The sequence below is a fragment of the Nomascus leucogenys genome, chromosome 11, assembly GCF_006542625.1.
Source record: "Nomascus leucogenys isolate Asia chromosome 11, Asia_NLE_v1, whole genome shotgun sequence".
Classification (NCBI taxonomy): Eukaryota; Metazoa; Chordata; class Mammalia; order Primates; family Hylobatidae; genus Nomascus; species Nomascus leucogenys.
The window spans coordinates 109,138,108-110,279,492 of NC_044391.1; the positions used below are offsets into that span (position 1 = coordinate 109,138,108).

Below are 1,141,385 nucleotides of genomic sequence, written 5' to 3' on the forward strand. Positions count from 1 at the left end.
AACTCCACATTCAGTGAGCATCATATTGGTAGCTTGAAATCAGGCACAGTGGGAGTATTTACACAGCAGAAATCAGCAAATACTACAAACAGGGCTTCCCCTTCACCCCACAGAGCCATTTGTTAAACATTTACAGGCACGTAAGTGCAGACTCTTCATTTCTTCTGTACCTTCTCTGGGCCTTATTATCTGACCTGAACACTCAGATATAGCCCTTTTAAAGGAAGACCTCAGAGCTTTTTTTTTGTACACCGACTGGCACTGCATTTCATGAGAATGCAGCTAAATCCATGCCAAAGTTTACAGAGTAACTCAGCTTAGGGATGGAAATATTACACCAGGAAACAAACAAAAAAAATCTAACGAATATACATTAACCTCAGGATTAACCCCAGCACTAATGAGATCAGCTCAGTACAACCAAAGTGTTTTTCTCCTGCCGGGCTCCCTCCTGGTGAGACAGGCTCCAGGGGCCAAGGCCTTTACCTGAATGGTGATGGAAATCTTCCAGGCCCTGAATGACATGTTCTCCGGGCCACTCCTTGAATGCCTCTAGCTTGGAAGCATTGCTGTCCTGTAACAAAGAGGGTATAGAGGAAGATGAATCTTTTGTAGGTGAAAAAGGAGGCCTTGCCTTTCCTGCTTTGTTGTGAAGGCTCTGAGCCACATGAGTTTGCTAAGCTATAAGCATATTGAGGGCTCAAGTTCTGTTCCAATCTGTGTCCCCTAGAGGCCTGAACAAGTGTCCTGTCCCTTTATAGTGTTTAATTAAGGTTTATTGTACTGAAGACCACATTTGGGATGAGTAATGGTTACTTAGTGCTAGGCCGCACTTACCTATCTAATCTCCTTGAAGAAATACTTTATTAAGGACATAAATAGATGTGTACGCCTGTGCCAGCTGGGGTGGGAGGAAGGACACATTTCCTTAGGAGGAAATGTGTCCTTGCGGATTTTAGAGAGGAAACTATCATCTGCTATCCTATCTGACTGTAGTGAATGTCATACATCTCCTTTTAGCAGTATTTTATTCCTTCCTGTACATGAAAGGACTCCCCACCAGCCCAGTTCAGGAACACATTCCATCCTTCTGCCCTGTACTCCTAAAATCCTCTTTTTCCCCCACAAAGTTTAAAATTCTACCTATTTTTCTCTCTTCATAATTGCAGGCTGTCTACAGAATGCAAAACACTTCTCACCACCCCACGTCCTTGCAAGTTCCCACCCTTCAACTTGGTGCCCCTAAAACTGGCACCTAGGGCAAGTTTTATTTTGATACATCTTATTATCATCTGCACAGGGATACCAACAGAAAGTGATGAGTGTAGGGAAGGGACAAAATCCAAGAAAGTCCCCAGTGCTCTCCTTACCCGGGTCTCTGGCCCACACTAAAATGTGAAATGCAACCCCTAGTTCTAAGAACTCCTCTTTGTCTCCTCTCTCGCCTTCAGGGCAATGTCTCTGATGTCGGCAGGTACCACTAGCTACCCCTAATAAGAACAGCAGATATGAAGCTGTCAGGACCTTAACGAGGCACTTCGCAGGTTACAAATCATTCTCTCATCCTTTACTTTGGTGAACCTCAGAACCACCCTGTGACCTAGGCATTGACGTGACCACCACCATCCTTCAAATGAGCTCATGGGACAGAGCTGGCAGAATGCCTGGTGGATGCCTGGGTGCGACACCTGCCAAGATGTACAGTGATTACGCGCTGCTTCTGTGTGACCTGCAGAAAGAATCTGATTCAGGCCATCTTTTTCGGGCAGATCACGAGGTCAGGAGATCGAGACCAGCCTGGCTAACACGGTGAAACCCCTTCTCTCAGGCGTGGTGGGGGGTGCCTGTAGTCCCAGCTACTCGGGAGGCTGAGGCAGGAGAATGGCATGAACCCAGGAGGCGGAGCTTGCAATGAGCTGAGATCGTGCCACTGCACTCCAGCCTGGGCGACAGAGCTAGACTCTGTCTCAAAAAAAAAAAAAAAAAAAAAAAAAAAAAAAAAAAAAAAAAAAACACTCAAATTGTGTCTTAACTCCCTTTTATGAAGAAAAGTCACACACCTTTTCTATCCACCACCCGCCCCACTGGCAACAGCTTTGGTGCTTGCCTGATGACCGGATCCATGTTCCCATGGCTACAGAGTAAAGTCAGGGCACCTCAGGCTGGACATCCAGATGACCCCATGCTGTACTTCTGAGATCCAGGTTTGAGCTAGGTCTGGATCAAGATGAAAAATTGCCATTATCCCAGGACTGGCTTTTTATGTCTTGCTTTATCTTGCCACACTTTCTTTTTATGCCTTTCTCCCAAGTCATCAAATGTACAAGTGCTTCAAACCACAGATCTTCAGACTCCCTTAATTTATATTCTTACCTTTCCAGTAAGAATTAACTCTGAGTATTTAGGTTCTTCAGATACGAAATGCCTACTGTCTACTCCATGTAGTAAGAAAACAAAATTTATTTTTGAATATTTACCAGTTTAAACTTTTCACTAACTCATACTGGCCATTATAATTTTATAGGATTTTTCTCCATAGAAGTCAGGAATCTCCTTTAGCATGTTGATGTCAGATAATAGAATGGAGAGGACCAGTGGACTACTCAGTGACAAGCTTAAGAGGTCATCTTATTAATCAATTGGATAGAAGATTAATTTATTCATTCAACACACACTTACTAATAACCTGAGCCCCTGTTGTACTTGAAATCTGCTAACATATACATGTTATGAGTATGTTATCCATGCTTTCTAATTAGACTGTGAGGCCCTTCAAAAGAATCTGATCTCAATTTGCTCCACCTGTTATGACATCAGGCAACTCACTTCACTTCTCTGGGCCTCAGTTTCCTCATTGTGGGGGTGGCTAAAAGGAGCTCCCTAAATCCACAGAGTCACCTTCTTCCCACTCAATTCAGCAGTTATGGGATATGCACAGAACACAAGAGCTGCTGAGGAAGCTCAAAGAAGGAAAAAACAGGTGCTATTCAAGAAGAATCAGAGAATTGTTGAAGCTGGGCGAGGGTACATGGAAGTTCATCAGATAATTCTGTCTATTTATGCGTATATTTTTAAATCCCCCACAAAAAAAAAGCAAGAAAGGAAGAAATACAAGGAAATCTAGCAGGCTTCACATAGCTAGAAGCAATTTAGCAGAATTGAAGCATGGGTAGGATTTCAATGAGCCGACACTGGGTCAGGGGCCATTCCAGGCAGGGAACACTGTGAGCCAGGGCATAGAGACTGGAAAATACAAGGTGTTCACAAGGAACTGGGAGTAGTCATGTATGACAGCAGCATGGGGAGCCAGAGGGAGCAGCTGGAGATGGGCTGGAAAGGTATCGTGAGGTCAGAGCTGAAGAGCCTCCAGAGGCCCTAGAGTCTGAGCTTAGTTCAGTTCACCTGGGAAAGTGACCTCATTGGTCGCGCTTGAGTTGGCCTTACTGCTTCACAGCCCGCCTGGGTGCAGGCCCAGAAGCAGGGCCATGTGGCAGAAACTGGCAGAGGAGGATGCTGGCAGCACCACCGGGCTTGTTTCTCCACCAGGAAACAAGGTTTCCTATAACTCAGACCCATGAATCAGCATTTCCTCTGTCAATAATACGCAGCCAGAAATGCAACAGCACAGAGCTCAGGGAATGGAAGAAAGGAAGGAATATTCCATGACATCGCCAGGCTCTGCTGCTCTGCTCTCCTTTCCCTTCATGAAGCACTCCTGATAAGCTCCCGAATGACACTCAGGTTTCATAGGATAAGTTTCTCAGAGAACCTCACGGTACCTCTTGAAGATTGAATCCCACAGAGTAGTCGGTGCTCTTGTCATACTGTGTGTCACTATCACCACAAGGATAAGTAAGAGCGCTTTCTGAATTCCTTCATTACGTGATAACTAAACATTAATACCACCGTTCTATCATGGCAGATATTTGAGGATACGTGTGATTTGCCTTTGCATTTTTACACTTCCACATTCAATATGTTATTTGATTCTCATGATAATCTTGTGAGGTACACAGAGAGTATCATACTCATTTCACAAGTGTAGATACCCAAGGCAGGGAAATTAAATGCTTCTTCCGTGTTGAATCTGTTTTGAAGATGCCCAAACTGACTCCAACTCTTTAAATTTCAGTCCAGTATTCTTTTCAAAGTCATATACTTTTAAGAAATGTTTAAATATTAGTATTAAATATATTTATGTTAAATATATTTAATAATATTACATTAATTAACAGAATATTTAATATACTTAATTTACACTATTAGAGATGTATCTTATGTAAACTGTATCTTATCTAGCACCCATAAGAATTTTATCCATTCCATTCACTTATTTATCAGGTATTTCCCGACTGCTTACTATATGCCAGGCTCTGTTATAGACACATTTGGTAGTGAACAAAACAGACAAAACGCCCCGCCCCTGTCTTGCTCACATTCGAATTGAGGAACTCAGACAATGAGTAAGATAAAAGGGTAAAATTCAGAGTATGTCAGAGAATTACACGTGCTTTGGAGAATAAAGCAGACCAAGAAGAGGGTAAGGAGTGTTGAAGGGGTGATGCAATTTCACATAGGATGCTCAGGGACAACTTCACTGAAAATACGACATTTAAGGCAAGACCTGGAACGGGAACTAGCCAGCCATGTGGCAATTTGGAGGGTGGCGCGTGGGGCGGGCAGTCAGCAAATGAAACAGCAAATGCAAGGCCCTGAGGTGGTTCCTCCTAGCATGTCCAAGGAACAGCAAGCAGTCAAGTGTGGCTTGCCTGGAGGGAGAGACGGGGAGAGGCTAAAGATGCCGGGAGTGGAGACTGGGTATTAGAGCACGTAGGCCACTGTAAAGACCTGAGGTTGACTTAGAGAATTTTCTGTCATTTACCAAAAACCAATACAAGCACTAAAAGACAAAGCTAAAATAAAAACAAGACAAGGGCAAAATGCAAACAACAAAATCATGTAAGGGGAGGTTAAGATGATGAGGAAGACGGGATAAAAAGGTAAGGGGTATATGGAAAGAAAGGAAGAAAGAAATGAAGTGGTTATATTCCGTTCATTTGCTGTCTCTGTATCTTTATTTTTTTCTTTTATTTTTTGAGACAGAGTCTCGGCCTGCCACCCAGGCTGGAGTGCAGACACATGATCTCAGCTCACTGTAGCCTCAACCTTTTGGACTCGAGCAATCCTCCCACCCCAACCTCCCAAGTAGCAGGGCCTACAGGCACACACCACCGCACCTGGCTTAATTTTTTTTTTTTAATTTTTAGTAGAGACAGGGTCTTACTATATTGCTCAAGCTGGTTTCAAACTCCTGAGCTCAAGTGATTCACCTGCCTCAGCCTCCCAAAGGGCTGGGATTACAGGCATGAGCCAAGGCACCTGGTCTGTCTGTCTCTCCACCTCACTTTGCTTGCTGGCTCTTTCTTGTTCTCATGCTTTCTTTCTCAGTTTTGGAAATTCCTGATCCAGGATCCAAGCCCTCAAGCCGACTGCCATGGGTGCTTCTCGAGGAGCCATGCAGGGCAGGGACAGGCAGAGGAGCACCTCATCACCACAAGCTTGGGCCCACACCTTAGACCTCAGTCAGGCTCCTGTCTAGCTGGGCCACAAGAACTCATCAAGCCTTCTCTTGCCTGGGCTACAGGAGGAAACAGAACAAAACCCTCCTGATGCCCCAGCCCCTAGGCCTTCCCAGGGACAGTCACCTTCCAAGTACAGTCCACTTCCAAGCAACAGGGAGAGAAGCCCCAGGAGAAGGAGGGAGAAGGGTGAACATTCAAGCTGTTAGCTCAGCCCTGAGAAAGTTCACCCCCTAAACAGAGGTCCATAATACTCTTGCCTTTGACAGCCCTAACTCATCTTTGAAGGGGAGTGTGGCTGCAGCAAGGACATGGGCATGAAGGAGAGGGAAAAGGATGATCTTGCCTTCCCTCTGGAAGCCAGTGTTCCCCCACTTTTTCTTCTTCTTTTTATTCTATGGGCTCAATAGGCAAGCTCATATTCATTCAGTACATTCCACTACCCTTCCACCACCACCTCCTCACTATCTTGGAGAGTTTTAGAAAATTTCTTTATGTAACATCTCCAAATTTTGATACTAGGACCAGTGAAAGGCAGTTTAGCCCCTCAAAGCCTTTTATGAATGGCCTTTGATTTGCCTCCAAAAGTTACTAATAGATCAGAACAGGACAGTGCTCCAAGGCAACAAGGGACGCAAGGTGGAGAAGTCCCTCACCATGCTTTGTACCCAGTAACTGAGCAAACAAGAGTTGCCCTCATCCAGAGGCATACACACAGTCTCAGTCAACCCACAGAAACCATGATCATGGTGGGGGAGTAAAGACCACTAAAGTAGCTCTTTAAATTACTTCTTTCATTTGTGTTTTTCTCCATCACCACCCTCCTCTGAAGTTCCACCACTGCTGGCATCACCATCCTAGTTTGATCTCCTCTGAACTTTTATTAATTAAACTTTTTATTTTGAGGTAATTGTAGATTCATATGTACTTGTAAGAAATGATACAGAGAAATCTTTTGTACATTTTACTCAGTTTCTCCCTATGTTAACATCTTGCAAAACTATAGTGTAATATTATAATCAATATGTTGATGTTCATATAGTGAAGATACAGAATCTTTCCATCACCCTAAGGATCCTTTACATTGTCTTTTTACAGCCACACCTACTTCTCTTCTGCCCCAATCCCTTCCTTAACCGTAGCAACCACTATTCCGTTCTGTTTCTATAATGTTGTCAATTCAAGAATGTAATATAAGTGGAATCATATCATACGTAACCCTTTGAAATTGGCTGTGTCCAAACCAGATAATTCCTATCAGGAGATTCATCCAGGGTGTGTGTGTATCAATAGTTGGTACCTTCTCATTGTTAAGTAGTATTCCGTGAATAAATGTGCCACTGTATTGAGGGAACCCACCCCCGATATTTCAACATAGGTTCTTTCTATTTTCCATAAGTGTCAGCGAGTCTGAGAAATAAAGAGAAAGAGTACAAAGAGAGGAATTTTGCAGCTGGACCACCAGGGGTGACATCACATATCGGTAGGACCATGATGCCCACCTGAGCCACAAAACCAGCAAGTTCTTATTAAGGATTTCAAAAGGGGAGGGGGTGTACAAACAGGGAGTAGGTCACAAAGATCACACACTTCAAAGGGCAAAAAGGAGAACAAAGATCACAAGGCAAAGGACAAAAGCAAAGATCACAAGGCAAAGGGCAAAAGCAGAATTACTGATAAGGGTCTATGGTCAGTGGTGCATGTATTGTCTTGATAAACGTCTTAACAACAGAAAACAGGGTTCAAGAGCAGAGAACTGGTCTGACCTCAAATTTACCAGGGTGGGGTTTTTCCCCACCCTAGTAAGCCTGAGGGTACTGCAGGAGACCAGGGCATATCTCAACCACATAGGACAGACATTCCCAGAGTGGCCGTTTATAGACCTCCCCGCCCCCCTCAGGAATGCAATACTTTTCCCAGAGTATTAATATCAATATTCCTTGCTAGGAAAAGAATTTAGCTGTATCTTCCCTACTTGCACATCCATTTATAGGCTCTCTGCAAGAAGAAAAATATGGCTGTTTTTGCCTGACCCCGCAGGTAGTCAGACCTTATGGTTGTCTTCCCTTGTTCCCTAAAAGTCACTGTTATTCTGTTCTTTCTCAAGGTGCACTGATTTCATAGTGTTTAAACACATGTGTTTTACAATCAATTTGTACAGTTAACACAATCATCATAGTGATCCTGAGGTGACGTATATCCTTAGCTTATGAAGATAACAGGCTTAAGAGATTAAAGTAAGACAGGCATAAGAAATTATGAAAGTTATTATTTGGGAAATGGTTAATGTCCATGAAATCTTCACAGTTTATGTTCTGCCGTGGCTCCAGCTGGTCCTTCCATTTGGGGTCTCTGACTTCCCACAATAGCACTGTTTTTTGGTTTGTTTGTTTGTTTTGTTTTGTTTTTTGAGACAGAGTCTCGCTCTCTCGCCCAGGCTGGAGTGCAGTGGCACAATCTCGGCTCACTGCAACCTCCACCTCTCAGGTTCAAGCAACTCTCCTGCCTCAACCTCCCTAGTAGCTGGGACTACAGGTTTGTGCCACCACACCTGGCTAATTTTTGTGTTTTTAGTAGAGATGGGGTTTCACCATGTTGGCCAGGCTGGTCTTGAACTCCTGACCTCAGGTCATCTGCCCACCTTGGCCTCCCAAAGTGCTGGGATTACAGGTGTGAGCCACCACGCCCAGCCAATGTACCACTGTTTATTCACCCATGGAAGAACATCTTCTGGGTTGTTTCCAGTTCGGGGCTAGTATGAATGGAGCTGCTGTATGCTTTCACATACAGGATTTTGCGTGAGCACAAATCTTTATTTCTTTGAGATAAATAATCAAAAATGTAATTGTTGGGATGTATGGTAGTTGCATGTATCCTTTTTTAAAAAGGTATTTTCAACCTATTTTCCAAAGAGGTTGTACCATTTTACATTCCTTCTGGGAATTTTAAGTGATAGAGTTCTCTCTATGTATATTCCAGATATTAATCCCTCATCATATATGTGATTTGCAAATATTTTCTTCCTAGTCTGTAGCTTGTCTTTTCATTCTGTTAACAGGGCCTTTCCACAAGGCAAAAATTTTTTATTGTGATAGTGTTCTATTTATCACTTTTTTCTTTTATGGATTGTGTTTTGGTGTCAAGTCTAAGAGCTCTTTGCTCAGCCATTGATCTTGGAGATTTTCCCCCTACAAGTTTTTTTCTTTTTCTAGTTTTTTGTTTCATGCTTTAAATTTAATTCCGTGATCTGTGTTTAGTTAATTTCTATATAAGGGTGAGACTTAGGTTGAAGTTTTTGTGTTTGTTTGTTTGTTTGTTGTTTGCCCATGGACGTCAAATTACTGCAGCACCATAGGTTGAAAAGGCTATCTTTACTTGATTGAATTGTTTCTGTACCTTTTAAAAAATTGATGAGAGATATGTGTGAACCTATGTATGTGATTTCTATTCTGTTCCATTGATCCATATGTCTGTCTCTCTATATATACTATACTGTATTGATTACTGTAGCTATAAGTCTTAAAATTGAGTGGACATATTCCTTCTACTTAATTCTTGTTTTTCAAAGTTGTTTTAGCTATTTAAATTCCTTTGCCTTTCCATATAAATTTTAGCATAATCTCATTGACACATACTGAAAATCTTGCTGCGATTTGGAGAGAAACTGTGACATATCTGCATATCAATTTGGGAAGAATTGACATTTTTACTATGGTGGTAGGCAGAATATGACTGTTGAAAGAGCTCCACATTCTAATCCCTGGAACATGTGAATATGTTACTTTCTATGGGAAAGGAGACTTAGCAGATATGGGACTTTGATCTCCCCTCAGAGCCTTCATAAAGAACATGCCTTGCCAACACTTTGATTTGAGCCCTGTAAGATCCAGTACCAAACTTCAAAAATCCAAAACTGTAAGAAAATAAGTATTTTTTAAGGCACTAAGTTTGTGGTCATTTGTTATAGCAGCAATAGGAAACTAATACAATTATGTTGAATTTTCAAATCAATGAACAAAAATGCTGTCTCTCCATTTATTTAGACTGTCTTTGATTTTTTTCTCAGCATTTTATAGCCTTAAGCATACAAGTCTTGTAAGTATTTTGTTAGGTTTATATGTAGTGTTTCAGTTTTTGAGCAATGATAAGTGGTATTGTATTTTTAATTTTAATGTCCATGTGTGTTCATTGATAGAATATAGAAATGTAATTCATTTGTTTATGTTTATTTGCATTCTGTAACCTTGCTAAATTCACTTCTTCTAGGAGGCTTTTTTTCATAGACTCCTTGTAATTTGCCATAAAGGTCTATCATCTACAAATCAAGGCAATTTTATTTTGTTTTTCTAATCTTTATTCTTTTTGTTGCCTTTTCTTACCTAATTGCACTGGCTAGAACTAGAACCAAAACTATGTTGAATAAAAGCAGCGAAAGTGAAAATTCTTGCCTCATTCCTGATCCTAGGGGGAAAGGATTCAGTCTTTTATCATTATGTATAATATAAGCTAAAGGGATTTGTAGACATATTTGGTTTCTGAGAGTTTTTTTAAATCACAAATTAGTGTTGAATTTTGTCAAATGCTTTTTCTGCATTGACTAATATAATCATATATTATATTTTTCTTTCTACTTAGCTATTCTAGCAGCCTTTCATCCTCAAAATAAACCTTTAGTAGCCTTGAATTCATAAAATAAACTCCACTTGGTTATGGTGCATAATTCCTTTTATAATTGCTGATTTTATTTGAGATTTTTTCTATTTTGTCCCATTCTATTTTTGAAATTTTTTTTTGCTTCTATATTTTTGGGAGACGTTAGTCTGTCGTTTTCTTTATTTGTACTGTCTTTGTCTGGTTTTAAAATCAAAGCAATGCTACCTTTATAAAGTGAATTAAGGATTATTCCTTCCTTCTCTATTTTCTAGGACATATGTAGAACTGGTGTTAACTCTTCTTTAGTTTGGAAGAACTCTTCAGTGAAATCATTTGTAACTAGAAACTTCCTTTTTGGGAGTTTTTAAAATTCTGAATTCAATTTCCTTAATAATTATAGGGTTATTCAAATGATCTATTTCATACTAGATAAGTTGTGGTAGTTTATGGTTTTAAGGAATTGATCCATTTTATTTGTCAAATTTTTGTGTAGAGAGTTGTTCATAGTATTCCCTTATTATTCTTTTAATGATTCAGTCTGTGATGATATCCTCTGTTTTTTTTTCCTGCTATTAATAAGTTGTTTTCCTTCTCTTTCTCTCCATCTCTCCATTTCTATCTCACTCTCTTGCATTTTGATAGAGGTTTATCAATTTTATTGATCTTTTCAAAGAACAAGCTCTTTGTTTCATTGATTTTTCTATTGTGTTGTAGTTTTCTATGTCATTGGTTTCTGTTATCTTTATTATTGCTTTCCTTCTGCTTACTTTGAGTTTATTTTGCTTTACTTTTCTTTTTTTTTTTTGAGGCAGGAACTTGCATGATTGACATGAGACTTTTTACTAATATAAGCATTTAGTACTATAAATCAATCTCTCTCTCTCTCTCTCTCTCTCTCTCTATCCCCCAGCACTTCTTTAGTTGTATCCCACATATTTGCAATATATTCTTATTTTCATTTAGTTCAATGTATTTCACTTAGTTCAGTGTTTTGTTTTGTTTTTTTCACTCAGTGCAGTGTAATTTTCCTTGAGACTTTGTCTTTGACCCATAGATTATGTAAACTGTTGGTTAGTTTTCCAGTGTTTTGAGATTTTCCTATTATCTTTCTGTTATTAATTTCTAATTTGATTTTATTGTGGTCGGAGAACATATTCCATATGATTTTAATTACTTGTTTATCTTATGGTCTAGAACATGCTCTATATTGGTATATATTCTGTGGTGCCTGAAAACAATGTGTATACAGCTGTTTTTTAGTGCAGTGTTATGTAAATGTGGATTAGATCCTGTTGGTTGATAGTGGTGTTGAATTCTATATCCTTGATGATTTTCTGTCTAGTTGTTCCATTAATTATTGAAAGTTGGTTATTAAAATGTCCAACCATAGTTATAGATTTGTCTATTTCTTCTTTCAGTTTTATCAGTTCTTATTTCACATATTTTACAACATTATTGTATGGTGCATACACATTTAGGATTGCTATATCTTCTTGATTGAGTGACCCCTTTATCATTATATAATGTTCCTCATTGTCTCTGGTAATTTTCTCTGCTCTGGAGTCTACCTTATCTGACATTAATATAGCCAGACACTTTTGCTTCCTTTTGATCCGTATTTGCCAGATATATCTTTTAATATCCTTTTACTTTCAAATCATTGTATTTGAGGTGAATTTCTTACAGACAACAAATATCGGGTCATGTCTTTTAATCCACTCTATCAATTTCCATCTTTTAATTGATATATTTAGACCATTAACATTTGATGTAATTATTGATTTGCTAAAATTTGTCTGCCATTTTCTTTATGTTTTCTACTTGTTCTGCTTTTCGTTGCTCTCCTTTTTTCCTACCTTTTTATGGGTTGCTTGGACATTTTTTAAATTCCATTTTAATTTATTTATAATGTTTTTAAGTGTTTCATTTTGTAAAGCTTTTTGAATGGTTGTTTTAGGTAGTATATTAAATATACACGTCATAATCTACTAATGTCATAATTTTTTCTGTTTGAGCGAAGTATAGAAACCTTACTCATCTTTACTTCTCTTTATCCTTCCCTATTTTAATCCAAATGTCTTAAATATTTTCCCTATTTTTTGGTCCCAAAATACATTTGGGACCATGTCAGACAACGTTATACTTTGCGTAATGTTAAAACAAAGTGTAACATTGATATGGTTTGCTATGTTTTGCTTCAACAATCAAGCACAATTTGGAAAACTCAAAAGAAGAAAAAAGCTCTTTCGCGTTTGCCCATACTTTTCCTTACTATGTTCTTTCTTCTTTCCTTATAGAGCAAGGTTTCTTCTTTTACCCTTTCTTTCTGTTCAAAGTACATCCATTCATTATCCTTTTAGGGACATTCTGCTGGTGACAAATCCTCTTATTCTTTCTTCATTTTAGAATGTCTTGATTTCCCCTTCACTCCTAAAGGATATTTTTGCTGGATATAGGATTCTGGATTGACAGTTGTTTTCTTTCAAAACTTGAAAAATATTATGCTACTTCCTTCTAGCCTATGTGGTGTCTCATGAGAAATCTACATCTTTTAAATTGCTTTTCTCCTATAGGGAAGGTATCATTTTTCTCTTGCTGCTTTCAAATGATTTTCTTTGTCTTTAGTTTTCAGAAGTTTGACTATGGTATGTCTTGGTATGAATTTATTGTGAGTTTATTCCCTTTGAGGCTTAGCCAATTTTGTGAATCTGTCTTTTGCCAAATCGGAGAAGTTTTCAGCTGGCTTTTTTTTTTTTTTTGACACTATTCTTTCAGACAAAGGGGTGTCACTTCATTACTTCCAGGTGGAAGTAAAAATCCAAGTTCTACACTCAGCCTCAGTTTGCATGTGAGGGTGGTGGCTTGTTGTTACCGCTGGGCAAGAGGAGAAATTCTGGCTTTCAATAGGCCTGCACTGATACCTCCTGGCTAATAGGAGCAGGAATGCCTCATTGCTGTTTCCCATACGGTCTCCATTGACACCGAAAAGAAGGTGGTAAAGCTCTGACTCTCCACCAGGCTAACTTTCCCACCATCTCCGTGGGGAGGGGACAGGTGCCTCATTGCCGCTGGGTGGAAGTGGGAGTCTGGGCTATCCACGTGGTCTCCACTTACACAATGATGGTGAGGGAGGGTGTTTGATTACCAGTCCGCAGGGAGGAAAATTCTAGCCCCTTACTCAGCTTTTTCTAATATCACCCCAGTGCAGGGAAGAGTTTGAGGGCACATCAGTACAGCCCAGTGAAGGCAGAAGTCTAGGTTTTCCATTTGGCTTTTGCTGGCATGAGTGAGAGATTATGCCATGAGTGAGAGTGGTTATTAATATGTCCAACTATAGTTATAGATTTGTCTATTTCTTCTTTCAGTTTTATCAGTTCTTATTTCACATATTTTACAGCATTATTGTATGGTGCATACACATTTAGGATTGCTATATCTTCTTGATTGAGTGACCCCTTTATCACTTTGCGTGAGATAGAATGGCTATCATCTAAAAGATTTCGGTCTTGCCATGCTTTCCCTTTCCTGATCCTTGGGCTAAAGACAGCAGGCTTTTGCTGAGGCTTTTCTGTCTGTACCCATAGGTGCTTCCAGTTACTGGCTTCGGCTCCACGTCTGGAATATAAGAGACACAAGAAAACTGGGGGAACTCACCGTTATGTTGTTCCTTGGGTTTTGAACCCCTAGTTAGCCTGCCTCCTCTTTTCTACCCATCAGAATATTCTTACATTTGTTTTGTGTAGAACAGCCAAGGATTTTAGTTGCACTCGGCAGGAGGAAGAGAGAAAAGTGTGTCTATTCGATCTTTCCAGAAGTGAAAGTCTCCACTGAACTTTTGAAATGGTGTTAAAACTGGATTTCTTACCCCAGTGTCTCATCCTTGCAGATAAACTGTCATACCCTCTTTAAAATACTGAGATACCATGTCATTTTCCTTTTGGCAGAACTCTCATGAATCTTCACTATTGCCTCTGGAATAATATATAACACATCTGACTGGTGTTTAAAGTCTTCGTTATGTAACTTTTACCCACCTCTTTAATCTCTTGCTCTTCCCTTCCACAGGACCTAGAATCTCAGTGAATTGGACTTCTGTTGGGATTCCCTGAAAACTCTTCATGGTGTCTTGCTGCCTCAACTTGCTAGTTATTCTGTATACTTAGGACACCCCCAAAAAATGCAAATTTTTTCTTTCCCATTTAAGGGTCATTTAGAAACTACAACCTATCTTTTCTACTTCCGTTAGAATTATGACCTACGTTATCTGTAGCACTTCTGTGGTGTGGACTGCCTATTGCCTGTGTAGAAGTTACATGTGAATATAAACTTATTTCCACTACTAGATTATAAGATCCTTGAGGGATGAAGCCCTGTATAATTCCTCTTGGCCTTCTCCACAGGCCTTGGCACAGGGCATGACACAAAATACATGCACAAAGAATATCTGAAGAATTAACTCAATAACTAACATGTTTCCCTACATGATAGTCTATCCAAAAAGTCTAGTTGACTTTGCATCTTCAAGTATTTAGGGAGCTGTTTTCTAGGACTGGCTCCTGAGACAAGGATTGACTTAGCATCTAAAGAGAGCTGGTTTCTTGAGTAATTGGAGGGAAAGCATTACTCTCAGTTCCAAGCCAGATCTCTAGGGAAAGACTTTTTGTGGCTTTCAAAACCATAAAGACTGTCTTGTAAGACTACAGGTTGATTATGAAAATATGGGATGTAGACAGGGATCCAGAAATCTGCTGATTTATAGAAATAACACCTCCTATCATCCAAATTAGTAGTTCAAATTCTTCTTAGCAGTGCCAACCTAAAAGGGCATATATTTTAAAAGCAGGGTGGAAAAGTGATCTTCTTCATCTGTTCTTAGCTCAGAACATATCTATATCCAACAATATCCTTGAGATTGGCTTTGCATTGAGAGATCTATCCTGGGAATGAATATTTTCCAAGGAGCTCTCCCACTATCACAAAATAAGAGAAGGTAAAGTGGCTAGGAAGGGAGGAAGAGGTAGGGATGAGAACAAGAGGAGAGAAGAGGGAAAGTTTTCCAGTCTTGTAATTGTCAAGAGCCACGCCTTGATGATTCTGCCTCCTCTCCTTGTCTGAGCTTCTTTTCTCCCCATCATGTCTGCTGCAGTATCTTTTTACATGGTCTCCCAGTCTGCATGTTTCTCTGTATCAGTCCATGCTAAACACAAATACCAAAACCATCTCCCTAAAACTGGACTCTGCACTATCTACATTTTCCAAGAAACCTTTATCTCTTCCTTATGGCACAGTAATAATGCCCAGATCCCTTCATCAGGCACTCATGGTATATAGCTTTACCTCTCACTATCCCCGTTACACCTAAGCAGGTAAAAGAAGGATGGGAAAAATACAGTCTCTAAGTCAGACCTGAGCTCAACTCCAGCTCAGTTTCCTAACAGCTTAGTGATCTTGGGTAGCATATTTTACCTTGAGGAGACTCAGTTTCATTAAAAACTTGATTTAAAATAATAACTCAAAGGGCTGTCATGAGGAATAAGCAACGTAGTGAATAAATTATATAGCATGTAATAGGTGCTCAATAAATGGTAGCTATTTGTACTATGCTCAACCACATTGAACAATTTCCCTTTTGCCAAAATACCCGAGTCTTTTCTCAGGCCAATGGCCCTGGCAAGATTGCCAAGTGTGCCTACAGAAAGAATACATTATGCCAGGAGGAAAGGAGACTAACTGAGGATGAAAGGTGGGTGGGGATGAGACAGCATCCACATAAGGTAAGCTGCTCATTGTTAGAAAGAAGTGATGAATGGAGCTCTGAGAGAGGCGCAGGTGAAGGGGCAAGTCCACAAATTCAGAGTGGCCAGGCAGGGTCAGGCAGTTTCAGCATCTGATTTTCTTCCCTGATCATCAGAGCAATCCTCGGCCTGTTTTTCCACAACTGAGGAGGACACATCTCTTATCTCTTCATGCAGATGAATTGTCTGTGTTTCTTTAACAGAGAAGACATTCAGATGCTATATCCAGCACAGAAAAGAGGTTAGCAGAGGGCAACTCAGCTTGGGGGTTTAAATCGGAAGTATATTCACTATGGCTTGTACAGTTATAGTACCCATTATATACGTGTGTTATTATAAGGGGCTCCAGGAAATAGTGTCAAGAGACTCACTTCATAAGTACGTTTATTATTATCTCCACTGTTCAAGCCACACAAAATAAATGTCTGGTATTTCCAGAAATTGCTATCGATTCAGCAGCAGATTTTACAAGGCCAATCAATAACAGTTTCCTCCTTTCCCCCTCCCACAGTGTGTATTTATTTGTGATGAAGCTTTCTGTTCCTCCTGCGCTTTCTAGTGCTTATAATTGGTCCAGAATAAACGGATGATTTCATCTTTTTCCAGGAAAAAAAGAGAGAATAAAAAACCTGCTATTAAAAATATCTTCCTCCCCCAGCCAAAAACAAAACTGTGTGTGTGAGGGAGAGAGAGAGAGATTGAGATAGACATATCAATATAGATACAGATATAGATAGCGACTGAATTCAAGCATGTCTGCCAGAGTGAGACCCTCAGCACATAAGCCACAGTTTGTGACCCTCTTTTCCCTGTACAGGAGTCATGCTGGATTAGGAGATTAGGGGCCCAGAAAGGCATATAGATCCTTTCAGTCATGAGTTCTTGTATTATGATGCCTTTGTATTTTTTAGTGTCACCAACTATCTAACAGAGGCTGAAAGAAGGCAAGAACTTCAGAGTTCACCAACCCCAGCCTTTCCATAGATTAAAGCACAGAAGCTCAACAAGGAAATACAGGAGCTATAAACTCAGGTCTCTTACCTCCTTGTATGATAATTTTCCCTGCTGCCCTACCATACCTGCCAGGGTACCTGACTCTATGTCTGTCACCAGAGAAAAGAGATTCTCGTAAGCATTTGTCAGAGGAACTTCACTGTGGCAGACAGTGGTGATTAGGATTCTCTTCCCCATTGTAACTCACTAACTCACTATGGTCAAGCAGCTAGTCATTCATTCCCTGGCCTTTGGTGTCAGAACAGGGGCCAGCCTTCCTTGTCTCTTAAAGCCTATGGACAGTCTGCTTCACCAGCACCAACCCCACATCCTGGACTAGCCATGGCTCTGAGCGGAGCCAGAGCAAAATACCACTGGCCGGCAAACAGGTGTGGGAGCACGTGGGGGTCATGCCCAGCCTGCGCTGCTGGTCAGAAGTCTGTGCTCAGAAGAATAGTTTTCTCCCCATCATGGGCTGAATTGTGTCGTCACTACCTTTTCCGCCCCCAAGAAAAAGATGCTGAAGTTCTAACCCCTAGGACCTCAGAATGTGACCTTTCTTGGAGACTGGATCTTTATAGAGGTAATCAAGTTAAAATGAGATGGTTAGGGTGAACTCTTCTAATACATCTGGTGTCCTTATAAAAAGGAGAAATGTCGACACTGAGAGAAACACCCACACAGGGAGAATGCCATGCGAAGATGAAGGCGGAATCAGAGTGATGCTTCTTCAAGCCAAGAAACACCAAAGCGTTATCAGCAAACTACCATGAAGAAAAGCCTAGAGCAGGTTCTCCTTCCCAGCCCTTAGAAAGAAGCAACCCTGCTGACGCTTTGGTTTCAGACTTCTGGCCCCCAGAACTGTGAGATGATACATTTCCTTTGTTTAGTACTGCAAACCCAGTTTGTAGTCCTTTGTTGCAATGGTCCTAGCAAACTAATACACCTCTCTTTCTCAACAGCTAGTGTTCAGAGGGCCCAGCACTGAGGAATCCAGAACTTAAAGTCAGAAAAATGTTTTAACTAGACTGGAGGCTCAGAAGCCATCTTTGATAACTCCTCCCCAAATAAACACAGCGGCAGGAGAGACGGCATGAATACACAGGTAGAGTACATAACCCCAACTTCCCGCACAAAACACACTTTTGGCCGGCCACGGTGGCTCATGCCTGTAATTCCAGCACTGTGGGAGGCAGAGGCAGGCAGATCACCTGAAGTCAAGAGTTCCAGACCAGCCTGGCCAACAGGGCAAAACCGTGTCTCTACTAAAAATACAAAAAATATGAGCCGGGCATGGTGGCACATGCCTGTAATTCCAGCTACTCGGGAGGCTGAGGCAGGAGAATCACTTGAACCTGGGAGGAGGAGGTTGCAGTGAGCCGAGATCGTCCCACTGCACTCCAGCCTGGGTGACAGAGTGAGACTCCGTCTCAAAAACAAGCAAACAAAAACAAAACAAAACATTTTTTACAAATGCGGAATAAGTAAAATACTGCCCAAACTACATAAATTCAGTTGTCTATGATGCTATGTGGTAAGCATAAGTCATGCACAATTTGTGCTACAATACAGCAAAGTACATATGTTTTTCACCAGGGTAAAACATAAACATAAAGAAAGCCCCTGAGCACCTTGGCAAAAATAACATTTCATAAGACCTATTTTACCTCTTTTTTTCCTGGGTACATGGGATGGCTGTACTTCCCGCTCTCCTCTGCTGCTAGAATGGGCCACATAACTGATTCTGACCAATAGACTCTAAGTAGAAGTGACCTAAGTGGAAGCAAAGAAGAGGGATGTGAGTCTTCCATCGTGCCTTTTCCCCATCATGGAGAAGTCATATGTCGAGATAGTGGAGATGCAAAATTAACCTAGACTGGACCCTTAAGTCACTGATTGAAAGGGACCTGCCCTGGAGAACCACCTGTCCATCAGTGAAGGTTCTGAGAGAAAGAACTAGGTGTCTCTGAGATTGGGTGAGAATTATCTACCCTGACACTAAGCCTAACCCAACTGATGATGTCCCCTTGCCCTTGTGATCTGTCTTTGACCAGTATACTATTCAAAAACAAGCCATTTGGCTGGGCGCAGTGGCTCATGCCTGAAATCCCAGCACTTTGGGAGGCCAAGGTGGGCAGATCACTTGAGGTCAGGAGTTTGAGACCACCCTGGCCAGTATGGTGAAACCCCATCTCTACTAAAAATAAAAATATTAGCCGGGCGTGGTGGCTTGCACCTGTGGTCCTAGCTACTTGGAAGGCTGAGGCAGGAGAATCACTTGAACCCGGGAGGTGGAGGTTGCAGTGAGCCACGATTGTGCCACTACACTCCAGCCTGGGCAACAGAGAGAGACTCCGTCTCAGAAAAAAAAACAAGCCATTTGAAAATTATTAACTGGGCATTTCTCATGTTTCTTGTTTGCTGAGCTCACAGCCATTTTGGTGGAGCAACCCACCAAACTATGTTCATGTGATTACTGCCTGAAGTCACAGACTCCAGTCCCCATGATAAAGGAACTGCGTTCCTAACTAGTCCTCCCTTAAGGAAAAAGGATGCTTCCTATTTCACAAAGCAGACTTTCTCAGACCAACCCTGATTGTTAGAAATGTATTTCTTCAGACCACCTAAAGTCAGACCCTCTGTCACTTTCACACACTCGCCTTCCCAGTTCTACCCTCTAGAGCTTGGGAATAACAAGAAACAAGTCCATACTTCTCCCAAACTTCTTTCCCCTAGGCTGATGTTTTCATCAATGGAGATTTCTTTCCAGAAGCCTTGTTAATCAAGCTATCACTAATGAGTCAAATCCCAATAGAATGCAGGCCAAAACATTGTCCCAATTATTTCATTGTGTTAGGATTTTATAATATAAAAAATATATATTTTAAAGAAACGGAATTCCTCCTGGGGCCTAACATTCTTTCCGTTTTAGAAAGATTTGCATCATAGTAATATTTGTTGTATTTTGCTTTATTGGGATTGAACCTGCCATTATGCTGCTGAGTGTCTGAGTATGAATGTTGGCACTCACCGTTAGCTCAGAAAAATCCGTCAGTGAAACATAGGCAAATAGATTATGATTGTGTCGACAGCCTTTTTCATAAGCTAATGGGCTCTCTAACCCATTCGTGACTGCTGTCCTCCACAGGGTCTTATAAGCAGATTGCTCAAGAGTTTGCTGAATTTGGCGAATTGATACACTGGACTCATTTGATTTCCCATTGCTATGAATGATTGTTAGGTAATTTAACAATACATGAGTGTGCTTAGAATGCCTTATGGGGCATTAGTTAAGGTAAATAAGCAATTCAGTTGAGAACAACAATGTTAACACAGGCAAAATCTACTATCTTCCTATTTAGTAGTGGATTCCCTTCATGTTTTAAGTGGAAATTTTAAAAGACATGCATACATGTGAGACTTCTGAGTCCTGTCATTCATATTTTATCATTAAGACTACTACAGGAAAAGGAACATACAATTTTACTTGAAAGAAATCCAGTCAACATGAGGGCTAAAAGAAACCAAAAAAAAAAAAAAAAAACAGTGAAAAATTTCAACCATACTATAACAATATATTTTTTTTAATTTAAGTATTTAAGTTCAAATATTTGGTATTGCCATGGCTGGGGAAACACTTTTATATACTCCTTGTAGGAGTATAAACAGAGGTAATATTTTGGAAATGCAATTTGGCAAATATTATCAAAAGCCTTTCAAGTGTGCATACCCTTTGACACAGACCCACTGATTTCACTTATAGGAATTTATTCTAAGGAGATAATACTGGGTATGTGCAAAGATTTATTTACAAAGATGTTTATTGCAACAGTACTTATAATAGAAGCAATTGGAAAACAACAAATAACCAATAAAAGAAAATTGGCTTTTAAAAAAAGATTCATTTATACAATGTTATATTGCACAGTCCTTAAAAATTATGTTATAGAAAAATTATTAATATGAAAAAATATCCATAATATACTATTAAGCTAAAGAAGCAAGTTTTGAAACAGTATTTTCAGGATACCAATTTGGCAAACTCTCATATAAACATAGATTAAAGACATACCAAAATTTAGCAGTACCTACCTCTGAAGGTTGGGATTATGGGTGGTTTTTATTTCCTTCTTTATCTCTTCTGAATTTCTCTAAATGTTTTATAGTGAACACAATATATTTGCTGTACAAAAATACTATGATGAGATTTAATCTTATATGTAAAAGATTCTAATTTCTGAAGATGCTATTGTTATGAGGAAATCAGGCACGTTTTCCTACTGGCTCAATTCACAATGCCAAGTGAACCAAACCTTTTTTTGGCATTTCTAATTACTACAGCGCCAAACATACTCCATCTTTTAAAGCAAGTTTGAAAACCAGTGGACAATTTACAATTAGCCAAGATACTCAGTTCAGTTTCCTTGAAATAAAAAGATGTGTGGAGTCTTTCAAGATGGAAAGAGAATATTAGTATTACCACCCAAGAGCATTAGATGTGGAGTCAAAACAACTACAGCCAAGTTCAAATTCTAATACTAACTGCCAGGTGACTTGAGGAAGTCTCTTAGTCCTTCCATAGGGCTCCCAGACTGGAGCTATATAGATATACTTTTTTTTTAAATAAGGGATATGAAAGATCAATGTGTATTTACCTAAAATACCACCAAAGCAGTCATGTTATATAGCACATAGCTTTAAGTCACCCCTAGACAAGAATCACAATAACTAATAACCAGTCTTGGTTAGAATGACATTGATGAAACTGATTTTCTTTTTCTCTTTGTCTTTATATCTGTTGTTTGTTGGCTTATTTGATATATGTGAAATAAAACATACACTGACGCACAAAGTGCATAAGTCATAAATGTACAGTTTAACATATTATTGCAATGTAAGCCCCAGTGTAAGCCCCACCCAAGTGAAGAAATAGAACAGAGCCAGCACCTTGAAGGACTGATGTGCCGCTTCCCAATCACACTGCCTTTCTTGCCCTGGAGTCACAACTCTCCTGATGTTATTGTGATCATTTCCTTGATTTGCTGTATAGTTTTACCGCCTAAGTTTGCATTAACAATACAGCTTACTTGTGTTTAGTTTTGAACTTATATAAATGGAATCATACAGGAAAAATTGTCATGATATGATGGTTGTAAAAAACGTTTTGTAAAGTGTAAAGTATGTATGAGTAAATGACATTATTATCAGCAATCCTATTATGTGGGAACATAGACATTGAGTTGCAACCCTCTAAAGCAGGTGGCTGATCTCACAATTTTGATGTTAAGTCATTTGCAGTCAGGTCTAGACCTTCTCACCTCTCCAGATAGTCATCCTAAGCTCACGGACAAGGATCCACTGAAGCTCTGTATTTGTGACTTCTTGTGCCACCTGGATGGAAAAGTACCCACCCAAGGCTGAAGGGATCCATAAACACCTGCTTTGTTCATAAACAAGCAGGCTTCCCTCTGTTGAGTGAGTTCCTCAGTTATTATCAAGGCTCTAAGGTCATAACTGGTTAATTGTTGGCTAGAAATCAATACACAGAGAGTGATGATTTTTGATAAGAGCTTATAATAAGCAAATTCAAGTTCAAAAGACTTGCTGTGTTTTTGCTCTTACATGCTGAAGAAAAGGTGCTGATCTCTTTTGTGGGAAAAACCATAGCCCCACTCACGCTGCTAGCTAAACTAAGAACTGCTTAATATTTTTAACAGGTCTTTGGCCAATTCATTTTGTCCTTATGCCCAGGTATTCAAATACTACCTAGAATTTTTTTTTAATTGCAAGCAAATTCATCAACCTATTCTCTGGCATCATGAGGCCTCGGGGTTATAGCTACCCTTTGTCCCAGTTTTGAAACAATCTTGCCATTCTTTGATGTTAGCGGCTACCTTGTGAACTGATCCGTGGGGCTCCCAGTGCCTGAGGCTCAGTATCACCGTGGGTTTCCCAGCTGGCATTTGGCCAAAGTTTGCCATTCCTCCTGTGCAGCCACCCATGCATGTGTACATGAGCACACGCATGTGTGAATGGGTGGGTGTGTTCAAGCGTGTGTAGGCATACTGTCTGCTCATTCCACAAGTAGCATTACTGTGGATGGTAGCAATAACAGTAAGAATGCTTTTCATACAGTAAATGTTGGGTAAATGAGTGAACAAATGAGTAACGCTTCAACAGGCTTTCTACCCGAACATTCTTCTTCTCACAACTGAGCCCGTTTGAATTCCACCTTCGGGCTCAAAACTGTCATTCCAAGGACTAATTCAAGATTTAGTCGAGTAAAATTTCAGAGGCTTTAGTCCAGATTCTCAAAAGATTCAGAATCCATTGTACCTGGCCAATCTTCCCGTGATGATGTTCAGTCCAAATTTGGACCACTGCTTTGTTTCTCTCCATAGAAGCCAGGTGCACTCCACCTTGAGGATCTGGAGCACTTGCTACTCAGCATGGAGACCTTGTTGACTATGTCCATTCCCATAGACAGTGGACATCATCTTCCTAAATTCAAGTAACTAGGACTGACTTCTTACGCTACTCAGACCCTGCCCAAATTAACATGTGGCTTTGTCTCAGTATTGGAAGATTTTTTGCCAAAACCTTTGCCTTTCCCTGGTCCTCCCTGATCCTGACCAAAGCCACTTCTTATCATTCTCTCCACATGCCGCATCTATTCACTGGAATTTCTCACCTCACTAGCATCTTGGTCTGTCCTCAGACCATCATGATGGGCATCCCTAATTTCCAGTTCCACTACTGTCCTGATCTGCCCTTTCCATTGCCTACTGAAAGGTCTTCAAATTTTAAATTAAACATAACAAAATATTTTATTTGTTTTCTTTTTTCCCCAAAGTGCCTTGGAAACTTATAAACAATAAATTTTAAAACTAGGCTTTCAAAGTAAGTAAATAAGCAAAAAGAAAACAATCATAATAAACTTTGTGAAAGTATGAGTACAAATGGAAAGACATACCATGTTTATGGATTGGAAGACTGGGTACAGTCAAGAAGTCAATTCTTTACAAATTGATAAATAGAATTAATAAAATTCCAATCCAAATCCCTAGAAAGATTTTTTTTAATATGTAAAGAAACTGATTCTAAAGTTTATATGGAAAGACAAGGAACTAGAATAATCAAAACGAGTCTGAAAAAGAAGAATAAAGTTGGAGGATTGGCCCTGCCTTCCTGCCTAATTTCACAGCCTGTTATACAGTAATCAGAAAGTGTGGTATTAGCAAACAAATAGACACATAGATCATTGAGAAAGAATAAAGACTCCAGAAATACACTTATATGCATATGGCCAATTAATTTCTTACAGACACAAAGGCAATTTAGTTTATTTTCAAAAACTTATGCTGGAACATATATATCTGTGTATGCTAATATGTGAACAACTTCAACCTAAACATCACACCTTATAAAAAATTAAATTAACTCAAAATAGATCACAGGTTTAAATATAAAATGTAAATCTATAAAATGTTTAGAAGAAGAAATAGGAGAAATATTTATGACCTAGGGCTAGGCACAGATCCCTTTGATATGATATTAAAAATACAATATATAAAATTTTAAAAATGAGTCGATTGAACTTTATCAAAATTAAAAAATCTTTTCTCTAGGAAAGATACTATTAAGACATGAAAAAATAAGGTAAAGACTGGAAGAAAATAGCTGCAAATCACATATCTAACAAAGGACCTATATCTAGAATATATAAAGAACTCTCAAAACTCAACAGTAAAACATACAATCCAATTTTTCAAAATATGCAAGAGAATGAATAAACACTACATCATAGATGATATACAGATGGCAAATAAGCACATAAGGAAATGCACAACATCATTAGCCATTAGGAAATGAAAATTAAAATCACAATTGGATATCACTACATATCTATTGTTTTTGTTTTCATTTTATTTGAGACAGAGTCTTGCTTTGTCATCCAGGCTGGAGTGCAGTGGCACGATCTTGGCTCACTGCAACCTCTGCCTCCTAGGTTCAAGCATTTCTCATGCCTCAGCCTCCTGAGTAGCTGGGATTACAGGTGTGCACCACCACGCCCAGCTAATTTTTTGTATTTTTAATAGAGATGTGGTTTCACTATGTTGGCCAGGCTGGTCTTGAACTCCTGTCCTCAAGTGATCTGCCTGCCTCAGCCTCCCAAAGTGCTAGGATTACAGGCATGAGCCACTGTGCCCAGCCACACTATATAGCTATTGGAAGGGCTAAAATAAAAATTTAAAAAAACTGACAGTACCAAGTACTAACAAGAATGAAGAGCATTGATATTCTTATGCATTCCTGGTGGGTGAGGAAAAAAGGTAAAATACTCTGTAAAACAGTTTGGTAGGTTCTTATAAAGTAAATGTACACTTACCCTAGGACATGGCAAAACATGTTTACACAAAAACCTCTACACAAATGTTTATAGCACCTCTATTCATAATACCCACAAAGTGGAAACAGCTCAAATGTTTTTGAACAGATGAATGAATAAGCAACTATGGCACAGCCATATAATGGAATATTTTTCAGCAAAAATAAGAACTATTACTACACATATCTCAAAGGCATTACACTGAGTGAAAGAAGTCAGGTTTTAAAAGTTACATACTGTATGAACCCATTTATATGACACTCTGGATAAGGCAAAATTATTAAAACAGGGAACATATTAGTGGTTGCTGGGGCTTAGAAGTAAAGGGAGGGTATGATTCCAGAGAACAGCACAAGGTTTTGTTGAGGTGATGGAACTGTCCATCCTGATTGTTGTGGTGGTCATATAAATCTATACATAGCTTATACCCATAAAACTGTACTTTACATCATGTCAATTTTAAAACTAAAACTAAAAAAATGTCTCAGCACACTTCATTTGAATCTTTTTCCATATGGATAAATATTAATAGAATCATTTTGTATTATATAATAATGTTTAACCAGTTTTAGTTTTAAAATACTGTAACTTCCAATGTGATGAAATATGCATCTCCATACCAAGTTTTAATGGTTGGGTTGCATTCCATTGAATGGATAGAACACATATTACATAAGGAATACCATGTTGTTGAGCATTTGGGTTGTTTCTGATTTTTCAATTTTAGAAATGATATGTTACTCACTCTTATAGATAAATATCTGTGTAAGTTCTTAATTATGCTTTAGAAAATGTTTGGAAGTAAACTTGCTGGGTCAAAGGTGTGAACTTTTAAAAAGTCTTCAGTATGTTTGTCAAAATGTCCTCCAGAAAAGTTATGCCAAAATCCCAGCCCCCTATCCCAAGGAGGCAATAAGAGTGCCCATTTCACTATATGCTCCCCACTCACATTCTGCTATGATATTATGTGGGGTTAAAACTTCTTCAAACCCTTCCACATGTCAATATCAGAGGTGTCATCTTTAAACAAACAATCCTCAGAGCCCAGCACAATGCCTGGCACATGGAAGACACTGTTTAGCCGGACGCGGTGGCTCACACCTGTAATCCCAGCACTTTGGGAGGCTGGGCAGGTGCGTCACCTGAGGTCAGGAGTTGGAGACCAGCCTGAGAAACATGGAGAAACCCCGTCTCTACTAAAAATACAAAATTAGCAGGGCGTGGTGGCGCATGCCTGTAGTTCCAGCTACTCGGGAGGCTGAGGCAGAGGAATCGCTTGAACCCAGGAGGTGAAGGTTGCAGTGAGCTGAGATCGTGCCACTGCACTGAAGCCTGGGAAACAAGAGAGAAACTCCGTCACCAAAAAAAAAAAAAAAGGACACTGTTTAATATTTGTGTTTGTTGTCAAGAATAAATGAATGACCTACATTTGTCTTTGGCAATAACTTTTCCTATTTAAAGCTAAACTCTTTAGAGTTACTAAACATTTCAAGCAGCAATTATTAATTCAGCACTAGAGCAATGGTCTCGAAACATTTTTTTAAATCAAACTCCACCAATAAGAAAATTTGTGCATTCACCTCAATACATTTATTTATATTTTTATATTTATATGTATACACTCTTGCAAATCTATACATTAAAGAATAATAAGGGTTAATTTCTTTCTTATTTGGAGTTAAAAATAGGCATAAATAAAAGTTTGAATATTTTGTTCACACTCTTCAAAATATTGTTCTTTATATTTCCCCAGGCTGGGCACATTCTGCAGATTACTGTTCAAAGGAGCCTAGACACCAGGTTCTCTTCTGGACACCATGAAGAATACAGCAAAGGACAATACAGGCCCTGTCCTCAGGATTTCACCAGCAGCCTGGGAACAAATGCCACAAGAACTTTCTAGCTATCGGAGTCATATGAAAGCAAGGAATGGAGAGATTGCTTCCTACTGGGGAAGAGAAGAGTCTTCAGGGAAGAAGGGGCCCTGGAGCAGGTCATAAAGTACGTAAAGAAGAATTTTGTGTTCTGTATGCCGAGAAAACACCTCTTTACCCACGCCCTGGCAACATTACAGGATGTCATGCTGGGTAGTGCTGTTGAGTGGGGAAGAGTCAGTACACCTGCCATGTGATAACTGTTGGTGGGTTTCCCTTCATGTGTTTCTTCCTGTTTGTTTAATGTATATATTTTCATTCTGCCTCCAGGACACAGTGACACATATTTCAGTTTTGGCAAAGGACAATGCCATAGGGGTGTGGGAGGAAGATGCCTCTGGCAAAGATAGCTGAACTTTGACAAGTTAATATCCAATGCTGCTTCATTGTCTTCTTATTTTCAAATATAAGAATCACAGCCTCCAAAACAGAAACGATGACAGTGCTCTCCCAAGACCTTTTCCCCTGCACTTAACTCCGAGGTGCCTAGGAATAACTTAAAAATAATGCATGCAAACATTAAATGAATGTTCCTAAAATGTGACTCTGACCCTGTCACTACCATGATTAACAGCTTCAATTAGTTATTCCTGTCTACAGAATGCATCTCAAATTTCCCTTGGTGGCATTCAAGATGCTTCAAATTCTGGCCTTTACCTCGACACCTGCTATGTTCCTCCTATCTCCTACCAGACACGCCAAACCATATGCTCCTCCTTGCACACTGGCTTTATCCCCCATAACAACTCAGCCAATTCACCACCACCCTGCCCCATCTGTCTAAGTCCCACTCACCTTCCTGTCCCAGTTCAGAAGTCACCATCTCTATGAAGCCTCTACATTCCTATCTGCCACCTGCCCTGGAAGAATCAAACTCATCCACCTTTGAGTTTCTATTATAATTCTTTTTTTTTTTTTTGCTATTGCCTTGGAATATAGTCATCTGTGTCTATTTCTGTCTCTTGCTTAAGACTAAAAGCTTTCTGAGGATAGGAAATGTTAAATTATCTCTTTCTACAACACAGCATTTCACACCAATGAAAAGGCGACTGGTCTCAGTAAGCTATGGCAATTCTCACCTCATCTAGGAAGCTGTTTAAATTTACCTAAATTTCAAATGTTCGCATCTGAAGAACAGGCTGGGTAGTATAAGGAAGCTACAAAGTTTTGTTTTGAGTTCTTGAATTTGACAAGCCTGTAGGACTTTCAAAGGAAGATGTCTAGAATGTGATTGGATATACCTTGCTGAATATAAGAAAAGATAACAAGTTAGTGTTCATCAGTATACAGATAATAGTAAAAACTATGAGAGTCTATGAGATTTTCCTATAAAATGAGAAGAAATGTGCACCAAAGACAAAACCTTAAGGGGCAGCAGTATTTGATAATGAAGGGAAGAAGTGATACCAAAGAAGAACAAGAAGCCATAATAAAAAAGATACAAATAAACTCCAGGTATTTGAATATTTCAAAAGAGAAGGAAATGATAAACTGTAGAATGCTACTAAAGTTCAACAAAGTAAGGGCGGAAAAGTGTTCATGGACTTTGGCAGTTGGAATGTCCTTCATATCTCAATGAAAGCAACTTTCATTATGGTTAAGTGATGAATTGGTGTTAAGCTAAAAAGAGGGTAATCCTTTCCAAAGTTAGAATAAAATGGAAGAAGAGAAAAAAGTTGCTTGGGCCCAAGAGTAAGTTTGTTTCTCTATTTCTTTGAAAGAAATTTAAGCATGCTTATTAGCTAAAGGAAAGGAATCAGTCCAGAAAAATATTAAAGATATAAGAGAGACATTCCATAAAAAGGATTATGTATCATGATCCATAAAAAGGATTATGTATCATGATCCATAAAAAGGATTACGTATCATGATACATAAAAAGGATTATGTATCATGACCAGATGGGATTAATCCCAGGACTGCAAAGTTGGGTCAAGACATGAAAGTTGTATTGGCCGGGTGCGGTGGTGCACACTTACAATCCCAGAACTTTGGGAGACTGAGGCAGGTGAACACTTGAGGTCAGAGTTTGAGACCAGCCCACCCAACATGGCTAAATCCCATCTCTACTAACAATACAAAAAATTAGCCAGGCGTGGTTGTGGGCACCTGCAATCCAGCTACTCAGGAGGCTGAGGCAGGAGAATCACTTGAACCCGACAGGCGGAGGTTGCAGTGAGCCAAGATTGTGCCACTGCACTCCAGCCTGGGCAATAAGAGCAAAGCTCCATCCCAACCCCCCCCCAAAAATAAGTTGTATTAATAGAATAAAGAAACAAATTACCATTTCAATGTACACAGAAAAAACTTTGCCAAATTCTAACACCATTTCATGATAAAGACACTCAATGCACCAGGAATAAAAGATTACTTCCTCAATCTGATAAAGGGCATCTATAAATACCTCAGCTAACATCATACTTAATGATCAAGAATGAACATTTCCTTTCTAAAATGATAAACAAGTCAAGGATGCCCATTCATCATTTCTATTCAATACTGTACTAGAGGTTTTAGCTAGAACAATTAGGTAAGAAAAATAAATGAAACATATTCATATTGAAAAGGAAAAGGTAAAACTATCTATTCACAAATGACAATCTTGTATATACAAAATCCTAATAGCCCACAAAAACTTATTAGAACTAATACCAAGTTCAGCAAGGCAGCAGGATACAAAATCATACAAAAATCAATTCTATTTCTATATATAATTAATGAAAAATTAAAAATGAAATTAAGAAAATAATTTTATTTACATCAAAAATAATAAAATTATTAAGAATAAATTTAACAAAGCTAAGACAAGACTTGCACAATGAAAATTACAAAACATCATTAAAAGAAATTAAAGAAGAGCTAAACAAATGAAAAGACATTCTATGTTCATGGATCAAAAGACAAAATATTTAAATGACAATACTCCCCAAACTGAACTATAGATCCAATGCAATCCCCTTCAGAATCTCAGCTAGCTTTTTTGCAGAAATTGGCAGCTGATCCTGAAATTCATAAGGAATGCAAATTACCCAGAATAAGTAAAACAATCTTTAAAAAAATTAGAGGACTCACATGTCTTGACTTCAAAACTTACTACAAAGGCACTGTAATCAAGACAGGATGTACCAAAATAAAATAGATTTATATATCAATGGAATAAAATTGCGAATCTAGAAATAAGCCCTCATCTTCATGTTTAATTGATTTTTGACAAAGATATTGGGACCATTTAAAAACGGGAAAAAAATCTTTACAACAACTGGCACTGTGACAACTAGATATCCACATGCAAAAAAAATTAATAAATTTGAACCTCTAATTTATACTGTATACAGAAGCTAACTCAAAATGGATCACAGACCTAAATGGAAGAGCAAAAGCTATAAAGATCTTAGAGGAAAACCTGAGTAAATCTTTGTGCTCTTGGATTAGGCAATGGTTTCTCAGATAGGATACGAAAAGCATAAGCAACAACAATCAGAATAAAAAGATAAGACTTCATCAAGATTAAAAATTTCTGCACTTTTAAAAGTACAATAAAGTAAAAGCAAAAAATGCGAAAGTGAAAAGACAACCAAGAAAGTGAAAAACATAATCCTCAGAATGAGAGAAAATATTTGAAAATCATATATCTGGTAAATGACTAGACTCCAGAATATAGATATAAAACACAACTCAATAATAAAAATAAAACACAATATTTAAGTGAAAAAGCATCTGAATAGATGTTCTTCTAAAGACATGCAAATAGCCAATAATCACATGAAAAGATGTTCAATATCTGCTATGGTTTGAATGTGTCCCCCAAAGTTTATGTGTTGAAAACTTAATCCCCAATGCAATAATGTTGAGGAGTGGGATCTTTAAGAGGTAATTAGATCATGAGAGAATGCCCTCCTGAATGGATTAATGCCATTATCAAAGAAGTGGTTCATTATTTCAAGAGTGTGGATCATTATAAAGGATGGTTTGGCCCTCTCTGTTGTTTTCTCTTGCCCATGTGGTGACTTTTTTCACGTTATGACACAGCAAGAAGGCCCTCACTGGATACCATCACCTCAATCTTGGACTTCCCAGGCTCTAGAACTGTGAGAAACTTTTCTTTACAAATTACCCAGTCTCTGGTAGTCTATTACAACAGCACAAAATGACTAAGACAACATCATTAGTCATTGGGAAAATGAAAATCAATAACCCAATAGGATACCATTTCACAACACTAGGATGTGTGTAATCAAAAAGATAATAATAGATGTTGGTAAGGATGATGAAAAATTAGAGCCCCTATGCATTGTTGGTGGGAATGTAAAATGGTGTAGACATTTTGGAAAAGTTTGATCACTCCTAAAAATGTTAAATATATTGTTAACATATGACCTGGCAGTTCCATTCCTAGGTATATGCCAAAGAGAAGAGAAAACATATGCCCACACAAAAACTTGTACATGAATCATTATTCGTAATAGCCAAAAAGTGGAAACAATTCAAATGTCAATGAACTGATAAATAAACAAAATGTGGTGAAATATTATTTATACATAAAAAGTAATGACATACCGATGTGTGATATGACATGGATAAACCTTGAAAATATTTTGTTAAGTGAAAGAAGCCACTTAGGAAAGATGGCTTATTGTATGAGTTCACTGATATGAAATGTTCACAGTAGGGAAAACTATAAAGACAGAAAGTAGCTAGGTGTTTACCCAAAGCTGGGGGTTGGGGGTGGGAAGGGAGTGGAAATGGAGAGAGATTTGCCAGTGGGTGCTGAGTTTCTTTCTGCGATGATGAAAATATTCTAGAATTGGGTGGTGATTATTAAATCAAAGGTTTATTAATGTACCAAAAATATTATTTTACACTTTAAAGGGGTGACTTTTATGGTACATTAATTATATTTTAATGGAGCCACTCTGGAAAAGAAAGAGCAAGGAACTAATTGATGGAATGAAGACCTAGAGGACATAAGAATGGCTAACCAACCCTCCATACCAGTACAAGAAGTGGCTTTAAATGGTTCTAAGACTGAAAGAAGGGAGAACGGATGAGCACAAAGGTAGGTTTGCAAGTGACAGAGTAAGGGTGAGGGAGGCCCCAATTAAGGGAATTTACTCAAGTGCCTCAATTTTCTAGAAATTAAAAGTAATATTAACTGCTGGAACCAAAGGGTTGGGAGTTGGGTAGAGAACTTGAGGAGAAAATATGCTAATTAATATAATCAGATGTAGCCCCTGAGGAAAATGGAGAGGAAGCAGCCTAAGAATAAATAAAAGAAGGAAGCTGGCATTTGCTGAGACTCTCTCTGCATGGCATCTGGCCCTCAGGCACAGTTTGTTCTCTTTTTTTCTTCAGCACCTCGGTAATCTCCACAAGAGCCCTAAGAAGACAGTACTGCCAGTAAACTGTTCAAACAGACATGTCTGCAGGGGACCTCCGGGCTGCACATGACCCGTTTTTCAACATCACTGGCCAAAGTGCAACAAGGTCATGTACCGCAAATATTTGTGATTAGAAAGATTCTTTCCTCTAAAAGTTGCCATAAGATAGTTCTGCGAAATATAAATATTGGCTCAGGGTGATTGACAGCAACTGAAAATTCAAACAAAGGCAATACAGCCCAGGGGTCCTCTGTGGTCCCAGCAGTAGGGGAATCATGCACCATCAAGGCAACGTCAGAGACCTCCCTACCTAGGGCTCAGAGGGTGGGGCAGAGTAAATTCTGCTCAGTGCCCCTGTTAGCTCACTACCGGAAAAGCAGAAAGCTTGGCTTCAGCCACCTCTACAGCCCAGAGGACTCCTCCCCTGCACCAGCCGGTAAGACAACTAATGTAATGCAGAGGAACACTCAGAACTGTTTCTAAGCCTGTTTAAGGACACACTGATGTCTTCAGGCAAATTAGCCTATTATCAAGCATAGCAAGTTGAATAATGGCCACCCAAATATATCAAGTTCTAATCCCTGGAATTTGTCGATGTTACCTTTTTAGAATGAAAGGGTCATTGCTGATGTAATTAAATTAATTATTTTGAGATGTGCTTTCTCTGGGCTAAATGTGAGGATCCTAAATGCCATTCCAAGTGTTCTTATCAGAAAGGCAAGGCAAGATAATGAGAGCACACATAGGAGGAAAGCAATGGGAAGACTGAGCCAAACGTGATACGGTTGGCAAGTCAGATTGCTGACAACCCCCAAGAGCAGAAAGAGGCAGAGAACAAATTCTCCACTGGAGCCTCCAGAGGGAGCATGGTCCTGCCGACACCTTGATTTAGGACCTGTAGCCTCCAGAACTTTGAGAGAATAGTCTCTGTCCTTTTAAACTACCCTAGGAAACTCATACACATGGCAACAGTATTCTCTTTACTCTCATGAGCCTAAAAATGCACATTTGATGTTGAACCTGTGGCAAGTGAAAGTTTGGGATAGAAAGACAGGAAGTGGAGACTGTGGGACTATCATCTCAATTCATCCACCATCTATGTCCTTTCTAGTGATTGCTGCACACCTTCACACCCACCCCACCCCTAAATACTGCCTTTACAGGAGCAGATATAATTCCTTGGTTGTATAACTCTTGATGGAAACTTACATTCAAGTGTAAGGAAAACAGCAAATTTGGAGCCAGAATGCAGACTGAGCCCTGATCTACCACCTCCTGTGCAGCTTTGGCCTCAGGTAGTTTATTTTACCCCTAGTCTACTCAACTGAAAAATACCAGCAATAATTCTAACCCCCCAGAGGATGACTTTTTGTAAAAATCAATCAAATAAGTTAATGCCCGTGCCTTCACTTGGGTTATCTGGGGAAAATTTGAAGCAAAGCTGACATGCTGCTGCTTTCTGAGACAGCATAATTCCAGGCAGCAAGAATAAGGGTGAAGGGAGGGAGGCAGAAAGGAGGGGGGGGGGAAATGCAAGAAGGTGAGGACCACACTGGCCACAGCACTACCAGGGAATGTGGCCAATGACTCATTCTTGTGAGATATTGTCCTTGAGGGAACCACTGCAATATAGAACATTACTGGAGCAGGCAGGAGCTGGAAGAAAGGTGAGGGTGTGATAGTCACCTCCCTTCTGCCTCCCATCTCACATGGGGCAAACTTCATCTCATGGAGAGTTAACTCTCCTGGAGCTCCGTGGTATCACCCTACTCCTCTGAGCAGCCCTGGGGAAGCAAGACCTGAGTCATCATCTGGTGGAAGGAGGAAAGCAACATGGTCCCATCTGGTTGGTCCTGGCACTGGAGCTGTGATAGCACGGCTGCCATCCAGCAGGTGTGGCAGAGGCCATGCCGCAGCCCAGCCCTTTCCTGAGTGGGGTGGGGATGACTGAGGAAGCTGGCAGTAGTAGGAGATGCCAGAAAGGTATCAGCCTCCGAGACACTCCCTTAAGTGAGCTGCAGGCATGGAGGCAGTGGGGACACAGAAATGGACCGGCACATAAATGGGGTCCAAAGCTTTGTGTGGGAAATGTCAGCGTTTTACAGATATTACTTCACTTTGGCTATTTTTATTATCTTCCTGTAGTTTTAACTTTTATTATCTCGAGTAATTTTAAGGGAATAACCCACCATTCTTTCAAGTGCACCAACACTTATTTGGATATGGTTTGTCTCGTCTTCACGTACAGGAAACAAACCTAGTGAAAAACGGGTGAGAACTTGGTTCTCACTTAAACAATGTGGCAACTCATTGTAGAGGATACAGCCAACTAGGGACAACACAAGTTGCCCTAGGGTTCCCTGGGAAACAGACTCTGAGATGAAGCTTTGTGAGCAGGGAGTTTATTTGGGAATGCAAAGGAGTGAGGGAAGCAGGATTGGGTGGCAGGAGAGGTTGAATGCACTGTGGTTGGTCAGGAGCTGGTGTGGCTTTTCAGAATTGTCTGGGATTGAAGCCACAGGGTCAGGTCTCTGCATCCCTACATCAACTAGTCATTGGATGGGATCTGTGCCTAGGATGGAGGTTTCACCTTGGGTAAGGCAGCTCCCTTCAGGCTACGGCAATTCCTGGGAAGAGATTCAGCTGTGATCCCAGCAGTACTGAGTAGCAGAAATGAGTCCCTCAGTTCCAAAGGGCATTCAGGGGGGCTGCATGACAGCATTCATGACAACTGTGTTTCTGAGAAAGAGGGAGTGGGTTCTATTGGCTGTTCCCCTCATCTTAGATGTCTTTCGTGGACCGATTGTTTTGCAAGGAAAAGCATGTTCACCTTCTTCGTAGTTCCATAAGTAAGGTGACTTTTAATCCCCTTTCTATTTCCCATGCCAACGTATGGACTGGACACTTCTGGTTTTTTTCGGCATCCTTTGGTTTATCCCACCTCTCAAGAAGGAGGAGCAGGAGCCAATCTAATCAGTGGAGGCTGACAGCCTTGGGACACATGTTCCCTCCCTGGGCCATTGAGGCTGCTTGTGGCCCCACGCGTGGATGACTGGGTCCTTGGCCCCTCCTCTCCTGGCCTCCTGCAACCTTTACATAAGTGAACCCAGGGTCTGTCTTCTAGAGGCAGGTCTGGCTTACCAGCCTATCTTGTCCAGCTTTTCTCTTTCTGGCTGGCAAGTAAGTCGGATGGCCTGTGTACTGCAGGCCCGAATGCCTGCAGTTCAGGGGTGAAATTGGAGGCCTCGTATGACCTCATCTTCAAGGTGCTTTCTACAGCCGTTTACCAAATGCACATCAAGGATAACCAAGCTGCTAAAAAAATTTTATTTCACATCATAATACACAAGCATCATTTACAGTTTGGCTTTGAGAACTTTTCTGGTATTACATTTATGGAAAATGTATAAAAGAAACAAGTTGTGGTTATATTTTTATATTTAGAAAGTAAAAACTTGCTTAAATTGACCATTGTTCTTTTTTTATTTTATTGCCATTTCAATAAAAAATATTTGAAAGAAAAAAACTTTTTTAATTCTCATTTGATTAGTGACCTACGTGTCAGTGTTCATTTTTCTCATTTTTATTCACTTAGCAAATATTTATGGAGTAAGTATTATGTGCCAGGCCCTGTGCTAAGTGCCGGGAAAGTGGAAGTAAACAAGACAGGTAAGATCCCTGCTTTTAAGGAATTTATATTTTACTAGGGTTACAGAGACAATAAATAAATCAACAAATAAGCACATCACGCCAGATCTTGAAAAGCGCTTAAAGGGACTGAAACAAAGAGTGGTTGTGCAGGGTGGAATGAAGCGGGGTGTGAGGCAGCTAGTAAAGACTGGGTGGTTCGCTGAGCAGGGGACATCTGAGCTAAGTCTTGAATGTCTAGAAAGAACCAGACATGGGAAGATGTACAGGAAGTATTTCCCACGGAGGTACCAGCCAGGGCAAAGGCCCTGGAGTAGGAACGAGCTTGCAGGCTTGAAGAACAAATAAGTCCATGTATTTGGAGGATCATGGGCAAGAGGGAAGAGGCAGGATATAAGGTCAGAAAGAAAGGCAAGGACCAGATTATGAGGGATTTATATGGGCTCAATCACAGTATTTCTTAAAATGTGCAATGTACCCACCAGTGGTAACTTGTTTGTTTGAGGTGGTATATCTGCAAATATTTATATTAAAATAATTACATATCCATTTTAGAACATATTGGGAAAAGTATACTTATCATATCAAAACTATGATTTCCCAGATATTACCCTTCAGGTGAAACTAAATTAAAAAGTGAATCAGTGTAAAGAGAATACTAAGTCAATTATAGTACAGGTGTTATGCAGATATAGCAAAGATCTCAAAGGTAATGTTTGCAGAACTGAAGTTCAAGAAAATACTGCTTACCAATTAGACACAAGAGGGGAGAAATACACATCTTCCCTCCCCTCCACACCCCCAATGCACCCATCCACCCTGGTCCACCCAGCATCCAGCAGGCTGTCCATGCTGGCTGCTCAAAAGTGGGAGGTGGAAGAGGTGCCTGGTGTGGCAAAGATGGCCTGCTTTCCTTCAAATGTCCCCCACTCTCACTGTGTAGAGTTGTCTCCAAGGGGGGAGCAGGCTAGCCAGGGACTGTATTTCCCGATCCATGTTTCTGGAAGGTGATACCATAGGACTGGTCTCACCAGTGGAATCAGAGTGGAAGATCAAATGTCACATCTAGGCAGAGCTTTTTGTGGCTCCTCCACTCTCTGTCCCTCCATCTGCCATCAGGATCGTCGAGAGGGCTCCAGGGCAGTGCCTAGGGGATAGCAGAGATTTAAGATAACAGGTCCCTGGGGCCTGGAATCACTACATGGAAGAAAACCACCCACTGACCAGGAACTGTCACATAAGAGAGAAACCGCTTTTGTGTTAAGCCACTGGCATTTGTGGTTTGTTTGCTACAGAAATTAGTTAAACCATACCTAGAATCATTGCCCTTTGGGAGATACCACATCCTAAGAATATGGCAACTATACCACATATGAATTGGTTGAGTTTAATTGGCAGAAAAGTAGTTGAATGGGAGTTAGATACATGATCTGTTTTTATATACTCAAGAGACTGTCTTGCGAGACAGGGATTTGGTATGTTCTGAGAGGAGCAATCATTGGAAGTTACAAAAAGGCAACTTTCATCATTATGTGGAAGACAAGTTTAAAACAGGACAAGACAGCTGCCCTGCACAGTCATACAGGAGGTGTATAAAGTGTTCAAACGAAGGGTGCAGGAATACAGGAGAGGAAAGCCAGGGTTTTCGGGGGTGGTGGGGGCAGTTTGGTGGGGAGGATATTCTGCATTGGCTGAAAGGGTGGTTCCAGAGCCTCTGAGAACTCCCCATTTATCCTTCCCCAATTCTGAGTCTCCCTCATCTCTTGACACTTGAGAAGGTTGGGGCAGGAAGGTGAGAGAGGGCTTGATGAGAAAGCTCACCTTAACAGCTTTCTATTTTTGAGATCTGCCCCAAAGGCACCTGACCCTATGGGCTGGTGTGCCCCAAGAACACAGGCAAAGAAAGCTCAAGCACCCTGAGGACTCTTGACTCACACTGGGACTTAGGTCCCAGGTCCTGGAGCCATTTCCTTGCGAAAGAGCATGACCAGAGCACACCAGAGCTCAGCAGACATGGTATCCAAATCTGCAATGCCTAGCATTCAGTTCCTTTGCTCTCCAATACAGAGTCCAGGCAGAGCACCTGCAGAGAAAGAGGTAATTTTTCTGAGAGAGAGGATAGTGGCCCAGGCCAGGAACATGCAGCTCTGAAAGACAATCACCTCTGCTGTGGATGGCCTGACTGCTCAGAGACAAGCAGGACAGACTAGTAGTGAGTGCCAGGGCCTCCAGAAGGGATCTAGGCCAGAGCTCAGAGCTCAGATCCAGGCAGAAATGAGTGAAGTGGGCCCTAATGTAAGGCAAGAAGAAATGGTAGGGACTATGGCAAAATTAAGAAAGAAAATCAGAGGCAAGAGGAATTAAAAATGGAAAAGTTCCTCTTTGACAAGCCTTTCACTTACAAATAAGAAGACAGAAGCTCAAAGAAGGCAGGGTCTTCCTTCAAATCACTGTTTCGGGGCAGCGTTAAGAATGAGAACTCTAGGCTTCTCTATCCAGTCACTGTTCTGCTGACGAGCAGGGGTGGGATCAAGGGAAGGTCACCAGCACATGGAGAGCAGCCACAGTAGAAGAAACAGCCCTGGCTGGGAACTTGGAAAACAGATCCCGTCCTGACTCTGCCTTCAACTCCTGAGCTTGGGCAGTACCTTGTACTTCTCTGGGCTACAAAGACAGTTGAGCAGGTGGTCCCAAACATCCCTTCCAACTCTGACATTTGCAGGACATTTGCAAGGAGAAATAGAAATTATTATTTAGACATTTCTTTGCTCACCCCCAGCTCTAATCAGACTCTCAGCCCCTTGGAGTTTAACCTCTACATATCTCTTGAGCTCAGCCCTTTTCCCATCCTGTGACACAGCTTTGGCATAACCCTTATCATCTCCCTCCTAAATGGCTGAAAGGGCCTCCTGGCCAGCCTCTTTCCTTCATTCTCGACCCATCCTACCCATTCTCAGCTGCCGAAGTGCTACATCAACAAGAAAGTTGATTATATCATGCTTTTGCTGACCACCCTCTGTGGCTCCCCAGTGCCTTCTGGAATAAAACTCAAATTTAACACAGTATCTTGGGCCCTCAAAAAATGAACCCAGCTTCATTTTCAGCTCTTATTCAGCTCACTTTTTCCAAATATATTATGTCCCGCTTTATCAAACTCCCTGCCACTACATTAACACACTCTGAAGTTTCATCCTTCAAAACTTTTGACACATGTTGATCCTTGTGTTTTGAATGCCCTTCCACATCCTGTGAACTTGGTAGCAGTGGGAGGAGTAATCTATCCTAGTATAGGCAATAAGAAGGTGCATTATTTCTAGGAATTTAAAAATCAATAAGACAGCCTAAAATTCAGCCATCTTTTTATTGTCATCTTGCACTGGCAATTGTAAACATCAACAGTGACTGAAAAAATAATGCTTCTCCCTACTGGGGTAGACTACTGTAACCATCATCCTCCCTGGAGCACCACTAGAACATGGAAGTCCCCCATTATTCTTGAAAACTCAGCATATTACTTCATCTCTAAAGACCTCTCTTGACCCTTTAATCTATTCCTTCATTCTCCACTGAACTGCTAATTTTCCTGATTTATACTTTTATTTCACTACCCTTGTAAATGCTACATTTTACTTTTGTTTATGAGTCTGTCTCTCTCAAAGGGCAGTGAATTTGTTGAAGACAGTGGCTATATCTGTGTCTTCCTAAAGCTTAGCTCTGCACCTGGGATGTAACGGGGGCATAGAAGATGGGTAATAAGTGATGAATGAGCATACTTTGAGCTCTTCTGAACACTGATTTAGGCATGATGGATTTCCAAGTCACAATGCAATTAAAAGCTCCAATTTATGTTTCAAAAGTTTTTGCAGATCAAGTCATAATGGTCTGGCTGGAGGTCCTCTCCTTGCTGGGACACCACAGGGGGGTGTTCAGGTGGTACTGAAATGACTCACTACCCCAGCGGCTTAACAGGATTACCTAGGGGCTTATGTTGCTCAGTGACGCATGGTGGGAGCCCCAGCAGTGCCAGCCAAGCCAAGAGCCGAAGCTGCTATCTGTGTGACTGGGGACAGGAAATTAAAAATCACTATAGTCCACTAGCTGAGAAGAGAAACTTGCAAAAGAAACAGAGTGCCTCCCCTGCCCCTCCCCAATGGATTGCATCCTTCCTTTCACTCCCAATATCTCAGAATTCCTACCTAGAAGGAACTTGAGTTAAAATCTGGGCAATATCCTCAATTTGCATGTTAGAAAGCTGAGGTCCAGAGAAAGGCATAAACTCTCAAGGCCACATAGCTGGTAAGTGACAGAATTGAGAACTGAGTCTGCATATGTTCATTCCCTGTCCAGTGAGGGAGCATCAGGACCTGGAACCATGCAAGCAGGTAAAAGCTGAAGGTAGGGGGAGTGAAGTCACACTGGTTTGTTGGTTTGTTGGTTTCTTTTTTTTTTACTTTGAATTAAAGTGAAATTCACATAATATAAAATTAACATTTTCAGTGTACAATTTAGTAACATTCAGTACATCCACAATATTGTGCAACCACCATCTCTATCTGGTTACAAGACATTTTTTATCACCCCGAAAGGAAACCTTACACCATTAAGCAGTCACTCTATTTCCCGCCCTTCCAAGACTAGCAATCACTAGAGTGCTTTCTGTCTGTATGGATTTGCCTATTCTAAACATTTCGTACAAATGGAATCATAGAATCTGTGGCTGTTTGTGTCTGGCTTCTCTCATCTAGCACTTTTTCAAGGTCAATCATGTTGTAACATGTATCAGTATTTCTTTCACTCCTTTTGATGGCTAATATTCCATTGTGTGGGTATAACATATTTTGTCTATCACATCTGGTTTTAACTAAGTGTTAGGTGCTGGGGTAATAAGAAGCCTCTTAATTTATTCACGCTTTCTTCACTCTACACTCTTGAAAACAAGCACAGAGTGAGGCCTTGGTAATGTCTACTAGGTGGCCGTTTATTGAATGCTTGCCACTGTTAGAGCTTAGTGAGGCTCCTAGAACCGACCTGGCAAGATGATGTGAAGAAGGATCATGCACTGAACCCAGTAAAGATCTGGGCTCTGGTTCTGCCTCTTCAATAATCAGCTGAGTGGCCCCAATCAGGTTCTTCCCCTTCTCTGGGCCACAGTCTCCTCACCTCTAAGCCAAGATAATAATGCCCATTGCTTTAGTCTCTTCAGGTTGCTATAATACACTGTCACAGACTGGGTGGCTTATTGACAACATACATTCATTTCTCACAGATATGGAGGCTGGAAGTCCAGGACCAGGTGCCAGCATGGGCAGCTTCTGGTGAGGGTGATCTTCCAAGTTGTAGACTACCAACGGCTCCTTGTATCCTCATGTGGTGGGAAGGGGTGAGAGAGCTCTCTGGGGCCTCTTTTGTAAGGCCAATAATTCCACTCATGACGACCCGGTTCTCGTGACCAAATCACCTCACTAACGCCCCATCTCCTAACTCCATCCCACTGGGGCTTAGGTTTCAACATATGACTTTGGGGAGGACACAAACATTCAGATTATAGCACCTGGCTAACTAATCACCTGCCAGGGCTGTTGGGAGTCTTGAATGGAATAATATCTGCAAAAGTTCCCTGTAAACAACTCCTCTTATGTAAAGCTTATCTCATTTAAAACAAAACCAAAAACTCCTCACTAACCGTCTACCTGTAAAGATATGGTTACTGACAGCAAATGGTGAGATAGAGAAAGATTTTCTATCACGATTTCCTTCAGGGGTCCATATCTATTTGCTTGGGATAAAATACCTGGATGGGCACAGAAGGGACCTGAGTGTGGGGAATTCTACCGAAGAAGACCAGGGATCAGGTACCTGTTGCTCAGAAGAATAAGGTTGAGGACCAGAGAAGGCAGGAGGTGAAAAGACAGCAAGGGCTGCCGAGTCTATGAAGACTCCCCTCATGACCCCTAATCTTCAGTAAAGTTACCAAACTCACAAAGGTCTGAATGCAAGTGGTTTTTGTAAAGACCAAGCGAAGGAAATGGGCTTTGTTCCTGGAATGGGTGCAGGACAGAACCAGACAGCATTCTTAGATAAGATGGCATGAAGGCTGAATGAGGCATGATGATATATGCTGTGGGTATGCAGAGCAATTGCACTGTGGATTCAAGGCTCTCATAAGGCTTGGCATTGGGGTTCGGGTCAAGTTTAATGGGATCTCCAGGTGCCTCCACTGACATCTGGGCTGCACACAATTAGACATCTGCCACAAGGGCTGTGCCCATGGGCAGAACCACTGATGAGGCCCATGGTGTCCCCACACTGATATTGCAGTAACTTACACCTTTTGACCCTATGCAGCCCTCACCCCTACAGCCACAGTACAAGAACTTGGATCTTGGCACTGGTTTGCTTTTGCTCCCAAACAATTGTTGGTTCAAAGGCCTTTATACGGCAACCACAAATGAATCAACTCTGCAAACAAGGCAGACCCTTGGAACGGCCCCTAAGTACATTCGGCTTTCACCAGCAAAGAACTTGTGCAGTAACAGCCTCCCTCAGGACCTAGTAAACCTCTGCTCTTCTGCTCAGTTGCCAGGTGACATGCTAGTTACTGGCTTAGAGCAACATGCCAGTAAGATCAGTATGAGGCTTAGAGCTGTGCCCAACACAGTTAGCTTTGTACCAGAGGGAATGTTGTTCCTCATAGCCCTTTACAAATCAGTTCCCTCCTTGATTTTGATCCTAAGAAAATCAACAAAAGCACAAAGCTGAATATCCTAAGATAATCTTTACAAAATTATCCATAATGCTAAGCAGCTGGAGACATAAAATTCCAACAATAGGTAAAAGGCAAGAAACCTGGTGCGAATCACCACAGTGGCATTTCTGCAGCCATAAAAGAAAGATTGGATCAATGTGGCAAATTCATGTAATATAAAGCGAAAACACAGAACCCTAAATAGTATGTGTGACGTGACTGCAACTATGGAAAAATGTGCATTGTATATGGACAAGAAGATAGATGGGACTATGGAAAATAAAAAAAAATTGCAAAAGATAGAAGACCTATAGGTAGCTTTTTCTTTAATATTATCTTTTATATCATCCTCTTTGTATTTCACTAGGTTCAAACCTGCATTCTTATCCAGCTGTTTATCTGCATCTGTTTTCCCCACCCAATTAGATTTCATAGATCTGTCACTATCAAGATATTTATAATTCTGTTTGTGCTGACTTGTTTCTACCTCCCTTACCTTGTAGAAACTCCTATAAGTGAAACCCACATCGGGCAGGAGGTGGCTAAACAATAACGTGCCAGGCTGCTGTTGCTTGGGAGGTATTTACTAATGCTGCACTGGAAGCGTCGTGGTGCTTGCAAATAGAGGATCCATTTTCAGTCTGGACTCTCATCAGGAAGAGGGGAGTCTTTCCATCTAAGAGGTTTTAAAACCCTTCCCAGCAACCAGGATGTGGGAACTAGAGCAGCCAGGGATGATGAATTCTGATCCTCACTGAGAAAATGTAGCTTCAGTATGATTAGGGAACAACAGAGTGCTCCAGTATCATCAATGAGCAAGAGAGTGCTCCAGTATCATCAGTGAGCAACAAAGTGCTCCAGCATCACCAGCAAGAAAAAGACTGCTCTGGTGTGTCTGGTGAGCAGCTGCAGCATTAGTGGAGCTGCCAGTTTCAGAGTAAACAAGCACAGACTAAAGATTCTCTGTGATCCGTAAGTCAGGGTCTAGAATAACTGATGGGCATTTCAGTCCAGATCACACCATGAAAAACCAGAGAAATGGGACCCAGAGGAGAGGATGCTAAAAACTCCAGGACTCTTCCTCTAGCCACCTGGATGCCAGATCCCTGCCCCAGATCCTTTATAATTGGCACCAGAACTCACAGTGCAGTCTCTGTTTCATTCATTTTCTATAAGATTATGCAGGAGATGGTATTTAGGTCTCATTCCAGAGAATGAGCTCAGGCATCCTCAGCTAATTTTCATTGAGGGTCAGGCTAAAGAATATCAGGGCTTGTGCTATAGAAACCTGGGCCAAGTGAGGTCTATCTGGCATCTAGAATCAGGGTTCTGCTCCCTGTATAGGCAAACCTGGGGGACCAACTGTCCCTGGAGAATTCTGTTTGAACAGGCTTGCTTCTTTTTGCATGAGCTGTCTACTGGATGAGGAAAGTCCTGATCATTACTTGTATAAAAACATTGCAGAGGAGACGGATACATAAGAAAATGGTATCGTGGTCGGCTTTGATAAGGAGGACATCTAGATAGTTGGGGAAAGGTTGAGAGGAACATTTTTATTGTATTCCCTTTATACCTTCTGACTATTTTAAATTGCTTATTACCAAATCAAATAAATGGGGTGAATAATGAATGGTTAGGTAAAATTAAAATGAAAAACTGAGGAGATTTGCCAGTGACATTTCTCTGAGTTGGAGACTGAGCTAGCTAGCAGACAATTTGGGTTCTGAGAAGAATTTTGGGTTCTGAGAAGAATTTTGCTTCACATAACAGAGTGCCAGCCATCATATAAGTCAGTCATTCTGAAATTCAGTCTTAAGAGTTAAGATAATATTTCACTTGGCTGGGCATGGTGGCTCATGCCTGTAATCCCAACACTTTGGGAGGCCGAGGCAGGTGGATCACTTGAGGTCAGAAGTGTGAGACCAGCCTGACAAACCTGGTGAAACCCCATCTCTACTAAAAATACAAAAATTAGCTGAGTGTGGTGGCGCATGACTGTAATCCCAGTTACTTGGGAAGCTGAGACAGGAGAATCCCTTGAACCTGGAAGGTGAGGTTGCAGTGAGCCGAGATCACACCACTGCATTCCTGCCTGGGTGGCAGAGTGAGACTCTGTCTCAAAAAAAAAAAAAAAAAAAAAGATACTATCTTATCATAAAATGCTCATATATTCCCTTAAAAGGGAAGAAGTAAATTTACTGTTACCCAATACAAATTCAAAATTAGCCATAACCACAACCTATTGGAAGGACAGGGGAACAACGAGTTTCTCCAGGACTAGAACTGTATCTTTGTGGTCCCAGAGGTCACCATCTGCATTGTCAAGGAAGAAAAGTTTGGAAGGAAGAAGGATTTGCTACCAAGATGCACATCATCAGCTCCTCAGCTGCAGCCCCCTGTGGCCAGGAGGCAGGGGCCAGGTGTGAAGATCAAGTTCAGGTCCTTCAGAATCCTGTTGCTGAACTGGCCATGCTGGGCAGTGGGACAGCCAGACTGGCCAGAACCCAGATCCAGAACACAGAGGGGAACTCACTGCTATCCTCCAGAGAACCTTGGATTTGTCTCTGAGACAAAAAGCTATCCCTGCTGTCTTTCTAACAGGAGCCCAAAGCACTCTGCAAAAGCCTCATACTCCCTAGGCATAGTGATGCCTTGATGGAGGCAGGCATCCAGAAGGAAGGGAAAGAAACCATGGAGGGAAAAGCTGGGGAGGAGGTTACTGCTCTGTTATCATCACATGTGAGACAAGCACGGGTGTCTAAATAGTGAATGCCTTACAAAGGACAGACTCTTTGAGATGAGATGGCATCCAAGTGCTTTTGCCTTTCAACCTTGGGTGCTTTTTGGAACTCTGCCAGGTCTCCAAGTCCTGAAAAGGGATTGAAGTTTAGGTTTCTTAACCATATCTGAACACAATGACTTGTGCAAGCCTCAAAGTGAAAAGAGAACTGAGCTAACGTGGCCCGTCCTAGTCCTTTCTGGGGAAGGGTCACTCGTTCAAAAAGCAGCCCCTCTAAGATGCAGCAGTGCTTGAAATCCTGAGATCTAGGTGGCTGTCTGGAGAGCCAGGCCTCCAGTGCCCAGGAAAGGGCCACAACACCACCAAAGCTCTGCTGCAGGAAGTGATACTTTCCTGGCTTCACCAAAGCAGGGAGAAGGATGCCTCTCCCTCCTGCACCTGATACCAGATCACAGTTGCTGAACCACTGTACCGGTCACATCTCTTTCATGCTTAAAAGCTTTCGGTGGCTCCTGGCTGCCAATCACTTGAATTTCCTCCTCCCTCTGGGATTCAGTGCCCCTAAATGTGGTGCTCAGCCATTCTCCAACCACAGCCCCTCCTCTCCCTGTTGCACTAATCCAGTTGTCCATCTCCCCACAGACACCACGTGAGCCCCAAGATTTCCTGCCACCACGTCTTGCTCAGGCTAGTGCCTTCCCCCCGGAAGCCATTTCCCTACAATCTCTCAAAATGTCACTTTCTGGACTTTTAGCTTTCCTTCACCCCAAATTGCATCTCTTCTATAAGACCTTTCCTCATCTACTGCTATGGACACCTAGCCATGAGCAATTTCTCCTTACTTTCACCTCAGACATCCCTCCTCTGTTTTTCTTAGAGCTCATAACTTTCTTTTTTATTTCTTTTCTTTTCTTTCTTTCTTTCTTCATTTCTTTCTTCCTTTCTTTCCTCCCTTCCTTCCTTTTTTTCTTTCTTTCCTTTTTTTTTTCTTTCTTTCCTTTTTTTTGACAAAGTCTCACTCTCTCCCCCAGGCTGGAGCACAGTGGCACGATCTCAGCTCACTACAACCTCTGCCTCCCGGGTTCAAGCAATTCTCCTGCCTCAGCCTCCTGAGTAGCTGGGAGTACAGGCGCCCGCCACCACACCTGGCTAATTTTTGTATTTCTAGTAGAGACGGGTTTTCACCATTTTGGCCAGGCTGGTCTCAAACTCCTGACCTCAGGTGATCCGCCCGCCTCGGCCCCCCAAAGTGCTGGGATTACAGTCGTGAGCCACCGCACCTGGCCAAAACTTTCTTCTTTGTGTTTGGATTGTTGTGTGCTCCTTGTAGCTTTGCTCTGGACAGTAAACTCCTTGGAAACGGAAGTTTCCTCTTGCTTTCCATGACTTACTTCTCCTTGTTGGGTTGAGCTGTATGTTTGGGACAGACTAACTTGAGGGACTAAGTCCATGATGACTAGAGGAGCCCTGGTTAGCTGAAGGTCTGCCAAGCTTGCTGTAAAAATATTTCAGCTTTTAGGTGAGGAGCTGCACTGGCCAACCTGCTTCCTTGTAGCTCCAGGGTTTCATGAACGGGTTCTATGAATAGCCATAGCAAAAGGCCACACTAAGCATCTTTTCTGCTCCTACCCCCAATCTTGAGTTCAGAAAGATCTGCTAGGGATCAGTGCTTTAAATCATCTCTCCTCACTCCCTGTAGAAAAGCCCTCCTTCCAGGAGCTGACTAATGCTTACTGTCCTTTCCCAAGGAGCACTTTTTTTTTTTTTGAGACAGATTGTTGTCCTTGTTGCTCTGTCACCCAGGCTGGAGTGCAGTGGCGTGATCTGGGCTCACTGCAACCTCTGCCTCCCGAGTTCAAGTGATTCTCCTGCCTCAGCCTCCTGAGTAGTTGGGATTACAGGCGCAGGCCACCACACCCAGCTAATTTTTGTAATTTTAGTAGAGACGGGGTTTCACCATGTTGGTCAGACTGGTCTCCAACTCCTGACCTCGTGATCCACCTGCCTTGGCCTCCCAAAGTGCTGGGATTACAGGCGTGAGCCACCATGCCCAGCCCCAAGGAGCACTTTCTGTTGCTTTCTGGGCAGGCTGTGTTTTTACCCTGTGCCCATCTCTCTCTCCCTGGTCCTCTGGTCTGCCTGGCACAGGTAAGGAGTCCAAGGAGAGTCACCCTTCTCCTATGAGTATTCCGGTGGCTCCTGCTCTACCTTTGGGAGGTGGAAAAGGCACCAGCACAAGGCTTCCCCTGCCCACTCATCTCAGCTTCTTGTTTTCTGCACTGGGCCGTGTCGGGTGCTGGGAGTTTCGTGATCACAAGGAAAAGAGATGAGGGTGCTGGGCAGGGAAGGAGGAAAAAGAGCAATCCCCTTATTCATGCATTCTTCAGGAAAAAAGAGAATTTGATCTGAGCCTATTTTCTGAATAATTCGGCATCAAACAGCAATGAGGCCTGGGACTTTGCCAAGTCTTTGTTTTGTTTTGTTTTTTTCCTTTCCTCCAATCAACCCAAGGCAATGGGGAGTGGGAGGGCGTTGAGGGGTGGGGGCTGCACGCACACTGGGGCTGAGAGGGAATGCTGAGCCTGCAGAAGTGGCCCATTGACAGCTCCTGCTCACAGCAGAGGGGCGGGTGGCACCCCCAGCCTACCACCACAAGGGCAGCTCTGTCCTGTGGGCACAGGGCTCCATCCCAGCCCCACCGGCTGGGAGAGAACAACATTTCCTTATAAGGCCCCGGCTGCTTTGCCAAGGCTGGATGGCTCCAACAGACTGTAGCTTTCCATTCTCCTCGTCAGCTCCAGTGCAGGCCTTGAATGTAGCCCTTGTTGTCAGGCTCCTCCTCTCCTCCACAGCCCCCACCTCACCTACTTCCACTCCCTGCCAGAGCCAGCCCCACTGGCGCAGGATAAACAGCCCAGAGGCCTCTCCCACGCAGGGCCTGCCTCGGTTTAGGCCTGCTGGAGGCAGCACAGGGTAGCAAAAGGAATGCGGGAGTCACAGTTTCGGCTGGCCCTGTGCGAAGGGAAGGCCCTTTTCCTCATCTGGAAGATGGGGCTCTAATGGCCATGGAGTCCAAATTCTTTGCATTGCATTCAAAGCCTTTCCCAGTTAAGCTGCAGGTTAACTTCACAATTTAACTGCCTTTCCATACCTTGAAGGCCAGATTTCCCCTAGCTCTTCCCGTTTCCCCCAAACGCACCTTGCTCACACAGGCCTTCACTGTTTCGTGCCCGTGTTTTTGTCTACCTAGGTATTTGTCTGCCTAGGTCACTCATCCTCCAGGCCCCACAATAGGTATGCCTTCCTCCCCTGCCCAGAAAAAAGGAATCATTGCTTTCACTTTGCTGCTCAACACCTGTCTGCACCTCTCTTACAGATTTTCTTTGTTGCAATTGCAACAATTTCTTTACCTGTTTCCTCTATAAGATGATGAGCTCCTGCCAGCTCCCATGGTCTCCTCTTTCTTTATGTCCCCGAGCTCAAGCACAGTACCAGGCACATAATCCAGCTTCACAAAAGATGGCTGCACAAATGCCTGAGCACACAGTGTCGCGTAAGTTCAAAAGAGACAACTATAGTGCAAATATTTGTAAACTACAAAGTGCTGCTAACCCATGAAATGCACAACTTTATCTTGCTACCCTCCACTCCAATTCTACTGTTCGTTACACTGTCACAGCCCTTTTCCCTGTCTGACCAGTTCTGTATCCAGAATTCCAGGCTCACTGCAACCCCTCAGGGGGTTAACATCTATCACTAAGCCATTGCTCATCTTTAGAATCCCAGTGTTGGGGGCTAAAAGATGTGTATCCAATTGTTGCCACACTAGAGTCCACAGAGGCCCTACAGACATACAGTGGCTAAATGGAGAAGCTCTGAGTCCCACTTTTACTGTGTATTCATGGTAGGTTCCCACAGCATTTTGGTGGGGGGGAACCTGGTGGCTTTAAAAGTTTGAAGCACACTGATTAATGCTGTCTCCACAATGACAGTTGAAACAACTGAGCCCCCTAAAAGGAAAGCAGCTTTCCCAACATCTCATGTGTTAGCCACAAACTCAAGACCATACCCGGGATGCCCTACTCTTGCTCACCACAGCCATTGCCCAGCACATTGCCCTGCTGAGGGCAGAGTGATGACAGATGCAACTGCATATCTGTCAAGCTGAATTCTTATGGGTCAGGGATACCTCAAGTTCCAAATAAAGAATTTCAGTCTTTGCCAAAACAAATCTTTCTGAGATGGAGATTCTGCAAAATATCAGGTTAGGGATTTGCAAGCCCAGCGCAGTTAAGTACTATAGTAAGACTGTCCCTCTATTTTCCAGGATCCCAGCAACTGTTTCAAAGAGAAATTTCCTATCCCAAGATAAATTAGCCTGTTCTCCATCCACACAGGGAAGTTTTTCAGAGATATGTTTGTAAAGCGAAACCCATAGTTGATCATGAACCATGTTCTAACACTATTTGCCACAGAGCCAAATTTGGGATATAAGATGGTTCTGCCTTGGGCTCCATCCAAAAGGCTTAAGTTACATGAATACTAAAAATACTTTATTATAATGAGATTTCTGTCTTAGATGTCTAAGGGCAGACTGTGCAGGAAGTAAAATGAAACCTAAGTAATACTGGGCAAGGACATAGGAGATGAAGCTCTAGTACCAACTCTGATACTTACTGTGAAACTTAAAGCAAGTCTACTGCCTTTATCGGCCTCGATTTTCTCCACTACAAAATGGGAAGGATGAGACCTTCACATTCTTTTCCAAAGACAGTAAGAATTAGATCAACTGAGACCATGAAAGTGAAGGTATGTTATGACATCAACCAAAAACATACTGTGCCTAAATAAGAGCTAGTTAATAATAGGCAGTGTTCCTCCCTTTGGGCTCTTCTTCTGGGTACAGAAGAGAAAAAGCTTCCCTCTCCAGGTTCCTGTAATGTTTGCTCCAACCCCTAGCTCCCTCATGGCCACTGGCAACCATACTATTGCTGATCACTTTCCAGGAAATCAAGAGGAGTTAGGGCACTCCTATTAGATTTGCTTCCAGAAGCTGGAGAGCAGACAAAGGGAACCATTCTGTCACCCTGTATACTCTTCCTCTTCCTTCCCAGGTACAAAGAGAAGGGATTTTCCACTTGCAGGCTCTGGGCAGGCTGAGTGAATTTGGGAAGTTGTTTCTCTTCACTGAGCCTCCATTCCCCATTATGTAAAATGAAAAGGTGAAACAGAATGATATTTAAGTTTAGGGGTAGCAATGTAATTTACTGTCAAAATAGGGACACTTTTAAGAATGAAAATATGAGGCCAGGAGCTATGGCTCACGCCTGTAATCCCAGCACTTTGGGAGGCCAAGGCAGGCGGATCACGAGGTCAAGAGATCAAGACCATCCTGGCCAACATGGTGAAACTGCATCTCTACCAAAAATACAAAAATTAGCTGGGCGTGGTGGCACGTGCCTGTAGTCCCAGCTACTTAGGAGGCTGACACAGGAGAATCACTTGAAACCCGGAGGCAGAGGTTGCAGTGAGCACAGAGTGTGCCACTGCATTCCAGCCTAAAGACAGAAGTGAGACTCTGTCTCCAAAAAAAAAAAAGCATAATTAAAAATTATACCAGGATGTCCATTGCAAATAGGACTGTCCCAGCCAAGCCAGGACATATGAACACCTTAGTAAGCCCCAAAGCCCCATTTCAAACTGGGCTATTACTAGGAAAACAAAACGACCTTGAGAAAAAGAAAGTTTCGTTTCTTCAGTATCGCTTTGGCCACACTGAACTTTTGACTGGTTCTACATGTTGTTTTTACATTTTTCTTAGTCATTAAGGACACACTCAATATTAAGTTACATATAACTTAATATGTCAGCATATTATAAAGTATTTCTATATCCTTTGTCTTCTCCAACAGTCCTGTGAGGCAAACACCGGCAGGTGTTAATTTCATTTTAGAGATTAAAAAGAAAAAGGTTTAAAGGAAGTCAAGGACTTGCCCAGGGTCATGGATCAAAGAGAAAGAGCCATGTCCGGACTTGTAGGCCCATGCTTGTTCCGTTGGACCATGTTAATAAGGGAAGCACTTAATTTGCAAATATAGCCTGGCTTTATGAAGGCCAACTTCCATCCAGAAAGTTACTTCTTCTTCCATGGCAATGCTACTCAAAGTACAGGTGTTTTCTAGACCTCCTGTGAATGTTGTCAGAATCAAAATGGAATCACTTGTGTTAAGAACCCTGAAAATAGAATTAAGAAAGGCCATGAAGAAAGGGTTCTCATGCATGAATGCCTAATAACAAGAACTATCACAAAAGACTGCAAAAACTACAATCTTGCATAAATGTCATCTTAAACACACACACACACACACACACACACACACACACACACAAAATATTTTTGCAAGGAATCTGCCCAGTAACTGCCTATCTTTAAACTGGCACCACCGTTTTTACTGATCTGTGTAGCCAAGAATACTATGGCATGGGTATTCCCATTGAAATACCCTATTTCTGAATAAACATTTTTTTTTCTTTTAGAGAGCCTCTCTCTGTTGTCTAGGCTGACATCTTGAAACCTAAAGCTGGCCAAGGTCTTAAGAATCAACTAAATTTGCAAATGAGAAAACTAAAACCCAGAAAGAATATCTTGCCCAAGGTTATTCATCAAGACCAAGATTCAAGCAGGATTTAGTTTCCCAAACCCATCCTTTAGCAATCTTTCAATATTAGCTAACATAAATATACCTAGGAAAGTAAGCGTAATCTATATCCCTATACACCTTTTTAAAGACAGATTACTTTTTGATTTTCTAATGTTGAGAAACCTTGGGCTATTTCTTCCTTCCCTTAGCTTGGAGAAATGAGAGTGAAGGGTATTTAAATCTAAGGCATTGCAACAGCCATGTCTTATTTCTCCTCCCTGAACTTCCAGCAAAGACTAAAATGAAGTTTCCTAATGGTCAAACTCCCATAATTCAAATGTTTACCAGAGTCCTGAGGGCAAAACCAAAAAGAGCTTGCTATGCAGGAATGGTCAATCAAACAGTGAGCAACGACCTTTTGGTTTGAGTTCTGGTTCAACTACTCCTTTGCAGCAAAATCTTGACCAAGATATTTTCCCTGTCTGGCCTCAGTTTCCTTATCTATCAAATAAAATAATTGTATTAGGCAATGTAATACTCATAGATTACTCTAGCACATAGATTTGAGTAGGGGGTTGATCAAGTCCTTTTCTGTCCCTTAGTGTCATAGGAGTCACAGCCCAGGAGAAGCACCATCATTACCTCTTGCTGGAGGATATTTTGTGCCTCTTATTTGCCTTCTGCTCCTTTTCCTGCTAATTAGCACAAGCAACTACCTATGTCAGCTAAAAGAGACAAAAAGACTCGTCACCCTTTCCAGTACAAACCAGGAGTGTTTAGCTAAATCAAAGGTATTAACCAAGATGCCTAATTTGTCGGCTCCTCATAAATTAATACAACTCTGGGAAAATTTGCTCAAAGCCTGATAATTTATTTCTTAATTTATTAACTGTGCAAAGATTACTGCTGTATATATTTGTCAAAGTAGCTGAAACTACAAGGCAAAATAATGACTCCATGACATTCATTGATGTCACTGAGTCCAAAGGTCCCTGCAGGTGAAGGAAACTTTCCAAGACATACAGTAATAAATTGATTTTTTGTTTGTTTGTTTGTTTGCTTGTTTTGTTTGTTTGTTTGTTTTGTGATGGAGTCTCTGTCTGTCGTCCAGGCTAGAATACAATGGTGCAATCTCGGCTCACTGCAACCTCTGCCTCCCGGGTTCAAGCAATTCTCCTGCCTCAGCCTCCTGAGTAGCTGGGATTACAGGCACGTGCCAACATGCCCAGCTAATTTTTTTTCTTTCTTTCTTTCTTTCTTTCTTTCTTTCTTTCTTTCTTTCTTTCTTTCTTTCTTTCTTTCTTTCTTTCTTCTTTCTCTTTCTTTCTTTTTTATATTTTCCGTAGAGACAGGGTTCCACCATGTTGGCCAGGCTGGTCTCTAACTCCTGATCTCAGGTGATCCACCCGCCTCAGCCTCCCAAAGTGCTGGGATTACAGGCGTGAGCCAACACGCTTGACCTGGAGCATCATTCTTTTCAAGAGCCATAGAAACACCACATTCGTGGCACTCCCAAAACTGTTCTGATCACAGATTTATGTCATCTTTTTATTTCTCTATAGCACTTTCATTGTTATTATAATTCCAGAGCAGAATGCCTGCATTCAAATCCACTGTTATATGAAGTTGAACAATTTAATTACATTATTGTGCATCAATTTCTTTATGTATGATGTAGCAGTATAAAAACAGTGCTCAAGCAGCCTGGCCAGCATGGTAAAACCCCTTCTCCACTAAAAATACAAAAATTAGCCAGGCGTGGTGGTGCATGCCTGTAATCCAAGCTACCTGGGAGGCTGAGGTGGGAGATTCACTTGAACCTGGAAGGTGGAGTTTACAGTGAGCAGAGATTGCACCACTGTACTCCAGCCTGGGCAATAGAGCAAGACTCTGTCTCAAAAAATAAATAAATAATAAAATAAAAACAGTGTTCAGCTCATAGAACCATTGTAAGCCTTAATGACAAAAATCCATGTAAATCATGTAGACTTTCATAATTTTGACTATTGCTATTGGTTTGTGATTTTTAGAACACCACCAGAGACAAAGTGTTTATAGATAAGAAAGTGAAAGACCTGTAAGGATAAGGGACATGCTTATAGCAATATGACAGTTAGTGGAAGAACCAGAATCAGCTCCCAATTCTCTTAATTCTTACTAACAAATGTATTCCATAAACCAAATGGTCATTTCAGGTTGTATTCACTCTTTCATACATTCATTGATTTTGCTATAATTCTTTCTTGGTCTCATTAATTCAGCAAATATTTCCTGAAAAACATAGGTCCCTTCTATCCCTAGGAGCAATCATTTAGAGATACGGGTTCTAGTGCCAGCTCTGCACTAATTCACTGTTGAGGCCAACAGCAAGTGACTTCTTTTTGAGTGTCCAGTTCTTCAAGAGATTTGAAAAGATGTGTTTACGTCTCCTTCCATACCAAGCTCCTATTTGCTGTCTTTTATATTACATACTAGCAGGACACCAAGATGCAATAATGGCCCTTGCCCTAGAGAAGCCTGCAGTCAAATGGGAAAAATAAGCACAGCTGTTGTGTACTTGCTCCATTGTGCTAGAGTACAGCATCAGTCACCTAACACGTATTTTTTAACAAAATAATTTCATGTGGCTCCCACACGTCAAAGTTGGCAGGGAAGTCCATTTCTGGCATATTCTGGGGGGCCCTCTCCCCTACCTTAGATGGATAACCATGCACAAGAACTTCAAATAGACTTGCAAACTGGTGACCCTTGGGCCCAGTGAAGCCTATACAAGTGTTTTGTTTGGCTCATGGTGGTTTTTAAAATTTTAAGTCAACATTTAACAGCTGGGAAGTTTCTCATTAAAACCCAGATTTCTGGCTTTTCTTGAAAATGCGTAAGATCTAGCAATGCTGAGTTGGAATCTTGACAATGACAACTAACATCTTAGAACTTTACTCTTTTAGAGGGAATATACATTTCCTATTTAGACGTGAATGTTGGACTTTATCCTGAGGTGCACTATTTGAATTCAGGGGAAAAAACCATACAAATTTAAAATTTTCTATTAGGGATGTTAAGGGGGGAACTGAACGTTTGGTAGTATGTGTGTGTGTGTGTGTGTGTGTGTGTGTGTGTGTGTGTGTGTACTTGATTGAGAAATTTAAGTTTCTGAACTTAATGTAATGTAGGTATTTATTTTAGCCTAGCTAGGGCCCAGTATGCTTTGGTATTTCAATGGGAGAAACGTCCTAGATGAATCACTAATAAATGTTATCTTCCTTTCCCCTAAGGGCATTTGAGTTGGTGGCTCTGTGCGTTACTCTGATATGCTGGTAACCTGGCTCACTAAGAAAAAATAAAAAACAAGCCCCAATTTATAGTTTGCCAATTTTGTGTGTAAGTGCTCCACCATGACCGAATTCAAGGATGCTTTTACAATTGGCTTGCAGCATTTCTGGAATCTTAGCAATCAGCTCTTGCAAGCCGATACAGCAGACTCAGCACACCAAGCCTATTTAATCCAGAATATGGGAGTATAAGAATTGTGTTACTTTCCTTTCACCCTAAAGTCAATGAAGAAGAAGACATATAAAACATAAGCTTTGCCTATCTTCAGGAGGATTTTGGTCTAGATCAGGAGACAAATCTAAAACCTTTGCAATAATCAGAAGACCTTTTGAGAAGAATCAATGATCTATCCAACATCTCTACTCGAGGGTCCAATAAGAATATGAAACTTACTACATCCAAAACAGGTTTCTTGGATTTTCTCTCAAAGCTGTACTGTATTTCCCCAATCTTTTCATCTTAATAAACAACCCTTCCCCCAGTTCTCAAGCTTAAAGATAAAGAATTATCTTTCATTCCTTCCTATTTCTTAACCCCCTATCCCGTCCAGAAACAAGTCTTGTGAGTCCACCCCCAAAATTCATTGTGCGCATCTCTGCACCCCACTGCAACAACCCTAGTCTAAAATAGTCCCATTAAAGCTCCCCTAGAACATTCTTTTTTTCTGCTTCCTTGCTCATTTCCTTACAATCACTTTTGCAAAAAGCAGCTAAAAGGATCTTTCAAGAATATAAATCAGATTTTACTCCCCTGCTCTTCGCCATCCAATGGCTTCCCACTAAACTCAGCAGAAAATACCAATTCCACACCATGGTCTCAAAGTCCTTTCTGATATGATCCCTGCCCTCCTTTCTGTCTTTGACTTGCACCTGCACCTCGCTACCCCTTTTCTATCCCTCTCAAGTTCTCTAGGCTCTCCTAGTTCTTCCCCGTCACTCAGTCTCCACCAGTTACTCCTTCTCTCCACCCTAAGCAGTTGCCCTGGCTGGCTCCTTCTCATTCTTCAGATGCCAGCTTAAATGTCACCTCCTCACAGAAACCTCCTCTGCCCACTGATCTAAAGTAGCTCTCCATTCCCGACCAGTAATTCCCCATTCCATCAGCCAACCAACATATACACTGTTTACCTTTACACGCACAGAGAGAGAAAATGTAAATTCCACGAGGGTAGGAGGCTTCTATGCCTTGATTTTGCTGTATGTGTTATGCCTAGCACAATGTTTAACACACAGTAGGCATTAACTAAATATTTGTTAAATAAATAAATGAATGAATAAGCAAATGAGTGGGTGATAAAGTTAAAGGTAGGGTAAAGAGACTGATGTTTCAAAGTTCTCTTCTGGCCTTAACATTTTAGGACCCTGTGGTTTTAAAAGCATAATTTTGTACTTACTGATGTGGGCTCAGCTCTTAAAGTATTTAGAGTGGAATTTAGAGGGGAAGGAGATGAATGAAGTTGCCAGGATCCAGCAGCAGTCAGGGGAGACTCCTCTCCATTTCAGTTGGCAACTACTCTTCTACATTTAAAATGTGATCATGTTCATAAAAACTTGATGGGCACACTTTTCAGGAACATCTAGTTTCTAAGCTGCACTGTCCTTAAATGCCCTTGGGCATAGGTGTATGCTGATTAGCAGGTTTAATTTGACACAGATAAAGAACACGAAGAATTTGCCCAGAGGCCCATTGACCCCCCCTGCTGGCTCCATATCTGAAGGAAGGATCTGTTCCATACCTCAGAGAAGACCCACTTAGGACAGGAAGTGAGTCATCTATGTTCCACAGAGGACCTATCACAGGTTGGACTATACTAAATGTGAAACAGATTAAACTGGAACAAAATCATGACATATTTGTTCCCTCCCACAGTGTGAGACGTTTCATAACCTCTTGATACTTTACCCTGATAACTTTGAGAGCTGGAGAGGTCTTCAAAAATCACTTGTATGTCTCTCTCTTGTTCTGTAGATGGGGAAACTGAGGCCAGAAAGGCTGGTGCCTTATCCAAGTTCACACAGCAGGGGTAGCAGGAGATCCCTGTCCTGAATTCCAGACAAATATTCCATAGAAACATGCACAAGCTGATTTTTAAGAGAAAACCTATTATGTCCTTTTGTTTAATCGTCATAAATAACTTGATGTATTTGTTTCCTTTTTTTTTTTTTTTTTTTTTAAAGACAGATTTTGCTCTTTGTACCCCAGGCTGGAGTGCAATGGTGCAATCTCGGCTCACTGCAACCTCCGCCTCTTGGGTTCAAGCAATTTTCCTGCCTCAGCCTCCTGAGTAGCTATGATTACAGGCACGTGCCACCACGTGGGTCTAATTTTTGTATTTTTAGTAGACATGGGGTTTCACCATCTTGGCCAGGCTGATCTTGAACTCCTGACCTCGTGACTCCCAAAGTGCTAGGATTACAGGTGTGAGTCACTGCGCCTGGCCTATTTGTTTACTTTTTAATCATTGAAAAATAAAGTTTTAGCAAGTAATCTCTAGTGAAATTGAGGTTTTAGGACAACTTGAAGGAATCAGCTTAAAATGTTAGAACCTGTCACATAATAAAATAGTAAGACAACCCAGACCAACTTATAAGAAGAGGTAAATGTTATTTTAACTATCAGGAAAGAGTTATATCATTTTCAAAACAACCAGAAGAACTATTTTTTCTCATTTTAATATCTACAGTTAGGATTCAGAGATGATCACTTGTGATTTTCAGCAACTTAAAGTTTGTATGAGATAGGAAAGCCATAGAGGGAAGCATGCCAATCTTTTAAACTGTTACACATGAAGCGTTAGAGACCAGAGTGGAGCTATTAACTTAAAAAAGGAAAGAAAGTAGTTTATGCTAGCTTTTTCAACTGTCAAATGATCAGTTGGAAAATTTAGAGGGTAACAGTGTTTCAAGACAGAGATACATTTAAACATCATGGTGCTTGACAGGCAAACAGGAATCATTTGCCCAATTCCTTTACAACTAGTCTAAAAAAAAAATGCAACAAGGCCTCTCAAATTGCAGGAGAACTAAAAAACGAACCTCACTCCCTGATTTACCCTTCTGGATCTGTATTGTCCAGAGTCACCAGTTCCTGCAGGTCTCTGGGGCCAGAGAGAGAGAGAGAGAGCGTGCTGAGCCTGGAGTAAAAGCCCTTTTGCAGGGTCAACCATGAAGCACCTTTGGAAACTTAGTCCAGTTGTCCTCAAACTTGGGGTGTCTGGGAATCACCTCAGGGTGTACTTGCTACAATATAGATTTCTGGGCCCATTACCAGAGCATCTAATTTCATAGGTTTGGAATAGCTTCCAAGAATCAACATTTTAACAAGCACTCTCGACTCATCCTGACACAACTAGATTGTGGAACAACCATACCAAAACCTTTGCCAGCCTACGTAAATCTTCCTCTTTTCTCTGAGTCTCGATTTCTACATGTGTGAAATGAGGAATATGAACCAGGATCATCTCTAAGGTCTCTTCCTGATCCGGGCAATGGAAATGATATGACTTGGGAACTGGCAGGATTCCAGTCTTGCCTATGGGTTGTCTTGGTGGCCCAAACAGGTCACGTACTTACAGAAGCATGTAACTCATGTAAACCCCGAAAATTTGAGACAGGTCTCAGTTAATTTACTTTATTTTATTTATTTTTTAAGACGGAGTCTCACTCTGTTGCCCAGGCTGGAGTGCAGTGCCACGATCTCAGCTCACTTCAGGCTCTGCCTCCTGGGTTCAAGTGATTATCCTGCCTCAGCCTCCTGAGTAGCTGGGATTACAGGCACCTGCCACCACGCCTGGCTAATTTTGTGTTTTTAGTAGAGACGGGGTTTCACCATGTTGGCAAGGCTGGCCTGATCTCAAGTGATCCACCTGTCTCAGCCTCCCACATTGCTGGAATTACAGGTGTGAGCCACCACACCCAGCCAGGTCTCAGTTAATTTAGAAAGTTTATTTTGCCAACGTTGAGGATGAGCACTCGTGACACAGCCTCAGAAGGTCCTGACCACATGTGCCTAAGGTGGTCACAGCACAGTTTGGTTTTATACATTTTAGGGAGACATGAGATTTCAATCAGCATATGTAATATGAACATTGGCTCGGTCAGATAGGTGGGAAAACTCAGAAGCAAAAGCAGGACATTTTGAAGCAGGGAGGGGGCTTCCAGGTCACAAATAGGTGAGAGACAAAAGGTTGCATTCTTTTGAATTTCTGATTAGTCTTTCCAAAGAAGGCAATCAGATATGCATTTATCGCAGTGAGCAGAGGGATGCCTTTGAATAGAATGGGAGGCAGGTTTGCCTAAGTTCCTAGCTCAAATTTTTTTTTTAGCTTAGTGATTTTGGGGACCCTCAATATTTTCCTTTCACACTCAAATGCAGGGACTCTTCTACGCAGAGCTCAGTGTGAAGTGTGGAAGGACTCTGGAACTTACTGCAGGTTCCTCCTCACTGTACACTACCCACTGGGTGCTGTCCATAACATGCTCTCCTCTTCACCGGGCCCTGTTCAAAACTACAGTGCCTCAGATGGTGCTTCCCCAACCCATCATCTGTTCCCAGCAGGGATGTCCAGGGAGAGCTGGTTCCTTTGACCCTTGTATGTTCCTTATATCCAGAATCCATCACAACCACTCCCTCAAGCCCACTACAGGATCATGTTTCAGATTAATCAAAATGAACTACCCAGGAAAAAAACAAAACAAAACAAAACATAAAAAGAGAGTGAGCTCCTTAAAGTTTAGAACTCAAGGCAGAGGAAATGTTTTTGGTTTTTTTTTTTTTTCTCCCTTGCATAAGATATTCTGATGATTACATAAAGCAATTATAGAATTTCTCGTTAACATTCGTAAATGTTAAAATTGGAGACCCAACTGTTACAGCTTGGCTGGTGAAGGAACCCCTTCCTAGCCTCTGGCTCCCCTAGACAGTGGATCTTCTGATTCTTTCCAATCCCCTAAAACTATGACCTGCCCTGGCCAAGGCTTCTCCTATATATAATTATCCAACCTTCCTTTTGGATAAATTTTGGAATTTTTCCAAAAATTCCTTACTGGGCTCCAGCATGCTCACCAGGCCCTTGCTAAGGTCAAAGACTTTCACAAATGCCTCATTGCTTCTGCATCTCAACTCTGGACCTTTGCTTTGAAGGCCCCTGGAGCCTTGCATTTTCAGGTCCATCAAGTTACTCAACTGTATTTCTTCATCTTCCTTCAAAACTTATACTTCCATACACTTTGTCAGGTGTAGAGGGTAAAGCTACTGACCAGAACACAAAATATATGGCAGAAAGGGAGGGTCCACCAGGGGAAAAACACATATTGCCAAAGACTTGCAATTCTTGAAGTACAATGGAATGCTTCTTGGCCGAAAGCCACTTACCATGTAGGGAAGTGTCAATAATCTTTGGCTGAGAAAGCACAGTCAAGTTTATTCAGCTGTCATTGGCTGAGAATATACACTAGCCCTCCAATCTCAGATGAAACTATTTACCATATGATATTATGATATGATATATGTTTCAAAGAAAAAAGTGTCATAGAAGTTAAGATTATAATGATTCAATGCTGTTAAATGGAGTATGCAAGAAATTAATTTCTCTTTCTGTTCTTTATGAGGCGAAGAGTTTCTGGTCAACAAAAGATATCCAGTGTTTCCTAACTGAGCTGACATAATTTCAGACAAAGGTGAAGAAACTTGACATGTTCATGAACTTGTACAGCTTTAACACTAGTAAGTAGACTATTTCTGTTAGGTTTTTTGAAACTCTAAAAGATATTTTTAAGGTACGCCCTGTTGGTTTTGCCACAAGCATTGATCCTCTTTCTCCTGGTGACAGCGTCCTCTTTGTTTTTAGATAACACCTCCTCTCCCAGTCCCTTGACCTCAGCCAGCTTCAGGGATGGACACATGGCCAGAGCCAATCAGAGAATTCTCCTTTGGCTCTAAGGACAGTTAATTAATAATGACCTTGGAGGGATAAGCCTAGCACTCCTAAAAAAGTTAGAGATGAAATGATATATTCTTTTCCCTGGGGTTGTTGCCAGCCATATTGCGAGCAGGAGAGATGGGCCTGCGTATAGAGCTGACACAGAATGAGGCAAAGATGACGGTTGGAGAGCAAAAGCTGACAGTAGCTCCTAGGTTGTCTAACCAGAAGCCAGCTTTGCCTTTAATAATACTCTTCTAATCCTCTTTTTTTTTTTTTTTTTCTGAAGCCAATTTCACTTGGTCTTTCACAACTTACAGCCAAAATAATTCTATCAAATCCCCCCTTCACCCCATTACTACCTAAACAGATCCTTGAGCTTAGGATCACTAGCCAAGCACCAAGGAGATCATAGGAATGTATTTGTTCCATCTGGACAAGCTACATCCATATCCAGTTCAAGTCTCAAACTTGAATTCCTCAGGTCATGGATTCATATTTCTTGGGTCCCTAACATGTACAAAACCCTGCCCAGGATCTATGGGAAAACAGAATATTCTGCCTGTCCCTACAATCCTCACAATCCTCTTCCTATGTGGCCTTAGGATTAACCATGTCCTCCTTCTAGGAAACTAAGGTCAAAGACTTTCACAAATGCCTAATTGCTTCATTATCTCAACTGGATCCTTGCTTTGAAGGCCTCCTGAGACTTGCATTTTAAAGTCCAGCGAGTTACTGAACTAAGTTTCTTCATCTTCTGTCAAAACTAGGAAACTAAAAGGAGGACATGGTTTTAATTATAAGGCCACATAGGAAGAGCTAAGGGCCATTAGAGGACTATAGGGAATGTGCCACAGGAGTCCAGAGGAGAGAGAATCTTCTGGATGAGAACTGGGGAAGGCTTCATAAAAGAGCGTTCACAGGAGTTGGGCCTTGACAGCTTAAGTAAGTTGTAGCTGAGCTACACTACAACCACACTCTGCCTCCCGGTCCAGTGTATGGCAGCTTAAAACCAACAGGGTTCAATGCCAAAACAGGGCCAGGCCCTGAAGGAGTCAGATAGCTGCTACTGGGTCCCCAGGCCCTACAAATGGATGTGTAGGGCCTCATGTGGAGGGAGACAGGGTGCAGGCCATCCAGAGATATATGAGGGGATCACAGGACAAGGGCTACCTGCCTGTAGATTCACTCAGAGCATCCAACCATCATAAAGCATTCATGCGATATCACAAAGTCACCAAGTCAAAGTAGCAGGGACTTTGGGAATTAATCAGCCTGCCCATTTGACAGAGAAGGGCCTGGAAACCTGAGGACATCAATGACTTGTCCAAGATCACTCCTGCAGAGTCATTCCCAGGATCCTAGGCTCCAGGGCCCTGACCCTGGAGCTGAAATGAGATACCATGCTTATTTCAATTCTATCCAGCAGGAGTGAGAGGATTCTGGAATTCTATTTTGATTGGCTCAGTCTTTTATCTGGATAGCTTCCTGTGACTCACCTTGCTTCTACATATCCCTTGATTTTAAGATGAGGATGAGCCTCCCCCGAAGCTGAGTCATGCAGGCCTAAAGGACTTCTGCTGGCTCTTGAGTGAAGCCCTCACTTGGGATGCATTCTTCCCTGAGCTGCTCGTGGGCCCCTGGTGAAATGTGGATGCTGTCATGTGATGGCAGTTTGGGGATCTGGTCCCACTCCTTACCAAGCCTCTCCTCCAGAGTGTCTATAATGCAAAAAGTAGAGAAATAATTATTTGACATACCAAGAGGAAGGCAGGGTACACCTGAGTTGGAATCCTTTACCAAAGGCACATGGAGAACCCTCGGGCAAGGTGAAGAGGGAGCCACTTCTATTATTATTGCTTCCTAATAATCTTCTCTTTCTCTTGTGCAGTTTTTACCATTCACATCCATTTTCATGTGACTTTTTTAACAACCTTCCTTGTGAAGCAGGTAAGACAGGGTTTTTTTAAACCCCCTTTCCCAGATGAAGTAACTGAGGCTCAGTGATGGGATCTGAGAAGGAACAGAAGTCAGGACGGTCGGGACCCCACCAGTGTCACTGGGTGTCCAGCACTTGCTTCACATCATCCAAGGGGTGTCTCTTGCCCCACAGCCAGTCCTGAACCACCACTTTGGCTGACAAACAATGAGAAACCAGGGGCCTTTGTGTGAGTAATGTGGGAACTGAGGCAGGAGTTTCCTTTGTCCTGGCACTCACAGCAAACCTCTGATATTAGTAACAGGCCTGATTAGAAGTAGAGTTATAGTGGAAGTAAATAAGCAACAGACTGACAAGCAAACCAATGATTTTGCTCCCACATTAATTTAGTGCACAGATATTGACAATGTTTTAGCTGTGGTGCTGACGATGGACATGAGACCACATCTAACACTTGGTCTTTGCTTCAGAGGAGCATTCATTCTATTAGGAGAAAAAATACTTGTGCAGACAAATAAATGACCACATACCATGACAAGAGCCACAACATTGATAGATACAACGTGTCCTGGAGGCCCAGAGGAGGAGAAGGATATGACTAAGCCTCCTTCCCATGTGATCAAGCTTTGAGCTTCTCAAGGGCAGCAGGGACTGGCATAACTCATCTTTCCCTCTCTATCAAACATAACAGTAGGAACATCGGAGATCACAGTTAGTGCTTGCTGAGTAAATTCTCCTGGGGAGTCATGAAAGGTTCTGCAGTGCAGGCAACCTGAGCTATGTGATTGAATTTGCAAAGTCCCTGAGCTTCCTGTCCTGGGACAAGGACCCCAACCATCAAAACCTTCCCTTGGATCTATGCTCAGAATCAGCTGGCCCTGGAGGCCTCTCTTACCTACTACAGTTATCTTAAAAGGTGGAGTTAGATCAAGGCTCAGAGAACATCATAGTCACGGTAGCCCTGCTCATCCATCAGGGCTTGAACACCTCACCTTGAACAAGGGAGATAAGAGAATAAAATAACACCTGACACGGCCTTATCACCTGGTAATACAACTTCAGTTTTTCCATTAAAATAACTGAGAGCCATAGTCCTGTGCTTTGGCTGATAAAGAGATCACAGGAAACAAAGCTATTAATTTTTATCGCTGCAGTGCAATAGCACATTTGAGTGAATACAATATATCCAAGGGGAAAAATGCTTTTTCTAACAGTGGAAGTTAGAAAATGTTTTTCTCCTAACTTCCATTTCTCACACCTTGTTCATCACTAACCTCGAGGAATTTTTAAGCCCATATATATTAAACCTAGTGCATATAACCATGCTTTCACCATTGCAGCATGTTATAAATATGTCTTTCTCTCCTTACCCTAAACCCACTCTTTGAGGATTTGGTACAGATATTTAGAATACACCTTAAGAGACAAGTTAATTGCCTCTCTAGTCCTCAATATTCGTATCTTTATTTATTTATATTTATTTATTTGAGACAAAGTCTCACTCTGTCCCCCAGGGCTGGAGTGCAGTGACAAAATTTTGGCTCACTGAAACCTCTGCCTCTGGGATTCAAGCTATTCTGCTGCCTCAGCCTCCTGAATAGCTGAGACTACAGGTGCATGCCACCATGCCCAGCTAATTTTTGTACTTTTAGTAGAGACAGAGTTTCGCCATGCTGTCAGGCTGGTCTCAAACTCCTGACCTCAAGTGATCCACCCGCCTCGGTTTCCGAAAGTGTTGGGATTACAGGTGTGAGCCACCACACCTGGCTGATATTTCTGTCTTTGAAATGAAGAGTCAGACAGTTGCTCTCCATGATCGCTTCCAGCTTTAATACTCCAGGATCCCATGACTGAAGAGGACACAGATTGGGTCAGTTTTGATGACACAAGCAGTCTTTCTAAGCATGAGAGTTGTCAAATAACAGTAGAATCTGGCAACCACCATCCCTGCTCTAGGCTCCATGCCTCAGGGGCCCCAGCTCTGGCCTTCTCCATCGGGTAGGAGTCTATGGGGCCACATGAATGTGTGCTCCTAGAACCCATCTCCCCTCTTCCTTCCAAAATCTGTGTATTTGGGCCCCTGAAATTGCCTATGCAAATGGCCCAAAGCCTGCTTCCAGGTGCTCGTTCACCTCTCCCCTGGTTCCTCATCCCCAGAGCAGATCACAGTCCCAGGGGCCACACCCCTAGGACTAGAGGGTGGTCCAGGGGTAGGAAATGTGATTGATGTTCTGCTTCCAAATCTTGCCCTTCCCTGCCATCAGAACACTTGGGTGGAAATGTTTGAGAAGGATTCGTCTTTAGGGGGTGCCTACACCCATCAATGCTAGGCCACCAATGGTGTATAGCACAACCAGGAATGGGCAAGGGTATGTCCAGTAGCCTACATTTGTACTTTTACCTGGCCTGCAAATGCTGGAGTGGGGGCTGACTGATATAAGACAAGAGGCTAGGAAAGATCCTCACTAACGGTGGTAGAGGGAGGGACAGGAAGCCGGTAATTGGCTATGGGCTTCCTAAGAAGGAACTGTCTAACTGGGAAGTTTACTTGACGGCTCCACAGGCAAACCCAGGCTCTTTCACAAGCTGGCCTCAGGTCTCATCTCTGAATGAATTTAATTTTACATTTAAATTTGAGTCTTAGTACCTCTTAGGCTTGCTTCAGAATGAATGGTTTCCTTGTAATTGATACCTTATCTATTTCTTAAAATAAATAAAAAACCTGGCGAAGACGTAGAATAAAAGCACCAGATGGTTAAATATATAGCTCTGGCAGTGTATGCAAGAAAGGAAGTGATCATGTCAGGAACCTCAGATATGTTTGTTACTAAATGTGAGAATAAAATAGCACCAACCCCCCTGACTGCCATGGCAAAAACAGAAAAGTGATGAATTGCCCAGCTTTGGTTATGTGATCAAAAGTATCATTATCCATTCTTCAGAGGAGACAACCTTCTTCTACTGGGCAGAAGATCTGAGGAAGAGTTTGAATCCTTATATGAGGGATACAAAGTCACATAAAGGACCAGATCTTCAACATTGATCTTTCAGGCAATGGGGAAACATTCTACATATAACCAATTATTATACTGACACTTAAATAAAAGCTGAGAACATGATATTTTTTAAAAGTTGGCCAGGCATGGTGGCTCACGTATGTAATCCCAGCACTTTGGGAGGCCAAGTTGAGTGGATCACCTGAGGTCAGGAGTTCGAGACCAGCCTGGCCAACATGGTGAAACCCCGTCTCTACTAAAAATACAAAAATTAGCCGGGCATGCTGGTAATCCCAGCTACAGGAGGCTGAGGCAGGAGAATCGCTTGAACCCGGGAGGCAGAGGTCGCAGTGAGCCAAGATCATACCACTGTTCTCAAGCCTGGGTAGCAGAGCGAGACTCTGTCTCAAAACAAAAGTTGTGCAGTCATTGCCACAAGAACCTAATATCATCTAAATAACCAATCTAATATCATCTAAATAACCAAAACTGATGCCAGAACATAATTTAGAAGCATCAAAGGAATGGACGATTGATGCCAGAACATAATTTAGAAGCATCAAACGAATGGATGATTTAGTCAAACACTTCTCACACGTCTCTACCCAGTCATCTTAATGGCACCCCATGGAAGAGGGAAGTGAAATTGTGTCCTGTAGAATTTGGAGGCAGAAAATCCATCACTCTTTCTCTGTCCTTCGAGCAAGGTGAAACTGAAAACTTTTCTTTTTAAAAGGTATTCACTTTTAGCATGCTACTTTATAAAAATATATGTTTATCTTTTTATAAAGTTAATTTCCTTAAAATCTTTCCTGAAGTTGATATCCCAGAAATGCTATAGCTTTGGGTGTGCCTGGTACTATCAAGTAACCCAAATATTTGTAAAAATATGGCTTAGTCTCTTACTTATTCTTTAAAACAAACTGATGGGACAGGTATTAGCCATTTTTATGAATAAAGAATTTGAAGAATAGACAGATCAAGTAATTTTCCTAACAGCACATGAGACTAAAGTATGTAATGCTTGAATGAAGCCCAGATTTCCTAACTGCAAGGCCAGTCCTTCTTTTTTTTTTTTTTTTGCTTCTATAGCATTAATTTTATCATTTATAAAACAAAGAAGGAATGAGTTGGGTGGTCCAATGAAAGTTTCTGGAGTAGCATTACTGAGGCGCAATACCCACTGAGCCTATGATGCACCAGGTTAATTAAAACCACTGCACCAGGCTTCCAATATCCCCACATTCTTGACCCTGACATCCATAAATGTCGAATGTATTGGCAGATTCCTCCACAGGATGAGCCACCCATACTTACATTTTCTTCTATAATCAGTTTGTATACATCATCAACTGCATGTGCCTGGAGAAGGAAAGGGGATTCTCCTTCCCTCTTTCTTTGCTGCCCAGCAAATGTCTCAAACTGTTATAACAGTGATGGTGAACTTCCCTTCTCCTTGAGGCAAATAATGGGTCCTGAAAGCTGCATGAGGCAATGAGCAGGCTGGAAAGCTAAGTCTGGTGATGGCGGTCCCGGTCCTGACTCTCACTGGAAGGTTGTGGGAAAACCATTTAACCCATTGGTGCAGGTGTGCTGGGGAATGATAACAAGAACTGCCTTCAGCCGCTTCCCAAAGAAGATGGTGAGAAATAGTGAGATAATATCTGGGAAGCGCTTGAACTACTGAGAAGCAGAAACTGCATGAGCGCAAGGTGTGATGACTTCCAAGCCCGCATCAGCCAAGGACATCACAGTTAAGGTTCCTACAGAAAGTCCCTCACTCCCTCCACATGAAAGAACTGGCCAATCCTTCACCTTCTCATCCAGTTGAATTTCCCAAGCTTTGGAGGATTTGTAAGAAGTCAATCATCTGGTTAGAGATAATGAGTGTTGTTGAAGTGAAAACTTAGATCTTAAAATCACAGACCCTCAGAGCTAAAAAGGATACCAGCAATCTAGTTTATATCTCTTATTTAGAGAAGAGAAAGCTGAGTCCAGAAGGTTTCACATACAACACACATTCCCTGAAGGCTTTCTAGGCACTAGATAGGTTCTAGGATAAGAAGATGACTAGTATCTGGCCTCTGACTTCTCAGAACTCTGCTGAGTAGGGGAAACAGGCACATTCACAATTTGTGCACAATGTGATACGGGTGTTATTGTAAAGTGCCACCAGGACTACCACAAAAACAGAGCTTAAGTTGTCCTGTAGCTGCGTGTCCTTGTGCAAATCACTTCAACACTTTGAGGCTCAGACAAATGGAAGCAGGAGAAATTACATCAACTTCTACCATTTTTATCATGTTTGACAGCTCCCTAGCAATTTCATAATCACTGGCTGACTTGATTCTTAAAAGAAAACAAGAAGGAAACATTAAGACTCTCTCCACACTACAGAGGCAAAACCTAAGGCTTTAAGAGATGAAGTCCCAGGTGCATGGCCCTGATCTCACTCCTGAATGGGACATCTGGAAAAAAATCAGGAAGGTAAGTGGACTCTGGTCCTCAATAGCCTGTCTCTCTATAGGTGAACATCAGTGATGCCTAATTTACTGCTAGCATTCATGTTCTACAAATCTGTAAATGCCTCAAAGGGTTGAAAGCTCCTAGTATTGAGTCAGCTCTTGATAAGTATTTGTTATAATCAGAAAACTCTGAAAGAAGCCAGCATTTTTTCCTCCAAACTTAGATACTAATAAGACATTCATTAATTGAAATGACTTAATATGTTTTAGTAAGATCTTGTGTTATTTTACATTTTAATACTTTAAATTATACAAATAGAATATGAATACATTCTTACTGTAAAAATTGTAAATACCTAAAAGCAAGCATCCTCTTGTCTGCTGCACTCTTGACCTTGATCTCTGCCCTATTCCCCACTAACTCCAAACCCTCTCATCCTTCTTCTCCTCCCCATCTCCACTGTTATTAGTTTGACATATCATTTCAGACCATTACTCTATGCAATTAATTTATGTGCATATAGAAATATTGCAGTTTTTTATGTAAATGGCCTATGGCTGTATATATTGTCTTACAATTTAACAAACAGTAGAGACCTAACCGTATTGGTGTCCCTGAGTGGGGCCTCCCGTTCCATGGTGTCACTAGATCACAGTTAAGCCACTCACCTATGAACGGAAATTTAGGGGTCTCCATTTTTTAAATTATAAACAAAGCTGCAATTAACATTTTTTATGCCCTTCCTTAGAAACAACCCCTAAAAAGCCTTTTTTTTTTTTTTTTTTTGAGACAGAGTTTCTCTCTTGTCACCCAGGCTAGAGTGCAGTGGCACGATCTCAGCTCACTGCAACCTCCACCTCCTGGGTGCAAGCAATTCTCCTGCCTCAGCCTTCCAAGTAGCTGGGACTGCGGGTGCCCACCACTACACCCAGCTAATTTTGTAGTTTTAGTAAAGAGGGGGTTTTTACATGTTGGTCAGGTTTGTCTCGAACTCCTGACCTCAGGTGATCCGCACACCTCGGCCTCCCAAAGTGCTGGGATTAGAGGCATGAGCCACCATGACCTGCCAAAATGCCATATTTTTTATTCTAAAAGATAATTGCCAAATTTGACTCCAAAGATACTGTATCAATTTTCAGGCCCAACAACAACATATGAAAGGATTTTTTCTTATGATCTAGTTAAAACTTGATATCATTGATCCTTTTAAATCTTTTACCAGTCTGATAGTAAAAAGAATTTGGATTATTAATGTTAATTTGCCTTTTGAATATGATGTTTCCTTTTAAAATGGAAAATAATAAAAAGTATTGAAAAGTCTCCAGGGAGACCACGATGTGTTGGAAAGATTAAGGTCTCTGGGGTCGAAGGGCCTGGGATGGTTTTTCAGATCTACTACTGACAACCCGGCCTCTGGCAAGTTGCTCACCTCTCCCAGCCTCACTCTCCTGTATGTAGAATGGAGACAGGGGGCACTCTGTATTGTGCAGTAGTTGTTGTGAAAGTGCTTCTTAAATGGTGCAAGGAGCTCTTACCTGACTTTTAGAAGATGATATACTGAGGCCGGGTGTGGGGGCTGACACCTGAAATTCCAGCACTTTGGGAGGCCGAGGCAGGCAGATCACTTCAAGTCAGGAGTTCGAGACTAGCCTGGCCAACATGGCAAAACCCCGTCCTTATTAAAAATACAAGAATTATCCTGGTGTGGTGGTGCGCACCTGTAATCCCAGCTACTTGGGAGGCTGAGGCAGGAGAATCACTTGAACCCGGGAGGCAGAGGTTGTAGTGAGCTGAGATTGAGCCACCACACTCCAGCCTGGGCAATGGTGGGGTGGGGGTTGGGGTCTAGTGGGGGATGGGGGAGACTCTGTCTCAAAAAAAAAATTATACAAATAAAAATAAGAAGATGTTAAATTGATGCTCATTGAGGGATTACATATTCTCAGGCACCAAGCAATGTCTTTACGTAGCTACAATGGCCTATGTCTTACGTTGGAATATGTTTAATCAGAATTTCTTAGCAATCTGAAAGATTAGGCCTTTCAGTTTTTTTAGTTTGCTTGATTTTGTCTTTGTTTATTTGCATGTCTCATTTTTTATTTAATAGAAGCAAATGCAGAACAAGACCTGGATTCGCTGATCAACAGTGGGATGGTGTGTTTCCTAAAACCCAGGATCTCCACCTAACCCAGGGAAATGCTGCAGTCTTTTCTGAGTTTATTTCTACTCTAAGAATTGCACCATCATATTTGCTAGAGGTCAAAGCATTCCCTACTTTGGGAAGATGGAAAATTTGATAAACCTAATACACAATGAAACTAATTATCAGACACAGAAGCCCCGGGGGTGCAAAGAACATTTTTCACTTTTTGGCCCTAGAGCCCCATTTCCCCTTTCTAGAAGCATCTCACTCTCAGTCCATGAGGTCTGAGTGGGACCTGTCCCCAGCCCTGGGGTGGAACGCATGGCTCAGGCCTACATCAATTAGTGCACTGCAGTCACCAGCCCCCGTGACTGGCTCACAAGAGGGCATGTGATAGAAGAAGCCTCATCAGAGCGAACCTTAGGGTTTTTGCAGAGAAGGCTGGGACAAAGAACTTTGCTACTTCCCCCACTGCACATTATCCTAAAGGACTTCACCCTGGAAACTTCTGGAGGTCTTCTTGAGAGAAAACAGAATGTTAGAATGGAGGTAACATAAAGGAAGAAGAGCTAAAAGATGGAGAGAACAAAACCAGATCCCAAGAACACAGCCAAAGCCAGATGTCCTCCTGGCATCTCAGTTGTACAAGCTAATCTGTTGTCTCTCACATTCCCAACCATGTGAACTTTTTTTTTTTGGCTGTGTCTGATCTATCACTTGTGAAAACTGGCAGTAGTGGGGCCCCACACACATGAACACATCCACACTCAATATTTCTTTCCACATGCGGAAAGCAGGATGGTGTCACAGCAGAAGCCCAGGCCTGGAAGGCAAGAGATCTAGGTCTGTCTGTGGCTTTGTCTCTTTGACATTCAACATCTTTAGCTATAAGGTGGCTGGGGAAGGGGGAGGTTGGACAAATAAGCTCAAGATGCCTTCCTGCTCTGACACTCTGTGAATCTGTCAACCTGAACGTCTTGGTGCTCCTGGGGCCATTGAGATTGCTGGATCCTGATTCTTTGAAGCATTTCATTCATTATGGTAAAGAAGGGTTTAAGTGGCCACCAACAGAGAGACGTGAGGTACATGAAACAATTAGGTTCTCTGTATCTCCAGCAGAATTGGCCCCAGAAGAGGGTCAGGCTTTGCAAAGACACAGAACATTTTTCCCGCTGGGCTCCTTGGGAAAAGGTCTCAGCATTATGGAGGGTGTCTCTGGCTATTCACAGCTTGCCAGTGGGAACAGCCAAGAAGGAGAAGAGGTCACATGGCCAGGCCTGCTGCCGGCACAGAATGTTCTGTGCAGCTGATGGCTGGGCAGGGATGAGGTTTGCCCGATCCCCTGCTGAGGCTTCCTATGAAAGGTAGGCCTGAGAGTTGCCAAAACATATTCTGCAACAGGGTCTATGAAGGTCACCATAAAGCAGGATTCAGACTCCATATTAATTGGTTATCTCTTCTATACAAAATGTTACGCCAAGCATTTCCACAAACATTCCTTTTGTTTGTTTGTTTTTGTTTTTGTTTTGAGACGAGTCTTGCTCTGTCACCCAGGCTGGAGTGCAGTGGCACGATCTCAGCTGAACTGCAAGCTCCGCCTTCCGGTTCATGCCATTTTCCCACCTTAGCCTCCGGGTAGCTGGGACTACAGGCGCCCGCCACCACACCCAGCTAATTTTGTTTTTGTATTTTTAGTAGAGACGGGGTTTCACTGTGTTAGTCAGGATGGACTCCATCTCCCGACGTCATAATCCACCCGCCTCGGCCTCCCAAAGTGCTGGGATTACAGGTGTGAGCCACGACACCGGGCCTGCACTGTGTTTTTAAACCTCACAACAACCCGATTGTCCCCTAATATCACTTCCAGTTATACTGTAGAAACCACAGCTCAATGAGCTGAAGTTGCAATAATTTACCCATGGTCGCACCGTAACAGAACCACAGTTAATTTCCGTAAATGAAGACAAGCTAAGGGTGTGCATGGCGATCTTGCCATGCCATGAACAGGAGCTGCAAACACAGGGATCAAAGCATGTGCTCCAGTCGCTTCTCACAACTGCTTTGGTAAACACTCTGAGACAGTGTTCTGGCCATTTACGTGTGTGTCATTTTCTTGACTGGACTGTAAGTTCTTGGACATCAGGGCCCTGCATGATCCAATTATATGTGTCTCCCACAGTTCCTTGCACAAAATAGGAATGTGAAAAGCAGTTTCTCTCTGGCCAACCACTGACCCCAGAGAAGGATCGGCCCCAACCAAAGGTCAGCAACTGGATGTACTTCGGGGCCAAGCAGGCAGTGGAAACACAAGAAATACCCGGGAAAGTCTGAGACAGAAGTGCATGGTGGGAGACTAAAGGAACAAAATGTACGGGACTGGCCTAAGTCATTCAGGTCAAAAAGTTTCAGAAAGACTGTACAGCCAAAGAAACAAAAACAAAAACAAAACCAGGAAGACCGAATTGGGCCCCGGAGCATCGCTTACAGCCCTCACTATGACTCCACCCCGACCATTTAGTTTGATGTGGAATTGACAGGTATCCCTCCCACACTGTAACTCCAGTCTTCCAAGGTGGAGACCATGGCTGAGACACTTTATGTCTGGTTCTCATTTAATGCAGCATGTGGCACACAGTAGATATTTAATAAATGTTTGCCAAATAAGCTCTTAAAATTAAATTTTTCCAAACTGGTATAAGCCTCGCGACGACAAAGATCTGTGAAGAAAGCTACTGACTTAGTTTCCACTGACTTAGTTTTTCTGGTTTCACTAGAAACCAGAATGTTGATTATATTGTTTGGATGGAGACCCACCCATAACAAGTATCTTTATGTATCATAATACCTAGAAGAATCTTTCGGACAACTGGTTGGCCTCCATACTCTAAAATAAGAAATATATACAGCTCATAATTCTGCAAGATATCTAATCAGTCATTGATTCACTCAACAGGGATGACACTGAGACGATAATGGTGAGAAAAAAACAGACATACTGCCTTTCCTTGTGGAACTTACGGTCTAGTAATCAGCTAATCACATAAATAAATTCAAAATCATAGTACAATCAGTGCTCAGAAGCATGTAGTGCTTTAAGAGGCCTGGTTTGGGAGGATCAAGGAAGTAATGCATGTGTTGGCTAAAGAGGGGAAAACCCAGCAGATTCAAGTCCCCTGTGGAAAAAGTAGACTTTTCCCTGTGGAAAAGCAAAGAAGAGGATGCGTAAGGCTGACACGGCCAAGCCCTGGAGGAAGCGAGCGTATGGTTTAAGAGGCTGATAGAGGTCAGACCATTCCCAGTTTGTAGGCTTTGGTGAGAATTCTTGTCTTTATCCTAAGAGCAATGCGGTTTGTCTACTCTGCTAGAGAAAAAGAATAGTCGAATAATGCTGTAGTTCTCCCTTCCTCTAACCTGCACTCTTTACACAGGCTTTTATGTTGTCGCCCACCTTCTCTCTATGGGGGGATGTGGCAAGGGAAACATGTTTTAAACTCTTGAAGATGTAAAAGTTATTTCCTTCTTAGAGTCTGAGCTGCAGATGGCATTTCTCTCTTAGTGCACCACGACATTGCCACAGAAACACCATTAGATACCCCTCTGGGAGCAGAAGCTCAGAGCCCTACCATTAGTTGCCTTATGTCCAATATCACATCAGCCAGCAGTTTCTCATCTTTTGGATTAAGCAGACCACATTTTAACCTAAAAAATATAGATGTCCCAATTAATACTACTTATCCTTTAGAAATTCTGACACAGAACCTTTTACATTAGCACTAAAATAAGAGGAATACTTAGGTATAAACTTAACAAAACATGTACATGATCTATATGTGGAAAACCGTAAAACCGTGATGAAAGAAATCAAAGAGCTAAATAAATGTACGTGGTTAGAAAAACTCAATATTGTCAACATGTCAGTTCTTCTCAAATTAATCTATAAATTCAACCCAATCCCAGTTAAAATCATAGCAAGTTACTTTGTGCATATCAACAAACGATTTTGAAGTTTACATGGAAAGGCAAAAGGCTTCAGAGCAGCCAATACAAGCTTAAAGAAGAACAAATTTGGAGGATTGACACTATCTTAACTGAAAGATTTACTATAAGGTTACAGTAATCAAGACAGAGTAGGACTGGCGAAATAATAGGAAAAAAATCAACAGAACAGAATATAGAGCCCAGAAATAGACCCACACATGAAAAATCAACTGATCTTTGACAAAACAGCAAAGGCAATTCGATGCAGAAAGGATAGTCATTTCAACCAATGGTGCCGGAACAACTGGACATCTACACGCAAAAAAAGTGAATCTAGACATAGACCTTACACCTTCCACAAAATATCAAATCAAAATGGGTCATAGACCTAAGTGCAAAACACAAAACTGTAAAACTCTTAGAAGATAACATAAGAGAAAATCTTGATGACGTTGGGGTTGATGATGATGTCCTAGAAACAATGCCAAAAACACAGCCTATAAAAGAAAGAATTGTTAAGTTACACTTTATTAAAACTAAAAACTTCTACTCTGTGAAAGGCACTGTTAAAAGTTATAAAGAGACAAATCACTGATTGGGAGAAAATATTTGCAAAACACATATCTGATAAAGGACTGTTATTCAAAATATACAAAGAACAGTTAGAACTCCAGAATAGGAAAATAAACAATGCAATTTAAAAATGGGCAAAATATCTGAACATTAACCTCACCAAAGAAGATATACTGATGGAAAATATGTATTTATAAGATGTTGCACATCATACATCATTGGTGAATTACAAATTAAAATAACAAAGACATATTAGCACCCACCTATTAGAATAAAGATAACTCAAGAAACTGACAACCAAATGCTGGTGAGGATGTGGAGCAACAGTAACTCTCATTCTTTGTTAGTGGGAATGCAAAATGAAATAGACACTTTGAAAGACAGCTTGGCAGTTTCTGACAAAATTATACTCTTACCATACAATCCACCAATCACATTCCTTAGTATTTAGTCAAATGAGTTGAAAACTTACGTCCATACAAAAACCTGCATGTGGATGTTTCCAGCAGTCTTATTCACGATTACTAAAACTTGGAAGCAACCAGGATGATCTTCTATAGGAGAATGGATAAACAAATTGTGGTATATCTATACAGTGGAATATTATTTTGCAATAAAAAATGAGCTAGCAATCCATGAAAAGATATGGAGGAAACTTACATGCATATCACTAATTTTTTTAAAGCCAATCTGAAAATGCTACATTCTGCATGATTCTATCTATATTACATTCTGGAAAAGGCAAAATTATGAAAGCACTAAAAATATCAGGTATTTGGGGGAGAGAGGGAGGGATAAATTGGTGGAGCACAGGGGACTTTTAGGGCAGTGAAACTATTCTGTGTCTATAATGGTGGATGCTATAATGGTGGGTACATGTCATGACACATTTGTCAAAACCTGTAGAATGTACAACACAAAGAGTAAACCATAATGTAAACTATGGACTTGAATTAATAACACTGCAACAATATTGACTCATCAACTGTAACAAATACACCACATTAATCCAAAAAGTTAATAATAGGGGAGGCTGGGGAGAGAGGTAGGACAAGGAAGTGTATGAGAACTCTATACTTTCTGCTCAATTTTTCTGTAAAACTAAAATTGCTCAAAAAATAAAGTATGTTAATTAAAAATTCTAATGATTGATAAAATATATGGTGACAAAAACTATGGTTTTAGTAACATGGTTTTAAAAATTGTATTTGATTTATCACAACAGTATCCGCAATACACTTGAGAAATACAAGTATATATGAGTAAAATATGTCTATTTTTTGCAGTCTCTAGACAACCTTGAGCACATATATGGAGCTCTTACAAACTCCACAGACCTAAAAGAATACAGAGTTTAGGAATCACTGCTGAAGGCTTCATAGACTTTTCTTGATTTAATGAATGAAACATAAGATCAGGAGAATACTAGCTGCAGGTCAGTGTTGCTGATGTCAAATCTCTCTTTCTTGACTCTAATACCTTTCTCACTGCAGAGAAGGGAGGATAAAATGAGAGGTTTTATGTAAAAGCATCTTACAGAGTGCCTACTACACTGTAGCTGCTCAGTAAATATTAACCAAATCTGAATCCGGTGTTGTAAAGGAGATCAATTATCAGGTGCTGGATTGGACTGACTGACATCCAATGTCTCCCCCTGGGATCTGTGACTCATGCCTCACCCCCTTTTAATGCCTTGGAAACTCATTTTTGTTATGAGCTCAAAGCTTTGTCAACATAAGACTGAGTATGGGAAACAGCTGCAAATAGCAGGAGAAATTTTAGGTGACACCCTATCTCACCTACTTTCCTGTTCTCCCTCGTATCTCATTTTGTCATGTGCACCTAAAATCTGGGACTCAAAGGAAAAACTTCAGTGGAATTCAGTGCATCTCAGTGTTTCAGAAGAAACTAAAATTTGTCCTCTGTAGTGATATAGTAGCAGAAAAATTATTGAAAGACACTCCAAAATTACAGTGTTCTGGTAGAATAAAATATATGCCTCTTATAGATAACAAAGCTCTCATTGCATTTATTCACTGGCAGTATTTATTCATTTAGCTCCAACTGTGTGCAAGGCACTGACAATGCTGGGTATGGGGCTGGCTGGCACTATTTGATAAAAATGGCCTTTCCATCCTGATCCTTGTAACCTTGAGTACATAGGGATCCAACCACTCCCATCTGCTCTACTGTGGTCCGGGAGCCTCTGCTTCCCCCATTTGTTGGGCAAATCACCAATCCTACCTTTGGAATGCTGAAAGGCCTAGAAACAAAGCTCCATGAGAAAATATTTTAAAACTGGGGAGTTTTAGTCAGTCATAAGAAAACCCAGGAAGGACATAATTCTTTATTTTGCAAATCTGAAGGACTATTATAGGGAAAGGGGTTTTCATAACTTTTTGGTGTAGAATCAAGAACAAGAATTACAAATCACTTCTGGAAGCTGCTGGGAAACTGATGTCATCTCAGCCAAAGGGAGGATTTTTTAACAGTGAGATGCTTCCAGATATGAAACAGACTGTGTCAGTAGCTAGTGAGTTCCCCATTACTGCAGATGTTCAGAGGTCAGATGGTCAACAGACAAGAGTTTGTAGATGAGAATATTTCAGCAAATTTGGAAACAGGGACACTGATCTTTATGACTTTACTCTCACTCCAAATCTGTGTCTATGAGCATTGGCTGTATCCATTGACTTCTGCATTACGGATCAGACCTCACAGTTGTGTCTATACATCATTTAGAGTTTGCAAAGTGCTTTTCTTTACATGTTCTCATTAACTCCTCAGGACAACCTTTTGAGAAAAATAGTTAAATGATCATTATCCCATTTTATAGTTGAAAAATCTAAGAATAGAAAAGAAGGAAAATCAATGATAAAGCCAAAGGAAATGACCAATCTATGATGGGGCTTCACTCTTCCCACCAGGGAGTCAGAGACCAAGAATATTCATCATACTTTTAGAATGAAGAGATAAAAAGTATCATATTCCAAAAAGGGGAAATAAGTTTTTCAAGGAAGTAAAAAGCTGTCACTATCATCCAGGATGAGCACGATGTTTTCTTTGTAGCTCAAAGAGCAGGAACTGGTGAGTCTTTGAAATCAACAAACTTACTACTAATGGGTCAGTGTCTTCTCACTCACAGAAGGCTCCTGAGTGAGATCAGGCTGAGCATCGACCAGGTGTGAGGAAGACAAGCCATTGCTTCCAAAATGGAAAAAAAAAAATCTGGGAGAGAGAGTGTGTCAGTCTAGGGATAATGTTGAACAGAGAACATCCCAGAGGGTGACCAGAAAATCAAAGACCACTTGTCTCTTTATGTAAGAATTTTTTGCATCTGGAAATGAGGTACAGTGATCCCTCAAAGAAGGTACAGATTGAGCAAACAGAGAACTTCTAAAGGCTGATGAAGGGATTAAGTCTTCTATAATGATCATGTTGTGTTTGTCTCTAAGGTCTTTCATCTGTAGATCTCAGAAGGTTTTGCAAACATCAATTAAATGTTACTACATTCCTTTGGAGTAAATATTATTACATCCATTTGGCAGATAAGAAAGCAGAATCTAAGAGGCTTGCCTAGGGGCTACCCCACAAGATTCTAGGAGGCCAATCATCTCAAACATGAGCTGCGCAGAGCTCTGGGCCTCACAAGGAAGGAAAGACTGAGAATCTGAGAGTGTCATTTCCAGGCTCTGAGAAAGAAAGATTGCTGAAGGAACATTCTCTACACTGGTCCACAAGTTTCTGGAGAATTTGGGAGGGCTTTTGCTTTATCAAAAAGATTGAGTCCCAAAATCACAGGACCCAGAGGTTAGACTTCATGAATCACTCCTCAGTCCCCTAGTTAGATGTCATCTCTCCTCTTCTAAGCTGTCAAAAGCCATTGTTGTAATTTCTCTTATATTCTACCTTGGGTTATAATTATTTGTGTTGGTGTCTGGTTTTTTTCATGAGCCTTCAGACAAGATTTACACTGTCCATTATGTTTGGTATAGAATAAAACATCATAAAAAAATGTTTTGAATTTGAAGTAGAGTTTTTGGGGGGAGATGCAGTAGACAACTTCTGTAAGGTGCAGGGACCAAAGTTGAAAAGTTTGTCCTACCCAGAGACAACAATAAGGCCATCCTAGAACTTATATGTGAAGGTCAATAAAGGTACTTCTGGGTTTTCCTAACTGCCAAAATCTCAATTTTTACACCAAATAGTAAAGTTCAGTTGGGATATCCAAGCCTGGTTAAAATTTAGTAAAGGAGTCTCATAGAAAGCCACATGTATAAGTATATTTTGTAATAACAGATCTTTATATGAGCATCATATCTTATAACTTTACAAAGCATTTTTACAAGCACTTTCAAATTTGATCCTATTAAGACACCATGAGATGGGCAATAGAGATGTTATTATCTCATTTTATTGATGAGTTTCATCAAGGTTAAGTGACCTGCCCTGGGTCACGTAACTATCAAATAACAGAAGTGAAGCAGAAATCAAGAAATCTGGAGGAAGAGAAGAATGACCATTCTCTATATTCCATAACCTCCTTTCTGTTTCCAGCCTTCCAGAACCGGACTATTCCTTGTGCTTTCTTCTTTGTCTGGTTCTGTTGCTTGCAACCGATGCACCAGTGGTGACCCCAGTGGAGTTCACACTAAACCTCTTTTGGTCCTGCTGTGTCCTCATCACCCTGTGGCAGTACCTGTTCAGCTAGAAATGCAGAGCTCACCTAAAACCTATTTGACTTTCAAGGAAGAATTTAGTGGCAGGTGCAATTTTGCTAGTTTATAAACCCACTTCGAGGGAGACAGAAAAGAAGAAGATCCCCATGAAGTTGTCATTTGGAAACCCATTTTCAAATGCAGTTGTCCAAGCCCAAGGTGGAGAGATGCGAGACTTTTTGATTCCAGCTCCAGTGCCACCAACCAATTGCAGACCTCTGTTGTCAATCCACAGATATTTAATGAGCACCTAGTACATGTTGAATATTGTGCTAGGTGCCAAGGACACAGAAATGAATAAAATTTGTTTCCTGTTCTGAAATAAACAAGATAGATAAGCAAGCAGATGAAAACATTACAATGCAATTTGTGCTTTATGGAGTTGAAACACTGCAGTGGGAACCAGCAGAGGAGGTGTCTAGTCTGAGAAGTCTTCCTAGAGCCAAAGAGTATTCCAAGAGCGGGGCCTTCTGAGCACACGGCTCTGCTCAGTTGCATAATCTGCTCACTCACGAAACTGCTCTTGCCTACATACATCCTCTGTGTTGCCTTGTTTCTCTCTTGAGGGGAGCACCAACACAAGTGGGTACAACAGGGTGATGCAGAAATTGAGACACTCAGAGACTTAGTAGTGACCTGCAGCTACCAGCCAGGAAAACCCATGAGACAGGATAACAGCTGAGTGAGGCGGTGACCAGCCACTGCAGGAAGAGGTACTAGGGGCAGCAGGGACAAACTGAAGCTCCGGAATGCCAGTGACTGCAAGAGCTGCAGTGGGCCTCCACATGATGGGAGGGAGTGACTGTTTTCAGAACGGCAGCAAACTTTTCCTAAAGGCCCAAGGCCCAACTTTAGTAAAGCTGTAAAGAGGCTTTACTCACTCCTAATTTCTCCATTACATTCAATTCCCATAACCCGAGGTAAACAGCATTTCTTGCAAAGTGGGTACAACTAATCCAAATATATAAAGATGCTTTCCATACTTATAAAACATCATGCTTTATGCAAGGGAAACTTTTAGCTGAAAGACTCCACTGGCAGCAAAAACAAAGACAAAATTAGTCCTGCAGGTGGGTGAGGATGTGGGCATGGGCTACACTCTCAACAGTGCCATCTGCACCTTTCAGTGACTCCCCCAAAAGCACCATCATTGCACCCTCAAGCCTCTACCTGCTTCTCGGACACTGCCTCTACTAAAACAGGAAGCATTCACTACTTGACAATTGCATGGCAATAACTCAGAGGCTGGCCAATTCATTCTCTGTTATTCCACAGTGAGCTTTCCAAGCCAAGCCTTTGGACCAATCAGCTTTATATTTTTCAAATCGTTAGCATGCCATTAAGAACTACACATTAAACATCAACAATCTTTCCCCCCTCCTTAATAACCCTGATATTCTAGCTATCTATGAAGATAATTAACCTTCTTAAAGAAAAGTGCCCTAGGAAGCTTTCCTCGACACAATAGACAATTATTTTTGTTTAATCGCTTTCTTTAAAAAAATTCTAATATTAGTGTTTAGCTTAGTCCTCCCGTACAGGACAGTGATGACTGCTCCCTATGATACTCTCCCCAACCTCAAATCTCATATGACAGTCATTATCGTCCCCAGCATGCTTTCAGGAAGTTGCTTTATTCTTGCTACTTGGCAATCAGATTTGAGCCGGAGACCTGCCAGGCAGCAAACTGCTAACAAGCCTCTAAGGCAGATCAGATTTGCCTGTCCAGTGTCGTGATGAGGGAAGAAGACAAATGACCTGGCCAAGGTCTTGGAGCAAGGTGAACACCCTCTCTTTAGTCTAGTATCTGACCCATCCAGCCACACTCCCAAATATATTGCATTGCTCATGAATTGCCTCCACGTTATTTGCTGAGTGTCCACTAAGTGTTGCTCCTCTCTGCTAAACTCCAGATGTTCAGACATTAAGATGAGGGAAGAAGACTGCAGCCAGTTCACTGCTCAGGGTCTGATTCAGCTAATCATGATGCTGAAAGTTATTCTTTTGTTTATTGAATCAGGACATATCTAGCAGATATTTGTGTCAGGTTCTTAAAGACTTGCTTGAATCTCACCTTTTTTAAGAGCACCCGCAAACTCACCCCATGGGAATTAAGCTCTCTTCAACAGAAAGCCCGTGTCACCCGATTAGACTTCTGCCTTTGTTTTTATTTTTATTTATTTATTTAGAGACAGAGTCTGTCACCCAGGCTGGAGAGCAGTGACACAATCTCAGCTCACTGCAACTTCCGCCTCCCTGGTTCAAGCAATTCTCATGCCTCACCTCCCAAGTATTACAGGTGTACATCAGCAAGCCCAGCTAATTATTGTATTTTTAGTAGAGACAGGGTTTCACCATGTTGGTCAGGCTGGTCTCAAACTCCGGCCTCAGGTGATCTGCCTGCCTCGGCCTCCCAAAGTGTTGGGATTACAGGCATGAGCCATAACGCCCAGCCCAACCTCTGCCTTTCATTAGATCTGCTTGTATACTATGAGAACATTTCTTTGACTTTGTACGTGGTACTTTGTACATGGTACAAAGTAGGTGCTTAATCAGTGTTTGTCAAATTAAATATATACAAGATGATGAGACACCTAATACAGGAGGAGTGAGATGACTGTTAACTATGGCTGTGGCTGTTATAAAGATGAGAATTACTGAAACAACAACAGTGAAGAAAGTCATTTTTCCTTTTTCCTAAGAGCTCATTATATCTGTGCACCTACTAGGACAAAGGTAATGTGTCCCTGTTCTCCTGGGCTCTTCTAAACAGAGTCATGTTCATTCTTTCATGTTTGGATAATCTCACAAAGAGCTACTACGTCTATTCTGTTATCTAAACTCCTCAGCAAGCCAGTAAGACAGGTATGAAAAGGATGCTCATCCCAATTTTACCAAGGCCAACAGGGGAGGTGACTGCTCCAGATTCAAGAGTTAATAAGTGGTAGCTGGGGTGCGGTGGCTCATGCCTGTAATCCCAGCACTTTGGGAGGCTGAGGTGAACAGATCACTTGAGCCCAGGAGTTTGACAGCAGCCTGGGCAATATGGCGAAACCCCATCTCTACCAAAATTACAAAAACTTAGCCAGGCATAGTGGCGCGCACCTGTAATCCCAGCTACTAGGTGGGGGAGCTGAAGTGGGAGGATCACTTGAGCCCAGGATGTGGAGGTTGCAGTGAGCTGAGATTGTGCCACTGCGCTCCAACATGGGTGACAGAGCGAGACCCTGTCTCAAAAAATAATCATAATAATAAAATAAGAGGTAGAGCCTGAACTCAAACTTTCCATTCTTAGTTTGAAGTTCTTAGCATCGAACATGCCGACAATCATAATAATTACAGAAAACTAAAATCAACAGAGCTGCAACTAAAGATGGTTTTGTTTCTACCTTCAATTTTTTTTTTTTTGGCAACTCCCTAATGTAGTTGATTTGTATAATTCTAAACTGGGCTATGTATTTGTTAATAGTCCTTAATAAACAGACTCAGTTGTACCAGCATGCAAAGAACACAGGTGAGAAGGGTTCCCTGAAGCTCATTTGCATTCAGTTATCAAAATAAAATATGAAAAGTACCTCACAGGAGAAATCAGAAATTTTGAAACACTGATATTTCACAGTCCAGTGATTCTTAATAATTCTAGAGAAACGAGTGCCTGTCCGTGTCTGTAACTGTTCTTTGCCCACACTTACATTTAGTTGAAGGGGATGCTGATGACTAAATAAAAGCAAATTGCTACCGACACCAATATTGGTTCAGGTTTATGCTCTAACTGCTTGAGGACAATTTGTGGCTAAGTTTCTCTTATTGATCATGTCATGGCTGCAATCTATTTCAGTTTAGAGGAACTTTGTTGCTCAGTTTTATACATGCAGAAAAAAAAAGCTGGCCATGCAAACAGAGATAATCTATTACATTTTAAATGAAATTAGTAAATAACATTTATATCTTTTCAAAACAACTGGAAACTGGGCATAAACTGGAGCAAACTTTTAATCAGCATTTAGTTATTTCTTTCCCATTAGAACATGCTGAGGGCTGGGCGCAGTGGTTCATACCTATAATCCCAGAACATTTTGGAGGCCAAGGTGGGCAGATCACTTGAGGCTAAGAGTTCGAGACCAGCCTGGCCAACGTGGTGAAACCCCATCTCTACTAAAAAATACAAAAATTAGCCGGGCATGGTCGTATGTGCCTGTAATCCCGGCTACTCGGGAGGCTGAGGTAGGAGAATCACTCGAACCCAGGAGGCGGAGGTGGCAGTGAACCGAGATTGCGCCACTGCACTCCAGCCTGGGCGACAGAGAGAGACTCTGTCTTGGAAAAAAAAAAAAAAAGAACATACTGAGATTGAGGTGCCCGTGTCACTGTATACGTGTTTTGGTTCCATTTCCCCTCTTATTTCCTATCCAGTTTAGAGAAATATTATCCCAGTATGAAAATTGATAAGGCAATTATAGAATAGAAAAAAATTCCCTACTGTATGTATATCTGTAACTTGGGGAATTTTTTCTCTACCTAAAATGTCTCTATTCTGATGATTCTTTCAGTGTAAGCAGCTAAAAAAGTGGTATTTTCTCACTTCTCTGCATCCCTCCCTGGGTGCAGGGAACTGGGGTGGCTTTGCCAGTGGACCACTTAGAAGTGGGGCCATGGCCCGTGAACCTTCCTGCTTTCCTCTTCTTGCCTGAGCCAGGCTGTCCCCAGAAAATATGTGTTCTCCATTGTACTTGATACAGTGTAAACTAACCAAACTGAAGTCCTGGATGTGTGGGAGGCCTTTACTGGACCAGCCCTGCTGGTGACAGCGTAGGGAAGTCCATAGAATCCCAGGGTCAGTATTAGGAAGCTCATTTACCTGGAGACACAGACCACCCTCTCCAGAGGGGATAAGTGATGCAAGCACAGGACACAGCAGGTGAGGGAAGCTGGTTCCTCATCAGACCGAAGGATTCACCAGATACACTGAGTGAATTAAAGCAAAATTAAAGTCAGCACAAGACCTGAGGATGCTCCATTTCTGGCCGCTTACACCATGCTGCGGCTATGGCTAGCAAGAGTCTGTGAGTACAAATACCGTGCACGGACCTTCAGCGCGCTCCCACACAAAAGGCTTCCCCAGGGAAAGCCAGCATGGCGGGCGCTGGAGCTGGTTTCCACATGAGGGTTTCTTTCCCCATCAGGGGATCTTGCAGTTATCACAACCCTCCCTTTCCACTTTCTTACACTGCATAGCACTGAGGTAATGCCCCTCAAGCAATTTCTCTTTTACATGTACAAACACATCCTCTCCAGTCCTCTTCGTCCTTGCCTGTTCTCCGATCTTCTCCATTTACCACAGGAAAATCTCTCTTCTTCCTTCTTTCCCACTCATGAATTCTGACATGAGCCCCAAACCACTCCTAGACTGACAACCGTAAGGGGTATGCACGTGACACCTCAAGTGCAAGGCAAAGGAAGACTTACACTTCGTAGTAAAATTAGACACTACAAGTAACCAGTGTCGTCAGCTTCTTAAAGTCCTTGAAAATGCCCAGAAGAGGCCGGGCGCGGTGGCTCACGCTTGTAATCCCAGCACTTTGGGAGGCCGAGGCGGGCGGATCACGAGGTCAGGAGATCGTGACCACGGTGAAACCCCGTCTCTACTAAAAATACAAAAAATTAGCCGGGCGTGGTGGCGGGCGCCTGTAGTCCCAGCTACTCGGAGAGGCTGAGGCAGGAGAATGGCGCGAACCCGGGAGGCGGAGCTTGCAGTGAGCCGAGATTGCGCCACTGCACTCCAGCCTGGGCGACAGCGAGACTCCGTCTCAAAAAAAAAAAAAAAAAAAGAAAATGCCCAGAAGTTACTTTAAGCAATTCTGCAAAAGTCTCATTCAATGTTTTTCTCAACTACTAATATGCCAGCTAGAAACTCAAACAAAAATATCACCCTACATATTAAATTACTAGAGCATGTTTGACTATTTTTAATACAAACATACCATGCTTCAGTTGTGGTATGGGGATAAGAGACAGGAGAGAGCTGGGCTGGGTCTTCGGTTGCCATTGAAGCATTATCCAGCAAGCATGCCCCGAAATCCAAAGAACCAACTGAAAAACACCTGCAAACAACTCACTGCCAAGTTGTATATGTTTTGGGATCCTTTGAGAATTCCTCAAGATGTTCAATGGCTGGAGTTGAAAAGTGGAGATGTGCAAATTGATCATTTGGAAGAATGTTGAATCTCTTCTCAAAAAATGCTGATTTATTGAATTCTGTCAAATAATTTCTATAAGGTTGAGTACCCATTCTGGAGGAGTCTTCCTTTTTTTTTTTTTTTGAGACTGAGTCTTGCTCTTTCTCCCAGGCTGGAGCGCAGTGGTGCAATCTCAGCTCACTGCAACCTCTGCCTCCCAGGTTCAAGCGATTCTCCTGCCTCAGCCTCCCAAGTAGCTGGGACTACAGGTGTATGCCACCATGCCCGGCTAATTTTTTTGTATTTTTAGTAGAGACAGAGTTTTGCTATGTTGGCCAGGCTGGTCTCGAACTCCTGACCTCAGGTGATCCACCCACCTCGGCCTCCCAAAGTGCTGGGATTACAGACATGAACCACTGCACCCAGCCCTTGGCTTTCCTTTTTGAGTCAGGGGCCAGGCAACATCCATCAGGCCCTCTGCAGGCCTGTTCTTCCATATCCATAGTCAGAGGAGTGGAACGGTAAATCTGCATCCATAGTTACTGCACACAATGAGTCGTTTTGTTGTCACACCTGTCATGCAACATGCAACAGGGCTCAAGACACAGCATGGAGTACAAAACAGAATTTTAAAGGAAAACTTACAACGTAAAAGTCAGCAGTAGAAAGCCTAAGGACCGGTCTCATACTTTTCCTGGGAGAGGCATATGAAAGCCAGGACATCCTACGAAATTTGTCATGGGGTACCTGTTTCATTTTTAAAGGTCACACATTGAAGCATACTTGTGTAGGGGAACAGTGGATTGTATGGGTGCCAGGCTGTCTGGCTTTCACATGCCAATGGGTTTAGATGTTACAGGAGTTATGTGAAAAAGCCAAGTATCTGACACCTGCAAACCGTGGAATCACAGAAGGCTGAGTTCAGAAAGAGACTCCCTTATGTAGAAAAGGCCTCCTGCCAGGTCCCTTCAGAAGCTGCATTTGGGTGCAGCCCCTCCTGCTGGGCAAAGCAGAGGTCTTTGATCCCAAAGAGGCAACTGTCCAGGCCACCAAGGATGAGTTCCCAGGGACATTTTAAGGTAATCATGCCTTTTGCACCAGAGTGGGACTCTGAAAGTTGTCAACAATGTGTCTACATATCAATGTAATTGTTTGCCAGGCCCCGTGACTCCTCCTTTTTCAAAGTTACCTTTGAAAACCTGCTTTTTGAAAACCACTGTACCTGTCCTCCATCTTCCTGGCCACTGCCCTCCCTCGTGTGCCCATTATCTCTTGCTTGGTCTACTGCACCCTCTCCTAACAGTTCTTCCTGCCTCTATTCTCTCCTAAGGAAGCCTATTTTGCACACCACAGTAAGCATAACACTCCTGAAGTACAAGCCTGGCTTTGCTCCTGGTATCACTCAGGATAGGTTAGGCTATGCTGCAGGAACAGGCAAATCCAACATTACAGTGGCTTAAAACAACGAAGGTTATTTTCTCACTCTCACTACTTGTCCATTGTCTGCCAGCTGGGGATTCACCTCCACATCATTATTGTCGTTACTCTAAGACCCAGGCTGATGGACTAACCACTCTCTGAAACATTGCCGAAGATGGAGAAGAGAGAAAAGAGAGCCCTGGAGGGTCTCACGCTGATAAATAATGTTTGCCTGGAAGTGGAAGATGTCACTGCTGCTCATGGTTCGTTGATCAGAACCTGTTCGTGGCCCCACTCACAGGTGTCCAGGAAACAGAATCCTGTCATGTGTCCAGAAGATACAGACCCAGAAACATTCAGCAAACAGCACTTATGACTATTGTATTACTTCTTTGCTTAAAAAAGCAAGCAAGCAAACCAACTGATAGCTTCCCGTGTTTTCCAAAATAAAGTCAAAATTCAAATGTCATCCCTTCCATGAAGCCACCTATAATTTCCCGTTGTAACCAACCTCTTCTTAATGCCATACTTTTATACTGGCCCAATCTGTGCTATTTATGGTACATAACACAATTTATCTTCCTGTAAAATGAATATGTTTATCATTTAGTCATGAGGCTAAACAGGACTTAGATCATCCAGCTCTTAAATCTTCCATATCTTGCCAAGTCTTCCGCAATCTCTTTAGAAATCCATAATTTGTGGGGAACGCCCTGCCCCTAAGGTAGTTCATTCTACTCTTCCCAACCTCAACAGTACTGGTGATTTAAAAAGCAAAAATGATAACACATTTTAAACCCTTCATCATATGAAGCTAGCACCTACATGCCCCATTTCCAAGCAAGGAAACTGAGACACTATCAGCAGAATAAGAAATTTTATCTTAAGTAGCAAAGAAATTAGCAAAGAAAAGTTCCATTTTAGTTTATCTCACTGTGTTGCTCAGAAGCTTCTCTGCTTCTGGACTGTGATGCAGATAATCACCTAAGAGACTGCGAGGGATGGAAAGACACCAAGGCAACCACCCTGCCTTGTTTACCAAAAAATGCAAGGGCGCCTTTTGCACAGCTGTGCTGAGTGGAAGTGTTTAGACAGAAGGCTGTGTGGTCCTGAACAGATGTGATGGTGCCGTGACTCACGGTTGGACTGTCAACCTGAACTGCTGGGAGCACCATACGTCATGATCTGGGTGGCCCCTGAGCAGAGCAGTAGAGGCAACCTGCAAAGGACTCTCCCTCATTATCAAGCAAACCCAAGAACAAAAGCCTACCAAGCATGCTATGTGGCATTACTGACTTCTGATGGCAAATAACACCACCTCTGTCCAGAAGTGTCCTTAGAATTTTCTGATGCCTTCTTTAGTCATCCTGTGAACCGCTCTTAAAAGGAACACAGAATTTTTTTTTTTTTGGTGGGGGGGGCAGAGTCTTACTCTGTTGCCCAGGCTGGAGTGCAGTGGTGCCATCTGGACTCACTGCAACCTCTACCTCCTGGATTCAAGAGATTCTCCCTCCTCAGTTTCCCAAGTAGCTGGGACTATAGGTGTGAGCCACCACACCCAGCTAAGTTTTTGTATTTTTGTTAGAGACGGGGTTTCTCCATGTTGCCCAGGCTGGTCTCGAACTTCCTAAGTTCAAGGGATCCTCCTACCTCCGCCTCTCAAAGTTCTGGGATTACAGGCATGAGCCACCACACCCGGCCAGAACACAGACTTTAGAATCATTGACACTCACTCACTGTGTGACCCTGGAGAATTCACCTCAATGTCATGACAAGTGTAAAATGGAGCAAATGACACTTTCTCAGATTGAATAAGGATCAAGTAGTAGACAAAAAGTGTCCTGCCATGGCCTGGCTCAATAAATCATAGTTCCTTCTAGTCTTTCTTTTAGCCTAGAGCAACCGTTGACCTGGAACTTGCACATTAAAGGCCCCAGACCATCTCTCCCCGAGGTGTCCTCTTCTCTACTGGATGAGAGTCCACAGGGCCCAGGAAACATATTCACCCAGAGTCATGTTCAGCTTCTAGACCATTCTCTACAAACCCAGGATTCCAGAATTCCCTGACCACATGGCCCCGAATCCACTCTTAGGGTCTTGCTTCTCCAGTCTGTCTTGCAGAGGACAAAACATGATTTTAGCGTGTGCACACTTAGGTCAAGGGGCAGCTGTGTGCAGGGGGTAGGGATGGGCAAGGGTGGGGACTGGGTTGTGGATGGATCTTGGGAGTGAGGCTGGAGCTCACATGTGTGTCTGTGAGGTCATTACAAAGCAGAAGCAATTAGGAGTGGGGAAAGAAAGGGACAAGCTGTAGGCCAGGGCCTCATTTTATATACTTGCCTTGGACTTCACAATCATTAGGGGAAGAACTTACTCCCTCTCTCATATTTGTAATCCTAGTCTAATCTAATACATGATTCTGAAGATACAGTACTCCTTTCCATAATATTCCATTGTAGATGTACATCAGAATTTATTTATTCATTTGTTGATGGACATTTGGTTTTCTCCATCTTTTGACTACTGTGAATAATCCTGCCGTTAACATTGATGACGAATAGCTGTTGGAGTCCCTATTTTCAGCTTTTTGGGATATACACCTAGGAGTGGAATTGCTGGGTCATATAGTTATCCTGTTTAACTGTTTTTAAGGAGCCACCTAACTATTTTCTGCGTGGCTGAAAAATCTTACATTCCCACCAGTAATATATATATATATATATATATTTTTGAGATGGAGTCTCTGTCACTCAGGCTGGAGTGCAGTGGTGCAATCTCAGCTCACTGCAACCTGTGTTTCCTGAGTTCAGGTGATTATCATGCCTCAGCCTCCCGAGTAGCTGGGATTGTAGGCATGCACCACCATGCCCAGCTCATTTTTGTATTTTTTAGTAGAGATGGGGTTTCACCATGTTGGTCTGGCTGGTCTCGAACTCTTGACCTCAGGTGAGCCACCAGCCTCAGTCTCCCAAAGTGCTGGGATTACAGGCAAAAGCCAAGGTGCCTGCCCTCCACCAGAAATATATGAGGTTTTATTTTCTCCATATCCTTGCCAACACTTGCTATTTTCCAGGTTGTTTGTTTTATTTTGTTTTTTATTATAGTCATTCTAGTGAGTGGGAAGTGGTACCACAGTATGGTTTTGATTTGCATTTCTCTAGTGACTAACAACGTTGAGCATCTTTTCATGTGTTCGTTGCCCATTTGTGTATTGTCCATGGAGTAATTTCAGGGATAACTTTTAATGAGGTAGCGGACATTCTAGTGAAAATGAGAAAGAAGTAAGGCCAAGAATAGCTTAAAACTACTACTAGTTCCCAGAGTACTACGTGTGTCCCTAACAAAGCACCCATCTTGCTTCTAGCCTGTCTTCTTAGACCCGGGAGGCAACCTCCACACCAGGAGAATCACTCCTGTCACCTCCACGACTTAGAGCTTGGACTCACAATATACCACTCACTACCCGCAAGCTCCTGCACACTCTTCCCTCCCCACGCACCCACACCCACATAAACACACCCCGTCCACATTTTCAGTCCCAGGATTACATAGCAGCTGGGACTTGGATTCCCTTTATGGAGCTGTCTCAACTCTTGGCCTGCAGTATGGCCCAGGACCCCAACAAAACTATTACATGGGGGTGTACATTGCACACTCCCCAAAGTTTGGAATTCTCTGGGTTAAGGAAGTGAGGGGCAGACACACCTCATTCAGGTGGGCTGCTCCAGCCTCAGCTCTGCTCCTTTCAGTCCTCCAAACACCACTTCCAGTACAGAGAAAGGAGCCATAGAGAAAAGATGATCAATGCCACTCCTCTATTCCTTTACCATATGGGGAAACTGAAACTCGGGGAATGAAACACCTGCTCACAGGTGCAGCCTGACACAGGGCTAGAGCTCAGGTCCTCAACTTCCCAGACTTTGCTCCTGGAGCACAGTGTGATGCAACAAGTGCTTAGCTTAGACACCCCTACACCAACACCACCAATTCAGGCCACGATTTGAGTCAAGATCAATTTATTATCTGCCTTGATTGTCTCATACAAAATGAGGCAGACAATAACTGCTCTTCCTTTCTCCCAGAAGAACTAATGACATATATATATATATATAAAATGTGTGTGTGCATATATATATATATACACATATATGCTTTGAGCTCACTGGAAGGCAATAGCTATATAAATATATGTGTATGTTTGTACTTACACTTTTTTTCTTCATGACCTAGTTGAGGTGGAGAACCATTTTGGGACCAGGTGAAAATGGCACATACTAATTCTACTCATTTCTTTCTGCATGGTCTAGTCAAATGTTTCCAGGTAAAATGAGTGCCTTTAATTCTAAAAAGGGAGGAAGAGTCTGTGGGCAGGTGCATTTAAAGCCCCCAAGGCATGAGTCCATGGTTACTAGTCTACATTTGGGACTTTTGTTGTGAAAGTGACTTCTGGGGACAAGCAACCTGGTGGCCTGCTAAGACCCCCGGGACTGGCACCCAGGGATCAGTGTTCAAGGACAGGCAGGTCTCTCAGGAGCTGGGATGAGACCTTGAACAGGTGACTCCCTTGTTCTGGGCCTCAGTTTTCCTGTCAGTAAAATGAGGGAGCTGGGCTGAATGACCAGTTTGCAATTTTTTAAACGTCAAAATCCTTCTGAAAAATAAAATCTTATGCTGATTCCCAATGTACAAAAGCAGATAAAAATGAAACTGCTCTAACTGAAGGGCTGCTCCCCTTTCCCACCTCGAGCCAGTTGTTCAGCCTCCAGCTCACTGGTGTAAAACTCTCCTAATTAAAATAATCTATGGTTCTATATAATGAGATTAACCTGTTAGATCTAGAAAAAAATAAGAGGCTAAGTAGGGTAGCCGGATTGCAGGGGCAGGGGCCTTGGAGATGGGAGAGGGCTAGGTGGGGAGAAGGTGGAAAAGGTGTTTGTACTGACAGAGCTCTTAGCAGCCTGGTCTTTCACCTCAAATTCCCAAAGAAGAAACTGAGGCCAGACTGTTAAGATATAAACTTTGTAACTTTTTGACCCAGGAAGTTTTGAGAATCATAATAAGGAAATGATTATAGAGTGCTTTGAGCTCTTCAAAGACAAGCAGTATTTAAAATATAAGGTATTATTACCTCCATAGAGCTCTCTTTTGATTACCACTGTGCTTGAAAATGTGGGCAGGCCACTTTTATTTTTCAAAACTCGGGTGTTTAAAAAAATATTCACACGTACAATCCCTATACTCAACTCTTATAAGCTAATTGTCAGCTTCCTTGCCACTGGATAATTTTAATGTTCAAAGAGATATTATACTCACTTTATCAGCTAAATTGGCCGTGCCCCTGATAAAGACATTGATCCCTCCAGCTCACACTCTCTTGCCATTATTTGAAGGATGGTTAAATTTGAAATGTTATATTTGAAATTTTAAATGAAAGTACCAAATATCATTCAACAGAGGTGCTAGGCAGAAACTGATCTCTAAAAGACCCTACATAAATCAGGGTAGCCCTGGGTTGGTTGGTTTCTTGATACAGGGTTGGGTGTTGAAACTCAGAAGTGAACCGAAAATAATTTCAAACAATTTCAGGGTGTTTTTTCATAACTGAGCTGCTCCAGCACTCAGCCTGCCCTGGGAGAGCAAAGTCAGGACTCAGAGTCAGAAGATGGGATTCAAGTCCCAGTTCTATTGCACATGGACTGGTCAGCCTTAAAGAATTCTTTCAGTTCTCTGGTCCTAGGTTTTCTCCTAGTAAATTGAGATCATTTCCTTGCCCTGTCTATTTCACAGGTCTCCTCTGAGGATCAAAATCGAGTGACACAGAAAGCCGTGTGTGACTTTGTGTGAATGGAGGCTAAGACTACAGGCTCTGAATGGAATCAGACAGACCTGGGTTCAAATTTTGATACTGCTACTTAACAGCAGTGTACATTGCTTATTTGCTCTGAACCATAGGTTCCTCATCAGGGATATGAGGTTATTAATAGTATTTTTCTCACCAGATTGTTTTGAGGATTTAAAGCACAGAGCCTGGCCCCTCCTTAAGGCTCAGTGGGTGTTGCCATTTATTAAAAAGCTGCAACAGTCCATGTGCCCAAGAAGTTACTGTTGTTTTTTCGTAGTTCTGCTTTCTGTGCACAACAGAACTAAAGATAACCATGCATCTATCGTCTCTGAACTGCCTGAGTACTCTTACTAGAACAAAAGAAAAAAGGAAATACACTGTGGCCCAGAATGGGGCTCCAGAGAAATCCAAAATGAGCTGTGGTCTAAAAGCGACTTCTCTCCAAGCCTATTTTTAACTGGCTGTGAACTTCTCTAATACGCAAAGAGTGATGCTGGGCTCTCTGAATAGCTCTGCTGACGAGCTGCTGCCCGCTTCTGCTACTATGTGAATTTATGGAGTCCTGATCTAGCACTTCATTAAGGAAATATACGATGGTGCTGAGACAGGGGACCAGACACCAATAACCCGCGTCCCAATCTCCCAGTTATAAATCTTAGTGCCTCACTCACTGAGGGAAGAGGAGTAACTGAAGAGATATTATCACCTGCTCCTTTGTCATGGGCTGTCCTTTTTAAGTTGTTTGCAACAGACAACTTTATTAAGAGACCACCAAACAAAAGTCCTGGCCAAAATCAGGCTCCCAAATTTGTTAGGAATATTTTCAGTTGCAGGTAACAGAAAAAGTGAACCACAGCGGCTTGAACAAATGGAAGTTTATTTTTTTCACATAAGATATTCAGAGACAGATGATTGCTGGTGCTGGTTCAGAGGCACAATACACTTGCTCCAACTCTATTCAGTGGAAACCCTCTGCACTTTTTCCTCATGATTGTATTCTGGCTGCAGAAGCTCCAGTCATCGTACAATCCAGTGAACAGAAAAAAAGAAAGAAAAACGGTGGTATCCATGTCAGGGAATTAAAATGTTACTCAGGATTCATCCCTGCAGCAGTTTTACCTTTTTACCTTATTGGCTAGAATTGGGTCAAATGGTCACCCTTGTTTTGAAGGTGATTAGGAATAAGAAGGTTGGAAATGAGCATTAGATCAACCAAGAGTGTCTGCTACGGCTTCCAATAAAGGCCGGCTGAATGAAGGAACAAAAGTGAATGATTATGTAATGACTAAAGAAACAGATGAATGAATGCTTGACACAGAGATCTACTCTTTGACTCAGCTCACATGCCATTTTTTTCTGATCCCCTATCCATCGTACATCCCTATCCCCTTGCTAGCCCACTAATACAGTCCCACAGTGCCATTAATCCTCCTATAATTGACTTCCTACTCACTTATCTATCTTCTTGATTAGTGTTTAAGTCCCTTGGTGGCAAAGCATGTGTGTGATTCATAACTGTATTCTGTGCACCTAGCACAGTGCCTACAATATACTTGTTATAACACAGTGCCTGTTAACCTATAAATAACTGTTGCTATATTTGTTTAATAAGCTCTCATGAAAAGTTCTTTAAAATGTGACTTATTGCCCAGCACACATATGTAAAGCTTTTCAAGTCCCTCTTTTGAGTTGGTCCATCTAAAAGACTAGAGCTAAAGTTGTTTAGGTGACATACCCAATTAAATATGAAAGCATATTATTGTGATTTCCCTAATGTAACCAAAAGAATTCACAAAAATCTTTTTTATTTTGTTCAGCCTAACATATTACAGATTAATTTCCAACAAGTTAAATCTGTTACTGATTCTGAAGTCTTTGACCTAAAACAGTAAGTATAATAGTAAAACAAGGATTGATGTTAAATAAAAAAATCATAGGGAAAACATTATAGGTTGGGTGTTGGAGAAAATAGGGTACTCAGCGATAGGATAAGGAGCGGTCTTTAAACTGGCTATTGACTCACCTCCCCGTTTACCTTGCAGTGGTTCTGATTGCCTGTCTGCAATTTCCTACTGACTCCTGCCTTCTTTATGTTGGCTTTGGAAGATAAGTAGGGTTTGGATATGCAGGCATATGACAGAAAGGGTGTTGGAAAAGTCATGACAACAGGAAGGCCTAGAACCAGAGTGGTTATCTGGGATTAGAGTACATGAGATTAGAGGGAGTGTGAAAAATGAGCTAGTGCTGGGAAATCAGTTAAAATAATGAACAAGGGCCTTAAACTTGGGGCTATTGCTCATAGCATGAGCAATAGGAGGTCATTTTCTTGTGGAGTATCACATGAACCAAGCTGGCATTTTATAAATTTCCATCTGGTGAAACTCGTAAGTATGGAAGGGAGAGATGAAAATATGAAAGATGGGGATCTTTTAAAAGGCTAGTGCAATTGGCTAGGCTCACGCCTATAGTCTCAGCACTTTGGAAGGCAGAGACAGGTGGATCACAGGCCAGGAGTTGGAGACCAGCCTGGGAAATATGGCGAAACCCCGTCTCTACTAAAAATACAATAACTAGCTAGGCATGGTGGCATGTGCCTGCAATCCCAGCTACTCTGGAGGCTGAGGCAAGAGAATCTCTTGAACCCAAGAGGCAGAGGTTGCAGCGAGCCAAGATCGCACCACTGCACTCCAACCTGGACAACAAAGCTAGACTCAGTCAAAAACAAACAAACAAACAAAAAAGCCAGTCAAGAAATGAAGCAGACCTGAGCTAATGAACTAAGGTAGCAGTAGCATGAATGTGGCTAGGGAGTCTAATGAAGGGCACACTGTGATGTTAAAATCAGATACACAGATGGTCACTCCACCAGGTAAGCAAACCAGAACAGCTGAATTGCTGGCCTAGGGAGGAACGTCTAGAAAAAGTGGTTAAGAGCATAATTAATCTCAATCGTGGCCTCAAGATCATCTTGAAGCAGACTTTAACTGAACTTTTATTTCCTCTCATAAAAAAGAAGCGAGGCCATCTTGTTCTCACAGGGATGATTCCCTGATGTAGTAATAGAACCAGTTATAATAAGAAGAATGAACTGATCTGCAGGGATGAATGATAGATGTTTGATACAGTCCACCCCTTGTACCACAACAGTTCCCCTTGACGTCATGCAACTCTGTGGATTCCGATGAGCTTTAAAGGTACAAACTGGCAGTCTCTTGTTCACACTGCACACCACTCACCTCCGACCACAGGCCTTCCTTATTAACATTGATGCAAGGCTGGGTCAGCATTCCTGAACATGAATGTACAAACTAGAAGGGATTTAACACCCTGTGGAGTAGACCTCTAATGATTGGGAGACAGAAGTCAGGAGTTGAGCTTCTTCTCTTTTCTCTCCCCTATCTCTATTAATGGGTGATCATTAGATGTGGTTTTAAGGCTGCTTAGAGATATAGTTCCATTGACTGAGTAATCAGTATTATTTAATAATGATCAGGTCGATAACCATTTTTATATTGACTCTCCCTCCACTCCTGTTTTGCTCACTCCTGTTGCCTGGGATGGGATTCGCTAATAACATAAAATGACATAATTCCTCTACCTTAGCTTTGACTTCTGGGAAACCCAGGCTTAAATAAAGGACAACAGAAAAGGTACCATTCACAATGTACACTAGAGGGATGGTGAAGGATATTCGCTGCAGGATTGACCGTAGTGTGGGGAAAAAAAGAGAGAGGAGAAGATCAGCTAAGCATCAAACAATTTAATGACTGCAAATGTATGCAATGAAATACCATTCAACTGTTAAAAACAAATAAGTATGGCTGTGTGTGCAAGGTAGTTTGAGCAAGAATGCAAAGAGTATAGCAAGGCGATCCCACATGTTCAAATAAAATAAAGATATATACTTTATTTATGTATTTATTTATTTATTTGAGACAGAGTTTCACTCTTATTGCCCAAGCTGGAGTGCAATAGCGTGGTCATGGCTCACTGCAACCTCCGCCTCCCCGGTTCAAGTGATTCTCCTGCCTCAGCCTCCCAAGTAGCTGGGATTACAGGCATGCACCACCACGGCCAGCTAATTTTTGTATTTTTAGTAGAGACAGGGTTTCACCATGTTGGTCAGGCTGGTCTTGAACTCCTGACCTCAGGTGATCCTCCTGCCTCTCCCTCCCAAAGTGCTAGGATTACAGGCATGAGCCACCGCGCCCAGCTAGGATATGTACTTTAAACAAATACCACACCCGTATGTATCTCTTCCAACTATGAGTGAACATGTGATAAAATTTGACCACTAGAATGTAAACAGAAGCTTGTGTAGCATCTCCTGATAACACTGCTTAAAAGATAATGTGTGTACTCCTTTGTCAGTTTTGTTACCCGGATATCTGGAATGCTGCATATTAGCACTGGAACTATAGTCGCCATCTTGGATAATGAGTGTAAGGTCCACACTTTAGGGAAGACAGAGAGAGAGACAAGACTGACAGGAGACTGGTTTTGTTTGTTTGTTTGTTTGTTGAGACGGAGTTTTGCTCTTGTTGCCCAGGCTGGAGTGCAATGGCACAATCTTGGTTCACTGCAACCTCTGCCTTCCAGGTTCAAGCAATTCTCCTGCCTCAGTCTCCAGAGTAGCTGGGATTACAGGTATGTGTCACCACTCCCGGCTAATTTTGTATTTTTAGTAGAGACTAAAATGTTGGTCAGGCTGGTCTCGAACTCCCGACCTCAGGTGATCCACCCGCCTTGGCCTCCCAAGGTGCTGGGATTACAGGCGTGAGCCACTGCGCTCGGCCAGGAGACTGGTTCTTGAGCAATTTGTAAGATAGGACACCACATCAACTTTGGACTACTTTTCCCTGGATATTTTTAAATAGAAAAATGTTTCTATCCTGTTCAAGCATCTTTTATTTGCAGTCTCTGTGATTTGTAGCCAATTTCATACTGTTACAAATGTACCTTTGAGAAAAAGAACTAGGGGAAAAGAGAAACTCTTTTCTCTTTTCTCCACCAGTTTTATACTATTTTTTAAATATTTAAATATTAAATCACGATTGTTATTTTATTTATTTATTTTTCAATTAATAGGGCTTTGAACTTGATTGAAAATTAAATACAGACTGGGAAGGCAGAGGGAATGAATTTGAAGATGACGCTAAGGTCTCTGGTATGAGTGACTAAGACAATACAGTGACCATCACAGAAGCTGTGTTCTGAGGATGAACAGGCTTGGAAGAAAATAGATGGTCACCTTTATGATTACAGTTTCCAAAGCTTCACTTTCTGTGATAGACAGAATAATAGTGCCCACAGAGTCCCATGTTCTCATCCCCCAACCTTGTGGGTACATTACCTTAAATAGCAAAAGAGGCTTTGCAGATGTGACTCAGTAGAGGAACTTGAGGTGGGGAGACTCTTCTTGGTTGGGCCCAGTGTAATCATAAGGGTTCTTATAAGAAGAAGGGAGGCAGAAGGTCAGCATCGGAAACAAAGATGTGACAATAGAAGCCAAGGTCTGAGTGATGTGGGGCCAGAAGCCAAGAAATGGGGCGGTCCCTAGAAGCTCAAGGCAAGTAGATTCTACCCTAGAGCCTCCAGAAGGAACGCAGTCTTGACTACCCAGTTTAGACTTCTGGCCTCCTGGACTATATGACAATACGTGTTTGTTTGTTTGTTTGTTTGTTTGTTTGTGATGGAGTTTCACTTTTTTTGCCCAGGCTGGAGTGCAATGGCACAGTCTCAGCTCACTGCAACCTCCACCTCCTGGGTTCAAGCCATTCTCCTACCTCAGCCTCCCAAGTAGCTGGGATTACAGATGGCGTGCCACCACACCCGGCTAATTTTGTATTTTGGATTTTTAGTAGAGATGGGGTTTCCCCGTGTTGGCCAGACTGGCCTCAAACTCCTAAACTCGGGTGATCCACCTGCCTCAGCCTCCCAAAATGCAGGGATTACAGGCGTGAGCCACCGCACCCAGCTGCATTTGTTGTTTTAAGCCACAAAATTTGTGGTAGTTTGTCACAGCAGCAATAGGATATGAATACACCTTAAAACAAGGATTTCAAATAATCCTAAAACAAGGATTTCCCTTCAGCTTGATAGGTTCTGTCAAAAAGAATTTCATGTAAGGACTACTTAGTTCTTTCTTGCAGCTGGATCTGAATATTCCTTGTCTTTTTTTCCTAAACTCTGGGCACTTTGATGGTGCTCAGACTGGGTTATGAGTATACATATTCCATGGATCCTTCTTCAGACTCCAGAATGACACCTCCAGGGCTCCCCATCTGGCATCAGCATCAGCAGTCCACACAAATACATCTTAAGAACAATTCCACTTGCTTCACGTTACCAAGCCACTGCTCTGGCAATTTAAAAAAACAACAAAAAAAGGCTGGCTCTGGTGGCTCACGCCTGTAATCCCAGCACTTTGGGAGGCTGAGGAGGGTGGATCACTTAAGGTCAGGAGTTCAAGACTGGCCTGGCCAACATGGTGAAATTCTGTCTCTGCTAAAAAATACAAAAATTAGCCAGGCATGATCATGGCTGCCTGTGGTCCCAGCTACTCGGGAGGTTGAGGCATGAGAATCGCTTAAACCTGGGAGAGGGAGGTTGTGGTGAGCTGAGATCACATCACTGCACTCCAGCCTGGGCAACAGAGTGAGACTCTGTCTCAGAAACAAAACAAAACAAAATAACTCCAGGTTATTATGGATTTGTATTTTTAAATCAAGATAAGGATTAATAGGGGAAGAATCATGCCATTCTTGACAAAAAATTGATAACCCAGGCTTCCCTTAAAGTGACACCCAAATGAAAGATGGAGTATGTATGTTGTTTATTTATGATATGAGTGTGTGTATATCTTCCTCCCAAGGGTTTTATAAAGACTAAAAGAGATCGTGGATGTGAAACTCATATAACATAAAATTAACTGTATTAATGCAAACAACTTTAGTTGCATTTAGTACATTCACAGCGTCGGGCAACCAACACCTCTGTCTAGTTCCAAACATTTTCAAGACCCCGAAAGAAAACCCCAGACCCATTAAAATGCATATCCCGTCTCTCCTCCCCACAGCCCCTGGTAACTACCAATCTGCTTTCTATTTCTGTGGGTTTACTTGTCTAGTCTAGGTATATCATTTAAATGGAACCACACAATGCGTGACCTTTTATGTCGGGCTTATTGTATTTAGCATAATCTGTTCATGGTTAATCCATGTTATATTGTGTATCAACACTCTATTGCTTTTTGTGGCTGAATAGTACTCAGTTGCATGTACATGCCACAGGTTGTTTATTCATTCATCCATCGATAGACATTTCGGTTGTTTCTAAGTTTTATGTTTTTTGTTTTTTTGTTTTGAGACGGAGTTTCAGTTTTGCTGCCAGGACTGGAGTGCAGTGGTGCAGTCTCAACTCACTACAACCTCTGCTCCCAGGTTCAAGCGATTCTCCTGCCTCAGTCTCCTAACTAGCTGCGATTACAGGTGCCCGCCACCATGCCCAGCTAATTTTTGTATTTTTAGTGGAGACAGGGTTTCACCGTATTGGCCAGGCTGGTCTCGAACTCCTGAGCTCAGGTGATCAGCCTGCCTCAGTCTCCCAAAGTGGTGGGATTACAGGCATGAGCCACTGCGCCCAGCCTGCTTCTACTTTTTTACTATTGTGAATAGTGTGAGTGCTAGCATATTCTTAAGATGTGTTAGAGAAGAAAAAAACAGTAGATCAGTGATTCCCATATCAGACTAATGATCAGGAATATCTAGAAACCTTTAAAGGTAAATAGGTTCTGGAACCCAACAGCAGATATACTGACTAAAACCCAGAAAGTGAGACCCTAGCATTCAAGCTCCCTGGGAGGTGGTGACACACACCAAAGTCTGAGGACAACAATTATTAAAATGCATGAACAAAAAGCATCATTATTTTATATGATATTATCTAGGTAGGCAACTACCTCATATCGTGTAATTTCCAAGTTAACACAAGTAGCCCTGGTTCTTAATGATGAATGCCCAGAATCCCTTTAATAGGAGACTTTAACCCCAAAAGAATGACAAGTCTTAGAGGGTAAATCCTTTGGGAGAGGGTCAACAATAAAAATTAATGTAGAGGTATAAATAACTAATATCAAACGAAAGCAGGCTTAGAGAGGAGGCTTAGACAAGATGTGATGAGGTGAGAAGGACATTTGGTTTCTGACAAACACCGAGAAGAGATGATTGGTGAGTTCGATAATGCTCACTTCCTCAGGCCTGGCGTTTCCCAGGAATATGTACATATTGCACCAGGTGAAGGGCACAAGTGTTCAGAGAGCAAGGATCTTGTCTAGAGAAAGCAGGCTGCATTCCAAATTATGAATTCATTTGCCTCTCTGCAGGCACTGGCTCCAGGGTTCACATATATGTGAAAGATGACTGGACATCAGGAATGACTACTGTAGGCTCATCAGTTAGTCTTCTCCAAATATGTGTCTCCCCTCTGCATCTTGAATGGGATAGTCTTTCTTTTACATGACCAACATTTTTTTTTTAAAGAGCTCATATTGGAGCTTTTACTCTTTGCTCATCTACAGATGGGGAGAAGTCATTCCAGACTTGGTATACGTCCTTAGATGGGATAAAGAATCCTCCTAGGTTCTTCTGATAGTCCCTTGTTTCTGTTAGAGCTCTTCTGTGGTGTCCTTTGCTAGAGGGGTGGTATGTCTGTGTGCTATGTATCTGTGGAGTGCATATGCCTTTCCCTGGTCCAATATCTGCTAGTAGGAGTCATTCCTCTAGGGTTGGCACTGTGGTATGTTGAGGTAGAAACTCCTGCTCCCATCCCCTTGTCATCTCTTCATAAAGAAGGGGAAATATTTGTTGTTCAACTAACATGATCTACACTTTTTCACGGACCAGCGTTTAAGTCCCAGTTTTAAACTAGATGTCTTTTCTTTCTGTCAATGTCTTAACAGAGAAAGGTCAAGAGTGGCCAATAATTCATAGTGTGACCAGGGCCCCTGGATCAGATAATCACAATCCCTCTTGGCAGGACTTGAATTGCCTTTTAATTCAGCGTTATTCTCTGAGAGAGAGAGAAAAAAAATGAGGTTGAGATCAATGCGCCAATAGCCAAGCAGCTCTGAACTCAGTGTTCTTTCAACAAAAGGAAGCACAAAGATTACAGCTATGCTTTGTCCAGGTGAATGGATAAATTCTCACTCATCCTCTTAGAGGAAAATTGATAACAAATGCTCCTTTCCAGGCTAGTTTTTTAAGACCCCAAGCCAGCTTTGGACCACGGCTTCAGTAGACGTTCGTGTGTGGATTTAGGATGATCCACTCTTAGCTGTCACTTGCTACGGTGTTGCTCTCCTCCCTGTCTTCACTCAGTGTGTAGAACGGTAAGTTAACTAGGATACTACTTCCACCTCTGTCCTGCATCCCCACAGCCTCAGCTTTAGACTACTGCTGCTCACCAGACTGATGCCAGAATCTGGTGGGAAGGAAAGCCTGGGAACCCTCTCTGTGATGCTAATATGGGCAAAGCACTCCCCCTCTCCTGCTGTAAGGTAGGTCACCTGCCCATCACCTACTCCACTTTCTGCTCCTCCTCAGAGCGGCAGGAAAGAAAGAGGTCGTGGCCTTCCTCAGCTAGTTCTAGCTAAAGAGATCAGAAACGCCTTTGGAAGCTGAGGGGCAGTGAAAAAAAAAAAAAGGGCAAGCTCTTTTCTTTGGAAGGATCCTCAGAGGAAATGCAGCTTGACGCTTGACGTGGGAGTGTGGAGCAGTAATAAAGAGATGAAAGGTGAAATGATCAGTCCAGTCTTCAACTACATGCTTCATCTCTAGATCCAGTTCCCTCCAGTGGCAACCCAGCGCTGTCTTTTTTTCTCCTCCTCATTTCTCTTTTTTTCCCTGAAACACATCTTAGAAAGAGAAAGACTTTCTAATGAGGCAAGACAAGCAGGACACTAGCCCCTAGCACCAATTTTAGCACAGGCAGTTGAAAGCATCCTAGTTAGTCAGTGAATGCTACCTGCAGGGCCCATCTGCTTGCCTTTTGAAATGTTTGGCCCTTGCTTTGAAACTTTTTAAAAATATAACCAAGTGTTCTCTTTATCAAAAGGGCTCTCTCTGGCAGAGGTAAGGGATTGAACTGTCTAAATATTCCAAAGCCAAGCTTGCTCTAGGCAAAGGAAGGCAACATTTCTTTCTTTCTTTCTTTCTTTCTTTTTTTTAATTATACTTCAAGTTCTAAGGTACATGTGCACTACGTGCAGGTTTGTTACATAGGTATACATGTGCCATGTTGGTTTGCTGCACCCATTAACTTGTCATTTACATTCAGTATTTCTCTTAATGCTATCCCTCCTCCTGCCCCCCCACCCCAAGACAGGCCCCCGTGTGTTCCCCACCCTGTGTCCCAGTGTTCTCATTGTTCAGTTCCCACCTATGAGTGAGAACATGCGGTGTTTGGTTTTCTGTTCTTGTGATAATTTACTCAGAATGATGGTTTCCAGCTTCAACCATGTCCCTGCAAAGGACATGAACTCATCCTTTTTTATGGCTGCATAGTATTCCTTGGTGTATATGTGCCACATTTTCTTAATCTAGTCTATCATTGATGGACATTTGGTTTGGTTACAAGTTTTTGCTATTGTGAATAGTGCCACAATGAACATACGTGTGCATGAGTCTTTATAGTAGCATGATTTATAATCCTTTGGGTATATACCCAGTAATGCGATCACTGTGTCAAATGGTATTTCTAGTTCTAGATCCTTGCGGAATTACCACACTGTCTTCCACAATGGTTGAACTAGTTTACACTCCCACCAACAGTGTAAAAGCATTCCTATTTCTCCACATCCTCCTCAGCACCTGTTGTTTCCTGACTTTTTAATGATCACCATTCTAACTGGTGTGAGATGGTGTCTCATTGTGGTTTTGATTTGCATTTCTCTGCATCACTGATGATGAGCATTTTTTCATGTGCCTGTTGGCTGCATAAATGTCTTCTTTTGAGAAGTGTCTGTTCATATCCTTTGCCCACTTTTTGATGAGGTTGTTTTTTTCTTGTAAATTTGTTTAAGTTCTTTGTAGATTCTGGATATTAGCCTTTTGTCAGATGGGTAGATTGCAAAAATTTTCTCCCATTCTGTAGGTTGCCTGTTCATTCAGGACATAGGCATGGGCAAGGACTTCATGACTAAAACACCAAAAGGAAGGCAACATTTTTTACATTTACAAGACGTCATCCTGCATAGCATTGACTTCATTCATTGTTTACTTCCTGAATTCATGATGTGGTCAAAGTTAGGGAGGCATGAGTAGTGTGGCAGGGTGGGTAGAGAAACAGATAAATTAGGTAAGGTCCAGTCCTTTAAGAGTTCAGTCTAGATTGCAGAGAGGCACCCACATTCAAATAACTTTAATGAAAGATAGAAAGTGAATACTGTAGCCCTCATCAGGGGTCAGGCTGAAGTGGTGGGGGTAAAAAAGCATTACTATTGGAATCATTTTAGCAGGTTTTCAAGATATTCTGAATTCCCCTTATGAGCTTTGTTTGGACACAAAACTCATGATTATACTGCGTCACGGATACTATCTCCTAGTCATACAACTGTGACCAAAAAAGACATGATCAATGTCATTATGGAACTTACACAGGACTTGATGGAAGTAGGCCATAGCCAAACAATTAGGCAACTAAATATACAGTACAAGTAGAAAAACAAAATTTTGGGCCGGGAGTGGTGGCTCATGCCTGTAATCCCAGCACTTTGGGAGGCTGAGGCAGGCGGATCACCTGAGGTCAGGAGCTCAAGACAGGCCTGGCCAACATGGAAAAACTCTGTCTCTACTAAAAATACAAAAATTAGCCGGGCATGGTGGCATGCACCTGTAGTCTCAGCTACTGGGGAGGCTGAGGCAGGAGAATTGCTTGAACCTAGGAAGCAGAGGTTGCAGTGAGCTGAGATCATGCCACTGCACTCCAGACTGGGTGAAAGAGCAAGACTCTTTCTCCAAAAAAAGAAAAGAAAAAGATTTTGGAGAGTCTAAGAGGAAGAGGAGGAATTGTTTCCAGCTTAGGTGTGGTGGGAAGATATCAAAGAAGATTTTATAAATAAAGAACCATTTGTGCTCAGTGTTGAAAGTTGCATATGATTTGGATATTGAATGGCAGTAGGGGAAGGGGATTCCATTTGGAGGGCATGGCGTTAATAAGGGCAACAAAGCAGGAAAGGGCAGGAGACATACTCTGTTGTGAAGTCATGAAAGAGTCACTGAACTTTTCTGGGCAGTGGAATTATTAGCTACATATTTTAAAAAATTTGTTCAGCAGTGTTGCAGGAAGGAAGGAGGGAGGAAGAGAGAGAAGGAAGGTGGAACTTTGGGCAGCTACCAAAATATAAAACGGAAGAAGAGTAGTTAGTGGCAGAGGGGATGGAAAGAAGGAAGTGGATAGAAGAGGCATTGCTGGTTTATAATCCTGAGAATTTGGCAATAACTAGATGGCAGGGGGCAGAGTAAAGGGATGGGTGAGAGAGGGGAGAATAAAAGATAATTCCAACGTGTCTACTCTGGGAATACAGAAATAGAGATCTTCGTGATAGTGGGGATGGGACAGGGGCTGGATTTATAGAGAAATTTCATTTGGAAATCCCAGCATATTTACCTAGATACTAAGAATGAGGACATTCACCTTATAGTCACCGCTTCTCATTTTCTATCTCTTCTTCTCCCATCCCTATCCTCTATGCTTAGCATTCTATAGTAGTAGATTATAAATTACCACAATTTGGCCAGGCGCGGTGGTTCACACCTGTAATCCCAGCACTTTGGGAGGCCGAGGCTGGTGGATCATGAGGTCAGGAGATTCAGACTATCCTGGCCAACATGGTGAAACCCCATTTCTGCTAAAATACAAAAAAAAATTGGCTGGATGTGGTGGCGGGTGCCTGTAATCCCAGCTACTCTGGAGGCTGAGGCAGGGGAATCACTTGAACCTGGCAGGCAGATGTTGCAGTGAGTCAAGATCATGCCACTGCACTCCAGCCTGCTGACAGCAAGACTCTGTCTCAACAACAAAAAAAAATTACCACAAGTTTTGAGAAGTTAGAAAACTTCTCCCAGACTATCATCAGCAAATTCATTTCCCATCAAGAGGTCTGGTTAGCAGTGGAAAGGGACTCTGGTAACATTAGACAGCCAACACACAGCCAAGCACCTTTCAACATTGCTACGCTACCATTTACCAGCTATGACCTTGGGCTAGTCATTCTGCTTCCCTAAGCTTCACATTCCTCATTTGGAAGAAATTAGGGATAGTGAAACCTACTCCATCTACCTCAACAGAGTGCCAAATGCTTCAGAAAGAATCCAGATGAGAGGTCAGGCGCTTCTGCCAGAACAAAGACAGTGGTGATCAAGGGAGAGAGTGATAAGCTCTCAAAGGCAGCCAAGTGGAGAGGAATGCCAACAATGTGGATTAGGCCAAGGAAAAAGGGTTGGAAGATAAGTAAATGACACACAAATGAGTAAACGAGCATCTACATGCTTTCTCATTGTGCATCAAAAGCAGATTTTGAGATTAGAACTTAGATCTTTAAAAACCTCTGTTTGAGCCCGGTGTGGTGGCTCACGCCTGTAATCCCAGCACTTTGGGAGGCCAAGGCAGGTGGATCATCTGAGGTCAAGAGTTTGAGACCAGCCTGGCCAACATGGTGAAATCCCATCTCTACTAAAAATACAAAATTTAGCTGGGCATGGTGGTGGGTGCCTGTAATCCCAATTACTCCGAAGGTTGAGGCAGGAGAATCGCTTGAATCCGGGAGGCAGAGGTTGCAGTGAGCCGAGATTGTGCCATTGCACTCCAGCCTGGGAGATAAGAGCGAAACTCTGTCTCAAAAACAGACAGACAAACAAACAACAACAAAAAAACAAAACAAACAAACAAACAAACTCTTGTTTGAGAGGGAGAGAGAAAGGGAGGGAGAAAGACTGTCATTACTTGCCAGAGTTGGCTCTCTGCCTCCCAACATCCACTCTCTGCTTCAGTTAACCATACTGGATTTTGGCTGGGCACAAACCATGTCAGCTAAAAGACTGGATTTCCTAGCTTCTTTTGCAGTTTGGCTGGTGTATGTGACCACGGCATGTTTAGTGAGAAATCAGCAGATACATGTGTGACTTTCAGAAACTGTTCTTAGGGAGAGACCTTCTCTTCTCTTCATCCTTTCATCGACTCGGACTGCAGACTGAATGGCTGAAGCTCCAGGAGCTACTTTTGTCCTCGAGGTGGCCTTGCAAAGAGAAATCACACAGTAGAACAATAAGAAAGAAGGAGCATGGGTCTGCAATTGATGGAACTGCAGCTACCTTCCTCAAGTTGCATATCTCAGATGTCGTTTCGGCCATTGTATTACATGTTTATTGTTGCTCTGAGAAATTACCACAAACTTAGTGGCTTAAAACAATAAAATTATTTTTTTTTTTGTCTTGTAGTTCTATAGTACAGAAGCCTGACAGGGATCTTACTGGGCTAAGATTAATGTATCCACAGGATGCATTCCTTTCTGGAGGCTATAGGGGAAAATATGTTTCCTTATTTTTTCCAGCTTCTAAAAACTGCCCACATTTCTCAAATCATGGCCTTCTTCTTCTATCTTCAAAGCTAACAACATAGACCCGATCTTTCTCATGCTGCCAGCATGATCTCTCTTCTGATTCTCTCTTCCACTTTTAAGGACACTTGAGTTTACACTGGTCCCACTTAGAAAATTCAGGATAGGCCGGGCGCGGTGGCTCACGCCTGTAATCCCAGCACTTTGGGAGGCCGAGGTGGGCGGATCACGAGGTCAGGAGATGGAGACCATGGTGAAACCCCATCTCTACTAAAAATACAAAAAATTAGCTGGGCGCAGTGGTGGGCGCCTGTAGTCCCAGCTACTCGGGAGGCTGAGGCGGGAGAATGGCGTGAACCCGGGAGGCGGAGCTTGTAGGGAGCTGAGATTGCGCCACTGCTCCAGCCTGGGTGACAGAGCGAGACTCCATCTCAAACAAAAAAAAAAAAAAAAAAAAAAAATTCAGGATAATCTCCTTAGGTTAAAGTCAGTTTATTAACAACCTTAATTCCATCTTCATCCTTATTTCCCCCTTTGCCATGTAACATAACATTTTCACAGGTTCTGGAAATTAGGGCTTATCTGTGAGGTCACAGTGCTGGAGAACTCTACCTCTATCTTGTCCAAGCTGTTATTTTTCAGGTCTTTGTTGCTCACAGCTGAACCTAATTCTAGCTGGTTCAATAAGGCATTCCTATAGCAGGCATTTGCTGCATATCTGCTGTTCTATCATGGTGATGCTGGTTGTGATCCGATAACACTAGACTATTCTGACACCCACAATTCTCCCTAGGCTGTGAGACCCCACTTTGCACAGCACCTGCCACATGTCCACTGCCTACAGTGAACTGATCCATTCACTGCCATAGGAGCAGAAAGAGACTGTCTACCTATAAACTAATCACATCTCCTGCTCCCCAATCCCCTCCAGACTTGCCTCAGCACAGAGAAGGCCCAGAGCTGGAAACGACTTAACCAAATCCTATAGCAAGTTCACGGCATTGCCAGGACGGGAACCCAGACCTCTGAATACCACTCCTGCGTATCTTTCTTCCTTAAGCAGTTATGGGCTTTTCAAGGAGGAATGTATTAAACATACTCACAGCTGCACGGCCCCAGGAACCCCAGTCACAAACTTTGGTATAGGCCAAAAACCATGTTTACCTTTGTCACAATGATTCTAATAATACCAAATGTTTAAAGCATCAGCTGGATTTCCTATATTCTCTTTCCAGCTCTGAAATCTGCATAGTAAAGCTATCTGGTGTGTGGACTGCTGGTTTTCCTGCATCTTTCACCCTCATACTCTATTTCTCATATTTCTTAAATGAGGACCTTTTAAGGCATCATAGTACTTACAGTAACATAGATACAAGGGGACCAAATTAAGGCCTCAGGGTGGGGAGTTTATGCATTCTAGTGCCATCTCTGACTTTGCCCTCATCTCTCTCAGCGTTAGCATTTCCATCTTAAAAATGAGGCAACAGCAAGTGTACCTCAAAATAATTGCAAGGAACAGCTAATAAAACTCATTCTAAAGCACATTACCACTATGCAAATTGTCATCTAACTACTGGTAATAAAACATGGAGCAACTAGGAATTTCACTTGTCCCAGTCTTGCTTTGGCTGTGAGTCAGAGTGAAAGTAAGGGGAACTAGAACCAGCCCAGGCCACAAAGCTAGAAGGAAGATGCCTGATGGGGCAGCCAACCTAGTACAGAAGTGTGTTGCAGAGCTAATGGGCTGGGAAGACCTTGGCAAACCCCTCTGCTGAAACCTCTTGCTCTGATTTTTCTTCAAGATCTGATTTCCCAAGCTCTCTTTGACAACTGTTTCTGAGTTACACACCTCAGATAGTTGGAAAGGCCTCCTTATGCAATTTTTTTTTTTTTTTTTTTTTTTTTTTTTTGAGACAAAGTTTCACTCTTGTTGCCCAGGCTGGAGTGCAATGGTGCGATCTCGGCTCACTGCAACCTTTGCCTCCCAGGTTCAAGTGATTCTCCTGCCTCAGCCCCCCGAGTAGCTAGGGTTACAGGCATGCGCCACCACGCCCAGCTAATTTTTTTGTATTTTTAGTAGAGACGGGATTTCACCAAGTTGGTCAGGCTGGTCTCGAACTCCCAACCTCAGGTGATCCACCTGCCTCGGCCTCCCAAAGTGCTGTGATTACAGGCGTGAGCCACCATGCCTGACCTCAATTTAAGTCAGTTTGCTTTGGCTGTCTTCAGTGGAAATGGAAATATTCTATTCATACACATGCCAGCCTACCCCAACACCTCCACACTCCCACCCACACAGGAATCGCCTTTCTTCTGTCTGATTTCCAGTATTAGATGTCCCATAGCATTTCCCAATGCTCAATGCATTTCTTCATAAATGTAGTGTTTGTCATTGTTGTTGTTTTCATCTAAGAGTTTTACAGTAAGTTAAAATGTTAGAGTCAGAATTTTAAAGCTGAATAAAATCTTTGAGATCATTTTCCAAACATCTCCATCTTGTGCCTGAGAAGGCTGAGGCTCCAATATATCTGCTCTTGTTAGGTTACAGAGCTATGGTGTTAAGACAAAGAACAGTAAACAAGACCTAAGGAATTTTGATAATAATATATTACTGAGTAATACGGAACTTATGCTAATTTCTAATTTTTCATTCTCCACATAATATCGCCTGATATTTGTATGGTACACTGATATTTATTTTGAGCATGAGCAGTCATCCTGCTTCTTGTATAATAGCTGTTTACTGTTCTTCTGTCAGATACATCATTTTTCCTCAATTAAGCATAATCCTTCACATTCACATCAACTTCCCTAACTGAAGGGGTCATACTGAATTCTAATTCTACCTCATTTCATCTAACATTTATGAAGCAGCTCCTCCAAACCAGGCATCATCACATAAATACCTCATTTGAACCTCAAAACAGCTTTATGTTGAGGATATTATTATCTTTATCTTAGAGATGAAATAAAACGAGGCACAGGGCAGCTAAGCAGCCAACCCAAGATTGTTCACCTGCTGAGATCTAAGTCTTCTGTGCTCAAGACAGCACATCACCTCTCATGTAGTATCAGCTATCCACTGATTTTCTTACAGCAGTAAGTCAAGGAATGATACCCCTTTTCCAATATCCCCACCATGGATGTAAATACTAAGTAGAATAATTAGCCCTATCGTGGGTGTAAATACTAAGTATAATAATAAGCCCCACCGTGTAAATATTATGTAGAAAAATTAGCCCTAACATGAATGTAAATATTAGACTCTGGGCTCTGTCACCCAGACTGGAGTGCAGTGGTGCAATCTCGGCTCACTGCAACCTCTGCTTCCCAGGTTCAAGCAATTCTCCCTGCCTCAGCCTCCCAAGTAGCTGGGATTACAGGCACCTGCCACCATGCCCGGCTAATTTTTGTATTTTTTTTAGTAGAGGGAGGATTTTGCCATGTTGGCCAGGCTGGTCTTAAACTCCTGACCTCAGGTGATCTTCCTGCCTTGGCCTCCCAAAGTGCTGGGATTACAGGCGTAAGCCACTGTGCTCGGCCAGAATGTAATACACTTTTCAAGTTGAAAGCGAATGATAACTTCAGTGCTCCCCAAAATGTAGGTTAAGGAGAAGAAAGTACGAAATTTCCTTTCTATATATGGCCACAGATAGGTAAGCAAAGCAGAAAATGAGGAGGGTAAATGGTAGAGCACGCCCAGAGTCTGAATAAAGAGGCTGTCATTTCTAATGGGGATCAGGAAGGGTGTCTTGGAAAAGTGACATGCCATCCAGGTTTCTTTGGCTGGTAGGATTCAAAAAGGAAGCTGATGGGGGAGAGGCATTTGAGCCAGAGGTTAAAAGCAGAGACCCAGAAGGAGGAAGAGTTTGGGGAAAGGGGTAAAAGGAGAAATACTTGCAGGAACTGGGAACAATTAACTAGAAAAAAAGATAATCCTGGGTTTCCATGTGTCTGAAGGGTGGTCAAATTAAAGGTAGATGAGTCTTGCTCTGTGAAGTTAAGATTCCAAAAGGTCAGTTCATTGGGCCTAAAGCCATAGAGTCAGTTAGTGGCAAAGAACCAGGACCATGGCAGAGAACTGGGCACATCTTTTCTAGCAACTAGACCTGCTCAATAATAGTAAAGTCTTTCCCTTGGAGAGCTGAGGAACTCACCAGGGAAAATATCAAGGTAGAGGCCAGGAGACCCTGAGCCCCATGAGCTGGGTTATAAAAGGTATTTCTACACTCTGTGGGGTGGGCTTAGATAAACTTTAAGGGCTCTACCATTTCTGAATTTTTTATTTTATTTTATTTTACTTTATTTATTTGATACAGGGTCTTGCTCTGTCACCCAGACTGGAGTGCAGTGGTGCGATCTCTGCTCACCGCAACCTCCACCTACTAGGCTCAAGTGATCAATCCTCCTGCCACAGCCTCCTGAGTGGCTGGAACTACAGGCACAAGCCACCATGGCCAGCTAATTTTTGTATTTTTTTGTAGAGTCAGGGTTTAACCATGTTGCCCAGGCTGGTCTTGAACTCCTGAGCTCAGGTGATGTGCCTGCCCTGGCCTCCCAAAGCGCTGGGATTACAGGTTTGATTCACCACACCTGGCCCCATTTCTGAATTTCTTTTTTTTTTTTTTTCAGTTTGAGACAGAGTCCCACTCTGTCGCCAGGCTGGAGTACAGTGGTGTGATCTTGGCTCACTGCAACCTCCGCCTCCCAGGTTCAGGCGATTCTCCTGCCTCAGCCTCCCGAGTAGCTGGTACTACAGGTGCGTGCCACCAAGCCCAGTTAATTTTTTGTATTTTTGGTAGAGACAGGGTTTCACCACGTTGGCTGGGATGGTCTCGATCTCCTGACCTTGTGATCCACCCGCCTCAGACTCCCAAAGTGCTGGGATTACAGGCGTGAGCCACCGTGCCTGGCCCCATTTCTGAATTTCTAAGATTCCAAAAGTCGAAGGAGGCAGATTGTGGCTCCATCCAAGAAGGAACCTTTCAAACCTGTGAGGGAGACTGGAGCTCTTGGAGGACTGGGGCTCTATGCCAAGGATGCTCAGCCTCTGCGTGGAGAGGACAATTTTCAAGGCATCTTCCAACCCTGAGATTTCAGTGATTTGTGTTAAACCAGACCTGGGAAGGGTGTTTTTGTAACTTATACTTTTTTATCCCCTAAAACGTTCTTCAGAAAAAGCCTTATCTTCCTTCCAATATTTCATTAGCGTTCACTTTCCTAAGTTTCTCTGATTGTTGCCCTCCAGGTAAATTTTGTGCTAAATATATGTGACCTGGCTAGTGTCTTGGTTGTATTTTTTTTATTTGTTTGTTTTGAGACAAAGTCACCTAGACTGGAATGCAGTGGCGTGATCTTGGCTCACTGCAACTTCCGCCTCCCAGGTTCAAGCGATTCTCCTGCCTCAGCCTCTGGAATAGATGGGATTACAGGTGCATACCACCACACCCAGCTAATTTTGTATTTTTAGTAAAGACGGGGTTTTGCCATGTTGGCCAGGCTGGTCTCGACCTCCTGACCTCAGGTGATCCGCCCGCCTTGGCCTCCCAAAGCGCTGGGATCACAGGCGTGAGCCACCTCACCCAGCTGCCTTGGTTTTATTTGGACTGAATGTACTCTGTGCGTATGTCTTTTCAGTGCCCCAAACAGGGCTAAGTGTTTAAGTAATCACACATAATCACTCACATTCTTGGAGTTTTATTATAGCCTTATTACATATCCATGTTTAATAGTTTAGTAATTATTTAATAATTGTGTAAGCCTATGAGATAGATAGTAGCATCACTACTTGGAGAATGAGGAGGGCAGGGGTACAGTGAGCCCAAGGCTGGCTCCAGTGTGCCTCACACCCCACTGTCAGCCTCCCAAGGTGACTCGGCACTGCAGCATTGCCACAGTTTTCTGAGGAGGAAGCTAAGACACCCAACAGGCAGAGGACTGGGGCTAAGGTTATGGAGTCTATGTGTAACAAGGCCATATCAGCTTTGAATATGTGTCTACAAAATCTTTATTTTTAAAAACCACCTTTAGCTACTCCAAGTCACTCATCTAGAAAGGCCTGGAAGACACAAAATGACTTGCCTATGTTCCTCATGATGCTCACTGAGTCCCCAATATGTCACTCTGAGAACTACAATAGATTTCTTACTATAATAAAAAGTCAAAATACGAAAACCAAAATTCATTTCTCAAGAATATTATTACTTCTATAAGGCTGTATGCTCCCCACCTGCAGATCACACTTTGCTGGATTATTAAATATTGACATCATCTTCCCAAGCACCTACTTTATAATCCTTTGTCCTTCAAATGAATACTGGGTAATATTCTCCAGTAAAAATGATAAGGAAGTTCCATTACCATTAAAGTAACTAAAAGTCAAAACAAACTTATTCTACCCTTCTAGTTGCTTCTCTGAGATTTCCCAGGCTTCTGTTTCTGTGACATGGCTTACCTCCGTGCCCTAAAAATACCCCAAATTTCCCACTTACAAGCCTTTATTCACACACTCTCTCAGCCTGGAATGCCCCCTATCCCCATTCCCTGTTCGTCAAAGCCTTACTCATATTTTAAGGACCAGTTCACATGTCGCCGTGTATGAAGCCTTTCCTAATCCCCCCAGTTGGGATTAATCTCTTCTTTCTCCAGCCCTCAATTCATTATGTCTTGTTAAATGGATTTTTTAAAATTACTTGCCTTTCTCCTACACTAGACTGTGACTTCTTGAAGACCCAAATCAGGTGGAATTCACATGGACCAGGTGCAGAGGCTCACAGTATGCACTTGACATATGTTTATTGAATGAATAAAATTAACGTCAAATGTCATGCCCTATTTTTCCTTGTCTTATCAGACATTCAAAGATATTCAACTTCTCAAGTGTCTTCCTGCTTACAATCTGTACCTCCTTTTCTACAAATATTCCATAAAGGGTGAACAAGCTGCTACTGTTATGAAACATTTGCAAGGGATTTCTAGAAATGGTGCACAGTTCACCTGTTCAATTAAATCATAAAGATTTCCTTTCTTTCTTTCTTTTAATTATAATTCAGAATACTCTTTCTTCTTTTTGTTAAGCACTGAAACAAATGTTCACAAATCAGAAATCACTGAATATCAGAGCCAGAAGAAAAAATCTAGCAATCCAACCCCTCTCCTTTTATTAAGCAACAGGGAAACTGAGTCTTAGAAAGAGGAGGTTACCTGTTCACAGTCAAATAGCGAGTTCCTAGCATGCTGAGACAAGGTTGTGATCTCCTATCTTTCATGCTGAAGCTCTTTCCAATCCTGGCAATTTGTTAGAGGGTTTAACTTCCAAAGCAATGTTTGACCCAACACTCCACTTCCCACTGTGAATTCTGCTTCTTCATTTGAGAACTGCAAATCTCAGCTTTCTGATGCACCCTCAGTCACCTGTTGTTCCCAGCCCTCCGTGAGCAGGTCTGGCCAGTCCCAACATCCTGCTGCCCCTTGCTCTTTGCAAGTGTCTGATGTGGACATGGCCCGCTTCCAGCCTGCAGAACCATGTTTCTGCTCTTCTGTTACTAGGGAAGTTCCAGTAAATTTCAGCTCTTCTTTCGCCATGCTTTAGATCCAGTAAATTATTTATTCATTAAAACAAACTTATGAGGTATGTAGCAGTATTGTCCCCATGTCCCAGAGGTACAAACAGGCTAAGTCACTTGCTCAAAGCCACATGACTTAAAAGTGGCTGACCTGGCAAAATATGTCAGAAGGACTGGAAATGGGAGATGAGCCCAGGTCTTCTGTCCCAAGGTGACCCCTGCTCTTCACATTCATTCCAGTCTCTCAGCAGGTGACATCACTAGTTTCCAAGCTTTTTTTTTCTCGAGTACATTTGAGGAAATTAGTTTTTATCCCAGAGAGACACTTCCTGGGGGCAATTAAATATTAGTGGATTGGGTCTTCTTGTTTGATAAAATTTTGCCTTCTAAAAATGGCAAACAGAGTCATGATTTTTTTTTTTAAGATCACATTTCCTCACTAGAAAAATTCACCTTTGGGGTAGAGTACTTGATGGAGAATTCCAGTGAGAAAGGAAAATTTCTCAAAGAGCAGTGAGCAATCACAAAGAAGAACTTTGAAATAGACAGGACAAGTATTTGGTACCCTCTGGTATTTGTTACTGCAAATGCTGGGCCTTGCAGAGGTAAGAATTTCCTAACAAATGAGGGTGTTAGTCAGACTTAAAAGGGATTTTGCACTGTCTTTGGGTATAGACTTTCACCAAGAAAGTTGTGTTCTGAGATGGGCAAAAAAGCTGAAAGACAGAGTAAGGCATCCTTGCACTGTGGCTATAAGTACAAGCTCTTAGAGTGTGGATATTTGTTCTTCAATTGATGAATACTTGCAGCCCTGAGTTGGAAAATTCAGGAGGAAAGGAAGGAAGATGAGCAAAAAGGAAAGGAGAGAGCAAAAGTGGGAGGGAGGAAAGAAGGAGAAGAAAATTGCTAAACACTGTTCATCCCCTCACCTCATTAAAAAATTCACTACTATAAAGTTACATTCTATTTTCCACCCATAATACTAACTCTGGTCTCAAGCGCACAAATACACACATGAAAATAATTCAGGGAGGAATTAGCATGTAGAATTACCTGGAATAATGTTTAGTGTGTTCGTTTAGCAGTGTGAGTTGCAGCTTATAAAACACCTGTGTTATGCTGTGTGCTTGGAGGATTCTTTGTATCCACAGTCACAGCAGTGCTGCACACTCTCCTGAGGCCAGGCTCACAGAGAAGGTGGCACTGTGGCATAGAGGGACAGATGTGGCCCCCTTTGAGCTCAGCTCCAGCCTCCCTGCATCCCAAAGCAGAGGGTATTTTCCCTAGTGGAAGAGACAGAAAGAACAGGTCCTCAGTGGAAAAGAGGAGATGAAAGGTGTCAGCAGTAGGAACATCACACTGAGAGACCAGGGGCTGGACTACAGTCTTGGCCATGTCATCTCTCACTTAGTGATCTTAGTTAATCACTCCTTTTCTCAGGAAAATGAAGGGGTGTGGCCAGATGGGGCATGGTCTGAGGTTCTCTTGTAACTCTATTTGTTTTTTGTTTGTTTGTTTGTTTGTTTGTTTGAGACAGTCTTGCTCTATTGCCCAGGCTGGAGTGCAGGGGCACGATCTTGGCTCACTGCAACCTCTGCCTCCTGGGTTCAAGCAATTCTCATGCCTCAGCCTCCCACAAGTAGCTGGGATTACAGGCATCTTCCACCACATCAGACTACGTTTTTTATTTTTAGTAGAGATGGGATTTCACCATGTTGGCCAGGTGGTCACGAACTCCTGGCCTCAAGTGATCCGCCCAACTCGGCCTCCCAAAGCGCTGGGATTACAGGTGTGAGCCACCATGCCTGGCCTCTAACTCTAATTTTTAATGGTATTTATAATTTAAGTCACAGATTTCACTGTCTGTTTCTCTGTCTATAATGTGGCCAGGTTGGGCCAAATGATCTCTAAGTGATCTTTAAGTTGGCTCTAAGCTTTAGAAATCTGTAATTCTATGACTAAATCAAGGCTCACTAAACACATGTAAAAGGAGAGAGGCTGCGGTTCCCCAAAGCGTACAGGGTATCAGGTTGCTCCCAATGTGCTAGCTCAGGCTAAGGTATGAGGTTCTCCAGTGCAGGTCACAGGGCAAAGGGGTGAAGCTCTCAGTCACTTGGGTGCAGAGTGGCAGCTTCCCATACCTGAGGCCATTCTATCCCACAACTCCTGCCTTCAGCCCTGCTGTTTCAGCAGCCCTAATCATCAGAAGGTTGCTTGGGCCCAGGTTGCACGACTCAGGGTCCCTTCTAAGACCTTTGAAGTCACCCACCCCAAATTCTTCCCCATCCATTCCTAGTAAATAGTTTTCCAGAATCTCCCTATAGGTAGCCGGTTTCATCTTTAGGGGACTTTGATGATTAAGAAATATTTTGGGTCGAGGTGTGGGCCAAGGTATGTCTCCCTGTAACTTTTACCATTGGTCAACTTCTGTCCTCTGAGGCCTCCTGTGACAAGTCTGTCCTCTCTTCCCTGTGGAAACCCACCAGGCCTTTGGTGACAACAAGCGAGGCCTTATGAAGTCTTCTTCTGGGTAAGGAACTCAGTTTTTCTGATGGCATGGTTTTCAGCTATCTTACTCTCCTGGCCTGTAAATTCTCCACATTGCCAAACACGACATGGGACTTAGGGGATAAAAGATGTAGGTTTGAGTAGTGTGGCCACCAATGGGCTCTATTGCATCAACACAGCTAAATTGAAGTTTTTATTTAGGGTGGATAAAATGTTGAATATAAACTTATAAATAATGAGGTGCTGCATAAAAGATTGTTATTACTACTACTGCTACTCTATATTGCTACTAAAAATAACAATTACCCCTACTAAATCAAGAGCACAATGCAGCTGTCTTCTGAAAGTACAGAATAGGAAAGAGAGCTGTCTTTTGCTTCGGCATTGTATTCCTACGCCTTCAGCCTAACACCACTGTAGCTGTTTTGGTAAGCTGTAGCTCAGAGTTGGTTCAGCCTGAGCTTACAAGCAACCAAATATTGAAGCTGCAGTTGTATTACACATGCTGCTGTCAGCCTAGGTTTTCCCAGTTCTTGTTATTGTAAAGTTAAGGGATTTACATTTGTCTCTGACATTTCATCGTGTTTGTTTCACCCTGTTCAGATACTTTTGGACTATGATTCAGCCATGAAAAACAGTGCTTTCCAATTTTGGCTTCATGTCAGAATCATCTTGGAAAATTTTCTTAGCATAAATATTCCTCCTGAACCCTAGTCTCAAGATTTTGATTCATTTATTGTAGGGTGGGACTCAGGAAGCCATACCTAAAACAAGCATTTTAGGTGGTTCTTATCAGTGAAAGCATGAGGTTCCATCAGCCTGCATTTGGAAATCCAGGGTATACCACAGGCTACTCTGCTCAGTGTCACCTGAACACTGGATAAACAGGGCTTTTCTTTTAGGAAATCATCTAAAGTGTAAGAAAATATCTACATCAAAGGTCAGGTGAAGACTGTCACAATGTTTGCATTCTGTTAATGTTGTACTTTCACAAGTCATTTCCTTCCTCATTTTCTAAAACAATGAACAATGTAGCTACAACAACCTACAGATGGGCAGGACATAGACACAATGCTCCCGTATGCCAGTTTCTTTCCCACCAGGCAGGGTCGTACCTCCTATCAGAAGTGTGCAATCCGGCCAAAAAGAGCATCCAGACTTAAAGTCCAGAGAAATTGACTGAGTAGGCATGTAAGTTGAAACCAATTTACCATTCCCTATTTTACCAACATTTCATCATTTCATCTTACTGGGAGGCCCCAGAGAGGTGCATTTACTTGCCAAGTTCACACAGTTTCGTCTAAAGTGATACGGGAAGATTCTTTCTGGACTTGAAGGAGCCCTATGTCTTCCTTACTGACTGATGATTCATTCATTCAGCACACACATACAGAGAATTCTCTGTGTACTAGGGAAGCATTATGTGTGGGATGGAGTAGAAAGAAATGAGACATAGTCCTTTTTCCTTTTTCTCATTCTTGAAGTCCAGTAAGACAAGACCTATACAAAAATAACTGCCCAAGGTGGGCAAGAATGAATGCCATAAAAGATCAAGAAAAGGAAGAATCACATTTTCTTCCTTCTAAGGAATAGAGTTCTTTTGATCTTTCAGTTAAAAAAACAAAACACTAATTTCTCATTAAAAAAATATGCTGCATTAAATCCATAATTGTGTCCATGTGATCCCTTCAAATGTCATCTCCTACAGGGTACAGACCCTACCATGTTTTTAATTATTTCAATAACACTTAGCATAATACAATGCACACCAAGGAACTCACCTCTACCCTCAGTCTAAATCTTTTTATTCTTAAGTCCTGGGCATTAGCACAATTTTGTTACTAAAGACCTTTGGCAATGCCTTAGGTCTATGACTGCTGAATTTCTTCATATGGATCCATTTTAAAAGGCTTTCCCCACATTACTAAGGCTGTGGTCTAGTTCTTATATACCACTTGAACAAAAGCCTTCTTGTTACATAAATCCAGAGATCATTCCTCTAAGTCCCTGACTCATTGTTCTCACAGCTAGGCATTTCTGAAAACAAGACGCCATTTTGTTTCTAGGGTCAGAGCTCAAATCTTTATTGCCTCTCGTGAGATGATATTCTGTTCGCTTTCCTCCATTTAAGTATATAACATACCCTGAAGTATGTGCTAATTAATACATCTGTTTGTCTTACAAAGCAGTTGAAAAGCATGTATTTAAACTGTGATTCACATTTTCCCTTTCAGCCCGTCTGCAGATTTTTGTGCACGAGGAGCCTGATTACATTACTATTTTAAAAAGCCAATTAAGAAGTTCACTAAGTGACACTGGTGTGTTTTAGTGCAGGTAATAGAAGCATAAAGCTCTATGTGGCATTACCAAGCTGAAAGATACAACTGGATTTGATGGCAGAATTCATTTCTTCATCTTTCCAAAACAGTCTTCTGGAAAATAACTATGTATCTGTCCCAGAGGCAGGCAGTGGGCACCTAGTCTGCATAGGAACTATTAGGTTACAAAACAGTGAGCCATCTATGGATGCACTCAGAGAGTTCACTGGCAAAGTCTTTATGGCTACTCCTTTGGAAAAAGAAGGGCTGGGTTGGGCGTGGTGGCTCACGCCTGTAATCCCAGCACTTTGGGAGGCCGAGGTGGGCAGATCACGAGGTCAGGAGATCGAGACCATCCTGGCCAACGTGGTGAAATCCCGCCTCCACTAAAATACAAAAAAATCATCCAGGTGTGGCGGTGTGTGCCTGTAGTCCCAGCTACTCAGGAAGCTGAGGCAGGGGAATCACTTGAACCCGGGAGGCAGAGATTGCAGTGAGCTGAGTTTGTGCCACTGCACTCCAGCCTGGTGACGGAATAAGACTCCTGACCTGTACGTTTGCCAAGTCTGAAACACATGACCTGAGGTTGGCCAATCCTGTACTTCCTCCCAGGACTTTGATTCTTTAGAAAATGAGGTGCAGATGGAGGAAACATTTGCAGTTAAAGCAGATCAGAGCATTTACACATGGGCCAGACTGTTCCTGATGCATGACTTTGACTATAGATCCTGTCTCCTACCCCAGCTCATGCTTTTAGTCTCCTAAGTCAGTTCTAAGATCATCACTTCAATATACAGATGCTCCTTGACTTACAATGGGTTTACATCCTGATAAACCCATCATAAGTTGAAAATGTCATATGTCAAAAATGCATTTAATACATCAAACCCACCCAACATCTTAGGATAGTCTAGCTTACCTTAAGCACACCGATTACACTGACATCAGCATACAGTTTGGCAAAGTCATCTGGCAACACTGCATACCGTAAAGTATGAGTTTTTTTAGCCTCGTGATTGGGTGGCTGACTGGGAGCTGGGGCTGGTTGCCTCTGCTCAGCATCACAAGTGTATCCTAACACTTTCTGCTGAATATATATCACTTTTGTATCATTTTAAGTCAAAAAATTGTAAGTCAAGACATAATTAAGTCCCTTTTCACATGAGATAACCACAGTCTGTTCCTGTTGCTTGTGGCCAACAATCCTGATCGGTTCTAAAAAAAAGATGATTCCTCTATTAGAAAGCTTGGCTCATGCCTGTAATCCCAGCACTTTGGGAGGCCGAGGTGGGCAGATCACTTGAGGTCAGGAGTTTGAGACCAGCCTGGCCAACATGGTAAAACCCTGTCTGTACTCAAAATACAAAAAATAGCCGGGTGTGGTGGCGCAGGCCTGTAGTCCCAGCTACTAGGAAGGCTGAGGCAGGAGAATAGCTTGAACATGGGAGGTGGAGGTTGCAGTCAGCCGCGATCGCACCTCTGCACTCCAGCCTGGGTGACAGAGTGAGACTCCGTCTCGGAAAGAAAAAAAAAGACATGCTTTACTCAGTTATGGAGAGACAACTGTCTTGATATAACTTCCTAACTACTTGCTGTCTGAAAATGAAACAGGTCGCTGCACACAAGCAATAAATTCCTGGTTGCTTGAAAAGTTTAAATAAAGAAGGAACAACCATTTGACAGGAATGCTCTGCAAAGGATTCCTGGACTTGGCAGGAGAATAGACCAGAATCTAATCAAAAGATTTAGTAAAAATGCTTTCCAAGTGCTAGAGACCAATGGTCTTTGTCCAGCTACCCTCTCAGATGGCTGTGAATCACTGAAGACTCAGACTAAGCACCAGTGGGATGGGCTGAGATCAGCCTCTGTCTTTGGTCTTCTTGAGACTCAGTTCTTAAATCTAAACCAATTGCCTGATTGTGAGAGGCAGCAAGCCCCATTCTCAGTGGTGAGTGACCCATCTCCCCATAGCCATTTTTGTCCAAGTTTAGATGTTTTCCAATTGGTTCTTTGCACATTGTCAAGCAATATCTTTCTGCATAAAGAGCAAGATATATTTCATTCCTGGGGTTGGAATCTTGAATCAGTTAATCCACAAAGTAGCTAATTTACAGACATATTGTCCCCAAGGTAGACTAGACTAGTCCAAGATGATGTATGAGGTAGAAAGAGAGTCCAAAAGACACATTTTCTTATCCAGCTCTAAAGGACTGAAGTCTGTTCATCAACGAATGAAGTTATATGGCCAGGCAAGGGGCACCTTATTAGTTTCTTTAGCCTTCTGTAAGCCCAACTGCTTCCTTTTAGAGCTTAGAAACCAGAGGCCTGGAAAGACTGTGTGTTGACTGACCTCACACTCTTGAGTTGGGGTGTGCACAAGAATGACATCTTGTGATGCTGAGCTCTTCCCAGCTGTCTCCTATCACATTCCCTGTCACCTCCAGCCCCACCTGGCAGGCTGCTATCTTTTCAGCAAAGGCTGAGCGAGGCTCTGCTCACACCCCCTGCGAGAGGTGTCTGTGATGCTCATGTGTGGGGGAAGCTCTTACAGCAGTTCCTGCTTGTGCCAAAAACACCCTGGGAATAAATAAACGTCCCCGTTCCAACACCTTCTTCTCGTACTGAGTATGCACGTGAAAAAAAGAAACGAAAGAGATTAAAAATAAAACTCACAGAGATAGGAATTCTCTGCTATTGAGAGAAATTCCTTAACACACATTACTCAGGTAATGATTTCTTCGACTCCATGGAAAATTTTTAGAGCTAGAAATAGGGCCTAAGAAAGCAAGAAGTCCAAATCCTTTTATTTACAAGTGGGCAAACTGGAGATCAGAGTGAAGTGAGTTTGGTCAACCCAGTGAATTTTTTGCTGAATCAGAACACTGTTTCTTTCACAGGGGCCTTCTTGAGGTGGTGAGGGTTTGCATGGATGACATAGATTAAGTGACTAAAGAATACTAATGCATCATTCTTTTGAATTCCAGTAAAGAAATTGAGCTGCTTTCATTAAAGCCTTTCTTTGAGGCCGCTGGGTGAAAGGTGGGGGCTTAGGCCAGGTACGGTGGCTCATGCCTGTAATGCCAGCACTTTGGGAGGCCGAGGTGGGTGGATCACTTGGGGTCAGGAGTTCAAGACCAGCCTGGCCAACATGGCAAAAACCCATCTCTACCAAAAATACAAAAATTAGCCAGGTGTGGTGGACTACAAACTGGTAGTAGTCCCAGCTACTAGGGAGGCTGAGGCAGGAGAATCGCTTGAACCTGGCAGGCGGAGGTTGCAGTGAGCTGAGACTGCACCACTGCACTCCAGGCTGGGCAACAGAGTGAGACTCCAGCCCAAAAAAAAGAAAAAGAAAAAGGAAGGTGGGGGCTTTAGGATCAGCTAACTCTTTTTAGCAACGTGACTTCGGACAAGTTAACCTGTCAGAGCTTTGGTTTACCTGTCTGCAAAAATAGGGAGAATAAAACTAGCTGTCTCTCTAGTTGTTCTGAGGGCTAAAGAAATAACTTTCACTAAGTACCTAGTCCAGTGTCTAGTATACCCTTAAGGATCAGTAAAAGTACATTTCCTTTTCTTTCTCCTCCCCACCTCAGTTCTCTCTACCTTGGTATGTGTGAAAGAACTCAAACAGGCAAATAAAATAAGAGAATTTTATTCCTCTTATTAAGCCTGTCTCCACAATATGAAAGGCACTTGGCCAAGGATATTCAAGACTTCTGAAGACCATAAATATTTTTTGTAAAATATTTTCACATATGAAGGACTGATGAATTTCAAGGGCCAGGCTAACTGAGCAGATCAAATGTTTTTTAAAGTTCTATAAGAGTCTTGAATAAAGGGTTCTTCAATGTTAGGGGAAACAATTGTAACAGACCTCCTTTATTTTGAGAGTCAATAAAAGCAGTAATATTCACTTGAGAACAAGGATGTGAGCTTTTATGGACTTCCTTACAAGACTCTTACATTTCAGATTATCCAGTCTCTTAATCAGCCCAGGAGTTCCATTTTTACCATTCTGTCTGGATGCTTTTAGGGACAGGAGTTGCCAGGTTTGTTTTTTGTTTTTGTTTTGTTTTTAAAAACTAGGTTTTTAAAAAAGGTATTTTTAAACTTCAGCTACAATATATCTCCTGCTACTTCCAACTTTTGATTCTACCTCTATACCTGTTGGGTCACAAGGATAAATCTGTTTCTTTTTTTTGTGGGTTGCTGATGGAAGAAGGCCATTACTTTTCTAATATTAGGGCATTAAGTGTTTATACAAGAATATCAAAACACAGGTCATTTCACTCTTTAAAAATTAACCATGAATCTTGGTTTATGGTGATTACGGCAACAAGTAGGCAATTATATATATATATATATAGTATATAATTTACCTGTGGTTGAGTTTTGACTCAACAGAGTTACAAGTTCCCAAACATCATTGGCAAGGGTGAAAGGTCTGAGTTTAGAATCAGTAGGCCTGTGTTAGAGCTTCGCCGAGGCTGAGTGATCTGAAGCAAGTATCTGAGCCTAGGCTTCTCATATGTGGAAAATGGAGATTCGGTGGAGCTGTAGAGATGGTGGTAAAGAAATTTTTTCTCTTTTTCTTTTTCTTTTCTTCTTTTTTTTTTTTTTTAATTGAGACAGTCTTGCTCTGTCATCCAGGCTGGAGTACAATGGCGCAGTCTCGGTTCACTGCAACCTCTGCCTCCGGGGTTCAAGTGATTCTCCTGCCTCAGCTTCCCGAGTAGCTGGGATTACAGGCACCTGCCATCATGCCTGGATAATTTTTTGTATTTTTTTTAGTAGAGACAGGGTTTTACCACGTTGGCCCGGCTAGTCTCGAACTCCTGACCTCAGGCGATCCATCCGCCTTGGCCTCCCAAAGTGCTGGGATTACAGGTGTGAGCTACCATGCCCAGCCAAGAAATTTTTTCTTACCACCATTCTTCCCACCATGCTGGGAACCTGAATTCATGTGTGTGTAGTGGGGAGAATGGGTTCATTAACCGATTTTAGTTTCTGTTTGTGAATGAATAGTTTGAGCCATGTATGTGTCATTTCCCACTGAATGATTTATTCAACTGGGATCTTAATTGGATCTTCAATATTTAAAAATAGATAACATGGAAGGTTGTGTTGACAGCCCTAAGATCATTTCTAATTCGGTGATGCCAAGTTTGAAAACCCCTGAATTTATGCCCTTGGGTGGCGCTAGCAACTTTTTATTCGAAATCGTAAGAAGCATTGTACAGTTGACCCTTGAACAATGCAGGGGTTAGGGGAATCAACCCACCAGGTGGTCAAAAATCCATGCATAACTTTTTTTTTTTTTCTTTTTGAGACGGAGTCTCGCTCTGTCACCCAGGCTGGAGTACAGTGGCATGATCCTGGCACACTGCAAGCTCTGCCTCCCGGGTTCACACCATTCTCCTGCCTCAGCCTCCCAAGTAGCTGGGACTACAGGCGCCCACCACCACGCCTGGCTAATTTTTTGTATTTTTAGTAGAGACAGGGTTTCACCGTGTTAGCCAGGAAGGTCTCAATCTCCTGACCTCGTGATCCGCCCGCCTCGGCCTCCCAAAGTGCTGGGATTACACACATGAGCCACCGCGCCTGGCTTTTTTTTCTTTTTTAAGAGATGAAATTCTTGCTATGTTGCCCAGGCTGGTCTCGAACTCTTGGCCTCAAATGATTCTCCACCTCAGCCTCCCAAGAAGCTGGGATTAGAGGCATGAACCACTATGCATGGCTCACATATAACTTTTGACACTCCCAAAAATTAAGTACTAATAGCCTACTATTGACTAGAACCCTTACCAATAACACAATCAACACGTATTTTATGTGTTACATATATTATACTATATTCTTACAAAAAAGTAAGCTAAAAAAAGAAAATATTATTAAGAAAATCATAAGGAAGAGAAAATATATTTACTGTGTATTAAGTGGAAGTGGATCTTCAGGTCTTTTTCCTTGTCCATTTCATTTTAGAGTAGACCAAGAAGGAGGAGAAGGAGAAGGGTCAGTCTTCCTGTCTCAGGGGTGACAGGGGTAGCAGAGGTGAAAGAGGTGAAAGGGGAAGTAGTAGAGGCAGGCACACTTGGTACGATTTTTATTTTTAAAAATCCATGTATAAGGCTGGGCGTGGTGGCTCACGCCTGTAATCCCAGCACTTTGGGAGGCCGAGGTGGGCAGATCACGAGGTCAGGAGATCGAGACCATCCTGGCCAACATGGTGAAATCCCGTCTCTACTAAAATACAAAAAATTATCCAGGTGTGGCGGTGTGTGCCTGTAGTCCCAGCTACTCAGGAAGCTGAGGCAGGGGAATCACTTGAACCCCGGAGGCAGAGGTTGCAGTGAGCCGAGATCGCGCCACTGCACTCCAGCCTGGGCAACAAGAGTGAAACTTCTTCTAAAAAAAAAAAAAAAAAAATCCATGTATGAGTTGACTCATGAAGTTCAAATCTGTTGTTCTAGAGTCAATTGTGGTTGAAAGTATTTGGTAAACTATAAACTGGACTTTATATGTAATGACTACTATGAATAATTTTACAAACTAGATTCATTACTGTCTTTGTTTATTTTGTACTGCTTTAAGAGAATACCTGTAACTGGGTAATTTAGAAAGAAAAGACGTTTATTTAGCTCGCAGTTCTGCAGCCTGGAAAGTTTAAAAAGCATTGTATTGGGCCAAGTGTGGACCTTCATGCCTATAATCCCAACACTTTGGGAGGCCAAGGTGGGAGGATCGCCCAGGAGTTCGAGCAACATAGGAAGACCCCATCTTGACAAAATAAAAACAAAAATTAGTATGGCGTGGTGGCACGTGCATGTAGTCCCAGCTACTTAAGTGGCTGAGGTAGGAAGATTGCTTGAGCCTGGGAAGTCAAGGCTGCAGTGAGCTGTGATCACACCACTGCACTCCAATCTGGGTGACACAGCAAGACCTTGTCTCAAAAAAAAAAAAAAAAAAGCATTGTGCTGGCATTTGCTTGGCTCCTGGTGAGGGCTTTTGTGCTGGGCCCAAATATGATGAATGATCAAAGAGGAGGCAGACACATGCAAAGAGGCGAGACCCAAGACGCTCCTGGCTGTGTAACAGCCCACTGTGATGGGAACTAATCCATTCCTGCAAGAATTAATACAGTGTTGCCAGAGTAAGAACTCACTCACTACCACACAAGAACAGCACCAAGCCATTTGTGAGGGATTGTTCCCCCATAACCCAAACACCTCCTGCTGAGCCCCACCTCCCAAGACCACCACACTGGGGATCAAATTTCAACACGAGTTTTGGTGGAAGCAAACCAACAGTATCTAAACCATAGCAATTACAAATTCTGAGTATGTAGTTACCTCATCTCGACAAAAAGCCTGTATTTATGCCATGACAACTCTGTCTCTTGGAACCACACATTAAGTATTTTTTCTCTATGGTGAGCTTGTGCCCACACTCTTATAACGGCCACTTTTATTTCAGACCACTTTTTAAAGGCCAGGAGGCTGGTTAACTGCCCAAATACCTTCACTAAATTAAAGGGAAGCTTTTTCTTTCCACAGCACGCACTGTGTATTAGTCAGTCTTTGCTATGTAACAAACCAGTCCCAAATTTGGTGGTCTAAAATAGTCATTTACAGTGCACAGTTCTCTTGGTCAATAATTTGGATTGGATTCAGCTGAGTAGTCATTCTGACAAACTCACCCTGGGACACCCATGCAGGTGTAGTCAATTGGTAGGCTAGCTTGAAGCCAGTTGCTACTGATGGTCAACAATGCCATGTGTCTCCAGCATCTACCAGGCTAGCCTAGGCTTTTTCACATGGAAGTTGAGATGTATACACAGCAAGGGGAGTTAAGAGCAGTAGCTGCAAGGCTTCTTAAGCCCTATGCTCAGAAGTTGCAAAACATCATTTCTGCCATAGTCTTCCATTGGTGAAAGCAAGTCACAAGGCTGGCCCAAATTCAAAGGGTAGGTGAGTAGACTCCACCTTTTTATGGGAGGAATAGCAAAGTTACATTGCAAAGGTGTGTGCATGAGAATCTGTGAGATTATTGTGGCCATCATTGAAAATATGCTACTGCCCTGACCAATGACAGTTTTGGCTTAAAGATATTACATTTGATTTTCTTATTCTTTGATATTTAAAGAAGATATAGCATTTGAAAAATATAGTTTGGGCCAGGCGTGGTGTCTCACACCTGTAATCCCAGCACTTTGGGAGGCCAAGGTGGGTGGATCACCTGTGGTCAGGAGTTCGAGACCAGCCTGGCCAACATGGTGAAACCCGGTCTCTATGAAAAATACAAAAATTAGCTGGGTGTGGTGGCAGGTGCCTGTGATTCCAGCTACTCGGGAGGCTGAGACAGGAGAATCACTTGAACCCGGGAGGTAGAAGTTGCAGTGAGCTGAGATCATGCCACTTCACTCCAGCCTGGGCAATAGAGTGAAACTCTGTTTTTTTTTTTTTTTAAAAAAAAAAAGAAAAATATAGTTTGGGAATCAAAATATATACAAGTTGTAGAGAAAGGGAAAATAAATCTGAGTTCTTCATTGATCTTTGCTAGTGTAAAGCTTAATCTCCTGCCCACAGCTTACTCATATGTACCCTATGCACTGACTTGGCCTCACTCAACTGAGACTTCTTTTAGGATTCCAGTCTCTCATGTGTCATTGGGAAATGCCCCATGAAAGTTCTTTTGCTAGGGGATTCTTAAGTCAGGCCATTACACAGTCAGGCCAGTGAAGTCATCAGAGATGCACGGGTCTTGCTGCTTCCTGGCAATTGCATGCTGCCTGAATGAAGTTTGCTGCAGACAGAAAGTGGCCAGTTTTTATAAAAACATTAAAAAATGCATATACTAATATGGATGTTTTTTAAAGACCGTAGACAGCTCTGATTTCTTAACCTAAATCAATTTGTTTCCCTAAATCCTCTGAGCAGTTTGTGACACAAGTATATTATTCCTGTGGTTGTGCTTCACAGCAATAGAAGTATGTGTATAGCGTTTTCTATATTCAGTCAAGCAGCTTCTGGATGCAGCTCTCCATAGGGGACAATAACAGCTGACATACAGCACACACTAAGTGCCAGGCACTCCTAAGTGCTTATACATGTTGACTCATTTAAGCCCATGATAAGCCTATGAGGCAGGCACTATTATCTCATGTACACATTTGAAGTTCACAGTGGTTAAGTGACTTGCTGAAAGCCTAAATTGTAAGTGGCAGAGCTGGGACATGAACCCAGGCAGTCAGTTATATCAGTGCCTGGGTTCTTAACCACTATATTCCACAATCTCTCGAGGGACATGGGACTTATGTATATGGTGCCTTCCCTGTCTGTGGAGCACAGATGTTCCTGGCTTCCCATATGAACCATGAGGATTTTTATAATTACAAATAATTCTTGAGTCTGATTCAGTCAGTCTAGGGCAGACATTCATAGACTAGTGAAGGATACAGAATATGGAATCAGCCTAAATGCTTATCAATGGCGGACTGGATAAAGAAAATGTGGCATATATGTACTATGGAATACTATGCAGCCATAAAAAAGAAGGAGATCATGTCCTTTGCAGAAACATGCATGGAGTTGGAGGCCATTATCCTTAGAAAACTAAGACAGAAACAGAAAATCACATACCACATGTTCTCACTTATAAGTAGGGGCTAAATAATAAAAACACATTAACAAATAGAAGGAAACAGCAGACACTGAGGCCTACTGGAGGGTGGAGGGTGGGAGGAGGGAGAGGATCAGGAAAAATAATGGGTACTAGGCTTAGTACCTGGGTGATGAAATAATCTGTGCAAAAAACTCCTATTACACGAATTGACCTGAATAACAAACCTACACATGTACCCTGAACTTAAAATAAAAGTTTAAAAAAAAAAACAGAAGAAAAAATGTGTAATAAAAAAATTGTTGTTTTTTTTTTTTTTTGAAACGGAGTTTCGCTTTCATTGCCTAGGCTGGAGTGCAACGGCGCCATTTCAGCTCACTGCAACCTCCACCTCAGCCTCCCAAAGTGCCGGGATTATAGGCATGACCCACCATGCCCAGCTAAAAATTTTAAAAACATAAGAATAAAAAAATCTAATAAATGAGTTATAGGAAAAGTGCTATGGGCATTCAGAGGAGAAAAGATATTTCTGTCTGGAGAGGTGGGGATCTACAAAGGCTTCATGGAGAAAGAAAAACCTGACTTGTACTTGGGCAGTTGAGACAATATATAAATATACAGAGTGATCACCTGTGGTTGAATGAACAACATAAAATGGCTTCTACCCATATCTGCGCAGCAGGATTCACTACTGGACTCTCACTGTGTTGACCACAACAAAGCTGTAAAGAGCAGGCCTTTGTTGATGCTTCCTAACTATAACACATTGGAAACTCAACAGTCATTGATATGAATTCCACAGGTATGTGGAAATTATTCATAAACACTAAAATTGAAAACAAATGCTAGTTGTTTGTATTATGGCTCATTATATATTCTATAACATCCACAGTTTACAAGGTATAACTATGTACCTAATAGATTATCAATAAAATTTCCACTGAATGTCTTACAAGTTGGTCATTTAATGGGAGCTGGGGATATACATTGAGAATAAAGTGGCACTTGCCTAACTTAGAACTAGCGTGCAAGAAAATTTAATTGTTGACTGTTTGTTGTGACAATGGGCTCCTTCAGAAACTGGGATTGCTGAGTCTTGTGGGCCCATGCACTGGTGGCTAGGAGAAAGGTTAACTGGGGTCAGCTGTAGCTGCAGAAGGCATGCGTTCACTTCAGAGGGTAAATGGCTCAGAGAGAAATCTTTTGGCTTTAAGTTGTTCTAGAAAGAAAAACTTATACTCTAAGAGATTGGATGATGTAAGAACCAAGAAAGAATCAGAATTAGCACTGGGTAAATAAGCATTATTAATTGTTATGGTACTTTGACATTATAATATCTGAAACACAACAACTGAAGTCCCTGAAAGCCAAATTTGGTTTTGTCATCATTTAAGAATTATAGAAGGCTAGGTTTGGCAGGGGCCTTAGAGAGCTCTTAATCTAAACTCATTTTTTTTCTAATTTTATAGCAAACAGTTCCTCTGGATCTGAGGAGGCAAGTTGGTTTAAATAGAGATACAACATGTTCTTTTGGTGTTTTATGTTTTTAAAAAACCACTTAAGTATTTCCTACTGATATTGAAACTTGCTTGCTATATTAACCAAATGCAAAGAAATGCTACACAGCTGGTAGAAGAAGAGAGAAGAAATGGCGTGATGTTTCCATTCTCTTGCTCTTTTGAACCTGCCGTCAACCCTAGGACAAATTATTAGTTATTCACTTAGCAATTGCCTATTGATGCTTACTATAACCAAGGTGATTTCAAAACACTAAATGGCCTTGAAGAACTCACAATACAGCAAACACATTACAGCATTACTGCCACTACTTTATGATTACTACTACTACTGCTAATATGAGATATGAAGTGTTAGATACCTGAAGAGACATATAGGAAACTGGAGGAGGGTTACAATAACAATGGTTCAGCCGGGCGCGATGGCTCACGTTTCTAATTCTATGCCTTTGGGAGGCCAAGGTGGGTGGATCACCTGAGGTCAGGAGTTCGAGACCAGCCTGGCCAACATCGTGAAACCCCATCTGTACTAAAAATACAAAAATTAGCTGGGCGTGGTGGTGGTGCTTGTAATCCCAGCTACTTGGGAGGCTGAGGCAGGAGGATTGCTTGAATTCGGGAGGTGGAGGTTGCAGTGAGCCGAGGTTGCACCACTGCACTCCAGCCTGGACGACTGAGTTCTCAGAAAACAAAAACAAAAACAAAAACAAAAAACCATAAACAAAAACAATGGTTCTACTATCAGGGGAGTCTTCAGGGAGAAGGTGTTGCCTGAACTAGTTTTGAAGGACAGTAGGATTTGTATCACAGACATTTTAGGTAGGCCAGGAGAGGTGGATTTCCTAGCAATCAAAGATGCGGAGGTGGAAAAGTGTGAGGTAGGTCCACCAGAACACAGAGGCCAGGAAGGGGAACAGGGAGAGAGAATGCTGGAAAGGATGACTTAGGGATAATATGCCATAGAGGTTACTTGTGATTTGTTTTCTTGCTTATGTATTCTCTTCATGATAGAAAACATTTTTAAAATATAAGTTTATCTTTATAATCCATAATAGGCAACTCATTCAATAAAACTTGAAAAATATAGAGATTTCAAAACATAATGCTTTTTATTACTTAATAACTTGCTCTACTTCTTTCCAGTATTTTTTCACAGACGTGGATATCTAAATTCAAAAAAAAAAAAACTGTTCTAATCATACTTAATTGAGTTTCTCAAACCCATGTTAAATTTTCCATGATCGGTCCTTTAAGAGAAATTTATGTCCAATTACAGGATTAGTCTCCTAAGAGATAAAAAGGCTCAATGAAAGAGATAAAAAGGAAGCTTTTTGCCAGAAGCTAGTGTGGGAGGGCACTAATCTCTTCCTGTTCTTGCAGAGACGGATTTGTTCAATCATGGGTGATCTTAATCGGTGTGCATGTTCCTTCAGTACTTCCTGATGAGGTGGTGCCTTTCTACTGACCATCAGAGTGGTTTGCCAATCATACACACCATCACTCACTTCCCCATTCTTTTATTTTTTTTATTTTTATTTTTTGAGATGGAGTCTCGCTGTGTCTTCCAGGCTGGAGTGCAGTGGTGCGATCTCAGCTCACTGCAACCTCTGCCTCCTGGGTTCAAGCAATTCTCCTGCCTCAGCCTCCCCAGTAGCTGGGACTACAGGCACACACCACCATCCCCAGCTGATTTTTTGTATTTTTAGTAGAGACTTCCCAGGCTCAAGCAATATTCTTACCTCTTTGTATTTTTAGTCTCAACTCCTGACCTTGTGATCCGCTTGCCTAGGTCTCCCAAATTGCTGGGATTACAGGCGTGAGCCACCATGTCCGGCCCCCCATTCTTAAGGTCTTAATTTTGGTTCCATTCTTGGTCCATAGAATATGTCTTAACTCAGTGTTTCTCAGACTTTAGTATGTGTAGGAATTACCAGGAAATCTGGTTAAAGTGCAGATCCTGATTCAGTAGGTCTAGGGAAGGCTGGAGATTTTGTCTTTTGTCTTCCTTCTTTTCTTTTCTTTCCTTTTCTTGCTTTCTTCCGATGGAGTTTCACTCTTATTCTCCAGGCTGGAGTGCAGTGGCATGATCTCAGCTCACTGCAGCCTCCCTCCACCTCCCCAGCTCAAGCAATTCTCCTGCCTCAGCCTCCCGAGTAGCTAGGATTACAGGTGCCTGCCACCATGCCTGGCTAATTTTTTTGTATTTTCAGTAGAGATGGTTTCACCATGTTGGCCAGGCTGGTCTTGAACTCCTGGCCTCAGGTGATCCGCCCACCTCAGCCTCCCAAAGTGCTGGGATTACAGGCATGAGCCACCGCGCCCAGACTGATATTTTGTATTTCTAACAAGCTTCCGGGGGATGCTCTTGCTACTGGTCCAGGGACCACAGTTTGAGAAGCAAGGCCTTAGAGTACTTTCTTTTTCAAACCTAATCTGTCTTTTTGTTGCTATCACACAAGCAAAACAAATTAACTTGTTCACAGCCTTTCTTCTGCAAATCTATATAGATATCCCTTTAATTACTTTTGGCAATTTATCATTGCTGGAAAAAGCTAAAACCACAGGAATTTTTATTCCTTTCTAGGTAAACGGTTTTTACCATCTGGATGCTTGGATGCTTAAAGGACTTGTTGCTATTTTTCTTTACTCCTGATGGGTATAAGTATGAATAGCTTTTCTCTGATTGTGTTTTGAATGCAGTGGACCTTTGGGCTTGCATACTTATGTAAAACTGCTGCTCAGGAGAGTCTCTTTAATTATGCCCTCAACCATTGTTTCCAAACAAGTATCCTGCTTTCTTCCTAAGGAGCTTCATTCTCAGGTTGGATCTCTGACCCCTGTCTTACATAGAACATTCTCTCTTTCTATTTAATCTCTTTGTGCTATCCTCTGTAAGCTAGAAGACATTCATTCTCAAGTTTACCCTCTATATTACAGACTCAATTTTCTCAGGTCATTTCTGCTTTTGGTTCTTTTCCCCAAAGTGAAAGTTAATTCTACTTTATTTTCCTACTAATTTTATTTTCCTAAAATACTTTTTTTCATTTTATTCATTTCCCATTTTAGTCTGAAATGTTGCCTGCTGTCTTTTCATGTCGAGCTTTCTTTTTATAATACATGTTTTTGTTTCAAAAGGCAATGCCTTTAAGCTTTTCGAGAAAGAATGCCAAAACATTCTTTATTATTTTCTTCTGGTTCCTCCAGCAAATCTTTTCTAGAAGGTTCTTCTCCCTTTGTGGCTCCAGGATGATGTTCTCTTTTCCCTTGTTCTGTAAGTGTAATGGACATTTCTCATTATTTGCTCATCTCAGCATCTGTATCACCTCCGCACACACCTTTCTATGTTTGGAGAATATTCCATTTTATGAAGCAAAGCTTGCCTTCCATATAGAAACTGAAAATACGAAAACTCACTTTCTTTTTTTTTTTTTTTTTTTTTTTGAGACGGAGTCTCGCTCTTTCACCCAGGCCGGACTGCAGTGGCGCGAACTCGGCTCACTGCAAGCTCCGCCTCCCAGGTTCACACCATTCTCCTGCCTCAGTCCCATGGAAAAACTCACTTTCTAAGTCTTCTTTGCAATTAGGATGCACACAGTAGGCACTGCCAGCCAGATGTGTATGTTCCAGGCATTGACTAACACAAGTGGTTCAAGGAAACAGAGCAGAACTGGCCACGTATAGTTTCCAGACGCAACATGACAGCTGTTTTACAGGCAGCACCCAGTGTTAGGGATGCTTGTGGTGCAAGAAATGTCCATAACCAGTAGTTGCTTTAAGAGTGTCACCACTGGACTAAATAGTTTCATTTCTGGTATAGAGATTCTGAACCTGTTCTTTCATGTCAAAGTAGACTCTAGAAACTACTCAATATCTTTTTAGTAAATTATTTCCCGCTTATGTTGTCAGAGTCCAATTCACTACTTAAAACTGAGAATCCTGCCTGACACAATCAATGCATTTTAAATAGACCCCACCGTGGTCTTATTTTCTGCTTACTTTTCTTCAAGTGAGTTATAATCTGCTACTTTGATACAGTAGACCTCTGATTCCACTCTATCTACTTAGGCCCTTGCCAAATCCATCCCCAGAGGAGAGCTGGATGTCATACTCCATTTTTGGCTCAATTCTTGGTGTCCTCGGGCTTTTTTCCTGTGCATGTCTGTTGGTTGGGGCTGAGATTTTCTAGCTCTGAAAAAGTAGAAATAAATGTCTAATGGTGAACGGGATAGCTAACCAGAACTCTGCTGGATACAGAGCTTGCCCAAAGGCCCAGAGTTTCTTCACTTATAAAATTAGAAGCCACATACATGTGCATATATGAAGGTTGACCCACAGGTGATAAGGCAGGCTAGGAGAGACTAGAGGCAAGAACTGAGCTCACACAAGGCCAGTCCCACTGTTTAGAACAACCATCCTGAGCACAGCTCTGAGCAGCCCATTGCTTGCTCAAGAATCCTCCGAGGACTTCAGTCCATATCCATGATCGATTGCCTGCTGCTCTGCCATACTCCAGTGCTTTCTCTGTTCCTTTCTTTGAATAATCTCCTCCCTCCTATGATCCAAATTTTGCCACTTCTGTTGCCTCCTTTCTCATAAGCTCATCTTTTCTTATTCTCCTCATGCTATGCTCAAACCATAATGAACTATTTTTCATTCTCTTAGTTTACAACAATCTTGAAATATAATTCTGTCTTTGCATGTGCTGTATACTTTGGCTAGAGCACTCCTCATTACCCTACACTTCTTCACCTAGTTAACACTTAAACTTCTTTCAGGTCTCATTTTACCTGTTGCTCCTTTCTGCAAATCTTCTCTGCCCTCCTGCTCCTCAAGACCTGTGTGCACTTCCAATGGGCTTCCATAACACTCTGGCTCATCCTTACCTTAACATAGATCACTCTACAATAACTGAATATATACATACTTGTTTATATTTGTTTTTACTTGTTTATAACCTGAACTAGTGTGCTACACTTTCTTGGCCATATCTTATTATATGTTGTTCGTGGTATTCAGTTATGTACCTGTTTTATAGTAGGTACTTAAAAATAATTGTGAAAGAATAAAAGAACAAAAAGAATTCTACTCCTCTGCACACCCATCACATTTTAAAATACAATAAGTATATACTTTATGTAAAGTATGTATATACAGCTTATTAGCCTCTTTTTTCTCGTAGAGTAGGATCCATGACTGCTTCAAGTCAAGTAAGTATCATGTTCAGGAGCTTCTGCATTAATAGGTACTCAAGAAAGTTTATTTGAAGAAGTTCTATGCTATAGGGTAACCAAAATGTCAATCACCCAAATTGGGTGACTTTTCAGAGTAAAAGTCAATGCTATTAATAATTAGCCTAAGAAGGCCATGTGCGGTGGCTCACACCTGTAATCCTAGCACTTTGGGAGGCTGAGGTGGGTGGATCACCAGAGGTTGGGAGTTCGAGACCAGCCTGACCAACATGGAGAAACCCCACCTCTACTAAAAATACAAAATTAGCCAGACGTGATGGCGCATGCCTGTAATCCCAACTACTCAGGAGGCTGAGGCAGGAGAATCACTTGAACCTAGGAGGCAGAGGTTGCGATGAGCCGAGATTGCGTCACTGCAATCCAGCCTGGGCAACAAGAGCGAAACTCCATTTCAAAATAAATAAATAAATAAATAAATAAATAAATAAATAAATAAAATTAGCCCGAGATGATAGTCATGATTTAGGATTGTCCAGGGCAACATGGATATACAGTGTCCTATTTAGATAGCAACACACCACTGCCAGATCATTAATAGTTGCTTTTTTGATTGTAAGATGGAAGGTGCTGGGCCAGGGGGAGTTTCTTGCATTACATTCACTAAAAGGTCAAACCGAGTATGAAAGATGATTATCTGATAGTCAAATATCAAGCAGTGAGTTAGTGACAGGCATAGATAAACTGCCCAGGATTCTTAATTCTCTTATTCTTCATCCCAATGAATGCTATTTGTCTTTTGATTAAGTGGGATGCATGCAATGGGAGACATTGAAATTTAGATTTTTTTTGAACTGTAATAATTAGTCATTATAACATAGAAACAAAATCAAATCTGTTTCTTCTTCTTACATCTGCCACAGCAATCAGACATAATCCTTTAATGTAATCAGAGGTAGGAATAAAATGTCAAAGCCTTGTGCTTTAAAGAATTTAATTGGAGATTCAGCCATGGTCCCAAAGCAGCAATCACTTTTCTTCCTTAAAGAAAAGCACTCAGAGCATTTAGACATTAGTTCAGTGATCCTCAATTTCGGAGCTTGGTGCTGGAAAGTTATCTATATTCTACTTGGGGAAATTAAGGCTCAATATATATTGAGTTTAGGTCAGTTTGTGGTTTAGTAGATCCATTCTTAATAGACTGACAAATTAAGCATCAAATAGACCAGAAAAGAACACTGGGGGTTCACTTTGAAAGCAGTGGGTGAAAAGATTGAGTGGGGATAGGAAAAGCAGTGTCAGGAATCACGAACTTCAACCAGAAATTCCATACATTTGCTTAGTGTTTACAGTTTGTAATATACTTTTACATTCATCGTTTTATCTGGTCCATGCCTAAAGATACAGAAGATGGGACAGGAATGAGGATCTTCATCCCATAGAAGGAAGAAAGAAAGAAAGAGAAAGAGAGAAAGGAAGGAAAAGAAAGAAAAGAAGAAAGAAAGAAAGAAAGAAAGAGAGAGAGAAAGGAAGGAAAAGAAGGAAAAGAAGAGAGAAAGAAAGAGAGAAAGAAAGAGAGAAAGGAAGGAAAAGAAAGAAAAGAAAGAAAGAAGAAAGAAAGAAGGAAGGAAGGAAGGAAGAAAGAAAGAAAGAAAGAGAAAAATGAATAAGGCTCAGGGAGAGGAAATGACTTATTCGGGATCATATGTTTATCACAGAGTTGGGACTAGAGCCCAGGTCTCTTACTTCCCAATCTGAGCATCCTCCCGGGGCTCAGTGATGTGGTTGAGGGCTTCATCTCAACCACATCTCCATGGGAAACCTAAAGAAATGTGACCAGTCCTACTTGGAACTTATAAATGCCACCCAAACCATTCAAGCTGCTTGTATTTCTGCTCAGGAAATCTTAAAGGGCTTCAATTCTTTCCTGCCTATTATGCCATGTGTCATAGGCAAAGAGAAAGTTTATAATAAACTCGTGTGCTAAAAGGAAGCTAGATCTTTTAGCCAGAGCCTTTTCAGTGCCTCAGCTTACAAGTGGTAGCCACCTGGGTGATCTGGAGCTAGAGCGAATCAGGATTGAGAGGTGAGATATTAAGGTAGTATGGTGTTCTGTGGGTTAGCCTGATAAATGAGGGAATACCATGTGCCTTAGTGGGACTTTGTAAGGTTCAAATGGAAGATGAAAATACTGGAAGCTTTTTGGTTTAAAAAATCATGTAAAAAAAAAAAAATCATGTACACCTGGCACGGTGGCTCACGCCTGTAATCTCAGCACTTTGGGAGGCTAAGGCCGGCAGATCACCTGAGGTCAGGAGTTCGAGACCAGCCTGGCCAACACATAGTGAAACCCCACCTCTGCTAAAAAAAATACAAAAATTAGCTGGGCGTGGTGATGCACATCTGTAATCTCAGCTACTTGGGAAGCTGAGGAAGGAGAATCACTTGAACCCAGGAGGTGCAGGTTGCAGTGAGCAACCGGGAGGTGGAGTTGGATATTGCACCACTGCACTCCAGCCTGTGCGACAGCGAAAAAAAAATCATGTTAGGGCCACAAATATGAATTAGTGCCCTACTATTCTCTATAGGTATCTATTTTTATTTCAGTTTGTTTATTTTAGCATTGTGCTAACATTGTATATTCAAACTACATTTGAGTTTTCCTTGTGAGCGTACGGTGGAGTCCACCCTACTGTAAGTGTTGATGATTGAAATAAAATCATGTGGACATTTTTGCTTAAAATTATCCTTGAAAAATACTTAGGATACAATCCCCTTTCCTCTAGCTTTGGGACTAATCACAGTTTATTGGTTGAGCACCAGAAGCAGCAACTGGCTTTTAACTGGGACCATGCTGAATAAAATATAGGTTTCTTTATTTATTTTATTATTATCTTTTGAGACACAGTCTCACTCTGTCACCCAGGCTGGAGTGCAGTGGCATGATCTCACTGTAACCTCTGCCTCCCGGGTTCGAGCGATTCACCTATCTCAGCCTCCTGAGTAGCCGGGATTACAGGCAACTGCCACCACGCCCAGCTAATTTTTGTATTTTTAGTAGAGACTGAGTTTCGCCATGTTGGCCTGGCTGGGCTCGAACTCTTGACCTCAAGTGATCCGTCTGCCTCAGCCTCCCAAAGTACTGAGATTACAGGTGTGAGCCACCACCCACAGGCCAAATATGGGTATCTTTAAACAGTAAAATCAACAAGGTAAGAGCACTCCATGAAAAGCAGGTAAAGATGTGAGAACTAGTGTGGGCCAGGAGGTTCAGGTCTTGCATCTCCACTCACAAGAATCCTGGTGGAGAGGATCACCATTTAAATTTAAATTGTTGCCTCTTGGGCCGGGAGCAGTGGCTCACCCCTCTTGTCCCAGCTCTTTGGGAGGCTGAGGCGGTTGAATAACTTGTGGTAAGGAGTTTGAGACTAGCGTGGCCAACCTGGTGAAATCCTGTCTGTACTAAAAATACACAAAAAATTAGCCAAGCGTTGCACACGCCTGTAATCCTAGCTACTCGGCAGGCTGATGTGGGAGGATCACTTGAAACTGGGAGGCAGATGTTGCAGTGAGCTGAGATTGTGCCACTGCACTCCAGCCTCCATGACAGAGCAAGACTCTATTTCATAAATAAAGAAATAAAATTGTTGCCTCTCTTCTCTCCCTACCCATACATTGAATTTTGTGGGTAGAATCAGCCAGACTTGACCAGTGATTGGAATGAGGAGTTAGGGAGAGGGAAGTCAAGAATGACCACAGGTTGTGAGCATCCTCCTCACAAGAAGGCTGGGGTACCATGAATGGAGACAGGGAAGTGGGGAGAAGGCAGAGCCCAGGTGAATTCAATTTTGAGCCATGTTGAGTTTGATGATTCTCAAATAAAGACTGGTTAACCTGTAAAAGTCTGCTAATTTTAGTCCTCAAACTCAAAAGCAAAAATGTGAAAATTTTCTATAATTGGCAGTATGCAATTAAAATTAAGTTTATTCTGCAAAGTAAAAGAAACCTAGTCTCCTTCAATTTAAGGTCTATTCCATCCCTGGGAATGCACTAACACAGACTGTCTTAGCTAGTTGGGTGAAAAAAGAGCCAAGGTCTAGAAATACAGGTAAAGGTCTAATTAAATATTTCAAAATAATATTCCACCACAAACCATCTGGCATAGATTGCTGAGAAGATTCAAGGTCAAACAAAAGGGATCGCATCTTCCCAAATATGTGTTTGCTTTTTTGTCTTAAAGAAGCTGTATTGTCTGTCTTATTACAGACACATTGGAAAATTTAAAAGTGACACATTTATTGTAAGAAAATCAGAAAATTTAGATAAGGAAAAAGAATAAATAATTCTACCACTTTAAAACAATCACTTTTATAACATTAAGCATACCCTTTCAAATCCTTTAGAAAATTACATCTATGCTTTTTCTCCCACTTTAAAATATCATGTAACCAAAAGAAATGAAAATATATGTCCACATAGAAATATGTACCTGAATGGTCACAGGAGCATCATTCATTTTAGCCCCTAAACAGAAATAAGCCAAATGTTCAGCAACTGATGAATGAGTAAAGACAATATGGTATATCCATATAATTGAATATTATTTGGCCATTAAAAGGAAAAAAGTATTAATACATTATGCTCCAACATTAATGAACCTTGAAAACATGGTAAGTGGAATAAATCAGATGCAAAAGTTCACACATTCTTTGATTCCATTTATATGAAATGTCCAGAAAAAGCAAATCTTATAGAGACACAAAGTAGACTAGTAGATATTTGGGTCTGAAGATAAGAATAGGCAATGACTATAAATGGGTGCAAGGTTTCATTTTGGGGTGATGGAACTGCTCTAATATTAGAATGCAGTGATGGTTATACAATTCCATAAATTTACTAAATTTACTAAAAACCACTTCTGCCTAAAGTGAATGAATTTTATGGTATGCAGATTATACCTCAATTAAACTGTGTATATATACATGTATATATAGAAGATATATATATAAAATATATGTATATATAGAAGATGTATATATATATATAATATATGTATATATAAAGAGATTTATATAGATATATATCATGGACTTCTTTCTATTCATCTAAAACTGACCTAATATCTGCTGTGATGCCTAGGGAGTCAGCGAGACTGTGGATTGCAACCATGAATGAGGCAAAGCACATCCTGAAGTCTATTCCAGGTACCGAGCTCATCAAGAACTGGCAGACCTTCTTCAGCTCCATGCAACTCTCTAAAGGAACTAGTGAGGCCACTACATGAGACCTTGCTGCATACATCAAACCCTTGGACATTATCCTTTACCTCCTGCTTCTGTTGTTGTGTGAAGACAAAAATGTTCATGCCATGTTTGTGTTTCCCCAGTGGGTCCTCGGTTGTGTCTCCAGGATCATCGTTGCCTGCCCCATCACCATCAAAGGAGCCTCTCAGCTGCAGTGGTGGATCCAGCCCATCCAGTGGTCCACCTGGGAGGTCTCGGCCAAGCCATCTCAACACACTCCTCTGCTTGGAATTGGTATTATGTATTATCTTTGTTTTAGGATGTAGGGTAGGAACTGAGTCTATTAATGTTTTTCTCAACACTGTATTTCCAGGCCTAATAAGGCTAGTAGGTGCAATAATAACCTGTTGTTAGAGCAAAAAAGATGGCATAAACTGTCTCCCTTGTTGTTTGAGCCTCTTTGAAACTTTTCATTGGTAGTGAACACAAAAAGGATTAAAGCTCTAGCTACCAACATCTCTGCTACAAGAGACTGGCCCCCACTGTGAGAGTGCTCTGCCTGATCTCTGAAGATTCACAGGCTTCCAGGCATGATCAGGCACGATTCCAGGCAGACCCAGGCATGATTAGGACTCTTCTAAGTCCTGCACTTACCTGAGGTCAAAAGCCGTTAGATTGGTACAGGTGGCCGAGTTGGGATACACCAAAATACATTCAGACAATCCAATCCTGTGATCTGGCAAAATGCAAATAGTGATAACACTTTAGCCACTTACTAAAAACTGGGTAAAATTGCGCAGAAACCCAGGGGACAGATACAAATATCATTTGTCCATATTGATTTGATTCCTGTAAGCTAATGAAGAAATTAGCTTGTGACATCAAAGACCTAGTACTCAATAAAAAGAGAAAACATTCATTTGGGAAGTCTGATGATACATTCTTTTCATTTTACATTCGCTTTCTTCCTCCATTCTACAATGAGATGTGAAGAAGAGAGAGTAAGCAAACCTTTTATAATCTGTTTTATTGATTTTATTTTATTTTTTTTGAGAGGGAGTCTCACTCTGTCCCCCAGGCTGGCACGATCTTGGCTCACTGCAACATCCGCCCACTGGGTTCAAGTGATTCTCCTGCCTCAGCCTCCGGAGTAGCTGGGATTACAGGTGCCCACCACCACACCTGGCCAATTTTTATATTTTAGTAGAGACGGGGTTTCAACTTGTTGGCCAGGCTGGTCTTGACCTCTTGACCTCAAGTGATCTGCCCGCCTCGGCCTCCCAAAGTGCTGGGATTACAGGTGTGAGCCACCACGCCCAGTCTGTAAACTGTTTTATTATCTTTAGTGTTGCATTTACTACAAGTCTGCATTACTATTTACCATATTAAGTTTTTAACTTCTTTTCAAAAGGCTGATGCTCACTGGGCCGAGCTAGAGTCACTGTCACCCAGAGGCCTGGTTTGTACATGACAGTGGTACTATAATCTTGGAAAAGACCTATGTTCAACTATAGAAGAGGATACATAAAATACTGTCACTTATGCTTAGTTATTTCTGAAAAAAGATGCCCTTAGGTATCTTTTTAAATTTTGTTTAAATAAAGTTGCAAAATAACCATGACTTTAATTTCATGTCTATTCTAATAGCAGAACGATGTTATCAGAAAATTTATACAATTTATGTGTGGTAATCATAGAAGGCCTAGAAAGTGCACACACAGCACATTGTAACAAATGACTAATATTAGTCCTGTCTCTTCCCCTTGCCCCTCCTGATGCCTGCTCAGAGTCATGGTCTAAAGAAACATGACCAATCTCCCAGAGAGACAGCCTCAATTGTGTGGCTTTTCTATCCACATTGAGTGAAGGAGTGATTCACTCATTCACTCACTCACTGGATAACATTTGGTTATAAGTGCCAGGTACTGCCTTGGCTGCTGGGGAAGAGAAATGAACAAGACACGAAGACTATTATAAAGAATCCTATATTTGCATGGAGGAGATCAAATACACTGATGAAAAATTGTAATGCATTGGGATAATGAAATGGGTATCTTTTTGAGAAAATAGAGAAGTTATTTTCGTATTAATGGAGGGAGTTTGGAAGGAATGGGCAATGGGGTAGAGATTCCATGAGAGGGGGTTGGCTGGACACGTAGAATCTGCAGTTTCAGAGATGGCCCTGGAAAGTCTTTTAGGTTCAAGAGGAGAAAACTAAACGTGCAAAAGCCCAGAGGCAGGAAGTAAAGGAAGTGGTGTGTGTGTGTGTGTGTGTGTGCGTATGTGTGTGTGGTGGAGGAGGGGATGTTGGAGGTACAACTTATAGTTGGAAAAGGCCATCAGGATTTGATCATAAAATGAGGAAGGGGAAGCTGCAGGGTATGATCTTAATTTGGTTGATATTATTGAACCCTATCAGTCCATTATGACACAGCTAATAAAGACATACTCAAGACTGGGAAATTTATAAAGGAAAAAAGTTTAATTGACTCACAGTTCAGCATGGCTGGGAGGCCTCAGGAAACTTACAATCATGGCAGAAGGGGAAGCAAACATGTCCTTCTTCATGTGGCAACAAGAGGCAGAAGAATGAGTGCCCAGTGAAGGGGAAAGACCCTTATAAAACCATCAGATCTCATGAGAACTAACTCACTATCACGAGAACGGGAGTGGGGAAACTGCCCCCATGATTCAATTATCTCCACCTGGTTGCCCCTGTGACATGTGTAGATTATGGGAACTGTAATTCAAGATGAGATTTGGGTGGGGACACAGCCAAACCTATCAGGAACGTTTACAAGATTTGTGGTATGACATAGCATACTATGCTTCTGGAATATGAATTTGGTCACAGGGTAGAATGTAACATCAAACTGAAAAACTGGGAGTGTTAGAGACCACCAAATCTAAGAACCCAACTGAATAGATAAAGAAACAGAATAGAGAGGAAGTGACTTGCCAAAAGGCTGCACAGTAATTTAGGGTAAGGCAAGGACCATAAACATTTCTCTCTTGTGTCCCTCTCTGTGCTAGTTTGTTTGTTTGTTTGTTTGTTTTGAGACAGAGTCTTGCTCTGTCAACCAGGCTAGAGTGCATTTGGTTGTAAGTGCCAGGTACTGCCTTGGCTGCTGGGGAAGAGAAATGAACAAGACATGAAGACTACTATAAAAAATCCTATATTTGCATGGAGGAGATCAAACACACTGATGAAAAATCAGTGATCTTCGTTCACTGGAACCACCACCTCCCGGGTTCAAGTGATACTTGTGCCCCAACCTCCTGAGTAGGTGGGATTATAGACATGTATCACCATGCCTGGCTAATTTTTGTATTTTTAGTAGAGATGAGGTTTCACATGTTGGCCAAGCTGGTCTCAAACTCCCAACCTCAGGTGATCCGCTTGCCTCGGCCTCCCAAAGTGCTGGGATTACGGGCGTGAGCCACTGCGCCCGCCCCCCACGCTAGTCTGGATTGCTGCTTCCAAATGCCTGGGCTCCTCTCGTTGGTCTGCTTGCATTCAGGCCCCATCACTTGAAGTTATCAGAAAGAGAAGGCTGAGGGCAAAGGGAAGATGTGCAAACAGAGATAAGCAGGGAGAGGTAAGATGTGCTTGGAAAACTACTAGAAGGAGGGTGGAGGGTGGGGGGCACGTAAAGGCCTGGAAGAAATGAGGCTGAAGGGACAAGTAGGTGCCAAATTATGAAAGTCCGTGCAAACCATACTAGAGGCATTTGGCTTGATAGGTTTTAGGCTCTCAGAGGCAACAGCAGATACGTATTTATCTTCTATCACCCATGGCCCTCTTATTCTTATTATTTTTCTAATAGCCTCTTCAGAACTTTTCCTCCTGGTCAGCTGTAGGAGATCATAAGTTCCCTACGCTGGAGTGTTCAAACTGAGAGCAGATGGTCACTCAACAGTGGGTGAGCGAGGTGCCAGGTTGCCAGGGATCAGCGTGGAATCTTAGCTTACCTACCCTCAGCTGAGTAAGAGCTTACTCAGCTTGGGGCTGGGCTTAGTGGCTCACGCCTGTAATCTCAGCACTTTGGGAGGCTGAGGAGGGCGGATCACGAGGTCAGAAGATCGAGACCATCCTGGCTAACCTGGTGAAACCCTGTCTCTACTAAAAATACAAAAAAAAAAAAAAAAAAAAAATTAGCCAGGCGTGGTGGCAGGTGCCTGTAGTCCCAGATACTAGGGAGGCTGAAGCAGGAGAATGGGAGAATGGTGTGAACCCAGGAGGCGGAGCTTGCAGTGAGCAGAGATCTCGTCACTGAACTCCAGCCTGGGCGACAGAATGAGACTCTGTCTCAAAAAAAAAAAAAAAAAAAAAAAGAGCTTACTCAGCTCTTAACACACAGCTAGTACTTAAACTCCCTGAGCTTTAGTTTCTTCATGAATAAAATAAAAAAATAATAATGCCAACCTCAGAAGGGGTCTTGTGAGAGTTAAGTGAATTGTATATGAAAATTCCTTAAAATATTGCCCAGCACTCCAAAATAAGGACTGGCATCAGCTACACAAAGACCATGTGTACAGGACTGTAATGGACGCAAACGAAAGGCAGGACCCAAGCTCAGCTTGCCTAAAAGTCTTTTATGCCATTACTGAACCCATGAAAATGCTGCTGGTAGCCTTTAGGCCACCAGTGTGCTATCCTTGGACCAAATGACCCCACACTACACGTGAAATTCTGTGCTTTTTTTTTTAGCCTCTGAATTGGTAAACCAGTATTTTCCTACCACTGAGTGCAAATTCATACAACCTTCCCATTTCGTGCAAGCCCCTGCACATAGAAAGTTGTAACAGGAGGTTGAGAAAAGCAAGAGTACGAAAGAAACCAGAACAGTCAATGGGAATGAGGCTTTTGGTAGGGTTAGCACTGACGACAACACTGTTTGTGGTTCACTAAGCATCCAGATTATGACTTGGGTGGTTATACTCCTGGGAAGTTCCTCATGAGTCAAAATTACCTTTTGTAGTTAACTTTATATGATGTTCATGCTAACACCATGCTCACCATGCTCACCTGAGCAATTCATAAACATTTCAGGAGGAGAAACATAGTGATCTTCCCCAACACACCCATACAACGGTTTCAACATAATTAGTAGCATTTCTGGATCCAGCATAGAAATCTCATAATGTATACGATGGAAGAAATGAACAACTCTAATTACACCTTATTAAATCTTAATCCTCATTAGGACCCTATTATTCTTTACAAGTGGGTTGCTGAAGGAAAAGAAAAAGGAAATGCTGGTCAAGTCCCATTATATTCCATGAGGATTGAGATAATCCATTTTTACTTCATGTAACACTGGAATTCTTTTCATACTAAACAGTAGTACTCAGAATGTGAGTATGCTGAAATGTTTGAGTGAATAGATTGTGTTTTGATAGAGATCTGACCTTTTCAAAACCCCAGAAAAAAATCTCATCAAGAGCCCGTTATCTCCTATTTCAAACTATGTTAGTTGCAAAGCAATAAATTCTTTATTATTCTGTGGAATGGGTGGTTATTCTCGACCTTACCTGTTACTGTAAGGTATACATATACACATATGTGTGTATATGTGTGTGTATATACATACACATATATGTGTATATACATACAAATATATACGAAGGCAGTATATATATGTATACTATATATACATATTATATATATGTATACTATATATACATATTGTATATATGTATGCTATATATACATATTATGTATATATGTATACTATATATAATATGTATATATGTATATATACATAATACATATACATATTATGTATATATACTATATATACATAATATGTATACTATATACATATACTATATATACATATATGTGTATATATAGTATACATATATATACATGTATATATAGTATACTATATATACACATATATGTGTATATATGTATACTATATATACATATATATGCATATATATATATATATTTTTTTTTTGACAAGAGTCTTGCTCTGTCCCCCAGGCTGGAGTGCAGTGGCACAATCTCGGCTCACTAAAACCTTTGCCTGCCGGGTTCAAGCAATTCTCCTGCCTCAGCTTCCGGAATACCTGGGATTATAGGCGCTCGCCACCACGCCCAGCTAATTTTTTGTATTTTTAGTATTTTTAGTAGGGACGGGGTTTTGCCATGTTGGCCAGGCTGGCTTGAGCTCCTGACCTCAGGTGATTTGCCCGCCTTGGCGTCCCAAAGTGCTGGGATCACAGCTGTAAGCCACCGCGCCTAGCCATGTTCATATTTTTGTATGTGTACATTAGATAGTTGAGAGGAACACAGAGGTTAAGTAGTCCTACCCCTGAAATGTCTGAATTCAAACACTTATTAAGCACAAGGAAGGTGCTTAATAAATCCAATAACATGTGTTTTTACATTATTTCCTTAATTCCTGGTCAAAAGAATCCCACTAAAATCCATCCTCAGAAGAACCAGTTTTTGGAGTTTTTATGAATCTCATGGTGTACTCTCAACAGTTATGAATGGAATTAGGTCCTGCTAGAGGTCAGGGCCAGGTATGGAAAGATCAAGGGATTAGCCAGGAGACCTGGATGGGAGGAGGGGAAGACAGGTGCTTGGTCAGTCAGTTATTTTGTGTTGGGCGAGTAAAGTTTCTTAAGTTTTTGCCTGAAGTGTAAAGGCGGGACTACGCTTTGTCCTATCTAACTCACCTGAAGATGCAATAGCCGGCTGAGAGACTGCTTTCATTATGTGCTAACGTGAGGGATTATTTTAGATATTAATAGGAGAGAAGTGCAAGGAAAGGAAGTCTCAGGGTATGGAGTGCTTTCCAGGCCATGGCTGCTGAACGTCATAATCCCCTAACACAGTAAGTGCTAGTTCTCATCGCCGTTCACCCTTACAGATGTCAGAGAGGAAAGAAAAATCCAACTCAAAACTTCCAATGACAGGCTTGTCTGTATTCAAACCAGTTCATCTCGTTTGCAGACTTTTTTGAAGCTATAAGCACAGAGCAAGCTTTCTGGGCGGGGCTCAGAAGTAAACGTTAAACTCCAGGGATTCATTTATTTGAGCACAGGACAGAGGAAGTTGCCCTGAAGCAACTGATTGTCATTGATATTCAGGGCTCACTGTCAACCACGACCTTCCAGGAACTGGCTCTGAGCCAAGAGCGGTAGAAATCACTGGGTGGTCCGCGCAGCCCGCGGACATCTAACCTGCTTCAAGGCTCAGGGCTAAAAGGGAGCCAGGGCCCTTGCTGGAGGCGGGAACCCAAGTGGGAGGCACAGCGCCTGGGCCCGCTCCTCGATCTGTTGAGTGACGACCCTGTACAAGTCATTTCTCTTCCGAGAGCTTCAGTTTCCTCACGTGCCAAGCGGACGGGTTGGAAGTTGGTCTTTGCCAGCTCTGACACCTTGTAAGTTTTGAGTCTTGCTGGGAATCCAGGGCGGGGCTCACGGGGACAATCTTGGAAGGGGTTTTCATGGCTGGAGCTCTTCCATTCAAGCTCAGTGCCCTAATTTGACGCCTTAATAGTAGACGCACGCTTTTCCATCTTCCAGGAGCCCCCTGACGCGGCCGCTTCCTCCTACGTCTCCTTCCTCTTCCTCTAGCAGGGGCAAAGTCTCCACATCTCCCTCTTTCCCTTCCTCCTTTGCAAGCTCCCTGCATTCCCGCGTCTCCTCCTCTTCCTCCCAGGAAATGCAATGCCCTCAGTGCGCCCACCTTTTGGCAAAGCCACTGCCGGCTGCGGGTTTCCCCTCCCCCGCCAGGCGAGCTCTGCGCGGCGGCTCCGCGGGCACACGCCTTCCCATACCTTACATGGACAAATGCGTGCAGGCAAAGTCAGGAATTCAGGCCCCTGACGTCAGCCTCCAGCGCTCAGGGCACCGCACGGGAGACCAAGGGGAGGGGGTGGGGACGGTGGGGAGGAAGGAGGGGGAAAGGCACCAACCAGCAGCCGCTCCAGCCCTGCCGAAGTTTCACTTTTTGTCTGTGGGTTCGTTCCCGGGTCCCGCGCGAGCTTTCCCGGGATAAGTAGCTTTAGCGACCAGGGAACAGCCGGGCGCTGCAAGGTAAGGGCTCGCTGCACGGCCCGGGGCGCGGGGCGCGCGGCGCGGGGCGCTGGGCGCGGGCGGCGCGCTCGAGGAGGCCAGTGTGGGGCGCGGGGCCGGGCCTGTCCGGGGCTGGGGACAATGGGAGGGGGAGTGCCCGGGCACCTCCTCCTCTGCCTCTGCCTCCGCCTCCAGCCGCCGCCGCCGCCGCCGCCGCCGCCGCCACCGCCGCTGCCCCGGCTGCCTCCTCCCTGAGGTATTGTTGCAAATCCTTCCTTCCCCTCACCCTCCGCCCGCCGGCGCCTCGGGAACCCCCAGCCCTCCCCCGGCGCAAGCGCCTCCGGGGTGGCAGGAGCGCGGGGCGCGCGCCCTGCTCTGGCCTGGCCCGCTGTGCGGAAGTGCCGGCCGCGGCCCAATCACGGGGTGCACGCCATGGGGGAGGGGGACCTAGAGTTTTTCCGAAAGCGTCGACCCCAGGCTAGGCGGGGTTGGAGGCTTGCGCGCCCCCTGCCCGGACTTTTCTGGGCGCCCAGGGGGCGGGGCCACGCCCATCCGCTTAGAGCTTTCGCGGAATCACGGTTGTCACAGCGGAAAGGGCCTAGACCCAGTCCTCCAAGTCCTCCCATTTTACAGTTGGGGCAGCTGAGGCCCAGAGAGAAGGAGGGTCGCCCGGAAGTTATTTACTAGAGGCCAAACCATAATTCAAATAGTTGGCTCCGGACTTCAGTTCCCTTTCTCTAAGCATTTCTCTAACACCCTGTGTGTGGCAGACACTGTGCTTGGTGTCTTGGACGTTGCCCTCAAGGAACTCAGTTGAACCTAGGAGTCAAACCTGGCCTAAGGTAGAAAATGCTAAGTGCGGGAACAAAGGCATGGACAAAATTAAAGGAAGTTGCAGGCAAGGGGTTTGATTTTCTGGTCCCTGGGACGGCCTTTTGGAGAGTCCTGAACTGAATGGGGTTTTTGAAGGTTGAGGAGTTTCCTGAAGCCAGCTAGCGGCTTGGAGGAAGACATCTCTTCGAGGGAACCGTGGGCCAGAGAAGACTAAGTAGTGTGGGAAATGGAGATGAAAGTATAAATATTCTTTAGTTGGAGGCAAGGGGTTGGGGATGGGGGAGGTTGTGATACGAGATGAGCTAATCAGTGGAATTGTGCCTGGGTGCTTGGACAGGGCAGAGTCTTTGGAACCTCGGAGTCGTAGGAGAACTGAGAAATCTCTCTGGCTTCCATTCTCTTAGAAGGGATCCACTGCTTTCCCTCCCCCAACACGAAAAAACTAGCGAGAACTCAGGGTCTTCTCTGGGGCTTTTGCTAGTACCAAACTCACTTAACTGTGTTTCCAGTCCCCTTTCTCTTTCCATTCCTTCCCCTTTTTCTAAATGTCTTGCCTCTCCTGTAAAATTCACTGTCACTAAGGTGTTAATGACTTAATGGCTTACCTTTCCCTGCACACGTGCATTTTAAGAAAGCCTAAAGTGAAGAAAGGGAAAGTGTGGATAGGCACCTTTAGAAAGCATCTAGCTCCCTCTTCCATCCTCCCCCTTCCTCAACTCTTATAGATAGAAGAATAGGTAAAGGTCCACAAAGGTGGGTGCTAGACCTAGAGCCTGTGGTCAATAATGGTGGACAGTGGGGGACTAGGACACCCAATAGGGTTTTCTCCACTTCGTCACCAGTTTTTCTGCCTGCACAGCTCCTGCCAGCACCAGGGGGCAGTTAAAGGAAAAAGTGTGTGGGCCAGGCACGGTGGCTCACACCTGTAATCCCAGCACTTTGGGAGGCCAAGGCGGGCGGATTGCCTGAGCTCAGGAGTTAGAAACCAGCCTGGGCAACATGGCAAAACCCTGTCTCTACTAAAAATACAAAAAATGAGCTGGGCGTGGTGGTGGGGGCGTGTAGTCCCAGCTACTCGGGAGGCTGAGGCAGGAGAATCGCTTGAACCCGGGAGGCGAAGATTGCAGTGAGTTGAGATCACACCACTGCACTCTAGCCTGGGCGACAGAGGGAGACTCCCTCTCAGAAAAACAAACAACAACAACAACAACAAACAAAGGAGAGTGTGTATTTTTGCATTTAATTTCTGCGGTGCAGCCCCCAACCCCAACACCCAAAACTTTATAGTCTAGAATGTAGGCTCCAGAGGGGATTACCTAATCTGAATGGGAGGGATAAAAGCCTGGGGTCTTAGGGTTAGGCAGTCCCCCCAGAGGCAGGCTCTCTGTAAGCAGCGTGGGTCTAGAGTTGGTTTTGAGTGTACGCAGAGGGAGGAGAAGCTGAACTGATGAGCTGATTACTATGGCTGGGACTTGAGTAGGACCTTTCTTAGAGTGACACATTCTGGTGAAGACAGTTCCAGGAAATGATGGACTGGAGAGGAAACTTGGTTATAAAGGGCCTTAAAAATGCCAGGCTAAGGAGTTTGGATATATCTTAAAGTCATCATTTGAGGGTTTTGAGCAGGCTGAGACATGATTTAGAGGGGAGGTACTGGCATTGGGAAGCCTCCTGCTGCCCAATTCCAATGAGAGAGGTAATAATTTGGCCTAAGAATATTATTGGCTGGGCGCGATGGCTGAAGCCTGTAATCCCAGCACTTTGGGAGGCTCGAGGCAGGTGGATCACCTGAGGTCAGGAGTTTAAGACCAGCCTGGCCAACATCGTGAAACCCCGTCTCTACTAAAAATACAAAAATTAGCTGGGCGTGGTGGCATGTGCCTGTAGTACCAGCTGCTTGGTAGGCTGAGGCAGGAGAATCTCTTGAACCTGGGAGGAGGAGGTTGCAGTGAGCCAAGATTGCACCATTGCACTCCAGCCTGGGTGACAGAGTGAGACTCTATTTCCCCTGCCACGCCCCCCCAAGAAAAATAATATTATCCATTGGTTCTTGTTCATTTACTTGACATAGGTTACTGAATACCTATTATGTGCCATTTACAAATATGAAAATTTTGTAGCAGGTTCCTGTAGTTGATTGAGACAAATAAGTTGTATCGAATCAATTCTAAAACACACTTTTTTCACATTTTAATATCACTGAAATGTGGTTGTCTTGTTACAATGTACCATAGTTGTGCAGTTGTTTTTCATCCTAAGTTGGTAATGGCACATCTTATAGTTGATGGCTTAAATTTGATAAAATTGTTAATCATGTCCTTTATGAATGTACAGTGCTTTGCGCTTTATAAAACACTTTCCAATCAGATATTCCATTTGAATCTCAAAAGTCCCCTGAGAATGAGGCCTACTGCTGCTCTCACCTTTATTTTAACCCTTGCCCAAGGTCATATAGCTAATTAGAGATGTGCTCAAAATTACAACCCAGAACTTTTGCTTCTTGGTGATGACATGTGACTTTACCCTGCTGTGGAGCCAGTCTGGGTTAATTGGGAATGGGGCAAGAGTTAGATTGGATTTGATTTCAGAACTATGCTGAAGATGCTGGAATGATGGGGATTTTGTACACGGGCAGAGTGTAACTCATGAGAACTGTGTAGCCCCCTTAGTGCAGATATTTGCTGCATTAAACAGAAAAAAGACAGGGAGATAGAAAATGGCAGGTAGCATAGTAAATCCAGGGGTTGGAGCCTGCTTACGGTGAACCAGAAACTGGCTACGCCCTGAGCGTACAAAGATGAGGTGTGCATGGTCCCTGCCTTTGAGAAGCACACAAGTGTCTGGTGTGTATGAGGGGGAGGGAAAAAGGTGGAGTGGGGCATGTCCGTGTATTAAGTGCTTTTACAGGGTAAGTTTTGGCTGCTCTTCACCGAGAAGGCTCACCCTCAGGGAAGCCATTATAGAGAGGGGGGTGTCTGAGCTGAACCTCTAGGAATGAGTAGGAGTTGTCCAGATGGAAGAAGGACAGGTGAGAGAAGGACCTATTAGCAAGACAGTAGCAGATGCAGAAGCAGGGAGAAGCTGCTTTATTCTCCAGGCTGTGTTTTGAAAGGCCAGCCACGAAGAGGACCATGGAAAATGGAGAAAGAAGAGGGCCTTTACTTTTTAGTAAGTAAGGTTTAAATTAATCTCGATAGGAGCCGTTAAGTGGTTCTGTAGAGATTCACAGGAGAATAAGGCTGGGCAGGGTCTCCAGAGTCATCTCTGTGGGAGTAGTTATTTGGATGGTAATGCAGGAGGCACAGTACCACTTTTAGTCTGAGTGAACCTGGGACTTTGACCCTGGGCCGCAATTAGAGGCTCCAAGCTGAGTATGTTCATTGGTGGGTGAGACTTTTCCTGGAATCTGGCTTTGGAGGGCTGTGCTTTGCTAGAAGAAACTTAGTAGAGGTGAGGAAGTGGGAGATATAATCATGTTGCCGCATGCAGGAAGCTAGTATCTGGGTGAAAATCTGTTGGCTTCAGGGAGCATATGAGGTGGAGAACCTGAGGGCAAGGGGAAGGGTGGAAGGATTTCAAGTGTGTTGTGGAAGTCTGCTGTGGGCTGCCTGGAGGCTTGGAGAAAAAGGCCGGTGCATTCTAAATGTTGGTCACATCAGTGAGATTGGTAGGTGGATAGGTAGCGATAGGTAGCTGTAGGTAGCTGTAGGGATTAATGTTTGGAAGCAGGTAAACCACAGAGTTGAGGCTAGAAAATGTTTACTTTCCTATCATTCTTTTTTAATAGTAATATAATTTTGAAATATTTCCAAATGCTTACCACCTGTTATGTAATTATCATATTGATGCATTAAAGTAGGTTTTTTGATCACCAGTCTCATTTTGCAGATGAGAAAATGAATTTGGTGAAATAAGGTTACACAACTACCAGGAGACATTCAAACTTCTGCCTGATTTTATAGCCTCTTCACCACTCTTTTCTATGCCCACATGCATGAAAAGCTCAAATCGACATTGCTTGTCTGTGTTCTTCCCTGGAATTTAATTCAGCTCACATTCATGGGGCCCTAGTGGGGTCACAATTGAGGATTCACATGGACAAACGGGCTTCTCGGTCCCACACTGGTGCTGTTCTAGCCCCTTTTTCTCTCTTAAGATGCTATCTTGGGTGTCGTCTCTCCCCAAACCTAACTGGAAAGGACTAAGCCTCTAGCAAATCATCTGCCTCTTTCAACAGAGCTGCCCTCCCCAGTCCCTTGCTATGATAAGGATGTGATTTATCCTTGTAGAGAGACAGTTAGGGTAATAAAGTAACAGAGTGGGGAAGTGATAGTCTTGAACTCAGTCATTACCTTTGATCTTATGGCTCCTGTAACAGTGCTATATGTTGTCTGGTGCTGAACCATATAGCTTCTGCATTCTCTCGGAAAGCTTTCTGGCTGAGGGCTCTGAGGGAACACCTCCAATCCTTCCTATCACCTACCTGAGTCACGTGGGTCATCTACATTTTGGCCACTTACAGATAAAGGCATTAACAATCTGTTTATTGTGTTGTGAGAGGAGACAGACCCTAGGATGTTCAGTAGCTGTTTGGTGAATGAACAATGTTTATGGACACGAATAAGCATGCATCACCACTTCATCTTACATATTTGTGTGTCTGCCTCCTCTCCACTTTAAAATAAGTTGCTTGAGGATTGCAGTGATGTCTGCTTGTTGATGGCTGTATTCCCAATGCCCAGAAGAGTGCCTGACACATGGTAGGCACTCCAGAAATGCTTGATGAAGAGAGGGAGTAAAATAGTTCACTGCAGCCACAGGATAGCAATCATGGGGGAGCGGGACTGTTTTTACTACCCCAGAATCTTGAGCCGGTTGTTGCTGGCCCAGGTGGCATTGGGCAGTCCTGCCAGCAGAGTGAAGATTGGGGGACTGGGAGTGTAGAGCTGACGGCTGTGAGATTAACTATGCTAAGGGTAATTGCAGTTGCAACTGCTCTTTCACTTTTCCCTCACACAGGTGGTCTTGAACATTCCTCTGTTTTCTTTTCTTTTGAGACGGAGTATTTTTTTGTTTGTTTGGTTTATTTGTTTGTTTCGAGATGGAGTCACACTTTGTCACCCAGGCTGGAGTGCAGTGGCGCAATCTTGGCTTGCTGCAACCTCCACCCCCTAGGTTCAAGTGATTCTCCTGCCTCAGACTCCCAAGTAGCTGGGATTACAGGTGCCTGCCACCACTCCCGGCTAATTTTTGTATTTCTAATAGAGACGGAGTTTCACCATGTTGGCCAGGCTGGTCTTGAACTCCTGACCTCGTGATCCACCTGCCTTGGTCCCCCAAAGTGCTGGGATTACAGGCATGAGCCACCATGCTCAGCCTTGAGATGGAGTTTTATTCTTGTTGCCCAGGCTGTAGTGCAATGGCGCGATCTCAGCTCACTGCAACCTCCACCTCCCAGGGGTTCCAGCGATTCTCCTGCCTCAGCTTCCCAAGTAGCTGGGATTACAGGTGTCTGCCGCCACGCCCAGGTAATTTTTGTATTTTCGTGGAGACGGTGTTTCACCATGTTGGCCAGGCTAGTCTCGAACTCCTGACCTAGGTGATCCGCTGGCCTTGGCCTCCCAAAGTGCTGGGATTACAGGAATGAACCACTGTGCCCAGCCCTCTGTTTTCTTAATCCATGCCTTTTCTTATGCTTTTTACTCTACCTGGAGTTTCCAGCCTCTCTGTCTCTGCCTGTTGTAAACCTGTGATTCTAGGCTCAATATCAAAATCCACCTTGTGCCATGAAGCAATTTCCAGACTCCTTAACCCTTCCAACCCACACATATCTGTGATCAGATACAACTCAATTTCATGTATTGAGTTCAGTACTTATGTACAAAGTGATTACTGTATGCCAGGCAGAAATGCTAGATACTGGTTACAAAGAAAACTGAGATAGGCTCTGCCTTCCAGAGTCTTCATTCTATCATAGGAAAGAAACTGAAAGAGAAGATGCTAAGGCTCTAATAAAGTAATGAGCAAAGGGCTAATGGGAACATGGAGAAAGGAGTGACCAGTCATCTAGAAGAACTGGTGAATGCCTATGGAAAAGAAGACATTTGTTTGGGTTTTGAGAAGTGAATAGGAGTTTACATGGTGGACAGGAGTGGAAGAGCTTTCTAGCCATAGGGACCTTGGTGTATGTGCACAGGCCTGAGGCCTGAAAGTGTTTGAGGAATATAAATGTGTGTTTGGAGATCACTGTGAGAGATAGGGCTGGCTAGGGAGGGTTAGTTGATAAAGGGCTGATGGGCCAAGCTAAAGATGATGGCAGAGGTGGGAGGGAGCAGGAAGGCTTTTATTATTATTTTTTTTGAGCAAAGGAGGGCCTTGTTGGATCTGTATTTCAGAGAGCTCTGGTGGCAGACTGAGGGCAGGTTAAGACCAGAGGCAGAGTCCCAGCTTAGAAGGCTGCTGAAGTGTTCCAGGACAGGAGAAATGGGCCTGTATCAGGTCAGCAGAGTAGGGAGGGAAAAATGGATTCCAGAAACTGTTTGCTGCTAGAATAATATCAGGTAGCTTAATTCCTACTTTTGTCCTTCTAATTGTTTGACAGCTTATCAGTCTTGGCTGGGGAAAATAATTTTTTTAATGTACACCAAAGTTTGTAGTCAACAGGAGAAGGAGCAAGCTGCCAGCCAAGCATGGACTGGGGCCTTCTTGGCCAGAGTGAGCTGATCCCTTGTTATACAGATGAGGAAACTTAGGCCCCAGAAAAGGGACAGACTTGCTCAATCACACCCTTGTCAGCTGAGGTGAAGTTGGGTCACAGCCTTTAATCCTAGGCCAGCCCTGTTTCCAGGTATTTTTCATTCTCGATTTCTGCTGTACCTCACACATTCCTTCCCCACTCCACCCTCCACTAGGAGTTTCTCTGCTTTGGAGAATTTTAGGAGAGGATGTAACTTGTAGATTATCGTGTCTTAGGCTTGAAACTTGTGCTTCCTACTTAGAAAGCAATCAGATTAAGATGGTTCAGTTTGAGTGTGTGTGGTCTGGGGATTTATTTATGTTACTGCCATGGATGGCTGCCACTGATGCTTGTTTGTGAGAACAAGCTATGCCTCCATGCTAACATCAAGGTTCCTTGCTTTTGACAGCTCCCTGCCCCTGCTCTCTACCGTTCTCCGTTAATATTTACTTACTTTTGCTTGCCTAAAGGTTTTTAGGCAATAGTTTTAGATCCATTACAAGGTAGATCCTCTTGTGTTTGCCTCCCCTATTGAGCCTGCCCAATACAATGTATCTCACAGAAACCATGAGTATTTCATAGCCTTCATAGCACTTTTAATGTAGCAAATGCATTTTATAATCATTTTTATTACTTTGTTCCCAATTATAATGCAAGAGACAAGTTGGCTAGATCAGTCTTATCTTGTAGATATTGGTCAAGGGTTCAAGGGTTATAAAACTTTCCTAACTGGGGTGCAGGGCCTTAAGTGGCAGAGTGAGAATCAAACCCCCCTCTCCAAAACTCCTGTCTTGTTCCTTAACTTTTGCAAATGAGCGTAGTTGATGTGAACATCCCTGCAAGCCCTTTACACAGGTGAGAAGTATTATTATTATTTCACTAGTACTAATTAGTAGCATTAGCTGACTATATTCGAGGCTTTGGAAGGCAAGACTAAAAATCAGATTTGGGACCGGGGAGTTCAAAGATCTGGGCTTCACCATACTGGATCATTTTGGCAATACTGGTGATTTTTGGTGTAGGGAAAACGAAGACCAGTGTTTGAGCTAACCACAAGCCCTGTGATCTTGAACAAGTTCTGGAACATCCCTGAGCCTAAATTATCTTTCAGTGGAGATCCTGTGATATATCACAATGCATTTGTGAGAATCAGGGGCATTTCTGTGACGGTGCTTTGTCAACGGTAATGCAGTCTGTACATGTGTCCGATTCTGGATGCCCAGCGGGGCATCTGGCACACAGTGATGACACCTTACTCTGCTTGTGGGGCTCAAGGGATTTAGACCCCGACAACTCCTAGTTCAAGTCCTCGCTGTGCTGTTTAATACAGGGTGCTCTCTGGGTGGTCACAGGCACTATTTGGTTTCTCCATGTATTCATTTTTAGGTCTCTTATTAATGAGGTCACCACGGTTGACTGTAGTGTGCCCCCAAAAGTGGGATGAGTGCCACAGACATTCACGGGCATTTCCAGGTTGTGCACTGATTTGTCACCAGTGGATGGCTGTGCAATGTCCCTTCTTCCACTGCCACCATTCCACCTTCTCTTGGGTTTTGTTTGCACTATTTGTATCTGTTACCCATAGAAGGTCTGCTTCTACTGTTGTAATTGCTTGTGTTGTGACTTTGCATCATAGCTGGAGATCCCTCTGTAGTTCAAATGGAAAGCTGGTGTTGAAGGTGAAACCAGGTCTTCTTCAGAAACTTGTGTGGGAACCTTTCATGGGCTAGATGAGCATGAGGATCAGGACAGGTCAGGCTCACTGACCTTAAAGGAGGATGCTTTGACCTGCCTCCAGCATGCACCCTTCCTGCTAAAGCCATTGTTAGTGTCCCTTAATTACTCAGGCCACCACCCAGCAGCACAACTGTCAACTTGCAGAGGACTTCAGTGGTATCAATAGTGTTCCTTTTTACTCTCATAGGTGTCCTGATTCGGAGGATACATTATATGGTCACCCTACTTATAGGTGAATATTGAGTGAGGTAGTGTAAATAATGTGCATAAGGCCAGGCATAAGGCAAGGACTCAACAAACATCCACTGTTTTTGTTAGAGGAGGTGCTAGGTGCTCAAGAAATGTCTGCTGAGTGGCCAGGTGTGGTGGCTCATGCCTGTAGTCCCATCACTTTGGTAGACTGAGGTGGGTGGATCACGTGAGTTCAGGAGTTTGAGACCAGCCTGGCCAACATGATTTAACCTCGTCTCTACTAAATATACAAAAAAAAAAAAAAATTAGCTGGGTGTGGTGGTGGGTGCCTGTAATCCCAGCTACTCGGGAGGCTGAGGCAGGAGAACTGCATGAACCCAGGAGGCAGAGGTTGCAGTGAGCCAGGATGGCACCACTGCACTCCAGCCTGGGCGACAGAGCAAGACTCTGTCTCAAAAAAAAAAAAAAAGTCTGCTGAATAGACTACATTTATAGAAGTGGAATTTAAGTCTGTTTGAAGGGTATGTCAAGATCGTAAGCACTTACTATTTATGAGGGTTGATAAAATCATGTTAATGTATATCTATAATATAAGAGAGTGCCGTGGGAGAGGCACGCGTGAAGGACTGATGGACTTGTGAATTGCTGGAGCTTGTTGGAAGTGCTGAGCCTTCAGTTAGACATTGAAGGATGGGAAGGCTTAGACCAGGATGCAGCAGGCAGCTGAACTGCTCTGGCTACTGAGAGTTAAGAAATAAGATTGGTTCTCTGTTCATGTGTGTACTTTAGCTGGGTCCCTGAATCTATTATTTTCCATTCAGTGGCCCATCTTGATAACGATCTCTAGCTGTAACCGTGGAAGCCTAATGGTCTACTAAACTCTGTGCCAAGAGGTCACAGTGGAAATTCATTTCCATTATGCAGAGTCATCTGCACTTGTACTTCCTAGTGAATTTCCACTGAAGATAGTTCTTGTTTAGTTCAAGGAAGAAAATAACTTGGTTGGCACCTGGAGCTTCTGTCTTGTTTGGTATGAAAACGAATCATTTTCAGGAAGTGCAATAAAGAGTTGCCACCCACAGGGCTGGGTGTGCCCTGACTCATGGGAAAGGCAAACTCTGCCGTGGCCAGGCAGGTAAGTGACACCTTTTCTTAGAATGAGGTGAAAGATAGGTCAGTGTTCCAGTAGGTGGTCATTGCCACCCTGGAAGTCTCTCTTCTTGGTCATAGTTTAATAGCTTTACCTGGAGAATATCTAGGGTTCCAGTAGTGACAGCTGGACAGGACCCTAAAGATAACATTCTTTCCATAAATTTGACACATTTGTGTATTCATTTGACATCATGTGTCAGGTGCATCTGTGAAAGAATTAGTGATATGTTACTCTGGGTTTTGACGATGGAAACATGAATGCAGTGTGGTCTCTGCTTCCAGGAGGTCATATAAATAATCAAGACAGTATGTAGAAGTATATGCAAAAAATATCTGAAGGGGCTAGGTGCAGTAGCTCACATTCTAATCCCAGTACTTTGGGAGGCCGAGGCAGGAGGATCACTTGAGGCCCAGAGTTCAAGACCATCCTGGGTAATATAGCAAGATCCTATCTTTAAAAAATAAAAAATAAAAAAATTAACCAGTGTGGTAGTGCATGCCTATAGTCCTAGCTGCTCAGGAGGCTGAGGTGGGAGGATCCCTTGAGCTCCAGAGTTTGAGGCTGCAGTGAGCTATGATCATACCACTGCATTCTAACTGGGGTTACAGAGTGAGACTCTGTCTGTCAGAAAAAAAAAAAAAAGTCTGATGGCTCTAATTGGATGGTAACTCCCTAGGGACCTGGGGAAACTCAGATAAAGAGATTGTCATTTGATTGGGCATTGAAGGGTAAGTGGGAATTTTGGGAATTTGTTTGGTGGGGTAGAGGATATTTAAGTGGGAGAAATAACATGGATAGAGACATGGAGGTGAGAAAGTGCATGGTGCCTTGAAAAATCAGAGTCATGAAGGTGGACTGCATAGTAGAGAGGCTATGGAGATGGGTTAGGGTCTACATTGAGAGAAACCTTGATTGCTGTACTGAGAAGTTGAGACTGCATTCTGAAAGGAGCATCAAGTATATCAATGAGATGGCTGGATCTGTGCCTTAAGAAAATAATCAGCTATAGTGTGCTAGATGGATTGAAGGTGAGGGTGCTAGAGACGGCAGGAGCCGCCTGAGCTGCTACAACAGCCCAGGCAAATGATAAAGCAAAACTGAATTAGGGTTGAGGCAGTCGATATGAGAGATGACTCACAGATAGAATAGAAGTCACACAGTCTTCTCATTTTGCATAAGGGGAGACTCAGCCCCTAAGAAAATGACACGTGCAAAGTTCACAGCCCTGGTCCCAGCATAACACTGAGGTGATCTCATCCTCTGCCCAGTGTCTTAGATGGGTGACATAACGGCTTTTGAGAGAACTGCTTGTCAAGGAAGATCTCCACCCTTTTTTATCTTGTAAGGATTCCATGACATCTCTTAATTCTGAATGAGATGAGATGGCTCTCTCTGGAGTTACTGAATCTCTAATTGCTGGAGATATTCAAGCAGTGACTGACTGGACTGTTACCGTGAAAGTTCAGGCATTGGTTGAAAACTCCTCTACGAGGTCTTTAAGACCTATCAACCCTGATTTTTTTTTCTTCTTTCTTCTTCTTCTTTCTTTCTTTTTTTTTTTTTTTAATTTAATTCCTGGGAAAACAGACTTATAACAATCTTATCTGGGAATGCTTTATCCATTTGGCTCCTCAGGATTATTTTAGACAAAAGGCAGAGAGAGTTAAAAATGGATGATTGAGCTCTAAGAATGGTGGCCTGTAGTTCATTCAGAGTAGTGATGGAACAACCATTCTGTTGCCAATAAATTAATGCTCACTCATCTGGGAGATGTTGGTAGGCTGGCCCAGCTTGCAGGATCCTGGTCAAAATGGAATCCATTCACATAGCATAATACTTATCTTGCTGTTGCCATTTCTTATAGGGCTTTATGGATAACCATGTGTTTTCCCACAAATTACAGGTAAATCATACCAGTAGTCCTGCGGATGGTTATTATTACTGTCCAAGTTTAATCAGAAGCTTTAGCCTGGGAAAGGTTAAATGATTTGCCCAGAACCCAAGCAAGTTAAACATTGAACCAGGACTTAAGTTTTCTATTATTGCAATGCCAAATTCTTCCTGTTCCCTGCCTGTGCAGATCTCTGAGTCAGGCTCTAGCTTTTGTTCATATTCATATCCACAGCATCTGCTGCAAATCCTGGAATGTTATAAATAATTTAATAAATGTTTATTGAATGAACATATGAATGAATGAATAAATGAATGAATAATATATATGAAGTAATAAATGATGACTTGAGTTTTAAGAATAGCTTAAGAAATTAAAAAAAAAAAACACCACCACCTAATTGAGTACCTTCTTGGCACTTTGACTCTTGCTTATAGTGGTTACAATTTTTGTGCCTTGCATTATGTGGTTATTGCTGAGGGATGTAGTAGAAACTACATGGATGGTTTGGAGAGTTAGAAGGTTTGGATTTAAATTATAGCTCTGCTAGTTGTTAGCCATATAATCGTGTACTGGTTACTTAGCCTTTCTGAACCTCCAATTCCTCATCTGTAAAAGAGTGCAATAGTATCTTTTACATAACATGATTGTGGAAGGAATTCTATTGTCAGTGTAGTAAAGCCTCAAAGACTGCCATGTTGGCCGGGCGCGGTGGCTCATGCCTGTAATCCCAGCACTTTGGGAGACCGAGGTGGGCAGATCACCTGAGGTCAGGAGCTCAAGACCAACCTGGCCAACAAAGCAAAATGCTGTCTCTACTAAAAATACAAAAATCAGCTGGGCATGGTGGCACGTGCCTTTAGTCCCAGCTACTTGGGGAGCTGAGGCAGTAGAATTGCTTGAACCCAGGAGGCGGAGGTTTCAGTGAGCTGAGATTGTGCCACCACTGTACTCTAGCCTGGGCAACGGAGCGAGACTCCACCACCACAAAAAAAAAAAAAAAAAAAAAAAAAAGGCCTGCCATGCAGTGCCACTAAAAAATGTTATCTTTGTTTTTTTTTTTTCGTTTTTTTAGGATTCTCTGTCAACCCATTAGCTAATAAGGCACTCACTGTCTTTTTCCTTTTATTTCTCCAAATTATGACCTATGGTAGACCCAGTGTTTGCTGACTGGCTAAATAAGTTTTAAGTTCTTTCAGAGAAGAATTACAGCACAAAAGTCCCAACTATTTCTATGACTTTTCAGATCAGTTGCCAGTCAGCCTCCAGAAAGACTACTGACTTGCACAGTCATTAGCAATTTGTGAATCTACTTGTTTCTCTGTGCACTTACCTGGATTTAATTCCATAACTTGCATTTGTCTTTGCTAAATTAATATGTAAGAAATATCTTATTATTGTTTTAATTTGCATTTCTTTAATTACTAAAATCATTTCCCAAGTAGTGGTTTATTGTTTGTGTTTCTCTTTATATGGATTGTCAAATGACAATATTAAAAAATAGTCTGGGCTGAAGACGCTTGATATAAAAGGGCTAAAAATGTTTAATGTTTTGAGTTGCTTAAATTTATTTATTTGTGCATTCATTCATTCTCTCAGTCTTTATTGAGCTACTTACTCCGTGCCAGGCACGTGCTGCACATACTATGAAGAAAAAAATAAACGAATAAAGACAGTGACTTCCAACCTCTTCATTTAACATGTGTGATAGTTGAGGTCTAGAAAAGTGAGGTTAATTACCTAGGGCCGTACAGCTTGTTCAGTAGCAGAGCCAACCATTTATTTGAACAGTAATGATTTTAAATGTTTTGTGTCCGTAGCCTTTTAAACCATGGCGACATCCTGGAAATTTCAGTATTGTGATGTTAAAGAACATCTCTAAACTGTGTCTATGTTGAAAAATCAGAGTCCTGCTTTTTGGTTTAGAACATATGTCACCTGGTTCTTCAGTAATAAATATAATTCCTTCCTAGACCTCTCTAATGCTTAAGTCTAAATTCATTCTTAAATGAATAAACTTAAAATAGGATCAGGAAATAAAACCCAAGCCAAGCATTTCGGACCAACTGTGAACCTCTTTTGACATGTTTTTGGTAAATGAGAAGAACTGATGACATATTTCCCTATCAAATAAAATAGACAATTTAGATTTAATAAGGCAGTTATCGTCAGGTAATAAAAATTCAACTAACTTGCCATAACTATCTTGTTTAAAGTCAATTAAGAGCCTCATATTTCTCACTTGCTGGGTAAAATTTAATAGAACTTCAGTTAAGCACTTATTGCTTATTTAATTCAAAATTAAGTTAATCACCACAGTTGGTAACAACCACTGAGTATTTAATTAACATTCAGCAAACTATCTTATTAAGTCTAAATTAGATACAGACAAGTCTTGTTTGTCCCCATCAGTTTGCAAACACCACCTCCCCCACCTCCCATCTCAAGGGGCCTTTGGTTTTCCTACAGTTTTCCTTTTTTGATTCATCATTTTTATTTTCTTCTAGTTAAGACTTCACTTGGGTGAAAGAGGAGAAGAGGCAGCAGTCCATCATGTTATAGAAACTTTGGGCTCATAGTATAACTGAAAAACTTTTTCAATCTTTTCTTTTTCTTTAATCCCATTCTATTACATTTCACTTTTCAAAAGGTATTGAGCACATTCTCTGTGTGAGGCTTCTTTTAAACCCTAAGGAAGCTATAAAAGAGGTCATTCTGACATATTTGGTTTTATTTTCTCATCCTAGAAATGAGAGGATTGGGTTTAGTTTATCCATGTAACACATATTATTGGCTTGCAGTGTGTAAGGCACTAAGCTGAGTGTTTGGATACACCTTGATTCAGACGAGGCCCCTGCTCTTAAGGAAGACACAGTCCAGTGTGAAAGCTGCAAAGTTCTGCTATAGGAGCACGAAGCTCCTTTAGAATGCTGTGATTCTGTAAGACAGTATTTCCCAAAGTGTTAAGGCTGTTCGATTAAGAAAAGGGTCCTGTAGCCAAGTAAGACGGGAAAAGTCCAAGTTAAACAAAATTAAGGAAATTTCAGTATTGCGTATCTTTACCATGGGATTTTCTGAGTCTTTAATAAACGAATGCACATTCTGACCTCCCAGAAGGTTTGTTTCCCAAAGTTATTTGATCATAGAACCCCTGCACCCCCCACTACCCTTTTTACTGGAGCATTTCTTGGGTTCAGTGATGTAATATGCTTTGGGGAAAGCTGTTGTGGGCTGTGACCCTGGACCCTGGCCACCAGCCTCCCACAGCCCAGAAGGGGTACTCAGACATTCACCCTAGTAACTATGATACAGGGTCAGAATTCTACTTTGTCTGAAAGTTGTGCACATAAAGTGGGTGATTTTAGACATAGAGTCTTTTAACTGGAGTGGAGGGTATGTAACCAGGACAGCCTTTCCTCATGGAGGAGCACTGGGTCTAGTGGGAGATAGACTGTGTAGGCAGAGAGGCCTGGAGGGTTGCCAGAGAGTCATTGGGAACAGAATAATAGTGAAATTCTGACATGGCTGATTTGGTGGAGACTCCCTAACACATTGATATAACATAGACCAATTTTCATTATAGCCTGAATATGGAGAGGTAAGAGGCAATGAATTTTTTGGCTCGGAACTTTCTGCTTTTGGCTTTGTTCCACCTGCGTGACTGCCCATCTGCAGAAGTGATTGTTGATTCACGTCTGTAAGACATTCTCATTCTCATGCTTTGTTTGGGGCAGAGCCTCTGCCTTGTGAATCACTCTTATAAGAGGGAGTCTCAGTTTCTTTCTTTTTTTTTTTTTTTTTTTTTGAGACGGAGTCTCGCTCTGTTGCCCAGGCTGGAGTGCAGTGGTGTGATCTCGGCTGACTGCAACCTCTGCCTCCCAGGTTCAAGCAATTCTACTGCCTCCGCCTCCTGAGTAGCTGGGCTTACAGGTGTGCCCCACCATGCCTGGCTAATTTTTTTTGTATTTTTAGTAGAGAAGGGGTTTCACCACATTGGCCAGGCTGGTCTCGAACTTCCAACCTTGTGATCTGCTCGCTTCGGTCTCCCAAAGTGCTGGGATTACAGGTGTGAGCCACCGTGCCCAGCCAAGGGAGTCTCAGCTTATTCATGAACAGTATCATTCTAGCCGGCCTAGTTTCCATTTACCTTGTCATCTACCACTTCCTCCACCTTACCTTCCCCCCAGCTTCTCTTATTCTGGTGAATCACCTGTGTCTTCATTTTTCATTCTTATTCATCTGAATCATCTTTTTCATCTAAGGCAAGGTACCCTTTTATATCTTCCTGGAAAGACATCTACTTCGTTTAAAATAATGCTACCAATTTCCTCCCCTCTGGTAGTAACCAGCAGATAGAACGTGCTAGATGAGGTGGAGGATAATCTACAAATCTGGTCTGCCATATCATGGGAGATTTCACATAACAGTGAATTGTTTCAGAGCCTCTCAGCAATACCTGCCTTGTTTTTCATATCTGTATCGAAAAGAACACCGGCGAAGAAATGGAAAGACCTGGGTTGTATTTCTCGTTCCATTTTGGGCTTGAATTTTTCCGAGTCTGAGTCTCAGTTTATCTGTGTACGAAATGTTAGGGTTATGCTATGTGTACTCTCAGGGCCTTTTAACTAGAAAATGTTGAATTTTAATGTGTACTAAGTCAACGCAAGCTGCAGTCAACCTGGATTGCTTGATCCTACATGTATTTTTGAGCTTGGCAATATAAGGAAATACCTGCAGTGAGCATAGTTCATGCCCACACACAGTAGGCATTCTATGAATATTGGTTCTCTTCCATCCTGACTGCTTCTGGATTCATTTTCTGTTTATTGCCTGTTGCTTTTTAGTCACCCGAGCTTATCTCTTTCTTGTCTACACCCTCAATGCTGTAAATCTTCCTTTCTCATTCTCCATCTGGATAGCTTCCTCTCTCTTCACCTTTTTCCCTTCTGGCTATGCCTATGGATGCTGTCCACTCTGAAACCTCCCAAAGACAAATGATTGCAATGGAGGCGCAGATTGCGGGGTGGTGGTCCTGGCCAGCTACAAATCTTTCCAAGAGACTAGCACCATTTCTTTATGGAATCATATTGTTGTTCCATGAGTGAGACCAAGTCTTATCCTCGAGGATCCCATAATGGAGGTGAAATGCTTTCTTTTTGACACTTAGTGGAAACAACAGTCCATGAGGTATATTATAAATTGGAAAGGAGGGGGTTTTGCTTTCTAGGATTGGGCAATGCACTACTAGGTTCTCAGCGTGGATTCTTGAGTATCTAGGAAAACTGGTCATGTGGAAAGCTTAAGCTTATTTTGCAGGCCTTGAAAAGACAGGCCGCATGTTTCATTTCACTCTCTACCCGAACTGACACTTCAGGGATGAAAATGTCAGCAGACAGCCAGCAAGTGGCCGACTAGAGGGCATGTTGTGGGCTGGTGGTGCAACTCTTCAAGGATGATATACCAGAGAGGGCAGAGCACAGTTAGGACAAGGCCAAGGATGTCGTTCCAATGTGGAGAGGCCATTGGTAACCTCGGCGAGGTTTGGTTCTTCTCCAGTGGAGATTTTAAGACACTAAGAAGTCACCTTGAGAGTCCTTTTTGCTTCCTCTTCTTTTGTATTAAACGAACTACTCACCTCTCAGTCTTTGCCTTTAGTCCTTTGGCTATTCCTAGTTAAGCCCAATTCCAGAAGCATTTGGAAAGCTCTGCTCTAAGTATGTAGTGCTTAAGGGCCAGAGCTCTGGAGCTACACTGCCTGGATTTGCATTCTGGCCCTGCCAAAAATACCTCAACTTGCTGCTCTGTATTTTTAGGCCTCTGTTGCCTCATCCATAAAATAATAATAAGAAAATTACATATCTCGTTGTGAGGATTAAATGAATTAATACATATAAAGCCCTTAGAACAGAGCCTGACACATGATAAGTGCCTCTTAAATATTAGCCACTGTTATGTGTTACCCTTATTAAGTCACAAAATGGCGATTTGGAAAAGAGAATAGAGATTATCTAAATGATTGTGTTTTTTTTTTTTGTTATTGTTGTCTTTTTAAATAAACTTTTAATTTTGGAGTAATTTTAGGTTGATAGAAAAGTAAAAAGTGTACAGAGAATTTCCATATACTACTCACCCACTTGTCCTCATTTTTGATGTCTTACATTACTATGGAACATTTGTCAAAACTGAGAAACTGATGTTGGTACATTACTGTGAACTAAATTCCAAACTATTTAGATTTCACGAGCTTTTCCATTAACTTCCTCTTTCTGTTCCAAGATCTAGTCCAGGATACCTAGTTTAGGATCATTTTAAAACTTTCATCTTCTTTAATATTTATTTACTTATTTTTTTGAGACAAGGTCTTGCTCTGTGCCCTAGGCTGGGGTCCCCCACTGGTGTGGTCATAGCTCACTGCAGCTTTGACCTTCTGGGTTCAAGCAGTCCTTCCACCTCAGCCTCCGGGGTAGCTGGGACAACAGGTGCATGCCACCACACCCAGCTAAATTTTTGTATTTTTTGTAGAGACAGGGTCTTGCTGTGTTGCCCAGGCTGGTTTCAAACCCCTGGGCTCAAGCCATCCTCCTGCCTCAGCCTTTCAAACTGCTGGGATTACAGGTATAAGCCACCATGCCTGGTCCATATTCCTTAATATTTGGAGAAGGATTCCTTATAGAAAACCCTATTACAGGCGAGGTGCAGTGGTTTATGCCTGTAATCCCAGCACTTTGGGAGGCCGAGGCAGGCAGATCACCTGAGGTCAGGAGTTTGAGACTAGCCTGGCTAACACGGAGAAACCCCATCTCTATTTAAAGAAAAAATACAAAAATTAGCTGGGTGTGGTGGCTCACACTTGTAGTCCCAGCTACTCAGGAGGCTGAGGAAGGAATATCACTTGAACCTGGGAGGCAGAGGTTGCAGTGAACTGAGATTGTGCCATTGCACTCCAGCCTGGGCAACAGAATGACTCCGTCTCAAAAAAAAAAAAAAAATCCAACCTGGGCAACAGAGTGACTCCATCTCAAAAACAAAAGAAAGAAAAGCCTATTACAACCTATAATGTTGTAATCATGTAATCTGGAGCAGCTGTGGATGAAGTCAAGCAGGATGGGACCCACCTTTTTTTCTTTCCCCTGATTTCTCTCCCTGAAGGGCTCCAGCAAAGCAGGGCTTAAAAGTCACTGCATTGAGTCTCCTTGTTCTTACGGAAACAGACTGAGGCCCCCAAAAGTGAAGTGACAATGCTGGGAGAAGCTGGAAGCCCAGAGAAGGTCAGAAAAGGATCTTCAGGATGCCTTGATCCTGTCCCTGTTGAATAAATGAGTGAGCAACCCGCGGGGACTCCCAAAAATCTGGGTTTGGATCCAGGCCCCTCCACCTTTCCCCTCATGTTTCCTTACCTGTAAAGTGGATTCAGTGATCAGTAATGTCTCACAGGACTTAACCCTCACAAAATGCCACAGTTTTACCTTGTGAAAGTTAAGCAAACCATTGTGCCCACTTTTAGCACAGCCTGGTACATATTAGGTTCTCAATCAATGTTTGAAAAAAGAAGCCTTGAAAATTAGGAAATTCTCCCCTTAGAACTTATTTCAAGAAGATTGGGACAAGTTGATGCAAAACAAAGAAGAGTTATTCATGAGGAAATCTGTGACACTCAGGAATGGAACCAGTGTTTGAGTATCTGATAAGCAGGATATACTGTCTGTTTTTATTCTTGGAGGCTTTTATCATACAATACTACATTATGTTACAGTCTGACTTTCACACAAATTGGATCCCAAAACTTCTTACAGGAATTAAAAATACAAACTCGTGGGCAGTATGTGTTTTATAAATTACAGAAAACAGTAGTGTAAAGACATGGCATAGCAAGTGCAGCGAAGCGTGCGCAAGCATTGATACCCGAGGAACGCAGGCATGAGGCAGCAGGGAAGGCACAGCACGCTGGATGAGGCAGCAGGTGCACAGTTCTGTCCCTGGAGCCTGGAGAGGTGGGGGAGGAGGGACATCTCTAGCTGGGAGGCTGGGTGAAGGAGCTGAACCCTGGAGACATAAATACCCTGTATGTCTTCCTTATCCTTCCATTTATGGTCTTACTGAAGGGGGCCAGCTGACTTCTGGAACCTCATCTCCATTGCTTTCCCTCACTCTTGTCTTTGTTGCAGCACTTTCTCTGTTTGGATTACCCTGCCCTGCCATCATTACCTGTTTAATCCAATTGATCTTCAAGGTCCAGCATATTAATACCACCTCTTCCATGAAGCAAGCCTTGATTTCTGTCCATCCCCTTTAAGCAGGAAATAATCACTTCCTCTTATGGTTCTATGGCCCTTTGTCTGTACTGCTTGCATGGCACTGATCACTTCTTACCTTCTCTTGTAGTTATCAATATGCTTGTCTTATTTTGGGCTTTTTACTTCTTTAGGACCTTCCCGTCTGCCTGGAACTTGGCAAACAGTGAACATTTGTTGGATGGATGGACAGGTTTGACACTGCTGACACTAGACTCAAATTTAGTTTCTTTAGAGTAGAATTTTATTTTATTTTATATTTTTTGAGGCAGAGTCTTGCTCTGTCGCTCAGCCTGGAGTGCAGTCGTGGGTTCTTGGCTCACTGCAACTCCACCTCCCGGGTTCAGGCGATTCTCCTACCTCAGCCTCCCAAGTAGCTGGGATTACAGGTGCCTGCCACCATGCCTGGCTAGTTTTTTTTTGTATTTTTAGTAGAGAGAGCATTTTGCCATGTTGCCCAGGCTGGTGTGAAACCCCTGACCTCAAGTGAGCTGCCTGCCTTGGCCTCCCAAAGTGCTGGGATTACAGGCGTGAGCCACCACTCCCTGCCTAGAGTAGAATTTAAACTTGCTTGTCTTTACATCTCCCATGCTGGCACTGAGAAGGTGCACATTCATTCATTTCACAATAAAGTTTCAGGCACTATTTCAGCAGTAAACAGTCCATTTGTTGATAGTTAACACAGAGAAAATAGTACTCATTGGGATGTGTTTTTATACTTGTAAGGTTGATCTGGATTTGTTTGTTTGTTTTGATATGTAAGGGCCAAGAAAGAAAAGGTTTGTTAATCTACGAGTATTTCAGGTGTAGAATGCAAATGCTGTCTTATTCCTTCAACTGGCTTTATACTAAAAAGAGATAACTGGGCTCAGAAAGGTCCCATTTTTCCGATAATACAGCAGTTCCTTACTGACTTGCCTCGGGAGTAAACTCCCTTTCCAGTTTTTAAAAAGATAGTACCAGGATGCCACAGTGCTCATAGTTGGGCTTTTTTGTACATGTTGATTTTTTTTTTTTTAATATAGTGACAGAATGCATACCACTGAGGTGGTAAATGGAAAAAATAAGTGCAGTGGAGTATACTGTCTGTTTCTTGGGGCCTTTTCTATTAATCACAGGAGGAAGCATCAGACATGACCAGATGAGAGAGCCAGCTGACCCAAGTTCATGCCAGCATGCCAGATCAAAATCAGAATGGCAAAATTGGGAGGAGTTGATGCTGTTGAATTGAGAAAGCATAAGGTTCTCAGAGTGCTAGAGCTGGAAGGATCATAAAGGTCATCTAGTCTAATGGTTCTCAAACTCGAAGGAACATTAGGGTCATCCTGGAGAGTTTACTGGGCTCCGTCTCAGAGGTTCTGATGCTGTAGATCAGGCGGGACCCCTGAATTTTCATTTCTAAGAAGCTCACAGGTGCTACTAATGTTGAAGAGAACCTATGATCTAGTTCAACTTCTGGGATTTCTTGCTTGCTTTCTTTTGTAAAAAAAAAAAAAAGTTTTTAAAGATGGGGAAATGAGGCCTGGAAATAGAAAAGATTTGCCTAGAATCGCTAGACAAGAGTCAGCTAGAGTCAAAATCAGGCACCCCGACTCATGGACTGCTTCACGTTGCCATCAGAGATTGTCCTGGAACAATATTATTTTTAGTTCTACTGCAGAATGATAGCTGGGTCTTACCCCCTTTGCCTGATCTGGTCACAAACTTGTTTTTCAGATCTTTCCATTAGGCTCTCTTCAGCTAATTAAAAAAAAAATCAGTTAACCCACATTTATTGACCACTGCTGTGTGTTCACAACTACTTAGATTAGTGGTATAGCAGTGCAGTAGTCTGAAAACATTTTCTCATCTGTAAACAAAGACAGTCACACCTCCTAGGGCTGCAGGAAGTCACTGAACAAATACCTGGCCCTCAGTGTACACATTACTAAAGAGAATAAGATGTGGTCTGCACCCTCTCATGCACCAGTGGCTTCATGAGCAGTGTGATAGAGAGAGACAGCTGAGATTTAGTGGAAAAACACAAGGCTTAGAATTGGGAGAGCTGGGTTCAAGCCCCAGCTTTTCCACTAAATGGCTGTGTAGTCTTGAACAAGTGACCTGCCCTCTCTGAGCTATAATTTGAAATAGACTTAGCTTAAGCAATAGGAAAGCAGTAATGAGCTAGAGGAAGGATAGAAATTGGGAAGAAGTAGAAATCTGCTTAGGAGGTGGCAAGTTTTGGTTTGGGGTGGAATTGATCTGAGGGGGAGGCCTGGTAGAAAGAGCTAGGCGGCATGAGGCTGTCTGAAGGGGTAGCAGGCCTGGGGGTGGTCCAGTGATAGTTGAATGGGTGGGCCAGCCCAGCGAGGGGATTGCCTGCAATCCAGTAGAGATGCCCTCATTTTCATGGCAGGGTCCCCCTGTGCCAGTAGACAGACCCAGGCCTGGGAAGGAGGGCTGGTTGAAGTGAGATGGATACCAGTCTTGGAGCATGGTTGGGGAATCTGGCCAGGGTGATGGCATCTGTTTTGGACTGGGGCCTTGAGGCACATTTTCAGTTCTGCTCCCTGGATCAGCATAGAATGGCAGACAGTACAGTGATTTGAATGCAGGGTTGATCCTGCCACCTTGATTTCTGCCTTTATTTAGCGGCAAAGAGACTAGATCAGAAAAGTACTGGATATGATTGCTGTAGTCTTTCATGATTGATTTAGGAGCTGGGAGAGGCCTGGCTAGGAGTTGGAGGAAGATTAGGTCTTACATGAGCCTCAGCCCTCTCATCTGTAAAATGGGAGTAATGATGGTGATTATACTGATGTTACCTATTCTGGCTGGAGTAAGGATTAAAGTACTTGTCTGTAGGAAGGCACTTCATGGTTAAAACATGAAAAGAGAAGTGCACAGTGTTTTTATTACAGGGAAACACCAAAGAGCTGGAAAGGAATGAGGGCTGGAGAGATGGAGCTGCCCTGAGGACTCTGGGAGGTCATCCTGGGGGCAGAACTTTGACAGTTGCTGCCCGAGGTGGGACAGGGATGCTGGGAAGATGTGACGATGTGCACAAGTGTGTCATGTTCAAGACGGTTCTAAGCCCTGGCCAATTCCATACATGCTCTTTGCTTTTCTCATCCGTAGAGATTTTGACAAAGGTGTACTTGGAGCGTTGATAAAGCTGACACTGCAGCACCCTCAGTTTACAGGTGTGAGAAGAGTGAGGCTCCCACGGTCTCACTTGGACAGGGAGTCAGGGCTGTGATGGAGCTCCTGGAGTTTCTAGGTTCTCTGTCACTTGATAGTCAGTGCTAGGAGAGACCTCAGGGATTCAGTCAATTTCACAGATGGGGAGAGTGAGGCATGTCGGGAAGTCTGGCCCCAGTGGAGGGCACCACATGCCCACAGGGAAGTGTCTTTCCCAGCCCCCTCCTCATGCTTCTCCTCATTTCTGTCTGGAAGTCCTAGTTCTCCTCCTCATGCTGAGACCCAGTTAGGGTGATTGTCCATGTTTCTTCATTTATCTGTTTTTTTTTTTTTTTTTTTTTTTTTTTTTTTCTGTTGCCCAGGGACTACTCTAAGCACCATGCTGGTTGCTGACTGTTTGCTTTTGCAAGATCTTGGAATCTCTGTTTGTTCACATCACAACTCAAGAGAATACGTTCTCATTCTCCCAATATTTGTCTTCTGCCCATTGCATCAAATTGCTCTTCCTTGTTTGGAATTAAACTTCTAGCAATCATTTACCTTTGTGGTTCTCTTAACTTCAGGTCACACTGTTGCTTAGTCAATGTGAGAATTTTTCAGATGTTCTGCACTTTGCAAAAGGATAGTCACAGCCAATGTGTGTGGCAGTGAAGGACACTTGTTGATTCCTTATTTATTGTCTGCTGTTCCGGGGACTGGGGACTAGAGGTGAATAAAGCCTCGTTTGGGCTGCCTAGGATGTTGTGATCGACACAGGAAACAGACATGAAAGCCAAATTGGGGCAGTGGGTGAAGTATTGTAATACTGGTCTCTGTTTATGATATATGGAAGAAGTTTCCTAGTAGCAGGGTGGTTGAGAGAGTCCATCATCATTGCAGATTGGTGCCTCTATGGACATGCAGATATGTTAGGGCAGGGGGCGTGGGAGAGAGAGAGAGACAAAGAGAGAGAGAGAGTGAGCAAGAGAGAGGGAGGGTGAGAGACAGAGAGAGAGAGAGAGAGAGGTTTTGAAAGCATTGATATGGGGTCTACATATTCCCCCCAGCCCCCATTCCCTATTATCATAGAAGCATGCTGCCCTCCAAGGCTTTTGAATTTGCCACCATGAAGAGTGTGCATGGAATCTTCGGCTGTGGCCTTGCGTTGCCCCCTGTCTTCATAGCGGAGCTTCTTTATTTGACACGTGTGTGTGCCTCTGATGAGCAGCCCTTCATCACAGCTCTGCGGCCTCCTCCTTGGCCCCCACCTTCAGCTCTTCAGTTCATTTCCCTCCTTGTTCCCATTGCCACCTGCGGGCTTGGAGGGCCACCTGACACTGTCTCCTTTGGGTCCCCTGTGACTCCAGAGCTCCTCCCCTTCTGGGGCACCCACATCTGCAACACACTTGTTTGCCCAGTGCATTTTCTACACTTAGAGTTCCTCTCGTGCTCTCATATTTCCATTTAAAGCCCTCTCGAGAGGTCTGTCTCCTGCCAGCAGCATTCCTTCTAGTTTACTAGAACTCCATTTCTCATCCTGCCAGGAATCCAGCCATGGAGTGAGCTTCAGCAAGCCTCTCTGCAGTCTTTTGTCTCCTCCAAAATTGTGGCCTCTGGTTGTGAGAAATGGGCATCCTGAGTCAGTGAGAGCAGTGGTTAGCCTGCAGCAGCTTCCCCTCTCCCCCTGAGTGAGCCTTTATTCCTCTTCCTCCTCTTTCACTCAGCCTCATCCTGCCTTGGGTCCATTTGACAGAAAATGGCACCTTCAGGCCTTGTCTTTTGCATGGCATCTGTGCCTGACTGGTCAGAAATTACTTGTGAAGCAACATAGGGGGTTGCTGGTTGGGTCCACTTTTAGGATGAAGTCAGAAGGGCTCATGAGTGATGCTTGGCCAATAAGAATGTATTGATTTGATTTCCTAATTTCATTTCCAGACACCAATATATGCATAGCCTTGTTTGAAGAAAATTAAGGAGAACCATTTTGTAAATGGCAATGAGTGTAAGACACTTAACTATCTTCCTTCTCTTCCTGGCACGGGCGTCTGCGCTCCCTGACTCTGCTTTTATTAAAGGTGTCTGGGAAGGCATTTGTCCTTTGGCTTCCCAGCTGGCCTCTTGCCTTCTCACTCACTGCCTCCCGTAGCCTGTGGGTAGAATCCCTCACCGTGCCCACCTTGCCCTGCTATCGTCTGACCTCGCCTCTGTTTCCAGGATTTGCTCTGGCTGTCCCCTGCCAGTCATGCTCTGTGCTTGCTACTCTGAGTGTGTCCCTGGTCCCACTCTCTTGCAGCCTCTGTGTCTTAGCACATGCTACCCTGATGGCCCCAGGGCCCTTCCCCTTTGTTTCTGTCTGGGGAATATTCTGTCTCCTCTTTCTTGAACCTCCTTATATTCCCTCAAAAAGACTTAAGGCAAAAACAAACCTGAACTTACTATCTGTGGTATTTTTCTGTTGTAAGCGTAGGACCTACTCATAGTAACACATTTCAAAAATATGGAACTGTATAAAGAAAATGAGCATCACTTATAAATCACTATTTAGACACAAGCATTATTTATGTTTCTAATATTCTTTCTTTAGCGGTGCTTTTCATGATTTTATGTGCATTTGCATTTTACTGACTAAATATTACTATATAAACATTTTCATATCTTGCCACTTCACCTAACAATAGAGCATGAGCAGCTTCTCATGGCATTAAGAATTGTTTGTACATGTAATTTTGAATGGCTGTATGCTGTTTCATCTTAAGAATATACCATAATTCTAATTTTTTGTCATAAATAGCACTGTGATGAACATAATTCTTAACAAAATTCTTTGTCTGCACCTATGATTATTTTCTAAGGTAGATTATTAGAATGTGAAATGCCTTGCAGAAAGGACAATAACTTTTTCACCCTTAGTTTCAGAGAGAACATGTTGTCTCTGGAGAAACATTGAAACATGGACAAGCATAAAGAAGAAAATGGGCCTGGCGCCGTGGCTCATGCCTGTAATCTCAGCACTTTGGGAGGCTGAGGTGGGCGGAACATGAGGTCAGGGATTCGAGACCAGCCTGGCCAGTATGGTGAAACTCCGTCTCTACTAAAAATACAAAAATTAGCTGGACTTGGTAGCGCATGCCTGTAATCCCAGCTACTCAGGAGGCTGAGACAGGAGAATTGCTTGAATCCTGGAGGCAGAGGTTGCAGTGAGCTGAGATTGTACCACAGCACTCCAGCCTGGGTGACAAAGTGAAATTTGGTTTCAAAAAAAAAAAAAAAGAAGAAAGTAAAAACCACCTGCAGTCATTTGCAACAGCCAGTGTGAAATTTGCTACATAATTGTATCTGTGTATCTATCTTTCTACCCTACAGGTTGCCAAACATTTTCCGTAAAGGACTAGGTAGTCAATATTTTAGGCTTTGCAGGCCATACATGGCCTCTGTCTCCTCCTCCTCTTGTTTCCGTTGCTACTTCAAGATTAACTATAGAAAAATTATTTCTTGCTAGTAAGCTGTATAAATATCAGTTTGCCAACCTGGTTCTAGCCTCAAAAGTGGAGCAATTCTGTACATACTTTGAAAGCAATGTTTAAAAATTTATTTTATTTAATTAATTAAAAAATTAATTGATTACTTTTTAGAGACAGGGTCACTCTCTGCTGCTCAGGCTGGAGCACACTGGCATGAGCATAGCTCACTGCAGCCTTGGAAATCCTGGCCTCAATCAATTCTCCTGCCTCAGCCTCCCAAGTAGCTGGGACTACAGGTGCACGCCACTGCACCTGGCCATGTACATACTATTATGTAATTGTTCTCTTCCACAATTTAACTACTTCATCAGCATCCTCATAGTTTTCTGTTTTAGGCAACCCAGATATAATTACTGGCTTTCTGCTGGGATGCCCACAGCACTTTGGCCAGGTCTCTGATATAGAATTTAAGGCACGTTTTATTGCGAGTATTTGCTGAGATGTCTCTTTCTTAAGTCTAACTCCTCTTGCGTCTTTCCAGCCTCAGCACATTTCCTGAGTGGTGCTTAATAGATGCTCAGCAAATCTGTGTGGAACGATTGCCTTAGGCTGCAAGTTTATCCCTTCACAATGCCTACATTTAGATTGCAACTCCAGGCTTGCTCCTTGGGCCAGCAGCATCAGTATCACTTAGCACTTGTTACCAATAGAGACTCTTGGCCTCACCCCAGAATCTATGTCTTTAGGTGTTGCTGAAAGTTTGAGAAGCATTACTCTAGCGCTCACCTCTGCTATATTCGTCATATACTTATTTATAGTCATCCCTACCTCATTCTTTTCATTAGTCGGAACTTCCTGTGACTAGACCATGGGTATTCCTTAACTGACTGACACAGTTTGTTTCACATACAGCACCAGCTGCCATCTTGCATAGTGAGACCTATGTGGCTGCCATTGCTTTTGGCTGGGAGTGGTTGTGATAGTGGAGGGAGCAAATATTTAATTAGCACCTGCTGTGTGCCAAGTCCTGTGCCCAGCTCTTTACACACATTCTTCCAAGAGTGAGACTTGATGGTGTTTGCTGAAGGCAACATAGGGATCTTTAAGTCCTGTGATTTTTAACCAGCTAAAGAATTGAATATATATATATGTTATTATATATAATATATATATAATATATACATATATAATATATGTACATATAATATATACATATATAATATATGTATATATAATATATACATATATTATATATGTACATATAATATATACATATATAAGTATATATAATATATGCGTATATAATATACGTATATAAAATATATATACATACATAATATATATAATATATGTACCTATAATATATATACATATAATATACATACACACACATGCCCAGCCCTTACTGCAGTCTGGAATCAGAATCTCTGAGAAATAGACCTGGTCAAGAGTACTTAGAGAAAATTCCCTCAGTGTTTCCATTGCACATTGCTGGTTAAAAACTAGTGGTCTAGGCCAGCATCCTATTGTACAGATGAGAAAGGTGAGGCCCAAAGAGGTCAATGAGGATCCCAAGGTCACATAAATTTAGTAGTAAGGCCAGAACTAGATTTTGTACTATCTGCCTGAGGACACAGTTCACATTACCTGAGCTGCTTTTGACCTGCAGTGTTGGGGTGGAAATAGAAGTGAGTGAAGAGGTTGAACTCTTATCCTCAGATCTCTGAGCTTGATTGGGCAGCTGGGAGTGTAGAAAACAGGCACCAAGTCCTGGAGTATCCTTTCCATTCCCCCACCACCTTTGCCCACCTTCCTTTTGTCCTCTTTGGGGCTACGATTGAAGAGGCTTGAGACATTGAAGAGCATCACTATCTACTGCTCTAAGTGACCCAGGCAGCTGCTGTGACATCTGGTGTCTTCCTTTATCTTTGTAGAGTCATGGACAGCGCCTGTAAAGGCAGGTGTGAAAGAAGCTTTGTTCTGATTATTTTTTCACTGTCCCCTCCGTGTCAGACATTGTAATGGGAGCCCCGGTCAACTTCCTGCTTCCAGTTGTGCCCAGCCAGCGGCAAACAGAATGAGACGTCAGCTGAAGCTTTTCAAAGACATCCTATGGAAGGGCATACAGACTTCATGTAGTGGCCAAGGGTGTGATTAGCACTGATTACGTGGCAAACCGGAATAGAACTAATGACCATGATAGCTGCCATTTACCCAGTGCTCACTGTGCCAGGCACTCTGCCTGAATCATTTCCCGTAATCCTGTAACAGCCGTGGGAGGGGGTGGGAGTGGGAGGGGGTGTGCTGGGGAGGTTTCGTGGCCTCCCGTAAGTGGCAAGCTGGGATGTGAACCCAGTTCTGCTTGATTTTAAAGTCCATGACCTTAATTGTCATACTACACTGCTTTCCTACCTGGTTATGTGCTTATACCTTCTAACCTGCCACTCCTAGGTATTTAAGTGAAAAGCCCGTAGAGATAGACTGAACTAGTGTGTAAGGACCTATGGTAGCAGATATCAAAAATGGAGTGGACTGTATCAATTGGTATAAGATTTCCAGTTGCTGGAGGTGTTCAGGCAGGGACCATGGTACCTCTTTGTGGGAGACTATCAAATGGAAGATTTGACTGGCCATCACAATGCCTCTGGGATTCTAATTCACTGGAGCTTCCGAGATGTGAATTTGTTTGGAAGATTCTGTCATAGAGCAATAAAATATACTTTGGGCAAAAATCTGTGGATAGGGCACTGGCGAGGCTCTGAAGGATTTGATTTTGCACGGCCTACTTCCAGCACCGAGAGTTCTGCTGCTGTGGTTTCTCAGTGCCTGCCATGTGCCCTGCACTCTTTGGCTCTGGATGGGCCCCAGATATGAGAACTTTCCCACAAGGAGCTCCCCATCCAGGAGGGAAGGGAGAGCATGCTCTCACTGAAAGATAAACTATCCAATGCCAGGGAGTGTGGGGAGAGAGACAAGTGTGCACCTGGGGAGCTTACAAGAGGGATGCATTCAATGAACCAGGAAATTTGTTTTTTAAATATTGGATTTGAACTGGGCTTGGAAGGCTATATGGCATTCCTTTAGGTTGTAGGAAGGTGGCATCCGGTCACCATACTGAGCTGTGTGGTGGGAAAAGCAGGTCGGATCCGAATGTGAGCCTTGAATAACAAGGAATTGAAGAATGAGCCTCCTGGGATTCTTTTTAAAGTGAATAGGGCTCCGGTAAACTTTTTTTTTTTTTTTTTTTTTAGGATAGTAGAGAAAGAGCAGGGGTACATTTTGTAATTCAATAAGCATTTGCATTGAGGCCACTGTGACTGGAGCAAGCTGAGCCCACCTCTATTAATGACTAAGAGTCTGAAGGAGAGGTAGGTTGGGCAGGGCCTACCAGGAAGGGGGACTGGTTGGTGTAGGTAAAGGGGAAATGCAGTGTCAGTACCTAGGTTTCGAAAGGCTCTAAATGCTGAGATGGTGACAGGGTCTTGGACGTAATAAGAGAGAGCTGTTAAACACAGTCACAGGTACAGTGTGAAATTTTGGAAATCCCTAAAAATGAAGTCCATGGGAGTGCTGCTGTGAACTGTGATACATGTTTGCACCAGGTCACTGGCATATCTTCTAGCTCTGTTTGCAGAGACGCCTTCTTTTTATACTTCTTTTGGTGGTAGAGGAGGGAAGGACTTGAGTCTTAGAGCCAAAGAGGCCTGGTTTTGAAACTGTCCTCTGTTAATTTACAGCTCTGTGAGCTCGAGAATGTTGTTTCTCCTCCCTGAGTTGCAGACTCTTCATCTGTGAAATCAGGGAGCGGGCGGGGTGGGGGGAATCTTCTTACCCCGTAGGGCACAGGTTGCAGGGAAGGAGAGAATATCCACCGAGTCCAGTAAATGCGAGTCAGGGACATTAATCTTCTTCACTCGCCCTTGTTTGATCCAGCGTGGATAACTCTCTTTTTCCCCCTGTATACCCCACAGTTTATAGAGTGGATAACTCTCTTTTCTCCTATATACCCTGGCTGACTTTGTGCCTTTGCTCGTGTAATTTCCACCTTCCAGAAAGCTACTTTTTCTTCACATGTTTCAATCATTTCCATTTGTTTGGGTCAAGCCTCTGCATGGTTCCTTGGACACTCTCCCTAGGAATCCCAACAGGCAGCGGCTTCCCTTCTGTCCTTCTCTCATGGTGCGGGTAATTGTTGACCTAATGCTATGTGTTGTGTTTACACCCCTCTCACCTGTCAGCTGCCTGAGGTCAAGGTTCTGGTTCATGTCTCCCCTCTCTGCAGCACTCAGCACGAAGCCTGGCACATAGCGGGTGCCCCATAAATGGGTCTTAAATGACTGAGAAAAAGAAGTGATCAGGCTGACAACTGGCATTCCCCTGGCTTTAGAAACCTGAGAGAAGAAAAGCTGGTGTAGGAAAGGAGCCTCAGGCCTGTGGCTTCCTATTTCCTCATTCAGGGCACAGGTTGGGCTTGCCCGGAGCCATAGTTCCTTGAGACTTAACCACCTCAGGCCTAAATCTGCCTTCTTTAATTACCTCCTTTCCAGGGAACAGGAGTCCTTGTTGTCTGCCCAGAGCTGCTAAATATAGCTCCAACCCCCAGGCCTTGGTGTGCTTCTGGGCCACAGCGCTGCACAGCCTGAGATGTCTGTTGATTTTGGGGTTTCCTCAGGGATTCTTTACATTTTCAAGTTTTCATAAGGGACTGCTTCTTATTTTGAAGCCAGCAAAGAGACTCGAAGGGCACAGGGTGTTGAAAATTTTATAGGAGGATGCTGGGAGAGAGTTAAAGAACTTGGGTAGAGAAGGGGAAAGAGAAGTTCTTAAAAGAGGGCTAGGTGGCTTAAAAAGATGACTTTGTCATGCATTTAATGATCTTCAAAAGAGTGACATCTTGTAATGGTTTTCCCAGGAAAGCCCCTTCACATTTGACTTTTGTGACCTCTTGGTCCTGCTGTTGGCAGTTAATCTTTTCTAGCTTGAAATATTTTTCAAGCTTGAATAATTTTTTCTAAGTTTTTTTTTTTAATTTAAAAGGTGCTATAATACATGCTTACAGTAAAAATAAAATAATGCGGAAGCGTTTATAATGAAACAGTAATTTCCTGTCCCATCTCTTCCTAAACCAGTTCCGTTACCCATAGTCAACCACTTGTAACCATTTTTTGTTTTTGATTTTTTTGGTGGTTACTATCATATTCCTAAATAATATGCTTCTGTCTCTCATGCTTGAGTTACTAGTTTTAGATATGCCTATTAAACTTTATTTTATGATAAATAAGGACTATTTATTTATATCCAATTAGTCCTTCCCAGTTCTCTTCCCAAGTTTTGACAGTTACATTTCTACTTTTATTCTTTGTGGTTTCCTTTATGTTTACAGAATATGCATAAATCTCAGTCTTTTGCTATATCAACTTTTGACAGTTTCGCTTCACTCACTATTTTGTAAGACGAAGATATTAGAGTTTCCCTCCACTTTTCCTCTCCACATTTACCTTTCAACTTGTCAATAATGTTTTAGGTTACCTTTTGCATCTCGAGGGTTTATAGTGGATACATGCATATAGGCACATGTATATATTAATGGTTTTCTACATATAGCTAAGTCATTTGTGCTCTCTGGTTTGATTGCAAAAGCTGAAAAAATAAATAATATTTACATTATGATTTCTAGGTAAATATTGCTTAATACAGGGCTAAGTCATGTGCTGTGGTTTCATTTCCTTTTCTGGGGTTCTGAGGTCACCACCTTTAAGCCACTTATAGGAGACTGAACTTTCCCTTAGCATCAAAATCTACTAGATGATCCTAAATTTTTTGTAGTTGTTCAGAGTCATTCTACATTTTGTTTATTTTATTTCTATAGTAAATAGATAATAAATAAGCTTCTTCTTATAATTTCTTCTTATTTCTTAGAATTTTAGGCTGTATTTTGTTTTTGTTGAGAGAAAAAATTAGCATTTTCTACCATATCTCGTATGTATTCTGTCTTTCTTATTGTTCTCTTGTCTGCTTGGAGTCTGTTCTGTGTCTCTTCTTCAAGTTCCAGCAACTTTTTCTCTTATTTTGGACTGGTTTCTCCCTATTTGGGCTATAATTTCTTATGCAGTTTCCCCCGCTTCCCTCCCACAAAGTTTCTAATTGCTTCCTTTTATTTAAACCCCTGTGTTTTTATTATGGTTTCAGATATTTCCAGGCTTTCATGGAGGCATTCTTCTGGAGCTCCTGAGTAATGTCATTATCTGTTAGTCATCATTATTAATATTCAGAAGCAGATATGTTATTAAAATATTATTCACCAATTTTTTAATACTAGGCAGTTTTGTTTGCTCTTTCTTTTTTTTCTCTACTGAATATTCATAGACATTCTAGTTTATTTTTTAATTCCTATATATTTAATAGCCACTCTCCTATTCCACTGAGTGGGTGTACTATTTTTAAAATTTAGCCATTTACATATTGTTGAATAGGAGTTATTGCCAGTTATTTGATCTTATAAATAATACTCTTTGGAACATTTTTATGCATAAAGCTTTTCATTAAATTATTTTATATGAATTCTTCATAGGGGAAGAACACTGGAAAGCCTGTGTCATCATCTTTGAGGACATATGCCAGTGACTACAATTGTGCTAGGTTTTAGTGGGGATCACTTGGCATTTCTTAAGATGCTTTTTTTTCCTTTTGGAAAGGAGCAGTAGGAATTGGGAGAGGAGTACCACCTCTGAATCAGCACATTTAGTTTTCTTGGCAGCTTTTGGAAGATATTATATATTGGGACTTATTGCAAAGTTGGTACTGCCTAGTAATTCACTGAGTATCACCCTCCTTAAAGGAGTCCCCAGGGGTCAGCCAACACTCCACGACTTAGGCCCATGATGCTCTTATCACCTAAAATCTTTGTATAACAATTATTTGGCAAAGTGTTATTCAGCATGATCATCTCTAACTGGATCATCACCCTTATTCACTGGAATTGTTTCTCGGTGACTTTTGGAAAAACCAGATTCATTCTTAAAACTCAAAGAGGTATTCCCATTGAGAATATGCTACAAGATCTACAACTGCTTCTACACATGGTATATAAGGAAGTGTTTGAGGAATGGCAGGTTTTTAGAATGAATGGACTGCTGGGAAGAAATACGTAGTGATGGGGAGCATAAGAGTTGACGTATTGAAGATGCTACATCATCGTTTGTCACCGTGCACCATGGTATTACTCTCAGACTTCATCAGGCTAGCAACATTCACTCTATGGTTATGAATGAAATCTGCGTCACGTAATTACACAAGAATGGGATCTTTGTCTTTGAAAAGCTTAACAATTCATAGACGAACACTGATCATACTAAAAGAATATATACCAGTTGCCCTGTGGAAAAGACTTAAGCTTAATGACTCACAGTCTAATTATTTTGGTTAGTGGGTGATAATGTATTGGAGGTGATGATGAGACACATAAGTCCAAAATCTCACAGCTTGGAGCGGATGTGGTCCAACAGTGCTATTTTATTTATTTATTTATTTGAGACAGGGTCCCACTCTGTCACCCAGGCTAGAATGCACTGGCATGACTGAGGCTCACTGAAGCCTCAACCATGTCGGGCTCAGTTTGTCTTCCCACCTCAGCCTCCTGAGTAGCTGAGACTACAAGCATGTGCGAACACGCCCAGCTAAGTTTTGTATTTTTTAATAGTGACAGGGTTTCACCATTCTTCCCAGGCTAGTCTCAAACTCCTGGGCTCAAGTGAGCCTCCTACCTTGGCCTGCCAAAGCGCTGGGATTACAGGCATAAGCCACCACACCAGGCCCATAAGGAACAGTTTCTGAGATGAGGGAGAGTGATAGGCAGGACAGGGCCCTTTCTTAAGATATAATTGGGGCCACGGTGTGGTTTCTGATATTTGAGGAATTTGGAATTCTGATTTATTTTTACCTAAGACACCTCATTCTCTGGAATACAGATTCCACATCTATAAAATGATAGGGTTGTATCTGATGGCCTGGGCTTTGTAAACCCTTCTGTTCTGAGTTCCCTAACTCTATGATTCTGGGTTCTGTCCCAAGTCCAAGATGATTTGAAAAGAAGTAAAAAAAAAGACCTTGCTGAATCAGTACCAGCATCACCTGCTTCAGTCTGGCTGGGAAGTAGGTCAGAACTTGGCAGACATGAGAATGTGGTTGGCTCCAACTGTGAGCTCTGCCAGGGTCCTTTGTAGACACCTGCCTTAGAAAGGGTCTGTGAAAGAGGGGGGGTGCTGACACTCGGAGGTGGGGAAGGGTTTATTTTTGGCTGTAGATGCTGCAAGCAAAGAGGGGTGATTGATGAGAGAAGGAGCTACTGGGGGACAGGGAATGAAAGACTGAAAGAAGGAGAGGAGCAGGCACGTATTGGGTGCATAACTTGTGTGGAGAAATGGCCAATATTTTTTTTACTCCTCCCACACACACTGTAATGTAGGTGGTAGGTGTCATTCTGTGGATTTTTTTTTTTTTTTTTCTTTTTTGAGACGAAGTCTCGGTCTGTCACCCAGGCTGGAGTGCAGTGGTGTGATCTCGGCTCACTGTAACCTCTGCCTCCCGGGTTCAAGCAAGCAATTCTCCCTGCCTCAGCATCCCGAGTAGCTGGGATTATAAGCATGGGCCACCATGCCTGGCTAATTTTTGTATTTTTTAGTAGAGACGGGGTTTCACCATGTTGGCCAAGCTGGTCTTGAACTCCTGACCTCATGTGATCTGCCCGCCTTGGCCTTCCAAAGTGCTGGGATTACAGGTGTGAGCCACCGTGCCCGGCCCATTCTTTGGATTTTAATTATGAGGAGATTGAGGCTTGGAGATGTTTAGGTCCTTGTCCGTGGCTAGGCTGCTGGTAAGTGAGGGAGAAGGAGTCAATGTGGGGTCTGACTCCACGTCGCCTCTTCTTTTCATGCTGTAACTGTGCCATGCTCTGTTCTAGGTGCTGGGATATAGTGATGAAGGAGGCAGGCAAAGTCCGTGGTCTCATAAGTGCTTGCATTCTAGGAGGCAAGACAGACAACAAAGTACACAGGTGCATATTTCAGAGGGTGGCAAGCGCTAAGCAGCAGAGTATGACAGCAGTAGTAGACAGGAGTGACAGAGTTGCACATTGTGTTTTACATCCTGCTCCATAAGATTGTGCACTGAGATGAGCTGATCTGAGGAAACCAACAGCTCTAGAGTAAGATTCTTGAGGTTAGAATTTAGCCCCGGCCATAATGTGAACCAACTGTGTAAGTTGAGCAAGTCACCTCCCCATCATTGTTAAAATGAAGGAAAATAATCCCTGTTCTTCTTATTTCACTAGATGATGAAAGAAGATGAAGTGAATAAGTTTGATGTGCAACCATTTTTAAAACCCCGGTTGGGGCCAGGCATGGTGGCTCACACCTGTAATCCCAGCACTTTGGGGGGCCGAGGCAGGTGGATCACCTGAAGACAAGAGTTCGAGAACAGCCTGGCCAGTGTGGTGAATCCCCATCTCTACTAAAAATACAAAAATTAGCTGGGTGTGGTATTGCATGCTTGTAATCCCAGCCACTCGAGAGGCTGAGATGTGAGAATCACTTGAACCCGGGAGGCCAAGGTTGCAGTGAGCTGAGATCGCGCCACTGCACTCCAGCCTGGGCGACAGAGCGAGACTTTGTCTCAAAACAGAAACAAGAACATAAACAAAAAACCCAGTTGGTTTTAAAAATGCAAGGAGCTGTTTTTAACAGTTTGGTTAACTTTTAAAGGATACCTTCTTATATTTATTTGCTACGCTTTGTGTGCTTGGAGGAAACAACTGTTTCTTTGGTTATTTCCTTATTCTTAGAATGAAGACCCCCTTTGCCATCTTCAGGAGAGTTTGGATTTGATTTGTGGGCATCAGAGGACCATTAAAGGTGTGGAGCCGAGAGCTGGCCTTTAGGTTATGCCACTGGAAGGGGGTGAGGATGGAATGGAGGGGCAGCAGCCAGTGGTCAGAGAGATGGCTCCTGTAACTGTGGAGACTGGAATCAAATTCAGTCTGACCTCACAGTTTGATTCAACATGGCAGTCAGGTCAGCCAGTGAGCAAACGCTCACAGAAGGTCCACTGTGAGCCAGGTGGTGGCCGAGGAGGGGAGGCATAGGAGACATTCAGTCAACTCAGCCGTTGCTACGAGCTCCTCACTGTAGCCGAGTGTTCTGGATGCTGGGGAGTCATGTGCTTCTGGACCTCAAGGAGCCTCTTTTCCAGTAGTTTATATCTGTTCTGTTCCCAAAAGCATATAAATCAATGTTGAGTTCAGTAGGCAAGTTATCCATGCGGACAGAGAGACGATCTTTAAATATGTATAACACTGTATTGAAAGAACTCTAGGTCTGCCAGAGGGGAACTTTAGTTGCTGGATCTTGGGGAGGTTCAAGGGTTCCTAGTGGGGGATTGGGAAAATTGAGATGATGTTAGGACAACTGGAAGCCTCAAAACATAAACTGTTTGGCAATGAGTAAGGGAATATTTAAATATTTTAGCAACCTGCGTTGCTATATCTCTGTGTACTGGTGAATGTCAGTTTCTCATGTGGTTGTACAACTATCTTATAGCATCTTCGATGTAGTACTTGATGTGCACACAAGGCACAGAGGAGGTAGTGATTGGAAAGGCTTCATGGGGTTGGTGATGCTTGAGTTGGGTTTTGTAAGATGAATAGGAGTTTGGTAAAGAACTTTCTAGGAAGAAGAGAGATCATGGGCAAGAACACCAGTGTGTGAAACAGCACAGGACTTGACTGGACAGTTGAGTGGTTCAGGTCTAACGGATTTTGTGCTCAGGTAATTGTGAGCACAGTTGTCCCATTAACAGCAGGGAAGAAAGGAGAAACAGCAGCACATCGATTTAATCTCTCCCACAGGGTAGGGGAAATACCAAGATGAGACCATTTTTATTTTTATTTTAAATAATAGCTATCACATGCCAGGTGTTAGGCAGTTAGCAAACATTGTTTCTAATCTGACAGTAACTTCATGAAGTAGGAATTTTCATTCTTCACTCATTCTACAGGTTAAGAAATCAAGAACTCAGCATATTTAAGTGACTTACACAAAGTCACACAATGGCAGGAACAGGGTTTGAGCTCAGTCTCATCTGACTGCAAAGTCTGAACGTTTCACTTTTCCACTGTGTGGCCTCTCTCTCCTGGGAATTTGCAGTGAGTGACATCCATGAGAAACGGGGCCCTTTTCTTGCCTAGAAATGTAACTTGTGACAAAAACTGGAGGTATCCGTATCCTCTTCTGCAGAACGAGGACAAGAGTTCTTGCTCCAGGCGTTGGCAGTGCTCCTGGAAGATGAGGCCTCGGATCTACTGCTTTCCAGCACCTTCAGCAAGACCATTCTCAGGGAGATGTTTCTATCCGTCTTTCCTTGCTGCCCCTGAGACTTCGACTTGACTTTTTACTCCTGTGAAACAACCTCCTGATGGTGATAGAAAGAATAGGTGACCACATGGACACTTTGTATTTATGGTGTTGTGACAGGGCTTTCTTAGAGTAAATCAATAACATGTTCCTGGTTGAGATTTGGCCTGTCCTGTAACTTGACTTTAGGGAGAGAATGTGCTGATTTTGCCGAAGATAGCGTGTCGGTTTGTGTGTCTACAAAATCCACTGAGAGGCAGCATAGCATGGCGATGAAGAACACGGACTGTGAGCTAGATTGCCTAGATTCAGTTCCCAGCTCTATCACTGTCTAGATCTGTGTCTGTGTCACAGTTTCCTTATCTGTAAAATGGGAATGATGATAATTGTAGCTACTGTACAAGGTTATTGGAAAGGTTAAATGAGTTAATATTTCTAAAGTATGTAAAAAATTGCCTGGCATACAACAAGTGCCATGTAAGTGTTAAGTAATGACAACAATAAAATTTTATAAACTTGCCCTGCTTTCCACTGCTCCTTATAGGACATGATATTTGCACAAGTCTGACCTCTGTTGTGTGTGGTCAGGCACTGAAGTGTGACATGTTCACATGTGTGGTCTGGTGGACACTAGTTTTGATGACTGCTTTGCCATAAGAACTTCGTTGGCTGTGGAAAATGTGTGGTTGAAAAATAGCAAGTAGAAGGTTTTTTTTTTTTTTTTTTTTTCCTTTGCTAATAGGATAGAGTTTGGGTTAAATGGCATTTGCAGCTGAGTTTATCTATTTTTAAATTTTTCCTGGAGTTACACTGTGCAGCCTGTGCATCAATAGTTTTACCTGGCTAGATTAGTCAGTGGATAGTTTTTAATTTGACTTAAAAAATTGGGGGTCACATAAAGGGAACCAGCAAAAGATTTGGATTCTGATGAATAAGGTTTAAGGCTCAGCTCTGCCACTGCCATGTTGTGTTACATGGGCAAGTCCCCACTCACCATCTTTGGTCCTTTGTGTACTCTTCTGGTTCTCATTGTTTCTCCCCTGATCAAATCAGGGTGCTGAATGGTCAGATGAGCTCCCTGTTTTCTGTTGGTGAGTGGCCCTCATTCCTGGTCAGTTAGCCATGGGCTATTGAGGGAGGATTTTTTATGAAGTATATTGATGGTGAATTTAGACAGTAAAAGAATCCAATTGATCATCTTAATTTTTTAGTCTGTACTTAGTAATTGTGCCCATGAGAAGTCCTCATTCCAGCTTTACACCTTTTCTAATTTCCCAGATATTTCTGTGTATCACCAGAAAGCAGAATGGATCCAAATAATTATTACCACTCAGCTCTTGGAAGTTGTTTGGGCTGGAGAAATGTTTTCATTATCAGGACACTTTCTGGGTCCCCTCTCTAGAGAGGCCGCTGAGCCTCAACCATACCATCTTCCAGGCTCACTCCGTCCTGCCCAGTCTGTTTACATCTCTGCTTTGTAGGCAAGCTCTATCCAGTTCTACAAACCTCAGTGTGATAACTCAGGGAAAACCTAGTTTCTTTTTCCTAGGAAAATCAGGCTGACCACGACTTCTGTAGTTCTTGAGGGAAGAAGGGAAGTATAATGATGTTGGAAGTCAAAATATTAACATTAAGATAGCCAAGTGGAGTTTTATGTATATATGCATGTAGACATGATTGAAATTTATATTACAAGCTCATATGACATACATTTATAATAGAGAGGTACCTGTGGATTCTACCTTACTTTTGTTAGTGTTTTCACTGTTTGATGTGAGTTTTACAACGAGCCTATGAGATTTGCAGAGTTAAGAGTTATATACCCATCTATGATAGAAAACACAGGTTCATTCAGAGGAGTAAAGTGGCTTGCTTGAGATCTGTGTCCTCTCACTAGTGTTTCACAGAGTTCTTTTGACCTAAGAAAGTTAGAGGCTGGGCCAGACACGGTGGCTCACGCCTGTAATCCCAGCACTTTGGGAGGCAGAGGTGGGTGGATCACCTGAGGTCAGGAGTTCAAGACCAGCCTGGCCAACATGGTGAAATCCCGTCTCTACTAAAAATACAAAAGTTAGCTGGGCGTGGTGGCTTGTGGCTATAATCCCAGCTACTCAGGAGGCTTCGGCAGGAGAATTGCTTGAACCTGGGAGGTGGAGGTTGCAATAAGCCGAGATCGCGCCATTGCACTCCAGCCTGGGCGACAAGAGCGAGACTCTGTCAAAAAAAAAGAAAGAAAAAGAACGAGGCTGACAGAATTTGTGATTTTTGAAGCAACAGAGGAAATTTTGAAGGAATGAAACTTACGCCATTAACTTATACCAAGGCTCCACTCATAATATAACCCAAGACTAGAAATTTAAAGTACTGTATAGTTGATAAAGAGAACGAAGCCGTAGAGAGTTTACTGAATTTCTCAATGAAGTGGCAAGCATCTATCCATCCTTCCATTCATTTTGTCATATTATTAGAAAAAAATACACAGCATGCCAGCTACCATGTTGAGCCTTGATTCATCAAAGTTAAATTAGAATGACATATGGCAGTTTAGCATTTAAAATGTGGCTAGTTCAAACTGAGATGTGCCGTTAAGTATAACACACCAGATTTCAAAGGCTTAGTATAAAAAGTAATGTAAAATATCTTATTAATAAATTATATGATGTTCATTACTTCTTGGAATGATAATATTTTGGATATACTGGGTTAAATTAAAATGAATTTCTCCTATGATTTCTTGCTTTTTAAAAATGTGGCTGCAGGGAATTAACAATTTCATATGTGGCTTACATCTTATTCCTTTTGGACAGCACTATTCTAGCTTGTGTCTAGTAGAGGAAGTAAGATTTATACGAACATGCTTTTCTGAAAGCATGCCATCTCACTTCTTTACTCCTCTGCCTTTATATTTGTCTCTACTGCCTCACCTTCTTTTGGCTTCTTAACCCATTCTGGTCTGATGGAAGTTGTTCTTGTCCGGGTCTAGGGGGCTCAGATGCATTCCTTTTGAGCAGTGCTCTTATTTGGCATTGGTGGTGCTGTTTCTGTTGACCACTCCGACTGTCTCTGGATGTTTTGTTATTCCTTTACCTCCCTAGCCTCTCCTCGGGGTCTCTTTGTAGGCTCTTGCTCTCTCTTGCATCCCATAAATACAAGCATTGCAGAGCTTTGTCTCATGACTGCTAGGTGTTTATCTCCAGTTTGGAACTCCTGAACTTCGGGCCCACACTCCTACATGCCTTTTGGACACTCCGGTTGGAATCCCAAAGTTGCGTGGGGCTCACCGTGTCTTTTGGCATTGTTAGCTTGGTGAGTGACATCGCCCAATCCTGGAAACTGGGACTCATTCCGGATGGCTCCTCTCTGTCCCTCACTCTTGCCTCTGACTGTCCTCAGTCTTACAGAGTCAACCACAGTAACACGTCCTGCCCACCTCCCTCTTCCTTCTACCTTTGGAGCCTGTCCTCCATTCAGGCCCTCAGCATCTCTCTCCTGGGTGCTTCAGCAGTCTCAGCTGGCCTTCTTTTTCTATTCTTACCCTCATCCATCCTATTCTCTCTTTTCTTCCTGAGTGATATTCCAAAAATGCAAATCTGTTCATGCTATGTCCCTGTTTTTAAAATCCGTCAATGCTTTCCTCATTCAGGGCAAATTAAGAATCCTTTGCATGAATTAAGGGACAGGAATGGAAAGAGGCAGGAAGTGATTTGACCCCTGCCTCTTTCTGTCCTCTTCTCACTAATCTCCGAGATCATCTGGTGCTCTAGGAATATACCTGGGATTCTCTGTAGCTTCTGTGACCTCACACGTAATGTTCCCTTGTCTGAAACACCACTGCCCACTCTATCAGTCCTTTCAAGATTTTGCTCTGATACCACCTCTGCCTGGAATACTCCTCTGACCGCTATTGTCTCTGCTTCCTCCGTTTTAGGCCATTTGTTGAACTGGGCTGCATTTCCTTGAGGGCAAGGGTAATTCTTTTCATTTCTGTATCTTCAAGTCAAAAATAGGTGTGCAAGTGATATTTGTTGAGCAAATAAATGCCGAATAATGAATTGTATAGATAAGACATTGTGGGAGTTGAGATAAAAATTCTAGCCAGGTAGGGATGGGAGCATGGAGGATTCAAGGAATGGTGACATTTAAGATTGGCCTTCAATTCTGGTAGTTTTGGGTGGGACAGTATAGAGGAGACCCCTATGATCGTGGTTATTGTGCCATGTTCTGCAGGACTGAAGGATATTGAATAGGCCCATTCCCTGCTCAATACCATCACCACGAGAGTAAAAAAAAGGACGGTAATCTCAGGAGTCCATTTGGGCTAGTGTCTGTCATTTGCTCCTGAGCTGGGTTATATAACTCAGCAGAGCTTTATTTCCCCAGTACACAGCTGGCATGGCAGGCAGGCACTCCGATCCTTGCTTGTGAGCTGCCTTGGAGGAAGCGAGTGCAGAATGGTTGCCTGCATTTTCATCTTTACTTCTCCTTCACAGCCGCCTTTCTGTATAGCATAGAGGTGACCTCAGCACCAGAGACAGGAAAGAGCGCAATGAGTCATCTCAGGCCCTAATGAGGTGCATGAGGGACCCTACTTAAGAGTGAGGGTCAGGTGAGGTCGTGCTATGCCTGGGGTGAGTTTTGCCTTGGGGCTCCAGGCGGCACTGGAGCAGAGCTGAGCTAATTTTACCCACAGGAGCTGACTGTGCTGAAGGGCAGGGCTTATGACATTGGCCTTATCATCCTGTGATACCCAGAAAGCTCCCAAGGTGCAACCCCGTTATGTCTGGGCTGTTTTCCCCCCTTCTAGTTAAATACAGTTTTCCATTAGGCATGCATATCGAAAAGCAGGATGCTGAGGTGCAAAGAGCTTTGGATTTGGGTGGAAGGCCACAGAGTTGGATTTGGATCTCGCCCCTACCTTTGACCTTGCACAAGTTACATAATTCGAGTTTCAGTTTCCTCATTTATTTGTAAAACCTCATTCGTATACCTGTGTCCTAAGATTGCTTCTAGGTTTACACACTAGGTGACATGTAGCAAGCGATTGCTATGTGTCAGTCACTGTTCTAGCTGCTTTATTCATATTGTTTCATTTAATCCTCTAAAGAAACCTATGAGAATGGTGTTATTGTTATCCCTGTTTATAAGTAGGGAAACAAATGCACAAGGAGCTTAGTTAAGTTGACCCAGGCCACCAGCCAGTGACAGAGCTGAATTCAGGCCAGTGGCTCCAGGGACCACACTCCTAAACACTATATCTTATTGTTTTGAAATGGTAGAAGCTTTGCTTGCTATATATAGCACAGGCTTAATGTTTTCTAACTACCTGCTATGTATAAGGGCCTGGGCTTGATGCTGGGTAAGAGAGCAGCATAGCTGTTGTGCTGTTCTGTAGACTTGAATCACATTTGCAGATGGAAGCCCTGGGTCAGCTGAAGGGTACGGTGGATAGACTTTGGTATCTGACGTTGTAGGCACTGGGTGGAGTGCTCCTCACACGACCTCTCATCTCATCCTCGTAACTTCTTCAATAGTCAGGCATTAGCATGCCCATCTTACAGATGAGGTAACAGAGAGGTAGCATCACCTCCTCACATTTGCTTGGTAGATAGAGCAACTGGGGCTGTTGGGTCCCATGTTTATGTTGATTCATTTGCATTCCCCATGAACTGTGCAGTGTCTCAGAGCTATTATTGTTGCAGAACTCGCCCCTGCCCTTCTGCCCACCACTGACAACCCTAGAGAAACTGGTGTCCATGAAAAACGTGGGTCACCAGATGAGAAAGTCACATCTGCACGATCGGAGCAGGCACCAGGTGAAGGTAAAAGAAAGGGCTGGGCTTTGTTCCAATTGTTTATTACTGTGTAGCAAATTGCCCCCAAACTCAGTGGTATACAACAGTCATTTAGTACGCTCGTGGATTATGTGGATCAGGAACTTGGACAGAGCAAAGGGGGAATGACGCTTCTGTGCTCCACAATGCCTGGGACCTCAGCTGGAAGACTCGAAGGCTGGGTGCTAGAGGTATATGGTTGCTCACTCACTCACATGACATCTGAGACATTAACCAGGTCTGTTGGTCAGAAATATCTTCATGTGGTCTTTCCATGTGGCCTGGACTTCCTCACAGCCTGGTGGCTGCTTCCAAAGGGCAAGCCTTGAGAGGAAGGGAGAGAGGGAGAAAGAGAGCGAGTGGGCACTAGCAGGTGCAGGAAGAAGCTGTAGATGCATCATCTCGCTATACTTTACTGGTTGGAGTAGTCCCCAGCTCGCTTAGATTCAAGGGGAGAGGCAATAGACTTTACATGTTGGTGGGGTGGCCAAGTTCTGGAAGAGCATGTGGGACAGAAAATTTGCTGGAGCCTTTGTTGGAAAATACAACAGAGGCTCCTTTTGGCCAGAAAGGAGGAACAGACATCTCCGTGGAGCTGCACAGAAGTAGAGCCACCAGGTATGCAGCAGGCACACCTGTATGGTGCTGAGTATTCACTGGCAAATCAGGAAAACAAAGGTCAAGCCAGGAATCCTTAGGAAAGGATCAGTAGTTACGCTATAACCATGCTTCGTTGTGTATGAATTAGCGTTTATATTGTCCATAAACTAGTTTGTGTAACTCTGATTTGCTGATTACATCTACTGCTTATGTAACCTTGGAGTTCTAGGTCTATTTGGATTTTTTTTTTTTTTTTCTGTGAGATGGGGTTTTGATGTTGCCTAGGGTAGAGTTCAATGGTGCGATCTCGGCTCACTGCAACCTCCCCCTCCCAGGTTCAAGACATTCTCCTGCCTCAGCCTGCCGAGTAGCTGGGATTACAAGCACCACCACCATGCCCAGCTAATTTTTGTATTTTTAGTAAAGATGGGGTTTCACCATGTTGGCCAGGCTGGTCTCGAACTCCTGACCTCAGGTGATCCTCCCAAAGTGCTGGGATTACAGGCGTGAGCCACCGTGCCTAGCCCTATTTGGCTTCTTATACTAAAGTGTGATATTTTTTGTTGCTTCACAGAGGCAAGAGAGGAGCTTTTAGATATAGACAGACATAGGTCTTAGCCAAATAAATAAATAGAAGAATGAGTGATCGGTTAATTTATCTATTCTTTTTCCCTCCTGCATCTAACAAAGTTCAGGAAAGACATTATGTATAATTTAACAGAAAAGAGATGCTAACAAAATTATTGAAGAGACTGATGTGGGATGCAGACTACATCTGGAGCTACTGGGTTTAAGAATTTTTTTTTTTTTCTGAGATGGAGTTTCACTCTTGTTGCCCAGGCTGGAGTGCAGTAGTGCGATCTTGGCTCACCGCAACCTCTGCCTCCCAGGTTCAAGAGATTCTCATGTCTCAGCCTCCCAAGTAGCTGGGATTACAGGCGCATGCCACCATGCCCCACTAATTTTTGTATTTTTAGTAGAGACGGGGTTTCATCATATTGGTCAGGCTGGTTAGCCACAATCCAGGGATAAAGAAGACGTGATTAGGAAGCCACTGCTGAGGCCTCAGAAACTTCTCTCAACGTCTTAATAGTTAGTGATGGGGCACTGGATTGGCATATGGAGTGTCCTTTTGCCCTTCATGATTTCCTGGTATTGCTTGCCAGTAGAAATAGTAGCAGGAAGATTCAGCTTCACTTCCATCTTCCAGATCTCACCAAGGAAATCTTACTGGCGGAACCTAATTTACTAGCTTTGAGGAAGTGTGGGGAATGTAATTTTTAAGTCTGCTTCTGTGATGCAGAAAGGCACTCTAGCTGGTGGAAACAGGCTCTGATTGAGCCAGCCAAGAGAATATATCTACCCCCAACTTATCCATTTAAAATCCCCAGGAGTTATTATTCTGAAATACTTAATATTTATAATTAATTATAACACTGTAATATAATTACACTATGAAATTATGTTTAATATTTGTTTATTTATATAAAATATATAAACCTAATATAATTAATACCCTGAAAAAATAGGCCAGTTGCCCACTTTCAGTTTCTGAACTGAGTTCTTATTTTTGACGACAGCGATTGATTTGCAATTTTCCAGTTCAGTTTAATCTCCTCCTAGGGGTCATACCCTAGGACAGTTGTCTTGTTTACAAAATTTGTTCACAAATGTTTATTAAACACTTACTATGGACCTGTCCATGAGCTGGATTTGGCAATGTGGGGAGAGAGAAGTCAAGGATTCTTCCATTGGGAGCCAATACTGGGAAGGAGAATAAATCAGGCACACAGTTAGAACAGGGCAAGGAAAATGTTTATCAATGCCCTAAATAGCAGGCTCAGCAAATCCAGGGAAGAGAGATTATTCTGACTGCGCTGAGAAGCAGGGAGTTTTACATAGTCTGCGATCCAGTGATTCTCTTTTTGGGGTAGTACCATCTCATTATGGGGCATTTAAAAATGTGACGGATGCCGGGCGTGGTGGCTCATGCCTGTAATCCCAGCACTTTGGGTGGCTAAGGCGGGCGGATCACTTGAGGTCAGGAATTCGAGACCAGCCTGGCCAACATGGCAAAACCCCATCTCTACTAAAAATACAAAAATTAGCCGGGAGTGGTGGCACATGCCTGTAATCCCAGCTATTCAGGACGCTGAGGCAGGAGAGTGGCCTGAACTCAAGAAGTGGAAGTTGCAGTGAGGTGAGATCACACCACTGCACTCCAGCCTGGGCGACAGAGTGAGATTCCATCTCAATAAGATAAAATAAAAGCATAATGGGGTGTTTTCTGTTGTCCCAATGACTGGAGGTCAGGATGCCATTGGCATTTAGTGGTTGGGGCCAGGGAAGTTAGATGTCCTTTAATACATGAAGATACCACAGATAAATAACTGTCTTTCTCCAAAGGGTCATCTCATTGCTGTTGAAGACTACCAATGTGCTTGATGCTGTGTAGGATGTGGATATTTGGTGTTGGGGGTGGAATGATAGCAGGTCAAGTAGAGGGGACAAGATGAGCCAAGAGTTTAGTTTGAATAAAGCAAAGAATGTATGTTGAGTGGCAATGGGAGAAAGTTTATGGTGGCAATAGAAGGTTCGGTCCTGGTTATGGAGAAACTGGAGCTATTAGATAAAGCACTTGGACTTCCCCTGTTGCCATTGGGAAGCCATTTAAGATATTGGAGCAGGTCCTTGAGAGCAGAAATGTAGCCTCGTCTTGGCACCATGCACCATGTAAATATCAGTAATGCTTTTTGAATGAATGAATGCCTCAAACTGTAGTTTACAGGAGTTAGACAAGTGGGTACCTGAGTTTTGCCAGATTTAGGATCCTGTGGTTCTGGGAGGGCCCTGGCAGCCAGCATTTGGACTTTTAGAGAATACATGGAAAGGGCACAGTGGCCTGCCACACACATACTGTCTCCACATTGTGGTCAGGCAGCAGCAGTACTTGCTGACACCGAAGAGAGATATGAAAAAGAGAGATTCTTCCATGGACTCCTGTGTGAGGCCCATAAGCCATGAGGCATGTAGTGAGCAGACTCTGTCGTCTGCATCAATGCTCTTGCATCTTGAGCTTTTTAAAAATTGCCATTCAAACCAGCAATTTGCTGACAAGGTTCATGCGCTGTGACCATGACTGCAGTTGATCCTGGGGAGTGGCTTGCTTGTCTGCCTGGGGATGGCAGCCGCGTGCGTTCCCTGTGCTGTCCTGCAGGGTCGCGGTGGCTTTCTGATATTCAGGTTGGTCTGTTTTCCATCTTTTTGGATGGGCTTTCAAGGTTGGGAGGGGAAGCTCAGGGATGGAACTGACTAAACATATGTGAGATGTTTACTTGTTCGCTGCTCATGAAGGTTTCATTTCTGAAGTCTTTCCTTGGGAGGGAAAAGGGTGTGTGGATGTATGTGGTGACTCTAGAACCCTCATTTTATGGATGAAGAAACTGTGATTCACAGAGGGAGAGTGATTTGTCCAGTGTCATGTGGTGAGCTGGCTGTGGAGCCAGCCCTCCTGTACCTTTTATTGCAGGGTTTATTTTTTATATATTTGCTGGCAAAAAGAAGGAAAGAAAAACAATTTATATATATTTTATTTATAATAAAAATATTTATTAAAATATTTATTATAATTGCATAATTAAATTATAATAAAAATATTTATTTATAATAAAAATATAAAAATATATTATAATTATATATAATTGTATTGTAATTAAATTATATATAATTATATATAATATATAATTGTATTATAAATTATACAATATATCATAATACAATATATTTTATATTAATATAGTATAGTAAAATATATTATATGTAATATAATTTCATTATAATAAAATATAATAAAAATATTAAAAATGTATTTTAAATTTACATATATATTTAAATATATACGTATATTTAATATACGTATATATTTAAATATATATGCATATCAAATATGTATATATATATTTTCTCTTTTTTGTAGAGACAAGATCTCGCTATGTTGCCCAGGCTGGTCTCGAACTCCTAGGCTCAAGCAATCCTTCTGCCTTGGCCTCCCAAAGTGCTGGGGTTACAGGCATGAGCCACCATGTCTGGCTTTATAGCAGGGTTTAAATTACACCCACTTTGGGGGAAGAGAGAGCGGTGTGCACAGCCTTTAGTGCCAAAGGCTTGCACATGGTTACTGGCTCAGCCACTTACTATAAAATTTGTAAAATAGGCATCATGGACACATCTGATATTAAGGATTTAAAAAGAGGAGATGTGTGAAAAGTTTTGTTGACTACAAAGAACTACAGACATCTTCCTTTTTATCTTGATGTGGATGTTTATGCACTGGGAATTGGTGGGGCCATCTTTAGAGAAGGGGTGGGCCAGTGAAGACACTACTGACCACACCCTAATCACAAAACACTCCCAAGGGGCTCACTTCCCCACTGTGCAGTAAAGAGATTTTGCACTCAGATTTGGAGGCACAGCACAAGATGGGGAAAGCATGAGCAAAGTTTTGAGTCCTGTGGAGTTGAGGGCGCACTCTTGCCTGGGGCCAGGGGTTCTTGTAGCAATATAAAGGGAGATGTGGCTAAAAACACAGATTAGGCTCATCCGGAGGCCTTGAGGCTGGCCTGAGGGTGAGTAGATGCTATCGTTTGTGTTGTTTAGAACACTGGTGAGGAGTCAACTGGGAAAATCTCAATGAAATGCATCTTTAGGATGTGCTGGGAATCTTGGCAGTAACTCAGGAGGGCAACAAGGAATCTTGCAATTGGAGTAGGGGTGATTCTCAAGTTTTGGGCACATTCTAAGTAACTTTTTGCAGTGCTTCAACTTTTTACTTGAGTTTGTAATAACAATGGCAATTTTTTTATAGTTGTAGAGCTATCTGAAATATTTTTACACCTGTTGGCTTCGTTGTTCGTACAACATCATAGTGAGGGGGAAGGTAGGATTGTTCTTGTTCCTGTTTTATAGACAAGGAAATTGAGGCGCAGAGAGCAGATGGGATTTCTCTGGCCACTTGGCTGGTTGATGTGGAAGTCAGGAGTGAGGATGCCAAGCTTCACACTTCTTCCTGTGCCAATGACCTGGAGCAGTGTTTTTCTCAAACTCACATTTCTTTATCCTCCACAGTCTTGGGTGTCACTCTTGGAAGTGTAAGACGGTCATGAGTTTCAAAGATTTCAGAGATAAGCTGTTAAGATTTTCAAAGATGAACGATAGAGAATTTGGGACATAAAATGTGTTTCTTCCAGTAACTCTTGCTTGCTGTCATGTCGTTGGTTCAAACTGAACATGTTGATAAGTGCCAGGGAGGAAAGAAACGAGTTCCTGCTACTTACTGGGCACCTTTTTTGCCCTGAACTCAGTACTGCCTGCTTTTCCATTTGAGGATTTAGAAACATTTATGGATGGAGTGATTGTACAATTCTGTCAACTAGTTTATTAGCTAATTCTCATAAAAGCCTTAGTAGGTAGATAAACAATATTATTTTCCATTTTATGGATGAGAAAACTGAGGTTTAGAGAGATGAAATAACTTGCTTATAACTTGCTTGAGAGAACACAGGTCCTAAATAGATTATAATCTTTTTTTTTTTTTTTGGCAGAGTCTTGCTCTGTCACCCAGGCTGGAGTGCAATGGTGCCATCTTGGCTCACTGCAACCTCCGCCCCCCAGGTTCAAGTGATCCTCCTGCTTCAGCCTCCCAAGTAGCTTGGATCACAGGTGTGCACCACCATGCCCAGCTAATTTTTGTATTTTAGTAGAGACGGGGTTTCACCATGTTGGCCAGGCTGGTCTTGAACGCCTGACCTCAAGTGATCTGCCTGCCTCGGCCTCCCAAAGTGCTGGGATTACAGGCCTGAGCCACTGCACCCAGCTGTAAGTAGAGTATGATCTAAGTTTTCTAATTTGAGACTTCTTTATTCTTTGCTGCACCCCATCTACACCATGTATTGCCTGTCCCACTGGCGAAAATGCAGAGCTGCTTGTTAAGGAGGTATATGTCAGATCTTGGAATTTACTGGAATCAGACCTGGAAGGTACTATGAAGAGCTCAGAAGGCTGGTGGTTTTTTGTTTTTTTGTTTTTTTGTTTTTTTTTTTTTTTTGAGACGGAGTCTCGCTCTGTCGCCCAGGCTGGAGTGCAGTGGTGCAATCTCGGCTCACTGCAAGCTCCGCCTCCCGGGTTCACGCCATTCCCCTGCCTCAGCCTCTCCGATTAGCTGGGACTACAGGCGCCCACCACCACGCCCGGCTAATTTTTTTGTATTTTTAATAGAGACGGGGTTTCACCGTGGTCTTGATCTGCTGACCTTGTGATCCGCCCGCCTCGGCCTCCCAAAGTGCTGGGATTACAAGCGTGAGCCACCGCGCCCGGCCGGCTGGTGGTTTTCAAGCTGTGCTCTTCTGAGCCTGGGAGACTCCAGGAGTCATCTTGAGGGGATACAGCACGGAGGGAGGTGAAAAGTGGTGGAAAGTGGAGGAAGGAAGGGGACCACTAGAGCCAGCTTGACCAGCTCCGCTTTTCCCTACTTTGTAAGCTAAGCATCGTCAAAGCATCCATTTAAAGGAAAAGTTCTGCTGCTACATATAAAAGTTAAAAAAACACTGTGTCTACCCTTCCTTTTGCTAACACTGAGCGGCAGAGTGGTTCAGCACAAGGAGACACAAAGTAGTTTAGCACGAGTCACAAGATGTGATGGGTCTGAGACTCTCAGCCTAGAGCTCCCTTACCCCTGGGCCACATTGTTAGATACACCTTCTTTAATTCAAATCCCCATTTCAATGGGACATGGCTTTTTCATTTTTTCAAGGAATGGTTTAATCTGTCCAGCTCCCTGTGAAGATCTTGGCTCTTGGCACACCTGCTGGAGGTTCAAGAACCTGCAACCACGGAGTAGCTGCAGGACCTTCAGGACGTCCTGAGCACAAGGTCTTTGAACTGCATTTTGCAACCTGGTTGTGTGTCCCCTTTGGACTCTTGGAACCTTGCTGAGATTGGTACAATATCTGTGCTAAAAAGGTTTGAAATTATAGCCAGTATTGTGTTAACTTCCTGGTCCAACCTTTACAGACATTGTCTGACTAAATATATATAACTCTTGAGTGTTGACTGTGTACACCGGCTCACAAGAAAGGCAAGGTTTCTGATCCCAAGGATCTAATGGAGAAACAGAAACAAATATAAACTTTTGTCAACTATTTCAGAGATAGTTATTTTGGTTATACAGGATTGTTATGCATGCTAGTTATGTGGAGAGGATTTCATCTCTTAGAAATGAGACGGGGAGAATCTGGGCGATGAGAAAGAAGACCAAAACTGGGGAGTACAGTCTAGAATTGCAAGGGGTTGAGTTTGCAATGTGAAACAGTTAGTTCTGGCCTGTTGCACGTACTATTTCTGAGATTTGAGCATCTGACTTTTCCTTTAAGCTTTTGTTTTCTCATTTGTAATATGGGAGTGAGAGTGCCTAGTTCACAGGGTCATTGCTGGGGTTAAATGAGATAATGTATGTAACCTGCTTAGTATAATACCTAGCACAGAGTAAACACTCATTAAATTTTAGTTGGTATTGTTGTTATTATTTGGCAGCGAGGAGTAAAAAGAGCCTATTTTCTTAACCTCATCAATGGTGTAATCAGAGCTTTGCATCTCAAAGTAAAGGAACACTCTGCTTTTATTATTTATTTATTTATTTTTCACTCTGCTTTTAGAAATAGAATTCAATTGCCTTAGCCTACAACAAACTGGCTTCAATCTACCTTTCTGAGTTAACTTCTGTTTATTTCTATCCACTTCTCTCACTAGTGACCTACACATTTTCTTTTTCTTTTTCTTTTTTTTCTTTTCTTTTTTTTTTTTTTTCTTGAGGTGGAGTCTCGCCCTGTTGCCCAGGCCGAGTGCAGTGGCATAATCTTAGCTGACTGCAACCTCTTCCTGCCAGGTTCAAGCCATTCTCCTGTCTCAGCCTCCCGAGTAGCTGGGATTACAGGCACTCACCAACACGCCTGGTTAGTTTTTGTATTTTTAATAGAGATGGGGTTTCACCATGTTGGCCACACTGGTCTTGAAGTCCTGACCTCAGGCAATCCGCCTGCCTCAGCCTCTCAAAGTGCTGGGATTACAGGTGTGAGCCACCATGCCCCGCCCACATTTTCTAAGCTTGATTTTAACTTGCTGGTCTTTGTCATATCTTCTCAGTCATTGCTGGGGTTCAAATCTTTTCTTTTCTTCTTCTTCTTCTTTTCTTTTTTTTTTAAAGATGGGAATCTCACTGTGTTTCCCAGGCTGGTCTTGAACTCCTGGGCTCAAGTAATACTGCCTTGGCCTCCTGAGTAGCTGGGACCATAGGCATATGCCACTGTGTCTGGCTTAAATATTTCCTTCTGCCTGGAATGCCCTTTGCTCCTTCATCTGTGCCCCCCTGCCCCAACCTTTTTTAATTCCTAGCCCAAAAGTCTAACCCACCCATTGGGAGGGATTCTGCAGAACTCATAGAGTTTACAACATCTTGTCCTTCGATTGCAGTCAGTCTCCGTCTTGAACTGGATTTGTGAGCTCCTTGGAGTTGTTTGTATCTCGCAGCTCTTTGCTGTAACATCCCTGGGGATTCAAGCACACACACATAGTAGATGCTCACACATCTATACAATAAATTACTTTAGTGCCTTTCTCAAATGATCAGCACAGGAAGCAAATGATAAAATGCAAACCAGAAAACAGTCCTCACTGGGCTCTGTGCTCGTCAGCCTTGGGAATGGATTTCTGGCGAAGATCCGGCCCCTCTACAAATGACAGAGATGACTTGGCTCTTTTCAGGAATTGAAGAGAATCCTGACAAGTGGCATGTTGGGAAAGGCTGAAAGAAGCCAGACCAGCTTGCTCTCAGAGCTCCTTGGGTCCCCTGCGGCCCCCAGGTGATCTTCAGCAAGACCTGGTATGTAAATGAGCCTCATCTGCTGGCTCAGCCTGCTGCCCACTGCTAGGGATGCTAGAATTCCAGGGTAAGCTTCTGTGAGCCGGTCTGGGAGGTTTAGTGGGTTGGAGATTACTAGCTTTTTGGTATCTGCAGCTTGAAATACCATGTGCCCTTGATTAATTCATGCTTGGGAGCATCCTCAGTGCTCTCTGGAAAATAGCTCCTTACTGTATGTTTATTTCCCCACGGGATTATTTCAGAGAGACTGGAGCCTGTGTTTCTAACAGCTTCTCCAAGGAAAACATCGCAGGCCACGTTTCCGGAACTGAGAATCTCAGGGGGTCTTTGAAACGTCCATCTCTATTACCTCCTTTTGGCCCAGCATTTGCTTTTAGCCGAAAAGGGAGATTTTGTCTTGAGCCTTCCTGTAGACATATGTGACTTGGAGTTTGAAAATCTGACAGCTGCTGCTGAGCTTTGAACTGCAAGAGTGAGCAGCATATAGACATAACCCCATAGAACATCAAATCATTTTCCTTTAATTCCCAGAGCCTTAATGTTTCTTTGTCTTGCGTATGACCTCACTGCTTTTTGTATTTGTAATGGAATGCACAGTCATTTGTAAGTAATCACACAATAATCCCTTACACTTTTATAATGCCTTACCCTTTTCCATAGGGCTTTCGCTCTCATTATCTCCTATGATCCTTATAACTGCTCTGAGATATAATCAGAGTGCCTATTTTAATCTCCAATTTTCAGGTGTAGAAACTGAGGTTCAGAATAAAGTTAGCCAGAGTTAAAACAGTATGTAGCAGAATTGGAACTCCCAATTCTGGAGTTTCTTTTGCTACTTATTGCTGGTGTGACCTTGGTTTTTTTGCTACTTATTGCTGGTGTGACCTTGGGAATATACTTAACCTCTCTGAACCTCAGTTTTCCTATCACTAAATTGGGTATAATACTACCTCCTGCGATAGCTGCTGGAAGGGATTGGATGAGACTGGGAAATCATTTAATAAAAGGTAAAACACACTAATAATGGGAGGCATCATTGTACTTACTACATGGGCCTTGAAGGCAAACAGTGCCATCAGAACTGTGAAAGAAAATAACATTTTTTTCTCTCTTTTTAGAAAGACAGAGGTTTAGAATGGTGCTGTCAGGGATCACAAGCTCCCAGCCCTGTGATTAGCAAATTGACTGTGCTGCCCTGTCTGCTGGCTGCTTTCTTATTCTGAGAATTGTGTTGACAAGACCCTCTTTTCCTGCAGAGCTCTCTCTTAATGTTGCTTGGAATAGCCTTGTGTCCTGGAGACAGTTTTAGGTCTGGCAGGATCTGAGAACAGGAGTGGGGATCTTGGAATGGGATCTGCATCCCTGAGCTTCATCCACAAAGGGTGGGAATGTGGCTTGGGCTGTGGGGTGGAGGTAGATGACAGCTGGACTTGCAGGTCTATCTTCTGTCATTTCTCAATAAAGTAGACAAGTCCATCTGATGGGTGTTTAGTAGGGTATGACTTGTGAGTCCACAAGGCCAGCAGTGTATATGCTGAATGGACTGCTTAGCAGTAACACACTGGAAAAATCCAAAAATAATGGATTTCAAGTTGGCAAAAAATGCACTAGAAGTCAGCGGTGTGATGTGGTCAGGAGAACAACCAGAGTGATTGTGGGCTGAGGTCTTGGATAGCTTCGTTTCTATATACAGTCAGCCCTCTGTATCCATGGTTTCTGCATCCATGGATTCAACCAACTAAGGCTCGAAAATATTTAAAAAAAAAAATAGAATCCAACATTAAAAAAATACAAATAAAAAAACCAATACAATATAACAACTATTCATGTAGCATTTGCATTGTTAGGTATTATAAGTAATCTAGAGATGATTTAAAGTATACAGGAGATACTACATCATTTTATATAAAAGACTTGAGCATCTCTGGATTTCGGTATCTCAGGGGTCCTGGAACCAATTCCCCATGGATACTGAGGGAACGAGTGTACATGTTCACCTACAAAAATTCCAAACCAATGAGACAGACATAGGTTGAAATATGGTCCTGAGAGGCAGAACGTGGAGCAAGGGATGGAAGGCTGGGGAGGAGCCAGTTTTCAGTTCTGTGTGAGGAAGAACTTTCTGACGGAAAGATGGAATTTGCACTGGCAGGAGATAATGATCTTTGCTTCACTGGAGACCTCAGGAATACCAATGGAGCAGGCATTGCGCTTAGTGGCCTTTATGGCCACTTCTCATTTTGAGATCACAGAGCTAGGAGGATGAGAGGCACACATATATTGAAGGAACTGAAGGGTCTACGTGGATGTGGAAACTGATCTCCAAATGTTTGCAAGATGGAGGGTACATTTAAAGTATTTCATTCTGGTTTTCATATTGATCTCTGTGGCTCTCCCCTTGGTCTTTGGTTTTTAAAGCTTAAGACCATTCCCAGAAGCTCTTTTCCATGGAATAATCTCCTTTCTTTGCTGAAATGCTCCTGTTGTGATGCAGGAAGGGACTCTGAGCTCCTGACAGAATGAAGACCACCCCTTTTCACTCTCCAGACCTAATTTTGACATCCCACTCCTACCCCCTGAGGAGGGTCGCAATGGCAAGATCCCTGTCCTGAATTCTGGTTCTGGCATGCAGTGGAAGGCCCCCTGATTCTGTTTCCTTACCTATTTTAATAGTAACTTATATTTGTGTTCCTTTATTAAATGTACAATAAATAATAAATGTTTGCTTACAGCATGCTTGTTAAGTATAAAACAAATAATCAAAATGGATGTGTAATGACCCTTTGGATAGACCAAGTAGAAGCTGCTTTTAGAGCACATGATCGGACCATTTCTAGATATCTGCCTAATTTGTAAATGAAAAATATGTAAGCTACACAAGGAGCACTGACTCGTCTAAAATCTTAATGACTGACTGATTTGGGCTTGGGGTTTGGGGCTTGGGTCCCTTCATGCCCTGATCAGAGCTGTTTGTAGCTTGAAGACTTCCTGGAGGTGAGAACAAGCAATCTCTTGGTGCAGTCCAAAGCCAGGAAATGGGTGACGATTTTGAAAAAGGACTCATCTGATCTCCAGAAAGCCTTTACAACCAACAGTAGAACGAAATCACTAAGAAACAGAACCACCAGGAAGCCAAGATGTGGTACTTGGAGTCCCCTCCCATTTCGGAGCACCTCCTATATCCCGACACTCCATTCCCCCTAGCGTCTGATCTCTCTTTCTCCTCCTTTAATTCAGTCTGGAATCATTTTAGATCAGATTCATTCCTGATTGGCTTCACTGCTCCAACTTAGTCATCACAGAACCTTAGGGTTGGAATCCATGTTACAAGTTAAACCGAGCAATTCACCCCCACTTTTCCCGACAACAATGTTCTCTCGAGAGTCTGGTTTTATTCTGAGTCTTCCAGCCCGGTGTCTGTGCGCATGAAGGACTCATGCCAAACTACATTCTCAGGAGGACTCCCAGACCAAGAGACTCTGGGCTTGGGGGCGAGAGACTTGAGGCTTTTTTTCTTTTCTTTTTTTTTTTGAGAAGAAGTTTCACTCTTATTGCCCAGGCTGAGATGGAGTTTCACTCTTATTGCCCAGGTTGGAGTGCAATGGCACAGTCATGGCTCACTGCAACCTCCGCCTCCTGGGTTCAAGTGACACTCCTGCGTCAGCCTCCCAAGTAGCTGGGATTGCAGGCACCCACCACCACGCCTGGCTAATTTTTGTATTTTTAGTAGAGACCGGCTTTCACCACGTTGGCCAGGCTGGTCTTGAACTCCTGACCTCAGGTGATCCTCCTGCCTTGGTCTCCCAAAGTGCTGGGATTACAGGTGTGAGCCACAGCGCCCGGCCAGGAGGAGTTGTTTTAAGACTCACCTGCCATCATAGGAACCTTAGACTAAATTCTTGCAACCTTTTCAGGTGCATCTCCCAAAATATCTCCCCTCCACCAAATTAATGATTTATTTCATAAATTTAGTTGCATTCTGGATGGTCTCATTCTTAAGATGAGCTTAAAGCCTTTCAGACCAGTCACTTCCTTGTTTGGGGTGGAGGAAGTTTTTTCCTGGAATAGGACAGTGTATGGAAGGGCTGAGAATCCACTCTTTAGCGGTTAATAATTTACTCCGAGTAAGGAATTCTGTCTTAAAGTGGGGCATGTTCTTCAAGTGCCAGAGAAGAGAGAAGGGTGATTTTTCTGACATCCTCCAGGCTGCTTCTCCATATTTGGAAATGTTTACCCACCCGACTGATCTATTGGAAGAGAGGGAGGTGACTCAGGGTTTAGGAGAAGCAGGATTTGAATTCTTGTTTCCAGAAACAAAGTCATCCCCCCACCCCGCCCCCACCCTTCCCCCTTCATTCCTCTGCCCCTTGTTCTGGAAGCTGAGGCGAGAATGTCTCAGTTCTGTTCCCTTCAGGCTTCGAGACCACCGCCTTGCTGTGTCCCGTAGTGGACTGAGGGCCTGCAAGAGGGAGTGAGGGCTAGTGGAGGGCCAGCTGCCTGTGGGGGCTGGACATCGCGTGAGTACATCATTACTGCCATTTCTGCTCACAGACCTGCGGCTTACAGCCTGTGGGCTGGCTGACTTGCATGGTGATGGGACACGTTGCTGGGAGTGCTGGTCACTTTAATTTGGGGGTGTGGACAGCTGCTTTCCCAGGGAAGTACTTCTTACAGTGGGATTTCAAGACAAGATCGGCCTGAGGAAAAATTATATTTGTATATTTTTTAAAAAGTAGGTATTTCCTCTCGTCTGAGGCCTAACTTGAGTTGGGTAGAAAGACAATTTGGGAGTGCTGTTGTCTGATTAGTAAGGCTAAGGCAACAAGCTGGAAGGGATGTCGGGATGTCTGTGTGGGTAGTTTTAGCTGGAAAACAGTTATGGTGGGATTTAAGAGTATGCAAAATGTTGATGTGCAGCATTTGCACAGCATCCACAATCTAGAATACCTTGTGTGCAGGACACTGTATAGATTTGATGAATTGTCAGAGTTGGAAGAGTCCTGCAGAGTTTTCAGCGCATCTATCTAATTTCACAGTGTGAGATAATGGGCAGCAGAGACCCAGGCCCTGAAGACAGATGGCTCATTATGTGGGATTAGAACCCAGATTTCTCTCTCAGTTCATTCTCCTTCCCCTAAGCTTAAGCTGCCCCCTCTATTGCAAGATGAGGAAATTGGGAGATGTTAGAATTGTCCACACTTACTAATCTAGTTGGTGGGAAATTGAGGACTAGAACCTACTTCTCCCAGTTCAGACCTCTTTCCATTAGGATCTATGGGCTCAGATGCCTGGATTTGTTGTTTTTGTATGAGGCTCTTTTCTTTTCTTTTTGTTCTTTGATTTTTACTTACCTTTCCCTTCTTTTTGGTCATGTGAATGTCGTAGGAATGCAACCTTCTGCTCTCCTTTGCTCCCTATATCTTTCTCTTTCACAAAAGGGGATGATCACTTGTCCAAAAGGCAGAATGAATAGCGTGGAACTTTATTTCTATCTGTGGAAGTGAAAATTATGCAATTTTCCCTGAGAGAAATTCAGCAAGTCTTCCCATCTGAGCCTCTACCACTATTCTTGAAGCTGTAAGAATTCTGGAATATTGTGCCCATTCAAAGGTGAGTCCTGATTCTGATTAGATTTTACACACACACACACACACACACACACACACACACACACACACACACACTTTTTAAGCCTACCGAAGCAGGACAGAGACCCAGAAGACACCAACCTATTACGTCACCTCAGATGTTTCACAGCCATCAGGAGTAACTCTTCGTAGTCAGCTCAGTTTCAGATCAACTTTTTTTTTCTTTCTTTCTCTTTTAGACAGAGTCTTGCTCTGTTGCCCAGGCTGGCTGGAGTGCAATGGCGCGATCTCGGCTCACAGCAACCTCTGCCTCCTGGGTTCAAGCGATTCTCCTGCCTCAGCCTCTGGAGTATCTGGGACACCAGGACCGGCTAATTTTTGTATTTTTAGTAGAGACAGGGTTTCACCATGTTGGCCAGGCTGGTCTCAAACTCCTGACCTCAGGTGATCTGCCTGCCTTGGCCTCCCAAAGTGCTGGGATTACAGGCATGAGCTGCTGCACCTGGCCACGGATCAACTTGAGGGCCTTATTTTTCAGTGCAGGGAAGATGGTAGAAATATGTTTTGGGGAAGCATTTTGTTACTAGTGGCATTAGGTGGCAGATGTAATAGAGCTGAGGAAGTGGTCTGAGACCTACGTTTGTTCTGGCCAGTTTTGAAGAGAGGGGAAGCAACTCTCTAATTTGCTTTGAAGCAAGTGGGAGGAGGGAAGTTGCCCAGGACTCCGAGGAACCTGTACATAATCTGTCTCCTCCTCTGACCAGTTGAGGCTGGGCGGTGACTGTAAGCCCTGCTCATGAGACAGGAGGAGAGAGCCTTGAAGAAGGAAAGCCTGGGGTGTTTTTCTGTGGTGCTGAGGGACAGGGACAGTAAGAGGTTGGAGTTAATAATACCAGTATGAATACTAATACTCTGAATAAGGACAGCTGACATGCATTGGTTGCTTAATGGGTGCCGAGCACAGTGCTAAACACTTTACCTAAATTATTGCGGCACTATAGCTGCCTTTGAGTAGGAACTATTTTTTAAAATATTATTTTTAATTTTGATCTAATACATATAACATAAAATTTGCCATCTTGATGGTTTTTAAGAGTACAGTTCAAGCCTGGGCATGGTGGCTCACGCCTGTAATCCCAGCACTTTTAGAGGCCGAGGCGGGCAGATCACTTGAGCCCAGGAATTCAAGACCAGCTTGGCCAACATGGTGAAACCCCACCTCTACTAAAAATACAAAAATTAACTGGGCCTGGTGGTGTGCACCTGTGGTCCCAGCTACTCAGAAGGCAGGGATGGGAGGATTGCTTGAATCCAGGAAGTGGAGGTTGCAGTGAGTCGAGATTGCCCCATTGCACTTTAACCTGGGTGACAGATCGAGACCCTGTCTCAAAAAAAGAAAAACAAAAGAGTACAGTTCAGCAGTGTTAAATACATTCATATTGCTGTGTAATCAGTCTCCAGGCCTCTTTCATCTTGCAATCTGAAACTTTGTACCTATAAGCAACAGCTACCCATTCTCCTCTCCTCCAGCCTCTGGCATCCTCCATTCTACTTTCTTTCTCTATGGTTATGACTGCTCTAGTTTCCGTATCTAAGTGGAATCATACCATATTTGTCTTTTTGTGACTGGCTGATTTCACTAAGCATAATGTCCTCAAGGTTCATCCATGTTGTAGCATGGGTCAGAATTTCTCCTTTTTAAGGCTGAATAATATTCTGTGGTAATGAATATACCATATTTTGTCTATCCATTTAGGTACTATTTTTTAACCTCTGTGTTACAGAAGAACAGCAACCAGAGACTTCAAAGGGTTAATTAAGTAAGTGGCCCAAAGTCACATAGTCAGTAGTGGAAACTAATTTTATGTAAGAATGGCATGTGATCAGGAGTAAGCAGATATTGGATTCTAACTGGCAAGAGTGTGACAAATCAGGGTGATTCTCAGCTGGATGGTGACATCTTCTTACACCTTGCTATGGCATTTCAATAAAGCAAGTGTTCCAAAGGGCTGTACACAGCTATGCTTTCTTTCTTTTGTATTGGGCTCTAGGAAGCCCATAGCTAAATTTAAAGCTCACCTCTAGCAAATGGTATGAGACATCCAGCTCTTATTTTTTTGTATTCCTTTCCCCTTTCTTTGCTTTATTTTCCCCCCTCCTTACCCATTTCTCACTTAAATCATGAACTATTAGCATCTTTTGTCAGGTACCTCAGATCATTTCTGGAACAAGGCAGAATATACAGATACGTGGCATGGTATCTAATATTTTAGTAATTATTAGGTCTGTGGAGTAGTGGGCCAAAACTGGCCATGATTTTTCTGACTTGACTCTGCTCGTCTTCTTCTTCTTCTTTTTTTTTTTTTTTTTTTTTTTGATGGAGTCTCACTCTCTTGCCTAGGCTGGAGTGCAGGGCGCGATCTTGGCTCACTGCAACCTCTGCCTCATGGGTTCAAGCAATTCTCCTGCCTCAGCCTCCCGAGTAGCTAGGATTACAGGCACCTGCCACTACACCCCACTAATTTTTGTATTTTTAGTAGAGACGGGGTTTCACCATGTTGACCAGGCTGGTTTTCAACTCCTGACCTCAGGTGATCTGCCTGCCTCGGCCTCCCAAAGTGATGGGATTATAGGCATGAGCCACCGCGCCTGGCCTAACTCTGCTCTTAATGCAGTGTTTCACCTGGGCAATGCCCTGCTCCTCTCTGAGTCTCACTTTTCTCGCCTGAAAGAGGAGGTTGCTGTTGATAACAGTGAACATTTAGGCTGTGCTGAGTTCTACACTAAACATCCTGTCTCTAACTCTCCCAACACTCCCGCAAGGCAGGTGCTATTATCCCCATTTTACTTTTGAGAAAATTAAGGCCTAAAGAAGTGAGAAAGCTTGCCCAAGCCCCTATAGCTCTTGGGCAAAGGCATTAGTGACCAATGTGTATTTGACTCCAAAGCCCAGGATGTTAGCCACAGTGCAGGGCTACCATCCTTTTATAGAATCTGTCAGGCTTCTTCCATCCATGGCACGTATTCATCTAATTTTATTAAATCTTTATTGAGTTTCCACTTAGGTGCCTTGCACTGTTCTGGGCATTATCCCAGTACTCGATTTAGAGCAAAGAATAAGACACACACAACAACGATCCCTTGGCGCTTACACGCTGCTGCAGGTGTGTGAAGGAGGCAGATAAAGGAACACTTAAATAAGAGGGAATGATAAGTAACCCAAGGGAAGAGTCACAAAGGGCATTCTGACTGTGAGTGAGTGGGGAAGGACTCTGGGAGGTTATGTTTAAGCTGAGATCTGAGTGACAAGGAGGCCGCCTTGTAGAAGTTGGGGGAAGAGCACTGCAGGCAGTGGAGACGGTCAATGCAAAGGTCAAGGCTCTGAAGTGGGAAGGAGTTTGTGTTTGAGGAAGAGAAGGAGCCTGATGTGCTGGCAGGATGTGGGCTGCAGGGGAAGAAGCAGAAGAAAAGAACAGGGACTAGCAGGTGGTGGTAAGTAAGAGACCTGAGCTTCTTACACCTGGGTCCAGATGTGATGGGTTATGTGTTACAGGCATCTTTCCAGCTGCTGTGGAGGGAACCTGATAGTAAAAGGGAGGCAAGGGTAGAAGCAAGAAGGTTAGGCAGAGACTTTTACCATAATTCAGGTGAGACGTGATGGTAACTTTGACTAGGGCATAGAAGTTGGGCAGGAGAAGTAAGTTCGGGGCATGTTTGGGAGTGATCGTCTGTAGGATCTCAAGTGTGATTTCCTTCAGAGAAATGCCAAGCTAAATGGGCAGGAATCTGGGAGACTCAGAGGGAAATGAAAATAGGCGCCCTGGGGGGTGTTGCCCAGATAAGCAGCTGGCGTTCCAAGACCAAAGAGTATCTGTTTCTCACTCCCCTCCCATTTAGTTTCTAACCTTGAGCTTTGGGCCAATGCACAGAGGACGGTGGCTTCCTGCCTTTGGCTTCCCAGCTGAGAGCTGTTGGAACGCCCCAAAATAAGCCCTGCAGAATGTGCAGCTTCCTTTGCTCTCCCTGGGTATTTTTGTAAAACATTCTTTCCCACCAAGAATGAGGAACGTTCAGAGTGATGCTGACTTTATGGGCTGTATTTAACATGCCGTTTTTTCATGATGTGTTGTCTGTTCATGCAGAGATTTCTGTCTCCTGTAAACTCCCTGGTAAGGAATCTTCAATCTCCATGTGAGATGGGTCTGGAAGGCTCAGTGGGAGCCCAGAAGAGCTGGGGTTTGAAAGCCTCTCCTTGTCTTGAGAACTGGACTGTGGTCCAAGGGCACCTACCGGCCCTCTTTTTTTCATTTACATTTGAATTCACAGTTGCTGGCCTTTGGCAGTTCCCTGTAATTCCTTTTAACAGGCTGGGCTTTCCTGCAGATACTTCATTTTTCAGGTCTTGGAGAAGTTAGGTAGTGGCTGAATCAGGCAGAGAATCCAAAATTCTGACCAAGCCCCATCCTCTAGCCACCAGGCCAAAGCAACTTGTGACCTCATCCTCCTGGGTATCCCGTGGCAATCTTATACTATAATCAGCCTAAGCCCAGAGATGCTCAGAGATCATAAACTAAGTCATCTAAAACTCATTTCTGAGGCTTCTGCATGCACCCCTCTTGCAGTCTGTAGTTACCAGGTTTTCAAAAAATTAGCATAATCTCTTAAAAACAGTGTTTTGTTATTGTTCATTCGAGTTTCTTCTAAAATTTCTGTTGTATTACCTATTCATTGAGTCAACAAACATTTATTGAGTTCTTACTGTATGCCAGGCATTGTGCTAGGTGCTGGGGATTGATTCAAAGATAATTTGGAGGCGTATGGAAGGGGAGTGGATAATTACAGCACAGTGAGATAAGTGCTATAATAGGGGGATATATAAAGAGCCAGAAATAGCACTATGAATAACATCTTTGAACAAATTGCCTTCTTTTTTCCTTTTGGATTATTCCCTTATGTGTATTGCCCAAAGTGGGATTACTGGGTCATTTAAAAGATGAAAACAATTTGGCACAAAAAGATGTAATGACTTGCCTGGGGAATACAGCTCAATTTTCAACAGAGAAAGAAAAAATTGTTGACAAATCCAGATTTAGATCACTTTACCAGGAAGATCGGGCAGTTTTTATACTACCCTTTCAACATGGTGGCTTTTGGGGGTGGGGGGATTTATTCTAAACATGTTAGCCTGTGTGTAGGAGTCACGCATCGTCATATTTAATCTCACAACTTGATTGTTCTCACAAGAACCTAGCTGTATACGTATTATCGTTTCCATTTTACAAATGAAGAAACTGCACCCTGGATAAAAGGGAGTAAGTTGTTCAAAATTCCATAGTTAATAAGTGTAGAATCCAAGGGCCAAGCACAGTTCCTTTTATTCTTTGACTCTATCCTGTTCTCCATGCTGTGTTTACCAATTGAGGGTACCTGTGCTCTAGCTGGGACCCGGAATTTACTATGTAATGAGTCACAGAGGCTCTTAAGACGATGGTCAGGCTCTATGAAATAGGTGTCGATTTTCTTACCTCCGAAGTCATAGCCAAGGAACAATGTCCTTCTGTATATTGACCTGAAAGGACCCAAGGGCCCATTATTCCTGACCCTGGCTCAGGTGCTGAAAGGCTATTTGCATAGCCCTACCATTAGAGCACAGAATCCCAAGTAAAGCTGAAACCATGCTACAGTTCTGCTGTGAAACATTTATTACTTTCCTAGTACTTAACTGTATTAAGTAAAATCTCCTGCCCCTGGTATCCAGGACCTGTCATAAATGGACATCAACAAGGGTCCACTGTGGGCTTCCTTGATGCTCCTGCTTACGTATCTTTAAATCAAACGCATTTCCTGCCAAATCCTAGATACACCCTGAACTTTCTCACTTTCATGCCTTAGCACGTGCCTTTCCTTTAACCTGAGATAACCTCTCCAATCTTCATTCATGGAACTCCTAATCCTCCCGTAAACTTCTGCACAGTCGCCATCTTGGGAAGGGAATAATCCTTGATCACCACCTGCTCTCCCATCCATTAGAAGTGACCTCTGTGTTCTCTGCCCTGCTAACTCAACCACAGTTAGCTGTGAGGCAATAGAGTACAAATGTATGCTGCTTATGAGCATGGGATCCGGATTTGAATCCCGGCTGTGATACTTCCTCACTGTCAGTTAACTTGCTTGAGCCTGCGTTTTCCCATCGGCCAGATGGGTGTGATAGAATAGGTGCTCTCCCTGAAAGCCACTATGTTAACAGGAGTAGTATAAAAATGGTCCGATTCTCCCGGCGAAGTCACGTAAATCTGGAATTGTCAACAGTTTTCCTTTTCTTTGTTGTCATTGCATTTTTTTATGACATCACCTCGTGTCACCGTGTGGTATGAAAATTTGCATTGTTACCTGTGCTTCTTCAGTGGCACTTGTCCTCTCTTACTTGATGTCTTATCTCTCCTTCTAGACTGGGAGCTCTTCAAGGGCAGGGAGGGCATTGCATGTTTGAAGGCCTTGACATATGGATACTGCTACAAAGCTTCCTTTAAGGGAAAGGAGGGGATTCCATACAACCTAAGTGGTGACGTCAGCACAAGCTCATTACTAATCCCATGCCCCAGTCACGAGGTTTCAGGCCTGGCCGAGAACTCTGTGAGCTCTGTGATGTAGAGCTTCAGGCACATAGAGTACAAGCTGGATAGGCCTCTGGCTCCTACTTAAGAGACAGGAGAAAGGCTGGATGGAGCCTGTCTCCAGCCCAGCTTCTTCTGACTCAAGGAGTGGGGTGGGACTGGCAGTTCCCTGAAAGCAGAGTGGTAATCCTGCTTGGAACATGAGGCTTTGTTTTTTTCCTGGGCCTTCCAGTGGGTCTGTTATGTTGGTGAGAGTTTTAGACCTAGAGGAAAGGGTCACTGAAGGTATGGGTTAAGAGCAACTCTGAAAGCCACCTGTCCCCCGACTTCTCTGTGAGTGGGGCCACTGGGAGAAGATCCCTTCATAGGTAGCTCCCCTACCCTTACTATGCTTGGAAACTGACCATGGAAGGGGATTCATTTCTTAAAGGGATAGGGCTACCATTTAACTTTCTATCGTGTCACTTCCCGAAAGGCAACACCTATGGCTTAAGATCCAAGTGCTTTAGAACATGAGATACAAGGTCTTCCAGGCTCTGGCTGCAGCATTCCTTTCCAGGCTTGTGTCCCACCACATTCCTCTGCATCCTCTGTCACTGGCCTCACCAGATTAGTCACTTTCTCTGAGAACACCCTGAACTCATCCTTCTCAAGGCCTTTGCACATCGTGTTCCATGGGCCTATTTTTCTCCTCCTCATCCATGGAAATCCTCTTGGGTGTTCAGGCATCGTTTAGAAGTCACATCATCTGCAGAGAACTTTTAGACCCTCAAAAGGACATTGCATGTACTCGTGCTTTTCTACGCTTTTCATTCTGTCTTGTGTGTTCCAGCGTGTCCCCCATTGAGGCTCTTCAACACCCCTAGGTCCAACTCAGCACCTACACATGCTAGGTCCACACACTGCCTTATCCAAGACAGAAGGTGTTAGCAAACCTGTCTTTGGTACGCCCCTGAATGCAGAACATGTGACATTCTGTTAACTAACAGTTGTGCCAGAGTGGTTTCCATAGCCCATATTGGGGTTCCCATGGTTTGTTTGATCATGAGCCTGGCCATTTGAATTGTTTTTGAATTGGTCTGATATCAGCTAATTAACTGTTAACCCTTCTCAGGTCTGTTTCCCACATACCAGTAGATGTCTGCTTAGTGCCAGGGTTCTGGGCTTTTTATTTCACTTAAGAATATAACAGCAAGGTAGAATTCAGGAAAGATTTACTTGCTGTTAACATGAACTTTTAAAAAAATAGTTCGAAATGTAGGCTTTGTTTTTATCCCAAAGCTCCCTGAAATATGAAAATAGCAGGAGTTTTAAAGGTATATTTCCACTTCTAGCAGAAGAACTGTCCATATTATAGTTGTAATTATAAATTAATAAAGCCTGTGTCATGAAACTTGATTTTGAACACCTATGTTCAAATCCTGGCTTTACCACTTACTAGCCTAGAGATATTGGGTGAGTGTCTAACTTCTCCATTCCTCAGTTTCTTCAGTGTTCAATTGGGAAATTTTTCTTATAGGTTGATGGAAAGTTTAATAAGGTCTTGGATATGAAACTGGGATTTTATTATTGTGTGTATTTCAAAATGTGGATTTGGAGGCCATTTAAAAATAGCATTTCCAAAAAGTTTGCTTTTAAAGCAAAATACTTAGATATATAAATTTTTATGAATTTTTTTTTCAAGTGATAAATGAGTTTACAGTCAGGAGACATACAGTATCTAACAAACTTAGGGAATATGCTTGGCTTACAAGACATGGTTTTAGTCCACATAAATTAGAATCACAGAACTATATAGGCTTTGAGAAATTATAAAAGCCTTGGAAGGGGTGAACGTGAATTAGTGCATATTGTATGCAGGCTTTGTGCCATACGTGCTAGATATGGGATCCCAGGAAATGGTTACATACACCTTGATGGGTAGATGATATTAACCCTGTTTTGCAGACAGAGAAGCCTGTGCTTTGAGAAAATCCTTTACACATGTCCGATATCAAAGTCTGGAACTTCAAACTGCACTCTTGATGGCTTCTAGAAATCCTTTCTGCTTACAGATATGACAAGACTTGCTTTCACATTGTTGATTTTTTTTTATCCTCTCTGTCTCTGGGGGCAGCACTAATTCAGGGCCAGATAGAACTGTGAAAATCTGCAGTGTTGATGTGACATAACTTGTTTAATGAATCTAGATTAGTGTCTTGACTTTTCCTGCCAAGAATCTGCTCATAAAGTGTCTTGTTTTGAGCTCCTTTGACTGTACTCATTCATCAGCCTTTACTTATTTTTTTCTCTTTCAGAGAGATACTTGCCATTGCCCATAATGTTTGAGGTCAGGAGTATATTTGAAGAGGGCTTTATATTTTCTTAAAAAAAATACAGGTGGAAAATCAAGTTTATTGGCTATTTCATACCATCTTCTGCCATTTGTGGGCAACCATGTGGAAGAGGTGGCAGGGGGCTGAGAGTTTGGGGCAGTGCTTCTCATTTTGAATTTGTCGCTGACCAGGGAAAATACTTCAGGACAACTCCATCATTCCCTTTTGGGAATTCAGTGTCTTCAGCTGTAAAGAGTGAGGGCACTACTAGGTGATTCCTAAGATTTTAAAATTCTGCATGTTTTGTGGTGTCAAAACCATCAATTTCTGGTGAGCTGCATGATCCTGCAGCTGTTTCTCTGATACTCTTCAATCTTTAGATTTAATCTATTCAACAATGTATAATGTTTTAAAGGGAAGCTTTTATAGACACTTCTGAAATATAACGGGGTGGGGGGGATAAATGGATGTTAAAAAATAGAAAACAACCAATTAAATAGTATATAGCATGTAATTCTCCTTGGAAACTTACCACGAAATTGAGAAGCACTTTAACAACTGGTAATTTAAATTGCATTTGAACTCTGCTAATGGTTTGTTTGCATGGGAACTTCAATCATTTCACAGCGGTTCTTTAGCAAAGCTGCTTATTCTCTTTATGGAAAAGAAGAAAAAATTATTAAAAGAGAAGTTGGCTATGGAAAAGGGAGACCACTTTCATTTGTGCCTGCAGGGAAGCTGGAGAGTGTGAGTGAGACTCCCTCAGGGCCGAGGGTGGAGAGCTCTTCCTTTCAGTGAAGTTTAAAAATCTGGGAAGTCAGATGCCCTTTGCTGCTGTTGTAGAAACTGTTGTGACTTGTATCTCTCTCTGCAAGGAGAAGCTTTGGTTTTATGCAGCTTGCGGGTGAGGGTAGGGGCAGCCTTTTTGGTTTGTTTTATGGAATTGCATTGTTCACAGGTCTAATGTTAGCTTCCTAACAACCCATTTCTCAGTAAGTTTGAAATTATGCCTTTCTCTCCTTTCAGTGGAAATGGCTTTCAGAATTCCAATGTCCTTGAAGACCACTAGGTCTTGGAAACTCCTTGCTTTTCTGGGCTTATCTTGATTATACTCCATTTTGCCTATTTAATTTCTTTCTGCTGTTGAGATTACTGGGAGAGCGTTGAAACAAGTGTTTGAGGCCTGGATTTGTAAGTCCTGGTTTGGCTCTAGGTGTGACTCATGTGACCAAGCACAAGTCCCTCTGCCCAGTGTGTTTTGTTGTCCTTTGTCAAAGCAAGCAGTCACTTGATCCATTGGATCAAGTAGCTCCTGAAGCGGTCACCTCCTTACCCAGCCCACCGGCTTCTCTTGTCAGTTGGAAAAGTTGAGGTGGGTCATTTAAAAAATCCCTCCCAACTTTGAACTTTGAATTGTTTTGTACACAAAACAATTGTATGATTGGTTAGGTAATGTTTACAGTGACAACAATGAAATGGGCTTGGTAGTTTCTTTGGTATGTGGATTTCTCCTGCATACATGAAAGACAAGTTTTATAACAGCCCTTGCCTTGGGATACTTGTCTGTTGGAATACATACTGTGTAATCATTAGCAAAACAGTAATAGTTTCTAATGAAATAAAACCTGTAATGAGGGCTGTATTAGGCTATTCTAGCATTGCTATAAAGAAATAGCTAAGGCTCGGTAATCTGTAAGAAAGAAGGTCTAATTGGGTCATGGTTCTGCAGGCTGTATAAGCATGGCACTGGCATCTGCTTGGCTTCTGGGAAGACCTCAGGGAGCTTTTACTCATGGCCGAAGGCAAAGGAGGAGCAGGTGTCTCACATGGCAAAAGCAGGAGCAAGAGAGGGAGTAGGCAGAGAAGTTGCCACACACTTTTAAATAACCAGATATCATGAGAACGCACTCGTGATCATGAGGAAAGCACCAAGGGGATGGTGCTAAACCATTCATGAGAAATCCACCCCCACGATCCAATCACCTCCACAGGCCCCACCTCCAACAGCAGGGATTACAACTCAACATGAAATTTAGAGAGGACACATATCCAAATGATATCAAGGATGGCTTACTGGGAAATGTCAAGATTGTTTATCCCTCTGCTGCTCACTGATTCTCACTTCTCAGGCAAGGAAACTAAAGTTCAAAGGACACTAGGTCCTGTAGTTAGAAATTTGTCTCCAAACTCGTATTCCTTTTCTTTTTTTATTTGGTATAGTTTAGGTTTATCTGTTAATTTTTTTTTCTTCCCTATAATGTGAGTAACTAACTGACTTATCTCTTTCACTTCCATTATTAAGATGAAGCTGTTTTCCCAGGGGAACTAGGAGAGCTGAGATATGAACACTGAGGCATCAGCATTCTCTTTCCCCATCATTCTGAGTCAAATTAGTGAAATAAGAGTGCCAGGATCTGACTAGGAGTTTAGGAGGTATAGAAGTAAGCCACGGCCCAGTCAGAGACTTTATAAACCTGGGAATTTCTGAAGCTGGTTAAGACCCTAGAGATACATAAGCAACACCCATCTGTTTTTCATAGGTGAGAACTTTGAGGCTCAGAGACAGAGCAGAAGACAGAACCTTGTCATCTGATTCCCTGTGTTCTGCTTTTTTCATTGTTCCACTGGACGCTCATCAGAGGGAAGATCTTTTTCCTCAATTGGTGAGTCCCACACACAAAATCAATGTATATGTTTTAATGAGTTTTAAACGTCAGTGTTTCCACTTAAAGTATGGGCATCAGTAACTAGGATGCATTAAGAAAAAGAGAAGAACTGAAATGCTCTTCCTTCTTTCTTCAGTTGCTTTTATGGCAATAGACAATATATAATCATGCTAATAAAATGTGTGGCAAAGCAAAGGCAGGGCTGAGCTCTTGGAAGGTGGCAGCATTGAAATTGGAGGAAAATTTGGAGTAACGATGATTTCAGGTTGCCAGCAATTGTATTGCCTCTTTCTTTCTCATTTGGCATGGAAGAAAGTATTCATGAAGTGGAAAGACCCAAATGAAAATGTCACTGAACAGTGTTTGGATATTTACAAGGAAAGAAAGCAATATTATTGAGTGTCTCTTTACCCTTGTGCAAGGTGCTGCTTCTTTTGTGATCTCATTTCATTTTATTTATTTATTTTTTTGAGATGGAGTCTTGTTCTGTTGCCCATTCTGGGGTACAGTGGTGCAATCTCAGCTCACTGCAACCTCCACCTCCCAGGTTCAAGTGATTCTCCTGCCTCAGCCTCCCGAGCAGCTGGGACTACAGGCACACACCACCACACCTGGCTAATTTTTGTATTTTCAGTAGAGACGGTGTTTCACCATGATGGCCAGGCTGGTCTTGAACTCCTGACCTCAGGTAATCCACCCTCAGCCTCCCAAATTGCTAGGATTACAGGCATGAGCCACTGTGCCCGGCCTCATTTTATTTTTATAACAACTCTTTGGGGCAGGGCAGACTAAATTTGCTTAGGCAAACGGTGTGAGCCTTTGTTTTAAAGGGCCTGCTAGAGCTCCACCAGGATGTGAGTGCAAATCCTGTTGTGTGCTCAGAAAGGAGAACCGTGACCAGGTAAGGTAAACTTTCCTTGTGTTTTGGAGTACCTCTGTACTTAACGGGTAGAGTAAAACATTATGTTCTAAAAAATCGGGGTGGTAAAAAGAATCAACAGTGTGGAATACGCTGGGCTATAAGGAGAGCTGAGGAAATTAGTAAGGGAGTTCTGGGTGTGACTTCCACTTAGGATCCTGATTCGATGGTCCCCATTGGCTGAGGCCAATTCATATATGCCCCCAGCATTGGCTTTGTACTGAGTAAATAATACACCTTGACATATTTGTGGTGTAGTTTTCCAAAACAGAGACGATGCTGTTGTGATCGAAAAAAATCTAACTTCACTTAAAAGTGTGACTGAGTTTATAGTTGTGTTTTGTCTCTCTGTCTTTTCTTAATCAGTGTATCTTAAAAATGCAACTGACTATGTGCCTATTGACCTATATCACATAAAAGGCTGGAAATCACTGGTTTGATGCTTAAACCTTAGTGTCTGTTAAAATTTCAAACATGGTCTGAATATATTCCCCCAGCATACGTTTAAGTATCAAATGAAAAATCTTTGTCACCTCCTCTATGTTTTGAGTTTTTTCAGTGTTTATAATTAAACTGTGATAAGTATGAAGCTTTGCACTTGGACTTAAAAAAATCAAGTGTGTAATGATAGAAAGGGAGAGATTTCCTTAACAGGAGCAAACTGGAAGATACTTAGAAGTTTTTGTTGTTCATAAGCTAAATATGAGCCAACAGTGGCTTTTGTTGGGAGTGGCTTCCGAAATGCCGATGCATTTAATAGAGTATGGCATCTAGAATGAAGTGGGTGGGTGATTCTGCAAACCTAGAATACCTGGAAACTGGCAAGTGCAGAGGTCATGTGAGCCTCAGGCACAGTTTGAACAGGACTCTAGCTCTGTTTTTTTGCAGCGCTTCTTGCTCTGCCCTTTTTTGTGCCTGGGTTTCATCCTTGGAATGTTTTACCTCATGGGTCATGAGATGGCTGCCTGCTGAAACCCAAACTATAGATATCTCTCTTCCCATTTTGGAGAAAGAACCTGGTTTGCTATATTCTCATAGCCTTGGCTGACTGTATATTTCTGAACCAGTCATTGAAGCCAAGAGAATGGGATTATGCTAATATGAACCAGTATTGTCCTGAAACTGAATTTGGACATAGTCCCATCCAAACATCATGGTACTTACACAGTGGAGAAGAGGTGGCCCCTCGAAAGAATATCTGGGTGCTGTTAGGAGAGGGAGAGAGGACTGGAAGCTCCGTGGGCAACCACAGGCCTTCTGCAAACCTCTTTAGCCCTCTTTCAGAGACCCTCTAGAGAGCTGGGCTTTAGTTCCTGCCTCATCTTCTGAAAAGGCATGAGCCAGCTGGACTGTCTACACAAGGATGCTGAGAGGACCAGGAATGATGGCCAACCAAGAACTGTTATGCGAGTGAGACCATGGGTTCTGCTGCAAGATTCTGGGACACATGTGCTCATGGCCATCAAGAACATAGAACCTGGGCAGGACAGGGACAGCATTGCTTGTTCATGTGTGTGTCTCCAGAGTCTGCTGGGGTCTCTGGCATGGGATAGGTGCTGCGTGCATTTTCATGGATAGAATAAATCTGAAGGTAGTGAGGGTCCCTTTCCCAGAGGGTGTTCTATCGGGCATTGGCTGACTCTCTGTTGGGGAGTATAGGAATTGCAGCACAGATAAAGCCAGACTACATGGTTTAATGAGAATGACACAAATGACTAGACAGGCTGGGCATGGTGGCTTACATCTGTAATACCAGTGCTTTGGGAGGCCACAGCAGGAAGATCGATCGAGGCCAGGATTTTGAGACCAGCCTGGGCAATGTGGCAAGACCCTGTCTCTACAACTAAACAAACAAAATCCCAAATGACTGGACAGAAAGAGGCTTTTGACTTAAGAAGTTTGCAAGGGCATAAAAAGGCAGTGAGTATGGTGGGATGGCCTAACAGAAGTCCTGACAAGTATGAGATGTGCAGCCCTAGAAAAACAATATCCCTTCACCCTTATTTTTTTGATCTGAGAATTAGGAACAATAATCATTGCCCTGCCTACCTCTCATGTTTGTTTAGAGCAAGTGCGTTGTTAAATGCCAACCTGTTTTGTAAAGTATAAAGTGTGGTTCCTATATGATAGGTTATTACAGTTGTCTTCTTCCGTAAAGATGCATCTTGAATATAAAGAAAAAGACGATGTAAGTTCAGTGCCCAGCACAGCATCAGGAACATTAGACATGCTCAGCATATGCCCTTCCTGCCAACCTTGCACCTCTTCCTCCTCCAGGTTGGATGGGCACTAACTTGTCCTCAGTCCTGCAGCTAGATCTGCAACTTTGCTTAATGATGCAGGTTAAAATTGAAATAGAATTAGGTATTATTATTTTTCACATTCATTTTTGTCTGAGACAGGAGGTGGAGTGTGGTAAATTCAGAAACCTAGGAAACTCAGTGCTTGAGAGACCCCATAGAAGCTACAGTCTAGCCCATTTGGCTTCTTACTTTGTTAGATTAGATAATCACACCTGCTGCTCCAGGCGTGACTAGCCCAGTGGGAGTCAGGAAGGAAATTATTTCCCTCTGTTGATACCAGTTTACAATTGCCGACTGTCGCCAAGGGCTTTCAGTTTTAATATTTCCTCTTTGGTCCTCAGAAGTATCAGGTATTAGTCTCTGCCGGAAGCAAAGCATTGGTCACTTCCGTCAGAGGTGAATGTCTTGGCTGTCTATAATTGCTCAGTCAGTGCTTTCTGGGCATGTGTGAGCATTTGCTCAGCTAGCTTTTATTGCTTTTATGTTATTTGCTTCAAAAATTACAAGAGGATTTGTTAGATCTGAGCAGTGACCTATCCAGTCCCTGAAACTCTATGGTTCTTCATGTAACCCAGGGATGTCTTGTAGGAGGTATATTTGCTGTCACGGAAGTAAAAAGTAGTGATATCTCTTTCTCTCTTTTGCTTCCTTCCTCCTAATTCCACATTCTCCTATTTCTTGGCTTCTGGCACAATGGAGATACCTCTACTCTACATTAGGCATGGCCTTAGGAGATCCGAATTCTCAGGTCTTCCTCAATGAGTTGCTGTGTGGTAGACAGCATCTGAAGTTTGAATGGATAGAGAGACCTTTGTAGATTGTGGCCAGATATTTACACCTGGTTCATAGAGTATGTGTTTGCTGCCCTGATCTCAGTGTTGGTCTGGGTGTTGGTGAGCCTCATGATCTTTAGGAAACTATGTGAATTAGGCTTAGTCCCTGACCTTGAGAAGCTTATAGTTAGGGAAAAAGACAGATATATAAGAGAGAAATACACATTAGAAACATATTTTGTTGTTGTTGTTGTTGTTGTTTTGAGATGGAGTCTCATTCTGTTGCCAGGCTGGAGTGCAGTGGCGCGATCTCGACTCACTGCAACCTCCACCTCCCGGATTCAAGAGATTCTCTTGCCTCAGCTTCCCGAGTAGCTGGGACTACAGGCGGTGCCACCATGCCCAGCTAATTTTTGTATTTTTAGTAGAGACGGGGTTTCACCATATTGGCCAGAATGGTCTTGATCTCCTGACCTCATGATCCGCCCGCCTTGGCCTCCCAAGGTGCTGGGATTACAAGAAACATATTCTTTATGGTACACATTTATTAATCACCAGATATGTTTCAGGCCTTACGCTAAGTGCTTGGGAAATTGAGGTAAATTATAGTCTCAGATCTCCTGGGGCGTGGATGAAGGGTTGGGAGAAAGAAAAAAATAGGCCAGGCGTAGTGGCTTACGCCTGTAATCCCAGCACTTTGGGAGGCTGAGGCAGGCAGATCACCTGAGGTCGGGAGTTCAAGACCAGACTGACCAACATGGAGAAGCCTCATCTCTACTAAAAATACAAAATTAGCCGGGCATGGTGCTGCATGCCTCTAATCCCAGCTACTCGGGAGGCTGAGGCAGGAGAATTGCTTGAACCCAGGAGGCGGAGGTTGCGGTGAGCCGAGATCGCACCGTTGCACTCCAGCCTGGGCAACAACAGCAAAACTCTGTCTCAAAAAAAAGAAAAAAAAGCATTGATTAATATGATCTCACAGTTTCTGAAATTTGGGAGCAGCTTGGATCGGTGCCACAAGATCTCTCACCACATCACAGTCCAGGTGTTGCTGGACCTTCAGTCTCACCGGAAGGCTGAACTCCGGGCAAGATCTACTTGCCACCAAGCTCATCACATGCTGGTTGGCAGGATTTGTTTCCCCACAGATTACTGGGCTGAGGACTTCAGTTTCTTGCCATGTAGGGCTCTCTATAGGGCAGCTCACATGGCAGCTGCCTTCCCTCAAAATGAGTGAGCAAGAGAGAGTCCCTGAGAGACAAATCACAGTCTTTTTATAAGTTAATCCTGGAGGTGACACACTGTTCCCTCTGCCTCATTCTCTTTACGAGAAGCGAGTCACTAGATCCAGGCCACACTGAAGGGGAGGGGTGAATATGAGCACAAAGTTATTAATACCAGGAGGTGGAGTTACACGGAACCATCTTAGGGGCTGCTTACCACAGATTCCCCAGGTTTACATGGGTGTGCTAAGGTGGAAGTGGACGTTGCCTGAAGCCATTGAATAAACCCAGCACACCTCTGTGGATCAATTTTACTTGAAGACAGTTTTGGGGGAAAACTCCATTTAAAACTCTTAAGAGAAGCACTGATACATAATAGCACAGGATGTAAAATTGGCATGGCTTTTAAGAAGAAAAACACAAGTTTTCAATTCATACTGTGTTCCCTTACCTCTGTATTTTTGCCCTCCTCAGCGGTTAGAGCTTTTTTGGTAGAAATGTCTAAAGGTTCTTACTTGAGCCCTTTGCTGCATGCATGAGACACCAAGACTTGGAAAGGGCACAGACTCTTCCAGGGCCACAGAGCCAGGGGTAGTCAAGGGAGAAACCATCTGCAGCTTCTCTCCGTGCCCCGCCTTCCACCGCTCCACACAGCCTCTGCTGCATAATGAGTCTGCGCAACTTTGAGGATGTTTTCTCTTCTTTTTTCAAACTCTCTCCTGTCCCAGAAACAGATTAGGAAAAATAGGTCAAAAATTGGAATCTTAAGCTTTGATTTTGTCCCTTTAGTTAAATTTCAGGGGTCTGCATCTCCTGGTGGGCCATATTGTGTCCTGAAAAGTTGCATAAATCAATATTACACAGCTCAGACAGTGTGTCTCTGCAGGTATGAATAACATTTGTTTTAGGAACAGAGAGCTGATATACAACATTACTTTGAGACTGACAAGACCAGACATAAAACCTCAGCCAATACCCTCTGTCTGGCAGGGAGTTTCTCTTCCAGAGCATCCTTCTCTTTCCGCGACCAAAGCAGTCCTTTTCAAAATCAAGCTCCACAGTTTATTTTATAGAAGATGACAGGTTCCCTTGGAGTCCACCTTCACATGACTAGAAAAATTAATGGAAATTGGAGCCTTAAAATTATGGTCAAGCTTATTAGTGGCTTTACAGCCAAAATGAGGAACACACAGCCTTGGTCGCTGAGAATGTGGCTGGCCAGAATGTGAATTCTACTACCTGCTCCATAGTCCCTTTCAACTCTCAGCATTTTTTAAAATACTCATCTTATTCTTTTTTTTTTTTTTTTTTTTTTTTTGAGACGGAGTCTCACTGTTGCCCAGGATGGAGTGCAATGGTACGGCTCACTGCAGCTTCTGCCTCTAAGGTTCAAGCGATTCTCCTGCCTTAGCCTCCCAAGTGGCTGGGATTACAGATGCATGCCACCACACCCGGCTATTTTTTTTTTTTTTTTGTATTTTTGGTAGAGAGGAGGTTTCACCATGTTGGTTAGGCTGGTCTTGAACTCTTGACCTCAAGTGATCCACCCTCCTTGGCCTCCAAAAGTGCTGGGATTACAGGTATGAGCCAGCATGCCTGGCCAACTCTTCTTGTTATTAAAGTGTTTCTTACCAATTATTTCATTTTTATTAAAAGTACATAGTAGGAAATAGAGTTTTAGTTGGACAAGGACAACATGGTAAAGAGGAGTTTGGAGTAGGAAGACTATCACATTAGTCACTGAATCCTACCTAGTTCACTTAGTTTTTTTAACCTGTTTTCACTTCTGCAAGCCATGGAGTGAATAGTGCCTACTTCAAAGAGTCTTTGGTGCTCTCAAAGCAGCGTAATGTCTATAAAGTGCCAATTGAGTGTGGTACTTCTTATGTAGTTGGTACACATTAAATGTGAAGTTTCTCATCACCTTAAGACTCCATAACTCTTTGCTGGAGATCACCCTTAGTTCTTTTCTTTGTTAGGCCATTATCTCATGTCCTGTTTACACTGTTGCCTTGGATTGGCCTAGACCTGCAGCATTTGTGTATTGGTCACCCCAGATTTCATGTTTCCTGAATAATTAATAGCCTCAACATTTCTAATTTTGCATAATGACTCCCAAGGCCTAACTACAAACATCATAATGTGCTCATGTTTTCTGATACCTGGAAATATAGTGGCTCTGGAAACAAAATCCTTATCTACTGTGTTTCATGGGGAAGGCTTATCGGGCATCACTACTGGCAAGTAAGTGTTGATTTTAATGACAAGACTGTCTAGTCCAGAGGGTGAACTCTACTCAGGTGCCATTAGCAACCTTTTCATCTGTAAATGGAAGTGTCTCTGGGACCTGCTCAGCTCTGACCTGCTTTGGGTCCTTTTTGGACTTCTTCAGGATGAGATCACCTCACCCTGGTTCAATGCCAACTGGTTTGAGTTATATCAGTTATTAAAAATGATCTAATATTTTCCTTTTAAAGCTGAGGCCCTGGCTCATTCTATGATTAAGCCAGTGATTTATTTATAATATGGTGTGAGATGGCTGCAGCCACTCTATGATGTAATCTAAGAATGACATGAAAACAAAATAGGCTTTTACATAATGAAAGTATTCCTGTAATACAGTTTATGGCAAGGCTTTTTTCCCCCCATTGAGAATGGAGATATATTCTTTTTTTTCTTTTTCTTTTTGAGACAGCATCTTGCTGTGTTGCCCAGGCTGGAGTGCAGTGGCGCAATCTCAGCTCACTGCAACTGAGAATGGAGATATATTCTTTACTTTTCCTTCCACTCCTGTTTATATATTCTTTTACCATTTATTACACTTAAGGCCTTTAAGTCAATTTTTGAAAATCAGCATTTACAACTCCACAAAGTCTCTGGTTACTCTTTTAATCTTGTCATTTTCTTCGTTCCCCATCCCCACTGCCACCCTCCATGGCCTCCATGTGTAGCTGCTGCTCACCCCCTGCTCAGCACTCCAGAGTCCTCACCATTCCTCTGCTTATGCTGTCTCTTCTGCTGGAATGCTCACCCCAATCCTAACTTTTCTTCTGCTAAAGGCATACTTCACTGGTTCCTACAAATAGCATCCTTCTGTAGCCTGCTCAAATGCACATCTTCCTTCAAGCCTCCTGTGCTGCTCCTTCCCCTTGTTAGAAACCCTTTATCTGTACCTCTTATGGAACTTAGTACAATAGCAGCCCCCCACCCCTACTCCAAGGGCTATTCACAGACTGTCAGAGTTAAGGAGGAGAAATGACTTAGAGGAATGGGGTAAGGGGTTTTGATAGTTCCCAGTCTGCTCCTAATAGTGAGATCTGGGCAGTCAGTCACGGCTCATCTTTGTGGTTCAGTTTTTCTCAGCTGAGGAATGAGTGGTTTGGGTTTTATTTCACATGGCCAAATGATGTGTTGGTAGTGGTTCCTTGAGGTGCTGTGCTGAGAAGGACTCTGAGGCTGCATCCTGACTGAGTTAATGATCACTTGGGAATATCGCCATGGGAGTGGAGAGTGAAAGCATACGAGAGGTATCTGGGCTGCTTTTGGACTAGGTGATTTAAATGTCTCTTTTTGTTCTACTTTCTGGATGCTTTGATTTACTGACTTGTGAAGTGTCTTGCCCAAGATCACATAGCCCATTAGGTTTTAGAAGCTGATTCTCTGACACAGAGATGGTTAAAAGCTACACATTTGACTCTCACATTCATACACATAGGCTGGCCGTGGGAGATGAAAAGCTAGAATAAGAAGTTCTAGAAGATCCATGACTTATTGAAAACACAAGACTACTCAAATTCTGTATGTCTTTGAGGTTGGGTGAGGTCACCTTTCACAACTCTTTGTCTTCTTCGCTTCCTAGGAGTTATCATGTCCGCACTATTCAAATTTATGTCAAAGATGACAGTTCAAGGTCAAGGTCAGAAAGGCAGATGATCCTGCGAGGGTCTTAATTGGATCAGCCTTACCCCATGAATCCATTAGATCTCCTGTTCCCCTTCTTCCAACTCCAGACAAAATGCTTAGCTCTCTGCAAAGAGCCCAATTGTATGAGCAGTAGGATTGAACACTGGGACAAGAATAAAGGAAGGAAAGGAAGAGAGCATTTTAGGATGGCTGAAGGTGCTGGAAACTTGAACCCTAGAGGAATGAAGAAGGAACTGCAAGTGCTTAGTGTAAAGAAGAAATAAAGGGGCGGGAGGAGGAGAGAGAAGAGCAGGTGGTGCTCTCTTGGGTCTCTGCTGTGGAAGGGGTGCAAACTCACTTTTTGGGACCTCTGAAAGAGTTCTGTCAGCAGTGGGTTGGAAGCAAGGGAAAGACAGTATGAGAATGTTGATGTTTTCTCAATGTTTATTGAAAATGCTTAGTGTTTTAATATTAAGAGCACACCGCAGATGGAATGTGTGTTTCAGGAGGTTGAAGTTCACAGTCACTGCAGATGTTTAGGTGGGGTTGATGCAGTTAGGTATTTTCTATTTTAAGTATTTTGTGGTAGGGATAAAATGTTATACTTGATGACTTTTAAGGTCCTCCCTGTCTTAAGAGTCTAGGATTTTTTTAGACATGTTTTCGTGTACATTTAAATAATTTCCATTTTAAAATGAAGGCTCTTTGGAGTAAAGTGATTGTTCCTTTCTCCATAATCTTGGCACACGAAAGTGCTGACTTATCTTGGGCAATCTCTTCTTCACTTAGCATTATTGAAGGAAAGGAGACTAACTGAGGATGTCTTAGAATTTTTTGTACTGAATGTATTTTTGAAGATGATTTCTACGTTTCTTTTCAGTGTAGTTCCAGGGAAGTCTCTTCTTTAGGCCTCCTCCAACCACGACCATCCCCTGTTGTCAATGATTTGCTGTTTTTATACTATCAGAATGTTTTGTTTATGTATCCAATGAAGCATTCATGCCACTTCAGTCTGCCGTATAAGCCAGTTTTCACAATCTTTCTTCTCCTCTAGATTGTAGAAGCTCCTTGAGGGCATGAATTATGACTTTTTCCATAGGAAGTCCCATGTCATCTAGTATAATGGTTTGCAAATAGTAATAATGATGACTCATTAACTTGACTGTTTACTGAGCACCTACTATTTGCTAGACACTATTCCAGGTGATGGGACTAGAACAAATGTTAAAAAAAAGACAGAAAAATTAATGAGTAAATGTGTAATGTTTACATTGTGATCTATTAGGTTGGTGCAAAAGTAACTGCAATTTCTGCCATTACTTTTAATGGCAAAAGTCGCAATTACATTTACACCAACCTAAATATATTAAGAAGAAAAATAATTGAGGTTAAAGGCATGAAGAGTAGGGAGGACACAAATGTAAATTCACTGGCCTGAGAAGGTCTTGATGGTAAGAGTATATGTGGATGGAGACCTGAATGAAACGAGGTAGCAAGCCAGAGATGTGTGGGTGGGAGGGACTGGAGGAAGAGTGTGTAGAACTGACTGAAAGCAAATGCAAATAACCTGACCTGAGGCATGCTTGGGACATGCCGGAAAAGTGAAGAGGACAGTGTGGCTAGAGTGAAGTGTGTAAAAGTGGTCATGCATGCCAAATAAAAATAGTTGCAACAACCAGTAAGGCATACATCAGAGATATTGTGGGTTCGGTTGCAGACCACCACCGCAATAAAACAAATATTGCAGTGAAGCGAGTCACACAAAATTCTTGGTTCCCAGTGCATATAAAATTTATGTTTACCCTATACTGTAGTCTCTTAAGTGTGAAATAGCATGATGTCTAAAAATACAGTGTACATACATTAATTAAAAAATTTATTGCTAGAATATGCTAGCAATTGTCTGAACTTTCAGTGAGTCCTGCTTTTGCTGCTGAAGGGTCTTGCCATGATACTAATGGCTACTGACTGATCAGGGTGGTGGTTGGTGAAAGTTGGGGTGGCTGTGGCAATTTCTGAAAGTGAGACAACAATAAAGTTTGCCACATTGATTGACTCTGCAGAGAAAGAGTGATATCAAGCTGTATCACTTCTCTGTAGCATGTGATAATGCATAATATCATTTTACCTCCAAGAAAACTTCTTTCAAAATTGGAGTCAGGCCTCTCAAACTTTGGATCTGCTTTATCCATTAAGTTTATGAAATACTTGATATCCTTTGTTGTCATTCAACGATGTTCACAGCATTTTCACCAGGGGTAGATTCCATCTCAAGAAACCATTTTCCCTGTTCATCCATAAGAAACCCCTCCTTATCCATTCAAGTTTAAACAAAAGATTACAGCAACACAGTTGCATCTTCATTCCACTTCTAATTCTAGTTCTTTTGCTGTTTTCACCACATCTTCAGTTATTTCCTCCACTGGTCTTGAACCACTCAAAGTCACCCATGAGGATTGGAATAAATTTCTTCCAATCTCCTGTTAATGCTGATATTTTGACCTTCTCTTATGAATCACAAATGTTCTTAATGGCATCTAGAATGGTGAATCCTTTTAGAAAGTTTTCAATTTACTTTGTCAACATTCATCTGAGGAATCACTATCCATGGCAGCTAGAGCCTTATGAAATGTATTTTTTTAAATAACCAGACTTGAAAGTTGAAATTACTCCTTGATCCATGGGCTGCAGAATGGATGTTGTGTTAGCAGACAAGAAAACAACATTAATCTCTTTGTACATCTCCATCAGAGATCTTGCGTGACCAGGTATGAGCAGAAATATTTTGAAAGGCATCTTTTTTTTTTTTTTTTTTTTCCTCTTTTCTGAACTGTAGGTAACAGTGGGCTTAAAATATTCTGTAAACCATGCTGGAAACAGATGTGCTTTCATCCAGGCTTTGTCATTCCATTTATAGTGCACAGGCAGAGTAGATTCAGCATAATTCTTAAGGACCCTAAGATTTTCAGAATGGTAAATGAGCATTTGCTTTGACTTAAAGTCACCAGCCACATTAGCCTCTAACAAGAGAGTTACCCTGTCCTTTGAAGCTTTGAAGCCAGGCATTGATTTCTTTTCTCTAGCTCTGAAAGTCCTAGATGGCATCTTCTCTCAATATAAGCCTGTTTCATCTACATTGAAAATCTATTGTTTAGTATTTACCTTCATCAATGATCTTAGCTAGATCTTCTGGATCACTTGCTGCAGCTTCACCATCAGCACTTACTGCTTTTCCTTGCACTTTATGTTATGGAGACATATTTTTTCCTTAAACCTCAGGAACCGATCTCTGCTAGCTTCAGATTTTTCTTCTGTAGTTTCCTCACTTCTCTTTGCCTTCATAGAATTGAACAGAGTTAGGGCCTCGCTCTGGATCAGGCTTTGACTTGAAGGGAATTTTGTGGCTGGTTTGATCTTCCATGCAGATCACTCACACTTTCTTCATATCAGCAATAAGGTTGTTTCACTTTCTTATCTTTCATGTGTTCACTGGAATAGCACTTTTAATTTCCTTTATGAACTTTTTTTTTGTATGCACATCTTGGCTAACTGTTTGGCACAAGAGGCCTAGCTTTTGGCCTATCTTGGGTTTTGACATGCCTTCCTCACTAAGCTTAACCATTTCTAGCTTTTGATTTAAAGTGAGAGATGTGCTACTCTTCCTTTCACTTGAACACTTCGAGACCCTTGTAGGGTTATTAATTGGCCTAATTTCAGTATTAGTGTGGGAGATGGGAGGGTCCAAGGAGAGACATGGGAATGGCTGGTCAGTGGGGCAGTCAGAGCACACCTATTTATCGATTAAGTTTGCCATCTCATATGGCCATGATTTGTGACATCCCGAAATAATTATGATAGTCACATCAAATATCACTAATCACAGATCACCATAATACATATAATAATAATGAAAAAGTTTGAAATCTTGTGATGGTTACCAAAAGGTGACACAGAGCCATGAAGTGAGCACATGCTGTTGGAAAAATTGTACCTAAAGACTTGCTTGATACACAGCTGCCTCCACAAGTCTTCTATTTGTAAAAAACACAGTATTTGCCAACTACAATAAAGTGAAGTGCAATAAAACAAGATATGCCTTTATTTGTTAAGTACACATTGAAGATGCTCATGAAAAAATAAATTGCTTTTGTGATTTAAATAATCCACATAAATCTAACAAAAGAATGACAAAACATATTTCTGTTTTTCAGCTCTAAGAGATGGGGGCACTGGATCAGGAGCAGGACGGTAGTCGTGGGCAGCTTAGAACAAGTCCAGTTGCCGTGGGGTTTCCCTCCATGGCAGAGGGCTCTCCACTCCGTTTCTCTGCCCCTGCGGCAGGCACACCTGCAGGGATGCTTGGGCCCTGGGTGCAGATGGGCAATCGTATGCCTAATCATCCATTCAGGCACACACTTACTTGTTTTCCACATGCAAATATGGGCTTTTTGCGGATGAATTTAATACAGTTGTTGCTTCCTCATTTTATTTAAAACAAAACAAATGGCCAACCATGTCAGTTGAAGGTAGCAAATAGAAACATGAGTATTACGGTCTTTGCTGTTTGTGTCGATTACACGGCTGAAAGGAATCCCAGGCAAATCAGTCTTTTCTGTGCTCAATTTTATTTTTACTTTTTATCACCCTTTCGTACTATCGCTATTGGTTTTAACAAAATTTTTAAAGAGGGCTATCACATTCCTTTCTCTTAATCATTTTATCAATATTTCAGGCTCCTTAGTTCTATTTTGTGGTTTCCACCTTTGACATTTTTAGTTTCTGAACTTGGGGCCCATTGTTCAAAAAAAGGCATTATGGAGTCTCCAAAAGCCATTGACAGGTGGTGTCTGTGACTTCCTTAGCCTGGAAATAAACAAATAAACAAACACAAATTAGAAGTATTTGCCCTATTACTGCACTATTAGTATTGATTACGCAACAGCATGCAAAAAGTCACTTTCATCTATCTGGCGGGTCCTGTGTAAACACCAAAACAGTCAAGAGGGCTTGGATGAGTATTTGCTTTCATTTCTAATGAAATTTCAGGCCTCTAGGATAGGATATCAAAATTGGTAGATCATTTGCAATTTATTTTATCCCAAACACCTCACTTTACAGTCAGAGAAACTGAGCCCCAGAAAGGTAAAATGAGTTGCTTAAGGTCTGAGAGAGCAAGAAGTAGAGATGGGACTTGAGCACCTAGATCTCTGGTATTGCTGTCCTCTAGTTCATGGAGCTGGCAGATGGATACCTCTGTGACCTGGAATGATGGAGAGACCACTGGACCCTTCAGAGGATCTCATCTCAAGGTGGGGTTTATGTGTAAATGATATCTGTGTGTTTCATTTTCCTTTCATAAACTAATTTAAAAATCCTTTTGGTATCAAATTTTAAGCCAAAAAGTAGTGAGGGGGAACGTGGGTAGGAATAGCTTACAGCTTGCCTAACAAGGTTGTTGACTGCATTAAGAGTCAGGAGTTTTGGGTAAGAGTGTGTGTGTGTGTGTGTGTGTGTGTGTGAGAGAGAGAGAGAGAGAGAGAGAGAGAGGTAAAGAGGAACAAATGAAGAGGGAGAGGTCAGATTGTTTGACAGTAGCAACTTCATAGGCACAGAATTTCTGAGTTAGAAGGAAGTCTAATACATACTGAATTTGACTGCTTTATTTTGTAGTGAAGGAAACTGATGTGCCTAGAGTAGTTGAGAGCCTTACTCAAGGTCATTCCACTGTTATTGAGTAGTTAGAATATTAGACCAGCAACGTACTTGGGTAGAAACTTTCATATAAAAAAGCAGAATCATAACTATCCAATCATGTTAACTAGTAAGACTGCTCAGGGGGGATAACACATTGACCTTTTTTGGGATTCTTCCCTCAGACATGGTTTTGGTGGGAGGAGCATGGCAAGGGAGGAGCGAGCTCCAAAAGCAGGGCTGCTCTGTCCTTGGTGACCTGAGCAGACACGCGAGCAGAGATCAGAGACACTCTTAGCGAATGAACCTCCCTATTGGCTATATTAAAGTAATCCTCTGAAAAAGTTCCGTGTGGAGAGCAAGGCCAGTTAGGGAACATTTTGTGGATCTTTTATATGTCCTTAACTATATGATTCTTTTATTTTTAAATGAAAAATGTTAGGATGTATGGGGTATGTATGCATAGTCTAAAGTGATAATTTTAGAGGTAGCAAGACAGTGAGAATGTCCCTACGTGTGAAATGGGCACAATTTTATCAGGGAAATGTTAATAGAGGATTAGTGTTCCATGTAGTGGCTCCAAGAATGATAAATGATCATGGGAATAGCCTGATACCCTAGGAGCAGAAGGTGGTGGGTATGGATAGGACTACAGATATAGCATGAATTCAACCTGCTGTTATCTGCGCAGGCCTCTTTGCAGCTGTTTGCCTTGAAGTACATGCTGTATGTTTCTCCAGCTGATCCTGCATGACTGGATATAAATGCCTGTCCGCTGTGTGCTGGACAGCCCCAGACACCCTCAGCAGCCTGCTGTGTTTGTGTGAGACATGCTGTATTAGGGATTTACGCATCTCCCTACTTGTTCCTTATCTTTTTCTCTTCTCCTCCTTCTAATCTCCATTCATCTTTCCCTTTAGGGGAGAAAAAATCATCAGAGTTGTTTGAAGGTTCATTTATGTTGATTTGTTTTTATTTTCAAGCTAATTTGTTTCCTGCTTGTATGTGTAACTGATGTACTTCATGTGAGACCACGTTATAATATACTTGAGTTCTTCTTGGCCCTCTGATTTCTTTTCTTTTTTTCTTTTACTGAAATATAAAAGATTTCCTTCTCTCTTCAGACCTACAGCTTTCTCATCTACATGGGCAACCTATTTTTAAAGAATCTTCAGAGAGTTATTGACTTTGTTATAACTACTACTATATAAGTAATTTCAGATGATAGAATTTAAAATTTAACTTGTTTTTCTAGAAAGAATTTATTTTCCCTATAACTTCAAAGAGTAATGGTGGGGAGTAGGACATTCTGAAAATAAGAAGAAACATGCCAAATGAATTTCTGACTTCCAGCTAGGCATATAGAGTAAAGGTCTTTATTCCAGTGACCTCTGCTCATTGGAAAACTTTGGGCTGGTAGATTTCGTGATTCTGACGCTGTATGTCCTCTTGAGTTACAGTAAGTGATGACGCCAAATCGCAGGGTGGATGGTGTGCTTTTTTTGGGCTAATGGGTGTTAAGGAGGCATGCTGTCCTTTGGCATTAAGACAGATCATTTCCTCAGTTGGGTAATGTTTAAGGAATCCACTAAATCCTTAAATATATGGCACACATAAGGAATGCAGAGCTTTTAGACACTCAGCCTTAACATGGGTTACTTTTTAGCGTGGCTAATGGCTAAACTTGATTTCTACTGGGTTTGTTCAACCCATTTCTAACTTACAGGTAAAAGCCTGCTTTTTATCCTCTCCATCCTCATCACCTTTTTAGTTGTGTCTCTGCTTGATCCTTCTTGCATTCATGTCTATATTGTATTATAAAAAGAAAGAGAGAGACAGAGAGAGAGGGAGATAAGAAGAAGGAAAGAAAAAACACGCACACACATTGAATGGGAAGGCAAGAGAGTAGAGCTCTGACCCCAGCTCTGTCATAGCCACCTGTGTGACTATTTGCAAGCATTTTCATCCATTCAACAAATACACACCAGGTACCGGAGATACAAAACTGTGAAAGACACGGTTCTTACCCTCACCGCTTACAGTCAGGAGTAAAGAGTTAGGTACACAAATAGAATGTGAAATCACTTCTCCTTTCTGGGTCTTCATTTCACAAATGCAAGAGCCAGAACTGGGCCAGGTGATCACCAAGGTCCCTTCTGAGGCCAACATGCCATATCATTCATGCAAAATTCATTAAACATCCGATAATCACTTATCTAAGTGAAAATTAGCAAACATTTCCCCTTTCTCTTTAGTTTGTAGGGGATGATATTGAAGATGAATGAGGCAATGTCTACAAAATGCTTTAATAAGCAAGTTGGAGCAAGAGATTATGTAAGTTTGAGGCATTATTATTAATGAAAAATGAAAACAAGGGCTGATGTTTTCAGAGAGAGAACAGATGGTTCCTTTGTTCAGAATTTGAGTATAAAAAAGAGAGGAAAAAAAGATACTTGCCATATTGTTTAGGCCCTGAATGTGAGTAACTTTAAAATGCCAAAACAATCTGGTTAGGAAAGTCCCATATATTCAAAATAGCTCCTACAGTGATCAAACTATAATTAATATAACAAAAAACATGACAGTAAGAAAAATACTAATAAGAAATGCCACAGTGACAACTGACACAACCCGACAAAAACTCCTATTTTTGCATCAACTCTAGAAACTTGATTTTTTCTGTTTTCAGGAGTTATAAATTATACCACACTGTAAAACAAACTAGTGAGAACCGATTTAAAACTGTTTCTACCATTCCCCCTACCCCTCAGGTTATTTTAGTTTCCCATGACTCATAAAGGAAATCTTCAGGATTCACAAGAAATTGGCAATTCTTTTCCATCTTTGCTGTTGAGTATTGATAGGAAAACAGCGTGGTCTGGGGCAATTTAAGTAGAGAGCAAACCTCCAGGGACTTGGGGTGGTGTCGCAGAAGGCTGGATCTGGGAAGGGCCTTTGAAAGCTTGCATGGAAAGCTGTGAAATAAATGGTTTCTTTCTCTCTTTCTTTATGTTCTAAAATCTCGTGATCTGTTTCTACAACACACAAACTAATTGATGTTATCCTTTTGGCATGATTCTTGCTGTCCTGGGGTCTATCACTTGCAGGCTATGAGAATGAGGCCATAGGCTACCACGCGGGCAGCACTGAGCAAAAGGTGCTAGACCCTTCTGAGTTCAGGTGCTGTGTAACTGGTGCTGTGACTGGACAGGGTGACTGACCTCAGTCTCTCTGGGCGTAATTTCTTCGCTGTGGAAAGAGGAGGCTAACTAGAAAGTTCGCTCTGACACTAATCTGAGTTCAGGTCCACATCTTTTTTTTTAATTAATTATTTTATTTTAAAAATTTTTATTTTTTTGAGACAGAGTCTCGCTCTGTCGCACAGGCTGGAGAGTAGAGGCACAATCTCTGCTCACCACAACCTCCACCTCCCGGGTTCAAGCGATTCTCCTGCCTCAGCCTCCTGAGTAGCTTACAGGTGCCCGTCACCACGCCTGGCTAATTTTTGTATTTTTAGTAGAGGTGGGGTTTCACTGTGTTGTGCAGGCTGGTCTCGAACTCCTGGCCTTAAGAGATCTGCCTGCCTCGGCCTGCCAAAGTGCTGGGATTACAGAAGTGAGCCACTGCGCTGGGCCCATATACAATTGTAGGAAGGCTGAGAATGGCTTTTAATTTGGGAGCGTTTAAAAGCAAACATGCTTCCTCAAGACAACAGTAACAAAAAATTGACATTGTTGAGGTGGGAACTTCTTTAATGCTACCTGAGCGTCTTGCTGAAATGCTTCTGTGCAGTTTTGCGTAGCTAGGAGTTGGTAAGCTCATTCACAGATATGGAAGAGGCAGAGTGGGCTTAGGGACAGGCACAAGTCTAGTGGTCCAACTTGGGTTCTGGGTTCCAGTCCTGCTTCTGCTACTAACCCCATGAGACCTTGGAATACCCATCTCTAAGGTTTCTTTCAGAGCTGAATCACTGTTTGGTCTGTGATTCATCAAAGCAATTAGAAGACCATGCCTCTCCTTCAAGGCCAAGACTTTGTTCAGAATACTCCCTGGGGACTTTCTCACTGTGTGCGGCACTTTTCTCTATTAGACACTTTATTCATTCTCCATTGTATTAGAGTCAAAAGTGTGATTGTTTGTTGTAGAGGTGCCTTTTCTGTGTCATCTCTGATAATCTACCCCTCTCTCCTCTGAGTAACCTGTGCTTTTAAAGCACATTTCCTTTTGCTTAATCACACTGCCTGGTGCCTACTCAGCAGTATGTGTTTGTTGTCTGCCCTGAATTGTGAACTCAGTCATGTCCTGCTCATTTCTGAACCCTCAGCATGTACGTTGGTACTTGGTTCATGGTAGATTTTCAATGAATCTGAGTGAACGAATGATGGATGAATGATTTTGTATCTCCTTACTAGGCCATATGTTCCTTGAGGGCATGGACCATGTCTTATGGGTGGCTACCTGGTGTCTCATTCTTGGTCCGTTGTTAGTGGCGATTTTTTTCCTCTTCTTTGCACTCATCATTCAAGGCTTGTATTAGGGTAAATTGTTAGCATAATTCTGCCTTGTTTCCCACCCTGCCCCCTCCCCTTTTTTTCTTTTGAAACAGAGTCTTGCTCTGTCACCCAGGCTGGAGTGCACTGGCACAATCTTGGCTCACTGCAACCTCTGCCTCCTGGGTTCAAGCAGTACTCCTGCCTCAGCCTCCCAAGTAGCTGGGATTACAGGCACCTGCCACTACGCCTGACTAATTTTTCTATTTTTCATAGAGACAGGGTTTCATCATGTTGGTCATGCTGGTCTTGAACTTCTGACCTCGTGATCTGCCTGCCTTGGCCTCCCAAAGTGCTGGGATTACAGGCTTGTTTGCTTTTAAACAGTTTGTGGGCAGGGGTGGTATTTTCTTATAGTTCTATTCCTCACAGATCCTGGCGCAGAGCCGTTAGCAGAGAAAATTCTCAGTAGATGTTTGCTGACCTAAACTTCATTCCACCACCTTTGCCTTCCTTTTGCCTTTTCACCTCCTCTTAGAAGGCACCTTATATCATAATGTCACCTATGCAATAAAGACCACAAAGTAAATTCAATAAAATAGGAAGCATAATTTCCCTCTTTTCTAACCCCACACTTTTTTTTTTTTTAAGATCAAAATAACGTTGCATTTGTGTGTGCCCTGCTTTTATTTATTTATTTCTTTTGTAGACACGAGGTCTCACTATGTTGCCCAGGCTCTCTCCAACTACTGAGCTCAGTGATCCTCCCACCTCGGACTCCCAAAGTGCTAGGATTATAGGTGTGAGACACCACACCCAGCCCACCCCTGCTTTCACAAAAAACAAAATAATGATGAATATATTGTACTACCCTCACTGTTTTCCTTTGTCTGTGAATGCTTCTTATTTTATCAGGAAAAGGAAAAGATTTGTTTCTTGACTGTAATTGTTGAAATTTATTTTCAAAGTTTTTTTACTTTATTTTTTGACTGATACCATAAAATCGTGTGAAATGATATGAGGATTTTCTAATGGAGAAATGACTTAGAATATCCCTTGGATGGCCTATCTGCTTTTTAATTGTTTTATCATCCCAGACATGTTTCTCTATTCCTGTCTATTCTTTTATCTATAAAATGAAGTTATTGAACTAGACGCTGTCTACAACTTTTTTTTTTTTCTTTCATTAACATTAAATCTCTGGTACCTGAGAACATTGGGATCAGGCTGATATGTCTAGGTGTCTATTTCATTGGTCTACCCTTCAAGTAGGAATGATGACCCATAGAATTTCTGTAATTATCAGCTTCAATAACTTTCTAAAGCCTTTAGGAAGCAGATATCCCACAATTTATCTCACTCATTTGTTTGTGATTAACACTCTCTGCCCCTTCTCATATCCCAAGCTCAGTGTTTTGATATTTAATTACAGGGAATTCTTTCCTCTTCATAGATGATATAGCAATTGTATTTCATTTCTCTTATCTGAAATCTCTGCGGACTTTCCATGTCTTATGAATTTAAATAGTCTAAATAGGGCATGAGATCTTCAATATTCCTTCCAGTTTCTACATTTGCTACTTATCAACAACATTTTCCCTGGAAAAGGGTGAAAGCCCTTGAGTCCCCCACAGGGCAGGAGCATTGAATACACCCACATTTTCCTACCATCTGACAGATGAGACACAAAGTAGGGACTCAGATAATTATTTAACTGAATCAACTGGATTCCTTAATTCTCACAATATTATCCTTCTTACCTTGTAAATAGAGAAATGGAGGCTTAGTCACACAAAATATCTTGTTCAAAGTTACTAATCAATTAAGTAACTTAATAATTTATTGACATCTGAGGCATTTCTCTCATTCTACAGCCTCAGAACAGAAATGATGGGATTTCAGCCTTCTTTGCTTAGAGATTGGTGAGCCAAGACCTGGAGAGAGAACTCTGGTTGTCTTAAGTCACCCAGATGAACTATTAATAGAAAAAGAATTCTACTCAGTCAGTACTTAAAAGCTTGACATGTTTGTGTGGAGACCTGTGTGTGACTGAGTTCAGATCACTGTAATTTCCTGGGCCTCACTTGACCCATCTGTGAAATGGGGTAATGAGCTCTTTTCTGCATGAAAGCAGTGAACTGTCCAGATGACCTCTGGAGAATTCTTCTTACCCAGAGATCAAGGGTTCTGTGAGTGGTACAACTCACACCCAAAGTCTTAGTTGCAGGGCACTGTAGTGGAAAAAAAAAAACAACGTTGAGGCTATTTTTAGAGTCTTCGTCTGTTTATAGACTAGTTGGTAGGAGAGCAATACCTTTGAAAAGTTAAGGAATAGTTTTATACACTGTGTTAAGGATGTTGTCAAAACTAATACTTATGTATGCAAAGACTTTAACATTTATTAATAATTTTTTCTATAGATTGGTGAAATTGATTTGTTATTTTTGTCATTTCACTTTTGTGGAAATTGAGCAAAGGTGAGAGATAAAATGATGTGATCGGGCAGGGCGCGTTGGCTCATGCCTGTAATCCTGGCATTTTGGGAGGCCAAGGTGGGCAGATCACCTGAGGTCTGGAGATCAAGACCAGCCTGGTCAACATGGTGAAACCCTGTTTCTACTAAAAATACAAAAATTAGCTGGGCGTGGTGGCACACGCCTGTAATCCCAGCTACTTGGGAGGCTGAAGCAGGAGAATCGCTTGAACCTGGGAGGTGGAGGTTGCAGTGAGCCAAGATTGCACCATTGCACTCCAGCCTGGGCAACAGAGTGAGACTCCATCTCAGAAAAAAAAAAATGTGATCAATATCAATCTAAGGACACTGCAAAGCAGCAGAAGATTGAAGATTTTCCTAAGACTTAGTGGATATAGAAGAGTTTAAAATATTCTAGCCTAGTGGTTTGTAAACTTGGCCACGTATTAAAATCTTCAGAGGAACTTTATGCTACAATACTCATCTCAATCACAGTGTCTTTGGGTGAGACCCAAGCTCAGTTATATTGTAAAGCTCCTGAGACTTTAGAACCATTGATCTAGTCTTGATTTTGTGTCAATTTCTCTGATGGTATCTTGCTTGACATCTTACTTACTGGGCTGTATTTTTGTGCTGTGACTTCCCTGACACCCAAGTGAAAACTGCTGGATGACCCAAAATTCACCCAAACAACATGAATGTAATGGGAACTCTTGAAAAGGCTTACAAACCTTGAAGTAAATGTTGGGCAAAGGGAGTGACAGGGTTAGCATTTTTTGCATTGGGACCTGCCTTCTTTTTATGCTTCTAGGAACGTTTAAAAACGAGAGCAAGGAATATATTTCATTGCTTTAATTGTTCAAAGTCTTTTAAAAGCGTGTGCAATAAAATGCCATTTAAGATAACTGACCTTTATATTTTAATGCTTTTTGGAAGGGAACAATACCCAGTGTTCAGCTGCAGTATAACTTTATATATATATATGTGTGTGTGTGTGTGTGTATACACACACACACACACATACATACATACAGTCAGCAGAGCTTGTTTTGGAATCAGAGGGCTGAGGGTTTTGCTGCCTTCCCAGATATTTTGCCTGTTTCTGTTTCAACATCAAGTTCCATTCAGTTGATGTTTCCTGACCTCATAATGTCTAACCTTTATATCTTTGTTTTCTCCTTTTCCAAACTTATCCAAGAAGGAGACTTCAAGTCCTGATTCATTAATTTTTCCGTCTGCTGGGAATCTCAGGTGTGTGGTGGAAGGCAGCACATGTGACCTAATCTATATTTTGACAAGGAAGAAAGCTCCCTGCCCTCCCCTGCTCCAATGCGTTTGGTAATTTTTAATCCCAAAGGCCACTGCTAATACATTTTTAAAAATTGATGCTAGCTATTACGTTGTTAGATAAAGCTCATCTTCCAACTCTAAACTTGCTGTTTCTAAAAGGGAAATAGTATTCAGGTTGCAAACATAGTGAACTGGAATTTCAGAGGCTTGAACTGACCTATAAAACTTGTAACTGTAGCTCTAGTTATACATCCACTGTGCTCTTGGACATGTGAGGTGTTGTCTACCCTCAGGAGTTTTAGAAGAAGAAATTTTATGGAATCGCTTTCCATATTAAGAAATTAAAATAGCCAGATGCAGTGGCTCACACCTGTAATTCCAGCACTTTGGAGGCCGAGGAGGGAGGATAGCTTGAGTCCAGGAGTTCGAGTGGAGTGGTCAACACAGCTGAGACCCCACATCTACAAAAAATTTAAAAATTAGCTGGCATGGTGACTCATGCCTATAGTCTCAGCTACTTGGGAGGCTGAGGTGGGAGGATCTCTTGGGCCTGGGACGTCAAGGCTGCCGTGAGCTGAGATTCTGCCACTGTATTCTAGCCTGGGTGACAGACCAAGACTGTCTCAAAAAAAAAAAAAAAAAAAAAAAAAAAAAAAAAAAAAAGAAAGAAAGAAAAAAGGAAAGAAAATATACAAAATTCTTTGTGTAGCTCTGAAATATATATATATATATATGTATACAGTATATATATTATGTGAAATAAAATTGCTTGTGCTTAATTTATTTTAAAATCATGTTTGAAAATAGAGCTAATTCTCAGTTACTACATTTTCCCCTCTCCTCTTTCTGATGGTTTTTTTTTCTTAACTTTTTATTGTAAATGATTTTAAACTTATTTAAAAAGTTGAAAAATAAGCATAGTCCAATATAGCCATATACTTTTACTCAGATTCGTCTATTGTTAACATTTTATCCCATTGGCTTTATCATCCTCCCCGTTCCTCCCTCCCTTCCTCTCTTTCTCTGTCTACACACACACACACACACACACACACACACACACTCTCTCCCCCACCCCAGATATATATATATATTTTTTTCCAGAAGTATTTCAGAGTAGGTCACTTATATCATTGCCTCTACCCCTAAGTACAGTGTGTATTTCTTAATAATAAAAAGAATAAAGATAGTCTCATCATATTCACAGTATGGTAATCAGCTTCTGTACATTTGACACTGATTCAATACTTCAATCTACTGTCTGTACTTCTCCTTCGTCAGGTGGCTCAGTTCTGTCCTTGAAGAAAACTGCTTTTTCCCATTCGGTGTACAGTCCAGCCTGAGGTCAGGTAGTGCATTTAGTTGTCAAGTCTCTTTAGTCTCCTTTGATTTGGAACATTTCCACAGCCTTTCTTTATCTTTCATGGCATTGACACTTTTGTTCTCCCCCTTTACAATTATAGTATTCCTCATTTTGTATTAGTCACTTGTTTCTTCATGTTTTGATTCAATTATGCATTCCCTGAAGGAATATTACAAAGATGATGTGTCCCTCTCAGGTACCACATCTGGAGTCTTATGTGTCCATCTGTCGGTCATTGGGGATGTTAATTTTGAGCAACTGATCAAGGCATTGTCCAGTTTCTCCACAGTATAGGTATTCTTTCCTTTGCAATTATTAAGCTATCCATGGGGAGACACTTTATTCTTGCTCCTTATCAAAATATTACCCTCCATTTTTTCCTAAACCAGCATTTACCATGATTGGTGCAAAATTAGGATTCCATGTTACTACTCTCTTCACATTCATCATTCAGCATTCTGCATTCCACTGTGTGCAGGAGCCCCTTCCTTCTCCTCCCTCCCTCCTGCTCTCTCTCTCTCTCCCTCCCTCTTGCTCTCTCTCTTTCTTTCTTTTCTCTCTCTTTCTCTTCCTTCCTTCTTTTCTTTCTTTCTCTTTCTTTCTTTCTCTCTCTCTCTCTTTCTTTCTCTCTGTTTCTCCTTTCTTTTCTTTCTTTCTTTCTTTCTTTCTTTCTTTCTTTCTTTCTTTCTTTCTTTCTTCTTTCCTCTCTCCCTTTCTCTCTATCTTCCTCTTTCTTTTCTTTCTTTCTCTTTCTTTCTTTCTTTTCTTTCTTTCTCTTTCTTTCTTTCTTTCTTTCTTTTCTTTCTCTCTCTCTGTTTCTCCCTTCCTTCCTTCCTTCCTTCCTTCCTTCCTTCCTCTTTCTTTCTTTCTTTCTTTCTTTCTTTCTTTCTTTCTTTCTTCTTTCTTTCTTTCTTTCTTTCTTTCTTTCTTTCTTTCTTCTTTCTTTCTTTCTTTCTTTCTTTCTTTCTCTCTCTCTCTCTCTCTCCCTTTCTTTCTTTCTTTCTTTCTTTCTTTCTTTCTTTCTTTCTTTCTTTTCTTTCTTTCTTTTGGTTATGGTCTTCAAGATTTCAGTTTCAATCTTTCATAAGTCATTCTTGCTATATAATTATTTTGGCCCTCAAATTATCCCAGATTTGGTCAGTGGGAGCTGCATCAAGTTGGCTCCTGTGTCCTTGAGACATGTCCCCATCATCTTTGTTGTTGGTAGCAATTGATTAATTGCTGGAATAAAAAGATGTTCTAGTTTGGTCTTGTATATTCTCTGTCCCAGCCGTGAAGTCAAACATGTCTTCATGATGTCCTCACTCTTTTTAAGTGGAGAAAGATGTTAGAGACCAATATCTGAGTGCTAGGTGTGCTCATTGCTACTCTGGTGCCTACACTTATAGGCTCTTTCAATGACTGGAGCTAGGAAATTTTATATATAAAAAAAAATATGTAAACAAAACCTGCATGTGTATGTATATCTGTAAATATATGGATGCATATACATATATCTATACACAAATACTACTACTATTAATTTGCTAATACCACTTACTACACAAAACAAATCTGTGAAAAAGAGTTGAGGATTTGCTTATGGTGCTCCTCCTTCAACTTAACCCTGCCCAAGACTGAGGGTATATTGTCAAATGCTCTTCAGAGATTACCTGGATTAGTTCTTTTTTCATGTCTCTTTCCCTACATCCCAATGTCATTATGTTCATTTAAAATACAGTTGGGTTCAAATGCTTCAGTTTGCTATGAGTTTTAGTTTCCCTCCTTCCTATCCTAGTTCGTTTAATTTTATTTTTTGAATATGTAAAACATTAACATGCTTCCAGAAGCCAAAACTAAACCAAAAGAAGTGCCAGTCTCTCAGATATTTGTTCTACCTCGTTATTCTCCACACCTCTTTGAGGTTTTCTTGGTTGTCTTTCTGGTATTTCTTTTTAATCCTGATTATATATATCAGATTATAGCATCAGATTATCTGTGCTTTCCCTCCTTTCAGTAAAACCTGTAACGCCCCTTCTTCCCCAAACATATATATATATATATATATATATGTTTTTATATTTCCTCTCCTTTCTTACACAAAAGATAGCATGTTGTATATCTTCTTTTGCACTCTGATTTCGTAAATTTTTTTCTTTTTTTTTTTACGCTCCCTCTCTTCTTTCTTCTTCTCTCCCTCCCTCCGTTTCCTCCTTCTTCTGTTTTTTTTTTCTCTCTCTCCTGCTCAACCAATTTCCTATGCTTGGACAGTTGGATAGTTTTCTGCAATGAATAACATTATGCATATGTATTTCCATATCATTGGATATATTTTTGGGATATATTCTTAGAAATGGGTATGCTGGGTTAAGAGTAAATGTTTTGTGAGGTGCTTTAGTTACCAAATTTCTCTCTGATGGAATGTCCCACTAGCATTCCCAACTACAGAATGTCTGTGAAGCTTATGAATTGTTGCCAATTTGATGGATGAGAAATGGTATCTCAGTATAGTTTTGATTTGCATGTGTCCTATTAGGAGTAAAGTTAAGCATCTTTATGTATTTAATGTCCATATGTATTCATTTTGTGAGTTCTTTTTTTGTGAGTTACCTGTTTATGTCTTTTGCCCATTTTTAAATTTTATTATTTTTTTTTTGGGATAGAGTCTCTCTCTGTTGCCCAGGCTGGAGTGCAGTGGCACCATCTCAACTCACTGCAATCTCCGCCTCCCAGGTTTAAGTGATTCTCTGCCTCAGCCTCCTGAGTAGCTGGGATTACAGGTGTGTGTCACCATACCCAGCTAATTTTTTGTATTTTTCATGGAGATGGGGTTTTGCCATGTTGGCCAGGCTGGTCTCGAACTCCTAACCTCAAGTGATCTGCCCACCTTGGCCTCCCAAAGTGCTGTGATTACAGGCATGAGCCACTGTGCCCAGCCCCCCTGCTTTTTTTTAATTGGGTTTTTGGTCTTTTTTCTCAATTAGAAAAGTCTTCGGAAATTAGATATATTGGCCTTTCATCTATGAAGTATATTACACATATCTCTCTCAATTTATTTATCTTTTGACTTCGATTACAGTGTTTTTTTTTTCTTTTCAGTCATATAAAATTTTTATGCTTATACAGACAAATTTAAGAATCATTTCTTTTATTGCTTCTGGACTTTGTTCGTAGTTACAGAGCATTTCTTAACACCTGTGTTATCTGCATGTTATCTTCCAGTACCTGTATAGTTTCATTTTTCACATTTAGATCTTTAATTCTTCTGCAGTTTATTTTTGTGTAACGTAATGAATGGATCTAATTTTACTTTTTTCCAAATGGTTATCTGGTGTCTCGACACCATTTAGTATGAAAATATCTTCTTATACTTCCCATGTGATTTGAGATTGGTGGTTACTTTTTAACCTACACCATGACTAGGTGTGAAGGAGAATGATGGTAAACAGTGGAACAGGGTAGTTAGATGAAAATGAGGTCCCAGGTAGATAATGACTGAAACCTGATAAGAACCTACGTATTTTTGACTTCAACACAGAACTCTCTAACTTTTACAAGTCATCCTCTCTGGTCCATTTCTTTTGTCAAAAATTAACATATTTAATAGAGAAGGTGTTTAAAACAAAAGGAGGGTTTAGAGATTATCTGTGCTTTCCCTCCTCTCAATAAAACCTGTAACACCCCTTCTTCCCCAAATAAATTGTGAGAATGGGGCTGCATAAATTTTTTGTGAGCACGTGTGACTATGTTTCCTCTTGTTCCTCGCCGCATGGTGATCACTCTGTGCCCTCTCCTGCAAACTGCCCATGTTTCACTGCCTGTAGGTCAAAGCTATATTGAGTGAGAAGTGAATTTGGGAAGTTTTGCAAGTAAAGTGCTACCTGACTCAGTGACTGTGTCTTAATTCACTTTATTGCTTCCAGGTTCTTGCTCAGGGCCATCTGTGCACATGGTTTTCACTCAATAAGTGCCTCATGAATTTAAATGACTACACAATAAACTAAAACTAGATCTGCCCACCTATTCTTAAGAAATTAAACTCTACAAATGATGTATTCCAAAACTACAAAAGAGAGTGAAAGCCAAAACAGATGAAGCTGTCCTTATATGGGCAGGAAAAACTCAGTAAGATTTTATCAGTTCAGTAGGTGTTGCATATGGTGATTTGGAACTGTCTGCCAGTTCCAAGATGGCCTTACTTTATTGTGTGGTCAGTACAGTTTGTATCTAGTCCTCATCAGGTTAGGCCTGGAACTCCCCAACCCCTGTTAAAAACAGCAAATCAGGGTTTCTGTGGTGGAATGGGGAGGAAACTGGCTTGCATTAATTGATGTATAAGGTAGCCCGTGATAAACTCAATGCCACTTTTATACACATCTGGGAGCAAGAGCTTTTGGTTAATTGGCTTGCCTATGTTTTTGCTCTGCCTTGGATGCTACAGAAATGGAATTGTTTGTTAGAGTCGTTGCATGGTGAAGGAAAAATCAGAGCCAAGGTTTTGAAGGACCTAAGGGAGAACATTCTGTGTTCTGCAGGCGTCTTCCTCCTTGGGACACAAACAGCCCCCTGCCTACCACACACAGTGGGTAGGATTCCTTCAATGCCTCTCCTCGGGTGAAAGATGTGGCATGTGGAACTGAATGATCAAAATCACTGGGGCAACTGTATGGGCGCCCTCCTGCAGTGTAACATCCTAACAGGACTTTTGACAGGAATGGATACCTAAATAGACTCCTGGAGGCCTCGTCTGTCTCAACCATACCTACCAGTCACCACAGTGTCTCCTTTCTCTGTGTAGTACTGGATAAATACAGATAAATTCTACGCCCTGACTTACTCCTACCTCATACAAGGAAGTTATAAAATGTTTGAGTAGCTTACTTAAGTATTATTCCTGCCATGGCTTCTTGACATGCCTTGATGGAGCTATGGAAAGCATCTTGGTTGCTTCAACACAAGGCTGTGAGTTGTTTCATAGGGCAGGGTACTAACACTAGTTTGCTGAGCTTATCCACTGTGTGGATTCATCTTGGGAAAGGAGCAGAGAAGATGCTGAGAATACTACATCTGCTGAAGACTGTGCTGGATGCTTTCTCCAGACATCTCATACAATCTTTTCAACACGCACTCAAGATATAGGAGCTGTTCCATTTCACAGATGAGGAAACGGAGGCTCAGAGACTTTACATTAGTCTACCAGGTCATAAAGCTATGGTTCACAGAACTGAGACTCAAAACCAGGTCTGTATACCCATGAAATTGGTGCTTTTCCTCTATGCCTGACACATGACACATCATATCAAGGCATCACCTTTTCTTGAATCTTGTTCATAGATTCTGGGCAAGCAGCCTCAGTTTGGTCCTATGAAACCTTTCCTGATCTCCTCCACAACCCCCCTACACACACTCTGTGAACATCGTAATGGTTGGTTGTATACACAGTTGTTGCCAGTGCTGGACTGTGAGTTCTTCTAGATGTCTTCCTATAGTGTTTAATTCATACCTGGCTTTTGATACGTATGTAATGAAAATTCTGGTTTTCTGCACCATACTGTTTCCATGCTGACACTAAAAATCTAGACGTGCTTTCTTAGAATTAGGCAACCCATTTACCTTTAAGGATGCACTGACTTTGGTTTTTGCTTTAATATTTGGCCAAAACCTGCTCTTTGATTTCGACCTCTGCTTTGCCTTTAGGAGGGTAAAGCAGCCAAATGCCTACCTCATTAACACTGTAGGCAACTCTGAAATTTTGCAGGATAATCATTGCATTGATACGAACATCACACTGGTTACTGTCATACCATATCAGCATAAAAATGTTAGCAATGAATACGTATATTTTTCAGATTTGTTGTTAATAACCAGATATGTACTTTCAAATATAGTGAGCATTTTACTTATAACTTGGAATGAAAAACCTTCTTAAACTACTTTGTACGCTAAGACTCCACCAACTAATTGAAATATAAAGGAATATATTAAGAGTAAGATGCTACAATATTTAATGATGACTGTGAAAGCTAATAATGTATGGGTTAAATAATTAAGAACTTTCAAAAAGTTAAACAAGTAGTGAAATTAGTTGGTAATTAATATAAAAATTAGATTAATTAAATCTTAATGAATATTAGCTAATTGAGGTTATTAAATCTTAGTTATTACAATTTGTTAGCTAGATAACTTTGAGTTGACCGACACATCTTTTTTCAGCTAACAAGCATTTATAAAAATATAAATTGTAATCTAAATATTGTTATAGAGCTAGATTGTACAATAATTATAATTGTTATAGAGTGTGTTTGTGGAATGCATTTATAACACCAAACAGAATGACCATTAAGAAGCATTTTTAACTTTTAGTTATTTAATTACACAAGGTCATCAGTCTCTCAAGAAAAAGCCGATTTAAGATTTTTTTTCACATTTTCTGAAGATAAATTCAAAGTAGAGTGTCTACACTGTCCTCTCAACATTTCCTGATCAGGAAAACCTCCCAAATCATGTATAGCAACATCAGTGATAAATGATTTTTAACACAGAGAAATTTCATGTCTATTCTTATATCACAAAAATTCAGACGATGGTAATGAGAGACTTCAGTGTCAGCTTTGGCTTACTATTGATTTTAACATTCAGTCATTTGGCACTTGGCCCAAGTGGGTAATGGGTGCAAATCTGTCAGTGGCTCTTCATACATTTGTGCAGGTACACATGCATACGTGTGGGTGTTTCAAAATCTAACTGGAATAGGCCTCTCACATTTATCTCCTATTAATTTGCAGATTCCATGGTCACCATCCAGAAATTTCCCAGTAATCCTTGAGGAAGTTAGGGAGTGTGATACCATTAGGGAGAGGGAATATGTGGCGTAGAGACGTGATGGGCATTAGTTGTCTGAGGTTATGAGGTCGTGGTGAAGCCTGATCTTGTGACCCCATCTCCAGACTCTATGCGCAGTGCTCCACATCTCATAGACCTGGATCTTAGTTCTGGTGCTAGAACTGTCCCTGGCACACATATAGTAAGACTTTAATATCCATTTTCCCTGTCTTATGAAAAGAAGTGTTGATAAGCTCATTAATTAGCATTCTGCTCATAGCTTTTTTCTGACTGCTAATGACTTCTTGAGGATGGGCATGCTTTGATGAGCTGTGTGGTCCTGGGCAAGCCTTGGTGTCCTCTTTTACCCACACAGTGAGGGTGACGGTCGTGTTATCTCCTGAGGCCACCTTTCAGCTTTGCCATTCTGTCATTTGACAAAGACTGAATAGAGAAAAGACAAGATTTAACGACTGTTAAAAGTCCAAGCCAGTTTGTATTTGCCGAAAGACACAACTGAGGGAAAGAAACTGACATGTAGTTTAAACAGTCTGGTTTTTCGTTGACATGGGAAGTGTGAATAATACTTCTTCCTGGTTTATGAGATATGAAATTGGTTGTTTACCTTATCTGTTTCTCACTTTTGTTCTCAGTTCATAGTTTGGTCATGGAATGCAATTTTGAAGACAACTTCAAGTTGTTTTTTTGCTTAGTAATCATAGTAGCATTTACTGTTGTTCACTGGGCACCCAGTCTGTGTACACACGTCATTCCTAATCTTAGAAGAAAAACAACGTGCAAGACATGTGTTTTCTTTCCCACTTTGCAAATAAGGAACTGGGGCTCAGAGAGATTACAAGACTTACTTAAGTTCAATTAGAAAGTGGCAGAGCCAGGATTCAAATGTTGGTTTGCCTAACTGCAAAGCCTATATCCACCTTCCACCCAGGGCTGCTACAGCATTAAAGGCTGTAAATTGAATTCCACACACTCCTACTTTCACCTGTACTATTACAGTGATAAGTAAAACTGGCACTGAGCCCTACTAACAAGGTGTCCTTGATTTGTGTGCTGATGCTCATGACACTTCTGTGTGGCATCTGCTGACAGGCCCATGGGGCCCAGACATTCCCACTACAAAGAGCTCGTCCTCGACTCCCCGACCAGGGAAAGAGACCTGAAAAGGAACTGGTTTGTGATTAGGTATTATTGTGATGCTTGAAGTGAATGGTCGGTCAGTTCTTCCCATTTATTTGACTTCTTACTTCCCTTCCCTTTGAACATTTTAGTCAAACTTCTAACAGTGACTTTCAACCCTGGCTGTGCATTAAAATCACTTGGGGGAGGTTTTGTTTTGTTTTGTTTTGTTTTGAGACAGCGTCTCCCTCTGTCATCCAGGCTGGAATGCAGTGGCATGATTATGGTTCACTGTAGCTGCAATCTTCTAGGCTCAATCAACCGTCCTACTTCAGCCTTCTGAGTAGCTGGGAATACAGGGACACGCCACTATGCCTGGCTAATTTGTATATTTTGTAGAGACAGCATTTCACTATGTTGCCCAGGCTGGTCTCGAACTCCTGGGCACAAGTGATCCTCCCACCTTGGCCTCCCAAAGTGCTGGAATCATAGAGCTTTTTGTTTGTAACCATGTCAGCCCTTACCTTCCAGAGATCTTGATTTGAATGGGCTAGGTTGGGGTTCTCGCTATTAGCGCTGAAAAAAAGTACTGCAGGGATTCTAAGATTCATCTAGAGAAGACGATCACTGCATTAGGGGGCAGAAAGTCCACTTTTCATTGTTTTGTTGGTACAGTATACTTTTTTTCTGACTCTATGAACCCTCAATCTTATGATGTTACCATTCCATTGAAGGGTGGGATTTATTCACTAAGAGCATTTATATTTTTTTGAGATGTCTTAGGCTGTGGAGAGGGTGTTACAGGAATGGACACAGATGCTGAATTTAGTGGCCCCGGAGAAGAGGAATTAACCACTTTGGATTGGATTATTGGGAGCAACCAAAAGTCAGTGCTGTGGCTTTTGCTGTCTTCCCTTGTCATCTCTTCCCCTCACCAGATTTTCAACACAGAAGGGGTGTACTTTCTAGTTATGGGGTATTCACAATCACATCTAATAATTTTACTGCAGAACATACTATGGCTTGTTTATATTAGCTTGAATATTTGTAGTCTCTTTGATTTTTGTTTGCTAATTTAATTTACTATTACATATAAAAGAATGGCTTCCATGGAGATAATCACCATGGCTCCTAGAGTGCATCCAGAGACATTTGCCTTGCTCCTGTGGAAATACACCCAAATTCCCCAGCATGACATTCAGTGTTCACCCCACACCTGACACCAGTCCCTCTCGCTCTAATTAAGGCCACTCTTTACCATTCTTGGGCACCAGCCAGATGAACTATACCCTGGCCTGAGATCTGCCCGATCCTGCTGAGACATTAACTCTGTCCTGAAGCTGTTTGTCCTTCCAGCAGCTAGAAATAATCTTTCCTTTCCTAGAACTTCCACACTGCATTGAGCAGGAACACTTGTAGAACTTCTCACATTGTACCTCAAGCTACTCTTATTTATGCATGTATATAATTTCTCCCCTTCGACTACTGTAAGCTTCTGCAGGGTGGGGCAGCCTCTTCTTAATTTTGATATCTACTGCTGTGCCAAGAATACTGTAGGCATTTCCTAAATTATTTTTTCCCCAATGTATGTGTCACTTTGTTCAATTCAGCAGTTGTCCGAAGCTAATCTCCTGAGCTATTGGTAGCTTTGGTGAACATTTGGAGAGGACTACTGTGATGGCGTAAAATCCGGTGACCTAGTTACAGAATATCCCCTGCAGGCTCACTGGTAAGGAAGGCTCATGTTTAAACTCAGTGAAAGGAGAGCCTGGCTTATTTATGGTGGGGGTTGTTTACATGACTTTAAATGACCTTCTTTTTTTTTTTTTTTTAATATAAAGGGAATATATTCTCATAGAAAATTCAGAAACTGTAAACAGGGTTAAAGAAGAAAATAAAAATCAACTCTATCACTTTCACCTATTTATTATTCTTATTTTATTTATTTATTTATTTATTTTTGAGGCAGAGTCTCTTTCTGTCACCCAGGCAGTGGCACGATCTCGGCTGACTGCAACCCCTGCCTCCCAGGTTCAAGCGATTCTCCTGCCTTAGCCTCCCAAGTAGCTAGGATTACAGGCATGCACCACCACCAAGACCGGCTAATTTTTGTATTTTTAGTAGAGACAGGGTTTCACCATGTTGGCCAGACTGGTCTTGAACTCTTGACCTCAAGTGATCCGCCTGCCTCGGCCTCACAGAGTGCTGGGATTAGAGGCGTGAGCCACTGTGCCTGGCCACTTCCACCTATTATTAATGAAACCTGTCCTATTTAACAAAAACGATAATGTGGTGTGTCTTGTGCTTGGAGCTTGGAGAAAGGAATTTGCCTCTGTTTTTTTAATGACTGATGGCAAGGCCAGTATGACCACTAAGTGGGCTGTTTATTATTATTATTATTATTAATCACCATTGTCACTGAAGCCAAACCAAGATAGAAATTGTCACTATTGCTATAGCCCCAAGAAGGACCCCATGGCTGCATAATGATTAAGCACCTTATATTTACACAATGCTTGGCTGTCGTTTTTTAAGGCAACTGTGACTCAACAACAGCTGTTTGAGAACAGCCCCATCCCAGATGAAATCAGAGGAACTGAAGTTTAAAAAGAAAGTGTTTCTGGGCTGGGCACGGTGGTTCACGCCTGTAATCCCAGCACTTTGGGAGGCCGAGGTGGGCAGATGGTTTGAGGTCAGGAGTTTGAGAGCAGCCTGACCAATTTGGTGAAACCCCGTCTCTACTAAAAATACAAAAAAATTAGCAGGGCGTGGTGGCGCATGCCTGTAGTCCCAGCTACTCAGGAGGCTGAGTCAGGAGAATCCCGTAGTCCCAGCTACTCAGGAGGCTGTCAGGAGAATCCCTTGAACCCGGGAGGCGGAGGTTGCAGTGAGCTGAGATAGTGTCACTGCACTCCAGCCTGGGCCACAGAGCGAGACTCCATGTTAAAAAAAGAAAAATGTTTCTGAGCACTAAAGACAATTTGAACAAGGCAGAAAAGTACAAATAGGAAAATAATAATCTTACTAGATTGTTTGTTTTTGAGACAGCGTCTCCCTTTGTCATCCAGGCTGGAATGCAGCAGCACGATTATGGCTCACTGTAGCTGCCAAGTTCTGGGCTCAATCAACCCTCCCACCTCAGCCTTCTAAGTAGCTGGGACTATTCTGTAGCGATAACCCTTGTTAAAGTCTTGGAAAATACCTTTTTTAGAGTCTGTCTTTCTCTCTACACAGATACACACACACACACATACACACACGCAACTTTTCTGTGAATGACAGCATTTACAATTTACGTAAATTACTGCAGGCGCTGTGATTTATTTTTTTCACTCAGCAATATGCCTTGAAAAAATTTTAAGTCAATAAACATACAGATATTTGTCATCTTTTAAACAGCTATAGATTTTCGCTTAGACTCATAAAGTCTAATTTTTTAAGAAGTGACTGTTACATTTTAAATCATATATAGCTTCATGATGAAAAAAAAGAAAAACAATTCTTGGGACCAGACATGGTGGCTCATGCCTGTAATTCCAGCAGTTTGGGAGACCAAGGTAGGAGAATTGCTTGAGGTCAAAGGTTTGAGACCAGCCTGGGCAACACAGTGAGACCCTGTCTCTACACACACACACACAAAATTACCCAGATGTGGTGGCACACATCTGTAGTCCTACCCACTCAGGAGGCTGAGGAGGTGGGAGGATCGCTTGAACCCAGGAGTTTAAGGCTGCAGTGAGCTAGAACAGTGCCATTGCACATCAGCTTGGATCACAGAGTGTAACCCTGTCTCTATAAAACAAAGACAAAAGCACCACAATTCATTAGATATAATTGAATATTATCTTCATTTCCTACTGTAGTGGTTCTTAGAAAGGTTGTTTCTTAAGTTAGAAACTGTTGCCTAAGTATTTAGGATGTGGCAGGCACTGTGCTACGTGCTGGGGTTGATGAATGCATGGGATTCGGCTCTCTCCCAGGCTGGTGGGAAGAGGACACATCTACAAGCCAGGGTATACCCTGAAGGGGTTTGAGGCAGCACAGAGTCGTTGATGATGGTCTCCAGCCTGCCTTTCCTTTACAAAAATGAGGAGACTGCATCTCACATTGCCAACGAGCTGCTTGACTCTACTGATATTCCCTACCAAGCATGATTATGGGTGTTCTTAAAATTCTTAATAATAAAATGGATATAGAAAATAGTGTTTTTTTTTTAACAGTGAAAGTAATATGTACTCATGTATAGGTTTTCAATATACAGGAAAGTATAAAATGAAGAGGATTGCACCTGTAATCCCACCCCTTACAGCTAACTACTGTGACATTTTATTTGTAGAAGTCCATTTTGCTATCAGACCCCAAGTTTTAAAATCTTAACTCACCCTCTGTAACCTAGTTCTCAGCTCTACTTTATATAACATTTTTAAAGGATTCAAGATTTAAAATAATCTTATCTCACCCCAAATGCACTTGTATATTTTTGACACCCCCTCATCTCTCTGTCTCTTCTCTCTCTCTCACTCTATCTCAGTTCTCTTTCTCCTCTTCTCTCTCTCTCTCCTCTCTCTCGCTCTCTCTCTGTCTCACACACACACACACACGGGGAAAAAAAAATCACTCGAGTTGAGAATCAGTCTCTCATTTTACAGATAGGAAAACTGAAATCTAGAACTTGTCCGAAATCATGTTAAAAAAAAAAAAAAGTGGTAATCTGTGCTCGAACCCAGGTCTCCTGAATTTTTGTTCAGTGCTTTTTCCATTCTACAGTGATGCCTCCTTACTAGGTCATAGAAACAGTGGCAGAGGGAGAAAAGGAAAAATACGTCAGCTCTAAAGAGTGCAGTTTTTTTTTTCTGTGTCCTTTAGCTGAGCTATTTTTGTGACTATTCAGTACATGTACAATGCTGCCTCTTGGAGTGTTCCGGCTAGACTAAGAGGCCATTCACTGCTGACTGCAGCCATGCCATCCCTCCATGGAATCCTCGGCCCGGAAATCAGATGGGAACAAACTATTCCAATATAAAAATCAAATTTCAGAGTCTGAGTGTACACAGAAAAATTACTGGATATCCTGTTGGACTATGTGCATAACAATGACACAGTGATTTATGAGGATGTGATGGGGCAGAGGGTAGCGGGTGATGTTGGAGTTGATTCATCACTTAGGCTCTAATCCGTTCACCAGCTCCAATCAGACTTCAGTACAAATGCCAAATTATTCATCTTCCCTAACTCCAACCCTATTATTTTCTCTCTCAAAACCTTCAGTTGCTTCCTTTTGCATATGGAAGAGAGCGTGGACTCCTCCATCTGGCATTTAAGGCTTTCTATGATCTGTCCTCCCAGACATTGATAGGCTGTGGAGGTACAGTAAGGTAATTGTTATGAGCCACACCTTGCAGCCAGGCTGCTCCAGCACCAAGCAACACTTTCCCCGGGAGGTCGCTGCACCTCCCTCTTCCTCGCTTTCCTCATTTGTGGAATAGGAATAGGGTCATTGCGAGAATTAAATAAGTTAATATTTGTAAAGGGTTTAACAGTGACTAGCTCATAATCCCTCACATAGAAAGTTTTTTCTTAGCTCATTTAATAAGTACCTTTCTAACCCATCACTGATAGCATTTTTCTTTTGCACCAGACTTCTTTCTACTCGTTGCTGGGAGTGTCCTCTCATTTTCCTGCCTCCCTGGAGCTGTCACTCTCACTCCTAAACTGTTGGCGTTCTCATTTTGGCTTGCCCAAATCTTACGCATCCTTTTAAGTCCATGTTCAAATGAATCTTCATTCATTTTGTTCTTCATTCATCCCCTTAACAGGCTTTTATGGAGGGTCTACCGTGTGCAAGGTGTATTATGTAGGAAGCTTTCCACAATTCCCAGAGCTAGGTGAGCTCTGTCATCTAGGCCTGTCTTGTACATATCACCTTCGATATTGCTGAACAGTTTGTGTTGGACCATGTTTGATCTCCTCCTCTAGAATATAAGCAGCTGGACAGTAGGATGCTTATTAGTAGGTGCTTATTAAGCTTTCTTTAAAATGAGTAAGTGCACGTGCTACCTTTTATAGATTTGTTACCTTCTAATGAAGGCAAGAACAATGGGAATAAATATTAGTTGTGTGTGTGTGTGAGAGAGAGAGAGACAGAGAGAGAGTGAGGCCACGTCTGAGGGCAAATAACCACTTCCAAGTTGAAGAAAGGCAAGGAGAAGACAGGAATGAGAGGAGAGCTGTAGCAGTCAAAGGAAACGGGATGAGAATAGGTTATTCTCTGAATCATAAAGCATTTGCTCTGAGAAATGTTTTTCCTTAAGTGGTATAAAATGCAAAATGAATTGGGTCTTAGTTTTCCTTTTCCTCTTTAGGAGGTTGGAGCTGATTTTTAAAATGAGGTGGGGGAGGGAGGTGGGGTTTGGAGAAAGAAAGTGAAAATTGTTTTCTGAAACTCTCTTTGCCAAATAACTCTCTGGAGAGAAAGTTCAGAGGGTGAGGGCCTGCCAAAGCTGACCAGCAGCACACAGGCCAAATCATTCTTTCGTCATTGTCCTGGTCACTTCCGCACCCCTGTTCTCCACCCCCAAACACCCGTTTCTCTCTCTCTCTCTCTCTGTGTCTCTCTCTCTCTTTCTTTTCTTTCCTTCTTTTTCTTTTTATAACATATGAATATTATAAGTAAGTAGCTGGAGAAAATAAAAAAGCAAAACAAAACACAAAGTAAGCAGATGATTTCAACCTGCAATTATTTGCCAGGTCATAAAAATGATGTCTTAGATTTATTTACCTGACCTCCTCATCTGTTTTCCACTGGAAGCCTTCTGCTCGCGTCACCCTTCTTCATTTAGTTCCCCAAACTTCCACCCACTTTCTGACTCAAAGCAGGAGAGAAGAGTTGAACAAAACCACTGGATTTGGAGAAGAGAGAAAAGCAGCTTTTAAGAACTGACTTTAGAGGTTTAGCACGAATTAAATTCCTGGTCTTTTCCTTCTGCAGATTTTTCAGCTATTGTTGTGGTTGTTTGTTTTGTTTTGTTTTATGTTTCTTGAGTTTATCGCTAACGATGCTTTTCTGTGGATGGCACAAAAGTTCAGCTATGGCCATGGGTTTACTGAAGGCCTGTATAATGGAGGCATCACAGTGGCTGGCCTTGAAGAAATCAAGATAGTGAAAAGAGGACCCCTGTCTGCAAAGAAAGAGCTCATGTTTGTGTGTGTGCTTATGCTGTGGGTGCTACAAGGAGACTGGTGTCTGGGGAAGGGAGGAAGGGTGACGGTTACAGGTATAGGTAAATAAGTTTTCCAACAGTTAACAATACCTGGAGACAAGCTGCAGAGTGATCAATGCTAGAGTTAGGAGCGCTGTGAGAAGGCAAGGTGTTCTGTTTGTGCCATTGGGGAGGGCTTTGCTGTGGGGGTTGGGGGAAGGATATTGTTTTACGCTTTGCTAGATGGCTAGGACTTTAACAAATAAGAAAGAAAGAGCTGAGTCTTTAAGACAGAAGGAATAGCAGAGACATGAAAATATCTAGAGAGATTGGGAGTGGGAGGCTGAGTCTGGAGGTGAGACATCTGTATCCAGTCAGAGAAGTTTCCTATGCCTTCCTTTAATGTTTGAGGCTTTTTTTTTTTTTTTTGGTAATCAGTAAGGAGCTGTCATGGGCTTTATAAAAGGGCTGTGATAGGATTACTCTGGTGTGTGTGTGTGTGTGTGTGTGTGTGTGTGTGTTTTGCTTTTACTTTATACATTTCAGAGTCTTTTTAGGAACTCTTAGGCAACCTTAACTCTGGGAAGTGTGCATTCCCTGTCTTTATGTGTCTTTACTTCTCCGTTCCTGCCTGGTTCTGCTCCTTCTCATGCTTCTGTAGCAAATTGCGGCAATGCAGGCTCCTAGAAGCTGATGTGAGATCTCTGAGCAGACCATGTGTGTGTTCTTCCCATCCTTTTTTCCCCTCCCTTTCTCTTCCTCCTCCTCTTTCTATATCACCACCCCCACCACCAGCAGCAGCAGCACTCCCCTCCCTGAAATAAATAAACCAGTCACTCCAAAGGTTCCAAGCACATTAGTCACATATCCCAGAAGTTTAATACAGAATTATTTTGACAGCGAGAACAAGAAGTGTTTTCTAGTTGAACGCACAGAACTTGCTTATTCCAACTGGGCTTTCTGCCGCACAGACAGATGATACGTTTTTTAGATGGATCGGCCGCACAGCACAGGAGACTGTCGCTTCCCTTGGATACACAGCAAACTGCTCACTACCAAAAGTGGCTGGGGAGAAGATGTGAAATGAGAGAGAGAGAGTGCGAGAGAGACAGAAGAGGAGAGGGGAGGGGAGGGGAGGGGAGGAGAGACGGGGAAGACAGAGAGAGAGAGAGAGAGAAAGGAAATCAAGTTCTTATTGTGTACATAACTTTCTCACTAATAGCTTCCATAAGTCACTGAGAGATGTCTATGTGTTTATTTATTTATTTGGCTGCTTTGGAGCCATGAGTCCTTTTTTAAACCCGGGTTTATGCCTGTTCTAAAAAATGAGGACAGATCGAGTTACTGCCATGCGGATGGCTCTCCAAGCATTCCAGTTGCACAGCTCTTCCAGAAATATTTCTTGACTCACTTATTTAGCACTTTCTATTGCCGTTACTGAGCAGATTACAGAATCCTCCTGGCCCTTTCACCAAACCCGTTTAGAGCTGATATGGATCTGCTCGTGCCTATCTGGCAGATAGAAAGATAGAGGAATGGGAAGGTGAAGTCCATTGTCACTCATGAAGGATTTTGACCAGTAACCGCAGAAGAGTCAGAAGAAGAGAAAAAGCATGTGCTCTCCTCTTTCCTGCTTTGCTTTTCTGCTTTCAAGTCCCTCCTCCAAGCAGGAAGATCTTTCCTGAGCAACAGCGTACCTGGGTGTGAGGACCCAGAGGGAGTGTGATGGAGAAGGGGTCAGTTCCTGGAACGTTCTGTTCCCTCTAGCTCCCATGATCCTTGACTTCTCGCCTCTCAAGTCCTTCTAGGGATTTCCAGGCTTTTGAGAGGCTGAGCTGACCTCGCTCACTGCTGTGCGTGCTCTCTGGAGCTTTCTTGTCCTCTTTTGATTGTTTCTTACTAGCCCCTCATTCCCAGGACTTTTTCTGAGGAATCTCTGTTAGTTCAGGTAATAACTGGCTGTGAAACCTACAATAGTGAGTTCTTTGGATGTCAGTTTTTTCAAATGTTTCTTCTTTGTGGAAACTCTTTATAAATCCCTCACAAAATGGGATATCAAATCTCAATATGTAAAATAATCAAAGTGGAGTTAAATGGTGGTGCTGTTGTTAAAAGGTGGAAGATCTAATAGGCTTCTAGCCAGGATGAGTTATCTCCCCGGAAGAGCTCTGTGCCTTTGTGGACCCACTTAGTAAACCATTGTACTGCAGTTGCTTTAAGGCTCCCCACAGCCCTGATGACCGTGGTCAGCATTCTTTCAGCTTTCTGCCTCTTTGTGTATCTTTGAAGCTTGAGAAAGATCCTCTATAGATCAGGAAGATGTGCCCAGTAAGAGATTTGACCTTTGCTGGTTTCTTGACATGGGCTTTGATGAAATCCTTTTAGCATGCTCACTTTAGATGATTCTTCTCAAGGGAGGTGTCAGCCCCAGGACTCCCCAGACCTCTATACCTAAGCCCAGGCTTGCATGTGTGGCAACCCAGGGCCAGCACTTCGTTCTTACACTGAGCTGAGGGGTAGTCCTGCCACCATTGCTGTGGCTCTGGGACTACAGCCTCTGCCTTAGGAACACTTACGAGAGGAATTGATGGAATTCAAACTATTTTTAAGGATTTTTTTTTTTTTTTTTGGCTGAGTTTGCATTGCAAGAGGAAGGTAGAGCATGAATGGGCCATCTCTCCCTCCTCCACTTATATTTATTTATTCTGCACCTACCTGCACATGACACTCTGCTATTCCTCAGAGAAGGTTCTGACCTTTGTGACCACGCTTTACATTTTCACATTGCAAGGCAATTTCTAAAGAGCTTTACCCGGCTAAGATCTCATTTGAGCCTCACAACAACTCTGGGGCAAAGGAGACTGCAAAACAAACAAAACCAAAAACAAACAAAAAACACAAAACCAAAACAAAAAACAAAACAAAAAACAACAAACCTTAGACAAATCTAATTCTACAGTTTAATTAGGCAAGGAACAATTCGTGAATTGGGCAGGCCCCAAACCAGATAATCTGGCACTGCCATTTGGTCGAAGAACATTTGTGGACAGAACAAAGAAGGTGACGGACAGAAAACGCAAGTGAGGTACAGAAACAGCTAGACTGGTTACAGCTTGGTGTTTCCTTATTTGAATAGGTTTGAACAGTTGGCTGTCTTTGATTGGCTGAAACTCTGTGAATGGTAGAAGAGTAGGCTGCATCCTGTTTACACATCCTGTTAGGATGGAGGAGTCAGCTTTAGGCTAAACGTAATTTAACAAGATTCAATGAGATTATACCTGTATGCCCAAGTTCACAGTTAGGTAGAGAAGGATCGTGGGGATTTGAAGCTTAGGCTTACTGACTTATGCCATTGTGCCGTATCATTCATTCTCCTCGTGGCAGGAATAATGAATGAATATTCTATTAATAGGTACTACCTCTTAACTGCTTACATATATTTCAAATGTTACTAGGTAGATACTTTTTACAGGCCTATTTCATCTTCTCAACAACCCTATAAGGTAGAAATTATCATGTCCAGTTTGCTGATGAATGGCTAGAGATATAGAGAAGATAAATAACTTGCTCAAGGTTATACTTCACAGAATCGATGGACCTCGAATTCTAATTAAGATCGCTGCCTCCAGGGGTCTGTCAGTATAGGATGTGATCTTTACCCATCCTGAATCCTAGGAGATAAAAAACATGCTATTGAAATTACAAAGCTGGTTTGTGGGTGATCATATACTATAGTAAATACGACATACTGTTAAGGGTTAATAGGTGGCTGTTTTCTGTGTTTGTTCCTGGAGATCATAATATCTTTATGCCATTCCTTCTACTTCCTTTTTCAATTTTATGTGCTCCATGTTGAAATTATGAGTCCTTCACCCTATTGAACTGTGTGCCATTGGGCAAGTCATTTCTATTTCTGGGGTATTGATTTCCCCCTGTCTCAAAATAAATATCTTTTCCTGCTCTGATCATTCTATCCTTTTAAGTATTACATGGCTGGTGAATGTTTGTATTGAATTCTCTTTGTACAATTCCTTTCAACAATATTGCTTGGAATTATAAAAACTTAATAATTGTTTGTTTTAAATTGAAATGACAATTGCAGGTTATCCTTGCTTTCAGAAAGATTTTGTTTCTGAAATGTAACTTATTAAAGTTTGGAAATAAAGCATCACATGAAGAAATAAAGTTATATCAAGAAAGATGCCTAGTACATGTTCTGATTGGCTAGCTGGTTGTGCCTTTTGTGTGTGTGTGTGTGTGTGTGTGTGTGTGTGTGTGTATCACTCTGTCTCCCAGGCTGGAGTGCAGTGGTGCGATCTCAGCTCACTGCAACCTCCGCCTCCTGGGTTCAAGCGATTCTCCTGCCTCAGGCTTCCCAGTAGCTGGTACTACAGGTGCGTGCCACCACGCCCTAATTTTTGTATTTTTAGCAGAGACGAGGTTTCACCATGTTGGCCAGTATGGTCTTGAATTCCTGACCTCAAGTGATCCACCCACCTCGGCCTCCCAAAGTGCTGGGATTACAGGTGTGAGCCACTGCACCCGGCCGTGCCTTGTTTTTTAGTATCAGTTTTTTCTTTCCTTTCCTTTTCTTTTCTTTTCTTATCGTTTCTTATCTTTTCTTTTCTTTAGGGTATGATTCTATTTATTTGAAGTTCCAGAAAAAGCAAAGCTAATCTGTGGTAATAGAAAATCAGAGTATAGTGGTTGTTCGCAGGAAATAGATGGTATGAGATTGCCTGAGAATCGGCAAAAGAGAACTTTTCAGAGTGACGAAAAGTGTTCTGCATCTTTGATAGGGTCATGGATTACTTAGATGCTTTCCTTTTTCGCAACTGGCATAACTATTTTTTCTTTCTGATGCTTGTATAAGAACAACCTTCGTCCCCAAACACACAGGTGTGTGTGTGGACACACGCGCACACACACAATTCTTCAGAAAGAAAGCCTCTTACGTGTGTTAAACTTGCCACTTTTTTCTCAAAATCTGCTTTGTATTCCTTTGGGTGAGCAAAAGAAGAATCTTCCTCTTCTTCTCAAGTTCAGAGTTTGAATCAATTCTTCCTGTCTTTTGCATTTCAGTAAATGTTTCCTAGATGGATTCATCGGTTTTCCAGTAAAGACAAACAGCTCAGAAGCCAGATTACATTCATACCCAAGGCCTGAGTTCTGTGACCCAGGCATCAGAGCTCAGTGCCATATATGGCAAAAAGAGGAACAGGAGTAGGAGTGGAGGGAGAATGCCAGACATGCAATGCATTCCTAAGAAATGTGCATTCATAACTGGCAAAACAGGACCCTTGCTGGTTTCCATCTTATGCAGAACATGAACTGTGAAGTTTTGAGAAAGAAGCTAATGTTCCAAGCATCTGCCACAGGGAACAGTTTATTTTCCCTTTTCTTTTTGGTCACGTGTCGGTTTAATTTGGAGTCAGTGTTTAAGTCAATGCTGGCATGGGATGAAGACTAAGAAATTATTCTTGCAGTCAGCAGACATGGGTTCTCAGCCCAACTCCACTGCCACCCAGCTGCAAAACTCTCCTTGGCTTGTTTTTTTTTCAATGGCAATATAGCAGGGTTGAATCTGATGATCTTCAAGATCTCTACTATTTCTGTTTTCTTTGGTTCTAATTTTGCCTGAGATTTTCCAGTTCCTGTGGAATTCCCCACTGAAAGCATTTTCTAATTCTTCCAAATACTTTCTGTGGCTTGAACTTAAAAAGACAAAAACAAAAATCCCGGTCTTGAATTTTTCTTTGTGATTTCCTGAAGTATGTTTTGGACACATGGATCTTCAATTGATAGATTACTTCTTGCTCGGGGTAGAGAAGAATGCATTTCCTGTCTCTTCGTGGTCTTCTTTCACTTGCCCCTCTTAGTGTTGGAGAAGAAATGGAGGTATGTTCAACACATAGTTGCAGGGACAGGTGTGCACTAAGCAATTGCAGACTTTTAATGACCTTGATAATTGTCTGCTTCTCTCATGCATTGAAGCCTTTTCTGTGGAAGAAGTGGGAGCAGCAGAAGGCAGGTTCCACAGCTTCCTCACACTTCAAGATACGGAATTAGGGATGTGAGACTGAGGTGTTGGTTTCCCAGTCAGTAATTGGATGAGACACTTGGCTGTCACAGATGTTAAGAAGGTTAATAAGAAATAGAATTGTAAAACTCTGGCCCTAAGGTGGACTAGGGTCACTTTCCATTTGAGATAAGGCATGACTTTAAATGCTCCTATTGGTCTTTATGGGTTTTGTACTCTATTTTCAACAGACTAAAATTGTCTTGTTGCAAAAGTTTGCGATTTTCTGCTTCTTTGGGAGAGGGTTCAAACCAAAGTTGACCTCTTCCCTTTCTCTTCTGAAAGCATGATGTTAGTTTCTCAGCTGAGAGAAAGGAAGGAGGAAGTTTCCTTTGGGTCTTAGGAAAATATTCCAGCATTGGGCTTTAATGGCAGCTGATGTCCCAAACTTGTGCACACTGGCTCTGAGAAGGCCATAGTGGCTTAGGAGGCACCCATAATAGTCCCTTTCATTCATGCTGAGAATGAAGAACCAGGGGCAACACTAAAGAAACCTGTACTTGGCTTTTCCTTGCTGCTTGTGGTCCCTTTCCTGGAAGCTGCTATAACACAGCCACCAAGTCCTGGGAGGAAGAGAAGGAAGGGATTAATTCTTATGATGCAGGGGGATGGCTCCAGAGAGAGTGGAAGCAAAGACATCTGTGTTCTGATGACAGCTGTGCCACGAGTTTGCTCTGTGACTTGGTCAAGATGCTTTGCAATTTGAGGCCTTCATTTCTCCATCTGGCAAGTGGACATGCTAGTGGACCGTGAAAGCCTCTTCTAGCTCTTAAAAGCATTAACTTAATATATTTCCAGATTGTCTGTTTATGTTTCCTATTGCATGTACTTGGTATGCCCGGTGACACTGAGCTCATCAACTTGTAAAAAGACTATACCGCTATCTTCTTTAATGGCAAACAGAACAAAAACAGAATCCTCTTTGTGGGTGCCTGCTCACCGTAATATTAGGACCAAATTCTTTTGTGTAACATTCACCTTCTTTCCCAGTCTAGTTCCACCTAACGGTTCTAGTTTTTGGGAAGCATTTGCTTCCATGTGTGACATTCATCTTTACTTTGAGCTCTCTGTGAGCCTTTTGCTACTGCAGAGGTATGTGTGTGTTGAAAGAGAGGAAGCTGTACACAATGACACGGCAGAGTCATTGGGTCAGGAGTGGTGTTGAGAAGAATGAATCAGGATGCTGGGGTTCTGTGATAGACTCTACAGATAGTTTACAAGAAGATTTAGGGACAGTAAGCACAATGCATCTTCTGCTTCAGTCAAAAGCATAAATTTTAATGGTTACAAATGCATGGTGCTATTATGAGAAAACCACAGGAAAGACCATTATATACACAGTAATAATTTATTGACTATGACTAATCCTTTGGGGAGTATGATATGTGACATAGGCACATAAGGGCTTTATGTAGACTAATCCCTTTAACACCTATTAACTTGTTAGACCCTGCTAATGGGTCCATGAGGGTGGCAGGCTAAGGAATGCTACCCTCTATTTGCTAATGAGCAAAGCGATGCTGAAATACAGTGAAGAAGCTGTCCAGTGTCACATGGTGAAGAGATGGCATAACAGAGACTCGTTCAGTGCTTTTCTGCCTGCGTCGTGTTTTCTGCCTTTCGAGGCTTCAGCCTACCCAGTAAAGCAGGATAAAAACACACAATAACTGCCCCCACCACCCACAGCCAGAAGATGGTAGAGGATGGGATTGAATTAGTCATGAATCATGTGAACCATAGTATTTGGTGAATCAGTCTTGGTAATTGGTGGGGTGATATGTCAGTCAGTTTACTTTCACAACTGAATTATCAACTAGGGCACCAAGATGGAAAACAGAATTGAGGATTTCTACTTTCTTATTGTTCATTTGTACGTGTGTACTTTCATTTATTTAAGGCAGTGAAGAACTAATAATACCTAATATGGTGCCAGGCTTTGTAGTAGGTGCTGACCTGTAGAAGTGAACCATAAACCGTAAGCCAAGGGCTATAAAATACTTTATAATTCATGTAGAATCCTCTCTCAATCTTACCCCCCTTTCATTTTTCAGTGTGTTCTCTGATACTTTTGTACTTTTGCCAGGTGATAAGTCCACCTTGACTTGGCTATTTTATATCTTTTTTTTTTTTTTTTTTTTTTTTTGAGATGGAGTTTCACTCTTGTTGCCCAGGCTGGAGTTCAATGGCACAATCTTAGCTCACTGCAACCTCCACCTCCTGGGTTCAAGCTATTCTCGTGCCCCAGCCTCCCAAGTAGCTGGGGTTACAGGTGCACGCCACCACACCCAGTTAATTTTTGTATTTTTAGTAGAGATGAGGTTTCACCATGTTGGCCAGATTGGTCTCAAACTCTTGACCTCAGGTGATCGACCTGCCTTGGCCTCCCAAAGTGCTGGGATTACAGGTGTGAGCCACCGTGCCCGGCCGGCTATTTTATATCTTATAGTAAAGGATGGTTGCTCCAAAGGCTGTAAACATCAATGTTTAGAGATATATATGAAACTATTTGTAACTTCCTTCAATAGTAACTTTCAAATGCCACTCTTACATGGCTTTATGAAAAGTAAACCCTTCTCTTAAATGTTTGCTTTTTTCTTAGAGTAAGTTTCTTGTGTTGGCTTTCTTTTCTCTCTCCTCTTTATCCGTGAATTCATTTGTTCTAAATTTTTTTCTAATGTAGTTTGGGACTTCCTAACTTAACAATGGAAATTGAAAATTGGTGAAGCTCATTCTGTATTCTTTCCTTTTTATTCCATTTTTGATACTGGATTATGTCTGTGTAATTGCTCAAATTGTGAGCCATGTAGGAACATGCTATGTGTTTCTGCACATGATATTTAAAACCTATTTATGCTTTCTTAACCACAAAGGGCACCATAAAAGTCCTGTCAAATAGTCCCAGACTATAAATTCCTTGAGGTCAAGAGCTGTGTCAAATTTATTTTTGTACCTCTTTCTGGTACAGCTCCCAGCACCTAGCCCAGTGCCAGGTGGCTTTGGCAAATGAGGGTGGGATTGAATTGGATTTCTCGTTCTGACCACTCTCTCGGTGCCTTTATCAACCCGTCCACCCCATTGGGAGGAGGGGCGTGGACCTGTCAAGTGTGATGAATTGGTAGATCATGGAGTTTTCCATCCTCCACTAGAACTTTAGCTGTGTTTAGACTTGAGAATGCTGAGTAACTAATAAAAAACGATTCCAAAGCACTCTGCAGATAGAAAGTGCTTCATGTGTAATAAATAATAGTAGCCTCTTAAGATTAGGCACAGCCACACAAAGAAGTGCCAGTCTTGCAGGCCGCAAGAATTCCTGATAGACCTTATGGTTAGAGTGGATTGGTTGAGACTGACTCCTGTCACTGTTTTGTAATAAGCAGTTTCACCTCCAAGTTACCACATATTTTCCATTATGGGAAAAGGGTAGTTTCTGAACTATCTAGGAATTAATCCTTCCAATTATCGTTAGGAGTCTGACTGAAGGAACACCATGAAAATTGACAGGCAGGCTTTCTAGGTAAGGCTAATTCAGTGCTTAAATTTAGTTCTAAATCCTGTCCTCTTCTCCAACTGTTATTTCTTTAAAGGAATCAGCAGTCACCTCTATTTTAGTTCTACAGCATGCGGTGGTCTTAAGAGGTGGAAATTGGCACCTTTTCCCAAAGGAGAGAGTGGAATGGCCAGAGCCCCTCCTGACTTTGGGTCATCACTTTCAGATTAAAACATAACTGTACAGAGTGCATTTCCCTTGATTCCCTGTTTCCACAGAGAGGCTTTTCCCCTTTAGGGTTTCATTGATGGGATGACTTCATTTCTTTTCTCCTAGAGTGTGGGTCAATCTGATTCAAATTTGGTGAATAAATAGTGCCTGCCCACCAGGAGCCATAAACTGTGTTACCCATTTTATTTATTTATTTATTTACAAATGAGGTCTCCCCTCCCTCTGTTGCCCAGCCTGGAGTACAGTGGTGTGATCATAGCTCACCTCAGCCTGGAACTCCTGGGCTCAAGCAATTCTGCCATATCAGCCCCCTGAGTAGCTGGGACGGTGGGCGTGCACCACTGTGCCTGGCTCTCCACCTTATTAAAGCGAGTCAAGAGAAGCATAAACAGTGTTTTGCTATTCTTCTTGGTAACTTTAAATGACTCTTTCTTCTCAGCAGTGATGGTCCAGTCTAACCGGGTATTATTTATTGAGCACCTACTGTATTCCAGGAACTTTTTTTTTTTTTCTTTGAGACGGAGTCTCTGTTGCCCAGGCTGGAGTGCAATGGCACCATCTCGGCTCACTGCAACCTCCACTTCCCAGGTTCAAGCGATTCTCCTGCCTCAGCCTCCTGAGTAGCTGGGATTACAGGCACGTGCCACCACACCTGGCTAATTTTTGTGTTTTTAGTAGACATAGGATTTCACCATATTGTCCAGGCTGATCTTGAACTCCTGACCTCGTGATCCTCCTGCCTCAGCCTCCCAAAGTGCTGGGATTATAGGCATGAGGTACCACGCCCAGCCTCCAGGAACTTTTCTAGGTGCTGCTGGTCAGTGAAGAAAAAAAGCCTGCTGAATTTACCATTTGAAAGACTGAACAGAAGTGTGACTTTAAAAAATGATTTGGCAAAAGTGTGCTTTAAATAAATAAATACAGCAAACAAAAAACACAACATCTCTTTCATTCTGTCCTTTCCTCTATTCTTTCTCTTGTCTCCCATTTTTTTTCCTGTGTGTAACCTGACTCCACACCCTTTATTCTCTCACTCTGCTTATCAACACACCCATATTTGCTTCTCAGTCTCTTCTGTGTCTCTTTGTTGTGTCTGCTGTGCTTCATCATGTGGCGATGAAGTAGATGAAGGTTGTTGGTGGCTGGACCCCAACTTCATATTCCTTCCTTAGCTAGTTCCTTGATTGACCTTCAGACGTGGAGTGGCAGGTAGGTGCTCTTGTTGTAAGTCACAGAACCTGGAGGAAAGAGTGGTTCATGGCCCTGGGGCCTCTGGGGGCTGATGTAGTTTGGATATTTGTCACCGTCCAAATCTCATGTTGAATTCTAATCCCCAGTGCTGGAGGTGGAGTCTGGTGGGAGGTGTTTGAGTCATAGGGGCGGATCCCTCATGACTTGGTGATGTCTTTGTGATAGTGAGTTCTTGTGAAATCCTGTCATTTAAAAGTGCGTGGCACCCCCCCACCCTCCAACTCTCTCTCTCTCTCTCTCTCTCTCTCTCTCTCTGTCTTCCTCTCCTGCTGTTGCCATGTGAAGTGCCTGCTCCCTTTTGTCTTCTGCCACGATGGGAAGCTTCCTGAGCCTCCACAGAAGGAGATGCTGCTATGTTTCCTCTATAGCCTGTAGAACTGTGAGCCAATTCAACAATTCAACCACTTCTCTTCTTTTCTTTTTCTTTTTTTTCTTTTTTGGAGACGGGTCTTACTCTGATGCCCAGGCTGGAGTATAGTGGCGTGATCTTAGCTGACTGCAACCTCTGCTTCCTGGGCTCAAGTGATTCTCCTGCCTCAGGCTCCTAAGTGGCTGGGCTTATAGGCACGTACCACCATGCTCAGCTAATTTTTGCATTTTTAGTAGAGATGGGGTTTTGCCACCTTGGCGAGGCCAGTCTCGAACTCCTGACCTCAAGTGATCCACCCGCCTCCGCCTCACAACGTGCTGGGATTACAGGCATGAGCCACCTCGCCTGGCCAACCTCTTTTCTTATAAATTACCCAGTCTCAGGTATTTCTTTATAGCAGGGCAAGAATGGTTTAATACAGGGGCCCATCCAGCAGCACTGCATTACCAGGATTCCGCTGAAGAAATGGATGTGGCCTCAAAAGCCATAGCTTGGCTGCCAGGTGCCCCAGAGTATTGTCAACTCAAAGGAACATCTCTCAGGAAATATTCCTTGATTCTGTCTTCTCTATTAGTTTTTTAAATGCTTCTATCCCAGAGGAGATGCTCAGTAAATTTTAGTTTCTTTCCTTTTCCGGAAAGTCTCATGTCTCTTTATCTGAGTTTCACTTAAGAGAACTTACTTAATAATAATTAATAATAAAGAATAAAACCTGCTCATAATAAAGAATAAAACCTGCTAATAATAAGATTTAATAGAACTTTATGTTTAATTCCATGGTTATTATACCCATTTCTTAATCTCTCTAGGAGACATGGACTGTGTTAAAGTGTGTTTATGAACCGGTGGTCGAGGGTGCATTTCGCTCCTAAGAAAACTCATTCCTTGTTTTGGGATAAGGTTCTTGGAGCTACATTTAACACTCAGTCCTAGATTTCAGTGGTTCAAATGCAGAGACATGACCTCCATATTGACCACACGGTTGATCATGCTGACCACAGATTTCTGCTAAAGCTTGAGGTGCCTGACCATCCCTAGCTATTGTCATTCGCCCTAAACTAGCTGTTTGGGAATGGGGCCACTGATGAGTCTTTAGTAGAGATAAGGCAGAGCTTGTGGAGGAAAAATCATTTCTTCTCCACTCCCATGATTTAGCCCTCTAACTTCATGCTTTTCTTTTTGCCCTTTTTCTTGTGCTGGATTTTAGCCCCCAGCCTCTCTTTCGATCATGCGTGGAAAGCATGATAATTTGCATTTATTACACACGTACTACGTTCCAGGCACTGGGTAAATTGCTTTCTATTGTTCATTTCATTTAATCCTCAAAGCCAGCCTATGCAGTAGATACTAGTTATCCATATTGGATAGATGAGGTATGGACGGATTAGAAAGTTTTATGTAACTTACCCAATGTGGCACAACTTGTAATGGCAGGGTCAGACATAGAAACTAAATCTCTCTGATACTAGCTTTTGATTTTACTTTTACCCTACTCACCCCGATACTCATCCCCTGTCCTTTTCTGCTTACCTGGCTTGCAGCAAGTCCTCATCTGACAAAGACTATGTAGGTGGTTGGAAGGAGTTCTCTGTCTTCACGTCTTCCTCCCATGGCACCTGCAGTCAGAGACCTCCTGTGTGTGCTATATACTCTTCTGACCTCTGTGATTCTGAATTGACACTCAAGGCTGAATTGGCTGACATGCACCTTCTAATGGATTCATTGCTTTTCATGGTTTACTTGGTTTATGACAAGTTAGGGACAGCTTGACATTTGCTTTCCCATCAGTGGTCTGGGGATGTGCACAGAGCTGCTTGTTTCAGATCTCCTCTCAGTGTTTCTCTATACTTAGTGAAGACTATGTAACCATGGCTCTATTATAATACAATACGTTATAATAAGATCTAGGGGCGTTCTCAAGAACATGGGAGCAATCTAAGAAAGGAGAGTGAGGTTGGAGAGATGCGTGTCCTTTGCATCTTCTGGTAGATGATGGTGGAGGCTGTGTAATAACATGCCAAAGCCTAGCCCACTTGAAAGCATCACGCTCTCCAGGGAACTGCCTCAGCCTGGGGCACTTATATTATCAATGCTTAGCATTTTTGTATTACTTTACATTTGCGAAGTGCTTTCCCGTGATTTATTAGCTGTTCTTGTTTTTAATAGCCCCCGGAGGTACATTGATATTCAGCCTTCTGAGAATGTAAATGCACAGGGAATGTTCATCTCATCAGATATTTTTGGATCTGGGTTCAGGACTCTGACCTCCTGGGATGAGGCCATTTGGGGTCACTGCCTCCCATGGATTAGTAGGAGATCAAGTGGACTTAACTTCAGCTCCTAAAGTCTCCAAGGCAGAGCCGTGGAATGACTGCAGCTATTTAAGGAAATGACGTAGAAGCCATTATCCAAAGAGCTGGATTCCAGTCCTGACTCTGCTGCTGACCAGCTTCACTGGCCTTGAGTAGTTGCTTTGCCTACCTATGCCTCAGACTCACCCTCTGTAAAACAAAGGTAACCTCTCAAGCCCCTTTAGACCCCCCATTGTATTAAATAGAATTCTGTGACTTTGGACTCCTTCTCTGGAACCCCTTCGGTAGCCAATGAATTATATGACAAGGAACATGGGTATAGATATAACCCATTGGGGACTTGAGTTGAGAAGGTGCTCACCTTCCTTTTTCTAGGATTCAAGGACTAACTGACAATGATAGGCTTTCAGATTCATTTTAAGAAGCACACAATCCTCATTTACTATAAAAGTAAGACAGCGAGTGGAGCTGTTAGAGGAAAGTCAGACTGGAGCCAAGACCATCAATTCTGTATCTTCTGGGTGTTGTAGAAAGTAATTAGCAGGCTTGATTATCTCACTGGTTCAACACACATTTTAGGGATGTGATGTAATGTGAGGAAACATTTAGTTGTCAGATTTTAGGGCTGTATCAAATTTATTCTTGCAGGAAAAGTCTAGTTGTCCTGGCAACCTAAAATTGATTTTCTTTTTGCTCTTGTCAGCTGAAACTGGTCCCCTTTGAATCATTCCTCTAATTTAATATAGAGAACTGTGTGTCTCCACCTGGTGACCGAATCGTTTTTAATGACAGGTAACTCCAGCAAATGGCTCCTCCTTCCTACCTGAGCCAGAAGCTGTCATTTATTACTACCTTCACCCTGTGTTGTTTTCTTTGTGGTTATTTATTTGTCTGTGGAGTGAGGTGTAGAAGTAAAGTGGCATTCAATTAATTAAGAGTTTGATCAGGCCTGTAGAGCAGTGATGTAATTGGCAGCCAATCACTGCCTTTCGTTTTCAGTGACCTCCTAGACATGAGTGGGATTCGAATGGGCTCCGGAAGAGGGAGTCCTTTTGTGTGGATGTCTAGCATTTTTGTAACCCGAAGAGGGTGATGTAATGGCCCAGATGAAAGGAGAAAGCGGAGCTGCATGGCTGCTTTCTGCCTCTGTCAGTCATCTCTGTCAAGGGGGTGCGTCGTCTATGAAGGGTGGAATTGACATCATTAGGAAGAAACTGATGCCCATGACAATTGAAGAGGTTGTGAGAGAGCAATTTGCTTTCCTTAAATGGTTGCAAATTTCGTGGACCACACATATCGCATCTCAGGATACAGAAGAGAACTTCTGATGGGGAACGGCTACCAGTAATTTTGAGGAAACCTGGAAATCAGCAGAAATGCCAGAAAGTGAGGAGATGAGGAAATAGGTATTATCAAAAAAGTCCAGAGCCCATCCCCCACCACGCCCCCAAACGAAACAGGTATCCAGAGTCTAGAATCTGCTGATTTCATTGTGATTCCAGTTGTCGACGGTCCTATGTAGACAGGTGATTTGTGAGTCTTTGAAAGGAAGCAGTGTTCACCAAGAGCCAGAACAGGGTCTTAACCAGTTCCCGTTTTGTCTGGGTTAACCAACTGGTGGATTAACACGATGACACAGTGGGGAGAATGTGGGCTTTGGAGTTGGATTGTCTGGATTTAAATCCAGAATCCTCTGGATTTAAACCCAGAGTCCAGGTCATTGTATACAAATGACCTTAGGCAAGTTGTTTAATTTTTGTGACTCAACTTCTTCTTCATGTCAGTTCTATCCTATCCTAATGATAGGACTGACAAAGAAATTTCTTTTTTTTTTTTTTTTTTAAGAGGGAATCTTGCTGTGTTGCCCAGGCTGGAGTATAATGGTGCAATATCTGCTCACTGCAACCTCTGCCTCCTGGGCTCAAGCGGTTCTCCTGCCTCAGCCTCCCGAGTAGCTGAGATTAGAGGCGACAAAGGAATTTTTGAAGACAAAATGAAATAATGCATGTGAAGAGCTTAAAACAATTTGCACATATGAATTATTTAATAAATGTGGTTCTTACTACTGTTTGTAGGAAGACATTTGAATTTAGTAAAGCACATAAAAGTCTTTTACATATGTATGGATAAGACAGACATGTAAACTGGATTAGGAATTAATATATGGTTAATTAATATATAGGTTGGTAAAAAAATACACACTTATTAGTGATGTGGGTTTAGAAAGAGTATATTTCTTGGTGGCAGAAGCTCCAAAGTCAGTCCGGGTGTGGTGGCTCACACCTGTAATCCCAGCATTTTGGGAGGCCGAGGTGGATGGGTCACTTGAGGTCAGGAGTTTGAGAACAGCCTGGCCAACATAGCGAAACCCCGTCTCTACTAAAAATACAAAAAAATTAGCCGAGCATGATGGCTTGTGCCTGTAATCCCAGCTACTTGGAGGCTGAGGCAGGAGAATCACTTGAACCCAGGAGGCGGAGGTTTCAGTGAGCCGAGATCACCCCACTGCACTCCAGCCTGGGCAGCAGAGGAACACTCTACCAAAAAAAAAAAAAAAAAAAAAAAAAAAAAAGCTCCAAAGTCATATTGCAAGGCTGAGGACATAGGTAGGGAAGGGGAAAATTTGTGACCATTTTTGCAACTTTCCAAACTCCTTTCCACTCCCCCATCTTTCTTTCTTCCAAGAGGTTACCATCATTAGCAATTCGCCATGTGTCTAGTTTTTGTCTCACATTTATATACCTGTAAATATATGTTTATTTTTTGCTTTAAAAACCTCAACATTTATTTGTATAAAATTTAAATTCTTTGTTCTTTCATGAAATATCATGACTACAAACATTGAAATAGTTACTCGGAACTACAGTCACATGTTTTACCTGTATATAATCATTCTTATAGGCAGAGGGATAACTGTAACCTTTTCCCTTCTCCTTCTCACCTTGCCCTTTGGGAGACTTTTCTTCCCTTTTTTTGTGTCTTTCTACCTTGTCCTTCTCCTCCCCTCCTCTCTCCTTGTTTTCCCTTCCCTTATATTCTGTTTTCTTACCGTTCATCCCCTTTTCTCTCTCCTTCCCTCCCTCCCTCCCTTGCAATACTTACCTACCTTTCGTACTTTCTTTATTATATTTTTAGTCTCTTGTCTTTAGCTTAATATGGGGCTCAGTGGCCAGGCGTTTACATGATATTGTGGGTCCTTGAAAAATCAGGTCTTGGCCACCTAGTCTCAGCTCTGAATTGTCAGGTTCCTGCTGATATACTTTCTTGGACCACTGTTGCTTTGTATTTAATACTGGAGGTTGTGCTAACATTGTCCAGCTTCAGGAGGCCATGGTAGGGCAGGAGGGGTGCATGTGTTGTGTAGTTCCTTGTCTGGAATGCAGGGTGACAGGAGGTTGGCTTGTGTACACATGTTCATCTCCTTGGGCTACTGGAGAGGGAGTCTTTATTTTGGTGGGGTGCCCCTAAGAGCAGTGAGCTCAGAGCCTCTGTCTTGAGACTTGCTGTGTGTTTTCTTGGCCTCCCAGTGCTCCTGGCATAAGTGACAACCCTGCTTAGGACCCTACACTCATGATTTCAGGCAACCTTTCTGCCTTCCTTTTGACCCCTCCCTCTCTACCCCATGTTCATATTCTTCATCCCAGGTGCAGTGCCACCCTGCATGTCTAGCTCTGCCAGGCAGCAGCCTTCATGCTTAGCTCAAATTCCACCTTCTCAGAAACATCTGACTTCACATTTGGTGTCAGTCTCTCTCCTCCACCATTTCCCATCACACAGTTTGTACTTTCAGAGATACTTTCATACACCACCTTGTATTCGATGCGTGGTATCTATTTCTGAGTTCTGATCAGAGGGCAGACATCTCTGATCCTTTGGAGGCTAGCTTAGTAGCTGGCATTTATAGGTACTCTGTAACTGTTAAATTGAATTACTGAGGAGGCCTGAGGGGTTGGAAGGTTAAATGCAGTTAACCCAGGGAACTAGAAGGGCCTCTGGGAACTTGGTTTAGGAGCATGGCTTTTATGGGCAGCTATCAGCTTTTCCCCAGGCTCCTTCTTAATCCTGTCTCTCTAGAGGCACAAGGAGAGGTGGTGTTTGCTTAAGATGCTGGTGGCATTCCTAGTGAAGTTAGGTCAGAATGTGCCGTCTCTTCTTTAGCTCTCAACTTCTTAGACTGTCAACCCTCCTCATACTGGAAAAGCTTAGCTTTTAAAAAGGAGGAAGTGGTTTACATGATGACCTCTGAATTTCTGACTTTGATTATTAATCTCCTTGAAGAAGACTTTGCAGTTGCCCCTGTTACAAGGAAAGCAGACATGCCAAGTTGCTGCCTTTGTGAAATTGAATGAAATTCTGGCTTCATTTTATGGCTCTGACCTTTGGGAACAGTCCAGGGTCAGACTGCTCACATGATGTGCTGGATAAATCCACCTCCCAACAGCACTGTTGAGATCTTAACTAGAATTGCTGCTTGCGAAACACCTTTTTCTGACTTGCAGTTCAGATTCAGCATGTACTGCTGAATACTGCTTCTAGTGGCTCATTCAGATAAGAATTCTATATATTAGGTAGAAAGAGGATGCGTGATACTAAAGAAAGAGAAAAAGAGCTAGCCCAGGACACTTGGGTTCCAGTGCTAAATCTGCAAGAGACATGTTTGACATGGGGCCTTAGTTTTCAGATCTATAAAATGGAGACACTAATCATTATTAGGAAGGGTTGTTATATAAGCCAACTGAATTTATGTAGATGAAGCATCTAGCAGAGCAGCTGACACTGCAACAATAGAGTACCCCAATGAGGTTACTTGCTTCTGAACCCGGGCCCTGGTAGCTGCTTGAATTTGGATGATTTACATAACTTCAGTGAGGCTGAGTTTTGAAACCCATTTGAGTCCCAGTTTAAGTGGTTTTAATTTGGGGTTAGATATACCTTGCATGCTAATTTGTTAAGGTTAGAGGATGTTTATAAAGGCCTAATGTAGTAGTGTTTTTCAACTCCTGACCTGGGGATTGACATTCACCGGCACCCCAAAGAGCCAGCCTCTCTGGAGTGGCAAATACGCTTATTGAAGTGGCCAGCCTCAGAGGCGTTGACTGACGTTCTCCTGTACCTTAGTTTATCTTCAGAAACCAAACCCCTAGGTAAAGTAGACCCAGTTATGGAGATGCTGATTGATTGATTGACTGATTGATTTTTTTGTCACCCAGGCTGGAGAGTGCAATGTTGCAATCTCACTCACTGCAACCTCCACCTCCCGGGTTCAAGCGATTCTCTTGCCTCAGCCTCCTGAGTAGCTGGGATTATCGACATGAACCACCACGCCCGACTAATTTTTGTGTTTTTAGTAGAGATGGGGTTTCACCATGTTGGCCAGGTTGGTCTCCAACTCCTGACCTCAGGTGATTTGCCCACCTTGGCCTCTCAAAGTGCTGGGATTACAGGCATGAGCCACCGCGTCCGGCCGAGATGCTGATTTTAGAATGATATAAACCATATTGTGCCTAGAGAAGTGCAGCCAGTTTGGTGGAGGATGTTTCCAGAGCTTTCATAGGAGGACTTTTTGTTTTATTTATTTATTTTTATTATTTTTTGTGAGATGGAGTCTCGCTCTGTCACCCAGGCTGGAGTGCCGTGGTGCAGTCTCAGCTCACTGCAACCTCCACCTCCTGGGTTCAAGCGATTCTCCTGCCTCAGCCTCCTGAGTAGCTGGGATTACAGGCGTGTACCACCACGCCCGGCTGATTTTTGTATTTTAGTGGAGATGGGCTTTCACCATGTTGGTCAGGCTAGTCTCGAATTCCTGACTTTGTGATCCGCCTGCCTCGGCCTCCCAAAGTTGTTGAGATTGTAGGCGTGGGCCACTGTATCTGGCCAGGAGGAGCTCTTACAGAGCTGGAAGTATTTACTCAGAGAAAGATGGAGTTAGACGGGAAGGTTGAGATTGAGAGACAAGTTAGTGTTTATTCAAGGTGGAGGTGCACAGGCCTAATCTAGGACAATGGCAAGTAGGGTTGGAGAAGAGGGGCTCACAGGAAGGATGGGCAGAAGAAATGGGATGGGACCCAGGAGGCCCAAGGGGGAGGTGGAGGATTCAAGTCAGAGCTTCAGATGCTGGGTCTGGAGACACTTTCTGAATGCCTAGGAGGTAGCTGTGGTGTTTTGCAGGATAAGAAAGACAGAGGCTTTCTGTAGCTACCATCCTGCTAGGTGAAATGAAGGGATGGTCTAGGATGTGTGTGTATGTGTGTATGTGTACCCACGTACGTGCGTGTGTGCATGAGTGTGTATTGGTAACAGAACCAAGGAGATCAGGGACTTACCCAAGGCCATACAGCTGGGAAACAGCTTTCATTTGATTACAGCGCTAAGTTTAGTAATGACTGTGAGAGACAAAAACGGGCAGGGGGAGCATGTAGGGAAAGGGCCTCGGCCCCATTTCCTGCCCTCTCAGGCAGGTAGTGAGTAGGAGTTTTAGGTTTCACTGTTTGATAGCATCACCTCCTCTGCTTTCCCAGAAATTATTCCTCGAAGTATGACTTGAATCATTCCTCTGTTGGGAGATGTATCGGTTCAGAGCTGACTTTCTGCTCTGGTTGTTTACTGAAAAATGGTAGCACTGGCAATTCAGAGGGGGCATAAGCAAGTGAACAACAACAAAAAAAATGAACAGACAGGGCCTGTGAGGTCAGGGGCCCTGGGTGTGAGTCCTGGCCCTGCTTTTAGAGACCCATGTGAATTGGGCTGGTCAGTTAGCTTCTTAGTGCCTCAGCTTTTTCCTCTGTAAATTAGAAGATAGTGATTTCTGCTTGATGAATTCATTGTGATAGTGCTTTGCAAGTTGCATTGTTGGTCATAGGATAATAAAGATAAAGGGTTTTACAGACTTGGATTCTGTTTCTATATATGTGAAGCATTAGAGAGAGGTGGTAAATTGTTTCTCTCCTGTGGGTTGTGCACATCTCTGATATTATGGTAATCCCCATATCTTCTCCTTTTGCAGGGTGGGGTGTCTTGGATAGTATGGTTACTGAATGTAGAATCTACTAACTCCTCTTTTTTATTTCCTGAGACTGGGTCTCACTGTGCTGTCCAGGCTGGAGTGCAGTGGTGTGATCATGGCTCACTGCAGTCTTGAACTCCTGGGCTCAATCCTGAGTAGCTGGGATTATAGGTATGTGCCACCATGCCAGCTAATTAGAAAAGTTTTTCTTTGTTGAGATGGGGTCTCACTATGTTGCCTAGGCTGGCTTTGAATTCCTAAGCTCAAGTGGTCAGCCTGACTCGACCTCCCAAAGTGCTGGGATTACAGGCATGAGCCACTGTTTCTGGCCTCCTTTTTAATATTCTGCCCTGTGCAAAGCACCAGCACCAACAGCCTCCCTCCCACAACCCCCAGTAGCTATGCAGTAAGTCTTACTTTGGTTTGAGGATTTCCTAGCTTGTTGTTTATCCTGGGAGAATTTCTGAGTTTCTTGGTCTTTGTTTCTTTATCCGAAAGATGGTGATAGTTCAGCTTTGTCTTCACTGTGGACACTACCTCCAGAAAGCATGGGAAGACCCTTTGTAAGCTGTACTGAACTCTTTGTATTTTTGGAGCACATTTTTTCTTTTTTCTCCCTTCTTCTAGTGGCTGAGGGACATCTTTGGTCTTGAAAAGGCCCACTTATATGGAGGCGGAAATGGGCTTATAGGGGGAAGTGACTTTCCAAGGGCCCTGGAATGAATTGGATTCTGAGATCCATGCCCGTCCTTGTCACAACGTGTCAGATTCCATTATTTAGTGTGGGCCTGATTTGTCCATGCCTGGGACTTTCCCAGAGGAAGGCATACTTTCTGGAAACTCTGAGGTCTTGAGGGGGTGGGAGAAGTCTCTTTGACACAAGTGCTGCTGTGGGCATGGAGGCTTCCATTCTCTCCTTGTCTTGAGCAGGGAATTGCTCCTTGGATATTTTAGGTTTGAATGACTTAACATGCTTGTGACCCAGAGGATGCTGTGGTGTGCTTGGCAGCATGCTGGAATTAGTCAGAAGGCAAAACTGCTTGTCCTGACCCCAGAACCCACTTACTCTATGTGGATGAGAAAGTCCTCTCGGATCCTCCATTTCCTAATTCATGGCAACTTCTGGAGAACAGTATTTTCTCTGTTACTGCTTTTTGGGGTTTAGTGTGGAAATTAAAGAAGAGAACTTCTTATTTTTTGTAAATAATGATGCAATATTCAGATACTGTTAGTTTCTGACATTTAAAATGGGCATCTCACTTCTGTGTTCCCTCCCCAAATAAATGTATTGATACTAAAAAAGAAAGCCAGCTAACTTTATGAGGATGGCTGGTAAATGAGCCATTCTGTTTTTGCTTGCTGTCCAAGGCCTCTAAAATTAAGCCTGGACCGTTTCAAGCATATATGGAGGATATATATTTCAAATATACATTAGAGGTATCTATTTCAAAATCGAGGACACATTAATAGTAAGAGGAGACCATGTAAGACAAAGCACAAGTTTATTTTTATTTTTATTTAGTTGTTTATTTTTTATATTTTTGAGATGGGATTTCTCTCTTATTGCCCAGGCTGGAGTGCAATGGTGCTGTCTTGGCTCATTGCAACCTCCTCCTCCCGGCTTCAAGTAATTCTCCTGTCTCAGCCTCCCAAGTAGCTGGGATTACAGGCACCCATCACCACACCTGGATAATTTTTGTATTTTTCTTAGAGATGGGGTTTCACCATGTTGGCCAGCCTGGTCTCAAACTCCTGACCTCAAGTGATCCTCCCACCTCGGCCTCCCGAAGTGCTGGGATTACAGGTGTGAGCCACTGTGCCTGGCCAAAGCACAAGTTTAAAAATTGCAAGTTTCCACCAGCCTCATATCTCCCTTGGCTTATAATATTCAAGTCTTCATGGATACTAGGGCTTGCAATCCCCCGCCCCTTTTGTTAATGCAACCCATGGAGGCTTCTCATAGAGACATAAACAGTGGGCTCCAGAAGGTCTCTATTTAAGAAACTGAGATCTGGCAAGGTCACACATCGAGGAAATGGCAAAATCAAGACTAAAAGCTAGCTCTTTGGATTCTCAATTCCCTGCTCTTTCTGACACATCACTCTTCCCTCCTGTCAGGTGAAGAGAGAAGCCAGATGGTTTGACAAATGGTTCTTGTTGCTGTCAAATCTGCCTTCTTTCTTTGCTCAGACAGACAGTTCTTACCTTCCCTTTTTCGGGGGACTGGCGGAGGTGGGGTGAGGAGAGAGGTAGGAAGGTGGATGAAGGAAAAAAAGAAGCATTTTATTGCTTCATTCTTTATGTAGTAGTGATGGCCAATAAGTTCTTTTTTTCTCTGGCAAGAAGCTAAGTAAAGGCAAGGAGTAATCGTCACCTTGAATTTAGAGCACATAGAGGCCTAGAAATGGCAGGCTGTATTAGGAGACAACATTGATTTCATATATATTCATCTCTGAAAAAACATGTTTAAGATGCCATATCCATAAATACTAATAAGGCTGTCTGATTCCAATTTTCAGGTGAGATTAGCATTTTATTGAGTATTTTATCTGTCAGATTCAATGCTGGATGTACCATCCTCCCAGGCTTATTAGCATAATTGCTGTGCTTAAGCAACAATAAAAAAATCAGCAGTAAAATAGCATTTAGTGCAGGCAATTTGTTATCAAAAGCTTTTACTTAAGGACAGCTCCAGCCTGCATTTATTAGCAAGTTAGGGTTATAATTTATTTTTATTTTGAAAAACAAAAGTGGGAGAAAGATTTGGCTTTTTTGTTTTGGAAATAATAGAGAAATTAGAAAGCATTGCCTCTTTGGAAAATTGTCCACATCCCTTCTTCCTTTGCCGAAAGCAGGCTGTGATGGGAATAGATTCCACTTGTGAGCGACACTGGCTCAGACAAAAAGTTGCTCTCCTTGGCATCGGAACAAACGGGTAGTAACGTCCCTTTATGCTTGTACAGACATTTCCAAAACACTTTCAGATCTTGTTTGTTGCGCAGACCTCACACCAGTCCCGTGAGGTCTCCATTCTTAGAAACAGAAAACCAAGTTGAAATGACTTGTTCCAGATGAGGCAGCTGAGTGGCAAAGCGGAGGTGTGAAAACTAGTCTTCCAGCCTCTGGTCCCGTCTCAGCATTGCTCCCCTTCACGTCGTTGTCCAGAGCTCCTGGTGGAGCCTTGGCCTTGCCATATGTACATGTGCACATACACACATACACACAGATCTGTGCATCTACACCTGTCTATACACATACGTGCACACCTATGCACACACATCTATGCATATGTACATACTTTTTTTTTCCTAAAAGTTAATTATGTACTCTTGCATTTGTTTTTCATTTGATGTCCTGGTTGAAATACTTCTGCCACATGAACTTCTCTTGATGCCAAATAGCCTCTTAAAATCAATCTCTCTCTCACTCTCCACACCCGCTCCCCTCGCCCCGCCCCTCTAGCTAGCAACTGTATCAGGAAAGCACTTGTGATTATCATCTGTTAAGGACCCGGAACAAAATAAATGATGTTATAAGTTTTTGTAGGAAAAATACAGATAAGATTTTAAAATGTGGAGATTGGGAAATCATTTTTCTTCCTTATTTCTTAGGAAATGTATCAGAAATAAATAACATTAAATTGATGCCTTTTAGTGGGTTTTAGGCTTCAATTATGGGTAATAATTTTCAAATTGAGAATAAAGTTTTGAGTGAAAATGGACAACTGAAGCTTCTAAGCTTTGAGAGAAGTTATTTTAGCATTTTAGATTTTCTTTTCTCAGTAAATTCAAAGATCATACAATCATTGAATCATAGCACGTATAAAATGCAAGGCTCTGTGCTGGCCACTGTGTGGTTTACAGACTAGCTCAGACGTGGCTCTGAGCCCCAAGACATGTTTAAACTGTTAGAGAGGATACTAACAATACATTAATAATGTTCTTGGTTTTGACCGAATATTCTAGAACAGGAACTCTAGTAGGATTTTTGCTTATGTTACGTCACTGAAATTTAAATTCACTCAATTATTTATTGACTAAATATTGAGCACTTATGTGATGTTCACTGTTGTATTTTATAGACACCATCTCATGTCATTTTTATAATAATCATATGAAATACGATCTGAGATAGTAGTCAGTACTGTTATTATTGTTCTCACCATTCAATGAGGAAATTGAGACTAAGTAACTTGTCCAAGTCATTCAGCTGGTAAGTGGTAGAACTGCTGTGGTCTCCCTGTAAACACATGTTCTTTTCACGGTACCACTTGGCGAAAAAATGAATGAGCACATACATATGTAGACAGATAGTGCTAATGATGATTAGAGAACCTCAGAACTCATGCAGAACCTGGATGTTTAGACAGAAAACGGAACTTGAAATCAGACAGGTGTTCAAATCCTACTATGCTTCTTAGTGTTTGTAAAATCCTCAATTTAATGTCCTCTTAGGATTTCAGTGTCTTCCTGTGAATAAAGGATTATAAAATCTTTCTCTTAATATCATAATGAGAATAAATTACAAAATGTATGTGAGTGTCTGCAAAGGTACCTAGTTCACGGTGGGTGTTCACTCTATCTTGGAAGTGCCCATAAATGTGCAGGGTTTTTTTTTTTGAGACAGAGTCTCACCCTATCGCCCAGGCTGGAGTGCAGTGGCACGATCTTTGGCTCACTGCAACCTTGGCCTCCCGGGTTCAAGTGATTCTCCTTCCTCAGCCTCCCGAGTAGCTGGGACTATAGGCACGTGCCACCATGCCCGACTAATTTTTTTTTTGTATTTTTAGTAGAGACGCGGTTTCACCATTTTGGCCAAGCTGGTCTCGGACTCCTGAGTTCAAGTGATCTGACTGCCTTGGCCTCCCAAAGTGCTGGGATTTACAGACGTGAGCCACCATGCTCGGCTCAACATGCAGTTTTGTGTACTGTTTAGGGACAGATGCCGAAGCCACATTGCTTGGGTTTTGATCCATCCTACCACATATCATGTGACCTTGGACAAACAACTTCACTTCTAGTGCTGTACTTTCTTCATCTGTAAAATGGGCATACATCATAGGGTCCTTGTGAGGATTAACAAAGTTAGAATGCGTAGAGCATGTAGAACAATGCTTGGCACACAGCATGCCGTGCTTCAGTAGTAGCACTTACTATTCCATTATACTACAGCCACTGAGAAGGACAGGTACGCAGTGAATAGTTTAGGACTGTTCATGTTCCCGGCCTCTTCACTCCAAGAGCGTCAACAAGTTTAGCTTAGAACATAGGAGTTGTATTTACACAGCTACTAATGACCTTGGAAAAGTTCTTCCTTGACCTTTGTTTATCTGAAAGAGTAAACTTCAGATGACAGAGTGTGTGGGGAATGGAATGCATCCGCATCCTTGATAAGCTGCCCTGGTGGAATGTTGCCATATGGCTACTGAGGGTCAATTCACTGGTCAAAGGTGGCCTGCTGGTTGGTATTTTTTCTGTGTCTTCTGGGCAAGTTCTGTCTTTCCTCAGTCTGCACATGGCTTGGGTCAGTCCTCAGAGCTCTCTCCCATTTCCTTCTTCTCTAGAAAGCATTGATGTAATGGGGCCACCTCTTCTTTGGACTGTTTCTCTAGCATCAGAAAGAGGGGGGTGGGAATTTTGGCATACCACTTTTTGAAAGGTAATACACTCTAACATATGTATTTCACCCACCTTCAAAGAGTAAGAATACACTGAATGATACTTAATTTTAAAGATGTGTTGCTGAGGTGAGCTCTAAGGTGAACAATTCTTCAGAATCTTTTACTCTCTTGGGCTTGTTGTCCCAAGCAACAATTATCTTTATAAAGCTTGTGTGTGTATGTGTGTGTGTGGGTTTGTGAAACTTCCTGGAATTGGTAATGTTGATTTTGAGATGTTGCTTTGGCTTATTCAAAATATAAACAGAAAGGCTAAAGTGTTTTTCACGTCGTTAAGAATGTCTTTATAAGAAAGGACATTGGCTGAGCGCAGTGGCTCTCGCCTGTAATCCCAGCACTTTGGGAGGCCGAGGCGGGCGGATCATGAGGTCAGGAGATCGAGACTATCCTGGCTAACACGGGGAAACCCCATCCCTACTAAAAATGCAACAACAACAAAAAATTAGCCGGGCTTGTGGTGGGTGCCTGTAGTCCCAGCTACTTGGGAGGCTGAGGCAGGAGAATGGTGTGAATCCAGGAGGTGGAGCTTGCAGTGAGCTGAGACCACACCACTGCACTCCAGCCTGGGCGACAGAGCGAGACTCTGTCTCAAAAAAAAAAAAAAAGAAAGGACATTAAGATGATACCTTACATTGTGTGTGGGGGCTTGTGGCTTTCAAAACACTTAAGTACCCATTTTCTTATGTGTGCTTTATGACATGTCTATGAGGTAGGCAAGGCAGGGTTTATCATTATTTCTCTTTTAGAAATAGTAGATCTGTGGTTCAGAGAAGTGAAATAAGTTTTCTTAAAGCAGTTCTGGATGCAAACCCAGAACATTTGACTCTAGGGTGCTTTCTGCTCCACCGCCCTGATTTGATTGTAAGGAGGTAATTCTTACCAAGTTCTGTCAGATTACATAGAGTTGTAATGTATCTTAAGAATGCCCATTTTAATTTTCTTTAAACAGATCAGTTAAAAAGTTAGCTGTGATTTGATACTACCTTGTTTCTCCCCATGTTTAAACAGCAATGAGTCTCTAGGACCTTCCGTTAAACCAGCCTGTGTTTTTCAAAAATCAAATGTCAAAGCATTTCCTGAACCTTGCTTTAATGAACAAGAGAAGTGAAGGTAAAATTCCTTTTCTGCATGAGGTAATTAGGAAACAGGATGTGCAAACTTGCTATATGAATTTAAAGAGGAGCACTTCTACTGATGTACAAACTGGATGGGCATATTACAGAGGGTTTCATGCTGGTAGAAATTTTAAGTGAAATAAGTTCTCATTAAGCATATCAATTATTTTTGGACTGTGTGAAAACTTAATCTGTTTCATGAGTTGGATCTAAGGTGGTCAATATCTCTACACTCCAAAAAACAGAAGCATGACTCAAACATCTAGTTCTGATTGCAGATTGTCTTTATTTGGAAGACTGGACATGTCGTCAGAATACAGAGCAAGAGGGATGGAATATGTTCTTAAGTTTCCTGATGACTTAAGGGTCTGCACTATGCTTGCTTGGGAGGTGGGAAGGATTGAATTCTCTTTGGAAAATGCCTTCGAGTCTCTTACACACACGGTACCCAATAAGCCCAGTGCTGTATTATTAGCAACATGTACTAGAGTATGGTTTACCTGACATAGGTTTTGGAAATCTATTTATTTTATTTATACTACATGGTTTCTTAGGTGGCAATTCTCAGTGAATTACCAGCTTCCTGATAGTGTCTTGAAAAGCATGCTTTATAAGGAGGCAGAAAGTGTTTCTCTTTTGATAGATGACCTCCTTGACCCCTTGACTTTCCATTTTTGATGGTTTCCTTTGAGGTCTACGTCATCTGGTAATTTTATTGGTGTGATTTATGCCCCCAGTAAAGATCAACTTGTATAGATTCTCCATCCTCTTGGAAGTCTATGTACTGTCTATACTGTGTAATAATTAGCTCCAACTCTACAAACAAGGTTAGAAATGAAATCACCAGCGTTGCAAGTGAGACATAACAAATGGAAGATTCCCTTCTCTGAGTTTCTCTCATATCCTTAATTTTATTTGAGCTGGCATTGACTTATTCTATGTGTCTCTTCTGCTAGATTTTGAACTCTGGAGGACTGGTCTCATATCTTATTAATTATAATGGTGGCACATGGCACATTATAGGTATTTATTACTAAGTGGTTGGGTTTAATATCTTAAGAAGCAGAAAATGTAGTTTTTCTTGAGAGAGAGATGCTTTTGGATGTTGTTCCTTTAGTATATTCTAAGCCTGCCCACCTGGGGCACTGTAACTATGGCTCCTAACGTGGGGAGCCCACAATCTAGCTATATCATGTCAGCGAGAGCTCTTTGTATACTGAAACAATAAACTTACCATCTTGATGAGTTTTACATGTAGAATGGCTTAGGCTATAAGGTACTGCCACCTCATCCCACAGTTGAGAATTGTCTAATGCAAAGCTCACTTTTTAAACATGGATAATAGGACAGTCATGAGTGGATCATCGAAGGGATAAGCAAAATATCTGTCAAACTGAGAATTAATATCTGTCAAAACATTTGCTATTATTTGGTAGATGGGAGGTTATTTTTAAGAAGTAGATTGGCTGAATGGATAAGCAAAATGTGGCATAACATTAAATGGGATATTGTTTAGCAGTGAAAGGAATAAAGTACTGATATGTACTACAACATGGATGAACCTTGAAAACATTATGGCAAAGTGAAAGAAGCCAGTTACAAGGCCGGGCACAGTGGCTCATGCTTGTAATCTCAGCACTTTGGGAGGCCGAGGTGGGTGAATCACTTGAGGACAGGAGTTCGAGACCAGCCTGGACAACATGGTGAAACCCCGTCTCTACTAAAAATACAAAAATTAGTTGGGCGTAGTAGTCTGTGCCTGTAATCCCAGCTACTCAGGAGGGTGAGGCAGGAGAATGGCTTGAACCCAGGAGGTGGAGGTTGCAGTGAGCCGAGATCTGCCCTCCAGCCTGGGTGACAGAGCCAAACGCCATCCAAAAAAAAAAAAGCCAGTTACAAAAGACCACATATTATATGATTCCATTTATGTGAAAAGCCCGCAATAGGCAAATCTACAGAGTCTGTAGAGATAGAAAGTAGTGGTTGCTGGCAGGGTTGGGGTAGAGGATAGGGAGTGATTGCTAATAAGTGTGAGTTTCTTTTTGGGATGCTGAAAATGTTCTTTATATGGTGGTGATGATTGCACAACGCTGTGAATACACTAAAAACAGAACCGTAAACTTTAAATGGGTGAATTGTATGTAAATTATATCTCAGTAAACCTGTTTTAAAAAGTGCATTTCCCTTTAATCTATTCTCTGAGGATTGCTTCAGGGATTCAAAATAGTGCATAGTGCCAAGTTTTAAACTCATATTGATTTGTTTTTGGTAAATAAGTCATGCATACTTAACAATGATGAACACACTTAAGGAAAAATTGGTAACACAACTAGAGCCACCAAACTTAAGCAAATATATTTCCACCTAACTTCATGCACAGTTTTTTTCTCAGAAGCTTTAAAAATTTATATTTTCTCAAATGTTGATTAATGAAATATCTGATAAGAAATAACAGGGTACTGACAGTCCTGATTGTATAAATCGGCGTTAGGGATTGTGTTCATGGTTTGCTTGTCAGCACAAGAGAAATGTGTACTTATGTTGAATGATGGTTAATTTTCTTATCCACCCATTTTAAAAATAAAGATGTACAGCTAGAAAACAGGTGCCCAGGGAATAAAGGAGACCTGCAGCTTTGATAATGAGCCCCAGAAAGAAACTAGAAGGAACAAGCTCCCGCTTAGGAGCTGCCGTTCGAGTCCTGGCCAGTGTCTGACTATAGCTGATGAGCTAGAGAACTGTAGCTGGCTTCTCACAGAGGATTTTTTCATTTACTCTTGTTTTGTGTTTGAGTATAGATAGCTTTTCCCATCCTCCATCAAGGTCATTGTCCCACCTCCTCTGACTCACTTATTGTGTCAACAGAATTAAAAGAGCAGCCAGTGGACGTGTGTAGAGGCTGAAGGAGAACTGTGTTTCTAGCTTTGTATTTGAACAGTTCGTACACAAACAGTTCTCTTTGATTAAGTATCCGGTGAAACCAATTCACATGAACTCCAATTAAACTTTAATGAACAAGTGGGTGTATTAATATCAGCTGAGTAATGCAGGCAGCACAGATTCCAGTAAGTGACTCACTTCTCTGAGCAGCTCATTCCCCATGCACGGTTAGAGTTACTAGAAAGCTTCCAGCTATATTTGAGTGGATCTGGTCTGGGCCTTGTAATTCTAACAATCCTCAGGGCTTGTTATTCATCTAGTGATAAAACCACAGTCATCCAGACCTCTGTTTTCAGAGAAAAGATTGGGGATGAAGAGTTTCGTTCACATTGAGCAATTAGGCCCTTTGTGGAGCAGTGACCATTTGGACTTTTATTTTCCCCATCTTCCTGTTGTTGTTGTTTTGTTATTGTATTTTTTGGAGACAGGGTCTCACTCTGCAGCCCAGGCTGGAGTGCAGTGGTGCGATCACAGCTCACTGCAGCCTCAGCCTCTTGGGCTCAAGCAATCCTCCCGCCTCAGCCTCCTGAGTAACCTGGAACAACAGGCATGCGCCACTGTGCCCACCTACAAAATTTTTGTAGAGATGGGGTCTTGCTATGTCACCCAGCTTGGTGTTGAACTCCTGAGCTGAAGTGATCCTCAGCCTCCCAAAGCGCTTGAATTATAGATATGAGCCCCGTGCCCAGCCTTTATTTTGTTTTTAAGTGAGAATTATTTTTTTCTTAAACCTGGGGCAGTGTAGGTGAAGGTTAAGGCAGTGAAAATAGAACAGTCAGTTTTGAAATGCACATAGCCTTCCTGAGCCTCACTTTCACCACATCTGCCAGTCTGCCTCAAGTCTTTAAGCTTCCCTACACCAGAGGCAGCAAGGTATGCCTGGAATGATGAATTCCTTTGAGCAAAGACCCTGTTCCATCTAGCAACTAATGACTGTACCTATTTCCTAGGAAAGGTTAAACAAGATCGTGAATATAATGCTCTTTGTTTCATGCCTGGCGCATAATAAGTTCCCACTAAATGTTTAACTTGGTCCACTGGGGAAAGGATGAGAAGGAGGATTTGGAGATGAATGAGATTTGGCCCTTGACAATTCAGGAGCTTGGAGTCTTGTAGAGATTTGACTTAAAAATGTCTGTGTAACTCCAGAGTAATAAAGACAAAAATGCTTGAAAAAGATAAGTGAGGATTTGGGGGATGGAGAAATCCCAGTAGTTGCCCACGTCTGAGAAGGCTGGTGGTTAGGGTAGGAAGAGGTAAGGGTTTGGGAAGGTAGTTCTAGGCTTATCGAAGAGTGTGAGCAAAAGCAGAGGCAGGGATGTACCCAGGTATCAGATAGTGCACATTTAGTGTGGTTATAGTAGATGATAATTTAGGAGGCTAATTGAATTTAGCCTCTGCCTTAGTCACCAAGCCCTTTCCCTGCTCCATTTGCTGTTCTGTCTCTCATTCTTTCCTACCTATACTGAAACCAGTTGAAAATAATGGAGTCAGACAGAGGCAGATTGCACTAATGTCCAGGTTGTGGAACATTAGCTCACTGGGCTTGCTAACGCAGCACCCGTGAATGAAATTTACCCTCGTCCTCTCAGATAGCTCCTGCACTCAGTAACTCCCATTTAGGGCACACTGTGTGTAAAGCTCCCAACCATGAAGAGCAGGGAGGATCTGCCTCTAACAGTCAGGTAACTCACAAAGACTGGAAGGAAGTGGCTGGGTTACACATGGCCAGTTTCTTCTCCAAACTCAATAATTGGGTAACTCTCTGCCTCCTCATCTGAGAACAAGGGAGTGGGAGGGAGACAAACAAGAAAAGAGAAGAAGCAGAGGAGAAAGGAGATGTTCTGCCAGTGCCAGGCTTCTTGCCCCCCCAACTCTTCCCAAATGTCAACATAGTTCCTTTAGGGGAAGAAAGTGGGAGGCTAGAATGGTAGGACAGGGCCACATTATGGAAGTGAAAAACCAGGGGCAGTTTCCTGAGCATGGAATGATGTCATTCAGTCTATAATTCAGGCTGGTTAATCTACTTATGCAACACCAATTGAAGGACACACTTAGATAACTCAGCCTTGAGTCAACAAATCTTGTGTAACGCTGCCTAGGTCCATAGTGCAAGAATCAGCCCCCACTTCGGAAATAACAACCACCCCTCAGTGCCAAACTTTGAACATTGCTTGTGAATCTCAGACTCTTTCCTTCCCTCCAAGATAAATGTTTAAGAGAATGTTGTAGGGTAAAAAAATCCAAGGGGTAAAGACATAAATTCCATAATAGTACAATAGATGGGAGACTCTAATCAAGTAGATAAATTCTATTTTTGGAATTGTGAATAAAGCAGAAAGGATTCTTGGAAATCAGGAATTGAATAGATTGATGGTACAAATGAGAGACTGTATGTTGCTTAAAGAAAACAAAGGATTGCCTATCAGGTTTTAAAATGTGAGTCAATAGTTTATATAGTGATTCAAGCTGAGCAGCTATCTTGGTTATTAACTAAAATCTTTTCTTTCCACTTCCATTTTCTATGTGAAGAAACTATTAATACAAAGGTCATTATCAAAGGACACTGGGGCTAGGTTTCATTACCCAGCTTAATCCTTAATTTCATATTGAGCATTTCATACTGAAGTGAAACAATAAGGATATGTTTCTAGAGACTGATGAGACAACTGAAGTGGACTTGGTTTTGACATTCAGAGGAATCAGGTAGAGGTACTTAGTTGAGCTCACTACTTCATTTTGGCAAAAGACATATGTCATAGAAATTTAGTAGCCATGATGGATTATATATCTTTGAATTGGGAGCCTATGACAAATTTTCTCCAACGGGAAGTTTCTTCAGAGACCATCATTGTTTCAACAATAATTAAAGTAATTTACAGAGGATGTGCTCATCTAGTTTTACCTACTGTCATCTTATTTCCAAGTTAATAAACTGAATATATTGTATAGATTGGTTAATTAGCCTTCCTGAAATGAACATCCTTTGCAAACCTATCTCTCCAAACCCAAATCCTGCCCAAATTTCCCAATTGCATTAGCAAGCCCAGTGAGCTCCTGATAGGATCCTAATAGGATCCTCTTCTCTGGAAATCTTCGACAGATCACACTCCTCTTTTCTTGGGAGCAGCTTTCTGTTTCCTTGTCCAGAGTGGACACCGCTCTGTTATCCTGGTCACTCTCTGGGCCCCCTCCCTTTGTCCACCATAAGCACAGGCTACTGGCCACTGATCCTCCTGGGGGCACTAGCCTGGTTACTCCATTGCTTATTTTACCTTTGCTTCCCTTAAATACCATTGTTGGTGATTGCTCCACACAGCAATCATTCTCACCTAAGTTTGTGGATAAGACTCACTTAGGGAGGTTTTACCAGAATTCAGCTCATCTCCCTAAATGTTTGGGTCTGGACTAGGGCACACACTTCTCATGAGGCACTTCTCATGAGTACCCCTTCTCAAACTTTACTAGTATCAATTTAGTTGTGGCCTGCAGTGCATAAAGTGAAAGCTTTCTGAAAAGACATTTAATCCATTGGTATGAGGATGAAAAAGACACACTCAGGGCATGAAAAGAGTAAGAAGGTCACAAAAAGGGTGTCGTCTCAGCTGGAGGGGAAGCCGAACAATCCTATAAAGGAACAAAAGCTCAGCGTCCTGACCATCTGTTTCTTTCTACCCCAGGCCCATTCCCATCATGAGTATTTATTCTGCCCAGTGTGGGATGGGTTCTGATCTAGAAGTTTGCATGAGCGGAGGGAAGCTCAACCCCACTGAAGCCAGTCATGAGGCTCCATCTTATTCTATAGGCTTTAGCCTTTTTATGAAGACCCAGCTTCTCCTCTTGCCCCAGGCCCTAAGCAGGCCCAGACTTTTCCTATGTACACACACTCTCCCTCTGACTTATCTGTCTTGCACCTTAATAAGGAAGCAGATTGTATCAGAATCAGTTAACTCTTTATCAAAAAACCCAGAGCAGACAGACGGGTGAACTTGCTCATGGGCTGAGCTGGAAGGGAGGCCAGTTTTCCTTCACACAGCCTCGGACTCTCCCTGGGCTTTTTTGTGTGTGCTGTGTGGAGACTATGTTCTAACATTTCAGTCATATCTTCCTTATTTTAAAACTACAGAATTGATCTTACCAACTTACTGGGGAGCACATCATCAGTAAATTCTAATGGAAAAACCTGTCTGATCAATGGGACAGGAAAGCGTCACAGCAATACTGGTGAGTCATTCCAAGACCAGGCACATTTGAGCTGTGTTGCTTCTTTGATGCTGACTATAATTCTCCCTCAGCATTATGTCGTCTTAAGCAGCTTTTGAATCTTCATCTCTGATTCCCTTTCTAGGTCAGACTGTGTCTTTTTTTAAATTGTGCCTGGATATCCCCTTAATAGGTTGGACTAGTCCCGTTAGGATAATTGGCTGTATGAATATATGAATATAGCAACAGTGAATTTTAAAGTTCTTGAATAGTCTCCCCGTCCCACTGTGAGGTGAGGCATCTAGGGTGGGCTATCTGTTTTTTGATTCTTGCTTCTTGTTTTTAAAAAAATAGGATGTTGGACTTGGGATGAGAGGGAAGTAAAACAGTTTTGGAACCCTTTTAGAAAGCAAACTAAAACAAAACTCCTTTCTTGAGAAAAATGAATGGACATTGTAAAGAAGACAATAGGGCACCAGGAAGCCTTGAGCCGGGTCTGCCTGTGTCACATTTCAAGTTATGAGCTTCACTGCTCTGCTGTCGCTGGCGATCATCATCAAACCCATTTCTCTGAGCTGCTGAATGGATCAGATGAGTTAATGCCTATGAAAATACTCTGAAAACAGAAAAATATCTTCCTTTTTTTTTTTTTTTTTTTTTTTTGAGAAGGAGTCTCGCTCTTTCACGAGACTGGAGTGCAGTGGCAGCATCTCGGCTCACTGCAGGCTCCGCCCCCCGGGTTCACGCCATTCTCCTGCCTCAGCCTCCCGCGTAGCTGGGACTACAGGCACCCGCCACCTCGCCCGGCTAATTTTTTGTATTTTTAGTAGAGACAGGGTTTCACTGTGTTAGCCAGGATGGTCTCGATCTCCTGGCCTCGTGATCCGCCTGCCTCGGCCTCCCAAAGTGCTGGGATTACAGGCGTTAGCCACCGCACCCGGCCCCTTCCTATTTGTTATCTCGACAAAGGGACTTTTATCATCCCTAAAATAGAACAGACATTTCTTTTTCAATTATGAAAGTTATATAGACTCTTTTTCTCTTTTTAAAAAGTTAAATGCACAAAAGTATGAAGAAAATTAAAATAATCCTAAGTCCATCATCCAGGGACATCATTGTTCTAATTTAAACATGTGGGTACTCTGTTCTCTTTTTTTAAGAAGGGTTGTGTGTGTGCTTTTTTTTTTCTTGTTTCTTTTTTTGTGTGTGTTTGTGGATATGTGTGTATATTTTTATTCTGTTTTCTTTACATAGCACTCTATTGTAAACATTCCCAAAATGTGAATTTTAATCATTGCATAATATTGCATTATCTGATATATTCACATGCATTTTGAGATTTTGTGACAAACAATTGTGACTATTGTTTCTATAATTAGGGGTTAGCTGCTTACCAAGAAAGGAACTTACTTTAAAACATGGCAGGCACACTTGGCTATTTGTTTTTTTTTTGGCAGTAAAGGAATTTGAAGTATCCGATTTTTTAAATAAATTAATATGTATTGAATTGGAGTTTAGCAGTACTTTTAGTTAAGATCTCAGTCAAGGTAAAAAGGTCAGACCTGTAGAGTTATTAATTTGTGGAAAATTCTGACTACAGCAAAACATATTAGCCCAAGTTCTCTTTATTAATATAACACTAGTTACAGAAATACTAAAAAATAGATTGGTTGGTCTCCTGAATGTTCTGCATTAGATAAGTTGCCTTACGCTGCCTGGAAGACTTTTTATTTTCTCTTCGTAGAAGGATACAATAGATTTGTTTTGCTCAAAGAGTTCATTTTCTGTTGCTGGGCACATATATAATGCTATAAACACATTTCTGGATATGATAACATAGTGATGAAGAGAGACCTTTGAATATTTTCTTAAATGAAGATTGAAGGAGTAATAAGCTGTGAGAGGAGATTTTTCTACTATTTCAGTGCTAAGATTGATCTTTTTTGTCATGGATTTATCCCTTCGTCTCTATGCATTTCTGTGTGTCTGCTCAGCATCTTATCTTCGACATTTGCCCTAGTTCCATCCTTCCTTTTGTCCATGCTTGTTTTCCCATACACCTGCCCATCCACCCTCCTGCCTCTCTATCCAGTCATCTGTCTAACCATTTCTGGCTATTCTTACCTCCCTGTTTCATGTATATCTCTCCATTTTTACGTGTCATTTGTATTTATCTATTTGCCTATCCATATCTACACCTGCCTATCTGCTAACTGTCTATCTACAAAGTTAATGGAGATGATTTTGATGAAAACTTATGAATTTCTTTATTGCATTTTACATTGAGGGTTATAGGGGCCAAAGGCCATGGGGACCAGAAAGTGGAAATGACCAGAGCTCAGCCATTTTTGTTTCATTTCAAAATCAGGAGGGAAGGTCAGAACTAACCTGATTACCCTTTCTGTGATGCTAATTAGGATGTTCTTAGTATAATGCCTTTTGGAGAATGTTATTTTAAGGAATGTTTTGCTAAGAATCAGTTGCCAGGACATAGAATGAAGAGCTATTGTGTAGCTTCAGAGTAGTTCTCTTTTAAGAAAGATATAATAAATTAAAAATAGTTTTCTTGAGGTCAGACTAAGGAAAAGTCAAAGATATACGATTGCCATCTCTCCAAATTTATCGATTTTATTTATTATTTATTATTATTATTTGAGACAGAGTCTCACTTTGTTACCCAGGCTGGAGTGCAGTGGCATGATCATAATTCACTGCAGCCTCAACGTCCTGGAGTCACTGAAGCCTCTCAAGTACCTTGGACTACAGGTGTGTGCCCCAATGCCTGGCTAATTTTTTTGTACTTTTTTTAGAGACAGTGTTTCGCCATGTTGCCCAGGCTGGTGCTGAACTCCCGGGCTCAAACTATCTGCTTGCCTTGGCCTCCCAAAGTGCTGGGATTATAAGTGTGAGCCACTGTACCCAGCCCAATTTACTGACTTAAAAAAAAGAAAAAACCCAGAACGTATTGTAACGTTCTCAGGGAGTTTAGAGACAACATAATGAAGGTATTTTCAAGGTTTGGGGAGCTGCTTGGTACTTGATTTTGGACAAAATGGAAGGGAAACAACCATCCTTTACTGAAAACCATTTTTCTTCTAATTCTGAGAAAGCTGCTTTGCATTTACTCTCATTTAATTCTCCCATCCTTCCTTCAATGTAATTTCTATTATCCCAATTTATAACTAAGAAACAGAGACTCAGAGAGGCTAAATGATTTGCCTAAGTTTACATGATTAATGAGTGCCACAGTTTTTGTGGAACAGAGACTTGTTTGAATCTAAAATTGTTACTCTTTGCAGTAAACCACAATGAAACCTTGCTGAAGACTTATAAAACCTTATCTATATATCCGTTCTCCACTTTAAATTTTATGGTAACTCAACCTCTGAAAAGGATCCTGCAAATAGCACAGTTCTCAGTTCTTTTCTTGAGAGAAGGCAGGGCTTTCATATGGACGTGATAAAGAAGACAGCTCTTAGGATGTGGATATAAGATTGCATTTATGAACTTTACTTTAGTATTTGACAGAATGGGGTTTTCCTCACATGCTGCTGTGTGTTTTTGTTTAACCTAATCTGAGTCTCATTAGTCAGCTTGATCCAGAAGACAGAAAGGTCTCCTCCACAAGATGCATCTTATGAAGCAAACAAACCAATGAAATGCAATAACTCTCTTCAAACTTTTGTAAGCTCTGGAAAGCCAGAAAAGACAGCTATTGTAATATATTTTACCAGGCCAGCTGTTATGATCACAAACGATCCTGAAATAGCAATGACTTTTGAAATCACAGCACATTTATTTACTTCTTAACTTTTCCATAGGTTTGAAAGCTTGCTCCCTCCCTTTTTATCATGCTAAACCTTAGTTGCTAACAACATTCTGTTCTGGGTGGGAATTAGCTTTGGCATAATTAAGAATGGAGATGGAGGTGGGTAAAAGAGGTTCTGCCATAGAACTTGTCTTATATGATTTTATTCTTACTTTTGATCTTTGTTTTATTCTTTAAGCATTTATTAACTGCCTACTACGTACTCAACACCGTGCTATGTGGGAAAAATATACTAGAACAAGGGTTGGCCAACTTTTTCTCTAAAGGGACAGATGGTACACAGCTTCGATTTGTGGTCCATAAGGTCTCTGTTGTAGCTACTCACTCTGCTCTCAGACAATACATGAAACACTCAAGACTCTGCCATGAACAATACATAAATAATTGAGTGTGAATATGTTCCAATAAACTTTTATTCACAAAAACATGCAGTGAGCTGGATTTGGTCTGCGTGCCACAGCTTGCCAGCACCTGTACTAAAATGTCCCTGAAAATAGAGAACTTTGTTTTGTTCATTGGCTGTGTCACCAGTGCCTAGAGAAGTACCTGACATGGGATAGGTGACCAGTAAATATTTGTTGAATGAATGAACTTATAAACGAATAAATGACTCAGACTCCTTCTCTGATCTCTTCTATACTTAAAGAGAGTACAAAGAACTGTGGGAGGTAAAAGGTACTTTCCTGGAAGAGAGAGTGTGGAGGGTCATGGAATCAGTTGGTATTTGAGCTGGACCCTGAAGAATAGGTAAGTATATGTCACCAGCAGTGGTAGGAGAAGGACACTGCAGGTAGGAGAAACACGCAAACAGGATAAGAAGCAGGGCACTTGTGGTGAATAATGAGGAGATCAGATGTTCTATAACAGGAGTTTCCTGACTTGCTTGATCTTCAAAATCACCTGTTATTAAAAATAGATTCCCAGTACCCTCCCTGGAGATTCTGATTTTGTAAGACAGGGTTGGCCAATGATAATTTACAAAATAAATACTTGAAAAGGCGTATGGCTTTGGAAAGATATACTGGAACCATTTCTAATGGGAAATAAAGTTTTCGCTTTTCTTAGAAAAAGGACTAGTATCAACCAGTAATCACTGGACCTATAATTACCCTGGACCTTCTGTGCCATAGAATGGAGGAAGAGCCCTGGCGGAAATCTACCCTACTTAACTGCATGTCTTCATATGTCCCCTGTTGATGTTGTAGGAGTACTCCAGCCTTTATGATGGAACAGCATGTAATTTAGTCAGTAAATTGTAGTCATATAAATTATAATAAATGTATCAAATTTGTAGCTACTAGCTTTGTTGCTTTTGAATTTCTGGGTTGGCAAATCTCTCAGAGGGCAAATAGATTTAAATGGCGTAATAGAAAATTCGCATTCTCTTGCTGTACCTCTAATTCAGAGTGTAGTTTAATGCCCAGATTTGTTTGTAGACTAAGATCACTGGAAGGGCTGTATAGTTTAAGCCTCTTTTTTAATAATGGGGGGAAATCTGAAGCCTAAAAGGTGGGCAGGGACTTGCTCAAGTTCTGTCACCAAATTATTGGCAGAACCAGGAGTATAATGCAAATCTTAAGTTGCTAAATTCAGTTTTCTTTTCATGGTGCCATGCCACATGTATCAATAAAGTTCCTAATTTACATACTTTCTCTCCCCTTTAAATCTCATAGCTTTTTGCTCATATACCTCTTCTATACTGCTTACCATAAAGTTATATCTTAATATCTTATCCTGAACGAGTAGCCCACTGTTATCCCAAATAAAAGCTGAGCTCTGCTTCCCTGGAGAGCTTAACATATTTCCTGGCACTTAGCATGTGTTCAGCAAATAATTGTAGACTTGAAATATCTTGAGCATCTTTTCTTTTCCCATGTGTTTTGACTCAAGTTCCTTTGCAGTTATATTGTCAGAAAAGTCAAGCTCTTCCAGAATTGCTGAAATACAAAGATAATTTCTCTTAAGCTTCCTTAAAAAAGTTGAATTCCCTATTATGGCTGAGACCTTTCTTAACAGCTCTTCTGATAGTTAAATGTCAGTTGCTTTAAAAAAGAAATGTCATTAAATTATCAGGGAAATAAATTACATATTTATTTGGGCTGAAATATTTTAATTGACCACTTAAAGATGATAGCAAAAGACTGATACATTTCCTAGCTTGCACATTTCTCTCAATTGCCAGGTCTTTTTTGTTTATATCTCTTAGGAGATTTCATTTTTATTTCTCCTGCATTATGGTTATATATGTGCTTTTGACTCTCCCAGTGGGGGTGATAAGTTCTTTGAAGTCAAAGTACTTAAAAAAATTAATCTGTACATCCCCACAAAGCCTAGCTCTGTAGGAGCTAAATACTAAATATATTTACTTTAAAAAAATTGTTAGGAAAAGGTCAGTGTTACCTTGATTTTGATGTTATTTTGCAGCCCTCAAGTCAACAACCATTTTACTGACATCCAGCTTTGTGCCTTTCTGTGAGTTTAACGTTGGCAGCAGGTGTGGATTGGGGCATAAAAAAGTAAATAAAACATAGTTATGTTGACATAACCCATAAGTATAATGTGATATGGAAATCTGAGATATGTACAAATAACCTGTATTAGAATCTGGAGGCAGGTTAATTCTGACAAGGTGAGTCCAGAGAGGCTCACAAAGTGTTAATATTTGAGATGAGTTTTACTGGGTCTTGGTCTTCTATTTCAGTTATTGGTTTTGATTTTTCTCAACACAACACACACAGATACACACACAAACACAGATACACACAAACACACATGCAAAGTGATTTGTTTTCTTTTTATAATCTCTTTGACTATAGACCTAAGAGAACTGCCTTTATGTAAGATTAAAGGAAAAGAGGAGCAGGTTTTATTGTGTTATTTGAAGGTTTCCCGGAGTCTGAAACACACAGCGACCGAAAGTATTTGAGATGGACGATGCCAGTAGTGTCATGAAACAAAGTTCATTAGCCAGAGAGAGACATACGCTATTCTCAATTAACGGTGTTCTTTTCCAAGGATTTTCTCATTTACCTGTCGTTGTCTTCGATAGTATAATTACACTAAATATTCTCGTTGGTGCAGGAAGCATAGTATGGTGGAGGAGGTTTTAACTTTGAAGTCAGACAGTTCTGTTTCTGTACCTAACTTTTCACTTATTGTATATGTGACTGAAGGCTGTTGCTTATCCTTTCTAGGGTTGTTTCTTCATTCTTGAGAAATACTGTTTTTCCTTTTTTTTTTTTTTTTTTTTTTGAGATGTAGTCTCACTCTTTCACCTAGGTTGGAGTACAGTGGCGCGATCTTGGCTCACTGCAACCTGTGCCTCCTGAGTTCAAGCGATTCTCCTGCCTCAGCCTCCCAAATAGCTGGGATTGCAGGCGTGCACCACCACGCCTGGCTAATTTTTTTTTTTTTTTTTTTTTTGTATTTTTAGTAGAGACGGGGTTTCACCGTGTTGGTCAGGCAGGGCTTGAACTCCTGACCTCAAATGATCCACCCACCATGCCCTCCCAAAGTGTTGTGATTACAGGTGTGAGCCACCGTGCCTGGCCTGAAAATTGTGATCATGGAAAGTACCTCACAGAATTGTGGGATGAATGGACCTAATGTTTGCAAAGCTCCTATTTCAGTGTCCAGGATATGTTAGGCCATATGCCTACAGAGTCAGGCACATTTTCTTGAAACACAAAGCCCTTTATCTAGCTTAACCTCTTCCCACTTTAGAGTCGTGGGTGCAGGAAATATTTTGTTTTCCTCTTTACTGTAAGGAAAGTAACAGTGCTAGTGTGTTGTTGAAATGCCATGGTCTGGGCATGTGTTTAGGGAGAGAGATGCAGTGCGTGGTGGGGAATGGGAGGTGCTCAAGAGGGCATCCTCTCTGAAAGGGGTGACAGCCGCTTGTCGCAAGCTAATTATTGCCACGTGGAGATGCATCATTGCCAGATTTTTATGTAAACTCTTTGGTTTTTAAAATGTTGGCAGCTCATTCAAGTATTTTTAAAGCACTATGAGAGATACTTCCTCATGGAAGAAGAAAAATGCAACTTACAATCTTACTCAGTAGCATCAACTTTGGCTCAAAACAACAACAAAGCACGTCGTAAGTCCACAGTGCAAATGGCAAACAGAACCCGTCTAAGGACCAGATTTGGCCTGCAGCCCTCAATTTGCATCTTCTGTTCATATTTTTAACTGGTAGAGATAACAGTAAATGATGGCAAACACTTACTGAGTCCTTTGCATGTGCTAGAAATTTTGCTATACTTTGCATATATCATTCAATTCTCACAATAACCTAAAGAGGTGTCTATTACTATTATTATCCCATTTTACAGACGTGAGCATTGAGGCTCAAAGAAATGAAGTATCTTTCTTGATGTCACACAGATGAAATGTAACAGGTAGGTTTGAAAATCATACACGCCAGTGGATCTCAGTCCTGGTGGTATTAAGTTAGAATGATTGGCATGCCCTTAAAAACAGTGCTGTCTAAGTCTACCCCCAAGCTCATTAAATCAGAATATCTGTGGGTGGGACTCAGACATGGCTATTGTTTCGAAAGCCTCACATCAGTGATTAGAAATAGTGGTAAGATGGATAAAATTTGTGCCTCCACATCTGGTACTACCTATCTCCTGTACTCTATTTTATTTTAGTTTTGAGTATTTATTGTTCCCTGAAAATTATGTGCACCTTTACCTGTTTATGAATTTTCTACTTTTACCACACTGGGATGTAAGCTCTGTGAGAGCCAGGATTTAGTCTTTTTAGGTTGTTTGTTGTATCCCCACCTAGGTCAGTGTCTGGCACATAATAGATGCTCAGTAAGTATTTACTTGAATGAAATTGGTTCTTCATCACAGTGAGCTTACAGTCTAGTGAGGGAGATAGATAATACATTCTTAGTCCTATGAGATAAGCTCATAACTGGGATGTTCAATATGACTTTATTAACACTGGGAATACAGCTGATTATCTCTTAGACATTGTTAGGATAAATTGTTTCTACATGTATTGAATGGACTGTGGGGCATTTTTGGTCACCTGCACTACTACACTGGATCCATTCTGTGCTCTGGGGTGTGAGTGTGTGTGTGTGTGTGTGTGTGTGTGTCTGTGCATGTGTGTAATTTAGGGAACAGGTAACACACTCGTATTACCTCTGTTTGGACACAATTTTTTAGTGACAGAGCTAGGAATAACAAGTGGAACCTTCTAAGTTTTGTTGCTTAAATATCAGGCCCCCTCAGAATTCAGGACTGATGGTAGAGGATTTACCAGTCTACAGGGAATTCAGATATTCTCTTCTCTTTCTAGGAAAGCCAAATTGTTGGTCATCCTGCCCCCAACATTTACAGAAGTAGTTTCTCAGCTTTATTTATCCAAGATTCTTATGATGGATAATGTTAATATCACAGCACACTATGGGCTATGATATGCCTATATTACAGAGAAGGCAGGCTGTGGTGAAGTGGAATAAGTGAAAAACTATCTATAACTCTGCTTCTAGATGCCCCACTTAAGCAAGTAAATGGGAATGTGAGTGACAATATCATAGGGATAACCTTGAAAGAGTGCTAGTTTTTAAACAAAAACAAATCATTTGGAACTTTAGGATTTAAACAGTTACTGATAATAAATTGCTTGTGACACATTTGCAAATTGATGGATCGCAGTGATAGTGAAAATATTTAACAACTGCTGTGGCCCAGGCACTGAACAATCGAAACCAACTCCAGTATAAACAGTGGTGCCATCAAGTATGCGCTGTTCGTCAGCCTTGCTGGTGGAGTCGTTGTGTCTCGATGAAGCAACTAAGAGCCAGTGCTGCACAAAGTATTGAGAGAAACAAACAAAATCCAGGGTCTCCCCTTATGCGGAGTAGAGAGTAGATAGAGCCTTGTTCCAGAATGACAAAACTTCGGTCAAGGACTTGATCTTCCCACTTATTGCTGGGGGCTCCAGGGCAAATCATTTGTTCTTTCTGAGCCTGAGTTGTTGTTTCTTCCTCTTCTTGTTCTTCTTGTTCTTGTTCTTCTTGTTCTTCTCCTTCTCCTTCTCCTCCTTCTTCCTTCTTCCTTCTTCTTTCTTCCTTCTTCCTTTTTCCTTTCTCCCTTCTCCCTTCTCATTTCTGCTTCTCCTCCTCCTCCCTCTCCTTCTCCTTCTCCTTCTTCTTCTTCTTCTTCTTTTTTTTTTTTTTTTTTTTTTTTTTTGAGATGGAGTCTCACTCTGTTGCTCAGGCTGGAGTGTAGTGGTGTGATCCCTGCTCCTGCATCCTCTGCCTCCCAGGTTCAAGCGATTCTTCTGCCTCAGCCTCCTCAGTATCTGGGATTATAGGCATGCATGACCATGCCCAGCTAATTTTTGTATTTTTAGCAGAGACAGCGTTTCACCATGTTGGCCAGGCTGGTCTTGAACTCCTGACCTCAGGTGATCCACCTGCCTTGCCCTCCCAAAGTGCTGGGATTACAGGCATGAGCCACCGCACCTGTCCAGAGCCTGCGTTTCTTCTAATATACAGTGGAGGAGAGTAATTTTTGTGTTACCTACTTTGCAGGCTCCAGAGGCCGATTGAGCACACTTGAAGCCAAGGTTAAAGATGATGGCTATGGGCACGATGACAGTAATTGTTCTTCTCTTGTTGGGGACTGATTGATGATCCCTGATTTCTCTGTTTAAATGTTGCCATAAACAAAGGTTGAGAGGTCCTTAGGGGAGAGGCGAGATAAGCAGAGGTAGGACTTGCCTTTCTTCTGTGCTTCTCCAGAATTCGTTGTGTCCTGTGGCATCCACAGACAAAAACTGAGCAATCTCCTTCATAGATGAGATTGTGTAATTCAATAAAATAGATTTAAATAGCCTTATGCCTGTATAATATTCATGAAAAGTGTCATGAGTGACATGGCTTGCTTGTTTTGAAAATGGGCTGATTTTGACAAAGGGGAAAAATCGGGATTCATTTACTGTAAGTTGAAAGTAAGAAACAACAAAGTTGAATATTAGAAGAACTTGGCTATCGCAAAAACCACATACTTTCACATCAGTAAAACATGGAGTTCTGATCTGAGTGAAATGTGAAACTTCTTGCAGACCACAGAGAGTAAAAAGGAGTACTTTTGTTTCATTATTAATACCATTGTCCTTATTTCTTTAAATGAGAATTGATAATACCCATAACAGAATCTTTCACACAAGCCAAAAACAGAAGGAAAGATAAATTAAACAAAACAAACAAACACCTAAAACCTCACCACCACCACCACGACTGCCAACAAAACCCAGTGCTGTGAGGATGCATCACCTTTAAGATCCCTTTAAGTCATTGTGTTCTAGAGAAAGGGGTTCTTTATTTGTTTCTATCAGGATAGAGTGAGTTTTCGTTAAAGTTTTCTTTTCTTTCTTTCTTTCTTTCTTTCTTTCTTTCTTTCTTTCTTTCTTTCTTTCTTTCTTTCCTTTCTTTCTTCTTTCTTTCTTTCTTTTTCTTCTTCTGGAAGACTGACAAAGTTGGCCTTTTGGTATATTACAAGAAAGATAACTTTGTCTTCTAATGTCTGCAGTGATATGAGGCAGGTGACTGTGTGTATTCTGTGGTGATCCATGTTCACAAGGAGAGACAGGCCAAGGATGCCCGGTTGATGAGTGCGCTGTAGGTGCTTGGGAGTGAGAAGGCAACAAAGCAAAGTGAACTTAAAAAATAGCTAGCCAGTGGAGTTGAGGGAGAGATGCTCGTTCTTTGCTGACACATGAAATAATTGTTGAGGGAGAGATGCTCAATCTTTGCCGACACATTGAAATAATTGTGTTGAAGAGTCTATGAAAAGAGGGTCAATAGATTTGAGTTTTCATCGCTTTGGCCACCACCTAATTATAGATGGCCTCCACTGTGAAATGTGCGAGTTGAAATAGATTTTTTAAAAGTTCATTCTCTGGACTGGCATTTAGAATTTGAGTTTATTCAATCCTTGCTTTTTGAGCAGTTAGGGTGTCATGGCAATAGAAGGGAAGCTGAGGCCAGAGTGGTGGGGGTAGATGTTGGGTGGAATGTGTGTGGTTGAGCAGAGCATTATTATTATTGCCATTATTATTTTTTAAAAGAGTCCTTATAGTAAAGAGAGCCAACATTGATTGAATATATGTTCCTTGCCAGAACTTGGGCTAAGTGCTTTATTATAAGTTATCTTATTTAATTTTCACAGAAACCTGTTGAAGTGTAAGTTTTAGCTTTCTGTTTCACAGCTGTGGAAACTGAGGTGCTGAAAGGATGAAGAACTTCCAAAAAGTCAAAGATATTAAGCAGCTGTATTAGTCTTCAGATCCTGATATCTTTCTCATGCTTATTCTGATATGCCATATTAAGTTGCAGAATTGAGGCCAGGTGCAGTGGCCCCAATTTTTTTTTAGTTATTCTTATTTTCTAATTATTTTATGTGCTCTCTCTCTCTCTCTGTCTGTTGTCAAATCTCAGCACTTTGGGAGGCTGCAGTGGGAGGATCTCTTGATGCCAGGAGTTTGAGACCAGACTGGGCAACCTAGTGAGACCCCATTTCTACAAAAAAATGAAATAAAACAAAATCATGATGGTGTACACCTGTAGTCCTAGCTACTCAGGAGGCTGAGGCAGGAACATTGCTTGAGAGGTCAAGACTGCAGTGAGCTATGATTGTGCTGCTATACTCCAGCTTGGATAATGGAGTGAGACCCTATCTCTAAACATAAAATAAAATAAAATAAGGTAAGATAAAATAAACTTATGGAGTTGGAACATTGCAGGCTATCTATCTGGCTTCCTTGCCCTGAATTCATCGTTCTCTTTGATGTGCTATTGTCCAACATTTCTTTTTTTTCTGTTTTTGAGACTGCAGGAGTGCAGTGGCCTGATGTTGGCTCACTGCAACCTCTGTGTCCTGAATTCAAGTGATTCTCCTGCCTCAGCCTTCTGAGTAGCTGGGATTACAGGCACTCACTGCCATGCCTGGCTAATTTTTGTATTTTTAGTAGAGACAGCGTTTCACCATATTGGCCAGGCTGGTCTCGAACTCCTGACATCAGATGATTCTCCTGCCTCGGCCTCCCAAAGTGCTGGGATTACAGGTGTGAGCCACCGCGCCCAGCCTTTCCAACATTTCTTTAAAGAAACTAAAAATCAATTTGAATAAGTAACACAAAAATATAGTTTAAACTATAGTATAAAATTCAAAACTATGCAATGACAAGTACATCTTTATCTTATCTCTCTACTTCTCCCACCCAGAGGAAAGTATCAGTTCTTTATATATCCTTTTAGAAATAAACTGCGTATAAATAAGCATGTGTATACACACACACACACAGAAACACACACACACATGTATTTATATTCCAGTGTATATAAATACATTTATATACATGCCATTTATATACACATTTGCATTTCTGTTATTAGCGACTCTAAACACCATATGAAATGGGGCGTGCCCATTTGTAATTCCATTTTCTGAACTGTCCTTCACTTCCTTTTCTATTGGATTGCTGGATTTTTGCATATTGATTTATTACAGTTAAGAAAATTAGCTTGTAGTCTGTGACAGGAATTGTAATGCTTTACCATTTTGCATTTCTTTTTTAACTTGCAGATTAAAATAAAAAGTTTTATATAGTTAATCCTTTTTTTGATTTTATGTTTCTTTGATTTTGTGTGATACTTAGAAATGCCTTCCCCACTTTGTGATATTTAAAAAGAAATGTCCAATTTTTCTTCTCATTATTTCATCTGCTCTTTCTTTCTCAAATCTTTGAACCATTGAAATTTTATTTTGGTAAAAAATGTGTGGTGAGGATTTATTTTGATATTTTTCTGGATCTGCATTTCCAAACACTGCTTATTGAGGAGTCCATCTCTTTCACACTGATGTGAAAAGCTACCTTTATTGTATATTAAATTTCTTAATACTTAAAGATTTAATACTTAAGAACACTGTGGAATACTATGCAGCCATAAAAAAGGATGAGTTCATGTCCTTTGTAGGGACATGGATGAAGCTGGAAACCATCATTCTCAGCAAACTATCACAAGGACAAAAAACCAAATACTGCATGTTCTCACTCACAGGTGGGAATTGATCAATGAGAACACTTGGACACAGGAAGGGGAACATCACACACTGGGGCCTGTCATGGGGTGGGGGGAGGGGGGAGGGATAGCACTGGGAGAAATACCTAATGTAAATGACAAGTTAATGGGTGCAGCAAACCAGCGTGGCACATGTATACCTGTGTAACAAATCTGCACGTTGTGCACATGTACCCTAGAACTTAAAGTATTAAAAAAAAAGAAAAAAAAGAATTTGCATCTATTTTTAGACTTTCTGTTCTATTCATCTGTCACTTCATGTGTCATTATTATGCTTTCAATTTTTGTAGCTTTATAATATGTTTTATTATCTGACAAAGATTCCCCATTCTTGTTAGTTTCTCTTTTTCAGAAAATTTCTGGCTTTTAATGCTTATTTATTTTTCATTGAACTTTATAATGAACCTGTCTAGTTCTAAAAATAGTGTTCTGGCTGGGCGTGGTGGCTCACCGGTAATCCCAGCACTTTGGGTGGCCGAGGTGGGCAGATCACTTGAGGTCAGAAGTTCAAGACCAGCCTGGCCAACACGGTGAAACCCTATTTACTAAGAATACAAAGATTAGCCAAGTGTGGTGGTGGGCTCCTGTAGTCCAGCTACTCGGGAGGCTGAGGCAGGAGAATTGCTTGAACTGGGAAGTGGAGGTTGTAGTGAGCCAAGATCCCGCCACTGCACTCCAGCCTGAGTGACAGAGTGAGACTCTATCTCAAAAAAAAAAAAAAAAAAAAAAAAGGAAAATAATAAAAAAAAGTTCTGCTGATATATTTATGAGATTTGCTGGGTTTATTCATTAGCATTACATGCTATACATTCTAAAGGTGTTGATTCTTTTTCTTGGAATACTAATGCCTTTCCATTTGTTGAAACCTTCTTTGATGTTCCCAGGAGCACTAAGATTTTTCTTCATGTAGACCATGCATGTTTCTAATAAGTTAATTTTTCTAGATATTTTCTGCTTGCTCTAGTTAATGTAATTATTTTCTATTTCATTTAATTATGTGTGCGTGTGCCTGTGTGTTTGGGGTCTGGATTTCAGTACATTGATTTTCTACTCAGCCACTTTACTGAATTGTCTCATTATTTGAATAATTGTAGATAAATTTTCTTTGAGTTTCTAGTTAAGTAAGTATATCATCTGCCAATAATTTATCCTTTCTTTCCAATTTTTACAACACTTATAGCTTTCTTCTAATTGTACTAATACCTCTAGAATAGTACATATCAAATAACTGTGTTTGAGTAAATGTCCTTTTGTGTCTGAGTTTAATGGGAATGCTCATAATGTTCCCTGTTACTAGTGATGTTGGCTTTCGATTTGAGAAATGTATTGTGTTGAAAAGTATCCACACTTATTTTGATAGTGTTGTTATTGTTGTTATTTTAATTGAGACTGGTTGTTAAACGGTTATCTAACTTTTTTTTAAAGGAACTTTGAAAGTAATCATATATTCTAAAAAAATTTTATATTTTTCTCTTTTGTCCTGTAAATTTGCTGTAATATATGAATAAAATTTTCAAACATGAAATCCTGTTAGTATTCTTGCTAAAATAATTATCAACTTGGTCATTGTTTCTGTATTATATATTTTTAGTGTTGCTAGATTCTAGAGATCGTTAATAGATTAATGATCTGTGCTTCAATTTTCATAAGTGAGATTATTGGAAAATTCTGCGTGTGTGTGTGTGTGTGTGTGTGTGTGAGATCGAGACTATCCTGACCAAAATGGTGAAACCCCCGTCTCTAATAAAAATACAAAAATTAGCTGGGTGTGGTGTCATGTGCCTGTAGTCCCAGCTACTCGGGAGGCTGAGGCAGGAGAATCGCTTGAACCCGGGAGGTGGAGTTTGCAGTGAGCGAGATTGTGCCACTGCACTCCAGCCTGGCAACAGAGCGAGACTCCATCTCAAAACAAACAAACAAACAAGGAAGCTTTTTTTTTTCTTTATTTTGAAATAGTTTGATAACATTAACGTGGGTTATTTCTTTAAAATATGATAGAATTCCCTTGTGAAAATACCTTCACTTATTGCCTTTTTTGGAGTGAAGAATGTATTTGCTCTTTAAAATTTTTTACATTTTTCCTATAGTAATTGGACTAATTAGCTTTTATATCTATTGTGTGATTACCTTTATTAAATTATAGTTTTTTTAGGGAAGTCACCTATTTCAAATTCATTTGCATGGTGTAAAATAATTTCTCATGATTATTTTCATTTCCTCTGTATTTATGGTTATATTTCACATTATTATTTAAAGTTTTATGGATTTCTGCTATGTGTGTCCATCTTTCTGGCTAATGTATCAGAGTTTAATTTATTATTTATTTAAAAAATAGCTTTTGCATTTATGTATTGGCTCTACCACTCTGTAATTCTTTATTTTCTCTTTAAAATCTTCAATAATACCTTCTGCTTTTTCTAGGTTTATTTTCTTATTTTTCTCATTGTTTGAACTTGACTCTTAATTACCATATTTTTATTTCTGCTTTCTTATTAATGTAAATAAGATATAAATTTTCCTGTAAGAGATCCTTATTTGTATGCCGTAAGTTTTGCTAAATAGTGTTTTTAATCTTATTTTTTAGTTGTTTGACTATGTACACGTTCTTGAAATCCCAGACCCTTTAGAATGTAGGATGTGCAGGGACAGGCACCTTGTCTGTTTATTCATTTTGGGTCTACCATAGTGCCTGTAATATATTTCTTAAGCACTTGCTAATGTGCTTAAGAGATGCTTTTGTATGAATAAATAAACCTCCAGGGAATTATTATGGAATTTGTGGCTGATTCAGTCCCGTAACTCTAGTTCGTTTCTGCCTCATTTGGATATTCTCTCTAGGTATCTACTAATGTGTAGGAATAAGAACGTATTAGACATGCTTCAAATTACCTTTTTAGGTCATGATATTAATAGATTTATTTTAAAAGTCTACATAGTTTTTCTCAAATCAAGTATACCTGGGTAAAAATGTCTTTCTAAAGATTAGCCTAGCTGGGCGTGGTGGCTTATGCCTATAATCCCACCACTTTGGGAGGCCGAGGCAGGCAGATCACTTGAGGTCAGGAGTTTAAGACCAGCCTGGCCAACATGGTGAAATCCCATCTCTACTAAAAAAATACAAAAAAATTAGCCGGGCATGGTGGCAGCCACCTGTAATCCCAGCTACTCCAGAGGCTGAGGCAGGGGAATCATTTGAACTCAGGAGGTGGAGGTTGCAGTGAGCGGGGATCCTGCCATTGCACTCCAGCCTGGACGACAAGAGTGAAACTCTGTCTCAAAAAAACAAAACAAAACAAAACAAAACAAAACAAAACAAAACAAAAAGATTAGCCCAAGCTATTTCTAGCTACTCGGTAGGTTGTGGCAGGAGGATCACTTGAGCCTAGAAGTTTGAGGTTACAGTGTGCTATGATCATGCTACTTCACTCCAGCCTGGGTGACTGACCAAGACCCTACTGGAAGAAAAAAAAAAGAATTGCTCAAGAAAAAATACAGTTGAGTAGAATTAGAATGCTAGCACTGTTGCAATAGCAGAGATCACATGATGCCCATGATGTTTGTGACCTTGGACACTTTGGGCTAAATTTTGCACAGAAGCCCAAGTCCAGGATAGAAATGATAACAATGAACTTGCTGTAGTGCAGGGAAAGGTGCAGAGCTGGGGGGAAGCCCAAACCCCTACTGATGGCAACTGTTTCTTCTGACCTCTTCCTATGTCTCATTTAAAAACCAGTAGCTTTACTTTAAAAACTCAATTTTCAGATGAGAATGAAAACAAAAATGCAAAGAAGGCAAATGATTCATAAAAGTTGCTGAGTGAATTAGAACTATAATGTGGGACAAACACTCCGCCTTTCTGTCTCTGCAGCTAGTGGTATTTCCAGGTTCCCAGGGAGCCTCCTGTCCCTTGCTCCACTGTGCATTTTTAGATGGACCTGATATTTGGTTACCTCCCTTGGCAGGCCCAACAATCCTTGCTAAGGCACAGACTGTGTGTTTGCTGATCCCTGAGGGGAAAGCTGTGATTCAGGCTCTGAAGTCTAAGAATTGCAGACTTAGTTTCTTGTCTCCCGATGAAACTGCTAATCTGGGTGCCAATGGTGTTTCTGCTACATGGACACCTGCCCACACAGCATGATTAGAAATTATAATGATGACGACGATGAGTCTTCCAGGACACCCACGTTCTTTGCAAGATATTTCTGCTAATCGTTTCTACCAGAATCAGTTGGAAAACTTTTTTTTTAAAGTTGTTTTTTTTTTTTTTCTCTGTATCTGAGTCAACCAAAAATGCTGGTCTAATTCAGGTATAGATTACAGGTTTGTCCTCACCATTAATGGTGTGTTATTATTCATGCAGGGCATCCTAGTACCTTGGGCACATGGTGTAATGGAAAGCACGTTGGGCCAGGGAGATGTGGATTCAGGCTTGAGCAGTGCCAAAAATTTTCGTTATGGCCTTGGTAAAGGTGACTTCCCATCTTTGTGACTTTGTGTCCCCTTCTGTTAAATGGGCATTCAAATCTTTTGTACCTAATTTATTAGGGCCCTGATAATCAAATGAGCCAATAAGTAAGAAAATGTTTTCTTAACCACACTGTAAGTGAAGAGGATTCATACTGAAATCAGTTTTCCATTATTGCTATCTTAGCCTGTTAAAGTTATATTTACTGTAGTGCAACTAAGCAGGGTTGTGAGAGCCGGGAAGGTAGACTGTTGTATTGGGGCAGGGTCAGGGCAGATAAAGGAGCAGAATAATGCCCGAAATGCTGTATTAACATGCTCTACCTTGAACTGCTATCTTGAACTGGGGAAAAAAATGAAGCTCTGAGGGGATGGTGCACAGGGAGAAAAGAGAGAATCTCAGGAACTGAAAGTCTCAATGGAGAAGTAAGAGGTGGGAGAAGAATAGGAGGCTAGAGTGAGGGCATGTGATCGTGGAGTGCCGATCTGCAGACAAGAGAAGAAAGTAGAAAAATGCCAGCACTGTCTTTGGACCCTGTGTATCTGGAGTGTGGGAGGACAGGCAGACACAAATAGAGAGGCTCTAGGGAAAACAGCATTCTCATAGAAGATCCTTCTCCACAAAAAGCCCTCCAAATGTCCTCCAGGAGGGTAGAAGCTGGTTTTAAAGCTCTTTAGGGTCAGGAAGATCCTTCTCTTATTTTTCTTTGCATCCTGCAGTTTAATTTAGCACAGTACTTTGCTCACAGCACTTAAAAAATTATTTTGGGCCTTGCTTTTTAATTTTAGGCCCAAATACCTGAAAAAATGTTCAGGAGGAATTCTGATAAGAAAGAGCTAACTTAGGCAATTCCATTTCTTTTTTTGGCTCACTGTTTCCTCATCTGAAAAGTGTTGGGCTCCATGACGTGGTTTCTATGACACTCAGTACCTTTGTTGAAGAGAAAACATTTTTCTAAAACTAGGATTTAAAAAAAAAAAAAAGAAAAACAAAACTCGTGAATATGTGGATATTTTTGTGATAGTGATGAGGGTTTGGGAGTGGAGTAGAATGTTTCCTAAAGTCCTTTTCTTTTAGCAGAAGACTTGAGTTTGTAAACTCGGCTCATATAATTTCAGCTTGCCTGTCTACCTTCCTTCCATCTACCTACCCACCTACTTACATACGTACCTACTTATATATGGAGAAGATGGTGGAATTTAATTTTTCTTATTCTTTTTGACTTTGGTTGGCTTGGTGAATCAAGTAAACTGTGCTGAAGAAAAACTAACTTTTGAGGGAAAAAATTGAAAAAAAATTATGATTCTTTGAAAAGGATTTTTCTCAGGTTAGTTTATATAGTTTCACAGACACTTGAGATAAGGATTAGAAAGTTCAGACACTGAATCTCCAGAAACCCCTGTAAATGTGTTGGCTAAGCATCTTTTCTTCTCAGGAACACAGACGGGAACAGACTTTCTTTCAGTAAAACAGGGCCAGTATAGTCTTTGAAACATCCGACGGTGGTTTGGGAAGAGGATTCTCTATATAATGCCTGTCCAAATATAAAATAAAAATTTTCAACAATTAGCAAAAATGTGGATTTTTCAGTTATCAATTCCTTATTTGGCACAGTTGGTCTTTCTCATTCATTCATTGATTTATTTCATTTTATATATTTACTTTTAAAATACTTGTTTAATTCACCTTTCTTGCTCCCATTGAGACTTTTAACTAATCAAATGCATTTGAAATGCTATTAATTTTATTATAACAGTAAGACCCAAGACATCACTTTATGTAGTATCTTGTATTGTAGTTCATTGTTGTCAGCTCTTCTTCTGATGGAGTTTTGATTTAGCTGGAAGCAGTTTAAGGGTGTTCATCCCCCAATAATGTTTATCCGTTGAAGCTCGTGAGCTAGACTAACAGTACAAAGAGTTCCTGTGTACCCTTCACCCAGCTTTCCCTGATGTTAACATCTTACATAACGAAAGTATGTTTAAGCAAAGAAATTATCATTGCATGACTAATGAAATGATTCTATCTTTTATTGGCAGGTTTCCAGTTTTTCCACTAATGCCTTTTGTTTTTTTCCTAGATCTAGTTTAGGATACTACTGTGCATTTAGTCATCTTGTCTTCTTTGTCTCCTCCTGACTGTGGCTATTTCTCAGCCTTTCCCTGTTTTTAGGACCTTGACACTTTTTTAGTGTAATAGTCAGGTATTTTGAAGAATGAATGTCTCGCAATTTGAGTCTGACTGATCCTTTCTCATGATTAGACTGGGGTTTTAGATTTCTGGGAAGACCACCACAGAGGTGAAGTACGCTTCTCATTGCTTCATATTACAGAGTACATGATGTTAATGTGAGTTATTTCTGGTGATGTTAACTGTGATAGTGGCCAGTTTTGTTTTATTTTATGTTTTAATAGAAGACCAGTTGTCCGGGACTATGCACATTCCAACACCTTTGCAAATTGGTGGTAATGATTATTGACTAGTCCTCAAACTACTAACTTCATGATAATGGAAAGCCGAAACTCCCAAATCACATGGACCTCAAAGTTCAATTAGAAAATTCCGTTAGGACCTAAAGACCGTGTTGGGATTTGCTACAGCCTGCCCTGCAGTCTCAACTCTGGGGCCCCCTCAGTGGTGGGCTCAGTCACAGTGCTGCTTTTGTGTATACTTACCCAGTAAACAACCCAGGCATTGGGACCTGTCTCAGAAACCACATCTCCAATAGAAAGGAGAACACTCGGGAAAGCAGGAAGGAGTAAGAAATGGAACTTGCCCATCCTTCCAACTAATCCTTTTCCTTTGTAAGTATGGCTTAGTGGATGTCAGCCATTCACTATTCAGGGCAGGATAGGGATGAGGAAAGAATTCTTTTTCATTTGACAAGGACGTGGAATTTTCCTTATCTATAGACCAAGACTAGAAGGTATGGAGAGGAAAAGGGCTTCTCATCTCTTTCTTTTGGTAGCCTCATGCACTGATGCATCGTACTTACTGAATGTTTTACGTTCTCTGTGCTCTTCTCAGAGGATGCACAGAGGACTGGGAAGAGGAAGTATTGGTGACTAGACCTAGAAAAAAGAGCTTGTTTCAAACCACAAAAAGTTTAAGGGTAGAATCTCAAGTCCTGTGTGTGATGACGTCAGTAGAAAAGGTATCCCAGTGGCCAGTGTGAGTAAACTGTCATATTTTTGGTAGTAATCCTTGGTTCTGTTTGATTTTCCTCATCCTCACATATAAGATGGAGCCATTTCTCCCTCTGGCATTTGCCATCACAGAGTCCTGCAATCTCTTGGTCTTGAGATAGAAGGTCGAGAGAAACACTTTGCAGTAATGGGAGAACTGGGTCTGCCTGTGGGAGCACTTGTATCTCAATCAATGTTATAGAACTTGGCTCCTTGTCTCCAATAAATGTTTTGCTCTGTTCTCATCCTGGGAGTTGAAGGTTGGGGTGAGGTGGGAGATGTGCTATATGATATGGCAGCCACTAACCGCATGTGGCGTTGAGCACTTGAAAGGTGGCTAGTGCCACATGTTGAAAAAATAATATTTTGGATATATTTGTAAAATAATTTTTTTCAATGATCCTTTTGAAATGTGGCTACTAGAAAATTTTAAATGGTGTATGTGGCTCCTATGATAATTCTATTGGATGGTGCTGGCTTAGAGCCTGGGAAGAACATGGATCAGACTCAATTGACCTTGTGTTCTCCCCTGAGTTCTAATAATATTGGCATTAAAAGGAGAAGCTTCAACAGCCATAATTTTCATTTTAAAGAGTCTAATTCAGAAGAATTGGCTCATTTTATATTATTGCTTGGACTGGAGAAAAATCTGACATTTGGTATTTTCATAATTGAGAACATAACTTGCTGACTTAAAAAAAAAATCACAACATTTTGTGCTTGGCCTTAGGTACCAGCCTTTGAGCTCTTTGAAAATAGGGATTGGGTCTTTTTCTCTTTTTACCATCCTTTTTCCCCCAAAACCACACACTAACACATAGAAGATGGTTAACTGGCATTTGTTGAAAACCAAAATAACTTTAAATAGAGAAAACTTTGTGAAGCTACCTTGTATTTATGGTTGGAAGAGTGAAATACCTTTATAAGGCATCCCATTTTCTTAAGATAGCCAGCAAAAATGAAGAACATTGATCCAAGTGTTTATTTACTTATTGATTTAATTACCATTCTCATCAGGTGTCCCTGTCATCTCAGCTTATGATAAAGAATCTTTTCAAAATTCTTAACCTCACCACTCTCTAGGTAAAGGGAGACAGAAAAGGATGCTGCTTACATACACGAATCCCCACCTTTTCTCAGATATTATGTCTAAGGGCCCAAGGACTGGATAATTCTTGTTTTTTCTGTGGCTTGATCCTTTCCAGCATTTAATCTATGGAGGATGTAAGGATAATAATGAAAAGGCAAGTTTAAGCTTGGACTGTAGATACTTTTCATTGGGTGATTTTATTTTATTATGCTTCATTGTGAACCAGAGCCTCTGTGAACATATGACTTATAGGCCCTCAGGCTTTCATTGTGTCCCTTTCCCTGATTTGTCCTTCTTCACCGCATGCCCTGGTGTTGGGTGAGGGAGCAGGTTTTATGTGATGTCATTTTCTCAGAGCCCTGAGCTGGGAAATTCAAGTCTCCATGATTCATAGTTAAGCATGGAAGAGACCCAAAATGATCCCTCAGGAACATGTTGAGTTGGTCAGAGGTAACCCTTATAGAATCTATGATGGCTTAGTTGTTCACTTGTCCTAGAAAAAACCTCTTTAAAAAGGCCTTTTGATTATATACGGCCTGAGTTTTAAGTGATATTTGCAGTGTTGATTCTCTGGTAGAAGAGAATGAAAAGTTGTTAGTGCTCTTGGAAGTGTGCCGGACAGCTGTAGTGATGGGAAATGTATTGGCCTTGGAGTTAGACCTGTGTTTACTTCCTGGCTCTGCTATTTTCTAGTTGTATGACTCTGTGCAAGTAACTTCTCATCTCTGAGCATTGATTTCATCTGTTCAACGTAGACAATGTCTGCCGCACAAAGTTGTGATATGTTAATGTATGTGGGATACCTATCTCAGGACCCAATACTTAGTCTTTATAAAACACTAAATGAATTGGTTTTCTCACGTATGTCTTATGGTTTTGCTGGTGATGGACCAATAGTCATCTTCCCTCTTCACTTTAGAGGTGGGGGAAAAGGGCATTAGAGTGATTGTGTGGTAAAATCCACTCTAATTCTAGCTGTGAGAAAAAGATCAGTGAAAATGTGGTAAGCAATTGCTTCTAAAAAGCTTGGACTAAAAGCGCTTGATGGATTTGTGCTGGCTTCCCGGTAGACTCATCTCTGTACTGCCCGCACAGCACAATTAATCGTTATTACTAGAGAAGGAACAAATAAAGAAAAGAGAGAGAGCAGACACAAAAACATCCTTTCATCTTTCTGAAGACAGTCCCCTTTGTCAGATCAGTGGAGCCGTACCTGTGAATCACCTTGGGAAAGCACAGTGTGGGTAACTAGAAGGAAGATCTTGTGGCTCATTTTGTACCCACTTCCTGGGCTGGGGAAATATCTAAACTAACCTTTCTTACTTGTCAATATCTACTACCGTTCACCATGCATCTTCACAGATGAGGGCCTCTTTCTCACATCTTCACTCCAAACACATTACTGTGTAGACAGCCACTTATTTTCTGGGAAGAAAACTCTGCAAAGCAGTAGCAGAATAAAGTCGAGGGTAAACAGAGGCCATGGAAAAGCACTAGAGTTTGAGTGCGGAGACATGAGTCTGAGCATGAGCAGTGAATAGCTCATGAAACACTCAAGTTGCATTCTCCTTATGTGGAAATAAAATAAGTCATGGTTCTTCTATGCACGTGGCACCTGACCTTGGGTCCTTATTGCTATGCTGCTAGAGTCTATGAATCAAGATTTGCCAGTTGTGGTCTTGAAGTTTAGTCAGATTAAAAGGGAACTCTGACTTTGAGGGTGAATGCCCCAAGTGGGCATCTTATTCTCCTATGGATTCAGCTTGTTAGGCAGAATGGAAGTGGAGGGCATAGATTTTAGGGTTTTCTCCTGGGATTGAATCCAGCTGAAGCAGGAATGATTCTGGGTGAGCTATATAATGTCTCTGAGCATCAGTTTGTCATTTTCTTACATAGGAATAGAGTTATTGCCAGATTTGGAGATAGTACATGTTGCAATGTGGTTGACACAGAATAAGCTTTCAATAAATGATTGGTATTGTTGTTATTATCTATAACTACAATAATTTCCCTAGCCTTATTTTATAGGGATAGGTTGTGGCAACATGAAATGTAACTTGGAAAACTGATTTGCACTAGATAGTTAGAAACCATGTATTTCTATCTATATAATGAACAATGTCATTTAAGAAAGCTTAGAGGCAATTCCACCACCACCATCTTCTTTTTTATTTCCACTCCTAGATTATTTGCCCTCGTCTTGGGTAGTTTCTTTTTTGCCACATCTCTTGAATGTTTCTTCTTTACTATATTCCATCTATTATTACCATAAGCCCAACGTTCATCACCTCCTGCTCCACTGTTGTTCCTGTCTCCTGGCTCTCCTAGAGCCTTGATTCCTAAAGTGTCATTCACAGAGCAGCAGCATCACCCGAAATGCGTCATCTTTAGATCTACCAAGACCTCCTGAAGCATGAGGCATGTTCACCCCCATGTTGTAGGACCTCCATATAACTCATTTAACTACTTCTCTTGCGCAGAGTACATGCTTGGCCTGTGCGTATTTGTTCTGCCTCCAGAATATTTCCTGACTCTGATTGCTATCATTTCTTCTTTTGAATCTACCTAAATTCAAGTTACCATCCATTGTCATGACTACAGCAATAGTCTCTGAAATTGTCTTCTACTTTTATGGTTTCCCCTTATGGCCTTTTCCCACATCACTTGGAGAGATCTTCTAAAATTGTTGGTCAGATCATATCACACCCCTCCCCTTAAGCCATATGGTGGCTGCTGTGGTATCTGCAGAAGGTCCCTGACTTATGATGATTTGACTTACAATTTGTCCACTTTACACTGAGTTTATCTGGATGTAACCGCCCCATAGAAATCAAGGGGCATCTGTAGAAACGTCTGAAAGACCCTTTCATGGCCTGCAAAGCCCTGTGAGATGGCTCTCTGTTCTCTCCTTTTTTTTTTTCTTTCTTTATTTTTTTTGAGATAGAGTCTCGCTCTTGTCTCCCAGGCTGGAGTGCGATGGTGTGATCTCGGCTCACTGCAACCTCCACCTTCTGTGTTCAAGTGATTCTCCTGCCTCAGCCTCTCGAGTAGCTGGGATTACAGGCACCTGCCATCACGCTCGGCTAATTTTTGTATTTTTAGTAGAGATGGGTTTTCACCATGTTGGCCAGGCTGGTCTCGAACTCCTATCTCAGGTGGTCCACCCGCCTCGGCCTCCCAAAGTGCTGGAATTACAGGCGTGAGCCACTGCGCCTGGCCTCTCTGCTGTTTTCATACCACTCATCACTTTACACAGTAATCTGTAGACACACTGACCTTCCTTTAGCCCTCTGTATAAGCCAAGCTTTTTCCCACTTGATTTTTCTCTGATTCTGTGCAAAACTGGCTTGAAAGTATCTTTCAAGGCTTAGCTCAAATGTTATAGCCTTACCTAGCTCTTCCCCATTCTTTAGCTAAAGTAGCACATACACCCCCCTCCCCATCATTTTTCTGTCATTATCTGGCTTTATAGTCTACGCAGCATGTATGGTTCTCTAAAAGAATGATTACCATGCTTTTGTTTTCTTTATGTACATTGCAAACTATTTTGGTGAGAAATATTTTAGTAATAATAATAATGGTGAAGGTTTAGTGAGTGTTTGCTATAGGCTAGGCACTGTGTATGGTAAATTAAATAATTTAATAGATCATTTTATTTGGATTATTTCATTCTATTTAGCTGATTATATATTTATATTTTTTGTGTTCCTCTTGTTTTAGGATATCAGCTTCTTGAGAGCAGGGTCCATGTTTGTTGCATCTGTATCTCCACCTGTAGAAGATTCTCTGGCATAGGGATTTTTGTGCAGGAAATGTTTATTCAGGAACTGCATGGATCTCAGAAGATTATCATTTGGGAATACATCTACATGACAAGAAAGAACAAAGAGTCTCTCTCATTCTTTTTCCCAGATATATCCCGGGAGAAAATACCCTTGACTTTTTCTTGTCTTTACTTTGAGAAGGAAGCAGTTGTTGGAATCTGATTTAGGATTGGCTGTAGTGGCCCTGTGTGCAGACACAGATCTTGGGATTCATCTGACCATTTGGGGAGAGAGGTTCTTGAGGGGCACCTTGATGATAATGAGTCTTTCTAAAGCTTTAAGTTTGGCGTTTGAGGTGGTTGGAAATACCAGGTCTTCCGACTTTTACGTTCTTTGTGCGCACGCTGGTGATGTGCGTATGTGAACCTTTTATTATTATGGACTCAGCCAGCAGTAACCATGGTGAGTAGACCTATCACACAGCATTTTTCTGAGTCAGTTTAAAATGCTGACAATTAAATATACCGTACTCTTTTAAGCAATCCATCAGTCTCTCTTGTTGTCATGGTGACCGGAGTATATTTAGAAATGTGACAAGTACACTGAGTTCAATTGCACTTTTGCCAAAACATAGTTTTGCAGCTAAAATTGAATTTCCTGATTGAAGATCCAAGTGTTGTTAAGGGGGCATGATCGTTTCTATACATTATTCTGGAAGTATAACTTACATTATTCTGTTAAATCCACAGTTACGAGTCTTATTGGGTATTGATAGTTAAAGTGGTTGTACTTAAAGTTGATGAAATAAAGTGAAATAAAAGTGACATGATGCTTTTTCTATTGAAAATGAAACTGGGCCTTACTAATGTAACTAGTTTAATGATTAGTTTCTTTATATATTTATAAAGACATTGTAGGTATGTACATGTCTGTTCATCAGAATTATATTTCTAATTTAAAATAATATATCATGGAGATCCTCCCCTCTTTCCTGCTTGTATTCTATTCTTAGCATTGTGAGGGCATTCTTTTTTCTTTGGGTCTGACCTCTGTTTGATAAGCATTCTTATTTTTCCTCAATCTCAATTCTTCTGGATTTTAAATGAAGTAAAGAGACACAATGAACATGACTTTTTGCCCAAACAAAGGAAAAACGAAACTCTTCTCTTTATTCAAGAACGTGGATTAAATTCTTACTTTCTTATCATCCTCTGTCCTGTCAACATAGTGCTGAGAATGATGTGTATCAACTCATTCAACCACATAAAGTTTAGGAATTAATGTAGTGGCTGGGTCATGATTACAACACTGATTTCATTCCTGGCCAAAGACTGATTCTTCTGCTCTTGAGGTGAGAAAAGCCAGTACTCCTGGATACTTTCGCTACTCTATTTTTATCTAACTGAGTGAGTCTGCAACTGGGATAGATTATGAGCCTCTAATAATATACAGTTAGACTACCATTATCTCTTTCATGAACATTGCCAACAGTGTTTTTTTGGTAAGAGATATCTTAGTTATAATAACAGTTTGTAGGATTTATGGAGTGTTTACTATATGCTAGGCACTGTATATAGTAAGCTCCTTAATGGATCCTTATATTGGATCTACACAGTAATCTTATGAGATAGTTCCCATTGTATTCTTATTTTATGTTAAAGAAACAGGTTTGGAGAGATACTGTCTTTTGAAGAAGCATATAATTTGAGCAGTAGTGGAGTCTGAATTCTGATACAGGTGCCCTAGTAACCACTGCCTGTTCCATGGAGGGCACACAGTGAGTATTTTTTTTTGCTGACCAGTGGCCTCTTGTATGGTGACGTCATACAGATGTTTCAGTGTTTTCAGAGGCTCATGAAAGTAGCAGTTATATAAAGATAGACAGGTAGCAGCATCTGAAAGTAGAGAGGAGCTGCTCTTTATCTTTCCTAATGGTTTAGAGCCAAAGTAGATTAGTGCTAGGGAGAGAGGGTGCATAAGTCCTATCTAGTTCAGTGGTTTCATCTCTGAACTCCTTTATGCTCTTAAAAGTGAGCTTTTGTTTGTGTGCATTGTGTATAGTGATATTTACCATATTCAAAAAAGTAAGAAATGAAACTACAATTTTAATGAAAAATGTTTGTATAAAAAATAAATATATTTGTGAAAAAATAGTGACAAAAGTGGGAGCTGGATTCTGCATTTAATTTGTTGTGAAATATTGTTTTGATTGATGCTTATGAAGAAAATCCAGCCTCTCACAGCTATGTAGTAGAAAAAGGAAGGATAAAAAGTAATTGTGGATTTTCTTCTTTGATACTATACCAAAACTTGACAGTTTTGACATTACCTAAAGTTAGTAGTTTCTTATAGGTTAGTTTCAGTGTGGAATCTGAAATCGTATTAATGAACTTTTTATACCCTATTATATTAAAATCCATTGGTCAAATTTTCACTTTGATTGAGTCTCCTCCTATAATTTTGTAAAATCATGCATTGGTCATTTAGAAAGTCGTTGGTCATTCAGTTACTTATTCAGTTCTTGCAAACACTGACACATTTCATTCTACAATATAAAAAGTCATCTTCATTAATGTCACTGCTCATTCATCAAAAAAGCATTTGAAATATTAGAAAGGTGTCAAGTGCACAGTAGTAGATGTAAAGTTTTCAGAATTCTGATTTTTACTTGAAAACATGAATTTTAGTTTTTGGCTACAAATACTGTTAGTTGTTTTCCTTGAAACGATAAGCTCTCTTGCTTTATTTTTGAGAAAACCTCCGGCAAAACCCACATTTAAAGAACCATAGTTTGTCAGTCATTGTTTCAAATAAAAATGATGTTCCATGAAAAAGCGGTTAGTTAGCAGCTGTCAATTTAAACAGTTACACAAAGTGCATTTCTTAGAGACAATCATTGTAGTCTGATCTTCAGCAGGTGTTTCGTGGTACTTCCCAGAGGTCACACAGAATGTAAAAAAGATGTGTACTCAAGAATATTAAAAATATCTCTACTTTTTGATTATGCTAACATTTTATGTGATCAGGTTTCTTTAGTAAAACCTAGTCAGACAGTACTCAAGGACTGAGATTAGTAAGACTGATACATTTCAATGCATTAAAGAGAGTCTTAAGTGAAACTGGCTCCCTATCCCACTTATTGTATGTGTCTTGCAGTGAAATCACTCCCTTGATTCACTTTAAAACTCCAACAGTTTTTTTCCCACTGTTATTTTTGTACCATTAGAGTAAATTTCAACACAGGGAAAACGGCTTCTTAGTATGATTATGAAAATAATTTTGAACTTGTGTACTCTTGAAAGGTCTAAGGGACTCCTACACATGTGTGGGTCACACATTAACAGCCACTGATTGAGTCCAGTCCCTTCATTTGACAGGAGAGGAGAGTGGTGGAAAGATGTGCCTAAGATGGCAGCACAAGTTAGTGGCAGAGCTGGGGCAAGAACCTAGTTGCTACTTAACTCTTCTTTCTTTTCTTTTGAGTTCCTGCTCCAGTTTCAGGAATTTCAAGGTAACTCAAGGAATTCCAAACTTCTTTGTCAGAGATGGTGATGACAACTATATATAGTTTGTATATCTGTTATCTGAAATGCTTGGGATCAAAAGTGTTTCAGATATCAGATTTTTTCTAATTTTGGAATATTTTCATTAAACTTACTGGTTAACATTCCTGATCAAAAAACGTGAAACCCAAAATGCTCCAGTGAGCTTTCAGCGTCCTGTCTGTCCTTAAAACTTCTGGATTTTGGAGCATTTTGAATTTCAGGTTTTGGGTAAGGGATACAAAACCTGTATAATTATTGAACTTTTTGGGAATAATTCTGTTTTTAAAAAAATGTTAAACCTTTTGCATATTTTCCCTACTCTCCACTCACCACTGCTATCTCTTCTGCTTTTCAGTGGTAACCACTCATGCCTTTTTAAACAAAACGTGTTGTATTTGCCAAGACACAGGGGAAGGGAAGTTAAAGGTGCAATTGACTGTTTATTTTCTGAATAAGGTAGAATTCTAGCTTTGTGGGGAAGGAAGAATTAGTGAGTTTTAGTTGAAGGACCCATGCCATTCTTTACCTAAATTAAAGTTGTTAAAAGTCACAGGAAAGAAAATTGTGCAAGCAATTATCATCCTTTATATCACTATAACTCATCTTACTGGTCAAACTGTGCCCTTTGCCCCCCAATTATTCTCTATTAAAAGTTTCTTGCTGTCCCTCCCCATCCTTCTCTTTCTCTCTCCCTGTCTCCTCCCCTTTCCTTCTGGAAAGAGGTTGCCCAATAAAACTTGCTCTTAACTTTGCTTTTGGTTATGTTGATATTTTATGTGACTTGTTTTCTTCACTAAACAGCAGTCAGTCTATGAGACTGTATTGAAGAATGCTGAGAAAGTCAATGGAAGTGGACTTAGATACTACATGTTCTTTTAAATATCTCTCTTATGTTATAGAGTAGCTTTTTGGGGAGCTAAGGTTTACAGGCAATGCTGCGTGTGAACATATATGAGTAAATCTGATAGGCTGTGGAAGGAGGCTTGCAAAGTTTCAAATGTATTCTGCTTTCATTTTCAAATTAATTGGATGTTCTTTTGCAAGATCTTGTTTTTTCCTAGTTCTCATCCACCATTCAGTTGCCTTCCCCCACCTATGAGCTTTTTGAGTCAAACTTTATTAGCTTTTTTTCCTGATTCTTCTTTCATGTCTTTCTTTCCTATCCCAAAGTATGATTTGATTAGACCTCAGGTTGCCCTTGTGAATGAGCTCTTCCTCAATCCTAGGCCTGGCCAGGCCTGGTGCTTCATGCTTATAATCCCAGCAACATGGTAAAACCTTGTCTCTACAAAAGCACAAAAACTAGCTGGGCATGGTGGCCCATGCCTGTAGCCCCAGCTACTCAGGAGGCTGAGGTGGGAATATCACTTGAGCCCGAGAGGCAGAGATTGCAGTGAGCCGAGATCGTGCTATTGCATTACAGCCTGGGCAACAGAGGGAGATACTGCCTCAAAATAAGTCAGTCAGTTAGTCAGTCAGTAAATAAATAAATAAATAAATAAATAATAAATAAATAAGAATCCTAGGCCTTGGTGACTTACTCTTTTTAATTTTTTTTCCCACAAAACTGATGTGTTTTGCCCTTACTTTCACCAGAAGACCATTTAGTTTTCTTATTCTTTCTTTCTTAGACTTCTGTATATGTTTTTTTCTAACCATTTATATTAGGCTCACAAATTGCATAGTGATAGCTGTTTGACCTCTTCAAAATGTCTGTTTTCTGCCTCCTTGTCTCAGCTTCTTGAGGATGGTGCTATCTCACGCTTGGTGTATCATAGGAGCCCCACGGATGTGTTGAATAGATTTTGCTCAGGGGTCTCCTCTTTAGAGAGCGTTCTTCACATTTTTATCTGGAGATCTGAGCTTTTATGTATCTCCCACTATTGGGCTGCTAAATCTCCAAAACCCAGAATTGCAATGTCCATCTTTTAATGCAGACTCCTGGCCACTGCCAGGATATCACATGTCTTCTCTGACAGATGGCTATGTAGCCTCCACTTGAACTTTTGCAGCTCTTTGCAAGGCAATTTGTTCTACTGCTGGACAGCTTCATGTTTAATGTTTTTCCTTGTATTACAATAAAACTGGTTTTCCCATTATTTTAATCCCCATATTTCTAGCATTGCCTAATTTGAAAAAGTATAATATTGCTTACACATGACATGTCCCCAGATACTCAAAGATAGCTTTAATTCCCCCATCTGCCTCCTTTCCTCCTTCAGACCTTCTCTTGCTACTTACATCCCATAGAAGGCTTTGAATGCTCATCCTCTTGCTGCTTTCCCCATTTCTAATCACTTTCTGGATTTTGGTCCTGACATCCAACTCTAAGGGACTCCCTCAAGGCCGCATTTTTTTCTCTGATGGTACTAGGAGCAGTATGAGTAAATGGTATGTGTACGAGTCTAAAAGCTGAGATATGAATTCTGGTGCTTATTAGATTGTGAACTTGATTAGGTTACTTAATCTTTCTAAACCTCAGTTTCCCAAGATGCAAAATGAATATAATACTAAATTCCAAGACTATTTTTAAAGATTAAAGATATAAAATGCTTAGCTTAGTTACTAAAATATATTATTTTTAGCTTGATCAATTGTTTTTTTTTTTTTTAATCTATCCAACAACTCCTTTTCTTTTTCACACACGTGCACTTGGTTTTAAAAATTATTTCAAGAGTTCTTCCCTCCTCGTTTCCTTCTGTCTTTTCCTCTATCTTGAAATTTTATCGTGTGTATACTCTTATAAAAGTTACCATCATGTTTAGATTTCCTTTTAACCTTTTATATCTAGAATTTAACATGATTTTCTTGACAAATATGTTTTCTTCTATGTGAATTTTCTCGGCTGCTGCCTACATTTCTACTCATGTGTTCAGGCGCTGTTAATCTTCCTGTGAAAATTATGTCTTCATCCTGCCAATGGGTTAATGATGACTGGCTCATTGCATGTCACTTAACTCCTCGCTAAATGCTTCACTTAGTCACTCAATAACTTTAAAATCATGTAGTTGTATAATACATTTTAAAAAAATTAAATGTTCAATGAATTTCAATTTCACAAACACTTACTAATCTCATCTTATATAACATGCATTAAACTAGGCGTGTGTTATAGTAGTTGCATAGAACATTTTGTTCGTTTGCTCATTCATTCATTCATTGAATGTTCTTTTGAGTACATACTAAAGACTAGATGCTAGATAGACTTGGGATTCAAGTAGCTGTGTTAGATAAAGGGCCTCTATTCAAGATGCATGATCAACTAAAAGTGATAAAGCAATATGGTAATTTTAGTGATCCATATATAAAACTAGGCATTATGGTAGTTTTCAGAAAGGCTGCTTCATCAAACCTTTTTGCATCAAGACGCTTCTTATCAGGGAGACACTAAATGTTGAGTAGGGCCTCAGACTCTACTAGAAAGGTAAGACCCATATTGGGGCTTAGTTATGTTTGATTATAAAGCCGTTTTGTGAGAATCAACCTCCAGGCTCCATGTGTTACCTTTGGCTCCCCACCTTCACCCCCACCCTCCCACCCCAGTTGCATGCATGCCATATTTTTCCTTCTTCTTTGCAGTAAGGAAGCCTCAGAATCAACAGAATAACATAAAGATAGGTGTGGTGACATTATAGGCTCACTTTTGGGATGTCATTATTACATTAACTTTTCTATATTTCCAAGTAAGAATAACAATGTAAGCACATAAAAATAATTTCATGATAGTAGAACATATTGCAAAGTATCTCTATTCATCATTTCCTTTACTTGTTGTAGAAAACCTTAGTGCTTGTGGGTTTCCTTAAATAAATGTCTTAAGCACTGTATCTGATCTGATAGATATTAGCACAACAATTGGCACTGAGTAATTATATTTGGAGAATTTGGAAGGAATTTTTTCTCTATTGCAAAGTGATCATGCTGTGTTGTCTGCTTTTATTTATATCACAAGACCAGATCTGCCTGTAACTAGATGTCCAGGAAAGAGTTCCTTTACTACTCTGTGCCTTAGCAAGTGACAATATACTAGTAACAGTATCAATTTTGCCTCACTGAGCTGCAGTGAAGAATAAAATCATTTATCTGTGTGAAAGGACAATGCATACAGATGGTAACAACTATAAATATTAAACTAAGCTTTTGAGAGACCAGCTTGGCTACTTCTGTTAAAGTGAGTTCTGCTTAATTAGTTAATTCTTACCTATTGCCCCAAACTTTCTGAGTTAGCTTCATGTTTTTTCCCTCTCTACCCTAAAGTGCCTGCTTGCAAGCACTATATGCTCAATAAGCATTTGTTGAATGAATTTTTTAAAAGTATTTACCTTTTTTGCTTTCATTTATTATTTTAAATTAACACATAATTGTACATATTTACGGGGTACAGTGTGATATTTTGATACATGTATACAATGTGTAACGATCAAATGAAGGTATTCAGCATATTCATCACCTCAAACATTTATTATTTCTTTGTGTTTGGAACATTCAAAAGCCACTCTTCTAGCTACTTGAAAATATACAATAAATTGTTGGTAATTAGTCATTCTATAGTGCCGTAGAACACTAGAACTGACTCCTCCTTTGTACTTTTGTATGCATTTACCAACCTTTGGCTATCCTCCCCCTCCTGCTACTTTTCTCCACCTCTGGTGATCAATATTTTACTCTCTATGTGATCAATTTCTTTTAGCTTCCACATATGAGAAAGGACATGTGACAAATAACTTTCTGTTCCTGGCTTATTTCACTTAACATGATGTCCTCCAGGCTTATTCATGTTACTGTGAATGACAAGATTTCATTCATTTTTTTATGGCTGAATAGTATTACATTGTAAATATATAACACATTTTCTTTGCCTGTTTATCTGTTGATGGATACTTAGATGGATTCCTTATCTTGGCTGTTATAATTAGTGCTGCAATAAACATGGGAATGCAGCTATCTTTTTGAAATATTGATTTTTTTTCCCTTTGGATATATGACCAGTAGTGGGATTGCTGGATCTTACGATATTTCTTTTTCTTTTTTTTGAGACGGAGTTTCGCTGTGTCACCAGGCTGGAGTGCAGTAGTGCTATCTCGGCTCACTGCAAGCTCCGCCTCCTGGGTTCAAGCGATTCTCCTGCCTCAGCCTCCCGAGTAGCTGGGACTACAGATGCACGCCACCACCCCTGGCTAATTTTTGTATTTTTAGTAGAGGCGGGGTTTCATCATACTGGCCAGGATAGTTTCCTTCTCTTGACCTCGTGATCTGCCCACCTTGGCCTCCCAAAGTGCTGGGATTACAGGCATGAGCCACCATGCCCAGCCGATATTTCTAATTTTAGTGTTTGGAAGAACTTCTATACTATTTTCTATAATGGCTGTACTAACTTACATTCCTACCAACATTGTATGAATTCCCTTTTCTTTGCATCTTTGCCAGCATTTATTTTTTTTTGTCTCTGATAATAGCTATTGTAACTTGGGTTAGATAATATCTCATGGTGGCTGCATTTTCTGTATATGGATGTCCAGTTTTCCCAGCACCATTTATTAAAGAGATTGTTCTTGTTTCCTTTGTTGAAAATCAGTTGGCTGTAAATACGTGGATTTATGTTTGGGTTCTCTGTTCTGTCCCATTGGTGTATATGCCTGTTCAAGAACTATCTTGAATAAAAGTGGTAAAAGTGAGCATCTTTGTCTTGTTCCAGAGCTTAAAAGACACGTTTCAGTTTGAACGTGTCCAGTATGTTGATGACTGTGGGTTTACCATGTGAAGTGTTTATTATGCTGAGATAAGGTATGTTTCTTTTATACCTGACTTGAGATATTATATCATGAAGGAATATTGAACTTTATGAAATGCTTTTTCTGCATCTAATGAGATAATCATGGTTTTTATACTTTGTTTTGTTGAGGTAATGTATCACGTTTATTGGTTTACCTATGTTAAACTATCCTTGTATACCTAGGATAAATCCCACTTGATCATAGTAAATGCTCCTTTAAGTGTATTGGTGGATTCAGTTTGCTAGTATTTTGTTGAGGATTTTTGCATCTATGTTCATCAGAGATCCTGGCCTATAATTTTCTTTTTACATGTTTGTCCTTGTCTGGTTTTGGTATGAGGATAAGAATGCATTCATGAAATTCTTTATCTTTGAGATTTATTCTTTTTTCTTATGTCTATCTTTGTTGAATTTCTTCTTCATATTGTGAATTATTTTCCTGATTTAGTAAAATTGTCTATATTTTCTTGTATCTCATTGAGTTTCCTTAAGATCATTATTTTGAATTCCTTTTCTGGCATTTTATTGATTTCTTTTTTACTGGAGTCTGAAACTAAAGAGCTACATTCCTTTGGTGGTGTCATATTTTGTTGCTTTTTCATGTTTCTTGTGTCTGTGAGTTGATGTCTGTGCATCTGGTAGAACAATTACCTCTTCTATACAAACTTTCTCGAGTGGTTTTCATAAAAAAGACTTTCACTTGCAATTAGGGTTGGTGTTACAGTTGGGAGGGGTGTGATGACTTTGTTTCTGAATAGATGCAGTGATATGGTCTCCATGCAGCTTCTAAAGCTACGTTCAATGTCAGCAATAACTGTGGGCACCTCAGTAGTTTAAGTTGTAGAAATTTGTGGCAGTGGTGGTGGTGGCATAGATTATCAATGTCCTCAGTGTCAAGGGCTTTGGAAGTCCTCCTATTCTTATTTTTTTCATAATGGGGAGATTTAGCCAAGGGGACTACTCTTCGTGTCAGATATGGCATGAACCTACAAGCAAGTGCAGTGGTGCTGAGTTCTAGGTGCAGGTGCTCGAAGAGGCTGTGGGACCGGAGTCTTATGCACAGGATCTTGCCAACCTGTTGTGACACCTGGGTCTTGGGTTACAGGTTCACTCTCTGTGCTAGCACAGAGCCAGGATTTGAGACTCTGAGACACTACTCTACAAGCTCAGTTCCAGCTGTGAGTGGCTCAACTCCAGGAAAGAACGAGTACAGGGAAGTTTGGACCCAGAGAGCAGGATATGCCCTGATTTGGCAACATGAGCCAGTAGGGCTCAGTGGCAACTTGGATCCCAGGGGATGAGGCACCATGTAGTAGTGATTCTTGACCCTTGGATGTGGGGACTCAGCAGTACTTTAGACTCTTTAAGACCACATGCAGCAGCAGTACCCCAGAATGTCAACATACAGCTGTTACTTGTGCCCTGAGTAGGGGCAGGGTATAGCACAGTGATGGCTGTACTCCACAGGGAGAGGGGTATCTTAGCAGCTCTGACACTAAGTAGGTAGACCAGCTCCAGGGAAACAGCATATTAGAGTAGTTTGCCCTGTAGGGTGGAGTGTCTCAGATCAGCCCAGCCACTACTCTGTTTTCCTAGGATGTGGGTTATCACATCAGCTCAGCCTTGGGATGTACAGCTGCTCAGCTGAGCAATGGCACCAATTCACCAGGGGACAATGTGCTCCTTCAGCTCAGGCCTGGGGGACATGACTTTTCTAGGCAGCCCAGGTATCATTTCCCTGGGATGAAGGGTGCTACTTCAGATTAAGTACTGGGGTGCGTGACTGCTCTGAGTGGCCAATGTACTGTTTCCCCAGGAGGCAGGGTACTGCTTCAGCACTGCCCTGAAGGGGAGATGAAAGGTAGATGAAGTGACTCTACCTTCACATGGGCCCATGGGGAAGAGCGGAACAGTTGCTGGCAGCTCGGCTTGAGGATGTTGGGCCACTGGGTTGGGGTGGTTCAACAGTGGCTTAGCCTCAGAGATGGAGTGTCATAGCTATGCACTCCCAGAGCAAGACACACTCCAGCCAAAGTTCCAGTTCCAAGATGGCATAGTGCAGTAGCTGCACAGGCCACAGAGGGCAGGGCACATTGGTTGCCCTTTTTCTTGGGGGAGCACGGCTACGTGGACTTCAGGCAGGTCCCTCAGCTGGGACTTAGCTCCTGTGAGGACTACGTGAGACTCCATGGGTGAGGTCTGTAGCTGTTCAATGTGTTGATGGGGCTTGCTGGGATCCTCTTGCTTACCATTCTGCCCTAGAGAGAAGTTTCTCCCTGTTCCCAGTGGATCCCAAGTGGGCGATGGGTGGTAAAGACCAGGTGTTTTGTTTCTGTTCTCTATGTGGTTATTCTGAGTTTCTTGCTATCCAGGGTTTCTGTCACTTCTCTCATGCAGTCTGGTATTCTGCCTTAGTTATTATTTTTTCTTCTTCTGTTTTCAGTTCATCTTTTTGTTTTTTTCTACATAGCGATGGGGTTTCCCTATGTTGCCCAGGCTGCCCTTGGACTCCAGAGCTCAACAGATCCACTCACCTTGGCCTCCCAGAGTGCTGGGACTACAGGCATGAACCATCGTGCCTGGCCCAGTTATTTTTGTTAAAGTTTAGTTGTTGATTGTTGTTGTGGCTGTCTTTATGAAAGAGACGAGAGCTAGGGGCTTCTGGTTGGCCATGCTACTGATGTCACTCTTAAAGTACTTATCTTTAAAAGTCCAGTGCTGGAGATTTGTAAGCTACTTATATTTCTGCTCAGAATTCCTAAAGTCTCTCATTTTATTTCTAGATTATACATTCCATTGATAGAGCCCTTATAAATATAACATTAAGAAGTTGAGCATTACTTTTAGGCCAAAGCAATTTACTTTTAAAAAATCTGATTAATTTCAACACAATCAACCAGATGTCAGAAGATTTCAGTGCCCCTGATAGATGCTGACAGGTGAGGAAATTAAAATCAGAGAGGGAAGCAATTAAATCCTGGCAAACATTACTTTAATGAGACAACCAAATCATAAGCTATAGAATATCTTGTATTCTTGATAAGTATCTTAGGGTGCCATGAGAGTGCACTTTAAATTGTATGTGGTATTTGATGATTGGAATGCAGGGCAGTCCATATTTGTCATCTAATTCCTTTGGCCTGATTTAACATTTCAGTTGCTTCTGGGGACAGACTTCTATGTTTAAAACATTGTTTTATTTTAATAAATGTTAGTATAAGTACTCCTTTTACTAATGCCTCTGTTGCCACATGAAACTTATGAAAATGACCAAATTATTATTGGCCTTTTCACAGTGGTTTTGGGATAACCATAGTCAAGGACTGTGAAAAGAGAAACACAGAATGTGTATTTTACGCAACTTCTAATCAAAAGATTTGATAATTACAGCACTAAAACCAGAACCCAGTTCCTCCATCCCCATTTCATTATTCTTTTCAATGTGATTCTCCCTATTCAGAATGAAAATCTGGGACACCAGGGCAAAAGAGGTGTAGTTTATTGACTTAGTGAGAGTTTTTATAAGATACTGTCATATTGCTTATTGGTACTAAAGTGCTTACAAAATACCAAGTATTTTGAGTTAGCTTTACACTGGTTCAATACCACTTAGAATTTTTGTTTGTAATACTAAGATAATCGTCTTAGGGATGGTTACATTTTGTTGTGGGGTGTGGTGGTCAATTCAAAGGACACCATGGCTTGTGAAAAACCCATTGCAGCTGGTCTCTGCACTTTTCATTTCCATGTCATTCCATTTTCTTCTGCTTTTTCTTTACCCCCTGTCGTTTTTCTTGCTTCTCTCTATTATCTTACCTTCATTTACTCCATCCTGTTTTTCTCCAAAATATAGTTGCTTCTGTAAAATTTCTTCTGAGGGTGAGCATATGTTTGAGGGGAGAGAGGATGGATGGTTTAACAAAGGATGCAGATACGTCAAGTTCTGGGTCAGCAGTTAGTTATAAAATACACAGAGGCAGCCAAGGATAACTGGCTTCATTACCAAAAGGCTAGAGTGGGATTTGTCAGTTGTCCCAGATGTCTGCATGGAATTATGGAAAACTCCATTGCATTATGAAATACTTAGGAGCTACTCAGGACACATGCCACTCAATCCACGTGAAGAGGGCTGGTGAACTTCTTAGCTAGAAAGACTTCAGCTTTCCTATTGCTTAAAATGAGACTAATTGGTGAAGGATTTGTATTAGTCCATTCTTAGCTGCTATAAAAAACTGCCAGAGACCACGTAATTTATAAAGAAAGAGGTTTAATTGACTCACAGTTCCACATTGCTGGGGAGGCCTCAGGAAACTTATAATCATGATGAAAGACAAAGGAGGAACAGGCACCCTCTTCACAGGGCGGCAGGAAAGAGTGACTGCCAGCAGGAGAAATGCCAGATGTTTATAAAACTATCAGATCTCGTGAGACTCACTCACTATCATGAGAACAGCATGGGGGAAATTGCCCCCATGATCGGATTACTTCTGCCTGGTATCACCCTTGACTCGTGGGGTTTACAATTCAAGATGACATTTTCGGTGTGGACACAGTCAAACTGTATCAGACTCTTCACAAAACCTCACTGGTACAGACTTGTGTATATGGCTTGTGCTTCAACACTTCGCCCAGGGATGTTGCATCTTGAAACTTTCCTGGTGAGATCTGAGAAAGTGTTTATGGTAACACTGCATCGAACACTCCTTTTGCTTTAGCTTAGTAATGTGTCACCTTCTGGTTAGACCACAGATGTGAAGTCTACTCTTTCTCCTTTCACTTGCTAATAAAGCAGAACTTAGAACTAAGTGTGTGTTAGTGCTTCGACAATTGAATTTTCTGTGCTATGCACTCGGTTCCCCTTTCCTGAAGTTATTTAGTTACCCTCTTCAAATAGCAATTAGGAGGCTACATCATGTAGTAGAAGGGTGCTTACTGATTTTGGTATCAAGATACAGTGTTACATTTTTATCTGCTCCATGTTAACCATGTGATCTTTGAAGTTTGGTTTCTGTATTTGTAAAATTTGGGCAATAAGTTCTAATTGGAATTATAAAGGGGATGGTTTGAGACATAATGATCAATGTGATTTTTCAAGCTATTAAATAAAGCATGATATTAAAAGATGATTAATGCTTTCATTTAGTGGTAGATGACAAGTTTCTTGCAGGGCATCTGATCAATCATGCTCTTTTTTTTTTTTTTTTTTTTTTTTGAAACTTTTATTTTAAGTTCAGGGGTATAGTTGCTGGATCCAGGTTCTTTTCTTAACCTGTTTTGAGTCCTTTATGTAAATGGGACATTTTATCAAAACTTCTTAGAAGTCTTGTATTTCTCAATAAACCTATCCATTCTATTAAAACAAATTTGCTTAGTTCTTAGTCTGGTGGAAACTCCAACTCTCTGAACCCAGGGCATGATTATAGGCCCAAAGTTGAAAATGATGTGTGATTCATCAGCAGGTCTTTCAGCTAAAGCAGTATCTGTTTTGCTTTTTAGGGGCCAAGGAAACATTTGATTTTAAAATCTTAAAAGTTTTTGGGCTGTCTCTTGTTAGATGAGGTCATGTGAGAGTGACATAGATTAGTATTTCGGTGTTTTAAAACTAGGAAACATAAGTCAAAGAGATATTCTCTTGCCTAATGTGCTTATAATGTTATCTTTTGATCATATAAATGTGGATTTATGAGAAGAAATGTTATCACGGCTCTCTATAACCATATACATGGAATAATGGAGAGAAATATTATTTAAAAAGTTTAACTAAGGGCAGCTTTGGCTATGGAGTATATATCATAATCTTCATGTACATATGAAGAAATTGACATTCACGGAGTTTAAATAACTTGCCTAAGGCCATTGGTAAAAGGAAATCTGACTGGCTCAAAATCCTATGTACTTTTCCCATTTCCTCATTTCAATCAAATAGCTGGTTTTATTTTATTTTCTCTCTCCACCAAGCCTTGTGGATTAAGACAATGAGTTGCTGTTTGTCTTTGTCTTTCCCTAGCCTAATAACCTAGGAAAAACTAAAGTAGAAAGGAAGGATTACTGGACCAGCAGGCAGAAACTTTGGCTCCAAATTCATGCCCTGCCAGATACTAAACTGTATAATCTTGGGCAAATTACTTTCCTTTTATGAACTTCAGTTTCTACTTCTGTAAAATGTGGACAATAATATTCATTTTATATGGTTTCTGTGAAGTTAAACATGAGGATGGTGTTAGTTCCCTTCTCATCCTTTCTGTCCCTCTTTGAGCTTCTGTTTCCTCACCTATGAAGTGAGTAGAATCATCGCTTCCTGCTTCTTCATCGGGTTCCTGTGGGGTGAAATAAATGTGAAAATGTTTTGTAAAACAAGAAACCATTATGTAGATATAAGAGGTTATGACTATTAATGAATAAATATAGGTTTGGTGTCTGGAAGTAATTTTTACTTATCTCATTTGCAGATACTAGCATTGCAGTTGGCTGAACCTTGTGTCAACCATCCATTCCAGGAGCCAGCTATCTGAGGTAAGAGAGGAGGCGTGTCTTCATGTTTATGAAATACTAATAGGCATCTGAGCCAGTAATGTTGATTTTAGAAGAAATACAAAGAATAGAAGAAATACAAAGGTACTTTATGAGGAAAAGAACTGAAAAATGGCCAAGACAGTGAACTGACCTCTCTTTTTATTTTTGTATTTTGATTTATTTTTTCCCTTTTAATTCATAGCCCTTAAGGTTTAATACCAAAACCAAAAATCTGGGCCACACAGACGATTCAAATTTAAGTGTCCATAAAATGCAATGGAGTAGAATGTGCTTAACCATTATTTTACTGTATCCTCAACTAGTATGTGGCAGGAGGGCTTTTTACCTGGTTTCCTAACCCTTGATTGAATGCATTTTTCACTACACTATGCTGCCAGTGTTACCTGGCTCTGAAGGGGCCAAATATTTCTGGCTGGGTCAGTCACTCTCTCTTAGCTGCCAAACAAAATCATCTCAAAGAGCTAGAATCCAAAGCCACAACAGGAAAATCCTAAGAACACAGAAAATTGAGTTAGTCTTTTGAAACCTTGCATCCATTGTATCTGAATGCCACTCTCCTGGGGGACCGTTGGGAATGACACCAATCCTTGGCAGAAGAATACATTTGTCTTGAGTTTTCCAAGAAAATGGAGGCCAACCGAGAAAAAACATTTAAAGGAAGCATCATAGTTCCAAAACTTACCAGATGCGATTTTTCTCCTGTAGTTAACCTGCTGAATCTGTACCTCCTAATGAGCTCTACTGTGTTTTATGGAATGTTTCAGAACTTAGCCAAAAAGAGGTGAAGTAGTCGATATGTAGAATAGCAACTTTGTAGAAGATTTGATATCATTATTTAGAGTACTATACACATGTGTTCCGCTGAATATTTTGTTAATTCCTTTGGTATATTATATCTATAACCTTGAACTGCAGCCATGACTTTAGTCGCACAGACCTTTGAGAAGAATAAAATTGGTTAGTATTGCCCCAAATTTGTAGGACTTCGAAAATTTAGAATTGAGAGGAAATTAAGGTGTTAGGTTTACATGATTTTCAAAGCTAATATCATATATGTATAATAAGAACACATGTGCAAACAAGGTAGGTTATGTATGGACTATGAAATTTCTATAATTAAACCAGACATAACAGCCACTTAAGTTATTTAGATTTTCTTCTTATTCCTACAAAAAAAGAACATTGTTTTTATTTTTTTATTATTTATTTATTTTTCAAGTGGAATATAAGCTAGTTTACCCAGGAAGTTTTCTTTTTATTTATTTACTTATTATTTTACTTTAAGTTCTTGGATACATGTGCAGAACATGCAGGTTTGTTACGTAGGTATACATGTGCCATGGTGGTTGCTGCACCTCAACCCATCATCCAGGTTTTAAGCCCCGCAGGCATTAGGTATTTGTCCTAATGCTTTCCCTCCCCTTGCCCTCCACCCCTCAACAGGCCCCGATGTGCGATGTTCCTCTCCCTGTGTGTATGTGTTCTCGTTCAACTCCCACTTCTGAGTGATAACATTCGGTGTTTGGAAGCCATCATTCTCAGCAAACTAACACAGAAAAAGAGAACATTGTTTTTAAAAAAGATAGTAGCAAAAAATGTAAGAATGGCTCCTGTCCACCTTTTATTTCTTTTCTAGTCCACAAAATAACCCTGCAAAAACTTATTTCTAATGTTTTATTTTTATGGACAAATATATCAGAAAAGAATGTACTGTAGATACCTACTATCATAGCTTTTGACAGCTCTGTGAGGCAGAGATCTAACTTGTTCATTTAGAAGCTGCAGTTATCACACTAACCTTCCCTCTGATGCCAATTGTTAAATATTAATGGAATAAGCTTTGAAAAGTAATTAGCTATATCCCCTGTCCCCACAGAAACCCATCTTGAAACTATCAAGAGGAGTTTTAAGCAAGCCCTGAAAGGTTACAAAAATTACTATCAAGAAAGAGGAACTTTCTCTCTTTCTCTTTTTGTTATATTTCGGAGGTGGGGAATGGTAGAGAGGGAATGATACAAACCTCTCAAGTAACCTTTGGGAGGTGGAGAAGTAAATATTCTGGGAGCATGCTGTAGAAATTTAAAATAATCTTGTGGCAATAATTGGTATCAGTGGTAGTAATGAAGAAAGAATAACAGTTTCAATAAATAATTAGACTTGACAGTAAATGTGTCAACAGGTACCCATTTAATGAGTGTAATCATTGTTTTTCTCTGCTCTCGACGTTGATCCACTGACTGCGGTGTGTTCTCTGTCCCATTTCCAAACCAAATCTATTTAAAGCTGCACTCCATGGAATCTGAAACAGTATACCCTGTTTACTATTTAGAGCTGATACCTAATGTTCTTTAATAGGCAAGATCTGTACTTGAACGAGAACAGGCTTCTGGCCTCTTGTAGACGGTTGATTATCCCTGTTTTCCACAGGGTGATTCATTAGCAAGAATGAAGAATACCCAATTAAATCTCATGGACTTGTCTATATTGCCAGAGTGAATTGCTTATTATAATTTGATGGAAACAGTCCTAGTCTGCTTTAAATAAAATTAATCAGTTACCGTTTTTTGAAGTGGAGGTAGAAGCAGTAGTTATCAGTGAAATTATCTCTGTAATAACCTGAATAGAATCACATTGTTTTTGGGAGCAAAGCAGTATGTTGTATGTTATGTGCACCAGAAGCCATGAGAATCCTTTTCTAATCCCAGCTGTAATGTCACCTGGCTGTGTCACCTAGGCAAGTCACCTTCCCTCTATGAGGTCTGTTTCATCATCTAATGACAAAGTTGGACCAGTTGATCATGGCATTACTTCTGGTTAAATGTTCTCTTATATATGATTTTATTTCCTAGCTAGTCCCTTCTCTTTCCTGGTGCCATGTTTCCAAAATCATAGGACAGTGTCCGATGACTCTACTGCACAGCCAGTGTGGGAAAGTAGTTATTTTTCTGCTTAGCTTTTGCTTCTTTTACATACCAGACATGCAGTTAGTGACTTTTATTATGTATACTATAAGAATGAGCATTTATACACTGGTAGCGGTAGTCCCTTACTCCAGCAACTTGCAATTCCTTGTTAAGGAAGAAAAGCTGTCTTCCTCCACGTTTCTTTACTCTGTGACGTTGTTCCCTGATCTGGGTCTTATGAGATGATCTGGTAAACTCCCCCTCTATTAAGACTGTTAGGAAGAGGTGGATGCTTCTTCCATTATTTGATTTTTCCAGAGCAAATCATTGGATCTGTAAAGGAGATCAGAATGTCAAAGCCAGAGGGGACTTTACCAAGTAATCTAAACAAATTATTTCATTTCACAGCTGGAGACTTTAACGTCTGGGAGGCAATCTGATTTGTCTAAAGTGTTTTTGACTGGTCTTGGACTAGAATTCTTCTGACTCCATAGTTGTATCTTTAAGTAGAGAACTCTTTTTCTATAAACTATCCTTTCACTTCCTAGTTCTTAAAAGGCCATTATCTTCCAGGCAAAACCAATTTCATTTTCAGCATGGGGATGTGAGATGTCCTTAAAACATAAATGGACTCCAGGTATCTTCATTAATTTCATGAAGACGTGGCACAGAGGGTTCTGGCTACCTTCTGCTCTCCGTGTTTATTAAAAGACTGTGGATTCCCTTGCAGTTCTTCCTGTAAGAGGTTGTTTGATGCTGACATCATCACTCTCCTCCACCCGCCTCCTGCCCTTTTCTGAACCAGTGAATTATAGGAATCTGAGAATGAGCTCCTGTTTACAGCACATTATTGGGGAACATTAAAAAAAAAGAAGACAGATGAGGGACTTAATAAGCAAGAGGATAGAAGAATAATAGCCAACACAATGAAGTCTAGTTCAAGGCCTGCAATTCCCAATTGTTGGGCTACACAGCATTCATAGCAGTGTCTCTCACCCTTTCAGACCCTTCTCTCTTATATCAGACCCTTCTGCCTTATTCTTGTGGGAATGGGCTAGGACTGAGAAACAGCTAGTATAATCATTGCCAAAATGAAACTCACATGTACATGGGGCCTTCCAGGTCTGGAGAAGAGTGTAGTAATTGTTACCCATCCGATAGAAGGTACTTAGAGACCACTGGACCTACACGCTTACCTTGAACCTCACAGTACAGAGGTTCGTAGAGTAGAAATCAGTTGACTGAGTCTGAGGTTCAAATCCTGGCTCTAATTAATTTGCTATGAATTTAGTGAATGCCTAACTTTCCTCTGAGCTGCACTTTCTCCATCTGTGAGATGGGAGGAGGAGGGTGGCATAGATGATGTCAAAGGAACCCTCTGATTTTCACGAGCCTCAGATTTGCCCAAGGACCCGTAGCGAATTTGCAGCCAAGCGAGGCCTTGAATTCAGAGCCCATTTTTCTGGTTTGAGATGGTCATCATTATAAGTTCCACTACCTATACTTTCTAAACAGTATGTTTGCAACTTTCAGCCTTATTTTGTTAAATCTCCTTTTTCTCTTTTATTTGACAGTCCCTTTCTGTCCAGAGACCTGCCTAAAGTAGCAATTCTTTTTTTTTTTTGGAGACGGAGTCTTGCTCTGTCACCCAGGCTGGAGTGCAGTGGCATGATCTTGGTTCACTGCAGCCTCCGCCTTCCAGGTTTAAGCAGTTCTCCTGTCTCAGCCTCCCAAGTAGCTGGGACTACAGGTGCACACCCCCACGCCCAGCTAATTTTTTTTTTTTCTTGTTTTTTTAAGTAGAGATGGGGTTTCGCCATATTGTTCAGGCTGGTCTCGAACTCCTGACCTCAGGAGTCCACCCACCTTGGTCTACCAACGTGCTGGGATTACAGGTATGAGCCACCGTGCCTGGCCTAAAGTAGTAGTTCTTAATATACGTGTGTGTATGTGCATGCCTACGTGCATACACATGATCCTGTGTTTGGGGCAGATGTGAGGATTATGGAATTTTCAGAAACTCAGATGAATTTATGAAATAGTTGGAAAATGCAGAACTTCAGAAAATGCTATCAACAAGTTTAGGAGGTTTGTAGATGCTCTGAAGGCCATCCATAAGTTAAACAAAAGTTTTCATTCTATGTGGGAAGTATGAGATCACATTTGAGTGGCATACATTTCCTTTTGCTGTTGGATTTTCCCGTAGTCACCTATTGTTATACTCTGAGCGTTAGGCTCGTTTTGTAGCATGACTCTTGGCGTGTATGTATCTCAAACTATTGAGTGATATTTTAGTATCGAAACTCTTATTCTACTTCATTCATTCACTCATGCATTCAAATTCAATTTTAATCCAGAATTTGCTAAATGCTAGACATCTCAATACATTATTGTATATAATCCTATAAAATAGAAAATTGGTAGGTGCTCAGAGAGGTTGAGTAATTTGCCCAAAGTTTTACAGCTAATAAATATAAAATCTGGATTTAAATCCGGATTTACTCCAAAATATGCGAATACCTCCAGAGATAACATTGAAGACAAATAGAGACAATGATGCAAGTTCATAAACCATGGAAATTTCTGGTAGAAAATGGTAGATGGGCCCCAGAGGAATACAGAGAATGTGTACTATGGGATTTTAGGAAGGGACAAGATCATACATTATGAATTACTTCATATCATAATTCATTAACTACATGTTTATCTGGCTCCTTAAGAAAGAATAAAAAAAGTTAGATAATCATATGAAACACATTATGCATAACTCAGTTTTTTTCTTGTTCTTCAAACTTCTGTCAGGTTAGTGTTCTCAATATCTTTATTTGATAAGTGAGATGAGGAGATGAAGAGTAGTTAGGGTCATAGTGCCCTGATCATACTGAGTTTTCAACTAAATTAGAATTTCAGTGCTTTGGGTCATCTATTTTGTTCCCCTCACCCTGACCCACCCCCCATTATATTGAGCATTAGACTTTTAACAGAGATAACTTCTGACCATGCACAAATCAGCACAAATGCAGATGTGAGCAGCTAGAATTTGGATGCTGCCAAGTTGTAATGACTGCCACATGTGTGAAGCTAAAACTTAGCACCTGATGACCCACTGTGAGTGTGTCGGGGGGCCAGAAGAGTGAAAGGCAGTGTCAGAGATGGAAGAGGCCTCAGAGTTTGTCAATGGCAGTACCTTCACCTTGCAGATGCAGAAATGGAGGTGGTTAGAAGGGGTAAGACTCACTAAAATTCACACAGCAGGTTAATGACTCCCTGAGAAAAATGGCAAAATAAGAACGAGGCTTTATACCAGCAATCTACAGTAGTATCTACTTTTATTTCCTACCTTTCTGTTGGCATATACTCATACTGATAGGCTTGACAGGCAGATAAACCTGTATTTGAAGGTCAGCAGGATTAGTTGTGTGGCCTTGGATAAGTTACTTGATTTACTTGGGTCTCAGGTTTGTTGTCTGTAATAGAAACCATCCCCCCACCTTTTTTTTTTTTTTTTTTTTTGAGATGGAGTTTTGCTGTTATTGCTCAGGCTGGAGTGCAACGGCATGACCTTGGCTCACTGCAACCTCTGCCTCCTGGGTTCAAGCGATTCTCCTGCTTCAGCCTCTGTAGTAGCTGGGATTACAGGCATGAGCCACCACACCCGGCTAATTTTTTGTATTTTTAGTAGAGACGAGGTTTCACCATGTTGGCCAGGCTGGTCTCTAACTCCTGACCTCAGGTGATCCATCTGCCTTGGCCTCCCAAAGTGCCGGGATTACAGGTGTGAGCCACCATGCCTGGCCAAAACCATACCTTTTTGATAGGACTATACCAGTGTGCTGTTCAATATACAAAAATATTATCACCCATCTGATTAATGATCCTTATCACAGCCCAATGAGACAGGCACAGATGTCCTGCTTTTCAAGATTCTATTTCCTAACTTCACCTTGACAGTTGTGAGGCTCTTGCTTCCCAAAGTTTGGTCTGAGGACCAGAAGCATCAGCATTACCTGGGAGCTCGTTAGAAATGCAAATCTCAGATCATACTCTAGAACTTCTGAATGAGAATCTCTATTTTAACAAGATCCCCAGGTAGTTCATATGCTCATTAGTGTTTGAGAAACATTCGCTTAGGCCCTCGCCCTATTTCAAGGCTATTGCCGTGGTGTGCTGACAATGGCTGGCATGCTGCCAGCATTCTTGGGGCATGCTGTACTATGCCTTGAGATAGTGGGGTCCGGGGGGGGCAGGGATGCTGTGAAGTCACTCCTTGGGAATAATGGAAGACTGGGTTGAAGGGATCCAGCAGGCTTTATCTTTTTAACACCCTTCATTTCCTTAGAAGTTACTATTCAGAAGGGGTCAAACTGGGATTGGATTCTAAGTCTTTCTGATCCAAAGTCCATGTTCTTTTCATTAAATCACGATGTCTCAGTCAAGAGGAATGCTGGGTTGTGGGTGATAACTGTTCATTCCCTGTAGTGTGAATATTTCCACACTGGCTGCTTTACCCTATTACTCAATTCCTAGAGGAGAAGAATTTTTTTTAAAAAATTTAAAAAGCCTGAGTTGAAAGCCAGGATCCTGCAGCTTAATCAGTTATTTTTGCTTTTTAATGAGGGTGACTATTGTGAAATAAGTAATTATTAATTACTCAAAACTAATGAAATATTTTAGTTTCCTTGCTAAAAAAACATATGGACGCTAAAAGAAAGCATATGGGTGCTTTTTGGGAAGCATATTGGTGAATGGACAAATTACAGTGGTGCCAACATGCCTTTGCTGTCTGGCTAGGGCCATCAAAACGTGTGCTGGCATCTGAGTCCTCGTGTGTTTAAAGGGATTTTTTAAAATTCCCATTTGATAAGAGCCTGGGGTTGCCTCTGGAGTTACACAGCGCTGTCTCATCAATGTTTCTGCCATGCTTTCACTCAGATCTTACTGGCTGAGTATAAACTCGGTATCAGCCTTTGCTGTAAGTAGCTTCTGTGGCTCTTTCTTTCCAGATGCCTCCTATCCGCTGCAGTAGGTTCAATGGGCCTGCCCCACAGATGGCAGGTATTTTTTTTTTTTTTTTTTTTATTATACTTTAGGTTTTAGGGTACATGTGCACAATGTGCAGGTTTGTTACATATGTATCCATGTGCCATGTTGATTTCCTGCACCCATTAACTCGTCATTTAGCATTAGGTATATCTCCTAATGCTGTCCCTCCCCACTCCCCCAACCCCACAACAGTCCCCGGAGTGTGATGTTCCCCTTCCTGTGTCCATGAGTTCTCATTGTTCAATTCCCACCTATGAGTGAGAACATGCGGTGTTTGGTTTTTTGTCCTTGCGATAGTTTACTGAGAATGATGTTTTCCAGTTTCATCCATGTCCCTACAAAGGACACGAACTCATCATTTTTTATGGCTGCATAGTATTCCATGGTGTATATGTGCCACATTTTCTTAATCCAGTCTATCGTTGTTGGACATTTGGGTTGGTTCCAACTCTTTGCTATTGTGAATAGTGCCTCAGTAAACATACGTGTGCATGTGTCTTTATAGCAGCATGATTTATAGTACTTTGGGTATATACCCAGTAATGGGATGGCTGGGTCAAATGGGATTTCTAGTTCTAGATCCCTGAGGAATCGCCACACTGACTTCCACAATGGTTGAACTAGTTTACAGTCCCACCAACAGTGTCAAAGTGTTCCTATTTCTCCACATCCTCTCCAGCACCTGTTGTTTCCTGATTTTTTAATGATGGCCATTCTAACTGGTGTGAGATGGTATCTCACTGTGGTTTTGATTTGCATTTCTCTGATGGCCAATGATGATGAGCATTTCTTCATGTGTTTTTTGGCTGCATAAATGTCTTCTTTTGAGAAGTGTCTGTTCATGTCCTTTTCCCACTTTTTGATGGGGCTGTTTGTTTTTTTCTTGTAAATTTGTTTGAGTTCATTGTAGATTCTGGATATTAGCCCTTTGACAGATGAGTAGGTTGCAAAAATTTTCTCCCATTCCATAGGTTGCCTGTTCACTCCGATGGTAGTTTCTTTTGCTGTGCAGAAGCTCTTTAGTTTAATTAGATCCCATTTGTCAATTTTGGCTTTCGTTGCCATTGCTTTTGGTGTTTTAGACATGAAGTCCTTGCCCACGCCTATGTCCTGAATGGTATTGCCTAGGTTTTCTTGTAGGATTTTAATGGTTTTAGGTCTAACATTTAAGTCTTTAATCCATCTTGATTTAATTTTTGTATAAGGTGTAAGGAAGGGATCCAGTTGCAGCTTTCTACATATGGCTAGCCAGTTTTCCCAGCACCATTTATTAAATAGGGAATCCTTTCCCCATTTCTTGTTTTTGTCAGGTTTGTCAAAGATCAGATAGTTGTAGCTATGCGGCATCATTTCTGAGGGCTCTGTTCTGTTCCATTGATCTATGTCTCTGTTGTGGTACCAGTACCATGCTGTTTTGGTTACTGTAGCCTTGTAGTATAGTTTGAAGTCAGGTAGCGTGTTGCCTCCAGCTTTGTTCTTTTGGCTTAGGATTGACTTGGCGATGCGGGCTCTTTTTTGGTTCCATATGAACTTTAAAGTAGTTTTTTTTCCAATTCTGTGAAGAAAGTCATTGGTAGCTTGATGGGGATGGCATTGAATCTATAAATTACCTTGGGCAGTATGGCCATTTTCGTGATATTGATCCTCTGTTGGAGTTTACTAGAGGTCCACTCCAGACCCTGTTTGGCTGGGTGTCAGCAGCAGTGGCTGCAGAACAGCGGATTTTTGTGAGACCACAAATTCAGCTGTCTGATAGTTCCTCTGGAAGTTTTGTCTCAGAGGAGTACCCAGCCGAGTGAGGTGTCAGTCTGTCCCTACTCGGGGGGTGCCTCCCAGTTAGGCTGCTCAGGGGTGAGGGACCCACTTTAGGGGGCAGTCTGTCCGTTCTCAGATCTCCAGCTGCGTGCTGGGAGAAGCACTGCTCTCTTCAAAGCTGTCAGTCAGACAGGGACATTTAGGTCTGTGGAGGTTCCTGCTGACTTTTTGTTTGTCTGTGCCCTGTCCCCAGAGGTGGAGCCTACAGAGGCAGGCAGGCCTCCTTGAGCTGTGGTGGGCTCCACCCAGTTCGAGCTTCCTGGCTGCTTTGTTTACCTAAGCAAGCCTGGGCAATGGCGGGCGCCCCTCCCCCAGCCTCGCCGCAGCCTTGCAGCTTGATCTCAGACTGCTGTGCTAGCAATCAGCGAGACTCCGTGGGCATAGGACCCTCCGAGCCAGGTGCGGGACACAATCTCCTAGTGTGCCGTTTTCCAGGCCCGTTGGAAAAGCGCAGTATTAGGGTGGGACTGACCCGATATTCCAGGTGCCGTCTGTTACCCCTTTCTTTGACTAGGAAAGGCAACTCCCTGACCCCTTTCGCTTCCCGAGTGAGGCAATGCCTCGCCCTGCTTCGGCTCGCGCACAGTGCGCTTCATCGACTGTCCTGCACCCACTGTTTGGCACTCCCTAGTGAGATGAAACCGATACCTCAAACAGAAATGCAGAAATCACCTGTCTTCTGTGTCTCTCAGGCTGGGAGCTGTGGACCGGAGCTGTTCCTGTTCGGCCATCTTGGCTCCACCCCCAGATGGTAGGTATTGAGATTCTGTCTATACAACATTTTACCACAGTGGTAAAATCAGTAGCCAAAAAGGTGGCAGCACTGAGACCTGTTTGCTCCATCAGGTACTCTGTATGAGGCCCTTGGCCAGCTGTTGAATTGCTGCACTGCAGATTTCTTACTTGTAAAACTGGAATGATAATACCAGTGGTCCTGAGCTCACAAGCATGGTTGTTCATCCAATTTGCAGTCCATGCCCTTTGCTCTTCTTCTCCTTTCCTTTATGCCTCTTCTCCTTTGCTGCATGTTCAGCTGGTCTAGTAAAGAGCTTGATGGATGTGGAGGTGGCTGAAACCATTTTGCTTGCTCTGGGGATTGCACATTTCTAGGCTTGTCAGAGGCAGGCAACATGGCATGTTTTAGAAGATATTTGGCTGAGCATCTACGAACTGTGGCTCTCAGACCAACGTGACTTAGTAATCATTCACTCAACACCTACAAGAAAGGTAGCTTGCTAAGAAATTGAAGGAGGGAGTTGGCAGGTCTGTGGAGGTGAGTTTGATTCAGGGCCAGTCAAGACTTGGTGTGATGTGTGAGCTCAGTAATTATACTTTGAGAGAGAGAGAATTTGGAAAACTGTTTCCTACTGGAGGTTTCTTATAGAACTAGGGACAAGAGTTGGCTTTGAAAGATTATTAATTGGACTTTGATAAGATATTACAAGGATTTGAAGAGTAAGTCTCTGGCAGGCAAAAACCAGCTTGCAGCAGGACTCGGAAGCAGGTAAATATCAGGCATGTCTGAAGAACTGGGCATCAATCATAGACATGTGTAGTTGAGAGAAATTACTTCCTTTTGGTGAACCCTAGACTCTATCTGCAAAATGTGAGCTTTGAACAAGAGAGTTCTTAAGAAGCCTCAAGAACTCTAGCTGAAATTCTACAAAGTCTCTTATCACACAGCCAGGTTATCTACTTAGCAAAATCCTGGCACTAGAATAGCAGCAATGGAGCAAGGCCTGGGACCCAGGTGTCCTGTCCCTATTTTATTTTCTTCTTACTATCCACAGAGCAGTATGATGAAGATAGGTAGAGTGGGCATTATTATTCTAGTTTTTAACGTATGAAACATAGGATGTTAAGGGAATCTAAGACATAAAACAAATAAGAGATTTAACTATCCCAGATATTGATCACCCTTCCACCACAGAGGGCCAGCTCTTATAAAATGCACCCCCTTCCATTTTGCCTGTGTGGGCCTTGCTTTCCTGCCTGAGAAACCAGCACGTACCCCTTTTCCCATGCATGGGCCTTGCTTTCCTGCCTGCGAAACCAGCACGTACCCCTTTTCCCATGCAAGTCATCCCTGTCCGCTCCTTGGCTCTGGAATTCAGCCTTAGCAATGGACTTTGTTTTATAATTAAACTTTATTTTGTATTGCCATCTTTCCATGTGTCCACCCCCATCTCATCCCTCATACATATTTTAAAGGCTTTGAATTTAAGGATTACTTTCTGCTTCTCTGAGTTCCCTGTAGCTCCTGGCACAGGGCCCCAGACATAGTGCTCAGTAGAGAAGCAAATGACTATGTTCTCCATTAGTTTTTCTCTCTGCCTATTGCTTGTTTCTGAGATGGATATGAGACTTATAGGCTTAAAGAATTTCCAAACTGGAAAGGAAGTTAAAACCTATCTAGTCCAGCTCCCCCACCCCAGGGAAGAAATGACTTACTTAAATTTGCCTGCATAGTTAGTGGCAGTTCTGCAAATCGTGCCCACATCTCACCAAGCATTGGAGAGATGGTTGGCACTTGAGTCTCTTCTTAGGACTCTACAGGCTCTGTCTGGAGTCCTTGTTTCTATGAAGACCACTAAGAATAAAGGTGATACAGGTGCTGCTGCTGCTATATTAAACAGACGGAAAGAAGTAGACATTCATTGCATGTCTGTTATGTGACAGGCCTTGTGACAGGTGTTTTCACACAGTTTGGCTTGGTCAGTCATCAAAAGCTAGAATTCCCATTCCTCCATGAGGGAGACAGATTGTTTCTAAATAGGACATTTAGCAGAAGCCCTTTCCTGTAAGCTCTGAAAGGCACTCGGTAGTGGATAGATGCTTCCCTCCTAGAACACAGATAAAGGGCTCTGCAGAGTAGCATGCATGACTCTTCTAAGGGATATGGATTGTAGAGACTGTGAAAATAGACAGAAGTTGTGATCAAAATTGGCATTGGGGGACTTGTGGTCACCCGAGTGTACCAGGAGACTGAACTCTTCCACTCTCCTTTCGACACATACATCTGAGTCTTTGGAGAGCTGCAACGTGGATGCCTCCTTCTTGAGTGTCTGTAGCATTGGCTTTTACTTGCACTTATTACATGTTACTCCTGCCTCTTCCCTAGCTAGCCTCGACCTCAATGTGTATTATTTTCTCCCCCCTTGTCATTTTTCCTCTATTACTTTTGCTTCTTCCCCTTCCTCCTTCTCCTGAGTTAACCTTGGGTGGCCTCAGGTCTTAAGGCCCTGGGATGGCAGAGTCTTCTGTATTGGACTGTGAAGATTCTGGCAGGGAAGACAATACACAAATCTGTTAAATACACAATAAAAATAGCTTATGATCTATGGGACTTGGTATTAAGCAAGACGATATTAACGAGATTTGATTGCTGTTCTGAAATGTGGCAGCTGCGCACACATATTGGCTGCTTTTCCTCCCCACCTTTGGCAGCTTGTGAGCGGTGTTGCCATGACACTCCTTGGGCTCTGTTTAGATCAGCTATTTTCTGAAGGAGTCACTGACCTTCCCCACAATAGAAGCTGTTGATGTGGTCACATCAGTGCCTCTTCAGGAGCTGTGTGACTGGTGAGCCCCCAGTTGCCACTTGGAAATTGTTGGAAACTGTAGATGAGGCACAGACATTGAATGTTTAGGAGCAAGAAGGGCTTGTGAATATCCCGTACTCTCATTTGATGTGTGAGGAGAGTGAGGTGCATTGTGTGGAGGTGACTTGCTCAAGGCCACAGAGTGCATAGAGAGAAGGCTGGGAGAGGAGGTCAGGTCTTGTTTCCCTGCTTGGTGATGTTCCAGCTGTGCGGCACTGAGCCCTGCCTGAGCGGGCTCTTCAGCCCTGAAAGCTGCAGAGGGATGGGCTGGTGACACTGCTGTGCCTAGAAGGGGGCAGAGAAGGTGAAGACACGGAGAGTAACTCAGTGCAGAGGCAGGGTCGGGAAAGTGAAGGGGAGTAAGAAGCCCAGAGTAAATGGCCAAGGTGCCACTAAGCATGTCCATCCACAGAAACTTTTCTGGGGGAGAATGTTTCTTATCAGATTCCGCAGATGGGTTCCTTGAGAAGTGAGTGCTTAAAGGGGCTGGGAAAAATAATCATAATGCCGTGTTCTCACTGCTCTGAACCCTTTTCTGGCCTCACGTAAGACCTCACCTAAAACTTCCACAAGAGCCGTTCACTGTCAGTACCATGCTTTTTTTGGAGTACTTTATAATGTCAAGTATTTTTCCAATAGTTTATATGTGAAATGTGGTCTCCGCCACAAGATTACAGGGTCCTCAGGAGCAGAAATTGTGACTTAAATGGGTCTTTCTCCCTTCCACTTTTTATTTTTTCCCTGCCTTTTAATCAGGCACCTGGAAGAGATCTAAACACAGGATGAGCATCTAGTAAGTTTTTGTTGAGTTGAACTTAGTTGGATTCAGATGACTTCTAAAAAATGTTTACTAATTGCTGGTGAAAATAAATGATGATTTTGTGGAAAAATGTTCTCACCAAATTAGATTTTGTTAAGAATTCTTATGTATGATTATTTTTCATAAACCCAATACACTGTCTATTATCATCCTCATTTTACAATGAAGAAAAAAATTCAATCGACTGCTCAAATTTACCTCTAGGAAGAAGTGATGGAGATTTGATTTGCATTTAGATCTTTTGTCTTCAAATATTGTAATGTTACTTCTACTTTCCCCCACTACATACCGAAGAGGTCTTACTTCATTGACAGTGGTTCAGCCTTCTGCTGAGGAGTCTTCAGTCTTTTTATGTTATAACCTACCTCCTTACGAGTTTGGGAAAAGAATTACGGGGCCTCAGGTTTAAATGCTGTTATGCTTTGGGTAACACTTTAGCTGATTTGTTTTCAGTAAAGCCAGAAGGAAAATACTGCATTTCTGTCTTCTTTTATTTCCTTAATTTGAAATAAGCCTTGAACTAGTTTGTAAGACTCCTTTAACTTTTAACAAATTTAGGCACATATGTAATGTAAAGAAAAAGGCACTCTGCCCTAAATGAATTGACTAATTAAGCTGAGAACAAAACTAGACCACTGTTTTTTTTTTTTTTTTTGGTTTCAAAAAAGGGATGCAAGAATTTTTAAATGCTACAACTAAAACCCAGATTTTGTCTGATATTGATGTTCTGTAGGTTTTCTCAGTGTTTGCCATATTCATTAGATGATATTCATTATACTTTCCTAACTTTTATAGGATTTAGATGAGGTTTGTTGATAACATTCTACATTCTTTCTGAAAAAAAAAAAAAAAAAAAAAAAAAAAACACACACACATACACACAAATGCCAAGCAGTCTTCTTTTTTTAATGTATATTCTCAGGAAGAACACCATTGACTAATTTAAATTTCAGTACGGAGGCACAGCTGATCTGTAGTGAATGTAACATCTTGTTAAATACAGGTTTCATGCTTCTTTTTTGTACCTTTCCAGGCTTTTAAGGAGGAAAATAATTTGAATAATAATAGCATAATGTCCAGAGGGAAAGTTGAATATGTAAGACAAAGATGCATGTGGGCCTATTTCTGTACTTCATATGCATGTCTCTGTGTGTTGGCTTTATGGTTTTTAAAACAAAGTTTTCTGTATTTTCAATATATATAATAACTTTGGAATTACCGAAGAAAAGTTGATATTGAAACTTGGGTTTTTAGTGGGGAGGAATGGATGTTTTATCTTTTCTTTTACAGTTTTAGGCAAAGCGAAACTTTAGAAAATTATATTATTTGAAGTTAGATGGAAACCAAACACTATCTTTATAGTTTCTTTCAGAAGAAACTTTGTCTTAGGAATCTGGGCACTTTGTAAACTTTCTAAATTTCTTCAGCCCTCATTGATACCCACACTTTGCTTAATTCAATTGAATCGGTTTACAGTGAACAATGTCCCTGGGAACATTAATCAGTGAACACACACACACACACACACACACAGAGAGAGAGAGAGAGAGAGAGGACAAAAAGGAAATAAAAGCATCACTTTGTACCTTCCTCAATTCAAACCTGTTTGCTTTCTGTAGAATTTCAGATATATGTGTCTGTTTCTTCCAGTAGATTGGGAGCACCCTGGAGACAGAAGAGACATATGTATATATATATTTTTTTGTTTTTCTTTTTTTTTTTAGACAGAGTCTCACTCTGTCACTAGGCTAGAGTGCAGTGGCGTGATCTTGGCTCACTGCAACCTCCACCTCCTAGGTTCAAGCGATTCTCCTGCCTCAGCCTCCCGAGTAGCTGGGCCTACAGGCACCCACCACCACACCTGGCTAATTTTTGTATTTTTAGTAAAGACAGGGTTTCACCATATTGGCCATGCTGGTCTCGAACTCCTGACCTTGTGATCTACCCGCCTCAGCCTCCCAAAGTGCTGGGATTACAGGCGTGAGCCACCGCGCCTGGCTAGAAGAGACATTTTGTGTATGATCGTCATAATGATTTTGTGAACTCAGGTGTAGTAAGGTAAAACGCCCTGGTAAAATCACTTACCAGGAGTTTTCAGAATTTGTTTAGAAGTCATTCCATTACTCTTGAAATCCCTCTGCTTTATAGACTTTCTGAGAAATGAGGAAAGTCCATCTGCCTACTTGTCATAGAAATGGGTACTTTAGCAGTAAAATAGCCTGTTTACATACTGGCTCAAACTGTCAAAGTAGGAAAAGGTTTCGTATATTATAAAATGTTACAGAGCTAGAAAAAATATACACAAGTAATATATAGAGTGCATATATATGTACATATATATGATCTGTTCCTTGTCACAATATTTAACCCAAAGTGCTATTTACAGTAATGAATCAAAATGTCAGTCTTAAAAATATGAAGTGTCAAAGTGTTCCCACGTTGTAGAAAAGTTTGATGTGACAGTTTGTTAATCATATGACTATTCTATCAATGTGTCTCACAATGTCTTTTGCTCAACACTCTCGTAGGCTCCTCACACTTTTTTCATGAATTCCTAGCTTAAGTTACTAACCCAAGGAGCACATTTGGGTTGCGTGTCTCCCACACCTCACACAAAGGCGGCTATGTTTTGCTGTACTTAAAACTGAATGGATTTCACATTATTTTAGAGTGGTTTGATTTTGTGCCTGACACATTTATGGATAGTAGCTAAAAAAATTTCTGTAATTTTGCTGTTTTCACTGCAGAATCATCAAATGAAACTTTAACTTATACAGCGGATGTTTTGTGTTTCTCCAAGTTAAGTTTCCCAAGATATTAGATGTCCTTATTTGCTAGTGCCCATTCGTTGAACTTGGACACATTTTTGAATTTTTCTCGGCACATTGATGATCCCAACTTCTTTTTCCTACTAAAAGGGCAGTCTTAGAACATAAATATTATATATGTGGAAAAAGGCAACATAGTTTCTTTTGGGAGGATTTTTGGCCATGCTACTCACTAGTTCGTGGATCACACTTAATCTCTGTGCCTCAGTGTCTTCTGGAGAATTTTTAAGGGTGAAATTAGATTAGATCAGTGAATTTTTAAACTTACACTTTAGAAGCCCTAGGGTTCTGGGTAGAAACGAAGCTCCAATGACGGAGTGTGGGGTGGGCAGTGAGGACTCTGGGCCCTTCAAACCAAGCAGCTCTGCTATTGGCTTGTTAGAATTTAGAGTTTTATAAACTGTTTCACTTAAATAAAGGTTCTACTGCTTAACCTGCCTACCTGTTGGTATCACTGTCTTAGGTGCTCTAGAGTCAGTGGCTTATTTCCCACAAGAATTCAGTGGGCAACTGTGGCAGTAGATCTTGGCTAACCTGGCCACTGTGGAAGTTCTTTCCGTGGAAAAGGATTCTCCATCCTTCAGTTTGAGATAAGATTTACTAATTGAGACCTCATTTGTTTCTGATTTTAATCTTTGTATCATTTTAGTTTTAATAAACTTACTTTCCAACTTACGAGATTTTCGGGTTGACGAAGACCATTATTTAGAGAAATACAGGCAAAGGGAAGTCTGAAAGCTTTGGCTGGAATTTCAGCTGCTTCTGGTCAAGGATATAAATTTTACTTCTTAAGGCCAAAGCGTTTCAACCATTCTGGGGAGGTGGGTGGATGCCCACAACTTGAACTTTTCATTCCATCGCTTTCCATCCTCAGGTCTCTCCCTTCTTCTCCATACACAGGCTACCACCACCACCACCATGGTTCTCTTCGCATGGCCTATGTATGTCCCCAGACATGGTGGGGCAGAAACATAAAAAGTTGTGATTTAAAAACCAAGGTAGAGACTGTAAGAAGGACAAAAATGATTAAGGGGCATGAGTTAGTGACACTAACAAAAAGCCTTTATGTATCAATATAAAAAAAATCAAATTGAAGAAAATATTTTTCATGGACAGAAAACCTATCCTAAAGACAGGAAAGAAGGTGAATGGCTATTTCACTAGATGCTGAAACATCATTTCCAAAGTTCCTCAGGAATCAAACTATGGGATTAGATTCAATTCTTTTAATAGCTGAAATCCACTAGGGAGAGAGTGGTTAAGTCTATAGTTTTATGAATGATGCTGAACTCTTTCTCACAATAAAATGCTCTTCTACTAACAAATTTAAAGACTATGAGCGCCCAGAAACAGCAGTTGCATGCCAAGTCAGGAATGTTCTTTTTTTAAGTCACATGTCAGCCACTGGGGATGCACCTGGGTTTAGGCTGGAGGCTGGAGAGGGTTCATCCAAAATCCATGTATGAGATATTTATACAAAATTCTGGAGTGATTCCTTGTTCATTCTCTGAAGAAATTGGTGAGACGAGGCAAGCGTCCTAAACAAATGTTGAGCTCTAAAAATACGGTTTAAATAAAACAGAAAGCATTTTGAGTATAGTTTTGGCCAAAATAGAATCGTATAATAAATCATTTGGCTGGAGGGTATGACATGAGAATAAACGAAAAAACAGCATGTTTGCTATCTTTTCTGTTTATTTTACTTTTGCATCAACCCCCTTCTGCCTCCTTTTTCTCCTTGCTAGAGTGTGGAAGGATCTCGAATTCAGGGCCTTGTCTGTCTTGTTTTTCAGCTGGCTGGAGTCACACCTGGCTTATTTATGAGCTCAATAAACATTATGAATGGATGAGCAATTTTGAAAGATAACATAGTGAAGGAAAAAAATGACATGAATCTGAAAAATTCTGACATGGCCACTTCTAAACTCTCTAGGACTTGTACTAAATGCTTGTAGATTTAGGTAGCATTCTGAGCATTACCTCACTTATTCCTTTCAAGCAGCCTCTGAGGAAGGTACTGCTATTATCACCATTTCACAGGGGAAGAACTGAGAACCAGAGATGTTACATAATTTGCCCAAGGTTATGTAATAATAATATAGTAGCTAAAGCCAGGATATGAACTCAGGTAGTCTGGCTCCAGCAGCTTCTCTCTTAACTACGAAGCTATATTGTTTCCACATGGTGATTATAATTATAACTGCCTGTTCTACTTTCCTGTACGTTGTGAGGCTGAGTTTAGGTGTCAAAGGATTAGGGAAGGAGGCCGGGCGCGGTGGCTCACGCCTGTAATCCCAGCACTTTGGGAGGCCGAGACGGGCGGATCACGAGGTCAGGAGATCGAGACCATCCTGGCTAACACAGTGAAACCCTGTCTCTACTAAAAATACAAAAAATTAGCTGGGCGTGGCGGCGGGCGCCTGTAGTCCCAGCTACTCGGGAGGCTGAGGCAGGAGAATGGCGTGAACCTGGGAGGCGGAGCTTGCAGTGAGCAGAGATCGCGCCACTGCACTCCAGCCTGGGTGACAGAGCGAGACTCCGTCTCAAAAAAAAAAAAAAAAAGGATTAGGGAAGGAGTATATCAACTAGTGAAGGCGAGACAACACACAAACAACTATAATTTAAAGTTAGATAGAAACTTGCAGACAAAGTTCAGAGAAGAAAAAAGAACTATTATTTCCACCGGGGTTAAGGGCAGGAGTCAAAGAAGGCTTCCTGGGGGAAGTGACTTAGGTTGGCCTTGAATGAGTAGAATTATAGTAAAGGGAGATGATTTCCAAGTAAACAGAATAAACAGTGGAAGAGGTGCCAATCTAATGCTGTTGAGTTCAGCAGATTCTTTCCAAAATAGTGTGCGCTAGAAGTGGCGAGTGGAGAGGGCTTGTGGTGGAAGGAGGTGGAAGCCCTGAGAAGGGATCTGAGTGGGAAGATGCAAGCGTTCCAAAAACATCTTCACTATCTCTCTGGAGATCAACCCTGGGCAAAATCTTGCTTTTGCCATGCTTTAACTCATTATTTTTTGATGCATTGTCCTCAAAGACTAGTCCAAGGAGATACCACTCTAGAAAGAGTGGCCACACGAGTCTGGAAAATGCTGCATCCTCTGGTGCTCTCTTAGGTGCTGACAGTGCGTGTTAACATGCCCAGTCTTTGAGGAAGTCCCGTGGGACAGCAATCACCTTGCTTTCTTTGACTGTAGACCTGGTTTGTTGTTTTACTTTGAGCAAACCCCCGTTAACATCCCTCAGAAGACATACTTCAGGAGCCCTCTTCTAGCCAACCAGCTGGACTAATTTGTGTAAACTTTCCAACAAGTTGTGTGCTTCTGCTGAACACAGGTCATCTCAGAGTAGAACTTGCTCCATGCTCAGGACAGCCAATAGTCCCCTTTTGAAAGAAGTTAGAGCACTTTGCCTATAGAAATTGTTATGTGTCAGTTAGAAAGCAAGCTGCATCCGAGGTAACAAGCTTGAGGAGCAGCAGCCCCTCTGACGAAGTAAAAGTGAGAAGCAGGAAGTGAAGGAGTCTCAGCTCTTGAAATAGAATGTGCCTACAGGTGAGAGTTGCCAACCACAAGAACTCTAGCTGGCTGCCCTGAGAACATATTAGGAGAAAACATGGTTAAAGTCGGCACCTGACCTATTAGCTGCAGGGACAGCTCATTATCTTTTTTATTCTTTCACCCTGCATTGGCCCGAAAGGGGAAGAGAGGCAGTAAGTGGACTGTAAAGAGTGCTTATTCCACGCTGGGCAGGTCATTAGAATTGTCATGTCACATTCCCTTCCTTAATCCCCTCAACTACCCAACGGAGTCAGGATTATTAATCTCTTCCTCTATACGTGAGGACAGTGAATCCAGAATGGCTTGCTGGTGCTGAATAGATCATGTTGTTTTACAACTTGAGCTTTTCCCTTGTTCCTTTCCCTATTTGTCTGCTGAACTCATCTGTCTCCAGGTTGTAAATGAGATTCTCCTCTGAAGAGCCTCTGAGCCCCCTGTGACTCTAGTCTTGAATTGCATGATGATACTCTTGTTCTTTAGGTTTATACCTCTTTCTCCCCTTAAGACCTAAAACTCGATCTGGGTTACTCTAGAGCCCACATGCTTACATTGCACTGCTCTGCCCACATTCCAGCCTTCTCCACTTTAACATATGACTTTATGATAGCTTTTTAGACCCAGCCCCTCACAAGATACCTCTTTTTCAACCCATTATTTTAGACCTTCTTTGCTTGACATATTTTGAGTTTTCTGGATTCGAGGCTTCCTTCTTGTTAGTGTCACTTTCCCCCCCTTCTGGTACATGTCTGTTACCTTCTTGCTATTTGCTGAGGTCCTACCTTAACTTTGAAGGAATGCTTTTCAAACCCGGCCTGCATCAGAATTAGGAATCCCACCCTCAGAAGTTATGGTTTAGTAAACCTGAGAGAGTGTGAGAGAATTTGTATTACACTTCCAGATGATGCTGAAACTGTCATTCTGTGGGCTTATGTTTGTTAGCACTTCTTTAAAGCATAGTTCAAGACCTCTGTTTTCCAGGAGATTTAACTAGCTATCTTAGTCCAAAGTCTTTCCTTTCTTCCTTGCCTTCTCTCTCTCTTCTTTGTCTTTTCTTCTTCTCTTCCTCCCTTCTTTCTCCCACCCTCCTCTCTCTTTCTTCTCATGAAGTCCATATGATATCCTGTCTGAATTACATAACTTTTTTTTTTTTTCTTTTTGTGGAGATGGGGTCTCACTATGTTGCTCAGGCTGGTCTTGAATTCCTAGGCTCAAGCAATCCTCCCACTGAAGCCTTCCATAGTGCTGGGATTACAGTCATGAGCCACCACATCTGGCCTGAATTAGACAACTTCTTATTTATGTGAATCTCAGAGGGCTGCATCATCCACTTCTTAAGCCTGGTAAACACTTTTATTAGATAAGAGAGACAGCTTTGCATAAATGAATGAAAATCTAGATGAAAAGTTCTCGAATCCTGAATCACATCTTGCCATAACCTCTTACTAGCTGTGTGTTCTTGGACATCTTATGGACTTGAGTTTCCTTGTCTGTAAAATAATTATTCCATTTCCTTGTACTGCAGAAGCTCATGAAAAAGGTCAAATGAGATAGCGGGTGTATAAAGTGCTACACAAATGCAATGATGCTAATAGTAAATTATTGTTGATATTTTCTTTGTTTCTGTACAGTTGACTCATTTGCTTTATCATTAATGATGAGGCATGAAAGAAATGCTGCTTGTTTTTAATGAACTATGGAAGAGTAGGTGGAGCTAACGGGATGTTGGGATTTCAGGAAAGCTCTTTTACGTTTCTGGAAATGATACTCATACCAATAGTTGTGAGCTTAGGTTGAAGAGCAATGTTATATTTATACTATAATTTTTCTTCAAATAGACTGTGATAAAGATTTTGAATATTACTTTCATATTCTGAGCTTCTCATGTACACTTGAAAAGAGCCATGAAATAGTAGTAGTGGTTGCCATTTATAGGGGTCGTAGGGTGTTGTTATGGTTAAATTTATAAATCCTTAAAATTATGTGTTCTATCACAAAAATGCCTACAAAGGGTGCATTCTCTAGGTTTTTTCCTTCCCTTCCTTCCCTCCTTTCCTTTCCTTTTCCTTTTCCTTTTCCCTTTCCTTTCCTTTCCTTTTCCTTTTCCCTTTCCCTTTCCCTTTCCTTTCCTTTTCCTTTTCCCTTTCCCTTTCCTTTCCTTTTCCTTTTCCCTTTCCTTTCCCTTTCCTTTTCCTTTCCTTTCCTTTCCTTTTCCCTTTCCTTTCCTTTCCTTTCCTTTCCTTTCCTTTCCTTTCCTTTCCTTTCCTTTCTTCTTTCCTTTCCTTTCTTCTTTCCTTTCTCTCACTCTGTTGCTCAGGCTACAGTGCAGTGGCACAATCTCGGCTCACTGCAGCCTCCACCTCCCGGGTCCAAGCGATTCTCCTGCCTCAGCCTCCCAAGTAGCTGGGATTACAGGCGCCCTGCCACCACACCAGGATAATTTTTGTATTTTTAGTAGAGACGGGGTTTTGCCATGTTGGCCAGGCTGGTCTCGAACTCCTGACCTCAAGTGATCTGCCCATTTTGGCTTCCCAAAGTGTTGGGATTATGGGTGTGAGCCACTGTGCCTAGCTCCTCTAGGCTTTCTTAAGAAAATCTATCTATTCTTCAAGTGCTTACTCTGCAAAGCCTAGGTCTGCCACCAAGGAATAAAAATATAGCTACCTGTACTTCCTTTCCTCCCAGAGTTCACTGTTCAATAGGGGACACAAAGACATAAATAACTAGCTCTCGCACCAAGCGAAATGTACAGTGCGACAAAGGAGAGGTACAGATAGTAGGCTGTGGGCCCGAAAGAGGGTTTCCGTGGGCGTGAGTATGAAGGAGGGGTTTCCTGAAGGAGCGGGTATTTGAACATTCCTTTTGAAGACTAAAAGGATGTCCGCAAATGAAATTTACGGTAGAAACATGCCAGATAAAGGCACAGTGTGTTCAATACGCTAGGCATTTCTTAAACTATTTATAGCTGAGGTTATGGGAAAAGGGATACGTAGAAATATGAGAATATCTCCTTTGAAGATTCTATGCTGATATCCTGATCCATCTGACTATGCTTATTTGACGGCCTTTTGTGTTTGTCTTCTTCTTTACTAGATATCCTTTTTGCCACTTTCTTTCTGGAATTTTCTTTCCTGGCCATTAGCCTCTCTCTCCTACACCGTTGCCTCACTCTCACTGCCATACTCCTTTGGACATCCTCCTTCTCTTGTTTCCTAATACTTTTACATCCACCTGCATCCTTTACTCCTTAGCTTTTGTTTTTATTTGCAGCATTAAAGATAGCCTCTTTTTATTTCCCTGTAGTGATTAGATCGACGTGTTTACAATATGAACACACTGGTTTTCTCTTCTTCAGGCTCCGAATCATCAAGTTCACAATGCCATGTCTAGTCAGTACTTCTATGTGTATAGTGCCCATTGTGACTGAGTAGAGATAAGGTCACTGGGGAAGAAAATAAGTTGCTAAAATCTGTTGGAATACAATGTCAGCTTCCAGGTTTGTCTGAGGATGCAGTGGAAACCACATTCTGTGGCCAGCATGTCAGTAGCTTTTGGTGATCAGAACCTTCCATTTTGATACTTTAAAATAATATAATATAAGTTCACATCAACTGAATCCAGACAATTTCACCATCTACTACATTATTAATTCCAGATGGGAAAATTCATAGGGCTCAAATTTTGTTTGAGGCCCAACTGTTTTTTAAATTATTATTACAATTATTATCTATTTATTTTATTTTATTTTTTTTACAACTGATGGGAAGGGAAATTTAACAGCTGTGTGATTAGCAGGGCATGAAATTAAAAAATGTTTTGCACAGAATCAAGAGGTTGTTTACTACAGAATTTGTCATCTGAGAATTAAGTGTCATTAAGACTGCCCACAGGATGATCTCTTTCACCATTCAAGCTTTGATTTCCACACCCGGTTTTTTACTAAAAGCCCTTTAACCTTTTCTGGAAGGAAAATGCATGTGGATTTATCACGAAGGTAGCGTCAGCATTTCAAATGCTAATAGTCAAGGTAAGAACGACACTCTTTTCTCTCACAAAATTACAGTACAACTAGATGTTCAGCCTCACTGCTCTCAGCAAAGAGTGAGTTCCAATTTGAGGAAATCAGGTAGATTAGAAAAGGCTGCAGCCGGATTAGTGGCTTCCCTCTTTCCCTCTAAAACTATAGGAGTTTCATATTTCCATCAAGGCAGCTCAGGTCCCTAGAGCATGATGTTTACCCTTACATTTTCCTAGGTGTGTGGGCTCTTTACGTCTTTGGTCTCTTTGCAAATGCCCTCCTTCGACTGAGCTCTAGAAAGTACTGTGTCCTGGGCTGAGTGCAGTGGCTCACGCCTGTAATCCCAGCACTTTGGGAGGCCAAGGCTGGCGGATCACGAGATCAGGAGTTCAAGACCAGCCTGGCCAACATGGTGAAACCCCGTCTCTACTAAAAATACAAAAATTAGCCAGGCATGGTGGCAGGCTCCTGTAATCTCAACTACTAGAGAGGCTGAGGCAGAAGAATCGCTTGATCCTGGGAGGTGGAGGTTGCAGTGAGTTGAGATGGCGCCACTATACTCCAGCCTGGAAGAAAGAGTGAAATTCCCTCTGAAAAAAAAAAAAAAAAAAAGAAAAAAAAATACTGTGTCCTTGTTCCTTTGGGCGGGATGTTGGCAGTTTTCTGCAGAAGCGTGGTCAAGCACGTTTGCTGGACTGTCTTGGTCGAGGTTTGAAGGTAATGCCATTTGCTTGGGCAAGTTACAGGGACTCTCTGCAGTTCATTTGCCTCATCATTCTACCTAATGAAGGTAATGACAGTGCCTACCTCAAGGATTACTTAGGGGATTAAGAGTTATTACCAAAAATGTTTAAGGCCCTGCCCGACTCATTGTTTATGCTCAGTTAATGTTAGTTCTCTCCATGCTTTTCAGTGAATATATTGCATTGTGTTTGGAGGTCTTCATGTCTAGTTTCGTACCTGACACAGACTTGCTTAACTTCTGCCCTGGAATCTTTTTTCTATCCCTGTCTTACTGTCTTTAATGGAGCCTTTCTTGTTTGATATTTATTTATATACTTGCCTTAGTTTGTTTTTTAGACAAATTTTATCTTCATATTTGTTGAATTAAACCAGACAGCTTCTACACTTACGGGGTTTCCTTTTTGGGAGAATGGGGCTGGTGACAATTAATGCAGAAAACTTTTATTGGAGAGAGATGTGCAAAAACACTCAGAGATAGAGTTGAGGAATTTGTAGTCATTAGAGGAGAGACATGTTAGTTTTGGCTGGGATTGGAGTTAAGTGGAGAGAAAATAAAGGAAGACTTTCTGGAGGAGGAGGGATTTGATCTGGAACCTGCACGCTCGTTAGAATTTGAATCTGACCTGGCAGAAAAGGGGAAAAGACTTCCCAGGCTAAGTGAAGTTTTGGAGCTGCACATTTTATTTTATTTTTCATATTTGTTTCCTGGTGCCCTCTGGCCACCATTCAGATGGTTTGGAGGCCTGTTATTGTAGGTGGGACCTAAGTTCCAGCACCAGTAGATGTGTGAGTGAGGTTTTTATAGTATCTATGTCTTGTGTTTAAAATGAACAGAGGAGGAAGCCCTGGAGTCCATTCTAATAAATGTATTTCAAAGGGGGCTTTCTTCTTTTGTCTGAGTGAGAGGCAGGAAGAATAGGAATGACAGAGGCAGCAAATGTTGGATGTCTGTAGAGGAATCAGAGTTCTCTTTACAGCTCTAAACAGAGGGCTAATAAAGGGCTATTGAGTCCTCCTTATGTTTTTTTCCTCTCTCAGATGAGTTTTAAGGGTAATAGAAGTGCTTTTTTTTTTTTTTCTGGTGATCTCTAAATCTTACTTTTCCCTCTTTATCTCTTCCTTTTCCTAGAAGCTAATATTGAAACCACTCTTGTCCTCTGCCATTAAAAATAAATCTGGGTAGGTTTCAGCAAGAGAGTATTTCCTGGAATGCATTATATTCTGGGCAGTAGAAGTGTATGTTTAAATACTTTTCCTGTAGAAGGTCATTATGACAACAGGGGATGCCACCAGCAACCCTGCAGTACGTGGCGAATGTGTTTCCACGCTGTATCTGTCTTGCCTCTGCTCTCTGCAATGTCAAGCTGATTTTAACTTTACTGTCACTTTTAGTGTGTGACTTGATGAGGCACCGTAATGTGGGTGTTGGTGGCCAAACATTACATGTCATGACTGTAGAATCATGAGACTGGAGTTTTAGCCTAGACCTTAGAACACATACGTGCAAGAGCAGCCGTTTTTGTGAGACTGGAATTCAGGCACAGGGAACACTTGTTCCTAAGTTGCTGTCGTTGCTCAAAACATCTTGGTAATGTCTTTCTTTCTCTTTCTTTCTTTCTTTCTTTTTTTCTTTCTTTCTTTCTTTCTTTCTTTCTTTCTTTCTTTCTCTCTCTCTCTCTCTCTCTCTCTCTCTTTCTTTTCTTTCTTTCTTTCTTTTCCTTCCTTCCTTCCTTCCTTCCTTCCTTCCTTCCTTCCTTCCTTCCTTCCTTCCTCCCTTTCTTTCTCTTTTTTTATCTGTTGAATGTTTTCTTTTACTTTGTTTTTATTAAAACATCAGTTTCCAGTTTTATCAGTATATAATTGATGAACAAAAGTTATGTATAGTTAAGGTATACAGCATATTTTGATGTACATTACATTGTGAAATGATTACCCTAATCAAGCTAATTAACATAGGCATCACCTCACAGTTACCTTTCTGTGTATGTGGTGAGAACGTTTAAGATTTACTCTATTAGCAAATTTCAAGTGTACAATACAGTATTAACTACAGCCACCACACTGTATTAAATCTCCAGAATTATTCATTTTGTATCACTGGATCTCCCTTTGACCAAGAACCAAGATCTCCTCATTCCCCTGGTCCTGGTAGCCATCATTTTACTCTGCTTCTGTGTTTGACTTTTTTAGATTGCACATATCAGTGAGGTCACACAGTGTTTGTTTTTCTGTGCCTGGCTTATTTCCTTAAGCAACGTTTCCTCCAGATTCATCCATCTTCTCGTAAATGACGGGATTTCCTTCTTTGTTAAGGCTGAATAACATTCCATGTGGTTATACGCCGCATTTTCTTTGTTCAGTCTTCAACTGATGGACATTTAGGTCGATTCCACATCCTGGCTATTGTGAATAATGCAGCAGTGTACACGGGAGTGCAGGTGTCTCCTTGAGACACTGATTTCGCCTTAGAGGGGATTCTGGGGCTGGCCTCCCTGGTGAAGGGCACTGTCTCTCCCTCACCTGGAGGTTATGTCAGCGGCATGCTGGAGGTCATGCAGGTCATTTTAAGCTGTCCTTCCTGCCTTCCTCAATGCATCATTTCTTATTTCTATGTTCCACCCAGGTGCTGCACTCTCTCGCCTGAATTCCTTAATGTGTGTGAGGTATTTTGGTGTGTGGCTAGTTGTTTAGATGTTTCTGAGAGGGAATGAGTGCCGGAAACTCCTATTTTGTCATTTGCCAATGTAACCCCACCTTGGAATTGTCTTCAGAGATAATGAAGAGCCACCGCCAAAATCACAGAATCATGAGATGTGAAAGCGTGGAATCTGTTTAGCTCACATGCGTGTGAGAAAGCTGAGACCCTGAGACAAATATGGGCCTGTGCTGCAGAGTCTTTTAGTTAGACAGGGACAGCATCAGTTCTCATTCCCTTGTTAGCTCTATGCCTGATGTCTTCTCACTGTTTTGCTGCATTATATAAAATTGATTTTTTTTTTTTTTTTTTTGAGATGGAGTCTTGCTCTGTCGCCCAGGCTGGAGTTCAGTGGCATGATCTCGGCTCACTGCAAGCTCCGCCTCCTGGGTTCAAGCCATTCTCCTGCCTCCGCCTCCCGAATAGCTGGGACTACCTGCACCCGCCACTGCGCCCGGCTAATTTTTTGTATTTTTAGTAGAGACGGGGTTTCACCGTTTTAGCCAGGATGATCTCGATCTCCTGACCTCATGATCCACCCCCCTCCGCCTCCCAAAGTGCTGGGAGTACAGGCGTGAGCCACCTCGCCTGGCCAGAAAATTGATTCTTAGTTGAGCCTATGAATAGTTAGGAAAAAAAAAAGAGAAGAGAGAAAGTTCCCCTTAGCATGGCCTATTATCACAGGGTATGTTTGTAGCAGAGGGAGAACCCAGTCCTTATGGAGTGGGTTATGGCTTCTTCTACATTCCAAGAAAATCTCAAGAAGTGGAAATCACTCTGACTGTCAAACATTTTAGTTGCCTATTGTCACATCTATTATAAAATAGATCTGGTATAGATAAAAGTAGAGTTAAACATACTAGTTAATAGATATATCTGGTGTGGATAAAAACAGAGTTTAGCATACTAGTTAATATATAAATATGATGTCGATAAAAATAGAGTTAAATGTACAAGTTCCTAATTGGATTGTAGAACTTAACATTCAGGAGTAAGGATGCTGTCAAGTCCAAAGCTATGTCCTTGTCCTAGTCAGTTGTTATATTCATGGCAGCCTTTTCTAAAATGTGGTCCATGAAATACTAGGTTCATAAATGGTCAAATCACTGTGGGACTCTTGCTATTATTTCCACCCATTGTGGAGATTCTTGATGCATCCCCAACAAGTTTAACTACAAGAAGTCCAATAGGCAAAAGCAATAAGCATAACTTTCTTTTCTCTTATGCTAGGTTCAGGTTTTGTCCAATTGATTTTATAATGGAACCATTTTGTGGATGATTTCCCAGACTTGTGTTGTGTGGAACATTCTTTGGATAGCATGACTTTATTGTTAAAATTCTTAAGGTTCACATCTGTCATCTTATAATAATCTTGCGTGAAATATAAAGTCATTTGGGCTAAACTGTAGACCTCCATCTGCCCTCCCTTCTCCACAGGAGAAATTACAGGTTTATTTAAGGATCAAACAGTTTTGAAATGAAATGTTGTTAGGAGGGGGAAATAAAAACCTTTCAAAGCCTAATAATTGCAGAAAGAAGACAGTGTTATACCAGCCAAACCAATTTTGTGAATTAGCACTTTAACTCAGAGAGTTGTTCCTGAAAATAGCTTGTTTTGAAGCAAAACTTTGTTGGCTTCTGGTGGTACACTTTTTCACCATCAAAGGCACAAATATAGGTGATTTTAAACTGTGGCATACTTTTTGCATTCAAAACCAGGGCTTGTGGAAGAAACAACACCCTTTTTTAACTTTTCAGAAACAGTTGGCTTGACCATCATGGCTTTTTTTTTTTTTTTCCCCCTATTTCTTTAGGATATTAGCTTTTCATTAAGCTGGAAGGGTCCTCAGAGATCTTGTCCAAGCCCACCCTTGACAGATGAAGAAATAGAGGGCCAGAAGGCTTTAGTAATCTTTCCAAGTGTTTTTATTAGTTACTGACAAAATCAGAACTAAAGTCAAGGTCTCTTACGTACTTGTCATTTACCTGTTCAATGCCTCTTTTGTCTGTACACTCCGTTAAAAAGAAAAAGGTTAAATGTTTCTTTTGGTTATAACTGTTATACTACAAACACACACACACACACACACGCACACACACAGAGACAGAGAGAGAGAGAGAGAGAGAGAGAGAGAGAACAGATGAAAGCCATGATTAGGAACCTTTTGTGCTCAAGGTGAGAAGAGCCTCTATAGGACCTTGAATGTCTTCTTTTCTAAAGAACTTCATCTACCTCGGGTCAGTCCTTTGATACTATTCATTTTGAAAACTGGTTTACCTTAAAGGAAGAAGTGTGTGTGAAAGAGAGGGTCACCTGCCACATTTTATCTCTCTGTCTTATTTCAGGCAGACAGATCACTACATCAAGATGGTGTTTACAGTTATCACCATGAGATGAACTAGCTCATCTCCAAGTGCTTAAGGGATATTGCCTAGTTATAAATCATCATGTGATTCTCTCTCCTCCCACCCTCATTTACAGCTTCTTTCTTCTTTCTCCACTGCCCATGTCTAAACCTGGGGAACTATCTCACTGCATAGACAGAAAAGGAAGGTCAGATCCAAGGTAGATCTTTCTTTCTGCTAGGTTTAACCCAGTGGTAGCAACAAAAACAGTTCTCATGCCTCTGAGTTTCTTGTTTTAGGCAGAAGCATTTGATAGGTTAGGGATCATAGGAAAGGTTTGTTTTTTAAATTCTCCATTAAGAAGATGCTCTCTGTGTATAGCATCGTGTGAAGGCAAGTACATTAAGCTTAGTAATGGAAGATATGGGTTCTAAGCTGCACCTCTCTGCCAACTAGTAGTGAGATCCTGGGGAAATCAAACAATCGTTTGGAACCACATGTGGCCTAGTCTTTTCATTTGGATTTCAGGAGTCATGATTCTTGCCTTGTCAACCTCCTGGGGTTGTTGCGAGGATTAAATGAGATAATGGATATGAAAAGGCCTTGTAAATTACAAAGCACCTCATACATATGTGTAAGGCGTTGTTATTATTAATAATAATAGCAATCACACACGGCTGCCTTTGAGCTAGGTACTGTTTTAAGCGCTTTCCATCTGTAAGCTCACTTAATTCTGACGGCAACTCTAGTGTGCCAATGACCAGTGCTGGGCACTGTGAATCAGCAGGACTGGCAGTTCACCCTGATTAGCTGGTGATTTCCTGTGTTCTTGGGCACATCCTTTCCCTTCCCTAGGCCTGAATTAAGATTCTTGTAAAAGAATCACAGACTCAGGTTGGATGGAAGGATTCTTCTGTTCTGTCATTTGTGATTTTGTCCGGCAGTCATTGGCCCCACAATGATTATTTCTATTTATTTATTTATCTGAGACAGAGTCTCTCTCAGTTGCCCAGGCTGGAGTGCAGTGGCATGATCTCGGCTCACTGCAACCTCCACCTTCCAGATTCAAGCAATTCTCTGCCTCAGTCTCCTGAGTACCTGGGATTACAGGTGCCTACCACCACACCCAGCTAATTTTTGTATTTTTAGTAGAGACGGGGTTTCACCGTCTTGGTATGACTGGTCTTGAACTCCTGACCTCTTGATTCACCCGCCTTGGCCTCCCAAAGTGTTGGGATTACAGGCGTGAGTCACCACACCTGGCCAGTCACTAATTATTAATCAGAGCCCACATTTAACTGAGTACAGTCATTATTTTCATTCTGCAGCTATACAGAGAGCTCATGTAAATTCCTGAAGGCTGCATAGCCTACAAGTGGTGGGGCTGGAGTTCACACGTTGCTCTTGTGCCATGGAATGATGGCAGCGAGATAGACGTGGGTAACTCTCTAGCGATCCCAGGTGTGGTATGTTGTCAGCATCCTCATCTAATCAACATCATGATTATCATTGAGCCCTTTAGGTTTTCAGTTGTTCTTATCATTTAACTCCGCAATTAGATTCCCAGCATCTCAATGGTAGGTTTTCTATACTGCAATGTGTATTGCCAGTGTTTTGTGCAAGATATGATGCAGGCTAGTGTCTCACAGTTTATGCAATTTGTTTTCTGTCCATCCTTTCGATCCTTTGAGCCTCTCAAGGAAGCCTGGGTTGGCATCTGCCCAACTGTGTTGGGCAGAATGGTTTTTTTCACGTTGCCCCACATGGGGCTGGGAAAGCCATTTGAGGAGGTCGCTGTGGCATGAATCTGGACAAGTCTTTCTATAGGGGAAGATTGTTTCAAGCTGTGGCTTTTTCACTTTCTTCATGGCATATGGACCCTGATTTTTCTCACACCTGGCTAACTCTACTGGTGTCTCTTGGCTGTTGCAGCTTTGTTTTGCTTTGCCATTGTTTTATTTTATTTTTTCTGAAGAGTTGGTTTTCTTGGGCTGTGCTTATATACAACACAGAATTTGTAGACCATTTGCTTATGGGAAAGAGTCACACCCACGGAAATTGGGAGAAAATTAACTCTTGGAGCCCAAAGAAACTGACATAAATCTTATACCACGAACATCTTCAATTTCTGACTTTGCCTTCCTTCTCTGTATGGTGCTGTTCCAAGATCTCTTATTGGGACCAGGTTTCATGGAGGGTTACTGGTAACTATTAACCCACTCAATGTACTTATTTTACCATTAACTTATCATGAATAGCCTGTCCAATCCCCATTAAATTACCCACTATGGGGTCATTAATTCATTCATTTATATATGAATTATCTACATTCATTTATATATGAATCATTAGATATTATCTACACTGAACCAGGCAAAATTGGGGATACCAAAATGAATTAGACACAGTTCCTGCTTTCAAAAACCTCATACTCTGAAGAGGGGAGATTTGTTAATTCTGTCAAGTAATCTTTGATGCCCACCATGACCAGGTATCAGACATGCCATTGGAACTGTGGGCACCTGGCAGGTACAAGCCTATTCATCACAGGGTTTCAGGTCTAGGGAAGAAAAACATCGTATTAATAATTTTACAAATAATTATGAAATTATAGTTGTGATAGGTGCCACAGAAGAAAGACTGAGTGTTGTGGGAATATATATATATATATATATATATATATTTTCTTTGTTTGAGATGGAGTCTTGCTCTTGTTGCCCAGGCTGGAGTGCAGTGGCTCGATCTCAGCTCACCACAACCTCTGCTTCCTGGATTCAAACGATTCTCCTGCCTCAGCCTCCCGAGCAGCTGGGATTACAGGTGTGCACCACGACACCTGGCTAATTGTCTTTGTATTTTTAGTAGAGATGGGGTTTCGCCATGTTGGCCAGGCTGGTCTTGAACTCCTGACCTCAAGTGATCCACCTGTCTCGGCTTTCCAAAGTGCTGGGATTACAGACATGAGCCACTGCGCCTGGCCAGTTGTGGGAATTTTATTAGGGTTTTTTTTTTTCTCCCTCTGGCCTAGTTTGTGGGGAGAGGTATGTTTCCCCAAAGATGTGGAGTTAGCCTGTTGATGGAGGCATGGGAGAGTGGGCTTAGACAGAGATGCCTCTCATGTAAGGTAGAAAGCCTTCCGTGCCCAACACAAGTGTTGTAGAAGTTGAAAGGGGAAAAAACTTTTTCAAAATTGGCTTGACAGCAAAACTCCTCTCAGTGTCTTCTTTTTTGTCCCCCTCTATAAATGGTAGGTTTTTGTAGTATCATGACCCTTTTTAGTAATTATAAATTAATATAAGATAAATTTATGTTTTTCCTTACTACATAGATTTGTTAAAATAATTCACTATATTTCATATGTACACACAAGCTCCTTGAATCCAATTAGTAAGAAAAACACTTCATGTCACTGTTAAATAACATGAAAATAAACAACTGGTTAAAAAACAAATCCCAAATACAAAGCCTTGAGCTTCCTACTGGAATCTGAATCTGGGAGTGCCTTGTTGTAAGAAATGTTTTCAGACCTATCATTTTCATTCCACGTGTATTTCTTTGTTTATTGAGTGCCTTCCATGTGTTAATTACTTTATTGGATTCCTAGAGGTGAGAAGGGGAAGGGTGTGGGCAGGGCCACTGCTTACAGCTGCTCAAGTTGTGCCTTGCTTGAGGGCAGGAGGGCAAGTGGGGCTGAAGTCCTGCCCTCCCCACTAGCCAGGCCAAGATGAGGACCATTTTCTTTCTTTTTTTTTTTCTTTCTAACTTGCACAAAAGAAACTAATGATTAACAGAGATCCTGGTATGGAAACGTAAGACACAAGTTTGGTTTTGTCGGAAAGCACTCATAGTTTAGTTGGTGAGGCCGCCACAAGACTAACCAAAAGTAATTATATTGCCAGCCACAATGAAATATATTAACCAGAGATATAAACGACATTCTGAGGGGGCTTGGTGGAAGTAGTTTAACCCTGATAGGGTGGGGAGAATCAATTCTTACAACTTTCGAAGGGACTACTTGGATGGGCAAGTTTTCTTAACAATAGCTTTATTGAGACATACTTTAATTAATTAACTCAATTAAAGAGTAGAATTCAGTAATTTTTAGTGTATTTGTAGAGTTACACAGCCATCACCAAGATCAATTTTAGAATATGTCCATCACCAAAAAACAAACAAATAAAACCAAAACAACAACAACAACAGCAAAAACACATAGTGGTCATTTCTTATTTCTCCCAAACCTCTTGCATCTGGTACTAAGCAACCACGAATCTACTTTATAATCTGTGAAGTTGCCCATTCTGGACATTTTATATAAATGTCCATACATTTATATAAACATCATACAACATCATACAATATGTAGTCTTTTGTTACTTTGTTTCTTTCAGTTAGCGTAATGTTTTCAAGATCCATCTATGTTGCAGCATGATAAGTAGGCTTTTGATTGGTGAAGAATAGAAGCAAGTTTACCCCAAAATGAATCATTAGGGAGAGCTAAGAGATTAACCTTTGTAAGAAACCACGGTCTATGTTTGAAAGGTTGAAAGTAGACTATTGGGTCTGCTGACTAGGGCCTATGGGGAATGTTACAGGAATTGAAGTTAGAAATATAACTTGGGAGCAGATCATGGAGATTATGAATGCTTGGACTTTTTCTGAGATGCAGATGTTTTTGGGAGGGGAATGATATGACTTGAGAAGTGTATTTTTCTCCCTCATAATGAGAAAAATCGATGAAGCTGTAAGGTCACCCAGGTTGGTAGTGGAGAACCCAGGTTGGTAATGGAGAACCAGGTGTGAAATCATGAACAACTCACTCCCAAGTACTTTTCCCTCATATTCCACTGCCTCTTACTTTTTATGTTTGTTAGCTGGAGCAAGTAGAAAAAGCACAGATGATTTGTTTTCTGTTATAATTATTTTTTAAACTACTAGAGGCATGGTGGAAAATTAAACTTGATAGATTATAGTTATAAATGTTGTTCTTTGGGCACTTGGCATGAGGCAGCATTTTCATGGCAAACTCTACTATGTATATTTTTATCATATTATTAGAAAGAGGCCCTCTTCTGGGTCACTTGTTTGCCTCTGCAGCACTCTGACCTGTCATTTTAGATATTGAGTCTATCCTTGTTTTGATTTCCTTTGGACTCATGGCCTTGAGTACGTCCCTTATGTTCATTTGACAGATTCCTGCCAATCACATGGAAGACAAAGGTATCCTGAGGGTAGTTGGCCTGTGTTTGCATCTCTTGTAGCCAAGAGAAATCCCTCATTGCTTGTTTCTGAGCTACTCATGTCACAGACTTTTGCAAGAGGAAGGATTTTAGAGATTACATGGTTCAGAGGTTATTAAATTAAGGTTTAGTGGTTCATGAACCTCTTGAAATTGTTTGCAAAATTATCTTTAATTGTGTGGAGGTGTATTTTTCTCCCCCATAAAATTCTCAGATGGATTGCATCCCTGTAAGGGGGAAGAATCATTTATCCACCAACAATATTGAACTTTTATTGAGTATTTACACTATGCCTTGTACAAGACTTGTGTTATCTCATCCAGTCTTTACAGCCCATTCTCATGGATTAGGAAACTGAATCATATAGTAGTTAAGTTGACTTGCCCAAGGTCACAGAGCTGGTAGGTGACAGAACCTAGATTCAGACCCTGGACTCTAACCCCAGAGCCTATGTCTTTATCCTTCTGCATTTTCAACCTTCACGCCTGCTTTGCACATTCTAGTTTACCTTTTATAGGCTCTGGAGTTGATGGAGTCTCCTTTAATAAATGGGTAGTGGAGGCCCAGAGAGAAGTGAAACATGTCTAAGATGGTCCTGTGATTAAAGACACATAGCTGTTAACATGTGACACGAATGCAAACACGCCCAAAGTCAGATTATGAGGCTTTAACACATAATTTCTAAATTTAATTTAAAATGCTCCTTTTTGACTTTTACTTCTGCCATTGATTTTCATCTTTTCTGTTTTCTCCTTCTTATCCCCTTCTCTTCTTTCCTCTTCTGTTCTCCTTTCTTCCTCCTTTCCCTTTCTTTCTTCAGCAACCATTACTGAGCATTTACCTTATTGGAATTATTGGATTAGGTGGAATTATTGGTAATTGCGTGTTTTCATGTTACTAAAATGGACTGTCCAATTCTTCTGTGGCCAACATCTCTGTACCCTAGAAGGTTCTCAAAGGAGTTGCCACACATGAAACAAGGTTGGGGAAAGCAAAGTACCTGAAGCCAGTGCTTTACACTGGTACACAGGAGTAGGTGCCCACTTTCTGATTCAGGGGCCTGGATTGTGTCATTCATTGAAATATGAAATAGTGAAGGAAGCTTCACTTTTATATCGGTTGTAGGTAGCATGAGAGTTGTTTGAGCTTTTCACTTTTGAGAGCTTTGCAAATGAATTGCCTTATAGTTAAAGCTGGAGATTAGAAGAAAGATCAAGATTAGGGAACTCTCTCTCTCTCTCTCTCTCTATCTCTCTCTCTCTCTCTCTCTCTCTCTATATATATATATATATATATGTATAGAGTCTTGCTCTTTGCCCATGTTCCAGACTCAAGCTATCCTCTCACCTCAGCCTCCAGAGTAGCTGGGACTACAGGTGTGACCGAACACACCCAGCTATTTTTTTTTTTTTTTGGATTTTGTAGAGACAGGGGTCTTGCTATGTTGTTCAGGCTGGTCTCCAATTCCTGAGCTCAAGTGATCCTCCTGCCTCAGCCTCCCAGTGTGGTGGGATTACAGGCATAACCCATCACGCTCAGCCAGGGAATGTTTGAAGATAGAGAAAAAAGCCCTGCTTTCTCCATTCCTTCTACAGTTTGGCACCCAGTTCATATCCCATTTGCCCAGATACTCCCTTTTAATCTTTCTTAATATAGGCCATAGACATTGGTCTCAGAATTCTTGTAAGTCTACTTTTGTCACTCAATTGTGTGAATTGTGTGTTTGTACAGGTCTCCTGCATTTACTAAATATAGTGGAAATCATATTGTCTAGAGATCAGTAGACCTGTGCATTGAATCTAGGATTTGTTATTTGCTATTTGTGTGATTCATTGATTGATTTTCTTTCAGCATCAAATTCTAAGTTAATAAAATGAGATTAATAATAATGTCTACCCTGTCTATCTCACAGAATTGGTGTTCACTTTTTAACTGTGAATAATGTCTGTGATGGCTTTTTAAAAAGAGACTTTTAAAACAAAATGAATACTTTTTTCTACATTTACATGTGTAATTATGATGTTTGTTTGTTTTTTCCCACTCTGTGGGTTAACTCTAAACTCCTTTGGATTTTAAACTCCTTTGGACACTTTTCTTTTTAACCTTCCTTCATACCTAAAACAGTGCCATGTGTATTGACATTTAAATGTTCAGGGCTAATTATGGTTTCGTTTCTTCACTTTTTTGTTGTTGTTGTTGTTGTTCCTTTTGTTACAGAATTTATTTTGAAGACTTTTTTTTTCCTGGAAATTAGTGGGGTATTAACGTCTCCTTAAAGAGCTCATTCTTTGTCTTTCCTGGTTCCCCTTCTTATCCTCTGTAACCTGTGACCTCCTCCCACCATCTGAGGTGGATGTCTCCTGAAGTTCTTACTCTGTCCCAGCAATGATGACCTTAGTGTGTCTACTGACTCTTCAAACCCCATAGGGACATATGATCCAACTGCCTCATAGAAAACTAAGGCCGAGAGAGGGTTACTCCTATACTTGGTTCAAGTCAATCTGGGTGCTGGTTTATAAACAATGCCTATTCAGTGCTCTGCACTAAGGCATACTGGTGTTATGCTTCTATTTTTGCCTTTATTATTTTTAAAGTTTTTTGGATGAAATTACTGACGTTGATCACATATTAAAAATTTATGAGGATTCTATTTTTGGGTCCCATTCTATTTAATTCTAGCTGAAATTTGCTTCTCTTTTTTATCCTGTTGTGGTACATTTGTTCCTAGACATAATCAGGAATGACACCAGACACAGACTATATTTTGCTATGTATTAGTGAGAAAATTTAGTATGTTTCTTTTGTCGTGTTGAATGTGGACACTGTGGACAATGTTTAATTAATTTTAATTGATTTTTGTTGTTGTTATTATCTTTCTCAATTTTCTCTGCTTTCTTCTTACCTCCTTAACATGGTATGCCACAGATAGGGACACATTTCATCTAAAAGATGTATACTATATATGGAAGTCTTTGCAAATTTTCTTCAGTACTTTTAATTACATAAAAATCTTAATAATATTAAAACAACAATTACGTAAATTTTCGAAAGAATTTCAAAACCAGTGAAGAAGACCACTGTTCAGGACCTCAATTTCTGAACCTCTCCTTACTTTTCTTTTTCCTTTTCAGCCAATCCTTGCTCAACTCTGAATATATTTTGACAGTGTTTCAATTATAATATATGCAGAATAATTTACTTCTTTCACTTAACATTATTTTTAAATTTCAGTGTTGCTACATATTCCAAATTACTTTGGAATTCATTATATATTATTATTCTTTTATTTCCACTAGATTTATACTTAAGACAGAATCTCAAGAGTGGGATATTTGGGTCAAATAGCATTTACATTTTGGCTCTTGAAATAACTACCAGCATGTCATTTCCAAAGAGATGTTAATCATTGACACCACCAGCAGCAAATGTTCTCATTTATCAGACCACATTTGTTTTACAGGTTCCTCTCCTTAGAAAGGGATAAGTGTGGTTTCTTTTGTTTAGTTCTTGCTAATGGAATGCCCAACATATTCAAAATGGTACTCCATTGTTTTAATTCTCATCATCTCTGACCATTAGAAATATTTTGTTCTATGTGTCTTTGACAAAGTTTATGTATTGTTTTATGAAGTGTAAGTTCTTGCCCTTGCCCATTTAATCTATTGAGTTTATGCCTTCTTTCTTTATTTGGGATCCAAAATATTTATTAACTCTCTGCCTGGCCTATTTGTTCCAAACATTTTTTCCAAGTCTGTTTGCCTTTTTAGTTATGGTAGTGTATGTATGTGCATGTGTGTGTGTATAGATCTACATACATGTGTACACACCATATATATATGGCTTATAATGGGGATAGAATCACTTAGCAGATGGACAGCCCTGATGATCCAGGTATTTACTAAGGGACTCAAACCATCTTCAGTTGTCTAGGTATTCAGAAGGAAAAAATTCATAAGGCTGGGCGCAGTGGCTCACGCCTGTAATCCCAGCACTTTGGGAGGCTGAGGCGGGCAGATCACTAGGTCAGGAGATCGAGACCATCCTGGCCAACATGGTGAAACCCCGCCTCTACTAAAAATTCAAAAATTAGCCAGGCATGGTGGCACATGCCTGTAATCCCAGTTACTCGGGAGGCTGAGGCAGGAGAATCGCTTGAACCACGGAGTCGGAGGTTGCAGTGAGCCGAGATTGCGTCACTGCACTCCAGCCTGGTGACAGAGCGAGACTTTGTGTAAAAAAATTTCAGAAGTCCCAGAGTGCTTTCCATGATGCATTCGAAGAGCCAGAGAGATAGAGGCATGCTCTACGTAGTACATCTTGCTGCTGTCCCCCGTGTGTTTACCCTGTGGGTCAAATGAGATGGTGTTGGAGTAATCGAAGGATACAGACCAGTACCCAGCCTTTCTTGTCAAGACTTTGCCTCTCCTTGGGATGTTCACAAACACCTACCCCTATTTTCTTTAGGAATCTAGTTGCTTACTTATTTTAGACAGTACATCCTTTATGGCCTTGCTGAAATGTAACTCCTTGATGGAATCTCCTCTGGTCTCTTTCTATCTGTCCACCTCAATTGAGAACTGATTTCTTTCCCCTGAACCCCTCACCTTCCCATAGTGCCTTAGCTGTTGCTTCTTTATTCCGTGTTTCACTTTTTACTTTGGACCAGAGATATTTATGAACTTTACAAATCTCTTTTAAGGCAGATATTTCAGTTCTCTTTGCATTAACACAGGACTGGTTGGATGATTGAGTAAGTGTGTGGGGGGGTGAAGAGAGGGTTCAGTTGTTCCTTCCTCATGATAGAGCTGAGAGGGGAAGGGCCCTTGCTGGTGGTGGATGGACCCTGAGGGTTAATTGGGTAGAGTGTGGCCACAAAGTGGAAAGACGTGCTGTGCTTTCTGAACTTACGTAAGTTAGAAACACTATTAAAATGTCACAAACAAATAAATAAAGAGAATGAGGACTGTACTTAGGTTCCATACTTGTGGTATGGAAAGCGATCTAAAATAAAATTAGCTGCATATCTCTGCAGATTTCTCTGATTCACTCTACAAAGAAGCAAGTGTTTAATCTAATTCTGCAAATATTTGAGACTCTTTACCAGGCGTTGTGGAACATGCTTTATGACTGGAAAAGATGATAAAGGCATAGTTTCTTCCCTAAGGAGCTGTTTGTGCATCTGTTGGAGGATATAGATATTTTAACAGGAAGATTCTAACACTCAGTAGGCTGGGTCCTTTCTGATAAAGTCTGCATTAGGAGTATGTGAGAAGAAAAGATTAACCTGAGTGCGGGCTCTCGTGAAGTTGCTAGTATACTCTTCTTTCTTTATGCATTTAACCCCAAAATTATCTCTACTGAGATGATTCTTCTTTTGTATGTCATATTTTACTTGGCTTCTCCCTCACCCTGACTCCTAGTCCCACCATTTTAATTTTATCATGATTTGAATAATATCACAAGGGAATGAAGAATTTATTCTTTTTTTCAATAGGTGAACAAAAAAAGTTATGAGAAATGATTGATGTGTATTTCAACATTGAGAAAACCCAAGGAATTAGGAAGAAAGTTCTCTGGCATATCAGGAAATAGGAAATGATCTCACCGATTGCTAGAAGTGGTTGCTCAGTCTCTTGGAAAGTGTACCTTCAATAGATAGTACTTAAGTCATAGCATGCACACACACACACACACACACACACACACACAATCTCTGCCTTATTAGCCATTTATTCTCAACTGTCTTTTAGTAGATAATTTCTTTTACCTTGTTCCTTTCTAAATATTACCTCCACTGGGACCTAATTACAACCCCTCAAAATTCATATTACATTGGAATAGACGTGAGCTCCCAATGTTGTCTTTAGGCATTACAGAATATTAGAAACTGACTGTGGTTATCCATTGTGTATGCAGGTATATAAACCTCTTTTGCCCAAATCGTTGTCAGACTGCAGTGAGAAAAGTCAAGGAAATATTTCTTACTAGCTTCTGAATGTTGTATGAATTTTTCCCCAAGAGTGATAATGATGCAAGCTGAGACTTTTTAGTTTCTAAAGTAAACATCCAAAGCCAGTTTTCCCCTTCTATTAAATGAACGTTTAACTGAGCTCTGAAATTGTGAGGAAGGACATGCTTTGATGCCTGCTATTCTGTTCAATAGCCATATTCAGAAGAGAAGTTTAATTCAAGCTCCAGCCCATCAAAGCATTTTGCAGGGTTTTCAAAGCAGTTGTTGTATTAGAGAGTAATTAAATATTACTATTTTCAACTGCTTATTTATAATGTATGAAGACATAATAATGACCCCAAAGTTGGTTTGCCTTGAGAAAAATAAGGATATAAAATGCTATGTAGAAAAGAATATGCTGTCTTAAGTCCAGAGACCTGTGTTCTAGTCCCATTTCTGCTTGTAACTTAGTCTGTGGCCTTAGGAAAAGGCTTTTCTTATCGTTGAGTCTCATTTTCCTGCCTTTAATGACAAAGAAATCACAAACCTTTTATCTGGAAGGCACTTAATAATTTGTCCCCTCTTCTTAAACTTGTACAAGTGAAGTTACAACATTCTATCAAGTTCAGAACATGCAGACTGTAAAATTGTCACCCATAAATCTATTACCCAGATACAGGTACAATCTATCATGATCATGTTTGTGTATTCCTTTCAAGTCTTTAGCTATTAGCATAAATTACCCATCATGCTGTGTATCTCTTGACATCATACATTAAGCATTTTCCGTATCACTGCATATTCTTGAATGATTACAATTTTAATAACTTTAATATTTCATTGAGTGATTATGCCATATCTTAATTCTTTCATTATTTTAAAATTTTGTGATGATTAACATCCATAAATGTAGCTTACTTCTTCAATAATCTTATATATGATGTCTGAGGGTTGAGCTATGCGGGTCAGAGGTTAACTTTTTTTTTTTTTTTTTTTTTTTTTTTTTTGAGGCAGAGCCTTGCCCTGTCGCCAATGCTGGAGTGCAGTGGCATGATCTCAGCTCACTGCAACCTCCACCTCCCAGGTTCAGGCAATTTTCCTGCCCCAGCCTCCCGAGTAGCTGGGATTACAGGTGTGCGCCACTACGCCCGGCTAATTTTTGTATTTTTATTAGAGATGGGTTTTCATCATGTTGGACAGGCTGGTCTTGAACTCCTGACCTTGTAATTCGCCTGCCCTGGCCTCCCAAAGTGCTGGGATTACAGGCATGAGCCACCCTGCCCGGCCCAGAGGTTAATATTTTCATGGTTATTTCTGTCTATTAATGACTTGTTTTGTGAAAGGGATTTTTTTTTTTTTTTTTTTAGCTTTAGTAGTAATGTGTGAGTGAGTCAGCATCTACCCTATCATGCTAGTATTAAATATATATTTTTTTGGTATTAGCATTTCTCTGGTTATTTGTAAATTTAGATATGTTTCCATATGCCTCATTTCCAGTTTTTTTTATTGCCTTTGAAGATGAGTACTTTCCAATCTTCAGGATCCCATTCACAGCAAATCAAAGAGGAAATATTTTAATGAGAATTGTGCAACTGTGCCTGTCTTGTAAAAGATTCTAGAACATTTTTGACTCACATGAAGGACTGTTTGAATAAGTTGAGACATGCCTTATTCCTAAATGGAAACATAGAGGTTGTTAAGTAGTTGTTTTCCCTACATGTCATGCAATCACAGTTAGTACAACTCTCAGGTCAATTATTCTTGAACTTTAACCAAAAAAATTCTAAATTGTCTTGACAATAAACCGGCAAAATAGGTAAAAGAAATTTGCAAAATAAGTGTAATGAGCAACTGGGACCATCCTAGCCAGATGCTGAGGTGCATTTATAAGGCAACTCTGATTGAAGGAGGAGGTGGTGCTGGAATAGATGGGAGGTCACAGCAGTAACAGAACCCACCCAGACATAAGGCAACTGCACGTGGAATTAATTGGCAATAAAAGAACCACCTTGATACATTCCGAAAAGGAAGGATTATTCTCATGGCATTGGGATAATTGGTCAGCGTTAATGAAAAACTTACATCATGAGTATGTATCACAATAAACCCTGATATAAATTAGTGGTCATGTTAAAAAATAAAAGTAGCAAAAGTCTTCAGACAAAGAAGAATTTGTTATATCTGTAGTAACCGAAAGCAGTAATTTTTTAAGTTTACACCTGAGGTCCTCAAACTTTTTCTGTAAAGGGCCAAGTAGTAAATATTTTAGGCTTTGTAGGCCAGATGGTCTCTGTCACAGTCCTCAACTCTTTGTGCTGCAAAAGCATCAATAGACAATATGTAATATGTCGCATATATAAACAAATAGAGAATATGTATGTTTGTAAGAAGAATCATAATATTGTGAATGTTAATTTCCTGACAAATCCTGTCCCGTGGTGAATTTTATGAATCTTTCAGTTTTTTGGCAAACTGTTTGAAAAAGCATTTCATGGCTATTTTAATTTATATTTCCCTGATTATTATTAAGTTCTGTGTGTGTATGTATGTGTGTGTGTATGTATGTGTGTGTGTGTTTGGTATATTTGTGTGCCACTGAGGTCTCTTTTTATGTGAATTATAGGTAGGGTTGATTTATCTCACTTATTTCACCTCTCTGTCACCTGATGTCCTAATACCCTGGAAAGCTTTGTGATAACTACACGTCAGTACAGACTAATAGGTCACTGTTTTGCTTCAGAACTAGAACTCCTCCTGTGGCCTTGTGCCCAAGGGCCTGGGACTTGACTTTTGGCTCAGTTCTTACTTGTATGCTGACCTGGCTGCTTGACAGTGGATTGAGGATGGAGGGCACTGAGCAGTTTTGGCTGTGCTTGATCTACTGCTTAGTCTCCCTCCACGGTCTCTTAGAAATCTGAGACTGGGCGCGGTGGCTCACGTCTATAATCCCAGCACTTTGGGAGGCCAAGGTGGGTGGATCACCTGAGGTCAGGAGTTTGAGACCAGCTTGGCCAACGTGGCGAAATGCCATCTGTACTAAAAATACTAATGTTAGCCCGGTGTGGCGGCAGGAGCCTATAATCCTGGCTACTCAGGAGGCTGAGGCAGGAGAATCACTTGAACCCGGGAGGCAGAGGTTGCAGTGAGCCGAGATCGTGCCACTGTACTCTAGTCTGGGCAACAGAGTGGGACTCTGTCTCAAAAAAAAAAAAAAAAAAAAGAAAGAAAAAAAAAAGAAGAAATCTGAGTGGGTTTTTGCCTGAATCTTGTCTGAATCTGCCTATCCCCTCTGGGTCCTGAAATCTAACTGTGGGTGAGATCTGCCTTTGCATTTCTGTTCATCCAGGTGAGCAAACCTGGAGTTTGGCCTCACTCTGTCCAATTGTGTTCCTTCTAAGAGATAAAACTGAGAAAATGGTAAAGTCACTTGCATAAGCCACTTTCAGATCCTTAGAGGACCCACAGCATGAGATTCTGACTGTTATTATTACGGAGGTAGAAGCGTCATTTTCTTGGAGCTGTGTCTCCGTGTCTTTGGTGTGCCACAGTCACAGGCCTGCTCCTGCCCCTCCCTGCAATCTTTCCATTGTTGTGTGTGGTACAGGAACTGAGACAATTATGACAGAGCTGAGCTGGTTTCTCTTCTCTTTTGGACATCATTGTTTGTCACAATTCTGATCACCATTTCTTCCCCTAGATCACAAAATTGTAAAATCACTGCTATATTTACATTTTCTTTTGCTGCCTGGGCTTAAAAACATACTATTTATAGCTTTCCTTTGAAATTCCTTTATTAATAGTCCTCCTTCATATGTATATCACTCTGCTATTTACAAATGCTCTTACATTTAGTATTTCACTTGATCAGCATAAACACCCATGGGGTGAGCTAGGCAGGACTGTTGTCTCCATTTTACAGGTGAGGGAATTAAGGCTCAGTGAGGCCTGGAAGGCCCTGGCCTGCAGCCACTGCTGGAGCGGGTGCCAGAACTGGGTTTAGATGTTTTACTAGGTCTCTCTTGCTGTTTTTCTTTCTGTCTACAAAAACTCCTTCTCATTTATGAGTTTCAAAGATTTTCTTGTCTGACACATAAGGAAATTAGTGGCTTTTCTTGAGAGATCTAAGCATTACTGCATTTGCCTAATATTTCTTTTACTATACCTATTGGTCTGAGTACTTTAAGAGAAGCCAGTGTATGTAAATTATCTTCCTTCTTGTGAGACATGGAGGCAGAAATTTTCCAAGAAGAGAGAGACCCTGAAGATGCCGTTTGTTCTCTGCTGTTCTTAACAAGTACTGCAACCACAGTTTTGGATTTTTCTCCTCGAGGCTTTCTAGTTGTAGGCTGCCACAGAATACTTGGGGGTCACGGATTCCTGTTCCCTTTTAAACTATATCAGGCATGTGTGTTATGTGACCTTTGTGTTCTGACCTTCAGATTTAGGGAACTGAAAATTTAGGAAGTCTCGTTAGGACTTACATCCAAGTAAATTCCCTCATGAGTACAAAGACTCATCTGTGGAGATGTGGAATGTTGGAGAGAAAGGGACTTTCATTCATCTAGCCCCCTTGGTTAGAAAACAGGGCTGGTGAGTGATAGAGCTGAGGCTGGCATGCGGAGATCAGACTAGATTCGACTTCTGCCGGCTTCCTCCACATCACTCAGTACTTCTGGAGTTGTAGCATGCCTCTTCCCCCTGGACTGGGAGCTCTGAGAGGGACGGCACTGGGTGTGCTCTGCGCATGGCTCTTCTAGAGGTGATCCAAGTGCTTTGCATGAGCACTCAGGATTTATTTGCATGATGAATTTGAACCTGTCTCTTGTTGATAAAATATCATTATTGCCCATAAATTGTAAGGATCTTGAGGGAGTTTCAGTCAGGGTTCACTATAGGAAACAAGCCACTTTAGATATTTTAAGTGGAAGGTACTTAATACAGGGTGTTTCACAGAAGTAATTAGATGGACTGCGTGGAGCAGAATCAAGGCTGTCTCCAGAAATGAATCTCAAAACTACACAAAATTATTCCATTTTCTACAATCAAGAAAGACGAAAATAGTGAAGCCACCATGGGAATTACTGAGTTCAGTAATACATCACAAAACTTGTGAAACACAGATCAAAAGCCATAGTCAGAATGATGGTAGCTGGACCCTGAGACATAAGAGTCTAGCTACTTACTTTTTTTGTCACGGCTGCTTTTTGACAGCCACCAAGCTGAAAACTCAATAGGAGAACGTGGATACTGAAAAATCCCATGTCTGTGTGACCATTCTTCTAACAGAAAACAGGGCGAACAGCAGAAACATGTCTTCCATCTTACTTTTGCCTTTCAAATATCAAGCCAATTACATATATTTTGGCAGAATTTCTTTTGCAATCAGACCTTACCTGCAAGACAGCCTGTGCAATATTGGAAGTTTGAGTGTCGATTCACCATATCCACCACATTAAAGGTGATGGTGTTCATATTTCGGGCATGCCTTCCATAAGGATTTGTGTGTAGTAGATATTAAATTGGAGCCAGAGTAACAATTACGTTCTATTACATCTCTACTTGTCAGTGTAGTTAATTATATAACAGAATGGACTGCAACAGTTTTACTTTAAGGAATCCCTAAGGGGGAATTCCTATTTATCAGAAAAATGCCATAAGGAGGGAAGACCCTGAGGTGGGAGAGTATTCTAAACTGTTTTGGTTTCAAACGTCTTGGAAAGTACTACACGGAGACATGCGATATTATAACACATCAGTCCTTACCGTGTCTGGGGGGAGTTCTGTCTTAAAAAAGCTTGCCAACTTTCTATGCTGTTGCTCCCTCGCTGCACTGTTTTGACCCCACTTGCCTCCTCACCAGCCAAATACAAATTTTGCAATAAGAATTAATGTAAAATGGTTTCTTTATAACAAACTAAATAGACTTATTCTTAAAAGGAAACATAGAGGTTGTTAAACAGTTGTTTTCCCCACATTTCATGCAATCACAGTTAGTACAACTCGCAGGTCAGTTATTCTTGAATTTTAACCAAAAAATTCTAAATTGTCTTGACAATAAACGGGCAAAACGGGTAAAGGAAATTTCCAGAACAAGCAGAATGGGCAACTGGGACCATCCTGGCCACATGCTGAGGTGCATTTATAAGGCAACCCTGATTGAAAAAGGAGGTGGTGCTGGAATTGATGGGAGGCCACTGCAGTAACAAAACCCACCCAGACACAAGGCAACTGCACGTGGAATTAATAGGCCATAAAAGAACCACCTTAAAACATCCCGAAATATTGAGCCTGCACTGAATTCTTCTGACTTTTCCCTCAACTCTGTGTAACCCCTATTTAGAAATGTGAAATAATTGTTAGTAATCCCTTCCACCTTTACATTGTACCTTAGTGAGTGCATTTGGATATATTTTAGACACATTTTTTTTTCCTGCTCCAAATTAAGAATCAGGCAACATATTGTCCTTCTAGTACTTGTAACCAAGTATATATTATAAAATCACTGATAATCTCGTGTGTGGGGGGTCAGGTGGTAAAGATAAAATTGAAGTAAATACTCTGATTTATTTTTATTTTTATTTTTTTTTAAGAAAAAGTGACATTTTTGCTTCAGAAAGAGGCTGAGTGAATAGGTTAGATGATAATGGTTTCTGCTAGGTTTCTGCTATATCTTGCTTTTCTCCTGAAGATTCATTTTAGTACCTTCTTTCCTTCTTAAGAGCACATGCTGCTAAAGCAGGGAAGCCCCCAAAGCCTCCTCTACTTCCCGTTGCTAATTGCTCTGTCCTCTTATCAATGCCAGTAATGAACTCAAAAGTACGGGAGGGCTTTAGCCATATGGAACTTCAGGGAGAGGACTTGACTGTATTCAGGATTCACTTGGACTAAATGACCAAAACCTCATTATCACAGTGTTTTAAGTAGGTGATTATATGAGTTATCGTCAAAACTGGGACACTTTTGCAAAGGGTCACTGTTAATAATTACACCAAAACAGCAGGTATAAATTGGAGATGTATGGTCATCCTAATTATACAGAGCCTTCAAGAACAGTGTTTAAAATGTGAATTAAAATGATCCAAAACCAGAGCTTAAGTCTTAGTATTTTCATGTGTTTAGGTTTACCTTCTCTTTTATATAATAATCACTTGCTGAGCTCTGGTGATGGGATATACTGTGTATTAGGCACTAGGAAAATATAGATAAAGAAGATACCAATTTTGTTTTTTTCTTCACTCACAGTATTGTAATATTTTAGACCAGTGGGTTTCCAGTCTGGCTCATAGCATACTGGGGATACTAGGGCAATAATGCATTTTATGCTTCCCCCAAATTAAAGCATGTTCTGCCAAAGTATGACGATTTAAATGCCCCTGTAATGGTTTTATTAATTTGTCTATTTATACTTGAGGTTTTCTTTATGATTTGGCATGAAGAAACCATTTATTTTGCTAAGGAAAAGTTTGAAAGCTACTGGTTTGGGACTTAAAAATCTATCTTTAATATTTGGTTATAAAGTTGTAAGGCTACTTTTTAAAGAGGGGAAGAACTAGACTGATTAAAGCTGACAAACCTGACAAAAACAAGAAATGGGGAAAGGATTCCCTATTTAATAAATGGTGCTGGGAAAACTGGCTAGCCATATGTAGAAAGCTGAAACTGGATCCCTTCCTTACACCTTATACAAAAATTAAATCAAGATGGATTAAAGACTTAAATGTTAGACCTAAAACCATTAAAATCCTACAAGAAAACCTAGGCAATGCCATTCAGGACATAGGCGTGGGCAAGGACTTCATGTCTAAAACACCAAAGCAATGGCAACAAAAGCCAAAATTGACAAATGGGATCTAATTAAACTAAAGAGCTTCTGCACAGCAAAAGAAACTACCATCAGAGTGAACAGGCAACCTACAGAATGGGAGAAAATTTTTGCAACCTACTCATCTGACAAAGGGCTAATATCCAGAATCTACAATGAACTCAGACAAATTTACAAGAAAAAAACAAACAACCCCATCAAAAAGTGGGCAAAGGACATGAACAGACACTTCTCAAAAGAAGACATTTATGCAGCCAAAAAACACATGAAGAAATGCTCATCATCACTGGCCATCAAAGAAATGCAAATCAAAACCACAGTGAGATACCATCTCACACCAGTTAGAATGGCCATCATTAAAAAATCAGGAAACAACAGGTGCTGGAGAGGATGTGGAGAAATAGGAACACTTTTACACTGTTGGTGGGACTATAAACTAGTTCAACCATTGTGGAAGTCAGTGTGGCGATTCCTCAGGGATCTAGAACTAGAAATCCCATTTGACCCAGCCATCCCATTACTGGGTATATACCCAAAGTACTATAAATCATGCTGCTATAAAGACACATGCACACGTATGTTTATTGCATCACTATTCACAATAGCAAAGAGTTGGAACCAACCCAAATGTCCAACAACGATAGACTGGATTAAGAAAATGTGGCACATATACACCATGGAATACTATGCAGCCATAAAAAAGGATGAGTTCATATCCTTTGTAGGGACATGGATGAAACTGGAAAACATGATTCTCAGTAAACTATCGCAGGGACAAAAAACCAAACACCGCATGTTCTCACTCATAGGTGGGAATTGAACAATGAGAACTCATGGACACAGGAAGGGGAACATCACACTCCGGGGACTGTTGTGGGGTTGGGGGAGGGGGGAGGGACAGCATTAGGAGATATACCTAATGCTAAATGACGAGTTAATGGGTGCAGGAAATCAACGTGGCACATGGATACATATGTAACAAACCTGCACATTGTGCACATGTACCCTAAAACCTAAAGTATAATAAAAAAAAAAAAAAAAAAGCTGAAACACATGAAGATGTAAACTGAGTGGGAAACAAATAACTTACCTGAAATATATAAAGGTCTGCTATGTATTAGAGGTTTTGTGATTCTAGAGGGCACAGGTAGGACCAATAAGTGGTACTTACGGGAATACAGGCTTCAGCTGCAGAAAACTTTCTAGCAGTCATAACTTTTCTGCCATGGAAGGGGCTGTCTTGTAAGGTAATGAGTTCCTTGTCACTAGACATGTACAAGTGAACTCAGATGGTGGGTAAGCTTCATCTTGAGCGCCACATTAGATGAAATGTCTTCATTAACAATTTCACACTTCAAGGATGTTAAACTTCTGTATTGGTGAATGTTGGGTCCTTTGCTACTTCCTTAAAAATATCTAAAGTGTGTGTGTGTGTGTGTGTGTGTGTGTGTGTGTATTTGTGTTTTATTTCCCCAGAACATTAGCTGAGTATATTTTTCATGTATTTTATTTTATATTTTTACACAGTGGTCAATAATTGATAAAAATACAGAAGCTACTACAACAGTTCTGTCATCAAGAGAAACTTAAAAGGGATGATGTCCACAGATGTGATTCTGAAACTGATTTGAAACAGCCTGGTTCATTTTTACTCTGTTGCCATTGGTTAATGCTTAACCAGATTTTGTCTCCGTTTCAAAATCTTGAAATAAAAGTGGAACAACTTCCAAAATGACTTAAGAAAAAGGTCCCCAGTTGAAAATGCTTCCAATTGTTTTGCTCTTAAATGTGAAATTGCAAAACTAGCCTCTCTTACGTAATTTAAACTAGTGAGAAGCTTGCCTATTTTTCATACCATTTCAAATACTGAGAAATAATTTCTCTAGGCTCTTGGAATTGGAGTTAAATAAAAATTGTATCTACAGTATATAATACATGAAGTTGGATTTCTTTGTTTTTTAAAACTGTATCTCATGGTCCTTGAAGGTTGATAATTTATATCTCTGGTACCACTTTATTTTTCTGTTATTTATGGATTAAAAATTTTAAATTTAGCAATTTACTTATATTTTGCTTTAGAATAAAGTTGATTTTTAAAAACTTATTTAGAGACAGGGTCTCATTCTATTGCCCAGGCTGGAGTGCAGTGGCATGACTGTGGCTCACTGTAACGTTGAACCCCTGGTCTCAAGTGATCCTTCCACCTCAGCCTCCCGAGTAGCTGAGATTACAGAGGCGAGCCACCATGCCCAGCTGATGTTTTTTAGAAATTATTATTGTTTTTTTTTCCAGAGACACATCTTGTTATGTTGCCCAGGCTGATCTCAAACTCCAGGCCTCAAGCAATCCAGGGTCTCCTCCCAAAGTGCTAGGATTATATGTGTGAGCCACTGCTCCCAGCTGAGCTTTTCTGAATAGATATTTAGGATTATATGTAATTAGAGAATCAGAGATTAAACTGGAAACTTTAATTTACAATAACAATAAAATATTAATTCAATAATAGTAATTTAAATTACAGGCCGGGTGTGATGACTTTAATCTCAGCACTTTGGGAGGCCAAGGTGAGAGGACCGCTTGAGCCCAGGAATTCGAGACTAGCCTGGGCAACATAGTGAGACCCTGTCTTTACAAAAAAATTAAAAAATTTGCCAGACATTGTGGCACATCTGTAGTCCCGACTACTTTGGAGAGGCTGAGGTGGGAGAAATACTTGAGTCTAGGAGTTGCAGGCTTCAGTGAGCCATGATGGTACCACTGCACTACAGCTTGGGCAACAGAGTGAGACCCTGTCTCTAAATAATAATAATGATAATAATAATAAAAATAAACAAATAAATTATAATGTCCAAACTCGATTCAAAAGCTCTAAGCTAATTTATAGTAGTTCTGATATAGGATACAAACAACACAGTTGACAGTTTTGTGAACAATATGATGTTCAAAAGGCTGAAGTATCGTCACTAACTCCCCATCTTGTTGCTATGATTACTCTTAGCAGATTATGTGGCCTGAATAAACATTGCTTCACAGCCACAAGCAATGTTATCAGCTGTAAATAAGTCTTAACATTCATCAATAGTAGATTCATATTCATCAAAGAAAAAATTAAGAATTTCTACTTTTTCAAGTTATAACTAAAATTGCTTTTAAAATCTTCTTTTTTATTGAGATATCAAAATAAATATTCAATAACAGAAAAATACAAACAGAATCATTAAGAAATTAAGATAATTAGAACATCCTGAAGTGGTAGCAAAATTTCATGGCCTGACTAATGGGCATGACAGACTTGTAAATGGATATCTAAAATGGAGTGTTTACATGTTTCAATACAAGTTTGAACAAGCTGTCAGGGAAACACAGCTAAGTGAGCCGCAGTTAACTTGCAGACTTACACAGTTATTGGTAGGTTTAGAAATAGAAGATGCTAGATAACCATTAAAGAGATTGCTAGGTCTCATTAGAGATCATATTGGTGATTTTTCCATTGTCACTTTTTCCTCCTGGGTGAGGGGCAAAATCTTTATGAATTAGGCACTTAGCATCTCACCTTTACAAATCCAGATTTCCACCTTTAGAAGCAGATTTACTGAACTCAAAGAGGTGCAGGCTATTGTTGCCTGTTTTCTCTTGGCCTTGAACAGAAAAGCAGTCTATTAGAATCAAGGACTTAGAGAAGAAACTTGCTAAAGAGCCCGTTTTTTTGCCAGCACAGCACACTCCACAGACTAGCCATAACATTATGGATCATAAGAAGTTGTGGGAGGAGATTTTGAAGATGATCATTAGTTGCTTATTATTTTAAATCCGCAGAAACTGAGGTCCAGAGAGAGTTCACATTTTCTTGGTTACTTTGCCACGTGGAACAATTGTTATCAAATGTGACCTGGAATGCAAGGTTGGGGCCATTTATCTTCTGTGCTAATTTTCAGTGCCATGTTTGCGAACTTTCTTGGCAGAGAAATTGTTTACTTCTATGCCCGATTCCATTGCCTTTTACCTACCCCTTCTAGTTATAATCTAGCATTCAACAGTTATAAGCTTGTTTAGTCAAACTTTCCCACTGCAGATGCTCTTTGGAGGCAGACCATTTGGGTTTAAACCCAGCCTCTGATATGTTCTAGCAGCTCTATTACATTGCATAAGTTTCTTTAGCTTCTCTAAATCTCAGTATTTGAACACTCAAATTAGAAGACGTAAATTATTTCCCAAGATTTCTCCTAGCTGGGGCTCTCTATGACCTTTTAGCTCTTAAGTAGTGTGTCCTGACTGTTGTCAACCATGTCTTTTTTTTCCTTGACTGATAGAAACTGTGGCAAACAAAAGGCCACTTAGTCAGTATTTGTTCTGTCCTTAACCTTCTCTCCTGAGAGTCCTGATCTTTCAGTGCTATTGTTTCCCCGTCAGGGTCGATTGTTTCCTTTTCGAGTGCCATTCTGAATCTGAAGTGAAAGTGCAGTGTGGAGGCATGTCACTGTTCTGTCTCACTTCTTTTTCTTTTTTTTTCTGGAGATGGAGTCTCATCCTGTCTCCCAGGCTGGAGTGCAGTGGTGCGATCTCGGCTCACTGCAACCTCTGCTTCCCGGGTTCAAGTGGTTCTCCTGCCTAAGCCTCCCAAGTAGCTGGGACTACAGGCGTGCACCTCCGTGCCTGGCTAATTTTTGTATTTGTAGTTGAGAAGGGGTTTCAACATGTTGGCCATACTGATCTTGAACTCCTGACCTCAAACGATCTGCCTGCCTCGGCCTCCCAAAGTGCTGGGATTACAGGTCTGAGCCACTGGGCCCGGCCCTGTCTAACTTCTTTATCTGAGACAATGTTTACTTGTCTAGACCTGATGCTTCTCTCCCTTGCTGCTTCGTAGTTCATTTAGATCCTGAAATGCCGCTGAGTTTTTCTTGTCACCTGCAGCATTGCCAAGAACAAGGAGTTCACCATTAGTGTTAATTTATTTTTTTCTGGTGCTCTGTGCAAGGCAGATGGGCATTTAATGTGCTGATTCCAACCCTACCTTCCCTCATCTGCACTCCCTGGTCTCATAGGAGTTAAAACATAGTTTTGTAGGAAACCTTAGCTCCTTGAACTTGTGGACTTGTGGGAGAATCATGGAAACATGAGAGTTAGAGGGAATGGTAGTGGATATCTAATATTTAGTGTACAGATAAGAAGGGTCACTGAGGTTCAAAGAGGTTAAGAACGAAAGTCATAGACCCAGTTAGTGACTGAGCTAGATAGAAACTACACCCAAGTCCTCTGCATCTGAGTCTAGTGCCTTTTCCAGTTTTTCCAAATGTCTCTCAGATAGCCTATATAAAGGTTTGGCATTTCTGTAGCGTTGTTCTCTCGTTACCTCTTCTGAGCAATGCCAGCTGTCCAAGCAGAGAGTGGGGCACTTAGCCAGTGCTTGGCCAAAGCTGTCTGTAAGAAGAAGTTGAGTGAATACATTGACATTTTCAGCCCATGGTAGATCCTGCTTTGCCCTTCCAGCTCTATCTGACCTGATGCTTCAGAGGAAGAGTGAATACATTTGCTGTTCAACTAACAATTGTGTGTAATTTTCAGCCTGCCTTATTCTTCAATGCTGTCTTCCCACGCTTCCACCACATGCCACAGCATATCTGCTTCGCAATTACCCTGGTAGGAACTTACACCGTTTGGAAAAGGTTTGCCTAAATACTTATTTACTTGTGCATAATACATCTTGATTGATACCTTGTTAATCTCTGAGATCAACCCAAGAATCCTTCCTTCAAGGGGGAGGATAGAAGAGTCAGGGAAACGGGTGACAGAAAAAGAGAAAAAGAGGACTGTGCTTCCTCACTGATGAGCAAAGAGAGAATTACAGATGATATCAAAACAATGAGGAGAATCATGGATGATATAGAATCTGCTTTACTTGGCGTTGGCTACTAAAGTCAAGATCTTTCATAGACTCATAAAAGCTTGTGAGCAGAGTTGCACTTGTACCATCGAATTCCATCACTACATTTTTTGAGAAGGACACAAGATTTCAGAGATAATGGAAGTTACACAGTGGGCTCATGGCAGAGCTAAGACTAGAAGCTGTGTCTGAATTCTGAAGATCAGGCATCTTTCCACTAAATACTGAGATGTGAACAATAGTGGAGAGCCGTATAGCCCAGAGGGGGAACCACATTGTACCAGTTCAGTGGATGATTAGGAAAGCAGCTTTGAAATTCCAGGAAGGTACTGACTTGTGTGTAAAGAGAACGTTTTTTTTTTAAAAAAAAACCTTCAAAGTTATAGGAGAGTGTTATTTAAATTTTAACGGCTTGTTTCAATGAAGAAAATGTTGCTAAGGGACATGAATGCTAAACGTTAGTCTGCCATCAGCTACTTCTGATGTTGAAGTCAAATAGTCCCCCAATTCTGTGGTGTTAATGTATGTCCCTTTTCTAATATCATTCATTTGTTCAGTGCACACTGACCAAGAGCTAGGCCTTGAGTTAGTTGCCAGGAAGGTATAGGGACTAATACAATGTCATTGAAAGATTAATAGAAATGCTGTAAGTCAATTATTCTCAACCCTTGAATCAGAGTATATACATAAAGATCCCCATATGAGGTTAGTGTGCAGACTGTTTTGATAAACACTACACTAAGTTTATTGCACTGGATGTTAGATAATATGATATAATGGTTGTTTGTTTTTCAGTTTTGGTGATCTATATAAATCTTTTTAGAAGAGTAGCATATTGATTTGGAGGAAAAAAAGGAAAATATGACCAAACACTACTTCTTTCTGTTTTTGTGGATGACAGTGACTTGGCGTTCACATGGTATCCTGAGAGAGGCTTGGTAGCTTTGTTAGTATTAATTGTCAGTTTGACTACGGCCCTAAGTTTTCCCACCTATATGGGGTGGGTCCTGGTCATCACATAGCCTTTTGTAGTTATTTGCTTTCTGTTGTGCCTTCATTTTTTTTTGTCTGTTGACTATTGGCTTCATCACTTTGTGGTCCTGTGGCTTATTATGATTAGATTTGAGAGTACAGAATAGAGAAAACATTATGGCAAGTAGAATTCAAGAGCTGGAATGGAAATAATAAGAGCAAGAACTACTGTTAAGTGCTGATTTCCTTTGAATTGTGGTGTTTTCTTTTCTTCTCCAAATAGGGAGGTAGTACAGAGTGAAGACCGGAGATTTGGAGACAGAGATCTGTGTCCCACCTTCAGCTTTGCTATTCGTTAGCTGTATATCCTTGAGAAAGTTATTCAACCTCTTACAGTCTTACTTTCCTGATTTGCTAGATGTGGGTAATGATCGTGCTACCTCATATGGCAGTCAGGATGACTCTGTGGCCATTGAAAATTTGCTAGACATATAATAAACCTTCAATAAACACTTGTTTATTGTCAGTCTCTGGTTTTCTTAGGACGGCTAGGGGAAAAGACAGAAGAGCAGCAGAGGAGTTGATAAGTGAAACCTCTTAAGTTCTTCTTAATTGCTTGCATTTGACAATTTCTGAAAGAGCAATGCTGAGGAAGCAGCAGTTCCCCAGCTCCCTTCAGCAGTAGGCATCTTGCTTACTAAAGGAGGGCCATTGCTCTTGCTTTCCTGTCTGCTGATGGTGGTTGTGTATTCTCAGAGCCTCTCTGGAAATCTTCCCTTTCACTTCTTGCTTTCATGATGATTGTGAGCTTCGAGTGAAACCTGTCTAGAATGAGGGGAAGTAAGAGCAGAGTAAATCTTGGTCCAGCAACACCAGTTCTCACCACTGCTTATCTTTGTGTTTACATGGGTCTCTCTGAGAAGCCAAGAAGCCCCAATGATATGTGCTAGTTCATCCGTTCATTAAACTTGTGAAGTTTCATCAAACTCATTTATCAAAATGAAGGGCTGTAATGAAGATTTTAGAGAAAGAAAGCACTGTAAAATATTAGAGCTGATTGGGACTTTACAGGTATTCATTTTGCAAATGAGTGTCATCTCTTGTTAAAGGTCACGCTTGTATAGCTGAGACTAGAACTGGGGTCACAGGGACTCTATGTCTATACTATTGGATTTATCACTTTCCTTGGATCCATCCTACATGATTTAATTTTTAGTACCTGGAGTTTTCACTCTTGTTATCTTCCTATTCAAGGATAAAAGCCCTAGCTTCTTATCTTTATATAAGACCTTTAAAAGGCAGGACTCATGTTATTTTTTAAAACTTTCCCCTAACTATTCTCTCTGAATCCCCCATTTTGGTACCACTGGTCTGATCCCTATCCTACAGAAATGCCTTGCTTCATACCCAAGCTCACAGTATTATTTCTAGTCTTTGCCCTGGTTACTCCAGTTTTCTTTTATTTACTCAGCATTCAAAGTCCTGGTTAAGGGCTACCTCTGCCAAGCTTATGCTAGCTTTTCTGATATCCCCCAAGATTTTTCATGTGCTTTCTGTGTTGCTCTCTTTCTCTTTTCACATTTATAAATATTTCTTCCTCAAATAGTCTTTGAGCTCTTTGAGTAAAGAATAAGAATCTGATTCATCTATAGCTCCAGTGCCAGGCAAATAAATTCATTCATTCATTAAATTAACAGACATTTTTATTGAGTACCTATCATGTGGTAGCCCCTGGGATTATAAAATGATAAATATTTCCACTCTCAAGGATTTGTGAATTTAGTTTGGGAAACAGGAAAGCAGATGGGCAGAGCACCATGTGATGAATATGTGACAACAGTATGTAGATGCTGTGGAATTGAACTATAAGGATATATAACTTGAACTGTAGGATATAGTGCAAGATTTGCCTTCAAGGACTAGTGGAAAGTAATGCTTATGATCTAAATTGATGCATAGTACGTTGGAAGTCATCTTTAGACAAGAAGTATCTTGGTTAAGAGACAGCAGAGATCAAACCTAGGAAAAAACAGTGAATTTCTATCAGAAAAGTACTGCAAAATGACCTTAGAATAAATAGAAAACTACTACTACTATCATAGAAGTTACTGGCAATATGATTAATGTCTGTTAAAAGAAAATATATTTAGATGACTTTATGCTGAGTTTGGATAACCTTTAAAAAACCAGATAATTCCAATGTAGTTATTAAATAACCTAGACAGTAGAGGAGCTTGGAGAAAACTCCCCTATCAAAACCTAATCATGATAAGTAAAACAAGCAGAAAAAAAATGATATAAAATGATCTTTATTATGATTATATATACACAAATTATAAATAAAATAGCCTAGTTAATTCATTAATATATCAAAACAAGTATAACAAAGGATTTATTCTAGGCATGCAAAGATGGTTCAATATCTAGACTTTATCAACATATTTCATTACATCATCAAATTAAGGGAGGGAAAAAGAGTTGAATGTATCAGTGATTGCTAAAGAGGGCACTGCAGCTGTGACTAGATAGGATTTTATTCCACAAATGCAAAGATAGTTCAATATCTGGAAATCTATCAGCATGCTTCATTACATCACCACATTAAGGGAAGAAAAAAGAGATTACTGTATCAGTGAATGCTATAGCAATTCTAGAAAGATATGAGTAACTAAGAAAGGGTAACATTCATTCGTTCACCCATTTCTGTGTAACATACTTGTGTAAGGGCTTCTTGCCTAGGCATTGCACCAGTATAGTGAGAATATTTGGAGTTTCCAACTTGTTGGGACATGTAGGCAGGTAAATAAATGGCTTTCTTGTGGATTGTTATAAGTATGCAGAAAGTACTAAAGAGCCCAGAAAAAGGAATTAAGCTAGTCTTCTTTGGAGGAGTTAGGGACGTGTTCACAGAGTTAGAGACATTTGAGTTGAGACAATATAAAAAGATAGGGCTTGGTAGAAAGTGAAGAGAGGTAAATGGCATTGTCGATGTGAACACAGCATGAGCAAGGGTTCAGAATCATGAAAACTTATTATAAATCCTGGGAATGGTGTCACTGGGTCACTGCTGGCATGCAGAAGAATGGTAAGAGAAGATACTGAGAAGGTCATCTGCAAACAAATGATTGATCAGAAGATGGGCCTCTCAGGAGGAGCAGCTGGAGGTGCTTCTTCATGGAGGGCAGTGTGCGGGTAATTTATGATGCTGGGGATAATTGAAATGACTGTGGAGCCAATGATTTGCATATTGATGCTTAAATTTTATTTATACTCTCCCAGAAATTGCCTATTTCTTTATATCTGTGCTATATCTGAAAAGCCAAGATGATACAGTCAGTGAGTAACTTGGGATTGCTATGAAAAATGTGAATCTTTGCTTAAGAAACTACTGCATCCTGTCTGTATTAACCAATTTTTAAACCTTTTATTATAAAATGATGTTAGATTTATAGAGACCTTCCAAGGATAGTATTAAGCCATTTAAAAAATTGTAATTAACATTTATACTACAAATGTGCATAATGCATTAAAAGTTTCAAACCTTTACTTGATCCCTTTTATTTCACACTTATATTCACTTTAGTCATACCGAAAGCAAACCAGTCACTTTTATCACTTTTATCCCAATTTAGTAGAAGACCAAGCCTCAATTAAAAGCAAAAGCAAAACCAAAATTGGCATTTCTCAGCCATGTGAGATGGGTTTGGTTTTGGTATTTAGAAAAAAAAATCATTTCAAGTTATTCCAAATGTGCAGCTAAATTTAAAAACCATGAGTAAAACAGACATTCATTGGTTGTTTTTCTATATTGGTTTTGTGCTAGGCCTTAATGGTAGTTTATAAATGTGTAAAATATGGTCCTTACCCTTTTAAGGAACTCACAGTTTAGCAAGTGTATGTGTGTCTTTGTGTGTGTGTATATATATATATATGTATGTATGTGTGTGTATATATGAATATGTAAAAGGTACAGGGGAAAAAAAAAAAGAAAAGAAAGGCCCTGTAACCAGAGTGAAAAGCCAGTACCATCACTGGCTTCAATAGCATGTGTCCTGATTCCCAGTTTAGAGTCTTTGTCATTGATTCATGTTATCCTCGTCTTTTAAGAAAACTGTACATCAAGCTGTTCTTCCAAGCAAGATGGTCATAAAATTGCCATTGACTTTCTGTAAGAATAGAGGCATCTTTTTTTTTTTCTCACTTTGCATAGCATTTTATACTATAAAAAGTACTTTAATATCATTTCATTGGTGGCCATAAAAATTCTGAGAGTTAAGGAAGACAGAGGTTTATATGTTTGTTTGTTTGTTTGTTTGTGTTTTGAGAGAAGGTCTCCCTCTGTTGCCCAAGCTGGAGTGCAGTGGTGCAATCACAGCTTACCGCAGCATCAATCTCCCAGGCTCAAGTGATCCTCCAACCTCAGCCTCTTGAGTAGCTGGGACAACAGGTGTGCACCATTATATCCTACTAATTTTTTAATTTTTTGTAGAGACCAAGTCTCATTCTATTGCCCAGGCTGGTCTTGAACTCCTGGCCTCAAGTGATCCTTCTGCCTTGGCCTCCAATGTGAGCCTTTGTGCTTGGCTGAGTCCTCTGAGAGTGAAACTATCTGAGGCTCTAGAGGAGATGCCGTTCAAAATCATGCCACTTGTTGGTGGTGTGGACTGGTGTTTATATCCAGGCAACACTGTTTCCCAGCTCTCCCCTCCACCCTGTCTCTCTATTACTATGCCATGTACTGAGGCCTTTGATTTCTGTGTTCTGATGCTCTTTGTCTTTACAGACATCTGGAGGTAATCATGTAGCCCTCTTAATTAATTCAGTTCAATTAATAAATTAGTAGGTGGCTTTTGGGCTGGGGGTGGGTACAGGGTGCCTTCCGGGTGTCCCTGTGCTAGAGAGCTCTTGCAATCAGGCTTGGAGAGCCCTCCTCAGCAGCAGCCTCTGAGTCTCATCCCCAGCAGGCAGGCTGACTGGAGAGGTGATTGGCTTACCCTGACAGAGGAGACATTTCCTTTCTTCAAATAGTATGTGCAATCTGATCAGAGCAGCATCTGGGCTGGGCTGATTGTTCCCCTCCTAGTTTAAGTAAGCTTTTCATGAAGGTCCAACATGGTATCAGCTCAACATACATGTCGATGGGCATTTCTTTGTTGTGCAGGGCTGACCTTTGCATTACATGTGTTGAATATTCTATCCTCTGGCCCTAAATTTTAATAATTGTCCCAGATGTTGTGGCAACCAATATGCCCCTCTTCCCCTTTTCCACATACCCCTTGGTGGGGACCAGAGCTGCTCCTGCAGATGGATCATTTAAAAGTGTCCTGCCAGTTATCTGTTAAAACCCTGTTTCCAAAATAAACTTTCAATGGTTCCTTAATGCCCGAAGAGTAAATTTAAACTCAACTGTGGCTGCTGAGCTGTCTGTGCTTTGGTTTCAACCCACCTTTTAGTTCTTTTGCTTGCTACTTTCTGTTATTCCCCCTCCAAGCACACTAAACGTAAATGCTGTGTACTTTTCTGCCTATATAATTTTGTTAACATTTTTCAGGCTCAACCCTACTTAGCACTCAAACCCAGTCTGTATATTACCTCATCAATAAAATCTTGTTAATTCTGCCCCCACCAAGAAGTGAGCCTATCTTTTTCTGCATCTCACCAACACTTGTTCTTAACCTCACTTAGGTAACTTAGCACTTCATTTAGGCATAACCATTTAATTGGTGAGATAATTAATTTAATAGATTATTAATAAAATTCAAGCTTTTTTCCATCCTCCTGCCATAAAAACTCCTTCAAGTTACGAACCATTTCTTACTCATATCTATTTCCCAAGAGTGGCTAGGCACTAAAATAGGTAACTATTGGAAGGGAGAGATTCAAGTTTGAGTGAGTGTTCTCTTCCTGCTCCTCCTCTTTTTCTTTCTCCTTTTCCTCTCCTTCCTCCTCTTCCTCCTCCACTTTCTACTCATGATTCCTCTGCCTCTTCATTTTTCCTTCTTCCATTTTCTTGCATCCTTCTTTCCAGAGAACTTTATCAAGATTCATTTAGTATGGATTAAGATGAAATAGCAATGAAATGAGGAGTATTGTCTTCGTTTTCATGCTTCTATAAAAACAGTGTTTGTTTCTTTTTCATTGCAGATTCCAACAATGTCTCACCCATCTTGGCTGCCACCCAAAAGCACTGGTGAGCCCCTCGGCCATGTGCCTGCATGGATGGAGACCACCCATTCCTTTGGGAACCCCAGCATTTCAGTGTCTACACAACAGCCACCCAAAAAGTTTGCCCCAGTAGTTGCTCCAAAACCTAAGTACAATCCATACAAACAACCTGGAGGTGAGGGTAAGTGCTGGGATTTCAAAGTTGGTTACTTGGAGTAGGAAAATTCAATGTTATATAGGTGATTTGTAGTACAAAGTTATGTCAGAAAAACGTAGTTTGTGAATTCACAGTGTAGTTGTCATAGGCTACTAAAAGTAAAGGAGCCCCCGGAAATAGTCTAGACTAACCCCCTCTTTTAGGAAAAAGATTTTTTATGGGTTATATGGCTATGGTTACATAGTGAAATAGGGTTAGAGCTCAAATAGAAATCTGGCCTCTTTGGTCATAGCTCAATGCCTTTCTACTGCATTATCTTCCACCTCCAGCTCATTCTCTTCTAGGGTTTTAGCTACCAGACAGTCGTCCCTCCCTTTTGCCGTTGGACAAATGTCCACAAATGCTACCAAGCAGTAGTCCAATCAGAAACTTATACAAAGTGAACCTAATAAAGTGCATGGAATTGTTTACCTCCTCTGGCTGTTTTTCTTCCCTTAGGCTGCTGAAGGATAAAGTTATCTAGAGTGTTCTGTGAGACCTGCATTTGTTGAATCTCCCAGACAAATTCGAGTGAAGCCTAGTTTCAGGGGTTTTAATAACAATGCATTCAGTTTACATCAAGTAGAGTTTGAAGGTCTGTGTGAGCTCCAGCTCTCATGTGTATGTATACACTCACACACGAAGCCTCAGAGGCAGTATAAATGGTACCATACTCTTTGATTGAAAAGGTTCCGTATTTTCACCAATGAATGTTAGCAGCTTATTCAAACTCAAGAAACAATAACTTAAAATAAAAAAAAAACTGAAGAATATTAGACTTCTAGGAGCTGAGAGAGAAGAGACAGTGAAAGGAGATTTAACTCCCTTTGTTTTCTGTCCCTGTCCCACCATTAAAAAGATTATTAATATCTTACCCACTCCATGATGTTCCCAGTTGCTTCTTGGATGACATTAATGTTTGTTTTGTCAATATTGCACGCAAGTGTTTCACACTCTGTGATATAGTCCAGTCCTCCTCTTTTCTTTCCTGTCCTCTCCTGCACCCAGGAAACACTTTACTAGTCTGTTAGTATTTTGGGTCTGATGCCAGAAGCCTAGTTCAGATGTCTAGCTTGGGTAAGGTGAACACCTAGGCTGGGTGGTAGAGAGGATCAGGCTTCAGCATGCATGGCTAAGCTGCAGCTGTGAATCTTTGGGTATCCTTTTCCTCAGAAAATGCAAGAATGAAACCCTCAGAAAGCTGCTCTTGAAAAACAATAAATGAAGCCTTTGGTGCTGTACTAATCTCTATAGCACTCCATGATGTTTTATGGCCTTAGAAAGAGACCGCATCTTTGCAGTTAGTCAAGCACTTAGTGGAACTGGCTTTCTTTGACTTATCCTTCTTTAGTGATTTCAGGGCTTAGGAATGGGATGAATGGGATCTGGAAGAGGATCTCTCTTCATAGGGACAGGAGGAGCCATATGTTGGCTTCCTCATTTATGGTTTTTTTTTTTTTTTGAGATGGAGTTTTACTCTTGTTGCCCAGGCTGGAGTGCAATGGCGTGATCTTGGCTCACTGCAACCTCTGCCTCCCGGTTTCAGGTGATTCTCAGTCTCAGCCTCCCGTGTAGCTGGATTACAGGCATGCACTACCATGGTTGGCTAATTTTGTATTTTTAGTAGAGATGGCGTTTCTCCACATTGGTCAGGCTGGTCTTGAACTCCTAACCTCAGGTTATCTGCCAGCCTTTGGCCTCCCAAAGGGCTGGGATTACAGGTGTGAGCCACCGCACCTGGGCCTCATTTATGTTTTCAGTGTTTCCCTTTGTCGGCTTACTAGGGGCATTGTTATTTTGTCTCTTAACTTTTGGGGAAAGCTTCAGTGGACCTCCCTCTAATCTGAACAGAATACAGACATGGCCAGTTATAGAGCAGAAAGCAAAGGTGTGAGGAAGTCTTTGTAGGTATGAGAGTTCTTATAGGCCTGAGCATTATGGTGAGGGCAGGTCCTATATTAAGTGGGCTAATAAATGGCATATATGAGATAGGGAGAAGAGAAGCATATAATGGCCTCCCTTTAGACTCCTTTATTGTGAAGTTGACATGCCTTCCCTGTACTATGTGTGGTTCACCCACTGTCTTATTCTCTAGGAACAGTGAAGTGATTTGTTTGTGTGCTCTGCAGCGCAGTCCTTGGTCCCCTCTCAACATGCCACCCCACACGTTTTTGTTACCTGAAAATTCTATTTGTATCACTTTCTCCAAAATATGTAGGTGCGGCCTAGATCAGAATTAATCGCTCCCTTCCCCGAGTTTCCACATCTTATTCTTTGACTTATCCAAATTTCTACTACTTTTGTTATTGCTCCTGCTTACATTCTGTCCCATATTGAACATTTAGTATATGCCAGGCTCTATGCTTTCTCGTTATTATTTTATTGCCTTCTTATGTAACCCTACAAAATGTTTTTTTTTTCCTTATAAAGAAATGGAAGCTTAAAGGAGGTGATGTTCTCTGTGATTTGTTTGGAGTATGTTTCTGAACTAAGGCTGCTGTCCATAGCCAGCATGCAATACTGCCTGTCCTTCTATTCACAGCACATGTGGCACCAAGCCCCATATTACAGTGATACGTCCCTGCGTCCCTTATAAGAATATATATAAGCTTTGCTTCCTCATTGAAGCAACAAGACATGGTTTCTCACTCGTCCTTATGTTCCTCATAGCTCATATTATGCTACTGTGTTTTTAGTAGGAATGGTTGCATATGGTCAAATGTATGTCTGTGTGTTCTTATGTATGCATATATATTTGGATGGCTGGCGGATGGCTGGCTGGGTGAGTGCACTGCTCAGTAATGCTTCTCCAAAGCAGTTTGGAATATGGTATAACTCAGTCTTTTGTTTTCTGAAATTTTGGTTCTCTCTTGCATTTCTGCCAATTCTCACTCTTTTTCTCTCTCCCCCTCTCTCTAAATATAATAACCTTTACCTTTTCTGAATATGCAAGAGAAGAAATTTTCCTTTAATATGTAAGTTAAAGACAAATCTTGGGAACAGTTTATGGACATTCAGACATTTTAAAATAGAAGCTACATTTCTGCATCTGCTGTATGAAACAAAGATGTATCCATGTATTTGTTGGAAGTAGATTTGCTTTTCTTTATATTTAATTTAAATGTTATCAGTGCATTCTGTTACTCTGAACATTTTTGTAACTTATGTCTATTGTGTTTAAGTGTTTACACATTTTAAAAATTTATAACCATTCCTTTTCTTTTCTTTTTTTCATTTAGAATGTTCTATACTCTTAGTAAAATTCCCAAGATAGTAGGTAGCACAGGTTTTATTTCCAGGATGCATCGGTGATACCAGCTTACGCTCTGTATTGCCTCAGCTCATGCTGTTTTTTGCTTTTAGCATGTACTTCTCCCCCAGTTTCCTGCTTCTACAGTCTTTTAATTCATTGCTTAAAAGTTGACCTCCACAAAGGTCAACCACAAATGCAGAAAGTTAGAACTAATAGAAATCACGCAATCCATCTTGTTCTGATGTAAATGTGAAAACCGCAGTCTAGAGAGTGTAAGTTATTTGTTCAGAGAAGCACAGCCTGCTCCGAGCCGAGTTGGCACTCAAGTCTTTTTCCTCTAACTCTAGAGTTACCCAAACCTTGTACCATATTGTAATGGCAAACTGTTCTCTACTACCCCATACCCTCATGCATTGCATACAATTCTTATGACAATGTGTTTTTTAATAGATTTGCTCGTATATGCACCTGTCTTCTCTAGCGGAGTCTGAACTTTGAGAGTCGGGGGCTGCCTGACTCATGCCTTTTTCCTCAACGGCACCTAGCAGGATACCTGACACATACTAGGGACTCAATAGTGTTTGCAGAACTGAATTAATTGATAAAGCACAGTAATATAAACCTACTTCTCCAGACACATGTTCTAGGTTCTCAGCTACTTATTAGACACTGTGGTTCTGCAGTTTCAACCCATGTCTTTGCATTACTTTTCCTTCCTATGCCCATTCTTTGAACTTACATTTCTCACCTTGGTGTTACGTCTGTAATCTCTGGAGTTTGCTTTCCCATGTTTTAATTCTGACTGTGAAAGTAGAAAAATACCCATATGTTTTCCACATCAACTTATCTTTCTGGGGTACCATATTTATAATTTTCTTTTATAAGATATTCTGCTAATAACCATTTTCTAAAGGACTTTGGCACACTGAAAAGTGGGGCATGCTTTTTTTCTCAGTTAGTAGCTCTTTAGATCTTAGGGTCCTTTTATTTTACTTCCATTGTTCTCATTTCTTTTCACTGATTTTGTAACAACTTGTGTTTTCATAGCTAACTTAGAATACCCCTACAGTTCCAAATGCTTTCTCTGTGTTCAATACTTTGTGCTTACGAACTCATATTTATTTTTTAATTAAATTTTGTCTTCTTAGAGAATTTTTTTTAGTTCAATAGCTTTTGGGGAACAGGTGGTTTTTGCTTACATGGAAAAGTTCTGTTGTGGTGATTTCTGAGATTTTGGTGTGCCCATTGCCCGAGCAGTGTACGCTGTAATCTTTTATCCCTCACATCCTTCCCATCCTTCATCCTGAGTCCCCAAAGTCCGTTATATCATTCTTATGCCTTTGCATCCTCGTAGCTTAGCTCCCACTTATAAGTGAGAACATACTATATTTGATTTTCCATTTCTGAGTTATGTTTAGAATAATGGTCTCCAACTCTATCTAAGTTGCTGCAAATGCCATTATTTCATTCCGTTTTGTGGCTGAGTAGTATCCCATAGTGCATATATACCACAATTTTTTATCCATTTGTTGGCTGATGGGTATTTAGAAGTTATACAGACAATAATCATATGAAAAAATGCTCAACTCACTGTCCGGGAAATGCAAATTAAAACCACATTGAGATACCACCTTACTCCTGCAAGAATAGCCATAATTAAAAAAATAATAAATGTTGGCATAGATATGGTGAAAAGGGGACACTTTTGGTGGGAATGTAAACTAGTACAATAAACTAGTACAACTGCTATGAAAAACAATACGGAGATTCACTAAAGAACGAAAGTAGACATACCATTTGATACAGCAATCCCACTACTGGGTATCTACCCAAAGGAAAAGAAATCTTTACATGAAAAAGATACCTGTGCACACATGTTCATAGCAGCACAATTCTTAAAGATTTTATAGTGTTAACTATTTCATTTTTTGTGAAATTATTTTGGTATGTATTTGTGCTGTTGTTCCATCACTTTCTATTCTGTTTAACTGATGACAACAAGATAAGATAATGCAATTTTTCTTCTGGTCTTTAAAATACTAGCCTTTAGTGTTGTTTGTCCTATAATCTGGGTTTTCACTCTGCTCCAAATCAAAAAATAAAAAGATACAACAAACAACAACCACCCCACCCCAAAAAATAAAAAAACAGCAGCAATTAAACTCAGTCTTAGACTTTGATGGCAGAACAGTATAGTTCTTTTTCTGTTTTTGGTAAATAGCAAAGCAAATGAACTTTCCTACTGCACTAATGTACTTTCTTTTAGATGGTTTTTGAAATTATCTTACTAATACACTCTGGGGATTAGTATTAGGTTGCCTTTAATGGCAAAAACCACGATTACTTTTGCACCAACTTAGTAACTCTCTCTCTCTCTCTAATTTGGCTGAATGAAATTTGATAATACTTCTTATCCATCATTAAAATAGATAATCATTTGGAAAGATTTGTAAAGTTCACAAGTTTATGAAGCTGAAGTTGTCTTGTGGCCTAGAATTCACTTTCTTTAATTTCTGAAATTCTTTTTAAAAAACATTTTTATGTTAGATTTTGGAAAAAACAAATTGGCATGACATGCCAGTTCTCACTCTTTTTCTTTCTCCCTCTCTCTCTCTAAATATAATAACCTTTACCTTTTCTGAATATACAAGAGAAGACATTTTCCTTTAATATATAAATTAAAGACAAATATTGGGAATGGTTTGTGGCCATTCAGACTTTGGGTCTGCATTAGGTGCCAATTCAACGTGATCATTTTGGTGGAATCCTTTTATATTGGTATACTCTTTTATAGTTTATTTAGCACTTGCATGTTCATTATCTTTTCATTTCAGTAGAAAATTCTTACTGTCGCTCTCTGAGGTAGGTAGAACAGATGTTATTGTCATTTTGATGATTTGTAAGTAATAGAAGTGGAAGAGCTTATTAAAGAATCATGTAGCTAGTAAAAGAGTAGAGGGAGACCCTCACACCTAGGGCTCTTATGAATTTTAAATGCTTCCATTTATTAAAGCGTTGGCTGGACAGTCTGATGTCTCCTTTAACTTCATTATTTTATTATTTAATGATTCTTCTTTGAAATTAATTTCAAAATGGTGACTCTTTTTACAAACCAGCTTTGTGTATATTGTTGGTTCACATAGACTTGTCAAGATAGATCAAGATAGGTGAGGTGAATTATATTAAATAGGGATCTTAAGCCTAGATTTTTTTTTATGACATCTTTCTGTGCTTTCTGCTACCATGAGGTTATGCATGTATTATTCCATGGAGGGGAAACAGTTATAAATGATTGCTAATCTACCCATGAGTTTGGGGCTGAATTGATCCAGAACCCAGGTTTCCTAAATGCACTCATTCAGCTGTACCACTGTGGTTTATGGGAACCAGGCAAGTTTGGAGCTTTGTTCCTAGGGACCGATGAGTCCTGGATTATTGATGCTTGGTGGAGAATTAGCCATTAGTGATGTGAAGCCATGTATCCTGGTTAGGCAGGACACATTTGTTTTCTTAGCAGATAACTAACATGTGAGGGAAATGGATGTCCACTTATGGCATTATATTTAAAGGAATAATTTAGACTGGATTTTCCCCATTATTTTTGCTGCGAAGGTATGGTCCTCACGGTGTGCTTTTCTGTCTCTGGAGTCTTATTGTCCTTTTCCCCATGCAAAGAGAATCTTGCTGTAACTTTCGAGATACAAATGGGAAACGTCTTTTTTGGAGGTTACAAATGGGGAACATCTTTTTGTAATCCTGACAGTCCTGTTAATTGCAATTAGAGACTGCAGTTGTAACATCTTGGACGTTTGTTATAAGTATGCGTGTTATGCCATAGGATAGCCACAAATTCACGGAAACATCAGGAACTGTAATAATGAAGCTCGGGTTTGCCTGTCATGCCCCTTTTCTGGATGAGCGTAAGCATCTTGAGCCTCATCCATCACTGCAGAATGCAGTGCATGAGTTTTAATTTTCAGGTCCTCAGGGGCACAAAAGAACAAGCTGTGTATTCATTAAAGGATCAAATATTAATTGTATTAATTTGATCTTTACACTGCATCTTTCAGCAGAGAAATTAACTTGTAATTCTTGGAGTGACATCAGATCTTACCAAATATTCTTAGGCCTTATTGCTGCTCAAATGTGCCAAGATGCAGCCCCGGCTTGATGGTCAGTGCAGTTACATTCAAGCTTCAGTTTCACCACTTGGCCTTGGGCATGATGCTTTTCTAATCCATATCCTCTTTAATTCATAAAATATTAGCTGGTAATACTAACTGCCTCACAAGATTGTTTTGAAAGCCAAATATGATGATAAATGTGAAAATGTTTTTAAACCATAAAACCTATACCTTAGGGTTATAAGGAGTTACTATTATATACTTATTCAGCAGTCATTTACTTAAAACAGATTTTGTGCCAGATACTCTTCTAGGGGCTGAAGTAATGGCAGTGAGTGAAACAGAGACTAGTTCCTGCCCTCTTGGGATGTATTTTCTTGCTATAATAAAAATAATAAAAATAATGTTATTAATAATAATGAATAGTGATACATTTGTGAAATGAAATTTATTTAATAAATGCATTTTATAACCTTATATATAATTACCAATAATTATTCAAAATTATAAAAAATACTTTAATAGAGGTTAAGTAACTCTAATCCAAAAATCTGAAATCTTAAATGTGAAAAAATCTGAAACTTTCTGAGTGCTAACACAATGCTCAAAGGAAATGCTCACGGGAACATTTTGGATTTCAGAATTGTGGATTAGGATTGCTCAGCTGGTATGTGTAAATATTCCAAAAATCCAAAAAATCTGAAATTTGAAGCACTTCTTTTCCAAGATGTTTTGTATATGGGATACTCAGTCTGTACTAACGAATATGTGATAATATAAATATAATAACAATTTAACATGTTATTCATAAGTACTGATGTCATTAGCTTCTAATAACAGTGATAGAGATCACAATGCCTCAACACTATATAAACTAAAATTCTAGAACCAGGGTGAATCTTAAAAGTTATCTAATGCAACCCCTTTCTTTCCTAGATGAGAATAGTTGAGAATGTATTCACTAATACATTTCAGGGAAGTACAGGTTCTTTGCCCAGGGGTGCTGTAAATAACCAATGAAAATTCTTGAATGCAGGCAACAATTTAATCTTCATTTCAGAGACTCAGAGAGGCAGGTGGCTTGTTCAGTATTGCAGATTAGTAAGTGGGGAAGCCAAGCCATGATCCTGGGGATTCCTTCTCTGGTTGCCGTAGACACGTTCTGGGGGACCTGTTTAGAAGTTGCAGTGATTGAACTAATATACCCGAACAAAGTGGATTAGGTGTTTCAGAACAAGGAGAAGTCCATGTATTGTTGACAGAAATCTCTTTTATTTGTAACTTGTCAGCTTAATTAACTGCTCAAATGAGTTCCTTAATAAGGTGATGGGTTCCTCCTAATTCTTATATGGTTCAAAAACAATAATTAATGCTGATTTGTGTGGTGAGATACATATTAATCATCTTTATTTTTGAATTGTACAGATGTACAATACTATTGTCACTCCATATTTTACATCTGAAGAGAATTTAATTACTTTTTTGATAATAAAAATATACAGAGAGCCACAAAGAGATATCACCACACATGTATTAGAAAAGCTAAAATAAAAATTTGTACCATATGCTGCTAAGGATGTGGAGAAATGATCTCTCACAATGCTGGTAGCAACGTGCAAAATTTTGTAGCCACTATGGAAAACTCTTTGGCGGTATTTTACAAAAGTAAACATGTACTAACCATATGACTCAGCAAATATACCCTTTGGCATTTAATCCAGAGAATCAAAATGTTATGTTCACAAAAAAACCTGTACATGGATGTTCATAGCAACTTTTTTTTTTTTTTATCATAATGACAAAACACTGGAAACAACCCAAATATCCTTTGATGGGCAAATGTTTCAGTGAAGTCTGGTACAGCCATACAATGGAATAATACCATTCAGCAGTAAAAAAGAATGAAGTATTGTTGGTATATGCAATAACCTGGACATGATTAATGAAAAAACTGTCTTGAAAGGTTACATGTATTATATGATTTCATTTTAAGACAAAGCTCTAGAGATGAAGGACATATTCATGATTGCTAGGGGGCAGAGATGGGCGGGTCGGGGAGGCAAGTACTGGTCATTCCTACAAAGCGGACGCAGCAAGAGTCTGTGTGGGTGGAACAGTTCTGTACCTCAATTGGAGTGATGGTTACATGAATCTATACGTGGAATAAAATTACATAGAACTGTATGCACACACAAATCAATGCAGGTTATAAAATGGTAAAAACTGAGTAAGGCCCAGTTAACAGTAAGGTTACAATATCAGTTTGCTTTTTTTGTAATGTATTATAGCTTTATGAGAGTTACCATTCGGGGAACCTGGGTAAACTGTACATGGGACTCTGTACTATTTTTGCAACTTTCTGTGAGTCTACATTTCAAAAAAGTTTAATAATAGTAAAATAAAGGAATGCATATAGATATCTTAATGTATTCTTCTCTTACTCAAAGTACTATCTTACATGCCATCTGAATTGCTTGCATGATACTTTGAAAGATCACTGCTATATGTATCCCTGCCAAAATGTATGGCTTAAACCAGTGGTTTTCAAAGCTGGCCAGTCATCAGAAAGACTTGGAGAACATTTTTCAAAAGAAAAAAATTAAAGCAAGTCCTAGGTCGTATCACAATTTTACAGAATCAAAATATCTGGCCATGGGACCCAGGAATCTGCATTAAAACAAAGCAAAATAAAAAATAAAACAGAACTCCCTGGGAATTGTGATTGATTCTTAACCAAAGTTTGGGAACCACTCACTTATTTCATTAATTTCAGGGACCAGTGCCTTAATCTCCTTTGAACCTTGTCCAGGTCCTGAGAGTGTACTCTTCCTCCTGTAGTTAATGAGGGTAACTTTTGAAGTCTTAAGCATCTTTATCATGTGAACATTGTACAGATTCAGGGACCTAGAGTATCCTTCATGTTGCTATTCTTTTCCCTCAGTGCTTTCATCATAGACACCAATCTTTTGCATATGTTGTCCCAGGCCATTTTATTTGGGATCCAAAACCAGAAGATTTCAAACAACAACAAAAAATGGATTCTTCAAGAATGCCCTAGCCATGGCCAAGCTTCTGCATTACAGAGCTCTTGCTATTGTGTTGCTTCGGGTAGCAATGCCTGAAATCTCAGCCAATTTTGGGTCACAGTAGGCCTATGTAAATTATCTGAAAATGGATTCATTATGGACATTATAAAAATAAATCTGACACCTGAGCCTTTGGGCAAATATACCATATAAAGAAATCATACCCTAGAATAACAATTGACCTAAAGAACTTAAAAAAAATCAGTATGGTATTTTTATCATCCTTTCTTAAAATTACTGCATTCAGAGAGACCTGATGGCTGAGGACAGCACCTGGGGCAGAGGAGTATAGGTCATTGGGATGTGGTATCCTGAGCCTTCTAGCAGTTTGCTCTTCCAGCACTCTCCCTTATTATATGTTCTTTACATTGTTCTGTATGTTGCTGTCTTCAAACAGAATAGATAAGTCTACTAGTCAAGATAGACATATAACAGGCACCACATGCGCATAAAGATTGCATTATGTAAATTTAGTGCCATAATATAATATGAAGGATGTCCTCTAGGAGGAACTGGGGAAAGCATCACAGATGAGGACATATCTGATCTGAGTGCTGGAGAATGAGTTAGTTGTTTACCAAGCAGAAAAGGGTGGTGGACAGCATGGCATGCCAAGTAAAGGGAACAGCATGTGCAAAAGCAGAGAATGGCCCCCATCCTGACCCTTGTAATTTTGGCAGCTCTTTGTTGATGTCCTCAGGCAATGCATCTGGGCTCCTGGGAATAGCTTTGCAATGTGAACAGAGTGACTTCACTATGGGTAGACCCAAATGTTCTAGCATGCTCTGAAACTTACCTCTAGAAATAGCTCCAGGAAGTTAGGTAGCTACAGAGCAGAAGGACCAAGAAATATGATCTTATACCACAGGTAAGAAGTACTTTCCTGGAGGTACTGGCCAGAAGTACTATAGCTATCTCTCTGCACTTGTCTGTTATATTTTAGAATGAAATGTGCCTGTGCATACATATGCTAAGGCAAGAAAGAAAAAGCAAAAGGCAATTCTCTTTAAATCTCCTGAAACAATTTCAGGCAGCTTTTTTTTTACCTAGTCAAACACACACGCTTAAGAATGGAGTTGTAAGCTAACTTAATCATTTTTTTGTTTTGTTTTGCTCTCTTGTTCACACGTTGGGGTAATCCTGAGAAAACAGGAAGCAATGAAAGAAGGATTTTATTGTGAAATGTTCATTACAACTTGCAATTTTAAATATGTGTTTGTATGAGTGTGCAAATATGTGAATAAATTTTAGAGCACTTTCCCACATAATATTTAGTTTAATCACCAGAATATCCTGCAATGTTATTATAGTTCCTAAATTATTATGGTTCCTAAAGACAAATGAAAAATCTGTGATTCAGAGACCCATGGTTAGGCTAATAAATGTAGAAGTCACATTTGACCAAATTTTAGTATCTTCCCTTAAATATTGGTAATGTACAATAAACACCATTTGGTAATAATGAATTATTACAATTACTAAAACAACTTATCTGGCAGAACAGTATCTTAATGATTTGAAAAATATTGTAGTGGATTTATTAGCCTCCATTGCATCTGAAGTCCACTTCGCTTTACTGCTTACCTTATCTTTCTAACTACTCTGTAAAAAAGTTATTATCACCCTCGTTCTGCCGAGTATAATGTATGTAAAGTGAAATAGCTAGCATATTGCAAAGCTGGGAATTGAATCCTTGTCTCCTAAATCCAAGTCTATAGCTGCTCCTCAGCAGTACACTGTATCTCATGTTAATGCCATTATTACTTTTATTAAATAAAATAATTTTTCCATCATTATTTTCCCAAATTATTACTATTCAGAGCGATTTGAAGATTGAGATCATCCAAATAATGTGTGAAAATTGCTTAAAATCAATCACCTGTGCATGGATGTCTATGATGTATACAAATATAAAACAGCCAAAGTAGTCTCAAGAAGTTATTATCAAGTTTCTCAAATAGTGTCTCAAGGAGACATTATTTGATAAGACCTTTGGAATAACCGTTTGGAATTTTCCTTAGTTCAGTGGAATTATGTCATCTTGCTTAAATTTTTCAGATATCAGTGGTAGTTTTATTGACATTACAATGGAATTAAAATGACATTTTATTTTATTTTTTACCATTCTATAAAAATGGCATTTTAATTTGTCATTATTTTTGTTATTGATCTATTTATGTTGTAATGACTTGGGTTTTATTAAGTGCATCCTCTGTAAAAAGTACCTCCTAGGAACGAAATCTCCAAGTTCTATGAGGTGTACCCAGAAATAACACCACTTGAGGTGACAGTAAAGTGTCATGCATGCCACCCAGTGTGATCCCTGGAAGACAGATTTCACTTTTTTATATCTTGACATCTGCATTCAATTCCGTTCTTTTATTGGGGCCTATTGAGTTCCATCTTGTGCTATTGTTCTTTAACCAGGCTCTGTAGTGGACAGGAAAAAGTAAAAACACATCTTAGCCCTTAAACAGTTTATATTTTCATTAGAAATTCAATATATGAAAAAGACCAGTTAATGATATAAAGCATTACTGTAAAGCTTCTATTTGTGAAGTGACTCTATGGCTAACTCTATCAGAAGAAAGAGTTTGCTTGGAGCCAAGGTAGTATTGGAAGGTTACAGAGAAGAAAGACTCACAGAGGCAGTGGTTAAGTTTGTAGACTCTGGCATCAGATAGATCTGGGTTGGAGTTTTGATTTTACCTCTTAATTCTCTGGGAACTTGGACTCACCAGGATAAGTAGCAACCTAAGTTCTTTCAGTTTTAAAGTAGAGGTAGTTATCCACTAGGCGTGGTGGCTCACGCCTGTAATCCCAGCACTTTGGGAGGCCAAGGGTAGATCACCTGAGATCAGGAGTTCAATACTGGCCTGGCCAATGTGGCGAAACCCCGTCTCTACTAAAAATACAAAAATTAGCCGGGCGTGGTGGCGCACACCTGTAATCCCAGCTACTTGGGAGGCTGAGGCAGGAGAATCACTTGAACACAGGAGGTGAAGGTTGCTGTGAGCCACTGCATTCCAGCCTAGGCAACAGAGTAAGACTCTATCTCAAATAAATGAATAAATAAAAATAATGAATAAATAAATATATAAGTAAATGAAATAGAGATATATGTATCTTAAAGAGTTGTTTTCAAAGTTAAATGAAGTCATGAATTGACATACACTTGGCACAAAATAATGACAAAATCAGTGGAAGCTGCAATCATTATTGTTGCTATTATTATTGAGACAAAAATATGAACATTAGCTCTGGGGGTCATAGCCATAGTTTTTTTAAAAAAAATTCTAATTTTTAATTATAAAATCCCATATAGCTCATGCTGACCATTTAAAAAATAATCTTAGTTGTATCCTTGTTTCTTTTTGTATTTGCTGATAGAGATTTTAGAATTGGCTTGGCGTATGTTTGTCCTTGCTAGAATTATGATTCCTTTTTGGAATTTGCATTACACCTTTGTTAGAAGTAGAATTACTTTACTTGAACTTTGTCAATGTGGCAAAAATGATTCATATTTATATTATCTCCTTGAAAAGTAATGTTTTTACTATTGAACTATAAATACAGTTAAAATGTAGGTGAACATTTCAGAAAGAAACTATTGATTTTTATTAATTAAAGAAGTTACTTTTCCAAAATGTCAGTTGCTACAGAGAGATTTTAGGGATTATTAACTACACAATCTCAGAAAAATTAATTTAATTAGGGATTTTATTTTGGGTTCCATTCATTTTTGAGATTCATATTTTGGATTAAGCCAGTCTCCTGGAATTGTATTTAAATTTATTCTGCGTGTATGTCTTTTTTAGGGAAAGACCCTCCAAGAGATTCTTAACTTACCCATTAAGAAAAGTAACATCTCTGTCTAGGGGTCATCAGTCTCTCAAGCCAGTTGTATTGTTGCTGCTTAAATAAACAAAACAGGTTTTTATTTCTGCTCTTACCAAATTTACTAGGCTGTGTTTGCAGTGAAAACTGAGTATGTGGTGGTGGTGGGGTTGTAACTACAGCAGAAAGTGTAACATGTACACAATTATATCATGATATATGGTTTCTAAACACATTTTTATATATGTATATATTTACTTTATTCACACAACAAATATTTGCACATGTTGCCTGAGCTGTGCATATGTAAGGCAGGGCATAGAAATGAATAGGGCATGGGTTCTTTCTGCTGAATTAGATGGTACCCCCTCACCCCCCATTTTATTGTTGAAGAGAGGGAAGCTTGGTGGTGAGGTGGCTTGCCCCAGACCATACAGGTAAAACGTAGTCCAAAGTAGATTCAGGCATAACTTGTTTGAACCAAATTGTGTTCCTTAGACTGCAGCATGCTTTCTGTTCCTTAGCATGTAACTATTATCCATGTATTTTTATTTATTTTTCTTTTATGTGAATTTAAAATGTCATATTTGTTCTGCTTCCATTATTGCAGTCTTGAATGATGATTCATCAGTGCAGTGGCCTATTTTAGTGAACCACAATAGCTTGGGTAGAAAGAAAAAAGATCCAACATACACAGGAATGGAAAGCAGCCATCTTTTTATAGCTAAAATTGCAAACATCTGGCAATTACTCTATTCTACCTCCCTTCAAAAAAGAAGAATCATCCCTTCAACTGGAGCCTGCGACTGTGTTTAATCAAGGCAGAAAGCAAGCCTTAAGGAGCAATAGGTTTTGATTCAAGGAGGACATTGACTAACCTAGTTGGCCAAAGTCTCTTCAGAAAATACCCCATTTAGAGCTCCCCATAAGCTACTGGGTTATATAATGATAATAATAGTAATATAGCAATTAATAACTGCAGAAGTCCCCTTTTGTTTTTCTGCTGTTTCATTTGTGGTGACTCTTATGGCAGCTTTTATATTGTGAAAGTTAATTATTTTGGTCAATTTTGCCTGTCTCCATCTGCTTAAGCTTCTTGTATTCCTTAACAAAAGATTCAACCACATCGATACAACTAATAATTGCCAACTTGATTTTATTATAAACATGTCCGGTAAAATGCTGAAGGAACAAATAAATTTATTTTTAAAGCCTGGCAGTGATCTTACAGTCAAAAAGTGGTCCACCAAGGTTATGGTTCCTAAGTACCCCACCCTTATTTCTTATTGTGATAATTGTTTGTGAAACTAGTTCTTCCCTCACTGGCCAAAGTCAACACTGTTGGCAGGGGAAGTGAGAACAGCTGGTGGTTCACAATATATGCTGAGAATCAGAACTTCTGCATTTTTCTCATGGGGCTAGTACCAGCTTTTGCTCTGGCCTTGACCAATGCATGTACCTTTCTCTTCCCCATTTACCTTTCTCTTCCTCTAGGTCTCTGAAGAGTAGAGGTGGATCTTTCCCTTCCCAGGTTGTGCCAACATTATTACCAATGTTCCCTTCTGTTGTAGAATATTTTGGTCAGTAATTATCAGTAATTGCTAAGTAACAGAAAATCAAGGTTCAATAGCACGGTTTTCAAAATCAACCTCATATACTATAAATAGTCTGTTTTCTAGTGTTAGCAGATTATGGTACTTGGAAATCATAAGCAGTCAGTGGGGGCCTTTGAGCTTACTTTAAATGCCTGCCTTTTGCTTTTATGTCTTTGCTAGAACTGTGTTCAGTATCCAAAGACACAGCTTTTTCTTTGATATAATTTTTCTAGGCTGTCTTTCCTGCCAGTCTTCCCAAAATCCCAGTGAAGTTTGCAAACACCTCATTAAACTAAATGAAGTTTGGGGAGAGATGAGATTGTGACTAGGGAGTTTTCTGGTTTTTACAAAAAGAATAGAAAAAGAAAAAGAACAGGAACTCTTAACAACCTAAAATGCATGCCTTGTGCAATATAGTATCCCATGCAGAGCTACACAGTGTAACAATCTCTGGAATCTCAAATGAATGTGCTCCCTTTTCTCTGTCTTCATCCAGTTGGATAGTTCTGGTCTTCCTCCCTCATGTGCACATCTTTGAACTTGAACTACTGTATTACAGCCAGTGTTCTAACCTACATGCTTTTCTCTTTGGTGGCCCTGCTAATATAGAAAAGGTTAGGCTAATGTTCCTTACCATATTTTTCTTTTTGATGTCTTCTTGTGTGTGTGTGTGTGTGTGTGTGTTTCAATTATACTTTAACTTCTAAGATACATGTGCAGAATGTGCAGGTTTGTTACATAGGTATACACATGCCATGGTGGTTTGCTGCACCCATCAACCCGTCATCTACATTAGGTATTTCTCCTAATGCTATCCCTCCCCTAGGCCTCCACCCCCTGACAGGCCACATCGTGTGATGTTACCCTCCCTGTGTCCAGGTGTTCTCATTGTTCAGCTCCCACTTATGAGTGAGAACATGTGGTGTTTGGTTTTCTGTTCCTGTGTTAGTTTGCTGAGAATGATGGTTTCCAGCTTCATCCATGTCCCTGCAAAGGACATGAACTCATTTTTATGGCTCCATAGTATTCCATGGTGTATATGTGCCACATTTTCTTTATCCAGTCTATCATTGTTGGGCATTTGGGTTTGTTCCAAATCTTTGCTATTGTGAATAGTGCTGCAATAAATATATGTATACATGTGTCTTTATAGTAGAATGATTTATAATCCTTTGGGTGTATACCCAGTAATGGGATTGCTGGGTCAAATGGTATTTCTTGTTCTAGATCCTTGAGGAATCGCCACACTGTCATCCACAATGGTCGAACTAATTTACACTCCCACCAACAGTGTAAAAGCATTCTTATTTCTCTACATCCTCTCCAGCATCTGTTGTTTCCTGACTTTTTAATGATCACCATTCTGACTGGCATGAGATGGTATCTGATTGTGGTTTTGATTTGCATTATTCTTTTTTTTTTTTTTTTTTTTTTTTGAGACGGAGTCTTGCTCTGTCGCCCAGGCTGGAGTGCAGTGGCGCAATCTCGGCTCACTGCCAGCTCCGCCTCCCGGGTTCACGCCATTCTCCTGCCTCAGCCTCTCCGAGTAGCTGGGACTACAGGCGCCCGCCACCACGCCCGGCTAATTTTTTGTATTTTTAGTAGAGACGGGGTTTCACCGTGGTCTCGATCTCCTGACCTCGTGATCCGCCTGCCTCGGCCTCCCAAAGTGCTGGGATTACAAGCGTGAGCCACCGCGCCCGGCCTGATTTGCATTATTCTAATGACCAGTGATGATGAGGTTTTTTTTGTATATTTGTTGGCCACATAAATCTCTTGTTTTGAGAAGTGTCTGTTTATATCCTTCACCTACTTTTTGATGGCGTTGTTTGTTTTTTTCTTGCAAATTTGTTTAAGTTCTTTGTAGAATCTGGATATTAGCCCTTTGTCAGATGGATAGATTGCAAAATTTTTTTCCCATACTGTAGGTTTCCTGTTCACTCTGATAGTTTCTTTTGCTGTGCAGAAACTCTTTAGTTTAATTAGATCCCATTTGTCAACTTTAGCTTTTGTTGCCATTGCTTTTGGTGTTTTAGTCATAAAGTCTTTGTCCATTCCTATGTCCTGAATGGTATTGCCTAGGTTTTCTTCTAGGGTTTTTATATTTTTAGGTCTCACATTTAAGTTTTTAATTCATCTTGAGTTAATTTTTGTATAAGGTGTAAGGAAGGGGTCCAGTTTCAGTTTTCTGCATATGGCTAGCCAGTTTTCCAAACAGCATTTATTAAATAGAGAATCTCTCCCCATTGCTTGTTTTTGTCAGATTTGTCAAAGATCAGATGGTTGTAGATGTGTAGTGTTATTTCAGAGGCCTCTGTTCTGTTTCATTGGTCTATATATCTGTTTTGGTACCAGTACCATGCTGTTTTGGTTACCATAGCCTTGTAGTATAGTTTGAAGTCAGGTAGCATGATGCCTCCAGCTTTGTTCTTTTTGCTTAGGATTGTTGTGTCTATACGGGCTTTTTTTTGGTTCCATGTAAAATTTAAAGTAGTTTTTTCTACTTCTGTGAAGAATGTCAATGCTAGCTTGATGGGGATAGCATTGAATCTGTAAATTACTTTGGGCAGTATGGCCATTTTCATGATACTGATTCTTATCCATGAGCATGGAATGGTTTTCCATTTGTTTGTGTCCTCTCTTATTTCCTTGAGTAGTGGTTTGTAGTTCTCCATGAAAGGGTCATTCACATCCCTTGTAAGTAGTATTCCTAGGTATTTTATTTTCTTTATAGCAATTGTGAATGGGAGTCCACTCATGATTTGGCTCTCTATCATTGGTTTATAGGAATGTTTGTGATTTTTGTACATTGATTTTGTGTCTTGAGACTTTGCTGAAGTTGCTTATCAGCTTAAGGAGATTTTGGGTTGAGACGATGGGGTTTTCTAAATATACAATCATGTCATCTGCAAACAGAGACAATTTGACTTCCCCTCTTCCTATTTGAATATTCTCTATTTCTTTCTGTTGCCTGGTTGTCCTGACCAGAACTTCCAATACTGTGTTGAATAGGAGTGGTGAGAGAGGGCATCCTTGTCTTGTGCTGGTTTTCAATGGGAAAGCTTCCAGCTTTTGCCCATTTAGTATGATATTGGCTGTGGGTTTGTCCTAAATAGCTCTTATTATTTTGAGATATGTTCCATCAATACCTAGTTTATTGAGAGTTTTTAGCATGAGGTGGTGCTGAATTTTGTTGAAGGCCTTTTCTGCATCTATTGAGATAATAGTGTGATTTTTGTCATTGGTTCTGTTTATGTGATGTATTATGTTTATTCATTTGTGTATGTTGGATCAGCCTTGCATCCCAGGGATGAAGCTGACTTTTTCATAGCGGATAAGCTTTTTGATGTGCTGCAGGATTCGGTTTTCTGGTATTTTATTGAGGATTTTCACAATGATGTTGATCAGGGATATTGGCCTGAAATTTTCTTTTTTTGTTGTGTCTCTGCCAGATTTTGGTAGCAGGATGATGCTGGCCTCATAAAATGAGTTAGGGAGGAGTCCCTCTTTTTCTATTGTTTGGAATAATTTCAGAAGGAATGATAGCAAGCTCCTCTTTGTACCTATCTTAGAATTTGGCTGTGAATCTATATGGTACTGGGCTTTTTTTGGTCAGTAGGCTATTAATTACTGCCTCAATTTCAGAACTTGTTATTGGTCTATTCAGGGATTCGAATTCTTCCTGGTTTAGTCTTGGGAGAGTGTATGTGTCACAGAATTTATCCATTTCTTCTAGATTTTCTAGTATATTTGCGTAGAGGTGTTTATGGTATTATCTATTGGTAGTTTGTATTTCTGTGGGATCATTGGTGAAATCCCCTTTATCATTTTTTATTGTGTCTGTTTGATTCTTCTCTCTTTTCTTCTTTATTAGCCTGGCTAGTGGTCTATCTATTTTGTTAATCTTTTCAAAACACCAGCTCCTGGATTCATCGATTTTTTTGAAGGGTTTTTCATGTCTCTATCTCCTCCAGTTATTCTCTGATCTTAGTTATTTCTTGTCTTCTGCTAGCTTTTGAATTTGTTTGCTCTTGTTTCTCTAGTTCTTTTAATTGCAAAGTTAGGGTGTCGATTTGAGATCTTTCCTGCTTTCTCTTGTGGGTATTTAGTGCTATAAATTCCCCTCTAAACACTGCTTTAGCCGTGTCCCAGGGATTCTGGCATGTTGTGTCTTTATTCTGATTAGTTTCAAAGAACTTACTTATTTCTGCCTTCATTTTGTTATTTACCCAGTAGTTATTCAGGAGCAAGTTGTTCAGTTTCCATGCAGTTGTGCGGTTTTGAGTGAGTTTCTGAATCCTGAGTTCTGCTTTGATTGCACTGTGGACTGAGAGGCTGTTTGTTATGATTTCTGTTATTTTGCATTTGCTGAGGAGTGTTTTACTTCCAATTATGTGGTCAATTTAAAAATAAATGTGATGTGGTTCTTAGAAGAATGTATATTCTGTTGATCTTTGGTGGAGAGTTCTGTAGATGTCTATTAGGTCTGCTTGGTCTAGAGCTGAGTTGAAGTCCTTGATATCCTTGTTAACCTTCTGTCTCGTTGATCTGTCTAATATTGACAGTGACGTGTTAAAGTCTCCCACTATTATTATGTAGGAGTCTTAGTCTCTTTGTAGGTCTCTAAGAACTTGCTTTATGGATCTGGGTGCTCCTGTATTGGGTGCATATATATTGAGGGTAGTTAGCCCTTTTTGTTGTGTTGCTCCCTTTACCATTATGTAATGGCCTTCTTTGTCTTTTTTGATCTTTGTTGGTTTAATGCCTGTTTTATCAGAGACTAGGATTGCAACCCCTGCTTTTTTTTGCTTTCCATTTGCTTGGTAAATATTCTTCCATCCATTTGTTTTGAGCCTGTATGTGTCTTTGCATGTGAGATGGGACTCCTGAATACAGTGCACTGATGGGTCTTGACCCTTTATCCAATTTGTCAGTCTGTGTCTTTTAATTGGGGCCTTTAGCCTGTTTACATTTAAGGTTAATATTGTTATGTGTGAATTTATTCCTGTCTAAGATGCTAGCTGGTTATTTTGCCTGTTAGTTGATGCAGTTTCTTCATGGTGTTGATGGTCTTTACAATTTGGTATGTTTTTGCAGTGGCTAGTACTGTACTGGTTGTTCCTTTTCATGTTTAGTGCTTCCTTCAGGAGCTCTTGAAAGGCAGGTCTTGTGTCGAGAAAACCTCTCAGCATTTGCTTATATGTAAAGGATTTTATTTCTCCTTCTCTTATGAAGCTTAGTTTGGCTGGATATGAAATTCTGGGTTGAAAATTCTTTTCTTTAAGAATGTCGAATATTGGCCCCCATTCTCTTCTGGCTTGTAGAGTTTCTGCCGAGAGATCCACTGTTAGTCTGATGGGCTTCCCTTTGTAGGTAACTGGACCTTTCTCTCTGGCTGCCCTTAACATTTTTTCCTTCATTTCAACCTTGGTGAATCTGACGATTATGTATCTTGGGGTTGCTCTTCTCAAGGAGTATCTTTTTGGTGTTCTCTGTATTTCCTGAATTTGAATGTTGGCCTGTCTTCCTGGGTTGGGGAAGTTCTCCTTTCTTTCAGAGATGCCCTGCACAGAAAGGGGGAATCTATAGAGACAGTCTATCTACAGTGGCTTTGTGGCACTGTGGTGGGCATTGCCCTGTTCTAACTTCCTGGGGGCTTTGTTTACACTGTGATGGGAAAACCACCTACTGAAGCCTCAGTAATGGTGGACGCCCCTCCCCCCACCAAGCTGGAGCATCCAAGGTCAACTTCAGACTGCCGTGCTGGCAGCAAGAATCTCAAGCCCGTGGATCTTAGCTTGCTGGGTTCTGTGGGGGTGGGGTCCACTGAGCTAGAACACTTGGCTGCTTGGCTTCAGTCCCCTTTCCAGGGGAGTGAACAGTTTGGTCTCGCTGGCGTTCCAGGAGCCACTGGGGTATGAAAAAAACAAACTCCTGCAGCTAGCTTGGTGTCTGCCCAAACAACCATCCGGTTTTGTGCTTGAAACCCAGGGCCCTGGTGGTGTAGGCACCCGAGGGAATCTCCTGGTCTGTGGGTTGCAAAGACCATGGGAAAAGGGTAGTATCTGGGCCAGAGTGCACTGTTCGTCATGGCACGGTCCCTCATGGCTTCTCTTGGCTAGGAGAGGGAATTCCGGGACCCCTTGTGCTTCCAGGGTGAGGTGACGCTCCACCCTGCTTAGACTCATCCTCTGTGGGCTGCACCCATTGTCTAACGAGTCCTAATGAGATGAGCTGAGTACTTCAGTTGGAAATGCAGAAATCACCCACCTTCTGAGTTGATCTCTCTGGGAGCTGCAGACTGGAGCTGTTCCTATTTGGCCATCTTCAACCTAAGTCCCATATTTTTCTTTTACTTTGGGACTTGGAATCTACAAATGTTCTGGAATACAGACAGTATTGTATTGCAGGGGACTTTACACGTTTATAGTGGTTCTCTATCCTCTTAACATTGGTAATAATCACCTGGGGAACTTCAAAAAATTTCCAGTCTTGGGTCTCACCCTCAGGTATTGTAATGTAATTGCTCTGGGATGGGCACTATGTGTATATATATATATAATATTTTTTTTTTAACACTATCCATTTTTAGAACTGCTAAGGTAGGCCAATCTCCCACTGATGCTTGAATTCATATAATCACTGTCAAGGTGTTTTTCAGGCTTATATTGAATATTTCTAGTGCAGGAAACTGAAAGAACACTTTCTATCTGTCTTAAGGAAGTTCTGATTTTTTGAGAGATCAGATTTATTCTTATTTAAATTCTGCCTTCATAACATGAGATTATCTTTTAGTCTTATAAATTTATAATTTCTAGCCATGGAGTTTAGTTAGTACTTAAAATTGTAACTACCTGCCCTTCAAAAAAACAAAAACAAAACAAGAACAACCTGATCACGTCTTTATAATTGTGACTCAATCCTCATCAGATAGGACCTTTCTCTTCTTCACTTTTGAGTTATAAAACCTGGGGAAAGGAACAATGAGGAAAAAGCAGACAAAGAAATAAAATAAGTACTTTCTATAGTGAGGCAGCACTAGAGTTACCTTGTTAACTAGACTGAGAGCTGGAACTCTAAGCTTTTCATCGTTGTATTGACAATGTGTAACATATGGTTAAGTTACAGAAGAAACATTCCATTATTGTTATTGAATAAGTAATAATTATGAGGTTTATTAAGAGGGCCCAGTTCAATGTATATGTGCAAAACTGATGCCCTTAATTGTAACAATACTTTAGAAATGATAGTGGAAGTAAGTTCCTTTTGCAGAGAAAATGCACCTTAAAATGCCTAGGCACAAATTTAATGAGATACATTGTTCTATATCCCAATAAAAACAAAGACAAAGCCAAAGTAATGACCTCAAACTCTCTAGAAGGACATGAGGCTTAATAGTAACAGTCCCTGATGCAGGTGGGTCCTCTTAGGCAATCTTAGGTTTGCATTGGTCTTACTATATGGTGGAAGTGAGCGTATGTTTTATTCATAGCATCATCCATGTTACTTTAGATTGAAAGTATTTCCCCATGTTTTGGTAAAACCTGCTGCTCCTGAAACCTTCCTTTGTTCCTAGTCCTGCCCCTATAAATTGCAAAAAACAAAGCCAATTCATCTTGCTTATATGAGCCCGTCTTCCCTTTCATAATAGAGACATGTCCTTCGTTCTGACTCGTCTTCTTTTCTTTAAGCTGAATAGTTCCACTGCAGTCTCTTAATTATTTAATGTAGTACATCTGGAAAGACCTCATTTGTAAGGACCAAGAACTGAAAATATTGCTATTGAATGCAGAAAGGGAATGGCAAGGTTCTCTCAGAGAATTCCTTTTCCTAAACAAAGGTGCAATTGCCAGGAAGCACCTTCACATTTTTCTACAGCATGTCAGGCTTCCTTATAGCACTGTTATATGTGGCAATATTATGGCTGACATTAAAAAATGTGTGTATTTTTGAAAGAACTACTTCCTTTATTTTAAATAGAAAAGAACACAGCATCTCTGAAAGTGGGAAGATCAAAAATAGATTAAAAACCTTTCTTGTGATTAGATTAACCAGACTGATTAGGACAAACAGGGTTTATCTATAGCTTAATAAATAAGTTATTATTTCCTCAAAATTTAGACTTACTAGGCCTAAAGGAGCATAGAGGTCTTTAGACTTATTAAGTCTAAATTTTGAGGAAATGAATTGGAAAAACTAGAGTTCAGAATGAGTAATAATAAAGGCAAAACTAAGATTATTAAGAAAATTATCAGAATTTCCTATGTGATTTTTTTTTAACAACTTTCCCTGGCTTATATTGTAGATGGGTTTAAGTTATCTTACAGCTCTTTCATTATTTTTTAAAGTAGGATAGCATGTTATCTTCCTTCTCTCTGTCTATATCAAGTGTTTGTTATTTGAGCATTACAGTTACACACCACCACTATCTGGTTGTACCGTGACTGAAATATCAGTTAATTGGAAAAGTGAACAAAACTCTTCAAACTCAACCTATACAATTAAGATGATGAAGTGGCAGCAATCATTGCACTCTTTTACTTCCCTGTGTGATTTGTTATACCATGTGTTTGTTTAGAATGTAAATAATGTGCAGTTAGAGTAATAGATGCAGATGATTGAACATCCTTAGACATCTGGAGAAGGAGCACTGGCAAGATTCTCTCTGAAAATTTCTGAAAATCTTTTTGTTGCAACCTGAGAAGGCATAGACATAACTGAAAACCCAATAGTAAGGCCAAGTTCAGTAAAGTTGAAAATGCTTTACATTATCACTGATGATGTTGAGTCTTCCCCACCCAGCTCAACATTGAGATTCTTTTTTGTGATATGTAGAATTTATTTGTTCCAGAATTTTTCTTTCAATTCATCAGATCATTACATAATTAATTTTTTTTTCTTTTGGATTTCTTGGCTCTCAAATGATTTTACTCTTTTAAGAGTGCTACAGCCACAGTTTTCTTAAATATAGGGATTTTTGAGGTATCATATTTTGCTAATGGTAAGTTTATAGTACTCCTAAGCAGCTTATCTCATGCAGTTTTCTCTATATTGAATATGGTTCAGATGAAAATTAACCTGTGTGAAAGTGTTGTCATCTGGAATGACTGCATCTTACCCTAGAAAACAGTCAGCCCAAGGTTGAGAACACATCTGAGAAACTGTGCCTATTTTGAGAACTACCAAGAAATTTTTATTCACTGGAACAGCTGCCAGGAAACTTGTTGGTCATAGACCAGTGCCTTAGTTGGGCATTTTTTTCAGAAGTAGAGAAAGGCAAAGCTAGAGTCACCAAGGGATTGGAAGGATGAAAGACGTGTAGTTGGAAGCTAGGCACCGTGGAAGACTGAAACGCTCTTCAAACATTCTGTTTTCAAGAATAAACCCAACCCTAGGAGCATGAGATGGAGTATAAAGATCCATGATTTTTAGCTAAGACCTCATATTTATCTTAAAGTTTGATTTTGTTGTGACTATAATCTCAGAATTATGCAGGGATGGTCCATCAGAAAGGTCTGTCAGAGTCAAGCTGGGTTTATCTCAGCCATGCTGAAAAGTAGGTGGCAGCCAATCAAAATGGCAATTACTGAACAAGACAAGAGTTCACTGGAGGGAAGGGTGAATGGAAAGGACACTCCCTGCATTCTTGAGGCCTATGTAAATCAACAAATGACTCTGAGTTAGTTTCCACAATTGTAAAACAATGTGATTGAACAATATTGTTTCTTCACTTCCTTCCTGCTCTAAGATTGTATGAAAGTATGATTCAACTACAGATATTGCATAAAATTGGTTACTCCTGAAGTGCATGGAGTAAAATTGTTCCCATAGAATATCGTAAATTTAGTTAGGTTGTGACATGGGTCATAGTCTCCGCAGTCTGTACACCCTCAGTATATTACTCTGACAACCCCATGTCCTTTCATTCTAAGCTAATATCCTTACACATTTTTTTCTCTATACCTGAGCAAAATATACATTCATGTTCTTAAGTGCATGCAGTTCATGAGGAAGCTAACACTTAATTTGTTCCTACTATATGCCGGGTATCTGGTATGTCATCTTTATAGCATTATTTGAAGTTTGGTACTAATATTTCCATTTTTCAAGTAATGAAATTAAGGCTCAGAGAGATAGTAAGTTGCCCAAGGCATCATGACTTATAAATAATGGATCTTAGATTTGAACACAAATATCTCTAAATCCAAACTTCATGATTTTTCTACTGTATTTCATTTGCTCACTTCCAAAGTCTATACAAAAATATTTGTTAAATGTGCGTGTACTGAGATACAGATATCTACTATATCTGTATACACAGCGATAGCTATCAAAAGGAGAGACATCATCTAAATCTTTGATAAAAGTATGTCACAATGGAACCCTGCCAGAAGGACTTCATTTTTAATAGAAATCAGAGTATTAGCTGAAGGCAGGAAGTTCTAAGATAAAAATGCAGCTATGAATCGGGGAGGATTCAGAGAGGTCTTTGTGTGTATGCTATAGGTGATCATGTGTGAATTTGGCCTATGGCAAGAAGAATTTTTTTTTTTTTTTTTTTTTTTTTTCGAGACGGAGGCTCGCTCTGTCACCCAGGCTGGAGTGCAGTGCTGCGATCTCGGCTCGCTGCAAGCTCCGCCTCCTGGGCTCACACCATTCTCTTGCCTCAGCCTCCCGAGTAGCTGGGACTACAGGCGCCCGCCACCACGCCCGGCTAATTTTTTTTTTTTTTTAGTAGAGACGGGGTTTCACCGTGTTAGGTTATCCTTGTGTTGGGGAGGAGGATAGAATAAAGAAATGAATATCGTGCTGGTTCTTCCAAGTTGTATGAGGATACTATCACCCAGGGATGATATGCTAGATAAAGACCCAGGATCTTTATTACTTTTTTACATTTACTTTTGTTGTTGTTGCTTAAATTTCTAGTCTGTTTTGACGGCATTAGAACCTTTAAAATGAACTTGTAAACTTTTCTTTTTACTTTTCCTGAAATGTGTGGATGGGAGGATTGGACAAGAGCCTCAAGGGATGGGAAGAAGAGCTCAGTGTGAACACACATTCATTTATTCATTTAGCAAACATCCATTAAGTGCCTAGGACCTTTAAGGTATTTTGCCAAGAGCTGTGCAGGATAGGAATGAACAAGGGATGACCTCTGCTTTGGCTATGTACACCAGAAAAAGGAGCAGGGGCTGGAGGACTCTTGCGAAGAAGCTATTTAGTGGTTCTCTTAGAGCCGTATCCCTATCTAGGCTGGAGATTAACTCGGAACACTTTTTTAGTCTGCTTATTTAGCTCTAAAATCAAAAGAAATATATATTAAGAATAAGGAGGTGGCGTGGAGCTTTTACTGAAATGTATTTCAATTGGAGTATTGACCGTTATAGTGATGGATACAGTTGATCCATCACAACCACCATTTCAAAGGAAGGTGGAGAAATCCTTTGACCCTGTGTGAAAAATAACTTAGGAAATTTTGGTCTGACAGTTGTGAGAGGGTTAAGAAAGTCAATCATTTTGTAACCGGGCACAGCAGTCTTGTATGAACCATGTCAGGATGTTGTCTGCATGCCGTCTTTGCTGATCACAGTAATCGGGTCATAAGAGAAAGGGAAGTAATAGAGTGTCTCTTAGCAACCAACCCCAGGAAAAAGAAAATTACTCAAACCCAGCCATCTAGCCAGAGAAGTAGAAAGAAAAAATTATTCTGATAGTCTGCTGAAAGAGGTCAGGGATGAGAGAGAGAGAAAGAGAAAGAGAGAGAGAGAAAGTGAGAGAGAGAGAGAGGAGAAAGGAGAGAGAGAAGGAGGGAGAGAGAGGAAAGGGAGAGAGAGAGGAGAAAATAGGAAGGAGAGAGAGGACGGAGAAGAGAGGTCAGAGAGAAAGAGGAAGGTATGGAGAGACAGGAGGGAGAGAGAGAGAGAAAAGAAGGAAGGAAAGAAGCAGAAAGAAGTAAACAAAAAACCGAAACCTTTTGTTTCTTTGTCTTCCTTTCTCTTGGTGTTATCTTTTTTTAAAATTTTTATTTCAGAAAGAGAGAAAGAGGCAAAGAGTGGGTGAGGACAAAAGAAACTCTGTCTCGTAAAACAGGAACTTGATAGTCCACATTGTGAGAGAAAGTGGGGAGAGTGAATGGTAGTATAACTTCATCGTGTCCCATGTTTCTCATTGTTTCCAGTTGCGATCTGGATTACTGTTCAGAAGTAATAGGAAGATGAAGTCTACAGGTGCTGTGATTAGTGTTCTAAGACCTGTTTTTGAATTCCCTGCTTGTTAATTGTGTAGCAGTCAGTTCTACAGCTCACTGCAGTCTTTATAGTAATGACTTTCGAACTTTGTTTTTTCTGACATAAATAGTGGTAAGAAATACATAGTACATTGACAAGAGCATATATATGTACATGTCAATGTAATATATAGTCAATGTAATATTATGTTAAGTAAAATTTTCATATATAGATATATATATATTTTCATATATAGGCTCTTTATGTGATGCATACTAATGTTTTCTATTCAATTTCATTACAAAAATTCTTTTGGATGCCCGCTGAATTGATTGTATGACCCTAATGAGTTACTTTCTTCCATTTGAAAACACCAGTCTAGGATCAGCACTTGCCTTACATTTTGATTTTACTAGAGTGGTGCCAGGCAGCAAGTTCAGTCTTGGTGAAGAGTCTTTGGCCAGCACTGTGATGTTCAGAGTAACAGCTATTTAAGCTAAATATTTTCTTGTCATCTGCCAAGTAGATGTATCCTAAGAGTCTGTCCTGGTTTGGAATTTAAGGGGATAAACCTGAGGCAATTCCCCTTGGACTATCTGCAGTTTAGAAAAGTGCCCCAGTGTGTTCAAGAAGCACCGGACTAGACGCAGGAGACTTGGTTGCGCTTGATGGCATCCTTTTCTCACTCTGAGCCTGGGGTCAATGATGGATCGAATTAGATGATGTCATAAATTCCTTCTGGCTGCAACATCTTGGAATTTATAGATGGATGGGGTTCCAGAAACCATCCTATCTAATGTCTTTGTTTCCAAAATTTAGTTATAGAAAAGGAATGATAGACTTCCTGCTTTGTTTAAAGATCTATGCTAGGAACAAGTATACATGAAAGATTGAAGCTTAGTACATAACTTCAAACATTGCAGTGTGGTACAGGAGTATATACCATGCGCACATATAAACATAATTCGAAGAAAATACATAATTTGTTAAACGCTACGGGTAGGGTAGAAGTAAAATTCAAAAACTCAGAAAAATGATGATTTAATCTTACTGGGAAGATAATGTCTGAATGCTACGCTAGTATATAAGGAGGAAGGCTTTGCTGTGGACTTTGAGGGAAGGAAAATATTGATAATAATAGCATGTTCCGGGTAGATTAAATGTTGTAGGGAATGAAAGAATGGAGTCTTAATTGTCTCCTTTGAGTTCTGTTTTTTGACCTCATTGAACTCACAAGGATTGACTTTTTACCACTAAATATTCCTATTATTTTATAGCTGTTTTTTCTTCCAATTTAACATGACTTTTTAATAATGATCCATTGCCCACATTTAGTGATAAGGTGAGGTTTGATTAAATAGTATTTGTACAGTACTACCTGCTACTTGGAGACACATGTTTATATAAACACAAGGTGTTATATAATTTTTTTCTCTGTTGAGGGGAGGGGGAAAGTAAATAAGGAAACATAAATTAATACCTGTTGTCTTTTCAGGATAAATAATATCTGAATATGTTTCTTTTTCTTTCTTTTTTCTTAATGCAGGCTTTATTTAGTTTGATTTTACCTTTAGAAATTTATAAACCATGGAAATACCCCACATTTTTGGGGATATTGGAAATAATCTCTGTGATGTCACTTTCTGAATCAGACTAAGGTTTGTTTATTACATCAGTTACAGGAAATAAGTGCAGAAACCAGAATTAATCTGAGGATGTTGTGTTTGTAATGTTGCTTCCATTTTTTGCCTTTCCTTGAAGCTTCAGGCACTTGCACATCTCACTCAACCTTCCTGTTCTCTACAGCTTTCCTGCTGTCCTAAAGAGACAAAAAGCATATGGCTTTCTCCAGCTGCATTTCCTGACCTGTTTCCTTGCCACAGATAGCTTCTAAAGCAACATTCCCACCATGTGAACTTCCATTCTTCCTCTGTCCCAAACTTAATATTAACAATAACAGGAGCCAATACAATTCTTCATTATAATGTGGTATTTTACATTCATAGCACACACATTACTTTACTTGATCCTCAGAACTTGTGGATATGTAAATGGCAAGAGTTACTCTTCCATTGTATAGATTACTAAAATGAAATATCTAGAGGTAATGTCACCTAGTACCACTGACTATAATGTTGTGATACCAATACCAGAATAACAGGGCTCCTGACTTCTGGCCCAAGGGAGATAAGGTGGATCATTTTAAGGTTATGGCTGACATACAACTGACATTATCAGTTTTAGTACATTTTATTTGACATGAAGAAACTAAGGCTAAAAGAAATGGAGCCACTAGTGCTTAGGGCATCAACATCAGAATCAGATCTTTGATTCCCAGATTTAACATTTCCTAGATTCTGTGTTCTAATCATCTCAGTGGACAGTGCAGATATTACTTGAGAAACATGTTTGCATTTCATAAACAACTCCTGTTCATTTTCAATATTTTCTATGTATAAATAATGTTTGTGTAAGCATATATTTACTTGCGACCCAATATCTGTTCAGTACTGTTAATTGCCTTGGGAAAAAACAAAAGCAAAAATGTAAGGCCTGGGATTTCTATGCAAAAGCCTAAAAAGGGCTTTTGGTGGGATTTTAAAAATAGAAAACCAATTAGAAAATAATTAGGTGCATAGTGGTAGGCCCAGACTTGAATTTCAGTATGAATTTTGAAAAAGAATATATATTTTAAGGCCTACAAGGGCAAAAGTAGATGGGCTTTAAAGTTTGTGTAGGTATAGATTGTCTGTGGGTAAAGGACGGGTAGTGGGATCGTGAGCAGGCAGAGTGGGATTGGGGTGTGGGGTGGCACGGCCAGCTTTAGTGGAGACAGGTGACTCCGATGGGGGGTAGGACATGAGGTGCATAGAGCAACAGGTTTCAGAGGTGCAGTAGGGATGATCCAGGGGATCAGAGAGGAAAGGAGTAAAGACTCTGCCAACCTTTCGGCCTGGAGCCTAGAGCCACAGTGTGAGTTAAAGATGTAAATTCCTTGGAATTAAGAACCATACCTTATTTAGCCATTTATGCAGCTGCTTACCATGGTAATAATTAGAAATTAAGATGATGATCTTTTACGTGAGCAACTTTCCTAAATAACACTTGATGCTGCTGATAAATGAGACTTACGTACGGTGCTTTTTCTGTAGGATTCAGGCCTAAATGGATCTAGGAGGATACTAGAGCTTCCGTTCCAAAGTACGTGCATTTGAATGATATGCTAAGTAATGCCTTGTGTATCCTTCAACAGGAAAAGTTCCTGCTATTAGGATAATTTGATATGCACTTGATGTTTGCTAGTATGTTTCAATCAAATAAATCCTTCTTGGATTTTTTTGTTCTTTGTGGACTTCAGGTAAGTTTAAAGATATTCCATACACTTAAATATGTACACAAATGACTTTATAACAAGAAAAAAAATTTGTTTAAAAAACAAACCTACAATTTTGTCTCTCTAACACATCAACACCATTTTCTCTGTACTCTTTTAGTCTTTGCCAATATATGTTTATAGTTTTCATAATATGTAACTAAAGATAGACATAATTTTGCGTTTTTTTCACTTAATATTACAGAATAAGAATTCCTCACCATCATATTTAGCAATGGCATTATAGTTCTTGAAGTAAGCATCCCAGAATTTATTGAACTATTTTCATATTACTGGTCGTATGTGTCATTTCACTGCTTTAAGTGTTTTTATGTTAGACAACATAATGAAGGTCTTCATGGGTATAGCTTTTTGAGAAGCTAGACATGTTGAAGAAATTGGGAGCATGCTATTACTAACTTCTATGAATTGGTATTTACTATGCTATCCCTTTAATTAAATTCCATTCTGCAGTAAGTGTGATAGCGTTGCTGAGGTACTTGGGGGCCAAAAGGACATTTGTAACTGGTTAAGTTGGAAGATATTTATTTGTATGAGGTGGGTAGGGACAGGATGGACAGGCTGTTTTTCTTGGCCACACTCACTGAATTTAAATAGGCAATGGAGATAAATCAGTTGTGGCCCAACTAGACTGCCTGGATAGAATATCCTTTTGGACTGGATCATGTTGTTTCATTGCAGTCAGGATGGCCAAGCATGGTGATGGATCATAGCTGAGCAAACAGGTTGGCTAGAATGCATGACCAGTCATAGCTGTGTAACTGAGGAGCTGATTATATTCCTGTGACTAATGAAAAAGCCCAATCTTAGAGTAACTGTGGTAATTATAATGAGAATACTAGTAAAACATTTTAAGGGGTTAATTGTGTTCCAGACACTATTCCATGCATTTCACGCACACACACACGCGCATGCACACACACATACAAAATCTCATTTAATCCTCATAATATTATGAGGTAGTGCTATTATTAATATTCATTTTCTGGATGAGGAAACTGAGACCCCAACCAGTGAAATAACTTGCTCTGAGTCCCATATTAAGTAGTACTACCCAGGCAACCTGGCCCCAGAGCTTATTTACACGTGTAGTGACTACACTGTTCTTCCCATTTATGAGGTGATTAAACTATGGAGGCAGGCATGGCATCCCTGAAGAACAGGACTAAAATCTCATAGGTTTTTGAACTTATTAGGCAGACCTAAGGTTTTTTTTCACTTCCTGAGGCTATAGAACAGAACTAATCTCTTAGCCTTAATGTCACTATAACCTAAAAACTACGTGAAGAGAATTACGATGGTGAGCAGAGGTTAGGACACTTATTATAGTTGTTACCTCATTTATTTAGTTCTTTATTTTTTAGAGAATAAGATTCTGGCACATAGCAGGTTCCCATTAAATACCTATTGATTTAAAGTGTAAAACAAGGGATGAATGGCTAAATGAATCATTAAATGCATATGTCTGTTTCTTGGAGGTCTAATCATGTTTTCGAAACTTTGGCTTAACTGTAGTTAGCGCAGAGTATGTATGGTCATTCCGCTAGAGCAAAATCTTAGTGTAGGATTAAAGAACTCTGCAAATTGTTAAAATATGCAGGTACACTAGTTTTAAAATGTATTAATTTGATTTATTATTGTCATTTTCTGATAAAGAAAGGGGAGTAGTCTCCCCTAAAGTTTGGTGATTAAGTCACCAGCCACCTTTTCTATTTTGGTTGTTGTGGTAATTGGTGTTTCCTGGAAATTTTCCCTCTGTTCTATTAATAATGTCAAAGGGGGTTACAGCCATGACTCACTCCAGGAAGTCAACCACCATTCGCTTCCTCAATCTCACCAAACAGTCCCCATGTACAAAATCAACGACTTCTGCAAATGAGTTACTTTACAGCTCTCAAGAAAGTTCTAGAAAATACAGCTTTTGTGTTTCGCTCTGTGCTTCCTGCCTTGGCAGAGAGTAAAACAAACCTTCATGTTTTGCTCCTTGGTAGTCTCGAGATAATTGACCAGTTAGGTAACTAGTGTAGTCTCACTCAAGAGAAATCCCACTTGCTGTCTAACAAAAGTCCCTCGGCACTCAGATTTGCAAAGTTAAACCTGGGGACAGTTCATGAACTCCAGTGGAGTCTATACTTGTTTTATACCTGGCTTTATGTTTGTGTATTCATTATCTTGCTCACTGTTTAACTAAGTAATGAATACTTTAACTTGTTCAACATGTAACTCCGTATGTCTTAGCACTGCTGTGTAGCAGACACCATCACAGGCACTGAGGATGCAGTACAGACACGGTAGCTGCCCTTGGGAACCTTCTATCCTAGTTATTGTTCACTATATTACCAAGTTAACCACAGGGAAAACAAGTTCAGAGAATACGTAGGCTGTGGGCCTGTCCTAAAGGAATCGATCTGTAACCGACATGTCTAAAGTTGTGCAGGATAGGATTACTCCACTTAATTCTGTAATGTATTTTGTCTGGAATTCATCTCATCTATGCCCCCACCCTCACTCATACACATAAGCACGGAGATGGAACTTAACTGTGCATTCTCGTGGTACTTAAAATTTTGTACCTTGGATTATCAAAATTTTTGTTCATGTCCTAGCTTCTCTGCAGGTTCTTTGGTTAAAACCAGTGTGTGACACATCTCTGGATCAGAAATGTCTTCCTTTCTACCTTTCCCCTTCCCCAACCTTCCTAGTCTCCTAGCACAGTGCCAGATGAATGACAGCTGTTTAATGTGTTTGGTAAATGCTAACTGTGTGATCTCAGAAAAGTTAGTGAACTTTGCTGATTTTCAGCGTCCTCTTTTGTAAAAAAGAGAATAACCATTTCTACTTCCTAGGTTGTTGTCAAGGTTAAGTATTATATTTAAAGGTTTTTTTTAGTAGTGACTAGCACTTAGTAAGCACTTACTGAATGTTATCATTAATAAATGATCTTACTGCTACTTATAAAGCAGTAGCATTTCCTTCTAGGATTTTTTTGTAGTCCTTCATGATTGATAGAGAAGAGACATGCAGTCTAGGATTTCACATCAACTTTTTAAATATAGGAAACCAGATGTAAATATGCTGCTTCAGTTATTTACATCTCACATTCTTGTGTGATTGCTGACAAAACGTTAAGAAAAATTATGCTACTCTTTCCCTTAGATGTCAATTCATGGTCACATTAAAGTCACAAGATTTTTCCTGATACTTACTGCTGGTACCAATTTTACCATAGGTTATGTTCATTAGTATCATCACGTAGTGATGCAGTTTGACCTTTGGGGTTTGATTCCAGTCCTTTGTTTATTCTGACTGTGAATGGAGGAGTCAGGCAGAATGACCTTTACATATCTTTACCTCCTTCTCCCATCTTCTGCTGGCATAGAAAACTTTGCATAAAGAAGGGCAACAGAGCAACTGCAAAATTGCTGTGATTAAAAAGAAAATTGTATTATAATGAGAAATCCAGTGTACTCTCTCTCTCTCCCTTAATAAGTGTGTGTGTGTGTGTGTGTGTGTGTGTGTGTGTGCCTGTATACATCAGATATATGGATTGATTTCTTTTTGTTTATAAAAAATATTCTCTTTTCAAAATGTATTTATACTATGCTATCATTGAATTCTTACATATCAAGCCTTTGTGGTTAACACTACAGAGATGATGAGCTCCATTCTATAAAGATGGGGCAGTTTTGTCTCAACAACTAGTGTGTTCTAGATCAAGGACTGATTCCAGATTTTCAAAGTTCTACGGCAGTAATCTTCACCATGCGGTGTGTGTATGTGTGCATATGTGTTTATCAGAATATATTAGAAGATAATTTGCAAGCAGGGATTGGTTAAAGTTGAATGTTTACGTATTCTTTTGTAGCGTTGCGTACGTTTTAAATAAAAATAAAACTGCAGTGGATGTGCATTTGTCATCATTTAGAGGCCTTCAGACCCCAATTCTTAGTTTTTTCACAGTTGCCTCTATTTTCTCATTACTAGTCCCTGGAAGGTACAGTGTCAGAGTTGAAAGGATGTTCTCAAATCCGCCTGAAGTTTTCCATTGCAATACTCATTACAATTTCTTTTTTTCTTTTCTTTTCTTTTTTTTTTTTTCTAGATAGTGTCTTGCTCTGTCGCCCAGGCTGGAGTGCAGTGGTGCGATCTCGGGTCACTCCAAGCTCTGCCTCCCGGGTTCACGCCATTCTCCCACCTCAGCCTCCCAAGTGCTGGGATTACAGGCATGAGCCACCGCACCCGGCCGCAATACTCATTGCAGTTTCTAACTACGTATGTGTGTAAAGGAACACATAACTTCCTCACAGACTCAGCTGTACACTCTACAGGGGCATCGTTGTATCTTAGGGGTCTAGCCTAATGCCTGGTGGGCACTAGGTACTTAGCAATAATTATTGAATGAATGAATGAAAAAATGAATAAGTGAATTCAACACAACTTTTATTTATTTATTTTTATTATTATACTTTAAGTTCTAGGGTACATGTGCACAACGTGCAGGTTTGTTACATAGGTATACATGTGCCATGTTGGTTTGCTGCACCCATCAACTCTTCATTTACATTAGGTATTTCTCCTAACGCTATCCTTCCCCCAGCCCCACACCCCCCAAGAGGCCCCGGTGTGTGATGTTCCCCTCCCTGTATCCATGTGTTCTCATTGTTCAACTCCCACTTAGGAGTGAGAACATGCGGTCAACACAACTTTTATAATCCAGAATGTCAGTACTAAAAGGAGCCTTTTAAGTATTAGAATTCAACTTAATGAAATGTTGCTACATATTTCCTCTGCTCTCGTCACTGACATAGCTGCTTTGGAGCATCTATATCTGATATTTAGAGAGCGGATGGCTTATTGCAAACACTTACATTGCTCACGTAGTAACGTGAACCAACAGATTGGTGGCCTGGGCAGCAACATATTTTCTATAATCTGTAGCATGAAGCCAACTGAGGTGTGACTGTGGTATTTCCTGAAGTAGCTTTCTTTTGCTTTTCTGTTTCGATTATTATGTGGCCGTGGATTTAGTTCATACCATCACTGTGAAGAATTTTTGAAACTTAAGAAGCAAACTCTGTTTATACATTTTTAACGTAAGCCCTTAATTACAGTCACTCCTCGGGCCCAGTGTTTTACAGTTACATGTCAGATGGAGGGGTTTCGTCCTGAGGATGTCAGCTGGCTCTGTGAAGAAGCAGAGCAGATATGTGAGTCACCCAGAGGAGTGCTGATGGAGTCCACGGGTCTTTCTGTTTAAGAACACATTGAAAGAGTTTATGTGTCTATTTGTAAAACCATTTTGGAGATGATAAAAAGCACTCTAAGACATATGCATTTTTTTTCTGTTTTCAAAGGCAAGATAGAGGCATGTGAACAGGTTGATGAAGGGATCATTGCGGTCTTTTCTCTCAGAACTTGATTTTCATTACTTGAACTTTGTCTTCTATGCTTTTATTACCAACACCTATACACAAAGGTATACATAATACTTGCAAAAAAGAGAAGAAACTGTTTTCAGACTGGGGCTCTATTAAGTGTTCGTTGACCACAATCTACAACAACAAAAATGACAATTCCTGCTTGCCATTGAAAATAATGCAATTGAAAAGAAAGAGCGGAAGCAAGTTCTTGCCTGCATAGCTTCAGTTTGATGCCATATTCTAGAGTGAAAACGTATTGGCTTGGTTTTGAGGCCTGACTTCATCACGTGAAGGCTCTATGGCATGGTGGGATTATCTTATGCTATTGAACCTCAGTTTCTTCATTTATCAAATAGGGATGGAAAGTATTGGCCTGCATTTATTTCTCCTTCAAATGACATATTGTGTAGAAGTGTATTGTAAGTTGTAAGTACTTAACAAACATGAAGGACTGTTATGATCTCACTTTCTGGGGTAAGGAGAAAATGGTGGGATGAGTTTCATGGCCCTTTCTTTGTGGTTTTGACTCCAGCAGCTTCCAAACTACTTTTGCTGATGTTTCCTAATTAGCAATGCTGAATCTCGCGTTGTATCAATCCTCCCCATTCCTTAAGATGGAAACAAGTGTTCCAGTTATAGCTATATACCATATGCCTGACAGGAAAGAATTGGGTTGCCATCAGAACCTTAATTTATCAATCTCAGTGACTTAAAATTTTGAATTTGCAGCTTAATATTATTCATTAACAAAGTATTTTTCATCCCTTAGCTTTCCTCCAGGGAACAAAAGGAAATGGTACACGCAAGCTCTTCTAACAAGCTCTCATTCAATAAAGGATGGTGTGCCCTTAATTTTGTTAGCATGTGTATAAAGAATGTACTTTTAGTGGAGATACTTCACTTTGCAAATACAGTGCATAATTTTCAAATACATCTTTGAATCTGCCTCAAACCTGCTCAGAAGCTGTGTTTTTCCTCTCTTCATTAAAATGTTCCAACCTGGAAATTTTCTTTTTACAATTCAGATATTTTTCACTTCTTGGGAAGGGAATAACTAAATAATTTCAATACTTTAAACTACAGGGATGATGTATTTTTGTTCTGCGCAGCATTGATATGGTGGAGCTGTATTCTTTTTCTAATAATACAAATAATACAGGGCTGTAAGCATTTGTATCATTGCATGTATATGTTAGGATAAGAGGTATGTATAAAAGGAAATTTTGAGAAATTATAAGTATGAACCAAAAAGTCTTATACCTTTAGCAATGCCTTTAAGTCTTGAACTTGAAAGCAAAAAGTTATGCCCAAGTCGTTGATTGCATATTAAATAGGAAAATATATTTGTTATACTTGAGCTAGATTGTTCTTAGGATTTTGTGAAAGAAAATATATAAGCATGAATTTATTATAGAAAATAAAAATGACCCTAGAAGAAAACCTAGGCAATACCATTTAGGACATAGGCATGGGCAAAGACTTCATGACTAAAACACCAAAAGCAATGGCAACAAAAGCCAAAATTGACAAATGGGATCTAATTAAACTAAAGAGTTTCTACACAGCAAAAGAAACTATCATCAGAGTGAAGAGGCAACCTACAGAATGGGAGAAAATTTTTGCAATCTATCCATCTGACAAAAGGCTAATATCCAGAATCTACAAAGAACTTAAACAAATGTACAAGAAAAAAACAAATAACTCCATCAAAAAGTGGGCAAAGGATATGAACAGGCACTTCTCAGAAGAAGACATCTACACGGCCAACAAACATATGAAAAAAAACCTCATCATCACTGGTCATTAGAGCAATGCAAATCCAAACCACGATGAGATACCATCTCACGCCAGTTAAAATGGTGATCATTAAAGTCAGAAAATAACAGATGCTGGAGAGGATGTGGAGAAATAAGAATGCTTTTACACTGTTGGTAGGAGTGTAAATTAGTTCAACCATTGTAGAAGACAGTATGGTAATTCCTCAAGGATCTACAACCAGAAATACCATTTGACCCAACAATCCCGTTACTGGGTGTATACCCAAAGGATTATAAACCATTCTACTATGAAGACACATGCACACACATATGTTTATTGCAGCACTGTTCACAATAGCAAAGAATTGGAACCAACCCAAATGCCCATCAATAGTAGACTGGATAAAGAAAATGTGGCACATATGCACCGTGGAATACTATGCAGCCATAAAAAAGGATGAGTTCATGTCCTTTGCAGGGACATGGATGAAGCTGGAAACCATCATTCTCAGCAAACTAACACAAGAACAGAAAACCAAACACTGTATGTTCTCACTCATAATTGGGAGTTGAACAATGAGAACACATGGACACAGGGAAGGTAACATCACACGTTGGGGCCTGTTGGGCAGTGGGGGACTAGGGAGGGATAGCATTAGGAGAAATACCTAACGTAGATGACAGGTTGATGGATGCAGCAAACCACCATGGCATGTGTATACCTATGTAACAAACCTGCACGTTCTGCACATGTATCCCAGAACTTAAGGTATAATTAAAAAAAAAAAAAAAGTAAAAAGGACATTGATTCATTCATTCATTTATTCAAGCAATGTTTGGGAACTCATCATGTGCCAGGCACTGTTTTAGGACCAGGAATAAGCAATGACCAAAGTATTTGCTCTCCTGATAGATTATAAACAAATAAATATGTAATAGCTCAAGCTGTGAAAATCACAGGCACACAGAGACACACACATCCCTAACATATGCAGCAGGGTTACGATATAAAGAATTTCTGGTCATTTTTTTGTGATACAGGACGGATGTAATGGTTTCCTATCAGTTTCATCATTTTTAAGGTCTCTCTTCTTAGAATAAATTATTGTATTTGTTTCTTCCATATGCCATTTAACAGGGAGGGGAAGTTTTCTGCCGGTTTTGCACCCACTGTTTTTCTTTTTCAGTAAGAGCTTTCTCTTAGTCTGCTTGAAGGCAGCGGTCTTGCCACATGTGTTTTATGCATAATAATTTCAGGAGAGTCTTGTCCACAATGCTTGGTTGATTACGGCTTGTGGGACACCACTTAAATGACTAGAAACAGCTCTCTTTAGTAAACACACTGGTGTTGTCCATCATTTTAAGTGAGCATGAGAGCCCAGCTTCATTTTGCCACTCCAATCTCACACGGCCTAGAAGAACTAGTGAAAGTAGCAGGTGGTGTTTGACTTTCAGTTTTTCTGAAATGTGTCTCTTTCTTCCACTCTCCAGACGCTGTGCCAGTCAGGCTCTCAAGGTCAAAACATCATGAAATTGACCATAGATTATCTCAGCCTTTTCTTTTTAAAAGTGTCATTGTAACCTGTTGGTTACTGTGTATGTCATTTAACTTCTCTGTCTTTAGTTTCTGAAGTAACTGGTTTTACATTGCCATCAAAAGGCTTCTGTGGGTTTTTATTTTCCTTTGTTTTTATTTATTTGTAAACAATCTACTTTCCTAAACTCATTTCCCCGAATTTCCTTAATTTTTCACGGACTGATGAAAATGTTTTGCTCATTCCAGAGCTTGTCAGCTTGTCTTTGTGGCATTGCTTTCTTTGTTGTTCTCCAAGTTCCCACTCAGCTCCTGCTTTCTTCAAAAAACCCTTTGGTTTCTAGCATCTATGTTTTCAACATGGCAATGGAGTGAGTTGCCCAGGGAATGAATGGACCGTGATTGTTTTCATGGCTTTCTTTTGCCTTTTCTCCATGTCCTCTTTAGCTCTAAGCCTTATTTGTAAGCTTTCTAGAAATGTGGATTCTATTATAGAACTTCTGTTTTTCTCATTTTTGTAGTTGCTTTCTCAAGAGCAGGTGCTGGTGACCACAGGACGAGTGAGAGATGAGATGGTGTCTCTCCTTTAGCAGTTGGCTTAATTAAGGAGGTTTTTTGAAGTGTATGGGCTTCAAAAAGTCTGACATGTGAGTTGTGGCCTGCGTGGTCTAATTCTGATTCCTTTGGATAGAGAATCTTAGAAAGCCTTGAGAAAAAGCTCAGAGATCATCTATGCAATCAATTCTGGATTTACCCGGAGGGAGTTTTATAAAACACAAATGCCAGGGCTTCAGCTTCAGAGACTTTGATTTCATTGTTTTGCAGTGGGTCTGCACATCAGTAGCTTATAGAAATTTCCCACATGATTTTGTGAAACCAGGGTTGAGAATCACTTGATTTTACAGGGCGTATATAAGGTCCAAAGCAAAAATGACTCTTGGCTGGGCGTGGTGGCTCACGCCTGTAATCCCAGCACTTTGGGAGGCCGAGGTGGGAGGATCATGAGGTCAGGAGATCGAGACCAGCCTGCACAACATGGTGAAACCTCCTCTCTACTAAAAATACAAAATTTAGGTGTGGTGGCGCACGCCTGTAATTCCAACTACTCAGGAAGCTGAGGCAGGAGAATTACTTGAATCCAGGAGGCAGAGGTTGCAGTGAGCAGAGATTGCACCATAGCAGTCCAGCCTGGGCGACAGAGCGAGACTGTCTCAAAAAAAAAAAAAAAAAAAAAAATTAGCCTGTCATGGTGGCCTGTAATCCCAGCTACTCTGGAGGCTCATGCAGGAAAATCACTTAAAACCAGGGAAGCAGAGGTTGCAGTGAGCCGAGATCGCGCCACTGCACTCCAGCCTGGGTGACAGAGCAAGACTCCATCTCAGAAGAAAAAAAAAAAGTGACTGTCCAGGATTCTATAGCAGTAGGCCGTAGAGCAGGGACAAGAACATATGCCTCCCCGTTTACCATCAGTGCTGTTTCTATTTTGTTTACTACCATTTACTCTCATTTGATTGTGTCAAATTATCTACTGTTGTACTGGGGGCCAGAGTGGATTCCCAAGCCTGAACCGCATAGAAGAGCAGATGGGAGGTTTTCAAACTATTCAACATTATCAGTGGGTTGAATTTGTAAGCTGTCAATTGAAAATATAATGATAATTTTTATAACAGGGTCTATATTGAATTGTAAAAAGAGGGTCATAGGATTTGGATCTTTAGGGCTCTGTAATTCAAAATTTAGGATGTTCATTAGGACTATTTGTGTTATGTTGTAAAACAATTGTACTTGTTGGCAGAGGTCTTGGGTTCAAGGTCTGATTTTGCATTTATGAGGTTTGGAAACGTGGACAAACTCCCTTTTCAGTTTTCCTTCACCTTGTCTTTGTAATGGAGATAATATTCTCATTTCCCTGGGTTTTTAGGAAGGTTACCTGAGATGCCTCATGCAAAAGCTAACACATGATAGATACTCAATAAATGTTAATTTATTCTGAAGTATAGTAAGTTTATCTAACATTTACTGTAGCAACCAAGGTGGAGTTAAATATGGGGACCAATCAGAAAGAGGATCTCTGTCAGTTTTGCCTACGACATTCAGTAGGACTTGGGTAGGAGACTGTGGACTAATCTCACCTACTGAAATTTGTGTGGCCTGTGCTATAAATGAGAGGAACCAAGTAAGCCTGTATATACAGCAAATGATAGTCCTCTCCCAAAGAACATTTGTAAAGAAAATGCATTTTGCACTATTTCTTAGTGTGTCTGAGGCTTTTTATGTTCATACAAACCTTAGTGAGTTCTTGAAACATGCTTTTCTGAAAAACCTTGGAATTTACCTGGTTTAGAATTAGAATTAGAAACATGTCTTTTTAAACTGTATTCTACCTTCTTAAATCTTTTGCCTTCTGCAGCAACACGGAGCAACTCTGATACTTTTTTCCACTTGAGAGCCTTTTGTACTCAGAGATTATACTAAGACAGCAAAAAATAGAAAGTGACACACTAGTCAAGGTTGGTTTATTGTGTGGTAGGAAATCCAAAAGATGTTGGAAGCAACAACAATAGCTCTGAGGTCCTTGGAACCAGGAGTTTTGAAACTTTTACTTTATTGCATGTCTATTGACATGATTCCATGAATATTTCTGCTCTTTTTCCCTTATGTGTACCAAATCCAGTGGGCTGAGTTAAATATAAGACCCCAAGCTTGGTCAATTCTTATTAATAGTCCTTGAAGAGGCTCTCTCTTGTTTTTGATTGACTTTCTTTTTTTTTTTTTTTTTGCCTCATCTTTTCTCCTTCTTCCACTCTCCCTTCCACCTCATAGAAGCCTAATGGTCTTGGAATAGCACTTATAAATGCATGAATTTTTAGAAATATATACTATTGTTTTCATTTCCACAATAATCATGCCTAACATTTATCAGCCACTTCTCGTATGCTAGGCTCTCTTTGAAGTCCTTTGAATGTAATAACTATAATAATCCTCACAACAAACTCCATGAGACAGGGACTGTTTATCTAGCGTATTTTATAGATTAGACAACTGAGACACAAAGAAAGTAACTTTCCCAAGGTCACATACCTGGTGAGTCAGTAGCTGAGGCAAGATTTAAAATCAGGCCATCTGACTGTACATCTCACTCTTGGCTACTTTGTCCTTGTGCCTTTAGATCATGGTTCTGTGCTATCGATCTGATCTTATTTCTTACCCTTTTTACTACTGTTGTTGCTCAGCATAGTCTTCCCCCCAAAAAAATAAGTAACATTTATAATGTTATTATTATTATTTTGAGACAGAGTCTCGTTCTGTCACCCGGACTGGAGTGCAGTGGTGTGAGCTCAGCTCACTGCAACCTCTGCCACCCAGGTTCAACCAATTCTCCTGCCTCAGCCTCCTGAGTAGCTGGGATTACAGGCATGCACCACCACGCCCAGCTAATTTTTGTATTTTTAGTACAGACAGGGTTTTACCATGTTGGTCAGGCTGGTCTTCAGCTCCTGACCTCGTGATCCACCCACCTTGGCCTCCCAAAGTGCTGGGATTACAGGTGTGAGCCACCATGCCCAACCTATATTATTAATTATAATACATAGATAACATGTGTGAATGTTTTATGTCACATATTATTCGTGTGAGTTAGATTTTTAAATTTGATTAGCGCTGAGACATTGGTATTAGTTTTTTCTATAGATGAGAAAACAATTACATACTTTTACAAACAATACAAATATGTGTGAAATACATTTAATCACATACATGAATAATGCTCAGTGAGCAGACATAGAATTGTCAGGAGCCTTGCAGTATCTCCAATATATACCCCGCCCATAGATTAGGAACTATTGCTCTACTATTGCTCATCAGTTTAAATAATTATGTTAATTCACATTTATCTACATGATCAGCATAATCTTTCAAAAATCAATTTACAGGCCTGGTACGGTGGCTCATGCCTGTAATCTTAGCACTTTAGGAGGCCGAGGCAGGTGGATCCTCTGAGGTCAGGAGTTCGAGACCAGCCTGACCACAATGGTGAAACTCCTTCTCTACTAAAAATACAAAAATTAGTTGGGCATGGTGGCAAGCGCCTGTAATCCCAGCTGCTTGGGAGGCTGAGGCAGGAGAATTGCTTGAACCTGGGAAGCAGAGGTTGCAGTGAGCCAAGATCACACCACTGCACTCCAGCTTGGGTGACAGAGTGAGACTCTGTCTCAAAAAAAAAAAAAAAAAATCTATTTACATTGCAGCTCCTTTAGGAAGTTTACTACTTCTAATACTGTAGAGTCTTCCAGTGTGTGCATCCATTGTATTTCACTGGTTGATTTCATCAGTGATACACCTCAAAGTGAGGTAGTCGTATACCTCCAACTCTTGGCTCCCACAAATGTACTGTCATGAACATTTTGTATATGTGTTCTTAATGATTGGCAGAAGTTAGCTCAGGATTTGTGGCTATAGGGAGGGTGCTTGATCATAGTACATTTTAATATTGAGTTTCACTAGGCTCTGCATTTTTTTTTTTAAACATAAAGGCTACACTAGGGTTCCTTTCCCCCAGTAAAGCATTAGGATTCTTGTTTTCTTCATGCCATCACCAGCACGGGGTATTGCATGACTTTATATTTTTTGCTAATATGATGGGTATAGAACTACTACTACCTCCTGGTTTCTGCTTCTTTTCTGTACATAGTGAACAGATTCAGTCTCTCAAAATTACTGGGAAGAAAAGTGATTTGTTTCATAAGTGTTTTGTCTATTTCTGGTCATGGCTATCTCTGGGACTGTGGTCATAGAGAGGCATACTAGCTATTCAGCAGGGTTTTTGAGTGGGGAAAAAAAATCTCTTGAAAATATGGTGTTGTCAAGGAAGGCCATTTTACTGATGTTACTTAAGGGCCGTTCTTTCATTCCTTCATATTTTTCAATATTTATTGTGTGGCAATTGCATTGTAGAAACTTTTCTGGGTACTTGGAAACAAAATTGTGAACAAAATAGACATGGCCTGTGGTTTCTCTGGAACCTTTAGTGTGGTCAAGGGGACAGGCATTAATCAAAATACTCAAGCAAACATTTAATTATAAACCATCATGAGTGCTACGAAGGGAAAGGAGAAGAGCTCTGGTATATAATAGGGGTAGATGATCTGTGTATGCTTACTTGATGCAAGTGTCTTTTGGGGATGCTATAAGACAGAAAATTTAGAGGATAAGGTAAAGTAGTTGGAGGAATATTCAGACAGAGAAAATAATGTGTGCAGGGATCCGGAGGCAAGAGGGAATGTGGCGTCCTCAAGGGATAGTGAAACCAGAGTTGTTTTGAGGACTTTTATTCATTTTTTCAACATATTTTTATTGAGTGCTTACTATGGTCTAGAATGTAACAGTGAACAAGACAGACCACTAGGAGATGTATGAGATGAGGCTGAAAAAATAGGTAAGGGGCTCGCCCTATTGTACACTCATCTACCTTGGTTTGTTTTTTGTGTTTTCAGAGAGAAACAGCCATACTTAACAATCTGGTTTCAGATTATTTTAACCTTCTGTTTGCCTTTCTCTGAAGGTGCTATGGTTTGTTTGACACCCTCTTCAAGAGGGGCCAGTAGAACTAAGTATAAAATTTTTAAGTCTTCCCATCAAGAAATGTGTTGTTACCATTAATTAAGTTTCCTCACTGTTATCAATGAATATCCCTCCGTCTCCTTCTCTTTCACTAGCTGAGCATTATATTATGTGTTGTTCAAGGGCAGATAGTCTGTGAAGAATTGCTTTAAAAACTGATAGCGTGTGGGTTCTGAGCATGTTGTGTGGCTGACTGACCCCCACCTCCTCTTGTTTCCTTTTTCCCCAGAAAGGCCTTACTTGCTGCGTGACAAATCAGGCTATTGTTTGCTCATTCGATATTGTCAGCTAAGATGCTTCACAATTCCTTAAGAATTTATTATTGTTGTTGTTGAGGGATGATAGAGTCCTCTTCTTCTCATATAAGTAATGTGTATCAAAAAGGAAAAATGACAAATAAGAAAGGACCTGGGACAATTTCCTCCACTCCTGACTTCCAGACCTTAGAACTTAATGCTTTCCGTTCAGTACTTCTGCCCCCTAACCTTAAAGTCTTGAGAGAAGAATGACTGGTGTAGAGAGGATGCTTGTTTACTGGCTTCTGCCTGATTTTTGAGGCATGAAGTGGCCATCTCATATAAGGCAAGTAGTTCACATCCTGGGACTGAGACTGCAACCTGGTTTCTCCTTGTCTTGTTTCGATGGAGTTATTCTGTATCCTGTGAAGAATCTCTGTTTTGTCATATTGTATTCCCTCTTTAAATCTTTTATATCTCTTTCTCATACTATTTTGCCCCTGGTGCTGTTTCTTTCTTTATTTTAAGCTTCAGATTCACCTCCTAAGTTGTCAGCCCCCATAGCCATACATGACCATGGTTCTTACTGGCGTGAAGTAGCCTGCAGAAAGCAGATTGTAGCTGGTTGTTTGAGATGCCTTCTTAGGTGGACCAACCTCTCTCGGATTCTTTGGTTTTATCTCTTGCTCTTCCTCCTGAATGTTTATGATACTTCCTGGTCATGCCATTTCTCTTTGACTCTTTCTTTCTTCCTTCCTTCCTTCCTTAGGTTCCGGATTCATACAGGTATGAATCTACTTCCCCATCTTTGCCAACCCTGGCATCATGCCCCCTTGATTCCTTGGCTTTTCACAGGCTAGATGCTCAATGGACTCTGGAAGCCTTTATCTCTAGGACTGGGCTTTTTCGTTTGTTTGGGATAGGGTCTCAGTCCGATCACCCAAGCTGGAGTGTAGACCCGGGGTTTCTAAACACTCTTCACCTTGTGCTCAGCTCCTTGTATGATACCGACTGGATTCTATCCATGGACAATAACAATCTTGAATGTTTGTTCATGGCTCATTCATTCACTTGGCATTTTAAAAAAATTTATTTATTTGTTTATTTTGGAGACAAGATTTTGCTGTCACCCAGGCTTGAGTGCACTAGTGCAGTCATAGCTTACTGCAGGTTCAAACTCCTGGCCTTAAACAATCCTCCTGTCACAGCTTCTCGAGTAGCTGGGACTATTGGTGTGCCCCGCCACACCTGGCTAATTTTCTATTTTTTGTAGAGATGGGATCTTGCTATGTTGCCCATGTTGGCACTGGGCTCACATGATTCTTTGCTTTCGCTTCCCCAACCTCTGGGATTACAGGTATGAAAATGCCTGGGGGAATAAGTCCCAATCCAGCCAGGAAATGCTGATCTCCTTCCGACGGGATCTGCTTGTCTCACTTCAGCGCCAGTTGCTTCCCTTTACAATCTCCTTGCTGGCCAGGTTAGACCATGTGCTAATTCTCTGAAGACACACCATGCTTTCCTTCCTCTGTGTCTTTGCTTGAATGGTTCTCTTAGTCTAGAATACATTTTAAATATTTCTACTTCCACAAATCTATTCTATAGTATTTATCAAAATAGTACCTTCCCTATTAAGCTTCCCCTGATTCTTTAGCTGAAACTTATTTTGATTTCCTCCGAGTTCCTGTTACATTTTGTGCATACTTCTGTTACACTTCTTATCATTCTACAGATAAGGAGATGGGACTTTGTTTAAACAGCTCAGGGCCACAAATATAGCATGTAGAACTGTGGAGATTCTAACTCACATTTTAACCTAAAATGCCATGCTCTTTTTATCCTATTACATTCTTCTCATTCCATATATATCTATCTTATGTAGTATGATTGAAGGCAGGGTGCTTGAATAAGGTGTAATGTTTTTGAATACTTAGCATATTCTAGACACTGTTACATATTTTGCATTTATTTAATTTGACTGTCATAAAATTTCTGCAAGGCAGGTACAGTTACTATTCCCACTTTACATATGAGGAAGTGAGGCACAGAAAGATTGTGTAATTTGTCCAAGGTTAGGCAGCTAGCAGGTGACAGGCAGAACACCAGCTTAGGCAATGTGGCATCACAGCCTATGCTTGTAACTGCCGTGCAATGCTGTAGGTAAGCAGGAGCTAACAATATAAGCCTGAAACTACTGGCTTTCTCAGTTGATGGTATTTGAGAAGTGTGGTCTATGATATTCCTCAGTAACTTTTGTCCATGGAAAACCAACATATCTCATTTCTATAGGTTTTAGGATTTAATATTTTTAAGGATTTTTCTGTTGTAGACTTTAAATTTACTATTTGAGATAAACTGAATGCTAAATCTTTCCTGCTTGGGAAGAGTTCAGATGTAAAATTGTAATTTGTATTATTGGAAAACAACTCCAGTTTTATGCATTATATGCAAGGATGAGCTATGTATTGGTTCATTTTCACACTGTTGATAAAGACATATCCGAGACTGGGAAGAAAAAGAGGGTTAATTGGACTTACAATTTCACATGGCTGGGGGAGGCTTCAGAATCATGGTGGGAGGTGAAAGGCACATCTTACGTGGCGGCAGCAAGAGAAAATAAGGAGGAAGCAAAAGCGGGAACCCCTTATAAACCCATGAGATCTCATGAAACTTATTCACTACCATGAGAACAGTATGGGGGGACCCATCCCCATGATTCACATGATTTCCCACGGCATCCCTCCCATAACACATGGGAATTATGGGAATATAATTCAAGATGAGATTTGGGTGGGGACACAAAGCCGTGACTAGAACAAACCATATCAAGTTACCAGCTTATCTAAAGTTCTAGAAGTTGTTCACAATGTTATTGGAAAGCCAACTTAGTGTAGTGAGCATTTGGAGAAGGATCCTTATACAAGTGAGATGACATACATTGTTAATATGTGCTTTTATGTTTGTCTTTGCAAGATTTGAGCTAGAATAGAATCATAGCTCTAGAGCCAATCAGAGTGGGAGATAGTTTAATAGATAACACAGGTGCTATTTTGTCAAGTTGCATGGTTTCTGGACAGTTTACAGAGAAAAAATTTTTAGTTGAGAGCCTGATGAAGTCTTAAGACTATTATTAATAGTAATATTTGGGGACTAGCAAAGTGCTAATATAAAAAGCACCAACAAGGATTAAAAAAAAAGAAGGTACTGACCAGATTCACTGCCTTCTATTCCCAAAAAGATTATTAAAAGGTTCATGTAAAATAGAATATGCACACACCCAGGAGAATGTGATTTTTTTTAAGCTGAAGCCGAGGTTTTACACATCCCTGATAATAGGGTTTAATTAATGTTTGGAATGAATTAAACACACTCAGAAGAAGTGTAGTCATATCCTTAATTTCCTTGATTGGCAAAGTAATTGATATCATGTGTGACATTTGAGTCAGTGCTATTTTATCAGTCACTTGCTCTCTGCGAGACAGAGACTGTGATTGAAAACAGTAGGTATGGGTACTTGATTTTAAAATGAACTCTATCATAATATACTGATTGCAGAATCAGAAGGGCAATGTTGGTGAATATTTTTGGGCAAAAAAATGACTGTAACCTATTCTAGATATGGTAAAACTAGCTCTCAGTACTTAACCTATAAAGAGTATATTGTTTCTTTTCCAGAATTTTGCAGAGGGTCTTTTTACTTAGGGAACAAAAAGAACTGTAATTGTCAAATGTGGTTGTAAGCAGGTAAATCTATTTTTGTTCATGGCTCATTCATTCACTTGGCATTTAAAAAATTTTATTTATTTGTTTATTTTAGAGACAGGATTTTGCTGTCACCCAGGCTTAAGTGCACTAGTGCAGTCATAGCTTACTGCAGGCTCAAACTCCTGGCCTTAAACAATCCTCCTGTCACAGCTTCTCGAGTGGCTGGGACTATTGGTGTGCACCACCAAACCTGGCTAATTTTCTATTTTTTTGTAGAGATGAGATCTTGCTATGTTGCCCATGTTGGCACTGGGCTCAAATGATTCTTTGCTTTCGCTTCCCCAACCACTGGGATTACTGGTGTGAGCCAATGGGCCTGACCTCATTTGGCATTTATTGACACTGTGTTAGAAATCCTGTACTATGTATAAAGATTATTGGGGGAAACTTCTCAGCTATGCATGTGTGTACATGCATATATGCTCATTAGATCTTGGTGTAAGTACAGTTTTTATTCTAGTCATGGTTTAAAATATCTGAAAAGGTTCTATGGGGACACAGCAGTTTACACCAACAGGGACCTTATAATTAAGTAGATGTGATTGTAAGATAGGGAGCGATAATGTTATAAAAGAAACACAGTCATGTTACTATAAGAATGTGATGAACAAATCATTTGATAAAGACATCAGCAGAGGCTTAGTGCGGGAGATGCCTTTTGGCTGGACTTGGGCAGTTGGTTAATTCTGAATGGGGTTTGGGGTAGGGGAGTCAGGTGAGGATTGGTGTGTGTAGGTATGCCTAAAGGCATGAAAGTATTTCCAAGAAGGATTGCATTTCTTTTTGCCACTCATGGCAGTCATCCTTGGCTTCTGAGTTTAAGAGGAGTGTGAGCACCTCGAGCAAATAAGTCAGCTAAACAAATGGAGCTGAGGCATTAGAAAACTGCTGTCGATTTATAAGAAAAGGAGCTCAACTCTAAGAGTGCAAGGAAAAATAAATGCGTGGAGTGACAAGATAATAGTCTATAATTACTTTTGAGATTGCTATATTGAGGCTGTGACAGTCACTTAGTTCCTGAGTCTTTTCAGGAAAGGGTAAGAGGTAACTAGCCAGAGCTGGAGTCACTCCTTGTAGAAGTTAGGTGGCTTTGATAGTGACATTAACTCTTCAGAAACTCCATGACTATTATTTGGTATCCAAAGCAGAAATTTATGAGTCACAGAATTTTACATCTGGAAGATAATCTTTTGAAAATAATTAGAAAGAATTCAGGTTTAGAATATACATGGGTGATAGACAGAGTAGTGAAAACATCCCCAGAATTTGGTCCTGCTCAGAAATGGAGCAGAGTTTCTTAGAATGCACTGAAACCTTCACATTGACCCTGCACAGTACCATCCCTGGGAGATCTGACAAAGGAGACATTTCAGAAATGTGTGAGTTAGGTGCCATGGCATGAAGATCTTTTCCTACTGTACAACTTCCCATTTTTAAACTCACCATCTTGATGTACAGCTAACTAACGTAATTTTCCAAAATTTCTAGAGAAGATAACAACCTTATTGAGATACTGGGACATCTGGGTGCCAGTCTAATTCCAGTTATATCTTACTTTTGAAGGAAAGGAAAATCCATTAAAATTAGAATTTGTCTAGGAAGCATCTCCCTCCCAGGAGCAGAGTACTAGCCCTTCACTATCATTGGCCTAAGTGCTTGAAATGCTCCCATATTTGGAATCCCATTGTTTAAGTATCAGTTCTCCCAACACTTCCACTCCTTAGGGGTATGATTTAAGAGTTAAGGCCAGGCGCGGTGGCTCACACCTGTAATCCCAGTACTTTGGGAGGCTGAGGGGGGCAGATCACGATGTCAGGAGATCGAGATCATCCTGGTTAACACAATGAAACCCTGTCTCTACTAATATATATATAATATATATTTTTATATGTATATATAATATATATATTTATTTTATTTATATTTATTTTTATTTATATTTATTTTTTATTTATATTTATATATATATAATTAGCGAGGCGTGGTGGCACACACCTGTATTCCCAGCTACCTGGAAGGCTGAGGCAGGAGAATCGCTTGAACCCGGGAGGTGGAGGTTGCAGTGATCTGAGATCGCGCCCCTGCACTGTAGCCTGGGTGACAGAGTGAGACTCTGTCTCAAAAAATATCCTTTGAGGTCACAGGATTGCCGATATACAAATAGTAATTGTATTATTAATGATAGAAATGTGAAGCATATTGGTATTAAACTATGAGCTGATATATGGAGCAGCAGATATTGTATTTTTAGTTCGTTTCCTTAGGCAAACTCAAATATTGTACTCGCACAGTTACCTCAGGCATTCACAAGTTAGAGTTCCAGTGCAAACAGTTTGCAGCAAATACGAACCACAGTGGTACTATTAGTTTTGCATCCACTAGGCACATTTTCCAGCTTCTGAAGACATAATTGAAGGAGAACTTGGAATATGGGCTAAATTGTGTATATGGATAAAAGATTCAGCAGGGATTTAAGCACTTTCGACCCGCATGAAACATTAAATATTCGCTGAGACTCATTTGAAGATGGACTTCTTGATTTTGAAGAGTTGTCTGCATTTTTATAAAACTAGATGAGCATAGTGCATTTTAACTAATAAAGGAAGTGAACACAGTTGAGGTGCATTATCTTTCTTAGCCTTAGGGTACTGGGTGTTACTATTATAATTTTTAAAAATGTATGCTTTTCAATTTTTAAAGTTTATTATGGAAACGTTTAAACATATACAAAGGGACAAGATTACTATAATGTACCGCCAGGAATATATTATCCAGCTTCAGCAATAATGGACTGATGGCCAGTCTTGCTTCACCTATACACCTATTCCTTTCCCTCACCCTGGATTATTTTGAAGATAGTCTCAGATATTAACTGACAGTCACTTCTGCAAATTTTAGTCTTTAGTAGGTATGTCTAAAACATCTCTCAACCATAAATAACATGTTAGGAGAGCTCCTTTGCAAGATGTTTATTGATCTTGTGCCTTTTGCATGAGTATGGGAATGGGTACTGTTTTGTGGAAAAGGAGATTAAAGAATGCAGTGTGGGTTTTTTTCATGGCCGATCCTTCCTTCCTTCCTTCCTTCCTTCCTTCCTTCCTTCCTTCCTTCCTTCCTTCCTTCCTTCCTTCCTTCTTTCCTTCCTTCCTTCCTTTTCCTTCCTTCCTTCCTTTCCTTCCTTCCTTCCTTCCTTCCTTCCTTCCTTCCTTCCTTCCTTCCTTCCTTCCTTCCTTCCTTTCGTTTTTTTCTGGTAGTAGGATTGGTTTGGGGCATGATGTGGGAATGTTATTGGGTAAGGGTTTAAACTCTATGTGGCTTCTGTGGTTTGGAGAGATCCCAGGTTGATCTGATCTATTATAGTTAACAAGTCAGATAAACTACATTGTATTTGTAATCCCAAACAACTGGCATTCTTAAATTAGCTAGAATATCACTTAGTATTCTATTTATAGAAGAGTTGTGGTTTTAATTTAAAAAATACTGTAAGTGGAGCTACTGAAATAGGCCCAAGTTTATTATAGCTAATACTTCATTACAGAGACTTCAGCCATTCCCCAAATCTAAGGAGGGGGTTGTTTGTATATCAAACATAGTAGATGTTTCTGTTTGACTAGATTACCTAGAAAATGGAACCTAGGGTAACAACTTATGTGCTTAATTTGAATGAACATGCCCAGCAAAACAGGAGCGAGGAAAAAAGAAAAGTAAGACAAAAGAGGAGGGAGAGCACGTAGAGAGAGGTACATTATCAAGCTGTCCACAGCTTCCTGACAAGAGCAGCTGAGTTCTTGGTATCACAGCACATCTTCACAAAGTCCTCATAAACTAGCATGTCTCAGAATAGTTCATTAATAGGAGGGAGGAAGAAGAATGTATGTAGCAGTTCCTGATTCCCATCGCTCAAAGTACATATTTCCTTTTTAGTATTGACTTTTCCAGGAAACTTGTTTCATTAGTACTCCTACTTTCCAAAATAATTCTCTATGTATGGTTTTATTTTTTAAAATGAAAACTTTAGGAAAGAAAATTCTTCGACTTCATTGTCATGCGGACTCATACTCAAAGAGTTGGATATGACGATACTCAACACCAAACCTAGTTCTGAACCCCAATATCTGATTATTATCAATAGAATCAGATCAAGGGAATACTTATTTTCCTTTTAGCAATCTATGTTGATTATTCACGGGGGGGGTTCTTTGTTCTGAGATCAGGAGAATGCCCTGGTTATATGTCCATGTGTGGGCTTAGTCAGTTTCTCATGTTTCTTATGTTCATTTATCTTTTGCTTAAAATTGGAAATGTCTAGCTTCAAGGAAATACTGTCAAAGATATGGTTGACAATTTCATAGCAGCAGTTTGATGAAATCATTTTGCACATTGAGTAAATTAGTCAATTATGTAAAAATTTTATCTGTAGTTTTGTCCACCTTATGTTAAAAAGTTTTGGAGAAAAACAACAGTCTTATTGATTTACAGACATCTTTCTATTTATCATTACTAGCATCAGCTTTCTTGGACATGTCAACTTCCCTGTTTTTGAGTCTGAATGGATCCATAAACCTAAACTTGCTGCAACTGGAGTGCAGACATCAAGACTATTGCAGAGGTCTTCTCACACGTTATCTGTGTGCCTTGAGAATGGGACCTCTACTTTAGTTTCTATTTCATCCATCCTATACAAAGAGATTGAACAAGATAATCACGTATTCTCTGTGCTTTGGCCTTTGAAGACTTTAAATGACTTAGCTTGGTATTTAATATTTCACCCTGTAGAAGTTGAGACTTGAAAATCAGGCTTTGTCCCTTGCAGAAAACTTGACTGGTTCCAGGCGCGGTTACTGTTGGAACAGAATTCTCTTTAATCTTTTGCGGCCATTATCAACATTGATTTTATTCCTTGTGCAGGGCAGTAGAGTTCCAGCTTCTGTGTTATTACTTTTAAAACATGGTAAAATTTTAGGAAACCATTTTCTTTGTTTCTGAAGGTGTATATATAGGCTATGTTCTTCACATTAGATTTTTATTTTGAAAGAACGTGGCAAAGTGTGGAAAACAAGAAACATAGTTAACATGATCAAGATGTCTGAAATTGTGTAATTAGTGATAGCTTCCTTGGATAAACTTGATACGAATAAGTAATATAAAGCAGGGAGTGTCCATGAATGGAGTGGAGTTAGCCTCATGTCAAAGTTTACTGTCCCCCAGCCAGACCTCAGCTCGTAGACTTAGTATTCAGTTTGGTTACTCTACTGTGAAAGAGATACTCTCATCTGGAGAAGACCAGCCAAGATAGAGAGAGAGCTAGGCTATGTCTTAGGAGGAACTACTGAAAGAGATTGTAAGGTGACTTTAAGAAGACGATAATCGGGGATACCAGAGTAAGACTTTGAGGACTCCAGAGGATAGAAATATGCCAGAATACAGAAGTTACACAGAGGCAAATTTTCATTCAGTATAGAAAAAGAGTTTCTGACGAAGTGATCTGAAGGTAGAATAGGCTATCCTGGGGGGTGGTGAGCTCCTTCCCACTGGAGGATTTTTGAGCCCTAGCCTAGTGACCCCTAAGAATATCAAGATGTATAAGGGTCAGTTTGTGGTTTAACTAGGTGAACTTCCCCTCCAATCTAAAGACATTTTTGTTGTCTGGCTAGACATCTTACTTCCCATAGTCTTTTAAAAAATAAAATTAAAAGGTAATAAAGAACTTTTGGCAGAAGAAAATATAAGCCATGTTCTCATAACCCAATAATGAATATATTGATATGGTTCTTTCAAGTAACTTTTAACCTTTTATAATATATGTATCAAATGCACATATCATAGGTGATATGTTCAATAATTTTTGCAAATTGTGCATTTTTGTTTAAAAAACACCCAGATCAAGAAATAGAACCTCACTAGTCACCCAGACTACTTCATCTCCCCATGAAAAACACCATTATGATGTCTAACAGCATAGATTAGTTTTGCTTATTTTTGTATCGTATGTAAAAGGAACCATGCAGAATTTATTAAGTATTTTTAATTGTGGTTTTCATTTTTTGACTCAGGCTTAAATAGCTCTCTTTCTATTGTCCACAGATTTTTATATATGCCTAGTCTTGCAAAGTTATTGTAGGCAGCACCTTAATGAGGTTTTAAGGGAATTTTGCTATTCTAACATTGGAAAATTTAGGCTGTTTTCAGTTTTTATCTGTCAAAATCTTCGGGCTTGTAGCTTTCCTATCCCCTCCACACCCTTTCTTCACTCATATTTCTCACAATAATTCAAATTGATTTCCATATGTGGAATTATTAGATCAAATGGTACAATGAAGTTTTAATGTTTGATATTTACCAAATTTTAATCCAAAAGTTACCAAATTAAACTTGCATTAGTAATATTTAATAGTGCCTATTTATCCATATGCTTTGTTTTAAAAAATGTGCTAATTTTATGAGAATGGCTTTTCTTGAATTATTAATAGGGCAACACTTTTTTTCACGTTTGTAAACTAGTTATAGATTTTGTACATGTAGTCAGTCACTGTGCCAAGTTCTCCTTAAGAATTACCTCTCTTTTTTAAAAAACTAACTTTTAAAATAGACATTATTATTATTATTATTCTCATTTTTCAGATGGTGTAACTGAGAAACAGAGATACTAAGTAATGTGGCCAATGAAGTGAAGCTAATTAGTGTCACATTTGGAGTTTACTCAAAATATGATACTCTTCAGTTTGATGTTCTACTGCCTCTCATGTTATCCTTTTTAAAAAATATTTGTAAATTGATTGTATATTATTGCATTAGCATATTTAGCCAATTTATATGAGCTTCATATATATGCATATGTGTGTATTACCTTCCTGGTAACACACCAAATGGCTCATATAAATTTAGCCAATTTATATGAGCTTTATATAAATATATATATATATATATGCATATATATGTGTGTGTGTGTGTGTGTGTGTTACTTTTTTGGGTGTTTATTTTTAATTTTGTTCAATTTAGAAGCATATAAAAGTTTGTTTCAATTTGTTTTTTAAATTATTCAAGTTTTAATCAAACTGAAACTAATTTTGGTCAAAGGTGAGGCTCTACACTGATTTTTAAATAATTTACCTGTTTTTCCAATTTCATTTAATAAATAATCTTTTCTAGCCGAGCATGGTGGGTCATGCCTGTAATTCCAGCACTTTGGGAGGCCAAGGCGGGCAGATCACCTTGGGTCAGGAATTTGTGACCAGCCTGGCCAACATGGTGAAACACTGTCTCTACTAAAAATACAAAATTAGCCAGGCGTGGTGGCGGGCACTTGTAATCCCAGCTTCTTGGGAGGCTGAGGCAGGAGAATTGCTTGAACCAGGAGGCAGCAGCTGCAATGAGCTGAGATTGTGCCATTGCACTCCTGCCTGGGAGGCAGAGCAAGACTCTGTCTCCAAAAACAACAACAAAAATAAATAATCTTTCCTTTACTGATTAATTTGTGGTGTCTGTTTTACTGCGTATGTATGAACGTGTGGGGTGTGTGTGTATGTGTGTTTTAGACATAGGATCTCGCTCTATTGCCCATGTAGGTGTGAGTGGCACATAGCTCACTCTAACCTTGAACTCTTGGGTGCAAGTGATCTTCCTGTCTCAACCTCCAGGACTATAGGTGTGTGTCATCATGCCTGACTAATTAAAAAAAAGAAAAGTTTAGAGAGATGAGGTCCTGCAATGTTGCCCAGGTTGGTCTTCAACTCCTGGCCTCAGGTTGATCCTCAAGTGATTAGTCTAGGCCTCCCATAGTGCTACAACATGTTTGTCAATTATATCTGCGAGCAGGGTTTCTTCATTAATGTCGTCTTATTCCTGTGTGAATAACTTCCGCTCCAATTTCATGTTAGATTTTCTTAGCTGTCTTTGCAATATCTTCAAAAAGAAAGAAGACTTGCAAGCGTCCAATGCTGCATAATATTAATAAACTTAATTTTCTTAAATGTTCTTCTCTGTGGCAGAGACCATGCGCAGTATGATATTTAGCCATGCTAGGATAAGACCTGAGTAGAAATTGTACTAGCTATCCAGCTCTTTTGTTAATTTACTTTTGATGAGACAGAGAACAGTCATTTAACCAGCTTTTGTTCAGTGTCTGTTCGGTACTAGGATCTCCTGAGAAACCCTTGCAACCTTTATGTACTTGGTCCTCATAACATTCACACGAAGCATTCATGGCAGAGCCAGCACTGGCAGCTGTGGCTTCTGTGTTGCTTTTTACCTTACATTATACCAATTCATACTAAGAAATTGAAGTGTGCCCTAATCACAGTCTTTCTTTTGTAAGTAGACTCAATACAGTATTGAATTTGGAGTTTTGAAAGAAAGTAAAACCTAATTTCCTTCCCCAAAGCTATTATTATTCTATTTAGATAAATGGAAAAGCAGGTATGTGTTGAGGTTTCCAGCTTTTAATCTACAGTGTTTAATAGGTTTTAAGTTATTTGTTATTGAAATCTTGAAGAAAACACATAAGTTAGATTTCTTGCTTTTGTAGCAAAAAAATTTTTGGAGGGCTTAGGGAGTCAAGTGAACCATTTTAAATACAGTATGACTAAATCTGAAAGGCCTGATATGGTAGCTGCTAGCCCCATGTGACCATTTGAAGTTGAATTTAAATCTACATTAATTAAAATTAAAACATTTTTAAAAATTAGTCTCTCAGCCGCTAGTCGCATTTTGAGTGCTCAGTAGCCATACCTTGCAAGTATTAGGACAGTATGGAACATTCCCACCATTGCAGAAAGTTCTGTTGTGCAGTGTCCATCTTAATGATTCTACAAATGGAAGATTTAGGGGAAGAGGAGAAGTAAGTAGTGAGGTGTACTTAATTGGTTCTATAAGTTTTAGTACAAAGAACCCTTCCTTTAAAATATTGATATTTGGTGAAACATTCAGATATCATGTTTTAAAATGATTTCATGGACACTAATCAACAGAGCAGCAACATAGATATATCATTGACTACAAGGATGGATCAATACTTTTTCTACCTGTTTCATAACTGAGAGGATTATAGGGCACTCTACAACACAGCACCTTAAGTATCAGAGAAATAAAGGCTGCAGGTGTTTGCATGAATTGTTGGATGTTCTGTTTTTATAAACATGCGGTCTTCTCATATTTACACCCCTTTTGGATTGGGATAAATCTCCATTCTGAGTCCCTTAAATGTTAGGGAAGCTTAAGATGAGGCCCTTTGGATTCCACATAGCAATCAAATTTCAGACCCAATTTGAAGCTGAAAAAGGCTTACTATGGAAAAAAAAAAAGCCCAAGCCCCAAAACATACACACACAAAACAAAGTAGAACAGAAGGGGATACCATGATCTTTTTATCAAATTAGGATAATAGGATGACATGGAATTCAGAAGACGGTGTGATATGCTCTGGGAATTTGTTACTTTATGAATGTTCCTGACTGAAATTTAAATAAAAATAAAATCAGGAGTATACTTTCCCCTTTAGCAACAGATAGAAGTGACAACTTGTTGAATTGCGTTTCTGGATTACTCTGTTTTTATTTTCATCTATTGGCACCCAGGACCTGGTGTTTGGTTTGTAACTATGATGAGTGGGTTGGGGTTAATATGAGAAATTCTGCAATGAGTAAGTCGGAACTATTTGGTGTTATGTCCAAGAAAGCTCACATGTCCTAGTTAAGGCTGTGTGAAGTGAATTGGACCATCCTGATGTGGTGGCCCCAAACACTGGTCTTAATCCTCTGGTGTGACTGCTTTCACAGGTCTTTTCAAGAGCCTAAGTACCATAAAATATTCTCACAAAAGCCTTCATTCCAAAGAATGTGTGTGTCGGCTCATGTCAAGAGCTTTTAGGGTAGAACAAAGTGTCGAAAGCCACAATCTAATAAACAAACAGATAACCTAGTTCAGTTTTGTCTAAGTAATATAATGTCTTTATCAAACTATTTCCTGCACCTTTAGCTCTATTCAGAAGGAGAAAGTTCGGCGTGGGAATGTGTGTATATTTACTCTTAATAGGAGGCCGTGTAGCTCCTGTGACTGGATGTCTTGTTTTTCTCTTCTGAGTAGCTCTTGTTTTTCATGGTGGGAATTTTCCGTCTTGGTAATTTGGTATTTTACTTGGTTTTCATTGTAAGTGTGGAAGTGTGTACACCTTAATTTAAGAAATGTTGTTTGATCACCTGCATCTCAGTTATCAAGGGCCAAGTCAGAAAGTTCTCATGTATTTTCAAGCCTTTCTATCAGACTTTGAACTACCCATTAAGTCAAAGGGGATAGGCTATTTCCATGAAGAAGGTTTAGGGATTCCTGGCAGGGCAGGAGGAAGGGGCAAGATTTGCGAGGATCAAAATCCTAAGTACTCTCCTTTAGACTGCCTGGTGACTACTCATTTGTCATATAGAAAATCATGGCTCAATAGTTCAGTAGAGTATAATCTTGTGGAAATTTCTGAATATTAAAAGCTTCATTTTCAACATGGCAGTGAGATGAGAGGGTCAGGGTCATTCATTGGTATTGTCCACGTTACTGGTTGCTTTTTGTCTGATCTTGCCTAGAGACTTATTTTTAAGTAATGTGCTTGGAAAGTGCCTGCTTATAGTTAGGTTAACTGCCATCTTATGGTATCAGGAGGAGCTTTCTGGCTATACCTATTAAAGGAAGCCTCAGTCTCTTATTGCCATTAATTGGCCCTTGCATGTTGAGTCATAGAATCATAAACCATCAGTGTCGAGAGGGCTACTAAGCAGTTTCCTTGGATTAATAAAGCTTGTATCTTCTTTATAATATTAATGTCAAGTGGCCTTCCTGCCTCTACTTGAATACTTCCAGTTATCTGGCACTCTCATATCCTCAAACCAGGTAATTTCTATTTAAGTTTTGCCCTTAATCTTCAGGGTTTATAAATACCTATTGATAATACCTTTGTTAATATGGTGCTTTGAATCTCTTCATTTTTTCCCTAAATAAACTTGTAATTTTTCTTTCTATATCATAATGACAGTAGAGGCTCATATTTTTATGTCTTTTAGTCTCAGTTATATTTTTGTCTGAAGAGCTAAATATACTTGAAAAAAGTGGTTTCTGTCATCTCAGTATATATATATATATGCTGTGTAAACTCCACCTGTTTGCTAATCATAACATTCATTTTTCTCAATGTGATGGATTTTATCACCACCCCCCTCCCCCCGCCTTTATGGCATTGCCATGCAGATCATTGCAAAAACTCTGCACTAACATTTTTCATTCTGTTTATAAGGTTCAAATAGATAGAACAATTTTCTCTAGGCTTTAGCTCTGGTGTGTGTGATTCTGGTCAGGCTCCTACTCTTTTTGAGGGATAGTTTCCTTATCCATAAAATGGACCTAAGAAAAGCAATCCTATGGGGAAAATATAAAACTATTTTAGCTGCAATCTTAACTCAGACTTGCTTCCTGAAATTCCTCAACCTAATATTAAATAGGGTTTTTTTTTTTTTAAATGTGGTGGCAAGATTATAGTTACAAAAAGAATAGAACAATGCATTAAAAATAGAAGTATCTTAAATAATATGTTTAAATTTTTTAAAAATATGCTGAAATGGTAAAGAGATTCTTAGAAAATCATGAGGAACTCTGGAAAATAGGTACCATGAATATAAGAACTTTTGCTCTTGTCTATACTTGTCCTTGCACTGATGTTCCTACTCTGAGCGTAGCACTATGTGCAGACTTCCCTTCTTATGGTATGTTGTGGTGGGCAGAATAACAGCCCTCAAAGTTGTCCACGTCTTAATCTCTGGAACATGTGAATATGTTAGGGTACATGCCACAGGGAAATTAATGATGCAGATGGAACTAAGGTTGTTAATCAGCTAACCTAAGATAATGAAATTATCCTGGAGTATAAGGATGGGCCCAATGCTATCACAAGTGTGATAGCAAATGGAAGAAGAGGACAGAGGAGGTCTTTGAAGTGATGTGATGTGAGAAACACTGAACGTGTCTTTGCTGGCTTTGAAGATAGAGGAAGGGGCCACAAGCCAAAGAATGAGGAGCAGCTTTGAGAACCTGGAAAAGACAAAGAAGTGGATTCTCTGGAGAGACTCCAGAAAGGAATGCTGCCCTGCCAACACCTTGATTTTAGTGCACTGATATGCGTAACTGATTTCTGATTTATAGAACTGCAAGATAAATATATTTCTGTTCTTCTAAATAACCAAGCTTGTGGTACTTTGTTGTAGTAACAACAGAAAACTAATACGCACAATATCATGTTAAAATTATCTGTTTATATGTTTGTTCTCCTTTCTAGGCAATGAATTCCTCAAGGGTAACAATGCTATCTTTGAAAAATCATTTTAGTCCATTTCCATATGAAAAGAATACGCAATGTCCTGTCAAACACTAGAGCTGGTATTTACTCAGTGTGTATGCACCATATGCCTGGCACTGCCCTGGGTATTTTGCTTTGAAAATTTTATTTCCTCTCTGTTTAACCCTACTAGATCTTAACTTTCTTATCTGTAATGTGAGTCCATGGACTAGATCAGGTTTGGCAAACTTTTCTGTAAATCTGGTAACTAAATATTTTAGGTTTTATAGGCCATATGATATTTGTCACAACTATTCATTTCTGCCACTGGAATGCAAAAGCAGCCATAGACGATAAGTAAATGAATGACCTTGGCTATGTTCCAAAAGAACTTTATTTACAAAAACAGGAGGTGGTCTGGTCTGGATTTGGCCATTTGGCTGTTGCTTGCTGACCTATAGACTAGTGGACCGCTTTATTCTGTTCTAATTCCTGTCTAATATGATTATTCTGTCAGTTTATAACATTGCGCCGTTAGTGTCAGTTAAGCCAAGGAAGTGCCAGTAAGACCTGAAGAGGGAACTCAAGTGATTGGATGGGTCTGTTTATAAGAAGAAGCATAGTATTGGAGACTCAAGTGCCAGGAGGGGGACTGTCACCATGTCCTTGGCAAATGGACCTGGGACAAATTCTCTTTAGGATGAGACATAAGGAGATCCTTGAATGCCAAGGCTGAGCTCACTGAACTTGAAACTCAGTGAACTGGAACTACTGCTGGAGGAATAAAAGGGAGCAATAAATCCTTTGCACTCCAGAATGAAAGACCTTCTGAGGCAGCTGGCCAAATGAAGCAGGAGGAGGGAACAAGTTCCTCACTCAGCTAAATTATGTCTTTGGGCCGGCCGACCTGGTCTGTTAAAATAACGAGGTGCCTGAACTTCTGCCCAGAACACGTCACCAAATTTTGCAGTTTGGGACTGTCTTCTATCACATGACTTCCTAATCTGAGGAAGTGAAGAAAGCAGAGTGAACGAAACCCAAGGATTGACTTTTTTATGATGGACCTCCTTAGAGACAAAAGTTGATTTTTCAAGAGAGCCCTTTATAGTGTGAACTCTGTATTCTAATTCAAAAACCATTAAGTTCTTGGATGAAGAACATCCAATAGATTTTGGAGGTCTTGTAAACTTTGCTATTGATCTGGGACTTAACCATCGCAGATGTGGGACTGTGTGTTTATACATCAAAGTGGGTAAAGAAGAGCCCATCCAGAACTAGGCAGACGGAATTGGGATATGTTTGTTTGTCTGATTGCCCAGTTGTGGTGGTGGTGGTTGTTTTGACTTGGTTATATCATCGCATTTTTGAGGACAAAACTACCCTCTTTGATTGGTATGTTACAATAGCTTGTTTATGTCTTGCAAATTGTTCGAGAACAGTTTGTCCATTAAAGAAAAAAAGTGACCTAGTAATACTCCCCTACCCAGGGGAATGTCGGGTTAATCAGTCGCACAGGGGCTTGATGTGCCAAGTCAGTACTGCCCCGAGGCTCCTTATGCAGTTCCTTTCCAAGATTTTTAAACATTCTGGGGAGAACACAATATTTGTTTATTTAGCTTCTAGGACTTTGTTTTGTTATTGTTTTAGTTATGGTCTTATGCTTTTCTCTCACTCCCTCTCTTTCTTTTACACCTAACTCTTTGGAACCCTGGTGTGCTAAGAGCCATGTTAACAGTAAAGCATCTATTCAATAAACACTTAACTATATTTTATATTCGAGCTTCTAAATGTTTGTGAAGAATGTGTTTCTGGGCAAGTCACATAAAGAATAATCTCACAGTAAAAATAACTTATATTTATGTAGGACATTATAGTTTTTATGGTATTTCTAAATTCAGTAAAAGGCGAAAGATTTATACCATCTGAAGAAAAACCAGGATGTCGTATTTTTAAATTTAAATACTTTGGTCTATACAACCCTGGGTAGTATAAAAGGTAAGTGCTGTTGCTCTCATTTTACAAACAAAAATATTGAGACTCAAAAGTTTCATGATTTCCCTAAGTTCACACACATCTAGTAAATGGTTCCAAGTGGACAAAAGCTTACACATTTTAATGTCACAGAGCTATTTTTTTATATATGTAAGTTACCTAACTGCAGCAGTGATTGAGGTGAGGGTATTCCTTTTGCCGAGCTCATCCCCATGGTGATGTTCAACTGAGTCTCCCTATTTCAATCTTTCAACCTCTCTTTTCTTCTCTCTCTCATACACACACACACACACACACACACATATGCACACATAAACCACATACACACACATTTTGAAATTGGTAGTCACTCAGTTTCTCAATCTTCCTTTAAAGACTAATTTATTGGGCTAGGATTTATGGGTGTAGTTGTCAAGAATTCCTGCATATACCCACTCAGGACATATTTTCCCAAATCTTCTCCACCTCAACTCTGTGAGGCATTGGAAGAGGTGCTTTTAGGATAGAATGATGACTCATATATGATGTCTGCCCTCAAGGAGCACACAGTTTAGTGAGGTAAATGTCTCATGAATTTTCCACAAGATCCACCTTGGTAAGTGCTCTAAAGTTACTACAGAGGGCTGAAGGTGGGAAGATGCTTTCGTCTGGTGGCAAAGGATAATAGTGTAGGGTGACATAGGCCTCCAAGAATAGCTTGGGCTCAGATAGTGAAGAGGAAACTCTTAATGGAGACAGAGGCATGAGCAAAGTCTTGGTGTCCAGGAAGCCAGAGGAATCATTCTGGCAGATTACTGGGTATGTAGCTTAGCAAAAGTCATATTCTGAAATATAAAATGTCAGGCGTTGCTGTTTGCAGTAGTAATCTCAAAGGATACATACTCACCAGTACATTCCAGAGTTTGTTGACAAACTTTGACAACAAAGCTTATCAAGTTCCTCTCCATTGCCTCATAAGAGGCCCATCCAGTTAGAGAATTCCTCCTTTTCGGAATGAGGTCTTGTCAAATCTTGGGAGGCTCAGAAGAGACGTTTACCAAGCTTCCAATAATACTCTCAAACAGTAATTCTCTAAAACTTCATCATAATTGCCATAAAATCAATTGACCATATATTAGAGAGTTTATTTCTGGGCTCTGTATTCTATTCCATTTGTCTCTATGTCTGTCCTTATGCTAGGACCACACTGTTTTGATCACTATAGCTTTGTGATAAGCTGTGAAATCAGGAAGTGCGTGTCCTCCAACTTGGTCCTTTTTTCAAGATTGCTTTGGCTATTCAAAGAGAGCCATGATATTTTTAATCTAGCAACAGTTGTATCAAATACATTGGAAAAACCTAGGTTAGGAAGGATGTTGACTGTCTAGGCTATTTGTTTAGTCTAGATAGGAGGTAAATATGCATTAGGTATTTTGGTGGCAATGGAGATGCAGACCAGTAAATGAATTAGAAAAATTTGGTGTAATTTAATATAGCTTGTTTGTATTCAGAGTGGGTGGTTAAGACAAAAAGGAAAAGGGTTTTCAGCCTTTGTGATAGGGAGAATTGTGATGAGGTAAGTAGAAAAATAGAGCACACAAGAGGAGGTTCGCAGGTCTGTGGGTTATCCTATCTAAATTCAGATTTGAGCACTGAGCTAGAGGTTCATTTGATGATGCTCATTCAGCAATCAGAAATTCAGAGGTGAAATCAATGAGTACCACAATTATTCTGGGTCTTATTTTACTTATAAATGGTATATTCATTTAGAATTGCTTTTTTAATGTAATGCATTTATGGTTATCATGGCGCAAGAGCCAGATACTGGGAAGCGGTTGGGGACAGCAGCAAAAATCAAGATCTGGATAAAGGCAGTTTCATGAGGCTTCTGTGCCTCACCTCAGCTAAGAGAGTAAACAGAGTGCTAGATGGCTGTTGACATGTGTTTGATTTTGAAGTGACTATTATTACTAGGGTCTGAAATCCTTAGCCTGGATCTCTTGGAGCCTAATGTTCCTGTTCTCCAGCTGAGAGGGACTAATTCACCATCTTGTGTTGTAAACACTCACTCATTTTAACTGATTACACCTCCAATGATTCTCAAATCACTAAAATTACTAATTGCTATTCCTTACACATCAAAGAGTGAATCCTGAATAATTAACCCCAAATAAAATTAGATGAATTGGCCCTTTTAATTAGAGTCCCTGCTGCTGTTTGTTCTGAGCTTCCTTTTCTTACTGTTAAGAGACTTTTAGAATGATTAAAACTGTTTAAGACTTAAACAGCCAGTGACCTTTTAATACAATATAAATCCATGAAAGCAATATTTCAGCTAGCAGGTGGTGAAGTAAATTTTTAGAGCAAGTACCTGTCAGCTCCAGTATTCCTTTGGAAAAAAAAAAATACATGCCAAGAAACAACCACCTTGAAATGAAATGAGTGTCTCTATTTGATTATTTTTAAAGCATTTATGCATTTGCTAAGCTTCAGACTTGATGAAATAAATGTCAGGGTTGAAGGAGAGTGAGTAATGGTTGGCATCATTTTATATAAATAGTAACAAGAATTTCTCAGTGAGAAGAATTTGAAGTCATTTGTGCATAAAAGATGAATACTGGAGAAATCACAGAAGGCCCCTGGCCTCATGTAGCCATCCTTGTCTTTGGGGATTCTCTTGAAGCAAGAGAATGAGCCCCAACATTTGGGAAAAGGAAGTTTTATGGGGTTTAATTGCTGCTGATCATCGAGGTAGGATTACCAGCCTAGCCATGCTGCATTCACCCTGGATTTTGTTGGAGATATTTTACATGTTCCTGCTCATCTATTCCATGTCTCCTAAATAGTAAGAACCTCTTCTCTTCTTCATAGTCTTCTGAATTTGTAGGGGTATAGCAGGTTTTCTCACCATTCCCAAGAAGTCTCAGTTTCTCACACTAAGTCTGCCATATGCTGTGGTAAGTGTGTCCTTAGCTAGAAGTTAGGATATTTGGGCTCACAGTGGCTTGCTTGGTGTGGTTCTACACTCTTTGACTATTTCTCCATACCACACTGGTGGAAAATTTATTCAGCTATAAAAAAGTTATTGGACTAGTTCAATGACTTACTTTTTCCTTAAAATTTAAAACATAAATTTTGACTTTTCATTCTGAAGTAATTTGAGACCCTGCAGAAAGGTTGAAAATAGTATAAAGGATTCTCATTTAGTCATCACCCAGTTTTCCCAAGTATTGACATCTTACATAACCACGGTAGAGTTACCAAAATCAGGTGAACACTGACATAATACTTCCTTCTAATATATAAACCTTATTTAGATTTCATTGATTGTCCTAGTGATGTCTCTTTTCTGGTCTAGAATTATATCCAGAATCACATATTGCATTTTATTGCCTTGTCACCTTAGTCATCTTTAATTTCAGAGAGAGAGTTGTTCAATCTTAGTTTTTCCAGAAGGTCAATGATTCTTAACCAACGCTATACGCCAGAATCATTTCAGGAACTTTGCGAGGTCCTTATCTGGGTCCCGACCCCAAAGATTCTGAATTAAGAATTCTAAAGTGAAGTCTGGGAGTATGTACTGCGAGAAAGTGCCCCAGGAGATTCCGATACACACCCCTGGTTAAAAGTCAGATGAGTTTCAACACCTCAAACATAAGAAGCATTTCGAAATTCTGTCTATGACATGTATCCTTCCCCTTCCCTCATTTCTCTGCTCTTTCTTTATCTTCATCTCTCTTTTATGGGATTAAAAAGAAAATTTAAACGTCTCTTTATACTCTAAGGGATATACATATACTGGGTAAGGCTTATCAATGGATCTTTTATTGGAGAAGATCAATACAGTAAAGATGGTTGCAATATTTCTGGAGGCTAGGGTGCCCCCATAACCAGGTGGTGACTTAAGGATGAAGACTCTGTTCCTATACTTCGAAGACATACCCTCAGTAAGATAATGTGGAAACAAACAAACAAAAAAACCTAACTAGATGGCTACTTTCAGACAGGTTATTAACTGTCTAGCTGTTGGTATCATGAAGGACCTATGACCCACCAGTATAGTAGTACATTGTTGACCTTGTGTCAATATTTGAAAAGTGACAAAGTTGACCATGGGAAAAGTTCATGTGTTCATTCTCTCGGAGTTCTATTCAATTTAATATATGTAGTTTTGTACCAATAATAATTTATAGCAATAATATCATTACTATTAACTGAGTATCTCATATGTGTTCTATATGCTTTATGTAGAGATTATAAAACAGAGAGTCTGCCCCCAAGGAGCTGTTAGTCAGGTAGGGGAAACCAATAGTTATCCAATTAAGCTAACGAAGAGCAGAATATTGGCTGTAATAGAGTTTCAGCAGGAAGGAAGCCTGCATTGTCATTGACGATGAGGATGGTTCCCTCTATAGCCAAAGACAGCAGTGGCGAAATAATTAAATGCCCTATTTAAAGTGTTTTTGTTATGAAACCACGCTCCCTCAGGCACCGTCATTGTCTTTGGAGGGGTGGTGAGCTTCTGGCCTCAATGACCACCACAGGGTAATGTCCCAATCCTAAGGGGAAAGGATGTTTTTGGACTATTCTGTCAGCACTCTGATATTTGTTTGCAAGCTTCTTTGTTTTTACTGGTAAATTAAGACTTTTTGTTGTTGTTTTCCTGGGATGTTGCCTCATTTTCTGTCCATCACATGAATTTTTAGATTTTTGTTTCATTTTTAAACTGAGGTAATTTTACTTTTTCTCATTGGAGCTAAAGATATCTCACTAGCTGATAGAAGACTGATGCATTAAGCTCAACTCATTGTCCTATTTATTTTGAATGCTCATCTTTGGAAGTCAAAAATATATGGTGTGGTTTGTTGTCTGGATAGCAAATACTATGTTTTTGTAAAACAAATGATACTTGGTGGATTCAAAAGTGCTATTTGGTTCTAGTCGATTTGCAGAACTAGACTGTCGTTAATTTCATACTATTTGAAATCCATTTAATGTTTTCTACTGAGAAATTGAATTTGTTATCCAACCACTGCGTGATAGAGAATTATAGTATGCTTGTATCTCATGTAATACACTGAGGTGTCTCACGTTTGTACAGGGTACTTATTTGTGATTACAAAAGAGGACTCTTAAAGTCTCAGATATATTCTGTATTAGCTAAATATGGAGTGAAACTGTCCAATTTAAAATCAGGGAGACGTCATCTACTTTAAAGATAATTCTTCTTGCTTTTTAATTTGAGAATCTCAAAGAGCATTTCAAGCTAAGTTATTTAGAAAGATGACAGGGACATTAAATTTTGGCTTGAGTACATATACTGATGCATTAAAATTAAACGCTGGGTTTGAGTAGATTCTGCGATTCATTTTAAAGTATCTTATTTTTGGTTTTTAAAAAAACGCATGCCTATAATTCACTTATTGTATAATAATTAAGCCAAAAGGATAAAAATTTAAAAACAATGCTTAGCATCTCATGAGCTATAGACAACCCCTGTTAACATACCGGCCTATATAAAATTGTGACCATATTATAAGCACTATTCAATAACCTCCTTTGTTTCTTAAATGATAAGATATGAAAAGCAGGCCGGGCGTGGTGGCTCACGCCTGTAATCCCAGCACTTTGGGAGGCCGAGGCGGGCGGATCACGAGGTCAGGAGATCGAGACCATCCTGGCTAACATGGTGAAACCCCATCTCTACTAAAAATACGAAAAATTAGCCGGGCGTGGTGGCAGACGCCTGTAGTCCCAGCTACTCAGGAGGCTGAGGCAGGAGAATGGCGTGAACCCGGGAGGCAGAGCTTGCAGTGAGCCGAGATTGCGCCACTGCACTCCAGCCTCGGTGACAGAGCAAAACTCCGTCTCAAAAACAAACAAACAAACAAACAAAAGATATGAAAAGCAATTTTTTATGTTCTTCCCCCAGATATGCCAATACTTACTCCCTTACTAGATTTAAGTCTTTCCCCAAGTATCACCTTGGTGAGGCCATTTTCTTTTTTTTTTTCTTTAAAATTGCAACACCCACCACCACCCTAGCAGTCCCAACCCCCTTCCTTGCCTACATTTCATCATAACCCTTCTCACCATTTGATATTCAGTATGTTTGATTTACTTTTTAAGCATTCTTCTTCTGTTAGAGTATAAGTTCCATGGGGGCTTGTGGAGAAGCACACTTTGTTTGTTTTTCCCTGGGGTCTAGAATAATGTATGATATATAGATGGCACTCGATGAATAAATAGATGTAAGATGTAGATCGATATCATTATTTTGGTGACCACACAATTTCCCAGTGTATGATTGCAATTTATTTTTCGACCAGTACCGTGTTAATGAACATTCTGAGTGTTTGCATTACATTGCTTTGTGATGAAGTTTCCTTAACATGCTCCTCTGCATGTTAAGTTACTTCTTTGGTAGGATAATTTATTAAAAGTGATATTGCTGAATTAAAGTTTATAAATATCTTTAAGGCTTTTGATTCCTCTTGCCAAATTTTCTTGAGAAAAGTTTAGTAGCAGTAGCATATGAGAATGCTGGTTTCCCTATACTATTATCAATTCTGTGTTTCATCAATATTTTTAATCTTAGTTCTTCCTTTTAAATTAATTTGTTAGCAAATTGAGTATTATCAAAATTAGTAATAATGTTTTCCAGTTAAATAGCAGAAAATACAAATGGAAGAAAAATAGAAAGGTTAATTTTTCTGATGCATTAAAGGAACCTGAAGTTTAAGGCTATCTAGCATGATAACTAAAAAATTAATGTTCCTCGGTCAAGGTCACGTATCTTATTTACAGAGGAAGATGTGTCATTGAAGGGAGATATATTGTGCTATTTTGATGACAATGAGGACAGAGAACATGGAATGGCCAAGCTTTGCCCTGATAATTATCACTCTCCCAGAGAGTTCTCAAAGGAGTTTCACACTGTAGAAACAGAGCAAAATGAGAATCCAGGTGCTGCTTTATTAATAGCCTCATAAGTGCTTGCTCTCTCTCTGGGACAGAGGTCTGTGATCCCACTGAGATAGTGCAGAGGCTTTGGCTCTAGGAATAAGTAGAATTTTTATCCCATATCTTTCTCACACCACTATATCTTGGAAGTCAACATACTCAGTGAGCTGCAGCTCCTGAAGACCTGGCTTGACATTCTGACCCTTTGCTTTAGAGTCAAGAAGTACAACATTCCAGCTGGTCTGTCCTGGGAGCCAGATGCTCAGAGGTCTGAAGCAGGAAGTTTAAGAAGGAGATTTCCTGGGTATTGCTTTCTAAAACTGAGACTTTCACAGTAGTAGCTGGATCAGTCAAATTAATAACCCCTTCCTTGTCAGAGAGAAGGGCAGAGTGGGACAGGAAAAGAGCTTGAAAAGGTTTCATCTCTAATAGAAATGGCATGTTGAGCAAATCAGTGCAATTGCTTTCATATTGTTAGTTCCAATCAGTGCACTGTAAATAGGTTGAGAAGGCCGAGAAGTGATGCATTAAATGGGATGTATCCTCAATTTTTCCCTTGGCCTTTGCTGTAATGCATTTCCTGGTGGTTTTTAAAACCTTACTCAGCTGAACATTTGGAGATGACACATTTTCAGGTACTGAAAATTTCTGTTTTGTGCATATGTGTTATTTAAAAATTATAAATGGGTAAAATAATGACAAGTTAAGAATTTGTATAATGAAGAGTATTTCCCTTTCACTTTCATTCCTCAGTTGCAAAATTTAGCTTCATAGAGGCAACTTGCTGTTATCAATAGTTTGGGACTCCATTTAAAAGATAGTCCGTGATAATACATACATGTATGTATATACATTATTAAAGAAATCATAACGTTATACATGCTGTCCTAAGCCTTGAATGCTTCATTTAAAAGTATTTCACCCAAGGTGCTTTCTGGTACAGTTTTCTTGGTGGCACACGTATTTTGATGCAAATTGAAGATGGAGTTGAAGTTGAAATTGTAAGTGAAGTCTTCAGTTATTTAGTTTCATAATAAATTGCCTATAGTCTGTGAGGTGTACATTATAGCTGTGGCATAATTCCATTGCCTTATGGAGATCATCATTGCTGTTACATTTGTTTTATCCTCTCACTTTTTGTCTTTAAGGGACCTTGTTCAGGGAGCTTGGTCCCCTCCTTTGAGTGATCAAGTTTAGATTCAGTTGCCCTCTTGTGCATGAGGGAAAAGAAAGCATTGTCATATATATGTAGACATTGTACTAATCACTTGCACGTAATTTAGCTCAGTTATGTTCAAAATGTAAATTGAGAACTATTTCTGGGTCACAGTCAATTTAGTGGGTCAGAACCAATTTTTTTTTTAAATAACAGAGCATTTCAATGTATGTTTTATTTATATAGTAGGTATGGTTTCATGAAACCCTTTTTTTCTAGTATACATGTACGTGTACATATCTAGATAGCAATATTACCACATTATATAAAATATATTTTTTTAATCTAGGTTGTGGTCAAAAAGTTTCAGAGTTACTGTGTTAGCTGCTTTGATCCACAGATTGACACTGTGAAGTAGCTGTGGTTATCCTCATTTCATAGGTGAGGAAAACTGGGTCTGGGACTATAGAATTGCCTTGCCCGAAGTAAAGGGTAGAGCTGGGGTTTGTGTTTTAAGTTTTTGGACTTAAAATTTCGTACTATTTTCCTTTCAAACATATATTTTTTTCTGTATTAGTTACTATTTTGTTTTCGGTTTTGTTTTTGTTTTTTTTTGTTGTTTTGAGATGGAGTCTTGCTCTGTCGCCCAGGCTGGAGTGCAGTGGCTCCATCTCGGCTCATTGCAACCTCCGCCTCCTGGTTCAAGCAATTCTCTGCCTCAGCCTCCTGAGTAGCTGGGATTACAGGCGCCCGCTACCACGCCTGGCTAATTTTTGTATTTTTAGTAGAGACTGGGTTTCACCCTGTTGCCCAGGCTGGTCTTGAACTCCTGACCTCCTGATTTGCTTGCCTCGACCTCCCAAAGTGCTGCGTTTACAGGCATGAGCCACACGCCCGGCCACTAGTTACTATTAATGGAAATGAATAACTGTCTTTACTTGAAACTTACGCTTTGCTAACCATGATTTAAAAAGTGTTCACCGTGTGTGTGTGTGTGTGTGTGTGTATGTATGTGTGTATTCCAACCCAGTCTCTTTTGACTTCATAATTTAGAAAGTTAACTTGTGGAGTATCTACATGGTTTTATGTTTACCTTAATAGTTAGATTTTCCTCCAACAACCAAAAATTCTCCCCTCAACAAAGTGGGAGAAGCAATAGCTGCCGGCTAGCAGAAGCTGGAGACATGTCACTGCCAGTGCAGCCCGTGGGTCTATGTCAGCAGCACCTGAGAGCATGTTGGAAATGCAGAATCTCTGGCCCTAGTGTGGACCTGAATCAGAGTCTGCATTTGATCTAGATTCCCTGATGACTGGAACATTGACATCTGAGATGTACGAGTCAAAGACACCAGGTCATTTATTAAAACATCAGTTAAGGAATTGAATGGGGTTTTATTTTTCAGTCATGTGACCTACAGTTACTGAGGATGTTCTGGCCCAAACCTGTGACTAGAGATGGGCATATAAAGATAAATCGTGAGTGGACTCTACTTGTAAGAAGCTGCAGTTCTAACCGGGAGGGAATGATCATAACACACAAATGCAATCAAGTATTACAGATGCTCTGATAGAACTGTATATGAGGCGCAAAAAGGGCTGCTACCTAAATCCTTGGATGTGTGTGTAGGTTTTATATGGGTATTTAGTTGAAGAAGAGCGTGATGCTCTTTTGTTTTCTTTTTGTACAACAGTAAATGAATCCAAACTTTGTTGATAGAGTTGAATTGTTCCCATGTGTTTTTCTACCACAGTTAGCCATAACTAGTAATTTACTTGCTTTGCAGGTAAATTCTTGTTATCTTCAGCCTCCGATGGGGGCCTTTGTTTCATAAAGGGATAAGCAAGCTCTGCATTAGGTAGATGCCTTTAGGTAGATGCCTTTCGTGTCTGACTGACACAAGCGTTAGGGTAACCACAGTGGGGAATAGCTCAGCTGGTCCCAGCTAACCATCCCTGCTTCTCAATGCCGCATCCTTTTTACCCCTAGACTAAAAGGGAGAGCTTGAGAAAATATGCATAGCTAGGTCCTCCGGAGTTTTTCCTCACTCCCTTTTTGAGTTAACAATATGCCTAACAGGCTGTTTTCTGAAGTAAATTGGCAGAAAGTAGTGTTTGGGAATCAGAGATGGAATACTTGATTTGTCCAACTCCTCATTTAACTGTTTCTTGCTGCTACCTCTTGCACACAGCAAAAACCTTTTGAATATTAGCTGAATGATTTGGGTTCATATGGAGCAAATCAAGCAAGATACGTCTCAGCATCTCTCCAAGAGAGTGAGAATCCATTTCCTGCTCTGTATTTCACCAGCTATGTAACTTTGAATAAACCGTTTTACATGAAAATTGAGGCATAAATATATTTTGTATGTAGGTAGGATTTGGAGGATGAGTGGAGGAGTATGGAGGGACCAGGTCTGAAGGCACGTGTCTATGACCACTCTACTGCTTCTAAAACTGGACATTTCCATTTTAGATTTGATATATCGCTGCCAATTGCCGGATGACATTTTGTTTTGTTTTGTTTAAAAGCTTGCCTGTACGTCTCAGAGGCTGGGAGGTGAGTTACAATTTCCCTGTAGGTCACGGAATCTGCGAGGTGAGTTGCAATTTCCCTGTAGGTCACAGAATCTGGGAGGCAAGGCAGAGAGGACAGGGCATGCACTAATATGAAGGTCTACAGCTTAGCAGTGCTGGCTGGGAGGTACTGCATTTCATTTCATCCAGGGGCTTTCCTCCAAAAGGATCACCACCTAGGAATCAAAGCCCCATGCTCTTTCATTCTTTCATTGTTTTCAGAAATCTATTAGAATGGAGAAGACCTCCTTCCCCCTTCTTCTACTCATATAAATACAGTTCTTTTCGTTTTCCCATTTTTCTTAAACATGATAATTCTGCCTTCTCTCTAAAGCTGAACTTATTTTCACAGCAACTTAGAGGCATTTTCCTTTATTTACTTGTCTATTAAAATGATGAGCTCTAAGTTAGAATTCTCTTAAACTTGTAGTCTGATTTAGGATAGTTATTAGCAGTTTTTCATTGAAACTGTCCCGGTTAGTTTATGCCTCTCTCCAAGGGAGCCATTTCCTCTCCTTTTATCAGATTTGTATCTGTTTTTGAGACATTTGCCTGTACCTCTACATCTTTTGAAAACGTGAGCTCCCCTCTAAGGAATGCAGTAAGGACCCTTTGATGGTTAAGCTTAAAGAACTGAAAACTTTGGTCTGACTTAATAATTGATCTAAATAAAGCAGATAATTATGTGTTTATCACGAGGGCTTTTAAACATCTGCCTTTTCATGCTTCGAATATAGAGTCCATCTTTTCAAGTTGTTTCTTAAAAAAACCAAAAACATTCCACTTTTCTTTTTTGTTCTTTTTGACCTGCCCAGGATTGTCATCAGCCTGTGCCTCACTAAGTCTAAGTTCTATTAGAGAAACAGAGTAAAGAAGGATATATTTGGAAGGGACAGACAGTTGTACTTCTTAAGACTTATTTGTTGTGATATTTTGGACTTTTCGTGTAGCTTCTTTATGACATAGTTTATTGAACCTTTCCAATCTTGTGGGTCTAAAGTAGAAATAACATGTTGTGGTTCTCAAAGTGTGATCTCAGAGCCAATCACATCAGTCACCCAGGGCCTCTGTTTGATAATATGATCTCCAAGATTTTGTTCAGTTCTGATACTGTCTGATGCTCCGAAAATTTCCCATGATGTAACAGAATCTGATGAAGTATAAGAGGGGACCCAGGAATCCTTTTATAAAGTGGGTATGAGAAGACATAGTAATATGGTTTAGCTCTGTGTCCCCACCCAAATTTCGTCTCGAATTGTAATCCCCATGTGTCAAGGGAGGGATCTGGTGGGAGGGGATTGGATCATGGGGGTGGTTCCTCCATGCTGTTCTCGTGATAGTGAGTGGGTTCTCACAAGATCTGATGGTTTAAATGTCTGTGGCAGTTCCCCCTTCTTGCTCTGTCTTTCCTGCCACTACGTAAGACGTGCTTGCTTCCCCTTCACCTTCTGCCATGATGGTAAGTTTCCTGAGGCCCTCTAGCTATGCTTCCTGTCAAGGCTGCAGAACCGTGAGTCAATTAAATCTCTTTTTCTTTATAAATTGCCCATTCTCAGGCAGTTATTTATAGCAGTGAGAGAACGGACTCATACAACATAGGTTCAGATAGAACATTTGAACCTGGAAATTAGATTGTGAACAGCAACCTAAACCTTTTTTGCCTCATTGCCTAAGATCTCATTGTGAGCATTCTTTTCATACATTATGACCTTTAAAGGCAGTAGAGAACTTCTTGACAGTTCTTTTTAATTAACAAGCATGAAATATTTTTTCATGCAGTCTGTGGCCAAATAAAAGTTTCTCAATCCTGGCTGCAGGTTCGAATCTCTTAGGTTTTATAGGTGTCCTGGTGCCTGACCCTCTCACTCCCTGTCTTCTATCCCCAAGATTCTGATTGAATTGCTATGAGCTGGAATTTGGACATCAGCATTTTCAAATGTGTTTCTTTGGTGATTCTGGTATTTAACCAATGTTTAAAACTACTGAATGGAATGCATACAGGTTTATGGGATTTATAATTGTCATAAGGATATGGACAAATTATTTCCCCAGATTTGTGCACCCAGAGAATAAGAGGAGTAGAAAATTTTCTTTATGATGTAAGTTATTGAACGTTTCTTATCCTGTGGGTCTAAAGTAGTAACAACATGCAGTGGTTATTAAAGTGTGCTGTCAGACCCAAAGGCATCAATCACACAGGGATTTATTAGAAATGAAAATTACTGGAGTTCTCCCCAGACCTACTGAATCAGAATCTCTGGATCCAGGACCCAAAAATCTGTATTTTAATAAGACATTCCAGAGTTATTGATGAACTCTAAAGTTTGAGAACCATCAGCGTTGATTGTTGTATGATTCGGTGGCAGGGTATGAAAATCTTAGCACACTGCCTGGCATGGTGTGAGTCTAGTAAGCAGAGTACTCGAGAGATAGTGCTATTGATTGCTTAGCAGTCTGAATTTGGCTTGGGGCTAGACCTGACAGTTCTTGGCTTAGCTACACTTTCAATTCTAAGACTGTTATTTATAAGGCAAATAGAGGCAAACTGAACCATTTCAAAGGTGTATCAGAACAACAAAACCTACTTACAGTCATTCTACTGTGCTCACTCTTCCATTCTTATACTTCTATTTCTCAGGGCCTAAACTGTGATGTTTTGATAATATCTAAAAGCAACTCACTTAATGATGGAGACTGCTGCCCTAACCCGCAAAGTGTTGAGCAACTAAAATGCAAGGAAAAGCTATTCATCCATAAATAGAAAAGATCTCTTCTCCAACACATCAAAAACATTATTTTTAATAGGAAAATAACAAATAAAGAAAAGGTTAAAAGGTAGACGTTTCTGTTTCCCCAGTACAATTTTTTGCAGACTATTTAAACAGGTTTCATTCCAGGGACCATAAAGCTCTTAGATATATGTGTATAGATCACAGAGATTAGATCACAGAGATTAGATTCCCTCCCTCAATAACTCTAACAGCAGTGTGCTACTCTTGTTGGTAATGCTAGGTTTCTCTCAATATCCCAAAGTCTCATTACTTCTTGCCTGGATTATGTATAGATTTCTAAATTGGGTGTTTCATATTCATTTCTCCTAATCTGCCCTACATGGACTTTTAAATTAGTCTTTAGTAAATCATATTGTAACCAAGTGTTTCTTTCTCATAAATCCTTGGTCGATCTCTGCTGCATGCATGATAAAATTCAAACCCTTTTTTTGATGTGCAACAGGTAAAAAGCTTAATTTTATCACGTATCTAATTTTTGTAACCCACTGGCATTATTTTACATTCCCGTGTCCCATGTTCTTCCTATCTCATGACTTGCTTTTTATTCTCTATGCTCTGAACTTTCTGATCTCCATGCCTACATTCTCCTGTCTCTCTACCAAGGATGGACGTACTTTCTACATCATGTTTCAGGAAAATTATATGATCCACTGAGACTTCCATGATCCTCCACTTTATCTTAATTTCCAGAGGTTATTCATGCATCTTCATAAATTGCACCTTGTATTATCTTTAGTTTTGTACAATTTTTTTTCCTCCTCTATTTGATTGAAAATGTACTGAGGGCGAGCACAAAGGTGTATAAAATTCAGTAACCCTATCTCCCACCCAAGCTCATTCTTTGCTTTGCTTAATATATTGACCCCTCTAGACTAGCTTTTATACCATTTCTAAATATCAAATCCGATACTCTTTCTTCTGAAAGTTAAGACTACTAATTAAGGCTACTAATTAAACTAAGATGGGGAATAATTTCTGCACAACACAAAAAATTATGTGTCAAAGCCAATTATAAAGAAGTAAAATGCCGGCAAATATATCATAAGAGTACTATATAACATTGCATCCTTATTAACTTCATGTTGTTTACTTCTTTTCTGTAGGTGATTTTCTTCCACCCCCACCTCCACCTCTAGATGATTCCAGTGCCCTTCCATCTATCTCTGGAAACTTTCCTCCTCCACCGCCTCTTGATGAACAGGCTTTCAAAGTACAGGTAAGAGCTGAAGTTAAAGTCATGTTTATAAGCCATCCTAGGGAGCTCATGAATTTCATGATTGTTTCTGTGCTGGATAAACATTTATCCAGAGCCTATTGAGAGCTTTACAACTTACGAAGATCTAAGGTACTTTAATGCAACATACCCAACTCAAGCTTCCCAGAGTTCTGCTGGCTTACCCTCTGAAGCCCTCGAAATACTTTTGCCTACTAATTTTGTTTCAGATCCCAAAGCCATTTTTTTTTTAGGAATACTATTTGAGAAGGCAACATTTCCTTGTTATTTTGGAGGACATACAGCCATATCTTTTTATTGCCATGTTCTCTATCTACAAACATTGCATTCAAGTGAGTAAGGCTGACATTTTAAGGTTGTAGTTGGTTAATGTGGATCCGTTTGGTCAGCAACATTTTTCTAGCAAAAGCAACATCAAGTATCCTTAGGATTTTCTCTTCTGGGTAAGTTCAAGGGTGCACATTATACATATCAATTATATAGAACTCTTGGGTTCCAGAGAGTGGTAATTGCAAAGTAACTCGGGGCTGGAATCAGATGTGACATTAGAAGTGGTTCTCAGACTGTGATCATAGATAACTGCTGAAAGCTGCCACCATTTAAGCTGAAGAAGTTCTTTATGTCAAGAAGAAAATCTAATAAAGTAATAGAATTATTGTTATAGTTTTAGGTGTGACTATGTTCATATAGATATATTGAAGAAAAAAATGAGTCTTCTTTGTCTTTCAGAGAAACATTGGAAATATTTGTAGATAAAATGGAATGGCGTCTGGTAATTTTTTTCAAAATAATAAGGGTTGGAAACTATTGAGTGAGAACATGGGTGAAATAGGGTTGGTTATGATTTGATAACTGTTGGGTGCATGGAAGTTTGTTCTGTTATTCAGTCTACCTTTTAAAAAATATCTAATATCATTTGTGGAACATACAATATACTGACTTATTGCTCATTAATTTTTTCATTTGTTTTACAGTATTATTTTTTCTTTTTAATTTTTGTAGCTACAAGTAGGTATATGTATTTATGGCATACATGAGATATTTGGATATAGGCATACAGTCTTTTAAACATATACCTTTGTATATGTTTAAAATATCCTATAATAAGAAGTGTAAAAGAGAAAAAGTCTTAGGGAACAACTGCTTAAATGGTTTGTTCTATTATTTGCCTTTCTTTCTCCTAAATTTGAGGTTGAAGGAGACAAAGAAAGAAATGATTCATTCGCTCAACAAATATTCTGTATTCCTATGTGGGCATTATTCAAGCACTAGGAATGTTATAGCAAAAAAGGCAGACACCACTCTATCCTCAGGGAACGTAAAAGTTAGTGGGACTAGTGGAAATAAACAAGATACATAACATTACAAAGTACATTAGAATGGATAAGTGGAGAAACAGGGATGGGGTCAAGGCTTACCTACTAGGATAGGCATCATCAATATGGCCCCACTGAGAAGGCGACACTTAAACGAGGACTTGAAGAAGGAGAGGAGGGAATGAGCTCTAGAGATTTCTTGGGGAGTGTATTTTCATATAGTAGATATTAAGAAGTAGAAAAGGCTTTTGATATTATCTATCATTTGAAATCAGTAAATTGCAGTTATAACCAGTTAAGTACCAATTCAGTTTCTGGAGTCTAGATCTTTTAAGGCTATTAAAAAATATGTGTATTGCAAATATAGGCCATGAATTTCTTGCATTTTATTTTGGTGTATACTAATAAAATCAACTATCAGATGCCAATGATGAATGAGAATCCTATAAAGTTTGTATTTATTTTATGCAACAGATAGAACCCTTGGCAAATAAAACCAATATGAGTGATTTTTCTTAGTTTTAGTCATTTTTTAATAAAATGAAGAAATCCTTAGCTTTGGCTTTAATATACCTTTGGTCCTACTTTGCTGAGGTTGGCTTTTTGCATATTGTTTAATATGTACAATTTTTAAAGTCACTGACTCTGTTTCCTCTCTTAGATTGTCATAGAAACTATTTTGTTGCATTTTAAATCTTTAGTTCTCACAATGTTGTTTGAAGTAGTGACAGAAGACTCGTGATTGAAAACTAGTTACGTAGATTATTCTAGTTGTGTGATCTTGAGCAATGCATGCTGAGTCCCAGTTTACCCTTCATTAGAAACAAAACAAATATATATACCTCTTACAACTAAATGAAATACAGATGGATTTGAAAGTATTAAACTGAAAGGGCTATACAAATATTTTGATGTTATCTTAATAATCACTATTAATATGTAAGAAGAATAGTAAGGATTTTCCAGTGGGTTCCATTAAAAAATTCAAACATGGGGCTTTCAAAAGACAATGAAGAGTTTTTTTCGGGTGGACCTTGTTCTGTTAGAGTACTCAAGCCATGGCTTTGTTTTTGAAGAGGAAGGAAATAAACAAAACGCCTGTTGCCATGTTGGCTTCTGTTCTCTGTAAAACAGAAGGGAGGAAGATAAAAAATAAAATACAGTTTGCCAAATGGAAAAGGACAAATCTGGGAGGGAGAGGCCTGTTATTTTTGAGACGCTTCATATGGAAGATTGTTGATACGTTCAAAAGAAAATGAACGTGCCGTCCCCTTGTGTAAAAGTGACTTAGATGTGATAGTGTCTTGGCCCTGCTCTGGCCCAGGTTTGTACCACCTATAGAAATGAGCCATGGTAGAGCCTAAAGTAGCATGATCACTGGAGAAAATTCTGCACGTTTTCCTCTCAGCTATGGTAAAACCTCATGTTGCCAAGTCCAAATTATAGCTGGTAAATGTGTGTTTTTATGTAGAAGACTGTTTATGTTTCCAGCCAGATTTTCAGGTCAGAGCCAAAAGAACGTCTACTAAGAGTGATTATAAGAGTTGTAAGATTTTGAGAGCAGAAAGGGACCTTAGAGATCATTTAGTTCAACTCTGGCACCAGGCATCTAGTTACAGTCCTTTTAAGTATTTGCTAAATTAATTTCCCTTTTTTTTTTTTTTTTTCCGAAATGGGGAAACTGAGATCCAAGAAGGGATGGATCCTCTGGTTTCTGACAGAGGTTTTATTGAATCTGAAAAATCTTGACTCCTGGCCTTGACCCAGATGACCCATGAACTTGGTTTTGCTTTAGTCCCCTAGCAGACTGCAAGGCTCTGAGATTCATTGCAGAGGGTTACACGTTTTTATTTGGAAAGACCAGGTGACGCCGGAATTTTGCTTGGCTGTCTGAATTTTTGATATATGCTATAAGCTTTTATTTCTTCAAAAAAGGCAAATAAATATTTAGCCTTAAGGATTCTTGGTTTAACAATTCTCATTTTCATGTGGAAAGATGAAACTTGGAAAACAGGTGAAGGATTTGCTTTTCCATCAGGATCAACGTGACCTCCATGCCTGTGATGTTTGTAGTGACACTTCAGCCATCACTTTGTTAATTCATTTGTTCTTCATTCATTCAGTGTAAATTGAATACTTCTTATAAGTAGACATATATGCTAGTGACTATAGCCTTAGAACTTGGCATCATAGGTTTAATGCTCTGAGTCTCAGTCTTGGGACGGTCAGTTAGTTTTATTTATTTACTTATTTATTTATTTTGAGACAGAGTCTTGCTCTGTCACCCAGGCTGCTGTGCAGTGGCCTGATCTTGGCTCACTGCAACCTCCACCTCCCAGGTTCAAGCGATTCTCCTGCCTCAGCCTCCCAAGTAGCTGGGACTACAGGCGCCCACCACCACTCCTGGCTAATTTTTTGTATTTTCGGTAGAGACGGGGTTTCACTATATTGGCCAGGTTGGTCTCAAGCTCCTGACCTTGTGATCCATCCGCCTTGACCTCCCAAAATGCTAGGATTACAGGCATGAGCCATCGCACCCAGCCAGTTATTTTTATTCTTATCTGACCCCACAGTTGGTCATTTCTTCCTCTTTTCAGCCAGGCCATGGGCAAGTATTAGTATTATATAACATTGCTTAGGGTAGTTACAAAGAAGATACGTGTCTCAGAATTTTGGACTTGCAAGAGAGTTAGAGTTAATACATTCAAGTTCCTTTCTATTGTTTGAATCTTGTAATTTTTTCCTACATAACAAAATGTTTATGGGGAATTATGATAGGTGAGGCAGTGCTGCAGGATAAGGGGATGGATCAGATACTCAGAATCATGTTCGGAAGATGCATATACACAGTCATTTAAGTCGTTTTATGGTAAATTATGCTTTAGTCATCATACGTTGATCAGAAGCATAATCTAAGTCCTAAATTAGTGGTGGAGAGTGAGGGAAGTAAATTAACTGTGATTGGAGAGAGGCAAGAAGGATTCATAGAAACAATTTAAATTGAACTGAACTTTGATGGCTGGGTGGGACCTTAATTTTCAGATAGGGGAGTAGATTTTTCAGCAATAAAATAAAAGAATTAAAACACAGAGGAAGGAGAGCTCAAAGTAAGTGTGATAGGCCCTGTGTTTCTAGCTGTGGAACCTACCCTTAGTTCTGAAACCACTGACAATTTATTGTACGGGCTTGTTATTATTTTAAATATAAGGGTGATATCCCCAGAACTGTTGTTGGATGCCAAGTGATACTGTTAACATAAATTAAGGCAAAACATGTTGCACTTGCAGGAAACCCCATGCAAACAATTCTGAGTTGTCTGGTAGACTTCCTTCAGATCCGTGGGGACTTACCTGCTGACATCTGATGGCTTTGAATTCAGGGGCTCAATATTTAACTTCCTCTTTTTATGATATCTTTGTTCGTCTTTTCTTGGTGACTTCCAGTTGACAACTTCTAATTCTGCTTCTCTGTTTGTTTCCCAGTCCTGTGGCTTGCTTTTATTTGCCTACTATTCAGTATTTGCATACCTCTGGTTTTCATCTCTCCTTTTCTGTTTGGTCCTGCAAAATGGCCAGGCTTGCTAATGTAACTCCAGGCCCTCCTCATTAGAAAACAGAAGGGTTTTGTGCATTGGTGATTACTTCAAATGTTAAACATTTCTCTTTGTTATTGAGTAGAAATGTGTCCCTTTATGATATCCTCACATTGATTTCTTTTCCCCTTTTAAGAAATGATGCAAAGTCAGAGGAATGATCAGGCCAGGAGAGAGATAGGTGCTGCATGTCTCAAGGAGTTGATGAGTAAAGCTACTGAAAGATGTTACTTTTCAAAGGAGTAAGCATAGAGTAACCTGAGCTGTGCCCAGAATTAGTGGAAAAGTAGAGAAATCTCTGAAATGGTTTATTTTAAAGTCAGCCTCCAAGCGCTCTTGAGCATCTATTCTTGTGAAAACAATTCAAAGCTCATATATATGTATGATGAATAGTGGCTTATAATCTTTTCTTTTTTGAGACAGAGTCTTGCTCTGTCGCCCAGCCTCTGCCTCCTGGGTTCAAGCGATTCTCCTGTCTCAGCCTACCGAGTAGCTGGGACTTTACAAGCACGCCCCGCCATGCCCGGCTAATTTTTAGTATTTTTAGTAGAGATGGGGTTTCGCCACATAGGCCAGTCTGGTCTTGAACTCCTGACCTTGGGTGATCTGCCCACCTCGGCCCCACGAAGTGCTGGGATTACAGGTGTAAGCCACCATGCCCGGCCTCATTTTCCTACTTACTAATTTTACGTGTTTAGTTTAACAATGATAATTTGAAAATCAATTCAAGTTTTAGCAAAACTGGCACTGGAATTTTTTTTTTTTTTTTTTTTTTTTTTGAGATGGAGTCTCGCTCTATTGCCCAGGCAGGAGTGCAGTGGTGTGATCCCGGCTCACTGCAAGCTCTACCTCCTGGGTTCATGCCATTCTCCTGCCTTAGCCTCCCAAGTAGCTGAGACCACAGGCGCCCACCACCACGCCTGGCTAATTTTTTTATTTTTAGTAGAGACGGGGTTTCACTGGGTTAGCCAGGGTGGTCTCCTGACCTCGTGATCCACCTGCCTCAGCCTCCCAAGTGCTGGGATTACAGGCTTGAGCCACCTCGCCTGGCTGGCACTGAAATTTTTGTCTTGTGATTCTTGTGATTCTTGTGATCTAGGACTATCATGGTCTCAGGTATAGAACAACAGGATTTTACTTTTAGACATAAAGAACTCAAACCCACAGTATGGCCACATTCATTCATGAACTCACAGAAATAGCCAGCTGAACTGGCTTTACGTGGGTTGGACCACCTTATCATAAAAGTCTGTCTTTCTGCTGCCAGTTAGTGTGATAGAGGAGGAGGAGGCTGGGTATGGAAAGAGATCTCGGCTGTGGAGGTTAAGAGTAGAGGTAGTGGACAGTGTTGCCAGGGCAAAAACAACGTGGTCAGCTAAAGCTTTAATGTATTCTAAAATGCTTGTTTTCTATAGGCTGAGAATACAAGGATATCTTGATCCATGAAAACATACCAAAGAGGTGATTGAGATGCTTATTTCTTCCTGGCCCTTTGCCTAGTTCCTTTTGGGTCAGCAAGCCCCAGTTGATTTGTAGCTTGTTTGTGACTCTGACAGCAACAGTAGCAGCAGCAGCAGAAGAAGCAGTAATAGCAGGAGCAGCTTGCTTTGCAATTATTTCCTACTTTTATTCCACATATGTAGGTCATTGTGTGTTTATTAAGGCTGGGTAGGCTTTTAGGCATGTCACTGGCTCTGGTCATTGTGACTTTCTAGAAGCGAATGTCACAGTTTTCCTGGTTGCTTTTTGCTCTTAATCATCATCTGATTGGTTATTCAGATAAGAAGATGGACATTTTTGTTGTCTGGACTTGTAAAAACCCCTCTGACAGTAGCCGACCTAGAGTCCAGGGGAGTATTCCAATATTTCATTTAGCACTAGGAAACTTTTCATGGAATATCATAGTTTCTCTTCTTTACTTTTTAAGAACTTAAAGAGGTAAAACTTTCCCCTGGGATTGATAGTGGAGTATGTGTACACATACACATACCCACCTACTCACCTATATCAACCTGATTACCACTGCCACTACTACCTTGAAATAATCTGTGACACATTTATACTCTCTGCAGTGAAAGATTGGTTAACTGCTGGACAAAAAAAAAAGTCTTGTGGAGAATTGATGGTGGTTAGTTCTGTTGAATGTAGGGATTACCAATGAGGTTAGCTTTGCCTTAGCTCCTGAGTTTCTGTATAGGGAGTAATATACTATGCTTGCATATTTCAGAAAATTTCCTTTGCTCAAAGTTAAGTGAAACTATAGTTGGTTCTTTTTGAGTCAGTGAAAGTTTTATCCCAATTTGTCTCTCCCATCAAGAGTCTTAGTGGTTTCTTCAAAGGTGAAATGTACTTATTGTTTTTTTTTATTTTAACTTACAAAAAAGTAGTGGGTCTTTTTCTACTTATAAAAAAGTAATGTCAGCCGGGCGTGGTGGCTCACACCTGTAATCCCAGTACTTTGGGAGGCTGAGGCAGATGGATCACCTGAGGTCAAGGAGTTTGAGACCAGCCTGGCCAACATGATGAAGCCCTGTTGTTACTAAAAATACAAAAATTTGCTGTGTGTGGTCGTGTGTGCCTGTAATCCCAGCTACTCCAGAGGCTGATGCAGGAGAATTGCTTGAACCCGGTAGACAGAGGCTGCGGTGAGCTGAGATTGCACCATTGCCCTCCAGCCTGGGTGACAAAAGTGAAACTCCATCTCAAAGAAACAAACAAACAAAAACAGTCACGTAAACAAATCAAACGACGTAGATTAGGTATTTTCAAATTTATTTCTTTATGAGGGAAAAATTATGATCTGCTTATACGTCCTGCTCCCAATAAACACGCCAAATGATGCTTGAACATTCTTTTCCTCCGTGCTCCATCCCACGTTTTATTAAAATAATTTGGAGAATATGTTGTAACATTTTTAACTTTATAGTAAATCTCTTTTGAGAATTGTTTCTTGCATTAAATTTTATAACCACATTAGTAATAAACTGTAACTTTTACCTGTTTGCTGTGCTATTTTCTATTCACTATTTTTTTTCTTGGATTCATCATCTTGATTCTTTTCTTTTCTGTTCTTTTTTTCTGCCATAGTACTTCATTAAGTAATTTTATGGGAAGGCTACATGCATGATGTATTTCCTGAGTCTTTGTATATCTAAAATGAGTTATTATTGCCTTCACATTTGAGTAAAAGCTTGGCTATAAGTAGAATTCTCGGGTCAAATTTGCTTTCCTTCAGTATTGTACCAAGATTTGCACACTATCATTTAGTATCATTTAGTATTCAGTGCAGCAGATGAGAAATCTGATGCCAGTCTGATTCTTTTTCCAGATTAGTAAATTTTTCTTGTTTGGTCTATAGGCTTTATTTGCAGGATTCAGCAATTTTTCCAAACTGTGTCTAGACACAGCTCGCTTTTTACCTATTCTGCTATTTCTACTCAAGTCAAGGTTTTCTTTATCTACATGGAATTTTCTTCTTTCTTTTCTTCTTTTCTTTTCCTTTTTTCCTTTCTTTCTTTCTTGAACTCCTGAGCTCAGGTGATCCTCCTGCCTCAACCACCTAAGTAGCTGGGACTAAACATGTGTACCACCATGCCCAGCTTGCTTATTTATTTATTTATTTATTTATTTATTATTTTATTTTTGTAGAGACAGGGTCTTGCCATTTTGGCCAGGCTGATCTTGAACTCGTGGCCTCAAGCAGTTCTCTTGCCCTGATGCCTCTCAAAGTGCTGGGTTTACAGGTGTGAGCCACTGCTCCCAGTCAAGATTTTCTTATAATATGTTGAAAATACATTTTAATCTTTCATTCACCTTTTTCTTCTTTGTGAACTCCTACTATATGGAATTGGATTTCTTCTCTATTCTTCATATTAGTTTTCTTTTTCCAAGAGTTCTACTACATGGAGGGATTTCTGTTGCTTACTTCCCTTTTATATTCTTAATTTTTGTGGTGATAGTCTGCTTTTGACTTATAAATGCTCTATAAAACTGAATTTGGGGAGAATATTTGGTAGGAGTGTCTCTGAATATCTGTTGTTCAGGGTAGCTAGCTTGCATTTAAACCTTTATCTTTTATCTGAATTGGGAATATATAGTTATTTAAATGCAAGGTGGCCATAGGGTATATACATTCAGTCTTCAACCAAACATGTAATTAGGGGATGCAGGCCAGCAGAAGAACTGTCCTTAGATGCACAGGTCAAGAGCAGACTAGCAAGGTTAATCTGGGTCCTCAAGGCTAATGGTTTGGGGATTCATAGGCAGGTAGCAAAGCCCCTCCCTTACATGCCATGCATGTATGCCAGGTGAGGGCCACAGGAGCTGTGGCCAGCCCTTACGTGTATTGGTCTCTAGTTGAATTCTCAAGCCCCTTCGATTTCCTCCCTCATTGTGTTTTCATCGGTGACTTTGCTTCTTAATGACACACTGTCACCAGCAGTGCTGGGAATTGTGGCAGAGTCCTTTTTGTTAGAAAGCATAAACTCATTAAATCAGTTAACTGCTCTTTTGATTGACTTTCATTAAATACTCCTAAGGTCCATTCTAAAGAGCCTTGCCCCACTCCCTCACCCTTTTTGTTGTGGCAGTTCCTGGTATCCTGCTCAGGTCCTGGTATCTTTTGCTGTGTATCTCAAGCTCACTTTGCTGCCTGTGAGGAGTTCATCACAGAAAACGTGCTCTCTGATAGCATTATCTAAGCCAAAGAAAGCTTCAGAGACAGCATAATGCGATGGTTAACACTGCAAGTGCTCTTCCAGGCTTCCTGGGTTCCCATCTGGCTTCCTGCTTACTAGCTGCATGACTGTAGCGTGCTGCTCAACCTTTCTGTGGCCCACTTAAATCCTCTGTAAAATGGGTGATTGATTGTTGTGAGGTTTCAAAGACATAATGCACGTAAAGAATATTTTATGTAATTGACATGTCCTAAAACTTAGTAAATATTTTCACTGTTGTGATATTTTGGGCTAGCAGGTCTCTGTGCTGGCTTTTGCCACAGTTGTCACTGACATTTGATTTGCACCATGCCTCCTCAGAGTTCACCTGTGATCCCATCCCTTGATATTATAAGGTTCAGGATTTTATATATATATGTGTGTGTATATATATATATACACACACATATATATATACACACATATATACACATATATATATACATATACATATATATATATTTTTTTTTTGCAAAAGAAATACTCCCACAAACTTCCTCTGTAAAATGAATGATTGAATTAAATAACTATGTAGATCTCTTACAGCTCTAAAATTCAATGCCTTGGTAATAAAATATCACTTCTTTGTAATTTCATGGTGATTTATAATTTGCAAAATACATTATAACAGCACAAGTGTAATTTAACTAATGAAATAAAAATGAGGATCCAAGAGTTGCAGGAACTTGTTTAGATCTCACAATTGTCATGAAAGCAGTTACTTATTTTTAAATAGACAATAACAAAATCATTTTGGGGACTTTTTACAAACGAGAGAACGTAGATACTCTTAAATCCTCAAAAAGCAGGCAGTGTAATCAATAATATACGTTGATGTTTAATAACCAGGAACCTCCGAGGTAGTTTTCTTTGTAAGTCGTTAGTGGAAGATTAGCACATCTTCCATCCCGGCCTCTAGCATATTTTCTGACAAACCCCTCGTAGATTGTATAATATACCTTTTATCCATGGATTTGGTAAGGAAGCCCTATTGGGCCCACAAATCTTTCAGTTCTTTTGTAATTTACATAATCCAATCAACAGGGGCACAGACACACCTTGTTCTGAAAGAAGGAGTAAAAGGGAGTAGAGGATGCTGACACCAAAAACCTAGGGCACTAACTCATATTTTATCTCTGAATATAGTACTTTGAAACTCTAATGTTTTAGAAAGGTTTTCTGTTCATAGCTGATTTTGCTTGATCCATTCAAAAGTTAAGCATTTTTATACTCTTACTATATAACTTAAAATGTATTATAGCATGGGGTGTTTATACCAATCCTTGAGGGCTTAAGCTATTATTATCATTATTTTATCATTAGCTTTTGTGAGTTTGACTTGTACAGGGCCTCCTAGCCTGCAAATTCCAAAATTGACATCTTTTTTTTTTTTTTTTTTTTTTTTTGAGACAGGGTCTTGCTGTGTTGCCCAGGCTGGAGTGCAGTGACATGATCTCCACTCACTGCAGCCTCCACCTCCTGGGTTCAAGCCATTCTCCCGCCTCAGCCTCCTGAGTAGCTGGGATTACAGGCACATGCCACCACACCTGGCTAATTTTTGTATTTTTTTAGTAGAGACGGGGTTTCACCATGTTGGCCAGGCAGGTCTCGAACACCTGACCTTGTGATCTGCCCACCTCGGGCTCCTAAAGTGCCGGGATTACAGGTGTGAGCCACTGGGCCCAGCAGACATTGTTTTTTTTAATAAAAGACTTTCATATACTTTAGCTAGCTTGAACCTTTAGACAACTTCTGCAAAGGCAAAGGTAGGGAGGCTTCTCCATCTTGTATCAGCGAAGGCTCTGGGGCTCTGAGGTTAAGCAGCATTCCAGGTTTCCATGGCATTAACTGTCCCAGGCAGGGATGAAGCTCTCTGTCTTTTTGAGACGTGCCAGTCCATTTCTCTCTCCATTGCCATCGCTGCTGTATTGTTACTGTCCCTTTATATTCATTTTTAGTGAAGGAAACAAAACAGCAGTTGTCACTTTCCTTTCCCAGTAGTTTCATTATTTGCTCTCACCAGTTCTGTTGCAGGATCCTCTATTGTAATATTGTCTTCAGATTTTAAAAAATCTATCTCTACATACTGGAAGAAAGCACTGTGGTGGAAAATACAGGAAAACTGTGTACAGACCTGTTAAATGGAAATGTTTTCATAATTTTTAGTTAGTTTTATTTGTATTTTACCAATAAAATTTAGTAAAGATGTCAATGTCAATCTTTCTTACTATGGAAATAAGTAAAATTTCGCCAACTAGTGGAAAAAAAGTTTCTGTGGCAGTTTTTTTTTTTTAAGAAATACGGGATTGATACAAGAATGAGAGCATTAATATTATAAGAAATGCAAGTTTTCTGTTATTTTTTGAAATAAAAATTTGGTTTCTGAGAGCCTTAAAAAATGAATAAATTCCCTTCTTTCCTGATAGTTTTTGTTGTTCCCTTGGGGATTAAAGGAGTGTGAATGTATCCTACAGCCACTTCCTCTCTGAACTGTAGATGACACATCAGGATGTGATTTGGGGTAGATCAAGCCTTGGAGTCGAATCTCAGTGTCTTTAGCCGTGGAAGTGGTATGATAGTATGATAATTCCACATGTCCTGTCTTCTGGGCTTTTTGACATTCATAGCATTTCTAAACAAGTGAAGGATTTATCTTAACAAATAAAATTTTAATATTTTTTCATTATTCTTGAGCTTTAATTCTTTCCATTAGAAATTATGTCATCCCCATATTTAGAGCAATGAATAATTGCATAACTTTTAAATTGTGTATTGGACGGTATGGTGTATATTGAAAAGAGAATGAAAACTATCCCCTGAACAGAGATTTACTGATTCAAGCCATCACTTTCTATAATATATGCACTTCAGAGTGAAAATTCAGTGTCAGAACTTCATAGAGTGTCTGGCCAGCTAGAGTTAGGTATTTCATGAAGAGATGATCAAACAATTGAACAGAAAATACAGCAACCAGAAGAGTATTTCACTGTGCACATTCAGTAGACTTCATCATTTTTATTATCATTTTATATCAAGCCATTTTGTAAGTAGAGATGTGTCTAGAGGACTGTTTTCATTTCCTTTTAGCTCATTGAAAGTCATACAGTGTCACTTTAGTCATTCTCTTCTCGCCCAGTGGGGATAGAAACCAGTTTTGGGCCATGGCAACTATATAGAAGTATTTTCATAGAGTTACAGATTTATTAAATGAGACCCTCTCTCCTCCCCTTCACACCCACTGTGTTTCTGTCTATAATGAGGATTTAAGCAACAGTCCCAACATGAACTAGCTCATTTCAGTACTAGGGAAATGGCTCTTGCATGGGTTTACCACCTCCTCTGATTCTGGAACAACTGTTCTTTTTCTGACAGCTTCTTCTACCTCTTCCAGGCAGGCACAACTCTTGATGACTTGAACCTCCTATGTTCTTTTTTTTTGTTTTCCCCATCTTGTAAAATTATGGTAAAATACACATAATATAAAACTTACTATCTTCACCATTTAATGTTCTGTTCAGTAGCAATATGATGAAGTACATTCCTATTGTTGCAACTATCACCAGTATCCATCTTCAGAACTCATTTCATCTTGCAAAACTGAACCTCTATACTGCTTCACCAATAACCCCCCATTCCACTCTCAGCCAGCCCCTGGAAACCACCATTCTACTCTCTGTCTCTATGATTTTAACTTCACAAGCACACAGTAAAATTGTAATCATATTGTACTTGTCTTCGCAACTGGCTTATTTTACTTAACATAATGTCCTCAAAGTTTATCCATGTTGTAGCATATGTCGTGCTATATATATGTCATGTTCTGCTTATCCATTCTTGTTAATAGACATTTGGGTTCTTTCCCCATTTTACCTAAAGTGGGGATAATGCTGCTGTGAATATGGGTGTACAAATAACTCTTTTGGACCCTGCTTTCAGTTATTTTGAGTATATACCCAGAAGTGAATTGCTAGAGAACATGGTAGTTCTATTTTTAATATTTTGAGGAACATTCATACCATTTTCCAGAGCAGCTGTATTGTTTACCTTCCTCACAACAGCACACGAGTTCTGATTTCTCCACGTCCGTGCCGACACTGTTTTTTGTCTTGATAATAGCCATCCTAATGGGTGCGGAGTGATAGCTCATTGTAGTTTTGATTTGCATTTCTCTAATGATTACTGATTTTGAGCATCTATTCATGTATGTATTAGACATTTGTCTGTGTATATATCTTTGGAGAAATGTCTATTCAAGTTCTTTATTCATTTTTGAATTGGACTTTTTTTTTCTTTTTGAGTTTTGTAAGTTCTCTATATATTCTGAATATTAATCCCTTATCAGATATGATTTGATAATACTTTCTCCCATTTTGAAGATTGCCTTTTTACTCCATTGATACTGTCTTTGATTTTTAATTTCTATGAAATTTGATTTGTCTCTTGTGTTATCTGTGCCTTTTGTGTCATATTAAGACATTCATTGCCAAATTCAATGTCATGATGCTTTTGCATACGTTTTATTCTGTTCTACAATTTTAGGTGTCACCTTTAGGTCATGGATCCATTTCGAGTTAACTTTTATAATTATGCTAGGAAAGAGTCCACCCTTACTCTTTTGTGCGTGGATATTAAATTTTCCCGGCACCATTTGTTGAAAAGACTGTCCTTCCCGTATTAAATGATCTTGGTGCCCTTGTAGGCAGTTACTTGAACATATATCTGAGGGTTTATTTCTGGACTCTCTCTTATGTGTTATTATGCCAATAGCACACTGTTTTGCTTACTTTAGCGTTGTATTAATTTTTGAAATCAGGAAGTGCCCGTCCTCCACCTTTGTTCCTTTTTATTCAGGATTGTTCTGCCTATTTTAGGTCACGTGATATTCCATATGAATTTTAGGATAAGTTTTTCTACTTTTTAAAAAATGTCACTGGGATTTTGATCGGGACCGCATTAAGTCTGGATATGATGTTGGTTAATATTGACATCTTAAGTTATATTAAGTCTTGCATTCTATGAACATGAGATGTCTACCATTTATTTATGTCTTCTTCAATTCCTTTCTGAAATGTATCCAAGTTTTCATTGTTCAAGGCTTTTAACTATTTGTTCACGTTTATTTCTAAGTATTTTGTCTTTTATTTTTTGATGCTATTGTATATGGAATGATTTTCTTAATTTCCTTTTTGAATTGTTCATTGTTGATACAAATGTAAGCGATTTTTGTGTAGTAACTTTATATGCTCTACTTGGCTAAATTCACTATTTAGTTCTAATAGTTTTTGTGTTCAATCTTTAGGGTTTTCTACATATAAGATTATGTCATCTACAAGAAGAGATGATTTAATTCTTTCTTTTTAATTTTGACACCTGTAATTTTTTTTTCTTCCCTGATTACTCTGATGAGGACTTCCAGTATCACACTAAATTGTTATGGCAAAAGCTGGTATTCCTAATCTTAGAGGAAAAGCTTTCAGTCTTTTATCATTGAGTATGATTTTCTCTGTGGGTTTCCATCTGTGGCTTTTGCTGTGTTGAGATAGTTTTCTTCTATTCCCAGTTTGTTGAATATTTTTCTTATGAAAGGATATTGAATTTTGTCAAATGCTTTTCTGTGTCAATTGAGAAGCTAACTTTTTTTTCATTCTGTTAATATAATATATAACCTTGATTTCATTTTGTTTGTTGAGTGTCCGTTCATTACAATAATAAATCTCACTTGACCATGATATATAAAACTTTTAATATGCTATTAAATTTGATTTGGGATATTTGATTGAGGATTTTGCATCAATGTTTATTAGGGATATTGTTCTGTAGTTTTCATGTAATATCTTTGTCTGACTTCGATGTCACAGAATGAGTTAGGAAGTGTTTCCTTCTTTTTAATTTTTTGGAAAGATTTGAGGATAATTGTTGTTAGTTCATGTATCAGTGCTTGGTAGAATTTACTAGTGAAGCCATAGGTTCCAGGTTTTTTCTTACTCAGATTTTGGATACTGATTCAATCTTCTTAGCATTCATAGCATATTCAGATTTTTTATTTGTGGTTTAGTCTTGGTGCATTTTGTGTTTCTTGGAAATTTCCCTGTCATCTGGGTTATCGAATTTATTGCCACACACTTGCTCATAGTACTCTCTTAAATCTTTTTTATTTCTGTAGAACTGTTAGTAATGCCCCTACTTTTATTTTTGTCTTTTGTAGTTTGAGTCTTCTCTCTCTCTGTCTCTCTCTCACTTCATCTAGCTAAAGGTTTGTCAATTTTGTTGATCTTTTTTAAGAACTATTGGATTTTGTTAGTATTCTCTATTATTTTTCTATTCTCCATTCTACTTATTTCTACTCTTATCTTTATTATTTCTTCCCTTCTGGTAGATTTGGGTATAGTTTTTTTTTTTCTTTTTTTCCAAGTTTCACAATCTGTAGATTTAGGTTGTTGGTTTGACATCTTTCTTATCTTTAAATTTAATGGTGTATAGCTATAAATTGCCTCATTAGCACTGTTTTCATTGTTTCCCATATGTTTTGGTATGTTTTCTTTCGTGTTCATTCCTTTTTAAGTATTTTTCTATTTCTCTTGTGATTTCTCCTTTGATCCATTGTTTGTTTAAGAGCATATTATTGGCTGGATGCAGTGGCTCACACCTGTAATCTCAGCACTTTGGGAGGCCTAGGTGGGAGGATCAAGAGGACAGGAGTTTAAGACTAGCCTGGCCAACATAGTGAAACCCCATCTCTACTAAAAAATACAAAATATTAGCCGGGTATGGTGGTGGGTGCCTGTAATCCCAGCTACTCAGGAGGCTGAGGCAGGAGAATCGCTTGAACCCAGGAGGCAGAGGTTGCAGTGAGCTGAGATTTCGCCATGGCACTCCAGCCTGGGCAACAGTGCAAGACTCCGTTAAAAAAAATAATAAAAAATTAAAAAAAAGTGTATTAATTACTGCAAATTTGTGAGTTTTGCAGTTTTGCTTATGTCTATTTATTTCTAATTTTATCCCATTGTACTCAGAGAAGATACTTTGTATGACATCTACTTTTTCAAATCTATTCACCCTGACTTAGTTTATGGGTTTATTGACGTTCTATCCTGGAACATGTCCCATGTGCACATGAGACGAAGGTGTATTCAATTGTTGTTAGGTAGATAGTTCTGTAGAGACATATACAGAACTATCTACCTAACAACGATTATAGGTCTAATTAGTTTTGTTTGTTGTTCGAGCCCTCTATTTACTGACTCATTTACTGTTTGGTTGTTCTATCCATTGTTGAAAGTTGGACATTGAAATCTCTATTTTATACAACTATTTCTTCCTTCAATTCTGCTAATTTTTGGTTTATATATTTTGATGATCTTTTATTAGGTGTATATACATTTATAATTGTTACATATTCTTGCTGTATTGAGCCTTTTATTAATATAATGTTCTTCATCTCTTTTTTGTCTTTTAGCCTTTTTTGACTTAAAATCTATTTTGTCTGATATTTTGCTAGTGTGCTTTTTGTGGGTTACTATTTGCATGAAATGGCATTTTCTGTCCTTTCACTTTTAAACTGTTTGTGTCTTTGGATATAAAGTGAGTCTCTTGTAGACAACATATATTTGGGTTATGTGTTTTAATTTATTCTGCCAATCTGTCTTTTGACCAGAGAATTTAATTCATTTACATTTAAAGTAATTATTGATAAGCAGAGAATTACTTCTTATTTTTCTACAGATGCTTCTTAACTTGTGATGGGTTTATGACCCATTAAAACTGTCTTAAGTTGAAATAATTGTAAATTTAAAATGCATTTAATGTACCTAACATACCAAACATCATGGTTCAGCCTAACCTGCTTTAAACATACTCAGAACACTTGCATTAGCAGACAGTTGGAAAAAATCACCTAATATAAAGCTTATTTTATAATAAAGCTTTAATTATCTTATGTAATTTATTGTATGTTCTACTGAAAGTGAAAGACAGAATGGATACTTCAATTATCATGTTTAATGAATGTGTATCACTTTTACACCATCATATGGTAAAAGAATTGTAAGTCAAACCATAAAATTTATAAGATTATAAAACCATTTGTATTTATTTTCTATATGCTTTATAGTTTCTTTGTCCTTTATTTCCTATGTAATTGTTTTTTGTGTATTCAGTTGATTTTTTTTAGTAAAATACTCAAATTCCTACCTGATTTCCTTTTGTGTATATTCTGTAGCTGTTTTCTTTGTGGTTACAATGTTATAACACTCTAATTTGAAGTCATACCAGCTTGACTTAGATAACATACAAAATTCTGTTCCTTTTTCAGTTGTTGATGTAACAAAATTATATTTTTATGAATTGTGTACATAACAACATAAGCTAATAATTTAATACACTCATCTCTTAAATTATGTAGAAAACAAAATTGGGTTTACCAATCAAATTACAATAATATGAGATTTTAAACTTGTAATTTAAAAAAATTATTAGTTTCTTAAGTCATGTAGAAAACAAAAAGCAAAGTTACACATCATGATTACAATGATGTTACCTTTTATAAGTGTCTACCTATTTGCCTTTTCTGACATCTGTATTTCTTTGTGTGATTTTGAGTTACTCTGTAGTATCATTTCTTTTCAACCTGCAGGTTTCCTGTTAGCATTTCTTGCAGGACAAGTCTAATGGTAATAAAGAACTCTCTCACCTCTTTTTTTCTTCTTTTTCCATGACTGGCATTTTGATTTTCTTTCTCACTTTTAAAATAAAATTTGCCAGATGTAGGATTCGTGGTTGATAATTTTTTTCCTTTCAGCACTTTGAATATATCGGCCCTCTGTTTTCTGGCATCTAAGGCTGCTGATAAGAAAACTGGATAGTTTTATTGAGGATCCCTTGTATGTGATGAGTCACCTCTCTTGCAACTTTCAAAATTCTCTCCTTGTCTTTGTCTTTTGACAGTTTAATTATAAGGTGCCTCAGTACTGGTCTGTTTGAGTTCATCTTACTTGTACTTTTTTGAGCTTCTTGGATGTTTATACTCTTGGCTTTGATCAAATTTGGGGGAGTTTTTGGTGATTATTTCTTCAAGTATTGTCCCTGCCTTTTCTCTCTGTCTCATCCTTCTGGGAATTCCATGCTGCATACTTTGGTATGGTTGATTGTGTCCCACAGGTCTCTTAGGCTCAGTTCACCTGTCTTCAACCTTTTTTCTTTCTGATTCTTAGACTAATTAATTTACTTTGACCTCTCTTCAAGTTTTCTGATTCTTTCTTTTGCCTGTTAAATCTGTCTTTGAGTTCCTCTAGTGAATTCTTTATTTCAGTTATTGTAATTTTCATTTCCACAATTGCTTTTTGCTTTTTTTTCTTTTTCTGTATTGATATTCCCATTTTATTCATGCATTGTTTTCTTAACTTTCTCCTTAATTCCTTTAGTTCTTTCAGCATGTTTAAGACAGTAGTTTTAAAGTCTTTGTCAGGTAGATCCCCCATCAGGTATTTTTTAGAGACAGTTTCTGTAGGTTTATATTTTTGTTTTGAGTAGACCTTGCTATCCTGTTTCTTTGTATGTCTTTTGATTTTTTGTTGTTGTTGAAAAGTGCATATTTGAAATTAATAATGTAGAACCCTGGAAATCAGATTTTTTCTTTTCCCCAAGGTTTACTGTTGCTGTTTTTGTTTTGTGGGGTTATTGTTGCTGTTCTCTGTGCTAAGTATTAGCTTTTTTTGTTAACTTGTGGTCTTAAGTATTTTCTGAGCTGCATGTTTCCCTGGTTATGTGCCATGACTTTCTCATTTCCTCTGTTGTTTTCAAATGCCCTGGTTATTAAGGTCTGTCTCCCAAAATGAGAAAAAATAAAAAATAAAGGAAGAAAAAAAAAAAAGGACTGGCCTTTTGAGTCCCGTGGAATTCACTTCAGCTGGAGTGAGAGGGGCAACATTAATGATAGTTGCCCCTTTTTCTTTATGTGTGTGATTAAAAGCAGCAATTAATGTTCAGTGCACAGATCCTTGACATATGGAAGACAGGTCCTTTTTGCCCAGCTTGGATCATGTAAGCTATATGCAAGCTGCTTCAAGTACATGTGCGCAGATGCCTGCCAAGGATACAAGGTGTGGGGTATAGGTAGTTGCTATTGTGCTAAGATGTAAACTTTACCTAAATTAACCACAACTTACCATCTAAAGCTTCCCTCCAGAAAGTAGACGCCTTTAATAGACTCTGGACTTCCAAAACAAGTTGTTCATGTAGATGGTGGCAGTGCAATGGTTGTCTAGGTGGAAAGTCAGATTTCTGGTGCCTCCTGCTTTGCCATATTCTCTGAATCCCTTTCACTTCCTTTGATTTTTACTAAGCAGAACTAACTTCCTTGATTCCTCTGCTGTGCCTGCAACTATTCCTTTTCTCCCTTCTTTTTCCACCCCCTCCTCCTTTCTCCCTGTCTCTAAATTTAGGTGCCCACTCAGAGTTCTCGCTTTGACCTTCTGTTTTCTCTCAGTGGATGTCACTACTCTAATAGGATCAACTTTGATCTTTCCTTATCTAATTATTTGAACTGCTTGTGACTTGGTACTGTGTTTTCCTTTGACAAGTTTTGTTTCATTTGTCCATGAGATCTTTTCATAGATAACTCCTGCTTTTCACTTTCAATGTATCCCTAATTCTACTCATCATCTTGCTCAAAGGCTTACATTCTGTTAGACATACCATTATACTTTCTAGTCTTGCCAACTAAACTGTGTTCATTGATGATATATCTTGCTTTCTTTGTATATCTATCACCAAGGCTTACAGGATTATTTCAATCTCTTTATTTTCTTGCCCATCATCCTAGTTCATATCTTCTGGGTTACAACCTACTCATTGCCTTCATTCTATCTTTTTCACATTCCAACTGCATACCTATAACCACTTAGTGGTTAAAAAAATATCATTTTCTTCCTCTGGCTTTTTATTGCATGCCACGTTAAATTTCTCCTCTTGGTTAATTTTTTAGAGTACTCTATGACCTACCTCATCGTACGTAGCCCACTGTATCTCCCACTGTGTTTTTTATACAGTCCTTGCTCTTTCGAAGCTCATATCCTCATTGTCAGCTTCATATGCCAAGCCAATTTTTCTTGTGTCTTTCTCGATACCTGATGAACCCTCATATCCTCATTTTTAAAAGCCTAACTCTACTATTTTACTCATATGTGTCTGACAACTGGATCGTCTTGATCTCTCTCTTCTCTGCATCCTCAGTCTTTTGATTGAGTCATGTGATGTGGTGACATGAGCCCAGGGTTTAGGGCTAAGAAGCCCTGCTGTGTTGCTTATCACTGCATTTCCCATCTTTACATGCAAAAATGAGGATATTAATAACAATTTTTAGAAGGTTATTTTGAGAACTAATTAAGATAATGAATGTAAAGTATTCAGCAAGTGCTGGTTCAGAGTAAAGGCTACTATGAGTCCATTAATAAATGGATTTATTAATGCTGTTTAATTTTTCTGCCACTTAATATATACCCTTTTGTGGGGTAATGTAATCATTGCATGTACATTAATCTTGCCACCAAACTTTTATTTTATAAAGCCAGAATCATAAAATAACATGGGAGACTTGTAGAAATTATTTAAAATCACAAATCGTAGAGCACCAGATTTGACATGGTCCTAACCCCTCTGCCCTTTCTTGTAATGAGGAAACTGGAGCCTAAATTTCTTAAGTGAACTGTTCATGGTGACACAGTTACTAGGAGAGCTGGCCCTAACCACCATTAGAGGTTTCTGGACTCCCAGGCCTCTGCTCTTTCCATTACCTTCTTGTTGATTTATTTTAGCAACTGCCTGAAGGCAGGATCACAACACATATTTCTGTATCACCCATAACCTTTATTTTAATTTAATTTTATTTTTTTTGAGACGGAGTCTCGCTCTGTCGCCCAGGCTGGAGTGTAGTGGTGCGATCTCGGCTCACTGCAAGCTCCACCTCCTGGGTTCACACCATTCTCCTGCCTCAGCCTCCTGAGTAGCTGGGACTACAGATGCCCGCCACCACGCCTGGCTAATTTTTTATATTTTTAGTAGAGATGGGGTTTCACTGTGTTAGGATGGTCTCGATCTCCTGGCTTCGTGGTCCACCCACCTCGGCCTCCCAAAGTGCTGGGATTACAGGCATGAGCCACCATGCCCGGCCCATAACCTTTATTTTATTGCGAGAAGATAGAGTAGCTACTTGATTGATATTTGTGGCTTGATTGAGCTATTCTTTCTTCGACTGGGCAATAGGAATTCTCTGGGAAAGGACTATGAAGTCTGTATACTTATCAGCCTTTTGATGCTTTTGGGGCTGTTGTAAGCATGTAAAGGGTTCATTGTGCACTGCTTCTGTATACTGATTCAGGGTGGTGGGGAGAGGAAATGGGAGAGGAAGTTATATACATCTTGAGCAAATCAAGCTTTTCTATTTTTAGTCCTTGCTACTGTTTGGAAAGTACAGCCTCTGTTCATGGCAGTCTGGCATGTGTTTCCTTAGTGCCATTTCGAAAGGGGGAAAAAATAAATATGGGAATTTTTTTTTTTTTTGTAGTGAAAATAGTTACTCAGTGAAATCACATAAGTTTCCCGTTTTTCTCTTGATGAAACCTCAAACCCACTAGGCACAGATTCCTCAACCTCAACTATGCATGTGAAAGGCTCATGCAGAACAGGAGACCAGAGTCAGCAAAACCTTGTATAGCAAGATAAGCTGTGTTGCCCCGGAGAAACGTGGGTGGGTGGCGGGGGTGGGGAAGGCAAGGAAGGGAATGGTGATGTTCTTTCATATTTAGTGGGGAACTTGGCCAACTACCAGATCGTTGCCCCCTGGAAAAGGCTGAAACCTGAACTAAGTAGATAAAGAGACACATAGCTTTGCAGCTTTTTGCTTAAGCTGTTCCTTTTGCTTCAGTTTCTCTCCTTGGTAAAAGTTTCCCTGAGTGCTTTATAGCTACTCCCCCAATTCAAATAAATAATTTTTCTTTAGTAGTTGTGATGGCATTTGGGGGATTTTTCCAATCTAAGGCTATATCATTAGGACACAAGAAAGAGCCTTATGCTAGTAAATAAAATGATTTGATCTGTATTTAGATGGATTGCTGTAACATAGTGGTACTCAAGTGATCAGAAATGGTAATGACAGAATGTCTTGGAGTCACCTTCAAGGGTCCATTGAGGCAGACAAGGACCTTAACCAAGGTGGTGGCCATGACCATGGGGAAGGGGAACATGAATCAAAAGCAATTTGGAAAGAGGGGGCTTATGGGAAAGAGAAGAGTCCAGGATGCTTTGCAGGATTCTGACTTTCTTCTGGGAGAATACATATCCTTCCTGTCCTAGTATGTGGCAAACAGAAGAATCCTTTGAAAAAAAATGAGGACTTTGAGGCAAGTGTGATGTGAACGTTACTAGAGGAAATGTTGATACCAATGAACAAATATTGCCCTTTGGTAATGAAAGGGACTATACAGTCTCCAGACATAAACAGCTCTGCCTAGATAAAATTGTAGCAGTAGGGTGAGAATAATGCATTGCTATAATTAATGCTAATTTGTGGATATTGCTGTATTGTTGTCATTGTTTTTTAATTGAATATGTATTAAGCTCCAACAGGGTGCTATGAATAATGCCAACTTATAGTTGATTTATGAGAACACTCAGAAGACTTTATTAACACCAATAAATGGAAACTCAGCACTCTTTCGAGGTGGTAAACGTCTTTGCCATTTCGACAAATGAGGAGAAGTGAAGTAGACTGTGTTTTCTCTGTTGGCACTGTGGGTGAGAACACAGAAACTGTCGAATGAGAGAAAAGTATTTTCCTTGTGCCCTGGAATTGGGTTAGAATACATTAGTAAAGAATTCTTTAATGTGTTCAGAGTTGTGGGATTTTAATTAAATTGTTCCAGTTATTGTTAGCACTTGGATTAGCAACTGGCAACCAAATTCTAGGCCAGCAGATTTCAAATTTAGCATGGACAAGAATTGGGGTGAGGCCGATGGGTTTGTTAAATGCCGATTACTAGGCACTGCCTTCAAAGGTTTAGATTTGGTAAATCTAGGAGGGGGCTTAAGAAAATCTTATGTTCATGGATATCTAAGGTGCTTCTGTCCTCAAAAGTTGCTAGCTTCCTTTCAAAACTGCAGTATTTTCTTATTTTAGGACGTATCTTTGGCCACTAAAATCTAGCTTCACCTGAGACCAAGGGCTTTTTATTTAATAGCTGCAAATTCTATAACACACCAAGTGTAATCCTGTAATCCTCTTTTATACGGAACATACCACCAGAAAACATGTGCAGAAGACTTACCGTATGCTTAGCATTCTAGTGGACACATGATTTCTACTACCTTATTTCACCTGGTCTCCAAAGTGTCCCTGTGGGGTTGGTATTATTACTCCCTTATTTCATAAGAAGACACTAAAACTAAGAGTATACAACTTGGTCAAACATCACATCCAGTTTAATCCTTTCTATCTTAACCTGGTTAGGCATATATTTTACTTTAAGGGTGAACAACAGGTGGGATTCTTTTTGTCACTGACAGAGTTTGTGGTTGACAATAGAGCCTGTAAACTTGGCTTAAGTCGACCTATCCCATAAAGAAAAACATTCACATTGGAACAAGGGAGAGGTGAAAAGGAAAGTTGGAAGTGAGTAATTCAACTTTTCATTTTTTTTGTCTCCTTCCTTCCTTCCTTCCTTCCTTCCTTCCTTCCTTCCTTCCTTCCTTCCTCTCTCTTTCTCTCTTCCTCTTTTTTATTTATTTATTTTATTTTATTTATTTATTTATTTTTTTGAGTCTCACTCTGTCGCCCAGGTTGGAGTGCAATGGCAAGATCTCAGCTCACTGCAAACTCCACCTCCTGGGTTCAAGCAGTTCTCCTGTTTCAGCTTCCCAAGTAGCTGGGATTACAGGTGTGTGCCACCATGCCTGGCTAATTTTTTTTTTTTTTTGCATCTTTAGTAGAGATGGGGTTTCACCATGTTGGCCAGGCTGGTCTCAAACTTCTGACCTCGTGATCCGCCTGCCTCGGCCTCCCAAAGTGCTGGGATTAGAGGCGTGAGCCACTGCGCCCAGCCTGTCTCATTTCTTTAATAGAGGTACTGAACTGTCACTGAGTAAATAGTAGACATTTGATTATTATTTGACTCTGAATAGTCTTTGAAAAAAGGAACATTTCGTAAGAAAGCCTGAAATGAGACATGAGCAGAATTCTGGGGTATAGAAATGATTTTTAAGTTGAGACAAGAATAGTGAAGCTTGAGACGACATTATTCCTTGCCTCCTGTAGGCTTCCTTCAGCCTCCACCTAGCAAAGGAACAGTCTTGTCATAGCAGTCTGTTGCATTGTATTCCTTGGGTCTAAGGCAGAAATGTATATGTGCTCCAATAACCCTTGTTTGTTGTGCTGTGGAATCACATTCATTTCTGATTAAGGTGAAATCAGTAGCTTTCTGATATGGTCTCTCACTTGCTTTTTATCAATGGCAACCTTTTTCATAAAAATAGGAATTTCTGCTGGGAGTGTTTTAATATAAATTGTCTGTGCACAGCCTGAAATATGTGTGATTCATACCATGTGTTTGTTCCCACATCAACACTGAGTCCCAAGATACAATTACCCCTGCCCACTCTCTCCTTCGTCATGGGGAATGTGTTTATCCTTTAGATATCAGCACCTTGGGTAAGAGCCAAGCTCCTTATATGCCTAGGTTTGCACACCTGCATTATCTGACCACAGCTGACCCTTTGAGTCTGCTCTTACTCTATTTTTACCTTAAAGAACACTCGTGTTTGCCAAGTACACTTGCACATTGCAGTGTTCCTTCTATATCTTTATGCTCATGTTGTAAATATGTTAAATACTTGTTCTCCATTTAAGGCCTTCTCAATTCTGTCGCCATATAGCTTTCTCTGATTTCTCTATTCAGCTACTTTCTCTCTTTCCTCTCTCTCATTTTGCTTTTTTCTTGAATATCTTGTGTGACTTACCTACATGTATTCTGCCTTCTAATATGGATATTTGTGGATAAACTAGTTTCTTCAATGCAACTGTAAGCTCTTGGCAGAGAACCACTGATCCATTCTCTTTCCCTCCCTCCCCTTCCTTCTCCCTTTCCCTCCTTTCCTTTCTTTCTTCCCTCCCTGCCCCCCCTTCCTTCCTTCCTACCTGCCTCCCTCCCTGCTTTCTTCCTACCTGCCTCCCTCCCTCCCTCCCTCCTTCCTTTCTACCTGACTCCCTCCTCCCTTCCTTCCCTCCTTTCCTCCCTCCCTTCCTCCCTCACTCCCTTCCCTCCTTTCTTCCTTCCTACCTGCCTCCCTCCCTGCTTCTTCCTACCTGCCTCCCTCCCTCCCTCCTTCCTTTCTACCTGACTCCCTCCTTCCCTCCGTCCCTCCTTTCCTCCCTCCCTTCCTCCCTCACTCCCTTCCCTCCCTTCCCTCCTTCCCTCCCCACCTTCCTCCCTCCCTGTCTTCCTCCCTCGCCTCTCTCCCTCCCTCCTCCCTCTTGTCTGAACTTCATGCCAGTGTGTCTTGAATATTTGAAAAATATTTATGGGAAAGTGAATGAAACCTATCCTAAATGGAGAAGTAGATGGCAAAAAAGAGTATTAGAGCTTGGCTTTTCAATTGTAATTGTAGCCGTGACCTAATTTTTGGTAATCTAATAGGCCCATGTAATCTCTGCTTGGTGTTAGAAGGGAAGACCTTTCACCTTTTGTATTTTCTTCCTAATGTCATGCAAAGTGCTAGAGCTTTGGAGCAAAATGTTTGATTTCCAAATTCCAATTCTTCCATTTACTACCCAAGTAACCCTAGAAAGTTCTCTTTTTCTCTCTGATCCTTGGGCTATCCTCTTTTGAAAACAGGAATAATAACATCCACTAATCTCTAGGATTGGTGGAATAGCTCGATGAGATCATATGTATGAAAATGCTTTTCTAAACCTGAGCACTTCTATGTGATAATGGCAGTGCAGAGGGAGCTATGATTTATTTCCCCTTGTTTTCCCTGTAGTGACTATGTCCCAGGCTGTGTGCAGTGGACTGGGTAGCTGCCTAGTAATATTGCTGGCTTATAGGATATTTCCTGTTTTGTATGTTCTTAAGAAGATCAGTTGAAATGTACGAGATGTCGTTTTGGAAAAGATGTTTCACAGTGGGAGGTGTTAAAGTTTTAGTCCTATTTCAGCCCCTTCACTATACAAACTACCTTACCTTTTTGGGGGAATTGTATTATCTTTAAATGAAAATGATGGAATAGCGACATAAATTCCCCTTCTAGTTCTAATATTTTATGAGCCTTATTTCCATTTTCTATGCTTATCAACTGTAATCGATTCTCTTGCAGTTGCTCAAATATCTTTTATCTGCACATCCTCATCAATGGTATTTAACTTATAGAATCAGAACCACAAATGTTTAAAGAAAATTCTTGGCCAGACACGGTGGCTCACACCTGTAATCCCAGCACTTTGGGAGGCCTAGGCAGGTGGATCACCTGAGGTCAGGAGTTCGAGACCAGCCTGGCTAACATGATGAAACCTCATCTCTACTAAAAATACAAAATTAGCCAGGTGTGTTGGTGCGCACTTATAATCCTAGCTACTCAGGAGGCTTAGGCAGGAGAATTGCTTGAACCTGGGAGATGGAGGTTGCAATGAGCTGAGGTTGCAGTGAGTGCCATTGCGCTCTAGTCTGGGCAACAAGAGCAAAACCCGGTCTATAAATAAATAGATAGATAGATAGATAGATAGATAGATAGATAGATAAATAGATAGATAAATAAATAAATTTCCCACCCTCTGTACATTTCCATGGCATGACCCTTTGCTTTATATCTCTGAGTACATGATATGGAATATGGGACATGGGAATTGAATACTTTTTTGTGGTTTCCAATTTTGGTAACATTTTAAAGGGTCAAAAAAGAGTTCAAGAAAAAAAGACTTGAGAATGATGAGCTAATATATAAAGTTAACATCACATTTCTAAGTATTTGAATTTTGGGGAATGTGAGAAAGTGGCTTTTGAAATTTATCATGCCTGAGCTTATTAAGCCTGTGTTATCAAAATGAAAAATAAGAAACATGTCTTCCTTGAGGTTTTAAAAAAACAAAATCAATAGCGAAATTACCTGACAAGTTCTATTTGATTCATAAATCCACACAATTGTTGCACATCTCCTCCAGCCCCCTCACCACATATGAAAGTTTTCGTAATGTAAAAGTAAACCTTTTCTCCCCTACCTCTAAAAACATTTGTCTACCAATTTTATTATTTCACGTTATTTTGTCATGCAAAGGATTCCTGGAAAAATATCCATGATCCTAGATGATCTTATGGATATCTTTATAGGTGTTTCAATATAGAAAATTCAAATAAATGTATTTCCCTTTTATGCACAAACACAGAGTTCAGAAAAGACAGTTCATTTAGCGTTTGCTAAACTGTGTGTGTGGACTAACTGGTAAGGTGACACTCTAGGATGGCACAGCTTGCCTAGGTAATCTGTAGCATGGTTTTTAAACTATTAATTTCTTAGAATTGCTTCAGGAAATACTACTAGAGGAGATGGGGGATAAAGCAGTTCTGTCTGTATATGTTTCATACAATGGGTTTCCGTGTCTGATTTCATTTTACCAGGGGCTCTGCTGCTTAAAAAGGGGGTGCCAAATATCTATTTTACTGTCAAATAATTCATCTTATTGTGGTTATTCTTAGAGTTCTTGTTTTATTGATGAATAAATAATATATGTATTGTTCCTTAGTATCTATGCAAATTGACCTTTATTTTAATTGTAGGGGGTTACTTTAAAAATATATTATTTATATTATTTTCATTTTATAAGGATTGGAATTCAGTAGAAATCATTCAATGAGTAGGTAAATTTTGTGAAAAGTGAAGGATTTTTGTTGCATATTTAGTTTTGCTTTCTTATTTGAATAGAACAGTGAACAATGAGGCTACTTGTGTATACCCAAGTTCAGATCACTTTAACCATGACCCTGCCCTTACTTGTAAAAGAGTTGGCTTAAACTCGGAGTTGGCCTAACTCTTACGGGTTTAGTCTGATTGCTTTTGAGCAGCAACGACAGTGACAGGCAAGTGGTGAAATGTCATTATAGATCTATGCGGTATTAGAGGTTAAAAAAATAGAAAAGGACCTGGAAGGTGCATACCCTCATTTTCGTAGAGGTAAAAGTTGAGTTTCAGAAAGTCAAAGAGACTGCTTGATAGTATCAGCGGGACTTGGTCTTGTTTAGGCTGTTTCAATAGGGCTGATTGTGTGAAACAGAGGCCCCCTGGAGTAGCACTGAGTAATGGAGTTTATCTTAAGGATCGATCTGAATGAGATCTGATATCAGGAAGCTCACTCAGGGTCAGGGCAGATGTGTGGCTGAGCTCTTGCCATCTTTTTTTCTTCTCATTGCTTTTTTTCCCTCTCTCCCTTCCTCTTTTCCTCTCCTCCCTCTCCATTCCTCTGCTTCTCTAGTGTTCGCATGTTCATTGTTTTCCTCTACCCAATGATAGACTTCCTACCTCCTGTTGTATGTTTGGATTAATTGTATGTATGTATGTATGTATGTTAATAATATGGTTAATAATTAACCATGTACGTCATCTTTTTGGTTGATCATAGCCATAGCTCATCCCTGTGGCAATTTTTATTTTTATTTTTTTTATTTTTTTATTTTTTGAGTTTCACTCTTGTTGTCCAGGCTGGAGTACAGTGGTACGATCTTGGCTCACTGCAACCTCTACCTCCCGGGTTCAAACAATTCTTCTGCCTCCAGCCTCCCAAGTAGCTGGGATTACAGTTGCCTACCACCACACCTTGCTAAATTTTGTATTTTTAGTAGAGATGGCGTTTCACCATGTTGGTCAGGCCGGTCTTGAACTCCTGACCTCAGATGATCCTCCTGCCTCAGCCTCCCAAAGTGTTGGGATTACATGCATGAGCCACCATGCCTGGCAGCAGTTTTGTTACATGTTTTTCAGTCCAAATGCATAAGAGAAGGAGATTTATTTGCCCATCTAATCTCCTTGTCACTGTCCAAAAGTTAGGTTCGCCAGCCTATTTATGGACCCTTGGTTCTGTGGACCTCAGTGTTCTCTGAAATGGAGTCACATGGTTGAAACCATGGCTGTTTTGGCAACAAAGGATGGGGGCAGGACCATTTCCTTTAAAGGAGATTTGGGTTGGCCAAACATTGTAACGCTGGGTGAGTGTGTTAGGGCTGAAAAGGATGAAATAATACAAATTGTGAGGAAAAAAATTCAAGCATTTATCAAGCGTAGCGTTTATGTTCTATGTTGACGTTTGATATGGCTTGGATGTTGTTTCCCTCCAAATCATGTCAGAATGTGATCTCCAATGTTGGAAGTGGGGCCTAAAGGGGGACATTCGATCACAGAGGTGAATCTCTTATGGTGGCTTAGTGCCATCCCCTTGGTGATGAGTGAGTTCTTCCTCCGGGTTCACGCGAGATCTGGTTGTTTAGAGAGTGTGGTACCTCTCCCCAAGCCTTGTTCCTCCTCTTGCCATATGACCTGGTAGCTCCCTGTTGCCTTCATTCATGATTATAAGCTTCCTGAGGCTCTCATCAGAAACCTACTGGATATTGACACCATGCTTCTTAAACAGCCTGCATAGTCATGGGCCAATTAAACCTCTTTTCTTTCTAAATTACCCAGCCTCAGCTATTGTTTTATAGTGATGCAAAAATGGCCTAATATAACGTTTTTGTACTTTATCTTGAAAAACTCTTGTCTTCTGTTGTTACTTTATTTCTTGTTTATTTAGTGCTGTGTTCTCAGTTGTCAAGCCAGTATTCCACTTCAGATTATAAAAATGTATTCCCTCTTATGAATGCTCTAGTGTTTGCTCCCAAGACAGCTTTTGCGACAACTTTTCCCGCTGCCTTTAACATGTGGAGAAGATGTCCTTCTCAGATATTAATAAGACTTGAGTTTAGGCCTGGTTTTGCATATTAGAAAAGTTGAATTGTATTTCTGTTAGCCATTAGATAAGAAGGATTTTAGGGAAGGGGACTGTTTTTGTTTTCAAATTTGTGTCTCTTCCACATAGTTTTACAAAGAGTATCAAAGAACATAGTGAATTTGATGTCTCTAAGCAAAAGTGCAAGTGATATTTTTCAGTAGAATATATATAAACTCCTCAAGGTTGGGTATCATGGCTTTTTTACACTGCATACTACTTAGCATAAACTATTTTCTAGAGCAGCATGGGAGAAAAGCCATCCGTGCAAATCCATCATGAGGGTTATCCTATGAACATTGGTGTCATGGAAAATTAGACAAAGAGGAGTCAGTTATCAAGTTAGTGGGTTATTTGTAAGTCCTCCTCCCCTGGAGAGGGTACATTTGGGGAGATAGATAAGTAAGGTTTTTGGAAAGGTAAACACTTCAACGGAATGAGCGGGAAAGAGGATACACATCCCAATAGGAATGCATTCATTTTTTCCCTAACTTACAACAGTTTGTATCTCATTCCATAAAATGACATTTCTATTAGATAAAATAGATCATATTTTCTGCAATTCTCACTACTGAATACGGCCTGTCTCCACTGAACATTACCAGGATCCGTTTGGTGAGGCTGCTCATATTACTATATAGCATGAGAGATTATATTAAGTAGAAATGTACTGTCTTCATTTTTATTTTTATCCAAATGCCTTACCTCTTAGCCATTATTTGGAGTGTCTATTGGTATTTTCATGGCATCATTAACCATATATATGACATAATATAGGTTGTTCTTAAGGAAAATAAACCATAAATTCACTCAGTACCCACCCTTACTCCCCCCTGCCCCACACACTTAAATGTTCATTGTGTTAGAAATCCACTTAGAAAAATCGTTCTCAAAGTGAGAACACCTCACTTTGAGAATGACTCACACCAGCACCATCACTGGGGATGTTGAGAACATCCCCATACCAGCGCCATCACTAGCACCTACGAACTTAGTAGAAACGTAAGTTCTTGGGCCTCACCCAAGATGTGCAGATAAGAAACTGTGGCAGGTATAGCCTGGTAATCTAAGGTTTAATAAGTCCTCCAGGTGGCTCCATATAGGCTAATGTTTGAAAAACACTGATTTAGGATTGTGTTCTTTATAGTTAATTCCTGGCACCCTTACACATATTCAGATGCATAGAAGCCCCATCTAGTGAAGCCTCTCAGTAACTTAGTTTTACTTTTGATCAAAGTACTTTTTACAGTCACATACTCAATTGCCTGACTATTAACAGAAGCATTTATTTTGAGTCTATTGTCAAAGTAACAATTAAATAACTAGCATTTATTGAATGCTTATTATGTGAATATCACTTGACATGCTTGAACCTATTTAATTTTTACAACTGCATGAGGGACCCAGAGAGCTCAGGTGAATTGTTGAAGGTCACAAAGCCAGCAATTGGGAGATCCAGGTATCACAGCCTGACTCCAGAGCTTTCACCAGTATTCTTTTTTATTAGGGATGCTTTGAGGAAATTACTTAATACAAATGATTACAGACAAATAAATATTGATTGTGTCCCCAATTTCATCAAAGACAGATGATGGATACAAGATCGATCTAACTTACAACAAAACGATTACACTTCCAAGAGAAACTAGATAGAAATAGTTTGGATATTTCTCCCCTCCAAATCTCATGTTGAAATTTAATCCCCAATATTGAGATGTGGCCTAGTCGGAGGTGTTTAGGTCCCTCATGAATGGCTTGGTGCCTGTATGAGTCTGTTTTCACACTGCTAATAAAGACATACCCGAATCTGGGAAGAAAAAGAGGTTTAATTGGACTTATAGTTCCACATGGCTGGGGAGGCCTCAGAATCACGGTAGGAGGTGAAGGGCACTTCTTACATGGTGGTGGTAAGAGAAAATGAGTACGATGCAAAAGCAGAAACCCCTGATAAAACCATCAGATCTCGTGAAACTTATTCACTACCACGAGAACAGTATGGGGGAAACTGCCCCCATGATTCAAATTATCTCCGCCTTGTTCCTTCCCATAACACGGGGAGTTATGGGAGTACAATTTAAGATGAGATTTGGATAGGGACACAGAGCAAAACTGTATCAGTGAACTCCCCATGGTACTGGTCATACAGAGCGAATTCTCTGTTAGTTCATAGGACAGCTGATTGTTTAAAAGAGTTATGGCACCCCTCCTTGCTCTCTCTTCCACTCTCTCTCACCTTATGACACTCAGCCTCCCATTACCTTCCTCCATGAATAAACGCTTTCTGAGGCCCTCACCAGAAGCAGATGCCAGCTCCATGCTTCCTGTACAGCCTGCGGAACCATGAGCCAAATAAACCTCTTTTCTTTATAAATTACCCAGCTTCAGGTTTTGCATTATAGCAATGCAAAACAGACTAACAAACATAGTGTGTTTTGTTACTTAAAAAACACACACTTTAAAAATTCCTTTAGTTATCACCATTTTTCCCCACTGATATTAGAAAGAAGAGAGTAATAAACATTACTGACCATAATAGAAAAAAAGTACAGTGAAATTCCTGTTGTATCATTAAATTTAAATGAAACTACCATTGAAAAGAAAAGTTGTATTTAAACACAATGTAATTTTTGTATTATTAGCCTCTTAGGTTTTACTAAATTAAGATAGTTTTATATTCCTAAGTTATCAGGGAGAGCTTTTCTAATTAATCACAAAAGGAAGCTCAAGCTTGGGTAGGGTCTGGGAACCCCTTTGTTTTCCATATGGGATCAGTGGTAAGACATTCCTTGAGCTCTGTGAAGCACAATTGGAAAAATAGGATTATGTGGTTACTTTCTCAGGTCTGTAATTGAGCAGTCACATTCAAATTCCGGCTTTTTGAACTCACAAACTGTAATGTGTCAGTATGGTTGTCTACCTCAGAGATTCTGAAGGTTGTTGAAGATTAGTTCATGGTCATGTATGTTTTGAGTGTGACGCTGGGCATTGGATCTAATTCTAATATATAAACATCCAAGGGTGGAGACTGTTTCTTAATTAAATAGGCCATTCCCCTTGGCCTTTTGTTTCCCTTAATATCCTGGATAAGATTTTCGTATGTAACAGTTTTTACTTGATGATTAAGTTTCTGATTTTTTTTTCATAGCACAGGACTTTTCAGTTAGTCCTGCTCCCCTACCTTGAAACCGAAATGAATACTGAACAAATAAATCATTAACGTATTAGGCAAGATATGTTTATTTTCATCCCATTTCACAATCATTAAGGCCATAATTAGTTCAGGCAAAGATCATCTATGGACACTAAAACCACTGGGTGGGTGAAAGGTTTTTGACGAGTAGAATACTCACAGTGCCCCAAAGTATCACCTCATAGATTATTTTTAATTTAAAAATGATGCAGTCATGCTTAAAATGGTGAAATCCGGTAGACACTACCTTAATCGAGTCATCAAACTCGGCATCACCAAACATGGGCCAAACTGACACCATGAGCTTCCTGATGGGATGCAGCAGAAAGGATGTGGCCTCATGCATGTGATATTCCTGCCTAACTTATTTGATCTGAATCCAATCATCAAGAAAAATCAGATTGGTGGACTTTTTATAAGACACCTGACCAGAATTATTTTAAAAGTTGGCTTTATAAAAATCAAAAATCAGCTAGGAGCCTGTTCTAAATTAAAAGAGAATAAAAAGGTATATCATTTTATGATGTTATCTTTGGATTTGGGGTGGAAATTAACAGTAGATAAAGGAACACTACTGGCACCACTAGTGAAATGTGAGTATGGGTGATATTAGACAAAACTGTTTCTATGTTAAATTTCTCCAGTGTGATAATGGTTTTGGAAAAATTAGAAATTCTTAGGAGATGCAAACTGAGGTGCGTACGGGGGATGTCGGGGGGTGGTTTTGCAACATCTTACAGATGGTTCAATTGCAACAGCAAATCTAATTTATGTAGACAGAAAGCTAGTGTGATGAAATGGTGGCCACTGATGAATCTGGGTGAAGGATGGGTGAGTGGAGTTTATTTTAATAGTTGTTCAACTTCTCTGTGAATTTAAATTTTTTGGATATAAAGAATGAAAAAGTAAATAAATACAAATGAATGCTCTTTCATAACCAATTGCTGGTACTCCTCATCTATCACCTGTAGTTAGTGGGTTAGTGATAGTTGGCCTAAAATATGACCCATTCAAAATTAGACTCTTGATAATGGCCTAAGTTTATTTCATTCACACGCTGTACATTTTGGTTCTGGGCTCTTGTTTATTGGACTCTCTTTATGTACTTACAGTGGGGGAATCATCATCCTATAATCCTGCTGGCAGCACTTACTATGATTTGTCAAGTCATAATGAGTCCCAACTGTGGTTTGGTGAGCTTTTTATCACATATGTATTTAGATAATGCATAAAAATAAATATAAAAATAACATGTTCGAATGGTTTATTCATGGGATGTTTGTGGCCCTTGGTAAAGGGACGCTGTCACTAGACACCTTTGGTGCCCCACCTCGCATCTTCCCCTCCCACCTTTGTGTACCAGCAGCTGCTACAGCGATCAGCTCTGTGCGGGTGTGACCTGGTAGCACTTGGCTTCAACTGCAACACCTTTCACTTACTTTCTGTGCCAGGCCTTCTGTGCGTGCGTTTAAATTCTGAGACTTGTGAGAGTTATTCACAACCAGGAGAACAGTATGGGGGAAAGTGCCCCCATGATTCAATTATCTCCCACAGGGTCCTGCCCACAACACATGGGGATCATGAGAGCTACAATTCAAGATGAAATTTGGGTGGAGACACAGCCAAAGCATATCTCCTTCCTTCTCTGCTTAACTCTTTCTAGTCCCTCAGTACTGTTTCTTGGAATTGATTCCCAAAATAAATGGCCTACATGCGAGCTTTTCTCACAGGCATTGTTTTTCTTGGCAGAACACAGACTAAGACGATGTGATCTTTGAAATCTCTCTAGTGATGGTTAAAGAGTGTGGGGATTGTTATAATTATATTAACTACTTTATAAAAGTTTGTGGTGGTAGCTAGAAAAAGCATTAGTCAGGAGAATCTTCCTTGTTGCTGGCATTGGGAAAGTCATTTACCAGTCAGGTAACTAGCACAGCTACAAGGATAGGGAGTTAGGAAGAAGACATGTTGGTAAGTCTATAGGATTCTGTTGCTTGGTTATAGGACTTTGGATCCTAGTATCTACTATAAGGGATTGAGAGTAGCAAGATCCCCTAAATCGAAAGGTAAATGAATATCTACAGATTCGTGGCAAGACTTGGGCAGGACAACAGTTATTTGAACTGAGATATAAAATTGAGACTCAAGAGTGAAAAAAAGGCCTATTCTAATTCATAATGGGATTGAAATGTAGGATTAAAGCTACTACAGTATTTGCACAATCATCCCCCCCCGCCACCCCGCGCTCCCCTGTTATCCAGTTTTTGTGCAAAATCACACAGCGTTAGACTGGTACTTGTGATAAATTGCATCAACCTAATTTGAGAAACTGAAAATAGGGAGCAGTCTGAACTTAGAGGGTAGGGAGAATAAGGACGCTGGAAACTAATTGATGTCTTACAAGCACAGACTGGTTGCGTATCATAATTATTTGTTTTATTGTATAGTTCAGGGTAATTCTGTGACTTGTTGAGTCTCAGTGGTTAGATATTGCAGTGACTTCAGGCATAGGCAGTTGATGTACTTTCTGCTTCAGTAAAGTACAGATGTAGAAGACCTGATTAAATCCTGTCTCTTTACTAATACCCCAAGGGAACACTTAATGAATGATGCTTCCCTCAAGAAGAAGAATAATTAACAATAGCTGTATTATTCATATTAATTTATAGTTACTGGTTGCTATAATTAATGCTATTTAGGAAAATCGTCATAATTATAGCACTTTACAACTTACAAAGTATTTTCCCATCCATTTTCTTATCTAAATCTTATAACATCACCCTGGCTTAGGTAGAACATGTGATATTCTCTTCATTTTATAGATGAGAAAACTATGGCCCAGGGAAAGATTTAAGCAGACACCACTCTACCACCTTTGCCAGTATATTGGACTATCTAAGAGTATGTGGAAATACACTTACCAAATTTATGTCTACTGTAATATTTTATATCTGCGCACAAGAGGATCAACTTTACTTAGTTTTTAGTTGCGTTCTGTAACAATAATGTCCTGCCTTTCCTTGTACCAGGACCCCCATTACCCAGAATGTTCACATGAATTTTAAATGTTAAATGGAATTTTTCTTAATAATACCACACTGTTTCATAGTTATTACTGCCCTTTGAGATAAACATGAAGTCTCCTCTGATAGAGGGATTAGCACCTTGAAAACATCTGTTTCCGGTATACAGACCTGCTGGTCTTAAACAGTTTAATCAGACTGGAAATTCAGACTCAGAAAAGTCTAAATTTCAACCAACCTGTCATGTCACTCTTTTTCTATTTTTGGCTATGACAAGAGAGTTGAAGAAAATCTCCCAATTTCACAAGGCTAGCCTTCAAATCTGGGCCGTCCAGCTTGGTGATACACACATACTTACCAGTGTGAGCATGTGTGTGCATACACAGATGGACACTGAACCTCTTTGGTTCCCTTTTTATATCAAATTCTAGAGTATCCACTGCTTACTGTTGTACTTCTAACTGTGTTTACCCAAAAGATAGTGCTATGAGAAAGGTTGCTGCCTGTGTCACAGTCTGTCATTATTCATTGATTTATTTATTCAAAAATACTTACTGAACACATATTTGGGCTAGGTCTTGAACGAGAGTCCAAGGAAACAGGAACAAAACAGACAAAGCTTCTCATGAAGCTTATATGTTCCAGGGGAGAGACTGAAAATAAACAGAAAAATACACATGGTGGTAGATATTATTAAAAAGTAAATTTAAAAGCATAGGGGAATAACATGACGTGATGTAGAGGGGTCATAATAATACATCCAGAAGGAGAAAATCATAAGGTGGCTGTTTTAGATAATGTGATAATGTGAACGATATATATGTGTGTCTGTGTCTGTGTATGTGTGTGTGTACGTGGGTGTATATATATATACATATATATATACAAATATATACGTATATATACGTGCATATATACGTATATGTATACATATATACGTATATATACACATATATATACGTATGCATATATATACATATATGTATACATATATATACATATATGTATGTATATGTATATGTATATATGTATATGTATACATATATATGTATATATGTATACATATATATACATATATATGTACATATATGCACGTATATATATACATAAATACACACATATATACGTATATATACACGTATATATACGTATATATGTGTGTGTGTGTATATATATACGTTTGAGACAGAGTCTCGCTCTGTCATGTAGGCTGGAGTGCAGTGGTACGATCTTGGCTCACTGCAACCTCCGCCTCTAGGGCTCAAGCGATTCTCCTGCCTCAACCTCCCATGTATCTGGGATTAGAGGGGCCTGCCACCACGCCCAGCTAATTTTTGTATTTTTAGTAGAGACGAGTTTCAGCATGTTGGCCAGGCTGCTCTTGAACTCCTGGCCTCAGATAATCCACCCGCCCCGGCCTCGCAACCTGCTGGGATTACAGGCATGAGCCACCGCGCCCGGCCTGAAATCCATGTTTAAAGAGGGCTCACAAACAAGGAAGCCAACTGCCTCTTGAGGTAGGTTTGGTTCCAAGGACCTGGGCCACAACTTCATAGACAGTTGATGTTACTGTGCTTGAGAGAGATCAGGCCCAGGAAGGATTAACTCAAGCTGACTAAATTCACAAAAGAATGACCAAAACACCAGACCCCATTATGTTTCTTTTACACAGAAAGTTAAATAAGCTCCAAGACTCAGGTAAGGTGGTTTGGTGAGTAAGCTACTAGGGCATATGGAACTAGTGGACTTCACAGGCCATTACCCTTTACACCTTCTTCAACATATTCATTCACTAAAATGACAGATTGACTTCAAGGATTATAAGATTTAGTGCTACCCTGTCATGGCACCCTACTTGTTCTTACTGAAGATATTGTAGTTTCTTGGTTGGTTAATGCTTTTTCTAAACTCTTGCAGACACTAGATACTCTCTTGATATTTTACATCCTTAGACAAGTCCAGTAGAATTGATTAGATTATTGTAACTTTCCACTATTGTATTGCCATTGAATCTTGCTGAAAATACACTTTGGTCTCTTAATGAAGTTTTAAGAGCTTCTTCCATACTCATATATGATCATCATTAAATTGTCACTTCAAAAGGTTATTTTTTTACTTCACCCTGCCTCCAGATACTAGGGTCATCTCATTTTATACGTCCTTGCTTTTAACTCTAGACAGATTCTTTGCTTCTTTTTCCCAAACCTGATCGTAATTCCTGGAAACACCCTGTGTCGATGTTATTGCCGTCTACTCTCCTGTTGATTCTGACTGCAGGTAATACGAGGCTCTGACATATGAAATCCAGAGATCCTGACTTCACTGTCTGTGCTCACTGCCACATTCTTCCTCTGCAGCCCCTTGGCAGCACACTAAGGGGTCTCTTTCCACTTCATGTTCTAGGTGCATCCCTTGGGTCTTGCCATCTCTCGCACACGTGCATACCTAATACCCCTGGACCTGAGACTTCCAAGCACTCTCATGCTCCAATGTCTTCAAGTGCTGATTCCTCTTTCGGAATGTCAGTGTTCCTTCCCTGCTCCTTGCTACTTCAATAAATATTATTCTAGGCCGTGGTGTCTAAACACCAAAAGCTCATGAGCTCTCTTCAGCTGGTTCTGTTCTTTAAGTGCAGGAATGGAGACATTTATTTTCCTTTACTTGTATACTTATTTTAAACAACGACAACGACAAAACTGCTAAATAAGTGTGTGACCTGAGAAAAATCATCTTTTATTTTTCAGTTTTCATATCTGTCACAAAGTGATAATTCTATTTCAGCCTACCTCACTAAGATTTTATGAAAGCTTAATTAAAAAAAAAAAAAGAGGTGCAGAAAAACTTGGACAAAGCCACATTATAACTTCAGAAATTTGAACTTATAATGATATCCATGGAAATTTCCTTTAGTAACATGTCTGCGTTGCTTCCAACAGGGAAATCCTGGAGGCAAGACACTTGAGGAGAGGCGCTCCAGCCTGGACGCTGAGATTGACTCCTTGACCAGCATCTTGGCTGACCTTGAGTGCAGCTCCCCCTATAAGCCTCGGCCTCCACAGGTTAGTGCAGCCCACAGTCGTCTCCACACAGCCATTCCCAGATATTCTACTCTTATCAGAAAGAACATGCTGCATCTGAGAGCTCTTTTTTCCTTCCTTCCTTCCTTCCTTCCTTCCTTCCTTCCTTCCTTCCTTCCTTCCTTCCTTCCTTCTTCCCTCCCTCCCTCCCTCCCTCCCTCCCTCTCTCTCTTTCTTTCTTTCTTTCTGCAACCTCTGCCTCCCAGGTTCAAGCAATTCTCCTGCCTCAGCCTCCTGAGGAGCTGGGATTACAGGCGCCTGCCACCAAACCTGGCTAATTTTTGTATTTTTAGTAGAGCCCGGGTTTCCCCATGTTGGTCAGGCTGGTCTCGAACTCCTGACCTCATGATCTGCCTGCCTCAGCCTCCCAAAGTGCTGAGATGACAGGCCTGAGCCACCATGCCCGGCCCTTTTATTCTTTCTTGATCTTCTTAGACTCAATGATTTAAGTTGCCTTTTTATTTAATATCAACATGTGTTAGTCAACTGGCAGAAATTTCTTAAATTGACTCTGAGTACTTTCTTTAAAAATAACACAACATCATACTAAAATGTTATATAAAAAAGTAAATCTCTTATTCCATTGCCTTGCTCTTCTTACAGCTTTGTCTATATGGATATTTTGTTACATGTTGTTATAGTTTTCACAAATATGACTTAGCTTGGCTATGCAAGGTTAGGGTGAAGGGCTATGTCTTTTTCAAAGAAATTACTTTTGTTGGATATTAAGGTGGTTTTCATTATTTTTGTCATTGTTATAAATAATGCTACAAGGGACATATTTGTGTATATTTTCTTTGGGGTTATCTCCTGGCCTCAGATTTCTAGGAGTGGGGTTGCCACACTGATGAATGTGACCACTTTATTTACTTTTCTTTCCTAAGGTTGTGAATAGTTTATACCGGTACTACCAGTTAGTTTGAGTATATCAGTTTCTCCTCAAGTTCACTAGAATTTGATGGTTGCAATTAATCTGTGTTTTGTAAGTGCAAATGGTGCCTTGTTAGTTTTTCTTTGCTTTTTTATTTTTTTATTTTTGCCTACTTTGGAGCTTGGCTATTTTTCTGCATCTTCACTTAATATCTGCATTCCAGAAGCTGATCCTCCACTGCTAGTGATCATTCCCTGCCTCTCTGAAGTCTTGAAAGGGTTGTGGCAAATCTGTTTCAGGGCTTCCAGTTCCTCAGAAGACAGCCATCAGAACTGTAGCTGCAAACGCTGGACAAGCAGTATTGTCGCTGTGCTGTTTGACTCTTGCGTGACATTTGCTTGACTAAGTGAGAGTGCATACAGCCTCTGAGCCTCACTCCAATTCTTGAATGGCAGCTTCTGTATTTACAATGGTTCCTTTCTTAAATTAAGAACCAGTCTTGTTTCTCTGCTGTCAGTTATTTCAATACTTAACTGCTCATAAGGTGGCAGCACTTTCTTCTTCTTCTTTTTTTTCTTTTATGAGATGGAGTCTCTCTCTGTTGCCGAGGCTGGAATGCAGTGGCGCAATCTCAGCTCACTGAAACCTCCACCTCCTGAGTTCAAGCAATTCTCCTGCCTCAGCCTCTCGAGTAGCTGGGATTCCAGGTGCCCGCCACCACGCCCAGCTAATTTTTGTATTTTAGTAGAGATGGAGTTTCACCATGTTGGCCAGGCTTGTCTGGAACTCCTGACCTCAAGCGATCTGCCCGTCTTGGCCTCCCAAAGTACTGGGATTATAGGCGTGAGCCACTGTGCCTAGCTGCTGTCTTCTTTAGATACATTCCCTGTACCTTTTCTAAACATATAATGAAATTATCAGCCATGTGGGGATTCATGGCAAAATATACTACCACTTAGCTCTTCCTCACTGATCCTGCTCTTGGCTCTATCCATCCTGTGAGCAGTAAAAATGTACTTTGTCCCTGTAAATGTGTACTGAGCTCCTCATCTGTAAAAGGCACTGTGGTCTTTTAGGGGAACTGATGAGGCAGAAAAGTGGATAGTTGAGAGGAAGAGAAATAGGACTCCGTTGTAATCTTCTAATAGCCTGTAATGTTATACGTGACGCTATGGCCTATACTGCAGGAGCTTAAAGAAGATAGTGATATATTCTTTTGAAGGTGACACAGTCTGATAATTCTTATCAAAAGACTTGCATTTTCATCTGGATGGGTGAGTGGAATTGTATTGTTCGAGACAACAGCAGGAAATAGCCTGAGCCACAGGGCTGAAATCACCAAGGCTGCATTTAGAGATCTGTAAGCAACCAGATGGCTACAGATGAAGCCTTCGAAGGCTTGTAGTAGAATATAGGTCTGGGACCAGCCTGGCCAACATGGTGAAACCCCATCTCTACTAAAAATACAAAAAATAGCTGTGCATGGTGGCGCCCGCCTGTAGTCCCAGCCATTCGGGAGGCTGAGGCTGGAGAATCGTTTGAACCCAGGAGGAGGAGGTTTCAGTGAGCCAAGATTGCACCACTGTACTCCAGCCTGGGGACAGAGGGAGACTCCATCTCAAAAAAAAAAAAAAAAGAGAGAGAGAATATAAATCTGGTAGTTTCCTACAGACAGCATGTAGACATGTTTAAATGCCAGATTATCATTTTAATCTGTCTTTTGTAGATAATGGGATTATTTGAAGGTTCTCAATCTGGGAAATCTAAAATTCATCCTGAAAAAGGAACATAGGAAATAAGACCAACTCTAGAATGATGCAGGAAATGAGCCCAGGTCAGAAAAATGCTCTCCAGCAAACCACTCTTCATACTTTCTGACCATTGCTTGATGTTCAGCAATTTTTTTGATTCCACCCAAGCAAATGCCCCAAATCTCATCTCATGTCTGAAGACAGGAAGGCCACTGACTTTGGCACTGGACTCAGCAGTATCATGCCCAAATGCTTTTTTGTGCTCCCTTTCCTTTTTTTTTTTTTTTTTTTTTTTTGGTAATGGGTTTTCACTCTATCGCCCAGGCTGGAGTGCAGTGGCGCAATCTCGGCTCACTGCAGCCTCCGCCTCCTGGGTTCAAGCCATTCTCCTGCCTCAGCCTCCCGAATTTGGGGAGGATAGCAACAGTGTTTCTGGCTGCAGTAAATTTGGGGTAATGACTTTAGCTTACATCTACTTTATAAAAAATCCTCCATGACACTGCATGGATTTATGCAATTAAACTACCTTAATATTTGAAACTAAAATTTCTAAACATTTTAAATGTGTTTGTCAGGGAGTAGTTTTAGAATAACAAATGTGAAAAGTTCAGACATATTCCTATAGTGAATTGCAGATAAAATGTGAGCATAGAGCATCAGAGCTTTAGTGGGCCTTCTAGGTCATTTAGCCAAACTTACAGGTGGGTGCCACCATGCTCGGCTAATTTTTTGTATTTTTAGTAGAAACGGGGTTTCACTATGTTGGCAAGGGTGGTCTCAATCTCCTGACCTCGTGACTGACCCACCTTGGCCTCCCAAAGTGCTGGGATTACAGGCATGAGCCACCATGCCCCGCCCCTCCCCCCCGCTTTTTTTTTTAAACGGAGTTTTCATTTAAATCTTTTTTTTCCTCCCATAAATCCTTATAACCTAATAGACACTGAGGAGATCATGCTTTGAGGTCTATTGTTTAATACAACCTTCATTCTTGAAGGCTGTGTCTATACATGCCTCTCATAAACCATTGCATTTTAATAGGCTTATTCTGCAACTACGTTTTGTTTGAGGAATCTTTCTGAGCACACAAATTCATCATCACTGATATTTGGACAGTACTGATTGTGAAGCACTTTCACATATATTCTCACTTGAGTGAGATATAGATATCTCAGTTCTGAGATGTGCGTGATGTGCTTCTTTCAGGGATGATTATACTAAGACTCACCAAGAAGATTAATGGTTTCTCCTTGGCCATATGTTTGAGCACTGCGTGAGCACAACCGGACTTTGAATTTTGGCTTGTGCTTGATTTTAAGTTCTAAACACCAGATTGAGGGTGTCAGGTTTTGTCTTCATTTTCATAATGATTTTTCCATCGATAAAAGCTGGCATCAGTCATCTGAGTGACACTGTCCCTTGAATGTGGCTTTCCCATTTAAAAAAAAAAAAATTCAGAAGGTTAAAAATTTTAATTCTAATGGCCATTAAGTAGAATAAGCTCATAATTATGGTAAAATACACTTTCGATGTGCCTGTTCCATTCAGAAATTAAAGGATGATCCATTCTAATTTTTTTCTATTACTATGATTTAACAAAGCAAGAGTTAATTGGGAGATATATCTCATCCTTTTGAATTGTCTTCCCTCTGGTGGAACTGAATTAGATGTGTTAATATTTATTGGTTAACATAATTATAGGCTGTGAGAACAATAATCACACACTTAAAATATTAAACGTGTATGTGCCAAGAGAAGATGATGTCTGTAGTCGACTGTGATGTGTTATAATTAAAAGGTACTTGGAAAGTCCTAGAAACGTAGACCGTTAATGCCCAACGTTGATGCTTCTATTTTTGTTCAAAGCAAATTTCAAAACCTATAGAATCACCTGACTACTTAAAATAGGCTAGTAGGTCTGTGATTTCTCATTAGTCAAACATGTGTTGTAAGCTTTTTTGAATCCATGTCCATCATCTTTGGAAGGCTGCTTTGACTCATGGTCTAGGGAAAATGATATATATGTGGAATGTTTATATAGTAAGAGATTCCAAGGAGCTCCATTCTCATACCAAGTCTGAAAAATGTCTGAGCCCTTGAAAATAGGGTTTGCTAAAGCATTTTCTTCCTTTTATTCTAGGGAATATTTTCCACTCCCAGATTTTCTGACTTTAGTTCTGTTCACTTACTAATCCCTATATTGATTTTGGAAATTTGGCTTAATTCCACATATTCATTGATTCATTCACTTAACATTTGATGACATCCTTCTCTGGATCAATCATTGGAGATTTAAAGGTTAGTATCAACAGGTCTTTCCTTTAGAGTGATTTTTAATCTTACAGAAGAGGTAAGCCCATAAGTAACCCAAAGGGACACAGAAGAAAGGCTTCGATGTGCTACTTAAACTGTCAAGTAAATCACCATGTGTCAAAATCATTGGGAGATAAAACACAGGAATACCAACATTGTACCTTATAGCTTTCAGTGTCAGAGAGGACGGCATAGAGCAGACAGTATTTGAGCTAACTTGGCTTAAAGTGTTACAGGAAGGGCATGGGATTCAAGGTGCAAGAATAATAAGGGTAGGAAAGTCAAGGAATGTGGAAAGTGAATATTATTTGAAGAATAAGTTTGTCGAATAGGGTATATAAAGTGTAAATGGGATTACTGCTGAAAAACTCAAACTTACTTAGTAGTATCTAAGTAGCCCTTTTGATGCCCAAGGGCTTTTATAGTTAGAGAAATTTACGGGGGGATAGCAACAGTGTTAACTGGCTGCAGTGATTTTGGGGTAATGACTTTAGCTTACGTCTACTTTATAAAAAAATCCTCCATGACACTGCATGGATTTATGCAATCAAACTGCATTAGTGTTTGAAACTAAAATTTGTAAACATTTTAAATGTGTTTGTCAGGAAGTAGTTTTAGAAGAACTGATGTGAAATGTTCAGAGGTGATCCTGGAGTGAATTGCAGACAAAATGTGATCATAGAATATCAGAGCTTTAGTGGGCCTTCCAGGTCACTTAGCCAAACTCTTACTTTATAAATTGAAAGCTTTTGCCCAGAGAGGGAAAGAACACGCTCAAGGAGGCTCATTTAGAGACAGTTTCAGTGATTCTTTGTACTTTCCCCAAACCATGACACAAAGGCCCAGCTTGATGATAACAACCAGGGGAGAGTTTGGCTTCCTTTAGTATCACAATTGGTTTATTCCAAAGTCTTTCTTTTATGGCACCTTCTTTAAAATATGTCTCAAACACATAACAAAGAGTTAGGCATATCAAAGACGTACTTCAAAGGTAAACAGAAAACTTATGACGTTGTAACATCTTTAAGCTAGTATATATCTAAACCCAACCCATTAGGTAGGCATGATTTATTATTATAAGTACAGCTTAGCCTCTAGAAGCTATGCAGGGGTTGGAACGAAATTCTGTCTATTTCTTAGAAGACAAGAGATCAGTCATGAACTTATGATTTTTGTTTTCCTTCTTTTATCAGAGTTAGGGTACAGTATTCATCTTCTAGTTTCTAGTACAGGGCTGTCTTTTTTTCCCCAAGTAAGTTTGGTAGGATTGGAGCTGATGACTAAGTGACTTGGAATACTTTTCAAATAAATTATCTTACATTAATATTTCATGGTAGCTGGAGATTTAGTAATTTTTGAATCAAGTTGCTTTTGAATTCATTAAATGGGCTTTCACTATCCTCGTTTAGACTAGTGTGATACTGTGAAATAATAAGAAATAATATATAAATATATTTTTCTCCTCCAGTTTCTCAATCAGTGTTTGTAAATCCTTATAATTTCCTAGGTGATAGGGATGCTGGTAGCATCTTTTGTTCTAAACATTATTTTGTTATTGACCTTGGTTCCCAACTCAGAACTACTGAATTATGTGGAATTTCCTGAGTGATGGAAATATCTATTGTTTTGATGAGGCAACTCTTGGTGGGCTCCTGGATTTTGGCTGGTCACCAGAATGACCAAGCAATGATTCAAAGCTTGGAACTTTAATCTCCACCTCTCATCCTCTGGGGTTGAGAAAGGGGCTAGAGATTGAATGAGTAACAAATCATGCCTATGTTTTGAATGTTTTGAAGTCTGTATAAAAATCCCTGAAGTACAGAGAGGTTTCAGGTTGTTGAGCACATCTTTATGCCAGGAGGGTGGCATACACCAACTCTATGGTAACAGAAGCTCTTATACCCAGGACCCTTTTGGATCTAGCCCTGTGCACTTCATCATCTGCCTGTCCATCTTTATCCTTTATCATATCCTCTATAATAAACTAGTAAATGTAAGTAAGCATTTCTGTGAGTTTCATGAGCCATTCTAGCGTATTATCAAACTTGGGAAGGGGATAATGGCAAATCCCAATTTGCAGTCAAATCAGACAGAAGTCTGGGTAACTGGTGACCACCCCTACTCTGCCCCACCACCGCAGCTTGTGATTGACATATGAAGTGGAAACAGTCTTGTGGGACTTGAACTCTTAACCTGTGGGATCTGCAATAGTAACTCCAGGTAGATTGTGTCAGAACTGAATTGAGTCGTAAGCCACCCATCTGATATCAGAGAATTGGTTGATGTATGAAAAAACCGTCACATTTAGTGCCAGAAGTGAAGTGTTCTGGCCAGGCGTGGTAGCTCACACCTGGAATCCCAGCACTTTGGGAGGCTGAGGTGGGTGGATTGCTTGAGGTCAGGAGTTCAAGACCAGCCTGGTAAACAGGGCGAAAACCCAGCTCTACTAAAAACAAACAAACAAAACTTAGCTGGGGGTGGTGGCATGCGCCTGTAATCCCAGCAACTCGAGAGGCTGAGGCAGGAGAATTGCTTGAACCCGGGAGACAGAGGTTGCAGTGAGCCAAGATCGTGCCACTGCACTCCAGCCTGGGCAACAGAGAAAAACTCTGTCTCAATCAGTATCAATCAATCAATCGATAGAAGTGAAGTGTTCTGTGAGTAGCATAGAGAAAAGAGGTGAGTTTTTCTTCTTCAACTAATATGAAAAATTTGGAGATATTTTGAAAATAAGAATAGGGTGGGGCGTAGTTTGATAGCCTCGTCTCCAAGTTTGCCAACAGGAAGAGCATCGGCTTCTTGATTCCCTGAGGTCCCCTCTCTGAAAGGAGCTCCATTTGTGTGAACCTGTCCACATTACCAGTTTGTGCTTCCTTTTTGTTATTTCAAAAATGGGCAGGGTAACTACACTCCATTCCCCCTTTTCAAGAGATAGAATAGTATGCTAAAGCTACAAGAAATAAGATGTTGGCTCAAAGCAACAGCTCACACAGTCATTCCCATTTCATTTTGGGATTGTTAGCTTGTGTCTGGAGTTTGTTTTAAAACTCCAGGCCTTTGAAGGTTGAGAGCTGGTCCTTTCTGAAGGCTGTTCATCCTATAAATGATATATTTAATTCCTCACTTTAAAAACTATTCTAACTTCTTAGTCTATTTGGAAACTGAGTACTGAAATGCTGTGTGGTCATATGGACACATCGTTAGCTGCAGTCCCAGCACTCCCACACTGGGTTCCTTTCATAGAGCAATAATATATGAGGCAACCTGAGAAATTATTTCAGGTATATGTGTGTTGTATTTAGAGCTTTCTATAAGAATTCATGTGGTCTGAGGGCTTGGGTGCAGTGTAATCAGGGTGGAGTCTTATGGTGCCCTGGATCTTCCCTTTTCATGTGTTCTGTGTTCTAGCTTGCAAACGCCATGAGGAGCTGCAGGGGAGATTAATTAGTAATAAAATGTTTAATATTTCATATTATTCAATGCAAGCCAAACATGTAGGCTTCTGGGAGATGAAAGCTACAACATGCTGATACTGTGTGATGAGACATAGACTGTCCCTGCAGACTAGAGACTTTGCTGTTTCTGGCAAGGCTGCTTGGGACTTGAGATAGGAACTGGGTAATAAATACTCTGTTGAAAAAGAAAATAGGTGTGGATAGTGGCATCTTCCTCCTCCTATATTCTCTTAGGAAAAATTTAGGAGCTTTTCATGATTTGCTGAGAAATGGATTTGTCTATTATTGGCATTGTCTGCTTAATAATAACTTTCTTTGAGAGCTATGCTAAAAGTTGAAACCTTGTAGAAACCTCTGGTGTATGATGTTAAGTGGAATATAGTAAAATAAAATGTGCAAAACACCATTTTAAAAGAGAAAGGGATCTTATTCTTCACAATGCCCGCGTTTTACTTAGAGGATCTGTGTTGTTTTGAATTAGCCTGTACCCGCCAGAAAACTTCAACAGTTAAATAACAATGATTTGGGGGTGGAGGAGTGGTTAGCTGACTCAGAGTTGCATGCCATGACTTTTATGACAGGCAATTAATTTTTAGATGGTATATAATTGCATTTCAATAACATTTATACCTCATCATTTTTTTAGAAGATGATATGTTTGTGTCATATGTAATGAGCATAATCAACATTAGCTTTAAATAAATTTTGTTTTGAGTGCCATGTAACATTTTCAAAGTGGAAATTTAGCCTAAAAATCTACCTTGCATTGCACCTCTACAAAGCTTTTGCACAAAAATATTCATTTCACTTGTCCCAGTGTAAGAGCTGGCTCTGAATGTATCTTAGCTCCTAGTGGGGATAGGGGAGGGCAGCTGAGCAGATAGCCGCTGAGTGCCATGGGGTGTTCATTCAGCTAAAGCGTGGGAGGGGATTGTCTTCTGTGGTTCTCTAGCCATGGCCCTTGTGGTAGCCTCTAACTGTGATTTGTTTGTTTGACCTTGATGAGTCCTTGGCTCCAAGATGATTATGTTACATTACACCGAATCACTCAATCCAGCATCGGTTTAAAAAGAAACGAACAAAGCTGCCTGTTGAGTTTCTCTATTTTACAACAGTATCTTAGTGGAAATAATTAGTCCTATGTCTATGCAGAAGCACACATCACATTTGCAAAATTAAAGAGTGTTCTTGTTAGGACTGGTTTCTCTATTTCCTTCTTCCTCTCCCACTGTTTAAATATCTATTTTGGTAGTAGTGTTAGTATGAAAACCCATAGTTCTTTTCTTTTCTTTTTTGATTTAAAAAGCAAATAAACAAGAAAACACAAGTCTAGCTATTTTTTTTAACTCAAGATGACTAGATATAACCACGGCAAATATGTAGGATTGTTGTGTTTTAAGAGAAAAAGCCGTGTCTCAGATAATCTGTAGTCATTGTTTTGTCCATTTTGACATCTACTTCTTTATATACTTTATAGCCAAACTGGAGTATAGTGATAATAAGGATGATCTCTAGACAGAAGGTTGGAGGTGGTTAATAACTCATCCTACATATCACAGTTTTTCATGCTGAGTAACTGGTTTGCCCTCCACACAAAATACCACATTGGAATGTAACTGCTAAGGTTCTTTTCACACGATGGAAAAATTACCAGTAAAGTTAAACACTGCCTTTCAGTGGATATATTAACTATAAAGACAAAACTATAGTTTGTGTTGCATAATTTGAACATACATATTTCCTTATGAATCTGTAAGCTGGAACTGTGAAATGAAATATACAAAGTGAGCACGTATTGCTGTTGAGCCAGCAGTTACAGTTTTCATTTACAAAGGCGGACAGAACCATTTGCGCATTTTGGTCTCTCTGCTTTGGGTCCTGCACTCACACCCCAATATGCACCTAAGTTTTGGGGTCATGTTGAGGTTCCAGACTACAGAAGGGGATTGAATTATGTTTCATTGTATTGAGTCACAAATATTTCAATGTAAAGTAAAACTTTTGAAAGCTTTACGTAACAGAGTATACCTTATAGGAACAGTAGAAAGGTATAAAATGACTTCAGTTTGGATAACAAAGAAATAATTGTGATGAGTACCAGACTGTGAAGTCCCTGAGGCAAAGTTATCATTTGTTTTCTGGCACATGAGAGGCATACAAATTTATTTTTGCTGAATAAATAAATATTATCTTCAAATCTTTACATTTCCATTCTAGAAATATGCTAGAAAAGCCAATCAGTAATAGATATAGAGTTAGTGCGTGACAAAGTTATAGCTGCTTTGTGATTTTTTTAAAATAAAGAACAGGTATTTGCATTAAGAAAAATAAGTGCGGCCAAAGTGGATATTTTTTTATAAGAGCAACCTAACGGTAACCAATGATTCATCAAAAATTTTCAGCTATACTCTTATATTGCCTTATATCACTTGATGACAATGTATTTTGTTAAGAAGATGATGTTATCATGGGGTATAATTCAATATGATATCCATTCTGTTACTGTTGAGATAACATAAGAAAGAAATACCAAGTCTTTTTCTGTATTCTCCACAACACTGAAGAAAACGGAGGACCATTATGTTACTATTTCCTAAATAAAGACCAATATGATAAATTCCTTATATTCAGTGACAGGAAAGAAGTTACTTAGTTAATGTGCTGATATATGCTTCTTTTTTTCAGAAAACAACAAGATCAACAAAAACACCTGTAAAATTATTACATGAATTTTCTTTTTTTTTTTTGATACGGAGTTTCGCTCTTGTTGCCCAGGCTGGAGTGCAATGGCATGATCTCAGCTCACCGCAACCTCTGCCTCTCGGGTTCAAGCAATTCTCCCACCGCAGCCTCCTGAGTAGCTGGGATTACAGGCATGTGCCACCACGCCTGGCTAATTTTTGTGTTTTTAGTAGAGACAGGTTTTCTCCATGTTGGTCAGGGTGGCCTTGAACTCTCAACCTCAGGTGATCTGCCCGCCTCGGCCTCCCAAAGTGCTGGGATTACAGGCGTGAGCCACTGCACCTGGCCATATTACATGAATTTTTTGTGTTTACTGCCAGGAAGCTCTGCTTCATTAAAAGAAGCCTCTAAGATTCACCTCCTCCTTCCTTTATCAATTTATTTCTGATACCTCTTGACCCGGTATTTGGAATGTGATAAATATATGCCAATTATAAAGCATTTCAAAACTTATTAATTGTCTAAATCTAAGTCATGCTTTTTAAATGGAAATAAGCTTTGTGTCCATACACATATATTTGCCTATAAACATCTTAAAAATATATCTAAACTTCAGACAATTTTAAAAAGAGAGTATTGAATTTTAAATGGATTCTTTGCTTATATTGATGGTAAACAATGGGTCCATTAAAGTAGCATATTCTGCTGGTGTAAATAAAATATAAGATTTAAAGTGGGTTAAAAAGATATAATATTTACTTGTTCCTTTTAAGAAACGAGTTGAAGAAACAATAAAGCTTGAAGCCTGTGTAGTCAGATATATGAACCCATAAAGTAAATCGTTTGTGAAGTGTCTTGAACTCTTTCTAATTTCATCTTGATGTTGTACTGCTTATATGAAAATGCTGAAAAATGTTACTTCTTAGATACTGCTAGAGGTGCTAAGCTTCTTACCATTCAGAAATCTTCTTCTTGGCTGTCTCCATCACCCAGCCAACACAGAGTTATGTTTTATTTCCCCAAATGGCCAACTTTCGTTAACTTGATGCTTACCAAGGCAGTCCAAGCCAGGAAACAATTTTTAAAAACAGCATCCTGGATGACTTAATATTCTATGTAATATTAATTTTAGAGCTTTTTCTCCCGTCATCTAGTCTAGCATAGCTAACTAAAATTATGATGTTTAACTTTGTTGACCCACAGTCACTTGTGAATGAGATCTCCCAACCAGGAAGGAAGGAAAGATAGGAAAATCAGAGTGGTCTGTTTGCAGCTGTACTAGCACATGTTTCCTTGAGTGCCTTCTGAAGGAAGGGTGGATAAAGATGTATCTTTCAGGGCCATTGCCTTTCTAGCATTATTGATCGTATCACATGGGCAAAAGAAAAAGAAACAATAGATTTTATGACAAAAGTTATGTAAAAAGGGGCTGAAATCAGTATTTTGAAAGCTGTGACTAATTAACAGTGGCTTTTTGAGAAGTGAGATGGGATTCAAGACAGTGGCCATTGTGTATGTATTTCCAAGAGCCATCTGGATGCTCCTTTTTATTTATGTTTTTGGCTTATTCACTCATTTATTCCTTTATTCACTGATTACTAATTGAATACAAAGTCTCTGTCGATTTGTTCAAAGATATTAAAGAAGCCCTAAATCCATGGAAAGACATCTGCTGTTGACTAGTTGCAAGATGTAATATTGTTAAGTGGGATACTCCTCAATTTGATCGATAGATGAAAAGCAATCCCTATCAGAATCTAAGCTGGCTTCTTTGTAAGAATTGACAAACATCCTTAAATTCACGGATGTTGAAGAGACCCAGAATTGCCAAAATAATCTTGAAAAAGATGAGGAAGTTTCCGACACACACTTCCTAGTTTCAAAACTTTCTTTCAAACGACAGAAATAAAGCAGTGTGATATTGGCCTAAGATATACATAAAGATCAATGGAGTAGAACTGAGAGTCCAGAAATAAACCATTATGCTTATGGACAATTGATTTTCAACAGGGTGTTGAGACATTCAAACAGGGAAAAAATAGTTTTCTCAACAAATGATGCCGGAACAACCAGATATCTACAAAGCGTAAAGCTGGACTCCCTACCTCATATAGTAAGACACAAATGTAAAGGATAAAACTATACAACTTGTAGAAGAAAATATAGAAGTGAGGTTCATGAAATTGGGTTAGTCAGTGGTTTCTTAAACATGACATCAAAGTACAAACAACTAAAGAAAAAATAGATGAGTTGGACTTCATCAGAATTAACCAAATTTGTGCTTCAAATGACACCATCAAGAAAGTGAACAAACAATCCATGGAATTTGCAAATCATGTATCTGTTAAGGGGCTTATATCTGGAATATATTAAGATTCTTACAACTCATTAAGAAAAAGACAACCCAACTAAGTAAGAAACAAAGTATCTGAATGAACATCTCCCCAAGAATATACGAATGGATAATATGCCTAGGAAAAGATGCTGGACATATTTAGTGATCAAGGAAATGCAAGTCAAAACCACAATGAGATATCACTTCATGCTCACTAAGGTGGCTATAATAAAAAAAGACAACATGTGTTGGCAATGTGGTAGAGAAACTGAAAACATCATACATTGCTGGTGGGTTGTAAAATGGCATAGCCCTTTTGGAAGCAATCTGTCAATTCTTCAAAATTGGTCATAGTTATCACATGACCAAGCAATTATATTCCTATTTATGTATCCAAGGGAATTAAAATATATGACCACACAAAGACCTGTATAGAGATGTTCATAGCAACATGATTCATAACAGCCTAAAAGTGGGAACAACCAATTATCTATCAGTTGGTGAATGGATAAACAAAATGTGGTGTATCCATACAATTGAATATTAGTCAGCCATAAAAAGGAACGAAGCTCTGAAACGTGCTACAATATGGACGAAGCTGGGAAACATTATGCTATACAAAAGAAACCAGACACAAGCAACCACAGTTTATGATTCCATTTATATGAATGGGCAAATCCAGAGACCCAGAAAGATTAGTGGTTGCCAGTGGCCAGGGGGAGGGGACAATACAGAGTGGCTACTAATAGGTACAGGATTTCTTTTGGAAATATGATTAAAGTATTCTGGAATTTGCTGCACAATTCTTTGAATATACTAAGAATCACTAAATTGTGCATTTTTAAAGGGCATTTTTATGGTATGTGAATCATGTCTTAACTAAAAAATTTATTTTAAAAGGCTCTGTATTGAATAATTTGCCCAGAATACACAGATGGCATTGGGAGTGGCCTCCACCCTGAATAAGCTTACAATCTATTGGGGAAAAATGCAATCTAACAGTTATAGTACTTAAGTATACGTGGTAAGAAAGAAGCGCATGGAGGGTGCTTACTGAACGGGAAAAGGAAGAAATCTAGCTGGATGATCACAGAAGCTGTTTGGAGTATAGGGAGTATTTGCAAGAAGAATCCGACTCTCGTGTAGCTTGAGAAAGCAGAATGAAAACCCATATCTAGGAATTGAGGAAGGCAGTCAGCAATCTAAGGTCAATATTTTTCTAAAAGTAATGGCAGCTGAAGTACAACTTAGGCTGCCTGAGAAGAGAGCAAGTTTTCCTTCACTGGAGCATTTAAAATGACACTCTGGTATTTACAAGGTGAATTATTCACACTCTTTAAATCTCAGCGTTCTGAGTTGATAACACATTTCAGAGTTGACATGAGGACCACAAGGAATAATAAGTGTGTGTTTAATGTGAAAATACAATATCTTGTACATAATAAACAGTTATTACTGTTGGTCTCACCACCAACATCATTATCAAATGAATTTTGGCAGTAATTCTGGGAAGGAATTTAGGCAACAGATGGGAACTGATTTGAATGATGCTAGGATTTCATGGTACTCCCATTGTTGGTTGCAGAACTCCAAGAACTCTCATTCTTGGAGTCTTCTGTTTCCTCATATAAAACTTGGAAGGAAGAACAGAAGACCTTCATTCTGTTCCAGGCCCTTAAATTGATTATTTCTGTGCCTAAAGCAAACTGCTCAGCCTCAATCATGACTTTGCACAATTTGCTGTGACACCTGGTATAGATGTTTCATTTGTTAAAGTTTTTACTGACAGAAACCTCCAATGACCCTGGAACATGACCTGGCCCCTGTGGGTATCAGTAGAATTTTGGTGAACACTGAGAAGTGTCTGAGTTTCTTTCAATCTGGGCTTCTTTCAGTTGGTTTGCAAACTGGACTTATGGAATTAGATGATCTCTCATGCCCATTCTAGCTTTGAGTTGGTATTACTTTTGCCCCGTATTAAAGAAAAACTATATTGATATTTCTTTCTTTGCTTTTGTTATTTCACTGTAGAAAATTTTGTTTTAACATTCGGTTGGAGTTGATGATATGCAACCCAATTATATGGATTTGTTATATGCAAACATAAGGAAGTATTCACAGATTTAAAGACCAAGTTTATGTTGTTCAAGATAATTTGAACCCAAATTCATCGTGCTCAGGATAATTTGGAACTAATTTCATAGAGTTTAAGATATATTGTAGTAATTAAAATTATGGATGTTGGGACCACACTCCTTTGACTCTAAATACGTGGCCTGGGATGTCACTTAAACTTTTTGTGCCTCAGTTCTTTTATCTGTATAATGAAGATAATTACAGTATCTATCTCCCAGGATTGTAATGAGGACTAAATGAGTTTCCATGTATAAAGCACTTGAAACAGTGTTTGACATATTTAGCACCATATGCATTAGAAGATCTTATTGTTAGCTGCGTGCTTATTCTTAAATTGTCTGAGTTACTGCTTTTATATAAGAAGATTGATTTATAAATTTGGCCCATGATGTCCCATCCAACTCTCTGAAATAGATTATCTACCTCTTTTCAGCTGGGCATCTTACTTATGATATCTGAGGACATCTCTCTGTTCTTGTCTTTTGCCCAGACCCTTTGGTTTCTAATGCATGGAGCCAAAAGCTAGAGCTAGAGCCATAATGGTCTTGTCCTACCGTCTGAAAGACATGTTGATTGCTAGAATGTTTCTGTGGTTAACAAGATAATTCCTCTGATAAGTGAACAACCTTCACTTAAATGCAAAAATTATGACTCATAAATTATTAATTTGTCACAATTTACTAAACCTATCGTTGGCCTATTGATGTAAGTTATTCTTGTCATGCTTCACCTACCCAGACACTAAAGCATGTAAAGCAATAGTTAAGTTTACTGTTCATCTGATTGACTTGGAGGGCTTGTTAAATGCCATTACTGGGCTCTACCTTATGTTTTCAATTCAGTAGGGCTGGAGTGAGGCTCAATTATTTGTATTTCAAATGTTGCTCTGGTGTGGACCACACTTTGTGAACCCTTTAAAGCTTCTTGCCAGTCACATGTTTGTAAGCAGCACTGTCTTCTTCCGTTCTCTCATTTCTGTAGCTGCACACCCTTAAGGCTTGCTCTAGTGTCAAAAGTGGATGCTAGTTTTATGTCTTTTTTCTAGTGGAGGAAAAACCATAACCTAGTGAAGTATCTTTCCCTGCAATACATAGTACATTGACAGAATCTGGAAGATGCTGTTTTAAAAAAAAAAAAAAAGTAAAGATTTGTACCTGCTATTCTTTCTTTCAAAATTGTAAATTTATTTTTATTGGTATTAAATACACCTGTAATCCCAGCACTTTGGGAAGCTGGGAAGGGCGGGTCACCTGAGGTCAGGAGTCCAAGACCAGACTGGCCAACATGGTGAAATCCTCTTTCTATTAAAAATACAAAAATTAGCTGTGCATGGTGGCGGGCACCTGTAATCCCAGCTACATAGGAAGCTGAGGCAGAAGAATCGCTTGAACTCAGGAGGTGGAGGTTGCAGTGAGCCGAGATTGCACCACTGCACTCTAGCCTTGGTGACAAGAGCGAAACTCTGTCACGCACAAAAAAAACAAAAACAAAACAAATAAAAATCGTACAGATTTATGGTGTAGAACATGATATTTGATATATGTATACATTGTGAAATGGCTAAATCAAACTAATAAAAATATGCATTACCTCACATATTTATTTTTTGTTGTGAGAAAACTTAAAATCTCCCAACAAATTTATAATACACTTGCATCTGCAATTCTTGAAAGAACTATTAGGTTTGGAAAACTAGAATTCCGAATTCAGTTCTGCCATACCTAGAAACGTGAATGTTAACTGTTTGATCTCTCTGAACCTCATTTTCTTTGTCCATGATATTGATACCTCCTCTGCTTATCATATATGGTGTTGTGAGAAGTAAATGACACATTGTACATTAAAGTGCTTTGTAAACTATAAAGCGCTATACAAATATTATTTTGCATTCTCATCCCAGTTACCACACGCAATATCTTGTTAAACATCACGTGTTTTATGATAGACACATCCTTCTCTCTCTCAGCTAGGGTAAATATTGACTTTTCTAACTGTTTTCGGGAAGGAAATAGTGCATTGTAAACTACTCTCCTTGTGCACAGAATCCTTTTATTTCCCTCCTGTGATTTTTTTTTTCTTTTCTAGTCTCTTGCTTTTTAAAGTAAACAATTGAGAAGCTAGTCATTTAGCCATTTATGCGTCTAAACACTTTTGTATATGTGAGATGTCACAAACATAAACATATATTATGAATTTTTCTCATAACATCATTTTATGCAAGACACCCTACAGATCACATGTATTAAGATTGAAGTAAGTGAGTTGCTGTTTTGCCTGGAATGCATTATTTTTTGTTTTTGTTTTTGTTTTTGACATTTGACTTGGAAAAGGGAGTTGAGCTGAGCCAAGAGCAATGGGTTCTCTTCCCAGTTGTGTAACCAGCAGGTTGTGTTAGGTGAGTCAGCTCCACTCTTGAAGCCTCAGGTACATTTGTACATAGATCGAAATCTAGTCTTTTCTCATGCCTTCCACTCTCGATGTCTGTGTTCTCAGCGTTAAAAGGAAGTTTCAGAAGATGACTTTCACCTTGATGAAGAAGTCCGAACAGAGTATCCCCATTTATCTGTCTCTATTCTGCTAAGATATTTTTCTTTTCATGCCTCAGGTCTGACTGCTCTTTGCGATTCAGCCTGTTGCAGTGAAGCTCTGACATGTCTTTCCTTCAGGATATGACTGGTCTTCACTGGGACTCTTAATTTCTTAGGGCTTACGTTTCTGTTAGTATGATCGGAAATAGAAGAGGCCATGTCCTGCCTTTAATCCCCTGGGATAGAGATGTTGGCGGATTGGGGGATTGAGGGGTGGAGAGACTTTTATATTTTTAGTGAGTCTTTCCCTTTAGTGATTTTCAGAGCATCTCCCTATTAGTGCACAGTAAGAAGTATTTGTTCTTTTTGCCATGCAACAAATTGCTTAAAAACCAAACAGCTGAAAACACATATTTTCACTTTGTTCTTGGTGAGACAGGAATCTTTATATGGCTTAGCTGGACCATCAACTTCTTGGTCTCTCACAAGGCTGCAATCAAGGTTTAGACTCAGAGTCTACACTTGTATCTGAAGGTTCAACGGGAAAACGATCAGCTTCCATGCTTAGGTGGTTTTTAATTTTTTTATACGGTTCGATTTCTTCCAGGCAGTTGCATAAAGTGCTTTAGTTTATATCTGGTTGTTGGCTGGAGTCTATCCTCAGTTACTTGTCATGGGAGCCTTTCCATGTGGCATCTCACTATATCAAAGCATGGAAGTTGAGCAAGCAATAGGTAGAGTTTGATTACAAGATGGAAGCCATAATCATTTGAAACCTAAGTGTGGAGGGGACAGCCCATCACACTTACCACAGTCTGTTTGTTTGAAGTAAGTGACTAGGATTAGCCCACACTAAGAAAGAGGGCATTGTACAAGGATGTGAAGCCCAGTAAGTAAGAATACTGGGGGGAATCTTATAAACCTGCCTATCACAAAAGAGAGTGAGGTTAGACTTACTGTCCATCCACAGAGATTTAGTGCAAATATAAGTTTATTTGTAGAATCTGTCAAGTCAGAAAGCAGAGGAGGCATGAGGGGTATCATGAGAAGAATAGAAACTGGAAGGAGTAACAGGTAATGAAAGGTACTAACAGATGTAGGAAGAGCTCCAGAATTTAAGAAAGTTATACCTGAATGTGGTTTAGGAGGTGTTTTGATCTAACCACCTCAATTTCTCAAGTAGTCCAAGGCGTGTAGAGGGCCTTACTCAGGCCAGAAGTTGTGGCTGAACAATGAGTTGGAACAAAGTCCACAAACTCCTGACTTAGTACAGATTTTCAGCTTGATGTAATGAATATAGATCTGGATTTGGAGTGAAAAGATAGACATGTACAACTTTTGATTTGCCTCTGAGTGGCTGTGTCACCCTGAGCAAGTGATAAGTAAAGGAAGCTTGATATATGGTTACCTAGTTTATAACATGAAGCTATCATTATCATGTACATTCATTTATGTCTGATGAACATATTAGCTTTTCTTTATGAAAGTTCTTTGTAAGCTATAAAAGCCTTTAGAAAAAAAGTGTGCTTTGTTTAAATTATTAATGTGTAGGTTGAGGCAAAACAAACACTCCCTTTTGACAGAAGGGATAAGTACTAGTTCATATAAATACAATTTTATCTCCATCTGTATCTGTATCAGCCATTTATTTCTGCTTGATAAATTATCCCAAAGCTCAGTAATGTCTACCTTACTCACATATCTGCAATTTTGGTAGTACTCCATGAAAATAGCTTAACTCTGCTCTGTGAAATGAGCCCATGTGGCTCGATTTGGGTGCAGAGGATTCACTTTCAAGATGCTTTACTCATGGCTGGCAGGTTGGTGTTAGAAGTGTGACTGGAGTTGTGCGTCAGGACCTTGGTTTCTCTTAATGTGAGTTCCTCTACAGGCTAACAGGACTTTCTTACAGCATGGTGGATGAGTTCCAAGGCCAAGTATCACAAGCGAGAAAGGTAGAAATGCAAGCATTGTTATGACTTAGTTTTAGAACTGACATAACGTGTCCTTTCCACTATACACTGTTGACTGAGGTCCACCTGGGCTCAAGGACAGGGGGTTAGACTCCACCTTTTTTGTTGGGGTTGTAGTAAGGCTCCAGACAAGTTTGTGAGCAAGAGACACTGTCGCGATCATCTGTGGACAGTACAGCCTGCCATTATATTGTATTTTATTGCATTGTATCACATTTTACTATATCATATTTTAATGTTTTATGTTGTATTTGTTTCCATTTGTTGAGGACTTAATATCTGCCAGACATGTATATTCTGTATTAAAGTTGACTTAATTCTCACAACAACCCTGTGATGACGTGGTCCTTCTCATTTTCACCAACGAGCAAACCAAGTAACTTGCCTAAGGTCAGATCAGCTCATAAGTGGCAGAGTTCAGGTTCAAAACCAGGCAATCTTGTTCTGGATCCCATACTTTTTACCACTCTGCCAGATTGTTGTTATCTATTTCTATATCTTAAATAATACTTATGCCATGCTGTTACTAATCAGCATTTCCATCCCCGTCTCTGTATCTCAGTTAGAGAAAGTGGGTAGATAAGGACTAGATATCAGACTGGATAGGGAGGAAACATATGCAGGAGTATTATTACCTTTGAGAGAGGTAGGTCTGAGCTCGTCCCTAAGTGCTCCCAGACCAGTTCTAGGAGATCTCAAGAAAAGAAGCAACTTAACATTTCACTAGTTCCATACAGAGTTTATATTGGCCTTAATGATTTTGCCTTAAATTTAATAAGACATATGGGAGTCTACGGAATCTAGGGAAGGCAGCTGAGTAAGTAACGATATTTTTAAAAAAAATTGGAAATCGGGGCCAATATTTGAAGACTAATGAAATTCAGGGGCATCTATTCTCGTTCCACAAAAGTTTAGCTATCTGGTATTCCATCTGGTGATCTATTCAATCATTTAACTCTTCCATATTGGGATGTTTGTCAGAGTCCAGCTTACAAATTGAGGAAATCCACAGTCCCTTGTGAGCTAGTTTATATCAGTTATTAAAATTTACTTATTGATTGATAAACTTCATCAAATCAACAATTGTTAAGCCCCTACTGAATGCAGGACACTGCAGATTACAATCAAAGGGAACACAGTTTATACCCTTTCTCACACCACAAGGGACTTCTACTGTAAGAAAAAGATGTGTAAAGCCATAATGACAAGAATATGTGATAAATATGATAATGAATATATGAACAAGGCTGTATGGATGCCTAGTGGAAGGTGCTCCAGTATTCTCCTGGAGAGGTCAGAGGAGGCCTTTGAGAGCATTGAAGCATATAGATTCCAGGCACTGGAAATGTTCAACCCAGTTGAAGCTTAGAAAATGTAGGGCAAGTGATAAGCCTGGAAAGGAAGGCACGTAGGTATGTTTCTGCAAATGCATTCCCTCCTTCTGTCTTCCTGTCTGCCTTATATACACAGTGATGACTCAGTACCAGGAATCTCAGGAAACAAACAACACACATGCACAATATAAATTCCTCTACAATCCCTCTATTTATCCTCAGCGCAAAACCTCAATTAACTAATAGCTCATCTGAAAACTGTCAGGACTAGAAAGTCCCAGAACCCCTCAGGATAAAATCATACCAACCATAAGTTACTTAGGCTCTCCAAGGTCAGCCTTCTTTTATCCAGCATCCCTCTTTTTATAAAGCTGCGGGCCTGTCTCTAACAGGATCATATGGTAACATTCATGATTTGCAAGGGCTTTACTGCTACAAAGCACATTTGCAATACACTTTCTCTTTTTTTTACTTGGCATTTGTGAATTAATTGTTAACCCACCTGATATATAGTAAAATTGTGGCCCAGAAATGTGAAATGACTGTTCTTAATTTTTACAAAAATAAAACAAAATAATCTAATCCTTAAAGTCGTGTCTTCTTTTGCAAAATCCTAGTACATTTTTAGTACATCAGTTGTGTTCCATAGCTGGGGGCTCTGTTCAAGTGAACCTTAATAGGAAGTGTGATGTATAAAATGGCTGAGTTTGAGCTGTTCTGGCTGAAATAAGGAGTCTGGGCTCTGGAGTGTGGCTGAGCATCTTCTTGCTCACTCCAGAAGCAGCCCTGAGGCTTCTTCATATCTAGTGTTGTGAAAACCACTCAGCTGAGTGTGCTTATTACCTATGTCTAACCTTGGAGCACTCAGAAAAGACCTAATGCTTATTTTACTGTCTGAAGTGGGAAGAGAGCCACTGTTAATGTGGGATCTCCCCTAGCATTCTCCTTCTGATCCTAGCCTAAATTCCTGTGGGTCAAAGCCCAGCCCAGGAGAAAGTAACAGAGAGAATAAAAGAACAAGAAGATGGTGAAGGTGATATGGTGTGGTAGATGGGGCATGTGAATTCTTATCCTAGTTCTGCTTCTAACTCACATTTTTGATTTTTAGCAGGCAAGCTACTTCACTTCTCTTGTGCCATGGTTTCCATTCATAAACTAAGGAACGGGACTTCTTGTCTCCTCAGGGTCTGATTAAAAACATTCCGTGGTGATTCCTTTTCTTGGTAAGACACATAGCTTAGTCCACCTCAGGTCCCAAAAGGAGGATCAACCTTAGTGTTTTACACTCTCTAATATGACCTCTTGTGGTCAGTGTTTTAGAGGTATCTATCATATTGCATAGATTGAGGGAGTTTGACCTGTTGAGCTGGGCAAGTTATACCATGCAGCACTTCTGCTTAGTCTGTTTTTATCTATGCATTGGTTCATTGGATTCAAACATTTCATTAGACTTCCTGCCTTCTTTTGGGGGGATATTTTGAATTTGGGGATAATAAATTTAGAAATCTTTGGGATGAAGAAGAGGAAAGAGAAGGCAGAAAAGGAGGGCCATGACTATAACATTTATCAGCCACTGTGTCTCTTCCAGAAGAATCAGGGTGGACTGCATTCGAATATAAAAAGTAGGAAGAGAGGCAAGGCAGAAACTGGGAGAGGCCACAGATGGTAGTGATTGCAGATCCTTTATAAAATGCTGCATGTTTCAACATTCCTCTGTCCAACACTATCAAGTGAGAAGGATCCTTGAAGGTCTTTGGGTCCAGTCCTCAAGGAAACGAAATTACATCTAGGTAGTAGGAATAGGTTCTAGTGTTCTATACCACGTGGGATAACTATAGTTAGCAATAATGTGTGACGTAGTTTCAAATAACTAGAAGGCAGATAGTTAATGTTTTCAACACAAAGGAAATTATAAATATTTGAGATGATGAATATGCTAATTACCCTGATTTGATCAATATACATTTTATGTATGGAATTTCACTGTGTACCACATGAATAGGTATAATTATTATTTTTAATTTAAAAAAAGCAGTTTCTCATGTAAGCTGGATGTTGCTGGATAGTTTAACAAAAGTCTGTATTACTTTGTTGTATTTTAATCATTTTATCTTTTTTTGGCCTGGAAAATATTAAGTTAGGATGGCTGTGCTGGAATACATCATCTCCACCTGTATATTAAAGCTCTGTGTTATTTAAAAATTTGTCTAAGAAACATATAAATTGATGGAGCCTCACTGTGGTGGTTCTACTTCTCTATTTTGTTTGTTTGTTTGTTTGTTTTTTGGTCTGGTGCCATTGAGCCACTGTCTATAGGAATAAAAGGATGTTAGCATGACTGATAGTTCAGTGACCTGTAAGTAGCGATTTTAAAGAAAAATTTTATAGGTCTTTGTTAGTTCTGAATCTGACTACCTGTTAATTCTGCTTTATAGTGATGCTCTGGCTTTACCGTGAAGGCTGTAGCATTGTGCTTTATCTCCTTGTCTCCAGAGTACAAGATTTTGGTTAGAGAAAAGAGTGATAAACCCAAAAAATACAAACTCAGTTTACCTGAGACTGAGTAGCACAGAGGCCTCCACTACCACTCATTTCCCTCTTCACGTGGCAATGGAACTTTTCATTAAAAATGAATTTTATTTACTCATGTATATTCTTATGCTAAACTGATACCCTTTTTCACAATGGATAAAACAACAGTAAATGTTTGCAGCCTCACACATCAATTCTCGAACTCTGTTCTGCAATTTCTGGCAATAAAAGGCCTTGCTTGGTGTGCATTAAAATCTTAGTTCTAAAGTCAATGTCTACTTTCATAGAAAGTAGAGTTTGTGACCTCTGTTACTGTATTTTCACCAGCAATTTGCACACTTGTCATGAGGCTTTCTCTTTGTATAGGTCTTAGATAATGCAGTATCTTGACATGGTACTTCTATGGTAAGACAAAGAGGATGCTGTTTTTGTACTAATGTGACCAAAATACTTCAAAGCCAATCTGACAGAATCCCCCTATTGGACATCCCCCATAATTTTTTAATGGAACAAAACCTCTCTATGAGAAATAACAATTTATACACGATTTCAAAGGCATAATTCAAACTATAGCAGAATAAGAAAAACAAGGCAACACTTAATGAAAAATCAAGGTCCAGGAGCAGTGGCTCATGCCTGTAATCCCAGCACTTTAGGAGGCTAAGGCGGGTGGAACACAAGGTCAGGAGATGGAGACCATCCTGGCTAACATGGTGAAACCCCGTCTCTACTAAAAATACAAAAAATTAGCTGGGTGTGGTGGCGTGTGCCTGTAGTCACAGCTGCTGGGGAGGCTGAGGCAGGAGAATCGCTTGAACCTGAGATGCGGAGGTTGCAGTGAGCTGAGATCACGCCACTGCACTCCAGCCTGGGTGACAGAGCAAGACTCTGTCTCAAAAAAAAAAAAATCAAACAAGTCTTTGGATATTAACCATAGTGATCATGCCCTAAGTATGTATTTACTTTAGATAAATCTTAGTAAAGCAGGAATTAGCTGGTTAGCTGCACTCACTGGCTTTAGGTTGCTAGTTAGTTGACTGGAAAGTCTGTGGGCTAGAGGTGATACGACACCTAGATTATGGTGTAAAAAGGTTCCAGCCCTTATTTCTAGAATGTATTCAATGGTATCTCTGCTGCCTAACCCATAGGGTTATGTTTTAAATGAGATGATGTAAATGTGTTATACTACATTTTGAAACGTTAGTTGGTGTCAGTTTATCTTTTGGCAATGAATCTCCTTATGAACCTCAGGGAGCTTGTATCTACAGAAGGAGTTTGGTTCATAAGATATTTTCCATAAGAATTATATAAATTTTTATATAAAAAAGTAGTGCCCAAACTATTAACTCATGGAGAGAGATCAAATGCTGGTCTTTTTAAAACTAAGCTCTATTAGTCCATTTTCACACCACTGATAAGGACATACCAGAGACTGGGAAGAAAAGGACATTTAATTGTACTTACAGTTCCACATGGCTGGGGAGGCCTCAGAGTCATGGCGGGAGGCAAAAGGCAAAAGGCACTCCTTACATGGCAGTGGTAAGAGAAAATGAGGGTGATGCAAAAGCAGAAACCCCTGAGAAAACCATCAGATCTCGTGAGACTTATTCACTACCACGAGAACAGTATGGGGGAAACTGCCCCCATGATTCAAATTATCTCCCACTGGGTCTCTCCCTCAACGTGTGGGAATTATGGGGTAAAATTCAAGATGAGATTTGGGTGGGGGCAGAGCCAAGCCGTATCACAAGCTTAGTGAGAAACCTAGTTGCTTATATAGTATCTATTATTTTCAAATTCCTTTTAATGTTTTGGATTCTTATCCAACTAAGAGATATAGGGAACAAATGCTGTAATTATCACCCATCTGTAAAATATGGACCTTCTCATCGGGAACTTACATTTTAGTAGGGAAAATATAACATACAGTAATAGAGATTACAGAGTAGGAGGTCTGTTCCGTAAAAGGAGAATGGAGATGTATGGTTTGGTGTGTATTGTGGGTTGAGGAAGATTGTGGTTTGCGGAAGATGGTGGCAGCTACTGACGAGTCACTTTCTGCCATAGAGATCAATTTTCCATTGGTCAACTGTGGACATTCACTAATGTAGGTTGGAGTGATGCTTCAGGAGCAGACATGGCATAAACTATTTCAGGAAACCATAAGCAGCTTAGCTTTGTCTTCAGAGTAGGGTATGAAAAGGGAGAGACAAATGGTAAAAATCCAAATGAGAATGATGTGATGCCATCTTGGAGGCCCTTGTAAGTCAAGCAAAGGAGTTTGTGCAAAAAGTTTGAACATTAACAACAACAAACAAACAAACAGAAAACAGAAAAAAATATTGCATTGTGTCTGTGGGACCTTCCCATCCTTAGGTTTTAATTTTCCCGTCTGTCAAATGAGAGATTTTACTTGATAATCTCCAAAATTGTGACCAGCTCTAATGTTTTATAATTCCCCGGAATTATTACATCTCAACTTCTCCCGGAGAATTATTTACTGATCACATATTTATAGTAGAACTGAAGTGATTTCTACAGTAGCTCTATAGCACTATGTGCTAGAGGCTAGCAACCCAGCATTGGATAAACTCAAGCAATGAAAAATCTAGTGTGTACAGGGGTTGGGAGGGTAGTCATATATTACTGATTTAACTGTCATCTGGAAAACTCTATGGGAACTAAGTAGAGGATGCTATCAGGACCATTAACTGCTCCTAAGATATGATGAACAAAGGCTGGAGAATAGGAGTGGGCCTAGTCTACAGATTAGTTTTTTATTATTACTGTAACAAGATACCGCAAAATTGGTGTCTTAAAACATCACAAATTTATTATCTTACAGTGCTGTAGGTCAGAATTCTAGTCCAGGACGCACTGGGTTAAGATGAAGGTGTCAGCAGAGCTTCGTTCTTCTCTGGAGGCTCTGGTCATAGTCATTACCTTTCCCAGCGTCTAGAGGCTGCCCATATTTCTTGGCTCTCGGACTCTGTCTTTCTAGTGACATTGCATTTCTCTGACCACTCTTTCATGGTCACGTCTCTCTGACCACAGCTGGGAAAGAGTCTTTGCTTTTAAGAACTCACGTGATGAGATTAGGCTCACCTGGATAATTCAGGCTAATCTCCATATCTCAAAATCTTTAACCTTAATCACATCTGCAAAGTCTTTGTAATCGACATGGTCACAAGTTCGAGGAATTAGAGTGTGTACGTTCTTAGCGGGGTGGGGAGGGCTGTTCTTATGCTTATCAGTCTGTGTTCAGGAAAGTAGATAATTTCACAACATTCATGCATGGAGGCTGAGACTGTAAGTGAGAAGAAATGAAGCAGCCAGTCATAAAGTGTGTTTTGTGCTTATGTAAAGAGTTCTGAAGTTATTCTGATGAAGCTATTCAGTTCTACCAAGTATTGGTATTCAATTCTACCTAGTAGAGGAATATTTAATCTATAATGATGACAAACAATTGAAGTGGGCCAGATTAGTTTTCTATTATTGCTGTAACAAGATACCACAAAATTGGTGTCTTACTTGGGACACATATTAGTGCCATGCACATATCATTATTTTCTCATTTATTTTTATCATGTGTTTTTCTACCCTTTCCTCCTACTTGTTTTTCCTCTAGCCTGCGAGAATGCCATTCGTGATTTATAACATTTTGGGTAAAAAGTTCAGGTAGATCTACATTGAGCAAAGGTAACTCAGATTTTGAAGACTGAAGCTTGGTAGCAGGGAGGGGGTTACTTAGGACAGAGAGATACCTTGGAATGGCCGCACATTGAGCTCGTGCATGTTGGAGCTGGCATTACCCATGTGAGGAGGTGGATGACCTCTTTATATGTTCAACCTAGGAGCAACACTAGCTTTTCTCTGAGATCCCCACAAAACAGATCTAGGAAATCTAATAAAAGAATTGTCCCTGCTACACGTGTTTTTAACATAGGAACGGACAGTTAACTTGTGTGTTTGTTCAAGAATGATTCATAATGCAGAAGATGAACTGGTGAATAGAAGAAGCTTAGTAAATTGGAAGATTCTCTTGATGAAACAGAGAAATTGAGATTTATTGTTCAGTCAGTTCCAATTACACTGTTGTGTTGCAGAGGAAAGCAGCTAAACAGGATGTTGGCTGGTAACACCAGCAAAGTGGAATCAACCTCAAAGGAGAGGGTGTCAGAGTGGTGTTCAATGCCTGAGCTTCTACCGAGTGAGTCACTTGTGTGAAAATGTCTTGACACAGATAGAATTGAGGTGCCCACACTGTATCTGATCACAGAAATGTTAATGCAGAATAGCAAACCGGCTTTCATCTGCATGGGATTGCAGGCTGGGGGATAAAAGGGGGTGCGTTTTTAAAGGTCATCTCTGTTACTTATGAGAAAACAATGTATCACATCCCATGCATCTGTGAGACTGTATATCAAGAATCGGAAATAAATACATTTGAAGGAAAACTGCAAGTTGTTTTTCACGTGTGAATTTGATGCCTTTAAAAAAAAAAAAAAGTTTTTCTGGAAGAATTTAGCCTCCTGAAAACTTGTTTCTTCTGTGTTGTAGTTGTTAATATCTACCACCCACTGTGGTGCATGGAGAGGAAAAACCTATCCCCTACTTTATGTGTTATTGATGTGACATAATTTTTCGGAATAGCCACACAATTTCAAATGTGACTTCTTTTCTAACTTGCAAATAGAGCTGACAACAGTGAAATATGTCCTGTAAACAAACCCCAAAAGAATATTTTTGAACAAGTTGTAGTTCAATTTATACCAGATTGTGGAACACTAGAGATTTACAGTGATGCGTTCTTTTATTTAGATGGAATAGGAGAACCCATAGAGTTGAAGCTGTTTGTCTGAAGGTTTGCAGCAGATCAGTGGCTCTGCCAAGCCTGCAACTATTATCACCTGACTCCAAGTTACTCTCTTTCTAGTCCAGCACAGCTGCCTCCCAAGTGTAATAGTCTATGACTCACAATCCAAATCTATGGTGACATATAATATTTTACTTTGATTCCAAATCAACAAGCCAGTTTTAGAAGTGCTTACACTGCTGCATTACTTTTTGTACTATTGGGTTCTTCAAGTTGAGTCTTATTTCTAGAACTCCAATAAGAATAACCAGAGAAGTCATTTATTTTGTTATTATGACATATTTATTGAATACTTATTGGGTGGCAAGCGGTCTTATAGAGGGTGAGGGTACAGCTGTGAAGAAAACAATGTGTATTTTCTTAAAAGAGTTTATTTATATTACTGTGGGAGAGGCATAATAAACATGTTAGGTTCTATAGAGAAAAATAAAGCAAGATAAAAGTGAAAGAGTGCTTTGGGTTGAGTGGAGTGATAGTTGCTATTCTGCACAAAGTGGTTAAGAAAAGCCTTAAGAGGAAGAAATATTTGAGGAGAGATCTCGAGGAGGTGAGGAAGTGAGCTCTGCAGATATTTGGGATAAGCATGTTATAGACAGAGGGAAGCACAAGCGTGAAAAGTCTGAGAAGATTGTGAGAGAAGATCATGGCTGGCATCTGGCATTTCTAAGAAAGACTGAAGTAGCCAAGGGTGCCTGAAGCCAAGTGATCCCAAGGAAGTGAGAAAAAATAAGGTTAGGGAGGTAACAGGGGCCCTCCTGATCACATAGAACTTCATAGGACCTCTTAGTTTAAGTGAGATGGAGGGCATTTGGAGTCACATTATCAGGCTTATGTTAAGGATCACTCAGGCAGCTTTCTGTAGGCTATGTGGTAATCCAAACCAGAAGTGACAACACAGACTAGAAATTACAATCAAACTCAAAATGATAGTTGGTCTTGGTGGGTATAGTTGGTGTTGGGGAGGGGATAAGAAGTAGTGGGATTCTGGATATATTTCAATTGTAGCCTCAACGACTATTGTGAGCAGATCAGATATGGAATATAAGAGTAATAGAAGAGTCAAGAATGGCTCCTAGGTTTTTACCCTGAGCAAGGAGAAGAGTGGAATTGCTATTTAGTTTGATTTCTGGAGACAGGAAGAGTAATTTTGCTTCTGTTTTTGTTGTTGTTTAGAAGAGAAAGGAGAAAGGATGATCAGCTATTTGGCTTTGAATATGTTATATATGAGCTATCTTTTAGAGGTTCAAGTACTGGTTGAGTAGACAGCTGTATATTTGAGTCTGGGGTACAAGGGCAAGCTCTTGACTTGATATAGATATAGGTGTCAGCAGATATACATTTAAAGCTTTGAGCCTGGATCGTTATCACCCAAGGTAATGGAGGAAGCCATGAATATTTTGATGTCATGGAGAAAATGGAGGAACTATTAAAGAATACTTGGAGCAAGAAACACTGAGGTGGGAGGAGATGCAAAGGACAGTGGTGTCTAGAAATGAAGTGAAAAATGTGCTTCAAGAGTGAGTGTGTGATCAAGGTATCCACACCATTGGATCAAATGCCATGACGATTAAAAATTGGACCAATGGATCTAGATCTTAGTTGAGGATTTCCTTGATAAGAACAGTTATCATCACTCTTCTGAGCTATTTCCTCACACTTGCTTTACTTTTTGTCAAAGTCGAGGTCACTCTAAATAATGGTTAAATACAAGGGCTCTGGAGTTGCCCTGTCTGAGGTCAAACCCTAGTTTCATATTTACTCATTGTTTGAGCTTGGAAAGTTTAATTAACCCTTCTCTGTGCTTCAGTTTTTTTTTTGTTGTTTGTTTGTTTGTTGGTTTGTTTTACTTTTGAAAGGAAAGCAATGATATGTTTTGTCTCATAGGTTTATTGGGAAGACTGCAAAAATTAAACATATACCATAGTGTCTGTCATATAGTAAATTACCAATAATTGTTAGCTCTAGTGATTAAGAATAAAATGATCACTAACATCTACAAAATTACACCTGACTTATATTTCCTTCTTACCCTGAAAATCATACAGACTCTTTCTAGAGTTATGCTTGAGTCAGTTGCACTATTTTCTGCCTTTTTGTTTTTTTGGTTTGATTTTTTTTTATCATTACATGAATTAACCTCATTATGATCTAATTACTTCCACATAGTTCTCCAGATTGTGAATGCTCTGCAAAACCATAGCTTGTTCATATCTCAGAACTTTATGCAAGGGTTGGCACTTTTGGCACTTCGGGCTTGAAATTAAAATGGTTTCTGAATGCCCTGGTGATTGATTGACATTTCACCTTCAAGGTCATTCCAATACTCAATGTAGAAGTGATAGGGTAAGCTCTTAATTACTGGAATCACCTATAAATAAACAAACGACTTAAATTTCCTAAAATAATAGTTAGAGTCTTATTAATCTGTGTTCCTTTTCTCTGTAAATTATTTCACAGGCATGACCCTCTGTAATTTTCTCACCTTTTAAAGTGATCCTGAGGTATATCATGCAGGATCATTGACCTTTGGGATTGCTGTTCTTGCCCTATGGTAGATACCTTTGTGAAGTCTTCCCTCCCTTTCTATTTCTGGGACCTAGAACTTAAAATGGCCTTTTATGTTGAATTCTTCTCATTCGTATTTCTATAAACTCAAATAATGGTGCCCTTAACATCTTCAGATGTGCCTTCATGCATTACAAAAAAAAAAAAAAGTTAGTTTGATATTTGTTTCCTTTATCTTCTTTGAAATGCATGAATAAAGGTAACTATTTACAAACTTGAAATAAAGCAAAACTGTGTTTATTAGATTCTTGAAAAGCGGTTTTGCAAATCTAAATCAAGCACCGGGCTAGGAGGACTACATTAAGCAACACCACCAGCAATGAGTGGTATATTTTAGGAACTGTGTCCATGGGCAGAATGAGATATCATGAGCAAATATCTGTTGCAATTCCTGTGCCAGTTCATAAATGGCAACAGCTGATTCTTGCCTTGCTCACATAGTTGTAGTCTGGATGGTAAAAGGTAATATTTTCAACTCCTTGGTTTACTTTGTCAGGAGTAATAAGTTTCTAATAAAGACGCTATATTTATACCTCTCACCTGGCCTCTCTCTCTCTGTGTAGTCCGTGCCACAAACACTGTACACTGGCTCACACATTTGTCTGAGTAAAGGTGAGAGACAAGAAGAACATGAGGGAAACTAGAGGTCGTACAAGTAAATTCTGTTGTTGCTAATGCCATAATTTATTCCAGATATTATCTAGTCCCCAGAATGTGCATATGAATGTTCTGGTGCTCTCTTTTCTGTACTTGTAGTAAACATCAGAGGACACAAGAGTTGAGAGGACCCAGTTTCAGTACTTCTTGTTATAAATCATCAAGCAGGTAGAGAGAAGATCCCTGATGTTATCAGTATTTTTGAGCAGAAAGAATGGATGTTATCGGTATTTTTGACCAGAAAGAGAATGGATGTTATCAGTTTTTTTGAGCAGAAAGCATGCGTGTTTGTACACCTTCTTGTTTACTCTACATAGGCACTCCAACAAAATAGTATCTCTACCCCAACCAGTAAGTTCCTTATCTGTCTCTGAGTTCTTTTGTCCTTCTACAGAAACAGGAGTGTTTCTCTTAAACTAACTCCCTCATTCTGGATAAACTGATATAATAAAAACACCAGAACGAAAACCCATGTATTCATACCATAGTTTCCCACCTCACTGTGCTGTACTCTGTAGAGTTCATATCCTCTCTTCTTTTATGCCTCTTCAGTGAGCTCTATACTTTTCCAGCTCTTGGTTGTTTCTCTATTCGTATCATCTACCTGCAATGCCAGTCATCACTTCCTACCTGCCACTCTCACCCTTCATTTTTTACCTGAGGAGCTGCCTCCTACCCCGTATGAGTTGCTGTACACGTTTCTTTTGACACTTGTTACATATATACCCTGTTATGGTTAGGGTCAGCTGTGTAGATTCAACTTCCTTGACTAGGCTGGAAAATTGTGAATTGTAGGAGGTGTGTTTGAGTGTGCTTCCGTTTCTGGGACTCCCATTGTGTCTAACCCTGTGGTACCTGGCATGGGTTAGGCAATCAACAAATGTTTGCTGAACAAATGAAAACAAAGGGGTAAAAAACTCAAACCTTTAATATTGATTTAAAAAATAATAGTAAATAGCATTACCAGGACTGACAGACCATAGTTAATTTGCCATTTCTACCTCCCACTTGCTGCCCTCAAAAAAAGTGGAATAAAACCACAGATTTGCCAATGGTCAAAAGATGAATCTAAAGGGCAATGATGTTACAACTGATTATTAACTCATTTCATTTCTGCCTACCAAGAAACGTGTATGACTCAGCTTTTGTCCAAGCAGCACTGCTTTTGTTCTATTTTGAATTCATGGTGGAAAGGATGAGTTTTTGATAAAGATCTTGACTTTTTTGTATCAAATAGAGGATAGGACGGTATTATAGAGATTAGGTAATGAAATACATGGGTTCTAATGCCTGCACTGCCTCTACCCCTGTCTAGCTATATGACCTTGAACATTTCCTTGCCTCTGTCTAGGCCTTAGTCTCCCCAGATGTGACATAAGGGAGCTGATGTAGTTAATTGTCAGTGGCTCTTGCAGCCAAGCATACTAGACTGGAATTCTAGGTGGGATTCAGAGTAATTCCTTGTGATGACATATGAGTCAACCTTCAGCTGTTAACTGGCTCACCATCGTGACAACAGGCACCAGATTATTCACACATTTTTGAATATTTGAATTGCATAAGGCTGTTCAATGATGGTGAAAATTGGGTCCTAAATATTCTATCCAATATATATGTAATGTAACCTGTTCAGGATCTCGTGTGAGTGTAAAATGATGTGTGAAATATGCACCAAGCAAGAAACACTTTGAACATTATGATAAGGCAGTAATACAATTTGATTTTTATGAGTTAAAGATGATGGTACCATAAGAGCTCTGTTATATGAAGCCTGGAACTATAGTATGTCTTAGTCTTTCCAGAAAGGAAAACAATTAAGAATGTTGTTTCTCACTCTTGTATTTCTGTGTTCGTAGAGTCAATAGTTTCACTCAAGGCAGGAAGACAAGACCTGATATTAGCCCCTCTGTCCAAGTCATTCAACACCTCAGCCCCTCCAGTTATATTTATATTTATACATATTTTATTATTATTTTACTATGCCAGTACCACAATGGGAAATATGTTTACTTTTAAAAAGGTACCCAGAATCCTCCAATTTCTCGTCCTAGAATATGAAAACACTTACCTCACATAAACTCACTTAAGAAAATGTGAATGTAATACTGTTCCCCCAAACCGCTTTCTTCTTTGAATGCCAGCTTTTCACATAGCAGCTTTCCTGACCTCCTACTTCCAGGACCTCAGACCCCTCTGTCTGTGGGCTGGCACTTGGAATGTGGCTGTCCACTTGGCAAAGTGGAAAGAGCTTCTGTTCTCACTGTGGCATCTGGGGCCTCAATTCTCGTTCCACCACTCAGCAGCTCTGTGAAAGCTGGGAGGATATTTCACTTCTCCAGATCCTAATCTCTTCACTGGTAAGAGATGAATAATTATATCTACTTTTTGACATGGCTAGAACAATTAGAGAGAATGCATAGAGACCATCTAACACAGAGACTGACAGGTAGTAGGTGCAGGTTTACTTCCCCTTCTGTAGATGGTCCAGGGTCTCTGACACATCTCTGCTTCTTCACTGGTTTATCTCTGTGCTATGCTACCACCAAGGAGTTGTCTATGCACAGATAAAGAGGGGAAAATGGTCTGCAGTCATCACTTGGGATTCCATCCAATTCAGTGAGGTCTCAAATCACTACTCAACAACCATTCAGCGGCACTGCGATGTCAATGTCCTTATCTGTTTCTCATGCTACTACTGTTTCATATCTCCTACGTAATGTAATTTAGGAGAAAGAGTCATGAAGTGTGTTCCAGTAGTCCTGGCTTCCAGTCACAACTCTCAGATAAACCTACTCTTTGACCCATGCCAAGTGATATCCTTCTACATGTTTAAATGACAATCCTATACCTTAGTTCTCTCCAGAGATACATAGATTGTTCAGGCCTATGCACTTATGCTTTGACTTACTGGATATTCAAGTAATGAAGCCTATCTTTTTCTGTGTTTTCTTCTTTTTCTGCAATTCAAAGTCTATGTGTTGCCATTGCCCCTGAAGTAGTCACATTTCTGAGCCTGGCTGATCTAGAACCTCTACAAAGGCTGTCCTTCCTTCTTGATAATGATAAGTTAATGCATTTACCTAATATCTGGGAGTTTACAAAGTATCTTCATTTATTCATTAGTATTGAAGTCTCAGGAGTAACTCCTGAAGATGGAGATTCTTACCCACATTTTACAGATGAGGAAACAGGATGGGAAATGAACGGATGTTCTCAGGAGTCCCACAGTAGGTGTTACATAGCCTGGATTTCAAGCAGCATCCTTCTCCCAGTCCCGGGTCCTGGCCTGAATGTAAATGTGATTTCCAATCCAAGCTGGAATGTCTGTGCACTCATTAGTCCCTAGACAAATCTGGTTTTTCTTGTATGAGAATGAAATTGAACTTCCAAACATTTTCTTAAGCCTGTAGGATCTACATTCTCTTCATTTTCTAATATACTTGTAACTTTAAATTCCTTATTAAGCCCGAAGGATATTTCACTTCATTGTAGAAATTTACCATTGCCATTGGCTTCTGCAAAGCTCGGCAGTGAATTTTTTTTAAAAAAATGTGGCCATTGAGAGTGCTGTCCTTGATACTTGAGTGTGTATTGTCTCAAACATTGTCTCAATAGGTAGTTACTGTAGAAGGAAATGCCATAGTTTTAGTGGCAGCCTTGATTTTTCTCCTCTCTCCTTTAATGGAAATCCATTCTATATTTATTAATCCACTGAGCTTGTCAGTACACATCCCTGTCATTTCTCGAAAATGTAAGGAAACAGCATGGTATAGAACAAGCACTGGACTAAAAGTCAGAGGAGCAGATTTCAGACCTTCCTTTTCTACCAATTATTTGGAATGTGGCAAATCACTTCACTTCTGTGAACATCTAGCATTGAACTAGATCATTTCTAAGGCTCTTTTCCACCCTATTTGGTAAATTCTCTAGCATGTTCTACTTCCTACTTGATTAAATTACTCTGCTTCATTTTTTTTTAATTTTGCAAGGAAATATTCATTACATATAAGGATAGGAGACTTCACTTATTTCCACAGATATTTATTGAGCACTGATTATGTGAGATACAATTAAAGTGTAATGGAGATTTGGAGGAGGGAGACATTCCAGAAGGGGAAACTGTTATGAGTAAAGATAAAGCAGTTTGAAAGTGCACTTTCCAATGAGAACCTGGGGATTCATGGAGAATTTGCAGTGCGTGGACGTGTGAGCAGTTAGCGTTAAGGTTGAGAAGAGGACAGTGTGGACTGAATGTGGAGGCTTCTACAGTGTGTACTATTTATAATCAAGTGTGCGTGCACACACACAGACACACACACACACGCACACACAAACACACATGCACTCACCCCTTTTCAGGGTCTCCTGACGACCTGTACTGCCTGTTGCTCTTTTTACCTCAGCCAGCAAAGAGATAAATTGCCAAGATTAAGTAGATCTGAACATTTGAGAAGGACCTCCATAAAAAAGACAGTGAAAATCAAGTGTACCAGCATTTTTGATTCATACAAGGATCATTTGTAACAGTTTAACTCCGTTGGTTGTGACTTCCTGCAGGACGTGACTTTTGATATATTCATTCTTAGACTTCCACCAAACACAGTTTCACCATAGTTGACGCTCAGTAATAGATCCTTGTTTGTTGGACTGAATTGCTGCCTACTGAAGTCAATCCTAGAAAGGAGAGAAGATAGCTTTTTTACATAGAATAACTAGGAGGGGTTTTCTTCTTTTGGACGAGCTACCAATAATAAAATAAAACTGCAATGAAAGAATTGACAGCCTGGATCTGTAATCTGCCTGACCTGATAATTGTAAAAACCGATTACTGTGTCAGCCTGCCAGATGGAACTTCTCCTTGAAATGTAACGTGTGGCACTTCTGAATGTGATTCAAGTGCAAGCTTCCTTTTCTCTCCCCTTCATGTTTGTTAGTTTGGGAAAGAAGCAGTTTTATTTGAACTGAACCCACTCATTTCAAGTGTGTTTAATGACAGCAGTATGTGACAGATAAAATAAAATCCTGCAGCCTCGTTTGATGTTTGTTTTAATTTCAGGCCTTAGTGAAAGGAAATAGGATAAAACAGTGTTGTTCAAATGGAGAAGTTGAAAACAAATGATTTGTTATTACACACTTAGCCATATCTCTCCAGGGAAATTTGGGAAGTCAAATATATAAACAGTAATAATAGTAGTACTTGAGATTTGTGGAGTGCCTAGCAGTTTGTTGAGTGGCTTTATGTTCATTAGCACATCAAGTCTAGGAGGTTGCTTGGCCAGAAATCATCATCCTAGTATTACACACACGGTTGAGTGAGTTACGCTAAATTCTACTTCTAACGTGGTAGAACTGAGCCTCACTTTTGGTCCTGTTGATTTTGAATGGAATAGTTCCTCTAATTCTCTGTGCTGGCTCACCAACCAAACATACCTGCAGTACATTGGAGCACGTTGTAGAACCAGCCTGTTCCTTAACTTTACTGAAGCATATATATACTGACAGTATACAAATAAATTCTTATCACAACAGATTTCAGCAGTGAGAAGTATATGGAGTTGAACATAACAGCCCTTCCTCAGTACCCATTCTGTTTCTCCCCTGCCAACCCCAACTCTTTTTCCAAAGAGTAATCACCATTGTCTTTTTGTTGTGCATCTTTCCAGGCATGTATCAATACATTTATGTATACATTTACATATATATATATGTGGTATATTATCTTTTTTTTTTCAGTTATTTTCCTCCGGAACTTTTCATGTCAGTGAAAAGGATTTGCCATACTATTTTTAACTCTGTATAGTGCTCCATAGTGTAAGGGTTCATCACTGAGTCTGTTTTATAGTGGAGAGCTTCAGCTTTTCTTTATTGTAAACAATGTTAAGATGAGCTTCCTTGCATATGTATCTTTGTGTACATGTGAATCCAGAATTGGAATTGCTTGTTTTTTGTTTTTTGTTTTTTTTTGAGATTTATCAAAATTCAGTGTGGGCCATCATCCCAAATGTTAGAATCCTCATCTTAGCTCATGTTACCGACCTGGGTTTCCGCTTAGTTGCTTGGGGATGTGTTGTTCAGACCAAGCCAGACACTTCTCTAAACAGACACTTGTGGCCAAGAGAGCAAATGTTGGGGAAGTTATTTTCCATGGCACTGTGGTTTGAATACAGGCACTCACCATGGAAGAAGAGTAGGGTATTCTTGTAACAGTCTTGTTTACTTAAAACAGCCACGACTCTTCGCTGAGATAGAATAAGGTACTTAACGCAATAAAAATATCTACCATAATTTAAAAATGCAAATGTAGCAATGCACTAAAAAATACCTTTAGCTTATTTTTTGTTAAGAAACAAGTGTTTTGCATAATCAGGCTTTAAAAAATATAATTGAATTCTCTATACTGATGCTATGATAGGAAGGTCCACAGTCAAGTCCACCTTCCATGCCATACTCCTTCTTTCCACCATTCCCAGCTGGTCAGATTGAGGGTAATTAGTAGGGGATAATATCTGAAAATGTAGGTATGTAAGAGAATAGAGCTAATCTGCCTAGCTTTTATGATATTACAGATCGCAGAGGAGGATCCTCATGGATAATTCCCAAATCGCAGATAATGCGTTGTTGTGCTTTACAAGCAGAGAGACACAAAATAAACTCTCTCCCCTATCCTTCTCTTTTATTTATTTATTTTCCTTCTGTTAATAGACGTAGTCATTTTTTAAGACCATAATATACCAGGATGAGCCAGAATTATGTGTGTCTAAGTTCTTTTAAAATAAGGAAATTGTTTCTTGGGTCTGTTTTAGTTAGGTCCTTTCAGGTTGCTGGAACCAAGATGTGCTTAAAGTTACCTCAGATGACTTTAGATGATGGGAATTTATGGTAATATACAGGGAGAAGGAAGGAAGTCCAAAAACCCATGTCAGCAACTAGACAACCAAGCCTCATGGAGACTTGGAATATCATTGAGGACACAACAGCAGCTGATTTTGTCATTCCTCAGAAATAAACACCCAGTGTTTCCTTGTCCGGTGGGTCTTCGTTGGACAAGGACTTAGCTTTCTTCCATTTTCCTTCTGTTTTCTGTGGCAGCTCCTGTTAGTGATTCTGTTTAGTCTTCTTCTAAACACTAGGATGTTCATTATATGATGTCCTGCTGCCTCATGGCCTCCTCATCCTATGCCATGTGTCTCTGGCTTTTGCTCCATTCCATCTCTGCTCCCAGCTTTTCTTTTTCTGTATCCTTACACTGAAAAGCCTGAACCAACAGGACCATTATTTTAGCTGGTTCTTCTCCAGTACACATGGAGAAGGAATTCTTCCTTCAACACAGCTCCTGGGTATCTACTCTGGTTTGGGTTCAATGTCTGATCCAATTAGCTGTGGCCAGAGTGCAGAATTACCTGTTACAAAACTGTGGCAATGTAGTTATTAAAACAAGCAACTTTTTGAGGCTTTTTGCTTAAACAGAGCGGTTGGTGTGGTAGAAACAACATTGTATGTACTTCTCTATCACAGAGAGAAATTTATAAAGTCAAGGCAAACCAAATATCTGAGGCTGGGACTTCACCCCAGATGTTTGCAAGTAAACAAGTTCTGGACTGTAGAGATCCGCTCCTCTCACTTTCTCACTGCCTCTTGCTTTGGTCTGTAGACCAATGTTCCACTAGTATTTAGTTTTCATTCTGGTTTTAAAGCTGTTTATCTGTAAACCTATAATTTAAACTTCAGATAAGCAAAACTAACATAGTAATGAGCCCATTAGAAAGCAATTGTGAGATACTATTAGACTTTGATAACTTTCAAGAAGCTTTATTCTATTTTTGCCCATTCAAAGCTAACATTTTTAGCAGTTTTAAAACTGAATGGGGTTTTCGTTTTTTTTCATAAATATGTTTGTCTGATGTATAATATATCTTATTATGGCAAAGAAACTTAAAGTATCAAATAGAATGAAGATATATTTGATATTAAAGTAATGAAAAACATTCAATATTTGATAACTTCAGGGAGACTTTGACTAAGCTTCAAGGTTATTTTTATAAACATGTACTACTGGACAATGTATAGAAGTTTCTTAGCTCACAGATTTTCACTTTGGTAGATGTGGACTAATGTGTTTGCCAGAATGTGCACCTCTTCTCTATTTACCGTAAAGAGAGGTGTGGGTAGGAGATTGTGCAGTGTCACTTAGGGCTTAGAGGCAGAGGGATTTTGGAATAGCTTTTAGTTCAACCTGCGTGTGAGAAAAGAAGGTTTCATTGTGTGGTTAATAGGAATTTTCCTATGATAGGAAAATGGATTAACAAGATTTAACTTTATATTCTCAGTAACTTCCCAACTAACCAGTGTCTCTGATGAGGAAAAATTTGAAAATTATACAGTTGTGTTTCTTTTCAATCTTCCCTTGCACGATTACAAGACGACGGAAAAGTGCTTACACTTTGATTGCTGTTCCTAGTAACCGTGTTAGAATTTCACAGGTGATCTGGAATATCATATCTTGACTTTCATGTGTGGGAGCAAGAGTCAGCAAACAACCTTTCTGTGCTTAGAGATGATTTTATACATAAAATAATATAGTTTTGAAAATGAACATTGATGGGAACTATGTCATATTTTCGGTTTCATATTTCATGTTAACTTTATTAGTTAGCTCTCATTACCTCACCAAATAACTCAGATTAAAAACTATATATCTTAACTGTGATCAGACTAAGGACTCTATTCAATGATCAAGCCATAGTTAAATCACAGTCTCATCTCTTAATGTGTTCCTCTGATCTTCCTCCCAACTCTCCCTCCAACATTCATACCAAATTCTTGGATGTTTCTGCTTAGTTCAAAAAGCCATATTCTCTCACTATGTAAATTATACCAAGAATACCACTAATCATATACGAGAAGCTAACAATCTATGCTTGAGTTGTGTCTTTTTTAATATCATGCTTTGGGATATGATGCCAAAGTGGATCTCCATTTTGCTTTTAATTAGTCAGCAACACTTATTTAATGCCCACTAAGCTCAGAGCAAGGCTTGGAGGGTGGAGAAGAGGAGAAAGGAGATCGAAAAACAAATACACCATCATTTCCAGAATAGCTTACAGTATCTTTATGCATACAGAAAACAGATAAATGAAAGGATTAAGAAAACTTAAAAGCAAAATCCAAATGAGTGCATATTGGTCTGATACAAACTGAGCTATGTAAATTCAAAGAGGATGCAAATTATAAAAACTTGAAGTGCTTAAAATTGCTATCTTTCTACTTTTATTTTCATAATACTTTGCCATGAGAATTCTTAGATCTCAGAGCACCGTACCCTTCAGTGAGGAAAGTTTACTGGTTCAATTGTATCATTTAGAGAAACAAACCTGATTCTTAGCATTTTATGGGCTTCTGAGAGATGATGCTGTAAAGCTTTATGAGTCTCTGTTAAACTTTTCTCATCATTAAAGCTTTTATGTAACCTTGAACAAGTTCCTTAACCTCTCTGCGCCTCAACTTCCACATCATTCAAATGGGGATGATAATAGGACCCATCTCATAGGATTGTTAGGACTATTAAATGTATTATACTCTATTACTTGCATCCTATAAAGTATCTTTCTCACAGTTTAATTTCTTGAAAATTGAAACACATCCTATGACTGATGTGATAAGAAACCATTGTAACACATATTAAGTGGCACCAGTTGGTTCTTTGTTAGTAGGTTAGTAGAAAAAAAAAAGATGCAGTTTATAGTCAAAGCTGTGTGTAAATTGTGTCTAAAGTGCTTAAAACAAAGCCTGTCATACAATTGGTCTTATAGAATGATGCTGTTATCATCATTGCCCGAATACCATATTTGTGGTATGTAAAACATTTGTCTCTAATTTCACTGGCTTCTATCCTGTGAAGCAGATATACTTATAGTTCCTGGTCTTTGAGTAAATAGAACCTAGAAGAATTTTCAGATATTACACAACTGCCAAATAATGACTTACATCAAACCAAGAGTTTATTTATTCCTCTTCTCATGCATATCAACACCTGTTTAATCTGATCATGTTTTCAAAAACCCACTAGTGATCTATTTATTTCTAGCTATAGCTTTCATCACCTGTATTTGGTGATTTGGTGCTGGCAGAGTCCATACTCATAACACTAAATCTGGCTACTGTGATTTACAACAGTCTTTCTAAGTTAGATACCACTAATGATATACATTAGGGAGAAGGCGTTCTTTGTGATCCTATTTCCATGGTCTTGGGTAATTCACTTACTGGACCCAATTGTTAGTTGTGAAATGTGAATGTTGAAAGCAGTGACTCCTCCAGCTGCTTGATTTGTGATGTCACTATCAATTTACCTACTGAGGAGCTTCATATAAATTGGTCATTTGTAGAAAGTAGTTCAGTGGCTCAGAATCTGGCATATAATATTTTATTTTTATGAAATGTTAGTAAACATTATTAAGCACCTTGTAGGTTTCAGGCTCCATGATAGGGATGCAAACATGTAAGACCTCTGTCCAGCAACTGAGAGGTAAAACTACAATGAGAAAGATAGACTGGTAATTCAGATTTATTTTTAAATAATAGCTTTTTGAGATATAATATACTTACCCTTCAATCCACTGACTCTGGTTTTAAAGGAGATGACTAATACATTCACTCAACAGATACTGAGCATCTGGTATGTGCCAGAGACTTTCTAGGTGATAGGGTTATGGAGATTAACAATAGTTATACAAAACTGAGCCTGTCACAAAATGTGTATCGACAGACGGTTTTCCGTTTGGTGCTACAGACCAGTACTCAGGGTCAGCAGAGGGTACTCTGGAAGCATATTTAGGGACAAAGCAAACCTAGTCTTGGAAGATCTGAGGAGGTTTCCTATGATCATATCTATCTCCTGCCATAACACCCTGAATGCGTCCAATCTGAGCTAAACTGAGGTCTGACAAACTTGTATGAGTTTGCGAGGTGAGTGGCTTGGGGAAAGTAGAGAGGAAGAAGTTTTTCTGGAAGAGAAAAAAATATGCTGTGGCTCTGAGGTGAAATCACATATATTGCCCAATAGCTTAGTATTGTGATAACATTTGGGACTCTGTGGGCAGACAGTGGCTGCAGGGCCTGAAGGCTGGAGAGGGGCAACTTATGCTTCAGTAGGGGTGTATATGTCTTATTATGAGGTCACAATGAAGATTGAGGTCAGCTAGAGGATGTGACATTTGAGTTGGGTCACAAAGGATGTACAGGAGTTTTTCAAGGCTGACCACAGTCTAGGCAGAAGAAATTGCAATTGTGAAAGGAAGATTTGCATGAAAGAATGGTGTTTTCAGCTGAGTGAGGAATTTGAAGTATCTGGAAAATGGAGTAAGTGGCACAGTGAAAGAAAACAGGCAAAAAAAGAAAAAAAATACATTGGTGAGGGTTCAGAGAGCAGCTTACAATTGGATTTGGTGCAATGCAATGACTTTGTATGTTCTGCACCTTGTCCTTGCAGGCAGTTTTGGGCACTAGGGGCAGGAGTTTGGGGGAAGACAGGAGCCTTGAAAGTTTGAGGAAAAAATGAGAAGCATGCTTTAGAAAGATAATCTGAATATACTTGAATTGGAGGGGCCCTGGATTGTGAATGAAAACTAGAAGTATGTCATCTGTATTGTGTAGGATAGTGCTTATCTACAAAGAATTTTATGTAGAATTCCCCCGTCAGATTAACCCTTTGCAGCAATAGCCAATTATTTCTGATATTAATAATTATAAAGATATGGATTGGTAACTAAACATTTATTGAGAAGTTACTGTATCACTTCCACATATCAACTCACTTGTTTTTCTTGGTAATCCAACGATGTAGGCTGTCATTTCTCCCACTTTTCAGCAGAGGACACTGTGGCCCAGAAAGGTACAGTTAACTCACCGAGGCACTAAGTGGCAGAGGTCATGTTTCAGCCACGGCCATCTGGCTCCAAAGCCTAAATATATGAATTGACCACTAAAAGCACAATTGAAAATACTAACAGTCCCTGTGTTAGTGAAGGGGGGTATTTGGCAAAAAGTTTTTATTTTGCTCTTTTACAATTCAGTGATTTGTAATTTATTTACAAAGTCATGCAATCATTACCTCAATTTAATTTTAGAACATTTAAAAATTCCATGCTCATTTGCTTCCCATTCTCACCCCAAACCTAGATAACCTCAAATCTACTTTAGTGGTAATCAGTTTGTAAATGAACGGCAACTTCAGTTTAATGGCTTTTTTTTTTTTTTTTTTTTTTTGAGTAGTCGCAATCCGATAGCCTTAATCACTAATTCAGGAGAATAACATTGTTTGACCTTATCATTTCTAACTTCTGCATGCAATTAGTGTACTCTATTCATAATTTGACGCAGAGAAGGGTAAAAGTGACAGGCTTTGTGGCAGTCATTGGTCAGAGGCATATAAGTAAGACTGCCTGAGACCCTACCCTGGATTTCCGTCTTGCAGGTAAGGCACATAGACAAACTATTAAGCAATATTGGAGAAAGAAATTATTGTAGAAATCCTGATGTTTTTGGTGAATGGCTTATGTTAAACTTCTCTCTGCTGGAAGCCATTGAATTGTTTTTAAAAACTTAGTATGTATGAAGCATTTGGAATGCTTGGCATTTTGAGAATAAAATCCACATCAATTTAAAATAAAATAAAACTCCCCATCCAGAATAGAGTAGTAATTGCAAGGCATAAAATAGCCCAGCTGTGGAGTGGCTTAAAGGACAATTGGTCTCAGGCAGAGAGTACCAGATAGGACACGCTACACAAATGACTGTGATGTCTGAATTAGTGTACCTATTGGGTAGCACATATATCTGAAATGGCTTAAAATAAAAATTGCAAATGCACCAGATTTAATCAATCTTAGTATTTCTTTCTCTTAGGCTCTCAGTCCTTAGTTAAAAATAAAATTTGCCTGCCTCATTCTCCTGTGTGCTAGCTGGTAGGATTAACTGGAGTTCTCAACAGGAAAGCAATAGATGTAGTAGAAGACATTGTATGGTGGGTGAAAGCCCGGTAGAGATAATTATACAGTCACTCCCACTATATTACCCTTCAAAGAAACTGAGCCTAATATTCTCCTCCAAAGCAATTTAACCAACTTCTAAAAAAAAGTGTAAGATATTATTTAGAGAATGAAATAGCTACTGTATATAATCAGGAGGGAGAATTATAGCAAATTATACTCATTTGATAAGTGTATAAAGAGCTACGCTCAAAGCTTTGTATTGTACCTCCCAAGTAATTGTTCAGTTGTGCTAACTGTCCTTAAAAAAAGGAGAAGAGATAAAGAACTGCTAAAGAAAAAAAAAAATCAATCGTTATACTTGTTCAGGAAGATTTTCCTTCTGGGCAAAGATTAAGTCTTATTTCATGCTCCATGAGGATCAAGCACACGTTTAGCCCTCCCATGTTTAGTAGTGGTGATTTCTTTGCCTTTCGCACATTCATGTTCATGTATAAACATAGACACCAATATGAAACTAAATGCAATAAAAGTGTGCTTTAAGATCTACCACATGTACGTCCTAGTAGGTATAGATAGATGTTATATATCTGTGTTCACTGCACTTCCATCCCAATATTTTCAGAAGATAGGACTGTATGCAAAGTTTCCAATATCTCTTTCTAGGATCACACAAAAAAAAGAGCCCCTGAGATCTTTCTACTTGTTTCAAAAATGAGCTGGTAGTAATATTACAGCCAATTTCCTTTTGGTTTGCTTTAAACAAAATAAACAGCCCATCATGTAAACTGTATAAGACTTAAGTGTTTGAGCACTTTCCTTAGAGTTTGTAAGTCTTATGCCCCTACATCAAAAAGTAAACAAATAAATAATAAAAAGGCAATCTAATTGTTATTATGAGAAGTCATACAGCGTATTTGCTGAGAGTAGCTCCTCTAAAGATGTCAGACTGCCTTAGATGGAACACTCTGTATCCTCCGCTTGCCAGCTGGGTAACATTCAACAGGAAGCTTAATCTCTCCATGCCTCAATTCCTGACTTCAAAATGATTGTAATAATACAGTGCCTAATTCATACAGTTGCGGAGACATCAGTTAGGCACTGTTCCTCTCACATATGTCATCAATGCTCAGACCGATTCACATGCTTAACATTTCTGACTAATTACTGTTACGTGGTAATCATGACATAGCGGTCATTGTCTGTACATGTATATCAAAATCTGCTGTCTATGGAGGTTAGTGACTTGGAAGAAAATCCTGGAGTCAATAGTGGACCCCTTTTTTATTAAGACTCTTGATGGCCCAGAGGTCAGTATTATGAGGAAAACATAGAACTTCCACGATTTTGACTTGAAAAGTAATTCAAAGGGTTGAAATTTAAACGTAAAGAAATTTTTGGAATGCTTTCATTTGTTGCACTTATATTTTCCTTTTTATATATGTAAAGGGGTGACATATGATAAAAAAATGGATAATTTTAAGCCATTTATTTCGACAAACATGTAATATATATTCTAACGACAAAGCCCTATGTTATAATTTAAATGGCAGTAATTTTTGTTTCTGGCGTTGTAATAGCTAATGGTGTATTTTACAATCAGTAGCATCTTTGATTTGATGGGGTAGTGTAGTAAGAATTCAATAAATGTTAGAGTCCTCATTAGGATTTGGGTAGAGGTTAATGTCGGTAGATACATTATTAGAGTTAAGGGTCCTAAGGCTTTTTAATGTCAGTAGAGTGCAATGAAATAATATTTTGGATTGACCAAAAGTCTAGAGAACCAGACTTGCAACTGTATCAGTGTGATTTGCTGAACTTCATTCAGTAAATATTGTATGAAATTGAGCTTAAATTCATGTCTGCTAAATATGTATACTCTGCCGTTTTCTCTTCATTATGAGGATTAAATTGAATGATAGGGGTGTAAGCACTTTATAAATCCAAGTAAGAATTATTAGTTAGGATAGTTCAGGTAGTGCTGTAGTAACAAATACTTTCCAAATCTCAGTGCTGAAAACAAGGGTTTATTTCTTACTTATGCTACTTATTCATCATAGGTCAGAAGGAGTTCTTTGCAGACTAATAGTTGTCATTTCCAACCGTTTTGACCTCCATGCCAGAGTAAAAGAGCTCTGAGGGTCTCAAACTGGCAATTCCACACTTTGACCTGGATGTAACACATGTCACTTCTTACAGCTCCTTAGCCAAAACTATTCACATGGCTCTACCTAGCCATAGGGTTGCCACAGAGCAGACAGCTGGAAATATGTGGAGAACAGTGTCAGTAACTTTGTAATGGTAATAATGGTTAACAATCATTGTGTACTTCTTAGTACCAGGCACGGTTGTAAGTGCTTTATATGAGTAGAATCCTTTAGTCCTCATTAAGTGGGTATGATCATGATTCCCATTGTACAGATGAGAACCCGAGGCACAAAAATGTAGACCAACCTGCACAGAAGAGACGGAGCAGTGATTTTGCTTGTGTGACATTGATGTGTGTCTCAAACTATAATGGATTTGAATGCATTTTTTAAAATGTAAAAGGAAGATACAAATATAGTTGAGAATTTTCTGTTCTGAAAAATAAGAGATGAGGTTTGGTGATCCCCAAGCCTCCCTAAAATTTCACCTGGATCAGCCCAAAATGACCTACACTTACAGTGACTCCTGTGTTCTTTTGCCGCCTCATCTTCAGAAACCAGGGGCCCTCTCCTGGCCACTCACTTACGTGGTAGCACAGCAGAGGGGCACTGTCCCAGCGTTTCAGTAGATACTTCCTCCTTTGACTTATTTAACCTTCCTATTTTGGGAGTTTTCTAACATGCAAAAGAACAGTAGAGTGGCCACAGTCTACTCCATTATCAATGATCAATACACAATTACCAATACATTCTCAATCTTGCTTGATTTCACCTTGCAAGTTAATCTGGCTGCTTGTCAAGCTGAGCTGTGAACAAAAAGTGTGTTCCTTGGAGTTGCAGGGTATAGAGCTCCTAAAACAGGCAGCCAGTGACCAGGGGAAGGCCAGAGAGGACATGTGGTGGACAGAATTGAAGAGCTTCACCTGGAAAAGAGTGCATCTCTAACCAATAGTTTAGACAAGTTTGCAAGTGGAAGATAAATGATATGACAATATTTAACCATTCATGGGACATTCTTGTAATGTAAGAGGGAAAAGGGGAAATATGTTGTTAATAGGGTGCCAAAATTATTACCTTTCTCCCTAGCTCCAACTGTAATCTTGCCTGCTATTGAGGTAGTTAATAAATGAAAGCCTGTGAGTTCTGTTCAATGGGACAGCACCCAGAGAGGCTTCTTTCCAGGCCCTCCTACCAGGCCAAGAAGCAGCTGAGCTGGATAGAAAGCATGCCTTCAGCACCCTGGGTTTCCTCTTCAGTGGCATCCAGAGGACCCTGGGTCACTTCACCTCTCTGTCTCTTTTTGAAAAACGTATATAATAACCATCTGGGTGACTCACAAATCTATTACAGCATTTAATTAACAAATGTTCCTCAAGTGCTTTGAGCTCCCTGTTTAGATAGATGTGACTGAAATGTAAAATACCTTTCAGTGCCTTATTTATTGCTCCAGCGAACACGCTATATGCTGGCACCATTTATCTTCATTTTAATTTTATCTCCCACAAATATAGGCATTAATTTAAATCACATACAGAACATAACAGTTTTTATAGAGGCAAACTTATTCCAGTGTGCTGCATTTTAATATCGCACTTTACCATCTTTTCTCACTTGATTCAAGAATAGTATCTCTTCCTGCCTCAGCATTTAATCTTAGGACAACAGAAACTTTTTTGTGTGTGCATGTTCTTGCTCTCAAACTTTGTTTCTCACTGCTTTGCTGCTTGTTGCCTGAAAGTTGTTGTGTCAGTGTGAGCACAGGTGTAAGTAATTCCATTTCTCTTTTGCCAGCTTAATTTCCTGTGTGTGTGTATTGTGGGGGCTAAGGGGGGAGTGTAACACGATGGATTTTACAGCTGAACCTTATACTCATTCATCTTCAGATATCTTTTCTAATAGAAATAAAGACAATAAAAATGATACCCTCCTCCTGAAATTTACATATTAAAGACCCCTTCAAACTGCTCACTTTTTTTCTTTTTGTTTCATTCAGAGGCAAAATTTCCCCCTTTTTTTCATCACTGTTATATTTGCGGCAGATGAGTCTTTTCCCTCAGGGGAATCATGGTAAATGGGCCTGCTGTATTTACAGCTATGAAACATTCCAGTTAGCTGTCACACCCTAAGCAAGGACGGTTTCCCCATCCTTAATTTGCGGCCTGAAAAGCTGTGGCTCTCCTCAATTAAGACTTTCCAAATTGCCTCTGACATGGCAGCATATTCCCAGAAGTCAGGTCCTGGGAGGCAGTAATAACATGAGCACAACTGGATAACAACGTAGCTTTACAAGCCATTTTGTGCTCTTTTCAGAAGCTTTCAGGATGCTTTTTCTCCGAAGTTGTAAATTAAAAAGAAAACAAAACTTATTTTGATTTTTTGTTTTTAGTTTTCCAAGTCTCTGAATGTCTAGGTTTAGGGACATCTGTCATAGTATTATTTATTTAAGTTTAGTCTGGATTTAAAATGTACGAATTAATGTTTAAGTTCTCTGTTTTATTCCTGTAACAGTCCTACAAGAAGAAGTTCCATTATTATGTTTATCTTATAGATGAGGAAACAAGACCTAGAGAAGTTAAATATTTTTTTCTGAAATGGCACAGCTAGTACGTGGCAGGGCTCAGATTTGGATCCGGTCCACCTTAACTACATATGCTTTTGATGTAGCTCTCTTCAGGCTGAATTATTGACCTCTCATCTGATGCTGACTCTTCCCAAACCCTTAGTCTTTGTGCTACTAGGTAGATTTTATCTGTGGCAAGAACACGGTTACCCTGGAAACCCACTAGCTAGAATGGCAAGCCAATTATAGCACCACCGCTTTTTTAAAATTAAATTAGCGCTGCTGATGACGTGGACTTCTTGATTGAAGCATGCTGAGAAATGGGTTCTCACCAGTTGTTCCTGCCTCTTAGGATCATGTGGGATCATTCTCATCTATTCTATCAAGCCAAACAAGAAAATGCCTCTGTGTGATTGACTGGATTTGAGGAATAAAACGTGATGATTTTTTAGGACCCTGAGCTTTCAGTAGTGACTAGACATGCATGGAAATGTTTGGAAACAAGCCCTATTGGAGAAGAAGCCTGTCATCTGAATACTTTCCATCTCCAAGCACACAAGGGTCCACTGATTTAAAGCCCTGTTCTTAACTACTGAGGCTAATGTTCTCTGTTTTAGTATTTCTTATTTTATTTAAGGCCATTGGTTTAAATCCAGACTTGATTCAGGAAAGGTCGTAGCCTTTTGATATTCTTTGGTCTTTGAACACTTCTAATAGGGCAAGAATTTGCTTTGGTTCAAACCAATTGGTGAATTTCCTTTAAGTACACAGAATTTAAACAATTGAATTAATATAGCCACTGTTGAGCCGAGTGGCACCAGGTTGGAGGAAAGGACATTCATTATATAAGTTAGTGGGTTGTGAGCTCACTCTCTGAGATGGTAAATGGTAGGCTGGTAGAATGTTGAGTAGTTCCTTCTGCATAACACACATGGTGCCAGGCACATTACCTAGTACCTCCGTGATTTTCATCAGCTTTATTTTCTGTTTTGTAGAGTAGGTAAAGGTAAGGAGACGGGCTTGCTCATTTGCAAGGCTATTCTGTGATGCAGAGTTTTGAGTACAGGATTCCTTATTTGCAGTCCAGTGCTCTTCGCTTTATACCACCACCTCACCACAGAGTCTCAGGGCCAGCCTTCTGTATTGCAGAAAACAAATCAAGGATTAGCAGCGCTGAATCTTAATTCTTGAAGTTCTAACAGGAAAATTATGTTAGTCTTGCTACATGTCGTAGGCATATTTTGTCCAAAATGATAGTAATCAGGGAGGAGAAGAGGCTGCATCTTACTATGTCCTGATGGGTGATACTTCCATGACTATCTCCATCACCAGTGAGCAGATTTCCAGAAGTCATAGTTCAAAATGATGAAGAGGATTACACATTTTCAGAAAACATTGTACATTCTTTGTTAACTTTTCCACTTGTAAAATAATTTGTTTTCAGACACCCAAATCCTTTCTCCATGATTTACTGGGTTGGTGACATTAATCAGCATGGTTATCTTGGAGCCTCATTTCCCCTTGGGTAAAATGGAAGGATAACATTGGCAATCATACAGACGTGTTGTGTAGAAAGGAGTAAGAAGCATTTTGTAAGTGGCAAAGTGGTAATAATCCCCTGTAAGACAGTAGTTGTTTTTAAGATCACCGAGCTCTCAAACACTGGCTTTTTCTGCCCCACACTTTCTAGATTTGTAAGACTTAATCTGAAAATATCTTTGATATTCATTATGGATAATTGTAGGGCTTTGGATTTAAAAAATCCTAATTCTGTTATTTCCCTGACAGTAACAAATTATTCCATCTAATTTTCTCTTATGTGAAATAAGACATACACCCCAGTTACTTACATGTCTAATATGATTGACAAATCTATATGTTATCTGAGTTGTGAATATATTTTCATACATATAGAAGTACATGTGTGTATTTCTTGAAATCTAATGGTCAATATACACTAACCAGTTATTTCTGGGATTTGGGGAACAGGCTTCTTTCTATACTTCTCTACTTTTTTTTTTTTTTTTTTTTTTTTTGAGACAGAGTCTTTCTCTGTCCCCCAGGCTGGAGTGCAGTGGCGCGATCTTGGCTCACCGCAACCTCCACCTCCTGGGTTCACGCCATTCTCCTGCCTCAGCCTCCCAAGTGGCTGGGACTACAGGCGCCCGCCAACACGCCCGGCTAATTTTTTGTATTTTTAGTAGAGACGGGGTTTCACCGTGTTAGCCAGGATGGTCTCGATCGCCTGACCTCGTGATCCGCCCGCCTCGGCCTCCCAAAGTGCTGGGATTACAGGCTTGAGCCACCGCGCCCGGCCTTCTACTTATCTTTAAATTTGCTCTAATGAGCCTACTTTGCTTTTGTTTTACATACAGTAATTAATATATTTATAAATGTATGCATACTACATATTTTAATAAATTTATATAAGTATATGCGTGTATATACTTATGTATATATTATGTTTTGCAAGTAAAAAAAACTTTAGTAATAAATATCTACAAAGGCAAATTAAAAACTATTACATTTTTTCTCCCTCCCTTCCTTTCTCCTGTTTCTCTCCTCTCCTCTCTTTGTCTTCCTTCCTTCCTTCCTTCCTTCCTTCCTTCCTTCCTTCCTTCCTTCCTTGCTTCCTTCTGTCCTTCTCCTCCCTCCCCTCCCCTTCCTTCTTCTCTCTTGCCCTTTCTTTCTCTCTCTCTCTTTTCCTCTCCCCCTTCTGTCTTCCTCTCCCCACCTCCATCTCCCTCTCTCTCTCCTCCCTCCCTGCCACCTTCCTTCTTTCCAGAAAGTCACTAACCAGAATCTTTCACGGAATAAACTGTGAAACCTAAATCTTAAATGTACTACAGTAGAAAAAGAGATGAAATTTTTGAAAGATGATGGCTTGTCCTTGTCTCTGTACTCGAATCTATCTCAAAACAAAGATATAACTATTGTTTTTAATATTAATTGGAATATAGAGTGACCCTCCTTGCCTACTACCCTGAAGAGAGAGAACATTTGAAGACTGGTGGTTGCAGTAAACCCCTTTCAAGTGGAATAGCCGTTGTGGTCCTTCCTCTTCCCTTCCTTCCCTTCATTCCCTTGCCCTTTCCCCACTTTCCTTCTTCTCTCCCTTTCCTTTTTTCTTTTAAGGTTCATAAAATCTTGATTGGCTTCCTTCCTAGCAGCCAGGAGTTGGGTCCCTAATACCTAAAGCTTATATACTTTATTTTCTTCTTTCTCCAGATGGCTGTGGTTATGAATTTTACTCCCCACCCCAGGACCACCCCTGCTATACTGACACTAATTTTCATTCCTTAATATTGTCTTCATCAGTCCATGTTATGCTACTAGTTTTAGTTACTATAATATTAATTTAATCCACAATGAAGGTGACAGGTTTTTTTGTGTGTCTTTTAATTTTTAAAGGGGAAATATTATCTCTCACTTTAAGGAAACTAACTTTAGCAACTCATTCCCTCACTTTTTTTTTTCTTTCAACTTGATTTGTTCAACTAAGGAGACCACATTTAGTACTTGCTAGCTGAGACTTCTGTTCTACAATTCTGAGTTAGTTCCTCATCCGTCCGACCCTCTCTCCCCATGGTGCGCTGAGTCACAATGTGATCACCAGCTGCATGTGCTGCTATTACACACAACACATTGGCTAGCAGAGGAGCCAGGATTCAGCCTTGGAAGTATTTTCAGGCAAAGGTGAAGACCCTTTCCCCACTCTAAGCATCTTTCAGTAGTTTAGTGTAGCTGGTATTAATGTTATAAACGGTCATCCCTAATCCTGTCTGAGTTCCAGCCCAGATGGAGTTTTGATTTTAGAAAATCATTCAGCGAAATGTATTTCCTGTGCCTGGTAGTCATTGATCACTTACCAAAAAAAAGGGGGTAGTGGGAGACTAAAAATAAATTTATGATAATTCACATACACTTAACCTTTACTGACTAATACCAAAAAGGGAATGAAGCAGACTCTGCTGACCAGCACTTGCAGATGGATTCCAGGAACGTGGCTAGAGCTGCCAAAGCCATCTCTGAATCCTGCCAAAAGCATCCCAGGGGATTTTACTAAGGGTGGGGAGAGCAGGGAACATGGAGGTGTGTGTGTGAATTTGTTTTAAAACTCTCTTACTCAATACTGAGCAGTGGGAAGAACACTGGGAAAAAAGGTCGGAAAGTGACATTCTAGACTGGGTTCCACCCAATCTCTATGACACTGGAGAAGTAATGTGCCCTCTTTGGAACTTCAGGTATTATGTGAACAATAAGGGTGTCATATTGAGGTCCTAACATGTTGAAATGTTAAAAACATTCTGTAATTACTTAAATTATTTCAAAACAGAAAGATCATACATGTTCATCATGTTTCTGTGTTAACTGGACAAATCTACACTAAAATTAAAGAGCAATAAAAGCAATCGTGTTAAAATTTTATTTTTAAATATAGTACTTCTAGTAACTGAATATCTAACCTTATTAACAATTCTAAATCTCTTTTTTTTTTTTTTTAAACCCCAATGAGGCTGGGCACCATGGCTCACACCTGTAATCTGAGCTCTTTGGGATGCTGAGGCGGTATGATCCCATGAGCCCAGGAGTTTGAGACCAGCCTGGGCAACATAGTGAGATCCTGTCTCTACAAAAATTTTTTGTAAATAGCCAGGATTAGTCAGGCATGATGGCATGCACTTGTTGTGTCAGCTGCTCTGGTGGGGGGTTGGGGGTGTGGGGGGTGGGCTGAGGTAGGAGGCTTGCTTGAGCCCAGGAGGTAGGAGGTCAAGGCTACAGTGAGCCATGATTGCACCACTGCACTCCAGCCTGGGCGACAGAGTGAGACCCTGCCTCTAATTAAATAAATAAATACACACACACAACACACACATATAAAATAAAATAAAAACCCCAATGTGTTAAGATCTCAGGTTTAAACCCTGGCTTATACAAACCATAGTACTACCGTGCAATAACTGAATTGACAAGGTACCAAGACCCATTTTAACCAGAAAATAGCATAATTGTGTTATATTTTCCATGAGAGTAATGCTCTTGAAATTCAGTATTTTCTCAATAGAATTGTTTCTCAATTAAAAAAAAAATCTTAAAATATTTAGTATTTATAATTATAGGCAGATAAAATTTATAAAAGATTATCAGTAAGATCAAGAACCTCTGCCTCTTTAATCATGCTTTTCTCTACCTTTTGCTGGTCTCTTCCTGATTTTGATGACCTCATTGTCTATATGAGTATTAAGACATTTGGGGTAGCTTTTTATGTTGTGTACTTTCTTTCCTTCTTCTTATGAGATGGCTGACACCTTCTCAAGGATTCAGAAAGTTTCCATCTTATTGAAAGGTCCTTATGAAAATTCACTGGCAGTGTTCTCAGCTTATACTAGGAAGGCATGCATCTTCAGAAGCAGTATTGTATTTAGGGTGGGAATCTTTATGTAGCAAGAGTGATCTGCATATTGGTCTTGCAGCAACATCAGCATGCCTTATGAATGGTTTGTTTCCCACCAAAAGTCAAAGATTAGCCACCTATGTGATGGATGATGCCTACAGAAAATAGTGCCAGAAAAACAGAATCAGTAGAAGATATATATTAAGAGATTAATTGGGAAGGAGTAGCTTGCATGATTTTGTGGGCTGGCTAGGCAGTCTAACATCTATAGATTAGGCAATTAGAAAGGGCAGGCTGTAACTCTGCGGCATGAGATGAAGCTACTCGCCACAACGAGAATTCCTTGTTCTTTAAGGAATCCTCAGCTCTACTTCCAAGACCTTTCAACTGATTGAATCAGGCCCAACCAGGTTATCTAGTGTACTCTTCATTACTTAATAATCAACTGATTAGAGGCTTTAATCACATGTACAAAACACCTTCCCAGCCACATCTAGATTGGAGTTTGATTGAATAAATGGAGACTTTAGCCCGAAAAAATTAACACACGAATGGACCATCACAGGAGGGTAGTCTTTTTCTACAAAAGTTCAATCCGTGGTATAGAAGCAACAGCTACTTCAGGGCAAAAAAAAAATCCAGGAAGAGTAAAAAGGTTCAAGCAGAACCATGAGAATGCTGGCATTGTCGTTGGAGGTGGTGACTGGAAGTGATGATAGGCCTAGGGAACAGTAAATGTGGACAAAGTGGCATTTTACTTCAGGCACACTTGGACCTGTATAGGCTTCACCAGTCTGCTCTGGAAAGAGAACCACAGTAGGTCAGAGAGTCTTTTTTGTTAGTTTTAACTTACAAACAGCAGAGTTGATTGTCTCTCTTGCATTCTTAACTTGCAATTTAGTACTGTTTATATTCTGCTTGAAGGTTAGAGACATTTGACTAAATACTCTTTTCTCCACATTGCTGTCATTCATTAATGTCCTGGTCCTGGACTTTACTCATTGACCACAGAACAAGTGGCTCAACTCTCTCCTGTCACTACCCAGGCTGTTAGTCCTGTTGGGAGGCTCAGGGCCCAACTCACTCATCTGTAACTCTCATCTCCATTCATCTGCAGCCTCTACAGCCCCTGGTTATACCCTGGATCTTATCATTGCTTGGCTCTATTTTACCTCCTAAATCGTAAAAATAAAAACTAAAACCAGCCTTGGAACACAACCCCCCATTCTTCCGGCACTCTCTCATTCGGGTAACTCCTATTCTACTTTTTCTTCAGCATATTTACCTTCTATTACCTTTCTTTTTCCTCACCAGTCTCTTATATTTCCTTTATCATCCAACTTACAGTCTGTGGTTCAATACTTCAGCCGACTCTTCCAACACATGACCTTCTTTCGTTAGGCTTTTTTCAGAGTTTCCCTTTTTGTACTCGCCCTTGTGTAAATCTGTGGCACGGTGGGGCCATCTTGCCAACTTTTCAAAGTTATTTTACTCCACACTCTGTTGGTTTTCTTCCTACCATTCTGAACAATTTCACTTTAGGGGTCTCCTTAGTGGCTCTTCGTCTCCCTCTCCTTGAATGTCGTTTTCCTTGTCTTTTTCTTTTTTTTTTTTGAGATGGTCTCTCATTCTGTCACCCAGGCTGGAGTGCAGTGGCGCAATTTCAGCTCAGTGAAACCTCTGCGTCCCAGGTTCAAGTGATTCTCTTGCCTCAGCCTCCCGAGTAGCTGTGTCTACAGGTGTGCACCATGCCTGGCTAATTTTTTTTTCTTTTTTATTTTTATTAGAGATGGGGTTTCACCATGTTGGCCAGGCTTGTCCTGAATTCCTGACCTCAACTGATCCACCCACCTCGGCCTCCCAAAATCCTGGGATTACAGGCATGAGCCACAGTGCCTGGGCTTGAATGTTGTTTTCCTTTGGTGGGGCTTGGGGAGGGGTGTCTTTCCTGGGGCCTGCCCTTGTTTCACTTCCCACATTTGGTTAAGAGAGCCTTTAACTACTATGGCCTCAGCTATCAGCCCTACAATATGACATAAATTTGTTTCAGTAAACTTTCTTGCTCTTCGGATTCAATTGTTTTTAACTGCTTATCGCTCAGGTGCATTTGGATGTATTGCAGAAATCTCAGCCTCAATGTTTTCAAAATAAACTCATCCACTTCTCTCAGGAATTTTTTCTACTCCAATATTGTTTCGGTATGTGGCGTCACCATCTAACCAGTTTCCTAAGCCAGAAGTTTAGGTATTATTTCTAAGCCCTCTCTTTCCATTATTATCAATTTTACCTCCTAAATATTTCGCAAATCTCTCTACTTCTCCTCATTTCTGCTGCTGGTACATGATTTCAGATCAGCGTCATCTTTCATGGACCGTTGGTGATACCCTCCTAACGGATTTCCTTGTATCCATTTCCCCACCATCGCCCCAATCTATCCACCAAGGCTTTCCTAAACGCAAATCTGACTGTATTACTTTCCTGTCTAATACGTCATCTCCTTATTCCTGTAGTATAAGACAGTGATTAGGAAAACAGGCTCCGAAGTCAAATAGAAATGAGTTTGAATCTCATATAACTATGTGATCTTAGTCAAAATAACCTTTTTTGGTTTGTTTTCCACATGCGAAATAGGAATAGTAATTGAACTTTTCTTTTTAGATGTTGCATACCTCTCTGAATACATGAAGAAGATGTGTAGTATCTCATTCCCACCCCGCTTATGCGCCATGCTTTAGCCACACACTGCCTTTGCTCTGATTCCGAGAGACATTGAGCCACCACTGGAGAGTCACATGGTATTGTTTTTAGCCTGGAACATTGTTCACTACCCCAGTCTTTTATTGTCTTGTCTCAACATAGATGCCATTTCCTTTAAGACATTTTCAGCACACTCCTCTGGTATAACTTAGTTTAAATATCCTTGCTGTGTTCTCCTGTGTCTTTCTCCTTGAACTTCCTAATCCCTACACCTTCCACCCTGCAAATGATCATTATCTCACTGCCTCTCCCAGATGATAACCTCTTTCCACCCATTTTAAGTTCCATGAAGACAATGACCATTGACCCGAACCATCTTGTTAAACTTCTTAGTCTCAGCTGCCAAGAGCTTAGCACAGTGTCTAGTGGAGATCGGACACTCAGTAAATATTTGATGAATGTTTATAGTGTGACTGTCTCGCCAGTGCACATACAACAAAGTGATCCCATCTTTCCTTCTGTATCATAAAATGGAATTTTCTTACCTCTGTAATTTCTCCCTAGGAACCAGACTGCTTCTAGAGAGCTTCTTCACAAAATCAAATTAATTGGTATTTTACAAGGAGGGAAAGCCCCAGGACAAGTCCGTTCTCTTGACCACAAAGTTCTGTGTTTCTCATCTTTCCTCTTGATGTCTTGGTTTCAGCAAAGCAACATTTCTATCCCTGCCCCCTGCTCCCCTATAATCCTACAAATGTACTATAGATATGTGTAAGTACTAAATCCCCACTCAAGTACAGCATTTGGCCTTGGGTGGGAGTCAAACGGCAAGCTTATTTATAACATTACTTGGAAGAAATTTTCTAGGTATATAACTGACAAACATTCATGGAGAGCTACTTCATTTTTCTGTCAAGCTTTTGGGGGATTTTTTTTTAATAGTTCTGCACTTTGAAAGAAAGTTCACAATTTTTAAAAGGAAATGTGGCCCTTTTCATTAGCTCCTTTTACCTCATGCTGAGTCATGGATGAGAGAGAATTTGTAGGCGGGTGAGCTGCAGGAAAAGTAATACTGTCATTTACACTTGTAGGCTGTTATGCTTTCCAGAAAACTTTTTCCGTAGGTTGCGAAAGTGATTAATCTGCTGTTAAAACTGACAAAGAAGGTTCTCTGATAAGAGAAAGAATTAAATGAGGAATTTTTCTTTAAAAAGTAAACGCCTCTTTCCCATTTTAGATTAGAAAAATAAGTTTAAATGTTTCTTTTAATTTTAGTCGTGTGTGTGTGTGTGTGTGTGTGTGTGTGTGTGTGTGTGAAGTTGGCCATGACTTAATACAATCTCAAGCCATTTTCTCTTTAAATTATGTTTTTTTACTTATTGGCATGGCTTATTCCTCATGCTGTATATCTAAATTATTCATTTCTACATCCTGTTCCCTTGCTTGTCTCTCTCTTTTTTTCCTTTCATTTTCTTTATTTGGGTCTTTTCAATACTTTCAACATCATCTTACTTTGGAGCCCCAGATCTCTTCTTTTCTACCAACCTTTTTTAAAACATTAAAACTGGTGAAGATGGCCTGAGTTCTCTCTGTGATATAAATTTATCCCTCCCTGAAAAATTCCATTCATGTAACATTTTTATAACAATTTTTAAAACTTGGATAAAAGTTTTTTCCTGTAGTTGAAATGAAACATCACTGCCTAAAGGGTTTAGAAATTTTTTTACTATTGGTTTTAAGAAATTACTCTAGGATTTCCACTGAGGACTGGCATGTATTGGTGAAGTTTGATCTTCTCTCAGGGCTCATGTTTCAGATGGCAACTTAAAGGGACAAATAAATAAGTCAATCACATGGCATAATCTAACTTTAATATAATTCTGCAGAGAACCAGTGACTCATTTAGAGAAATCAGAGTCCTCAAAAAGGTGGAAAACATGTTAGAACTTATTAAGCTTGTTGCCTTTAGCATGTCAATGCCTTGTTTTTATAAGAAGATTCAATGGGTTGTTAAAATGCACTGTCTTAACCCTCTCCCCTTTGTATTTTTCTACTCTTAAGATGCATCATTTTATGTTGGGATCTGTCAGTTTATTTTACTTTTTTATTTCCTTTTTCCTCTCCTTATTTTGAAGGCTGACTTCTGAGCTTGAGCCATTTCCTTGGCAACTGAATGAATTCATGGGGAGTATAGTAGAAAAGATTTTCTCACAACTCTGGCAGCACTGCCCCCTAGTAAAAAAGGGAAGACACAAAGAGAAATGGTCCCTTCTGCAACTGAAGGGACCAGCACAGGGAATTTGGCATTCTTCTTTTAGTCCTAAAGCTTAGACATACATACTGCTTTCACCCCTGGGCTACAAATCCATGTTTTAAAATTCTGAAGTTGAAAACGTCAAAACCATTTACAATGAAAAACCTGCTATTACTGTATATTTATACAGGTATTTCATAAGGGAAAAAGTAGAAAACATGTAAATGTATTTGTTTATGTCTGAAGTTCCAAGATTATTTCTGTTTCTTTACTGAATGTGTTTGAAATATATGCAAACACACATGTAAACATACCTGTATATTTATGTACAGATATAAGTCTACATGGAGACCAACATTTTTAGATAACACTGTTTTACAGGCTGTGCATCTATCTTTAAGGTGCTATAGCATAAGGTCTATGACTGCATCTTGCAATAAAAGATGGCAGGTTTTCTGGAAAGGTCTCTTTGGGGTAGGAAGAGGTGTGAAGAGCTTTTGCATTCTGCTTTTAAAGTAGAACAAGTTAAATTGCTACCAGATAAATTAGCTTTATGGAGGTTTGTTTCCGTTTTTGTAGCAAAATCGAAGAACTTTTAAATCAGAGGAAAAAAATATTCTTTTGTTGTTTTTACTTTTGTTGTTGAGATTGACTGTTTTACATTGAGTGCAGTGTTCTTCAGGTGGAAACATTTTGGTTTGACATGTTTAAGAGGAAAATGTTCTATACATAATATGCAAGAGTCTTTTTCTTAACTAAATGCCAGCAACAGACTTTAAACCAAAAAATGTAGTAATGAAACAATGGTAATGAGATACGATTATGGTTTAGTGAAAGAAAAAAGCCCTGCGGGGAACAGTACGAGCACAGTAAATTATGAATTGCTTCTAAATAGGCCTCATTAGTCCACTGTGGACCATGTTTAATTGATATTAGAAAGGAATCTAGAAAACTTTGGAAAGTACATGTAAGACAACTTGCTGTTAAGCTAATAAAAGTCGTTAGAGTGTCTGTTTCAAAAATTAGTAATTATTAACTGTGTGTGAGGGTCCTCAGGCAGCGCCCATTTTACTAAAACATGCTTAGAGAAAAGATATTTCTATGAGAAATTAAACTGCAGAATGCTGAGCAGTGTAATATGTGACAGTTACCTGGGAGTTTCTCCCCTCCTCATAGGTATTTTTAACAAAATAGTCCTTAAACATTGTTTTTTGTTTTTTTTTTAAGTTGGTATCTTGCTCTGTCGCCAGGCTGGAGTGCAGTGGCACGATCTTGGCTCACTGCAACCTCCACCTCCTGGTTTCCAGCAATTCTCCTGCCTCAGCCTCCCGAGTAGCTGGGACTACAGGCACGCACCACCACCCAGCTAATTTTTGTATTTTTTTAGTAGAGACGGAGGTTTCACCATTTTGGCCAGGCTGGTCTCGAACTCCTGATCTTGTGATCCTCCCACCTCTGCCTCCCAATGTGTTGGGATTACAGGTGTGAGCCACCGCGCTTGCCCCTTATGTGTTGTTTTAAAGAAAGTTGGCACTCTACAGAAGACTGGAGCCCAAGAGGACATTTATAGGGATTGTTTATTTTCATGTTGTTACTACACTCCATGGTCTGCAAAACCAGAGTGCCAGATGTTAAATTCTATCAGCATAATGCATCTTTAATTAAATATTATATATGCCATACAATTAATAATGTGGTCTGTTTCCAAAACTTTATTAAGAAATTACCATAATTTTGTATAATAGGCTAATAAAAAGGCAGTGTACTTTGAAACAGCCTTTCGTAAAGTGGTTATATGATTTGTATCTGTTGAATTTGGAATTTAAATGAAGAGATTGTGGGCCAGAATTATCTGATGCAATGTACTCAGGACTTTAAATAGGTTGGGAATCTTGTAGGGTCTACTATTATTTGGCTTCCTTTAAAATAAAATAGGTTTCTTATTTGTCGATGAGCTCACTCTTTAAGATGTTTAGGGAATAATTTACCTACTTGCTTTGTGTCCCCCAACCCTACAAAACATGATGCAAAACATGATAATTCCAAATATACAATACATCGGGCTATGATCTTTCTTAATGAATGGAAGGTCATGCATCTGGTTCTGTAGTCATCATTGATGTTTTAATTTTCACAATGTGTTAACATGATACTTAAATTCCCCTAGTTGTCCTGTGAAGAAAGAATTTTAAATTCACATTTCACATGTAGACAAACTCTGATATTTAAAAATAATAGTTATCTTTTAAACTGAGAGCCTATGTGGATATGGAATAGAGTATACAGCTCTGACAATAGGGCTTCAGTAAAATAACATTTTGCAAGCTGCGTTTTTCAAGACTGAAAATGTCACCCTCAGCTAAACAGAAGTAATTTGCGTCAGAGGTGTGTGTGTCCTTACTCTTAATGAAAAAACAGTCCCCTCTCTTCAGAAAGTAATTGCTCTCTCTACAATATATTATTTTCATCACTGTGTCCCTCCCCTGCCCTTCTTAGGCCCTAATATTTGTCCCTTAATTCTATTAAATTAGTTGTCAACTAAAATTAAAGGTAGATGTTATCCTTCACAATCTGTCCTGGTCTAATTTTTCAGTCTTGTTGCGTCTTGTTTACTTTATGGAGTGTAGAGGTCGCTAACAGAACAACTGTGGAGCCACAGCGTGTAGATTCAGATACCAACAGTAGCTTATGCTGAAACCTGGGCCAAATTACTTAAGCTCACATACCTCAGTTTCCTCGTCTACAAAATGAGGATAATAATAGGTTCTTCCTCAGTTATATGTGAAGCATTTAAATAAGGACTAGTAGATCGTATGTACTAGCTGTTATTAAATTCTGCCACATTTGTTTGTTCTCCATACACACCTTAGCCTTTTGTCTGTGTCTCTGTTCACATTGTTTGCTGGAAACAGGATCCACCCTTCTCCTCCAAGGCCAGTGTATGTGTGTTCACAAACACACAGCCATCTGTGTGTTGTGATTCCATGCACCTCCGAAGATATGGCTCGGAGAGTCACCCTCTGCTTGCCAGGTTGGGCATAGTTCATCTGGAACTTTCATACACTTCTCTGTGTTACTTAGCATTTGCAACTATACTTTATAGTTATTTTCAAGTTTATTTTGCCTCTTTTGCTGGTGTGTGAACTTCTTGAGTCCATGGACTTCCTGTGATAAATTTCTCCTTGCTACAAAAAGCTCGGTGCCTTGTGCTGAGCTGCTGTGCTTCATAATAGATAGGGGAGAGGGTGATTTTTTATATCTATATACATATATATGTATTATATGTGTATATATATGTACACATAATTTGATACACTTTTGAGTGTACATGATGTGGTTCCTTATTTTTGCATTAAGCCTATCACTTCCGGGCATTGGCAAAGATCTGAAAATTAAAAGGAACCAAAATAAGAAATACATTTAGTCCATTTAAGCAACATGTGAGTTCCTCTTATTTTCTTCCCTAATTTAGATCTCAAGTTTTGCAAAAGAATGACAAATTCCTTTATTTAAAGAAAAATGAAAGCAGATCTGTTACCTTCTGTCCTATGAATGCCAATTCTCTATCCTGGATAATTAGATAAATAAGATATTGATAAGCGTATGGTTTATGCACATAGACATGAAGCTCTCAATGCCTGTGTGATTTTTCTGTCATGCTCATGTGGGTTAAAGCCCAATAGATGTATTTTGAAAACTCGGATGCCAGTATGTCTTTAAAAAGATTATATCCTGAAATAAAGTTTTAACATCCTATATCCTATGATAAATGTTATTTTGTAATTTTTTCTTTACCATTGAAAACGCGAGGCTCAAAGTAGTTTAATATTTATATATTGAAGCTATTCATTTGTCATATTTTAAAAACAAATCATGAAACATGGTAATTGGTAATTTCACAAATTTTATCAGGGAATATTTTATTACTAGATTTTTAAAATAAAACCTGTAGATTTATTTAAAAAGCATATTTTGAACTAAGGACCTGAAACGTGTAGCTTGTGTAGCTCCATTTGAAAAGATGAAGGTTTTGCTATTGTTTGCAATGGTTTTGCCTGATTTTTGTTTTCCCCTTTTGCTCTGTTTTTGTAGTTCAGTTTGTTGCAGCACTGTTGTCATGTCTAATTTTTGTTTACATTGCACTGCACAGCACTCTTTCATATACTTAAGTAACCTTTCTTGTTCTTCACTGCTGAATGACAGCTCATTTGTTCTAGGGTGGTAACTGCAGTGTAGCAGACCCAGGTGAGCAATGTAAAAACTTGAAGCAGATAAAATATATGATTTCTTTTATAATGGTATTGTATGCTGTGTTCTCCTTATATAGGTGCTTTTTGTTTACATAGAGAATATCTAGGAACAATCTACATTTTCTTCAAGGTTTAAAACAAATACTCTTTCATTTTTAAAAAAGATATATTCTTGGCCAGACACTGCGGCTCATGCCTGTAATCCCAGTACTTTGGGAGGCCGAGGTGGGTGGATCACTTGAGGTCAGGAGTTCACGACCAGCCTGGCCAACATGGTGAAACCCTGTCTCTACTAAAAATACAAAAATTAGCCGGGCATAGTGGCACATGTCTGTAGTCCCGGGTACTCAGGAGGCTGAGGCAGGAGAATCGCTTGAACCTGGCAGGCAGAGGTTGCAGCGAGCTGAGATCACGTCACTGCAATCCATCCTAGACGACACAGCAAGACTGTGTTTAAAAAAAAAAAAAAAAAAAGACATAATTGCAAAAGAAGTATTTCACTTCACCCTTTATTATAGGACAGACCACAGTGCAAGCAAGAAGATAAATGGTTAACTGACAACTGACCTCTGATCGGAGAATACTAGAGAGTGGTGAAGTCTGTGGCAAGCAAGAGGGCTCACCAACCTCCCAGATTTAATGCAGGCTGCATGTAGGAATGCAGACCCAGTGTTGCTAGGTCTCTGGAATAAAGTTATATTTAACTAGTCTGTGATCTCTAAGCCCTTCAATTATGAGGTTCAGCACCACTGGGAAACTGAGTCAGTTGAGTGCTTTATTTCATAAAGGCAAGTTGATGGTCCTTTCTGACCCTAAATTCCCAGTTTTACTTAAACTATTTAGACAAATCTAAGAAGTGTGTGAAATAAATAAAGTGGAGCTTGAGGATTTTTATTGTTGATTTTCTGTCCTTTTATATTTCCTCCTTCCCTCTGAGGGTTCACATAGGAGCCTCCACAGCCAGATGATTACTTTCAGAATCGGAGGCAAGATTATTTCTTGGAATTTTGGTCTGAGGAAAAATTATTTAGGTCACTTGGACACTTATGTTGTGCTTTCCCACAAAATTGTCTAGCATTTCCTTTAAGACATATGCATGACCACTGCCCAAACAAAATAAATCACCCTTTCTCTTAAAGGATCCAGACTATTAAATATGAAGAACGTCAACTAATTTGACTAGCAGAATGTAGGCCTTCAGTGTTAACACAGTCTTTTTCTGTTGTTGCATTTATCTGCCTTTGTTCTGAAGCCCCAGTCTAGTACCTTTCTTCCTTTCTTAATGCAGATCTCTTTGAGCATAATGTTTGCATTAAACCAGCCAGTGGATCGCATTTGCTCCATACATATTCATATTAGGAAATATTATTGTACAAAGTAAAAGATGCTAGAAAAATGTATGCTGGAACAACATTTCTGAAAGTATTTGTTCTGTAGTTAATGCTCTAGGAGCCTTTTTCCTTCAAGCTCTCTATTCCTAGTTAGGGCCTCATCATTTCTTGCCTGGATTATTGCAGTAGCTTCCAGGCTGGCTTCCTTTATGCCCTTCGTAAACATATGGCTGCCAGATTAATATTTTTTTCAACACAGCCCTGATCCTGTCATTCTACAGTTGAGTTCCTCACAGTCTACCTGATACAGAGACAGAAGGAATGTGATAATACAAATAATAATGGTACTCACAACAACAATAAATGACTGCTCTTTGATATTTAATCTCTAATATCAATTGTCGTGAGACAACAAGGCTTTTTGAATTCAATATCAGAGGGTTTAACTGTGAGGTACTTGGCATGGGTCTGAATTGCATGTATATTGTATGACTGACTGAAAGAAGATTATCTGCTACACATGAGAAGTGTGGAGGTGGGAGCTGACATTTTGTTAGAAGTGCATGCCTGGCATTTTGATATACTATTGCACCTCCTCGAATCTTTTTTATCACAAACAAACTACTTTGTGATGATAGAATAGCATAATATAGGACAGAGGAAAAATCTTAGTGCTTTTTGTTCTGGTTTTGATTTTGCAACTAAATATGTATGATAAATAGGAAATTACTGCATTGGAGCATATGCATCTGTTAAAGCAGATTGACTACTTGGTTATCACACTATAAACAACATTTTTGAAGAATTTTAAAATTTATAATCTCTGATATGATGTTAAATGAAAAAATAAGATACAGAGCCACACATAAAGAGGGTTCACATTTAAGCACCATCCCCTATACAAAACACACACAGTCACACACACACACATACACACAGTCACACACACACTTACACACAGATACAAGTATACATAGAAATACAAACCATGAAAATAAAGTTACCAAAACAGTTGTTATCACTAAAGTTTTAAACGAGTGTTTTTTATTTCTTTATTAACCTTGTTAATACTTCTCATATTTTCTACAATGAGTATCACTGTTTTTATGTTTTTGTTTTTATTTATTTATTTATTTATTTATTTATTTATTTGAGACGGAGTCTCGCTCTGTCGCCCAGGCTGGAGTGCAGTGGCGCAATCTCGACTCACTGCAAGCTATGCCTCCCGGGTTCACGCCATTCTCCTGCCTCAGCCTCCCGAGTAGCTGGGACTACAGGTGCCCGCCGCCACGCCCGGCTAATTTTTTTGTATTTTTAGTAGAGACGGGGTTTCACCGTGGTCTGGATCTCCTGACCTCGTGATCCGCCCGCCTCGGCCCTCCAAAGTGCTGGGATTACAAGCGTGAGCCACCGCGCTCAGCCTTGTTTTTGTTTTTTAAATGGAGTCTCACTCTGTCTCCCAGGCTGGAGTGCAGTGGTGCTATCTTAGCTCACTGCAACCTCCACCTCTCGGGTTCAAGAAATTCTCCTGCCTCAGCCTCCTGAGTAGCTGGGATTACAGGTGCCCACCACCACGCCTGGCTAATTTTTATATTTTTAGTAGAGACAGGGTTTCACTATGTTGGCCAGGCTGATCTTGAACTCCTAACTTCAGGTGATCTGCCTGCCTCGGCCTCCCAAAGTGCTGGTATTACAGGTGTCAGCCACTGTACCCGGCGTATCGTTTTAATGAATAAAACTGTCTTACACAAGGGCTTACCTAGCTCTCTCAAAAGTCTAAGAAACAATGAATAATATTATTTTAAGATTATTTAAAAACATGAAAAGAATAAATACAAAGTTGAACTCTCCTCTTACAATAATAAAATATCTTCTTGAATAATTCTGTATCCTACCATTCCATGAATTGTATCCATGGAAAAGTGTATGTTTTTCTGATTCATTTATTTATTTGCTTCTAGGCTATTGAATGAAGAAATCTAGGAATAGAATGAATAACTGTATAGATTACACCTCTGATGCCTGGTGTGTGTGTGTGTGTGTGTGTGTCTGTGTGTGTTTCTTTCTTCCCTTGTGATTTTCTCTCCTTTTCTTACCTAATAATGATGTAGCTGATCTGCTTATCATGTTCCTTTATTTCTATAATGCCAATTGTTGGAGATCCCATAGGGGTGCTCACTCTTGCTCTCTCTCTCTCTCTCTCTCTCTCTCTCTCTCCCACACACACAGATTAAATAGAGAAAATTAAGTAAAGAGAAGAAAATGAGGAATAATTTCGTACTTTAATATATTCATCCATTCATTGCTCTTTGACAACTTTTTTCTTTTTTAATTTTATTTTTCCATAAGTTATTGGGGTATAGGTGGTATTTGGTTACATAAGTTCTTTAGTGGATATTTGTGAGATCCTGGTGCATCCATCACCTGAGCAGTATACACTGCACCATATTTGTTGTCTTTTTTCCCGTGCTCCCCTCCCACTCTTCCCCTCAAGTCCCCAAAATCCATTGTATCATTCTTACGCCTTTGCGTCCTCATAGCTTAGCTCCCACATATCAGTGAGAACATACGATGTATGGTTTCCCATTCCTGAGTTACTTCACTTAGAATAATAGTCTCTAATCTCATCCGGGTCATTGCAAATGCTGTTAATTCATTCATTTTTATGGCTGAGCAGTATTCCACTGTGTATATATACACCAGAGTTTCTTTATCCACTCGTTGATTGTTGGGCATTTGGGCTGGTTCCATGATTTGCTATGGTGAATTGTGCTGCTATAAACACACGTGTGCAAGTATCATTTTCGAATAATGACTTCTTTTCCTCTGGGTAGATACCCAGTAGTGGGATTGCTGGATCAAATGGTAAGTAGAGCTCTATGATGTTTTGAGACTCTTCTATGGCATAGTCTTAGTGCTCCCGTGTTCTAAGTGTTATGAAAGGCTGAAGACAGGAATATTAGAACATGGCCCCCTTCCCGAGTTATATAGCTTAGAACAATGGTACTCAAACTTAAGAATGTGTAAGAATTACCTAGGCCGTAGCACTTACACATGGAATATCAAGAGGGAGAACAGACTAGGAGAAGATGTTTGAATTCAGCTGCCCATGTAAAGTATAAAGAATTATTTTTACTCAGAATCTTGAAGGGGAAGGAACTGAGTCACACAGACAAGAATGTGCCTAAAGCCATTCAGCAGTTCAGAGTGGAATGAAAAGGACCCTGGTTCCCTGCTCTTAAGCCAGTGTTCTTTAGCTGGCTAGAACTCAGCTCTCTGTTTAAAAAATGAATGGGTTGCAGTGGAGCACTGTGTTCCAAGTAGAATTTGTAAGACTTCTGGAAATCTGAAAAAATTCTACTGGTTTTCTGCCTGTTTCTCTGTCTATACTTGAATTCACTGAGGCCAAAAATGGTTAACTTTTTACCCAGTAGCTGGCAACATTCCTAGTAATTAGAAAGTGATCAGTAAATGCTCAATGACTATCTGAATGATTGCATTTTTCAAAAAGAAATCTGAAGTCTAAATTTTGAGCCAACTAGATATCATATTTCCTTGTTTTTGGGTGGTTTGGGAAAAATCCAATGTGTTCTCTGAAAGGAAAACATATTTGGAGATATGATTTTTTTTCTGTAAATAAAGTTACTTTGTTGTAAATATAAATATACATGCTCACTTTATAAAAGAAAATGAAAGGAGAAAAAAGAACAAAATGTCTGTATGGACAGCACTCATAATTACCACTCATAATTTTTGTTTTGTTTTTCTTATTCACATATAGAACTTTTATCAAGATATATGTATGAATTTATATCCTGTTATTTTTCTGAAACATTATAGCATAACGGGATTAAGCATCCTATTACCTATACAGTTCTTGATATTTATAAAGATAAATTATGAAAATAATGTTCGAATGAGAAAGGTTTTTCCGTTTATATGCTGTTCCAAAGAACCTTAGGTATCAGAATTTATCTGAGCCCAAAAACGTCCCTTAGGTACCTTAAGCTACCCAAATTCTTTGAATTCTTTCAATCAAATCCCCTAATTTTATAAAGAGGAAATTGAAACCCAAGAAACAATATAAGTGAATTTGTTTGAACCCAGGAATTTCAGTACTTGTTGTCCTAATTTAAAATTGTGTCCCAAAGAATATTTATCTTTGAATTTGTTGATGTTTGCTCTTTTTTTAAAAAGGAAAGAAGAATAATAAACTAATTCCTCATTTTACCTTTAAAAGGAAGTTTCACTGGAGGAATAAGACCCAAATGAATGAACCCCCCATCAGTCATTTGTATCCCCCAGCTGATGAGGATTTCAGCAGTTGTGCTGACACCTTGATCTTGGGTTAGCCACCATCCCCTTGCTCTGCCATGGAGCTTGGTCACCTTGTACCATGGTCAAAATAATGGTGCTCTCTTTCAAAAGCCATCCTCAGATTTCCAGCTAATAGTGTGTAGAAAAGAGAAAACATAGTTTTTTAGTACCCCAAATTCTAGGTTATCTACACTGAATGATCTAAAATATCAAGTAGGCGCTTTCAGCAAAGCTTGTAGAAATATAAATAGAAAAAATAGGAAAGATTATTTGTGGGACCATTCAAACTAAGACTGTTGTTGTTCTCATTATCATTGTTGTTTTTAAAGAACACTGTCCATATATTACAAGACACGTTGCCAACTGCCCTTCACCTATGGGATTATATAAACGCAATCCTATTTTTAAAATAGTTGTGCAGAAAATCGAGAAGGGAGCTACCTTAACTGTGTATTCAGTTCTTGAGTGACAAAGACAGGCGTGAGAGAGAGAGTCCCCTTGCTTCCAAATCACCGCTCCTTTGCCTCACCCTTTTCAGGACAAACCAACTACCAGAAGTGAATCTACCCCATGCGGTCACTACGGGATTTATCTGGGCATTTGCTGAACCTGCTCGCAATTTATTTTTATTTCTTCCGATAGACATGGATTTGGCACAGGAGAGTGAATTCTTTTTGAAACAGCAGATGTGCCTGGTACACCCGTTTGCTGTAACCATTTGTGCTGTGGTTGAAAAAAAATTTTTAAGAGTGCAGAATTTTTGAAGGGGGAGGGTTAAAAAACCAGAGCCATTTTAGTGATTATGCAAAGTTAGAATGTGAGTAATTTTGCTGCAGTTAGTCATTATGTGCTTTCATAGCTTGTTTTACAGGGATAAAGGGATGTGTACAGGTTTGGTGAATAGAGCTCTTATTTGTCCCTAATAGTCACTCTTTATGAAAACATTTTCTACCCTTCCTCCTACTCTGTGGCAAAAGTGCTGTCTCCTTGGAAATTATACCTTTCTGTGATCCAACCTTTCTGTGATCCATTCCTTTTATCCATCTACAATAAGTGGACAGACAACTCCATTTTGGAGGACAAATATGTTAGAAGAAGAATTTTTTTCTCATACACAATATATAGTGTAACTGATACACGTTCAAATCATCGTAATACAGTGATCATTATAAAATGAGAGTGTTTTCTGCAAGGAGGAAAAAAACCTGAGCAAACATCTAGTGACTTTGTTAGGAGCTTAACGTGCTTTAAATATGATGTCCTTCAAATATTTTATTTGAAATATTTGATAGGTCTTAGCAAATTTTGTTCATGGAATTCTCTGAGAACTGTAACACACCACCTATTCCTTTTTCGCTTTGCTTTTGGTCACCCAGATTTTTTTTAGAAATATGTGAACGAGGGTCTGTTTGTTTCCACTGAAGCAAATATAGCCACTTGCTCACACTGGTGGCTTCTTTTACTGAATTCCGTGAATATGTTAGAAACTCTTGTATGAAAATACAGCAACCCAATTTGTCCCTGTTGAGACTAATTTGTGATTTCCATGCACTGCTGCCTGGGTTGTATACACTGAGGTCCACTTTTGTTAAAGAACAAAACTGGGTTTGTTACTTTTTTGTAGGCTTATTATTAAGTCTGACCATTCTGGTGTGATGGTAGGAACGCTGGTTTTAGACTCTGGAAAACAGAGCTCTAATTCTGACCCTCTGAAAACCTTATCACTTCGGGCAAATCTTTCCTGAGCCTTTTTTCCTTGGGGAAAATGTAGAAATGTATGATCTTCACATTTCTTACACCCAACAATTATGTGAAGAATGTCATATGTTTCAGTTATGCACAAATAAATTAGTTATTTCTTCTCAAAGAATCCTCTGTTAAAAATTATTCCCCAAATAGCTCTTTTTGGACCCTCGTCTCAAGGTGATCACATGTTAATTTCTACCACTGATACACAAATTTCAGCAATAAGAAACCCCTGAACGACTTGAGAGTTTCCTGACAGATGGGATCCCACCCATTTTATTATCTTTTGTCTTTTTATGGCTTCTGAGTAGCAGTAAAAGATAGGAATGGTTGGCTCTATTACAGTAATTGATTATAACCGAAAACTAGTGAACCACACTCACCAAATGTCCTGCTACCTACAGCTAAGAAACCCAATGTTTATAAACTAACTCAGAACTTTTAAAATTAGATTGAACTGTGGAGCCCTCCATCATACTTAAATCTTCTTAGATGAATGGTTCACAAAACTGATGGGGGATGGGAAGTGTGGGCAATTTGGTTAGCCAACTATTTCTGTTATTGTTTTATTTGATTAAACATTTCTCTCTTGTATGGAATTTGCCAATAATACATTATTGAAAACACTGATTTCAATAATATATTATTGAAAAAACTAATTTATTGAATAAAAACATATTTTAAAATTTCTTTGCTAGACCCTAAGAATGGAAAGCCCAAGTTTCTACCCACATGGAGTTTAGAGAGGAAAGGAACACTAAATAAGTAATTGCAAAACAAGGCGTAAGGGTTATCATAAGGATAATGCAATCTATTACAGAGACATTAATGGCGGGCACCTTGTCTAATTTTGGAGGATTCAGATTGGCTTCCTAAAGGAGGCATCATTTCATTTGAAATCTGAAGGATGAATAACCAGTTAGAAGTTGCGAGGTGAAAGCAGGTTGGAAAGTGTTCAAATCAGGGCAACCACAGGGTAGCTGGAGTGTTGACTCCTGTGTAGAGGAAAGTAAGAGAGGAGGCTAAGAAGATAAACAGTAGTTCTCTCAGGAAAGAATTTGGACTTCATGGTAAGAGCAATGAGAACTCTTGAGAGATTTTAATACAGGAAGGCAATGATCATATTTGAGTTTTTAAAATTTGATTTTAGAATTGAGTACATACTAGAGGACAATAAGCAGTCAGTTTCTTTAAAAATACACATATACATGTGTGTGTATGTATTTGTTGCAGTAAGCTAGGTCACTAATCATAGTGGACTGGACTAGGGCACCAATAAGTTAATAGAAGTAGAAACATTGACGGTAACTAGTAGAGAGAATTAACAACCTTTATTGGATCAAGAGGAGAAAAAAAAATTGTGATCACATTTATAACATATAATCACGTTGCTAAAATCTTCAAAATATCCGCTAACCTTGAAACGTAACTGACTTATATAGTTTTTGTCAGTATACATATGCACCATTATCTTACTTTTCTTTATAAACTGTTCTTTTGAATGAATGTTTTCTGGCTTTCCAGCTGCATATACCATTCCATTAGCTCAATGTTCCAGGATTTTCTCAACCATCCTCTGATTTTTCCTTTAATATAAACAAGTAAAATCACTTATGCGCGTTTTAATAGCTCTTCATTGCAAGTTTGTCCACCAAAAGAATTATTTCAATTTTCAGTGCTACCAGTCATATAAAAAGGCACCTGTAGTATTCCCACTGGGATTGAGTTTTATTATTTCTTGGCTAATTGGTTGAAATCTCAATATTTTTCACTAAACCCCTGGCCTGATTGGAGAAAAGTGTCTGGTCCCTTGAGGAGATGCTTCAGCAAACGAGGTCACTTGTTATGGAAATAGGCTCTTCTCTCACTGCATTTCTAGATGATAGAACACACTCAGATTGATTTAGCCTTCATCACAATGGCATTTTATCCAGTGCTGGACACATGCATGCTAGGAACTGAGTGTACTGTACGGGTATTTATAATACCCATATTCATTCTAGGAATTAATTATACATAGCTGGGTGTTTACATAAACAGGAGCCTTGGAGACCTTGCAAGTTGAAAACCGATGGCATTCTATTTCATTTGAAAGTCATTGGGGTGGGAGAGGACACTCCTTAAAATATTGGATTTCTTAGTTTTAATCTGATGATATGCTAGCTTTATGAAGATGTGAGTGCAGGCCCTCACCTGGATCGTTGCTTCTTTTTTTAATAGGAGCTAGAAAGTGAAGATTTTCAAGGTAGCATCTGGGTGCTCCTAATTGACTTGATTTTATGTTTGAGAAACACCTTGACATACCGACACTGGGGTCTCTAGAAGTCCAGGGAGATGTTTTTCTTCAGTGTCATATACCCTGTCATAAGTGTTGTGAGGATTAAATGGAAAAGCTTCTGGGACAGAAACTGCTCTCAAGTGCCACACCAGACTATGCTGTTTTAACTATTTCTGGCTCTGAAGCTATTAAGAATAACCCATCACTAGCAGAGCACAGGGCTGTGAAATGAATAAGTGCTGATACATTTCAAAGAAGTAAGATATTTATGTGTGCATCTCTCTGGCAAAAACTATCGGGAACTCGTTAGGGGTGTGTGTGTGTGTGTGTGTGTGGGGTGTGTGTGCTTTATGTGTTCATGGAGGACTAAAAATTAGTATTAGTAGTATATTGGCAGCAATGTTTTGAACTCGATGGCACCAACTAAAATTGTGTGATTTTTATGTCATGCATAATATTTGAGATTATTTTAACTCATCACCAGATTTCAGCTACTATTTATCCTCATTTATAAGGTTACTTTTTTAATGTGGAAAATAAAAACATAAAACCAAGAACAAAATTTTCTCTTAACTGCATCATCTAGTGTAAAACTGTAACCTTTTAAAATACATTTAAGCCATTTTTAATTTTCTGCTATGCTCCTTCCTTTTTTTGTATGTACATACCCATGGACGTTGGAATACCGCAATATTTTAGTTGGAATATTGGAATACCACAATATTTAGACGTTGGAGTACCACAATATTTTAGTTTGCTTGGTTTTTAAAATAATGTATATATTTCTGATATATATTATGTTAAATATATATTTATTTTTATACAATTGTATGTAAGAAATGTATAATATATACTACGCCTATGTAATATATATTTCTTCCTTTCAGTAAAAAGGTAATATGTGGTAGACACTTAGCAGAATAGGAAAAGTCTATAGAATACCCAAAAATAACCCCTTTAAAATAACCAATGTTAGCAGTTGGGAATCAGTCCTTCTGGCCATATATGTATGTATATGTATATATGAGATATAGACAGATGCATTACTTATCAACAGGTATGAAACAATGTTTTCTAACTGAATTTTAAAACAGAGAATTTTTGATACATGTTTTTATTATATAGTGGTAAAATATACATAATATAAAATTTAACATTCTAACCAATTTTAAGCGTATAATTCACTGGCACTAAGTACATGTACATTGTTGTGCAGCCATCACCACCAGAACTCTATCTACTCAAACCGAAATGGCATCTCTATTAAACAATAATGCGCTAGCTCTATTCTTCCTTCTCCCATCCCATGGCAATCACCATTCTACTTTCTAGCTTTATAAATTTGACTCTTCTTGAGGACTCCTATATTTAGAACCATATAGTATTTGTTTTTTTTTTTTTGTAACTGGCTTGTTTCTTCAAGCTTCGAGCTTAATCTCTTCAAGCTTCATCCATGTTATAGCATGTGTCAGAATTTTCTTATTACATTGTGTGTGTATATGTATACGTATAGGTATATAGATAGATTTAGATGTGTGTATGTGTGTGTGTATATATATATATATATAATATCACATTTTATTTATCCATTCATCCATCAGTGGACACTTGAATTGCTTCTTCCTTTGGCTATTGTGAATAATACTGCTATGAACATATTACCATGATTGTACAAATAGCTGCATTCCTGCTTTTAGTTATTTTAGGTATCTACCCAGAAGTTGAATTGCTAGATTATTGATATATTTTGAAATATTTTTATGGCATTGTTTTAATGGCTGTGTAGTATTCCATTATATGACTATACCATAATGTATATAAACAATCCTCATGTATTGATTAAATTTTCCATTATCTTTTAGTTTTATAAAGTACACTATTAACACGGAGTTTCTTGAAACTAAACATTTATGCTCTCTGGTCATTTCCATAGGCTAAATTTTAAGAAATAAAACTATGGGTTTAAAAAGTATAAACTTTATTAGAGCTTTTGTTATGTATCACCAAATTACACCACTGATTTCCCATAAAAATTTTATAGAAACAAACATTAACTTCGTCCCTAAATCTAAATTATGTAATCAATTTTCCTTCTGAGACAACTGGAATCACACCATTATGTCACTCATAGCCCCTAACTCCAAGTGGGATTTCTTGTTTGGCTTTAGCAACAGTATCTAAAAGTAGTGTTGAACTCTGGTTTTAGCTGAGAATCACCTGCCCCTTCCCTTTTGAATTTCCAGATTTCACTCCGTTGAGTGGGTTTATCTACAATAACTTGTATTTAAAAAGCCCTAAATGATTCTCTTGTGCAGTCAGATTTAAGAAGTGCTTTTCTAAATGTGTAATATTATGTTTATATATGGCACTCTTGGCCAGGTGTGGTGGCTCACGCCTGTAATCCCAACATTTTGGGAGGCCAAGGCAGATGGATCACTTGAGGTCAGGAGTTCCAGATCAGCCTGGACAACACAGTGAAAACCCCGTCTTTACTAAAAACACAAAATGAGCCGGCGTGGTGGTGGGTGCCTATAATCCCAGCTATTTGAGAGGCTTCGACACAAGAATTCCTTGAACACGCGAGGCAGAGGTTGCAGTGAGCTGTGATAGCGCCACTGCAGTCCAGCCTGGGCGACAGGGCAAGACTCTATCTAAAAAAAAAAAATGTATACACACACACACACACACACACACACACGTATATAGCATTCTTAATCTCAAATATATATATATATATTATATATATATTATATATAATATATATATATATATGACATTCTTAATCTGTTAGGTTGTTTTCCAACTCATAGGGTCATCTATGAAGTGGATAGTGTAAGTGGCCTGGTTGGATGAGGTATGGAGATATGGGTACTTACCCTGAATTATGGAAGATAATTACTGAGATGACTCGAGAAAGCAAAATTTAGTTATTCCTGTAGTCATGGTTAGGAGAAAATGATGACATAATTTTTGTACAGAGCCAAAAGAAGCAGCAAATTAGGGATTTCATTATAACTGAAATAGGTTAGCCGTGTTTGCATTTTTGCTCATTGCACGAACTCAGAAACCAATTATATTTATTTATCCAGCCATTTTTTATTAAGTGCCTACCTGATATGAATCCCTAATAATGAGACCAAGCTCTTCTTGGGCAATAAAACTCTGAATATTGCACATTTACTCTTGGAATCATTGGATTTTTGAAAGTCAGAATATCTTCTTTTATAAAGGTACCTCAACCGCAGTGAAGCTCTTTTTTTTTTTTCCTGAGTGATATAGAAATATTTTTTTATTTGAAGAGAAAGACTATTTATTTAAAAAAAAAAAAAAGGAGAAGAATAACTTAACATTTCCCCTCCTTTTTTGTTCAGATGAAGAGTCAGTCTAGAGAAGTCACGTGACTTTCCCAATGTCACTAAATTCTAAACAGTGGTAAAGCTGGCGCTTTTTTTCTTGCTCTCCCAAGTTCCAGTGCACAACTCTTCAACTGCATGCTTCCTAGTGATACTTACATTTGCCAGTATCCATAACTCAAAGTGGGAATTGTAAAGTGCACCTCATGCACTACAGGTGACCTGCAGAAATGGTTTTATTTCTCTTCCTTGTGTTTGAAAATAATAATAATAATAATAATAATAATGAACACAATTTTAAAGTCAGAAGAGTAATATTGGATTTATATTCCACATGTCAGCAGTGAGCTGGCATGGGATAGCAGCTGCCTTTTTAACAGAGTAAACTCTTCAGTTTTACAGTTCACATCACTTTGTTGTTTCCTAGACACTGGCATTGTCATTTTCTGTTCATTCTCCCATTTATTCAGTTTTTCTTCTAGGAGAGAGAAAGATTTTCCAGTGTCTACATTTTGATCACTTATCTCTTAAAAACAGGAAAACTACAGATAGACTGATAAAGCATTTTGTGTTTTTTTTTTAACATGTCAACTATTATATTTCACTGTTTTATTACCTGAGAGAGGTGGATGGTTTTTAAAACCCCAAACTGTGGGGCCAGATGACCCAGGCTTGAACCTTCAATCTGCCACCTGCTAGTGATGTGTCCTTGGGCAGTTACTTAGTCTCTCGTCAATATCTTCTTCTGGAAAATGAGGATTGGTTTCTGTCTCAGGAGTAATTGTGAGGATTATATGTAAATTATGTTCAACACAAAATGTTTGCACCAGGTAATTTCTATATAAATGTTTGCTATTATTACACATTTTTTGGGTTACCAATAGGTATTTTAGCTTGTGTTTTCTGCCACAGGGATATCCAAAGTAGATAACTGAAAGTGAAGAGCACCTGAGGTATTCTTCAAATAACTCAAATACTTGTCATGAAAATATAATTGAGATAGAAATTTTCATTATCTTAATCTTCTAGCAAGTCAACCATCCCCCTTTTGATATTTTGTATATTCCTTGGCCATATGAAAATATCATTCTCTATGGCCTCAATTGTATTGTACAAATGAATTCACATCATGTGTTTTTCATTTAAAATTTACATTTAAATCTTAAGCACTTTCCCATGTCATGTAGCTGAAATTAAAATGTAATAAAATGATTTTGAATTTTGTGCTGCTGTTTAAATGTTGACCTTTTGCTTCTGTCTATTTTCTCCTTCTGTTACATTAGAAAATTTTCTAAGTAGAAATCATGTTTACTCATCACACTTAATTTTGCCCCAAATATTCTATAACTAAGAACTTTCTGAGTGCAATGAGTATGATTTTCTTTGTCTCATAGTGAATCTAGTAAGCAGTTCAATGCCTGTTATATAGTAGACTTTCAATAAATTTCTATTGAATAAATAATTTGGATTAATTTCTGGGATTTGTGGTGTTGTGTTTACTTGGCAGTAAATTCAGAACGTACTTTGTTTTAGTACATTTTGTTAAATACTATTTTTAAATGCATTCGTCTCTTTCCTTTCTTAGTAAGTTTATTTAAAAATTGCCCTTTATTTCCAGAGGGGATTTGAGTCAGCATCAAGTAAAACTTACACATATAATATGGCCATAAAAATGAAAACAAGTACCTCAAAGGCTTCTTGGAAAAAAATAGTATCAATACATTCCAAATTAAAATCATTAAACTATTTAGAGGTGGGGGGGGCACTAATGAGATGACTGTAATTAGGCACGCATTACACACTTTTACAGAATTTCTTGATTGTCAAGTCAATAAGGGAAATAAGATAGTTCATATTTTTGCATGGTCAGTTATAATCTGACCAAAGAAATGCATTTTTCTTGGGATATTAACCTTCATTCATTCATCGAATATTTGTTAAATGCCAGCTTACGGGCTATGATGTGATGAAGCATAATGAGGAAGCAGCAGGGAATAAAAAGGACAGTCTCTGCTCGTATAGAAGCAGACATATACACATGTGATATGTACAGGGAGGGAGAAGTAAAGAGCACTCACTGTGCTGGAGGATTCAGGCAAAGTTTCACGGAGGAACGTGACATTCAGGTTGAGATGTAAGAGATTCCTAGGAATCAGCTAGATAATTCAAAGACAATGGAGAAGTGATTGGTGTAGGTATCATCACTGAGATGTGAGAGAGCTTGGCACAATGGACATGAAAGGTGGTCAATGTATCTCAAAGAGAGGTAGAAGAGGTGGATTTGCATCCATCATTCCCCTAACCTGTTGAAGATTTTTGAGCAGGAAAGCAATATGATTAGATTTGCATTTGCAATAAATCACTCTGGCTACCAAATGAAGGACTCATTGAAGGAGAACAGTCGTGGACACTAGGAGACCAGTTTGGATGTTTTTGGAGAATTCATAATGAAAAATGGTGGAATCTTGGCATGGGATTGTAGTAGTGGAAATGGTAAAATGTGGACATATTTGTGAGTTATGGAATTCCCTGTTTAGAGAGTAGGATCAACGGGATTTAGTTCTTGAATGGGAAGTAGGCAGAGTCTCAGAAATGATTCCCAGTGTTCTCCTTTGAGCAACAACTGGGTGGATGAGAAAACTAAATGAAAAGCAGATCAGGGTAGATGATGAAATCTGTTTTTAATATATTGAGTCTGAAACGCATATGAGACATTCAAGCAGACACATGAAATAGACAGTTGAGGATTTGGGCTTAGTATTCAGAATACAGATGAATTCTGGAGACAGAAATTCTAAAGTTTTCACAATATAGAAGGTATATCAAGTTGTGGCCATGGTCCTGGAGACAATAGAGAGACAAAAGTGGAGGTCTGGTGTCAAATAAAGGGAATCGCTATTCACCGGCTATTGGGCAATATGTTGGCTATTGTCATTAGTAACAATTTCACAGAAAGATTTAAGAAGCATTTTATTTTTCATGAGATGAAATTCCATTTGTTGCAGATAGATAGCTTTCTGGTGAACTAGGTTGATCCAGAGATAAAGATTAAAAAATTCCCAGGGACATTTGGTTAACATTTTACTTTCAATGGTTCTCAACTAGAGGGGAAACCACCTCCTGATGGGGAGTTTGGAAATGAATGGGCACATTTTTATAAACTGTCACAATGACTAGAGGACACTTATCATTTAATGGGTAGGGAGCAAAATACATTACTGTCAAACTCAAGAAGACCATAGTACTCTGTTGAGACACACTGATAAACTCTTGTGCCACATATGTTTCTCTGGCTTGCTGATTGTAAAGTTCCGAGCTGACTGTCAAGAACGGTCACAGACCCTCTCTAGATTTTCACCTCTACAGCACTCTCCTTGTCCTGAACCTAGAGGAAATGATGGCTCTGCCTCTGCTAGTTCCATATTACTTCCCTGTCCTTTGTGACTCCTCTGCAATTACATGAGGCCATGTACATAATACCTGTATAAATCAGATCCTTGAGAAGACCTAGTTGGTGTGTGCTGTCATTTTTATTTGAGTCCTGACTCTTATGGCTATCTTTTCCACGTATCATTTGTCTCAAATATAGTTTCCTAGGGATCTTATAATTCCAGATTTAGCTTCCCGTTAAGTTACAAGAAGCTCTTGAATAGAGTGGTATCTTTTTGTTTGTTTGGTTTTCGTGTTTTGTTTTATTCTGTTTTTTTGGATATTAGTCTTTAAAAGGGTAAACTTGTCATTTACTTTTGTAATTTAAGCAGCCTGGATATTCTTGTCTTGTTGGTGGAGGGGCTTTAACTTTCTGCTTGAAGGTGGTCCCAACAGTAGTAAATAGAAACATGGTTTCCTCATTAAGCAATTTATTAAAATATGTATGTTCAAGACATTCCTAAAAAATACTCAGTTAAGACTCCAACATTCTATTACAGAGGACATGGAAAAGGCATCTTGAACCTAGAAAAAATTTAAGGTCAGATTTTTCTTGACAATAATGCCAGTCATAAAAAAGTCAGCGTAGATGGGCATTGAATGAAAGAAGGAATAAAGCTTTGCTTTTCTTTGATGACTCAAGATCAGCAGAAACCCAGAGTTCCTATTTTGAACACTTTACAAACCCAACTATAAATGGAGACAGTGACTGAGCAACTGGGCTGATGACAGGCATGCTCTCTGCTGCAGCTGTAAAGTCTGCCCCATGAAAACAGTTCAAAATTCGCATAGTTTGAAACTGAAAACCGGTAACATTCATTGACAAAAAAAGAATTAATATAGACCTAACTCCTTAAAAGTAACTTTTTTTTCATAAGTTTCTTCTTTCAGTCTCTTTCTTGGTGAACACACAGACACACACGTGTACACACTATTTGAACATCCTAAAGTCTGAATTAAAGCAACAGGGCACGATTTCAGGAGCCATTGCTTTCTTCTAGGAAATACCTCACTACCAGAGCTCTCTTTGGAGATGAGAAGATTTTTCTCAACTTTATTATGAATTCCATTGTGTAAGTGTGAGCACGTTTCTGAATATTTTACATATTATAACTATATGTTTGAAAATAGAATATTATATATATATATATATATATATATTCCTTTGCAGTTTTACATGCCTTACATCATGGGAGCTGGAAAGAGTAAAGAATAGGAATTATTTTAAAGCATATTTATTTATGTTCTTCATGGTTCAAGAAAACTATGCCAACATTCTTCTGGCCCACATATTCAATTAAATATATAGTGAATCTTTTCTACTTACTGGATTATTTGGTGCTTCCAAGCATTTATTTTTGGCATTTCATTTCGTTTTTGTTTTTGCAGGAATTTTTGAAGTTTTATTATGATTTAACATTTTTATTTTGAAAATCAAGCACATTTTAAAAATTACTCTGCTGCAGCTGTAGTCTGCCCCCAAAAACAGATACTTCAAAATTCACATATTTTGAAAATAAAAATGCAGGTATAGAAATTTACATATACAGATTACTTATTTATCTGTGATTTGTTATGTGTATATAAATTTATTTATACAATCATCTATAAATACAGATATGCAAATATGTGTTATTTTTTGAGACTTGAATGTCTGTGGCAATCCTTTTTTTATGTAGTTTTTTTCCATTAGTTATTTTCTAAGCCTCTTCAACATGTAAAGCTCTGTGAGGTTAATGGGGGGAGAGTGGTGTCCTAGGATGAATAGTGTGTCCCTCCCTGTCCCCCAGTCTGGTAGAGAAGCTGTGTACAATAGATTAGACCAAATAGATTTCTACATTTTCAATCAGAATTAGCTGTGGCCAGGAGATAAGAACAGACAAGGTGCGCCCGTGTATGTCTGCCTTCTCTCTTGGAGCAGGCCCTCCACTTCCCTTTTGTTTAAGTTAGGATAACATGTTACATTCTTTATCTCACTATTCTTCATGATCAATTGTCACAAAATTTTCCTCTACGTTACTTCTTTTAGAAGTTTTAGTTTCAGGCCTTTCTCATCTTTAAATCATTAACCCAGTTTTAGTTAATGATGTCAGTAAGGGTCCAATATCATTCTTTTGTGTGTGTATTTCTAGTTTCCCTAACATCATCTATTGAAGAAATTGTCCTTACCTATCATCTATTCTTTGCCTCTTCATCAAAACTCAATTGACTGTATACACATGGATATATTTCTGGGCTCTCTGTTCTGTTCTGTTGGTTTGTATATCTTGTTTTTCATGCCAGCACCATACTGTTTTGATTACTATAGCTTTGTAATATATTTTGAAATTAGGAATTGTAATGCCTCCGGCTTTGTTCTTGGCTTCAAGATTAATGTGGCTTTTTGTGGTCTTTTGTGGTTCCATGTGAATTTTAGAATTGTTTTTTCTATTGTATGTAAAACTTCATTTTGGTATTTAGATAGGGATCTCACTGAATCTATAGATAACTTTGGGTAGGATATACATTCTAAGAATATCAAGTCTTTCAACCTATGAACACAGATGTTTATCCATTTGTTTGTGTCTTATATAATTTCTTTCACCAATGTTTAATAGTTTTCAGTATATAATCTTTCTCTTCCTTAGATAACTTTTCTCTAAGTTTTTTATGCTACTGTAAGTAGAATTTTTTCCTTTCTTTCCTTTTCTGCCGTTCGTCGGCAGTGCACAGATATACAACTGATTTTTGTGTTCATCTGTGAACACTTTGAAGACAAGATCATGCCTTATTTGTGTTCTACGTAGTAATACATAAATAACAATTAGCAGTTATTAATATTTTTAATTTATTTATTTTTATTGAGTTTCGTTGGCAGTAATTTTTGCTTTCTTTCTTTCTTTTTTTTCCTATTCTTTTTAGAGCTCCACTGGTTCAACAGCCTCTCCTCCAGTTTCAACCCCAGTCACAGGACACAAGAGAATGGTCATCCCGAACCAACCCCCTCTAACAGCAACCAAAAAGTCTACATTGAAACCACAGCCTGCACCCCAGGCTGGACCCATCCCTGTGGCTCCAATCGGAACACTCAAACCTCAGCCTCAGCCAGTCCCAGCCTCCTACACCACGGCCTCCACTTCTTCAAGGCCTACCTTTAATGTGCAGGTGAAGTCAGCCCAGCCCAGCCCTCATTATATGGCTGCCCCTTCATCAGGACAAATTTATGGCTCAGGGGCCCAGGGCTATAACACTCAGCCAGTTCCCGTCTCTGGGCAGTGTCCACCTCCTTCAACACGGGGAGGCATGGATTATGCCTACATTCCACCACCAGGACTTCAGCCTGAGCCTGGGTATGGGTATGTCCCCAACCAGGGACGCTATTATGAAGGCTACTATGCAGCAGGGCCAGGCTATGGGGGCAGAAATGACTCTGATCCTGCCTATGGTCAACAAAGTCACCCAAATACCTGGAAACGGGAACCAGGGTACACTCCTCCTGGAGCAGGGAACCAGAACCCTCCTGGGATGTATCCAGTCACTGGTCCCAAGAAGACCTATATCACAGATCCTGTTTCAGCCCCCTGTGCACCACCATTGCAGCCAAAGGTAAGAAACTCAGTAACATAATGAGGAGAATACAGGGGCGCATTAGGCAAATAATGAGGAGAATACAGGGGCACCTCAGGCAAAGCCTAAGGCAAAACTGTGTGTGTTACTTTTATTTCACTGACAAATACAACCCCAGGGAAGGATGAGTGAAGCCAGAGAGGAGAGAGAGACTACTTGTTATGTTACTAATATGGCCACTGTTTATTATCAAATGGAATTGCTTGCTCAATCTTGAAGAATCATCTTCCAAAGGCCACAGAAACCATAGCATCTGAGGACAAAGTGTTCTGATGGAGAAAGAGAAAATAATTTATTTTTCACATCCTTCCCTATATTGGTTAAAGCTTCCCTCTATTGTGCAGAAGCTTCCTCTACACCTTGCAGTTGCTTGAACATTAAACAGGTCTGTATCATCTGAAGCCTCAGCAAGGGTAGCGATCTAGAGGTGGGATGTGGAGGGCAAACCTGAGTGAACTGCTGTCAGGCTGTGGCCCTGTGAAGGTGATTATAACTCCTGCAATGTTGGTACCACAGTGGTTGCTGGGGCGGAACAAGTGGCCAAGGACCCAGGAGATGGGTGAGGCCAAGCAGGTCTAAGATAATGCAAATACCTTGGACAGTTTCTCCTTTGAGAAGGGGCTGCAGTATAATGCGGCTTGTTTGTGACCCCTTGTTTATTCATTTTACTAATCGTCCAGAAAGAATCGTATTCTTCAGCCTTTAGCACTATTAAGCAATGTTTAAAAACTCCTTATGAGTGACAGTTACTTCTTATTTGATTTAATTGTCCCTATGTGGACCTTTTAAGTTAACACTCTCTGTTACTTCGTCTGAATAGGTAAGGTATAATACTACACATGCCCACTCACCACAACTTGGATTTTTCATTAGTATTGGAACCAACATGATGTTGATTCCTCCCATTATGACTAGAGGAACCAATGAGAATAACTTGGAACGGGTGAAAATAGAGGAACTGAGCCAGTTTCCAGCCATTTGGGTTGGAAGAGTGCCCTTGCTTCTTTTCAGTTAGAACTGTGAGAAATCAGAAATTTGAGACCCTCAATTAGCTAGAAGATCAATGGTAGTTTTGGGGGATGGATTGGGTAGAAGTTTGGAATGTATTTTTAAAAATTCTTTCCACATTTTTAACAAGATTGTCCATTTCAGATCTATTCACATATTCAACATTGTATCAAAAATTTCCTTTTAGGGTATTTACTAAATTGTTTTTCTTATATGAAAGCTTCTGCCGTATTAATGGTGTCCTATGTGAATTTCACATTCTATAGGGAAATAGAGCTCTTCCTGACAGTGGGGACTGTGAAGAGCTGGAGAAATCCTATAGCCTTGTGTGTGACCACTATATGAAATTGGCCAGCCATGATCCCTTTCCAATAGATAGATTCCAAATTAGAATTTTAAATGATTTTAAACATTACTTAGTTTCTTAAGTCTCTCTATGAAAAGAAATGTTATTACAGTTGTTTTACTTCTTTTTAAAATGAGTTGGTCCAAAATAGCCAATCTGGACAGCCTTGCTCTGTGTTAATGTCACAGTGTATTTGCATCAGTTCCTCCTGGCCCAGACGAGGGGAGTCTATTTTCAAAACAACCAGTTCAGAGAAACAGATTATTCAACTTAACCACAGTTTTTGTTTTCAACAATTGCAACAGATTTACCCAGGGAAGATTACAGTAAAATAAAATTTTAGGTCAGAACAATTGCTGTCAAGGTTTAAGCTCAAATAGATAGGCAATTTCGCCCTGCCCAAAACAGGGTGACTGAAAGGATGGCTGAGTGATGTTCCTGAAGGAATAACATCGTGTCTGCCTTGTTGGAGGATCGTGTTATCCCACATAGGAACCAGACATGAGAGAAAGCAAAACTATGTGTCTTGTTGAGACTCATCTGGTGAGAAGTACTGAGCTAGTCTTCAGGTGTTGTTTTCTCACTAAGTCACTGGGTATTCTGGCCAGCCTCTCTTCAACATTTGGAACCCATCCATTGGTGTAGGAAAAAGAATCAGCCCCCACTGCTAGAACTGGATCTAAAGTGCTGGGTCCAGCCACATCCCTAACATTTGGCCTGTCCTCACCAACCGACCCAGGGAGATGGAATGAATTTTTATAAACCACTCATCAGAAAACATGGAACTTTATTTTGCTTCCTATTTGAGCAAGGTAGTTATTCAAGATGATCTATTAGATGATTACAGATTTTGGATATCAGTAGATTTTGTTATTTTTACAATTTTTGATATATTTGTTTTTCAACAGTTTCATGTGTTTTCACATCATATTTGGTTGTGCATTTTAAAAATGAAAATCAAACCATGTACTTTTCACTCTGATTATTAAGAGTGGTTAGAGGTTGATATTTAGCCATCTGTCCTGTCTATGCTTTGGGAAAGGGGGAAGAGGCTGATGAAGCTATGGATAAATTCTGGGCGCGTTGTGAGGGCATTGGCTGATGAAAGGGTGGGTTCCTTCACAGTTGGCCTTTGAGCAAAACACTACTGTATTCTACTGCACCTGTGCACAGAGGACCTTATTGTCCTTGTATTGACTGTTTGGCTTAATTATGTGACTACAGGCATGAGAAATGAGCTCCAAATTCTTATCCCAGTTCTTTCCATGACATTCCTCTTCCAGTTTGAGGAAAACCTCTAGACCTCTTTATGTCATGCTTCAAACCTCAGTAAAGTAGAACATCATCTTTACTAATTAATTAATGATTGCAAAAGGCTTGGAAATTTCCAAAGGCTGAATAATTGCCAAGTGAAGACTGTTCAGCTTTCCACTGGCTTTCATTTATTTTTAATTTTTTTTAGTCACTGATGGAAAACTTACCCTCATGTCTGAAAACAATTATACTTTATTACATTGAGTGCTTCTGAGGAGTTTGACATTTAACCCATTAAGGAAAAAGTTTAAAAGATGAAATAAATAAATCTCTCTTATATTTGAGATGAGCTGCTTTAGTTTTCCTATATCAGGATAGTATAAAAAGAGGAATATGATATAGTAAAAAAGAGGAGAGACAGGATGGGGAAAGGGAGATAGGAAAGAAAGAATGAAAAAGGAAGAAATGAAGAAAGGAAAGAGGCAGAATGAGAACCTGCCAAGGCTTAGAGGATCATGATTATACTTACGTTCCACAATGTGCTGAGCAGTGAATTTGCATGCTACAGTGGGCCATACTGTATTTCCTATACCATCTGAGCTGAGTTCCTTGAAAAATACTGTTATAAATAAGTCTTTATAAGGCAGAAATGTTCTCTTCTCACTGGAAATCCTCTTAAAGATGCAGTGGAATCTCTTCTCTTTGCTGATTTATAAAAGCTAATGTTAGCTACATCTTGCCATGTAGTTCACAGAACTCGTTTCCTGTGCATTTTATATATATATATATATATATATATATATATATATATATATATATCCCTGTGAGTTGGGATCCACGTTTTCTCCAGTATTTAGATAAGGTGGCTCAGCTTGAAAGTTCCAGAGCCAGGACCTGGAAGCTAGTCACAACTCTCAGGTCTAAAGTGACCAGGCAACTTTAGCCTCCACTTAGCATAAAAACTCATGTCCATCAGCCTCAGCTATTAAAGGGACAGGTATTTGCTCCATAATGTCTGGAAGTGCTGGGGCTGTGCATTCCAGGGAAGTTGGAGAATCTTGTCCCAATTAGTGTAGAGGTTATGTTAAATTCTGAAACCATCTACTATTAAAATTTCCTTGGAAAATATTTCAGGAAGATGAGACCTTGGAAGTCAACTAACCATCTTTCAGTAAATCTAAAAAGTTTTTCTTTTCCAGAATTAGAACAGATTGTTGCTTTTCATTTGGATTTCGAGTTTGGGGCATATTTTATGGGTCAGAGAAGAGTGTAGAGGTAATGAACTGTTGTGGTCAGTGTTGAAGGGACTTCAAGATCTGTAATTTCTGTTAAGATTAAGAAAATAGAGAATGTTCATACACTACCACTTTGAACATTCCAGTAGTATGAGAATACTTAAATTAATTTAATTTTATTTTTATTTATTTATTTTTTTTGAGAGGGAGTCCCATTCTGTCGCCCAGGCTGGGGTGCAATGACGTGATCTCGGCTCACTGCAACCTCCGCCTCCCAGGTTCAAGTGATTCTCCTGCCTCAGCCTACCAAGTAGCTGGGATTACAGGTGCCTGCCACCATGCCTGGCTAACTTTTTATATGTTTAGTACAGACAGGGTTTCACCATGTTGGCCAGGCTAGTCTCAAATTCCTGACCTCGGGTGATCTACCCACCTCGACCTCCCAAAGTGCTGGGATAACACGTGTGAGCCACCACGCCCAGCCTGTTTTAATTTTTGAAAATAGAAAGTTATATACATTGGTTGCACTGTAAAGAATTGTTGGCATTTGGAGAGAGTTATCCATATGGTAATCCCTGTGTTAATTGTCTCTCAATTCTAAGATCAGAGAAACAAAACAGAAGAGATGATTAGGATGGGCAGAGGAATGAATGCAGACAGATCCCTCAAGTCAGTAGCTAACACCAGAATACATGTGAAGATGAGAATGGTAGATATTGCTTGAGGCCAGTGACTGTAATATTAGTAATTCCTCTTTGTACAGACTTTTTAGTTTCCGAAGCACTTTGTGGAGCTCACAAAATCCATGATCATTAAGCCCAAGTCTTTGTCTTTCTTTTTCTGATGAGGGTTCAAAAGCCCAGTGATGAGAGCCACCCGTTTAACATCATATGTCAAATTCATGGGAGAGTCACAGCTCCAAGTCAGGTCTTCTAAAGATTGTTCCCATGCTTTGACCATGGCAAGTGACTGAATGTTGGCATGCTTTGGATGGCAAGAGCTCCTCATCAGCACCAGTGTACATGGCTCCACTGTGACCCATGTTACATGTAGAGATTAAAGTGGGCTTAGGCAGTCATCATGGCCTTTGGATAAAATCAGCAGTTGGAGGGGAAGCACCCATTAAATCCCTGCCTGGCACCCAGGACTGGTGCCTTGGAGCTATACTTCCCCATCCCCATCACCCACATAAAATTTGTCCCGAGGTTCTTTCTACCTTCACTAAGTACTTACTGTGGAGTTCAGTCATCCTCATTTCTCACTTGAACCATTGAAATGGCCTCTTACTTAGGGTTTCCTCCCCCAGTCATCTCCGTACCCATACATCCTACATGTAATACCAGATTAATCTTTCTATGGTACCTTATCATTAATTGCCTTTTGCAAAAACCTTAACAAGTTCCCAACCAGTTACAGAAGACATTGAAACCCCAAACTGGATTTCTGGTTTTATCTCTCCCCAGTATCCTGGATTCCAGCTGATACATTACATTTTTAGTTAATTCTCACCTCTATGGCTTTGCTCACCAAGTTCCTTCTTCCCAGTCCTTCCCCAAATAAAACCTACACATCTAAAAGTGACCCATTAAGACCCAGCTACAGTGTCAATTTCTCCCATAAGGTTTTCTCCTCTTCCTAAAAGCTAGTTTTGTGTTATTTCACCCTCTCTTTTAGATGTTTTCACTCTCTTACTGTACTAGAGTCATTTGTGTTCCTGTCTTCTATCAACCTATACCCAAGCATATATTAGACTAAGTTTTAGGAGAATATCCTATGTTTCTAGAAACATATGTATGTGGAAACTATATGCTTAGTTATTTAGCAGAGGTTTATTGAACATTGTGTTCGCTTTGAAGAATTTTGGTAGACACTCAGTAGGGCCCTATTAGGGTTTAAGGCATAGTACAGCTCAGGTGCATTTTCCTTTAAGGATGCATTTAACCTGCTAGATGTCATCTCATTTTTAAGACCAGAGAAAAAGAGAGCAGCATCTGTTGTTTCTTGACTTCTTAATAATAGCCATTCTGACTGGCGTGAGAGATGGTATCTCATTGTTGTTTTATTTGCATTCCTCTAATGATCAGTGATGTTGAGCTTTTTTTCATGTTTGTTGACCGCATAAATGTCTTATTTTGGGAAGTGTCTGTTCATATCCTTTGCCCACTTTCTGATGAGGTTGTTTGTTTTTCTCTTGTAAATTTGTTTAAGTTCCTTGTATATTCTCGATATTAGACCTGTGTCAGATGGGTAGATTGCAAAAATTTTCTCCCATTCTGTAGGTTGCCTAGTCACTCTGATGATAGTTTCTTTTGCAAAAGCTCTTTAGTTTAGTTAGATCTTATTTGTCAATTTTGGCTTTTGTTGCAATTGCTTTTGGCGTTTTCATCATGAAGCCGTTGCCCATGCTTGAATCCTGAATGCTATTGCCTAGGTTTTCTTCTAGGTTTTTTATGTTTGCTTTTGGGTTTTACATTTAAGTATTTAATCCATCTTGAGTTAAGTTTTGTATAAGGTGTAAGGAAGTGGTCCAGTTATAGTTTTCTGCATACAGCTAGCCAGTTTTTCTAGCATCATTTATTGAATAGGAAATCCTTTCCCCATTGCTTGTTTTTGTCAGGTTTGTCGAAGATCAGATGGTCGTAGATGTATGGTGTAATTTTCTGAGGTCTCTGTTCTGTTTCATTGGTCTATATGTCTGTTTTAGTACCAGTACCATGTTGTTTTGGTCACTGTAGCCTTGTAGTATAGTTTGAAGTCAGGTAGCATGATGCCTCCAGCTTTGTTCTTTTTGCTTGGGATTGCCTTGGCTACACAGGCTCTTTTTCATTTCTATGGTTTTTTTTTCATTTCCATATACATTTTAGCATCAGTTTGTTGATGTCCACAAAATGGGCTGCTGTGATTTGGAAATTACCTTGAATCTTTAGATCAATTTGAAAAAAGCCGATACCTTAACAATACTGGGTTTTTCCATCCATGAAAATGGCCTATCTCTTAATTTATTTATGTCTTCTCTAATTTCTCTCATCTATGTATCATAGTTTTGCATATATTTTGGTAAACTTGTCCTTAAGCACTTCAAATATTGGATGCTATTGTAAATGGTATTTTAAAATTTGTTTATAATAATTTGTTATTAGCATATAGAAATAACAATAGATTTTTATATGCTGCCTTTGTATCCTGTAACTTGTTAAATGTAATAGTTGTACTAGCTTCTTTAAAAAGACTTCTTAGGCAATTCTACCTGATCATTTTATCTGAAAATTGTTGATGCAATTGTTTCTTTCCTTTATGGATAAGCCTATTCATCAACATTTTATGTTTGAAAGATTTGCTTGCTGATTGAAAAAGAAACAGTGTGATACAACTTTAAAGGAAATAAGTTGGAAAAAATAGGAAACCTTTACTCTCCACTTCCATAGGGTAGCCTACGTAAACCATTACACAAAGAAGCAATTTTCAGAATCATAGGTCATAAGCCCTTACATTTACAGATGAGAAAACTGAGGCCTGAAGAGTTACAATGACTTTCAGAGTTATGTAGTTAGTAAATGACCTCATGTGGATGCAAAATGTAACTCTTCTATTCTGCGATTCTTCTCTACATTGGTTAAGAATAGTTGAAGACAGAGGAGGTCAGAAGTAAGTGACCTTTAAAAGGTGTAATAATAACTGTTGTCAGAATGGTCTTATTTCCTATCTTTAGAACCCCATCATCAGTTTTGTAAGGCCACTTAATAATAGAAAATGGTTCCGATTCTAGTGCTCCCTATTCTTTCTCACAGCTGCTCCTGTGAAAACACTCGTTCATGGGCTCTGTGTAATTTTGACTCAGTCCATAATCTCTCTATCCTGATTTTAAAAGTTAGCATCAGAATGGATGTGCTGGTATACTAAGAAATGTCTGTGAATATTATTTATTTATTTTACTTATCTAATCATTTTCATAGATTTGGTTGTTTAAAAATACCCCAGGTCTCAAATCCCTTTGGAAAGTTCAGCAAATCATTTTAACAGGTGATTCTGGCAATATGTAATTATTTGTGTTTACAGAGTGAGAGAACTTCTATTTATCAGTGTTTTTTCTTTGTTTTGTTTTACTTCAGTTCTAAGCAAAGCAGTTATTTTGCTTATTGACATATTGATATATTCCTTTGGGAATCTCATTTCTTTCTTGGCCAGCTACAAACACTCCTACTGTCCAATTTCAACAAGAGACTATAGTTATTCTCTTCTTCACCAAACAAAGAAATTTGAACCATTATTGATAAATAATTTCTGGTGAATATTAAAGCTTTGAAATCTTTTGCACACAGAATGTTAGGAAGTGTCTTATAGTGAAAGACACATATTTTTACTACTATAGTATCAAAAGTGCCATTGTCCCACATACAAAGATTTACTTGTTACCTTAGTTCTTTGATTTTCTGGAGTACAGCAACCCCAACTTTTAGAATTACTCTTAACAAATGATATGGTGTTTGATCTGTTTCATCTTTGGACTTCAGAGAAGGATCTTCAAATAATACAGTTTGGTTTATTTCAGAAGGTTGCTTCCCTAAAATAAAATTTTGAAAATATGAGATGATAACATTTAACGTTTTTTTCTATCACTTATAAAATTTACAAAACACTCTCACATAAGAAAAACTCTATAAGTTGTTCAGAGACAACTTCTTTAGTATCCTACCAATACTGAATACCTAAGGGAGGGTAAGAACTGACGTTGCCTCACTGCCAGCCCAGTGTTCTTTCCACTCTGTGAAACTTGCCCCCATTTGTAGCTGTCTGTGTTTGTATATATTAGCTCTATTTTGTGTAGAGTTGTCCAAACATAAAATATTCCTTTGGCGCAGAGTTTAGAGACTAAAACTTCTGAGTAGTATTTCTGGGACATAACATATATTTAACATTATTTGAAACCCAAGATTCAGTCAACATTACTATTAAGAGTTAAGGAGCTGAAACTGTGCACACCCTAAATCTGAATTCAAGATAAGAGGTGCCTTGTTATTCAGTCTTTATAAGTGTTTGATATATTTATGCCTCCTCAAATATGACACTATCTTTTTTTAAATTCACATTTAGGGATGATTGTAAAACAAGAAGGATAAAGTATAAGTGTGGTAGTTGTTTTATTTATGGATTTATCAGTTAGCTGTTACTTATTTTTTGTGGTTCATAATGCAATTTTAACGTAAGTCTGAATAAGTTTACTATAGATGATATTAGTAGGTTTTACCAGAGGAAACCATGTTTTTTAATTTTTTTTCTTTTTCTTTGAGACAGCGTGTCACTCTTGTCGCCCAGGCAGGAGTGCAGTGGTGTAATCTGGGCTCACTGCAACCGCTGCCTTCCAGGTTCAAGTGATTCTCCTGCCTCAGCCACCCAAGTAGCTGGGATTACAGGCATCTGTCACCAGGCCCAGCTAATTTTTGTATTTTTGGTAGAGACGGGGTTTTACCATGTTGGCTAGATTGGTCTCAAACTCCTGACCTCAGGTGATCCACTCACCTTGGCCTCCCAAAGTGCTGGGGTTACAGGCTTGAGCCACCACGCCCGGCCAGAAACCATGCTTTTTAATCCTGCTACCCACCCCATCCAAAGCACACAAAATATTAGTTAAGTAAGCTACTAGAAGACAACTGAGGCTGGTGGTCTCTGCAGGGGCAGAAAAATGGGAACTGGAGAGGAGTTCAGGAAGGCAGCCCAGAGAATATGAAGCAGGACCCAGCACACGACACCCTGTGGGCCAAATGTCACTTGCCACCTGATTTTGTAAATAATGTTTGCTTGAAATACAGCCATACTCGCTTCATTCCATGCTATCAATGGCTGCTCTCACACTGCAACAGCAGAGCTGAGAAGATGCAACAGAGACCGTATGGCCTACAGATATTAAAACATTTTCTGTATATCTCTTTACAGAAAAACATTGTTGACTGCTGATCAAAAATATGGGAAGAACTTGATGAAATTTAGATTCTTATTAAAAGTTCTTGAACATCCCTGAACTATTTAATATTATTTCTTGTCCAGCAGATCCTGAATCTTAAATCAGAAGTTGTTGTGACAGTAAGTGGAAATTTTCAGGGAAGGAAGAACAGAATATCAAAATCAAAAATTAACATGCTATGTGCAGAATAGGTTCTATATCCCTCCTTTTTTCCCCACTCTGATAAACTCTTATTTAAACTTCAAGATCTATCTCTAATATTAACTTCTTGGAGAAGTTTGACCATTCTTCCAGTTCCCACATATTATTAGTTTATCTTTCCTCTGAAATTTTTCTCATAGCATTTTTTTTATTCATTTACTACAATATGCACCTCATTCAGTATTTTTATGTAATAACATTTTTAAGACCATTTGCATACAATGTAATTCATCCATTTAAATACCCAATTAAATTATTTTTAGGATATTCACAGTATATTTTACTGTATTCTTAAATATAGTATATGTGCAATCACTATCACAATCAATTTCTTTACACCAGGAAGAAATCCATACCAATGAGCCGTGACTTTTCTTTTTCCCCAAACCCTCTAAGTCTAGGTAACCACGAATTTAATATCTGTATCTATAGATTTAACAATTTTGGACATTTGTAATGATACCATATATAGTCTTTTGTTACTGGATTCTTAGTATAATATTTTCAATTTCCATTCATGTTACAGCATATGTGATTGCTGTATTCCTTTTTATTGCTAAATAATATTCCATTGTATGAATACGTCACATTATATTTATATTTTCATCAGTTGATGACATTTGAGGTTTTTCTATCTTTTGGCTATTATAAATAATGCTTCTATCAATATTTGAGTAGACATAAGTTTTCCATTTTCTTGGGTATACACCTAAAAGTGGGATTGCTGAGTCACATGGTAATTTAATGTTCAACATTTTGAGGAACTGCTGAATTGCTTTCCAATGGGGCTACCCCATTTTCCATTCCCACCAGCAGGGTATGAGGATCTCATTTTCTCTGCAACCTCCCACCGCATTTGACTTTATTCTTATTATGTGTCTGTCTCTCAAATACAAATCCATGTTCTGCAAGAGTGGAAACCATGTCTGTTTCAATTTTGTTTCTGTATGCCTAACATAGTACATTGCATGTATCAGGCACTCATGAATAAATGAAAGAGTCAACCAACAAGTGAAATAACATCTACTGAATTGACATGGAACCACATAGAGTTCCTATTATCAAGAGTTGTTGGGTTGATGGGTGCAGAAATCCACCATGGCACGTGTATACCTGTGTTAAGAAACCTGCACGTTCTGCACATGTACCCCAGAACCTAAATTTTTTTAAAAAAGCCATTTTATTCCAAAAAAAAGAGTTGTTTATGTGGGCTTAAATAGCTGTGCTTTTATAAATGTTCTTTTTTTAAAATTTCAGCTTTTATTTTAGATGCAGGGGATACGTGTGTGGGATTGCTACATGGGTAATTGGACCCAGGTGGTAAGCATAGTATCCAATAGGTAATTTTTCAGCCCGTGCCCTCTCCCTTCCTCCCCATCTGGTAGTCTGTGGTGTCTGTTATTCTCAAGTTTATGCCCATGTGTGCTCAGTGTTTAGCTCCCACTCATAAGTGAGAACATGTGGTATTTGGCTTTCTGTGCCTGCATCAGTTTGCTTAGGATTATGGCCTCTAGCTCCATCTATGTTGCTGCAAAGGACATGATTTCATTATTTTTTTTGACTGCACAGTATTTCATAGTTTATATGTACCACTTTTTTTAAAATCTAGTCTACCATTTCCAGCTATGTTCTTCATCTTTCTACCATTCGCATCCTAGTGTGTGTAACCAATAAATTAGTATTCATTTAGATGCACTCCATTTTTTTTTTTTTTTTTTTTTTTTTTGAGACGGGGTCTCATTCTGTCGCCCAGGCTGGATTGCAGTGGTGCAGTCTTGGCTTACTGTAACCTCCGCCTCTGGGTTCAAGTGATTCTCCTGCCTCAGCCTCCTGAGTAGCTGGGATTACAGGCGTGCACCACCATGCCCAGCTAATTTTTGTATGTTTAGTAGAGATGGAGTTTCGCATTGTTAGCCAGGCTGGTCTCAAACTCCTGACCTCAGGTGATCCACCCACTTTGGCCACCCGAAGTGCTGGGATTACAGGCTGGGATTACACCACTATTTTTTAATGGCATTTTAGCAGTTAAAAACTGAATGCTCTAAAGTCAGGGGTGGCATGGGCACAGGTGAAAGATGAAAGTTTTATCTATTTCTGTTTCTATGATGAAATCAATTGGGTTAACAAGAGCATTCTTCTAAGCAGCTAGAGATTCTGTTGGTCTCATCCAGCCATCACCCAGATGGCAATACAACCAGCAAATGGCAGATAATGGTATCTGTTTTTGCAGACTTTATGTTCACACCAGTGTCACTCACCTTAACCTGGACTCTTCTCATCAGCTTGATATTTCCTCACTTTCCTCTTTCTCCCCTTTTCAAGTTATACCTGTGCCTTTAAATGATTTACCCAATACTCTGTATTCTCTTTGTTTTCATTAATAGGCTAATTTTCCAGAACTAATATTGGGGCATCTCAAGGACTTTTTACGTAGCACATGAGCTGCTTACAACGTAATTCTGTCTAGCTGGGACGTACGTCATTTAGCCACATTGTTTATGGCATTACCACAGCCAAGCATATTAGTTTCATAGTAAATTCTACGAAAAAAATGTGGAGGAAATATGTGGTTTTTGTTATACTTGAAATGTTACTATATTACTGCATTTTTTTTAAGTTTTGATTTCAATAAATACCTAACATATATTTTCAGATGCCAAAGGACATACAATGATGAACAAAAACTTAGCTTATCCTCAAACTCAGATATGTATTATTGGTGATGCTGGACTCCACCCACTCATAGATGTTTTTCATTATTGCGAAATATTATTTCTTTGAAAAAGAGAGCTGGGCCAGGCACAGTGGCTCACACCTGTAATCCCAGCACTTTGGGAGACTGAGGCAGGCAGATCATTAGGTCAGGAGTTTGAGACCAGCCTGACCAACATGGTGAAACCCTGTCTCTACTAAAAATACAAAAATTAGCCGGGCGTGGTAGCACATGCCTGTAATTCCAGCTACTCGGGAGGCTGAGGCAGGGGAATTGCTTGAACCTGGGAGGTGGAAGTTGCAGTGAGCCCAGATGGCACCACTGCACTCCAGGTGGGCAACAGAGAGAGACTCCATCTCAAATGAAAAAAAAAAAAGAGAGAGCTAACATCTTCACTTTTTAAGGAAATAGACATTGCCGCCATTATTAGATATGTATGGATGACTAGATCATTTAAAACAAAAATTACATAAGGGCTTAAAGAGTGGCTCTTAAGTGTAAATGCTAGGAAGCACCCAATTAGTTATTATTTCCTGTATGTGTTGCCTTCATGTACATTGGTTCATATAGCCTCAAAAAGTCTATGAAGATACTTTTTTTTTTCCTTTTGAAAGAGAGTCTCACTCTGTCTCCCATGCTGGGGTGCAGCGGTGCAATCTCAGCTCACTTCAACCTCCGCCTCCCAGGTTCAGGTGATTCTCCTGCCTCAGCCTCCTGAGTAGCTGGGATTACAGGCATGCGCCACCATGACCAGCTAATTTTTGTATTTTTAATAGAGACAGGGTTTCACTATGTTGGCCAGGCAGGTCTCGAACTCCTAACCTCAAGTGACCCACCCGCCTTGGCCCCCCAGAGTGCTGGGATTACAGGCGTGAGCCACCGTGCCCGGCTGAAGATACTATAAACATCTTGATTTTTTACTGAGTCAGAAACTGAGAAAGGGAAAAAATTACTTACTGAAGACTGCATGCCCCAAGTTTATACCCATTATACTACACTGCCTCTTTGTGAAAGTATGTTTAAAAAAATTCTCTCCGCTGTGCAGCAACTCAGCTTTAAGTCTTAAATCTAGTTATCTTTTATCTTGAGCAGGACATATATGTTAAGCTGCTGAGGATGCTCCTTAACATGAGGCCATTGGGCGGGTGTCTGCCAGACAATCCTCCTAGTTGTTTCTCTAGTACAGAGCTTCAGGTCATCTCTTCCTTTTTCATCTTCTAGCCTGCCCTGGCCAAGCACCTATGAATCAACCGGCAAGGCGAGGGGTGTAATTGGTGGGCTATAGAGTAGAATTAAGCAGAATATCATTAGCCAATAACATTGAACCTCAAAGAGGAAAGTACTGCTGAGTTCTGATAGATGCAAGACGAGCTAAAGACCTCCTCAGCTCCATTGTTCTGCATCAGCACAATGTGTCCTAGTGAGAAGGAAAGACATAGCAAAACTAAAAATGACCCATTTTTCTTTTTTTTTTCTTTTCTTTTTTTTTTTTTTTTTTGAGACGGAGTCTTGCTCTGTCACCCAGGCTGGAGTGCAGTGGCGAGACCTTGGCTCACTGCAAGCTCTGCCTCCCAGGTTCACTCCATTCTCCTGCCTCAGCCTCCCGAGTAGCTGGGACCACAGGCACCCTCCACCATGCCCGGCTTATTTTTTTGGTATTTTTAGTACAGATGGGGTTTCACCAAGTTAACCAGGATGGTCTCGATCTCCTGACCTCGTGATCCGCCTGCCTCGGCCTCCCAAAGTGCTAGGATTACAGGCATGAGCCACCGCGCCCGGCCAAAATGACCCGTTTTTCAAGAGCAATGTCTTTTCACCCAAACTTGTGAACTGCTTGCCAAAAGTCAGGAGTAACAATGTTTTGTACATTTGCATTAAAAGAAATTGTATCACTGTTGAAGAGCTGATCAGAAAAAGGGTATAGGAAAAAGGAAATGTTAAAATAAGCTGTAAAATCCAGCCCATTTATATCTGGAGTTTAGAGGCAGTCTAACAAAATGAATGTTCCATTTACTAATCACATTTGCCATTTATTCAAAACAAACATGGCTTGAGAGAGGATTAAATAAACATCCAAAAACTGTCGTTCTTGAAACCTTTGGATAGAACATTGAGTTGCATTCCTGCAGGAGAAATGCCGAGTGAGTGAGCCTAGTCCAAGTTTGTTTAGAAAGCCATATTTGGGAGAACCATGGAACTGCAAACCTGATCATGTGAAAAGCCCAGGACTGTTCAGCCTTCTGTGGCAGTTCTGTGAGTTCTAGTACCAGACTATTAATAGGGAATCAAGTAGAAATATCCTTCCTTCTCCTCCTTCCCTTCCCTTCCCTTCCCTTCCCTTCCCTTCCCTTCCCTTCCCTTCCCTTCCCTTCCCTTCCCTTCCCTTCCCTTCCTCCCTTCCCTTTCCCTTTTCCTTCCCCTTCCCTTCCCTTCCCTTCCCTTCCCTTCCCCTTCCCCTTCCCCTTCTCCTTCTCCTTCTCTTCCTTCCTTCCTTCCTTCCTTCCTTCCCTCCTCCTTCCTCCTTTTCTTTATTTTTTAACCACATGATTTCTATTTCCTTTAGCAAGATGTTATCATGTGAGGGAAGTCTTAGGTTTCTATATCCCTTTATTCTTAGTGTTAGCATTTCCTATTAAAGACAGATGTCTAGTTTTCTATTTTAAGGGTTAACTAATTTCAGTCATAAAAATATCCTAGAAATTAAGACATAACTTTGTCAATAATCTTCTAGAACATAATAGCTATCCCAAAATATTTGTTCAATGATGGGAAATTCACTGATATTTAGACCTTCAGAGATGAAATAAATATGTTGCTTTTGCTTTTCAAAGATGCCCATTCATAAGAAAACTAAGACCCATGGAATGACTACCCAAGGCCTCACAGTATAATTAGGACTTTAAAAAAAAATCCATAAAACCTCTGGTATTGGGATATTTAAGATAATACATTGATAGATACTTTATCACTGTCTGATAAAGTAACAGTAAAACCATTTTAATGGGACACATTTTTATAACCATTGTGAATGTGGTCCTCAAAAAAGAACTCATTGAGATGATGAGATAATAACTGTACAACTATACATCTTTTACAGATGATGAAACATTTCAGAGAAGGCAAGTCAGTTTTCCAATTTTTCATACTATATAGATCATTGAATCTTTGTCCCTTGTATACAGAATCAACAATATGAAATATGTGGAACTTGAAATCATAGTTGCCAACTTTTCTGCCTACAGAATGCCCGTTTCCAGTTGCTTAACATTTAAATTGATAAATATGAAATTCATTAAACAGGAAACTGAATAAAAGGCCTGGGCTGATATTTAGATATTACTTAGTATTCCATCCAAGAAGTGTCTGCAGACAGTGACTCCATAGATGATAAGGTCGCACATATTTCAGAAGCCAAATAAATGTTGTGATTAAATGATTCAAGTCTATTAACCATTTGGTAGTTATGATGTAAATGGCTGTTAAATGGAAAGCATTTGTAAAAATGTATGTGCAAAAGGTAAGGATTTCTAACAAAACAGAATGGGCCTTACCTATTTTAGTTAATACTCTCAATAATGAGCAGTGAGATTAATTTATAAGTATGTGTATGTGTGTTAAGATATATTCATGGCCGGGCGCGGTGGCTCACGCTTGTAATCCCAGCACTTTGGGAGGCCAAGACAGGCGGATCACAAGGTCAGAAGATCCGAGACCATGGTGAAACCCCGTCTCTACTAAAAAATACAAAAAAAAATTAGCCGGGTGTGGTAGCGGGCGCCTATAGTCCCAGCTACTCTGAGAGGCTGAGGCAGGAGAATGGCGTGAACCCGGGAGGCAGAGCTTGCAGTGAGCCAAGATTGCGCCACTGCACTCCAGCCTGGGTGACAGAGCGAGACTCCATCTCAAAAAAAAAAAAAAAAAGATATATTCACATTTTATGAGACCTGAAGCTTTGAAGCTTATCACTTTGGGAATAACTTCTGTATGCATAACAGTATTCTATTATTTTGGTAGGACTGCTATAACAAAATACAGTCAGCCCTTCATATTCAAGTATCCTGCATTCAGAATTCAACCAACTGCCAATGGAAAGTGTTTGTAAAAAATAACAAGTAACAATACAATACTAGAAAGTACTCAAAATACAATATAACTATTTACATAGCATTTACATTGTATTAGGTATTTTAACTCATCTAGAGATGATTTAAACTAGGTAAGAGGATATGTGTAGGTTATGTACAAATAGCATATCATATATATAAGGGACTTGAGCATCCATAGATTTTGGCATCTGCATGGAGTCCTAGAACTGATCCCCTTCAGAGATGAAGGGACAACTGTACCACAAACTGAGTGACATAAACTACAGATTTTTTTTTCCTCACAATTCTAGAGGCTAGAAGTCTGAGATCAAGGTACTGATAAGGTTGCTTTCCTCTAAGAGCTTTCTCCTTGGATAAAAATGGCCACCTTCTCTCTGTGTCCTCACATGGTCTTTCCTCTGCTTCTCTGTGTCCTATTGCCTCTTTTTATAAGGACAATTCCAGTCGTATTGGATTAAGGTCCACCCTACTGCTCTCATTTTAACTTAATGGCCTCTTTAAAGGCCCTTTCTCCAAATATAGTCACAATCTGAGATACTAGGGGTTAGGACTTCAACATATTAATTTGAAGGGAGACATGACTCAGCTCATAACAATTATGTAGGCAAATGAATATTTATTTTCAATGACAGAGGAAATGCAACATGTTATAAATTAATGAAAGCTATGAAATACCTCAAAAATCACAAAAATCTTGAAAAATAACATTCTTATGAATTAAATTCCTGATTACTTTTTCTTACATTTTGTAGCAGCATATTCATTGATTATCTAACTGTACAACCTAATTTCATAATATTTTCTGCAGAGAGAATGCAAAGATAATTTCATGCTGAGAGTTTATTACCAGACCTGCCTTACAACAGGTCCTTAAGGGAATGATAAGCATGAAAGACTGTTACCTACTTCTACAAGGACACATTTAAGTACATAGCCTGCTAATACTATAAAGCAACTATAACATCAAGTCTACATAAGAACCAGGTAACAACATGATGGCAAGATCAAATGCTTATGGATCAGTATTAATCTTGAATTTATGTGGGCTAAATGCCCCACTTAAAAAGACACAGAGTGGCAAATTGGATGAAGGAGCAAGGCCCAACTCTATGCTGTTTTCCAGAGTCCCATCTCACATGCAGTGACAGCTTTAGGCTCAAAGTAAAGGGATGGAGAAAGATCTATCAAGCAAATGGAAAACAAAATAGAGCAGAGGTTGCTTTTCTATTTCAGACAAAACAGACTATAAACCAATAATGATTCAAAAGGACAAAAAAAGGGCATTACATAATGATAAAGGGTTCAATTCAACAAGAAGACTTAACAGTTCTAAGTACGTATGCACCCAACAAGGGAGCACCCGGATTTATAAAACAAGTTATTAGAGAACTACAAAGGGACTAGATAATCACATAATAATAGTGGGAGACTTGAACACTCCACTGACATTTCTAGAGAGATCACTAAAGCAGAAAACCAACAAAGATATTTGGGACCAAAACTCAACACTTGACCAAATGGACCTATGAGACATCTGCAGAATATTTCACCCAACAACAACAGAATAAACATTCTTCTCATCTGCAGATGACACATACTCTAAGATTGACTACACACCCATTTATAAAGCAATTCTCAAAGAATTCAAAGTAACTGACATCATACCAACCACAGTCTCAGGCCACAGTGCAATAAAAATATAAATCAATACTAAGACCTCTCAAAACCATGCAATTACATGGAAATCAAACAACTTGTTCCTGAATGACTTTTGAGTAAAGAATGAAATTAAGGCAGAAATAAAAAAAATTCTTTGAAACTAATGAAAATAGATACAACATACCAGAGAACACAGCTAAAGCAATATTAAGAAAAATGTTTGTAGAGACAAACACCTACATCTGTAAGTTAGAAAAATCTCAACAACCTAACATCACACCTAGAGGAACTAGAAAAACAAGACCAAACTAATTCCAAAGTTGACAGAAGAAAATAAATAATTAAAATCAGAGCTGAACTGAACAAAATTCTGATACATACAAAAGATCTTTTTGAAAGAATAAATAAGATTGTCAGACTACTAGCTAGATTAATAAAGAACAAACAAAGAGAACTAAATAAACACACACAGAAATGACAAAGGGTACATTACCACCAACCCCACAGCAATACAAAAAACCCTCAGTGACTCTTATGAACAGCACTGCAGACACACATTAGAAAACCTAGAAGAAATGAATAAATTCCTGGAAACATAAAACCTCACAAGATTGAAGCAGGAAGACATTAAAATCCTGAATAGACCAATAATGAGTTCCAAAATTGAATCAGTTATAAAAAACCTACCAACCAGTAAAAGTTCTGGATAGACCAGATGGATTCCCAGCTGAATTCTACCAGATGTATAAAGAATTGCTGGTACCAATCGTACTAAATAGTTTGCAAAAATCGAGGGGGAGGGACTCCTCCCTCAATCATTCTATAACGCCAGCATCATTCTGATACCAAAACCTGACAGAGATACAACAACCAAAAGTGAAAACATCAGGCCAATATCCTTGATGAACATAGACACAAAAATCTTCAACAAAATACTAGCCAATTGAATCCAGCAGCACATCAAAGAGCTAATTCAACCCAATCAAATAGGCTTTAGCCCTGGGTTGCAAAGTTGGTTCACCATACACAAATCAATGAATGTGATTCATCACATAAAAGAACTAAAGACAAAAAACCACATGGTCATCTCAACAGATGCAAAAAAGGGTTTTGATAAAATTCAATATCCCTTCATGTTAAAAACCCTCAACAACTTGAAATTGAAGGAACATACTTCAAAATAATAAGAACCATCTATGTCAGACCCTCAGCCTGCGTCATACCGAACAGGCAAAAGCTGGAAGCACTCCCCTTGAGAACTGGAACAAGACAAGGATGCCCACTCCCACCACTCCTATTCAACATAGTACTGGAAATTCTAGAGCTCCAAATAGAAAGAGGGAAAGTCAAACTATTTCTGTTTGCAGATGATGTCATGTTACCTAGAAAACCCCATAGACTCTTCCCAAAAGCTCCTTGATCTGATAAACAACTTCAGCAAAGTTGTAGATAGAAAATCAGTGCACAAAAATCAGTAGCCTTTCTATACACCAATAATGTCCAAACTGAGACCCAAATCAGGAACACAATCCCATTCACAGTAGCCACAGAAAGAATAAAATACCTAGGAATACAGCTAACCAGGGAGGTGAAAGATCTCTATAATGAGAATTATAAAACACAGCTGAAATAAATCAGAGATGAAACAAAGATATGGAAAATCATTTCATGTTCACGGATAGGAAAAAAATCAATATTGTTAAAATTTTGGGCAGTCATACTGGCCAAAGCAATTTATAAATTCAGTGATATTCCTGTCAAACTACCAATATTATCTTTCACAGAAATAGGAAAAAAAAAAACTATTGTAAAATTTATATGGAACCACCAAGAGCCCAAATAGGCAAAGCAGTGCTAAGCAGAAAGGACAAAGCCAGAGTCATCACAGTACCTGACTTCAAATTAAACTGCAAGGCTGCAGTAACTAAAACTTCATGGTACTGGTACAAAAACAGACACATAAACCAATGAAAGAAGCTAGAGAACCTAGTAATCGTGCTGCACACCTACAACCATTGATATTCAACATTTGTCAACTCAAGATGGATTGAAGACTTAAACGTAAGACCTAAATCTATAAAAATCTTAGAAGAAAACCTAGGAAATTCTATTCTAGAAATACTATTCTAGGCTTTGGCAAAAATTTCATATGAGGTCTCCAAAAGCAATTGCAACAAACACAAAAATTGACAAGTGAGACCTAATTAAAGAGCTTCTGCAGCACAGCAAAAGAAACTATCAACAGAGTAAACAGACAGCCTATAGAATGAAAGAAAATATTTGCAAACTATGCATCTGACAAAAGTCTGATACTGAGAATCTGTATGGAACTCAAACAAAGCAGCAAGCAAAAAACATCCCCATTTAAAAATGGGCAAAGGACATGAACAGACATTTCTAAAAGATCTGCAATTAACCAACAAGCATATGAAAAAATGCTCAACATCAGTAATCACTAGACAAATGCAAATCAAAAACACAATGAGATTCCTTCTGACACCACTCAGAATGGCTATTACTAAAAAGTCAAAATTAATAGATGTTGGCAAGGTTGTGGTGAAAAGGGAATGCTCGTGCACTCCTGTTGGGAATGTAAATTAGTTCAGTCTCACTGTGGAAAGCAGTTCAGGGATTTCTCAAAGAATGTAAACTAGAACTACCATTTGACCTAGCAATCCCATTACTGGGTGTATACCTAAATAATATAAATTGTTCTGTTAAGTTGGTGCAAAAGTAATTGTGGTTTCTGCCATTACTTTTAATGGCAGAAACCTAATGAAAAGACAAATGCACTTGTATGTTCATTGCAGCACTATTCAAAATAGCAAAGACATGGGATCAACCTAAATGCCCAGCAGTAATAGACTGGGTAAAGAAAATGTGGTATGTATGCACCATGGAACACTGTGCAGCCGTGAAAAGAAAGAGATCATGTCCTTTGCAGGGATGTAGATGGAGCTGGAGGCCATTATTCTTAGCAAACTAACATGAACGGAAAACCAAATACCACATGTTTTCACTTGTAAGTGGGAGCTAAACACTGAACACACATGGTCACCAAGAGGGGAACAACAGATGCTAGGACATACTTGGTGTGGAGGCTAGGAGAAGGGTGAGAATCGAAAAACTATCTTTTGGGTACTGTGTTCACTACCTGGGTGATGAAATAGTTTGTACACCAAACCCCTGGGACACACAACTTACTGATGTAACAAACTTGCACATGTATCCCCTGAAACAAAAACAAAAGTTGAAAAAGAAAGAAAATAATGTTTATACTTAGAAAAAAGTTATCTTTCTTCTAGCCTGAGTGATAAACATTTTTTTATTATTATAGTTTTTAAATGTTTGGAAAACTGCCTTTAATCTGCACAACTTTTATTAGTATTGTTGTTTGAAAATTAAGATAATCAAATTTGGGGACACTCCTATTAAGTTTCTTTTATTTGTAAGCTATTACAACACCCTTACTCTTACTGCAGGTTCATAGCTGATGAGTTCTATTTTGTGCAATTAGCATCAAAAAGAAAAATCAAGTAAGCAGTGCATTTATAATTGTTTTCAGTGCATTACTAAGCACATTCCTAAAGAGAAAGTATCTCCATTTGCATCATCGAAAACCAAGTAGTACTCCACATGTATACTTTTACACATCTGAGTATTGGTTGAATTTCCAGCAGACTCAATTTCTGTCTCTATGCATTTTACTCCTAGTTCTCTCCTCTACCAGTTTCATTTCCATGCTGGGTGTTATAGGACACATTAATGACATGTGACTTCTGGTCCCACAAATCTGTGTCACAGAGCTAGGACAGTAATGGGCCCAGGGACATTGAAGCATTCCAGGAACTCATTCCTATACAATGACGACGGGTGATGACTTAAGCACACACCATAGTGACGGCAGACCATGTAAATATATCCCATGACACTCAGCTAAATGTCTCCCTGACTCAACCTTTCTTAACCAATCTCAAAGGTCACATGATGATTCTAACATTTCTCTACATGAGCATACACAGAAGACAGTCAGAGTGGAAGAACAATAGTGAACATACAGCTTGGGGCCCTCCCAAGACCTTAGTAGGAGCCAGTGTACATGAGGGCCCCTGAAGCTTCATTTCCTTCCTCATCAATGCATGTTTACTTAAAAGTATTTATTTTACTCTGGATACTTCTCAGAAATAGTTATTCCTTTCCTTTTTTCCCTCCCTCTCTCCTTACCGCTGTCTTTTCCTCAAACATTTATTTAGTGTATACTATATTCTAGACCCCATGTTGAAGGATAAGATACATATGCTGATGTCTACAGCACTGGGTAGAAAGTAATGGGTAACCTAAGTGGTTACAAATAAAATCTACTAGCTATCCTGGTGATTTAAAGGCCACCTTCAGCTGAACGTTCAGGAAACCTTTATGAGGAAGTAGCATTTGATCTAACCTATAGGAACGGTAGGATAGGGCCTGGGGAGACTGGGAGATGGAAAGGCATTCCAGTGTGCTGGTGCTGCACGTGGTGGGACTTCTATCACATGTATTCTCTATCTGTAACAGTTAAAGTTTTTTTGGTTACTTGGCCTGGGTAATGGCAAAGCAAATGTACTAAAAGAAACTGGTTTTGTGGCCACCTCAGTTCCTTTGGAGAATGTCCTCTCTCAGCTCAAGGCTGAGAACATCCAATCACATTTCTGTTCTGGAACCCCTTAAGCCGTTTCTGTGACAACATCTGAAAGAATTAAGTTTTATCCAAGTCACCAGAAAAGGGCTTACGTCAACTGTTTCACTAAGACTCTACGTTTCAATACTAACACTTATGGACAAGTGGAAGGTATTCTTCAGTTGTATTTGGTAGTTCTTTTGTAGCGCCCCTTTTGTCTTCCTCCATTTCTCTCTTGCTAGCCCTCAACTCTACCCCACGTTCATTTTCATTATCTCTTTTCTCATCCCCCGTTTGCTGCTTATTTGTTTATTCTGGTGACTCTTCTCTCTTTCATAGACGACATGGAAGCATGACCTTCTTTCTGAACTTTCCTTGACCCAGAGGGAGAAAAGTCTAACATACTATCTTATTTATGCAATCTGAGAAAAGTTGTTGGCCAGCCATCACCCAGTGTGACCTAGCGACAGAACCAGTAGGGATATCTGAGTGTTCAGTCTTTGAATGATTCTTCCAAGTCATATAGATGTGTTGATTACTTCAATCTTGAACAAGATGTGTTGTCACTATCATACTGGGCTGTGAATACTTGAGAACAGGGAACTATGTAGTAAAATTCACCCCATATGCTGGTAGTACACAGGCATCAACCAGTCTAAACAGAACCCACCCGGGTCACCTCCCACGTCACTGCTAAGACACAGTTCTTTACACAGACCATGTAAATGCTGTTGTGTTGATTTTGTCAAGGCTTCTATCACTCTTCTTGCTGTAATTTGAGAAGCAAAAGCATTGATAACCAGTTACTTGCGTAACTGGTATTGTACGGCTTACTGGTGGCAGACAGCATTCCTGTGAACAGTATTAGCACACCTCTCTGATGAGAATGGCTGTGAACTACATTCTTTGGAGTAACAATAAGAAAGACTATACAAACCCTGGTCCTCTGTCTACAGTGAATGAATACTCTCATCTTTTCTTCCCACAGTGATTTTTTCCAGATAACATATTCTAATGGCATGAGTATATTAAAATAAAATCAGATAGGGTGAGGAGGGGCATGCTAACAAAAATAATCTGTCACTCTTGCCAAATGGAGGTAATACAGTCACAGTATTTACAAGTAAAATGGCAGGGATGTAATTGAAAGTACATCTATATATCATTCATATCATTCTTCAAGCTGTTATCACAGTTCCATCTTTGACTGATGCCTCTTCAATATGTTGTATAATGTACTATAGAGTTATTCCTTTTTACTCTTTTGCTCATGGAAATAATTTGAAGGCTTTTAACCTTCTGATCTCATTTTTCACTTTGTTCCAGACATGGCTTACTCTCTCTGCCGTGGAACTATCAGATAAAATGCATAATTTGATTAGACCAAAACTGTACTACCATCAGTCTGTCGGTCAACACGAGATATATTTTAAGGGGATCTATACAAAAGTCTGCATGAAAATGTTCCATATAAAGAATAGTTACATAAACCTTAATAAAAAGAAAATACTGGGAAGCACTTAGTGTCTCAGATTCTGGAATCAAAGCTCTCTTTCTTTTCGTTTCTTTTCTCGCGATTCAAATGACCACTCTGATATTTTCTTTGCCAAGTTAACTTTAGCATTGGAGGGGAGTTTATATAGTATCTGGTTTAAAGCCATTATTTTTCTCATTTGCTCTGCAGACATTTATTGATCACTTACTATGTGCCAGGCCCTGTGATAGGAATGGAGGTAGAGAAGACACAATCCCTTGCCCTCAAAGGTTTCCGTGACAGAAGAAATAAATGAAGAGAATGAGGCCTGAAGTCATTTGCTCATGGTCCTATAGGCACAGAGCAGGGGTGCCCAACCCCTGGGACATGGGCCTCTACCAGTCCATGACCTGTTGGAACCAGGCTGCACAGCAGGTGGTGAGTGGCGGGCAAGTGGGCGAAGCTTCATCTGTATTTACAGCCACTCCCCATTACTCACATTACCGCCTGAACTTCACCTCCTGTCAGATTGCAGCGGTATTGGATTCTCATAAGAGCGTGAACCCTATTGTGAACTGCGCATGTGAGGGATCTATTTTGCATGCTCCTTATGAGAATCTAATGCCCGATGATCTGTCACTGTCTCCCATCATCCCCAGATGGGACCGTCTAGTTTTGGGAAAACAAGCTCAGGGCTCCCACTGATTCCACTGATGGTGAGTTGTATAATTACTTCATTATATATTACAATGTAATAGTAATAGAAATAACATGCACAATAAATGTAAAGTACTTGAATCAACCTGAAACTATCCCTGTGCCCCGATCCATGGAAAAATTGGAGACCACAAAACTGGTCCCTGATGCCAAAAAGGTTGGGGACCACTGGCACCGAGGATAGAATAGGGACCAGAAAGAGATTGTGCAGCCGTCCTTCTAGATCTGGTTCTTGTCAACCACTCCATCTCCCTAACGTGGGACATGGCAGAAGAGTTACAACTAGAGTAAAATAATTCTTGTTGTGAGTTGCAAACTTTATGGGCTCCATGTTTAAATTATATTATTAAAAATATGTATTTTGTGTTTGATATTAATCTCATAGACATTTAGGAGAACAATTAGATTTCTGATGCCTCTAGGTGTTCAGAAGTCTCTAACTCACATGCTGCGTTGTTTGAAAGGTTCTATTTTGTGATAGTGCTTCTTGGGCATCAGTGGGGACAGTTTAGAAAGCTTGTCGTTGCATCTAGATAAATACTAAGAGTTTGGATATGTTTCTAAGTTCCTTTCATTTGAACTGTGGAGCATAAATCTCACTAGACAGCTTGTTCTCAAGAGGTTACCAGTACGTTTGGTTCTAGTCTCTCCACAAATATTGTGAGAACAGGCTTATTCAGATTATTTTGACATGCTCAGACAAGGCGTTCTGAACCATGTGAGAACTGAACGTGTGTGTGCAAGGGAAATACACACAATGCTGCTGAGGCTCTAAGAGGCTCCATTCCTCGTGTTTTGAGGAGTGGAAATTGTCTCAAAAAATCAGCGTCTCAGCTCTCATTCCTAATGTATCAGAATCTAGAAGTTCTGGTTTTGGAATTTGATATAGTGAAAAATCAGAGGATGTCCTGGGGTGTGGGAGAATGATATGTTCTTTAGTTGAGTTTAAATGAGTTTATTCCTTAACTTAGCACTTCCTCAGTGGCACAATAAGCACTCAGTAAATGTTTATTGAAGTGAATTCCAATTCCTGATTTGAATTTAGTGTTGGAGAAATTCCAGTCACCGGGCTGATAAAAAGTGGTGTCAGATTACTGGAAAAAGGACTATGTGGAGAAGCTGCTTGCAAGTAATAAACTCTTTGTGTTAGAGTCGCCTGTTTTACCCAATGCCTAGCCTAGATCTTTGAAATGGAAACTGAAGGTTGGTATTCAGATTAAGAAACAGATCCCTCATGATATCCCATAAAAGTCACCTTAATTTATGAAAATCCAACCTATGCAATATGGGTATCTTTTTTACAATAGAAGTGATTTATATGGGCTACTCTTCCCATAGCAAGAGTCTCATTGCCTTACCATATAGCTCTTTTGGAATTTTTTTTTTTTTAAACTTGAATAGATCAGAATGACAGTAACTGGCCACTGGAGGAAAAGCTCTGACCTCAAGCCAAAGAGCAGTCTGTCTACATGTCTAGACCATGGCAGTGATTATTGATAACACAACTGATTATTGTAATCACAACTTCCCATACAGAAATTATTATTTGTATCATTCTCCAAAAAATAAGGCCAAATGCCATGATGCGTTCTTTTAGAAACAGTAGAACATACAGTATTTTTATGTGATTTCCTAAATATCGAATTGCAGTCATCAGTAAGAGAGACAAGCACAGGTAGGAAAACAAAATGAGGTATGTTATGTTCGGCACAGTAATAAGGCTCCTAATACCAAAGGAAAAACAAGTCAGTAGTTACAACTATTGAATAGAAGTGGTCTAATCGGAGCAGCAGGATGTGTATCCCATTTTATTATGGCTTCGTTGTATGTTTTGCAAGACTCTTTGGCTTGCCATTAAAATAATTTTGTGCAGCAGGACTGTGAGGACTCAGAATCCAGGAGCGTAACTATTATTTTCTTTTCTTCTTTGTTTTCTTTTTGAGGTAAAGTTGGCAGCAAAGGAAGGTTTCAGATGGACCAAGTACAGACACAACACTTCTGTTAATTCGCATGGGGACTAGGCAGCCTCCCACAATGGCTGTGACATTCAGCCTGTTCTGATAGAAACTCCCTTCTTTCTGTGTGGCCTGGGATTTGAATCTGGAGGTCTTTGATCCTTAGCCTCTCCCGTGGCTTGTTACGGGATGGAATGGACCTGATCTTTCATTTTCCAAAGAAGGCCTATTAACATCAGAAGCAAACCGCGTCCTTGCTTTTGTAGCAGTTGCGCTTGATAATTATTGGTGATACTGACATCTGCCCATGCTTACTTCATATTCATGAGCCTGAAGTGGTATTTTTTTTTAAGCTAGCATCCCCAATTTTGGGGAATAGAGTATTTCCTCCAGTGTTAAACCCTGAGGTTTATTTCAGAAAACCAGTAGTCAAGTACCCTTCTTCTCACTGAGCTAAGAAATCCTCATAAATTATTTATTTCCTATTTTAGACATTGGACAGTGACTCAGTGTGCCCTGGAAATATTATCACTGTATTAATTTTCTCATGTGGCTCAGCATAATGTTAGAGAAATGGGTAGTTACAGGTCCAGACACCATAAAGATGGAGCTAAATATTCTTCTAAAAATAGGATGTTTGGTTAACGTTTAGTAGTCAACAACTTTCCTGAAGCCACACACAGTGCAAGAAATGGAATAAATGTCCTCGTACAGTATTTGGTGAAGTCTCCCTTTAGGAGATTAAGCTTTTAATGTTAAAGATTCAGAGTATTTTAGCTTTATCCCTGAGACTTATTATGTGACGTGAAGACATCTTTAACTCAAGAGGTCAACAATCGGGATAAAATGCCATGCTTGTGGGTGATGGATGCCATAAAAGTAACCTGATAATCGGTCGGGTACAGTGGCTCACACTTGTAATCCCAGCACTTTGGGAGGCCGAGGCAGGCGGATCACCTGAGGTTGGGAGTTTGAGACCAGCCTGACCAACATAGAGAAACCCTGTCTCTACTAAAAATACAAAATTAGCTGGGTGTGGTGGCACATGCCTGTAATCCCAGCTACTCGGGAAGCTGAGGCAAGAGAATTGCTTGAACCCAGGAGGCAGAGGTTGCGGTAAGCTGAGATCGCACCATTGCACTCCAGCCGGGGCAACAAGAGCAAAACTCCCTCTCAGAAAAAAAAAAAAAAAAAAAAAAAAATTAACCTGATAATTGAGTTTTAGTTTTAAAAGTGCCAAAATGCTAAAAGAACTTACAGTTTCTGACCACTGAACTATTTTGCTCCAGCCTGGATATAAGAAGAAGCAAGTTTGAGACTAGGAATGAATGAGAGGAAACTTTTGATTCTCACTACATAGGTTTCTTTTAGAATTATGAATGTTTAGAGCTAGAAATTGAATATTCATTATTCTAGCCCAGACATTTTACAGAGGAGAAAGTCAAAGTTTCAGAGATTGAAGTTGTACCCAGGGCCACACAGCTAAGTTGCTGCAAATATTAAGAGAACTTACTTCACTTAACTTGGTGCATTTTTATTCTTCTATTTATAGACAAGTAAAATGTACTGAGACCAGCTCATTTTAAGCTCAAAGACTGTCACTTCTTCATTTTTCTTAGGCTTTTAGATTCAATTAAATAAGTAATGCACCTAAAGATTCATCAGCTGGGAATACTGTCTCACCACTGAATGACTTCAGAGAGATAATATTGCATTGCTGAAGACATATTATAAAAATCTGAGAATGAGCATGTGTGAAGCTCTGTGATACTCTTACAAGAAATGAAGTATAAGTAGTCGTGGATTCCTTCAAATGAAGCAAAATTTTTCTGAACGCCTTTTTAGATAGAGTATACACAGCCTAGGAATATAGATGTGATGTCTCCTGTCCTGTGCTCAGGCAGGTTAGGATTCTGGCAGACCATGGGACACCCCTGAGCCATCACTTTAAAATGCCCCATATTTCAGTAGCTTCTATGTGCTAGGATTTCTGTTTGGGAGTACAAAAAGCAATCAGATTGTTTTTCTTGAGTAACCTGAAGTCTACTGGGAAGAACCCAGTGGTAACCCAAGTAACTATGACACAAAGTAGAAAATAGTACCAAGGTAGATAGAGATAAAATCTTTGATACTTAAAGGAAGACAGAATTACTCCTGACTGGGAATTTTAGAGGAATTTTCATGAACAAAGATCAGTAACATCATCCAATATCCATGAAATATTTAACTATAAGGCAGTTTTAGTACTGGGAAAGAAAAACTACATCATACCTACCAGTAAGAATCTCATGATCATCATATTTTAATAAAAGATGAAGAGATAAGATCGCTTATTCTGTGTTCCAAAGAAATTCCTGGAGGAGAAGGGATCTGAGCTAGACTTTAATAAATAGAGAGGATTCGGATGGAAGAACAATTTAGAGCATCCTGGTTTGAAAGAACAAAAGGATCTAAGGCAGTAGCCCTGGGAATGTACTTCACAAGTTCAGGATCAATGAGTATCCAGTTTAGCTAAAGAAAATGATCCTAGTGAAAGAAGTAAACAAACGTTTGGTAGGATGAAATGGTTCCATCTTATGGAGAAGCTTAAATATTGATCCAAGATTTTTGAACACCCTAATGGACCTCAAGAGAACCTTGTGACTCTGAGCACAGATAAAAATAAATTGATATGGGAAATGATGTTCCTTTCAGATTGGAGAAACTCTTAAATTAATCTCAAATTTGGAGGCTGCTTAGTATAACAAAAAAGTATATTTTCAATATTGCTGATATGTAATCTAAGAATGGTTCTCTCTTCCTGTCACTGAAATTCATCTATTATTTATTCCAAGCTTTAAAAAAAAAGTACTAAAATAAAATTGTGTGATTGAGCATTGCAAAAGAGTGGGTTTTTATAATGTGGAAGCCAAAATTTTTTATCAGAAAAGAAAAGAGAAAAAAGAATCTATGCTGAGAGGAGATGGCCAACTACTACATAGATTTATTAACTCAACAAAAGGGTGACCAGTTCTTCCAAACCTGGTATTTGTTGGTCTTATCTATTACAAGGTAGCTGTGACTTGGTGCAGGGTGCAGACAAGAGAGGGAACAGGAAGAAGGAGATTAGTATAAACTGTGAAATCAGGCAATGCTGGACTCAAATTTTGTCTCTGTTTTCTAGTAACTATGTGTGACCTTGAATTATTGAAGCTCTCTAAACTTCCACTTTCTTGTTTGCAAAATGGTATGATGGCATCTACATATAGAATTATAGTGAAGAGTAAATGAGAAATATATGTAAATACTTAGCCGCTTCTGGAAAATAGTATGTACTCAGTTACTGGTTATTTTTATTATTGTTGTAATTACTATTTCCAGTGATGTGATGCTTATTACCTTCCAAAGCAAGTACTTTTATATTTGAATAAGTGAAAGCTCTTTCCCATTATTTCTAAACCCTTGTCCTACTTCTCAGTTCTAGAACTTTTTTTTTTTCCTTAATGGAAGGAAAGAAATAAGGAAGGGTTGGAGAGAGAGAGGAAAAGCACTTTTGTTTGTATGCTTTCTTTAGGTACCTTGAAGACAATACTCACAAATCTCTTCAGTTGTCTCCCCATTTGGATGGCCATCCTCAGTGCTTAAGCAATTCTTCATAAATATGACTTTCAGAAGCATCTGTATTCGGGGTCCTGTCCTCATCCCTGTTAAGAAATGTAAGGCTCAAAATCAGATGTTTTTATGTGAAGTGTGGTCTCGTACATGGAGTACAAGGTCACTTTTCATTAGGAGACAAATGCCCAGTAATACCTACAGTGTGGGAACGTGGATCCCTTCTCTTTAATATCAGTTTTGCCAGTGCCCTCCTTTGTAACCCAGAGTAGCTTCAGACAAACCTACTGAGCCCTTCTTTTCTTGTTCATAGGAAAATATTTTTAAAGGGATAGTGCATTTGTAAGAAAATTTTTATATACTTCTTTTACCCTGAGAGGATTGTAAAGTTTGTCATGCCCTGATTGACAAATATCGCTTCAAAAAAAAAAAAAACCAGAAATTAAATTCCTTAAATAATTTATATCAGACAAATGAATGTGAATCTAAGCAAAATTTTCAGGAAAAAAATGCTTATAATCATTAGGTAAAAGTAAAATTGTGACCTTATCTTTATATTTTAAAGCTTTGCCTACATATTCCAAGACTTGGCTTTCAGTTTTCCTAAATCTAAACAGAGAAATAAATGAAATCATGTCTAAGATTTCTTCTGATTTTGACATTGTTATATGTCCTTACCTGTAAAATGAAGAAAATATTTTTTCCTTATATCAGGGTTGTTGTTAGGAACAAATGATATTATAGATATTGTGTGGCAACCTGCTGGGGACAGATACTTTCATAGCTTCATTCATTCACCCTAGGGTCCAAGTATCAACATTTTCTTCTTTTTCCTTCAGGATTTGTTCCTTGGTCAGGGAGTGACCAAGGATGGTCAGCCAGAACCTCAGTTGGTCACCTGGAGCATAATATGATAAACAGAACCATACCCAAAGTTCTGTTTACTGAGGCAGTCCTGGCTACCAGTGAATGATCAGGAACCCTATAAGCTAGCCCCTGGAGGAACAATAATGCTGATTTTATCTGTAAAATAATTCTTTGCATACAAAGTACTATAAACTCAGTCGGTTCTCCCTGCAAATTTTTGAATGATTGTAGGCAGAGTTTTTGTTATCTGTTTTACTAATGATGCAACTGAGGCCCATAGGAGTCAGGTTGCCCATAAAGGCAAGGATGTGCATATAGAGTTACCCAAAGCAAACTGGTGTTTTGTGGGGCACAACCTCAAAACCACTGATACCTTGCTACATTTAAGTACAAAAAGCTCCTATATGCCACAGAATTGGAACATTACCAGATCTTAAATGTTCCTTAGAAATCACCTCAACTGATGCCCCATATTTGGCAGAAAGCCCAAAAGTTTCTCAGCTGGGAACAAAACACAAGTTCCCTTTCTATCACATGGTGCTGAAGCTTAGATGCATAAACCGAACAAATAATCAGTAAGCTATAAAAGGAACAAACAAATACAGTCTCTGGAATCATTGCAACCTCAATACACATCTCATTGCCACTTCCTGGACATTTGTGTCTAGCTAGGTTGCTTCCCCTGCCTGAGCCTTACTGTGAATATGTGCCAAGCAGAGTGGTGCTGTTTATTAAGCTAGATAACATGCCAGTGTCTGGCCTAGTTTTTAGCCCGTAATAGGTATCAACTAATATTTACTTCTTTTCATCCACTCACCCTTCTTCTTAACAGTTGGAACCCCTGTTTTGAACTGTTCACTTCTACTCTGGATTTCCCTGTATAAGCTCACTTGCAGAAGAGAGTGGAGGTGAACACACTGCATTTCCCACCATCCAGCCCCGACCTGGGCCCACCCTGTGCAGGACACTGCTGACTTTGGGGTGCCAGCTGTGGTCCTCACACAGGGCTCACTGTATCAGGGGACCTGGCTTGATCCAGTAAAGAGCGTCTGCTGCGGTGCCTGATGGAAAGTGCCCGCTTAATTGAGAGATAGGGCTTCATGAATGGATCTTTCATTAGTTGAAAAAAAAAAATATTTGCCTGCAAGGACTGTAAACAGAAGACTTGATTCACTTGTTCCTTTTCTCCTGCCCTCTCTTGGGTTTTGTTTGACTTAGCGTGTTTATACCTCAGGACACAGCTGGTACTAATGCCTTTCCAAGGTTAAGAAACCTTTCCCTGCCATTCCCTATGGTCCCCTTTGTGTACTTTCGAGACACAATAAAGGAGGTGTGGTTGTGAGACAGTGAGTGCATTCACATTAGTCCTGGTTATTATGGGGACCTCAGAGCAAGCATCACCTCCACCCTGTCTGCATGGATTTAAGAGAGAGCATCTGAGCACCTGAGCTTACCTCAAACACGTTCTTTGAAGAAGAGTCACTGCCGGTCATTTGCGTAATATATCACAGCTGTCCTGACCTGATCCTTCTCTGCTCTATCAAGGCTACATTAGCCTATTTTTCTCAAAAAGTGTTCCTCTTTCATAATTAAAGGTGAAATTCTTTTCACCTTTTTTTCACCTTTAATTATGAAAAAAGCTGTGGGATGTGGTCAGCACATAAGGCCTGTGGTCAAAGATGGGTCTTCAGTTAAATCATTTGGTCTTACTAAGCCTCAATGTTTTCATTTGTAAATGTGGAATAATCATTAGACCTTTTTCACTCTGCTTGTTGTGAGGTTCAAACATGAGACTCAATGAAAAAGTACTTTTTGGACACTAGAACATTATATAAATAGGAAAATTTTAATTGAGCCTTCCTCCTATTCCATTCATATGTTGGTGCTCTGCATTATAGTAGTACTTTAATTGACTTGAGCACATGATGTAGTTGACTTTAGATTAAACTTTCACTAAGTGTTACTTAGAAAAAATGAGCCATCATGTGATTCTACAGTCTTTACAGGCTACGTAGGGATGGTGAATTCTTTTCACCACTAGCAAAGGCTCCTAAAGGATCATGCCTTATTCCCACTCCATAGATGAAGACCTTAGGCCCCTGGGAATCCATTGAGCTCACAGAGGTTTACATAATGCCACATCAGGATGGGAAGTTAGATCCTGCTTAGTGCTCATAACTGGCTTATGAGGCTTCCATTTCAGATAATGAATACTCATCAAGGAGAATTGGTGGGGAACCATGAGCTGTTCATGTATACGCCTGCACTCAGGTCCTATCCAGATACCCAGATATCATCTCTGGCCCACTGCAGTAAGATCTCTGTCTTCTGTCCTGTTGGTCTCTCCTTCATTCATTCTTTCATTTGCTCTCTCTAGCCTTCATACTTCTTGAATCACTTTCAGTATGGTACCCTTATTTTAAATAAATAGTACCCTCATTTGGCTATTTGTTTCCAGTGTTCCTAAGGCTGCGGAATTTCTCCAGAGTTTAATGATGACTCTGGTGCTCAAGCACCAAGAAAATTTCCACTTGAGATGGATCTGGCACTGGAGGTTTATTTTTTCCCCTTTCTATTTTATTGTTGGCCAGTTTGGGCCAGCATGTTGCTAGGTTGTATTGGTTTCTTAGCTCTTGTAACCAAGCTAAGATGCACATGTCAAAAAATATTTTTTCTTCCTCTCTAAAAAGGTTTTTCCTCTTTTCTGTAATGCTTCAGGAAGGGAAAAGAGTGTTTGCTTGATTCTAATTCTGGCATATGAAGTGTTTGCTACAAAATGTTTTTATCACTGTGTTATCTTGTCAAAGTGCTATCGTCATTGTCATTTTCAGTTTAATAGCAGGAATGTTCTATTTTCACAAAGGATATTCCATATTTTAAGTAAACTCAACAAAGGAAATTTCAAATGCAAAAAAAAATTGATAGTGAGAAGCTAATTAGTTTTTTTACTTTTCAAAGCCCTACATTTAAAATAGCTTTAAGTTTCCGGTATGTCATGATCTGACAGTAGCATTTACAGGTAAAGGATGATGCTTAACTAGGATTATAGTTACATTGTAAATACTCAAGCCAAAGAAAAATATATCCTTGGACAAAGGGGTTAGGATGATTTGCCAGAGTGGCCTCCAGGGTTTGGATGACAGCTACATCACTGTGATTTAATGCACCTTTAGTTTCAGGAGTTGTATCCAGACTAGTCCTCATCTCAGCCTCACCAAAGGGGACTGGACTTAGCCACAATAGGACTCAGAGCTCCTGCAGTGAAACCCAGTCCCTTTCCCTGTGGGAAGTGATAACCGCAGGTGAAACTCTGAGCTGGAGAAATACCATCTTGGTAGTCCTGAAGTGATAGCACTTACATTCTTTTGCCAGGCATCCAAAATCCTTTATTCTTCAAATAGCTGTGAAGGTTTTTTTCATTATTATATAAAGCCTTGCAGTGAGTCATAGAAGAAATGCATTGGGGTCTGAGACAGAGAGAGAGAGATGAAACAACTATAATTCCTGAGTCAACTATGATTCCTGTCTTCAAGAGTCTCATGATTAAGAAATGGAGACAAATGCGGAAATAACTAATTCCAACTTCCTAAGCTAAATGTCATAATGAACAAGGTACCAAGGAAGCACATAGAAGGCTTAGGTAAATTCTTCCTGAGGGAATTCCTCCGTTATAGGTAATAATTATTAAGCTTCCACCTCGTCCTGTTTCTATGTCTCTATTATTATTTAATATTTACAGCTGCAGCTATCTATCTATCCATCTGTCTGTCTAGAGTTCCTATCTAATGGTGTGTTTCAGATTAGGATATTTCTCACTTGAAACAGTCTGTCTGGTGCTTTGCATCCATCCATCCATTCATTCTACAAACTGTTATGCCCTCTATATGGCAAGCATTTTGCTATATCCTTACTACAGAATTCAATTAGGCACTAATATCTATTTTAATTATGGAGACAAAAACAGCTGAGAAAATGTTATCACTCCATAGACGAGTTAAAGAAAAAAAAAACAGGGAGAATTTCTTGAAGGTGATGTCAATATTATCATAAACTCAGGCAGTCCATGCTGAAAATGATTTTTTGTGAGCCAGAATCCCCTGTACTCATCGTTTATTCCCTGATTTACTGTGTTTTATTCTGTATCAGATGATGTGCTAGCATAAAGCGGGGATATATCATCTTCTGATATCATGAGACATTGTTTCCAAACCTCTTTTCTTGGTGATTAGACCTATGCTTGTGCCCATCAGAGTCAAGGGTTGTGGACACTTGCTCCGCTGCTTGTTTTTTCTGCTATCTCTGTCCTTGTTGGTTGCATTCTAATGGACCTATATCAAGTGCTGTCAGAAGATGAGAGACTACAAATCAGATTGCACAAGGATTTTCACAAATATTAAGCATGTGATTGCAATTTAAAATTGGTTGGCAGAGCAATAGGGCATTTGATTATTAGGGTTTCACATTATTTGTGTGACTTGGAAATCGAAAAAAAAGGGACTTGTATTCTATGTCCAGAAAAAAAGTCCAGCAAACTATAATCCATAGGCAAAATCCAGTGCACCACTGTGTTTGTAAATAAAGTTTTATTGGAATTCAGTCATGCCCATTTGCTTATGTGTTGTCTATATCTGTTTTCTGTCTACTTGGTAGCATTGACTAGTTTTGAGAAACCAAATGACACACAAACTTTGCAATATTTACCGTCTTTTTATTGAAGAGGCTTGACACTCTATAAAAACGAATTAATCCAGAAGGAGAAGAAAAAAAATTAGTGGCCCTAATCATATTTTTAAATTTATACACCATGCAGTTTTGTAATGCTCAGTCAATGATGTAGAACAATTAAAAAGAAAGAAAAAAAACCTGGGCTAAGATGATAGACAAATTCCCTTTCAACTTCAACCGGTTTGTTCTGAGGATATTGTGTGCTTGAGGAATTTCTGCCATATGCTGGGATATTCAGACATATATAACGCAGTCTGCCTTCCAGGAACCCTTAATCTGTTAGTGGAGATGGACATACAAAGCAGCAAATACTCCTTCGTGTAACTCATGCTATATATGAGATAAGATAATGAGGCAGAGGAGAGTTGGAGAGTAGAGATGGCCTAGCTTTTGGGAATTTTGGTCTTTATAACAGAGGTTGGTTGTAATCATTATCTCCATTTTATTATTATTTCTTAAAAGGCTTCATCAAAGCAGTTAAATGACTTTTTCGGGGTTTCACTGCTTATAAACGGTAAAAGTTACCTGACCCTACCTCTAACTCTAAAGCCACAGGACTGTCCCCTTAAATCAGACTTTCTGGACTAAGTCTACAGATATTCGCCAGAATTTCTAATTGATACGACATGCAAGAGAAAAGAGTCTTTGAATTTTCCTGCACTGGAGCACCTGCCTTATTCCAGACATTGCCAAGAAATCATTTTTGCCACTGACATTATTGCGCATGCTGCCAGTGGAAGTAATAGTGATCTGGACTTCATATGCTTTCTCTGAACATGCATATGGTTCTTCTTATTAGACTGTCATAGGCTCCCTTACTTTCAACTTTCCTTGGAGGTTTCTCTATTTTCTCTCCTCTTTTCCTTTCCTTGTTTCTGATACCAGCCTATGGACCCTCTGTCGCCAGTTGGGTTTCTTCATCACATGGTTTTCTCCTTCTCAGGTGGAGTTTTGGCCAGAGGGAGGAGAATCTGTTCAATTAAACAGATTCTGTACAACAGATCCTGTAGAATGCAAAACAGAGCCGATTCTGTAAAATGCAAAAGACCCTTTTCTCTTGCATTTCAGATCAATTCTAAATTCTGGGGAATATCTGTAGACTTAGACCAGAAAGTTTGACTTAAGGGGACAGCCGTGTGGCTTTAGAGTCAGAAGTAGGGTCAGGTAAGTTTTACCGTTTATAAGCAGTGAAACCTTGAACAAGTCATTTAACTGCCTTGATGAAGCCTTTTAAGAAATAATAATTAAACATCCCCTGGTACTTGAGAAAAGAGATATCCCAAGTCCCACCATTTACCAGGTCCTATTACTCACAATGCTGGTAACCATAGGTCTCCATCCCTTATGCTCACTCCTCTTACCACGTCCTGTCTAGGAGCTACTTCTACATTTATGTGCTCAGTCTTCTATCCAGAACCCTACCCCCAAATGTCTAAGCTCCTCACACCTCAGTTCTCTGTCTTGGGCCGTGGAACCTCTAACACTGGTTTGGAAGTGTGTGTCTTTTTCCTCAGGCAGCTGGAGCAGAGACTGATTCCACTGCCAGTTGTTGCCTCAACATGAGCAGTCTTGAGACAATAGATTGAAGCTTTCACTACATGTTCTTTTAGCAAAAAATTATAAAGCATAGAGGTTAAGAGATGGGCTCTGGAATCAGACTGCAAAGATTCTGATCTTACTGCTTCATTTATAAGCTCTGGATGTCGAGCACCTCTCCTAATCTCCCTGAGCATCATCTATTGAAAGGGGGCATCATAGGACTTCCCTCATTGAGCTGTTGTAAGGATTAAATGAGCACATGTTAAGTTTCTGGCTGTGTAAGTTTTTGTTATTATTTTTCTTTTGTACTTGAACTTGTCATACCATGTTTCTATTTTGGGTTCAGAAAATATGGTTAACATAATTATAGGTTTAATAGAAATTTTGGATTAGCCTGTGAACCTAACACACAATTATAGCACTGTTTTTTTAATGAGAGAATGAATTCCTGAGTTCTAAACAGAAGGGTTACAAAGAAACTCCTGGACTGAAGTCATCCATGTATAAGAGATGGTCCAATTTGGAGTAGAAGACTGACTGTGAAAGATAATTGAAAGTCTGCAAAAATATTTTTTACTAAATGCACTCTCTTTTTGAGTTTGCATTCATAGGCACATCTAATGCACCTGCCCCAATGTAACCAATCAACATCATATGCAGCCCTCTGTTACTAAGTTTGTCAGTTAAATTTATTTTCTTTCTTGGTTTTTGTTTCTTTGCATTTTGATCTTTTTATATCTTTGTTTATTAAATAAGAAATTAGAATCTCTGATCAGTAGATTGGCTAGGATCTGCTTATGAGTCTTAGATGCAAAACTGACAAATCTTTAATTGGTTGTGCCATTGTATCTGTCCTCAGGCTTGTTAGCTAAAGCTCAGCTAGTGATTTGCCACCACTGCCATTGCTTGGTGGTAGAATGGGGTAAAGGATTATCATGCCAGCATCCCTTGTCCCCTGTGAGCTTAGTCTCAGTGAACAAATTTTCTTGTGTGCTTTCTAAAATGCCCATGACCCTTATTTTATACTTAGGAAATAGAAGTCACAAAGATTTCCTGAGGACCTCATCATTATGTGGAGCTAGGAAAAGTACTGTGGTTTATAGTTCTGTGGTTTATACAAAGGGAAATCCAATTGATTTGCACAAATACACAAAACAAAATATATTTAAGTGCCATGAAGAGAAACGATGTTCTTTAGGAATTAAGAGGAGATTCAGGAGGAAAATGGTGTTGATTGGATCTGGCCATCTGGGCTTGGACAATCAGTGACCTCAGGGAAAGGAGTGTTAGGAAGGGGACATTCCTGACAGAGGAAATAACATAAGTAGACAGGGAGGTAGAACATCTGGAAATTGAATCTGTGTTAAAATGCCTTAAAAATGGTGCATCATACGAATTTAGCGACATTTCACTTCAAGATTCTTACATACCTTAGGGTGAAAATCAACAAAGCCCTTAAAGTGCAGACAACTAACTCTTTTTCTCTGTGTTGAGTGTGTGTGTGTGTGTGTGTGTGTGTGTGTGTGTGTGTATGTATGTGTACACACATATACTCCACATATCTCCACAAATCAATGACAATACCAAATGGAGCAATTTTCCACAATTTTCTCCAAGTAACTGCATGCTTAAGCACTGCACTCAGCAAAATGTTGTAAGTCCATCAATATTTGTCAGGCTTGCTGACTTTCTGTGTGACCCCCAATAGCTTACCCAGTCTCTTCCTCTGTAAGTAATGATCGCAGATTCTGCATCTGCAAGTACAAGAATCCTTTCACAAATAAATTCCAGAGGACTCCAACCTGCATTGTCTTTAGTGAGTCAGAAATTAGGAAGATAGCTTCAATTTGGTTATACCCAGCAGGAAGGAAACAATCCTAACCCTACTAATACCAATAGAATATTGTAGTCCAGGGGTTTGATGGAGTTCGACCAGCATCCTTGAGAAAGGAAAATTGCATACATTAAATAATTTATATGGAACAAACATATGTGTAATATGTGTGTAAAATAAAATGGCACCAGTTATTAATCAGGTGAATGCATATATATCATAGAGAAGTCAACAATGACCAGAAGATACAAAATGAACTGTTCTTTAGGCTCATGTTTTGTTTTGCAATAAAGGGCAGGATACTCTGTCTTCCTTTAGCCTTAACTGATCTGCTTCCATGTTCTAGTCACCTGAACATTGATATGCATCTAAAATAGGCTCCTGTTCTTCCATTAACTAGAAAATAAAAAAGTGCCCAGGGGAGAAGTTTCCATTTCTAGCAGCACATAGAAAAGTGCCAGAGTTTGATCAGTAAGTGGTATCAGGGTGAAGATAAGGGAAAGGACATCAGAAAACAAAGTAGAATTATCCTGTTCACTTCAAGGAAGACACACAGAATAAGGCAGGTTTTAGAAAAGGATTAAGAGAAAATTGGCAGACAGAATTAGGGAGATTGCTTAATCAATACCACAATATAACGATACTGGGTAGAAGATGCACGGAAGAAGCATGGATTATCTCAATGACTATTTTATTTTGAAGATAGTGTGATTATCACCCCTGGGGAGGCTGGAATTGGTGGGGATTTAGTCACCAACTGAAGCAGATCTGTGGGTTGAATAGATCACTATGAAGGTTGTTTACAACCTTAAGTTTTCTTAAATTTCAGAAGTTCAATGAGTTCTTCTCCAAGGATCAAGGAGGATATCTACTAGAAATCTACCATAGAATAGACAGAATTGGTCTATACCCAAGTTTATTTAAATTAAATAATCCTGATACCGTTTTGAACTTTTCAGTGAAAACCTACCATATGCAGCTCTTACCAGTAACTTCAGTGCTTCCTTATACAAAGTGCAAGTGGTGATAATCTCACATTTAAAAAACACTTTGGGCCAGGTGTGGTGGCTCACAACTGCAATCCCAGCACTTTGGGAGGCCAAGGTGGGTGGATCACCTGAGGTCAGGAGTTTGAGACCAGCCTGACCAACATGGTAAAAGCCCATCTCTACTAATAATACAAAAAAATTAGCCGGGCGTGGTGGTGCATGCCTGTAATCCCAGCTACTCGGGAGGCTGAGACAGGAGAATTGCTTGAACGCAGGAGGTGGAGGTTGCAGTGAGCCGAGATCGCGCCATTCCACTCCAGCCTGGGCAACAAGAGTGAAACTCAGTCTCCAAAAGGGAAAAAAAAAGAAAAAAAAAAAAAACTTTGATTTTAGAAAGAAGGTCTGTGCCCCGGCGCTCCCAGGTGCTGCCAGGCCCCAGAGGAAGGGTTCTGAAGACAAACCTGACTGCCTCCTTCCACATGCTATGCCTGCAAATATTGGCTGCCTTCAAGCTCACAGCCTGTGACAGCAAGTTGGTTTCATTTCTTAAAGTTGATCTTCAAAGCCGTGAAGCAATCGCAAACTGTTTGAGATCCCAAATCAAAGAACAGATTGTGTAGAGTCAAAAAAAGCAAACAAACAATTACATTTAAAAACAAAGTGTTGGAAAAAAACAGCAACAACCTTTTTGCTCACCTGCCAAGGTCTTGTGGCTAAGCTTCTGTTTTTGCCAAATTGTAGCAAATCACATCAGACAGTGTCCTTCTTGTACTACTGACAGGTGACCCATTTCCTGGTGGTTAAATCTGGAGGGATTTGGGAGTTCTTGCTCTTAACATGGCTTTCCCACCGACTGGATTTGTGATTGTAAGCAAATCACACTCATTTCCTCCATTTGAAATGCAGGTTCTATGAAGCCTCCTGGCTTGAAGAAATAATAGTGAGTAATACTTAACATGGGCATTGTACAGCATGCCACTGAGAGCTGCACAATAGCTCTGTGAAATAGATGAGGAAACAGGATTAGAGAAGGGACCAGCTCACAATCACGGGACTAGTAAATTATGAAGTGAGAATTCAAGCTTTCCAATATCCCTTGTTCTTTCTACTACATGATACCACTTCTAGCTAACCACTCATTCAATAGCTCTTGAAAAGGATATTCTATTACCTCCTTTGAAGATAATATTTGATCCCTACTTTCTCACAGGGCTTTCCAAATAGAGTCCACACTGGCCCATTTCCATGGGACATTTCGCTGGTCTTTAGGTATTTTATTAATTGCTGAATTGTTTAGGGGTTTTAAGTTGTTTAAGGAGACTATATCTGAATTCAATTATTTTTTTCCTCTTTCCCCTCCAGCATGAACATTCTTTGTAATACTGTAGCGATGTATAAGTTTTCAGGAGCTGTCAAGGTATATATGTGTGTATATATATATATATATATATATATACAAAAGCAGATAGTACAATACAGTTGTTTCACTTTGATATGGATAAAAAATGTATAAAAAAGGCCAAGAATTGTGTGAGTGTCATTACAACTTAAATTTCAAAATTTTTGCCCTTATGTTATTTGCTATACTTGGCTTTCCTCGACATTATAAATCATTGATCACAGGCTGGTATAAATTTAGCATTACCAGTGGCTTCTGCATATTTGATATGCTCTTTTTATTTTGGTTTTGTCAGTTTGCTACTCATGAGTTTATCTTTGAACAGCTTCCCATGGCTATGGGATTAGGTCTGTACTCCAGAGCCTGATGTCTATGGGCCTTTTTTTCTTAGCCTTTCTAGTCTTTTTACCCCCTATTTCTTCATGATATCCATAGTTTGTCCAACCCAAACAAAGAGCTAGTCCCCAAGCACACTAACCCGTTACATTCATCCCTCTGCTTTTAATACAATTGTTTCTCTGTAGAGAATGCCTTTAAAAAATATATAAGTTGGCTAAGCTCAAAAACACCACTTCTCTGATAATATTCTTACAGATTCTTCCATTTGTAAATATGCATGCTCATAGTACTCTCACAGCATTGGTCCTCTCCTGTAGCGTTATGAGAGTAGGTACTGTAAACTGAAAAGTGACACATAACAATACATAATGCTGCAGCTCAGATATGTGTTATCTTAATATTCCTATTAACCTTTAGAACTTTGTGACTGTGTTGGGATTACTTGACATATTTGTTTATCAATCAACACAGTGACAATGATGATGAATGAGTAACCAGTGTTTTGTTATTGAAACATTTGAAGAAGTGTTCCATATTTCTGAAGTTATTAGTTTAGTTTAGTTGAGTTTAGTTTAGCTTAGCTTAGTTTAGTTTAGTTTAGTTTAGTTTAGTTTAGTTTAGTTTAGTTTTTAAGACAGAGTCTTGCTCTGTTGCCCAGGCTGGAGTGCAACAGTGTGATCTCAGCTCACTGCAACCTCTGACTCCCGGGTTCAAGCAATTCTCCCTGCCTCAGCCTCCCAAGTAGCTGGGATTACAGGCACCTGCCACCACGCCCAGCTAATTTTTTGCATTTTTAGTAGAGACGGAGTTTCGGCATGTTGGCCAGACTGTTCTCGAACTCCTGACCTCAGGTGATCTGCCCGCCTTGGCCTCCCAACTGAAGTTATGTTTTAAATTAAACTAATACATGTGACTGGCTTAACAAACTAATAGGACTAATGAGTCTAAAACAAATGACATCCCTTCCGTGCTTCTCTCTCCACTCTCTCAATCCTGCTTCACGGAAGACACTCTTGGCTGCTTCTTCCTGGCATTTGCACAGCTTCATATCTAAAACAGAAATGCATTTCTATCTTTGGAGGCATAAATCTTAGGCATTATCTGTGGATTAATAACACAAAAGACACGGATATGCCATCCATATAAATGTTTGACTGTTTAGAGCTTCCTACTCTGGGGAGGATTTACCCACCTCCCTCCAAAATTGAGAAAAGGGACTTTCATTGGACATTATCTTCAAGTCCTTGCAGTGTCCCAGAAGGTGTGACAATCTGGTCCTTTGGCTGGCTTCATTACTGACCTGCTGACCTGCTGTTTTAGGTTGATTATATTTGCCTTTGAGCCAAAAGAGTTACTTGATGATCCTCCAGAGTCCCGTTTCGACACAACACTTAGGTTTAAAAGCTGCAAGAATGGATTTAATGAAATAATGATGGAGTGATTTGAAGATTTTTCATGTCTTTCAGGAAGCACAAAGTGCTCTTAGTGACCACAGAGCTGGCAGCTTCCCTTGCATCTCAACTTTATGTTTCCAAATATAGTCTAGATGCTTAGTGAGTGTTAAAAAATAATAGTGCATCTTGATGCATTCTTTATGGTATAAAATAACCTGTTAGGTATCAGGGATAATTTTTCTTCAGCGTTAGATGACTGTTTATGTATGATATATTTCTCTGTGTCCCTGGGACCTAATGAACATTGAATACAGGTGAACAGAATGTTATGCAGTAGATAGAACATGATTATCAAAGTCAGGAGACCTAGACTCAGTTGCTTTCTAGCAAGGCAGTCGTTACTTACATGTTACGTCTTTTATCAGAACCTCAGTTTGGACCTATAAAATAGGATTACTCATTTCCACCTTGGAACTGTTTTTATGTAACCATCAAGTAAGCCGGTAAATATAGTTATCTGTGTAGTTAACTAGCTGCTAACAAAGGAATCCAGGGTGGCCTTTAATATATGTTCGGAATATATTTATTCAACAAATGTTTCTTCAATTGTTTTCCAAGTTAGATTTATAAAAAATGAGAGTCTGGCAGGCAAGCAGGCAAGTTGGTAGCTTGGGATGGGATCCACTACAGCACAGAAGTGCAGCCAGAGACTTGCTCCTAACTCCCCACGGATTGCTACAAATCCTTGCTCCATCTCACAGCTTGGCAAGAGATCTTGCTATCAGCCTTCTCTCATGGAACCCATTGTACATATGGATATTTGATTAGCTTATTCCATTTTCATTTTATATTATTAGTTCTCCTTGTGGGGTTAGATCCTATGCGCACACACACACACACACACACACACACACACCATTTAAGAATAGGAAACTATTGCAATCTATATGCCCTCTGCTTTTAATTGTTACTGTTCCCAATCCATTTCCCCCTCATTCTTTGTCTCTCATCCAAATGGTTTTCACTTTATGTGTAACAGGAGTGAGCTTATTCTGGACTACATTGGTTAGGTCCTTGAAAGCATAAGCACGAGAGAATAAAATGAGTGGAATGGCACAAAGCACAGCTCACATATTTGTTTTTTAGTTTTACATTCTCATTTGCTTTTTAGTTTTACACATATTTATTACCCATATTTCTCATAGATTTGCTTTTTGGTTTTACATTCTCTCCTTACTTTTGCCTTGGTTCTCCTGATGTGTGAAAATGCTCCTAAGGCCACCAATCACAGGATTGTGACTCCTTCCCCAATTTTGTTTACCTACAATAATTGCAACAGCATGATATTGTTCAGTGTTGGCATATGCAAACAGAAAACCTAAGATTTGGGGAGACAGTTCTTTGCAGAAGGTGCTTCAACCTATCTAAAAGCAAAAGCATTCAATAATGTGTACAAGCTTTAAAGTGTGTGTAATATTTGTGTATTCATTACATTATTCTCATGGTCACAAAACTCCTTTCAGGTAAATATTTGTTCCCATTTGATGCATGTAAAAATTAATGTTTAGAGGGGTTGTTAAACAGCTAGTTAAAATCAGAACCAAGAATCAAATTCATTATTTCTGTCTTAAACTTCTCTTTCAACTATTTTAGGCTCCAATAGTAAGCATCATATGACTTCTTGTCATCTCTAGTGTGAAATGGTTTTCCAAAGATCTCTCTGTGTGTGTGTGTGTGTGTGTGTGTGTGTGTGTGTGTGTGTGTGTTTTAAATAGGCATTTTACTTTGAAAAGCAAGGTTCACAGTAAAACTGAGGAGAAAATACAAGCAAGTTCCCATATACCCCCTATCCCCACAAATCCCACAAATGCATATTCTTTCCCACTATCAACACCTCCGACCAGAGTGGCACATTAGTTACAATTGATAAACCTACATTGTCACATCATTGTCACTCAAAGTCCATAGTTTACATTAGCATTCACTCTTGGTGTTGTAAATTTTATGGGCTTTGATGAATGTGTAACATTTATTTCCCATCATAGAATCATGTGGAATACTTTCACTGCCTCTAAAAATTACTTTTGCTCTGCCTATTCATTACTTTCTCCCCCAACCCCTGGTGACCCCTGAAATTTTTACTGGCTTCATAGTTTTGCCTTATCAGAATGTCTTATAGTTGGGATCCTACAGTGCGCAGCCCTTCCATATTGCCATTTTACTGAATAATACACATTCAATGTTCATCCATGTCTTTTCATGGCTTGATAACACATTTCTTTCTAATGCTGGATAATATTTTATTATATAGATGTCCACAGTTTATTTATCCATTCACCTACTAAAGGACATCTTAGTTGTTTCCAAGTTTTGGCAATTATGAATAAAGTTGCTATAAACATTCATGTGCTGGTTTCTTTGTAGACATACATTTTCAGCACATTTGTGTAAATACCAAGGAATGTGATTGCCGGATCGTATGGTAAGAGTATGTTTAGTTTTGTAAGAAACTGCCAAACTGCCTTCCAAAGTATCTGTACCATTTTGCAGTCCCACCTGCGATGAATGCGTGTTCCTGTTGCTACAACATTGTGGCCAGAATTTTATTGTCAGTATCAGTGTTGTCAGACTTTTGGATTTTGCCTATGGTAGCAGGCTTATTTGCTTATTTGCCATCTGTATATCTTGTTTGGTGAGGTGTCTGTTCAGGTCTTTTGCCCATTTTTAATGGTTGTTTTTCTTACTAAGTTTTGAGAGTTCTTTGGATATTTTCAATAATAATAGTCCTTTTTTAAACACATTGTTTGCAAATACTTTCTACCACTCTGTGGCTTGTCTTCTCATAAACGCTTGACAAAGATGCATTTTTGACATGCACCCTGCCTCATCTATAGCATATCTTCAAATAGGCTTAAGCGACTAACTTGAGGGAAGCTGATTTATCTTGGAGAACTCCTAACTCATTTTTCTTTCATTCATTTAATAGGCAGCAGACTTGGGGATATAAAAGGAATATTCTGATGTTTAGTTAGTGCTTAATTATTTTGCACTCTTAAGTAAAGCTTTTGACTATTATTGCAGTGCACTTGCAGAAACATGAACATTTCAACATCTGCTATTAGTGTGACCAGAAAGAGAGAGAAGAGAAAGGAAAAGAAGGGAGAAATGTTGGCTCAATCCTGTCCTTATGTGAAACAATAAAAATATTTTAAAACTTTCTCTCAGTTATGCAGACATAGTGCTTTTTTATTTTTTCCTAAACTGGAAGCTCCCTAAGGGAAAAGGATGCATCTCATAGAATCTCAAGGTGCTCAGCAGGTAATATGCATTTGAGCAATATGTCTTGAATTAAACTTGCTAGCCTTATTTATCCTGAAGTGATACAGCATCACTTGGCTGCTTCAAACTACCTTTATCCTAATGGGTTCAACTGGCACAAATGGTTATTAAGATTTGGGAGAGTCAGAGGGCCCATAGATACCATGGACTTTGCTGCATACCAGTTCTTCCATTGCATGCCTTTGGAAATCTTTCCTGCTGGTGAGGTTCTGTGAGTGACTGTGGCCTGATAGAATTTGTTTCATTTCTGTTTGTTTTTATTCTTTAGAAAGGCAGAGTAGAAAAAACAATTTAATGAGATAACAAATAGAGGAAAATACTTTAGACTTATACTTATTGTTTAAATTTAAAGGTTGACTTTATGGTAGCTATTAATAGTTCCAACATCTTGTTGAATACTCAAAGCTTAATTACGTAAAGAGCTTCTTATTTCCTCTCTCCTGCCCCTTTTCTTCTCCATCCCCTCGCAAAGCAGGCACAAAAATTAAAGCTATTTAGAGATATGTGAATCAGCATATTGCCTATATCTAATTTATCTTTGTGCAATGCACACATTCATGGATTTCTCAAAGGCATGTGACTCTCCAGAAATCTTTAAATATGTAAATAATATTATAAAGCCCCTTAGTGAATAGCAGATGCAATGCACTATTCTAGATGTCTGAGTAATGTGAAGAAAAGATCAAATTCCCTGTTGTACTACCTGTGTCACGTGTTACATTAATAAACATCAGTCAGCTTGCAAGAATAGTATGTTATCTGAATTTAATGAACTTCTGAACTGAATGGAATGCATCTAATTGACAAACTGTCATCAAAGAGAACAGAAGACACTACAAAGTCCAAAGGGAAAGAAGAAACAAGTGGGGAGAAAGAAAAAAACATGATGAACTGTGGGGGGTGGGATTAAAATCACTGGAAGGCATCTCTGTGTGAATGTGAGCCTGCGCAGTAACCTGCACATGTGTGGATGCCTTGTGGTCTTTCCATGTGAGACATCTTGGATCTGATTAAAGGGCCTTGTGGTGTCTGGCATTTACAGCTTTGTATTTCCTTTAATTGCATATACAGACTCAAGAAAGGGATGGGGGAGTGTCACATAAAAGATAATCCACAGCAAAGATCTCAAGCTGTTAGGTAAATGAAATGTTTCCACAGGAGGGTTTATTTTTGCCTTCAAAATCTCCTGGTACCTGATAAATTAAAGATAAAACTCTTTCAAACAAGTTTTTACTTTTCTTTTCTCCACCCTCCATTTTGTCATACTGAGTGTCAAGTACATTGCTACTTAAAACTCCAGCGGGTAGAGTGGCTATTAAATTTGGTATGTATATACATGATATAGATTATGCATATTTTCAGAACACATGCTATGTTATTGTTTTCTGATCCAATGAGAAAAGCTGTAATAAGGATTTTTTCAGGACTGTAATTGGGCAAATGACCTTGTAAGGCAGTGGTCTCCAACCTTTTTGGCACTAATGACCACTTTTCTGGAAGAGTTTTTCCACGAACCCAGGGTTGGGAGGTAGGGATGGCTTCAGCGTGAAACTCTTCCACCTCAGATTGTCAGCATTAGATTCTCATAAGCAGCGTGCAAACTAGGTCCCTTACATGCGCAGTTCACAATAAGGTTCACACCCAAATGGGAATCTAATGCCACCACCACTGATCTGACAGGAGGCGGAGCTCAGGCTGTAATGCTGGCTCGCCTGCCACTCACCTGCTAGGAACAGGCCAAGGACCACTATCAGTCCATAGCCTGGGGATTGGGGACACCTGTTACAGAATTTATACTGTTAAATGTCACTTGATATGCACACTAAACCTATTACAAACCACATATTGTCACTTGTCATAATTGGACAAAGCTGCAGTGAGGTTTTGGTTTTAAGTGCCAACTCACCTCTAAGCTTTTTCAGATCCTTGAGCTAAAAGTGTCCTCTTTCTGAAATCCTATTACCATTATTGTATATCTTTAATGAAAGTTTTAGTCTTTTCCTTCATATTAATGTTATTCATCGATTTGACTTAGCACCCCTCTTAGAGATAAAGCTCTGTGAAGATGTGTTTCTTACTGGTTCATTTTGGTATGCTGCTAAATGTGTAAAACCTAGAAGATATGCCATAGCCTCGTTTGAATAAATAAAGTTACACACGGTGTTTCAAGTTCACCTATTTCTTTGACTACCAAAAGACTTCTGGTTTTAATAAAACAACTGTGAAGTTCAAGTCCTGTGTATTCTAACACTTTGATTTACTTAGTGGCCTGATAGAAACTGTTTTTTAAATTTATATTTACCCTTAGCATTTTCCTGAGTATTGTCTTTAGCTATTGGTGGGGAAGATGGATATATGTGTATGTGTGTGTGTGTGTGTGTGTGTCTGTGTGTGTGTGTGGGTGTGTGTGTGTGTGTGAGAGAGAGAGAGAGAAGAGATACATGGACCCATTGCCACAATCTTTTAATTATGTGAAACAAAAAAATATTTAAATAATGTTGAGGTTGTCCATATCTTCTGTATTATATTCTGTGTTACTGATTTTTTTGGATCAAATAGTGATTTTTCATGAGCTAGGTATAAAAATATTACCAGGGACTAAAATTAGGGGAAACTGGGAGTAACTTAGAGTGTAGTCAGTTGTTTTTCAACTGGTGCTACTGGCATTGAAAGCAAGAGAGTCCCTCCCTATGTGGGAATGGCCTGTACATGGCAGGACCTGAGTGTGCCAGGTCTCCAGCCTTTACACTTCGGTAGCATCTTCCCCACACAGCCAGTGTAGTATGCCCCCTAGACGGATCCATTTCTTCAGTGACCACATCTTTGGAGAGCCACTGTCTAGATTTTTAGTGCACAAAAATGGAGTGTGGTTAAGGTTTTCTGAAGATGGTGCATTGTTTTATCTTTTCTCTTGCTCCGCCCAAATTCAAATTTTGCTGCCATTATGCCCTGTTAGACTTATCATTATAATGAAATTGAACGTTGGTAAATATTTTTGTAAAGTATATGCCCCTTTTCTGTGTTGAATGGGCTACAGGCATTCAATACTCCGTAATACCCAAAATATCATTAATTTCCAGAAAATATAAAATTGTCACAAAATCTAAAAACTGGAATATTAGAAAAAAGGAAAGAATGGTTTCCATACATCACTTTGTTTAACATAGTTTCTACGTGTTTGTCTGGGTAGTTGTTTTATTAGAAAGTTGTAATTTCCTCTCTAAATACAGCAAACATATTCTTTCTTCTTCTTCTTCTTCTTTTTTTTTTTTTTTTTTTTTTTTTTGAGACAGAGTTTTGTTCTTGTTGCCCAGGCTGGAGTGCAGTGGTGCAATCTCGGCTCACTGCAACCTCCACCTTTCAGTTTTAAGCGATTCTCCTGCCTCGGCCTCCCAATGAGCTGGGATTACAGGCACCTGTCACCACACCAGGCTAATTTTGTATTTTTTTTTTTAGTAGAGATGGGGTTTCACCATGTTGGCCAGGCTGGTCTCAAACTCCTGACCTCGTGATCCACCTGCCTCGGCCTCCCAAAGTGCTGGGATTACAGGCATGAGCCACCTGGCCCGGCCAGCTAACATACTCTTTTGTTCCTAAATACAATTTTAAAAGCACGTGTCTTGAGACCAACTTGTCCTTTCCTTTGTAACATCAATCAGTTTTGTTAAGGAAGTAAGTGAGGAACTATAAATTTTGCATTTTAGGAAAATTTTGCATTTAGTATATAATTTTATCTTAGCCTGTGCCTTATCTGGCAGGATCTGATACATCCTATAATTCTACAATTAGTGTTTTAGTCAGAAATGCAGTCATTTACATTTATTCCTTTGACATTTTGCCATTCTTATTCATTTATCCAGTCATTCAATTTCAGAATACTAACTTTGCCAGATACTAATATCAAGGATTGGCCAATTCATTCATGAGTAGATGAATAACATAAGTGTCCTGACTCAAGGAGCTTGTAAACTAAGAATTGTAATGTTATAAACTATTTGTATTTCTCTAGTATTTTACAAATTAACAAGCAAAATTGTGTGGTTCTATTTGTAGTCAAGAGACCTCAGAAGCTATTCAGTCTTCACCATTTCCTAACTTATGACTTGATCTCATTCTAGCCAGCGACGCTCTACGGTATTATATTTATTAGGTCATCCTTAACGGTGTGGAAGTTGAAGGACCAGAAAGATTCACACAGACTTGTCTTTGTTCACAGGAGTAGACCCATGCCTCTAGATTTAAAAGGTTCATCAAGGCAGTATAACTTACTAGAAAGAATAAGAAACTGTAAGTCTGGGGTGGGATCTGGCCTCAGGAATTCTCTGGCTATGTAAATTTAGGTAAGATGCTTAATTTTAAACACAATATATCCTTCTTTGGGAAATAGAATATACCTTACGGATTTCTTTATAACAATTATTTTTCAAAAGGAAAGAAGGAAAGAGAAATGCTTGCATGGAGCCATCATGTATTCAACAGTCACTCATCAAATACTTGTTGAATGCTTACTTGGTGCCAATCACTTGTCCACACACTGAAAGTCAGGAGTAAATACAATCATAAACATTCCTGCCCTCTGGGTGCTTACATTTCTGGTTGTGTTATGCTGCAGGGAGAAAGAGGAGATTTTCAAAGGTAATAATACCTAATACCATCTGAAATCCTAAAACTTCTGCGTTGCTGTCTTCCATCTACCATCCCCATTGGGGAAACCTTACCTTAGAGGAAGCCACTATATAGTGGATATATAATAGTGTTTGTATTTTATATCTTTTATCACTGTTTCCTGCACAGAGTAAAACAGTGATAAAAGTTATCACTTTCTTAAGATTTTGAGGTTGCTGTACATTCTCGTTTGTGAACAAAAACTTTGCTCTGATTACGTAGGATTCATTTAAAATCCATGGAATCTTTTGAAACTGAAGTTAGAAGTTCATTTTATCAACAAGTGAAATAGTCTCAGGCACAAGGTGGAAGGATGTGAGTCCTAAAATCTTTGGTAGGAGTTGGCCGGGCGCGGTGGCTCACGCCTGTAATCCCAACACTTTGGGAGGCTGAGGCGGGCAGATCACAAGGTCAGGAGATCGAGACCATCCTGGCTAACACGGTGAAACCTCTTCTCTACTAAAAATACAAAAAATTAGCCGGGCGTGGTGGTGGGTGCCTGTAGTCCCAGCTACTAGGGAGGCTGAGGCAGGAGAATGGCGTGAACCCCAGAGGCGGAGCTTGCAGTGAGCCGAGATCACGCCACTGCACTCCAGCTTGGGCGACAGAGCGAGACTCTGTCTCAGAAAAAAAAAAAAAAAAAAAAAATCTTTGGTAGCAGTTTTACATAGATTCCCTTTTGACACCTCCCACCCCAGCAACTCTGTACCATAGTTATTGGTAAACACATCTTCCAGATGTGGGAACTGTGGCTTAGAAATGCTATGGAGCCAGTTAGTAGAAGAGCTGAAATTAGAACTTAGTATTCTCAACCTCACCATCTAGTGTGCTAATCTTTTTTGTTTTTGTTTTTCCTCCTGGGACAGATACCATTTGTGACCTGTTGACTGGGACTGATTTAGTCCACTGTGTTAACAGGAAAGTTGTTATAGTTTTTTTCTTCCGTATTGTTTTTAGTGGCAATGTAAAACATGTGAATCTGAAAAGAGGTTCTGAGAAATTTGTGCAGCTCCTTCTTCCAAATAAAAGATAGATTTCTCTTGATGAAGCCTTGATGGTTGGAAATTAAGATAAGAACTGAAAGCAAAACAGCCTACTCAGGGTTAGACAGTGACTCGAGTCATTCCATGCACTTAAACAATATTTAAGATGACCCTATGTAAACTCACATTATCACTTAAAAGCCAGTATAAAAATACTACCCATCTGCTGTGCTAGTCCTGCTGTTGCTTGCCACATTTCTCTGACAAGCTGTTACCTCAGTATATAGAGAAGAGTATACATTTTGGAATCCGGAGTTTAAGTTTGAAAAAAAAAAATGGTATCTGGTACATATGGACTAGATTCTGTTCTTCCAAATGTAGATTTGTAACCTCATTTATTCTTAAAGATGATGTGTTAAGTTAGCTTTTTTTCTTGACTCTGAAGATTGAAGCTCTTATAATTTTATGCCTGGACATGAACAATGTACAATAGGAAATCATTTAGTTTACACTCGCCATATGATATGCAAAGTGGGTGTTGGGAGGTGTTTATATCAAACACCATAATTAAGTTCTAAAGCGCTCTCTGGAAGCTATGTAACTTTTCAGATATTAAAGGTTTGAAAGATTTGTAGGTGCAGTATGTATAATTGCTTCCATACAAGTAATTTTTTAGTGCCAAAAAACTCTAATTCCATAATTTCCAGCGGCATTGTAACAGCTGAGATGTAATCTTCCTTCTTAATAGGTATTTGAGCAGAAGAGGCAAGATTGAAAGTTAGATCCTCAGGCTTCTCTGATGCATCAATCTGCGGATAAAGCCTTTAGCTAGGAATTACAATCTGGCACAGACGTGCAAGATCACTGAGTCATTTGCTGTTTTTTCAGGGGACAATTACTTATTCTTTTTCTGCAGATTTCCTAGGAAATACTCCAAAGTAAAAAATATCAGGAGCAGCAGTATGTGATCTTCCGTTCTGCTTATTGTTCATACTCTTTATCGCTTCTCAGCTTTTTGGCTAAGATCAAGTGTATTGTTTATACTGTCTCCACGATTTTCCTGGAAATCCTTTTTGGTGAATATAACCTTGTGCATTACTTGAAAATGGGCGTTTTAATCATTTTTTCATTCCATTAATATTTATTGAATGATCATTATTTGTAAGATCTTAGGAGACCTGTCAAAGACAAGCACGGGCTCATCAAAATCTTAAACTTGTGTATAAACTAATAAAGAAGGAGCACATACGGCCGGGCGCGGTGGCTCACGCTTGTAATCCCAGCACTTTGGGAGGCCGAGGCGGGCGGATCACGAGGTCAGGAGATCGAGACCACGGTGAAACCCCGTCTCTACTAAAAAATACAAAAAATTAGCCGGGCGTGGTGGCGGGCGCCTGTAGTCCCAGCTACTCGGAGAGGCTGAGGCAGGAGAATGGCGTGAACCCGGCAGGCGGAGCTTGCAGTGAGCCGAGATTGCGCCACTGCACTCCAGCCTGGGCAACAGAGCAAGACTCCGTCTCAAAAAAAAAAAAAAAAAAAAAAAAGAAGGAGCACATGAACATATAATTTTCAGAAAATTGAGAAGAGAAGTGAGTGGGGAGCCTTTTGAGACTGGACAGAAACAAGAGGACCGTGACACTGAAGAGGACATTTTTAATTTCATGTTCGCCCTGAGATTGGTAATCGAGAGTCTTATTTACTCAGAGCAAGGCTCGTAAATCAAAACCACGATGAGATACCATCTCACACGAGTTAGAATGGCCATCATTAAAAAGTCAGGGCCGGGCGTGGTGGCTCACACCTGTAATCCCAGCACTTTGGGAGGCCGAGGTGGGTGGATCACAAAGTCAGGAGATCGAGACCATCCTGACTAACATGGTGAAACCCCGTCTCTACTAAAAATACAAAAAAATTAGCTGGGTGTGGTGGCGGGCGCCTGTAGTCCCAGCTACTCAGGAGGCTGAGGCAGGAGAATGGTGTGAACCTGGGAGGTGGAGCTTGCAGTGAGCCGAGATCGCATCACTGCACTCCAGCCTGGGTGACAGAGCAAGACTCCGTCTCAAAAAAAAAAATAAAAAATAAAAGTCAGGAAACAACAGGTGATGCAGGTGATGGAGAGGATGTGGAGAAATAGGAACACTTTTATACTGTTGGTGGGAGTTCAACCATTGTGGAAGACAGTGTGGCAATTCCTCGAGGATCTAGAACTAGAAATACCATTTGGCCCAGCCATCCCATTACTGGGTATATACCCAAAGGACTATAAATCATGCTGCTATAAAGACACATGCACACATATGTTTATTGCAGCACTATTCACAATAGCAAAGACTTGGAACCAACCCAAATGTCCATCAATGATAGACTGGATTAAGAAAATGTGGCACATATACACCATGGAATACTATGCAGCCATAAAAAAGGATGAGTTCACGTCCTTTGTCGCGATATGGATGAAGCTGGAAACCATCATCCTGAGCAAACTATTGCTAGGACAGAAAATCAAACACCACATGTTCTCACTCATAGATGGGAATTGAACAATGAGAACGCTTGGACACAGGGTGGGGAACATCACACACCAGGGCCTGTTGGGGGATGGGGAGAGGAGGGAGGGATAGCATTAGGAGAAATACCTAATGTAGATGACGAGTTAATGGGTGCAGTACACCAACATGGCACACGTATACATATGTAACAAACATGCACGTTGTGCATATGTACCCTAGAATGTAAAGTGTAATACTAAAAAAAAAACTAATTAGTTAATTAAAATTTAAAAAGTCACACTATTAAAGTTAGAAGACATGCCCTGAATCTTCCAGTCAAAATTCCTTGTTTACAGATGGGAGAAAGAGTGAGGAAGGGTTTTGCCAATGGTCACATAGATGTCAAATATCATTTACTGAGAAAATCAGCATGAGAACCCAGGTCTCTCTCTTTTTTTTTTTTATCACTCAAGCCAATAGTTTTTCCATCCTTTTAGTTCTGTTATTTGTCTTCTCCACTGTTATTCAAGGCTGTCTCAGGCCAGAAGCAGAGGTTTGAACTCTTTTCAGATGACAGCATTTTTGAGACTGGAACTTCATGTTGAACTAAACTCACCTCCATGTTGGCACGCACGTTACTTCCCCTTCCACTGTATAATTTTGCCGTTGGATTAAACTCATGTGGCTGGTGCTAAGGCTTTGACCACAGGCACATTTGAAGATTATACTTATTTTTGGATACAACCTCTTTTGCCTCCAAACTGAAAGGTTGGGAGGATGAAGGGAACAAAATCAAGTCAAGGGATTCCAAATGGTCACATCTTATGACCACAGGCTTTATATTTGGAGTGCTACCACGATTAGTATGTCCTCGTTGCCATCCTAAGACTTCCATCATTTTCTTCCATTGTCTTTCTGGCTTCAGCTCCGTTGCTACTTCTTGGCAGGTTTCTAACCCAATAGGGCAATTTCACTTTCCCCTGCATTTTCTACATAAGTTGTCCTTTCTCCACATATTTGTTTGTGCAGTTTAACTCTTGCCAGATTGTTCTCTCTACCTTCTAAAATCTTTCCAACTTTGAAAGTCTTAGATCGAGTAATACACAGCTGGAAATGGCTCTGCCTCTTTTATGGCATTTAATATCTACCTTGGATTATAGTTATTATACCGACCATAGATACTAAAGCTTTGAAAAGAATAACAATTTGAATTCCTATGTCCTATCCCCACAGGAGCTAGCGTTGCCTCTTTCAATTAATAAATGCGTAAGGAATAAATTATTTTGGCATATTATCCCTTGTCTTTTAAAAGTTTCACAGGAGTCCCTTTGCAATCAAGTTAAAGGCTATAAAAATTTAACATCTAGTTGTGTTGGCAGAGTTGTCAGCATTTACTTCAGTTTATCAAACTTCAATATTTATTTAAATTGAAACCAATCAGCCATTTTTTTCTATGCAAATCACAAATCTCGTTTATTAATGCCTTCCCCTCCCCCTTTCCCTTACTACATCAATAGGAAGATTACATCTTGACACGATAAAAGGAGACAAGCTTTCATTAATGTTAAGAGTCTGCTCCATGGCCCCCTTTGCCCAGAAAGTCATGAATTCTGATAATCAAGGGGCAGTTGCCTGTGTTACTTTTTTTAAGTTTCTAGTTAATTATTTGCTCTTCCGTATTTGCATTTTGAGATGTAACGGTAGAGCAGTTTACCCATTCTCTCCTGAAAACAATGAGTCTGTTTCAGACAAATTACTATACTAGGCCCCCACCCTCAGTGGAGGTGCAGGAGACTCTAGACCCAGAATGGGTGTAATACCAGAAGTTGCATTTGAATATAATATTGACTAATTAGTCAGCCAGAAATGAGAGCTCTAAACGTGCTCTTTTTGTGTCATTTACTGCATTTGTGGAACATCTAATTATAAAGAAAATAAGTATTCTTCGTTAGTTACTAGTAAAGCTGCCACAGAAGGGCAAAAAGACATATAGCAATCATTGTTTACATAGAAGTGCTTGAAAATTTTCCATTAATTTTCGTGTTTGCATTTTGAATGCTTTCTTGCTCATACTTTAGGTATCAAACCGAACAAGTCTGAACTGACTGTGTAAGAATTTAAGCAAGAACTGGGAGGGGGAGAAATGAGGAAGCTATTTTCATTCCTGGAAGACAAAACTCACGTTTATAATCTTTCTTGATACTAAGGCAGTTTGTTTCCCAAATGCTATTTATGGTGAGCTTTTTGTCTTCAAATGTTTGTTATAAGACTCTTTTTTTTTTTTTTTTTTTGATCATCCAGTGCAGAAGTTCATGAAAGAAAGTGAAAGTGCACCCATACCCCCATTCATTTTCGAGAGCTTACCCTGTTTGGTACATTATCTTGTTGGCTCATGTTTTACTTGGTTTTGTTTATTCATCTTTTTCTTATTAATTTGCTGTTGTCGTTGGATGGAGTTAGGAAGGGTTAAAGGACCTGAGTAAAAATGCTATTTATCTTTACCCCTTCTTCACTTTCAGTGTGTGTATGTTGATGGAGGAGGTGGTGGGGATAGAGGGTGATTTTACCTGCTCCATTTTGTTTCTATTTGCTGCTACCAGCTTGCTTCTTAACCCTGAGCAGAGGCTGCCCTGCAGGCAGGAGCAGAATAAGCTGCCTGTGCCCTTCCTCTTCCTATACCTTTGAAGACTGGTGCCTTTCACTGCTCTCCAATCGCTTATTCTTTCCATAAGCTGGTTCCCTTCTCTCCGCTGCTTTGAGAACACCTTTTAGAGTTGCTCCTGGAGCTGCCGCCAGGACAATAGCGTGTTTTCTCTTTTAAAGGTCTAGACCCTGGGAGGAGAGGAACTGGAGGAATTGAGTCAATATAATATATGAATCACTTTATATTTTACTATCTAAAATTTAGTTTTTGACTTCCATTTCCGAGGAAAAAATTGTTTTCTTTTATTTTTTTATTATTTTTTTTTTTCTGTTTCCTTTCAGCACTCATGTACTGATAATCCCCAAGCTATATTAAGTCCCATTTGGGCCGTTAATGTGCATGCAACGTGGTCTGTCTGTTCCAGCAGAGAAAAAAACATATAAATAACTTTCTTATCACTGGTTATATGCTTTGAAGGAGTAAAAATTAAACAACCTGTGGAAGTTCAAGTAAAAGAAAGCTTACTTCTAGTCACGAGAAGTTAAATGTGAGCTGGGCAGATTCATAATAGAGAAGTACCTTTTTTTTTTTTTTTTTTTAACTCTGAGGGCCCCGTGAGCTTGATCAATTTACATCATCTCATGAATGACATAGGGCCCTATATGTGGAAACAAACAAACAGCAACAACAACAAACCACCGTAGAGTCATATCAAAGAAAAATGAAGGTGGTATTCATCCACATCAATATTAGGATAAATTATTACATATTTATAAAACTCTTTGACAGTGGACAGCCTCTATAATTAATCAATGTAGCACTTTCTCAATACTTCCCCATTTTAATTAGTACCAACATGAATAATAATTAGGCTCATGCTTTTGTCTCTCCGAGACTTTTAAAACATCATGGGTAGGGGGTATTTTCAGGATTCAGGTATCAGCTAAGAGTTCATTTAGCCAGTAGATCATGACCATTCTTCCTCTCCCTGAAGCTGTGATTCTGGATACTGTGGCTCTTCCTGCTCCTCCAGACATAGAGAAAATGGACCAAGTTTCTCCTTCCCCATTTTGAGTGCATGTTGTGAAAACTTAGCTTGTCCAGCGAAACTGGAGGGAGGAGAGGCGGGACTTACTGAAGTAACTGAAAAGAGAAAAATTGGAATATGAGCAGTACCAATACTCAGTCTCTTAAGGAAGGGTAGAGTCCCTTTCTTTCTCTCTCTGTAATTTTTTCTTTTTTGTTTTTTCTTCAAAGAAGATTGAGTAAGATTCTGTCTCTCTAGGAGATGACTGATGAAATATACCCCCTGGGTTATTTGCATCTTACTCCTTTGTAATGTAGGGAAGAACATTCCAAACCCATTATAAGCACTTACTGTTGTTGGGCATGTCATAACAAACACAATACCTTTCTGGAATATACTGCTGAGCCCTTGGCTTTTTGCTGAATTTGCCTAAAAGCCCTTCTGCCTATTGAGTGGCCACATTCTGAACTAGTTATACTTGGTTAAGTTTTCACACAGTACACTCTGGGACACTAGGGTTGCAACAATTTAAAAAAGAACAGAGATGGAAGCTTTATATCTCAAAAGCTTCTACCTTTGACTTTCCTAATAATTTTTCCTTCTCCTGCTCTTCAACTCAATGTTTCCCAACTTCGTCTTTGTGAACACTAGAAGTAAATTTTTTACCATTTTATGCCTAATTCCTCTTCTTTCTCTCTTCTCTTCTTATTCATAACAGAATGTCTTAGCTTTCCTTCCTTCTCCAATCTGCCTTGGGTATAGAGTCATGCCTTTAAATCTTTTAGCATACCACAATGTAACTTACATAAGGAAATGTTTAATTTGGGAACCTCAGTTGGTTTTGTTAACACTGCTGCACCCAAACTCTAGCTGAATTCACATAATCTCATGCTTTTTGTAAAGGTAACAAAGGAAAACTATTATGTAAGTATTTACTTTTCAACAAACATTGGGCTGGGTTTCTTCTTTTACATTTTCTCATTTAATCTTCATAATAACCCTGCTAGGTAAGGTTTACCATCTCATTTTGCAATGTGGAATCTGAAGCCCAGAGATGTTAAATACCTTGTACGAGAGTAGGTGGCAAAGCTAAACTTTGAACCTAGGCATCTCTGACTTCAAAGTCTATGCTTTTTCCACCTCATAGAAAGACCATCCAGAAGATCAAGTGCTGGAACCTTCTGAGGCTGTGACATATTTATTTCTTCAAGGTTTATTATCACAGGACATGCATGCTGCTTTAGCAACTAAAAGTGTGTGAATGAATATTACTATTGTGTTGCATAAGTCCTTGGCAATATTACTTTTTAGGTGCCATTCTAATCCTGGGCTGTTTGGAATAATTGTGATTACGAGGGCATAGGAGTAATTCAGAAATTTTTTAAAGAAATTTCTCCACACAGCATTAGCCTTAGTTATCAGTATAATATAAAAGAAGAGGGCCAGCCCTGCTGGAAGGTAAATGAAAAGATGGAAGAATTGAACGATTACATAACAGCTGTTCAGACTTGTGGTACTGATTAGAGTCATTTGTAGAGATGAAGCAGTGTGTCAAGCCAGTGTGGGCTAGGGTATACTGGGAAGGTCTCACAGAGAGAGTGAAGTGGGTTGCAGCAAGCCCTGAGGTATGGCGAAATCTGGACAGGTAGCCTGGATCTTCATTTTCATTACTTGGCTTCCTTACCTGCTCAACAAGTAGACCAAACAAACAAACCACGCATACACACAAAGGAAAGAAGTAAATAAAGAATGGTGGGGCTAAGACTGTGAATAGCTCCTAGCAAATTAGAGAAATAGCTTCAAGTATATGCCTTCTGGATGACTTATGTTTGTATATGAAGGACAGCACATCAAGGGATGTTGGTAGTAATCTGTGCTAAGCTTAGAAGCCAGTATATCGTTGTTCTAGTTCTATTTCTACCGTCGAGTTGCTTTATAGCCTTAGACAAGTCATGTAACCGTTCAGGCCCCAAAGGTCCTTCTGGAATTACAGGGATTGAACTGGATGAGTAAAAAGTTCTATTTCAACTCCAACATTTAATAATTCTAAAGTTCTTAGTGAGCTCTGATTGCTCATTTGCATTACATAGGCATATATTAACCATTTTAATATGCATCAGAAAAGGTATGTTCGTTTTCCTCAGAAATGTTGAAGCCTGACCTTGTTATGGAAAGCACCCGGGAATCATGTATTCAGAGTTCCTAATTTTTAGTGTTTTATTGTACTTTACTGCCCCTACTGCTGCAATCCTCTCTTACACTGGAATTCTGTTTTAAGTTTTGGTGACCGGAATCCTCTTTTTGATTTAAGAGAAAGAATCCTAGGGGTGAAATATTACTATACTGGAAATGAAAGATTACTAGTCTCTAAATGAGAATTGGCTTCGGGCTGTAATAGATAAAAAGATAATATTTTTAAGGGAAAAATATTAGAAAAGTGAAAACGTTTTTTAAAAAAAATAGGTAGCAGTCACCACCGTATTCTGGTGGAATCGAATTGTTGAAGATTAGATTTATGTATTCATGGAATAATCTAGATAAAATCCTGCCTTGCACATAGTGGGGGGATACACTAAAATACTGAAACAGCTACATTGTATTCAGGTGAAGCTACATAGACATAAATAAAGGGCAGCAGTGGGTTAAAGCTCTCAATGAAGTGTTTTCAGTAGTCTACTCCGTGTCGCCACATCTTCGGTGATTGAGACAGGTAGAAGACAGGTCATTAGCACTAAAGTTGAGAACACATTTGAACTCCAGAATAGGACTAATGCATCTCCAAAAAATGTGTATTTTCTAACCCTGTGCAAAAATTATATTTGAAAGGATTGAAACAAACAATGGTTTTCTTCGTTCTTTATTATATGTCTTTGTACTTGAAAAAGGTAAAATTCTGCATTATGTTTTAAACACATCATGCCAGGGTAAAGGGTAAAATCTCCATCAACATCTAAAGGTCTTTCTTGTTCAGAAAATGAAGGCCCCTCTCCTGCATTAAAGACCAATGTGGCCTTATAGATCCTTATACAGAGGGAACAAAATGACATTAGACAGACTCTAAGGTGCCCTCAATTATTCCCACGTGGTGGTATTCATGCCTTTGTGTAATTGCCTCCCACTGAGTGTGGGAAGGACCTATGACTGACTTCTAGCCAGTAGAAACAGCAAAGGTTACATGTAGTCTTTGATGACTTGTGTGTGATTGTGTTACGTAAGACTGTAACATTTGTTCTGTGCGGGGACTTTCACCCTTGTAGGCTTTAAAGAAACAGGCCGCCATGTTGTCAGCTGCCACCTGGAGAGGTCCATGTGGTAAAGAGTGAGGGCAGCTAGTAGCTGACAAGAAACTGAAGCCATCAGTTTAGCAGCTGCAAGGAACCGACTGTTGACAACAATCATGCACACTTGAAAGCAGATCCTTCCCCAGTCAATCCTCAGTTGAGACTGCCACCCCAGCCTAACTTTGCTTGCAGACAATGAGACCCTGAGGCAGAGGACCCATCTAAACCATACCTGCACTTGTGACCCACAGAAACTGTGGGATAATAAATATGTTGTTGTACTCTGCCAAGTCTTTATTGTTTTATAGATAGCTGATACGGTTGTGTTACTTTTAGAATCTAACATTTTCTTCACCTTTTGTTTTCTACATAATAGTTACTAAGTGAATGTGACTTGTTATCCCCATCCTCAAAATCATTAAGGGTCTTTTATTTAATATTTGATTTATTTGTGGCTTTGTGAAATTCATAAATCTGCTCCTCAGTTTCTGGTATCTCTTCAAGAGAGATGCCCTCTTACTCTACTGTATATGGAAGTTGAATAAGATTGAAACTGATAGAGAAATACTTGTTGAATCAAGTTGAATTACATGAAATGGGCTCCTTTAAAAGCTGTTTTTAAATCTTCCTGTGGCTGTCCTAGAGATGATATAGCAGAACTTCTACTGGGAAATGGGAGAGGAGGAGGGAAGCATTCCATGAGCTGCTCTGTCCTTTGCATGCCAGTGAAATTAAGTTTGAATTTACATTAAGAGGAGTTTTGAAATTTAGGATCTATCTTACCAAATCACAATTCAGCCTAACAAATGTTATGGAAGTACAACAGGAGCCCGTACAGTCCGTTGTCATCTAAATGATGGATGTGTTTAAGGTGTTTACATCAGTGCTGTTTCTCCCACCCAACCTAGGTCTGGGTGGTTGCCTGGGATTGTTTACTCAAAGAAAGTAGCTTGACAATTTGGAAATGACAGAGGACGCCGATACTCGAAATCAAACTGTAGCCCTGGAATAGCCCAAACATGGTCCCAGAGTGGTCTTGTGTGGAAATGGCCAAATCTTCAACTACATTCTGTAGCTTTTCTTTATTCACCCAGCCAACTGGAAGATGAGTACCTATCTTGGAAATTTCCCAGAAGCAGCACTTCATACCTTCCTTATAACTCTTAACACGTTGCCTTATAGTTTCTGTTCCAATGCCAGCAAAGCCCCTCCTTGGAGACTCAGTTTCCATCATGCTGCTCTCTTACAACACTCTTTCCTCAATTCTGAATGAATGAGCAGACGAGGATGCTTAAATGTTAGCGTAACAAACCAATCTCTTATTCTATTGGGGGACATTACATTTAATGTAGCTTTATACAGCTCAGATTTATTTCTATAGGTTAAGCATTTTGTTAAACTATTCCTAAAACACTTCTGAATGGGTCACCAGAAAGAATATGGAGCAATCAATTCTACTGTAACCTAGCCAGGCAAATATTGACTCTTTCCTGATACCAGCATATGTTGTATATTTCTGCCTTACTAGTGAGCAGAAAATCTGTGAAAGTTTTTAGGAATTGCCTAAGGACACGCAGTTCACAAATGGCAGGAAGGAGAGTAAATCCTAGTCTTTCTGATTCCAAACTTTATATTTGTTCCATTAAATGAATACAGCATACTTACATACATACATAAGTAATACATACATTCATACATGTATTCAGCTGTGAACATTTTTTGGGCACCCTCAATGGCCCATGCAGTGTGTTGGATGTGATGAGGGATATGTAGATGAATAAGACCTAGATCTTGCCCTTATAGGGAAAAATAAAATTTAAATAGGTTAAATCCTAGTCTTGTGGGAAGATGGAAAAGATGCACAAAACAAAAGCCAGACTCAAATGAGTAAAGTTAGATTATAAGTCTGCAGATGTAGGTAGGTAACCTGAACTTTCCAAGAACTGTCTCCTCACTTGAAGAATGGCAGTTAATAATCTCTGCTTTATAGATTGGTTGAGTGGATTGAATGAGAACACATGGGAAGATGCTGGCATTTAATAGGCAACCCATAATAGAAATGTTAACATGTACTCTGCGGTATCTTCAGAGGTATTGGGAGAGGAGTCCCTGCCTAAGGAAGAAGCAGTGCTGGGCAGAGGAAGGAGTGTGGACTTCGAACTCAGTGGATCTGGTCTCCAGTCACCCAACAAGCCTTGTGACTGTGGGCCAACTGCATAGGCACCTTGGATTCCACAATTGTAAAATGGACATCATTGGAAGGCCCTCCTCATGAAGTGATTACAACAGATGCAGATAATAGCACAGGTGTGGTTGAAAATTGTGAACATTCATGGAAAAGTTCACTTGTTTTTTGTTTTTTGTTTGTTTGTTTGTTTTACTATCAAGAATATAATAGGAGCCACTTAATTTATGACTCTGTCCTTTCACTTATTATTAAAATTATGGTATTCCTTTTGCCACTCCTATGGACAACATAGCCAAGCAAATGAGCATTTTGTCTTTCTCATCGTCCTGTCTTAGTTTGCCAAAACTTTGAATACTCTGTGTGTGTGTGTGTGTGCGCACGCGTGCGTGCATGCATGTTTAGTTGCTGTTGAAAATATTTGACCACTGTGAGGAACTGGTGAATTTGCCTGTGCTCAGGAATGTGTTACATGGATGCTCTGGGTAGTCACTTTGTACTTTACATCTGACTTTTCCTCCATCAGAGGCAAAATTAATAATAAACAATTTTTAAGATTTTGGATAAAAACCTTATTAAAATGCATGGCATATTTTTCTTTTTTCTTATGGGGCTATTCTAAGCATTGGAAACCTTTTGATGACTCAGGGTCATCAACATGACCATCTATTGTTATGCTGTGCTGAAACTTAGTAATTTTTTCCCCCTGTCCCCTCAGGCTGTCAGCGGCCATCTCTGCTGTCACTGTGCTGCCTTTCACAGTCTTTCCCACTACCTTCTAATGTTCATTGGTTTTAATCTCCTCTGGTATGAGGAAGAAACAGCAAAATTGTCATTAGAATCATTGGTGAATAGGAGTCAACAAACATTCACTAGTGGCCCAAAGGAGCACTCATCAGAGGAAAAAATGTTGTTTTATTTTTAAAAATTGCTATTTTATAAACCCAGAGCTGCGACTCCCCCTTCTTTTCTTCTCCCTTCTCTTTCTTCATCTTTTTCTTTTCTTTCCAACCTTCATGAAAACTGGAAATATGGGCTATGACTTCATATGCTCTTACTTACCCTCTGCTGGGATTTTGTTCTGAAATTGTAACAATTAGAGGAGTGTTTCTAAATTGGATCACTTCAGATTGTCTCAGTTCTCTGTGACTTTAAGAGCAAGCTGATTTGAAGCCACATACTGTTGGCAGCTTTCATCCATTTATTTGGACTATCAAGCAAGAATGCTCACAATCTTTCATATGAAAGAAGACATCTTTATTTCCAGTTCACACTCTTCATAATAAGAAGGGTATTTGAAATAAAGCCAAAAAGCATAACTTACTTCTCTAACTTCATATTTCAGATGCCTGCAATAGTGGGAGAACATTTTTTTACTACCCCACCTTACCCTCAAATCAGCAGCAGAAAATAACAGTGATGCATTCAGCCAGCAAAAAGAGAAAATAATAATTTTATTAAGTTTCCAGGAAAGGTCTCAGCTTTCTTAAAAGCCTATCTTTAGGAAGTAAGTAACTAGAGCTGCACACCCAACAGAGGAAGATGACTTTACTTATCATTTACTTAGAAATTATCTTTGAAAGGATCATTGTGCTGTTGTTAGCAAAAAGGAGCTTCTGTAAATGTCACCTCAAACTTTTAAATTTGGGAAAGTCGCATTATGAAACACAAGTTTTATGTTTCATACTCAGGGCTGGAGCACTGAGTATCCTTGCATTCACGAAGACTTTCTGTTACAGAGCAAATGGAGCTGGGAGCATAAGTGAGAATGCAGCTCCAGCTGACAGACCCTCAGCTCTATCTTCCCAGGTGCATTTCCTTTTTTTTTTTTTTTTTTTTTTTTTTTTTTTGTGAGACAGAGTCTTGCCCTGTCACCAGGCTGGAGTGCAGTGGCACGATCTCTGCTCACTGCAATCACCGCCTCCTGGGTTCAAGTGATTCTCCTGCCTCAGCCTCTCAAGTAGCTGGGACTACAGGTGTGCACCACCACACCCAGCTAATTTTGTATTTTTAGTAGAGACGGGGTTTCACCATGTTGGCCAGGATGGTCTCAATCTCTTGACCTCGTGATCCACCCGCCTTGGCCTCTCAAAGTGCTGGGATTACAGGCGTGAGCCACCGCACCCAGCCGCATTTCCCTTTTGTACACTAGGAGCTACCCAGTGCCAGAAGTCTTTGTTAGAATGCACAGTTCTTTGCTCACTCTGCCTGGGACAGTGGCTCAACATCTCCAGTCCCCTTTGAGTTACCTCCAGAAGGTTCAGGAAGAGCCTTTCCCTCCAAAATGTTCATAGCATTTGATCTACCTTCTCTAAGATAAGCAGCTTTTGTCACGTTGTTCCTAGGGTAAAGATTTGTAATGCCTTATCTCTATGCCATCTGTATGCTTCCTGCGGACGGACGGGCTATGCTTCTAATTTATCAGATTCCCTTAAGAAACTGCACCCTGATGCACTTCTCAAAGTATGCTCTTAACTAATATTTATGGAAGGAAAAAAGGAAGGAGAAGGAAAAGGAGGGAGGAAGGAAATCGTGTAATTGCAGAAAGTTTATATCTGGGACCCTTGTATAATAATGTTAAATAATACTTTTGACTTTTACACCATTTTTCTATATACAAAATTCTTTCACATCTATTTTCATCACTATCCTGATATTGTTTGCATGATGTGTAGTATATATGTATGTTTTTAATGTGTGTGTATATTGTTTGTCTCTCACACATACAGCAGCCCCAACACCCACAAATCCAAATTCTATGAGTGCAGGGAGTTTGTTGTGTTCACTGCTGTATCCGCAGCGCCTTGAACAGCACCTTTCAAGGAGGAAGAACCTAATTCATGTTTGTTAGAAGAATGAATGACAATATTGTCTTATTTGATCTTCACCATAATCCCGTGAAGTGAATACAGTATTCATACTGTATCCTCCCTTTTTTGCAGATGGCAAAACTGAGGCCTGGAGACCTGCTTGGGTTTGCATAGCTAGTTTTTGGCCATGCCAAGATTTGAATTCAGGTTTTTCTATTTCCTTATTCTCTCCTTTTTGTCTTCTGGGAATTTGCTATATTAATAGCAAAGCGAGAAATGTCACACAAAGAAAAATTGTTTCCAATTTTAAATTCATGATGCATATGCAAGAAATTACTGACTTTTCAATCCAATGGTAACACAGATTGTGTGATTTTTAGGAGGAAGAGCCTTTCTTTTCCATCTCTTGCGTTTATTAGCATATGTGTCAGTGCACACACATCCACACCGTGCAGCTCTCACCTTGTACTTTTCCAGTCTGAATTCCTTTTGTAGGCTGTCCCTGCCCTGACTATCCCAGGTGCCTATCAGTGCTGTGTCTTGGTCAGGCTAAGGCCAAGCAACAGGCATCAGCATTTGTTATGGTTACCTTGGCAAGTGAATGGGGTTTGAGGGAAGCTGGAGAGCAGGCATTTCAGGAGTAGAACTAAGCTGGTTTGTTTTTGTAAAAAGTTGATATTCACCCTAATTGTAGCTCATGTTGGCAAGCGGAGTAAACACCCATGCAAATTACTAAGTTGTACTGAATGTCCAAGGATGTCAATAATCATCTTGAAATCCAAATAAATATATTTTTTACTGAAATGGAAGCCAGGCACCACATGCCGTTTCTTTCCATCACTGGAGACAGATTTGGCACATATGTATGAGACAGAGAAGGGCAACTCTTCAGGCCCTAATGCACACAGGAAACTAGGGATGTGTGTATCATACTTGGCAGCAAAATAGAGGTGGGACAGCCATCAGTTTCTGTTCTCAAGCACCTCTCTTTTTTCCTGTATTTTAAAACAGGATGACCACAAAGAAGAATAAGGTATACAGTAACATAGGATCCTAAATTAAAGCATGAGGGAAAGCTAGCATTAGTTTTTCATCTAAAGCCCATATGGGCAGGAATGAGTCAGTGCAAAACTATACAAAGGTGATCTTAAGTCACATGTTATGTTACCGATTCTGTGGCAACGGCTGTGAGTAGCCCAGGAACTCTCCAAGGCCTATTTTTAAATTCACTTAGACCAAGCATAATGAGGTAAAGGGATGTCTATACACATTCTCAAGTTTAGTTCTCTGACCGTGAGTCAGACTGTGGGCCATGGACTTGGGCTTCTCAGTGGTAGCAGGACTCATTTTTTCCCCTTTTCTTTCTCATAAATGACTTAGGAGACGCATTGGAGAACCATATGTGCTTCTTTTACTGGAATTATCTTTTAAGGAAGTACTGATTTCACCTCCTGTACATGGTTTGCTGAGATGGCCTATTGGGGTTTCCCACCAGTCCACAACTGGAAGTTTCTATTTGCACATTTTGACTGCTAGTTCTATATTTAGTCAAAAGCCTGCCTTTTGCCTGGTTTCTTAGGGAAATAGTCTGTAGGAGTTGCTGTGTCCATTTGCCTTGTTCACTTGGGTATTTATTTGACTGTATACCCTGATTCTTTCCTAAATTAACAAAAAGGCACAGGGCCCCAAATGAAGGAAGACCCCTTGTAATTTGTTAAAAAATAAGTTTATGAAAATGTGTAATCAGGAAATCAGAATTGTGTTAGGGGGTGGGGAGCATGGTATACGTTTGTGTTTGTATGTTTCTAATTGTCTACGGCATTTACAGCCTACTGTAACAAAGCCATTGTAAGTGTGCAGTGGGAGGGTCAAGAAACCTTATTCTATGGATTCAAAGGCATTATGCATACAATTTACACATAGGCACAAAAAATATCCCTTCAAAGACCCTCCAATAAGCTATGGTATAGTTGAGGAAACACTAGACTTGAAGTCAGGAAACCGGAGTGTTGTCATTTTAATCTCAGGCTATATCTTTACATGAACAAGAGAACTTTGTGTAATTTTTCATATTCGAACTCTTTGTGCTGAACATTCTGCAGTCAAACTGCAAGACACATATGCATTGGCTGATCAGAAATGACATAACCATTCTTACTGCACTGAGTTGATATTCAGTCAATAAACAGTCTAATCTTGGGTAAATGTTTGCATATTTTTAGACTTTTAAAAATTTGAAATCAACCTCTGAAGTTCCATTAGACAGTTTTATCACAGACACACCAAGTTCCATGTACAACAGGCTGAGAACCATTAAGCTACAAAATTTCTAAAATTGTCTCCAGGTTCTCAGTTGCTAAATTCTCTCTTGAACATTTTTAGGGATAAAAATTTTTAGGGATAAAAACTGGCAGAGAAAAAGAAGAAAGTATGCCTTTTTACATTATGAAACACCTATGTTCACCTTATCCATGGAGTTATGCCAGTGAGTCTAATGCCTATTAAGTTCTTCCATGTTCCAAAGGTCTTTCTGTACTTGAAAACTCATAGGTGAGTCAGGTCCTTCACTGATAGCTTGTAGCCAAAAACCACTTGGGAGAGGGGCTGTCCAGGTCTTATGTCAAAATGTTGTCACATACACTGTTAGTGTTAGAAACGGAGCTGTCAGCAAATAGAATCTGTTGTTTCATTTAATTACTTTTCAATATGCCATTACCAGAAATTTTTATGTAAATACATATTTTATTCCCTGAGGCTTGTCAATCTGAGACCAAAATTATACAACACTGAAAAAAAAAACAACAAAATTTTCTTTTTACTGGTTCTCTCCCTGTGTTACTGTGTCAACTCTCATGCATGGTATAGGATGATGATGGTGCTCAAACTTAGCCAAAGACTCTTTTGTTGGTATTCAATTTTTAGAATTAATGAAACAAATATTTTAAGATCCCTGATTATGTACTAAAAGCATATAACTACACGACTGGCTAGTCAGTAATTGGTGCCTCAGAAGAGTTAGGTATTTATTCATTTACCAAATACTTATATGTCAAGCACTGTTCCATGCGCTTTCTTAACCCATGTCATTGTTAAAACAGCCCTTTGAAATGTGGGTACTGTGATTATTTCCATTTTGCATTGAGGAAGCTGAGGCACAGAGAAAGTAAGGAACCTGCCCAGGGTCATAGTATCATTTGTAGTGGTGCAAGACAGCAGGCTCTGAAGCATGTTCTCTCTATGACGACACTGTGCTCTGAGGGAGTGAGAGGAGGAAATTATTTGGGGCCTAGTGAATTAATGAACAGGGTATCTGACTAGGATCTGAAGATTAGTAGAATTGACCCTACAGAGAATGTTTGGGAATGGCTGGCTGCTGGTGTTCATAGCTGTGAGCATAGTATGAGCCATAACTCGGTGTGGAAAATGGTCTCTGTGGTTGAATTGAGAGAAGAGCAAGTGAACTGGTCTGGAATAGGGTGTACACGTAAGTAGAAGATAAGATTGAAAACAAATTTAGTGCCAAACTCTGAGGGACTTTGAGCCCCATGCCAAAGAGTCTGTGTACCTTATCTAATTTGTTTAATGGGGCCGCTAGGCAATTACGGGTCCGGGACCCGCATGGCAAGCATGCCTTCCATCCACAGCAGCCCTTGATGTGAGGTCAGAAAGCTAACTGCTAAACTTGCAGTCCTGAGAGAACACCCTCAAATGGATAAACCCAGCTAAGCAAGCTGGACCATTTCCTTGGGAATTATTCACCTCTCCATCAAAGAAGGAAGCTTCGCAAATTCAATCCATTTGCTTTAACGTGGTGTCCCATTACCACGAGTACTGAGTTGTATACATTCTTCCCTAGCTCCGTTGAACAAGCTTCTCTACTTTTCTTAAAGAAAATAATTACCCACTTATGACTTATTTATTATTTATCCCCTTCCTATAAGGGAATGTCCACTCCTTGAGATCCTCATTCTTCTTCCATCATGATGATGTAATGATGTAGTCAAGGTGCTTCCCTGGCCTAATGTGTATGAGGGCAGGCTTTGAAGTTTGACAGTCTTAAAGCTAGAGTGGTGTCATGCATTGCTCACCTCTCTAATCGTAGATTTCCTCCTCTGTATAATGGGATAACTACCTTTCCCATGAACATTTTCAGATTTTTAAATATTAATAATTCATATGAAATACTCAGCCCAGAGCTCTGTACAAAATATGTTACTCAATAAATGTAGCCATTGATATTATTAATAATAATATTATTAAATATTGAGAATGAATTCTACCAAAGTGCATGGCACTTCCAGTGGCTGATTCTGTTTTATGTAGCCACAGGTCTTTACCAAAGGCAATGGCAGTAAAGAGAGGGCACAGCAAGATCTAGACTCCTTTAAACTAAGGTGACCCACTTCAGTTTGTCCCCACAGCTTCTCTTGCAACTCTTACCCTATTAGCTGTTTCTGGGGAGAAATTTAATGGGCATGGATACTGGGTGGATGGACCATACTCCAGTGATACTCCAGAGAGTGAAAAAGAGAAGTTAACACAGGGCGTGACTTCCTATGTTTAACTTGCAGTTCTTGTCTTAGGTTGCCCATCAGAATTATCTGTGGCATATTCTAACCATATTCTTCCTAGGCCTCACCCCTAGAGATACTGAATTAATTGTTCTTGTGGGTAGAGTCACTGTTATGCTTTAAGCTTCCCAAGTGATTCTGATGGGCAGCCAAGACTAAGAATCTATGATTTAAATAGAAGATGGGAAGCCAAGGGAGGCCATGGGAAAGCTCTGATGGTGAGTATGAGAAGAATCAACATAAAACAAGCACTCAACAAGTGTGCATCTAGTTGAAACCTTGCTTCTCCTGCATTTATTATCTCAGTGTGCTATTTAAAAGCAGCACAAAAAGCAAGGAGTGAGGACCTTGATATCAAGGATGTGAAAGCTACTTCTAATCTTCAAACAGATATTAGGCAGGGGCTTTAAGACTTCAACTTGAGAGAAAAGCTAAGGCACCTGGTATGTGTGTGCTCGGGTGAAATATTTGTGCTGACTGAGGGCTTCAGTGTCAGGCTGTCTTAAAGGACACAATATCAACAGCTTTTCTGTGCTTGTGTATGAGTCTTTAAATTTATATCTGGTTATAGCTTATCCCTTTTCTCCATGCTCCCTCATTTCCAATTTCCAAGTAATGGAGATCATCTAGTTCAGTTTCAGCTGCTTTATTTTGCAGATGAACAAACCCAGTGATGCCTGTGATCTAGATGGAGGCAGATTTCCTCTGTCCCCCACCCTGGTATACCATGGTCTGTTCTAATGCTGGGATCAAGGATGGAAGTGCTAATTTGGGAGTGTCCCCCGCTTTCTTACTAGCTGATATGGTTTGGCTTTGTCCCTACCCAAACCTCATCTTGAATTGTGATCCCCATGTGTCAAGGGAGGGAGGTGATTGGATCATGGGGGCCCTTCCCCCATGCTGTTCTCTTGATAGTGAGGGAGTTCTTATGAGATCTGAGATTTTTAAGGCAGTTTTCCTTGCTCTTGCTCCCTTCTCTCTCTGCTGCCACCTTGTGAAGAAGGTGCCTGCTTCCCCTTCTGCCATGATTTTAAGTTTCCTGAGGCCTCCCCTGCCATGCGGAACTGTGATTCAGTTAAACCTCTTTAGAAATCACCCATTCTCAGGGAAGTTTTTTATAGCAGTGTGAAAATGGAGTAATTCACTGACCCTTTCTTACTGACTCATTGGTCTGATTTCTTGACCAAAGCTCTGAATATTCCCATGTCATCCTGGCCAACCAGGTGTCTTATTCTCTTTTTTTTTTTTTTTTTTTTTTTTTTTGAGAGAAGTCTCGCTCTGTCGCCCAGGCTGGAGTGCAGTGGCATGATCTTGGCTCACTGCAACCTCCACCTCCTGGGTTCACGCCATTCTCCTGTCTCAGCCTCCCGAGTAGCTGGGACTACAGGCACCCGCCACCACACCCAGCTAATTTTTTTGTATTTTTAGTAGAGACGGGGTTTCACCATGTTGTCTTATTCTTAACAGTGTCTGAGGTGTTTTTCTGAAAACACAATTCTTACCTTAACTGCCCCCGGCACCACTGCAGAAGAACCATGACCTTGCTGAGAGGCACTGCATGCCAAATGAGACTTAGTTTTTCCAAAGTACTTGGGAGAAGAAAAACAATAATCTATATGATGGGCTTTTGGCCTAAACCCATATCCTTTAGATGATGGAATTTGGCACAGCTCATATTCTGGTTTAAAGAAAAATGTTTTGTTATGATGTCATTTGCCTAATTAATAGCAAAAGAGGATTGAATTTTCCCTGTGCAATGTCATCTAGCCTTTGAGATTTTAGAGTTAATGACTCAAATCAATTGTCCTGTCTTCTGTGAAACCTTCCTGATGCCTTCAGTTGGATAAATCTACCCTTGGTGTTCATAAGGCATTATATTGATGCCTCTGATGTTATGCAGATATATCCCTTCTTGGCTTTGTTTGTCCATTCAATTAACATTTGTTGAACACCACCTATATGCCAAGATAGTTGGAAGATGGAAGTGTGGTACACAGAGGATGTGGAAGGGAATCACAGAAGATGAGACTATGAAGACAGGCCCTTCAAGAACTTTCTAAGTAGTACTCAGGAGTTTGACAAAGAGGAGCTAGGAGAGGTTTGTGAAGTCAGAAGAGTAATATAATTAGGTTTGTATTTTATGAAGGGCAACATCTAAATATGGCTTGTCTATTCAGCAAGCACTTATTAAGTGCCTTTTGCATGGTAGACAACATGCTTGATGCTGAAGATACAAGAAAAAATTTCAAATGGTCCTTGCCCTCAAGGAGCTCACAGTCTATTGAGTTACCTTTCTGACCTTCCCACTAGATTGTGAGCTCCTGGAGGGCAGGCACTTTTGTTCATCTGAAAAAGAGCTTAAATTTCAGTGTTAATCCTAGATTACAATCCCGCCTCTATTATTTTAACTTTGTTCACATCTGTTAACTGCTCTGAAAATCAGAGCTGATACTGCCTACCTCATTGGGGAAAGATTAAACGAGAAAAGAGTGAGATGTGATTGACACAGCAGGAGCTCTGTGTGTGCTATTTCCTCCTCTATCTTTGTGCCTGGTACATGGTAAACATTCAGGACACTTCTGCTGCCTGCTTGGCTGGAGAGCCTGTCTATGCAGCCTCAGTGTTGGGAGGATTTCAGCCTGGGGTCAGCCTGGCACCCAGCTATGGTAGTTAGCAAATATATCCTCAGCTCAGTCAGTGATCAAATCACTGGCTCTAGGCTGTAAACTAACAGGGCCAGAATTGGGTTCTGGACTCTGAAGCCCAGGCATGCGTATTGCAAAAGTCAGAACCAAAGTCATAGGAAAATGATGAAATTTCCTTTCTGGCCAGAATGCTATTGTTTCACCAAGGGCAACAAATCTTCTTGGCAGGAAAAGTTGATTTGCTTGTGCTTTGTGTAATCAATTGTATTTGCAAGTGATGGAGTCCTTCTCACAGTGGCTTAGAGGAGGTGTTAACCACTATTCTACTCTCTACTTCCATGAGATCAACTTTTTTAGATTCCACACTTGAGTGAGATCATGCAATATTTATCTTTCCGTGCCTGGCTTATTTCACTCAACACAATGCCCTCTAGGTTTGTTTGACATTTCATTGTTTTCAGAGAATTTTCACAGTTCATTATCTCACTTCACAGTTCCTAATAGTCTCTCTGAGGTCCATATGGTAGGAATTAGTACCCTTTACTATATTTATTGAATCACATGTGAGCGGAGGAGTGGGTACAGTTGAGACCCACAGAAGTGAAGTGACTTGCCCAAATCCATATAGCTTATTATGCTACCTGTTTGTTAGAGGTTTCCTGTTGCATCAGAAACTAGTGAGATAAATGTTAGTAATTTTTGTCCCATTGACACATGATGGTATACAGGAATTCTGAACTCATTTTTTTTTTTTTTTTTTTGGCTCAATAAGTGACCTTAGAAAATCCAGAATGGGATTTTTAAGATGAATATCCTTCTCTGACCCGTGAAATCACTGCATCTGTTTCCCTGACTTTATCACAAGGTAACCCAAGATATTGCCAATATTTACATGTGACAAACTCTGAAAGATTTGCATAATGCTCCCAAAGGTCATCATCTTCATACCTACCTTGTAAAGTGCAGATGGAGTTGACCTAGTCTAGAATAAGCAGGCGAGATGCAGAGAGATTATGTGACATACCCTAGGTCATGTGACTAGTATGCAGCAGGCCTGGGGCGTAAATCCTAGTCCTCTGGCTCCCAAGTCCAGTGTTCATTACACTACATGACATGTCAGTATTGCTGTTTGCTCGGAGTTAGGCTTTTCCTTTGGAGGTTAGAGCTTGATAACTCTAAATCGATAAACTTCTTAGTATGCCATAGTAATGCTAGCAGAAAGTATTTGTTGAAGCAAAAAATATGTTGCTTCAAGGGGTCTGCTCCCTGAAAGATAAGTTTTTTTCTTTATTTGTAGTTTTACATCCAATTTTTCTAATGTTTCAAAAAACATTCTGTGTTCCTTTAATCTACAAATTGGAATGGAGAGGGTGCCCTAATTTCTGTCTTCCCTTTGAGCACAAGCAATAACACATTTTAAAGGATGATAAATAGCCGTGTAAAATGTAGATGGGTTCTATAAATACTTAACAAAATCCCTGTAGTCAGACCCTGGTAGAAGGAGAGAATAGTCAAAGTGTTCTCTCTTTCCACATCCTTCTTCTTCTTCTAGGGGTAGTTTGGTAGTTAAGAACACAGTTGCTAGACCCAGACAGACTTAGACTTGAGTCTTGCTCTACATTTACTACCTGTTAGATTTTAGGGAACTCCTTTATTTTCATGGGCCTCTATTTGTAGAAGGAGGCTAACAATATTATATGTAGTGTTTAGAGCATTCATCTAGGATAATCCCTATACATTTTAAGTAGGTAATTATGGGTTATCTCTCATGACTGTTTTTATCTTCATCTGAGACCCTTTCTTCCTTCCTTTAAGATACTTCTATCCATATTTTTCCCTAGAGAGAAACAGTATCAGCTGCTCCTTCCTGTCAGTTTAAGCCACTGTGTCATGAGTATTTTGCATTTCTAAGTTTATCCTTACCTTTGTCATCAAAGTGCTGACTAATGCAGTATCTGCCACCTTGTGCCTGCTCAGTAAATACAATTTGGGTTAAACTTTATTCATTTTTAGTTATGAGTGCAACATAATGACATGGCTAAAAGTTCAAAAGTAGAGAAGGGATAACAAATAGGTACTGATAATGCCACTCTTGTAATACTACATGTAGCTGACTGGTGAAGGCCATGGACAATAGAGTCATACTGGAATCCAGGCTTCAATGCCTTGAGTGCTCTACTTAGAAATCTGTGCTTTAATTTCCTTAGCACTGAATGAGGGCAATAAAAGTAACCACCTAATCAAGATGCATGGTGGATGAAATATATCGGAAGCATTTGGAATAAGGCCTGGCCCAAAGTTTAGCTGTAATAATATAAAGGTGGATGGTGACAATGAAGATGATGATGGTTTGTGTGTCCCTTTAGTCATATTGCCATTCACAAATTACTTGAGCAGTCCTACTTCTCCTATTTGGTTTATTTGTTGCAAGAAACATGTGCATTAGAAGATTGAAGATGATTGCGCCCACTTGAGGAAACCAGACCCAGAGAGGTGAAATGATTTCCTAAATAGCACCCAGAAAGTTTATGATAGAGAGGAACGCAGAACTCTAGCAGCCGGGCTGCTCTATTCTTATTTTCTCTATACTTTTCTTGTTGGAAAAGGACACTGTTGACTCCTAGTTACCATCTAACATCGTGGTTCAAGCTACAGAGACAGTAAAGCACATTAAGTTCTTTCAGTCTGGCTTTTATGCTGGCTTTATGTGATAGTGCCTCATATCCACTGAAATGTAGGTACTTAAGGAGTGGATGGGAAGTACTCCTGGAAACTCAGCTAAGCTTTTATGTAAAGACAGCACATAAAAAAAAAAAAAAAAAAACAAAAAAAAAACCACTTTTCATAACTTTATGGAACCTGCAAAAAAATCTTGGCTTCCTTCATGATGCTTGTCCCTAGAGTGTCAGCATAGCCCTTGCAGAGAAACCGCAGGATACCTCTATTTCTCCACCCTGGCCTTCCTCTGAGCACTGAGTTGTTAGCATCAAAAAATCACCACAGCCACAGTGATCCTCATTTTCTTCAGCCTCTGTAGAGCCTGCTATGCCAGGGTCCTGGGTAATCTGCAGACAGCTGCTGTCATGCAGCCTCATATGTGGGTTGACTTTACCAGCAAAGAATTCCCTCACTTTCAAGACATCACTGACATCTTCATGCACAGCACAGACAATGAAACAAAAAAGAACAAAGAGGGACATAAAGGTTGGAGGTCATTTACATTTGCGTTTACTTGAAAGGAAACATGCTAACTTGTTGGCTTGACTCACTTTATGTACCTTTTCGGGATTTCACCTGGAATCTTGTTCTTGCTAGATCTCTGGGTATGCAAATCCCACCTTTGTCCAAGACCTAGTTCAAATGCCACCTTTTCTTGAGAGTGTCCCTTCATTTCCTGAGCTACAACCATCTCCCCTTTCTCTGTGCTCTGATAGCACGTGATTAAAACATTTTACTTCGAATTGATGGACATTTTTGTGTGTCTAATATTTTCTACTATATCTTCTAGAGGGCAAGACCTACTTCTGAATTTCTTTAGCATGACACTTACTAGGCACTCAGCAAGTGCACTTTGAATAAATGTATTATTTGCAGTCATCTCTTCAGGTATATGTAGTTTTTGTGTTAGAAGCTTGCTAGGTTGCATCTTGCAAGAGAAACAATGTGCTCCTTCACATGTACTTGTTCTTCTCCGAATGACTTTCTATGCAAGAAGCACTGGAGGCTGAGTTCATACATTCAGCATTGTCAGCAGAATTGAGTCTTGAATGACCTGGGTCAGTCACTGCATTAAATGATTTGATTAGAAAAAAGAATAAAGCCAGTTATAACTTGTTTTCTGCCTATTACCCAGGATATTTAGAATGATGGAGATGCAGAAGCATTTAGAGTTTTTGATGATACTAATGGTGGTATCATGAAAATAACACCTTCTGTATTTATGGCACATAATTACATGAAACTCATTTTATTCTCGTTAGAGTGACACCTTGAATCCTGTTCTTTTTGGTCTTAATGTTTAGTGATTAGAACTTGGGAAGCAATTTCTAGAACCAGAATGGTTGGGTACAAATCCTAGCTCCTTCTCATACCAGCTCTGAGAACTTGGGCAGGTAATTTAACTTCATGATGTCTCAATTTCCTGATCTGTAAAGTGGGGCAGCCAGAGTACTTATTTCATTGTAGTATTTGAGAAGTGGGAGGACATAGTGCATAGTGATTTCTATAAATATTATTATTGCAACCACCAGGCTTTGAATAAGGCCCTAAGTCAAGAAAACTTTCACCATTTAACAGAGATGTTTCTCTCAGAAAGGCATGTTACTTGAGAAATAGTTGTTGAGATGAAAGCGGGGAGGCAAGATAGAGGCCAGCTTGATGAGGGCTTTGAACTCAGCCCTATCAACAAGAAGACCATAGGGCTGCATAGACTGAGGAGAAACACTCTTTGTTCATCGAGGAAAAGGAAACTTGCAAAGGGATGGCACCAGCACAGCCCGACAGAATTCTCTGTGGGCCACATCTGTTCGTGCCAGCTGTTGTCAGTGTGTGTCGACTCGCCGAGAATAACAGCAATGATTTTCACTTTATAGCAACTTCCATCTTGGGACCTCAGAATGCTGCATAAATGTAGATTAGGGCTCCCAAAATTTTTGCCAAGAATGAGCATACTTTACAGAGCATCAAGAATGCGTCACTCTTCTGAGTGAATCTTTAATGGTGCAAAGAGAATGAAACGAATATTGAATTAGACCTTCTTTCCTGATGTGAGCTTTCTTCTTGATTTTACTCCCTATTTTCTAGATGACCTTGAATAACTCAGTTTCCCTCCTTGACTCTCAATTTTCTTCTTATAAATGAAGGGATTCATGTACTACTAAATGGTCTCCAGTGTCTTTTCTGTTTCTGAAATTCACAGAAGGCAGGGAATCTAAAGTTGCCTCCCACATTTTAGAAAGGCCTAAGTTGTTGTAGAATTGAATATTTTCTTAGCATTTTATTCATGATGTGGTAAGAACCCAGCAGAAGATTTTTCAGCTTGGTCACTGGAAAATGACACTGTCCTTTAGCTTATAATGTGAAAGAACATTAGTATTATTTACATGTTTTTCCCTTTGCCCACCTTTAGGTACAGTACTATTTATTATTTTATTTTACTATTTTAAGATTTAACATTAATTCTCTAGCTTATATCTCAGATTGATAAGAGCAGTTCTGCTTCTTTTGATGAGTCAAGTGAATGAATGAAGACATTAAAAATGACCATGTCGGCCAGGCATGGTGGCTCATGCCTGTAATCCCAGCACTTTGGGAGGCAGAGGCGGATGGATCACCTGAGTTTGGGAGTTGGAGACCATCCTGACCAACATGGAGAAACCCCATCTCTACTAAAAATACAAAATTAGCCGGACGTGGTGGCACATGCCTATAATCCCAGGTACTCAGGAGGCTGAGGCAGGAGAATCACTTGAACCCGGGAGGCAGAGGTTGCGGTGAGCTGAGATCGTGCCATTGCACACTGAGCAACAAGAGTGAAACTCCATCTCAAAAAAAAAAAAAAACCATGTCTCTCAAAGCCTTGTACTCAGACCACCTGCATCAGAATTAGTTGGGGGTACTTGTAATATTTTTGGTTCCCATCTTTGTGCACAGAGTGACTATATCGTTAAAAAATGTTTGTCCCTGAGAAAGGTTCTTTTGATAGTTCAAGACTTTGTAATGTATGTGAAATTCCACTACAAATAAGTCGATGGGTTGTAAATCTCACTGACAAAAGGCAGATGAGTTGAGAGACTGAGGCACTTTTGTTGCGGTTAAGCATCCCTTTCTGGAATTGATGACTGGATTCAAATCCCAGGTTCTCCACTTATTATCACGGTAATCTTTGTACTCCAGCTTTCTCATTTGTAAATTCAAAATAGAAGCCACCTAATGTGGTTGCACTGGTGATTAAATAAGTTACTCAATATAAAATATTTTGAACACCTACTAAGCACTCAGAATACCTTATTTATACTCTTGTAAATTATACATAAATAAATATATTAAATAAATACAAATGTATTTCTACCTTTCAGAGTTTGTGGGGATGGACAAAAGATTCCTTCAATATGACTACTATTATTTTAATCATGGTCAGTGATTGATTAGAAATATTAAATGTTGCTGGTCTTTAGATTCACTGTCAGAGCATGATCTTTCTTCCCCTCGGCTGCAGTGCTGATGAATGACACTGAGTCATTCATATTCTCTCATCCACCTTCCTGCCACATTTGAAAGATATCCATAGCTCATATTTGACAGACTGTGTGTGAGCATTTAATACAAATAATCGTGCGCCACTGTCAAATATTAGCACATGCCATGTGTCTTCTTACATATTACTCAGAATGGCTCTCAGATGAAGGCATCTACCCTGCTCCTCTGCCTACTTTCCCAACTCCATTTACAGGTGAAGACGCTAAGGAGAAAGAAAAAAAAAAGACTTGTGAAATGTTATTCAAAGCTAGAGGTATAATTTGGCATTTGAACCAGCTTGTTCTGCCTCTAAAGCCCACGCTTTCTCCATTATACCACAATCAATATTTCTGAAAGTAAAAAAGGCCACATTGGTCTCCAACTTCTGGTCTAATTAGCATCATACTTTAATCAGTGAGTTTGACTGTCTTGATTAACCTTTATGATAGACCATGTAAGTTTCATATTTCTAAATGAATATATAGAGATGGCTGTAAAGTAGTGGAAAAACACTAAGCTGGAATCAAAAGACTCATGCCTAACTCTTGGTTCTGCCACTTAATATGGGTATGATTTTGGCTAATCACTTTACAAACCACTAACTTGGTTTATACAAAAAGAAGAAATGATTTCATGCATTGGAAGATATTAAATAAGCTAGTGTGTGCGTGTTGCACCCAAGTATCTTTTGACTGTAAAAGCGCATAGAAAGGTGAAGGAATTTTAATCCCATGGTTGATAGAGTAGAATGCCACCTCAGTTCCTCTGAATTCTGTCCCTCATTCAAGTCCTAATTCAAGCTCTTTAAGCACACAGTACTCTCTGTCTCTCTCTCTGAATCTGTATCATCCATTGATACCCTTGAATAATATTTATACATCATAGTATATCTTTAATGATGATATTAGTTTCTTAATTGGTGTAGGCTGGACCATCTCATTTAACTTATGGCTCATGCCTGTAATCCCAGCACTTTAGGATGCCGAGGCGGGCAGATCACTTGAGGTCAGGAGTTAGAGACCAGCCTGGGCAACACGGTGAAACCCTGTCTCTACTAAAAATACAAAAATTAGCCAGAAATTGCTTGAACCTGGGGGGCAGAGGTTGCAATGAGCTGAGATTATGCCACTGCTCTCCAGCCTGGGCAACAGAGAGAGAATCCATCTAAAACAACAACAACAACTCACAAAGTAAATTCTATTTACCCCATTTTATGTTTGAAATAACTAATACGTAGTAAAATTAAGCATCCTGCACTGGATCATACAATTGGTAAGTTGTGGATGTGGGATTTGAACCCAAGTAAGCAGACCCTAGAACCTATATATCTAAGGCATACTGATTACTATCAACTTTCAATTTTTTGCTTTGTTCTTTTATTTCTCCTTCATATACCTTGATTTCCTGACTGGATTATAAATTCTGTGAACTGGTTGCATCTCACTCATTTTGATGACTGCTTTAATGCCTAATTAATTACTATTATTTGTGGATAATTTAATATAGATTTCATAGGAGGCTATAGTTTGCTACACAGCTTGTGTACTCTAGAAACAAGGACCCTTGACTTTTTTCTCTTCTTTGGCTGTAAGCTTATCTTCTCACCATGTTGAGATACTTTGATTTGATTTTCACTGGTCAAGCAAAAAAACATGTTCTTGTTATTTTCACCTAGGCACTTTGTCGGCCTCCCTGCTGAGGCCCAAAAATTCAGTGTGATCGGTGTGTCTGTCAGAAGGTAGGATTGCTTGCCTAGGGTGGCATTGTTATTGAACAAAACACATGCCCCTTCTTTGCATCCTAAGTGTCTTGGATTGCTGAGCCAGAACCGCTCTGACTCAAATGAAAACCACCTTGTGTTAGGTGAAAGATGGGGAGTTAACCATTTGTTTGCTGGTTTGCATTTCCCACGAAAAACTCAAAAACAGAAATTTACCTCGCCATGGAAAGTGATGTGCCAAGCGTCATATTTGCATATTAAAACCGAAAACTGATTTGCATGTTATTTCAGTGTCTTGTGTCACGTTCAGGCATCTGTCAGGCCCACTAGATAGAAACAGCTTGTACAGTAGGAAAGTGTTTTTGTGCATATCAGACTGAAAATCTAGGTGCCTTATTTTTTATCAGCCACTTGTCCACACTTTGGGCTCTCCAATCTCTCTTAGCTTCATACCTGAAAATACTAAAGAAAAGTCTGGAACCCCATGTTTTATAAAGTGTGTTTCCTGTTATTTTCTAAGAGCTATCCATTTTTAAAATATTCTGTTTAGATAATTTTAAAATTATAAAGAGAAAAACTTAAATTACTCATAATATCACAATCCTGACATAAGTCTTGTTAACATTTGGATATATTCACTTCTAGCAGCTGTTTGATAATACTTACATAGGCGAACATATACTGGCATTTTTGCATATATATTTTTATACATTTGTAATTATCAGATGTACTATTTTAATATCTTCTTATTTTTTGGTACTATAATGGCAAGAATTATGACAATCCAAGTATCTAAAATAACAGATTAATAAAATCTTATTTTGAGCAGACAGGGAATTAGAACCAGTCAGGGCTGGAGCCGTGGTAACAGAAACTCTGTGGCATCTTTTTGATAGCGCTTTATTAAAACTGTAGCTTGTAATTGAGGATAGTTTTTCTATGGGACAATGCACAGAAAGCTGTGCATTGTGATAAAACCTTTTTTTGCCAACATTAGAGCAACTAGCCCATTGCATTCTTCCAGGCAACCAAATGAAGATGAAACGTGTGCCTGGAGTCACTGCCAGGCATGTGGGGCACAGCAAAGGCCAAAACACGGTTGTAGTTTGAAAACCCAAACTTGAATAATGGTTCATTCTGTTCATCAAACTTTTATGTCATGGGTCTTGCCTAGGTGAAGCCATCCAATGGGAATAATGTCTTGGAATTCTCTTGCCTTTATTATGTCAAATCCCTAATGTATAACATCCATAAAGCCTGATTAATGGGAAAAACTGAGTGTATGTTTTAGCCATAACGTTGTGGAAATAGGTTCTTTTAGCTTCACACAAATAGAGATCTTCTCACCTCACCGAGAAAACTCACTTTCTCCTTTATGGAGGGCCCACGTGGAGGTTTAGAGGGAAGGAACCCTGAAATGAGAACTGTGAATAAAGTTGGCAGGAGATCTTTGACCTAGATTCTCTGCGACTTTGAGGATTTGGCGCTTCTGCTCTGCGACTCGCTTTTCTTACTTCTTGCCTACCCGGCAGGATAACATCAGTGGTTGTACCTTGTCTGCCGAAGCCTAAGGGAGGCTGCTCTGCTCTAAATAGCCAAACATGAGCTTTACTTTACTATTTGTCTTTTGGTCCTAAAGGCAAGAATGTAAAAGAATTAACAGTTGGAGGCAGCAAGGCATACGTTCACCAAATGTCATGAATTTCAAGATTTGTAGCTAAAAAGTACTCAGAGTAATTACATCCCTTGCTAAAGCAACAATTAATGTGAAATTCGGGTACACTACACTGAAGTCCTTTATCAGCAGATAGGAAAGTGGAGAGTTACTGGAGAGATCTCATTTTGCAAACATTCTACTAACAAGAAGAAAATCATCTTTGTTAGTGGTTTCTAAGTTGTCCCTCCTGATACTTATAACTGACATTTATTTGATATTTAATATTTTACAAAGCTTCTTCATATGAATCAGATATTATTATCCTCCAGTTTATATATAAGAAAATCAACAATAGAAAAAGAAGTCACTGGAGAACTTAAGTAGTATCTTAGACATCAGTCCTAAGAGCCAGATGCTCCAAGCCCAGGCACTATTATGGCTGCCTTGACATGTGGAGATGGAGAGAGGTGGGTGTGGAGAGACATCACTTTCCCCCAGCTCAGCCTAGATAAAACCCTTGTGTGCAGAGACCACAGCCTCCTGACTGGATGCCCAGGCCTTTTCCCAGCTGCAGTAACTCTTCCAACAACTCCTCCTGTCTGTAATTCAGAAGCATCCATCCTTGGCTATGACTCCAAATTTGGTTTAAGAAAAGGCATTTTATGGACATCAATGCATGGCATGAGAAAGGGAATATGAGGAAGTAGAGGTTTTAAGAAAATCAAGATTTCAAAAGTTGAAGATCAACTGGGATGAGTTTCAAAACAAGAATCAAACTTTTAAAGTCAAAATTTCTGGGTCTTCCTCTTTGTGTCCTTAAAATTCGTTCTTCAATAAAATGGAACATAAGAATAGAAGAACCAAGAGCATGCTTTTCTAATCCCAAGGAGCTGTGAGGAATGTTCATTTAGAAGATTTCAATTAAGATAGTCAGGTATCCATCTTCCACTTCTTTCCTTCTCTGTGGCCATCGCTTTTACCCTGAAACAGAAGAGGTATCCAGCAAATCATCTGCCCCTGGCCAGAAGGGGTGCTTCTTCCATTTAAGCAGTGAGATGTTGAGAGTAGAGTATAATTCAGTGAGAGTCAAAAAGTAGAAGCAGCCACAGGAAATTGCAAACTGCAAACTTGACACAGCTAAATAGAGGGGGGGAAAAGAACGAAAATATCAGAAATATATTTTTTCTGGCAGGCTTTCAGCTCTAAAACGGGGCTAATTCTACCTTTTGAAAAGAAGATAATTTCAATGTTTCTTTTTTTTCAAGAACACATAATTGAAGTTATTTTCCCTCTGAGGGAAGGAACCTCTTGTACATCACTACAAATGGACAAGAAAAATGAGCAGCTCTGGTATCCAGAGTGATAGAGTATTCATTATCATGTAATCTTTTCGAATATCTTGGCTGCCTTTTCCCGGTGTTTTATGCGCCTGAGCGGTGCTTTTCTGGTAAGGTTCAGATTTGCAGTAAATTTGAGTTATCTAACACTATGTAACAAAGAAATCAACAGCAGGTAAGCACTCAAGAAAGAAAAATGATTGCGCCAAGGTCAGCCCCAGAGGAACTCAGGGGGCTGACGTGGCGACAGATAGTGGGTATCCATTTTGTAAAATGGATCCTTAGCACACAGGTTAAAGTAGGTAAATTGTAGTAACAAAGATGCAAGATGGTGTGGTGTTTTCCTGGAAGCCATTTGCACCTTAGTGCAGGCTGTTTCTTACGCTTCCTTTTTCCTTTAGAAAGGATGATGGATATTTTTCTTCTCCACTCAGAAAAAGGGCAGTGGGATGATAAGGTGATTAACCTTTGTATGTTCTTGATTTCATGCCCCAAGTGTAGTGAAAGTTCAGTAGGCTGCAGAAACCCTGTGACCTGCCCATTGCTTACTCAGATTCAGAATGCTGAATGAAGTTCTGGATGTTTCAGGGGATGCTGACAACTGGCCTAAGTCCTCTCATAAATGGAAATCTCTGTCATAATGAGGTTTCCACTTACTCAGTGTGTCTATTTTTATACACTACAAAGGATCTGTAAATATGAATATCTGTGATTTCACTCTAAAGATTGGTAATGATATGTGTCTTGCATACTATGGGCACAAATGGGCACAAAAAAATGATAGAGTAGAACCAAAGGAAGCTTTGAAAATAACATGTTACACATAAAGAAACTGAGGCTCAGAAAATGGAAATGATTTGAGCAAAATCACTGGACAACTTAAAGGCAGAACTAAGATTAAAGATATTCTGAATAGTCAGGTCTTCTGTATTTATGGGTTTCTATGTAAGAATGTATAATCAAATACCATGAAGTGTTATACAAATATGACAGCTACTGTTTTGTATGTTATTCTTAATCTAGTGGAGTTTCCCTGTTCATCAAGGGTCCCATTCATGTATATATTTTGTTTCAGAAGCAAGTCTTCATTATTGCATAGTCCACCCATAATGTTTACCAGGGATTTAGACCCAGATTTGGCTGTAAATTTGGCTTCATATTAAGTATTTTCTTGAATGACAGTCACCTGGGCCTCCAGCAAGAAAAGAGGAATGGCAAAGAAGAACCAGTTTTAGATAATTTTCAGCTGAAAAAAAAAAAAAAATCTTTATTTTAAGAAAGGAAAATACAGAAACATAGAAAGAATATAAAGCATTCACTTTCCCATGACTTTCAATGATTAACCTTTGAGCATATTGTATTGCCGTAAGGCAGGTCAGCCTGGCCAGTGAGTGACTTATCTCCATGTGGTAGTTCAGGGCCCAGTCTCCATCCTTCCTGTGCCTCACAAGGCCACATCTAACTGCAAGGAGCATGGGAAATGTAGTCTAGCAGTGTACCCAGCAAGAGGAGGAAATGGATTTTGGTGAGCAGATAGCAGGCTATGCCATGCTTAATAAACATCAGTCCTTTTTAAAGCATATTAGCCACTAAATTGCTTAGAATGCCACGATATCTGGCTGCATTTTTTTTTTTGAAAGTGTCAATGGCCTTGGTGTTAGAAGATGTTTGCCAGTACACTTACTTCAGAAGCATGACTTTAATAAACTCAGCTCCCATTTTTAAATCTCCTAATGACTTCCCATTACTTAAAACAGGCTATTGACTGTATCTTACTTCTCTTTTCTCATCCTAGTTCTTTTTTTGTCCTTTTTTTTTTTTTTTTGAGACAGAGTCTCGCTCTGTCATCTGGGCTGGAGTGCGATGATGTGATCTTGGCTCACTGCAATCTCCGCCTCCTGGGTTCAAGCAATTCTCCTGCCTCAGCCTCCTGAGTAGCTGGGACTACAGGCACCCCCCACCATGCCTGGCTAATTTTTTGTATTTTTAGTAGAGACGGGATTTCACCATGTTAGCTAGGATGATCTCGATCTCCTGACCTCGTGATCCGCCTCCCTCAGCCTCCTCAAGTGCTGGGATTACAGGCGTGAGCCACCGCGCCCGGCCTTTCCTGTTAACAGTTTTTTAGATATACACGTTCCTCCTGGAATGCCTTTAACTTTCTTCCTTCTTTCTTTTCTTCTTCTTCTTCTTTTTTTTTTTTTTTTTCCGTCTGGTGTTACACAATTTATTCTTCAAGATCAAACTGACAGGTCATCTTTTTTTGGCAGCCTTCTTCCATCTCAGAGCACTGAATTCATACCTGTGTTTTAGAGCTTAGACTTTGTTGTAATTGACTATTTTCATGTCTCTTTCTTCCCAAACTGTGAGTTGTTAGAGACAGAATCTCTGAATAATTTGTCTTTATACTTACAGTTCTTGGCACTTGGTAATCCCTTAGGAAATTTATGTTAAGACAATTTTGACGGAGTCCTCTAAAATCTGTCGCTCAGTAACTCACCTGTGGATCATGCAATGTTAATTTGCCTTTAGTAAGAGATTCGGGTATTTCAGAAACAAACATATTAGTGATTAAGCTTGATACTTACAAGAATGTCCCTTTTTACGAGAAAGGTTTGCTTCACAATGTCTTTGTTTTGCTATTTAGCAGCAAACCTCCACTCTGATAAAAGAAATCTTTGCTTAGATAATAGACTCAGACTAAAATCCAAACTGCCACACAGTAAGAGAGTTAGAAAGTCTTGGAGACAATGATATCAAAACCTTGAGAGGCATTGCAGTGTAGAAGTATGCCCAACTCAGCACACCCCAGTTTCAATGTTCTGCCGTTTTTAAGCAGGGGTACCTCTACAAGGTTGCTCGCTTATCTTCTTAAGTCTCTATTTTCTCATCCAGAAATAGGATTTCATGTCATACAGGGCTGTTGTGTAGGCATTTGAGATTTCATGTCTGTGAAAGTAGGCACCTTGAAAAGGGTCTTGCAAATATGAGGAATTAATATGCTACAGTGAATATGTTGCTGATACAACTCACACTTCTACTTCTGAAGAAACGAGAAACAAAATAACGCAAATTATTCCCTTTCAGCACCTCCCACAACAAATATTCAATCGTGTTTTATTACCCATACAATATGCTAGAAGTTGCTTGTTAACAAATAAGTTGGACACAGTTGTTCGTTCTTCTTAGGAGGTATTGAGCCCTAAACACTATTGAGAGAGCGGTATTAGAGTAGGTCTCTGGTTATGACAGTGAGAATAGTACTGGATTACTACTTCTAGGCTTGAACACTGAAAGTTTTAAGCTGTCTTCTTTGGTGTGAGAGACAACTCTTAACTGAGGAATTCTGCGTTTCCCCAGTATGTATTCCATAGGTGTTAAGGATTCTGCGCTGGGTTAGTGACAGCCGTGGAGTGGAGGTGGAGGCTGTTCTCTAGCCAAATAAACTTCAGAAATACTGGAAGAAATGATCTCTCAGAATCTTTCATCATAAGAAAAAACGGGAATCCATAATTAGCATTAGATAAAAGAGTAGGATCTAACAGAAAATAGCCTTTCCAAGTATTATTTCAGAAACAGCATAGCAAGTAAATAGAGTATTCAGAGAACAAAAAGAATGAACGTTTTTCTCAAAATCTGTCAAATATTGACAAGGTAAGTACTTTGAAATTAGATTTATACTTGAAATGTAAGTGCTAGGGGTAGAATCTAAATTTCTGGCTTAGATTTATAAAGGGCAGGATCGGCCTTCTTGCTGCCTTGTTTATATTGAAAGGGAAACTGATATTAGGTTGAGACAATGATAAATTGTGTCTGTTCTCTGAGGGTCCACCCTAAGACTGAAGACAGGAATTATCAAGTTTTCTCTAAGAGTCGTTTGGCTTAATTAAAACAACTCGCACCATTATTATTAGAGGTAATATTTTATACTTTTCTAGAACTTTCTATGGGAAGCATTGTTTGGTTGGGGAAAAAATGCATGGCGCTTGGAGACAGGTGACACCATATTTTGGGCTCAAGGTCTCCCTGTATTGCAAGGCTGGAGAAGAGGTATAGGTCACTTCCCAACCTCATTTTCAATTCCACTACCTGAACTGTAATAATCCACTCCCTCAGAGGCAGTTTGAGAGATTCAAAGAGATCCTCTTTGTTACAATTGTCTAAAAGTAGTTAAACTCTATTTATCGTGAAATGTGGGTTATCTCACTTTAATTCTTACAGAGACTGTGAGGTACCAATGGCAAGTCCGTTGATAGAAGAGAACCTGAAGTTATGAAAGGTTGACAAGCTCACCTAAGGATGCCCAGTGAAGGTCACAGTCAAATCTCTGTCTCTAGCCATAATGATACTGCCATATAATGTATTCCTTTATCTCTGGCCACTAGTATATTAGATAAACTCACCATCTCATTTCAGTCTTGCTGCTCTCCCATTCACACTCTACTTCAGAGGGAACTTTCTAAATATGATTAGAACACTCTTCTAAAAACACTTATTGTGGTTTCTAATGCCTGAATGTTCCTAACTGAGAACATGCAAATATATTCCCTGTGGTCTCTGAACTTCTTGAAATTGTAAGTAAATTTCGTGTACACTACAGATACCTGTTTTGTTGTTGTTGTTGTTGTTTTGTCAAAAGACAGTTTAACACATTAGATTTTGAGACTTATCCATGTTCTTACCCAAGGCCTGGAGCCCCTAGCTCACCGAGAAGCCCTAAACATGTCAGCATGGCATGGAAGCAGTAATTAACTGACCCTTCCTATTTTTCCACCTGTCCATACCGAAATACTGAACCACTTGTAGTTTTTCCCACTCACACCAAACTACGTCTCAACTTTGAAACTGTGCTCCTCTCAGCGTCCTTCACTTGGCCTGGGTTGGAAGCTCCAGGATAGCGGGTCATGTCCAGCGTATCTTTATCACTTGAAGTCATCATGTTTAAAAAAAATTATATTCATGGATTACAAAAGTAGAACTACATGCTGTACAATAAAGAAACAAATGTAGAAAGTGAAAGTCCCCTAAGATTCCACCTGCCAGAAAGAATCTCCTTTAACATTTCGGTACCTGGTCTTTATATAGATCTGTAAAGAAACTGTAGTTACTCTATCCTATTCTGCAATTGGATTTGTTCTTTGTGAAACATGTCTTGTTCATCTTTGCAGGCTTGTTCCATAGATTTACAATGTATGTATCTGTCATTGGCTATTTAGGTGATTCTTTTGCTGGTTAGTTTACCTTGTTAGTCCTTGTTTTTCCTCTCAAATATGGCTCCTGTGACCAACCTTCGTCATTTAATTTTATTCACTTGTATGAGTACTTCTGTACAATTTTCCTGGAAGCAAGCCACATATATGCAATTTAAAGTTTAAAAATACTGGCAACCATTCATCCAGTATGCATGTTTATGCAAACACCTATCAATATACTATGCTGTATATATATTTTTAATTTTTTTTTTTTTTTTTGAAAACAGAATCTGCCTCTTTCACCAAGGTTGGAATTCAGTGGCACAGTCTTGGCTCAAACTCTACCACCCAGGTTCAAGCGATTTTCATGCCCCAGCTTCCCAAGTAGCTGGGATTACAGGCATGCATTATCACACCTGGCTAATTTTTATATTTTTAGTAGATACGGGGTTTCACAATTTTGGCCAGGCTGGTCTTGAACTTTGGGCCTCAAGTGATCTGCCAGCCTTGGCTTCCCAAAATGCTGGGATTACTGACATGAGCCACTGCGCCCGACCTGCGCTTTTTATAATTAATCATTTGTGCATGTTTCTTACCCCCACTAGACTGCAAAACTCTCAAAAACAAAGGTTGTGTGTAATATATCTTCATGTCCCTCCTGGGTTCTTACAGAAGGTACACAAAATAAACCCTGTAAGAATGAGTGGATAAAACAATAAACAAAAGAGTAACTGAATAATTCAGTAGCTCCTCTAATCCTCATATGACAGGTAATGTTTACCGTTCAGAGGAGGTCCTAAGTTTAATCCTTAATGTTTGCTAATAAATAAGTCAGTAAAAGATGAGCTCTTGTCCTGACTTTATCAAAACTAGCCCTCCCTGATTTTTGGGGGGGTCCCAGTTTCCCTGTCTCACAAAGAGGAGATTAGCATAATGGTTCTTCAGATCCAGGCAAGCAACTCAATTTTTTTGTCGGTAACCTAAGCGTATGCCATAGTTTACTCATCACTGTCTCATCTCTAATCCAAAGTGTTCAACAATGCAAAAAAATCTCAGGCTAAGGTTAGTGACCAGCATAAAATATTTTTGGCCTTTTCAGCCTTCTGCGTGTCTGTACTTCAAATATCTGTATATTTTGGGAAACCAAAAAAAATGAAAATTATTTTAGAGAAAAGGCCAAATAGGTACTAATGAACCTTCTTGACTATGTTTAGAAGACATTTAACGCTTTAGACATCACACAAATGATTAATACCCGTCTTGGAGTTGTTGTAGTAAATGTTGGGAATGATAGCATGTGTTCAGAGATTTGTACTTTACAGGATTTTCACACCCAAGAGCTCATTTGGTGTAGTGAAGATAATAGGAGAATGAATGTGTAGCTTCCAGTTTTGTTGAACTTACTCTTGTAAACATTCTGAAAAGAGAACCTTTTGGCCAACTATTTTAACAATGCATAAATATCAAGGCAAGAGCATTCCCAACCCACATCTCTGCCCGTTACCCATGGTGGACGTCATCATCAGTTCTCAATGTAAATAATAGCGTTTCTGTTTTTATAACACTTTTATTAAGAATGTTGGGGTGAGATATTAGAAATGGTCAAATTTATATGCAATGGAAAGTGTGATAAATTCCCTTTTAATCACATAGCACAAAGCTACATTAAATCTAGTATATGGCCTTTATTCCATTTTTACATACTTTTTATTCTTCATTGATGATCTAAAGTACTCTCTCGATTGATATTTGATTCTCTTACATTGCTGTAATTCTGGCTCACCCACCTATTTTTTAATTTTTTTTTTTATTGCAGTATGTTTTGGGGTACATGTGAGTTTTGGTTACATGGATGGGTTCTATAGTGGTGAATTCTGAGATTTTAGTGCACCTATCACCCAAGCAGTGTACACTGTACCACCCATAAGAGTGGAATGAAGGGGGAATAGACAAAGGCCCCAGTGGCCCTGTATGTCCCATATGGGTACAGGGGATGAGGGATAAAAGACTATACATTTTATATGGAGTCTTTTATCCCTTACCCCCTGCCCAACCTGGCCGCGCCCAAGCCCCAAAGTCCATCATTTCGCTCTGTATGTCTTCACATCCTCATAGCTTTGCTCTCACCCACCCATTTCAACACCAACCCAGTATCAATGCTACTGACTTATCATCACTATTTGAAATCTGGCTGTTTGCAGTGCTGGAAAAATGAAATTACTCAACTTCCTTAACTGGAACAAGAGAACTAGAACCAAAATGTTCGCTTTCTGGACTCCTGTACTCGATAAGATTTATCTCATTTCCTATCTCAAAGTTTATACGTAGTCCCGAAGCACACAACTTCCACAAGCTCTTTATGTTGCTTGACTTTTTTAACCTGAGTATGAGAAACTTCTACCTGTATGTTTTCTCCCTTGTAGCTGAATAAGGCCTAGCCTGCTCTGCCCCCTCTCTTCAGGAAGTCCATCGCGGGCTATGCGAGAGATCCCACCTTATGCCCTTACTTTGCCTTTTCTGCAGCTGTTTTGCTTTAATTATTAATGTGCCTGTATCTCTCACTTCACTGTAAGGTTCATAAGAAAGAAAGACTCAATTTATTTTTCTCATAAATGTGTAACAGCAAATAGTGATTACTTAGCAATTGTTGAACAAAATAGATTCTTCCTATTGTAAACATGGATTTCTGAAGCCTGATAGATGACTCATCTAGATAAGGCAAATGAGTAAAGAGATGTGTCCAAGGTTAGCCACTGAATAAGTGATAAAACTAATTCTAAAACCCAGGTCTCCTGACAGCCACGTCCAGTGCTTTTTCCTCTCCAGTGCAATCACTGCTTATTTAGGCTGACTGCCTTGGTTGATGGTCTAGGTGGCAATTAAAGGACCGTATGCTTTCTGCCTTTCAGGGTGGCCATACAGGGCAACTGGGGCCTTCGTCAGTTCCCCCTTCATTCCGCCCAGAGGATGAGCTTGAGCATCTGACCAAAAAGATGCTGTATGACATGGAAAATCCACCTGCTGACGAATACTTTGGTGAGTGGGGCCTAGAGCTGACTTCTGAAGTAACTATCTTGTTCTGTTTTCCTTCCTAAGTAATTGGAACTATTATCAGCTCCACTGGTAAAGTGTTTGAGTCCAGATGCATGGGAGTTGATATACATCCCCACACAACTAAGTAATTGTAGGATTTGCATTTGCAAGACTGCCATAAATGTGATGTCTACTTAGCTTATACTAAAATTTCAGTGGTCTTTAGAGTTTCCTTAGATACAAATTTTATTGTTGAGACTTATTTTTTACCAGCCTAGGCAACATGGGGAAACCCTGTCTCCATTAAAAATACAAAAATTAGCTGAGTGTGGTGGCATGTGCCTGTAGTCCCAGCTACTCAGAAGGCTGAGGCTAGAGAATCACCTGAGCCTGAGAGGTCGAGGCTGCAGTGAGCTGTGGCTGCAGTGAGCTGTGATTGTGACACTGCACTCCAGCCTGGACAACAGAGTGAGATCCTGTTTTTTTGTTTTTTGTTTTAAAAAAGAAGGCTTATTTTTTGACAACTTATTAGCTCCCCATTAGGCAGAAATAGGATTTCTGTGTATGTTCCCATTTCTCACTGGTCTAAAGATTCAAGTAAAAAATGTGGAATTGGATATTGTCTAATATCCAATTTCCAGATGGTACTCTTAATCTTTTTTTCTATCTCGGTTCAAGAAATGATGTTTTCTTTGTAGTTTTAATTTTCCCCTCTTCAAACTTGTTAATAACTAGGAATGGTTAATCCTTCCAGTCCATGAATATAATGCAAATTTGTGAATTATATGCCACTTGTGAGGTTCTGTGGACACATAACCTGTCCTCAGTGAGGTTAAAATTGTTCAGAAAGAGGTAAGACAAGCATACAAATAATTACTAGTCTAGGTAGAAAGTGATAAAAGACATAAGAAGGCATAGGTCAATTGTTGCAAATTTTATTTTATTTTATTTTATTTTATTTTATTTTATTTTATTTTATTTTATTTTATTTTTGAGACAGAGTCTTGCTCTGTCACCCAGGCTAGAGTATACTGGCATGATCTTGGCTCACTGCAACCATCACTTCCGGGTTTTAAGCGATTCTCCTGCCTCAGCCTCCCAAGTAGCTGGGATTACAGGTGCCCACCGCCACACCTGGCTAGTTTTTGTATTTTCAGTAGAGATGAGGTTTCGCCATGTTGGCCAGGCTGGTCTTGAACTCCTGACCTCGGGTGATCCACCCGCCTCAGCCTCCCAAAGTGCTGGGATTACAGGTGTGAGCCACCGTGCCTGGCCAGAAGTTTTAAAAGCTCCATTTATTAGGAGCATCAGGAATACTTTGATAAAGAAGTGGTGGCACTTGAATCTGAGCCCTTTAAACCAGTGCCTTTCACATTTTCTGTGGCAGAAGACCATTTTCCTCCCAATCTGTTGGAGACCAGTATTTTTGTTGAGTCAGTTAAAATTAATTACTAGGGAAATAAAAGACGCAAAATAAAATGGAAGATGAAATTTTATCTTTATTAGAGTTAACTGTTAACGAATTACTCTTTTAAATTTTTATACTAGTTTCTAAATATTAATCCTTTGTTCCTATATTTATCTCATCCAGGGTGATACGCATTTCTTAGACACCCATCCATGGGCCACTTTTTGAGTGGCACTGCTTTAAGGACAAATAGAGAAAGGACATTTGGGGAAGAGTATTAGTAAAGGCACAAAAATGGGGAAATTGCACAGGATTTTTGCTTCTTCAAATATTTTCTATTTTCATGTCTTCTTTGCTCCTATATGGGAATATGTAATGACAGGTTAACTGACCATACCAGTCCAAAAACACACAGTAGATGAAGTAGGAGGTATTAGGATATGAAAACCCTGGCTTTTATTTGTGTTCGAGTGGCAGTTTAGCTCAGCTAAAAGAGCACAAAGAGTGGGAATGAAACATCTGGTTGTGGTCTCTTCTCTGTCCCTCGCTGGCCAAGCAATACTGACATGTCACCCATCTGCCTGAACCCCATTTCCCACCTCACTATATCAACGGTTGGGGCGAATGGTCTCTAGCATTTCTTTCAGCAGTAATAAGTTCAATGTACAAACATCCTTAATCTAAAGTATAACAATAAAGCTAAACATAAATTGATGGAGATTAACAACAATGCATGGAGAACAGTAAAACAAAACATAGAAAATCCACGAAGGTTTCTAGTTACATCAAAATACACAAAAAGTTTATTAATGCTCTTGTCATTGCCATGTAAGGAGGGTTTATAATGGGGTCTAAAATACATTTTTTTAAAAGTGAAAAATAAGGTCTCTGTATTTAGGCCCTATTAAAAAGGAAAAGCTGATTTACCAAGTATATATGCTTCAAATATCATAGCAACCCAATATATAGCCACAAAAAAAAAAACTGAACATAGATGCTAATTGCATGAATGAATGTATATTGAACACTCTGGGAAACAGATATAAATTATTACCTTTCCCTTCAAGAACTGTCCAAGCTCTACTACTTAGTAGCTTAGAACACTTGAACAAGTATTATTCCCTCTAAACCTTCATTTTTGTTTTGTTTTATCTGTAATACGGGAATAATAACTAGCTTATACTGTTGTTTTAAGAAATGAATGAAATATTTATACAAAGCACTTAGCCAAGTTCTTGGCATGTAGAATATGCTCAATACAATACTCAAGGTTCTCCCATGCTCTTGGGGCTTGTAGTTTATTTAAGACATAAGATATGCTCATTAAAAATCCATTAATAATGCTCAATTTAAATTTAAGTTCCTAGCAACAATAGAACATATGTCACTAACTGGTAAATAATCATTGTCAAATGGGGATGAATAACCATTTGAAAATTTGGAAAAATGGCTAACTTTTATTGAGTGCTTATGATATGGCGGCACTATATTTTATTTACGTTATAGGAATTAACTCATTTCACTCTTATAGGAAAACATAACCCTGTGAAATAGATACTATTATCATTTTCAGATTTTGAAATTAAGGCACAGAACTATTAATTTGCCTAACGTTAATAGCTGATACATTGCAGAACTGAATTAGAATCCAGATCTGTACATTTAAACACCACACTGTAAAAGATGGGGAAAGCTAGCCAGGCTACATATTTAGAAGAGTGTTTATGGTGGAGATTAGCTTTGGACAGATGGGAAATAAGAGATGAGCATTCTCTTCTAAGTACACAGAATTAACAAAATATAAGTTGAGGCCAGGATTATTTAAAGAAAATTCACGTTGTGTAGAAAACAAAAAAAAAAAGTGCCTATGATAATATTCAGGCTGCTCTGCTAGGTGGTGGTGGGGGTAGATGTGGATCTTACCTTTGAGGTTCTTATAGTCTAATAGGATATGTGCACAGAGTTATGATGTTATATTATAAGCACAAGGCAGAAAGTGACAAGTGACTTAATCAATGGTCATCAAGTGTTCTTTGAGAATTCAGAAAAAGGAAAGATAAAATCAAGAGAGAGGAATGGAAAAGTGTTTATGGAATAGTTAGCCTTTGAGTAAGTCTTTAAAATTGTGGTAATTGACATTTGGAAGTAGGAAGATAGTAGAGAAGTGAAGTCATTTCTCATGAGGGGAGTTTTGACATAACAGGGAATAAAACCATTGGAGTGAAGTGTCCACGTGAGAAGTAGCATATACTGGGAAATAAGGTTCAAGTAGTAGGTTAGGACCAATCTAGGGAAGGCTTTCAATGTCCGGCTAAAGGCTAAGAACATTATTGTCTATAATGAGCCCTTGCACATTGAGATCACATGCCATGAGAACTGCTCTATGGATAGTGGTTAAAAACACAGGCTTCAGAGCCAGGATGCACCTCTTACCAGCAAGATGAAATCAAGAGGCAAAGGACGCGTGAAAAGAACTGTCCTTTATTGTTCCGTGCTTTAAACATTAAGCCTGTGCCTGCTACTGTGCTGGGTGTTAGGGACACCCAAATGCAGAGGCTCTGCCTTCATGGAGCTCACGGGTTCCTAGGAAGGACAAGAGAGTCACAGATGTCAAGGATTTCAGTGCAGATATCAGCACTGTGTTGGGTGTGACTGAGCTGCTATGTGAGAGTCCATAAGTCTGCCTGAGGATGAGCAGAAAGAATACATAGGAGTGTGTTTGCATCAGCAGGGTCTGACCCAAGAGCGATAGATAAAGTCTTCTCTTGCTTTCTGTCAGAGTTTTACCTTTGGCCTATTCTGGACTGAAAATAGCTTTGCCAAGCACTTCCCTTAAATAACTTCTCTTTTTTGCAGGACTGTCCTCTCAGCCCTGCCAAAATCCCATCACCTACTCTTTCTTTACTACTTTGCCTATTTAATGCTGGAATTTTTATTTAAACTATAGCTGATTTACTGAAGGTAATTAAGTGCTTTCATGTCGTAGATCTCCTGCTAGACTACAAGCTGTACTAGGGAGTGAAAGTGAACAAAATGTAAATAAATGGTGTCAACGGAGTGGGTGCCTTTGTGGTCATGTTGCTTTGCTTCCAAGACACATTCTTTTTTTTTTTCATAAGTGGAATGATTCATGAACATGTTATTATAGTTATTGCTTCTTTACAGAGCCCCTCATCTCTCTTAACAGTTTTATTTGTATTGAATTATAATTATCGTATGCTTCAAAGTATTGGGAGAGGTACCAGAAGATCACCTCACAGATGACTTAAGTACAAAGGAGAAAAGGAACTTTTATAATAGAGAGGTCTCCTGGAAGCCCTCTTAAACCAAGTAATGAAATTTAACATCCTCAATAATGGGACAGACTGGCATGTGCCAACTGAAGGTAGGAAGTCTGCAGCATCATCTAGGCAGTGGTCTTGCTAAAATATTTCAGCTCTATCCAACCATGAGGAAGTAAAAAATGCAGATGATGGGACATGCTTCAAGACACCTGTCCTGAATTCTTCCACACTGTCAGTGTTAAAAAACACTATTCTAGATTAAAGGAAATTGAAGAGACATGCCATTCAAATGCAAGGCATGTGTCTTGATTGAATTCTGGATGAAAAAAAAAGCTATAAAGGATTGGTAGCAAACTTAGAGAAATTTGAATATGAATGATATATTAGATAATACATCAATGTTAATTTAATGATGATATTAATGGTATTGTGATTATGCAGGAAAATCTATTTTTATGAGCTATTTGTTGAAATATAAGGTGAGGTATGATTATGTCTACAATTTTATTTTGAAGTAGTGATAGAGTGACAGAAATAGAGAGAGAGAAAGAGAGAGAGGGATGATTGACAGATATATGTAGACAAACAGAGATAGATAAATGTGGGGATGCAGAATCACTTCAGGTTAAAACAGCTAGAGATGCTATAACTGCAACAACTATAAGGACTCCCCTCCTCTCTAAAAATGTACTGAAGCCTGTCACAAATGAATTACCTTAAGAATCCCACCTTGGGTGGGTAGAGAGATTGACATTTCTGTACCTTCTCAACTTTCATGTTTTAACGACTACAGTGCGTCTTTGAAATTTCCCATTTTTTTTTTTTTTTAATTTCTTACCAGACATACACACCTTCTATTGTTGGTGAGATGGGGACAATTGTGGTAGTGATGCCAAAAGCTGATGTTTACCTAGAGCTCCATATGTTTAAAAAACCAAGTTGCAGCCACAACATGACTGGCAGATCTGGCGATGATGTCTTCATTTCATTTTTTGGATGGGGAAATAGAGATTCAGAGAGGCTTGATGAGTTGTTCAAGGTCACATAGCTAATAATTTTGGAATTTGGCCTCACTCTTCTGATCTCATGTCTATTATAATACATTACCATTACAGAAAGGTATATACATGCTGTTCCTGGTGATTGTCAGTAATTGACTGTTTCTCTCCTATGTCATAACTTTTCCTTATGAAGTTATGATCTTCAAGTGAGAGATGGAGGGACTGCTTCTGCCCAAGATCACATGTTTGTAATTTGGACTTCAATGTCACTGATATGTTTCAACTATCTTTAACATCCTGAATTAACTGCTATTACATGGCTGAGGTACATACATTAGGAAGACAGTCTACCTAATACCTCCCTATCAGCCATTTTGCAGTCTGTAGTTCTTCTCTTGACCTTGGGAGAAGGCAAATCACTAATAGCCACTGTTCTTATTTTTTCAAGTCAGGTTTTTAATAAAATATAACAAGCAGAAACCCTTAACTATCTCAGCTGGGTTTTTTTTTTTTTAATGATTTCTTCTGAAAAGGTGATAGTTATAGTGTTTCCATGCCTTCTTTTGTCCATGTTCATTATAACTTGTGACTGTTGCATTACAATATTAGGTAAATGCCACAGATGTTGAACCGTGATAAAGCAGTTGGATGAGTCTACATCTCTAAAGGGAAGATACAATCTCTATAATGTGGGCATTTTCCATCTACTTGGACTTAAGTTTTGGCTATAACAGATTTCCTTACCATGGACATGTGTCTTTCCATTAACACTAGTGTCACTGAGAGGGCCTCTAAACACTACTCTGTAGAGGAAAGGGAGGAAGCATAGTAGAAAGTTGGAGGTAGAAGAAAATTCTTACCCAATTCAATAAACCAGACAGTGGATGTTTAGCCCAGCTCACCTACAGGAAGCGTTGGTTCAAGTGCTTGCATTTTAGAGCAAATTTTTTCCTGGACACTAGAAAAATATGTTGATACTAAAGGAGGCTCTCAGTTCTAGTGATAGATGCTTAAAAAGAACAAGGGGTGGCTCATGCCTGTAAATCCCAGCACTTTGGGAGGCTGAGGAGGGCAGATCACGAGGTCAAGAGATCAAGACAATCCTGGCCAACATGGTGAAACCCCATCTCTACTAAAAATACAAAAATTAGCTGGGCATGGTGGCACGCACCTGTAGTCCCAGTTACTCAGGAGGCTGAGGCAGGAGAATCACTCGAACCCAGGAGGCGGAGGTTATAGTGAGCCGTGATCGTTCCACTGTACTCCAGCCTGGTGACAGAGAGAGACTCCGTCTCAAAAAAGAAAAAAAAAAAAAAAGGAACACGGGGCGATGAAGTAGCTGTAAATTATTATAATTTAGAGTAAATTCAGAGCTTATAATAGATAATGGAAAACTTTTAAATTGAGTATTAAAATGAATAGGAGAGAAAGGCATTATTATCAGAAAACCGGGGCATCTACAGGGCTAGTTGCCAGTTTTAAAGTTTGGTTTTTCAAACAGTTTTAGGCAGCTAAAGGAAAGCAAAGTTGAGTTTTTCTCCAGATAACCTTAAGATATCTCTTTGAAATTGTCCAAGACTTTTCCATGTTGGTTGATACACCGACAGCCTTACGTAATACACCCAGAGCCTCTAAGTTTTATGCTTTCATTCATTTTGTAAGAGAAAGCATGTTTGCATATGAAGCTTTTCATACATTTATGTCTCTGACTATGGCATAATTTTTTCCAAATAATAATATTCTGGCTGAGCAGCCCTTAAGGCTGAAGACAACACTATTGGAAGACAGTATCTCTGGAAATGGATGTTGTAATGCATCTAAGGATGGACTGGAAATATCTGACAGTATATTTTTAAGCATAGAGCTGTAATTATCTTGACATTGTTTATATGGTATTGTCTTATTCCTTCTTTAAAAAAAAGCAGAAGTATGTGAGCCTTAAAATTATTGAGTGAGCTATTTGAAGAATCCTTCAGAGCAGCGCCAGGTAAATTCTCTTCTCAGACCTTAGCATTTATCCAAGGAAACTTTTTGTTCATCTCTGAGTATTGTCAGTAGGAGTTGTTGAGGATTTTTGCAGAAAACCAGAAGTTTGTTCCAGTGGAACTAAGCTTTCATTTTTCAAAGGACAGCTAGACAAAAGTAGAAGGCATGAGGCACCAGGGAACTAGCACATGCTAAGCCTTGAGAGAAGAAAAGCATGAACATGAATAAAGAGCTATGATCGATCACTTTATTGGTTATGCCAGCTCATTGTATTTGGTGCCTTGGTATCTTCTCAATTAAGATGAAAATGGAGGGCCAATGAATGTTCATGAATAGAAACAGAACAAAAAAAACAATGAGGAGGATGGTCCATTTTCTTTCTGCACTAGTGGGACCAGTTGATAAGTGAGCTTGTCCAGAGGACTTGACTAAGATGCTTAGGAAATTAGAAACCATGATCTGAGGTGCAGTTGAAGGTATGGAGAAAGGAAAACCTAGAGCCCTCATTGCTATTGAAAGACTATCATGTGGAAAAGGAATTTGACTTAATATTTGTGATCCAAAAATTAGCAACAAAGGCAAGTGAGGGGGGTCTGGCCGGTTCCCATTCAGCATAATGAAATCACTTTCTTAAGAGACAGAAGAAAGTCTTTGTAAAATTCTAGGTCAGAATCTAATAATCCCTTGTTGGTGAAAATGGTGATAGGTACTCAAGCAACTGATGGATGATTAGATTATACTTCAAAAGTGCTGTCCGATTCTGACATTTTGTGACTTAGGCATCTAAACTTGTTTGGAAGTTAGTGTCTTGCATCCATCTTCTAGGTCTACCCCTAGATTATCATTATTATTATTACATGATTTCAACTAACATTTATATAACGCTTTTTAAAGCACTTTTCTACATGTTATATCACTTGAGCAAGACAGCAGTCCTACAAAATAGACAGAGTGTTTATTTCCATTTGGGATATAAAGAAATGAAAGATTTCAGTGATTAAGGGACTCCCCACTCCCCAGGGCTCTCCACTACCCTCACAAGTCATAAAGCAGGTAAGTAGCAGAATTGCCCTGGGTCACAGGCCTACAGACTTTAAATTCTTTTCGCTTTTCACCCCATTGTGCTGTTAACACCATGTTGCTGAATTGGTCATGGGTCATAAGATAGATGAGTTAACATACTTCATGTTTTAGCTTTTTAATCTGTATAAGGAACGATGTGATTGCTTTGTAAAGTGCTTAGATGATCTCAACTGAGAGGTGTAAAGTAATTTGTATTTCATAGTTTGTGTTATTATGTGACAAGAAAATGGTTTCCAAAGTGCTCCTATCAATTACAAACTGGGAAATGACTCCAGGTGGGCAGCTACCTTTAGTGGATCTTGTTTTCACAGATAAATGACCTAATTAATGAAAAACCCCAAAACCACAATGGAAGAAAAATTAGACAATAAGTGGCTTAGAGAGAAGATTGTATTGATTTGGGGGAGAAAAATGGGTTTCTTGGTTTTGTTTCTCTCCAACTTTTTGTTTAGGATATCTTTGAGTTGTGGGAATAGAATGTTTTCTAGTTAATAAGGCATACTAGATATATTTTCTTTTGTGGTAGTGACTTCTGGTAATGTTTGTTCAGAGTAGTATATGTTTACAGCACTAAATAAATAATAATCCTGAGCATTTTATGTGTTCTATCTTAGCATACGTTAATTTTTTATTAATTTGGCTAGTATGTTTGTTTGTTTGTTTTGTGTCAGAGTTTCACTCTTATTGCCCAGGCTGGAGTGCAATGGCACGATCTCAGTGCACAGCAAACTCCACCTCCCAGGTTCAAGCGATTCTCCTGCCTCAGCCTCCCAGGTAGCTGGGATTACAAGCCTATGCCACCATGCCAGGCTAATTATTTTTGTATTTTTAGTAGAGACGAGGTTTCTCCCTGTTGGTCAGACTGATCTCGAACTCCCAACCTCAGGTGATCCTCCTGCCTGGGCCTCCCAAAAGTGCTGGGATTACAGGCGTGAGCCACTGCACCCGGCCTGGCTAGTGTGTTTTTAAGCATTGATTTTGAATCCCAGACTTAGAGTAAAGAAGAATGTGATATTAGAAATTATCTAGGAAAATCCTTCATTTTCTAGAAAACTGAATCCCAAATGACTTATCCAAAGCCATGCAACTAGGTGTGTTTTGAATTTTATGGTCAAAATTTTCTTTCTGAGTAATGGACAGCCTCTGATGGCATGAAGAGGAATGGCAGGGCTATTTACAAAGGTGCAGACGTAGGTCGGGCCTGCTACTTTTGTGATCTCAGACCTTAGATCCACCTTATTCAAACATAAGAACACATTGCCCTTAAAAAGAATAAAATAAATAACTTTTAAGGAATTATGTGTATGTATTTTTCAAATACAAAAGAACCAAAGTTTTCTTATACAAAAGAACAAAAGAGATTCCCAGTATCTTTTATCTCAGTGTCTTTATCCAATTTACTTGTAATATTTCCCATCTATTTTCTCCACTAAATGTAAGTCTGCGTGAGGGTAACAATTTATGTTTAGTTCAGTGTTATTTTCCTGTCATTCCTGGAATAATGCCTAGCACATCAGAGATATTTAATAGGTGTTAATGAATTAATGAACTAATAAATGAAAACTGTGAGCAGACATTCACATTTCTGTGACAGGACATGGTATATAGTAAACTACAGGGAGGAAATACTTCATTCATTTAAGATATATTTATTTAGCACCTTATAAAATCATAAAACGTTAGAGCTGGAGAGAATCTTAAGAGACCAGGAAAACCTCTTCATTTTTAGAGATCATGAAAATGAGTGAGATTTTTAGGGTCACAAATTTGTTAGTGACAGAGCTGCAGAGTATAACTCAGATTTTCTCATTCCTTTTTTTAATTCACTTAAGGGCACTGGAGAATATATAAACTAGAGCAAGACATGGCTGCTACATTTATTGAACTTAAATTTAAATTGGATTAACACCTTTGGACTTGATCTCTTTTGCATGTATCTTCTGTGAAATTTAAAGGTTCAACTGGTCAATGAAGAGAGTACCTGGTTAAGATTTTATTTTTTAAGTACTGGGTCACATTTTCTCCACCTGTAGGTTTCATCTATAGTCTTTGGTTCCCAGGACCATTTTGTACCACCACAATTTTCTTCTGTTCTAATCTAATTGGATTGGATGGACAGGGCATCACATTGAAAGAAACATTCTTTTCTTGTGTTTATTTGAGTTGTCCATAGCAACCTGTCCTGAAAGATTGTCCATTTAAAGTAAGCCTCTTCAAGACTGGGAACCACCACCCAGGATTGGTGTACCATCTTGATACAAACAGCAGACATCCAGTCATTCAGCTGCATTAGGATCACTATCTCTTTATCAGAAGACAGAAGAGAAAAGTAGAAGAGAGATTTCTACTTCATAACTGAATGTCCTTTGCTTATTAATTGTGGAAGCAAACTTGAAATTCTGGGAGAGAAAGCACTGATGGGGCACACATTGTATGTGGTGCAAAGAAAGTCTCAGTTTGGTACTGGTACCTGAACCTACAAGTGCTAATTATGCATCTTCTGGTATTAACACACAAACACAATTAACTGTGAACTCAGCTCCTTTTCCCTTTCAAACCACCATCATTCCCCCAACCTGCACTTTCCCCACCACTTTCTCTAAAACACACAGATAAGCATCTCCTTACAGACTTTGAAGTGACATTAGGATTGTCAGAAGGCGTAATTAATTGACTGTCAGCAAAGCCATTGTTTGAACATCCGTGGAGTTGTACTTGGTAGGCATCTGGTTTTTTTTGTTGTTGTTGTTGTTGTTTTTGAGACCTAGTCTTGCTCTGTTGCCCAGGCTGGAATGCAGTGGCATGATCTTGGCTCACGGCAGCCTCCACCTCCTGGGTTCAAGCTATGCTCCTGCCTCAGCCTCCCAAGTAGCTGGGACTACAGGCATGTGCTACCACGCCCAGCTAATTTTTGTATTTTTAGTAGAGATGGGGTTTTACCATATTGGTCAGGCTGGTCTTGAACTCCTAAAACCTCGTGATCTGCCAGCCTTGGCCTCCCAAAGTGCTGGGATTACAGACGTGAGCCACCGCACCTGGCCCTGTTGTATTTTTAATTGACTGATTCATTCATCTACAAATATTTATTGAGTGCCTACTAGTCACCAATTATTGTAGTGTATACAATGGGAGATGATGGAAATGATATAATGGCCAAGGAGAGAAAGCATTTGTCAAATCCTCTAGGGCCAAGGGCTCTTTGATAGAGAACAGATTTCACAACTGGCAGTGGAAAATGTATTCTTTTCTATCCAGGTTCAGAGGATTTTGCCACTGTACTTGTGCCATATAAAATGTTGAAATAGTTCATGAGAAGAGGTACAGGCATAGATCTTCCTGGTGTGTGAAGATGAGTGGCAATGCACTGTCTGTAGTTAGAGTTCCCACCAAAAACGGTAAAATACTTAAAAAGAAAAAGCAAAAAATATCCAAGGCAATAAAAAAAAAAAAAGAAATCACAGAATCAGGTCCAAGTTAATGACCTTATCCCAATTCTCTTCCTAAGTCTGACTGTGATGTTAGTCATGTTGTATTTAATTATTCCAGATTTCCTATAGTACTGTACTGATCTCAGTCCTCACTTGTTTCAAAGGTTTGACTATCAAACTTTGAGCTTGTATGAGCCTTGAACTTGGCTCTACTCCTATCTGGCAGTGAGCATCATTTGTTAAAATTCAACAAGAGCAAACAGAAACAGTGTACACTAGTAACTTGCTGAAAGAGCCTAAGAAGATACAGTAGGCAGGAGTGGTGGAAATGAGTTTTTAACCTCCACTGACTCACCCTTTCTTTCCTAGTCAGCCTTAGGGTCATGGCAAAGTTACAGTGGCATTTAGAAACCATCTCGCTTGAGAGCTTCCCTTTCTTCAGTCATTAGTGAGCATCTTCATAATTTTTTTACCATATATGTGAACTATGCATAGTATTATTTGTCTAATATTTTTATTTAAATCAATTAACTTTTTATCCGACTTTGTCTTCCTTCGTGTCAATAACATCTATAATTTGATTCTGTGGGTTGAAGTACTAAGTTGCTTCTTTCCTGTAAAAGATATTAAACTGAATACTATATTTAAATTTAAAAAATACGGCTGGAATTACAGATCACATCTGTAATCCCAACACTTTGGGGTGCCGAGGCTGGAGAATTGCTTAGTCCAAAAGTTCGAGACCAACCTAGGTAACAGAGTGAGACCCCCATCTCTACAAAAAAAATGAAAAAAATATTACTAGGTATAGTGGTGCACATCTGTGGTTCCAGCTACTCGCAGGCTGAGGTAGGAGGATCACTTAAGCACAGGAGGTCAATGGTGCAGTGAGCCGTGTTTGCACCACCGCACTCCAGCCCGAGTGACAGAGTAACAGTCTGTCTCAACAAAACAAAACAAAACAAAACAAAAAACAAAGCTCATTCATGCACCAGCTAATGTCTGAAATATTGAGAAATGTGGATATCATTCAACAAGAAGAAAAATTGATAGGATACCATGGTGAAATGGTGTCCTCAAGCTTACCCATTAAGCGTATAAAGCATACTTTTTTTCTTTTTTCTTTTGCATGCGGAGTCATCATGTTCTTGTGAAGGATCGTGTTGTGTTATATAGTGTTGTGTTAGATATTGTTCCAGGCATCCAGCACTGAGAGGCATTGCTGGCCTGATACTGTCCCACTGACTCACTGTGACATCTTAGGCCAGTTTCTTTTCCATAGGTCTCATCTCTCATATCACGAGATTAGAACACATGAACTATTGCAATCCTTTTGACCTTAATTCCTTTGCCTCAAACACTTTTCATATGTTGTCCTCTCTACACTGTTAAAATGTAGGTGAGTAAGAAAAGCAGCTGCCCCATGTAAAATTTCGATGCTGCTTGCCTCAGAGTTCTGGAAAAGAATTGTAAACAAACCCAAGAATTATATTTCCTAGATCACTTTATGCTCTGCTTGTTGCTGTTACCCATTTCCTGAGGTTTATGAGAGGGTCACTGCATTGAAAGTAGCTTTCAATGCCAGGTAATAAAAGTGGAATAGGATGTTGAATATGATGACGAATACCATGCACTTGTGTTGGGTACACTAGTAGCGTCACTCTGTTTCAGCATTTTCAGTAATGGTGTTCAGTCATGGTAATTGGCATACCAGCTCAGTAATGGTGTTTACTAATGGTAATTGGCATATGTAAGTGATATTAATATGGGTAACCATCAACAGAGCAATAGTCTAATGTAGATGATACAGCAGTGATAAAAATGAATAATTCATCTTTTGTCAGATAGCTTAGTAAAGTGAGCACTAGATTTGGAGTCAGGAAATCCAAGTGTAAGTCATCTTTTCTGTGTGATGTTAGTGACGTGTGACATTTATGCTCTCCTTAGAGTATTTTGTTATACATTCTTGAGAACTCTTCTTTTAGCAGCTTTAAAATGAGTGTTATTTTGCCAGAAAGACTAACATATCCATGGACAAGTTAGAAGTTAAAACCAAATTACTTCAGTTTTCTTGTTTAGATTAGCTCTTTTATAGAACCTCAGAGTCTTCCTGAATTTCAGGTATTTCACTTATTAAAAAGATAATTATCCCTATCTATTTTATGTGCATATTGTGGGAATCAAATTACGTAAGTCGGTATGAAAAAGTTTTCTAAACCGTAGCAGAAGACCAAAAATTTAAGAGGTGTTAATATCTCCACCTAGTGCAGCATCTGGCTTGATTTGTGCCATTTATGATTAGTGTGTAATAATCATTCCTCTAAATTGTTAACGTCAGTGTTTATCTCTATTTGAATTAACACTTTGTATTTTCTTATGATGTTCTGTTGTAATTGGAATATCACTAGAGAATACAAAAAGTGTTTTTTAGTCATTGTGTGTGAGAAAGCAACACACCAAGATATACCACAATGTTCTCATTTGCTGAGCAAACTACTCTTGCTTTTTAATGTGGAATGTAGAAGAACTAATTGAAAAGACAAAATGAATTTTGACTCAAATTGAACAGGATGAATCATAACCCACTTTCTCATCTGAGATGTGAAGAAGAAAATGTAAAGGAAACCAACCACCACACAGCTTTACTGTCAGTGTCAGCATAATCAATATAGAGTGTTTTTAACAGAATAAAGAATACATTTCTGCAAGGCTGAGAGTTGCAGGTAGTCGGAAACCTAGTTATTTTTGCTTTGTCTATAGTCTGCTAAAATTGTCTAGTTCTGCCTTGGTTAAAGCATTCTAATCAAGAGAGTTTGGGATCCCTCTATAATTGTTTCTCAAACCACTCAGAAATGTACCTGTGATCTCTATTGAACAGAGGCCAGTCAGAGACTGGACCCTCTATTGAACGTCTGGTCTCAGTGTCATTTTGTCAGATGGTCAAAAGCAGGGAGACAGCAAACATACAGAAACCTGGACAGGACTGAATTGCTGCTTCCCTGAAAATAACTTACTTGTGTTTATTGATGTGAATGATTAAACAAAAACACTTTGTCCTATTGGATTCTAGAATTTAGATGCATAATCTACTTAGCTTGTGAATGTAGCTTAAAAAAAAAAGATTTTACACAAAGAGGCACTATAGCATATCCTAGGAAAAAAACTCCAATTCCTAAGTCAAAATTTATTTCTAATTTTTGTTACTATTGTATTTGATTCATAACTCTTATGATCTTTATTTTCCTCGTGTGTGTTTATCTATTTTCTATTTTACTGTAATATTACTAAGATGGGAGAGCACATCTTTCTTATCTTACTCTTCCTGTCTTCCCCGAAAAGAAAAATGAGAAGAGGAGATAGAGCTGGATGATTTTTTTTAAATCTCTTTGTGCCACTCCACCAAGAGTTTTGCTTGCAATAGAGATTCTCTAGTCTGATTTGATCCTAAACCATTCTCACTAATGGTTCTGCTTAAAATAAGACTAGTACATGTTGAGCACTTACTATTTAGTATGAGTTCTACATGCATTACTTATATCTGGACTATAACTCTAGGCAGTAGATACTGTTCTTTTACAATGAGAAAGCTGAAGCCAAGATAAGTTAAATAATTTTCCCAGAATCTAGTAATTAGAGTTGCAATTTGAACATAGAACCCGGCTCTTAACCCCTGCATATACCATGCCTGTGACTATAGATTTCAGAAAATGAGCCAACCAAGGCCTGGAAAAAGATTAGACTCACAGGATCTGTGCTCATTCCATGGCTTTTCTGGTAAATCCTATTCTCTTTTTCCCTCTACTTTCCCTGGAGGATGTTTTTAGTATGATTTGATTTTCTGTGATTGAAGGGTTTCACCACTGATAAGGGAGCAATTAGAAATACAGGTACACCATCTCTTTGTTTGCACTGTACCAGATGTCTGCTGGGACAGTGTCTTTGCCCTCCTACATGGGTAGTAGTGCCCAGCTGGGCTGCTTAGTCCAGATAACAAAAGACGATTTCTGACCGTAATATTTTTTTTTTATTAATAACACTTGAAATATGCATCTTTATTCCTCCATTCCTTCTTGGACTTGAAACCTGGTTATTATGGTTGTAGCAATATTTATGTCCAGAAACTCTCTTCTCCCCACAATTTGCCTCAATCCAGTACTGCTTTCTTTCACACATGTAAATAGTTTTAACTTTTAACGATCCATCCCTATGGCATCTTCTAGTCTAGTGATCTGTAGAAAAGCGAGGCCCAGTCTCATTGCCCAGGTGGAAATGAGAGAGAGCAAGGAAAAGGGGACTGATTTTGAAAATACAGTCACCCTGTTGACATGTCATCAGGCAAAAGAGTTTGGTGCAATAGCTAGCAATTGGCTCATTCAGTCGGAAGTTGATGCTATTTTAGGCCGTCAGCCGCAGTGTCAATGTATCTGTGAATTTTGCCATTTTATTTCATTAAGATGGTTCAGGAAGTCAGACACTGATTAACTGATTCTTCGACTTAGTTCCCACTCCTAATTTTGGATGTGTGGTGTCTTTAGAAAGCTGCTGTGTCACCTTGATTCTAAAGAAAAGTTTTGTTGTGGCTCTAGAGCAATCCAGAGCAGTCTACTCTTGTATCTGATTATGCTGGAACCTGCTGTGTTCTACCTCTCTGGTCACAGGTGGTATGGGGATACTTTTGCTTCTGGTTCTCCTCTGGCAGATCAAGCAAATACAATCCAAGTGCGTGCAGCCCGTTCCCATTCAAAATGTATCCGTCATAATAACAGCATTCTCACTGACGCATTAGACTCAAGGTGGACTTAATTTGGAGATCACCTAAGAAGACATCTGTGAAAGGAATGGCCTCAGCATTGCAGTCACTTTCGAAGTCAAGAGGTATTCTAGACAGACCACACAGTATGTATAGGTAAGACTAGGAAAATTCTAAGTTTTGTGTTGTTGCTAAGGGCTTGGAATCTTATTTTATTTATAAACATGCTTTAAATAAGAAGGATAAGGATCTCTAGATAGGAAATATATGTTGTTCTTTGTTTCTCCATTTATTCAATAATTATTGAAGGCCTATGATATGCCAAACAATTGTTCCAAGCATTTCCATTAAGCATTAGTCCACAAAATATACACAGAAGTGCTTACAAATAGCTCAGTTACAATATGATATATTGCTGGAGTTTGGTGATGTGGGAGGAAAGAAGTTAGAATGGCTTACTATGAATGGAAAAGTGGAGGAAGATTTTCTGACATAGATGATGTTAAGACTGAATATTAATGGAATTTTTCAGGTAAGCCATGAATTCAGGGGCATTTCAGACAAACAGTTCAGTAGGGACAAAGGTATAGAGACCAACACCAGAAAAAGTGCAATATGACTGCCAAAGAATATTGGAAGGAGAAATGAATGATTAGTGGCCAAATCAAGAAGGCCTCTTATTTCTTACTAAAGAATCTAGAGTCTGTCCTGAAAGTGTGGAAACTCCATGAAGGGTTTCAACAAGGGAGCCACAAGATATTGATTAAAGATAACTCCAGGTACTATTGTGGGGAGAGCTGTTAAATGGGACAAGATTTGGGGGATGAAGATCAGTCTGGGTGTCATTTGTACTTGTCTAAGTGGAATAAGGGCTGGAACCAAGGCAGTCATCTTGTGACAATTTAGAGAAGGGTTTCCAAGGGGAGTAAGAGGGATGGGTTGAGACTTATTCCTGGGCCTCTATCTTGGGTGGGTAATGACATCACTAAGTGATGTGAGAAAAACAGAAGGAGTTCAGTAATGGTGGTGCCATCAGTCCACAGAGATCCTCTCTTTATCAATACTTATTGAGCACTTGCTGTGTGTACGTACTGTTCTAGGCATTGGTGCTACAGCAGATGAAAAGCTTCTTTTATGGGGCTTACATTCCAGTGAGAAGAAAATGATGACATAGCAGGTCAGATAGCAGTATATCCTATTGAGAAAATTATGCAAAAGAAAGGGATAGTGAGTGATACAGTGGTATTGGGGTGGAAGTATCATGGTGAATAGTGTGACCGCTATAATTGTGAGGTCTCTATTGTGGGTGAAATCTGGTCTTCCTAATTTTGTTTCTTTTCCATTTTTTTTTGTTTGATGAATTATTATTTCTCCTAAACAAGGCAAATAAACAGCAATAGCAACATAAACATTTACAAGCACATAGATGTAGGCAGAATAGTTTGTGTTGCCAACATAACACATGCCAGGAAAAACAAAAGAAAACAGCAGCTAAAAAAAGTAAATATCAAAAAAGGGAGCTTTCTCAGACACAAATTCTTGTCATTCAAAATGCTGTGTAGTTTGAATTAGAAAGTCACAGAATGGGACCTTAGATTTAATCCAAATCTCTTAGTTTAGGCAGAGAAACCTTCAGCCGAGCAAGGAAGTCAGTTATTCCGGGACACACAGGTAGGTCTACAATTCAGGTTTTCTAACTTCATGTCTAAAGATCTTACCCTTATCACCATCCCAGAAAAGCCCAAAGTAGCCTGGGTCTAAATTTCCACTTTGCCACAGTAACCTTGAGCAAGTTTTGCTTCTCTTTGCAACAGTTTGCTCATTTGCAAGGTAGGAATGATTATAATAGTGTCTGTGATAGGGGGTTTTGGAAGATTAAATAAGTTAATAATACATGCAAATTACTTACAGATGTGGGCTGACACACAGTTAATGTTCAGCAATACTGAGAGTATTGAAACGTTATGATATAGGCTACTTAGGTTTTGTGTATTTGAACATAGACTTGAGACCAATTTCTGGTGATGACCACAGGTAAGATATTCTGTGTTTTAGTTAAGATGATTTCCAGTTAAGATGTTGAAATATTAAATACTTTTCTTGGGTCACTGAATAATTATAAAATATATTAAAATAACTTTGATATTTATTTCATTCATAGAAGTTCTAGACAATCCAGTCTAGAGAAGAGTTATGTAAAATTCTACACCAGAAATAGAACCCTAACCTTGAAAGACAGGGACACTTATTCATATATGTATGTCTAACACAAATGGGCCTCGTAATTGTTGACAGCCACTTACAGAGCATTGACCATGTGCCAAGCAGCATGCTGAACACTTCACATAGCTGGTCTCACTTAATGCTCACAACAGGTAGGCATTCATATCCGGATTTTTCAGATGAGGAAATTGAGTCTTAGGCAGTTCAGTACCTTGTCCAAGGTTATACAGATATCAGGAGCCTAGATCTTCATAAGCTAAGTCTCTGTTCCTGTTTGCTCAGCAAATACCTGTTTTTAATGAGGATGCTTTTCTCAACTAGCTACTATATTCTGCAACCAGTCTGCATTTTACACTGCTATCCTTTCTGTGTCATTCCTAGTACTCATTCATAGAATTACAAGATCATAGATTGTTAAGGCTGGAGGAAACCTGAGGGGTTTCTTGGTTCTCAGCATAAAGACTCAGAATCACCTGGGGGAGCTTTATCACATTCAAAACTACACACCCACACACACCTACCTTGTATTTACAATGAGACTCTCATCTACTGACATAACTCTAGATCCAATGAGAAAATATTATTACTCTGAGAAAATTTAGCTGATGAAGTGTGCCATACCCCACGTGTGATGAGATGACAAAAAAAGTTGACAATTACTGATCTAGTCCAATCTTACATCACAAACATGAAAACAGAATCAGAGAGGGACAATCACTCTCTAAAGATTTTTAAAATATCACTTATAACATATCTGCAAAAGAACCTGGGTCTTCGGACTTATAATGTTAAGTGATTTTCTTGTTTATTCCTTAAAACTGCCTTTGTAGAATGCACTATGTTATTGGATGGTTCTGGAGTAATACAAAACAAAAGAAGAGAGTGATTAATTTGCCTGGGATCCTACAACAAACCAGTTGACCAAGAGATAATAAGCTTATTATATTATGCAGATCTGTACCTATTCACTTGGTTTAGTTAAGAAACAGCTCATCAATATGGAATACACATTTTCGTAGTAGATTTGTGGGTTGCGTAGCTTTTTTGTGTCTGTTTTCAGTTTCTGTTCCTTTGATAACTGAACAAATAACAGAGATGGTGAAATCCAGCAGGTAAATTATCTTCCAGATTTCATGTGATCTCCCTTCTCTAGTGAGTTGGTCTGTCTACTAATGACACAGTAGATTATAAGGTTATTTGGTTTAACTAAATATTTATGCAGAGCCTATGATAAGTCCATCTCTGTCTTAGGTGGGGTGAATTAGAATTACTGTAAGTGCTTTCTGAAAAAAAAAAAAATGTACCATGAACAAATTTAGAGGTCTCTGCCCCCAAGAAGTCCATATACCATTATAGGTTAGAGAATAAAAAATATATGATAATCCCTTTTTCCATATGATAAATGTTATAAAGGGGCTCTGTACCTATGATTATGAGAGAGAATGTTTGGGGGCTCTGGGAAAAACCTCCCTAGGGAGATTAAGAGGTGGTATCTGATGTCTTCATGAAGGAATAAAATGTTTCCAAGTAGAAAAAGAGAAGAAAGATGTTACATACAGAAGAAACGGCATGTACAAAGGTATAGAGGTAGGAAAACATGGTATGTTGGGAACAGGAAGATGTAATTTCATAGCAGAACTTCTCTGTGGCTGAAGCCACATTGAGTTGAGGGACAAGTAGTGGGACAAGGAAAGATAGAGAGTCTGGAGTTCAGTGATGAAAGACCTTGTGTGATATGTCATAGAAAGGATGTTTTGGACATTTACCTGTGCAAAATGGGAAATCGTTGACTATTGTCAAACAATGGGTAACATCAGATTAGTGATTTATGTAAAACTGAAGGGATAACCATTTCTACTGCTGTATACCACTTGGATAACCTTATAAAGCCACTTAATAGGGAATAGTGGGGCTGGAAATTTTATGGGAATAGAGTTAAAGTGCTTGTGGGATAAGAAACATGATATTGCTCTCTTTTGTTCTCTTTCAGTTCAAAACAGGAAGTGCCTAGGTATGCAGAAATGCAAATCGAGCCAGCTATATTTTTGGTGTGTTTTGTGTGTGTTTAGATTTTCACACATCAGCAATACTGTAAGAACACTATGTGGCCAGGCACAGTGGCTCACGCTTATAATCCCAGCCTTTTGGGAGGCCAAGGTGGGAGGATTGCTTGAGCCCTGGGAGTTCAAGACTAGCCTGGACAACAGAGTAAGACCCTGTCTGTACAAAAAGTAAAAAAATAAAATAAAAAATGGACGGGCATGATGGCATATGCTCTGGTTCCAGCTAATCTGGACATGGAGGTGAGAGGAGGATCACTTAAGTTCAGGAATTTTTGGTGGCTGCAGTGAGCTGTGATCATGCCACTGCACTCCAGCTTGGGCAACAGAGCCAGACCCTGTCTCCAAAAAAAAGAATACTATTATGTGAATAATCCACCAGATTCAACTAAAAAATGGCCATGATGTTTTAAAAGTACATATATACACACATATAGATTTAAAGATTACTTTCAACTTTCGAAGGAATTAGTAGATCTTTAGAAAATCATTGTGCGTATGTGCATATGTGCGTTGTTTGTGCTGGTCCCACCTTTAAGGAGAAAATATTTCAAGATCCTGATGCTTACTTAAGAGGTTGTATGTGTTTACCATGGAAAGGACCTTGGAAGTCACTCCTAATTCTGACTTCATTATTTATTTATTTCGATGAAGCAAACGATGCCCAGATTGAAACAGGAGTGTAAGCCACAGCCACCAAGTGCCAGTGCCCAGGCGAAAACTTTTCTCCATTAACTCTGGAAACCTTATTTCCTTTTTGTACCACTTATTTACAGTGTTTGGTGGTTATGAATTGAGTGAATTATCCCAAGGTTGGAGATATCTTGGCACTCACTTGTAACTGGAGAAACACTAGTAGGAAAATATTCTGGGAATTTGGTAAGGAAGTATGAGTGAATTTATCATATTTAACCTTTGTTCAAATCACCTTTGTCAAAGGGGAAGGGGCAGGGGATGTGTGGGCAAGATGTAAGAACACATTAAGCCCTTTCTTCCCTTTGTCATTCTCAAGCTGGATTGATATGATAGGAGAAGAAATTTTATCAAATAAAAGGAGTTGGGTCAATAAGTGTTTATGATACCTCTAAACTTAAGCCTTAAAATAACACAATCTGTGATCTTACAGTTCTGTAGGGTAGATGTTCAACATAAGTCTCATCTGGCTAAAACCATCATGTTAGCAAAGCTGCATTTCTCTCTGAAGGTTCTTTCTAGGGGAGAATCCCCCTTGCTTTTTCTGACTTCTAAAGACCGACCACATTCCTTGACTTGTGGCCCCCTTTTTCCATCCTCAAAGCTTGTAATATAGCACATCTGGCCATTTTTTTCATAGTCATTCTGTGTCTGGCCCCAGCTGGGAAAAGTTCTCCAACTGGTAAGGACCTATGTGATTAGATATGACCCACCTGACTAACCTCACATACTCTTCCTCTCTCAAAATCCTTAACTTAATCCTATCTGCGAAGTCTGTTTTGTCATATACAGTAGCATATTCATAGGTTTCAAGCATTTGGACATGGTCATCTTTGGGAGGCATTATGCTGCCTATGACAGTGCCCTTCCGATAAATTTTCAGTGGACTTCTAGACGTAACAATCCCGGTCCTGGGAACATGCATGGCGGGGACCTAAATAAGTCTATTTTTTAAGAGGCCCTACCCTTTACACAGATTGTAATCTTGGGGTAAAGGAAAGTTTGAGATTTCACTCCACCTTTTTTTTTTGGTGCTGGTATTTCCACTGTGGGAAAGATCATTCTGATTTAATAACCACATGGAGCTCCTGGAGTATCTGGGGCATGTTTGCTGATTCCCAAGGAAGCTTGATATTTTTGATGGAGCACTTAAGCTGGTAAGTTATTAGAAGCTGAGCTATAATTTTCCTTGGCATTGGTCATTTTTGTTTAATCTTTTATTTTTTTTAATTTTTTTTTTTTTTTTTTTGGAGATGGACTCTCACTGCGTCCCCCAGGCTGGAGTGCAGTGGTACAATCTCGGCTCACTGCAACCTCCGCCTCCTGGGTTCAAGCAATTCTCCTGCCTAAGCCTTCAGAGTAGCTGGGACTACAGGCGTGCGCCACCATACCCAGCTAACTTTTTGTATTTTCAGTAGAGACAGGGTTTCACCATGCTGGCCAGGCTGATCTGGAACTCCTGACCTTGTGATCCACCCACCTCAGCCTCCAAAAGTGCTAGGATTACAGGCGTGAGCCACCGCGCTTGGCCTGTCTAATCTTTTATTTAATGCATCTAGGCTCCTCCTTTCTTCCTTCATGGTTTCCTTTTTCCTACTTCCCTATCTCGTTTCCTTTCCTTCTTTTTCATTTACAGAGATGGTGTTAGAAATGAATGAGAGGAGTGAGCAGAGAAAGATGAGGGAAAAATAGATGTGTAGAAATGAATGAGAGGAGTGAGCAGAGAAAGAAGAGGGAAAAATAGATGTGTTAAGGAGTATACGGATAAAGAAAAGAGGCCAGGAGGAAAAGCTGTTCACCCCGACTCCCATCCTAATTTTGCATAGTCTTTTGTTTCCTGAGAATAGTTAGGTCAGAAGTTCCAGTAGAAACTTTCATGGAATACACAAAAGGGAATTAAGTAAGGAAACTTGTGACCGATGCTATGGGAAAGGACATGTTTGTCAAAGCAATAGGTTCTTCCTGAGTTAGAGAACAATTATGGTTCCCCCGTGGAAATGTTTATCTGACGCAGTGAGAACCAGGTCAGACACAATTCAGAAATGAAATGAATAAAATTATTCTAAGATCTAGATGGGAGGAGACATGAGGGATTGTGTTTTGATAGTCTTAAGGGCGCACTTACATTTACATCCCCAAATTCCCTCTTCCATGAACCACAGTGCACTGTACATTGCCACGTTAATGCCAACTGTGCCAATTAGATTAACTAATATTGGTCAAAAAAGAATATCCTGGCCGGGCGCGGTGGCTCACGCCTGTAATCCCAGCACTTTGGGAGGCCGAGGTGGGTCACGGTGAAACCCTGTCTCTCCTAAAAATACAACAATTAGCTGGGCGTGGTGGTGGGCGCCTGTAACCCCAGCTACTTGGGAGGCTGAGGCAGGAGAATCACTTGAACCCATGAGGCGGAGGTTGCAGTGAGCCAAGATCACACCACTGTGTTCCAGCCCTAGCAACAGAGTGAGACTCTATTAAAAAAAAAAAAAAAAAGAACATCCTAATGAAGAGAGAAATGACAGAAATTTCTAAGATAACTGTTTCGTATTTCTTCATTGAATTAAAATGAAAATACATCTTCTTAAAGTATTGAGGTATAAATTAAACTGAATAATATCAGTGAAAATGCTCTTTCAACTATGAAGTATTATAGTTAAGAAAGTTCTTTTTGTTTGACTATTCATTGTCATCTCACCTTAGCGGTAATTTCTTCTGCTCGGACAATAGAGAAAAGTTGGGCCAGTACCACTTTGGCAATGGGCATCAAAGTCGAAGAATCGCATGTGCAGGTTGAACTCAGTGAAAAAGGGCTGGAACTGGCTGCTCTTGCCCACTTCCTGCCATAGTCAGGCCCACATTTGAACTTTGTTATTTCGGGGGTAATTACCTTGTGTAGTCATAAATTTTAATCCAAGTCTCATGTGTGACTGTGGATGGGTACAGTCTAAAGGGAACATTTCTTTATTTCTCTGCTGCAGAGTGACTATGTCTATAGTCAAAAGTTCTCAACCTATCTTAGGAATCTTACTTTACTTCACCAAAAACCTGTGTGTACACTTATGTACCATACATGTACACGCTAGTATGCTTTAGTTAAAATACAAAGCCTCTGTAGAAAACAGAAGAATTCTGTAATACCCCTGAAAAATAATTTATTTTCTACGTGCTGTCTCATAAATCTGTACTAAAATCAATTTTGAAAAATTAAGCTCCCCTTCTCTAACATGGTACTCTCTCTCTTTATTTGAGTTGTTTCATGCACTTCAACAATTATTTCTAGTTTCATTTCCTTTCATGATGACTTTGTTCCAAGATAATTCAATTTTTGTTGCTACTATGCTATCTTTTTGCTTGTTGCTGTTTATGTGTGGTTATTGCTAGTTTAGAGGAAACTCTTGACCTTTCTTGCTCATATGCAAACACTTTACCAAATTCAGTTGTTAACAAACTTTTATATTAACAACCTTTTCAGGTTCTTCAGTGATTATTAGGCTACTGAAGTGTTTTTGTGGTTGTTTTGTTTTGTTTTGCTTCTATTGGAATTCATGTGGCTGTTTATATTTTGCTAGAAAATTATGGATTTTGTCAAGATTGTCTACTGTGTTACTATGATATAGGCATATTACTCACTTATACTTTTTAAAATTTCTGTCTTGTCCATATTCATAGCTTCCTTTTGCTTTGACTGTTTGTCCTTTTTCCTCCTTAGTGGAACTTTTCCTAACAAATGTGTATATGTGTGTGCATGGAGTTTGTTTTCTAACTCATTACTTTTAATGTTTAGCCTTATTATTTTATATATCCTTCTTTAAGTTTATTTAGTTATTCATTTTTGTAGTATCTTACTCTGAATGTTCATTTATTTTTCTCTGTCTCTTCTGTTTACTAATAAAAAGCGTTTAAATTTGTGAAATGCCTCTCCTTGACTTTATCTGCATCCCATTTGGATATCTTTTAAAATTTATCATAAAGGTTTTATAATTCAGTCATTCTTCCACATAAGAATTATTTAGAAACTTATTTCCAAATTATTTTTATCAAAAAATGTTATTCTGTTTTTTAATTTTAAAGAATTTAAGTCTTGAAATTTATTAGTGACATGTAAATTCCTGACTGAGCGTTATGAAACTTGTTTAGTTCATTGCTGAATTTGGTATTTTGTCAGCTGGGAACACTAAATACCCCCACTTAACTTGATATTTGTGAAGCTCAGAGTAGCATTGGGGTTCCTGTACACTTTGGCAATTGCCCCATGGCTAATTTGGCCAACTTCCAATTCCTCAGGGAGACACAAAGAGTTGTCTCATTGCCACCTGCTATTAACTAAATGCTTAGGATTCAGTGTCCTAGGGATGACTGGGAGACATGGGAATGGATTATTGTAACAGCCTGTGGAACCTCCTTCCCTGGGGAATTTTGAGAACAGCAAAGAACCATCTGTCTGGGCTGGTTTTAGGAGCAGCCTTGCCTGAAGGCAGGTGCACGGATTAGATGACCTGTGAAGATTGTCATCCATCCCAATGACTTCAATGGAAAGGATGCATTTGCTGAATTTGAAAAGAGTCCAGGAGGAACACTGATAGATTTGGGGAGCATATGGTCAAGAGCCTGAGGGTATTGAGCCCTTCTTGAAATTGGAGACACTCAGTGTCACCCCATGCCCTGAATTCCGTAATGCCATAATCTACACGTGAACCCAGCAGTCATTCACCCTTGAAAATTATATGCAGATGTGGTTCACATTGGAGTATTCACGTCTTTGTGGATCATAAGCAGAATTCCTTTTTAACACATAGCTCAACTGATCTATACCCAGAACATACTGTTGACCCTGATTCTTCTGGTAAAGCCACATCTGCCTGTATAATACATCATTTACTGACCCACTGACCTTGAATTTTCTTAGCTTGTTTCTCAGTGGTTGTTCGGTGTTTGTTTCAGGCAATTAAATATCTTGATGCGTATTTCAGAAGAGCTCTCCTAATTATATCAACAATAGCTTTATTATAGTTAACAAAAGACAAAATGCTAAATGAATTAGCCGGGTTAAGTCACATTTATTGTGATCTAATTCTTACTAATTCTTACTGTATGTAGTGTAATATAAATAAAATAAAAATTTTATTTATTTATTTATTTATTTATTTGAGATGAAGTCTTGCTCTTGTCCCCCAGGCTGGAGTGAAATGGTGCGATCTCGGCTCGCTGCAACCTCTGCCTCCTGGGTTCAAGCGATTCTCCTGCCTCAGCCTCCCAAGTAGCTGGGATTACAGGCGCCTGCCACCATGCCCGGCTAATTTTTTTATATTTTTAGTAGAGATGGGGTTTCACCATGTTGGCCAGGCTGGTCTCGAACTCCTGGCCTCAGGTGATCCACCCGCCTCGTCCTCCCAAAGTGCTGGGATTACAGGCGTGAGCCACTGCACCTGGCCTGTAATAACATATTTTAAAGTTACAGAGAAAGGGCAATGTCCCCAAAATATTTTCATGATGCTATGTCAGACATATGGAGTTTCAAACTAACACTGTGGTAATTGTTGTGGGTCTAAACAAGTGACAACAGGGCTGGGCAGCAAAACTAGACATGGGAGAAGCCAACTGATCCATTGAGCTGTCCCAGCAGAGTTAGCGGGATTATGATTTACTAAAGACCTGTGTGGAAAAGGTAGTTTGGAGGAACAGAATGGAGGGAGTGAATTAATTAGAAGAATGAGACAGGACTAGCCACAAACTTCTCCTAGAAGTTTAAACTATTTCAAAAAATAAGGGTTGTGGCTCATCAAAAAAGTAGTGTTTTCAACAAACACAGCCCCTTCACTTAAATGATATGCACCATCCAGATAGACTGCAAAACTTAATGTTTAGAAAGTAACAACTTTTTAAAAACTTTATTGATCTGAGCTGTACTGAGAACAGATTTTCTCTGTGCTTTATAATAAAACATAAAGAGCAATCACAAAATAATTTATCAATAAATTTTAAAACAAAAAGTTTGAAGTGTATATAAATATCATATAAAATTTTAAAAAAGTAAGAATAATATTTGCAATGACTATGATAAGCAAAGGGTTAATTATATCCATATGAAAATTTTCATGCAAATACAAATATCCCAACAGAGAAACACAAGGAATGTAAATAATTCTTAAATAGATAAATACAAAGGGATATTTAACTTAAAAATTTTTATTCACATTAGTATGAAAAGAAAATAAAAATAAGTGAAATCTAGTTTTTCACTTATGAAATTAGTGAAGATTTAGGAAAAGAAACTACTGTCATTTGCTGCTGGTAAGAATGTAAATTGGCCCAAAACTTTTAGAAAGTTCTTTTACAATATTCCTCAAGAACTTTAAACGTCTCATATCTGTCAATCCAGACAGATGGATGGATGGATGGATGGATGGATGGATGGATTTATCAGTAATAGATACGTAGATGGATAGCCAGATAGATACATAGACATCTATACAGATGTATGTTTCTATATAAATATATACCTATATATTTATTATCAATGAGTTATATTGATATATATATCAATATATATGATATATATTATCAATCCCAAATGAGATATGTTTCTATATAAATATATACCTATATTATCCTAAAGAAATATATATTTGAACAAAATCTATTTATGAAAATGTTCACTAATGCAAAACTTATAATGGCAAATAGAAAGGGAATCTGCTGAACAAAACATTATCAATCCCTAATAATGAGATATTGCCAAAACACTATATTTAAAGAACTTAATTGATTTGGGAAAATATTATCTTGTGAGGACAAATACATTAAATTTGTATATTCAGTATTGCCAAATTTATATAAAAATGGGTAGAAAATCTTTTTAAAAAACACCTTAAAATATAAACAGAGTATTTCCCAATAATCAGATTACATGTGATTTTATTTTCCCCCTAATTTTTCTTAATTTTCAAGTTTTGTACGATGAACATGTGTTATTTTTATAAGTATAGAAGACTTTTTTATAAAAAGAAATATACAGAACTAATTAGCCAAATAGGAATGTTTCTAAGAACAAGGGAAGAAATTTGTGAATGGAGTGGTGAAGAGATCCTTGGATTGAGAGCTGGGCGATGTGGATACTAGCACTGGCTCTGTCAGAAAGAAAAAAGGAGACTTATTGAGGTTCTCTCTTCTGGCTCAAAGATTTTATGAGCCAGTAATTTATCAAAGAGCCCGTCCTAGTGTACCCATGGGCCTGTCAACCCTGGTAGACAGGTTAGTAGCCCAGATGAAATTTCCCGTGGATTAATTTTAGAACTCCTCTCCATTGATCACCCTTTGTTTTTTTTTTTTGTTGTTTTTTTTTTTTTGTTGTTGTTGTTGTTCTTTTACTCTTCTGGAAGAGAGCTAAGAAACTGCTGATACCATCCCCCTTTCCCACTTGCCCTCAGCTGTGAGGTGGAGGTGGCAAATATTCAGTGTGTTCTCTTTGGTCTTAAGTAGTTCTAGACTCAGGTACCACTTCAGCACCAGGCTGAGTCTGAGCTGGCTTTGGCTACGGTTTGCCGCTGAATGTATCAGTGATGGACTTTTGAATGTTTAGTAGCCTTAGGGAATGTGGCAGTGTCCCCTACATAGAGAACTGTAGATTCTTTAGTCCACCATTTCCAACCCTGTGATTTAGATTATAAGCATCACAGGATGCCCTGAGTTGAGAAAAATCTGTGTTGTTTAAATGGTCTTTAAACAGCCTTTGCTTTCTCCTCTTTCTCAGCTCTATTCTGCTTAGGATATGGCTTATGCCACTTAATCAACATGCTATCATATGCTTTCTGCATTCCAGACATATATTGAAATATCTTGGTTGTTGTAGCTATCTTCTCCCACATACATTCCCTTTCTCTCTTCCCCTCTACATATTTTTCTGTTACTTGTTATTTTTGGTACTAGTGTGCTTTTATTTGAGTAGGATATTGGAATGCAATTGTCTCCTTAGTCCACCATCCCCTGACCTGTTGTTATTGAAAAATAAAATTCTGTAGCAAGCAAGTCCCCAGAAGTGTTTTTTTTCAAATGATGATGATTGGTCATGTTGTGAATCTGTAGACTCCTTGGCGAAAACAACAATGAACACTTTGTCATTTATGGTGGATATGCTAGGTACATCCAAAGCCCTTCATATATGTTGCATTGTATAATTTCCTCAGCAACTCTAATTTAATAGATACTATTGTCCATGTATAGATGCGGTAGTTTATACCCAGATAGGTTATACAAACCTGTAAGTAACAGAGCCAAATTTTAAAGGCAGACAATATAACTTCAGAAACCTTGTTCCTAATTGTTTAATGGAATATGGTTTAGAATTCTGTGTGGAGAATCTTACTCTACCCTAGTGGTAAACTTAAAGCTCTTTAATCTACTGTGGTTATATTATATATGTGCAATGGATCCCTATTTTCAAACATAGTCATTTGATAAAGTGTGGGCTGCTTTTAATCACAAATGTAAAAAGTCTCTTAGTTGCTACAACCAGCAACTAAGTGTCCTTTAATTCTTTGTTTTTTTTTTTTTTTTTTTTTTTTTTTTTTTTTGAGACGGAGTCTCGCTCTGTCGCCCAGGCTGGAGTGCAGTGGCGCGATCTCGGCTCACTGCAAGCTCCGCCTCCCGGGTCACGCCATTCTCCTGCCTCAGCCTCCGGAGTAGCTGGGACTACAGGCGCCCGCCACAGCGCCCGGCTAATTTTTTGTATTTTTAGTAGAGACGGGGTTTCACCATGGTCTCGATCTCCTGACCTCGTGATCCGCCCGCCTCGGCCTCCCAAAGTGCTGGGATTACAGGCGTGAGCCACCGTGCCCGGCCCTTTAATTCTTAACTGTGAACACTTAATTGGATCCCTGGTGCTATGTATATTTGGTTTTTGTTGTGAAAGTTACATTCACCGTATTCCTTTATTTGACATCAGCAAGACATAATTTCTATAAACCAGTTAATGATGCGCCTTTCAACTCTTACTATGAGAATATTAGCTGGTGTAAATATCAGACTCCTTGTGAAGGACGACTCGCTATCTGATTGGTCTTTAAAAAAATACTTTAGGAAATAATGGCTTGCCCCTGCATATACCGATTTGAAGTCTTTCTAATATCAGCCATTACCTGGGATCCACATGGAGTACATAGACAAATGACCATGGTTTCTACTGTAAAAATGCCTCAAGATCTTGTAGGTGAGATTAGGCAATTAGATAAATGCCTATAGCACAAAATGAATTAACATGATTGCCTGAAAAGAGTTAATCTCTGTAATAATTTGAAGAAGGAAGAAGTTACGTATGCTTTGGGGGGTACACAGAAAGCCTTTATAAACAACCCTATGAACGAATGGACCACAGTTTTAAATGGGCAATCCACAGAAGGGAAACACTGCAATATTCATTGGAAAAAGAAAAGGAAGGAAGGGAGTGACCAAGAGAATAAACAAGTAAGGAAAGGACTGAAATCTTGTTTGCCTTCTTGGAGAAGGTAGCATTTGAAATGGGCCTTGGATAATAAGGTGTGATTGTGGTTGATGGAAATGAGTTGCATCCAGAATGCAGAAATAACTCAAGCAAAGGCATAGAGATTGGAAAACATGGGGCAGGTAGAAAACAAGTCCAGAGTCTTTGCTACTTCTTGGAAGATGTATAAGGGTTTTATTTTATAGTTTTATAATGGAGGGCTTTTAATTTCAAGTGATGGGTCAATGTATAATTCCTTAGGAGATAAAATTCTAGGGAAAAGGAGGAGGGGTTATAAGATAAATCTAGAAATCTAACTCATAAAGATTAGTTCCCTTCCAGGGAGTTAGTTACTCCAAAAATATCCTTGATAAGCTAACTCTGCATGGATATAACTGTGTCATCTGTGAGCTGGCTACAGACCAGAATTTGCAATTGTCTGTAGTTGCAGTCTTTGAGTTGCAGTCATTCTATCTCTGTCTACTGCTAAAAGCCAGAGTTTGGAAAGAGCCCTTATGCATGCTTGATAATGACGCAATTTGACTGACAATAGTGCCATTTTATAATAATCTCTGAAAGTTACTTCCTTGGTCTACTGAATCTCATATTTTGTGAAGTTAAATGACCAATGACTGTCATTCATTGGCCATGATTGTCTTGAGTTTGTTGATACTAAGGTGTTATTTGTAATGTGCCTTTTGTTTCTCAAGAATATGTTCACAGAAATCACCAGTAGTGTTATCCATGTGTATGGAAGGCCAGACTGTATCCCCTTATGTACTAACAGACTGTATGGCAAGAAGGGAGCCAGGTTGTCAATATGAGAGCTAATGTTGATATCAACACAGACATCAGAAAGTCAATTACTCTGTTTCCCTAGTTTACTAAATGGTGCTTTTGCAATAGGGACCATGTTGCCTAATGGGCCGTGAACTTTAATTTGTTCATAATAATGCCAATGAGGAAATGGATCTACCTGTGGATGTTAGAGTGTACTTCTAACATTTTAGGACTGCAAGAAAGTAGTGTGTTTTATCCTCTGATACATTCATATTCTCTATTGGAGCGTACCTATCCAAGCCCAATATCCTACATCAATTTTAATAAAGAAAAATTACATTTAATTGTGTCTCTATCCTTTCATATTAATCCATTATGAATATTTTATTCCACAGTGTTAGAAAAATTACATTAACTTATTAGTGAAGAACATTCTTTTATAAGAAGTGCTTTATACTTCAGAACCTCATAACTTACTTTAAATATTTCAGGCACAATAACTGGTAAGAAATGAAAAATAAGCCTGGACTCGTAGGGTAAGGACCATTTCTTTTGTCTTCAGCTTGTGATCGTTCAGTTAAACTTATTTGATGTGCTCAGCAGGTTGTAAAATTCCTATTTTTCTGGAGTGATCCATAAGAGATTACTTCTTAGTGAAACATTTAAGTTTGATTCTTATGAGTTGCAAAATGATTTTCCACCAGGAAAAATAAAGAGTATGGGTTCCATCAAAAGTCAGGCATGAATCCTCATCTCTTGATAAAATGTAAAATCTCTTTGCTGATCCAGTTTCCATGACCATGCACAATTACTATTTTTAGCAAATAAGCAAATTTGAGGCAAAAACATTAATTTGATAAGATATCTGTAAATACCTTTCTGGAGGAGAAAATAAATAAAAAAAGCATCAGTGTGTTTCACTGGTATGCAGCATCCCCCACTTCTCACAAGAAATTAAAACACTAGTTTTTAATATCTTCAGAGAGAAAATGAGTAAAGGAAGCACACTGTTTTCTGAAACATGTTATTTAAACTAAAACCATGAAATTTATGAAAAAAAAAAATAGACCCTTCCTTGACACATTTGGGACCACTGAGGTTCAAAGTTTCCTTTGAATTGAGGGGGAAGGAAGATTATGTAATTTAATTTTTAAACTTGTGTCTTTGTATCTATCCTTGTGCTGGTACTCTGCTATCTTGGTTGCTATACTTTTAGAGCAAATCTTCATATCAGGTGGTCTAAGTTCTCCAACTTTGTTCCTCTTTTCTAAAATTAGTTGGACTATTCTGCATCCTTTATATTTCCATATAAATTTTAGATGTGGCTTGTCAATTTATACCAATAAAGGATTGTGTTGTACATGTAAATCAAATTAGGGAGAACTGACACTTTAACAATATTGTCTTTCAATGCATGAACATGGTATATCTCTCCCTTTACTTCAATTTTTTTTTTTAGTTCTCTCAGCAGTGTTTTTAATTATTATTATAAAGGCCTTGCACATATTATGGAACAAACACATATTATGGAACAAATAAATGTAAAAGCTAAATCTATAAAACTTTTCCAAGAAAAGAAAAGAATTCTTAACAACCTTAGATAGGCAAATATTTCTTAAAGAGTATACAAAAACCCCACAAACCATAAAGTTAAAAATGATAAATTTGATTTTATAAAAACTCTAAAACTTGTTTTTTAAAAGACACCATAACAAACGAAATAGCAAGTCCCATTCAAGGAGAAAATATGTGTAAAGTATGTGTATATGACAAAGATTTTGTGCCAGAATATAGAAATAATTATTAAAATTTAAGAAGAAGACAAAGAATGCAATTTAAAAACAGGCAACAGATTTGAAAATAGGCAATAGATTTGAACAGGTACTTCTCTAAGAAAATACACAAATAACCAGTAAGCAAATGAAAAATGCTCAATATATTTAGTCATTAAAGAAACAAAATAAAACTCTGTAAGGTACCTCTATACATTGATGAGGGTGGCTAAGACTAACAATACCAAGTATTAGCTAAAAGACAGAGCAATTGAAATTCTCATACACTGCGGTTGAGGATGTAACATGGCACGGGCACTTTGGAAAACAGTTTGGTAGTGTCTTAAAAATAAAACGTGTTCAACATATAACCCAGCAATTCTCCTCCTTGACATTGACCCAAGTGAAATGAAACCTTTTTTTTACACAAAGGCTTGTACACAAATGGTCATAGCAACTTTATTTATAATGGCCAAAAACTGGAAACAACCCAAATGTTCATTAACAGGTGAAAGGACAAATTATGCTATATTTATACAATGAAAGGTGACTCATCAGTAATAAATAAATGATCTGCTAATATGCACAAAAACATGAAAAAAATCTTAAAAATATGATGCTGAACAAAAGGAACCAGAGCTACCTCCACCCCTAAAAAAGACTCCCTACCTTATAATTACATATTTACAAAATCCTGGAAAAGACAAAACTAATCTATACTGACACAAGGCAATCAGTGGTTTGCTGAGGCTGGGAGTGGGGAAAGGATTGATTATAGTGGGGACTGAAAAAGAGGGAAATTTTTGGGGTGATGGGAATGTTCCAGATCCTGGTAATAGAGGCAGTTACAAGGGCTTGTAAATGCATTGAAATTCATCAAAGTGTACCCTTAAAATGGTTTTATTTATTGCATTTAGATTATACCTCAATAAAGTTGGTTTTAATAAATAAACAAGAAAAAGTGTTTTTCACCAATTGGTTTGAAATTCGGCCAAGGCATATTTGAGCGAGGGCTGTCAGCCTCGTATTTGTTGCAAGTCATAGTGAGTATGTCCTAATGGATCCTCTACAAGGTCCAGGTTAGGTTTCTTTAAAGGACAGCAAGAACTTGAAACAGTGTGAGTGCAGAGAACAGTGAAACTCTGTGTAAATAGTGCTTTGATTTTTGTGCATTTTTTGTCCTAATATTTTAAAGTTTGCTTAACCATACCTAATAGAACATTTACCTTCTTTTTCTGAGTGAAATATCTTTATAGAACTTTTCCAAAGCATTCTACATAGATTTTATTTTAAGAAATTAAAACATTTTATTTGTATTAATTTACATAATAATTGGTTAATTCACATAATTACAATGACAAGATCATACACTAGGAGCAGATTTGGGATCAAATGCAGCTGACTCTAATAGCAGGTGTAGCAGGAGGCACACAGCTGAGGGGACATTTGAGACGAAATTGAGGCCAGGTTCCACTTCACACTGTGCTAGGGTTAAGCGTGTCCACCCAGAGGAAGAGACTCCTTAGGCCTAAAAGAGCAAAAGTGTGCAGACATACTTGAGTAAAGAGTAGCCAGGAACACCAGCCAAGCCATAAACTCCAGTCCGTGTGTGTTAACAGATAAAATTAAGAGGGTAATCCAGGGAGTCTATTGCTAAATGAAGGGCACATTAAGTCTCAACAGTATTCCTGTGATCAGTCAACCAACCAATGAAGTGTACAAGCAGAAGTGATTTGTCATGGAATTTCAGAGCCAGAAAGATCCTTAAAAAGGCAGTGTACTCCAACTTCCTCTGAAGCTTGTGTCCTACCTACAGAATTCCCAACCACTCTGCTTGAATGTCTCCAAAGAGGAAAAAATTTAGCAGAGAAGACAAAGAAAATTAATCACAAGATACGCAATGAATAGACAAGTGGTAAGAGGCCAGTTTTCCCATCCTCATTTACTCTAATTTTGATTCATAGATTATTGAGCCTCAGATATCTGTTTGCAGTCTGGTCTGGTCAGTTTGGTTTGGCATGCGTCTTCTCTGTCTTTAGAGTTTGATGACGTTTTATGCTGTGAGGGACGTTTGCGTTGTAGTAGAAATTGGATGATGTCAAACTTGCTTTATCACACTTTCTCTCTCAATAATCTTTTTTGGTGAGTTTGATATTCTACTTACAGCTGCTAAAGCTCCTTATAACCATATGCACAAACATACACTTCCATATAGTCATACATACTCACAAACATATATACACAGCCATTTACTTACACATGTGTACACAAAGGCATATATCCACACATTTACATGCTCAATGAGAGATGCATAGTAAGAATTTTTCCCTAGTTTAACTGGAAGCTGTAGAAAATCTGAACTTTATTATATTGATCTCTGGGATCATCCACAAAATTGCCCAAAATGGGAATGTGGAAGCTGTTTCTTACCTTTCATTTTCTCCACATCCAATGTGTCCTCTTCAACTGTGTATTTTGAAACAACTTTTGAATCTATCCCCTTCTTGCAACTGCACTGCCAACTGCTGATATCATTTTTTGCAAACAAGTGTAATGAAAAGAGCATATTCTTTAACATCAAGCAAACTAAGGTGCAAATTTTAGCTCTGCATGTATTCATTGTGTGATCTTGGACAAGTTATTTAACTATTCTGAACTTCCTTGTCTTAATGTGCAGATAGAAGAAGATAATGCCTACCTCATAGGTGGCATAGGAAAAGGTCAAAAACATTATTTTCTACTCCTGTTGCTCCCCTTGCCTGAAATATTACAATAGCCAAACAACTGGCCTCCCAACCTCCTTTCCCCTCTTGGGTCTTTCCTCTACATTATAGCTAGAGATTTTGCTAAAATGTATATATGATCATCCCATTTTTTACTTGAAACTAGTATCTTCTTTGCCTGTGAAATACATTTTCTGTTTCTTAGTCTCACATAGGAAATCCTTTTTAGTCTGCCTTGGGCCTAGGACTCCAGTCCGATTTTCCTCCCATTCCTACCTGCCTTCTTGGTTTTGAATGTTCCACACAACTTCGTTCCTTTCTTTGTTAATTGGCTTTTCCTTTACTCAGAATGCTTTCCCCCTTCCTGCTTCTCTACTCAGGTAAACTGTTCTCCCTATCCTTCATTGAGTCTCCTTTCTCTTTTCTAAAGTTTTATCAGCATCCCTCCCCCAATTTGAGCTCATTTTCTACAAAGAATTAATAGCTTTCTTATATGACTCTCCAGGTATTTCTGTGTGGTTCTCTAACAGCCTTCATTTATTTTATATGGTAATTATAGATGTCCATTTGTTCTAGGGAAGGCAGGTGTCAGGTCTTACTCATCTTTATATTCCTGGTTTGACATACAGTGCCTGATGTCTAGTAAGCACTTGATATCTGTTTATTTTAATGTTTATGCCACACATTATCTATCACAAGTATTAAATATTGATAGGTGCTCTGTAAATATTAAATTGAGTTAATTATTTTCAATCTTACAGGAAGTTACATAAGTCATTCCTCTATTCATTTGTGAATTTTTGACAATCCTATATTAAGAGTTGCACTTAGAATGTGAGTTCCATGAGGGCAACACTTCTGTCTTACTGCTCTGTCTGCTATGTTGTGCCATAATTAATCACTCCGTAAGCCTTTTGTGAAAACAACCTCAATGAGTCTTCCACCTTGAGTCTTTTGAATAGGAATGGATTTAAAGCTGACCCCTAATACGTCTTTCAAACTTTGAGTCGGTAAATTTTTTTACAAACTTTTTTAAGTTGATAAATCCTTCAGAAATTATTTTGAGGAAGCTGATGGGATAGAAATGAAACAGACTAAGGGGCTCCAGGCGATCCCATTCCCCTTCATTCTCCTTCCTCTGTTGGTGAGGATCAATAGAGCAGGATCCTCAAAAACGTGGAGTTCTTTGGAGGATACTTCGAAAGCCTCTAATTCTATTCCATGCTCTAATTTCCAAAAGAGGGAAGTGAGGCCCATGGTGGTTAAATGGCCTTTCCAAGGTTACACAGCTATACATGGTGGAGCCGACCCATGTCTTCTGACTCTCATCCCATTGCACTTACAACTGGACAGCATCTTACACATCTAAGTTTTTTTCTTTAATAATGATCTTCCCTTTTCTTTAAGAGACACCATCACTCCCAGTTGTACCACTTGCACCAGGCTAAATTATTACTCAGTGTTTACCCCTTTCAGATATTTATAGACCATCATTATGGCACTCCCTAGTCACCTGTCAGCTTCCTAATATGCACATATGTGGTTTCTTTAATCTCTCTGTACAGTCAGCTTCTCTAGTCCCTCAATCATGTGTACCATTCTCTCTCTAATACCTATAAGGGAACTGTTTAAATACAGTCCATATGGGAAAAAGTAACCTCAACATGTTGTAACAAGGGGCAGAAAAACACGCTGAATAGATGAAAGGAACAGTCTACAGGTTAATTAGTAGTATGGCCACAAATATGTGCACAGTTTTGTTTCAGAAATAAAGCAAGCTGTATTTGTTGTAACTATCTCTTCTTTGAACTTAACAGAATGCTGATAATGCCAAGCTGTGTTTACAGTCCAAATTTTTGCTAAAGACCTTCAACTTTGCACTCTCCCTGTGTGGTATCTCTTGCCCAAGACAGAACTTCAACTAAAATCACATAGGATCTGATGCAAGAAACCGTTACTGAGCATATCCGTTTTTATGCAGTTTCTGTGGACTTACATGGTTTCTGGGAGCTCCCTGTAAGCCTTAGTAAGGGAAAGCTCTTGACTTATCTCACTAGTTATTAGGGATTTGGATATGTGTTTACTAAATATGATAATCTAAGTATGGAAACTACATTAGTACAAGAGGAATCACCCAGAAATACTCTACTGGCATAAATAAAACATTACCTATTTCCCACTTTTCTCATTTGTTTCATTTTATAACTTTTATAATGTGTCAATAAGTTTTTGAGGTCTTGAAGGGCTGCCCAGAAAGCACCACAGAGTGGATTCTCCTTACCCTCAATCTGCCTTCATCAAAATTTAGTTTGTGTGTTTATGCTATAAAATTTATCTCACAATAAAAACTGAAGACTAGGACGCTCCTTAGAAAAACACTTGATTTGGTGTATTTATTTTATAAAAGGGAGTCACAGAGAGAAAATGTGGCCAGCCTAGGTACATGGCTTCCTAGGCGATGTTCCATTTCCCAAAACTTTCACTGGTCTAGAAAGTGTACCTTCATTCCCAACCAAATCCTTCCTATAATGCTTTCCATGCCTTTCTTCTTCTGCTCTCTCTGATGATCTCACAGGCCTATAAGCTCTTACAGGTAGATATATTATTTCTTGCTGTGTTCATATTATAAAGCATTACCATGCAACTGAGAAGTTATGAGAGCCAGTGGATTTTATTAGAATGGAATTTAAACTTTTCTACTTTAAAACCCAGTGATTCTGCTAATCTGGAGGTAGCAAAGAAGGATGACTATTTTCTCTCTCACACAAAGTAAGATTGTGAAGGGGCTTATTCTCTGAATGAAAAAGGAGAGGAGAAAAGTAAGAACCTTCTAATGTTTTATTCAAATGTTAACAAAGAAATTTGAGAAGCGTGTTTCCTTAAAATTGACACCATTTTTATCCCAAACATTCTGGTAAGTGATAGCAGATGACTGTGCAAGCTTCTATGGAGAGAGAGAGAGGAATTTTTCCAGGAGCATAGTCCCAGTGGGAAGTATTACCTAAAAGTAATACACTAATCACTTTCAATCTTGCGTATTTCCACATACTGTGTGCACACATATGTGTATTAATAACTGTTCCCTAGACGTCACTTCAGCGCTCAGAGAGCTTAGTGTTGCTATGCAAGTGCTGGAGATGGAATCAGATGCAGACTACAGTTTAGCGATGAGAATACTTCAGAGATACAAGAATGGAAATGGCCTTAGGTCCTGCCTCATGGGTCTCCCTCTGAGCTCCAGTGTGACATCAGGTGTCAAGTATTTGTGGCCCCATCTGCCCACTCCACTGAGAATCTAAATGGCATTGCCAGTATTTGTGAGGTACTCATATCTTAAAAGTCAATCTACTCAAATCAGTCTTGCATTCTACCTTGTGGATTTTGCATGGAAATTTTGTAGAATGTCATTGCTGATAGAAGCGCCAGATATGTAAGTACATCGGCTCCATTGTACAGGTGATTTTTATTAATATTTATAAGAAAATTTATTTTACAGCAGTATATTTTAGAGGAATTCTTTGCATTTTATTTGTATGTGTGTATACTTATATTACTGGCAGGATACACACACATGCACACACACACACATATATATATATATATACACACACACACACATACATATATATGTGAATGTATGTTTGTATCCTGCCAGTAATACTTTGAGGTACCTAGGGCTGAGATTACTATTTCTCTTCCACCTATGGCTCAAATGGGTAAAATAGCTTACTCAAAGTCACAGATTATACATATGGTGCAGCTAGAATCAAAACTCAATTCTTCTATCCACAGATTTACCACTACTTGAGTAGTTTGTGGTGTTTAAAAAAATAATAAATAACAGGCCGGGCACAGCGGCTCGCACCTGTAATCCCAGCACTTTGGGAGGCTGAGGCAGGTGGTTCACGAGGTCAGGAGTTGGAGATCAGCCTGGCTAACACAGTGAAACCCCGTTTCTACTAAAAATACAAAAAATTAGCTGGGCATGGTGACGTGCGCCTGTAATCCCGGCTACTCGGGAGGCTGAGGCAGGAGAATCACTTGAACCTGGGAGGCAGAGGTTGCTGTGAGCCAAGATTGTGCCATTGCACTCAAGCTTGGGCAACAAGAGCAAAACTCTGTCTCAAAATAATAATAATAATAAGTAACAAAGCCAAACTGGCAAGTTTCTGTTAAATGAATGTTCTACATAATACCAACGTATAAAGCAATCATTTTATACCAGCTGTGGTCAAACAGGGACCAGAGCCTTGACTTTTTTTGCCTCAACACAGCTCTGCAGAACCCATTCAGTACCCCATGTCCTATTGCCATTCCTTTGGTTTCCAGAACGTTGAGATGTACAAACTCAAAACACTACGGTGTTTGGGAGAGAAATGGCATGACTCTACTGGTGCAATTGTAATGGAGTTCACCTTGTTCTGGAGACACGCAGAAGCTGTGTTGTAGACTTAGTGTCCTACGCAATACTCCTATTTACAATGAAAATCTACTGTTAGGTAGAAGAAGAAATTCCTCACAATCAGGCAACAGCGCCTACTAGTGGGAAGAAACTGATATTTGCGGTAGGGCACCTGGGAGATAGCTTTGTGCATCTTGAAAGAGTGCTATACTGAGAGCCCAAAGGCTCTCAGGTCTCAGCTCTCCTGACAGCTTGCTATGACGTCTTAATCAAGGAATTGCCTCTCTCTCACCCTTTGTTATTGAGTCTGTAGATGAAGAGTTTGGAATGGCTACTGTCTAAATTTTCTACACGTCCTATGGCCCTTTAAATCCTCTTAACAGTGTATTATGGATATTTTGCTACTAAACGGTAAAACAGAATCCCGAGTAAGACAAATTGGCTTCCTAAGGAAGCAGTGTCAGGGGAGAATAGCACCATCTTTGGGGCCAGTTCCATTTATGCAGGTAATATGGTATGGTCCAGCTCAAAGACCACTGGACTGGGCTGAGTTGCAACTCTGCTACCTACTTCTCAAGTCATGTACAAGGTTATTCCTATGTTAACTCATGTGTTAGGAAGATGATAATTGTCTCATTTAGCTTTTAGTTATTATAAGATTCATATGAGAATATAGAAATTATGAAGTTTTATGTGAATCTGCAAATTTATTCTCAGTCTTTATATATCACAATTTTAATTTAGGCTAATTATAATTTTTATTTTCCCCTTTTTGTTCTATATTCTAAATTCATATCTCCTGTGGAGGCAGGTATTGTATGGACAAAATCTTTTGGTAGTCACATATTGTTTTTGTCCATTTTGTGCTGCTATAGAGGAATAACAGAGACTGGGTAATTTATAAAGAACAAAAATGTATTTTATCACGGTTCTAGAGGCTGGTAAGTCCAAGATCAAGATACCAGCAGGCTTGGTTTTCTGGTCAGGGCTACTCTCTGTTTCCAGGATAGTGCTTTGTGCTACATCCTCACAAGGCAGACAGTGGAAGAGCAAGCCAGCAGAATGCCGCATGAAGCCTCTTTCACAAAGGGCTTTATCCCATTCATGAGGGAGAAGCCTGTATGGCCCAATCTACACTTTTTAATAAAATCACAATATCTACTGCTGAATTTTGGAGGGAACCAATTCAAATCATAGCACACATCTTTTCTAAGATGGAAAGGGTAATATCATCATTGGAGAAATACTCATTCCTTTGCATATTGGTTTACTATCCAAGCCAGGTGTGGTGGTTCATGCTTGTAATTCCAGCACATTGGGAGGCCGAGATGGGTGGATCACCTGAGGTCAGGAGTTTGAGACTAGCCTGGCCAACATGGTGAAACCCCATCTCTACTACAAATATCAAAAAATTAGCCAGGCGTGGTGGCACACACCTGTAATCCCAGCTACTCAGGAGGCTGGGGCCAGAGAATTGCTTGAACCTGGGAGGTAGAGGTTGCAGCAAGCCAAGATCGCACCACGGAACTCCAACCTGGGCAACCGAGTGAGACTTACCTCAAAAAAAAAAAAAAAAAAAAAAAAAAACAGTTTACTATCCAGAGAATCTTGTCCAGGTTAACACTCTTTTTTGTGTGCTTTCTTCTTTTGTGAAACAAGAAGGTAAGAGGGACACTGGAGAAAACGTAATGTTCTTTACAAAATTAGTCATAGTTCTCCATCTGCAAACTGTGGCTCCCATTTATGTCTTGGTGTCAATATGACTATTACATGTTATGTACATGAATTCCGCCTCATTTGCAACATAGTCTTCTGCCTGAGCTCTGTTTGTTGGATCTGATCTAACTTTACATGGTCTTAAGTCACACATTGAACTCTTAAGTTCTGTAGGCCTCTAAGCCTTTTTAAGTTTTAGTATTTTCATCGTTAAAATGAGAGTGATTATAACCCTTGCTTTGCTGCCTCCAAATATTATTGAGGGATCAAATGCATTGATAAATAAGATAAAGCACTAGACAAATATAAGGGATGCTTGATGACTTCACAGAGGGAAGATTATTCTGTTGCTGGCTGCTGAAATACCGTAGCTTTAGAAACACCCCTTTGAGTTCCCTTATTATCAGGTTTAGTCTCAAGTAACGAGAATAAATTTGGAGATTTCCTACCACAAAAGCTGAATGTACCTGGGCAAATTTCCCCTTTGAGTGGACCTAAGGGAAATACAGATTCCCATGAGAGAGATCATGGAGCAGATTCAAACCATAAGTCAAAAATAATTGTTGCAATAGCAGTTCTAACTGTACTAGTAAATATTGATTTTTCTGTTAGCAGATCAATCATGAAATGAATTCTAAATATAGAAGACTGGATAAAAAATTAAGACCGAGAATGTGAAAATGTCCATGTGTAAAAATTAACTTAAAGAGAAATCTTGCTTTGGCCAAAAGAAATACTACTGTTTCTGTCAGGATTTTTCTGTGATTTAATCAAGTTTCCTGCCTGGCCAGATAATTTTAGGAATTGTGGACTTTTAAAGTAGTAAGTCAGTTTAGAAAACGAGTTAAGTGGATAGATTTAAAGTCAGACTGCCTAAGCCCCAATTCCAGCTTCAGTATTTAAATCTGTGGTTCTAGGCAAGGCACGTAATCTGTTTATGCTGCCTTTTCATCAACTATTATGGAGATAATGATAGAACCTACATCATAGAGTTGTTGGGGTGATTACATGAGATAATACAATTAAATACTTAACACCTGGCACATAAAAAGTGCTGAATAAATATTGACTATTTTCATCACCCCGGGGTCTACAAATTTTTGTAGGATTAGGATTAGGATTGAAATTTCTACCAAAAAATTCCATCAGTAAAATATTGATAAATATAAATCTTAACTAACTGCCTCAGAGACATAGCGACCTCTGTTTTCCACTCATTGACTGTCATCTTTAGAGAACAGTCCAAAGCATGTACCTTTCTGTTCTAGTTGTTATGAGCTCTTTATTTTGAAGATGAACTACATACCTCCTATAGTTTGAAGGAGAAAGAAGTAGGTCTCATGCTGGACACCTTCTAGATGTTACCTTCTTCGAATTTCCTAGCCAAGTATTTAAGGCAATTATGATCGTCTCCCTCTTAGAGAAGCCTAGGAAAGGTTACTGCAGTACTTGGCACAAAATAGAAGCTCAGCAAGTGCATTTGTTGAGGGACTGACAGAATGGCTGGATAAGTGACTCAACTAAGACTACTTATCTAGTGAGTGCATCTACTCAGCTGCTTGTTTTGAAGACAAGGAAATTCGGGCTCAGAAAATTTAGGAAACTTGTCTAGGCTGCCAATAGCTGGTAACAAAGGCAAGAATTGCACATCTGATTTTCTTTACACCATGTTATATCTAACTGTTCAAAAGATACCATGTATTATACTCGAAAATGCATAACAGGGTTGTTTTTTGTTTTGTTTGTTGTGGTGGTGGTGATGGTATTTTTGTTTTGTTTTTGCTACTTTTCCTGAGAGTGGAAGTTGTTACCAAAAAGTTACTGTCATGACTATTATGTGTATAGATGTTATTAGTTTCATCAAGGTTGGGAATAGGGTATTTGTTGCCCAACTTTCTGCCTCTCTCCGCCTCGTATTAAAGTTCCAGTTTCCTAGAATATAGCTCCTGGGAGATTTCGCACTAGCCATCACTACATTCTAATACCCCGGGACAAACTACTCTTGGTGGAACACAGAAGCACACAGCCCTTGTTACAACAGTGGTTCTCAAACTCACATTCCTGATGGGAAGCTAGAGTTGAAGGGTCAACATCCAAGAGCTGCAGTGGAGGACCATCACCTGTCCTGATTCGCCACCTGTGGTAGATCATGACTTTCACTAAGATCCCCTGAGGCTTGTGGGGATGGAGAAGTGATGCTGGACTGGCCCTTCCTCTTTCCCTGCAGGTGCTGATGGGTTCTGCTCCTAAACAATACTGATACAGGTCAAAGTTATGATTGAATTACATACATAGAAACATGTACTGATTGAGAAAATGGACTTTACAAGTCAGACCTGGTTCCATTCTCAGCCCCACTACATTCTGCCTTTGAGACTTTGGCCAGGTGATGGAACCTCAGGTTTCTTATCTAAAAAGGAGAATAATTGGTTGGTAAGACTAAATGAAAACATGTATGTGAAGTGCTTAGGACAGTGCTGAGCACAGATAAAAATGCACAATAATTTTCTATTTTTTGTTAGGCTCCTTCACAATACATATATTTACATCAGTGAAACATGCTTGCTTTTGCAACCTTCTGTGGGACTTCCCCTCCTAATTTACCACCTCACCTGAAGGTCTAAGCTAAGCAAATCTCTGTCTATAAATGAATCATATCGTGGTTAGACTTTATAACAACTTCCCCTTACCAGGAGATCACTCAGCCTTCACTTCATCTCATCTGGTTTGCTGCCCAGGCCTTTATCCACTCATTCCTGAACTCCTCTCCCTGACAACCTTGGGGTTTTGCCTTGTTATGTGTGTGTGTGTGTGTGTGTGTGTGTGTGTGTGTGTTGTTTTGTTTTGTTTTTAACTTTAGCTTAATTTCTCTTTTTGGACTAAGATGTTAAAATGTTTCTTAATGTGACTGTCTCCGAAAGTGTTTTGTGTCTACCACTCATCCCAGTGGCAGTCATTGATCCTTTTCTTGTCACGAGTGTTTGAGTATGTGTGTGTGTGTGTGTGTGTGTGTGTGTATGTATTTGTAGAGGGAAAAACAAAAGAGAGGGAAACAGACATTGGAGCCACCTTTCCCCCACTATCCACGTACCTGTTGAACCTGCAAGCTTCTCTACAGAATCAGATATATACAAGCACAGTGACAGAACTACATGTGTCTTACAGTCCAGCTTTTAAGATATGATAAAAACTCTTGTATTCACAGAGCTAAAGGGCAATAACCATAGGAGATTGGATATTGCTACATTATGTAAAGACCGAGTCCCAAGAAAATAGTGAGAACTCAGTTTGATGTATGATGTGATATGTGGTATCTTACTTTACATGGCTAACAGTTGACATTCTTTGTGGATTCTGTATTGTCTAAGGCTACAGCAGTGCCATATGATAAATTCATTGGCAACCCAAAAGAAGCCTGTTCTATCGGAGTGCTTCCAATTAATATAAGTAAACCGCTTTCTCTGGCTCAATGCTACCAAAATATTTTATGAGAAAATTTAGCTGATTCTGCTCATGTATATTTTCAATGGATGGAAAGCCATTGCAACTTTTCAAACTAAAATATAAAGACAGCATTAGGGAGAATACTCTCTCTGGTAAAAAACAACATGTATTATGATGCCTTAGGAATTTCTTTTTTTCAGCCAACTCGTGGTTGAGCAGTCTGTCCCCAAACTGTTTTGCATGCAGATGAAACCTGTTTGGGCGATACTTGTCAGCTTTTATTCTGACAAGCAGGACAGAAATAGGCACCCCCTGGAACACTGAGTTTGACTTGACTCAACATAGAATCACCTGGAGAGTTTTAAAAGTTTCTCTCCTGTAATATACCTCCCCCAGACCAATGAAATCAGAATCTTTGGAGTTGGGAACCAGGGAACAATTTTTTTTTTTTTAATTTCACAGATGATTGCAATATATAGGCAAGATTGAGAGTCACTGTCCTAGAATATAAGCAGTTTAAGAACAAGTTGTCTATTATTACATGCCTCAATACTACAGAGTCCATGAAATAAAAGCTTTGGTGATAAGAAAATGCCACCATCCTAGAGCCTTCAGTTAGCGTCATATGGGCCTGTCATATAAAGAATGCAAACTCATTCTGTTATCTTTTTGGGCCTTCAGTGGAAGATAATTTTTAAATCAGCTTAATGGAAACTGTGCTTCAGGAAAATAACTTCAGTAGCCATATGTAGGATAAATCGGAGCAGGTTTTGTTTCTAGGAATATGTTGCCATCATTTCACTACCCTTATATAATCTTATTGATTCAACTTTTAGAACCAAGACTTTTTTCAGAATATATTGAAGAATGTGCTTAATGGGAATGCTGATATATCATACAGTTGGCATATAGAGCTTCAGTTCATTATCATATTTAAAGATACAATATTAATTTTGCTTGTGCTTAAAATGTCTATTATAATTCAAGTAGCAAGGAAGACATGAAGACAAATGGGACCTGGCTTGATGTCTGCACATATTTAATACTTTACATTTGATGGTGAATAATGGGAAAGTTTGGGAGTATGGCATCCCCAGTCACCATGGCATCAACTCCCAAAATGGCTATGGACTGCTTTGGTCCTGCCTCAGAACAAGCACTGCTTGCAAAAGAGGGTCTGTGGCTTATTTTTATCAGTTGTGTAGTAATCACAGGAAAAACATTTTAAATAAAAAGTTTATTTTGCCATCATGAAAGAAACAAATTCACATTACCAAAAGAGAAAACAAATATGACAACCCAGCCCAGTGCAGTGGTTCATGCCTATAATCCCGGCACCTCAGGAGGCCAAGGTTGGAGGATTGCAGTGAGCCCAGGAGCTCGAGATCAGCCTGGGAAGCACAGTAAGACCCTATCTGTTCAGGAAAAATTTAAAAATTAGCTGGGCTTGGTGGCATGTGCCTATAGTCCCAGCTACTGGTGGCAAGGGCTGAAGGAGGAGGATCACTTGAGCCCAGGAGTTCAAGGGTGTAGTGAGCCGTGATCGCACTACTGCACTCCAGCCTCGGCAACAAAGTGAGATCCTGTCACACACACACACACACACACACACAAAAAAAAAAACCTTGAAAACCCATATCACACTATTCTGCTTCCCTTGTTCAACCTGTAGATTTGCCTGGAATGCCACTCTTCACCAATGCCATCCCTAAAAATGACTTGTTAAAATTCTAACTCTTCAGATTAGCTCCATTATTAAGACTTCTGTAAAGTCTTTCTGTTGATAAGAGGAAGTAAATCAGAGATATCAGAACAATCAGGAAGCCATCGCAATAGCCCTTGAAAGGAAGCGTGATTAGGTAGTAGGCGTATGGTGGAAAGCAGGCATTTCTGAGACATTGCTGAGGTTGCTATAGATGGGAGAGCGGAGGTGAAGGATAAGAAGAATTGATGTCTGAATCTAGAGTCAGTACAAAGCAATATATAAAATAAGTAATAATATATAAACACCCTTTTTTGTTGTGTTTGGAAATCTTAATTCACTGACAAAGTTCTCCATCGGCTGCCGGCCCTCTGTCATCGGATCTTTTGATTGACTACGCTCAGCATTGCCAGCAAGCTCTTTACACCAGCCCTGGGTCTGAGCTAATCAACTGTGTTTCCTTCGTGCTCTGATGCCTTGAAGCTTGGTACTATTCTCCTGGTTTCTCTTGTTAAAAGTGCTGAGATACTTGTCTAAAAGATGGGCATTGAGATTGTGGTGTGCTTTTAATAATGTGTGGTGTAAGTCCCTCTAGAGGCAAGCATACACTGTGCTTGAGTAACTTTCTCTCCATTCTGAATCTCTCCCGAAAGGACATAGTTTGTAAATGTTTGTTCATGTGAAAAGGGAAGATTTGGGTACCTTTTCTGTCCTGCTGATGCGTGGGGCTATTTTTATTTTTTGTTCTTCACTCTTTTTCTGTACTTGTGATTTAAAGGGGCCAGACTGGTTACCCTCAAGGCTAGTGTGTCCCCAGTGTATCCCAAGAATAGAAAAAATAATGAGAGGCAGCAAAACTGGCTATGTCTGGGACCAGCATATTAGGCTGACCCACTCTGGAGGAATATTCTCCAAAGCATAAAGTAGAAGATCATCCCTTAGGAATATAGTCCATCTGTTTTCATAGCTGAGAAGGCAAAGCCGTGTCATGCCATCATGGAGCCACTGCAGTGTTTTGGTATCCAAGCCATAGTCACTCATTCTCTCTGTGAGGGAAAACTAGAATATCTTTCCCTCTTCCACGCTTACCTGTCAAAATTCCATCCTTGAAGTTTGGGCTCAAATGCTTCTTTCTCCACAAAACCTTTCCTGAGCCCCTGTGAGTGTGGTTTTCCTTCCACATTCCATAGCACTTTCTTCTAAGATGTGTTACATGCTTTGTCATGTGACTATTGCATGTAGGTTTTCTTGACCGTGAGAGGCACTGACATCGTCGAATTCATTTTTGTATATCACACAGACGCAGAACATAATCGTGGTCAAGAGTAGATACTTGAGGTTGAATAGATGGACCATTTCAAAGCTTATCTTTTCAGCCTGACCTTTAAGGCTTTACTCTGGCCGTTCCCTCTAAATCAGTGATTGAAGTTTGCTCCCAGATCCTCATGAGTAGCTATCAAACTCTCTATGAGCCATGTAGGCTCAGGTTCTTGGATTCCAACTATTACACTTTGGGCATCATAGTCTGAATCACAATTGCTACTTTTAGCTGCCTAGTAGACTGCCATTACCGATAGTTTAATATTTAATGAGAACTACTTTTGGGGAGGGGGGGAAGTGTGGTCCACAGATCCCTGATAGCCCCTCATGTACTATGTAGTGAAACTGCTTAACATGTAGAAAAGGAAAGAGTAATATAGAAAAAGAATTTTATTGACCTGCCTGCACTTAACAAATGTGAAATGTAAAATTACAGCTTTCACAGGAATCTAATATGCTTTTAATAATCATTTGGATTGGTAATCCATTTAGTCCTAATCCCTAATTCGTTTTCTGCAATGAAATGTTGTCAAAGGGTGGCATGAAGCTGTTAGAATTTAAGCATAATTTTCAAACATAGCACAGGTTTTTTTGTGGTTTTTTTTTTCAGAATAATTACAAAAATAATGCCATATGAAATAGTTTTGTTACTGTTGGCAGGAAAGTCCAAAATGTTATCTCATAATAAAAACATGTACAAGTTCAGTCTTGGATAAAAACTTTTAAAGTCTGCCACAAACAAATACTGTACAAAATTTTTTCATCAAATGTCAAGACTGTGGTATCAAGACTTTATAATGGTATCAACTGTAGTGGTGACAGCTTAGTTTCCAATACTTTAACTCTTTTTCCAGCACTTCATATTTCTTTCTGGTTTGAGACGAAGTCTCGCTCTGTCACCCAGCTGGAGTGCACTGGTGCCATCTCAGCTCACTGCACTGCCTCCCAGGTTCAAGCGATTCTCCTGCCTCAGCCTCCCGAGTAGCTGTAGTTACAGGCACGCACCACCACGCCCAGCTCGTTTTTGTATTTTTCATAGAGACGGGGTTTCACCATGTTGACCAGGCTGGTCTTGAACTCCTGACCTCAGGTGATCCGCACGCCTCGGTCTCCCAAAGTTCTGGGATTGCAGGCATGAGCCACCGCACCCAGCCTTCATATTTCTTATTCCTTAGGAAAAAAAACTTAAGGTGTAAACTTTGGGTGATATTTAAAGTCACATTCAAATCTCACAATAGGATATAAAGAAATACGTTTCAGGGCCAAATGCAACTGGAGAGAATTAGAAAAAAATTTACTTTTTTTTTCTCTCAAGTTGAAACATCTAGCCCTCCCATGTTTGAGTGTGAAATGGCTGTCAATCCAATGTGATGGAGTGCTGAAAGCAGTCTTCAGTGAGAAGTCTCTCCATCATGCTCCCTAACATCAGATCCATGTTAATCCTGATGCACAGAACTGGGAATAGGCAATGTAGCATAGTGGTTAAGAGCACAGATGCTGAAGTTAGACTGCTTAGGCTGGAAGTTAGTTAATCATTTGTGTGATTCAGTTTCCTCATCTGTAAAATAGGCATAATAACAATACCTTCATATAGATTGTTGTGACTATGAAATGAGTTAAGATATCTAAAGCCCCTAGAAAAACATCTGACATATGTGAAGCACTACATTTGCTATACCTTGTCTATCAAAGCCTGCAGCTTCTGGCTGACATTCCCAGTGTTCTATAATTATTAGACAGAATTTTTTTAACTTAGTAGAAACAAAGACTAAGAAGGGAAACTAGATGTGGACGTAACGTCTGGCTCAAGATTCCCATGATGGAGCCAGATAGAGATATGGATGGCAACCAGCATAATGCCTCTCACTGACATAAATATTTGTCTGAATTTATATTTTATTGTTATTATTTAAAGCTTACTGCAAATTTTAAAAACTGAAACCTGATGTCCATATGTAGGCCAAACGCCACATTAATCAATTTAACAATGCTGGAACTTTGCAGAATACTGCATGAACAATGAGAACCGCGGCCCTGAAAGACTCAAAACCCTACAGTATATGAAACTATTGCAGGATGTGTGGATGTTCAAAGGAATAACAGACTTGGAAGCAATGCTCACTGAATTTTGATGTGTTAAAGGGTGTCAAGTCCAACAGACAGATAAGGTCTCAGAAGACAGAACTAGAACCATGGGGTAAGCAGTTAGAATGAGGAAGCACTATGGCTCAATAAGAGAAAGAACATTTTAGCCATCAAAGCGATCTAGAAATTAAAGGACTGCCTTGTGATCTGCCTGTCACTGAGAGCTGGCTGCAGAGGTTTTACAATCAGGGCTTTTGTAAAAGGAACTAAAATTTGAGTTTGGACCCAATTATCTTATATTCTAACTGAATGTGTGGAATCTCCAAGAAGAAAGGCTCTTCTGTACTGTTTTATAGATTGTGCCTTCCACTCCAAACATCCTGAGTCATGTTCCTTTTATACTTGTATGTGAGATGAGAGTCAGAGCACTGACCTCAAAGCCAGCGACCGGGTTCTACTGTTCCTTTCTGCAAGAACTTAGACTATGAGACTCAATCTCCTCAACTGATTAATGTACAATCCCCACCATGCCTCCACCATGCCAATCTTGCAGAGGACAGGGGTGGCTGTACTGCTGATCTTGCTGGGGTAATGGGGTAACGGGGTAGTAGTACTGGGTAGTGACGGCAGGAGTGGTGGTTCTGTTGCCGCTGATGTTATGAACCTGCTTTCTCCTCCACTTTGGCTTTAGCAAGACTGAAGTGCTCGTTGGTTTGTTCTTATCAAACCCTTTTTTTTTTCCAGGCCGCTGTGCTCGCTGTGGAGAAAACGTAGTTGGGGAAGGTACAGGATGCACTGCCATGGATCAGGTCTTCCACGTGGATTGTTTTACCTGCATCATCTGCAACAACAAGCTCCGAGGACAGCCGTTCTATGCTGTGGAAAAGAAAGCATACTGCGAGCCCTGCTACATCGTAAGTTCCAGATTTGTTCCTCAAGCGCTTTGCAAAGATGTCTTCTGTGGCTGAATGCCAGTCACTCCAGATAGAATATAGCCATCAGATCTTTGCTTCTTCCTAGACTTCAAAATGTGTGTGGGGTGTGTGTGTGTGTGTGTGTGTGTGTGTGTGTGTGCGCGCGTAAATTAGCATATCGTAATTTTTTTCTACACATCCCCCATTCGTATGCGGTCAGTAAGGTGTGTTAGTGTGGGACTGCCATTCAGTTAGTGGTCTGCTGGGAAGATCATCAGCCTGTGGCTTTCAAGCATGTATGTACAAGCTAAAATTTTCTTTCTTAAAGCATCAAAAAGCTTTCCAAGTAGCTGAGTCACACCTCTTATAAGATCTCACCCTACATTTGAAGTGCCCAGTATTTTCAAGGAAACTTTACAGAATCTCTGGACTTGTCAGTCCTGTTCCAGAACACTGGGCCCTTTGAGTCAATTTTTATCTACCAAAATGTTTCTTCCCCCTCTTATCCAACAGGTTTTTAATGATGCAAACAGGGGAACTGTTTATTATAAAGCACCTTAAAGAGAAACGAACAGTAATGCTGACTGAGCTAATCATTGTTTTCTTTTATTACAGAACACAAAACTGTATTCTAATAATATACCTGGGTAACTAAAAAACTCTCAGTCATGCTACCTTAGGGTTTTACAGTGCCACTTACTTAATCTACCTATTAAACTGTTCTCTGTTAATTTGATTAATAAACACAGACTTTTTTCATCTACTGTAAATTTCTTTGCTATCCTTCAGCATGATTTTAATCTTTGTTTAACACCTGTTGATGGGAAAAGTAGTGTTTTTTGTTTGTTTGTTATGTAAACCCACAGAACAGTCATGGTTTGTCCCTCAGTGCCCAGAGATTTCAACGTAAAAGACACCTTGGTTTCTTTACCAAGGTATTGGGAGTCATACTTGGCTTTACAAGGTTCACATTTATTGAAGGCGTTTTTGGCCTGGTTGGTATTTTCCTATAACTTGGCAGCTCTAACCCATTGTAACCTTGGGGTCTGTAGCACAGATCTGAAAGTTCATCAAGATTAAGGCTTCATAGGATTAAATATGGCTTTGCATCTGTCTTAGGTTCAATTTTATGTCATTTTCTTTCCAAAGGTAACTGAAATACACGTAACATCATTTCTTTCCAAAGGTAACTTAAACACATGTAAAGCCATACAGTGGTAGAGTTGGAAAAAAAATTCTTTAAATTATTTGCGTAATTACTCTCTTTAGCAATGAGAATGCCAAGACAGAGAGAGGAGGAAAACGACTTCGTATGACCTATCATTAGTGTCAGAACCAAGGCTGCATTCCGTTATTCACACTCCACATTCTTAGATTCTTTGCATATGCTACATGGTTTTCATTTTCCTAGACATAAAGATAAACAAAGTAATGTACCGTTGATCTGGAAGGACAATTATGCATAAGGGAAGGTCTAGTAAACAAAAGCTTACCTCTTTAGAATATAAGAATATTTCACATATCACCCTTTGAAATCTTTATTGAAAAAAGAAAGGCATTACATAATTCCTTGCCTTTTTAAACAGACTAAACCGGGTGTCATTCACAATGGCTTGGCACCACGTCTATGAAATTATTTATTGCCATGAGCCCTAAGGTAATGATGTTGGCAGAGTGTGTAGAGGCATCCAGGCTTGTCCTTACACCAAGTAAACACATACTGCTGTGTTTTTTTATAGCTCCTGTGTCTATTTTTTATCCCTTTTTGACTCCATAGTTGATTTTAGCTATTTCAATGATGCTACTGTGGCAGCCTTCTTCGGTTGTTTTGTTTCAACCCTTGTTAGCTAGAAATCATGTAGACAGTATTGGGAAACAATGTAACAGGGTGGGAAGAACATGAATTTGAATTTGGTTCCGTCACTTAGTGCTTCCCCTCCTTGGGAAAATTATTTACTCTTTCTAGGTATCAGTTGCCTCATCTATATAATGGGGACGATGGCAGTTATTTTCCCCAAAGGCTCATGAAGAAGAAGTGAGACAATCCTTGTAAAGCACACTGGGCCTCTTCAGGAAAAGTAGTGGAATAAATGTTATTCTGGGATTAACTTTAATGAAGTTTCTGGACCTGTTTAATATTTCTGAATGTGGGAACCTTACATATGCAGTGAAATTCACTGGGCTTTAGGAAATTATTATAACCTTTCAGACATACTCCTCCCATTTTTACATGTTTGCTTGCTTTTCTGAGTGTGTAACAAAACTGGAGAAGGTCTAATCTGACTAAATAATAGGTTTCTATAGTGTGTGGACTCAAGTTTCTATCTCCATTCCAGGCATAGAATGGGTCTCTGTGATTCTGTAGGATGCCAGCCCCTTCTTCTTTGGTTTGTTGTTACTATACTGTGCTTATGACAAGGAAAACTATCTGGGAGATATTTAATCACACACTTGGAAGAACTGGGTGAATTCAAATAATGGAAATTCTAATCATTTTTTTTTTTTACTTCTTTCCCTCATAAGAACATTTAATCAAGGTTTTTCTTTAATGAGATCTATTTGTGGTGACTCTAAAATGTAATTTAATTCTTATCAGAATTCAGTTAAGCTTTACTCAAAGACCCTTGTTCAATATTGATTTGAGTTCAGCACAGCCCTCAAGCCCTCAGATGGATGTATCAGAACTTTAATTTCTTCTGAACTTTTATATGTCCAATAAGCTGCATACTAGAACTGTAAGGAGGTTGAGGAAACTGGGCAAATGAAATAAAACAAGTTTGCTTTGAAGATAGTTTGCATTAAGGAGAATACTAGAACTGTGCGTCTCTCTTGGAACCAAAAGCCTTAGAACAGGAAGCATATTCTGTGTGATCCAGCAAAATTGCCTTTGGTTACACTGTTGAAAACTGATGTCTAAAAGGTATTCCATACAAACCAGAGCAAACCTAGCCCTTGGCTATGAGTCAGTGTGCCTGTCTTTTTTTCTTTTTTTAATTGATGGAATGAGAATATTCAAGATAGTGGCTTAATTATTTTTGTGTAAGGACCACCATGTTTGATACTCTGAGTTCAGGAATGAGACCAGTCTAATGTAAATTAAATTTGCTTCTGCCTAAATTGGTTGTTGATCAACTTAAGATCCTATTAAAATGATTTTGAGGGAAAATGCACCAGTAATGTCTGCAGCTTTGGTTCAATGATTTTTAATATTTTCCTGTGGTTTATTGAGTTTGTTCTTAATCTTTGTGCTTAAGTAGTTATGATTAAACAGTCTGATTCATTGTAGCATTGTAATTCTCTTTAATCATTTTACATATTTTGTGTTCTATTTTTTATTTATTAACATAATACAAATGTTCATATAGTTTTGCATTGTTAGTATTCATTTTTAGCTTTTTATCTGTTTAGTTTTACATTTAGATTACACACTTCATTTTAAAACCATTTGCCAGTCAAAAAGTATTGTGTGTTTTGCAATCTTTTAGAATTGTAAATAACATGCCTATAGATAGTTAATAAAACTTTCATTTTTTATTTTGAATTACATCTTTAGCATAAATTCTTTGATTTATATTACCAAATCAAATTTAATCTGGAAGACTTTTGCGTTACCTTGCTAGATTTCTTTAGAAATATTTTTCTAATTCACAGAACCATCAACAATAATGAAACTATATGTTAAAATGCAATCTCTTCCCTATGGGAGAAGTTTATTTATATTTCCTGAACTAATTTAATAAGCACATTATGTCACAGTTATTTTAAGTTTGTGTAATTATTAGCAAAATCAATGAGATGCTTTTCTTCTTTGGTGACATGTCTCTTGAAAGCCTAGTTTTGGTTATTCTTATAGATTTGAATATGTAAACAGATTAAAATAAAGATCACTAAAACTTCGTTAGGAAGTGATATAAATAGAATGTATTTATCCTAATTCTACCTCTCCTGGTGTGACCTTGAGTAAATCATTTAGCTTCTGAGTCTCAGTGTCCTCATTTATTAAAGGGAGATGTTAATTTCTTCCATGTCTTCACAGGTAAGGAATAAGCAGTTGTGATATTTTGTATACATGAAATTATTTACTAATATAAGTGCTTAATCTGATTAATAGAATTTTTATCATTGCTTTTTTTTCCCTTTAGTATAATGTGATACACTATAGAAACCCTCTAAATCTGGGGCAATTTCTTGGCTGTAGTTGCTATGGAAATACTGAAATAAATAAATGTCATGGCAGGAATATAAGGACACATATTAAAAGAAGAGGTTCATGCTTTGCTTGAAGATTTTTATGTCGGTATGATTATGAAGGGCAGCAACAATGCCTCCTGCTTATATACCCTTCTGCACATAAAGAGACAGCCTTACTCATAAGTATAGTTTTAGAAAAAGAATTGCTGTTTTGTTCCTAGCATTACCAAGGAGTCTGAGCCTAGGGACAAAGTGCATCAGAAATTCTCAGCAAAAGTCTGTTTATGAAGTGGCAGCCAAGGATCCTCCCTTAAACCAATGCTTTTATTCACAGTGGATGGAATCCAGGTCCTAACTCTCCGACAGCAGAAGGTGGTACAGACATTTTTGCTAGAGTTGAAATCCAAATGACTAAAGGGCCTCTGGAAATAGGAGGCCAACTCCACAGGAGGCTAAACACTTTAAGGTACCTGAAACTTGGCGCATTCATGACCAACCCATTAGCAGCCTTTTGCTCTCTTATGTCATCGAATGGCTACATTTAAAACATTCTAACTTGTCAGCCTACATTAAGAGGTAGTTTATGTTCTTCTGCAGGAAAGCTGTTCTTTTATATACTCAATTCCTCTTAATAAAATGTTTTAAAAGCACTTATGGCCAGTGCTTTATGTGGATGTTGGAAAAGGAAGCAAGAGTTTGGACTAAACCTGAAAAATCCTTATGAACTTTCTTCCTTTTTTTTCTAATTGCCTACCTCTGCTCTCTCACCTTCAAGGAGTGTTTGTCTGTGCCTCTTGTCTCTCTTTCTCTCTCACACAACACACACACACACACACACACGCACACTTTCTTCTTCATGTTACATCATCATTTTACCAGAACTCTCCCAGGAAAGAGAAAAATGGTTCAAGAAAGAGAAAAATTTGTCAAGCACTCTCTTGGGAGGTTAAGCATGTTACCCACTGGGAATAGTTATCTCTTCCATTCATACAGCCCCTTACATTGTATAATGCTACCGAGCTTCTGTTGTTGCATGCTGTCATACCTAGTAGAGCCTTATGAAATAGATAATGGGGAGATTATTAGTCTCATTTTACAAATGTGGCTCTGATGTTTTCAAAGTAAATGACAAAACCAAGACTATGAACAGCTTTTATAATTTACACTTTATTGCTTGGCCCATGCTAACATCCGTGCTAACATTAAGCAACTAATTTTTATTTTTATTTTTATTTTTTTGAGATGTGGTCTTGCTGTTGTTGCCCAGGCTGAACTCGAACTCCTGGGCTAAAATGATCTTCCTGCCTCAGCCTCACAAGTAGCTAGGACTACAGGCTTGCACCGCCAGGCGCAACGTGCAACTCAATGTCCAACTTTCTTTTCTTTTTTTTTTTTTGAGACAGGGTCTCTCTCTGTCGCCCAGGCTGGAGTGCAGTGGTATGATTTTGGCTCACTGTAACCTCCACCTCCCGGATTCAAGCAATTCTCCTGCCTTAGCCTCCTGAGTAGCTGGGAGTAAAGGCGCCCACCACCACGCCTGGCTAATTTTTTTATTTTTTCGTAGAGATGGGGTTTAACCATGTTGGCCAGGCTGGTCTCAAACTCCTGACCTCAAGTGATCCACTGCCTCGGCCTTCCAAAATGCTGGGATTACAGGTGTGAACCATCACACCCGGCCCATGTTAAACTTTCTATGTGAAGATCCTGACAGCCCCCAACTACTCAGATTTAAAATCAGGTATAATTATAACCTTTTCCCAAAAACTTTTAATTGATAACCAACTGACTCATGCTTTCCAGTATTACAGAACCTGAAATGCTAAACTTCTACTGATGAAAAGCCATAAGCCCTTGTATTTTCTTGAGCATTTGAGGCCTTAAGAGGCAAAAAAAAAAAAAAAAGGTTAAAAATATTAATAACAACTGACATTGACATTAACATTTGCTCAGTGCTTTAACTTTTATGAAGCACTTTTCTTTTATCATATTACCCTCTAATGATCCTAGGAAATAGTTTCAGTTATTTTTGCTTTCATTTCCAGTAGCAAGAAACTGAATCTTAGAAAGTGTCAGCTTGCTCAGTTCCATAGAATATGAGTGTCAGAGCTAATACTTGACCCTGGCCCTCTGATTCCCAAGTCCGGCTATCTTTACATCTAACAGAAAACACTGGAAATCCCATTTGCTCTTGCTAGTTTACCTTTTTCCTGTGGTGGTAATTCTTTTTTAAAATCCTAAGTTTTTCATTAGCGTATGCCCATTAGAGAAAAATTAGCAAATAGAAGAAGAAAGATATGTAATTCTCTCATCTCAATATAATAGTTCACATTTTATCATGCACTTCTTTTCTATTATGTTTACCTGTGGGTATGGAAGTGTGTATACCAATGTAACCACACATCTGTATACGTGTGGTTACATACACACATACACACACACACACACACACACAATGAGATCATACCTTAACTATTGGTTAGTACCTTGCTTTTGTTACATAACAGTATATCAAACTTTGCTTTCTATACAGCTCCTTTTAAATATTCTTGAACCACTGAAAAAGAATATATGTCACCTACATATCCTTTCTGAAGGTTGATTCAAGGAAATTTTCCAACAGACAAATAAAGTAATCAAAATAATATGCGCAGGAGATGCATAGCAAATAAAACGGTGAAAAGCAATGAAGTAATAAAACTGCTGGTTAAAAAATAAAGGGGCAAAGATGTAGTAGTAAATTCAGACCAAAATAAGATAATATTAATTACCTACTAACTACAACATTCATAGAAGACAAAGTACCATTCAGTACAAAACTATCAAGCAGTCTGAAGAACATTACTTTTTGATAAATGTCACAGTTCCCCATGAAGAATAGCCCTGAGCTTTCCTTCATTAAATATCATTATATTGAAATGTATAATTTAAAAATACTGATGAAGTAAGAGATAAGAATGGTGAAAACATATTCTTTATAAAACCTTAACACATTGCTTTTAGTCTTTGACAAATCATAAAAAGGAGTTAAATAATATGATTGATAACGTTAATTTAATCTATGTACATTGATCTATGCAAACAAAGAGTTTCTATCTTCTGTCTAAATCTGCATGGGAGATTTAGAAAAACATTTATCATATCAAAGTCTAATAGGAAATTGTAGACAGTTCCTGCTGTGGCTGGCAGAATTACATGTAGCCATATAGTAAAACAAGAAATGAATAAATACATAAGCACACTCTTGGGTTAAAGAATCTTAGAAAGTAGTGATGATGCTAACACTGCATAGCAATGAGAACGGGATGGAGCCAACATAGAATGCCAAGTAATACTAGTCTCATTAATTGCAACAGGAAACAGTGCATATGTATCAACTTAAAAAACTAGAACAGGACAAGAAAATCAACCTTAAAGAAATCCATTAAAATAAAACATTGTTGATAAGTTGAAAAATACTGGAATATTTAGATCTGAGGATAATTTTTTGAAAAGAGCAGTGAAATAAACATTTGGTTAAGATAACCAAGAAAGAAACAAAAACTACAGAAAATTAGGAATGAAAAAGACAGTCAGCATAGATACAGATGACATTTTAAAATTATTGCATTTAAAATTTTATATGAGACACTGTGTTCTATGCAAATCCAAAATACAGGTGAAAGAAACTTGAATAAACTCATAAAGACAGATGGAATGTGAAGCTACTACTTGCAAAAGAGCCAGAAAATTTCACTAATCAAAGTTTTCAGATCTCCAAAGAACAAATGATTTCTGTGCTATTTCAACTTTAAGAGCCTAGCAAAAACCGAGAAGCTTACCAAATCATTTTATAAAGCCAGCATGCTCCGAATAATAATACCTAACCTAGGTTACCCCCAGAAGACAATTCCGTGATAATCTAACTTTCATAAATGCAGAAATCCTAAGTGAAATATTAGCAAATTGAATACCACATAATAAAACATTCCAGTTATTCCATATTCAGTGCTAGAACAATTAGGAATCTTTTAGCATAATTTGCTATATTGATATATCAAAATTTTAAAAAACTAGTAATCTCCATAGATGCTTTTCATTAAAAGGGCATTTAATAAAATTTTTCATGCATTCATATTTAAAAACAAAAGCAATGGCAATAATGCAAAATAAGCTCTAGGTAGTATTTACATATTTCGACTTATTATGCAGCATTTCTAACGTATATAAAGATATGAAGCATAATGATAAAGGTCCGTGTACCTGTTATCCAGTTTAAGAAATAAAACATTAAAAATTCAGTAGAAATCCCTTGGGTTCTATTCCATGATCATGTTCCCCCAGAGACAGCCACTATTCTAAATTTGTGTTTTTTATCATTTTATGCATTTCTTTAAACAATATGTAGTGTTGTTAGCATATAGTGTTTCTTAATTTTAAATGAATGGCATTATATTATTTGTATTAGTGGGTGATTTTTCCACTCAACATCTTAAGACTGTATGTACATACAGTCATTTACAAATGATTGATTATTCTTCTAGGGAACCTGAAAAATTTTAAATATTGGAATAATGAAAGTTTAGTAAAGCTGACAAAATAAAAATGACAATTTTAGGTTTGGAAAATGTAACAGAAAAGTGTCCTCATACAGAAGCAATAAAAAATATAAAATATCTAGGTAAAACTTTAAAAAGTATAAATGATCTAAGTGAGGAATGCTAAAAAAGTTTTGCATGAATAATTAACTCATGAGCAAAATGGGTATTTTGGGGATTGAATATGCTTTGGAAAGCCTCTCTCATTTTAACAGACATTCATATTATCACCCTTTATTATACAACAATGTTTTCAGTGGGGGAATGAATAGTTACTACATTCTCCTTTGCTAGTGGTATTTATTTAGCCCTTTCAACCAAATATCCCCCAGCCCTCTGCTCATCTTAGTTACTGCTCACCACATCCTTGCAGGTGCCAAGGCAGCCCTTATTTGGTAAGGAAAGAGAGGCACAGACCTGTAAGTGGATTGCCCAGAACAACAAAGAGGCCTAGCTGAACATAACCCTTTCTTCCCAGTTCCTGCTCCAAACCGTATTAACTGCTGTTGTCATGGAATTAGAATGCTTTTTAAAGGCCAGTAGGAACCTTAGAAATTCAATAATGCCATTTTATAGCTGAGAAAGCTAAATCCCAAGAAAGCGGAGTGTTTTGCCTGAGGTTATACGATTTATTAACGGCAGAGGTGGGACTAGAAACCATGAGTCTTCATGAGGCCTTCAAAGAACTACTTTCTTTGGGACTGACATGAAGGGTTTAAACATTTGTGGCTACAGGTCCAGAGAGACATCCCTAGAAAATGCTGGGATTAGTAAGATTTTGGTTGGAGAGTGTAGAAATAGGACAGCGTTTACTTTCACCCTAACCAGAATGAAGGGTCTCAGATTTCCAGGTTAAATGCCTCTGAAACTTTATTCTAGAACCTTCCCACTGCCCTAGTTTGTTTAAGTCAAGCATGAACTCACCACTCAATGTTTGCCAGAGTTTGGATGAATGTCAGCATCAGGCTACTGTAATAATGGTTTAAGATTATTTAATCCCATTAGTTATACACTTCATTAGGCTGAGTGAATTGTTGGCAGTGGTTCAGTAAACTTCCTCCTTTAGAGATAAAAGGATGGAAAGAAAATAGGAAAGGAGCCTATTCCTCATTTTCTTTCATAGTTATGTTATAATTCTTTTTTTTTTTTTTTTTTTTGAGGCCGGGTCTTGCTCTGTAGAGATAAAAGGATGGAAAGAAAATAGGAAAGGAGCCTATTCCTCATTCTCTTTCATAGTTATCTTATAATTCTTTTTTTTTTTTTTTGAGGCCGGGTCTTGCTCTGTCACCCAGGCTGGAGTGCAGTGGCCCGATCTCGGCTCACCGCAAGCTCCACCTGCCGGGTTCACGCCATTCTCCTGCTTCGGCCTCCCGAGTAGCTGGGACTACAGGCGCCCACCACCATGCCCGGCTATTTTTTTTTTTTTTTTGTATTTTTAGTAGAGACGGGGTTTCACCGTGTTGGCCAGGATGGTCTTGATCTCCTGACCTCATGATCCATCTGCCTTGGCCTTCCAAAGTGCTGGCATTACAGGGGTGAGCCACTGCACCGGCCATAATTCTTAATGGATAAAGGAATGATAATTACCCAGCTGTAGCGTGGACTCCATATTAGTACGGTCTTCTAAACTACTCTGCATTCTCCGGAGAAAGAAATGTTTATAACCTTGTATTCTCTATTAGAAGAAAATGGACAGTGGCAGAGAAGAGAGTGTGTGTCCGTGTGATCAGGCCATAAAGTTAATCTTAAAAGTAAACCTGAAAATAAATTCAAAGATTCTAGATATGAGAGTCTTTCACGTAGTGGGGTTGGTGTGAGGCAGTAAATGATTTTAAGGAAAGAATATAGAATTTAAAGTGAGACCTGGTTCACACTCAGCCAGCTGCTATTCTGCATTCTTCCCTTTACTTTTAGCTTCAGTTTCCCCACACTTAGAATGAAAACAAACAATAAGAGCAAACCAGTTTATTATATGTTCTCACATCTGACTTTGTAAAACAGTTTGAAAACGTTAGCGTGGTCAGCTCCAGGATCGTCCCATGCAGGCCATGACTGTTATATCTTTCCCTTCTTTGTAGTTTATTTTTGCCCAGATGGATCTGCATTCATTTGTACTATCTATGATAATATTGTAGAATTCACTAATACTCTTATACTGTAGAATTCATTAATTCTATTATATTGTAGAATTCACTAATTCTATAATATTATAGAATTCATATTATATAACATTGTAGAATTCACTAATAATATTGTATAAGTCACTAATAATTCATAAAAGGAATACATTCATTTGTGATCTTATCAAAAAAAAATTTAAAAAGAAAAAAGAGGCTGGGCACAGTAGCTCATGCCTGTAATCCCAGCACATTGGGAGGCTGAGGCATGCAGATCACTTGAGGTCAGGAGTTCGAGACCAGCCTGGCTAACATAGTGAAACTCCATCTCTACTAAAAATACAAAAATTAACTGAATGTGGTGGCACATGCCTGTAATCCCAGCTACTCAGGAGGCTGAGGCAGGAGAATCACTTGAACTCAGGAAGCGGAGATTGCAGTGAGCTGGGATTGTGCCACTGCACTTCAGCCTGAGCAACAGAGTGAGACTCCATCTCAAAAAAAAAAAGAAAGAAAAAAGAAAGAAAGGGAGAAAGAAAGAAAGAGGCACTTGAATGAAAGTACTGTTTCTTACCTCACATGGTTATAGAGTGAAATGAGGATTTGGAGAGGACAGGGCTGAACAAAAATCAGTGTGGGGGCTTTGAGTCGTAAATAACTGTACCAGGGCTTAGCCCCAGTTAGACACATAAAAAATCTGCAAGGGAGAATTTTGCCTAACTTGAATCACCAAAGGACAACTGTAAGTCAGCATTTCAGGCTTTGGAATACTTGCATACCTACTTGGTTTGAGAACTTATGGAGTCTGAGAGATGGCAAGTGATGAGACTCTAGAAGCTTGGTTTTCTCAAAACGTGTCAGAGGCCACCTGCTTTGGAATCATTGTGAACTCCTCATTAAAAAGTAAAGTTCTGGACTCTTCCCCAGAATTCTGCACAAGGAGACAGGAACTTTGCATCTTTTGCAAGGCTCCTGGGACAGCAGGGAGTTGGGGGGTAAATTTTTATGCACAGTCAAGTTTGAAATCCACTAGTCTGTACTTCCAGTCAAGCTCATGCAAAAATTGGTCCCAAAACATGTTTCCATTCCTATCTCCCATCAGCTCTCCTACACATTCTTTTTACAACACTTGCCCAAAGTGAGGACTCTTCTCCTGGGCATTGATATTGAGGTTTCTCTGTCTATCCCATGCCATCATTGGTTGCCTGCCTTCTGCCTTTTCCCATCTCCATCCTTTAAAAATAGTTATCAACCAGCCTTAAAATGCTTTCCTGGAACTTAACCAACTAGATGTAACCATTTCTGAAGATGCAAGGTTTTCATTTCCACATCTCTCATAGGATTGATCCTCACCACAACTGGTATTATCAAGTCACTGGTGTCCTTGACACACTCCTCTACTGATAGGAACCCCTTGAAGACTGTGCGCGTTGTGAGGAGGTCACCCTTTTTTCTTTTTTTTTTTTTGAGATGGAGTCTCACTCTGCAGCCCAGGCTGGAGTGCAGTGGTGCCATCTTGGCTCACTGCAAGCACCGCCTCCTGGGTTCGCGCCATTCTCCTGCCTCAGCCTCCCAAGTAGCTGGGACTACAGGTGCCCGCCACCACGCCCGGCTAATTTTTGTATTTTTAGTAGCAATGGAGCTTCACTGTGTTATCCAGGATGATCTCGATCTCCTGACCATGGGGAGGTCACCTTTAATTCGTCTTTGTCTTTCCTGTAGTGCTTATCATAATAGGTGAAACTATTGCTGCTCTGATAGTGAGAAGGATTTGGGGGGAACCTCTGTCACTCTAGCACTGTGTCTCCCACAGTCATTGACTCATACACCCTTTGCTTGTCCCTTGGTGCACCTAAGACCTGAGACTATGTATGTATAAGAAGGAAGGAGGAGAACTTGGCTTTGAGAGACTATGAACAGAGTCATTGCTGAAATGTAAATATCAAAGATTGAAGGGAAAGATGTGAGAGTGAAGCCAGCTGTCTAGCTTCCAGCCGTAGAATGATCATAAGAGCTACTGCACTCAAGGTCAAACACGCAGGCTCGCCCATGAAAATTGCCAAGGAGTTTGAGTGGAAGTTCTCTGATATTCCAATGACTTTGAATGGGACACGGTAATTCCTTCCCACAGCCAGGGCTTACTTAAAATAAGTAAATGAATAAATAAATTCTACTCCCTGGATCTTTTTTTTTTTTGCTCTCGTCCCTGCAGAGTAAGGGGATGCCAGCCAAGGCTGACATCATCATTATAGCAAGACAGGTGATTTTTTTGCATACTTCACAGTGACAAGGGCCTGGTATTATGTAGGTATTCAAAGAATATATATATATATATATATTTTAATTCAGTCTCCTACATTTATAGTATGGGGAAATAAGAAGACAAGAGCGAGGAATGCCTTGCTTGGAATATTGCAATTGGATGGCTGCACTGAGTACTATTTAAGCAACCTTAAAATCATAAACACAGATCTGTGATGACTTTTTAATTATATCTGTCATTTTGGAAAAGATATTAAACATCTTCTTCAGGAGTTATTTTTACTTTACACACTCTTTAATAATGTTAAAAGATATTTGATGCAATTTATATTAATAAAGCTCATGGGATGTGTTAGTAAAAATAAAATTGAATCTTCTAAAATATATTCCTTTAAAAATGAAGTCTATAATTTTATGCTAGTTTAAGCAAATAATCTGAATAAATACTGTTTGTTTAGCCTAACGCATGTACACATAGTTTCTCCACAAAATGGAACGTGCTAAATGTGTTGGGGCCTCAGGAAAGAACTAGTGGAAGGGGGCATAGGAGGATTTGGGGGGAAAAAGAGGAATCCAAAAAGAAGGTCTTCATTGGAGGAAGAGACCTGTCCCAATGTGTCATACGGTAGATCTCACTTTCTCCTAGTGCCACATAGTCATTCATTTTTCACCCCCAACAGACAAGTGAAGACTGATATTATTTCCTTTTACAATTTAACAAAATCAAAGCTTAGAAAACCAGGAGGTTTGGAAAATAAGGAATTTATGTAGGATTAAAATAGAACTTTGAGCTTTTGGACTCTGAATCTTAGCTTCTACCTTGCACTTAAATAAATTTATGCTAACAGATGTCCTGTCATCAGATAGGACTTTTTTTTTTTCTTTTTAAAGTCAGCAAGTGTCATTGTTACATCTCTCTGGTCTGCCCAGTTTGGTTACACCTGTTTTGAGATTCCTTTCCTATACCCTTCCAACTGAAGACATGCACTTCCTACTGTACTTCCAGAACTTTCATCTATGTCTTGGTTTAATCTTTTGCCTGTGTTTTAACCGTTTACCATTTCTGCTTTATATTGGTAGGTAATCTTACCCCCAACTACATAGACTATGAGCCCCTTAGGAGCAAACTCATTGTTTCTTCCTGTTGTTCTTTGTGTCTTTTTTTCCCTATCCACCTCCAAATCTTACTCCACATTTCTGAAAATAGCACCCAAAGCAATTCCTCTCACTTTGGGGAGTATTTAGTACATTTTTTAAAAAATGAATGTATTATACAGTCTGGACCACCATAACAAAAATACAAGGAGTGAGTGCCTTAAATAACAGAGATTTATTTTCTCATAGATTGAGACTAGAAGTCCGAGATCAGGGTGTTAGCACGGTAGGGTTCTGCTGAGGACTGTCTTCCTGACTTGCAGATAGCCACCTTCTCACTGTGTCCTTACACGGTGTGTGTGGGGAGGGAGCAAGCCCACTAAGTGTCTTTTCTTATAAGGTCACTAGTACCATCATGAGGGCCCCATCCTTATGACCTCATCTAGGCTTAATTACTTCTCAAAGGCCCCATCTACACATACTATCACTTTGGGGTTAAGGCTTCAACATATAAATTTATAAAGGGACTCAATTTAGTCCATAGCAATAAATTAGGCCTTTTGACTATAGATCTGTAAGTGCATAATTGGCACTGATCGATGGATTGCAGATCAGAATATCCTATGCTTCTAGTTATATAGAAACTACATGCTTAGTGTTTTTTGTTTTTTTTTTAGACGGAGTCTCACTCTGTCACCCAGGCTGAAGTGTAGTGGTGCAATCTCGGCTCACTGCAGCCTCCGCCTCCCAGGTTCAAACGATTCTCCTGCCTCAGCCTCCTCAGTAGCTGGGACTACAGGCACGTGTCACCACGCCCAGCTAATTTTTGTATTTTTAGTACAGACGGGGTTTCACCATTTTGGCCCAGATGGTCTGGATCTCCTGACCTCGTGATCCGCCCGCTTCAGCCTCCCAAAGTGCTGGGATTACAGGTGTGAGCCATCACGCCTGGCCCATGCTTAGTTATTTAACAGAGGTTTATTGAGCACTGTGTTGGCTTTAAACAATTTTGCTAGACATTCAGTAGGGCTTGATGAGTGTTTCAGACCTCATACAGTTCAGGTGCATTTTCCTTTAAGGATACATTTAACCTGCTAGATGTCATCTCATTTTGAAGACAAGAGAAAAAGAGAGGAAGACTTGTTTTTTTAGAGGGTTATTATACATTCCTATTAGATCATTAGGAAATTGGCACAAGTGGCAGGAAGCCAAACTGGCCTGAGTCTGGCTGGGCAGTGTCTGCAGGTTACTCCAGCAAAGCTGCTGGAATAACGATGTGCTCTCCCATAAAGTGCTTTTTGTCAAAGTCTCTTCTGGAATTAACTTCTCATGCGCAGATCAATAAACCCCACCAACCTGCCAATGTAATTAAGAAGTGACAGGTTAAGCATTACCATTAATTAAGTTCAAAGTAAAAGAAAATGAAGAAGATTGTTTTTGTGAAATTGTGCTGTCAGATTTTTCTCAAGGGTGTTTCTGAGTTCCTATAAAAGGGAATTTAGGAAAGGGAGGAGATGATTGTCTCCACTTCCTTGGGAAAAGTGAGTGTTTAAACACATGTCCATTGAATGTTTTTAACTGAAAAGTGAACTATTTGCCAGTTTTATGAGACATTGAGTGAGCACCTTCTGTGTGCAAAAGTCTGTGCTCAGTGCTGTGGGGAATACAGTGCAGTGTGAGACTTGTTCATGCTCTCCTGGAGCCCTGAGGTGAATGAGAAGTATCAGACATGTGAACAAATATGACACAAGGCAAAGTAATCCAACTTATCTGTGAGAGATGCGGGCAGTTGTGAGAGCTCAGAGGAAAGGCCATGCCCCATCCTGCAGTGGGGAGAGAAGGGCACAGGCATTAAGAAAGACCTCCCAGAGGATGCAGCATTTGAGCAAAGCCTTGAAAGTAGAGTAGGAATGGATAAGGGGGAAAGAATGAATGAGAACAGTTCAATCTCTAAACATTTTTTATGTTGAATTCCATTATAGCTTCTAGGATCAAAGGAAAAGAAATCAGCCTCTTGTTCAGTAAGGATTTGTTGAGCATTCATTATATGTGCGTTATTTTGCAGAAAATTTGGGGCTGGGAGAGGTAAAAAATACCTTCAGGATAACAGGCCTTTTTGCAAAAGTATCAAATAGTCTTAGACTCATTGTCTTCCTCTGATGGCATCTTAATGGAATTCAATACAAAGGCCAAAATTCCTTTGCTTTGAAGGCACAAGAAAACACAGCCAATGGAAAAGCCATGTTAGTGTTGCCTGTCCTATTATGATAAGGTGGATACTTAAAAGCTGTGGAAGAAGCACTAAGTACTGCTGGACAGTTTGAGTTCATTTGGCTGGTAGAATTGAGTGGAAGTCAATTCTCATGCCATTTAAACTGGAAGAAACTGAAGATTCTCCAACCCAAGCTCCTCTTTTTGCAGATGAGTCAACTGAAGCCCTGTAAGACTGTAGTTTTCTAGACAAAAAAGAGCCATGTGAATTTCCTAAGTCATATAACAATCAGTTTATTATTTGATATTTATGGTACATTCACATGGAAGAGAATGATTAGACATTTTCAGGAAAGAATAACGACTCCCAATTCCCTGAGTTACCATTGGATGGTATTAAGCAACTTCACTTAATTATGTACCTGTTTTCCAGCTATGTTAATTATACATCCTTTAGCATTTACCACCTGTACCAATCATTTAGCATAATAATACCTTATACTTAAATGCACATACCCAGAATACTTTTATAGTTGTTTTTCATTTGATATTCACAACAATCCTACAAGGCAAGTGTTATTTCTAGATGAGATATGAGAGAACTGAGGCCCAGAGAAGGTAGCCCATATAGCCAAGAAACTAAAACAGGGTTCTGACATCCATTTTCTAACTATGCATCTAGGTTTTTTTTTTTTTTTTTTTTTTTTTTTTACCTCTGCATCTAAGTTGCCTGCCTAAATGGCCTTCAGTCCATTGAAATCCATCCAATAAATATTAACTGAGCATCATCTGTATTTCAAATATTGTAGTGGGCATTGGGAGTATGAAATTGCAAAAGAGAGAATCATCAGTATTTGGGAAACTCACTGTTTGAATGAGATAGAAAACCAAACAGATAAATGGGAATTATTTTAAGTGCCATAATGGGTCTATGCACTGTCTTTGGAGATTGGATGGACAGGGTAGCAAAAGATTGAGGGGCTAATTTTGCTGCTGTTTATCTAAGTATGTCAGAGTCCTGTCTTCTCACATAGATTATGAGTGTCTTGGCATGTCTTTTGTCTCTCTGCACCCCCCGAGGCTCCTTGCACAGTCCTCACACTCCACTGGCGTTCTGTTAATATTTGTTGATGATGATACTGGTGATTTTTTCTCTCTGACATCCAGAACACTGGAGAGATTTTCTGTTGGCCCTTGGGTGTAATAGATTTTTATTTATACATTTGAATTAGCCTTTTAGAAATCATTCTTAAGTAAAATAGATATCTTTTTAGTGAAATAGTTTCTAAATACGAACTTATTCAAAACAGTAATGATATTCTATTTCAGCCAGCTAATACTCAACTACGATTTGCAATTTAGAGAGTTGTGCTTGTATAGATTGTCCTTTTCTGAAGTGAGTGAATTGTAACTTTAAATAAGGGCTGTTAACACATCAAAATAGTTTTTAATCAGCCTCGAAAATTCCCCTTATTTCCAAGTATCTTATTTTTACTATTTCATTGATGTTTCAAGTGTAATCAAATATTCCAACTATTTTCCACTGGAAGAAGATGAGTTTCAGGTACAATTCAGTAGCAAAGAACACCCATGTTTTCAAAATAATGGAGAAATTTTTTTCTCATATGAAGTTATGATTAAATTTGTGAATTGCACAAGCTTGGAATTCTGCTGCAAGATGCCTGCATTCTGTATTGCTTTATTTTGGTCATATATTACAAATGGAATATTTCCCAGCTCATTTATATACAGTTCCTGGTTGCTGAAATTTTACTGGCAAGCTTCGTGAACTAATTTTACTTCTCAAAGATACTAGGAATAAAGTGAGAAGAGGGTCTTTTCTCTTATAGGTCTAAAAGATACTTCTTTCCTTTCACCATTACATTCTGGAGGTGTAATTAATCCAACCCTGCTGTAGATAGGATCTCATTATAAAGACTCTAGGTAAACAGTCTTTCTAGCAGAAATGATCTTTTTGGTTCAGTCTTGCAGCATTTCCTAAAATTGCTAGTGTACATAATAAATAGGGAGGTAAATGAGGAAATTTCCTAAAAATGCCAGTGTACAGAGTGAATTGGTAGGTAAATGAGAAAATCAGGCTTGATTTACCAACCACCCATGTGCACATACAAACAAACACACACTCACACCAAAGCCAGGAACCCTGCAACAAAGTTCTATTTACCCTGAGGAGATATAAAAAATTTGACTGCCACTAGATTATTTTTTTGAAAAATAATACAGAAATTTGTAAGCAGACACAACAGCTCTAGTTTATCCACCAAATAACAATATAAATGGAACAAGCAAAGAGAAACTGTAATTTAAAGATTTTTGAGTGTGATACTTATAAAAGTGTGTGTGTTTGTGTGTGTAGAGATGTATTGAATTTGAGAGTCATTTATGGAAAGTGCTGTCAGCATGGTATTTCAAATGCTTCACAATTTGAATTTAAACTACTCAATGGGATCATTAAGATTATTATGCATGTTTTCCAAAAAGTTTGAATTCAAATGACAACTTAAAAGAAAAAAAAAAAAGATGTCCTTTAAAAACTAAGGAGTGTTAGTGCACTTATAGAAATTCTTGCAGTTTGGAGTAATTTGCCACCTCCCCTTCTGAAAAAGTACATGATGATAATGTGCTCGAGAGACAGGGGTATTGCAGACATATTCCTTCGGTGAGTAAAACTGAATTGTAAAGTGGATGCTATGGACCATGGATTATTTCATTTAGTACAATTGACAGTAGAAAATCAGGAAGCGACGTGCATCAGTGCGAGGCTGACACACAGATCTGAGGATGGCAGAGGCTCACTGAATAGTACATGCAAGGACCCTTCAAACTCATCGCATGTGCCGTTTGGTTCCCTTTCTATGGGGCGGTCTTGGAATATGGAGGTCTGCTTTCATTTTGTGCCAAGTAACCACGTGAGCAGTTTACAAAAGATACAAACAGAAGGCTGCTCACTCATTTTTCAAAAAGACTTTTTTTTTTTTTTTGCAATGGAGTTTGCAAAGTGATTTTGCAATGGATGAACCTTTTTTTTTTTTTTTAAATAAGTGTAATTCCAATGATGGGAAATTTACTAGCTCTCAAGGCAGCTTTTCCTTGTGTTGAAATCTCTAAAGGTTAAAAAGTTACTTTTTGGAAAGAAGTCTATTTCCTTACAACATGTTTTCATTGGTCCATAGAGAAGACAGCTAATACATCTTCCACTTGGCAGCCTTTTAAATATTTGAAGAAAATTCTCGAGTCCATCTGAATCTTCTGTTTTGGCTAACTTCTAGTTCCTTCATCCATTTCCAACCTAAATTTGAGCCTAATGAACAGATTTCTTCTTTCTTATTTAAATATATATATATATATGGCACAGAGGGCTTAAGTGAGCTGCCCAAGAACATAGAGCTGGTCGGATGACTGGAATGTAAGGCTGTGTGGCTCTAAACCTTGTCATTTAGACTAGAGCACCTATACATCAGTTAGCTTCCTGCCACTTCTTGTTTTCTGCCTGGATAGGACTTATTTATAAAGAGTTTGGAAGAAGGGAGAGTTCTGACGAGGTACAGAAATCAGAACTTCCCCTTCTTCCAAACTATATACAAATAATAAGTTAATCAGATTAAAGGACTCTTAGTAACATTGAAGTCAAACCTTTGTGTTTCCAGGAGCTCTGAGAACAGCAATGTTTTGGAGCATTGCAATCTCTTGAGTATCCAAAATGATTCTGTAATGATGTCTGTGAGGTCAGAATTGGAGCAGCAAATGGAATTCCTAAAGGCGTTCCCATCAATGGGCAGCTGATTCCAGTAATGGAGGAGGCACAGTTTGTATCCAAATTCATAAGCACAAGTGGGAGAAATTAGGCTTTGGTAATGTGGGTGACATTCCCAAAGGAATCATCTGTGGAGCTGGGGAAGGAACTCAAGCTCTGGGCTGCTGTTCTTTACCAGGTTCTCCAGCCAGCTGGACAGGCTCCCCAGGTTTATACTCAGTCTGGAATGTTAGTAAAAATCCACTTCCTCTCCTTGTTTCTCCCTTCTAGTGAAAAAGTTCCTCCTTTCTACCTTTCTGACCTCAAGACCATTGCTCCACACATCCCACCTCAGGATCCCACCCCACCATTCTCATTCTCATTACATTGTTTCTGGATCCATGTCTTTATCAGATGCAGCCCACTGTCCCTTTCAGAAGCCGCCAGAAAATTTACATATGTGATCAAGTGTTCCCATCACAACAGCTCTTTCCAGTAATCCCACTGCTAGGCAGCTGATTCCAGTAATGGAGGAGACACTTTCAGCTGTTAGGCAATGGATCACACTTTCAAAGGAGATTGGGCAATCTCCTCATCAAGTTGTACTTAGAGCACAAATCTGGTGCCAAAAGGCACTACTGGATTCAGACTGACAGCACTGAGAGTTTTGGGTGAAAGGGAAGTTAGACTGGTGTTATGTGTATTCACTGGGTGGAACTCACCAGGAGAAATAAAGAGGGTTTCCAGTTTATTCATTGTGTAAAGCGACTATAATAGTATTTATAGGGATTTTGTGAATGTCAGATAAAATTGTGTTTGCAACAGTGGCTAGTGCCATATGTGGGACTTAACCTTTAACAATATGTACTACGTTAAAAGGAAGGTGGACACGTGAGCGATCTCTAGCCTTTGGGACTGGAAGGAAAGAGAGTGGATGACCACTCTTCAGAGATGCTATGGACAGTACTTTTGTCAAGGATTGGGAGTGGAGAAAATGACTTATACTGGTCCTTCCAACATGAAGTTTGTATTAGTCTGTTTTCACACTGTGAGGAAGAAATACCTGATACTGGGTAATTAGAAAGAAAAGAGGTTTAATTGGCTCACAGTTCCACATGGCTGGGGAGGCCTCAGGAAACTTACAATCATGGTGGAAGGCACCTCTTCACAGGGTGGCAGGAGAGAGAATGAGAGACAAGCAAAAAGGGAAAAGCCCCTTATAAAACTGTCACCCCCTGGCTGGGCGCGGTCACTCACACCCGTAATCCCAGCACTTTGGGAGGCTGAGGCAGGTGGATCATGAGGTCAGGAGATGGAGACCATCCTGGCTAACATGGTGAAACCCCGTCTCTACTGAAAAAAAAAAAATACAAAAAAATTAGCCGGGCGTGGTGGCGGGCACCTGTAGTCCCCGCTACCCAGAGGCTGAGGCAGGAGAATCGCTTGAACCCAGGAGGCGGAAGTTGCAGTGAGCTGAGATCACGCCACTGCATTCCAGCCTGGGTGACAGAGCAAGACTCTGTCTTAAAAAAAAACAACAAAAAAACTATCACCCCCCGTGATTCACTTACCTCCCATTGGGTCCCTTCTACTTCATGTGGGGATTATGGGAACTACAATTCAAGATGAGATTTGGGTGGGGGCACAGCCAAACCATATCACACATGAAACACAGAAAAAGGACATCTTTGTACATGGATCTTCTGATGTGCTTGTACCAAGGCCCACAGTATGTCCTGTCTTCTTGAAAGAGTATCATAGTTATTCATTTGCCTTGGATGAAAATAATGTTGTAATACCAGTTCAACTAAAGGGAATTTGGCTTCGTCTACAGTTGCAAATTCACATCAGGAAATATCAAATCCAAAAATCAAAACTCAGTATCTCATCACTTTCAGGACCATCCTTGCCACTTGTCTCAGGCATCACGTACCTGGAAGCTGAAAAGCAGTGTACAGAACCTTTGAATTGAAGAGATATCAATTTGAACCCAGATCCTGCTACTTCCTACTTGTGAAAGGGATCAAGGTTCTTTAGTTCTCTAAAGCAAAGGTTTTTCATCTATAAAAGGAGGTCCGTAAAAGGGAGCACTTACCATGTTGAATTAATGGGAATATTAAATGAGTTTATGTGGTTTAAGTGCCTAGCATAGTACCTGCCTCCTAATATATGTTTAATAAATGCTAACTGTGACTATAGAGATTTACCCTGAAGATACCTGCCATGTCATGCCTTCTCTGTCAAATAGATCATGAATGCAATTCCTAGCCTCTCTCTCCTGTTATACCCTCCTAGAAATATTCTGATCCAGATGAAGCCAGCCACTTGTCTTTTGCTTGCCAAAACAGCTGAATGTCGCTGGGGAAAAAACACACAGCCAGGCGTAATCGTATCATTATAAGTTGTGACCAGCCTTGACCTGGGCCTTGACCCCACCCACAGCCCACATTCTTACACCCTGCTCTCAACTGTTTCGGATATTCTCTGCTGTGACTTCTATCTCCCTTCCCCACTCCTTCCTGCTCAAGGGATGCCCTGGCCTCATTCTTCATAGTGAAAATGAAAGCTGCCAGAAGAAACTCTTTCAGCTTCTGCTCTCAAATTTGTGCCCATCCTTTCTGTCCCTTAGTGCCTATCAGATTATCAGTTGCCAATTGGTCTCCACGTATCTCTGGTCCCTTTTTCCCCTGTCTTCTGCGTGCCCTGACTCCATGAATCATCCATTCTTTATCCTACCCAATTGGATTCTTCTCATCAACATCCATTTGTGCCCCAGCTTGGCCTATATTTTCCCTCCATTGACTCCACAGCTCTCTGTAGCTATTGCTTTATCCCTTCCTTCACAGCCAAACTCTGGAAAGCTGGATATTAGAAATGCTGCCTCCACACTATTCACAATAACAAAGACATGGAATCAACCTAAATGTCCATCAGCGACAGACTGGATAAAGAAAATGTGGTACATATACCCCATAGAATACTAAGCAGCCATAAAAAAGAATGAAATCATGTATTTTGCAGGAACAGGGATGGAGCTAGAGGCCATTATCCTTAGCAAAGTAATGCAGGAATAGAAAAACTAATGCTGCTTGTTCTCATTTATAAGTGAGAGCCAAATGAAGAGAACACGTGGACACAAATAAGGTAACAACAAGCACTGGGGTCTACTTGAGGGTGGAGGGGGAGGGGAGGGAGAGAAATGAAGATAACTATTGGGTACTGGGCTTCATACCTGGGTGGTGAAATAATCTGTACAACAAACCCCCATGACATGAGTTTGCCTATGTGACAAACCTTCACATGTACCCCTGAACCTAAAATAAAAGTTTTTTTTTTAAAAAAGAAAAAAAATCCTGCCTCCATTTTTCGACCAAGCATTCTGCCTGCTACCGGGCCCCTATCCCTTCATAGACTAGCTGAGGACATCAGGGACCTCCATGTTGCCAAAACCGTGAGTCTAATCAGTGTTTACCTAACTTGATATCTCAGTGAAGGGTGATCATTCATTCTTACAACACTGTCCCTCCCAACTTCCTTGGCACCCCAGCCTCCCGATTTTTTTTTAATTTTCAATAGGTTATTGGGAGTACAGGTGGTGTTTGGTTACATGAGTAAGTTCTTAGTGGTGATTTGTGAGATTTTTGTGCACCCATCACCCAAGCAGTATACACTGCACCATACTTGTAGTCTTTTATCCCTCGTCCCCCTTCCACGCTTCCCCCCGAATCTCCAAAGTCCGTCATATCATTCTTATGCCTTTGTGACCTCATAGCTTAGCTCCCACATATCAGTGAGAAAATATGATGTTTGGTTTTCCATTCCTGAGTTACTTCACTTAGAATAATAATTTCCAATTTCATCCAGGTCACTGTGAATGACGTTAATTCATTCATTTTTATGGCTGAATAGTATTCCATCATATATATATATATATATATATATATCCACACACCCCAGTTTCTTTATCCACTTGTTGATTGATGGGCATTTGGGTTGGTTCCATGATTTTGCAGTTGCGAATTGTGCTGCTATAAACATGCTTGTGCAAGTATCTTTTTCGTGTAATGACTTCTTTTCCTCTGGGTAGATACCCAGTAGTGGGATTGCTGGATTAAATGGTGGTTCTACTTTGAGTTCTTTAAGGAATCTCCACATTGTTTCCATAGGACCAGCCTCCTGATTTTCTATTTACCTATGTCTCAGTTACCTTTGCTGTTTTGTATTCTCCCTGACTCCTAAGTTGTCTAGTCTCTCTGGGATCATTTTCTTTCTCAATTTTCTTTTTAGTCACCCTCATATCCTCCCAAGCTTTTAGATATCATCAGTATGCTGACATGTCTCAAATAGGTACCATGATGGTTTTGTTACTATTTTTTATCTTAGCCATTCTGATAAGTGTGTAGTAATTATCTCATTATAGTTTTGACTTGCTTTTCTCAAAGGGCTAATGATATTAAACATCAGTGCAGGCTGGGCCCAGTGGCTCATGCTTGTAATCCTAGCACTTTGGGAGGCTGAGGCGGGTGGATCACTTGAGATCAGGAGTTCGAAACCAGCATGGCCAACATGCTGAAACCCTGTCTCTACTAAAAATACAAAAAAACAATTACCCGGGCATGGTGGTGGGTGCCTATAATCCCAACTACTTGGGAGGCTGAGGCAGGAGAATTGTTTGAACCCGGGAGGCAGAGGTTGCAGTGAGCCAAGAGCACACCACTGCACTCCAGCCTGGGCAACAGCGTGAGACTCTGTCTCAAAAAAAAAAAAAAAAAAAAAAAAAAAAAAAAAAAAAACCACCATCAGTGCAGAAGAGGATGCGGAATGGAGAGACTGCATCAATTATATTTTGTTGATGAGAATGTAAGATGGAACAACCATTCTAGAGAAAGTTTTGGGAATTTCTTCTTTTAAAACTAATCCTGCAACTACCATGTGACCCAGCAGTTGCACTCCTGGGCATTTATCCCAGGGAAATGAAGACTTGTGTTTACTCAAATATTTGTTTATAGCAGCTATATTTGTAAGATTCCCAACCTGGAAACAACCCAGATGTCTTTCAACAGGTGAATGGTTAAACTGTGGCACATTCTTACCCTGGAATATGATTTAGCAATAAAAGGAAGGAGTTGTTGATACATGCAACACCTTGGGTGAATCTCAAAAGAATTATACTGAGTGGGAAGGGCCAACCCCCAAAGGCTGCATACTGTATGATTCTATCTATAACATTCTTGAAATAACACTATATAAATGGAGAACAGATTAGTGTTTGTCAGGAGTTAGGGATGGGAGGCAAGAAGTCAGGGATTAGGAATTGGGGGTGTGGAGTAGCTGTGGTTATAAAAGGACAATAGAAGGGATCATTGTGGTGATGGAACTGCTCTGTATCTTTGCCATGGTGGCAGATACATTAATCTATACAGGAAGTGAAATTACATAAATCAAATACACACATACCTGCATGAACTTACACATATATACAGACAAGTGGAGAAATCTGAATAAGATTGATAGACTGTATCAATGTCATATCCTGGCTGTAATATTGTACCATAGTTTTACAAGGTATTGTTGGGGGAAACTGGGTAAAGAGTACTTAGATCTCTACATTATTTCTTTCAACTTCATGTGAATCTGCAATTATAAGAAAATTTAAAGTTTAATTTATAGAAAAGGCATTTTTAGATTTGAAATAAAACTCCTACATTAACTGAAAAATTAATTAAATATAAATTTAAAATCAAAATTAAAAACCCTTTGACAACTTTAGATCTCTCTCTCTTACACACACATGCACATACACACACATCTAAGCTTTATTGTCTTTGCTCTACTAACAGTTCAGTTCCCTGTAATTCAGTTTCTGTCCCCACCTCTCCACTTACACCACACTTCTGAACATCACCAGTGACCTCTTTGATGTTTAATACACTTAAGACTTTTCAGTCCTTATCATTCTTGAGCTCTTGCACCATTTAAAGATGTTGACACTATCTTTGTTTCTTTGACTTCTATAGCACCATACACTCTGGGTTTTCTTCCTATTGCTGTACACAACTTTCTATCCTTTTTAATAGATTTCCTCTCTTCATTCCTTAAATTCACCATTTTTCTTGAGTTCTGCCCTAATCTCTCTTCTTGTCTCAATCTGTACTCCTGAGTTATTTCATCTGCTTCTGTGAGTACAAATATCATCTGTGTGCTGAGACCTCTCTGGCCAAAATCTGCAGCTGGGATCTCTCTTTAAGCTCCAGATATGTATCTATCATTTTAGCCTGCAATCTTCATAGATAGGCCCATAGGCCCACAAATGCAACAGTTTCAGACAGAACCCAGGGTGTTCCCTTTTAAAACTGCTCCTATCTGTGTTCCTTTTCCATGAATGGCATTCATTACCTTGTTGCTCCAACCAAAGGCACAGGAGCTGGCCTGTATCGTTCCTCTTCCTTCGGTCTCCCCTCTTATCCACTTATTAACCAATTTCTGACATAATACTTTGGCTTCCTTTATATCTTCTTTCATTTATGAGACAAGTTCCTTCAGTGTTTTCTAGTGACTTTTCATTACTTTGAAGAGACAATTCATACTCCTCACACTACCGTGTAAAGAGCTCATAGCCACATGCACACGCATGCACGTCCACTTGTGCACACATACCTAAACACACACCCAAAACAGAGAGATTGTCTCATGCCTGTGGCTGGGTAAGGTGGAATGTGTAACTTTCCCATCTCCATTCCAATCACCTAGCCAAAAACTCTCCTCCTTCAGGCCTCCATTTAGACATCACTTTTCCCTCAAGCATGTGTGATTCTTGTACCTTATCCTCCCCATCATCCAGTAACAGCATCCTCTGCTTTTCCTCATCATAGCATTTAGAAGACTGCATTTAAATTACCTATTTGACACATATCTCAGTGGCTATACATTTTCCCTAAGGGGAGGGTTGATGTCTTGTTTCTCATGGCATCCTGCAATAAGCACCGAGTGTTTCTTGACTCTGAGGCTGCACTGAGTTGAACAAGGATGACATCACTGACTACAGAACCCTTTGCAGAAGCATCAAAGGGGTAGCAGTGGGGTAAATGATCACATCCTGGCCAAATGGTTCCGATTCCTACAACCCTGTAGCACATCCCCCCCGGCTCTAAACCTTTTAGTCATTTCCTGTGAATCTTGCCAGCACTCATTTCATTTTTTGTTTTTTCCATTTTCTTCATCTTTCCCACATAGTATAGACCAGAATGAATCAAGGTCTAACTTACGCTGACTGCCCGTGTTGCATCATCAGTCTTTGGGGCCCCTTCTCGGTTCTTATGGCTGCTCTTGTGCCTGCTGACTCCATCCCTGTAGACCTTGCTGTTCCGCACAGTCTGTGGCCACTAACCTCAGTTATTTTTACTGAATGTGTTACCTCATCCATAGTGAGTGTTCTGTTGTTGTTGGGTTTTTTTTTAGCAGCAATGTATTTTTTAATTAAGGTATGTACATTGTTATTTTAGACATAATGCTATTGCACACTTAATAGACTCCCATATAGTGTAAACATAACCTTTACATGCACTGGGAAACCAAAAAAATAAGTGTGACTCACTTTCTTGTGATGGTCACTTTATTGCAATGTTCTGGAACCCTTTTTGTTGGTGTTGTTGAACAGTTATTATAACATGTCTGATTTAGTGGAAAGTACACTGAACTGAAAATCAGGAAAGCTGGGCCTAGGGGGCTGGCCTTGAGCAGTTGACTAAGCCTGTACATTTAATTCAAAAAGAGCTACTCAGATTATTCCCTTAAAGGGTCTTATACTTTATGACAGTAAGCACTTACCTCGTTCTGTCACATGGTGTGGCCAGATTATGCATGTACAATGATTCAAACATTCATGTAAATAAATCTTCCTAACATACAAGAATTATGTGTCTGTGGTGCTTTCCAGCTTTTGATGTGCTGTCAAACCCACTTTCTCATTTAATCCTCACAAAGTTGGAAACCGGCTCGGTGACTTATTCATGTTTACAGGAATAATCAACATTGATGCCAATAATTTTGATTATATGTTTTTAAAAATCTCATAAAATTGGTTTTAAAAGAATCATTTATTAGACAAAAAGAGCGAACCTATCAACAGGCAATTCACAGAAGAGAAAATAAAAATAACGAATGAACCAATGAAATGATGTTCAACTTATTTAAAGAAATACAGTTTAAAATATTATTTTTTTCATTCTCAGACCAGCCGGCATTTACAAGTTCGATGCTTGGTATTGGCAAAAGTATGGGAAGCATGTACTCGCATGAGTTTGTGATAGGAGTACAAATTAATACAACCTTTTCGAAACAAAATTTAGCACTATCTTTCAAAATTTTAGGTGTGCACTATTTTTGACCCAGCAACTCGATTTCAGACAGGCATATTTGCATAAAGGCACAGTGGTATTCTGTTCCAGAATACACATTGCAACATTTTTATGATAGAATAGAAGGACTAGTAAAATAAAGTATAGCAACTGCATACAATAATAACATAGAGGCTATCAGAAAAATAAGACAAATCTATATATGCTAATAAAAGACACCTTAAAAACTATTTTAAGAAAATACAAGGTGCAAAGTAGGACATAAAGGATCTGATTTGTGTTTGAAGAAAAATTTCAAACATGAGTATTTATATGTGAATGTGTGTGTGTGTGTGTGTATACATGCTTATACAGGCATGTATAAGCAATCTGATACATGCCTGTATAAGTATTACCCAATCTTTTAGTGATTGTCTGTGGAAAAGAGTTTTACTTTTCATTCTGTACCCTTCTATGCCAGTTGAATTTTTGAGTTTTTAAATAAATAAATGTGTGTGTGTGTGTTGTGTATTTTTAAAGTTAACATACAGACCGAACGCAGTGACTCATGCCTGTAATCCTAGAACTTTGGGAGGTGGATCACCTGAGTTCAGGAGTTCGAGACCAGCCTGGGCAACATGGTGAAACCCTTGTCTCTACTAAAAATACAAAAATTAGTCAGGTGTGGTGGCGGGCACCTGTAATCCCAGCTACTCGGGAGGCTGAGGCAGGAGAATCACTTGAACCAGGAGGTGGAGGTTACAGTGAGCCAAGATCATGCCACTGCACTCCAGCCTGAGTGACGGAGTGAGACTCTGTCTCCAAAAAAAAAAATGTTAGCATACAGCGTAGAATTCAGCTTTTCTTATTCCAGGTAGTGATGGTGTTTTTCACTGCTTTGCCCAACTTAACTGACCCAAGTAGAAAAGTCTTCAAAAAAAAAAAACGCTTTAGAAAAACACCTTAGACACTTTCGATTTATGTGACTTCAAAAGTCAAAAACGTTAATAATCCTGCTTAGGCAGAAGCCTTGCCCTCAGCCCCAAAACATAATGGACAAGCAGGTGACTTACCTGTGGCTTTTCTTGTACCTTGCAATCTGTCAGCAATCACAAAATGTAGGCCTCAGAGTGGAAGGGCCCCTAGAGACCACCCATTGCCTCTCAGGAGCATGGTCATTCTGCAGATCAAGGTCCTGCTCTGGAAGAAAAGAGTGCACACTCACTCTGCATTGTCCAGCCCTTCTGCCACCTACATTTCTACGCTTTTCTCTTACTGCTAAATAGCTTCCTAAAGGAAAAGGGAATGGTCTTTGTGAATTCAAACCTCATTCTGTTGCTTCCCTATTTAAAACTCTTCGATGAGTCCCTCTTCCCAATGTGCTGTCTCTAGTTATTCTGTATATGAAAGCTAAACTTCTTCACATGTTTCTGTTTGTCTTGTTGATGCGATCGTTTGTCACTGGCCTTGTGTTGGTGATGTATGTTCTGAATGAATAGGCTCCGGCAATTAAGTGACTGAGATGAAATGCTTTTGTATCTCTCTAGCCTCATTTGTTTTTTTTACCACTGTGATGCAAACACATGGAACTACTGTTTGTTCTCCATTGCACCACGATTAGTCTATCCTTAGTCTTTTGTGTGTGATCTTTCTGTACCTAGAACACTCGTCTTGGGCTTTTGCCTGGCCAGTACATTGCCATCCTTCAGGTCTCAGCTGATTTTTCACTTCTTCCATGGAGCCCCCTCTGACTTCACAAGATTGCGTTGTCCTGCTCATATGTCCTGCTCAGAGCATGCTGCATGTCTCACTTCATAGCACCTGTTATTTTTTTAGTGTGGATTTTGGTTTTGTTTGCCTGCATCCCATTCCTTGAAGGCAGGGAATGTTTCTGTCCCCCTGTTGTGTGGAGGACACTATTAAATTCCCTGCCATTACTTGGTGCTGAACACACAGTAGATGCTCTGTTAGTGTTGGAATGGATGAGCTCTAGTGAGTAAGCGCCTAAGACAACACAGACCCTGAGGTCTTCTGAACCCAACCAAGTGCCCTGTTTTTGCTGCTATACCAGGCTGTCCTCCTTCCCACTGCCATCCTCCTGGTTCTGTTCTCTCAGCCCAAGCGCCGTGTGTAGCCTAATCATGTATATCCTGTTCTCAGAGTTTGTAGGACGGTATATGAGTTAACAACTTAATGCCCTTCAAGATTTTGTGTAACAGGGAAAGGAGAGAACACCTGGAATGGTTCCCGCTTGGAGAAATGTTTTTCATCCTTCCTAGTCTCAACCCCAATCAGATGGATTCATCCTGTGACAGTCAACATATACAGCCCTTGGGAGCAGCTCCATACTCACCTCCTTTGCCTGCCTACTGCAAGCTCACTGCCTCCTCCTCAGATTGTGCTGGACATACCAGGTTTGCTGCCGGTGAGAAGCAACAATCCAAATCCTACCTTTCTGTTCAGGTCCCAGTAAAATCTTCACTGGCAGCATTTGAGAATTGCCCCTTCCCTCTTCTCTCAAAGGGCTGCTGTTCAGCTGGCAGGACCAGCTTCTCTGATACAGTGTAGTTCAGTGCAAAACAACTAAAAGCCCACAGTTTTTTGTTTGTTTGTTTGTTTTTTCTAGGTGTAAACAAACCTGGTTGATTGTGAGGCAAAGAAAAATAACAAAAACAAGTGAGAATACATTAGATTAATTTACTCTTTATTTTTTCCCACTCATTCATAATGTGATTGAAATCAGAAGTAAAGAAAGTAAAATCAGAGTGAGTTCCCTCTGTTCACTCACCCACCCTGATCACAAGACTTTTGGAATACTGGGAGGCACTGCATTTAAGTAAGTATCAGCTGTGTGGAGAGTATGAGGTTAAGATGATGCTGGATTTAGTTTAAAGTCTCCTCACTTTTTAGCGTGAAGGAACATTTTTATAAAGAAGAGTAAAAGAGAAATTTTGAAGCTTCCACACAGGGGAAGAAGGCAGGGCCGTGCACTGCGAGTCAGTATGCCTCTAGTCCCTCTGGTGGGCACCGGTCCACATCACAGGAAGCCCAGCTGTGGTGGCTGTCAGTGTCAGAGGGGCTGGCAGACAGTAGTAGAGGCCCAGAGAAGTTACTTTGCATGTATCAATCTAGAAGGAAGAGATTATAAAGATTAGTCAAGCCTCCCTTTCTCATTTACCTTTTTTTTTTTTTTTTTTGAGATGAAGTCTTGCTTTGTCTCCCAGCCTGGAGTGTAGTGGCACGATCTCTGTTCCTGCAACCTATGCCTCCTGAGCTCAAGTGATTCTGCTGCCTCAGCCTCATTAGTAGCTGGGATTATAAGCGCCCGCCACCACGCCCAGCTAATTTTTGTATCTTTAGCAGAGATGGGGTTTTGTCATGTTGGACAGACTGGTCTTGAACTCCTGACCTCAGGTGATCCTCCCACCTCAGCCTCCCAAAGTTCTGGGATTACAAGCATGAGCCACCATGCCTGGCCACTTTCTCATTATACTGATAGCAAAATTGAGACCCACATCAGTGATCTAACCTATCATTTCAATGGTGTTCTGACATAAGAGTAAGCCGCCAGCCTGCCCTTTAAGTAAAGCCTACTCATATGGGAGTATATGTGCTTTATTAATTAGCAGAAGGGTATCCAGGCCTTCTTGGAAGCTGTCTTCTCTCTGTATGGGTAAATGGGCAGCCTTTCTAGCCTTCCATCTAATTGGGTTTAATATCAGTGAAAGAATCTTTAAGAAGGTGTGCCCTTAGGTGCTAGGGCCAGTATTGTAGGTGGGAACCAGGTACATTAGTCTCTGCCCTTGTGGAACTCGTATTCCCATGTTTGTAAGGGAGTCTGGGACTCTTATATGTGGTAAATGAAGTGACTGTATATGTAGTTGCCTTTGCAGGACACGAATCCTTGCCTTAGTTTCCCTCCAGCCAGGACTGCCTCACCGAGACTGTTCATATCTCCAACTTAGGGTTCTTTAATAAAGGGCAGAAATCATGACAAGAAAAGATGCTTTTCTTCAGGCAATGAATTCAGCCTGATTTTAAAAGCTGTTTTGGAGAGGTCTCTGTAAGCATATTACATTTTATTCCCTGCAGTACAATATTTATACATGGATAATTTGTATTGACAGTTGATAGTTACATAGAGGTATATCTCACTGGTTCTCAACTCTAGCTGCATATTAGAATCACCAGGAGAATTTTCTTTTTCAATTCTGATGCCTAAATCTCTGCCCCAGAACAATAAAATCAGAATCTCTAAAAGTGAGGCCCAGACATGGGCAGTTTTATTATTATTTCTAATTGTTTAATAGTAAATATTACATAAAAGTCAGACTTTTAATGGCTCATTTGTAGGGAGGAGAACTTGCCATTTCCCAAAGTATCGCCAGTATAAAAGGTGAATTTGTATTTTGTTCTCTAATTTTCTGGTCTATTCTGAAACTGCAATTTAAGTGACTCTCCCACCTCTGACTTACTCCCAATTTGTATTTAGCGGGATTCATATTAGAGGGCAAGAAGGGGCAAATAGAAAAAAAGTGATCTTTTTCAAACCCATTTCCTTGTGTTAGAAAAACGATTTGTTGGAAAAAGCCATTGAGGAGATTTGAGATTCAGCACAAAAAAGAATTCGATATCACCTAATACAGGCTGAGAAGGGCTACCTCAGGGGGTCCTTGTGCACCTCACTAAGGAAGGTCTTTGGCAGAGGCTGTCAATGACCTCACCAGGACAAAGGTTTTTTTCTGTATTGGACAAGAGCCAGAAAAAAATGGCCCCAAGATTATGCTCAGCCCCGGGAACCTACAGAAACCATGGAGCAGTAGGACTGTGTAGCTAGCCGTGTTAGAAGTAAATTTGAGCTGGGTGCGGTGGCTCATGCCTATAATCCCAGCACTTTGGGATGCCAAGGCAGGGGAATCACGAGGTCAGGAGATCGAGACCATCCTGGCCAACACAGTGAAACCCCGTCTCTATTAAAATACAAAAATTAGCTGGATGTTGTGGTGTGTGCCTGCAGTCCCAGCTACTCAGGAAGCTGAGGCAGGAGAATTGCTTGAACCCGGGAGGCGGAGGTTGCAGTGAGCTGAGATCACGCCACTGCACTGCAGCCTGGCGACAGAGCAAAACTCCATCTCAAAAACAAAACAAAAACAAAAAAAAGAAGTAAATTTGATTAATGAAATCTATCTTGATGTTTTTACCCAAAGTGTTATCAGGAAAGATAACGTTAAAAAATACACCTGTTTTTTTAATGTCTTAGTTTGAGCAAGTAATTCTAACTACTCTAGCAAACAAATTTTTAAATCTCAGTGATTTAACACACTGCAAGTTTATTTTTGTCTGATAAAATCCCCCGTGTTTAGCCAGTGCATTCCACGTGGGATTCAGAGACTCTGTCTCATTCCATCCAGTGGTTCCACCAGTCTCTAAAGCCTAGAGGTCCTATGCCAGATTCTGTGAATTAAAATTAGAAGAGAGTATTAAGGATCTTCTGGGACAGTGGTGGGATGGTTACAGTTTCCAGACTCATAAATGTAAAACAGTGTTCCTTCTACAAATATTCTGTTGGCTGGGGCTCATTCACTTTCATACAATAACAAAGAATGCTTGGAAATGTGGCCACACTGTATGCCCCCAAAAGAAGAGGAATTAGTTTGGTTCAAATGTAGCTAGTCTCTGTCATGCTTTCATCATCATCATCATCATCATCGTCATCGTCATCAGCTAATGTGGATCAGCATACTTTCCTGCAATTTTCCAAATCAAATTTTGTGGTTATATATTAACAGAGTATATAAAATTCATTTTCCCTACATAATACTCATGATGTTGCTTCCATAGCAACATAATATGTATTCTTCCTATATGTGTTTTCTGCAGTGGTCTGATTTATATCAATGACTAACATATAGATTCAATTTGCACCAACTAGATAGTTTAATCTCTTACTCCTCCTTGTTGACAGTTGGTGGGGTGCACCTTATTTCTGAAGAAGAAAATGCTTATTCAGTTATTCAGCCAATCTCAGTTGACAGCCTATCACATGTCAGGCACTGGAGATTCCGTGGTGAGCAAAAACAGACAAGTGGCCTGCTTTCAGGAAGTTTCTATTCTGTTAAGGGAGATGGACAGGGTGTTTTAAAAGAAAGGATATTGTCCTAAGATAATTAAAACACAGGAACCTGACCTAGACAGAGATTAAGACAGGCATTCCTAAGGAAGTGATACTTCACTGAGTTATGAGGAGTGAGTAGGAGTTGAGACATCTCCAGACAGTGCAGCACGCTGATTTGAGGAACTGAAAGAAGGCCAGTGTGGTCAGAGCTCAGAGACTGAGGGAGAAGCATGATGCAGGATGAGTTTTGAGAGATAAACCATGAAGGACTTAGGCCTTCCTAAGCATTTTGGCCTTTTTCCCAAAAGTACAGGAAAGCCTGGCCATTTTATTATTTTACACCACCCATCCATTACAGGCTTTTCCTGAAAGGTCTTTGGCAATAGGGGAGCTATGGAAGCAACATCATGAGTAAGTGACTGGGGGAACCTTTTCCCTAAGTATTGTGGTTTCTAGCCACACACCACGTATTCAACATCTCTCCAACTCTCCTCATCGTTTCCCAGAGCTGAAAGTAAGATGAGCATGAAGAAACCCTGTTTAGTTAAGAACATGACCCGAAGAGTGAAAGGTATTTCCTGTCCCAAATAGGAGCCCAGTCTGCATTTTCTACTACATGATTTAGTAGAAAGACACACTGGATTTGAACCGTATTTCCTCTGCTAGCCAATTCCATCTTATCTACAACATTTTGATAATTATTTTGAGAAATAGACCTAGATCACAGCCTTCCAATTCCTACTACTTTCCATTTTTCTACACAGACCCCATTGCAGTCCTCCCTCCTTCATAATCTTCAAAATATCCTTCTGATTGAACCAGATATCTTATTCTTCATCCCATTTCCTTCCCCCTAAAATGACCTATCTTTCCCTTCTAAAACTTCCACTGACTTTAAAATTGGAGCTCAAGGCTTCCATCTCCACAGACTCTGCCCTGACAACAAACTGGTTGGTTTTATTTTCTTCCCAATGAATAGAATAGCCGTTAGAGGGAATTGTCTTCAGCTCTTTTCTCCTCCTCCTCCTCCTCCTCCTCCTCCTCCTCCTCCTCCTCCTCCTCCTCCTCCTCCTCCTCTTTCTCCTTCTTCTTGCAAATATAAACACAGCAGGGCTCTATGCAGCTGGTTACTGTAGGCTCTGGTAACTTAACACAGCAGGGAAGGACAGAAGTCAATAGGGTGAGAAGTCTGTTTTTGTCATGGATTTGCTAGAAGCTATTAAAGTGTTCTTCCTAAGTCTGTTACTTCATAGGTTGAGGGAAGTAATGCTTCCCACACAAGAGGACTGGGATATGTCTGAAGTAGTAAGAAGGCATTTGCCATTATTCTAGTCCATCCCGCTCATGCTGCCTAATGATTGTTCCTACAGATCAAAATCTCAGAATCGTCTAGACTTCTAGATACAGAAGAGTTGGAGAGATCAAAGCCTTGCATCTGACCCAGATTATTCAATCTCATCTGGCATATCCCACACTCTAGCCATCCTGACCTGCCGTGTGTTCCCCTAAAGCTCCCATCCTTTTCTGACTTTGCTTTTCCTCATTCTGTCCCCTGCATTGAAATGCCTTTCCCACTTCTCTATGTCTAAATCTTACATGGTGAATTCCAGCGTCATCTAATCTCTGAAGATTCTGTTTGCTCCCCAGTTGGAAGTAGCCACTCCCTGCTCTGCTCACTTTTTGACATACATTAATTTATATAGCTATGCATTTATATGCGTATGTATTATATTCCTTATAAGGGAAGCTTTTGAGAGTAGAGTCTATAACTTTTCTTTCTATTTGTGTTTCCCAAAGCTCCTTCTGGTGGGAAAAATGCTTTGAGGTTGAATTAAGCTCACATTGAACTCTATGATGAAAGCATTTGCTTATGAACTTGGACAAGTTTCTTTACAACTCTGAACCTTCTGAATTTTTCACCAGGAGAATGGGAAAGAATAAGTAAGAAAACTTACAAGACAGCTCCTGGTGTAGGGCCTGACTCATGTCAGATTCTCAGGAAGAACACTTTATATCCTTCATACATGTGTATGTCTGTGGTTCACATTGAATGTTTGCATGACATATAAAATATAAGTAGTAATGTAGTAATGACAAATTTAATAGTGAATACTTACAGTAGTGCATTTCATCCTATGAAACGGGCACTCTGGCCCATTCTATATAAGAGGGGAGAAAATGGAAACTTAGATTTACTAATTAGTTCAAGTTGGCACAGATATAAGGGGATCTCAGACTTCAACTCAGGCAGTCAGGCGGGGCCTATACTATTGATATTCCTTTCTTGATACTTTCTCCGTATCAAATTACCACTTAATAGACAATGCCACTCATAAATCTAGCCCACTCTAGGAACATAATAAGGCCTGTTGAGACATTCAAAGATGTCTCCCTGATCTTCAAAGATAAATTTTTGTTCTTCTCTAAGCTGCTGTCTCTTCAGTCTCAACATCCTAAGTTCATTTTATCTTTCCTCACAGGTCAGGTTTTCAGCTCTAACTGTGTTCATCCTGGTGGCCCTGCCCTGGACATACTCCAGTTCTTTTATATACCTCTTATCCTATGGGGTACGATGGCTTTCGGTACTGCTCAGTGAGGGGAGAGAAATAGATAATGTAGTTTATGGTGTCAAGGAACACTTTAGAGAGACCTTAATTAATGTAGCCCTATGTTGACTTCGTGGAGCACTCGTAACAACGTGGGAAGCCCACGCTGGGAAGATGCTGAATAGGAGTAAGAGAACGATGCTAAGAGAAGGGAAATTTCCCCGTCTATGAAGCCTCTGTTTAGATTTTATGTTTAAACTTTATGAACTCTATCACTTGCTGGTGAATTTTCTTGCTCAGTATCTTAAAATACAGCTGCAGTGTGGGTTCCGCCCTCTTCACTTAAAAGGGTGATTAACTATTTGTGATGAATAATTATTTAATTGCCAGTTCAACTACATGTGTGTAGTTGTTTTGCTTCTTTCCTCTTCAGTGTGAGCCAAATCTTCTCAATAATAAAAATAATCCAGAATTAGTCAACTGCCTTTTATCATGTTCTCATTCAGCCTGCTGCAGCAAGAACATTCCAATTCTACATCACCTTTGGTTTAAAAAATAAATAAATAGAAGCTCTCACTCAGCCAGTTGATAGTTTTACTCTCACAGTCTCTCCTGTAACTAATAAAGTCTTGACTTCATCTTGAACCTTTTACTCTATCTTCGGATAAAAATTTAATCAGAAAGAATTATTGCTCTTTTAATACCTGTTTAACCTTTACATTTGCGATGGATACAAAACCACTTCAAAATTAAAGCTCTCTTGTTATGGACTTGTATGCTGACCCACTTTTCCTCAGAGATATTTTTTGCAAGAATTGTTGAAGCTTGACATGGGGATCACTGCAAATGTCTCAGCTTTGCCATGCACTGCTTTCCATTCCTATGTCCTCCTTGCCCTATTAATTATTTTAACAGAGACTTGCTATTTTAAGGAAGCTCTTTATCATTACTAAATCTTTTTTTTATTGTTAAACTCCTTTTACTTTCCAGCATAGAAGTATGTCATGTTTTCTGTCTTCAGAATGTGCAAGTGCTTACCTTCGCATAAAGTGTGCCTGTTACCTTAATTTTATAGTCTTTATCAACAAAAAGCTACGTAAGTGGGGTTCAGAATGGTGTCTTGCACTTAAGGTTTAACTTAGGTTTTAGTTTCTTCATTCAAGCAACTTATATGTAGAGAGGCAGCATGCTATACAGTGCAATGTTCTTCTTGGTTTTTAATTATGAAAGTGATTCCTCTTCCAGTAAAAAATCAAGTTATGCAGAAATATCTAAAGAGTGAAACTGTTTTCAATTCCTCTCTCTAGAGGAAGTCACTAACAGTTGGTATATTTCCTTCCAGAATTTGTTGTGTATTATAGACCTATATATGTGCATTTGTATACACACACAGTAGTATACACGTTGTTCTGCATCTTGCTGCTTTGTTTTCCCTAAGAATGTATGCTTGATATATTTCTAAAAATAATAATGTATATGAGTCTAAGTATTTTTAATGATGTCATAGAATTCTATAGGATACATGAACCATAACTCCCTTAGTCATTTCTCTACTGTTTAGTATTTAATATTGTTTCCTTTTTTTTTTTGCCGTTAAAACAAAATATCTTTGTGCAATTATCTTCACGAAATGTTGAAGCTTTCTTTTTTTTTTCTTTTTTTTTTAGACGGAGTCTCGCTCTGCAAGCTCCGCCTCTCAGGTTCACGCCACTCTCCTTCCTCAGCCTCCCTAGTAGCTGGGACTACAGGCGTCCATCACCACTCCAAGCTAATTTTTGTATTTTTAGTAGATACGGGGTTTCACCGTGTTAGCCAGGATGGTCTCGATCTTCTGACCTTGTGATCTGCCCACCTCGGCCTCCCAAAGTGCTGGGATTACAGGCGTGAGCCACCATGCCTGGCCACAACTTTCTGCAGGATATATTTTTAAAATGGGTTTGCTAAGTCAAAAGTGTATGTATGTTTCCATTTTGATACCTACTGAGATAGCTCTCCAAAAGTGAACCCAAATTTATTCTTTTCAATGGTATGTAAGAATGCCTGATTCCCCATACTCTCACTAACCTTGAACATGTTCCATCTTTTAAATTTTTGCCAAGAAGATTGTCTAAAAATGGAATCTCATTGCCTGTATTTGCATTTTTATAATTTTTGGTGGATTTAGCATCATTTCCTGTGCTTAGTAACTGCTTGCCTATTCACGTCCTTTATCCAGTTTTTTTGTTTTGTTTTGTTTCTTTTTGGTTTGGTTATTCATGTTTTCCTTGTTAGTGTATTGGAAGTTATATGAGCTTTAACCCTTTGTCAGTGGCTAATTTGGAACTCTTCCACAGATTCTTGGGAATTTCTTAGAGCAGCTGACTGGCTGGCAGAGCTCTCCATGGCCTTACCTCCCCTTCCTCTTCTCCGAACTCACACACACACTGATCGAACAGAGTGGACCAATTATTACCTGCATTTCATGTTGGGCTTTGTGCTTGAGATTAAACAAAGGTTCCCGGGGCTAAACGTCTAAAAAACATTGCCATGGAATGAAGAGCCTTAGATTTTGTCATAAAGTCATCTGTCCTAGGCTCTACAATGTAGCATTTTCAAATTGGAAGAGCCTTCAGAGATTATTTTATTACCAACACCCATGTAATATAAATTATACAGTTAATATATGTTGATATACATGCAATACTGACAGAAATCTCTAATGCATTCTATATTCTGTAACAGTTATATGTATTTTATTATTTATAATAGCTTCAACATATATTGAAAACTAGGGGTACATACGTCTATAAACAGTGCTCAAGGTGTATTATTTTGGTGCTTATTTATTTATTAGGTATTTGTTACTTTATTTAGTCCATAGATGATGCATTTATCTGAGAACTCCTCTGACTCAAGGCCCAGCAAGAATCTGCTGCCCCCAGTTACGAGTAGCTGAACTGGGCCAAGCTTTTAATTCTATAAATAGTGAATCTTTGTAGACACTCAGCTAGTTAGTACCAGAGTGGTACCCAGATCCGTGATGTCTTGACTCTTAGTACAGTGCACTTTTCCCCACTTTGCCATTCTTTGCTGGTGACCTTGGGTAGATCTTCTTAACTGCTCAGAGCTTCAATTCTTTCTTCTCACTTTTAATGAGAGTAATAATGCAGGCATTGATATCCTGACTAGGATGGAGTTGGATAGATAATGACTGTTCTTACCTTTTATGAATAGCATAATATCTTATGGAGTTGTGAGGAATTATCCAAGTAGCTATTGCCCCTCATCATGGTGTTAAAAGTAGGATTGCTAGTTTGAACAGTAACTGCCGGAATTCAATGCGTTTTGATTTTAGCATATTCCCATATCATGTAGACCAGTGTTAATATTTGTTAGTATTTTATCTTAGTTCTTTTTTTTCTGAAAGTCTTGCTTTTTCCCAGTTTTATTTTTTCGATTTGAAAGAAAAAAAAGGATGTAACTATGACTCTTATGTTTTTAATCTCTCTGAAATATAACAAAGTAATAACTCTTAATGGTCAATGTAGTAGTCTGAGGGCATTCTCTTGAATGCTTAGTTCTGTGTTACTTAGGATCCACTTATAGAGCATATTATTTATATTATGTGAGGTTTAACGCTTCATTATAACTCATGGAATCAATGATAGAAATGCAGGTTATTTATTCTGTCAGTCCCAAGTATATAATATTAAACCAACAAAATTCAATTTAAGAAACTTGCAATAAGCTACCACTTGGCTCAAAGCAAGGAATTACGATGGTCAGGTTGAACTTTCTTTATATATAAAGAACTGAGGCTCTGAAAAAGGAAAAAGACTTTCAAATGACACCCAGTGGATGTCTTTTTTAAAAATAATAGCTTTAATGGCTGGGCGTGGTGGTTCACACCTGTCATCCCAGCATTTTGGGAGGCCGAGGCAGGTGGATCACCTGAGGTCAGGTGTTCTAGGCTAGCCTGGCCAACATGGTGAAACCCCGTCTCTACCAAATACAAAAATTAGCCGGGGATGGTGGCAGGTGCTGTAATCCCGTCTACTCGGGGGGCTGAGGCAGGAGAATCACTTGAACCCTGGAGGTGGAGGTTGCAGTGAGCCGAGATTGTGCCATCGCACTCCAGCCTGGGGAACAAGAGTGAGACTTCGTCTCCAAAAAAAAAAAATCTTTAAAATATATATTGCATATGCATAAATTTATATGTCATAAATGTATACTTGGGTAAATTCTCAAAAGTAAACCCACTCTTGTAATCACCACCCTAAAAAAAGAAGGAACATTAGCAATTAATTACTTCAGAAGTTTTCTTCTTGACAACCTGGTTGTATGCCTTTCTTTTTTCCTAAAAGTGATCACTATCCTGACTTATAATAATACCATATATTAGCTTTAAATTCTTTTGTTGTATATGCTTTTTTTTTTTTTTTTTTGAGACAGGGTCTCACTGTATCATTCGGGCTAGAGTGCAGTGGCACAATCTCAGCTCATTCCAACCTCCGCCTCCAGGGTTCAAGCAAATCTTGTGCCTCAACCACCCAAGTAGCTGGGATTACAGGTGTGCACCACCACAGACAACTATTTTTAAAATTTTTACTAGAGATGGAGTTTTGCCCTGTTGGCCAGGCTGGTCTTGAACTCCTGGCCTCATGTGATCCACCTGCCTTAGCTAGGATTACAGGCATGAACCACCATGCTCAGTTTGTTGTATATGCTTTTACGCAGTTTTCTTTTGTTCTGTTATGTTCATGAGGTTCTTCTAACATTTTAAATATGGCCATAGTTTATCTTCTTCTAGAAGCTTTAATCATTTTAGGTTTTACTTTTAGGTGTTTGATTGTTTTGAGTTAATTTTTATATAAGGTGATTCAAATTTTGAATAAAGGTATTTTCCCCCCATAGGGATGTCCAATTGTTCCAGCACCACTTGTTGTAATTTAATTAATCTTATGCAGATTGTAAATCAGATGCATGTTATGGACCATATAAACCATAAGTGAGTCTATTTCTGGATTCTCTATTCTGTTCCATCAGTCTATTAATATATCTTTGTCTGTTCTCCAGTTCACACACTGTGTGGGCAATTATCACTTTGAAGCAAATCTAGAAATCAGGTAGTATGGTTTGTTCTGCTTTTTCAAAATTGTTTGGCAGTTCTAGTTAGTTCACCGTTGCATATAAATGTTAAAATTCATCTGTCAGTTTTTGCAAAAATCCTTCTGGGGTTTTGATTAGAATTGTGTTGAATGTAGGTGTACATCTAGGGAGAAATTACATCTTAACAATAATTATGTCTTCCAGTTCATGAGTATAACATGTCTGTATTTAGATTGTTAATTTCTTTAATTATTGTTTTATATTTTTCAATATAGGAATCTTGTACATATTTTGTAAGGTTTATAATGAAGTATTCCATGTTTTGGGGTGCTTTTACAAATGGTGATTTAAAAATATGTAATTTCAAGTATTCATTGCTACTGTATAGAGATAAGATTGATCTTTGTATATTGCCCGTGTATGCTGTGACTTTGCTAAAATCATTTATTCTAGTAGTTTTTGTTAATTTGGGAGGAGGTTTAATGAAAAAATTATGTTTTCAGTGTAGCACATCTTTATATATGTATAATGGAATACAAGCCAGCCATAAAAAGAATGGAATCATGTCTTGCACAGCAACATGGATAGAACTAGGGGTCGTTATCCTAAATCAAATAAATTAGAAATAGAAAGCCAAATACTGCTTGTGGTCACTTATAAATGGAAGCTAAACAATGGGTACATATGGACATACAGAGTGAAATAAAGGTGGGAGAATGATGAGGGTTGAAAAATTACCTATTGGATACAGTCCAGTATTCAATCTTCGGTTTATGGGTGCACTAAAAGCCCAAATTTCACCACGACACAATATATGTATGTAAGGAATCTGCACTTGTACCCCCAAATATGTAAAAATTTTAAAAGATTTAAATTACATTTTCTGTGAGTAGAGACAGTTTCATTTCATTATTTGAAGTCATGCCTTTTCTGTTTCTTGCCCAATTGCCCTGGCTAGGGACTTTCAGTTAGTCGTTGAATGGAAGTGGTGAGCATGAACATTTTTGTGCTGTTCCCAATATTAAGAGAAAACATTGAGTCTTTTGCCATTAAGTGTAATGTTAGAAGTAAGGTTATTGTGGATGCTCTTTATTAAGCTGAGCAAGTTTCCTTCTTTTCATAATTTCCTGGGAGGTTTAATCATGAAAGTGTGTTGAATTTTGTCAATTGCCTTTAGACATAAGTTGGTATGATAATAAGACTTTTGTTCTACAGCTGGTTCATATGGTAGGTAACACTGGTTAATTTTTAAATGTTGTATCAGCCTTGTATTCCCAAGCTAAACCCCACTTGGTTGTGTTGTACTACTCCTTTTGTGTGTTATTGGATTTAATTTGCCAGTAGTTTGTTGAGGATTTTTGCATTTGTGTCATGAGGTATACTAAACTGTGGTTTTCTTTTTTGGTAATATATTTGACTAGATTTGGTATCAGTGCAGTGCTGGCCTCATAAGAGGAATTGATGAGTTCCTTCCTCTCTTATATTCTGGAAGAATTTGTATGGAATTGGTATTATTATTTAAATGTTTGGGACAATTTGCCAGTGGAGCCATCTGGACCTGGAATTTTCTTTGTTAGAAGGCTTTAGTCTACAAATTTTATTCTTGTTAATTGACAGTTTGCATCTCTTAGAAAATTGTTCCATTTAATCTCATTTTAATGTCTGTAAGTACTGTGGTATTGTTTCCCTCTCTCATTCATGATATTTATAATTAATGTCTTATTTCTTTTTTTTCTTCTTGGTAAGTCTGAATAGAGTTTATCAATGTTGTGATTTTTTTTTTCTCAAAAGAATTAGCTTTTAGTTTCACTGAGATTTTCTCTATTGGTTTTCTGCTCTCGATTGTGTTGACTTCTGCCCTTTATTATTTTACTACTTTTGCTTGGCTTGGGTTAAGTTTGCTCTTCTATTTCTGTAAAGTTAGAGATTCAGTTGTTGAGCTAAGATCTTTTGTTTTTTCTAATATAAACATTCAATTTCAAAGCACTGCTTAAGTTGCATTCTACAAATTTTGATATATTGTGTTTTCATTTTTGTTCAAGATATTTTCTAATTTATCTGGTAATTTTTTTGACTCGTGGTTTATTTAGAAATATGTCATTTAATTTTTAAATATTTGGATATTTTTTCTAGGCCTTTCTGTTATTGACTTGTAGTTTATTTCCTTATGGTCTGTGAACATGTTTTGTGTAACTTAAATTCATCTAAATTTGTTGAGGTTTGTTTTATGTGCTAGAAACATGGTATATCTTGGTTAATGCTCTGCACATTTCAAAAATATGTGTATTCTGCTATTATTAGGTGAAGTGTTCTATAGCTGTCAATTGGGTTAATTTGGCTAACAGTATTGTACAAGTTCTCTCTATTCTTACTGATTTTCTATCTTCTTTTTCTACAAATTACTTAGAGGGATACTGAAACCTCTGAGCATAATTGTAGATTTGTCTATTTCTCCTTTCACTTGTATGGTTTTTGTTTTAATGTATTTTGAAGCCATACTGTTAAGTGCATGTACGTTAGGATTGTTGTATCATCTTAACCCCATATTCAATTCCTTCCTTATTACATAATATGCTTCTTTAACTCTGAAAATATTCTTGTTCTGAATTTTAGATGATATTAATTTAACTTTCTTTTATTAGTTTACAAAGTATTTTTCCAGCCTTTTGTTTTTAGTCTATCAATGTCTATATAATTGTAGTAGCTTGCTTTTAGACAGATACATCTTTCATTTTATCCAGTTTGACCATCTGTATTTTAATTTGTGTGTTTACACTATTTACATTTAATGTGATTACTGATATAGTTGGATTGAAATTCACCATCAGCTTTTGTTACTTTTCCATCTGTTGTATTTTTCTCTTCCTGCCTTTCTTTGAATTGAATGTTTTTCACAATTCCATCTCATTTACACTATTTGTTTATTATTTATACTCTTGATTTTAATGTTAGTATTACCCTTTGATTTGCAATACACACCTTTAATTAACTAGTTTACCTTCAAATAGTATTATATCACTGTCTGAGTAGTTTCAGGACCTTACAATTGTTACTCTCAATTTACTTACCATCTTTTCGTGTTCTTGTTGTCATTCATTTTACTTATATATATTCTATAAATACACAGCACATTGATACTAATTTTGCTTTAGAATGTTATCTTTTAGAGCAATTAAAAATAATGAAAAGGCTAATTCATTTCTGCTTTTTCAGCACTTTATTTTTTTGTATAAATCCACCTTTGTGTCTGATACCGTATTCCTTCTGCTTGAAGAGCTCCCTTCAATATTTCTTCAATTCTGTCCTGAAACAGTTTTTAATTCTCCTTCATTTGAAAAATATTTTTACCAAGTAGATAATTGTGTTGGCTTTTTGCCTTTTATCATTTTTAAGATGTCACTTCATTGTTTTCTCACTTGCATAGTTTCTGACAAGAAGTCTGCCGTCAATTTCTCTTTTGCTTTCAATGCAGTGTGAATTTTTGTTTTCTGACTGGTCTCAGCTTTTATCCTTTGTCTCTTTTCTAACAGCTTGAAACTATGTTTATTAGGGTTTTTAGTTTTAGTTTTCTGGTTTTAGTTTTAGTGTTTGTATATATCCTGTTTGTCAGTCCCTTAATTTCTTGGCTCTTCTATCTTCAGTTGGTTGTTTATTCTTTAGAAGATAGCCAATATCTCTTCAATTTTTATTTTGTTTTGGTGATTTGTTGCCTTCATTCTTTTATCTTTTCTCTTTGGGGTTCTAACTACATGCAGGCTTAATATTTTTTCTGTAATTCTTTGATGCTCTGTTCTCTTACTTTTCACTCTTTCTATAATTTCTATTGACCTAGTAAGTTTACTAATTCTTTCCCCAGTTGAGTCTACTTATGAGCCTATTCAAAGTATTTTTCTTCTCTGTTACTATGATTTTCATTTCTAGCATTTTCATTTTATTTTCATAAGACAGAATGAGAAATATGCTCATATGACAGTCTCTAGATCTTTGAGATCATGCAAATTTTCTTCCTTTTTCACTAGAGCCTTAAACATTAATCATAGTTATTTTAAATTCCCTATCTGATCAGTCCAACATCTGCCTTATTTCTGAGTCTGTTTCTGTTTGTTGCTTTGTCTCTTGACAGTGTGTTGTTATTTTTACTTCTTGGTATGCCAGGTAAGTTTTTGTTAAAAGCCAGACATATTATATAGGATAATAAAGATATGCTAATATATTTCACACCTGTAAATGAACATGCCTTTTCTTTTGTTAGGCCTTTAGTGTGGGGTGTTTGTGTCAGTCTCTTCAGAAGTTGGCCTTGATTTGAATTTTTTGTTGTTGTTGTTGCTGTGATTCCCCTTAGTGCATCACAGATTTCAAATATCTCTAATGTTACTTTTTCTTTGTGGTAGGGAGTGGTTTTCCAAAAGGACTTTCTCAGTATTTGCTCCACCCTCAGATTTAGATCTTCTTTTTGTGCCTGTACCTCAGAGACAACTTCTTTTTTGTCTGTCTCCCAAATTTTGCACTGTTGATGGGAATGTAAATTAGTTCAGCCATTGTGGTTGAACTTGATTGCTGTTACTTTTTACTTGATGCTTTTGAGGCAGAGGGACATTTTCTGCTGTTAACTTCAGTTTTAGAGAGGCAGTGTGCCTGTGGGTCTCAGAAGCAGGCTGTTTCAGTGATCCTGCCTTTCCCCGGGACTAAAATCACTTCTTATTCTTTTCCCCTAACAATGATGAGTTATCACTGGTGCACTAAGAGCCACAAGACTCACTGTTATTTTCCTGGGGCTGAAGACCTTTATTACAAAGGGACAATCTGGAAGAAGTATATGGGCAGGGCATTAAGCCTTTCCCAGAGCTGCTGCTGTTCCCCTCCTGAAGCCTGCACCACAACAGATACCTTATCAGTACTCTTTTTTGCTTTTTATTTTATTCTATTTTACTTTAAGTTCTGAGATACATGTGCAGAACATGCAGGTTTGTTACACAGGTATATGTGCCCTGGTGGTTTGCTGCACCTATCAACCCGTTGTCTAGTTTTAAGGCCCACATGCATTAGCTATTTGTCCTGATGGTCTCCCTCCCCTTGCCCCCCATCCCCCAACAGGCTCAGATGATGTATGTTGTTCTTCTCCCTGTGTCCATGTGATCTCATTGTTCAACTCCCACTTATGAGCGAGAACATAAAGTGTTTGGTTTTCTGTTCCTGTGTTAGTTTGCTGAGGATGATGGCTTCCAGCTTCATCCATGTCCCTGCAAAGGACATGATCTCATTCCTTTTTATGGCTGCATAGTATTCCATGGTGTACATATACCACATTTGCTTTATCCAGTCTATTATTAATGGACATTTGGGTTGGTTCCATATCTTTGCTATTGAAAAATAGTGCTGCAGTAAACATGGGTACATGTGTCTTTATAGTCGAATGATTTATATTCCTTTGAGTATATACCCAGTAATGATATTATTGGGTCAGATGGTATTTCTGGTTCTAGATCCTTGAGGAATCGCCACACTGTCTTCCACAATGGCTGAACTAATTTACATTCCCAACAACAGTGTAAAAGTGTTCCTGTTTCTCCACAGCCTGGCCAGCATATATTGTTTCTTGACTTTTTAATAATCGCCATTCTGACTGTCATGAGATGGTATCTCATTGTGATTTTGATTTGCATTTATCTAATGATCAGTGTCATTGAGCTTTTTTTTCATGTTTGTTGACTACATAAATGTCTTCTTTTGAGAAGTGTCTGTACATATCCTTTCCCACTTTTTGATAAAGTTGCTTGGTTTCGTCTTGTAAATTTGTTGAGTTCCTCTAGATTCTGGATATTAAACGTTTGTCCGATGGATAGATTGAAAAAATTTTCTCCCTTTCTGTAGGTTGCCTGTTCACTCTGATGATAGTTTCTTTTGCTGTGGAGAAGCTCTTTAGTTTAATTAGATCTCATTTGTCAATGTTAGCTTTTGTTGCAGTTGCTTTTGGCGTTTTCCTCATGAAATCTTTGCCCATGCCTATGTCCTGAATGGTATTGTGTAAGTTTTCTTCTAGGGCTTTTATGGTTTTGAGTTTTACATTTAAGTATTTAATCCATCTTGAGTTAATTTTTGTGTAAGATGTAAGGAAGGGGTCCAGTTTCAGTTTTCTGCATATGGCTAGCCAGTTTTCCCAGCACCATTTATTAAATAAGGAACCCTTTCCCCATTGCTTGCTTTTGTCAGGTTTGTCAAAGATCAGATGGTTGTAGATGTGTGGTGTAAATTCTGACGTGTCTGCTGTGTTCCATTGGTTTATCAGTACTCTCATTCTGCCTCAAGTCTTTCGTGTGAGCATCTGCTGAGATCTGAGGAGAAGAATATAAATTAAATGCCGCTTCTATCTGCACTGCCCAAAGATTCTGTGTTTTAATACTACCCTGTAACTAGTCTCTTGCAATTGTTAATAACTGTAGTGTTTTTTTTCCGTTACCAATAGTATGGCATTCAGAGGCATCTGCCTTAGTGGTCTGCAAGTGTTCACATCCTGTCTTTCCTTAGAGGCATCTATCTTTCCTTAGATTTCAGGTTACAGTAGTTTCCCCAACCCCCACTTATCAGTAGTTTTGCTTTCTGCAGTCTCAGTTACCCATGGTCAACCACAGTCCAAAAATAGGTGATTACATTACAATAAAAGAGAGAGAGAGAGAGACCACATACATGTAATTTTTATTACAGGATATTGCTATAATTGTTCTATGTTATTATTAGTTATTGCTATTAACCTTTTTTGTGTCTAATTTATAAATTAAACTTTATCATAAGTATGTATGTATAGGAAAAACAGTATGTATAGGGGTTAGGTTGTATCCACAGTTTCAGTATCTACTGGTGGTCTTGGAAGGTATCTTCCATAGATAAAAGGACACTACTGTAGTTGGTTGTTCTGCAGCCTCAGTTCTCTATGGATTCAAAACCAGTCGTAGATTTGCACACTGTCTGGCTTGTTTTAAATTATTGTATGGGTGGGAGTGGTGCTCCTTTCATTTTCTCCATCTCGTACAGAAGCCATAATTATTTTCAATTCTATATAATTTTTGATTGAATGAAAAATACCATAATTTTTTTGTTCTATTAGTAGACATTTGAATTATTTGTGGTTGGGTTCATGACAACAAGGAATGCTCCTATAAGCACATGTCTTGGTGTACATATATAAAATATTTCTCAAGGGTATAGATGTAGGAATGGAATTGATTAATTGTGGGAGAATACATACAACACACACACACGTATGAGTTATAGGGTATATATATGTGCATATAATGATTTTGGTAAATTTTATTCATATAAAAATTTTCAATGAACTCATAGAAAAGTGTACCTATCTTACGTGACCATAAGATATCATTTAGACTGTAACATAGGAGAACTATAGACATTCACATCCCCAAACATTAACTGAGAACCTGTTATACAGTGGGCATTTAGGAAATGAAAGGTGAAGGAAAAGTTACTGACCTACAAAAATTGTATTCTTGAAAGCTAGAATACAATTAAGTGCTGTATATACACACACACGTGCGCACACACACTCAAAGAGTAGGGAGAGAAAAATTATGACTGGGGAAATCAATAAAAACATATTGGAGAAGACATCATTTGATATTAACCTTTAAGTATAGCAGTGTAGATAGTGCCTAAGAATTGGATTATAGAACTTAGTCATTATGTTAGGAAAGAAACCTATGGCCTTGTTTTATAGCAATTACTGGGGATATCCAAGTCTTTTGCCCTGGAAGAAATAATCTTAGAACCATTTATTAAGGACAGACCCTCAGATCATGGGGTCCAAAACTGTCTTGGGGTCAAAAGCTTTCTCATCTTATAGATGAGAAAACTGAGGCTTAGGGAAAGGAAGGGACTTGCCTGGGGTAAAATGTTGCTAGTAAATGTACTTAATGAGATCTCTCAGTTACACTGGAATGTTTGAGTATTGGAACATTGTGTTTTTGTTGTTTTCTTTTTCTTTAAATCCTTAAAAAAGTTGTGGATACATAGTAGGTGTATATATTTATGGGGTACATAAGATGTTTTGATACAGACATGCAATGCATAATAATCACATCATGGAGAATGGGGTATCCGTCTCCCTTCAAGCATTTGTCCTTTGTGTTACAGATAATTAGAATATTGTCTTCATCATTCTTTTATTCCCCACCAAAGTTTTTGTAAGGTAGTAAGAGGATCTTTGTGGAAAGAATTCTTATTCCCTTATGTTCCTCCTGGTCTGTTCCTAGGTCAAGGTTGAGTACGTTTATAGATATTCTGTAAATATGTTTTATTTTCAACATTAAGTGTAGTTCATATAGTTGATGATCTAGGCAATAAGAAATAAAGTAAAATCTGGAAAATTTTGGTTACTCTGCTTTTCCTCTGTGTGTTTCAACTACGAAATTCTTCACTACAATGCTCCCCAATTCCTTTTATTGGTGCTTGCATTGCCAGTGGGCAAACTGAATTCTTCATGCAACCAAAGAATTCTGAAAACGTATTTCTTGCAGCTAGCATAAACCTCCAATTCCACAATGGTAGCAGTGGTGGATTTTACCCAATGTTTTAATGATGAATGTAATCAGAACATAAAAAGATCTAAATGCATACTTTGAAGGAATTTGCAAAAATGACTAGAAGAACTGAAAAAAGCACAATTCAGTTTGTTTCTTTAGCATCTGTGTTTATCTTTCCCCTTCTCTTGTGCATATTGAGGATGTTTTAAAGATTATATTTTTAAAACCAAATAAATAGTTTCCAAAATGTTCACTGATGGGGTAAATTAGTGTTCTCTTTGTAGATGTAATTATTAAATAATTCAAAGGACTAACCCTAGAATGACATTTTTCCCCTATTCCTGGGTAATTTTTGAGATTTCCCCTCATGCCCAGGAGCTAATTATACTCTCTCTCTCTCTCTGTCTCTCTCTCTCTCGCTCCCTTGCTATAGCTTTCTGTATGTGTGTGTGTATTATGTCTAAGAAATTTTACTCCAAACATCTAACATTCTGGGTACGGGTTTGATTTCGGGAAAAAAATTACACTTTTTTTTTTTTATCCTTTAGCTTTTCTCTTTAAAAAGTATCAATGAGGGCAGGGAAAGGGAAGGAGAATGAACCCAAACTAATAAAAGGATTGATCAGTGATTATGAACAAAATATAGCGTCTGTATTTCCACTCACTCAGTATGAAGTTTGCTATTATTTTCCCCAATTCCTGGAGCCAGCTATTGCAGCAAATTTAGCATTTGGAGCTTATAGACTCATGCTAGACAGACACATATAGAATTTATGAATCGAATTAGAAAAATGGTCCTTGAATAATATAAATTATACTCCATGTATATTTTTATATATGAATGAACCTATTGGACTCCAGTGAGATTAGCAAATACCTTAGCTATTTCATTGCAATAACAACCATTTTTCAGTCACTCATGTCCCTCTGGGTTCTTCAGTGATATCATTTGATGTATGTTTTATTCTATGCCATTTATTGTACTGAGTATTTTGCATGACTGATCTTATGTAATCATCAGTAATCTGTTAAATCAGTATCGTTATTATTCTTGTTTCATTAATATTGAAATATAAAAGTAGGTTGTCATAAATTAAAAGGCTACGGGTAGTGATAAAATTTTATTCCAGGTAGTATCTCCAGAATATGAATTCTTAATCACTACTCGTGTTTATTCATTCCACATGTCACTGAACGCCTGCTATGTCTAGCGAAGTTCTAGATTCTCTTGTAGTTGCATTACTCAGTTATTGGCTAGATAACCCTAAACACTACAGAAAGCTGCACTCTGCCCCCTTGGGATTGCCTGGCTCCAGAAGATTCTTACCGTTGCTGAGTTTGGGGACCCACTTGAGCAAATCTAGCATACTTAAAAGGAAGTTTTTCTTCTGGAGAAGTTTTGTTAACAAAGCATCTATTGGCTGGGCAGAGTGGCTCATAACTGTAATCTCAGCACTTTGGGATGCCAAAGTGGGCAGATCACCTGAGGTCAGAAGTTTGAGACCAGCCTGGCCAACATGTTTAAACCCTGTCTCTAATAAAAATACAAAAAAATTAGGTGGGTATGGTGGTGGACACTTGTAATCCCAGCTACTCAGGAGGCTGAGGCAGGAGAATCACTTGAACCGGGGAGACAGAGGTTGCAGTGAGCCAAGATTGTGCCACTGCACTCCAGCCTGGGCAACAAAGTGAGACTCTGTCTCAAAACACACACACACACACACACACACACACACACACACGTCTATTTAGCATCTGTCCCAAGCAGTGCATCTCAATAGCATGTTAATAGATGATAAAGGACCTTTAGTTAGGAGGTCAACTGGTCTACCTCTGTCACTTAGTAGACAAGAAGGTTGCCCTAAAATATACACGAAGATGGTATGCATTACAAAAAAGCCACAATAAGGACATGGCTTAGGAGAAATTTTACGACCTCTCTTCACCAGTCTCCTTATATGACACTGGTTCAATTCAGAAGTAGAGGTGAAGATAGTTAATATCCTAGGAATAAATGTTAAATCTCCCTTCCCCTTACCTCACAATATTATAGTCAATTCTCCTATGGAAATAGCCCTAAGTTACAACATTAAGCTTTTCTATTCACTTCTAATAACTGAAATTCCACCCAACTGCCTCCTCACTTGAATTCCATGTACTTTTTTTCCAAATAAATTAAATGACTTTCTCTAGAGTCAAATGCTATTAAAATTCTTGTTGCTCCTCAAACTCTGCTTTCTTGTAGTATCAGGTTTATTGTGACTTGAATGAGACTTATTTGTAAATGGATGTATTTTCCATTCCATCTTGCTCTTGCATACACACACATACACTGAAATTCAGACTTTTCTGCTAGCTCTCAGAAAACAAAAGCAATGTGTGATTCATGTGTCACCCACTGTGGGAAGTTGGATGTTGCATTGTGTTTGCCTCTCAGTCTTAAAAGTCAATATGGCAAAGTCATTAGAGGCAGAGCCCAGAAGATATCCCTGCCCATGAGCTGTGGAGATCTGGACAAGTTACTTTACCCAACTCCAAGACTCAGTGAATGCTCTTATCTCTAAAATGGGGACAATGATAATATGTCTTCCTCTCTTTGGGTATTTGATGATTAAATGAGAAAACACATCAGTCAATTCAGTGCTTCACGCACAATAAAAGCTTAATAAATACTAATTATTATTATGTTTAGCCAACATGGATTGGCATCTGACACTAAATAAATACTTGTCCAATGGAAATGACCAGAATTTAGTGCCCCTAACACTTCACTGTAGTATTTGCCATATGGATAAGCAATCTTTATTATGCTATTTGGATTTAGTTCCAAAGCTAACCCCACCTCCTTATATTGAAGCCAGCTCCTAGGTCACCTGGTTAACTTTTCTGGCATTTCAATGAACACACCAATACAATACAAGCATAATTACACTTTCTGGATTTTATATCTATTCTCAAGTATATATTGTATAGAGAACCAAGATGTTCAAGGACTGTAGAGCCAGTTATAGGTTTGGTTTTAAAGCACTTCGTCTTAGACTCATTTCCTTTCTGGCTGATGTTAGTTAAAATAATTTAAGTCTGGGCTTAAGATTGTATCTCTGAGGGAGACAAAATAATACATGATTCTATCTCCCTTTAGAAAAAAAAGAAAAAAAAAGAAGCAGCAGCAGTAGTTGGCTCTTATTCTTAGGCAAGAACTCCACAATGGATTTGTTGGGGAAAAAAAATGTTTTCCTGCTTGTATGTGTTGGTTTAGATTTTCTGTTGTATGTGTGTTGTGAAAGAAGACTTTGGATAATTATTGTGATTTTCCAAGCAGCTGGTCTTCCAATGGCATTGTTACAGGGTCAGTCTATTTTCCTTTATTCTGACCATAATGTCATAAAACACTGGCTGTTTCCTTGGCAACTGTTCAGGGAAGACTAGCTGTTTTCTCTACCTCAAGCCAATGGTGGACTGCAGGCAGGTTCTCCTGCAAGCCACAGGGAAGCAGATTTCATTGCTGAGGGTCTTTGTATCAACAAATCACTTATTTCACTGTGATTCTGTTCAGACAGGATCCGAAAGTAAATTTCATAAGAAAAAAAATGATTATACATCAAGCTCAGGTGACTTTAAAATTTTTCCTTTACATTGAGTAAAGTTTTTGGCCACTTTTGACCTTTTTTTCAAATGACATTATTGATATGAAATCAGAAACTATAATTGATAAACTACAAACTGCTGTATAGACACTTTTCTACACAATGGTCATTGCTTTTATTCTCTATCTAAGCCTGAAGGTTAAGGCTTCCTTCTCTTTTCTTTTCTTTTTCTTTTTTTTTTTTTTTTTTTTTTTTTTTTTTTTTTTTTTTTGAGATGGAGTCTCGCTCTGTCGCCCAGGCTGGAGTGCAGTGGCATGATCTTGGCTCCCTGGTTCACACCATTCTTCTGCCTCAGCCTCCCGAGTAGCTGGGACTACAGGCGCCCACCACCATGCCCAGCTAATTTTTTATATTTTTAGTAGAGATGGGGTTTCACCATGTTAGCCAGGATGGTCTTGATCTCCTGACTTCGGATCCACCTGCCTCGGCCTCCCAAAGTGCTGGGATTACAGGCGTGAGCCACCACGCCTGGCCTGAATGATGCCTTCTCATCTTCTGGGAGGTTTTTCTGACTTGCTTTCCCAATTCCACTCTCTTAGACAGATAGTATACCTCCTGTCATGTATGTTACATGTACAAGTATTGAGTCAGTGCATCCTCCTAATGAAACCTTTCCTGAGATCTCTCTTACTTACTTTCTTCCTTTTCTGAAATTCTCTGCTATTTAGATTCAGTGCCAAAGAAATTGACATTTTTATTTACTTGCTGAGGAATAAACAGAACTCGAAAGGATTTGGGAACCCAAGACCAAGTTTTATGAAGTAACTAATCTTGTCTTCCTAAATACTATAAAAATCTTACATAATCCCTAATACTTAGCATAGTGCTAAGCACTGAATAGGAATACAAGAAATATTGCAATGATCTGAATTGCTTACAAAATAATGACAACAACTTCTTCATTGGTAAAGAAAAGCTACTTTTGACCTTTGTTTCTTCCTCAAGAGTAAGTAGTTAGAAGCATATAGTTTCTTTGCCTTTTTGATTGTTGCATGGAAACAAGTACTTGTAAATAATTAAGATAGGAAAATTTGGCTCCTTGAAAAGACAGGACTGCTTTCAAATAAATTTGAAATGAACTTATACAGAAGCCAACATGGTTATCAGGGCAATTGGGTCTATTTCCTATCATCTCTTCATGACAGCTTGTAAAAATGCCCTGCGTTGGGAGCACTGGCGATCATAGCAGTGGGGTTGGAGTAGAATCTGGTGCGTTTCTTCCTCTACAGATCTCCTAATAGCACTTGCCCTGTTTTCACAGAGCCTTATCAAAGTTTGATGTAGACTCCAGTGTGTAGTAGTGGGCAGTGACCTACCAGATGACCTCTTTGAACAAGAGCTAGTTTGAGCCAGTGTATAGCTCTGAATCGATGGAAGACCCATTTTCAAATTTCAAAAGGGCTGTTAAAACACTTAGTTCTGTATTATAGAGATACACAAATGGATATAACAAACTGGATGTCTCTTCTGCAGCTGTTTCAATTCGTATGCCATGTTTTCTATCCTTCTTGCTCCTGGCAGTTTTCTTTCCTGAAGCATATCACACCTTCTTCCATTTGACAAGCATTTTCACTGCTACTGCCACTCCCTGCTGCCAAACAAAACCCAGCCCTGTTTGAATTCTTGAGGGCTGTGGGATGGAGAGGAGTCCTGTTTGAATTTGAAATGGTTTTAACTTCACTTTGTATACAGAACAAAAATGGAAAACCATATCCTGTGTTTGTCTCAAAACTAAAATTTCAAAACCTAACCTGAGGTGGAGAAACAGATACTACAGGGCAAGGAAATGCCTGGGCTCACTGCAAAGGAATGCAGCAACGGAACCACCTCCAGACACCTGTTTAAGAGTTTACATTTTTGTTCTTCCGCACGATTATTATCTTAATATCTCAACTGGCTATAAATGCTTTTAGGAAAGTTGCAGGGATCATATTCTAAGGCGTATCAAATATGTTCAGAGTGCAGGCATGAGCAGAATCTCTCCTCTCTGCTAGTGAGATCCTGTAGGTCTACAAGTTACTAACTTCGGGCTTACAGAATGTTAGAAGCAACGGGTGCATATCCTGTTATCAATCCCGGTATTGAGCAAACAGGCACAAATGACACCCAGCAAGAAAAATGACTTGCTCAAGACACCACAGCAAGTTCATGGTTTTCTGAACTGAATTCCAAGTTTCATAACTTCTAATTAGTCCTCCTTTTTTTCCCCAGTACAGCTAATATGCTTTTTGTGAATAATAACATATAACACGTGTAATCTGTCAGAACTATTTAATAGTTGATAGTATGTATCCTCAGTTTATTGATGTTCAAGCTCTTCTGAGTATTATAATAGTCTCTATTGGTATTTTCTCTCTTGAGCTATTCCCTACCTTGAATCTCTCAGACTAGAGATTTCAGAAGATTACATAGTGTCTGTGACTTCAACTACACATGGATAGTCCACAAGACTCTGGACTTTCACGGTTCCTTGTCAGTTAGACAGGTGTTACTCCAAGGCCCTGCAAAAATATAAAGTAGTTTGAGAATGACTCTCCTGTTAATCTTCAGTTAAATTCTGAGCTATTTATATGCGAGAGGCAGCTTGGTAGGATAGAAAGAGTTTAGACTTTGTAGTTCTACTGCCCCAGGTTTGTATCCCAGCTTTATTTCCTAACAATGTAGCCTTGGGCAAATTGCTTAACCTCTCTGAGGCTCAGTTTCTTCAAATAAAAAAATGAAATAAGCCTTCCCTTGCAGAGTTATTAATATTATATTAACATTATATATGTGAAGTGCCCAACTCCTTGCAAATACCTAATATATACCAGCTTCCTTCCCAGGCTTTTTCTGGTCAGATCTGTTTTCCACTTAACTTTGGCTGTTGGAAGAGAAGAAAATTTTTTATGAAGATAATTGTCTGGTAATTGTCATGAGAATTCAGTTGATGATAATTTAATGATTTGTTTACCTTTCTCTCTAAAGAGTTGCAACTCATGGGGGCCGTGTGTGTGTGTGTGTGTGTGTGTGTGTGTGTTACTTACAATGTTTTTGCCATCTCTTCCTGTATGGCGGTATTTGATTAGTCAGGTCTTAGAATGCTAAACACTTTATCTTTTTGTTTTAATTTCAATTTTAGATTTTGGGGGTACATATGCAGGTTCGTTACAAGGGTATATTGTGTGATGCTGAAGTTTGGGCTTCTATCGATCCCCTCATCCACATTGTGAACATAATACCTGACAGGAAGTGTCTCAGCCCCTTCTTCCCCTCCTTCCTTCCTTCCTTTTGGATTCCCAAGTGTCTGTTATTCCCATCTTTAAGTCCATGTGTACCCAAGTTTTCGCTATAAAGAAAAAAAAACCCTGAATACCTATTGCATGCCTCACTGTAGAGGCTATAGGATTCACACGACAAGGCCCCTTACCCTGGGCGTTGATAAAAAGGAAGGAAAAGATGTAGCTTCCAAAAAAATGAAAATTGACTTTGTTGAAGGGTATTGTAATAGAAACATAAAACTGAGTGAGGAAGGAATGTATTCTAACTACACATTTAGGGAATACTTTGTGGAAGAGGTGGGTCCTGGATTTGGAAGACTAAGTATGATCTTTGACAGATGGTGTTCGGTGGGAATGAGGAAAAAGAAAGGTGAGCTTCAGCCAGGGATTGGAGGTGGAAAAATGAACACATGGGTGGCGATGATTCAGGCAGAGGGGCAGGAATGTGAAGGAACTAAGACGTAAAAGTAGAAAGATAGTTTAGGACTGGTTTGTGGGAGGGTCTTTGAATGGCAAACTCACCTTTGGTGGTCCACGGGAAGGTTTGTTAGAACCGGAGGAGTGTGCCCAAACCTATATGTCAAGCCACTAACTCTGCCAGCCATCAGTTTGAAAACTGAAGCGATTAAGATCTCTGTCCATCTTATCTGAAAGGGAAGCTTTGCGCTCTAACTTGAAGCAGACTAGAAATTTCAGAAGGTTACATAGTGTCTGTGACGACAGCTACACATGGATAGTCCACAAGACTCTGGACTTATTTTCACTGTTGTGTAATAGGGTTAGTTTTGTTTTTAGCAGATTCTCCCAAGGAAGTGTGGTAATCACATTTCTCAAACCATTACATTAACTGCTGTTAGCAATAAATTATTGCTTATGTGCTAAAAGTCAAAAAAAGCTTTTCCCCTTCGGAACTTCTTTACTATACTCCCTGATATGTTTTGCTGTCCCACAAACTGGTGTTCGTGTGTGTGTGTTTGTGTGTGTGTGTGTGTTCAATTGAGTCAAGAACAGAGAAGAGGAGACTCAGGCTGAAAATGTCAAGTTATTTTGAGTCAAAATATTTATACATTTACTTTGGAAGTTATCACTAAAAAACAAGAAGTGTGTGTCTCTTTGTGTCTGTATCTGTGTGAATCTGTGTGCACTCATTGGTATAAAAGGAGGAACACTCTTCTCAAAAGTACACACCAATATTCTTGTCCAAAAGCCTACTTGCATAGATGTGAATGTGAATTCCTACATTCTGTGTGTTTGCTTCTCCTCACTACAGCCCATTTCTAACATATCCCAACTTACTTTCCTAAATCTGCCCTATCTACATACCACAAAGTGCTTAACTGAGAAATTAACTTCTGTGTTACAAATAAATGGAAGTTAGATTAAAAGGATAATACATTTTCATTTTTAGTGTTCTTAAATAATCCTTTTTATTGTAAATAAATATAGCGTTAACTCCGGTAAGTCCAGACTACTTCACTGAGTTCACCACCGAAATGTTTTCACAAAATCAGCATCATTATACCTTGGCTTTTATAAGAAGTTAGTATAAGAAACTTGTATAGGAAAATGTCTCTGTATTATCTATGAAACTGTTAATAAATATGTTTTCCATCATGTCCGTGTCATCTTTTACATATACGAGATGATTTCCTCTTAGAATTCATTCTAAACTTCTTTAACAGAAATTATCTTTTTTTGATTCATATTCTCCTTTTTGTCCTGGTTACCAGACAGCACAAGTGACCATCATGTTTAGGTTTCTGATACAGTTCTCTCTTCCATTCCTCTCTGTAGCCTCTGATTTTTTTTTTCAGACTTCAGTTGGAAAAATCCTAATGAATGTAACTTTTAGTTACAGGTTGAATTCTTTTGAATGTGTATATTTAAAGTAAGTAATGCACATAGTTAAAAAGAAACATGTTTTTAAAACAGTGTTTCTCAATTGTAGCTAAATATTTAGAATTATCTGGATGGTTTTAAAACTCTTTGTTTGTTTGTTTGTTTGTTTTTGAGATGGAGTCTTGCTGTCTCCCAGGCTGGAGTGCAGTGGCGCGATCTCAGCTCACTGCAAGCTCCGCCTCCCAGGTTCACACCATTCTCCTGCCTCAGCCTCCCCAGTAGCTGGGACTACAGGCACCCACCACCACGCCCAGCTAATTTTTTGTATTTTTAGTAGAGACAGGGCTTCACCGTGTTAGCCAGGATGGTCTCGATCTTCTGACCTTGTGATCCGCCCGCCTCGGCCTCCCAAAGTGCTGGGATTACAAGCATGAGCCACCGCGCCCGGCCGGTTTTAAAACTCTTGATACCCAGGCAGCATCCTAGATCACTCAAATCAGAATATCTGGGTTTGGTCACAGACATCAGTATTTTTTTTAAAGCTGCCCAAGGTCATTCCAATGTTAAGATTCATTGTTTTAGACATTCTTTATTATGATGTTCATCATTTTTACAGAAACACATTTCCAAAAGGATAAATTTCAAAATCACCTGTAAACCCATAATTTATTATGTCACTCTTAACACTTAAAAATAGCTAACCTGCTAACCTTTTTCTTTTGCTTTTTCCCTCTTCTTTTAAGCTAAAATTACAATAACATATGTGCATATATAGTGAATTTAATTTATATATTAGACACAATTTACATATTTATGCTTATATATATGGCATACATGTACATATTACAATATGTGTATTTTTTTATTCCACATCTATTTTATTCTGAGACATTTTCCCATATCTTCCCAGATATATTTTCTGAGAACCTGGTTTTTAATGCTTGTATAACATTAATACTTGTAGTTAGACCATTTTTTTTACTCATTCTTCTATTCTTACATATTAGTGTTGCAGACAACATCCTTAAACAACTTTTGTGTGACTAATCCAATTTTTTCCTTGGGAATAAATTATGATCTATTGATTTATTTCTACGTGGGCTGAATTTTGTCCATAAGGATGAACATGGTAGCCCCCTAAGATGCTGTTTGCTCCCTGATGTCTCATTTTTCTCTGGAATACGAAGGAATGGCTGTTTTCTGCTCTTCCTAAAGGCTCAGGATGTAATAATATACCATCACAGGTTTCAGAAGCGTGGGACCTTGGCACCGAAAGGGTCTCTACTAGCTAAGTTGTCTTGGAAATGATTGGGTCCACTTCGTCTTCTGATACAGGAAGAACAGGCAGGTCATTAAATGATGGCAGGGGCTCTTTGAAGTGAAGTGAAGCAATATTGGAGGGTGTAGCATATAAAAACTCTCTTCTTGGATATAAAAAAATTGAGCTACTTGGACGAGGAGAAGTGAGCCTGGATTTGGAGGCTTAAGGTTTCAGGAAGGTCTGAGACAAACTTAGGAAGAAATGCATCAAGAGGGTTGGAAGGGACAGACGATTGATGAGAGCGCTGAAATTCCAGTGTGATTTGGGTCACCTGTGTGACATGGCATATATTTATGGGATACCTGGAAAATAAGGGAGAAACAAGACATCTCTGTCACACTTTGGGGAAGTATACGAGTAAGTTCCACACTCCGTGGTGGAGTGTCCTGGAGGCCCCCAGTCTTTCTCACTGTGATGCCGTGCTCATTTGATAACCTCATAAACACGTATTTCTGTTCTTAATGCCTTACCTATTCTGATGCACTGATCATTTTTTAAGCCATGTGAACAGGGCAGAGCTTGTCATTATGCCTGGGACATAGTGGGCATTCAGTAGGTGTTTGTTGAACGAAAGAAGCAGGCACAATCACAGCTTTCCCTTCTGGTGATCTGCTTTATGATACAATTTCCAGGAATGCATTGTGTCTAAAATTGGGGACCATATGTACAGGAAATTCTTTCTTATGTCAGTGTGAAATCCCTCCAAAGTAAATCCCCCTTTATGGTTTTTTATTGGTGTTTATTTGTTCTTTTTTAATACAGAAAACTGTAAACTTTATATTAGGGCAGGTTTTTCTGTGCAAAAGCCTGGTCATGGGCTGGATGACATTTCTTTTTCTGTAGAGATAACTTGGACATTTTACAATTCAATTACTTCCTTCCAAAAGCCATATTTAGAATTCCAGCCAATCTGTGAGCCAGAAAGGAGTGAGCCAGTATAATAATCAAGGTAATGTGGCAAGAAGGTATGAATTTCTTAGCCTTTCTAGAAGAGATGGGTGAAAATAAATGTTTTCAGGATCAGTAAATAACTTTCCCCTAGTAGCCAGAGAGAAAGCATCTTACTTTGCTGAAGCTGGACCTTTGTCATTTGAAGGATCTCCTCCTAATGCCATCTAAGCTTGAGAGGTTCATATGGCTGCAGCGTGGTTTATCTTGCTGTTTTAACATTGTGTCCATTCAAGCTCCGTTGTAGACCTTTCTTTTAATTAAGAGAGTTCACCCCGGGATATTAAATAAAATGGAATTTGGATGGAAAGTTGGCATCCCAGTTCGGAAACAATTTTTATTGAGTACAGACTTGGGGGGAGCAGAAAAAAACAAACACAATGTCTGTGTTGTAAATGATAATAAAAAAAGAACAAGTAAAATGTTTTGTTTTACTAAAGGCTTTTTTGCATTCCCGTGACTTCAAAATACTTTTGCATTTTATGGTCATCTATAACTGCTTTAGTATAGACAGACAAAGAAGACATAAAGTTACATAAATCCAGAGAATAACAGAAGAAATATGTAGAATTACAGTGGTCAGCTGGTAAAGATTCTATTGGAAGTTTTGGAGGTTTTTGCATAATTTGTATTAGTCCAAAAATATTGTGAAATTAATAATAAATTTTAATGCATACACATTTCTTAATGTCTTCAACTTGCCAATTCTGTTGTTAGTCATAAACTTTTATATTCCTCCTTATGTTTATCTTTCCCATCTCTCTGGCTCGCTTTTGTTGTTACTGTTGCTGATTCTCAAAACCATTAGATCTTAAGTATATTCCACTACCAAAGCCATTAATTTTAAGGACAAATTAGGAAGTTAGAAGCCATGATTTTACTTATAATAATCCATTTGTCTCATACTTTCATCTCAAAAATATGTATTTAAGCAGAAGGAGAGCCAGAAAAATAACCAAGAGAGTTATATTGTAATTCTGGCTCTACTGTATACTAGCAGTGTGATTTTAAGCTGGTAATTTATCCTCTGTAGCCCCAGCATTGTCTTCTGAAAAGTACGTTCGCTCATTTGGGTGGCGTGAGATTTAAAGGAAATGACTCCTGATAGAGTAGAATGAAGTAGAATGTAGAATGCAGTAGCAATAGAAGGAAGACGTGAGTATCGATGATCTAGCACTGGACTGTCCTATATGATAGTTACCAGCCACATGTGGCTTCTTTAAATTTGAGCTAATTAGAATTAAAAAGTTAAAAATTTAGCTCCTTAGTCATAGGAGCCACATTTCAAATGCTCAAGAATCACTTACGGCTAGTGGCTACCATATTGGACAGTGCAGAAGAACTATTCCATTATTGCAGGTAATCCTGTTGAATAGCACTGACCTAGAATGACAGCTCAGTGTAGGGCACTGGGAATTGCTGTTTGGGGATGGTATCTCCTTGAGTTGGTCTGTGACCTGCTGGGAGTAATGCAGTTCTCAAAGAACTCTAACTCTCCTTGAACCGCGTGCAAAATTGTGAACCTGGGATGCATGAGGGAGTGGTTATTTTGTGCTGAATGGTATGTCAGCTACATCACCACAGATGTGAGATCAGCAGACTTGCTTATTCTGAGTGCCGTCAGAATCGTTAAGTACCATATGTCCAGTGTCGTCTTTGGCACATTTATCTGGCTTCATCTGAGTTCCGAAGTGAAATCTCACAGCCGCCTTCATAAATTTAGCCATCAAAGGCCAAGGTGATGATGACATACCAAGCTTTAGAATCCTCAAGTAGGGTGGGATATTGGTGCTGGGAATGACGAATGAAGGGACATCTGAGAATCATGCTGCTTTTATGGATTAGCAGAAATTCATCTTACGTGACCAAGAGCAGCTGCATAATGGCTAGAAAACATTTGCCCTTTCTGCTTATGTTTTGGTTATCCCAACACATTCTATGTACAATGTCTGAGTTTGAAAGTTCTTTTTGAAGTATAAAATCATTTGCCAAAGTTAGGACTGATTATGAATATCATCAATGATTGTTTTTAAATGTCATCATTATAAAGTCATAGAATAGTGACCATCTGTGCTGCCTTTGTCTTTGTATAGGTGCAGTAGTCCCAGCCTTTCTTTCTCTCTCTCTCTCTCTCTGTGTGTGTTGTGTGTGTGTGTGTGTGTGTGTGTGTGTGTGTGTGTAGGATCACTGGAGTATGGTGGTGAAGAAAGCTGTCACAGCACAGAAGTTCAGAAGGAGGTATTGTGAAGGTCCCAAAGCATTGAGGTTAACTAGTTCTGAAAGCGCTGAGGTTAACTAGTCAACTCAGGAGTTGGGTGTATATACTGCTTAGGAAGGGTTCAACCCAGGGGGCTCATGCTCTCCTAACACAGGAAACATGTATCTGACGTGTGATTCTATTGCTATTATCCTCAGTTTGGCAGGCGACAGAGTTCTGAGAGTGAGAGAGTAATGGAATGTATATGTCTCTGCTCTTGAAGATACCAGGGGCACCTCGAAAACGCCCCTTCCCAGCCTAGGGTCAACACAGCCTTAACCGACTACCTCCTTTGCAAGCCTTTGCCATGGGTACTTAGAAAAAGACATATACACACACATTTCAGCTTATGGTTTTTGTTTGTTTTTGTTGTCTGTTTGTTTTTTGCCAGATACTTAAGATTTAAGGGAAATCTCTTTTGCCACCTTGACTGAGGCACAGAGATGTCCTGTTCCCATGCTGTTGATGTTGACAGAAGTAGGACACGTTTTTTTCTCCGTGTGCCACCACACTCAAGCAGAATGTATAAGATATTTTCTGTCTACCAAGGATACTTGGTGACATAATCATACCTAGCCTTTCTTTGCTCCCTCCGCCCCCTCAGCCTCTCACCCTGCCCTCCCATGGGTCTTTATGTGCTACTCTATGTAAAGTACAACTCGTACCGGATAGCCTGTTACTTATTTTGGTTCAGGAGCAGCTGCAGAGGATGAACTGGAGAGGACAGTCTACTTGCAAACACTTGTAGACTCTCCAGTGGACAGGTTACTTCTAAAGGAAGAGAAGCCTATGCTTTCCTACTCACTGAAGTTTTTTACCATTTGGAAGTGGATCCAATATATGTTTGTTTTGGGTGAGGGTCTAACAAAATGCTCTGCGGTTTCTGCAGGTTTCCTTATAGAAGACATCCTGTTATCCTCGTGTCAATTCTTGCCCCATTAGTTTTCAGCAGTAAATAGTTGAGGGTCTCATCTGGAAAGTTCTATTATTAGTACTACATGGTCAGTACATTTTAAGATAGACATTTTAATAGCCAGAAAACTGTATACAAGGAGAAATGTGCGATGCACAATAACTATCAAACGATATCTAGATATCTTAGATTGCTCCTCTAGGCCATCCATGGTCTTACTCCACGGATTCCTCTAACTCCCTTCATCCTCCCTTAACATTAGCTGTAGGTTTTCTCATCATTGTCTTCGCTCACCTTGTTTTCTCTGCCTTGAATTCCCTCCCTCAAGCTCCCCACACCAGCACCACCAGCATGTACCCTGTTCTTTAAGACTCAGCTCAAACACCTCTGCCTCAAAAACATATTGCCCTAATTGTCCTGGATGAAAGTGACAGTCTTCTCTGGACCCCTCACTCTCATCTCTGTACCTCTCTGTGTCATCCTTAATCACTTTCTGACTTGTGTTATTACGTAGTTGAATATGCCCTATCTCTACTACTTGATATTAAACTTCATGATGATGATAAGGTCCTATCTTATCTACTCCTGTCTCTTCCCTGATCAGGCTTAGGGTAGTTCCTCCCACACTGTACTGTTAAGAGAATACATAATGAAAAAGTAAATGAATAAATGGCAGAAACCTTATGTGGAATGCTGGTGCAAGCAGTTCCTTTGACTGGGGGCTTTTAAAAAGAGACTGATTGTATAGGAGATCTGAGCAATTTTCATATTAATGGAATGGATTATTAGAGCTAGCATGAACATCAAAAGAATCTAGCCACAACCACCTCTCAGGTCATCTTCATTTTCAAACGGGGAATCTAAGATTTAGATAGGACTGTTCCAGATCACATAGTGAGTGATTAATAGACCTAGGACTCATACCTCATCTGACATCCAACACAGCATGTTCTTTTGAAATAAGGCTAGAATAATAGTGAGACACCCATATTAGACACATGATTGTGAGAAGACAGTTTTCCATCCCACAGCACATGACCCCATACACATAAGTCCCTGCCTATGTAAATAGTACAGACAAAATAACAGCAACTTTAGAGGGAAACATGACTATTTCCATCATATGGTGATTCTACACAGCAGAATCAGAAACCTGGGTAAAGAGAAAAGTCTTACTCAGTTTCATTCTTGTTAAAAGACTTAATGACTGGAGTTCAAACTGGCGAAGTCATTGGCAGCATGAAAGGAAGTGGGGTTGAAGCTGGGCAACATTTCCACAACAGTGAGCGGAACAGAGAGACAGAAAATATTGGGAGTCTTGTGCCCCATCAGTAGAAAGAGATGAAGGCTAGAGCCAAATGGTGGGGGCAGGGGTAGGGGGAAGATTCCTTTCCCCGGCATGTAACAGCGTTATGGGAGTGAATTCAGAGCTTTCTGTGTGTTCTGAGCCAAGTGCCTGCTGGAATGTGGACTGTAAATCTCTCATCGTCCTCTTCACTGACCCACAAGCAACCCCTGCTCCTCCCATCTGCTTCCTGACCACCTGCCTTTCAGTCTTTCTTTATATACAAAACGTTTTCCATTCTCCTACCTTCCTCTCTGTCTACCTTTGTATGGTACAGCTCATCCCTTTTCTAAATACTTCCATCTGACCACATTTTTCCCTAATGAGACAGGTTCACAATAGGATAAAGTATAACATTTATTCATTTATCTGCTCAGCAAATATTATTGAGCACAAACTGTGTCCTAGGCACCACTTTAGTTCTTGAGTGGTCAGCAATAAAGAAAACAGACAAGGCCGGGCGCGGTGGCTCACGCTTGTAATCCCAGCACTTTGGGAGGCCGAGGCAGGCGGATCACGAGGTCAGAAGATCGAGACCACGGTGAAACCCCATCTCTACTAAAAATACAAAAAAAAAAAGTTAGCCGGGCGTGGTGGCGAGCGCCTGTAGCCCCAGCTACTCGGAGAGGCTGAGGCAGGAGAATGGCGTGAACCCGGGAGGCGGAGCTTGCAGTGAGCCGAGATCGCGCCACTGCACTCCAGCCTGGGCGACAGAGCAAGACTCCGTCTCAAAAAAAAAAAAAAAAAAAAGAAAAGAAAACAGACAAAAAAAAAAATACCCTGGTGGAGTTTGCATTCTAGTGGGGGCACAATAAACAAAACAATTGGCAAGTTATATAGAATATTGGAAGGAAGTACGTGCTGGGAGAGAAATAAGCTGGGAGGGAAAAGGGAGTGCTCGGGGAGAAGGAGTTAAGAGTCTCAGTTCCATAGTCAGGCAGCCTGAGCTGGAATTAGAACCCCAGCTGCATGCAGTGGGGGTCACGCCTGTGATCCCAGCACGTTGGGAGGCCAAGGTGGGCGGATCACCTGAGGTCGGGAGTTCGAGACCACCCTGGCCAACATGGTGAAACCCAGTCTCTACTAAAAATACAAAAAAAAAAAAATTAGCTGGGCATGGTGGCGGGCACCTGTAATCCTAGCTACTTGGGAGGCTGAGGCAGGAGAATTGCTTAAACTCGGGAGGCGGAGGCTTCAGTGAGCAGAGATCACACCATTGCACTCTAGCCTGGCAACAAGAGTGAAAATCTGTCTCAAAAAAAAAAAAAAAAACCCAGCTGCATCCTTCCCAGTCATGTGACCTGGACAGGTTAAGAGAACTCCCTGAGCCTCAGTTTTCTCGTCTGTTTATCAAGAGTCATTAGGGAAACTAGTATCTCCTTGGGTTGTTGCAGGGATTCAGTGAGATGACATGTGTAACACAATCATTACCTCGGGCCTGTCTCCTATAAATATAGTGATTGTCACGTTTGTTATTTAAACAATATTATATATTGTGCTTTAGGTATTATGTATGTAATATATAGTGTGAATGTATGTATATGTTATGTATATAGAATTATCTGACTTAGTGCCTCTAGTATTACATGCTTCTCGAAATATCTATATTTTTGTCGGTATTTCTTTCTCCTACTAGATTGCGACCTTTTGTCGGCAAGGACCACCTCACGTTTATCTCTATACCTCCCATTGTGCCCAGCACATAGGAGATTTTATGTTTGGCTGCTGAATGAGAAACAAATGGGATACTGTTTTTCTAAGCACAATAATCTTCTATTAGCATTTGTTTTTGGAACCCTTCTCTAATTCCTGTCATTTTTGTATCACATCTGAAGAAGAGCTATATTCCCTCCACCACCTCTCCTCGCCTATTAATCACCATACCTTCCAACCTGTTATGGGAATACCAAACTAATGGTCCTTATCTCAATGACCTGCCCTTTGTCCCTTCATGGGAATCTTCTCACAGATCAAGTTACTATGATCTACAAGGCCAGTTCCCATAGCCTCGTTCCACTTACACATGATGTTAACCATTTCTGTCCGGTGGTAGTCACCCACTCACCTCCCAAAACCTCTATGTGTGCCCCATACCCCTAGTCATAATACCTTTATACAAATGTTTAACACTTTGCAGTTGAAGACCCAATGTCATACATCTTTTCATTTGATACTTAGAGTCACTGTGTGAGGTACAAACTTCAGATATTACCAGCTGCATCTTACTAATAAGGAATCAGAAGCTCAGAGAGGGCAAATGAAAGAATCCAAGTTTATATGGCTAAAAATGGCCCTGTTGACACCTGAAATCCTATTATCTGGGGCAATATACATACTGGGTTTGAAAAATTCACACTTAGCAGTTGGATGACCTGAGTCCTCACCCCAGCTTGGCTACTTACTCACCATGTGACCCTGAATAGTGCCTTGAAGCCTCAGGGTTTTTTTTACTTCTGTAAAATAGTAACTCTTGCCCTCCCGGACACATGGGATAGTTTGAAGATTAAAAGATATATTGGCTGGGCATGGTGGCTCACATCTATAATCCTAGCACTTTGAGAGACTGAGGCAAGTGGATCGCTTGAGACCAGCCTGGACAACATGGCAGAGCCCCATCTCATTAAAAGAAAAAAGATATATTAAGAAACTTTTGGAAGTATAAATCATCTAAATCATCATGTATAAACGTAAGAGATATAAAATAAGCTCTGTGAAAATATAATGGCTGATGGCGTCCCTGTGTGAAAGATAGAAATGGACATTTTATGTAATTTCCATACGCACCAAACAAAACAAAAGATCTTTAGAATTTCCATGCATGAGTGAGGTTTTACACTGATTGTAAAGAATATAGAATGCAGAAACTCATTTTTAATTATTGGAACTTATAGGCTGAAAAAAAGAGTAAGCACTATTAAAAAAAAAAAAAAGGCTCAACCAGGTGTGGTGGCTCACGCCTGTAATCCCAGCCCTTTGGGAGGCTGAGGCAGGCAGATCACGAGGTCAGGAGATCAAGACCATCCTGGCTAACACGGTGAAACCCCGTCTCTACTAAAAAAATACAAAAAATTAGCCAGGTGTGGTGGCACGTGCCTGTAGTCCCAGCTACTTGGAGGCTGAGGCAGGAGAATCGCTTGAACCCGGGAGGCAGAGGTTGCAGTGAGCCGAGATCGCGCCACTGCACTCCAGCCTGGGCGACAGAGTGAAACTCCGTCTCAAAAAAAAAAAAATGCTTCACCACCCCCACCCCCCACCAACGAACAAACACACTTGGGAAATAGGGAAGAAGGTTATGTTTTGGGACAACTTTGTATACACTGAGAAAATCCAAGAGGTCTCCACATCTACCTATAAAATTCAGTGATGCTCAGAGCTGACCGGTCGATTTTTCCTGTTACTAGTAAGAAGCTCAGCATTCTGGGCCGAGTTTATTGGACACTGCAGAAATTCATTTACATTGTGTGCTTACCCTGGATTGTTGTTGAGTCCAGCTGACTGTTGCTTTACAAATTAATTGTCCTTTGAGACTTGGAAATATTGAAATTGCATAGAGTTTGTGTGAAATCTCAATCCTGTAGTATTGTGTATATTACAACAGGTGCTCAATAGACTTCTGGATTATTAAATTGAGTAATATTTGTCGCAAAGATCTGTAGGCTGAATTATAAAGGTAATCTGTGGGGGGATGCCAAGATTTCTCTATTGTTCTGCAGTGTTTGCCAGGGTCTACCAGGAGATGGTGCCTGGTAAGCGTTCCATATTTTAATGTATTCTGGTCCAAATCACTGGAGTTGGCAAAGATGGAGAAGGAGGAACTGAGCAGTTCATCCCCAAAGACATGATGACACCACTATAAGTGTGAAGCCAGCAAGAGTGCAAAGACTAAGAGCAGCATGGTCATATCTAGACATTTATCTGAAGAGCAAAATCAAGCACTGGGGCTCAGAGAGTTCAGTCCCAGCAGTTAGGAGAGAGAGGAGTCTCCTGTGAGTAGTTGCCCCAACAGCTGCTAGAGAGTCCTGATCCTTTTTGGTCTGAGCCAACCAGGTCTCAGCCCAGTCCCACTTGTCTCGATTTAAAGTGACATTTTTGGTCTCTAGCTGGGTGCTTCCCCCTCTGTAGCATATAACAAGGATATGCTTTCAAAGCAGGGAGCCTGGAGGACAAGGAGATAACCCTGTGCGCCTGGCCACCCAGGCTCTTTCTTTCCGGTGTTCCATATACACTGCATATATTGAGTGGACACCCAGGTTAAAGAGATCTCTCAGTGCTCTTGGGTTTTTCTTTACCTTAATTTTGAAATTATAATATTTTAGCCATAACTTGCGCAGGATCACACAGTGAGTCTATGGGAGAACTGGATGAGAACCCAAGTTTTCTTTCAATCAGCTGTCTCTCCCTACATGTACCTTAATATGTATCATAAAGATGACTGTTGCAGGCCATATGGGCTAAGCCCTCCATTTTCTGAGTATGCATAACCACCTCCTTCCCTCAGAACAACGAACAGAGGATCTCATAAAGATGTGCTATATATGTGTCTCATAGATTTTAATGAGGATTCAGTAGGTAGGAAGGTGTAGTATTTATTCTGGGATATTGGAAGGGCAAGTTGGATAGGACCTTAAATTTTCTACATAGATATTTGTGGAGGACAGGCTGTAGGGTGACTTCCAATGACCCCTGCCTCCTGGTGTTTACACCTCTGTGTAATACCTCTCCTTGAGTGCGGGTGAACCTGTAACTTGCTTCTAATCAATAGAAGAAAGCAAAGGTGTTGGGGTGTAACTTACCATGATTACATGTTGTGATACATTAGTCCATCTCAACAGATAGAGAGACTCTCCTTGATAGCTTGAGGAAATAAGTGACCATATGGGAGAAGCTCATGAGGTAAGGAGCTGTGAGCAACTTTTAGGAGCTAAGGACAGCTTCCAGCTGACAGCCGACAAAAAGCTAGGATCCTGACTCATATACCCACAAGGAAATGAATTCCGCCAATAATCTGAATGTGCCTGGAAAAGATTCTTCCACAGCCAACCCTCCAGATGAGAATGTTTCTCAGCCTACACTTTGATTGCAGCCTGTAAGACTCTGAGTAGAGGACCCAGCCGAAGTCATGCCTGGGCCCTCAGAAACTGTGAGATAGTAAATGTTTGTTGTTTTATGCCACTGAGATTGTTAGCCAGCAATCAAAACCTAATACAATAATACCCTTTACTGTTTTCTAGACAGCTGCTATTTAGAAAAGCCTCCCACCCAATAAAAGAGTCCCCTTTATAGTTTTCCAAGTAGGTGGTTATTACGGTTCTGCTTCACCATCTTCAGTGGCAAGGAACTTCCATTTCACAGGGCAGCCATGTGTGTATTACAGAGGCTTGCATGTTGTCAAGTTCAGCTGCAGTCTTCAGCGGGAGCCTAGGACATGCCAGGGATTTCAAGGTAGGCTGGTGAGGGGTTCCTGGTTTTCCTGGTCCTGAACCATCCCAGTGCCATTCTAACAAGGCAAGTCTGCCTCCTTCATGACAAAAGGACCGGAGGGAAATGCATGTGGCAAGTCGATAACACTGGATCGTTTGCTCCCAGCTTTACCACTTGGCATCAGTGCAAACTTTCACCCAGTTAAATAACTTAATGAGCCCTGCTCTGCATGCTTGCTTCACAGAGTTGTGACGATCAAGTAAGACAGCATCTATGACAGTGTTTGTTGGCTGTAAGTCAGCAAATGATTGCAAATGATTATTATTATTAAAATAATAGTCATTTGTCAGTAAATATTTGTCAAAGCTGGTCCACACTGAGGGAGACAGGCTCTCCAAGGAAACTGCTGATGCAGAGATAAAGAGAGACCAGCCCCAGTTTGGAATTGCATCACTGATTCTGAATTCCCCATGGTACATTTCAGGTCTTGCTTCAGGAATTTGTTTTTTGTTTTGTTTGGTAGGAACAAGAAGCCCCTAGAGCCAGTTATGTTGTCATCAAACTTAGTTGCTAATTAGGCACCAAAGCAAACCTATGCCAGTGAGACAGAGTTGAAACTTGAATTCCTTTCTGCAGGTGGAGCGTTGGATCCTAGAGGCGGTGTTTACAGCTTGGCTATTTTTATGCTTCTGCATGCAGGAAGGTTTAAGAGAATCTGAGTAAAGCAATTAGCATCCCTCTGTCTGCAGGCAAAACTGGTTTGGACATGCTTCTCTCTTCTTGAAGGGCTGCTAGAGCCTTGGCAGTGTATCCGATGAAAGATTTCACTAAGCAAAATGTCTTCACTTACAAATCCAGCCACTTTGCACTCTCAGTCAGCCTCAAATTCATTTATTTTCTTTAGAGTTTTCCTACAACCACGAACCACCAAGAATTAAATTAATCCCCAAGAGCCTGAGCAATTATGGGATGTTGAATCTATCCATTCAAGGATGTCCCAGCAAGGACTGTTCATTCTTTTGACATAAACTATTTATATGTTTTGATTCTCCTCATTTGGAAGAAAGAAATATGTTTTCATACATGTATTTTTCAGGGTGTGTTTTATATATCTGTTTATATTACACAGTTCACATTACTATTAAAGTATCCCTATTTTATTATAAGTTTATTTTGCCTGCTTTGGGAAGAACAAGACCAAGATCCCGTTATTAAAACCAAAAAAAAATCCTCCACAAACCTTTCCTTTTAAAAACTTAGATTAGGAAATTTCCAGTCAGCCAGCCAACTCTATAGCCTCTGATACTTGGTCCTACAAAGTTTTCTTCACCTTTGGTCTGAATGTTTACCTTTCTCTGTGCACACTCTGTTCTCCTGCCAGCATGATAATACATGCTGCTTTGATATCAAGTGGCGGGAACATATAGAAGTGTGCTGCAGTTTGTATGTTTGTTTTCATCAAACTTAGTATTTACCATTTTAGGATTTTTTTTGTTTGTTTCTTTTTGGTGTTTTTTTTTTTTTTTTTTTTTTTTTTTTTTTTGGTGTGTTTTGTTTGATCTTGGTTTTGGTTTTCCAGTCTAGGCCTGAGGTCCAGTGCTAATTTGAATGCTAGTGTGAACTCTCTGAGCCTGGTTCCTTGACATTCCATTGGGTGACTATTGCAGTGGTTCAGATGTGGTGCTACCAGCCTTCCCCACCAAGGAAGTTGCCTGCTTTCTCATCTTTGATCCTTTTCACCAACTAACCACAACACACCAGTGAAAATTTTAATTTCTCCATTCAGTTCCTCAGTTTCCGCCACCAGGTGGTGAGTTCCTGCAATACAGAGAACCTTTTCGTCTTGTTCAGTACAACCTCAGTGCCTAGCACAAGGCCTTGCAGAAAGCTGACATTCCTTAACTCTTTATTTCCGAAATGAATTAATGTTCTTAGGTTCCATGTCTCGTGGACCAAATAATGCAATCCTAGATCTTGCCATAGCATCTGGGACACCACGTGTGAGGATTGAGGTAATCAGTGAAAATCCATGTCAGCAGCTGCCAATTTACAGATGAATTATGTCCGATGGTTTGGAGATGAATGAGTTTTACAGTTCATAGAGCATGACAAAAGTCATCTTAGCCTTCCATTTTATAGATGTGCTAACTGATCTCTGAGAGAGGAACTACCTCTGAATGTCCTGGGAAGAGCTTGTGGCAGAAGTAGCTTCTACCTAGTAGTGTATTTTCCTTACTGCCTGTTCTCCTTTAATAACAGACCCGTATACCAATTATTTGCATCCTTCAATTAACCCACAAGAAGGCAAATTTAATCCAGTGTTAGATAAAATAATTATTCACAGGGTCCTAACACTATTAAAGAATAAGCTATGGCCAGGTGCGGTGGCTCACTCGTATAATCCTAGCATTTTGGAGGTCGAGGGGGGGCAGATCACTTGAGGTCAGGAGTTCTAGACTACCCTAGCCAATATGGTAAAAACTGTCTCTACTAAAAATACAAAAAAAAAATCAGCTGGGCATGGTGGCAGATGCCTGTAATCCCAGCTACTCAGGAGCTGTAGTCCTAGCATTTTGGGAGGCTGAGGCAGGCGGATCACTTGAGGTCAGGAGTTCTAGACTACCCTGGCCAACATGGTGAAACCCCATCTCTACTAAAAATACAAAAAAACAAACAAACAAAAAACAAATCAGCCGGGCGTGGTGGTAGATGCCTGTAATCCCAGCTACTCGGGAGGCGGAGGCAGGAGAATCACTTGAACCCAGGAGGTGGAGGTTGCAGTGAGCCAAAATTGCACCGTTGCACTCCAGCCTAGGTGACAGAGCGAGGCTCCATCTCCAAAAAAAAATAAAGAGAATACACTATGAGGCGAGTAAGATACAGGGCAAGACTCATGTTAGGACTGCCACAGAGCAGTCAGTAGTGACAACAAGAAAGGAATGCCCCTACGAAGCGACAAGTCTCTACCTTGATATCAATGGAATTATGAATGGGCAGAGGGGCTGTGCCCGTTCTTACCTAACAGGGAAGCTGTCCATAAATAAGGTAGCAACTCCTGAATCAAGGACAAGCCTTCTGCCCAGTCTTTATATGTAAAGAAACAGTAGTTTCATTTGAAAGGAAACCATGTAATTGTCTCAGATGTGCATCTTGTTCCTGGGTACTTCTTAGTATTTTTGATCAGGAACCAAGGGCTTTATTATATATCTTGTGATAACCTGTCAGCCAGGATTTAGAACAAATGTTTTCGGGCAATTTTGCCTTTTATTTCAGATAAATTTTATATGTTATTTCTGTCCAGAATTGTAGGGTCATGTTTGGTTTTTCAAAACTGCAGGAAATATTTATTTTACTTTTCTTTAAAGAAGAAGACAGTAATGAAAAATGTATCTACTGCCAGCCCACTGTTTTTATTTCTCTTTGTGTGAGCTACGGCTTCTCCACATCTTGAGCCTTAAACTCTTTGATGCTGCCTTTTTAAGCATAAAATAAAAGATTATTCTCTTTAGTCTGTAGGCTTGGAGGTGGGCAAACATGAAATATTCCTGTGTATTCATATTTCTATAACAATAATTGATGCAGGTTTTGGGGCTGTTGTATTTGCCATAGCCTTATATAATAAACATTTGGCATTCCATGACTTTTCAGCTTTGTCAACTTTCCAATCCTGTATGGAGTTCCCACTTATTGTTTCAGTGTGAACAACTTGACAAGAGTGGCATCCGTGGTCAGATTCTTCACTCTATCCCTGCAGGACTTTTCATTATGCTCTGCACACAATAGAGGCTCAGTGCATGAATATGAATGCATGGATGAATTTTTCAGTTTGATTCCATGAGCTGCTTAATTCTATTAGATGCACCACCTAGGTTTTTATAAGACATTTAATTGGTACATGTTTCTTTTCACTTTTTAATACTCCGCAAATGTTTTGTGTTCTTTTCAGTACAGTCCAAATAAATAGAAATTAAAGTATTTCCAATTACAGAGTAAATATTTTCAATATCTTCCCACAAATAACACTGGGTTTATAAGACTTGGTTCCTGGGTTTCATGGGCATGCTTGGTTGACTAACTTTGTGTTTATGTGGCATAAAATTCTAAACTGTCAGAACTACGTGGGCTTTTAGAGGTCCCATCTAAATCCTTATCACTTAGAGATGAGCAAGCTGACATATTTGCCTCATTTATTGTCAGTGAATGAATTAAAATAGTGTGCCTTCATCAAGATATTGTGTGTATATTCACAATGTTGTTTTTCATAAATATGTAGCATTACTCTGTTTTGTGACTGCTCCTAGACTGGCTGGTTCTAGGGATAAAGAAGAGCCGGAGAAGAAATCTGGGCTTCCCAGCACCTTGGGAGGCCGAAGCAGGCAGATCACAAGGTCAGGAGTTCGAGACCAGCCTGGCCAATATAGTGAAACCTGTCTCTACTAAAAATACAAAAATTAGCCAGGTGTGGTGGTCAGCACCTGTAGTCCTAGCAACTTGGGAGGCCGAGGCAGGAGAATCGCTTGAACCTGGGTGGTGGAAGTTGCAGTGAGCCGAGAATACACCACTGGACTCCATCCTGGGTGACAGAATGAGACTCCATCGCAAATAATAATAATAATAATAATAATAATCTGTGCTTCCTGCTTAATTTCTAGTTTTGGTATTCCTGCTATCAGGCCCAACCTCTGTCCTTTGTGTTCACAGCTAAATTTGGTTTGCGTTTGGTCAGAGGATGGGAGAACAATAGTCAACCTCATCAGCAACTGAGAAATTCAGTCTATTCTGCCAACCTTGCTTATATCTTTTCATATAAATCTTGAAATTGCCCCTATTTCAAGTTTGATGGTCAGTGACTATTAAAGCCATTATTTGCTTTTTTTAAAGCCTGAACCTTGCTTTCCAGAATCTTTTCCACCTTTCAGATTATTTTAAATATCATCATTACTTTGAGAAAGGCAAACTTAACGAGGATGCATTAAGAAATATAAAGGTGTCATTGCCCAGGAGGCAAGAAAGCGAGGCAGAATGGTAATGAAATGAGAGAGCTCTTGCTTTGGTTTTATAAGATCTGGGTCTGAATCCTGGCAGTGTGTTCTTTCTAACTTTAGGCAATTCAAGAGCCCTAGAAACCTCATCTCTCTATCTAGTGTGGGAAAACGTGAAACAATTTTGGGCCATAGATTGCTCTATGCAAACTCAACATATGCAAACTCGTCTTATTAAAAAGGCTATCTCTAGTGGTTCCTATCCTTAGTCTTGTTTGGTTGGGTAGCTTCCAATTAATAACAGCCTCAAATGCTGGCTAATATTTGTTTAGCACTTCATGGCTTACAAAGTACTTCATTATTTTAACATTGTAGTATTGCTAATAATATCAAACTTTCTGTTATTACAATAAATGTTCCTTTTTTTACTTTATTATTCCATTACTTTATTACTGTTTTTCGGATGTACTGTGATCTACATTTTATGGATGAAAAAAAGATTCTAGGAGGATAAGGGATTTTGTCATGAAAGTTAGCTTCCAAATGATGGGGGGATTCATACGCACCTTTTGAAACTCCTAAACCCATGTTGTTTCCCCAAAGGCTTTGGTGGTCCTGTCATTCAACATAATCAGAGTCTTATAAAAAGGCATGGCTTATCCAGCTCCTGGTTCCTCACTGTCTCCTCTATCTCAAAATATTCTAGAAGAAACTTTACTCCCTGAGAATATACAGCTTTAGGATAGGTGCAGCTCCATTTCATACTCTGATTTTCATTCCTCATTTGAAAAGTTGAAGCGTAATTTCTTATAAGACTTTAGAAGTTGAAGTCAGAACTGGATAAAGAAAATGTGGCACATACATGCCATGGAATACTATGCAGCCATAAAAAGGGATGAGTTAATGTTCTTTTCGGGGACGTGGATAAAGCTAGAAGCCATCATCCTCAGCAAACTAACACAGGAACAGAAAACCAAACACCACATGTTCTCACTCGTAAGTGAGAGTTGAACAATGAGAACACATGGACACAGGGAGGGGAACATCACATACCAGGGCTGTCAGGGGCTGGGATGCTAGGGGATGGATAACATTAGGAGAAATACCTAATGTAGATGACGGGTTGATGGGTGCAGCAAACCACCATGGCACATGTATACCTATGTAACAAACCTGCAGGTTCTGCACATATATCCCAGAACTTAAAGTATAATAATAATAATAAAAAAGAAATTGATTGAAAGAGCTGCAAATTTAATTATTTGAAAAGATTAAGTTGTGAATAGGAGTTATTTAAAGTGGAATAAAAATAGACATACCTTTTCTAATAATGTATTTTTGTTTGGTTTGTTTCTTTGTGTTTGTTTTTTGTTGTTGTTTTGGTTTGGTTTGGTTTGGTTTGGTTTGAGACAGAGTCTTGCTCTGTTGCCCAGGGTAAATTGCAATGGCATTAGCAGAGCTCACTGCAGCCTCAAGCTCCTGGGCTCAAGTGACCCTCCCTCCTCAGCCTCCTGAGTAGCTGAGACAATAAAGCACATGCCACCATGCCTGGCTAACTTTTAAAATTTTTAGAAGAGATAGGGTCTTGCCTAGGCTGGTCTCGAACTCCTAGTCTCAAATCATTCTCCTTCCTCAGCCTCCCAAAGTGTTGGGAGGCATGGGCCACTACACCTGGCTTCCACCTCTAAAATCATATATATATACATGATTTTTATATATTTATATATATTTTATATTTATATATATATGCAAAAGTTTCTCTTTTTTTGCACTTAGAGAGTTAAACCTTTTCCTAGCTAGGACATTTATCCATTTTTTTTAATTAAAAAAATTTGGGTACATAATAAGTGTATATATTTGTGGAGTACATGAGATATTTTGATACAGGCATGCAATGCATAATAATCACATCAGGGTAAATGGGATATCCACCTTCTCTAGCATTTATCCTTTGTGTCAGAAAAAATCCAATTATACTTTTAGTTGTTTTAAAATGTACAATTAAATTCTTAATGACTATAGTCACCCTGTTGTGCTATCAAATACTAGATCTTTTTTATTCTTTCTAATTTTTTATGCCCACTAACTATCCCCACTTCCCTCCCCCAGCCCTCCCACTACCCTTGCCAGCCTCTGGTAAGTATTATTCTACTCTCTATCTCCATGAATTCAATTTTTTTAACTTTTAGCTCCCACAAATAAGAGAGAACATGCGAAGTTTGTATTTCTGTGCCAGGCTTATTTCACTTAACACACTGACCTCCAATTCCGTTCATGTTCCTGCAAGTGACAGGATCTCATTATTTTTTGTGGCTGAATAGTATTCCATTGTGTGTATGTACCCCATTTTCTTTATCCATTCATCTGTTGATGGACATTTAGGTGGCTTCCAAATCCTGGCTATTGTGAACAGTGCTGCAACATGAGATTGTAGATATCTTTTGGATATACTAATTTCCTTTCTTTTGTGTGTATTCCTAGCAGTGAGATTGCTGGATTATATAGAAGCTCTATTTTTAGTTTTCTGAGGCACCTCCAAACTGTTCTCCGTAGTAGTTATGCTAATTTACTTTCCCACCACCCGTGTACAAGGGTTCCCTTTTCTCCACATCCTCATTTGTTTTTTCCAGAAGACAGCATTTGCTATTACCTGTCTTTTGGATAAAAGCCATTTTAACTGAGGCAAAATGATATCTGATTGTAGTTTTAATTTGCATATCTCTGATGAGCAATGATGTTAAGCAGCTTTTCATATGCCTATTTGCCATTTGTATGTCTTCTTTTGAGAAATGTCTATTCATATTTTTTGCCCAATTTTACATCAGATTCATTGATTTTTTTCCTATAGAGTTGTTTGAACTCCTTATATATTCTGGTTATTAATCTTTTGTCAAATGGATAGTTTGTAAATATGTTTCCCTTTCACTGGTTTTTGCCTTCACTTTGTTTCCTTTGCTGTGCAGATTAACTTGATGTAGTCCCAGTTATCCGTGTTTGCTTTGGTTGTCTGTGTTTGTGGGGTGTTACTCAAGAAATCTTTGCCCAGTCCAAAGAACATTCATCTTTGTCAAATGAGCTATAGAATTAATGTTTTTCCTATTTTTATTTATTCATTTTATATTTATTTCTATTTTATATATTCATATAACAATATATTTTTTTCATAATATCACTTTGAATATCATTTGTTTTCATCTTGCATTTTTCTCATTTTTCACTAAGGCCTAATTTACATGCAATGAGATACTCAGATCATGAGTCGTCAGTTTTAGGAGTCGTCAGTTTGGCAATTGCACATATTACCCAAGAAAGTTCCCTTAAGTTCCCTTATTTCTCTTTCTATTCAAATCTGTCTGCCACCCTCAGAGGCAATGACTTTCTGACCTCTATCACCAGAAATTATTTCTATATGTTCTTTTAAATCAGATAAGAATCACACCATATTTATTTTTTGTATCTGGATTCTTTCATTTAATGTGCGGTTTTCTGAGATTCATCCATGTTGTTGTATTAGCAGTCTTCATCTTTTTGTTGTTTAGTATGCCACGAATATACCATAATTAATTTACCCATTTTTCTTTTTTATCATAATCTTATATAAGGGAAAAACATGGGAATACATGAACTGAATCTTTGGCTCAAATCCATCTTCTATCAGTTCTAAGGGCCTCAGGGTATTTGCCATGAGAGGCCCTGACACCAGCCTGGACTATTAGGAATGGACCTTTGCTTCTCACAGCACTCATTTAGTCCTCCACCTTTTCTACTCGTGTCATGTGAAGCGGGAAGGGTACTGGCCTGAGAGTTAGGAGACTCGAGTTCAAATGGCAGCTCTGCGCTGGCCTGACAGTGTAACTGGCCACTTCATCACCAGGACTTAATTTCTTCATCAGTAAAATGTTTGGTTTGGACTGAATAGTCCCTCTTTCATCTCTGACATCCTATGGTCCCTTAAAAATCCCTCCTCTGGGCCGGGCGCAGTGACTCACGCCTGTAATCCCAGCACTTTGGGAGGCCGAGGCGGGCGGATCACGAGGTCAGGAGGTTAAGACCATCCTGGCTAACAAGGTGAAACCCCGTCTCTACTAAAAGTACAACAAATTAGTTGCGCGTGGTGGCGGGCGCCTGTAGTCCCAGTTACTCGGGAGGCTGAGGCAGGAGAATGGCGTGAACCTGGGAGGCGGAGCTTGCAGTGAGCCGAGATTGCGCCACTGCACTCCAGCCCTGGTGACGGAGCGAGACTCCGTCTCAAAAAAAAAAAAAAAAAAAAAAAAAAAATTCCTTCCTCTGGGTACCTCATCTTTTTCAGTTGCCCCTGCAGTCCCTCTCGTTTGCATTTCTGTGAGGAAGCATCCAAAGCATTGGATTACTTGAGATAATATTTCTGGTCCTCTTCCTGTCTCACACTCTACACTTTGCTTTTCTAGAATTGAAGCCTGGGGAAGAAATATTGTCTAAAGAGCTTGCTACAAGAAAATTTCCCTAAAAAGTGTTGGGTCTTAAAATTTCATCTCATTTTCAAGTTCTTAGAATACTGTTAATTTGCAAAGCTGATTATGGATGGCATACTTTATTATGCTTTTTATCATACTTCAAAATTGCACTATGGATTTGTTCTATCTTCCTCCCATGCTTAATCATTATTTTTGGTGGTACCTTCTAAACTGTTGACTTTCTTCCTTTCTGATTTGTAGTAGACGTTGTATAATCTGAGTTTAGGCAGAGATAGTGAAAGTGCTGGCCTGCCTGTATTTCAGCCAGTCCTGGGTTAATATTATTCATGTGGCAATGTCTGTTTTACTTTAGGACTCAGTGTATTTAATACTTCCTCTCCTCCTCTTTACAATACATAGAGAAAAGGCCTTTGAAACATAATTTCTCTCCCTATGGGAAATGCTTTCTATAAATTTTTCATTTTCAATACAAACTTTGCTTCACTTTACAAAACAGTATCTGTCCCTAGCATGAAAAAATACTGGAGGGATATGAACAGTAAAGGAGAATATTTTTCTAGCTTGTGTTAAGTCAATAATGTAGTGATTCCAAGGGAATTGAGAGGTTCATGTATTTATTCATATATTAGTGAAAGATACAAAATTCTATCTGTAAGTAAAAATGAATTTGAGAAGTATCTACCATTTTTATTGTCCATCTCTTTGGACGTACTCTTTGCAGCATAGCAGAGTGGAAGGAACATGGACTTACAGAATTAGGAATGCTAAATTTTTAATACTGGCCTGGCTACATTGCCTGGACTTTGGAAAAATCACTTAAGCTCTCTTAGCCTTAGTCTTTTTATCTGTAAACTGGGAATAATAATGCCAGTTTTTCAAGGTTGCATTGAGGATCTTAGATAATACATATAACATTCATGACACATAAAATACGAACCAATGAAGGTGCCAATGCAATTACACCTTCATTAGGAGTTGTCATTTCTGCTACTTCTCATTAGAACATCAAAATTAGTTCCTTCAATCTTTACTGAGGCACAGAGCTTTAAACTCTAACTTTGAAACTTCCAAAATGAAGTGTGAAAGGCCTGAGGCCTTGTGAGTTTGAAAATGCAGTTCACACTTCATTTTAGAAGCTCCAAAATTTGTTACCAAATTGAGATTGGATTCAGGAAATCATATTTTAAAGCCTTGATGCATGCCATTTTCTAAAGAAGGACCTAGAAGGCCATAACCAGAATGCTTATTAAGTGACCACACTTTGTACTGCATTGCAGATAAATTACCTCTGTGTGGGGAGATGTGTCTTGAGATTCTGCGGTCAAGGCTCAGACAGCCCCAGAGCTGGAAACCTCAGAGCAGTTATGCCTCTGTCACTAAAAGATGGGGTTATGGGGGCTGGACAGAAAGCTTGAGAGAGATGAAAAGTTCAGTGGGCTTGAGGGAGGATTACTGAATTACAATAATATCCACACTGTAAAGTGAATTTTTACTTGCAAGAGACAGATTATTTATCTAGAATTTTAGAATGGGTCTCTTTTCAGGTCACTGTGTAGATTGCCTGTGATTTGTTCTCCTTGATTGAATGTGAGTGAGTGTGAAGCATATCTAAACAGGTCTCACAGCCAGTTTCTTTCATAACTCTCCTCTGGTATCTATGCTGTGTACCCTTGACAAGGAGAACACTGTTAATGGAGACAGTATGCACTGGAACTCAGAGCACTGACGTGGGAATTGGGAGCTCTCAGGTCTGTTGTTTCTGCCAGAGAATGACTCTGTGACCTTGGGACAAGTTTATTCACAAACAAGCTGAAGGAGATCATATTTGTCCTAGACCGAAAGCTTATCTGAGAAAGATGCTACATGACTACAAAGAGGTTATTATAGTTTCTTAGTTCAGGTAAGGAAAACACTAATAATTACTCCAAACTTCTAGACTTTGTCTTTGTCTTCTAAGCTTGCTTTCCCCTATGATGTCCAGTCTCTCCTAAACCAGATAAGGATTCACACTATTAATCTCAACAAAATCAATTCTTTGCATTTGTGCTTTTATTAGGTCAGTCATTAGTCAATGAACAGTTATTGCACACCTACTCTTTGTGCAGACACTGTGCTAGTCAGGGGATGCAAAAGATGAGTCCGTCTTAGTCCCATCTCAAAGAACTCAAAATATGGTGGAGACAAGCATGTATACAAAACCAGAATACAGTACAATGAATACCACAGGAGTATACCTGCAAAAGTTATATGGGTGAAGCAAGAAGGATTAATTAGTTCTGCCTGAGAAGGACTAATTCAGGGAAGGCTTTGGAGAACAGGGCACATATGATTGGAGACTTTACTGGTTCAGTCAGCTGTATAAGTGAGAAGGATAACATGAAGGAGGTGCCAAGGGGAAGAAAGTATAAGATATGTGTAGAGGCCAGGTGCAGTGGTTCAAGCCTGTAATCCCAGCACTTTGGGAGGCCGAGGCGGGCAGATAACTTGAGGTCAGGGGTTCAAGACCAGCCTGGCCAACATAATGAAACCCCATCTCTAGTAAAAATACAAAAATTAGCCGGGCATGGTGGCGGGCACCTTTAGTCCCAGCTACTTGGGAGGCTGAGGCAGGAGAATTGCTTGAAACCAGGAGGCAGAGGTTGCAGTGAACCAAGATTGCACCACTACACTCCAGCCTGGTTGACAGAGCAAGACTCCATCTCAAAAAAAAAAAAAGGAAAAGAAAAAAAGAAAAATTACATGTAGAGAACTGTAAGTAATCTTATCTGGCTAGAATATAGGGTACCATAGGGGAATGGCTGAGCATGGGTGAGAGTTGTAAACATCCTTACCATGCCAATGAGTCGGATTTCTCCAGAAGGCATAGAGAGATCTGTTTATAGTTTCTAGGTAAGAAAGAGTTTATGAACTTGCCTGTGTTTTAGAAATATGCTCTGACAGAATAGAAAAGGTGATCAACCAGAGTAGGACAGAGGCCACACACGTCTGCCCTCAGGTCAGATACCTATACATGTATTTTGTTTGATAGTCAAATGATTTTAATGTAAACTAGTTGCAAACATTTAAAATTTTGGAAATTTTACATAAAAATCTAGATTTTTCCAGCTTCTATTAAGAAGTAGAGTTCACAATATCTGCCTGGCAAGAAACAGCTGTTGCTGAGAAGTGTCTTCCACCTTCAGCTAGAGCATGCAGTCTGACATTTGCTTTTCTGGTTCTTGTGTTTGAGTGTGAGACTCCTGGAGTCAAGCAAACCCAGGGTCAGAAAGATCACTGGTGATGATGTTGCAGTTGTACTGTCAGGACTGATGAAAACCTAAACTAAGGTGGAAGCCTTGAGGAATGAAGAGGAGGGCAAGGATGGATTTGCTGATTGTTTAGATGTGTCATGGATGAAAGAGATGGAGAAATCAAAGAAGACTCTCAGGTTGTAACTTTAGGTAACTAGGTAGGATTCCCATGTAGTCAGAAACCCAGAAAGAAGAGACGGCTTTGGGAAGATGACAGTGTATTCAGTGTGGTTTTTTGTGGTTCAAGACTTTGGAAAATATTGATTAGACTGTTGAAAAGTACTTATAGGTCAGGAACCTGGTCAGAAAGTATTCTGCTAAAATAAGATGGTTGTTATGACCCAAGCAGTTGTAAAAATAACTTCTATTGTCTAACTCTCATAGTTTATCTTGAACTCTTAACAAGTTGTCAGGCAAATATCTGTTCTTGAAACCAGAAAAATAAGTCAAGAAATCAGGATATTTGAAATGCCTACAGTGGGCTTATAACTGTAAATGATATTTCACAATGGAAAAGTAGAAACAGTCTTTAGCAGCCAACGTGAAATAACTGGGTAATGTTATTTAGTAGAATGCAAGTTTGAAATGAGTGATAGCCATTATGGAGAATTTTGCTAGGAAAAAAAATATTAAAGTGAATGTAACACATGAAGCAGAGCTGGAACTAGGAAAAAGGAAGTCAGGCTCCTGGGGAACCAAATTAATGAGACTCCCCCTCTCAGGCACTTGTGGGACCCTGACAGTAAGCATCTCCTTAAGTACTGCTCCCATCCTCATCCTAGCCTTGAGTTTTTGCAAAAATATATGTTATAAATGTTTATGATTGTATATCACAAACTGTTATTCTCAATTTTATGAAATTCCCTAGATATGATTACAATAGTCATTTGAGATTTATGATCTTATCTAATTGTTATGTATGTACCCATTGTGGGGTGATACAGGCAGAATAAACTCTGAATTTGAGACTTGTGGAAACTATAAGAGCCTCAAGTCTTGTCTTATGAGTCTCCGGGTGGGGCTGAACTGGCTGCAGCTCCAGTGAGAGGCAATTGCTTGATCACTGTTTCCACCAGCATACTGCATGGAATGCGTCCCTCTCTGATGCAGATCCCACTGATATTGATGTCGCACTCTTGCTGATTTTGGTGGGCCAGTCAATAGCAGGGCAGCATGTCAAGATGCTGGAGCAAGGAAGTCGTTTGTACTATTTTTCTCACTGGAGTCTTTTCCTTATGGCATGCCATTCAGTCTTAGAAAATGTGAGACCTGAAGTAGACTTTCGGCATCGTCTAGTCCAACCTCTTTGATACACAGATGTAAAAATTGAGGCACAGAGGAGGGGAATAACTTTGCTCAAATCAAAAAGTGTATTAAGGCTGGATGCAGTGGCTCACGCCTATAATCCCAGCACTTTGGGAGGCCGAGGTGGGCGGCTCACGAGGTCAAGAGATTGAGACCATCCTGGCCAACATGGTGAAACCCCGTCTGTACTAAAAGTACAAAAATTAGCCAGGCATGGTGGTGCACACTTGTAGTCCCAGCTACTCGGGAGGCTGAGGCAGGAGAATTGCTGGAGCCCAGGAGGCAGAGGTTGCAGTGAGCAGAGATCTCACCACTGTACTCCAGTCTGGTGACAGAAAGAGACTCCATCTCAAAAAAATAAAAAATAAAAAAAATAAAAAAAATAGGTTCAGGGTGTGGCAACAAGTAATAATGATTAAACATTGTTTAATTAAATAATTAAACAATGCTTACTTCTCTCCCACTGAAGGAGGTAGAAGGCACAGCACCATGGTGAGCAAGGCCCAGCTTTCTGCTGTGTTCCTCTGCCATGCTCAGCATGTGGCCGCTGTGGAGTGATGCCAGACGGCTGTGCCATTCCAGCGCACTGAGGACAGAGGGACCCTTTTCCTCTGAGGACACATCATTTCACCTTAATCCCTTTGGCCAGAACAAAGTTGCATAGCTGCAAGGACGGCTGGGAAATATATTTATTCTGGGCAGCCATGTACTTAGCTACAATTTGGAGGTTCTAAAGAAAGAAAGGAAGAGAATGGAAACAATTTTCAAGGCCTACCACAGCAAATTGATGCCATTTCTAGGACTAGTATCCTATTTCCTAACTCCTAGTAGAATGTTTTTTCTATACCGCAGATTTTTAATTCTCATAAAGATGTGATTTTTAATTAAGAAACCTATAAGAACACTTTGAATATGTACAAATTCATTATTTTATATGTCCATACTGGATGCAATGATTCCCCTTTGCTTAAGATCAATTTTTGTTTTTATTAATCCCTTGATATATAGATAGGAGTCAGGCAGACCTAAGTTTAATTTCTGCCTACCAACTTGTGACTTTGGGTCCATATGAATAAAAACTCTATGCTTTCATTTTGTTTTTTCCTCTCTAAAATAGTAACAACATGTCATCTTGGGGTTGTTTTAAAAATTAAATGGGATGATATTAATGAAAGAGCCTAGCCCAGTGTTTAATATTGAATAGGTAGATATCTAATGGTACAGATATCAGTTTCCTTCTTCTTTCTCCTCACTTCCTTAGGTTCTCTCCAACCTGAAGACAACATAAGTTTTTCACAGGTAATTACAAGGAATTTAAATCCTTGACAAAATTATTTTCTGGCTATCCATAGCGGATATGTCTAGATACATACTCTGTTCATTTTAAAAGATGAGGAGGTTCTGACACAATCAGAGAACTTTTTAAAAGTTATGGATGCCTGAGCCCCAGCCCCAGAGATAATGATTAAACAGGCCTAGAGGTTGTTAGTTTTTGAATAAAGTTTTTAGTTTTTATCTGCCTGAGTGAGTCTGATGTGCTATTGTGTTTTACACAGATCAATATGATGGTAGAATGAAGCAGAGAAAACGGGGAAGCTGAGAGGTCACTTAGGCAGGTATTGTGATTATCTAAGTGAGAGATGATAGAATAATATGGTAATAGATGGAATTAAAATATTTAGTGGGCAAAATTAATAGGACTTGATACCTGATGAGACATAGGAAAAATAAATGTAATACATCTTTCAACACTAGCAAAACTATAGCTCTTGAAATTTATCTGACCTGAACTAATTGGTTTGGGGTAAAGGACAGGAGAAATTATGATACGTAAAATATATTAATATTTAGAAAATTTTTCTAACATTATTAATATATAGAAAAGTCTTAATTATCTGGAATACTGAGCCAAACTCAACAAGATAAAATCTAAGAGGGTCAAGTCAAATTTCATTCTTATCTTTAAAAGTTAGCTATACAAGTACATCATATAAATGTCATTTACTTTGATAGCTGTTTATGTTTTTTAAAAAAAGAAAGAAAACAAGACGTGTAGAGAAGATAGCCTGGCCACAAGATCAATGATAATAATAATAATGTAGGACCACAGAAAAGTAAATGAAATCTTGGACTGCATTCATCTAAAGAGGAGCATGCAGAACAGGGAAGCAGCAGTGCCTGGAGTGCTGAGTTCAGTTCTGGGCCCCACATGTTGAAGGGAACCTGGATAAAGTAGAACTTGGGCAGACAAGGGTGCTTGGGGGAGTGAGGTGCCAGAAATTTCTCATAAGGAATGATGGAAGGTATTCCTTTATTCCAATAAAGAGAAGACTAAGGAAAGGCAGTGTTTCCAGTGCTCTTTAGGGCTGTTAAATTGAAAAGGCAACAGATTTGTCTGGAGAGGACAGAAGTAGGGCCAGTGGGGAAGAAGATTTATGTCAAAATAAGAAAGCTCTAACAATTAGACCTACCAGTGGAATGAACGAACCAAGAGAGTGAGCTGTCCCTGGACATGGTATAAGCAGCCTCAGGGGCTGGAAAAACACTGACTGAGAATGTTATAGAGGGAATTTATGGATCAGGTTGATTGGGGAAAATAGCCCCGAAGGTTCTCCTCACTCTGACATCACTCTATGATTCTATATGAAGTTCTAGCTTTTTAACAATTTCTTTGTATAATTAAATAATTTGTCTTTATTGATTGAGAACTAATCATTTAAAAAGCTACTGTCTTTTCACATCTAGAGATGATAAGAATAATACTACATGCTTTTGAAGAAAAGGAATTTTGTACAAATAATCCCATACCAGTGTATTACGCTTTCGCAGGGATAATCAAGAGCTTGCAAAATTTGAAACCACATTTTCCCCTGTATGGAGGAGGAAAGTCTATGTTGCATCCGTACTTTATGGCTTGGGCATTATTATTGCTCATATGCCCCAGGATTTTTAATAAACCTAACCAGCTTCATGAAATTACACTGCATTAATTCCACATGGTCATGTCCAAAATTTAATATTCATTCATTTATTCAAGTATTTATTCAACAAACAATCCCTAATATATTTCATGTGCTATTGTCAGTGCTAGAAACATCAATTTAAAAATGTTTAAATCCTAGTCTTTGAAGAGTTTATAATTAAATATAAAAATGTTGTCTATGTGTCAATTATTGTAGCTCCAAATACCTATTTACTCCAAAAATTAGTGTCTGAAAAGAACAATCGTTTATTATCTCTTACAGTTTGGTGGGTCAGAAATTTGATAGCATCTTGGGCCAGGCGTGGTGGCTCATGCCTTTAATCCAGGCACACTGGGAGGCCGAGGCAGGCAGATCACTTGAGGCCGGGGAGTTCCAGACCAGCCTGGCTAACATGGCGAAAACCTGTCTCTACTAAAAATACAAAAATTAGCCAGGCATGATGGCACATGCTTGTAGTCCCAGCTACTCAGGAGGCTGAGGCATGAGAATCACTTGAGCCCAAGAGGCAGAGGTTGCAGTGAGCTGAGATCACGCCACTGCACTGTAGTCTGGGGGACGGAGCAAGACTCCGTCTCAAAAAAGACAAAAAGAAAGAAAGAAATTTGATTGCATCTCAAGTGGGCAAGTTTGGCTCGGGGTCTTTCATGAGGTTTCTGGTGTGAGGTCTCTCAAAGGCTGCTTCTCCTACACCTGGTCGAGGAGTGTTTGAACAGCTAGTCTGGAACAACTTGGGGTTTTCAGGTGTCTCCCTCTATCTGCATGTGGTCTCTCCAGCTTTGGGATAACCTAACTTCTTACATGGTAACTGCTATAGTTTGAATGTGTCCTTTAAAGTTAATGCGTTGGAAACTTAATTCCCAATGCAACAGTGTTGAGCAGTGTGGTATAATAAGAGATGATTAGGTTGTGATGGCTCTCCCCTTATGAATGGATTCATCAATCCATTCAAAACCATTATTTTGAAAGTAGGTTAGTTATTGAGAGAGTAGGATGTTATAAAGTGAGTTTGACTCCCTCTTGCTCTCTTGCTGTCATCCTCTCTTGTCCTTCTGCCTTCTGCCCTGGAATAACACAGTATGAAGGTGCTCACCAGATGCTGGCACCATGATCTTGGACTTCACACCCTCCATTACCATGAACCAAGTAAATTTATGTTGTTTAAAAGTGACACAGTCAGTGGTATTGTATTATAGCAACACAAAACAAACTAAGATAGCAACTGAGGACTCCAAAGGTATGTATTTCAAGAGAAAACTATATCACATTTTAAGATTAGCATTAGGAGGGCTGGGCGTGGTGGCTCACTCCTGTAACCCTAGCACTTTGGGAGGCCGAGGCAGGTAGATCACCTGAGGTCAGCAGTTCGATACCAGCCTGGCCAAACATGGTGAAACCCCATCTCTACTAAAAATACAAAAAAAAAAAAAAAATTGTGAGCGCAGTGGCGGGCGCTTGTAATCCCAGCTACTGAGGAGGCTGAGGCAGGAGAATCTCTTGAACCTGGGATGTGGAGGTTGCAGTGAGCCGAGATTGTGCCAGTGCACTACAGACTGGGCAAAAAGAGAGAGACTCCATCTCAAAAAAAAAAAAAGATTAGCATTAGAAGTCAGGCAGCATCACTGCTATGACATTCTCTTGGCCAGGTAGTTGTATGGGTTCTCCCAAGACCTCACCTCTTAATGGTGGACTGTTAGTATCACATTGTGAGATGGGATGTGTTTTGGTGTAGTCATCTTTGAAAATTACAACTTGCCATAGCTTATGAACAGATAACACTATACTTGGGTTCTCTGCTATGGTGCTGTGAAAGAACAGAAGAGGAGAGTGATTAACAAAAGAGGTAACATTCACATATCATGGGCCATATAATTTGATGTATTTAACTTGTTAAGAAAATATGTTCAAGGCAGGGGCAACGGCAGAAGGAAAGGCATGAAAGAATAATGAGCACAAAGTGTTTACAAGCTTGAGTTGACAGGAACAAAGCCTGAGCTGTGGGAGAGGTGACAGGCTAGGTGCCTAGACAGGGGAGGTAGGACAGTATCCTGAAGGGCCTTGAACATCAAGTTAAAACATTTGGCTTTGGGGAGCAATCACTGGCTTTAGAGCACAGGCATATGAACTGATCATCTTCGGTAATCTCTTCCATCTACAATCTTTCTTTCCTTTGATAGTAAACATATCATCTCTGTTAAAGTTTGCTTCCTAGCTTAAACTGAACACAGACTCCAAACCATTGAAGCACTTTAGATTTTTTTCTTTTTTTTTTCCCTTTTTTTTTACTCACCACAAACAACTCTAGAATGGCATGCATTTGAACAAACCAAAAGTGATTTCACTCTTCTAATTTTCAGTGCTTTTTGGCTAAATGCAGAGTGAGAAATTCATACCTTTTTCAAGCAGTGTGGGTTCTTTTTCCCAATTTCTGTCATCCATCTGGTTCTCTGGAGGTCTTGGAATCCAGGAAAGTGTTAGTTCACTGTGCTGAAATCCAAAAAAGACTGCTAAACTGTGAAAGAAAATTTGCATTCCAGAGACACTGAAAGAGTTAGTCCACCACCCTTTTGCAACAGCAAGGAGAAAACATCTGTATTTCCTGCCTCTTTGTCTTTAAGCAGTTATAGAATGGAAAACCCTGTACTCCCTTGCTGTGCATTTCATACCTAGTTAATCTAAATCACTTTTGGCAGGGTGGGGGAGGAATCAAAACATGGAATTATTTTATTTCTAGTGTCAGAAAATATTACAGCCAAGATACTGTTTAAGGGAAGCAAATTACTTCACCAGCTTGCTTTTGAGCTCCTCATGAGGTTTCATTCTCATGAATGGGTCCTAGAGCTGGCATTTGACATACACATCAGCAGTGTTCTCTTCGGAAGGAAACCGCAGTCACAGCCATGATGTAGGCATGTCTTTATGGCCTTCCTAAGTCATGTGCTGTCTTTTGTCTTCCATTGGCAGAAATACAATTAGAAGGCCTTGTTCACAACAGAAGCCAAATGATTGCCAAATCTGTTCAACTGATCTCTAGAGAATTGAAGTTAGCTCATGGCCCTCTGGCTGTTCTCTTTGCCACTCCCAGGAGTTACAGGCTTAAAGTTATCCCTTTCTTTTGAAAGAGGATCAAGTTTGGTTCAAAGAAGCTTTTCTATCATCCCCAGGAGTACAAAGAGAGCCCTTCCATGACCCTAGTTGTTTGGCTTAGACCACTTATAGCTTACTGTAATTTAGGAAGTAATTGTAATTCATAAAGCCAGGTAGATAATAAACATCTTGGCAGGGTTGAGTTTCAGGCAACTCTGAAGGGAACCAACATGTGAGTGGAATGGTATTGGGAACATTTCTGGTCTCTGCTTGCAGATCTTGATTCTAATGGATGACTCAAATTGGTTTAATTCTGATCTGAAATGCGCAGGCAGGCAGTCATTACTGTGTATACACATAGCTGAAAATATCATCGCTTAAGCACGGGTTTTAGACATTCTCCTGGATGAGTTAGTTACCCATGGTAGACAAATACTGTAAGTAAAAAGAGCATTCTCCTAATTCCTATGTTGTGTGATTAACTTCAGATCATTTATATTCCTAGAGAAATACGTAGCACTATTTTTTCTTTAAGAAATGTATTCTTGCTGAGGTAGAATAAAGAACACAAAAATTGTAAGAGGCCTTAGATTTTAGGTTATTTAATGTCATTTAATTTTGTATTCAACCAATACTTACTGATTGCCTGTTGTCTTAAGCGCTGCTGCAGAGGCTGCAAATGCAGTAGTGTCTTGAACAAACTAGTGTGAAGATGAACAATAAGCATGGTAGAAGCATAGTAGCAACTAAATTCGTGAAGTGATATCAGATAGTGATAAGGACTATGAAGAAAGCAACAGGATGAAGAGACAGAGTCTGGCTCTGGAGAGGGGGCTGCTGAAATAGTGTGGTGATGCAGGCCATCCGAGGATAGTAATGAAATTTGGGATATGTCTATGGGAGTAGATGCTGTTGGATGAATCTTTGGAGGACTCCCAAATGATTGTTCATTCATTTACTTACTAAAATATTTACTGAGCTCCTTCTCTGTGCCCCAGGCATTGTTCTGGAAACTGAGGGTGATGCTTTGAACAAGACAAAGAACCATGCCCTATTGAAGCTTTTGTTCAGTCCTCAAATCACTCCATTTCAAGGGACCAAAAGGCCTACTAACTTAATTTCCTTATTTTATAGCTGACGGAATTTAGGCCCAGGGAGGAAATGCTTTGTACAAAACTCACTGCTGGTGGCTAACGTTGGCAAGACTAGAATACAGCCCTTGATTTCTGCTTTATTTCTCCTTGCCACTGAGCCATACACAGTCTCTGTAAACATCTATGTCAGCAATTCTAGTTTAGTGCTGGGGTTAGTCGGCACTGTGACCCAAAGGTAAGTCTTTTTCTCTATCAAGGCCTCGTGTCTACTCTTAATAAAGGTAACAAAATTGAGGGTTGTTAAGATGGGGCTTCACAGACGCAGGTACCAGGGGCTTTGTTGGACCTTGATTACAGTTAAGTCAAGAAAATGGACCTTGCCAAGTATAACTGCCGCAAACTAGACAGAGAACTCTATGAGACTTCTCATTGGCTCATAGACTTCTCTGTACACACTCTAAATGCATGGTATATAATTACTCCATCGCTTGATAGGCATTCCAGGTATGTAAACTAAATAAGATACATGGCAAGAAAAATTACCTGTTGAAAACAAAACAACAAAACCAAAATAATCTGTATTTTTTCAAACTCAATATTCAATATTCAAGGGAGTGTAGGTACTTGTGTTCTATTTTATACTTGTCTACTTCTCTCCAGTAATAAGAATGATAGAAGTTGGCTCAGTTGATTAGTCAGAGGCTGTTGAACCAAGATATGGGGTCGATCCTTCTGTGTAACAGTAATTCTCTCCAGCAAAAAGAGCTTTATAACAATATCTTTATATCTATTTACATTCTTAAAGAGTGCTTCTCCCATTTCTTATCATATTTACTTCTCAAAATTCTGAAAGATTGTTAAGGCAGAATACTTAGTATCCCATTCTATAGATGAGAAAATTGACACCCATGTAGTTTATGGAATTTTGTTCAAGGTGCTGTGAAATTCCAGCTACTCTGGAAATTCACTGCCTCAATGAAACTGGTCTAAGTGTCAGTTAATAGCCTCTATTTATAGGTTGCTGATAGTAGGAATTATGAAAGCTGGACCTAAGGCTTCCTAATGTGAGGCTTTGGATAGGATTATCTCCTCTGAGCTCTTAGCCAGAGGGCCCCCATGTTTATCAGTGTGCAACAATCTTGTTTTGCACAAAACCCAAGTAATGTAACATACTCAGCTTAACAATTTTTCATTGGCTATGTAAGTAATTATGTTAATTTTATCATATTCTTATTGTTAAGTGGGCCAGAACACCAGAGAGATGCATTGGTATTCCAAAAAGGACTTAGTGTGGGGTTGGGAGAAGAGCACTGCATGGAAACCATGTCATCTGCGTCCTGGACTTTTCACAGAATAGTTTACCACATTGGGCAAATATACCACAATAGGCAAACATACCACAATAGGCAAACCAGCTTCGCAGAATGCAGTGTCCTAGTATGTGAGGTGAGACAGTTGGACAAGATGATTCTGGGAATTTTTCAAGCTCAACTAAACTACGTATTTATGAAAGGCTATGGGAAATCTGCATGCTAAAGATTATTAACTGCATTCTGAATAATTGCCTTTATATAGAATAAGGGAGAAAGATATCTGAGAAACTTGTTAATTGGAGGACAGTGTGAAGTAGAAGAATGAGCCTTTCTCTTTGTACTTTAGAAAACACAGGTTCAAATCCTGGCTGCATTTATAGCTGTGTGGCATGTAATGCAGAAAAGAATTCTAGCATTCTACCTCCTATACCATATTGCGCTGGAGATTAGATGGGCTCCTGTTTGTGTACATTGAGTAAACTTTAAGGATTGTACCAAATCAAAGTATCAGTTATTACTTTTGGTGTATAAAGGAATATAAATTACTTTTATGAAGAATTAAGAAATGTATGGATTTGGGGTATAATAAGGTTTACGTAGAAGAAGAGCTTTTTCACGAAATTCCCAGGAAAGCAGGGGGAAACTCACTTGGAAATCTAGAAGCCCATTTTATATTATGACATTATCCAATTATCCCAGAGTATCATATGCGCAATTCCTTAGATAATCCATTTGTTAAAAGGACAGATATAAAATATGGGAGAATTAATGGTGAAGGCAAAAAATTATAGAAATACAGTGCTTCAGTGTGGTAGTTACATTAAATGATCAAAGGATGACAAGTTAATTGAATAAATGTCTTAGCCCCTTGAAATTTGTATAGGGAATTTATAAAACTAACATTTATTATATATTCAGGACTGGGTTCTCACTTTGATAATATGTGAACTCATTTAAACCTCACAACACTGCAATGTAGACATTTCAGTCTACAGAAACCAAAGGCCAGAAAGGTCAAGAAAATTGCCTAGCTCTTTGAACCCAGATCACCTTTTTCCTAATGTTTCACTAATTCTCTTACTATAATATGGCAGACCTTCTTTGATGTCTGAGTTAATAAATCTTCACATGACTTATGTTGTAAAGGCAAAATCTATCATTTGACTTGTCTCGGAAGGAAAGGAACTCAATTCTTTTCTTTCTCTCTCACCATAGTCTTAGCCTTCTCTGATGTGTTCATTATGCCCATGGCATGAAGGTCTGACCCACAGTCATCAGCTCTTACTCCCCTTCCCCCTGCCCCACATTTGTCAAGGATCAGAACACATTCAAAAGAAGTGTTTTGGAAGACCTAGCATGCCACATGGGTTATGCATTTTAAAGTAAAATATTACCTCTCCGGGCATTAAGGTATAAATAAACTAAATGTTCTATAATTGAGATTTTCTTTTCTGATTTACTAAAGCTCAGATCACAATCCTAACCCTAGTGCTTAAGAATAAAAAACAGGGCATAATTTACTTTGTAAAGAATGTGCTTTATAGCTCATGGCAAAATTGAATAGAACGGCCTAATTGCCGTGACCTTTTTGTTCTTTCTGTTGGCTTTTTCCTTGTGGTTTTAGGGCATATTTCTCAATTTTAAGCCAGTTTATGTAGTCCAAATACAAACAGAAAATTTTGTAAGAAAATTGTTTTTCTAAATTTTATTTTAATAGTAGCACATAGGTTTTATCTGTGCTTGTTAAAACATGGATGTTCGGCCGGGCGTGGTGGCTCACGCTTGTAATCCCAGCACTTTGGGAGGCCGAGGCGGGCAGATCACCTGAGGTCAGGAGTTTAAGACCAGCCTGGCCAACATGGTGAAACCCTGTCTCTGTTAAAAATAAAAAATTAGCTGGGTGTGGTGGTGTGCATCTGTAGTCCCAGATACTCAAGAGGCTGAGGCAGGAGAATCGCTTGAACCTGGGAGGCAGAAGTTGCAGTGAGCCGAGATCACGCCACTGCACTCCAGCCTAGGGGACACAGTGAGACTCTGTCTTTAAACAAACAAGAAAAAAAACAAAAACGGCTGTTCATGTCTGGCAATGTTGAGTTCCCCTTCACCAGTGCTGCTCAATACACAGATTTTGTTAACAATATTCTTCCTGTAAAATGAATTTGTTTCAGTGCAGGCTTAACTGCGACTCCTGTAAGAGTATTAGATATGAAGACTCTTGTTATAGCACAACATTAATTCCAAAGTGGGTTAAAATAATTTTTTTTCAAGTGCCAAATCCAATCCCAACTAGAATAGATTCTTAGAGTCATAGACCACCACCATACTGCCTGCTCTCTCACCATTCATAAGTAATTACTCTCTTCTCTGCATTCCCATCATTCATTACTCGTGCCTCAATGATAGCAATTTGTCATGCCCTTTGCCTCGAATCAGTTATTAATAGTTGTGTCCACCTGTCTCACTGCATTGAGAACCTTTGAGGGCAAGGATGGCATCTTTATCTTCCACCTCTTCCTCTGTACGTGCCAGGCTGTTGAACGCTTTGTTCCGCTCTTCAGGCTTTCTGCAATATTAGAGTAAGTGATGAGGCAGCTCTGTTCTTTAGAGAGGCATATGAGAAGTTTGTTTAAAGAGAGTTTATAAGAAAACTGAGGCAATAGATGCAAAAAGTTATGCTCCAAAAGATTAACAAAAAAAGTTGAAATTATTTTACTGAATTTTCAGTTATGTGTTTCATAGCTGTCATCTTCAGAGGTGGGGGGTGTGTCATGACATCAAAAAATACAATTTAGAGATTTGATGCTATCTATTAAATTGTTTCAAAACTTTTCCTATCTATCAGGAAAACCTTCATCTGTAAAAGAGGAATTTTGATTCTAATTGAAAAATCACAGTCATAGGGGTGGGATGCTATTAAGCTTGAGATTATTATTTTCAGTCTGTTTTAAAACACACATTACATGCAGATACAAATATCGACTTAGATTAAGATATAGGCAAAGGACTTTAGAAAGAGCAAGAGAAATGTTAATAAAAAGTGCATGTCTCACAGGAAGGCAGAGCTGTTGGAAGGTTATCTAGTATAGGGTCATTAGAACTACCAAGGTAAAATGATATCTTCACCTGCAAAGGAAACCCAAAAGTACTGCCATCATTTGGGAAGCAATCTTGATGACCAGAATCAAGGTATAGAATAAGTTTTTATTCCATAATTAAGTTAGGCAATAGCAGTATTTTGAGTTCAAATAATGGCACTGGCATTTCAAGAGAAATTGGCTGAGTCATAGCCATTTACTGTACCACATTGCCATTCTGTTGGGAACACCTACACTTGAGCTGTACTTCTCAACCTTTTTTACATCCCAGTTCATGTGGAAAATGATGGCATTCATTCAGCACACGGAGTAAGTGGATGAGATCTCTCCTGTCCCGAGGCAACCACTCAGGAACTCTGGACACCTCTGGTCCCTCTGAATCCTCCGAAATATGGTGCACCCGGAACCCACTTGAAGCACACTGTGTGTTAACCTGCCATTTGAGAAATTCTAGACTGGAGAATTGTTTTGCATGGTTAAATAGAAAAGTAAAAACTTATTTTATATAAAGTACTTACCTGGACTTTATTAATTCATTAATTAACTGATATTTGTGGAGCATTAATTTTATGCAAGCATACTGTTGTCGATGCTTGGGATCCAACGATGAGTTTTCTTTTGTCCTGTAGGAGTTTAGGAGACAAACTGCCTTAAGATCTTAACATGTTTTCTCTATTTATTTGCATGTAACTTGCAGATAGCAAGCCTGAATGTCTCCTTTCTACTTGAAATACAGTGTGTGTCTACTGATATACAGATTCCATATAATGTGATATAGCAGAGAGAGTCTCTATGGGACAGAGAATTAGGAGACCTGTATTGTAACTCCCAATCTGTCACTAGCTGTGTTCTCTATCTATACCTTAGTTTCTTGAATCCAGCAGTTGGACTAGAATCATGGTTTTCAGATAGTACAGGTTCCATGCCTTGATGCCCTTCAGCCAGAAGTGATTTTGGGCTCTTTAATATGTGCTTTTTTGATAAATTGTTTCCTGAAGAAAGGATTATGGGTGAATGGCCAAGTAAAAGAAGTTGAAAAATTCCTGGGCTAGTGTAATCTCTAAAGACTTTTCAAGACTGAATGTCTTCTAACTCTCTCTTTTTTTCTTTTTGTTCTTATCTCAACAAGACCTAAACTATCTAGATCATGAGATGTCACTCCTTATCTTTCCAGGAGTCTTTCCTGTTTCACGATATCGTTTTTGTACCTAAAAAAGGTAAAGATGAATATAAGATCACATTTTAATTTTATAAAATGAAAATGTTAACATTTCCAAATGGCAGTAATCGCTTTATAGTCTTCTGAATCTTCAATTACTTATGTAAATGAAGACTGTCTATCTTGATTTTAAATACTCAAAATTGAACACTTACATATACCTATGTAATATGTAAATAATGGTAATATTCTTATCTTTATCATCTCATTAGTAGTTCATGTTTATGTTACCTATATGCTTCATTTATATTCATACGATTCTTTAGCTCTTCTGCCTGTGAGTTACTAGTTATTTATACAATATCCAAAGATAGAAAAAAATACTACCCCATTGTATCTCTGACTTAAAAACAGTTGCATTTGGGAATTTTCTGTACAAAGTTGATTTGTGATTTAATTCTTAGTTTCACTGAGTTTTTTTTTGTTTTTAGTCACAATTGTATTGCCAACATTTCAGAAAAGTTTATAAGCTGTGACTTTGAGCAACAGAATTTGCTTTTTTCTGCTACTCTTATGTCTTTTCACTTTAACCATACTTTCATTGGAGTAGCCTAAAACATTTTTTTATGCAAAAAAAATCCTCAAACAGTGCCTGCTGCAAAATGAATAAAATTTGGATTCTTCATTCAGCTTTGGCCAAAGGCCTTCCACAGCTGGTTACCAATTACTTACTGTGTGTCATGAACTTTGTAGTCCCTGGGCAAGGATGCTTACTATTGTGGATACTGTAGATAGAGTGTACAATAGGAACAGGAAGTATAAGAAGTATAGGGACTTCCTATACTTTCCCACAGGTGTTGATTGCAAGGACACTTCTTGATAACTAACTGTGTGCAAATCTGTTTCAGAACTTGTTTCCTAGGAAACACAACCTCAGACTATGGCTTCATGGGAGGAGGGAGGAGTGATTGCAGTTTAGTCATAGAGGTTGACATAAACCACTAAATCAAGTACATTGTGTTCAGTGTCATAGGGGAAGCATAATACAATCCTATGGGAGTGGAAGAAGTTACTTACTTTTCTTGGAATACAACAGAAAAAGATTTAGGAAAGATTTTTCAGAAGAGGTGACATTTGAGTTTCACTTTGAAGAATGAGTAGGCATTCTCTAAGCAAAGTAGAGTATAAGATAGTCTGGGCTTGTAAAAGAATGTTGCTTATTAAAGATGTGGCAGAAAGCTCAGTGTGGCAGCTGGGAGGAGGAGTCCATGGGACAGCGATGGAGCTGGATCAGGAGTCCAGTCACAAAGCATGCTAGTGAAGCTGGAAGGTGCTCTTTTCTCTTAAATCCCTGGCTATCAATGCTGGCAACCCTACTAGACAAAAAAAAAAAAAAAGAAGGAAGGAAGGAAGGAAGGAAGGAAGGAAGGAAGGAAGGAAGGAGAAGAAAGAAAGGAAAGAAAGAAAGAAAGAAAGAAAGAAGAAAGAAAGAAAGAAAGAAAGAAAGAGATTTGAATTGGCATATTTAGAGACATCCCTCTTTCACTTATTTGCTTAAAGACTTTCTTTTTTTTCCAAAACCGTTTTATTTGTCAACCATCTCATGTCATGGGTTCCGATGAATCCAATATTTGTATGAAGCATGCGTCTTTTTGTCTGGCTTTAAAATAATCATCTATAACACAAAAATATCCCTCTATGATGCTTATAATTTTACCATTAGCAATTTCTAGAATTATCAGTGGAGGTGCATAGTAAAGGTAATATAGTCCAGGTTCCTAGCAAATGAATGCCCCTTTCAAACCTCTGATAAGGGGTTATCCAGTTGTTTTTGTATATTTCTGATAATGTAAACATGCATCTTTTTCTGTTGCTGTTAATACTGATTTATCACAGATTAATAAAATTACAGAGTTTGAATTAATCATCATTTTTCAAATGAGAAAACTGAGATCGAAGGAATAAATTCTTTACCCAATGTCATACAGCAGATTTTGACAAAGCCAGAAGGATAATTCACATTCTTCACCTAGCAACTTTCCTTTTTCATGGCCACATAATGAATTCCTTAGCTCCCTCTCTGCATTATTAGGAGTCAGGTAACTGGGGTACCAGTCCCACCTCTGCGTCTCATGCTCTCCACAGCTTAGGTCCAGCAGATCCATTCTCAAAGTCTGTCTGCTCACCTGTGGAATGAGAGCCTGGGCTAAGGGAACTCCCAGCCCCCTCCTCCCTGACACTGAGTTTTTCCTTTCTCGAAGGCTACTAGTAGGCCCCACTGGAGACTGAAAGGGGAAGATTGCAGTAAAAGGCGCAGGCCGGAGAAGAATAACATGTCCTTCTACATCATTCACTAGCCTAGGATGCCAGTCAACTGCATTCTTGGAACCTTTATTTTCCAATTTGGGGGCATTTTGCAATAGGCTGATTTTAATCACATTTTATACTTTTTTTCCTTTGTTGCAGAAATGTTTGTATTACCTGTTCTTTGAATGCAGCATCTGTAGACCACAAGGTCTTTCCATAGGAACTGAGCCTGTTATATTGCTGCTAGTTTTGAGTAAATGAACTGAATCTTGCAGCCAAGCCTCAGTGCAAACAAAAACATTTTCTGGTCAAACATTTTCTGGTTATTCAACTCTATTACAGGGCTGCCTAAAAAAAAAAAAAAAAAGGTAAAAACCCACAAAGGAGCAAAACATAAGTCCTGGGAAGACAATTTCCAGCCACATTAGCTCAGATTGTCAGGGTAGAAAAGAACCAGGCCCTCATTCTTCAAACCATCATCATCTCCAAACTCTTACCCTGTGCTCTTCTGCTATTTTAATTTCACCACTTCAAAATGGGAAAAACAAATAGGTTAATAGTTTCCATGCGTTTAGACTGTGACCAGAGGCATACGAAGCAATTTCAGAACCTCAGGCAACCACAGCTTTGAGGGAAGGATGATGATGGATTTACCAATTCATCTTGGGATGGATTCCAGAGTTAAGGGAGTCAGGCCAGCACTGTGCTGCCAGAGTGGGATATAAACAATATTCCTTCTTCATTCTTTTTGCACACATTCATCTCAGGCTTATTTCTATTTCAGACAGTATACTGGGTGCATTATAGGACAGAGAAATACATTCTTAAGACATAGTCTCTGCCCCTAATGAAATTAAAGTCTGCTAGAGGAAATAGACATATGCACAAATAATTTAAATAAAGTGCACACTTAAAGTATTGTAAGCAAACCAAATAAAGTGCTCAGGAATGGGAGAGAAAGAAGCAATTCATTCCAAGTGGTACCATTGAGGAAGGCTTCACTGGGGAATGGCCTTCTGGCCTGTACCTTGAAAAGTCAAAATGGCAAATTGCGATACATCTAGGCATTAGCCAAGGCACAGAAGTATGGGAGTTTCACATAGGTTTGAACAAGAGTGAGTGGTCTGAGATGTTATGAGAAGCATAAAGGGGGGTTGGATACCATGTAAAGAATAAGCTCTTTTTACATTGTGAAGCCATTAAGATTTTGTTATCCAGAAAGGTACTTGTATTTGATCACATCTGTGTTTGCAAAGAAAACTGGAAGTCACTGGAGACAGGGGCAAGGGGAGTATTATAAGAAGAGAGATACAAACAAAGAAGCCAAGTCATAGGTCATTGCTATAGGTTAGACATAAGGACACTAGTTACCTATGTACAGACACTTCTTGCTTCATAGCCATTTATATATCCTCGTGGTAAAAGAGCAGTTACCCCTGAATTTCCACATCCCATTCAGTTCTTCATCTTTCTAATAAGATCCACATCCCGGGTTTATTCTGATTGTAAACTCAATGAGTTAGTCCAGATACCTCAGTTGGAATATAGCATTTTACATGTGAAACGTGGTTGTTTACTAAGAGCATGGGATTAAAGGGGAGGATGGAAAGTTAACAGCCGATCTCTCTGAGACCTGACTCACTAACTGGTGTCTCTTTTAAGGGGTGCTATATATTTTTAAAGCTTAGAATATTTTTAAGGCCAGATAAATGAGTTTCTTAATTCACTTTTTCAAACCAGCTCCCTTGTACGTTCAACATTTCTATCAAGAGTTTGCGAACTCTAAACTTGGAGATGGTGTGTAAATCAAAGCTTTAAATGATCGGAAGCCTAATTGATTATGCTGAGTTCTGATTTGGGTTCTGCATCTAGCATGCTCTGTCTCAGTCATCTGACAGACTATTCTGTAAAAAGTAGGGGTCTTAGTGATCACACCATGGTCCACGTGGTCACACTATGTCTTTGATAATGAATCAAGTTTTAGACGTAATAGTGAAGCATTCCTCAGTCGGAGAGGAATAGTTCAAGAGTCAACAAACTATGCCCATGGGTCAAATCCAGCCCATTGTCTGGTTTTTTTTGTAAATAAAGTATTACTGGAACACAAGCATGCCCATGTGTTTACATGCTATGACTGCTTTCCAGCTATAATAGCAAAATTGAGTTGTTACAACAAAGCCAGAAATATTTACTATATGGGACTTTAGAGAAAAGTTTGCCATCACCCTTGCTATAGGAAACAAGGAAAGGAATAAGGATAGAAGTCAGAAAACACATGTTGAGTTCTGGACTTGCCACCTACTACCTGAATGATACTAGAAAAGCCACTTGACCCATCTAATTGTGTTTCCTTCTCTCTATAACATACTTCTTTGGCCAGTTTGTTAGTTAATTAGTCGATAACACTTGTTTTATATTTTTAAGGACTGTATTAAAGCTGTAGATGTGGTTTGTAAATGGTGATAAATGCCTTCCTTAGAGTAGTGTGATAAGGACCTGAGACAATCTGTTTTATAAAGATGCCTGTCATGCAATATGGACCCCCTTCTGTCCCAGTCTAACGTGGTTTCTGTTTCCTTCCCCAGAATACTCTGGAGCAGTGCAATGTGTGTTCCAAGCCCATCATGGAGCGGATTCTCCGAGCCACCGGGAAGGCCTATCATCCTCACTGTTTCACCTGCGTGATGTGCCACCGCAGCCTGGATGGGATCCCATTCACTGTGGATGCTGGAGGGCTCATTCACTGCATTGAGGACTTCCACAAGTAGGCAACCTACTCTCTCGTCACCACCCTGCCAGTCCTTTTGGAGTCTGCTCTTACTGCCTGGCATCTGGGCATACATTCTTCTGTCTCAGAACTACAGAATTTCAGGATTTAGTGAGGCCTTTAAAAGAGCTTATTGATCCCTCATCCAATGCAGGAATTAATATCAGACAATCCATGCAGTCATCCAGCCTGGTCTCTGTGTCAAGGCTTCCCCAGAGCTTGTCCATTGCATCTCTGGGTAACTCTAATGATGAAAAAGCTGGCTCAGCCACAGTGTGTATGTATTAGAAAGAAACAGGATCCTGGCCTAAAGAGGAACAAAATTTGTGACATTTGGCAATTGCTCAACTTATTTGAGCTCTTCAATTTGATCATTAGACCAAACCCTCTCTAAAGCTCTCTCAGCTGTGACGACCCAGAGTTTTCTCAAGAGTTAATCTCTGCATCCCTGCCACTCTACTGATAGGGAGTTATGGTGGACAGACACAGAACCATTCAGTTTCTTTTACTAATGCAAGCCTCTCACATATTCAGAGGCAGTTTCATGCCATTGTCTACATATTGACGCCATTCCCTAGCCTTTTCTTCCACCCAAGTCTTCTCTTTCTCAAGTTATTTTCTAATAGAATTAATGAATGCAAATTGTGTGTTCTTTTGAGGAGGATTAAAAAATGGTGCCTCAAGATCAAGGCCAGTTATTCATGGGCCCAAAATAATCTGTCCTCACTACTTCATTTGTCTCATTTTTAGGTCCTTCTTTCCTGTATTACAGCTGAGGTCTTTATGAAAATTAAGAAATTTATACGGTTTTGTATTTTGCTTATTTTTATTTGGCCAGTTTGTTAGTTAATTGGTTGATAACATTTGTTTTATATATATATTTTTATATTTTATATATAAAAATATATTTATTTATATACATGTATATTATTGTTATTATTATTATTATTATTATTTTTTAGACAAAGTCTCACTCTGTTGCCCAGGCTGGAGTGCAGTAGTGCAATCTCAGCTCACTGCAGCCTCTGCCTCCCAACTCAAGCAATTCTCCTACTTCAGCGTTCCAAGGAGCTGAGACTACAGGCATGCACCACCATGCCCAGCTAATGTTTGTATTTTTAGTAGAGATGGGGTTTCAACATGTTGGCCAGGCTGGCCTCAAACTCCTGTCCTCAAGTGATCCACCTGCCTCAGCCTCCCAAAGAGCTGGGATTATAGGCATAAGCCACTGTGCCCAGCCAACACTTGTTTTATATTTTTAAGAACTGTATTAAACCTGTAGATATGATCTGTAAATGGTGGACTCAGGTTTCTGTATGTGTTTGCTGGGCATTGGCTTTGAAGACAGCCTTTGAGGCTATCAAAGAGATGAAGCTTGTATTGCTCACCAGGTTGGGTATCCATTCTATGGCCTCCAAGTGTGAAGTCTTCCGGGTTAATTCTCACCACTGTATTGATTGTCAACAGCCAGGAAGCACTTACACCAAGGAGTTTGGAGACCTGAGACTCATATTTTAAGAATGAATGTCCTAACCACTTTCCAAGTAGCAAAGAAAGTGAAAAGCTCACCAAAAGACGTGAGGTTGAATGAATTAAAAAATCCCAGAGGCGGAAATTTGCAACCTGAATTAGACAAGGAAGGACTCACTTTTAAAGGGCAGTCACAGCATAAATTGTACTTCACATTATTGATATTCTTAGCTTGTAATTACACATTGAAAAATCCCTGCATCTATTTAAGGGAAGTGAAAAGATCTCAATGGGGAGTATGTTCTGTCACTGTCTCTCTCCTTTCTTAGACTTACCCTAATCCAAGAAAGACTGATGCTTATAATCAGAGCACACATGTTTCTGTGGCTAGAAAAGACTGATACATTACAACCCTCAATTAAAACAGGAAATCAATTTTGACAAATGTAAGTTTATATCTATGCCATTTATCTTTCATGTCTAGGGGTAGGGAGCATAATTAGAGACTGGTGACTGATGACGTAAGTTTGCGGGTCTGAAAGCTCCCAAAAAGCAGACTTGAGCAACTAAAAGGGGGAAAAAAATTAAAACCCCCAGCTCACCTTCCCCACTAGTCCAATGCATGTTAAAACATAAATTAAAAATAATAATAATGTTGTCTTCATGATTGGCAGGTATGTAGGGAGAGAAGTTTTTTGATCCTTTCCCCATTTCCTAAAGGAAAATCGAAACTGTTTTACGGAACTCTTGTTTCTAAGCCTTAAAATTACTAGAATACAAAGCAGCTAAAAGTCCAGCATAGGCTAATCACTGAAAGACCAAAGAGAGGGCAGACAAAGGGATATTCCTCCTCCACACATTTTTTGGGGCCTTGTTTGTGGTCCTTTTGAATGGGTCTCCTTTTGTGGACCTTTAGAAAATGCATGTTAATTCAGTTCAACTCACATTTATAAAGAACCCTCTGTGTGCCAATTTCTGCATTAAATGCTGAAGGAGAGAGATACAAGGAGAGAAATTGTGCAGATATATATAGAGAAGTCACTGTCAGCAAGGAGCTTGCCAGGAGGAGGGCAGAGAAAGTGTGCAGGGAGAAAGGGCTGAACTCCACGCGACAGGCACGGGTAAGGGCTTCCGCTGTCAAAGTCAGATCACCTGGCTCTGTGGTCAGAATAGGCTTTGTGGAAGGAGAATGTCAAGAGTGTTTTAAGTGGGAAACAAGGAGATTCCTGGCAGAGGGAACAACTCAGGCAAAAAGCAGAGGCACAGAGTTAGGAAAGGGTTCTGTGTTCAGGGAGATTTGCTTTGCTGTAACTAGAGCAGCCTGGGAGTAGAGATTACCCTGAGATACAGGAGACCCATAAGAAGGGATTTATCTCACCTGCTTAGTCTGTCTTTTATTTATTTATTTGTTTATTTTATTTATTTACTTTGAGATGGAGTCTCACTCTTGTCGCCCAGGCTGGAGTGCAGTGGTGAAATCTCAGCTCACTGCAACCTCCGCCTCCCATGTTCAAGCAATTCTCCTGCCTCAGCCTCTCAAGTAGCTTGGATTACAGGCACCCACCACCACGCCCGGCTAATTTTTGGATTTTTAGTACAGACGAGGTTTCACCATGTTGGCCAGGCTGGTCTTGAACTCTTGACCTCAGTTGATCCACCCGCCTAGGCCTCTCAAAGTGCTGGGATTACAGGCGTGAGCCACGGCACCCAGCCTTAGTCTGCATTTTAAACCAGTGCTTCCCAACCTTTAACGTGCCTATAGTCCACAGAGGGATCTTGTTAAACTTTGGATTTTAATTCAGGTCTGGAGTGGGGTCTAAGATTCTGGATTTCTGTCAAGCTCCCAGGTGCCCATGGCCTGCACTTTGTGTAACAAGGTTCTGGAATACCGTTTTTGAGACCTTGTTAATGGACCATCCTCTACATAACCACCTTTGGTCAATGTCGACTCATATCCTCCAGCGTACTGGACATGCAATCTTTCACAGATGTCATTTCAGATGACCTCTGCAACCACTGCAGTCTTCTGGAAGACTATCTCCCCCACCCTAACACACACATACACATTTTCTCATTTCACCTAAATGGTTATCTTTAAAGGCCCAAGTCAATTACCATTTCCTGGAAGAAAACTTCTCTGATCTCCACCCCTCCCTTCTCTCATGTTTGGATTTACATCTTAATCTCTGTGTTTTATAGAGTTTTATAAGTCTGCTGTAGATAGCACTTACCACAGTCTGACTGGTATAGAAATATACATATGTGTGTGTGTGTATATACATATGTGTGTGTGTGTATATACATATGTGTGTTTGTGTGTATATATATATATATAAAACTTAACAATAATCATCTTATATCATTTTTGCAATAAGGATTTGTATATATAAATTAATAGAAATGCTGCAGAAATATATAGAACTCCTTCTCAGGTCTGTACTGGAAGTCCTTGCTTATTCTTGTATTCCCAGTGAGAAAACCCAGAAAAAGCAGATTTCTTTAACTGACTCTTTGTGTGTTTGGAGGCTTTATTCCCCTATCTGTGCTTTCTTATCAGCAATATTACCCTCATTCATTTATGTATTTAATCAGCATCCATTTGTTGATTGCCAGAAATGTGCCGGAATACAAGATGACCAAGATCATCCCTCTCTGAGCCTTGGCTCTGTTGGCTGTAAAGTAGAAATGATAAAAATACTTCCTCATAATATTGCTGTCAGTAGAAAATAATGTCAAGTGTGTACAGCACTTAACAGGGCTTGGCATATAATAAGCACTCAATAAATGGTAGCTTTAATCATCAAAAGTGTTTTCATCAGATTTATTTTTATGATTATTGTCCACTCAGTGAGCTAAGCCTTGAAATAGACCACCTGGGATTGTGAGCCCTCCTCGAATTGCTATCAGAGGAACACTGTGGGGACTATGAGAACCACCTCCTGCCTCTTCACTTTGGTTTTTCTCATCATGGAAATGAGGCCAATTGGTAGGAAAGAATCATTACTCAGCAAGAATACAGTTTATGTCTTCCCAAAGAGGAAGAACCTTGAGATTGAACATAAAGCCCAACTAATATCTTTTTTTATAGAGAAATATGGCAGATTCATTTCATTAGATATAGCCCAACTTTTTTTTTTCTGCAGCAGTCACAATGGTTGTTCCTGGAGACTCAGAGACGGAGCAAAGTCCCATCTTGTGGAAGCTTAGAATTTAGTGCCCCATAAATATATCCAAATAATTACTACCAAAATGGATCAATTCAATGACAGAATTCTTATCTTAGAGGAGTAAATAATTCTATTTGAGGAAATTGGAGAAGGTTTACGGATACACGGATAAAGAAAACATACTTCTGCCCCCACAGAGTTTGGGGAAAGGAAATTTTGCAGTTGATCCCAGAAGCCTACTTATTTCACCACTGATGACCCAGATTTAAAAATAATCTGGTAGTCCAAAGCAATTTTTTGCCACTGAATATAAACTTCTTGCATGAAATACCAATTATAACAACTCTGATTACTGCTGCAGTGGTACCATGATCCTTTTAACTTTTCTTTCACAGCAATCAATTGATCTGCTGCTTAATTCATATTTATTTAGATTGCAGCCATACAGATGCTTTTTGGGTGCTGCCAGGAATATTAATATGTACATATAGAATATAATGTATGTAGAAATGCTTTGACAACCATAACGTGTTCTGCAATGTGTTCGATTACTATCATTATTTCTTTTTAAGTCTCACTACAAATAGATAAATTTTTAACATGATTTATCTTAAAACCAGTACCATGAAAAAAACTGAGTCACAGTCTGTTTTTCTTTTTTTTAACTCTCTTCAATTCTTATCCATGTCCATTTCAAATCATGTGTCATTTCATACCTTCACAAATACCATCTCCAATTTCCAGAAGATACAGATAGATACATGGCTTATATTTTCAGCCAATTAATCTGTCATAGAAAAAAATTGTTAGGTACCATTGATCATATTAAGAAATACTAAGAAATTAATAAGTATTAAAAGTATTTACCAGCAGCCTCAAAAACATATGCATATGCATATTCATATGTATATGTATGTGTATGTGTGTTAGTATACACTCACCCTTTGACAGTGCTAAAATCCTTTAAAGAATAAAGAATTTGACAGCTCTTTAACTTTTAATTTTTAAGCAAAAGTTTAACACAATAAAAAATGTAGGAAAAGCAGACTTGGCCATTTTAAGTTTTGCGTGATGTATATTTAAATGCACTAACCTCTGCCCTTTTGAAAAACTATGTATTTGAGTCTTCTTATGTCAGTTCCTAGAAGTCAAGACAAATTTCCAAGAAAGAAGCTCTAAAAGGTGGGAACAAGGCCAAGATACCAACCTCGGAATATTTTTCTAGGACCTAAGGAGTGCATACAAAAGTCTAGAAACAAAAGTCAGAAACAAATAGGGGCTGGACAGGACTTTGTGCTCTCCTCCAGTGAGCCTGTCCCAAGCACAGGGTTTGCGTTCAGAATCTATCTAAAGGTGAATTTCATATCACACACCATGCAGGAAAGAGATGCTAGATGCTCTTCATGCCCAAGCAATTCACACGCTCACTCTCTCATCTCGCCAAATATCACAATATTTACCACCTATTGATGGAAGAACCTCCACAGTCCCTGAGTCTAACTCCCTCACCTTACAGATGAGGAAGCAGGTATCCTGACTCTCCGTTTCCACCTTTTCCTTCTACCTCTGTGTCCCACCTCAGTGTCGACGCGCGGTATCTAACCAGAGCTCTCTCTTCATTTTCAGGAAATTTGCCCCGCGATGTTCTGTGTGCAAGGAGCCTATTATGCCAGCCCCGGGCCAGGAGGAGACTGTCCGTATTGTGGCTTTGGATCGAGATTTCCATGTTCACTGCTACCGATGCGAGGTCTGGTTGACACTCCTGCCCTGCCAGTCTGTGGCAGGCATTGACAGGCTCGTTCGGGCTAGGTTTACGTAGATGTAGCAATTACTAAATCTCAGAACGGCCTTAGTGCCTGTACTCGTAGGACTTGGGTTTTAGATTTGACACTAGTATTCCAAGCACGTGCTGTTGAATAAGTCACTTTATCTCTCTCAGTCTGCTTCCTCACCAGAAGAAAGGACTCAGGTCCTTAACTCCTCCAAATATGGCTGTGAGAGTGAAATACAAAATCGTATATTAAAGGACATTATAAATTGCGAAATACTAAATTAGTGAGAAATGGTGTTATTGAATCTTTAACTTTGACTCTGAGGCTTTTGTTAGAACTTCTTGTTCAGAGTCATGGAGATTTATTTATTTGTTAGCGTGCACTACTAATTGCTCAGTTTCCTGAACGCCTCTAGAGCTGCAGTATATCTGCATGTTCTTTTTGGTAAAGCCAAACTTCCCGCAGAGTATAACCATTGCTGCTGTTGTGTTCTGGATGCCCCGTTAACTTAAATTTCATTCTATGTCAAATGAAGACATGAATTCCATTGACCTCCTTGCCACCGTGGTAGACAGCAGAGGCGAGGTTCATAGCTGTTGTGGCCTTTGCGAGTTTATACTAAAGTTAGCAAACACACACCTCTTGATGAAGTACTATGTATTTATTTTCCAAAGAAACTTCTATTTTCTCCAAAGACAAGGGCCAGCATTTAACTGTTACATAACACTTTTCAAAATGGACCCTAAGAGGAGCTGTCAACGGTAGTATATTCCTTTACAGTTATGCAGTTCTTTACATTTTTTTTTGATCCATTATCTTCTTTGATCCTCTCAACAGCTATTTAGAAAGGCAGAAGTTATTTTCAGAGTGGCAGTCGGCCTGTGTGCATTGAGGCAGACTGTGGCAGAACTGTGGGTGGTGCTCAGGAGGCCTGACCCCCGGACTAGCAGTCTTTGCTCTCCACAATGCTGTCTCCTTTAGAAAGTACAGCAAACCACTGCTCCCCACAAACTTTAGGATTTTATTTTCTTACTACAATTGAAGTAAATACACAGAACCCACGGGTGGCCCTACTGCTTGGCAGAAATCAGTCTACCTTTGCTCTAGCCCAGAAATGGCCAAAACATTCCATTCCTGTACCTGTGCATGCATTTTGAGAGATCCTTAAACTAATGGTAAAGGGTAAGAATGCATCGGTGGTTAGGGACATTCTTATTTTCTCTTGTTGTTATTTGAGTGGGGGCAGCAAACTTCTACATGGGAACCAAGATAGGTGGCCTCTTCTCTTCTTATACCTGTATTTCATATGAAGTGACCTTAGGAGGATTATATTTATGTCCATTTATATTTATGTCCCCAATCTTTAATTCAATTACATTCAAGATATACTATGTTATATAGGGGGAGAAAGGATACAGGGGATTAGCAAAATGTAAAGCAGGAAGGATAGTAAGTGGCCACATTATGGAGGCCTTGAATAGAAAGCTCAATCATTTGTTCTCCACATATGTACTTAACATTTTTACTTACATCGTTTCCATCTGTCTTTACTGTTCTAGGATTGCGGTGGTCTCCTGTCTGAAGGAGATAACCAAGGCTGCTACCCTTTGGATGGGCACATCCTCTGCAAGACCTGCAACTCTGCCCGCATCAGGGTGTTGACCGCCAAGGCGAGCACTGACCTTTAGATTCAGTCACCTATTCAGCTGGCACTGAGGAGAACGAACACAAGAAAAAGATAAGAAATACTAGAGGAAAGGCCCTCAAACTACAGGATAGTCTCTGTTCTTCATCTGCTATTAACCTTGCCTTAGAAACACAGAAATTATGAGATTTTTTTTTTTAAAGTTGTTACCAAATACACATTTCACATTGAATCATGTAGGATCTTGATGGGCCTTTGTTCCCAAGGACTTCCACATTTTTGCACAGATTATGCTCCATCCCATTCACTTCTGCATTCCTGTAACTTTTAATCCCTCTGTTTGTCTCACTTTTCATCTGGTTGAATGGCTTTTTTTAGTGTGGTATTTGCTGTCACATAGTTTTTCCTGGGTGAGTCTGCCAACTCACAGGTGCTTTTAGGCTTGAAATCTCCATCCTATCATTTCCGTTTTGCCTGTGACTGTAAAGAGTAGCCATTCTTTTCCCATGTATTGAAGAGTATATTTTTCTCTTGCTTTACACTACTCATGTCCTTGGGGAGGGAAATGCACAATTTTTTTTTGTTAGGCTGTAAATAATTTAAGCTGTAAATTACATAAGTTAGAACAAGCCCAAATTTAATTTGCAACCATCAGAATTCAGAATCTATAGTGACCAGTGATCAAGGCTAATTGGTAAAGCGTTATCAGCCCATAGCTAATAAGTAGTGACAGACAACCAAACTTCAATATTTTTCTGAAGAAATTACAGGTGGGATATGCTAGAAAAGGCATTTTGGGGTTATGTTTAAAAAAAACATTATTGTCCCACAATATTACCTTAAGATTTTTGTTTTCCACACTACCTGAACATTGTAATACAGACAAACTTGATTTGTTCTAGAATATAACATTTTCAATACTGGCCCACTTTTCATCTTAGAAATATTGTCATGTTTATTCTAATATCCAACACAACTATCAAAATTGCGTTTTTCTCTAGAGGATGAAAGCTGTGAAAAAACAATTCAAATTCTCTTCTTTTTCTTTTTTAGGACCAGGTCCATTTTGCCTGACAATTGCAAATCAGAGCATACAAAATAAAATTGTGCAGTTTTGTTTGGTTTACTTTCAAAAGAGTAGAAAGCTTGAAAAGATTGTGAAACCACAGTTTCATTATTCTCATAATCCTTCTGCAACTGAAATTACATATTGCAGGAGATATTTTCATATCATCAATGTGACATTTACACCACACTTTCAAAGACAATCACTGAAAAAAAAATTGTCTTTATGAGCTAAAAATATGCAGAATCTCTGCCTAGAATCTTTATTCAAACTTTTATTAGCCAGTGAAACACTTGCTTGCCAACTGCCAAGCCATACTTATTAAGTTCGAACATGTTTCACTTAAAGAGAGACACCTAGCTTAGTCATGGCAAGTTGCCATTTTGTAAACTAAGGATTTTGGATTGAGTTTTCTTAAACCTTTCTTCAGATCTCCCACAAATATATACTTTTAAATTATGGAGTATTTTAAGTCTACAAAAAGGTATAAATAATAATATAATGAATTCCTATATACCTAATACCCAGTTTAAGACACCAAATATAACAAATATAATTATATCCTCCAATGTACCCTTTCCTTATTCCACAGATATCTTTTTCATGATTGTGAAGTGATGTTCAGATTTCTAGTGTTTTTTTTTTTAATTTTTAATTTTAACATCAGAACTGAAATAAAAAATCATGGATACATGTTTTGAATTGCAAACTATTCCTCAGGAATTCCAGTTAAATTTATTTTACTTGAATAGGAATGATCATAAAAGTGATTCTTTTTTTGTGACTAGAAATTCTTAAGCTGATGGTCACTATAGCTTGTCGTTAATGTATGGCTCATTTGCTTTTGTCACTAAACAGTTTTGTGTTAGAACCACCAAAATTATAGCTTTTAAGAGCTTCCCTTGACCACTGTCTTTTTCTTACCCTACTTCTCTTATCTTTGATCATGTATTTCTCATAATGTGAAATATGATGAGATTCATTTAGGGGCAACATGTGAGTTTTGGGAGGCAGTGTCAACTGTGTCTCTGAATTCCTGTCTTCCAAACTGAAGGCCAGACCATGCTGATGACCTCAAGTAGCACTGACTATTTGACAATAGGGCTGATAATGCAATCAGCTTGAATTTTGACTTAGTAACTTTTTAATGTAATACTTTGGGGGAAATTGTCTTTGGGACAAAGCAAAGAGTCCAATCTATTAAGGGATAGATTGTATCTCTTAAAGTGGTCATATTATTATTAATTTTGCCAAAAGAAGAAGAATTTATTGAATATTTATACTATAAAATGCAGTAACAATCTACTTGCTTATTACATTTAAATCCTTGTGTAACTGAATGTTTACATGTCAAGAGGAAAGGCTGTAAGAAAATGCTGTCACAGACCCATCCCTGTGGCATCGTCAGCAGAATACTGCTTCCTTACAATCTTTATTATGCATTCTTATAACATAACCTCAGAGTATCTTACCAAAGGTTTTTAAAGTAAATCTCTTTTTAAGATAGACTTATACTTTTATAATAATGAATGTGCACTCATACATATGTAGAAATATTTAGATTTAGAGGGTTTTTTTTTTCTTTCACAAGGTATAATAAGGAAAGGATCCTACCATATTTTATTCTAGGGTTTCTTAAATATATGATTTACATTACTGTCTTTTCTGTTAATCATTTGATTTAAACAATGCCAAGTCACTCTTTTTTAGTTGCATGAAATTTTGCCTGCAACAGAGAGAAAAAGATTGTATTACTTTAATGATTATAATCATACTGTCTGCTGATATAATATCATAATTGTTGTGGTTTAAATACATAAATAGTAGAAAAACCAGAGTCTATAACAGAAAGTTTGTAGAAATATACTGATTTTGAAAAGTATCAAGAATATAAATATTTGGTAATTCTGTGTAACAAGACAGACATGGAAAAGGAAAAAAATCCACTATATCATGGGCTCTGCAGAACATATCAAAATAGGATTTCTTAAATTTTTCAATCCCCCAGACCATACTGACTCAACATGGAGTCTCACTGGCAAAGAAATTTGCCTTTAAAACTCAAAAATAAGGCCAGGTATGGTGACTCACACCTGTAATCCCAGCAATTTGGGTAGCTGAGACAGGAGGATTGCCTGAGGCCAGGAGTTTGACACCCGCCTGGGCAACATAGTGAGACCTTGTCTCTACAAAAAATAAAATAAAAACCAAATTAGCCAGACATGGTGGCATGTGCTTGTTTAAAAAATAAATAAATAAATAAATAAATGACTCAAAAATAAATCATGTGTCCCAGCATAAGGCATCAGGTTGTTAGATGCTGGCATCTCTGCAGCTCAAAGATGTGGGTTCTTTTTCTTGTCATTAACACATTGTTATTTCTGTAGGAGCAACTTCTCTGATCGAAATTACTTTTTTGGGTATGTGCTGATTAAGGGAGTGGACCTATCAACACTATCATTGTTCCCTATGAAAGATTCTGCAGAGATGTTTATGGTGAGGTTTAAAGGATATGAAACTCTACGTTTAAACAAGTATTTTATATTTGGGTACAGAGGAAGAAAGAGAGGGCTTTTTCCGTAGGGCTATAGTAGAGAGTTAGTGGAATATAGACAGGACTCTGAAAACACAACTTCCAACCATTTTTATAGTTAGTAAAAATCCTATTAATGTGAACCAGCCAGGAATAACAGTGTTATTTCTGTTTGATATGGTTTGGGCTTCTCTTGTCAAATCTGTGTCGGCTGCCCCCTGATCCTTCCATTATCAAGTTTTGAAGGGTGTTGGGGAAATTATGGCAGCTGCTAGGGAGATCAGGGAAACACTGATGTAACCTCAAAGCCTCTCACCATTCCTCTTGGCTTGGAAAGGCTTTATTTTTTCATATACATTTCTAGAAATATTGCTATTCTACCTTAGTATTTCACATTTGTAGCTCAAACAAGCGATTGTCCATCTGTTGCCTAGAGCTATAGTACATGTGTGTTATGAATGAAATATGACAGCATGTTCCATACCCCTGCTTTAACCATCTGTGGGAAACCAGCAAACTGTAAAAGATACCTCTGCAAAATGTGCCTCAAGTCCATTTGTTGGGATCGCTCGTTTGGTGCACTCTCTTGGGAGACAATCAGAAAACAACATATACTTGTGCCATATTTTCAAAGAATTTATTTACACTACTATGAATATTCCAATGAAGAGTCAATGATGTAAATGATAACCACCAAATCTCAAAAATATACTCACCGAAAAGTAAAAAAGTAAAAAAAAAAAAAAGAAAAGAAAAGAAAGAAACAAGAGAGAGAGAGAGAAGTCAACTTTTCATCTTAATATATTCTAGTAGTATTTATTTTTCCATGTCTTGGAAGTATCTCATAGGTCTTTAAATGAGTAAAACATTTTTATGCCAGAAGGAGATATAATGGATGTTAATGTTTTTTATTTGATTTTACAGCAGTTTTAGTCAGATAATGAAGACAGAGACTTCAACTTGATTCTTTACCACCCATTCAGCATATTTTTTAATTGTCTTCATTGTATTTGCTTAATAGTGGTCCAGACAAGTTCAAAACTTGTTCTCAGCGAGGCGTTAATATGGTGCAACCATGAATATTTCAGGCCAAGTTATTCACTTGACAGATAACAAGAATGAAACTTTTCTCATGAGGCTGTTGTTTGGTTAGCATAGCCTTATTTCAAACCTTAAAAAGTTACCTGACTGTAGCTACTATGACTTGGTAAGGATTCTTCCTCTCTTGCTTTCTTCCTCCCTTCCTTTCTCCCTCTTCCTTCCTCCTCTTCTTATTTTCTTTCCTACTTTCCTCTCTCCCTTTCTTTCCTTCTTTCCATCCTACCTATTAGTGTTGCTGTACTTGGATTTTTTGTAAATTAAATCAATGCATTATGATTTTAGGGAATTATGATTATATTCATAAGGGGAAGGCTACCAGGAAATATATGTGGCATCCATAAAATCTTCCTTTATAGGGGCATATTTTTTAGGTTGTATTTATTCGTAAAGTGAAATGAGATAATAGAGCCTTTCTGTTTCATTTTAATGAATTTTCATCAGGGACTGAGGTCATAGATTCTTGGAAAATTCATTTGTGACTGATCTAGTTTTCTCAGCTGTATGCAAAATAATCTTTCAAAGACTAGGTTAAGATTTTTTTTTTAAGTCCAAAGCAATTTAACCACAAAAAAATTATATTTTTAATGATGGCATTTTATTTTATTCCATTGCAGCTTGATAACTTTCCTTATAGCAAAGGAATAACTATTGTATTTTCAGAATTTTAACACGGATTAGCACTTAGCCTCTGAGACTAATAATATATTGTAATAGTTGATACTAAAATTTTTTCAGCAGGTTGGACAGCACCAGTTTTTCTTAGATCACAGACTACAGGCATAATTTCCCTTCAATCCAGAAAAAAGGACACTAATTCCCTTTTCTATTTAATTTTCCTGGCCCTTGTGCAAAAAGTTGTGGACTCTATCTTAGTTACAACATGCGTGTCCCTTATTTTGTGAAGAGCTGTGTGAAAGATGCGTTTTCTTTCTTTTTTTTTTTTTTGAGACGGAGTCTCGCTCTGTCCCCCAGGCTGGAGTGCAGTGGCGCGATCTCCTCTCACTGCAAGCTCCGCCTCCTGGGTTCACGCCATTCTCCTACCTCAGCCTCCCGAGTAGCTGGGACTACAGGCACCCGCCACCACGCCCGGCTAACTTTTTCGCGTTTTTAGTAGAGATGGGGTTTCACCGCGTTAGCCAGGATGGCCTGGATCTCCAGACCTCGTGCTCCACCCGTCTCGGCCTCCCAAAGTGCTGTGATTACAGGCGTGAGCCACTGCGCCGCACGCGTTTTTTTCTTTAGCTGATTGACAGGTCCCCCTCAAAGTTACAAAAAAAGTGCTAAGTTTGTGCTGTTAATTTCTGGTTGTTGTTTAACTGACAGAAGTCTCTTAATGCACGAATAAATATCTCTACATCTAGCTTTTGTTAAAGATAAAAATTAATATTCTACAAACACCTATATATACTAGAGAGGGGTGCAACACTGCAGCTAATTCCTTTATAATACTTTCAGATGATTGCATTAAGCCTTTCATGTTATGTGGCATTGTTAATTTCTCCTACGTACCCATCCACTTAAGGGCCAGAGAAATCCTTATTCATTGAACTCTGGTAGGCATTTACGTAACGTACCCAAATAAATACGTTATTAAACAGCCACAATTGCATTCAGTCAACTTGGCACTGAATGTAGCTTCTAAATTCAGTTCTCTACCCTACGAATGGAATGTTCTACCAAGAAAGAGAAGCGTCACCATGTCATCTTGTGTTCTACACCACTAGAGAGAGTTACAGTTGCCCCCAAACACGAATGCTATTCCCAAATAAAATAGAATCATGCTTTGGGAGGCCGAGGCGGGCCGATCACGAGGTCAGGAGATCGAGACCATCCTGGCTAACACGGTGAAACCCCGTCTCTACTAAAAAAAATACAAAAAATTAGCCGGGCGCAGTGGCGGGCGCCTGTAGTCCCAGCTACTGGGGAGGCTGAGGCAGGAGAATGGCGTGAACCCGGGAAGCGGAGATTTCAGTGAGAGGAGATAGTGCCACTGCAGTCCGACCTGGGCGAAAGAGTGAGACGCCGTCTCAAAAAAAAAAAAAAAAATAGAATCCTGGCCCTTTTAAAGATCTGAATCTTCTCTGTTATTTTCCTGATGAATTACCATCCCATATCTTCTTAGTCCTGGCCAGTATGTAGTAGTGCTCACATACATCTATTCTAGCTCTGTAGCTCCACAAAACAAGTCTTAAGTCCAAATCTTTGCCTCTTCATGTCTGATATCACCAACTCATTCAGCTTTTCTTCACTTATTGACACAGTGTCGTGTCCTATCACTCTCTGCTGCTTCTTTAAACAGTGGACGCAAACATATTTTCTAATTTTCAGTGTACTCAATGAAACTTGGCAAGTCACCATGAGTCAGGCTAGGTTGAAAGGCTTTCTTTAGGGTTGAAAGTAAATGAAATTGGACTCATCCAAAGAGAATTTCCTCAAAAAACCTCAGACCCAGAAGTGTAAAAGCTACAGAAGGATAGAACGCCCATGTCTACAGACAGTTCTGTTACTTTTTGTTCTGTACCATTTTGGATGTTGCCAAAATCAAATTCATCCTGAAAACAGGAAGCAAGCTAATGCATATGCCATCCATGAGATTCCCACTTCTGGGTCAGTTCATATTCCATTCAACCCTTTCCTTTTATCCTTGTCTTCTTCAGAATAAGACATTTTTCATCCATATTTTCATATTAAATATTAACACTTTATAGGTTCTACATAAATATATGGACACTTTACAGGTTATGCATAAATATTTGCTGGTTGATTGGTTTTGAGATTCATTTCATTCATTCTGTGCTCAAATATTTGTACCTAGAGAAGTTACATGTTAGAAAAAGTGAGCAGCTTCTTTCTCTAATCATTTAGGAGTCCATATTTTTCTTTTCTTTTTGTCCTCCCAACATCCTTGTCTCTTACTCAGCTCTTCAATTTATAATTACCAAATAATCACTGTAAGAGAATCAGCCCCTAAGTAACTTTGATTCTGGCCAACTGTAATAAGATCCAACCACTTCAATCTGTACTTACTCAATAGGAAGGAATGTGGCATCAGGAAGAGTCATTCCAGTGACATTAGTAAGACTTTATGGAGCACATAAAATTTGATAAGAAATCTTGAGCTGATTCTTTGACTTGATTTAGAAGTTGAGAAAAGAGTACTTAAGGCACAACAGGGAAACACGGGCTATACTCAGAGAAAAACCTCTGCATTGGCCAGAATATCATGGATTCTGGAAATTCCTTCTTAACAGAAAAAAAAAGGCTTCCAAATAATCAGGCTCAATGGGAAGAAAAAGGCATAGAGGAAGCGTGAGGAAGCATTTACTTGCTTTTCCCATCTCTTTATAATTGGAAGAGAAGATGATCTGCCAAAATATAACCCAGAAGGCACAGTATGAACAGGAAGCAGCCCTCCATGAACTTTATTATCACAGAAAATGAGCATTCTTACTGATCCACAGGTACATCTTCTATTCTTGCAGCAAGGGTACATGTCCTTTGACCCTCCACAAGAGAACAAGCAGGACATCTCTATTTTCCTATTGAGTCTAAGTCCATTATTAGAAAGGACTTCCCGGCCATCTTTTCTACTTGGTATTAAAATTCCCTTACAGATTCATTGCTAAGTGCCAATTTTTTTTTTTTTTTTTTTTTTTTTTTTTTTGAGACAATCTTGCTCTGTCGCCCAGGCTGGAGTGCAGTGGCGCAGTCTCGGCTCACTGCAAGCTCCGCCTCTCGGGTTCATGCCATTCTCCTGCCTCAGCCTCCCGAGTAGCTGGAACCACAGACGCCCGCCACCGCGCCCAGCTAATTTTTTTTTGTATTTTTAGTAGAGACGGGGTTTCACCGTGGTCTCGATCTCCTGACCTCTTGATCCGCCCACCTCAGCCTCCCAAAATGCCAATTCTGACTCTACTTAAACATCAACTGTGTCAGGGAGCTCATTATTCCTTGAGGTCTTACATTTCTTTCAGCACATTTTGTTCCAAGCTACCCATGACTTTAAAACAGAGCCAGCCTTTGGTGCATATGTTCTCTTTGGTGCCACACAAAACCTGTAGTACATGATACAGTGTTGCTTCCCCCCTCCTTTTCCTTCCGTATATATTTGTTTTGTTTTGGGCATTGCATTACTTTTTTTAAAAAAGCTTTGATTATACGAATTTTTAAGAATCTCTAAAATTAGTCTGAAGGATGTTCAGAGGGCCAGAGTTTATGAGTTTTTTTGTTGCTGGTTGTACTTTCCTACTTAGAAGACAGACTGTTCTGACAGTTGTTATGTAGCTTCATGCCTTCCCCAGTAACTAACCCATGAACAGTACACCACTTTTATCTGACTTGTTGATAATGACCTTAAAAATGTTGGGAAATGGGCCGGGCGCGGTGGCTCATGCCTGTAATCCCAGCACTTTGGGAGGCCGAAGCGGGCGGATCACGAGGTCAAGAGATTGAGACCATCCTGGTCAACATGGTGAAACCCCGACTCTACTAAAAAAAATACAGAAATTAGCCAGGCGTGTTGGCGGGCACCTGTAGTCCCAGCTACTTGGGAGGCTGAGGCAGGAGAATCACTTGAACCCAGGAGGCAGAGGTTGCAGTGAGCAGAGATCACGCCACTGCACTCCAGCCTGGGTGACAGAGCGAGACTCCGTCTCAAAAAAAAAAAAAAAAAAAGAAGTTGGGAAATATTGGTGTATAATCCCCATGTCTAACAAGGAAGAAGTCAAAAGCAAAAGATAGTGGTACTGCTGAAAACTCATTATTTCTGGTTAGTTCATCTGTGGAAAAGGATATCATTCTTGAGAGGGGTTCTATTATGCTGTAGTTTTATATGGAAACGTACAAATGCTTTCCTCATTGCTCTGGATGACTATTTAGTTTAAATAATATACCTTTGTCTTGGGGAAGACCGTGATTGTGGCTTCTTCTACCCCAGCTTTGAATGAGAGAGCACTGTAGGCAGAAACTGCCATCAGTCTCCTGGGCAGGACCTGGAGGTAACTTTCTGAGCTATAAAATAGTAATTCCTAAGAGAGCTTACAAACTGCTTCCACACAGAAAATAGCCCAGGGAGGACGGTTATTAATAGCCCTATTCTAGAAGAGAAAGCTGAGGCTCAAGCCATTAAGTGACTTGCCAAAAGCCATGACATAGCTGGGAAGTGGCAGATTTGGGGATATATCCAGGTCTTGCAAGTCCAGTGCTGTCTCCAAGTAGCCACACTCACAGCTGAGAACACCTTAGAAGACAATATCGACTTCTCACAGACTACCAGGCCCCCAGTCATCCAGGGAAATTGAGAGACCAATTGACTGCCAGGTGGCAAATCCACATGTGTACTGCGGTCTTAGAGATCATTTAGAGCTTGCACGCATCTGTGTCATCTTGTGGGAAACCCCTAGGTATTCTGTCTGATCAGCACCGTGAGGAAGTTGGTGGGAAAAGGCCATTGATAAGAACAATGGGCAGAACGAAGCACATTGCAGTAAATTTCCCTAGAGAGAGTGGTTTACATTCCCTTCACCAAAAACCTCTCTGGAACTGTCAGGTTCAGAATATCAACTGAGACCATATCATTTAGAATTCATTGGCATGCAGAGGTGACTTGATTCCTAAAAGAAGCCTGTCTCCCGTGGACCATGATGTACGTTCCACAGAGGCAGAAACCGCCATAGGTTAACAACGCATTTTAGTCTTTCTCTCCATTCACATTTACTGAGAACACACCAAGTGCATGTTGCTGCAACAGGCATTTCCGATCCAGCCAATCCATGAGCTGACAATGTCTGTAAACAAATGTTATGGAACTGTTGGCATTTTTGAGATTTGGCCTTTGCCATTTGATAGACTTTGCTTCCCAGGATGCTGTCATTTTGTGATTTATTATAATTACAAGGAATTTGGTACCATGTTGTTTTCGGAAAACCTTCTAGAAAGTCTCCATGTATGCTCTAGAAGTTGCTCTACATAACAGTTCAGCAAGAGAGTGTTCCTTCTCTTGAGATGTGTCCCTCAGGAAGCTGTACCTTTAGGGTGTGCTTTCCACTTTTTATTTCTTCTTGTTTCACTCCCTTAGTTGTTTGCTATATCCTAAAATATGTGGAGTGAGAGAAAAAATATCATTTCTTCTCATTAAATCTCCTGCATTAAATCTAAGAATCCTTTAACATAATCATACCTGGTAAGTGTTTTATGCACTTCCCTCCCTGGAGTGTATCATCCATCAAGCCAGTATCATCATCCACCTGCTTATTCCCTGGGACTAATGAGAGCCCAGTTAAATAGCAAATGACTTCTCACCCCTTCCTAGTCCTCACACCTGAGGAATAAGGGATACATTAATGGGACCGGGAGAGTGGTGGCTTTGGTTGAGATGGCACATTCATAGACTAGAAAGGTGCCTCACCTCCCTGTGAGGCTTGATGAATATTATGGCCAATGAGTGGAAAATGATTCCTGTCGAATAGACGGAGTATTCCCACCCTAGGAATGGGTTAATAGAAGACACAATTTGAGCACTTCTCAGAATTATCTAGTATGCCTGAGTAGAGACTCACATGGGTGGAATCTGTTTTGTCTCATCAGAGGGAATAAAAAGACAATGAGGTGGTAAATGTGAAAAAAGCAGCCTTTTAGCAAAACACTATTTTCAAATACCTTTATGAATCATCTAATTTATCTTCACATAATATAAAGAAAAAACTAATAAAAATTTTCTTATTTCACTTTACATAATATATTCTCCCATATTTAGGGATCATACAATTGTATTGTCTTCAAAACACACACACACACATACACACACACTCACACACACACGCACACCTTCCAAGAAAGCTGATCCTTCAAAAAATAAATCTTATTTTTAAGCACTTGGGTTGTCAGGCCAGGAAATTAATAAATCCTATACCTGACCCATTTTTGTAACAGCTAAAAAGGAGAAGAAAAAGCTATTTAAATTTTGTGTGGATCCATTTATCTCTTAAAATATGCCAAAGCAATTTGAGATGGGGGTGGAAACAGGTATTTATCTCTCATGCGTGATTCTCTCTTTATATTTCTATCTGTTGGGAAAAGGGTAAAGAACTATTCTTGGTCATTATTGATGTATTGTGTTGCCACTTTGTATGGTGCCTGCTGTGCTTTATCCCGAGGCATAGCAGTAATCGTTGCTTTCTTGACTCTTTCCTTCATCACAAGAGAGTAAATATGAAGTCTGAATGTCGTTCCTCACCCCCAAATTATTTAAATCTGCTTCTAAACTAGTTTAAGAAATGCAAAATGGGAAGAGCTAGCTTTTCTTAGATACATTTCTTCCTTTTTTATTCTTTCTTGGGAGACGTTAAGTGTAAAAGGGAAAAAGTCAGTTCATTCTTCTCGCTCTTTCTCTTTGGGTGACAGCAATGCTCACTTAGTAATTATAAACCGGAAATAGGAGAGTAGCTTGGGCAGGTTATGATATATCTGCCCAATGTGTTTCATTCCTTCAAACATAAACTTTGAGAGAAAAAGAGATTTTTATAATTTAAATGCCAACGACAGGAATGGCCTCATGTTTTAACTTTCAAATAATGAATGGGGAGTTGGTATTTGGGCAGAGTTTGCATTTTACTAATCCTATATACTTTGAGCTTAGTTTTTAGAATTGTGTCAAATACATCAATACATCAGGATTATAGTGCCGAAAATAGTTAAAGTGCCTTGGACCTCCCTCTGTAGGTAGCAAATTGAAACTCGCATGGGACCATGCCATCCTTCTAGCATAATGGAGAAGTCTGAACTGAGGAGTATCTTTGATGAAAGACATTTAGGACCCTAGAAACTAAATCTTGTCACCAACGCTTTATAGTAAAGTAGTAGCAAAATTATTTTTAAAAGACTTTCTTCCTTTTACTACCCATTTCCTCTCTTGGGAAAGCTGATGAGCAAATTATCCAAGACTCATTTCTTTATTAAGCAAAGTCAGAATATTTCTCCTCTGAAAATCTGAATTATGCCCTCATTCTTTTTCAAGAAACAGCTCAAAGAGCAAATAGAATTAAACATGACACTTGATTGTCTGATTATTTGGCATGTATAAAATTATCGTGTGGCTTAATGTGCCTTAAGTGAAAATTTAAACTTAGACATGAAACCTTTACAGTTGGATGTAGCATTGAGCTTTTGCATGTTTTCTGTATAATAAACCACTTTTGTTTTGTTTGTTTTGTCTTTTAACCTACACCTTTATCATTACTCTAACAGATTTAGGGCTTCTCTTTCTCTACAGCTAAGTAAGGGAATATGTGCAATTATGAGACATACAAAAAAGGAAAGGGAAAGGACTTTCTAAGTAGCAAATCTGTGCCATGAAGTAGATGTGACGTGAAGATACAGAGCCTGAGGATAGTAATTTTCCCTGAGCCATGCACACAGGCTTTTATTTCATGCCTTTTCTCTTTCTGTGCCGTCACCTTTGAGAAAAACGATTGCACCTTCTCCAAGTCTGCCTTTTTAACAGCTACAGTCGAGTTGGCAAGACTTCCCCAGCTCTGAATATAGCCATTTGCCGACTCCGGCCTCTTTGCGAGACTGACTCAAATCTGTGATCTTCTGTTCAGCATACACATCAGCAAAGTGAGAAGATGAGCACTAAATATAGGCTCTATTAACTTTACTTTTAGATTTACTGCCTTCAAAAAGTGCCTATTCTGAGCAACATAAACGTTATTCCTTACATATGTATGTACACACGGTACCCAGAGTCGTACTGTGCAGCCTTCAAAAACATACCATCAGAAAGAGTAGGTGCTGAGATAAGGAAACTTTGCCAAATGAAAGAAAGTCACTCACTTCCAATATCCCCTCTCGAGCGGCTACCGTGAAACGGGCTGCAAACACATTCCCTGAGCATCCCTTGCTGATACAGCTTCTTTATATTTATATCTTACTGGATGGTAGCATATTGCTGAGGTTTCCTGTACTCTGCTTCAAGGGAATGTAAGCTTTATGGCATTGAAACATTTAGGAAAAAAAATGTTTAAGAGAATTAATAGAGCCATAGTCTGTATTAGGATGTGTGTCATATGTGTGTTTTATAAACTAAGCATCGGTGGGTTTAGAGAGTTAAAGTGTCAGCACATTCCTTCTCCTTTTGTCTCTCAGGCTAACATGAGAGAAAATAAAGAAAAGTCTTGGCTGTGGGGATTGGAAGCTCAGGAGGCCAAATGTCCTTGCCAGATCCTTAGAGCATTACTTTGACTCCTAAAAATAGTAGTGTATGTTATTTGATGGCTTTTGTTTCCATAGTTCCATCACTGACAGAACTGTCAACACTGTTGATGGAGCAGCAGCATAGCCTAGAGTGATGCATTCTTACCCAGAGGTGGCAATAGGAGAGGGTCCATGTAAATAGGACGAGGTAGACAGTGCATGATTGTAGGAGAAGGGTTGAAGGGAGGACATGATTCCAAAAAAGATCGTTCTCAATGTGTCGTCTGACTCAACCAGCTGGCAGATTACACTTGCCAAGTCGTTCCCTTTCCTTCTAAGTCAGTTGGCTCCATATTCACTCGAATATGCCTCTGTTTGGGCAAAGCAAGATACCTCCACTTAACCTTTATCCAAGGAAGCTCTTAGTGTTCTCTTGGTCATAAAGTTGTCTCCTACCTTACCCAGTTTTACCAAATGGAAGTAAAAGGGGACAAACTATGGAAGATGGACTCCATGCCATTGCAGTCAGCCACCATTCTGTTTTCCATATACGGAGCCCCATTACATAAGCTACGGGTGAGGTTGGAACAGCTATGTTTCATAATTTCAAGAATGTGACCACCCTACTCTAGTCATCATCATTGGATGAATCCAATTGACTCTTTGGCAAAAGAGTGATACTTTTCACTAAAAATGCCTACTCTTCCTGTTGATGTTCCTTTTCTGTTTTTACCTTATCCAATTTCAACACTAGTCATTTTTTTATTTTTTAGAGAATCAGATTTTAGCACTAGAAAAGAGTTCAAAAATTTCAGTGTAATGTCATAAGGACATTGGGATACAGAGATTTTTTTTCCCTTGGAAACAAATGGACTGGGAAGAAACACAGCATGGCTTTGCTCTGAGTTTCAATCTGATGATTATGACCATGAAAGATAATCTTATGAAAGGTTAAATGGTGTTTACAAGTGGATAGATAAGGGGGAGATGGTGAGAAGCCGGGTTCTCTCTGTGCTAAATGTGTCTACTAAGAGCGGCACTTCCTACTAGCTAAGCACAATCATAGCCCCGCCATGATGAGCTGCTAGTCTGAATAACATTCCCTGACTTAGGGAAAGGCACACAAAAACATATAAGGAATATGTCTATTTTCATATGTGTGATACTGACAGAGCCATGGTATTCCTAAAATATAGGTTTCTCTTTTTTCTTGTATTCTTAGCAAATTGCATTTATTCACTACATTACAAACCATCACTGATGTATCCAAAATAGCACACAGAGTTCAGTATGAAAATAAGAGAATAAAATCTGTTATAAGCAAGTGATTTAGGTGTTTTCTTTTGTGTTTATGCATTATCCGACTATATTAAAACCTGTTTTCTATTTACCTTCTATCAGTTTTCTCTATCAATTATGTTTTTTCAATGCTCTATAAGAATGAATATGGAAATTATATTTCTTTTTTCTGTAAAAGAGTTGCAACTACTTTATTATATTTAGAAATCCAATAAACTTCTTATTACATTTACTTGCCTATGTGTGGAATTCTTTTTGAGTTGGATAATCTCTGTTTCCTTTTCTTCTAACCCCCTTCACTGTGTGACTCATTTTTTACATCATTTGCTTTCCATATGGTCTTCTGAGAAACGGAATATCTCTCATAGCAAATATGATGCCACAAGAGTATGAAAGCACCCACTCTCTTCCACTGTTAGCACAGAAGAACTTAAGGTCAGAGGTGTTCTAAAATTATTTGACCACTCTGTGTCTTGACCTTGCAAAGACATTTTCATTTTTAAGGCTGGATCCAAGTAAATGGGTCCCTTAGAGTGGGGTTGGGGTTCTCCATTTTCATCGCAAACAAGTGGCTGACTTGTTCATACTTTTATTCCATCTGTATTACGCATACTTTTCAAACATTGAGAATTTCCTCTGTACTAGGCATCTTGAGCAATACAGCTATAAATGACATATAGTTCCTTTCAATGAGTTTATAGTCTCGTTGAGGTGATAGATATGGATACAAATAACTATGGGGAAAGGAAAGGAATAACCACAAACAGGGAAAAGTAACTTAGCATGTTCCAGACTTTTCACTGTCACTCCATTTTCAATATCCTTGTGATTATCTTACCCTCATTTTATAGATGAAAATTCCAAGAGTGAGGAAAAAAGTTAATAACCCAAGATCAGCATTCATTTGCTGAGCCTTTTTTTTTTTCATTTTTTAAAGTAGCAGTTCTGCAGAAGAACCAAGACTCCTGATACCCAGTCTATTGATGCTTAATAAGAGTGATTAGCACTAAAGCATACATGAAACTCACCCCACGAAAGTCAGAGAAGATTATCTGTTCTCTTTTCCACTTATCTCTCCAACATCACATTTCTGCCTACTAGTGCTGGGACATCTGAGAACTATAGGTGGGAAGACTCTGTACTAAAGACCACTATTTTAAACTGCCATACACAAGATCAATCTTTGAACAAACAAATGGTAGGTATATCAATGGGACTTGTGGTACTTGTAATTTCTTACCAGAAAGTTGTAAACAAAAGAATACATGAGATGTAACCTTGTCTTCTCTTTATTCTTCTACAAAGAAGCTATAAGAGGTAATCTTATCTTCCTTCTCCCTGCATTTCTCAAATTACTCTGCCTTTTCACCCACCCTTCTGCTCTGTTTTCTAACAGTATACATTCATTTGTTCTATTCAGAGTGTAAGAGCTAGAAGGGCCTTTAGAGATTATTTTGCTCTGACTTTGTGAAGAAATACTAAGTCTCAGAGATATGAAAGGACTTACCCAAAGTCATAAAATATTTTAATGACAGGGCTGGATCTTGAGTCCTGGCCTCCTGACTGTCTGTCCATTGCTGTATACGAATGATTTGAATAATGCAGAAGAGAGTGGAAGACGTGTTCTATTTATAATTTACATTTCAAGGAAAAAGACATTTCAAATGAAAAAAAAAACTGAGTGTTTAATGTCCAGATACCCTAATTAAAAGAAATTCTAAAAATTATATTGCAGGAGGAGAGAAAGCTGAGAAGGAATGAGTATCAACGAGCGGCAGGAATGCTGAGCAAAGAAGATGGCAACCATATAGGCAACTCTAAACAGACTGGAATATGAAACAATTATTTTCTAAGTTGAGGGGCTTAAAAATGTTGAGCTAAAATACTGGACGATAGTGGATATAGGCCCAATGACTAGAGTTAAATCTTTGTAAGATTTTTGTAGATTTTGGAGAAGAGTTGTGCTGCTGATTATCTTTACATTTTTAAGTTATGTATATATGTAAATATTTCAATGGCTGCCATCTAAAGAAAACAAATATATAACTGCAAAATCAGTAGAAAGGAGAAATTGAATTGGGGAAGAGCAGAAATGAAACAATTTTTTTTTTTTTTTTTTTTTTTTGAGATGGAGTTTGCCCTTGTCACCCAGGCTGGAATGCAATGGCTCGATCCTAGCTTACTGCAACTTCTGCCTCCTGGGTTCAAGCGATTCTTCTGCCTCAGCCTCCCAATTAGCTGGGCTTACAGGCACCTGTCACCACCCCCGGCTAATTTTACATTTTTAGTAGAGACGAGGTTTCGCCATGTTGGCCAGGCTAGTCTCGAACTCCTGACCACAGGTGATCCACCCCCACCTCGGCCTCACAAAGTGCTGGGATTACAGGCGTGAGCCATCGCACCCAACCCATAAAAATTCAAAGATTCACCCTCAGAGAAGGATATTTTGATAACACCTTCTTCAATAACTATTCAAGTAATGAGATAAAAACAAAAAATCACTAAAGATATAGAACATTTTAACATTATTAAAAGGCTTGATTTTAATGGATATATAAGAATCTCCATACTTATTGGATAAAAAATAATAAGCTTTTAAAATATATACATGGAGAATCGCTTGGACCCTGGAGGCGGAGTTTGCAGTAAGCCAAGATTGTGCCATTATATTCCAGCCTGGGTGACAGAGTGAGACTCTGTTTTTGTTTCTTTGTTTGTTTGTTTTAAAAGAAAGATCTTATGATTAAATTATTTAATAGATTTTTAAAAACAGTATAATAAAATAAAACATTTATGTTTAGAAAAAAAACACAGCGGGAGTAGAAAGGACCTTTTTACTGGATAAAGGCTATCTATGCAAAAATCACTCCAAATAGTGAAATGTTAAAAGTAATTATTTTAAGTCTAAAATAAGAGAAAGAAGCTCACTATCTTTCTTTTATTAATAGACCCCTTCTATTCAACTTTGTACTGAAGACTCTAGTCAGTGCAGCTATATTAAAAACATGAATTTTATATATATATATATACATAAAGACTATAAAAAGCCAAACTGCCACCTATGATATAACTATACAGCAAACTATATAGAAACTCAAAATAATATGTAAAAAATTCACATTTAAAAGTGTATCGCCAGGTGTGGTGGCTCATGCCTGTAATCCCAGCACTTTCGGAGTCCGAGGTAAGTGGATCACCTGAGGTCAGGAGTTTGAGAGCAGTCTGGCCAACATGGTGAAACCCCATCTCTACTAAAATAAAAAATTAGCCTGACGCGGGCACCTGTAGTCCCAGCTACTCGGGAGGCTGAGGCAGGAGAATCATTTGAACCCGGGAGACCGAGGTTGCAGTGAGCCGAGATTGCACCACTGCACTCCAGCCTGGGGGACAACAGCGAGACTCCGTATCAAAACAAAACAAAACAAAACAGAAAAGTTTATCAAGTTTGATAGATATAACATTAATGTACCAAAAAATTCATTAATAGCAAAAAATATAATGTGCCTCAGAATATCTTTTTAAATGGGCAAGGCATTAATGAATAAAATCTTAAAACTTTACTGAAAGACATTAAAGAGGATGGAAATAAATGGAAAGATAAAGATGTTCAAAAACGGGAAAATAATATCATAGTAAAGTAAATTTTTCCTAAATTGATCCATAGATTTAATGAAACTCTAAATTTCACCAAATCTTTTCAGGGACTCTGACAAACTAATTCTAAAGTTCACATGAAAAGCAAATGCAAAATAACACTTTTTTAAGAAAAATGAGGGATTATTTTTTAATCAGGTAAAACTTTCTATAAAGCTATCTTAGTTAACAGAGTGTATTATTTGTACCAAAAAAAAAAAAAAAAGGAGAAAAGTAGAAATAGATGACGGTTGAGAATCCTTGGGAAAAAAAAAAATCACCTGCTTATGGTATTATAACTTCATGTGTAACAGGGATGATATTGCAGATCACTGAAATAATTGTTTTTACATGTGGAAAAAAAAACATCCAATGTCTAACTCAGTATTGAAATATCTTTATGACTTTTATGAATGATTTCTGGGTTTTTTGTTTTATTTTGTTTTTTTTTTTTTTGATACAGAGTCTTGCTCTGTCGCCCAGGCTGGAATCAGTGGCACGATCTCGGCTCACTGCAAGGTCCGCCTCCCAGGTTCAAGAAATTCTCCTGCCTCAGCCTTCCGAGTAGCTGGGATTACAGGCACATGCCACCACGCCCAGCTAATTTTTCTATTTTTGGTAGAGACAGAGTTTCACCATGTTGGTCAGGCTGGTCTTGAGCTCCTGACTCCTCAAGTGATCCACCCAGCTCGGCCTCCCAAAGTGCTGGGATTACAGGCATGAGCCACAGTGCCCAGCTGGTGAATGATTTCTTGAACAAAATACAAACTGTGAAAGCTATAACTAAAAGAATGGACAAATAAGTTTCCATAAAAATTAAGAAACTTGGTAAATCAAAAGATTCATAATAGCTTTAAGCTGGGAAAAGCTATTTGCCAGACATAAAATTGACAAAGGATTACTATCCAAAATATATTTTAAAATTCCTAATAAGTTTCAGTAGAAAAACAGGCACAAGAATAGGCATTTCATGGAAGAAGAAACACACATGGCCAGTTGACACATGCAAGAACAATTGAGTTAGTCATTAGGGAATTACAAATTAAAACTAACCTAATTTATCTTTTTTTTTTTTTTTTTTTTTGACAGAGTCTCGCTCTGTAGCCAGGCTAGAGTGCAGCAGTGCGATCTTGGCTCACTACAACCTCTGCCTTCCTGGTTCAAGCAATTCTCCTTCCTCAGCCTCCCGAGCAGCTGGGACTACAGGCACCCGCCACCACGCCCAGCTAATTTTTTTGTATTTTTGTAGTAGAGACAGGGTTTCACCTTGTTGGCCAAGATGGTCTCCGTCTCCTGACCTCGTGATCTGCCCACCTCGGCCTCCCAAAATACTGGGAGTAAGTTACCATTTTTTTATACCAGCCAAATCAGCAAAAATCTAAAAGTGTGATAATGCCAAGTGTTAGATATGGAGCAATGAATATTTATACAAATATTGATGGGATCTAAATTGCTAAAATAATCTTGGAAAATAATTTAGCTGTATCAATGAAGATGTGCCATCCCTAAGACCAGCAATTCTGCTCTTGTCTACTTGCCTCAGCGGCATATACAATAATGTACAGAGCTACACTGTTTATAATGGAAAGAATCTGAAAATAAATATCTATCCAAGAAGAATCAATCAATAAATAGTATATTCCTCCCATAGAATAATGTATAACAGTAAAAATTAATGCACTATAGTTGAATAAATCAATATGGTCAATTCTTAGAAGCAAGACATTGAGTGGAAAAAATAGTTATAGAAGAATAAACACATACATACCATATCATTGGTAGGAAATTTTAAAACAAGCTAAACTAATTATGTTGTTTAAGGATACATGCACACACACATATTCTGGAAATATAGGATAAAGTGAAGGAGATGTGATTGGTGAAAGACATTTAGGAACCTGCAGTAGTCTTTACTAATTTTGTTAGTTGCATTATGGGTTCATAGGCATTCATTTTATTATTATACATTATAATATGTGTTATATTTATATCATATATTTTATAATAGTTTACAGAGAAAGAAGGGGAAGAAATGTTCCCTTGCCCCTCCATTTTCCTCTCCAGTACAGTCAAGCGCTCAATATAATCTTTTATTTATGTATTTTTTTTCGAGACAGAGTCTTGCTCTGTCACCCAGGCAGCAGTGCAGTGGTGCTGTCTTGGCTCACTGCAACCTCCCCCTCCCACATTCAAGCGATTCTCCTGCCTCAGCCTCCCAAGTAACTGAGATTGCAGGCACGTGCCACCAAACCCTGCTGATTTTTGTGTTTTTAGTAGATACAGGGGGTTACCATGTTGACCAGGCTGGTCTCGAACTCCTGACCTCAAGTGTTTCACCTGCCTAGGCCTCGCAAAGTGTTAGGATTACAGGTGTGATTACCGGCCAGGTGCTCAATATATTCTTAATGACCAGTTTATCTGGGGACAAGGCTGCCTCAAGAGAGGGCTACAGAGAAGCCCAAATACTTCTCAACATTTTTAATACAAAATCCTAGAAGCAGTTCCTTTGATAAATGTAGATGAGGATAAATGGATAAATGGAAAACAAGGACTGGAGAGCAAAGCTCTGTGTGGGCCGCATGATTTCAGGACACCGCCCCTGTCTCTTTCCACACTTCTCTGCCTCTGGCATCTTTTATAAAAACCTTCTTTCATGAAATCTTTACTGCTTTTTTATTGTAAATAATTATTCCCTCATTTGGGTTCCCATTACTATGCAAACTGTCATTCCTTAGTTGCATACATGCCTGCATACCTACGCAATTGTCATGATTCCTCTGGCCAGAAAATTATCTTATTAACCTAAATGCTCCCAAAGTTTCTAGCATATCCTGGTACATCACAGATCCCAAATAAGTTATCCAGTGGGATTCAATTGATTCTTCTTCAAGTTCACTCCAGATTCACGTCCAAAGCAAAGCATTCACCTCTTTCTGCCTTGGAAAGTCTGCTTAGGAAGTCAATACATTCCCATGATTTCCCTAGGATGATGTAAAACTAACAGTGGTAGAGAATTCTGCATGAAGTGCCACAAGCAAGATTCCTAAATTCAGATCGGACAGCCTCCTTCCCTCCTAATTCTCTAATAAAGGGGATGAGCACAGTTAACAGGAGGAAGAAAAGGAAGCAAAAAGCAAAGACAAGGTAGTCATGTCAACAAAGTCTGCATGTCTGTTAGGTCACCCAGTGCCCAAATCTCAACTTTATCCTAGATCCCTCTTTCTCATTCCCACATCCTTTTCCTTCCTTCCCCTTAATATGGCTCTTTCCCTCACTTGGGCCTGGTCCATAACACCCTAGCCCAGGCTTCCGTTTCTCTAGGAAACCCTTCCAGAGTCCTCGCTTATATCCCAGTCTCAGTCTTTCTGTCCTTACCCCCTTATCACCATCTCTAAGCCATCCACCACTGCAGGCAGCCTGGCATTTCCAAGCCACAAATTGGACCCCACTGTCCCCCTGATCCCCTGATCCTAACATTTACTGTCTCTCCTTCACCCCCAAGACACGATCAAAATTCCTCAGCACAACTTTGAAGCCTTCAGGTTATCTTATCTATTCCCACTTCTCCCCAGCACACCTGCCATTAAAGTACGTACCCTTCTCCAACAGATCCTGCCTTTGTACTCACATCTCGGGGTAGACTGCTCCTTCCCCTTCCTGTCTGAGAACTGTAAAAGAACTCTTGGCACATAATGCCTCCATCCTGAACCCCTGCTGGAAAAGACTTGACCAACCCTGGCATAGCTTCTGGCAACCGAAGGCTGCATCTCTGGGAAGACCTGGCCCACCTTTGAGTTGCTGTCTGAAAAACTTAGTAGTTGTAAAAAGAATTGACTGTATCTTCTAGCCAAGACCTGAGGAGAGGTCCCCGTCTCCCTCTTTCTTAGAGAATTTACTTTAAGGAGCTTGCAATTGTAAATCTTTCCTCTGTTACTTTGAGATGTATGTGATGTGTCTCCTACAACCCAGGAGTGTCTTTCTCAAGGACCTGAAAGCAGAGCCATTCCTTTGAAAGGTAATCATCAGCAAGGATAGGGCCTTGGTCTCTAAATCTCCATGGCAGGATAGACTCCTAACAAGCAGACACAGCTGGCCTCATCACATTTACACTGACCTGCCCTCCGACCCACTTTTTGTTAATTGTTCACTTTCCTGACTGCTTGAGCTCACTCCCTGTCCCTACTCCTTCATTCTCCTATAACGCCCAGTTACCTCCACACAGTTGGCGACAGAGCTGAGCTTTTTTTCCCTACTGTCAGCGCTTACTGTTAAGATTTATTTTCACCACTTTAACATGTCTGCCTTTGTTTATGTTTAACAATGCCGCACTCCAAGACCCAGCCCTCAGGTTACTGCCTCCAGGAACTCCCCTTTCTTCCGCCTCCAGGAGGGTGTTTGCCTCTCCTAAGTGTGCCTATGCAACTTGAAACACACATACACTAGGATAGTTATTGAAAGGGTGACTCTGTAGGCTCAGACTCAGACCACGCCACATCGGTTGCAGTCAAGAGATCTTTATTGGAGGAGTCCGAGGGAGAGCCGAAGCGGAAGAAGAAAGAGAGCGAGGGCTCTGCAGCCTCCGTCTTTTACGCCTAGGGACGTTACGTGGGGGTCGCTGGTTGGCTGAGGGGCTGGGTCTAGGCTGAGGCGGGACAGCGTGACCTCTGATTGGCTCCTTTTGGCGGGCCTGTGTTGGGGAGGAAGAAGAACCCGGAACCAGTGCCATTAGGGTGCTCCTGTTACCTAACATTCCTCCCTTTTTTGTTTTTTAAGAAGTGGGGAGGTGGGCGTCGCTGTTCGTCTGGCTACTTCCTGCTGAACGGGGGCGTCGTGGGGAAGGGATATTGGAGGACTGTAGGGGCAGAGCAACAGCAGGAGGCTAAAGAAGACGGCGCTGAAGGTGAACACTTCCCGGGGCGTGAAGTCTAAAAATGTCCCTTGTAAGTAGAGGTCATCTATGGACGCGAGCCATCCGTATGGCAGAGAAGGGTCTGCTATGAGCCACGTATCTTCTTGGAGGGCCTGGAGGAAATCTAAGAAATTACAGGTCCTGGAGGTGGAGGCCATGGGTAGGTGAGTCCTGGTCATCTTCTTTGGTTGCTAGGAGTTGGTAGTGCCTAATGAGAAGCTGGTTAAAAGTCTGGTTAGATAAGGAGGAGATTTGTTGTCACATGAACTTTATTAGGCAAAGGAGGAGAGTACAAAAGGCCGCTATTCCTAGGAGGGGTCTGAGAAATGGTAGGACCCAAGCTAAGAGAGGCATTTTTAGAGTGTCCTAGAAGGGGGAACGAGATTCTGAGATGCATTGTCTGATTTCAGAAGCTTTTTCTTGTATACGCCGGGCAGTATCCCGCACTATTCCTGACTGATTAGTGTAAAAACAACACTCTTCCCCTAAGAAGATGCAGAGTCCTCCTTTTTCAGCAGTGAGGAGGTCTAGGCCTCGGCGGTTTTGGAGAGTCACTGCTGCTAAAGAGTCTATTTGAGATTGTAAAGTAAGAATAGATTTTGTTATTTCCTGTAAACTGTCTGAGAAATCTTTTGAGAGGGTGTGGTAGTAGGATAATGACGTGGACAAGCCGGCTATTCCAGTCCCTGTGGCAGTGGCTATTTCTAATCCTATAAGTAGGGGTATTAGTTGCACGGCTCTTCGCTGACGGACTTGAGCTTTGAGGGGTACTGATAAGGTCTGATTCCCTGGGGCAATGTCAATGTGGGGGCTTAGAAAGACTAAGGTGCAGGTGCCTGTCCAGTTAGTGGGGAGGCAGATATAGGTTGACATTCCACATAAGAAGAATATGCCTTGGCTGGGTAGACAGAACTTGGTTATGTATGTTAAAAAGGTGTGTGAGTTTGTTGTTTTCATTCTCCCATACTCCTAGAGTACTTGCTAAGGTGGCTCCAGTGAGCGGCTGGAAAGGGGTGTTGGGAGTAAACTGAGTGGCTCCCTGTGTTTTATTTTCCCATTGGAGGAAAAAACGTTTTGTATCTACTAGGAGCCATTCGAGAGAGCAATTGAAAGAGGGGATGAGAAGGCACTCACTAGTGGTGGGGGAGCTGCTGCAGGGAGTCCAGGGGTGAATGGTCATGCAGGGAGTATGTCTGCCATTACAGAACCCGGACTGTTTGTTGAGTAGGGAGGAGGTGACGATTTTGGGGGGCCCAGAGAAGTGGACAGGCTGGTTGAATGGAGCTGTTTGGGTGACTTGAAAGCTAGCATGATCCATTGGGGCTTGAAGTTGTAGGGTGTAATTACACTGATGTGGTGGTAGGTGCCCTAGAGGCAGGCCAGATGACAGGTTGCATTGTATGCATAAAGGGGCTTGGAAAGTTAAAATAGTATTTGTGGTTACAGGGCCGTGTATGAGCTTTTTATTGCTTGTGTAATAGGTGAGGTTGGAAATGTAAGAAAGCAAAAGTTGGGTTGCACGGCCTGTCATGGTATTTTTGGTCGTATCAGAGATGGGGAAGTCGGCTAATGACTGCATTTGTAGAAGTTGGAAAGGGTCTTTTCCTTCATAACGAGGGTGGTAGGTCAAGTTGGTGAAGACCTAGTTTTTTGTGGGAATGGGAGTGGCAACATAGCCAGAGGTTGATAGAGAAAGGGGAAGGGTGGTTGTATGAGGTATCCAAGGAAGTAGGAGGGATATATAGGCAAAGAGCAAATAGGAAGGTAAAGAGGGTGCTCTGGAAAACGAGATCATTTTATCTAGTAGGAGTTCTTTCACTTATCTTTTTAAGGAGGAAACGGTCGTTCCTCAGGATTAGTGGAAGGAGCCTTTTAGTCTGGGATGTTTCTTTCTGAAATAGGAGGTGCAAGTCCTCTAATTGTTCACAGGTGTCTTGGGATTCCTGAGCTGATGATCCCTGACTATGGGAGGGCCAGAGGTGGAGACAGCGCCCCAATACTGCTGCAGAACCGAGAAAGTAACTCCGGTATTAAGGAGGAAAATGACGAGACACCCATCCACTGTAAGAGGCACCCTGGGCTCCTGTGTGGTGATGGTGTGTGTCGGGGAAGAGGTCCCAGGGCTCCGTCAGTTGTAGGCCGCTAACCCAATGAGATCGGCTTCAGGACGGGGGTCTGTCCCAGCTCCCCCGAGGGAGCTGGGGCAGTCAGTTGCCCAGTGGCCGGATTGTTGGCACTTGGGGCACGGTCTTTTGGGTGGCCTGGGATTAGGACACTCACGAGCCCAATGACCTTCGTTCCGACATTTAAAGCAGGGTCCAGGGGGTTGGCGGTGAGTGGTGGACATAGAGGAATGGTGTCTGATAGGCTGGGTTGAGGCCTTGAAGGCCTGAGCCAACATCTGGCACTTTTGCCTCCTTGCCTGCTCGTCACGGTTGTGGTAGACTTCGAATGCGGTGGCGAGGATCTCGGTCTGCGGGGTAAAGGGACCTCTGTGTAGCTTTTTTAGTTTGGACCGAATGTCTGGGAAGCTTTGTGCGAATAAATGGGACATGAGAAGTTGCCTGCCGTCGGGGGCTTCGGGGTCTATGTTGGTGTATTGTTGGAGTGCCTGTGTAAGGCGGGTGAGGAAGGCGGACGGGTTTTCGTGTTTTTCCTTAATGATTTCGTGAAGTTTTTCAAAATTGACTGCCTTCTGGGCTGCCTTGTGGAGACCTGTCATTAAACAGGTGGCGAAGTGGTCTCGGGCCAAGACACCGTTCTGGGAGTTATAGTCCCAGCCAGGGTCGTGTTCGGGGACTGCCTGAGCCCCGATGGGTAGGGCTGGGGTTGTTTGGTGAACCTGATCTGCGTAAGTACGGGCCTGCTCCTAGACCGGTCTGCGCTTCCTGAGAAGGAGGGGGTTAGAGAAATTCTGATGTAAGAGGTGGAGTTAGAAGTGTATGAGCCTAAGCGTTGACAAGACAGTCACAGAGAAGGGAACATGGACAGGAACAATATATTTTGTTCGTGTAACTTCTGTAAGAGGGGCGAGGACGGAAAGGTGTGATGTGGAACGAGAGGTGGGAGGGCTGAGCGGCGGAGGGGAGGGAGCTGGAGGGGTCGTGGAGGAAGGGGAAAGGAGAGAGAGGTTGGGGGAAGTGGTAAAGGGCGGGGGTGCCGCTGGCCGGGCGGCGGCCGGAGGGTGGGGCTGAGGGTGGTGATATGGAGTTAAGATTGGGGGAAGGTGAGGGCAGTGATACGATGTTGAGGGTTATACGGGGCTGTGGGCATAGGGGATCTCTTCCCATTCTCCTGGTCGCTCATAATATTTAGAGGCCTATAAATGGGTCATTTATTTTTGTTGTTTAAGGGTTGTGAATTTGATTAAGCATTTAGGTTTGAGGTCGGCGGCAAGGCCTAGGGTAGCCAGATTGTCTAGAAGGCATTTTAGGGGGGAGTCAGCCGGCAGGGATGTGGAGCCTCCCATAGTGGGAGAAGGGGCAGTGATGGCTAAGAGAGCGTCCCCTAATTAGCCGAACACTGTAACCAGGTTCAGAGCCTTCGGTTGGTCGTCACCAAGGCGAAGGGACTGAAGGGCCAACAGGATGGCCGAAGGACCGTGAGCCACCTGGTACCAGGATTTTGTATATAGCCAACAGTATGGCACGGGGTGGAGGCTCAGGCCGGAGGGGCGAGGAGGAGAGGGAGAAAACTCCATTCCCTGTGGGTCGAGGAGGGGAAGCGAATGATAGGGACCTACCACTGCCGTAGGGGCGTCGGGCGAAATGTGTTTGTCACGGGAGTGGCTACGGTCTGGCGATTTGCCCGAGAGGTAGGCCCAGGAGGGGAAAACTTACCGAGATGAAGCCGGTGGTGGGCGAAGAGCGTGGTGAACAGGAAAATGGGTGAAGTGGGGGTCGCTGGTTGGCTGAGGGGCTGGGTCTAGGCTGAGGCGGGAAGGCGTGACCCCGATTGGGTCCTTTTGGCGGGCCTGTGTTGGGGAGGAAGAAGAACCCGGAACCAGCGCCATTAGGGTGCTCCTGTTACCTAACAGTTATGTGAAACTAAAATTTACTTTTCTTCTGGTCAAAATTCCATCTAGACTAAAGCCCTAAAGGTCGCAAATTGTGTTTTACTTATTCCTGTATGCATGGTGCCAAGTATAGAACAGACCTTCAATAAATGCATATCAAGTGGAGACTTGAATGAATGAGGGAATGAGTGTCTGCGTGTGGGATTGAAAGGGTTAAGAGGCCTCTTTCTAGAGCTGTCCCTGTAAAAAATGGAGACTGAGAGGTGTGGTTGCAGAGCAGGAGCAAGGCAATTACACTTCTCCAGGAGGAGATGAAGACAGACCAGTGTGGACTTGCCCTTTGTTGCCTCTGAGATGTTTTCCACTCCATTTCTACCCTTCCCAAATCTTTGTTAGTTTGTACGCAAGATCTTTTTCCTCCAGGGCTGTGAAGAACTATTTTCTGTTATTTATTGTAATGGGGTGGGGAGAAGTGAGGGGACTCAAATCTCTGCAAACACCAGACAAAATTTGTCAACTGAAAGGGCTTCATCTTGGCCATAACCAGATGAAAATGTGTGATGTCAAGCCAACCTAAGCTATCCCATTGTTTTTAAGTGTGACTAAATACTGACTAATATTACTTCCTCTGGCACTTTTCGTTTTTTTTTTTTGACTCAGTACAATGGAAACATTCCAGGCTGTTGTTATAGTTTGCTGTCTGGACAGAATGACTTCCTGCACATCATAACCACTTACGATGGAGAAAAAATAGAAGGGGTGAGAATCCCAAAATTCCCAAGAGTACCTTTAAGTTTAGCAATGGCTTTTGGCTTTGGATTTTTGTTGTTTTTGTTGTTATGTTTTGTTCACAAAAGCAATAAAGAATACTGAAATCCAAGTTGGAAGAGACCTTGCCAAGGTTGCTCATTGAGGAGCCAACATTTTCCCTGCCATCCTGAGACCTGCAGTGTCACCATGACATTCCCTGCCAAGCAGTTCAGCCTGGTAAATTCTCTCTTTCTTCAGGAGTTCTGTTCCTTCAAAAACAAGCTCTCACACCTTTGGACTATTAGCACTCTCTTCTGCCTCCCTGCAGACTCTTCTTTTTAGCTCTGCCTTTTGGGAAGCAAGTGGTGTTTGCAGAGAGGAAAGTGATTCAGAGCCGTGTTCCATGCAGACTAGACTTTTCTCACAGAGGAAATGAAGAAGTAAGCAGAGCCTAAGCTCCGGGAATGTCTTCAGAGAGTGGAAACAAAGGATACTGTTTAAAGGTGCGCTTGGAAGGTCAGATAAGTCCCTTCTCTCACATCCATGGCAGATAGATAACCAAAATTGTCTGATCCAACCATTTCAGACTGAATGAAGTTCCAGTATGTTCTCCACTCCTTCTAAAACCAATAAGCCCCTGCCCCATCCAACTCCTAGGTTCAGTCTCTATTAGCTACCACATTAGGCTTTATTTTGAACAGTCAGCACCCTCAGCTTCCCCTCTCTCTCAATCAATCTGGTGGCAGCACAGATCAGCTGTCCCGTGCCACACTTAGAGAAAGCCTGCTATCCCTCTCAAGATTTTGCTCCCATCATTGTTAGAAGACAGAGCATTCACAAGGAGGCACAGTACCCCTCTGAAAATCAATTAAATCCCCTTTCAACTGTGGGATACGCTTTTCCCAGGGTGTGAGTCATTTCCATAACTCCGAGTTTCCACTAGTTTCAGGGTCAAAGAAAAAGCCAGCCCCCACAGGGCCTTTCAGCTTCCTGGGAATTTTAAGAAAAAGGATTCATTCCATGGCAGAGATGATTGCCTTCTTTTCAACTGCAATTGGTGGCCCAGAAACCACAGCCATCAAATGCAGAAGCTTTGCTAAATCATCACTATTTCAGCTACTAATTAGGTCTAATGTTCACAGCAGAGGAGTCTGTGCGAGCAATAAACCACTTCTTCAAGTGATTAAACTTCCAAGTAAACACACTTTGATTGCCACAAGAAACATTCCCTTGCACAGGTTTTTTGAGCCAATGAATAGAACCCCCAGACATGGCTCCATAAATGGAGTAGCAGTAGACTGGAACTCTGGATGAGCACAGACACCCTGTCTCAATTAGTCAGTCCCCTGCTCTACCTGTTGGTTCCGGCAAGATGCCTCCAAGGACCACATATGTGACAAAGTAAATTTTAGTTAACAGCAAATTCGCTGGGTATACCATGAGACAACACTGCCTGAAGGCTTGGGCCATCCAGTGAGAAAATCATCTGCTACTTCTGGGGTGTAGGGTCGCCGGTCCCTTGGACCCAATGTAAGGGAGTAGATCTAGAGAAAGGGACCGTAGTGGCAAGGAAACCTGAGGCACTGTGCTAAATACTTTTTTACATTAGTTATCTCAGAGCAAAAATATTGGCATTGACTCCAGAACATTCTCAGAAGTGCTCACTTGATGTGCCTTTAATAACCTGATTGATTCTTTTTACATTGTATCTATAGACCAAAACATCACATCGTACCCCATAAATATACACAATTATTATTTGTCAATCAGAAATAAATTAATAAAAAATTATGCAAGGTCTACATGTTCATTGAAGGAAAAATAGAAAATATAAACAAGCAAAAAGAAAGTCTTTCATAAACCTGTTGTCTAAAGTGGGGTTTTTCAACCTTGACACTAGGGACATTTTGGGCTGGATAATGCTGCATTGTGAGGACTGTCCTTTGCCTTGAGGACATTAGCAGTATCCCTGACCCCTACGCACTAGATATCAATAGCACAGCCTCCCCACATTTGTAACAACCAAAAATGTCACCAAAAATTGCCAAATGCCACCTAGGAGCAAGATCACTCTCACTGAAAATCATTTTAGAGATAACCAGTGACACCATTTTCCTGGCCTTTTTTCCTGCATATATGTATGCATATATGTATGTGTATACATGTGTATACACACATGTATCTTTTTTTTTTTTTTGAGACAGAGTTTTGCTCTTATCGTCCAGGCTGGAGTGCAGTGGTAGGATCTTGTCTCGTGGCAACCTCCACCTCCTGGGTTCAAGCGATTCTCCTGCCTTAGCCTCCCAAGTAGCTGGGATTACAGGCGCTCTCCACCACGCCTAGCTAATTTTTTGTATTTTTAATAGAGACGGGGTTTCACCATGTTGGCCAGGCTGGTCTCGAACTCCTGATCTTGTGATCCTCCTGCCTCTGCCTCCCAAAGTGCTGGGATTACAGACATGAGCCACCATGCCCAGCCTACACACATATATCTTAAAATGGAGTTGTAGTATATATAGTTTTTTATTTTCATTTTTCACTTAACTGTATATCCTGAAGATTTTCCCTTAACCGTATCCTGAATATGTTGATACCTGTTCTATAGCATCATCTCAGTGGCTCTGCTGTGCTCCACAGCATGGTGGTACCATGGTTTATTTAACCCTCAGTTTTTGGACATTGAGATTTCTAAGAGTAGTAAGGGCATTAAAAAAATACTGTCTCAATTTTGCCTTCAAAAATGGGAGAAGGTTAGCATACTGCATATGAATAGGGAAAAAAATGCTTAATACTGTTACCTTTCACTTACAGAGACCATTGCAGTAACAAGAAAGAGAGAGGGGAATCTTAAGTCAAGACCTCTTGACTCCTCTGTGCTGTTAATAGGTAAGGGCCTGAATAGAACCTGTGCATGAATCTCAGTTAGGCTAAGGTAGAATTGAAAAGGAGAGCCAGATGACTTTGAAAAATACAAAGTAAGACAAATAGCTTAGGAATGTGTAGCCAAAGAAGAGGCCAAGGATAAGGAATCCTGGAAAAAGAAAGACAGTAGGAGAAGGAAAGAGGCTTAGACGTGGGGAGAGGAGTCTCCACTAGGCAAGGTAGTTGTCTGTTAGGATGTTAACCCTTCCGTTGCACAAACCTTCAGAAAAGGTTGATCATACTCCTTGCTGTGACCCAGGTACCTGGAAGAGTAAAGGATATTTGGGGTGGGTTGTATTATGCAGGGTGACACATTGTAAAAAAGAGACAGCAGGGACAGGTACAAAATATGGAGTAGGGATACAGAATTAAACAGAATTTGGAGGCAGAGGCAAGTAGGAAAACAAGAATCACCAGAGATATTGGTATTTGGGTCAGAAGGTTTTCACTGCATAAGAAAATTGGCTGATCCAATCTTGTTTAAATATTAAAGGCCAAAATGACCTCAGTAGAATAAAGGACTTTAGAAATATCTAGTCAGCAGACACTTAAATTATGCTTTTGGGGGGCTTTTATAAGCAAAACTACACTGAACACCATTGTAGTTGAATATGTGCATATATCCTTAACTTTTTAAAGGCTAAATAATTAGAAACAAATTGCTGGGTACAAGAAAATTCATGGTCTTAAGGCTTCGGATACATACTGTCAAAAATACTAACAAGAAAGTTTTAATAATTGTTTACTGTTTTACCATGTAATCAATATGGTAGGACAGTTCTTTTTTCCCCATTATTTCACCTACATTGATATATATTCTTCCTTTTTTACAGGAGAGGTAACTGAGATATACCCATGTTCACAGAGTGGTATAAATACAACCACAGCCCAAGGGTTCTATTTATAGAAACTTCTGACTTCAAGTCCTGTGCTTTTTTTTTTTTTTTTTTTCTTTTGAGACAGAGTCTCACCCTGACTCCCAGACTGGAGTGCAGTGGTGTGATCTTGGCTCACCACAACTTTCGTCTCCCGGGTGCAGGCAATTCTTCTGCCTCAGCCGCCATAGTAGCTGGAAATACAGGCGTGCCACCACACCCAGCTAATTTTTATATTTTTAGTAGAGATGGGGTTTCATTATATTGGCCAGGCTGGTCTCAAACTCCTGACCTCATGATTCGCCTTCCTCGGCCTCCCAAAGTGCTAGGATTACAGGTGTGAGCCACCCCGCCCGGCCCTGAACTCTTATCTACCTTTCTACTTCCTTTATCAGAACTGGGATATGAACCTTTAGAAGACTCAACCAGCACTAGTCCTGATCTTTTCACTCCTCTGCTTAATCTCAATGCTGCTAGGTTACCTGTTTTGCTCTCTCTTGCCTCAGGGCCTTTGCACTTGCTTTTCCCTCTCTCCACCCATCTTTTTTTTTTTTTTTTTTTTTGAGAGTCTTGTCTCCCAGGCCGGATTGCAATGGCATGATCTCAGCTCACTGCAACCTCTGCCTCCTTGGTTCAAGCAATTCTCCTGCCTCAGCCTCCTGAGTAGCTGGGATTACAGGCACGCACCATCATGTCTGGCTAATTTTTTATATTTTTAGTAGAGATGGGGTTTCACCATGTTGGCCAGGCTGGTCTCAAACTCCTGACCTCAGGTAATCCACCCTCCTCCGCTTCCCAAAGTGCTGAGATTACAGGCATGTGCCTGGCCACCCCACCCATCTTTATTTAGGCAACTTCTGCTTATCCCTCAGGTTGAACTTAAACATCAATTCCTTCGTGACTCTTAAATTTTGGGTTATGTGCTACTATCAAGTGCTTCTACAGCACTTTTTACTTCCCTGTTAGAGAACTTATAAACTGTGTTGAAATTCATGTCTAATGATCTGACTTCCCCATTAATTTTTAAGCTACGTAGGACAAGACCCATGCTTATAAAACCCAAGATCAGATCTTGCTAAGCAGTGCTTGCCCCTTTAGACTAGAGAGGTTCACTCTAGGTTACTAAAATCTCAGCCACTGCTGAGGGTTTTTAAAAGCAGCCCATTTCACCCATCCATGTTTCTTGCTTGGCATCTGTAGGCATTTGAGTACATGATATCTGCTGTAGACAAACACATTTCCTGTTAATGTTAGGAAGAATCTTCCAATATTGAATTATCTGACAATGGAGAAGGCCCTCTATTTACGTTGTAACAGGATCTTCTGTATGTGCTCCTTCATAACACCCGTCCTCCCAATGTGACTGGGAGGTGCCAGAGGGCAGGAATGAGCCATCCTCCCAACCAGGGCATCTCACACGTGCCAGGTGGTCTCTGAGTGTGTGTGGAGCCAAATTGAACTAAACGACTGTCTTGGCAACATACAACTTTCCAAGACTCAACAACTTGCTTTCAGCCCAGCCAAAGGCTTGCCGCTCTGAGGCAAATGTCACTGTGGTGGAGTTGTCTTAATGAGAAGGCATGCTTGCTTCTCTTCTGGGGGAGTTTCCTAGAGCGATGCTCTTAGAAACTCCTTGGCAGGAATCCTGAGCCAGGCTTGGCATTGACAGCGTCCTCCTGCTGGCATTAACAAGCCTCTTATTTAAATGTAAATGAGCTCTCAGTGCCAGTTTGTGAGCAAAACACATCGCTTGTGTTAAACCAGAGCTGGGAATGCTACAACACACCAAATGTCGGCTTGGTTTCCACTTCCCCACCACATCCGTAGTTCACAGTGTAGCTCTCTTTGCCTCGTCTTCTCGATCTGCAGTGTTGCGAGTCCTTAGGCAACAGAGAGAATCTGCGGAGTCTGGGGGCCTATTTGTAGCCTATTTGTAGCTTCAATATGACCTTCAAAAAGTCACTTCAAGGTGCGAGATAATAATAATAATTAGGACATTATAAAACAATTAGCAGTATCACACCAAATCCCAGTCAACAGAGGGGCCTTCAAGCAGAGGGTCTGAACCACCTCTCGTGGCTTGCTGGCTGTGTCGGTCCAACTTTGCCCAGGAGCCTACCTGTGCTGTACATGATCTGACCCTTGTGCACACTCTCTCTTTTCTTCTAGATCAGTTCTATTTCCACCCAAATACACATCATTTGTTGCCTAACGTCTGGTCCTGCTTAGCTGTTTCTGCACTCAGTTACTGGGTCCCTATTGTTCATATTTTATCCAATTTCTTGTTTTAGCACTTCTCTCTTTATTTCAGATCTTTATGGAATAGACTTGGTGCTCTTCTGATATCTGGATTCTAGCCATCTCTCTCTAAGATACCCTGATGGCTGGCATATTTACAGCACAGATCAAGCTAGATGCTACATTGTTTCTGTTTTCACTTGTCTAACTCAGCTGAACCATGTGTGCATCTTAAGGCCCAGGCCAGGTCTTATCTTTGTTGGTAGCCCCAGATCCTAGCCCAAACCCTAATGAATGAAGAAACGAAGAAATAGGGAGAAGATACAGAATCTCTACTTCCCCATCAAGATCTTGCTACAAGAGACCAAGTAGGGCATCATTCCATTTCCATCCTTCAGACTGGCTATATGGTTTCTATCAAAGTGTATTAGACAGGGTTCTTCAGAAAAACAAAACCAATAAGATATATATATGTGTGTGTGTGTGTATATATATGTATGTATATATATATATATAACATAAATATGATGAGAATTGGCTCACGTGATTATGGAGGCTAAGAAGTTCCACCATCTGCTGTCTGCAAGCTGGAGAACCAGGCAGCCAGTAACATAACTCAGCCTGAGTCCAAAGGCCCTAGAATCAGGAGTTCTGATGTCCAAGGACAGAAGACAGATGTCCCAGCCCAAGAAGAGAGAGAGAACCTACCTTTCTTCCACCCTTTTTTCCTGTGCAGGCCCTCAACAGAACAGATGATGCTCAACCATATTGGGGAAGGCAGATCTTTACTCAGTCTGCTAATTCAAATACTAGTCTCTTCCAGAAACACCCTGCCTTAGTCCCTTGTGTGATGCTATAGCAGAATTCCACAGACTGGGCAATTTATAAATAACATAAACCTAGTTCTCACATTTCCTGAGCCTGTGAAGTTTAGGATCAAGGTGCCAGAATCAATCTGTTGAAGGCTGCTCTCTGCATCTAAGGTGGTTCCTTGAATGCCGCATCCTCTGGAGGGGAGAATGTTGTGCCCTCACATGGCAGAAAGCAAAGGGCAAAAAAGGGATGAACTCCTTCTGTCAAACCGTTTCATAAGAGCACTCAGTCCCATTCATGTAGGTAGAGCCCTTATGGCCGCGCCTCTTAATACTATCATTGGCAACACCTGAATTTTGTAGGAAACTCTTTCAAAACGTATCACAGCCTCACAGACACACCCAGAAGTAATGTTTTACCAGCTATCTGGGTATTTCTTAGCTCAGTCAAGTTGGCACATACTATAAAATTAACCATTATACCACGTGTTTATTTTGATAAAGTTCACAGCATAAAAATGATTCAGTTAGCCTGTAGGAGGATGTGTAATAAACATTAAACACGTATTTCAGGGGCCTTCCACGAGAAGCATAAAGGGCTGCATTCAATAAGAGATGCGAAATGATATAAAGGAGTCCCTTGAGTAACAGAAGTAGCTTTTCTTAGGACTCTTTGAGTGCAGGAAAAATGCCTTTGTTGTAAGGCAGAACACTTTGCTGTCTGAGCTTCTGGGCTGCCTCAGCCCAGAGACTAATGAAAAGGACCTTTTTGATGGTTGAGTTTAGACTAAAATAGTGTAGGCACAACTTCTCATCCCCCTAGCCCCGTCCCCATCAGTGTATCTTCCTGGACTTTGGTTGGTGGCTTGTGTTGGGGAAGATGACACAGAGTATCAATGGCATCAGCTGTCCCTGACTGGTCCTTGCTCGTTCGGGACTCCTATGGAGAGAAGGGTTTGAGACTGATAGAATCTGCCAGAATTGTACAAAACTTTATGAGACTGAGCACAAAGAGCAGATGATACCAGGCATGGGGGAGGAAGGAGATGTTTCTCTTTCTTCTTCAGGAAATTAGTGATAGTCTTGTATCCTGCAGACTGGAAACACTGGATGCCTTGACCCCAAACTGGCGTTCCCACAATGCTGGGTGGAGACAGTAAGATTTCTACAATTGGTTCTATAGAAATCAGCTATGAACAAGAGGAGTAGAGGTAGAAGCAAAAGAACAGGGCAGAGGAGTTGTGGTTCTGGCTGACATTTACCTTTGGGTGGCCACGTGAATCCCCTTTTTGGAATCTCCCAACCATAAATGGGAGACACTGGGGAGGGAGCTAATTCTTGGAAACTGAGCTAGTAGGGGGTCACATTATCAAAATTTCAGTTTATTACAAAGAAGCCTTCAAATTCGTTTGTGGTAAGTCACAAACAGGTAATGCCTAAGGTATTTTAGTTTTATTTTAATTATTACCCATTTTCAACAGGACAAAAAAGAACATGATGAAAAGATCCCCAAGTTCTTTCCCCGAAGTCAGAAAACCTGGTGCATCCTTCTCACTCAGCATCTAATATATAGTGTGAACTTGAGAACGTTTTTTCTCCTTGGTAACTCAGCTTTCCCATCTGTAAAATGACACAATTGAACTATGTAAGCCCTAAGACAAATAGAGAAGAGGGGAGTTGAAACCAAATTTTTATTAACACACTTATTTAGCAAATATTTAGTGCCTGCTTCACATTGGGCACTGTGCTAGGCTCTGCAGATGGAATGGTGAGGAAAAGCAGACATGAGTTGCACATACGGAGTATTAGTCAAGCAGGTGAGATAGCCACTAATTAAGAACAGAACTAAAGAAAAAAATTATAACTGTGATAATGCTATGAAGGTGAAAGAAATGGCTTTTTTTTGTGGATTATAAATAGAAAGATTTCAAGAACCCTAAACAATACACATATTTCTTTTCTTTTCTTCTTTCTTGAGATGGAGTTTTGCTCTTGTTGCCCAGGCTGGAGTGAAATGGCACGATCTCAGCTCATGGCAACCTCTACCTCCTGGGTTCAAGCGATTCTCCTGCCTCAGCCTCCCGAGTAGCTGGGATTACATGGGTACACCACCATGCCCTGCTAATTTTGTATTTTTAGTAGAGACAGGGTTTCTCCCTTTTGGTAAGGCTGGTCTCGAACTCCCGACCTCAGGTGATCTGCTGCCTCGGCCTCCCAAAGTGCTGGGATTACAGGCATGAGCCACTGTACCCAGCCACATATATTTCTTATAGTTCAGTATAGCAAGAATATAGAAAGTGGCATGAAAGGGAGACAGAGTGTATGAGTATAAACATGTACTGGTGTTTACAGCGAAAGATGAAATTGGGGCAGGGGAAAGGCAGGGCCTGATCACACAGAAAGAAAATGGTGTCACATAAGCCAAGAGAGAAGAGAGTTTTAAGAATTAAGTAGTCCAGTAAACACTTGATGGAAAGAATTGTGTTTTGTTTATCTTCTTCATTTATCCCTTTCTGTGCCCCAGCCAACTAGAATAGAAACTGGTACACAGTGGGGACTCCATGTATGTTTGTAGAATAAATACATTTTTCTCAACCACACACACAAAAAGGAAACTTAGAGGGGTTAAATGGATTGTACAAGGTCACTTAGCCTGTGGGTGGCTCGACACAAGATTGAAATTCAACTTTAACATCATACAGCACATTAAAACAAAGTGATTGGGCCAGGCACGGTGGCTCAAGCCTATAATCCCAGCACTTTGGGAGGCCAAGGCGAGCAGATCACCTGAGGTCAGGAGTTCGAGATCAACCTGGCCAACATGGTGAAACCCTGTCTCTACTAAAAATACAAAAGTGAGCTGGGAGTGGCGGCACACGTCTGTAGTCCCAGCTACTTGGGAAATTGAGGCAGGAGAATCACTTGAACCTGGGAGGCGGAGGTCGCAGTAAGCGGAGGTTGCAGTGAGCAGAGATCGTGCCACTGCAGTCCAGTCTGGGTGACAGAGCAAGACTCCATCTCAAAACAAACAGACAAACAAAAAACAAAGTGATTTTTTGACAGCAACCACAGAACGAATTCCTAAGCAACCATTTCTACTCCTATAGAGGCACCAAGAAGAAAGGATCACTAGGAAGATAGTGCTTCAAGAGGCCTGCGCATCACACCTGTGCATGCAACAGATACTGCCCTTTCTTTCTCGTGCCTCTTCAACGTATTCACATTATCAGCATTGCCTTGTTCACAGAGACAGAGAAAAGCAAACCTTGCCTGAAACAGCCTCTCTCTCCTGTGGTGTACTTTTCCTCCTCCTAAAAGGATATTGGAGAGCAATGCTGTCTGGGAGGCTGACAGCTGGGCAGTAACCAGATTTACAGCAGCGGTAGGTCAGAGGCTAAGTGGAAACTGTGTAGATGTGAAACATCTGCTTCCTTGAAATATTGCCTTCCTCTGTGAAATGGACATACAAAGTGATCTATCGTTCATTGGCTCTCTTCATTTAAGGAGTTTCTGCACTACTTTCTAAGAGCAAAACCTCTGAGCAGGATACTGCAGACATTTGCCGGGCACTTCTGGGCTGATGGCAGCAGGTCTGGTGAGGGACCTCTGAGTGCTTCTGCAAATTAGAGCAATAGGAGTCTAAGGACTTGCCTCTGAGAGATCTGAGTGCAGTGAGGACTATGGCTGCCCCATTAGACTTTGGCCTGAGCATTTGAATTACGGAAATGGATTCTACATCAGTGGCATTCATACCTGGGAGAATGCAGTACAGCCTGATACCTGTTTCAGGCATGTGGAGCAGCCCATACTTCTTGTACTTTCCAAGATGAGAGAGAAAGCAACCTTGACCTCAGAGCCTAAATATTTGCCCCATAGTCAGTTAATACCTCAGTTGTATTCTTCACTTGCCTTTATGGAACAGTTTAATATTTTATTACCTGTGAATCCCCCCCCCCTCTCTCTCTCCTCTCCTCTCTCTTTCCCCACCCCAAAGAGGAAGTGGATATCTATGATGTGGGAGTGTTGATTCAAAGCAAGATTGAGTTTATCCTAGGATGGGGATCTGTCTGAAGAGGACTAGAAGATCTATGGTGATAGGTCAGCAGGTGATTATTGCAGTGGTGGCCAAAAATCCTGCTGGAAAGGAAGGTTTCTAAGGAAAAAGAAAGAGTGAAGGCCTCTAATAAAGGTCCACAAAAAACGGGGCATGTTGAAAAGAGAGAGTGCCTATTCATTCTCAGAGTGTCGTACACATTGACTTCTGAACTGCCTGCTGCCTTAACTCATGCCAAAGCTCAGGAAAATGGATGCTTACAAAACGTCTGAAACCAAGATTTCATTAAATACTTAGGAGCACCAGGCAGCTCCAATTTGGGGTCCATAGAACATCATTCTATCCAAATGTAAAGAAGTGCTGCACAAAGTAGCTCTGATGCTTTGAGCGTGCAACTATGAGTGGTGTCTGCATGTTTAATAGCTCATATGCAGTGGAATTTGGGATGGTAGCATAGAAGGTTTTGCCTCAATCCACTGCCAGAGTCAACAGAAGGAACTTGTAAGAATGAAATGAAATATCCCAAATGATGCACACGTAAGTCACCTCAGGCTTCTCAGAACTAGTTGTAAAGGACTTTATGGGGATTGTAGGTGTACAAGATTGTTTAGGGGCTAAAATCAAAGCCCCACATTTACTGCCAGGCTAAACTGGTGTATTAGTCTGTTCTTGCACTGCTGTAAAGAAATTCCTGAGACTGAGGAATTTGTAAAGAAAAGAGGTTCAATTGGCTCACGGTTCTGCATGCTAGGCAGGAAGCATAGTGTCTTCTGCTTCTTAGGAGGCCTCAGGAAACTTACAGTCATGGTAGGAAGGTGAAGGGAAAGCAGGTGTCTTACATGGTGGGGACAGAAGGGGGAGGGGGGGGGGTGCTGCACACTTTTAAATAACCAGATCTCATGAGAACTCTACCATTAGAACAGCACCAAAGAGATGATGCTAACCATTCATGAAGGATCCATCCCCATAATCCAATCACCTCCCACCAGTCCTCACCTCCAAAATTGGGGATGACAATTGAACATGAGATTTGCATGGGGACACAGATCCAAACCATATCAACTGGTATATAGAAAACATGGGATTTGTTGTTATAATTATTATTAATATTTACAAAATCTTTAGTATAGTACCTAGCATATAATAATTAGTCACCAAATGTTATGGAGTATTATAAAAATTTCTAATACTGACACATAAACATCATAAATGTGTTGATTACTTTGTCTGAAACTGTAAGACATTATTTTCATTTAAGAACTATTCACCATTCTGACTGGTGTGAGATGGTATCTCATTGTGGTCTTGATTTGCATTAGGTGCCCGTCGACAGTGGATTGGATAAAGAAAATGTGACACCTATATAGCATGGAATACTATGCAGCCATGAAAAGGAATGAAATCATGTCCTCTGCAGCAATGTGGATGCAGCCGGAAGGCGTTATGTAAGCAAATTAACGCATAAACAGAAAACCAAATAACATGTATTCTCATTTATAAGTAGGAGCTAAATATTGAGTACACATGGACATAAAGATGGGAACAATAGGCACTGTGGACTACTAAACGGGTAGGAAGGGAGGGGGCATGGGCTGAAAAACCTATTGGGTATTATGCTGATAACCTGGGTGATGGGATCATCTGTAAGCCAAACCCCACCATAACAAAATATATCCATGTAACAAACCTGCACATATACCTCTGAATCCAAAATAAAATTGGAAAAAAAGAACTTTTTACTTTATCTGAACTGTAAAATTTTCATACTTTTTTACATTAATATTTTCATACATTTACATATTTTCACATTAATTTATATTTATATACATCTCTCTATAGATATATTATATAATATTTAATATATTATTATATATAGCATACATTTTTATGGTGGTTTTGGCATGATAACTGTTTTGAGTGCTATGTGGGAAATGGAAGGGAAGATAGAAATCTTACTAAACATGTCAAGGTAATATCTCTCATATACTGGGAAGGTTTATACTCCAGTTCATTCCTCCAATGTGTCCAGAGAAATCCCTGGATATATATAGAAAGATTTCTAGGCTGGACATGTTGGTTCATGCTTGTAATCCTAGCACTTTGGGAGGCTGAGGCAGGAGGGTCACTTGAGGTCAAGAGTTCAAGAGAAGCCTGGGCAACACAGAGTGACCCCATCTCTACAAAAAATAAGAATATTAGCTGGGTGTGGTGGCATGTACCTGTAGTCCCAGCTACTTGGGAGGCTGAGGCAGGAGGATTGCTTGGGCACAGGAGTTTGAGGCTGCAGTAAGCCATGGTCCCTCCACTGCACTATAGCCTGGGTGACAGAGTGAGAGCCTTTCTCGAAACAAACAAACAAACAAACAAAATTTCTAACATCTTTCTTTCTGTTTACTACATAACACCTAAATCAATGATCAAACAAGAACTAATTGGGCACAACCACATTACTTAGCTTCTCCAAGCCTCAGTTTTTTCTCCTGCAAAATGAGGATAGTTGTAAAGATTAAACTAAACAGTGTATGTAAAAAGTTCTTTGGAAACTATAGATCAATGCAAACGCAAGGCATTGTGACCACAGTTAGAGAACAGGCTAGGATATCTGTTGATTGTCGTTGGTGTTATGGAAATGTGCTGCTTTCTTTCCTATGAGAAGGGTTCTTCCCTTGTCCTGTTCTTATCAGTCTGACTAAGTCACCATTTCAAAGCTGACAATTAAAGCTCCATTTCCTTGCACTTTGTCCTAAAGCAGATGTCCTAGAGCTGGGGACCATAATTGTGAAGCGTGTGATGCATTCTCAGAGTTGGAGAGCAGTGTTTCCAGAGAGTCTGAAGATTAGACATTTCCTCTTATTTTTCGTTTTTGTCAGCTTCTTCATGTTTTCCTTGCTAAGTAAGACAAGGCTTCGGTTTCAGTCTGTCGTTGTATGACCCTAAATGAGTCACTTCTATATTGGGTTGTCTCAGGTTCCTCAACTGCAAGTGTCTAGCCTTCCACTCACATGCAGCAGAGCAGCTCCACATTTACTTGTGTTACTCAGAGGGTTACTTCACATAAGACTTTATAAAACAGGTTCCATTGTTAATTTCTCTAAACCAGTTGGACTAGATCCTTTCATGTAAAACCTAGATGATCTCTGATACTCTTGGTTTTTACATGTAGATTCCACGATCCCTTCCTGGGAAAGTCATGTAACCAACTATAACATAGGAGCATTAAACATTTTTAGGTAACAGAATTAGGAAATAATGGCTGTGTAAGTATCCATGTGAATTCTTGTCAATAGTTCTCATATCATGTGCTCAGAATGATTTCAATCTGACTGAATCTTGCCAAGAAACTCATAGCTCTGCTTTCCCTGCAAATATGAAGACATGTCAACCTCAAAGGGTTGGTTAAACTTTCTGTTTCACTCATATAAGTCTGCCATCAAATTCATTTAGCTTTGTGGTGCTTACCCATTACCCATTTGGCAGATTTTACTAGCCATGTGACAAAGGCATAGTCCAGCTCAGAGCATGCAGCATTGGGAATAATAAATAGTGACCCTCCTATTGGGGCTCACACCCAAGAAACATCTTATCTTCCAGGGGAAAACCAAAATTAAGACATTGGTGGCCAGGCACAGTGGCTCATGCCTGTAATTCTAACACTTTGTTGTGTTGTTTTTTGTTTTTCTTTTTTTCAACTTTTATTTAAGTTCAGAGGTACAAGTACAGGTTTGTTACATAGGTAAACTTGTGTCATGGGGGTTTGTTGTATAGATTATTTCATCAACCAGGTTATTAAGCCTAGTACCCATTAGTTATTTTTCCTGATACTCTCCCTCTTCCCACCCTCCACCCTTCAAAAGTCCCCAGTGTGTGTTGTTATGTCCCTCTATGTGTCCATGTGTTCTCATCATTTAGTTCCCACTTATAAGTGAGAACATGTGGTATTTGGTCTTCTGTTCCTGTGTTAGTTTGCTAAAGATAATGGCCTCCAGCTCCTTCCATGTCCCTGCAAAGGACATGATTTTGTTCTTTTTATGGCTGCATAATATTCCATGAAGTATATGTACCAGGTTTCCTTTATCCAGTCTATCACTGATGGGCATTTAGGTTGATTCCATGTCCTTGCTATTGTGAACAGTGCGGCAATGAATATACACGTGTATGTGTCCTTATAATAAAATAATTTATATTACTTAGGGTATATATCCAGTAATGGGATTGCTGGGTCAAATGGTATTTCTGTCTTTAGGTCTTTGAGGAATAGCCATACCGCCTTCCACAATGGCCAAACTAATTTACACTCCCACCAGCAGTGTATAAGTGTTCCTTTTTCTCCACAACCTTGCTGACATCTGTTTTTTGACTTTTTAATAATAGCCATTCTGACTGGTGTGAGATGGTATCTCACTGTGATTTGGATTTGCATTTCTCTGACGATCAGTGATATTGAGCTTTTCTTTAAATGACTGTTGGCCACATGTATGTCTTCTTTTGAAAAGTGTCTGTTTGTGTCCTTTGTCAACTTTCTTATGCAGTTGTTTAATCTTAACATTTTGAAAGGCTGAGATGGAAGGGTCACTTGAGCCCAGGAGTTTGAGACCAGCTGGCCAACATAGTGAGACCTCATCTCTACAGAAAAAAATTTAAAAATTAGCCAGATGTGGTGGTGCACACCTGTAGTCCAAGCTACTAGAGAGGCTGAGGCAGGAAGATCACTTGAGCCTGGGGAGCAGGCAGTGGGGGGACGTTGGGGGGGATCGAGGCTGTAGTGAGCTGTGATCGTACCTCTGCACTACAGCCTGGGCAACAGAGCAAGACCTTGTCTCAAAACAAAACAAAAACAAAAAACAAACAAGCAACATTGGCAAAGCCAGTACCCCACTGTAAATAATCATAAGGATCTTTCAGATTTTATTTTGCATGAAAAGATGCAGGGGTCCATGAGGCCCAATCTTTGTCTTCAATCTAAACTTCTTCGCCAGGAATCTTTCTAACAATCTCCCAGAACACATGGCCTAGGGAGAGATTGCAATGCTATTTCTGTTAATGCAATATATAGCAGTAATGCTGAAGGAGGAAGGTCAGGATTTTAAAAGTTAGTACATCTGGGCTCACTCTCCTTGGGCAAAGACAAGCCTTTGCAAAAGGAGTAGTAACTGTTGGTCTTTCACTTATGCCACAAAAGGGAAGTGACCACACTCAGAATTGTGGAATTTCAGCTTTGGAAATGACTTAAGAGTTGAAACTGTTCAACTTTTACTGATAGTTGAAATCCCCTCTAAAGCATCTCCTCCAAATAGGTGCTGAGACATTGCTTGATTATCTCCAGTGACAGGAAACTTACACCCTGTTGAGCTCTACAACTGAACAGCTCTGTATTTTTTTTTTTTGGCTGAGCTATAATTGACTTGTGATTTCCACCCACTAATTCTAGTTACATCCTCTGACACCACACAGAAGTCAGTTCAACAAATCTGCCCACTTCCCCCATGACAACTCTTTGAGTTGAACAATGTGAACATTTCCTCTTAGAGAAGAAACTGAATCTTTCATTTACTCCCTACAGTGTGCTAGACAGTTTAAACCGTTACCTCCCATCATCCTATTATTATCCTATGGGTTTGGAATTACTCAATGTTCATTAGCCAACGAAGGCTCAGAAAGGTGGAATTCTGCAAGGCCACCCAGCTTAGGGGTGACAGGTCAGGAATTTAGGACCAGCCCTGGAAAGCCCAGGTACTTTCCATCATTTCCTGCTGCTTCCCAGAACAAAGGAGCCTGGAAAGCCTCCTGCACTTAATAGCTTTCAGGTGCTGTGAACTTTAACCAGGACTGAAACTGAGCCAGACAATCTTTACTTGTGTCCTCAGCCCTGTGTCCTCAGTCTTCTAAATTGTCACTTTCATGTTTACATACAAATTAAATATCAAGCCTCTATCCCTTCATTCCTCGAAAAATCCAATACTTTGGAGGATTTTAGGGAAAGATTACCTCTTCTTCTTGCCAATTGACATTTCACTCTCCAAGCTCCTTCTTCAGCTTCTCACCAGTCACCATTGGCTTCCTTGTCAACTGTTCTGACAAATGTCATCTTTCCACACTTCTTTATTAGGATCATGAAATCAGCACTCCACCTCTGACCTGTTCACTCTCTCTTGCTTCAGTGACACAAAGCTGCTGTGTAGCAGTTTTTATTTAAGATTTGGTTGATGGAAGGGACACAGAATAGGAAACATCATAAAACTGCAAATCAGCCATAGTGGTGTAGTCTGCGGCCATCTACCATTCAAGAGATTCCCTTGCCTTTGGCCTCTTTCCCATAGTCTACGCTTTCTAAACAGAGTTCCTTCTCTAATCTTACCATCAAAGCACTTATCCTTTCAACCTTCAAGAAGAAGTAGGAGTCTCTTCATATGCACATATTCTAGAAATCTCTGCCTAAGGAAGACAGCACTGTGTGTTATTATGCAAAGGAATGCATCTCTTCATTGATTTAGCTCACTCTTCCAGAATGATCCTGGACCCAGCCCTTGCATAATAACCAAAATGCTGATAAATGTGTTTTTCAAACAAAGGAGCAGCTTTCTCTCGAATAATTCCACCTATTTCTCCTGGCAGAGAAAATATTTGCAGCCAGCATAAAAAAGTAAATAACTAAAAAACAAAGTAAATGGATGTAAGGAAACTTGTTCTTATTCAGAAGATTGTAAGATTATCCACCTTCAGAAAAGAAAACTCTAATATTGCAATGAGAAGCCCTTTCTAAAAGAGAGCTTCCTAAAACACGGGACTCTCAGTGAGTTCAGTCAAAAATCAATACAGGTTGAGTATTTCTTATCTGAAATGCTTGGGACCAGAAGTATCTCAGATTATGGACTTCTTGGGATTTTGAAATATTTCATATAGGCAATAAGATACCATGGGGGATAGGATGTAAGTCTAAACACTAAATCCAGTTATGTTTTATTTACAACTTATAGCCTGAAGGTAATTTATGTGTGTGTGTGTGTGTGTGTGTATATATATAATTTATATATATACATAATTTATATATAAATTATATATATAAATTATATATATAATTTATATAAATTATATATATAATTTATATAAATTATATATATAATTTATATATATTTATATATAAATATATATAAATTATATATAATTTATATATATAATATATATAAATTATATATATAATTATATATAATTATATATAATTATATATATAAATTATATATAATTTATATATATAATTTATATATAAATATATATAAATTATATATGTAAATATATATAAATAAATTATATATAAATATATAAAAATAAATTTTACATATATATATTTAGTGTTGTACATTAAATAAAGTTGTGACTGCGTTTCGACTGAGACCCGTCACATGAGATCAGGTGTGGAATTTCTCACTTGTGGCATTATGTCAGCTCTCAAAAAGTTTTGGATTTTGGAGCATTTCAGATTTGGATTTTTGGATTAGGGATGTTCAACCTGGGCTAACCTTAAAACAGAAAACTAAGGAAGACATCTAGGATTAAAGCAAGTAGTCTTGACCATTCACCTTGCCACAGTCCTAAAATGTGAGGTTACCTCCAAAATCTGAAGGTCTATGTAGTGTCAAAAACGTGTTACCTTTTTCTCCCCTTCCATAGAGTCACAGCTGTCACTCCTATAACAAATGACAGTCTAACAAGAGAAAAAACCTAACAAATTTATGTAATCAAAGTTTTATGTGACATGAGAACCTTCAGAAATGAAAGCCCAAAGACCCACGGAAAACTATTTTTATGCTTAGATTCAATGAAGAATAGACAGCCATGTAGAAACGTGATTGGACAAAAGGGTGTGATCTAACGGTAGTAGACTCGGGGGAGAAACCCAGCACCTATTCAGATTCTTCTTGACCTCTGTGGCAGTCATTTTCTCTGGTATAGCACAGGGCACCTTCTGCATGACAGTCTTTAAGGGAGAAGGGAGAAGCTCAGAGCGTGATCTTTTTAGGTTTTATGGGTGTGTTGGGGAAGAGGAGTTTTAGTTTCTGTAACCCATCCTGGATGAGAAGAATTCTGATTTCTATGTATCACTTTGGGTGGAGAAAAAAGGCAGCGTACAGGAAGATGGGAGAAGGTCAGAAAGACCTTGCTTCCAATCTCCTTCAGTTGAAAATACTCAGCACACCATAATGCCATACTTTAGGGTATTGTCTTCTGAGCCCCGACATCTAGAACCGAGCAGAAAACTTAGTTGCCAAACACTGCTTCAAGGCCTGTGCAGAGGGTTCCAGTTCTGAGCTATGCTGCTGCTCTCCCAGGCAGCAATCTCTTCCTGGCAATATATTCAAGAGACAGTTAAAAAAATATCTCTTCTCCATTTACTGCTTTAGAAACAGAATCCACTGCCTAATTGAGAATCCTTTCTGCCTAATTACTCCATTCCCATTTTTTTTTTTGAGCTGCAGAGTTGCTGAGGAATTATGTACTGTATAATTTCATCATTTAGCAATATGTAAATCAGGAGAAGAAAGGAAGACAGAGAGAGAAGCAAGAGAGGAGTGATCATCCCTTTAAATTTCTGAAGAGATCAGGCGCGTTCAGGGTGGTATGGCCATAGACATCCCTTTAAATTTCTATGTGAAGACATGGATGACATCGTTTGGATATATGTCCCCCCTGAATCTCATGTTGAAGTGTAATCCCCAGTAAGGCCTGGTGGGAGGTGTTTGGAACATGGGGGTGGATCCCTCACAAATGGCTTTGTGCCACCCCCTTGGTGATAAGTGAGTTCACACAAGATCTGGTTGTTCAAAAGTGTGTGGTACCACCCACCCTCTCTCTCTTGCTCCCGTTCTGCCATGTGAGACATCTGCTCCCCCTTCGCCTTCTGCAATGAGTAGAACCCCATGAGGCCTCCCCAGAAGCTGAGCAGATGCCGATGCGATGCTTCCTGTACAACCTGCAGAACCATGGGCTAATGAAACCTCTTTTCCTTATAAATTACCCAGCCTCAGGCATTTCTTTATAGCAATACAAGAATGATTTAGTACAATGGGCAATAAGGCACGTATAGACAAGGGAAGAGTCCAGGTCACCTAGCAAAGCTGGGTTTAAATTCCGGTTCCTCCAGTTAAAAAACTACTTTTGCCTTGTTTGTTGCCAGTGTCTGTCACACATGAAATCACTTCTAATTCTCCTGGCTGTTCTGCCATATTCTACATATGAGAAAATGATGGACATGAGCTTATCTTTTCCAGAGTTAAGCAAAACCAAATCTTTTACCTTATGTCCTCTGGAAGCTATCTCTATCTAGGGCTCTAAGGTAGTTCCACCCCTGGGAGCACCTCTCAGTTTTGCCTATGGGTGCTCTTCAGACTCTGGCTGAGTGTATAGGGTGACAAGGACCTGGCCTGTCTCCACTTACTCAGGTAGTGGCATCTGATGGCAAAGGCAGACACCCTTGGGCTGTCACATTCATTCCTCAAAGGATGGTGGCTCCAATTTCCCAGACTACTGAGAGCATCTTTGTTTTGAATTTGCTCTGAGGGACCTAAGATTGTACTCTTCTTCTCTCTCTGCGAGAAGGGGCCCTTCTTATTCCTTTTACCTGACAAATTTAGGATTTCCCAATTAGGCTTAGGGCTGGCAATGCAAACCTGGCTTCACCCTTTCTAAGGCAAAAAGTCAAGTTTTGATTTTTTTCCTGTTTCTTCATGAGACACTAAGGTATGACATGGATGCAGGAGAACTGGGAAATTACTTCCTCTTCTGAGTCTTAGATTTTCTACCTCTGTAAAACCAGTAGGTAAGACCTAGGTACTCTTCCACTTTCTAATATAACATTCTATCCTTCTATGACCAGAGGCCTCAGAGCCCAGTGTTTTGACACAGTTGAACTAATCTCGTATTGGCAGGGAGAAGAATTAAATGACCCAGTGAACCTACCTGCTTATGCCAGCATGGAAGACTTAGCAAGTGCACACCAGAGAATTTTCCTTACAAACGCTGTTGCTCATACAGGATAGAGACTTGCCCTACTCATGGCTGAGACACAGTGAAGTCTAGTGGAAAAGTATAGGGCTTGGGATTACAAGACCTGGAGTAGAATATTGCCTTGGCCAGGTCCAAGCTGTCTGACCCTTGCAATATACCTTACCCCTCTATGCTTCAAGTTTCCTTACCTGCAAAATGAGGATAATAATACCGTCCCCCAAAGGTGGTTGTAGAATCAAGTTAGAAAATTCACTGTAAATTACAGTCTTTAACAAAAACAAGAGATGTTATTGATACTAATTTTAAAAAGGCTCGAGAAACCATTAGGTTAGCTACCTACTGAAGAGCCATTATGACAGTGATGGGGCCTTAAATTCACATTTCATTTTAGACTTTCCAAGGGCAACAGAGATATACAGAATAAAATGTTGTGTAGTTAGGAAATACATAACTTTCTTAGATATAATCTTTCTCACTCCTTAGCTTCAACAAATATTGATTGCCTAGAAGATGGCAAACACCAATTACAGGGCTACTGATATGAACCAGACGGGCAGAGTTTCTACGCACAAACTCTTTGTATTCTAGGAGGGGAAGCAGAAAGTAAGCACATAAACAAACACACAAATAATTGTATGTACTCTATTGGTGTTATAACAAATCGAAAATAGGGTGATGTGGGGTTGTTTTATACCTAGGGTGGTCAATGAAGGCCTCTCTGAGCAGGTGGTATTTGAGCCGAAATTTGAATGATGAGAAAAAGGTGCCATGGAAAAATCTGGTCATAGAGCTAATCAGAAATCAACCCAAGCCTAGCATCCAGAACTCAAGACTTCCTCTTGTGTTTCCACTGATTTTTTAATTTTAATTTAATTTTATTATTATTATCATTTTTTGAGACTGAGTCTCACTCTGTCACACAGGCTGGAGTGCAATGGCGCGATCTCAGCTCACTGCAATCTCTGCCTCCCGGGTTCAAGTGATTCTCGTGCCTGAGCCTCCCAACTAGCTGGGACTACAGGCACATGCCACTATGCCCAGCTACTTTTTTGTATTTTTGGTGGAGACAGGGTTTCACCATGTTGGCCAGGATGGTCTTGATCTCCCCGACCTCAGGTGATCTGCCTGCCTTGGCCTCCCAAATTGCTGAGATTACAGGTGTGAGCGATCGCACCTGGCCCTCCAGTGATTTATTATGTTGGTTTCTCCCCTGAATCCTGAGTCCACATATCTGTCCAGTTAACCAGGATTTGCCTGCTTTGGACCCTGATGCCCTTCTCGCCAGGGTTTAGAGTGTGTTCTCCTCTCCCACCCCAGGGCCAAGGCTCATCTGTCCTTAAGCTCTCATGGCATGTTCGTTCAACATAACTCTATCCCAGGCCTTATTATTGTAAGTCTCTGCTGTACGTCATAAGTTATCTGTACAACTGAGTTCAACAATGATTGAGTTTTGGTCATTTGAAAGGTATCCAAGGTAGATATTTTGGGAATTAAGAGCTAACCTCTGCCTATTAGAAGGTCACACACACAAAATCTATTTTTTAAAGGGTGGAAGATGCTGGTTGTGGTGCCTCACACTTGTGATCCCTGTGCTTTGGGAGAACAAAGTGGGAGGATCCCTTGAGGCCAGGTGTTTGAGACTAGCCTGGGTGAGACCCTGTCCTTACAAAAAATTTTAAAAACTTAGCCAGGTGTAGTGGTGCACCCTTGTAGTCTCAGCTACTTGGGAAGCTGATGTAGGCGGATTGCTTCAGCCCAGGAGTTTGAGGGTTCAGTGAGCCATGATCTACGATCACATCGCTGCACTTTAGCCTGGGTGACAGAGAAAGACCCTGTCTCTTAAAAAATAAATAAAAGGTAGAAGAGGGAGAATGGAAATAGTAAGTGCGCAAATGAATGTTTTTATCCATTCATCCTGAATTTATGGAACACTGATGGTGTATAAGGCATTATATAAGGTGCTACTAGGCTCACAGAAATAAATCAAGCAGAATCTGTGCTCTCAAGAAATTCCTAGTTTGGTGAGAAGGAGAGCCTTAAATATATAGATAATGATAATAGAAAGTAATAGATACTATACACAGAGAATTATAAAATAAATATAAGCAGTAGTAGGTAGACAGCATTATTTCCTTGGAGGTGAACCATGGAAGGCTTTTTAGAGGAGTGGCATTTGAGCTGAGCCTTGATGGTGAGGAGGAAAGCGCAATCTAAGTGGAAGGAAAAGCAAGCAGGTCATGAAGGCAGGAAAGCAGGAGGGTTTGGTTGAACATATGCATAGGGAGGGGACTGACCCGTCTCCTGCGGACCTTTGTTTTCTTACCTGCTCTTCTCTGCCTCTGCTCCCAGGCCTGATCCCTACACAGGATGTCTTTGATTACAGGTACACAGGGCTGTTACTCTTGTTTCTTTGAAGACATAGCTCCCTCATTTTACATACGGAAATGTCATGTCTGAAAATCACTAGGCTGCAGGTAATGATGGGGCGTCTTGTAGTGCTTCTTTCAGTCTTAACAATTAGAATTTCTGGCATGTGATGACTGTTCTCATCATCTCATTTAAGAAACTTAGGTGAGCTGTGCCCTCACACCAAACAAATGAGTGGCAGCCAGATGAAAGGGGTCCTAATCTCTCAATTAAGGTCCATCCGAAGATTGCTTCCCATGGTTCTGAAATTCCATCTACCTGGTGGCATCTCCACCTGCTTGTCCCACAGGCACATTAGGCTCAACAGACATCCGAAACTGAACTTACCCCTTATCTTCCCCAAACCTGCCTCTTTTCTCATACACATTTTGACTAAGTGTTCATGTAATTAGCAACTAATGCAAGGGTATCAATTCAAGTTACTGCATTCCTATCCTTGGCTCTTTCAGATCTCTCACATTCTACAAAAAATTAGTAGCATGGGTACTCCCAGTGTGAGCAATTACCACAGGGTCCAGGAATCCAGGGGTCCTGATGGGCAGCTGGACACTGAGAAAGGTGGGTCTTGGCCCTGCCACTTAATGACTGCATGGCAATTCATTACTCGCTTTGCTACCTCTTCTGAAAAATGGGCATACGAGACCTTTTTCACAGTGAATGTGGAACTATATATGTGAATGTGCATTAGTAATTAGAAAATGCCATACCAAATCAGGTCATATGAAGAGTCTACTGGAAGATTTTATTGCTTGCAACAAGAATGGTATGTACCTGCTACTTATTCATTATGGGACTCTGAGCAAGCTCCTCCTCCTCTCTTGTCTCTGCCAATGGCAGAGCTGGGGACTGGGTAGCAGTGGGGGTTATATGAAGATCAAATAAGACAATGTGGAGTATGTATGGGAGTTATGAGAGCTTTCTTCTAGTCACAATTTCCCACTTATGCGTTATGTCATGAGTATCCAAGTGCTCCCCTTTCTAAGCCTCAGTTTTAGCATCTGAAAAAGGCTTTGCTATTATTAATACTACTAATAAACAAACAAATAAATGCCAGCGAGAAAATCATTAGACTAGACTATTTCTGAAGTCCCTTCTGGTAGATAATAGAACAAGTTAAATTTAAAATTTCTAAGAAATTGATTGGCTCAATACAAAATGCCATTCTCAAGTCAAGTCAGAGGCTTTCAGTGGTTAATGGGCAGTTTGAGTGAATCTGTGTAGGAGATAAACTGTTAGAAGTGCTGCTCCAGCTTCACATCTTATTCACCTACAAAGGGCAGAGGACAAGATCAAGAGACCTGGTCATGAGCTGTGTCTAACCCTGGGCAAGACTGGGTCTTACTCTTCTCTTCGTCAAACCAAAGGGCATGGACTTAATGTTCTCTGAGGCAGTTTTCCATTTACAAGCCCATGAATCTAACTTCTTTGAGTCTAACTTCTAACAAGTCTTGGGCACAAGGAATCAGGCTGGCCTCCTGCGTGTGCTGAGACGCGCCTGGTTAGAGCAGATGGAGTGTGTCTATCATGGCGGCAGCGTAACCAGTCTGGTCACTTCAGATGTCTCTCCAATTAACACTCATGGCGGCAGCCAACTGCTCAAGCAGCAGAACGGGCTGGTGGAGAAGATGGCGGGGATGCCTGGGCCTGCTGCCACGCCTATTATCTAAGCCTCACCCCAGCAGCGGATGAGTGGAAGGGGCCAGCCCAGCTTCACAATGTGTGGGAGGTGGGAGGAGTGGGTGAAAATGGGAGGTGAGATGTGTGCAGGGAAATTTCTCTAACTGTAGAGTCCTAGAAAGTTAGAAATGGAAAATGCTCATTCAAGAATGGCCTTTACTATCTACTTTGATTTCACTTCCCTCCCCTTCATTCTCATTGTGCCTGATGTGGTTCAGCAGCCCATCACCTTTTCCTTCTTACTTCCGGAGCAGTCTCTCTGCCTTCCATTTTTTTTCCCCCTCTCTAAACCATGCCCTGCAAGACAGCCAGACTGAAATTTCTAAAATACAAATGTGAGTATGTTATTCCTTTGCATTGCAATGTGTTCCCATTGCCTTCCGGAAAAAGAAAAAAAAAAAAAAAAAACTCAAAATCCCATAGCCTGACATACGCAGACCCCTGGAGACCTGATTTACTTAATCTCTTCCTTTTCCCTTCCCATCCCACAATGTCTAGCCATTGGAGAATTACTTGAAATTCCTCCAATCCACCAAACTCTCTCCATATTCTTCCTTCTGCCTTCCTTCCCTCATTTGTCTGGCAAAGAGGTGCTCAGCTTTTAAAACTCAGAGATGTCGCCTCTTCTGGGAAACACTCCAGGACCACCCTCTCTGTGTTCCCATAATAGCTGAGTAATCGCTACCGGAGCATTTACCACACTATACTCCGAGCTTTTGAGGGATGAGAATGTGTCTAATTTATTTTTTTAGGTATTTGCATCAGAGGCAAAATTGAATTGAAATCGGATACCCTACTGATCCCTAGAGTTAATTTGTCCAGTGTGGCTTTGGTGCCATTCCTTGATCTGTGACTTTGATCGCCAGGTCACCAGCAAAGGAAGCACATGGTAAATGGAAGTTGACTGAGTGAAGGAACTCCCTCATTTTGCAGAAGAAAAAACAGACCTGGAAAGAATAATGGACTTATCTGAGCCCACATGGAGGGAGAGTCAAAGGAATTCCCCTCTGGACTCCTAGTCTGGTGCTCATTGAATTACCTTACATTCTCAAGGGGTTTCAACAAATCCTCCTGTTGTGTAAGAAAGTAGTATTGCCCTCACTGGAAGGTGTGTGTGTGTGTGTGTGTGTGTGTGTGTCTACGCGCACATGTGCACCCAAGGAAGATCCTCAGTTCGATCTGAATTTGCCACATGTCCAAGCTTTTTTGGAATTCCCGGCTTGTGGGCTGGGTATTGAGAGAGAGGCAGCACAGTCAGGGTAGGCAAGGGTAGAGCAAAACCATTTAAAACATGCTGGGAAGCTCAGAGGCTTGGCAAGGCTGGGAGGTGTTTAGAGTAAAAACATACAGCAATTATGAACCATATCTACTGTTTCAGGTATGGATGTTATCTCTGGGTCTCACTCGCCAGGCTATGGCAAAAGGCCCCACAAAGCTTTCATCTCTCAAGCGTGTAGAAAATCCCTGCCTGTGTTGTTCTTGGGAGGGAAGGTTTGGCTAGGAGCAATTTTTCCTGAAAAATCAAAACAACTCCTCCTCAGAGTGGGCCCAGCTTCCAGGGGTAGCCTGGGAGCCGGGCATGCTTCCCTGAGCCTGGGTGTGAGTGTGAAGGCTTCTGGAGTCAAGAGGGGCATCTGAAGGTCAAACTCCAGGGAATCCAAACCTCTGAGCCTGATTTACAGCTTGGGCCTTAGGTCTCCTCCCACTCAGCCCACAAGAACCCCCCAATTTCCTTCTCTGTGAGCCAGCACTCCTCAGAGCTGGGAAATGAGATCTAAGGCAGTGGCTTTTTCTGGGCTTATGTATGGATTTTCCCTGAGAGGATGGCAGAAGTGGTTCTTAAAAACGTGGGCAAGAGAGCATCATGGTGACTCAAAAAACAACAAGCCTGGAACACAGCTTAGAGGTCATCTAGCTAGCACTCTTATTCATCTTTTCTTCTTTCTTTCTTTTCGTTTCTAATCTTTTCTCCCCGCCGCCCCCCTCCCCCACTTCCTTTGCCTTTCATTCCTTTTCTTGTTGAGGCTTTCAAATAAAATCTTATCTAGAAACCCAACATATTAAACTTAAAACCGCTCCAGGTAACTTTGGTGGGTAAGGGGTTCAGTCTCCCTTTCTGAACTTGCCTCTTATAGGACCCCTGTAGAGTCCTGTGAAAGCCCTCTTCATATCCCCGGACTTCACAGACAGCAGTTTGGATACCTCTGGGGGGTCCAATATCCTTATTTTGCACATGGGGTAACTAAGGCCCAGGGAGGAGATGGGATTTATTAGAAGTCAAACAGGGAAATAAGGGAGGAGTTGGGGTTCTGCAGGGACTTTCTTGGCCTTCTAGGCTTCCTTCTGGTAACCTGTATTAGATCCCATGTCAACCCTATGTAGGCACAGTCTTGCCCTAGGTTCTGTAGCCAGTAAATGCTGTTTTTATTAAGGAAAACATCAGTGGGGATTTAGGAAGCCCTGGGTCAGTAGCTCCAGGAAATGAGCACGAAGCCAGCCTGGCCACTTGCCCCCTTGGCCCTGGTGCTGTGGCTCCTCTCCCTGTACTTGGAACCTGGGCCCAATTCCATTCCTCCTTTTCCTGAACCTTGCCTTTATAAAATCTCTTGGAAGGGGCCCTACCTTCTTGCTAATGTATACTTGAATTTCTTCTCCTATTCCCCATCCTACTAGGGCCTGGCCTGCCCTGAGCCTGGCCCACGTATGAGAATGTGTACCTGCTCCTAGGCCCCCTGACCCCAAATTACTGCTTGAATCTCTACTCACCTGCCTCCAGCCATGCTGACCATGTTCAGATGGCCACCCAGGACCCTACCTTTCCTCACACAGACCCTCTCCTGGCTGCCTTCTCCCTTTGCCTGGATTTATGTTCTCCTGACAAGGTGCCTGTGTCCGCAAACTTGGGCTTCCTGTAGTCTTTTGGGGAGGCAGTGTGGAGGTGGGAAGGATTGACTGACTTAAAAATGTTCTGGGCGGCTGGGAGCGGTGGCTCACGCCTGTAATCCCAGCACTTTGGGAGGCCGAGGCGGGTGGATCACGAGGTCAGGAGATCGAGACTGTCCTGGCTAACATGGTGAAACCCCCTCTTTACTAAAAATACAAAAAAATTAGCCGGGCGTGGTGGCGGGTGCCTGTAGTCCCAGCTACTCGGGGGGCTGAGGCAGGAGAATGGCGTGAGCCTGTGGGGTGAAGGTTGCAGTGAGCCGAGATTGCGCCACTGCACTCCAGCCTGGGCGACAAAGAGAGACCCCTTCTCAAAAAAAAAAATAAATAAATAAAAAATGTTCTGGGCCAGGCCAGGTGTGGTGGCTCACACCTGTGATCTCAGCACTTAGGGAGGCTGAGGCAGGTGGATTGCTTGAGCGTAGGAGTTCGAGACCAGCCTGGGCAACATAGGGAGACTCTGTGTCTACAAAAAGAAAAAAAAGATGTTTTAAATTAGCTGAGCATGTTGTGCATGCCTGTGGTCTCAGCTACTAAGGAGGCTGAGGTGGGAGGCTGCAGTGAGCTATGATTGCACCACTGCACTCCAGCCTGGGGGAGAGTGAGATCCCTGTCTCAAAAATAAAAATAGAAAGTTTTAGGCCCCCCCAACCCCACCCCCACCGCCATCTGGCCAGTGTAGCCGCTCTAAATCACACTCTCACAACCTACTCCTTTCACCTGCCCGCTCCTGGATTTCTGGTCAAAATTTTACAGGATTCTGCTCAGCAATGCCCCCCTTCTGCCTGACCAGGAGAGCTCTGAGCAAGACACTCATGGACTTATTTGCAGAGACTGCAGCCACGCAACCAAGCCCAATCATGTCACAGGGATTTCCAGTCTTTTCCCTCTCCCTAGATACCACAAGACCCACAAGTTCACAAATTCTGTCTGAACCAACTCCAGTCCAAGTTTGTGCCCAGAACCTTCCAAGGAACATCTAATTCTGAGGCCTGATGCCCAGAACCTTCCAAGGAACGTCTAATTCTGAGGCCTGAAATTCTGTGGCTGTTCCTTTTTCTGCCCCAATTCTGCAGCCTTCACCCTGCGGAGAGGGAAGATCCAGCCTATTTCCAGTCCCAGAAAGCCCTTCCATGGTCTGCACATATAGGCCCAACAAATGTTAGAATTAGACCCCTCAGCCCACTGCCAGAGGCCAGGGAAGCTGACCTGCTTCCTCCCTGGAAGAGGGTAGAACAAAAGGCGCCTGCACTGTGGCTTCTGTCTGTCCTCGTCCTCCACGACCCCGTGCCACCCCCACACTCACAGCCCTCTTGGGGCTCCCTGCCCCCCCGCCATCCACAGTGCCTCCCCCAAAAGATGGGCCCAGGCCTGGGTGCTTTCCTGCAGCCCTGGACCAGAATCAGCCTGATCTATGGGCCTAGGGTTTTTGCAGCCAAAAAGCCTAAATCTCTAGACCCCAGTCCAGGAAGCCCCAGACCACAGTCAGGGTCCATGGGAGGCTGAGCTATGAGGACCACCAAAACCCACAGTGAGATGTTGAGGATGCCGGGGCTTCCCTGAAACATAGCTGGGAGTGGTGACGTGTCCTGGGATGAGTAGGGGCAGAGCTGCTGGTGAGGCGGGGGACCTATCTACCCCCACCCCTGGAAAAGGAGGAGTGGGCTCCACATGGGATTCTAGCCTTGGCTCCAGATCTAGATATTCAGCAACGTTTCTGGCTTAAGGGTACCCTAGAGCCCATATCCCCCAGTGTTGAACTGGAACTTATATCATCAAGGGCTGAGGCAGATAGAACAAAATCTGACACAAAGATCTCAGGGGCCCTGAGAATCTTAGAGGTTGTAACACCTGCTTTAGCTCCAGGAAGACAGCCCTTTCTCCAGAGTCTCACCCTGATCGGAGCCTATTACAGGCATTTCCAAATGCCCACTGGGATCCACGCTGCCCTCAGCTGAGGCTGTGGCTGGCTGGGAAGCCGCTCGAGCTGTGCACACAGAGCCTGAGTGAGACTGAGGTGGGAGTGCCGCCCAAGAGAGGGTCCTTTGCCGTGGGAAGATCCTGGAGATTTGTCCTGGCTGTAACAGTTGCCTGTAAGAGCCCTTGCAGTGCAGAAGCCAGGAAGAGAACTGAGAAGGTCAAGCCTGTCAATCTCACCCTCCAGGCTGGCAGCACTATTGTTACTAGGTTAGAGATGTTTCTCCTGGAAGCCCCTAGAACCTTCCTGGAGAGTAAGTACTTGGCAGGTGGGGAAGACATCCACCCACCTCTGTCCCAGCCTAGCTTGGAGCTCTGCTTCTGACACCCACAGACTGATTTTCTGACCCCACGCCCAGTGACCATAAGGCCCAGGAGCTCAGACAGAGGAGATCTGGGCCTTGACATTGTATAGGCTTGAGCAACGCACTTCATCCTTCTCAACCTCAAGCCTCATCTTGAAAATGGGGCGATAACAGCACCTGCCTCACAGGATTGTTGGTCTTTAGCTAAATGCCAGGAAACTTTCTCAGAAACAGTAGACCTCAGTGCCGATTTTCTGACTCTAATTCTGAAGGTTAAGCCTGGGGACAGAGTACAGGCTTCACAGAGTCAGCACAACTGTCCTCTGGGTTTTGCAGGGAAGGCCTGGAGAGTCCCCCCGGGTTACTTTTAAAGATTACGTCTATATGATGCATTCTATTCTAGAGAAATGTGCTGGGTTTTAACAACTGGGACATGAGGCTGGAGGCCAGAATTTTTCCCCTAGGTCTGCTCCAAAGCTGCTGAGTTAGCTGCTTTGTGATTCAAAGTTCCAGTCCAGAGAAAAAAACCAATTCCTTCTCCTCTTTACAACTCAACGTATGATAATAAAAATCTTTCCAAATGTCTGAAAACTTATAGTCGCTAAGTCCTTTTCACACCCAGGATCTCCTCCGACCCTCACAACAATCCTACAAGGTTGGCAAGCCAGGATTTTGTCCTCCTTTCATTAGGGAGCAGCCTGTAGCTCACTCAGGAACCTACAACCCCTTGGCGACAGAGAGGCAGGCCCAGAGTACACATTTCCTACTTGCATCCACTGTTCTTTGTCTCTTTCATTTCAAACAGAGACACTGATCTGGAACTTTTGCTACAGTCCTCTCTTTTGCAGTGTGGTTCATCACCTGCATTCAGCATCCGTGATTAGGCGACTCAGAAGTCACTCACGTATGTCCCGGGAGACTGGCCTGGAGGGTGTCTCCCTGCACCCTCTGCACTGAGCAGTGCTGTCCAGTGCTTGGGTGGCCCGAGCCTCAACTTGGATAGGAGAACATAAGCAGTGGTCTGGAGCTATGGCATATTTTGGGAAGAGGTTCATGAGAGAATTGATAGAGACTGGAAAGCCACTTGGAAAGCAACAGTGTTGACCGTGTGGGAGGGAAATGGGCCCCCTGTTAGTGGTTCTTGGTTTATTTCTTCCATTTTTGCCTCTGTTGTTCTAGGATATAGGAAGGAGACTAGAAGAAAAGGGCTCTCACTAGAGGCTTTGTGCCTTTGTTTATGCAACCCGGATACCATAAGAGGCAAGGAACATAACCGGATTGATTTGTAAAACGTATTTAATGTTTGAATTTTTATTAAAGTAATACACACGTGTGGTTAAAACAGGCACAGACACAGCACGTGTATGCTCTCCAGGGAGTGGTTTTCTGTTTTCAGATGGGGAAGGTACCATTTTCAGGTAGGATGCCTGAGCAAAGGCTTCAGCTTGGATTAGATTGACTTCACCCCAAAATCAAATATTCCAGAAGGAACATAACAAAAGGCAACAGGTTTTGGATTCATGCCCTTCCCACCACTTCAGAGGCAATGACTGCCAGCAATTCTTGCTCGAGGTTTTGTTGTGATTATGTCCACAAGTGGAGATTGTTATATTACTATCAATGGTTATTAATAATATGATTATTATGAGTATTAATATTATTTCTTATTTTATTTACTTTACTCAACAGCAAATACATATTGAGCACCTTCTATGTGCCAAGTCCTATTCTAGGTGCTGAGGAACTTATATTGTCAATTAATCCCTTACTAAAATAGATAAGGATTTAACTCAGTTAAAATAGTTTTCCCTCCAAGTACAGTTATATCCTTAATTTCTTTCTTTGCCTCCCTTCCTGCCTTTCTTTCTTTCTTTCTTTCTTTCTTTCTTTCTTTCTTTCTTTCTTTCTTTCTTTCCTTCCTTCCTTCCTTCCTTCCTTCCTTCCTTCCTTCCTTCCTTCCTTCCTTCCTTCTTTCTTTCTTTCTTTCTTTTTAAGGTGGAGCCTCACTCTGTTGCCCAGGTTGCAATGGTGTGATCTCGGCTCACTGCAACCTCTGCCTCCATGGTTCAAGCGATTCTCCTGCCTTAGTCTCCCAAGTAGCTGGGATTACAGGCTTGCGCCAACATGCCCGGGTCATTTTTGTATTTTTAGTAGAGACAAGGTTTCGCTATGTTGGCAAGGCTGCTCTCAAACTCCCGACCTCAGGTGATTCACCCGCCTTGGCCTCCCAAAGTGCTAGGATTACGGGCATGAGCCACCACCCCCGGCCTATCTCCTTAATTTCATTTTTTTGTTTGTTTGGTTTTTTTGAGACAGAGTCTCGCTCTGTCACCCCGGCTGGAGTGCAGTGGCACAATCTCTGCTCACTGCAAGCTCCACTTCCCGGGTTCAAGCAATTCTCCTGCCTCAGCCTCTTGAGTAGCTGGGACTACAGGTGCCTGCCACCACGCCAAGCTAATTTTTTTGTATTTTTAGTAGAGACGGGGTTTCACTGTTTTAGCCAGGATGGTCTCGATCTCCTGACCTCAGGATCCGCCCGCCTCGGCCTCCCAAAGCTTAATTTCATTTTGAAAGAAGATATTTGAAAAAAATAAGGCAGTTTATTGGGTATGGGAATTAGGAAGAAGAGATTTAGAGAGTCAGACACTGCTTGTTTCTTAAAGGCAGGGGACTTTGATTAAAAAAGTGAAAGTAATTTTCTGAAATGTCATCAGAGGCCTAAGAGGACTATGCACAGTGAAACACCCTGAAACGAGTGGTTCTATAGCACCGAGACACCTCAAGTGTGCTCAACCAAGGGTAGCTGGGGCGGCACGGATACACACAGGCCTCTGACTAGGATGCCCAGGGGCCTGGAGAGGAAGCTGCTCATCTGCAGGACTTACCCTTGGGAGGTTCTTGGGCTGGCAATGCCTGGGAGAAGATCACCCAGGATATAGTCAGGGGTCCTCGATTTGAGACCCAACTCTGGTACTTAATAGTTATTTGTTTCCTTGCCTGCCTAGACTCAGTTTTCTTATTTGTAAGTTGGCAATGAGACTAGCTTTTCTGTGTTGATGTGAGGATGAAATTACATATGGATGTACCCACTGTAAAGTGCTATAAATTGAATGATTGTCATTGGAGAGCATGTGCAAAGAACATCTAAATGAGATTTGATTCACTGTGCATTGTTAATTTTCCTTTCTAAAAATCAGTGTCTCCTGCCACTAATTTATCATTATAATAACTCTTATTCATTTTTGATAATGAGAGAAATCACAATCATGCTTTCTGGTGGAATGACTCCTTTAGTTAAATAAATCTCCAAGTGCTTAAAGGTGAATTTCCCTCAGGCTTTAAGAGATTGATGGCTTATACTATCTTACAGTTAGTTGAGAAAAGTTCATTGTCCGTTTTAGCCTTGGGGAGTATGCTCTCAAACTGTAGTCACAAAGTAATTTCACTCTGCTGTATAAGAAGCTCAATTCAAGTAAACCAAATTTATTGAAAACTTCCTCTTGCCAGGAACTATGTTAATGAAGGATCATTCAGAGATGAATGTGACCTTCACCCTACCATTTAGGGGCTCACTCTGGTGGAACAAGTAGACACACATACAAAATTCAATGCAACATGATGAGGGATCAGTTCTAAAAATAGAAGTATTATTTTGTGCCACTGGAAATGGAAGAAAGAAAAAGCTAATTCTGAGCTGAGGGTATCTGGCACATACAAGTAGAGAAGGTACAGTCCAAGCTTGTATAATCCATGGCCTGTGGGCCTCATGCAGCCCAGGATGGCTTGGAATCTGGCCCAACACAAATTTATAAACTTTCTTAACACATTATGAGATTTTTTGGTGATTTTTTTTTTTTTTTAGACAAAAATCTTGCTCTTGTCGTGCCAGGCTGGAGTCCAATGGCATGATGTCAGCTCACTGCAACCTCTGCCTCCTGAGTTCAAGCGATTCTCCTGCCTTAGCCTCCCAAGTAGCTGGGATTACAGGCACCTGCCACCACACCCAGCTAATTTTTGTATTTTTAGTAGAGACGGGGTTTCACCATGTTGGCCAGGCTGGTCTTGAACTCCTGACCTCAGGTGATTCACCTGTCTCAGCCTCCCGAAGTGCTGGAATTACAGGCGTGAGCCCCCACACCCGGCCGGTGATTTTTTTTTTAAAGCTCATCAGCTACTATTAGTGTTAATGTACTTTATGTGTGGCCCAGGACAATTCTTCTTCTAATGTGGCCCAAGGAAGCCAAAAGATTGGACACCCCTGAAACAGTCTTGAAAACTTACTAGAACTTTGGCAGAATTAGAGAGGGAAGGACTGTTGGAGCAATGGAGAGCTTAGAGATTTTGGGGGGAAAAATCTTTTCGGGGGAAAGGCAAGGGTCTGAAGCTTATTGGAAGACAGTCATGGACAAGCGGTCTGGAGCCAGACAAGTGCGGAGGACCCTTGAGAAACAGATGAGGTTTGGTTTTATTCTGTAGACAAAAGTGCCTTTGGAGGTGTCAGAGCAGATCGGATCAGAGCACAGCTTTTGTGAGAAAAGTGTGTCAGTCGTAAGCAAATGTACGGTGCTTTGCTTTCTTTTCCTGCTCCCCGGCAGGCTGGGTTTTAGGAAGGAAAGGCTGAGCAAAAGCTTAGGAAATGGATCTGACTGACTCTTCCCAGAAACCACTCTTGACCTTCTTTTGTGAAAACCCAATTACCTGTTCATTTCCCCAATTAACTCATCAGTGAAATCAAATCAATCATTATTAATTCTAACTTTAATAAACATTTTTTAGTTTACATATATGATGCTCTTCCTCAAATCATAAATAACTGCATGATGTGTGTGAACTTTCCAAAGGTGGTTTCGGTGGAGAAAAAAATGACATTCAGTTAACAAGCTTATCAGAAGCTGAATCATTACAAATGACAGATATTAAAAAGGTAATTAGAATATATATTGTCTAGGAAGACATGCCATGTTAATTAGGGGTAAAAAGCCTATGTTTCAGCTCTCAGAATATAAAGTTGAAAGAACCCTGTAGATTAATATCCATAATCATGGGCAGCATTGTAGCATGGTAGGTTAGCACAGCACTGTAGTGTCAGAGCACCTGAGTTAAATCCTGGTTCTTTCCCTGTGAGCTATGCGACCCCAGGTAAGTATATAATCTCACTGAGCTTTAGCTTACCCACCTGTAAAGGTTAGATGAAAACAGCATGCTATCTCAGAGTTGCAAACACTAGGTGAGCTACTATATTAATAAGTAGAACTCTCAGAACAGTGCCTGCTATATCATAGATGCTATGTAAGTATTACCTATCATTATTTACTTTTTTTTTTTTGAGACAGGGTCTTGCTCTGTCACCCAGGCTGGAGTGCAGTGCACAATCACAGCCCACTGCAGCCTCGACCTCCCAGACTTAAGCTATTCTCCCACTGCAGCCTCCTGAGTAGCTAGGACTGCAGGTGCATGCTGCCATACTCAGCTAATTTTTGCATTTTTGTAGGGATAGGGTTTGCCACATTGCCCAGGCTAGTCTCGAATTCCTGTGCTCAAGCAATCCTCCCTCCTCAGCCTCTCAAAGTACTGGGATTACAAGTGTGAGCTACCTTGCCCAGCCAGCTATCATTATTATTATTTATTTTCCCTTCACCTGCAAGGAAGAAGGGAACCCAAATGTGCTTGGGGACTTACTATGTAACACTTTTATCATTATTTCCTCATTTAATTTAATATGCTAACTCTTTACATAGGCTGTTATTATTAATCAGATTATATCTATAAGGAAATTATGAGACATTAAGTGACCTTGGTGGGCTCACTCAGCCAGAAAGTGGCCCACTGAGACCCAGGATGATCTGGTCCCAAGTTCCCAGCTAGCATAATGAACTCCCTTATATTGAGACTGTTGTAGGCAAGGCTGACTGATCCAGTTTACGATGATCAATCTGACTAGGCATTATGGATGATTAATGATGGGAATAAATATATTTTCTTTTCCTGTTTTATTTGCTGTAATATAAGCAGCGCAAGACACTTTAACAGACTGGAGTCCTGAGTTGCCTGGTGCGCCACAGATTTGATTCATTGTCGGTTCCATTGTCGATAGAGACTGAGACAGACAGGAGGCAGCCCAAGAAAACTAGTAACAGCCTCTTGCTGATACTTCATGACCCTAAGGGAAAATGAAGCAGCAACTGAGGTTGAAGAAAATCCTCCTGATAGGTTTAGTCAGTGAATGATTACAACCGCTTACATGTGGAGAGCTGAATAGTACAAAGCCCTTTCCCGTATTTACGTATTCTCTACTCCTCATAACAACCTGAGATTGCTCAGGCAAGAATCATCACTGGGTTTGACTCCTGAAACCAAGAAGGCCTGTAAGCGGCAGAGCGGATTTTGAACTTGGGCCTTTTCTCATTCAGTTTTGCTAAATATCATGGTAGAGAAAAGAATGTTAACATAAAAGGCAAAGTAAATAACTCTGACTTTGAGATGAACATACTGGGTATCCTTTAGATGCTGAGAAGGGTTTTATGGTTCTGTACTAGGACTGTTTGCCTTACGGCGATGTCTTTGCTCCTACAGAAAGGCTTAAGCTCAACCCTTTGGGGTATTAAAAAGAACAAAAGACTTGTCTCAATTTTTATCCATTAAGGCAGGATCCGCTTCCACCTCTAGGAGTAGTTATGTTCTCCAAGGGGATCGGAGTGTGGGTCAGGGTTCAAAATCACTTCACATCTGATGTCAGACCTTGCTGTACCTCTATGCTTCTTTGATCCAAGTAGGAAGTAATTCTAGCAACTTCTGACCCGGTATTCTTATTGGTGGTAATTTAAAAGCTTCATTCTTGGCATATTTATGAGGGGCCCGTCCTGCTGCAGCCGGTCTCCTGAAGGAAGCAGCTGATGGAGTTCTCATCCTGCCTTTGTTTTTCTCTTTCAAGGAAAAATTCTTTGAGAGCTGAGTATGTCTACATCACACTGGCCTCATGCCTTCCCATTCCAGACCCTAGATGACCCTAGATGACTGGTGAAAAGCAATGTTGTCTTCATCAATTGCACGGTCAACTAATAGTGTGGTACTCTTCACCTGGGGAAATTATTTCACACCAGTCTGGTACTTGGCTGGGCTTCCTTGTAACTTAAGTTCGGAAACATTCAGGGGTATAACTTTTCTATCAGTCAAAGCTGAAGTTTCTACTTTTAGGAGAATTCTTTTCTAGCTCTATGTGGGATATTTTCCCCATGTTTATTATTTCCTTAATAGGGACACAAACTTCAACATGGTCAGGGAGAACTCCGATTTGATTACTTGCAGTGTGGGGTAGGAGGGAGTCAAGAGAAGGGGAACTTAGGCTTCATGTTCTGGTTAGAAGGGCGCAGCAGGAGAGAGAATCAAGAAGATCTTCGAAGTAGGAGGTGATTTTCCAGTATGCAAGAGCAACATCTAGATCTGTGACAACTCAATGATATGTGGAACATGCTTCTGTTACTGGGGGTCTTGGCTCCCAGAGCTCCCAAGATGGTGGCAGGCCCCTTCCAAGATGGTGGCAAGCCTCATGTTCTCTGACCTGGGGTTCTCAGCCTCACGGATTCCAAGGAATGGAATCTTGGGCCATGTGGTGAGTGTTATAGCTCTATTAGAAGCCGTTGGTGACGGAAGAGAACCGTGGAACCCAGTGACTAGAGTTCAGCTAGCCATGCAGGAACAATGGCAAGCCTTTAGCCTGACTGGGAGTGGCAATGGGCGCCTCGCTGGATCAGGAGCACAGTGGACACCCTGCCGGATTCGGAGGGATGGAAGTCAGCGGTGGATCTGTGACGGTGGCCAGCAGCAGTGGTGGACGGTGAGCAAAAGCTCAGCTTGAGCCGTAACAAACACGGACCAGAAGAGTGCAGTTGCAAGATTTAATAGACTGAAAACAGAGCTCCCATACAAAGGGAGGGGACCCAAAGGGGGTTGCCGCTGCCAGCTCGTATGCCTGGGTTTATATCCTGATCATTATCTCTGCCACTGTGCTCTCAGGCGATAGATGATAGGCTATTTCTTTATCTCCTGTTTTTGCCTAATTAGCATTTTAGTGAGCTCTCTTTACTATCTGAGTGGTCGGGTGTGAGCTAAGTTGCAAGCCCCATGTTTAAAGGTGGAGGCGGTCACCTTTCCAGCTAGGCTTAGGGATTCTTAGTTGGCCTAGGAAATCCAACTAGTCCTGTCTCTCACTTCTACCAAATGTCCAATAAAGAAAGCCAGTATGGATCCTAGCAGCCCGGTGGATTCTAGAAGCCTTCTTCGGGGACCACTATTTGAGGCTCAAGCTCAGTTACTGTACAGAAAAAGTAAAGGAGGTGGGTCCTAGGGCATTCTTGGGACTCAGAGTTGGCTCACCAATTCCAGCTGCCCACTCTGGGCAGGTGTTACTTAAACCCACATCTAAGTTCAGATCTCTCTTTTTTCTACCAGATAGCTCTCGCTGGTGGCTCTTCAACACTTCCAACACCAGATGTCTATATAAAGCTCTCTTACTTCCAGCCCAAAGTCTTCTGACTTTTGCTGTGTTTGCAATCTCTGCTCACAGCTCCACCTGCTTCACCCACCCTCCCAGGTAGAAACTTGAGGATTATTGCTAATTTCTCCTTCTCTTTTCTCCTGCATACATTCTATTCATTCATTCTGCAGTCTTTGGTCTTTTGATTCCCACCACAGCTGCCCTGCCTGATCCCTCATCGGTTTTTGCATGCATCACTTTAGCAGCCTCCTAATAATATCCTTCTCTCCAGTCTCTCTTTTTAACTAACGATTATTCATGGAACTTCTTGAGCCACTTTTCTAAGGCTCAGCTCTGGTAGTTTTATTTATCTTCTGCAAAAATCAGGGTGATTCCCACTGCCGTTTCTTAGCATGTCATTTCTGGCAAACACTGACATTCTCATGGCCATTCAAATTACTCCTATGTGTACTTTTCCTGTTCTTTGTTTCTGGTTAGGTTGTTCCATCCTCCTTGAATTCTCTTCTTGCATATCTCTGTCAAAATCTTTTTCAAGGTCCTGCTCAAATTCTACTTCCTTTGTAAATAATATGCATTTATTCAATAAACAACTTACAAATATTTACTATGCACTCCTAGGCATCAGGCACCATAGTAGGTACTGGCGAGATAGCCATGGATAAGAAAGACATTATTGCTCTTAGTCTATTGTAGGAGTAGATTCCAAACAAATAAACACATAAATAGATATTAATAGTAAGTTGTGCTATGTATTTTGAAGAGAAAGAACATGATGTCATGAGATAGAGTGACATAAGGACAAGGAGGAGGGGCATGGAGTTAGGGAAGTTTCTCTGGAAGCAATATAAAGATGAATAGGATTTAGGCAGAGGGCAGGAATGGGGCAATAGATGTTTGAAGGCCCTGCAGTGAGAAGGAAAGGGCCTTGCAATCCCTAAGGTCAGAATGAACTGTTCTGTCCTCTCTGTCCTCTCTGTGTTCACAAAGGATTCTATTTGCACAAGTACAGTCTGCTACTTATTTCATTAAGCAACTAGTTGGTTCAACAAGTATTTCTGTGTACCTAGTATGTAAGCACTAGAAGTAGTAGCGGGCACTGGATGTAGAGGTAAGCCAAGTGTCCCCATGCACCTCCCAGAAATCCAGTCTCTGTATCTTCAAGGCTTGGCCTAGTACTGATGAAATAGGAGGAACCTAGGAAAAATGTGGACCTGCGTGTTCAGGAGCGTGTGCTTGTGTGATAACAAGATGAAGTGGATTCATATTGGAACACCTATTACAAATGCTCCCAAACAGCTCCTAGTCCTTTTCTGTAGGTCTTTCTGAAGACCAAGGAACCTCTCACTGAGCAGCCTGCAGAGGCTGCAGGAGCACACACCCAGTACTCCATTCCATTCCCTTGGATTCTTGGGCACAAACCATCCCCCTGGGATAGCAGACTTTCTTCCAGTTTCGAGTTGTTTGACCATGTTCTAGTCTGAGCTAATTTTGTAAGTCAAATTGCTTAAGAATGAATATGAAATCTTTGACTGAAGCCCAAATATATAAATACCCATCACATTTCCTTCCTCCCCAATTTTGCAATCATCCAAAAAAGCTGTTCATGTTGTCCAGCATAATTAGTTATTTATACACCCTCATGTGGTCCATTGTTCAGAATTAAATTGTCTGGTATACAGAATTTCTCTTGCTAGGCTTGTTTTGCCATTTTACTGCTGTTTGGAAGCTGTTTGTAAATATGTCCTTGTAGAACCTTTGGGGATATGTCTGAGCATATCCAGGATTTGGGGGGCGATATAAGCCAATCCATATCAGCAAATATGCCGTGTGCAGATCTCAGACCACCCCCTGCCTTCTAACACAAAGACTACCAAGAATTATTCATCCTTTCCTTGAAGACTCAGGGGAATTAGAAGGAACACAGAAATAGACACAGAAAGGTAAAAGTGGAAATCGTCTTGGAGATCAAGACAATAGATTCTAGTGACTCCATTTTGCACAAGGGGAAGCTGGTCCGCAGAAAGGGGAAATGAAAGGGACTGATCCACAGCCTCTCATGGGTTAGTGGCAGGGCCATGCCCAAATCATTGTCAGCTGAGACTATGATGTTCCTACTAAACCATGAAGTGGACTGGTACAAGACTTCTCCCAGGCATTTTCTGGGCTTGTTATTATTTGCTCCTGAATGACGTGGTCCCAGACTGCTACGTTCTCAGCTCTGGTACCTATATATATTATTTTTATCTTTATTTATTTTTTTGAGATGTAGTCTCGCTCTGTCACCTAAGTTGGAGAGCAGTGGCACAATCTCGGCACACTGCAACCTCTGCCTCCCAGGTTCAAGCAGTTCTCCTGCCTCAGCCTCCTGAGAAGCTGGGATTACAGGTACCCACCACCACGCCTAGCTATTTTTTTTGTATTTTTTGTAGAGACAGGGTTTCACCATGTTGGCCAGGCTGGTCTCGAACTCCTGACCTCAGGTGATTCACCCACCTCAGCCTCCCAAAGTGCTGGGATTACAGCCATGAGCCACCGTGCTTGAACTTATTTTATAGCTCTTTGGTCTCCTCCCAGATGGCTTGGCAGCCAGCGATTATTAATGAGTGTTACCCACCATGCAACAATTCTGCTCTCTTTTCTGTCCCGCGGTGGTCAGAGACTCCAGATAGTCCTCCAATTTAATGTAAAATGAGACTTGTTTTTGAGTGAGGGTCTGAAGGACTCTGCTTCATGGGAGACATCCATAAATTTTATGTTCCAGCATATGGTTTATCTTGGTGAATGTTCCACGTGCCCTGGAAAGGAATGAGCATTCTGTTGTTATTGGGCAGAGTGTTCTACAAAGGTCAATTAGATTCAGTGGTTGTTTAGTTACATATCCTTGCTGGGTTTCCATCAACAAATTTTAATTTATAAACTTTGTAACATTAGCTTTGATTGTTCAAAAGCATTTTTAGGGTTTCTTTTTATATAAGAGTACAAGATCCTGAATCTTATTTTAAAATGGGACTTTCTGGGTAACCAGGTTAGAGGGCAGCAGTGCGGATTTTTTGAATGATTGGTCAGATGGTGTGATTTGAAGAATCAAGAAATTCTTCTCTTATTACACATATATGGGCTGTTAGTATGCTAACTTACTACAAAGATCCTACATAAATTCCCCCTGGAGTAAGCCCTGTTGTTGCATCTAGGAAATATCAGGTCAGCTAGCCAACATCAGAACATTTAAAACTCATTATCTTTTCTGTGTTATTATTCGTAAAGTCCCTAGATTTTCTACAATGACCACATATTAGTGTTAATGAAATTTATTAGATTTTAAATATATTTATGACTTTATATTTTTATTTTAAATTATTAAATATGTAACCATACAGAAAAGATATAACAGATGCCATGTACTCACCACCAGAATTCACAGATGCTAACATTTTGCCATATTTGCTTCAGATCTTTTTTTCTTGAAAGAAATTAAACATAACACACAAAGTAAAAGATTCCACCTTCCATTTCCTTTTTCCTCCCTCCTTCTTTCACTCCCACCCTCAGCAGAGGAATCCACTCTCCTGAATTTAGTGGATATCATTCTCATGAATGTTTTTATACTTTCACTCTAAGCAAATGTATCCACAGCAATTTATGACCGAGACTATTTCATGATATTTATTATTTTTTATAGTCAGAGTAGGGAAGACTCATCTGTCATCTTTAGAGGCCCTAGATCCCTTATGATCTCAGTTCCTTCCAAATGGATTTTGCTTTAATCCTGGTTTATATGTTCTTTCTCTGGTGATCCACTTACCCAGTTTTATTTCCTCCTAGCTAATGTCTTGTCTTTATTTTGCCAGAAATGGTAGCTTGAAACCTCCTCCTATGAATCGGCCTTTCAGAGGCTATAGTCTGCCCACCTTAGGCGTTAGTCACCCCAAATCCCTGTAATCTGGCCCCTAGTTAGTTGAACCCACCTGGCTCCTGCACCTGGATCTGTGAGTGGCCATAGCCACTCTTGTCAGACCTGACCTGTCTGCCTCAGCATTCCAGCACCAACAAGCAGGTTCAGTGCCCATCCTGCTACCTGTCTGTTTAGATCTTCCATGTTTGGAACGTAACCCCGAGAGGGGACACATCCGGGGAAAGCTCAGACACTGCTGGTGGAGATTGATGAGTGTGAGGATGATGATTGATAATAGACAACATTCTTGAGTAATATAATCAAAATGGTAAGATCTAAGGGGTAACACACTGAATACATTCAAAAGGTTTTCTTCAACATAATAGTAGCTGATGTTTATGGAGCACCTACTGTATATCAAGTGCTGTGCTAGGCACTTTATATCTTATTCCTTCTTAAAAATAACTGCTTCACAGATGAGAAAGCTGAGGCATACAGAAGCAATGTGCTACTATGAAAATATTATGGGATTTAGAATAAGCAGACTTGGGTTCAAACTGGCTCTACCACTTGCAACTTATACAGCCTTGGGCCAGTTTCTTAACTGTCCTAAGCCTGGCACAAAATAAATACTCCGTAGTGATGACTATTGTTATTGCAGAAGATCTGGGTTCTTGCCCAAGGTTACACAGCTAATGTACAGTAGAACTGGGATTTAAATCCAGATCTGCTTCTCTAAAACTACCCTCTTTTCAGAGAAATATGAGTTCTCTCTTAAAGAAGTTGTCATCATATATGGAAAGAGCACTAACATTAAAATTGGAAGCCTTCATCCCTTTCTGCCATTCTCCATCACTTATGTGATGGGCAGCCATCAACAAGTCATTTCCTCTCTCTTTTTCCTCAGTTTTCTCTTTTATAACATGAAGGGGTGGAATTAGGTAACCTCTAGGTTCTGTTTGTTCCACCCCTGGAATCCTGTCCCCTTGTTCAAAAAACATACCATTAAATTGCCTTTCCAAGTAGAATGACAAAAGGCAATGACATTCATATTTTAAAGAAGGCCAGGATAGGACAGTTGGCACAGCTTCTATCAGCAGTTTGTCCCAAACCCTTAACAACAGAAACCAATTGGATTTCTTTTCTGTTTCCCAACTTGAGCTGGGAAGGGATCCAGGCCATAGAAGGCTTTAGAAGACAACAAAATCAGTTGCCTAAACTCATAGCTCTCTCGGGCAAGTTTCTTTTCTTCTCTCTCTCTCTTCCCTTTCATCCTTCTTTTGTTTTCTTTTAGAGAGGGAAGACGAAAACCAGAATATGGGTAATTAAAATAACTAAGAGATAGAGAGTTACAGGAAGGGTTTTATTTCAGCTCAAGGTTTCATTTTTTTTCTTTCTTTTCTCTCCAGTTCTTTCTGATTTCATTTTCTAAAACTACAGTATATATATTTGAGGGATCATGAAAGAAGTCCTGCACTCCTGCTCAGTGAATTTTAAACTCTTTTACACCACCCTGGGCTATCTGTTTACTGAAGTTAAAGGTAGGAACAACCTTCTTGGAGAAACCTTTGTCCATGTTTCGATCACTTTGGTGGTCCTCTTGGCCTTGGGATCAAAGAAGCATTCACTTGCTCATCAAGTCTTTATCGAGCTCCTACTATGGATGTCACTGTGGTAAGCCCTGGGGCAAGTAAGAAAGGAAAGGCTCCTGTTCCCATCTCTCATGGAGTTTATAGGCCAACGTAAAAGATGAAACACAAGTAAATATACAAATACAAGATCTAGGAGGTGCTACAAAGGAGCTATGAAACTACCCTAGCTTCTCCTGCCTCAAATCTGGCCCCAGAGCAAAATTTCTCCACTCATCATCATCCTGAGACCGTAGCACATCTGCCCTCCATGTCATCAGAGAGACTCACCTGGCCCTGCTGAGCTCGCCCTGGCTCCCTGGGACACCTGGTCTCCTTGCTTAGCTCCCAGTGTGCTTTCTCACTCTGCCCCTGCTCATTCTCTGCCGGCACTATGTTCTCTGAATGCTGGCAAGCTTGCTGTTCTCTAAATCCTCCCTTTCTTTTCCTGCTTTTGGGTCTTTGCTCTTGCTGATCCCTTTTTCAGGAGCTTCCCTCACCTCTACCTCCACTTGTCCAAATGCTACCAATTCTTCCGGGGTCTGTTCATGCTCCTTTACCCTCACTGCAGCCATCCTGAACCCTTCTCCCCACCTCGGGGAGTATCTGCTTGTTCTTCCCTGGTGCTCATGGCGTTTGGTTTATTGTGCTAATCAGAGCGCTCATCATCCACTGACTGGTATTACATAGTTACTTGTGTATCTGTCCTAGGCCCTTACCTACTTATCTCCAACCTAAAAGCGTGTCTATTATTTCTGCATCTCAAATAGAAGCAGACACAGTTAATCAAAACAATATTATTGAATAAGTGCTCAGTAATGATGACTATTGTTATGCACGAGACTGGAGACATAGGACAGAGACAGGAGCATATCTGGATTTAAATCCCAGTTCTACTGTATGTTAGCTGTGTAACCCTGGGCAACTTTATTTATTAATAATAAAGTATGTGAACAATCTTATATCACTGTACAAAGAGTGTTCATATATATTATCCAACTTAATTCCTAGAACAACCCTGTGTGAGAAGAACTACTGAGTGCTGACATTAGTCATAGTGCTAGATTCAGCTGAATTCAGATTCTAAATTAAGCAGCCTGATTGTAGATACAACGATTCACATGCGAACATTTTTCTTTCTTCCTGGCTCAGCACTGCCAGTACTGCTCCGTACTGCTTCTTTGAGGTACCATTGTGCCCATTTTACAGATGAGAAAACTGAGACCTAGAAAGCTTAAGTAATTTGTCAGTATTGTATAACTAGTTCATGCAAAACATGGGCTTGTAGGTGCAAAGTCCGTGCTCTAAACTACCTTTGTTATCAGAGAAACATGACTGTGACCAACCTAGGTATATACAATTTTCCACAGCCATGTGAAAGTTTTATGACTCTTTAACATTTCTGGTTGTCTGCTATGCTTGGTGAATTGGGCTGGCTGGACCTTGTATATGTTGGGAAGAAGGAGGACTTACAAAGACTAAGATACAGTCTTTGCTTCTAAGAGGTAAATAAAAAACAACTGAAATACTCTATCATCCACACCTGTTCCCTCTCCCTTCTTTTTTCAGCATGTTACTGGATGCTGCCTCTTTATCCATCTGCCCTGGTGGAGATCTTGAGGTTACAGGAATAGCCAAGAGAGACACAGGCAGAGTTAAGTCCAAAGCAGTCAGCAAAGGTGAGGAGACATAGATGGGTCCAGGTGGTAAGTAGGATTGGCCTTGTTATTGGAAGCTGGATGTAGATACTGGACTTGAGATTTCGGTTTCTAGAGAAGACAGCAGCTCTCCATTCCCAGTTTAATGCTGTGGATTAGCGTGGGAGTGGCCCCAGACCCACAGGGAGAAAAGGCCAATGGTCAGAGTGGAGAGACTCGGGACACTCCAGGTGTCTGAGGGAGCGTAGAGTTATCCTTCTCTATTACTAAGTGGATTTCTGCTCCCCCTTGCAGGCCAAAGCATGAATACTGGACATGGCCCACATTGAGGGTAGAGAATTTGGTTTTGGCTCTCAAGTAGACCACTCATCAGCAGATGACTGTGAGCAAGTCACTTCCTCCCTCCAAGACTCCATTTCTACAGATTCCATAAAATGGGCATAAGAATTTTCACCGTGCTCGTATGGACTGGATTAGGCCATCATGTGCATTAACACACTTGGCTGTGAGCACTAAGTGCAGCCAAGATGCTGATGGGAAAGAAAAGTCTAGGTTTTGTCCCCTGTGTCGTTCCTCGTGACAGGATTATGCTGACGGAGGGCACATCAGATTGACTCACACATACTGAAATGGTCATAGTTATTGAGGTTACCCAGTTTCCAGGCCTGAACTAGTAAACCTAGCAATGAGAATCAGCCAGCATTAGCAAGCTTTCCGTGTAGGAGTGGGGTGGGGGTGGGGACTGGAGGGGGCAGGCGCTGAACCAGGAAAGGAGGAGGATGCTCATCATTGGCTAAAGATCCACGCCTGGAAATTAACGGCGTTAAAGTGAGACTCGCTTCAGGTTCCAACCCGGAGAGGCAAATGGAGAGGCTGTCAGGAGACCAGAAGTTTACCTCAGCTATGCACTGACGCACCACGTGCTCTGGTGCACATCTAGCACCTCTCCCTGCCTCAGTTTCTCCGTTTGTAAAACAACAGCTTGTAAAGGCCTGGGGATCTTCTCATCCACGGGAGTTTTCTAAGGATGCAGGCGAAAGAGGTAGGAAAAGTCCTCTGTCTCTGTCCTGGGTGTTCGGGATCAAGGCCTTTTGAACCAATTCCGGAATCCGCCACCGGGCGGTGGTAGGAGAGAGCCAGAGGATTCGTCAGTAAGCGTGCGTGCGTGACAGAGGGCTTTTAAATAGATCGCTTTGTATCTAGCACGGTAGCACCTGCTTCTAAGCTTCCAACGGCAGCTCGAGCAACGCGATCATTCAAAAGCGGCCGCTTTCCATTCACGACTATAATTAGCGCGCAGGCTGCAGCTCAGGCTGGAGCTGCAAAGCGGGGCGGCGGCCTTGTGGGCGGGGCCACCACCTCCTAGCCCCGCCCCCTTCGAATTCCACCTTCCCAACCCTTCCCAGCCCGGAGCCTCCTGCAGCCTCCTCCCCACCCCCACTGTCTGTCCTCGCCCTGGTCCTGGGCTTCGTTCTCAGCGCTCCAGGATTCCTGGACGACAGGGCCCAATCGTACCCTCACTTTGGGATCACTCTAGTGCAGTAAATAAGCACCTTGAAAGATGCATTCCAGGAGGGCAGCTATATTTAGAGTGGCATCCTCGTCTCCTCCCCGCACGCTCCTGCGTCCCGCCCTCTCCCCTCCCCGCCCCGCTCCCCGATGCCCCTCCCAGCCACCTCTCCCTCTTTGTCGCATTACATAGTAATCTGAGATGCACTGGATGTGCTCCAGGGAACAGAATGTACTTGGCAGAGACGCGGGGCTTGATGTCTGCAAAATGTCGGAAACGCAGCCAAGAGCTGCTAACTGGGTCATTAACCTCCAAAAGCAAAGCGAGGACTGTAAGGCCCGCTCTGCCTCCCTTCATCTCGCCAATAAAAGTGCCTCAGTGTGAGGGGGAAGAAAAAGCCCAAGGTTGGCTGCTTTGATTTCTAGGCACCAAAGGCAGGCTCGTCCTCTCGTCCTGGCCCGGGCCCCAGCCCCTCCGGGCCAGCCCCTGCGCCACATCAGAGTTTACAAGTGGCCTTTGAAAGGCTCAGCAACCCCGCAGGGCCATGCTTGCGCCTCAGTAAAGAAGTTACCCAGCAGCCCTTCCCTACCGCACAGGCTTGGACCCATTTTCTTGGGTCCAGGAGGAGTTAAGGGAGTGGGGATGAGTAGGGGTGAAAGGAGAGGGTTCCAGGTCCTTCACCTACAGTGAAGGGCTCTGCCATCTCTCCCCTCCTCTGCTTCTCTCCCTCTTATTCCTCCCCCTCCTCTTTCTTCTTTCTTGTCTTCTTCCTTTCCCTCTTCCACTTTTTTCTGAGAGCAGGCTTTGAGGTAGGTGCATGAATACATGGCTTGGCTCCAGGAGATTTGCATTCAAGTCGCTGGCAGCTCTGTCTCTTGCTATGTGACCTTGGGTGAGTCACTCATTTCTCTGCTTTTAAATTCCCTTCTTAATTGTTCACCACAATAACACCTTCCTGACACACATCACAAAACAGTGAGGCCAAAGGACAAAGTCTTTCCCTGACCGCCTTGTCTTTCACCCCTCTGAAAGCCCTGAGGTCCAAAGTGCCTCTGGCCTTCTGTGTACTCCTGGAAAATAGGAATATAAGTGGTCTCACCAGAAAGATTCAAACGTTTGAATGTTCTCAAGGGGATGGCCCCTAAAATCCACCCTCTTCAAGTTTTCTAGCCCTGTGAGGTTGCCAAACAGACACTTCCCCCTAATGTTCCAACCCACTTCTCCACTGGCTAGAGAGAGAAAGTGACTAGTACAGAAACCAGAAGAGGTTGTGCAGTTCCTCAAATGAGACTCCTTTCCTTGTTGGAGGGAAGACAGTCAGCCTGGTAAGACTAGCAGCAGCCAACGAGATGTGGGTCTGAGCAGCCTCAACAAAAGTCCAGGATGAGGAGAATGGAGATCTGTGCAGCCATGCTGATAAGAGGAGGAAAGCTCGCTCCTGGTGCTGTCTAGGAAATTAGAACCAAGCCTAGCCTGGCATCAGCACCTTTCCTGCCTCATCTCTCGTTGGTCTTACCACTCCTTCCATGGCAGCCACATCAGATGGACTCTGCCTTGTCGCGGTGCTCCATGGATGCCTCCTGCTTTCCTGCCACCTGGGCCTTGGCTGAGGCATCTTAAAAAATTTTTAAAACTCATCAGAATTTGATGGCCTCTATTTGGCCTATCTTTGCCACACATTCAAATCTTTAAATCTTTCACATCCCTCAAAACTCAGCTTCAATGCAAACTCCTCTATTTAGATGTCACTTCTTTCTCCTTTGGTCTCGATACACCCAGCCAGCCTTGGGTTATGCCATTTTTGTGCTTGCTAGATCCCTTTTATGCCATAGAGATTTCTCTGTGGATACAAACTCTGTTGTTGATCTCAATACTAATGGCTAAGGTGACTATACATCCTGATTTGCCATCTCAGTTTATGACTTTGTCTTGGTATAATTAGTTATTAATAGGTCCCTCCTTCACCTTGAAGTTTTTGGGTTTGGATGATAAATTATACAGTCACCTTACTGAGGGTCTCTATCCAAGTACATAGTACATTAGTAGGGGCTCAGTAAATGTGGCAAAGTACCTTGAAGGGCATTTAAAGGATCTTTTATACCCAGTTCCCTGGGGCTCTCAGCCGTACCCTTTTCATTCCTTTTCTGGAGGCAGGCTACCATTTGTTCCTCTTCTCTCAAGGACTGCAGAATGACCTGTGACCACTTTCTTTTTGACAAGCCTTTCCAGGATTTCAAAATGCTCTGACCCAACAACAGAAGTCACTTAACACAATCCTACCCCTTCTTCTCAGCCCCTAAATGGTAGAACAGCCACTGGATATTGGAAATAGGTATCAGATACTAGAGAAGGTCAGAACACAGCTGGTGCGATGTATCATTTCCAGCCTCAACTGGACTTTTGGCCTTGCCCAGTTTCTTTTTTGTTTGTTTGTTTGTTTTTGTTTTTGAGACGGAGTCTTGCTCTGTCACCCAGGCTGGAGTGCAGTGGCATGACCTCGGCTCACTACAACCTCTGCCTCCTGGGTTCAAGTGATTCTCCTGCCTCAGCCTCCCGAGTAGCTGGTACAGGCGCCCACCACCATGCCTGGCTAATTTTTGTATTTTTAGTAGAGATGGGGTTTCACCATGTTGGCCAGGCTGGTCTCGAACTCCTGACCTCCCAAAGTGCTGGAATTACAGGCGTGAGCCACCGCGCTGGCCCAGCCAGCCTTGCCCAATTTCTTTGACAGTCCAAGTTTTCAGAATTGCCTCTATTTACACAGTTGCCTTAGGAGAGGATCACAACTTGGAAAGCTTGAAGCTTCTTTATTATAAACTATGTAGTTAACATTCTAGGTTCTGTTCAGAGATCAGAAAAGATAAGGTCTCTTGCGTTTTTCATCATAATAAAAAACCTACTCAAAAGTCAGCCTGTTGGGGTGAGTGTTTGTTGACTTTTTAAAGAAGATATCGAGCATTTGGAAATAACAGAGGCAATACGCCCAGCCGTGTGAATGGAGCTCCAGCTTCAGCATCAGGAGGCCTGGGTCGATATCTCCTCCTCTGACTCATTGCTTGCTGAAACATGAATCATATGCCCTTTCTCGGCACTGGGTCTCACTTCCTTCATCTCCCCTATAAAATGGGCGTATTTGCCATTCCTACCACACAGGAGGGGGCTGAGGCTTTCAGAGGCCTTGCTAATTACACTCAAAAATGTTATTAAAAGTAAAAATAAGCCATAGTGTGTTTTTGACGCTCTGAAGAGGCACACATGGAGGGTATGTGAAGCCATTTTATGACCTTGCTTCGTTTCTGGACATCCCAGTTCACTGAGAACAGCCTCTCAGAAAGTGGGAATGGGCAGGAGAATCCATGTTGAGACAGAGCTGGGAATGAGTCTGGTCTGTTTACGTGGGAGCAGGAGACCTATGAGGAGATCACTCGCCAGCAATCAAGAAGAAGAACATGGAGACTGGGATGGAAACCCAAATAGGGCTATTCTGTGGAGGGCTCTGATGCCAGGCTGGGGTGTTTGGACTCCCTTGAGGGTTATGGGAGATCAGTGGAGGTGACTGAGCAGGTGCGTGGCACGACCCACAGTGTGTTTCAGTGAGACACTGTTTGATGGAGGGGCAGAAACGGGAGCTGGGGTCTGTCACCTTGTAAGCAAACGGCAGCTCCCCTCTGTCTGAGCTTCAGTTTCTCATCTGTTAAATAGATGGGTTAAACAGCAAATGGCTCTAATATGCTGTGACTTTGTAGCAAAGAACATGAGGAAACAGCTTGTGCATTTTGGCGTGTGTGTGTGGAGGGTGTGTGTGTGTTTGGGTCAGGGGAAGGGGTGGGAATGAGGTAACTGCTTTGTTAGACACAAAGCCAAGTCCAGAGACCTTGTTCTTTAGGGAGGAAGCCTGAGCAGCCTCACGATCTCTAGCAGGTCTGAAGAACTTTCTGGGTATCTTTCTTTAGGCCACAGCACAGCGCATCTGCACTTTAGGGCCTGGCCAGCGACCTCTGTCTAGACGTGTCTGCTGTCTACTTCCTAGTTCAGCTGAGAGAGCTAATATTTGAAAAGACTGGCCAGGCGCAGTGGCTCACGCCTGTAATCCCAGCACTTTGAGAGGCCGAGGCTGGCGGATCACCTGAAGTCACTAGTCTGAGACCAGCCTGGCCAACATGGCGAAACCCCGAATCTACTAAAAATGCAAAAACTAGCTGGGTGTAGTGGCAGGCACCTGTAATCCCAGCTACTTGGGAGGCTGAGGCAGGAGAATCACTTGAACTCGGGAGGCGGAGGTTGCAGTGAGCGGAGATCGCACCCTTGCACTCCAGCCTGAGTGACAAGAGTGAAACTCTGTCTCAAAAACAAAACAAGACAAAACAAAACAAAAGACTTCATAAGGGTTCATGCAAACTAGCTATTTCTCAAGATCTTTCAAATCTCTCTGTATCTTCATATTAAATTTCCAGGAAGTTTTATATCAATGAGGACTACGTGGCTTGGAGGCCCCAGAACTCTGTCTTCGAAGTACAACTTGATAGCGCATCTCTGACACTTACCAAGGTTTGCTGTAAGATTGGTACATAGAAGAGCGTTTATTATAATGGTGTTATAAAGATAGCATCTGTTAAGTTGCTTTATATAAAGTTTCAGATGGAAAATTCATCAGTGAACTTCTATAGCGAAAAAGAAAATATCATTAAAAATTTGGGTGGGCCTACTTAGGTTTAAGTATAACTGCATTTGTGCTCCTGTTTTATAGTTGGGTTTAAAAATACTTGTGCTTTTTATTATAAGCTTCCTCAAATATCTTTTCAAGTAGGTTTATGTAAATAAGTAAATAAATAAATAAAGGTTCACTTGGACCCAAGTTAGTGCACGAAATGAAGAAATAAATCCACTTACGAATGGTAAACTGACTGAAGCCCTCCTAAGACGTTAGTTCAGGCAAAAGATCCAAATTTCAGAGCATCACAGGAGACAGCAGATTCCACTGAAACTATTAACTTACTGCTCCTGTATATGAGGTGAAGTTTTGAGTGAGAAGGATCAAAGAGATTGTGATTATCTATAAGCAGTACAAAAATCTAGTGATGAGCAGGAGAAGAAAATCTAAATAGTTCTGGTAGAGATATAGGGATTAGTAAATGAGGAAGTTATATGCTGGAGGTTACATTTAGCCTACAAAAACACCATAATCCAGGTTTATTCTACCAATTACTGTGTGGCCTTGAGATCTACATCTTAGCATTTACTAAATGATAGGGAAGAGCAGTTGAGCTCTTAAGCTTCTTCTAGTGCTCACTTTGTATTTGCCCCAAAGTCAGTCTACACTGAGTGGCTGATCAAACTCCATCTCCACCTTGGATTCCATAAACCTGCTATGAAATTGATACCCTCTTCCTCACCCTTAGCCCCACACCACACCCCCACTGCTCATGGCTGGAGGGCCTATGTCGATTGGAGGGAAGGATGTGACTGATCTCTGAGACAAGCTCTTCTCTTCCCTCAGGGACATGTCTGTTCACTGAAGAATGACATAATAAATGGTCAGCTACCTTTAACCTGCCTTCCATGGATTCCTTGAGGAAAAATTAAATTGCTATTCTAATATGCTATGAACGCACAGACTCAAAATATAAAATATGAAATGAATCTGACAGGTTATGTGGTTCAGCTCCCACACTTGATGGACAGGGAAACTGAGGCTTGAAGAGACTCACCCAAGGAACCTGGCCAAAGACACAGAGACAAGAAGTCTTGGAGCTAGGGCTACAGCCCAGATCTCCACTGCTCCTTGGTGCTCTTTTTTTTTTTTTGCTACAAGTTGGAGCTCAGTCCCTGGGTTGCAATGGATAAATCTTTTGCTAGGCAACCCAGTTGCTAAGCTTTGCTCACATCATTCTTGAGCTCAAAAACCTTTATGGATTTCAGCTATTCATTCCTAGTATAGTCATCCTTTGGTATCCTTGAGGGATTGGTTCCAGAATCTTCTGAGGATACCAAAATCCAGGGATGCTCAAGTCTCTCATATAAAATGGTGTAGTATTTGCATATAACCTACGCACATCCTCCCATATGCTTTAAATCATTGCTAGATTACTCACAATACTTAATACAGTGTAAATGCTATGTCAATAGTTGTTATATTGTACTATTTAGGGAAGAATGACAAGAAAATCTCTACATGTTCAGTACAAATGCAACCTTCCATTTATTTTTCCAAATATTTTTCATCGACACTTGGTTGAATTCATGGATGTGGAACCTATGGATACAAAGGGCCAATTGTACAAGGTTCATTTTCTGTTATTATTTGGGCTCTGCCCATGATATTGCTACTACTTTTTTAAAAAAAATTATGAATTCCCTTCTGGAAGATGAGGTAGAAAGAAGTAGACAGGTGATCTTGCTAAGCAGGTTTGACATCTTTCACACACACCTATTTTGGCTAACCTTTTCCTGATTTCTCAGTCCTCAGTAGCTCCTCTGTTCACGTGTCCAGCTGTCACATTTCTTAACTTATTTTCTATTTCTTGAGGATCATTTAGTCACTTTTTTCTCTATAGTAAGCAGAGAAGGTAGAGCTGGAAAACGGGGTCTTCATCAGAGTTTAACTAGACTATGAATAGAATTCTGTAAGGCACGGACCAATGAGCTGTCTTTTAGGTCAGTCCAGAAGGACTCTGATTCACACCAAACCAAGTGGCTGCTGAATGAGGCTCAGATTGTCCTCCCAGTTTCCCACCGCCATCCCCAATCCTGCTCCAAGAGCGCCCTCTGCTGGAATAGAGCAGGAGCCAACATCCTCAGCCATCTTGGAAGTGGGGCCAACTGGAACTCTGAAAGGATGAAAAGTACTTCCGTTTAAATACAAGCTTCAAATAAGACAGATCAAGTCTACAACGTCTTCTTGACTTTTATTTCTCATTCCTTCTATTTCAATTTCTTTGACAACTTTTCTTAAAAGGATCATGATGTGGTGAAAAAATAGAATTTAAAGAGGGGAAATGTAATCCAGTGAAATGGGCATAAAACTAAGAATTCTGCCTTCTTTGACAGGTTTAATTGCTGGGTTACAAAGAGTAATTTCTTGGAATAACTCAGTTTCTAGTTTCAGATTGTAATTACTCCTTCAGTTAAAAACCTTCTTCCATTCATTGCCTGCTAAATTAAGTCAACATTCTTTACTTAGCTTTCAAGGTATATTTGTATGTGAATTTACAAATTCATAATATGTTATTTAGTTTGTATTTCATTTATCAAAGCTAATAGTATCTTTACTTTAAAAAACAATTTTACTCTGATCTACTTTTTAGAAATTGAAAAGATACTGAAAATTTTAAAAGTATATTTGAATACCAAAGTCACATGTTTCACATTAAAAATCATGCTCAGCACTTAATCTGCTTATAATTTTGAACAAGCAGAAGACCCTGATTAAATAATTAGCTTTTGAACAGAAAGAATAATTGATAGGTTGAATTCTATCTTTAGCACTCATGTTAGTCCTAACTTGTTGTTTAGGATTGAGACAAGATAAAGCGACATAAAAGATTTGGGGGAGTTGATATAACCTTTAAAGTGTCATTTAGACAAAGGAAGAAACAGTAGCTAGGAATATACCTATCGAATAAACACAGCAATATGGTAGATTCTAGTCCTAGACCCCTATTTTACAGCTAGAATTTTGCCAAAAAGTTGAAAAGTAAAGCTGGATGAAACCTTAGAGAAGACTCCTCTATCTTATAACTCAGATGGTGAAATGAGACCCAGAAAGAATAGTCTTCCCAAAAGCTCATGGTCAGTTATCATAGGAGCCTCAGTTGGAATTTGAGTCATCCAATTCTCAATCCACTGTTCTTACCACTACCCAACACTACCTTTGTGTAATTGTCTTTCTTCATAAAAAGGGACTTATAGGTGAGAGATTCTATAGTGCCATTGGGAGCTGCTGTCTGAATCTCCATGTAATTTCAAAGAGTTTCCTAACTCAGACTCTGTCTCATTTCACTGTATCCTTAAGAGGCTGAGAAATGGGACATTCAGATTCTTTCCCCATGCTGACCGTTCATTCTGTTTACACATGGGCCGGCCAGATGCTAGAGAAAAAAAAAACAAACATTTGCAGCTGTTATCAGGGGTAGGATAGAGCACACGAGGTTCCCAAGTTTTGATGCAACACATCAGAACACACGATTTTTACTCCTGGCTTGGAGTTTACTGCCTTCAGCTTCTTCTACAAAGCCTGAATGTTGCCATTTCATGTCAAAGCCTGCACTGAGAGATGCCGATGGCTTCTTGAGCTAACTTCAGCCCATCACCACAGTGGTCTAAATGACCAAGGAAGTGACTGCTTCATTACAGCTTGAGAGGTCCCTCTTTCTTCATCGCCCGCTTTCATTTTTTTTTTTTAATGAAAAGGCCAGTGGTTCTCCCAAGTAGCCAGAGGCCAGCAGGAGCACTAAGTAAGAGACAGCAAAAAGTGTTCTTAGTGAGAACAACGTGGACTTTGGGGTTATGTAACACCCAATTTTAATCCTGGCCCAGCCATTGACTGGAAGTTTGATTTTGAGTTATTTAAGTTGGAACCTTATTTTTCTTGCTTATTTATTGAACTATTAATTGAAAAAGTGGTTCTAGTCCTAGACCCCTATTTGACAGCTAGAGAAATAAGACATGAACTGATGTTTGCTCAGATAAATAAATTGCTTACTCAGAGGATAATAGTCAGTGATTAATAGTTTCCACTGAGACATCACAAATAAGAAATAGATTGAAATTACATTTGAAGGATCTAGGTTAGATATCAAAAACTTCCTTGGAAGGGAGCATCGTGAAACCTCTGTTTCTTAGAAACCTTTAAGAATATAATAGTCACACGTGTTGAATGAGTTTAAATGAAGCATTGCTTACCAGGATAGACGACCTCTCTAGTTTTTTCCCAGTTAAAAAATCCAAGACTTGGGTTCCTTCTTTCAAGAGAAGCAATGTAAAAAGTCTGACCCCTAGTGGTCATCGTCTCTGCGTCGGACCTAAGGGAAAAAGGCCAAAAAGAATGATGACAACCAGACTTTGTTTTGGAATTAAAAACGAACCTTAGAAATGTGAGAGTCAAATTGTCTAATTCTAAAACAAGGGAACTTAGACGAAGTGACTACAAATATTTCCCCAACACCAGCTACTCTGGAGTAAAGCTTGTTATGGAATTCGGGACCTTTTGCTGGTGCTCTGGGTTCAAGATCCAATCTCTTCATCTTCCAGAGTCTCTCACCTGGAATCAGCCCCTTGGTGACATAGAAACAGCAGATATACGCTGATTCCACTTTCAGGGCACAGGATTCAGTCCTCATTCTTTCCTTTCCTTTCGTGATGAGGAGCACTTAATTGTTCAGTAGATGTAACTCTCTCTCACGTAACCAACCTAAGTTCTCCATTCCCTTTGTACATTCTGACAGATGCTCATAGCATGCTAAATGCTCATGGATGGTAGGCTGCTTTCTAGTTTCCTGATGCCTGTCTTCTCCCATTCATCAAATTTTATGCATACAAAGCACCAGCTGATTTTTTTCCCCAAACCTGTTTATGCTACTTGTATTAGTAAATGCAATTATATAATTTAAACATTGTGCAAACAGATGAAATATAAGTATAAAAATAAAGAGACTGTATCCATAAAAATTAAATTGATTGCTTTGGAAAGGCTCAAGAGGGAAGAATTGCTGAAAAAAAGATCTAAAATTAGTTTGTGGATGAGACAACTGTAGAAGAATAACACAAAGATTAAAATCTAGAATAATTCTGCAAGTTTCTAAGGTTTTTATCCACTACAAAGAACAAAAGAAAAGAAAACAAAAACAAAAATACCTGAAACTTCAACTAATAGAGGATGCATGATGGGAATGGTTTATTCAAGAAAAATGAGATGGAGCTTCAGAAATGGAAAATGCACACTTAAAGAAAGGCCTTGGCTCTACCTACTGGCAAGTGAATGTCTTAAGTTAAAATATACATATTTATATGATTCCTAGCTTTAGCCAAAATTTCTGATTAGCTGACACTGAACTATAATAGGTGAAAGTGTTTCTTTAGTATTAAGATTCAGATATCAGAGTGAGATCCAGGAAAACTGGTTTACTTAATATCTCCTGAGTGCTAATCTCCTGAGGATTTGGTCTTTCGAAAATTCCTGTAAGGTCGGTTTTTATTTCCATAAGTCTGCTATTTGCAGGCAGTTTCCACAGATCTGTTTCCCCTTGACAGTAAGTAAGCTTTGTCTCTGAACTAGGCCCCAAGAATTCAGCTTTCAAACTCTCTGTTAAATTAATGTTTGTTCACTTTAGCAATTCAGTAATAGTCACTCAGGATCTAGAACCAGATCCCATGTTTGATGTCTTAAGATTTCAACAGTGGAGGGCCATATGTGGACACTATCAATATTACATCTTGCTTTTTCAAAATGTAAAAGCCATAAACATGGACACACTCGTTGTAGCCTTGTCTTCTGAGGAATGCATGTTATAGAAATAATATGCTGTGCAAAGATGTTCATTGCAGCATTATATGTAATAGCAAATACACTAGAAGCAACTTAAATATTTAGCAACAAGGTAATCATTTTATTGTGATATTTTAGCCAAATACACTAGAAGCAACTTAAATATTTAGCACAAGGTAATCATTTTATTGTGATATTTTGGCTAAGTATCATTTGGTGGTTATTGCTGGTCACTTATGTAGTCATTAAAATGACTCTGTTGGAATGAAGGAAAAAAGTCCAAAAAAATGAGAACAGGCCAGACGTTGTTTCTGGAATTAGAAATGAACCTTGAAAATTTCATAGTCAAATTCTCTAATTCTAAAATATAACTATTATCAATAAGGAAAATTGTTCATGATAGTATTTTAAGTGAAGAAAGAAAAGTACAAAATGGAATGAACTTTATAATTACCAACATTGTAAATAAAGGTATGAAATGTATGAACTGGGAAGGATTTAAGGCTTTTACCTTTTGCTAATTTTTCTTTTCTGTTTTATTCTTTCAATGATTGTAAAACCCCACATTATGCAATAATTCACCATTTTTTCAACACTGGCATCCTGGGAGGCCTTGAGGTGCCTGGGATTTGACTTAAAGTTGGCTAGAACCACAGGATCACCCCTCTAGAGGAGTGAGGATTAGGCAAGAGCTCACTCAATTACAGATGGACTGGGTTAGAAGGTACCTTTGAGATCATTAAGATGACTTACGCCACTTAAAAGCAATTTGATCTTGAATAAGTTACTTGTCTTTGCTAAACCTCAGTTTCCTTACCTGAAAAGTGGCATAATAAAAGTATCTATGCCTGAGTTTTGTGGTGAGGTTTAAATGATATAAATACAGTAGAAGGCACAGAGTAAGCTCTCAGTACATGTTAGTTATTGATATCACAGAAGCCAGTGGTTGAGCCAGGGCCAGAATTCACTTTTTTCAACTTCCTTACTGGGGCTTTTTCTATCACACTATGTCATAGATCTTTCATCTTTACCCAGACTAAAATCCTTTGCTTTCATGAGCACCGGGTAAGAGAAAGCCTATTCCAATAATACTGAGGATACTGTGACTTCACATAACTCTTGTCTATCAGGTGACCAATAGCATACACTGTAGCCGGAACTACCTATTAAAATGGTCAGAGATGTCATAAGGAAAGGATACCTACTGAACTGAAAGCATGCCTTAAATAAAACAGAATTGGGCTCAACTTCTACAACAGTGTATGTCCTGCTTGAGTTCTTATTCTGCATTTGTTTTTATGAGCCTCAGTTTTCTTATTGGATAAATGAAAATAATTCTTCTTATACAGATGAAATATGAGTTGCCATATGTAAAATGCAATGCAATTCAAAGTAGTGATTTTTAAAAATCATTTTATTAAAAAAGTTATATTGTATGTTTTATGTGCTAGGCATTATTCCAAGGAATTTATAACAATTAATTCATTGAATGGACTCCTTATAGCAATTCTATGAGGCAGGTACTATCATTATTGTTGCTTTACTCAGGGAGGCACAGGAAAGTTGAGTAACTTATCCAACATCACAGAAGTTGTGAGTGGTGGAGCTGAGGTTTGAACCTAGACATTCTGGCCACAGATTCCATGCACAGCCCTCATGCTGCCTTGTTATCACTGAAACAGCTTTGGCCTAAGAGAAACCAAAGTCAAATATAAATTCTAGAATCTGTTCTTCTTTCTTACAAGGTCCCATTCAGTATAGTTCAGTCCCATCCACAGCAATCTGATTCACTCCAATTCAATTCAGTTTAATTCATTTCAGCTCAAGAAATATTTTTCTGAATGTTTAGTTTGTGTCAATAGCCACTGTATTTGGCATTGTGAGGGAGGAGTAGGACACAAGAAACTTGCAATTTGATGGGGAAGCGTAAGTCACATATAAAAATGATGGTGAAATATGCAGGGGAGAAGGCAGTTTCAAGAAAGAAGTTCCAGTCTGGAACTGTGAGGATCAGGGTCAGGGTGCTTTGTCAAGTTTCTCCTCTCTACTGCTCATTGAATGAAAACTCACCCATTCATGAGGACAGACGGGGACTCCTGGAACCATAGAGTGTGGGTAGAGGAAAAGTGGAAACATAGGTACTCTGGACTCCTGACAAGCAGAGGATCTTAGACTGGGCTTATGTCTTCAACAGTGAGACCATTGCCCTCTGTCTAGTTCCAGCCAGAGTGGCTGACAGCCTTTGGCTGCCATTCTAAGCTAAGATGAAGCCATTTCAGTGGCCTGGTATATATGATTCTTCGTTCTCCCTCTCTTACTAAGCTTTTCAAGGAAAACCTGCCTGTTGATGTGGGATTTTCTATTTTTTGATTATTAAAGGAGACAGTTTATATACAACACCTTGCACAGGTCCAACCCATAGTTAGTGCATGTAAGGGGGAAAATGTTACCCTAAACCTTTGTAATCTGACCACATCTCCAAGTCAAATGGCTCACAAGCCTGACTGTGTATGACAGTCGTTTTCCTCTTTTAGGGAGCTCTATATTCCTGTTCCAGGACAAAAACTGGGAAAACCCAGGCAAAGCATCTAAGATCATGCTCTTGCTTGTTTAGTGGCCACACTGCATGGAATTTGAGTATTCCCCATGGGTAAACTGCTCCCTTACACAACACCTTTGACGTTACACTATTAAAAAGGCTTGCATATTAAAATTTGAGGCATGTGTAAATACCTCATATTTAACTGCTGTCTATTTAACCAGACAGCTCTGGCAAGTTAATTTGATGTCTGTTATGAGACTTAATAATTGTCAGTGATTTTTTTTAAACAATTTACTGGTATAATCATTAACTACTCCTAGATTATCTTGTCAAATTGATAATTAAATGGCTCAAAAATTCATTACAGAGTTAGTATATTAATGGGAATGTAATTAAATAATGTTTGCTTATGTAATCTAGAGTTTATTACCTGTGCACTTAGTTATTTTTTCTATACTTTATTAAATCTTCCTGGAGGCCTTTTCAGAATTGATAGAAAACCAAGAGTCAATAGATGTCTTATTAGATCCAAATAAGCCACTTAATCGAGATACTGAAATAAATATGGATTCTCCATATATGTGGAGAGGTAGGAGAAATCAATACTATTTCATATAGGATTATATCTGGGAAAAGAAAGTTCCTTTCCTTCCTTGTACTATTTCTTCCTGCTTCCCTTCTTCCTCCCTTCCTTCCCTCCTTCCTTCCTTTCTTTCTTCCCCTCTCCTCTCTCTCCTTCTTTCTTTCTCTCCCTTCCATCTTCCATTTCTTTTTCTCCCTCCCTTCTTCCTTTCCTCTTTTGGGAAAAAAAAGAAAAGCTCTTTTCTTTCTTTCATCAAACATTTAAGTGCCTGCTATGTGCTAGCCGTTGTGTAAGATACTGAGGCTATAGAAGGTATGATTTTGGTCTAATGTAGTGAAGGAGAAAGACCTGTAAAAAATTGCAATGCAACATGCTTAATGCAACCCTAGAGGCCAGTACAAAGTGGTAAGAGAACACAGAAGAAGGAACAGCTATCTGTACTGGTAGTCAGGGAAGATTTCTCAGAGAGGTTAACCTTTTTGCTTGCCAGAGAATACGAGGTAGGAGTTTGCCAGGGGAAAAAAGTTAGAGAGGGGCATTCCAGGTAGAGGGAATAGTGTGTGCAAAAGCCTAGAGACAGAGAACATGAAGCATTCATGAGCGAGATGGAAAGGAGTGAATTTTAAACTGCTGAATGTCAAGATCGGAGCCGTGCTTTTCGAAGGATAACCTTGGATGATAGAGTAGGGATTTCAGTAGCTCTCATTTATACAATTATGATGTTCCATGGCTTGCCCTGATATCCTTGAGTTCTCAAGATATGTGTACAAATTGCAGTCTGCCTGGCCCTGCCCTTTTCCACCCACCTGCCTTGTGGTGATCATCATGTGGTCAGGGTTTTGGTTTTACAGGTTGCAGCAGATATCAGCGCTTTTGTCACTGTAAAGTTATTCATACTTGTCAGATTACATACTCAAATTTTGAATTTGATAAATAAGATCACAACATATTTCAACCTGGGTCACCTAAAAATACTAATACTTAGTTTAGTTATTCTCGGGCATGCTGTGATGTACCCAGGAGGAACAGAAATCAAACTCAAGGATGTTTGGTTATATGAACAACTCTGGATAAAATGTAGAAGGGAAGGGGCCTTAAATTAACGACTTTGTGAGTTTTCAAGCCCCTAGATAGAATTCAGCCTTTCATAACCTTCTTATCCTTCATGACTACTGAGACATGCAGGAGTCAGTAATAGTACTTTTTGTCCATTTCCAAATGTCAGTCACCATAAAAGTCACTGCCTACCTGGCATTCATCCTGGCTAGATAGCTGGATGCCTTTTGGTGAGGAGGAAAAAAAAGAGATAGAAAGTAGAAATAAAGCTGCACTCTAGTATTTAAAATTATCTCGGCTATACTCAGCAAGTAGGAATGTGTTCAGAGTCTCTGGAGACGTTTTTTCATGATGCATGGAAATCAATTTCATATCCTAATGCTATTCTCAAGTTCAGGCTCCTGGAAGAATCTGCTTGGAGGGCTCTCCTTGCCCTGGAAATAAGAATGGTACATTTCCGATACCAATGTTCTTTCCTGTGCCAGGCCTCCTTAAATGATATGAACTGTGACCAGCAATGTTTTAAAATGACCAAAATGATCACATTAGATGATCACATTAGACAAGGTCAGAGGTGATCAAAGTCAATGGCTAAGTAATCCTGAGGGTACAAAATTCTCTAAACTTTGAGCCTGAAAGAACTTAGATGTGAGTGACAAAAGACACTACAAATACAAAGTAGCTTTACTTAAAAAAAAAAAAAAAGTATGCATTTGTGGAAAGCAGAACTTCAAAACTCCACCCTGGAACCTCTTCTGAAATAGCTGCAGGTTTGACCAGAGAAGTAATTCACACTGTCAAAGCTTTAAACGGAGACGATAGATGACATGCTCTTGAGGGCAAATATGGGAGTGAAGGCTGCACATGAATCTGATGACCAGCCACTTACTAAGTTAATAACAGGACAAGTGGCCTTGTTTCTCAGGGTCTTACTTTCCTCATGTATAAATGGGGATAATAGTCCCAAGCCCACCCATCTCACATCACTGCTGGGAGGAGCAAATGAGACCATGGATGTAACAAACCTTATAAATAGGTCATGATGTATTGCATATGTGTAAGAGGTTGTATTATGGTTAGAACTAAAAGGCTGTATATATTTCAGAGGCAACTATTCAGCTTCAAGGCATGTGGTTAGAGGGAGGCACTGCCTTGTCTATCAGAGCCTGATTTCCAAGTACTGATCAACTGACTTACAGAATTCTTTTCTCTGAGAGTGGTTGCTCCTCCAGGAACTCCTCCTTGGAGGCAGTTATTGTAGTTGGCTGCTGACCTGTGTGTATCCTCAGTTATTGTATGAGCTCTGGGAGTGTAGGGACCATGACTATTGTAGCAGCATAGCACAATGGTGAAATGTGCAGGATTTGGGGCCAGGTGACCTGGGCCAGTCCTAGTTCTTGGCTTTTCTGCTTATCCACCGTCTGGCTTTGGGTGAATTATTGAACTTCTTCAAGTCTTAGTTTTCTCATCTATGATATGAAGATAATAAATATACCTACCACACAGTGATGTAAAAAAGATTAAATGAGTTGGTATATGTCAAATCTGGAACATAGAAAGTGCTTAAGGAATGCTGGGTATTTATTATTATTTTTATTTGTCACTGTTGTTGTTCCCTTCATATTTCTAGTGCCTAGAACAATGTTATGTTATGAATAACATAATAGTTATTCAACAAACGGATAATGAAAGACTGCAAAAGAAAGTCTCTATCCCGGCAGATACTTACACCAGAATTAATGAATCCTAAGGGTCAGACAAAAATGGAAGAGGACTGAATGATGTGGGTTGGGTTTGCAAACTTTAAGGCCTATTTTGACATTTTGTCTTTACCAATAACAAAAACACATCTGCTATACTGATAATTAACAATATTGGTATAACAAAGAATTCTAAATAATTTTTGAGGCCAGTATCTTACTAGATTCCCACACCAACCTTGTGGGGGAAAGTATTATTATACTATCCACTTTGTAGATAAGGAAATAGAGATTCAGAGAGAGGAAATATCTTGTCCGATCATCACACATCTAGTAAACAGAGGTGCTGAAATTAGAAGTTGGTCTTCTGGCTCTTTGTTCTTTCCTCTTCTTGGGAACGAACACAAAGCTAATTCATCCTGGCACTGGGTCTCTGACAGAGGCAGTGGAGGGCATTTTGCAGAAGAGCCTGGTTTGTCTCCCTGACTGCAACAACCAAATTAGGAGTGTGGCTTTTAGATATCTAGACTTCTTACAGTCATTCATTAAGAATCTCTCACCTATGAGTTTAGGTAAGGCTTCGTGAAGCTCATTTTCAGCTCAGCCTGTACCTTGCTTTTGAATCCTATTTTCCTTGGCATATGAAATGTCCGTCACCTTCACTGTGCTGGGTTTTCCCCGGTGAAAGCTAAGCTGATACAACCAGTCCCTGCTCTGAGCGTGGAAACCGGAAGCCCTGAAGGTTTTTCAACTTAGGCTATTTAGGCAAACTAGACATTGCAGTTTAATTACACCATTGCTCAACTTCATAGATCCTTCAGATTGCCTTCAGAGAAAAACATTTCTCTCAATAATTCAAACCCCTGATAATTTCCTCTGAGAAATTACCAGCAGATTGCAAAAACAGCCTAGTTATTCACTACCCGACCTTTTCTTCAGTCCCATTGTCTTGTACCGCTCTGCAGCATTGCATATTTTTGATAATTTTACCTCTAGTAACTCTTGAAATTTAACGTTACTCTGGTTCTCCTACACCTGCATCCTGGCCTTCTCTAAAATCTTTGTAGCTTTTTCCTTCTCTGCCTTATGACTTTGGACATTTCCCTAAGTCTAAGCCTGTGGTCCTCTGTTTTTTCTTCTCTTTTTTTCTTTCTTTTTCACCTGCTCTGCCAGTGTTGTGCTAGGCACTAGGAAACAAAGACATGTGAAACATCGTATCTAACCTCAAGGTTAGATACTGACCAACAAATGCTACCTCATTAGGTATATCTTACTGTTATATTAACTTTATATATGGGCTAAACTTGTCTCCTGTACTTGATTGTAAATTCCCTGAAACAAGGATGGGTGCCACTGGATTCAGAACAGGGCTAAGATATTTGAACTCTGACTCAGGTACCTACTGGCTACGACAGTCTAGTAGAGGGCCAATGGATGTCTGAACAAAGATCTCTAAGTTTAATACACTTTTGTGCTTTGACAGGAGTAGTTGGGACTTGAGTTAAGGGAGAAGTATAGTAAACTGTGAAGGACAGATAAGTCACTATGAAAGAGATCTTCAAAGATGTCTTAAAAGATGAGTAGGTGCTCCTCATTCAGACAAGGAAAGGAAGGAGAGTGGAAATCAGAGTACAATTTTGGCTTTTGTTGCCATTGCTTTTGGTGTTTTAGACATGAAGTCCTTGCCCATGCCTATGTCCTGAATGGTATTGCCTAGGTTTTCTTCTAGGGTTTTTATGGTTTTAGGTCTGACATTTAAATCTTTAATCCATCTTGAATTAATTTTTGTATAAGGTGTAAGGAAGGGATCCAGCTTCAGCTTTCTACATATGGCTAGCCAGTTTTCGCAGCACCATTTATTAAATAGGGAATCCTTTCCCCATTTCTTGTATTTGTCAGGTTTGTCAAAGATCAGATAGTTGTAGATATGTGGCATTATTTCATTATTTCTGAGGGCTCTGTTCTGTTCCATTGGTCTATATCTCTGTTTTGGTACCAGTACCATGCTCTTTTGGTTACTGTAGCCTTGTAGTATAGTTTGAAGTCAGGTAGCGTGATGCCTCCAGCTTTGTTCTTTTGGCTTAGGATTGTCTTGGCAATGCAGGCTCTTTTTTGGTTCCATATGAACTTTAAAGTAGTTTGTTTCCAATTCTGTGAAGAAAGTCATTGGTAGCTTGATGGGGATGGCATTGAATCTATAAATTACCTTGGGCAGTATGGCCATTTTCACGGTATTGATTCTTCCTACCCATGAGCATGGAATGTTCTTCCATTTGTTTGTATCCTCTTTTATTTCATTGATCAGTGGTTTGTAGTTCACTTTGAAGAGGTCCTTCACATCCCTTGTAAGTTGGATTCCTAGGTATTTTATTCTCTTTGAAGCAATTGTGAATGGGAGTTCACTCTTGATTTGGCTCTCTGTTTGTCTGTTATTGGTGTATAAGAATGCTTGTGATATTTGCACATTGATTTTGTATCCTGAGACTTTGCTGAAGTTGCTTATCAGCTTAAGGAGATTTTGGGCTGAGACGATGGGGTTTTCTAGATATATAATCATGTCATCTGCAAACAAGGACAATTTGACTTCCTCTTTTCCTAATTGAATACCCTTTATTTCCTTCTCCTTCCTGATTGCCCTGGCCAGGACTTCCAACACTATGTTGAATAGGAGTGGTGAGAGAGGGCATCCCTGTCTTGTGCCAGTTTTCAAAGGGAATGCTTCCAAATGTCCAACAATGATATACTGGATTAAGAAAATGTGGCACATATACACCATGGAATACTATTCAGCCATAAAAAATGATGAGTTCATGTCCTTTGTAGGGACATGGATGAAGCTGGAAACCATCGTTCTCAGCAAAGTATTGCAAGGACAAAAAACCAAACACCGCATGTTCTCACTCATAGGTGGGAATTGAACAATGAAAAGACATGGACACAGGAAGGGGAACATCACACACTGGGGCCTGTGGTGGGGTGGTGGGAGGGGGGAGGGATAGCATTAGGAGATATACCTAGTGTTAAATGACAAGTTAATGGGTGCAGCACACCAACATGGCACATGTATACCTATGTAACAAACCTGCACGTTGTGCACATGTACCCTAAAACTTAAAGTATAATAAATAAAAAAAAGAACATCAGTAACAACAAAAAAGAAATCAGAGTACAGCTTGTACAAAAGAACCAAGGGAAGAAACTGAGTTTCATTTTCTAAATCTGTGAAGTGGAGGTAAAAATACTTATGTTGCAATGTTGTTGAAAGCATTGGCAATGATGTGCACAAACAGAGCCTGACAGTTAGTAGATAATCAAGGAACGACCCATAATAATAATAACAAGCTCCCTTTTCTTACCAATCTGGGTTTTTTTGTTTTTGTTTTTTTTTTTTTTTTTTGTAAAAAGATGAGATTGGAATAGAAAATTTTAAAGGCCTTTCCAAATCTCATATCCCAACATGTTGTAAAATCCTCTGGGAAAATTTATCAATGGTGCCATCCCTTCTCCCCTGTATATTCCCCTAATGCTGGCCACGCCTCAGCATTGTCTCCCCTCTGAACACACTAAGGGACCATCAATTTTACTGATCAACAAATGCTACCTCATTAGGTATATCTTACTGTTATATTAACTTTATATATGGGCTAAACTTGTCTCCTATACTTGATTGTAATTTCCCTGAAACAAGGATGAGTGCCAATGGATTCAGAACAAGAATAAGATATTTGAACTCTGACTCAGGTACCTACTGGCTACCGCAGCTTGGGAAAATTGATTAATGTCCATTTTTTCATGTATTAAATAGGGAGCATGCTAATGGCCACTTTTAAAAATTATTATGAAGTTTAAATGAAATAATTCATACGATGATACTTTGTAAACTATACAAAATTATAAATATAGTAATTTTAAATTGCATTTATTTGTATAACTGTATTAATGAGGACTCTTTTGATTGCAACTAACAGAAACCCAACACAAAGAAGGCTAAGCAGAAAAGCATATTTGGGGAATATAACTGAATAATTTCAACAAATACCAAGTAAGAAAATCAGAACTATGCTTGTCTTCTCTCAGCTATGGTTCTTCTATGTAGATTTTTTGTTTTTTTCTTTTTCTTTTTTTCCATCCCTTTACTTTGACTCTGTAAATGTCTTTACCAGTTAGGTGGGTTTCTTTATGTAGCACATGGTTGGATTTTTAAAAAAATTATTCATTTATTTTTATTATACTTTAAGTTCTGGGATACATGTGCAGAACGTGCATGTTTGTTACACAGGTATACATGTGCCATGATGGTTTGCTGCACCCATCAGCCCGTCATCTACATTAGTTATTTCTCCTTATGCTATCCCTCCTGTAGCCCCCCACCCTCCAACAGGCCCTGGTGTGTGATGTTCCCCTCCCTACGTCCACATGTTCTCATTTCAACTCCCACTTCAAGTTTCAACTCCCACTTCTGATTGAGAGCATGCAGTGTTTGGTTTTCTGTTCCTGTGTTAGTTTGCTGAGAATGATGGTATCCACCTTCATCCATGTCCCTGCAAAGGACATGAACTCATTCTTTTTTATCACTACATAGTATTCCATGGTGTGTATGTGCCACATTTTCTTTATCCAATCTAACATTGGCAGGCATTTGGGTTGATTCCAAGTCTTTGCGTTTGTGAATAGTGCTGCAATAAACATACATGTGCATGTGTCTTTATAGTAGAATGATTTATAAACCTTTGAGTACACACCCAGTAATGGGATTTTTGGGTCAAATGGTATTTCTAGTTCTAGATCCTTGAGGAATTGTCACACTTTCTTCCACAATGGTTGAACTAATTTACATTCCCACAAACAGTGTAAAAGCATTCCTATTTCTCCACATCCTCTCCAGCATCTGTTGTTTCCTGATTTTTTAATGATTGCCATTCTAACTGGCATGAGATGGTATCTCATTGTGGTTTTGATTTACATTTTTCTAATGACCAGTGATGACCAGTTTTTCTTCATATGTTTGTTGGCTGCATAAATGCCTTCTTTTGAGAAGTGTCTGTTCATACCCTTCACCTACTTTTTGATAGGGTTGTTTGTTTTTTTCTTGTAAATTTGTTTAAGTTCCTTGTAGATTCTGGATATTAGCCCTTTGTCAGATGGATAGATTACAAAAATTTTCTCCCATTCTGTAGGTTGCCTGTTCACTCTGATGATAGTTTCTTTTGCTGTGCAGAAGCTCTTTAATTAGATCCCATTTGACAATTTTGGCTTCTGCTGCAATTGCTTTTGGTGATTAAGTCATGAAGTCTTTGCACATGCCTGTGTCCTGAATGGTATTGCCTAGGTTTTCTTCTAGGGTTTTTATGGTCTTAGGTCTTATGTTTAAATCTTTAATCCATCTTGAGTTGATTTTTGTATAAGGTGTAAAGAAAGGGTCCAGTTTCAGTTTTCTGCATATGGCTAGCCAGTTTTCCCATCACCATTTATTAAACAGGGAATCCTTTCCCCATTTCTTGTTTTCGTCAGGTTTGTCAAAGATCAGGTAGTTGTAGCTATGTGGTATTATTTCTGAGGGCTCTGTTCTGTTCCATTGGTCTATATCTCTGTCTTGGTACCAGTACCATGCTGTTTTGGTTACTGTAGCCTTGTAGTATAGTTTGAAGTCAGATAGTCTGATGCCTCCAGCTTTGTTCTTTTTGCTTAGGATTGTCTTGGCTACAGGGTCTTTTTTAGTTCCGTATGAAATTTAAAGTAGTTTTTTTTTCTAATTCTGTAAAGTAAGTCAATGGTAGCTTGATAGGAATAGCATTGAATCTATAAATTACTTTGGGCAGTATGGCCATTTTCACAATGTTGATTCTTCCTATCCATGAACATAGAATGTTTTTCTGTTTGTTTGTGTCCTCTCTTATTTCCTTGAGCAGTGGTTGGTAGTTCTCCTTGAAGAGGTCCTTCACAGCCCTTGTAAGTTTTTGGGCATCTCTTCCTGGGTGCCTCTCAGCAGCTGCAGGTTTGTATCATATCCATTGAATAACCTTAATCAAAAGTCTTTTTTCCCCCCAAGTAATTTTGGCAACAATCCAAGAATCAATTCTCCATGTACTGAAATGGGCATGTAACTATCTATAATTTAGTCTCAGTGGCTATTGAAGTTAGATATGCTGATTGGTTAAGCCTGGATCTACTCCACTGCTGGAACTTACATGAAGAAGATAGTTTCTTACTACATGGATTGAGAGTGGGAGGATTGATTCCCTAAAGGAAAAGTGTGATGCTGTTGCCAGAATATGAGAAAGTAGGTGCTTAAAAGGCTATAACTACGGCATCACTATAGTAGCCTCATAAGTCAAGGTCCCAGGAGCTAAAAGGGCAGATACTCTTTGTGGATGTGCCATGATGCACACACTGGGACAATGCTGTGATGAATCACAGTCCATGTCTCGTGAGGCAAATCAATGCATTCAACAAGAAATCTAAAAGAAGACAAGTTGTGGAAAGTTCCAAAACAGGAATATTCACACGACATATATTGGGAGTCCAACCAACGTTTAATTGCTTTGATGTTGATTTCAAACTGGCCTGAAGTTTTCTTATACTGGCATTGGTGAGCATGAGAGTGAGAGGAACAGAGAAAGTTCTGAAACCATATTTTTAAACAAAGTTTTTTAGAATAAAACATCCATTCACTTGAATACCTGTCTAAAAGCGGGAGGGCCTCTGATGAGTTCAGCCCAGGACAAGCTCAGCGCTATGGAGCCAGGCTGCCAAGACGCAGGAAAGGGCAGAGTCTGCAGCCACAGGAGTGTATTGTTTCCTGCCAGCTGGGGCTGCTTCCTCCTCCCACCAGTCTCCAGGCAGCCGAGCCTCCACCCTTTGGTGTCTTTTGTGGTGGGCAGGGATGCCACCAGAGCTGGGCCTGAGCATGGACACTGGGACGAGCCCACTTTTCTGGTGAGCTTATCCCAGTATCCATGCTCAGTCCCAGCTCTGGTGGCAGCTGGCTACATTGTTGGCAGTCACTGGATAGAATCTAGCGAGAGACTTGGGAAATGCCAGAAATGGCCCCTGACTTTATGCTGCTGCTACTTTGGGAAAATGGACTAGGTTGAGGAACTGAAAGGTCTTCCGGCTTTCCTTTCTCCTCCTCTCTGACCTCACCTTCCTCCCTAACTTCTTTCCCCACCAACTTTTTCTCCTTTCTCCTTTTTCTGTTTGCCCCTTCTGATAGGATGAAATTCTCTTCAGGACAGCATTAATATCTTTATTAAAGACAAAGCCCCAGTTAGGGGGCCTTTATCAAGACAAAAAATGCAAATCCTGTCTTTAAACTTTCATTGTAATCGAAGGAGCATCCCCAAGGCAATAAACCCAAGGAAGGCCGCGGTGACCCCAGACACAGGCATATCTGGTGGTTTTGGAAGTTCAGAGGCAGGAGAAGTAACTTCAGCTGGGCGTTCATGGAGTGCTTCCTGGGGTCGGTTTCATTTAAGTTAGATCTTTTCATTTAAGTTAGATCTTAAAAAAACACAAATTAACCTGGCAAAATGAGCAAGGGATGCAGGCACAGTTCCAAGAAGGACTCAGCTTCACGTGCTAATGTCTACATCGTTTGCTGATTACTATGGTTCCTCACTCAGAGCTTGAATAATTCTAGTTTACACAAACTGTTAATAAACTTGGCTACCTATAGATGTATACAAGACCCAAAACAGCACATTTGACGAGGAAGAAGGGGTTCCAATAGGCAGGCCTACTAAAAAGGAAGACAAGCACAAGGTTGACAATTTAATAAGAAGAGAGGAGATAGAAAACAAAACAAACAGAACCCCTGCCGCGAATCCTCAGTCACTTAAAAATCACAGCAATCCAGATCGAGTGTGGAGTCAAGTGGTGCTTTAAATTAGAGAGTCCTCTAGAATGTCATCATATATTATATTGCAGTGAAGAAAGTGACAGCCTACGGTGTGCCCCTTTGTGAAAGGCTAAATTATTTTCTTTATGCTTTGTCTTAGAAGATAGACAAATGCATAAATGATTTTAGAAAGAGTTCCATCCTAACTGAGTTACAATGGAGTTTGTATTTAAACCATAAACCTTCAGTATTTGGAATGCTGCTCATCAGAGAAGAAATAATTTTGTTTGACTTTTAATAAATTCCAAAGTTCTGTGGATCACATTATGTCATACACTCTCATCCAAACTCCTTCTTATCACGTCTATGGCTCCTCCACTCCTAAGATTTCTTTTGCTTCTTCCTTGACTGAGACTTTCTGCAGCTCCCCTCCGGAGTCTGGTGCACGGAGTTCCTGCTGGCGCCTCTTCTTCTGCATTTCCAATACGCCAGTGAGGGGGCAGTGGGAGAAACTCTGAGGCAGGGGCTACTTGGATGTGGGTCTTGGCTTCCAACCTAAGAGTTGGAAATTTTAGAAAAGTCCCTTCCCCTCTCTGAGCCCCTGTTTTCCCATTCAGAAAATAAGAATAATAACCCTTATTTGCAGAGCTGTTGTGAAAACAAAAGGCATTAATGCATGTGAGCATGCTTAGTAAACTGGGCAGTGGTTCCATTCTCAATTCATGCAGAGCAATTATAACTACCCCCTCCCCTATTGTCATTTGCATGTGGACCTGTCTCCCTCCCTTGCTTGTTAATTGACTTGAGGCTGTGTTTTCCCTGGTTTTTGTTTTGTTTTGTTTTGTTTTCGGTATCTCCCTGAGAAAAGCCTGTTTTGGGCTCTGCAGCTCATGTGTGTTGTGTAACCCTGGAGGAGGGACACTATTCATGTAGCTGATAATGTGAATAGGGTTCTCCACGGCTCTGTGATGTAGGGGCCCTGGCCACAGGGCCTAGTGTGCTGCTGTCTCTGTATGTATTAAACGTTAGTGAGTCTTTTTTCTGTCCTTAATATTTAAGCCCTGTCCTGAGGCATAAAATATTACTGTGTACTGACCCTGAATTGAAAATTTTGCACTGTATTGTTCAGCTTCAGGCCTAGCTTTCAATTTCCCATTTCATTTTTGACTGGACTACACCGGTCATCACCTTGAGAGAATTTTCCCAGCCACAGAAGTCTTCTGGTGAAGAGGGTCTTTAGACTGGCGTGGTAAATGTAAGTAAAATAATTGGCAAGTCTGATATTTAGGCTTTTGTGTTTTAATCCCCAGTTCTTTGAAAATGGGCACATCTCAACAGCCAGGCTTGAAAGTGGTGATGGGGGAGAAGGAAATCACAGCATATTTCTGCTGCACTCTCCTCTTTCCACTCTAATAAGTATAAAGACTTTGTAGCATCTGTGAAATATTGTGGTCTAACTGCTATTTGATTCTTGGTGGGCTTCCGTTTCTTCCTCTGTGTACTGAGACTAATCATACCCACATCCGAAAGTTGCTAAAGAGTGACATGAGATGCTATGTGTATGCCTCCAGGCACAGAGCCAGACCCCTGTTAGGTGCTCACAAAAACAATAGGTGAACCTGAAACCATGGTGACAAACAGCCTGCTTCTCCTCTTCTCTGACAATGCTTGTCTAGATTGGGGAGCTCTGACGTAAAACTTTTTGTCTTACAATGAGAGAACGATCTATCTATATGAGTAACTTCCACCTATGAGACCCCTGGGTGAGGATGGTGTGTCTTCCCATGTTCTTAGCGTCCTCACTCTGTCCCGTAGTCAGGACAGACAACAGAGAGCTGCTGTGGTCAGCGAGCCGAGGAGCCAGACAAGGCTCTGTGGTTACGTACTTATTTAGTTTCTTATTTATTACTTTTGCAGCTAACATTTTTACAATCATGTTATTTTGTGGTTTATTTGCAAAATGCATTGTGAGCCAAGTTTGCTTCAAATGTGCTCTGAGTCAGAAAATGGTTACATGGGGGACCCAGAGAGATGGGAGGGGAGGGCAAAGAGCAGTTGCAAAAACATCATATAATTGATATATCAGTTATTGCTCCTTGCCTTGTAATTAGGCTACTCAAGGTAGTTGGAGAATTGGAAACAGAATGCGTAACAGGCTCATGTGCGGCAGCGTGAACAGACTCTTCTGCTTCAGAAGTCAAATGCAAAGGGGCCAGCCTGGGACTTGGGGAAGAGAGCCCTGGAGAGAGCTTCACTCCTGCTTAACCACCCATGAGAACCAAAGCAGCATCTTTGGAAATCTTTGGGAGACGACAGTAGAGCTTGGTTAGAGAGGCAAAAGTGACGGATAACGAATTAACTCATAAATACTATTAGAGGGTTTATTATAAATTATTTTTGAAGATTTTAATAAAAACGAAAACCTAGTTTTCAGAGATTAGCTGAAGTAAGTCCCAAGAGAAGCTTTGCCAGAAGCCGCTTTTCCTTTTAACTCTCTGTTCTTCCTTTCTCACCCCCCCAGGCAATGGTAGATTCCTAAGAGGACTCCTGTTGTTGGTGAAGCCCATTTTGACTGTGTTCAAGTTTGTTCTTGTATTATTCCATCTGGTGGCTCCCCAAACCGCTTTCTTTTTTTACTCTCCGTGTAAATATTTACATAAGAAGGTTCTTGCAAAGGCAGGATCCTATATTGGTGGATTGGCGCTAAGCAGGATCTTGACGCCTTTTATTCCTTTTACGAACAATTCGGTTAAGTGGGTTCTCTCCCAGCTCATTAAAAAGTAACCTTTTATTTTAATAACACCATCGGAAACTAAATAGCATCAGAGAGAAAAATAAGTTTGCAATGTGCAGCCTCAAGTGGCAATCTCTGAGCCACTGTTAGTGGCTGATGCAAGAATTGGTGATTGTAGTTAATGGCTAAAATGCAGGATGCATTTAAAGGGTTCATCCCCTAGGCAGAACAAGGATCTGTGGCGTTTTCTGGGACAATTGAATGCATAAGAGATCAGATAACTGGATCAGGAGATCAAGACTTGGTTCCCAAACTTCAGACTTCAGCTCATCTTGGCTTCCTCCCTGAGGCATTATCTTTGTTTGCTTTCTCTTCACTACCCTCCCTCTTGGACAAGTCCATCCTTGCCCACAGCTTTAACTGGTACTTCTTTAGAGGGAGCAGTCAAACCTCTCTTTTTAACTTTACCCTCTCTTTTGAGCCCCAGTTTCTGCATTCCCAGTTTTTCTGCACATTTTAAACAAGATTGCCATCACAACCCAAACCTGACAGGACCAAAGTCAACCTCAATTCCTTCTGAACCTGGTCCCACTCTTGCTCTTGTGAGTGCTACCTTCCAGCCCCACCCAAACCAGCTTAATCCCAAAATCTGTCACCTTTGCCCCAATCCTGCATCCCCAAATCTAAAACAGTTGCCAAATGATGTTGATTTTAATACTGCATGAAGACTTGCATTGGTACATCTATTTCTGTCCTCGTTGTCATTGTCCTAGGCTTCCTTAAGCTCTATACATTTATTCATCCATGTGCTCATTCATTCAACATATGTGTTGATTGGATGCTTCCTGTATACTAGATATCTAGCAGGTGCTGGAAATATAGAAGTGAACAAGACAAAAGGAGAATTTGAACCTGTTCTCAAGGGGGAAGATGCACATCAAAAAAATAATGATAAAACTTGTTAAATTTGACCATATAGGAAAAATAAGAGAAGTCACAGGCTTATCTGTCTTCTGATACTACCGAGCCCTGCAGCATGATGTTGCCATGTTCATTTGTCTGACTATGTCATTTTTCTGCTCAAATGCCATCAATGCCCCTCAATGTTACCTACTTATTTCATACCATTTATTTACTCATTCATTCAACATTCATATGTTCTTTTGTTCTCCTTCACACCATGCTCTTCATTGTCTCCATGCTCTTGCTAATGTGGTTCCTTCTGCCCACAGCACTCTCTTTATACCTCACTGCACCCAGCCATTCGTCACTTAGTTAATTGAAGAGACACCTTGATTAATGCAGATGTCAACACTTCAAGGAAGACATCTCCACTCTTCACTGAAGCCTTTCATAACATGCTCACAAGCTTTTTCTCCATCCTTTCATCCCATCCCTTAGGTACCCGTTCGCTCTTCATACTTCCAGGAGAGCATGATAGCATTTGATACCAATTAATCTGTTCTGTGACACTAACCTTGACCTAAACTTGGTGTTTGTAGAAAGTCTTTGAGTTAAAGCCTCTGTTTTCCCTAACACACAATTTGATTTGACTGACCCCTCTGGCCTTTGTCACTCTGGCATGGGGGTAGAAACTGTCTCCTTTAAGATACAGTCCACAGGAGTGTCTATTAACTGGGTTTCTTGGTTATTATTGGATTGTGTTAGATTTAAAACATGCAGAAGAGATAGTTTTGATATGACCATTTATTATGTGACCTGGAATAAAAGGGCAGTGCATTATAAAGTTGGGCAGAAGTATTCCTGTTTCTCCTAGGAACTTCTTAAAAAAGAATAGAAGAGGAAGTATTGTTCTGTGTTTCTTTCTTTTTTCCTTTATCCAATTTACAGATGGGAAAAGGAGGTTTAGAGAATTGCAATTTGCACGTGTTACAGTGAATTAGAAGAGATGATAGGGTTATTAGAAATCAGGCATTATGAAAATAAATTTTGATATTTGATCAGTTGCATTTGCACGGCTTCAGTGAAAATTGATTAGTGATGTTTTGTTCAGTTAGTCTGCTGTGTTTTGACTTCTCCATATTTAATGCTCTCTCACCTGACCCTTTCAAAAAAAATAGACCAGCATTCCTGAGAATGCAGAGTGTCAGCTGGGGAGGCACAGTGCAGCATCAGAGAGCTGCTGAAAGCTGCTGAGCCACACCTGGCTGCAGCTGGGCTGAAGATGGGTCTGAGTTGTGAGAAAGACTGCACACTCTCCCTATTGGAAAGACAGACTTCATTTCGGGAAATATTCAATAAAAAGTTTTGAGACACAGAGTCCCATTCATGGTGAGAGAGATTGAAGGTAGCTGTTTTCCCTCTTAAGGCTTGGCACAGTCTGTAAGGATACTGTTTAATGTAATCCAGAACTGATTATTTTGTTGATCATGTTTCAAAACCCCTGCCCTTTAAACAAGTTCCCAGAGTAAATTGAACGCAATTGTGGGAAGTTTAACTTTTTAAAGGAAATCTTGTTGTATTTTGAGATTGAGGGAGAGGATGATGGGAGAGGGTGACTGGAAACCTGCCCAAGGACTGAAAAATCTACGGGGATGGGAGGAAGGATGAACAGAGAAGAGAAAGACTAGAATTCTGGGTCAGAAACTCTTACTGAATGAGTCATCCCACAGGACAAATAAAACCTCACTCATCACCCTGTCTTCCCTCTCTGTAGTGAGAGAAGCAAACACTGGGGCCCTGGAAAAACATCAGCAACTTCTCGTAGCATCTGTAGGTGGGGAAGGTTTCCAAGCCACTGAGAGGGCTGTGAACGCAGTTACTGGGGCTCCAGTTTTTCTCAGCCAAGTAGGAAGAACCTCTAAATTGACCTTGGAAAAACATACTCAATGAAGGAAAAAAATATGGTAAGCTCTCCCTGTGTATTTGTATTAGAGACTTTTTTTTTTAAAGAAACAAATACATTGCTTTCCAGTTTTCCATGAAAAGAGTTTGAATACTCTCATATTCACAGTGGTAAAATCCTTAGAGTGGGATTTGAAAGGCTGTAGACAGGACTGAAGCTTTGCCCCTCTTTAATAAGCACAAGGTTATCCACAGAGTACAAGTATTCGTATTAAAAAGCCTAAGGGGGAAAGCATTCTTGCCACTCCTTTCAGCAAAGATTGAAATTAGCATTTTTATGAAGAACATAAACTCTCTACGTATCAAAGATGCACTTTTATTACTCTGAAACTGGCTCGAGTAAGCATCCTGCAAACATTTGGCTCTTTCTCTTCCAGGAGGAGGCCAATTAAAACACAGTCTGTCTAACTGCCAGTCCCTACCCACTCTTCAGTGGGGCAACAACAATACCGAGATGGCAGCGTTGGCGCCTGCAAAAGTGGCTTTTCAGTTATTGGGCACCTGGAGGGAAAACAATGATTTCTTGGCGCTCATCACAAAACAAATTTTAAAAAAAAACAACAACCAAAAAACAAAAAAAACCGAAGGCTTATTTTACTTGCCCCTCCTCCCTCCGATTATGAATTTCATGGCTCAGACAGGCAATTTAACTTGCCACCAATTGTGTCAGCTGTTCTCCCTGTTCTCCCACCTCTGGAGCAATGAAGCTCAAGGGAGAGGGGCAGTTGACTGTGTCTCGGTGGCGCCAGCATGCTTTTACAAGCTGCCATTACCCTCTGGCAGGCAGCCCGTGCCGGTGGGCTGCTCTCTGGAGCAGAGACCCACAGCTGTGCAGTCCCCCTGTGGCTACCAACAGACCTGCCATTTGATGTTGTTTCTTCAGGTATTGTCTCATCTGACCAGTGGTTTTTCTATTACAAGAGGCCTCTCTATCATGGCGTGAAGCAGAAAGTGGAAAGGACAGTGTCTGGCTGCTTTTGGAGCCAGAGGCAACAGGCCAGGATTTACCTCACTCGTTTGGATGTACTCGTCAGCCAAATGAGTCTTGCTAAAATATTTAGTCTCCATATACACAATAAACAATTTTGAACTGGATTCAGATTCAAGACTCAATTTCCCTTTCATTGGAAATGACTCCAAGCACAGGTACATAAATGATGCTCAGTAAACATTTCTTGAGTGAAAGAATTAATATGCCAAGACTTAGGGAGGAAATCTTTTTACAGTGTACCTCTGTTCATTTCCCTCCACTTTTCTGATGTGATGAAATTCAATCTTGTGATTGCTCTACTAATATTACCTCTGACAATGAATCTTCCTGATTTCAAAGAGTGGACTGACTTCCTATGAAAACAGTTAATGCAATATTTGGAGGTTTAACAGTTTTGATGCGTTTGGCTACAAATAAAAGGGTACCTGTCAAAACTAACTCAGACAATGGAGATTTATTAATAAAACTTACAAACGTGAGGTCCAGAGATTAGCAGTTCTGGGGGTAGATCAGTAACACATCAATGTCAAGGGTTAAGATCAATGTCCCTGGCATTTTCTTTTTCTTTTCTTCATGGTTTCAAGATGGCTGCTGCAGTTCTGAACCAATGTCTTCATATAATAATGACTAAAACACAACAGAAGATACTTTCATTTCAAAGACCTAAAAGGTTTCCTCTTATATTATGTTTCTCATAACCGGGTCACATGCAAAGTAAAAACAAATTGCCATGAGTGACTAGACCCATTGTGTTAGTTTGGTAGGATAGTCCTAACAGTATCACAGACTGGGCGGCTCAAACAACAGATTTTTTTTTTTCTCATGATTCTGGATGCAAGAAGTGCAAGATCAAGATGTCAGTAAGACTGGCTTCTTCTGAGACCTCTCTTTGCTTTTAGATGGCCACCTTCTCCCTGTGTCTTCACATGGTCTTTCCTCTATGTGTTTCTGTGTTCTAATTTCTTCTTACAAGGGCACCTGTCATAATGGATGGTGGCCCACCCTAACAACTTCATTTTAACTTGATTACCTTTTTAAAGACCTTATCTCCAATGATAGTCACATTCTGAAGTAATAGGACTCAGGACTTCAACAAGGGGGAGGGAGGGACATACAATTCATCCCCCAATCACCCATCATGATTGATCCTTTGAGATTCAGCATATTCAGCATATTACTGCTCTGGTAACATGGGGGCCTGATCAACAAAGACGGAGGAGAGACTCTCACCTATATCTTTACTTATTCTCATTATTTTGTTCATGTAATAATTGTTGAGATGCCTTCATTTCCCAAAATGTGATTAAAGAGCCCAATATAAGAAATAATTTAGAAAAGTGAAGATTATAATAATGATAACTTCTGTTTCTAGATATGTCCCTGGACACATGGCCAGCATCTATGAATTTATCTATGAATTAGTCTATCCAGTGAGAGCATATTCTTTTGTAGCAAGTGTGTGTCTGAGAAAATAAATGGATTTTCTTAATAAATGACACAATAACTTCTCTTAAGGAAGAATAAATATTGGTTTAGAAAAATTCTTGACACCTGATTAGTGGGAAAGTGATTCTTAGAGATCATGGGCTACCAGCAGCCAAAATAACACAAGAAAAGATTAAACTTATTATTATTATTATTATTTTGAGACAGAGTCTCGCTCTGTCTCCTAGGCTGGAGTGCAGTGGCACGATCTCTGCTCACTGCAACCTTCACCTCCTGAGCTCAAGTGATTCTCCTGCCTCAGCCTCCTAAGGAGCTGGGCCCACCAACCATGCCCAGCTAATTTTTTGTATTTTTAGTACAGATGGCGTTTCACCATGTTGGCCAGACTGGTCTTGAACTCCTGACCACAGGTGATCCAGCTGCCTCGGCCTCCCAAAGTGTAGGGATTACAGGCATGAGCCACCACACCTGGCCTTAAACTTATTTGAATAAACCATGAGCTGAAATTTGGTAGTAGGGGAAAACATGAGAAGTTAGAAAATAGCACAAGGCTTGAAGACCTTGAGTGAAAATTGGACAGGGACAATATCCGGTTGTGGGAGAATCAAGTCTTTCCAGAATGAAGAAGTCTGATGTCTCGTTTGAGCATATTTTTGCTGGTGTGATGTAGTACTCTCCTCAGCACCTTCCTTTGATCATCAGTAAAACATACTATGTACACACCTATCTCAAGAGGGTAGAGTTTTGGGGAAACCAAGTATGCAATGGCATTGGATATGCCATGAGCAGACCTGGCAGACGACCTATAAATGGAACTGATTAAACAAACATGATTTCCAGAAACGCAGATATCTGTGAGCTGTAAGCACCCTCTACTCCTACCTCCAAGTAAAAACAGAAATCTGGAGAAGACTGTTTCAGTTTTCACAGGACCCTGAAAGGGATGTAAGAATGAGGATGTGTTTGACTCAATCTTATCTACCTTTTATGGGGCAGGATCATCCCAGATTTTATTTAGGTTATGTGTATATAGTAACATTTTTAACTATAAGAAACAGTCCAACCTTACATTACATTATGAATGATTTTTTAAATGTTTATCTATGAATTAGTCTATATTTTCCAAGCCTTTGACTTTTATTACATATGACTACTATAATCTTGAAAAAATAGGGCAAACTTTTAAAACATTTTGTTAAAAAATTTTATTTTGAGATAATTTTATCTTATTTTATTTTTGTTTTTTATTTTTTTGAAATGGAATCTTATTCTGTCACCCAGGCTGAAGTGCAGTGGCGTGATCTTAGCTTGCTGCAACCTCTGCCTCCTGGGTTCAAGTGATTCTCCTGCCTCAGCCTCCTGAGTAGCTGGGATTACAGGTGCCCACCACCACGCCCAGCTAATTTTTTTTTTTCATATCTTTAGTAGAGACAGGGTTTCACCATGTTGGCCAGGCTGGTCTCGAACCCCTGACCTCAGGCAATCCACCTGCCTCGGCCTCCCAAAGTGCTGGGATTACAGGCGTGAGCCACCATGCCCAACCTAATTTTGAGATAATTTTAAATACACATGCAGGTATAAGAAACAATACAGAGATACCTCATATACCCTTTACTCAGTATCTACCCATGGTAGCATCTTGCAAAACTCTAGTACAATATTACATCTGGAGTATTAACTTTGATGCACTGAAGATACAGAACATTTCACTACCACAGGAGCCTTTGTGCTGTCCTTTTAGCCACATCCTCATCCCTCTCATGTCATCCCCTACTTACCTCTGGCAACTACCAATCTGTTCTCTATTTTTATAATTTTGTCATTTCAAAAATGCTACATAAATGGAATCATGCTGTATATAACCTTTTGGGATTGGCTTTTCCCATTCAGTGCAATTTCCTGGAAAGTCATCCAGGTAGTCACCATAGATCAATATATTTTTCTTTTTATTGTTGAGTAATATTCTATGATATGGGCATGCCAGAATTTGTTTAAACATTCACCTATTGAAAGACGTCTGGGTTGTTTCCAGTTATGGGATATTACAAAGGTGCTTGTTACAGATTGAATCTTGTTCTCCTAAAATGTTGAGTTCTTAGCCCCCAGTACCTCAGAAAGTGACCCTATTTTGAGGTGGGGTCTTTGCAGAGGTACTCAAATTAAAATACAGTCATTAATGTAGGCCATTATTCGATATGAGTGGTGTCCTTATGAACCCGGCTGCCCCGTCTGCGATGTGAGGAGTGCCTCTGCCCGGCTGCTGTGCAACCTTCCAAGTGTGAAGTGACAGCCTTCGTTGTAGAATGAATGAAGACACTGGCACTGATTATATAACACCTTGGCAGCTATCTCAAGTCATTGATGGTGGAGGTATTGGAATTATAGAAGAAAGCAAACACACAAATTTGACTAAAGGCAATTTGGTGACTTCTTTCTATTGGCCCTGGCAAACCAAGGTTATTCTGGATGGAAACAGCCTTGAAAAGGTGATATATATATGAACGTATCTGATTTTTTTCCCCATATAATTCTTACTTTGTGCATTTGATATTCAGTTGTGTTTGTAATCATGGAAAAATAAAAATATATATAAAAAGAAAAAAAAAGTTGTGTTTCCTAGAGAATGTACAGCCTTATGACACTGTAGTGATGTTTTCATAATTTTCTAAGTAGATTTTTTTATATTAACAAATTCATATACAGAAAAAATAAAGTGTTACAAAAAAAAAAAGAGAAAAGGTCAAATTTAGAGACGGCCATGTACACCGAGAGACTGCCATGTGAAAATGAAGTCAGAGATTGGGGCAATGCTTCTTCAAGCCAAGGGACACCAATTCCCAGGAAACCTCCAGAAGTGAGGTGAGAGCAGATCCACTCTCACAACACTCAGAAGAAAGCAACTCTGCTGATACCTTGGTTTTGGGCATCCAGTCTCCAAAAGAGTGAGACAATAAATATCTGCTGTTTAAGCCACTCTGCAGTACTTTGTTAATGGCAGCACTAGCAAACTAATAGAGTGCCATAAACTTCTGTGTATAGGAGGTTTTTGTACAGGCACAAATCCTCATTTCTTTGGAATAAATGGCCAGGAGTGCAACTGCTGGGTCATAGGGTAGCTGCATATTAAGTTAAAAGAAAATAGCCTGTTTTCCAGAACGACTGTACTTCTTTACATTCCCAGACCAATGTAAAGGATGGCTCAAATTCTTGGCATTCTCACTAAAGTTTGATGTTGTCACTATGTTTTTATTTTAGCCATTCCACTGGATATATATTGGTATCTCATTATGATATTAATTTGCATTTCTCTAATGGCTAATGACGATGGACTTCTTTTCATGAGCTTGTTTGTTTCTACTGTTGAGTTGTGAGGGTTTTTATATATTCTGAATAGCAGTTCTTTGTTATGTATGTACTTTGCTTATATTTTCCCAGTTTATAGCTTGTCTTATCCTCCCGTTAATAGAGGCGTTTTGTGGATCAAAAGTTTGTAATTTTGATGAAATCTGCTTTATCACTTGTATCTTTTTATGGATCATGCCTTTAGTGTCAATTCTAAGAATTCTTTGCCTAGCTAACAATATGCCAGAGTAATTTCTATATTTATTATAAAATGTTTTTAGCTTTGTAATTTACATTTGAGTCCATGATTCACTTTGAGTTAATTTTTATATAAAGTGTGAGGATTATGTCACGGTTCACTGTTTGTCTATAGAAGTCCAATTACTCTAGCACCATTTATTTAAAAGGCTACCTTTTTTCCATTGGATTGTTTTTGTACCTTTGTCAAAAATCAGTTAGGCTTATGAGTGTGAGTCTGTTTTTCGGTTCCCTAACCTGTTCCATTGATCTATGTGTCTATTCCTCCACCAAATGCCACACTGTATTGATTAAGCCTTCATATCAGGTAGAGTGATTTCCCCCACTTTCTTCTTCTTTTTTCTCCTGTCAATCTCTGTTTTTATTTTTAAATAAGAATTGATGTATTTAGTTCACTTATATTTAACGTAATTATTGATCTCTTAAGGTTAAGTTTTCCCCTTAATTTTATGGTTTGGGTTTATTCTATTTTTTGTGTTTCTTCATTTTCTTTTTTTTCTGTCATTCTCTGTGTTATGTGAACACTGTTTAGCATTTCATTTTGACTTTTTCCTACCTTTTGGAGTGTTATCTCTTTATACAGCATTTTTGGTGGTTGCTGTTAATTTTTCATTATATATACATAGCTTATCACTGTTTACTTGTATCATCATTTCACCAGTTTATTTTTTTTTTATTATTTTTTCTTTTAGAGACAGAGTCTTGCACCGTCGCCCAGGCTGGAGTGCGGTGGTGCTGTCTCGGCTCAGTGCAAGCCCTGCCTCCCAGGATCATGTCATGCTCCTGCCTCAGCCTCCCGAGTAGCTGGGACTACAGGTGCCTGCCACCATGCCCGGCTAATTTTTGTATTTTTAGTAGAGGCGGGGTTTCACCATGGTAGCCAGGATGGTCTCGATCTCCTGACCTCGTGATCTGCCTGCCTCAGCCTCCCAAAGTGCTGGAATTATAGGCGTGAGCATTTTACCAGTTTAAATGAAGTGTATAAACTTTACTTCCTTTTGCGTTTCTTATTTATATCATAGTATCATTATAAGATAATATTCTTAAATATTTCCTCTATATACGTTTAACTCCACGTTAGACAGTGTTGTAATTTTTTCTTCAATCATCATAGTTAGGAAAACTCAAGATGAAGAGGAAAGTCTATTTTATTTGTTTATATTTTTGCTTATTATTTACTTTCTTTTTTCTGATGTTCCAAGAGTCTTTAAAAAAATTATTTCTTTTCTGTTTAAAGAACTTTCTTAGCCATTCTGCTATGATAAATTTTCTGCTGACAAATTATCTTAATTTTTTTGCATCTGAAAATGTCTTGACTTCCTTTCATTCCTAAATAATATTTTCACTGGCTAATAGATTACCACTTGATAGTTTTTTTTTTTTATAAAGCACATGGAAAAATGTTATGTCACTTTCTTCTGGCCTTAATGATTTCTGATGAGAAATCCACTGTTATTTGATTTTTTTTCTTATATAGGTTTCGTTTTCACTGTTTCTTCATCACTTTCATTTTTTTTTCTTTTGAGAACTTCGACTATAATGTGTCTTGGTATGAATTTCTTTGTTTTTTTTTTTTTTCTCTTTGTGATTCATCCAGTCTTTGGATCTGCAGATTTATGGAAATTTTTTGGCCAAATTTGGGGAGTTTGAGTTATTTCATTAAGTACATTTTCAGCTCCCCAGTTTTCCTCCTCTAATTCTGGCACTTCAATGACACAAATGTTATGTCTTTTGTTATATTTCCACAGGAAGTGAGACTTTGTTCCTATTTTTCTTAGTCCATTTTTTTCTCTGTTGTTCAAATTGAGTAATTTCTACTGTTCTTAAAATTCACTAATTATTATGTTTCCTCCATCTTGCTGTTGAACCCATCACTGAGTTTTTTATTTCAGTTATTACATTTTTAAGTTCTAATATTTCCATTTCATCTTTAAAATATTTTATATTTATTGCTGAGAAATATTTATTTGCTAGGATTTTCTGTTATTTTTTTCATTTGTTTCAATTGGTTAATAATTGTTCATTAAAGCATTTTTATGATAGCTGCTTTACAATATTAGTCAGATAATTCTAATGTCACTGACATCTTAGTGTTGGCTTCTATTGATTGTGTTTTCTTCTTTTCCATTCAGTTCAAGACCTTCCTGGTACTGGCATGAATGTTTTAAATTGAAATCTGGACATTTTGGGCATTATGTTATGAAAAACTGGATCTTATTAATAACTTTCTGTTTTAGCTTGTTCTTTCTGACACTACTTAGGTAGGGAAAGAGGAGGACACTGTCTTGTTACCAACTTGGCCTCCATTGACACACAATAGAGTGGGTTCCTCCTTACTGCTGAGTTGAGAGTTCCAGCTTCCTACTGGGAGCTTCTGCTGATACCTGCTTAGCTGGAAGAGGTGAGTGCTAGGTTACTGATGTCCACGTGGTCTTCACTTCCCACACGGCATGGTGGTGATGGTGGTGGCAGTCTCAGGAACATGGGAAGTGGTGAAAGCCTAAGTCTGTACTAGGCCCTTTTTGATAGGACTTCAGAAGGGAATAAGAGAGTGTTTCATTTCTGCTTAGTGGGTGTGGAAGTCCAGGCTCTCCCTGTGGTTTTGATTGACATTGAGTGGGTGGGAGAAATTGTCCTTGCCCTATAGCGATGGAAGATTTGGCTGCTAACTTGGCCGTCTCAGACACTCCTCCTGCAAGGGGCTCATTACAGCCAGGTGAGGGTGGAATTCTAGGTTCTTCCTTGGCCTTTGCTGGTGTACGTGAAAAGAGGCATAAGTTTTCTTCTGTGAAGTCTGGGTAGAATAGGGTGGTTATTGTCAAACCTATTTCTGTCTTGCTAGGCTCCCCCTTTCCTGGCCCTTTGGCTAGAGAGCTGACTTTGGTGAGACTTTATTTATTTGTCTGGGCCCATTCGGTGTTTCTGGGTTTCCATCTTCTGCACTGCAAAGTTTGAGTTATGTGAGATGAAAAGAGAACTCACCACCGTGTTGTCTCTTGTATCCTAAGGTCCCTAGACTATCTACCTTCTTCTCTCTGCCTTTCAGACAAGGTGTTTCTTTCATGTATGTGTTCAGGGGTTTTAGCTGTGCTTAGCAGGAGAGATAAGAAAAAAACAACATTGACTCCGTATTATTGTAATAAATGTTTCTAACATCTTATTTTAAAATACTATTAGACATTAAAGAGTTACAAAAATAGTACAAGAAATGTCTGAATATAATTTATCCATAGTTCCCCCAAATAGTTAACATTTTAGCATCTTTGCTTTATATTTATTCATTCATTCTTTATTTATTTATTTCTATCTAATCTTATTGAACACTCTCAGAGTAAGTCGCAAACTCTAAGAACTTCAGTGTGTACATTCAAAAAACAAGAATAGGCCGGGTGCAATGGCTCATGCCTGTTATCCCAGCACTTTGGGAGGCTGAGGCGGGAGGATCACCTGAGGTCAGGAGTTTGAGACCAGCCTGGCCAATGTGGTGAAACCCTGTCTTTACTAAAAATACAAAAATTAACTGGGCATGGTGGCACGTGCCTGTAATCCAAACTACTCAGGAGATTGAGGCAGCAGAATCGCTTGAACCCAGGAGGCGGAGGTTGCAGTGAGCCAAGATCACGCCACTGCACTCCAGCTTGGGTAACAGAGCAAGACTCTGTCTTACAAAAACAAAAACAAAAATGAAAAACAAGAATATTCTTTTTTAAGAATAAAATGCTTTTATTAATCACAACATGCAATTGATGTGGCATCTTATTAGAATTAAACCAAGATTAATACTGGTGTTATGAAATTTACCTTTCTCACCTCCATTCCAAAGGAAAATATTACATATTAGGGCTTGTCTTAATCTTATGGACTGATTTCAGTAAAAACTATTTTAAATAGTTAATAGCAATTAACATATATTCTCAAACTGTGCTCAGAAGCAGTTAAAAAGGCAACTATAAAATCTGTAATGATAACAACCAGCAGGATTAGGATCGTTCTGTTAAACATTAGGAGCCACATCGCTATTTTAGCTGTTACATCAGTGCACCTTTTTCACTAGTAAGGCAGCTGCTTACTAGGGGTGCCATGCTGATTAGCAAGTTTCTTCTTAAGTAAAAGACACTTGATTGATCAAGACTCAAGTGAGTTTTCTTTTTCAATGTTGCTTTCTTTTGGAGCAGAAACAAAAACCTTTGTCTTTGATATGTAAGGAGTCAGATATGAAATACAGCTGTTATAATCTTCTAAATCACAGTTAAACAGGGGCACAGAATTATTATAAGTCTTTGAAATATTTCGTTATTAAAATAACAAAACTTCTGAATAATTCCTCAAAGTAGCTTTCCATTTTGGTACATGACTTTATAAACATCGCACATTAGATAAGTATTTTAGCAGTTTCTTCTATCAACTACACTTTGCCCTCAGTAAGGTTTAGAGTATGATTTCAAACAATTTCTACATATAAGCATCTTTAAATAAGCTTTGTTTTCACTGAACTGACTATTTTCACTTATGTGCCTGTGAAAGTTAATTTGAGCATACATACATACATACATGTACACACACACACACACACACACATATATATATATATACTGGCATACATATGTGTATACATGTGTGTTTTCTAAGTAACTTTTACCATTAGAATAAAACTGGACACAACAGGGACAACTCTGTGAGAAATAGTGTGGTCTTCCTTGGAAACCCTTCTTTAGGTTGAGGAGGGCAGGTACAGTTTGCTGAAGGATGTGATGAGGCTGTAGTAAGTCTTCTCATCATCTTTTAATTCTGTTTCCAAGTCTCACCACCACCGCTACGTGCACATCTGCTTCCTCAGCAGCACCGGCCTCTTGAGTAACATCTGTCAGGAACAAAATGTTGTTGGTTGAGCCCCCAGTGCAGTCTGCAATCCTTTGATAACTTTCACTCTCTACTTTGTGTCCAATCTTGGTATCAAAGGGACCATCAACAAGCTCAAAAATCTTTCCCTGTGCAGACTGCCCGAATAACAGTTTCTGTGCCTCTACACTCCCCGAGGAATAGATATACACCTTCATTCCAGCCTCTTTCCACTTCCTGACTGCTGGAAACACATCTGCAAAGAACTGTGCTTTCATGGGCCGAGCTGTGAATGCTGCCCTTCACGTGTGGTCCTGCAGCTGTTTGAATATGGTGGTCTTTCCATCCAGGGACATCTGCCAGCACACCTTATCTACCACGGCCTGGATCATCTGTTGCTGATCATCCAGTCCATTCCCAGGCCGCATATTTTCCTGCTGCAGGGATAGGAACAGCCCCATCTTCTTCAGCCTGTTTCCGCAAGAGATTGATATCCTGTGGGCACTCCTCTTCTTCCCAATATGTCTGCAGATGCTCTAACATTTTCTTCAATATAAGGAAATAAAATGTCCTTCCATGTCTAATGGGATCAGGTTGACTTTGGTGGGCACCGAAAGCACGACCATTTCCCTACTGGATGCTACTATGGGAATCTGCCTGCCAGTAGTGAGGACGTAGGGCAGCGTAGACTGTGGCCCTGTACAGTTCTGGAGCCAGTGACTGTGTGCAGCCTGGCCTGTGTTGGGAAAGGCCACCTCTGCACACCCGGAACTAGAGAAGGCTGCTGCCCAGAAGCCCTGAATTCATCCAAAAAACAAGAATATTCTTTTACATAACCAGGGTACAATCATAATGACGAAATTAACTTGAATGCAATATTATTTAATCTTATAGATATTATTCACATTTCATCAATTGTATCACTTATATCTTTCACAGTAAAAGAAAAAAAAACTCAAACATTTTATAGGGAAATATGTCCTCTGATGTAGGACCCTGGGGTTTGCTATATTATTTCAAAGGGAATTCAATCAATTTGCTGATTCATTCTCATTCTCTTTCTCTTTCTCTCATTCTCTCTCTACCAAACCCACTCTGATTTTTGACCATGGTAAGTACCTTATAGTCAACCAGCCTAGAATCTCTCTACCTGTATGTAACTAGATCTCTACCTGTTCCAGTCCTTGTTAGAACAGGAAAACAGTCATGTAAAGCAATGCAGAAATAATAAAGTTTAATACAGAAATTAGGGATTACCTGGGAGAGAAATCAGGAAGGGTATATCCAAAATGTTAGGAAAAAAACCCTGAAACTCTGTAATGAGTAGTTATAAAATTTATTAGGAAACTGCTGCAATTCTTGATTTTCAGGGAGAGCCCCCGACTGACTATTTTGGTTAGCTGAATAACTTCCTTCTGGTTAGCTATGTGCCTGCCTTGATCTCCCAAGTCCTGCCTTTCAAAATCTCATGTGAGTTCTTCTTATCAGCAAAGTCAAATCTGGAATCATAGAGCAAAGGAGGTTCTGGAGAATATAGATAGAAAGTTTCCAGTTCAGGCTTCCAAGTTTTTCTGGTGAGTAAGTGGTGCCCTGTAGTAGGAGAGAGAGTGGACAGCAAAACATCCGGCTGGCCCAGGAAATCTCTTTCTGGAAAATTATTCAAATAGTTAGAAATACATTGCTAAATTCTGTCACTGGACCCATGTTAGAGATAATTGGATCTCCCTTTCCCACCAGAATGTTGACTTTATTTATTTATTTTTTTGAGACAGAGTCTTGCTCTGTTGCCCAGGTGCAATGGCACGAACTCAGCTCACTGCAAGCTCTGCCTCCTGGGTTCACGCCATTCTCCTGCCTCGGCCTCCCGAGTAGCTGGGACTACAGGTGCCCGCCACCATGCTGGCTAATTTTTTTTGTATTTTTTAGTAGAGATGGGGTTTCACCATGTTAGCCAGGATGGTTTTGATCTTCTGACTTCATGATATGCCCTCCTCGGCCTCCCAAATTTGAATTTGTTTTGTTATCATCACTTTCCCCAATGGATTCACCCTAAGATACAATCTAAAGAGGGCTTCTCTTTGTTATTGATACTTCTTATTTCTATTAGAAACTCTTGATTTTTTTTCATTCCAATTAATTAGTGTTAGTTGAGCTACCATGATTTTTCATGACCTCGATTCCAACCTTGGCCGTAGTTTATTGTTTCACGGAGGACATACTATTCAAGTTGGCCCAATTACAGTGTTTCTCCCCATTTTTTCATTTCTAATGTTTTTCTAATTATTTTTATTTCTAAAAATAGCTCAATTGTATGATACGTCTAGAGCAAACAAAGATTGCATCAGTCAGTAAAGATTAGGTTATGCTCTGGTAACAAATCACACCAAAATCTCAGTAATTTTTTTTTTTTTTGAGGCAGAATTTGGCTGTCACCCAGGCTGGAGTCCAGTGGTGCAATCACTGCTCACTGCAGTCTTAAACTCCTAGGCCCAAATGATTCTCCCACTTAAGCCTCTCTAGTAGCTGGGACTACAGGCATGTGCCACCCTAACCAGCTAATTTTTTTATTCTTTTGTAAAGACTAGGTTTTGCTGTGTTGTCCAGGCTGGTCTTAAACTCCTGGCCTCAAGTGATCCTACTGTCTTGGCCTGCCAAAGTGTTGGGATTATAGGTGTGAGCCACTGCACCTGACCTACAGTAGTGTTTTTTTTTTTTTTTTTTTTTTTTTTTTGTGACACAATCTTATTTACTGCTCATTCAGTTTCTACTGAAGATCTAGGTGTTTCTACAGGACAACTGTATCCCATGAGCTGGCTCAGTATTTTAAGCTGCTTAAATATTTTGTCCTCCCCATATAGATACAAGCTTTTACAATTCTTATGGCAGGGGAAGAGCCAAACTAGAGAATTCTGTATCTGCAATGAAATGCTTCCACTCACATTTCATGGTCAAATCAAGTCAAATGGCCATGTCCAACTTCGAGAGGTGGATTAGTGGAATCCTTCATGTACTCAGAAATAGAGAATATCTAGATATTGGTGAACAATTGTAATACTTACTCTAAGGACCCCAAAGTCCTATGGACTTCTGACTGACTATTCAGTTGGAGTTAAATGATTAAGGAAGGTAAGTATGATGCCCCTATCATCTTAGAACACATGAGTCAGTACTAAGAAAAATGTTCGCTCTCTCTTTCTGCTTTTTCTATTACTTTGATTACTATGCTTGAGAAAGCCTAACAAAAATGATGCTATTCCTTTACATTTTGCTCAGCATTGTGGATGAGCTATTAGTCTTTTATATAATGTCGCCTCTGAGTTAGAAATTTAGTGTCGAAGCTAATAGTAGGGTACTGTTTATGCAGCTTATCATACAGGGTTGCTGTGAACCTCAAGGGAAATAATGGTTACAAAAGGGCTGGATGTACTTTAATATATTCAACAAATAGTTTAAGGTGTTGTTATTGTTATTTCTTTCATTGAGCTTTCATTAGGAGCATCTCAGGATGACTTTTCAGCTGAAATCAGATTGGCTGATTCTTCAGTGGGCAAACCCCTCATTTTCAGATAATCTAAAGGCCTTTCTTATCAGTAGATTCTCATAAGCATTTATGAGTGTAACAGGATGTAATAGGCCTGGGGTAGAAGGTAAGGGTGCTCAGGACTAGTCTGTGATAAAAATGGGGTTCCAATGGAAAAATAAGGCAGCCTATAGTATAAATGTGAGCCCGCTGAGGTCTGCTGTGTGATTCTCTTTAATAACAGAGTTGAGAGGTGTTAATGAGCATGACACAGGGCACACAGCCATCGAGTGAATTAGTCATAGCTTGATTCTTTTATGTGCCTCGTCTAATGGCAAACATTACCCAGCAATCACAGCAGTATCACTCAGATGGAGCAGAAGGTGTGGAAGGGAGTAATGAGGCTGCCTAAAAACTGTTTTACAGAGCCCTGCACCAATTCACAACAGATAATAGAACTCAGAGCCAGACAGATAATAGAAGCGACAGCCATTTATTGCTAAGAGACTGTCTGAATATTTGTGCATAAATCAGCCCACTCCAAGTTCTTTAATCACATTTCTTGAGAAAGAGTGGCAAAATGGAAAGCCACGTGTCAGGCTACTTCCATTAGTGTGTTCTAAATGAGTATAAAGAGGAATGAGCAGATACGAAGAAAAAGAACACTGAAAAAGACTGCAGATCCGAAACAGCTTCTGGCTGTTTGAATTCAGCAAATTGGGACATCTTCTCCATGTGACTAGGACAGAGTATTGGAGAATAATTTTATCCTAAAGTCATTTGATATTTAGGATTGTTGAAAAATATCTTAGTTTACAATTCTTCTTTGATTCCTAAAAGAGAGAATGGCTCACCCAGACCCCATTTTTTCTTACTGCATACCTAGACTTTGGCCCTTTTTTAGTATTGTGGATAGTGAATGGAAACGTGTTGTAAAGGTCTAGAAGATGGAATTCATAGTTTTCCATAAGTTTTTTTTTAAAGACCAACAATCTTATCTTTTTCCAAAACGATCCCAAAAAGATTTAAGAGGAAATTTAATCATATTACAAAGTATCTCCTAATAGAAAATGAAATTTGGAAACGTGGTTTTTCATATTTTTTCCTTGGCAACCATGTTCTGCTATGGTGCCACATTTTAAGAGGGACATTAACTAGATGACGTGCATTCCAGATAACATGTCTAAAATGTCACTGGAATATAAAACTATATCATTTAAAAATGTTTGAAGGGTCTAAAGAATTTAACATAAAGAGGATAGAGAGTGCATCGCTTGGCAATAGTGTTCAAATAGCAGATATCTATTCCTCCTGTGAAAGAAGAATTGTATGTTCTGTAGGACTTAAGGGAGTAAAAAAGAAAGACTAAATTAAAGTTAGAGTAGGTCCCTTCACCTGATTACAGGGAATGATTTTGCAGTGTTTAGAGCTGTCCAGAAATTGAATAAGCTGTCTAGAAATTGAATGAACTGTCCAGACCAGTGAGCTCCTTGTCAGTGGATGTGCTTAAGCAGAAGCTAAGTAACCACTTGCTAGAGATATTTTAAAGAAGAGTTAAGATGGAGAGTTGTCTTAATTGATGTGATATCCACTTGAACCCAGGGTGTCTGTGATATTAGTTATTATTAGTCTCCTCAGGGAGGTTCTTGATGCATTGTAACCTGGGGCCCAGGAGATGAGCAAGGATGAATAAATGGTAACTTTAAAGGCTATGTTAGAAATATTTTTTCTTATCTTCTGAAGTCAGAAAGATTTCAATGTTTATATTATTATGACTGTGAAAGCAAGGTTTACTGTTAAGATAAATAGTAAATTATGATTGCTTGAGTTTTTATACAATTCTTTGTTTTCCCTAAAGTCAATAGTTGCCTTGTTTATTAATTTTTCTTATTTTTAAGTACATATAACTAATTAGTTTCCAGATGTTCTGTTTTATAAAATACTCTGCATTATTATTTTATACACAGCCAAATGCACTAAGTCATCCATCAAGTGCATGTAGCAATTGGTACCCAACTGTTAGTTATATATCCAACATCCATTGTCCTTTTTTCTTTTACTAATGGGAGCCGCATACAAGCTTAAGGTAACAATACGTCTAGCTTTAGAAATTCATTTCCTAGCCTTTCTTGCAGCAAATATGTCCCTAAGATACAGGCTTCTAAAGCAGATGTAAATAGCTGTCTACTAGGGATTTAGGGACAGGTACTTTCCTGTTAAAGGCATTGCCTATTTCTCCTTATTACCACCACCACCACATCCTCCTCTTCATCCTACTTCTCCTTGTTTTTCCCCCTCTTTTCTGCTCTGTCTTATTCCTTCTTGTCTGAACATACTGATTTTAGGTGGGGGTTGAGCAGCCTTTACATCACATGAGGGAACTGTAAGAATAAAGATATAAGGAGCAGGATTTTAGAGAGAGTAATGGCACTGCAAAAACAGTCCAGCACTTTTAATCTATGGATCTCTGCTTAAAGGTGGGAAAATATCTTTTTAATTTAATGACTTTGGTAAGGCTTGTAAAATATCCAGCCAAATACAACCCTAACTGATACCAATGACATTTCAAATCAGTGTATTTCTCAATAAATTATGTTGATACATGTGTCTAGCTGTGTGGGAAAAAAGGAAGTGAAATCTTTTCTATTTACACCCAAATGAATTCTGTAGGAACTAATAATATCAATGTAAAAAATGAGAGACACCATTAAAGTTTTAGAAAAACCTACAACATTTTATAGAATACAATCTTCCATCGTGGAAGGTTTGTCTAAGTATTACAGAAACCACCAAGATAAAATGATCACTAAATATAACCAAATAGCAATGAAAATTTTCTATGCAGATGTCTTAATGAGGCAAGTAATTAATTGGTAAGAAAATTATGACCATACTGAAGCAGGGAGCTAATATCCTTAATATATAAAGAGTTGTTCAATAGCAAAAAGAAAACTGTATCGAAGTTAAAGAAAAACTGTCAAAGGAAACAGACAATTCCAAGAAAAAAGAAAAGCATCTGTGGAAAGCCTCTCACAAAACAGACTAAATAAATAAAATACAATAACAAATAAAAATAATTAAAGTAGCTATAATGAAAGAAGCCAATTAAAATTATAAACAATATCCTCAGAGAGATATAAAAATATAGAATATTCTGGAAATAAAAATATGATGTTTCATATCTTTAAAAACCAAACAAGAAACAAGAACAACTGGAGAATAAAAAAGAGCTTTGGGAGATTAAAAATATGTAATAAAAAGGTCTGAAGAATGGCTGGAATACAGACATAACCGGGAAATTAAAAAAGACAAAAGACATAGTTAATAGAATAAAGAAGAAAATTGAAAGACTAAACCATATCCTCAAAGAGTCAACTATCAGGAGCTCTGGAAATAAAGACCAGAGTAAACAGTGAAGAAGAAATTACCCAATCAATGATTGAAAAAAAATTTCCAGATCCAAAAGACCTGATTTTTCAGCTTGAAGATGTACTTGTCATGGCTATCATAAGAAGTGAAAAAAAGACCAAGAATACTGTGGACAGAGAGAAGTTTTCTAAAAGCTACTAGGAGTGCAGACGCCATATACAAAAAGATCAGAAATAAAAATGGCATCTCCATCTATTTGTATTTTACTTTAACATTTAATCTGGAAAATATGTTGAAATTAATTAAATATGTTTTCTACTGAAATTGAGTCTTAAACTATGAGATACCTCTTAGCTATGAGCAACGTGACTACAAGAGGGACTTGGTGCTAGAGGGTAGGTACACTGGCACAAACTATTTTCATTGCTGGAAAAACAACTCAAAGCAAGTGAGGTTCATCAGTGCCAGTTGGAAGTGCTTTCTTTCTTTCTCTCTTTCTTTCTTTTTCTTTCTTTCTCTTTCTTTCTTTCTTTCTTTCTTTCTTTTTTTTCTGAGTCTCACTCTGTCACCCAGGTTGGATTGCAGTGGTGCGGTCTTGGCTCACTGAAACCTCCGCCTCCCAGGTTCAAGCGAATCTCCTCCCTCAGCCTCCTGAGTAGCTGGGATTACAGGCGCGTGCCACCATACCTGGCTAATTTTTTATATTTTTAGCGGAGACGGCGTTTCACCAAATGGGTCAGACTGTTCTCGAACTCCTGACCTCGTGATCCGCTAGCCTCAACCTACGAAAGTGGTGGGATTACAGGCATGAGCCGCTGCACCCGGCCAGAAGTGCTTTTTAAATTCATATCATTTATGTTTTCCTCTCTCTCTCCCTCCTTCTGTGCATTTTTTTCTTCAGCAAACATTTTCAAGATTTGACATAGGTAGAAGAATTTCTAAGCTGAGAAGCATCCATTCTGTTGCCTTATGTGTCACTTTTTCCCTGGGGCTCTCGCTGTAATCACTGGCTGCATCAGGTGGTCCCCTTTAAATACTCTCTTACTTTCTGTACAGTTTAGAAAATCTTTCCTCGGATTTTTAAATACATCAAACTCTGAGGAAAGCTATAGGAAAACGTTTTTCTTATGAGGTACAGTGTAACGTTTTGATCTTCTAGAGTGACCGGTTGTTCCAGTTTGCCAGAGGCTGAGAGGATTACTGGAACATGAGAATTTCAGCTTTAAAACCAGGATAGTTCTAGGTAAACCGAGATGAGTTCGTCACCCTCGATCTGACTTAAGTAGTTCACTGTCTAAGATAGCTACCCTTCAGCCTCAAAGAATGGCCACAACCTCCCAGCTTCTTGAAACAAAGTTTATCATATCTATAGTTCCTGGAAATATCTTCATGAAGGGATATCTGAACAATTACAGTCCAGGAGCTGTCTCCTATATATCTTTATGACTATATCACCAAGTATAAAAAGGGAAATTTTCTCCTCTGTACTTCCTCTCCCTTGCTCCTCTCCCAAGACCCTGATTTCTGTTTCTAGTTTGAGACACGATTTTTCCCCATTGGCTTTACTTTTAGAGAGATCCTTTTTCTACACATCAGAATTTAATTTTACCCTTGCCAGAGAATAAAAAATTCACATTAATTCATTCATTCATTCACTCCCTCACTCATTTGTTCAATTAAAAAACATACGAATTTCTTGCTAAGGGTCAGGCACGATTTTAGGTGCTGGGAATTTGGTGGTTAAAATAAGAAAGTGTTCTTGCTGCCATGAAACTTACATTCTTATGAGAGCAGACCATTAACAAACAAACAGAAATATGAAAGTAACATAATTTAGATGAGTATAAAATCAAGTGGTGTGATGGGATAAAAAATAATAGGATGTATTTTAAATTGGGCATTAAGGAAAGAACTTTGTAAGGAAATCAAATGTGAGCTGTAGCTTAGAAATATGAGAAGAAGCTAGCTCTGAGAAGGTTTAGGGAAAGGAAGAGTGAGAATTATAAAGTTCCCCAAATGGGTGACAGCTGGACTTGTTTAAGACACATGTAGAAGGCCAGTATGGCTGGAACATAGGAGACACATATGGTATTAGTTGATGTTAGAAAGGCAGAAAGGAACCAGAGCATGCTAGAGTTTTGTGGGTCATGGTAAAGAATTTGTGTAAAGACACTAGATGGTTCTGCAAAAGAAAGTGATGTAGTCTGAATTACATTAAAAATATTAATCTTTTTGTATCAGTGGATAAATGGATAAAAAATGTGGTACACATACATAGTGGAATACTATTCAGTCATTAAAGGGAATGAAACCCTGTCATTTGCAGCAACATGGATGGAACTGGAGTTCATTTTGTTAAGTGATAAGCCAGGCACATAAAGGCTGATATCACATACTCTCACTCATATGTGAGCTAAAAAAGTTGCTCTTACAGAAATAGAGAGTGGAATGATGGTTATCAGAGGCTGAGGGGGTATGGGAGAAAATGAAGAGAGGTTTGTTAATGGGCACTAAAAAGTAATTGGACTGAAGGAACTAGTTCGATTGTTCAGTAGCACCGTAGGGTGACTATAGTTAACAGTAATTTGTTGTATATTTCAAAGTAGCCAGAAGGGAATATTTGGAATGCTCCCAACACAAAGAAACGATAAAAGTTTGAGGTGATGAGTATCCTAATTACCCATATTTGGTCATTACAATTATTATATATCAATAAAAAACATAAATCTCTTTGGCTATTGTGTGGAAAGGATCATAGGAGGTAAGGGTAAGGGTGGTGAGACCAGTTAGGGAGGTGTTGTGTGGTTGTTCAGGGCAACGTAAGAGCTGGCTTGTTCTAGGGTGGAATCAGTGGAGAAGGAAAGTGGTTGAAGTTGGGACATATTTTGAAGGCAAAGATAACAGGACTGTCTGTTGGATTAAATGGGGTAGTGGTGAGGGAAAGAGAAGTCTCCTTGACTTCTGGTGTGAGTCAAAGGCAGCGGTTGGTGTCTAAATACTATTCATTGATCACAGCACTCATGGCATGCCTATAATAAGAGCTACAGAAAAGAGATCATTCTGAAGTAAGCAAAGCATTTTCCTATGGCATTACATATTTCTCCACCATAATATGGACAGTATGCATAGGGGTCAGGAGCAGTGGCTCTGGAGCCGCACTGCTTAACTGCGTAATTCCATCCTGCCATATAGTGACTATGGATCTAGGTCAAAATAACTTATTTGCCCTTTTTTTCTTATGAGGAGAATAAGTCATACACACTTCTTAGGATTTTGTGACAATTAAATGAGTTAACACATGAAAAGTACTTAGGAAAATGCCTGGCAAGAAATGATAGTTATTATATTTATTACTTTTTTTCTTGGCTGTATAATATTTGATTATATAAATGTATTAATTTATATAATAGATCTCCCCACTTTCTTGGATATTTAGATGATTTCTGATGGGCTTTATTAGCTACAGTTATACAATGAACACTCTTTCACATATATACATACATACTGACATATTTTTCCATTATTATGATTATTTATTCAGGATAAATTTCTACGGTTTGAATTTGGTGGCTTAAATAATCTAAAAGATGCATGATTTAAGAGTTTTGATACATATTGCCAAATATTATACCCATTTATACTCCCACTAGCTGAGTATTTCCTTACACAGTAGTCAAATTTGGATACTATAATAAAAAAGAAAAGAACACATTTACAAGTTTGATAGAAAAAATTACATTCTTATTACTTCAGTTGACTTTAAAAATTATGGAATAGACTGAATGTTTTATGCAGTAGTTAGCTGTTGGCCAGTTTTCTTTTGGAGTATCTGGATTTTTCTTTTTGATTTGTAGCAGTGTTTACCTGCTATTTTTGCTTCAATTTAATTTAGTTTATCATTTGGTGGTGGTTGTTGGATTCAATGTGTACATCTTTTACTATATTGCATCTGCCTTCATCCTGGTATCATGTAAACATCAACCATATTTTTAAAGGGCTAATTTATTTCAGTGTATGGTATAAATTTATACCATAGATGATATGATACAGACCTAATATCTAGGTTTTTATTTTTCAAAATAGTTAAGTAGTTGTTCCATATCCTTTATTTACTCTTGAAATTTTGTTCTCCTTTAATTTAAAATGCTTACCCTAAAAAATTACTGAGCTATTTCTACAGGAGTTTGTATGTAAGCATGCAGATAGATTCATTTTTAAAAATGGAACACACTCACCTCATTTTTAATGTACAAAATTGTTACGTGTGTGGCTCTGTTTTTGAGTTTTCCTCTCTGTTTCATTTGCCCATCTCTGTATTCCTATACCAGTATCCTATTAGTTAAGTAATTGTAGCTCTTTAATCCCATTATGTATGTTCATGTGCATATTTATATATATTATACATATGTATTTTTTTTTTTTTTTGAAACAGGATCTCACTCTGTTGCCTAGGCTGGAATGTGGTGGCATGATCACAGCTCACTGCAGCCACAAATTCCTGGGCTCAAGCAATCCTCCTGCCTCAGCCTCCTGAGTAGCTGGGACTATAGGCAAGCACTACTGTGCTCAGGTAATTTTTGTATTTTTGTGGAGATGGGGCCTTGTTTTGTTGCCCAGGCTGGCTTCAAGTGATCCTGCCACCTTGGTCCCCCAAAGTGTTGGGATTACAGGTGTGAAACACCACATCTGACCTCATTTAATATCTTATGTGTAAGTCCTCTAAATTATTCCTCACTTCAAAATGACATTGGAGTTTTAACTAGAATGGTGTTAAATGTAAAAATGTGTTTTGGAGAATGTTAACAACATGAAACATCAAATCTCCCCAACTAGAGACATGTATTCATTCACTCTTCAAGTTTTGCAATTTTTCAGTTGAAATATTTAAGCAAGAAAGACAAACAACTAAATCACAACAATAAAACAGCAACAACAACAAACCCTTTTTGTCTTAAGAAATTTTACCCTTTGTCCTAGTCTGTTCGAGCTGCTAACAAAATCCCATAAACTGGGGGCTTACAAATAGCAAACATTTATTTCTGAAGGCTGGAAATTCTAAGATCAAGGCGCTGGCAGCTTCAGTGTCTGGTGAGGACCCTTTCTTCATAGGCTGAGCCTTTGCTCACTTCAGGACTGTGTGTTCACCTGGTGGAAGGGCGAACAAGCTCCCTTGGGTCTCTTTTATGAAGACGTTAATCCCATTAATGAGGGCTCCATCTTCATGATCTACCTACCTCCCCAAAGTCCTACCTCTTAATACCATCACTTTGGGAGTTAAGTTTCAGCATATAGATTTTGGGGGACACAAACATTCAGACCACTGCAGCTTTGTGTTACTGAAAGATGCTGAAGATTGGAAATGAGCTCCATGACTCACTTCTTTGACTTCCATGACTCAAGATAAGATGAGGTCCATGACCCTTTCTGAGTGTGAGGATTGGAAATACAGAAACAACAATAATGCATTATATGTGTGTGTTGCTGTTTTACTTATCAAAGTACTTTTTAAATCTAAATATTACTTAACCTTCCCAGTATCTGTTGGAGGAAGGCAGGCAAACTGCTTAAAGTTCCATTTTATAGAAGAGGAATTTAGCAGGCAGAGCCCAAGTTGCCCAGGACAGCACAACTAGTTAACGTGGCCTTTGGCTTAAGATTAGGTCTTTTGGATTCTAGAGCTGGCTCCATAATACTCCTTAGCCTAGAGGGTTCTGGTTATGAAGAAAAGGATGGGTATAAATTGAAGAGCCTTAAATATGTAGCACCCTGCCTCATGGGCCCAGGCCACCGTGATGCAGATACTTGATTCAGGGATACTTATTTTCTACATTTCCAACCTCCTGCTTTGTCTCCTCCACAGAGGCCAGCATTCTCTTTTTTTTTCCTTGTTACTTTCCTCCTTTACACCTTGTTCTTGTGAAAACAACTGATATATCTGTAAATTTCACAGGGATTTTCTTATACTTTAGCTGTTGACAGATCTAAAGTCTAAATTGTGAGGCAAAAATCCGATGCCATAGGCATCAGAGAGCTGAGCTAGAAAGGTGATGTTTTAATCGGGGTGAATTTTTCAGTTTCTAGAGTCATACTATGTAGGAAGGGCTTGCCTGGCCATTGGGCAGATTCCATATAGCATATGAATTCACAGAGTTGGAAGAACCTTTATATGCAGCATCCCAAATGACTCTCTAAAGTCCTTAACTTTAAGGGAAACCTGCTCACTCCATTCTCCCTGGAGCTCCATGTTGATAAATGACCCGAAGGAATTTTATGAGTCTACATCTTTTATGTCTGTAGACATGACCCTTCATCTGATGAATATTGAAACAGGATTCTCCAGTACAATAGAGGACCTGAGGACATTAGTAGGAGCTGCTCTGAACCAGCACTGGCTTCATCCAGGACTTGAACCTGGGCATTATTTTCTGTCTGACCAGTATATTGACCTGGCAGCACCTTATTTATTTAAGCTCATGCTCAATGGCCACCTCCTCCAAGAGGTTTGAATGATTTAATACATGAAAAATATTTAGCCACACCTAGCTTATATAGTAAGAACTCAATAAATATTAGCTATTAATAATTTTAAAATGGCTTATGAGTCTTCTAAACAAAGCCTGAAATATGCGCCCGGCTTATCCTGTGGGGTGTATTAAAGGCATAACAACATTATTTTTCACTTGCCATAGTCATCTGAAGCTGTGGTTTCAGAGACAATGATTGTGTTTTTGTACTACCTACTGCTTGGTGTAAACCACGTTCCATGCACTAGTGTTCAGGTAGTTGCACAGAGCGGGAGAGAATGAGAGAAAATGACAGTGACAGTGTCATCTACTAGGCACTGAGTCACAAGGCTTTGAGGTTAACATGGACTTGGAGACGACCTAGCCCCAAAGGCTCCTACGGCACTTCCAACCAGTAAGCCCCATGGCTCTGTGTCACTGTCTCCTTAAAATGGCCAAGGAGCCTATCCTATCTCTGGATAACTATGTTAAATCCTCTTAATTTGGGACAAAATGTGACTTTAGGACTTTTAGCTAGGATTCCAGTTTTGTTCTCTGATACCACACAGGAAAAGTTTAATCTCTCTTCTTTGAGACTGTTCTTCAAAATTCTTGGAGACCTGCAGGAGCTAAGCACTCTAGAATCTAGCTGTAGAGCTCTGGCTTGTATATTGATTGACTTCAAAGGTCAATTTGCATAATGTACTCTCCTGATTCATCTTTGGTGACTGAGTATGAATAGAGATTTAGTTTTATTCCTAGATGGGTTGGCATTACAGTTCTCTCTTGCAGACTGGTATGAGAAATCATTCCTGATCTTTCTACTTTCCCAAATACTACCCTTTTAAAGACTCTTTGTGTGTGCCAGAGGGTACCATGGTTCAATATTTATATTCTGTTCTTCCTCAAAGTTTTCCTTGCTGTAATATTTTTTTCTGATACTCACAGCTGTATACTCAGTTCTTGCCATTCCTTCTCTTGGAGGTAGTGGGGGATTTATACCATAGGGCTAAGAATCCAGGAATGGATCTTACCATATGGCCCTTGCCCCTGATTAAATCTGCTTGCAATTTTGTCCGAGTAAAACTTGGTGAAAATAAACATTATAAGTGAATCTGACAGAGAAAACTGATGCTGCTGAAGGGCCAAAAAAGAAAAAATGTTTGGATGAATGTGAGCACTAGGTTTTCTTTAATTTCATTTTAATAGTTGCTGTATTTTTGGAAGTGGTAATGCATTTATGTGGTTCAAAAATTTAATGTTTATCTGTACACCAAACCCCCGCGACACGATTTACCTATATAGTAAACCTGCACATGTACCTCTGAACCTAAAATTGAAGTTAAAAAAATACGGTGTTAACAGATGTACACTGAAAATCTGTTTCCCACCCCTGTTCCTAGTCACTATGTGTTTCCTTGCTCACTGTGATTAGGTTTCTAGTGTGTAGTTTTGAAATGACAAGAAATATAAATGCATATTCTTATTTCCCCCTTTTTACATGATGGATAGTTATGGCAGAAGCCAGTAGTGTTCACCAATATTCCCACTCTTTTCTATCTAATAAAGACTTCATGTGTGGATAAAACTCTTCCTTATGTGATCTTTTCTCTTTTAGCTCTCACTCTCTGGCCGAATGTAGATGACTCTGAAGGCTTAGGCAAGAGGGGAGTTATAAGACACCATAGAACCCTGAATGACTGCATGGAGCAGAACCCTTAGCAAATCTGCTCTTCAGGCCTCCTTTTTGAGACAGCTGGAAAAGATTCTTTCTCCTTTTCTAGCACTTACTCCCTCCCTCCGACTCAAATGCCTACTCAGCCTCTAGTGTTCAGTATTAAGTACGTGTATCACTAGAAATCTAGATCTGGGGATTTAACCTCAGAAACTTTCTCCGCCTGTGCTAACCCATACTGCTCATTTTTTTAAAATTTATTTTTATTTTTAATTTTTGTGGGTTCATAGTAGGTATATTGTTTATGGGATATATGAGATGTTTTGATACAGGCATGCAATATGAAATAAGCAACAACATGGATGGAACTGGAAATCATTATGTTAAGTGAAATAAGCCAGTCACAGAAAGACAAACATCGCATGTTCTCATTTATGGGATCTAAAAATCAAAACAATTGAACTCAGGGACACAGAGAGTAGAAGAATGATTACCAGAGGCTGGGAAGGTTAGTAATGGGCTGGGAGGGGTGAGAAGGTGGGACTATTGCTCACTTTTAAACCAATGCCTTATAGCATATTTTAAAGTCTGTTTTAGAAGTTTACATCTGTTCTTACTCAGCAGATCATAAGCTGCTTGAACTCATAGAAAATGTTTTTTGCTTCTTGTATCACCTCAGTGCCGAGTAAAGTGTGATACAAAGTGAGGACTCAGTATATCTTAATCAATTGATTCACAGATTTTCTAGTGGAACAGAAGAGAGGTGATTGGGGAGCTCGAATGAGCTATCTCCAAATCAGGTTCTGAGTCTGAACTTTTGGCCCAATCTAGAACTCCCCAGGAGTGTTTTGAGGTATATTCCAAGAAAATTTTCAAATCAGGAAAAAATTATCATTTTTATTGAGGACTTAGCCAAAGTTGAATATCTACTAATTTAGAAAATTTTGCTGACAGCTTTGATTTTGTTGACTTTTAAGCATTAATAATTCCATAAAAAAGAGAAATTAGCTGGGCATTACATTCCTTTATTTAAAGAAGTAAACAAAAGCGTTTCTGGGCATGTACATGTGGCTAAGGAGATTCATTTTGAGTTGAGAAGGAAATTCCCATTATATACCATCTTTCTTGAAAGGAGTCATCTAATTTTCTTCTTCCTTTGGGGATATTTTCATTACTTTTAAAAGGCTCATGGTGGAAGAAACTTCTCAACACAGGTCCATATGATGAAATAATTAATTAATTAAATTTATTCAGCAGTAATTGAGCACTTAGTAAACTAAAGGCACTATACAAAACATGATGAAGCATGTAACAGAAAATGGAAGCATATGCAAAATCAAAAGAATACTGGATAAAGAGCAACAACGACAGTATCAATAGCAGTAGTAACGGTAGCTGCTATTATTGAGCATGTGTTAATGCCAGGAACACTAATTATATAATTATATACTTATATAATTATATAATTCCTAACTCTCAAAATAACCCTTCAAAGTATTTACTAATATACATATTTTTACAGTTAAGAAAATTGGTAAAACTGCGAAGTGTATTTGAATATAGCTATTTCTCAATCCACGTGCAGCTTCCCGATCACTAAACACACTTTCTTGCAGCACGGGGGCTGGGTTCAAGTCTAGATTTTGCCTCTTAATGTTTGTTGAGCCTCAGTTTTCTTACCTTAACATCTGGATGATGATCATCTTAGCTCTACTTATCTCTCAGGAGGATGTTCTAATCAAAGGGCCTAGAGGATGTGAAAGGGTTTGTGCAGAACCCATAACACAATAGTGTGGAAAGTGATAAATAATGCAATACAGGCACAGAGAAGAAGCTAGAGGTGTCCAGAGGGAGAGACACCACCATTGGGATATCAGATCAGTAATAAACATTTGTGGATATGGGCTTTTGGGGAGCAGCCATGGCTTCTGCTCTGAAAGAGTGGCTCTCCGCTGGCGGGCAAATACACTCTGACAACTATAATGGAGTTCTAATCACAAGGCGAAATCTAAACTTGAACTCAGGCCCTGTGACTGCAAGAAAGTGTGTGGAGTGGTGGGGGAAAGCTGCATATGGACTGAGAAAGAACTGTATTCTAAAGAGCACTGTCATCACAATCACTACAGTCCCAGATGAAAAAAAAATGTAGTAATTTCTTTATATGCCTTAGACGTTCTAAGTCAGGGGTCAGCAAACTTTAGCTTCTCGCCTGAGTGTTTGTTTTTGTAAATAAACTTTTATTGGAATACAGCCAGGCACATTTTTGAACGTATTTTCTATGGCAGAATTGAGTCATTGCTACAGAGACTATATGGCCTGCAAAATTTAAATATTTACAATCTGTTCCTTTAAGAAAATGATTCAGGGGTCCTACTTTAAATGGAGACAGCAGACATCAGTTAAATAAAATAATGGTCATGTTAAGTATGTATCTGCATGTGTGTGAGTAGTGAGAGGGACCAATGGGGTGAGCAATGCGAGCGCCATCAACTTTGTGCACTGTTGATGGAATCTACCTTGTTGGCAGTTAGTCACTAGGAGAGGCAGCACACTGTGATCAGTTGTTCACAAGTTTGGCTGCATATTGGAATCACTTGGACATCTTTTAAAACTCTTCATGCACAGGCTGTACCCCAGAACAATGTAATTAGGATCTCTTCAAATAGGATCGGAGATCAGTGATTATTATAGCTTTACAGGTGATTCCAATGTGCAGCTAAAGTTGCAAATCATAATGTAGTGGAAATAACCTTGGCCTGGGTTTCTAAAATGTAGTTCACAGCCCGAGAATTAGTACAATTTTACTTTAACTAAATACTGAAATGTATAAATGAGAAATTAGTTGCTATTCCTGCTTTTTTTCCTTCTAAAGCAATATTTTTTACTGTCTTTCTTGGGCTGACAAGAAGCCTGGGAGGCTCTAAAGTAATGGGATTATTAATTTGGGTTTTCTTTTTGCTGTAAGAGATTGTACATGCTCTATGCACAATAGATTTCAGAGTTTATGGACACTGGAAGACATCAAAATTGCATGGAAAAGGAAACAGCCATTGGGCTAGTCCCTTAGGATTTAAGATGTGCTAAGGAAAACACAACAGAACACAATAAAACATCATCTCTGTTTGAATAGAGTTTTTAAGCATTTTTCTATAGTGCCTAATGGCAGAGAATGGGCAACTCAGTACTTTATCTTATCTCTCCAAGACCTCTTTACTCTTCCTGGATTGAGAATGAGTGGGTCGGCGAAGGTGATTGAGAAGGGTGTGCGAGTAAACTGAGGCTTTGCTATTTGCCTTTGTGCTGTGGCTTTTCATTTGATACCATAGAACTAATTGTTTACCCCAGCACAGAGTAGGGCTACTAAATCAATGAATGCATTCTGGTTATCTTCAATCAGTAGCCAGAATGCATTCACTGATTCCACCACTGTTTCATGGCCCGTCGGCTGGCTGTGAGAGCTAGAGAGTCCAAATTTGGGGGGTGTTTTCTGAAGGCATGATCAAAATCCAAGTATGTTCATTAGGGTTGTGGAAGGACTGTGGAAAACTTAACCCTATTAACTCATTAGCTCCCATTAATATTGATAATTTATTTGACTGGTCTGAGGGAAAGGACATTGGCCTAGTGAATGTGAGTAATGCCTAAGAGAAGTGGGTATGCTTGACCAAGGAGTAGGATGAGAATGATGCTAGTTAGGGAAGGCAGATGTATTGAGACCCTTTAAGGAGGGCCTGCAAAATTAGATAAGTAAGAATTCTACTCAGTGAAAATGTCTCTTTTCCCCTCCAATTGTAAAAGTGACACCTGACTTTATATATATATACAGCACCTGCAGAAATGCAAAGAAACATTTTTTAAAAAGCAAGAAAACTAAAATCATCTCATAATCTTCTCTATTAATGCTTTCTGATCATTTTTTTCCATTTATTAATGCAAAGTTCTTTCCCAATAGAAATAAATATAATATTTATTTCTAATATTTACCAATAGTATTATCTTATGACTCTCAGGTGGTTGACACCCAGGTGCAATAATTCTCTCTTTTTTTTATTTCTAACTTTTATTTGAAGTTCAGGGGTACATGTGCAGGATGTGCAGGTGTGTTATATAGGTAAATGTGTGCCATGGTGGTTTGCTGCACAGATCATCCCACCACCCAGGTATCAAGCCCAGCATTCACTAGCTGTATTTCCTGATTCTTTCCCACCCCTTGCCCTCCAACAAGCCCCAGTGTAAGTTGTTCCCCACCATGTGTTCATGTGTTCTCATCATTTAGCTCCCACGTAAAAGTGAGAACATAAGTATTTCATTTCCTGTTCCTGCATTAGTTTGCTAAGGATAATGGCCTTCAGTTCCATCCATGTCCCTGCAGGACATGATCTTCTTCATTTTTATGGCTGCATAGTATTCCATGGTGTATATGTACCACATTTTCTTTATTCAGTCTATCATTGATGGGCATTTAGGTTGATTCCATGTCTTTGCTGTTGTGAATAGTGCTCCAGTGAACATGTGTCTTCATAATAGAAAAATTTATATTCCTTTTGGTATATACCCAGTAATGGAATCACTGGGTTGAATGGTATTTCTGTCTTCAGCTATTTGAAGAATCACCACACTATTTTCCACAGTGGCTGAGCTAATTTACGCTCCTACCAACAGTGTATAAGCATTACTTTTTCTCCACAACCTCACCAGCACCTGTTATTTTTTAGCTTTTTAATAATAGCCGTGACTGGTGTGAGATGGTATCTCATTGTGGTTTTGATTTGCATTTCGCTAATAATCTGCGATGTTGAGCTTTTTTTCACGTTTGTTGGCTGCATGTATGTCTTCTTTTGAAAAGTGTCTATTTACGCCTTTTGCCCACTTTTTAATGGGGTTGTTTTTCTCTTGTAAATATGTTTAAGTACCTTGTAGAGTCTGGATAATAGACCTTTGTCACATGGATATATTTCAAAAATTTGTCCCATTCTGTAGGTTGTCTGTTTACTCTGTTGACAATTTCTTTTGCTGTGCAGAATCTCTTTAGTTAATTAGATCCCATTTACCAATTTTTGCTTTTGTTGCATTGCTTTTGGCATCTTCCTCATGAACTCTTTACCCATGCTTATGTCTTGAATGGTATTACTTAGGTTTTCTTCTAGGGTTTTTATAGTTTCGGGTTTTACATTTAAATCTTTAATCCAGCTTGAGTTGATTTTTTTGGTTTATGGTGTAAGGAAGGGGTCCAGCTTCAATTTTCTGCATATGGCTAGCCAGTTCCCCAAGCACCACTTATTGAATAGGGAATCCTTTCCCAATTGTGTGTTTCTGTCAGCTTTGTTGAAGATCAGATGGTTATAGGTGTGTGGTCTCATTTCTGGGTTTTCTATTCTGTTAGATTGATCTATATGTCTGTTGTTGTTCAGTACCATGTTGTTTTGGTTACTGTAGCCTTGTAGCATAGTTTGAAGTCAGGTAGCCTGATGCCTCCAGCTTTGTTCTTTTTGCTTAGGATTGCCTTGTCTATTCAGCTCTTTTTTTGTTCCATATGAATTTTAAAATAGTTTTTCCTAATTCCGTGAAGAATGTCAATGGTAGTTTAATGGGAGTAGCATGGAATCTATAAATTACTTTGGGTAGGATAGCCATTTTCACAATATTGATTCCTCCTATCTGTATCAGTTCATTTTCATGCTGCTGATAAAGACATATTCGAGAATGGGCAATTTACAAAAGAAAAAAATTTAATGGAGAACTCATAGTACCATGTGGCTGGGGAAGCCTCACAATCATGGCAGAAGGCAAGGAGGAGCAAGTCAAATCTTACTTAGATGGTGGCAGACAAAGAGAGCTTGTGCGGGGAAACTCCCATTTTTAAAACTATCAGATCTTGTGAGACCCATTCACTATCATGAGAAGAGCATGGGAAAGACCCGCCCCCATGATTCAATCATCTCCCACTGGGTCCCTCCCACAACATGTGGGAATTATGGGAGCTACAAGATGAGATTTGGGAGGGGATGAAGAGCCAAACCATATCACTATCCATGAGCATGGGATGTTTTTCCATCTCTTTGTGTCCTCTCTGATTTCTTTGAACAGTTATTTGTAGTTCTCCTTGAAGAGATCCTTCACTTTCCTTGTTAGCTGTATTCCAAGTTATTTTATTCTTTTTGTAGCAATTGTGAATGGGAGTTCATTTGTGATTTGGCTCTCAGCTTGCCTATTGTTTATGTATAGGAATACTAGTGATTTTTGCACAGTGATTTTGTATCCTGAGACTTTGTTGAAGTTGTTTATCAGCTTAAAAAGCCTTTGAGCTGAGATGATGGGGTTTTCTCGAGGTAGGATCATGTCATCTGCAAACAAAGTTAATTTAGCTTCCTCTCTTCCTATTTAAATATGCTTTATTTCTTTCTCTTGCCTGATTGCCTCAGCCAGAACTTCCAATGCTGTGTTGAATAGGAGTAGCGAGACAGGGCAAGCTTGTCTTGTGCTACTTTTCAAGGAGAATACTTCTAGCATTTGCCCATTCAGTATGATATTGGTTGTAGGTTTGTCATATATGACTTTTATTATTTTGAGGTATGTTCCATTAAAACCTAGTTTATTGAGAGTTTTTAAATGAAGGAATGTTGAATTTTATCTAAGGCCTTTTCTGCATTTATTGAGATAATCATGTGGTTTTTGTCTTTAGTTCTGTTTATGTGATGAATTACGTTTACTAATTTGTGTATGCTGAACCAGTCTTGCATCCCAGGGATGAAGGCTACTTGATCATGGTGGATAAGCTTTTTGATGTGCTGCTGGATTTGGTTTTGCCAGTATTTTCTTTTCAATTTTTCAGAATAGTTTCAGTAGGAATGATATCAGATCTTTTTTGTACATCTGGTATAATTCAGCTGTGAATCCGCCTGGTCCTGGACTTTTTTGGTTGGTAGGCTATTTATTACTGACTCAATTTCAGAACTCATTATTGGTCTATTCAGGGATTCAATTTCTTTCTGGTTCATTCTTGGGAGGGTGTATATGTCCAGGCATTTATTCATTTCTTCCAAACTTTCTATTTTATGTGCACAGAGATGTTTATAATATCCTCTGATAGTTGTTTTTATTTCTGTAGGGTCAGTGGTAATATCCCCCTTATCATTTCTGATTGTTTTTTGAATCTTCTCTCTTTTCTTCTTTGTTAGTCTAGCTAGTGGTCTATCTATTTTATTAATTTTTCAAAAAATCAGCTCCTGGATTTGTTGATCTCTTGAAGGGTTTTTCATATCTCTATGAAGGAGACAGAAATACCTTTTGTATTTCTATCTCCTTCAGTTCAGCTTTAATCTTGGTTATTTCTTGCCTTCTGCTAGCTTTGGGGTTTGTTTGCTCTTGGTTCACTGGTTCTTTTAGTGATGTTAGGTTGTTAACTTGAGATCTTTCTAGCTCTTTGATGTGGGCATTTGGTGATATAAATTTCCCTCTTTTCGCTGCTTTAGCTGAGTCTCAGAGATTCTGGTACTTTGTATCTTTGTTCTCACTGGTTTCAAAAAACCTTGTTGATTTCTACCTTAATTTCATTATTTACCCCCAATTCATTCAGGAGCAGGTTGTTTAATTTCCATGTAGTTGTATGGTTTTAAGTAAATTTCTTAATCTTGAGTTCTAATTTGATTGTGCTGTGGTCCAGGAGACTGCTTGTTATGATTTCAGTTCTTTCGCATTTGCTGAGGAGTGTTTTACTTTCAATTATGTGATCATTTTTTAAGTAAGTGCTATGTGGCAATAAGAAGAATGTATATTCTGTTGTTTTGGCGTGAAGAGTTCTGTAGATATATATCAGGTCCACCTGATCCAGAGCTGAGTTCAGGTCCTGAAAATCCTTGTTATTTTCTGTCTTGATGATCTGTTTAATATCGTCAGTAGGGTGTTAAAGTATCCCACTATTATTGTGTGGGACTTGAAGTCTCTGAAGTTTTCTAAGAACTTGCTTTATGAATCTGGGTCTTTCTGTATTTGGTGCATAAATATTTAGTGTAGTTAGCTCTATGCTACATATATATGAACCCTCTACCCTTATGTATTGCCCTTCTTTGTCTTTTTTTGATTTTTGTTGATTTAAAGCCTGTTTTTCAGAAACTAAGATTGCAACCCCTGCTTTTTAATTTTTTCCTCCATCCCTTAATTTTGAGCCTGTGGTGTTCTTACCTATGAAATGGATCTCTTGAAGACAGCATTGCAGTTGGTGTTGGTTCTTTATCCAGCTTGCAACTCTGTCCTTTCATTGGGGGCCATGTCATCTTCTTACATTTAAGATTAGTATTGTTATGTGCGAATTTGATCCTGCCATCTTGATGCTAGCTGGTTACTTTGCAGACTTGTTTATGTGGTTGTTTCATAGTGTCACTAGACTATGTACTTCAGTGTGTTTTTGTAATGGCTGCTAATAGTTTTTCTTTTCCATATTTAATGTTTCCTTCAGGAGACGTTATAAGGCATGTCTAGTGGTAACAAATTCCCTCAGCATTTGCTTGTCTGAACAGGATCTTATTTATTTCTCCTTCACTTATGAAGCTTAGTTTGGCTGGATATGAAATTCTGGGTTGGTATTTTTTTCTTTAAAGAAAGTTGAATACTGGCTCCCTATCTCTTCTGGCTTGTAGGGTTTCCATGGAAAGGCCTGCTGTTAGTCTACTGGGCCCCCATTGTAGGTGACTTGGCCTTTCTCTCTCACTGGCCTTAACATTTTTTCTTTCATTTTGACCTTGGAGAATCTGATGATGATGTGTCTTGAGGTGATCTTCTCATGGAGTATTATAATGCATGATATGGTTTGGCTCTGTGTCGCCACCTAAATCTCATTTTGAATTAGAATTCCCACATTTCATGGGAGGGGCCTGGTGCAAGGTGATTGAATCATGGGGGAAAACTTCTCCCTTGCTGTTCTCATGATTATGAGGGAGTTTTCACAAGATATGGTCATTTGAAAGAATGTGGCACTTCCCCCTTTGCTTTCTGTTTCTCCTGCTCTGCCAGGGGAAGATGTGCCTTGTTTCCCCTTTGCCTTCCACTATGATTGTAGGTTTCCTGAGGAGTCCCAGTCATGCTTCCTGTTAAACTTGGGGAACTGAGTCAACTAAATGCCTTTTCTTCATAAATTACTCAGTCTCAGGTAGTACTTTATAGCAGTGAGAAAATGGAATACTACAGAAAATTGGTACCAGGATAGTGGGGCACTGTTATAAAGATACTTGAAAATGTAAAAAGAACGTTGGAACTGGTTAGCAGGCAGAGGTTGGAACAGTTTGGAGGGGTCAGAAGAAGATAAGAAAATGTAGGAAAGTTTGGAACTTCCTTGAGATTTTTTGAATAATTTTGACCAAAATGGTAATAGTTATATGGACAAGAAAGTCCAGGGTGAGGTGTTCTCAGGTGGAGATAAAGAACTTATTTTGGAACTGGAGTAAATGTTACTCTTGCTATGCTTTAGGAAAAGACTGGTGGCATTGTGCCCCTGTTCTAGGGATCTGTGGAACTTTGAACCTGAGAGAGATGATTTAGTGTATCTGGTGGAAGAAATTTCTAAGCAGTAAAACATTCAAGATGTGGCCTGGCTGCTTGTAACTGTGTACAGTTATATGCATTCACAAAGAGATGGTCTGAAATTGAAACTTACATTTAAAAGGTAAGCAGAGCATAAAAGTTTGGAAAATTTGCAGCCCAACTATATGGTAGAGAAGAAAAAACCATTTTCTGGGAGAAATTAAAGCTGCTTGCAGAAATTTGCATAAGTAAAGAGGAGCCAAATGTTAATAGCCAAGACAATGGGGAAAATGCCCCCAGTGCATGTCACAGATCTTCATGACAGCCCCTCCCATCCCAGTCCTGGAGGCTTAAGAGGAAAAAATGGTTTCATAGGCCAGGCCCAGGGCCCTGCTGCTCTTTGCAGCCTTGAGACCTGGCGCCCTGTGTCCCAGCTGCTCCTGCTCAAGCTGTGGCTAAAAGGGGCCAGGATACAGTTTGGGCCATTGCTTCAGAGGGTGTGAGCCCCCCAAGCCTTGATGGTTTCCATGTGGTATTGGGCCTGCAGGCACACAGATGGTAAGAGTTGAGGTTTGGGAACCTCCACTTAGATTTCAGAGGATTTATGGAGACAAGTGGATGTCCAGGCAGAAGTTTGCTATAGGTGCAGAGCCCTTATGGAGAGCCCATACAAAGGCAGTACAGAGGGGAAATGTGGGGTTGGAGCCCCCACACAGAGTCTCCACTAAGACACTGCCTAGTGGAGCTGTGAGAAGAAGGCTACCATCCTCCAGACCAGAAAGGTAGATCCAGCAACAGCTTGCACTGCATACCTGGAAAAGCTGCAGGCACTCAATGACAGCCTGTGAAAGCAGCCAAGAGGACTGTACCCTGTAGAGCCACAGGGGTTGAGATGCCCAAGGCCTTGGGAGCCCATCCCTGGCATCACTGTGGCCTTGATGTGAGGCTTGGAGTCTAAGGAGATTATTTTGGAACTTTAAGATTTAAAGACTGCCCTGCTGGGTTTCAGAATTGCTTGGGGCCTGTAGCACCTTTATTTTGGCCAATTCCTTCCATTTGGAATGGAAGTATTTACCCAATAACTGTGCTCCCATTGTATTTTGGAAGTAACTAAGTATGTCCCTTCTGTCTATGAGCCTCTTTTTGATTTTATAGGCTTGTAAACAGAAGGGACATACTTTGTCTCAGATAAGACTTTGGATTGTGGACTTTTGAGTTAATGTTGCAATGAGTTAAGACATTGGGGGACTGTTGGAAAGGCATGACTTGTTTTGAAATGTGAGAAGGACATGAGATTTGGGAGGGGCTGGGATGGAATGATATGACTGTGCTCTGTGACCCCACCCAAATCTTATTTCAAATTGTAATCCTCGTGTTTTGGGAGGGACCAGGTGAGAGGTAATTGAATTGTGGGGGTAGACTCCCATCTTGCTATTTTTGTGATAGTGAGTGAGTTCTCATGAGATCTGGTTGTGTGAAAGTGTGTGGCACTTCCCCCTTCACTCTCTCTTTCTCCTGCTCTGCCATGGGAAGATGTCCCTTGCTTCCCCTTCACCTTCTGCCATGATAGTAAGTTTCCTGAGGCCCCCCCAGTCATGCTTCCTATTGTGAGTCAATTAAACCTCTTTTCCTCTTAAATTACTCAGTCTCTGGTAGTTCTCTATAGCAGTGTGAAAACGAATTAATATACTGGGTTCTCCGCATTTCCTGAATTTGAATGTCGGCCTGTCTAACTGGGTTGGGGAAGTGCTCCTGGATGATATCCTGAAATATGTTTTCTAAATTGGTTCCATTCTCCCTGTCGCTTTCAGGTACCCCAATCAGTTGTAGATTTGGTATCTTTTCATAATCCCATATTTCTTGGAGATTTTGTTCATGCCCTTTCATTATTTTTTTCTATTGTTTTCTGCCTATCTTATTTCAGAAAGACAGTCTTTGAGCTCTGAGATTCTTTACTCCACTTGGTCTGTTCTGCTTTACTTGTGATTGCATTGTGAAGTTCTTGTACCTGTGTTTTCAGCTCTATCAGGTCAGTTATTTTCCTCTCTATACTGGCTGTTTTTGCTATCAGCTTCTGCATTGTTTTATCATGATTCTTAGCTTCTTTGCTAAGTTACAGCATGCTCCTTTAACTTAGTGAAGTTTGTTTTATCCATATTCTGAAGCTTACTTCTGTCATTTTAACCATCTCAACCTCAGCCCAGTTCTGAACCCTTGCTGGAGAGGTGTTGTAGTCATTTGGAGGAAAGGGGGCACTCTGCCTCTTTGAGTTTTCAGCATTTTTGCACTGATTCTTTCTCATCTTTATGGGCTTATCTACTTTTGATCTATGAGGTTGCTGCCCTTTGGATGGGGTTATTGCATTTATTTTTTGTTGTTATTTTTGTTTCTTTGTTTGTTTTTCTTTTAACAGTCTGGCCACTCTTCTCTAGGGCTTCTGCAGTTTGCTGGGGGTCTGCTCTAGGCCATAGACGCCTCAGTTTTTGCAATACCTGGAGGTATCACCAGTGAAGGTTGTGAAACAGCAAAGATGGCAGCCTGCCCTTTCCTCTGGGAGTTCCATCCTAGGGGGGTACAGAACTGTTGCTGGCCTGAATACACCTGCATGAGATGGCTGAAGACTCCAGTTGGTAGGTCTCACCAGTCAGGAGGAACAGGATCAGGGACCCACTTAAAAAAGTAGTCTGGCTGTATTTTGGTAGAGCAGCTTTGCTGTGTTGGGGGATCCCTTCAGTACCCAATTGGTTTGGACTCTCCAAGGCACACAGGCTAGACCAGCTGAGACGTCTAAACAGCAAAGGTGGTGGCCCACCCTGCCCTCCAGGCACTCTATCCCAGGGAAAAATTAGAACTCTGTAGCCAGTAGAACATGGGGAGAGATGGCTGGAGGCCCTGGCTGGGAGGATCTTCCCCATGAGGAGGACTGCATCAGGGTCCCCTTTAAAGAAGCAGTCTGGCCACACCTCAACAAAACAGCCTTGGCCTTCTGGGGAACCGCCTCTCCCCTGATTTGCTTGGACTCTCCAAAGCCTGTAGGCTGGAACAACCAAGTCACCTAAACAGCAAAGGTAGTAGCCTGCCTGTCTCCCAGGGCACTCTATCTCAGGGGGAAATCAAAACTCTGTCTACATAATATAGGCAAGGGTGGCTGGAAGCCCTGGCTGGGAGCTCTTGCCCAGTGAGGAGGAATGAACTGGGGTCTTGTTTAAAGGAGCAGTGTGGCCATGTTTTGGTGAAGCAGCTGTGCTGTGCTGGTGGGTTTCTTCCTTGTACAGACCATTTGGACTCTCTAAAGGCTGCAGGCTGGAACAGATGAGCTGTCCAAACAACAAAGACGGCGGCCTACCCCTCCCCACTGGGCACTCTGTTCCAGGGAGAGATCAGAGTTCTGCCTATAGAATATAGCAGAGGTGGCTGGAGGCCCTGGATGGGAAGCCCTGCCCAGTAACGAGGAATGGATAAGGATCCCTCTTAAGGAAGCAGTCTGGCCACATTTTGGTAAAGCATCTGTGCTGTGTTTGGGGATCCCTTTCTCGTCCAGATCTTTGGACTCTCCAAAGGCTGGCTGAGTTGTCCAAACGGCAAAACCCCTGGGGACTTTGTCCCATCTCAGGCAGGCGTTACGCTGTTGCCAGTGGCTGGCTGGAATTCCAAGCCAGTCGGTTTTATCTTGGGAGGTGCCATGGAAGTGGCGCTTGCAGACTGACACTGCTTGGTCCCCTGGATTCAGCCCCCTTCCTAGGGGTATGTACCAACCTCCTGCCTTGCCTGAGATGCTGTCACCTTTCTTGGGGATCCTAGGGCTGGAGTATGTAAAGCTCCTGGGTCTCTGTATGTGCCTGAGCACCGGTTCTTTCTAGACTCCACACAGCTCTGTGTGTTGGACCCAAGGCCCTGGTGGGGTGGGCTCATGAGGGGATATCCTGATCTGAGGGTTGCAAAGATCCATAGGAGAAGTGTGGTTTCCAGGGGTCACACATTCACTTACCACCTCCCTTGGCTTGGGATGGGGGTTCCCTTGGCTCCGTGTTGCTCCTGGGTGGGCCACCGCCCTGCCCTGCTTTTCTCCATTTTCTGTGGGTTGAGTTGCTTCCCTGATCAGTCTCAATGTGAGTCCTTGGATGTTTCAGTTGAAGGTGCTGTATTTACTTGCTCCCTTTGTTCCTCTCCCTGAGCGCCACACATGGTAACTGCTTCTAATCGGCCATCTTGGCTCCCTCCTTAATAATTCTCAATTGGTTTGTGGATGTATCTTCTGAAGGGTGCTGATAAAATGTGAGCAGTATATTGAAGCGAATTGTGTGTGGTATGATAGTGTTTTCACTATAATGGTTGACATGTCCCCTGAAATAAGGGGAAAAACAAGGAGTAACTTGCTGACACTGAGAGGAAAGAGACATGGAATAATCAAGCATGTGCCTGCTTTCTGGAATATTCTCTAGAGTATAAGAGAATGTTGTCTTTTGAGTATCTAAGAAAGCATTAACAAATCAGTTGACATGCCTACAGTGAAAAAAAGAATAACTTCATGCTGAACAGTGATCCAGAAAAAGTGCAAAATGGTGGATGATTTTTAAACATTCAGAGATACAGTTCTTCCTCAAAAGAGATGTGTTGTTATTAATGGTGACTTTTTTCAGAGTTTTTTAAAAAAATTTTTAGTCCCTTATTAGTGCATCACCAAACTTTATAGGGTTCACAGTCATTGAACACAAGGTTGAGAATCCCTATTCTAAGGAATGAGGGAGAGTGTATTAGTTAGCTCGAGCTGCCCCAACAAAATGCCACAGATTGGGTGTCTTAAACAATAGACATTTTTTTCTCACTATTTTGGAGACTGAAATTATGATGCCAACAGGATTGGTTTCTGATGGGGCCTCTCTTCCTGGCTTGACAACTGCCTCCTCCTCATTTTGTCCTCATGTGGTCTTTTCTCTGTGGAGAGAGAGAGTGAGAAAATGAGAGAGAGAGAGAGAGAGAGAGAGAGCTCTGGTGTCTCTTCCTCTTCTATAAGGACGTCAGTCCTATCAGATTAGGGAGCCAGCCTTCACACCTCATTTAACCTTAGACCTCTTTAAAGATCTAAGTCCAAATACTGTCACATTGGGGGTTGGACTTTGACATATGAACTTTGGGGCCACACAATTCAGTCTATAACAGGGAGCAAGTGATTTTTGCACATTGCTGGGCAGGTGAGGTTTATACTAGCCCTGGCATTGGGGAAGTTTTTTCTTTCCACATGGACAGAACATTGAGATGGAAAAATCAAAACCATGTTTTGGGAATGGCAAGTAGGGTTTAAGCTTAGCTGGAGCATAAGATTGTGGAGGGAGAGATTTAGAATATTAGTTAGAAAAGACATGTTGAGGCGAAGTTGTAGAGTCTTGGAAAAGCAGGATGGGGATGTATCACTTGATTTGGGAGGACAGCTAAGAGACACTAATGAGTTTTGAGCTGAAGAATAACATGGAACAAAACTGTGCTATTGACAGGTCACATTGGCGACAGATGGATTGAAAGACGAAGGAGTAAGATGGAGGCAAGAAGCCCAGGTAGGAGGCAACATGGTGTGTTTGCTGAGAGCATTGACTCCACACCCAGGCTATCTGGGCTTAAACATGACCTGTGCCACTTACATAGATCAATAACTTTAGAAAAATGTCTTTATTTTTCTGAGCTTTTGATTTTTTGTAAGCAAAATGTGCTGATGAATGTGTTAACAGTATTAGATGAGTCAATATCTGTAGGGTGCTTAGAAAAATACCTTGCATGCAATGCTATGCAGTTGTTTTCTTGTGCAGTGAAGGTGGGAAAGCATTAGAGAAGAATTCCAAATCAACCCTTTCTTCTTTTCTTGACCAACCTTAAAATAAGAGTTCTTCACTGAATAACTTCTGTGGTGTCTACTACATTTGTACCTCAGGCCTACTTTTGTAAACAATTAGATTTTCACTCAGCCTGCCTCACTCTGTCTTTTCTGACCCTGCCAAAAGAAACCAAAATACCCCATGCCTACAAGAAATCAATAAATCCTTTGCTTCTAAAAGATGCAGCTGTTCTAAAAGTTTACATCTGGACTAAGTAAGGTATGTAAATAGAAAGTCAGAACTATGCTGAAAATCTCATTTTTCTGCATTCAACTTGAACAACCAGACTGTAATGAACCAAAACACCATAAAGTCTGTGTAGAAATATAAATACATGCATGGTGTATGCAAGACAGGCCCACAGGGGCAATATTATTGTGATTAAAATATGGCTAGGTTGAATTTCTTCACTAGGTTTTCAAAGGCATACAAAATTATGTTTTTATGTATCCAATGCTGTATTCCATGCTGCTTGGTGGATGGTATTTGGACTCAGTTTGAGTTAGTCTATGTTTTGGATGAATTATGCAAAATCCCCAAATCATATGTTTTGTAAACATAAGAAAGGAAGTGATTCCAATGGATAGGAAAAGTTGTTCCAAATTGGAAAAATGGAAAATCAGGGCCAGATGGAAGTGTGTTGGAAGGCTTAAAAGCAATAGCATTGTGAACAGTGAGCATGCATTCCCTCTTATGCCTTGACGTGAAGGAAAAACTTATTACCGATTCCTGGGAACTGACATAGTGGCCATTTTTTTTGTTGTTCCCTCATTATTCATTATTTCATCAAGTATTTACTATTGAGAACTTACGGTGTGCCATGTCCTGGGATTTCTTAGGAAATTCATTTTCTGGTGATTATTCATTATTTCATCAAGTATTTACTATTGAGAACTTACTGTGTGCCACGTGCTGGGATTTCTCAGGAAACCCATATTCTGGTGAATCACAGGAAGATATAGCTAGAAGGAGCCTTTGGTGATATAATTGTACTCCATGACTTCACAGATGGGGAAATTGAGGCCTAACTCCAGTCAATCATATTGTCAGAAATAGGCTTCAAGTTCCCTGACCGCATTCCAGTGCCCTATTTGCCACCCAACATTGGCACTTGAGGGAGACCCTTGGGCATTCCATAAATTGCTCATTGTGCAAAGGTGGAGAGAACAAATGAAAGGCCAGATAAGCCATTGAAGATGACCAATGGTGTCACAACTATTTCTTCTTTGGGGGACAGGGTCACTTTTGCTGTCCTTCATATAGCATGCATTGCTCATGTGTTCCTTGGTAGTAAGTGGGAGACAAAGAGGAATTAGGATCGTGGTTCTGTCATATCTGAGATCTTCACCCATTATAGCTAACAGATAAGAAAACAAAGAACTTTGTGTGTTAAGAGATCTAGATTCCAATTCCCCTTTTAGCAGTTTTTAGGGTTTGTAATTACCTGCCCTTTCCCTTGCAAGTATCAGGTTCTTAATTGCATGTGCTAATAATATTTATTAGTGCAGTGTCATTGCTGTGATGTAGTAGGGGCAAGATGTTGAGCACACTGCATACTGTGTATGGTAAGGCCAGTAAATGGTAGTTAGCATGGTCATTTGTCACTGTGAACAGTGAAACAAATGGTAGTAATGTATTACTACTGTACATTAGTTAGAGTACATCATAGCACCTGCCCTCCAGTAGGTGAGGCTGACAAATGTATGACTACAGAGCAGATTATAATAGGCATTTTAATAAAAATACCAAGCGTCTTGAAATAAAGGAGCAAGGGAGGCTAATTTAACTTTCTCCTAGTCCCCAGTCATGGTCTATTTCCTATTGAAGATGGAATTGAGTAAGTGTTTTCAATAAAAAAATAAAACAAAGTAATTTAGTAGGTTGAAAGTGAGAATTTATTTTAGGCAAAGTGAACAGTTTGGAAAGAGGTTCAATAAAAATTGAGCCTTTTTTTCTACTCTAAAATTGTTAATATGATAATGTCTGCTATCCTGAGCTAAGGGAACCAGAGAAAATAATACCTTTTTATTGAAATTTAAATTGGTTGAAGAGGGAGAAAGAAATCAGGGTGTGAGATGTGACTTCCACAGCTGAAAACAGGCACCTGGAAATGTGGTTCATTTAGAGGTGCAATGTTTTATGATGTTGCTGCTTCTGATAAAAAGAGCAGGGAATAAACAGTATAGAATGTAGATGTTATGAAACATTCCATGTAAACTAACATCAATAGAGATGAATAGGGCTTTAACATAATTAATGCCAACCTGTCTCTGTGCTGTCTTTCATTATAGAACAAACAAAAGCAATTCAATAGGCTTTTCCCAAGCAGGCCCACACAATCTTAATTAATGGGTTAATGATTTTAGCAACAACAACAAAAAGGCAAGGTAATACAAGCCTTTATAAATGGCTTAGAAGCTGGATTCCAAATTTAAGAAAGATATTTTTATGTAACTGGTTGATATGGTTTGGATGTTTGTCCACCCAAATCTCATGTTGAAACGTAATCTCCAGTGTTGGGGGTGGAGCCTGGTGGGAGGTGTTTGGATCCTGGGGGCAGATCCCTTGTGAATGGCTTGGTGCCGTCCCCTGGATAATGAGAGAATTCTCACTGTAGTCATTTCCATGAGATTTGGTTGTTTATTAGTGTGGCACCTCCCACAGCTCTCTCTCTTGCTCTTGCTCTGATCATGTGATATGCTGCCTCCCTATTGCCTTCTGCCATGATTGGAAGCTTCCTGAGGCCTCACCATAAGCAGATATCAGCATCAGCATCATGCCTCCTGCACGGCCTGCAGAACTGCGAGGCAGTCAAACCTCTTTTCTTTACAAATTACCCAGCTTCAGGTATTTCTTTATAGCAACACAAAGACAAACTGGGTCAGGGAGGAGAAACCAGAGGTATTTCTTCTCTTTTCCTATGCTCTTTTGCCTGAACATTTCTGATGTTTTTTGTGCTTCTTGTGACTTGTAAAGGAGTCATAAGACCTGGATTTGAGTCTTGCATTTCATTCTCTAGATGTGGGCGACTTTATTTCATTATCTATTTCAATTTTCTCGTCACAAAATAAGGAAATCGTGTGAGATGAATATTGGCATTTCAGAGTAGGTTTGCCGGAATTAGCAAAAAATATAAACAAAAGTAAAAAACAACATCCAGTTAAATTTAAATTCAAGTTTACCTGGATATCTTGGATTTTTTCTGGCAATACTATACTCCTTTCTCCAATAAGTTTTAAATAGCCTCCGGAATCAAAAATCAAAATATCAGCTTCTTTCTTTTTTCTAATTAATCTGCGTTAGATAATTCACTTTCCAATTCCTCCAACCATTATTCTCAATTAAATTTACTAAAAGTAAAATCCGGGCAATGATCCTACAGGGGAAGAAGTGAACAGAGTTGCTAAAAGTGTTACTCCAAGCTCCCTATGCTGGGGAGTGTCCATACAAGCTCCCTACCCTGGGGAGTGTCCATACTTGTAGGACATGAGGACAACGTGCCCTAGAAGTATGAAGAAGAGTTGCTGAAAGTGTTATGCTAGTCACCTACCCTGAGGAGTGGAGTGTTCAACCTGTTCTGTGAGTATGAGGAAGGGGTCATGGCAGATCACTATATGTCATGCTTCTTAACTCATTTAACCTACCCTTCAATTCTATGAATTAGCTTTAATTATTGTCACTATCCCATTTTACAGATGAGGAAACTGGGACACAGAAATGAGGTGTCATTTGTCCAAGATCACACAGCCAGTAAAAGACAAAGCCAGCACCTTAACCCAGACTATCTCTCTTCAATGTCTGTGCCCTATTACTTATTACTGGAGAAAATATTCAATAAAAAATCAAAAGGGGCCAAGTGTGGCTCATGCCTATAATCCTAGCACTTTAGAAGGCTGAGGCAGGTGGATTGCTTGAGGTCAGGAGATCTCAAGCTGTTAGAGACCAGCCTGGCCAATATGGAGAAACCCCGTCTCTACCAAAAAGACAACAACAACAAAAAATTATACAGACGCGGTGGCAGATGCCTGTAATCCCAGCTGCTCGGGAGGCTGAGGCAGGAGAATCACTTGAACCTGGGAGGTGGAGGTTGCAGTGAGCCGTGATTGCGCCACTGCACTCCAGCCTGGGCGACAGAGCGAGACTCTGTCTTAAAAAAAAAAAAATTAAAAGGGACGCTGAAAACTGTGTAAGGTTGAAAAGCGAACAAGGCAATTCTTTCTACCTTACAGGATATGTGGTACCAACACACATGGCATATGTATGCATGGTGTTACATATATTTATACATTTATATTAAGCCTATTTTACATAGATACTAAATATCTCTGGAAGTCAAGACAAGCAACATTGGGTGGTACGTTATTATTTTCTTCAGTGTCTTCCTCTTTGTACAGTGCTGGCTTTTCTCTTTCTGATGTGGCTGTCACATAAAGACCAATTCAATACATCATTTAGCAAACTGTTGCTGAGTGAATATCACATTCCAAGCACTGTTTTAGGTCCACAAAATACAAATATGTGTAGGACAGGGTTCTTTAATAATACAGTTGGTGATTCACTCTGTGGAGGAGTGGTTGAGATGAAGAGAGAAAATATCAGGCAACCTTTATTTGGGAAGTGGGGAGGCAAAGAGTGCATGTAACATATTAAAAAGTGTTTTCTAAACAAAGATCTTGATTTAAAACACTCTTGGAAAAAGTGTCTCAACAAGGAAAGTAGCAATTAGAATAATAAAAATAAATAATAATAAGAAGAAACTAATAGAGTTTGGGAAATAGGGTATATTAGTTAGAATTTAGGTCCAGTTAGGTATAAAATTGACCCAAAGTAACAGTTGTTTATAAAAGATGTGGGAGGTAGAATAAAGCCACCTTACCCCAAATATATCCACATCCTAATGTTTGGAACCCATAACTATGTTACCTTACATAGCAAAAGAGGCTTTGCAGATGTGATTGAGTTAAAGAGTATGAGACAAAAAAATTACCATGAACAATTTGAGTGGGCACAACGTAATCACAAGAGTCTTTACGTGAGAGAGAGAGGAGGCACAGAGTCAGAAAAGAAGATGTGATGACTGAAGCAGAAGTTGCTGTGATGCAAGGAAGAGGCCGTGACCTAAGGAATGTAGGTGACTTCTACACACCGGAAAAAGCAGGGAAACAGATTCTTCCCTAGGGCCTCCAGAAAGAATGCAGTCCTGCACCTTGAATTTTGGACTTCGGCCATCCAAAACTGTATGAAAATAAATTTAAGTTGTTTTAAGCTACTAATACTGTGGTCATTAGTTACAGGAGCAATAGAAAAAATAAAAAATAGAATACACCAGATAAATTATTTCTCTCTCACATACGAATCAAGTGGTAGGTGGTCCTGGGCTGGTTGTGAGAGTTTTGCTCCACCAGTTGCCAAGAATGTTGGCTGTTTATGTGTTATGAATCTCTCCTTTTAAAGGTGTCGCTTTCATCTGTAGTCCAAATGTCCCACAACCGTGCACATGATTCAGACAGCTGGATAGAAGAAAAAGAAAAGAAAGATAATGTCTCTTTAGGAAATGTATTTCAAAAATCACGCACATCACTTCTCACACATTTTTGACCAGAACTTTACCACATGACCATGCCGTAAGTGAGGCTGGGAAATTTAGTCTTTGGGTAGCTTTGTACCAAACTAAAAGCCAGATTCTCCATTACTACAGAAAAAAAGGAGATTGGCTATTGAGAACAACTAAGCAGAGTCATTATTCCTTTTTTTTTTTTTAATTTCTTGAGACAGGGTCTCACACTTTCACCTAGGCCAGAGTGCAGCGGTGCGATCTTGGCTCACAGCAACTTCTGCCTCTCAGGCTCAAGAGATCCTCCCACTTCAGCCTCCTGAGTACCTGGGACAACAGGTATGTGCCACCATGCCCAGCCAATTTTTGTATTTTTTGTAAAGATGAGATTTTGTCATGTTGCCTGGGTAGGTCTTGAACACCTGAGCTCAAGCAATCTGCCCTCCTCAAAGTGCTGGGATTATAGGTATGAGCCACTGCACCTAGCCTACTCTTCTACTCCTTTTTTTTTGATTTGGAGTCGCTCTGTCGCCCAGGCTGGAGTGCAGTGGTACGATCTTGGCTCCCTGCAAGCTCCGCTTCCCGGGTTCATGCCATTCTCCTGCCTCAGCCTTCCGAGTAGCTGGGACTACAGGCACCCACCACCATGCCCTAATTTTTTGTATTTTTAGTAGAGATGGGGTTTCGCTGTGTTAGCCAGGATGGTCTTGATCTCCTGACCTCGTGATCCACCCGCCTCGGCCTCCCAAAGTGTTGGGATTACAGGCATGAGCCACTGCGCCCAGCCTACTCCTCTTAATAAAAGAAAAAGATATAGAGTAATTTATGCCATCGATTATTAATGATACCAACAAAGCTTGTAGAGGGCTAAGAGAGATAAAAGATACATGGAAGCATTGTCTGCTAGAGGAAAATAAATAGATATTAACTTTTAAAATATTGATGGTTTAAGTGTAGCTATGTGTCTTAATAACTTAAGAAAAACCCCAGGATATTAAAAGTAGAATGCATAACTTCTAAGCAACGAGAAGGAAATTTGATCTATCTAATGAAAGTTGAGAGGAAAAAAAGGGACAAATAGAAGTTTTGTAAATGGAAACACAAAATGTGGTAGAAGTAATTTCTAACAAAGGAGGAATTACAATAAATATAAATGAATTATCTCACCAGTCAAAATCAAAAGCAGATCCTTTCAGACTGGATTAAAAACAAGATCCACACTTACGTTATCTGCATAAGCTGCATTTAAACAAAAGCTTACAGAAAGATTAAAAATAAAGACATAAAACGACATCAGACAAATATGATCAGATAGCAAATTAAAATAGCAATTTCAAAATTGGCTCATTAGAAATGGAGATAAGTTATCATTGTCAAAAATCATAGATTTAATACATTGGCAACATAAACAATATATCAATGTATATTATGTTTTAAATACATAAAGCAAGAACGACAGAACTGTGGTGAAATAAAGGCAAATGAATAGCTGAGTTACAGAGTCTTTAAAAATTGTTAGTTTAAACAGATAAAAAAGAAAAAGCAAGGGCATAAAAGATGTAAACAAAAACATTTAGAAGGAAATCTGGTGCTTTAAATACATCTAAAAGAATAACAATTAAATACATTTTCCATTGAAGAAACTAAGGTGAAAGCTCTCTACAACAATTACACAACACTGATGAAAGAAATCACAGATGACACCAACAAATGGAAAAACATTCCATGCTCATTTATAAGGAAAATCAATATTGTTAAAAGAGCTATACTTCCCAAAGCAACTTACAGATTCAATGCTCTATCAAACTACCAATGTCATTTTCCACAGAATTAGAAAAAACTATTCTAAAATTTGTGTGGAACCAAAAAAGAGCCTGAATAGGCAAAGAAATCCTAAGCAAAAAGGACAAAGCTGGAGGTATCACACTAACAAACTTCAAACTATATTACAAGGCTATGGTAACAAAACAGCATGGTACTAGTATAAAAACAGACACATAAACCAATGGAACAGGGTTGAGAACCCAGAAATAAAGCCACACACGTACAACCATATGATATTTGACAAAGTCAACAATAACAAGCAATAAGGAAAGAACTTCTTACTTAATAAATGGTACTGGGATAACTGGCTAGTCATATGCAGAAGATTGAAACTGAACCCCTACCTTTCACCATATACAAAAATTAACTCAAGATGGATTAAAGACTTAAATGTAAGACCTCAAACTATAAAAACCTAGAAGCAAACCTAGAAAATATCATTCTGTACATCATCTTGGCAAATAATTTACAACTAAGTCCCCAAAAACAATTGCAACAAAAACAAAAATTGACAAATGTGACCTAATTGAACTAAAGAGCTCCTGCACAGCAAAAGAAACTGTCAATAAACAGACATCATACAGAATGGGAGAAAATATTGGCAAACTATGCATCTGACATATGTCTACTATCTAGAATCTATAAGGAACTTAATCCAGCAAGCAAAAACCAAGTAACCCCATTAAAAATGGGCAGAAGACATGAATAGACACTTCTCAAAAGAAGACATACATGTGGCCAACAAATATATTAAAAAGTACATCACTATTCATTAGAGTGAATCAAAAACTACAATGAGATACCAACTCATACCAGTCAGAATGGCCATTATTAAAAAGTCAAAAAATAACAGATGCTGGAGAAGTTGCAGAGAAAAGGAAACACTTATACACTGTTAGTGGGAATGTAAATTAGTGCATCTAGTGTGGAAAGTAGTTTTGAGATTTCTCGAAGAACTTAAAACAGAACTATCATTCTACCCAGCAATCCCCTTACTGGGTCTATACCCAGAGGAAAATAAATTGTTCTACCAAAAAGACAAATGCACTTCTATGTTCATTGAAGAACTATTCACAATAGCAAAGACATGGAATCAATCTAGATGCCCATTACTAGTGGATTGGATAAAGAAAATATGGTCCATATACACCACGGAATATTATGCACCTATGAAAAAGAACAAAATCATGTCCTTTGCAGCAACATGGATGGTCATTATCTTGAGTGAATTAATGAAGGAACAGAAAAACACATACTGCATGTTCTCTTTTATAAGTGGGAGCTAAACATTGAGTACACACAGACACAAAGATGGGAACAAGAAACATGGGGACCACTAGAGAGGGGAGGGTAGAATGGGGCTAGGGTTGAGAAAATACTAGTGTAAAACTAGTACTGTTGGGTACAATGCTCACTACTTGGGTGACGGGATCATTTGTACACCAAATCTCAGTGTCATGCAATTTACACATGTAAGAAACCTGCACATGTACCCCAATTGAACCTGAAATAAAACAAAAACCCCACTAATGTGTGGAAAAAGTTAAGGGAATGGACACCCATGAAGTTGAGATAAGTTATAAGAGATAAGGAAGCTATAATTGTTTGCATATGTAAAAATATAAAAAGGGCAACGACATAATACTATACCAGACAAAGGAGGAATAATAAAATAATAAAGATAATATAAAATTCAAGAAATAAATAATAACACTACATACGTGACAACAGACAAATAAGTTTGAATTCTTTGGAAAGATGAGTAACATAACAGGTATCTGGTAATACTGATAACAAAAAGTTGAAAATTAGCAAAACATAGAATAAAAAAAGTGATGTAAATTTAGATGTAATATATAGATGGATAATTATAGATGTAATGAAGATTATTAAGACAGTAAATACTATTAATGCGATCTATTAACTGATAAAACTAAATGAAACCAAATCTTTTTTTAAAAATTCCAGAATCAGCAGCAGAAGAAATAAAAAATTTGAAACGTCTAAAAATCATAAGATAAACTGAAAAAGTTATCAAAACAGTCCCCATTCTTACTCCTACTCCTCCCCCACCAAAATCCCAGGCCCAAATGGTTTATAAGTGACTTCTGAAAAACAAAACAAAACAAATATTTTATAAAACAAATCACCCTTTCCTCATACAAGTTGTCCTAGATAATAGAATAATAGAAAAGGCCAAAGTGCCTTAATCATTCTTTGATACTCATGAAACAGTAATTATTTTTACTCGATAAAAATATTGTCTAAAAAACAATTATAGAACAAATTTATTTATAAATTTGTATGTAAAAATTCTAAGAAAATCATTAGATCACACACTAAAATATTATTTGAGAAAAGAAAAAAACAACATGATGAACATGTGTGATTTACCTCAGTAACATAAGGAGGATTTCATATCAGAAACTCTATCAATGTAACAGTATTAATTTACTAAGGAAACAAATCATATGTTTAGCTCAATATAAGTAGAAAAATTATTAAATACGATTTAATTTCTGTTCATAATACAACTTTTCACAGAATCAGGCATAAATGAGAACCTTATTAACTAGTTAAAGGCTATATATGAACAACTTTCAGTAAGTAGTTTTTAAAGAAGAAACTTAAGGTATATTTAATATTAGACAAGAAAGCATTATATCACCACTACTAGTTAACCTAGTACTAGAGGGACATAACCAATATAATAAAACAAGAAATACAATGAGATATCACTTTTGGAAGATGAAAGAGTTTCAGATGATTTAATCATTTATGGAAACTAACAGTCTTCTCTACTATTTTGTATAGAACTATTAAGAGTATTTCTGGATAAAATATATGAAAACAATCAACAATATTTTCTACCAGTAGTAAATTCGTAAAATATATCCATCAAGTATAATATACCAACAAAATTTTAAGATATAAATCTATTAACCTAATAAGAAGTCTAAAGATTGTTTTGGAGAAATTGCCATGTCTATCAAAAGGCATGCAAGATCTGAATGAATACAGAGATAAACCATGTTCATGGAAGGGGCAACTTAACATTTTAAAGATGTCAAATTTTCCCAAATTAAATAAAAAATGTATAGAATTCCAATCAAAACTTATACAGAGAAACTTAGGTCTAAAATATATTTTGAAAAACAAAAATCCATAAGTAAATGATAATTTTGGAAGAGCAAAAAGGAATACCTTCCTTACCCTATTTTATTACACAACCATAAAAGAAAAAAAATAGCCTGCCACATGATCAGACAAGTAAAACAATGGGATAAAGATCCATAAACAGTTCCATATAGAATATGGTATAAAATTAAGGTGACTATTTTAATTTGCCCATGAAAATTTTACTGCATTTATGCCTATTGGCCTAGCAAAATTAAAAATAATGTCCTCTTTTGCTTTTCAGTTTGGAATATATTGTATGATGTCTTCATATATAATCAATTGATATAATAAATCAGTGGAGGAAAGATAGGCTTTTTAAAAGCATATAGTATTGGCAAAACTGGCTTGTTAAATGGAGAAAAGTAAAATTTGATAAAATTTTGAATTAAGCATTAGTATGTAAAATGTAAAGATAATGTAAAGATAAACTGGTGAGAAAATATTGGAAAGTATCTTGGTGACTTTGGGGTGGGGAATGATTTCTGGAACAATACTCCCAAAGTTAAAAGTATAATGGGAAAAAAATGAATGGATCTGATACATAATAATCAGGAATTTCTGTTCATTGAAGGACACTGTAGATAAAGGTAACAGATGGGAGACAGACTGGGGGAAGATAATTACAACATTTAAAACTGAGAAGGGATTAATATCCAGAATAATTAAGCAATTCCTGCAAATCAACAAAGAAAAGAGAGTAATTGGCAAAAAAAAAAAAAATGAATAGACAATTTACAGAAGGGTAAACCCAAATTACTTACATGCTCATGAAGAGATCTCCAACGTCATAAGTAATGAGAGAGCTATAAATTAAAACCACAATGAGACTCATTTTACACCCATCAGATTGGTAAAAATGAGAAAGTCAGATGGTATCATTGTTGGCACAGATGTGAAAAAATGAGAATCCTCATGCACTGCTGGTGGGAGTGGACACTGGTGAGCCATTCTGAAGGGCAATCTGTTGGAAGTATATGTATATATATATATATACACACACACATACTCCTTGACCCAGAAATTTCTGGAGGGAAACCTATGCAGGGTCACATGTGACATATACAAGGATATAGCTATCTAGATGAAATAGCATTACAGTTTGGGTAGGGAGGTGTTGCTCTATGGAAATGTTCAGAAAGAAATGGAGCACAGTGAATCCAGAGCTGGCTGTCTGTAGGCTTATATTCTTTGCTGAATCTTCAGTAAGAAGAAAGCAAAGGTTACTTCCATTCCACCCCAGTCCTAGGGCATTGTCAAGGCCCAGATACATGCTTGTTCCTGGCACTCTCCAAACTTTCAGGGCCCTATTGTGAAATTCTCTGGGAAGTTAAATACATGAATGATGTTAGAAATTCAATGGAGCATTTTAAAAAATGAGAGTTACCACAAGATGAGGGCAATGTTTAACTGAAAGGGGAAAACGATACAATATAGATTTCAGTGATAGCTAAATAACAGAAATCCGTGACATCACTGAGTGCAGACACTTAGAGGCCCCAACAGAAACTTGGAGACCTCTTTAGCTCTTTCCTTCTGTGTAGTGAAAAGAAAGCAATTTCATAAGAGAACATTGACAGTGAACATTTCTATTGAAAACCACAAAGTTTTTACAATTTTAGCAGAGTCTAGTTTTGAAGATCAAATCATTAAGAGAGAATGTACACTTGTTTTTCTGTCATTTCCTGAAAGCCAGAAAAATAGGTGAAGCTTGTCTTGATTCAGATGGCACCTTGGAAAGGAGATCATTCTGTTATCTTCTTCTCACTCCTAATTTTTTTTTTTTTTTGACTTTTCAAAGAACAATAGACCATTAGAGCCAGAAGTAGCCTCTAAAGTTAAGTAACACAGCTCCAGTCTGCTATGGAATTCTTCCTACAAACATGCATTTCCTTATATGTAAACCTCAAGAATCTACTGGAACCAGACCATTGATCCATTACTTTAAGATACATTACTCCTTCCTCAAGAACGTTATGTAAGCTCTTTCTATAGAGGCTATGCCTGGAAAGCTGCCTCCCTGACATCCTAGGGCCAGGTTATAACCCTTGGACCTAGCCTGCCTCCACTAAACTCCAAATTTGGGGGTTACATATTTTATAAGTCATGTTTTCTCTTGAATGGCCTCATTGTGGTAGATGAAAGAAATGAATTTTAATGAAAGTGAATTAATCTTAATGAAAATTAAATAGGCTTTTATGACCCCTTAGACATTTAAGAAAACAGCGAAATATTGAACTTCCATCCCCTCTTTAACCATCCTCCTAGTTATTTTCAGGTGTTCCCAGAGGTATACATGATGGACAAATAAGCCTCCTCAGTTTTGGTTGCCAAAGTGTTTGTTTCCCTGGTAGTTTCATCACTGTTGCTGCTGGTGGTATTCCCCATGGATGGTGCCAAGAGAGTTATACCAAGTGTTCTGTCTTCTCTTGCTCTCAAAATACCACCGCAGGCCATTGCTTGGCTTCCTGCTGTGGCTAAGGCTCTTGGCATCTCTCAGTGGGAGCACAATGCCATTCTGTCCACCATTAAGAGTACTGCTGTGCTTGCCTGCTAAGCTGGTATCAACCCCTGATACTGGTGCTACTTCTGCTCGTATCTTCTGCAATGGAAAAAACCCCTTTCTCCCAACCTTGTACCATTGTCTGTTACACTGGTCCCACAGTGGTATGATCCCTTACTGTCAAAGTCTTAAAGAAACAGTGGGTAAAACATTCCATCCAAGTTGTTTTCTTTCCCCATAATTTGGGCACAAGTCCCTAGGGACTGAGCCACATGATGAGTCAAAGGGTGGTCCTCAGTGTCATTCTTCCTCTGTTGCTCAGAGGCACTTTTCAGGCATCTCTGCCTGGGCTTTGGCAGCTATACCTTAGATTGACTTACTTCCCAGGAGGCTCCTCGAGCCTGTTCAGCCCTGGTCGCCCCTCCACAGTCTTCTGGTCTTTCCCTGACTTGTTTCCATTTTAGGCTGAGAGCACTTGCAGCTTGAACCAGGGCGCCTTTGCACTTTATCCTGGATAACATCACAGCTCTAGATTTGGTGAAAGAAAACAGAATCAGGGAACTCTTGAGCCACAGCCATTTTAGGACGTTGCTAGGCTCCTCTACTTCCTCTTTCCTTATTGCTCCCAATTCTTTGCTCCCTTCTTGCTAAGTTGGAAGGAGCCCACCTCCCCCTAGAAAGAGGATCATTTCATAAGCTGGATTCTCATGTAGCATGGTCATTGCATTCCTCAAACTTACCTCTAGGCCCCAGATGATAAACTAAAAGCTGTTTGAGTTATTCAAGTAACAGGAAAAATATAGCATTGCAACTAAGAATCTGAACTTTGAAATCAGAGAGTCTCGGGTTCAAATCCTGGCTCTTCCCTTTCTGGCTGTATGCTTTGGGCAGATTATTTAACAACTCTGACCCTCAGTTTTCTTATTTGTAAAATGAGAATAACAATAGCACATACTTCACAGGACTATTGTGATTAAGTAAGCACTCAATGTGTGGGAGATATTATTGTTTCTAATTAGGGAGCAAAGCAAAACTGCACACGGGGCATGGGCAAGGCACTCATGACTTCCATTCTCACCCCATGTGGGGAGGTGGAAGCAAGCTTCCTAGTCTTAGCCCTTTACTCAGATGCCAGCAATTTTCTGCCATGTTACCTGGTGATGGGGCCCTCTGGTGGCAGGAGAGAATGTAATTTCTTTTTGAGAGACCAGCTTGCCCTTAGATCTGCTTTCAAGTGGAGGCGAAGGGTTGGGGAAAACCCCAGCAGATTCTGAAACTGCCATGCACAAAGGCCTCAGACTCACATGCTGAGCTGTCCCTGTTGCTGCAGAACTGTTTATTTCCTTAGGATGTTGAATGTAAAATATACAACTAGACACTGTCTTCTTTTGCTCTCAAAATACCACCTCAGGCCAGTGCTTGAGCCTCACCCAATAATTTGGATTCTGATATGAAAATCAACTTCCCTACCTCCAGCCTTAGGATGCTTCTGTATCGTTAATGTCAATGTTAGCAGCTTGTTTCTGAATCACTGGAGAGCTCTGTAAACACATGTTGATGGGAATTGACCTATCTTCTTAAGGTTAGGTCCTTAAGGAGCCCTAAGCATTGATCAATGAAAATATCCTCAATTTTAGAAATTAAAAAAATCTGAAATTATGAAATAAGTATTAAAAAGTCAAAGAAAGATAAACTTTTACCCATAATGACAACCTTAACGTCCTTTTTTGAACTATCAAGAATAAATTTCTTTTCCAATTTCACCTTTTTTGGTTAATTTTATTTTTCTGGTATCTTACCTTGTGTTTTATCCCTCTTTGGGTCATCCTGATCTGCTAGGTGTGTAATAAGCTTGATGTCAGAGGTGAATAAAATATTGATAACATTTTCTATCTATAAGATGTTTAACAATTTATAGATTACTTAGGTATCTGTTATGTTTCAAAAATCTCATACCAATCCTGGTTAATTATGGATTTTCAAGAAATACTTTTTGAATGAAGAGGAAGGAGGAAGATCTTGTATCTTCAGATGAACAAACAGAGTCCTGGAGAGGTTGTGTGGATCACTGGGCTAGAAGGGGTCAGAGTTGGCCCACCAACCCAGGTCTTCTCACTGCTTCTTTATATTGTATCTCAGCTGCCTGAGGCATACTTGATGATCCCTCATGAAAATGAACTCAATCATGCTTGAAGAACAGTATACTACACAATGGAAAGCTAAATAGTTTCCTTAGGCATTGAGATAAATCATCCTGTAGCAACATGTAATCTGTTAAGGCTGGGAGGAACCTTATTTTATGGATGAGGAAACTGAGGTCCATAGGAAGGAAGAGCTACAAGCAGGAGGTTGAGTGGTGGCTCACCAGAAGAGCTGGCAAGGAAACCCTGGTCTCAACCCAAAGACCTGCACAAAGGAGACAGCTGAAACAAGCTAGAGTAAGCCCGGTGCCTGTCACCGTTTGTAACCAGAGACAATGACCACACTGTTCACCCATTGTTTATTCTCCAAATATTTTGTAAAGCAAAGGAGAACACTATGGGATCTGCTAACTATAAGGCCTTTCTACTTTCACCGTGTTTCACAAGGTCACAATTAAATGGGCCCTGTTCAAAAAATAGAAGGAAAACTATATATAGATTGAATCCAAACTGAAAGATGAATCTAAACCACAAAATATTGGCTTCAACATAGGGCCTCATGGTGCCTGAGTTTTAATAAACATAAAATTCTTTCTTTGGGGAAACAACATGATGGGGATACAGATTAAAGGTACAGTTTAAAGGGTACTGCAAAGACCCTGCGGCTTGGAATGAGGAGTGTCAGATTGTGGAGACGCTTTCAACACTTCCACTGACTTTCTCTGGGACCTCATGCAAGAATTTTCTTTCTTAGCCTCAGTTTTTCCATTCACAAAAATGACAAGGTTGGACTGCATATCATGCAGGCCCTTTACGGGATCTGACCTTCCGTGACATTAAGTGTTCTCTTTATTTTTCATATTTTCACCCCTGATGGAAGAACAATTTGTTGACTTACTAAGAAGCAGACTGTCATAAAAGCCAATCGTCTGCTTAACTCCATTACAATTTTTTGGGCGACAACTACCTTCAGAGACTGGCTTGTATATATTGACAGCATGCCATTCACCACCTCAATTTAGGCACTGCAATGGCACTGGAATTCTATGACACCCACTCTTGAATTGAAGGAGGGCACGGTGACATTGGCATTTCTGCTTGGGGCTAGTGGTTGAATCACTGTTTAAAACTAGTAGTTGGGTTGTGATCCAAAGCTTATTGGAGCCAAAAGTTTCCACAAGGATGTCATTAAGAAAAGTGACTTTTATTCCCAGAGAAGAAAGCTGGGTCTCTCGAAACGATGAGGTCTATGAATAACGAGTGCCATCTACAGCATTTGAGCAATACCCAGTAGTGAGACTAAGACAAATAACTTCATTTTTTTCATGTCTTATTTTTCCATCTAATGATCCAGTATCAATGTTTTGCTGGTGTCTGTGTCTCTTACAATAGTAGGCACAAGGTAGATATTCAGTAAATGCTTGATAAATAAATGAATATATAAAAATTACTCTCTCAAATTCATTCATCTCCTCAAAGAATAGTAGAGAGAGAGAGAGAGAGAGAAAAGACCTGCAAGTAAATAAATAAATACAAGGCAAATTGTCAGAAAGAGACAAGCTAAGTATCACAGGGACTCTAGAGCTGGAGAGGTTAGATGCAGCATCATGAAAAAGAAAAAAAATGTAGCTTGGTGCGGTGGCTCACGCCTGTAATCCCAGCACTTTGGGAAGCCGAGGTGGGTGGATCACCTGAGGTCAGGACTTTGAGACCAACCTGGCCAACATGGGAAAACCCTATCTCTACTAAAAATACAAAACTTAGCCGGGCGTGGTGGCAGGCGCCTGTAATCCCAGCTACTCGGGAGGCTGAGGCAGGAGAATCGCTTGAACTCGGGAGGTGGAGGTTGCAGTGAGCTGAGATCACGCCATTGCACTCCAGCCTGGGTGACAAGAGCAAAACTCCGTCTCAAAAAAAAAAAAAAAACTGTGAGCTGAGCGTTGAAGGACAGTTCTGTATTTAATACATAAGGATGACAAAGAATAGAAAGAGGATACAAAGGTTAAGAAGAGCATAAGCAAAGGCAAAGGGGAACCATGATGTACAGCAAAGAGCAATGGCCTAAGTTGCATGAGGCAGGGAAGAAGTTTGAAAAAGGTAGTTGGTGGTCTTCTTGAGGAGAAACTTGAATGACAGAATTTTTGGACTTTTATATAAAATGGATGGCCACTGAATGTTTTTGAGAAAGGGAATGATATTATCAGATCAAAGGATTAGAATTAATTCATTTAAACATATAAGAGTATAGTATGAAAGGGCCATAACATTAGATTTTATGTCAAAGTGTGGTTTGTTTTTTGACAGTGTAATTCTTATCCTGGGTGAAGAAAATGAACTCTTTCAGCCATCAGAGTATTCATTAATATTCTTGGAAAATCACCAAATAAAACTGCTACCCTAGAAGATCTAATGTGTCCAGCATAAGCTGAGCTGTACCTTTAGAGAGTTTCTTTAACTGTGCCCTTCATGGGTTAAGGTCTATTTTTAATCAGTGCTCATATATATTTTTAAAAACATTACACTAAGATAAACATCTGGAATGGCAAACGTGATGTTTCAGTTTTAAGAACACCAAAGGACTGTCCCGAAATGATGACAGTCTAATTGCTAACTGCATAACACTATTGCAAAAATTGCAGTGTATTCATCAAAGTCCATGTCCAATTTTCTACTTCATCTATACAAGTGAACGACTTCTTTAATTGCTATTCAGCAATCATGGAAAAGAAGGTCAAGTCTCAAATTATATATTTCTAAATAATAAGATCAGGATTTATACATTTTGTGGACAAATGTAAGTGGAAAAGATGGCAGCTCTTGGAATTAGATGTCCGGACTTCATTTTGATGCTATCAGTTATTAGCAGTTAATTGGAACAGGTTACTTGATCTGTCTAAACTTCAGCTTCTTAATCTGTAAAGTGGGAAAATGTCTGCACAGTACAAAATATCTGTACAGTGCACGGAATAGAAGTTGGTACAGAATAACTATCTGCTAAATGGTAGCTATTTTAATCATTATCATTGTTACTAATATTATATATTTTTCCTCGATTGTATATTTACACTGTAAGAAATTATTTATATTATAACTGGAACAGTGTTGGGCTCTTGGCTATATTTAGATCACAGCAACAAGGCCTGCAGTGGAGAGGACAAGCCTGGGGCTGACTGGGTTGGAGGCCGAGGAATTCTGCCTGCTGCAGAGGCTTGGCATTTGGGCAGCTATGGTCTACATCCAAAGGTTCAATATACACACCAAGGTGAGGTAGGGGCTGGGGCCAGCAAGGGAAGGATAAGTAAGAGGGTGCAAAAGAATAAGGGAAAACTCAGCAGCAGGAAGATGTTACTCAAAGTCAGAAAAGAGGCAGGATCCCGAGTGCAGGGCCTCAGTAAGGGGCAACAGCTCCTGGAAATGAGTCTGCAAAAGCTCAGCAGACTTCTAAGGTTTTAGCTATGAGACAGGATATTGGGACCAGGAAGTAGGGGGAAACCAAGGAAAAACCCAATCGAATCTTGGTTTGGGCCAGTGGTTCTTCCTGTGCACACTGACTGTGTAGGTCAATGACAGCAGGATTTAATTTCAGGGTCCAGAAATCTGTACATCTCTGTTGGTGGAGAGAGATTGTTGGTAAACCCTCTGCTCCACTTAGGCACTGAGGTAAGCACAGTCGGTGTGAACTCAGAAATCACAGAGACAGTTCAGTAAGGCAGCTAATCAGATCTGCTTCTCACGAGAGTTGCAAAGATCCACCGATTAAATATGTGGGACAGAGCTAACGGCTATTTCTTTGGGCAGCATCTAGGAACATTTTTCTGGCTTGAGATATAGGGAATAATTATGCAGAGAATTCTTTAAGTTAAAACCCAGCAGGGAAATATGGTGAAAGGGGAATGATTCATCTGACAAATTAGGGAAAATTAAAAGATTGTATAACAGGAACATCACCACGGGGTTTTTAAGGCTTCTCTAAAAGATTTCCTGAATCCTTTTTAAAAAGTTTTAAGATTAAAGATATTTGCATTGTACTTTTCCTGTAGTATACATTTCATTCTCTAAAAGATTTACTGGATTCTTTTTAAAAAGTTTTAAGAGTAAAGATATTTGCATTATACTTTTCCTGTAGTGGAAGTTGCCCAGGGAAGGCAATTTTTATTTAATGGCTATTAGTCAGTTCTTTTAACTGTCTTCCCCCATCACCAACTCAGACTACCACCACTAAAAACTGCTTTAAAGAACAACAACAACAACAACCAAAACAAACAAACAAACAAACAAACAAAAAAAAACCATGAGTTCTCACTGAATGCAAAGGGGAAGAGCAAGAACTCTGGAACCAGAAAAGCTTTGTTTAAGGCAATGAAGTATCCTGGAATTGAAGCAGCTTTACTTTTTTTTCTGAAAATACAGGTATAGCTCTTTCTGTCAAGGCCAAGTAGATGGAGAGGAGGATGCTATAAAACTGATGCCAAAGTGAGAGATATATCATATATATTACCAAGACATACACAACAATTTTATTATAATCTTAAATATATACACGCATAGCCTGGAGAAACTGTTGATTTGCTTCCACACTACTGTCTAAAGCAATATCACAATAAAGTGAATCACATAATTTTTTGGTTTTCCAGTGCATATAAAAGTTATTTCTACACTATACTGTAGTCTGTTAAGTGTACAACAGCATTATATCAAAAACCCCTATGTACATACCTTAATTAAAAATACTTTATTGCTAAGAAAATGTTAACAATCATCTGAGCCTTAAACGAGTTGTAATCTTTTTACTGGTGGAGGGTCTTGTCTGTATGTTGATGGCTGATGACTGAATAGGGTGATGATTGCTGAAGGCTGGGAAGGCTGTATCAATTCCTTAAAATAAGACAGCCAAAAAGTTTGCCACTTCAATTGACTCTTCTTTTCATGAAAGATTTCTCTTTAGCATGTGATGCTGTTTGACAGCATTTTTCCCACAGCAGAATTTTCAAAATTGGAGTCAATTATTTGAAACCCTGCTGCTGCTTTATCTTCTAAGTTTATGTAATATTTTAATCCTTTGTTGTCATTTCAACAATGTTCACATCATTTTACCAGGAGTAGATTCCATTTCAAGAAACAACTTTCTTCGCTCATCCGTAAGAAGTAAATCCTCATCTGTTAAAGTTTGATCATGAGATTATGCAATTCAGTTACATCTTCAGGCTCCACTTCTCATTCTAGTTATTTTGCCATTTCCAGCATATTTGCAGGCATTTTCTCCAATGAAGTCTGGAACCCCTTAGTTATCCATGAATGTTGAAATTAACTTATTCCAAACTCCTGTTAATATTGGTATTTTGACTTCTTCCCATGAATCATGAATGTTCTTAATGACATCTAGAATAATGAATTCCTTCCAGAAGGTTTTCAATTTAGCCAGATACAGCAGAAGAACCACTGTTTATGGCATCTATAGCCTTACAAAATGTATTTCTGAAGACTAGAAAGGCAACATTATTCCTTGATCCATGGGCTGCAAAATTAATGCATGTTAACAGGCATGAAAACAACATTAACTTCTTGTGCAGCTCCATCAGAGCTCTTGGATGCCTAAGTGCATTGTCAATGAGCAGTAATATTTCAAAAGAAATATTTTTTTCTGAGCAGTAGGTCTTAAGAGTAGGTTTAAAATATTTGCTACATCATGCTATAAAAAGATGCGTTATCAATCAGGCTTTTTGTTCTATTTAAAGAGCACAGTCTGAGTAGATTTAGCATAATTCTTAAGGGTCCCAAAATTCTCAGGAAGGTAAATGGGTATTGACTTAAAGCTAAAGTCACCAGATGCATTAACCCCTAAAAAAAAGAGTCAGCCTATCGTTTGATGCTTTGAAGCCAATCATTAACTGCTCCTCTTAGAAAGTCCTAGTTAGCATCTTTTTCCAATAGAAGGCTGTTTTTTTTCTGCCTTGAAAATCTGGGCTACATGAGGGGGATCATGGTGGATGGGACTCAAGACTAGATTCAGCTCCAGACAGGGCAGCATGAGGAGGCTTGCATTGTGAATTTTAGCTCCAGATCGACTGCAAGAACAAACCAGCAATCTCAAGAGGACCTGCAGACCCTCTGAAGGAAGCGAATGCTCCTGCAGGACCTGGGAGACACTCCAAATACTGTGAGTGCCCCAACTGCAGAAGAGCGAAAGGGAGACCCTCCCCTCCGAAACACACACCCCCACTGGAGAAGCTGAAGGTCTGTTTGCAGGAGAAGTTTCCAACTTTACCTGGAGCTGAGTCAAATTAGAGAGCTGAGCGAAATACAGGGGTAGAGGAAGCAGCAAAAAGGCCTTGAGAGATCGCTTGGTCCCCAAGCAGCCCATTCCTGCATGGCACCACAGGGATCCATTGGGAGGGTGGCCAGAGGAGCAGGGAATAAAACTCCACAGGGAGAAGGAATTCTCTAGCTGAACTTTGTAAGAATTTGAACGGGGTGAAAAGCCTCCTGTCCACAACTAGGGGAAGGGTGGGAATAGGCTGGGCAGACTTCACAGGCACAGGTGGGGAAGAACTAAAGCCCTTTTCTCTTGCAGCTGGGAGGCGGACAGCCTCAGGCAAGTTTTCAAGCCCCTCTCGCCCTCCACCTGGAAACAGACTCGGGCTGTGGGTAGTGGGGCATGGTGGGAGTGAGACTGGCTCTTCAGTTTGCATGGGAGCTGGGTGAGGCCTCCGACTGCTAGCTTTCCCTCACTTTCCTGACAACCTTCATGACTCAGCAGAGGCAGCCACTGTCACTAGGTACACAACTCCAGTGACCTGGGAATCTCACCCCATACCCCACAGCAACCACAGCAAGACCAGTCCAAGGAGAGTCTGAGCTCAGACACACCTAGCCCTGCCCCCACCTGATGGTTCTTCCCTATCCACCCAGGTAGCTGAAGACAAAGGGCATATAATCTTGGGAGTTCTAGGGCCCTGCCCACCACCGGTTCCTCTCCACACTACTACAGCGATGCTTTCTGGAAAGCGCCACCTCCTGGCCCAAGGCTAACCAGCACAAAAATAGAGCATTAAACCACAAAAGCTAAGGACCCACATGGAGTCCACTGCACCTTCTGCCACCTCCACTAGAAAAGGTGCTGGTATCCATGACTGAGAGACCCATAAACGGTTCACATCACAGGACACTGTGCAGACAACCCCCAGTACCAGCCTGGAGCCCAGTAGATTCCCTGGGTGGCCAGACCCAGAAGAGAGACAACAATCACTGCAGTTCAGCCCATAGAAAGCCACATCCATAGGAAAAGGGGGAGAGTACTACCTCAAGGGAACACCCCATGGGACAAAAGAATCTGAACAACAGCCTTCAGCTCTAGACCTCCCCTCTTACAGATTCTATCCAAATGAGAAGGAACCAGAAAACCAACTTTGGTAATATGACAAAACAAGGCTCTTCAACGCCCCCCAAAAAATCACACTAGTTCACCAGCAGTGGATCCAAACCAAGAAGAAATCCCTGATTTACTTGAAAAAGAATTCAGGAAGTTAGTTATTAAGCTAATCAGGGAGGGACCAGAGAAAGGCGAAGCCCAATGCAAGGATATCCAAAAAATGATACAAGAAGTGAAGGGAGAAATATTAATTGAAATAGATAGCTAAAGAAAACACAATAAAAAATTCAGGGAACTTTGGACACACTTTTAGAAATGAGAAATGCTCTGGAAAATCTCAGCAATAGAGTTAAACAAGTAAAAGATAGAAATTCAGAGCCTGAAGACAAGGCCTTCAAATAAATCCAATCCAACAAAGACAACAAAAATAAAGAATAAGAGAATATGAACAAAGCTTCCAAGAAGTCTGGGATTATGTTAAATGACGAAACCTAAAAATAATCAATGTACCTGGGGAAGAAGATAATTCTAAAAGCCTGGAAAACATATTTGGGGTAATAATTAAGGAAAACTTCCCTGGCCTCATGAGAGACCTAGACATCCAAATACAAGAAGCACGAAGAACACCTGGGAAATTCATCACAGAAAGATCTTTGCCTAGGCACGTTTTCATCAGATTATCCAAAGTTAAGATGAAGGAAAGAATCTTAAGAGCTCTGAGACAGAAGCACCAGGTAACCTACAAAGGAAAATCTACCAGATTAATAGCAGATTTCTCAGCAGAAACCCTACAACCTAGAAAGGATTGGGGACCTATCTTCAGCCTCCTCAGACAAAACAATTATCAGCTAAGAATTTTGTATCCAGCGAAACTAAGCGTCATATATGAAGGAAAGATACCTTTGTTTTCAAATAAACAAATGCTGTGAGAATTCATCATTACCAAACCACCACTACAAGAACCACTAAAACGAGCTCTAAATCTTGAAACAAATCCTGGAAACACATTAAAACACAACCTCTTTAAAACATAAATCACACAGGACGGATCAAACAAAAAAACAAGTTAAAAAGCAGAAACAAAAATGAAACCAAATTACACAGGCAACAAAGAGCACAATCAAAGCAAGGGTACCTCACATTTCAGTAGTAACATTGAATGTAAATGACCTAAATGCTCCACTTAAAAGATACAGAACCGCAGAATGGATAAGAACTCATCAGCCAACTATCTGCTGCCTTTAGGAGACTCATCTAACATGTGAGAAGGACTCACATAAACTTAAAGGGGTGGAAAAAGGCATTTCATGCAAATGGACGCCAAAAGCAAGCAGGGGTAGCTATTCTTATGCCAGAGAAAACAAACTTTAAAGCAACAGTAGTTAAAAGAGATAAAGAGGGACAGCATATAATGGTAAAGGACTTGTCCAACAGGAAAATATCACAATCCTAAACGTATATGCACCTAACAGTGGAGCTCCCAAATTTATAAAACAATTACTAATAGACCTAAGAAATGGGATAGACAGCAACACAGTAATAGTGGGGGACTTCAATACTCCACTGACAGGACTAGACAGATCATCAAGACAGAAGGTCAACAAAGAAACAATGGATTCAAACTATATCTTGGAAGAAATTGACTTAGTCAATATATACAGAACACTTCATCCAGCAACCGCAGAATACACATTCTATTCAACAGTGCATGGAACTTTCTCTAAGATAGACCACATGATAGGCCATAAAATGAGCCTCAATAAATTTAAGAAAATTGAAATTATATCAAGCACTCTCTCAGACCACAGTGGAATAAAACTGGAAATCAACTCCAAAAGAAACTTTCAAAATCATGCAAATACATGGAAATTAAATAACCTGCTCCTGAATGAGCATTGGGTCAAAAACAAAATCAAGATGGAAATTAAAAAATTCTTTGAACTGAATGACAATAATAGCACAACTTATCAAAACCTCTGGGATACAGCAAATTTGGTGCTAAAAGGAAAGTTAATAGCCCTAAACAGCTACATCAAAAAGCCTAAAAGAGCACAAAGAGACAATCTAAGGTCACACCTCAAGGAACTAGATCAACAAGAACAAACCAAACCCAAACTCAGCAGAAGAAAGGAAGTAACCAAGGTCAGAGAAGAACTAAATGAAACTGAAACAAACAAAAAAAATACAAAAGATGAAACAAAAAGCTGGTTCTTTGAAAAGAGAAATAAAATTGATAGACCATTGGCAAGATTAACTGAGAGAAGAGAGAAAATCCAAATAACCTCACTAAGAAACAAAACAGGAGATATTACAGCTGACACCACTGAAATACAAAAGATCATTCAAGGCTGCTATGAAAACCTTTATGCACATAAACTAGAAAACCTAGAAGAGATGGACAAATTTCTGGGAAAATACAACCTTCCTAGCTTAAATCAGGAAGAATTAGATAACCTGAACAGACCAATAACAAGCAGCAGGTTTGAAATGGTAATTAAAAAATTACCAACAAAAAATTCAGGACCAGACAGATTCAGAGCAGAATTCTACCAGACATTCACAGAATTGATACCAATCCTTTTGACACTATTCCACAAGATAAAGAAGGAGCCCTCCCTAATGCATTCTATGAAGCCAGCCTCACCCTAATACCAAAACCAGGAAAGGACATAACCAAGAAAGAAAACTACAGACCAATATCCTTAATGAACATAGATGCTAAAACCCTTAACAAAATATTAGTTAACCAAATCCAACAACATAGCAAAAAGATAATCCACCATTATCAAGTAGGTTACATAACAGGGATGCAGGGATGGTTTAACATACGCAAGTCAATAAATGTGAAACACCACATAAGCAGAATGGAAAACAAAAATCACATGATCCTCTCAATAGATGCAGAAAAAAGCATTCAACAAAATCCAGCATCCCTTTATGATTGAAACTCTCAGCAAAATCGGCATAGAAGGGACATACCTTAATGTAATAAAAGCCATCTATGACAAACCCACAGCCAACATAATGTTGAATGGGGAAAAGTTGAAAGCATTCCCTCTGAGAACTGGAACAAGAAAAGGATGCCCACTCTCACCACTCGTCTTCAACATAGTACTGGAAGTCCCAGCCAGAGCAATCAGACAAGAGAAAGAAATAAAGGGCATCCAAATCGGTGAAGAGGAAGCCAAACTGTCACTGTTTGCTGATGATATTTATCGTTTACCTTGAAAACCCTAAGGACTTCTCTAGAGAGCTCCGAGAACTGATAAAAGAGTTCAGCAAAGTTTCCAAATACAAGATTAATGTACACAAATCAGTAGCTCTTCTATACACCAACAGCGACCAAGCAGAGAATCAAATCAAGAACTCAACCTCTTTTACAAGCTGCAAGACAAACAAACAAACAAACAAACAACCACCTTAGGAATATACATAACAAAGGAGTCGAAAGACTTCTGCAAGGAAAACTATGAAACACTGCTGAAAGAAATCATAGATGACATAAACAAATGGAAACACATTCCATGCTCAAGAATGGTTAGAATCAATATTGTGAAAATGACCATACTGCCAAAAGCAATCTACGAATTCAAGCAATCCTCGTCAGAATACCAGGATCTTTCTTCACAGAATTAGAAAAAAAAATTCTAAAATTTATATGTAACCAAAAAAGAGCTCGCATAGCCAAAGCAAGACTAAGCAAAAAGAGCAAATCTGGAGGCATCACACTACCTGATTTCAAACTATACTATAAGGCCATAGTCACCAAAACAGCATGGTACTAGTATAAAAATAGGCACATAGACCAATGGAACAGAATACAGAACCCAGAAATAAACCCAATTACTTACAGCCAACAGATCTTTGACAAAGCAAACAAAGACATAAGGTGGGGAAAGGTCACCCTTTTCAACAAATGGTGCTGGAATGATTGGCTAGCCACATGTAGGAGAATGAAACTGGATCCTCATCTCTCACCTTATACAAAAATCAACTCAAGATGTATTAAGGACTTAAACCTAAGATCTGAAACTATAAAAATTCTAGAAGATAACATTGGAAAAACTCTTCTAGACATTGCTTTAGGCAAGGATTTCATGACGAAGAATCCAAAAGCAAATGCAATAAAAACAAAAATAAATAGCTGGGACCTAATTAAACTAAAGAGCTTTTGCATGGCAAAAGGAACAGTCAGCAGAGTAAACAGACAACCCACAGAGTGGGAGAAAATCTTCACAATCTATACATCTGCCAAAGGACTACTATCCAGAACTACAATGAACTCAAATCAGTGAGATAAAAACAAACAATGCCATCAATAAGTGGGTTAAGGACATGAATAGACAGTTCTCAAAAGAAGATATACAAATAGCCAACGGACATATGAAAAAATGCTCAACATCACTGATGATCAGGGAAATGCAAATCAAAACTACAATGAGATACCACCTTACTCCTGCGAGAATGGCCATAATCAAGAAATCAAAAAACAGTAGATGTTGACACGGATGTGGTTAACAGGGAACACTTCTACACTGCTGGTGGGAATGTAAAGTAGCACAGCCACTATGGAAAACAGCGTGGAGATTCCTTAAAGAACTAAAAGTAGAACTACCATTTGATCCAGCAATCCCAGTACTAGGTATCTACCAGAGGAAAAGAAGTCATTATTCGAAAAAGATACTTGCACATGCATGTTTGCAGCAGCACAATTCACAATTGCAAAATTGTGGAACCAACCCAAATGCCCATCAATCAATGAGTGGATACAGAAACTATGATATATATATATATATATATATATATATATATCATAGTTTCCTTATGTATGTATATATGTATATATATATCAGGACGCAAAGCAATAAGAATGATACAATGGACTTTGGAGACTTGGGGGGAAGAGTGGAAGAGGGGTGAGGGATAAAAGACTACAAATGTGGTGCAGTGTACACTGCTTGGGTGATGGGTGCACCAGAATCTCACAAATCACCATTAAAGAACTTACTCATGTAACCAAATACCACCTGTACCCCAATAACTTACAGAAAAAAAAGAAAATCAGATGTTTAGTAGCCAGCTTCATCAATTATCTTAGCTAAATCTTCTGAATAACTTGTGGCTTCTACATCAGCACTTGCTGCTTCACCTTGCACTTTTAGGAAGACACCTTTTTCTTTAAACCTCACGAACCAACCTATACTAGCTTCTAACTTTTCTTCTGCAGCTTTCTCACCTGTAGTAGCCGTCATAGAATTGAAGATAAAACCAGCCCAATTTTCTCATGGAACTGATGTTTATGGTTTCTTTTGAGGAAACGTAGAAATTGACCCTCCCAGTCTTGAAACTTGAGGAAATTATTTTTGTCTTATCTGAGTTTCTTTCTCAGGAAACCAAACATCTGGGCTCCTGGATAGTGTCAAGGAATTGAAACTTACCAGATCACTGCATCCGGACAATGAGATGCCAGACCCCGCACCCACCATGATTGCCTAAGTGACCATTCACTTCCTGTTGACCGACTCCTGCTCCTTGCTCCTCTCTAATTTCTGTTTTCCCATACGTGGTTACATTTCTTCTCTGCTATATAAACCCCTAATTTTAGTCTGCCAGGAGGACGGATTTGAGACTGATCTCCCATCTCGGCTGCAGTACCCAGTTAAAGCCAATACTCATTGTCTCAGTGATTGGCTTTCTGTGTGGTAAGCAACAGGACCTAGACTGAACCCTGGTGTTTTGGTAACAAAGAGAGTTAGGTCATTGCCCTGGATTAGGCTTCGGCTTAAGGGAATGTTGTAGCTTGTTTGATCTTCTTTACAGATGACTAAAACTTTGTATCTGCAATAAGGCTGTTTTGCTTTCTTAACATTTGTGTATTCATTGAAGTAGCACTTTCAATTTCCGTCAAGATTTTTCCCTCTATATTCACAATTTGGTTGTTTGGGGTAAGATGCCCAGCTTTCAGCCTTTTTTGTTGTTGTTGCTGTTTTCAACATTCTTTTCTCACTAAGCTTAATCATTTCTAGCTTTTGATTTAAAATGAGAGACATGCAAATCTTCCTTTTACTTTAACACTTACAAGTCATTGTAGGATTATTTATTGGACTAATTTCAAAATTGTTAAGTCTCAAAGAGGAGAGGGTCCTAAGGAAACACAGAAGGACAGGAGGACGACCAGTTGGTAGGACAGTCAGAGTATACACATTTGTCAATTAAATTTGCCATTTTATGAGACCATGGTTTGTGGCACCCCAAAACAATTACAATATTAACATCAAAGATCACTGATTATAGGCTAGGCACAGTGGTTTATGCTTGTAATCCCAGCACTGTGAAAGGCTGAGGTGGGATTACAAACATAAGCCACTGCATCTAGCCTGTAATCAATGATCTTTGATATTAATATTGTAATTGTTTTTGGGGTGCCACAAACCATGCTTTTATAAAATGGTAAATTTAAATGGCAACCTCCTCAGGGCTAGGAGTTTGAGACCAGCCTGGACAACATAGTAAGACAACAATGTCTACACACACACACCTACACATGCACACACACAAAAGCCAGGTGTGGTGGTACCCAACTGTAGTCCAAGCTACTTGGGACGCTGACTAGAGGATCACTTGAGCCCAGGGTAGAGGTTATGGTGAGCTATGATTGCATGAGTGCACTCTAGCCTGGGTGACAGAGTGAAACCCTGTCTCTAAAAAACAAAACAAAACAAAACAAAACAAAAAAATCACTGATTATGTATAACCACAACAGATAGGATAATAATGACATAATAATTAAAAAAGCTTAAAATAGTTTGAGAATTACAAAAATGTAACACAGAGAAATGAAGTAAGCATGTGCTGGTAGAAAGATGGTGCCAATAGACTTGCTTGATGCAGAGTTGCCACAAACCTTTAGATTGTAAAAATGCACCATCTGCAAAGTGCAATAAAGTGAAGTGCATTAAAATGAGGTAAGTGTGTACAGTTTTTCTCTAACTAAACTATCTGTTTGAATAAAATGCCACCTAGTATTTAGTTGTAGAGTTTCTCCTGGCTAAATTAAAAGTTTTGTGTATGAACACGTACGCTAGAAGTATGAGATCCTTTTCTAAGGTCCCCAGGTAGTTAGAAGGGATCTCTTAATGCCCAGTCTAAAAGTACCACTGTCTTTCTTCTAGTGTTATCTCTTATTCCCTCTTCTTTCCAAAGACCTTCTACTGTTCCTAGTTTAGGTTTTGACCCTCAGAAGCAGACCCTGAGGGAAAAATCCATGTGAAATTGAATTTTAAGGAAATGTTCCCAAGAATAACTTGTAGAGTAATAGGGAAGTGGAACCAACAGAAAAGGAGGCCAAGTCAGAGTATGCTATAAACCAGAGGTCCGCAAGGGCCCACTCAGGGTCTGATTCACAGGGAAGTTTTGGGAGGAGTGTAGGTAGTCCCCAAAATTTGTCCCAACCAAAGTGCAGGGGAGCTAGAGCATTTATATTCCTCACGCATCAGTCATTTGTTAAAGGAAACCCTCCATCCTCCTGACCAGAGGGCAGGGTTGTGGATGGGAATATGTAACATATCAGACACTTGTTATCCTCTGACTGTGTAGGCAAACAGGTTCTGGCCATTTGAGAACAGTCCTCCCAACAGAGATGGCAGGTGCTAGTTGTCAGGAGTAAAATTCCACCCAAAGCTAGTGTTCATGAAATTGGTAATGGGATCCTAGGGAATATGTGTGGAGTCCTGATACTGACCCATACAGTTCCTTCCCAGGCATAGAGGGTAGAGTACTACACCCATTATGATCTGGCTCCAAAACCTCTCTCACTGCTCTGCTTTTCCCTTACCTTCCAGCCTCCTACCTTTGTATATGCTGTTTCTTCTGCCTGCAGTGGCCCTCTCTTCCCTTTCCATTTGCTCTTTCTTACTCTGCTTCAGTGTCACCTCTTGTATGAGGATCCCTCCCTCCCTCCCTCCCTCCCTCCATCCCTTTTTTCCTTCCTTCCTTCCTTCCTTCCTTCCTTCCTTCCTTCCTTCCTTCCTTCCTTCCTTCCTTCTTTTCCTCTTTCTTTTCTGAGAGGGAGTCTTACTCCATTGCCCAGGCTGGAGTGCACGGCAAGATCTTGGGTCACTGCAACCTCTGCCTCCTGGGTCCAAGAGAGTCTCATGCCTCAGTCTCCCAATTAGCTGGGATTACAGGCACATGCCATCATGCCCAGCTAATTTTTGTATTTTCAGTAGAGACGGAGTTTTGCCATGTTGGCCAGGCTGGTCTTGAACTCCTGACCTCAAGTGATCTACCCACCTCTGCCTCCCAAAGTGTTGGGATTACAGGCATGAGACACCATGCCCAGCCTATCAGAGGTATTTTTGCTATTTGTTTTCTCTCCCCTTTATTTGTGTGTGATTCCTTCCAGGCAGAGTACAGGACCCAATAAATAGGCCTCAATAAATGTTGAGTAAATGAATGAAAAGAACTTCAAGGCTCCCTGCCAGTCAAAGTAATCAATCTCTCCATGATTACACCATTTTCCTCTTAATCATAATTATTTATACTCATGTACTAATTCCCCTGCCAGTTTACAAGTTCCTTGAGGTCAAGAATCATGTTAGATTTCCCCATGAAAGTGCCTAGTATAGGTTTTTGAACATGGTAGGGGTTCAGATAATGCTAAGTGGAGTGGTTAAAAGAATCTCTCAGTGCAGACAGATGAACAGATTGAATCCATGATACTGCAGCAGGGTGGGGTTTTCAGTTTTTACTCTTGTTCACACCTACTCCTTTGGGACTGTAATGTCTTAGGCTACTAATCAAAATGATGGCTGGTGCTTTGGAAAGCCTCAATACTATGTCACGATTGAAGATGATATACATCCCCAAGTTCATATGATTTTTTTTCACTGCACATCCAGTACTCTTCCAACTGCATCTTGAACCCACTTCCCCCTGAGGATAATTTTTGAAGTGTAAAAATTAATCACTCTTGCTTCCCCCTTGAAGCATTGCTAAATTAATGGCTTGACATCACATCTATCATGCTTTCTCTAAGCTCTCTAGGGCCCATTAGGATTGGGGAGTTGCTGGGAACACAGCACAGGCTGAGTGAGAAAATCTTCCTTGGGAATCAGTGAGCGAATCCAAAATTGTTTCATACACAGTGGCATTTGAGGCCCTGGGCTTATGACTGTGTGTTGCCAGCACATGATGTATGCTTCAGCCATGAGGTGCTTGCTCGCGTTTGCATTGGTACACTATTTCTTCAGGTCTAAATCACTAAAGTAGAAAATATTCCCTCTGGGCTGTAACATGAAAGAGAAGATTTTTAGATTGAAAATCATTTTGTAAACCTCCTGCAATTTTATTTTGTCTAGACACAAGGCAATAAAAGAAAGAAAAATCATCAGAGATGGTAATAAGAAGACACGTGCAAGAGGATTTGCTTCTTACAGAGCCCTGATTGCTTTTTTTTTTTTTTTTACACATTCTGTGGGCTCTTTTCTACAACCCCATCACTTTCTAAAAATTCTTCAGACAGTCTTCTCTGTTTGACTGCTGTCCCAGGAGAGAAGTGTTAATAGATGTGGACAAACTTTACGTTGAAACAAAAACATCGAATAAAACACCAGAAGTAAACGACTCACTAATAGGAGACAAGAGGGCATTATTCTAATTTTGGAACCATGGTTCATATTTCTATTAGTATATATATATATATATACACGCACACATATACATATATGTATATGTATGGGTATGTATGTATATGTGTGTATATGTATGTATATGTGTGTATATATATGTATACACATATATTCACACATATGTATCTCGTATATATGTATATATAAGTATATATTGTGTGTATATATATGTTGTATGTACATATATTGTAGGTTGTGTATATATTATGTTGAATATTAACATGACAGTATGTATATGTCAGGATTTTTTCTGGACCTCCACCATCTTCCTCTGCATAGTGAGTTAATTGAAGCCAATTTGGGCTGGGATATCCACTACCCGTAGAGTGAGTGTTGTACTCATAGACCATCAGCAAGAAAGGGGCCTTGGAGATCATCAAATATGTCCCCAATCACATATCACACTTAGGAAGAGCGAGGTCCCAGTGATGACAAGTAATGTAAATATGTGTTAGAGCTGAAGTGTCAACATAGCACTCTGGGATCTTTTCATCATCCAAAGTTTTGCTCTCCTTAAAGCCATCTCTGACATGCTTATCAATAGATTATTTTCTTTGTACTCAGGAGTGTAACGTTGGAACACAGAAAGTCTCCACAATTGTAGTTTGGCCTCAATTGACACAGTAATAGGCGGAAAGCGAAAATGTTAGTTGGTTTCTATAAAATGGCACCAAACATGCAACCTAATTAATTCTCCTTTATTCTTTATATTTATAACTGTGTATCTACCTCTTTGTGGGGCCCACAAAACAAGTCATTGGATCAATGGATTCAGAAAAGTCAAGGTGCTGTTAGAATTAATACAGTCTCCACAAAGAAGGTTGCTAACAAAGAGGTATGCATCATGAAATTGTTTTAAGAAAAATAATTGTTAATGCTGGTTTCTTAAAGCTGATGCTTCCTTAGGAAAGCAGTGGGTTGTGGGTGGGGGTAATTTACCCAGTATGTGACTAACTTACAACAGCTGTATTTAGAATACTCACTCAGCCTTTATCCCTGGGGCTGAAGGAGAGTTGAATGATTTATGCTTTTGCTGCTCAGGCTGAATTGATGGAATGGACCTCAAAATATATTAACTATAAGGCATACTTAGAAGCATTGAAAAAGTCCCACATGCACAGATACCAGCAAGCAAGATCGAGCAAACTCTGAGGAATTTTCATTTAGATGGGGTCCTTTCTGTAAGCATATCTAGTTCTGCCCCTCTTAGCACTAGCACTGAGGCTCCAAAAGTCATTAGGGTGTCCCAGGGCAGAGTTGTAGCAGTTCTGGCTCCATTGCTTGCTAGTTCTGTGATCTTGGGCAAGTTATTTACCCTCGCAAGCCTCAGTTTCCTGATGTCTAAAATTTAAATAATAATATCTAATTCATAGGATTGTTTTGAGGATTACATGAAGTAGTCCCAAGTTTCCAAGTAAGACAGTAAGAATAACTAATATTTTCCAAGCACTTTCTGTGCCAGACACAGTTCTTAATTACTTCACAAATATTAACTCAATTAAATCTTAGAAAAAGTCTGTGAGAAGGGCAGGTGCAGTGGCTCATGCCTGTAAGCCCAGCACTTTGGGAGGCTGAGGCGGGTGGATCACGAGGTCAGGAGATCAAGACCATCCTGGCTAACATGGTGAAACCCCGTCTCTACTAAAAATACAAAAAATTAGCTGGGCGTGGTGGCATGTGCCTGTAGTCCCAGTTACTTGGGAGGCTGAGGCAGGAAAACCGCTTGAACCCAAGAGGCGGAGGTTGCAGTGAGCTGAGATCACGCTACTGCACTCCAGCCTGAGCGACAGAGCAAGACTCCATCTTAAAAAAGCAAAAAAAAAAACAAAACGAAAAAAAAAAAGAAAAAGAAAAGGTCTGTGAGATAGTCAATATTTTTGTTTCAGTTTTACACATGAAAAAACTGAGGCATAGTGAGGTTAAGTAATTTTCTTAAAATCACATAAATAGTAGTTATATAGCTGGGATTCAAACCTTGATAGTCTGGAACCAAAGGTAATATAGATCAAGTAGGCTTCATCCCCAGGATGCAAGATTGATTCAACACATACAAATCAATAAATGTGATTCATCACATAATAAAGACAAAAACTGCATGATTGTCTCAATAGATGCAGAAAAGGCTTTCAATAAAATTCAACATTCCTTCATGTTAAAAACTCTTGGCTGGGTGCGGTGGCTCATGCCTGTAAGCCCAGCACCTTGGGAGACTGAAGTGGGTAGATCACCTGAGGTCTGGAGTTTGAGACCAACCTGACCAACCTGGAGAAACCCAGTCTCTACTAAAAATATAAAATTAGCCGGGTGTGCTGGTGCATGCCTGTAATCCCAGCTTTTCAGGAGGCTGAGGCAGGAAAATCGCTTGAACCTGGGAGGCAGAGGTTGTGGTGAGCTGAGATGGTGCCATTGCACTCCAGCCTGGGCAACAGGAGCGAAACTCCGTCTCAAAAACAAACAAACAAATGAACAAAAAAATAAACTAGGTTTTGAAGGAACATACCTCAAAACAATAAGGGCCACCTATGACAAAGCCAAAGCCAACATCATACTGAATGGAGAAAAGCTGGAAGCATTCCTCCCGAAAACTGACACAAGACAAGGATGCCCTCTCTCGCCACTCCTTTTCAATATAGTATTGGAAGTCTTGGCCAGAGGAATCAGGCAAGAGAAAGAAATAAACGGCATCCAAATTAGAAGAGAGGAAGTAAAACTATCCCTGTTTGTGGAAGACATCATTCTATATCTAGAAAACCCCATAGTGTTGGTTCAAAAGCTCCTTAAGCTGATAAATAACTTCAATAAAGTTTCAGCATATAAAATCAATGTGCAAAAATTGCTAACATTCCTATATACAAACTACAGCCAAGCTGAGAGCCAAATCAGGAAGGCAATCCCATTCACAACTGCCACAAAAAAGAATAAAATACCTAGGAATACAGCTAACCAGGAAGGTAAAATATCTCTACAATGAGAATTATGAAACTCTGCTCAAAGAAATTAGAGATAACACAAACATATGGAAAAACATCCCATGGTCATGGATAGGAAGAATCAATACCATGAAAATGGCCATACTGCCCAAAGCATTGTACGGATTCAACACTACTCCTCTCAAAGTACCCGTGGCATTCTTCACAGAACTAGAAAAAAACTATTTAAAAATTCATATGGAACCAAAAAAGAGCCTGAATAGCCAAGGAAATCCTAAGCCAAAAGAACAAAGCCGAAAGCATCACATTACCCAACTTTTCAAATTATACTATAGGGCTACAGTAACCTGAACAGCATGCTGCTGGTATGAAAATAGGCACATAGACCAGTGAAACAGAACAGAAAGCCCAGAAATAAGGCCACACATTCACAACCATTTGATCTTTGACAATGCTGACAAAAACAAGCAATGAGGAAAGGACTCCCTGTTCAATAAACGGTGTTTGGATAACTGGATAGCCATATGCAGAAGACTGAAGCTGGACTCCTTCCACCATATACAAAAATTAACTCAAGATGGCTTAAAGACTTTAATGTAAAACCCCAAACTATAAAACACCCCTAGACAAACTAGGCAATATCATTCTGGACATAGGAATAGGCAAATATTTCATGACAAAAATGCCAAAAGCAATTTCAACAAAAGCAAAAATTGACAAATGAGATCTAAGTAAGCTAAAGAGCTTTTGCACAGCAAAAGAAGCTATTAACAGAGTAAACAGACAATGTGCAGAATGTGAGACAATATTTGCAAACATTGCATCTGACAAAGGTCTAATATCCAGCAGCTGTAAGGAACTTAAATTTACAAGAAAAGGACAAACAATCCCATCAAAAAGTGGGCAAAATACATGAACAGACACTTTTCAAGAGAAGACATACATGTGGCCAAAAAGCATATTTAAAAAGCACAATATTACTGATCATTAGAGAAATGCAAATCAAAACCACAATGAGATGCCATCTCATACCAGTAAGACTGGCTATTTATAAAAAGTCAAAAAGTAACAGATGCTAGTGAGGTTGTGGAGAAACAGGAACATTTATACACTGGTGATGGGAGTGTAAATTAGTTCAATCATTATGGAAAGCAGTGTAGCAATTCCGCAAAGAATTAAAAACAGAACTGCCACTCGACCCAGTAATCCCATTACTGGGTATACACCTAGAGGAATATAAATCATTCTACCATAAAGGCACATGCCTGTGAATGTTCACTGCAGCACTATTCACAATAGTAAAGACATAGAATCAACCTAAATGCCCACCAATGACAGATTAGATAAAGAAAATGTGGTACCTATACACCATGTTATACTGTGCAGCCATATAAAAGAACAAGATCATGTCTTTTGTGGGAACACGGATGGAGCTGGAGGCTATTATCCTTAGCAAACTAATGCAGGAAGTGAAAGTCAAATACCACGTGTTCTCGCTTGTAAGTAGGAGCTAAATGATGAGGACCTGTGAACACAAAGAAAGGAACCACAGATACTGGGGACTACTCGAGGGTAGAGGACAGAGTAGGATGAGGAGCAGAGAAAATAACTATTGGATACTAGGCTTAATACCTGGGTGATGAAATAATCTGTACAACAAACCCTGGTGACATGAGTTTACCTATATGTCAAACCTGAATATGTATCCCTGAACCTAAAATAAAAGTTTAAAAAAAGACAATGATAATTTTTTTGGACTGTTAGGAAGAAAGAAGGAACAAAAAATAGCAGAAATGTGAGTACATACAATGGACTATCCTTCCCCTCATGAGTTTTATAAATCAGAATTGATCATTGCAATAAAAATTCTCTTACCATCTGACATTCAACGATATTTAAAAGTGGAGAAGGAAAATGGACCTAAATTAAAGGGAGGTTTCCACATCTGAAATGTTGGTACCAGTAGAATGTGATAAGCCATATAATAAGCCATATGTATATGTTATAATATCCCCACCCCACAAAAAGCTACAAAGGCTGTACAAAGAAGTACTCCAAAAAACACTATAAATAAATCAAAATGGAATAATAAGAAATGTTCATATAACCCACAGGAAGGCAATGAAAGAATAGCAGAGTAACAAGAACCAGAGGAAATAGAAAACAAATAATAAAATGGTAGGCTTCAGTACCAACATATCAAAAATTATCTTAAATATAAATGATCTGAATACATCAATCAAAGAAAGAGATTGGTAGAGTGAACAAAAAAGACCCAATGATACACTGATTACAAGAAATTCACTTTAAATTCAATGATATAGGTGGATTGAAAATAAAAGAATAGAAAAAAAAATTTACTATGCAAACTTTAACCAAAAATGCAGGTGTGGTGTATTAATATCTAATAAAGTGGACTTCAGAGCAAAGAAAATTACTAGAGAAAAAGTTACATTACATAATAATAAAAGGATCAACTTACTAGGAAGATGTAGTAATTCTAAATGTACACACTAAACAACAGAGCCTCAAAATGCATAAAGCAAAAACTGATAGAATTGCAAGGAGAAATAGGTAGATCTACAGTTATAATTCAGTACTTCAACATTTCCTTTTAGCAACTGATAGAACTCCTAGACAGTAACTCAGAAAATACTTAAAAGATATGAACCACACAATTATTCACCAATAGTATCTAAACGACATATGTAAAAACTCCACACAATAACAGAATAAACTTTTTTTCAAGTGCCCATTTAACATTCAGTTATATATTCCATATTCTGAGCCATAAAATAGACCTCAACAAATTAATAAGAACTGAAATCATACGGTGTGTTTTCTCTGACTACAATGGAATCAAACTAGAAATAAATAAAGTCTACAGGAAATTCTCAAAATATGTGGGAATTAAGCAACATACTTCTAAATACTTTATTGGTCAAAAAGGAAATCTCAAAGGACATTCAATACATATACAAAACCAAATTAAATTGAAACAATAATGTGTCAAAATATACGGGATGCATCTAAAGCAGGCCTGAGAGGGAAATTTATAGCAGTAAAAACTTACTCTAGAAACAAAGTGTTTTGGAGGTCCCCAAGACCACTCCTGTTTTGGTGATTTTATTAGAAGAACTTTTAGGACTTAGAAGTTATTATACTCATGATTGTGGTTTATTACCATAAAGGGTCCCAAGAAAAATCAGTGAAGAGAAAAGGTGTATGAGTAAAGTTTGGAGAAAATCAGGCACAAGCTTCTAAGAATATTCTTCTAGTGGAGTCACTAGAAGATACACTTAATACACATAAGATGCACTTAATTCTTCCAAGAATAAATTGTGAAGGTGCATGTAAAGTTTTGTGTATTACAGAGACATGCTTAAGCCTAAAAGTTCACAATTTTCATTGTGGGTTGGTTACACAGGGATATCATATCTGTAGGACTGACTACAGTTACTGAAGATCCAGGTCCGCAAAGGAAATGAGGTTGTTCATAAATCACATTCCCCATACAAACTATTTAGAAAGCCTGGCATAATATGGCTCAAGGTCCCAAGTGTTTAAAGCATTCCTAGCAGTTAGAACATTCCAAGATCTCAATTCCCAAGACCTGTTTAAGGCCTCACCACAGAATAGGACTTTCTTGAGAATTGCAAAGTTGGAGCAACTCAGGCCAACTGGGTTAACTCTTTCCTGTATACAAGAAAAAAAAAATCAAATCAATAATCTAAATTTCTATCACAAATGATTAGAAAAAAAGCAAAATACATCCGAAGCAAGCATAAGAAAAAATAAGAAAGATTACAGCAGAAATTAATAAAATTTAAAATGAGAAATGATAGACAAAGTTAATGAAAGCAAAAGCTTATTCTTCAAAAAAGTCAGTAAAATCAATAATCTCTAACAATACTAGTAAAAATAAAAAGTGAGATGACATTCCTAATATCAGGAATGAAATAGAGGATATTATGACAGATGCTGCAGTCATTACATTGCTAATTAGAGAATACTGTGAAAAGCTTTATGTGCTATAAATTCAACAACTAAAAAAACCCACAACTTCCTAAAAAATTAGACACTACAAAAACTCAAACAAGTTGAAATAGATAATCTAAGTTGTCTTAGAATCATTATGAAATTGGATTAATAATTTAAAAACTAATAATTAAGAAATCTCAAGGTTGGGCACAGTGGCTCACATCTGCAATCTCAGTGCTTTGAGAGGCTGAGGTGGGAGGATTGCTTGAGACTAGGAGTTTGAGACCAGCTTGGACAACAAGGTGAGACTCCATCCCTACAAAAAGTTTGAAAATTAGCTGTGTGTGGTGGTGCACAGCTACTCAGGAAGTTGAGACAGGAGGCTCGCTGAAGCCCAGAAACTCAAGGCTGCAGTGAGCTAAAATCATGCTAGTACAGTTGATTCTGGGTAACAGAGCTAGACTGTCTCTTAAAAAAAAAAAAAAGAAGTAAAAATGAAGCCATTTTGAGACCAAAATGATTTTACTAAAGAATAATACCAAACATTTAAAGGAGCATTAACATAAATTTTACACAATCTCTTCCAGAGAATAGAGAGGAAACACTTATTACCTTATTTTGTGAGACCAGTAGTACTGTGATACCAATACCAAACAAAGACAGTACAAAGAAAGAAAGCCACAGATTTGTATCCCTCATGATTTTAGACATAAACATTTTAAACAAAATATTAACAATCCCTATCTAACAATATTTAAAAAGTATTATATATCATGATCAACAGATTTATTTCAGGTATAGAAAAGTGACTTAACATTCAAAAATCAATCAATGTAATATACCATGTCCAAAGGCTAAAAAAAAAAAGCAATGATGATATCAATTGATGCAGAAAAAATATTTCACAATATCAAACATTTATCAGGATAAAAACATTTAGCAAGTTATAAATAGAAATTACTGTGACTTGATATGAGCATCTACAAAACTATAGCTAATATCATACTTAATGGTCCAAGACTAAATGCTTTCCTCCTAAGACTGGGAACAAGGCAGGGATATCTTTAATACTACTCTTATTCAATAGAGTACTGGCACTCTAGCCACTACAATAAGCTAAGAAAAAAAAAGGCACACAGATTGGAAAGGAAGGAATAAAACTATATTTTTTGAAGATGACATAATTATCTTAATAAAAATCCCAAGGAATCTAAAGAAAAAGAATCCTAGAACTAATAAATGAATTCATCAACTTTGCAGGATATAAGATTAAAACACAAAAATTGGACATTGCAGCTGATACTGCAGAAATTCAAAGGATCATTATAGACTACTATGAGCAACTATATGCCAATAAGTTGGAAAACCTAGAAGAAATGGGTAAATTCTTAGACACATCCAACCTACCAAGATTAAGCCATGAAGAAATACAAAACCTGAATAGACCAATAACAAGTAACAGATCAATGCCATAGTAAAAGTCACCCAGCAAAGGAAAGCCTGGGACCCAATTGCTTCACTGCTGAATTCTACCAAATATTTAAAGAACTAATATCAATCCTACTCAAATTATTTCAAAAAATAGAGGATGAGAGAATATTTCCAAACTCATTCAACAATGCCAGTATTACCCTGACATTCAACAAGGCCAGTATTACCCTGATACCCAAACCAGACAAAGAACATTATAAAAAAGAAAACTACAGGCCAATATCGCTAATAAACATTGGGCAGAAATTCTTAACATAGTACAAGCAAACTGACTTCAACAATACATTAAAAAGATATTTCATCATGACAAAGTGGGATTCAACCCAGGGATGCAAGGATGCTCCAAAAAATGCAAAAATAAATCAATGTGATACATCATATCAACAGAATGAAGGACAAAACCATATGACCATTTCAATTGATGCTGAAAAAGCATTTGATACAATTTAACATCCCTTCATGATAAAAACCTTTTAAAAAAACTGGCTATAGAAGAAACATACCTCAATACAAAAAAGCCATATACAACAGATCCACAGCTAGTATACTGAATGGGCAAAAACTGAAAGCCTTTCATATTAGATCTGGAACAAGACAGGAATGCCCGTTTCCCCAGTTATTCAACATAGCACTGGAAGTCCTAGCTAGAGCAACCAAATGAGAGAAAAAAACAGAAAAGGCATCCAAATTTGAAAGGAAGAAGTCAAATTATCCTTCTTTGCAGATGATACAATCTATCATTTGGAAAAACCTAAAGACTCCACCAAAAAACTATTAAAACTGATAAACAGATTGAGTAAAGTTGCAGAATACAAAAATCCACCTACAAAATTCAGTAGCATTTCTATACGTCAATAGTGAGCAATCTGAAAAAAGAAATCAGGAAAGTAATCCTATTTACAATAGTTACAAAATAAACAAAATACCTAGGAATAAACTTAACCAAAGAAGTGAAAGATCTCTACAATAAAAACTATAAAACATTGATGCAAGAAATTGAAAATAATACAAAAAGTGGAAAAATATTTCATATTCATGGATTGGAGGCATCAATATTGTTAAATGTTCATACTACCCAAAGCAATCTATAGATTCAGTGCAATCCCTATCAAAATATCAATGACATTCTTCAGAAATAGAAAAAATAATCCTAAAATTTATATGGAACCACAAAGGGCCCAGAATAGACAAATCTATCCTGAGCAAAAAGAACAAAACTGGAGAAATCACATTACCTGACCACAAATTATACTACAGAGCTATAGTAACCAAAACAGCATGGTACTGGCATAAAAATAGAAACATAGATCAATGTAACAGGACAGAGAACCCAGAAACAAATTCACACTTCTACAGTGAACTCCAACTGTCATACACATTTGATAGAAATGTGCCTGGCCAACATAGTGAAACCCCATCTCTACTAAAAATACAAAAAATTAGCCAGGTTTGGTGGCGGTCGCCTGTAATCCCAGGTACTCAGGAGGCTGAGGCAGGAGAATCGCTCAAACCTGCGAGGCGGAGGTTGCAGTGAGCCGAGATTGTGCCACTGCACTCCAGCCCGGATGATAGTGCGAGACTCTGTCTCAAAAAAGAAAAAAGGAAAGAAAGAATGGAAGGAAGGAAGGAAGAAAGGAAGGAAGGAAGGAAGGGAGGAAGGGAGGGAGGAAGGAAAGGACAAGTTTCCATCATTTGCAACAACATGGAGAGAACTGGAGAACATTATGTTAATTAAAATAAGCAAGGCACAGAAAGACAAACAGCATTTTCCACTCATTTGTGGAAGCTAAATGTTAAAACAATTGGATTCATGAAGATAGAGAGTAGAATGATGGTTACCAGATGGGCATTTATTCAGAGAAATGAAGACCTATGTTTACAATAAAACCTGTATATGAATATTTATAGATGCCTTATTCATAATAGCCAAAACTGGAAACAATTCAGACGTCACTCAGTGGGTGAATGGCTAAACAAATTGTTACATCTATATCATGAATTACTGCTCAGCAATGAAAAAATCTCTAACTTTCCATGTGTACAACAGCCTGGATAAATCTCAAGAGAATTACGATGACTGAAGGAAAAAAGCCAATTCCAGAAGTTATATTTTATAATTCCATTTAAATAACTTTCTTTAAAATACATACTTTTAGAAATGGAGAACAGGTTAATGGTTACCAGGGGTAAAGATAGGAGTGGGCCAGAGGACAGTGAGTATAGCAAAAAGGGAAACATGGGAGATTCTTTCAGTAATGGAACTGTTCTATATCTTGACTGTATCAATGTCAAGATCTTCCTTGTGATATTGTATGATAGATAGTTTAAGATCTTACCACTGGGGGAAACTGGATAAACGGTACATGGTATTTATCTATATTATTTTTTACAGTTGCATCTAAAAGTACAATGATCTAAAACAAAAATGTTTAATAAAAAAAAAAAAAAGCCCTTGCAAATACCATGTGACCCAGAAATTTCAGTCTTGGGCATTTAGTCCAGAGAAATGAAAACTTACATTCCCACAAAATGTATACACATGTTCATAGCAACTTTCTTCATAATAGCCCCAATCTAGAAATAGCCTAGATGTGCTTCAACAGGTAAGTAGTTAAACAAACTGAGGAACATACATACCATGGAATACTACTCCACAATAAAAAAGGAAAAACAGGCTGGGCGTGGTGGCTCATGCCTGTAATCCCAGCATTTTGGGAGGCCGAGGCGGGTGGATCACGAGGTCAAGAGATCAAGACAATCGTGGCCAACATGGTGAAATCCTGTCTCTACTAAAAACACAAAAATTTCCTGGGTGTGGTGGTGCGGTGTACCTGTAGTCCCAGCTACTCAGAAGGCTGAGGCAGGAGAATCGGTTGAACTTGGGAGGTGGAGGTTGCAGTGAGCAGAGATTGCGCCACTGCACTCCAGCCTGGTGACAGAGCTGGAGTTTCAAAAAAAAGGAAAAACAATAAGAAATACACACTGCTCGGAAGAATGTCCAGTGAATTCGATTGATAGAAATAATTTCAAGTTACATACTGTGTGATTTAATTTATATAACGCTTATGAAATGACAAAATGTTAGAAATGGAGGACAAATAAGTGGTTGCCAGGGAGTCATGATGAAAGAGGTATAGGCAGGAGAGGGGTGAGTGTCATTATGAAAGGTCAACACAAGGAACCCTTGAATGAAGGAACTCTTCAGTACCTTGTCTGTGGTGATGGCTATATGAACCTATACATGCAATAAAATTGAATAGAACTAAACACACACACACTTGAATGCACATAAAGATAAGTCCCCTTCTCTGGGGATATTTGATTAAGATTGCCAGTTCATATCAATGTCAACATCCTGATTGTGCTATGATACTATAGTTTTGCAAAATGTTACCACTGAAGAAACTGGGTAAGGTTTCTTAAGGATATCTGTATTATTTCTCACAATTGCATTTGAATCCAAATGATTTCAATAAAAATTTAAATCAAAATAACATATAGTAAGAAACAGAGAGAGAGAACAATAAGACAGTTTTATTAAAAAAATTCTTCATGGCTACAGCTTGAAATCTAAGATAGCTGAGCATCGAAGTATTCCAGAGTCTTACATTATTGAAAAGCAGATATTCCAACCAATCTAAAGTTAGTAGGAGCAAAGGCAATTACCTGAAAAACATGGCAGGAGATTGAGTTGGGGCTTGCGAGAAGTGTGGATCTCTGGGTGACCATTGTTTAAACTGGCCTTTGACGGTCCAAGACAGAGGCCACAAAGCTGAGGGTTAAGGGGATGAAGAAAGGCCTGTTGATTGAAAATAGAAATTCTCAGATTTGTTTCCGAGTTTAAATATGGTGACTTGATGAAACTTCTGGCTTTGTTATTTGGCCCAGGAATTGCCTGGAAGCAAAGAAACTAAAAGCCAAAAAAAAAAAAAAAAAAAAAAAAAAAATGGAATGCCTTAGAAAGAGCTCAGTGAAGGTCCCCAGACCAGGTGCCCAAAGCAGACTCTGATCACCAGGGCAGAGAATCCTGTTATTACTGCTCAGCAGAATTGATATATGCGGGGGACCAGCCACCACTATGTGTGGGTGGTTCCAATTTTTCCTTTTCCATGTGGGAACTTAAAGCTAACCCTAAATATTTCTGTTAAATAAGCCAATAAATTTCCTTTTTCCTTAAACAACTTTTAGTTTAATGTCACTTACCATTAAAGACATCCTTATAAATACATTGCTTATCCATACTTAGTAGTGTATGAGTTTTACACACACACACACATACACACAAAATAGCATAGCAATGCAGAGGTATTTATCCACACAGACACAGAGGTGTCCACACACTTGCACAGAGGCATGAACTTACACCTATAAGCATCAGTATGCATCTGTACACACACAGACACACACACATGCAACTGAAAGAGGCAAGCACACAGGTACAGAAAAAGTTCTTCACAGTGGTATATGTGTGTGCATACAGAGTAATAGCTCCAGCAAAAACTACCATTATGAGTCATCCTCTGCCTGACACCTTTCTGCATATCATTAGCCTGAGGGTATTCAAAGGCAGAGATGATGCACTTATTGCAAACAATTAATGAGCAGAATTACATTTTGTTTGAGCTTCAAAAGATGACGTAGGATTATAATATAATGAAGGTTTCTAAGGTTCGAAATCTGCTAATTAGCTTGTGTGTTCACTTCAGTGGAGCTTTGGTTCCCACAAATAAAATCGGCACCTAGATCTCTTTAGTCTCTGCAGAGTTGGGTTCGGGCAGACTGTAGACTTACAGCGTGTTATCATCTCTCTCCTTCTTGGTATATGCATGGACAATAAAGCTAAGCCTCAGTTCGTTGAGAAGTAGTGATCAGGGAATGTGAAATACTGGCCATACCGGGCCTTTGTCAGGCTGACTGGATAGTGATGATGGAGAAAAAAAGGAACATTTTATGTTCTCACTGAACTTGATTCTAAAATATATGGAGGAGGAGGCATAATAAATGGGCTCATCACTTAAGGATTTCCCTTCTTTCATCAATGTCTTGAAGCAATTTAACATTCGTACAACATTTGATCTACAGATCATATTCCAGAACTGTCAGTTTTCCCGTAGTATGCTTTATGACTATTACCTGCTGCCCCAGTTTAAGAATCCAATCTAGAGTCATGAATTGCATTTAGGTGTCATGTTTCTTTCCTTTCCTTTAATTAGGAACCATATTCAGCTGTTCTTTATTTTTAATTATTGATAATTTTGAAAAATAAAGCTCAGCTATTTTGACTATTGTTCCTCAGTGTGGTTTTTTTTTATATTTTTTATGATAAAATGGAAATTATCCCTTTATAGCTAGTGTACTCCACAGGTGATATTTTATTTTCCGTGGGGCATACATCCAGAGGCACAAGATGTCTGTGTGCCCTTCATTGGTAATGTTAATTTAGATCACTTGGTTGCAAGTGTTCAGTTTCTCCACTATTTTTAAATTTATAAGTAATTTGTAGTGATATGCTTTTAGATTTTGAAAGTATTTTTTATAAAACTACCTTCCCCTACTCAAGATCCATTGGTTGTTTCTTGCCTATCTTTCTCTTTATATCTCTCTATCTATCTGTCAATTCGTCCATCCATTCATCCATCCATCCATCATTTATCTGTCTATGTAATTTTTATTAGTAGGGACTCATGGGTTTTTATTATGTTTAATTGTTTATAATCTACAACAGTTCTCATTAATTTCGTTACTCACATTGTCCCAGATACTAAAGTGGGAGCCCCTTCAAGCATGCTTCTGTGTATTGTTATATGCTCCCCCAGTTTTTAAGACACTTTCTTACTCTTTGGCACAACAAAATGATGATCTTATCTTGTGCTTTCCCTGCCCCAGTTATTGAATTAGCTATTTCCGCAATGAGTACTGGTTTGTTTAGTGGGAATGGCATTTAGAAACTGAGATCTGGGTACTAGATGTGTTCATTTATATGTGAGTGCACTGTTTTAAGATCTTTCATAGACAGACCTAGGAAATAGATATCTATATGGAATCAGAAGTTTCTATTTGTTTCTCTGAATGCATCCCAACCTTACAGGGTTTTTCCTTGCCTTCTCCCATTCTGTATGTGTACTTCTTCCTTCCAAGAACTCTGGCTTCCAAGGATATCTGTATATTTGCTCTTTTGTTCGGTCCTGTTAACATAGGCACACAAAAAGTTATTTCAGTGTTATTACTCTCATGACACTATAAACGCAAATCAATTAAAAGTATTCAAGATTTGTTTGTAGTTCTTTTTTTTGCCCCTTTGGATGAAAGGTATATAGATAAAGTAGAGAACTAAGTTATTTGAATAGTTATCTTTTTTCCCATTTAGTGTGCTTAAATTTATTTAAAACACTCTTACATTCATTTTTTTTCTGTTTATACTTGGTTTTAGTGTTTTCTTTCTCATGCTTGTTGATTTAATTTTGTTTTGAATATGTAGATCATTACAATAATTCTATATGTCAAAACATTACAAAAACAATGTGCTCATAAAAGTGTCACATTCTCCCTTATTCTTTCCACACCCCTGTAGGTGAGCAATTTTATTATTTTTTGGTTTATCCTCTCAACGTTTCTTTTAGGAAAAATAACATATTTTTTTCTTCTTTATCATGCATAATATATACAGAAGTAGTATGTATGCTTCTATTTTTATGCAAATAATAGCATGTATGCTACCAATATTCTCTTGTATTTTTACTTTTTATAGTTATCAACATATTTTGGAAATTACTCTATATTATTTCATGTATTCTTACCCTCGCTTTTGAATGATAGTTTAATTAAAACTGTTGATTCAAGTTGTGAACTACTTTATTAGTTTTTGGAAGCTATTGGTGCTGATGAGAAGTCGGCCATCAAATAACTGTTGTTTGTAGAATTTGGCCTTTCTCTTTGTCCTTGAAGTTTCTCAGATTCATTAAGATGGGCTGCTGTATAGATTTGGTGTAGATTTTTCTTTATTAATTCATTGTTGGCATTTGGAGTTTTTTTAATTCTGAGGAATTCTTTTCTTTTTTTTTTTTTTTTTTTTTTTTTTGAGACGGAGTCTCACTCTGTCATCCAGGCTGGAGTGCAGTGGTGCGATCTGTGCTCATTGCAAGCTCTGCCTCCAGAATTCACACCATTCTCCTGCCTCAGCCTCTTGAGTAGCTGGGACTACAGGCACCCGCCACCACGCCCGGCTAATTTTTTGTATTTTTAGTAGAGATGGGGGTTTCACCGTGTTAGCCAGGCTGTTCTGAAACTCCTGACCTTGTGATCCACCCGCCGCAGCCTCCCAAAGTGCTGGGATTACAGGTGTGAGCCACCGCACCCGGCCCGGAATTATTTTCTTTTTTAAGTTTGGAAACTTTCCGGAACTCATATTAGATGTAGGTCAGAGCATCTTAGTTTATTCTCTATGTTTCTTAAACATCCTTTCATGTTTTTATTTCTTTTTCCCTGTGCTGTTCTTTCTTTAACTGTGTTCTTTTATTGATCAACTGTGCTTACTTATTGATCTTATTGTTATATCCATCTATTCTTGCATTAATTATGCTTTTAAAAATATATTTGAATCTTTTATGTTATTTCTTCATTTATCACTTTGAGCACCCTAATATTCTTATTTTAAAGTCTGATAGCCTACGTCTATTTTGTTTTTTTCTTGAGATGGAGTCTTGCTCTGTCGCCCAGGCTGGAGTGCAGTGCCGTGATCTCGGCTCACTGCAAGCTCCGCCTCCCGGGTTCACGCCATTCTCCTGCCTCAGCCTCCTGAGTAGCTGGGACTACAGGCACCTGCCACCACGCCCGGCTAATTTTTGGTATGGTTAGTAGAGACAGGGTTTCATCGTGTTAGCCAGGATAGTCTCAATCTCCTGACCTTGTGATTCGCCCACCTTGGCCTCCCCAGCCTACCCCTTAAGATCAGTTTTACAGAGAGCGAATTCATGCTCTGATTTTTAAATTTTATTTATTTTTTTATTTTTTGAGACGAAGTCTTGGTCTGTTGCCCAGGCTGGAGTGCAATGGCATGATCTCTGCTCACTGCAACCTCTGCCTCCCGGGTTCAAGTGATTCCCCTGTCTCTGCCTCCCAAGTAGCTGGGATTACAAGCATGCACCACCATGCCCGGCTAATTTTTTGTATTTTTAGTAGAGATGGGGTTTCACCATGTTGGCCAGGCTGTTCTCGAACTCCTGACCTCAGGTGATCCACCCACCTCGGCCTCCCAAAGTGCTAGGATTACAGGCGTGAGCCACTGCACCTGGTGCATGCTCTGATTTTTTGCTTCATTGGTTGTCTTTCCTCACTCTAGACTTCTTTATGAGTTTTAGAATTTGAATAGATGGGCCCATTTTCAGTCAGCCAAATTATTTTTGTCTCTTTTTTCTCCCTGGTCAGTATTTTGCATTTCTGTAGGCACTTGAAACTATCTCCCCCTAGCCCCAGTTCTGAGTCTGATTTTATAATGGCATTCTGGGGCTTCAGATTTGTGGTGATTTTAGAGAAAGTGGGTTGCCTTGGTCAGTCACATCAGGGTGTATTTTTGTAGTTCTACTTCCTTAGTCCACAGTTCCCATAAACTGTTATCTTCAGGGATAAAATTGGCAACCTTTTAATTTTCTGCCCCCTTTTATGCACGGGGATAACCCCCTACATAGCAAATCCCCATCTTCAAGCAGTCAGCCTAGTTTTATTCACCTGTCTTGCATGGAACACTTTTCTTCCATTATTCTATACCTGCCACTTCTGGTTTCTCTCTCTGAAGGCACTCAGGTTCTTTGTTTCAACTCGCCTTCCCAATGCATACTTTTTTTCTCTTTATGAATATAACAACATATTTATTTTCTTCAACCCCAATTTTCAGGTGAGGATATTAAAATATTAAGATGAAACGACTTTTCTCAAGCCATATGGTTAATATGTGGAAGGGCTGGGACTCATATCCAGGTATTCTTGGCCTCAGATTTCATATTTTTAGTAGCTCCAAGCAGCCTTCCGGTTGGCTTTTGTTTGTGCATTAAGCATTTTTTTCTAAACATCTAATAGGTTTGGACTTTCTTTTCTAATTGAGACTGTAAAAAGGAGCGCTTCTCCTCTCAAATGCATAATGATATGGTGAAAGGAACATTGGGCTGTAAGTAAAATTACCAGGGTTTGCTTCCTGGCTTGGAAGTTAGTTGTCTCTGGTCCTCAGTTTTATCTTCTAAAACATTAAGTGGTTTGACTTAGATGAGCTCTAAGTTCCCTTGCAGTTCTAATGATCCGTAAGTGCACCTTTAGTATGCTCCATTCTCAGCAAGCTGTATTTTGCTGATTGAATATCGTATTTTAAAAATATGTGTATTATCTGTCACTGAGACTTTTTTTTTTTTTTTTACAAAATATACTCTGTATAAAAACAGAATGGGCTCATCGCCATGAGCAGATGGTTAGTAAGTAGTTTAATGGTTCCATATGGAACACTGTTGTTAAGCCTTGGGCTTAATGGTCTCTCCTTCCCCCTTTTCAAATTCATAGATCATTACTGGGAGTGATAAGATAATGTAACTAAAAAAAACATGCCCAGTAATTTCCAGGAAGATACTAATGGGCCACCTAGGCAAATGTACCACTGTTTATACTGGAAATGACAGATGAATACCCAAACTCCCAAATAAAGAGCTAAATATTGTCATTTATTGAGTCAGATTTGAAAAGAAGTTATAGCATTTTATGCAGAAAAGTGGGCAAACACTTCACAAAAGAATATATGTATATATATATATAGCCAATAAGCACATGAGAAAGTAGTTATTGAAAATAAAAACCACAATAAGATAAATTATAAATGGCTAAAATCAAGAAGATGGGCAACATTAAATGCCAGTGATGATATGGAGCAACTGGAACTTTCATACATTGCTGTTCTGAGTGTAAAATGGTGCACAACTATGGGAGAGTGTTCTGCAGTTTTTATAAAGTTCAACAATGATGTACTCCATGGCTGCTCCACTTCTAGGAATTTACTCAAGATGTATGAAAATATAAATCCACAAAAGATTTAAACAGCAATGTTTATGGTATATTATTAATTTAACGTAATATTACTTAGCCATTAAAAATAATGAACTACTTTTACATATAACAACATGGATCTCAAAAACATCATATTAACTGAATGAAGCCAGATTCAACAAAAATACACACTTTCTGATCCTATTCATTCAAATGTAAGAATAGGCAAAACTAACTATGGGGATAGAAATCAGAAATTTGTTGCCTCTTTAGAAAAGATTGAGTGGAAAAAGACACAAGGAACTTTTTGGGATGATAAAGATATTCAGTATTTTGTTGGGGGAATGATTGTACAGGTGTACAAAATTGTCAAAACTCATTGAACTCAACACTTAACAATTTGTGCATTTTACTGTGTATTAATTATACCTCAACTAAAAAGTAACTGTAGAGAAATTGATATATTCCAGCCTTTTAATCCAGTCAGAAATTGTATTTATTGATCGGAAATATTCACACTTCACACTTTTTAGGCACTCAGTATAGATTAGATTTTTATTAATCTGCTTTGAAATGCAATGAGTTCCTTTCTTACCAGATATTTTCTTTTAGTTGGAGAATTGAGAAATTGCACTGTTAGCTTTGCACTTGTACAGAACCCAGTGCATGCTGGCTTAAACTTAATACAGTTTACCTGAAGTATAAAGTCAATGCTTCTTCCAAACAAAGATGAGCCATTTACCAATTATTGTGCTTTGAAGAGTTCTCTTGGTCTCATTAATGTTTCTCCTGAAAACCTTTTTCTTTCTTTTCTTTCTTTCTCTCTTTTTTCTTTCTTTCCCTTCCTTCCTTCCTTCCTTCCTTCCTTCCTTCCTTCCTTCCTTCCTTCCTTCCCTTTTTCTTTTTTAGATGAAGTTTTGTTCTTGTCATCTAGGCTGGAATACAATGGCACTATCTTGGCTCACTGCAACCTCTGCCTCTTAGGTTCAAGTGATTCTCCTGCCTCAGCCTCCAGAGTAGCTGAGACTACAGGCGTGTGCCACTTGCCACCATGCTTGGCTAATTTTTGTATTTTTTGGTAGAGACAGAGTGTCACCATGTTGTTCAGGCTGGTCTTGAACTCCTGACCTCAGCTTGTCTGCCCACCTCAGCCTCCCAAAGTGCTGGGATTACAGGTGTGAGCTACTGTGCCTGGCCAAAAACCCTTTTCTTAAAAATGTGTTTCTATAGTTAAAATGTCCTGAAGATGCAGTCTGTATTTCTTATACATCTTCTGCTGAATGAGTGAAGGAAGGTAGACCTGGAATTGCCAATGAGATTTCTTACCCATAGCTAGACTGCAGTCTAAATTCTTTTGTCTTATTAAGTACTGTAAGCTCTTTTCTCTTGTCATGAATTCAGGGTTATGAAGAAAAATAACCTTTTGATGATAGATATATTATGCTTATTATGTAATTAGGAACCCACGGCCCTGAATTCAGCCAAACTTATGTTTAAATACCTTGGCTCCACCACACACTAGCTGTGCTACCTTAAACAAGTTTTCAGTTTTTCTGAGTCTATGTCTTTATTTAACTTTGTACAATAATAATGTAATAATAATGTCTACCTGAAAGGTTTTGTGTTATGACTTAAGTAAAGCAATAGTGTGGTGTTTGGCATGGGTAGGTCACCGTAACTATCATCATGTCTTAGTCTGTTTACATTGCTATTGAGGGAATACTTTAGGCTGGATAATTTATAAAGAAAAGAGGTTTATTGGGCTCCTGGTTCTGCAGATGGTATAAGAAGCGTAGTGCTCACATTGCATCTGCTTCTTTTGAGGGCCTCAGGAAGCTTCCAATTATGGCAGAAAAGGAAAGGGAGCAGGAATGTCCCATAGCAAGGGAGGGAGCAAGAGAAAGAGAGGAGGAAGGTGCCAGCCTCCTTTTAATCGCTAGATCTCATGGGAACTAATACAGTGAGAACTCATTCTTTATGGCAAGTAGGGAGGCAAGCCATTAGTGAGGGATCTGCCCACATGACTTCGACACCTCCCACCAGGTGTTCCCCACCTCCAACACTGGGGAACAAATTTCAACATAAAATTTAGAAGGGACAAATATCCAAACTATGTCACATCATTAAGCTTCACTGTTATCACTTGCTTACTTGATTGTATCACCCACTAAATTGGAAGCCCCTCAAGAATAGAGACCATGGCTTCTATATCCATATTTTAACCTGCACCCAGAATAGTTTCACAATAAATGCTGAATAAATGATTTTACCTTTTCATTTTTGTGGTGTTTTCTCATTGTTTATGCAATATCAACATATACTACTAATAATTAAAAACAGAAGCATTTTTAACACACACACAAATATGCACACTCATAATTATTTAAACAAGATTGCTGGTCTTGAAAATATTTTTGTTTCTCTTGGCTTTGATTAACACTCTACACTCCCCATATCCCAGGAGTACAACATGCAATTACTACAGTGAAAAACCAAATCATTCAATCTTTATTGGCTTTCTGGACATAAACTCAGTCTTCTAAGCACATATTTCAGGTCTTATCTATGAGGCCAAAAGGTTTAAATATGGAACAGTAAGCCTTTTCTGAGGCATTCATCTGACTCGTAACCAAGTACTACCTGTGTTAATGCTTCACTTGTTTGTGGATGCCTTTTCCTACCATCAAGATAATAAATGCTTTGTACCTGATACTTTTTTGTGCCCTCCCTCCAAATTCCAACACCTGATGTGGTTGGATGCACACATTGTGTAGCTAAATAGATATCCGTCGAATGAATGAATAAAAGAAAATTTATTGCACAATTCCAGTCAGTATATAATGAAGGGCTACATTATATGGCAATGGACAAGACTGTAAGAGCTAGAAAAGATGTTGAAAGTTATCTAGTTCAAACTTCTTTTAAGTTTGGACAGCGAAACAGAAATCATGCTGGATCTTTAAATAGAGGGAGTTTTAATATAGGGAATTTGTCATATCTGTGACAGAAATGCTGAAAAACCAAATAGACAATAGTAAGGCAACCCAGAGAACAAAGACCACTCCTCAACTGGAGGGACTGGAGAGAGGTATTGCTTCCAGAGTTCAGAAGCTGGGACTATCCACAGTAGCTGAAGCCATAGAAGAGACATAGCCATTACTGCAGACACTGCAAAAATACACAGAAATAGGAAAAGTAAAACACTGGCTTGTCTTTCTCTTCTTGAATCTTTTTTCATGCTTTCCTGGAGCCAAACCTACCCAAAAGCTAGAGGGCAAGGGAACCTCATTCCCTTGTAGTGATACAGAAAGGAAAAGGGAAGGGAGAGGATGGATCTGAGAGCAAACTGGCAGTTGACCAGCATAGGTTCCTAAAGAAAGGTGGGTATGGGCTAAGTCTGGAAGGATAAGTTGAATTTTGAAACTAGGTCCCTGAAACTATAAGCTATAGTAACCAAAACAACATGGTACTGGTACCACAACAGAGACATAGATCAATGGATCAGAACAGAGCCCTCAGAAATAATGCTGCACACCTACAACCATCTGATCTTTGACAAACCTGATAAAAACAAGCAATGGGAAAAGGATTCCCTGTTTAATAAATGGTGCTGGGAAAACTGGCTAGCCATATGTAGAAAGCTGAAACTGGATCCCTTCCTTACACCTTATACAAAAATTAATTCAAGATGGATTAAAGACTTAAATGTTAGACTTAAAACCATAAAAACCCTAGGAGAAAACCTAGGCAATACCATTCAGGACATAGGCATGGGCAAGGTCTGCATGTCTAAAACACCAAAAGCAATGGCAACAAAAGCCAAAATTGACAAATGGGATCTAATTAAACTAAAGAGCTTCTGCACAGCAAAAGAAACTACCATCAGAGTGAACAGGCAACCTACAAAATGGGAGAAAATTTTCGCAACCTATTCGTCTGACAAAGGGCTAATATCCAGAATCTACAATGAACTCAAATAAATTTACAAGAAAAAAAACAACCCCATCAAAAAGTGGGCGAAGGACATGAACAGACACTTCTCAAAAGAAGACATTTATGCAGCCAAAAAATACATGAAAAAACACTCATCATCACTGACCATCAGAGAAATGCAAATCAAAACCACAATGAGATACCATCTCACACTAGTTAGAATGGCAGGAAACAACAGGTGCTAGAGAGGATGTGGAGAAATAGGAACACTTTTACACTGTTGGTGGGACTGTAAACTAGTTCAACCATTGTGGAAGTCAGTGTGGCGATTCCTCAGGGATCTAGAACTAGAAATACCATTTGACCCAGCCATCCCATTACTGGGTATATACCCAAAGGACTATAAATCATGCTGCTATAAAGACACATGCACACGTATGTTTATTGCGGCACTATTCACAATAGCAAAGAGTTGGAACCAACCCAAATGTCCAACAATGATAGACTGGATTAAGAAAATGTGGCACATATACACCATGGAATACTATGCAGCCATAAAAAATGATGAATTCATGTCCTTTGTAGGGACATGGATGAAACTGGAAACCATCATTCTCAGTAAACTATCACAAGGACAGAAAACCAAACACTGCATGTTCTCACTCATAGGTGGGAATTGAACAATGAGAACACATGGACACAGGAAGGGGAACATCACACTCTGGGGACTGTTGTGGGGTGGGGGTAGGGGGGAGGGACAGCATTAGGAGATATACCTAATGCTGAATGACGAGTTAATGGGTGCAGCACACCAACATGGCACATGGATACATATGTAACAAACCTGCACATTGTGCACATGTACCCTAAAACTTAAAGTATAATAATAGTATAAAAAAATGAATAATAAAAAAAGAAACTTGGAGGTGCAAGAATGAGGCATTTGGGAAAATGGGACCTAAAAGATAAAAAACAAGGAGGTATGAGATATATTGATGCAGTGTGGAGAGGCCATCCTGGGTTGATTAGGAAGTACATATTGAATAGCACTGGGATTAACTAGGTAAACTGGGTTAGATCATGATCTGGTATGCTAGTGGAGGAGTGACATGAGAAAATGGTATTGAAGGAAGAATGTTTGGCAGGGGCATGCAGGGTAGATTTGAGTGAGAAGAGACCAGAGGCAGGAAAGCCACAAAGGAAGCTACTGAGATAATTTATACGTGGGCCAGCCAGAGTCTTGTCAAGGTATTGGCAGCAGGTGTAGAGATGAATATTTCTCATTATAGAAGATGAAGGTAAAGAATTGGTTAAAAATGATGTCATTTATTTTCAGTCTGGATAATAGAAGAATAACTGTGATTGAAACGGGCTGGTGACTGAAGATGATGGCAAAATACGAATGGACAAATCCAGGAAAATGAAGATACACCACTGAAGCTTGTTTGAAAAGATAGATGTGGTGATGCAGCTTTGAAGGTCATCATCAGGCCATGAGAATGAATGAGGAAAAAATGCGTGGGGAGAGGGATTGTTGAGAGACCCAAGGACTAACCCTGGGTAATGTCTTAGAAGAGCCATGAGGCAGAAGGAGAAAGAGGCACAAGTGAAAGGGACCGAGGAGCAGTCAAAGAGGCAGAAAGATGGGTAGAGTTTCAAGACGGAAAGTGAAAAGGCAAGTCAGGGCAGGATGAGGAGTCAGTATTATGCAGGTAATGGAAATATGGTTCAGTTGGCAAGGTACAGTCACATCATGAACAATCCAAAATTCATGCTTGAATAAAAGAATAGAAGAAAAAAAGTATGGTCACAAGTATTAAATGACACAGAAAAGTTGATAAAAATACAGACCAAGAAAACACCTTACAAGGTTCACTTTGATCATTAAATAACAAAGATTACCTCTCTATTCTGAATTTTCCTTAAAATGTAATGATGTATTTCTTTCTGTTAAAAAATAAACCAAACATGTGCACATATGCTTACTATATCTTCTCTTCCATGATTTCTTTACTTGTTAAAACTATGTGTCACAATTTATAGCATGTTGGAGTACCTCTATGGTGTTGCATATTTTTTAGGTTCCTTTGCTTATAATTCTGTATTGATGAAACTTTTTTTTTGCAGTGTTATTTAACTGTCTTTGGAGGTTGGAATTTGCCTGGGATTCATCGAGATGTAGCTCAGCTCTGTTTTGCCATCAAAAGAGATTCTAGATGAGGTTAAACTCACTAAGGAAGAGTTGGGGGTTATTTGATAATAAGCCATCTACCTGGCTTCAGCATAGGGGACAACATTGGACTTGTTGTCTGAGGTGGAACAAGGTATATCTGAGGTCTATCTTGCTGAGGTGGAAACTATCAGTGGCTAGTGATAAGACAGGGACACACAAGGTGAAAACATAAGAGGGTGTGTGTCTTCAATGTGTAAAGATGACCTGGAGGTAAGCACGTGCCCTGGAAAGGCAGCTATTTGAAATGAGAAGACCTGGGTCCTTGCCTGGCTTTGCCATCTCTTGGCTGCGTGATTTTGAACAGATCATTCAATTAACCTCTCTGGGCCTTACATGGCCCTTGGGAAGATTAACTAAGAGCAAAAGATGAAAGTGTGAAGCACTTGGCTGCTGCTTGGCTCTATGTAGGTGTTCATGACTGTTTTTCTTTACTATGCTTTATCTAGGAAGACAAAAACTTAAAAGAATGGTTAGGCATCTTGTCAGAAGCAAGACAACAGTTGGTAAGTCCTATCTCCTAACTCTTGAAGGCTATAGGCAGTCTTCTGGGCTTTATCTGTATACATGCCTCTTAATGGAGTCCCTCACAACTGATGCCAAGTCCAAGTCAAGATTTGTGACATCTTACACTTGAGCAACAGAGACAGGTACTCTCAGGTGTCCTGCCACTCACTCTAATTTGGTTTGACTGATTCTGTTTCAAACTTTACAACTTACCTTGAATTTCTCGAGCTCAGAAGGTAAATTCCAGTGGTTAGAACATTTATAAATGCAGCTGCAGCAGCCATAACCTGTAACTGACACTTTAAAAGGCCAGCAATTGATTCCAAGCATAGCAGAATATTTGACTGCTGATAATATCCCTGCTACATTTATGCATGCACACTCAAGAATGTACATGCACGCACACGCACACACACACACACACACACAGAGCAGATATTTACCTGTGTTTGTGCTAAGTCACATGCACAGGAGATTTTGTTTTTTACCTGAAGGAAGAGAAATGGTATTTGGGTGGGGTCAGAGTGTAGGAAAAAGTAGGACAAGAAAAAGGGAGAAGATGGCATGGCTCATTTCTCATATTTTTCCATTGACTGGGTTTGAGTGCTATAATTAGTGGGGGCTGTGGGTGGGGGCTGGGTGTGGAAGCTGGCGGGCCTGTTTAAAAAATATTTTGTGAGATTCTTGGCACAAGCATAACCACTGGGGCCCAGGTGACCAAGGGTGACACTGAGCTGGGGAGGTGGGGCTTCTCATTGATGCTGCATGGAAGCCAGCATATCCTTGGGGCCAGAGGCCTGGAAACTTTGACCACTCTGGCATAGGATTGGGCTGCTAATTGATGGGTGGAGCAGCTGTGGTGAGGCTTCTCCTGGGGGGTTTGTGGGCAACAGAGAAGACCTAGCAGAACCCAGAGAAGGAAAGGGAGGGGCAGGGAAGATGCCTTATGCATACTCTATCTGATCGACTGGTCCTTGGGCCTGTCATGCCATCTACCCAAGGGACCCCAGGAACCACTGGAGCAAGGAAGGGTTAGGTGACTTTAATTTCAATACCAGCTTTGTCATGGACTTACTTTTGTTGCCTTGGGCAGGTCATCCTTCCCTCTCTAGATCTGTTTTCCTATCTGGAAAATGAGGATTTGGGATTGGGTCTCAAAGGTTCCTCCTAGGTCTAACAGAATTAACCTCCCAATTGTAGTAATCTGTTGTTGTTAATCAAACAAAATATTTTCCTAGTGCCTATATCAAGTTTCTACTGTCAAATTCTAGAGATGGAATTATAAGTATATTATATGTTGCCTGTGATGCTTGTCAGGTCCAGGTTCAAAACCCATTTTTGTCATTCACTGGCTGTTAATTTTCTTTACCTCTATGATCTTCAGCTTCTTCATAGGAACGCTGAGGATAGTAACACTCCTGTTAGGGTTATTAAAAACAAAACGGGCGAGGCGTGGTGGCTCACACCTGTAATCCCAGCACTTTGGGAGGCTGAGGCAGGTGGATCACCAGAGATCGGGAGTTTGAGATCAGCCTGGCTAATGTGGTGAAACACCTGGGTGTGGTGGCACATACCTGCAATTCCAGCTACTCAGGAGGCTGAGGCAGAAGAATCACTTGAACCCGGGAGGCGGAGGTTGCAGTGAGCCAGGATTGCACCATTGCACTCCAGCCTGGGTGACAGAGTGAGACTCTGTCTCCAAAAAAAAAAAAATGGAACCATGCATTGAAGACATAATAGGTGCTCAGTGAATGTTGCCAACCATTATTGTATTATAAATTAGATATTCTAATAATGGACACTATTAACCTATAAATAAAAAAGTGACTTTATAAAGTACCAATAGAAATACCAATACATATGAGCTTGTCAAGGGGTCTTACTGAATTCAGAAACTTTCTGCTCAATATATATTCTATCATAAAAATAAGGAGCCATCCTTTGAGAATGCCCTGTTCTTTAGCTGTTTCGTTACTCAGACTTGCCTCAGAATTCCACTCAGCTTGTCATTCCTCATGTTTCTTTTCCTCTGACAAGAAACTGAGAAAGTCCAAGGATCCTTTCCCACATATGCAACTTAAAGATTTCAACCTAATTAAAGTAACTTTGCTTAATTAGGCTAAATATAACTTCTTTTATTCTGAATCAGTCTCTAGAGAAAGCTATTCATTAACTAAGCTTTCTGTCTCTCACTATGCATTTCTCTCAGAACTGCCATCTCTCCTCCACCCTCCACTTGGAACACTGTGATGTGACCTAAACTGATGCTGGTCTTGTAAACTTACGTTTTCTGTGTATTATCGAAATACAGCCCGTTATCTGATGTCATGCGGAAGAGGAAACTTCCTAAGTCCACACAGTTGCTACAAATAGTTACACAATACTTGACCTTACCCGAATGTTTCAGGAGAGACTTTGCACCCCTAAAGGAAGCCAACCATATTTTTGTCATTTCTCTTGCCCCAGAAATAGTAGACGCTTGATAAAACATGTTAAATTACAGTAACAGGCAATATGTGCATGTACTTTACCAAGAATAGTTGCAAACATTTTCTCATATGATCCTTGCAGCAGTCCTCTAAGAAAAATACGATTGTGCTGTTTAACCAATGAGGACACATAGATTGAGTGATTTTATCCAAGTTACATGAATCATAAACTAGTAAAGCCTTGGCTTGACTCTAAAAACAAAACAAAAGCGAAAAGCAAGTACCGGGCTCTGTTACCAAGTGGGGCATAGGTACATTACGGTCCTATAGGTGGGGTGAGGTGAAGGATACTCAATGCCTGAAGGTGTATAAGTCTGTCAATGAGCTATTCAGCTGTAAGCTATCCCCACAATTCATAGACATGCAATTCACATCTCATAGTATTTGCAAGACATGCAATTCATATCTCATAGTATTTGAAAACAAAAGGGAAAGATGGCTGGTGGTGGATACACATTTTCATTAATGTTTGGATTCCTCGTGTCTGTGTGTGTGTGTGTGTGCGTGTGTGTGTGCATATGTGTGCGTGTGTGTGTGTATTATGGAGTTCCAGTAGCTGAATGTTGCAGCTAGACCAATGTTTGCTTCCCTAACAGGAGACGGCTGTTGCTGGTCTGGTTCATTCTTTCCTGGGAGAGTCCTAATTAATATATGTTCCTCTCTCAACATGGGCTAATAACTAACTCCTCAGCCTAATCAAGAAGTATTTGAAGCAAATATAGTGAGATTACAACTTTCCTTCCAGTTTAAGGATGACATCAGCAGCTTTATAGTGGAAACACTAACTTCTCAGGAATAAGTGACCTGATCCATAATGAAAAGTTCAAAGGCACAAATATTGTTACCGTTACGAAATTAATTGAAGATTAAAATCCATTCACACGTGATGATATGGATGTATTTCATTCATTTTGCTTTCAATAAAATAGGAGTCATAAAATCATGAAATTAAGTGTTCAATCACTGTATTAGTCAGGGTTCTCTAGAGGGACAGGACTAACAGGATAGATGTGTATATGAAAGGGAATTTATTAAGGAGTATTCACTCACACCATCACAAGGTGAAGTCCCATAATAGGCCGTCTGCAAGCTGAGGAGCAAGGAAGTCAGTGTGAGTCCCAAAACCTCAAAAGTAGGGAAGCTGACAGTGCAGCCTTCAGTCTGTGGCTGAAGGCCTGAGAGTCCCTGGCAAACCACTAGTGTAGGTCATAGTCCAAAAGCTGAAGAACTAGGAGTCTGATGTTCAAGGGCAAGAAGCATCCAGCACGGGAGAAAGATGGAGGCCAGAAGGCTCAGCCACTCTAGTCCTTCCACATTCCTCTGCCTACTTTTATCCTAGCCGTGCTGGCAGCTGATTAGATGGTGCCCACCCAGATTGAGGGTGGGTCTACTTCTCCCAGTCCACTGATTCAATTTTTTTTTTTTTTTTTTTTGAGATAGGGTCTCACTGTCTTCTCCAGGCTCCCAGGCTGCACTGCAGTGATGCAATCAAAGCTCATTGCAGGCTGGAGCTTCTGGGCTCAAGCAATCCTCCCTCCTCAGCCTCCCCAAAATGCTGGGACTGCAGGCATGTGCCACCACACCCAGCTAATTTTTTTTTTTTTTTTTTTGAGACAGAAATTTGCTCTTGTTGCCTAGGCTGGAGTGCAATGGCGTGATCTCAGCTCACCACAACCTCCGCCTCCTGGGTTCAAGCGATTCTCCTGCCTCAGCCTCCCAAGTAGCTGGGATTACAGGCATGTGCCACCATGCCTGGCTAATTTTTTGTATTTTTAGTAGACACAGGGTTTCTCCATGTTGGTCAGGCTGGTCCAACTCCTGACCTCAGGTGATCCACCTGCCTCAGCCTCCCAAAGTGCTGGGATTACAGTTGTGAGCCACCATGTCCGGCAATATCTATCCTTCCTTCCTTCCTTCCTTCCTTCCTTCCTTCCTTCCTTCCTTCCTTCCTTCCTTCCTTCCTTCCTTCCTTTCTTCCTCCCTCCCTCCCTCCCTTCTTTTCTTTCTTTCTTTCGTCTCGCTCTCTCACCCAGGCTGGAGTGCAGTGTCGCAATCTGGGCTCACCACAACCTCCGCCTCCTGGGTTCAAGTGATTCTCCTGCTTCAGCCTCCTGAGTAGCTGGGATTACAGGCATGCACCACCACACCCAGCTAATTTTTGTTTTTTTTTTTTTTGTATTTTTAGTAGAGATGGGGTTTCACTGTGTTGGTCAGGCTGGTCTCCAACTCTCTAACTCCTGACCTCATGATCTGCCTGCGTCAGCCTCCCAGAGTGCTGGGATTACAGGTGTGAGCCACCACACCCAGCCCTGACTCAAATGTTAATCTCCTGTGGCAACACCCTGACAGACACACTCAGGAACAATACTTTGCATCCTTCAATCCAATCGAGTTGACACTCAGTATTAACCATCCCAATCACTTAATAAGTGATTTGTCTCTTGGCTGGTGTTGAATTAAAGGTGAGTTTAGACGTTAGCATTTTCACCTTCATCTTGGCATTCAAGGTCCACTACGATCTGATTCCAAATTATAGTTGTTACGTCATCTTTTTATATAAAACTTTCAAACGGAGAAAATGGTCTTTCACAGGTATGCCTTGTGCTTTTCCATCTCTATCTTAAAAAAACAAATTTTTGTTTCATCAGTTTGAAACACTTTTCTTCATCTCGACATACACAAATCCTACTCATTCTTTGAGATCAGCTCTAATCACTTGAAGTGGATTTTTTTATACATCCAGCCAAAAGCCATCTCCCTTCCTCTTCTGAACACTCCCATCATGCCTATCATTTATACCAATCTCTTTCTTCTGATATTATTGTATCTTTTCTGCTCATTAAATAGTAGACTCTGGAGAGGGGGCTATATCTGATTCACATTCACTTCAGCTATTGCTGTAGTAAGACCAAATTCTGCTGCAGGAAAACTAGGTGCTGAGCACAACTTCCCTTGGTTTATAGGAAATCCTGCTTACTAAAAATTTTGTATTTTGTTCCTCTTATTTTACCTAGTAGAGAGTAGATTTTAAAGCATGTAACCACTTGTAAATGTTACATTATATAGTATTTATCATAGCTCCTAGCAATAGCCCAAACTAAATATTTGCTGAATGAATTAATGAATGAAACAGCAATAGTGTTAAACCATACATCTTTCATCTTAATACTCAAGAAGTATTACTATCTGCTTGTACAAAATTTGTGGGCCAGGTGCAGTGGTTCACGCCTGTAATCCTAGCACTTTGGGAGGCTGAGGCAGGCGGATCACCAGGTCAGGAGTTTGAGACCAGCCTAACCAACATGGTGAAACCCCGTCTCTGCTAAAAATACAAAAAAATTAGCCGGGTATGGTGGTCCGCGCCTGTAATTCCAGCTACTCAGGAGGCTGAGGCAGGAGAATTGCTTGAACCTGGGAGGTGGAGGTTGCAGTGAGCTGAGATTGTGCCATTGCACTTCAGCCTGGGCGACAGAGCAAGACTCCGTCAAAAAAAAAATAAATAAATAAATAAAATATATATATATATATATATAAATTTTATAGTTTTTTAGCATATCGTGTCTGAAGTTCTCTTACTCTAGAAAATTTACTTCTTCTCCAACAGTTAAGAAAATAAGTTTTTTTTTTTTTTTTTTTGAGACGGAGTCTCGCTCTGTCACCCAGGCTGGAGTGCAGTGGCGTGATCTCAGCTCACTGCAAGCTCCGCCTCCCAGGTTCATGCCATTCTCCTGCCTCAGCCTCCCGAGAAGCTGGGACTACAGGCGCCCACCACCAAGCCTGGCTAATTTTTGTATTTTTAGTAGAGACGGGGTTTCACCGTGTTAGCCAGGAAGAAAATAAGTTTTTTTAAAAAAATCAAGACAGGTAATACATACTGAAAAAAATGGTGGACTTCTTTAGATACTCATAGGAACACTTTAGTGCTTATAATAAATCAGAGCCATGGTTTAAGGACCCCAGTGCTTATTGTGGCACTAACAGAGAAAGATCATAGTCATTCTTTTTTGTTTGTTTGTTTTTAATTATACTTTAAGTTCTAGGGTACATGTGCACAATGTGCAGGTTTGTTACATATGTATACATGTGCCATGTTGGTGTGCTGCACCCATTAACTCGTCATTTACACTAGGTATACTTCCTAATGCTTTCCCTCCGCCCTCCCCCCACCCCATGACAGGCCCCAGTGTGTGATGTTCCCCTTCCTGTGTCCAAGTGTTCTTATTGTTCAGTTCCCACCTATGAGTGAGAACATGCGGTGTTTGGTTTTTTGTCCTTGCGATAGTTTGCTGAGAGTGATGGTTTCCAGCTTCATCCATGTCCCTACAAAGGACATGAACTCATCATTTTTTATGGCTGCATAGTATTCCATGGTGTATATGTGCCACATTTTCTTAATCCAGTCTATCATTGATGGACATTTGGGTTGGTTCCAAGTCTTTGCTATTGTGAATAGTGCCGCAATAAACATACGTGTGCATGTGCCTTTATAGCAGCATGATTTATAATCCTCTGGGTATATACCCAGTAATGGGATGGCTGGGTCAAATGGTATTTCTAGTTCTAGATCCTCGAGGAATCGCCACACTGTCTTCCACAATGGTTGAACTAGTTTGCAGTCCCACCAACTGTGTAAAAGTGTTCCTATTTCTCCACATCCTCTCCAGCACCTATTGTTTCCTGACTTTTTAATGATCGTCATTGTATCTGGTGTGAGATGGTATCTCATTGTGGTTGGTTTTGATTTGCATTTCTCTGATGGCCAGAGATGATGAGCATTTTTTCGTGTGTCTGTTGGCTGCATAAATGTCTTCTTTTGAGAAGTGTCTGTTCATATCCTTCACCCATTTTTTGATGGGGTTGTTTGTTTTTTTCTTGTAAATTTGTTTGAGTTCTTTGTAGATTCTGGATATTAGCCCTTTGTCAGATGAGTAGATTGCAAAAATTTTCTCCCATTCTCTAGGTTGCCTGTTCACTCTGATGGTAGTTTCTTTTGCTGTGCAGAAGCTCTTTAGTTTAATTAGATCCCATTTGTCAATTTCGGCTTTTGTTGCCATTGCTTTTGGTGTTTTAGACATGAAGTCCTTGCCCATGCCTATGTCCTGAATGGTATTGCCTAGGTTTTCTTCTAGGGTTTTTATGGTTTTAAGTCTAACATTTAAGTCTTTAATCCATCGTGAATTAATTTTTGTATAAGGTGTAAGGAAGGGATCCAGTTTCAGCTTTCTACATATGGCTAGCCAGTTTTCCCAGCACCATTTATTAAATAGGGAATCCTTTCCCCATTTCTTGTTTTTGTCAGGTTTGTCAAAGATCAGATGGTTGTAGATGTGTGGTATTATTTCTGAGGGCTCTGTTCTGTTCCATTGGTCTATATTTCTGTTTTGGTACCAGTACCATGCTGTTTTGGTTACTGTAGCCTTGTAGTATAGTTTGAAGTCAGGTAGCGTGTTGCCTCCAGCTTTGTTCTTTTGGCTTAGGATTGTCTTGGCAATGCAGGCTGTTTTTTGGTTCCATATGAACTTTAAAGTAGTTTTTTCCAATTCTGTGAAGAAAGTCATTGGTAGCTTGATGGGGATGGCATTGAATCTATAAATTACCTTGGGCAGTATGGCCATTTTCATGAGATTGATTCTTCCTATCCATGAGCATGGAATGTTCTTCCATTTGTTCGTATCCTCTTTTATTTCGTTGAGCAGTGGTTTGTAGTTCTCCTTGAAGAGGTCCTTCACATCCCTTGTAAGTAGGATTCCTAGATATTTTATTCTCTTTGAAGCAATTGTGAATGGGAGTTCACTCATGATTTGGCTCTCTGTTTGTTATTGGTATATAAGAATGCTTGTGAGTTTTGCACATTGATTTTGTATCCTGAGACTTTGCTGAAGTTGCTTATCAGCTTAAGGAGTTTTGGGGCTGAGACAATGGGGTTTTCTAAATATACAATCATGTCATCTGCAAACAGGGACAATTTGACTTCCTCTTTTCCTAATTGAATACCCTTTATTTCTTTCTCCTGCCTGATTGCTCTGGCCAGAACTTCCAACACTAGATCATAGTCATTCTTGACCTTGATCTCAAATGTTGGGGTTACTTCCAAAAATACTATTAACTTTATTTCAGTTACTTACAAATGTAATGAAACTGATAATAAATCATCTATATCTATATATTTTCATATATCCAAATGTATCCATTTCCTATATCCAATCTACATTCAGAGGGTATTTGTGATCCATGTGTGAGAGGAGGGGAAGAGAGAAATAAAAGACTTTGAAAATTGTCTCAAGTAGTGAAAAAAGGCTTGCACTTGAATTAGGAGGTCAAATTAACGTCAGTTGCTGTGACAATTGAGTAAATAATGTATCTTTTTCGGACATCAAACTTTTTAAAAAGCAAGTTATTAGATTCAATTACCAATGAAGTCACTCCAAGCCCTAATGCTCTTCCTCTCTTTCTCTCCCTCTGTCTCAGATATATGTGTATCTATTGATATCTATCTATCATCTATCTATTTATCTATCATCTATCTATTTAATGCCTTTTTACAGAAGGCACAACTAAGGCATTTGATTTAGGATTTTGTTCATCTGTGTTCTTAAGTCCAATTGAGTGATTATAGGACTAACAGTCTATAGTTTGATATCAGGATTTGCTACTGTTACAGAATCAAATGGGAAGCTATCCATCAAAAAATACTGTGGAATATTTTCTTAAAAATTTAATAGAATTCATCTGTAGAATCACATGGGATTCATTTAACAGAAATATCTCTGATTATTTTTTCAATCTTCTCTTCTGACTACTGGCTATTCTGGTTTTTCAAGATTCTTCTGGAGTCTATTTTGTAACTTTACTAAGACTAAGACATATTATCCAATTTGTCTGGATTTTCAAATTTACTGGCATAATTTATAAACAATATTCTCTCTTAACATTTTCAAAATCTGTTCCATATTGGTATTTTAGTCTATTTTCCACTGCTTATCATGGAATATCTGGAACTGGGTTATTTATAAAGAAAAGAAATTTATTTCTTACAGCTATGGAGGCTGAGAAGTCCAATGTCAAGGATCCATATCTGGTGAGGCCCTCCTTGCTGGTGGGGACTCTGCAGAGTCCAAGGCTATACAGAGCATCACATGGTGAGGAGGCTGAGCAAGCTAGTTCGTGTCTCTCTTCCTCTTCTTATAAAGCCGCCAGTCCCATTATCATGATAATGCACTAACCCATTAACCTATTATTTCATTAATTCATGAATGGATTAATTCTTGATAATCAAATCACCTTTTAAACGTCCCACCTTTCAATACTGCCCCATTGGGAAATAAGTTTCAACATGAGTTTTGGAGGGGACAAACATTTAAACCATAGCAACTGATAATAATATTTTTTATTTTGTTTGTCTTTTTTTTTTTACGAGATTTTTCCAGGCGTTTATCTATATAATTAGTCTTTTCAAGGAAGCAGCTATTGCGGTTATTGATTAATCCTAAAATTTATTATTTTATTAATACTTATTTTCTATGTATTACTTTTCGACAGCCATTGGATTTATTTCATTGTTATTTTATATAGTATTTTAAATTGAATTCATATTTAATTTATTTTCAGTATTTCCTGTTTGATAGTAAATGCATTTAAGAACATACGGATTCTTCTGAATATTACCTTAATACAAAGCTACATCCCACAAATTTTGACATGTAGTATTCTTACTGTCATTTATTTCTAAATGGATTTTGACCACAATTATTATTTAAAATGTTTCAATATTTTCAGGTGGTTTGTCATGTTTTGGAGAGTATGGATAATGTTTGTTGTTAATTTCTAACTGTACTGCTTTAAGATCAGAATCTCTGATCTATATGTAATTTTTGCTTCATAGTAGGCTGATAATAGGTCAGTGTTTATAGATATGCAAAGTGTTTAGAAAAATATATATTGTTAAATTATTCATATCTGTATTTGCTTTTGATCTACTTAAGATGACGATTATTGAGAAAGATATATTAAAATATTTCATTGTTTTTGCTTTATCATAGTTTTTTATTTAGATATTTTGCATCCATTTTAATTAGGTATATAGAAGGTTAATGACAGCTTTATTCTCTTAATCATATCTTTTATCAATTTAAACAATTCTTTGATATTTAAAAAACTTTTCCCCTTGAGTTCTGCTTTTTATATTAACATTAATACACCTGCTATTTTCAACATTTACCCTGTGTATCTCTTTAATGTTTTCATTGTTATCTTTTCTGGATCTTTCTGTTTTAGGTATATCTTTTATAAATAACTTACTGCTAAGCTTTATTCTTTTCTTTAACAAATCTTTGTCTCTGACTTATAATAGGGAAATTTATTCCAAAGTCTTTTGCTTTGATTAATGACATTTTGCAATTGTTTCACGCATTTTATGTTTTTAACTTATGACAAGAAGCAGTGTAAAAGAATGTTATTTGCTCTGGCTGGGAAACCCAGTTCTACCATAGGAGATATTTGACCTTGCTTAAATTACTTACATTTTCTGTGCCTCAGTTTCTTCATAAATTAAATGAGAATGATTATAATTATGCCCAATTCATTGACTTATTGTAGGGATTAAGGAAATGATTACATGTAAAATATTTAAAACTTTGCTTGAGAAACAGTGTGCATGAAATAAATGTTAGCTATAACTATCATTATGTGGTTTTTTTCTTTCCACTTGTATTTGTCCTCTCCACCCAGTTTCTTCTTCCAGTGGTTTGTAAACAGTGCATTTGAGTTTTATTGTTCTAGCAGTTACTTTGCATATATGACAGATGCATTTTTGAAATGAACTTTATTGAAATATCATTTGTATGTAATATCATGTACCCATTTTAAGTATATATTTTGATGAATTGTGACAAATATCTACAACCACTTAATTACCACCACAATTGAGATATAGGACATTTCCATCACAGAGTAATAGCCTGTGTCATTTCCCATACAATGCCCTCCACACCCTCCACCTCTTTTCAATACCCCGTTAGTCATTGACATGCTTTCTGCCACTGTGGATTAGATTTATCTTTTCTAGGGTTTCATATAAATAGGAACACATAGCAGGCAGTCTTTTGTAACACATATTAAAAATTATTTGCCTGTATTATCTGGAGTTATTTAATAGCTCTGTCCTCCCCTGAATAAGAACTTCAGTAGTTTTTTCCTCCTCCTCTCTGTTACCTTCTATTTTCAGATGACCTAAGATCCTAGTTATAAATATTTAGAGATTATGCATTGAGTTATTTATTAATCTGTTTTCTACTACATTTACTCATCACTGTGTCTTGTATCTTCTATGTTATTTATTTTATCTATTTATTTTTGCTTCCCACATTTTTTTTCAGATATTTTCAAATACATAGATATGTATTTTTTCCTAGAGGGCATGAAGGGTAGTAACTTTTCTGAATCTTTGCAATATTCAGTATGTCCTTATTTTGCTCTCCTATTTGAATGGCATTTTAGATGCTAAATGTAGGATTCTAAGAAATATTTTCCTTCTTTGTTTTCTCCTGATATGTAGTTTTGCCAACAGGAGCTCAGATTTAGCACTAAAGAAGACTAACACAACCGTCTCTTTTCACTCACTATTTTTCAGTTCAGCGATATCTATTTCTACTTTGCAGTTTATCAGTGATTTTTTTCAATAATCAAAAATGCAAACGTCAATCCTGCTAGTTCAGTAGTTCTCTAATAGCAATATGCATACAAATCACCTGTGGGTCTTGTTAAAATGCAGATTCAGTTTTAGTCATTTTAGGATGAGGCCTGAGATTCTGTGCTTCTAACAAGCTCCCAGGTGACGGTGATGTTGCTGATCTGTGGACCACACTTTAAGCGTCAAGGCCCTGGCTACTGCATCTTCATGGATTTGCTATCCCTTTACACCATTCTGAAGATATACATTATTTATCTGAAATTTCTTTCTTTTTTTTTTTTTGTATCTTCTATTAACTCTGTTTTCTTGAGATAGTGATACTTGTATTTCTTAGGTCTGTGGCTTCTCTCTTCCGGTATTGATTTTCCTCAATTTGTTTCCTTCTTTTAAAAATGCTTGGTTTTCTGAGTTACCTGTTGCTTATCTATTGCTGTGACTGTGGGTGAGGGGAGGCATGCTGCTCAGAGTGCATTGGGAGCAATGCGAGGATTCTACATCTGCCTGTCTGACTTCAGAACTGGCTCTGCTTCTGTCTATGGGCAATACCACTGCCACCAAATGCTTATCATAAGCTAGGGGAGAGCGCGACCAGCACAGCTGATAATGATGATGAGCAAAATAACCAAATTAACATTTTTGAGTGCCTACTGCATGCAAGGCCCTGTTCTAAGTGCTACACACGTATTAACTTGTTTAACAAATGCATCTTGTCAAAGACACGTTTAAAAATCTAAAACATATTAACAGTTCTTCTCGGTTTTTAGTGTTCTGTAATTTGCTGAAATTGATGAGCATGATTTATCTTTATTCTAATTATTTCTCCTTCTTCTTCACTTCTGTGATTAAACAGAAAATGCTAAATATGCAGATATTTGCCTAGTTGAAATAGCTCAAATATTCCAGCATAACTAGATAATACCCCCAAACTGAACCCTGTATAGTGGACAGTGAATGGAGACAAAGAGCATGAGAGAAGAAGAAAAGAGAGAAGAAATAAAAGAAGTAAACTCAAGGAGAGAGGGTGAATAAAGAGACAACATAAAAGAGGAAGGAGAAGATTAATGGAGGTAAAACTTGCACGATAAAGAATTCAGCTGCATTTTGCTTGAGTTTATGTTTAGACCTTCCTTAAATTCTTTCACATCTCTGCAAACAGGAAGATTAATTGAGTAGCCTTCAACATTCAGACACAGCCCTGGCTGTGGTGACCTTACAGATTTGACCCAGGAGAACAGGAGGAATATTAATTTTGGCTTCTAAAGAGGCAGATTTTCATAAATTTATTGGAGAGACATCTTGTTCTGTGTTGTATGGATTGTTTCTGTGAGCTGAATAAAATGGTCTCTTATTTTGTGGGCTTGCAGGGATTTTATTAGCAATATTTATTTAGACACCAAAGAAGAAGCCATTTGAATCTTGGAACCTGGTTTGAATTTGCAGCTAAATGTGATCTTTCATCTCGGGGCTATTTCCTTTCATTTTCAGGATGTGGATAGACAATGGAAAGACAGGTGAAGCCATTGGTATTTTGGGCTCATGCCACTAAATTCCAATATTTCGGGTTCTGGGAAATTTGAAGCTCACACTCTTAAAAATGTTTTCCACTATTTGTAAAGGCATTTGTTTTGCAAAGGAAACACAATCCTGATGTGCTGTACTTATAAAATCTGTGTCATTAGAGTTGACTGCGCCTCTACAGGCCTTTCTACTTGTCTTTAATTAGGATTAGATAGTATTATTCTGGATAAACAAAGCACCCCAACAGAAAAGGGATGGTCAAAGCAGCCCTTGGGACGTCAGCCTGGTTTGAATCTATCTATATTTTTAATGATTTGTTCATTTTTCAGTTTGTAACTTGAATCTCACTGAAAAATACAACCCACAAACACACAGAGTTTCTACCGTGGGCCTTTCCCTAAGCTTGAACCCTGGGACACAAAGATAATTCCATGAAATTCTTGGGTTCAGGGACCATCAGATGAGTCCTATACAGAGATATTTTTGGAAACAGAGTGCTACAACACATTATATGTACTGTAACAGGGTAGCGTATGAAGTAAGTGGAAAGGGGGCCTCACTCAGCCTAAGTAAGTGGAATACTGAACAGACTTTGTGAAGGAGGCAACATTGCCCCTGGATCTCACAAAATGAAGAGATGTTCTCCAGTACAATTTTTCTCTTTTCTTCCAACACTCCATAACTGCCCCCTCCTTCTCTTCCTCATTCCACTATGCCTCTACATGCCTACTTTTAAAGCTTTGTTTCTGAAGAAAAATGATCTATTCAAAATGCTGAGAATCCCCGTTAAATGGCTCTTTAAGAGGTCCCAGGTTGTCAGAATTGCTTCACGTCCTTGAGCTTGGAGATCAACCTGCTATTTATCCAGCTGAAATCCCTCCACCTCCTCACAGACTCCGGCTTGCATCTTAAATTTGCATCATTTGTTCTGACTCACGCAGCTCTTTGAATTATAGCACTCAACTTCACCCAGGTGTAATTGATTTTCTCTTGCTTGCCACTGGTATATGGGCAGCCAATCCCAAAAAGAGGAAGTGTCTTAAATTTGGGCGATTTGAGACATGATAGGTAGTGCTGAGTATCTATGTGTGTCAATACTGATGGGGGAGGTGAGAGAACTACATAACTCCCCTTCTTTAGGGTGACAATCCCCTTGCTGTCATCCATCACTGAAGCCTTCCTCCTCGCTCTGGTTGAAGCAGGGAGCAGGCCCATCTATCCTGGAGGAGCAGGATGCACGACCTTAGAAAATGATTGGCATCAGTTTTACAGAGGCGCTGTCAGTTCTGGGGCATCATATCAGTCTTGTGTCATGTGTATTGATTGTAGACTTCCTTACAGAGAGTCTGGCTCACGACTAGGGTACCAATGCAATTCTTCTGGCCCCTGCCTGCTGAGAGAGGGAGATGACAGAGAGGTTGTGTGAAGGTGAAACAAAGACTTGATCTTCAGTGGCTGTTGTTTCATTTGTTCTGAGTACCTGCAAGGCTCTGCAATGGAACAGGACATCTTTTACCTTCTAATTGCCAGTCTAGGAGAGGCTGCCTGCTAGGGGCAGATTTGGGTAATGAAGACTGGCAAGATTTCTAATGATGAACAAAGGGAGAGTGAGGGAGTCATAGACCAGAGCATAGATAATTCATGGCATATTCAAAATTGTGTCTCAGTGGCATGTCTCTTCCTTGCCCTTGAGTTCAGAGTATCTCATCTGATATTTATGGAATGTCTTTGCAGTGACATGCATGATGCTAGGTATGTGGGACCCATAGCCAAACAAGACAGAGTCCCTGCCCTTCAAGAGCCTTAGGATTGATGTATTAGTGTTGTTTCATCAGTCTCCATTCTTTAAAAATCTCTTGAATTACTCCCATCTTCTCCATCCTCTCTGGAAAGTTTCACCAACTTCAGGCAAAGCTCCTCTCTATACTCTGTACTTAGGTTGGCACTGAACTCTCTAAGTCATGGTCAGATGGGTTTCTCTCCCCTGAATGTCTTGTTCATGAGTCTCTGAGGGCAAAAACAGCATCTTTTCATCTCAGAATCCCCATTGCTCTTGTCAGGAAGTGGGCATTCAGAAGTACATTGAGTGATGAATCTCACAGCTTATGTCTGTCTTTCCCTTATTCGTTCTTCAGTATCCTTCTCAGGTTGGGATAGAAGAAGCTCAGCCAGGGCCTAACATTATAAAATGTTGTCTGGTGAATGAGACCTTGGGGCAAGAGAGGGGAGTTTGGTCAGGGCCCAGCTCTGTCTCTGATTTGCACTTGGAATGAATCATCTCACTTCTCTTGACCTCTATCAGGTCCATTATACTGTGGGAAGTGGAAACGATAAGACACTGCTAACTGCATTCATAGCCAATCATTTTTTTCATGTGCACATTAATCTCACAAACAATTATTAAACACCAGCTGTATAGGAGGCTTCTCCCAGCAGGCTCTGCGTATCACATCTCAGTTGCATCGAATGGAATGCTTGCTCTCCACTCAGTGTACCTTCCTCCTCCTGTCCTGGGGCTCTCCCCCCTACTTGGGAGGCCCTAGTGCTACCCCATCGCCACTGTCTTTTCTTTGGTTTTGTTTTCTGAATCCTCCGTTTCTATTCTGGCTTCTCGAGTGTTACCTTCTCTGTGAAGACTTCTCTCACCCCTCTTCTCTCCACTTGAGTGGAGCACTTCATCTCTCCTCTGCTGTGGCATGCCTGTGCTTGTAGAGCAGCTATAGACCTGCATGTTTACCTTCCTATTAAATTATGAGCTCTGTAAGAGCTGGATTCCTCATAGTGTCTGATACCAAGGCATTGATCTTTTCTTCTTTCTGACCTGTTCTTCTACAGTAGTGGTGCTCAAACATTTTGGCTTCAGGACTCCTTTGTGTGCTTTAAAATGATTAAGGACTCCAAAGAGCTTTTGCTTATGTTAGTTAGATCTATTCATATTTACTCTATTAGAAATTAAAAGTGTGAAACGTAAAAAATTCATTAGTTCACATATTTTCCAAAAGAAAGTGGTGTTGTTTTACATTCTTGCAAATCTCCTAAGTTTGGCTTAATCGAAGACATAAGTATATTCAATCTGTAATAATATGTTGTTTAGTTGAAGTAGATGAAGAAAATTCTGCCTTATACAGGCATATAATGGAAAAAGAGTGAAATATTTTAATAGTGTTTTCAGATAATTGTAGACAGTTCTCTCTCTCTCTCTCTCTCTTTTTTGCTACCACATCAAAACTTAACAATTGGGAGTTTCTTTAAGATTAACTGCATTGTGGGATCTGGAACTATATGAATGAACATTTTGTACTCAATTATATTAAAATTTACTAGAGCATCTTGCATTTTAAATATGTATTTTCTCCATGCATGGCTTTGTAACACTATGCATTTGGTCATCTGGGAAATAATGGTTCACTGACTTCTATCAATCTTTCAAATCTTGGCACATTTCATTCCAAAACTCAAATTATCACATATTTCAACATCAACACTAATCAAATCAAAAATGTTGTAAGTATTGGGGAACTGTTAAGTTCATGGTGGTGGATACACCTTTTCCAACATTCTAATTTTTTATTGAAAGCTTACATTTTTAAATTTTATGATTGGCAAAAGGTATTATTGATTGTGCTCTTGAAGTGGCAGCTTCACTTTGTTCATTGCTGAAAAAATGTCTGTGAAATACCCAGGTTTAAATACCTGTAGTTTGTCTGTCAGTCATTCTTCCAAATAAATATGTGTTTCATGAAAAAAGCAATTGACTTAGTTTATATCTCAATTGCACAACTACTTTTTCTTGAGACAACTATTATACTTCAGGAAACAGCAGAAGCCCTTCATGCATATTTCTCATTTTGTCATGGAATAGAAAAAGATGTGTACTCATCGTTATAAATTTCATAAAATAAATAATAATCTTAACTGCATCTTTAAAGCAAGTTAAAGAGAAATTTACTTTTTCTTTTAACAGTTGTTCATGGCCATGAAGAATATGGCCTGATTTGGGTTCACTGCCTTAAACATGCCTAGGCCCCAGCAATTTTACCTGCTGTTGTTTTGGCACGTCAGTCCAAATGGCAACACAGGAAAAGTGGCAAATAATAGCTTAATATTATTTTGAAAATAATTGGACCTTGTGTCTTCTCTGAAAGGATCTCAGAAACCCCTGGGGATTGTTGAACCACGATTTGAGAACTACTGATGGAAATAATTGGTTTATGAGTTTTCCCCCCTTTATGTAGTCATTTTTTCTTTACTAAGGGTAAAAAAGGCCTGTTTGTACTAGATCTATACCGAAGATTTAAGAGGAGAGACAGGATTTTCTATTTGACTTCATTTCTTTCTGCAATCTCATTCTGCCTTCAGATTAGACATCATCTCCTTTGATTCAGCAGGGGCCAGTGACCTAGTCAGAGGGTCACAGAGCTAAGACTGACCAATTGATCAAGTGCTGGAGGCACAGGGTATAAAGAAAGAAGAAAAGAGAGCCGGGTAGGGAAAGTACTAGAGGAAACAGTGTTTGAAGATAAAAAATGTAAGAATTAAACAAAGAGGAACTAAGAAGGAGTGAACAGGAAGGGAAATAAATGAAGAAAAACAGGGACAATAAGAGTAAAGAAAATAAGATGAAAGGAAGGGGGATCCTGTGGTAGGAGAGTGTGATGTCATCTGCTAGAAAGGCTGTGAATCAGGATATCTGGGTTCAGCAGGGCCACATCCAGCTTCCATCCTTGCAAGACTCTATATCCTCCATGGGTCTCACATTTTTCCTTCTGCAAAATGAGATGGCTGAGAGGGGAAGAGAGGGTACTGGGGGCAGAAAAGAACGTCCAGGGGATGGGCCTCCAGGAAAGCCCCTGCACTCCCGAAATTATGAGTAAAATCTTGGGTGTTCAGACGTTTTTTTCCCAGGACAGGGAGTGGGTTGTTCTCATAAATTACTCAAAGGCCTCTTTACCAAGCTGGATGAAGAACCGCTGGTTTGGATGGTGTATGATCTTTTGTGGCCCCCAAACTTTATGATTCTTGCATAGAAGTAGAGCCCACAAGCTGATTCTAAAATAATTTCCAAGCCTTGTAGTTTCACCATCATTGCCTTTGACCCTGAGCAAAATTCAACACGAAGTCTCTGGCCTTATAACAAGTTGTTTTTCCCTATGTAGAAAAAAATAAATGAAACGACAATCCCTGAGGGTCCTGAACCCTTGTCACCCTGCAGTGTCTGGCAGGTAGAACAGGTGGAAAATCAGAATCTTTGGGAGCCACCCAGCCCAGCTGCTGCCCCTGGTGTGCAAGCAAACAGAGACGGCTTTACCCTGCAAGCTACAGCCGCAGCTCCTCTGGTCCCAGCTTGTTGACTTGGTCCCAGAGAAGGAACAAAGCTGTCCAAGTCCAATGAATGGCCGGCAGTGGAAAACCAGTGTTGCTGTCTGTTGGCAGGCAGGGCGGCCGACACCACACTTGGTCAGCTCCCCACAAGCGGCGCTCCCCTACCCCCACCATGGCTAGCTTTGGCAGGCGTTGCCAGGCCTTAGAACGCAGGAAGTTTTGGGTCACGGTGACCTCTAGTTGTTGATGCCAGATGAAATATGCCCTGGAGGTTCTCCAGTGTCACATGGTGTGTGGAGCAAGAAAAGGCAGGGTTGCTCTTGCGCTGACGAAGTGGATTTTGGTTCCCAAATGGCACCCCTTGGGGAATAGGAGGGGTTGTGGGTGGGAAGGGGGGCAGGCAGGCCGAGCAGTGGTGTGAGAGTGGGCAAGGGAGGATTAGTCTTGCATTTTTCATCTCCTTCAGCCTTCCAGGAAGCCGCTTCCTCCTGGAGGTGGAGGCATACCCCCAGATTTGTGGCGTGGGAATTTGGGGAAAAGTTTCTGCGGTGTTTTAGTTGTTTACGTGTTGGTGGGGGTGGATTTCTAGCCCTATACATGCTGGGTCTCAAAGCTGGATAAAAGCTATGTAACGTGTGGGGCCTGACCTAGAGCCCCCCGGTAGCTCAATTGTTTAAAATGGAAAGGACGTCAACCATGGATGCTCAGGGGAGGGGCTGCCACCTCCAGACCCAGATTGCTTTCAGCTACTACCCGGGAAAACGATACTGTCCCTTTCCATCCAGCTGAAATCTCTCTTCATCTTGTTTATACATGTTGAGTTATCTAGTCCTGTTTTTCTGAATTCCAAACACTTAGAGGAGGCTCAGTGGCTCCCAAAGGAGACCTCTACCAGAAGTCCAGTGATGGACACCTGTCTTTTGTCCCACGTAGGTCCATCGTGCCTAAATACAATCTCTATGCCTTGTCCTGGGCAGGAGGATGAGGCTTGGCTACGTTCCCTTTCAAGAATCAAGAAGAGAGGACTGAAAGAGAAACAGCTGAAAAGAAGGAGCCAAATAAAAAACAAGATCCAGCTGGAGGAGTTCAGGCCCGATAAGCAGGCTTGAAAAAGAGGTCAGGGCCCAGGAGCTGGGCTGGAGCAGCGAGGGGTGTTTTTTCCAAGGGAAGATGACTGCCTAAGAGGTAGATGGGCTCTAGTCTGCTGCCCCACACCCAGCTTCAGTTGCCACAAGGAGGCCTTTCCAGTTTTCCCTCATTCTCTCCTGAAGACCAAATTGCCTCAGCTGCATTGAAATGAAGACAGAAAGGGTATGTCTGAGATCTAGAGGGAAGGTATCTTTGGGGAAAATGAAAAATCATTCAAGGGTCATCTCCAATCTCACCTCCTCCAAGAATCCTTGCCAAATCTCTCTCATGGGTCTTGGCTGTCTCTCCACCCTCCTCCATAGCACTTCATGTCTCGGCTGTAGTATGTATCTCTAACTGTCACATAATGAATTATTTGGTAATGGTAGTGACATAATATTTGCACAGTGTGTCTTCCATTGCAAAATGTGTTACTTTTGCAAATAGTAACTCGTTTGCTCTCTGTAATGACCCTGAAAAGTAGCTAGTAGTTATTGATGGTTTGCTTTATTTAGAAGTAGGGTGGTACAGAAAGCACAGACCTTGGCTCTGTCAGATTAAGGCTTGAATTATAAACCTTGTGATTGGCTGACTATGAGAGCTTGGATAGCCTTCTTGACCAGTTCAGACAGCGGTTGGCCGCACCAAGAGAAATCTGTGCCCTCTCATCTGCCAGTGGGGCCACTGCGGCTTCCACCACAAGCTAAGTTTCTGGTAAAAGAAAATCCTGCCTTGTACATCCAGAAAAATATTAGCTTGGAGGCATCATATTTTCACAACATACTATTTGGAACTCTGAGCAAATGCCATGGTTTTCTAGCATCAAAACAACTTTATTCCAAAGTTTCTTTTGGAAATTTGAAGGCCACGCACTCTGCCAGGCCTCACATTCCAGCTCTCCTTGGCAGCTATGCCCTTGGGTCATTACAGCTCCTCTGTCACATACCTGCATCTGTGTCCTGCTTTGATTTCTCTTCGCTTTCCCTCCTGCGTCCTCCCCCTTCCAACTCTTTTCACAGTACCCTTGAAGTTCGCCTGTTCATGCCAGCGAACCCTCATATTTTTAGTCTCTTTATAGAGTTCCTTCCCTGTCTTCTGCCCTAATTGACACCTGGTCTCCCCTACTTGTTGGAAGTCCTCTTAATGGTCTTCTAAGACATGTGAAGTCTTACCCTAAATTTGGAGCTATGTGACTTTTTCTTATATCCCACATTACTGTTCCAAAATATTATTCTTCCTGCAATTCAACATTTCTCTTAAAAAAAAAATAAGGTATTTGGTGAAACCATCCAAGTCCTCCACATTTCACACCTCCCACTGTCAACTGTGGACCTCTGGCAACCATGGACCGCTTAATTTCTCTCCACAGTCATTGAATATTTAAAAACACAATTTGCAATTCTCCTTCTTTCCTTAAGCCCTACCGTCATTCTGGATGGTCAATATTCGGGACCATCCAATTCCTTGACTTTCAGAAACTTCAGGATCTCATTTTCTAACCACAAGCCTTGATCATTGCGTATCTCACCCCCTTCATCTGTTCTCTGATATCTTTTAGAGTCCTTGGGCTGTCTGCACCAAACTTCTTCAACCTAACGTTTTTGTTTGTTTGTTTTCTTTTCAAATTAATAATAAAAATAATAGCAAATATTTCTTGAGTACTCAGTACTTGCTGTGCTGCATGATCAGATTTTGCGTACATCTTTTTAGTTGCTATATACAACCCTACGAGTTAGGTGCTGCTATTGTTTCATTTTATTATAATTTTTTTTGCAGATGAGGAAACTAAGAAATGGAGGTACTGAGTTGGGATTTGAGCTCAAATATTCTGGCTCTAGAGGGGATATTACTACCGTGTCTCTCCTCTCTCTATCTCTTAAAAGTCTTCGTGTTGGGGGTTTCAACCTTGGTCATCCTTTTCCTCCTATGGAAACATCCCCCTAATGGAAACGTCCATTACCTCCTAGGGCTGTACGTAGTAAGCAAATGTGTATGAAAAGCTAACTTTTTATCTACCTCCAGAGCCAGCTTCTTATTCACCATCTGCATTTCCACTCGAATGGCCCACAGGCATCTCACACACAACATGTACCAAGCTGCGTTCACCATGCCTCACATGTTCCAATATTGGTGGCTTTTCCCTCTTATCCATCCAATTTCCCTATGAATAGTTTTTTTCTTCTTTCTCAGCCCTACATGTTACCTGTCTCTAAGTTGTGTTCCATCAGTTCTAGTATGTAAATTGACTCTATTGCCCGAATTCAGGCCCTCATCCCTTCACATCTAAATAATTGCCATGTTTTCCTGACCGGAATCCCTGCTCCTACTTTTTATAGCTTTGAGAGATAATTAAATTTTTTTTAAAGGAATCAGATGATGTTCATTCTGTTTGCTTTAAATGCTTCCATTGCTCCCCAAAGCTTTTAGGATAAAGTTTAAATTTCTTTGTTTATTAATTTTTTTAACTTTATCTTGCTTTTGTGCTTCATCCTATTAATATTTCTTGCCATTTTTCCTAACACTTATTTTGCCCAATCATGGGGAACTTCTGGTAGGTCCTCAAACGCCAGGGTCTCCCAAAGCTCATTGCACTTGTAAATGCTGATTTTTCTGTTCCTCTCTCCTTGCTCTGGCTAACTTCCTCTTAAGCTTGTCTCAGCTCAGGTGTCATCTTTTGCAGAAATATATTTTTCTTGATGCCTGTGGTTTATTTTGGTGCTTTGTCTGTAATTCCAGAGCACCTGGTACATATTTCTGCCAATCAGTTAACTCTCCACATCATGATTCTCACATCATGATTCTCAACTTTACTTTGCCTCCAAATACCTAGAGCCAGGGTGGCAAACAGCAGCCCAGTGACCAAAGTCATCCTGCCACTTGTTCTTGTAAATAAAGTTTTATTGGAACACAAGCATGCCTATTCAGTGTGCTCTATGGCTGATTTTGGATAAAAAGAGCAGAGTTTAATTGTTGTGACAGAGTCTATATATTCCCCAAAGCTAAAATATTTACTATTTGACCTTTTGCAGAAAATGTTTGCAGTCCCCCTTCATCTTACTGTGCATCACTATTATAAAATTCTTAGCCAGAGATGCCAGACTCTGAGGGAGAAAGTGGATCAAGATCTTGCACAGGAGGAGTGTCAAGGGAAAAGGAGAGTTGGATGATTCAGATACATACCCTAGGGGACCATGTTCCTTCCCTACACCACTGACAATCATTCCATGTGTCCTTATGAAACATTTCTTATATATCATGACACAGAGACTGTATGTTTTTTAATCTTTTGACTTATGTGCCTAACATGGTGACAGGCTATTAGAAGTAAAAACAAGCCAAAAAACAACCCCCAAAAGCCAAGCTCACACCGAAAGAAATTTTTGAAGGATATTGGGATATGATCAGGGGGTCTAAGAAAGAGGTGAATACCCAGTTCTTGAAAAGACACAGCAATGATGCGGAGTAATGATTGTTATCAGGATCCAGCCTCTGTCTTGTGTCTCTGCTGTTTCTCATCATATCAGCTTTATTTTTCCTTTTCACCGTGGACTTCCTCTAGCTGGCAAAAATCATGGCCCATCACAGTTCCTGAGTTTTTCATTTTATAGTTTTCAGTCACTGATGAGCCTTTATCCTGACTTTGTCTTAGTCCTATATTCCAAAATACTAAGTCAGTTTACCATTGATGTGGTCAAGGAAGAGGGGTTAGGTGAGAAAACAGAAATATTAGTGATACTTATGGATAGACTAAAGATAGAGGATGAGCCAAGAATGAAAGAGGTACTGTTCCCAGAATAAGGGAGAGCTACATAGACAAGGCAGTAGGTGTCCCCATGGTAGCTCCTGGTAGATGCCCCCCCCACAGTAGCACTTAGGAGGTGCTTAACTGATGTATGTTGACTCAATAAATGAATAAAGAAATTAACCTCTTTGAGCCTTTCCTTCTGTGAGATGAGAATCGCATCTACCTCACAGGCTTGTACTGACGATAAAGCAGTAACTACTGTGCTTGACAGGTAGTAGATATTCAGTAAATGCCACCTAAATATCCTAGCACTCATCTGGGTTGGAATTGCAAAGGGAAATTAAGGGAGAATTCATTATAGCAGATTATCTTTTAAAATTCGATCAGCATGATTATTCAATAAAATTTTAATCAAACTCTATGTCCCATCTTGTCTTCTAATCAAACTTAAGTCAACATAAATATTAGCCCAGGACTCTCACTTGGCTCAGTCCGAGTTGGCGCATTCCCTAGGGGAAACTGTAGGGTATCGGAAGAAAGCCCCGATTTACACCTATTAGAGACTATATTTATTTGTTCAGAAGATGAACAGAAACTGGAGATTAAGAACCCCTGGCCTACTAGATCAATATCTACTGTTTCATGAGTTAAGCTTTAGCTTCCCTGTTAACCAGACTAGCTCACACAACATATACCTGCCTGAATTATTAATTTGTGCATTTTCTTGGATGCTTCCTTCCTTTGGACACTCTTGCTCTTTGTCTCATATTTAAAATGCCTTCCTCTGCCCTGTTACCTTCATCTGCATAACTCCTCAACCTTCAGTGTCTACTCTGGCTCCATAACTTTACTAACCCATCCCCATCAGCTTTGAAAAATCATAATTCAAGTTTTTCCAAGACCTGATATAGAACACTTTAGCACAAGCCAGGTACCTGGGTACTTCTACCCTAATTCCCTAACCAAACTGTTTCTTCTAAACTCATACTGAGAAATGCTAAGAATTTCCAATAAAATTTCTCTTCATGGCTCAGTGGTTTGTAGAAACCATTTATAGTTTACAAAGCTCTCTACAACTCTCTGATATTGGTGTTATTAAGGACATCCCACTCCTGATCAGAATTTCTAATTGATCAATAATTTGGGGAGATGAGACTTGACTTTTACTGAGAAAAGTGTCCTAAATCTTTCTGTTAAGGAGGCTTTTTTCAATGGTATGTCACAGTGCTAGAAGAAACTGTAAAGCTTACTCATGATGTTGGTCCTGAAAAGCACCTGAATCCTCTCTATATGGCCCTCAGACGGAATGTAATCTGTACCGAAATTTATGGCTTCTGAATCGACTTCCAGAGGAATATCCATTTCTTCACCCTGCCATATTAGACATCTCCCACTATTAGCTCTTTTTCATGCATTGAAGCACACTTTGCCCCCCTGCTAACTTACCATAATGAGCCTCTCTGATATCCATTAGAGAGAGTCTAAGTTCCTCTTCTACGTATGAGTTTGAGTAGGTATGTGGTAGGTATGTGGGGTCAAGATAGCATCTCCCGCTTTTTCCCTTTTCTATCCCCAACAACCTTAGAAACTTCAACTGCTGGTTTTGAGTCTAAGTTGCTTTTTCTCAGGATATATTCCGGTCTATCAGTTTTACTTTTTTAAATTCTTAAATTTAGCAAGCTGATTTTCTCTTTGAAGACTACGGAATAGAGGATGTCAAAAATGTCCTTCTGACATAATAATTACTAAGTATATAGAGATTAGAAGCTTACTTTGGATATAGAGACTTTCTAAATTGGAAACATTTTTTGAAGACAGGAAATTTAGCCTAAGTAAAACCTAGTGTGTCCACTGGGGCATGTTGGAGTTGGGGAGGGCAAGCATCAGGAAAAATACCTAATGCATGCTGGAGTTAATACCTAGGTGATGGGTTGATATGTGCAGCAAACCACCATGACACATGTTTACCTATGTGACAAACCTGCACATCCTACACATGTCCCTAGGAACTGAAAATTCAACAACAACAACAACAAAAACACTGAAAAACAAAGACACTGTGCTACCAGAAACAAAACAAAACAAAACAAAACAAACTAGTGTGTCGATATTCACAATTGTTTTGGTCTATTCTTAAAAGCAGTATGAGATCATTATGATGACCATATGAATGAAAAACAGTAACAGTCATTCTGGCCTTCTAGTACCTTGAAGATGTCCAGTTACTTCAAAGCCTTTGAATGTGCTTTCCCCCTTCCCCCACCCTGGGAATATTGTCTGCAACCCCATCCCTCCAAATTTTGGTCTGCCAACTTTTCATACTTCAAATCTCTGAAAAGCTTTTTCTTAATTATCTTGCTGCCCCCGACCCCAGTCCTAATCTAAATTGGGTCACCCATCATAATTTTGTAACCTGCCTTTAAATTTTTATTATGGCAATTATAAAAATTTTAACGGTATATTTAGTGATATGATTATTTAGTGCCTGTCTTTTCCATTAGACTATTATTTTCGGGAAGCAATTCTGTCTGCTTTGTTTACTGTGGAATCCCCAGTGCCTGGCAGAGAGGCTGGTTTGTGTTGGTTGTTCACATATGTTCACATAATGTTTCCCGGATGATTGGATGAATGAGTAAATGACTATTACATTTGTAATAAATGTAATAAATGATTATCACATACTGTTCTTCTTCTTCTTTGCTTACATTTGTATATGACCTTGTGTTTTTCAAAGAATTTTCATGTTTCTGTAGTTTTAGGTAGATAAGACTAATTATTACTGTCCCAATTTCCATCTGATGAAGCTAGGGCCCAGAAAAATGAAAAGACTAACACAAATTCACATACCTGGTGATGTGTGAAGCTGCAGTCAGAACCGAGATTACGTGTTTACTCTTAGGCTAGTGTTCTTTCCTTTAGTAATTTAAAAAATAAAATTAGAGTCTCTTAAAAGATAATTTAAGTGCACATAATGTGATTTTTCTTTTAATCTTGGAAAAAATAGCATTTTTTTTTGGAAGGTTCTGGTTAAAATACAATACCCTGACTTTTTAAACAGAATTTTACTGTTTCGAGCTGTTTTAGGTTCACAGCAAAATTGAGCTGAAGGTACAGAGATTTCCCATTTACCTCCTGCAATACCCTGACTTTTATGACTTGTTTTCTTTAGGTGACCTATTATATAGAGGAATGTGAAGGGGAGATCTCACTTAATCCCATTTTTGGGGGTGCCTTCAGGACCTCAGGCAGCCTATATGCAATATATCTTGCTTAAAGGCAGAAAACAGTTTTTTGCATCTTAACACATTTATATATTTTCTTGTGAGAGAAATTAGTCAAAATTAAAATATTAGTTTTTGTCAAAAGAGTGGCTTAAAAAAATAAAAATTCTTTCTAAAATACCTTTTGCTTCATACATGTCTAACACAAATTGTCTTTTTTCCTATTCATTTACCTCATTTTACTAGTTAATGAAACCTTTACAATAACGTATGGACAGAAAAACAATGCAGCATTATTCCCTTACAAAAATTTCACCCTTAGCCTTTTTGTTTTCCTGTTGAATCATATCAATCTTTTTATATCATTTCGAATTGGTAGTGTCTGTTGTTCATTCACCTGCATTCAGAAAGTCATAAGATCCTATTACAGTCACATTAGCACTAACCTGCTTTAAATGAAAAAATGTGTATATCCCTGTAAGTTTTTTACTAAACTGATATATAATTTTAAAAGCATTATTTACCTTGTAGCCTATCTCTCTGATTTATCTCTCAGGGTATAGAATTTTTAAATATGGTATCATTTATTTTTATCTCTCTATGGAATCGTCCAGGCTTTGATTCATTATGGAAGAGAAATTTCTTATGTAGTATTTTTTCTCACTTCCTTGAAAAAAAATTGCATAGAATCATAAGGTTGTAGGGTAACAAGAGATTTTATAGGCCATTTAAACCAACTCTTTGAATTCCCTGCGCATATGCCATCCAAAGTCATCTATTTGCTACTTCGATACTTTGTATAATGGGGAGGTCGCCACTTCACTTTGACTATATGCCCTCAGGGATAAACCAGGTTGGTTGCCTATCCAATTATGTATGGTTCCTTTAACCCACCAGCAAATATGGGGCTTTATTTATATCTGTACACTATGCCCAAGCTTCCTTGAATCCTGGACATCTGGAGAGTGTGCTCTGCAATTGGAGTCAATCTGCAATTGTTTAGACTGTCTGGAAGCAAGGCAGGCTGACTTCATTTGGAGCTGGAAGCAGGGGCAGGCTGACAGCAACTTATAGAACATGGAGATTCCTGGCTAGCTGCTTGCTAGAAAGAAAATGTTTTAAGTGAACTTAGGTTTCCAGATGTCCCACTAAAAAGTACATAATTGCCATGACAGAGGATGAAAAAAGGAAAATGTGTAGTATGTGAATTAATTACTTTTTCCCTGATTTTTTTTACTTAACATTTGGCAGCACAGTTTCCATAAATTTTATTTTTTAGAATGTGTTTTTTTTTCACATCAGAACAACTGTACAGAATGCTGATAGACCCACAACTTTTCTTAGTAAGATTTTTATGTGCATTCTTTTTCACTTAGTTCACACATTATTCCATAAACTAAAAATTCTTTGTTTCTGCTTTCTGAAGAAGAGCATAATTTTATAACATAAAATAATTTCAACAATATCAAATCAATAACCAACATTTATGGTACCTTATGAAATAGGATAGTTTGCTGAAGTATCTCTATCTTCCTGTAAAGGAGAGTTCAATAAAGGTAGCGCCTTTAAAAACTTTTAATCAGGTGAGGTGGAGCTGCATTTGAAGACACCAATCTGTTTTTCCTAGCGGTGTTTCCAACTTGCTTTGCTCTCCCTGCACCCCTGTAGTTAATTCTGCGCTTGATTGCCTCAGGGGAGGCAGGAAAAGGGCTGAACTCAGAAATAGCCTGCTTGTCTTTCTGACATTTGTCATGAAGAAGCCTAAGCCCTTAGGGGAACTTAGAGAGTTTTGCAGAGAAGGTAAAAGTTGGTATTTAAGGGTATAGAAAAAGTATTTTGGTCAGAAACAAGCAGGGGAGAGAGCAGAGTATTCCTCTGGGCTGTGTGGGAGACAGAGCAGAGAGAGAGGGAAGGAGAAGAGGAGGAAGGGATGAATGAAACGGATCAATGAAAGATTTCTGAGTCCGGAGGAAGGATTCTGCCTTTGCTTTACAGCAGTGCTGATGGAACATCAGCAAGATCCTAAAGAGGAAACAACTGTCTAGTGCATGTAGTGCAGTGTTAATGGATATACAGTAGCCTTGTGGAAACAATGGGAGTTACCTGGAGTTACCAGATGTAATCGCTCATATGTCCTGGGACAATGGATGCAGCAACGGGTGTGAACCTGAGTACTGATCCCTGGCAACCTCTGTTCCCACCTTGCTACTGCATAGTTAATGGCATAAATTTTGAAGAAGCAGAGATAAAAGATAATTCTCAGGAAGAACTGAAGATAAGTTCATCCACCAGTCCAGCAGAATAGAAACTCAGGAAAAAATATTACAATGAATTATAGAAAATGAATGTATAATACATTTAAGTGTGTTTACTGAGAGGCACACTTGCTTACAATCAATAACTATTCTTCTTTTTTCCCCACTTAAAAAACTTGAGGTAAAATTTACAGACATTCCCTTTTAGTACACAATTCTATGAGTTTTTGCAAACACCCAGTCTCGTAACAACCACCACAATCAACATGTAGAACATTTCTCTCACTCCCCAAATTCTCCAGTGCTCCTTTGGAGTTAATCCCTCTCTCCTGGCAACCATTGATTTGTTTTTGCCCCTTTTGCAAGAATGTCAGAAATTGAATCATAAACTATTAAGCACTATGAATCTTATTTTTCTTTGAATAATGCATTTGTAATTCATTCATGTTGCATGTATCAGCAGTTTGCTCCTTTTTATTCCTGAGTAGTATTTAATTGTATGTATGTACCACAGTTGTTTCCAGCTTTTGTGGTTGCAAATAAAGCTGCTATAAACATTAGCATACAGGATTTTGTGTGAATATAGGTTTTCATTTAACTTGGGTAGAAACCACAAGTGGGATTGCTGGATTGTATAGTATACGTTTAACTTGGTAAGATTATCTGCCAAATAGATTTCCAAGGTGGCTGTAAGTTTTCATTCTCATCAACAATGTATGAGGAGTTCTAGTTACCCTACCTTGTATTGCCAGTTTAAATAAATTCGTTACGTTAAGTGTATAACAGTATCTCATTGTGGCTTTAATTTTCATGGCTTATTTGCCATTTTTATATTTATGATACATTATCTGTTCAAATGTTTTGTCCACTTTTAAATTGGTTTGTAAATGTTGGGTTTTTAGACTTCTTTTTCTATTCTGGTTACAAGTCCATATCAAACATATCATTTGGAAAAACTTTCTCCCAGTTTGTGCTTTGTATTATCTTCCTACCGGTATCTTTTGAAGAGCAAAAGTTTTTATATTTGATTAGGTAAAATATGTAAAAAAAAATTTGGCTTAGACTTTTGATGTCCTATCTAAGAACTCTTTGCTTATTCCACAGTTACAAAGTTTTTTGGTATTTTTTTATTCTGCCTTTTCTTCTGGAAGTTTTCTAGTTTTTACACAGAAGTTTGATAATTCTAGGTTTGTGATCCAATTTCAGTTAAGTTTTTACAAGGTACAAAGTCTGTATCTAGGTATTTTGTTTTGCTTTGTGCAAATGGGCATTCATTGTTCCAGAAATATTTGTTGAAAATACTACCCTTTCTTTATTGAATTGCTTTTGTACCTTTATTGAAACTTGGTTTCCCATGTGTGGATCTGCTTTTGGAGTCTCCACTGTGTTCATACATATATATATATATTATATAATAGGTATATAAAACCTTTCTCTAATCCCAACTGGTTTGACTATTATAGCTTTAAGTAAGCCTGGAAGTTAAGTAGCATGAGTCTTCCAACTTTGTTTTTGCTTTCAAAAATGTTCCAGCTATTCTTTTTTCTTTGCCTTTCCTTGGAAATTTTAGAATCAGCTTGGCAATTTCTAAAAAGAAAACAAAAACAAAAACAAAAAATCCTACTGGAATTGCATTGAATCTGCAGGTTAATTTGGGGAAAATTAAAATATTAATAATGTTGAGTCGTCTGATCCATGAACATAGTATGTATCTCCTTTTATTTAGGTCTTCTTTGATTTCTTTTATCAGTATTTTATAGTTCTCAGTATAAAGGTCTTAGAGATATTTTGCAAGATTTGCACATAAATATTTCAGGCTTTTTGTTGCTATTGTAAATTATGCTTTTAAAATTTTAATTTTCAAGTGTTCATTGCTAGTATAGATGGTCCCCAACTTACAATGGTCCAACTTACAATTTTTCAACTTTATGTTGGGTTTATCAGGATTTAGCCTCATCATAAATTGAGGAGCTTTTTATTTATCATAGGGTTATAATTTCTACTGAATGTGTATTGCTTTCACACCATCATAATATAAACAAATCTTGTCTAATAATTGTTAGCCAGGGACCATCTGCTATGTTGCCAGCATTAAATGAATTTTCAACTTATGATTTTTTTTTTTTTACTTAAAATAGACATTTCAGGATGTAACTTCATCATAAGTTGAGAAGCATTTGTATACGGTAATATGATTGCCCATGTATCCTCTACCTTTGCTAAAATCACTTATTAGTCCTAGTAGCTTTCTAAAGTATGTTTTTGAGATTTTCTCTTTTGGCAATCATGTTACCTATGAATCAAGATTATTTTATTTCTCCTTTTCCTATCTGTATTCTTTTTTTTTTTCTCTTGCCTTGTTGCACTGGCTCGGACTTTCATTATATTGTTGAATAGAAATACTGAGAACATCTTTTCCTTGATTCTGGTCTTGGGGAAAAGCATTCAGTTTTTCATCATTTGATATTATCGTAACTCTTCTGATGGTGCTCTTTATATGGTTGTGGAAATTTTCTTTTATTCCTAGTTTTCTGGGAGTTTTTAATCATAAATGAATGTCAGATTATGTCAAAGGCTTTCTCTGTGTCTTTTGATATGATCATTTGTTTTTTTCCTTTGTATTGTTGATATGATGAATTATGCTAACTGATATTTGAATATTGAACCTGCTTAGCATTTTGGGGACCAACTCTACCTGGTCATGATGTGCTACACTTTTTATAGGCTATTGAATTTTATTTGCCAGTACTTTGTAAAAATTTTTGCATCTATGTTTGTGAGAGAGATTGGTCTATAATTTTCTCTCTTTCTTGGCATAGTTTTGGCATGGAGGTAATGCTAGCCTCATAAAATTCATTGAAAAGTGTTCCCATCTATATTATTGGAGAATTTGTATAGAATTGGTATTATTTCTTGGTCAAGAATTTTTTATGATGAAAAGAAAAGCCAGATATTTAATCATATTAAAATTTTTACTTTACTATTCAGTCAGCTAAAACACCAGAACCCCTTATTACATGAGGGAGCTTCTGTGAAGATAATTTTACTGTGGGGTGTTTTGAGGATAACTAGTGAATGCAACTCCAGTGTCTCCAGCTCTAGGGCAATCTCTGTTGATGTTAGATGGAAGGAAACCAACATGTTGGGCACAGATGTTGAACCAGGCACCTAGATGTTGTTTGTTTGTTTGTTTTGAGATGGAGTCTCCCTCTTGTCACCCAAGCTGGAGTGCAGTAATGCGATCTCGGCTCACTGCAACCTCTGCCTCCCGGGTTCAAGCGATTCTCTTGCCTCAGACTCCCAAGTAGCTGGGATTACAGGCACGCACCACCATGCCTGGCTAATTTTTGTATGTTTAGTAGAGACACGGTTTCACCGTGTTGCCCAGGCTGGTCTCGAATTCCTGACCTTGGGTGATCTGCCCTCCTTGGTCTCCCAAAGTACTGAGATTATAGGAGATCATTGGTTTTATTTCATGAATGACACATAGGGTAAGAGTCCACCCCTCCCATGCCCCTGAATTCCTCCCAAATAAGGATTTGCCCAGCCACAGAGAAGAAGAGGACTAGTGATGCTAATACTAGATGCAGGCTTGGCCTGTGTCACTGAGATAGAGCCCGGTATCCCATTTCTGCATTGTCTAATATTTGATTCCTGTCACTTGGTCCAGAAATGTGGGTAATAGAAATGCTATAGAAATTAGTGGTATTTAAGGGTTAAATAGATTGATAACTGGCTTAGTCAGTTATAGCCCTGAGGGATGGCAAGACTCAGAAAATCTCAACTACAGCAGGACTGTGAGCTATAGCTGTGGCTGTAAGAAGGCAGAAAGAACTCTACTCCTACTGTATCTCTTTTAGAATATAAAGTAGGAATTTGTTTTTACAGAAGTAAAGGGAAGAGGGCACTTATCCTTGTTTTATTTCACGCCCTGTTGAAGAGACTTGATCCCAGGACACACAGGTAACCTGACAGGTAGAGGTTGTGGTTGTATTGTGCGGCTTTGCTTAAGGCAGAGTGTATGTGTTCAATTCAGGGAGTGGAGCACAAAAACTGAGAAGGAAGAAGGCATTTTCTATGTAGTAAAACAGCTTTTTAAATTTTTGTCAGTTCTGGAATTATTTCTCAAATGGATCAGAATTTGAGAGACGAGAGGAGTGTTATTTATTGCCTTCCACTATAAACTTCAACATATTGGCGCATGGACTGGGAACCTTAAGAAATAGTCCCAAATGCTGATGTTTGCAGGCTGAAATCTAGGAGAAGTTGAGCCTTCCACAGTAGCTAGGGCAATAGCTATAGGCTTTGATAATTTTGTAAGCCAAGCTCTCTTGGGTATTTGACCTTAGTGATTGGCAAGGGCTTATGTTTTGCTTTTGTATCTGGATTTTCACTGGTCCAAAGAAGGCATAGATTTGTCTTGTGGAGTTGTGCTTTATAATGCAGACTTTTAAAGTATTAGTGGTTGTCTAATGGCTCTCTTACACAATGTCTTCTGCCAGGATTGTAGGCCTGGGCTTTAAACTACAAAAACTGAGACTGTGTTCCACAATGTTACAATGAATGGGACATGGTCTCTAAATTGTATTAGGTATTAGCAGTTAGCATAAGGCCCACCTGTGAAAATTTTGTTACTCTTTATCTTGTTTGGAATTACATTCAGTATGGAGGAGGCCAAGGAGAGAAATACAAAGGTCTAAACCTTATCATCTCTCTTTTTCTTTGTGAGACTTCTTGGGCAGGTTACCTCTTTTAATCTACTAATAATTAAAAAAAATTCCTTTTACAGATGTTTGTCAGGGAAATGCAAGTCGAAAGCACAATGAGACACCACACCACACCCAATAGAATGGCTACTATCAAACAGAACATAACCACTGTTGGCAAGGATGTGGAGAAATTGGAACCCTTGCACGCTGTTGATGGAAATATAAAATGGTATAGCCAGTATGGGCAACAGTATGGTGGTTTCTCAAAAAATTCAAAATAGTATTACCGTATGATCCAGCAATTCTACTTATGGATATCTGCTCCAGAGAATTGAAAGCAAGGTCTCCAAGATATTATTATTTTTTTTTTTGAGACAGAGTCTCACTGTCACCTAGGCCGGAGTGCAGTGGCATGATCTCGGCTCACTGCAACCTCCACCTCTTGGGTTCAAGCAATTCTCTGCCTCAGCCTCCTGAATAGCTGGGATTGCAGGTGCCCACCACCATGCCCGGCTAATTTTTTTGTATTTTTAGTAAAGACGGGGTTTCACCATCTTGGCCAGGTTGGTATTGAACTCCTGACCTCATGATCCACCCTCCTTGGCCTCCCAAAGTGCTGGGATTACAGATGTGAGCCACCGCGCCCAGCTCGAAGAGATATTTTTACACCCATGTTCATAGCAGCATTATTCACAATAGCCAAAAGGTAGAAGCAATGCAGTGTTCACTGACAGATAAACAAAATGTAGTATGCATGTAAAACAGAATGGTATTCAGCCTTAAAAAGGAAAGAAATTCTGACATTTGCTATGACTTGCATGAACACTGGCGACATGCTAAGTGAAATAAGCCAATCACAAAAAGACAAATACTGTATGATTCTACTTACATGAGGTACATGAAGTAGTCATAATCATAGAGATAGAAGGTGGAATGGTGGTGGACAGGGCCTCAGGAAAGGGATGAATGGGGAGTTGTTTAATGGGTGTAGAGTTTTAGTTTTCAAGATAAAAAGAGTTTCAGAGACTGGTTGTAGAACAGTGTGAACGTACTTAACAGTACTGAAGTGTACACCTAAAAGTGGTAAAGACGGTACATTTTATGTTACGTATATTTTACCACAACTAAAAATACAAATAATAAAAAATACTAAAAAAATTTTTCTCAAAGAGAAGTTAGACTTGGCTGTATCCCCTTTACTTTTCATACCAGTTCGCCTGTCCTCCAAGATCTGATCTTTAAGGAAATCTCTTTCTCCAGTTTAAACAGTCATACTTCCTTTACATGAGCCAAAGTGTCATGCAAATACTTTATTGGGAATTATAATCTCAGGGCAGGGAGAGTGAGGAAAAAGAGGGCAATGAGGAAAAGAGGGCAATGAGGAAAAGAGGGTAAAGAGGAAAAGAAGGTAAGCATATATAAGGTGGCATGTTACTGAGTTGGCCATGTGTTCATAACAAATCATGAGTGGTTGCTCAACCACGCGGGACATAACTGGAAGGATGTGGGAAGACAGATTTCTTTGCCAGCACCTTTCCACCACCTGTTACTCAGTAGTTAAAATTCTCATTGTAGGGAGTTTACTCCCTCACACTTCCAGTTTATATCACCTAGCCCCTCAAAAGAGACAGTCCCTGGGGAAGCTGGACTCCATGCCCTGTGGTTTAGCACTTCAACCAAATATAAAAGTGGTAGAAGAAACCAGCACTTTTGTGGGTTCAAGCAGTGACATGGTTTTGCTGTGTCCTCACCCAAATCTCATCTTGAGTTGTAATCATCACAATCCTGTGTCATGGGAGGGACCCCATGGGAGGTAATTGGATCATGGGAGTGGTTTCCCACATGCTGTTCTTGTGATAATGAGTGAGTCTCACAAGATCTGATGGTTTGTTAAACATCTGGCATTTATCCTGGTTGTACTCACTCCATCCTGCCACCATGTGAAGAAGGTGCTTGCTTCTCCTTTGCCTTCTGCCATGTTTCTAAGTTTCCTGAGGCCTCCCCAGCCATGTGAACAGTGAGTCAATTAAATTTCTTTATAAATTACCCAGTCTCAGGTATTTCTTCATCGCAGTGTGAGAACAGACTATTACAGTAAATTGGTACTGGCTAGTGGGGTGCTGCTGTAAAGATACCCGAAAATGTGGAAGTGACTTTGGAAGTGGGCAACAGGCAGAGATTGGAACAGTTTGGAGGGCTCAGAAGAAGACAGGAAGATGTGGGAAAGTTTGAGACTTCCTAGAGACGTGGAGATCTCAGAAGACAGGGAGATATGGGAAAGTTTGGAACTTCCTAGAGACGTTGAATGGCTTTGACCAACATGCTGATAGTGATGTGGACAATGAAGTCTAGGCTGAGGTGGCCTCAGATGGAGATGAGGAACTTGTTGGGAACTGGATTACAGGTCACTCTTGCTATGGAAAGAGACTGGCCGCATTCTACCCCTGCCCTAGAGATCTGTGGAACTTGGAATTTGAGAGAGATGATTTAGGGAATCTGGCAGAAGTAATTTCTAAGTGCCAGAGCATTCAAGAGGAAGCAGAGCACAAAAGTTTGGAAAATTTGCAGCCTGACAACGTGATAGAAAAGAAAACCCCATTTTCTGGGGAGAATTGTAAGCCACCTGCAGAAAGTTGTATAAGTATCAAGGTGTCAAATGTTAATCACCAAGACAATGGGGGAAAATGTCTCCAGGGCTTGTCAGAGACCTTCACAGCAGCCCCACCCATCACAGGCCTGGAGGCCTAAGAAGGAAAAATGGTTGTGTAGCCTGGGCCCCGGGACCCCTGCAGCCTTGAAACATGGTGCTCTGCATCCCAGCTGCTTCAGCTCCAGCTGTGGCTAAAAGGGGCCAACATACAGCTCAGGACATTGCTTCAGCGAGTGCAAGCTCCAAGCCCCAAGCCTTGGCAGCTTCCGTGTGGTGTTGGTCCTGTGGGTACACAGAAGTCAAGAACTGAGGTTTGGAAACCTCTGTCTAGATTTCAGAGGATGTATGGAAATGCCTGGATGTCCAGGCAGAAGTCTACGCAGAGGCAGAGTCCTCATGGAGAACCTCTGCTACAGCAGTGTGGAAGGAAAATGTGGGGTCAGAGCCTCAACACAGAGTCCTCACTGGGGCACTGCCTCGTGGAGGTGTGAGAAGAAGGCCACCATCCTGCAGACCCCAGAATGGGAGGTCTACATACAGCTTGCACTGTGTGCCTGGAAAAGCCACAGGCACTCAATGGAAGCCCATGAAAGCAGCTGTTAGGGGGGTTGTGCTTTGCAAAGCCACAGGGCAGAGCTGCCCAAGGCCATGTTGTGGGAGACCACCTTTTGTATCAGTGTGACCTGGATGTGAGTCATGGGGTCAAAAGAGATCATTTTGGAACTTTAAGGTTTAATGACTGCCCTGTGGGATTTCAGACTTGCATGGGACCTCTAGCCTCCTTGTTTTGGCCAATTTCTCCCATGTAGAATGGGTGTATTTACCCAATGCCTATGCCCCCATTGTATCTAGGAAGTGACTACCCTACTTGTGATTTTACAGACTCATAGGTGGAAGGGACTTACCTTGACTCAGAAGAGACTTTGGACTTGGACTTTTGGATTAATGCTGGAATGACCTAAGACTTTGGGGGACTGTTGGAGGGGCATGATTGTGTTTTGAAATGTGAGGACATGAGATTTGGCAGGGGCCAAGGGCAAATTGATATGGTTTGGCTCTGTTTCTCCATCCAAATCTCACCTTGAATTGTAATAATCTCTACATGTCATGGGAGGTACTCAGTGGGAGGTAATTAAATCACAGAAGCAGTTACCCCTATGCTGTTCTTGTGATAGTAAATGAGTTCTCATGAGATCTGATGGTTTATAAGGAACATTTCCCCCTTTGCTCAGCACTTCTCTCTCCTGCCGCCATGTGAAGAAGGACATGTTTGCTTCCCCTTCTGCCATGGTTGTAAGTTTCCTGAGGCCTCCCCAGCCATGCTGAACCATGAGTCAATTAAACCTCTTTCCTTTATAAATTACCCAGTCTCAGGTATGTCTTTAACAGCAGTGTGAGAACAGACTAATACATGCAGGTTCCAGTAATGCGGTCTGTCCACCAGAGCACCTCTGGCTCAGCCGTGGCAGACACAGTGGAGGCCATGCTAGCAGATAAGGAGGTTTTGGGGATGGCAGTGGCATCTAGAGCACTCCATGAGCAAGTTGTCAAGTGTCTGGGAGACAAGTGGTAGCCTATTAGACCTGAGAGGGTGCCCCAAACTAAAACATACTAAACAAACAAACCCCAAACAAATATCAGTATCTGTCAGAGGCAGTGGCAATGACCACTACGCTAGGAATGCATTTTAAAATTAGGGTGGGGGGGCTGTGTTGTTTGCAATCCAGTGCTTAACTGGCTCAAAATAGAGTTGGGAATTTTTAGAGCTTTAATATGCTGGATGAAAGAAAACAAGTGACATGATGACTGGAACTGCCACCATTGAATTTTCTAAACTTTAAGAAAAGGCAAGAAAATTGCTTTTAGAAGAAGAGAAGTTGAGAATATGCCCAAGTGAATCCTCTCCACCTGCAATTATGGTAAATGTCTTTGTTTCAATTAATCTAATGATAATATATTTCATTCTCACTAAGTTCCAAGATGTAGATTCTGGACAAAGAGGCTGGCATACTAGAAAGGAAAAAAGATGTGAATCTTTGTGTCAGTGGTTCATTGAAGAATACTGACATTAAAAAAATGCTTATAATACTGTGTGTTAAGTGCTATGAGAAAGGTATGTGATACAGTGTATTTTGAATTCACATAAATGGAACATCTAACCAGACTTTGAAGGCCAGGAAAGTTGTCCAGAGAAAAGTAATGTCTAGGATTAATCGTAAAAGATGAGTGAGGGTTGGTTGGCTAAATAAGGCTGAACAGCCAAACTGTTAAGAGGGCTCAGGAAGTTTCCTCTAAATTATAGCTGAAAGGCAAACCTGGTAAACCTCGATATGGGTCAATAAATTTTGGTGTTTTGAAAATCTTCTAAATTCTCCTCATGGTCACACACCCCATCTGAGACCAGGTCTTGTTAGTATCTCTGCAGTTTCAGAGGAATGTGCGGGAAGCAGGAAACTTTAGATAAATAATAAAGCATTTTATTCAATTAAAATTAAGGACATGTGTGGGAAAGTGAAAGGCAAATTATTAGATGACACAGTACTACATTGAGTAAAAATCTTCTGTCCCAGAATGTGGTAGGTGACAATAAAGATACAGATCTATAAATTTTTATTTTCTTAGAGGATAAAACCAAAACAATTACAGAAAGAGTTTAATTATGAAAGGATTTTATCAGTTAGGTAGATAAACCTGAGAGTTTGTAGATTTTAGTACCTGAATAATCTCTTTTAAGTAGAGTAAATAATCTAATTTACGTAAAAGCCCTTGTGGCAGAGACAATGCCCTGTTTTACCACATCATTTCCTCTTCCTGGATACTCCAGAAGACAATATTTCTCAGCCTCCTTGAGGTTAGGTTAGGACTGAGTTTTATGTGATGGAATTTTGGTGAATGGAATGTGAGTAAAAAGACGTGTTTAAACTACTTCTAACCTTGAGCTCTAAAAAATTTCTCACATATTCTGTACCCCTCCTTCTCTTTTTTATGTTGAATTTGGAAGACAAGATTGTCTATTTTGTAGCTAAAAAGCAGAAGCAACTTGAATCTTTGACTCATAGCTTAGAAGAACCACTGAGTAGAACCAATCTATATCAGACTGTAATTGAACAAGAAATAAATGTTTGTTGTGCTAAGCTACTGGTATTACTGGAATTATTTGTTCTTGAAGCAGAGCCTGATCTATGCTGACAAATGTACTCTTCCTTCCAGAGGTTTTTCCATGCCCTCTTTTGGACTTGATGGGGGGGTTATTTGGGACAATAAGGCCTGATAACTCCTTGGACTTAGGAAGCGAGAAAGCAGGAATCAAGAAAAGCTTTTGTGTTTTTTGGTTTGTGTAGAAAATATGATGGATTGAGATAACATTTTTCAAAATAGGCCCAATGAAGAAGAGCAGATTCAAGGAGTAAAGGTATGATTTTAAATTGGACATGTTATGTTGAAAAGATATTTGGCCTTATGTCATTCAGGATCTTATAAATGCCTTTGAGAGAAAGCAGTGTTTTTATATGTCTAATTTTCTTTAGTATCTAGTATTTATATACAATTTATATTTGTTGATGGGTTGGTTCCCTTAGCTGTGTGTGTGTGTGTTTGTGTGTATATGTATGCACACATGCCTAGAATTGCTTTGAGTTGTCTATACACTCACATGAAGTGCAAGTAGCTTGTTTAAATCACAATAGTATATTTATATTCCTTCTTTACTTCACTTTCTCTCCGACGTCTTTTCTGAATGTTTTTAGTCAGCATGTTCTTACTCTTTTTAAAGATATTTCTCATTAGGTAGATTGTAAAAGCCAACACCAAATGTTAAATCCAAGTTTGTTACACAAGCAGTTTGGAAGGTCAGAATGATCTCCACAAGATGCATACCAGAAGCTAACTCAATTTTTGATTTTCCCAAATGACTTTTCTTGTGAAATCTGGTTTTCACATCTCTCTATGCTTTTCCCCAATGGCCTGCTTTTATATTTCAAAATATAACCAGGACAAAGTATTTTAGAAAAGTTATTGGTTTTAATTTATCTTTGAAATCTCTTGGATTATTCCTGGGCATTTTTTTCCTAGAAGAGTATTTTGCATAGCATGGGTATTAAGGGAGTCTTTGTTGACTGGTTTAAAGATCTTAGTTAATTTGAGCTAGAAGAAAACTTACAGATCATCTAGTCCAACCCTGTCCTTTTATCATTGTGAAACAAAAGGCCAGATAATTGAAATGTCTTGGCCAAGTTCACAAGGTTAGGCTTAGACCTGCTGCTATTACTAATGATGCCGCTCCCTTATTTATGTGCATAAGTTGTCAGTTTCACAAAGCCATCATTTATCTCATTTGTTCCTATGGTAACTATGTGAGATAAGAAATACAGAGATTATCAATCCTTTTGGTTTTTTAACAAATGAAAAAAATTGAGGCCTAGAGGAACTAAGTCAAATAGTTAGATTGTCTTACTCATTTATACACAATATTGATTGAGCTCTTATTATGTGCCAGGCACTATTCTAGTTTTGTTCTAAAAACAGGCAAATGCTTTGTCCTCCGTCTATCAGGGGGACTGAAAGTGAAAACGTTCTAATAAATAATAGCTGAAATGAGTGAGCTTGCCTTCTGACTTCAGTCGAGTGGTGTTTTTCTCTACATCTCTGCTAATTAATTAAAACAAATAACATTTCTGGTGGATTGATTAATTCTTTACTGAAGAGAAATAGCCCCTTTAAAGAATTTATCCTGTAAAGAATGCAAAACATTTTAGACGCAGCAATAAAAAGAGGGCTTTAGAGAGTTATATAATTTTATGTGCTCAAGAGAATATGGATAAACATCAGTACATGTTCCCTTTCTCTCCAGCTTTGAGATTTATGATTGGTCTGTTACGATAATAATAACTGAATATTGGTGCAAGAAATATATTTGATTCAGTGGGTAACATTTGACAGCCTTCACTTGTGAAATGTAGAAAAGTTCCTGCAGGAAGCTCCGGCAGAATGTGTAATATACAGGAAGGTATTCAGGGAACAGAAAAATAAAATCAAAGGAACCTGCTACCCAATCTGTTTCATTAAATATGAAAATTAAAATGCCTTAACAAAATGCTTTCTCTTCCTCTCTCCTCCCAACAAACAAAAGCTTTGGTAGGCAGCCTGAAATTGCTCATCAAGCAAAAAGACCGGACTCGGATTTTAAATGGCTTCTTCTGAATGAAGCAATTAATGCTAAAAGGAACATGTTGTCTCCTCAGCATTTATAAGGTAAAACATTCATTGTACTTGCTGGCACTCTATCAAGTGTCTCCTTGGCCTAAGCGAGTAGAGAAATGCTTTGCTGCATGTGCTCTTGACCTCTGGTAATCAGGAGGATTTGGCTGATAAACTTGACAGGAATGATTCTCCCTGGGACTGGAAATGTGCCCGGGAAATGCGCTCTTGAGTCTCTCTCGCTCAGACCCTGGCCAGCCAGCCGTGGCAGGCCCATCAAGGCTGGCATCTCACCTATTTGCCAATTAGAGATGGTACTGCTCTATGATTGTTTAGGATTTGAAAATGCATTAGAGTAATGCAGCAGAGTATTGTCTTTACTTGGTTGTATTTGTTCTGATTATTCAGCTTTTTCAGGTAATATTTTAAGAATATTACCTTCTTAAAGTTACTTATTATTCATTGACTCACTAATTCACGTGTTTATTCAGAGCACATTAATTAACGAGTTCCAGTGTGCCAGAGACAGCTTTGGGGAGGCTCTGGAGTAGGTACACAGAATAAGACATGGTGCTTGTCTTTAAGGAGCCTTAGTCTAGTGGAAGAAGGCAGAGAAATTCCTTGTGACAATAAAACATAGTGGCTTAGAAAAGAAGCATATTTAAAGTGCAAGGGGAGCTCAGAAGGGGTGACAAAAGCTCTATCCTGTATGGTGATTTAAAGCGATGGCTTTCAAACTGTACTGTGGCAACCCTGGGAGATGGGGAAAGTGAAAGACACAGACTAACAAGAGAATTTAGATTATTCTTCTGCCAGATCCCCTCAGAAGAAGGGCTTTCTCTTTTGTTTCATGTGTACATATTATGGCATTTTTTTAAGAACAAAGGACTTTATGTATATGTATATATGTACACACACACACACACACACACACACACGTGTACATATATTAATATAGATTTTCTTCATTAGCTCATTTAATACTCTAATAATCTTGGCAGCAGGAGGCAGTGTCCTCTCCATTTTATGTATGAGGAAACTATTTATCTTACATGAACATTTGTTATTTCATGGTCAGTGCTAAAAATAGTAATCTTTATTTTTTCCTCCATAAAACCAAACTACTGAAATATTTTCACATTCAATTTGGGAAGGTCCACTACTGGCACGGAGCCAGATAAGAAATTGTTCAATGGGTAAATGATGGCAGAGTCTAGACCTATCTTTGTATACAATAACCCATGTTAAATACATCCAAACTTTTAATTTATTAGCTTGAAAATTAAATAAACTTTCGACCAAAGTTATATTAGATCTTGCAATGAGATCCTAAATGATTTACTTTAATCTCTTCTACCTTCAATTTAGTAGGTAATCTTTTAGGTCTCTGTCTACTCTGAATGTTTGCTTTTACTTCTTGTTTTCCAATATTGGATGATTTATTTAATTAATTTCTAGGCAACTACATAAAAAAAGTCTGCTTATACTCAGACAAAAAGTTTTCTTATTGTTTTTAACGTTTACTTTAGGATAATAATGTAGCATTGGAAGGAAAACCTGTATTACAGAATCAGAGGATGTCAAATCCTTGTTGTTCTACAAACAAGATCTATAACCTTGGGCAAGTTTCTTTTTCTCCCTTGGCTTCAGTATTCTCAGGTGTAAAATGGGGATATTAATCCCAGCTAACCTCCCTTATTGTTTTTGAGGATCAAAAGAAATGATATACTAGAAATTACACAGTGAATTTATAAAGTACTACACAAGTGAAGGTGCTTATTATTTACTGAGCCCTGGGCCTGTCAGACCATATGATCTTCTTCCAGGGTTGTCCGTTTATAGTTGATTAATTCCTCTTTCTCTCCACCCTACCCCTTTTGAGGTCCAAAAAGGTAGAAGATTGGCAAAGAAATAAAAAGCCACAGCTTTCATGTAAACAACTCCTCCCCCAATTAATCCTTCTTTGGTCTCTCTATTCATATGTCTTCTTAATCAAAAGATACAAATGAAGCATCACCTTCAAGCCCTGTGTTAGGATTCTGCCAGCTCAGGGGCCCCAGATCTCAGAAAAGACCATCCTCCTCCTTTGCAGAATTTTTTATATCAGACTTAATTTTCTCATTGAGAGATTCCATTGCCTATTCAGAAAATGGAGCTGCAGGGTGTTGTGTGTGTGTGTGTGTGTGTGTGTGTGTGTGTGTGTCTGTGTGTGTGTGTGGTTTTGGTATATTTTGTTTTATTTTTTAAAATGTCTTTAATGATCAGAAAAAAATGCTTCTGTAAGAACATCACCCTGATGGCACTCCATCTTTATTGTCTCATATCAAATTAACTTTTCTGACAAAGTACTAAGTGGATTTCTCCTTGCCAGCACTATAAGCACTGCTGATGCCTGGAAGAGAGCTGGGCTCTTTTCCTGAGTTCACAGCGTCATTATAGATAATAAAAATTTTGGAAGCGGGACTTTACTGACAATTTTGGTTTGGGGGATGATGCATGAGACAGAGAAAAGTCCATTTCCTGACACCAGGAAAACTCTTTGTTCCATGTAAAATAAGTCAATTTGACTCAGAAGATACATGGAGGGTAGAGCTATATTCTCATAAGGTGGCATGACCTTCTTCTAGTATTAAAAAAATACCACTCTGCTTTCAGACAGAACTTGAAGGTTATTCTTCTTTCCTTAGTTGAGGGAATCTGATCAGAGAACAAGATAATAAATAGGCTTAACTCCTAATTTTGACACTTATTAGCTCAATGTCACTAAGACTGGCCATTGGATATTTATAAATTGGGAAAAAATACCTGCCTTATTATCCCCTGGTATGTTGTGAGGGTTAAGTGAGAATTCCTTCATGTGTATGATGCTTTCTGATTTTAAAGCATTTTTATATGGGAAATGGGTGCATATGATTAAGAGTGTGGTTTTTGGGGGCAGCAAAATGTGCCTGAATTCCATTTCCATCATTTCCTAGTTCTATGACCTTGTATAATTTGCTTAAGCTTACTGAGCTTAGATCTACTCGTCATTCAAATGGATATTGGACCTCCAAATTTATGGGGACATCAGCAGGATTAAATGATACAAGTGAAGTGTTTACCTTGGTACCTGGTATTTGCTATGCATTCTATAAATTATTGCTAGTTGTATCTTATTTGATTCCTACCAAACCCTGTAGGGAAAGAAAGACAGCTCTTATTCACATGATTTCATTGTGAAATAATTGCTAACTGGAAGTGCAGAAAGATGAGTGTGATGATGATCTAGGGTTTGAATCCAGTTTCTAGACTTAAATCCAACAGGAATATCCTGTAAAACAACATATAAACTTAGAGCTTCTGACCTCTAAGCTGTCAGTAATTACAAATCTGCATCTTCCCTTTGAGATAGGATCGTTTATGAAGATGGCCTGGGTAAAAAGACACCCAGAGATTTCATGCTGTTGATTCACAGAAAGCCTGTTACTGTTCACTCCGTAGAGTCCTCAGAGTCTGGATCAACCCTTACAGAAGATCCTTGATAATATTTCTGATACACCTCCAAGGTGAGTAGAAGGAACCATGGGAGTGGCAACCAAAAAGGAAAATTATGATGCCTATGGGAATTTGATTTCAGTAGGCAGAATAGCATTGAGACCACAAAACCATTACTTAGGTGTCTGCTCCATCAAAAACTGGGATCCTAAGAGGCAAGATGTCAGAACTAGAAGGATTTTAGAGATCATATAGGTGCTGACATATGTTAACAAATGGAAACTATTGACACAAGTTAAAATTGTACCTGCCACAATGTATATTGTAACCAATCTGCCAAGTTAGTGGTCAACTTGAACCAGTACTTGGGCCTCTCAACTTTCAATTTTGAAAGTCACGTTTGTTTTGGAGATACTGTAGGGTATCTTGACTTGAGCATGACACGATCTTTGTCCTTAAGACCAAAATAAGAGATATTAATACAATGTGAATAACATGTGGCTATACTCTCAGGTAAAGGTCTTAAGGTCTTTTTATAGCAATGTGGAGATTCAGAGAAAAACAAACCATACTTGATTTGGAGAATAAAGAAGGAAAACTCACAAAAGAGGTGGCCTTTGGGTGGAACCTTGAGGTCCAGATGTTATGGAAGAGAAAGAAGTATGAAATCAATGGCCTTCATGAGGTAGAGCCTAAGGTGTCTTCCCTCAGACTGTTTCTCACTAGGAAAGTGAAGTTAAGCATAATTCCCTATATGCTTAGCTGGTATATGTAAAAATGTTGTGTTCAAATTCTTCCTCCTCTTCTCTTTCATTCTTCCCCCAAAACCTCACTACAGGTCCCAAGAGGTGGGCTCATACTTTAGTCTACCAGGACTATCTTTTAGGTTGTTGCTGATTTTGATCTTTCCTCACAGCTTAAAAAATCTGCACAGTATTTTTATCATTGGGCTTTTGTGGGGAGTGAGAAGTAAAAATAACTTAAAAATTTTAAAATAAATTTTGCACAATTGCAAGATGAGTCAGAAAGGGAAAATTCCTATTTGCCATGTACTGTTAATGAATTCATTTTGCTGGAGTCTTGTGATAGATGAACCTTTGTGCAGCTCTCCTGGAGCATGGGCCGCCATGGCACTTGCATGGAATCGTTGTACCAGAGCTGTCAGTATTGTGCAAGGACGGCCTGGAGGAGGGAAGAAGACATCTTCAAGAAAGGGACAGAGTATTGGAAGTCAGGTCAATGTAGGTTTATCAGATTTAGGAAATAAAAATACAGGGCATCTAAAGAAAAAAATTGTTTTCAGTATGTCTCAGCCATAACATGAAACATATTTATACTAAAAAAGTTGTTTATCTGAAATTCAAATTTAACTGGAGTCCTATATTTTATCTGGCAACCATAGTTGAATGAGATGAAAAGGTCAAAGAGTTAAGAAGTAATAAAGATATTTTTATAAGAGTTTATAGTTTTCGAAGTGCCCTCATGTTCCTTATCTCATTTTGACCTCGTATCAACGAAAGGTTGGTACTATTTCTCTAATTTTAGTGATAATGAAAGATTAGGCTGAGAGAGCTTAGGTAACTTACCTAAGGACATGCCACTGGCAGGTGGCAGTGTTGGCACTTCAACTCGGTTATTTTATTATTAGCATTATTTTTTGAGACAGAGTTTCGCTCTTGTTGTCCAGGCTGGAGTGCAATGGCGCAAACTTGGCTCATTGCAACTTCCACCTCCCGGGTTCAAGCGATTCTCCTGCCTCAGCCTCCCGAGTAGCTGGGATTACAGGCGTGAGCTGCTGCACCCGGCCCGACTCAGTTATCTTTTAAATTTCTTATTTTGAGATAATTTTAGACTCAGGAAAAACAACAACAACAACTTCTCCTAATGTTAACATCTTATCTACCCATGGAACAATGACAAAAACTAAGAAATTAACTTTAGTACTATTCACTAAAGTATGGACTTTATACATATTTCATCAATTTTTTCACAAATGTCCTTTCTTATTCCTAGGATCCAATTCAGAGTCCCACGTTGCTTTTAGTTGTCAGGTCTCCTGCCATCTGTGACAGTTTCTCACAGTTTTTCCTTTTCTTTCATGATTGTGACGCTTTTGAAGAGTACTGATGAGTTATTTTGTAGAATGTCCCTCAAATTTGGTTTTTCTGATCTTTTCTCAGGACTATACTGAAGGTATTGCAAAAGATGCCACGGCAGGGATGCGTCCTTCTCAGGCCATGATATCAGGTATATTATGTTGATATATATTATTGGTGACATTAACCCTGATCACTTGGTTAAGATGGCATCTGCTGGATTTTTCCACTGTAAATTTGCTGTTTCCCCCTTTGTTATTACTAAATATTTTGAGAAGTGACACTTGAGACTATAAAAATATGCTGTTTGTACTTAAACTTTCCCTCATTAACTAATTTTAGCCTCTTGCTTGTTGCCATTGTTATTATGATGTTGTAATGGTCATTTTCTATTTTCCTCATTTTCTCTACATTTATTAACTGAAACTTGTCTGTTGGAAAGAGTTGTCGCTTCACTCCTTATTTAAGCTCAGTTATTTTAAGTCTAAGTCCATTGCTTTTTTCACGAAAGCACAGATGAAGAAAAAAGTATGGGATTTTGAGCTATGGTAAAGGTATGATTGTTTCACGTGCACAGTGGAAGGAGTATGAAAATAATTTTACTTATTTTACTAACATGGATCAAATATTTACTTCTATACAGGGCCTTGTGTTAGGCATTGTGAAGGAAAGAGAAATGTACAAAAAATCTCATGGAGGCTGATAAATCAAAGATAATACTTGAGGTACTCTTCATAAGAGGGATAATAAAACTTCTCAGCTGAATGTTGAACTGATAAATGATTATGTTGATGACTGTGGCAATGATAAGTGAATTGTAATGCAGTTATCAAGCACTCATGGCAAGCTGAGCTCTGGGTAATATAGAATATCCTCAACCAGATGATCATGATGTTGTACAGATCTTGGCACATACATCATGTGCCATAGGTTCTAGGCACATGCATAGTACCGAGTATGTTGGATTATAAGCACCATGAGATCTTTCTCATAATTTACAGAAAGAAGAATTCAACTAGAAGATAACTATTTTGACTGTCTTTAGGATCCATGATTCCTTTCTTCCTGGGAGAGATTATGAGGCTTCAGAGAATTCAAACATTGCTCCTCATTAAGGAAGGGGTGAATTAACTTACATGTAGTACCCGAAAAAATTAAACTTTCTCAGTGCTTTCTTAACTGGCCTAAAATGGACCTTACAGGTATAATCTCAGTAACTCAAAAGTTATCAGAGGAAAATGGCCTGGCATGGTCAAAATGTAGCAGATTATTTTAACTAGTAGTTAATGAAACTGAACAACAGCATGAAAGAGAACACCAATAGTCCCTTGATGGAGTGTAATGGGATGAAACTAGAGGCAAATGTAGATTCTCGTCTGTGAGTGTGAGGGGTCTACTATCAAGCAATCATTTATATATTCTGGCAGAATGTGAACTGCTTAGGACACACGCATAATGTGACATGAAGAGTACCAATGTCCATTTAATAAAATCCATTTGAAAGTACTATTTAAAAAGTCCAACAGTAGAGCTATATATTCCAGCTATAACAGGCTTTCATTTACATTCTTCCTCAAATGCAGGTCATAACCTGAGTTTGAGATGCAGGGAATGACCTGCATTTTAGAGAAGAGGAAAGTGAGGTTCAGGGCCATATGTGATTTTTGCTAACAATGGCGGATCTTGATCTAGGATCCAAAACTTCTGATTATGAGATGTGTACTTTTTACCTCATGCCATGTTACCTCTGGCCGGTAAAATACCTAAAATTCTGCACAACTCTAAGTAACGTGATAGTATGTCCCACTTTGCCCAGAACAGTTCAGATTTATCCTGACAGTGTAATTAGTAATAATCTTACCTTTTACTCTCAAATGTTTTAAATTGGAGCAGAGATTATGTAGTAATTTCACTGATGGGAAGGCTCAGGGAGACTCCAACTTAGGCTTCAGTGTTTAAATTGGTGCCAAAGAAATCCCTAATGAATTACTTCTATACATTACAAAAAGGCAATATCATTTAAGATATTATGTAAAATGATACATTGTAATGTTGGAATTATATATAAATATTCGTGTGTATACGTATATGTGTATATATGTGTATCTATATGTGTGCTTATGTATATATATAGTTGTCTAGAAAAAAAGCTCACTAAAAGGCAAAATTACAATAATTTGAGAATATAAAATCTCCATCTTGAAGGAAACAAGACCATGTAGATAGCAGTTGATAACATAATAATAATTCTTCTCACAAATGCAGTAGGACTTTATATTACCGAGCACTTTCTGATCATATTTTCTCATTTCAACTTCCTAAGGATGCTCAGTCAATAAACTAATCCCCTGTTTTGCAGGTGAAGCCAAAATGCAGATACACAGTGAATGAGGCAGATCTAGGACCTCTGAGATTGTCCTCATTAAGACCCTTCAGCACTGACCTTTATCCTTATCCTATATTGGCTTTCAAAGCTAACAGTGAGACATTGAACTTATAGCCAGAGGCATATTATTATGCTTGTGCTGCTTGTCTCTCATCTCCTTGAGAAGGAAAATGAGAGCATAATAGTGCCACAATATAACACAGGAGAAACTAAGGAAAGCTTGTTTTTTATTTAAAGCCAACATTTAGCCAATGGTTAATTTCTTTCTCAAGCTATTCAAAGGAATACTAAGATTTGCTGTGACTGTGCTATGTGATTTATGGCAACTTGCTTTTCTTCTCTAGTCCTCAGTTTCTCCATGTGAAAAATGAAACTTTTAACTAGATCATCTCCATGGTTCTCTCTGGCTCTGATAGTGCACTACTCCATGATTCTGAACTTCTGGGAAAAGGACAAATTCCAAAGCTGTATTCCAGAACCACCCTGTCTAACTTGGTCTCTTCTTTTCTTTGCATTTGGAGTGATCCCAAAAGAAAGGTCATTTTTGCAGACATCTTGATGTTGTGCTCCAATGTCCTCATTAAATAACAGGAGCCTGGACTGGCAGGCCCAAGGGAATATTCAATCAAGGAGAAAAAGGCCAAGTCATTACTGGAACCCTATCATCAGAGCTGTAAACACAAGCATCTATTCCTGGGCGTTAGCTGAAAGCGTGTTTAATCGCGTGCTTTCTCTCTCTCCTTATACAGGTTCCGTTTGTCAAATGTGCGTGACCCTTCCGATAAGTCACCAGAGGTGCTGAGGGAGAGAGAGAAAGAAAGCAAATTACAACTGTAAAGAGTCTCTGAACAGTGAAAGATCAAAACAGACAGTCTCTGGCTTTACTGGATGAGTCACCATTGCAGCCCGACCGCAAAAACAAGCGTGGCTTCTGTACTTAGCAGCAGTCTTCCTGTCTGGAAAGGAAACATTGCTCAGATTGGAGATACTGGCCATTTTATAGACTTCAAAGCAACTTAGGCAACTGAACTGTCAGGCGGGAAAACAGGTAAAACAATTTTCCTAGTTTGTCTGGAGAATCAGCTACTCAAATCTGATTTGAAGCTGTATGGAAATACTTTCATCTTTAGCCAAAGCTGTTTATTTCAAAAAGTTTTAGTATGATGGTCTTCAGTTCTAGTGTAGTATGTCTATTTTTCCTCAAATAATGTAAGTTAGTTTTTTCTGGAAGAGACGTGTTTCTAGGCACTGAGCTAAGCTCTGTGGGAGATGGAGATATAATCAACATGAGGACCATCTAATGAGGAAGCGGGACCAGTACACATACCATGACACTATGAAAGGAAATATGTACTGAAAACAGGAAAAACATGATACCATGATGGTGCAAGGAAAACAGAGGTGGGTCTTGATGAATGGTCTACCAGAGGAGAGACTAGTGTAAAGAAAGGCCTGTGTGTATTCAGGATTTAGCAATGAGTCTAATTTAGGTTGAAATTTAACATACAAATAAGGAAGTAGAAGAAATAAAACTAGAAAGAGATTGGGATCAGATCTGGAAAGAGTTTGAATGCCAGGATGAAGATTTGAGGTCTTATGCTGTGTGCTGTGGAGACAGGGAGAGAAGAAGTAGTAATGTTATGGGAAGATAATAATGCCAACTCCAGAGGGGAAAAGGCAAAGGAGCAAGATCAAGATCAGTTAGAAGACTCTTGCCACAGTTCAGGAAAGAAATTAATTTTGGCCTGATATGGTTTGGCTCTGTGTCCCTACTCAAATGTCATCTTGAATTGTAATCCCCTCGTGTTGAGGGAGGGAAGTGATTGGATTATGAGGGCGGTTTCCCCCATGCTGTTCTTGTGATAGTTCTCACAAGATCTGATGGTTTTATAAGCCCTGCTTGCACTTCTCTCTCCTGCCACCATGTGCAGAAGGTCCTTGCTTTCTCCTCTGCCATGAATGTAAGTTTCCTGAGGCCTCTTCAGCCTTGTGGAACTGTGAGTCAATTAAGCCTTTTTCCTTTATAAATTACCCAGTCTCAGGCAGTATCTTTATAGCAGTGTGAGATCAAACTAATACATGGCCCCTCACCTACAGCATTCCATCTAGAGCTAGAGAGGAGAAGATCTACAGGAGAGGGCTGTGTTAATGCATCTGAATTTCTAACCTAGTCTATGAGGATATTAATATAAATAAAAGTATTCACCATGACAGAATGGATTAGTGTATGTTAAAGTCATTGAGTGGAGGTGTGTGAGACTCTGAAGACTGTGGCCAACTCAAGTTGACACAACAAAGGAAAGTTGCTCACTTCATAGAAGTGTGGAGGCAAATAGTGTTATCTGGGCTACTCATACTGCAGGCTTTATTTGCTGCTTGGAATTTTGAATACGCACGTTAGCTATTCAACCCATAGTTTCTTTCCAGTGTATGACTTGTTTCCCGCCAAGGTCCCAACCCTTGGTCTTTAGAAAGTAGTGACTCCAGGAAGGAAGAGCTTCCACCTTACCTGGTGGCTCTGTCCCTGTTGTGTGTCTGACCTTGGGCAAATCACCTGCCATCTCTGGGGCTTCGTTTCCTCATCTGCAAAATGAACATGTTATGTTCTTCAGTATTCAGGGCCCTTCAAAGTTTCAACAGTTTAGATTGTATGTTCAGTACAAGTAGTATCCATTACTAACGTTATCTTTCACAAAATGAACCAATCTCATTGAACCCTCCTAACAGCCCTAGGAATAAGCAGTGGGGGTATCCTTTTTTTTTTTTTTTTTGAGACAGAGGAGCCTCTCTTTGTTGCCCAGGATGGAGCACAGTGGCATGATCATAGCTCACTGCAGCCTTGACTTCTCTGGCTCAAGTGATCCTCCCACCTCAGCCTCCCCAAGTAGGTGGGACTATATATAGAGGCATGCCACCACACCTGACTAATTTATAAAATTTTGTAGAGTTGGGGTCTCACAATGTGATACAGGCTGGTCTCAAACTTCTGGCCTCAAGCAATGGTCTTTCCTCAGCCTCCCAAAGTGCTGGAATTATAGGCATGAGCCACTGCACCTGGATGGTATAATTTTTTAAATACATTTTACTCATATGTTAATAGAGCCACATAGAAGGTAAATAATTTTCACTAGGACTTATAATGATTTACTGATCTAGTCATGACTAGAGCCTTGACCACCTGACTCCTAGCCCAGTGCTCTCTCCACTCTACCAGGCTGTACTGATCAGTAAAGTATGTGACAAGGAATGTACGCAGTTTTCTATGATTGTTCTTGAATATGCTGTGTTTTTATTGTTTCTTCTGAGTTAGGACAGCCCAACAGAAAAATAATGGTTTTGTGGGGTCCCTGAAAAGTTTTACCAGTTAAATGCATGCCTTTTAATCTACTTACTTTCAGTGGGATGTGTGCAGATGTTGAGCTCTTCTTTGCAGTCAGTACTTCTATCATCAGCTGCAGGTGGTTATGAACTTGGAGGCAGTCAGTAGCCAGAGACTTGGCCATCTATACTCTTCAGGCTGGGTCCCTCTGACCCTAAAAATCGTAGAGTCCCTGGGCCAAAATGGCCTCATCTAATCCAATGTCCTGTCCAGGGCTTGATCTCTTCTATTGCAGTTCTAATGGTTGTCCAGCATCTTCTTGAGCTACAGCATCACTTGTGGATCCTGAACGTGTACTGTCAATTGTCTCAACATCTTCACATGCTTCCCTCACTGTCAACTCACATTCAACATGACAAGTTTCAAAACTCGTGTTACCTTTTCTAAATACTTTTCTTCTCAGATGGCATTGCTATCTCTTTAGTTTAACAAGCTGAAACCTAGTCCTCTTACACCCAATCTTCTTTGACATTTAGCAACTTCTAATTATGCTCCCTCTGAAATCTGTCTAAATCTATCCTCTATTGTATTCACTTTCACTGTCCCCCTTCATACCCCCCTGCTATATTTCTCTGGATTATCTGTGTAGCTGCCCAATTGATTGCTCAGAGCCTTCAATAGGCAAGTCTGCATTTTACATTTCTAAATGAGAATATAGGATACATTTCTCCACCTTATTGGCTATGGAACATCTTTTTTTCCTCAGAGCATGTTCTGGAAAATGCTAGTCTAGCCTCTCCAGATGCAGCGTAGTCCCTGTCATTGTCACATCTGTCCACCCCTCTTTGTAGCTGAACTTTTTATTTCCTCTGCTTAGAATGCCCTTCTTCCTGACTCTTGCCATCTGGAGAAATCCTACGCATATTTCACAGTCCAATTCAAATGTCTCCTACTCTCTGAAGCCTTCTTTGATCTCAAGTCTCAGCACATTGGCATAACCTCTGAGCTCTCAGAGGGGTGTGTACTTGAATCTATTATAATATTTAAATTATATTATAGCTGTGTGTGTTTGTGCCTGTCTCCCAACAATTCTAAGCTCTACATATTGCTCACCTGTCACCAAGTCTAGAAATTTGACTGCCTTCTTTCACTTCTTTGAACATTCACCAACTTACGGTTGATGCTAAATAAACTTCATGCAATAAATGAGCTTACAATTCTAGTACAGTGTTCAGCCTCTTCACTTCCACCATGATTCCCTGTGTCCTGGTGGAGGGTATGCTAGGGCATGAGAACATTGGTTCAGAAGGGAAGATGGGACAAGTATATCAGTAGTAATTACTGATCCTTAGGGAAGGGGACTTCTGGGGGAGGAGAAGCCATTCAAGATCCTTATGGAAGGGGACTTTCAGGGAGGAGAGCCATTTCTGGAGAGGAGCTATTAGGAAACATCCCTGAAGCTGAGTATCGATGTCTTACATTTACTGAGCACTTTCTCCTTGCAGGATATTGTGCTCGGAACTGTGAATACATGTGAACCCTCAAGCAGCTTCTCGTTAATAGTTAGGCTTGCTAAAGACTCCTGGCTTCTATTAACAAAAAATAGCTCTGCTAACTGGACAACAAAGATAAGTTTACTTTAAGAATGCAGAAATTTCAGAATTCAAGGGCAAGAAAACAGGTAGGTCTCTGCCCTGCCTCTCACTCTCATTATAGTGCTGGGCCTCATCAAGGTTATTATGCACATTTGAAATATATTTGCCAAAGTATCTTCCAGTATCCTAAAATAGCTAAATGACTCTTCAGTTTGGGGGCAATCCATACATTCCCAGTCTAGGCAATAATTATACTTCCCTGTGTAGACCACTACAGGATTTATAGAGCATCGTAATGTCTATTACCTTATTTGGTCTCCACAATCATCATTCAGTCACTCAATGATATTTACTGCGGGCTACAACATACTAGGTGCTAGGATAGGTGCCTGGAGACAGTTTTAAACAAAATGGACATGACCCCTCTCCTTATGGAATTGAAAGTCTGGAAAGACAGAGTTCATATTTTTCTTATTTTAGAGACAAACTAAGGTGGAATGATTTGTTCCAGTCAGGTGGTAGAGCTAGGACCCAAACCTGGGCTTCCCATTCTGAATCCAAGACTGTGATTTTGCCACGTCTGCTTTGCAATCATTGGGAAATCCTTGTGTATCTTCTAGGAGTTAACTGAAAAAAAATAATGTCAATGAAAATGTCAAAGTGGCAAATAAAGAAGCCCAAAGTATCAACATTAAGAAAGCAACAAAAAAAACAGCTTCTGAAAACCCCAAAATGTGTGTGTGTGTGTGTGTGTGTGTGAAGTGAGCTCTCAAACCAAAACAAGTAACAGCAGCAACAGCCACTTGAAAACAAAAACAAAAAAAAAGACTTTTTTCCTCAAATCTGGAATGCAGCAGGGTGTCCTTAAGTTGTACAGAGCAGTGTTTGATGTGAGCATCCAGGCCCTGCTGTGAACAGAGCTCTACATTCCTGTCTTCCACAGAGCCCTTATTGACTGGCTTTGCTGGACTCAAATGTGAGCAGGCTACAGCCTTGCCTCTGGCCATTAGAAGGATAATCTTTCTTGGGGGTCCCAGTAGGGTGCCAAGTGGGAATGCAGTGAGCAGGGAGAGAGAGGCAGGAGGCCTGTTTTGATAGGGAAGTTCCCCATGTCTACAACACTTTATGCCTGCTTCTCTCACGTGAACACGCTTCCCCCTTCTCATGTCTCTGTATGTAGCCAGTGTAGGCCTTGGTTGGTGGATGGGTAGAAAGAAAAATGTGATCTTCCTTTTCCTGTACTATGATGAGATCTTCTAAAGGTGAATCAAATGGACAGTTCCATCTGTCTCTGTGCCTCTCTATTTTTAAGCTGGAAGACGTAGCCTTAGGCTACCTAATTCCATAGATAGTAGACAAAAACAGAAAGGAAAAAAGCGAGCTGTCTTAGACATTCATTAAAGCCTTGAATAAGACATAGTCCCTGCCTCAAGAGGAGGGACACATATGAGTAAACCATAGTTCCGTTATCACATAATATTGGGCATGTATAAGTTTTGTGAAAGCCCAGGGGAGGAAGTGACAATACTTCTGGGTGGGTGTGTTAGAGCTGGGTCCTGAAAGTAGAAGTTTACTCAATGCAAAAGTGTAATTGGAGTTCAGGAGAGAAGAGACAAGGGAAAAAATGTTGTGTAAGCAAAGTCTTGGAGGTGTGAAAGAGCGTGGTGTTTTCAGGGAGTATTTGAGGAGATACTGGTTGTTTTTCTGGTAACAACACACTTTGTGTAATGAGACAAAGTCAATGATTGCTTGGGTTTTATGGCAGGGCTAGCTACGTTAACAACCAACCAACAAATACCAGTGGATTAAGAGAATAGACTTTGATTTCTCACTCACTTCCCAGCACAATACAGGTTGGCAGGGGAGTTATGCTCCAGGCAGTCATTCAGAGTCCCAGGTTCCTTCCATCTTTTGGTTTTGTCCTGCCCTTAGTTCCTCAAGTCTTTGCCACTCAGCTGGAGGTTGGGGAAAGAGAATGAGGATCAAGCATGCATAGGAAGTTTAAAGGTGATGTCTGGAAATTGTGTACATCACTGCTGTCCACATGTATGCCTTTGGCTAGAACTTAGCCACCCAGCCACACTCAACTGCGAGGGGTCCAGGGAATTAGAGGCTAAGGGGAGAACACATTGTTAAGCAGATCAGTGTCTATTACAGCTTTGTGTCTGGAGAACAGGAGGATGGAGAGTATGAGGGCTTTATGCATATAGGATAGAACTTGATGAGAGTGTTCTAGCTTCTCTAGGGGACAAGCATGTAATAAAGGAGTCAGGGAGGGCTCTAGGTGAAAGGTGCCCTGTGGCCACACTCCTTGGGGAAAAGAAGATGAATGATTCTATCTGAAAGGTGTTTGTACTCAGACAGAAAAAAAAATCTGCTCCAGCCATGAGAAAATGGACAAAAAATCACTGTAGCTCAGCTCTTAAAATGGGAGCAAAAGAAACCCAGCCAAGTAGACAACTTACAGCCCCAACATTTAGAAAGCAGCATGTGGTTTACTGTATGCTCACACACAAGGTTCTCAGCTGATCCTCACGAAGGAGGAGGACCTGGTTGAAAATTATCCCTGTTTTAGAAGTGGAAAAATGTGTGCTCAGAGATGTTAAATAAGTTGCCAAGGGTTGCACAGTAAGTAAGAGATGCATCTGCCACTGAAACCCACATTGTGCTCGTTCCACAGTTTCACAGACCCTCCTCTGTGTAGCAGAGATACTGACCACACTTTGGGGAGCTGACCCAGATCCAGCCCTGGACTGGAGGCCAGGATCCTAGGGAAGCTCTCCTCCATCACCCAGCCCTCTGTTTGCCTGACTTCTGGAATCAGTGAACCAGCTCCTCATCCAGAGAGCACGTACATGTTAGCTGTCAAACAGTGCATGCCGCATCTGACAACCCTAATATCACTGTTTGTATTATCAGACAATTACCAGCCGAGCTCGTATTCATAATTTGACTAACAACTCGCGACAATGATTATTTTTCCTTTTCTGGCAAAACAAATATAGCAGCGTTTTCTTTTCAGCATCAGCGCTGATGCTCCTTGGCATTCTATCAGCTGAAGGATTTTTTTTTTTTTCAAAAAAAAAAATGTTAGTCGTACTCCCCCACATCTCGCTAACTTTACAGTCCCCCATGGCATCTGTGTGCAGTGAACTGAGCTGTTGAGACTAAATGTAATTTGCAATCAAGCTTCTGTTAACATGGAAATGTACCGGCTGGTCTGCTGCAATATGGGTTCTCATTCTGTCTAGCATATGGTTGCATTAAATCCAGTCTCCAGAATGTCTCTTGTTACCACATTGTCAATCCGTGCAGAGCAGAGAACCCTAAAAAACCACTAAAGGAACATATTTTTGGAATTGGCTCTTCTATTGGATCTTGACAAGAGCTGTCCAAAGACATACTTGGTTACTTGAAATGAACTAGCCCTGTCAGATCTATGCACACACACACAGAGACACACAATAAACTTGAAAACTGGCTTGATGCTCTGTAGTCGCAAGCATAGGAATTACACTGGAGGACAAAGGAAAAGAGAAGGTGAAGGGCTCAGCTTCACCAGATACACTTGAGACTTCTTTATAGGTTTTCTCTTGGTATCTCAATATTTAAAGCCCAGAAAATTAGAGTTGGACAGGACATAAGCAGTCTTTGTGGCTAAAAGCATAGGCTCCTGAAGTGGATGGACTTAAGCTTGAATCCTGACCCCAGCCCTCCCTAGCTTGGTGACTTTGGGCACATTCCAAAGCCTTGTGGGCCTCAGTTACTTCATCTGTAAAATGGAGTGGATGAAGAGTACCCTCACAACTTACAGCATTATAGGGGATTAAATCCCTACACACAGCACTTATGTCAATAAATCATTGCTATTACTTAGTATTAATTACCTCTTCCTCACCATCCCTATTCCCAGATCTGATGCTTAAATACCTCCCACAAGATTACCACTATTATTCTCCTTCTCTTGTCTTGCATCCCGCTGGTGTCCAGAATGCCAGTCTCTTCTAAGGCAGCCCGTTCTTTTCTGTACGATTCTGTTAAATGGTTTTTTCTTATATTAAACACAAATCTTACCTTCACCTTGAGCCTTTCCTTTGGGTCATATAGAAAAGCCTAATTCGGTGGCAGTCCTTCAGGTATTTCGAGAGGGTAATCATGCACTCTCTGAGTATTCTGCAGTTTCATTTGGCACCTTTCATTTCTCCTTTGGATTATGCAGTTTTGCATCCCCTTTCTAGGCAGGCATCTCCCCTCGAACTTGCCTGGGTATGTCCATGCCAATCTTGATTTCTGCAGCCCAGGCTGAGTGCCGTGTTTGCAGTTGCTGTATCACTAGCCTGGTCCCACCTGGTGATGAGTAAGGATTTGCCTGATTACTTTAACACAGCTCAAAAGTGGACCTATTCGCACATAAGTACATCAAGCTTTATAAAATAGACTCTCCTTGAAGAATTAACAAATAGCAGTTTTCAGAAAATCATACTTTAAATTCAATGGAGGAAAAAGAGCTGCGTGCCTGAGGTCTCTGTATCATGTTGCAGAGAAAATCCTTTTCTCAAGGAAGTAATTTCCCTCCTTATACATCTCTTCTGTAAATCTAAAGTTCTGTAGGTTTTATGGAATGTGCTTTAAGTAAGAAACACACACAGAAGGTGCACTGTATCTCACCAAAGAGATAGGATGCAATATCCTCCAACATTTAAAGGGCACTTTGGGAGGTCAGGGGAAAATGGAGGGGAAGACATTCTAGCCATTCATTCATTCATTCATTCATTTGTTTAAAAACTATTTGTGTGCCAGACACTGTGTTAGGCACCAGGCATGTTTCTAACAAGTTGCTCTTGCCACCAAGAAGCTGGAAGACAGGTTAAAGCCAATTAAGAAATGCAAAGTGCAGGATGCTGTGGGGCCATCTCACCTCGTCTTGAGTAGCTCAAAATCCAGGGATGGGGATAGATATGAAGGAAAATAATTACATTACTATGGAATAAGTGTTATATTTAAAGACTGTACAAACTGCTCTGAGCACTTTGAGAAGAGAATTTGTTCATCAAATATTTTATTGTGCACCCAGTATTGCTGGATCTACAATGAAGAGCAAAACATACTCCTTGAAATTTACCAATGTTACAGTCTCAAGTATTTGTGTGTGTAGTCTTAAGTTCATACACTATATTTTTTATTGATTGATTACTTTAAAAAGCTGTGATAAGTGTAATGAAGGAAGAGAACAGGATTCTAGTAGAAAATTAGATGGGGCCCTGATTGGAGAAGTCAATGGGATATCAAGGATTTCTCCTCCAAGTGGTATTTAAGTGGAGACCTGAGAGATAAATTGCAATAAGGATGAGAAAGATGGAGACAAGCACCTGTGCAAAGACCTGAAAGAGGGACCAAGTTTAAAGAGTTTGAGGAACTGGGGGAAACAGGGTGACAGAAAGGGGGTGGTCAGGAATGTCTTTGCTGAACAGGTGGCCCCACTAAGGAAGACTTAGCATGTGCAGAGGAAAGACAGGTCATTTCGGGCAGGATGGGCAGCATGTACAGAGGACACATCCAGGTCTGGGAGAAGCTCCTTCCATCTTTGTGGTGATGGGAGGTGGTGGTGAGATGTTCAGGGAATGTGCAGAAATGGAGAGGAAAGCTGGGCCAGGTCATAAATGGCTTTATAAACTACATCGAGGGATTGATTATACCTGCAGACCCCACAAAAGTACTGAAGATATGCTAGATTGTCTTCATTTTCTTTTTTTAAAACCCGTCTCCCATGCTTGTGAGTAAGGAGAGGGCAGAGGCATGCCTTCTGTATCTCTAGATCCTACCCCCTGCCCCCATTTTCAGTGATGGGTGGTTAAGTTAAATTCTATCTCCTCCTTGTCACTTTGTTCCCAGCTCTGATTTGTGATCTGTGGAAGCTTTCATTTTGCCATTCTCTGATTCTTGTTGTAGTGACCTTGTGCTACAGTCTTTTGATATGAATGAGGGGTCAGCAGCTTCTGAAGACCAAGGAGACTCTAACTCAACCCTGCATGGTGCTTGCAACCTGTTCCTGCATTCTGACAGGAAGGTTTCACCCAAAGGTGTGAAGGATGAATCACCCCATGATGCAGATTATTTTCGGCTGCCAGTTGGCCATCCCTTATTGAGATCACAGAAATCAGAGGCTTGTGAGACTGTTTAGCCCAGCGCTCAGGCTCAGTGGAGAAACTCATTAGCTCTGTTTAATTAGAGAAACCAAATACTTCCAAACCTACTTTAATGTCAGCCTACTTCCCACCACCTCATTAATGTATTTTTAAAAACTTTCACCTTTAATGTGGCAATGATTTTCTTAATTCTTTCAGTATTAGAACTCCATAGATTTAAGGTATTTAGCTAGAGAACAAGTAGAAAGATTATACAAATGATAGTCATGATTCTTTGAACCAGTGTCTTTTGGTATTACTAAATAAGAGATTTTTAAACTCGATTTTCATGTATAACCTAGATGAAGGTTGTTGTTCTGGTTTAATCCTATAATATTGCAACTTTTAGGATCATCTGTTTTTACATAGGATTTTACATTTTCCAAAAGGTTTTACATCCATCAGATGATTCCCACAAAACGCTGAAACAAAGTAGAAGCCGCTGATAATATCTCCATTCTCCAGATGAGGAAGTCTGGGCTGAGAGCAGTCAAAGGATTTCTCCAAATGACAGCTATATGCTTCAAGGTTGACAATGAGGACACAAGTTTCAGGCCCAAGTGGCTTGAGATACTGCCTATCGATGATAAATAAGGATGTTAGGAGGAGAAGATGGTTGTCTGAGAAAAGTGACAAACTCAGAGTAGGATGTGCTAAATTGCAGCTGACTAGAAAGCTAGAAGCTGGATGCATATTTGTATGGCTCTGTCGTACAAAAGCTGCGCCAATACTGTGTCAGTATGGTCTTCTCAACCTGGCAGGGGCCAACATTTTTCTTGAGTCAGAATCTTTTCCAGGTAGTCTGAGAGCCCACATTAGGAAGTAGCCTCTTAATTCATCCTAGACACCTCTTTGTAATCTCTTGGTCTTTTACTCAGGCTGACCCCAACCCAGACTTAGGTGTAGGTGATACTGATTTCATCACATACTTTCATATCTTTTACCACAATTGATTCCCACAGCACTCCTGTGAGATTTGAGTTCTGGTCTCTGTCAAATCTACTGGGAAATGAGACTCTGTTAAGATGCAGGCTTTTCCAGTAGGAAACAGCTAATGGTGGAATACTGGGGGCTTGAAGCTTGGGCCTCTCTCTCCAATAGCATGACTTATTCAATCATTTCCAGTGAAACTCCCCCATACACTTTGCTTTCCTCTTCCATTTCCTCTCTGTGTAGCTTCCTACTTTGGGATCTTCAGGAACTCTTCCCACAGTCTAATGACCAGATCTGCTTTCTGGAAACATTCTGATGTCAGTCATACATGTTTTACTATGATTTTGAAACTTTGAGTTATCACTGTTAAGAATATACATATTCTCGTTATTGTCTTCTCCCTGCTCACTGTAACAAATACTTCTTGAGCCCTTGCTGTGCTCTTGACACTGGGAGTACAGTGATGAACAAGCAGACATCACCTACATCCTCTTGGATTTAATATGATTGTGGCAAGAAAGCTTTGTTTCCTATAAGTGGACTTCAGAGATCCACATAACTTATAGGCAACCATTTGTTCCTGTAATTTCAAGGTATTTTTAGCCATTAATTGTGGGTTTAGGAATATTTAGCCAAATACTCCTCCAGGTGACATATAGGCAATGAAGAGGAAACAGTACATAAAATAGTGATGTGACTTCACATTTTGAAACAAAGAGGCAGGTGGTTCTGCTGTCAAACTGAGCATTAAAATGTAACTGGGGGTGTAGGTGTGGGAGTTTCTCAATAGCCCTGGAAACAGCCAATATTTTGGTAGATTCACAGGATTTTCTCTTTTAATAAAGGGGATTACTTGCATCTTATCACAGGACTAAACAGTGAAGCCAGGAAATAGTATGAGTTTCCTATTGGTTTTTGCTGAAATTTTGGAACAGATCATTACACAACTGATTCACGGGTATTTTGAAGAAAAGGCACTGATCTCTAGAAGTTAATAGGAGTTTACCATAAACATGTTGTGTTAGACACACCCCATTTCCTTTTCTTATTACGCCACGCAATTGGTAAATCAGCAGGATGAGGAAGTTTTAGCAGTGGACTTAACACGACCTCTTGTGATGTGATTGCACATAAGCAGGTGAAATACGGGCAGGGTCATGTCTTACTGGTTTCATGGGCAGGTGAATAAAAATGATGCTTGAGCCTTGCTAACTGTTCCATGTAAGCTAGAAGGAGGTTTTTGGTGAGGACTAGAAGCCTTTTACTCTGTTCAATATTTTTTGTTAATTACTTGAAAGATTATCTGGAAGAGGGAATGCCCAAGTATAAAAATGACACCGGCTGGGCGCAGTGGCTCAAGCCTGTAATCCCAGCACTTTGGGAGGCTGAGTCGGGCAGATCATGAGGTCAAGAGATTGAGACCATCCTGGCCAACATGGTGAAACCCCGTCTCTACTAAAAATACAAAAATTAACTGGGCGTGGTGGCAGGCGCCTGTAGTCCCAGCTACTTGGGAGGCTGAGGCAGGAGAACCGCTTGAACCCGGGAGGCGGAGGTTGCAGTGAGCCGAGATTGCACCACTGCACTCCAGCCTGGCAACAGAGGGAGACTCCATCTAAAAAAAAAAAAAAACACGTCAAACTAAAACAAAAATCAAATACCATAGACTAACACAAAGAGATGGCATCATATAGTAAGGAGAAAGAGTTCTGGCATTGGAGAGAGAATGGGCTAACCTTGCAGCTTGTCTCCGACCCCCTGACAGTGAAGTAACATTGAACAGAGACTTACTGTTTCTAAGAGTTCAGTTCCATCACCTATAAGGTAGCAATAGGGTTGTTTGTGATTCAGATCAGATGAGAATTGAAAAAGAAGTGTGTCAACACCTAGTATCATGCTTGGCACACGTTTTCAATAAATTAATAGCAATAACATTAATGGTAACAGCAAATTAATATCTAAAATGATCTAGAACTTCTAGAACACAGGACTGAAGACAATGAAGCAAATCTGAACTTAAGAGATATGCGTGGAGATGATATTGGAGGTATCAGGACCATATTTATGACACTCAAGCTGCTAAGAAGTGGTTAACACATGTCAGACACTTAAGAAAGTATGTTAATGATGACTTAGTTATCTGTGTGTGCTTGAGAAATCTCAAAGGAGAATCTTATATTGATATTATATGTGTCTGATATCTTCATATATATGCATGGCTGCCATATTGAAGAGAATATGGATATCTTTATTTGCATTTTTCTAAGAGAAAGCCAGGCTAAAATTGGTGGTAGTTAAAAAGAGAGAAAATCTGGATAATATTAAAACATTTTTCTGTAGTAGTCAGAGCTTTACTATCATTGATCCATGTGGCTTGCAGAACAGGAGACCCTTCATCACATCAGCTGGTTTTCCCTGTACTGAAAAACCAGGCAGTGTTGGTTGCATGATGAATGTATTAAAGCTTGTTTATGCATTGCCATGGCTAAATATCAGTTTCGTGTTGGGCAGTGAGTTAAATGCTGGTGGCCAAAGGACAAAGATGTGACGTCCACCTTCAGTTAGGTCACAGTTAGGAAGAGAAGGCAACTGTAAGTCTCTCTGAGGGATCTGAGGAAGACTTAGACAATTAGTAGGAATTTTCCAGGCAGATATTCCATTTAAAGAGAGTAGCCAGTGTCAAGGTTAGAGGTATGAGACATCATAATGGATTCTCAAAAAAACAAATGTTGTTGGGAGTAGACTTTTCCAGGAAGGCAAGGACCTGCAGTGCCCTGTACAGAGTGTCAGGGACTCAGACACCTTCCCACTCTATCTGTTGTATCTTGTACATACCCGTATTAGAGCACTGATCCCCCCGTATTATAATTGCTGTGGATGCATCTCCTCAACACACTACAAGTTCCTTGAGGGCAGAGACCATGTTTTATATATTCTTGTATCTTCACTGCTTACCCTGAGCTAGCCACAGTTTACATACTAAATAAATCCTAATAAATAAAAAAGTAACTAGATGAAAGCGATATGCATCTCATTTAAAAGATGAGTTCTGGCATGATTTAGGAAGAGGTGTTTGGTTCTCAGAGGTTTCTAAAGCTGGGCTGAATGTAACACCAAGAATCATTTCTAGAGGGCTGTGCCTTTTCCATGGTACTTCTGCAAATGCCAATGCTATTATTTAGTACATGGACACAGGTACTGCACTAAACACTTTTCCTGCCTTATCGTTTAATCTGTACAGCGTCCCTCTCGGGTCCACATGTATTTTCTCCATTTATTGATAAAGAATTTAAGATTTGGAGAGGCTAAGTAACTCATCCAAAGTCATAGAGTCAGGGAGTGACACAGCTGGGATTTGAACCCAGGTCTGTTTGACTCCAGAGCCTGAGTCTTAGCCACTACACTATCTACAGAAGGAAGAGGAGGGAAGAGTTATCCAGTGATCCCATCTCCAGGGTAGACCCTTGAGATTCCCTGTGAATTAAAAGAGACTTGCTTAGTTAAAAGAAGCTGAGCTCTCCAGAATCTTTTGGCCTCACATTCTAATATAACCTCTGCTCTAGCAGTGGAGAAAGAGAAAATCCATAGGGGTAGGAGGAGTTTAGAGGAGCTGGAGCATTGTGGATGCAGGTGGATATGGCAGCCACCCCTCCCTGCTCTCTACATGTAGCGCTACCACACCAGCAGACGCAACACTTGGTTAGAGAGCAGAGGCAATTACAAAATAGCCATGGCGGAGGCAGGAAAGAAGTGGAAACTGAGACTTTTCTTGCCTTTGAATGTTTTGTATAGTCTGGGAGACCCATCGGGATGTTTCTTTTTGTTTTTCCTTTCGACTGGGATGTCTTTCATTTGGAAGCCCCTTTGCTTCTAAGAAGTTCCGGAGACCAGCCCAGGCCCACAGGTAAGGAGGCTAGGGTGTACCTCTAAGTTCTATCCTGGAAGAGAGGGAAAAGTGCCCTGTAGGTCTCCCGGCCTGAAAAGCACAGTGCTGTCCAGTGGAACCCAGGGGAGATAGTGACTTTAAAAGCAAGCATGGAATGCATGGCTGACTTTTGCTTGTTGCTTGAGTCTGGCAGATGGGGGTGGGCGGGAGGTTAAGGAACTTCAGCAGACGCCAGCAGTCAGTGGATGTGGGTGGTCGTTCTTCCTAAGTGCTGAAAAGATGGTCACCTTGCACTTCTGAAGATAAAATTCAAACCTAAGTTTCTCTGTCTTGGAACACAAACAGCATAATCCTTTCTCAATCTTCGAGAGGAATGTTTTCAAAAAGTAGCAGCATATAGGGAATATAAGGCTGCCTAAGATTCTGATTCACAGATGTGAATTCTGCCCTGTCAAAAGTCTTGGTGTTTGTAGGATTTGTTTATCTGCAAGGACAAAGATGAAAGGCAAGTTGCTATAAAACCTTTCCACTCCCTCTTGATTGGTAAGCAAAAATGTCCACACACTGCCATCTGGTGGACACTACTGGTCACTGTCGTTTTAATGGGAAAGTTTAAAGTTTACTCTAAACTTAGAAGCGGCCAGGCAACTACTAGTCTTCAGCAAAACAGCAACGTATAAAACACAGTTCCTGGCTGCGAAGGGCTCACAGTCTAATGGAAGAAACGGACATGCCCAACACGTAGTTATAACTCAATAAGCACTATTTTAAGAAAAGGTGCCGAGTGTTATCAAAGCAGAGGACCTCTCTCTGGGAGTTTAGGGAAAGCCACCTTTGAGCTGAGTCTGGAAGCATGCCTCGCACTGTGGCAAAAAGGAGGAGAAAGTTTATTTTAAACACGGGGAACATCATGGGTCATTGCATGGTGTGAGTTGTTAGTTCAGCCTGGCTGGTAAGTAAGGAGCATGGCAAGAAGCTGTAGAAAAAAGGCTGGGAAAAGTTTAAGCCAGACCATGAGAGGCCTTGAATGCCTGACCCAGGCAATGAATCGGCTCTAGATTATACAGCCAGAATATAAAGGATTCAGATTTGGGTGGTAAAGCAATATGAAAAACAAGTGTCGGTACACACGCTTTTCAAACATTTGGAACTCTCTCATGACTTGAAATCACCTATGGAAACCCATTATGTGAAATAGATAAAACCACAGTTCTTCTGGTCGAAGCAGAAGTGGGGATTCAGAGCCTGAAGAACTTCCACCATCCCATTTCTCCCATTCCTGGCACATGCGGATGCCTTTGGGTAGTGCCTAAGGCTCAGCTGACTCTTGCTTGACACTGCTGCTGTGGGCGATTGCTTACCTAATGTGACTATCTCTGCCCTGGTGTTAGCACCAGCTTCATCCTTTCCCTCCTATGTCATAGGTGTCCATAAAGTAGGTTCTAGATCTTTTTCTATCTCAGCGCTGTTCTCAAGATTCCATTTATGGTAATCTCTATCTTATTAATAAATTAATGTTCCCAAACAATCTATATTACCTGGTCCCTGGCCCCTAGCTTTATATTGCTAATGGACACATGTAGGGAGGTGGATAGAAAGCAGCCATCTCTGCAGTGTCTGTTAAGCATCGCTGTACGCTGTCTAAGGTATTAATTCATGTTAAGTATCTACAGCATACGTGTAGCACAGATAATCTATGAGGGAGTTATGAGAAGTTGTTTGGTCTTACTCAGGGCATGAAAGTTGTTGCTTTCATTCCAAGAACCGCACTCTGAGAAAGCATTCAAGAGCCTTCTGCTGAGTGGCTGAATTATCAAGATCTCTAGGACTTTCTTTTCTGTGAAGACATGGAGCTTCTAGATGGCATTTGCCACAAGAGGAGAGATGTCAGTCTAAGAATTGATGAAGAGTGACTGGTCCCCTAACGGGCAAAGACTGTTTTGTCCCAGCCAACGTGGGTATCTTCTGCCCTCTTCAGAACAATACTTTTAGATGAAAAACACAAATTCCACCCACCAAACAGCATTTCCTCTCCTTCTTTCTCTTGTGCCTTGTCTTTACTCATGCCTTGCCCACTCGCTCTGCATGGTGGGGTCAGTTTGCTTTCACTTTCCCACACTAACTTCTCTGTTTCGAGCCTGTGTCCGGAACTGCCTCCTTCTTGCCATCTGGTAGCTAACATCTGCCACATCTTTGCAACCAGAGCCCCCATCTTTTCTTGGAGGCCTTTAAAAAAAAAAAGATGTTAACTTTCATTGCATGACTTTTCCCAGTACATGGTTAGGTACACGGTGTTTCCCACGTGGTTGAATAACTGCTTTGGCATCGACTCTTGCCTGCATTACTTAGGTTAATTGTTCTTTTCCTGAGGGCACACTGACCAGTGTCCTTTGATATACCCAGTGCCAAATTCGATAAACAATAACCCAGAATATTACGCTTTATAACTAATGAGTCGGGGCTGTTCTATGTTTTATTAGAGCAAATGGAAATGCAATTCTGCTTACTACCTTTGATGAAGAGCAGTAAAGTGGAAGTGACTTTGTGAACTCGCAGGCTTTGTATGGATTTCTTGTTTTGAGATGGAGTCTCGCTCTGTCGCCCAACCTGGAGTGCAGTGGCAGGATCTTGGCTCACTGCAACCTCCACCTCCTGAGTTCAAGCAATTCTCAAGTCTCAGCTTCCTGAGTAGCTGGGATTGCAGGTGTGCACTACCACGCCGAGCACATTTTTGTATTTTTAGTAGAGGCGGGGTTTTACCATGTTGGTCAGGCTAGTCTTGAACTCCTGACCTTGTGATCCACCCGCCTCGGCCTCCCAAAGTGCTGGGATTACAGGCATGAGCCACCATGCCCAGACCTTTGTATGGATTTCTACTGTTGATTTACCTGCTTCAGCTGTGACTGTTCATTTTCATGGCTGTTTCCCTTCATAAAACTGTTAACTCCTTGAAGGAAGGAAACAACAGTGCGAGGCTTGGGACCAGGAACACAATACATGATCAATAACTACTTTTTAAATGTATTTTCAATAGAGTTATAAGGATTCTTCTGGGTACTGAAGACATTTGGGACCTCAGTGAGGTTTTTCCGAGACCAGATGGTCACATTGATTTTCTGGAATCATTTTGAATAAAAATGAGCGAGGTGGTGAACACAATGCAAGGCTCTCCATGTACTGTCTGGTATTGTTCAACCAGCTCCATGACTCCCTGAGGGCAGAGATGAGCAGATGTTAATGGATAAAGCCAGGTGGGATGATGTTACAACATTTCTCCTACAGCCCCAAATCTCGCAACTCCTGCGTGTGTGACCTGAGTAAGACTCAGTGGAAGAAGACATCAGTGTTCCCATCTGTGAAATGAAGGAATTGACACCCCAGGATCTTCCATTTCTGACAATGCTTTGGATTTCATTGGTTTTGTCACAGGTACCCCCCAAAAGCCTCCATCTTTGGATAAGTGATTAAAACTGCTGAGTAATTTTCAATCAATAAAAGTTCAGTGCTGGCTCTCATTTTCTTCCAAAGATGTTTGTGCAAAGACCTGCACAAAACACTTCAGATGGCAACACACCTCCAAAATGAGTCCCTTAACACCACTTGTCTTTGGGGTTTCAATAAGCTCAGTCATTCAGAAAAGCAAGCGAGTTTTGCAGATATAAGACACTGTATTATTAGAAACTCACCAATATAGAAAAAGCTGATGTGGGTTGGGAGATAGAGCTGATATCCCAGCAACAGTCTTCTTACTTCATAATCTAAGTATATCAGAGACGTATTTTGGAGACACAAATTTGACCCTAAATATAGCTAAAACCATGGTATTGCAAAGGGCTTTGGTGTAAGGTATTACTTTGTGCTTAATTACTGAGGCCATTAAACTCCTTTGGTTGTGAGAAAGAGAAACCTAAAGAGTTTAACAGCCTCAGTAATTAAGCACAAAGTAATACCTTACACCAAAGCCCTTTGCAGAAAGAGAAACCTGGCCAGGCGCGGTGGCTCATGCCTGTAATCCCAGAACTTTGCGAGGCCGAGGCAGGTGGATCACCTAAGGTCAGGAGTTTGAGACCAGCCTGACCAATATGGCGAAACCCTGTCTCTACTAAAAATACAAAAATTAGCCGAGTGTGGTGACATGCCCCTGTAGTCCCAGCTATTTGGGAGGCTGAGACAGGAGAATCGCTTTAACCCGGGAGGTGGAGGTTGCAGTGAGCCAAGATCACACCATTACACTCCATCCCGGGCGACACATCGTGAGTCCATCTTAAAAAAATTGATTACTTGATCCTCCATTATATATCAAGTAATGGAGGATTTACTTGAAGGACACACTTGTGAAATAGGCCTCTCTGTCTTTACTGGAAGCCAGGCAAACCTTAACCGTCAGGCCTTACAGTACCTGGAATGGGAGTGTGGTCTGGATTGAGCAGATGTGCGTGGCTTGGTCTGCTCTGGGGACTGCAGGAGCTAGAGCACAAGGCTCTTGTTCTTGTGCTTCACCTTCCGTGTGACTCAACTATTCTGTCAGTTTCTGCTTCCCTTAAGATCTGTTCTTTTTATGTTACCAAGGTGAACCATTTACTTCATTTTACAAAATCTGGAGAGAAATGGTCTGAGGCTGTTTAATTACCATAGTCCCTTGAGGAGTTTTCCTTCAAGTCACACCATCGTTGCTGATTATCCTATATTTTGGCAACTCTTGGGCCATGGGCACTTCCTAGTCCAATCAGCTTTGGCCAGAAGCAGATTCTACTATATAGACATGATTATCTCCAAATTAGAGGGAACTCTCAGCTCCAAGTGAAGGGTATATGTGGACAGTTTCCTTTATAAAGGGATGTGTGATGGTGGGACAGACACGTCTGCTGCAGTAGGAATGTTTCATTTGGTAGAGAGAAAACGTAAGAAAAAGTAGGATTGCTACCCTCCATTATTATTAAAGAGTAGGATTGCTAACCTCCATTATTATTAAAGAGTAGGATGGCTACCCGCCATTATTATTAAAGAGTAGGATTGCTACCCGCCATTATTATTAAAAAGTAGGATTGCTACCCACCATTATTATTAAAAAGTAGGATTGCTACACTCCATTATTATTAAAAAGTAGGATTGCTACCCTCCATTATTATTAAATAGTAGGATTGCTACCCTCCATTATTATTAAAGAGTAGGATTGCTACCCGCCATTATTATTAAAGAGTAGGATTGCTACCCTCCATTATTATTAAAGAGTAGGATTGCTACACTCCATTATTATTAAAGAGTAGGATTGCTACACTCCATTATTATTAAAGAGTAGGATTGCTACCCTCCATTATTATTAAAGAGTAGGATTGCTACCCACCATTATTATTAAAGAGTAGGATTGCTACACTCCATTATTATTAAAGAGTAGGATTGCTACACTCCATTATTATTAAAGACTAGGATTGCTACCCGCCATTATTATTAAAGAGTAGGATTGCTACCCGCCATTATTATTAAAGAGTAGGATTGCTACCCGCCATTTTATTAAAGAGTAGGATTGCTACCTGCCTTATTATTAAAGAGTAGGATTGCTACCCACCATTATTATTAAAGAGTAGGATTGCTACACTCCATTATTATTAAAGAGTAGGATTGCTACACTCCATTATTATTAAAGATAGGATTGCTACCCCATTATTATTAAAGAGTAGGATTGCTACCCGCCATTATTATTAAAGAGTAGGATTGCTACCCGCCATTATTATTAAAGAGTAGGATTGCTACCCGCCATTATTATTAAAGAGTAGGATTGCTACCCGCCATTATTATTAAAGAGTAGGATTGCTACCCGCCATTATTATTAAAGAGTAGGATTGCTACCCGCCTTATTATTAAAGAGTAGGATTGCTACCCGCCTTATTATTAAAGAGTAGGATTGCTACCCGCCATTATTATTAAAGAGTAGGATTGCTACCTGCCTTATTATTAAAGAGTAGGATGCTACCCCCATTATTATTAAAAGTAGGATGCTACACCAATATTAAAAAAAAATAAAAAAAGAAAAATAAAAAAGAATGCACACCATTATATTAAAAAGTAGGATTGCTACCCTCCATTATTATTAAAGAGTAGGATTGCTACCCTCCATTATTATTAAAGAGTAGGATTGCTACCCCCATTATTATTAAAGAGTAGGATTGCTACACTCCATTATTATTAAAGAGTAGGATTGCTACACCCATTATTATTAAAGAGTAGGATTGCTACCCGCCATTATTATTAAAGAGTAGGATTGCTACCCGCCATTATTATTAAAGAGTAGGATTGCTACCCGCCATTATTATTAAAGAGTAGGATTGCTACCCGCCATTATTATTAAAGAGTAGGATTGCTACCCGCCATTATTATTAAAGAGTAGGATTGCTACCCGCCATTATTATTAAAGAGTAGGATTGCTACCTGCCTTATTATTAAAGAGTAGGATTGCTACCCGCCATTATTATTAAAGAGTAGGATTGCTACCCGCCATTATTATTAAAGAGTAGGATTGCTACCCACCATTATTTGCACAGCTACCTTATGAAAGTAGTTTCACATGTGTCTTAGATCACTTTAGAGGAAAGATATCAGACAAAGAGACCTGAAATAAATGGGAAAAACTTTTGACTTAAATGTAATGTTCCTCTGACAGTGTACAACATAAGTGGAGCTGGAAATTTTGCCAGAGAGTGAGCTTGCCATTGCCAGGCTTTTAGAAATATCATCATCCCTATGTATTGAGCACTGTTGCAGTGTGCAGATACTGGCTAGTATTTTTTTAAAGATTTTATTTTTAATAACCTGGCTATTAATCATAACCTGTCTCAATTCACCTTCCCTTGAAGTAGAACCTGAGAAGGAATTTGGATGCATGTGGTTTATTGAGTTTACACTCTTAAAAAACATCTCCAAAGAATGAAGAAAACAGAACAGGGAAGAGCTGAGCAAGAATGTGATCACAGGTAAAATGCAGTCTTATTCTGATTCAGAAGAATTATGTAAAATTTGCACTGGAGAATTGTTCCAATCTGAGGCAAGGTTTCTGGGATTTTTGGCCCCTGCATCACTCAGTCATTGGATGTTTGGGGTGAGGGGTGGTGTCACTCCCCAAGTGTCTTGGGGTGAGCCAGCTCCCATCAGCCCCAGGTAATTCTTCCTAGATCAAGTGTGTAAACTGTTAGCTGCAGCACCTGCCATGGCCGGGAGATGGGTATCCAGGTGGCAAATGGGATCTGGGTGGAGCATCAGCAGCATCTGCTGCAGGCTTCCTTGAGTCTACTACAGAGAGCTTGTTGCAGGCCAGAAACTCTGGCTAGTGTAGGCAAAAAGCAGAACCGATTGGAAGGAATAGAGGGCTGACTGATCTGAGAGACAAGAGGACCACATTTGGACTATGGCAGAAGACAAGCCAATCTTAGAGGACTAAGAGGACCCAGTCTCAGAAGACTGTCAGTGCAGTGAGGGTTTTTAAGCAATAATCGCTAGCCAGGACAGCATTATGACTGGATGCCACTGGACGTCATTGCAGCCACTCTAAATGAGTTCCCGTCATCTCTCCAAAGCCAGCCCTTTGGGTAGAAACACCCAATTGGCCAAATGTAGCGCACACATTTATCACTAGCATGCTTTGAAGTGGAGAGAGGATGAGGCAGCTGCTTTTTTCTTGGATGGAAGGAAGGCATTGCATCTCACCAATAACTCACATCATGCGATATTCTTCAGCAACTGGAAACGGAGTTTGATGCTGAAGAGCAAAACCTGAGAGACAGCCAGAGTGTCTCCTGAAAGCTGACAAAGTGAAGATTATTACCCTTATTTTACGATTATAAAAACTGAGGCTTGGAGAAGTGATTTTATTCATTGATTCAGAGAGATTAAGTTCATTTATTTGCCAATAATTTGTCGAGTGTCTGCTATGCGCTTAGCCTTATTCTAGGTCTTAGAGATTCAGCACTGAGCAAAATAGGCAAAAATCCATGGCCTCATGCAGTGTCCATTTTTTTTTTTTTTTTTGACATGGAGTCTCGCACCGTCACCCTGGCTGGAGTGCAATGGTGCGATCTCGGCTCACTGCAACCTCCACCTCCCAGGTTCAAGCAATTCTCCTGCCTCAGCCTCCCAAGTAGCTGGGATTACAGGCTCCCAGCACCACACCTGGCTAACTTTTTGTGTTTTTAGTAGAGACGGGGTTTCACTATGTTGGCCAGGCTGGTCTCAAACTCCCGACCTCAGGTGATCTACGTGCCTCGACCTCCAAAAGTGCTGAGATTACAGGTGTGAGCCGTGCCCGGCCTGCAGTGTACATTTCTATGTGGTGTGTGTTGGGGGAGAGGGGGTTGAGACAAAAAAAAATAGGTAAATAAAACACATAGTATATCAGACGGTGACAAATATTAGAAAGAAAAAATAAATCAGGGAAGGTGAGTGGGTTGGGGTGTGGTGGCTATATTATGGAGATGTTTCCATTTTAAGTAGGGCAGTCAAAGTAGTCCCTGCTAAAACAGTGACATTTGAGCAAAGACCTGAAGGAAGTAAGGGAATGAGCTATGTGACTGTCTGTGGAAATGTCCTAGGCAGAACGAACAGCAGGTGCAAGACGCCCTAAGGCCTGCATGCAACTGGCAAGCTCAGGGACCCACGTGGAGGCTCATATGGTTGGGGGAGAGGGAGCAAGGGGGAGCTGCAGGAGGAAAAAGCCAGGAGGTGGCTGGGGCTGGATCATGGGGGCCTTGGAGCCCATAAAATATTTTGAGGAGGGGATTGACATTATTGGAATTACATTTCTAAGGGTAGAAGGATGGACAGAAGCAGAAAAACTGGTTAGGAAGTTTCTGTAATAAATTAAGTAAGCAATAATAGAGTCTGGGATTAGGGTGGCGGCTGTAGAGGTACTGAAAAATAATATTTTTGCTGTGTTGTAGGCTGCACAATGGCCCTCTAACATGTCTGTGTCCTAATTCCTATAAGGCAGAGACTTTGCAGATGTGGTTAGAGATCTTGAGATGGGGAGATTATTCTGGGTTATCCATGTGGTCCCTATGTAATCATAGGGGTCCTTATAAGAAAAAACAAGCAGAGTTAGAAAGAGAGAAGGTGATTATTCATAGAAGCCAGGTATGGAAGTGGCAAGGTTCAAGGATATGGACACAGTGAAAGCATTCATTGAAAGATAAATTGATAAAGAAAATGGAATGTTATTGAGCCTTAAAAAGTAAAATCCTGTCATTTGTGACAACATAGATGAACACAGAGGACATT

At 39.8% G+C, this 1,141,385-nt stretch overlaps 2 protein-coding genes, 1 long non-coding RNA gene and 2 pseudogenes across 5 annotated transcripts; 3 read left to right on the forward strand and 2 right to left on the reverse strand.

Moving 5' to 3' along the window:
• Positions 1-147,537: 147,537 nt before the first annotated feature.
• LOC115837312 lies at positions 147,538-150,660 on the reverse strand. The gene is made up of 2 exons (XR_004032361.1): positions 148,454-150,660; positions 147,538-148,212 (listed from the first exon to the last, which is right to left on the reverse strand). It is a non-coding gene; the product is annotated as an uncharacterized LOC115837312 (long non-coding RNA).
• On the forward strand, positions 150,476-866,291 carry LPP (LIM domain containing preferred translocation partner in lipoma). Of its 3 annotated transcripts, none has more exons than XM_030822968.1 (12): positions 150,476-150,622; positions 221,881-222,003; positions 338,448-338,511; positions 400,918-401,119; positions 479,848-479,960; positions 519,764-519,886; positions 603,554-604,237; positions 697,911-698,037; positions 750,114-750,283; positions 853,707-853,885; positions 860,152-860,272; positions 861,857-866,287. In XM_030822968.1, exons 4-12 carry the CDS (start codon positions 400,927-400,929, stop codon positions 861,983-861,985), a joined length of 1,839 nt encoding a protein of 612 aa, XP_030678828.1. In that variant the 5' UTR covers positions 150,476-150,622; positions 221,881-222,003; positions 338,448-338,511; positions 400,918-400,926; the 3' UTR covers positions 861,986-866,287. The 3 variants fall into 3 exon arrangements, with proteins under 3 accessions (XP_030678828.1, XP_030678829.1, XP_030678831.1); XM_030822969.1 differs by lacking the exon at positions 150,476-150,622 and adding an exon at positions 150,817-150,857 and having other exon boundaries at positions 861,857-866,291; XM_030822971.1 differs by lacking the exons at positions 150,476-150,622; positions 221,881-222,003; positions 338,448-338,511 and adding an exon at positions 338,518-338,613 and having other exon boundaries at positions 861,857-866,291.
• LOC105740534 lies at positions 175,514-176,761 on the forward strand. The gene has a single exon (XM_012510744.2). The coding sequence runs from the start codon at positions 175,688-175,690 to the stop codon at positions 176,060-176,062; it is 375 nt and encodes a 124-aa protein (XP_012366198.1). The 5' UTR covers positions 175,514-175,687; the 3' UTR covers positions 176,063-176,761.
• Positions 658,206-658,365, forward strand: LOC115837454 (annotated as a pseudogene).
• A 112,108-nt stretch (positions 866,292-978,399) lies between the features above and the next one.
• On the reverse strand, positions 978,400-979,153 carry LOC100606176 (annotated as a pseudogene).
• Positions 979,154-1,141,385: the final 162,232 nt, after the last annotated feature.

Bases quoted from the DNA above. Each gene is read 5' to 3' on its own strand.
- LOC105740534 (XM_012510744.2), top strand. From the start codon at position 175,688: ATGCTGCCCTCCAAGGCTTTTGAATTTGCCACCATGAAGAGTGTGCAT.
- LPP (XM_030822968.1), top strand. From the start codon at position 400,927: ATGTCTCACCCATCTTGGCTGCCACCCAAAAGCACTGGTGAGCCCCTC. The intron at 853,886-860,151 runs GTAGGCAACCTA...CTTCATTTTCAG, and splicing joins TGCATTGAGGACTTCCACAA to GAAATTTGCCCCGCGATGTT. The intron at 860,273-861,856 runs GTCTGGTTGACA...TTACTGTTCTAG, and splicing joins TTCACTGCTACCGATGCGAG to GATTGCGGTGGTCTCCTGTC.